General features: G+C 38.5%; 37 protein-coding genes, 1 long non-coding RNA gene and 1 other non-coding gene across 90 annotated transcripts; 15 read left to right on the top strand and 24 right to left on the bottom strand.

Moving 5' to 3' along the window:
* Window positions 1-22,114: 22,114 nt before the first annotated feature.
* On the top strand, window positions 22,115-74,653 carry LOC113527193 (spermatogenesis-associated protein 16). Its single transcript, XM_026914772.3, has 10 exons — window positions 22,115-22,618; window positions 24,343-24,488; window positions 32,129-32,218; window positions 45,078-45,162; window positions 52,663-52,810; window positions 56,067-56,213; window positions 59,008-59,120; window positions 64,269-64,433; window positions 67,617-67,700; window positions 73,574-74,653. Exons 1-10 carry the CDS (start codon window positions 22,115-22,117, stop codon window positions 73,784-73,786), a joined length of 1,695 nt encoding a protein of 564 aa, XP_026770573.1. The 3' UTR covers window positions 73,787-74,653.
* Window positions 74,654-91,191: 16,538 nt separating this feature from the next.
* Window positions 91,192-118,662, bottom strand: ect2 (epithelial cell transforming 2). 7 transcript variants are annotated; one of them, XM_053238368.1, is made up of 27 exons: window positions 118,246-118,662; window positions 117,189-117,329; window positions 116,915-116,994; window positions 114,159-114,254; window positions 113,155-113,337; window positions 112,379-112,468; window positions 112,146-112,253; window positions 109,092-109,165; window positions 108,670-108,800; window positions 108,094-108,209; window positions 107,812-107,874; window positions 106,823-107,045; window positions 105,816-106,013; window positions 105,197-105,321; window positions 104,582-104,701; window positions 104,420-104,488; window positions 104,215-104,325; window positions 103,110-103,206; window positions 102,773-102,854; window positions 102,579-102,657; window positions 102,039-102,158; window positions 100,932-101,070; window positions 99,795-99,949; window positions 99,117-99,224; window positions 98,109-98,249; window positions 94,793-95,096; window positions 91,192-92,114 (listed from the first exon to the last, which is right to left on the bottom strand). In XM_053238368.1, exons 2-26 carry the CDS (start codon window positions 117,310-117,312, stop codon window positions 94,806-94,808), a joined length of 3,123 nt encoding a protein of 1,040 aa, XP_053094343.1. In that variant the 5' UTR covers window positions 117,313-117,329; window positions 118,246-118,662; the 3' UTR covers window positions 91,192-92,114; window positions 94,793-94,805. The 7 variants fall into 7 exon arrangements, with proteins under 7 accessions (XP_053094343.1, XP_053094344.1, XP_053094345.1 ...); XM_053238369.1 differs by lacking the exon at window positions 114,159-114,254; XM_053238370.1 differs by lacking the exon at window positions 94,793-95,096 and having other exon boundaries at window positions 118,246-118,658.
* A 2,515-nt stretch (window positions 118,663-121,177) lies between these two features.
* Window positions 121,178-200,575, bottom strand: mcf2l2 (MCF.2 cell line derived transforming sequence-like 2). 14 transcript variants are annotated; one of them, XR_008302820.1, is made up of 34 exons: window positions 200,183-200,574; window positions 182,836-182,919; window positions 170,928-171,042; window positions 170,629-170,719; window positions 168,756-168,875; window positions 167,235-167,351; window positions 166,975-167,124; window positions 166,703-166,827; window positions 164,478-164,592; window positions 164,260-164,379; window positions 163,393-163,584; window positions 162,786-162,977; window positions 160,016-160,193; window positions 159,397-159,497; window positions 159,172-159,260; window positions 152,689-152,755; window positions 152,188-152,303; window positions 146,961-147,030; window positions 146,748-146,840; window positions 146,548-146,640; window positions 146,347-146,472; window positions 144,983-145,204; window positions 141,693-141,785; window positions 141,285-141,363; window positions 139,386-139,440; window positions 139,112-139,209; window positions 134,272-134,370; window positions 133,011-133,094; window positions 130,862-130,933; window positions 129,422-129,511; window positions 129,165-129,280; window positions 126,848-126,963; window positions 125,737-125,835; window positions 121,178-123,443 (listed from the first exon to the last, which is right to left on the bottom strand). XR_008302820.1 is itself a non-coding variant. In XM_026924621.3 (34 exons), exons 1-34 carry the CDS (start codon window positions 200,259-200,261, stop codon window positions 122,468-122,470), a joined length of 3,753 nt encoding a protein of 1,250 aa, XP_026780422.2. In that variant the 5' UTR covers window positions 200,262-200,575; the 3' UTR covers window positions 121,178-122,467. The 14 variants fall into 14 exon arrangements, 10 of the variants coding, with proteins under 10 accessions (XP_026780422.2, XP_026780431.2, XP_026780447.2 ...); XR_008302821.1 differs by having other exon boundaries at window positions 121,178-122,568; XM_026924621.3 differs by lacking the exon at window positions 125,737-125,835 and having other exon boundaries at window positions 121,178-122,568; window positions 123,349-123,443; window positions 200,183-200,575.
* Window positions 153,802-158,194, top strand: b3gnt5a (UDP-GlcNAc:betaGal beta-1,3-N-acetylglucosaminyltransferase 5a). The gene is made up of 2 exons (XM_026924688.3): window positions 153,802-154,248; window positions 156,678-158,194. Exon 2 carries the CDS (start codon window positions 156,953-156,955, stop codon window positions 158,090-158,092), a length of 1,140 nt encoding a protein of 379 aa, XP_026780489.1. The 5' UTR covers window positions 153,802-154,248; window positions 156,678-156,952; the 3' UTR covers window positions 158,093-158,194.
* Window positions 200,576-203,606: 3,031 nt separating the features above from the next.
* phka2 (phosphorylase kinase, alpha 2 (liver)) lies at window positions 203,607-223,904 on the bottom strand. Of its 5 annotated transcripts, none has more exons than XM_053238086.1 (32): window positions 223,485-223,904; window positions 222,016-222,202; window positions 221,295-221,342; window positions 220,974-221,142; window positions 218,752-218,834; window positions 218,597-218,677; window positions 217,158-217,256; window positions 216,823-216,969; window positions 216,268-216,321; window positions 215,896-216,018; window positions 215,148-215,243; window positions 214,795-214,902; window positions 214,521-214,599; window positions 214,212-214,346; window positions 213,843-213,952; window positions 213,190-213,334; window positions 212,993-213,071; window positions 212,762-212,904; window positions 211,240-211,410; window positions 210,831-210,940; window positions 210,303-210,436; window positions 210,020-210,176; window positions 209,837-209,916; window positions 209,639-209,717; window positions 208,884-209,013; window positions 208,301-208,402; window positions 208,023-208,141; window positions 207,888-207,911; window positions 206,967-207,020; window positions 206,317-206,544; window positions 205,963-206,163; window positions 203,607-204,699 (listed from the first exon to the last, which is right to left on the bottom strand). In XM_053238086.1, exons 2-32 carry the CDS (start codon window positions 222,076-222,078, stop codon window positions 204,526-204,528), a joined length of 3,525 nt encoding a protein of 1,174 aa, XP_053094061.1. In that variant the 5' UTR covers window positions 222,079-222,202; window positions 223,485-223,904; the 3' UTR covers window positions 203,607-204,525. The 5 variants fall into 5 exon arrangements, with proteins under 5 accessions (XP_053094061.1, XP_026771745.3, XP_026771765.3 ...); XM_026915944.3 differs by having other exon boundaries at window positions 222,016-222,174; XM_026915964.3 differs by lacking the exon at window positions 206,967-207,020 and having other exon boundaries at window positions 222,016-222,174.
* A 250-nt stretch (window positions 223,905-224,154) lies between these two features.
* ncbp2 (nuclear cap binding protein subunit 2) lies at window positions 224,155-227,393 on the top strand. Its single transcript, XM_026927203.3, has 4 exons — window positions 224,155-224,313; window positions 225,234-225,415; window positions 226,162-226,300; window positions 227,099-227,393. The coding sequence occupies exons 1-4, from the start codon at window positions 224,239-224,241 to the stop codon at window positions 227,195-227,197; spliced, it is 495 nt and encodes a 164-aa protein (XP_026783004.1). The 5' UTR covers window positions 224,155-224,238; the 3' UTR covers window positions 227,198-227,393.
* Window positions 227,394-227,668: 275 nt separating this feature from the next.
* On the bottom strand, window positions 227,669-234,048 carry senp5 (SUMO specific peptidase 5). Its single transcript, XM_053238285.1, is given in 11 exon segments — window positions 227,669-228,959; window positions 229,750-229,800; window positions 230,192-230,275; window positions 230,615-230,752; window positions 231,319-231,396; window positions 231,504-231,551; window positions 231,647-231,794; window positions 231,875-231,980; window positions 232,061-232,775; window positions 232,777-232,972; window positions 233,760-234,048. Coding segments are annotated over 10 exon segments (1,581 nt in total). The 5' UTR covers window positions 232,864-232,972; window positions 233,760-234,048; the 3' UTR covers window positions 227,669-228,833.
* A 1,633-nt stretch (window positions 234,049-235,681) lies between these two features.
* On the bottom strand, window positions 235,682-274,794 carry anos1b (anosmin 1b). Of its 3 annotated transcripts, XR_004579126.2 has the most exons (15): window positions 274,455-274,794; window positions 267,379-267,426; window positions 256,385-256,447; window positions 255,159-255,366; window positions 254,489-254,673; window positions 252,276-252,405; window positions 249,786-249,967; window positions 246,076-246,214; window positions 244,635-244,778; window positions 243,646-243,740; window positions 242,401-242,569; window positions 240,986-241,212; window positions 238,821-238,962; window positions 238,353-238,401; window positions 235,682-236,580 (listed from the first exon to the last, which is right to left on the bottom strand). XR_004579126.2 is itself a non-coding variant. In XM_034309006.2 (14 exons), the coding sequence occupies exons 1-13, from the start codon at window positions 274,629-274,631 to the stop codon at window positions 238,822-238,824; spliced, it is 1,905 nt and encodes a 634-aa protein (XP_034164897.2). In that variant the 5' UTR covers window positions 274,632-274,794; the 3' UTR covers window positions 235,682-236,580; window position 238,821. The 3 variants fall into 3 exon arrangements, 2 of the variants coding, with proteins under 2 accessions (XP_034164897.2, XP_026785759.3); XM_034309006.2 differs by lacking the exon at window positions 238,353-238,401 and having other exon boundaries at window positions 255,159-255,363; XM_026929958.3 differs by lacking the exon at window positions 238,353-238,401 and having other exon boundaries at window positions 274,455-274,793.
* A 3,524-nt stretch (window positions 274,795-278,318) lies between these two features.
* si:ch211-262h13.5 (uncharacterized protein LOC571127 homolog) lies at window positions 278,319-286,828 on the top strand. The gene is made up of 7 exons (XM_026930670.3): window positions 278,319-278,782; window positions 279,769-279,879; window positions 281,321-281,408; window positions 281,531-281,697; window positions 284,161-284,262; window positions 284,502-284,588; window positions 286,136-286,828. The coding sequence occupies exons 1-7, from the start codon at window positions 278,588-278,590 to the stop codon at window positions 286,532-286,534; spliced, it is 1,149 nt and encodes a 382-aa protein (XP_026786471.3). The 5' UTR covers window positions 278,319-278,587; the 3' UTR covers window positions 286,535-286,828.
* Window positions 286,829-289,105: 2,277 nt separating this feature from the next.
* On the top strand, window positions 289,106-291,563 carry ahsg1 (alpha-2-HS-glycoprotein 1). Its single transcript, XM_026930630.3, has 7 exons — window positions 289,106-289,344; window positions 289,458-289,577; window positions 289,662-289,746; window positions 289,880-290,046; window positions 290,226-290,345; window positions 290,489-290,563; window positions 290,660-291,563. Exons 1-7 carry the CDS (start codon window positions 289,174-289,176, stop codon window positions 291,398-291,400), a joined length of 1,479 nt encoding a protein of 492 aa, XP_026786431.3. The 5' UTR covers window positions 289,106-289,173; the 3' UTR covers window positions 291,401-291,563.
* A 1,426-nt stretch (window positions 291,564-292,989) lies between these two features.
* fetub (fetuin B) lies at window positions 292,990-295,430 on the top strand. The gene is made up of 7 exons (XM_026923404.3): window positions 292,990-293,291; window positions 293,420-293,533; window positions 293,628-293,715; window positions 293,833-293,999; window positions 294,102-294,215; window positions 294,394-294,477; window positions 294,568-295,430. Exons 1-7 carry the CDS (start codon window positions 293,094-293,096, stop codon window positions 295,339-295,341), a joined length of 1,539 nt encoding a protein of 512 aa, XP_026779205.3. The 5' UTR covers window positions 292,990-293,093; the 3' UTR covers window positions 295,342-295,430.
* Window positions 295,431-297,093: 1,663 nt separating this feature from the next.
* On the top strand, window positions 297,094-299,977 carry si:ch211-284e20.8 (uncharacterized protein LOC563738 homolog). Its single transcript, XM_026924596.3, has 7 exons — window positions 297,094-297,399; window positions 297,946-298,059; window positions 298,208-298,286; window positions 298,371-298,537; window positions 298,623-298,733; window positions 298,836-298,994; window positions 299,752-299,977. The coding sequence occupies exons 1-7, from the start codon at window positions 297,199-297,201 to the stop codon at window positions 299,935-299,937; spliced, it is 1,017 nt and encodes a 338-aa protein (XP_026780397.2). The 5' UTR covers window positions 297,094-297,198; the 3' UTR covers window positions 299,938-299,977.
* A 4,635-nt stretch (window positions 299,978-304,612) lies between these two features.
* Window positions 304,613-325,301, top strand: hps3 (HPS3 biogenesis of lysosomal organelles complex 2 subunit 1). 2 transcript variants are annotated; one of them, XM_026918720.3, is made up of 18 exons: window positions 304,613-305,169; window positions 306,170-306,676; window positions 307,010-307,184; window positions 307,516-307,598; window positions 307,692-307,878; window positions 308,647-308,728; window positions 309,919-310,061; window positions 310,677-310,778; window positions 311,864-311,972; window positions 314,936-315,111; window positions 315,996-316,176; window positions 317,958-318,191; window positions 319,069-319,254; window positions 319,351-319,545; window positions 320,344-320,451; window positions 321,408-321,614; window positions 321,800-321,890; window positions 323,001-325,301. In XM_026918720.3, exons 1-18 carry the CDS (start codon window positions 304,953-304,955, stop codon window positions 323,126-323,128), a joined length of 3,111 nt encoding a protein of 1,036 aa, XP_026774521.3. In that variant the 5' UTR covers window positions 304,613-304,952; the 3' UTR covers window positions 323,129-325,301. The 2 variants fall into 2 exon arrangements, with proteins under 2 accessions (XP_026774521.3, XP_026774530.3); XM_026918729.3 differs by lacking the exon at window positions 310,677-310,778.
* Window positions 325,302-326,637: 1,336 nt separating this feature from the next.
* Window positions 326,638-337,267, bottom strand: cp (ceruloplasmin). The gene is made up of 20 exons (XM_026931656.3): window positions 337,071-337,267; window positions 336,429-336,673; window positions 336,080-336,292; window positions 334,773-334,946; window positions 334,404-334,658; window positions 334,007-334,172; window positions 333,774-333,913; window positions 332,927-333,067; window positions 332,773-332,817; window positions 331,074-331,288; window positions 330,828-330,978; window positions 330,532-330,744; window positions 329,421-329,628; window positions 328,585-328,724; window positions 328,358-328,486; window positions 328,073-328,179; window positions 327,701-327,920; window positions 327,204-327,343; window positions 326,908-327,061; window positions 326,638-326,753 (listed from the first exon to the last, which is right to left on the bottom strand). Exons 1-20 carry the CDS (start codon window positions 337,226-337,228, stop codon window positions 326,740-326,742), a joined length of 3,228 nt encoding a protein of 1,075 aa, XP_026787457.1. The 5' UTR covers window positions 337,229-337,267; the 3' UTR covers window positions 326,638-326,739.
* A 1,764-nt stretch (window positions 337,268-339,031) lies between these two features.
* Window positions 339,032-364,846, bottom strand: LOC113528887 (glutathione hydrolase-like YwrD proenzyme). Of its 5 annotated transcripts, XM_026917998.3 has the most exons (16): window positions 364,749-364,846; window positions 362,433-362,613; window positions 361,622-361,767; window positions 361,313-361,466; window positions 361,050-361,203; window positions 359,012-359,218; window positions 358,105-358,257; window positions 357,869-357,956; window positions 357,572-357,743; window positions 356,712-356,868; window positions 356,221-356,391; window positions 354,711-354,795; window positions 342,132-342,259; window positions 341,491-341,562; window positions 339,865-339,980; window positions 339,033-339,766 (listed from the first exon to the last, which is right to left on the bottom strand). In XM_026917998.3, exons 3-16 carry the CDS (start codon window positions 361,719-361,721, stop codon window positions 339,583-339,585), a joined length of 1,941 nt encoding a protein of 646 aa, XP_026773799.3. In that variant the 5' UTR covers window positions 361,722-361,767; window positions 362,433-362,613; window positions 364,749-364,846; the 3' UTR covers window positions 339,033-339,582. The 5 variants fall into 5 exon arrangements, with proteins under 5 accessions (XP_034164293.2, XP_026773629.3, XP_026773799.3 ...); XM_034308402.2 differs by lacking the exon at window positions 362,433-362,613 and having other exon boundaries at window positions 339,032-339,766; window positions 364,749-364,834; XM_026917828.3 differs by lacking the exon at window positions 364,749-364,846 and having other exon boundaries at window positions 339,032-339,766; window positions 362,516-362,796.
* A 123-nt stretch (window positions 364,847-364,969) lies between these two features.
* Window positions 364,970-367,482, top strand: tm4sf4 (transmembrane 4 L six family member 4). The gene is made up of 5 exons (XM_026924061.3): window positions 364,970-365,282; window positions 365,556-365,645; window positions 366,017-366,150; window positions 366,499-366,682; window positions 367,015-367,482. Exons 1-5 carry the CDS (start codon window positions 365,109-365,111, stop codon window positions 367,021-367,023), a joined length of 591 nt encoding a protein of 196 aa, XP_026779862.1. The 5' UTR covers window positions 364,970-365,108; the 3' UTR covers window positions 367,024-367,482.
* Window positions 367,483-374,940: 7,458 nt separating this feature from the next.
* wwtr1 (WW domain containing transcription regulator 1) lies at window positions 374,941-418,221 on the bottom strand. Of its 2 annotated transcripts, XM_026919303.3 has the most exons (7): window positions 417,442-418,221; window positions 393,636-393,778; window positions 390,955-391,068; window positions 383,146-383,402; window positions 379,252-379,379; window positions 378,252-378,364; window positions 374,941-377,333 (listed from the first exon to the last, which is right to left on the bottom strand). In XM_026919303.3, exons 1-7 carry the CDS (start codon window positions 417,867-417,869, stop codon window positions 377,152-377,154), a joined length of 1,365 nt encoding a protein of 454 aa, XP_026775104.1. In that variant the 5' UTR covers window positions 417,870-418,221; the 3' UTR covers window positions 374,941-377,151. The 2 variants fall into 2 exon arrangements, with proteins under 2 accessions (XP_026775104.1, XP_026775114.1); XM_026919313.2 differs by lacking the exon at window positions 390,955-391,068 and having other exon boundaries at window positions 417,442-418,218.
* A 4,015-nt stretch (window positions 418,222-422,236) lies between these two features.
* Window positions 422,237-425,547, bottom strand: commd2 (COMM domain containing 2). Its single transcript, XM_026930276.3, has 5 exons — window positions 425,407-425,547; window positions 424,718-424,795; window positions 424,252-424,334; window positions 423,993-424,166; window positions 422,237-423,001 (listed from the first exon to the last, which is right to left on the bottom strand). Exons 1-5 carry the CDS (start codon window positions 425,471-425,473, stop codon window positions 422,804-422,806), a joined length of 600 nt encoding a protein of 199 aa, XP_026786077.1. The 5' UTR covers window positions 425,474-425,547; the 3' UTR covers window positions 422,237-422,803.
* Window positions 425,548-426,461: 914 nt separating this feature from the next.
* On the bottom strand, window positions 426,462-432,241 carry LOC113536271 (protein ANKUB1). Its single transcript, XM_026930164.3, has 6 exons — window positions 432,099-432,241; window positions 431,315-431,458; window positions 428,279-428,495; window positions 428,064-428,178; window positions 427,004-427,945; window positions 426,462-426,856 (listed from the first exon to the last, which is right to left on the bottom strand). Exons 1-6 carry the CDS (start codon window positions 432,186-432,188, stop codon window positions 426,766-426,768), a joined length of 1,599 nt encoding a protein of 532 aa, XP_026785965.1. The 5' UTR covers window positions 432,189-432,241; the 3' UTR covers window positions 426,462-426,765.
* A 3,048-nt stretch (window positions 432,242-435,289) lies between these two features.
* pex6 (peroxisomal biogenesis factor 6) lies at window positions 435,290-449,098 on the top strand. The gene is made up of 17 exons (XM_053238333.1): window positions 435,290-436,499; window positions 436,576-436,745; window positions 436,843-436,926; window positions 437,080-437,185; window positions 437,924-438,060; window positions 438,247-438,358; window positions 439,658-439,860; window positions 440,025-440,211; window positions 440,338-440,414; window positions 441,351-441,483; window positions 442,406-442,611; window positions 442,751-442,812; window positions 443,307-443,415; window positions 443,754-443,870; window positions 443,978-444,055; window positions 446,126-446,265; window positions 447,103-449,098. The coding sequence occupies exons 1-17, from the start codon at window positions 435,297-435,299 to the stop codon at window positions 447,237-447,239; spliced, it is 3,261 nt and encodes a 1,086-aa protein (XP_053094308.1). The 5' UTR covers window positions 435,290-435,296; the 3' UTR covers window positions 447,240-449,098.
* A 718-nt stretch (window positions 449,099-449,816) lies between these two features.
* Window positions 449,817-455,591, bottom strand: LOC113535983 (uncharacterized). Its single transcript, XR_003403652.3, has 3 exons — window positions 455,458-455,591; window positions 452,264-452,411; window positions 449,817-450,166 (listed from the first exon to the last, which is right to left on the bottom strand). It is a non-coding gene; the product is annotated as an uncharacterized LOC113535983 (long non-coding RNA).
* A 5,445-nt stretch (window positions 455,592-461,036) lies between these two features.
* On the bottom strand, window positions 461,037-506,927 carry kcnh1b (potassium voltage-gated channel, subfamily H (eag-related), member 1b). Of its 2 annotated transcripts, none has more exons than XM_026922372.3 (11): window positions 506,631-506,927; window positions 502,469-502,592; window positions 501,371-501,477; window positions 501,153-501,281; window positions 500,397-500,515; window positions 497,995-498,387; window positions 491,581-492,010; window positions 480,839-481,038; window positions 480,203-480,455; window positions 475,208-475,404; window positions 461,037-466,207 (listed from the first exon to the last, which is right to left on the bottom strand). In XM_026922372.3, the coding sequence occupies exons 1-11, from the start codon at window positions 506,701-506,703 to the stop codon at window positions 465,335-465,337; spliced, it is 2,898 nt and encodes a 965-aa protein (XP_026778173.3). In that variant the 5' UTR covers window positions 506,704-506,927; the 3' UTR covers window positions 461,037-465,334. The 2 variants fall into 2 exon arrangements, with proteins under 2 accessions (XP_026778173.3, XP_053094309.1); XM_053238334.1 differs by lacking the exon at window positions 506,631-506,927 and adding an exon at window positions 505,312-505,327.
* Window positions 506,928-508,839: 1,912 nt separating this feature from the next.
* rcor3 (REST corepressor 3) lies at window positions 508,840-516,798 on the top strand. Its single transcript, XM_026927994.3, has 12 exons — window positions 508,840-509,099; window positions 509,239-509,295; window positions 510,063-510,140; window positions 510,245-510,297; window positions 511,801-511,962; window positions 512,100-512,224; window positions 512,324-512,402; window positions 512,505-512,723; window positions 512,996-513,073; window positions 513,438-513,495; window positions 513,578-513,822; window positions 513,969-516,798. The coding sequence occupies exons 1-12, from the start codon at window positions 508,976-508,978 to the stop codon at window positions 514,311-514,313; spliced, it is 1,623 nt and encodes a 540-aa protein (XP_026783795.1). The 5' UTR covers window positions 508,840-508,975; the 3' UTR covers window positions 514,314-516,798.
* A 3,126-nt stretch (window positions 516,799-519,924) lies between these two features.
* On the top strand, window positions 519,925-529,455 carry traf5 (Tnf receptor-associated factor 5). The gene is made up of 11 exons (XM_026927769.3): window positions 519,925-520,104; window positions 521,615-521,872; window positions 521,967-522,024; window positions 522,915-523,016; window positions 523,173-523,337; window positions 523,426-523,503; window positions 523,596-523,670; window positions 523,758-523,850; window positions 525,423-525,542; window positions 526,465-526,636; window positions 527,715-529,455. The coding sequence occupies exons 2-11, from the start codon at window positions 521,649-521,651 to the stop codon at window positions 528,278-528,280; spliced, it is 1,653 nt and encodes a 550-aa protein (XP_026783570.1). The 5' UTR covers window positions 519,925-520,104; window positions 521,615-521,648; the 3' UTR covers window positions 528,281-529,455.
* Window positions 529,456-529,990: 535 nt separating this feature from the next.
* zgc:172076 lies at window positions 529,991-540,192 on the top strand. Its single transcript, XM_053238210.1, is given in 11 exon segments — window positions 529,991-530,119; window positions 532,259-532,305; window positions 532,666-532,864; window positions 535,475-535,635; window positions 536,676-536,808; window positions 536,970-537,126; window positions 538,909-539,032; window positions 539,133-539,198; window positions 539,201-539,324; window positions 539,783-539,826; window positions 539,829-540,192. Coding segments are annotated over 11 exon segments (1,206 nt in total). The 5' UTR covers window positions 529,991-530,085; the 3' UTR covers window positions 539,946-540,192.
* An 891-nt stretch (window positions 540,193-541,083) lies between these two features.
* On the bottom strand, window positions 541,084-591,130 carry mark1 (MAP/microtubule affinity-regulating kinase 1). Of its 5 annotated transcripts, XR_008302711.1 has the most exons (21): window positions 590,800-591,130; window positions 573,575-573,778; window positions 569,131-569,184; window positions 559,415-559,463; window positions 555,876-555,941; window positions 555,711-555,781; window positions 554,465-554,521; window positions 554,135-554,371; window positions 552,955-553,074; window positions 552,649-552,748; window positions 551,889-552,001; window positions 551,647-551,800; window positions 550,670-550,851; window positions 550,348-550,445; window positions 549,782-549,943; window positions 549,312-549,575; window positions 545,782-545,808; window positions 544,198-544,242; window positions 542,467-543,044; window positions 541,541-541,636; window positions 541,084-541,321 (listed from the first exon to the last, which is right to left on the bottom strand). XR_008302711.1 is itself a non-coding variant. In XM_053238157.1 (19 exons), exons 1-19 carry the CDS (start codon window positions 590,848-590,850, stop codon window positions 542,702-542,704), a joined length of 2,397 nt encoding a protein of 798 aa, XP_053094132.1. In that variant the 5' UTR covers window positions 590,851-591,130; the 3' UTR covers window positions 541,084-542,701. The 5 variants fall into 5 exon arrangements, 2 of the variants coding, with proteins under 2 accessions (XP_053094132.1, XP_026774541.3); XR_008302709.1 differs by having other exon boundaries at window positions 541,541-543,044; XR_008302710.1 differs by having other exon boundaries at window positions 541,084-541,636.
* Window positions 591,131-594,650: 3,520 nt separating this feature from the next.
* On the bottom strand, window positions 594,651-632,219 carry ptk7a (protein tyrosine kinase 7a). Its single transcript, XM_026929441.3, has 20 exons — window positions 631,670-632,219; window positions 611,054-611,350; window positions 610,462-610,564; window positions 609,373-609,557; window positions 609,082-609,229; window positions 608,872-609,002; window positions 606,861-607,127; window positions 606,612-606,751; window positions 605,916-606,051; window positions 604,496-604,615; window positions 603,058-603,207; window positions 601,987-602,131; window positions 601,683-601,810; window positions 600,540-600,740; window positions 599,768-599,920; window positions 599,423-599,652; window positions 598,162-598,242; window positions 597,091-597,242; window positions 596,423-596,601; window positions 594,651-595,610 (listed from the first exon to the last, which is right to left on the bottom strand). Exons 1-20 carry the CDS (start codon window positions 631,758-631,760, stop codon window positions 595,450-595,452), a joined length of 3,198 nt encoding a protein of 1,065 aa, XP_026785242.3. The 5' UTR covers window positions 631,761-632,219; the 3' UTR covers window positions 594,651-595,449.
* Window positions 632,220-636,546: 4,327 nt separating this feature from the next.
* soul4 (heme-binding protein soul4) lies at window positions 636,547-647,678 on the bottom strand. Its single transcript, XM_026933142.3, has 6 exons — window positions 647,539-647,678; window positions 643,384-643,572; window positions 641,594-641,679; window positions 639,106-639,247; window positions 638,817-639,000; window positions 636,547-638,388 (listed from the first exon to the last, which is right to left on the bottom strand). The coding sequence occupies exons 2-6, from the start codon at window positions 643,541-643,543 to the stop codon at window positions 638,214-638,216; spliced, it is 747 nt and encodes a 248-aa protein (XP_026788943.1). The 5' UTR covers window positions 643,544-643,572; window positions 647,539-647,678; the 3' UTR covers window positions 636,547-638,213.
* A 1,883-nt stretch (window positions 647,679-649,561) lies between these two features.
* On the bottom strand, window positions 649,562-675,167 carry LOC113528769 (kinesin light chain 1). 2 transcript variants are annotated; one of them, XM_026917474.3, is made up of 16 exons: window positions 674,958-675,167; window positions 667,062-667,317; window positions 666,104-666,334; window positions 664,579-664,657; window positions 664,207-664,435; window positions 663,034-663,121; window positions 662,726-662,827; window positions 660,891-661,064; window positions 659,787-659,886; window positions 657,217-657,257; window positions 657,009-657,067; window positions 656,498-656,606; window positions 655,740-655,844; window positions 652,036-652,154; window positions 651,620-651,674; window positions 649,562-650,606 (listed from the first exon to the last, which is right to left on the bottom strand). In XM_026917474.3, exons 2-16 carry the CDS (start codon window positions 667,308-667,310, stop codon window positions 650,523-650,525), a joined length of 1,824 nt encoding a protein of 607 aa, XP_026773275.1. In that variant the 5' UTR covers window positions 667,311-667,317; window positions 674,958-675,167; the 3' UTR covers window positions 649,562-650,522. The 2 variants fall into 2 exon arrangements, 1 of the variants encoding a protein (XP_026773275.1); XR_003402991.3 differs by lacking the exons at window positions 649,562-650,606; window positions 651,620-651,674; window positions 652,036-652,154 and having other exon boundaries at window positions 655,802-655,844; window positions 656,498-656,605.
* A 4,175-nt stretch (window positions 675,168-679,342) lies between these two features.
* On the bottom strand, window positions 679,343-749,605 carry si:ch211-126j24.1 (phosphofurin acidic cluster sorting protein 2). Of its 2 annotated transcripts, XM_026916023.3 has the most exons (25): window positions 749,183-749,605; window positions 722,429-722,516; window positions 716,179-716,268; window positions 713,933-714,058; window positions 711,925-712,087; window positions 711,034-711,125; window positions 709,584-709,667; window positions 707,019-707,078; window positions 702,895-703,046; window positions 701,939-702,032; window positions 701,720-701,806; window positions 700,365-700,507; window positions 698,317-698,449; window positions 697,084-697,188; window positions 694,403-694,509; window positions 694,021-694,175; window positions 693,783-693,893; window positions 693,170-693,272; window positions 692,749-692,781; window positions 689,616-689,658; window positions 689,453-689,495; window positions 688,781-688,922; window positions 687,437-687,660; window positions 686,196-686,309; window positions 679,343-682,833 (listed from the first exon to the last, which is right to left on the bottom strand). In XM_026916023.3, the coding sequence occupies exons 1-25, from the start codon at window positions 749,413-749,415 to the stop codon at window positions 682,718-682,720; spliced, it is 2,841 nt and encodes a 946-aa protein (XP_026771824.1). In that variant the 5' UTR covers window positions 749,416-749,605; the 3' UTR covers window positions 679,343-682,717. The 2 variants fall into 2 exon arrangements, with proteins under 2 accessions (XP_026771824.1, XP_026771832.1); XM_026916031.3 differs by lacking the exon at window positions 692,749-692,781 and having other exon boundaries at window positions 749,183-749,604.
* A 14,189-nt stretch (window positions 749,606-763,794) lies between these two features.
* On the top strand, window positions 763,795-800,080 carry tle2a (TLE family member 2, transcriptional corepressor a). 3 transcript variants are annotated; one of them, XM_053237922.1, is made up of 20 exons: window positions 763,795-764,730; window positions 773,365-773,528; window positions 782,035-782,098; window positions 783,724-783,768; window positions 787,355-787,417; window positions 788,200-788,241; window positions 791,951-792,167; window positions 792,317-792,333; window positions 793,198-793,290; window positions 793,458-793,502; window positions 793,604-793,765; window positions 793,846-793,960; window positions 794,477-794,682; window positions 795,489-795,568; window positions 795,658-795,907; window positions 796,331-796,578; window positions 796,690-796,837; window positions 796,977-797,127; window positions 797,232-797,308; window positions 798,487-800,080. In XM_053237922.1, exons 1-20 carry the CDS (start codon window positions 764,707-764,709, stop codon window positions 798,592-798,594), a joined length of 2,319 nt encoding a protein of 772 aa, XP_053093897.1. In that variant the 5' UTR covers window positions 763,795-764,706; the 3' UTR covers window positions 798,595-800,080. The 3 variants fall into 3 exon arrangements, with proteins under 3 accessions (XP_053093897.1, XP_053093896.1, XP_026775126.3); XM_053237921.1 differs by having other exon boundaries at window positions 788,200-788,274; XM_026919325.3 differs by having other exon boundaries at window positions 763,796-764,730; window positions 788,200-788,304.
* Window positions 800,081-802,057: 1,977 nt separating this feature from the next.
* On the bottom strand, window positions 802,058-871,878 carry tle2b (TLE family member 2, transcriptional corepressor b). Of its 9 annotated transcripts, none has more exons than XM_053237923.1 (22): window positions 871,339-871,878; window positions 870,970-871,072; window positions 867,373-867,802; window positions 853,956-854,053; window positions 851,458-851,521; window positions 836,297-836,341; window positions 826,518-826,580; window positions 824,821-824,895; window positions 822,539-822,716; window positions 819,372-819,388; window positions 817,947-818,078; window positions 815,729-815,782; window positions 814,275-814,439; window positions 813,364-813,496; window positions 813,017-813,189; window positions 812,709-812,785; window positions 807,888-808,137; window positions 807,242-807,489; window positions 806,983-807,130; window positions 806,693-806,843; window positions 806,451-806,527; window positions 802,058-805,218 (listed from the first exon to the last, which is right to left on the bottom strand). In XM_053237923.1, exons 3-22 carry the CDS (start codon window positions 867,394-867,396, stop codon window positions 805,111-805,113), a joined length of 2,280 nt encoding a protein of 759 aa, XP_053093898.1. In that variant the 5' UTR covers window positions 867,397-867,802; window positions 870,970-871,072; window positions 871,339-871,878; the 3' UTR covers window positions 802,058-805,110. The 9 variants fall into 9 exon arrangements, with proteins under 9 accessions (XP_053093898.1, XP_053093899.1, XP_053093900.1 ...); XM_053237924.1 differs by having other exon boundaries at window positions 867,373-867,460; XM_053237925.1 differs by having other exon boundaries at window positions 867,373-867,460; window positions 870,998-871,072.
* Window positions 841,775-841,847, bottom strand: trnak-cuu (transfer RNA lysine (anticodon CUU)). The gene has a single exon. It is a non-coding gene; the product is annotated as a tRNA-Lys (tRNA).
* Window positions 871,879-896,168: 24,290 nt separating the features above from the next.
* On the bottom strand, window positions 896,169-921,690 carry tle5 (TLE family member 5, transcriptional modulator). Of its 2 annotated transcripts, none has more exons than XM_026919098.3 (7): window positions 921,186-921,690; window positions 906,858-906,946; window positions 905,359-905,422; window positions 903,846-903,890; window positions 902,408-902,470; window positions 901,485-901,559; window positions 896,169-900,034 (listed from the first exon to the last, which is right to left on the bottom strand). In XM_026919098.3, the coding sequence occupies exons 1-7, from the start codon at window positions 921,210-921,212 to the stop codon at window positions 899,801-899,803; spliced, it is 597 nt and encodes a 198-aa protein (XP_026774899.1). In that variant the 5' UTR covers window positions 921,213-921,690; the 3' UTR covers window positions 896,169-899,800. The 2 variants fall into 2 exon arrangements, with proteins under 2 accessions (XP_026774899.1, XP_026774908.1); XM_026919107.3 differs by having other exon boundaries at window positions 896,169-900,031; window positions 921,186-921,665.
* A 2,410-nt stretch (window positions 921,691-924,100) lies between these two features.
* On the bottom strand, window positions 924,101-959,784 carry LOC113527868 (guanine nucleotide-binding protein subunit alpha-11). Its single transcript, XM_026916010.3, has 7 exons — window positions 958,574-959,784; window positions 939,329-939,513; window positions 937,771-937,925; window positions 937,125-937,253; window positions 932,013-932,142; window positions 931,491-931,644; window positions 924,101-928,200 (listed from the first exon to the last, which is right to left on the bottom strand). The coding sequence occupies exons 1-7, from the start codon at window positions 958,707-958,709 to the stop codon at window positions 928,010-928,012; spliced, it is 1,080 nt and encodes a 359-aa protein (XP_026771811.1). The 5' UTR covers window positions 958,710-959,784; the 3' UTR covers window positions 924,101-928,009.
* Window positions 959,785-965,342: 5,558 nt separating this feature from the next.
* On the top strand, window positions 965,343-977,564 carry LOC113532093 (guanine nucleotide-binding protein subunit alpha-11). Its single transcript, XM_026923254.3, has 8 exons — window positions 965,343-965,715; window positions 966,855-967,010; window positions 968,073-968,257; window positions 969,250-969,404; window positions 972,316-972,444; window positions 973,702-973,831; window positions 975,453-975,606; window positions 976,419-977,564. Exons 2-8 carry the CDS (start codon window positions 966,860-966,862, stop codon window positions 976,619-976,621), a joined length of 1,107 nt encoding a protein of 368 aa, XP_026779055.1. The 5' UTR covers window positions 965,343-965,715; window positions 966,855-966,859; the 3' UTR covers window positions 976,622-977,564.
* Window positions 977,565-1,008,471: 30,907 nt separating this feature from the next.
* Window positions 1,008,472-1,013,137, bottom strand: LOC113532286 (C2 calcium-dependent domain-containing protein 4C). The gene is made up of 2 exons (XM_026923600.3): window positions 1,013,048-1,013,137; window positions 1,008,472-1,011,665 (listed from the first exon to the last, which is right to left on the bottom strand). The coding sequence occupies exon 2, from the start codon at window positions 1,011,619-1,011,621 to the stop codon at window positions 1,010,362-1,010,364; it is 1,260 nt and encodes a 419-aa protein (XP_026779401.3). The 5' UTR covers window positions 1,011,622-1,011,665; window positions 1,013,048-1,013,137; the 3' UTR covers window positions 1,008,472-1,010,361.
* Window positions 1,013,138-1,022,821: 9,684 nt separating this feature from the next.
* Window positions 1,022,822-1,056,338, bottom strand: ap3d1 (adaptor related protein complex 3 subunit delta 1). Of its 3 annotated transcripts, XM_053237966.1 has the most exons (34): window positions 1,056,002-1,056,338; window positions 1,047,707-1,047,802; window positions 1,047,464-1,047,544; window positions 1,046,678-1,046,758; window positions 1,045,636-1,045,743; window positions 1,045,283-1,045,412; window positions 1,044,709-1,044,848; window positions 1,044,520-1,044,593; window positions 1,043,689-1,043,738; window positions 1,043,543-1,043,592; window positions 1,043,055-1,043,103; window positions 1,041,378-1,041,523; window positions 1,040,791-1,040,939; window positions 1,039,526-1,039,756; window positions 1,039,165-1,039,396; window positions 1,036,618-1,036,763; window positions 1,036,193-1,036,334; window positions 1,034,997-1,035,068; window positions 1,034,814-1,034,889; window positions 1,034,105-1,034,301; window positions 1,033,931-1,034,004; window positions 1,032,328-1,032,490; window positions 1,031,508-1,031,654; window positions 1,030,275-1,030,328; window positions 1,029,550-1,029,657; window positions 1,029,223-1,029,390; window positions 1,028,125-1,028,172; window positions 1,027,834-1,027,854; window positions 1,027,268-1,027,457; window positions 1,026,564-1,026,652; window positions 1,026,393-1,026,478; window positions 1,026,181-1,026,302; window positions 1,025,886-1,025,965; window positions 1,022,822-1,025,454 (listed from the first exon to the last, which is right to left on the bottom strand). In XM_053237966.1, exons 1-34 carry the CDS (start codon window positions 1,056,095-1,056,097, stop codon window positions 1,025,359-1,025,361), a joined length of 3,792 nt encoding a protein of 1,263 aa, XP_053093941.1. In that variant the 5' UTR covers window positions 1,056,098-1,056,338; the 3' UTR covers window positions 1,022,822-1,025,358. The 3 variants fall into 3 exon arrangements, with proteins under 3 accessions (XP_053093941.1, XP_053093942.1, XP_026772348.2); XM_053237967.1 differs by lacking the exon at window positions 1,030,275-1,030,328; XM_026916547.3 differs by lacking the exon at window positions 1,027,834-1,027,854 and having other exon boundaries at window positions 1,056,002-1,056,337.
* Window positions 1,056,339-1,056,690: 352 nt separating this feature from the next.
* Window positions 1,056,691-1,069,064, bottom strand: hdgfl2 (HDGF like 2). Its single transcript, XM_026928360.3, has 16 exons — window positions 1,068,835-1,069,064; window positions 1,067,319-1,067,395; window positions 1,066,178-1,066,316; window positions 1,065,214-1,065,384; window positions 1,064,761-1,064,883; window positions 1,063,926-1,063,994; window positions 1,063,654-1,063,834; window positions 1,063,432-1,063,513; window positions 1,062,739-1,063,039; window positions 1,062,523-1,062,647; window positions 1,062,254-1,062,321; window positions 1,062,075-1,062,145; window positions 1,061,074-1,061,175; window positions 1,059,971-1,060,124; window positions 1,059,550-1,059,676; window positions 1,056,691-1,057,580 (listed from the first exon to the last, which is right to left on the bottom strand). The coding sequence occupies exons 1-16, from the start codon at window positions 1,068,904-1,068,906 to the stop codon at window positions 1,057,484-1,057,486; spliced, it is 1,959 nt and encodes a 652-aa protein (XP_026784161.3). The 5' UTR covers window positions 1,068,907-1,069,064; the 3' UTR covers window positions 1,056,691-1,057,483.
* Between the last annotated feature and the right edge of the window lie 1,369 nt (window positions 1,069,065-1,070,433).

The raw sequence follows: 1,070,433 nt of genomic DNA, 5'->3' as shown, positions 1-1,070,433 counted from the left end.
CTGACCATCACACCCAAACTTCTCCAAACTGTTGCCACAAAATTGGAAGCAAACATTGTACAGGATGTCTATGTATGCTGTAGCATTATAATTTCCCTTCACTGGAACTAAGCATGTTCCAGCATGACAATACTGCACAAAGCGAGCTCCATGAACACATGGTTTGCTAAGGTTGTAGTGGAAGAACTCAAGTGTCCTGCACAGAGCTAAGACCTAACCCCACTGAATACCTTTGGGATAAACTGGAACACTGACTGTGCCCCAGACCTTCTCATCTGCCATCAGTGCCCAACCCCACTAAAGCTTTTGTGGCTGAATGAGCACAAATCCCCACAGCCACCTTCCAAAATCTAGTGGAAATCCTTCCCAGAAGAGTGGAGCTTTTAAAGCAGCAAACAGGGACTAAATAAAGTTGTTCAAAAAGCACATATGAGTGGCATGGTCAGGTGTCCACAACTTTTGGCCATATAGTGTACCTACTGCATGACAATACTGAATATGAATACATTATATGAACCGAATATGAACACATTATCTGAATTGAATAGATAATATGTTCTAAACAGGTGCAAATACAGATATGAATAGGAGGCACATTATTCTTTTTTTCATACTTAGTAACTGCCTGGTCAGGGTTGTGGTGGTTTAAATTAGGCGACTACTTTGTTTATATTTTGAGAAACAGAACAAAATTTGTTAGAAGATATCATGAACAGGTATAGACAAAGATAATAGCTGCATGAGCGGGAACAGTCCCACACACATTTCTAGTTGAGATCAATTATGAACTCGAGTGATGTAGCTGAGGTTGAGGAACTGTTTTTTCAGTGTTTTCCAGTGTTTCTGGGGCATAGTCATAGGGTTCATATTTAATTAAATTAAAAAAATCCAGTTTAGGCCACACCTACTTGATACAGATATCAAGTGATGCAGATGTTGACATTGAGTTACACCCCTAGCCTATTCCTCTGTTAATTTTCTATCCTACCATGATGCTAGGTTTCATTACCAGCGCATTTGAAGTAGGTAAATCAAAGCAATCCAAGTGCTAGACAGCATATCATTGACCTGCTGTGTTAGAGCTAAATGTATTCAATAATCTATTGATGAATCCTACCAGTCAGTTCATGTACACTGCATAATGTACAAAAATTCAATAGCATTAGCTAGCATATTTATACCCTGACTGTAATATTAATAAGAAAACTGTTGCAGGAAATATAGTTGATTTCTGTGGTAATTATCTGTTTTAATAGTGTCTAAATGAGCTAATGAGCTTCTGTCTAATCAAATAAATATCAGCAAAAGGAGGTTTTGTTCAGACATTATGTGTGGATAAAAAAAATGCAGCTCTTGATCCTGAATGTGTAATGAATTAAATCTACATCCATCCAAAACAACGTCTTTAAAAGTCTGCTACTAAAGAGAAAATGTGGTAACACGTTCTATGAAGCCCATATTTATAAACAATTATACTGTTATAATTATTTTTAATGGTAATGATTCCTTGTAAGCATTTTTATAAAGTCATAAAAATAATAATGCCCCATAAGTCTTTAATAATGTGCTATAAATAATTATTTTACAATGTATAATCATGTAGTAATGTAGTAAGTGTTACTATTCATTTTAATGCCATGTAGTATACTGCACAACCTTTATAACTAATAATCACCTATGTATAATTATACAGCAAGTGTAACATTCATTACCAATGATAATAACTTCATAAATATTACAGATTAACACATACAGATAGATTGTACAGTAAAACATTGTTTGGCATGACAATGAAGATCGAGATGATGAGAAAAGACATTGTGGTGTCTGATGGTAGATTCATTTGGTGGAATGAATCTGTAGCTCCTGGAGATTGCATCACAGAGGGCAGATTTCTTTAATATGTTTTTGCCAGCATCCTTTTCTCTCTGTCATGTCCTATGATGGAGTTGGTGAGCCTAATTAGCTTATTGTAGTGCAGTGGGGCTGTTCTCCCCAGCAGGTGAAAGCACAGAAAAGTGCTGCCCTCCATAGACTCCAGGAACCTGCTGTAAACATAGAAAGATCTGAATTTCCTTTCACCCCCTGATTGGCTGAACGGTGACTGGTCTCAGAGGCCCCTACCACCACCAGCTCCTTTATCTGATTGATGCTAAGCTGTGAATGATTTTCCTGGCCTCACAAGACAACATTTTCCACTAATACTCTGATTCATCTCGATTGTGATTGTGAAAGCACCCTACAATGTAGAACTAATCAGACAATTTTTATAGTGAGAGATAGTTGATAGTAGATGTTGGTGTAGACTATGGAAAAGAAAGGACAGTTCTTTGGATGGTTGGGAGGTGGAGTGTTGTGCACCATAATCTTCAACATAGTAGTGGCGCCTCACAAATGGTGACCTGATGGATGGATATGATGTCAGTCCATGATCCAGGACATCATATGTTCATTAGTGCATCAGCCTGAGTTTGTTTCCCAGTTAGAGAGGCAGGAAAGTATTGAAGGAAATGGATAAGTCAAAAAACACAGTGTTGACTATGACTGACTTTGTCCACAAGTGACTAGGAACTGCAAAGCATTTAGATCAGAGCATCATCTATACCCACCAACAGTACATGTGAAAAAATGTAGGGGGTCCTGAAGGTTCATGATGAAAAATGAATGCAATGTTTCTATAGCCTTTGAAGTTGATAATGCATCCTAATTTTGGCGCTGAGTCTATATGGGAAGTCATAGGATGGGCTTTTCTGTGGTTTGAGCAAAAGTGAACAGGTACTGTAGCACCTCACAAGGCTGGCAGATACAAGTTCTGTGTTGACTATACAGGGTTTGCCCACCACTTTTAATATGTCACTTTCTGACTAGCAGCAGTGCTTCACTCCCAGTTTTCCTGGGATAGGCTGCGTATCCATCACGATCCTGACCAAGATAAAGCAGTTACTGAAAGTGAGTAAGTGAACTAGGAGCACCTTTACAGAACATTTTAAAGATAAACCTGTCTTTTGGTGAAATGACTATTTTGTATACTTTGGCCTTCATCATTATAATAGGCCTCAGTTGGGTGTAAAATTAAAATAATAGCTCTACTTCTCAAAAAGGAAATGGTTTAGACAGGTTCTGTGGATGATTGTATTATGGGACTTGATTACATCCAGGAAAATAAAAAAGCAGTCCTGTCACCTAATAATAAACCTAGTAATAAGTTTAATTCTATATACAATCCTAGGACAAAACGATTAAGTCTACAACCCTTGAGGATTATTTTGTTTTTCTTCTGGAGAAACCCTTAAAATATAGAACCGTACATGTAGCATTTATGATTTTGACCCCTTGCTAGGGTGAAATGGATAATTTTTTTCCCAAAGAAATGGGAAAGCAGTGGTCAGACTAAACATAAATAAAATTCATCTGGCAGAAAAGGTAATTAACTGAAGCAGAAAGGACGTGAGATGTGAAAGACACTCATTTGGTGAACGTGTAGAAAACAAGAGGGCTGGTCTATGGGAACCCATGGGACAGTGATTTTTGGTTGGGAAAAGTACAGAGTAGAATGTGCTGTTTATCTTTTGTGCTGTTTATTACTAATGCTGGATTAGTAATACAACTAGGATTTTTGTGGTAAAATTCTAGTTTTGCTCTCAACCTGCTGGGATTTTCTTGTTAGCAATGTTGGCATCTCCGAAAAAAAGTCTTCCAAATAAAAGCCTTTTAGGAAGCTGTGAACCATTGACTAACTGAACAATCCTTGAAAAACCCTTGAAGGGTTCAATCCTTGAAGTCTGATGATGATTGACCTATGATATGCCCTATGATATGCATAGATCAGTGCAATTATACAGCCACAAACAAACCAAATCACTGGGTTTCGAACTTACAAGACAATAGGGCAGACACAGCAGTCTATAAACAGCATCCATATTCGAAACATTTCAGGGAACACATTGCCACAGTTCTCTGTAGAGCCCATGAATCTAGGCTATGAAGTCATTTAACATGGCAGTAATTACCATCTCTCCTGGGACCTAATAGGAGCTGTGCTCACATTCTAGAATGGTGCTCCCTGGCCCTCTGAGCGATCCATAACCCTGACAGAACTCTCCATGCTGTCACTCCTTCAGAGTCACCCTTCGAAATCCACAGAGAGGATGATGAATGCACTCCCCGCTCTGACACAACAATCCCAACACACTTTACACTCTCTACCTCCCTCTCTCCCTCCCTCCAGACTGCCCATCGCTCTTTCTTTCTACTTTTATACTATAAATTTGTTCATCTCTCACTCTCTCTGCACTCATCTCTCCTTCTCTTTCTCTTACTGATTGCATTTCTGTCATTCTGTGGCTCCTTCCTACTCCCACTGCCCATGATGGACCACCTACATTTACTCTGCTGTATATCATTCCACCATAGCAGTGTGGGCTCTTTCACGCACACACTGTTTCAGATGTCCACAAACCAATTGCAGAGCAGACACAACTAGAAATAATCAATTTAAATAAGTATGTATTTATTGAGATGTGTGATTATTCAAATTCAACATGACATATTAGCAAATGTGTAATTTTACAGTATGAAAAAAGCATTTGCTCTAGCCTACATAAATCAATTCCACCCATCATGACCTTTAGAAGATGGATGCAATACAGTCGGCGTAGTGTAGCCAACCTCATGCTGGGAAATCCACGCACTGTTTAAAGCAGACCATCCACTGTGGAAAAGAACACCACTGAAGGGATGGCCCACGGTTCTGGCACATGCTCAATTTTCATATTACAGTGTATCACATATAAAGAGGAAAACACACACAAACAAACTTGGAGCCCAGTCTCATTCAGCCACTCTTCAGCATAGCACTACATCACATGGAGATAAAAGCAATTAGCATTTAATTTGATGGTTGGGTAAGAAACCAGACTTAGAGATTTGTATGCACTAATATTCCCTCATTTCCTCAATTGGAGCTCACACATTCCCGCAGGTGCAACAAAACTTACATTATTGATTTTTCCACTTTGTTCTTCTAGTCACACAGGCCATTCCCAAATAAATACTGGAATGTAAATACAGAGAACTAAGAGGATTTTCCCCATTTTCTCCTCAATTTTGTCATTTGCCAATTCCCACCACCAGCCAGCTCTCACACGACAGCTACCAACCAGGGAGGGTGAAGGTTTACACGTGCTTCCTCTGAGAAACTTGAAGCCAGCAACTGCATCTTTTTGAACTACTGATTATGCTGCATTAAAGGGTACCATAAAACACATGCGGGAATGCACTGTCTGCTCTCTTCGGCATACCCAAGCTTAAAGGTGCCTAGCAGGTTGGCTAGGACTGTCATGATTGACAGAGACAGAGAGTGTGCCATCGAGAGAGCATTGCCAGTTTTGCTCACTAGACTTCTGGCTGCGAATGGCTGTGGCATCGCCAGGAGAACTAAGAGTAACTGTTCTAAATGGATGCAAATACTGATGCAAATAAACTGTACAATATAAATTTTTTGGGGTTTTTTTTCCAGAAAAGTTTGCAGAGCATTCCAGGTGAGACTAGAAGTGTGCATTGGGAATGGGAGTGCAAGTGGGAGGGTTTTACTTTCAAGTCAAAGCAAGAGGTCAGATACAGTATGAAGCTAGCAGCACTAAAAAAAGCAGGACTAACTAACGTGACGCAGCATGGGACATTTACAGCATGTTTAGTAACTGCCTGGTTAGGGTCAGGGTGGTTTAAATTAGGTTACTAGTTTGTTTATATTTGGGCAAATAGAACCAACTAAGCTCATGGGCATGTACAAACAAAAATAATGGCTTTGCAAGCAGCAAAAAGACAGTCCATCTCCAGCTGGACTAATTAAAAATTTGTGATGTGGATGAAGTTGAGGAACTATTACAGCCTGAATTCACAGACTATGCTGACACTGGTGGGGTTTTGTTAAGGAGCATGATGGTATGGTTCATATTTAATTAATTAATTAATTAATTAATAAACAAACAAACAAATAAACCTTCCAGTTCTGGTCACACCCACTTTGGGTTTAAATCCGAATGCAGATACGGATATTTGGAGATAGGTATGTGGAGCACTAAAAAGATCTGAATACAGAAACAGATACAGATAGTGTCATTCCGTTACACGCCAGTCCAAAATAATGACAGTGCTGTCCATTTCTCTGTGGGGAAAAAAAAATGTCCTCCATCTGTCATCCATGATATCTGAGTTTGATGTCCATCTGTACCTCAAAGCCTGTTTACTCCCAGTCCTGTGAGGTTGCGCAAAAGTTTTCCAAGTTTATTTGCATATTAATTGGTCTGTGATGTTAATTCAGTCATCTGGAGGGTTATAATCCCTGCATACATCCTGCATGAATTGACAGACCAGGACTCATCTGTTCATGAATGTCAACAAAGAAAAAGGTTCAGTAAAAGCTTTCAGTAAAAAAAACATACATTTACATGGTTATAAAAACCTTCACCAAAATATTAATTATATATTAATCATAAATCAGTAAAGATTAATTTATGAAGTCATTACGGCCTCTGTTAGATATATATGAACTAACAGATATCCAAAGTGTGGTGTATTTTCCTTACTTTCCCTTCAAAGTTTAACTGGGTCATTGCTTGAGAAAATAAATAGTAGGGGAAACTGTAGGCTTTCTGATGTGGCCTTAAAGCATTTTCTAATCAACTTTTATTCCCCACCAAGGTCTATTCATCTAAGAAGTAAATACTTATCCTCATGCTGATTTATTCCCATATAAATGAGCTGACATATGGATTGGATTAAGCATTGGCACGATGTAAGGTTTATAGTTAAGGTTTTTTATTTGAGCCAGGCTTCGGGAGATGTAATGACAGGCCAGTGATGTAATGCCCAGTTCAAATCATCTGAATTTATGATTAGAGTCCAAATGTAAAAGGTGTCTCAAAATATTTCAGCTACACCCTCATCTCACCCAGAGATGACAAATTAAAGGGAAAAACTGGTGGCTCTGTTATGCTGAGGGAGACATTTTTCTGGCTTGGTTTGGGTCCACTTGTCCCTTTAGAGGAAATGGTCACTGGAAATCAATACAAGGTTCTTCTGACTGATCATCTTTAACCTTTGATGAAAGATTTCTGTCCTGATGGGGGTGGTCTCCAGGATGACAGTGTCCCCATTAACAGCGATTCACTTCTATTATAACAGCTATAAACAGTCAGGCCCTCACCAGCCTCTTTTTTTTTTTTTTTAAAGAAGCCACAAACTCCTCTATTCTGAAGACTATCATTTGTTGGAAAATATAGAAGTTACTCGTTTACCTCTGACTGTTTACTAAGTCTGCTGACATTGGAGACCCCTTCCAAAATTGTTAAATACTTGTCTCTTCACAGAAAGTTGCAACTTTCTTATATACCAGTCAGGTCCAGAAGTATTTGGACAATGATGGAGTTTTTGTGATTTTGCCTTTATACACCACCACAATGGATTTGAAATAAAACAATCAAGATGTAATCTTTCAGACTTTCAGCTTTATTTTAAGAGGTTCCACAAAAATATGGCATTTACCATTTAGGAATTACAGCCATTTTAAGCAAAGTACTTCTATTTTCAGGGGCTCAAAGGTATTTGGACAATTGACTGACAAGAAGTTAACTGACCAGGTGTGGTCCATTCCCTCGTTACTTCAAGACAAATGAAGCAGATAAAAGATCTGGAGTTGATATCAGGTATTGAGTTGGCATTTGGCAGCTGTTCGACTGGAGCTACCAATATGAATTCCAAGGAGATCTCAACGCAAGTGAAGGAGGCCATCATTAGGCTGAAAAAACAACATAAATCTATGAGAGAGATAGCAAAAACCTTAGGTGTGGCCAAATCAACAGTTGGGTACATTCTTAAAAAGAAAGAAAGCACTGGTGAGCTCAACAACATCAAAAGGCCTGGAAGACCATGTAAGACAACTAAAGTGGATGATCGCAGAATCATTTCCTTGGTGAAGAAAAACCCTTTCACAACATCAACAGAAGTCAAGAATACTCTGGAGAAGGTAGGCGTATCATTGTCAAAATCTACAATCAAGACACTCCTTCATGAATGTAAATACAGAGGGTTTACAACAAGGTGCAAACCACTGGTAACATTCAAGAACAGGAAAGCCAGATTAGACTTTGCCAGAAAACATCTAAAAAAAGCTTCCCATGTTCTGGAATAAGATTCTTTGGACTGATGAAACCAAGATTAACTTGTACCAGAATGATGAAGAGAAAAGTATGGCGAAAGAAAGGAACAGCTCATGATCCAAAATATACCACATCATGTGTCAAACATAGTGGAGGCAGTGTTATGGCACGGGCATGTATGGCTGCCAATGGAACGGGCTCACTGGTGTTGACTGATGATGTGACTGCTGACAGAAGTAGCAAGATGAATTCTGAGGTGTATAGAGCTATACCCTCTGCTCACATTCAGCCAAATGCTACAAAACTGATTCACAGTGCAGGTGGATAATGACCCTAAACATACTACGAAAGCAACTCAAGACTTTTTGAAGGCAAAGAAATTGAATATTCTTCGCCTGATCTCAACCCAACAGAGCATGCTTTTCACTTACTGAAGACAAGACTGAAGGCAGAAAGACCCACAAACAAGCAGCAACTGAAGGTGGCTGCAGTGAAGGCCTGGCAAAGCATCTCCAGGGAGGAAACTCAGCATTTGAGTTTTGAGAACATGGGCTCCAGACTTCAGGCAGTCATTGACTGCAAGGGATTTTCATCCAAGTATTAAAATTAGGGTTGTATTTACAATTATGTAACTTTGTCCAAATACCTTTGAGCCCCTGAAAATGGAAGTACTTTGCTTAAAATGGCTGTAATTCCTAAATGGTAAATGCCATATTTTTGTGGATCGTCTAAAAATAAAGCTGAAAGTCTACACTTTGATCACGTCTTGATTGTTTTATTTCAAATCCATTGTGGTGGTGTATAAAGGCAAAATCACAAAAATTCTGTCATTGTCCAAATACTTCCGGACCTAACTGTGTGTATATGTGTGTATGTGTATATATATATATATATATATATATATATATATATATATATATATATATATATATATATAAAAAGTCTACACACCCCTGTTAAAATGGCAGGTTTTTGTGATGAAAAATGAAACCAAGATAAATCATGTCAGAACTTTTTCCACCAGGGCACTAAGGCTCATTGAATGGGTTGATGAGAATGAAACTGATGTAAATCATATGTTATGGCCTTCACAGTCACCAGCTCTCAACCCAAAACAACAACCCATTCTTCACCACCATCATCAAAACACCAACTGAGAGAATATCTTTTGGAAGAAGTGTGTTCATCCCTTGAGTACAGTTCCACATTGTAGCTGTTCTGGCAGCTTATGATGGTTCAGCACCTAAGACACTTCATCTTGTTTTTTTCTTTAATTTGTTAATCCATAATCTGTATATATTATAGCATGATTCAGTGATGAAAGACACTGTTGCCTTTTCTTTTCTAATAGGAAGACATCATGCTGCAGCAAGTAGTGTTAGTGCCTCATAGCTCAAGGGTTCTAGTCTAAATTTGCTTTACTGTCTGTGTGGAGCTTTGCATGTTCTCCTCATGTGGGTTTCCTCTAGGAATAGCAATTGCATATCTCTTTTCAGTGCATTTTCTTATGAATGCCATACCCAGAGTGACTTGTTTGTATTGTTAATCAGCTTTGGCCTGATGATTTTAATTAATATAATTCTGCCTATACCTGGATTCATTTAACCTCCGCTTCCCTAGAGCTGTGCATGCATCAGTAGAAAACTTCATAATCTTTGATCTTTGTTAATGTGAGTGGCCTACATCTGTGTCACCTTTGTACAAGGCCACTGTGTATTGTAAAAGCAAAAACATCTATCCAGCTACATGAATTTATATAATTATTTATGTACCCAGTCCTGACAGACTAGTTTTAAGAGTGCAGTCTTTCTGTAGTTTTCTTGTGCCTTCACGTTCATGACTTTGTTCTTGACTATATGTGCTACTGTGAGAAGGCAGTGTTTCTTTAATTAACACTAACAATCAGATGCAGTAGCCGAGACAACTGTGCATGCATCTCTCATTTTCTCTCTCACTCTCTATTTCTCTCGCTTTAGCATAACATGGAGTATTAACACTTCAGGAGTCTTAACTAATGCAAATACTGGGGGTATATTTCTTTGTGCACTAGCTTGTTGCCACTATCATTTTGTGTCAAAAGGGTGTTGAGCCAAAAGCCAATTCCTGGAGAAACGTTTCACCTCATTTTTTTTAAATAGTATTTGGTCCATTCTTATTAGCCCAAATACTCCCTAAGGAATAAAATACTATTTTCCAATAACAGCATGTCCTGAAGTGTTTTATTCCTCTTATACCACAGCAATTTGCCACAAAAATTACTTATTAAAGAATGACACGTCATATTGTTAAAACATTTATAGTTATGTTAAATGTTGTGGAGCATCCATGAAAAGAGTTCTGACTTCTGTTATAACAGCTATAAGCAGTCTTTTATGTTGGAAAACATAAACATTACTCCTTTACCTCTGACTGTTATTAAAAAGGGCTGACATTGGAGACTCCTTTCAAAAAATGTTAAATACATGTCTCCTCACAGAAAGGTGCATATACGGTATATAAAAAGTCTACACACCCCTGTTAAAATGGCAGGTTTTTGTAACGAAAAAATGAACCCAAGATAAATCATGGCAGAACTTTTCCCACCCTCACTGTGAAATTACAATGTATAAAAATTAAGTGAAAAACAAGAAACATTTTAGGGAAAAATAAGAAAAATAAAACAGTTACCTGGATGCAAAATTGTGCATGCACTTTTATAATTGGGGATGTGGCTGTGTTTAGAATGAACCAATCACATTCAATCTCATGTTCAAAAGTAATTATCATACAGCTGTCATCAGTGAAATTAACCCCAAATAAAGACCAGCTGTTTCTGTCGGATTTTTCTGACATCTTCTTGGTTTCATCTGACTGCTGAAGCCATGGTCCACAAAGAGCTTACAAAGCCTGTAAAGGGCCTCAATGTTGAAAGGAATCAATCAGAAGAGAAGTATAAAACAATTTCCAAAACATTACATGTACAATAGAACACTGTGAAGGCCATCATCAACAAGTGGAGAAAATGAAGCACCACATTGACACAGGTGGCAACATCATGCTTTAGAGCTGCTTTTCTTCAGCCAGCACTGGGGCTTTTATCAAGGTGGAAAGAGTCATGAATAGCTACAAATACCAGCCGATTTTAGTGCAAAACATTCAGGTGTCTGCTAGTAAGCTGAAGATGAAAGGAATTTCACCTTTCAGCATGACAATGACCCAAAGCATACCTCCAAATCAACAAAGGAATGGCTTAACAAAAAGAAGATCAATGTTTTTGAATGGTCTAGCCAGAGCCCAGACCTGAATCCAACTAAAAACCTGTGGGGTGACCTCAAGCAGGCTGTGCACAGGAGATGCCCTCACAATTTGACAGATCTAGAATGTTTTTGCAAGAAAGAGTGGGAAAATATTGCCAAGCCAAGATGTGCCACTCTGATAGACTCTTAGCCAAAAAGACTGAGTAGTGTAATACAATCAAAAGGTGCTTGTATTAGTATTAGTTTACGGATGTGCACACTTATACAACTAGGATTTTGTAAGTTTTTTATTTTTTATTTTTTCACCCTATACATGTTTCTGATTGTTTTTCACTTTATTTCTATACTTTCACAATTCTTTTACAATTCACATTGGGAAGATCATTTCATCATTTCATCATTTATCTTAGTGTCATTCTCATATATATATATATATATATATATATATATATATATATATATATATATATATTATATACAGATACTGTCAGGTCCATAAGTATTCGGACATTGACACAGTTTCAATTCAAGTGGTTTAACAAAAACTTTCTATTAACCGTTTAGGAATTACAGCCATTTTTAGTCCTTCCATTTTCACAGGCTCAAAAGTAATTGGACAAACTAACATAACTATAAATATTAGGACTATTTTTAATACTTGGATGCAGATCCTTTACAGTCAGTGACTGCCTGAAATCTAGAACCCATGGACACCATCTGTACTGTGAAGAACCGTCCTATCAGTTTTGTAGCATTTGACTGAATCTGAGCAGAAAGTAGCTCTAAGCAATAAACACCAGTGAGCCAGTTCCATTGGTAGCCATATATACCAATGCCATAACACTGCTTCCACATGTTTGACAGATGTTGTGGTATGCTTTGTATCATGAGCCCTTCCTTTCCTTCTCCATACTCTTCCCATCATTCTGGTACAAGTTAATCTTTTTCCAGAACTGGGCAGGATTTTTTTAATATGTTTTCTAGCAAAGTCTAATCTGGCCTTACTGTTCTTGAGTGTTACCAGTGGTTTCCATCTTGAGGTAAACCCTCTACTCTTGATTGTAGACTTTGACAATGATATATCTCCTCCAGAGTATTCTTGATTTGGCTAGATGTTGTGGAGGGGTTTTTCTTCAACAAGGAAAGAATTCTGTGATCATCCATTTTAGTTGTCTTCCGTGGTCTTCCAGGCCTTTTGGTGTTGCTGAGCTCGCCAGTGCATTTCTTCTTTTTAAGAATTGTTGATTTTACCACTTCTAAAGTTTCTGCTATCTCTCTGATTGGTCTGTTTAGTTTTTTCAGTCTAATGGTGGCCTCCTTCACTTACTTTGGACCACATACTGAGAGTTCTCAGTACTAAATGCAAATTCAACACTTGGATTCAACTGCAGACCTTTTATCTCCTTAATTTGTCACGAAATAATGAGGAAACAGGCCACATCTGACGATTAAACTTCTTGTCAGTCAATTGTCCAATTACTTTAGAGCCTGTGAAAATGGTGGGACTCCTGGCTGTAATTCCTAACTGGTTAATACAATATTTTTGTTAAACTCCTTGAATTAAAGCTGAAAGTCAACATTTCAATCACATCTTGATTGCTTCGTTGTGGTGGTGTACAGAGCCAAAATTCTGAAAATAGTGTCACTGTCCAAATACTTATGGACCTGACTGTATATATACAGTAGTTGTCATAAATAAAAGTTGTCGTTAAAAAAAAAAAAAAAACTTTTGCACTTGACTGTACACACTTTAAGTGTTTGTGAACAATGCTGTTTGAGAATAAACTGTTGCGGCCATGTACGGTAATTGCTATGTTAGGGTGTTCAGTGGTTAAGGATTTGGGCTACTTGAGCACCAAGCTGCCTTGAGCAAGACTCTAGTCCTTCAACTGCTCAGTTGTGTCCTGTCTCATTTGTAAGGCACTTTGGATAAAAACATCAGCCAAATGAATAAATGTAAATAAGTTGAGTCATAAGTGGTTTTAGCCTGCTTGTCCAAAAGTCCAAAGTCAGAATCTTTGTGTACAGCCTTATGTGGGTCAAATCCAAGAGCGCAGCGTTTAGTTTGTGCTCACTGAATTGAGACTTTGACTAACAACATTTTCTGAGTCAGTCTATTTTATATAAGTGGCACTCTCCATGTTGTTGTTAATGCACTGTGCCTTATTCTGTTGTTAGAGATGTGCAACATGGAATCTTTGGGCTCTGAATGCTTCACAGTTTGTCCTACCCTTTCAAGGGTGACAATACTGTAGATTTGAAAGATGGCAAAGTGGGGTTTCTGGGGGCATTGATCTTGTGGGAGGAATGTCACTCAGATCCTTACACTTGCCTATTTTTCCTGCTTCCAACACATCAATCTCATTACAATCAAAAGTGAACTGACTGTTCACTTGCTGCCTAATATATCCCACTCCATGACGAGTGCCATTGTAATGAGATAATCAGTGTTATTCACTTCAGCTGTCAGTGGATGTAATGATATGGCTGATCAGTGTGTGTGTGTGTGTGTTTGTGTGTATATATATATATAAAATATGAAATGGAGCTCTATGGAAAAGAATTAGGCCAATCTGATGGCATGGTAGAAAACTGGGGCCAATCTGAAAGGGAAGTAATAGTAGGGGAAGAGGAGAATTCCTTCTTCTGAGAACAGTAAAAGCAAAGGCATAAAGGCTCAACCCATCTATTACATTCTGTTACGTAGGTTGTACTTCTTTAAGGGGGAACTATGTAGAACATTATTTTTTAAGGAAAACCCTCTGTTTTTTCACAGAGCCGTGGTGTGGCACTAAAACCCAAGATCCATATTTAAAGTATAGAACTTGTTTTATGAACAGACAAGGTGACAGTAAATATCTATTCATGAAAAGAAGAAAAAAGCATAAATCTCACACATTTGAAAATAATGTCATGGCTTAGGCACACCTCTGGCATTAGAAGGATGTTTAGTTTAAATGCATACACACTAACATCTCTACAGAAAAGCCCCGGAGGATTGTAAATAGTGATCTTAAGATCTCAATGTAGCTACTGAACACAAACCACTGGGGATATTCCATTCATGCTAATGGAATTATTCACTGAAATTTCATTATTAATAGTTATCCTCAACTAAAACAGATAGACTGGACACAAAAAGTGGAAACATGACACAAAAGACACATGGAAACATGACACAAAACTCACCCTTGCTTCAGTGAATAATCTCACCCAGATACTGTAGACTTGTTCATAAAACTGCCAGGATTTCTGCAAAGCTGCTTTATGAAAATGTCAATTATCACTATACAAATAAAATTGATTGGAACTGAATTAAGAAAGACAAATAGAAAAAAATGCCTTTTTTCCAATTTGTATATAATATACAGTACATATATGTGCCGATCGTTTCCTCAAAGACTCTTTTCTCTCAAAAATTGAACACACAGCAAAGTATGTTGAATGTTTATTCATATTTTTGAATCAGGTCCATTGCTTATTCCGTTTTCACTTTGAACTGGCCGAGAGTAAACAGACTCTCAAGGTCCTGCATAATTGGGACGAATATGGATGAGCTGTCTCATTAATAGCAAAAGATAGACGGAGACATTAAGGCAGGCTTATAGAAAAAAAAAAAAGCACAGCCATGCACTTCTCTAAAGTATGATATATGTTAGTTTAAGAACTTTGTTCCATCAGCTTGCCAGAGAAACGAATGCAGTGCCTGGAGACAAACATAAAGATAGAGAGAGATTAGCAAGCAGTGAGAGTGTTTCACACAAATATATCCGATGGTAGTGATATCGAAAGTGTTTACAGTGAGAGGAGGCTGTAATAGCAGACTCAGGGTCTTGGTCTTTGTAGATTTCACTTTGTCAATAGTGCAGACTGGCAGCAGTGTCTGGCAGGAAAAGGAGTGATAAGTGAAAGGTGGAATAAACAGCTATTTGTATGCATCAGAAGGAAACAATATGCAACACAGAATAGTTGTGTTTGCTGTTCTGCCGGAATTGTCCGGGTCCACTCACACAGGCGCTGTTCGTCAGCAGCGCAAAAGCAAATCAGGGCCAAGTTGCATGAGTAAACAAAAAATTGAAGGGTACTGCCTTGTGTGTGTGTGAGTGTGTGTGTGTGTGCTGGAGATGGTTAACAATGTATCACAACTGCAAACAAGCAAGTAATCCTGCACTCTCGGCATGCCACATTTTGTAACACTTTATTGGGCCTTTATAACACATTCATAACCGTTACATATACTATTATAAAGCAATGTGAGATAAAACTCATGGGGTAACATTAGAGGTTTCATGTGATGCTGTCTTTACATGAAAGGGAAAAAAAGAGAACATACACATTACTGTGCAAAAATCTTAGGCACTCTACTTTTTAGTACAAATTTTATTATGGATGTTTATTTTAGATTTCTGTACAAAAACATTTTACTTTTACAAGCGTTATTTTTCCATCAAGAAATAAAATGTTACAGAGTATAAAGTAAAATGTCAGTAAAGAAAGTAACATATTACCTAACAGACCACTTTTTCAGGTATAATGAAAAAACAAGAAGCAAGTTCAAAAGTCAAATTCTTAAAAAGTCAAATTCTTGAATATATATATATATATATATATATATATATATATATATATATATATATATATATATGTATATTCTTGCCATATATACATATATATAAAAAATAACATCCAAAAAATCCTAGTTGTATAAGTGTGCACATCCCTAAACTAATACATTGTTGAAGCACCTTTTGATTATATTACACCACTCAGTCTTTTTGGCTAAGAGTCTATCAGAGTGGCACATCTTGACTTGACAATATTTTCCCACTCTTTCTTGCAAAAACATTTTAGATCCATCAAATTGTGAGGGCATCTCCTGTGCACAGCCTGCTTCATGTCACCCCACAGATTTTAATTGGTTTGAGGTCTGGGCTCTGGCTAGACCATGCAAAAACATTGATATTCTTTTTGTTAAGCCATTCCTTTGTTGATTTGGATGTATGCTTTGGGTCATTGTCATGCTGAAAGGTGAAATTCCTTTTCATATTCAGCTTACTAGCAGACACCTGAAAGTTTTGCACTAAAATCGGCTGGTATTTGTAGCTATTCATGATTCTCTCCACCTTGATAAAAGCCCCAGTTCTGGCTGAAGAAAAGCAGCCATAAAGCATGATGCTGCCACCACCATGCTTCACTGTGGGTATGGTGTTCTTTTAGTGATGTTTTTTTTTTTTTTTGTGAGAAAGGGCTTCTGTCTAGCCACCCCACCCCATAGCCCAAATATGTGAAGAATATGAGAGATTGTTGTCACATGCAGAGAGCAATCAGTACTTGTCATATATTCCTGCAGCTCCTTTAATGTTGCCATAGGTCTCTTGGCAGCCTCACTGGTAAGGTTTTGTCTTGTCCTTTTATAAATTTTGGAGGGACGTCCTGTTCATGGTGATGTCACTTTTGTGCTCCATTTTCTCGACTTGTTGATGATGGCCTTCATGGTGTTCCATGGTACATCTAATGTTTTGAGGTTAATCAGAATAATTTCATTGATGACAGCTGTATGATAATTACTTTTCAACATGAGATTGAATGCGATTGGTTCATTCTGAGCACAGCCACATCCCCAATTATAAAAGTGTGTGCACACTTATGCAACCAGGTTGTTGTAAGCTTTTTATTTTTCCTATTTTTATTAATATACGTTTTATACGCTGTAATTTCACATTCAGGGTGGAAAAAGATCTGACATGATTTATCTTGGGTTCCTTTTTTTTTTACATCACAAAAACCTGCCATTTTAACAGGGGTGGGTAGACTATATGTATATATATATATATATATATATATATATATATATATATATATATATGTACAGGTGAAGTGAATAACATTGTTTATCTTCTTACAATGGCACCTGTCAAGGGGTGGGATATATTAGGCAGCAAGTGAACAGTCAGTTCTCAAAGATGTGTTGGAAGCAGGAAAAATGGACAAGCTTAAGGATCTGAGAGACTTTGACAAGGGCCAAATTGTGATGGTTAGATGACTGGGTCAGAGCATCTCCAAAACAACAGGTCTTGTGGGGTGTTCCCAGTATGCAGTGGTTAGTACCTACCAAAAGTGGTCCAAGGAAGGACAACCAGTGAACCGGCGACAGGGTCACGGGCACAGGGACTGAAGACTAGCCTGTCTGGTCTGATCCCACAGAAGAGCTACTGTAGCACAAACTGCTGAAAAAGCTATGATAGAAAGGTGTCAGAACACACAGTGCATCACAGCGTGCTGTGTGTGGGGCTGCCTAGCTGCAGACTGGTCAGAGTGCCCATAGTGACCCTCTGTCCACTGCCAAAAGCACCTACAATGGGCAGGTGAGCATCAGAACTGGACCATGGAGCAATGGAAGAAGGTGGCCTGGTCTGATGAATCACGTTTTCTTTTACATCATGTGAACGGCTGAGTGCATGTTTGTCGCTTACCTGGGGAAGAAATGGCACCTGGATGCACTATGGGAAGAAGGCAAGCAGGCGGAGGCAGTGTGATGCTCTGGGAAATCTGAGGTCCTGGCATACATGCAGATGACACATATCACCTACCTAAACATTGCTGCAGACCAAGTACACCCTTCAGGGTAACGGTATTCCCTAATGGCAGTGGCCTTTTTTAGCAGGATAATGCACCCTGCCGCACTGCAAAAATTGTTCAGAAATGTTTTGCGGAACATGACATAGAGTTCAAGGTGTTGACTTGGCCTCCAAATTCCCCAGATCTCAATCCGATTGAGCATCAGTGGGATGTGCTGAACAAACAAGTCCAATCCATGGAGGCCCCACCTCACAACTTACAGGACTTAAAGGATCTGCTGTTAACATCTTGGTGCCAGATACCACAGCACACCTTCAGAGGTCTTGTGGAGTCCATGTCTTGAAGGCTCAGAGTTGTTTTGATGACACAAGGGGGGCCTACACCATATTAGGCACCATATATACACATATATATATGAGCCTTATTTTCATTACTTTATTTTTATCAATGGCACATACACAACACTTTGAGTATGCTGTAGAAGGTACAGTGTAATGGTGCTGAATAACAGTGTGATAAATCCAGATTTGATTACCACTTTAGTTTGAGGAGATGAAAATCATGAATTTGTCTGCCACATTGCCACATGGGCTTCATAATTAACTGAAGTTGTATTAGAATGGTGCTTTGAATGTAAATGGACTACCAGCACTTCAGTTGAACAGTGTTCAAGTCCTTGCTCCTATATTAAGTACAATAAATACACTTCCCAAACAGTAACATGACAGGTGGATACTTCACAGAAAATTTCTCAGTACTTTATAAATGTGCTGTTAGTGAAGATATCAAGTAAAAAAAATAATAATAATAATAACAACATAAAATAAAAAGAAAAATACAGATACAACAGTTTCTAACAATTGGCTCCCACAAGGACTGGGAATCTTTGGCATTGGGTCCACTGTACTTGGCAACTTTTGAAGTCTGAAGTGTATGCATAGTGCCCTGTGATTCACTGACATTTCATCTGGAGTGTATTCCCACCTTGTGCCCAGTGTTTCTGGGCTGGACCTTGGATTCACCATGACCCTGACATGGATAAAGCAGTTAAAGAAGATGGATGAATGAACTGTTCAGGGAATGATTTTACTTTCATGCATTGTCATTAAGAAATAAATGACACAAGTACTAATATTATATTTAAAGTTTTGTCACTAATAAATAAATGGCTAGAGTACTAATAATATATTTAAAGTATATGATTAACTGTAATAAGTTCACTTTCAGCTGTATTTATCACTGCACTGCTGTGATCAAGTAGCACAACAACACAAATGCCAGTACAACACAGATGGCCAATCACATTGTATTTCATAATATTTTCAATAGTGCTGTATTACAGTTTGAGCATTTAAGTTCACATCTTAACAAACAGGAAGAAAAGGTATCCTGTTAATGTTGGCAAAGGTAAACAACAATCAGTTCATTAAGGCATGCTTAAGGTTTCAAAAGTTTTCAAGGTGATTTTCATGAGCAAATGGTCTATTAAGAAACTAAATATAACCATTATTTATTGTCATTCCACCTTACCTACTTGTTGTGCATATTGCTTTTCCCACAGGCTGAAACATGACATAATGAATCTGTGCTTAATTGTTTGTGAAAATAAATAAATAATGTACACATCTGTGTGCACATTTGGTGCAGTTTTGGTTTATTTTTCTAAGTTTGCAATAGAAAGAGAGAGAGAGAGAGAGAGAGAGAGTAAAAAAGCTTAACATACTTCAGGCAATCCTAAGACATTGACACGATTTCATAATTTAACTGGGTCTGAGGGATTTTAGTGTCACACAGATGCAGCAGCAGCCTAAGAATAGTTACAATGTCATCAATAGCTATAATTCAGCCAGTGCTTGTTCATTTTGCTTCCATTACGGTTTGGATGCGGATCTCTACAAATCATGACCAGAATAGCTTCCAAAAGCCAAGTGTGCGTGAGGCGAAGAGAAAGAAGCAGGCAAGAATGGAATGAATTGGAGAGAATATTTGAAATAATTAAAATTCATTTGAAAACACAGACTATATTAAATATTATAGCAGTTTTTTTTAATGTAAATACAGATGTGAATATAAAGACGATGAAAAAAATATACATTAGCAAATAAAAATATCTTGAATATACATAGGCAATATTTGTTATTTTTAGATAGTTATAAAACAGATATAAGACTAAAATATTATTTATTATTTTATTCTCTTATCATACTGGGTGTCATTGTCTTATTCATTTTTCTACAATATTTTTTCTGATTTTCTCATTTCTAAAAATCAGCCAATTTAAATTATTGAGAAATAGGCTGAATAGTCTTATATTTCATTTAATAGTTGTCTTATGAATAATATTTGATACATTTGGCTATGTATAAGACATTTTCACTTGCTAAATGTATTATTCTATTTGCAGTGCTATAACACAGCTGTGTGGAGCTTCCAGAATATATATCAGAATATCAGACTAGTAGAAAAAAACTATTAGAATGTTATTGTTTGAATGCTGATGCCTTTTTAACTTGAAACATCAAGCAATACAGAGGTAAGGCCTGATATCTGTGCATTTCAAGTCTTTAACTTAATGAGAAATGCTCTGTCTGCACTGCTGCTTTTAAAGTGACATCATGCATATGTGAATATCTGCGGATAACCACTTTAAACACTACTGCTGTCTGAAAGTAGGTCTAGAAAATTTGTTTTCCTCCACATATTGGGGATGTACAAACAAATAACTTAAAAATAAATATGTATGAAGTTTTATTACAGTATATTTAACCAAGTTTTCATCTTAAAGCATTTTTAGGTAATTGTAAAACAATTCACAAAAATGTCTATTCTACAATTCTGTTGATTTCTGGATTCTGATTGGTTAGAAGGGGGTGATTAAGTAAGGAATACAACACACAACAGCACACAACAGACTGCAGTTATACAAAATTAACGCATGCCACAGTGGTGTGATATGGCCTGACCGAAAGCAAAGTGAATTATTTTCATATAAGAGCACACTGGAGTGTATTATTCCACTTAAACCACAAAGATTTGCCAATGACTACAATGTTTAATTTATTAAGGAATGCAAATGCACATTGCATATTTTACCATTTAAACATTTTTTTTTTTTTTACCATTTTTTATATTTAATGTTGTGGAACATGCTGGGAAACTTTGCACCGTGACTGTTACTTGTGACGCCTCCCATAAATGTCACATAAATCTCTCCTTACAAAAAAACTTTTATTTTCCTTTGTTAAACAACACATTTTTTAAAATCTGACTATTATTAGTCTTAGATTATATCAAAAATTTGCTATGCAAGTCCATGTGTATGAGTTGTTACTATAGAAACACATTAGAATGACCAAATTAATACAAACATATTCCTCATGTTACAGCCGGGAACTACTGTCCATGCCATGCAGACCTTCTGACCAAACAAACTGCACTGTGGTACAATTTTCTAAAACATTTCAGGGTATGCTATTATTAAAAAAAGTTTTTGTGGCAACACACAATTTGTTGATTATTTTTCTATAACAGCATGCCCTGTTATGTTTTATTCATTACATAAAACAGATACTTGTTCACTTTTTTCACTTACCAGCTTATTGGTTTGCCTAGTTTTGTAGATTCTTTTTATAGTTTTCTTCAACTCTTTGTTAAAAATCTACTACTGTTACGATCAACACATAGGCGGGGTGTATTTCACAGTGACCTTTCTCCAAACCATGTTCAATGCTTTAATGAGACTGCACCCTCGTCTCCCTTTGCATTATTTAACACTTCTCAGGAAACACTTTCCTTCTGGCAAATCTCAGTGGTGACCACAATTTCAATATGAATAGTTCAAAGTGTTTAAAAAAAAAAGATATTATGAATATTCGAAGCATAATTTTGATGAGATGTATATGCAATTTTATTCATTTATTGTAAACATGCTTTTATAGCTGTAAATGTTATTATATAACTCCTAATATCTGCACAGGGTTAAATCCATTACTAAAAAAACAGGCCAACGTTGTTTGTGTATTTGAGTGTCTATATCAGCGACTTGTTCTGAATCATAAAGAGCTCCTGCACTACCTTTAAAGGGCGTTTTGCAAAAAGCATAGCATCCACTTCAAATCTGAAATCTCTTTCAGCTTCGCTATGGCAAGTTCTAATGGAAACCCAGAGCTCTTGGGAAGCACACAAACAACCCTGCTCAACCTGAGCACAAAGCACACTGAGGATCTAACGTCAGCCGCCTCCCAGATATCAACACTGAAAGAAAAGAGACACAGTGACAGGCCAAAGGGGAGAAAGAAACCTGTTGCTGGAAGCAGAGACGGATGGGTAAAGGAGGTTGTCGGTTTGCAAAATGAACAGCGTCCCCAGTTACCACTGTCGCTCATCTCTTTAAAAAGGCTGGTGGACATTGAAATGGAGTTAGTGCATGGTGACGAACAGAACATTACCCACAAGTCTCCAGCCTCCACCTACTCCCAATTAATGTGTCACAGCAGTGAAACAGCAGGCCCTCCAAGTGGACCTAATCTCGCCTCTCTGACTCAGATTGACAAACGGCTCGATGCTGCTTTACAGGATGCCGACAGGTACTACAGGCTAAAGAAATACGCTGCTGCAGCTAGTCGCTTCACCATTGCCCTACAGGTACTTAACTCACACGATATTTACATCTCAATGAACCCTAGCCCTTATAAACTGCACTATTATTTATTGATTTTAATCACACCACCCCAGAGTAAAACAATATGGATACAGGTCATAGTTAAACACTGAAAACAAAGGGAAAAGAAACGCTTTCACAAATGAAATGACTTCCAGGCTGACTGCTTACAGCCACTAATTTTAATTTCACATTAGGCATTGTACCGTTTCTGTCCTGCAAATGGCTCTAATCCTGCTCATTCACAAGAACCTGTATGGCAGACACTCCACATAATCTAAGTCTGATAACAAATAGGATTTAAAAAAATGTAAATGTATAATCAATTTCTTGATGATGTTTTTTGTAAGGATACATTTATTGAACATTTTTGGAAGGAGTCTCCAGTGCCAGTGCATTGTCATGGTCAGATGTAAAACTGTTGCTTCAAGTGTACCACAGAAAGTCATCAGGACAGAAGACATTGTGGTTCTTTCTTTCTTTTTTTTTTTTTAGTCTTTCCCCATTGTCTCCCTAATTTGGTCTTGGCCAATTCCCACCCACCAGCCAACTCCCCCATCATTCAATAGCTACCAAGCAGGAAGGCTAACTTGTGCTTCCACTGACACGTAAATCCAGCCAACTGTTGCTCATGCTGCATCACAGGGCAATGTATCATACTCTCTTCTGCATACACATGTAATTGGCTAGTGTCACTCTGACTGACAGGGGAGAGAGTGGCAACAATTTATTTAAGGAGAATTGTTCAAAAACAACTTCAGTCTAATGTAGTGTGAGAGGAAATGACTCTGTCATGACACAGCCATTAGTTTTCATTAAGGAATAAAACACAGGATGTGCTGTTATAGGTAAATAATCAACAAAGGGGTGGGATTCTGCTTCTCATTGGGCCATTACCAACCAGTAGTTCCTCTAATACCACAGTAATTTGCCAATGATTGCAATTTTTATTTAGTGAAGAACAACTATTCATTCATTTTATCCATTTATACTACTATTATATTACCTTTAATGTTACAGTATGTAAGGTCCATGAAACAAGTCAGTTCATGCTATCACTTACATTATTACCGGCTATAAACACGCCCACACTCAGCTTGTTTACAAGAGACCACAAAGCACAGCTTCCTGAAATCCTGAAGACTTTCACGCAGCAGTAACCATAATGGCGCAGTTTTACCTTTGACTGTTACAAAACACTGACATTATATATCAGTGTATTTCACTGTGTATATATATCACTATACAAAACAAGTGCATTAATATAATGCTGTGATTTCAATTATAGCCAGGACTACCTATGAAGCCAACCTTCTGACCAATCAGAATCAAGAATTCAATAATAATTGTAATTAATATTAATTGTAACTTATTATGTAAATAACATTAATTAATCATGACAACTGACATAATTACGTAATAAATAATGATGTCAGTTGTCATGAAAAGCTAATGTATGGAGGTGATATGTAGGCTTATGAAAACTACCCAGAAGTGTGATGCATATACTTATGTGAATCAACTTTACATTATCATGAATAAAGAAATACAGCAGTGTATTTCAATACAGTGATGAGCATAACTGTTCACACTGAGCTAATCCTATCTATCAAGTCTGTTTTCTATTGCAAGCCCTTACATCAATTTACACCAGACCTAGTCTCTTGTCCAACTATCTCTCTCTCTCTCTTCTTTCTCTCTCTCTCAGGACTGCTCCAAAGGTGCTGTGCTTGGGAAACCTTTTAGTGCTGATTATGAAGATATTTCCAAGGTTGTTGGCTTCATCGAGTCCAGGCTCGCTGCCTGCTACCTGAGAATGCAGAAGCCTGACTTGGCACTGCCACACTCCCACAGGTAAGCATGAGATTAGAACAAATACACAGAGATACAACTCCAGATCTAACACATCCAGAAGATAAAGCACCAGGTGCCAAGTATAATTTGGGACTTCTCCTGAATAAACTATTCCCAGAAAAAAAAAAAGAACAGCTTAAGTTAATAATAGACCATTTATTTTCATCAAACAAAATGGCCTATGCCCTGAATATACTTCTTTAGGCTTGTGATTTTAAATAATACATTATGCTAGCAATTATTTGATCAGGTGCTACAGTATATTATTAGGGGCAGCATTACAGTTAAGGCTTCATAAAGAGGCCATGCTTAGAGTGATACAAAGTAATTCGTGGCCACTGATATCCACCACCTCACCTCACTTATCTGCACCTGCTCTGTCTGTTAGTCACGGCCCTGAACCCATCTCCCCTGCACCTCTATTACAGAGAAAAAGAGCTAGAGAGTTCACCTTCCCCTTGCACTATAACTCATCCTGACTGTGTCCTACCTTGAAAAGTTCCCTCCGCTGTAGAACTAAAAAGCAAACCTCTCTGTGGTTCTCTGTGGTTCCACTGCTATGATGGAGAGAGGCAAATGTATGGTCAAGTGCTGAGTTATCATACTGATATATTGACACATAACCTGTCATATTGTGGCCTGCATAATTTGAGGAATAACACGTATTAGGCTGCTTTCATACTAGGCATTTTTTTCTACACAAAAGAATTTTCAAAAACTGTGGAGAAGGCAGCTTTGCCTGAGCATCAGCTTCGAGGAAAGAAAATTAAGCGAAGAGGAATGGTTGTGTGACTAGGCAGCATTTAGACCACTGCTTGAATCCACAGTTAGTGTGACTGGACTTTGTGTTGCTTATGAATTATTACCATGCAGTCATATGCAAATTATTATTATTTTTTTGGTGATGTAATGCAAATCAACTAAATAAATTTACACCACAGCACCGATTCTGATTGGAAGTTGTTGAATAGTTTTCTGTAACAGCAGGTCTGACAGTAGTTCCAGCTGAAATTCAAATGATTTATATTAATTGTCCTGTTCTAATACGTTATTGTTTCTATAACAGATCATAATTTCACACTGCAAAAAAAAAAAAAAAGTATCTAGGGCAATTAAAATATTTTGTATATGGGCAAATTTAACTAAATTTAATTTCTTATTATGAGATTATGATAAAACATAAGATGGTTCAGCCTGTTTTTAGATGCTTTTACACATCTCAAGCATTGAATTGTCTTATTCTATTGGCAAGTAATTTTGCTTCTTTCTAGAAATAAATGCTTAAAATTAGAGAAATGATCTGCCAATAGAAAAGACTACTAATTATTTGGCAAAAAAAAATGTTGGCAAAAAAAAAAATTCAAGCTTGAAATTAGTAAAAAAAATGTCTAAGAAATAGGTTTAATAATCTCATACTGCATATACGCTGTATTGTAATGTTTTAATAGAAGATATTAGGTAAATGTAACTATATCTAAGCTATTTTCACTTGCTAAGAGGTCTTTATTGCAGGGCAGGGACCTGTATGGTGAACATATTCTAGGCTTAATACAAATTTAGGCTTAATACAAATCTAAGCTTAATACAGATTTTTTTTAAAAAAAATTATTATTTAACAAAGAACAGCCCATACTTTTTCATATGGTGAAGTTTTCTGTTAAGACACATTTATTTAAAATGTATGGGGCCAGCCTCAGGTGTCAACGCTTTGTATTGGTCAGTACGTTTTGCGCTTTCTGGTTTCTACAAGAACAATTATACATTGCTGTTAGTGATAACTGCACCTAACTAACTTGTCTGGTGGATGTTCCATAACATTAAATGTAAACGGCTAAAAGGCATGACATTGTTGATTAATAAATGAAAAATTGTAATCATTGGCACATTGCTGAGGTATAAGAGGTATAAAACACTTCAGGCCATGTTGAAAAAAATAATCTTCTTCAGGGTGGTAGCATAATATCCTATGCATAACAGCATGGCCCATTATTCTATTCCTGACTTCTAGCATTTTATAGTTAATTAACTGATTAAATTGTCATTTTTATTACTATACAACTCATTGCACAGTTCTAATTGACACTGTGGCATTTTACAGTGGGGTGTTCTTCAGAACCTGTGTGTTATATATAAGATATGAAAGTGTATGCAATAACTCAGGATGCCACTGCTACATCTCTATCTGTCGCTGTTGCTTACTGTCATCGAAACGCAATACCGAACATAATATATGCAATGTTCATATCTGTTCTTGGAGAGCCAAGCATGGTTTGAACAAAGCGACACCTAAAACAGCCTCAGAATATAATCATGAAAAAGAAAAAGTAAACGATATAAAGCTTTGCAAACAACATTTAGCTTGGATAGTAATTTTGCTCCTTTGTAAGCAGAGGAAATGCTGTAATTATCAGTCTGTTTTTAAAATGAAGCAGATGGGATTCAAGGAAAATATTGTTTGTTATGTATAACTCAATGGGGTGAGCTCAAATGGGTGTTCTCAAAGTTAATTCAGTTCTATTGCAAATCTTACACTTAGGAACAAGCTGAAACCCAGACAAGGAGAGTGTGATGATGCAAAAAGACTGGCCCTTAATTTCATCACTGTCACACTGCTGCCGTTGTTGTTTCAGTATATTCTGACGATGTTCAGGAACAGGTGGAAGCATTGGCTGAAAATTACTTTCAAGCACCATGGTCCTTATTCAGAGTTGAGTTACACACGAATGGTGAAAGTTTAATTATAATATTCTGAACAGTGGTATTCAGACCTCAGACAAAACCGTAGACTAAACAGTTGTGTGCATTGGGCAGAGTTTGCCCAGTTTTGATATAACCACAATATGTCACACTGAAATGTATGATTTGTGCTGTAAATACACAAATCTATGTAATGACAATCAAGGTTTTTAATCAGAGATATTGCTTATCTCAAGGACTGAAGTTTTTATGGGTAATTTTATGAATTAAATTATAGTGAGCTGTAAGAGTAGCACATGAGTGTTCAGTCAGTTTATCCTTTAAACCGTGGACACGTTTAATTTACAGGATAGACTATCGAATTACCAAAAACATTGGTATTATTTTATTAATTCCACAATTGAAAACAGCAAATTAAAGGTTTTACATAATAGCTTGTACCCCATGCACCCAATGCACCTAGATTTAGTGTCTCATGGCTTCAGTAAATTGTGTGCACAATTAAGTGATGGTGCATGAAAAAAATAAATAAATAAAAAGCAAAATAATAGGATGTGCTGGATCAAGCTGCTAAGTAATGAAGGTGGAAACCATACTGTTAAAGTAAACTAAATTTGCATTCATGCAGCAGTACTGTATTCTGGCAATAGATTGGACCAATGTTAGATGCTTATTTCAATGCATAATATCTTTTATTTTATATATCATCATATTACTATTCTATTATTCTATACTTATATATTACTATATTAAAATCCCCATCTCTGACACTTCTTCTCAAGAAAACTCTGGCAACCTCAAAGGCCTGAACTACACAGAGGACAACTCCCAACCCTGAATAAGAGCAACTTTCCCAGCCTAAATGTTGATGTAACTTTTGAACTTAATTGCTGAATATGGCCCCTTGTTTTCAGGATGTAAAGTCCAAAGGCTTAATCCAAACCAACATGGGTAAATGTGAAAACACATCTTATCTTGTTAGCCTTTCCATCCAGATGAAAATATTGTGTTTGTCCACCAAAAGAAATGCACCATTTTGAATCCGGACTCCAAAGATGAATCTGAAAATGTTGTTTTTACATTGTAGTGTGGATAAAGGAAAATGTAGCCTTTTGACCATGCTACGTGTGATTGTCATGTGATCTCCACAATTCCACAACTCCACAAAGGCTGAACCCTTTATCTGCTTTGTTTAACTGCTTTGCAGACACTGTGATGCTCAAGAAAGCTTGTTTTATGTTCAGTGTCTTGGCTTCAGTGTCAAAACAAAAGAAACTGGCAGAAATTCTGTCAAAGGTGAATCACCAATGCCCATGCCCGGCATGCTATTTTCTATAATCTTTCTTTTTGTTGTTGTTGTTGTTGTTGTTGTTGTTGTTGTTGTGGGTGGAAAACAGAAATCTTTTGGGAAATGAAAATTTCTCAAAATGTGACCAAAATGTGACAACATACCAATCAGAATTGAGCACTCAACAGCACTGTGGTATAAATCCATACATGTGTGAAAATATCAACTGTGCACATACATACAAAAATATCACCAGTGCATATACAGTATGTACAAAATTATCACAGTATATATAGCTCTGCTATTGCCACAGCAGGGAATTACTTTTTCTGTTCATTAGTACTTCTTGCTTTATTCTCTTCTTAGCCACATGTGACGTGCTGCGGAGTTTTCACTCTTGACATGTCTAGCACTACAACTTATTCATAGTTTCGATGGTTGTCACCATCTCATATGACTCATGCTTTTCTGGAAAGAATAGTGTGGAGCTGTGCATTTTCTCAGGTGTCTCAACTGAAAAAGCGCATGCTCACAGACTCCTAAACTCCCTCATGGCCGCTTTCCTCAGCCTGTCCATTTCCCTGGCTGTCAGTTGGTGCCCAGCACAGAATAAGTTGCTTGTTGAGCTTGTGTGTGTTCCTCCTCTTTGGCCTTCTCACAGGGAATGTGCTTTGAGCAGGGTGGCATCTCATCAAAGGCAGCTTTGTCGATTCCTGTTGAACGGATTTTGTATATATTAGCTTCGTACAAGGCAGCCCTGAGCAAAACAATTTGGATAAAAATACCACAGTGGCAGGGGCCTTTTGAGGTTCTTTGAGATGACACATTGTTTTTGAATTGCAGGGCTGTGCTCATCTCTGTTTTGTGTTGTTGTGTTTTTTACATCTCACTTTCTCTCTTGTTCTGTTTCTCTGTCATGTCTTTAGGTTGCTGTTTTCTAACAAGGCTGTTTTATAGTCTGTCACACTGCCAAAATATGAGTTTGTCAAACTGCAAACAGTTTTTTTTTAGAAAGAATGTGATGAAGCAAACAATTAGGGAAAGATAGTATGGAGAAATAAAGGATTCACCAAATATTACCAGTAGAGATTAATTTTGCTTTGCAGCTATAATTTTAAACAATACAAAAGGGTAGAGAAATGCCTGTGCTAAAATTTGCACTACATGGTCTTGGTCTTGTTAGATCCTTAACTTGTGTGGTTTATTTATTAGCCAATAATCCTGATTAATGAATGCAATTATCAACTTAAATAATCGGCCCCCTCAAGGATAATTGTTGCTATTTAAATTAAAATTAGAGTCCACAATTAATTACAGTGCCATCATACGGTGGAGTGAGTAGCATATTGGTTTCAGAGCTGCTGCAGTGAGGTGTGTGTGTGTGTGTGTGTGTGTGTGCATGCCTGAGCAAGTCAGGAGTGTATTCCTTTGTCAGCTATAGCAATATATGCAGGCCTGTCAGTCATGATCAGGCACATCGAAGATGCAATTAAGTTAGAGGTTCAAGACAGTAGAGCTCCGGCTAATACACTATCATGACTCAGGCTCTTTGATTGTCCAGCTCGAGAGTGAGTTATTGCTTCATCCATTATTCTCTGCAGGTTAAATTCAGTTGTTCAGGTGCCCAGTTGTAAATTAATGGCATGTCTTTTTTTTCCTTGTTGAGGTCTAAGAAGAATAAAGAGCCTTTTAGGCTGAGATATGGATCAGCATATAAATAATATAGCCAGGAAGTCTTGGCAACCAATCTGTGCCACTGGAGACCTTTGCTGTTGTTTAAGATGTATTTTATGTCGTTTCCCTCAAGGGCACAAGGTCACTAAATAAAAAATAAGGATTTTTTCCCCTCTGCTCTAAATTTCATGTAGCCTTTAACTCACATGGTTCAGCATAAGATTAGAGTGAGTTTAACCTGCAGGCTTTTCAGGGCTCACCATTCACACACAGACTCTCATATAGAAAAAAACATTCTGCCTTTTTGAATGCTCATACTTGGACTAGCACATGCCACAAACACAGTAAAGAGAATGTTTTAAGAGGATAGCGTTGCTCTGATTTAATATCTCTAATTCATCATAGCAGTGAATAATTCGGGCAAAGCTATAAAGAGGAAGAAGGATCGTAAGGTGGTAAGAGGAAAACCTACTGATTTTTCACACACTGTCTAACACACCTGAAAGGACTGTGGTGATTCATCCAGCTCGTCAAAAGCAAGGTGTCAGCCATTCAATTATGCTCGGCCTGAGCCGCAACTAGCATATGTACCGTGGTGGAAACACACTGTTAATTTAGCCAGGCATTAAGATGTTTTGTGTGTGTGTATGAGTCCTCTCTTGCTGGAGTGGCCCATGTGTTCGAACACAAGACAGTAGTGCATGAGGAACAGCTAGTAATGAAACTTCTGAGTTGACTATGATAGCTGGCAAGCTGTTGGAGAGTGTTGATTGAGTGAGGAAAAAAAGCATTGCACGGTGCTAGCGCAGGAGACCTGCCTGTCTCACTGTTGGTTTAACTTGCAAGTTTTACTCTCCCTGTCATTGATCATCTTGCTGTCCTGTCTCACTGCTTGTTTCATGATCTGTCTCATGGTCTGTTACTTCAGCAGTCCCAGCAGTTCCTGTCAGTGGCAAATCTCAGTAATGAGTGAAAAAAAAGAGAAATTTCTGTTTTCTTTCATACTCCTGATCAAGGAGAAATCTGTTTTTTTCCCAGTTCTATCATACTGCTGATAAGACTGAGATAAATTTAGCACAATCTGGTCAGTAGCACAGGAGATGAATCATTGCTCATCATCACACATTTCTGTATCATCACCTGCTTTCATGTCTCAAATGTCTCATAACTTTTAACAGACTAAAAGAAATAACTTCCTTGTGTTCAGGGTTTGTTGTGTTTTTTTATCACATCACTGCTGAATTCTCAAATCTGAAGGCTGTAATTCAAATAACACGTTTATATTGATGCACTTGTTCAAATATGTTATTGTTTCTATAGTAAAAGCTCATTCAGAGGGAACTGTATGGTGGACGATCCACACAATCTAAGGCTAATAATAAATTAATTAATGAAATGTGTTGTTATTTAACAAAGAAAAATCCTCACTGATATGGAGACATTCATTTAACGTTCATGAAAGGAATTTTTTTAACAGTATGTAAGTTTTTTTCACCAGTAAAAGAAAAGTTTGACCAGAAAAGTTTGTACTTTCCAGTTTCTCTGTAACATGACAAGCTGGGGTTTGGGGGTTTTGGTTTTGGTCTTATTTCCTTCAAAAGAGAAAAAAGACAGGCTAGTGAAGGAATAGCTGTTTACTGTTATAAAGTAATTAATGACAGGAAGTAATGTTCTGCATTTCACAACAGCATATGTAACTATGAACAAATAAAAAAAAACAAAATGTGTTGTCTATTAATAAAATAAAAATGGCAGTCGTTGGCAAACTGCTGTGGTATAAGAGGAATAAAACACTTTATGTTATGGTGTTATAGGAAAATAATCCACTTTGTGGTGGTATAAACCTTTAGTTTTTCCCTTTTTTTTTCTAATCCCATTTGAGCTATAATTGATATAATGGAATAATAAAGCAGCTCAATTTTAGCTTTGATTAAAGCCGATTCCAGGAAACATGTTTATAAGTATCCTTCTTAATTCACAGGAGCATCCACCTAAACCCCATCCATTTCCGGAGCCATCTCCAACAGGCAATGGTGTATCGATTGCTGGGCAACCCCTGCGGGGCAGCGAGGTAAGAATTAGTATTAATGGGAGGCTGGTGGGGAACGGGAGGCGGGGAACTTCTCTCTCCTCCAATGAAGATGAAGATAGATTCACTGCGGTGAAAAGCTTCTAGTCATTTACCAACAGAACACGTGTCAGCTTGGTGGGTTGTCCAACCTGCCTGCATTCTGTCAGACTGTTCTGGGAAAATATGTTTGCGGAAATACATAAATACTAACAGCTCAGTGAAATATAAATGGGGTGAAGAGCAATTAGAATAGAATTGCATTCATCTTTACCACTGCCATAACCAAGTAGGCTCTTGCTGCATTTTCAGTATTGTTAAGCTGCCATTTGCATTCTAACGATGTGATTATCGACTGTCTGTGTGCACACCTCCATTGCGTTATGCATGACTACTATCATTAATTACTGAATGCTGAAGTAAATGAGTGCATGTGGGTACCACTTATTTTGAGGATGTCATATTATTTTTCATCATTGCTGAGCCCCGTTAACCCTGCTGGGATAGATTAGGACAGGTATTAGCTGACTACAAACATCTCCGTCTCTGATTTTCTCTCAGCTTCCATTTGTAATTATCTCGTACCCACACCCACTGTTTCCTGTTTTAAGTTCTGCAGGCAGAAATACACTATATGGCCAAAAGTTTGTGGACACCTGACCATCACATTCATATGTGCTTTTTGAACATCCCATTTCAGATTTAGCCCCCCTTTGCTGTTGTAATAACCTCCACTCTTCTGGGAAGGCTTTCCCCTAGATTTGTCCATTCAGCCACAAGAGCATTAGTGAGGTTAGGTACTGATGTCAGACAAGAAGCCATGGGGCACAGTCAGCATTCCAAATCATCCCAAAGGTGTTCAGTGGGGTTGAGGAAAAGGCTCTGTGCAGGCCACTCGAGTTCCTCCACACCAAACTTGGCAAGCCATGTCTTCATGGAGCTCAGTTTGTGCACAGGGCATGGTCATGCTGGAACAGGTTTGGGCCTCTTAGTTCTAGTGAAGGTAAAATTGTAATGCTACAGCATACAGAGACATCCTATATAATTGTGAGCTTCCAACTTTGTGGCAACAGTTTGGGGAAGATCCACATATGGGTGTGATGGTCAGGTGTCCACAAACTTTTGGCCATATAGTGTAGACTGTCTCTGCCTCCTTGACTACAAATTTAGCATTACTATCCCAGTGGGGAAAACGCTGATTTGCCGGAAACATTGCAGAAGTACATTTGGAATATGTACCTGGTATGTGTATCACACCACCCAAGTGTGATTCTGTTAATTTCAGTGCTCTACAGTAGCTGTGCAGATGTGGCCTGTCTATTCCTCCTAGCTATATGCAGTATAATGATACAGCATATAACTCTGTTTCCTCATGACCATTCCAAAGTGACCAATCAGCATGTTTGTCTCCACTGGAATTGTTCAAGGTTGGAAAACTGGACAATTTTTGCTGACAAAGAAGATTTCATGATAATGCAATCTCGTCCATCAAAGCCTGGAACAATGCTCTCCTCCTAATCATATACTTCCCATTCCCACATAAACTTCTTTGTATGTATATTAAAGTTATAGCAGATGCAATTAAGAAAAAAAGGATAAATGCCTGTTACATATTCTTAGTCACCGATATCATTCTTTGATATATTGTCTAAACAGCAGAACAAAAGTTCTCTTCAGCTCATGCCTGCAAACAAATCTAAAAACATGATGTTATTTATAATACATGTTCATACATCCATTTTATACAGGTTTGGCAAAGTAAATTAAAATATAAAGCAAGCAAAACCTAATTTTGTTTTAAATATGGTTCTAATACTGGCAATTTCCTCCACCCAAAATGTAATGGCTTTCTTCTAAGAAGCAAAGCAATAATGTTCCAAAAAAAATGAGGTTTTGCTCTTAAAATGGTTTAAAAGAATAGTTAAAAAGAACAGATTAAAACACTTTGGGATGTGCTGTAATAGGAAGATGATCAGCTGCAGAGTGGTAATATATATATATATATGGGTAGCTGTTTCTAACAGTAATAAGAGAAAATGTGATGATACAAAAATTCCTTTAAAGTAACAAAAACAATAATGATTGAAATCATTTAAATACAATTGTTAAACTAGAACAGGTTCCTGTCTAACATCTTTACCCAAAGTGCAGGAAAAGCACGCAGGAGTCTAAATTCTTACTGTCATTAATTATCCAATAATGATCCAGTGAATCCTTAATTTGGAATTGAACAGACTGCATTTGCCAAGTATACTGCAAATCAGTCCTGTAGTGGAAATGCAATTGTTCTGAGCCAGTCACTTTCACTTCAGTGACGTGCACGTAATAACTGTGTGTAGTGTAGATTGACTCACATACTCATATCATCCCAGAATGAGTGACACATCAAATATTGAGCTCAAAAATGAGAATTATTCAGGAAAGCAATATCACTTGATTTGTGCTGACGGAGACTGACCCCACACTATAAGCACTACGGTGAAGACTATATTACCTTACATGGCTGGCACCAGATATGTAGATATATAAGCATTACAGGACAAAGACATTGCCTTTACACTGTGGTACCGTTTTCTGTATAGTAAAAACTACATGTGTTAGCACCCAGTATGTTGATTTACATATTAATATGATAAAGCAACCTCTCGTAATCAACACAACTAAATATAACATTACAGCTATTTCAGGAACAGAGGGCGATGAAAACAAGATGAAAGAGATGAAAAGAGTAGTAAAAATTTAAACAACTTTCTTTTCAAAAGAGTTGATTCTCAAATTCCAATCATTGGAGTTGACTCCAAACTTTCTGAAAAATAGGTCATTTACAAATGAGTTGATTATTTATGATATGTATGTTGGGGCCATTTTGGTGATTGAACAGCTGAGTAATAGTGGTCATCTTCAGTAACCACTTTAACATGGCCAGGGTCGCAGTGGATCCAGAGCCTATTCTGGGAACACTGGGTGCGAGGCAAGATTACAACATGGATAGGAAGACACTAAGGCACCATGCACACACATTCACGCCTAGGCACCATTTATCTTAGCCAATCCACCCAGTAGCATGTTGTTGGGAGGTGGAAGGAAAACAGAGAACCCATAGGAAAGTCATGCAGACACACGGAGAACATGCACAGAAACTTCACTCGAAGGTCAGGCTTGAACCAGAGACTGTGGAATTGTGAGGCAGCAATGCTACACACTGCACCACCATGCCGAAAATTAGATTATTTTGTTAGCTGATTAGCTCTATGGTTCTGTTAAACAATATCCTTCTAGGTCACTTCAGAAGAAAAATAATAGTCTGGTAAAAAGTTGTGAAATTTGGCACACTGATTGGGGAGGGTCTAAGGAACATTCTGACCACCATTGGGTCAAAGTTGGGCCTAATTTGGAAGTACGTTTATGGTCGTAACTTTTGAATCATTATAGCGCTTAGCATATGCGGAGGTCTGAGCATGAAACAGAGGAGAGGAAGATAAGGTGCACAAGTGACTTTTATTTACAGGTGCAGGAAGGGTAAGTGGGGCGCCAGGTGGTAGTGCAGGCTTGGTGCTGGGTGAAGGGGTCATGGTCATCCCTGGAAGAGGCATGGCACAGAAGAGGTTTCAGTGCAGCGGTGCCAAGGGGCTCCGCAAGACATAAAGGGAATAACATTAGTGTGGGGCATAAGCCCACGAGTGTCTGCCTTACCCATACCGCAGGCCCCTTTTATACTCTCCTGTCTTCTCAAGGAGGGTAAGAAGCTGCCGCAGACCTCATTGGTTGCCACCTGTGCCTGATTACTCCACCCCAGCAGCCACACGCCCCCGTGCTCTCCACAACATGGGTGTTGCTGAAGTGGCACTGACCTTTCAGCACAATAGCAGCAGTAGAGTGAGGAGCGCTTGCTGGTTTATGTGCATGTCATCACAGACCATAACCCCCACCCCCCCCAGCTCCGAGCCTACTGCCAGTGCATGTCGACCCCAGAAAGCATACCGGCGAGATAGGCCGTCAGCGTTGCCATGCTGAGCCCCCGCCTGATGTTGCACCATCAATCAAAGTCCTGTAGAGAGACCCCACACGTCACCCAGGTGTTGGAATCCTTAGCCCTGGCCATCCACTGCAGAGGGGCATTGTCTGTCACAAGGGTGAAGGGTGCACATTGTAGGGGAGGTTGAAGTCGGGGTTTCGCAGGACGGGAGAGCAGGTCAGTGCCTGTTTCAGGGTCTCGAAGGCCTCTTCAGCTTCCTGACTCCAGCACACACGGTCTGGCTGGCCTTTCTTTGTGAGATCTGAGAGGGGAGAGGCAATTGAAGAGAAATTGGGCACAAAACGTTGGTAATATCTGGCCAACCCCAAGAAGGCATGTATCTGTTTCTTCATGGCTGGTCACGGGTAGTCTCTGATGGCCCCCAGCTTCTCCTCCTGTGGCATCAGGAGCCCTCTACCGATGCAATATCCCAGGTACTGTGCCTCTGAGAGGCCCAGGTGACATTTTTTTGGGGTTGGCAATCAGCTCGGACTTCCGGAGCTCACCCAGGACCTCCCTGAGATGATGTAGGTGGTCAGACCGGGTGGAGGAATGGATTACGACATCGTCAATGTAGCCGGTGGTGTACTGGAGGTGGAGCCACAGGACGATATCTATAAGCAGCTGGAATGTCGTGGAGGCACCATGCAGGCCGAAGGGGAGGACCCAGTACAGCCAGTGGCCGCTGGAGGTGGAGAACACGGTCTTTGGCTGGGCTTCCAGGCTCAGGGCCACCTGCCAGTTCCCTTTTGTGAGGTCCAGTGTGGAGATGAACCAGGCCTTCCCCAGCCGCTCCCCCAGGTCATTGACCCTAGGGAGGAGGTAACTGTCGAAGTCTGATACCTGGTTGAGCCTCCGGAAGTTGTTGCCGAATGCTTCTGTCGCGCTTGGGTACCATGACGATGGGGCTGGACCAGGGGCTGGTGGACTCTTCAATGATGCCATCACGAAGCATCCAGCTGACTTCTCCCTCGAGAGCCTCAGCTGTGCCTGATTACTCCACCCCCGGCAGCCACAGGCTCCCGTGCTCTCCACAACACGGGTGGTGCTGAAGTGGCGCTGTCCTTTCAGCACCATAGTGGCAGTAGAGTGAGGAGCGCTTGCTGGTTTATGTGCGCGGGTTGCCGGCCCGTCGTCACAACCGTGTATCCAAGATTTTAAAGCCAAAAGGCATCCCTGGATTCCCTGGGTCGAGACAAGTTCAACACACCCTATGATGTCAATTTCCACCTAATTAGTTTTTCTGTGATCTTGGATTTTGTCAAAAACTGTTTTTTCACTACTCCTCCTATAAGTTCCAATCATCACCAAATTTGGCAAACATGATCTTCAGAGTAAGCCTCACAAAAGTTATCAAAAGAATTTTGCATACTCCCAACAGTTTGCCCGTAGTGGGCCAACGAATCTAACTGTGAAGCTGTATCTCAGCACCAACTTTGCACACTGACACACAACTTGGTAGGCATCTTCAGGACCATGACCTAAAGCTATGCAACAAATTTCGTGCCAGTGCCACCTACTGGACAAAAGTTATAATAACTAAAAATGTGCATATTTAACTTGCTACTCCTCCACAAAATTTTGTCCAGTATTCACTAAATTTGGTTCACATTATCTCGAGACCTGTCTAGACAAAAGTTATCAAAGGAATTTTGATATTCTGTTCTCCTGTAATGCGCTGGCAAATGTAAAAAAACAGGATGTGAGGGTGTATCTCAGCAATGCATCTACGTATCTTCATGAAACTTGATAAGTATCTTCAGGGCCACGCCCTGAAGGTACCCAAGAGGTTTTGTGACTGCGGTCAAGAACTGTAAAAACTTTAATTTTTTTCCTTATATCATTTGAAGAATTTGTGCTAAATTCACAGTTCTTTTTCTCTATAATTCCCTGGGGTATCCTGAAGTGAACACACACCAACATCTGAAATTCAAGTGTACTTCCTGTCGACAATCTTGGATTTTTTTTTTTTTGCTACTCCTCCTACAAATTATGTCCAATCAACACCAAATTTGGCAAACATCATCTTCAGACCAGGCTGGACAAAAGTTATCAAAAGAATGTCAATAATCAAAAAGGTTTGCCCATAAAGTGCTAACAAATCTGACGGCAAAGAAGACCGCCAACCAGGAAGTGAAGCTGTATCTCTGTACTGACATTGCACACTGGTGCAAATCTTGGTAGGCATCTTGAGGACCATGAATTGAGGCTATGTAACAAAAGTTACAATAACATGCTATAAGTGCTATTTTTGCTACTCATCTCCCAAATTTTGTCCAATCTTCACCAAATTTGGCTCACATCATCTTGAGACCTGTCTAAACAACTGTCTACTGCCATTCTAGCCTTTCAGTGTGCTATCATGCAGACAACACATCACTGACAGTTAATATCAAATAGCATTTTTATTTTCAATTAAAAAAAACACAATATAAGACAGATAAAAGTTCGTGCAGATAATTGCATAAAGTGGGGAAAAAAAGGTTTGACGAGATTGACGAGAAAAAAACATAAATATCTTGGATGTTTTTAAATTGCAAGAAGAAAAAAAATCAGCTCAGAGCAGTAGCAATCATGGCCACAGGTCAAAGTAGTAACAGACAATACCACAGGTCACAGCAGTAGCAGCAGCTGCAGCAGCAATGCCACTCTGCTGCCCATTTGTTAATCTAGAGCTTTCCTCCTACAGTCAGACAATTTCACTACTGTCCATGGTCAAAAAGTACCCATCATGAGTATAGCTACAAATCACTCTTGAATCCCTTTGCCTAAAGCTATGGCACTGCTTTTCTGTGATTTCTTAGGCAATAATTGTAGCATGTCTGTGAATGTGCACCTCACAGAGTCTGGGTGCTTGGCCCCCGAAAATGTTGCTTGCAGCTTTAATTATTATTATTATTATCATTATTATTATTATTATTATTATTTGTTTGTTTGTTTATTCCAAAGATATACTTTGTTAGATATTTGTACTGGATAGTGAGCATGGAAACCCCATTCAGCAGATTTTGGAGGAATCAACTGAAGTCCATTCAAATTATGAACTGAGAGTTTGGATAGTTTGATGGATCTTTTGTCTTATGAAATGATCAGATGTCACACAAACTACAGTTGCCATTCTTCTGTCACTCATACAGTTAAGACAAAGCACTTTCTCTTAAGCATTTGTCAACATACACAGGGATAGATTGACTTTAAGTGTCTAGCTACTTGCTTAGCTAAACAGAGGCAGATTGATAAGAACAAACGAGTGTTTCTAATCACTCAAATTCAGGCTGAACTTACATCATGACATGGTTAGCTGCATCAGTGGCTCCTGACTGTAGATTTTGGTGGGGCAGGACAACATTAATAATATTAATAAAACATTAATAAAATTGAGTGGATATCACACTTAACTTATTTTTTCAGCTACTATCTATTGAATTTTGAAGTATCCTCATAATAAACACTTGAGAGTCAGCAACATACAGTCATCCAGCATACAGACTAGTAGCTTGTGTTCAGTAAAGTAGGTGTGTTTCCCATTGCCAGCAAAACACACACAGAAGAACTAATGACATTAACCAGGGTTGCCAGATTTTCAGCCTAACTAAGTTTAAAAAATCAATAAAAATTCAGGCACTGGAAAATAGAAACACATTGTTCTTCTTTTTCTCAGCCTATGTGGGAAACAAGGTCACTGTGGTGCATGCATATTTCTGATGTAGAGACACTATCCACCCCATAACTCACCTTTCCCTCTCCCAATCTTTGTAATATGTCTTGTATTAGAAATAGTTCTTTACATCATAGATCCAGTGTGTACACTTACACTTTGCTTGTGTTTAAGGTAATTTATTAGATTTATTTTAGAATATTTGCTATAAAAACAAGGTTTTTGCAGTTGCAGAGTATTTTTATACTTGTCCAATTTGGCTTAAAAACCATGACCTTGGCATGACCATCATTAACTGTCCTGTTTGCTGCTCCTCTACTGAAAATGTTCATAGGGCAAGCATATGCCATTGTGATTCCTGCCCCTCAATTAGCACTTGTTGCAATTTCCATTTTTGACCAAAAGGTGTGATAATAATTCTTTGGAGCTAAATGGGGCATTGAACATGCTCTCCCATGCTTGTGCAACTAGAACTTGACCAAATTTAGAAAGGCGACCAATTCAGTGGAACTTCAGCTTATATATGTAAATAGCAAAATTTTTTTTAAATCATTGATTACTACAAAAGAGACTCTTAATATTTCAACAGAATTTAATTTGTATGGAGTTGTGAATAAGGACTTTGTGAGGATTATTAGGTTAGCTGTCATCTTGATAATAGTACAAAAATATAATATGGCCTGATGTCAGAAGAAGAAAAACTTCAGTAAAGAAATGGCTTTTTAAGAAGTTTTGTTAATTACATATAAGTTTATTACTGTGATTAGTGAAGGCCAGGTCTTATTTTAATTTGTACCCATGTTGGAGTCACTCTATTTGCTAAATTGCTACTAGTCCTAATTGCTAATAATCCTACTCTTTGTCTTGCTATTAACCGAGGCTTTGCCTTTATCGAGCCTTCTGCTGTGTTTTGACGTCAAATGCATTTCCTGTCAATGGACAGATCCAGCAAGACATGCAGGTTGCTACCTTGAAAGCCTGAATTAGAACATCTAACAGCTGTGACAGCTCTTTTATTAGCTATGTTGCCTTCATTTGGGACTTACTCAGAGAATAGATTTAGACTAAATTAGTGCAGCTTGGCTATTAATGCAGGTGCTTTCCATAGTCGACTGCCATATAGAATATAATGATAGAACCATTGTTCTTGATGAATGCAGCTGACTGGATGGAGAACGGAGATGACAAATCAGACAGAATGAGTATACTGTCATGCTTACTGCAATTAAAAACCTCCTCATCACAACTCCTATGCTAATTGATCTCTAATAAGGCAATGCTAGTAGTATTTTATTTCCACACCATTGTTTTGGTTATTCCAAAGAGTTCTTCTACTTTTGCACACAGCTGTAAATTTAGTTCCAGGATTTAATGTCTGCTTTAGTGAACACTCCAGAGAGTCCTAAAACCCATTAGGCCAGATGCATGTACATGAAGAGACATGATACAAAACTTGATTTGATTCTGGACTCAAAAGTGTTTGTGAAGACTCTGCCATGGTGGAAAACTTTCTGACTGTTACAAAGCTCTGACACTGGAGACTCCTTCCATAAATGTTATATAAATGTCTCCTTACAGGAACCTTCACCACTTCAATGATTTTCATTGTTAAATAATGAGACGTTTTTTAAATCTTTTATTTATTAGCCTTAGAGTCTGTTTCCTTTTTATCGTCCACCGTACAAGTCCCTGTGAATGAGTTATTACTGTAGAAATGATCTTTTTTATTACAAGTGCATTAATATAAACCTGTGATCTGAACTCCAGTCAGCACTACTGTCAGAGCTGCTGTTCTAGAAAATTAATCCTGAAATTAACCTTTTGACCAAGTTGACAATTCAACTGCACTGTGGTATAAAAAATAAATAAAAATACAATTATTCTTAAAAATATACAAAATAGATTATTTATAGTTTTGGTCATGTTATATATTAATATAAATTCATGCATATTAATAATTTATTTCATAGTGCAGACATTTGATTTGCAAAGCTTGAACCAATGCTGATGTTTTTTGCTTATAAAAAGGTAGAAGAAGACTGTGCCAGAGACTGTGGAGCCAAGAATGTACAAAATGCTGATGCCAGAGGGAAACAATGCAAAGCAGCAGATGCCAATCTCATTCTTTTCACCACACTGAATTAGGCAGAGGCTGTGTTATTCATAGGCATTGTTCTTCTGCATAAGTTAGCACCTTATTCCAGCTGAAACGTGGCCTTTCACATGCTCTGAGTGCCTGCAAGGAAGTTTTTAAATGATACAAGGCCACAGGTTTGGGGAAGCAGAATGGACTAGCTGTCACATAGGCCATGACTTTTCTGTTGCTTTCCTCACACACACACACACACAAACACAGTGCAAACACCTCTTGTTTTCTGGGGGCATAATAGTCTCTCACACTCGCTGGTCTCCACATGCCATCCCTAATGGCACAATTTTTGCTGCAGTGGCCACAAAAGGCCTGCACTGTCAGATTCATTATTATCTCAGTCTGATGTTCCCTGTTCTGATATCTTTCGCCAGCTCGCAGTCCTGGTCAATTATGTTTCACTCCTGTACTGCTGCTTTTGCATTCCTTTGAGATACATTTTATTGTAGGTGTGCTCCATGTGGCCAGTGCGAGTGGAAGAACAAGAACTTTGAAATGAAGTCAATTCCCAGCTTGCGCATAGGGCTGAACTGACCTCAAGAATGAATGGACATGAGAGTGATTTATGCCAGCAAAGCAGGTGCTGGGTAAAAAAAAAATGAAACACTGTAGCCAATGGGATCTCTTTCCTCTTTACCATTTTTAAGAAATCTGGCACACATGCACCTAGGCTCATCACTCATTAGAGAAGAGACTGTGTTGAAACAGAATTATTGACTGTTATCACCCATGTTACCTTGGGCACTTTGGAAAGGGGATTAAGTGCTCAATTTACATTATTGGCAAGCTCTTTTTATAGTTCAGCTCTAGTACAGTGCACGGGTGGTGTGACTGGATTTTAAATTGTATTCAAAGGGTTTTTTTAGACCTATTCTGTGCATGAGGACGATAAGTGGTGTATATACTCTACAACACACATATTTGTATTACTATCCTTGTGAGGACCTTCATTTAAAATACAATATTTGGCCAAAATTCTGTGTACACACACCGATTTCTATTCACTGTCTCTTTGTTTCAAATGCAATTAGCTTGTAATTTGAGGGCTGGGTGAGAAACAGGATAAAGGAATTTTGGCAATCTACCCATAATCCCTGCCTTTAATCATCAGACAACGTGACTATACTAAAAGCATAAGGCCAAAAGATACCAGAGACTGATGAATGTTAACCAGCGAAAGAAAGAGCCCAAGCACCTTCATCCCAATGGAAAAGCACAGACAGAAATGCAAACCTAAATCAGCCCTTGTAGGCACTTAACTAGGTGATCCACCTCCCTCTGGGTAAATGTCATGTTTACTGACAACATTTCAATCCCTGACAGGAAAAGTAGGTAGCGTGCTTAATTATTTGTAAACATTTAATTGGCATTTACACCCGCAAGGATTGCACAGTTAACCTCAGCAGGACACTTGCGCATTCTCATCAAGGATTAATCAGGCGAGCCGTCGAACGAAGCCTCCCGATGTTGCAGCTGAGCAGAGCACTCGAACAGATCACGATGGCATTGTTTTTCTTCAGAGCTGGATGAGACCTAAGCTGTCCTGTTTGCTCACTGATGAACACAAAACTGCTTCTGCAGAAGAGATTTGACATTAAGTGACTGTGTGACACACCCCCTGAGTCGAGTCCACAAGGTTATTAGACAGATCCCATTGCAGAAATAACAGCTGCACTCATGGGTCCGGCCATTTTAGTTTGTTCACAATGCTGGCCATTGATCTAAAGGTTATGACTTGGCCAAGTTACCCAGCAATCAGCACCTATTGAGTGATTGGCTGTCTCAGTCATCATTACCGAGTCTGAGAACAAAATCTGGACTAATTATGGAGATTATCTTCAAGTGGTCTCTACACAGCATGCAGCTGGTGCTACACATTGCTAGCCACAGACTGAGCTGCTGGAGGTGGGAGAGCTAAAGGCATGCTGAGCTTTATTCTAGTCAAAAAAAGCAGCCAACAAAGAGATGTATATAACCCAGAGCCCAGGCTCAAAAACGGTTATTATTGCAGGGGACTCATAAGACATTTATATATTTCTGTATTTTTGATAAAAAATATTTGTAAGTTCTGGAACTTGTTAACAGGAGAGGATAGTTAGGAGTGGACACCAGATATTTAATCTTTTAGCCTGTTGTGTAAGGAATAATACACTACATGGTGTCCTGTTGAGGAAAATAATCAGCATGCTGGTGTGATGTGGTTACCACCTTGGAGTTGATTATTGCCCGATAACAGCATTTCTCAAAATGTTTTACTCCTCTTATACCACATTGTACTACTTATTTTTAATTTGTTATCTTTTACATTATTATAGCTATAAACAGGCATTTCTTCACCATCCTTTTCTCTCATAAAGTTAATAAGACAAAAAAAAAGCTTGTCGTGTTGCAGAGAAACCACAAAGCGCAAAGTCGGCTGTCCTGAAGAGTCTCCCGTGTCGGAAAACTTGAAGGAACAGCTTTATCTCTGACTGTTACAAAGTAAAATCCAAAATAAACTTTTACTGATCGAAAACTTCACCGTGCTACACATGGCTTTTAATCTTTTTATGTTAGTGTGTCTGCCACACAAGTCCCTGTGAATGAGCTGTTACTATAGAAACAATAGTGCATTAGAAAGCACATTAATAATTAATTAAGCGCATTAATAAAAACCTGTGATTCACTGCCAGAACAAATGTCAGCTGCTGTTACAGAAAATGAATCAACACCTTCTGACCAATCAGAATTGAGAATTTAACAGTGCTGTGGTATAAATTTCATTTCATAAATTTCATTAACGTAAGTGGGGTCTTCTACATATGCCTTTTTTAAAGCAGCTTTTTAATTTGCAGTAATTTTGATAGAAACTCCAGTATGTCTGTTACCTTCTTGTTGTATACATATACATACATATATATATATATATATATCTTTTCTCTCCCCCACCACCACTTATTGAATATGTGCCTGCTCTCTTGTGCCTCTTCCTTCAATGAAGTGTAGCATCTTGATTGAAAGTTGTCTGATACTGTTTGCGTGTCTTTGTCCTTGTCATTAGGAGTGCCATGATTGCTGACTATGTGTACTGGCTATCTGGAGACGGCAAGCAGACTATAAGCAAGCTCATCAAACTGTATTGGCAGGTGAGGACAGATAGGCCTCCAGACACATGCACAGCCCCTGCACCCAATCACAAGCCCAATGAATGATTATTGCTTAAAAGACTGGCCACTGACATTGCTCGGTGCATATCAATCAGTCAGAAAGCCTGCATAGCAGTAAAGACTTTATAGTGTATAACAACAAGGTAGAGGGGTCGCCTGTTTTTATAATGCTACAGCTGGGTATTTAATGTACTTCTTGATGCAACACTATATTGATACTCTAGAGATGCTGTAAAGAAATGTAATCTATGATGTATAATATGCCTGAGAGTAACTGGAGCTCTAAGGAATATTTAACTTTATGAGTGCAGTTTAATTTTTTGGGAATGGACAGAATCAAGGTGCTATAAGGGTGATTCCACAATTGGAGTGCCACTTACTGTATGTCCCACTGATATTACATTTATAAAAATATATATAAATAATGGTCATAAATATTGTAAACATAGGTAAAGTGTCCTTCATAACAACATGGCCATATTTCAGATAAATAACTTAAAATATTCATTGAAAATGTATAGCAATTTTCCCTAACCCAACCCTCTATAACTACACTTTACATTGAAATATAATCATTAGGTAACACTTTATTTTAAGGAGCACATATAAGGCATTAATAAAGGTCTTGTTACTTGCACAAATTAGACACCTGTAAAAGGATTATTCACTATGACTTAGTCTTTACCCCTAAAGATCTGTACTGCTGATCTGTACTGTGCTCCATATTAAAAAGTAGGATTTTAAGTATCACTAATTAGGGACTGAAATGCAAACATTTTCAAACCCCTTATATGTGTTCCTTAAAATAAAGTGTTACCAATCATTAAAATTGGTATCAATTAAGTTGTATTAATTTTATCAATCAATAAAACTTCAAACATTGCATTATTTTTGCATTCAAGTGTGAATAGATTTAACATCTCAAGCTTAAAACATCATTTTCCATGTGTCATCCTTTATATGTTATGAAAAATTTACATTTTACATTCCACTACATTCATTCAACCCGATTACCTGAACACATTCACCCCTATGAAATATTTGGAATATTCCACAAGTCAAATGATCAGCAGATAGTTGCATCAACCAAATGTCCTAAAGATCATGTGAAGAAGAAAATTTAATTTTCTCATTCAACTTTATTTTCAATGATATTATAACAATGTCACTTTGAACATACAAACCAATTTTAATATTGAAAGTAAATTAGTAAATTAAAAGTAATTTAAAATAATTTTATGATTGATATTTAAAATAATTTTATGATTGATATTGATATATGCTTAAAATATTTATTTTAGGTAAATCATTATACTGTCTTTAATGTCCTCATGCCTATAGCTGGGATGCTATTTTGTGTTTTTGTTAATTCTATGCTAGAAGGCTCAACCTTGTTACTCATTTAAGAACAAAATGCAGCCATTTTCAGCAAAGAAACCTTGTAAAAGTTAAATTGTTGCCTGAGATAGTTTAACACCTTTTTCTGAATGTTTAAATGCATATTTTCTTAGACACAACGTTAAAAAAAAAGCTATTTAAGAGTAATGTTACATTTTAAAAGAGCTACAAGGGCTAAATTGCACGACAATCATGGAATCACCTAAAAAGTATAAAGATAGAAAAGGCATATGTTAATATTGTTGTCACAGACACATAGACACATAAACATATTACAATCTTAGAAAACGGTTTAATATAGAACTATTTGTCTATAAAAGAACCCATAAAGCTTCTGTGAAGAACCCTACAAAAAAGCATTTCCTTAAAAGAGAGTGTTCCAAGTACAACCCCTTTAGGAAGCTAAGAACCTTTAACCATCACTGAATTTTTACAAAATTCAGTCATTTAAATGTTCCTAGATGCAGAAAGAAACTTGCCAACTTAAAACAACACGCAGTTACCACTCTGGAGTCTCTCATTCTGGGGTCTAAAAAAGCGTTTTATTCCTCTTATGCCACATTGTACCATTTATTTTTATTATTAGCATAGTACTCTAACATTGTACTTTTTATCTGTTTATAGTTAGATTTCATGTTTTTATGGAACAAACATGAAACATGTTCCTGTTATCTTTTACATTATATAAAGTTCTGTTAATAGTTTTCATGCTCTCTTTCACTACTGTTATATGCTACGTCTCACTTTTTATTTTCACCTACTTTCCTTAAGTACATGGCTTATTATTTATGTAAACATTTATTTTTAGTACACATGGCCTGCTCTACCACAATTCCTTTTATACAACCTAAATTGACCCTTTTAAGTATAAAATTATGCACATTGTAATAGTGCGCTAGTGTACTGGCTCCCAGACCCTATTATATGTTTTCCTTCATCTAATGCACCCTGATTCAACTCACCCACTAAGCTTTCAAACCTTTCATGAGCTGAATAAGGTGCATTCAAACAGGAGAAAACACCAAAAAAAAAAACATTTGCAGTAGATTAGGTCCCCAGGACTGCCATTGGGATTCAGTGCACTAGAACAAAATATAGCTGCTAGGTAGTCCCTTGTAATGCGCATGCAAATAAGAATTTACTTACTCAAAATTGTCTCTTTCATTTCAACTCCAGGGGAGTTAAAATGGTTTGAAAGGTTTGCTCACACCACTAAGGGTAGGTTGTATGTGCAGCCACAATTTGCATTCACTTGAAGACAGATGAGTGCGGCATAGCTTTCAGTGTACATCAAGCACTTTTCCTTTTATTATTATTTTTTTTAATTAATTTCCATCTCACATGGATTTCATTTCATCTATGTGTGTTTGTCCTGATGGCCCTCAATAAGGAGCAGCATTTTTCATCTCCACAGCCCCTTCGATGTCTCCTTTCTTTTCATTTTTCACCGCTGAAAGGCCTGCTGTACAATAGCTCATTTACAACCACTCACACTATTACTGAGGGACAGAGCCATGCTGCCCTGACCACTATTAATGCCAAAGAGACTTTTTTTTTCTTCTGGGCATGTTTAAAGGTGGACAGGGGAAAGCCATCACTTTGACCTTTCACCATAAACAGCACCCAGGCACATTGTTGGTCATTGTGAGAGCACATCATTCTTTTATCTATTACATAAATATCAGTGTTGACTGTGCTGTAGGAATATATGTGGAGGTCTGGGAAAACCCATCACATGTTGCTCCAGCTGAATTGTGTTTTGAATAAAATGTTTTTTTCTACTTTAAACATGTACCACAGCACTGAATTCTCAAATCTGATTGGTCAGAAGTGGTCAATTCACGTTCTATAACAGCGGCTATGACAGTAGTGCTGGCTGTGATTCAAAGTATAGGTTTATATTAATGGACTTCTTCTAATATATTATTGTTTCTATAGTAACAGTTCATCTAGAGGGACTTTTATGGCACACATATAAATTAAAAATTGAGATCATTGGTAAATTGCTGTGGTATAAGAGAAATAAAACACTTCAGGGCATGCTATTATTGGAAAATAATCCACTTCCTATAACAGTAAGCCCCGTCATCAACCTTGACAGAAGTACAAAGCATGCCCAAAGAAAGATACAAATTTACAGATAAAGTATAAAATGAGATACATATACATGTTTGACTTGGATTCAATGGAAAGGCAATTATATATAAAATATATATTAAATATATATTAAATATATCAAATATATATTAGATGAAAGTAAGTTAAAAAAAAAAAAGTTTTTTTTACCCATGTTTTCTAGCAATTTTATTGGTTAGTAATTCACACAGAGTAGCTGGTTGTTTGGAAGGAACCACCTCAGAAAGGGCAGCCTTTAGTCATACAGTTCTACATAGAGTTTACCAACTGTGGAGAGTGTGAAGCCTAATGCAAGACAAGTGAAACCACTGCAACTGTTCATGTAATATCATAAGGCAGCTGTATGTTCTTGCAGGAGATGCTTAGCGCCCTCTTCTATATACACAAGGTCACAAAAGGTCACATTCCTCCCGCCTAGACAGCAAGATCAATGCCCATAGAACCCCCACTTTGCCCTCTTTCAAATCCACAATATTGTCACCCTTGACAGGGTAGGACACACTGTGAAGCATTCAGAGCCCAAAGATTCCATGTTGCACATCTCTAACAACAGAATAAGGCACAGTGCATTAACAACAACATGGAGAGTGCCACTTATATAAAATAGACTGACTCAGAAAATGTTGTTAGTCAAAGGATCAATTCAGTGAGCACAAACTAAACGCTGCGCTCTTGGATTTGACCCACATAAGGCTGTACACAAAGATTCTGACTTTGGACTTTTGGACAAGCAGGCTAAAACCACTTATGACTCAACTTATTTACATTTATTCATTTGGCTGATGTTTTTATCCAAAGTGACTTACAAATGAGACAGGACACAACTGAGCAGTTGAAGGACTAGAGTCTTGCTCAAGGCAGCTTGGTGCTCCTGGGATTTGAGCGTACAACCTTCTGATAAGTAGCCCAAATCCTTAACCACTGAACACCCTAACATAGCAATTACCGTACATGGCAACAGTTTATTCTCAAACAGCATTGTTCACAAACACTTAGTAGCATTAGGTAGCTTAGTTTGCCAACTCTTCGGACAAAATAAAGAAGTCGTAAAGAAGTCAGTAACCACTTTATGCTAGTCAGAATGAAGGTGGATCCAGAGTGTATTCTGTGAAGCCTGGGCAAACAGTTGGACTACACCTTGGATGTGATGCCACACATGTTCATTCACACCTCAAAGATATTTCGTTTATAGCAACAAGACGTTAGATATCAGAGGTCATTCATTATCTTTCATTATCAGCTGCAGTAACAAAAAGAGGTCAAATAATATATGGTAAGATTTTAATAATGAAAAAAACTCAAAACATTGCACTTTCCTTTCTGAATGTGATAAAAAAAAAATTGTCTAATAACCTGTATGCCTACTCTTTCGTACCCTACCCCTGTCATATCATCTAAGCTTTAATACTCGGCCCTTTGCCGAAATAAAATAAAATAAAATAAAAAAATAGCTAGCTTCCTTTCTAAGCAAGCGGGAGCAGGTTTATAAGTGTAAAAATAAGAATGAGTAATGCTTTCCAAGAAAAATCATCCCAATGGTATGGCTGCCTACAAGCTCTGGTCTGACTGGATGTCAGGTCATTCATGCTCATGTTCAAGTTCTAAATCAAAGAGAGTAAAGATGACTATTAGTACCTCTCTATATAAACCAAGCAAATATAGTAATATTTAATCCTCCCAGGAAGCATTGCTGGTTTAACCTTACATTTCTGACTCTTGTAACTACATAATTTCTGTGGGCAGAGTTTCCCAAAAGCATCGCAGCACAAAGATCAGTGTTCAATAGTAGAGCAAGCATTACATTGAACACTATTTCTCCCATTTTCTTTTGGGAAATAGTCCTGTTCAATTTTACTTCCACTAGTCAATGAATAATAAGCTTTATGAAGAAAAACAAACTTATAGGATGAGCCTTAAGGGATTTATATAATGAGAGAAATGTTATCTTTATTTCTAAAATATTTTAGAAAGAAAAGAAAAAAATACTGGTAATGTAAGAAAGAAAACACGATGGGGTTTGGTGTCATAGGAAGCAGAGTTACTGTTAGCACCCTGAAGTTGATTATTGCTTTATTCCTCTCATTCCACAGCAATTTGCCAACAATTACCATTTTTCTTTTTTTCAACAAATGGCACTTCATGCTTTTTGCACTTCATGACCCATTTATAGTTCAATTTAATGTAGTGGAACATCCACGAGACAAGTTAGTTCCTGTTCTCACTTAAAAAAGTTATAAACATTCATTCCCTCATCAGCCTCTCCTTTTTTCATTTTCTTGCAGTTACTTAAAAAAAACACAGCTTGTCATGTTACCAAGAAATCAGAATACCAAAATCTTGAATACCAGTGACCCACTCACTGGTATTCATCCTTAGTAACTGATACTGACTGTTACAAATGCCAGTACTGGAGACTCCTTCCGTAAATGTTAAATAAATACTTACAGAACACTTCACCGTATAAACAATTGTATGTTTTTTGTAAATAATAACCCTTTATTCTATCAGTTTTTATTAGCCTTAGATTATCCAATATACATCCACCATACACCACTCAAATTCCTGTGAATGAGTTGTGAATTAGTTGTTCCTATAGAATCAATAACATAATAGAGTAATGCCATTAATATAAAACTAACATTCAAATTACAGCCAGCACAATGAACTACTGTCTGAGCTATGCCATTGTAGAAAATTCATTAACACCTTCCAACCAGTTGGATTTGAGAATTAAACAGCACTGTGGTACAAGATGTGAGACAAAATGTCTTTTCATCATGTATTGTGTTTCCTACCTGTCAAACATGGCCAGATGTTTTCAGTTGGCATACATACATTTTCCTGCTATTTAGACTCCCAAAGGCTGCAGACACATTTAAAGGAACTTTTACTATGCGACTTCAGGCCCTTCAGCTTTAGAAACTTTTTATAGCCATTGCAGCAGAAAGACCCGACGTATCTTCCTGCTGTCAAAGAGCATTTTCTATCTTCTGGAAGTGCTGTACAACTGCGCTTTAAGGCTTTTGAGACATTCAATACCTTTTCATAATGCATATCCATTTTGGGCCAGACCATGCTGAACAGTTGCAAGTAACTCCTATTCCAGGTCTTTTTTTTATCAAATTCAACTTGTCTACCTGTGGGCTTTGCATCATCTATCTATCGTTGAATAGGTCCGCCTGCCAAAGCTTCAGTGACTCGCTGTCATTTTAAATCTCAACTGAGTATTGTTTGAGCAATGGCTCAATCAATGAATATAAAGAAGTTCTTTCTCCAGAGGATATATGTGAAGCCTCGGTCATTGTATCTTAAATGCAAAAGGAGATATTTTGTATGATTTTTAAGAAAAACATGTCCTTTGTATTTAAGCGCACCACTCTGTTGCTCAGTAATCGAAAATATTGGCCATAACAAATCAAGTGTTTCATGAAACTAAAATATTATATCCTCACATGAAGTGGTTGATTCATTTTTATGTTCTGTGTGTTTGGGTGCCTGGATATAGAAGAATCTATGAAGATTTCAAGGCTAAGGCAATCCTCAAACATAATAATGTGTTCCCTCTTCGCTTCAAGTGAATTAGAATGGGAGAAGGGAGACAGATTAGACACTGAACACTTCCTGATACCACTCGCCATGATGTAATCAGTGCTATTTTAGCACCGAGAAGAAAGCTATTCTTTCCTTAAGAAAGGCTCACACCACAATGATGGTTCTGTGGTTACTGCCAGAGCAATTTAAGTGAACTCTTGAAGCTTGGCACATTGAATACACAGTAGGATAGACAAGCCATAAAATCACATCTTATATAATCGCGTCGTGCATTATGCTCGTTTGCGACTATTTTAGGATCTAATCATTTGGAAATCAAATGAGCTTGTTAAGACTAGGGATTCACAACGTTCTATCTCTCTAGCACACTGTTTCCATCTCTTTTCCCCTCAGGGGCTGTTGGAAGAGGCTATTCGCATGAAGAAGGATTTTTCCGTCTTGTACACCCCGTGCTCTGGGAAACCTACCAGAGAAGCAACCCAGAAGGCGGAGCAAGCCTTCAAGAAGCTGCACCCCACCTTCACTGCTTATATCTTTACTGGTATGGAAAGTATTTTAAAACATCCTCTTCTTATAACCTCTTGTTGTTGCTTTGCCTCAACCCAAATACCAACAGCAGATGTCATGCCATATTTTTGGACCCTACTTCAGGTGTTGCCCCAGCAACAGGTTGTGAGTGAAAGCAATCGGTGGTGCACAGGCAGTAATAAGAATTAACGTTCTCTCTACCAAGCACTTCTCCTTCAATTAGCCAGCTCCATTTCCATCCATCCATTTCTCCATCATTAAAAAAAAAAAATCTATAATTTGCCATCCGGTGCACATCAGCCACCCCCCTACTCTGACCTTAAGCATGACTGCTTTCAAATTAGCCAAGCTGCTGCAATCTACATATCATGTGTCTCTTTGTGAGTGGCTGGGGGAGGATTGCATGTAAACTAATTAATCTGGCTTAAATGAAGACTGTTCAGTTGCATGCATGTGATCATGTGTTGGCTGCTTTTTGAACCATCCTGTCAATGGCGCAGGTGATAAGCTCTCAGGAATAAAGAAAAGCACTCAAGAATGGAGAGCACTCAGGCCTTACAAGGGGCCTGAAAGTTAACAGGCTCACTCTATTCTCTTTTACTTTACTATTTAAAAAAAAAACGTAAATATGTACAAGAAAATTGGCTGCTGTCGGCAAATTGTGCCACTTTTTAATCTTACAAATCAGTGTACTGGTACTTTGAAGAAAGCAACATTTTGAAATGTTATGCTTTGGTGCATTAGGATCAAAGCATCCAACATGCACCTCCGGGATACTGTTCATAATGTCTGTGAATGGATTTTTGAAACTATTGTAGAATATTGAAAAGACATTAAACTATTGAAAGTCAGGGTGTAGGAATCTCCTGGCATAGCAGGAAGCATTTCTGCAGAATGCACTTCCCGAGTTAACACTGTATATAAATTGCACTAGTGTAAATCATCCAAATCCTTGTGACTCAAGTGGAAAAACCTTAATTTTAAAGGATAGCGTGCTTACATTTTTTTAACAAATTGCATTAACTGAAATTTGGTCATTTTCAGAAAGATGCTTCTGCATTTTATGTAGCACTTAGTTCCTCCCCAAAACAGATGACACATGTCCCTGTTTGCTCCATCCATTTCAGCAAGTGAAGTTCCCTGGAGGATGCATCCATTCCCCCACTGGCTGCCATGTCAGCGGTCTTGTTCCCTGGAGAGCTAGTGTCTCCTATCTGTTTTCTCTTCTTTAGCACATTAACTAAGGCATTCTGCTCACCAGTGTGAGAAAAGTCATCCCCAGTAACATCCCAAATATGGGGCACATATCAAACCATGCTGAACGTTTGTTTATTTCAGCACTCTACATACAAGCTGTGATTGTGCCTCATGCCAATTAACTTCTATGTCAATTTCTTACTGAGTATTTTAAGCTTGTTTTGGGTGAAATGTAATATATGCATCTGCTTTCTACTGTTTCTTCCTGTGAATTTGGTTTTCATGTTAAAGCTTGTAGTGCCCTTGGTCACCAGTTCTGTTTACTTGAAAGAGAAAAATGCCTCCAACAGACACAAACAAAAGGAAAAAAAAATAGCTCCCTAATGAGCCCCTAAGATGCAGTGTGAAAGTTATTCAGCGTGTGTTTTAGTATCATCCTAAGGAAATGTGGGTTTAAAACACAGTTTTCCGCAAACCTTTTTAGGCTTTGTTCTATTCACACTTACAGCCTTCAAACAGTATTTTACCAGGATACACTTGTTCTCATTTACCATGAAAGGCCCATTATATAAAATGTGATGTATCAATGGAATTGTGCATTTGTCTTTCAAAGGCTAGAGTGTTAGTCCTAAATAATACATTTTGAAAACTAGAGGTGTGTATCTGCAGTAAAATCCTGTGGGACACCAAAAAAAAAAGAAGTGTTGGAAGTGGGCATTTTTTTCTTTCATGTAGGAGGAAGTGGGTAGTCACATGGGAGGCTCGCAGGACAAAAAGGCCACAACATGGGAGCATATTGGGTGCTTGCATAGTGCCGTGTGATGCATTTACAGCATTCAGACATTCATCCTTAGTAACTGCTTTTTCCTGGTTAGCGTCAGTTGTAATGCTTCTCCTCAGTCCTCCAGGTTTGACGAGACTATAAATTGCATTACCTTATTCACAGATTAGCAAGCAGTCACACATTTTGGCAGTACCCACATATTATTTGTTTATTGCTACACTGACCTTACAAGCCAAACCTCACAGCTACTAAACACTTCATAGGTGACGGGTAGTAAATATTCCCGTACAAAGTTTGTAATTAAAAGAGGCTAAATGCATTTACACTGTAGGAGATACTGTATGTCGTCCATTTTACTTTGCTCTGTCTGACAGAGGCAGCAAGCGGGAAATGTGCATTACTTTATAACATTTTGTACACAGTATGTCATACAGGGTCAGTACCTAATTAGACTGTTACATGTAGTCACTTAAATGACTAATTTCTTTATATTTTGGGAAGCAGAATCATCTAAATCTATGAGAAAATTTCACAAGTCACTTAACTGTGCTAATGTTTTAAATCCGCTGCCTAGGTCTCATGCCAGCATATTACCAGTGCACAAAGGTCATCTCTATAATGTTAGCAGACATCTGATTTTGGTTTTCTGCATTTTTTTAAAATGATGTTCCAATGATGACATTGAGAATGCATTCAGGTAACATACATACATACAGTATTTCATACAGTATTTGGTCTTACCTAATGTAAATCTATTTATATTAGGAAGGTACAGTACTTTGGAAAAATTCTCAGAGTGTCAGAAAGGAAGTCTTCAGTACTGTTTACTGGGACCTACAAAATAATGTTCTTATTATGTGAGAAAATCATAATTAATCAATATAGCATGAGTAAGAGTGATGTGATTCAGCTGTAGGCAAGAGGCCACCGATAATTAGAGCTGTGCTGATATTCAGTACAACAGCATGATTGTGAGTGTGATATTGCTTTTATAACAACAGTTCTATAAACAAGAAATTAATATAGAGTACCTGACGTTTCAAAGACAATATTACCAAATATTTGTTTATTTTTGTAACAAAAAATAGTTCCAAAAGAAGCCACAGATTGATATAGCGTTGCGTGTTGCCATGCCAACGCACAGACTGACTGACAGCCCATAGTAAGTGTCTTAACAGTTTCAGTGTAACAAACTATTGCTAGGATTGAAATTTTATGTAGTGAAAACAGACGAGTTGAATGATTTTTTTTATTCTTTTTCTCTTGATTTTGTGTGTTTTAATCTTAGACCCTGACGGAGGACACATGTTGCCTACGACCACAGATTGGAGCAAATCATCTTCCTCAAGCTTCATCCTGACTCTGGGCTTCAGGAGGAAACGGGATGGAAACTTCTTGAACAAACTGCTCCACAGGAACTGTCCCACATTCACAGGTTGGATCGACTGTACTTTCACTAGTTTCATTTGAAAGTGTGAGTTCTGCAAGTGCACTGCACACATTTGAAATCACACTGTGGGAATAATTTATTAATGAACACTGTCAACAGTTTCAGCCTCTGTTACAGAATATGGCAGAATGTACTTGCACTGCAGGTCCTGAATATGTAATACAAACTTTCAAAGTTTCAGCGAACAACATGTTCTGGATATACACAGTGCCCTCCAGAATTGTTGGCACCCTTCATTAAAATTTGCACAGATTAATATATAACAAGTTTAACACTTGTACTAAGTGAAATTTTGAGCTGAAATATTCAGGGACATTGTATATTTTTATTTTTTAAAAATTCCATATACATAAAGTATTTTTTTCTACAATACACTGGTTTCCAAAGTCTTGTGGCCCTTACAATTAATATTTTGTGATGCCTGCCCAGAAGAATAACAGCATCTTGGCCCGCTCACCAACGCAGAATATTTTAAGCTCCTTTTCTATGTTTAGGTATGTGTATGTGGACTTCCCTCTTCAATTCAGATCATGGGTTTTCAGTAGGGTTCAAATCCAGAAACTGAGAAGGCCACTGCAGAACACGGATTTTGTGTTTAACCATTTATGTGTTGATTTGGAAGTATGTTTGGCTCATCATCTTGTTGAAAGCTCTTTCTATGGCCAAGTCTGAACCTCCTTGTCTTCAGTCACCTTTTATCACTGAACATGATGCTATACATGACCAAAAACTGTTTTTGGGGGTGGGGGATTTTTCTGAACCCAACTCAGGGACTGCATTTTGTGAGATGCTCTCAGGACAGCTTGTTGTTATGAAAGTGGCATTTAATAGTTGAAACTTGGCAGCCACAATCAACCGAAGTGTGCAATTATAAAACTGTATTAGGGAACAGTGGGATTATGGGTCCAATTCCTGGCAATTCCTACTGTATTGCTTATACATACTGTATCAGTTTGATATGATAGACTTAAAACTCTAATGATGCTCATCCTCAAATTGCTGCTGATACAGTTAGCACTATTTGACTAAAGTATACAGTTATAGAAGAGAAATTATTTATAATCATACTATCCGATGTCACCCAGAAAAGGATGGGTTCCCTTTTGAGTCTGATTCCTCTCAAGGTTTCCTCCTCCTGTTGTCTCGGGGATATTTTTTCCTCACTGCCATCACCTCTGGCTTGCTCTTTAGGGATAAATTTCAAATGTTAATTTAAGTTTTACATCCAGATTTCTGCAATGCTGTTTTGTGACAATGCCCATTGTTAAAAGCACTATATAAATAAAAACTGAATTGAATTGAATTTATAATTCCTGGCAAATTTGTTTCATGTGAAACTATTTGTTATGGCTGTGATTGTGCTTAATGGTCTTTTTAATTGCTTTTAAATTTAATTGCTTAATGTATTTTATATCCATTGTCTGATCTTTGCAAATCAACAACTATTTCTCTTTTATGTTGAAAGTCCTTTGGTTTATTCCATAGACTTTCTTTCTGTTTCTTTTTATACCCCAGGGAAACATAAAGTGGTTAACAACGGAACTCCTGAAGGCTGAGAGCAAATCAACAATAAAATAATTTAAGTATAAATCATAAAAAATTATATTTTTGAGAGAAAATTTTGGTAGAAAAAGGTAAATAGTTTCTCCTGTTGTTTGAATGGAAATGTCAAATTATTGTGTATAATGTTATTTTATGCTATCATTCTTGCTCATTTGTATGAAGGGTGCCAATAATTCTGGAAGACACTGTACATGTATATGCCACAATACCTTTCTCAAATATACTACAAATTAATAATGCATTTATATATTATTATACGTTCTATTCTATACATTCTACATATACTATTTATAATAATGTATAAATAGAATATATGCAGTATTCTATAACCTTCAGATTAAAATGCTTACAGGGGAAGCAAGTCTTCACAAAAGTCAAGACATGACCTTAAAGACCAAAGTACTACCTTAAAACACGCCAGAACCTGACCCACAGATTTTGTTTCTATACAACCATCCAGAGATCACAGGGTCCCGTTCAATATATTGACTAAAATGACATAAAAATTTCTTAATGAACCCAAGCGCGTGTGAGCCAGCGAGGCAGAGTGAGCCAGCATCGGAGATGGACTGCTACTGGCCAGCTAGCAGAATGGGGTTGAAGAGATCAGCATAGCTCTAGCTGTAGCTGAGATCATGCTCTTCTAAGAGCAGGAAAATCAATGCATTTGTGTAATGTATCAAAGACCGGGACTCCACATGGCTCTGTGAAGTAATCAGTCATCTGCAGGGGACCGTGGCAGCTCTCCTTTATTTATTTATTTTCCTACCAAATGCCTGTGTCTAAGTCTCCACTGCAGTCTCTTGTGAATATATTAAGAATAAATAACATTAACATTAACATTACATTACTCTATTGTTTATAATATTCATTGCTGCCTTTTAAAGTAATGTATCACATAGCAATAGGATATAAACAGTGGTGGAAAAACTATCGTCAGAGCTCCTGTTACAGAAAATTAATCAACTGACCAATCTTCTGACCAATCAGACTCATGAATTCATGTGGTATAAATAAAACTTAACATTCCTAGCAACTGACTGGACTGGTAGTCATGTAAAATGGAAAAAAAATTGAGTCATGATTCTTGGGACTTGTAAGTACTTGGAAGGTCTAAATGAAAATGTAAGGAGTAAAAAGCATGTTTTTTGAGTAAGTGACTTTGTAAGTCATAAATCCAAAGAAGAGTAACTCAGCTCTTGTGCTTTTTTTTAAGGGCCACAAGCTCCCTTTATGCCACTGACACCTGAAGACCTTCATGGCATGTGTGAAACTTTAGGAAAGAAGATTCTACCTGTGCTAGATTTTATCAAATGCACCAAGCTTGCTGTGGGTATACTGTTTCTTTTTATGTGTTTATCCAATCCTCGGTCTGGAAAAGAAGGGCCATGGAGGTTTGTAAGTCACTTCACTTCTCACAGCATGAATATATGTAGTGGAGTAAAAAAAAAAAATCAGGGCTATGTAGAATATTGGTCAGCTTGGGAGACTTCAGTAGAATTTGGGGATGAATTTGAATTTGAAGTTTCAAATAGAACTCTTATCATGTTCACCACACAGACAAGGTGGGATTTAATGTTTCCCTTCACCTGTGTTCCTTATGGAGTGAGCTATATACCAATTTAATCTGTAATAAGATTCTATCTGACCCAGACAAACTCACACTACAGTTCTTCTACATTAACATTTCTCTATAGTTCAACCCACTGATCAGAAACAAAATACCATATCCAAAAGACTGTGAATCTAAACACTCACATAGATCATGTTTGCATTTCATTTGGCTGAACTCTCCGGGCGTTTATTCTAGAAAGTTGTGATTGAATTAGAGTTGTGACAGAAGCTGTATGAGCACCACAGAGACATGATGCTTATTGCATTAGTCACTCATTCTGAGGCAGAGCCAGGCAAAGGAAATTCCATTACCCCACTATTAAAAACAGAATCGATTTTATCTGAATTGTGAGCAACACATTCATTGTGTGAATAATGCGCCTCACCGAAATCAACCCAGATGCTCAAGCTCTCGAATTTCTCATTCCAGCCAGTCCTGTTCTTTGTTAAGTATTGAATTACATGAAATTACAAATGATCCAAAATATATCAATATTGAAGTAGTCGATGGCAATGAATAAATGATCACCGCAGGAAGAAAATGTTCATTCCCATGCAAGCTCATGAGATTTACAAACACGGTATGTATATTCCATTCCATCACAGTCCAGCTACAGAGAACATCTGCTGACAGCAGAAAAAAACCATAAGCGATTTATCTTTTTATTGATGCATGCATACTTAATGATAATGTGGCAATTAACTAAACATTAGCAGTTCTGGTAATGAGGAAGCAACACTGATGTAGTAAAATGGTTGCGTACACTGTAGATAATTACAGTCCTGATCAGAGTCCTGATCATCCACTCTCCATCCTTCCCAATGCTGTATCATCCCAAAGCTCTGGCAGAGAGAGACCGATAGTGCACAGAAAAAAAAACTAATCCCATAAAATATTCAGCATGGGAAAAAACATCATTGGTAAAGAAGGAGAGTAGAACTTTCTCTTTCTCCCCCTGGGTTATTGAAAGTAAAGCACGCAGGATGTCAGGTGCACAGCAATAAATAAATAAATAAATAAATAAATAAAAAAATAAATAAAACACATGTGTGTATATATATATATATATATATATATATATATATATATATATATATATATAAACAAACCTGGCCTGCCCCAAGGTCTGAGACAGCAGTGGGGAAAATGAAGCATGCTGTAGAATATGTATCTGTAATAAAAATGGCCATAAAGAGGATGAATGACAGTAGGGATAATAGCAGGCCAAGCTCACACTAAACAGGTGCAAGAGCAGAGAGTCATTTAGATAACTAACCTCACCAGGCCAAAAAAAAAGACCCATACAGAGAAGGAAAGGAGGTTCAGGGGTCAACCATGAGAAAGTCCCATAGAAGCAAGACGGGTGAAATTGTGATATTTCAGCATGATTTCTAGCCTTTAGTGGAAAGAATCCCATTTTTCTCAGCTTTCAGAAAGCACACAGCAGGAGATGCAAAGAGAGACATGACATGATGAACAGGCTGGGAATGTGGAGCTGCTTTTCCAACACGTTAGTGGGTCAGCTGAAATGAGTCCAAGGGCCACTGCAGTGCCACAGAGCTGTCAGCTACTTACTGAGCACCAGGGTGCCAATAGTTCACAAAAGTGCATGCTATGATTATCATGAGTGTTGTTAGCCTGTTCTTCTTGTACTTAGTGTTCATGCCTCAGAATCAAAGTGCTTCTTGATGCATAATGAGGCATGCAATAGGCCTAAAATAATATATATGTATCTGTATACAGTATGTACGTAAAGCATGTGTGTATGAACAGTAGAGGATCAAAGTTTACATACACTCACAGAACACTTTATTAGGAACACTATACTAATACGGGGTAGGGCCTCCCTTCGTGGCATGGATTCCACAAGATGTTGGAAACATTCCTTTAAGATTCTGGCCCATGTTGACATGATTGCATCATCCAATTCCTGCAGATTTTTCAGGTGCACTTTCATGCTGCAAATCTCCCGTTCTATTACATCCCATAAGTGATCTATTGGATTCAGATCCAGTGACTGGGAAGACCACTGAAGAACACTGAACTCATTGCCATTTTCATGAAACCTGTTTGAGATGATTTTTGCTTTGTGACATGGTGCATTATCATGCTGGAAGTAGCCATTAGAAGATGGGTAAATTGTGGCTATGAAGTGATGCACATGGTCAGCAGCAATACTCAAATAGGCTATAGCATTCAAGCAATGATTGATTGGTATTAACAGACCCAAAGTGTGCCAAGAAAACATTCCCCACACAATTACACCACATCCACCAGCCTGGACTGTTGACACAAGGCAGGTTGGGTCCATTGATTCATGCTGTTGGTGCAATCTCTGTCTTAGCAGAAATCAAGATTCATCAGACCAGGCTACATTTTTTCAGTCTTCAGCTGTCCAGTTTTGATGAGCCTGTGCCCACTGCAGCCTCAGCTTTCTGTTCTTGGCTGACAGAACTGGAATCCGACATGGTCTTCTCCTGCTGTAGCCCATCCATCTGAAGGTTCGATGTGTTGGGCATTCTAAGATACTTTTCTGCTCACCACAGTTGTATAGAGTGTTTATATGAGTTACTATAGCCTTTCTGTAGCCTTTCTGTGGAACCAGTCTGGCCATTCTCTGTTGACTTTTCTCATCAACAACATTCAGTTTTGCAGAACTGCCATTCACTGGATGTTTTTTCTTTATTGCACCATTCTGAGAAAACTCTAGAGTCTAGTGAAAATCCCAGGAGATCAGCAGTTATAGAAATACTTAAACCAGCCCATCTGGCACCAACGACCAAGTAATGGTCAAAATCACTGAGATCACATTTTTTCCCCATTCTGATGGTTGATGTGAACATTACCCAAAGCTGCTGACCTGTATCTGCATGATTTTATGCATTGCACCGCTGCCACATGATTGGCTGATTAGATAATTGCATGAATGTGTAGGTGTACAGGTGTTCCTAATAAAGTGTTCAGTGAGTGCATATCTACGTTAAAGACATTCAAACTCAATTTTTCACAACTCAGATTTTCAGTGGGTCAGTGGTTTACATACACTTTGTTAGTATATGGTGGCACTGCCTTTTAATTGCCTGAACTTGAATCAAGCAAGAATCCCACCATACGTTGCTAGACTTTTTGCCCATTCCTCCTGACAGAACTGGTGTTATTCAGTCAGGTTTGTTGGCCTCCTTGCTTGGACACACTTTTTCAGTTCAGTCCACAAATTTTCCATGGGATTGAGGTCAGGGCTTTGTGATGGCCAATCCTATACCTTCACTTTGGCGTCTTTAAGCCATTTTGCTAAAATTTTGGAGATATGCTTAGGATCATTATCCTGCTGGAAAACCCAGCTGTGACCAAGTTTTAATTTTCTGGCTGATGTCTTGCTTCACTATTTCTAGATAATCTGCCATTGTCATGATGCAATCTATTTTATGAAGTGCATGAGTCCCTTTTCTAGCAAAACTCCCCCACAACATGATGCTGCCACCCCCATGCTTCACAGTTGGGATGGTGTTCTTCAGATTAAAAGCCTCACCCTTTTTCCTCCATACATTACAGCCAAACAGTTCAGTCTTTGTTTCATCTGACCAGAGAACACTCCTCTCAAAAACTGGTGATCACTAGCAAACTTTAATCTGGCTTTTTTATGCCAGTCTTGGAGTAGGGGCTTCTTCTTTGCATGACAGCCTTTCAGGTCTTGGCATTGTAGGTCTCTCTTAATAGTGGATGTCCATATTTGGTACCTGATGCCTCCAGCTCCTTCACCAGTTCCTTTGTGTTGTCTTTTGGTTCAGTTCAACCATTCGGACTGAAGTTCATTCATCCCTGGGAGTTAATTTGTGCCTCTTTCCTGAATGATGCAGTGTCTGTGTCGTCTAAAAATGTTTATATTTGCATACAATTGTTTGTACAGATGCTTCTTGTACCTTCAGTCATTTGAAAATTGCTCCTAAGGAAGAACAGGGATTGTGTAGGTTCCCAGTTTTTTCTGAGGGCTTGGATAAGCTGCTTGGATTTTCCCATAGTATGAAGGGCAAAAAGGCACTGTCTCTAAAGGTAGGCCCTTTAATAGCGGCAGGTGTGCTCCCATTAACTCCAATGACCACTGGACAATCAGAAGCTTCTAAAAGTCAATTCAATTATAAAATCAATTGTAAAATACATCAATTTCTGGAATCTTTCAGACAGTCAACTTGCTGTATATAAACATTTGACCTACTGGAATTCTGAAATAGTGAACTAAAACTGAAATAAATCTGTCTCTAATTGATTATTTTTTAATTTACCTTTGATGTGAACAAAGTAGATGCCCTAACTGCCTTACCAAAAGAAATGTATGAAATGTGTGGATTATGAACAACTGAGCTTGACTATCTATAGCCTAGGTGTACATAACCTTTTGGCCTCAACTGCAGTGTACGTAAGTACAGTATATATGCATGTATGTGTGTATGTACATATGTGCAGTATGTACAGTATGAATGTATGTATGTATGTATTTTCAGTATGTATAGTATGAATGAATGAATGAATTTATGACTGTGTATGTGCAGTATGTATGTACAGTATGAATGTACGTACAGTATGAAAGTATGTATGTACTGTATGTACCACATTAGATTGTTGACGTTTACATATTTTTTATACATTTTTCCTCATTTTTATTACAAGTCCCTGTGAATCTGATGTCACAATAGAAAGATAACATATTAAAGAAGCATCTTAATATAAACCTGTAATTTGCCTACTGTCAGAACATTCAGCTCTTTTAGATACTGCACACAGGTTACTGTGAATATTGCAATTAAGAATAGGTAATGTATGTGAATCTTTTCCCCTGTGTGTTCACATTGCTGTGTGTGTGTTAGGCTGGGTTCTCCACAGGCTCAGGGGTGATTGAGAGGCTTCAGTATGCTGATTGTCTGTATCAGCTGAGGAGAGAGCAGGAGCACGCACAGGTGCTGGAGCACACTCTAGCAGAGTTAGCATTAGCGCCGTATCTACAGGAAATCAGCCCATCTGACACCAGCCTAGTGAGTCATAGAGTCACACCATGCACAGGTGTCTCACCTCTTACATAACTACTGAACAGGATCACAACTACAGTGTCAGCCCTCATTCAATCACAAACATGGTGCTTGAACTAAACCTGCACTAGTTATTCTCCAGCTGAGCCAAGAGAAGGAAATCCTTTTATTCAGCTATTAAAAACAAAACAGATTTTCTTTCAGCTGATGCAATGTTGAACGTGTGAATAAGTGAACGAATGTTAGTTCTGTTCATTGCTGACCCAGGCCATCTCATGTAAAATGTATTTTAAAATATTTATCTTTTTTCATCTCTATTATTAGCGATAAACAATAGACAGAGTAAACCTCTTCACATGCTTGGGGAACCACGTAATAGGAGGTTTGATGTGACAAATGGAAGTATGAATAAAAGATGTAAGGAACTACATGTACTACAATCATCCGTTTGGTTGATTACTGTGATTAGAAGTTAGGGTGGCAATTTGCTTTTCTATATGTTTTTTTAAATGATGGCATTCCAAATTCGTACAAATACATAAATAAGCCAGGTGTCATAATTCACTATGCACAGTGCAGCTCAGTTTCTTTGATATCAATGATATAATGCATTATGAGCACTACTTATAATGCATCGTGTTAACAGTTCATAATGTATAATAAATATAGTTATAAAATATAATGCATTTTCATAAATAATTATAACAATAATAGAGTAATACCTTATGAATGCATTAAAACACAATGTTTATAATAAAAAGATTCTAATACAGAGAAATGCTTTCATTTCAAAAATTGTAAAATGTTTTTCTTCAGTCAGGACAACTGCTGTAAATATACATTTGGTCATAAGAATTGTTTAGGCTGTACTGTATATGAAAAGAACCAGAAGATATATCTTTTTATCATTATGATGCCAAAACAAGGAGAGAAGTTATAATTTGTGTAAGGAATAAAACACACACAGGTGTGACACGAAGCAGAGTTCTGACAGGAAGCCCACTGTCCTGAAGACATTCCCATGTTGGAAATCTTAAAGGAACAGCTTTACTTCTGACACTCCTTTCAAATATACTAAATAAAAATCTCAGAAAATATCACAGAAAGTTTCACCATATTAACGATTACACACATTTTTGTGGCGTGTCCACCACACAAGTCCCTGTGTAAGTTGTTACTATAGAAATGATGATTTGTAATTTGAAATGATAACATATTAGAATGAGTGCCTTGGAAATACTGCAGCCAGCCTGAGCTGCAGTTATAGAAAATTAATCACCACCTTCTGACCAATCAGAATCAAGCGTTCAACCGTGCTATGGTATAAATGAAGATGTTCGGACAGAAATGTGTACGATAAATTTGTTTTAGTCACAATATGAGTGTTGAAAACTCTATATAATAATGTTACATCACCAAGTTGATTGGAGCTGTCCCATATGGTTAGTTGCTTTCTTAATTCTAATTTGAACCCTGATTATAAAGATAATTTGAAATATAACAGCCATTATTAGTACAGAACTTTTTATGTTGGAAAAAAATGGTCAACTTTAAGTATATGGGTCATTTTGACCAGAACATTTAATACATGTATTTTAAGATATGGTTGTTGCTATGATTAGAATTATATGATTATAATTGGAATTTGATAAATACCAGCCATTGTTAATATTTCACCTTCTTACTCTACACATAAACATGTGTTTTATTAAATAATATCTATGGTCATTTGAGTAAATTGACATAGCACAGAATGTTTTAGGTTGCAAAAAAATCTCTTAAAGTATAGTTCCACTTTTAGTATAAGGGTCATTTTGACCCAAACATGTAACGCATGTATTTTAGGATATGGTTGTCCCTGTGAAACTCGTCTAGAATCAGGCCGGACAGCTTCCAGCCTCATCTTTACCATCTTTAACTAAGATCTGGAGCAGGTATTAAAGAGTGACTGCTGTTACAGAGCAGGATGAGCAAGTCCAACAAACACTTCCTGTTAGCATACACACAGTTTGTGAATTATGCACACCAATAAGCAGGGCATTGTTTTGAATGTAGAACCTCTGCAGCAAACAGGGCACACTGAGCATCTCACTGAGCCAAGCAGGGATATAGAGGGTGAAGGTTATTCTTTTTTTTTTTGCACAGACAATATGAGAGCCAGGAAAAAAAGAGAGAGAGAGAGAAATGAGGAGGAGGAAGAGGTGGCATAAAGCTGGTTGTGGTATGCGGTGCTGACGTGCTATAATTGCCTCTTTACTAGATTAGTGTCACATCGTGGTGAGATTAGCCCAGATCAATGCAGTGTGATGTATGTGATATTGCAACTAAATCTGCCATGAATAGGGAGCCATGGGGGCATCCAATTACTGGGATGCTCATATGGGCTCAACAGAACAAAGCGCACAAAAGAATTGTACTGCTAAATTAGAAAAGACTCCATTTAAACAGAGCAGAGAGAGAACTGGTGTATACAAACACCACCATATTGGTGCCTGCTATCCATAAACACTTTAATCTGCAGGAGAATAACTTTGACAAGGAGTATAATGACACTGGAGCTGATTTTCTTTTTAGCTTTTATAGTGTTGCCAGAGATGCTCAGTGCACCCAGTGCTTGCTCTGGATATCTATAGCTGACCAGCTGAAATCCAAAATAAGCACCTTAATGTTCTCTCTCTTCCTCTCTGGAGTCTTAATAATTCAGAACGCAGGGCACTTTGTTTTGAGCGCCGCTGGTGAAGATGCTTTTCTCCCTTTACCGTGGCACAGGGCAAGCCAAAATAAAAAACAGAGCCCAGAGGAGCAGCTTCTTCTCCCTGTTATTCACCATTCCTCCCTACCTCTCCCTCTGCAATCTGTCCATCCCGTCGAGGCAGACAAATGGTGCTCAGCAGGCCTCATGTATATGACTTCCTCCTGCGCGCCGTGATGGACGAGTGGTGTTTGTCAATTTGTCCGTGTTGTCTAGCCCTCGAACCTTGTGAGAAAAACGCCTCCCCCTCATCTCTCTCCCTCTGTCCTGGCAGCAGTTGAAGGGATCGACATGGCAGTGCTCATTGTATGAGGAATGAGTTATAAAAATCAGCTGCCGACAAATGATTTTTTAATTAGCCTTTAAGGCGCTGTGTTTTGAGAAGTTATGGCAGGCGTGTGAATTGTGCTCTGATAGTCTTTATCTCCGGCCCACAGCTGCAGGCTCTAATGGCAGACACCATGGACACCCTTGAAGGCAAGCGGACTGATCAGGAACGTGTGTGGAATGCAATGCAAAAGGTAAACAGAGGCAGAAAGGGGAAAAAATGAGATCAAGTAGGTGCTAATACCATGTGTGCCCTCAAACACACACAAAACATTTTTTTTCATGTATTTTGTCTAATGTGGGATGTGTGTATGTGTGTGTGTGTGTGGCTGGGGGGTGGGGGTTGGGGTCAGTTGGTGGGATTTCCTTTTGGCATGACTGTCACCCCTGTTACGTCTACCACAATCTTCTGAAGTTTCAAATGGCAAGCCTGTCAGCTAAGGCCGTAGGCTATTTAATATTTCTGCTCTGTCCACATTATTTTCTCTTGCTTATTAACGTAGCTCTGGCATTTGAACTCTATATTTACAGCAGGAAATAAAACATTTTCTCCCAGCAAGAAAACAAACTGTTGCACATTGCTGCTTTCAAATTGTCTGCCAGGAAGCACAGAAATCAACTCTTTTTTTTTGGCTAGCATGCCTAGTTGCTTTCCACTGACCCTTCAGCTCCAGTGAGAGACTACTAAAGAATATTGAATGCTGAACTCAGATGAAGATGGATAGTGTCAGTTGTGATGGAAGAATCTTGTTTTAAAATGCACGAACGGTAGTAAAAAAAAAAAAGTTTTTCTTTGATGTAGTACTATATTTGACATGCCAGGAATACTGTCTGTATTTTAAGATACAGTTTAGGAGAAGAATTCTTCATCCTTAGTTCATCCTTCATCTGTGACACACCAAGTTAACGTCGAAGAATTGCGCAAAGACCACAGCTGATTGCTGCCATGCACATACGCCAGCATGAAATTATATAAAACTCTCCATACCTGATAGTGGCAGTATTATGTATTCAAAAATAAATAAATAAATAAATAAACACAACCTATAGTACCTATAGTGACTAGTATTTTGACATAATTTAGTTGTGGTTTGGGACACAGCCAAACAAATGAACCTTGCTACAATTTTCACGCCCATGTGAATCTGTATAATCACTGAATCTGAATGTAATCTGTCACTGAGAAATATAGCTAGCTTCAGCATATGACCAGGAGTTGTGAATGCTGAGCAGATAAAATGAGTTGACAAATGAAATGCCAGATGTGCTTCATTCTGAAGACAGCTGGTAAGCATTGTGTTTGTGGCTAACTAAAGCTAAGTGTAAATTAGGCACATAAGCTAGCTACACAAGCTGTGAGGTTCAGGTACATCAGTAAACTTTAGCCATACAACAGCTCCTCATAATCTATAAACACAAATTATTTATTTATTTGGTAACCGCTTTATCCTGGTCAGCGTCACAGTGGATCCAGAGCCTATCCCATTCCATTCCATTGAAGAAGACTACATTAGTTTCCACTACTGTCAGCCAAGAACAGGAATCTGAGGCTACAGTGGGCACAGTCTCATTAAAACTGCACAGTTGAAGATTGGGGGGAAAAAAAAGACCAAGTGACATTGACTTTGATCTATGCCAGCTGTAACCTCAGATTTCTGTTCTTGGCTGCCAGAAGTGAAACCTGATGTGGTCTTCTGCTGTTTGACATGTTGTGCTCTCTGAGATGCTTTTCTCCTCACCGCGGTTGTAAAGAGTGGCTATTTGAGGCACTGTAGCCTTCCTGTCAAAACCAGTCTGGCCATTCTCCTCTGACCTCTCTCATCAACAAGATGTTTCCTCCTCCAGAACTGCTGCTCCCTGGATGGGTGTTTTTTTTTCCACACTATTCTGTGTAAAGTATAGAGACTGTTGTATGTGAAAATCGGCAGTTTCTGAAAGCCTCAACCCAGCCCAGCTGGCATCAACAACCATGCCACAATCAAAGTCACTGAGATCACTTTTTCCCCATTCTGATCTTAGATGTGAACATTAACCGAAGCTCTTGACCTGTATCTACATGATTTTATGCATCATGCTGCTGCCACATGATTGGCTGATTGGATACTTGCATGAATGAGCAGTTTGTTCTTCCATGTTGCCAAAACATGAATTTTGGTCTGTTGAACAGAATTATGGGATTAGCTTGTCTGAGAAGGTTACATGTGATGTGGCCTACAGATTTTGTAGATTTTACAAGTGACCAAAAATGCTGCCTACTTCTGAAGCTGCCTTTCAGTTGGAACATTACTGGAGTATCTCCATTCCACCGCTGATTTGCTTGGCTGAACAGAGAGATCCATCTCCTGCCAGCGCTGGACTCCATTTCAGCATTCTCACACAGTGCTAACACAAAATCTACAGCCGGCAATCAGCCACTGCTGCTCAACAGCGTCTGATGTCCGACAGCCAACTTGGTGTGTCAGGGACTGCTGATTAGCCGTGAGGAGGTAAAAATGTGCTAATCTTTAGTGTTTATCTTTAGTGCAAGTGTTGAGCATTGATGTGGAAGCAGTTTGGAAGCAGGTTTCGAGGATGTTGTGACAGGGGTGATTAAGTTTAGCATGAAATCCTGATTGTCTGTATGGGAGCAGTAAGAAGGTTCACACAAGAGCCTTGAGGCGCTGTTAGTTTTGACAACTTAGCAATTAAGTTCTGCTCAGGAACCAACAGATGCTGACAAGTTAGTGTTTGGTCAGTGTTTAGGATCTGAGACACAGTGCAGATCTGATGGGTTGTGTTGGCTTTGGGCTGGGCTCCCAGGGGCCCTGCAGTGTCTGGGTCGTGATGGTGATGAATAGTGCTGATCCTGGCGAGCTGACACTCACACACTCATAGCCAGTGCATCAGTGGGCCAGTTGCTCTCAGCCACAGCCAGGAGTTACTGATGGCTCTTATTAATCACCCCATCAGGCTCCAACACACTCACATACAGACACACACTCTTCTACAAACAGGCCACATTTACCACAGATATGTCCCATACATCATGTATTACCGGAGCTAACAGAGCCAAAAGGGCAGGGACAAATCTGCCCAGAGATCAGCCATGGTTTAAATACTGAAAAGAGCAATGTGGGACTGGATACATGAACAGACTGTGATCACATTTCAGCAATGAGGGATGTGTGTCTTTTTTCACTAATCAGCTCACAAACATTGTCTCGCTGCATGATTATTACTGAATAGCATAAACAGCCTTTCTTGTGAACAGATGAATATCTTTGCTATTTAGCTAAGCAACCAAGCCATTTGTTATTTTGCTTGGATTTTGCTATTATATATTTTTGATACATAATCAAGAGTTCTGACTATTACAGCCCACCAGTAGATAGTTTACTCCTGTAAGGAAAATAGTCAATGCTGGGGTGGTGTGATGTGGCTTGACATGAAGCAGATTTAACCACAGTTTCATTTCTCTTACATCACAACAGTTTGTCCACAATTACAAATTTTAATTTATTACGGAACGACATGTCATACTTTTAACCATTTATAGCTACGTTTAATGTTGTGGAATGTCCATGAGACAATAGCATCTATAGAGTTGTAACTTCAGCAGTCTCTTGAAGTTAATGAGACAAAAACTGCAGCTTGTCATTTTATTAGAAACCAGAAAGCACAAAGTCCTCTGTCTTGAAAATATTCTTGTGGTGGAAAACGTACTGTAAATTACGCTGACACTGGAGACTCCTTCCATAAATGGTAAATAGATTTACTAATTGCATTATTGTAGCTTTAAAGGAATACTTCAGCATTTTTCATACTAATCTCAGCCCACCAATTTAAAACTACTACCATTACACTCTAACAATAAAAGTCTTATGATGAAACAGGCATGAGATAATGTCTTACTAAAGCTGTTCTTACGTAGACTTTTATCCAAGACTAGAGCAAAGTAAAAAACTTTGAAAAATTCTAATTACTTATTTTTCCTGAAGGTTTTGAGATATCCAGATGGAAAATGAGGGTCTTCAGCATCAACACATCACTAGATCATCTTCCATCTGAAAAAAATAGTTCTATCTCTGAAAGGATTGTAGAGAATTATACAGCTTGATTCACAAATACATTTGAATAATTTGAATTCAATGAATATTTTGAATGTATTTAAAGCGTGCCAGAAAAAAAAATGCATAAATACTTATTAACTGCCCCAACAACTGCCCCTCGGCTTTCTATTCTAAATGTGTTTTATGGAAACTTTTCTCAGAACAGGGAACTGTGCTGAAATTGTTATCTATTGTAATCACATATATGCTGCAGATGTGATGGATAGAAGTTAAACTGAAAATTGCTGGAGTATCCCTTTAATATCAGCATTCATAGTTCTAAGCTTATGCATATATTCATTGATATTCTTCTACTTTCTTATGAGCTTGACCTTTCTCTAGCAAAGGGCCATTGAAAGCTAAAGCACAATCCACCTCATAAACTTCATGGATCATGAAAGATCATGAATTAATTTATCTCTACATCATAGAAATTTCTAATCAGCGATCAAACCGCTTCATATACTTTCCTAGTAGTGGCCACCCTTACTTTATGGAACAGTAAGCCATGAGCATGGGAAATTTATGAAGCTTAGAAACACTGCCTTGGCAGAAATAAAACGGGAGTGAGGGTTGATTTCTCCTCATCCAGGTCTGTATTTGTGGGAACCTAAATCAAAAGGTCTTTAGCTGACAAACACAAAGGCTACGTTTTGAAATACTGTAGCCTACATTGAATCGTCTGTTTGCGTTGGTGAGCCATTGGATGCAGATTCTCAGGCTGCCTGGTCCACCAGCCTGAAATAAGTGCACTCTAGCCCTGAGCATCCACGAGCAGTAGAAATAACTGTGAGTAACACACCCCTGGGATGAGCCTCCTTCATTTTTTCTGCCTTGTCTCTTAAAAGAGTGAAAGTGATGCATGGCTGGCTCTTTCATGCAGCAGTGCCCATAGATGGAGTCCGTAGATAAAAATAATCAAGGCTTCACAAAAAAAAAAATAAAAGGGGACCTACCAAAACAAAGCGGCTGAGTATGCAGAAAATATTGCCAAAAAAAAAACTGTGACGGGATTTGGACAGCAGGCATCCCATCAGCAGGGGTGAATAATGGTGAGGTTTGTAGGTTTGTAGCTGGTACAGCCTGTGTTCTTGAACTGTAGAGACCTTGTGTTTTGGCTCCAGCTCTGACAGACGCTGGCGGCTTTGATGCAATTCTGACAAACACTGGCAGCATTTTTACAATTCTCAAATCAGAGACGTGGCCTCCAGGCCAGCTCTGAAAAGGTTTTGGCCAGGGCCTTGTGAAGCCCCACCCTCTGCTGGTTGGTGCTTTTTCTTTTTCTTTTGCTCTGTCAAGCTCCCTCACACGCACAGAGACACAGCAGAGATGCGAGCTGCACATTAATAGAAGACCTAATGGTTGTTCCCTTAGAGCCTGGTGCTAGTGTGTGTGTGTGTGTATATGAGACCACTCTCAGAAGAGGGAGAAGGAGTGCATTTAGGAGGTGAATTGACTGTTGAGTCCACTCTTGTGTCAAATTTATGTCAGTGTCCAGGGGAAAGAAGCTCTCAAAACAGTGTCTTAGGCTGAATCCTGACTGCATTGGTAAACAGGCCGTCTAACCTCACTCACACTCTCTTTCTGCTGCATTAGCTTTTCCTTCTCATCTTTCTCTCTCTGCCTCTGTTCATTGTTTTCTTTTTCTCTGGCCCCCTTCAATTTCGAAGCTTTTCTTTTTCCTACAGTATCTCCTGTCTCTGTATAGGCTTTTTCATTCATTTTCTCATTGTGCATTCACTTTCATATTTCACTCTGCCTTCTGTTCTTTACTCAAAGCACAGACAAAAAAAATATTCCCATGCTTGGCGATCTCCTCCAGAATGAAGGAGAATGGGAAGTACAGCCCCATCCTACATCTTCAGGAGGTAATTAAGCCTCCAAGGGGATGAGAAAATATGGGTCTCTGGGTTGATCCTGATAGTTTCCTTTGCATTGTGCACTTCTGATCTTGCAGTTTTGTTTGTGTTGCTCTATAGGTGGGACTGATTGAGGACTTGATCTATCAGTGGGAGAAGTCTTACTTGAAGAGGCAGGCTCACAAAACTGTCAAGAAACAGTGGAAGAATGACAGTGAAGCTCTGAAACAGAATGCTTTCTCCATGCCTAAAGAGGTTACTTCAACACTTCCAGCCATGCAAGGAGTTCCCCAAAAACAGCATGCTCCAGCCACTGGGCCAAGCGAGCACTAGCTGGACTTCACAAACAGCCACATGCAGCTTGAGACCCAGTTGATCATCTTCAGTGGGAGTGTTCTCCAGTCTCCATTACTCTATACTGACAGAAATAAATACACTCTACAGTTTGGTCCTCTCTCTGATTTAAGGCCTCCTTTTTTAACCTGCCCTTGTTTATTAGTTAGACACTGTCTCCATCTCAGCTTCCTAGAAGACACAAAGCAACTGTGATAGTTTATAAAACAGAAACCATGTTCTACCTCATCATACCAGCATCTTCTGCATGCACATTTCATCCAGAGGAGCATCCGTATATCAACCGATACAAACTTTGGAAAGCACTTTATCTGTCCATCAATGGAACAAATAGCTGTATGTGTGGATTTTATAGTTGTCGGTGATGCATCAACAGAGATAATAATTTTGCACTTGTTCCTGTGGCTTCCTCTGAGGAAGGCTATACAGAATAACATTGTCTAATAATGTGCAGTATAGGTTAATATAGGTTTGCATGATAGGGAGGCTATGCAGCGCATGCTGTTATTGGAAAATTATAAACAACAGGGTGATGTAATGCTGTTACCACCCTGAAGCTGATTATTTTTCCAATAACAGCATGCCCTGAATTCCTCTTATATCACAGCTATTTACCAAAGCTAACAATCTTTTTTTAATTTATTAAAGAACAACATGTCATATTTTTTTAACCATTTATAGTGTTATAAACATTATGTTTAATGTTATGGAACAGCCATCAGTGAGTTAAAACAGACCAGCGAGCAGACGTTTCAGCCCATAGCTTTCTTCAGTGGTCACCTAACAAACAACAGTTCATCCCTTTTACAGACACATAATTGAAGACTGAGACCAGCTGAGCTTGATCAAGAGCAACTCCTAAGGTGAGCACTGAAGAAAGCTCACTGATCTTTGCATTTTTTCACTATGCAAGTCTAAAATAATAAATATATATTTTGATAAACCTTTGTGGTCTGTTTTTTATTCAGCATGCAGGCATTTTCTTGCTTCATGCAACTTTTTTGCTTCATGCACCTGAGGACATACAGTATTTATCTCATTTGAACACAATTATCCCTCTTCCATTCCTGTTCTTTTAAACATGTAGAATATGTATATGTAGTATTTATCAACACTGTTGTTGTTCTTCTTCTTTCAGCTGCTCCCGTTAGGGGTCGCCACAACAGATCATTGGTCCGCATGTTTGATTTGGCACAGTTTTTACACCAAATCAATTTACTGGGGATACCGTCCCCAACTCTATCTGGGCTTGGGACCGGTACAGGGAGTGCAATGTCATGTGTAGCCCCAGAGACTGAGGTAGGTTGCCTGACCGGGAATCGACCCCGGGCCATGGCAGTGAGAGTGCCGTGGCCTAACCACTAGTCCTCCAGGGACCCTAGTATTAATCAACACTACTTATTCAAATTAGTTTTATTCCCTAAAGCTACGTAGTTTAAAAAAAAATGCTTCCATTAGCTAAACAGAAATGTAGCTAAAAAGATTCAAACCAATATTGCCTGTTACACATGCATTTGAGTAGAGGATGTTAGGCATGCTGGAAGCCCCCATCAGTTTCTGATCTCATTAATTCACATATCTCTACCAGCCAATCACTGAGGACATCAGCAAGCTGTTTGGACACTTGTTTGCAAGAGAGACTTCTCCAAACTTCTCCACCCTTTCTGAACCTTTTCCCTCTGGAGTTTTTGGCTTGTTAAGGGGTTAAACTTGGAACTTTGGGGATTGGATGATAGTTTTTTTAATAGTATAAGTCTGGCAAAAACTTATCAACCCCCATCTGGACAACTTTCCAGTACTTGCAGTTTTTAGGGCAGTGATGGCTCAGTGGTTAAGATTCTGAACTAATGAAAGATTAAATCCTACGACTGCCTTGGAACCATTGTTGAACCCTTGAGCAAGGCCCTCAACTGCTCACTTGTATGCTTGGATTGAATCACTTTGTTTCAGTTTTAATTTTGGAGAAAAGTATGCCAAGTACATAGACATTCTTGGATTAAACACATGCACATAATGTCAGCATTAATGACATCTCCCCCTGCTAAGGTTTTGTAATGATTTTGTACTGCATTACTTTAAATACTCTTGTCAAAAATCCTGTTTGAATTTCAGTTTATTCTGCAGGATCTTATTTGATTTTTAGAATCGTATTGGAACTCTACTTGTATTTTATCGAAAATAATAAGAGTATTTTATCCTATTACTAATATTATATATATATAGAATTAAAAAATCTTAAGAAACCATTCTGCAAACATCTTAATCTGTATTGGTGTAATGTGGGGTTTGGGTTTTGTTGTGTTTCTTGTTCATTGTTCTCATGTCTTTTATTTTGGAGTTTAGTCATGGTTCCTGTCTAGTCATGTGCTCCTTGCCCCTCCTGTGATCTTGTCATGTGTTACCCTTGTCTTTGTCTCGTGTTCTGATTGGTTCCTTGGTTTCATGTGTCTTGTTCTGATTGGTTGGTTAAGTCATTTGTCCTTGTTTGGTATATATAGCCCTCATGTAGCCATTGTCTCTGGTTGTGTATTGATGTTGTAACCTGCAGTCTGTTTGTGTCTAGTTTGTTCATGCCAAGTCAAGTCTGTTCAAGGCAAGGCAAGTTTTTATTTGTATTGTGGATTTCACTTTGCTAATTAAAAGCTGCACTTGGGTTCTTCACTACGCTCACCTCAGTGGACTAATGTTACAGAATACACTACTGCTACCATGAACCCAGCGGCTTCTCGCCTTCTTCAAGGCGACAGGGCCATAGAGGATTATGTTGAGGACTTTTGTGGATTGTGCCATTTAGTGGATTTTAATGACGTGGCCCTCAAAGACATTTTCCGTTTTGGCCTCACAGAAGAAATCTCTTTGTTAATGCCATGTCACATGCCTCACTGGACTCTGGCCAAATATATTGACTTTGCACTCTGGTTGAGTGGTTCCTCGTTCACTGTGGGGATTGTGGATGAGGAACCCTGCTATCTTCCGGGTACCCACCTCACCGGAGCATTGTCATGTCCTGACCGTCATGTCAGGAGTTGTTCACGTCATGCCTCCCAAGCCAGGGCCTGCTCACGTCATGTCTGCCACTCAAGAGCCTCTTCACAAAATGGCTGCCAACCCAAGGATGGTTTACAAAATGGCTGCCATTCCAGAGTCTGCTCATGTCAGAACCTCGTCATGTCAAGGCTGCTACTCCTGAGTCTCGAACCATCATGACTGCCATGTCAGAGCTTACAGTCAAGATGGCTGCCACGCCAGAGCATTGTCAGCCATGGCCACCTTGCCAGAACCCCGCAAGTTTCCCCTAAGAATTCCCCTCAGAAGTGGCGGTGTCCGTGGCAGAACTGTCTGCCTGTCCTGTAACGGCCATGGAGGCCTTTCATGAACCCTTGGGGATCTTTGCTCTCCTTGGCTCTGCTGTGGTGGTCATCTGCTCCACCGTGGGGATCTTTGGACCCGTCTGCTCCGCCCTGGTGCCCTTCTGCTCCGCCATGGCTGCCTGCTCTGCCTGCTCTGCCATGGCTCCATGCTCCTCTGGATCTGACCTGGTGGTCCCCTGGCCCTCCACTGTTTCATGATCCGTCATTGCTCCATGGCCCTGGCCCTCCACTGTTCCACGGTCTACCACTGTTTCATGACCCATGGTCTTCCCCATTGTTCCACAGTCCATGTCATTATCCAGATCCTGTTCCACCTTTGCTCTACCACCCTCCTGGACTTGTTAGGTTTGAGTTTTGTTTGTGCATCTGGAGCCGCCCTTAGAGGGGGGGGGGGGGGGGGGGGATGTAACATGGGCTTTGGGTTTTGTTTCTTGTTCATTGTTCTCATGTCTTTTTTTATTTTGGAGTCTAGTCATGTGTTCCTTGCCCCTCCTGTGATCTTGTCATGTGTTACCCTTGTCTTTGTCTCATGTTCTGATTGGTTCCTTGGTTTCATGTGTCTTGTTCTGATTAAGTCATGTGTCCTAGATTGGTGTGTGTGTGTGTGTGTGTGTGTGTGTGTGTGTGTATATATATATAGCCCTCATGTAGCCATTGTCTCTGGTCGTGTATTGATGTTGTAACCTGCAGTCTGTTCATGCCAAGTTTGTTCATGTCAAGTCTGTTCAAGGCAAGTCATTATTTGTATTGTGGATTTCACTTTGCTAATTAAAAGCTGCACTTGGGTTCTTCACTACGCTTGCCTCAGTGGACTAATGTTACAATTGGTCATTAATAGTTAATGACTCATGGAACACAAAGTTTGAAACAATTCACTTTTATTTAAAGCTTGCATATACTGTGCTGACAAATATTAGCATAAGATGTGCTGTTTTTCCTGGTTATTACAATAAAGTTTTATAAACATTTATACTGCAATTTCATCAATTCAGAAACTACATACAGTATACACTGATACTATATGAATCAATACTATTTAAAATAGTATTTCAGAATACAGTTGACAGAATGGAAGGTTTTAATGGATCCCATTTTTAAAAATAAATAAATAAATAAATAAAAAATCCTGTAAAAGTGGTCCTACAGGATATTTGTCTTATCCTATAAGACAATTCCTTTAGGAATCTTATAGGAATTGTTCCCAATTATGATAGAAATTCTAATTAGAATCCTGTACAAGTTTCTTATTGGAATCCTTTAGGATTTTTTGACAAGGGTAGTGACACTATCAGTGAAATGTGTGCTCCTTGGTACTATGAACAGCCAGGTTTCTCCCAATACCAAGCACAATATGTGCCTTTAAGTTAACTCATTACTGATTCAATCACTGAGAGCTCATCTTTGTGACATACTAGCACTCTGTTAAGCGAACCCTATTATACACACATTTTGCCTACATGCATCTTAATCGTTAATCTGTTTCGAATGGGATGGACTGTGCCTAAAGGCAATTAGACACTGGCAGCTAGTGACGGAGCTCCATGCAACGTTGCGATCAGCAGTAAGAGAGCCTATTCATTCCGATGCAGAATAAATTAATGGCGTGTATCGAGTGGCTAGAAGGGGGAAACCATTTACATTGTACAGTATTGGCATGTTGTAGAGATTAATTATACCCGTGGCGTTTTTGTAATTGATAAACAGTCATTATAATCCTGGCTTACATGTATAATGCATGAAGGCAGAAGGGAAATGTGTTGGATGTCTTAGCAGGGATATCAATGGAATATATGAAGACTGTGACTGGAACCTAGGAATTGACTGCTCTCTGATTATTGGTGTGTGGGCAATGTATCATGTGTTTCATCTTTTATTCTATTTACTGTCTTTTAACTATATACCTGTCTATATTGTCTTTGCACATATCTATGTACATTTTCAATGTTTTCACTGCTTGTCACCTGGAGGCTAAATATATTTGAAATGAATTTTGTATATTTGAATTATATTCGTTACACTGGCCGAACTCAGCATTTAACTAATCAAAGTTGTCTGTCATGCTTATATTCATGAAGTGAAGTGTAGAGATGTGGAGCAGAGTTCAATGGAGTCATAACAGAAGATATCAAACATAATGAGGTAAGTATGTAAAGTTTTTTTGTTTTTGTTTTTTTCTACTGACATATCTAACTACTTATTACGCATCTCACTTTGGCTGTTAGCTGCTAATGATTGCCAGCAAGTTAATGTTATCAAAGCTAAAAACTACCTACAATGTTATTTAAATAGTTACACTGGGCATATACTAAGCATTTAATTTTACAGTCACTGTAAAAAAAAAACTAGCTTATATGAGCAGAACATAAATACCTTCTTATTAGTTTGACCACTCTGAAAGTAACTACTTTTCTCTGGAAATCTGGGATGCTTCACTTTTGACCTAATTTAAATAAAATCTGTCTTTCTGAGATTTTAATTTTTGAGCTCGTGTTTAGGTTTTTGATTTTTAAAAATCTCAAAACCGTAACCTGTAATATTGAATGATGTTTTAAAAGGTAAATCTTACACCAAGCAAGTTCAAAACAAAGAAAAAAAAATGTAAATTTATTAAATGCAACCCCAAAAAATAGAATCTTATTTGTATATGATTCAAATTCAAATAGAATTTGAATGTGGTTCAAATAGAATTAAAATATATGAAATTCATATGCACATAGTTCTGTCAGTTTCCAAGCTCCATAGTTACACTGTTTGTGCATTTAAAATAAAAATGTGGAATTGGTAAAAATCAGTGTGTGCCAGTTTGACATTTCATTCAATTTTAAACACTTCTCTTTGATCAGCCTAAAGCTAAAATGATTTAGCTTCCTATATTGAAAGTGTAAAATGTGAACTGTGGCTCTTTTCTTTTTTTCAACAGAGCAAAGCATTGGTATAACACTAATGGTATAATATTTGTTTGAGGACACAGGGGTTCTCCACTCAGACAAGTTAATGAATGAACAGATCTGATGATCATAAAGCATTATAGAGACACTTAAATAACAATTACAGCTTTTTAAATTCACCAACCATCTGGCCAAATCTTGTCAGTGTATCAAGGACCATATGAATAGAGTGATTAAACAGCATCACAGATCATATCTAATCATCACTGCTGGACTTAAAGCATAGAGACAGGATTTTTTTTTTTTTTTTAATCATGAACCACATTTCTTTTGGCCTGATCAACTATGGATTTGAACTGTCATTTCTCTATGCAGGCAGTAGGGGTGAAAAGCAATGCCACTATCTGCATCTGTTTATTGCTCAAAATATTCGTATTTGGATTTAAACCAAAATTGGGCCCCAGAAACACTGTATTAATAAAAGATGTCATTAATAATTCACAAATTACAACAACAAATAGCCATTTGCAGAACATCTTCATTCAAATCCTGAACCAGATGCCCTGTGGAACTTTTTATCTAATGACTGATTAAGCAAGTTTATTTCAGAACAACATTGTCTTTCTCAAATCAAGAAACTGTTTACAGTTGATAATAGTAGCCACTTAATAATATTTAATCGGATATAGTTTTGGGGTTTGTTGCATTCCAGAAAGAGCTGAAAAGTTGACTGGACACGCTATCAGAATGTACTCTCAAGCTGTGACGGTGCTGCTGCCAGTTACTATAATGCTTGTATAATTTTCTGAGAAGATTTTTGTATAATAACAATAGACAGCATTCATTTAAGGATGAAATAAGATGTATAAAGTACAAGTTAATATTTTTTAAATTATGTAAATTATTTTTTTGGGAGAGCTCTGCAGAGATTTGCTGTCTTGTGGTCTTCATGGGATATAGGGAGTCATGGCTCAGTAAATAAAAGCATATTTCTTTTGTTTGCGCAGAAGTATGGGTAGAAATATGGTTTACCAAAAAACAAGCACAAGCAGGGATGCCAGGCTCTGCTTATAATGTCTCCGTATTGCAGATACTGCAAATCAGAAATGCATGGGCACCACTGTTAACTTGTTTCACACAAAAACACTGAGAAAAAGAAGAAAACTATATCTAACTTTTCCTACACCCAAATATTTTGGGTTAATTTCAGTTCTTTTTGTGCAATTCTTGCGTTGTAATTGGAGTAGGAATTTTTCTTAAACCTGGTAACCAGGTCATGAGCTTCATGCACCATTCAAGCACCACATGAAAGTAAAACCCTCTCACATTACTTTTTTTTTTGTTCGTTTCTTCCTGTGGGATTCCAGTCCTGATGCATACATCTGAAGCTTTTTGGCAAGCTTTCAAAATAAAAATAATTGTGCATCTCATATTCGCATCTGTATTTGTATCTGTTTAGAACATTATCTGCTCGACCCGAATAAAATATTCGTACTCAGATACATCCCTAATTGGCAGATATCACTGTAGTTTGGAAACCTAACGACTAAACAAGGAACGTGTGTGAGGGCTGTTTTTATGAGAGGGCAAGTTTACTCAGACCCCCGGAGAACACACTGGTAAACATCTTTCCTGCCATGATTCTCCAGAAGTGTGAAGCTGGAGGAGTTCTTCTGATCAAATGTGGCACAGACACAAAAAAAAATACTCCTGTGGTGAGGGAACAGAAAAGCACCTGAAAACAGAATCACACACGCAAAAAAATGTCACTGGAGTATGCATATACAAACCCACAGCAGGATCTGAGCACGTCTGATCTCAGCTTGCCCCACAATCAGACCACTGAATGCAAACATAGCACATCATGTGTTTCAAAATATCTTCAGAGTGTAGTGGCGCTGGATGAAAATAGGGAACTTGATGTTTTCCAGGTATGAAGTATTGAGAATGCAAGAGCTGAAAAAGAGGTTTTCAGTGCATCAGGCACAATGTAAAGGCATATATATATATATATATATATATATATATATATATATATATATATATATATAGCACTCCAGTTCCCCCCGACTCTCTCTGATAATCACATTCTACAGCTTAGACACTTTAACAATAAGAAATAAGCATAGAAAGTGAAACACTTTTACCTACTTTTTCTTGGAAAATGCTACAAAAACTGCATATAAGCCTCAGTGAATCGGTCAGGATTATTAGTGACTTTGAAGTGACTGGCACTGCGTCGGTTTTCCATTCGATGATAACAGGACTCCAATAAGCAGACGGACTAGCTCCCTGCATAAAGTCATCAGATCTTTGAAGCACTTCAAAAATAACAAGACAAGGTCTCTGTGGGTCTCAGTGTATGCAGTGCTTTCTGTGTAACATTTGAAATAACACATCGATAACACAGCATTGGCAGGTCTGAAAACCAGGAAGTGATGAAAAGTCAGGCCATGATCCTCTGGCCATTTGCACTATTTGACATAAAGATGAAATATGAGCATTATTACACTGATGTAAAGTTTTAAATCAGTATGAATCAAGCTGATCACAATATATGTGCTAAAAGGGCAAAGAAAACCAAATATCTGAAACTTGGGGTCCAATTTAAATAGATTCCAATTCCAAAAGATTATTCTGTCATACTGACATAATCCTACATAAACATCTATAAAGGTTTATTCTAATAAATTCCAAAGACTGATTTCTCTTTCTTGATGTTAAATACACCCGATTGAATTATACAATTACACAAGTGATTAATGAATGACACGTGATTTTTAACCATTGTAGTTACTATTAATATAACATGTTTCTGTTATCATTTACATTGTAGTAGCTAAAAACAATCTTTCATTTTTTTTCTTGAAGTTAACAAGATAAACAAGCAGCATGTTACAGAGAAAGAGGAAAGCGCAAAGCCCTCTGTCTTGAAGACTCTCCCATGGTGGAAAACTTACTGTTATAAAGTGCTGACACTGGAGACTCCTTCCATAAATCTTAAATAAACATCTCCTTATAGAAAGCTTCACCATATCAACAGTTATAAATTTTTGCTTTGTTAAGTAACAACCCATTTTCTTAATCCATTTATTGTTAAGCATAGGTCATGGAGCATCTATCATACAAGTCCCTATGAATGAGCTATTACTATAGCATGACAATAGTATTAGAATGAGTGCATTAATATGAACCTTCATTTGAATTACAGCCAGAGCTATTGTCAGAGCTGCTGTTATAAAAAAAATAATCAACACTCTCCATGTGAATATGAATTTCATATATTTTAATATGAATTTCATATATTTTAATTCTATTTGAATCACATTCAAATTCTATTTGAATCACATTCAAATTCTATTTGAATTTGAATCATATACAAATAAGATTCTATTTTTTGGGGTTGCATTTAATAAATTTACATTTTTTTTTCTTTGTTTTGAACTTGCTTGGTGTAAGATTTACCTTTTAAAACATCATTCAAAATTACAGGTTACGGTTTTGAGATTTTTAAAAATCAAAAACCTAAACACGAGCTCAAAAATTAAAATCTCAGAAAGACAGATTTTATTTAAATTAGGTCAAAGAATTTATCAGCAATGAATATAATAATAATTCTGCTTATAATGTATAATATTATATAATTTCATGAGAGTGGAAAGTGTCATAACACAAACCTGTGAACAAATATGTATATGGCTTGACTCTCGTGTCAAAAGCACCCAAGTTTTTACGATAGGACAGAGGATAGCCTTTATAAATGTTTAAGGTAATTGTCATGAAAGGCTTATCCAGGTGTCATTTTGCTCCATAAACACTAGACCTAAGTAATGTGTTGCCATTCTAGCTAAACAATACAAGGTGATGACACTCTACAAATCACAACGTATATGAATTATACAACAATATATTGACGAAACCAAGCATATGGTGTCTCTATCCAAGACCACAGGACTCTTCAGAGTTCTCATCGTTGTTGTTTTTAGTGACACGCCCCCACCCCCCACACCTCCCACCCACCCCCAAAAGTGACCAATGGCTCGCTTCACTGCAATGTGAATACACCATTAGGAGCTATCTTTTAAATCAAAGCTTTCCTACTTTGTATGGTCCTAAGAATAATGCATTTGTCATGCATAATGGAAGAACAAATTACAGATCATTTTCCCCCTCCCCATCTACCAGCCATTGAGCCTGTGTGCACATGACAACCAATTTTAGTCTCAGAAATGCCAACCTAGCGAGGCTCATGGTAATTATACTTTATAATGATTTCTTCAAACAAAAGAGGGGAGATCTGAGTCCTGAGCTGGAAGAGTTTCTCAGTAAAACAGTGTGTTTGAAGGAGGAGAAGGAAGCGGTAGCAGGCGTATGGGGGCGTGCGAACTAAACAGTATCAAACTGCATGTGTCGGCAATGTCAGCCCCACAAAGTTGTCATGGGTCTTAAATAGCTAGCGGCAGAGACTATGGCAGAATTTAGGAATGAGTTGAGGATTTACATTAGTCAGAGATCATCTTTAGATGTATGTACCATGTATGAATGTGTTAGCTCTCAGTGGTAGGTGAGGAATTGTTAAAGTCAATCAGTAGAAGGAGGTCATGATTGTCTGAGAACTTTTTTGAATCTCACTTAATAGTCATGGAGAGAACAATCGTGCTGATTGGGATCCTTAATGAGGCTTGCACTGACAGAACTCTCAGGAAAAGACTAGCTTGTTCATTAAAAAAAAAAAAAAACACCACTACATAACCATTCTCATAACTATCTAAGAGTTAATTTACCCTAGATGCTATTCAGAGCAACAGTTGAGCTGCTGTTGTTGCCTTTCTTAGAAGATTTCAACTAAACTCAAGTTTTTTTCCATGAACCAGCTATTGAGTAGTATCTGTAGAAAGGCAGTGAATGGCTAAGACAATAGGAAGGGACACCAAGATCAACAGTACACCCTGTAATTGAGGGCATTCCTCCAAACAGATTTTATCTCAGCCCATTTTAAGACAAAAGTCTTTGCTGCATCTTTTGGTCAACCCCTATTATTACTGCTTTCAGATAAATGACCGTGCAGTGAGCTCATCAATGGCAAGCCTTCGTCTTCTATCAGGTTTTATCATCAATAATGATTTCATTAGTGTGCTTTTGTGGAGAGAACGTCACAGAATTCGAATGAGTACCAAAAACAATCATCAAGCCTAATACAAGCAATCCATCTTCTTGTTCTTCTATATATACTGTATTTATTTTTAGCCTATGTAGGCATTTGAAGACAACTAATAGGTATTTGAGATTCAGATTTTTTAAAAAACAGCCCTATGGCTTAACCTAGCACATTTGAAATAACACTAAACCATAAGTTGGGTGAGCATTATATGTCCCAATCCTTCTGCTGTTTTTGCTACCTGCAGTGAACTTGCGATATTCTCGAAAATCAGTATCCCATTTAAATAAGAACCATCCGCAAGCTGGTGGCAAAGTAAAGAGTAACCCCTCATTAATTTCCCATGGTTGGAGTCTTTCAGAAGAACGTCCATCTGCTGGCATAAAGTCATAAAAATACCTGCGCAGCATATAAACTCTCTCAGCAAGGGTTGATGTACCATTAAGAGCACAGTTTAAATATGTAAATATGCATGAGCTCACTGAACATGGAGTAATTTGTGACCTGGAGGCCCTCATCCTCTACCTACATTGGTGTTCAGAAAGACCTAGCATAGCACCTACTGCTCCCATTATTTTACAGGTACGGGTTTACCTCAGGGCAGGCAATGACTCAATAATCCCACTCTCTGTCAGGTCAAATGGAGGTGTAGTCTCTGACCCAGACACTTCTAGGAAGGCACAGACCTCTGGCTTGTTCTTCCCTGAAGACAGTTTGCTATCAACATTGCGAAGAATAAAAGCCTAAGTGTGCAGCAACACGCCAGTCCAACTGGGCTTTCATTCACTTTGAAGTTCAGGAGAGGAAAAATAATGAAAGACTTGGCCTTCATCATGTATTTTTTTTTTGCTTGGTATTCCGTGGTGTTTCTTTGCCTTTGGGCTTTGACACAAGACATTATCCATGAAACTATTCACTGTCTAAGCCTTTGAGAGATGGAAGCATTGTGCCAAGCAAAGCTATGGTGAATTCTAAAAAAAATATATGCACCATGCTTTAAAGAGGGAAATGAAAAAGCCTGATCAATAACAAAAACTATCATAATTACTCTGATAATGGACTCTGCGTCAACTGGTACTCAGATTGCTTACCCTCAAGCCCAAGTCATCCTCTCCATACATCTAAGGCTGCTATTTCAATTTAAGTTAAGTCCTTAATGGGATACTGGGTGGGTTGCAGGAATCTGGCTACAGATTTAAGATGGAGAAAAAGAAATAAATGTGTAACACTCTAGAGTTCTACAGTTTGTCCCTCTGGGGGATTACTTAAAGGTTAATGGTTCTATGTGGAATGCTAAAACACTGAGTTTACCCATCAGAGATGGATGTTATACACAGAATCCTTGAAGAATCCTTATTCTAAAAGAGTTTCTTAATGACTTGAAGTAGGCTATAACAGTGGTTCTCAAAGTGCGGTCTGTGAAGCATAGCTGGGGGGTCCATGATTTTTTTATTATTATTTTGATACAGTGATGAAAATCACAACCCAGAATATCAAACTTATGTTTAAGGATCCAAGCACCAAAGTCAATTCGGACCTAACATGGAAAGCTCAGAAATAGAAAGCTCTATCCCTCAAAAAAAAAAAAAAACAATGATCATGGAATAAATCCATACTGAGGGGGTCTGTTCAATTGATTTTACAGTTAAAGGGGTCCCTCACTACAAAATATTTGAGAACCCCTAGGCTATAATGCCATAGTTTGAATTATTTTATTTCATATTAACAAAACAATAATTGACAAAGCTGCTTTACATATCATATAGCAAGTTCACTATCAGAATTCATGACATATCTCAGGTGTAGATGCAAGTTCAATTTGAATACAAGTCTGCCCATTCTGCTAAAATTCCCTGCACTCCACAAGGAATTCTTACCATTTTCATTCTTAGGTTGTACTTCATATAATATATTAAATGTCTTAAATCAAGAGGGACCCAACAAACTTGCATTTTGAAGTTTCTTAATACAGTCATCCATAGGCTTAAAGAGACAACTGTCTTTTGATCTCCTTCAACAACTATATATACCAGTCACATCAAGTCTATCCATCTTCTAGCTCTTCCGTAGATTCCTGTAGATGTAATTACATTTAGGCAGTCCATGTATGTTGTGCTCATTCTTTTTGAAATGGAAAAAAAATCTATATATCTATATCTATCTATCTATCTATCTATCTATATATATATATATCTATATATCTATATATATGTATGTGTGTGTGTGTGTGTGTGTGTGTGTGTGTGTGTGTGTGTGTGTGTGTGTGTGTGTGTGTGTGCAAATGAGATGTTCAAAACAGTTTTTGGCTTTAAAACAACAAATATTACAAAATGCTCTCATTTGTGAGGTGCTTGTTTTTCATCATTTCAGAATCATTTTGGGGCTAAAATTAACGAACAACCTTGAATGACCCATACACCTATCAGTAATTGCCTGTTGGGTAGCTAGTAGCAAGAAAGTGTGCTTAATGTACTGTTAATGTGGATCACTACATGCTTTTTAAAAATATAAAGGGGGTGACACTACACAAATGATGAATAAGGTTCCAGATGACTGTAAACATTCTAAGCAGAGAGTAGATATTGCTCATGAGTAAATAAAAACATGAGTAAATAAATCAGGTTATTAGGTGAAGATTATTTCCCCATCCAACTGCTTTCATTTCACAATTTTGGTCCTCTGCATTAGACTTGCTCTATTCTCAGCAACCAGAATGACTTTTCACTCAAATATAAATCACCTGTAAGCTGGTGATGCTTGCTTATCTTCTTCACAACCAGTATCTCAGCCTTTCCTACTAAAAGTCACCCATAAACTTAATATGGAGACTGCTGTCTTTTGAGCTCCTTAATCAAGGCTATCCATATGTGATAAGTATGTTTAAAAAATTAAACACCTGACTCACTGGCATATGGATTACTCCACAGGCAAGGACACAAAGTTAATCTACACTACACAGACTGCACCTTACATGTGTGGTTTTACCTCAGGGCAGGTGAGGACTCAATTACCACACTCTCCGCCAGGTCAAGCGGTAGTGGACTCTCCAACCTAAGCACGTCTCACATGCTGATCTAACTTTCTAGTAAAGCGCCGACCTCTGGCTTCATCTCGCCTGAAACTGATTTCTTATCGACATTGTGAAGAATAAAAGCACAAGTCACACCAGTCCAACTGGGCTTTTCATTCACTTTGAAGTTCAGGAGGGAAAAAATATGAAAAGAAGACTTGGCCTTCTTTGTGGGTTTTTTTTTTCACTTGGTATTCCTTGGTGTTTCTTTGCCTCTGGGCTTTGACATGAGGACATTATACAGGAAGCTATTCACTGTCTGAGCCTTTGAGAGATGGGATCACCATGCTTAGCAAAGCTGGATTCATCTGCACTGTACTGTGAAGGAGAAATAAAAAGCTCAATATATAACAGAAATGCTACCATAATTAACCTGATAATGGTCACCTACAATTTTACCTATAAAACCACATACAATACAAAGTTGAGTAGTTGTTTTTTCCATAGTTAAAACTGTTTTAGGACATCACTAATTATTAAGCTGTTTTATTTGTTTAGAGTTAAAGCCCATGTCAATTAACAGCCATACACAGACTACAAATTCAATTTCCAGCTTCAGTGCTTTTTAGGCTACATTGTTAACAACAAAAGTAAATACATTAGTGAAATAAATGTTAAAAATAATAAATCTGTGTATCCTTTTCCACTTATTAAGGATGTACCAAATTTTTAAAATGCATTTGTGATGCAGAAGGGAGTTTTTTCCACCATGTTTATCTCTGAAAACGAGTCTGGATCAGTCTCTTTGAGCTGACAAGCACCACTGATTTGACTCTAAATTAGCTGAGTGGGATTGGATTTTGAATTCCGCTCTTTTACACATCGCTGGTCACAATGGTATTCACGATGCCACAGTGCAAGGGTTTATTAATTTTTTTATTTAGCTTTAAAAAACAAAACTGTGTGAAGAATTCCTTCCTGACAGAGCTGACAGGAGTGGGATTAATATCAGTGTTAATAAATGTTAACGGTCCAAGCAAAAGACAATTTTAAAAAAAGACTTTGCCCAGCATAGTCTTGTGCAGCTTTGTGCAGCTGACTGCAGAATGGGCTTCATCTAGTCTGAAATACTTTCACAATAACAAAGTACATTTTGCCTGCTTTCTTTAATCTCTGCCTCACTGCTCTTTTCACCAGCCAGACTAGTTGACATCCCCACAATGCTGACTAGTGAATGAATTAGTCGACTAGTCTATGCAACCCCTAGAATATTCCAGTGACTATCAAGTTTTAAGTTTATGCCTTGCTCAGCGTAGTTGCTCTTGTCCATCAATCAGTTAATTGCTACCTTCCCAAGTCATGTATATCAATTTTATGATTACAAGATTTGTCTCCCAAAGCATACATCTTATGATTCATTTTACAATTATGAGATATGTATATAACTCGGTCATAAAAAATTAATGGAGGATAACAGCAAGATTGTTAAATACGTCTTAAAAACGTCTTTGTTGGCTTAAATGTGTCTGGCCATCTCTCGCATAATGTGTCCTCTAGTTCAGCGCATCAAATTCTGTGTGGAAATATCAAGATGATGACTGAGAGTGTGGACCACCACACCTCATATAATCAATCATACCTTGGTTAAAAAAAAAATAAAAAATCAATCTTATCCGTTCTTCGTAATCATATGGTGAAGATACACTATATGTTGACACCTGACCATCACACCTATATGTGGGTCTTCCCCAAAATGTTGCCAAAAAGTTGGAAGCACACAATTGTCTAGAATATCTTTGCATATTATAACATTACAATTTCCCATCACTGGAACTAAGAGGCCCAAACGGGTTCCAGCATAACAATGTCCCTGTGCACAAAGCGAGCTCCATGAAGGTTGGTGTGGAAGAGCTCAAGTGTCCTACACAGAGCCCTCACTTCCAAACCCCCCTCTGAACAACTTTGGGATGAACTGGAATTCCAGGCCTTCTTGTCCAACATCATTACCTAATATTCTTGTGGTTGAATGAGCACAAATCCTCACAGCCATGCTCAAAAATCTAGTGGGAAGCCTTCCCAGGAGAGTGGAGGTTACTACAACAGCAAAGAGGAGACTGAATCTGGAATGGGATGTTCAACAAGCATATATGGGTGTTATTGGTCAGGTATCCACAAACTTTTGGCCATATAGTATATATAAAATTCTTTGGTTTTAAAGGTCTGGATAAGCCATTAACATGACTAAATGGTGACAGCAGGTGCCCTTTAATGTGCAACCATTATGATTAGTAGAGATGGCAGTCTGATGCCCAGGACCACATAGGGCTGATACCAGAAAAAATGGTGAAAAAGAACAAATTCGATCCAACAAATATTGCCTGATATATTAGAGACTTGCTTGTAATGCAACAATGCAGAGCAGGTTAAAGTAGGTCAGGTAAATAGCAGGTAAAAAATAATGGTAACAACAGTACTTATGTGGCCTAATGTTGACAAGCTAATCAGCAAAACTAATGTGTGGGATTCAGCTGACTGAATCTGAAGTGCCATGTCATGGACTCTGAATGGATGAAACATTTTTTTGAAATTGAAGCAGGGAATAAATGCATACTTCTTCAAACATTCTGTTGTCATCTGCCATGTCAGCTAAATCATTTACATAAATTCAAGTGACTGGCTGCAACAGAGGATCTGCTACGGAAGCCGCAGTGGTTCATGAACTACGGCCAGTTTTTTTTCAATCATTTATCAGTTCGGCTATTTTGCTTGGGTAATCTGCAGAAATACATTTACTGGGTCTGTATCTGGCTCTCAGTCAACCAGGTATACATGATGACCCCTTTAGACAGCTTGATATTCTAAAAGGGTTGAGAGACGAGTTGTCCAAGAAAAAAATAATTGCACTAAACATTTTGACAGCTATCTGCAAAACACTGTTTCCAATCCCAGAACTGGCATTCATTTATTGGCTACATCCGTCTTTTATTGGAAACGAGTAAATCAACAATGTCAAACATAAAAGCAATTTCCAAAAATCATTACAGACCATTTACAAAGACAACATGTAACTTCAATACAGTAAGAAAAGGAAAAGGGGAGTTTGTACAGGTTTTGAAAGGCCATTACAGTGACAGTTAAAAACGTGACATTCAAGAAATAGGAAAAACAATCATTGGAATGACACTACCACAAATGAAAAAAGGACCCTATTTACACATAAATACAAACAAAGGAAACGTTATAGGATTGACATATACTATATATATATATATATATATATAGATGATTTATTCTAGAGAATAAATATGCACACTGTACGCAGCTCCACTTTTTTGCTCGTTCAAAACAAACGATCTAGTCCATTTAAAAAATAAAAGAAAATACTTTTACAATATGTGAAACTTGAGCAATGGTTTTACTACAGTGACTTACCATCGTTTTTCTTAACCCATTTATATTAAAAGTACTTAGTTTTGTAGCTTTATAAAAGCTGGAAACTTAAGTAGCTGAGATAGGCTTCCCCATACAACGTTAAGAAATACTTTCATTGGTTAATAATGTGAAAATCTATTTCTCTAAAAAATAGCCTGAAAATGTCAGTTATTAACATTTCTCTGTTAGATCAAAGTGCCCAAAATATATGAATATGTTAGTAACAGGAAAAACACAAATTATGAGAATGATCCTTCATTTGGAAGTCAGAGAGCAGTGATCTGAGCAGCACTGTACCACTGTGTAGAAGTTCTTTAGTTGTTTAGTCAGAGCAGGGAAACAGGTTAAGGCATACACATCAGATCAGGTGAGTGGTTGACCTGCTAAAGGTGTGATACTTCCTCTCGAACGCAGATGACAGATTGACCATCGATGGTGAGTGCACAGCCTAGAATAAACGAGAGAGAAGATGCATATGGAGTGAAAAAAAAAACGGCAGGTTTTTTTAGCATCAGCAAGTTTCTGGATGTATGAATTCTTCAGGAAGTCTGACATCTGGTGCGGCTTGTTACGAAGAACCATATTGTGAAGCTGAGAGGAGCGTGTCTCAGAGATGTTCAGGGAGTATTCTTCACTAGTCATGTCCAATTAACTCTAAGTACCGCTCACTGTGGGTGGAGGGAAAGCAGTAAACTCCCTGAGGAAGTGACCATTTCACACCATTTCCATTACAGAGATTCAAGGGAAGAGTTTCAGCCATTTTGTCCTCAGGATTTAGCATATTAGGAAATAGTGACGCTTCACAAACTTCACAATACGTAATTATATTTCTTGACATATAATGATTAAATGTTTTCGCTCTTGTGTATAGAGTGAAATATGGGGGGGGGGGGGGGGGGGGGTCTGAGTCAATATTAAGATTTAAGGAAGGACAGCAATGAACACTGTTAGTGAATGACATAAGGTGTTACAATTGAATATGTGGTGGCCTGAGAAAACCCTTCACATGGTGAAACTGACATTTTCTAGTATAGAAAGTTTTGAAATATGTTTCTCGTTAGAACATCTCAATCACAAGTACAGCTTTAATATTTTAAAGTCTGGTTACACCCAAAAGTGAAAAGGGAGAAAATTTCACTTGAAGATTCTATTACAATTCCACTGATTAACAGGTAATAAATAAGAAATAAGAACATGAAAACGATATCCACTTTATACCTGCCTTTAATTAATGCCTATAGCCATTGCTGCATTTGTTAAACTCGCTACCTACTTAATTTGATTTTTGTAGAAATTCTAGGCAAGGAAAATACTGGGTGATTAAAAAAACGTTAACATCTAATATTTTCCTTTCCAGTTTTCTTTTCTTTACAGTACTACTGTTTTTTTTTTTGCAGACGCAACTAAGTTACATCCTAATCTCCTTGTTTTATAAATACTAATCCCACTAGTGTTATAGTTACATATAAGTGTTAAGATTTTTAATCACCCTATATATTTAAGTTTATATTTATTATGTTAAAATAAGGCTGTTTGCCAGAATTCAGCCGCAGTGACATCAGGTTCTCCTAGCCCACCACATCATAAATTGAGTGACTAGCATATTCATAAGTTTCAATTTCTTAAGATGATTTCTAAAATAATAAATAAATATACAAACAAACAAAAAGCAATAAATATTAAATTATGTATTAGTTTCTAATGATGATGACAAACTGCTTGATTGGTATGTTCATGCAGAGACTAACGCTGCATTCTTTCCTGCAATCCCACATGGAAATGTGAGAGTGAAAGAGAGGTTAGGCAGCAACATGAACCCAATTTATTCCCTTTACTCTTACCCTGCCTGTTGCTATAACCACCAGTCAGAACCCATCACCCATGTGTGCGTGCACACACACTTACACTTACACACTTTTCAGTTGAGCTTATGACACCCAAGAGAGTTACTGAAACCTAAGTTATCACTGTGCTTCCGTGCCTGCCCTGTGAGACGATCAATGGCAAATCAAAATCCAGTTGCTTGAAAAGCTGAGTTTTGTTAAAAAGCATCATGACTGGCATGCACTCTGGCTTTACATCAGTCAGTAACCCATCCATATGAAAAATAAAAGATGGGAGAGTGTCTTCATGCCACTGAATTGCAAAATTTCTTTCTGATGCCACCACATGAGAGAGCATCCAGACTATTTATTATGCATCACAGAACAACGAAAGCAGCATGGACAGTCATAGTATTTGCGATCAGCTAACCCAGTCACAGCCTTAACACAAAACTCCCAATAATTAACAAAACTCACCCGAGTATTTATAAACTAATTAGCAGCTAAAAGCAGTTGCATGATATGACCATTTTTAATACTCAAAACCTCACACCTTCACACCAAATTTTCTGGGATGCTTCCATTTACATTTGACATACAAGGTCTGTTACACATGATGTGAGGTTTAACACATTAACGGTTTTGTTGTGAATATTTTTATTCACTTTAGGCTTCACTGTCCTAATGTTTTCAACCAGCTGCCTCAAAACGTGTCAGTGCCTTGGCTCCTGATTATATACAAGTTCTCCTGAGAATTTCTCATAAATTGTATTAGGTCTGATCCTGTTCAACTACTATTTTAATCTTCTTAGGGTTCAATAATGAATTATTCTATTCTGTGCTTGAGTATTTGAATACAAAATGCCCAACATTACCCAATATAACAACTGCCATTGTTTGCATAAATAGTCATTATGGGGAGTTTTGGTTGTTTTGTGGTGCATAAATATCTAGTAATTCCCAAGCCTCTTGAGCTACAATTAGATTTAATCCCAACTTAGGTTCAGTAGGTGCTACCGGCTCTTGGACTCTCATAGTATCCAAATTTGAACGACCTACACACACCTACAGCAAGATGCACAACTACAATCCTAGACAGCAGAAGCCCAGTGATTTTTCCTGCTCTAACACACCAAATAAATCTGTTATTCATCTAGGTGTCTAGATGAACAAGGAAATCACCAAATGCAACTCTCCAGGACTGGAACTGTGCACCCTCTAACATAGTGAGTTAGTAAGTGCAACCACTTTCCCAAAAGTTAAACATTAGTGAAGGAGGGAGCCAGAAGTGTGCTGTGCTCACATCATACAGACACCTAGAGTAGAGTCTCTCTGCGGGGGGAGCCAGGGGCTCGGCGCTGCTCCAAGGAAACCACAAGCTCCCGGCATGGCCTCGTGCCCTGCAGAGCAGCCGGGCATGCTTGCTGCGTGGGTACTCTGAGATGGGACTCTGCAGGAGCAGGCTGGTTAGTGTTCTCTGGGCAGTATGGGCTGCGTACACAGACGGCCACCCTGGGCCGAGGCGCATTGTCCAGAGAATTGGAGCGCTGCACTACAGCATTTTTACTACAACCACTCAGACTGAACGTGGAGGCTGAGCGAGCCATCTGCACTCGCACACCGGCACATATACATATACACAGACACAGACATAGACACACAGATTAGCCTACTACATTACAGCAAAATGGCAACTTGTCTTTTAAACAGAAAAAGTATTTAGCCTGAAATATAAATTCAAACAAAACAAAAAGGCGCTCAAAATAGTTAGCCTGAAAGGCAACAGTATCCCTTTTAATTACTCTGGAAAAGATGTGGAAAATGAAAGCAATAAAAGCCAGAAGGACCCTACAGAATAAATTGTTATACTGACAATGCAAATGAAAAACATTGAAGCAGTGAGATGGAACAAGTAGAACATCCGCTTCATTAGTTTCAGACCAGATGCAATGTCCTTAGCATTCTTTCTGAAGTGCTACTTTACTATGTGAGGTAAGCATGCGGGATTGAATTTATTCTCCTGCCAACTTGGCAGTGGTAGTTGTACACGTGACACCTGGATCACAAAGTATCATTAAACATAAACAATTGAGTAAAGTGGCTCCATCAGCCTACTGGTGCACAATACACTATTTAACCATTGTCACAATATCGGAATTTGTGATATAAATATAGCAGAAGGTTGCAATATGCAAATGAGCAGAAACATTTTCATTACGATCTGTAAGCATTCTAAATCATGGCATCGGTGGATTCAAATCCAAGCATGCCTTTCCCAGTGTATTAAAAAATGTGATGCATGAAGGGTTTACTAGTTTGTTTATATGTATTGCAAGGCATATCATAAGCACAGTATAATTATAGTATGTTACTTCTGTCTATATTGCGCAACCTTGTCTCAGACTCGTATATAATCATTGAGATATTTCAAGGATTTAGTTGAAATCATTACATTAATTTACTACCATAGCATCTCTTCGTTCTAGCTGCTTTTGAGCTGCAGCTAATTGGAAAGCAAGTGTCTACCAAAGGTGCTTGGTTTTAGATAACAACATTGTGTGCGCTCGGTGAGATGACATTTTCCTGATAATATAGAGCAAGACATCTCCATAATACAACAGATGTATTCATCAGATGAAACATCTTGGTAATACAAAGAGCTAAGACATCCTATCTACAACTGAGTCTGTGTACTGAAGACACTACAGAACCTGATTATCCTCTTAAAAGAGTTATCAGACCTGTAGTTAGGAATTAAAATATCTATTTTACAGGATTTATTTACCAAACTATCCCTCAACCTCTACAACATTTAAGTACTGGTGCCTGATCTAAATATATCCCAAAGAGTAATACAGACACATGCATCAGCATACACTGAACGACTTTGGGATGAACTGGAACACCGACTATGCCCCATGCTCCAAAATCTATAGCAAAGCCTTCCCAGAAGAGTGGCGGTTATTATTAAAACAAAGAGGACTAAATCTGGAATGCGATGTTTAACAAGCAAATACGGGTGTGATTGTTCAGGTGTCCACAGTGCACTGCTTTTCCTTTTTTGTCATTAGTTTAGAAAAAAAAAAAAAAGGCAGTGCAATTAAATCAAAACTAAACCTGTCTGCTGAAGAAAACCAGCAACTACCAACCCACAATAATACAGGATCACACTTCACTGAAAAAATGTATTCTTGTATGAAACCTGGGACCTGAGATGTGCTGCCCCGTCTCATATTGAGCGAAGCTAATTGACTAGGCTTAAAGAGTGGTAGTTAACAGAATGTAATAATGTATGCCGAGCTACTTAGCTTGTTAAGTGCATTAATACAGACAAAAGAATATATATTATATTATAATAAGTTTCTAATGTTGTACATTGTATTTACAACCTTGACGAAAAGTCAGCAAGTCATTGGCCATTGTTTAGACTATGAGATAAGGAGTTCTGTCCTTGCATCACACGTAAAAGATATTCGAGTCTGGCTCGTGTCTATTTTCTCTCGATCCGTTTAGTGCTGGTAAGCAGCAGAGTTATATAACTGTTTTGCAGTGGATTTTATTTTGCTCAGTTTCGTCAGTGTTTCCACTTGCCTGCGTGCTCCTGAGCCTGAAAAGATTATCTGTCATCCGAGCACGCTAATTGCACCGCTTAGTAAAAACAGTCAACAAAACATTTCAGCCTTCAAACCATTTGTTTATTTCATTATGCAATAACTAACAAATTTGATCGAACAGACTGGCTCTGAACTTGTTTAACTGCTGGTAAGGCAAAATTAAGGTGACAGCTAAAGGTTTAAATAGGGAAATATTAACTTCCTGTAGACACTTTCCATTTTTTTGGTCTATGTTTATTAGGTGAATGTCCTTATTTTAACTCAAGCCTAATTTTATTATTAATTTGTTTATTTTAACTGAAGGTAAACCTCTGACGCAGTTGGGATTTGTACATAATTGATCTGGGATTGCAGGCCTCTAGCCAAAACGAGTTATGTCCTATAATCACTAAATCACAATGCCCAACAATACAGTGCAACCTGTGCAACAACACTGAAATCTCTGCAACACAGAGCATTCATTTTGAAGTCAGATTAATTCTTCATGCTTATCACCTTCTCCAGGCTTGTTTGCAATCCTAGTATAAGCCAGTGATCAAAACACGTATTTGTACCTGGAGATCTACTTTCTTACAGGATTCTGTCCAAGCCCTAATCCAACAGTCCTGCTCCACATAATCAGTTTACTCGATTAGCCAGATCAGATCTGTTGGATTTGCGCTGGAACTGGATTATGTAAGGAGGTAGATCTTCTGTAACATGGTTAGTGATTACTGGTACAACCAAGCAGATTAGGTTTTAAAAAAAAATCTCCTCTAACTGAATAACTGTAATAATAGTAAGTTTAATGAAAATGTGTCTGAGAAATCCAGTTTTCCCAATATTTGATTAGATATGGATCTGTTTCACAATCGGTCAAGCTACTGAATGCTGCATTCATGTTGTCAACTGATCATATGGTCCCTGACTTGTTTAAATGAAACCCTCATCTTTTACTAAAATAAATATGAAGAAGAAAGAGACAGAGATAGAAACAAAGAGAAAAACCAAGAGAGAGAGACTCACAGCCAGTGTGGAGCTGCTAGTCATTCGAGTCATATGATCAAGGCCTGTGCCAGGGCTCTTGTCATCTGGGGTACTGCTGGCCATGAAAGCTCTCTGGATCACACGCTTAGGGGTTTTGGTGAAAGAGAAGGCCCTGGTGACCTGCAAATGAATGCAATCATTACTACACCCAACCTGTACATTTCATATTAGAGCCTGGAAACTCAGAAGAAAAAAAACATTCAGTTTATACACATTATCCAACATAAGCAGGGATATTAAACAAAACTTTGGTCCAGTTACATAAAACTATGTGTAAGGTACAGATAAGCAACTAACATGACTAAACAGTGACACCAGTTACCTTTTAAAGCTTAACCATTAATGATTAGCTCAAGTCTTTAAAAAAGACAATATGTGGTTCTGTTTTGTAGAGGCGCTTCAGGTTACTACTCTGGACTAGCGCCATGTACTCAGAACAGATGAGAGGCATCTCTCCCCGAAGCAGGGACAATAAACTCATACTTCTCTGGGTATATCTTTAAGCAAAAACAAGCCATGTGGTCAGTTCACTAATTAGACCAGAGGTATTAAATTAAATGGTAAATTAGTAAATTAAAAGTATAATATCTTTAGCCCTCTAGCCAGTCTCTGAGCTGCCTTCAGTTAAATAATTTAAATAAATACATGTGCGTGGATAAATCACAACAGAGAATCTGCTATAGAAAGTCAGTGTCACTGAACTACGGACAGTTTTTCCCCCCATTCGTTTTTCAGCTCTGCTACATTATTATTTCATGCACTCAGTACGGTCTAATGAAATGCTTTGTTGGCTTCACAGCTGGACCATGGTCCACCAGTTGATGACCCCTGCTATACAGACTAATCCATGGAAACCATGGATTAACCCAAATTTATCACTGATCTAAAATCTGTTTCAGACCCCTCTTTTTACTCTGCCATTAAGTGAACATCATGTGTGTGAGTGAGCACATTACACACAACACCCAGTGTTGTTCCCACCCCTACCTTCTTTGATGTCTTTTTGATGGCCCTCGAGGCTCGACTCAGTGTGCTGTCCATGTCCTTCGTGCTCACTTGAAGGGTGTCAGGATCGGTGCACTGAATTAGGTCTTCCTGTTTTAAAATAGAATAAAATATAAAGTCATTCTGCAGGCGAAATGCGATGAGTGAGACATCTTGGTCTAGAGAGAGAGAGAGAGAGAGAGAGAACACTGAAAGGAGGTGTGCATCGCCACCTTGTGGTGGATCCTGTGCCTGTAGGCTGGCAAGACAGACGTTCACCTGCAGGGCTTAGTGGTACTTGTTCTTTAATTATAAAGGCAAATATATACATCTGTCTGGCTGGAGCCAATTACACGTGCTGCTTGGCAGGTCTGGGCCTGCACTCATGCGTCAGAGCAAGAGACCTGTGGTGCTGTAGAATGGAGATAAAGCCATCTGCCTCCAAGGTGTAAAGTTCAAGCACAATTCCACTTCTAATTACATTAATCTGTCTTCCAGCCTAACCACGCTGGACAATCTAATAGGATTAACTGCCACCAAAAAGGCCTGCACATGCCACCTAATTTGTTGCTGTAATAAAACAAAGTGAGGCCTAATAAAATAAATAATTATGCTAGAGGCCTTGTCGGCCTCCAGACGAAGGGAGCCAAGGAAGATTCCACAAAGGGGTAGAGTACTCACCGCGTCAGCCCTGCAGATGGTGTTTGCCACTTGACGGCAGAGAGTCTTGAGCCAGGTCGACTTGAGCGTGTCTTCAGCAGCGAGTTGGAAACTAAAGAGGAGGTTCTCCTGCTCGGTAGGAGGCCGCACAACCAGGGCAAAGGCGTTCTGACAGTCTGTACACCCAGAATGCATCATACACCCACACACAGATACTGAGTTTAGAAAACGCAAGCAGGGATTGATTTGGTGGACAGTTAAAGGTACAGTCAAGTTCCTGCTGAAGCCATACCTTAAAAACATGCACATGAGCTGTCTAGTGCAAGAAGAGAACATTGCTGAATTGACTTGGATTGTGTGAACTGATTGGTTTGATGGTGATGGGCCACATCATTTATTTTTTTTCCTGTTTATAGAGCCTGGGGTAGCTATAGAAACCAGAGTTTTTTCACTACGCAAATGCGTCATTGGCAGGACTACACCCAATATTATAAAAAGTATTCTGACTTAAAAATTTCTACCCTCAAATGTAAGCATGATCTGATTTCAAGGTGACCACACTATTTCAAAATTAAGGCTACATCTAGCATTAGAAAGAATGTTACTGGTTTGACACAATCTCTGATGTAAACAACAGTACAATCTCAGGAAATTAAAAGGAGTAGACTTCTTAGGAGTAGACAATTATTGATGTTAATTGTTAATTTGAACACCTGGATCTATGCATTAACATTTTTCTGAACATTCTTCATGACCTGACAGCTTTTTTGAAAGGTGTCGCTCAAAGCTCTGGAGGCTGAGTTGTTCAAACACTTCTTTGCCATCAATCAGCTCTCTCAAAAATATTCTGCTTGTTAAGTGTTACAAAAGCACAGCGACTCTATCTCTGCTTTTGAAAGAGTCAGGACTCTTTTTACAGCTTCTTTTCAAAGGTTTTTTGTAGATACACAATTAAAGGGGCATGATCCTATCCTTTGACAGTTTTCATTTAGAATTTCCACAATGATGGTAACTAATAACTTAAATAGTTGAAAAAGGGTTACCCCAAATTTACTCTGAAGTGTCAAGCACTGGATTGAAATGTTTCTTATAATGGAAGTGCATGTGTGTTTTGTAGAGCTGTGTGTTCTATAGCTGTAACATGGACTGTGAGCTTACCCTCTGTGTCACGCAGGTCCAGCACCCTGCGGATCTGAGACAGGGGCATGAGGGTGATGTGCTTGAGCTGAGCAGGTGGCCGCGTTTGCCCCAGAGGACTCTTAAAGGTGCTGATCACCTTATGCCTCTTCCTGGCAATCTGGGGATGCACACATACAAGCAATAAATTACCTCCTGCATGTGCTTAAGTCCAGACTCTATACAGTGGGTGTATGTGCGTGCACATGGAGGCTGTCGCGTGTATGATTCATTGATCACTGTCCGGAAGCTAAACGCCCAGGCTCATTAGGTACCCTTTAATCCTACAGCATGGGGCCTGAGTAAGGGATGCGGGGTGATGTAGAGCAACAGATATGAATACAGAGGAATTCATCAATGAATAATTGAGCAGATGGAGCCCCAGAGCTCCCTTCTCTCATTAACAGGCTAGACCTAAAGCTGCGCAAACAGGACAGCCACAGTAGACACAAGCCTCCCCCCTACCCAACCCCACCAATCAAACACACATCCATGCTAATCAGGAAACGTGGAATAGCCGAGTCAGCAAGCATGGACTGCATATGCATTAATTAGGCATCTTTTTTTCCAACCTCATTCTCACCATGAACTCAGTGAGTGCTTGTGAAGTATATGTAATTGGGATAGGAAAAAAGCAGAGTGGGTGGGATGGGTGTTTGAGGGGGAGGGAGAGGAGGAGCTGACTCAATAGGGCACTGCTAAAGAGGTCAATAAACTTAAAAGATATTGTGTGAATGTAATGGGTGTGTGTGTGTGTGTGTGTGTGTGTGTGTGTGTGTGTGTATGTGGAAGGGGGATCAGCAGGTTGGGAGTTAAAAAGCAATCCGCTGGTTAACAAGTCATTGAAAAGAATATCCATCAGAAAGCTGCTGAGGGAAGCACAGGCCATGATATGCATATAAAAATGAAAGAACAGATGGTTAACGTGTACATTATAGCCTGTAAACGAGAGCCAAGATTTTCCTTGTCTAGTAATTCTAAAAATATTTCCACACAAGAGTAAATGTGATTTCATCACGTAAATTATATAACAACTTCACAGAGGCGAAATAAAGATATATTTCTTAATGAGTGCAAGTGAGAACATGCCTCCAGGCAGTCATTGAAGAGAAATAGAGTGACATGTTCGCCGCGGTCGCAGGGCTTGTCTCCTAGAGCAATGGTCTCCACTCTGTGCACCAGACTCCGATGAGAAGACAAAAGATTGGCCTGCAAAACACACACACACAGATAATTCTAGCAGCAACATCAAGCTCCTGCAAAGGCATTTTTTTTTTCTGATTATCGAAACGAAAACAAGCAGGGACTTGCTTCCTCACAAGCTCTTTTTAATGATTCACATTCTCTCTGATAGACCCCAAACAAATCTACATTAATATATTTCGCACAGACCTCAAAAGAAGAAAAAAGGAAGATTATAACACTGCCTGCACAAGATGCAAGGCTTTTACAAATCCTGACTGAAAAAGAAGAACATAAAGGGAGCATGCTGCTTAATTAAGTGAAATAAACAGTGATGCAAGCTTGACTGAGCGGAGGATAGGCGCGATGCACTGGCACTGTTATTTAGAGATTAGCGGATCGTCACTACGAATAGAATTTGTGTGAGTAAACACATAAGCAACTTACAGGGCAGCCATCCACTTCATAAACCACATCAAAGATCTGCTTCTGGCCTTCTGTCTTTCTCTTGTCTTCATTTATATGTCTGGATGGAACAGCAGAAAAGATTTAGGACATGGTCTTTGACCATTAAAGAATGAGGATGAATGCAAGTCATGAGAATATTATTCGAAATGGAGTTGTTAAATAATTTAACTCACGTCATAACTTCTTTGAGGGACTCTATGGCCTTTTCCAGAGTGACTTTATCAGGATTATCATCAGAGGTATGCTTTTTAATATCTGAAATAGTACAGTGTGGCAAATGAAAACGAAAGGTTATGGGGACGGATTTCCATAATTACTTGGAGAGATACAGCCAGAATGTGACCTCAGGTGTAGAATACTTAAATATTTAAACTTCTCAAAATATCTGTCTCTAATCAAGGCCTTTAAAAGGAACAGATAAAAATCTAAGAAGGCTAGGCAACCAGCTACTGACTGAGAAGCATGTATGATTACTGAAGTGGTATGTGTATGTGTGTGTTTATGACTCACCATTGAGTAAGAGAGCCACGCTAGGCAATCTCTGAACAGGACGTATCATCAGCTCCACCAGCGTCTGCCGCCCACACTCAGGTTTAGCCTGATTGATCTAGACAAAGGTTTGGAGAGAAACACGGAAAACAAGACATTCAGAGTTGCAGGTGGCCTTATTGTTCTCTCTTTATTTGCAGACACAGTTAGAGTTAGAGACTAATGTTATCAGCAAATACAATTTAAAGATTTTAAGGCCTTTTTAATGCTACTATAATAGACAAATTTGAGAGACTTGTTACAACATTAGGGTAACACAAAAGCTAAATATCACAGGACTGTCTGGGAATGCAAAGAAAACCAAGTGCCAAGTCAACAACATATCATTTCAACTTAAGCGTTCAAGTGGGGAGGGCCTCTGAAGCATTGCATTCAATTAATCAATCAGTAAATCAATAAATAAAGCAAGCACTGAGGAGAAAAAGTGGGTACATTTAATATTCTAATGAGCACGTCTATTTAAGAGATATCTACTTAACTATCAACTTAATGCATGCTTTTTTTTATTTTTAAACTAATTAAAAAAATTAAATAATTAATTTTTTTGGTCATAAGGTATGCTGGTTTTAGACAGTATTATATTAGCCTAACAAGACAGACACTACAAAGAGGAGTTTATCCTAGCAGATAAGACATTATCACAAAAAACCTCACTGTAATTGAAAAGGTTGCTAATGTTACTAAACTAATATGGAGTATAACAGCATCTTTCTTCAAATACTACTGTGCAGATCAGACAGAAGACAGGTCCGCAGTCTACCTAGCACAACACAACAGTGTTTCTCACCTTGCTCTTGCCACGTGTGCCTGAGCATGTAGAGTGAAACACTTCTGAATTAATTAGTAGAAAACTGAGTGGGAGGACTGGGGAAGTTTCACTTTTGTCTACCAATTCAGACATCTCAATTTCATTCAATGAGGAAAATATCTTTACATTTGAAAGGTGAATTATTTAGTTATCATTCAGTCTATCATGGAAAAAGGTCAAGGACACAAGTTCTTCAGTCTTAGTTCTCAACATAATTAACACTGCAGAGACCCTGCACACACACAAACACAACAATACCTTTAGGAATGCGTGAAACCTGGGCTTCTGCTTCTCACACCTCACAATCGTCTCCTTGCTCATCTCAAAGAAGTTGACAAAAGGGGGGTAAGCTTTCACCAGCTCTCCGGACTGACATGAAAAAGGACGAGGTGTTACAAATGGACCAGACATTCAGCGTCATAGAAGTGACAATACATGTAGATCAAAACTCCATCACACTCACATATTTCAGAATGATGTCACCGACACTCTTGTCTTCTGACCAGTTCATCACCAGCTCTTCCAGGTCCGCCTGTCCAAAAGACATTCATCAGCATTAATAGCTGCTCTGGATGAATCACCCTTCTTACACTCTCAATCACAGTTCAAACAACTGAATGCCCACCTTTATCCTGGTGTGCACTTCATAAATGTCTGGGATGCTGCCAAAGATGGTTTTAATCTCTTCTTGAGCCAGGATGGGGCCTCCGACCTGCCCTTCTTTCTCCAGTGGATACTTGAAAAGCTGAAATAGCAAATACAGAAGACTCAAAACCCTGAGGCTTAATCAAAGTATCTGAGCATTTGTCATTTACGTTTTTAATTTTTTTCTGTGATATTTTAACTGATGGTCACAGACAGACAGGGGTGGATTTGCATGTTATGATGTTGTCATGGCAGCTGATCCTACACACTCTGTGTTTGTTAATGTGTGCTCCTGTGTGCGTGTGTGTGTTTGTGTGGCTCTAAGGGGCACAGGTGTTTGGATGTAGAGTAGGCTCTGCTGCCCACTGTAACACGAATCTAATTCATTTTCTCCCCCACTGGTTTGGAGCACTGGTACAGGCTGATAAGGCCACAGACAGGCACTGTGGATTGCCACTGTGTGTGTGAGTGAGAAAGAGTGAAAGACAGACAGAGAGAGAGAGAGAGAGACAGAGAGAGAGAGAGACACAGAGAGAGAGAGAGAGAGAGAGAGAGAGAGAGAGAGACACTGAGTGAGAGAGGAAGGGAGAGAGACCTGCAGGACTGTAGCCAGGATATCCACGTAGTTGCTCTCAGTCTGGTACAGCTCCTTGGACACCTGCCATCTTGCCGACTGCTTGGGCAGCACAGGTGTGGAGCTTTTGGAGGGTTTGGAGTTCTCTGAAACGCATGGGCAGACACACAGGTGAGCAATAAGATAATCTCTCCTGACACAATTTTCCCTCACTTTGGACTCTCCTCAAATATATTTCAGGTTGAATTGGTGCAAATCTATTCACTTACGAAGTAGAATAGTCAAAGCCATAGAAGCCAAAGTGAATGAATGTAATTGCTATGTGTATTTCACTGCAGCAAGCAAACCTTTTATTTTGCAATAAAGATTTCAAAATGTAATCTTTTTCACAATTCTGCAATGCTGGGTGTCCGCAGGTACCCTCAAGTTAACTGAATACTTTTCAGTGCCACATTAAATGTAACTCAAGATCAAATTTGTAGTGAAGGTATACCATATTTGTATACATATTTGTGGCCTGAGAGCTTTGCTCATGTAATTCTGAATTTATTTTGTAAAATGTCATTCTTTTGGCTCCCTAGTTTTCCTACCTAGGTCAGGCTGACTTCACCTGATGACCCTGACTGCTTTCTACACACACCTCCTGACTCTGGAGATGAGTTGAGCGAGAGCTCCAAGTGCGTGTGCTCAGGGAGTGTGTCCTGCTTGGTGGCTTGCTGCGGGGTGCTGGTACAGTGAAAGGACCATTCTCTGCCTGTCCTACTCCTCTTCTCCTTCTCCCTCTCACTCCTTCTCTTCACAGGCTTCTTTTGTCTACGCCTGCCTTCCACACTACGCTCTGTAACAACAGACCAGCCTCACACACTCACCCTGAGCCTACACTGCTGCTCTTTCACACTCCATGAGGGCTGTCAGAACAAATTTCACTGTGTGAATACTATTTCAATTTCTATATGTATTCAAAGGCAAAAATCCACATTCAAATTTTTAAGATCATGTTCTACTTTGTCAGCCAAGCGAAATATGCATGTAAAAGTAGTATGCATGGATGCATCATTTATGACACGCTTTATAATTTACATTTAATTAATGATACATTAATTAAATATAAATATGGAGAAATACTAATTTAATTGAATATAAATATGGTACAATACACTATGTGAGGAATGCACTATTATGGTTTTTTCCTAAGAAGTGAAGAGAATTCCATTCTGGATTTAGGCTAATCAGTGGAGGTTAAATGGTTAAATGAGTTGAAGATGGCTGAACGGTCAAATAAATGTCAAGTCTAGCTAAAGATTAGAGATAAGCATTACTGTAAATCAATATCAATGAAACTGAAACATTTAAAAATTAAAATATAACTTTTAAAGTAATAACAGCTTTATCCTTGCATCGCTCACACACTTGCACGCAGCCTAGAGCCCCTATCGATCCATCCTAAACCTCCAGCAGGGACACCGAAGTCAAGGAATCACTAGGTAGTCTTAGCCTTAACTATAATCATCTCATACTCCTGCATGGCTCCATCATAAACCCTTTGCAGGGGTGCTGGACCTCATGAGCTTGTGGGGCTGCAGTTCTTCAATACAGAGGTAAGATTTTAAGCAAGCAGGTATCTCTATCTTTCTCTCTCCGCCTCACCTGTCAAAGCCTTGCATGTGTCAGGAGTGTTAGAGATGTCCAACAGCGAGCCCATAGAGAGTGAGTGCTCTGCCGAGGGCCTCTTGCGAGGGGGGAAGGGCGAGATCTCGGTCTCTTTAGCGAGTTGGGCCAGAGTGTCACGCAGACGCCGCCGCTTCCGATTACTGGTGGGCGTCGTGAGAGAAAGAAGGGACACGGCCTTCTTCATCGCCGGGCTCTCCGACTGGGTGACAAAACAAAAAGATGGAGAAAATGTAAACTTTTTACAAAGACTTTAGTATGGCGTTAGAAGATTTCCCTGCCACTGTTTAAAATTCAGCACATAATGGTGTATAGTATATGCAAAAAGAAACAGGAAAAGCAGTCACAGTCTTTTCCAGAATTACTGGAATTACCCTTTAAACTAATGATATACCGAGTTATATTAATTACATCTAAACAGCATTCCCCGTGTCTATAAACTTAAAATCTCGCTCGCTGCATTTGTTACTCAATTTATATAATATTTTTTGCTCATTTTCATAAAATAATTCTAGAGCTGACTGTGCTCAAAAAAGTGTGGGAGCCCGTAATATTTTAAAATAACAAGATAATAAAATAAAATACCCATATAGCTTGAAATTATAAATTACTAAATAATAAGATACTAAGTCAAAATAACATTTAAAATGGATGTACTATCTTATATTACAATATCTTATATCTTATAACACATTTTATGAAATAACCAGATCTTATATTAATGACATAGCACTTTTTTAGAACTTTTCTTCCCCCCCCCCCTCACAACTTGTGGTTCATGGCTTCCATAAAAATAAATCAGGGTGTTTTATTAAAAAATAAATAAATAAATTGCATGAGGCACATAAAGCAAAAGTAAAGCAATAACAATAAGAGTTAGAGGAAATGGCTAAACTCTGAAATATTTAATATATATTATACTTAAAATATAATAGTATACCATTTGATATACTTTCTTTTTTTGTTACCTTCTCATATGAATACATAGATTCCCCAGCTCGAGCATCCATCTGGATACTGCCCCAAAACCACTTAAAGGAGAGAAAGAGTACAACATAATAAGTAGTTATACAAAACAAACAGACTAGACAGTCCAAGCCACATTGTTCAACCCACTTACACACACCATACATCAGTAATTTTCACTAAGGAATCCAAATAGTTCACATGTGCCAGTGTAAATGAATATAAGAGGCTAAATTCATCCTTTTTCTCAGGATCTACTTTCAGAACAGAGCACAGGTCCTCACCTCCTGTTTTACAACATACAGTCTCTTAGATGGCACAAAGGGCAGCTCTTTAATGGAGTTCTCCTCCACCACCAGGTGAGTGCACTTCTCATCTCCGACCTCCAGAAAGTGGCCACCTGGAGCATAAATCATGCTTGCAAATTAACGTTAAAAATTATAACCCCAGTACTCTTCTTTGGACAGAAGTGCCCAAAGACTCTAATGACCGAATAAGGCAGTCATCATAACCCTATTTACCAGAGTCAACTCTGTTGGATTACTACTAACTAACTAAACTTGCAGCAAGGTAAATCTCCATAAACAAGGCTGGTTACTGCTTCAGAGAATTTCTGAAAGAGAAACCAAGCAGATCACGATAAAAACAACAAAGAGGCCCCACTACTTCATGTGAAGTACTGAAAAATATTAGTTGTTCTTTTATCAAACAGAGCCTTACACAACATTTGGCATCACAAAGTACACAAATAAAGAGTTCAAATACATGAGAAAAAACTTTCACAATACTACAACAGAACAATGCTTTGTAGTTTGTCAGCAGCAGCTGCCGAAGGAGATTTAAAGATGATTCTTCCGTACCGTGCTTCAGCGTCCTTTCCTCCATATTGCTTTTTTCCTCCTCAGAGAATCCCAAAAAGCTCAGAACGCAGTCCTGAAACGGCGGCACTTTGAAGGCCATACGGAACTCCTCATCGCCTGCGTGAAAATTGCTGCAAGCAGAAGGTTGGCATCAGCCCTCTCAGCACAAATAACAACCTGGCATAAACATATGCTCTCAAAAAGGTACAGGATTCATACTTTTTAAACTGATTTTAATGAATCTCTGGAGAGCTAAAGCATAAGGTATCCTGTTCTGAAAAATATTCTCGACATATAACATTAAAATTGGCAAATAAATAAAATGACACTGTATTCGCGGCAGAAGATGATCACAGAGATAGATTTCTGTGTATAAATATCAATCCTCTTTCATTATTCTTCATATTTAGACACACACTTACATGTTATCCTTGTGCTCCCAGGCCTTATGAATCCAGTCTGGAGTGAGAATGGGTGTACCCATGCACACAGCCAACTACACAGGAAGAAGAAAAAGAAAAGAAGAAAGAGTTAGAGAATGACAGTGCACGAATCAAAGTCTGCCCCAATGCATTATGCATATGTACCTAATGCATGATTCAGCCTAATTACGCAATTTTTTTTTTTTTTTGGGCCAAGAGTGATAAATATGTGCACCCTTAATCAGACACTCTCCAAAACAAAATTTATAACTACTCAGCTACAGAGGATGGATTTGCTTAACATCCGGAGCTACAAGAAAAACACAGACAATTACCATTATTACAACAAAGCTCAACTTTGGGTAGCTCGTCTACAAACAATGCTTATGCTGTAGAAAATGGAGACATCTAAGAGATGTTTTGTTTACACCTCAGTAATAAGGACAATAAAATCTTCCAGCAACATTAATTGCTAAGGTAATGTACACCAACATGCAGGTTAAAAAAAAATTCTTTCAATTCTTTCATATGTAACATTGGGGGGGACAGACACAATGCATATGAAGTTAAATAATTTGCTTTTGCAATAGCCCACCTGCATGTTCGCTGTCAATCACAAAAACCTTGATGTGCCTTATTCGAACACTCTTTGCGCAGCCAAGCACAGAGCTGACTCCTGGCCAGGCTTTCAGTGGCAAAGGGGATGGGAGATTGAAAAAGTGAAGTGAACCCAAGTGAATCAATAAAACCAAGGGCTGTATATTTCGCCAAGTCTCTCAGGGAGGACAGAGCAATGCTTTATGTGGACTTTAGAACAGGGCTTATGGGCTACGTGCTAGCACTCCAAAGGTATTTGATCAGTCCAGATCTCCACTCTCAGGAAACAACTTTTTTGCTGCAACACTCTTTACACTACTCAATGTTCAATACAGTCGTTATGTTCAATAGTCAACAGAGATAAGCAAATGTGAATAAATTGGTTGCCATGGGAACAGGGAAAACCAATTTCTAGTCCTAGACAACCGAAACACCAGAAAAAAAAGGTTCAATAAAAGGTAAATAATAAATAGGGGACCCTATTTTTATTTTGCCAAATAAAGTAAAATTCTAGTTTTATCTAAAAGGGCTGTCAGGGTTGATGTGATACTAATTAGTCACTTAAATAGAAAGGATTTAATCCAAACATCGACCGTGTAACTGTTGGAAAGCTTAGAAATAAAAAGCAATACTTTCTCCATCAAATAAATGTGATTGTACACGGCTGCCCAATGTGCCTAATATTTAAATAGTTAGATTAAGTTTATAAATAGATCTGTGTGACCTATTTCTTTCTTTCTTTCTTTTTTGGGAGAGCTCCTTGGCTGCAAAACATTTGAAAAACCTCTGCTTTAAAATACCTGTAGTCCATTCCAGACATTCTAGATTTTGCTCTATCACAGTGTCTATCTACAGAACACTGTGTGACAACACCCTGGCCAAAACCTGAACAACTGTTTGACAATTCAAATACAGTTCAACACACAACTGCAAAAGCTACAAATAAATATACAAAAATAATGCAGCCAGTGGTAATTAATTATGTAAGTATACAGTATGTATGTAATAATTAGACAGCCCTGTGTGTACTCCTTTCTATTATCCTCATGCCATATTTAGGTTAAGTACTACACATTGCACTAATTATTAGCCAAGAAAACAAAAGCGCTACAGTTCCACATATTTGTAACTTAATGACTAAACTGCTTATCAGAGATTTTACATTTACATTTAAGTATCTGTGAATTGTGGAACTCGTACTTGCAACTCTGTGTTTCCCTAAACTGATCTGCACCCCCTGAGTCAGTAAATCCTTTCACCATGACCGAGATTAGCTCCTCACTCTCAGTCAGCAAGTCAGTGTGTGAATCCGTGAATCTTGACCATTATTTTGGAAGAGGCAGTTTCGCCATTTGTCCATCTGTCCAAGTTCCATTGTTGAAATGCGCATGCACGAGGAGTCTGGCTAGCCAAACTGCAATCTAGCTACCCTTAGCTAGGAAGCTGTGAGGGATACCAGGGACATTCTATGATATACATGCATCTGTTGCATTTGTTCACAAACTAGCCCACCGCTGCGTCATTTTGGGATAGTTGCATAGAGAGAGGTAGGCTAGCTAAAGTTGTGCTGTTTCATGTAGGTGAAATATTATTATTATTACTACAAATATTATTGATGATATATTGACAACATTATGGCATGAATGCATTTGTAGCTGCATACTGGTCGTATTTATCTCGACTGTTATGTCATTAGTGAAAGAGTGTTCTTAGCTAGCTATCTAATGTTAGTCGCATTTCTCAATGTAGATAACATTAGCTAGCAATGTTGCAATGAGTTGCTGAGAGTAGAGGTAGGTTATTGTAAGTTGCTCTGGATAAGGGCGTCTGCCAAATGCCATAAATGTAAATGTATATCCACGATTGGAATATTATAGTAGCAAATGACTTATATTAAATGAAGGGGTGTGAGGATCTACTGTGGCACATCTATCTATCCATCCATCCATCCATCCATCCATCCATCAGTGCCACAGCACCTCTTTTGAAACACAGAGCATTGCCCAAAACTCTAACATTACATCTCAAGGACTTCTAATAAGAAGGATATATCTTTTTGACCCTACATAAATGACTGCCTTGGCACTGTTTAAATGCCATTGGCACTTGCAATGCTATGCAGCCGATGGCAGTCCGGGAAAACTAGGCTTGCCTAGACTTAAAACTTTTGTCTGTTGGTCTTTTTTTATACATTCACATTCATACATTAAAAGTATCTTAATGAAGCATTTAACAGAAGAGAGTCAAATGACTTGACTCACTAAAAAAGTTACATAACATAAATATAATAATTTCCCAGACCCCAGCAACTAATGAGCACATGATCAACCAGATTTGAAATCTTTGTGGCCCAATGAACAACTTGTAAGTGAAGTATTTTAAATCCAAATACAATAAGCATGCAGAGCTTGTCTAGATTTAACTACAGAGGAGAGGATGTACTGTTGAAATACAAACCCTATATTTCTCCCCATGAGTGGAATGGGCAATGAGATGGGTGACTTTAGCACTGAAGTCCTTGCGGATGGTGCCGCCCATATGATGCACCAGGTTAACTAGGTTTACCTGAGGAAAAAAAAAAGATTTTATATATATATATATATATATATATATATAGATATATAAAAAAGAGGTCACATGGAAGTGGCAATCTCAGACATCAGATCTGATTGTAGACCATAGAAACTCACCACTTCCTCTTTCTTGCGGAAGCCAGTGAAACAGAGCGATAAGTTGAGCATGGTGGTGGAGTACAGAGGACGGGACGAGAATGGCAGTGGCTACACACAAAAAAATAAATACATTTTTAAAATTTTTTGATTTTTTATACAAGGAAGATCTATAGATATGTAAGGGACAACTCTAAACTTTGTCCCTCATAAAGACTGCAGGATTTATGAATATACATGAACGTGCAAATTATAAAGGCCCCCCATGTCCTCCTGATGCCAGTCCGACCTCAGTGATTAGGCTTTGCTATTATCTATGGTGTACTGCAAGAAGAAATGTGGATTCAGATTGTGTAAACATCACTATATCATTGACATCATGTTTTTATCAGCATTTTTGCAAGGGGAAAAAAGGACAATGGAAGCAGAAGCCTGTTTTGCTTTCTTGCCCTATCAGAATGAACCTGGCAGCCATGTGTGCACATTACAGGTGCTGTGGCATGCACAGATAACCAAGATGCATTATGCAGCCTTTACACTACCACTCAAAAGCAGCTTAGGAATCAATTTGTCTTTGAAAGAGAACTTCAGCTCTGTCAGTTTTGCATCTACTATCTATGGGTATAAGTTAAATCGTGCCTTTGAAATGCTGGAACTGCTACGATTTCAATGCTTCAAGTGAAAAAAAAAAATTCTCAAGGCATAGATACATGTCACATCCATGTGTGAGCCATTGATCATGGGGGTGTGGGTGTGTGTGTGTGTGTGTGTGTGTGTGTGTGTACACTCATCCTTACCTCTCCCTTCCCAGCACAATGCAGTACCACAGGGGGGCCCAAAATGCGGTTGTCATTTTTGTATAAATAGCTGTAGTCAGGAGACTGGAAGTCCTTCAGTACAAAGACTGTCTCGTACTCAGCGTTTTCTCCATCCCCAAACTCTCTGACATTGTCTGTCTTTATACAGGGGACGTTTATATCCTAATGGGACACGCAGAAAGATTCAAAGTCAAAGAGGCGTTTTTCAAAAAATGATGCAAAACACGAAGAAACTGCTACCAATAATACACAATATTCTGATGGGAGCTGCTTGGCTGGAAAATTTTGTGATGAAACAATCAGGATTGGGCAAGGGGAAAAAAATGTTCCACTTTTGTTCAAAAGGTATATAAAAATCGAGGGAATGCAATAAAGCAGTCCACATTTCATCAAACTGTAAACGGTATGTCTTTTAGTTAACATGTTAAAAAGCTCTAACACAGAATGTAATACAGAACGACATTCAAGTGAAACAGCAAGGACAATTTCACAGAGGGAAAGACACACAATAATGACAGTGTTTCTTCTGTTTACTCAAGGATGGCCCACTGCATGATGAAATGCAGAAAAGGTTTGGTTCTCAAGAAGCTCTCACTGCAGCAAACACCTGAAGAAAACAGGCTTTTACCAAGCTATATATCTTTCATACCTCATACCAATACCATGTTAGTGAATTCCAAGCATACTGTGACTCACCCTATTTGAGTATGTGAGGGGAAAGGAAAATAAATCTCAGTAGATGAAAGAGGAGCACCGGTGTGGATTAATCATTATCCAGATTAGCAAACACTGATCACAGGGACATAAAACACCACGTTAGAGATCACTGTTAGGAAAGCTTGATTTGATTTAGTTCACCACATTGTGTTAAAGTGAAAATGTAAACAGGGAGTGTCGCAGCAGTTTCCGTTACATTACTCATGCAGCCTAACCCTCCAGGTTGAACTCAAGCATGCAAAGAGCCCCCCGTCTCCGAGACATACCATGTTGACTATAGATTTTATTAATTTTTCGCCCGACTCTGAGCCCGGGTCACCTTCTTTAATCTTGACCACTGGGACTTCCATTACTCGGATGGCCTGTAAAAAGAAAATGAAGCATTCGACATCAACCTGGCAACCCGTGGCTTACAAATTCAGCCCAATATCCACACGAGCCAGAAGGAGAGAACTTCTAACAAATGTCAACCCAAGTCTGGGAAGAAAAGTTCTGTGAATTCAAAGTGGCGAGTGGTCGATTCGCTCAGCTGCTGCTTTTTTGCCTCTGATTAAGCTGTGTGTATGTGCCCCTACTGCAGAGTGGGAGCAAGAACAGAGCATTTCAAAGAGCCTGGCCATCTGACAGCCCTCTCATGCTTTCTCAAGGGCAAAAAGAGGAGGATTTCTGGACTGGGGCTGGGAATTGGCATCAATTTAAAAAAAAACACACATACCTCCACCTGCTTCCCTCGCCCACCCCCCCCAACTACACAGACACTTGGATGCAGCCAAGGAGGAACAGTTAACCTCACCCCAGGGCTGTCTCTATAAGCCAAAGTGAAATGCTGAAAACAAACAGCTTATGAGAAATTCAAAACCTGCCATCCGAATTCTTTGACGGTTCCACTCCCTAAAACTAAAACACACTGTAGGACTCCAAAACTGAGATCAAAAGTCTGTTGTGAAACCACCAGGTTTGTCAGACGACGAAGCTGCTGCCTGTACGGAGCATTGGTGCGTTGAGCCATAAAAATTGTCATGATAAATTACTTTATTTAGACAATAAAAAGAGCAGTGTAGTCTGATCTTTTTTTTCCATTTTAGACCACAATGCGCATATCTAGGAATATTCAGGAGTTTGTTTAATATATGCACATTTATTGCTAAAGACAACATGAAATAAAACAAATAAATAAAAAATAAATAAATAATAATCATATCATGATACTTAAAGACAGCATTCCCATACACGATATACACTGCAATATCACAAGATCTTAGGATTATGAGGTTCTGGCTAAAAAGGATTAAAGTTAATATGACAAAAATATACCATTATACTTAGATGATAGACGATATCCCCAAAAAAAAAAAAAAAAAAAACCTGGAAAAAAATTTTGCTTGTGCTTTTATTTAATGTCTACAAAATAAATAATTTAACTCTGAAACACAGGGAAGAAACATTAACAAATTTACAATTTTAAAGATTCAAAACAATAAAATTTTACATCTAATCAGCCACTGAGCTTGCAACTGTTATTTAAAAAAAAGTCATAAAAAGATATTATGATAACCATGATATATTAGAAAAGTGTATTGTGACATAACACCTCATATCAATATTACCATACTGGTATCATCATCATATAGCCCAGCATTTAATTTAAATCAAATTAGGACACACCCTGCATATAATAAATTGTATGACTTCAGTGATTTCACTATTAATGCTAATCACAGAGATAGATTTCTTATTTTCACAGCAAATGCTAGGCAAAGACATCAAAAATATGTGCCTAATTTATTTCATAAAACGAAGATAAACATGAGACAGTGTTCAAACGATCTGAGATCAAGCACACTGAAAACCACAAAGACTCGAAGACAAGACAGCCATTGTTAGAAGTTAATTGTTTAAAGGATGTGTAGGAGTAAAATGTCAACATTTAAAGTGTACAACATTTAGCTCCTGACAGCACTCTCATTTAAAATGGAAACTGGGCTGTCACCTAAACGCAAACATGTTGAACACATTTACTCACTTCACAATAAGAATCTCAGCTCCTCTGTTAAGGTACACTTCTAATTCAACCCGATGTCTCTTCTGATTTAAAAAAAAAAAAAAAAAAAAAAAAAAAAAAAACTGTACTGTTAATGGCTACAGGTTCCTACAACAAAACAATTCTGTTAAACCTGTTTGCTGGTAGCGGACTGCTCCTGCCTACATCCATTCATTAACATTAAATTCAACTAAGTAATGCAAAACACAATATTCACCGGACACAGGAAGAAAAACATGTCATCATTAAATTCCTGACTCGGGGTAAGCAGGAAAACGGCTATTAATTGCAAATATGTTTCGCTGACACTAAGACAAACCAAATGGACATAAACTCTGAACCGAGACATAATTCTTGCACGGAAAACAGGAAACGCTGTCTGCACTGATCTGTCCACAGATATAACGGCCAGATCTCTGGCAGGCAAAAATAAGCTAATAGCAGGAGAGGGGTGGATTTATTATTATTATTATTATTTTTTCTGTTAATTGCTTTTCTAGGAGTCCTGTAGACGCTGTAATGCGTCTTTCCCACTGGCTATACACGAAGTGGCATAAAACAAAGTAACAGTCATTCTTCAGGCATTTTCCAGATGTTTTGTCTTTCCATAGATTACTGGTGTTAATTGCTATGTTTTCATACAACTGTCATGTAAAGAATAAACAGTTACATCATGTGCATATTGTGATTATACAGCTATAAATGGAAAACATGATGTGCCTTGTAATATATTAGCCATAGTGTGTCATGGTTTAATATTAGCCTGCATTAATTACGGATTAATCTTTCCCTTTTTTAATCATGCCAACATCATAGTCTTTCAAAACTTCTCTCAGATCAGTCAGACTGCTTGCAGAGCATGTTTTTGTATGGGTTTTTTTTTTGGCTCATTTGCATATGGCTACCTTCTATCTTGCTTTGTCAAATGTATATAACACAACGCTGCTTTTTCATTAATACAGTGATACAGTTTGATTTTACCTCAAGCGCCTTTACAAGTGCAGCGTCGCTGTCCGCTTCCCCCACAAGCACAACCCTGGTCTCCACTCGCCGCAGCATTTCTGAAAGACATTTTAAAAGCCCAGCAGCAAAGTGAGCCTCCTAGGAAATACAAAGGCTGTCATACAGAACATACCAAAAAAAAAAAAAAAGACAGACATCCAGTCCCCTTTGCAATATTTGAACGAAATAACAACAAGCCAGAAGAAATGACGGATCATATTGACAGCAGAGGCCAAAGGGCCTTGTTGTTTACCCTCTGCGTCGTCCGAGGTCAGACCGAGGAACGTGTGCTCCTTGGAGGTCTCCGCCATTCTGGAGTCAAAGACAGATGAGTCCACGAGCAGGCTCCGGACCGTCCCCAAAGTGCTGTCGGCCATGGCGTCACGACCCGATTCTGTCCAGAAGAGAAAAAAGAAAGAACTGAAGACTCAAAGACCTTGAGAACAACTTATGAAGTTTGTATCTGGCATTAGTGTAGGTACTTTTTAATACTGATTACAGCGGGTAGTGCTGCTGCCTCACAGCTCCAGGGACCTCGGTTCGATCCTGAGCTCAGGTTACTGTCTGTGTGGAGTTTCCTCAGGGTTCTCCAGTGTCTCAGAAACACTCCACAAGGTGGACAGTCTATACTAAAAATAGTGCCTAGGTGTGATAAGTGTGTGGTGCCCTGCAATAGGCTAGCATCAACATTAAGGTTGCATTCCCGCCTCGAGCCCAGTGTTCCCAGGATAGGCTCCGGATCCACTGACCAGGATAAAGCACTTACTGAATATGAAAGAATAAATGAATGAATGAATGAATGATCATAAGGTTGCAGACTGTTTAAACACTTAGAAATTGAGTGGTTTTCCAGGCAGCTGTTAGTCTAGATGTGCAAAATAACATACAGTATACAATAATACAACATAAGTTCAGCCAAGAAGCGACATTAAAACAGATGGAAATGATTTCTGCTTATTAAACAGCTGTAATGTGAATGAAACGTGTAGAATATTGTTTCTACATGTTCACAATAAAGTAAGACCACACAAGAAATATTTATAATGACCTACTTGTATTCTGCTAAGGAGTGCAGCTATGTAATGTCTGTTTTGCAGTAAATTAAGTAGAGGTACTTCTGAATTTACAGGTCAAATCCTTATGTTTTTGGTGCATTTCTGTAAATATAACGTTTATAAACAGTGACAGCTCTTTGGCAGTTGAAGGGGAGCGGTCGAGACAGTGCCAAAATGCCTAGCAAGCTAAAAAAAATTAGACTGAAATAGGGAACAAATTTAATTTTGAGTTCAACACAACATAGAAAATCTTACCGAGAGCTCAACAGCAAGCAGACGTTGTAAAAGTGTTGCTGAAAACTTGCCCAAGCCGAGACTAGCGCCGAGTTCAGCTGGCTGCTTGACCAGCTAAGCCAAGCTAAGCAGGTTAGCTACCTAGCACACTTGCTAGTTTAGACTCTGCTACTAACTTACCAAGCGGGACAAAACAAAGTTATCGCTCAGTAATAAAAGTGGCTCTTATTCCGTTTAGCTCCGAAGAAAAAGTCTTCCGACAAGTTAAAACAATATTATGAAACAAGTCTAAACTTTAAGTCCATCTTAATTAAGGCATTGTACGTCGCACCGTATTCAACTCACTTTCCCGAATTCAAAACGCGGAGCAAGCCGAGCAGCCGCGCGCTCATTGGCTGAGAGATATGACGTCAGCGGAACTACAGAGCCGCGCCTTTTGATTGGCTGTTGAATTCAAACAGCAAATGCGTGCTTTGTTTGCTGTGCAGTTGACCCTGTGTTTGCAGAATGACCTCAGCTTGAGGCGTCATGCTGCATATTCAGTTTGTCTTTATTTTTATAATTTTAAATTAAATGTTTAAATTGGTTGTTATTTTATTGTATTTTTTTATTATTATTATTATTATTATTATTATTATTATTATTATTATTATTATTATTAAGTAAGCACTATATCCTGGTCATAGTGGATCCAGAGTCTATCCCAGGACCACTAAGCACAAGGTGGGAGAATTCACCCCGGATGTCCATCTCTGGTGTACACACAATCATCCAATTATCACACCTAGGGGCAATTTAGCATAGTCAATCTACCTACCTCCATGTTATCACATAGGTATCCTGTGATAAAGTGTTAACAAGGCACTCTATTCAAGCTACAAGACAAAAAAAATGTTAAAAAAAAAAAAAAGGGGGGGGCTTTGAGTATAAATGTAAAAATATGCTGTTTTCTTTTTAGAGGCAGAGTCAGCCAGGCAGTTTTCAAATACTCAAGAACATCTCATGATCTCATGATATACAGGAAGATATCTTCTGCAAAAGAAAGTGACTCTTGTGCATGAATAGGAAGACATGCTTCTTACTTTTTCAGAGGCAAAGCCTCTCATGATGAGCGTAGGGATCAGTATGAGTCAACGGCAGACAGACAACAGCAATTTATGTCACAATAAGCGGTCCCTGACATGAAGGTCAGTCAGCCAATTTGCCTTCAGCTTTCAGTTGTAAAGCCTGCGTTATTCCTGTAAAGAAAACCTCTTTTAATTTATGGCATGTTTGGAGCTTTTTTTTTAACCTTTAAATGACAGCATGCCATCTATCCAAGCGCCCAAATATGTGTGCGAGGACATGCTTTCCATTAGGGCTCCGTTCAAGGTGAACATGCATTTGAAAAAGTATGGAAGTGCAATTCTGGGAGTGTCAAAAACTTTGAAGAAAATACAGCCTTGTGACATTTCACCCTTGCACCTTAAACCTTAGGCCAAGACAGATTCACCACACGGCAGGTGTCTGACAAATGAAGCCATCATTGGTGTCTCCTAAGGCGACACAAAGCAAAACAGCAGCCTTTTTTGGCAAGCGAGACCTCCTCTTGAAGATCGGAATCTTTGTCTTTGCCAGCATGCTCGCTCCAGATGCACAGTCTCATGATGAAATTCCTCCCATGCCAGCTTCAAAAAGGTTGAGAGGATTCTGTGCCGAGCCTGAAGGACACATTGGCGAGAGTTAGAGAATAGAGAATTTTTTGGTTTTTTGTGTTTTTTTATTTTCTCTTTTATTTTGGGTTTCTGTCTCTTCCTTTGTGCTAAATGTGCACTCTCTCCATTGCTTCCTGGGTCCCTCTGGAGCTTGAAAGCCCCCTCCTCTGTAGAACAAAGCCCAGTGAAACTTGCCTTGCCCTCTCCTTCTTTCTGTCAGTCTTCTCCACACTGACTGACTAACACAGACTACATGTTCGTGTGAAACAAGCACCTTCCCAACAGAGCCCACAAATGCACAGTAGTCTGTCGGAGACTTCAGGAGAATCCAAAATTCATTTGGAGAATGAAATTTATCGTTTTGTCACAAAAGTAGACAGTGTTACTGAGGTATTAACACAGCAGGTGTGGTAGTTAATATATCATATGCGTACTCTTAATTCTACCTTTTATAAAGTCTTTGCTTTCCACTGAACATTTGAACAGAAAAGGAGATGAAATTAAGATGACAGTTTTCAATGTGAAGAACAATTTGCCTGTTATTAATTTTACAGCTCTAATACCTTTTGACGTGGGTGAAACTTTAGTAAAGTCCCTTTACTTTACTTTCTAGAACATTTCTTTACAATATTTCTGTTGTATATAAACACATCAGTGACAAATTAAAGGAAAAACCAGCACAATGGTTGGTACGGTGTTGGGCAACTATGAGGCGTCCAGAACAGCTTCAGTGCACCTCGGCATAGATTCGACAAATCTCTGGAAGTGTACTTCCAAAAAGAATTAATAGCAATCTTCCAAAAGATACAAATGTACCTTGCCCAAGAGTGCCAATAATTTTTGATCTGATTGTATGTGTTAGCTTTAAGACATAACTAACTATAAGACATTTAGATAATGTAGACAATGGGACAGCCACATAACATAACATAACTTTTTAGTATAGACTTGCAAACACCAGTAAATTTTAGTACTAATTCACCTCTTCTTATCTTGGCCATACAGTCTTTTTCCTTCCTTTGTGTTTTTAATATGACCATTTTGTGCACAAGCCTAAGTGCTTTATTGTTATTGCTGTGGCTCTTGCATTTTCAGTCAAATTTTTTTACACTTCAAAGCAAAAAAGTGTAAAAAGTGCTACTGTGAGAAATGGACTGCTTTTAAAGTGAACAGTGACGGTCCCTTCACTTGCAGTGTTTCAAGAGAAAAATGACAAAAATGCCCTCCATGCTCAATAAAGGAAATGTCATAATTGCAGATTTTACTTTGTATGTATTTAATCATATGTTTGAAAATGTAGACGGTAATACACTGACCATATGAACCAGTTAAAAGCATCAGCTTCTCTTAATAAATAACAGTGTATTATAATCATCAGCAATAAACTTTGCATTCCACAATTCGTTTTTGTGCTTAGACTCATCGTCAGTAAACGATTCAATCAGATTAGGATATATACAGATGTGTGGTCAGTCTTGGAAAATGTTTACAGCCTCCACTTTAAAAATCAATAAGACACGTTTCAATTTTTTTTTTACATTCAACAGGGATGTCATAATGGAACGACCTTTCTTATTTTGTGAAATATTTCTTGCTGTGAGACTATTATACTTTCAGTAACAAGGTGTCATTGCATTCTCCAAAACGTTCTGCCGTTTTAAAATATGAAGGCCACATCTGATATACTGCAGAGAGTGATTTGTCTTTGATTTGATTTCTTGACAAGAAACTGAATTTGTTTGAATAAAAAAAGGTATAAAGTTCATATATAGCAATACTATTTGTTCTTACAGTACAGTTGGAATATTTGTGCTACAATAAAATATCAGATGACTGATAAAATTGCTTAGAGGCTAAACATCCCCAAGAGAGACATTTGTGGAACCGGAAATGAATGTTTGAAGAGCATTTACAGAACAAATAAGACATCAAATACAAAAGAGTACAGAAATCTTCTATAATACACATACACATCATAGATTGCTATTTTTACTCTAAATTGCTGCATTTTTGACCAACAGAATCAAAAAAAGGTAATTTTGCTGAGATGACTTCTGTTCCATCTGAATGTCTTTGATAAACAAAATTGATCCAGGCTATAAGAAAATTCAGAGTGGTAATTTCAGCAGGACAGGATAATTTAGAGTCTTTTTCTCTCTCACTCACTCACTTTCACACAGCATCATGACATGATCAGGCCTGTTTCTAAAAACAAGCAGCACGTGACTCAATGCTGAAACACTGCTTTGAAACACACTGGATTCCAGTTTTCCTCTTAGAACATGTCAAAGCATTGATTAGCTGCTAAGGCACAGCTAAATCATAGCTAGCCGTGACAGCAAAGTTCAGAGTCCAAAGGCCAAAAAATCCAAGCTCCAGTGCTTTGCACACTCTCTTTTCAACATGGCACAAGTGGGAATAGCAGCAATAGATTGTCTTCATTTTACAGTAACGCGAAGGTTTAGCAGGGCGGGATCCTGCGTGGTTCGTCAATGCATGGCACTATAATGAGGCAGAAGAAAAAAAAAAAAAGAAAAAAAAAGACATGTTCAACATGCAAATCTGTTCTCCTGGACTGGTGGCAGCCCAGTGCTCTCCTCTGCTTCCTCTGTGTCTGTGAGGGCCGCCGTACACAGGTCACTGAAGATGTCTGAAAGGAGAGGATGGAAATAAGTGGTTTAATAGTGTGTGAGATTGTCAATGCAAATCAACAGGAAGTAGGAAGGAGGGTTACAAGGGTACAAGACAAGGCCTTGCAGGTGCTATAAAGCAAATAATAATATTAGCCAAACAACATCGTATGATATTATTGAATGCTATAAGAAACTTATATAATTAGGGAGGGATTGCTTAGATATAAAAGACAGGGGTAAAAGGCTCAATATCCAAAAAAAACAACAACACCCCATTCCAAACTGAAAGGCCAGCAAGAAGCTTTTAAGACATAATCCAGTATCCTTTAAGCAGCTTGTTATGACAAGGGCGGGGTTTCAAGCAAATGAGGAGAGCAAGACTGTGAACACAGCAAGGCCAGGCATCATGGAAAGGAGCGCATGCCTCAGGGGCTGACATCATGCTCTACTTGGTTTCCTTCCCTTTTTCCAAAAGAAATATGCAAATCCGGCAATGCAAAGCAGCTCCAGTGCCATACTCCGCATTCAACAACCCATTTCAACATCCCCAGCCACTTTGATCTGATGCCTTGCGGGTGCTCACTTTGTTCACCGTGTCTGAGCAAAAGAGGGATGGAAGTAACATCCAAGGTCAAAAGCACACTGGCCCTGCATTCTAACATTATAGCTGTTCGTTATGTTGTTGTGAGGATGCTTCATAGCGAGCACTGGTGTGAAAGAAGCTTCAACAGCAACGGTAATCCAAATGTGACTTCCACCCCTCTCTTCCTTTTCCCCCGGTGGGTTAGATTAAATACCAGTGTTACTGTAAATGTCCACTCCTCCTGCTGTAGACTGCAGGATACTGGGTGGAACCAGCCCTGTCTTCAGAGTAATTAGGTTCTTGACTAGCCTAGAACATGAGAAAGAACGGTCAGTTCAAGTGCAGAACTAAATTAAGGACTGGGGTTCATTTCAAAAGAAAACCAATAAAGGTGAGAGTAAGAAGCAGGGCTTGGCTTTCTAAGGCAAAGGTGCCATTTACCCATCCATCCATCCATCCATCCATTCATCTACCCATCAATCCATCCATCCACACTCACCCCCCCATCCATCCATCCATCCCTCTATACACCATCCAATCATCCACCCACCCATCCATCCACTCACACATCCACCCACCCATCCATCCACACTCACCCATCCATCCATCCATCCAAACATCCATCCACCCAACCATCTACCCATCCATCCCTCTATCCATCCATCCACCCACCCACCCATCCATCTATCTTTCCCTCATACACCATCCATGCATCCATACACCCATCCATCCAACTATCCACTCAAACATCCACCCATCCATCCACACTTACCCATTCATCCATCCACCCATCCATCCATCCATCCATTCATCCATCCAACCACAAAACCCACCCAATCTTTCCATCCATTCATTTGTGTACTTACCCATCCATTCATCCATAGATACATCCATCTACTCACCTATCTATCCATCCACCCACCCATCCATATATCCATCCATCCACCCATCCAACCAATCATCGATCCATCTGCCCATCCATGCACTCACCCACCCATCAATCTATCCATCCATCCATTCACCCACCCCTCCATCCACCCATCCATCTGCCCACCCATCCATCTGTCCAACCAATCATCCACCCACCCACCCACCCATCCATCCATCCATCCATCCATCTGCCCACACACTCAAATACCCACCCACCCATCCACATATCCACCCAACCATCCATCTACCCATCCATCCATTCTTCCATACAGAATCCAACCACCCATCCATCCATACACCCTTCCTTCCATTAATCTTTCCATCCATCCAACCATCCATCCTTCCACCCATCCATCTACCCACCTTCCTTCCATTCATGTACCCACACATCCATTCATCCATCCATACATCTGTCTACTCACCAATCCATCCACCCAGCTATCCATATAGTTTTTCAACACATCTTCCAGTCTAATCGGGCGTTAAGAGGCTCTGCCCATTAGCTAGTAAGGGACCGTCATCAATGTTCACATCATTAAATACATGTTTTAGCAAATTTTTCATGACAGGCACTCCAATGAACTGAGGATTTTCATGTTTTCATGATTCATTTTCATGTTTGTCACAGCTGTTTATGACTCATTTTGGTTTTCAATTTGCATGTGATATATATTTAAAGCCCAACATTATACCTTAGTAGTAATCAAACCACAGTCAGACAGATTTGGTTAGTCTGTGGTTCATTGCCATTTTGTACATTATTGTAGCCATTTTCATGCGTAAGTATGGAACCAGCGAACCATTAATCAAAGGTGGTTTTGCATTTGCAGAAAACATATATTAATGATGTTGATGACAGTCCATTAAAAAGCTGAACCACATGATGCCCAATTAAATGTGGTGAAACGTTTAAGAAAAACTCTAAATACACTACAGACATGAGCGTGGAGTCTGTTGATAAAGAATTTGTAAATGAAAACCTTTTTAGTCAGTCTTTGAATGACAAGGGCATTGGAAGTGAATATTACAGCAAGTCAGAATGTACAGAAACCCATTATTTTGTGATACAAAGTCATCATTTTGAGAATATTTCCTTGTTATTTCTAAGATACTATGTCACAATTTCAAGACAATTTCTTATTTTGAAATACTTCACTATTTGGACATATTAAAGGTTTTTATTTTTTTCTTAAGTGGCAGAAACAGGCTTTTGTTCAACTACTACTAGCATTGGCAAAAAGAATTTAACATTTATTTGAATTATGTATATGTATCAGTCACATGACTCAACTGAAACAGATTATTGCCCTGATTATTACTGCACTGATTATTATTGCACTGATAATGCATTCGAATGGGAAGCCAGATGCTTTATGTTTTCAATAAAAAAGAGCTAGTTAGGAAAAATATTCGGCAGCTTTCTTATATAAACCATCAGTTCAACACATAGATCTATGATATTATTTTACAAGCAGTGTTACTATATTCCAGGGAATTGTCCTTGAAGCTGTGCTATAGATTATAGCACATCATATGACATCTTACACTTCCCCAGCCTGAATACATGTTCATTTAAAGCTCAATTCTTAACTGTCAGTGTAAACTGTCAACAACAAAAGCTGAGACAGGGAGTCTAGAATGTTAATTGCAAATGCTTTAAGTGAATACTTACTGATACTGGGCTAATGTATCTAAACATCTTCTTGCATCTCTATCTATCTTGCATCTAAACCCTCTGGCTGTTTAAGTGAAGATTGCTAAAAGGTGTTGTCTGTAATGATAAGAGTTAACATCATCAGCAACGGAAGCATTAAACTACATCTTAAGTTTGAGGAGGAAAAAAATTAGCTGTCAGCAGCAGAGCAGAAATGTGGTCTATGTGTGAGTGCGAATATCTCTCTCTATCTCTCTCTCTCACACACACACACTCACAGTCACACTCTCGCCATGGGCAGATGCACGCACATCTGAGAGAAATGTGCCAAATCTGAAGAGCTCTGCAAATCAATGTGCGAAAACACAGGCACATAAACTTCTCCTAAACTTATAGAAGATTTCAAAGTGCTATGTGTTGACTAAGCTCGACGAAAGGAGAGCAAATTCGTTCTAACTGTTTGGGATGGAGAGGGTGCGAGACACATGAGTGCTGAAGAAGAAGATACTGAAATGATTGAAGATAGTTTGAAAGATGAATTATGCATGAGCTGATGAAATATGAGCATACGCGGTGCATTTTCTTAGCGTCACTTTAATTTCATAGGGTATTAGTCACCCTAAAATGTAGTGCGCATACTCACGCGAGACTTAAAAAGACCCTCATTCATCGGATGCAATGGTTTTGCACGTGATATCCAGAATAACTGCTCTTTATTTAGATTTAGACAATGGAATCTATTGCTCATTTCAGTCCTGCATTTTCATTGGCATTGTAATGTGCACATTCATCCGAAAAAACACTCAGTATGGTTGATGCGCCTTTTGTTGAGCTCGCTTTGAATTAACTTTTAATTCAGTACTACACTTTAATAGAAATGCAGCAATGCTGCAGCTGTAATAGCTTCTGTTTCTTACAACATTACCTCTGCATAATGAATAAAGGTTAATGAGAGATGCATCAGTGATAAATCTCAAATATTAAAATGGGTCGTATGAAAGGTTTATTGGAGCTCTATCTGGAATGCAGTTTGTATGAGTGGGTGTGTGTATATATATATGTGTGTGTGAGGCTAGCTCAGTGGGGGGGACAAGCAGCAGAAAAGCAGGAGGCTCTATCCATTACTCACCAGTGGCCATTCTCAACCTCTTCTAGGAACTGTACTAAATCTCCAGGCTCCAGCGACATCTCCTGCGGTGCTCGTGACTCGTACGTCAGCTGCACCTGAAAGCGATTGTGCTCACCCTGGAAGTGTGGAAGAAAAAAAATGAGGCAGAGCAGCAACACTTTAACCCTCATGTTTTGTTCACTACTAAGAATCAATGTCTCATTGACCAAGGCCATGTCTTTTGTTTTCCCAGCAATACAATACAAACAATATTTATGGAAGGTAATACTCAAAACACATTCACATGCTTGGGGATCTTCACAATGGTGTGTAAATGAGAGATGCTGGACATGAGGCAGGACAAAAATAACCTTTTTCTTTAAAATGTACATCTGTGCCATTATTTGTCTTTTTTACTTTGTTGATGAAAGGGCAAAACAAGTTGAACATAATCTCAGTAATATAAATGCCATTTTAAAATATTATAACTATTTTAAATTACTTTAAATAGTTTACAAACAAATGATTAATTTTTTTAATTATTTTATTATTAATTAATAATAATTAATAATTAATTTTAATGATTAAAATGTTTTTTTTTTATTATTATTAAATTAAAATATTAATTTTAGTTATTTTAATTATTTTTAAAATAATTATTCTCAGCAATATAAATGCCATTTTAAAAGTTGCAGCGTTTAATCTATTTGAATCACACTTGATCGCACTCAGGTGTGGCCTGAGAGTGGTCAATTCTAGTATGGTTCAATCGCAGTGGGAAGGCAATTCAACCCCAACCCAACTGCAGGAAGAGAACCAGACATGCTGTATAATCTTGGTTTGTGGTTTTTTTTTTTATATTTGTTTGTTTTTAAAGATAAGCTGTTAATGGATGAATGTTCTGGATATCTGAACTGAAGAACAGAAAAAGAAAATAAATGCTGCATATGGTATACATTATTTAATTCTTTTAAAATATTTTTAATTTAGCACAAGCTATGTTCTCCATGCTCAGTGCCAATGGCACGTTTACCTTTTTACATTGTATTGTATTTCCGATCAATGTATGTTTCCAGACACACCTCTTCTTAAATACCCCTCAGCTAATATCTTTTTGGTTTGTGTATGAAAACAAAGGAACCAAAGGAACTAAATGTTTTCATTTAGCTCTGATTTGGACATGGCAAACTGACTGGCGTGTCGGAGGTTGAAATTGAAATTTCAATGAAAATTTTGACAAAGCTTGACAAAGCTCTTCCCCCAAATCGAATTTATGCATGCCTTATATATTGTTTTTTCTTTTTCAGAAAAAAGGGGTCTCCAGTGTCAGCACTTTGTAATGGTCAGTAAGTTTTCCACCACGGGAAAGTCTTGAGGACAGAGGACTTTACAGTTTCTCACAAGCTGCGTTTTTGTCTTATTATTTTGTCTTATTTAAAAAAAAAAAGCAAAGTGGTTGAGTCGATGAAACTACAGCTATAAAGTAAGTGAGAACAGGAAGTAACTTGTTTCACGGACATCCTGTGACATTAAATGCAACTATAAATGCTTAAAAAAGCACAGCATGTCATTCATTAATAAAACAAAAATTGCAATCCTCAGCAAATCGCTGTGGTATAAGAGGAATAAAACACTTTTGGATGTGCTCTTATAAGAAAACAATCCACTTCTGGTGGATTACTGGGAGGTCGGCCCATGATTTGTTTTCCTATAAGAGCTCGTCCCATCGTGTTTCGTCATTTATTCCTTATGTCATTTTGATTCAAACAGAATCAGCAGACACTGGTGATGCAGACTAAACACATTAAGACAGTCATGTAGGATAAAATGAGAGAAAAGAAAAAAATGGTCTGGTTAGGTTCGGTTAAAACTAATTTTAGCTAATTTTAACTGTTAAACAGCGCCATCTAGTGGTGAGGCTGTGAGTTAAAAGGGAAACTTTTACTCAGTGGGATGTATTAGATGGTGGCTTCTGGCTCTCGGCTATGGTGCTCTGATTGAGTATCTCTTCTTAATCAGATCTTTTGCTCTCATCCTCTAGGCAGATTAAACAGATGCCCCGGGGTATTTAAAACTGGAGGAGAGCCCACAGCAGGATAAGCTTTATCACTTCTGGTTTGTTAAATGTCAAGTCTTGTCAACCTCGATAACCAGCATCTGAGATAGCAATGCATCATTAAAGGTTTTTTCTCTTAAGAGATTGGGAAAATTTCAAGGGAATGAGTAAGGGTGGAAATGCAGATAACACTTTTTTAATACCGCTGATGCATATTTGTCGATTGTAGGGGTTACTATTAACTCGATGCATTAGAGACAGTAATATGGGAAGACGGCATACATTTTTGTTACTGCTGTCCTCGTCTCCGTCTGAGGAATTTGAGAGCTCTTCAGCACTGGATGGGATGGTCTCAAAGTCTTCGGTGTCCATTGATGGTAAACGGCGCTGGGTCCATCCTTGAGGGAAAAAAAGATCACATGAATTATTAAGAACAAAATAGCTACACTTTCAGAAAAAGGAGGGTTCAAAGGTTCTACAAAAAAGGAGCCTTGAGAATCAGACACATCAGTGTCTCTCTTTCTTTCTCTGAGGATTACCTGGCTGAGAGGTGGACCTAGGCACAGTAGGCTTGGTACTTGTTGTACCTTTATTTTTGCTGTCAGCAGGAAGAGCGTCTCGCAAAGAATCTGCGAGAAAAGTACCCTTTTAATTAATGTCCGCATCTGATACTGTGGGACGGCACAGCACCACACACAAGCATGCAAATATCACAAGTAATCTGTAGCAAACCCCATCACCAGTAAAAACAACAACAACAACAAAATACACTGCAGCTATTTGCACCCTTGGAAACTAAAAGTGGGCTTGCCTAACAGTATTGCCATTTCCTTATTTAGCAACATTAGCTAAGCTAGCCAGCTACTTACATTTAAACAAACACTAAACAAACACTAAACAAACACTGCACAAATTTACCATCAAAAATCAGAAGTTAGTAGCTAACAAGCTAACTAATGATGGGCTGAGTATTATATGATGTAATTAAAAACAAAGCATTAGCAATTTAGCTAACATTAAGTTAAATATGTCATCAAAACAATTAGTCAGGTTCTCTAGCCCAGGTCAGGAGCCCAAGTCTCCAAGAAACCATAATCAGTATAGCTATTATACCCTGTAAATAATACCAGTAGAAAAGTTTGCTAGCAAGCTAGCTAAGCATTAGAATAACTGTCATTAGAGACTGTTTACTATTATGTCACTCTCTAGCCAAGTTCACTAGCAAGTTAGCTAATGATTATACTGTGTAAATCACTTGTCAAGTTTGCTAATGAGTTAGCTAACCATTATATTGTGTAAATCACTAGCCTAGTTCACTAGCAAGTTAGCTATGTAAAGCAATAGCCATGCTTGATAGCAAGTTAGCGTGATTACATTGTGTAAATCTCTATCCAAGTTCACTAGAAAGATAGCTAACCATCAACCTGTGTAAATTACAAGCCAACTTTGATAGCAAGTTAGCTAATTATTATACTGTGTCAATCACTAGCCAAAGTTTGCTAGCAAGATAGCTAGCCATTATACTGTGTAAATCACTAGCCAAGGTAGATAGCAAATTAGCTAACAAGTTTTATAGCAAGTTAGCTAATGATTATATTGTGTAATGCAATAGTCAAGTTTGCTAGCAATGTATTAGCACTCAAATTGGTGGCTATTGTGTTATAGAGGAAGACAGGGTCGGAATTGGCACTGAGTAAATTGGGCACAAACAATATGTATTTCTTCACCAAGGTGCAAATAGCCCCTATCAAAAAAAAAAAAACATACACAGTGAGCACATTCGATTACAAAACACATTTAGGTGAAAAAAACAACGAAGAATTCAATTTACAACAGCAATCTCTCTGTCCATGACGTCATGCACATACATATCACAGCACATCAGACACTCACACCCAAACCGTGGTCATTCCATCACTTCAAACACGTATTACAAATGAAATTCCACATGCACAGGTTCTTGCTTCTCTGCATAATACCTTGATAACCAAACGGAGTGGGGTCACTCTTAATTTGGTGTCTCTTGCTTTTAATGGTCGCAGAAAGAGGACCTGAGTGAAGCAATGGTAGTTTATTAAAGCAAATATGCTGCCAATCTGTTCTGACAAAGAAAAGAGCACCTAGATAATGAGCATTGAATGAGCTTTCACTCATCTGCAGGCATAGAGTTTCCTCATAATACACGCAAACAGCGGCAGAAGCAAAGTTCAAGAAAGAATATGCTACTTTCTAAATGTCAGCTTATTAAGAGTCGCTGTTTCTTACTGATGAGATTCTTTTTAAATATCATTTTCTCACCATGCCAAATAGCACACATACCTCTAGGCAACATCGGCACAACGTGCACAAATGACATCTCGGTGACGTAATATGCAGCTTGTTTGCTAATGAGGAAAACACCTGCACAATGTCTTTTTAGATCTTAATGGATGTTCTTAATGTTTAGTTTTTTATAGCCTAAAGCTGGTTTTAGACTTTTAAAGGTCTTTTAAATATGGCTTTATTGCAGATTTTGCTGTCACAGACGTAAATTGCACAGCAATAGTTAAGAATGGCGATCTTACAATGCAGAAGGTGAAATGCTCACCGGCAACATATTTAGTGCCATCGCAAAGACAGTCAATGACAAAATTCTGGCAGTATCAGATAACATTTTAGTAAATTCTCAGTGTGACTGCTGCTATGACACTCATCTAAACTCCACCAACAGGAGGACAGCACAGATAGCTACAAATATTGTAGTGGCAATGATAAAAAAAAATATCACTTTGACGAATGTTTTTGTTCATGCAAGGCCATTTTACGCACGAGACCGGATTGCATTGATTGATGACATAAGCAGAATGAGAATTTGAGGATCTTCATTCTATAATCTAACATGAAGAACACCTCTTCACACAGTCTGTTATAGAATTCGACCGAGATTTTACTGGCATCATCTCATACACTGTGACAAATAAGACTTCTGTAATACTTTTACATTTACAGTTATGGAATTTGGCAGACGTCCTTACCCAGAGCGACAGAAGTCTCTATCAATAAATACAGATACTGATACTGGCTCACTAGGTCATGGACTAAGAGTACTATCAGTACTACTTACTTAGGGGAGGTAATATAGTATGAAAAACACACAGACAACACAATAATTGCTTTTTTTAAATAACAAAACGTGCTAATTTAAGTACTCCATAGTGTAAGTGTAAGCACAGTGCAAACCCAGTTTCGGATTATTACTTGTTCCTCCATGTCAAATTATACAATGATGATCTTCTAACAACAGACAGACCCGTGTTTATAGAAAATTATTCTGCTTATGTTGTCAATCCGCAAGGCCTGGGGTTGGTTGGATGCATGATATAAATATTCAAATAGTCATAACTGTAAATAAATTCTACACATTGGCTCCCTAATTAGCTAGCTACTTGACTGGAAGCTGTAATTCATCCTCTATTTCTTTCCAGGCCACGTCTCTTTTTGCTCTGACTTGACGGAACTGTGATGAGATATTAAAGAGACATTCTCTCTGCTCCCACAATACAACAATCCGCTCTTCTTTTAAGTCCCAAATGTTTCAACGACCAAAGAATTCTTCAATAATGTGCAATTTTTGTCTGGGACAGCAACATCAGGCTGAAAATCGTATGGTGTAAAGCCAGCTTTAGAAAAGTCAGAATATTTATTCAGTTGTTGACTGTTGACAGTGGTGTGTTAATGGCTAAAAAAAGATTAGATTAGATTATGTTGATTAGTCACAGGAGGAATGTAGCATTACAGGAGATGAATCTGCTTATACAGTGGTGAGTGTGGGTGCTGAATTACAACACCGATGGGATTAAGCAACACGTTACACTCAAGGGTAGATAATCAAAAGACAATGTTGTGCTGATGTCACTGAGACGTAAACTGCATGCACCATGCTGACGTATGTGTGCAGGTTCATTTTTTTGAGTGGCTGGAATTTATGTGAATCTTCATTTCATGCATTTTATACATTTTTAAAAAATGTGAAAAAATGTCTGTTGTATTTTCTTTTATGAGTCACTAGTCTGGCCTTTATGAGTCACTAGTCTAGTGAGAGGAAACGTCAGCATCTAGGTACATATGGAAACATGGGCATCCAGGTACCTTTTGTGCGTGTGGTAGAGGAAGCACTGAGGGAGGAGGCTAAAGAGAAGCGGCGAGTGACTTCGGCCTCCTTAGGCGTCGGCTCTGGAGCAAAAAAGCAGGGTAAGGGTTACTAATTAGGCAAGAAAGAGGAAAGGAAGATTAGAGCGATCGAGAAGACAAGCATTCTGTGTGCAAATGATGAAAACCATGCTCTGTATCTAAGTATTGATTCCTGTCTTCCACAGGACTCAGCTATGTAAGGGCAGATGTTGTTTTTGTCGCTACCAACACAGAGAGAAAACTTTATTAATTTAAATAGTCTGTTTTATTTACTGAATCACTCCAGCGGCCAAACGCATGATTTGGCAACTGACAAATGCAGGATGAATTAAGCAGAGAAAAGGAAATGTGAGATGATAATGACAGACCGTGGACACTCCGGCGGTCCACTGCTTCATAGGCCCTGCATGAAAAATCATTGACAGATATGCTAACACGATGAAATTTATTGGCAGCCTCAAGTTCTCAAGCAGGAGCTGTCTTAGGAAGCCAATATGTGTAATATTGACATGCTGTCCTGAAATGTCACCATGACTAATTCGTATACTGATGGCCTTAATCACAGACATGGATGTTCGAGGATGAGCTACACAATCAAACTACCAGGTGGAAGCTACACGTAAACTGCTGCAGTATGCAGTATGAAAAGTTTTTTTTTATTTTTATTTTTTTTATCTGAGTGTACATATTCATATCCAAAGATTGCTTTATATCAAATGAAACAATCTTATACAACGTAGGAGTGCATGTCCAAGCCAGCCCTTTGAGCAATAAAATTGAAGCGGAACCTTGAATCAAATACATCTACCTAAAATGGTAATACACATCTTTTTTTTAAATGTCAACAGCACGACAGAGGCACATTGAAACAGTACACTATGACATTTGCTTGAGCGCAGGGAATTTCACCTTTCATGTTTTCTTTTGTCTCAATGCACCACTTGGCCTATTTTGCTAACATTTGAATTCCTTTGAGAATCTAAGAGTGTGATAATAATTCTCCCGCTCTGACAAAGAGCACCCTGGGTTCATGTGGTCTATTTAGTTGCCTTTCGTATGGTAGAAAAAGAAAAGCGTGAACGACAAGATGAATGACAAGGATGGCGATGAGGATGATTTATCATGATATGTACGAAGGGAGACAGTTTGAGGCTGGACTGCACTCTGAAGGACACGTGAGATGTAAGACATGAAAATGGCAAAGACTTTGTAGCATTACCTGATGGCAGGGACCTGCGATTGGACAGGCCATGTAAGGTGAAGCGCTTTCTAGCCAAAGCTGAGGATGGGTCTGAACTAAGGTTGGACATAGCACCAGCTAAAGGAGGCAAGCGGAGAAGGAGAGAAGCATACTAGTAAGTGAAGGGTTAGTGAAGAAGTGACAGAGATTGAGAGGCAGGGAGAAGGCATGCACAGTAAGAAGAGGCCCTAAATGTCACAATCTAACAGGTCAGTTCAACATTTCAGTGATATTCTGAAGTCCTGCATGTCTTAAATGGAAGAGATTTTGCTCTATAGAAATAGGTACATGAAGAACACAAAAATCATCTTATATGTTCATAGTTTTCCTGCAGTTTAAACAAACAAAAAAAATAATTCTTATTTTTTAAATAATATTTTCTCTTTAAATAAAAATATATATCTGCCAAAATACTGACATAAGGAATATTTTACACAAATGCAAACAATTTGTCATTCTTGGAAATCTTATTTTATATTTAAAATATTATAAATATTATTTGTAATTTGCTCTCAGTCTTCAGGAAATCTGTTGTTACCTTTAACCACATCCTGTTTCTCTGGGGTATAAATATGAGGTTGCACACATGCAAAATGCCTTTGTCATTCATTACTATGTGAAATCCCAAAAATGAAGTCAAGAAGAGCAATGCCATAACCATCAGTGACTGGGAGTCTTTCCCCTGTCAATCAGTGCGACACTGCGGGCAATTGTGAGCTCAAGTATGTGGAAGAGGGCAGATAGTGCTTTCCTCTGAGTGTGTTACACTGCCTTATGTATGTGGAAGAGGGCAGATAGCGCTTTCCTCCTAGTATGTGACGCTGCCTCATGTATGTGGAAGAGGGCAGATAGCGCTTTCCTCTGAGTGTGTTATGCTGCCTCATGTATGTGGAAGAGGGTAGATAGCGCTTTCCTCTGAGTGTGTTACACTGCCTGTGATTGATTCTTGTGGTTGTGATGTTTAACAAAATTAACTGTTAAACACCACTTTCATGCCAGGCTGTAAGCACTGTAAGACAGAAGCATTTCAGAAAATGCAGCGGCTAAACTTCTCCAGTGGGAATATAGTAATAACAGTCAGCTGCAATGTACGCAATGTGTAAATTTTCATCCTATAGAAAAGCTGGACCCAACACTACCAAATTTACACTAGCAAAACGCAACTCATCCTGGGACAGACTGTCAGCTGCAACATCTTACATCACTTCTAAAGTTCCATGTCAGCTGTCTTCCAAAGAGTGTGAAGGACAGTTAGTTCTGCAAACTAATTTCGCTGTGTGCCCTTGAAGAGGACTTGTAACGCCTTTCCTACAGAAGCAGTGCCACAATTGTAATAAAACAGCATAATTGCAGACTCGCAGGCTCTCCAACAGCGTTAACACATCAGCTTACATGCCAGTCTGGGGTGCTAATCTTAAAGTGATGTCAAAGCAGTTTTCCCTTTTGAAACTAACGCATTCTTGAGGAACACAGGGTCTGACTGCTCAGAACATTTTGACAGTGAATATTCAAAGTGAAACTTTGAAAACTTTAAAAAGCCAGGCCCATAACAAAGCCAGAGGACAAAATAAGTTCTGCCTACAGCTCACAGCTTTAGTCATCACTCTTTTCACAACAATTGTCAAATCAAACAGCCAGATTGTGCCACAGTATGTGGCTTATCACTTGCTAAAGAATAAATCTTTGAGTCTCATTAGTGGAGCGATACTTCTGCTAGAAGGCAGCTGCTAATATTTCAAATAATTATCAATAAATCATTTTCACAAACAGTAGCTAAGCCCGAAACAGCACAGAGCATTTTGTTTTTCATGAAGCTCTAAATCTGCAAAGAAATCTATATCTATAATGTGTGACTCAAACAGTCTGAAAATAAGCATGCCAGTCGTTAGGTTTTTTTCTGTTTTGAAGTTTCAGTTTGATAACAGATTTCAGAGGCATTTGTGCTGGCGCACAGGGGCTGGTGTGAGGCACGAGGTGCAGATGCCAATCAGCATAAAGGACGAAGCAAATCGTACCGCTCTGCTCCCAGAGCTCATTTTCTCCTGCTTTATTAACACAGCTTTGAGCCAGTGGGCCGATGAAGAGGCCTTTTGTCCTCAGAGGGGTGACATACCTGTCAGAATCACTTACACACATAGGGTTTACTCCTGCAGCTTACGACAACAGCATTTAGAAGATCAATGTATTGTGATAGTAAGTCTAGCCATCCTGAGTTATATTTTGATGAAAGGCTTTATTAATTGTAATACATTCAACAGAAATTTGGACCTTCAAACCACATTGTTTTATAAATTTCATCAGATGTAGTACTTTTTAAAAAAATAAGAGGCACAGGAGCACACGAGTGGTGAGAAAAGGGCTCACTCTATCGTCTGGAGATTGTGCGGGTGAATCCCAATGTCAATCACAGTGACAATAGTTACATGAAGGCATCTGTGCTCATGTATGTGGAAGAGTGTGGATATCGCCTTCTTCCAAGTGTGTTTCACTACCCTTTGTTCAAAAAGATGCTTTCATCCTCCCTGGTTGGTATTTGTCTTATGATGGCCAACACTAAATTAGGAAGAAGACGGTACTTAACAAGCTAATGCTTGACAATCTTTAATTGTAGGGCTGTTGTGTGACTTAACGCATATAGCTGTCCTATAATGGTGGAGTATCACTCCTCTCCTTTGACAAGTTTACTAAAGGAATGTGAAATTCCATAGATTCCATAGAGAAAATTACAAGTGCACAAGAACCTAAGGAAGCAGCATAATTGTAACACAAGTCTGGATTGGAATGAATACTTTATATAAGGAGTTCTGGTTAGGAGTGCTGTTGCAATATTCAAACAAATCAGCTATTCATTCAATTTAAGAACAGAGAGTACACCAGAGGCTTAGTGCTGTGTCATTTTTCTAATGATGTATGATTATAGTGCACTTATAGACTCCGAGAGCTGACAGGAATAACAAATATGACCTCTAATGCCATGTGTAGGTGTTCTCTCATGTGTGAGTCTCTAGTACATAGAGTTTATATCAGCTAATTTCTGGTCTCCATGACAGCAATGCATTTTTAATTAGTGATTCTATTCACTGTAATATGTTCCAGGTACAATGGAGTCACCTCAATGATATAAATGATAAAATATTTCAGTCCATTGTATTTAGTTAGTAGTTAGGAGAAGAAGTCTACTGATATTGAAGTAGGGTGACATAAATTGTGTTCATCCAAAAACTGTAAAAAAAAAAAAAAAAAATGTAAAAAAAGGACAGCAATTCAAAGCCTTCAAATGAAATCAGGAAAATATGGTTTTGGCCTTGCATTTGTGCTAAGATGGGGAACGTGTCTAGAGATGAGAGCGTTCCAACTGCAGCGTTCCAATTAGGTTATAAAATCCTTTTGAGTTGGCATATTTCGAATGTCACGGCCCTGTTGTGCTTCTCCACCCATGTACTGTATGTGCATACTGTTGTTTGTTTTTAGCCGTGAAACTTTGTAAGAAGTTAATCATGCAGTAAGTAAATCATGCACGTCTAACCAAATTAGCAACGGGTCAGTGTTATCTGGTGTTATATGGCACTATACCAATAAATAACGCTCCATGTTCAAGCAGATTAAGATTTGATTCGACGTACTGATCTGTGAATGATCTGATCTGTTTGACTTGAAAAATCCCTCACGGACATCCAAGAACAATCTTACTCCTTTGATACACCTCATAAGTGTGTACCTTTTCCAACACAACAGACTCTGTGCACACTCACACAATTTGAGTGACCAGTGGAGCCATAACCCTAGGATCCACAGTTCAAATGAAGTGGCATCACACCACCCCATGGTTGATTATTTTCCTATAACAGCATGTCTGAAGTGTTTTATTCCTCTTAAACAACATCAATTTTCCAGCGCTTATTTATTTTAAAATGGCATATCGTACTTTTAATCTGTTTATAGTTAATTTTGTGGACTGTCCACGAAACAGGTTAGTTCCTGTTATCCCTTATGTTACTAACTGTAAACATTCTTTCACCAGTCTCACCAGTCTCTCTTTTTCTCTTCACTGAAGTTAATAAGAGAAAAAGCACAGCTTGTCATGTTACCTAGAAACAGGAAAGCCCTCCATCCAGAAGACTTTCCAATAATGGAAAACTTACAAACCATTACAAAAAGCTGCCACTGGAGACTCCTTCTATAAATGTTAAACAGGCGCTTGCTTACAGAAAAATTCACCATATAAACAATTTGTTTTTGTTAAATAACATTCTTTTTGTTTGTTTTGTTAGTGTTAGATTATGTGGAGGATCCACCATACAAGATCTTGTGAATTAGCTGTTACTATAGAAACAATAACATTAGAATGAATGTGTTAATATATACCTTTGATTTGAATACTCTCAGAGTCATGCTGTTATAGAAAAACCTTCTGACCAAACAGATTTGAGAATTCAAAAACACTGTGGTATAATAAGTAATAATTATCCTTATAAATCATTTAAGGACTTTTTCAGGAGGCAGTAGAATCATGAGTGAGAGAGACAGTTCTGAGAGAGAGCTGAACGTGGTGCCAAATACCACTCAATTATCCATGAATGAGAGCTTGGATGGCAGCCCTTTGGAATTACAAATAATTTCACAATTAAAGACGGTGGCCTAAATAGTTAACAGTAGGTAAGCAGGTAGTAGCTGTACAATAGGCTGCTCATGGCCAGACAAACTGTATTTCACTTATCGGTTTGTACTGCTCCCTAATTGAAGAGCTTTTCTTTGTTATCGAAATCTCAAACTGAGCCGTTTATTATATTCTTCTGTTGCTCCTCAAAGCGGGTCTCACCTCGTTTCTGCCTCATGTTGGGGCCACTGTCACTGCGCTTGTAGCCTGTCTCTGGGCTGGAGGAGTCTGACTGCCTCAGGGCCACTTTGCGAACATTCCTGCCAGAGAAAAGCACAGTGTGAACAAATAAGAGTTGGGAGCCACACTGTTCTCCTCACTGAATGACTATTCAGCAGGCTTCATGCAGAAAGCTTGGCAGTCTACCAAGATGGATCAATTATCTAGGTGGGCTCACACACACATATATAAAGACACACACATAAACACAAAGTACCTCATGGGAGCATGGTAAATGTTTTCGGTGATTCTTTGATGAAGCTGACTTGCCTCTGTGAGAGTAAGAGAGAAATAGGTTGTTCAAGGGTTGGATATTCCCACAGCACTGAACAGTAAGGTACAAATCTCTGAGTTTAATGATGGATACACATCGTTTAAGCACAGTGCACCAAAGCAGCAGAGGAGAAGAGGATATGCTGCAGTGTGTATACTGACACAGTAGAAAGCAGCAATATGTACTGTATATACAACATATTCAGTGATATTCAGTTTAACCAAATGAGTGTTTCAAAAAAGTTTCCATTGGTTTGCCGTGACATATATACACTTACACTGACTATTTTTTTAAAATTTTTTTATTCCTAATGTAACACACCTGACACAGTTCATGAAACCTTCAAGGAGTCTAATTAACTAAAAAAAATAATAAAACAAATTAAGAATCAGTTATTATACTATAAACTCATGTACTATTTTGTATAATTGTACTAAGTTTGCAGTGTTTAAACTACACCAAAACTCCTTGGAGGTCCCACAGGAGGGCGATGCTAGACCAGAAGCTGATGTGGCCCTACACTTCTTATGCATTAAGGCCTATGCATTAAATGTAAGTTTTACTGTGAATCACAGTATATCTGTGAGCAATTCCATCTCAGCAGAAGCTTTATAAAACATGTTTGTGGTGAGTAATATTTTCAGTGCTCTGGGGGAGCTGAAAAGTTAATAATAATAGCTGAAAAAGTTAGTAATGAACATGTGATTGGTAAGTGTTATTGCATCATAACATGTAAGAGCCAGTTGTGTTCCAATATGCAAATAATGGGGAGGGGGGTTGAGTGGGGTCATAAAATTGAAGGCAATTAATTATTCAATAAAGAAAAAAACATGGCCTTCAAAACAAGCTTTGGTTGACTTTAATAATAGAGTACATTAAGTATTACTTATTTGTCTCTATGTTGAAAATACCTGTTTGAGTCAAAGTGTGTATCTTTTGGTGAACAAGTGAGTGTAGGCTGCAATTTTTTTCAATTAGTAACACGTCAGTTTCCCAAATGTTCTTGTTTGCCAGCCATTTTAGGCCGTGGTTGGTCACTACAGTGACAGCCCTTCTGTACTGGTAAACAGTGATCTCGTTTCAGAGTAATTTTGCATGCAGAAGCAAGCCAGAGCAGTGGCAATTTGATTAATAAAACAAAACCACATTGCAATCGCTGTTGCCTGGGCATTTATGCTACGTATCTCTCTCTTTGAATGAGGGCTGCTGCTTTGGTAGTGCCTGTGTAAAAGTAGACATGCTTCTGTCAGTCTGTGTTGTCCTTACATTGGCAGAGAGCTGTCACTGTCAGAGAGCAAATACTGTATATGAACACTGAAATTCATGTATAACATGAGTCACTGACTTTCCTACATGACTTTCCAATCTACAGGCTATTTAAACAGATGATAAACAATTAAAACTACCATACCAGCTGGAATTCATTGTGGTATGTTCCCCAAACCTGACATCCTCCCCCAACCCCCCAATCTGGGCTACACAAAAAAAAGAAAAAAAAATACAATGTTTTTGTTTTCTTTCTTTCAGTGTCTTCCTAACCTTTAGCCTGCAGTGTAACTATGTAACGCTCAGCAAGTATGAATACATTTACATACTATGTATTGCAAATGAAGGAAACAATTTTGGATCTAGGTCAATGGTTAATCCTAAAGTTTAATCCTAACAAAAATATTAATAAAATACAGAAATGATCAATCTCTGCTACACATCCTACACCATCCACCTCTGTAATCACGTCCTCCAGCATGTGTGATGTAAGATGCATCAGACTTTCCAAGGTATGACTGAGTTGTGTTTCAGTGTGAGGGCGAGTGACTCCTGACCCTGATGTGAAAAACACACCTTTGCACGCCTCCAGTTGGCCCGTCAGTACTTTCCTGATCTCGGACACCCACGTGTTCTTCACGTCCATGGAGGAGGCCTGAGAGAGAATGCAAATCAACTCACCCAGTGACTCAATGCAGCATCCTGAGAATCAACAGTGCCCCCCAGTGGTCAACCAAAGAAATAAAATAAGAGCTGCAAGAAGCTCGAAGACAGTGCAGGTGGTGGCATTGTGCTGTGTGGGTGTGCTTTTTGTGCATGCATGGTCTCTGTCTACTTTTTGAATTTATTTGAAAGTCAAATCTTGCATTACAGACACACGACAGACACAAAAAAACATCTACAAAAGCCAGAAATAAACATGATTGTACATGACTGAGGGTTCAAATAGCAAAACACTTTTTCATGTCTTATTCTGCCCCTCACCTGAATGATGTAGACTTCCTCTCTCCCATTGTACCAGATTTCGAATTTCTTGGCGTCTCCTTTCACATTCTCTGTGATTCCAACAGCACTCATCTGTCACAGAACACATCAAACATATCCTTATATGAGTATATTTCACTTCTCTATTGCTAAAACAAAGCTTCCATTATGGATAACCTGCACATGTATATTTTTCTGCTGAAAACCAAAGGAATCTGCTGGTATCCTGAGACCTAAATGGCATTTCTGAATCCAGACATTTGTAAATGATTAGTATCAAAGGTTTTATTTATAGCAAAAAATAACGCATTAGTGTAGGACAACCTTCCCAGAATATGAGCTCAGTGACAGTTACCATGAATTTTTAGATGAAGCCTGTGCGATGCTTCATTAGCTTCAAGGGCTAAAACTTAACATGATGGTCCTTGGTTTGAGAAGATTTATGGCGTTTCTCTTCTCAAAAAATGACCAGATATTTCAACCTCAGGTTGAAACTATGCAACTGAAAAGGACATACTGAAAAACTCAGAATCTAAACAGAAAGACATTGCATACATTTCCAATGAAAAATATTGTTTCAGTTCTATAACAGGAACTGCCTCTTTGTCTGAGAGGAAATGGACACAAAAACGTGTTGAACAACTCCTTTAACACTTATTTCCGGATGTTGAATAAGCGTTTATAGGAATAAAACATGACTGGGCAAGCTGTTATAGGAAAGTAATCAAGCACACGGCAGGGTGATGTGGCCTGACAAGTTGCACTTTTTATCATTTTATTGGAATGGCAAGGCCAATTCATTTGTTTTTGCTATACACTGAAGAGATTTGGGTTTGAGATCAAAAGATGAATATGAGATTTCATTTCCTGATATTTACATCTAGAGCCACCCATTTGGTCAAGAGATAAAAAATATTGGAACATGTGACTGATAATAGTTCTGAATGTCTACTCTTGATTTGAGCCCTGGGGTTCATCTGTGAAGACTACATTTGTTGTTAAAATGGATAAACCAAAATGAAGACCAGAGAGCTGTCTATGGGAGAAAAGCAGGTCATCTTGAAGCTGAAAAAAGAGGGAAAATCGATCAGAGCCATTGCACAAGCATTGGGAATAGCCAATATAACATTTTGGAATGTCCTGGAAAAGAATGAAACCACTGGTGTACCAACAAGCAGATATCAAACAAGTCGGCCAAGGAAAACAATAGCAGTTCATGACAAACATTGTGACAGCCATAAAGAAAAACCCAAACACAACAGTCAGTAGCATCAACCTCTACAGGGCAGGGATGAAAGTATCACAATTCACTATTTGAAGAAGACTTCGAGAGCAGAAATATAGAGGCCATACCACAAGATGCAAACCATTCATCAGCAGTAAGAATCAGAAGGTCTGATATGAATTCACAAAGAAATAAAGAGATGATCCAGAAAAGTTCTGGAACCAAGAGTAACCTCTGCCAAAGTGAAAGAAAGGCCAAAATGTGGAGAAAGAAAGGATCTACTGATGATCCAAAACATATGAGCTCACTGGTCAAGCACAGTGGAGGTAGTGTCATGGCTTGGGCTTGCAAAGCTTCTTCTGGAATGGGCTCACTAATCTTTATTGATGATGTAACTCATGATGTTAGCAGCAGAATGACTTCAGAAGTCTGCAGCAACATTCTGTCTGCCAATTTACAGAGAAATGCATCCAATCTAATTGGAAGGAACTTCATCATGCAGTAAGACAACGAGCCAAAACACACTGCCAACACAACAAAGGAGTTCATCAGTGGAAAAAGTGGATGGTTTTAGACTGGCTGAATCAATCACCAGACCTTAACCCAACTGAGCATGCAATTCACCTCCTGTAGAGGTAACTGAAGCAAGAAACCCCCAAAACTAACAACAACTGAAAGAAGCTGTGGTACAAGCCTGGAAAAGCACCACAAAAGAAGAATGCAACAGTTTGGTGATGTCAGTGGGTCGCCAGCTTGCTGAAGTCACTGCAAGCAAGGGATATGCAACCAAATATTAAGTGTTATTTACTTTAAGATTATCTGTTCCAATTTTTTTGTTCAATCTAAAAAGGGTGGTTTGGCACAAAAGGAGCCATGTTCTAAGTTGTTTAGATGTAAATATCAGGAAATGGAAGCTGAAATTCTGATCTAGCATCTCATAGTCATCTTTTGATCTCAAACCCAAATGTCTTCAGTGTATAGCAAAAACAAAATAATTGGCCTTGCCGTTCCAGTACTTTCAGAGGGGACTGTACGTTTAATGTCGTGGAATGTCAGTAAAACAGGTTAGTTATCACTTAGGTCATAGCACATAAACAGTCATTCCTTCACCAGTCTTTACGACAAAAAATGCAGCTTGTCATGTTACTGGAAACTGCAATGCTGCCTGTCCTCAGTTCTATTAGACTTCTTCCAAAAATGCTAAATAAATGTCTCCTCACAGAAAATTTCAGAGTTATTACACTATATTACACGTTTTTACACGTTTATCTAATCCATATGGAACATCCTCCGTAGAAGTTCCTGTGTAAGTTGTTAATATAGAAAAGATAATAACTATTGTCAGAGTTGCTGTTAAAGAAAATTAATCAACATATCAGAATCGAGCGTTCAACAGCACTGTGGTTAAACGTGCCTTAATATTCATCATTTATTGTTTTGCTAGCTGTCAAGCTGGATGGTAGCTAGCAGGTAAACCTCTTTGATATTGTACTGTAGCTAGTCAACATTAATATTACCTTCATCAACAGAAAGGGTACGATGTATAAAATGTATAAAACTATATTTATACATTACAAAATATTTTATTTTGATGCTCCTTATTATTCATCAATCATATTTTCTCTACCTAGCTGGCAGGCAAGGCTGCTATAACTATTCTTAGGTATGTTAAGTTTTTATCAGTAGACTGTATGATATAACTTGGTGTGCAGTAATACTTTAGAAACAAAAGATGTATTATAACTGATTGGCTGTTCAAAATGTAGTGCATATTATCAGTGTGGTTTCTAAAGTATATGTAGAGTTAGTGTTAGATATCATCCAGCAGAATGCTAACATTATGTTTTACCAATGCTACTCTTATATCTGTAGTTTTAAAGTACAAATACTGTGTTTTATCTGTATTTATGTATTCGATTACAGCATTTTTTGTGTATTTGATATGTCTCAAAGTGTCTCGGAGGAGAAACAGTAAGAGCAAATAGACAACACCTAGCCTATTTTGTATCCCACATGTAAATGTCACAAATGAAGATATAAACAAGGGCAAAACCTTAGTCCATACCTTCAGAGAGTGCTTGAAACTGTAGGATGGGGATTTCTCATGACCATCTGAGTTCTCCTCACGCTTCTTGCAGAACAAAATCATCTTATTGTACAAGAAGAGGTGCCTCTGCATGGGCTTGAAGCGTGCCAAGTCCTTTACTTTATTGTGACCTTTCTTATGGTCTGTCCACACGTTGAAAGAGCCTTGCATGAGCAGCTTACCCAGGTCATTCAAATTACCCTAGATAGGAGAGATACCATCACCATTATGTACTATTCTTGTAATGATTTCTAGCTCAAGGATGTTCACGTGACACTGCAGCAATAGCATCATATTCAAGAGGCCTTTGCACACACCCTGAATATACAAGAGACCTCTGTGCACATTGTGTTAAAAGTGGTTTTTAATAGAGATAGAATTTTACATGTAGAACAGGTTGTATCATTTCCATGACCCTGCACAAATGATAGGGTTCAACAGTGGTGATAAGAACCTGGAGGCCCAGGTACTCCTTTAAATAAATACATACTTTTTTTGGCTCTTTCACTGAACAGGCTCAATAGGGTTTTTCAATAGTGCCATTCTAGCACATTGTAGACTGTGAGTATGCTTACAAAACTCTGATTTTTATCTATCAGTTTTGGTCAAAGTCATATCAGCTCCTTTGCTTTAAGATCCATTTGGTGTGGCTTAAGGTTTAAAACTAGCTCAAAAGTTAAAATGCAAACATTTAGCCTATTTTCCTATTTGATTGAACTATGGCCAAAAGTTTGTGGACACCTGACCATCATACCCATATGTGCTTGCTAAACATCTCATAACATATTCAGTCCCCCTTTGCTGCTGTAACAGCCTCCACTCTTCTGGGAAGGCTTTCCACTAGATTTTGGAGCATGGCTGTGGGAATTTGACAAGAGCATTAGTAAGGTCAGGCACTGATGGTGGATGAGGAGGCCTGGGGCACAGTCAGCATTCCAGTCCAAACCAAAGGTGTTTAGTGGGGTTGAGGTCAAGGCTCTGTGCAGGCTGCTCAAGTTCTTCTACTCCAACATTGGCAAAGCATATCTCTATGGAGCTCGCTTTGCGCACAGGGGCATGGTCATGCTGGAACAGGTTTGGGCCCTTTAGCTCAAGTGAAGGGAAATTGTAATGCTACAGCAAAGAGGAACTTTCTATATAATAGTGTGCTTCCAACTTTTGTGGCAACAGGTTGGGGAAGACCCATATATGGGTGTGATGATCAGGTGTCTACAAACGTTTGGTACATATAGTGTTTGATGTAAGAAAACTGATGACGGAAAAACTATTGAAAATCAAGAGACCTCTGTGCACATTGTGTTAAAAGTGGTTTTTAATGGAGACAGAATTTTACATGCAAGTACCTCAAAGCCAGTAATGGCAATCTGATGCATTGAATCATTGACAGATTTTATGATGTCCAACATGGTGGCCAGAGCTTCCTCTAGTTCCGCTGTGCCCTCTGAGTTCTTGCTGCATTTCAGCATCTCCTATAAAACACATACGAATCGACTTCAGATATCCAAAGTCCAAATAACGACGTAATCCAAAACGTGACACATTACCTTCAACAGTAACTGGTACTTGGTGATTCTCTGCACAGGCTTTAGCAGGTATGCGTCTAAAGAGAGCTTGTGGTCCAACCGTTTTTGGCATTCCTGTATCAAAAGGAATTGTTACATGTGCATAATCGTCTATTATATATGAAAAAGAGAAAAAATAAGAAGAGAATTGTGAAGGCAAAGTATAAGAATTCAGGCATCACCTGAAAGAACAGGCTGTCCCCACACTGCCTCCAGAGAGCCTCAGACCGAGGTTTATTTTGACAGTATTTCTCATAGATCTGCAGCTCTTCTTTCTGTGGGACAGCAGAGGCAGACAGCCTTTCATTTTCAATCCAAGCAATATCCTAGAGCCTAGAGTCAGTGCACGGCCTGTGGCGTGACTGCTTTCTTTGGGGCCTTATGGAATTACTCACTCTTTTCAAGAAGCATGTTCCCACTAACTCTGGCTTCTCCATGCAATTTTCCAGCTCTTTGAGAAATGTCCTGCCAAAAAAGACAAGTGGAATAACTAAGGACACGAGAAGGAAGCAAGAGCAATTCAAATGTTATTACGTTATATAAAGAATAAAAAATGACAGGGCATACTGTTATAGGAAAATAATCAAGGATGGGCAGTGTTTTCCAATAGCAGCATATCCTGAAATGCTATATTACTCATATTACATAACACAGCAATTTGCCAAGGATTATATTTCTTTATTAATTAATGACGTATTGTTCTTTTTGTCTGTTTATAGTTATGTTTATTGTTGTTGAATATCTGTGAAACACCTTCCTGTTATCACTTAGGTCATGGTATCAGTTGTTTCCTCACAAGCTTCGCTTTATTCTCTCTTGCGAAAACAAAATTTGCAAGGTTTCGTGTTACTGACCACAACGCCGTCTGAAACAAGTTGGTTCCTGTTATTGCATACATTATAGCAGATATAAACTGTCGTTGTCTGGGCCGGGGCTCACATTCTTTTTCATTTCCATGTGTTTCTCTGTTCTTCCCTCTCCTGTGTCTGTCTCTCCCTCTCTTCCTGTTTGTTTGTGCTCATGTGTCTCTTTTCCCTCTTTTTCTCTTGAAGATCATAAGACAAAATAAATGCTTGTCATGTTACAGAGAAACTGCAAAGCCTTCCATCCTACTGTTACAAAGCTGACACTGGAGTCTCCTTTTAAAAATGCTAAATAAACGTCTCGTCACAGAAAAAGTAACCATATCAATGATTACACACATAATTACACACATAATGTACATCATTATGAATCATCATAATGACATACATTATACCACCACTCTGTTGTGGTATAATGTACAACATTATGATGATTCATAATGATGTACATTATACCACAGCTCTGTGGTATGATCAATTCAATATCAATGAATCATTGTTGATTGAAATGAATCACTGTTCACTGTTTCACTTGCCATTGAGTGGAAAGGCAGGTGGATTTTAATCCATTTATCTGTAGTGTCCACCCTACAAGTCCCTGTGTATGTTTTTAATGACAGAAATGTATCAGAATGAGTGTATTAATATAAACCTTGCAGTCAGAACTACCATTGATGTGAACTTTAACTGAAGCTCTTGACCTGTATCTACATAATTTTATGCATTGTGCTGCTGCCACATGATTGGCTGATTGGATAACTGCACTAATGAGCAGGTTTACGGGTGTTCCTAAGATATATATTTTGAAAAATGTAATCAGTATAATAAATCTTATTACCTACACCTGAATTATTTCTACTTTTTCCTAGAAATGTCCTATTATAATTTCAGAGCCTAGGGCATTGGTGTTAATAGTTTATCATTTTGTGACCCTGCACAAATGATAGAATTTAACAGTGGTGATAAGAACCTGGAGGCCCAGGTACTCCTTTAAATAAATACATACTGTTTTTTGGTTCTTCCACTGAACAGGCCCTTGGTTACTCTTACCTCAAGTTGTATGCGCAATGGACAAAATCTCAACCCACTGAAAGGGTGAGAAATGCTCCAAAGAAGCTTGTGTTTGTTCTGAAGTAGAACTGGGTTTTTCAATAGTGCTGTTCTAGCACATTGTAGACTGTGAGCATGCTTACAAAACTCTGATTTTATCTATCAGTTTTAGTCAAAGTCATATCAGCTCCTTTGCTTTACGATGCATTTGGTGTGGCTTAAGGTTTAAAACTAGCTCAAAAGTTAAAATGCAAACATTTAGCCTATTTTCCTATTTGATTGAACTATGGCCAAAAGTTTGTGGACACCTGACCATCATACCCATATGTGCTTGCTGAACATCTCATAACAGATTCAGTCCCCCTTTGCTGCTGTAACAGCCTCCACTCTTCTGGGAAGGCTTCCCACTAGATTTTGGAGCATGGCTGTGGGGATTTGTCCATTCAGCCGCAAGAGCATTAGTAAGGTCAGGCACTGATGGTGGGTGAGGAGGCCTGGGGCACAGTCAGCATTCCAGTTTAACCCAAAGGTGTTTAGTGGGGTTGAGGTCAAGGCTCTGTGCAGGCTGCTCAAGTTCTTCTACTCCAACATTGGCAAAGCATATATCTATGGAGCTCGCTTTGCGCACAGGGGCGTGGTCATGCTGGAACAGGTTTGGGCCCTTTAGCTCAAGTAAAGGGAAATTGTAATGCTACAGCAAAGAGGAACTTTCTATATAATAGTGTGCTTCCAACTTTTGTGGCAACAGGTTGGGGAAGACCCATATATGGGTGTGTTGAGCAGGTGTCCACAAACGTTTGGTACATATAGTGTTTGATGTAAGAAAACTGATGACGGAAAAACTATTGAAAATCTTAAAAAGTTTGGTCTAGTTAACAGTGATTAATAGGCGTAGGATAAATCTGCAGTGTCATATAAAAGAAAGTGACTACAGAGAGCTGATGGACAAAAGGTCCAGAGAATGGAAAATGTTACAAAATGATCTGTGCTTCATTATGCCACACTGAGCTTTCAAATGGAAGAAATTCATAACCACTGCTACTCAAACTAAGGTCACTGGAGTCACACAAGGTCCCACATTAGAAACCTCAAACAAGAGCCCTAGACTGACTGTTGTACTTGATAACATCTGTTTGCATGTGTGCTTGACTGTAATCATCTAATCATGTAGGAATTTGAAACCTCCTGAAACTGAACTGATGGTACTACTGACAAATTAGAGAACAATTAGTTCTAGATTAGATTAGATTGGATTAGAGAACTATTTGTTAAGGGGTTGAAGCAATGAAAAAAAAACCCCACTGCAGTCCAACATGAAAACCGCACCCCAACTTCACAGCATGGAGGGGAGAGTATAATGGTGTGTTTGCTCTGGGATGGCCTGCAATTACTGTGGGATCAACAAGAGAATGTACAGCAAAATGTCACAGTAATTTAGACTGGCCAAATCCGAGTCCTGACCTCAATCCCACTGAAAAGTTGTGATGTGATCTGAAGCAGGCTATTCAAACAAAACATATAAGTCAACAATGGACCATTCCAAATACTGTTACTGGCAATAGGGACACATACATTTTACATGATTTCATATGTGAAAATATGCATGTTTATTATGCATTTCATGTTACGTTTTCACACTTTTATACAATTTCACGTGGATATGCAGGGGGAAAATCACACAGTTCACATGTGAAAGTCTGAAAACAATACGCTTTTCCTGTAACATCATGTTTTTCTACACATCATTTACAGTTTGAATAGGCTTTAACTTTTGCATGCAACTAGAAGACTGAAAGAGTTTTCTGTTATCTGTTACAACACCTTTAATGCCCCTTTTCCCTCTTGTTTGGTCTGGCTGTCTGTGCCTTCTCTAAAGTGACCTCAATTTTAAAAAAGGCGCTATACAATACAATTCTGTGAAAACCACATGATCTAAGCCACATTTATAGCTAAAAGATTTATATTGGTGTGCACAAATATTATGGATGCACTATGGCTGTATTACTAGGAAACGAAGTAGAACATGTTAAAGATTTAGTAATTCATTTTTGTTGTCATGCTATTGTTTGGCAGGTATTTCAATCAATAATCAATTATGATATACAGTAAATAAACTGAAACTTAAGGCAGTAGATATCAGCTTTACCTTAGAGAAACCAAGAGTAGACTGATCTTTTTGTCGAGCACATTTACACCATCAGAATGAAGGATTTCTTGTGACATCTCTGTTTGCATCACTAGTTGTTGTTATGAAAGCATTGAAGTGAGGAAACGTAAGGAGATGTTTTGACTACATGTTTGGACTACAGCTATAACATTGTCAACCAGTTCAAATATCTACAGGTTTTACCTCCTATTCTTTGGATACACAACATCAACCACCAAGCCCCGCCAACCCCAATTAGATCAGCTGCCAATTTCCACCCACATGGGACCCACGTGTGCCAATCAGAACTGTTTCTCTGGATACTTTGTGTACTATGCTGACGTGTGTACTATGTTAACACCTATGTGTGCGTGTGTGTATGCAGTGCAGTTACTATTTGTGTTTTCTACTTCTGCTTCCTGAAATAATTAAATGTATCAACCACATTCCTTTATTAAGCCCTTTAGAGGTGATTAATTACTGCTAACGAAGGCTTTTTGCATCCCAAATAGACAGGTTCAAATAACTAGGCTGAGACTACAAAATATGGGCTTTAGCTTAAACCTAATTACATTCTCATGCTTTATTATGGGCAGATAATTTGGGTCCCTGGAAGACAAGTGGCTAGGCTCACAGCACTCTCAGCACTCTCAGCGCTCTCGCTGGCCAGGAAACCAACCCCAGCCACTGGGGTTGCATGCAACAGTGCACGCTCAGTGCTGGTCCCAGCTTAGATAAAATTAGGGAGGGTTGTGTCAACTAGGTCATCCGGCATAAAAACTGTGCCAAATCAAATACACAGACCAATTATCTGCTGTGGCACCCCCTAACGGGAGCAGTCGAAAGAAGAACAACATTATGGGCAGATAATTTGTGCTTTTGAAAAATACATTTTCAGTTACTGGATAACTGGTGAATTTTGTTCCTGTTTCATTTTTGCAAGAACATGTACAAACTACATGCAAATGGTTAATTTACTAACCCAATACATGTTTGAAATGGGAATGAACAAAAGTGGTACTGGTGGAATAAAGCTGTGCTTATCAGAAGATCTATATGAAGGGAAAGCCAGTCCCACTCTGCTTAACTTGCAGATTTTGAACCTGATAAATTCATCACAGGAATGTTTATGCATGCTTGGAACCAAGTACCAACAGCATCACCATTCAAACCAAAATGCGAGTTCCTAGGATTTGGGATATTGAAATACAGAAGCAGAAAACAGAAGCACAGGCAAAAAGCTTATAAAATAGAGAAGGGAAAACAATAAATACATGAAGTGAATTTGTAAGAGGAGAACAAATAATGCCATCTGCTTGTGACAGATGTCTAGTTTCATATCCTACTGTATATAACTGTCTATGCGAAAAGTGGACAAATAACAGCAACTGGTTAGTTTTAGAGCCTGCAGTCATTTAACACATGACAGGAATGTAGTGAGCATGGGGGTGAAACAGTTGCCATAGAAGGAACCTGGAGTTGAGCATGCGATTAATGACAGGGTGGTGTCATGTGTTAAATTGTGTCATTTACGTGCGTCGTGATTTATGAATCATTTCTTGCCTATTATGAAAGGTGTAGATGTCAGCAAGATTGCCAAAGAGCACATCTTTCTTGTTTTCCAACACAGGCGGTATTAGATGCATCATTTCTGAATTATCCAGTGCTGTAGCGTAACCCTAAGAGGAAAAAAAAGCACATTTAACTGTAGATTTCAGGTTAAACCAGTTTGGTATCAGTTGCTATGACCTGTGCGAACGTGTGATATATGCTTCCAACATGTTCTTTGTTTTTTACGTATAAAAACATCAAATTTCTCAGAGATATTTATTTTACAGAATAAGCTGGCAAGAGACATAAAAGACAAGCTGTGAAGCCAACAGCAACAGTAAGGACTTAGACATTTGCTATGTAAACATATTCACAGGATCTACTGGAGTGTTTTGCATTTGCTCCTCCCTTACCCATACAGAACGAATAGTCAGAGCACAAGGTCAATTCCTGCGTCTGACGTAACACAAAATGTTCAGTCTTCAACACTGAAAAATAAACAGACCAACATACCTCAATTATACTTTGGAGCTCCTCCACATAGAGTCTCTCCGTCTCAATCAGCTCATTCATAATGTGTCTACGGGGAGAAACAGAAAGACCATCTGTGCTCAAAGGAAATAATCTTCTGAGATGACACCTAAAAAGAACTATTAATGTTGATGAGGTCGACATCACAGATCAAAACAACTTCTTGTTTTACATATCATATCACAGGTCATATTGAAGATAGACAGCTAATTTTTACTTTCATTGTGCTGAGTTTAAAAAAAAACTTATTCATAGAACTTTTTGTAGGTTTCACAAAGCAGGTTCTACCACAGACCCTCAGGCCATGAGGAGATCATGTGCCCGCTTTGCTTTTCTGCTTGTTCCAAGACAACGTCGCCAACATAAACCAGATAAACCTGCTCCAGTAGTCATCTTTCATCTTCCGAAATGTGAAGCTGTGTTTCCAGTGAACATACGTAAATACAAAGCTCAGGAGGCAATGGTAATTGTTTGTTCCCATACCAGAAACTGTGAGCAATGCTAACAAGTACTTAACAAGTACATTTCTAAATGGCAGCTGTCAAGGTGTTAGAGAGCGATTATAAATCAAATACATTCTAACTGCTGTTCCCACACAATTGAAAGTTCCTTCTTTTTTTAGTTATTATTACAACAATTAAGTGTACCATTCCTTTAACAAGATTCACACAATTAAATGTCTTTTTTAATTTTTTATTCACCTCAGTTTCTGTGAATGTGCCAAAACCAGTTTTTGTCTTCTGTTCAGTCAGCAGTAATGACAAAGCTACAAGTCAGGTCTTGTTTTTCTAAACACTAAAGTATTAACTCTAATTTAGCTGAGCAGTGCAAATAATGACAGCAATAACAGCAAAATGGTGTTATAATAATAATAATAATAATAATAATAATAATAATAATAGAAAATATGATGTTAAGTATGTAAAAAGTTTACAAATTCAGTATCAAAATTCAAACATTAATAAAATATCTAAAGTGTTATTTTAAAAAGCATTTAAAATGAAAATTATTTTGAATCTTTAATATTAAAGTATAAACAAATATTTAATTATATTTAATTTGTATTTAGGTACGAATCTATTTTTATTCTAGTGTGAGGACTCATGAGTCCTTTTACTGCCAAGCATAAAACTGAGCAAAAAAACTTTTATGATCTTTTAGTTATTTTAAGTACCTTCTTTATGTGAGTATATGTATATAATATTGATATGTATTCGTATAAACATGTGCTGCGTTTTGCACATATCTCACTGGGTTTACTGCTACACTCTTCCTCCTCCTCGATCTGTTCTGAGATTTGTCTGTATACGACTTACAGACACAAATTCCAAAGTGGACCAAGTTACTGTGTGACATGAGCAGGCACGACACAGCCTTGTGCACGCTGCCTCATGTCTAACCCTCCTCCCTCTGTAGTCCCACCCAGAAAGAAAAAAGCTCCTGTTCAGGATTCAGTCACATGCTAACTCAGACTGAGCACAGATCTGTGTCAAGCTCCTCTCAGGGACAAGTTTTTCTACAGGGATGATGGCTCATGCATTGGTAAGTCACACTACTGCATAAAGAGAGAAGTGGGTGTTTTTTGTATAGTTTACACACTACCACACACACAAAGAGAATTTGTTTAAACAAGAGCATTAACTCAGTGGTGAGAAACACACTGGCATCTGAATCTACTGTTGGACACAGAAGTGGCTTTTTATGCGGAAAGTGCATGCTGTATTGCCTGTGCGTTTTCAGATAAGATATTGGGAGTGAGGGGCTCAGCAAACTTTCAAGTAATAAACTTGAAAAGCAGGGATATTACCTCTAAGTAGCCTTTTAGGTTCAGGAGAAATACATTATAAGACTAAAACCTCTAATATGTTAACAGTGAATTGTTTGCACTGTAAGTACGAAAGTTCACAAAGGCTGTGTCTTTGAAATTCTCTTTAAACTTCATCTAGCATTTTCATTTCATTGTGTCAAAAAAAACCCCAACACACAGTGAAGCATTCATTTGGCTTTACAAACAGCCCACCTATGGACATCGATCTCAACCAGCCGTAATTAAATTAGTTATATAGCTTCCTCGAGTTGCTCACAGTTTCCACTCTGATTTTTCAGAATGTAATTGTGAAAGTGGACTGAGGCAGGGTGCCATTTGCGTGTTGTGTGTAACGAGATAGTAAGGACGGTGATAGCTTACATGCTTTAAGTAGTTCCGTACATATTTTTAACCCAGAAACACTCGCAGGGGAGCACTGCAAATGCTTGCAATACAGTGGTCTTATTTAATATCCTACAATGGCACGATACACCTAAAAACATAAGCCATTCTGCAATTATGTTTTAGGTGTCTTGCTCTAAGTACTGCAATGTATTAGGCATGATGTGCCGTAATACTTCGAATCACAAGGCGTCATTACTTACTTTAAAAGTCCAGGACAAATTCCAGAAATGATGCCCTGACCCTTCATTGTACTTCACCCCGTGTGTAAATATAAAATACTGTACATAAAGGTAGATCAATTTCCATTTCTGTGGGTAAAGAATGTGATATTCTCAGAACCATTGACAAGCTATTAAAGAAGGCATGCAACTTTTTTTTTTTAAATTTAAAATCTAAAAATAGGCACTTACAAAGAACATGCCTTTTGTTTTATTGATTTTTTTTAACTACAATGGGTTAACCCCCCACTTGATACTATTTTTAAACCATTCAAGCCAAATGTTAATCTATAAACCTTATTTTTATCACATTAACAACACAACTGGTGTTATGTAACAGAAGTAATTAAAAATAGCTGTTTCCTGATATTAATTTCTGTTTATTCAGTTCATTGTTTTAGGATTATGATCTAATTTTGTGCAATGTGATTCCCCTAACCTTTTTATAGGTTAGTTTTTAGGTTTTATAGGTTATTTTAAAGATGTACAATCACATGTGTTCTGTAAAGTGCTTACATAGTGTTTTAATATCACAGCTGTAGATCTGTACTTTGTCCTTATTTTACTACTCTTTACCATTTGTTGCACAAGGGCAGAAGCAAAGATTGTTGTATTATGAGCACAGTGCTACACCACAGACCTTCATCTACACAATTTAAAAAAAAAATAGTAATAATTTTCTGTTTCCTGGCAAGTCAAATGAGGTATAATTTATTTCCATGTTTATTCAGTTTCCCCTAATAGTATCTTTAGTATCTCAAAGTTAACACCAGTGTGAAATGGCAATTTAACCAGTAAGTCCTGGCGCTGAAAGCGAACAGGTGCATGTAGAGCCGCATTAAAGTAAGACAAAGTGAACTAAAAAGAATTCAAAGCTCTTTAAACAAACAGTCTGTTTGGGGCCCATTGAAAGATGATTCCCACCTCTATTATTACAAGGTCATGCTTTTTGAGCTACCCCATTGTTGCATGGTCTGCTTTTGCATAGATTTGCTGTTCTAATGATCTTTTTTGTCCTCGAAATGTTTACACAGCTCTTATCATGTTTTCATGCACTCTGTTCTTTAAATCCCCCTATTGTTTCATATAGCACTAGGCTGACATATGCTTTCATATTCTAAAAAAGTTGGTGAGAAGCCCTGTACGAGGCTCCGCTTCTAGTTTTCAAACGGTGGCGCCCAGATCTCACAATGAGAAGCTCACAGAAACACATGGTGAACATTAACCTCTTTTGACAAGCTTTCCTGCTGACCAGATAATATCTATATTAAATTAAACATGACAACACCACACCCACTGAAAGCTGACGGCATCAGGTCACAGGTCTGAAAAAGCCCTGCCATAAACACTTCCCCATAAACATTTTCATGCCTTGAATACCAGACATACAGATCTAGTTCAAACTAGATTCGCATCTAAAATCATCTAATTTGTCTGAAAATTCAAATAGTGGAGATATATGTCAGTTTATTGATTAATCATAAGGTCATGATTACTGTGAGTTCAAAAAGGTAATGAAACAATATTCCCTCTCTTCACAGACTGCTGGTCCCTGGTTGCAGAGGTATACTAACAAACTGGGTGACAATACTGAGGCACAAAAGACAGATGTGAACTAAGATTATTGTTGGATGAAGAAGCCAAGAACAAAGCAATGAAGTCACACTTGCCTTTTCTCTGCACATCTGCAATAGGTGTGTGTGACCTATAATGGAACTCAGACAAGCTCGATTTGAGAGTAGGAATTCAAGATTACCTTATTGGACTTGAAGTGAAAGGATTGGAAAGGATTGGAAAGCATTGTTAAGGTATCAGAATGTTTATGAATTTCAGGAGGGTCCGAAAATGTCAGTTCCTACAGCTAATTTCCATGTGCTGTGTCCTCTCGACACTCATGCTGTGCTGGGAACAGGTGGAACATCACGTTGTGAGCCATATGAAGTCCTACTCCTACCGCTACCTGATCAACAGCTACGACTTCATCAATGAGTCCTTCAGTGTGAGCCGTGCAGAGGCGACCAGCTTCGGTAACTTTCCATACCTCTTAGACCACAAGGACATGTGCAGAGGGAAGGACGTGCTGCTTCTTCTCTTTGTTAAAACTTCCCCGGAGAACTTTTTGAGAAGGCAGGCGATTCGGTCCACATGGGGGAACCAGACTTACATCAAGAAGGAGCTGGGTGTCAATGTGAAGGTGGTGTTTGTTATGGGTATCCACCCAGATGGACACAAACGAGATGCCATTCAGAAACAGCTCCAGGCTGAGGACCAGATACACAGAGACTTGGTCCAGCAGGCTTTTATGGACACTTTCCACAACCTGACCATGAAACTCCTGCTGCAATTCCGCTGGGCGCATGCCAACTGTGCCCATGCTCAGTTTTTAATGTCTGCCGACGATGACATCTTCGTCCACTTGCCCAACCTGGTCCGCTCTCTCCAAGAGCTCAGTGCTCAGGGTGTTGTGGATCTCTGGGTGGGACACGTTCACCGTGGTGCGCCTCCTATTCGACGCAAGGACAGCAAATATTACATGCCCGTCCAGATGTACCAGTGGTCCTCCTACCCAGACTACACAGCAGGAGCAGGTTATGTAGTGTCCGGGGACGTAGCCACCAAAATTTACCAGGCCACTTTGTCCCTTAATGCCTCTCTCCACATTGATGACGTTTTCATGGGCATCTGCGCAATCACCGCTGGGGTCTCACCCCAGGAACATGTTTACTTCTCAGGTGAGGGAAAAGCCCCCTACCACCCATGCATTTATGAGAAGATGATCACCTCTCATGGACATGAGAATGATGTCGGCTATCTTTGGAAGGTTGCGACTGCCCCAGAGGTAAATGGCATCTCTTCAGGTTTCTTTGGGAAACTATACTGCACAGCTGTGAAAATCGGGCTGCTCTGTCGGCCTTACTTTACAAACACCTATTCTTGCAAAGCAGCCTTTTTATGAAGGACTATGAGATCTACTCTGTCAATCAGTATTTAATTGTACATCTTAATGTTAGGTATTTTCCATGTTCTAATAAAAATACCAAAGCCATTTACTTAAGAATTTGTTTACCTCTTCTTTTGGGAGTTGGAAACTTAAAATGGGCTCATTAAAACTCAGTCTTTAGCTGAGCATTTTCGGTACATTTGAAAGAGCCGTTTAACTAACTGAGGAGCTGTGTGCTATTTCATAGCTCCATTTGAAGATTCGGCTGGATTTTTTTTTCCCTAAAAATGAACACTGCTTTTTTGTTTTGATTAGGATTGCTGTTTTGAATTAAACAAACTGGACACACACATTCTTTTTATTTGTCTGTGCTCTGTCGCTGTTTCTTGCTTACCCACACACCTCCAACCCTTCACACTGTTCAAAAGCATGACTAGAAGCAGTCACTTCCTGTCACTGGTATGTGCCAGGACAGTTCTCACAGACCACATCCTTCTCTCTAAATAATTCCATATGAACGGTAGTACAAGTTTCCTGAATTTGCATTCTTTTTCTACTGCAGACTTTTTTTTTTTTTTAGGAACTTTACAAAGACGGACTTAAGATCACTGCTTTAAGTATTTTTTAAATAAAGTAAATAAAGATGGGCACTAATATGCCAGTAATTTCCCACTACTTAGTAATACTAATAATATATCTAATAATATCTTGGGATTCGACAAACGGCCAGACTAAAATAACCCCAAGAAACCCTCTAATAATGATTTTACCATATCTGAAAAAAAAGTCATTAGTGACTGTTAAAACTAAATATAAACTAAACACAAATCATCACTGTGCACTGCCAGGTTTCTAAAGCAGACATTAATAAATTTAACTAGATACAAAATATTTCCCTAGGATTGTACCTCTGCTGGTATATGTAATTTAATAGGGTTTCTCATATGCATATACACGCATGGATGTAATATAGCATGTAAATGTTTACCTCTGGATTTAATAGAGGTCTGTTTGAGATGATATGACACTGAATTCTGTGTCAAAATTCTTATGTCCTGGTTACATAAGACATGGGGTGTGAGACTGTCGCTTACCGCCGCCTGCTGGACAGGCTCTCCTCCGTCTCGCTGCTCACGAGAACATGGCTCGAACCTCCTTGACTCTCCTCATGCATAACTTCAATCTTAAACAGGACACAGGCAAGATTTTCTTATGTAGAACAAACAGTGCCACGTGCGGAAAAGCGTTAACCCAGGTTATATAACCATTTGATTATATTCAAATAAAGACAAGGCAGACAGAAAGGGCGTGTGATGTACCTTGATGCCTCCTTTAGTCTTGCGAATGTTTTTCTTCCTTGCTAGCTCAGTATCAGTGTTATGCTTGGTGGAACTATTCTCTGGACCTCTGCGGTTTGGTGCTAGACAGAAACGTAGTGATTATTAAACAATAAAATATATAATACTGAAGAAACACAGTACATAAATCACTATAACACAACTGCCTCACAGCTCCAGGGCCTCTATTTCAAAAACACATCAGTAGATGGACTGGCTATGCAAAACTGCCCCAAGTTGTAAATGAGTGTGCATTTCCTGCAGGTGACTTTTATCTCATCCAGGGTAAAAAAAAAAACCAGTGTTCCTGTCCACTGTAACCCTGAATGATGAATAAAAACTGTATGACAAAAGTATTGGAAAAAATACAATTGCTCTACAAGTGAAGCAGGTGTAGTGGAGACCCACCATAGTGTATCTTTGGTTCTACCATTTATTCTATTGTTAGACAACAGCTGCAGTGCTGTTTTAAAAAACAGACACAAGATGTCACGTAAACCACAGATATGTTCCTGTCTGTGGTCTAACTGAATCTATATGGTGGATACATTGCGTTAGATAGAGATGAAAGATTAAAGTGAGGCTTCCTGTAGTTGTTTACCAGAGCCTGTTGGTCGTGAGCTTTTAGGTGAAGGACGCTTGGGAGAAGACTCAGGACGTGGAGCCACAGGCTGCACAGGCCTGGTTTGCTTGGCAGACAGCTTCTTTAGACTGACGTGTCTCTTCTCAAACATCTCGTTCACTTCTTCCAGCCTTTTCAGTGCAGTCTGCACTTTAATCTGCATGTGCAGTTGTTGCAAATGAGATTTTATCAAAACAAATATTATCAGTCCGTGAGAAAAGAATATTCTCTCTGAAGGGAGCCCTCAGGTTAATTTTGCAAAATGTCTGGGCCAGCAATGTGATTATAAATCAATTCCTTATGCATCTTAATTCTTTATTTTTGTATAGCCCTTATTATGCTTGTTTCCAGTAACAGCATGACCTACTACATTTCAATTTCATTCATAATTATAAATTACACTGATGTTGTGATAGAAATAATAATCTGGCTAACAAAACTTACATCATTCTCTAATCCTAAACTATTTTGCACGGATTTCAGGTTTATTTAGACTGCATTCTGCACAAATAACCTTGCATTTGTGTGAAAAACTGGAGTATGAGGTTAAGCAAGTAACTTAAGCATCGAGCAGCAACACTCAAAGCATACACATGCATTTGAGGGAGAATCACACAAAAAGCTCAATTAAGTAAATTTTAAACAATTAACAAAAGCCATTTTTGTGCATGATTTTGTTCCCTTTCCAAAACCAGGTAATTCTTTTGTTGCACAGATTTGGTATCCCTTATCATTGCTCGAGCGACTGGAACAAATCAATAGTAGAAGCTGAAGTTGACCAAAAGAAAAATGGAAGTAGTTATTCTGTACACAGACATCTTTTCCTTAAAAACAATTACTAATTGAATGCTACTATAGCAACCATATTAATGAACTCCGCCCCATTTACTTGTTCTGACACACATGATTGTTGTACTAAACTTGCATTTCCTCTTTAGCCTTTTAATGGGTCACTCAGTTGAGCTTTTTGATGGTTCATCATTGCTCCCACTTCACAGCAGCTTTCATACCTCGTGTTTCACTACAAGTGCATTTACTAGTCAGTTCCAGATGCATTGTAACTGATGAGCTACAGTTTGAATAAAGAGTGCTAAGAGTGACATTAACATAATTTTGGGGCAAAATACAGTCTCCTCCGAAAGTATTGGAATGAAGTGGCCAGTCCTTTTTTTTTTTTTTTTTTTTTTTTTTTGCTATGCACTGAAGACATTTGAGTTTGAGATCAAAAGATGACTATAAGACGATAGATCAAAATTACAGCTTTCATTTCCAGGCTTTACCGCAGCTTCTTTCAGTTGTTATTAGTTTTGGGGGGTTCTCCCTTGAGTCTCCTCTTCAGGAAGTGGAATGCATGCTCAATTGGGTTAAGGTCCATTGACTGACTTGGCCAGTCTAAAACCTTTAACTTTTTCCACTGATGAACTCCTTTGATGTGTTGGCAGTGTGTTTTGGCTCATTGTCTTACTCATTGATGAAGTTCCTCCCAGTTAGATGCATTTCTCTGTAAACTGACCATCAGAATGTTTCTGCAGACTTCTGAACTCATTCTGCTGCTACCATCATGAGTACATCATCAGTAAAATTAGTGAGCCCATTCCAGAGGCAGCCATGCAAGCCCAAGCCATGACACTACCTCCACTGTGCTTGACCAATCAGCTTGTATGTTTGGATCATGAGTAGATCTTTTCTTTCTCCACACTTTGGCCTTTCCATCACTTTGGTGATTAAGGTTAAGGTGAAGGTTAATCTTGGTTTTAGAACTTTTGTGGCTCATCTCTGTAGTTCTTTGCAAAGTCCAAAATGGCCTTCTGATTCTTACTGCTGATGAGTGGTTTGCATCTTGTGGTATGGCCTCTATATTTCTGCTCTCGAAGTCTTCTTCAAATAGTGGATTGTGATACTTTCATCCCTGCCCTGTGGAGGTTGTTGTTGATGCTACTGACTGTTGTTTTGGTTTTTTTTTTTTACAGCTGTCACAAATGTTTGTCATGAACTGCTGTTGTTTTCCTTGGCCAACTTGTTTGATATCTGCTTGTTGGTACACCAGTGGTTTCTTTCTTTTTCAGGACATTCCAAATTGTTGTATTGGCTATTCCCAATGCTTGTGCAATGGCTCTGATTGATTTTTTTCAGCTTCAAGATGGCCTGCTTTTCTCCCATAGACAGCTCTCTGGTCTTCATATTGGTTTATGCATTTTAACAACAAATGTAGTCTTCATAGGTGAAACCCAGGGCTCAAACCAAGAGTAGACATTCAGAGCTATTAGTTGTTTAAACAATCACTCTAAGATGGCACACCTGGGCAACAACAAATACCTATCAGTCACGTTACAATATTTTTGATCACAAACAAAAGGTGCAATGTTCTAAGTTGTTTAACACATCTAGAGGTAAATATCAGGAAATGAAAGCTGAAATTCTGATCTATTGTCTCATATTCATCTTTTGATCTCAAACTCAAATGTCTTCAGCGTACAACAAAAATAAAAGAATTGACCTTGCTGTTTCAATACTTTCAGATGGAACTGTTTGTTCAAAAATCCAACCGCACATTTCCGCTTTGTAGCATCCCTGCTGTGTTGCACCAGCCACATGACCACTGGCAGTTTCATTTCTAACCCAAAAAAATAGCAGCTGCACAAAAAAGGTAATCAGTGGCTTGCATTTGTGCCTATGCAATGCTTAAATATAGTTCCATACTGCTTGGCACGACAAATTCTCCATTTAAGGAAATAAAAAAGCTGCACACCTTCATGAGATCAGAGAGTGCCATCTCATGTTGGTTGTAGAGGTCTTTGAGCTGACTGAGATGCTGCTCCTTAGCCGTCTCCATGTACCTCTCAATGTCCTGCAGAGCCGCTTCTGCCCCCTCCTGAGACTGGCACTTATCTACAGCCTGTGAGGCCAGCAGGTACACGCCATTCTCGCACCAGTGGCTCACCTGCACACATACAGAAAACATACTGGCATCATATTATTATCATATTGATGGGGAATGAAGCAACACTAATGTCTTTAATTATATGAAAAGTACAAGACGGCATGATTAATTTGTGTTCTTTGGGTTCAGCATGCCATGAACAGAGACGTTACCATCTGCTGATTGAAGTGACACTAACAATGTATTCCACTGAGCAGGTGTGACAGAATAGCATTTCTCTTTCATGCTGACAAATGAGATGCAAGCGATGAGCCATAAGATGTCCTTCGTAAATCATTCTTTGATATCTTATATGGAGATATAATGGCCATCTCATAACATATTTTGTTTACATTACATTCACCTACAAATCTCAACTTTCAGAAGGCATTAAACCGTTGAAGCATTACTGGTTCTTTTAAATCGTTCCACCAACCTTCTCTATCCATGTATGGATCTCAAGTGATTTGGACAGAACGTCATATTTTTTTTTGGCTTCATTGCTGAAGTCGTCACAAATTCGCCGCAACTCCACACACTTGGGCCGGATGGAGTCCACTGCGTAGTGGTTGCTCTGGATTAACTGGTCGCCGTGCAGTGCATGCAGCTGCGCCTTCTCCAAAGATTCCTTTCAAATGCAGTACACAATCACATATTATAGGTCAGAAGATACTGAGCTTCAAAGATTTGTCCCTTTATAATACATCTATAATCTACGTAACACACTTTTGTGGCTTTTTTTTTTTTAGCATATATTCAGTTACTTCATGCTGATCTCCTTAATACTATAACTGACATTTTAAAAGGATTTTAAAAGTGTTACATAGAGGAAGATAATGTGGCTGTTTCGTTTACATTACAGGGTGGATTAACTGTAGTTGCCTGGTGGAGAAGTAGGTTCAGCCAAACAGAAAAAAAGAAAAAAAAAACTACTTTTTATCGACTATCATTTGGTATGTATGTTTAAATGTAATGCGCATCATGGTGATGTGGTGCACATCGATATTATTACTACAGCACAAGCTTCTATGTCCCACCATTGGAAACTTTGTTATTATAATCATAGATGTGGTACCTTAGTCTATATTAAAGCACTTAATGACCTAACTAGCTCACTCTTATGACATAGCTACCACTTTTTTAGATTTCCAGGCAACCAAAGCATGCGACTAGGCAGCACACTGGAGCATTTACTTGCCCGTTGAGTCATCTAATACATTTTTTCATTTGTCCACCCTTACATTATTACACTGTTTATCATCTTCCCTGCAAGTGAGTGATGTGATGAGCTGATGAGTCCAACCTGAGCTCTGTCCTGCAGGCTCTTCAGGTCTTCTAGCAGCTGCTCAATGCGACCGGCCCCATCTCCAGTGTCTGAAAGTGCCAGCAAAGTCTCCATCAGGCTGTCCAGGGACAGTTTCACCTTCACACACACACATACATACACAAAACATACATTGAAAGGATGTCAGACTCACACTTGGTATGATTCACTCACACTGTGGTGTATGATTACTCTACCTCTCTAAAGTCCTGCTCAAAATGTCGTAACTGCAAACACTGCTCTAACTTCAAGTGATGTTTAGACCAGAACTGTTCAAACGCATTTTCCGTCTCATCCAGCTGAGCTAACAACCTGAAATACACAAAACAGTTGAACAATGAAACACATACACACACAGTATATCACTTTAGTTTTAAATGACATAGCTTTTATTCTGTGTCTTACTTTTAAAGCCACTTTCATTATTATATTGTTACTTTATTATTATTATTATTATTATTATTATTATTATGCTCAAATATGCCAATAAAGAAAATATTAAAGAAACAATATTAATTAAAAATAAGTGAAGCCAAAGTGAATTTGGTCATTTCAAATGTAAATTAGGTGAAAAGTAGTCTGCATGATATAATGACAACTTCTCTAATGTGATGCGCAGGAGTAAAAAAAACTTGAGAATTTTTTCTTTGTTATTGTACTTAGGTATTAGGGATTTAGAAAAAAATTGCAGTTTACTCAATTATTATTGAAAATGAGCACTCTTAATCGAGCAAATTTACATGCAAAAAAACCTTGCATTTTCATTTTGATTTTCAAAGTACTAAAAAAAAAAAGTAAAAAAAACTCCAGGTTTTGCTGGACTTAACAATGACTCATACAGGATGACATGTCATTTGCCTCCCACATCAAAACACGAGCTTTATGACCATAAAACCTACAGTATATAAATAAATTAATGTTCATTTATTATATAAATTATAATAAATAATGTGCATTTCTGATCAATTAAAAATCTATACATTTAGTCTTGAATACTTGAGTATGTTGAAACACAGACACTTTTTGACTTTCAGTCAAGTAGATTTTTGCCTCTATACTTTCAGTTTTACTCAAGTACGGTTTCTCTGTAATTTTCCCAGTCCTGGTGGCAACTGGCAGATGCCCTTAACCAGAGTGACTTACAAAAGCTTACAAAAACTTACATTGGTGATGCAATGATGATATGCCCTGGAATATATTACAACTAACTATTCATTAGACCAAAATAAAAAATTGTCTCTTCTTTTTTTTGGGTCATGCCATGATTAACTAACACAGCCACAGACAACTGTATTTATCTGTATAAACTAATAAGTTCATCATAGTGATCACAGAACATGATTTGCAAATAGTGTATAGACGTATTACAATTGTGTAAAATCACACATGTGGGTTTAATTGCACAGAACAAATGAAGAAAGTACTGAAGCTATAGCCTATATTTTCATTGATCTAGTTTCTCATGCACACAGGAAATACCTATATGCTGCTATAGTCGAGCAAGTACAGTAACCACATCCTGTCAGACATTGTGGTTAGGGTTTGTGTGGTTGTTTTTTTGGAAACTATAGGCAGCTAGACACAAACGTATGTTGAAACACAGGTTTCTGACTTATATATAATTAATTTCGTACACTTTTGATAAAACAGTAAAATTAAACTATTAGGGTGTGTGTCCAGCATTCAGAAGTGAAAAACTCTGCAACACTTATTATTTACAACTGCCTGGATCACTCATTAAAGCTGATGATTAACTAACCAGTAATTTTTTTTTTTTTTTTTTTTGCCAGGGCTAGGATGATAATCTAGGTTAGAAAATAACAAACGCTACCAAAAAAAAAAAAAAGGTTACAGCAAGTAGGATAAAGCAAGTTATAGTAATTATACGATAATATAATTATGATTACTAGAGCAATACAGTAAATATTTATTAGTCATAAGTCTAATTTAACAAATGTTTTTATAGCTCTTCCTTTTTAAATATAAAGCTCATATTTTTTTTAATGTAAAGCTTAATTTGAGAATCTGTGTGTGTCTTTTGCACATTTTTTTCAGTTTTCTACCTGTGTCATATAATTACAAGATGAAGTTCATAGCACAGATAGCAGATTAGTTACTCATTAAAGCTGATGACTAACTGACCAGTAATGTTTTCTTTAACATAATATCTGATGAGGGCAAAGACAATTACATGCATTTCTCTGTAAAAACATTAAAAACATTAAAAAAATAGTTACAGAAAATTAGAACTAGCAAGTTATAGTGCTTATATGATAACATGCTATTAATTATTATAGTAATATAGTAATTAGTTATTGACTGTTATTGAACGTTATATATATATATATATATATATATATATATAATGAGTAATATGTTATAATATGGGTTAAAAAGACAGCAGAGCAGGTTTTTAGCACACCTTTCAACTGTGGTTAGATTTTCCATTTCGTCTGGATTTAGTTTGTAGTTCTCAGCTTTACTGGCCTGATCTTTGATACACGAAAGTAATGTGGTCCCTTGTTTCATAGCCAACTTCAGTTCATCCTGAAACACAGAGCAAGCACAATTTCAGTTTGTGCATCACGACACATTTTCATGTGCTTTGTCCATATTTTCATGTGTTCTGTCTATATTTTCATGTGTTCTGTTAATGGACGACAACTGGACTTGTATGATTGAGAGCTTGACTACCTGAAGCTTGTCGTGTTTGTCTGCGTGAGCTGTCAGGAGATCTTTGGTGCATTGCACGTCATTGGGTAGTTCGGTTTCTGCCAAGTCTGTTCCAAATTTCTGAAGCATTTGGGCTGTGGTCTTTACGGTCACAGCAAAGTTTTCGATGGCCTAGATAACACAAAACACAGCACATTGTGCTCATTTATGTAAGCTGGGGCAGGTTGTAGCTTTAAGGTAACAAAATGCTTATCATATCATGAATGATATCACTGTCTCACTGTGCGGTGGTGAATCCACTGACTGTGACAGTACTGCAGGCTTCCACCTAATTCACACGTCAGCTGGCCTTTATCCACATAGCCGTGCAGATCTGCCAAGGAATTCAGCATGACGATCTAAAAGACCAGCAGAACATGCACGATTCTGTAAAAGTAACCCTGATTTGACTAAACAAATCACATATATAACACACATATGGGTTTGTTCATGCAAAACCATTAGCATGCACACTAGGTCTGGGTGATATGACAGTATAAATCTTATACTGTGATAAATTATGCATGAGAGTACTGTAGGTAGTGTAAGTATTTTTAAAATTGGAAGCCACCCACAATAAAATTAAAATCAATTTTCTTTTCTACTGTTTCCTCATTTTACATCATATTCTATTATAGCCAATGACTTGATGTTATATTTTTATCATATCACATTTCCAAAATTGGAACAACATTATGGACATTACAGCACAATAAGCACGTATATCACCCATCATGTTGAGTGTATCGTACGTGGATACAGTATGTGAAATATGTGAAATTTCAGCCTGATTTCATGCTAGCAAAACCATAATGGTAATACTGACATGGTGGTTACTTAATGCAGTCAGTGCTGTTTTTCTTAATGTCAGATTTTCCTGACTGAAGAAACTGGTAATATATTATATAGTAGTAGTAGTAGTAGTAGTAGTAATAGCAGTATAGCATTGTTTTTAGTTAAGTCTTAGTTCAATTTTCACTGCAGTAATAGTTTTGTTACAGGACCTTTCCCCTGTAAGAAGAATTGCTGCTTGACACTTGAACCTAAAGGACTATACTTGCAGACCAAATGGCTCATTTTCACTTCTGCAAAACGGTGTGAGTGGCATGCATTACCATCCAAACCCAAAGCATCAAAAGCATTTCAGAGTCTAAATGGCTTCTGATCCACACTCACTTTCCTTTCCTCATGTTGAGATATACAACAAAAGTCTTAGGCACCCTATTTTTTTAGTACGAACTTTGTTACAGATTTTTACTTTATGACTTCTACATTATTGATTCAGTACAAACATTTTAGATTTCCAAACATTAGTTTTCCAGCACAAAATTAAATGTTACAGAAAAATGTTTGTATGTCAGTAATGAAAGCAGCAGATTACATAAGAGACACTTTTCAGACAGAAAACATAATGAAGGCTGCTGGGTTTTGCTGCAAATATAAGAAGCAGGTGTGACAGTCAAAGTCTCCAGAAGAACTGTGGCTGCTTCTGCAAGATGCTCAGTAACACTTACATCATTTCCTTATAAAACTGCACTAACTGTACCTGAGACTACTATTTTTTTTTAAAGCGAAGGATCGTCCCACCAAATACTGACTTTGTTTCATTTATTACTGTTTACTGCTCTTTATAGTATTTTTTTAAAGTAGAAACATTAGATTTCTTTGCATGCGCCTAAGACTTTTGCACAGTATTGTATGTAATTACTCTGAGATGCTTTATACACTGTGGGTTTAGGAGAACACTGATGAAGCATGCTTACCGGTACCTTCATTTTAAAGTCATCACGGTGTAACCGGATGCCAATGTCAGCAATGGTCCTTTGTATGAATCGTGAGGGTCTCAGAACTAGGACTAGCTGCAGGTTTCCTGGAAATGCCCCCTGTTGGCCATGAAAAAAACATGTCAAAGAAAAGCAACAAACTCACATTTTCATGTTTTGATCTCATGGAAGCTTTAATGTAATGAATTTATATCTGCATTGTATAACACTCTTTAACAAAAAAAAAAAAAAAAAAAGTAAGTTGCAATACTAAGTATCAGATTGCCACAGTTTTGTACATTTGCATTATACGTTTGGTTGATATAACCTGTAAATGAGTATATCTGGTTTTATTCTGTCTCATTTTGCACATAGTCTATATTCGGTATATATATTCACTACAGTTTTGTACATTTTTATAGTTATAGTTGTTTATTTTAACCTATTTTAATACTGTTCTGCTGCTATATTGTCTTATATTCTCCTTTGTTTCTTGTCTGCTGCTATAATACTGGAATTTCCCACCTGGCATTAATGAAGCCTTATCTTATCTTATATTATCTAAATTGGTATCATATGTTGCCGCAAGCAAATGTGCAAAATCTGCTCTAGATACTATCAGTGGCAGGATCAACCCAGACCCCCACCACTACAAAATATGTGTTTACTCCAAGTGGGGCAGTCTGTATCGTTTGTACATCTAGAAAAGTGAGATGACTCATTAACTTGCCAATATAATAGCTAACATTGGGCTTTATTTTTCACCTGTTACATGTGACAGTTGCACTTTTTCATTTTATTGTCATAACAGAAGCAGATAAATATTCCTGTAAAGACATACACTCACCAAGTCTTGAATACCTGAATGCTCTCTGCATGTTTATTGACTCTCCACTTGCAACCATGGCCACAGCTACTACTACTGTTTTTTAAAAGTGTTTTTCGAGGTGGATATATATACATATATATATTTTTTTTTCTGTATATACGCACAACCCACTCAGTAGAGTTTTCTCACAGTTCCTGAGAACTTCACTGACTACAATCTATCTTTAATGTGATGGAGCATGACGTTTCTGAAAAACCACACACAGGAACAAGTGAGCATCGGGTAGAAAGAGAGACAATGTTGAAATTAGGAGGAAGATTACAACTACACCAGACCAAAAACTTCTGATTAAGCATGATACTGTGCAACAGACCGGTAGTGGTAATGGTGGTTTTAATCTGTAGAATGCCCTTCATTTTTGTGAAAGCTGTTGTCGAACGTCCACAAATGTAGGGTGATGATCATTTTTCTGAGAATTAATATATGCACATGTTCAATTCATCCATGTCAACTCTAGGATTTCCAATATTTGACCCTAAGAAATATTTTAGACCACTTTAAATGTTTAACTGTATTAGTGTAGTACTCTATATCTCTCTGTAGTAAATACTACCTAAAAGGAACCTATTTTTGATTTTTATTCTATTTCCAGCTTGATTTAAGCCATGCCTGGAAAACTATGCCAAAGATTCTATGTCTCAATTATTGTAAAATGAATATCCTCTCTAAATTTTTGAACACTCGCCATGCTCAAGAGGTGTCCTTTTTTTTAATTTCACTTTGGTTTCAGATAGTTCCCACCATCATCCTCATACTGGCAATCTTTCTAAATGTCATGCTAGGAGCACAGAGAAGTTCCAGTTTCAGTCTTGGGAGATTATATTTTGGGGGTGTCACCTAATGGCTTGCTTGAAAAATGTGTTGTTCAAATTTTTTTATTTATTTATTTGTTTGTTTGTTTGTTTGTTTGTTCATTTATTTTTAATTTTCAATTCAACAGCTTTTCAGATTCCACAGACACAGGTGGGAGGGGGAGTTACACACTGCTATTCGAGCCAGCGAGGCCTTCACCGAAGTCCATTTGTCCCGCCGGCGGTCTATGATAATGATGAAACCGATGCTGGCTGCATCCAGACTGAAAACAGAGACATAGAGAGTTTAACATGCTGAAAATAGGACAGTCTTAAGCAAAGAGTTTTGAAAGGCAAATGGCATCTTGTGGCTATACAATTAAAACATATCTTGAAATTTTGGACTTTCTGTCATTTCATTTTTTTCACTGTGTCATTTTCTAAAAGAAGTTCTTTTTAAAAAAAGAAGGGATATGATATCCCAGTGGTCACCTGGGTATACTGGTCAGATATGTGACTACATTAATGAAGTCTTCATCAGAAAGATCATTAAAGCCAGAAAATTCTGGGAAAGTAATGATCGGGGCACCATCCTTCCCTCGTCCACCTGCACAGAATGAAACATTTGATTTCTTATTAAATTGACATATATTTACTCAAAACAATACATCTTTAGACAGTTCTTAAAGTGTATACATTTCTTAAAGACATTCAGACATGTCCATGTTACATCAAGAACTTCCCTTTTATGTAATTTGTGCAAAAATATCACATTGTGTCAGAGTGTAATAGTAATGGCAGTGAGGGAGCTTTATGTAAGAGCTTGTGCCAGAATGTTGATATTCAGCGGATTGTCAGGGTTATGCCGGAATTGGCACTGAACTACGTTTCCCATCCACCACTGCATCTCATTATCACGTCACATGACTGCTTGCACCTGTTTCACATTTCGAGTCTAATGAGCACTAGTATTTAAGTCCTGTCTTGCACCACACTCATTGTCTAGCTTTTGTCTTTCTTTGCTGTTCGTTGCTCGTGTTATGTCCCTGCCTTGATATCCTGGTTCATGTTTCACATTTCTAAGTTACATTATTTATGTTGTTAGTTTCCATATTAAACTACAATCTGCACTTGCATCCGCCTTCTCCTCCATTACGTGACACATATAGAAGGTGCTGCAGATAAAGTGCATGCAAACGTATTTTCCGTGAGACCGGGTTGGTAAAAGCAATCACAATGAGACACTCTTATTTTATCTCAACCACTAGGTGGTAACACTGACCTTCATGATATTTCCTGTTCTGAAAATAACAGACAGTGGTTATTGTTCTGAACAGTTCTTATAAAGGCCTCCCAGACAGCCGAGGGTTAAAGTTGTGCCTATATCATCAACTGGTCACCTTGAAAGGCTTTGTATATGTATTTGTCCTCACATTTGAGTCAATCTGGAAGTGTCTATCAAATAAATAAATGTAAATAAACTCTGTCTCTGTTTATAACAACAAGATCATTTGAAAACAAGATAAGCACACAGCTGATGAATCATGAGATTGCCTTTCATCATGAACTTTCTTGAATGGCAACAGTTTCGCACAAATCAGTATCTTGAATTTCTTCTTTTCTTTAATAAATTCATTTTAAAATGTGCTCAGACTCAGAGTCAGTACAGGACATTTCAAAATACAGTGGGTTCAAAAAGCACTCGGACCCCTTCAGTTTTTGGCATTTGTGTTAGAGATTTAATTTAAAATGGTTTAAATGTACTTTTTGGCTATCAATCTACACAATACCTAATTATGACAAAGCGAAAAGAAAACAAGTTTTTAGAAATTTTTGCAAATTTATTAAAAATGAAAAACTGAAAGCTCGCATTTCATTAAGTATTCAGAATCTTTATTCAGTACTTTGTCAGCAATTACAGTTTCAAGTCTTCTTGGGTAAGTCTCTACAAGCTTATACACAGTTTCTCCCATTCTTTCTGGCAGATACTCTCAAGCTCAATCAGACTGGATGGGGAGAGTCTATGAATTGACATCTTCAGGTCTCACCACAGATGTTCTATGAGGTTTCATGGCTGGGCTTTGACTGGGTCACTCAAGGACATGCCACTCTAGCTTTGTCTTGGCTATATGCTTAAGGTCGTTGTCATGCTGAAAGATGAAGTGTCACCCCATTGGATCCACTGTGTGATATTGTGTCCACTCTGGAGCAGGTTTTCTTCAAAGACCTCTTGGTATATGGCTGCATTCATCCTTCCCTCAATTCTGACCAGTCTCCCTGTCTCTGCTGGTGAGAAGCACCCCCACAGCATGATGCTGCCACCACCATGTTTCACAGGAAGGATAGTATTAGCCAGTTAATAAGCAGTACCTGGTATTTGCAAGATATAGAGCTTAGATTTCAGCCCAAAATAGTTAAATTTTTGTCTCATCAGACCAAAGAAATTTTTCCTCATGTTCGAGTCCATTAAATGCTTGCCATATGCATTTTACCCCGGAGTGGCTTCCGTCTCTATATGAAACTCCATTAGAATGATCATTCCGTTCTTGGACACCTCCCTGACCAAGATGCTTCTAGACTGCTGAGATGGCCAGCTCTAGGAGTCATGGTAGCTCCAAAAGTTTTGTGCTCCTGGGAATATTCAAAGCTTTAGAAATTACATTATTCCCTTGCCCAGACCTGTGTCTCGAAATAGTCAAGTTCTCTCAAGGTAATCAAAGCAAACAAGATGTTCCTGAGCTCACATTTGAGTGCCTTAGTCAAGGGTGTGAATACTTACCTAAATGAGATTCATTTTTTGATCCTTAATAACTTTGATAAGTTTAATAAGTTTGCAGAAATTTCTAAAAATATGTTTTCACTTTGTCATTATGGATTACTGTATTAATAGAAAAAAAGTAAATTTAATCGATTTTAAAATAAATATACAATACAATAAAGTATGCAAAAGGTGAAGGGATCTGAAGGGATCTACTTTCCAAACCCACTGTTTTTAAACATCTTTTCAAAGATATCAAACAAATGACTTTATAATAATTAACGAAGATGTCAAACTTCATATAAACAAAATATAAAGTATATATATATATATATATATATATATATATATATATATATAGTCATGTGAAAAAATTAGGACATCCCATTAAATATTCAGTTGTTTTTTAAGAAATGTCAATTTCTAATCTTGTTTAATTTGTACCTGTAGATGAAAGTGATGTAACTGCATGTAAACAACAAAAAATCACTTTGATTTCACTTATTAAACAAAAGAAATCAACAAAAATGAGTATTTCAACTGAGGAAAAAGTTAGGACACCCTATGCCCTAATAGCTAGTGTTTCCCCCTTTGTAATAATTCAATTTTAAACTCATCTGTCCAAAGCACATTATTCCAGAAGTCTTGGCCTTTGTCTATGTGTTCTTTGGCAAACTTCAGTCTTGCCTTCATGTTTTTCTTAGACAGCAAACGTTTCCTCCTTGCACACCTCCCATGATAATTAAAGTTGTGCAGTCTCTTTCTGATTGTAGATTCATGCACTTTGACATCAACTGTAGCAAGAGCTTGCTGTAGGTCCCGTGATGATATTTTAGGGTTTTTGGAGACTTCTTTAAGCATCTTGCTGTCTGCTCTTGGGATAAATTTGCTTGGACGGCCTGACCTGGCCATGTTGGCAGTTGTTCTCCACTTGTAAATGATTTTCCGGACTGTGGAATGGCTGATTACAAATTCTTTTTTTTTTATATATATATATATATCCCTTACCAGACTCATAAGCATCAATAATCTTCTTTCTGAAGGCCTCAGAGAGCTCTTTGGATCTCACCATGGTGATACCTTTCACTTCAGCAATTAAGAGCAAACCAAACTAAATGTCTGAGTTTTAAATAAGGCAAGCCTCCTTAAAAACGCTCTGTAACGATGATCTAATAATTTGCGCCTGATGTGATACACCTGTAGGTAATTTTAGCCATTTTAAGTACAAATAAATGTGGGGGTGTCCTTACTTTTTCCTCACAAGAAATTACATTTTACAGATCATTTTAAAAAGACTTTTCTTTGGTTTTATTTGTTTAGTTATATTACTTAAATTTCCAATATTTTTCAAATGAAGATCAAATGTCCATTTGTTTAACTATGTTAAAACAAAAAAACACAAGCTTTCACAGGGTGTCCTAATTTTTTCACATGACTGTATATATATATATATATATATATATATATATATATATATATATATATATATATATATATATATATATATATATATATGGTGCCAAATCAAGGAAGGACCAGGAAGGACCAAAAGTAGACGTCTTATTATGGGCTAAATTATGTCCGGATGGACCAGCCCAGAAACCAGCACTTTGGTCAGTCAGTGTTTACTGGGAAATAATCACACACTGAGTCAAATCATTAAGCTGCATATTCAATGCTTAGCTGTCAAACACAGAAAGACAGACAGACACATAGACGCACCCACAGATATGCACAGACAGACATATAGACAGATATACGCACACATACACAGACACATACATACAGACAGATAGACAGATATATACACACATACGCAGACACACACATACAGACACGTGCGCGCACACACAGACACACACACACACACGCGCGCATACACACAAACATGTTTATCTTATTATCCTGATGAGGACATTCCAACTAGGAGTTCTAACAGCTAATTAATGTTATGCTACACTAAATCTAACCCCAACATCAACCTCAGTCACCAAAGGGAAATATTTCCTTTTAGTTTTTGAATTAAAAATCAATTTCCTCATGGCAATCCAGACATTTGGTCCGCACCAAGATATAAAACACACCCCACATCACAGTTTAATTTCCTGTGTGTTATCTCCCATACACCACAGCTGAGATCACACCTATTATGCCTGCCAGGATGACATTTCCTATTATAGCTATTGAATCTTGTCAGGTTTCTCAAGGTGACATACACAGGGTGACATACACAGGGCATTTCAGAAACCCAGCTGTGATATCTGAACAAAACATGTAACTACATTCATTGTATAATACAGTATAAATGATCTTGTTTTATATAGTAGATGGTCAAGATATTATGACTGAAACATTTGTGAAATCAGGGTTGATCCATACATCAATATATTGTACAGGATGTTTAGATATAAGGACATTTACAATTAAATTTTATTTTAGATTCTATCACAACTGAGCAAACCACAACTGAGCAAATAGTATCAAAATATAGAAAAATAACTGCAGTTTTCCTGATATTTATTGTATTGCTTTCCTTATTAGAAATCATGGCAATAACCTCAAGATTGAGACAATACCTGAGCTCATCATCAAATCTTTCAAATATGTTGAAATCAGCAAGTTTAGTGATGAAACTAAGTGACATAAGAGTGCTCTGTACCACCTTTAAGCTGCTGAGGTGTAGCGCTAAAATGCTTCATGAATTACTCTTACACTGAAAAACAAAACTTACGGGAATTAAGATTTTAGGAAAAGCACACGTAAGAGCTTTACGTAAGAGCTTCTCCTAAAACCATTCATTTGGGACATTCTTTTAGCTTTTTTTGTCAAAATGACGGTAGAAGATTCAACTCAAGTTTCTGTTCAGAGCCTTCTTTAGGGTGGTGATCACCAAAAGTCTGGAATGTAAATCTTTTGGCAGCCATATTACAACCTTGCACCAAGGTTGAAGCCAAAAGAGTTTGAAGCTGATTTCATTTGAGTCCTTCACTGCATTCTTCCCATCAGCAGTCATCTGCTACAGCAGGTCTGCTACTAGCAAACTGAGGTCAAATTGGATTTCCCAGACCCAGGTGGTGTGGCACGGGTGAAGAGGGATTAAAATATTCACTCTGTGTATGCTCACGAAGCATGGCTTTAACGGCTAGTTCCAAACAGTTACATCAGCTGCATTGCTAATCTCTGAGGAGTTAGGCTAGCTTTTTCACATGCTAGCTGCTCACCACACAACAGCCAAAACATAGACAAAACTATGAAACAGCAATACAATATTTCTTAACTTAACTAAGTCTTTAGTAGTTGTTTCTCTTTTAGTATGATTTTCTTGCTGTCTACCTTCCTCTTATGAAAAAAGATCATTTAATCACCAGAAATGTACCCAAGTTAACTATAAGTAAATTTTTTTTGCTACACTAGCCTAAGTACACTTAGAAAAAAGTGTGCTAAGTATTAAGAACTCAACTCAACTCAACTTTTATTTATAAAGCACTTTCAAAATCATTAAAAATGGACCAAAGTGTTGTCCATTGATAATAAAAATACTAAAATTCATGGAAACAGAAAATATCAACAAGACATAACATCAAGAAAAGCATACAGCCAATCCTTCACAATTCTCCGACCTAATCAAACGCCGAAAGCTTGATAAAATAAGTAGGTCTTCTTTTTAAATGTCGATGCTTGACGAGGATTTTATAGCTAACGGTAACACATTCCAGAGTGCAGGAGCCGCAACAGAAAAAGCGCAGTCTCCACTACGCCTCAACCGAGACTGGTAAGAGATTAACATGTCCTTTATATATTCAGGAGCCTGATTGTGCAATGCTTTATAGACAAACATTAACACCTTGTATTGTATCCTGTATTTTACAGGTAACCAATAAAGAGATATCAATACAGGCGTTATATGATCTCGTTTTCTGGTGTTTGTCAGAATTCTTGCAGCAGCATTTTGGACGTACTGAAGACGAGCAACCAGGGATTCACTTATGCCTAGATAAAGAGCATTACAATAATCCAACCGTGTGGAAATAAAGGCATGCAAAACAGTCTCCAAGTCCTTGTTTGAAAGGATAGGTTTCAGTTTAGACAATTTTCTTGTCTAAACAGTTTTCACAACGCTGTTAACTTGACGATCAAAGTGGATTTCGGAATCAAAAATTACTCCAAGATTCTTCACATAATTATTATTGGACAACAGTCCATAACTTTCAATCAGGTCATTTCCAGGTAGTTTGTTCCCAAACATAATAAACTCAGTCTTATCCTCATTTAGTTGTAAAAAATTATTTGCTAGCCATCCCTTTACCTCAGTCAGACACTTATAAAAATTAGCAAACGATGTACAGCCATCACACTCCAAAGGAAAATGCAGTTGTAGATCATCAGCATCAAGTGATAATATTGTATTGCCTAAAAATTGAACCAAGGGTAACATATATAATGAAAATAAAGTCGGACCGAGAATTGATCCCTTAGGAGCCCCCCAAGTGATAGTCGCAGATGACGAAATATAATTTCCAATTTTAACTGAGCATGTCCTGTCCTGCAGATAGGAGGAAAACCACTTAAGGGCTACACCCTTAATCCCAACATAATCTCTAAGGCGTTTTATTAAAATCACATGATCTAAAGTATCAAAGGCTGCACTTAAATCTAACATCATTAAGGCAACACTTTTCTCGGAGTCAATACTTAACAAAATATCGTTTGTAACCTTTAATAATGCTGATCCCGTGCTATGTTAGTCCTAAATCCAGACTGAAAAATATCCATTATGTTATTTCCAATCAAAAAGTCAACAAGTTAATTATGGACAACTTTCTCTAAAATCTTATTCATAAAAGGCAATTTGGAAATAGGCCTAAAATGTTTAAAATCTTGTGAATCTGAGTTCATTTTCTTTAACTGGTTCAATAACAGCATGCTTAAACTCTAACGGTACAGTGCCATGAAATACACTTCTGTTAATAATCAATAATATACTGGGACCAATAGTGTCTACCACCTCCTTAAACAATCGAGATGGAAGAATGTCATAAAGAGAGGTAGTCGGCTTTAAATGCAATATTATATTTTCCAACTGAGCTAACGTAATCGATTCAAATTTACTCAAACAATGAGATGGATTTATTTTGTTAGCTACAACATTCCCTACAGGCACAATATCCGACCGAATACGATTAACCTTATCAACAAAAAACTTTAAAAAACTCTCACACAAATGCTTAGATGGATTAGGGAAAAAATTAATAGACGGACTCAATACTTTATCTATGACTGAAAACAATACCTTTGGGTTATTTGAATTGTGCGATATAATTCGTCAATAAAATGAAGATCTAGCGGCTTTAACAGCATTTTGATCATTTGATAGAGACTCTCTAAAAATATCACAAGATACTTGCAATTTATCTTTAAGCGACTTACGCTCTGCTTGCCAACAAACCCGCCTCATATTCCGAGTCATATCATTTAACCATGGTTGGTTTTTAACTTTATGACATCTCATTTTAAAAGGTGCAACATTATCCAAGATCTCTGAGCAAACACGATTAAAAGAGTTTACCAATTCATCAGGTTCTATAGGGTGTAACATTGCAAACTCAGTAGAAAAAGATGATTCAGTAGTAAAAGCAGTTGAAAAGGCTTTTCAATGAATGAAGGGGGCTGATAGCAGAATGCATTTGTTGCAAAAGGTTGCAAAAGGTTAAACCTAATAGGCATATGATCTGAAATAGCCGTTTCTTCAACACAGATATTTTCTATCGTTATCCCCAACGAGAAAACCCATGATCATGTGTAGGTCCAGAGACACATTAAAATAAATTGAAAGAGTCAACTAAATTCAAAAATTCTTTGGCCCTGGGTTTACCGGAACAACAGACATGGATATTAAAGTCACCCATAATCAAAATCCTGTCTGCGGATGGAATGACCACAGATAAAAACTCATAAAATTCATCGAGAAAAAGTTCAAGAAGAGAATTAAGAAGACATAGTTTACTTTTTATTTTTTAATGTATTTCCTAAATACATTTACATTTTATTTTTGTATATTATCATGTCTAAATACACTAAATATTTCTAAACATTTTACCTTTTTTATACTAGCATGTATATGTACACTCACAGTTTACTTTTGCTATACTAGCTAGTATAAGTACACTTAGAAGGAAGTACTGAGCATCTCGAAGTATAATTAGAAACACGTAGTAAGCAAACATACTTTTCTTTTGCTATACTACACTTACAGTATATACACTACCAGTCAAACATTTGCGAATGTAGCAACATATTTTGGCTAATCATCAAGAAACAGGTTCAAGTTAAATACACTAGAGTTAGAAAATCTAGCAGAAACATAAAAGAAAAATAGATATTTGATAGATAGATATTCTAAAAATAGATATTAGTTTGTATTTTAGTGGAGAAAAATGTAGATCTGGATCACTCTAATTAGGCACTTTTAGCATGCAACCTATATTTTGCTTACAGTTAATACTACCTGCCTGCTATTGATTGTAGGACAAATCTAGGCTTGCAGTAAATTCCAGTCTTCCAGTAACTGCTTCACCAAACAAGTGACCCTGACTTTAATAAAGCACTCACTGGGAGTCTGAGAGTGGACAGTGAAGTCCTTAAATACAAAAACTGTAATAAAACATAACAACAACTTTTCAGTGGAGGAAAACGTATGGAGTGTTAGAAAGCACTGTCACTTGTGACACCTGCCATAATTGTTACATAAACATCTCCTTACACCTCCTAGCTTCACCATGCCAACCATTTAAAACTTTTATTTATTAAATAACATATTTTAATTGGTTTATCATTAGCCTTTGACTATGTGGAGCATTCGCCATACAAGTCTCTGTGAACGAGCTGTTACTATAGAGTGTATTATAGCAAGCGCATTGATATAAACATGTGATTTGAATTATAGCCATCATTGTTGTCACAGCTGCTGTTATCTAAAATTAATTAACACCTTCTGACCAATCACATTAAAGAATTCAACAATGCTGTGGTATAAATGCTATATATGTGCAGAAAACTCTGCAGATACACAGCATCTCTTTCCACTGTAATGTGTGTGACAAGTTGATCTGTTTTTTGATTTATCACAAAAGGACATATGGCACAAAGCAGGGTTTTTTCAGCAGCGCGTCTATGCAGCTCATTAAGAGCTATAAATCACACATGAGCAGCCACAATAATGCAGACTAATGTTTAGCATCTTCAACTCAGCCACATTTTATGTACTTCTGAATATTAGCATGTCTATTTTTTTTTCTGACAGTCAATCTGCACCAGATCATAAAATAAAACCATATTCCAACAGTGAGCTCATATCAGGTGGAGCTGGAAAATGCCGATCTGTGTATGTAGATGCTACAAGGACTGTAACATCCAGAACAAGTATCAGGAAATGGCAGGGTTGTAATCTAATAGTGCTATGAATGTAATGGAGCAGAGCTTTCAGCCTACAGGCCAGGCGAGGAAGTGATTAGAGCACATTAACATTGATCAGTGCTCACCAGACAGCTGCTCAACCTCATGTTCATCTACTCACCCCAGGAAAAAAAACAGTCAAAAAAACAGTCAATACTCAATAGGGTGCAAAGTTGACTTTTTTTTTAAATTACGATAACACTTTCTATGAATACCATATTTAAAAATAATTATAAGTGTGCTAATTCAGAGTAAGCTGGTAGTAAAATGCTTGTAAGCATCTTTATAAGCTCTAATAATGCCTCATAAAGCTCTACTAATGTGCTTTAAGTAATTTCTTGATAACTTATAATCATGTTGTAACACAAGTCTCATGTGCCATGTGTCTCACAACCTTTATAATTAATGATGACTTTTTAATCATTAGTTAATATGTATTAACACTAAATATGTATTAACATTAAATATCTATAATGTAATATGTAATATGTATTAACATTAAATATCTATAATGAAATATTTATAAATATTTATATATCCTCATTACAGTTGTCAATATTATGCAAGATAATATTAACCTTATTTTTGTAATGTTATATGGAAACACTTAATTCCAGATTAATTAGTAAAACACATATAGACACATTACTGAAGTTTGAAAACTTTAATGCCAAAATAAAAAAATATATTTTAAAAAATTATGGATTTGTTTTGTTCTAAAACATCAAAAAATGACAAGCACACGCACGTAGTACCTACTTAATCTTGGAAGGACAGGATGCAGTGTATCCTTGTCATTTTTGGAAGCTCTCAGTGATGACATGTTATAAATAATTATATATAATTGTTAATAAAAGTAACAATTGCTTTATAATTATTCATAGGTTGTTATTAGTTACAAAGGTTGTACGGTACACTATATGGCATTATAATGACAAAAAAGTTATCAAATAATTATTTATAGCAGATTATTAGAGCTTTATGAGGCATTATTAGAGTATATAAAATACAATGAATCATTAACAGCTTACAAAGATATGTAAGCATAGTTTTAATGATTTATGACTAAGGGCTTCATAAAAAGTCTTTTAAAATGTTTCCATAATGTCTAATAAAATAGAGAACTGTTTCTGGAAAAGGAGGAACTGTAATATAAAATGATTCAAACTTAAAGTGAAAGGCATGTATGATTCTCTCTACACTTCCCGAATTATGAATGTTACAGTTTAAGTTTATTTTGCTTCATCAAATACAAATGTACACATAGAAGTGCTATAAACTGATAATGTAAATTCAACACCAGTCAAAACTGGTCCAGGTATGTTATGACCTCATTACATTTAATAAACATTTAATGTAACTTCCGAAACCGCTGCCTACAGATTCACATAAAACAAATTCCCAATGATGCAATTGGGCTCTAATACACAGTAGAGTAATAATATGTGCAATTTAACAACTGTACGTAATCTGACTTTTCAACTTGTGGTTAAAAGGTCAGATGCTCAATAAATACATAATTAGCAAATACATAAATATTGGGCTACAACAGCAAAAGACCATGTCAAAAAGACTCTAGTCTTTTTTCAACATGACGTGGTCTTTTTCAATGTTTTTCTTCTTTCCAGCTATCCAGTTTCAGTGAGCCTATGCCCTGTAGCTTCAGATTCTTCCTGTTCTTGGCTGACAGGGGTGGAACCTGATGTGGTCTCCTGCTGTTATAGCCCATCTGCCTCAAAGTTCAGCGTGTTATGCATTCTGAGATGCTTTTCTATTCACGATGGATGTAAAAAAAGTGGTTATATGAGTTACAGTATCCTTCCTGGCAGCTCATGCTAATCTGGACATTTTCCTTTGACCTCTCTCATCAACAAAGCACTTCCGAAGGCAGAACTGCCACTCACTGGATTTTTTTTGTTTTTCTCACCATTCTGTGTAAACTCTACAGACTGTTCTGTGTGCAAATGCCAGGAGATCAGCAGTTTCTGAAATACTCAAACCAGTCAGTCTCATAGCAACAACCAGGCAAGCTCAAAGTCACTAAGATCACATTTTCTCCATTCCAATGTTTGATGTGAATACTAACTGAAGCTCTTGACCTGTATCTGCACAATATTATGCAAGCTCTGGAACCTTCCTTAATCCAAGACAGCAGGGTAATATCTCAGAGAGTAAAGAGATAATTCTTACCTGACAGCATTGCAAACTGCCTGTGAAGCTGTTCAATGATGTCCACGGCCAGCAGAGGCCTTATCTCCTGTTGCATAATCTCATCTGTGGAAAACAGAGAAAGTGAGAAAAAAAAAGGAATTCCAGAGTCAAAAAAACCACAACATGCAATATGCCCACAGTTTTACCGCAACATGCCCATCATGCCCATCGTTCTCACTTACAGAATACATTCAAAACCTCAACATGCAATATGCCCACAGTTTTACCGCAACATGCCCATCATGCCCATCGTTCTCACTTACAGAATACATTCAAAACCTCAACGCACAACTGCTGACACTGTAAATTTCCTGATCCAATATGAGAACAACCAGCAGTCTGTGGCAGACCAGGCATATACGATACAGGAAAAAATTAGGCCATCAGATGGAACTAGGCCCCTTCAAAGTGCCCTTCCTTTCTAAATGGGGTTTCCATTCTGAAGTTCCCCTTGCAGCAGTGACCTTCAGCGATGAATACAGTTTCTGGTTTGTTTCCATGTGCAAGGCACATGCCCCTTCAAACAAGCCATCTGTTCATGCAGTTGTTTTTAAGAAATAGACGCTTGAGGGGCTTTTTAGCTTAAATCTTTACTAGACTGATAAGGGTCACCCCAAAGGGCAATGAAGACTAAAGGAAAACAAACCCTCCTCTATGTCCTGGCATAAATGGCTGCATTAAAAGCCACCAGTCTTTACTACATATTGATAACTTCCTACTAAAGCCTAAAGAGAAATTAAAGAATGGTATCTTACAAACTCTATGTAGATACAGAAAAGCTTTGGACCATTTCTTAGTAAAACCTATTATACGGTTTAGCTCAATACATAACTTCCATAATCCTTTAATCTGCAAAACAATACAATGAAAATGCCTGATTCCCATACTGAACCTTTTTGTTTCATTTTTACAAAAATGAATGTGTGTCCACGTGCAGGTTCACAGACACACAAACACATACATCCTCCAGAGGCATATTCCAAAGGAAAGACAATGTGCGTCAAGGAGCATGTGAATTATAGATGTTATCTCACTGCCCTGGGGTGGGGTGACCCGGCAGGGGCCACTGACATGCAAGTGAGTCACAATAGGCGGTTAAGGACTGAGAGGAAGGTTGGAATGGTTTGGCTGTTCCCACTGGGACAGGACACACAGACACACACACACACACACCCACACACCCACACACCTCCTCACAAGGCCCGAAAGCAAAAATTTAAAAATATTATGTGTAGATATTGGGTGTGGCCTTGTAAAAAAGGAGGAGTCCCCAGCTTACAAACAAAACATCAGCCTCGAAACAAGGCAAGTTGAAAGTGAATGCCGTCCCTGAACGTAACTTGCAAGTTTGTAAAAACATTAAAAAAAAAATAATAATAATAAAAGAACAATAAAGTTTTACAAAATGCTCATTATTATTTTGCATTCAAAAATTTAAGGGAATACTCCACTGTTTTTCAACATAATCTCTATGTACCGAATCTACAGCATTAAAAAAACAAAACAGAAATGGAATTCAGTTATAATGGAAATTTAAAGGCAGTTGTTGGCATAGTCAGTAAAGATTTATGAGAACCGTATCATGCTCATTTTAAAGTTGGGCTTGCACTGTATGATTATCTTGTTATCTCACTAAAGCTCACACATTATGATTCAATCTCTCGGCACAATGGTGAAAATTGCATCACAAAGTTGCTCACCGTGCAGTAACTCATGATGCAGGTGCTCACAATGTGTGTGTCCTTTGAGACTTAAATGCCAATAAGGCAACTAGTCACATCCATCTGAAAATCCTGACAAGAGATATACGTTCAAAAGAACATAGACACAGACAATACAGTTGCCACTGTTCAATTAGTGCCACTTCCATCACCAGGGTGTTTTTTTTCTTACAGTGACAACCTAGTTTAAAGATTAAAATTTGTGAAACAAGTTGGCAATAGCAAAATTGTGTCTAAACCATACCAAATTGTACAGTGTATAAGCATGGATTAAGATGTTAATTGTTGTAGTGTAATCCCAGCTAATAGAAAATGGCATTAGTTCACTAAATATACAACAGGTTCTAAGAAGATTCAATAATGCAATTATTAATATTATTACGTTATTGTAATATTACAAAAATAACATTCTTGCAATGTTGTAAAAACATCTGCTGTAATGATGCTTGCTTCACAATGTCGCTCAATCAATATTCCCAGTTAAACAAAAACTACCATTGTAGAAACTTTATTGTTAACATGCTCACACTTAAAATTGTTGTAGCAACTATAAAGAAATGTTTCTCTACTTTCTCAGAACATACACACTGTAAACCCTAATGTTATCTTCACTTAAACAATAATCTAAGTTCGTTTAACTTATTTACCTACAAAATACATACACTTAAGATTTCAAGTGTTAGGAACTCAAAATCATGATTCATTAAAATAGCTCACTATGGTCTTTCTTTGATGTGATTGGCCATGCAAGGAATTCCGCCTGGCAACAAGAGAACTAATGCACTGATTGGTAGATAATTGCAAAAGGCGGTCCTCTTGGTTTCTCTGTTGCTGGTAGTGGTGTAGTGAAGCTCTAGAGTTCATCATGAGTAGGAGAGACAACTCCATGTGTCTTTACATAGAAATGGCAATCATGTAGAAGATGTTTTGTATATAAACTTACATATTGTTAAAAATTGTTCATTTTCCCATGTATGGACACTTTGTATTTACATACACTTGAAATGAACACCAAGTTAAGTGAACGAGTTTACTCAATCAATTAAGTATAGTCAACTTCTTAGGGTTGTCAGTGCAGAAACCTGGCAGATAGAACAAAATGTTATATTCAGAAAATGTTCTTCCAAGCTAAAATTATTAGCTGTGACATTTATTTGTACTATATAGTCACATATTTCAAATGTTTACTAAGTTAGTAATTAAACACGATGTGTTTTATAACAGCACATCCTAAAGTGCTTCATTCCTCTTACGACACAGTGATTTACCATCAATGACAAGTTTTCATATATTAAATATATTATTGTTTTTTTAACCATTTATAGTTACATTTAATGGTGTGGAACATTCGTGAGATAAGTTAGTTCCTATTATCATTTACTTCACAGCACTTTTAAACAGTCCTCCCTTACAAACCTTTCGTTTTTACTCTCTTGAAGTTAATAAGACAAAAATGCAGCTTGTCATGTTACTAAGAAACTGGGAAGCACAAGCTCCTCTGTCCTGAAGACTTTCCTGTGGTGGAAAACTTACTGAATTTTACAAAGCACTGTGTGATGATTTCCCCAGGAGGCGAATGCAACTGCAGACATACTTTGTTAACTAATACACAAACCAAAGAAACTAAGACAAGGCAAGGAAAACTAGCTAAACAAAGACAAGGCAAGGTAAGGCTAGGCAATTTTTGATATTACAGAAGCAAAAACATATTGGTATGAGCGCAAAAAAAAAATCATTTGAATTACTGGAGGCACTATTGTCAAAGCTGGTGTTATAAAATATCAATCAGCACCTTCTGACCAATCAGATTTGAGAATTCAACAGTGCTGTAGTATAACAGATTTCAACAAATGCCATGAGACTATTATAAGTGCGTTTCTAGCGAAAAGTTTTTTTGTCCTGTTCTTGGTGTATGGAAGCCTGTTGATGCAGTGGATAGAGAGTGCTATAAAAAGGCTGGGTATAATCTTCATAACCATTAAAATACAGATAAAATTATAAACATGCTGCTTCATGGATGGTTAGGAATAAAGTAGGAACAGAAAAATATCTTCTGGTTAATGCTGAAATAAAGTGTTGTGGTACTGAAAAACTGCAGAACTCAGAAAGCAGCTTGAAATGATTTCGTCTCAGTCTGCTATGAGTATGGCATAAAGCTTAAGGCATGTCATGCAGGTGAGTTGTGGGCATGTGGAGGAATTAACGGTCTCTCTCCCTCTCACACACACACACACACACACACACACACAAAGCTGTCTGTGCTGCTGCTGGATACAGTCCAAGTCAAAATCTTAGCTTATATCACTGCTCGATCCACTCCCTGCTACTGCATCACACTAGTTTTAATCCACATGCAAACTAGAATGTGGAGAAAGGCAACTCTTGTAAGTCTCTGGTGTGTTTGTGTGAATGCAACAATGCATTATTGTATGCGTCAGTGCCAAATTTAGCTACAACAGTAACAAATCAACATACAGCAGTGTACAATCAGGTTCCTTGTGTGTTACATGCTTTAAAGTGGACATTTACAGGCCAGAGTTCCAAACCACTGTCTGCTCAAGCAGCAAACCTCCCACTCACAACAACAGAACAATCAAGACACTTTGTCTGTGAAGCATTCATTGCAAACAGTTTGCTTGCAAATCTGTGAGCTCTGCTAAGAAAACCCAGCTATTGATGTCTGACTCTGATCCAACAAAATCCTCTACTGGGGAATATGACTGAAAAGACTGAGTTCAGGATGTCAACAAATCAACAGTCTTACCTATGACTGGTTTAGTGCACTTCATCATGATGACCAGACAGCAAAGCAACTCAGGTCCAACAGAAGAATAACAAATACTGTCCAGAGAATGGTAATGTTTACCAAAGCAGTTAGGTTTCTACCATCTTCATCCGTCTCTGTGTCTCAGGATTTCTAGGAGAGCCGGCAGCTGCGCCGGAGTCCTGGCAGGAGACGCATATTTGTGGGAAGTGTCTGAGCGACTCTGGTCACTTTTTCCAGCTCCGGCGTGTTTTCCTCCTGCAGCAACTCAGAAAGCAGAACAAGGCAGAATATCTCCAGGGGCTGTGGCGCAAGACTGCCAAAGATGACCTATCAGCAGTTTAGGAGGGAAAAACGGGCAGAGCACCAGCTTGTCTCCCACTGGAAGAGATGGTTTGGGGGAGGTTCAAAACAACAGCATGGTTTCAGTGAGTTCAGCATATGTGCAAAATTGGGGAGGGGGGGGGGGGGGGGGGGGGGGGGGGTGGAAGGAAAGGTATTTTTTCCCAACAAGATGGAAAGTACAAAGTACAAAGTTCTCCTGGGCTTGGCTGTGTTCCAAATCAAAATCACATGCTGCACACACACCCCCACTCTCTTTGCAGCATGAGTTCTAGCAGCTGCCTTAGAGAACGAGACTGTTTATCATCCTGGGGGAAGTATTTCCCCCAAGCACCGGTCTCTTCGGGTGAGACATTGTGTGAGGACTGAGGCACCTTCCTTCCTATGTACAGTGGGTTTATGTAACAGTGAGATCCAAACAAATACTGAATTGCTTGTCATGTTGACATAGCCACACAATGGATTAGAAAGCCTGGAAGAATGATATATAGATATGTTTCTTAATGAAACACGATAAGGAATTTGATATGAGTGTTTTAATTTTGCCCTTTATTCATATTTGCCATAATGTTTAGATAAGGACCTCAAGACCATATGTGTATCTGTCTATATATTTCTCATTTCTCTCTTATACAATCACAAAACTGAAAATTGTCAGGAACTGAAAAGAAACCAGTGTGACTCACTCCATTTGAGATGGGATGGCTTGTTAATTAGCTGCTGTATTAAACACTTGGCCAACCAACCAGTGACCCAAACAGTAGGATCAGCCTGCTTCACTTTCCTCAGCCTTCACCCCAATATCAGACTTCCCATGTGACAATGCATGTTTGTTTTGGGTTCGTATATAACGCCCAGCCAGGACAATGGGCTGGAAAAAAGAACCCAGGATCCATCCATCAATCATACCCAGCGTGATTGCTTCTTATTCACAGCGCCTTAAAGTAATCAGCAAGGTGCCCAATGTACCACAGGTCACATCTCAACATTGATCTCATTCATGAGAAGTTCACTACAGCTGAGCTAAAAATAGCTCTTTTATGGAACTACCTTCCCAATGAGCAATCTAAACCATTCTCCATTCTGACAGAAACAGCGAAACATGCGAAACAAGAAGTGCAAATCACTTCTTATCACCAAAACACCATTTGCTGTTGTGTAATACATTGAAACTGATGATGATGGGCCACACAAGATTTAAAGTATTCTGCTAAATAACACATCAACTGCATAACTGTGTGTGTTTCTATTTTCCAGGGACTGATTCATGTTTTAACAAGACTATTTTGGATCTATCTGCAGTGCTGACTTTAAGACTCAGGACCACACCAAAACCATTAACTAGACCAAAAAACATTAAAACAGAATTGAATAAATAGCTATTGCACTCGGGTTAGTCATAAAAATTTCAGTAGCATACAACAAAGTCCTATTTGCGCTTGCCATTTGTCTTAATTTGAGCTGGTGTGTCAAAGGAGAAGTCTAAATGTACAAAGGACAAATTCTTAAATGCTGAAACTGAAAAACCACCGGCCTTGTGATATTAATCACATTTGGGGTGGTCATGAGCATAGTATGACTCAACAACTCACGCTTCAGGGGGAACATACCAGCAATATAGAAGCAGGCCAAGCATCTTTTCAAGCCCTTCCCCCACCCAGAAAGGAGCAATACTGTAATTGCACAATAATTTGTGCTATATAATACATGTATGTAAACTACCCATAGAAAAAGCAAAAAAGTTTATATATGTGTCTATTGACTAATCTTATAGAGTGATATTCAGGCATAAATCTTATTCAAATCAGTTTGATTGCCCAATCCCATTCAGTCAAAGGATTTTTTTTTTTTTTCGGGGGACACAACAATCTCACCAGAGCAGTCTTCCTCTAGAGATATAATTATATTCTACAAGGTCTCAGGACCCAGTCATCTGGAACAAGCATGAAATCTAAAGTGTAGGGCATATCACAGAAAGCAAGAGGCAGATTTATACACGAAGTCTATTTAGACATAAACAAGTTACATAGTTATACAGTCCAATTGGGTAACATTTGTGATCAAGTGAGCAGTCCATCAAAGAACAACCATATGTGTCTTTATGAACAGTGTTGTTTGTAGCATGCCTGACCCAGTTCAGCCAGGTGGGTTTGATTATAGGGATTTGATTGGGCTGTTTCTATGACGGTCCCAAAGTGTGTGAACTGACAACATGTGTAGTCCAGACATCACACACAATGAGGGTGGTGCAAAAAAATGATTAGTTGATTACAGAAACATGTCACAAAACCATGGTAGCTCAATGGGTACAGGTAGAATCAGTGAAATTGGTGGAAGTTAGCTGAACCCTCCCTTTAGTTTTCTTTCTGACGTCACACCTACAAAACAAACCGTGTACACATGTGGCCTAGAATAGACTGCCTGCAGCTGGTTGCAGGAGTAAAACGTAAGCTCTATCAACTAATTTTGACATAAATAGCCACTATGTTTGAATTTAAGGATTATAAAAAAACAGTCTTGCCAAGAAGCACAGTTGAAGAAGAAGAGGCAGAAGCCTTTATTTGTCATATATACATTACAGTTTTAACTAGTGATGCATTAGTATCAGGAAGATACTCATAATCATAAAAATGCTTCGATACCAACATCCGTTAACACGTCACTATGTAATGTATGCCTAGTGTATGTTGTTGTGCTGATGACGACAAGAAATGACAATGATGTAACGACGTAATTCATGATTAACAATCAATCCAAAGCAAAGGAAAGAAGAATGCACTGGGACATGCTTGCTTAGTTTCCCCTTTGCTCTCAAGTCAAGCCACCTTGCGCTCATTCTTAATGACCACTCTCACTGATAGTGTTCTGTTCACTCAGGTCGACAGCCCTCGTAATCACTATTAAAGATACTGTTTAAATATCATAACATTTTAAACATAAAATTCAACACAAGCAGTTCATTTCTGGCAGCACAGGGCAACAACCAGCACAAACAGAGCTAAATAAAATGTTCCAAGATGTCCATGATTGCTTAATACTAAGTAGGTTACTCATTTTGATATCAGTATCGGGATTGACGAGTACCAAAAAAAACATGTACTTATACTTGTACTCAGTCTAAAAAATTTTCGATGCATCCCTAGTTCTAACATAGCCTTAGGTTATAACTTAAAACCACCTAGTAGGTGCAATATCTGCTGTAAACAAAACTACTCGAACTTTGAATTCTGTGCATTCAAGGTACATCGTGCACAGAGTAAAAAGTGAAAGTTTGCTGACTCTTACATGCTTTTTATTTTCTTTTTTATTTTGTTAGGATTATAATGATTTCTTTATGTTGGATGTATTTTGTGCCTTTTGATAACTGTTCAAGTTTTGATCTACAATCACTTTATGCACTACTAGTTAGAGTTAGTTAGTTATCTTAAGAGTCTGTGGTGCAACGGAAACACACATCACTTACAAATACACTTAAAAAATGCAAGTCAATCTATTGCTTTGTACTCAGTAACATTCCTCACGTACACACTCTGCAGTGTTTCCAGCATTGCGAAACAAGAGAAAGCACAAAAAAAAATGCAACCGTTCAAAAAAAAGATCTGTAATTTAGTTCTCTGAGGATAGTTATTTCACATCATAATACACGGCCTTGAAGTGGCATTACTTCTGGCTGAGTTATTCTCTGAAAGACAAGCCAGAAATAGCCTACTATGCACTGTCATTTCTGTGTCTGGCAATTCAAGGTTAACGTCAGGCGAGCCATTGATTTTTTCCTGTGATAAATAATGAATTGTTTCATGTGGAAGTTCCAAGATAAAAATGTCATTAGACAGCAGAAAAGGCACAAACATTGACACTCATTTAGAAATTCATATTCTATAAATATGCAAAAGGTAATGCTCCTAAGCCTACACATGCCTCAAGCCTTTCCCCTGTAAACTGGTGTTACATGCTCTGCGTCTGAACATGGGAAAATCGTAAGCTCTTCTACTTTGTAATAACACGTGACTGTCACATGATCTATTCTGACTCCAACAAGATTTGTGTTTCCCCTCCTTCAAAACCTCTTGCAGTAAAAATGAATTTGCTCAAAAGGACTTAAAGTTATAGTCAGTGATTTAACAGAGAGTCAGCTGAAGCTAGCTATTTTGAAACCCAAAATTAAAAAAAAAAAAAAAAAAAATACAGCCGTGTTTGTTAACAACATGATAACACACACTGAGTGGTTAACGCTATCAGAAAATGAAAATGTTTCCAACTGGTAATTACGAGGTCAACAAAAAGTCTGCCAACAAAAATTACACAAATATACCATGTTACCAAAAACAAACACGTTTTAAAAGCTTAATGTGCCTTTAACACAAGCTTTGAAAAAATTCACAATATACTACAGATTTCCTGCTGTGAAATTCGACCTTACTAATCTTTCGATTTACCATACAATGTATATTTCTTCCAGTTCTTGGCTCTCCATCTTCACGCTAAATAAGCAGCCATCTCTATTTCACCTAAACATCTGATCCTCCCCATGTAGTGCAAGCTGTCAACACACATCAGCAACCCAGCACACACCACCACTGAGACAAACCCCTGATGACAACACATCAAAAGCCAGTAATACCTGGGCTGCAGGCTAACAGGAAAGACTTAAAAGAAATACTCCACACCGATAGCATGGACAGAAGAAAAGCTTGGAAGGTGAGGAAGGCATACTTTTCCTGGTGGCAGACTCAGTCTCCTTGCACATGGTCAGAAAACGGTGATAGGACTCCATCTCCCCAGCCGAGATGCGCACAACTGAGTACGATGCCCACCGTGTGTGTTTCCCGCATGCTGAGCACCTAGCTGGGATGGTCTGGTAGTGCAGAGTGGTATCCATACTGCAAAAACTATCCTTCCTGTCTGTGTGTGTGTGAGGCAGCCTGTGTAAGCTGTGGCCGGTTTAAGCAAGGTCAGCTCAGAGCACAAGGATCAGAGCCGAGAGGTCACTCACACAGGCTTAAGCTGTTAATTCCTGCTGTTTCCCTCCTGCACAGGCTTCATTTACTGCACTCTCCTCTACCTGACAGTGCTCTCTTTCACTACCCAGAATCCAGCATCCAGCACACACACACACCCACACACACACACTGTCCTTGAATCTCCTTACTGCTGCACTGATTCATGTTCTTTGCAGTAGAATAATGCAATACTTGCTTAGTGAGGTGTGTTATGTAAAAAAATACAATGTGGTGTGCTGTAATAGTAAACTTTTTTAGTTACGTTTAAAACTATGTACGTTGTGGAACATCTGCCAAACAAGTTATTTCCTGTTATCACTTATGATAAAGCGTCTATAAACAGTCACTTTCGTGTTACAGAGAAACAGCGAAGCGCTCCATCCTGAAGACTTTCCTGTGGTGGAAAACTTAAAGCACCAGCTTTAACTCTGACAGCTGTGAAGTGCTGATACTGCAGACTCCTTGCATAAATGTTAACTAAATATCTCCTTACAGAAACCTTCATCATATCAGCAGTTATACATTTTACTTTCGTAAATAACATGATTTTCCTTCTGGTTATTATTAGATTTAAATTATGTGAGTGTGCTCCATGTGAATTAGTTGAGCCAGGCTGTTTATAAATAATTAATCAACACCTTCAATCCACTCTGATTCCAAAATTCAACACTGATGTGGTATAGATTAATACTGTACATATTTTCATTAAGTGATATCACAATGCGGTTGGAAGTTATGTAAATAAGCATCATTATCAATTTCAGATGCTTCAGATGAAACATTCTGTTGGTCATCATAGCATTTACATGATCCAACAAATGGGAATCATTTTAATTAAAATAATGCTGATCTTTAAAGCAGCACTGCACTGTTTTGATACTCATTTCCTATCTAGCACATCTGTATCATATGTGTCATTACCACAGACATGTTTCCCTGTATTGAGAAAAAAACCTGTTTACACAAAACCCAGGTCTACTGGAAGTTGTATTTCAGTATATCAACTTACCCTTTTTAACTGGAGTTACTCATCCATTCTGAAATAAATCATACAAAATACTCCAAAAAACCCAATCCTTGCTAACACAATAAACATACTGTGTTATTTATATCCCTAGACGCTCTGGACTTTGAGACAGTGCTGACACAATAATTCTTGGCATCTGTTTCAGGCCAAGTTACTCTGTGTGTTGAGGGTTAAGCATACAGAGCTCTTTATCCCCAGCATCACCTGGAAAATCCACCCAACACTGACCCACTGCATCCATAATACAGCTCAGGGCAATCTGGCTGGCTCCACAGACATGCCACTCACTCTGATGTCTGCACAGGCCACACAGTGTGTGTCATATATAGAGAGAATATAGAGCCTGATGAAAGTGTAATGACCCAGACTTACACATTATGGAGCCCATCATGAAGAATGATCCGGGCCGTGAGGCAGTCGACTGCCCTCTCCTTGTCTCGCTATCTGTCTTTCCAATGAGACGCCAAGATGTTGTGTGTCTCTTTCTGAAGACGTGGAACAAACTGGCATGCTTCTCACAAATATCCTCAACAATGCCAGAAGCCTTGGGGGCGTCCCCCTTCCTCTCCCACCCTACGAGACATTCATCATAGTGAGGGGCGTTTCTGGTTATAGACCGTCAGAGGGAGCTTCACACAAACAGGGGCTGCTCCTTTCCGCTCTCCATCTCACACACATTATCTCTATGGCATACACACACACACACACACACCACAAGGATTTACACCACTAGGAATCCTCTCTTTTCCCCAAGCACACTATGGCACAGAGCAATGTTCATCCTAAACTTCAATGTCCGACAAACACTTTTCAAGTGGAAAGATTTTTATATTTTTAATGAAAGTAATACATATTATAATTGGAAAATAGCACAACAGTATCCTCAAGGTGTGAGACAAGATTAGAGGTTCACAAGTTCATATTTCCCTGTTAAACCAACACGAGCATTCCTCAGCATGGAAACCTTGCAAACCATAAAAGCTGGTGCTGTTTTCTTTCGCCCTGCTGTCTCTGAAGAAAATCATGGTTCTAACAGTGCTCTAAGAGGAAAAGCCTTCAGTGTTCATAGCATCTCTGAGAGTCCACTACATTATAGTCTATATTTATCTCACTATACATGTAAAGTGAGATAAATATAGACACTTGGTTGGATATAATAAATAATCAGCCTGTTGTGATTAACTTAAAGGCCACAGCTAAACTTATTCTTTTTAATGAGGATATTATATAAAGTTATACTACATGCATGCATGGAAACATGCAATACAAAACACACAACTTATTAAAAGCAGAAACCAATGCCACCACAAACTTAATGTAAGGCACATCTGTAGTGGACAGAAATAAGGAATTTTATTTACTCAAAATAGGATTATATGTCATATATGGAGATACATGGTGAGATGTATCCGTCCGCCTATAATCCATTGAAATCGGTCTAATGGGATCTTTTAAGAAAATGGACAGTTAGTGGTGAATGAGTCTTCTAAATGTAAGCAATCTTACAATCACAAAATCATTTTGTATGATTGTAAAATATGTAAAATAATATGCTTGATGCATATTCAAAATTCAAAATAACAAATGGCATTATAAAACATTTAGTGTGTTGAGTCTCAGATATTCCTACATTATCATGAGTAACACAAATGATCAAATAGTAGATTATAGGATATTAATAGCATGGAAAAAAATAGTATCAGCTCAAAAGTTTGCATTTCCTTTTCTGAATGTGATAAAACAAAAAAATTGTCTTTTTGTCTTTAAAACTACTTCCAACCAATTCTGTAACCTTTGAACAGCTATTGGATTCTTTCAGTTGTAAATTTTACTACAAAAAATTAAGCCTACTCTCATAGCTCCAGGGTCCCCGGTTCAATCCTGAGCTCAGGTTACTCTCTGTGTGGACTTTCACACTTTAGTAGGTGGATTGGAGACTCTGAATGGCCCGTAGGTATGAATGTGTGTGTGAATGTGTGGGTGCGTGCTGGCCTGTGGTAGCATCGCTTTCGGGATGTATTCCCACCTCACGCCCATAGGCTCCGGATCCACCCTGACTCTGGCCAGGATAAAGCAACTACAAAAGATAAAAAATTTATTATAAAATATTTTCCACCATTAAACCGTAGGGGGTGGGGGTACAAATATTCGCACTCAACTGTATGACCTTACTTGGCAGACCCTGAATAATCACTTTTACCATAGAGACACGTAAACAGGAAGGAGGAGCTTAATAAAAGCAACACTGTCATGTCTAGAGTGTGTACTTCCTCTGCTTCTTCCCCTTCAAAACAATCTTCAGTGGAGTATACCCACCCATGCTTCCAGTTTCCTAAACCATGAGTTTGTTGCTAATTTCTGTGTACAAACAGCAGTTCACTCACGTAGTTTTAAAGTTTCAAAACAGCTATTTGCTAGCTATCACATAACACCAACACAAACATAACACCAACAACAGAGCAGACTCTGCAAGCAAAGTAATGCAACACACACATTATTTATTTAAAAGCACTCAACAGCACTGTGGTCACTATACGGGAGGTAAAGGTCACAGCTACCAAATGTACTCAGAAGTTCAAACTGAGTTTTACAAAGACATTGTTTTCTTTTTTTCTTTTTTCCCCAGCTGTTTTGAATGAATATGCACTCAAACACAATGTGGCCTACTGACCTAAGAAAGAGGAAACAGTATGAAATGTTTACGTTATAGCATGAAGCGTGAGATGAGGAATGCTGTCCCACAGGTACAGTAGTGCAGCCTGCCTCAACACGAAAAATGCAACCATAAGCAGCAGTCTGCACAATAACAATACAATACAAAATAACAGGTTTTCCAGTTTACCATCAGTTGGAAAGGAAAAAGAACGATGACGATTAAAGGCCATAGATCCCATTGAGCATCAGTGCTGTATTTGAGTTTTTGTTTCAAGATAAACACAGTACTGATAGGATATCAGTTGACAAGAAGTAAGGAAGGAAGTTTTGACGTAATATTGGTGATGGGCTTCCAACACACAGAGGATGAGGGAAGGAAGTCCAGTGACCTTCCTATTGTTCACCTTTTTACATTTGCACTGGAACCGGGGTTGTGTTTTTTTTTTGTTTTTTTTGTAATCTATGTCTCAGCTAAGCACTCAGCTTGATTGTGTGAGTTTGGATGTGGGATCACATTTAGGATCAGTCCACACAACGCCCATAGACAGGTTCCTGAGTTTATAACAGCTATTGTTCCAGCATACAGTAGTCCTGGACAAAGCAACTCATTTTCAGTGGTGAAAACATCCTTTCCCAAGAAGCTGAACTATTGGATGAAAGTAATGATGGGAGAATGTTGAAATGTTGATAACAGCTGTGAACATTTCATACAATCATCTGGGAATTCATACAGTCGAGTTCAAACGTTTGTATATGCCATAGCATCTGAGTGTTAAAGAATAGAAATACACCTCAATTTAACTACAAAATATCAAACCACAAAATCAACAAAAATAGGTTGAAAAGAATGGTGTAAATAGCTTCTTACACAAAAAATTTAGAATTCCTGTAAAATTCATCAAAAAGTGTTTATGCAAGTATACACACAAAGTGTACACAATGAAGCTTAATAAATACCAGTTGTCTGTAACTGTCCTACACATAGATACAGATAGAATACAGACACGCCCACAATTAACCATATATGGTAGACATGGTTTGAAAGGGTACCTTAAAAAAGGACTTGGACATGCACAGGTAGCACGGCTATGGCATTTGTGCGCCTTGTTTCCCTCTCTAAATTAAGTCCCAGCTGACTGGCACAAACTTATCAGTATTAGTTTTGGGAATCTCTATCCACTGATAACTCAGAGAGTTCAGCAAAATAATTCAGTCTGGTTCCTGAAAACACTCTATGTCCAACAATGTGAGAAAGGCCATGCTGCATGGCTTTTGTTGGATAAATCCTACACTTTGCATTGGAATGTTCGTACGCCCAATATACACAAAGGTCCATGTGTAAACATACTGTTGAAAAATGAGGGCCTAGGTTTTGTGGCTTCATTAAATAAAAGAAGGGTGTTTTTAAAGGGACTGTGTATAAACTGCCTTTTTTCTGTGTTTAAACTCGCATTAATGAATGTCACATCTCTGTCAGCTTGTGGGACTTGGACAGATGTGAGCCATGTCTGCCATGCCCAGTCATTAACTACATTCTCCTTAGCAGAGCCCTTTGCAATTTTCCATGAGCCTTTCTAAATATCCTTTCTGTGTTAGTTTTCCTTAAGCAGCGATGGCTAAATAGCCAAATTTTCCATTATTTTACAGACTAAAAGTTATGACTGGGCCTGTGACTGTGATCAAATATCTTTTTTCACATTCTCAAATGACATTAAAGGACCAATACTGTGAAAATGAACTTTTTCTGTTTTAATGTGTTTTAGACTATAAGTAGGTGTAGCAACACTGAGGAAGTATGAGATATGTAACTATATTTACACCCTGTTCCCAGTGAACATCACAGAAGAGATTTATTTTTAAAAAACTCATTGGTCCATGACATACAGGGTCATACAATATCACAGCCGAAGGCGACCCCACCATATAAAGTAACAGCTAGTGGTGCACTAGTTTCATGTCCTATTTAGTACACTAGTATGTGATTTGAGAAGATACACACAGCTATCTCATTAGCCTGAGTGATACGATAAAGTCAAAATGATGAGTGAAAAAAAAAACTGAAGAAAAAAAAAGTATCATTCCTGCTGAATCTTCTAAACTGGTCTTCAAACTTCTCATACTTGCAGAACAGAGTTGAAAACAGCATCAAGAAATCACACCCTAGCAAGTGACTTAGCTTATAACTTACAGAGTTAGGAATCAGAAACAGCTTACAAAAAGACGTCTGCCTCTATTCACATTCAAAATGCTTCTCCTTTCATTAAGAAGGCTATTAGCAAGCTAATGAATATTTTAATGAACACTGGAGAACTGCTATAAGCATTAGTGCTAGTTGTAGAGTCACTAAAAGTAAAATCAGAGGAAAATCACTTCACATGTTTACAGAAAAACGAGTCTATATACATATATATACAGTATATATGTATGTATATATACTGTATGTATATATATATATATATATATATATATATATATATATATATATATATATATATATATACACACACACACACACACACACACTGATAAATAGCATTTATGTAGTCACCACAAGTGAATCACATGAATGACATCAGTGGCCACAGTATGCTGCGTCATGTTCTTTTTTCAGTAATATGAAATATTTATGAGCTCATAGATATAAGCCATACATTACTCAATAATTCTTAGTAAGTCTTAATGATTCACAGTGAGGTGATGTCATCAGGGACCAAGCAGAAAGCTGATTGGCTCAGGATTAAGTCTCTCCCAGTGTGTCATTCAGTTACAGCAACGAGCGGTAACACCTCTGACTCTGATGCCTTTTCCCGCTCTGGATCTTTTAATATGAAAACAATGGCCCAATGCATCAGGGTGACACATAAAAACACTGATAATTGCTCCCCATTTCCACTAAGATAAAACTATATGACCATTTCATATGAAATTTAATCTTATTGTATTATTACAATGCCGAAGACCACGTAAGAAGACTTCCAGTTATGAATTATGTCATATTTACAGGCCAAGGTCAAAATACAGTCATAATGCAGTGGTAACCATTTAAGCTGCTCAGAGATAATCATTAAACACAGATTAATGGGTATATTGTTTAAGCTTAACGGTCGTTTAGAAACCGGTGTCCATCTTAAACCTCAGCTGGAGCAGTAATTGGGATCCCCTTGTGTGCTGTGAGGAGGAAGGTGGAGGCGTTTTAGAGGTTATATGGTGCCATGAATCAATGAGGATAGCTGTGCAGGCCTGGCTCAGTTTCTATGGCAACGTGTAGCCTGTCCCATGAGGCCTGCCTCAGCACCAGCGCGTCTCGTATGAGCAGGAGGAGGAGGAGGAGAAGGCTCTCAACAGAAGCATGGCACAATAACCTACTTCCCTATCTGTGTGTTATGGTATATTGTTCATTCACTACAGAAAAGGGAAAATTTGTTTTTTAAACAGATTGTAACCCATAAGTGCCAGATAACCGAGCTCATGGAAAGCAATTAAGAAGACAGAGAAATCTAATTATTTAAGAAATTGGAAAATATTTTTGCATGCTCTGTCATGCCACACCATCAGTGCTACATCACAAATTAAAGACCTCATTTTATGCAAATACAAATAAATCTACTTATAGATATTTGAAACTCCTCAAAATCAAGCTGATGCACTACTACATGCAATTTAAACTGCATGATATTTACCTAAAGCAAGCATGCAGGAATCCAAAGCATATAATCTGCAACCGAGGATGATATGATGTAATGATGCTTATCTCGTTACCACACCACCACACCCCTTCATCACTCCTACTGCAAATCTAAAGGAAGCGAGAACTCACCAACATGGGTGATAACGCAGCCCACGCGCTCCTGGAACTCCTGCACAGACATCTCTTCCTCCTCCAGCCAGCAGAGCATCTCAGGGCAGCCTCACTCACCTCTCCTCTCCTCTTCTTTCCTTTCCTCTCCTCTCTTCTCCTGCTGCACTACAGGGCTCTCTCTCCTCCTCTCACACAGAGCAGCAGGCAGCCACTCCCAGCCTGTCAAACACCTCTCAAGCAAAAGAAAGCAGCTGATCCTAGAAGAGTAAATCCTAGAAGAGGCTACAATGAAAAAGCAGCAGACAGTGGGACTAGTGATGTTAATTATTCATCATGTGCGTCCACATGTAAATGATGTTCAGGAGGACTTTGAGCGGCTCTTAGAGCCGGTGCCGTGAGTCAGATGCTGGGAAACAAATCACAGAAGAGATACCTGCCTTCAGGGAGACAGGAGGCTCCATGCATCCTAGATAGAAAACATGGAGGAATGGATTTACTGGATTGGAGCTGGATCATTAAACACTGAAAGAGCATATTGAATGTGTATGCAGATCAATGAAAAATAATTTCAGTGTAAATACATTGCTAAAGAAAAACAAATTTACACATAATGTATATTATTATGAATACCTTAATTTTTGATTATTTTGAACTAACATATTGCTTAATACTGGTTAGCATGTTTGCCTCGCACCTCTAGGGTTGGGGGTTCGATTCCTGCCTCCGCTCTGTGTGTATGGAGTTTGCATGTTCTCCCCATACTTCGGGGGTTTCCTCCAGGTACTCAGGTTTCCTCCCCCAGTCCAAAGACAAGTAGGCTGATTGGCATTTCTAAATTGTCCGTAGTGTGTGAATGGGTTTGTGAGTGTGTGTGTGTGTGTGCTCTGCGATGGGTTGGCACCCCGTCCAGGGTGTCCCCCGCCTTGTGCCCCAAGTCCCCTGGGATAGGCTCCAGATTATCCCATGACCCTGAGCAGGATAGGATGGATGGATATTGCTAACTACATGTAGAATTGTATCCTACAGCACTACAGCACTTAATGTACCTTAGATGGAAAGAGTTTATGAATTATTGATTCAGAAACAACATTGTAGACAAGTTTTTTTTAAAGAGGATAACACAACAGTAAGGTCATTTTAAAAAAATTCATACATGTATTGATCAATTTTGTCAGTATATTTAAGGAATCTGGAAAATAAGATAATAATAAAAAGCTGGAAAAATAACAAGCTAATAATAATATGATGCTTTACTCATAATAATGAGATGTTTTCTCCTAATATTGAGATGCTAATGCTGATTGACCAAGCTGGATCATTCAAATCTCAACATTTCCACACCAAAAAGTGTTATGTTGTGTGTATCTATAGTTAAGCATACGCGCAGTTCTAGTTATAATAATTCCCTGTGTCTACAATGAGCCAGTATTCCAGCACGGCTCTGTGCCAGGGTTTACATGGAGCTGTTGTGGATGAGCTATTATCATCTCCATCATGCTGCTGCTCTTGGGAGCTCCATGATTGTGTTGGAAATGCACAGTATGGGGAAGCCATCTGTGTACCTACCATTAGCTCACCAATTTAGCTCACAGCTACGAGGCCCGTCCCATCAATAATATCAAGGACAAAAAAAAAAAGTCAAATATGTCAAATACAATAAATATGAAATAGTGATTAATAGTATTTGTCTTGAATCTTTAAAATGCATTTTAATGGACACTATTTTCATTCATGTTATGTATCACGTGACAACACAATCTTTGATGAATAAATTAACGTTGATGAAAGAATATGGAAATTCATTAGAAATAAAATAGTGAAAATAGAAATTCAGGCTACACGATGTTGAAGAAAAATTTTATATGCAGGACGATAATGCTATAAGTTGTGTAAAATCAATTTAAATCATAATTGTATATGTATTTATATATTTAAAAACTGAAAACCTAAAACTTTGACTTCTCATAACTTCTTGAAGTATTAAAATCATTTGGTTATCGCAAGCCCTAGCGATATGCATTTCATGACATTTCGATAATTTCTATATATTGTGCAGCCCTAACAGTAATGTATACTTTTTGGGCCAGATTAATGGTTCCCAATTCCATCCGCTAGTCAGTTCTCATTCAGGACAGTGATGACGAGCACTTTGCAAACTTGGCTACTGGTTCTAATCATGTAATATAATTGTTAGCCTAATGTTAGCTACCCTATTAGCAAACTTGGCCTCTGGTTTTAATTGCATAATAAAATTCTTAGCCTAATGTTAGTTATCTTGCTAGCAAACTTGCATACAGGTTAGCCCAATAGCATAGCCAAACCAATGTTAGCTTTTTTAATGGTTAACTTGGCTACTGGTTTAAGTCACGTCATAGTTTAATTATTAGCCTAATGTTAGGTACCCAAATTTGCACACAGATAAGCTCTATTAAATTCAGATCCAGTGACTGGGAAGGCCACTGAAGAACATTGAACTCATTGCCATTTTCATGAAACACGTTTGAGACTTTTGCTTTGTGACATGGTGCATTATCATGCTGGAAGTAGACATTAGAAGATGGGTAAATTGTGGCCATGAAGGGATGCACATGGTCAGCAACAATACCGAAATACGCTGTGGTGATTGATTTGTATTAACGGGCCCAAAGTGTGCCAAGAAAACATTCCCCACACCATTACACTACCTCCACCAGGCTGGACGGACTGCTGACACAAGGCAGGCTGTTGCCAAATTCTGACCCTACCATCTCAGCAGAAATCAAGATTCATCAGACCAGGCTACAGTTTTTCAGGTCTTCAGCTGTCTGGTTTTAGTGAGCCTGTGTCCAGTGCACACTCAGCTTTCTGGTCTCGGCTGACAGAACTGGAACCTGACATGGTTTTCTGCTGTTGTAGCCCATCTGCCTCAAGGGTTGATGTGCATTCTGAGATGCTATTCTGCTCACCACAATTGGTCAGAGTGGTAATCTGAGTTCTGTGAGCTCGAACCAGACTGGCCATTCTCTCTTGACCTCTCTCATCAATAAGGCGTTCCTGTCTGCAGAACTACTGCTCACTAGATATTTTTTTCTTTATTGCACCATTCTGAGTAAACTCTAGAGACTGTTGTGTGTGAAAATCCCAAGAGATCAGCAGTTGTAGAAATACTCAAACCCTGGTCGTCTGGCACCAATAATCATACCACGGTCAAAATTACTGAGATCACATTTTTTCCAAATTCTGACATTACCCGAAGCTGTTGGCCCATATTTCCATGATATTATGCATTGCACTGTAATGATTGGCTTTTTAAATAATTGCATGAATGAGTAGGTGTACAGGTGTTCCTAATAAAGTGCTCAGTAAATGAAGATCTGTAATTAAACTAAGAGCCTGGTTGAAAATAAATACAGTGATGTGCAGGATCTTCATAAAGCAGATCGAATTTATACACTCAGTGTGATTAAGTGAAATGTTGGTCTATTAAATATAACCACTAAACTATGACTTAACAGACATGAGAAATGAAGCTGTGAATTCTTCCAGTGAGAGCAGAGAAGCAAATGTACAGTATAGATGAAAAAAAAAAACAGTTTCCTCTTGTGCCTAAATGACTGAGTTTACATAAACATGTAATTTTCTAGGAAGGAAAAAATAACATATTGTTCCTTGTATCTCTCAACATCAAATTCCATTCCTTCTCCAATTCAGGAAATACTGCATGCTAGTAAATGATGTACAGCACATATTCATATCTGGTTTTATATTCATCTCAGTGTAACATATTCATGTAAACATGCCCCAAATACAGTACTTACATAACAGGTAAATTAAACTCTACTATTTTCATTGGTGTAATACATCAAAAGATATCAGTCTGCTACAAAGCTATGTTGTAACGTTATTCAGTTTTACATTAACACAGTGTATTCATGAGCAATAAGTGCTAAAACAAACATTAGGTACATGCATTAATAACCATAAAGAGAGCAATACAACAGAAAATATACATGGAAGTATTATATGTTTTCACCATAATATTATGGTTTACTGGTCGCTGCTTATGTTTGCTGAAATTGTGGAATTCTTGAAAAAAATGATAAATTATTAAATATTTAAATTAAAAGTAATTAATTTATGTAGACTAGCAATTTAAAAATAAATACCATATTATATAACAGTGCACGCTAATTAATAACATAGATAAACTTTGTAAAATTAGCTTCACAGTAGTCTAAAGTGATCTACTTCTTGCTCTTTAGGAATATTCACCACTCAGACTGCCTCTCTCCTGCTGATCTGAAACCACAGCTGTGAAAGGCAGGACTGCTGGTCAATTCACTGATCCCAGGTCAAGGGTGGGGTTCCTGAAGCAGCTCTTCTCACTGCATCAGACAGCTGCCACTGGGGAGGAAGTCGTGAACATACGTGACCACGGCTTTGGACAGATAGGTCATAGAGCCGTAGCTGCCACTGGGGGCGCTGTCATAGAAGAAGTTGCAGATTCCTGTGGCAGGATCTTTCTCCAGGAAAAACTCATTGGCCCCGCTAGATTTCTGTAACAGGAATGCACTGGTTGACTTATAAGCCGATGGTGAAATTAGTAGGTACACTATTAGTTGGCATTAACCTGTTCAACCCTAGATTGCTGGCTTGAGGATTTACTGTAATCTGTTCATGATATTATGATATTTACTGTGAGCTGTTAATTAAATCAGCCCTTAAAAAATCTCTGAAGACTATTTGTCCATTTAAACTTTAACGCTAACTACACGATGCACAATGATATCTGATCGACTGAAAATATATTGACTGTAGTTGTAATTTTTAATTTTTTGTCATTATGATAAAACTAATATAAGATTATTCAGACTATTCTAGCTTGAAATGGTCTTTTTCTATAAGCAGGTAGTATGTTGCTTCTTTCTATAAATAAATGCTTAAATTAAGCAAAAATATTTGGCAAGCTTATAATGAGGAAAAACGTCTATAAATAGCTTTAATAATCTCTTATTTGTTCTACTGTAATCTGATAACATTTGAAATATTTAGATTGATTAACCTATATTAAAAGATATTTTTTGCTCTATATCACTTTCTGTATTGTAAGAAGTCTGGATCACAAATGACTCTTTATTTGACATGAAGCCACTACATATAATGTAAAAGCCTTTATAGCCTATATAATGTACTGATAGAGAGCAATTTGGGACATAGCCAGACAAGAACATAAAATAAGGATAACTGCAATGAAAACTATACCGTATATAAAAACTGCCTTTTACAAAGATAGTCTGCTAGACAATAAAATCATTTCATTATTTTCAAGCAGCATGAATCCTTCCAATTCTAATAAATCTAATTTCTATTCATTAAATAGAGCTCCTGAGTCAAGATGCTGAAAATTGCATACATCCGGTTCTAAAGGTTAAAGAGGCAAAAATGTTATCTACTGTAACTAAATGTTGTCAACTAAATAACTAGATTTTTGAATGCCAGTGTATAGGTGGTTTCAGAGGCAGCAACATGCTTATTAAAATATAGTTGAGTCCAAAATCTTGCATCTCCACTGGTTTCTGGATAAAATGGAAAAATGTACCTCTATTTTAAAAAAGAAATAGAAAAAAAATCAGAAATATTATTTTGATATTTTCAATATTAATGTCTTACCATATACCTTATCAATTTGTGATTTTGTGATTAAATCTTTTTTTTTTTTTTAATGTCTTGTTGGTTTCATGACATCACTGAAAGGGTATGCAAACTTTTGCACTGTATATCTTAAAAAGGTCTGTAAGTGGAACATTTCTCCACTGTACCTGGTCCTGCAAGAAGAGTTCATTCGCCATCTGAACAATTCGGTCGATGTAAATAATTCCACCGATGCTGGGGATCTCCATATCAGCCACCAGGGTGAGCACCATGATGGCCTCCACCAGCAGCTGCCGATACTCAGGCTGAGGAACGTGGTTCAGCACAGACTCCACATGCACAGCAAACTTGATCTCTCCCTCTGTCATCTAAAACACATGCACACATGGGCTTGCAAACTTCAGCCTCTTCTAACAAACTTCTCTTCGTGTCAGTTAACAACAATATAAACAATATGGATGCAATATAACATATACTAAAATCCCAGTGGGTCATGAAGTGTGCGCAAGTGTTTCCTGTACCTCACGGGTGGTAGAGGAGGGCAGCACGTATCCTGCGATTGAGAGGCCGTGGCATTTCTGCAGGATCTTCCACACTTTCTGGTAGAAGCCCATGGGCACTCGATTAATAGCGCCATCCAGGCGGCGTCTCCTCAGCCACTGCCCCTGGCGCTCTTCCCACTGCAGGCGTGGGTCTCCCGTACCTGTAGGTGACATGACACCACTGGGGGTCGACGGACTGCTACACCTCTGCATCACATATGTGGAAACACACACACACACACACACACAAATTAGTGTTTATCTGGGATAAACAATTCAGTAGGAAGGTCAAAGGAATGGTGACACCAGATGAGAAGCGGGCCATATTTTGAAGTGAATAAATGCCAGTTTGAAAGCAATGAGAACACTCTTCTCACAAGTAAAGTTGATTTTTGATAATGCAAGGGTGGGGACCTTACAGACATCCTTGTTGCCTGGAGTTTCCATTAATTTGTCAACCCACAACATAAGCAACAAGCCCTACTCTGTGTATATTTCATGTCACTTAAGCAAAATATGTGAAATCAGACAAAGCTCATGCATATCATAGGCAGTAACAAACCGTAGCAGTTTGCTTTTCATGTTGCTAATGTACGATAATAAGCATGAGGCATGACAAAAGTGATTACCGTGGAGCGGGGGGATGTGACATTACTGCCTGTTGAATAACCACCAGTAAAAATCTATGAGACAAAAGCAGAATGTTTGCCAATGGAATGATGAATCCATGAATATTGTAATGTGAAAACTCCTTCAACATCTGTATGCAATGGACTCAACATTGCTTTGTGCATTGCAACTTATGATGTCTGAAAACTGTAAGACAAAGCGGTTAAAAACAACAGATATGTGGATGAGATGACACAATACAGTTCAAACATTCGGGATAAAGAAGAAGGTGAGCGAGTTGGGACCAAGCAAATCATGGTCATGAACTGCAATGGGTAGTAAAGGTGTAATAAATAAATAAATAAATAAATAAATAAAACTTAGCATGGGCTATACCAGGGGTTCTCAAAATTTTCAGCCAGGGACCCCTTTATCTGTAAAATATATTCCATATGCCCCATCAGTGAACATTTTAGGAACTTTTCAAATACTCATTATTTAAATGTGTACAATAATATTATGGCTATGTATTAGAGCCATCAGGTTTTTATTCCTGAATTTCCACCAACAGAACACATTAGGTCCAAGTTGGCATTATTTATAGGATTAACTGTTTTGGGGTTATGGATTAAAAATTTAATTCAAATGACCAAACAAAAATCTGTAAAAAATCAATAATATATATAAAAACTTTGATAATGGTCATTTGTGATTCACTGTAACAATTGAAAATAATCACACAAAATCATGCTTCACAAACCCTGGACACCACAGTGAGAACCACTTTGAGAACCACTGGTGTATACAAAGTTTTCAAACTCCAATCTTAGATGGACACAATAAAGAACACTCATGTAATTAAGAATGGGGTTGGTAGGTAGCAAACTCTGTTATCTGAATAAGCATGCCCAGAATGAAACACATTTACAAACTCAACCCACGCTGATTGGTCTGGAGTCATCCAGCTGCAAACAAATAATGTCAATGTCATTTAAAATTGAAGAAGCACAACATTCTTTACATATTTACCATTGGGTGTATATAATTAGCTTTACAACAGGTTGTCTCCTTCTCACCTGTTTGATTTCACACTTCAGCTTCCTGATGCCTGTGCGTTCTGTTTTGGTGGCTCCTGTGTGTCCGAGCTCATGGATGGATATGGCTGGACTGGTGGTCCTGGACTCAGTGGGATGCACTTACACAGAAGAAACAGAGAATAATAATACTAATAATAATACTAATAATAATAATAATAATAATAACATACAAAGAGGAGACCATATTCACTTTCCACTTAGGCTTAATTTGTTGAGCCACTATCATTTCTATACAGATCAGCAGTAATCAGACTCACCGCTCCTCTCCACTCCAAACTCTTTACCGCTCAAGATGTGATGGAGCAGATTTTTCATGTCTGATGGACTGAGGTTCATCAAACCTTCAGATGCCTCCTCACCTATCAGGAAGTATTAGTGTGATGACTAATTCAGAGTGTTTCGCATTAAAAAAAATTCAGCATAACAAACAAACATTCGCTTAAACAAAAAAAAATCAAGCAATCAAACAAGCAAAAAAATTCACTCAAACAAAACATTCAATTAAACAAGCAAACAAACATTCAGACAAACATTCAATCTGTCAAACAAAGAAATAGTGAAACATTCAAATCACACTAACAAATTTTCAAACAAACATACATTCAAACATTCAGTCACAAAAACGTTCGATCAAACAAACAAACCTTCAATCAATTAAGATTCAATCAATCAAACAAATATTCAATCAAAGAAAGATGTAACCAAACAAATATACATACATGCATAGCATTTTAAGCAGTTGGCCATTAAGGGCCCAACTGAGACTCCTAACAGCCCTGGATTTGAGCTCATGACCTTTCAGTCACTAGCACAGTCTTTATCGCTGATAGGCATCTTTACCTGAGCACTGGAGACTACGAGCAAGCTCGGTGGCCATCACCTGCATGATGAGGCCTATCCTCAGACGCAGCATGTCTCCGAACAGATTCGGCTGGGAGCGCACATACATGGCGAGGTACACCATGATTTCCTGTATGAAGCACGGGAAAGATGATTCCCAAGCTAAATACTCTTGTCTCTATTTTGACTGTCTTCTGTATGGACTACAGGAACAAAAAGGACTCAAAAGCTAAGAGCTTAATCTATTTTTATGATCTTCAGTATAGAGTACAAGAACAAGAGTCATGCCCTAAAGATTCATTTTTCTATTTTTATGGTCTCCAATAATGGAGTACAGCTAGAATATAAAGGGCCATAACTTCTTTTTTATGTGCATTATCGATTTTCTATTTTATAGAGCAAATGGGTTTTAAACAGAGAATATGAATTCTAAAACAGAGATTTTGTTTCTGGTATTGTGCATGCAAGTATATTACACTTAGTAACATATTAAAGTAGAAGTTTGAGAAAATTCCAATTTAGACAAATTTAAATTTAGCCCACATGTAGCTGATCAGCCAAGACATGTCCAGTGTTGGTTTCTTTAGTTGTGCACTATCACTAAGAAGCTAATTTAATTAACAAATAATGAGTCTTCAACTAAGTCTATCTCACCCAAAATGTTTGTCAGACATCAAACATGTCTAGTCTTATCAGTACATTTAACGTAAGTAGCAAATGATATACATTTATGTTTCTGTAGGTCTTAGCTTTACCTGGGTAAGTACCGCAATGCTTATATCCTGACCGCTGGCCTCATAGATCAAATTATTCAGTTCTTCAGGTGGGAGAGGACTAAAAGAAAGGATAAAAATGGCTAAATTAAGTGGTAGAATAAGAAAAGAAAAGCATTAAAGCTAAGTATCCGTAATGATCTTTCAATGGCAAGATAGTGTGAAGAAGTGCACACTCACACAGTGATGACTTTCTCCCTTGGCTCTGGAGGAAGACCCACTGTCAGCTGCTTTTGATGCGAGATCAGATCAGTACAGGCCTAAGGATGAAATATAGGTTAGTTGTAACATGGCTAGGCAATTGTTGTGTAATAGAGGAGACTCAGTTAACAGGTAAGAATTGGTCACAACTAAATTTCTTACCTCAGCCAAGACCTCCACCTTCTTCTTCAAGATGCCCGAGATGTACCGAATAAGTCCCCACTCTTTACATGCTCCAGCCTTGATGTAGAGCTCCTCAAGCAGAGTGCGCACTGTGGCTCCCTTCTGCCCAGATATATTCACCATCCACTCCGCACCTCTGACCACACCGCAACCGGGCCATCGGAAAATCAGAGATTCATTTAATTAGCATAGAGCAACAGTGATTAGGATGCTAATCATTCTATAATTAGAGTTGATTATATAAACAGGTATGAATGCCTACTTCATAGCATAGAGAATATAAAGAATATCAGCCTGGTCCTGTAATGTGGGGCATTCCTTCAGGTGATTCACGAGTGCAGCAAAGTCTGTGTTGCCTTGAGCATCATGGGGCAGGTGAAGGTCTAGAGCAGGAGCCTAGTCAAACATTTTCACACATCCAAAAATTAATTAGTGACACAACTCTCTGTGATACTGAACGTTTATTTAAGCCTGAAGTGCTATTCGGAGGGGATACAGTTTCCAGGCTGTTCCAATCATGGAATCTTTACCAATATGCCAGTTCAGACAGAATATACAGTATATTAGCTAGGTTTATCTACTGGTCATTTTATAGAAGGTGTAATATGGAGTAATCTTTCTGAAAAAAAAGTCACTGATAGGAGGAATTCACACAAGACTAAAATTCCAGAGATACTCCAGTAATAATTACATTACCCCACCTCCCCAATTAAAATGAGCTCAAACTGAACAGGGCTTTAGTCTGTATATTGTTGACCTCAGAATTCTGATTTCATGTATTTCGACTTGCCTTGTGGTGTTGTTGAGGAGTGTGGTGTTGAGGATGTGGGAGTTCCAGCAGGTTTAGAGACTTCCTGTGTTTATTCATGATGGGAGCCACAGGTAAATACATAGACGCCTCTGAAAAGCACACAAAATTGTGTCTGAAATAGCGGGGGCATTAGGAAGAGAGCTGTCCTTGAAATGAACCCTTCGCAGAAGAGCGTACAGCATGTTCTGTCTTGTTATATTCACTCCGCTTTTTTAATTAACGGAGAATCCCACTGAGAATACTTCTCAATTACAGGATATGAAAATCCTACCACCCAAGCGAGAGAATATAAATCTCATATTTAAAAGCCATTTTAATACGCTACAAGGGATATCATAGATAAACAAGGGAGGAATAATGGTTTTGGTAGGCAACAATTAAGTCTTACTAGGCATGTTGTGGCCCTGAACCTGAGCCATGAGGGTCAGGATGTCCCTGGTGGTGTGCTCAGCGCTGAAAACATGGTGCTGCCCCTTCTGGATGGGAGGGAGTTGTGACTTTGTGGCTGTGCTCTGCAGGAGGTGGGCAAAGTACTGGTCCAGAACATCTTTGGAACCTCCTAAAAAGGAAATACAATAACAAAATGACTCGAAACCTTCCTCTGGAAAGTGAGTGGGGGAAATGCATCACTGGTCTTAACAGACACTTTGTCATGTTTATAAGCAAGAGCTGTGGAACCTGGTAGTCCATAATAACACTTTCTAGTGGAGAGATCTTCATATCTGTCATTTTGAATTGAGGATATTTTTTCACATAAATGAGATAACTCTCACAGATTAATTGAAAAACCATTCAAGCCAAGTCTGCAATGGCTGGAAGTACATGTGCGAGCCACTTGATTGGGATATCCTGTATATGATGTACTGTATCACAACTCCAATACAGAAACTTCAAGGTCATAACTTCTTGTTGCTTGATCTATCTAATATAATTGATAGCGATCTAGTAAGGACGTAAATGGATATGAATAAATTATTTATATTGAACAGACAATGTGTATTAAACAGATATAAACTGATACAGATGCTTTCTTTTTGCCTTTTGCAGGAAAGGCTCACAAGGCATCTGATTGAGACTAGATATGTGTATCGGGAGCCCACACAACAAAAGAGTGTGTTAGAGTGTAAGGTACTTTCATGCAGGCGCGGGTGAGTTTTCAAATACGTAACTCAAATAAAGCCCACATTTATTAGCCTGAATGTGCAGCGATCATTAATAACCGCCTGGGGTGGGTCACAGTGGTTTAAATTAGACTAGTAGTTTGTTTATATGTTGAGAAAAGAACCAAATAAATTTGTTAAAAATGATCATGGTCAAGTGCAAACAAAAAAAATAACGGAACAAGCAGGATAAGAAAAGTCCCGAGTAACATGAGGAACACTGTCAAGTGCTATGAGGAACTGTCACAGCCAGAATTCACAGATCATGCTGGTTCTGCTTGTATTACTTCCTCTTTTTTTCCAAAGTTTTTCAGAGTGGTAGGCTTCATATTTACTGTCTGGTTTAGGCCACACCCACTTTGCTTTAAATCCGAATACAAACACATACAGTATATGAATATTTGGAGCATTAAACTGATACTGATACAGATAGTGGCACTGCGTTACAATAAAATGGACACTGGAGAGAAAGCCATTGTTCATCTCTCCTTATTACTTGCAACCAAAGATGTCTTCTTTTTGCTGGAAAAGTGGTGTGATGTGATGGAATGCAGATAGAGATATTTTTGAACTTTTTTAAATATTTTTGAATTTTTTAACAAAGAAAAATAATGACATATTTTAAATAACTAAATACTGTATATAGCAATGCTCCTTTTCCTCCTACTTTCTTTTTGCAACCAGTTTTTTGTCAGACATCAGAAATAAAAAGGGAATTGAAATACCACTAAGAAAAACGAAGATCTTTACCTTCATCGTCTTCATCTTCATTGTAGTCATCCTCTTCATCTTCATCTTCATCTTCACGGTTCTCCTCTGAGTCAGCGTCCATGAAGCTGAGCTTGGTGTGGAAGGAGGTAGTGAGGAATGTGGAGAGGTTTGCCATCTGAACTCTACAGGCCAGAGAAACAATGTGAAGTACTGTAATTTTGTTGAACATGGAAATCAGCATGTATGTCCACTATAGCACTATTTCCTGACCTCACGCCTGCAAAATAGCCACCCTGAAGCTTTCTCAAAGTGGACAGGATGCAAGGGTCGATGCTTTCACCGTCCTCCACTACAACAACAGGAAAAAGAGAAATCTTACATTCTCATTTCAGGTGGATTTCAGTGCAACATTTTAAAATCTACACATGTGTGCATGTATCTTGACTGTAAACTTATTTCACTATTACCCAGCATGCTTTGTGTAATCGGGAAAGTGAGCGTGGGTCTCCCGGTCATCCGCCAACAGGAAGAGAGGTAGGCCAACTCGGTCCTCAGCATCTCCACTATCATCTGATTATCCAGAGCCAGGTAGAAATGATGCTGGTCAATGAACTAAAGAGAAGAGAAAAGATAAAATCATTATTTATTGTTTTTTTTTTGTTCCACTTTCAGCAATAAGCAGTGTTACTAAGTGAAACGAACATGAATTAGGGCTGCACAATTTATGGTAGTTTAATCATTTTGGATCAAATAATTATATTATTTGAGCATTACTATTTAATTAATCATCCGTGATATTGTGAGTCAACATTAAATATCTGCTTTATTTTTTCATTGTCATACATTAAAGAACAAGCTTCTACATTTAAAGGAATGAAAACATATACATTATGATAGAAAAGACTGCTTATTATTGTTTTAAATTGATCAAATGTGTGCTAAAACTATTTAGTTGATTATATTGGCCAAATAATTATAATAAATAATTGTGATCAATTTTTTTTATCAATTTATCCATCATTGAGAAGCCTGAGAGTGGATGAAAATAAAATATAACCATTATACTAGACATATTTCATGAATGATACTTAGATTGAGAACATTAAAAATTTCTCTTTACCTGTGGGGTAAAAGTGTAGGTACGATTCCTGATCTCATAGAACTTGGAAGTCCCAAGAACACCAATGTGTCGATACGGCCGCCCAGTCAAATTCAGCTTCCTACAGTTTCCTGTACATATAAACTTTGCTTGAGTGAAGAGTTAGGTGTGTTGTGCGTAATGCACATTTGCAGTCCTGGAGCCTCATACATACTGTAAATGCTGCGTATGCACAAAACGGATCTCAGAAAAAAGTGAGCGTCATTTCCCACACACACTTCGGGATGTATAAAGAAATACTTAACAGGAAATTGTGCGTATGTATGCAGCATTTTGGAGACAGCAGGTATTAAGGACATCCATGGTAAAATAAGTGTGCTGAATCTTTACCCAGCTTGACGTAGATGTGGCTCAGAATACGAGCTGGCATGATTCGGATGGGCTGGACTTCAGACACACTCTGCACCTCAATTCCATTACACTTCAGCAGTGCCTTGATCTCCTCCGTCTCTGCTACTACACTGACTAAAAAGAAAACACTGATGTGGAGAACCTGGCTGTTTGAACATAACCGCAAATGTGTGCATTTGGATTTAGAATTTATGCTTCTAAGGTTATCCCAAATCCCACTTGCAGAGTATTATCAAATCATCAAACATTCTGTATGGATAACCACAAGTATTTTTTTTTTTTTTTTACCTTGGACAACAACATCTGGTTTGAAGCCAGTAGAGAACCTTCTGTTTAGAGGATCTATCTCTCCAGGAGCAAGAAAACCCTGGTTGGAGAAATAAGGAAACATACATATATATATATATATATATATATATATATATATATATCTATATATATTTTTTTTTTTTTTTTTACGAAGAATGATAGTGATGAATTTTTTTTTTTTTAAATCTACATATCATGCAGGGCAGGACTACACAGTTGTAAGGCAATATATTAAGCTTGAGAGCTGCTGTACCTCTTCTAGCAGGCTGCTCAGAATGTAGAGAGATTGTCCCCATAAGTGAGGCAGCTGGCCTGTGGCTACACGGTCCACACTGTGAGGATTCCTGTACTCATCTTCAACCTGAAACAACATAACCACACACCTCTTTTGCAATAATAATAATTTTTAAAAAGCCCATACTGTTAATTCTACTATGTTTCAGCACTGGGTTTTCCAGTTCGTAGGATACACTGAGCTGCCAGTCTCAAGTACATAGAATCCACACAAATACGTACATAGAGAGAGAGAAAGAAAATTCCTATGCTTATATACGTAAAAGCCAGTTACAAAATGATCTGAACTGAATTTGAGTCACACACTCTCACCTTGTCAGCAGGTACAGCGTAAAGCTCAGGCATCAGCCGGATGCCGTGTTTAGCTCGGATCAAGACACCCTCCAGAGCCTCTCTGTATTCCTGCACCTGACCAGTTATAATAGTGTTAATAATAATAATAATAATCACATACTGCCCCCCCCTTGTGGACACGAACAAACATTACCCTAACATTAACTCATCCATAGGCATAGTCACTATTGTGCCATATTCTTTCCATTTTTTTAATAATAGTGCTTTGCAGGATAATTTTTATAACCACATCCTGATTGATACTTTTCCAGAACTTTGGCCCAGTCTTGTTTTGACAGCTCTGTGGTCTGTTTGTTAAGGTATGTTCTCTAACAGGTCTATTTATCCTGAGATCATGTTACACTTTTTGCACACAGATCGCACATCTTGCACACAGATCAACTCCATTCAACTACATTACGTGACAGCTGATGGCAACGGGTTGCACCAGAATTAACTTAGGGGTTGCACACCAACCACCATTTATATGTATAAAAAAAAAACTTAATTTATATGTATAAAAAAAATCATAATTCCACAAAAAAAAGCCATAATAAAGGCCATGTTTCAAATGTTTTTTTGGCTGGTAGATACAATGACACACAAAGTAGACATAAAAAGACACAAAGTGAACTCGTGAAAATGCATTTTTGCTCATGCTATCTCCTTTATACTGCTGCCACCCCAGTGAAAGCACATAAATGTGGGCAAAGGATGATGTGTATACCTGTACACGATCGCCATTGAAAACACCATCCAGTATGAGATAAGTCCAAAAGACTGGCCATTCACATTCAATATTCTCAAACAGCTTCAGTTCTGCTGGGTCATAATGAAGCCGAGAAGGATCCTGTTACCACAGTATGGAAACATGGCATCATCATTATATAAGCAACATTAGATTTTTACACAGAAACAAAAACAAGAGAGACACTTTCCTCTCTGACTGATCCATGGAAAAGATTATGTTTACATGTATATATGCTACTATATGCCATGTATACTGTATATGCTACTGATTGGCATGTCTCTGACTCTCAACCTTACCACAATTATATAGAGAGTAAGATATATAAACTATCTAAATACTTATGCTTACCTCTTTTGGGGTCTTGTAGCCATCTCTAATAAACCGACAGCACCCGTAACGTCCCTACAATTTGTTGAATCACAAACTCAGTTGTGTTAGATTCAAGCACATTTACCTAATTTTTTACATTTAGCTTGTTTAACACTTTAACTAGTCAGAATCCAAATATCACAATCCAAATGTTTTAATGAGAAAATGTTGTTAACTCAATCTTCAACTCATGCAGAATAAAATATATTAGGGATCTGTATATAGATCATATATGATAAGATTTAGATTATATACTATATATGATAAGTTAGTCTTATTCGTGGAACTCCAGTGTAAAAATTCATAACCTCACCAAATAACTTTTCAGATATTTACAAGTTTGAGATTTTGTGACGTCTCATCTACCCAATGTTCAGATCATCAATACACAAAGAACACTTAAAAATATTGTACTGAAATTATTTGAATTGTAATTATTTATTTCCTGTGCGCTGAAATCCTGATGTTACTTATTTTGTTTTGTTATAGTACATCTGTTATATTGGATGGAGATAAAACACAAAGGAAGCGTACCTGCAGCTTGGAGATGATCTCGCTCTTAGTGATGTTGACCAGGTCAGCGTCCTCAACTGCAAAAGCAGGGAAGGAGATAACCGAGAGCAGACCAGCATCGATCTCCTTAGATGTTGAGGCTCGTGGCAGCATGGAGCACAGGATTGACTGGAATCATATGATCATTTATGAATGATGTAACAGTGCCAAGTGAAAACAAAACCTTCTCTTTCATATAATAGTTCATTCATTGAGCAAGTTCCTCCTATATCTCTAACCTCAAAGCAACAAATGACAGAGAATTCATTTTTATTTTGACATAAATTCCAAAATGATCCAAAAGTTCAGTGGATTACCTGGCAGTGCTCCACTTCATCGGGTAGAACGTGGATCACGGATTTGGGGCCTCCATGAGCTCCAAACAGGTCAAGTTCATCAATGGCCTCCAGAGCAGCCTAAAAATACATTAAATATATAAAAAACACTGGTAAGTCTGACATTATGATTGATTAAATCCCAATGCAATTTTAGACATACCAATACATATCATTTCCCTTTTTTCTGTTATAATTTATTTTTGTAAAATATAAATTTTTTTAGCATTTTATTATTTATTTGTAAAATGTTGACAGCATTGTTGACACCATTGACACCAATAGTTTCTATGCCTCCACCACTAGGGGGTAGCATCCAGTTCTACTTGTTTTTTAATGCAGCTCTACTATATGGCTCTCTGGCAGAAGCAAAATATTGGGATATATTGTATACGGTGTATCATGCTATTATATTTTGCCACATCAGCATACATCATGTAAGAAATAAAATAAGACATAGTGTGCAGTTAAAAGAAAATAATTAATGACGGGGTGCTGTGAACTGACTCAACACCGAGTGGAGTTATTGTAACCACCCTGAAGTGGATTATTTTCCAATAGCAGCACCTGCCATAGTGTTTTAATCATCTTATACTACAGCAATTTGCCAGCCATTTAAAATAAAATTTTAATTTTATTAAATTAAAGAATGACATACCAATACATATATGAGTTTACAGGTGCATTTAATGTTATGGAAGGTCTGCTAAACTGCTAGAAACAATTGTTCCCTCACCAGCCTCTTTTAATTAGACAAAAATATGCTTCTTGTAATGTAATCGAGAACCAAAAAGCTCTGAAGACTTCACTGTGTCAGAAAGTTACAGCTTTACCTCTGTTACAAAGTACTGACACTGGAAACTCCTTCCAAAAATGTTAAATAAATGTCTCTTTACAGAAAACTTCACCACATCTATACTACAGTTAATCCATTTATGTGAAGCATCTACCATGTGTAATTTATTACTATGGATAAAATATTAGAAGGAGTGCATTAATACAAACCTGTGATTTGACCAAAACTTCTGGCCAATCAGATTTGAGAATTCAACAGTGCTGTGGTATAATTATATATAAATATACAATAAATTATGATACAATATCCAAGTACTATTTCTGGAGCACATAGTAAATGTAAAGTGATCCAACATCCAGGTTCTTTGTATGGCATTTTTTTTTTATTTAGTTTCATGTTCATTCATTCAGTTACTTAAAGAAACAAAGAACTGGTAGAGAACAGTGTTATTTCTACTTGCTTTATCCAGTACAGATGTCAATAAACTGGAATTGAAGCTGACATTTAAAACCAGTGTGCTGGAATGCAGAGTCAAAACCGCAAACATGTTTCACACTAATGAACTGCTCGGTATTGTGAAGATTATCACACACACCTCAGCAGACCCTCGCTTCACCCTTCCTACCTTTGCCATTCCAATAGAGCTCCCATTTAATTCAGCAATCCCCTGGTTGGTCTTGTCTCCTCTCTCCCACATGCCATAATCCTACAGAAACACAAACAATGCTGTTATCCACCCGGGTGAATGAAAAGCATAATGTGTTTAAGAGTCCCACTTACAGCGACTTTATAAGCAGCTTCAATGTAGAACACCAAGTTCTGGATAAAAGCCACCTCATCCAGGTTCGATATGATACGCAGACCTGGAACAGACATAAAATCATTGATTAGTGTGTACAAATAGGAGAAAAGACTTCACAGAAGCAACACGAGCCAAGAAGTGAGGATTCAATTAAAACTTGTTTAAAGCTCAGTAATGAGCCTGTAAGTCTAAATGTTTGGTTAGACAGTTTTAAACTTTTAAAGGTCAGGGGCCGGGACTGTACAGCCTGCAACTTGTATCTGAATCACCAAAAATGACAAAAATATTGCCCTTTAAAACAACAAAGTATACGCAATTTATAAACTAAAAATTGATTTCTGTTTTAGTTTAGTTAGCGAATTTAGTCAAAGTCAACAAAAAGCTTGTATTCATTTTAATATTATGATTAATAAGATATATGACAAGAAACAAATGGTCTATTGATCTTCTAATTAGAACACGTTTGATAACATTTACTGGTTTAACCCAAGCCTTTAATGATACAGGAGACAAATGGCGTAATTGTAACATGCTTGCAACTGTGACTTCATTACATGCATATACCTCACTTCTCCTTCTCTGTCTGAAAAAAACAGGAAATATGCACAGTTGTGCAGCATACCTTTCTCTCCACTAACTGTTTTCAGAGCTTGTGCAAGCTACTTCTGTGCAAGATTGTGAGAAAGCACTGAGGCTACCTGCAGTATAATTCTAACACCTGTTATATTTATACAGAATCTCTTTTCAGAGGCTCTCAGACTGTTAAGAGCAGCAAAAAGTGGCAGCACTGCGGCACAAAAGACGCACACACTAATTTTCGCCCATTCAAGAATGAGCTGCAATCGACTCAGAGCACATAAAGACATTATGCTTTTTAAAATCATAGAATTGTTGTTAAACCATAGTAACCATAATGGCATATTAATCATGGTTACTTTTTTTTTTTTTTTTTTAGTGGCGTTACAGTTGATCCACGCAATGATACCCATGTGCCGCTTTGCAGGTACAGTTGTAACATGGGAGTCTTTTTGGTTTCTGTGAAATCCTACAGTATTTTCTGACAATATGGGGAAACTTGCACATAATAAAAGAAGTAAACATGTACCAGATGTTATGTGATAAGTAGGACCACTGTTAAGTAATTTTACTCAAACCAAATATTACAGCTGTGCTGGCTGTCCCCTACTCTCCCCAGGGCTCAGTTTGAGAGGAGATGTACAAGGACACAATCTCCATTTTAAAAACAAACCAACCTTTTCCATCCCTTTTACACTGCTATTATTATGTCATATCACTTAATATCTCTATTACCGATAACCTTCATAAAAAGCCAATTAAACACTACAACCAAAAAAAGCTCTGATTACTGAGCTTTTTTTTATAATTTAAGATATAAATTATAATTATTTCCCCACCTGGTCCGTTGTTTATTACCACCATATTTGTGCACATTGACCACTGATACGGTGAGACTAGTCGCTGTTAAGTACCAATAGTTTCATGACATAATATAGTAATAGCTGCTTGATGTCATAACACATAGCAGGCATATAATTAGAGGTGAAGGTAGAAAAAAACATGAAATAATTACTATGTATGTACGGATGCTGTGGAGAATTTTTTTTTTTAGGTGACAGAAACCTAAAGAGCAGTAAAGTGCAGTAAATGCCTTTTTTCTGAATGCATTTCTGAGCCTTTACAATGTGTCTGTTTTTTTGTTTGTTTGTTTGTTTGTTAGTTTCTGATACATCTAGATTATTTACACCCTTTGCCTATCAATCTGGTTTTGAATATCCATTTGGTTTTTAACCCTTTTGCCTGCACTTAAATGTTGAAAATTTAAAATAAACCCCGCCCTTGATTCCTACATTTCTCAGATTGTACAGCCAGTTACAGGAAGCATTTGCTACCAAGCTTAGTATTAAAGTACCACAACTGGTGTATAGTAGCACTTTAGACAATCCCTTTCTTGTTGTTTAAAATATGAATATTATTTATTCATGGTTTTACATTCATTCTAGAGTTGAGGGCAAATATTTGCAGTCTTAATATAAATTAAATGTCTTTCTCTTCTTCATTTGTCCTACAAGTATACAAACATTTGCACTCAACTTTAACTACATATCTAAATTAAATAGACAAAATTAATTAATTTCTCTTCTGGCTATAAAAAGCTCGTAGCATGCAGGTTTGTGCTCACCGGAAGCCGTCATCTGTGCCAGCATCAGCAGATACAATGACGTAGCATCTACCTGTAAGTGCCCCCACTGGTCGTCCCCAACCACCGTTGCACAAGTGGATGTGTCGTACTTGGCGTGCAGGCAGTCCTTGGTGCTCTGTGTGTGTTTAAACTTCTCCACCTTTTCCATCTGCCATGCCCACATGACCATGTTATGTTCTTTATGTTCTTTATATACATATATATATATATATATATATATATATATATATATATATATATATATATATATATATATATGAGTGTAATCACCATAGAACTAGTGGGCCTTCTCAACCTTACCTGTCTCATCATGCACTGCAGAAGTCCTCGCATCAGCTTGACCACAGTCTGTGGAATTAACAAACATGGTTAAAGGAGCAGTTTGTTATCTTTAGAGCCCCGAGAGGCAAAGTGCAGTTGCAGTAAAAACACTGAAAAGGCTTCCAGTCTCCCCCCAACCAGTCTAACACCCTCTATATAAAACATATTTCTTGTGAGTTGCCTTTTGAGGAAAAAGAGCAGAGCTGAGGGGTGGGGCTAATTTCTGGCCCAGAAAAATGTAAACAAAAGGCTTGAATCAAAAAATTAGTAAGATCTATTGCCTGGAAATCAGGTGAACAAACGTTTGTACTGTTAAATTATATTACATAGCCCTGGACCATGCAGTGAAAATTAGGGGTGGACGATATGACAAACAATATCATATCACAATACGTGCATTGCTATTGCAATATTATTACAAAATTAGTAAGATTATTTAACACTAAAAAAGAGGTAAATAAAACAATTGCACAAAATTTGACAATTTATAGTTTACAGTTTTAACCACTGAGTACAAAATTGTAACATCTAATCAACTGGTTTCAGTTAGAGTTCATAATTGAATTAAAAACATTGACATTACCCACGATATCTCAGAAAAGACTACTGTGACACAATATTGAGATCATATCATCATATTGCCCAGTCTTATCAGAAATGCATCTTAATAATGGAACATCATATTTTAAGATTCAGTCACCTGTTCGAGCTCATAGGCCTTGGCCTTATCCTCGTCACGGTCCGCATTCTTGCGATAGGCCATTCCCAGACCCCACACTGCCAGGATGCTGTAAACGTTGTCCCTGACCCAGGCATCTTTCTGCTGTGCACTGGCCGAGAGCAAACCTGTCACTGGATTCTACACAACACATACACACACGTTCCTCCTGACTCACCAAGATGCAGCAAGTAGGAAACAGAAAATCTAAAATGAGCAAGACTTTTAATAGGAATGAACGGAAACCCCATGCGTGACCAGATGTGGCATGGTTAATAACTGACATGCATTATTTTGCTGAAAAATGATTTCCCTTTGTTGGATGATGTGAATTCATGGATTCATCAAATCACTAACAAGAACACTTAACTGAAACAGGATGCACAAAGCCCACTATAAACCAGTGTATTAGGGCTGATTTGCATTTTGTAGCCTTCTATGAGTCTGTATCACAAAAGTCAGTATCTCAGGAACAAATGATTACATATAAATTATATACTGCGCAACCCTATATCATGGATACTTTTCAAGATGTTTCACAGGATAACTTTGAAATAAACGTCATTTCGTTCCAATGTATACAAGCTATATAGAGGAATGACAGGAAAAACCTCACTTGACTTGACTTGACTTGATGTTTGTCATCTTGTAGACTATTAACTAGCCCGGGCAAGTCTCTGCATCGTATAACTGCACTGCATTCTGGAAATCTGAGTCCAGCGTTTGCTGTATCTACAGTGTCTGCATTGGATTTCTCATTCATATGACATGGAACGTTGTTGGAAAATGGTGACTAAGAATAGAAATTCTTGCTTTTTTTTTTTTTTTTTTAAGAGCTCACACAGCAAAACCTGACTGTTATCCCTTATGTTGGAAACTATTTCATATTTTTTTCCACCCTGTGACATAATAACAAATTAGCACCACAGTCCATAAACACATCACAAATGCTGCAACTGCAATTTAAATGTATTTAATGTTTCAGGGTGAAGTTTTCCTTTAAGGTTTTATGTAGAAACATAGCATATAGTTTGCTTGCAAGTAAAAAAAAAAAAAACTAGAGCTTTTAACTGAAGGTATTAGATGTAGGGATGAAAAATGAATATTTTTTTGATCAAATCTAGTCTGAAATAGCTCCACTGTGAAAGACAAACAGCTCTGCTCTGTAAAGGAATTTCTGTGGCTGAGTTCATGTAAATCTGCTCCTCAGTTCCTCATCAGAAGGTGACCTTTGTCCAGGCGCTGTTTATTTTTGGATCATGGCTCCAGCTGATATCATCATTATCATATAACAATAATGAATAATAATGTTGTGTTTAAAAGATGCACGTGTTCATGCAGTTACAGAAATCATTCCACGTGCACTAGCTGTTTAAAGTGCTCTGTTCAAAAGGAAGAAGTTCACAAGAGTTGGACTAGGCCTGTTATAAACAGGATTAAAGTCAACTTGCCTGGTAGCACAGGATGGTCTCATGGACGAGTCTAGAGAACGCATCCAGTCGCACTCCTGAATTGCTCCGGCTCCGCATCTTCAATTATTTATTCTGTCTGCTCTGATCATCCGAGCACTGCCCCAAGAAACTACAGCTCTCTTCGGTCTCTTTGGAGAGCAGATATGTTTTAGTTGACCTGTTACTTCATTGCTGATAATCCTCTAAATGCACACGGCCAGGAGTGCAAGGAATGAAGGCAATCCAATCAAGCATCACCTCCCCTAAACAAAGTACTGTCATCTTTTTTTCAGGCTCTCAGAGCAAATATCCAGCATCAGATTAATATCCAATCCGCAACATATCGGCTTTTCCCATTTCTTGACAACGCCTGTGAAGACGTTTTGCAATAGGCCAAATAACGAATTTGACAGTGACTCTTATTGTGAAGTACGAAGAAAAACCCGGAAGTGCCATTTTTTCTTTTTCTTTTCTTTCTTTTTTTGGGTTGTTTTATCTGTATACGCCTGCTTTATTACACCAGAACTATTTATGAACGAATCTAAAATATGTTTGAAATAAACTAGTGTGTTTTATATATAGTTAAATATATGTATGTAGGCAGGTTCAAAATAAAAGTCCGTCTGTATACATTGAGGCGGCGCCCGATAACTTCACTTCCGGTTCAAAAGGGGAAAAGCGGCCATTTCCGTCGGCTTCATGAGTTCTTTTAGCTAGCTGTTGTGTTGTGTGTGTAATTTGGCTTTCATTCAGCATGTCTTATAAATTAAACGCCCTTTATAGCGACTCATACGTTGATGTAAGTCAGTACAGAGACCAGCACTTCAAGGTAAGAAGCAGAAAAGCGTTTTATCTCGAAATGAAGCATCTTTAGTGGACGCTGCAGCTTGCTTGTGTAGCAGCTAACGTTATATGCAGTGTTTGTTGTAAATAAAGATAGCCAAATGATTATATGGCGCAGTATCAGATGTATTTAACGTGTTTCTATACAAATAATTACCCTCGCTGAAAAACTAAACTAATTTCCAGACGGTTAGTTTAAAAGTATATGACTTCCTTTTCTTGGAGTTGGTCTCAAATTCAAAATTGTTGTGTTTCTGAGATACTTCCTTCAGTGGGTTGGTAATTCATATATATTCATATGCTAATTACCGTTTAATTTAATTATCAGAAATAAAGAATTGCATCATTCTGGTATTTGACAATAATAAAAATAAATTCAGAAGAAAACGGATTATTTTAGTCAGGCAGCGATACCGAATAATATCGCGATATTTCAGTCCTGGGATTTAAAGCGTCAACCCTTAACTCAGTGTTGCAAACTTTTTTCAGGGCAAAGGAGCTGATGCATGCTTAAAAGCTCACTAGAAGTCGCCAAATGACGTCATGTATTAAGTCAGTGAACTGTCATGATCCTTTACATATCAAAATCGTCTTGCATGAAGAAGGAAGATGTAATGAGGAAAATATTAATTATAACTTTCTTGTAGAAAGAGAAAGTCCTTGGTCATGGCACCAGGAACTGTTTACATTTTTTTTTGCTTACGTCTGCTCAAAAATTTGCTAAATTTAGAGCAACAAGAGCAACCCTGCCCTAACTAGATGACTTGCAAGGAATTTTGTGATTTATGAACCTGATTATTTGTAATTCATAAAACTGTGCTTTCATTGTTGGATTTATGCACTGATAACTTTAACTCTGTACTCCTAAATAAAAGACTTCTAACTTCTGACGTCTCTTCCTTCCAGGGTAATCGGCATGAGCAAGAAAAGCTGTTGAAACAAAGCAGTACGCTTTATGTTGGGAACCTTTCTTTCTACACAACAGAGGAGCAGGTGTATGAACTTTTCTCCAAAAGTGGTGATGTGAAAAGAATAGTCATCGGCCTCGACAAGATCAAGAAGACCGCGTGTGGGTTTTGTTTCGTGGAGTATCCTTTCTGGATCAAACAAGGCTGCAAATGGTTTTACTAGATATATGAAGCTGTTTTAAAAAGAACAGCTCTTAAAAGACTACATGTTGGTCTTGATCTGAGCTGGAATAAATGGACTAACAGGGATACATCATATTATACCATCTATGACACCTTGTGGTGTAATGCATTGCTCAACTCCTGTTTTTATTATTGAGCTATCAATAGATTTTAGATTTTATCCATCACATCTAGTATCACAACCGTGCTAGGGCTTCATAAAGGGGCCGTGTTTTGATTCACTATAACTAAGTCCAAGTTAATGGCTTAGAGATGGCCAAAGGAGGTAAGCAGAGAGAGGCTGTGCCGTGAAAGCGTGAGTGTCATTAACAGTTATTCTATGCATGGTTTTACTCGCATCAGACGTGTTTTAGCTGGTGTCTACCACTTAATAGTATTTACAACATTAATCACAACTGCCGGACAGCTTGTGAGTTAAGGGCTATATTTAGATCAGTATATTGAAGATTTAATTGATTAATATTCCTTGAACACTAATAAACATATGGCTTGTTTGCGTCATGGTCTAAATACTGCTATTATTTCTATACACTATACTTTGTTGTGTTGTGGTGGTGTGCGTTCCACACCTGAGCTGGCCAAAATGCATTTCATTACAATTTACATCTGGGTATAATAATAATAATAATAATAATAATAATGATCAAGTTGAATTGCATTATAATCCTTAACACACCTGTAAGGTACTACACACGAGCCGATGCTGAACACGCGATGAGATTCATTAATGGAACCAGACTGGACGATAGAATCATCAGAACAGACTGGGACGCTGGTTTTAAAGAGGGGCGGCAGTACGGTCGGGGCAAATCAGGTGGTCAGGTAAGGATATGATAAACGCTCACTCACTGACCACTCTATTGGGAACACCTGTAATCCCGCTCATTCATGCAGTTATTAAATTAACCAATCATGCGGCAGCAATGCGATGCAGGGAAGAGCTGCAGTGGGCGCAGAACTGAACAGCTGAAGACTGAAAACAGACCAGACAACATTTGTCCAGTGAGCCTGTGCCTGTTGTAGCCCATCCGCTTCAGTGTTCACCCTGTTGTGCATTCTGAGATACGTTCTGTTCACCACAGCTGTGAAGAGTGTTTATTTGAATTGCCGTAGCTTTCCTGTCAGCTCAAACCAGTCTGACTATTCTCCTGACCTCTCTTGTGAAGAAGACGTTTCTGCCTGCAGAACCACCGCGCAATGTATGTTTTTTCTTTTTTTTTTTTCTTTTTTTAACACCATTCTGCGTAAACTCTGCAAACTGTTGTGTGAAAATCCCAGGAGATCAGCAGTTTCTGAAATACTTAAACCAGCCTATCAGGCACCAACGTCCATGCCATGGTTAATGTCACTGAGATCACATTTTTCTAATGTTTGATGTGAACATTAACTGAAGCTCTTGACCTGTATCTGCATGATTTTATGCATCATGCTGCTGAAAACTGCATGAAATGAGCAGGTGTACAGGTGGATAGTGAGTGTATATTTTACCTTTCCTTTTTGACTTGTATGCTACCATTACTAGTTTGTTACAGATTTAAGAATGTCACTTGCAAGACTTGAGTTTTTCACAGTACTTTCAGCTTGGTGTTTTTTTTTGTTTGTTTTTTTTTGTCTCTTCAGGTGCGAGATGAATATAGACAGGATTACGACCCTGCACGAGGTGGATACGGCAAATTAGCTCAGCTTCAAAGGGGCTCAGACGGACATCACAAATTTTAGTCATTCTTAATTAACAGGGACATTTGAAAATGAAGAGGAGGATTTTTTTTTTAATGTTAATGTACATACAAACTACAGCATATTCGGAGGTTGCACAAAGGAAATGACCATCTCTACGATTTGGTGAAACAGGCTGATGTGGTATACTGGGGTTACCTTTCATTTTTGTAATAAACAATAAGGTCTTTTACCTTTCCTTTATTGTCTGTGGCTAATTCTATTATCTGAATCATTGCAGGGTCTTGCTGCAGTGTCAAACCTTTATAATTATTAATGTATGGGACTTGAATGATGTTTGGCACATTTCCTAAATACCAAGTATTCCCAGGTGGACCAGGACCCTTGCCAGGATACAGTGCTTGCTGAAGATGAATGATTATATTTTGCTCACTATGAAATTAGGGAATGTTAGTCTGCTACTGAGTGGAACAATCACCCTGCACTTAATTGAAACAAGAGTTAAGACTCATAGAATGTTAACAATAATGTTTTATATGGTTGTTTAAATAATGACAAATAGTAGTCAAACAGAAGGAAACAGAAGCATTTCACTGAGGTCAAATTTTGTAGTTACACTTCAAGTAACTAAAAATACAGTATCCCACAAATTGATATCTAACCCTATTTACTCATAACTGTTGGTCATTCTGGCTGTCATTAATGGACAAGGACTGTGCTGGAAATACATCTGTACCATACTGTGCCAGCTACGTACACAGTAAAGCTTTGTTTTTTTTAATTGAAGGCTATCATTAATATAGTTCCCGTCACTGTTCTGTGAATATACACCAGCCTTCATGAATACAAGCTGTTCTGTCTGGTTGAAGTACATACATGGTTTTAACTTGCTTAGTAGTCAAACCACAACTAAACTTGACCCACTCTGGTACATAATTCTTTTAAAACCATGGTTACCATGAACGTAAAACACCTTATGGAAGTCGAAACGGAACTTACAACTACATGCTACAGGAACTGTCAGGTGACATTGCTTTTAAAAAAACATTAAAGCGTTAAAGAAAGTGTCTAGAGTGCTTCTAACAAAGAGTATGAAAGATAAAAAGAATATGGCCCATTAGGAAAGCATGGTCAGTCTGAGATTTGTTGCTGAGAAACTGTTGTTTAAATGTCAAGTTCTGTGGGGAAATTAAAAAAAAATTCTTCATTTTAACAGTACATTCATTTAAAAGTTTGCCTTTTGTTCAAATTCAGAACGCAGTCGAGAATATAAAATGCAGATCCTTCAAGTTACATGCTGTGTATCTCACACTGCATATTTGTTTAAAAGGAATCTGACAGAACCACATAGTTTGGGATATGGGTAAAAGGTTTAACAAGCTGCAAAGGCTTAGGACAAAGAAATGTACAAAAAGAAGACTCATTTGTTTTCTGAGGTTGCCACACATGATTGTTAGAAGTAGCCTTTCGATAGCCAACAGTTAACGTCATCTGGAGACGATGTAAAACTGACCATGTGCAGAAGCTTGATGTTTTGGCATCTCGAGTCAGTTTCTTGTCCAGAACAACGAATGACGAATTCTCTCCAGACTTATGACCGTGAGGTGCAGGTCCTCTTCCATCGTGACCAACAAAAAAAAAATCCATTGACCAGCACATGAGCGTTTAAACATTAAACTTAGACCTGTTTTTGTAAGTCAGAGAGCTTGCAGTCACAGAGTTCCTTGTATATTCTTTTGCGCACTTTAGGCATGTCCTCTTGTGTGAACTGCAATGGTCCTTTAAATGCCAGGCACTTGCAGTACTGCAGAAGAAAAAAGAAAGTTAATAAGAAGTATATAAGTTCATGGGGGAAACAATTATGTTTTCTGAAAGGATATTATGGATACTTATATGGATATGAGGGTAATACAGAGGTGGCAATGTTACATCAGCAGAGAAAAAAAAACAATTTTACTACAAAAATGTACATTGTGGACATTGGTACATGAGACGGCAATTATTATTAATTTTTTTTTTTTTTTTTTTTTTTTTTTTTTAAAGATGTGCACAAAGTTAGACAACAGTGAAGCAAAAGCTCAGTATGGCAGGAATTTAACTTAAATATAAGGAAATCCTCCCTTCTTTTTAACAACTAAAATGACCACAGTCCTGTTTTTATGGTTTCTAATGGCTTACAAGACCAAGGCTTATGAATTCACACATCAAACTTCATCTAGATCAGGGATTTCCAACCTTATCCACAAAAGGATAGTGTGAGTGCAGGTTTTCATTCCAATCAAGCAGGAGCCACACCTGATTCTACCTGTTTAGTTCATCCTGGTTCTCAGTAGGCTCAAGTGTGGCTTCTGCTTGGTTGGAATGATAACCTGCATCCACACCAGCCCTTTCCAGATAAGACTGGACACCCCCGATCTAGGTAAAGCTGGTGCAATGTGAAAGTACCGCTACTAGAAGCAAAAGCACATCTTTCACCTCCCACTTGCCAAATTTTATTTGGCCTGACCACTGCTTTAGCCGAAAAAGCAGAAACGCGTAGTTGTCAGGTGTCTCCCATACACTCATAAATGCCACGATTGAAACATACATCTTACCTCCAGAACAAAAACTCCACAGTCATTATCATTCTTCTGTTGTGGAATACCCTGAAAAAAAAATACAATGAACAATTATTTAGTGTTGTACCATATTAACAGGCACAGCACGGCATCTCAATATACATCTCCATCTTTGAATGTGATATATCTGACAAATTCCAACTTGATTGCTGGATTTTACATCCTTCAGCCCATCAAACAGAAATGGATCAGCTCATCTTTAAGGATGCATCAATTTTTATTTTATTTTAATTTTTTTTTTTTTTTAAATCAGGGGAATCTAGGAGAGAGGATACACAGGTGCTTCTTATGCAAGATTTATTTTGTAACAAAAAGCCTACCAGCAAATGAACAAATAATAAAAATCAACCCCATTAAAATTCTGACAAGAACCATTAATTCAAAATTCGAGAAATAAGATGCTCCCACTGACACAGACCTTGTTGACAGTCATCTTCCAGCCTTTTTGGAGAGCAGCGTGCTTCTTTTCTTTTGCCTCCGCTATGATGTATTTCAAAATGTTCTGTTGAAGAGGATACATTTCATTTCAGTCAAACTAATACAGTACCAGTGTTAGCACTTTTAATACAGTAATGCTGCCGGCAATTAAAATCACACTTTTATATGAATGAACTCGTTCTAATGTTACAGTTTCTATAGTAACAGCTAATTCCCCGGGGTTTGTATGGCACACATTCCACATAATCTAAGCCCTTTAATAAATGTATTAAAACGTCACTACTGCCGTCAGTCAGTAAGTTTTTCCCACCACACAAAGGACTTCAGGACTTTGCGCTTTCTGTGTAAAATAACAAGCTGTATTTTCTTGTAACAGCCCAGCCCTTCATATTTCATTCCTTACTTCAACAGCAAACTTGAACAATATTCCTTGGGAATCATAGAAGTTTATGTTTTGCTTGGGGACGTCCACAGTAATCAGGGACCAGTGGATCTCCAAGTGGAGGGGAATCAGCAGCAATCTTTTAGAGAACACATCCACCTATAAGCCACCAAGAAAGACAAGATTACAAACACAGAAAAGAGAAAATGAATATTCATGACAATAATAAAAACGGGTTGCCAGGTCTACACTACACTTTTGCTGCTGCGATTTGATGCACGGTGCATTCTAAGGTGCTTTTCAGCTCACCACGGTTGTAAAGAGTGGTTATTGTTATTTTCTACAGCACTCCTGTCCACTCGATCCAGTCTTGCCATTCTCCTCTGACCTCTCTCAAAGTCTGTTGTGCGTGAAAATCCCAGGAGCATCCCATGCTACAGTCGAAGTCACTGAGATCGCATTTTTTCCCCCCATTCAGATGTTTGATATGAACACTTTACCTGTATCTGCACTGTTGCCACAGTATTAACATGAATGAGCATCTGAGTGGCTGGTGAGTGTATGTGGCAATATCAGTCATAATACCTGGGTTTAACATAACAGGGTTTGGGAGGGCCAGATTCTACATTTTGAAATTGGACTAGTTTGTCACACAGACCTGGCAACCTTGCACAAAATGTACTTTTGTTTAATTTCAAGTGAAACATTGTGTCGTGGTCATTTACCTTTTTTGTCCACCTCTTCACTCCTTCATAACCTTTTGCTACAAGCTGTTTGTAAAAGAAACTGTTGAAGAAATGAACCTACAAAAATCAAATATTTTCATTAACATTAAACAAATCAGTTCCAATAGATTGAATGATGTAACACAAAACTCCATCTTCCAACTCCATCTGTGCATTCATTATACCTTGTGGTTTGTAGCATCCATGATCAATTCACCATACATGTTTATGACCTGTTTAAAAAAAAAACACAATGATAAAGCTATATATATTAACATTATTTAGTTTCTTATGCATAAAGGTATAATGGTGCATTTCCATGACCTACCTGGTCATTGACCCAGTTTTGGTCTTCAAGTGTTGAAAGGTCTTCGAGTGCCAGAGTGTGCTTGTTATAGGTCACTTTGAAGAAATGCATCGATGCGCAGGCCAAGCTGGCCTTGTACTTCAGCACTTCTTTGTTTATCATTTTTCCTTCTGTATGAGGATGGATATAGTGGAGTGAGAAAATCAACATTTTAAAACTTTGCTCTGTGTATAAAGGAGATGAACCTACCTGTCATTAAAGTCAGCGTTCAAGTGTTTGTTCAGGTACTCAAGAATGTCCTCCTCGCTCAGTGGAATGAAGCTCCCATATTTCCCATAGAAAAACTCGAGGTATTCTGAGGGGGGAAAGATGATGACGTTAACAAAAACGGACACAAGGCCACATCTTGAGAGCTGCAGATGAACAAAGCCATACCGTGAAGGAGTTCTACAATATCTTCCTGCTGGATTTCAGCTGAAGGCGGCTGTGAGATATTAGCTTGCTCTTCTTCTGCATCGCCGTGAGGCCGTTTGCAGTAACGGTGGTCCCTTAAAGCCTTTGTGTTTAGATAAACTGCATAAACAGCATGTTCAATTTCCATGGCATCAGTGTCTGTGGGCTGATCTGACGTAGTGATGCTGCTCTCTGCAGCAGGACCTACGCATTTTTCTGTACAGTCACTGTGTGAGGTCAGACTACCATGCATGCAGTCCAGAGGTGTTGTAGGATCACAGTGTGCATCCAAACTGGCTTGAGTTGTACTGTGCGTGACAGAACTGGGCTCTTTTGAGTCACTGAGTGGAGTGCAATCGGCATCATTGCATTCACTGTTAGTTTTTGGACCATTTTCTGGACTGGCCGCAGTGCCATTGTGCAGAACCAGAGGAATAATCTGTTCCCCACTCAGTGGTGGGCCTGGTTCGGGAAGTGTTACTTGTTGCATGTCACACACAGTCATGGTGTCTGTGGTGTCTGTGGTGTCTGGTGTTGATGCTAGGTCTACAAATGCAGAACTTAAATGGTTGTCAGTCGTCACCTCCACTTCGTTCGCCACCTCCTTCTTCCTGCGGCCACGTTTCTTCGTGACCGGCCCGTGACCCAGCGCGTGAGGTTTGGTGTTCGGCCCACAGCAGTCGCATAACTTGGGCACCGCGTTTCCTTCGTGCGCGGCCATTCTCCGACATCTCGGCTGGTGCCGGCTTTGAATGGTCGGAGCTGTTATGAACTTGGACTCTCATGTCCAGCCTTGCCCATTCCTCCAGGGCCTCCCTGCTGGCTTTTGCCTGCCTACTTTAGCAGCTCTCCACCATCAGGCTCCTCCAATGTGGATTTTAAGTTGGAACTGCACTGCAAAAAAAACAAAGCAAGAAACACTGTGATAGATATAATTCTGTGGTCCTCAAAGTAGGGTTCAGGCATCCTCACCTGTCCACAAAGCTTTATTGTACTTCATTACAATGCTGGTAATCATAATCATAGATTACTAATCACTAGCTTAAATCATACTAAAACTTGACAAAGGAGGAAATAGTGATAAACAGTAGCTGATTTCTCAGATCACCTGATCAAACCTTAATGACCATTAAGGTTGAGTAGCCACAGATTTCTTATAAAATGGAATTAAAACAATAGATCTTGTCTCTTCATCAGAGATGTAAAATCCATTAATCACAAATATATATCAGTGAAAATGGTAAGAGCCCATTAAGACATGTGTCACTTGGCTGTTGTGTTTTTTTCCTCCACTGTTTACTGCTAATGCGCTCATCAACTTGGGAGCAAACTTTCCGGATCTTCAGGTATGGCACAGCTAGAATAGCAACACGTTTGTCCACGGTCCTGGTTATCTACAGCATTAAAAGACAATGCGCAAAAAACTACGTGAACTAAAACAAATCCTGCTTCACTGTACACTGAGCAGCACATCCACAGAAGTGGCTCGTATGACTGAACGCACCGCAGGCTTCCATGTTAGTGCACCAGTGTTTACAGTTTAGCGAGCTAAGTAGCTAGCGAGGAGTTTTTATTCTCTCCCGTTGCCATATGACTGCCACAATTAGCCAAGTGTGTATTAAAGCACTCAGCTGACCGTGTGCAGGCAAAACCGTAGAACACAATGAATTCAAAAACATACCTTGCTTGCGAGTTAGCCTAGCTGCTCAAGTGTCTCAATGGAGGACACGGTTGCTAACGTTACTGAGTTTTCAAGTATGACTGCAACATAAGTATACAAGCATTAACCAATTTTTTAAACATGTGTGCGTGTGTCTCTGAGCAAACGTGTCTATATAAAATGCTGCTAAGCCAACTCGCGCCTGTAGTATTCAAATCATTACATTTGTATGTTTATAACGGGATTTTCCGTCGCGGCAGTAAACCGACTCTGTCGCAGGATGATTACGTCACGCGGTTTGATCAAAGCGTTGGAAATGTCTCCCTCTAGTGATCAGGACGTATCTCTCAACACCCCCCCCCCCCCCCCCCCCTTTTTTTATTATTGTTTTACACATTTACATCAAGACAGGTAACATCCCAACACTGTAAGACACAATTAAAATAGATAGATAGATAGATAGATAGATAAGGCGCAAGACTTGAGATGAGCTGGTGAGCTGGACTCATAAAATGCTAATCAGACTGCACTAAAACAGAGGAGCATAAGGATTCCGACTTTCTATTTTGTTTTTAAAAATAATTGAAACTCTGAATCACAAAAATCACAAAGAAATAAAGTAAAGGAGGGTTTACATTTCTTCCATTTCCATGTGTGAATGTGATATTTACCCAACAAAATGACCATGTTCACTAGGTCAGAAATTAAGGAATTCAAATTAATCTTCAAGATATCTTGTAAAACTAAGAGAAGAATATTATTAATTTTCACTGACAGCCAATTATAGATATCCACCCAAAATTTAGAGCTAAAATCACAGTAATAAAAAAAAGTGTTGAAGTGTTTCAGCAAAGGAAGAACTTCTTTTGTTTTAAGGCACTTTATGTCCTCTTCATTGTATTAGTGTCCTGTTTCTTTCTGTTAAATGTATTTACTGTTACATGTATTTTTTTCCCCATCACTTGTAAATAATATAAAACACTCAGTGTTTCCCAACAATAAAGATTTCAGTAATGTTTTTGGCTTTTGAATGTTTTATAAAGCTTTTATGAGTGCTTTATGCTTTCACCTTGTACACTGAAATGTTAATGAACAACCCATTTTGTATTCAAGATGCAATAAATTTTCTATGCACTATTTATTTGTGTGCAGTAATCTTCTTTTTTTTTTACTTACATAGTCATATATACAGTTTCCACTTCTGTTCATAGCAAATGTGTTATATTACCAGTGTTGTTTATGTCCTTGTCTTTGCTATCTTACTGTAAGGTCTATAAGTTATGTGTATAACCGAATATGAATACATGATATGACAAGGAGGAGATATGACTAGGAGGAGCAGGTGGTTTAACATTAACATGCAGTGCTGCATGCTCCATTTACAGCCTCCTTAGTAACTGCCTGGTCAGGGAAGCAGAACCAGATAACTGTTGGAAAATATCGCAGGCAGATACAAATAAAAATAATATCTGCGGGAGTGGGATTAAACAAACAGTCCCATACACATCTATAGTTGAGACCAGTTACGAGTCCAGTTATGAGCTCAAGTGATGATAGCTGAGGTTGAAGTTAGCAAATAAGCTATGCTTTTCAAGCACACAGTTTTTAATCTTCAATCTTGTACACTAAAATGTAATAAGTTGACTTTACTTAGAAAAAGTGAGGAAACCTATTGCCTTAAAATTTCCAAGTAAAGTAGCATATTAATTTTTAGTTGGCAAAACTTTATTAAATTTGTATAAAATTTCATCAAGTATAATTAAGTACTGATGACTCAAGGTCATTATTTAGGTTAACTTGTTTTTAGTGTAGATTTTTTTTTTTTTAAAGGAACTATATGTAAAGATTTGTGACTATGCAAACAGTTCGATACATTGTAGGCTATGTCTGCCTGGAGACTTTATCAACACACAGTTTTGGTCTCCATAAACCACTAGACTTGATCATGAATTTACTTAAACGTTTATTTGTAACAACACAAGTGCAATATTTACAGAAAGTATAACATTTTTGTACAATGGAAACAACATCCGAACAAAATGAATAAAATGATTTCATTACAATGGAATTAGCAACATTGATTCAAAAGTTCACGTGTCGTTATACCATTCCAAATACTGTACACTACTGTTCATAACACATTTTTTGGCACTGATGACATAAGGCATTATTAATTTGTGTAATAACCATAAGCCTGATAAGAGTTCGTTTTGTTTTAATTCAAGCAAAGCTTTCAATTTTAGAATCATAACTTCAACCAGGTGTTGTGTGCTTTTTGTAAGACAATTTGATACCTGGTGTGGAATATATATAGGTAATGAAAGGGATTTTTAGCTAAATATCAGCACAGAGCTCAGAATCATAGACACCTTCCACTTTTTTAGCACATCACAATAAATACTTCAAGATTACAGTAGACTGTAAGTGGATCCTAAAAATGTAAAATGTTTAAAAATAAGTTGAAAAATAATTTAGAACTATACTTGCACAGCACAAAAATGTTTCCTATTCAGAAACAGAAAGGTGTTAGTACTAAACATGAAAAAAAAAATGTAATACATGAACTAACAGGATAACAAATAAAGCAGTACACAACTCTCACTACACACTACATACATCAGTGCTACACATTTTTACATGATAAAGTACACTTAAATAATATAGCCTTCAAATCTCTTCTGAACATTTAACTTACAAAACTTTCACTGTTACTGAATCTTTTTTTTTTTAGACTTTAATTGAAATGTTGGCATCATGCAATGTAACCGTGGTTCCAAGCATATCAGCTGAGGAAATACATTTTTCTGGAGGGAACCGGAGAGATCAGATGTTTATGTACAGCCTAGAAAAAAAGAAGTTAATATTAGCAAGCAACAGAGAAACAATTCTAGAAAACTAGTAAGGGTGTAATAGGCATTGTCTGAATACGTGCCATAGGCGTTATTATAAATGGGGTACATTATAAAAGTACAGTAATTTAAATCTTAATCATGACACAGTGTTTGCATGATCCATTCAGACTCTTGATTCATTCAGCATGTAACAAAACAAATAATGTGACAAAATTAATATGGTTAATTAAACATTAGCTCTCTGGCCAAGCTTCTACTGGTGTGACTCTCAAGGGAGTGTGTCTAAAGCACGGTACTGCTGTTAGCTAGTCGTGCTGTCAAAGTCACACTGCTCACCATAGCCCTAGGAGTGATTTCGAATCCCATGCAAATCCTCCTTCTCCAACACCGAGTAACATATCTGCAGCTATGAAATGTTGCTTCATGTTTTTTCATCTAGTTCTAACAACTGACATGGAAGGGTGATGTTGATGAAGATGTGTAGACATGTGTGTGGTACTTGGTACTCTTATTTAGCAAACTCGGTACTCTTATTTGGCACACACAGAACTGCTTTCATACAAACAGAACGTAAATATTTGGGGGAAGTTTCAAGTTCCTTCTTGCAGCTGATCATTGCCATTCCTGTTCTCATGAGCTAATACTCTAGTATGCTAGCTGCTTGCCTAACAGCGTGCTTAGGAGAAGTGTGTTTTTTAAATCCCTGTAGCCTCTCCTGATTCACGATAAAGGGGAAGCTACTGAGTATGAATCTAATCATGTTTAAATGTTTATTACACTTCCAGTAATATTTAAGCAGTATCTTATGAATAATAGCCTACTTTATTACACAAGCTGTTGAATGTATTTTTCCAAACACATATGCTATCGAATCAAGAGCAACGTATTGAATGATACGATACACTGTATTGTTACACTCCTAAAAGCTAGATGTGAGTTTCAGTAAATCATGTCAAAAAAGACATTTTGCATGCTTTATTTATTTAACATAAATTGTTAAATAAATAAAGAAAAATAATAATAATAATAATAATTATTATTATTATTATTATTATTATTATTATTATTATTATATAATATTAGTTTTGTAATCTTAATACTAGATGATGAAGATCTGATGAAGATCTGCTCAGAGTAAACTCTAACCCTGTGCTGATTTTGGAAGGTGAGCTTCTGTTGCTTTCAGCTCAGCTTGGGCTTTGAAGTTGGGTTATTCACCATAATCATGTTAATGACATTCACATGCTTTGCGCTCTGCTCTGAGGAACATTCAATCACAGAGTTTGTTTTCCAGCTGGTTCCACTGTTTAATCCTTACTTCCATCTACACACACACACAAACATACACACTCAGTTTTTACAGTCTGCATGTTAATAGAATGCTTTGGTGTAGATCAAAGTGGCATCGTTTGCTATTGTAAAGAAATCTAGTGGAACTTTGGTGGCTATAATGGCTTTTCCGTCGTCTGGAGTTGACCTTGGGCTAGTTTCAGAAGTCTGCTCTGTTCAGAAGTGATTATGGTTTTGCTATTCATTAAACTAGCATCTTCACTTGAGCAAACGCTAAGGCGAGGCTTTACTTTTTCAGTGTAAGTGTTGGAATGGAAATAGTTGTTGGATACACAGCACATTAGTGTTTTTTCTTGCTCCCAGGACACATGATTCCACTTATCAGCTCATTAGCAAGTCCTTCATGTCTTTTCAAGTCATGTGTTTGTTAGAGCAGACAACACACTCAAATATGCAGTGATTGTATACACACCCATGTGGCAGCAACTTCTCGCACTAAAATCCAGACTATTCTCAGTTGGCTGAAACAATGTAATGCACAAATTGATTTCTGGACTTGAGACAATTCTGTATTACATAAAAATCAGTGCATAGCAATGATCCTAGACCTGTACCAGGAACAGAATTATCAAAATAATTTATCAGAATACTTGTAACTTACACATAACATGTTTTACTTTAGGCCATGGATCTTTAACTTTAATTAACTTAACTTGCAATGAAAACCTTTGTGTGTACACAATTCTCGCTACTTCCAACGCTTTTCATTAAAAAAAAAAAATCACATAAATTAGGCTACATCGCATAAACTCAGCTACTTAAGACCATAGGATCACTTGTGGCCTGTTACTGCAGTAACTTGATTAACCGTCATCAGGCACAGGCTTGCTCCTGAGACACTTCTGCAGTAAGGATTGATGGTTGTTAGTGTGTGCTGTACCTCATAGCAGCGTGCCGTTAAGCTGTGGAGTGTTTATCATTCTGGCCACTGAGGGCCCACTGCCTGCTTCACACAACGCCTGCACCTGCACCTTGTACACACACTTTGGCTGGAGCTGCCCCACCCTGACCGAGCGCTGATCCTGTAAGTAAGATATTGATATACAAGAAATTGATATACATATACAGTATTTATATATATATTGTACTACACACAAAATAATCTATGGCATGATTCACCAGATCTTCACCAGAGTGTCATGAATCAGTCTTTTAGATTCAGTCCTAGACCCATTAGCACCTATGATTCACTTTCCCTCTGCAGATAAGCTGTTGTAGTTCAAGTGCTTGTAACAACAGGCTGTGTCACAAACTAGCTTTACAGAAATCCGGATGTAGATCTCTATCCCTAATCCAGATATGTTTGTAGCAAGGAAAAACTCCATGAAATGGCAAAAGGAAGAAACCTTGAGAGGAAAAAGTGAACCCGTGGACTTCTGAGTGACAGCGGATAGTGGGATTATAAATCATTAGACTATACTGGTGTAAAAGAGTGAAACAGTACTGAGTTTGTTGAAAGCACATTGTGAATAAGAGACCTGGGATGAGCACAGGACCGTCCTTATGATCACACCAGCAGTTCTTAGGTACAAATCCACAGTATCCAGGTGGTATATTGGGTGTAAACTGTTCTTGAGAAATGCAAATCTATACTATGTGACCAAAAGTACTGAATGTGGGCACCTGACCATCACACTCATATATGGACCTTCCCCAAACTGTTGCCACAAAGTTAGAAGCACACAATTGTATAGAATGTCTTTGTATGCTGTAGCTTTAAGATTTCTCTTGACTGGAACTAAGGGGCTGAGCGCAAACCTGTTCCAGCATGATAATGCCCCTGTGCACAAAGCAAGCTCCATGAAGACACGGTTTACCAAGGCTGGTGTGGAAGAGCTCCAGTTGCCTGCACAGAGCCCTGACCTCAACCCCACTGAACACCTTTGGGATGAACTGGAACGCTGACTGTCTCCCAGACCTCCTTGCCTGACATTAGTGCATAACTTAACTAATGCTCTTGTGGCAGAATGGGCAAATCCCCACAGCCACGCTCCAAAATCTAGTGGAAAGTCTATCCAGAAGAGCAGATGCTCTGATAGCCATAAAGGCCCATGGTTTTGGAAAGGGACGTTCAGCAAGCACATCTGGTCATGATGGTCAGGTGACCAATTACTTTTCAGCCATATAGTGTATCTCTAAACCTGTATAGCTCATCTAAACCTGCTTACCCTCATACCAAGACTCCAATTCACAACAGGCTCACCCTGTATAATTATTCACATATTTAGTACTGGAACCAAGAAGAGGCTCTTGTGGAGTTTTTCTTCATTAATGATCTAGATCTAGGCATGGATTTCTGTAAAGGCCTGCTTTGTGATGATACTTATCACTAAATACATATTTAAATATTTTCTGGTTGGTGTTTTGTTAAAATGTAACATCTAAGCAGTTGCTGCCATAAAAGTGAATGTAATTAAGGCTCCACTGATCCCATTTCTTTCATTTTTGACACAATGCTGATATCATTCATATCATACTGATATCTAATTCTGATGTTCATAATTATGAAACCAGAGCTGGGCAAGTTTCTTCCGCCAAGTCATGTGACACATCACAGATCTAATAGTGCAGATTTTAACACAACATCCATTTTGTGTCTGTTGCCATTGTGCACAGTTGAAGCTTGGATAAAAATATATATGCAGTGTTTGCTGGGATAGCATCACGGAGTACAGGTGATGTTTGGAGGGATCATGATTTTTGTGACATCCTGTATGTTTTCTATATAGAATTTAAAATTACTAGCCAGCTACCAAACTCATGGAGTACATTTATTTAGCAGGAAAGAAGAATTCTTTTCCAGGTCTGTCTGATTCTTCATGAGCATGTCTCATTTTCATCATGACCACCATCATCAATTTGTCAGTCAGGTGATGCAGTGAAGTATCATGCTTCAGTCTTTTAGAATTCCCAATTTATCAAATTCTAGTCCGTATCTGTTTCTTATGAGCTGGAACAGAGCTAAGCAGAATGGATGATCATCCTCAATGGCTGAATTAGTGACAAATGTTGCACATTGTGTCTTATAAAAGCCTTCAAACTTACAGGCGCCAGATTTAGCGTTTGCGAGATGAGTGAATCTGAAGATTTGTTCGCATGGCTGCTGGAGACTTTGACCCAGGAGAACTGAAATCCTGTGATGGGTGTCTGGCCGGGTGTGATCTCAGACACCTGCCAGCTGAACAGACCTTCCAGGGAGCCGTTCACCGTCTGAAACACTGCTAACAACTTCTCGGGGCGCTGAAGTGCTTTCTTTGCCTGCAGATGGCGCTCTAGGACAAAGACAATCATCATCATCAGAGACGTGCACCAGACCTACATTTCAATCATTTGATCACAAATACCTATCCAAAACATATTTCTCCAGACTCAGCAATGTTAACATGTTACTTATTGCTATACACGGAATGGTTAACATATATCTGTTTAACACTGAGAAGAATTTTGACAACCTGCTTAGTTAAAACTTTTAATGGAAGTCTAAGGGCAGTTAGATTAGACGATATATGTGTGGGAAACATGTATTTTGTAGAAAGATTTTATGAATGCTTCAAATATTTTTTGTAAATTAAGCACTAAGTATGTACAAAGCTTCCTTTCAAATAAGTAACTACTTTTTTCAAAGGGAAAAATTTGTGGTAGGGTGTGGGTTACCAGTGTGTGGGTTTGATGGCAAATGGATACCACGAAACCTTCGGAAAAGCATTAAGCAACCAAAATAACTTTATTGTATAGCTCCATTGTTGGAAAGTTGAATAAAACAACATAAGAACAGGTTTGGTAAGTCTTTCTCTCATGTCTCATCCTAAGACCTTTATTATGTTTGAGTTTTAAATTTGTGTTTAACCCTAAGAGGTCTATGTCTTTGCCACTTTCTGATACCCAGGTTTAATAGTCAATAAAAATACACCATTATAAGATACATAGTGTTTTATATCTTTTTTCTCCTCAGCACAGATAGTGTTAGGTGACTATTGTAGTTTTAAGTGTGTCGGGTGATTGTATATACAGCTAATCCATTAAAAATGCAAATAAAAAAGGAGAAAATCTACAACTAACTTCAATCCTGAAAACCAAATAGCAACACATCACATAATGGCCGGGGAGGGTGGGCCAAACACGTGCTTCCTCTGAGACACGTGACGCCAACATTCATATCTTTTTAAACTGCTGGTCATGCTGTGTCACAGAGCCGCATAACACACTCAGAGGAAAGCACTATCTGCCCTCTTCCACATACAATGTGCCATCCCTCCCATGTAGCGAGCACAGCTAATTTTGCTCTCTTGGCTCCCGCCCAAGATAAATAACCTCTATTGTAAGTGAGTTTCAATTAAACAAGATTTCTGTTTTTTTATCGAAGTACTGTGAAGCGTATAAATTTTTATCTGTCGTAATCAAACATATGCTGCGCTACACTACAGCTCAAGAAATGCTATGGTGCAAAAACCTTGCTTTACCATCATGGGCACAGGACAGTAGCTTCTTCCCACGGCCTTTCAGCGTCGAGCACTGTGGGGTAGTGACAGAGGTCACGGCCCCGGCCTTCTCTCCATTCTCAGAGAGTGGTGTCACAGTCACTTTGTACTTACAGGCAAAGAGAAGGCCTGTGATGACAAAATGTGTGCCCTAAAGGAAAAGTGGAACATGATGTAACAAATCGTGACACCAAATCTGCCCAGTCATAGCAATACTCTATGGATCAAGAGGAAATGAAACATAATCAAAATATCCTTGAGGATACAACCATAAAACAAGGATAAAGAGTGGGAAATAAACTGATGCAATGTATGATTACTGAGTCACTGAGGCTGAATTTTACCCAGCTCTTCTGATGGGAAATCAGATACCAATCCCTTTATCCGCACTGTATTTGTGTCATATAAAAAATGGCTGTGGTTTTCACACATTTTCATTACCTTCGCTACCAGCCCATGACTGATTATGTCTGGAAACATAACACTCTTGGCTGCTATAACATTAAATGCCATATATCTAAGCTTGAACAAGGGCTTTATGGAAACATAGGAACCCCAGTGAATAAACCACACTGTTATATGAGCAGATATTTATAGACAATGTGCAAGTCTTGATAATGACCTCATATCTTTAGTGTTAGCCACTGAAAGGTAACACAATAGCACTGAGTAATCTTAGTATATTGTGACCGCTACTGATATTCCATTACCGAACATTCCTTTACGCCGTCCAAACATGTACGTCTGGTACACGTTCCAGATTATTTGTAATAGTAAAACCTTTCCTTCCTGCTAAAATTAAACACCTTCACGTTGTCCAAGCAGATCACAATGAGGTTGTAGGTAGGTGTGGTGCATTGTAGCTAAAAGTGACTGGGAAAGGACCAAGCTTTTATTCTGCTGCTGGAAAAGCAAACAGCCCATGCCCAGTGCATTCCTATGTTTATTAAACAATATACAGTTTCTTCTGCACTCTTGTTGGCTGGTGGGTCCAAATTCGAGCTGACTGCAGGTCATCCAGGGTGTCTCATATCCACCAGCTTATTGTATGACCTTGCTGAGTTATATATGAAAAGTACTTCCAGACTAATGCAATATAATGCGGTGACTTTCTCCATTTATATCTGAGCCAGAAGACCATGTGAAACAAGATTTTTCTTACTAGAAACATTTCTCATCACTCCTACATATGTGTTGACAGCCGAGCAGAGAAAATAGTTAACATACCTGTACAGTAGCCGTTCTCTCTCTCTTGGTCATGTTATTAGCACATACCTCTGGAAACCAACTTAAAAGGTATGAAGTGGAACCCCTCTGGTTTTCTACACCGAGAAACATAAGAACATGTAGTATATTAGATCTGTGCCCTGGTTAAACTTTCAAAAGCCATGGCCACAGAGCTGCATGGACATATTTTAAGGGACACGCTGCCTCCTGTCCTCTTCCTGTTCCGTGTCCAAGCAGCATTACATCTTTCATCAAACTCATCTCCCACAGTGCATCAGGTTGTCAGAGGCCCAGAGAGCCATGTCCCCCCCATCTGCTTTTCATTTCACTGCCATATTGATATTATTAAATCTGTCTTCATGTGTCTATTCACCTCTTCCCAAGAGATAGCGGTAAATCAACACCCCTTCTTTATGATGGTCTGCGGTTTCAGCAGAACTCCCCCCCTGTCTTTGTAGAGCATCACATCACCAAATGAGTAATTTCTGAACATGCTTACAATGCAAACTCAAAGTAATGTTTTGGAGGAGGTACAGAGAGGACACCCCGATGAGTGTCTGTTTATGTAGGATGGATAAGATTCACCATAAGGCTTGTATCTTTGTAATGCTCTTTAGCAAAACATTAGTCATTACCCTGCTTTTCTTTGGCTCCGACTGATTCAAGGACACGAGCAGACCATCTGTGAAATTGAAACGGCTGTCCAGCACAGTTACGATCTGTATAATTGGGGTGAGGACAACGCAGGCAATTTAAAATTCAATTTGATATGGTCATTGCCTGATGGAAACTCCTCGTGAGCTCCTGATTTATGCATTCTCCACCAATGTGTCTCATATCAAATGAAATTTTATTGACCTGATGTACAGTGGAATTGCATAACATCCCGCCAGGACCACAGTGCAACGTACAAGACGATACATCGACTCAGTTCACACAGCTACACACAGCAAGTGTAAGACAAGAGCTTTTGTTTTGGCTCCACTTGCCTGGGAGTCGACTCTTCCAAAACACCTTGACCTGCAGCTGGTTGCTGTGGTAGTGGGGAGCCGCGGCCTCAAGTCGGAGGACTCTGGGAGACGAACGGGAGATAGGCAGCTCGTTGGAAAAGTCCCGTGAGATTGGCGAGGAGCCTGCCATGAGAACACGAGATTCACGTTCACCAAGTGGAATTCATTTAACACATGACCCTTGTGGGGCCTTTCATGATTGGTTCCCTGATCGCAGATTCTCTGTAGGAGTGCACAATGGAACGTTTTTAAAAATGGAAGCAGATGTAAAGCCTAACAAATATGAAAACACACGTAAATAATTATTCAGTGCAGTTGAACAAACAGGGTGAATATGACACATTCATAAAGAGATGCTAATGCACATTTTATATATATATATATATATATATATATATATATATATATATATATATATATATTATAAGTTATTTAGTTTCATATCTGTCAGCTGCATAAGCCTCACCTCATTAATTCTTTGTCATTTAATAGCTAGTTGACATTGATATAGATTAATCTACTTTACAAGCAATGTTTTAAAGATATCCTGAGGGACCCCGGAAGGCTGATAGAAATGGAGAAAAAACAAAAATAAAGATATAAAAATGTGCACAAGGGAGCAATAATAATTGAGGTGAAAGGAAAATATAAATTCATATTGCAGTTTTGAAAAATGGAATAAATCTTGACATTATTTAACCTGCCAGGACGCAGAAAGCCAAAGCACGGACTGGACTCACTAAATTTTCATGCTTCTTTGCTGCGTGTCTGGAATTAGTTTTGGCAGAATTAGTGCATGATTTATAAGGCATAATTAAAAGCAGAAAACAACAACATGAGAAGAGAAACTCCTCTTTGCTACGGAAAGCCAGGTTTTTTTTCAGTAGTGAGGTATAGAATTGATGTTAACTAAAGCCCTGGTGGGGTGTTTCAGTCAGGGCAGCTCTGTTAAGACTCCCTTTAGTGACCCCCAATTCAACTGAACACAGATAAGAACTGATCCAGAGTGCTGATATATGCCAGGAAACTGCTACTTGTACGACAGGTTAACTCCTTTCATCTGAGGAAAAATGACCTTGTTTTAGGTGCCAAAAAGTAAACCCCTGTAAGGAGACACTGTTCCAACATGAGAGGCTTCCTCCAATAAAGGTTTCCTGTGTTTTTAATGGCCCTGACATTGCATGATCATCAATGACAATGCTGATTAATAGCTAAGGGGAGATGAGAACAAAGTCAGCAAATGTTCACATCTGACAGCCATCCTGTTTAATTTATGTTTTTGGCTTCAAGCTTAAAGCATGGGCTAAGACCTGCAAAATAATTCATTAAACTACATGAGCTCTCCAAAGCTCTTCAGCTAAATTATGTTCAAACAAGCAGAAACAGACACAAATGGCACTTGTTTAGATCCAGCCCTTACCGGTGGAAGCAGCGGTTTTGAAGGAGATCTGTGCACGGCCACTCTTCAACCGCTTCTGTCCCCAGAAAGAAACTGCCTGAATGTTCACTATGTAGTGTGTGTCTGGCTGGAGTCCTCCCAGCTCCATCTCCGTCAGAGTCTGTGGAACATGGGAAAAACACAGGTCCAGACAGGTAAGTAGCAATAATAATAATAATAATAATAATAATAATAATAACAACAACAACAACAAATAATTCTATAACATTTTTTATTTTGACTTTCAACCTTCAATCTCGAAGTACATTACATATAATATTATTTATTTCATTGATACTTCATTATTACTATTAGTAGAAGTAGTAGTAGTAGTAATGGAGGTGGTAGAAGTGGTGGTGGTAATAGTAATAGTAGCACTAACAATACTACTAGTAGTAGCAGTAATAGTAGTAGTAGCCGCAATACTGCTAGTAACAGTAATAACAGTAGTAGTAGTAGTAGTAATAGTAGCAGAAGCAGCAATACTGCTAGTAACAGTAATAGTAGTAGTAGTAGCAGTAGTAGTAGTTGTAGTTGTAGTAGTAGTAGTAACAGTAGCAGCAGCAATACTGCTAGTAACAGTAATAATAGTATAGCAGTAGTAGTAGTTGTAGTAGTAGTAGTAATAATAAGAGCAGTAATACTGCTAGTAACAGTAATAATAGTATAGCAGTAGTAGTAGTTGTAGTAGTAGTAGTAATAATAAGAGCAGTAATACTGCTAGTAACAGTAATAATAGTATAGCAGTAGTAGTAGTTGTAGTAGTAGTAGTAATAATAAGAGCAGTAATACTGCTAGTAACAGTAATAATAGTATAGCAGTAGTAGTAGTTGTAGTAGCAGTAGTAATAATAAGAGCAGTAATACTGCTAGTAACAGTAATATTAGTATAGCAGTAGTAGTAGTTGTAGTAGCAGTAGTAATAATAAGAGCAGTAATACTGCTAGTAACAGTAATAATAGTATAGCAGTAGTAGTAGTTGTAGTAGTAGTAGTAATAATAAGAGCAGTAATACTGCTAGTAACAGTAATAATAGTATAGCAGTAGTAGTAGTTGTAGTAGCAGTAGTAATAATAAGAGCAGTAATACTGCTAGTAACAGTAATAATAGTATAGCAGTAGTAGTAGTTGTAGTAGCAGTAGTAATAATAAGAGCAGTAATACTGCTAGTAACAGTAATAATAGTATAGCAGTAGTAGTAGTTGTAGTAGTAGTAGTAATAATAAGAGCAGTAATACTGCTAGTAACAGTAATAATAGTAGTAGCGGAAGTAGTAGTTGTAGTAGTAGTAGTAATAATAAAAGCAGCAACAGTAGTAGTAGCAGTAGTGGTAGAAGAAATAGTAACAGTACACGAATTACTAATACACTACTACTACTACTATGACTACTAGTCGTAGTAACAGTAGTAATTATAGTAATAACATTGGTGATGGTGGTATTGTTAGTATTCACTTTACATTTATTAAAGGTTAACTGTTTACCAAGATCACCATATCACAGCACAGACTCCAGTATATTTGACAATAGGCATGCTGTGTTTGTTCTATCTTCTAAGTATATATTTTGCTTTTCTTACTATGTTTGACAGGATATCTAAGCAGAAATCTAAACAGGTCTTCTGTCCCTACAGCTGTAGACCAAACAGACTAGCCAGTAGGAGAGCCATTGATTCTCCAGTTGAGGTAACTGAGATGCAGGATTTGTGACATTAATGGTGAATAATGAGCTTTAATATGTCCATGCTTCTCCAGATAGCCAAAACATGTGTTTCACAAGTGTGCAGATAAACGAGCCCAGTGGAACTTTCATGAAGCCCTCCCATGTCACCACGGAGCCATATGTTATGACTTTCAGAATCTGAACTCTATTTTAACTCATGGTCCAATGGGAAATTGAGTTTCTGCTCAGACCAAACCCACACAAGATGAGCTCGTTGTTAGTAGAAATAGCCCTTTTGTTGCTGGTATGAAGTTAGATTAGTGTGTATTGTCGCAGTGATTAAGGTAAGGAATAGGAAATGGATGCTGCATTGCCATTTAAGACTAATTTCTCCCTGATACCATGATTTTTCATTGCTTTTACAGTAATGTTATAAATCTTCATCAGGAGTCCAGTTTAGACCCGTTCGCTCTGTTTTCAATGCTTCCTTTTACATGCTGTACAAAAAAAAAAAATCTCAACTAGCCCGTCGCTGAATATTCCACGTAAATGCTTCAGGCTCCAACACAAACATTTTTATAGTGCAGCTCATAACAAGTGGTCTAACATTCTGTAAATCCTGCCTGGCTCTTGGTAAAATTTTTCTCTTACTGATGAGGTCAGGGAAAGTTATGCAGCACAGATACAAGAAGGAAGAACCCATACTAAAGCAGATGAGTCCTGGATTCCTGGATACAATGGAGGACTTACACTGTATTGTAGACTTTCACAACTAGTGTCTATCTTGCCTTAATTCACAATAAATGGAGTAAAATGTGGCTGGAATTGCCTTGGCTGCTGCTCTTCAATGTGGGAATGATGTGGGAGCCCTTGTAAAAATTCCTAGCAATCTTGTGGTGGAAGACCCATCTCTATCATCTCTATCATGGAGATGGAATAAAAAAAAAAAACATAATGTGATTTTAAGGGTGTGCGAGTGGTCTTTCGGTCAACCGTTAAAAGTCAGTGTGGATTTGGCAGTGCTTATACAGATTCTGGTCTTGTATCACATTCCACCATCAACCTGTCTTCTTCTGTTAACCTATCCATTCAGACAAATGAGCAAGAAAAGAGCTTGATACTTATGTTGGACTAATATCGTCATTGTGTTAAATGGTGCATACTTCTGAGCTCATTTCATGCTTGGATGACAAAGATATAAAGTTGTGGTCTATTTTGTTTTAACTCCACTGTGTTTTATGGATGAAAATATTTCTCAACTCCAGGCGGTACAAAAATGATTTTTTTTACATCTTGAATAGGTTTTGCTTAAAGGAAATCACTATTTTTTGAACCCTGTGTCTCTGAAATAGCTCTTCTTTATAGGCTACTGTTCAGTGCAATGGATGGCTTTCTCAGACCCAGAAGTTATTGCATTGTAAAAACAAATTACCTAATCAAAACCATTTGAGAGTTGCGGCTTCAAGGAGAGTGCTTAGGTTACAGTAAAATACGATGATCACAAGAGCAGATGGCGTCTTTGTACTACAGGCTTTGCGGAGAAATAAATACACTTTCTAGCGCTTTATTAGGATGCAGGTGGTGCACATGAGTTCAACACCTGCAAGCTAATGCTGGCTAAAACTACGAGCCTGAACAGCTATGGTGAAACTATGAAGATAAATTCTTAAGATCCAATTTAGATTTAGGACTTCCTCAGCCTGAAGGGTTCACAGGATAACAGTCCCCTATCTTTGCAGGTGCCAGATGACTTCCTTAAGTGAAGGATACAAACAGATAATTCATAAACCTCAACAGCTGGGGAAAGCTAAAGAACCTCAGAGGACCTCATTGGGCTTTGGCATGACTGCTCGCCCTCGTTTTACTCCAAAACACATTTTCCACTCTCAAAAGATATATTCAATGCAAAAAACCTCCCGCCGGCTAGCAGTGAAGGTGAGACAGAAAAATATGGTCAGCGCTGGAAGCCAGAGTTAGAGCACCGCTTGGCTTCTGAGGGAGATGAGATATGAGCTGCACTGGGGAAGCCTTACCCCGTCTACGACCCTGCTGCTTTCCTTTCCACTCGGGCCGCTCCAGGTCACTTTGTAATGGTGGAGTTGCAGGTCTCCCTCTCTGGGGGGGTCCCAGCGAAGCAGCACGATCACCCTGCCGTCAGCGCTCGCAGTCTGATTCCCAGTGCTGATGTTCTGCGGCCTCTCTGGGGGCAACGGGTCTGTAGTGGGGAGAAAAGAGAACGTGCATTTTAGATTGCTGAATCTGATCACGTTTATTTGTGCTCTCTTGATGTGGCCTATAGCCAGAGGGAGTGGAGAAAGTCCATGTGAGCCAGAGAAGGATGCAAATCAAGAACTCATGGAAACTGCAAGGTCCATGAAGACTGAAGTCAATGAAAAAAGCTGTCTGACAATGCAACGCTGCTGTGTTCACTTTTTATTCCTCTTTTATGTAGCCAGAGGAAGGAGCTCAGTAGGATGTAACACCCAATTAAATTGGGTTTATTCAATGCACCAGCTAATAATTTAAAGAAAACGCACTGGAGTTTGTATGCCAGAATTACAATTAAATGTCATTGGAAACAGAACTGGATGTCATTGTCTTCTTGTCATTTTTGTCTCTGTTATTCTGCTTCCATGGTCTTTCATGGTTCTTGGCTGCATATGGAATGTTTTCGCAAGCCTGCACCACAGCTCAGCAGGCCATATGTGTAAGTGCATGTGTGTCATTGTGTGTGTGTGTATGCATGGTGGATGACTCTTCAGTGGAACAGATATATGATGAATGGAGACTCAGTCTCTTGCCACTGGGTGGGGTGGATAAGCCTTCCACACAACAACGCAACCAGTGGTGTTGAAGTCATGTTGCCTGAACACATATAGAGATCTGCTCCACATTTTATAGCAGTTCTACCTCATCACAATATTTTGGAAAGTTGCTAGACACCCAATGTACACAAACTACAATATTGTTCCAATATTGACTTAATCTACATAAAACATTAAACCAGCACTAAACATGAGGAAATATTCAGACAGAAAATCAACATAACTTTTTGCTATCAGCAGCACCTCGGCAACTAATGTTTCACCTGGAACGCGTTTTAGCTTTGAAACAAAGCAATCTGATTTCACTTCCACCAGGCATGAGAGAGCAGTGTTATCTACTGTAAACACTTAAACAGTTACTGCAGATGGCCTTTAGGGTGGGCTTCCAAACTCTCAGCATCCTTGCGAAAACAAAGGCTCCATTTCGTGCTGTGAGGCAACCCCCGATCAACACACGTGGCCCTGCTGCCTGCTTTAAGGTCGCAAGTGGAAAACTGTCACTTGGATTTTTCCTCACCGAGTCATATAGCCTCGGAGGAGGAACCTTTCATCTCCAGATATCCTTGAGTAATGGCAGCTACGCACGTGACCTACGACCTTCAGCATTCTTCATGCACCCCCGCACCCCTGCCACTCAGATGTCCCTTGGCAATTTGATGAAAGTTGCATGTTTTGTGACCCCAAGGAAGGGGGAAAGAGAGCCATATGGTGAAAAAAGGGCCCTACAAAGTATTATTAAGTATGTATTATACTCTTTTTAAGTATGTATTATACTCTTAGAATTTAACAGAATATGACCAAAGCTGTGCTTCCCACAGAAAATGGCAAATCGTGAATTAGCGACAGACGTCATTTTCAGCAATGAAAAAGGCCAAAAGCATCTGCATAAGCATCAACAAAGGACTTTCAATGCTGTGTATTTTTTTTTTTATTCTCTACATCGTTCCAAGTGCTGGTAATCTTTAAAAATAAAACAAGAATTGATTTGAGTCATTACTGATGATGGCTTCAGTCTGCATGTAATTATAGCTTGGACTTGGCCTTTCAATAGACTCACTTTTGGAACGTGCCAAATCAAGCACCCCTGTGGTCTGAGACGATGTGAAGCACGTCCCTGAGAAACTTGACTGCACCATAAATTGTAATCAAACAAATAAGTCTAAACAAAACAAAAAGCAAAAACAGATACAATAAGAAAATCTCATACTAAGCACGTTCTCGTTTTTGTCCCTGTGTGTTTGTTTGCTGCATCCATGGAAAAGTCTATCCCAGAGCATCTCTCCATACACTAAAACATGTTTAAAATCTGACACAATGTCGACTCGCCAAACTCTCAGCATGAGAGATGGGGTGTATGTGTTTGGGTGTGTGTGTGTGTACGTGGGAGTGTGAGAGAGTTGAGTGGAGTGGGCTGTGATGATGTACAGGCTGTGGACTGCTCTGGTTTCAGGCAGGCCAGTTTTACAAAGACGGCTGACTCTGCAGTGTTGCTGAACTGCTGTGAAGGATTTGCAAGTCTGTCTGTAACTCCCCATAACTCCTCTCACTCAGCGGTGTCCCAGCAATCTACACTGAGGCTTTGCCCACGTTACTGAGCGGCTGACCAAAAAATGTAATGTGCAGACTTGATCAAAATGCCAGTAGATGCAGTAAATCTTCACTGAAATATAATTTGTCAAAAAAAGTGTAGCGGTTTACCTCGTGTTGAGAAGAAGTGCTTGCTGGGAGTGGTGAAGCCACGTGTGCCCTGGCTGTTCACTGCACTCACCCGAAACTGGTACCACCTGTGGGGCCGGACATCCTTCAGCAAGGCCCGCTCTTCCATGGTCTGGCAGAGAGAGAAAGAGAGAGAAAGGTCATGGTAGATTTAATTAAGACAAATCAGACGAAAGGACTCCATCAGTGCTGTAATGACTGGTTGATCGTTTGCAAGAAGATCTTCTTAGACCTGCTGAAAAGCACTATTTATATGTTCCTATCCATTACCTTGCAGTTCCTATTGGGAGAAAATGGAGATGACAATGGACTATTTGTTTCAAAGGTCTCTTGATCTGATGGTTTGAAATTTAAAGCCCCAATTAAGAGTTGTTGAAATCATGTCCCTGGATGAGCTCAGAGCCTCTCAGAGAGTATCCGCTAAAGAATACAATCTGTAAGAAATTGGACAGTGACACAATCCTTTGTCGTTTTGGCTCTATATTCCAGCACATTGGATCTGGATTTCATAAGGAATCAACAACTATTAGGTTAAAGCGCAAAATGTCAGCTTTAATTCAAAGGCATCTCCATGTTGAATGAAATAGAGAGATTTTTTTGTATACAGTCTATTACAGTTTGACATTGGGCTGTTTGCTTACATTGTCATTTCATTATTTCATGCACAAAAGAACTAACACACAGTCTAGAGTTTATTCTAGACATGAGGACAAGGGAGGTTTTAATGCCAGGAAAGCAGGCTATCATGATGATGAAATAAGCAGACTAATTCAATAAGTGACAATAGTTAAAAGCAAGAAAAAAAGCAAAACGTAAAACCACACAGGTGAAGAACCCTTTCCAATGTGGACTATCAAAAAAGAGAATAATCCAGCATGATCTAAGAAGGTTTACAAACAGAAAAAAAACATGGTAATTCTCACTGGAGTCTGCTAACACGTTTGAGTGGCTAACAATCAACTACATACCTAATATAACCATTTTATTTCAAAAAAACATGGGGAATGTATAGCAATGAAATTCCTTGCTATACATAAAGTAATGTATAAAGAGTATACACTCTTACAGAACACCTATACACCTGCACATTCTTGTAATTATCCAATCAGCCAATCATGTAGCAGCAGTCCAATGCATTAAATCATGCAGATACAGGTCAAGGGCTTCAGTTAATGGTCACACCGAACATCCAATCATGGCATGGCCGATGGTGCCAGATGGGCTGGTTTGAGTATTTTAGAAACTGCTGATCTGAAATTTGCACACACAACAGTCTCCAGAGTTTACAAAGAATGCTGTGAAAAACAAAAAAATCCAGTAAATGGCAGTTCCAGTAAGCAGAAATGCCTTGTTGATGAAAGAAGTCAGAGGAGAATGACCAGACTGGGTCAAGCTGACAGGAAGCCTATGGTAACTCAAATAACCACTCTTTACACCCATGGTGAGTGGAAAAGCATCTCGGAACACACAACACATCAAACCTTGAGGCTACAACAGCAGAAGACCATCTCAGGTTCCATTCCTGTCAGCCAAGAACAGAAATCTGAGACTACACTGGGCACAGACTCACTGAAACTGGACGATTGATTGAACAATTGTTGAACAATTGTTGTTAACAATTGTTGTGAACAACTGCTGCTTACCAACAAACATTGTGTGCTGGTTTTTGACAAATTTGCATACCTGTGAAATATATATTCTTTACTTTAAAAAGTATTGCTCGCATCTGTACACGTGGCCTGTAGTTTTTTATTTGAAACATAATACATTTCTGATTTTACATTTCTATGTTTTCTTTTCAGATTCAAATAAAAGTCGACAATCATGAAAGATGATCTGTATAAAGGATGGTTTCAAGAAGAGAAAAGCTTTCAATGATGTAGTTTGGATAACAGTTGCCTTTTGGCATTTTGGAGGTTTTACAGGACTAAATGTTCTACATTATAGATCATAGAGTTCATACTAATGGACCACTTAGGTATGCAATCCGTCCAAGTATTTCCATTATCATAGCTGTAAACTCTGAAATGTCTATACAAATTAACTTCCAGTATTTGAATGCTGTCTCAAAGGATCCAAAAACCAGAATACTGTCACTCACGCAGAGAAAATAAACGTCATTCTGATCCAGGCACAGATGACGATAGTGTGAAGTACGTTTGTGGAAAACTTGCCCCGGAGTAGTGTTCTCTTACCATCATAACAGTGTGCCAGGGTGAGGCGTCGTCCTCGCTGGGATGAATGCCATGGTTCCATCTCCTCTGCAGAATATACAGCACTGGCTCAATAGACACATTGAACTTAGACATCCATGTCACCTCCAGCTGTCCGTACTGGTCCTCTAAAAAGGCCATGTCTTTCCTTGGCTTCAGGGGGACGCCTATGACACAAGGACGACACATGCTGGGAAGCACCTACTTAATGTCCTACTTGTTCTGCATGTTAAAAATGGTTGGAAAGAGAATGTGACTGTAAATCAATTCAATGACGTGATGTTACCGTGCAACATAAAAATGGATCATTGATGTTCAGAGTATTAGAGCATACAGAGCATACAGATCTAACATTCTCCAACGAACACCAAGAAACCAAAACGCTGGTTTGGTGTGCTGTAGATATTTGTTATTATTGGGACATCTTATATTGTCACAGAATATTCGTCCAATTTTGTCAGTTCTTTTTCGGGAATTCTTAAACTTTCCATCAGCAGAATATTCTTGTTTGTTGGAGCCTGCTAGGTTAAGTTTTATATCTTTAACTCTTGCTGATTGACAATTGATCTTAACTGATCAGCAAAAGCATGGGGATTTGGCTGCACTTAAGCCCAGTAATTCATATACTGTACTTTCAGACAGAATATCATACCTTTATAAAGGTTGGTTGGTGCTTGGCAGGTGTGGCCGCATCCGTTGGAACAGCACCTTTTAGAGCCAGAGCACTCACGATCGGCGCTACAGCTCTCCACGCAGGCGGCTGCAAAGCCTGACGCTCTTTGAGGAGAAGGACAATCGCCCTGCTTCTGCATCTGCAGTGACTGCAAGAACTCAGCACTGGTCACACACTCGTGGTGCTTCTTTTTATGAAAAAGAGACAAAGAGAGAGAGACAGAGACAGAGCAGGAGATACAGTGGTTAGCAGCAGACACCCACCCACGTTCCCTGACCATAGCGGTTCCGTATGAGGCAGAGCAATGGCGTGTGCTCGCAATGTCACTCTGCTGCCAATGCTGGCACCGCACAACTTTAAGCCCGAAACAGACTTGACGCACACAGAGCTCCGCTTCTGAGGACAAATCTGGCTGCGAGGTTCCTGACCGAGGCACTCTGGAACTGTTCATTTGCAAAACATCTCCAAGAATTACTTAACTCAATGCTTCTCTGAGTTGATGCAAGGCACATGTTTCTTCCATCGGGTGAATCACACAGTTGGGGAAACAACAAAGCATGCAGCTTGTTTCTAATACAGAGAGATTGAAAATTACACCAGAGTACTTATTATCCAATGGGTTTAATATACTGCCGCTGTACTGCACTTTTACCCTGAGCAGCTTTAGAGGAATATTGAAAATTCAGGATTCAATTTGAGCAGTTATTATACTTTCTGAGTGCACTATTACATTGTTTTGTCTGTTTGATTTCTTCTCTTAATACCTCACCACTCTGCAGAAGAGGATTAAAGGAGTGTAATCAAATCTGAACCTAGGAGCCAGGTGGATAATATGAATGTGATTCAATTTTCCATTCCACACACACATATACACACATGCACATATAGGCTTGTTATGTTTTAAATCACAGAGCATCACAGAGTAACTTTATATGTTGGCTCACAATCTTCCTCATATAGCTCCCTGATATGGGTGAAATTGAATCCCAGGAGGACGTTCTACCAAACATGCACATACATCATGTTCAGAGCTCTTGGCTCCGTCTGCTAATGCATCATCTCCTAGCAGGTTAACGACTGTTATGTTCTTTATATACATCTCATATCCCATTGTGGTTTAGTGTTCATCCTTTGCTGGTTTTAGCTCCACTGATTCACTCAAACACATTGGCACTCTGAAACAGACTTTCCGTGGTAAGGCTTACCTCGCAAAACTTGTGAGAAAGAACTCTCCTGGTTTCCCATAATTCCTTGCATGGCTGTAGGCACTGCAGACAAACAAAGAAAACAGACCTGAGAATGGAATGTAACCAGCCATTGAGTAAGGGAGAAAAATAGTAAACAGTGCAGCCAAATATGCCAAACAACCTTAACCTAACATCATAAAACCAATCGACCTCATAAATACCCACTGCAATTTAGTCTTTTTTAAAGTACTACAAAACACACCCTAGAAACCTTAATAACTGTTTTCCTGCTATAGTGTGGAAATTTGACATCCATATTAGTAAGTGGCAATTGTTCTTTTCAGAAATCAGTTGACTGTGAAAATAAAGTGTCCTGAAGTAAAGGCCATGCCTCTCTGTTGGTCAGATATTGGTTATTCACAGGCCAGACTAGGCATGGCAGACTAGAATCATGTCAAACTGGGAAAATATGAGCAATACACTTACCACTTTATTAGAACCACTCGTACGCCTGCTCGTTCATGCAATTATCCAGTTAGCTATTAAAGTGGCAGATATATAGTAGGTCAAGCGTTTCAGTTTATGTTCCCATCAAAGATCAGAACGGGATAAAATGTCATCTCAGTGACCAGCCAGTTGGGCTGTTTTAAGTATTTCAAAAACTGATGATCTCCTGGGATTTTCACACACAACTGTCTCTAGTATTTACACGAAAAACGAAAAACATCCAACACTTTCTTGATGAGAGAGGTCAAGGAAGAAGGAGGAGGAGGCCAGACAGGTTCTAGCTGAAAGTAAGGCTCAAATGACCACTCTTTACATCCATGGTGAGCAGAAAAGCATCTCAAAACACAAAACATGCCAAACATTGAGGCAGATGGGCTCTAACAGCAGAAACCACATTGGTTTCCATTCTTGTCAGCCAAGAACAGGAATCTGACGCTACAGTGGACACAGGCTCACCCAAACTGGACAGCTGAAGATTGGACAAAGACCAGGTGGTGTTTTTCCAATCTTTAACAGTCAAGTTTTGTTTCTATTAAAGTGTCCAGACAGTGTCTAAGGATGTAATCATGACAACAGGATAGCAAGCTAACTGTTAGTGTGGTGGCCATTCAGTGCAAAATTCATTCTGGCTGTCAGCTAAAGAAATGCACCCATCACTCAGTAATTAGATGTACGTGTTGATCATACAGGAGTGATGAAACGTGTGTATGGACCATAGATTTATATCTTAATTTGGTATAAGAATGTTAATTTCTTAAGTTTGTAAACATCTTGTGTAGGCAATAGGTAGATTTCCTATTTCCTACACAGAACCTAACTAGCTTTAATCCGGGGTTCTGCTATTCTAGTGCTGGAGTCCCAGAGTCCTACTAAACTTAGTAACTTATTGAAGTTGAATCAGGTGTCTTTGAACCCTGCTATAATGTGTTTTCATTTGGTAAAACATAGAAGCCATGCTCCCACCATCCTGTGGGAAAGACTGGTTCTTTTAACAAAATAATTTATTTTGATGAAGTAGCTTCAAGCATTGGACTATTTCTTCAACTGAATTCATGCACTTCATCGCCAGGGCAAAGCCAGGGAAGTAAAAGCCTGTAAGAACTGTTTTACATACAGATCTTAAGTCAAGAGTTCTTTCTTGTTATGAAGTAAAATAAATATTTAATAAAAAAGTAAATATTCTGTTTAACCTTACACATCACTAATGCTTAAATAATAGATTATAGTGTCACACTGACAGGAAAGGGTGTGTACAGTAGTGTGTTTAGTCTCAGTCCTCCCGTTCTTTCCTCTTTGCACTCCGCTTACTTCAGTCCCCTCTAATCTATCAAACATGTGCGCTCCCGGCAAGCCTCTGTCTCTGCCTCACCGGGCCAGCCCTAGTCATTCATGTCGTCTCCAGTACAAGCCGGACAATATTAAGACATCTGTTGTGTGTTATCTGATGGATTATTTCAACATCTGCCACCATCTATTCTCCGCTGGAGAAAAGACGGCTTTCACTTGGCCAAACCCCGCAGAGTGCACTCTGCCTTACGAAAGGGGGGGGGGGGGGGGGGGGTTGGGGGGGGTTGGTTTATGGGAAAACAGACAAAGGTGTCACTTTACTGCAAAAATAATCACAGCAAATGTGTAAATTTGATTTATCAGTCAGTCATGCTGAGTCCTATCAACATGGTCTTGCCACAAGGATTGCAAAAGTGAACATGTAGGAATTTCGACAGAGAATATATTGTTCACTATCAGCAATACTGATTTTTGTTAATAACATTCGAAAAATTTTTAAAGGTCTATTTGAACGATGAATTCAACCTATCATAAGTTCTAATATAACGCAGTTTAATGAGATGAAAGTGGACCTATGTGTGTGATTGCACTCTTTTCCTGTGTTTTTGAGGACCAAATGTTCCTATAAACCAAATGGTGGTGGTGAGAGGGTAATAAACACACAGATAATAAACATCAAACATCATGCTGTAGGACTTTTTTTTTTTTTACAGAAAACCCAACACCAAGGTTAAGGTTAGGGATATGGTTAAGCATGTGGGTAGCAATATTTTGCTATGGAAATATATGTATTAGTGAAAAACCCTTTGTGAAAGAAAGTAGATATGTAATATAATAAAAAAGACACATATATGTAGTATACAAGCATCTGGTTGCAAAGCCAAGGCCAGATTGACCAGTGCATGCACTGCCTCCATCTAACAACTGCTGACAGCCTTCATGGGTCACCTTCACACCCAGCACTTCAAAACCAAAACCCACCACCCCCTCTCAACTAAACATACTCCGCACTCCCAAACACACAATGCCTGCAAGCCATCAATGTGACAACACTCTCCGGTGAGGGTGTGGAAAGAGGGTTAGTGGTAAACTCAGTGCCAATAAAGACCTGCACATGGGAGCTGGACTCCATTATAGGAAAGTTGTTCTCCTTCCTGCTGCCTCCACAGCACAACTCGCATATTCATCACAACTAAACAGGTATGCGGTGCTTAGTCTGAGCCTGACACAGGTTATCAGGGACTAATTTCTCTAATGCATAGGGCACCAACTTAACAGACAGCGTCCCATTATGTGGTGATGGACGGATGACAGACTACATCTGGAAGTCGAAATGCAAGTATAAGGAGCTGAGCTTAACCACAGTCTAATATGCTTTAGTCTAAACAAACTCTTGCATTAAATACATTTGTGACTATATTTGTGAACCATGCTATGGTATTCTGCATGTTTAAACTTAACAAAATCGCACTCTGAAACGAAAATGATCATTCACTGAGGGATGTTAGTGGCATTCCATTTCCATGACAAGGCCCAGAGGATTATTACTGAACATCAAGTTCAACCTGAGTGTTTATATGATGGCATCCCACAGGGACGGAAACTGCTTCCTCTGCTGGTCTTCATCACGCTCGCTTAGACACATTCTGTTTCTGAGCAAAGCTGACTCTTTGGCCTTGTCATGCTGTATTGACTAGCCACTGACAGACTGGCCTAGTGGGATCTTTGTGCCCGGTGAAAGCCACTTAATCTTCATTGACAGAGAGAAAATGCAGATATTTCAGCAAAGTAGAGGAAGTTTCTGATAAAATTATGAGAAGCACCATATGTGACCTTATGTGTCTTTTGCAAAGCCAAAGATTCAGATGCTAAACTATTTTCTAGAAGTCTAGACATTTTATTGACATTTTATTGACTACATTAAAACTTTAAACTTCACCAACACATTTATGCTCTTGTTTAATAAGACTTTCCAATAAAGCAACAATTAAGAGAACAATTGAATTCAGGCTTCTTGTTCCAGCTACAGAAAAAAGAAAGAGTCATAAAGTGAAGCCTTTCCATAATTCATGGAAATAATAATAGTTCTAATACAGATGGGTGACAAATTAAAGGAAACCAACAAAAAGTGTCTTAGTAATGTTTTGGGCTGCCAGGATAACTTCAGTGTGCCTTGGCATCCATTCTACAACTCTCTGGAACTGTACAGGAGGGATGAACACCATTCTTCCAAAAGATTTTTCCTCAGTTGGTGTTTTGAGGATGGTGATGGAGAGCACTCTCCAACACACAGCTCCAATATCTCACAAGTTGAGAGCTGCAGACTGTGAAAGCCATAGCATATGATGTACATAACTTCAATCCTCATGAAACCATTCAGTGAGACCTCATACCCTGTAAACGGGGGCAGTGTACTTCTGGATGAGACCACTCCCATCAGGATGGAAATGTTTCAGCTTGGCAAATTACCCATAATCCTCCACATGGTCACTAGTATCACCGTCATGCAAGCTGTGCCATACTTAAGTACTCATGCTGAATTTGGTCACCCTTCTTACTGTACCAAATTCGTATACCGTGCGAGCCGAGCTGGGATATACTGGTAGAACTAAAAATAGTGCAGACAATCAATTAATCAAACAGTTGCACAGAATTGTCCTGATTAATGTCTCTGGCTGGAATTGTTTCTCTACTGGCACAAAAATCTTCAGTAGTAGGCTAGAGAAGTATCTGCCAAAGTTTCTCACTCTTTTCAAAAATCCTTTTTTCTGGCGGATTTAAGAGGCCAGCAATTTACATCATTTAAGCTGTTTTAAAAAGTAATGTTTCTTTTTCGGTTTTATTTATTTATCCACGGTATTGTATTCTGATCACTATGTAGGTTGATCTTACATTTCATCCAAGTAAAATCTCCTAACTTCTAATTGACGCAAATCCCAAACAGAGGAACTCCTACTTTCACAGAGTTATGTGACGACAAAGTGACACATGCACTCAGACAGGATACGGATAGTCTTGGGTTCTCAATTTTTGTAGCCGAGCCATGGTGAGAGGTGTTGTTGAATGGAGAGGCGCTATAAGAGGACAAGTAGACCCAAACACTGCCAGTAAAATGCCATGCACAGCATAACAGAGTCACTGTTTTTCCATTTTGCTCTGGCCAGGCAAAAACTCGGGATCCTGACTTGGGATTCCTCAGGAATTTCAAAGTCTGTGTGCCTAGCCACAAAGTCTTTATCCAAAAATTCCAGAATAGCCCGTCCTTCTTGTCTTTTCTCAGTACAGTAGATGTGTGGGCAATATATGTGAATCTCCCAGTGGCCTCATCACCAATGTGCTCTTCTGTCCACGTGCCAACTTACATCTGCCTGCTGTAATGCTGTAGTGCTTGTTCAAAATGCTAAACTAACGTGCCAGTCTATAAATTAGAGGAAGTGATACCATGCGCTGTATTAACTTCAGCACTTTAAGGTGAACCAGGTGTACAAACCATATGTGAAACCAAAGACGCTGGGGAAGGAAGCCGGCGCTATAGATCATGCAAGCATGCATGATGATGTTGCGTTCACTTTGGTGATACAGATACACTGGTGAGGTACACCAGAGACAAACGCCGTCATGATTTGTCAGGGCCAGAAATGTGTTACTGTTTAAAATCGACCTTGCTGGACAGTAGACATTGTCGATGATGGATGGTAAGCTTCACGGACTTCAATCAAATATTTAGACATCTATATGGTGCCACTTGCCAAAGTCATAAATCTTGCCTTTTAAGCCTTTTGATTGGTTGTTTTCATTACCTGGTGCAAGAATGTGATCCTATCACGTAGTGGAAAAATGTGTGAGGGAAGGGTAGACTGGAACACATTAAGGACAATATGGAAAACCCTTCAAAAAGATAAAAGCCAACTGTCCTTCAGTAAAAAAGATATTCACCAGATGAACAAACCAGCCGAGAATGACCGAACCTTCCATCTGTCTTCACCTCTAACACACTGGCTTTAATGCACACGGCCAGGCAAAAAAACGGACACGCTGACCTTAAAATGTAGTACCATCAGTACCATCCACATTTAAAAAGCAATAGCACTTCAATAAATCCGATTCTCAGAATTACTCCATTTTTTTTTACTTTGTGCACTTGCTGATCATATATTGTAGCCTTGGCACAAATAATTCATGGCCATTTAATTTTTTCTAATTCTCTGTAAAAGTTAAAGGCCACTCCTGGCACTATATTACTGAAAAGAAAATACTACTAATAGTAAATACTCGTTGGTTTTGATGAGTGTGTGGTATGCTTGGTTCCAGTCATACATACTTAAGGTCATTTTTAAGCCTCCAAATGGCTTTAAGGAACTGTTTTTTTAATGTCCCCGACATTATTGGATTGACTGTGATCATAAACACTCTTGACATTTGTTAAAGAAGTTGTGACTTGCTTGTTCACAAATCGACCATTACTTTTCGGGTGGCTGATTTCTAAATCAGTAGCAAATGTAGAACAGGATTAGCCTCCTGAACTACTGTGGGTGAAAATGACAGCTTGGCCTGCCCGTGAACCTCAACAGCAATGCTAAGCCTGGTTTATTTATTTGCCCTTTGCTTTTTGTTTACATTGTGGAGAGGAAACATCCTCATTCCTAATGCTCTAATCCAGTCTTTTGATCAGCTAGGGCAGACTCAACGAGCAGTTGGAGAACCACAGGCTCTGTTAACAATCTGTCCTGTACCAACGAGGGGGGATGTCGTATGGATTTTTCCAGCTAAATCCATTTATGGCTGTTTAAATCCCTAAATCAAAGCCAAAGCCTAAAAGTTCATTTATACAAGCACTACGAACAGAAACCTATACATTTCCAAATGTCCACCACAGCACAGAAAAGCCATAACAGGGCTGGTGCATGACACCCTTTGTACCCTAAAAACAAAGGCTTTTCCAGCTGTCACTATAAAGTGACCTTCTTTGACAAGCAGTGGATGGTATACGATCTGACACTCCTGTCATTTTCCCTTTGTGTGTCCAAACTTAAAGAGAAAATTCACCAATTGCTCAGCTTTTTCAATATATTTACTAGGTCTGAGGCTGTGCCACGGATGTAGGGGGTGATTTCTGAAGCTTTGTGACTGTATTTTTAAAAATGTTATGTATTTAGCCAAGACATGAGCCCACATTTTGGCCAAGTTGCCTCCCATTATAGGATAAAATAAGTTAATGTATTGTGGAGACATATTTCAATAATTCACTTCAAAACATTCTGGAAATTTTTTTTTTCCTTTAACCAGTACATAGAGAGCACTGACCTCAGAACAACAGCGAGGGGAGATTTGTAGCAACACCTAAAACAATGAGACAGGGTTTGTGGGACTGTGGGCCACTTGTTATGGGGACCATTAAAAAAAAAAAAAAAAAAAAATGATTCCACTGGAGCCTGGACCATTAATCAGAATATTAAGCAGAGAGCTGGTGTTTTGTACACTGAAAGCCACGAAAATACAAAGAATATGAATTTAGTTTGAAACTTTGGATTAGGATTTATACCTCTACTAAAAAAGGACATAAGAAACTCTACATGAAAATGTAAGCAGTTGAAAACCACTATAACATTGGCTCATTTGCAGATGGTGATTTAGTTTAGCAAAACAATGTCATGCAGTTCTGATTAGGCCAAGAAATATAAGAAATAAGTGGCATCAGACAATAAAAAAAACATCATATAATAGATCGTTGCACGGAAGATAACATATATAAAATTTCTTTCAGGCATTTTCAAATTTTATGAATAGACTATGGGTCAGTTGCAGGGCATGGATGCTTTTTCATTCAAACACCATGAAAAATGGCTCTAATATAGCCTAATATTTTCAATTTAGTGTCTAAATGACAAAATACACATCCAAGTACAATTTTGCGTAACCTACATCCTATGTATGTACAGTAAAATACATTGTGTAAAGTGTAAATGACCTTGAAAATCACCTTGGAATGAAGGCATGTGCCAAAAATGAACCAATAATAAACGGTTCAAGTAAAAACACTTGAACTCCATTTAGCACTCATTTAAATGTGCTGGAACATATTTTTTTAATTTCGCTGAAAACCGTAGCTTTTTTGAGACATTAACAACATGGGAAAACTATACATTAGACACAGTCTTGAATTTTTTCTTTGTTATTAACACCAGTAGGGCGTAGGAAATAAAATGTAAAGTCATATCAGTAATAATAAGACACATGACTCAGCCAATATGGAAGAAATTAACACAGTAATATTTGATTTTCTTTGGAAATAAATCATCCTGGACCTCACTTTTTAAGCAAGCAATCCAATGATCACCTCTTGGCCTCCTTTCTTTTTGGTTTAAACATTTTCATTTCACCTGAAAAGCATGAAAGGTTGAAGGTTCTGGTTTGGTATACTGACATTTCAACGCTCTCGGGCTCCAAACCTACCATGACAAAAACCATATGTAGAACATCTTTCATTCACAGAGGGAACGTTGTAAAATTCCACAAACGTCCAGTATACGTGCGGTGCTGTGTAAATACCTTTACGGCTAAAAAGCCCGCTCGCAGCTGAATGTGGCACAAGCTGGTCATTATGGTGTCACGCAGGGCACCAACTGAAGTGGAAAACACCCGTTGCTTAATGCAGTTTAAAATCAGCAGTTAGCAGATGAATACAATTCATGCTGATCTACTGTGGGAACAACCTGGGTGTTCTAAAGATCTGCAACATATTCACGGTTACATAGGAGATAACTGTGTGTGTGTGTGCGTGTGTATGTATGTATGTATGTGTGTATGTGTGTGTGTGTGTGTGTGCAAGTGTGTGAGTTTGATCTAACTCAGATCAGGTATCCGCAGGCCACACACAACAGAGTGCTAAAGGTTGAGTCACTGAGATAAAGGTAGCTCAATCCAGAAACACTGAGACTTGGAAAGTTTTTAGCATTGTACATTTTTATTTTCTAGTCTGAATTATTACTATTTTAAATATTTTTGAAATGTCGTTTGCGACTTGATAAATAGAGCATCTTTGAAGCTTGTGAGAAGCAACTAATCAGAGAAATCTGGAAAACGAATCCAAAACTCTCAGTGTGAACTACCTGAATGTACTGTAATAGGAGTAAAATTACATGGCGATGACAAATGTGTGTAGAACATGAGTAACACCGCAGTCTCCAAATGAACTTTTGAAGCTGGAATATCAATAAATTCAAGTTTAAAGTCATAACATCTTTTGTTTGAGGCAGTTTTCCAATTTTCCAATATCAATTAAGACTCCTCAGTGACGCTTTCAAAGGACGCAAAGGGCAATGCAAAAGTTCTAGAAAAACACAAAGAGTTTCTCTGCTCTCAGTACAAAAATGGAAAATTGCTAGGTCAACATTGGCTGGAGATGCCATCTCCACAGGGCTAAAAGAGAGCTGAGACCACGGTCAGCTGGAGAGATTCCCCCAGAGAGGTGGCCACACAGGGAGCGACCCTCCACCAACTGCCCCCAATGATTCAGCTCAGTGACCAGGCCGGGGGGTCGGGTCAGCTACCAGGCCTGCAGCTCACCTGCCAAATGGGGGGATGGGAAGCAGGGATCCAAACTCTGGTTAACAGAGGGAAGCGGGGTATATACAAGGCCTCCAGCTTCCTCTAAGCTGTCCATTAAAACAGCAGGCTCTCAGAAACCAAGGTTAGTCGAGGTCTAGAACTGTAGAGAGGTGCGTGTGAAGCAAAGCCACACTGAAAGGAATATTGGACGTCACATTTTTTTCCTTAGCTCTGGTCACATAGATGAGCCTCTGGGAATGATATCAGGTTCCTTACAAAAGCCGTTTTTGTACTCAATCCTGGCTAAATTGATTTTTTTCAGTAGCAGATTAGTCTGGGTAAACTTTATATTAATGCAGAATGTAATTAAAAGAAGAAAAGAATGGAAACATGGCTTCCTTTTTAAATGGCACAAGCAGGGACCTAGCCTACTTTTTTAAAAAGGTGTCCCTGACACATGCTTTAAGTGAACAAACAAGGGCTAATGTCAAGGGCCCTTTATGAGAGGCTGCTCAGCCCAGGAGGATGTGAAATGGCTCTCATTATTTTCACAAGAAGCACAACATTTACTTTACCTATTATTGGAAGGACTGCAGGAGAATCACCTCCATCTGAAAGCAATTAGAACAGCCCAAGTGCTTGGTGTGAGAAATTCAGCCTTCACGGGGGAAAAGCTCTACCTTTTTCAGGCACGTTTAACCTTGCTCCCTCAGGGCAAGCGCCGGAGAAGGCAGCCAAAGATGTCTGGCTTAGGCAATTACTATTAACGACCTAACCATGTTTACTGGCTTATTACAGAACAATTAGTGCTGCATATCATTTCATTCTGCAAAATTGAATGTTGGAGCATTCAACCGTTGCCTGTATTTTACAATACATTGTATAATATATTTATTATATCATTTCTACATTCATTGAAAAATGAACCATAGCAAGCATATCAAGGGATTTTGTGGAGAAATTGCAATGAACAAATGTCTCATTTAATATAAAATGAGGTCCAATGACCAAGTAAAACATTCCGACATTTAACAAGGAAAAGGGTAGTTTCCTCTTTCAGACAGCTGCTCAGGCAGTCTCACTAGCTTGAGTCCAATTCAACTATGTGTTTTAACACCTTTTGGTGGTGTAGTGACAAAGAAGAGCACCATGAATTTCCTACAACCTCCTCTTTTGCTATTGCTTTCAGAGACATCAAATTAAATACCGGCTTTCATATATTACATAGAAATGTCAAACAGCACATGCCAAAAAGTTATCTGCAATAAAAACCACGGAAGCCATACACACTGTATCATAACCATTTTGGAACATTTTCTACGAAAGCACCCTATTAAATATGTTCATTGTATCAAAAACCCTGGTGCTGGAGCAATTAGAATAATCTGCAATACTGTGACAGTGGAAATTGTATTTAACATAATCCTTGACTTCAAGACAGGGTCCCTGAGCACATTAAATTCACCCTCTTTTGGTTTTCAGTCATGACTCATGAGCTGAGCTGTGCTTACAGTATAGTTCATATAAAAACAATGACCTTTTGGCATTTCTTCAAAATGGACAGTGTTTCACTGCACTGAATGATGTCGAGCGAGCTGGTGTGAAAGATTATATGAAAAAGATTTCAGATGAGAAAAGAATGTGAATGCAACGGCCATCAGCTTTCTTACCTGAGCACATCTCCTATGGCTTTCGCACCAGCCCAGAACCTCATCACTCTGTAAAAAAAAAGATGGTAAATAATTAATTATGCAAACTTTAATTTTAGCAGCCACAGAACACAGACCTTTTCATATGATGTGTTTTCCGATTCACTGTAATATTTCTACATTATATTTGGTTCTTATGTCATCATTTGTAGGCTGAAACCAGAATTGTTTCCAGAGTGAGGAAGTGCACTGGGCACGGATGAATCAGACTAGATACAAACACGGGAGAACCACACGCCAACGCCATGACCTCTAGTGTACGTCAACCTCTAACCACACAGACTGCTGGAAAACTGGCAGCCGGGAATTAAATGTGACTAACGAAGCTAATCATAGTGAAAAGTGTCTGTGTTTTGACTCAAGCTCTCTTTCTGGTCCAAGCTGGAACATCCTGGACAATTCAAAATGACATTCAGCCACTTCCATAAAGGAAAATTGTAACAGTCTCACTAAAATAACAGAAAACACAAGCAGCGTCAGTCATAAACAGCTATCTAAAACAAATCACAGAGCACCAGCACAGATTCTGTCCCTCTAAGCAGGGTTAATTACCTCTCTCTAAACACTCCCTCTGGGCAACCAACATTTATCCTCCGCAAACACAGCTCATGCCACTTACGAGCTCCCACGCTGCCTTTGTGAGGTCTTAATAAGCTCTTAAGGAGAAAAGAAAAACCCATTATGTTTGAGAGACTGTCCTGAGGTCCAAAAAAGTGATCTCGAATGGAATGTTGGAACGCAACATCATCCCAAGAGATTACATCACCCTTTTAAATCCTTATTGATGATCGTTCCATATGAAAAGCCAAAACCCACACCTAGAAACTACAGGCCAGAAACAGTAACAGGTTCATATGCCAAACAGGTGAAAAACAATGAAAAGCACATCAGTATAAGTCTAGATTCAATATTGGGGCCTTAGAGAAAAATGTACTCTAATGCAGATTAATAAATCTAAGACACAGGATTAAATCTTTGCCTAAGGCAGAGTAAGGCCTTTGTTGCCTCTTAAGAGCATTAACCTTTGTGAGTCATCAGAGGTGCTTCCTATTCATAGCAAAGCTCTGATGGATGGAAACGCAAATCCTTAATGAGTCTTTTGCATTTGTGCAACTGTACAAGATACATATTTTATATTTGAATAGCCATTTGATGAATAGACTCGCATGTGCTTACCTCATTGTCAGGTTTTTTGATTGAAACAATATATGAAACATAATACAATGGAGTGTGTACACTTCACTGACATCCACAGCATCTATGACTTTTGATGAAGTTTGACCAAACTGTATGCACACGCTACACACATGACACATGGTACATATTCGATCCATGACCTCTGGCATTCCACACAGCCAGCTGCAAAAGCTAAGACCAGCACATGGCCTTAACACCCAAACACATAAGCCTTTGTTCTGTTTGTTTGTACCCCATTTGGTGGCTTATTTCACACAACATGCAAACTGCCATCATTCATGGGAATTTATTTTTGGCTCTTTGGCTTACATGAGACAAACCCTCAGAGAAGGGAGAGGGAAGTCATCAGAGAGATAGCATCTAAACAAAAAAAGGGCAGAATAGAGAGAGAGCGAGAGAGAGAGAGAGAGAGAGAGAGAGAGAGAGAGGGAGGCTGTCAGATAGGCTGTGTTAAGCTGCGTCACTCAGCCTGGCGGCCGCCCCTTTGTTCTCAGCCCCTATACCACATGTGCAGCTGTTTCAGCTCCAAGCACAAAAGAGAAAAACTCCATACCACAAAACACACGAGCCAACATATCTAAACACACTTTATGACATCTGACAGCAAAAATGTCGCATGAAATTGTTGCAGGGTTTAACCCCTCAGGGACAGAGAGATGGAGCTCTTTGTCTATGCGCTCAACATTTACATTTAACTTCCTAATTCTGCCATTATGATGATCATTGAACAACGTGGTTTGATTGTAATGGTTTCTGTCTGGGGTTTTCTCATCCCAAATACCAAACAGAGCTGACTCTTGATCTTTGCTTTATGAAGCATGATGTTAAAAAGGAAGCACATTCAAGCAGCCCCATTCGACTGCTCCAACGGGGAGAGTCATGAGTGATTGTGGCAGCTGAATGTTTGCAGGCTTTTATGTGGACAAGAAGAGTTCATTTGGACACAAGAAGAGAGAATCAGAAAGACCTAGTTGTGAAGCCCTGCTTCATGCATGTAGGGTCAACTGACGGGTGTAATGACCTTGCTACAGCTGAAATTACAGTTGCATGCAATTCTAAGCCAAGTAGTCACAACACTTCTGCTAGCTTTCAAATATTTTACAGATAGAAGTTGAGGAGAAACTAACTGACATTCATATTTTAAAACATGTACATCTCCATTACGATGGTCATGTTGCATTTGAAAGGCATAATAAGCAGAAGGTACTATAGAATCAGAAGAAGAATCAGAAGTAGATAGCAAATATATTGAAGATAACAGATAATGCCATTATTGGGATCTGTTTAGTGCTCCAGATATGTATGTGTATTCAGGCTTAAACCTGAAGTGGGCATGGCCTAAAATGGAAGATTCTTTTGTTGTTGTTAAAAATGAACCCCTGGAAACACTGGAAAAACCCAGAGAGAGAAAGGATAGCACTGTCATTATGGTGTGTGAATTCTGGTTGACAGTTCCTCAATCTCACTTAAATCACTTGAGTTCATAATTGCAAGGGACTGTTTTTTTTTTAATTCCGCTTGTGCAGTTATTATTTTTGTTTGTACCTGCCCAAAATATTTTCTAACAAATTTAGTCAATTCTAGCCTAATTTAAACCACTGCGACCAGCAACTGACCAATCAGTTGCTAAGAATGCTGTAAATGCATTGCATAGCACTGCATGTTCATATTCATGAGCATGGCCTTTCTTTGTCCCACAAGCTTTATAGCTGACCGGTCACTCACGGCCATATGAAAGTAAAAACGAAAAGTGCACCTCCTATTCGTATCTGTATTTTATCTCCTATCCATTTAAAACCCATTACAAGTTCATTCTGAATAATCTATTCATATTCGATTACATCCCTACTATACAGACAGACAGATACATAGAGAGAGGCAGACAGGCATACAACATTTCACATAATAGCTGAATATTTAATGACCCTACAATCAAAGCTGTAAAATAATTAAGTCACCGTCCCTCCTTTGAAGTCCTTCAGTCCATAACTATTCTGGGAATCACACCATAAACTAAAACCAAAGCTTATTTACTTCAGCCCACAATGCATCTCGACTTCATACTCTAAGTGCCATAATTACACACTTTTGTCTCTGGCCCAAGTCACGACAGCATTTCATGCCTCCTTGCATCGGCCCGCTTATGATGCAGCAAGTAGAGGCATAGACCTGACGACATTTCCCCGAACGAGAATTACGAGCTGCCTTTTTTTTTTTTTTTTTTTTGAATCATTTTGGCTCTTCTGGTTACAATGTTGTTAGGACACAGCAAGAGGTAAAGAGAATCAGGGTCTCAGAGTGCTCTTTCTGGTCCCCTTCATCCTGTAAACAAGTATTCTGAAACCCAGCGGTTCCAGTGGATTTTTTTATTACCTCTGTGACTAAGCACACGTACATTTTAACACAGCAAAATAATTGCTTTAAAAAGTTACTGTAAGTTCCAAATGTGTAAATATTGTGCATATTGTGTAGAAAACAATGCAATTAGGCATTTGAGTCAAAGCGTTTCACCACACAAAGACCACAAGACAACAGAGAGAGACTAAGTTGAATTTTGGCTTGAAAGTTGAATCAGAGAGTTGCTTTACTGGCCTTTAATGCAAAATATAACTTTTGACACAAATTAGTAAAAATGAATAAAAGTCTTACATTGTTCTGTAGAGGGCATATTCTAGATATCTTTCTGTCATGTTCAGTGGATAATCCACTACTCTTATATTAATTTTTTGGCAGAGTTTTATTCAAACTGTCAAATGAAGCAGAATTCCATCCAAACATTTTAGCTGGAATGGCAAAGAGAAACAATTGCAAGTGCTAGGACTCGAGTGCTACACCATTCACCAAGCAGTTAGAGAAAGACAGTCAAGTACTCTGAGTAGAGCTGAGTCTTCAGGCATTTTTAACATCTGAAAGAAAATCTGCAGAGCGAACAAAGCTGGGCAATTTATTCCATATATTATGTAACTATAATACCAAGTCAGCAAATAGACTTGGCACGGTTTCACAGAACACAATGTCTTCAAGAGATCAAAAGAAAAAAACAACCTTTTTCTGAGCCGCTGATAATGAATGTTATTAAATGACTCTCCGTCTGTCTATCTATCAAACTTTTTTTGAGCGAGAAATAATAATAGATCAAATTCACCACAGAAACTTTGGTATTCAGTGTCATGTCACAGTCTTCCCAATAGGCTTAATAATGTATGTGTGATATCTTATAGTTTGACCTCAACAAAATCCATTACAGACATTGGATATGCCGTGCTTATTTACACGACAAACTAAATGTACACCCACAATCAAAGCACACGTCTACCACAGTTTCAATAAATGTTATGAAGGAAGGTGTATAAATGACAGTGTATTTGCTTTTTAGGTCATTCTTGGATTGCGTATGCATGTTTAACGCCACTGAAAGTAATTTCATGCTGAGTGAGTCAATGGATCAGAAGTAAAACGAAAAACAAAACATGCTTTATAGAGACATTTGCTTATTGCTGTACATAATACAGTATTTTTGTGCATAATTCCTACGCATGAGTGAGGCAATCTATAGCACAATGTCAAACTAATGAGTGCTATTAAAGAAATACTGCAGCCTTTATATACGTACCACATGTAGTGTATGCATAATTACCATGGACAGTCATTCTGATTAGCCACTTTTTCCTATACTGAGAAAAGAATGGAAAACCCATTTACTAGAAACTCACTTATACTGGAAGTCTTAGAGCTGTAGTACATGTTTATGCGAAGCACATATTTTTGCTGAATGCTTTCATTAATTGGTCATTAATTCCCCAAATTCCAAAGACATTTGCAAGTTAAGCTCTGAATCTGCTGTTCTTTCAGGAAAAAGACAACTTTTTGTGGTTGTGTGATATCACGTAAACACATCAGCACAGAAGTACTTCAGGTTTACCCTGTTTGTGCACGGAGACCACGAAACCTCAGGGAAAGCGTAAATAACTTTAATTGCTTTATACATTACTGGTCCGGTTTTAAGAACTGCTTTAGCAAGTCTTTCTCTCATGTGTCATCCTGAGTTCTTTATTGTTGCAGTATAAGGCTGTAGGTTTAAATTTGGGCAATGATGTGACATTTTAAATGTTTACTGACATTTGCCTCTTGACAACTGCCCCTAGACTACCATTATGAATAAAATAGTAAAGTCAGTAGAGGTTTTTTTTTTTTTTGGATTTAGGAAAATTTGACAAAATTCCTATCCATGTTGACCACACATACAGTGATAAATATAGATTAGGTTGAAAAACTAATTTCTCCAAACAAAAAAAAAAAACCCTCAGAGGTTTTCATTACTTTTCGTCTGTGCTATATCACACCAATGCTTACCTTTCCATCTATCTGATAAAAGATGTCTCTATCTAGTTTGATCCTTCTCCCACATATGTTAATCACAGTGCAGAGCAGAACAAGAAGGAAGTGGAAGACAAAATCAGATCTAGGAACAGGCTCTGCATTGGGTGCTGCAGTTGTTCAACCTCTGAACTGATTCCCACCACCCACAGAGGAGACATACATGGGAGACACACACTTGTGACCCTGAGCTTTTCATGAACCATGAGGTGTGAACTGGAACCATTTGAAGGTCACACTGCATTTGCCAGAGCTGAGAGAAAAACGTGGCCAAGAACTCCTTGCTGCTTGCGCAATGTGGAGCTTCTTCTCAATGTGGATCTAATTAGGTGACTTCAAACCACAAGGTCAATTAATTAGCTTGAATTGCTGCAAAAAAGATGACTTCAATTCCTGAGAGATGGTACTAAGACGGAACAAGTATAAATTCTGTTACTTGCTGACTTCACATAGTAATGCTACTATTTCATTGGTACGTATTTAGTCTAGTTGTCAGCTTGTCTCTGAGGGAAAAGGCTTTCACAGGATCTAAAATTTGGCACCACTAGAAAAAGAGCAGAAAGCAGACATAAAAGAACACAACGCCATGCACTTCAAGAAAATTAGGCTACACACCATTTGCTTTGAGTTTGGGGGCCCCTTCTATTAACATGTACCCAGGTGGGCAAAAGGAAAAACAGCCAGAAGAGCAAAACACAGCTCCTTCAACCACACTTTAAACAGCACTTAATGACTTCCCCACCCACCAAACTGAACACACACTTCAATGGACTGTTATGTCGACTATAAATTGTAGCAAGACTAGGCAATATGACAATATAACGTATAGCCTATGCTTTTCAAAGTATAATCGTATGGTCAAACTGCAGTGTTTTTAAAACTCAAAGGTTACTCAGTGACCGAACTTTAAAATCAGTTTTTTGTCTGTAAAGTTTCACTCCTTTTCCTGCTTGAACACTTTTATAATTAGGATTTAAAATTAAACATTGTGTTACATGTCATGTACCATGAGAAAGGCTTCAAATATTGTATAATAATAATTTTTGTCATATCAGCCACCCCTAGTTTGTAGCCATGATTATTCAGTGTAGGGCTGGGCAATATGACTATATGATAAGGATACTACAATATATTAATTATACTATACTTTTTTCAGAGTGTAGTGATATGATCAAATGTCTGTGCTTTATACCTGCATTGTTACTCCATGACTGAATGCAGAAATCTAATGTTTCACTCCTTTTCCTGGTTAAACACTTGGATTTTTTTTTTTTCAGTGTTACAGTAAGGCTTTACTGTTTTGATAGTAAAACCTCAAATGATGTACTATAAGACAGTCTTGAAGTATTGTGTAATAATAGTTTTGTCATAGTGGCAGTGTGGAACGAGTCAGCTCAGGGTAATAGCATGGTTTGTGGGTTTTTATGCGTTTCTGCTGGTGTAAGTACAGGTAAGGCTCTGACCTGAAGGCGTCTGAAGGCGGAGGTGAGCTGAGTGATGTGCAGAGTGAGGCAGCGCGAGGTGCAGCGCGCGCTGTTAATCTTCTCCACAGTCTCTCCGTCTTCAGCACCGCTCCTGCGCGCGACGCTCAACTGCACAACGCAGCACAGCAATACCGGCACAACCCCGGAGACAAACATGGTCCTGCTGTCACTTTTCCCTTCGAGGTCACATGCACTTCCAATGTCTCGAGAAGCTTTTTATATAAATGTATATATATGCGTAAATCCCACTTGAAATTGACGCGCTCGGAGAGTGTGCTGCGCGCGCGCCGTCAGAACTGAAGTGCAGAGTCGCCTCTAGATAGACACTCCCCCCTGCACACACTCACACACACACACACACACACGCTGCCATATGTTTGAACGTGTGGCACTTCGTCACTTGCCAAAAGCTTCTGACCAAAAAAAATGACTTCTCTCTGTCAAGAATTAAAATCTAAAATTCAAGTTTTAGACTTTACTATAATTCTTTCAAAAGTAGATAACAAAATTCCGTGGTAAATCCTTACTCACTTTGAGTAATGGTTTTATCCTGGTCAAGGTGGCTGTGGATCCGGAGCCTATCCTGGGCACACTGGGTGTGAGGCAGGAATACACCCTGGATGGGACTCTACCACAGGGCACCATTCACACACACATTCACATCTAGGGGCAATTTATCTTAGCCACTTTATCTTAGATACCTACTACACTATATGGGCAAAAGTTTGTGGACACTTGACCATCACACCTATATGCAGGTCTTCCTCAAACGGTTGCCACAAAGTTGGAAACACACAATTGTCTAAATTGTAATACTGTAGCTTTAAGATTTCCCTTCACTGGAACTAAGAGGCCTAAAGCTGTTCCAGCATGACAATGCCCTTGTGCACAAAGCATGGTTCATGGAGACATGGCTTGCCAAAGTTGGAGTGGAGGAACTCGAGTGGCCTGCACAGAGCCCTGATCTCAACCCCACTGAACACTTTTGGGATGAACTGGAACGCTGACTGTATCCCAGACCTCCTCACGCAACATCAGTGCCTGACCTGAGTAATGCTCTTGTGGTTGAATGAGCACAAATCCCCACAACCACGCTCCAAAATCTAGTGAAAAGCCTTCCCGGAAGAGTGGAGGTTATTATAACAGCAAAGATGGACTAAATCTGGAATGGGATGTTCAAAAAAAGAACATATGGGTGTGGTGGTCAGGTGTCTACAAACTTTTGGCTATATAGTATAGTATGATTTTGGAAGGTGGGAGGAAACTGAAGAACCCAGACAAAACCCACATACCCCCAGGGAGAACATGCACAGGATCTCCACACAGGTTTGCTCTGTGACAGTAACCCGAGCTCAGGATCGAACTGGGGAGCCTGGAGCTGTGAGGCAGGAATGTGCTTAACTACTGCTTAATTAGATCCTATCATCTGAATCAGTTAAGTCATTAAGTCATCAACAGACCAGTTGCCAGTCACTAAATAAAAATAACAATCCCATTCCCCTTTGACAGTATATGCTAAAATAGGATCACTCTCAGGACTCAGGAAAAGGGGCTGTACCACAGCTTGCCCCGAGGGTACTAAGCTGTACCTTTCCTTGTCGCTGGGGTAGTACCCTCAAGTACACACCTTTTGTACGTTTACTATGGATCTTTAAGCTAGAAATGTGGATGGAGTGTAACTTTAATGCTTTACTATAAACGGTCCAATTATGTAGTTTAAATCCCTTATAAAAGTACACAATATCAATGTTTGAGGGTGAAAGACACATATTAAAGATACAAAAGCACATATGCATGAGGTTCCCACACCAGCAACAAGTTTAGTACTATTTTTTTTCTGAGAGTGAAGAAAATGCCTTTTTTTTACCTTTAGTTCCATCTAGCACTGCAAATGGTTCTTAGTTTTATTTCTCTAGATGATCCTATCCTTAAATGTTTCATATAGAGTCCTACAACAGTTTCCCTTTCAAGAATGGTTTCAGATAGAACCCCTTTACTACAACAACAACAACAACAACAACAACAACAACAACAACAAGGTTTCCTCAAAGGTTCTCTAAATACTGAAGTGTTCTCTTCTTAAATTGGTTTTACTTTGCATTTCTAAAAAGAAACACTTTGCTATCAGGTTTTAGATAGAATCTTTCCCTGGAGAGACAAGCTAAAGAATGAATAAGCGCGTAATTACGTAGGCTACCTTACATTAGATTTTAAAATAAAGGTACAGAATGCATACCCCAGGGAGTGTCACCTTACTAAGAAGCAACTGTACAATTTAGTTTCTTTTTTCCCTTACAGTCATTCATCTGAGCACAACAATCTCAGACTAAGTCATGGTAGCAATTTGCATTATTGTCTATTTTGAGAGTCATTCTTATTTTTACTAAATACTAACACAAGCTTCATGTTGTTAGAGCTTCAGTACAGCACAGCCTGACCTATTCAGATTTTTTGTTTCATCATTGGCTATCTGGACACAGGAATGACCATCTGGAGTACAAAACCTAAAACATCTGGCTAATCCATGCTTGAATTACTGCGTTGCACAAGAGATATGGAAATGATAATTCCTTCACATTTGCCAGTCATTTTGTAGGTGAAGCATAAAGGATTGAGTAACGTAAAAGTCGGGAGAGCACACTTCTATTCATTTCTCAAGGGAATGAGTATGGCATTGAACTGATTTAGCACAAAATATGTGCAATCATGTGTAAAGCGTATAAATGTGGAGTTATTTAGTTACCAGGTCGAGAGTACAATGATAATGACCTTGTGCTACATGTCTCCTGGGAGCAAGCATAGAAGATATTCTACTGATCACAGACATGCACTATTTTATCCAAAGCCAGCTAAACAAATGACATGCTTCTCTAAAGGATTTAAATCCACATAAAGGGCAAGGTAACGTAGTAAATAGGTCTGGCTTTATGCAGCAGAGCAAAATAGCTTTGTCATAAATCCTCAAATTGTGCACTGATTATTATTTAATCATCATTTGCCTGAGGTACTGAATGTATGTCTCTCTGAAGTCTTTATTCATTTGCATCAAAAGGTCCTTGGTGGTGGTGGTGGTGGTAGTGTGTGCTCTGTGTGTGTGTGTGTGTGTCCATGTTCTTGCTGTTTTTCCCTGTCCCTATAGTGAGCTCAAGAAAGATTTAATCTAAAGTGATGAAGCTAAAATAGCTTTTGGTATTGAAACTCCTGCTGAGGTTATAGAACATACTGAACACTTGAATTTTGGCACCTTCACTATCAATAAAAAATGATTCAAAAATTGTACTTTTCTTGAGGCAACATCGTGGTCATGTTACATGACAGAACTCATGATAGAGAGAGAAGGGTCCCGCACGCTATTACATGATAGTACCAGAATGTGTAGGTTTTGATTAGATTTGATTCAATAAACTTGAATTTTACAATCATATATGACTAAGATAACTTATATAAAAATTTATATATATATATATATATATATATATATATATATATATATATATATATATATACAGTATATATATATATATATATATATATATATATAGAGAGAGAGAGAGAGAGAGAGAGAGAGAGAGAGAGAGATAGATAGATAGATATACACACAATTTTTTTATTTTTATTATATAATATATATATATATTTGTAGTGCGCTGTATGTTTAATAGAAATCCATTTGGGCAGCAGCCAGTTTTGTACAGGAGAGATCTAGCGCCCTCATGTGGTAAATTAGCACATTAGCCCCCTCATGTGGTAAATTAGCACCCTACACACGATAAGCTGTCCTTCCCTTGAAATACCCCAAAAGTTAATGAACAATTGGTCTATTTAAAGGAATTCAGAGTCTGTTTGGCTCCACTACAGTAAAGTTTCTTGTCTTTTTGTTTTGACAGAACGCAAGGTTGAAGTATATATAGGAGTATTAGGCTATTTTGACCGCTAGCCAGCTCACTAGCCAGAACTTGGCATCCTGTCAACAACACCGTTCTCCTCTAGCCTACCAAAGTCCAAGTCACTGTCAATTTCTAAGCATAAACAAGTAGCGGGCAGCTAATACATGGTGGCATAAGACCTAAATATATATTTATTTTTAAAAAAGAAAGAAAGAAAGAAAGGAAATGGAAGGACTAATTTGGTTATTTGCAGTGGGGTGTTTGGGGACTGTCATGGCTACACATCTGTCGCCTGTTCCCTGTGATGAGAGAAGTGTGATAAAACTCGCCCGACTTGCAGTAAATTACATCAACGAGGACAGACAAGAAGGATACAAATTTGCCCTCAACAGAGTTTTCAACGTGCATGTTCATCCTCAGGTTGGTTATCTTCCCATAAAGTAAATTAATCTACAAATCCAAAGTGTCTAAACACGGGTTACGTTTGACAAAAGGACACTATCCTGTTGTATAGTGTAGTATAGTATAGTATAGTCAATTAACATGCATGCATTCACATGCTATTATACTATTTACACTATTATACATTATATTATAATATTATACATTATATTACATACTATATTATACTATTTAGTATGCTAGTGTGTGTGTGGTTTTAAGGAGAAGATTGGACTAAGTATAGTTGACTTGAACTTTTCAGGGTATGATAACCTAGTCTAAACTATCCTGGATTTATAGTATCATGGTATAATTGTATAAACAATTATGCAACACTTGTATTGAATGAAATGGAGACTATTTAGAAAATGATACACTTTTGCAATGCCTATTTGCAATAAACTATATTTTTTTTCATTTGACTCACCCTTGTGGAAAAGTCTCTGTATACACATCCTTGTGTTTATAAGAGAAGAAAAACCAAAAGGAAACAAAAAGATAATGGTTCTTCTTTCTGAGAAACATATTTTTGAGTTTTGCAGAAAAAAAATGTAACACTATCAGTATTTATCACGTTGTGGTTATAAGCTGAAAGTGAGTGTGGCTGCGAGAAAAAGCCACAGAAAATGACAAAATTCTAGTACAGCAGTGTGCAGAGCTGATTTAGCCCAAAATAGACTTTTGTTTCATTTAGTTCTGATCAGCAATGCCTTGATATCTTTTGGGTATAAGCGTAATGATCGTGCTTAGGAGTGGCAGCAGAGGTAGCAAAAGAGTTTAGTACTGCGGTTTAGTATGACATACTATTCGGTTTTGAACAAGGGCATTTATTTAGAGTTTTGTACTCTATAATGAGTTCTTTAGAGTATCTGAAAAGTATCTTTTTTTTAACCTATGTACATGGTATTTAGAAAATGATTTAAGGTATATAAAGGACCGTGCCTTAACTTACTGATTTGTTTCAGGGTCCAGCTGGAAAGGTTTACTATCTAGATTTGGATGTCCTGGAGACCAAATGTCATGTCCTCAGCCGAAAATCATGGAAGCGCTGTGATATAAGGCCCTTTATGGAAACAGTAAGTCTGCTTTTCAACACAAGGACTGAAACAGATCCCAGATCTGAGCAAAAATTGGCCAGGTCATGGTTGATGAGTGATATTTATTTTGACAATGGAGTGTTCAAGATTTGTGATTCTGCATTGCTAACCACACACCTCTTCTGTGCGACTGTGGGATGAAAGTGAGATGGGGATGTCCCAAATCTTCTCCCCCCCAGCCTCTGTTACACGATTATGATATACAGTGGCTTATATAAGTATTCACCCCCCACCTTGAACATTTCCCCGATTTGTACTGTTACAACCTGGAACATAATTAAATACTTCATAGCTGTTTGATGAAAACAGACTTAATGTACTGTAAATTTCACCATCATTACTGTTTTCCACCAAATAAATAACAGTAAGTTCTGAATGGCCATTTGAAAACGAAAGGGTGGTCTCTAACAAACTCTGTGTTGGCGAATACTTCAATCACAACTTTTACATTTTTTATTTGAAAATAAATTAGAAAATTATATTGCTCCCCCCACTTCAATATTATGGACTATTTTGTTTAGATTCATGGCATATAATCTCAATTAAGTCAATTTCAGTACCAGGTTTTAACATTACAAAATGTGGACAAGTTCAAGGTGGATGAACACAAGGCACTGTAACTGTCATAGTAACATCTAGCGCTTCATCAGTGCACAGTTTTTTAAGATATTTTTGGTTGGCAGCCTGTTCTCAACCCAGCTGTTACATTAAGGTGTTTAAAAACCCCAGTGTCTGGTTGTACATGCAAGAAGATCTATAGTCTCTAACTGTATACCTACAAGGTAGATAAACACAGTAGGTGTGTCTAATAAAGTGGCGAGTAAGTTTTTACAAATGGTGGATGTAGACAGGTACTTAATAAACTAGAACTCAGTGCATATGTATGAGAGTCTCTCACAATGAATGTCTATTTTCAGCATCAGGATACTGGCTATTTTACCTTTGCTACAGACAATTAGAAATGGGGCCTTTGCTTAAAGTTAAAAAACAAACAATTTGCTAGATATTAACTTGTTCATGTACGCCGTCCTTAGTTCCGGTAACAAAAGTATTTTTACAGATGTGAACCATTCTCTGGAGCGTTGCATGTTTATTTCCCTAAACAGAGCTGACGCAAATGCAGCCTATTTCTCATCACTTCTGTAACGAGTTCATTATTGCTTAAATGGAAACAAGGTTGTGGTTTTTTGCTGGTAGCAACAAACTAGTCCAAATCAGACCAATGAATCGGACCAAATGTTTTAAACGAATGGTAACAGCAATGTAATACAGCCAGGAACTGCTCAAGAGCCTATAAAAGCTCATCACAAACTATACATTTTAAAAGGGACAGACAGGAAAAACACATTTTTTTTGTTGCTTTGCTTGCGTGTGACGTTTGTTAAAATTTATAACTGATTTTTTAAAAACTGTTTTTTAGCAAATCTCTGGGAACTGCAACACTACCATTCTACAAAGGCCAGACGGCCTCTCCTACCTCTACAGCTATGACTGCACCCTTGTACCAGGTCCTCAGATCAAGAATCCAAACAATTCACTCATGGACTACATTTGATTTTTTTTTAATATTATTATTCGAACAGTCATGGTATTATAATGGAGCTAATTAGTCTCTCTCTCTGTTTCTCAGACCCCCCTGAAAAGCTACAGCAGACATGTCCAGACTGCCCCCTACTGTTGCCTGTGGATAGTGACAGAGCCGTGTCCAGTGCTAAGATCACTCTGCGCAGCTACAACGGTCAGAGCACTCTGCCTGTACAGCTCACAGTGGCAGCTATAACCAGAGCCTCCCACCAGGTACTGCATTGTCCCATTATCCCACACACAAATGCAGCACTGAAAATGTCTGGTATTCAGACTATAGGGCTGAACATTGTGGAAGCGATCTTGTAAAAGTGGTCATGTTTGATCATCGCTATTTATTACTGCATGTTGAAAACATAAATTAATCAAAAAAGAAGCAATAACCAAGATATAGAAAAGTCAAGGGGAAATTTCTTTCCACAAGCAATCATGATTGCACCATTTACTGAATGAAAGAGGTTGGTCCCATATTGATGGGCTAAAGTTTTGTTCGTGGATAAGCTCAACTGGATATTGTAAATTTGTACCTAAGAACTGCTGCTGTAATCATAAAGACTGTTCAACGCTAAAGACTATCCCAGGACACGTATTCACAATATACTCAACCTGAACATCCTTTCAACACACTTAGTACTATTTCACTTTATACAGCTGTAAAAGAGTAATGATTTATAATCCCACTATCTGGTGTTACGTCTGAGCCTTATTCTTCTCAAGGCTTCTTCATCATGTTGTGTCAGGGAGTGTTTCCTTGTTCTGATGTCTCTGGCTCACTCATTATTGATCTAAATATACATCCGGATTTCTGTAAAGCTGCTTTGTGACAATGTCTACTGTTAAAACCTCTATATAAATAAAATTGAACTGTATTGAATATATATGACAAATATACATGATTTTCCATTTACCCCAAGACACTATTTAGTGTGTGGCGAACAAGCAATGGAAATCTGTTTCACGACAAATCTATTATGTAATCTAATCTAACCCTACATACGTCTTTCAGATGACATTGTTCAGTCGATTCAGTCCCTACAGCGTGTAACTAGTGTAAAAGTGACAACCAAGTAGCCAGTTTGTTAACACAGTATTAGGTTACAATATTAGAAGTGAAAGACTACAAAATATACTAAGGAAAATGAATTATTCCAGTTGCCCCAGATGGCAGCCCCCATAACATTACAAGATTCAGCTAGACACTGAAGTTTGGTTTATTTTTATAGTCATACTGCTTTTTAAACATGGCAGGCAGGTTGGTCTGACTTTTTGGACATTTTGGTTTGGAAGCTGTTTGAGGCAACTGTGGGGGTTTATTTTTAAACTGGAGTGAGATTTTTTTTCTTTCTTTCAAGTGCTAAGTATATATCCATAAACTAAATATATTAATAATAGTTAAATATTACAAAGTCAGAGATTTCAATTAGGAATCAGTTCATGAAGGAAGTATTCATACTTTGTTTCTGTATTAATCATCAAACCGTGACTGTGATTTCTTGATGTATGATATTTTTTGTGTCTTTTAGTGCAGTTTGAAAAGACCAATAGGTTTTTATGACAATTTCTTGTCATGAGATGCCCATAAAATAGCAACAATAACAACACGAACATGAACAACAACAACAACAATAATAATAATAATAATAATAACCCTGCCACCCAATATGCTCACATACTAACCTGATCTATGCTTCTGTTTTCACTTTCACATATATTGTACAGACCTCATGACACATAGACACATTTCACAGCTGTAATCTTTAGGTGAACTTGTTTAAGTTTCAGGAAAAGGGCATGTTATTAGAAAAAAAATGTAAGGAATAAAACACAGTGAGTTACTTGTGCTTGTGCTTGTGCTACCTGTTTCCATAGCAGTATTTTATTCCTTTTAAACCAGAGCCAACAGTTACAGATTTTTATTAATAAAGAATGACACGTCATACTTTTTATCTACTTATAGTTACATTTAATGTTGTGGAACATCCGTGTAAGAAGTTAGTTCCTGTTATCACTTACGTTTTAGCAGCTATAAATAGTTGTTCCTTCATCAGACTGTTTCTTCTTTCTGTTGATGTTTCTAAGACAAAAGGAAAATGCAGCCTGTGCCAGCAAAGCACAAAATCTTGGTGGAAAACTCAAAAGGAACAGCTTTTATCTTTTACTGTTACAGTGCTGACAGTAGAGACTCCAAAAATGTTAAATAAATGTCTCCTTACAAAGAGCTTCACCATATCAGCATTTACCCATTTGTAAATAACAACACATTAAATCTGTTGATTATTATTATAAATCCCTGTAAATTTGTTGTTACTATAGAAATGAAAACATCCAGCCAGCACTACTTTCAGACTTGCTGATATAGAGAATTAATCAACACCTTTTGACCAGTCAGATACAAGAATTCAGCTACTTTGTGGAATAATCATTTTTACAGTGTAATCCAGGCATCCATGAATCAGTTTAATAAGAAATGTGGTCGCAGTCTCTAGACACAGTTTAAGGAGAACAGTTTTAGAGTATGAGAAATGTAGTGCATGTTGCCTAAATTTATACACAGTATCTATCCTTTCTTCATAGGTTGCAGAAATACAGTAATACATTAATACAGTCATTACTGGTCAAATTATTGTTGTGCTAAACTGTCTAGGGCTAACGGAGTTCTGTTCTCTTATCGATTAGGTCTCTCCAGTTGCAGCCAGTTTTGTTGAGTACACTGTGCAGGAGTGCTCTGTGCCACCAGTGGATGAAGCTTTGTGCGTGCCAGCAGATGCAGGAAAAGGGGTAAGCACTAAAAACGGCCATTATTACCACATTGCTGTTAACTATGGATATTCAACATTCAACATATTCAATTGTTACAGCATGTATAGTTTGGAATATGGCTACTTTTATAAACATGTGAAAAGATTCACATTTATAAGTCCATAGAAACTTTAAATTCTTTGTTTTTCCCAGACGCCAACATCACTTTGGGTATCTCATGGTGCATTTTCCCAAGTTGCTATTTGTTTTTGTTTCAGCCCATTGGTTTCTGTGGCGGGGCGGTTTTTGGCGCTGAAGCTACCCCAACCAACGTTAAGGTGTCCTGTGAAATATTCCACCCTCAGGTACCATAAATATCCCCTTTGTTTGTCAGCCTTGTTCCCCAGCTCATGCTCTATAAAAGTTTATTTTCTTGGAAGAGAAAACTTTCCAGCTTGGAAGCAATAGCGAATAAGATCCAGATGGAGCCGATGACAGCAAAACAACACCCCGAAGGAGTCTCCAGTGAGTCAGCAGCATCAGAGGGTGAAACGAGGGAGCCAAAACTAACACAGAAACTCCCTTAGACCTCTTTTTGCCCCCACTCACCCCACACCTCATCTATCTTTATTTTTGTTCTTCCCTCGTTAGCATCTTTCTCCATTTGTAAGTCAGAGTCTTCAGTATTCATAACTACAAGCAACATTCGAGACAACACTAGCATTACAGGTTAAATGCAAATAGTATCAAAAATGTAAGACATGAATAATTTACAAACCTTTGGATCGTTTATGTGATTCTGTGCTTTTTAATCCGAAAATTTGGGTCTTGCTATTTAAGGTCATATGTATCAAGTATAGCCATTAACGATGATGGTAGTGAAAAGAACTGTTCGAACTGTCCACCCTTTTATGAACACGTGCATGGCTTCTTTAAATGTAAACTTGCATACAATACTGACATTATTAATAATGTGTCGATGACCTTATTAAATCATGGTCAAAAAACTTAATTTAACAGAGCGTCCACTCTGTTCGGTCTTGTAAGATGACGTAAGTTATAAAGTTGGTCATTACACAGTGCGGGAGCAGGGCCAAGCTAGCATAAAATTGAAATAAGTTAAGGAGTTTAATGTCTTTTAATATGATGATTTTACAATGATTTTATGATGATTTTACAATGTATTTTCCATCACAGAGTGGATATGTAATGGTTGACTACATCAGACTACCAAGACACAAAAAGTAGACATTAAAATGTAGGGCTCCTCACCCAGCTTTTAGAATTATCCCATTGAAAAAATATCAGTTCCAGGGTATGGTGTCATTGTAGAACAAATAAAAAAAATTAGTACAGGCAGACATAACTGGGTGTACACTAACCATGCAAAACATTCGTTATCATTGTTTAAGGTAATGTAAATATAGAATTTTTATGGAAAGTTAGGTTGTAGAAGGAAGAAGTCTGGAATCTAATATACATAGAAATAGGACAAATACTGCCAGGGTCATGGGAAAACCTGTAGTGTTTGATAAAAGTGACAAAAGTGTAAAACGTAAAATTTTTAAGCTAAACTGCATTATGTTTAACTTGGACTGAAGTGCAGCAACATGTAATAATGTACCTTGTTAATTGTTTTAGCTAGGATTTTTTTTATAAAATGGGGACCAGAAAGGCACCGCATTAGAGGAATAACCCAAATGCACAAGGCAGTATGGGTAACCCAGTACACATTTACCACACAGATCAGCAGGGACTGAATCAATATAATCTAGGTACCATAACTGTGCTAGGGTGTGGATATGCAACATAACAGCTGGTGAATGAATGACTCCAGTGTAGAAGATTTTAATGTGCAATAAAGTGCTGGAGCAAATAATGGAATGATGGATTTTGTTCCCTCATTCTGTAGCACTCTTGGAATTCTGTTGGCAGTGATGCCGGCACCCAGCAGGCGGAAAAGCCCAGCCCTCAACCGGAAGTGCAAGCCCGTCCTCCACTTCATGATGTCCCTGTCCCCACATTTCATGACACCAGTCCAGGCGGACTACTAGACCCTGTTCAGCAACTTCTTCCACACAGCCCCAATCCTTATCAAACATCCAGTGAATCCAGCGAGTCTTCTTCATCAGAGGAGATTGCTGGTTCGGTTCGAATCACCAGGCCCCCGCTGAATTTCCGCTATGTGCCTTCACGCCAGAGGAGAGAGGCATCTGCGGTAACTATCAGTCCCACTTTCCTGGCTGTGTTCCCCAGCATACCGTCTCCTTTCCGTTCCTGCCCTGGAGCATCTCGCTATACCACTGCATAATAAAGAATCTTCATGCTAAAGTGATATTCATGCTGTGATGGTACCAGTATACAGTCCAGTATATACATATATTGCCATAAACAAAAGCAAAATCCTTGGTGAACCTGTCTAAAGAAGCAACTGTACTCTATTCCCACAGCCATTGATTTCTACATTTTCCATTCTGGTTCTGCAAAGCACTTGATTTGATTTTTAAAGCATGAAAGTCTAAAGTCTTTGTTCTGACAATTGTCTTGTCTTATCACAATGTTTTTTGTTTAAAAAATAAAAATATATTTAAGAGACAGCTCCAAATATATGTTCAATTCAGTTCAATTATCTGTATTGTGCTTTTAATAATAAGACAATGTCACAAAGCAGCATTACAGAAATCCAGATGTGTTAACTATGGCTAAATTCCACACAATTTTAAGTGACAAGACTTGTATCAGCTTGTACCAAAAATGTTTATTTATTGTTCGATTTACAGCAGAGAGGAAAAAGCCATTACAGTCACATATACAAGTACAGTACAGTGAAATTCCTTTCTTTACAGCATGTTAGGAAGCTGGGGTTAGAGATAGAGCGCTCCTGGGGCAGAGAGGGTTAATGATTTTGGTCAGGTTCCTAGCAGTGACAGATTTGACAGAAATGGTGAAATGGTCATTATAGAATCTAAAACTCAATATTCAGGAAAGCTACACAGTCACATTTTGCTGTTAGCTCCTAAAAACAAAAGAGCTAGAATTTCTTTTCTTACTCAACATTTTTCAGTGATGTTCAACATCATATTAATGAGAAATCAAATGTAGAAGAAGTGAAGACAGCAAATGTGGACTCCAAGTTCCAAAATGCAACGCAGCTAAACGATTTATGTAATATTAGAAATGTTTTTTTTTTTTTTTTTACTGGGGCATGTGTGGCGCTACCAAATATGCAAACTTGTTTATAATTATTAATATTATTAATTATTGCTACTATTTGAATATTAATAGTTAATTGGAAATCTTCAATATAATCTGTGTATTTACAACTACACTGAACACAGCAACAGTTCATTACCTCCAGCTTCACAGTGCAGATAGGAAGGCCAGAAAACAGACGGTCATTTACACTGTAGAACAAATAATCTTTTGACTCTTCTTTCAACATCTATTTGCATTTGGCCAGTTGTTAAAATCTCACCTTATTTATTTTAAATTCAGATGTGTAGGAGTAGAAATTGTGGTGGCCCTTCAAATGACATTTTCTACTATATTCTGAAAACTACTTTCCTAAACTGAAATATGTTTCTCTTTTACATGTCAATCTCAATCAGAAGTAAACTTTTGACAAAGTAAAGATTTCGTTCCAAATCCACTGAAAAACACCCCACACACCTCTACATTTATAATCAAATTTACATATGGAAAAACTATATTATTGCCGATTTTTAAAAAAAAAAGTTTATAACTGGAAATACATATGTTCTCCTTTTGCTTGTCAGCATCATCCACATCAGGCTCTGTCTCATCACCTGAGGTGAAAGTCTCTCACCACATTTAAACATGAGCCTCATCTTCACTCCACTGATCTCTGTTCAAACTAACAACAGTGAGGAAATAATCACCGATTCAGTAAGTCAGTTCTGTTCAGTTGAATAAATTTCTTCTTATTAATGTCTTTTTAATGTGTATGTGTATATAATGTGAAAATAAAAACATGCAAATATGTGAAACCCCAAAATTTCACATGTGAACTTCTTCTGACTTTTCTGTATGGCTTTTATATAGCACTTAAATAAAAGATGTTGTTTTTCACCATATCAAATATTCTATATCCTTTTCTAATACATATTTAATACTTAAGTTCTTTTATTTCTTAAAAACTTAAAAACCTTTTTGTCATGACTACGCATATTGCATCATATAGTTAAAACATTTAAAATACATATTTTATTAGTAAAAAAAAATATTGCAGGCCTTTTTGAGATTCAACATAAATATACAAAGATAAGAGCTGGTGTTGTGTTTATATGACACACTTTTCTACGAACAAGACAATGTCTTCTCTATCAGCACAACTCTGAAGAACATTGCACTAGGTAAAGATGTGCTTTGTTTGCTAAATCTTAGCAAACATGCATTTGCTCCATGTGACACTGCCTTATCTATCAACCATGTGAAGAAATCTGTAAACTAATGTACCTTTGGGCTGTTTTTTTAACCTTTCTCCCATCCCCATGTCCAACGACATACAAGTTAATCATTTACACCAACTCCTTTGAGAGGATTATCCACATTAACAGCGGTTCAGTGTTTTGTCTGATGATGCTGAAGTGGTACGTTAGTCTAAGGAGGTCATTTCTTTAGATTAACTGTGGCCTTTTGAGACTTGCTCACAAATCTAGATCAGAGTCTTAGCCTAGACTGATTGTTGGCTCAGTATTAAAATAATTGTAATAATATTCCATTGAGATTATATAGTAACCACACCACTATGTGGTCCAATGGTCCATCCTCTATGCCCTCTCCAAACACTATTTGTTTTTGCCCTTGATTGATTTGGCAGCCCACATAAAACTGTTGACTCTAGGCTCTTTATTCTATAAAGCACAGAGACGGTGACCTCGTAGTCTCAGTCCCATGATTGTGGCTTGACACTGAGCTCTACATTGTGCCATGAGAGAACTTTTGATTCTAGCAGTGCTGTGCCAGGGGCTGTTTGCCACCAGCTCCCCAGTCTGCAGGATTTATGCAGACAAGGCCGCTGCTGATGAAGCCGTCTACCTCATTAACAAACTACACCATCATGGATACAAGTTCAAACTGGACAGCTTCACACTGGACAAGGTGAGTATAACTGAAGACAGTGAACAAAAAAGAATTTTTAAAACATCCTATGTGCCTGTATTTGTGCATCATAAAAGTTTACATACTTTTAAATGACCTATGACCCTTTGCAGAGTCTTCCAGGACAGCCTTTATGTCTAACTCAATTGACCTTAACGTTAAGTGAGACCAACTGCCATATTGTGAACCCCAAGCCTTTTGATGAATGCGAGGTCAGGAAGGAAGCTGACACGGTAAGCTTAAGTTATAGCCTATTTGTTACTTCATTGCAGTAGCATTACATGTCCTTCCACTAAATTTACTTCTTTGCCTCGAAGCCAGTAACAGCAAAATGCAACGTCTCTTTGTGTGATGGTGGAGAAAAACCAGGCATTGCACGTTTAGTCTGCGATACTGAGCCAGGTATATCAGCTACTTGTATCATATATTTCTTTTTGTTTCAACACCACAATTTAATTTACTAATTTAAGCAGGAATATTATAAATCTGGCCTTAAATCAGCTGATTGGTGATATATTTTATGGTGTTCACCCAGCTTCAAGTGAAGAACTAGTACGCAGGTGCCCTGATTGCCCGACTCTTCTGCCTTTGCATGATCCTGAGGGCTTGGAGAGTGTAAAAGCTGCCATTGAGAAGTTCAACAAGGATTCCACCCAGACCTCCTACTTTAAGCTATTGGAAGTTGGTAGACTGAGGACCCAGGTAGGGACAGTGTATCTGATGAAAGTCAATGATACAATACAATACAAGCATGATACAATAAGTATGTATGTATAAACACAGCATGTTTCAATTTTTGATTCAGTTTTCTGAGAGGGTGAGGTGAAGTATCTATCCCATTCTACAGTTTGTACAGTGCTTTTCACTGTTTGCCTTTCCAGTATAACATGGCATTTGGAATGTCCCACTTTGCTGAGTTTGCCATAGTAGAGACTGAGTGTCCAGTCAGTGTGAAAAACGAAGAAAAACCTGCTTGCAAGCCAAAATGCTCGAATGAAACTGTAAGAACACTCATTCCCTTAAAGCTATTTTCTCTTTATACATAACTATAAATTAAATAGTACCATGTTATTAGAAAATGTTTTTTCTGCCTCTTAATGTGAATGAGTATATAGCATTAATGTATTTCCTCTCATCCTTAAAGCATCATGGATTCTGTAAATCCACGCAACTTGGAAATGGTGACTTGACTGTAGACTGTGAGATTTATGACATCCAGGTATGTATTGTTTCATTTTTTAAACTTTTATATTAGGTTTAAGGTATTTTTTTCTAGCTATAATATACATTATAATTTTGTTATGCTCTCTAACAGAACACAACACAGCACCCACATCCTCCATTCCACCGGGGAAAGCACTGTAGACACCATGAAAGACACCGTCCAGGGCACCATGAGCGAGGAGAACATGAAAGTAAGCCGGGGCACCATGGGCGAGGAGAACATGAAAGTAAGCCGGGGCACCATGGGCGAGGAGAACATGAAAGTAAGCCGGGGCACCATGGGCGAGGAGAACATGAAAGTAAGCCGGGGCACCATGGGCAAGGAGAACATGAAAGTAAGCCGGGGCACCATGAACGAGGAGAACATGAAACCCGTCCAGGACGTCCCACACGTCCTGGTCAGCCTGACCTTCCAGAGCATGCCCCCATCGGTCCAGGAGGCCATCCATTCTGTTTTACTCGTACACTTAGAGGTCCTTTCCATAGAGGTCCTCCTCATCATGGAGGCCCTCCTCCTCATGGAGGTCCTCCTCATCATGGAGGCCCTCCTCCTCATGGAGGTCCTCCTCATCATGGAGGCCCTCCTCATCATGGAGGCCCACCTCCTCATGGAGGCCCTCCTCATCATGGAGACGATGACCATAAGAAACCTCACCCTAAGCTCACTCAACCACCACAGCAAGGGGTGCCCGCCGGTCAACCTATCCCTCCAGGATCTGAGGAACGCCTAGATTTCTCTTTCCCACATTGCCATGGTGCTGTGAAAATACCACCATCCATCCATCCTATCTGCCCATTCCCTCCTTCATTCCACAGGAGGGGTCATCATTAAAACTGAACTTTGCAAGAGATTTTCTTTCATACAATCTGAACTAGAAATGTTAAACAAAACTTAAATTTAATAAAATGAAGCTTCTGGTTTACATTATGCTACAAGTGGTTTTGTTAAACAACTGAAATGGCATATGCAATAAACCTCCTATATTACCATCTAATCTGATTCTGCCTCAGTCATTTATTATTAATAAATACAGCACAAAAACAGATCAAATGTTGTCATAGTCTATTCAAAGCAAGTCAAATCACTAATGTAGGTAAGTGTTTTTATTTACTGAAAACAGCATGATAAGGATGGTAAGACATAATGCATAAAGAGCAATGCATTGCAGTTGGGATTAAATATACACTTACTGTCCAATTTATTAGGAATACCATACACATTCATGCAATTATCCAATCAGTCAGCAGCACAGTGCATAAAATCATGCAGATACATCAGGATCTTCAGCTAATGTTCACATCAAACATCAGAATGGGGAAAAAATGTTATCTCAGTGACATTGATCACATGATCTTTGGTGACAGACAGGCTGGTTTGAGTATTTTAGATCAACTGCTGATCTCCTGGGTTTTTACAAACAACAGTTGTTTTGTAAAAAAAAAAAAAAAAAAAAAATCCATCCTACAGGTGGAAACGTTTGCTGATAAGAGATGTCAAAGGAGAATGACCAGACTGGTCAGAACGCACAACACACTGAACCTTGAGGCGAAATGGCTACAACAGCAGAAGACCACATTGGGTTCCACTCCTGTCAGCCAAGGAATTTTGAACAGGAATAGGAGAACAGAAATTCTAACTAATAAGCATTAATACATTCAGTGTTTTAGGATAACTAATGAACCAAAAATTGTTTTTGGTAGTAGCAACCTGGGGAAAATATGCTTATTCTATTTATTTATTAATCATCTAATTTATCTATTTATTTTCAAATAAAATCTATTTAATCTATTTATTTTCAAATAAAATAATATTCTGAAAAAAAAAAAAAAATCAACATCCATGTGCTGACAGTATTTATTTTCTTTGCTGCACAACTTTTGACAAGTGGTAACTGCTTCAAAACCAATTAGTCTAGCCTTATTACTAAATCAGTTTACTGTACTGGTTTAATGAAATACTCATTACTTTTGAACTGCAAGCAGTGGAAGCATTCATGTACTCTTTTGTTCTCATATAAAATATATCCTAAACTTCACTAAACTCTGTTTACATTCTATGAAGGGTAAAATGGAACCGTAGTAGCATGTAATTATAATAAAATAGTGTTACTATGTTTCCTTTTTTTTTTTTAAAGTTAATCATAGAAGCGTCCAAACACTGGTTTTCTAGGTTCCTGATATAAAAATGAAAAAAAGAAAAAAAAGAAAATTAAATAAATAAAAATGTTATGAGTCAATGGAAAGTTGCAACAGCCACCAGTATCCCCTCACTAATCAATTGTTTAAACATACTCTTTGCTCAGCGAGTTGAAATAGCTGGGACAATGAGTGGATTGCGGCTGTTTGATTGATTAGAGCTGTATGTGATCACGGGGCCTTTCAGCGAAGAAGAAAAGGAGCTTTGTTGACCAACTGGGAGGTCACAGAGACCAAGGCTGCTGCTCCTGGGGTGGTCATAAGGGACTATAAAAGTTAAATGCTCTTTCCTTGTTGATCAGCAGTGTGTAGGAGATAGATGCTCCACCATGAAGCAGTGCATGCTGTTGTTGCTGGCGTTTGTGTGCGTCCATGGTGCCCCTGTAGGGGTCCTGCCACCAAGTTCTTGCAATGATGCAACCACTGCCTTTGTTGCTGGAGAGGCTATAGACAAAATCAACCAGGATCGCACCACTGGTTATGTCTTCAGCCTGGAACGTGTCAGCAATGTCCATCAGACACGCCACGTGAGTTTGCTTGTTTGGGTTTGAGGTTATATAATATGCAGGTAAATACAGGTACTCATTTCATACCCAGGATGAACTGTATTGTGTATTCTCAAGATTTGTTGTCAGAAATCATTTTTCATTTACAGGGTGAAACCGGGGTGGTGTTTTATCTAACAATTGATATCCTCGAGACCAAATGCCATGTCCTCAGTAAGAAGAGTTATAAGGAGTGTGAGACTTGGAGCTTTGGTGAAAACCCGGTATGACCGCTCTCTCTACTCCATTCAAGTTTCCATTTAAAAGTAATTTAATCACCAAAGGTCATAATGTATGTTTTTATGTTGTTCTACCCAGGTGTATGGTCAGTGTAAGGCTGTAATGTATGTAAACAAACCTCAAAGAGTCTCTCGTCTCTACAAATACAGCTGTACCATCAGACCAGGTAATGATCAAGTCTTTCTCTTAGGCCATAAAATATACTATCACATAAATCCTTCTATATTAATGTGCCAACTAGAAGATGATCAAGAAATAAAGAAATATCTGTTTTATTTTGCAGTCTCTGCCTCCAAAATCGGTAAAATGTGCCCTGACTGCCCAATTCTGATCTCGTTGGATAATAAAGAAGTGGAGAAGACAATGAAGATGGGTTTGGAGAAGTTTAATAAGGAGAGTGCACTTCCAAATTACTTTGCTCCTCTTAATATTACAAGAGCAATCGCACAGGTAAGAACCTGTCCAAAAATAGGAAAGAACATTTTCAAAAATAAAGTAAGAAAGATGGAAAGAATGAAACAGTACATTTCCTCTGATGTTTTTTTTTTTTAGCTTGGTTTGATCACTATGTATAATGTGGAGTTCACCATTCAGGAGACAGTTTGCTCCAATAAAACTGATATATCTGAGGCTTCAAAATGTGACATAATGACCTGCGAGTTTGCAGTAAGTATGAAGTCCTAAAAGACACTTTTTATTCATTCAATTGTTGAAATAAAAAAAACTGCATGACTCTATTTTCAATAATATGCAATACAATGATCAAAACTCAATTTGGTATATTAGACTAAGTTTAAAAAAACAACATAGAGTGTAGCAGTAAAGTCATGTTTTTTGTTCTCAGCACAAAGGATTCTGCAGAGCCACATACAGTCGCTCCAGTGGTGATGAATTAATTGAATCTAAGTGTGAAATCTATGAACCTCAGGTAAAAGACAAAATTCTTTGAACTACCAGTATTTTGTAATAAGGAATTACACTTGTTTTGCTATAACTGTTGCCTTAATTTATTCTTAAGGCCGCAGAGGAGGAAAAGAAGAACCATTTACATGGTGGAGAGACAGACCATCATCACGAGAATATTGGTGGTGCATCCCATTCACATGACCACACTCACGATCACACACTCTCCCATTCCCATCCAACTACACACGACCATGATCACACTGCTGACCACAAACATGATCACAAGCATGAGGGTAAGCATGCCCACGATCATGATAAAGATCATGGGCACCACCACACCCATGAGCACAGTGAGGGACATGGTAAAGCCCATGGCCATGCACACTCTCACGAGCACAGCCACGATCATGACCATGTCCATGCACACCACGGCCAAGCCCACAACCACACACAAGACCAGGGTATTCACCCCGCCCACCACAACTATGGACACGCCGAAGGTGAGACACACGATCATGATCACGAGCTAGCACTGGACCATGAGCACAAGCATGGACACCTCCACGAGCACGAGCACCATCACCACCACCACCAGCACCAACATGAAACCACCGTGAGGAAGCCCGAGGGAACTGTCCAAGTCCTCCCATCGCTGGATAGACCCATGACCCTTCCTGCCGTCCCTGATCTGCTTGAGAAACCTGACACGCCCACCGGTCTTCCCATGCGCCCTGACCCACAGATACCAGGACAGATGGAGCCTGTCATTGGCAAATTCCCCAAAACTGTATCCCCCAACTGCCCAGCGGAGTTCAAGACCAACGACAAGCTTATAAAGGATGCCTTTGCTGAGGATCCAGTCTTCAAAGTCAAGCCAGCTGCATGAAAAACTTCAGAAAAGACTTTTGATGTTCATGCTGTGTAGCTCATACAAAGAGTCATGTGATCAGTGCAATAAAGCATGTCTTGAAACCACTGATTGGTTATAGATAATGATTATTTTGTATGCCTCTATAAGCACAAACAAAATATAATACCTTTACCAATATAAATTAAATAAGAAATAAATTCACAATTTTCATTTTGAATGAGTGTGTAATAATAATAATAATAATAATAATAATAATAATAATAATAATAATGATAATATATTTTTTAGAAATCAGTGGTTCATAATAGATGTAATTTGCTATTCTCAAATAAATGGATAAATAATAATAGAAATAATGGGGAAAATAGTCTTTTAAAAATCAAAACACCATGCCATTATAGATATAATTTATTATTATTATTATTATTATTATTATTATTATTATTATTACAAACACTTGGTTATAACATTTTCTGATTTATTCTGAATTCCTAAAGCTAAAACTGCCTAACAGAGGAGTCTAGGGGTTCCTTGGATCTCGGAAAGTTAGATTAATGGCAGAAGTCAAAAGTATTTTACTCTCTAAAAACGTTAATGCTCCTATCAGTAGTAGGAAATGTAATGTAGAGCACAGATATAAATATAGCTATAGTTAGAAATAAATATTTAAAAAGAATTCAGGTGAGTAACTTCAGTGTAGTTTCATAATAAATAGATACCATGGAAATATAAAGGTCCATCTGACCTTCTGGCAAAAATTAGCTCTAATGTTCTAAATATGTCATCAGTTCCACTGAACATACAGTATGTAAGTAGTTTTATACCAGACTATTGTTTAAAAGTCGCTGCCTCTAAAATTATTGCACTGTACCCTGACTGCCCAATTCTGATCTCATTGGTTAATATAGAAGTGGAGAAGATGATGAAGCTCTTCTAACACATGTCTAAACTTGTTTTTTTTTTCATTAAAATATGAAAATATTTAATTCTATCTATAGGCGGACATACAACAGTGCCAAACACAGGTCTCAAAAAGCACAAAAAGTGGTTGTGTTAATTTAAAACAAGTTTAAAAACAAAGTATTCAAATCCTGTATTCATATTATATTAGAAAACATTTATAAATTGTTATACAGTTTATATAAATACCCTTAATAGCCTTATTGATTATTATAAGTAGGATTTTTTATTAAGCATGAATATAATGCCAGGTTATGTGTCACATTATAATATGCATGTATTCATAAGAACATTGTGCACAGTAATGTTGTGAGACTGCAGGGCTTTAGATAAGTATAGATATGTATATGTATGCATAGTGCTTTGTAAGATATTATGCATTAAAATTAAATTTCACATTTAAAAAAAATTGCTTCCAAAACTTGATAAACAGAAGAGGTTTAATGCATTAGAATTTGTGGTGCAGATACTATACCAGAGTCTGTGTTATAGTGCATTACAACTTTAGTGTGTACAATGTTCTTATAAAAGTATATTATAATGCTTTATCTGTCATTTTGCTTCATGGTGAAGAACTGCCTCATTAGTAAAGATGTGGTGACAGCAAGGAAGGCTGTAGTGCTGTGCAAAACGAAACATGAATTGGCTAAGCCAAGAAGAAATAGTAGCTGCAGTTTGCTGTGAATATGATATGGTCGGCGAGTGAAGTAAAAGTAGGTCATGTTTGAACCCAGGATCTATACTGTATGCGTACAACAGCAGGGGTCAACAGCAGATAATGCTCCTGTTTGCTGATGGGTGCAGATGAAAGTTCAGGGTTTGCTCTGTGACAGGGGAGTTGAACACACATCTCCGTCCTCTCTCCCTCTCTCTCTCTGCTCAGGTTCAGCTGAAGCAATTATACTGGAGAAAATGGGAAAAGTACAGTTCATCATCCTGTCACTGATAAGTTTATACTTTCACAGTGCCACTACAGCTCTTGTACCAACAGGATGCCTCGACCCAAGTGTTGTGAACGCAGCGGAGGTGGCACTGGACCAGATCAATGCAGCCAGAAAGGAAGGGTACATCTTCTCTCTGAACAGAGTGTATGATGTCCTGCAAGAGGCAAAGGTGAGTTACTGCTGCTTAATTAACTTTTAGTCTTTTAGTCAAGTGATATGTAAGGAATAAAACATAACGCGGCATGCTGTTATAGGAAAATAATCAATATCGGGGTGGTGTCATGGGGCTTGACAAGAAGCATGTCCCAAAGTATTTGGTTCCTCTAATACCACTGCAAATTGGCAACAGTTACAGTAATTAATTGCTGTTTTCACTTATGTTATAGCAGCTGTAACACTGAAGACTCTCCCACGGAGGAAAAACTTTCTAAGAGTTACAAAGCGCTGACACTGGAACCTCCTTCCATAAATGTTAAATAAATATCTCCTTACAAAAAGCTTCAGCATATCAATGATTACACAATTTTCTTTTTTAAATAACTATGTTTTAATCCATTTATTAGTCAATTCAGCCAGCTCTACTATCAGAGCTGTGCTATTATAGAAAAATAACTAACACTTTCTGACCAATCAGAATCCAGAATTCAACAGCACTGTGGTATAAAACAAGATCATATGTTGGTAACTTATTATTAACTAATTATTTTGTTCAAAGGAGGAAAGTGAGAACCTTTTACGACTGATAATAGATGTGCTGGAGACAAAGTGTCATGTGATCAGCAAAAGAAAATGGAAGTCATGTGAAATCAAGGATATCGCAGATGTTCCAGTAAGTCCTCACACAACGTATATGTTGATTTTTATATAGTATATATCAGTACTTTGAGCTGTGCTATATTATGGAATAGCCATGCACAGGACCTTATCAAATAACATGTAACGGGAAAATGATACATGTCAACTTACAAATACTTTAGGTCTTCGGAAAGTGTGATGTATCTGTCTTCATTCAGACCAACATTACTTTACATAACTTTAGTTGCACTATCCAGCAAGGTAAGTTAGGTTTCAGTTACTGTAACTATATTTTAACCTAAAACGTTATCTTGATTAAACAAAAACAATTGCACTCATTTCCAGTTCCTGCTGCTGCCATCGTTGATGTATGTCCAGATTGTCCAACAACAGAGAGCCTGAATGATCCGATCGTAGCCGAGACAGCAAATCTTTCTCTTGAAAAATTTAACAAAGATACAACCATGTCTAATTATTTTATTCTACTGAATATAACAGGGGCGAAAATGCAGGTATGTTTTATTCACCTTCTGTAAGATTTAAGCATCAAAATTTTGATTCTTCTCAGTTGATATCATGATGACTTTTCTTCAATAGTGGGTTGTTGGTCCATCCTACTTTGTGGAGTTCACCATACAGGAAACAGACTGTGCCAAAACACTGACTGATGTAGATTGGACTCAGTGCCAGCCAAAGAATGGGACACATGTAAGTAACACAGTTAAAATTGATATACGCTCTGAATGCCTATCAATACTTAATACAATACTTAATAATACATATTCACTTCATCTTTATTTTTTTTTTAAGATGAAGGGCTTCTGTACTGGATCACACATTACTTTTGATGATGACCCTGAAGTGAAAATTTCCAAAGAGGCCAGCTGGATCAGTGGAACACACACTACTATTGAAGAAGCTAAGAAAAAACTTTCCACCAAAGTCAGCTGTTCACTTTATCAAGAAATGGTAGGTGTTCATCGGGTATAAGTGATTAATGTGAGGAATAAAACACTACAGGGTGTGCTGTTATAGGAAAATAATCCATGACAGGGTGGTGGAATGTGACCCGATGTGAAGTTGACTATTTTCCTATAACAGCATATCCTAAAGGGTTTCATTCCACTTATACCATTTGCCAATGATTACAGTTTGTATGATTTATTAATGTATGACACATCATGCTTTTTAATGATTTATAGTTATGTTTAATGTTGTGTATCTTCCACGAGATAAGTCAGTTCCTGTTATGCTTCAAGTTATAGTAGTTATAAAACAGTGATTCTCTTACCTGCTTCTCTTTTTTCCTCTCTCTTTAAGTTAATAAGACAAAAAAAAGAAAAGCTTATGTTACCAAGAAACCAAGTCTTCTGTCCTGAAGATGTTCCAGTGATGGAAAACCTACTGACTGTTACAAAGTCCTTGTCTATAACATGACTTCACCAAGCAGACATTTTTCTTTATATAACAACACGATTTTGTGGCGAGTCTATCATACAAGTCTCTGAATGAGAAACAATAATAGATTAGAATGAACACATTAATATAAACCTGTCATTAGAATTACAGGTGGAAATATTTTCAGAGCTGTGCTGTTATAGAAAATGAATCAGCGCCTTCTGACCAAAGAGATTTGGGAATTCAAAAACACTCTGGTGTAATAAGATTTAATTCTAGCTTTATAGGGAGATTGATGGAGTAACGGTGTGTTTTTGGTGTCATGCAGCTCGATAATGAACCAGGGAACGGCCACAGGACAACCAAAAACCCTCCAACCATCCAAACTCTGTCTGGGTCTGTGCTGGTTCTGCCCCCTCCACCCATCCCAGCGCCCCCCAGAATACCTGCTGCTGCTCCTAACTGTCCTGGAAAAAGGAGCCACAACCTTGGACTAAAGTCACTGAAACTATGAATAAAGTATCACGTACCAAAGGTCACTCCTCACTATAAAATGTTCCACTACTGTCATACAACACTATATTTTCTGGAAAAGAGAATAATAACACAGCACATCCACGAATCTGAGGTAAATGGATAAAGATGATTTGAGCATCACCATAGCAATAGGCTACTTAATAGATGACTAAATAAAGTCATATCCCTTAGAACTGAATGGAGCTCTTGTCCCCAGCAAAAAAAAACCAAATAAAATAAAATAAAATAAAATTCTGTCTTTTATTTAGGAAAGCATTATTGTATATAAAAATACAAAGGTTACAGCATCAGGATGTAACAATACAGTTCCTCTAAAACACAGGTGTAGAACAGCACATTCCTGTTGATTCAGCTGTATAAAGGAAATGCAGCCTGCCTGCAATAAAACAATTTGTAAAAATGTGTTGCCTTGTGTTTCTTCACTATAATGGGTAATTCCCACTATATTATAATATAATTCCCACTATATTGTATTGTATTGTAGATTTATGTCATTTATTATTATTATTATTATTATTATTATTATTATTATTATTATTATTATTATGTGGCAATTTAAAATGAGTTGAAGCACACATAAAAACTAACCTTGTGTTCACTTAAAGGTGCTATATAGTTTATGTAATACCTTTATTATGCTTGAAATATTATGCTTGACTTATGTAAAGATTTATACAAAATCAGGCTACATATTATGTATATTATTCAAGCTTCAGTAGCTTTCATATGACACCAGCCCCACTCATTATGTTTCAGTCAATCATTTTTAGTCCCCAGGACAGAGACTGTGTTTATTTAATCGTTTGAATTTTAATATCTATGGTTTCAGATCAGACACAGTAGAACAAAGCAGATTGAATGTGCACATCAAGGTAGCTCAGAAGTGCTCGCATACCCGTGGGGTCACAAAGCCTAGTTTAGGAAACCTTGCCTTAGAGATTTATTTATTTTTTGCAATGTTTAGATAAAATATAAATAAATGCATACAATCCTAAATTAAATTAAGGTTATCAGTGCCATAAAAACAAAATTCCCTTAAGTTTACATATGCTCGATTCTTGATACTGTGTGCTGTTACCTGGATGATCAACGACTGTTTTTATGTTTCGTGATAGTTGTTCATGAGTCCCTTGTTTGTCCTGAGCAGTTAAACTGTTCTTCAGAGAAATCCTCCAGGTCCTGCACATTATTTGCTTTTCCAGCATGTTCTGCATATTTGACCCCTTTCTAACAGTGGCTATATGATGTTAAGATCCATCTTTTCACAGTGGGGACAACTGAGGGACTCGTACACAACTATTACACAAGGTGCAAACATTCACTGATGCTCAAGAAGGCAACACACTACATTAAGAGCCAGGGGGGTGTAAACTTTTGAACAGGATGATCAGTGTTATTATTTTGTTTAAAGATCTTATTTTTTCATTTAGTGCTGCCCTTCAGAAGCCACATAAGATATTTACATGTTTCCCAGAAGACAAAATAATAACAGTTTACACAGATCATCCTGTTCAAAAGTTTACACCCCCTGTTTCTTAATGTAGTGTGTTGTAATGTGTGTATTAAAGTTGTAGATGCAGGTGAAAGTTCAAAGATTGCTATATAATAGTGGTGCTGCATACTAGGGCTTCCACAACTATTAAGTAGTTTTCCTAGTCAAACATTAATTCAAACAGTAGTTGACCAGTCATGTTTTTCATAGTTAAAGAAAAAAACACTGTTCTGGGACGTCAAACAGCACTTCAGTTAACAGCCGTACACAGGCTACAAATAAAATTTCCAGCTTCAATGCTTTTTATGTCACACTGTTAATGTAATATATATATATATATATATATATATATATATATATATATATATATATATATAATATAAAATTTTGTATACTATATATATACAGTATACAAAATGGTCCTTGATGAAAAGTACTAGCATGTGTGGCAGAAAGAATTTAACATATTTGGTTACATGTAAGAAAATTGCATTTTATGCTGTTTACTTCTGTTCAAATTAAATTTTATCCAAAGACTAAACTTACATTATGATTATTTCAAATAAACTAGCGGAAATTAAAAATTACGGTTTCCTCCAGAATGAATGTGATGCTTAATGAAAATGTGCCACCCTGGTACTTGTCCACTGCAGTCAGCTGTTCAATGTATTGGGTGTGTTTTAAACACGCAATTACTTAAATTGTCCACTCAAACAATAGAAGAAACATCTTTGTCCTACCAAAAAGTTTGTTTGCTTGTATGTTTTTCAAAAATATAGGTACAATAATGATTGACAGGTGACAAAGTTAAAAGCATTGGCCCAGTATTGTGTCCACTTGTCCTCTTTGAGAGGAGGGTGACTGCAAATCAATGCAAGGTTTATCCTATGATAAAATATTTCTATTCTGATGGGAGTGGTTTATTCCAAGATGGAGGTGGGTTCCATCCACAGGGCATGAGGGCTCACTGAATGGTTTGATGGTGATGAATATTATGTAAATCAAGGGTGATCCCCCACCCCCCTCCTTAATTTGGTCTTGGCCAATCCCCACCCACCAGCGAGTTCTCCCCTAACATACAACAGTTAACAAACCAGGGAGAGTGAACACTAACACTTGCTTCATCCAAGATACATGAAGCCAGCAAACCGATCATATCTTTTCTATCTGCACACACTCAAAGTGCTATCCACAACTATCTGAGTACATGACCTCACAGAAACCCCCAAATTGCTAGTGTTGCTGATTGCCAAGGAAGAGAGAGAATGCCATGCCTCCCACCCATAGTGCACGGCCAATTATACTCTCTTGGACTTCAGACCACAGATGCTCACCTGGATTCAAGCTCACAATTTCCAGATGATAGGGCAAACTCTTTTCTGTTGCATCACTCGGGAGCCCAAGGGCAATTCTCGAGTTTAATGGGTTAGCCCCCAATAGAAATGTTGTGTATAATGTGTTTGTGTATTTCACCACCTCCTCCTGCTCTGCGTCTGAATGGGAACAAGCAACCAGACATGTTGAAATTTTTATTTTTACATATTTATATGTAAAGGAGATTTTAGAGGTAAAGAAAAGAATGACTGACTTTTTTCATTATCCCGCTTTCATATGTCTTTGTCCTGTCCTCCCTCTCTGTCCTCACACAATGACACATGCAATATGTCCATTTTTTCAACATCCACATATAGTCTAACTGAATTCTGACCTTTGTATAATGAAAACATAACTTTTGTCATTGTCATGTTATGGACTGGTGCATGTTCTAGACTAGTGAATGTTTTGGACTGTTGCATGTTCTGAACTGGTGCATGTACTGGGGTGGTGCATGTTCTGGACTAGTGCCTGTTCTAGACTGGTGTATGCTATGGAGTGATTCATGTTATGGACTAGTATATGTTCTAGACCGGAGCATGTTCTAGACTGTTACATGTTCTGGCCTGGTGCATGTTCTGAACTGATGCATGATCTGGACTGGTGCATGTACTAGGCAGATGTATGTTATAGACAGGTGAATCAATGCTGTAGACTGGTGCATGGTCTGGACTGGTGTATTTTCTGGATTGGTCTATGTTCTGGACAGGTGTACGTCCTAGACTGGTGTATTGTATAGACTGGTATACATTCTAGACAGGTGTATGTTCTGGATTTGTGCATGATCCAGACTCGTGTATGTTCTGTACTAGGACTCCATCCAACCCAACTCCTTCAAGAGCCTTCCACTCACTGCTGCCAATTGCTCAGCCAATGATTAGCATCAATGGATCTTTGGGGATGATGCCATTTCAAGCCAAGTCTTATTGTAATTGTCAAAAGACTCAATTAGAAAACAGTACTTATATTTTTGGAGCAGTACAGTATGCATAGTTATAGGTGTATAGTGGTGCACTGGGATGTTTTGATGCTGTTCGTGCTGCTGCTGTTCAGGATGCCCCCTTTATGGATAGCCTAAATATTGCCATGAGCTTGCTGTGGATGGGCCCACACACATACCCTAAAGATCGCAGTGGATGGTCTCACTGGGATAGCCTAAAACCTGCACTTATCCATTCTTCAGTGGATAACATCACTTGGATACTAAGGATTTAAAGTTAAAATCAAAAAAGGCCCTGAAGTTCCTTTCAACACAGTCAGTACTGTTTGACTTTCTAGTGTAGAAGAATAATGACTCATAATCACACTCTTATGATTATGATATTATGATGGGTTCCCTTTTGAGTCTGGTTCCTCTCAAGGTTTCTTCCTCATGTAATCTAAGGGGGTTTTCCTTGCCATTGTTGCATCTGTTTTGCTCATTTGGGATCTAAATCTATACCCAGATTTCTGTAAAGCTGATTTGTGATTTATGTCTATTGTTAAAAGTGCTATAAGAAAATTGAATTAATTGAATTTAGTGTTCTAGTACTTCCAAACAGAAAACTAAAGTTCATTATGGGGAATTAAAAAAAAAAATTCTTGTTTTTGTGGTACAATGTCAAAATAAATAAATAGGTAAATAGTTACCAAGCCAAACTGTCAAAATAGTAGCCTATGTACTAGTAAGTACCGTTTACACAACCTAGTAAACAATTTCTTCCTGACTATGCAAGGAGAAATATTAGCCAATCAGATTGCAGTTTGCTTTGTTGTCAGGGTAAGTAGCCAATAAGTGAGTAGACAGTACATGTGGGCCCCGCCTTGTCCATGACGGAAGTAAACGATAGAGCGAAATGATGTTTAGTTAATTTACTTTCAAAATCGTGACCTCCGGAGATACATGAGAAAGTCCAGCTTCTTTTATTCTCTCACTTGTTTTCTTCTGCAACAAAAGACAAGCAGGAAGCGGAACTGACATTCTGTGTAAACGAAGGTTTTTTTTTTGCTGGATCATCACAAGACGGTGAAGCATGTGATACTTGGGCAGAGTGCTGCACTGGGTTTAAAGGATGATTAGAGGAAAAGCGGGTGGTTTTAACGTGTTTTAACGCCGATTAAAAGCCTGAAGGGTTAATGCTGCTGACATGGTGCATGTGTACAACTGCCACCCGTTCGCGTGTCAGCGCATCGTGCCGGCGGCGCAGGAGCCCGCGCTGGTGTGCTGCGGCGGGCGCGCGCTCTTCGTCGTCTCCGCTGGAGGATGTAAGGTCGAGGCGTATGACATGCAGCAGGAGGAATGTCCTCTCATCTGCCGCTTTTCCACCATGGGCATAGTGCACAGTATTGTGTACAGTCAGATCGGTGAGTCAACCCTTTCCACGTCAAAATCATCCCAGATGTAACAACCATAAATCTAAATGGAAGCTTTATGTTCAGGTAATGACTGTCTTATAAGAAATCTGACCTCTTATCAAGTGGGGATGTGGAGATTTAGGGGCCCTAGGCAGAAAATAGGAAGGGACCCTCATTTCAGTGTTTTAACATCAATATTTAAAATTTCAGCATATCTTATTTAGCATTAATAATTATTATATATAATAATTATATATATATATTAGGGGGCCCTTGGCTTCTGGGGGCCCAAGACGGTTGCCTAGGTTTGCCTAGTGCTAAGTCGGCCCCTGCCTCTTATTAAAACTCTATACTTAATCATGGTCCCAGATTTCTGCTACAGAAAGAACGTGATTTGGTTTTCTTTCCTCACCCAGAAATGGATACCTGGATTAACAACCTTCATTCATTCATTCATTAGTATCTGCTACATTCTTGTTGTGAATCCTGAGCCTATCCAAGGAAAACTGGGCATGGGGTGAAAATACACAGTGATTGAGACGCCAGTCCATTGCAGGAGGGGGGATACAGACACAGACACACACACACACAAACATATTCGCACCTAGGGAGGAATTTGGAGCAGTCAGTCCACCTAATGACATGTTTCTGGGAGGTCGGAGGAAACCAGAGAAGCCAGAGGAAAGCCACACAGACACAGAGAACACGCCCGTTATGTTAAACACCTGTATGTTATGTTAGTAATGTGCCAATTTTATTTCCCAGATATTAATATGGTGGTATTATGTAGTATCAAGCAGAGGCTTAATTTTTTTTTTTTTAATTAAAAAAGCAAAAAGGGGGGCCCACTGACAGAAACTGGTCCTGTAGTCCCAGTCAATTTTTTTTCTTCTTCACATCTTTGTTGCTTAGAGTTCCCTTGTCCTCCATGGCTATACATTTGGAATCATACCTCTGTCTTTTTGGCAGCTCTAGTATCAGGTTTTCTTTCATTCTGTTCTCTTTATAGGCGATTACCTGGTCACCATTGAGGAGAAGAACGGTGCCACCTACCTGAGGGCCTACACCAACTGGCGCTACCAAGCTGCTGAGAAGAAGCGTGTAGGCGTTCGCTTGCTCGGGCACCTCATGCGCGGTCCGGTCTTCCAAGGCACCCCCAAGGAACAGATGGAGATCGTAGAAATACCACTGTCTGAAACACCACTCTGCGCTGCCTGCTGCTCCGTAACAGGTGAACTGCTGGTGGCCTGTGCAAAGAGCCTGGTGCTGTTTGGTCTGAAGCGGCAGTCGCTTAGCGATCAACTGGACGCCCTTGACTTTGAGAGGCTCCTTATCCTGTACGTTTCTGGTTGGAGCCCATTGCAGGTGGCACTCTGTGATGGGTACGTGGCCTTGCAGACAGAGCTGGAGGTGTTGGTGGTGAAGCTGGAGAACCTGGACAAGAGCTGTGCATCCAATGAAGAGCATACGCAGCTGACGTGTGATGATATGGCTGCAGCTGGTGATACTGACAATGGTATTATTAGATATTAGTAGTCTTTGCATTTTGAACATTTTTTATTGATGTAATTCTCGCAAAAAAGAATAATGCAGTTTACTTAAGAAGACTGCTGAGTGTTTTGTTGCCCTGCTGTATATCTTGCAGTACAACTAAGGTACAATTGAAGCTGGGTGTTAAATAATTCAAATGATAAAATGTAATGCTAAAGTTTGAAAAGTAATGTAATGTTTTAAGAATTATAGACAGTATTGCTGTATCCAGTTGTTACTTACAGTTGTACTTTCTTGATTCGTCCTGCCAGGAATACGTATCTTGGCTATTTACAGGTTTCGTTTTGTTTTTATCTAGATGTTAAAAAGGAACCACAAAGCCCCCTCGAGTCTGATGACTTCTTTGTGTTCCCGAAGCATATGGAGATGCTGGGAGATAAGGCAAAGGATTGTGGGGTGTCTTTGTCTTTAGAGTGGACTGGGATGGAGACAGAGGCAAGAGACAACATGGGAGTTACCTACATCTTGTACAGGTGCAAAAAACACCAATGGGCAAGGGTCTGTTGATCAATTTGTGTACTTTGTGTATGTTATGGGAAAGCAGAAAGCATTGTTGTCTTTTGTTTGTACATTGTACACAACTGTACATTTGTTTTACCTCATTTACCTTGTTACATTACTCTACTATCTCAACCACTCATGTCCAAATATGTGTTTGTTCATGTCTAATAAGTGTTTGTACTGTCAGTGTCTAAATCTGAGCCTCGTCACGTGCATGTCAATGCCCAGTGTACCCAGTGTAACTGTGCAAATGACAGATGAACGACTCTTGACTCTATTGACACTTGACTCTTGTGGTTTTAGGAGGTTTGCCCCAGATTTCTTCCAGGGCTGCAGTGTGGAGGAGACACGCTTACACTCCCTGCAGCTCCACCCCATGTACACTGGTAATCATTTTCCAGGTTATGCTCAGTAGACATCATGTTCATTTCATGCACCATAAAGTTCTCTGTACTCTTTCTCCCTCTCGCTTTGCGCAGGTAATCCGGATGTAAGCAGTGACGCTGAAAAGAGTGCTCCTGCCTGTATGTTCTGTTTTTTTTCTCTGCCAAATGCTGGTTACATGTACAGCCTGAAGAGCACAGTAGAGCTCATATCCACCTACCAGTACCCAGAAAAGGCCCATCAGGCTTTGCTGTGCAACCAGTTTTTATATGTCATCACACGGTAAGACAATATCGTGAATGGAGACTGAGGACTAAAACATGCCTGGGCATGTTGTTATAGAAAAATAATCAATGATGGGATGGTGTTATGCAGCTCAACTGGGAGCAGAGTTTTATAGATATTTTCCTATAACAGCACATTCTGTTGTATTTTATTTATTTAATAATTGTCTAATCAGACCGTTTATAGCAAACCAAGTTAGTTCATGTTATCACTTACAGCACATTATAGCAGCTAGTATAACCGTAATTTCCTCTCCTCTCTCTCTCTCTCTCTCTCTCTCTCTCATAAGACAATAAATTGGAGCTTGTCATGTTATATAGAAACCAGAAAGTGCAAAAAATTTTTAAAAAATAGCTTTACCTCTGACAATTACGATCTCTGACACTGGAGATTTGTTTTCTATGTGTTAAATAAGAGCACACTTTAAATATGTGTTTATTATTAGGTTTATATTACATGGATCATCCACCATTCAGGGCCTGCTGAATGAAAAGACAACGTATTAGAACTAGCACATTAATATAAACCTGTGATTTGCATATATAGAAAATAGAATCGAGAATTGAAACAGCATTGTGGTATGAAACTTATTATGGTTCCACCTTTATTCAGATTTGTATGTTAGCTGATGTACTTTTCCTACATCACCTCTGTCTTGGGTATGTGTGTTATTATGTCAATTTCCCCCATTTATGCAAGTTAAGTGTTTTATTGGAAGAGATCTAAAGTAAAGATCTGAAGTCTCTCGCTGCTGTTTTTTTGTAGAAATGCTCTGCAGTGTTTCTCTGTGAGATGCAGTGCCGTGGCTGCTCGAGTCGAGGACCCCTACATCGACACCACCATGAAGGTAAACAGGATTAGAATGTGGCCATGTCCTGCTAACTCTCTGAACTGAAATTAGAATTGTCCCTGTGACCCAAAACATCTCTATATTGTATTTATGAGCTCAAATAAGAGATTGATACAGTGTGATATGAATCACATATTTACACCAACCAGTCATTTTTAACAATATGACCTCAGCATAATATCTGGAGAATAAATACAGCTTTTCACGGTCATTAGGAAATCAAGCCAGGCATATATACAGTTTTTTGATTTTGTTCCAACAGGTTATATATACAAACATAAGGGTTAACCAATTACTATCCAGTAGGAGTGTGCATCTGTAACAAACAAGTCAGTACTTTACCCAAGTATTCGTAGCGATCTACATTATAGCGATTTATAATATGGAAACAGGAAGATATTCAATAACAAAGAGTAAAACTAAACTTCGTTCTTCCAACTGTAACAGGCACCTTCGAATTGCACGGAAGAACGACTTTGCGAAAACAAACATTCAGCAACCGGTAGTATACATACTGAGAGTATGAGAAAGTGGATACTTCTCTTTTAGTTCTGCTTCCTCGTTTTCTGTCCACACTTCCATTTCACACTTCTTAGCCCCTCCCCCTGAGGATGTGAAGAAAGGTATTAAGGACATGAGGAATCAACTGCAAACATTTTTTGCCATATGAGACGTCCTTGCTCACTACGGCGTCACTTTAATGTGACCTATTGCTGAATTGCTTTTAAAGATTCTCACCAGTCACTAGGTGTAATGGAAATACATTTATGAAACATAGTGTTAACCCTGAATTAGCATCAAGTAATACATTACTGCACAGTGCACACACCTTAAATGTGACAGTCACATGGCAGAAGCATGGAGGCTGGGGGAGGGGGGAAAAACACAGTACAAATGGAGATTATTTTTTATAATGTTCCTAAATATCAGTATACTACTAATAACGAGTTGTGCATGTGGTAAAATGCTTTAGAGATTCCTGTTTTGATTGCCTGCTCAAAATAGTTTTTTAAAATCAATGCAGCTTTTTGTGAACATTGAGACTGGTGCACCAATAGTGAATCTCTATTACTCCTGCTAACCCCTATCTTATACTTCGGCATCTCTCACAAGCTCCAGCCAGTGATTGTGAATTTGTGATTTTATTCCACCCCACATCTTTCTGTGTTTTCTGTCTGCCTGTTCAGGCCTGTCCTCCTTTCACTATGGAAGTTTCCGCCCTCCGTATTCAGCTGTTCATCGGTCTGAAGACTCTGTGTCATGACGGGAATCACCTTGTGCTCCTCACAGCTGTTGACGTTGAGACAGAGCGAACGACTAGAAGATCTGTGTAGGTCACTGACATATAAATGTTGTCTTTCTCCAGAACAAAGCTGTCTTGTATAGTTAGTGAGGTTTATTTAGAAAAAAAGATCAGCAAAGCTGCGATGTCTCACTCTTAGCTTGGTTTTGCTACTTTGATTCTTGCTGGCTTTTAGCTTTATTTAATTTTGCTTGGCTTGGCTGCAGGTTTTTACGAAATTTTTCAATCAAATAATGATAAATATTAAATAATGAACAGCTAATGAACAACAAATTATGAACAACAAACATATGTAAGCAGTTTGATTCATATTTTTATTCTATGCCGTATATTAGCACCACTAGTATTTACCAACTGCACGAGAGGATCCTGAATGCTGTGTTCATTAAAAATAAATCATGAAACTGGGAAAAATTGAGACCATTTGTATACATTTAAAAAATACTTTTTTGATTGACTCTAGTTTTAATGTACATACAAGCAATGCCTTGTGGTGCTTTTGTTATTATACCTCTCAGCTTTCGTGACATAATGCTAGTTTTCTCCACAATTCATGCAGATCATACATTGTTTGATTATGACAATAATCTCTTTTTTCATGCTTCACATGCATTGACGCTCAGCGAATGCTCTGTATTGTAGCAAATCAAAAGAGCAGAAATCACTGGCAGGGATTTTCCTAGCGGTAGGTATAGATCCGACCGCCAGCCCAGCTCTGGAGAGCTTCCTGTCCAGGTCCTTCCTGTAAGTCATCCATGTGTGTTCCCTCTAATCACATCCCGAACGTAAAAACTTCCCCTGAAAGAACGCTAACGTACCCCTGTTCATGTGCTAATCCTGTGTGAACCCACCTAATCTAACATCCATTTGGATTTCCTTTTTTTTGTAATTTTTTTGATGTAAATTTTTTTATTTTGTCCAGAGGAAATGAAAACTGTTCTTGCACAGAGGTTGACGTGGTTTCCAGAAAAAAACATTTTATTCAGAAACAGAATAGCAGCAGGAGATGAAAGGCAAACAAATTTCATTCCCAGTAATTGACTGAGTCTATGTTTTTTTTTTTTAAACTTGGTTAATATTATTATTGAAAAAGTACACGCATCAGCAGTTTTGCATTTACGCTGATGCAGCATGTTGATTTAATTCAGAGGTTGGTATGTGGGTTAGTCAAAGTGTTATTTGCTTTAAAAAAACATGGGTTAGTAGGTGTTGTTTGCTTTAAAAAAAACATTAAAGAACACTGAATTTCTCAGTAGTCCTGTCTGTACTCCTCTAATAACTGAAGCAGTTTCTTTCAGTCATGCATAGCAGATTATTTCTCCTGATGAATCGACTGTTGTACCATATTATCCCCATAACTCAATAATGTAAATACTAGAAGCAAGTGATATGTGGTATACAGTTGGGAAAGCTTATTAAAGTCACTGTGCTAATCTAGGTTCATAATTTTGCTCTTTAGATCCTAAGGAATGTGGTCATGTAGTAAGAAGGGTTTGTTTGTTCAGATCATCTGATTTCATTATATCTGGACCTCAAGTGGACTAAAATGAGAGAGTACAGCTACAGCAGCATTTGTGCAGTTTTGAATCAAAACATGTAAAATAAGTATATTTAATTTAAAAAAAAAGGACTAAATGAATCACGTTTGGACCAGTTGGGTTCAGCAATAGAAATGTGAAAGTGTGGCTTCAAAACCTTGCAGTGTAGGATATGGAGTAAAGCTAGGGACTAGTTATAATAGTGCCAGATTATACTGAATCCAACATGAAGTCCTTTCACAGAGGTGTCCTGATATCTCATTGGTATTGTATTTATTATTTTGGTACCAGACCCAGGAAGACCTCAGTATCGAAGCAAAAGGAGCCCAGCGAGACTGGCCATGGCTGGAACCTGTACGTGATAAGCACCGTGTCCACACTGCAGCTCTACAGAGAGATGGTACAGTTTATCCCTGATCTGATTATGTTGATTCTGCTTAATAGCCACTGCCTGTTTATTTATGCAATGATGACATCAGGCACCATCGCATGGTGGTGCATGAAAAGTACACTCTGCTGTCTAATCACAAAAGTTCACCATCATTAAATGATGTGTATTCTGTTGTAGCGAAGCATCATTTAATAAGAGATGGTTTGAGTTTCAGGCATTCATGTCAATGTTGAGCAAGATGAAGGAGAATTTAGATGTTCTCTGTTATACCACAGCACTATTGAAGGGGTTGATTAATTTTCTATAACAGCAGCTCAGATGGTAGTTTCGGCTACAAGGTAGATAAGATTTATTTTATCTATTTTATTTATTTTATATGCTGATTGTAATAAGGCATCATTTCTGTAGTAACAATAAATTCACAGGGACTTGTATGGCATCTCAAGTGATTTGTAATAGTAAAATTACTGCCATAGGAAAGTTTTCAGGACAGAGTAGTTAGCTCTTTGCAGTTTCATGGTAACATGGCAAGCTGCAATTTTTTTGTCTTATTAACCCTTTCTCACAGTACACTGGCGTTCCATTCTGGCGGCGGAATGGAAAACGACTTATCGGACATTTTCAATCAGTATAAACAAATGAATTATTTTATTGCTGCAAGTCTGTTATAAGATATGGTCAGGACACTGTTGAGTTTCTGTGTGTAGAGTATCATGACTCTATGTGAGCAGGGCAATGAGAAAGGGGAGAGGTGTGAGCCCCCTGCTGGGCAAACAATTAATACCTCTCCACAATAACATTTGGTCCAGAGATAAAACTAAAGGTTTTGTGATAGTAAAACTACATATACAACTGCCACAATATAATTATAATATTTAAACCTAGTAGACTAGGCAAAAAAAAAGAAATACTTAGGAAAGACTTTTCTTAAAGGCTTTTCTTAAATTCTTAAAGCCCTGAGTGTCTACTTTCATATGAGCCATTAACCACCACTGTGAAGTGTGACATCACAAATAAATTCAATGCTGAATATGAGCACCCCAAAACAGGTGCAAATTCAGGATTTTTGGCCTCTGGTGAAAACTTCAAGACAGAAAAAAGAGAGTCTGGTGAAAGAATGACTATTTATAGCTGCTATAGCAGAAGTGATAACATTAACTAACTTGCCTTAAGGATTTAAGAATATTAAATGTTACTATAAACAGTTGCATTTATGATGAGTCGTTTATTAACAATTAAAACTGTAATCTTTAGGTATAAGAGGATTAAAACACTTAAAACAGGATGTACTGTTATTAGAAAACAGTCAACTCGGTGATAACAATTCTCCAGTTCACATTGTTGATTATTCTCCTAAAAGAGCACACCTGGGGGGCTTAGTGGTTAGCATGTTTGCCTCTCACCTCCAGGGTTGGGGGTTCGATTCTCACCTTCACCGTGTGTGCATGGAGTTTGCATGTTCTCCCCGTGCTTCGGGGGTTTCCTCCGGGTACTCTGGTTTCCTCCCCCAGTCCGAAGACATGCATTGTAGGCTGATTGGCATCTCTAAATTGTCTGTAGTGTGTGAAATGGTGTGTGATTGGCACCCTATCCAGGGTGTCCCCTGCCTTGTGCCCCGTGTCTCCTTGGATAGGCTCCAGGATCCCTGCAATCCCTGTGTAGGATAAGTGGTACAGAAAAGGAATGGGTGGAAGAGCACACCCTGTTATGTCTTATTCTCGACTTAGAATTAACTCATCCATTTAGTTTTACATAAATCTTAGCAGACTGGCCAATAAGCATCTTAGCAGTTAAAACTTTTCAGGTCTTTTTTGTCTACACCAGTAATTTGAGACCAAAGGATTAAATATGATAAGGGAATAAACCAGTTTTATTTCTGGATATTTCACTTCATGTTTGATCACCAAAAAAGGAGTGTTCTGTTTTTAGTCATCAAATAAATCTATACGTAAAGCTTTGTGGAAGACGAACAGCAGTTTCTGCTTTGGAGCATCCATGTTTGAATCATTTTCAAACATTTTAAAAAAGCACTGATTTCTGCTTACAACAATCTAGCCATTTATAATGATGTTTTCAGATGGATGCCAAAATGGCCTTGTGAAAGCAGCCTAATTTACAGGTCATTCTCTCACATTTTTGAGAATTCACTGATTTACCAGTCCTACTGATTGTTAGATACAGGTACTGATCCAATACTGACATCCTCTTAGTAAGAGAACCGATTCTGTGATCTTCTGTTGCAATGTTATTCAAAACTACAGAGGCATAGCAGAGGTCAAGTCCTGACTTCATGAGCAATTATTCATTAATGAATAATGAATAATGTCAGTCAACATAATATACATTAGGACTAGGATCAGAAAAAAATGTCAAATCTGATCTGCTACTAGTACATCGTTTCAAGTCAGGATTGGCTCTGATAATGATACTCAATAATGGATTTGAATTGGCTTCCTGTAGCTGCCCGCATTAGATTTAAAACACTGATGCTTGCCTACAAAGCCGAAAACGGACCAGCGCCCACTTATCTCAAAGCACTTATCACACCTCACGCGGCACCACGCTCCCTGCGATCCTCTAGCACTGCTCGACCGGTCCCACCGTCTCTCAGGGTACAAGGAAGGCATGCATCGAGACTCTTCTCTGTTCTGGCGCCAAGGTGGTGGAATGAACTTCCCCTAGATGTCCGAACAGCTGAGTCACTGGCAGTCTTTAAACGACGTCTAAAGACTTACCTCTTCGTAAAGTACTTAAGTTAGCACTTTCACAAAAAAAAAAATCAAAAATCCCCAACAGAGTTTTGGACTGATGGTATTCCTAGTTTGTGACCTAGTGAGCCAATATCAGAATGTATTTTTGATAGACTTCAAAGCACTATTGTAAGTCGCTCTGGATAAGGGCGTCTGCCAAATGCCATAAATGTAAATGTAAAATTTGTACATTCCTACACATTGTTTGTTTTCCTCCGGTAGGTGGAGTACAGTAAACGATATGAGCAGACCAGCCCGCTGTCCCAGAACTGTGTTCATCTGCTGAGTGAAGCTCACCTGCTGCTCAGAGCCAGTCTGCTCTGTCCGACCTCAGACAGAGCCAAGATCCAGGAAGCCTTCCTGGAGAGCTGTGCCCAGCTGGGAGACTGCTTCAGCAGGTGGATCAGAGAAAAACTGCTCTTTAACTGCTACACAACACTCATCCAGAACAGGATGTTGAACTAAAATTTTAAAGATCTAGCTTCTTTAAATTCCTTACATACAAATGGCCCGGATAAGTAACTAACATCACTGAATAGCAAGAGCAGTTACACTTTTTAATGCTTAACCATTAAAGATTAGTTAATGGCTATGGTTGAAGTGGTTATATTTTGTTTCAAACTGGCACTTTATGTTACCACTTTGGACTAGCACCACAGACTCTGAACACATCTGGCATGAACTTGTCTTGATGCAGAGAATAAGCATGCTTCTCTGTCCAATGGATAATGGAAAGGTTATATTTATGAAACTCTCTGAAAACTCTGTCCTTTCTCATTGAGCTGTCATGTGGATATTTTACATGGGTGCATGTTATCAGCTGCAACAGAGAATCTGCTACAAAAAGCCGCAATGTTTCATGTTTAAAAAAAACTCACCCGCCAAACTACGGCCATCGGCAGTTGATTGCTTCTGCTACATTTTTTCCCAGTGCTTGGTTCAATCCACCGAAATACTTTGCATGGTCCGCATCCAAACTGCGGTTCCCCATTTTACGATCCCTGATCTAGATGTAGTTATGACATGCATATAGCATGCTGTTCATATATTCTGTCTAACTAGTAATAACACCAGTATTTATTGTATCATGGCCCTTTTTGAACACAGTTTGATGGTTTTCCTGGATAAAATTAGGGAGAGTTGCATCAGGAAGGGCATCCGGCGTAAAACTGTACCAAATCAAATACGTGGACTAATGGTCCGCTGTGGCGTACCCCTAACGGGCAGCAGCCGAAAGAGGAGCAACAACTTCTGGATGACTGTGTTTCTATTTGCTTTCTAGGCTGGATAAGCGGGATTGTCACTTGGCTCTTCCGTACTACAAGATGTCTGGCCTGTCGGTGACAGAGGTAATCCAGAGAAACATGGCCATATACAGAGGTCCTGTTCCAGATTATGGGAAAGGCTTCCTCTTCTTCCTTAAGCACTCTCTCTATGAAGAAACCATGGAAGAGCTCAGCGAAGTAAGAAAACTACTTAAAAATCTAGTAGTTATTGTAATATTATATTGTTATTATATACAATATATTCAATTTTATAATCTAATTTTAAAAAATAAATATACTTATTATACACTGGGTGCACATAAAGCAGAATCCAAACCTCTTAGTCCACTAATTTGTACACCCTTTGAAATAATATCTGTATATCCTTCACTGTTTGTGTGACATTAAAGGATAACTGAATATATACTATTTGCTTCATTTTCTACACTGTATATTTTATTCAAATGATAACACAATTGAACTGATATTAATGCAATAGACATAGCCATTATTAAGACATTTTACTGATAATAAAGATGTTTATTATATATCATACAACATTTTATTTTCTTGCAACATTTTATTTTTTAAACTAACATATTAGTTTTTTAATGATGTAATTAAGGATGCATCAATACTGGTTTCGGGTATCAGTCTGATACTGTGCTTATTTACTCGCGTTTGTACTTGTAAAAATACTCCAACATCTGATACCACATGATACGCTACGCTTGCATGACATAGTATGTTGCTGCACTAATGAACAGATGACATGAAATGACAGTGATCTGGACATATTTCACAATTAATGTTTGCATTCAAATCAAAGCAGACTCCAAACTGTGTTCTGCGAAAGTATCGAGAGAAAGTGCTACAGCTTATTCCTACAATATATGTAACATGATAAAACATCTTAAACATTAAACTCATGAGGCATGAGGAGTTCATTGATAGCGGCACACAGCAGCAACAAACACTGCATCAGACGCTGGCTAGGCGAAGGTTGTCCACAGACATCCCTAGGTCCTTGAAAACAAGAATAGCGCTTTGTGTTAACTGCTTTGTGTGAGTGTTTTTTAAGAATGTCTTATGTTTACACTCGTGGTCTGTGTGAGTGGTCATTAAGATTGTGTTATGTTTGCAGTGAAAACTGTCATGTGGTAGCTGTCATTAGGTTTTTGTATTACTCTGTGTCTTGTTTATGTCCAGCACTGTAGTGAAGTGCGCTTGGTCCCTGGAGGACTAGTGGTTAGGCCACAGCGCTCTCACTTCCGCAGCCTGCGCTCGATTCTCAGCCACTGGGCTTGCGTGCAACAGTGTGCTCTCAGTGTCAGTCCCAACCCCAGATAAAAATTGGGGAGGGTTGCATCAGGAAGGGCATCTGGCGTAAAAACTGTGCCAAATCAAATATGCAGATCAATGATCCGCTGTGGCGACCCCTAACGGGAGCAGCCAAAGAGGAACAACAACTGCAGTGTAGTGCTTGTATGTGTAAGTGTGCACTGTAGGATCACTATAAACTGGCAACAAATTGCTTGTGTGCTCAGGCATACTTTGCCAATAAAGCTTATTCTGATTCTGAAGTGAAATATAAGCCGCTGTTCACCATTACAACCCTACCCAATCCAAGGTAACTAATGTATCTAGCTAATGCACTTCATTTTAAATCATGTTATAAAGAATGAGCCTGAGCATGCACATGTGTACTTTTAATTGCCACCATTTAAACCAAGGAAACATAAACAGTGCTAAATAAAATGTTCCATGAGGCCAGTCATTGCTTAATACTAAGTAGGTTCTTCATTTCAGTATTAGTATCTTTATGAATATTGACGAGTATTAAAAAAACATGTACCTTGTACTCAGCCTGAAAAAAAGGGGTATCGATGCATCCTTAGTTGTATTACAAACAAACATGCAGCACACAACAGGATTAGGAATGCGTAAGGCATTATGAAATGAAAAGTTTATATCTCCAGGAAACTGCTAACACCGTGTTGGAGATCTTCAGTAAGGCCGAGCCAGGCCAGCTCCCATATGTAGTGAGCAGCTCATTCATGAAGAACGCCGATCCTGCCTGTGCACGTGCACACCTGGAGCAGGTGGAGCTCAGTGGCGCCCCATCTGTCACAGTCACGCTGTGTAAGGCTGCTCAGGCACTGCGCTTAGGAGACCTGCACTACTACCAACAGCAGATGGATCGACATGCTGAGGTGAGATTCAGTCATGTATCCAATTAAAGAGGTGCCAACATGTACTGTATATTTTTCATTTTTGTTAAATGTGAGACTCTTGAAAGTTTCGCTTTTCTGCTTTTTTTTTTTTTGGTTATACATAGCAGCAGTCAGATCATGCTCATAAAATTTGTTCACTAGAAAAGGCAATTCACTGAAGGGGAAAGATGTGACACATGACTTTTGCTGTTCACTCCTACTTTATTTCAGTAAACTTTGTGCACTGTTAATTTGCAAACCTTGTTTACCAATAGAAAACAAAAGGTTCTGTGTTGCTTAACAGTAATTAATCAAATAATTAATCAAATAATTAATAATCAAAGCACAGGGTAAAATGTGTCATGCGCTGGCATTTAATATTTTATTTCAGAATGTATCTTTATAATTATCTTTTTTATGCGTTGAGTATTTTATGTTCCTATTTGGGCAGACAAGCTATTGGATGTGTTTGATGATTTCCTTTTGAAATTAAAACCAATTTTTCTTTTTGTAAAAGTCTGCACATTATATGTATTATTATATTATACTATATACTCTATTATTATGTGCAGCATAATATGGATATGACTCGACTGTGGGGCAAACGTGTACTTTATAACATTTGTATAAAGTATAAAGTATAAAGAGGTTGCTTATAGAACTGAACATTTCTGCAGATTGCAGTTAAAAATCAGTTCCACCAATACATGCTTTGTCATCTATGTTTTTTTTTCTATGTCTGCTAAGAATTAGCAAATTCAGGCACATCTGCAATAATGTTTAGGACTTTGGAAATTGGAGATTAACCTATGCATATTTCTTTCATAACAAGTTAAATGTTTAGACAGTCTTTCTCCGCCTTTGTTGTCTTGGCCAGATGCTGCAGGTGTACGGCTTCATAGAGGAGCCCAAGCTTCTTGTGCATCGCAGAGGGAAGGCCATGGTGCCCACTCAGCTGGCACGGCACCTGCGGGACACCCAGGACGGACTGCTGGTGGCAGCCGTTGTGGCACTTCATGAGAACAGCAAGGTCAAACTGGAGGAGGCGGAACTCTTCTTTCAGGTACAGTAAACTGAACATGAAGCAGTGTCTCCTTCAAAACCACACTGTGCATTGATTATGCTTTCTCTTTTTTTTATATGTCTTTCTCTATGTCAGGAGTTGTGTAAGGACAGCACAGAGCCTCAGAGCATTCCTCAGCTGCTGGTGGATTTCTGGGAGGCTCTGCTGGTGGCATCATCTCAGGAAATGATCATCCAGGAGCTTTTGTTCCACCTCACCTCTGTATACCTCGAGCGCATCATGTGCAAAGAGCGCTCAGGCATTAAAGCACTCAAAACAGCTGAGGACTTGGTGAGTTCAGATCCTAAATTCACACAGACTAACTTGTGCTACACATATATACCCAACAGAAGCCAAGATCTGCCAACCTATATGCATTTTGTATAGGAGCTCTGTGTTTTAACATAGGATTATGCTGCTACAAGTTATCACTAAACAATAAGCCAAAAATAAAAGAGGCAGATGAGCCAATCAGTATATGAATCTGGAATGACTGACAGTTGCATAGATGTTCTGAATTCTCCGATAGTAACTGACACCCCCTGGAAGACCTTGGAGAATATTTTAAGTTCATTAGTGTAAAATCAAATCTATCAGTGTATGCTTGACTTAGCTACCATTACAGTAGTTAACATCGAAAGAAAGAAGCATTTGTTTTGGCTGAAAGGAGAAAAAAAAGATTAAATGGGTCTACAGTGAAGTATCAGATGTAAGTGATTAAAACGTTTAACAGAAGAAATTTCTCATTAATCATTGTACGTAACATGTTTTTCCTCGAATACGAAGAAAGAAAGTGTGCATGTAAACTTTTTAACTAAGACATCTTTTTACCCAAGTGCCTGCTGGTTACCGTAAAGCCCTGTATATATGCACACTTTAGTTTCTAAGTGTCCCCGCCACACACACACACACATACACACACACACACCCTCAGAGAGACTACGTGTTATTCCTCATCAGGGTTGGCAGGTCTGGAACCATTTGTAATTCTAATCTCCACTGATAATCAAAAAATAGATTTGGTTATAGCTGTAGCCTTGTTTGGTTTATCCTCGAAGAGTGACTCCTGAACTTTTTCTTCCTTTCCAGATTAACTCCTGCTCTCACTATGGACCACTGTTCCCGTGGTTGAGCATCCTGACTCCTGCTCAATTCAACATCACACATGACCACCAAGAAGACCTTCAGAAACTCCAGGTCTGTAACTCAGCACGCTTGTGTATGGGTAACATTTGATGTGCCCTGCATGTATTTGCTGTAGAGTACATTCACTTGAAGCTCACGTGTCATCTACAGTTTGGCCATAGCATTTACAAATTTTAACTGCTTGCTATGGTGTTACACAAAACACATGAAAACGACACTTTTCTTTATTCGCAGCTAAAGCAGTTATAATTTGCATAGCGGAAAAGCAAGTTCAACCAAGCAGAAAACACACAACGTGAAAGAAGCATTATGCCCTGGTATAATGCATTGCACTGACTTTATATTGATCTTTAACCTATATTGATTTTTGGCCTGTGATCTGTGGTCGGTTATAGCACAGCATAGACTCTAGTGATGGAAACTCTGGCTCTTTTCAGGGAGTCAGATCATTTGGCTAAATTGCCAAGTTTGCAAAGTTTGTGATATTTTGACCCTAAGGAATGTTTTTTTTTTTATTATTATTAATAAACGATGGTGTAGTGGAAGTAAGCCACACGTTTCAGGGCTATATCTAAACATAAACACTACATGACACTAATCTGCTTTTTGGAAGGTGAAAAAATTCACTCTAAAGAAGATGTTTCCATAGAAACACTTTGATTGAATTATACTGTAAGAATAATATACTGTAAATGCAAGTGTATACTTCTATAAAAAAAAAGATATACTGTATGTGAGTTGGCGCTCAACATTCATCCAAAAAACTGACTCCTTCATGAACGACACATAATTAGCAGTTGTTTAGCTGTTAGCATGGACACATTTCATCCACCAACATGCACCAAGGTTTTTGTTTTATTTATTCATTTTTTCTTTCTGCCTGCTAGGATTTTCATGTTAGCTAGGTTGATATCTCTGCTAAAGTCATATTAAAGGCACATTGAGGAATCAGTGCTAGTGTGAATAAACTGAACTCATTGTGGTATTCCCTGTATTACATGTTGTAGTCTCTGCTGTGTGGCCCAACACTGGACGTGTCCTCCATTGTACCTCTGCTAGAACAGCTACCTGACACGGATAACACCGGCCTTAGCGTGCACGTGCTCTGTGCCACCAAACTGGGTCAGCATGAGAAAGCCATCGAGAAGCTACTGGACCGATGCCCTCAAGCCATCATCTCCTACGCCAACCACGAGTTACATAGCAACAAAATGGTACACAGCTACGATGCTTGCTCATACACTACAGCTACATGATTGGGAAATGATTGTAAAAATAAAAAATGTACTTATTTCAGGTATAAATTATAGTATTTTATTTCCTGTGAGATCTTGTAGGGTTTACCTTTAATCTAAAGCAAAATACCTTTGTCCTTGTCTTGTACTGTTGCCCTGTGCAGGCTTTGTGGTGGCAGAAACTGTTTCCTGAGCTTTGTGAGAGGACACGGCTTTCTTCAGGAGATAACGGTGTTCTAATCAACGCTCTCAAAGGTAGCCATTTGCCATATATCTTATGAATATACTTCTATTCAGCTAGCAGCACATGGGCCAGATCCAGCCTTTGAGTACATTTTTACTGGCTCTTTAATTGGTTTTTAAAACACGATTGAATTAGAAAATTTTTATATTAAGGGATTTTCACATGGGAGGCAACAGTTGCCGGTCTCACATTTATTTTCAGTAAGAGGCACACAGCTAAAGTGATGTGAGTGGAGCGGCAGGCGGTGCAGCAAGCAAGCTCAAGTCTGAGAATCTGCCACATTCTTGTCCACATCCAAGTTGAAAAGTAGTCACCATGGCCATCAGCTCTCCTTCTCCCCTAATAAAAGAATTTTACAGAAGCAGAAAATTCAATTCAAGTTCAATTCAATTTTACTTGTATAGCGCTTTTAACAATGGACATTGTCACAAAGCAGCATGTGCATATGATGTGCATGATAATGAGATAATAATCTGATAATAATTAAATCACTGATGAAAGAAAGCTAGCTAACAACCTCTGAGTCTGACTTCACTGCTGTTGTTAATCTAAAAATAAATTCTCACTAGGTAACAAATACATATCTGGTCTAATATGTAAAATAATATCTATGTAAAGTAGTTAAAATTAATATGGAAATAGCCTTATGCGTGTTGATACAGCACTCATATGGCTGTTGATACAGTTGGTTTCACAATTTCTATTCACTTTTTGGACAGAAAAGTGGGCTTCTGAGTTGGGGAAAAGAATTATTTGTCCATTTTAAGTTGCTTCATACTATTCTGTGTATTTTTTACTTATGACAGTTGGCGGTGCCGTTGTTCTTGTTTCCACAAAAGTTAGAAATAATCCACACTTTGTTAACAGAAAATATGATCATATAGATGCCAAAAATGTATCCTTATTTATATGGAAAGGAGAGGGAGGGCTCAGCCCTGCTAACCAGGCTGGCTCTGGTTATTTTTGTTCTACAGGTTTTAACAGGATCTGGCCCAACTGACCTCACCCTACTGATTCAGTTAGCCATTCATGTACTGATGCAGATGGCTAGCACTTTTCCTTTATTAATCAGATCAAGTACGTGTGACGTATCTTTGTTGATGATGATGTCTTTGTAACAGAGACTGTGGCGGTGGTGGCCATGGAGCTGAACCCAGTAGAGTTTTTGGACTTGTTACCAGACGATGGTACTGCACACTTCTTCCTGCCTCATCTTCTGAAATGCAGCCAAAGGCATCTCCTAGCATGAATTGCTGGACTGTGTACAAACTAGGAGTGGAACGGTATATCTTCATATAAGCTAACACGTGGGACTAAGATTGTGTGGATCTTAAAATTTGTGTCTAATTATATACCATAATAATAACCAAGTAACTATTTTATAGTTCTTTATCACAGTATACTGTCATATAGGTATATGTTACACCCCTAATAGCAAAACACTAAAGATCATGTTTATTATAGTCTTCTGTGTAGAATATGATTTCAGCTCAACACAAGCTGGCTGTGTTATGAGTTTTGCACAAACATGCTGTTGTTAGCAAATCAAGTTCAGTAGGTAATTTAACTGGATGTTATAAGCTGGTTTTAACTGGACATGAACAAGAGAACTGTATTGAATTTCTGGACTATACTACATTACAAGTGGTATAATAAATATGTAATATTTGTGCGGTTATATGTTATGCCTCATAACTGGGTCAATTTAGTTCCCATTTTCCCATTTAGTTCCTGGCTAGAATATATTGCTGAGGTGCCATAACTACAAATCTGTGTATCTTAGGTCAGTCCATATTTAATAGTTTTGAAATTTTAAAAAATATAAACGTAAATGTAATTTTTTTTTTTTTTTTTTTTTTTTACAGAAAAACAGTATTCTTTCTATATTAGCAGACAATCTACAGTACATACTCTGAATATGACATTTTAGAATAATGGCTTAAATAGTGAATTTTATATTTATATTTATATTTCTGAAAGTAACTACATATCCTTTTCATGGCCTCAATTTTAAAAGAAGATGACATGACAGCAGAGAAAATAATCTGAATCTTCTGGGTGTAGTAACTATTTCAAGTTTTTTACATTTAGCTCAGATTGATTAATATTATACACTCAGGTGTTTAATGTTAGCCTAGTCATGTCTTTTTTAGCCTTTTGAAAAGGATATACAGTAGTGCAAAAGTCTTAGGCACCCTATTTTTTTTTAGTACAAACTTTGTTATAGATTTTTATTTTATGACTTCTACATGATTGATTCAGTACAAAAACATTTTAGATTCCAAACATTAGTTTTCCAGCACAAAATTAAATGTTACAGAAAAATGTTTCTATGTCAGTAAAGAAAGCAGCAGATTACATAAGAGACACTTTTCAGACAGAAAACATAATGAAGGCTGCTGGGTTTCGCTGCAAAAATAAGAAGCAAGTGTGATGGTCAAAGTCTCCAGAAGAACTGTAGCTGCTTCTGCAAGATGCTCAGTAACACTTACAGCTCATTTCCTTATAAAACTGCACTAACTGTACCTGAGACTACTATTTTCTTTTTTAAGCAAAGGGTCGTCACACTAAATACTGACTTTGTTTCATTTATTGCTGTTTACTGCTCTTTATAGTATTTTTTTTATTATTTAACATTTAATTTCATTATTTTTGAAGGCATCTTTGCTCTACATCATTTCTTTGCATGTGCCTAAGACTTTTGCACAGTAGTGTTTGTACTTATATTTACATTCAGACATACAAGGAAACTGATGATCACGTATAAGGTGGGAAACATAACGTCTCGCTTCTGCCATGGGTCACCTGAATCTGGTCATACCTGAATAACCTGGGTCATAACAGATTAACTGCCGAAATATAGCTCTAAAATTCAGTATTTGGGCCAATATTCTAAAATGTCATAATCATCTAAATTTAGCACTAAAATAGAAAAAAAAATTTTTTTTGTAAATTTGTATGCAGTGCAACACATTTGAGTTTTAACACACCTGCCTCAACTCCTGAGTGATTTGACAATCAATTCAACATTAAAATCATGTGAGCTCAAGAGGAGCAAGATTGTAACTGATATCACTTGCACAGAGAACCAGTGCTTTAGAGTTTTTTTTGTTTTGTTTTGTTTTTATACTTTCTTAATCTATGCAGGTTTAAGTACTAATTACTGGATTCCTCAGCTATAGCACTGGAGTCTTTTAGTTGTATAGGCTAAAGCAAGAAGTGATGAGCAATATAAGCCTTGGTTGGTTGCCTTGGTGGTTCCTACATGCTATTACCAGTCATCTTATGACACATGGATGTAAGTATTTGCACCTTTAGCACTTATCTGTATTTTATCTGTTGTGTGATGATATTTAAAATGCATTTGTTATGATATTTGTCTCTTTTTTTATGCTGTTACTTATTAAATTATGCAAAATGTCTCAATGTGTCATGTGTATTATATAGTTCAGTCTGCATTAAGCCATTGGAAATATAGCCAGAGCTTTATATACAGTCAGGTCCATAAGTATTTGAACAGAGACATTCGTTAATTTATCTCTGTATACACCACCACAATGGATTTGAAATGAAGCAATCAAGATGTGATTGAAGTGTAGACTTTCAGCTTTAATTCAAGGAGTTTAACAAAAATATTGCATTAATTATTTAGGAATTACAGCCATTTTTTAGAGTCCCTCCATTTTCACAGGCCAAAAGTAATTGGACAATTGACTGATAAGCAATTTAATGGCCAGGTGTGGCCTGCTTCCTCCTTATTTCATGACACATTAAGGAGATAAAAGGTCTAGATTCCAAGTGTTGAATTTGCCTCAATATGCCATTCAAAGAGGTGTCGATGCAAGTAAAGGAGGCCATCATTAGGCTGAAAAAAACAAAACAGCCTTATTAGAGAGATAGCAGAAACTTTAGGAGTAGCCAAATCAACAATTTGGTATATTCTTAAAAAGAAGGAATGCACTGATGAGCTCAGCAACACCAAAAGGCCTGGAAGACTAAAGTGGATGATTGCAGAATTCTTTCTGAAAGAAAGAGACGAAGAGACGAGTATGGAAAAGGAAAGGAAAGGCTTCATGTTCCGGCACTTCACAGTACAGATGGATAATGACCCAAAACATACCATGAAAGCAACCCAAGGGCTTCTTAAGGCAAAAAAATGAAATGTTCTTAAATGTCTGATGACCTGAACCCAATTGAGCATGCTTTTCACTTACTGAAGAAAAAAACTGAAGGCAGAAAGACCCACAAACAAGCAGCAACTAAAAGCAGCTGCAGTTAAAGCCTGGCAAAGCATCTCACGGGAGGACACAGCATTTGGTGATGTCCATGGGTCCTAGATTTCAGACAGTCATTGACTGCAAAGGATCTGCATCCAAGTATTAAAAATAATCCTAATATTTTGATTATTTTAGTTTGTCCAATTACTTTTGAGCCTGAGGGCAAAAAATGGCTATGATTCCTAAACAGTTAATGCAATGTTTTTATTAAACCCCTTGAATTAAAGCTGTAAGTTTACACTTCAATCACATTTTGATTGCTTCATTTTTCATTGTGGTGGTGTACAGAGGCAAAGTTATGAACATTATGTCACTCTCCAAATACTTATGGACCTGACTGTAAATAGTTATGTCTGTTCTTCACCCTTGGTTTTTTTAAATACCTTTTTAAATATCATTGTGCCATATAAATGCACTCTGAAACAATGAGTTGGAAAGGGCAGGTGCTGTATTTTTTTAAATGAAAATCATACACACGATATACACTTAATTACCATAAGTTTTATTCATAATATGTGAAAGGTTTTGGCGTTACAGTAGGTATTAAATCTTAAAAATGGTCGTGTGTTGGAGTTCTTCAGCTCTAACCCTTGGATTCTGCAAATAAAACATTAGTTTTATATTATTTAATATGTTAAGGTTGTATTAAGAGATAAAGTGCATGATACTATAAAACTAGTCTTTTAATTTAAAAAAAATCTGTACATTTATGTCATGCTTTGTCTATACCATGATACTCCCTTGGACATACCTTTCACTGTGTATGTGGTCTCCATGCCAGACAACACATGGTCAGCGACATGGCAGTGCAGGAGCCAGGTGCCTGGGTACTGAGGGCGCATTTTGACTGTCTGGAACGTGCCGGGGAATAAATCGAACACATCATTGCGATGGACGCCACTCACCTTGGGTTAGAACAAGACACTCATTATACAGGCCATGGGATAAACTCAAGTTGATTAGAATAATTTTACAGATAGAAGTGTTACAAGTATGCAGTGGGTTTGAATATTTAGCAAATGGGTTTTGTGCATGGAAGTTCTTTACCTTGTACTCAAAGCTGTGGCCATGGAAATGTGCTGTGTGTATGTCTATTTCAGTTCCCATTCCCATCAGGTACCAGTACACCTTATCTCCCACATTCATATTCAGCCCATGAAGGTTGCCAAAGACCAGGCCATTTATACCTACAATGCATAAGCAGTAGCTGGTCATTGTTTTACCACTATTGTTATTAAAGTTTTTGTAACTAGTAATTGTAACCTTCTTATTTGCTATTCAGTAAAATCAATATACATATATATTTTTAAAAATATCAGTCCATTTCTTCTTGAAAAACTTGGGTTAGTAATGAAAAGCTTTACCTCTGAACAGCTTTACCACTGTTACAAATTTAATATAAACCTGTGATTTGCCTTGTACTTTCTATCAACACCTTCCAACCAATCAGATTTGAGACTTTAACAGCACTGTGGTATAAGCAACATTATATTCTCTGGTCCTCTGGAAGTTTTTAATCAGAAGTAAGGTTGTTCTATACTCACTATGCATTTTGTTGCTTTCAATAAACTCGTCATCCTCCTGTAAATTACTGGGAGGATTTTTCACATGTGTTTTTATGTTGTCTTCCAAATACCAGGACTTATTCTCATCAAACACTATGAACAGCAATGCAAACTCTTCAATCTCCTTCTTTAGCCCCAATGTCCTCAGCAGACTTTTCCGACAGATTACCAGCGGCCCAATCAGTCCACTGTACAAATCCTGGAAAAAAATCTTGTAGACTTACACATTCCAGTATAACAGCTGCCAAAGAGATCATCGCTTTGTGTCTTATTTTAGTCCAAAGCCATAATTAGTATATGCCCTTGATTCGTTTTAAATTGGTGCTGCACATGCTGATATCAAAGACCTACCTTGTTAACATCTACACTTGAATAGTAAGCTCCAACATTGCATTCCTCCTGTTCAGACGTTGGGCCAGCAGTCTTAGGAATATACCAGGTGTATGTCTGAGTTTCACCTTGAAAAAATGGTATATATTTTAAGCTTTTATATCCAGGCCCAAAACATGCATCGCACATTACAGGACCCAATGTTTCCCAAACAAGTAACAAATGTCATTAAATAAAATATGTAACTATGCAATCCTATATTTTAAACCATACCACTTTGCAAAGCCCAGCAGAACATCTCCGTACCTGGTTGAGTTGGAGTGACTTCAGGATTGTCCGTCTTTACTCCATGTGCATGTATAGAGTATGGCCTCTTGGCCAAGTTCTTGAAAACCACCTTTACTTTCTCTCCCACATTTCCATGAATCATAGGACCTGAGAGGTTCAATTTATACACAAAGTATATGACTATTTTCTCACCTCATTATAACACCACAATTATAAGTTGTTTCACTGTAGCACTAAATGTTTACCCAAAATTCCTAAGTGTTCCATATCAGCAGGTCTGTCCTTTGGCTTAGTGAACGTGTCATCAGTGTACTCTCTGTACAGGACCTTCTTATATTTGGAGCCAATAAATTTGCCCCCTTTATTAAGGAATGTGTTACCTGGGCTGTAATATGAACAATATGAACAATAGAAACAAACTGATTTCAATTAACATCCATACACAGGCAATAAATTAAATTTCCAACTTCAGTGTTTTTAGGCTGCATCAATAATGACGAAAGTAAATAATTTGGATCAATAAATGTGCAAAATGGTAAATCTATGTATCATATTACACTACCAATTCTTAAAATGCACTCATATGGACAACCTTGGGGTTCACTGAAATCCACGCTGAAACTGCGTGTGCGCAGCTCGGAAGCTCCTTATTGCTTAGTGATGGATAGAGGATGCGATGTTTTAAGCTGGCATGCCCCACTGATCTGACTCTGAAATAGCTAAGGTGCACTTTTGGAGTGGGATTTAAAAAATTGCCTTGCACACACCTCTCTACTTCATGATATCAAAGACTTGTGCAGTTGACTGTAGAATTATCAGCATAGACGACTTAAATCCCTCAGGTTTGCACCTCACAGGTGAGTTTTTTTGTACCACTTAGAAAATCAATCATGCAAGAACTGTCTCCTAAACAATTTATGAACAATCTCAGCTAGTCACAATTTAGCCTCCCAAGTTTTTACAGTTGTTACCTGGGCATCTGTCTTTGGCACTAAACCTGATCCCAAGCATGTTCCCAAACAGGAACATTTAACTATCTGTGTGTTTAATTAAATACTCAAAATTTACTGTAAGATATTACCTATCCTTAAGGTTGTGAAACATTTTCTCCTCCCAGGTGCGGCTGGGAGAATAATCCCAGTCCATCTCTACAGCAGCGATGTAATATTTCTTCTGATGGAGCATGATCTCTGACTGCCTGCTCCAGAAACTGCACTTCTCCACTACGTAGTTCGCTCTCATACCTGCATGGTTATCATCAGCGCTCTTGCATGTCACCTCAAATTGTCCTGTAGTGACCAGAGATACCAATACAGAAAAATGCTTACTATTAGATTTCAGCAATGGGGAACTAAGGTTAAACAATAGAATTCAAATATTATCACTGATAGTGATATCTAAAGAATATGGCATGACAGGGGCATGCTGTTATCGGAAAATAATCAACAACGGGGTAGTGTAATGCCCATTACCATCACAATTATTTTCCAGTAATAGCCTATTCCAAACGGTTTTGCTCCTCATATACCACAGCAACTTGCTAACAAATACAATTTTTAATTTATTAATGAATGACATTTCATGGTTTTTATCCATTTATAGTTACATTTAAAGTTGTGTAATGTCCAAAGACTAATTAGCTTTTATGTTATAGCAGCTATAAACAGTTGTTTCTTCACCAGCCTCTATTTTTTCCCCTCTGTCTGGAAGTTAATAAAACGCAGCTTGTCAGGGAAACTGCAGAAAATTTACTGACCATTACTAAGTGCTGACACTGGAGACTCCTTCCATAAATATTAAAAACGCCTTTTTACTGATACCTTCTCCAAACCAAAGTTTATACTCTTTTCTTGGCTATGGCTACACGTTTAAATGGCTACACATTTTTTGAACCATTTATTATTAAGCTTAGATTATTCTGAGCATCTGCCATACAAGTCCCTGTCAATGAGCTGTTACTATAGAACTAATAAGGTTACTATAGAACTAATAATTCGAATTAGCGCATTAATATGAAGTTGTGGTTTGCATAGCCACCAGCAGTATTATCAGAATAATGTTGTAGAAAATTAAACTGACTAATCAGAAATGAGAATTGAACAGTGCTGTAGTATACTGTAATAGCATTGAATGGCTCCATCAGAAAAACTGATGCTCTTTTTAAGGAAAGCAGAATGAAAGAGAGTGAGCACCCATGCTGTCTGGCTCCATGATGACTGTATGTGAGACATGAGGGAATACGGTGATGGTGTCTCTCCTTGTTCCTCTGTAGAGGAACCTGTTGCCATGGAAGTAAAGTCCATGAATGTCCCCCTCTGATCCCAAACCCGAAAGATGCCAAGAAACCTTGTCTCCTTTGCACATTTTCAGGCCTTGGAGATTTCCATACATGTATCCATTGATTGCTGTAGATACAATAAATATACTGTAGAAGATTTTGACCTTTTTGGCAACCCAGGTAAGAAATTCAACATTTTTAAGGACTTACAATGCATCTTATTAGACAACTGAAAATCTTCATCATCTTTCTTCACAGAATTAGGTTGTTTTGCGAATCTGTTAATGTTTTCGTCTAAATACCAACTGAGGTTCTCATCAAAAGCCGTAGTAAGCAGGTGGAATTCTTTGTTCACATTTTTCTGCAATGTGACCAGTGAGAAACAGTTAAAAGTCCAAATGTAAGCAAGCACATTATGTAACTCTTTTGATCAGAAAACAAGTACTTTGTACTTACTTGTTTGCCTGCTTTGAGGGTTTTTGGTTTACAGATTAGGAGAGGTCCAACCAGGCCAGAGTTGGTGTCTTTGATCGGGTCCACGGCAGAGTAGTACAGGTAGGTGATACAGTCAGGATCGTTTTCAGTCGGACCTCCATCCTTAGGCACCACCCACTCATACTTATAGGTAGCGCCAGGACGTACCAGGGCAGCAGGAAGAGGTTCAACAATTCCTAAAATGCCAAAAAGAAAAGGCTTGTGTTCAATGCAGATATACACTCACTGTCCAAATAATTATGCAGATACCAGTCAAGAGCTTCAGTTAATGTTCACATCAAACATCAGAATGAAGAAAAAGTGTAATCTCTTTAACTTTAATAGAAGCATGGATGTTCGTACCAGATGGGCTGGTTTGATTTTTCATAAACTGCTGATCTCCTGGGAATTTCATACACCACAGTCTCTAGAGTTTACACAGAATTGTGCGAAAAACAAAAAAAACACTGAGTGAGTGACTTCTGCAGGGTGGAAATGCCTAACGAAAGAGATCAGAGGAGAATGACCAGACTGGTTTGAGCTGACAGGAAGTCTATAGTAACTCAAATAAGCACTCTTTACAACCATAGTCAGCAGAAAAGCATCTCAGAATGCAAAACACATTAAATCTTGAAGTGGATGGGAACAACAGAAGAAGACCACATCATGTTCCATTCCTGTCAGCCAAGAACAAGAGTGTGAGGCTATCATTGGCACAGACTCACAGAAACTGGACAGCTGAAGACTGGAAAAAAGATCAGGTGACTTCAGTGAGACTGTGCCCATGATGTGCTCACCACGGTTATAAAGAGTGATTATTTGAGTTACTATACTTCCTGGCAGCTTGAACCAATCCATTTTGCTCTAATGTCTCTTACCAACAAGGCATTTCCACCCACAGAACTGTGGCTCACTCAATGTATTTGTTTTTGACACCATTCTGTGTAAATACTAGAGACTGTTGTGTGTGAAATTCGCAGGAGATCAGCAGTTATACACAAACCAGCCCTTCTGCTACCAACCACCATGCCATGACCAAAGTCACAGAGATCACACTTCTTCTTCATTCTGTTTTTTGATGTGAACATTAACTGAGGCTGTTGTCCTGTATCCGTGTGATTTTTTGTATCGTGCTGCTGCCACATTACGCCGCTGATTAGATAAATGCATGAATGTGCAGGTGTACAGGTGTTCCTAATAAAGTGGATCGTGTGTGTACAAATGTTTTGTACTGTTTTGGACTCTTTACACATAACACCACTTTTGGATCATGTGACCAAAGCAAGACTTGTTCTCAGCCCCAGGGTCAAAGGGAGACAACCAGGGAAGCTGTCCTGGGTTGGGGGCCTAGGGGGGATTAGTAATCCATTGGCATGAAGAATAAAGCTATCTGAAATATGTCTATTTGATAAAACTGTGATGGTCAAAAATGTAGGCCTATGCATCATTTGCTCATCAGATAAGTTAATATTTCCCCTATTTTGTAAAATGGTTTGTTCTGCAGACACTTTTGTGGCTAATTACAGACATTTTCTTAGCTGAAGAGGATCTCTGGCTATTAGTTACTTTAATTCTTGAAACTTTGTAAAGTTCTGTGAAATGTAACCTAGCCTTAATTCCAAATCATAAAACTCATCAAGTTTTGTTTTTTTTCAGTTCCTCCTACAGTACATGTACTTACTTGCTTCTTTCTTGAGTTCCCTAAGCTTTTTCGCAGTATACGATTCTGCAAAAGTAAAACAGGAAGTGCATAATGCACAGTTATAGCGAAAGTCGTTTGATTTAACTTAATAAGCACATTAAGGACGGTTTTAATTAGTCATTTTCCCATTTACCTTCTAGAACATTGTGGTAAAGTGTGCCATCCATTTCAATGTTGTACTGTACTCCATGAGGCTGAATGCTGTAAGGTCGGCTTGCTTTATTCTTAAAAGTGACCTTAATGGTGTCCTCCTCCTCTGCCCTGATGATTGGACCTATGGGAGAAATCACAGAGCTTTAAATGATTCCCAACTACTCTGTTATGTTGGTCACAAATTAAGCCTTAAGCCATTACACAAAGAATGAGAATGAGTTTTCTTTTTTGTATCACAGGAAATGAATTTTCAGATGTGATGCGCTCTGATGTAATGGATCTGCTATGCACTAATGTTGCTGAAAGTTAATAGAAATCTATGCTAACAAGTAATGAAAGTCTATGCTAACAAGTCATGGAATGCTATCCTAACAAGTAATGAAAGGCTGTGGTTAAAAAAGTAATGAAAATCTATACTAACAAGTAATGAAAATCTATGCTAACATGTCATGGAAATCATGGAAGACACTAAAGCTAAAGAAGTAGACACCAGACTCATCTCTTAGTTAAACAGTTGCTTTTAAGGTAAGGAGAAACCTGTGCCAATAAAATTTTTTTGGCTAAACTATTTACAATTCCTGTTAGTGTACGCTGAACAAGTAATGAAGGTCTATGCTAACAAGTAATAAAAGACTATGCTAACAAGCACTTATAAATCTAGGCTAACAAGTAATGTAACACTACTAAATGTAATGGAAAGTATGCTAACAGGTAATGAATTAGTTAGATATGCAGACACCAGTGTGCACATTTCATTTTTTGCCCAACCGATTTACAATTCCTGTTGTACCATGCACAGTTTAGTGTATATAGTAGTTAGGGAATACCCAGAATGCCCAGGTGTTCCTCTTCAGGTGTTCTCTCTTTGTGCTTGGTAAAGGTGTCATCTGTGTATTCCACGTACTGGACCTTCTTGTATTTCCCTCCAATGCGATCTTTACGGTTATTAAAGAATATGCCAGCCATACTGTGAAAAGTGTGGAAAATTTTGTCTGAGTCTGAAGGACTGTACTAATCTTTTGTTTGAGAGTTGAGAGGATTTAGTATTAGTTATCTTTACCTGTCATCCTGTAACTTAATGCCAGTGTAGTAGTTGACCTGTGTAGGTCCATAGTCCCAGGTAATCTCCTCGGCAGCAATGTAGTACTGTCTGACTTCACCAAATGGTCTGGGCTTATGCACGGCCGGGAAACATTTCTTGATCTCAAAAATTGCCTGCATGCCCGCTAAAGCAAGCAAAAATTACATCAAACTATGTGCTAATTTACAGCATACTGTTAGCTAAGAAGTGTTTTTTTCTATTAGTATTAAGAATACTAATCACAATATGTCAATCAGCATATCAAAAGAATGCTTAGTCTATATCAGCAATAACGCATTAGATGCTTGTATATGTAATAGTACTTCCATAATTCTGAATAATACACATTCAGAGGAGAAGTGCATTCATATCATACCCTCCAGGTGATCATTAACCTGGCAGCTCAATAGCCACTGTCCAGGGTTGTCCGCCTCCATTTCTGCACTGACAAATGTAGCTGGGAAGAGGCTAATGGTGTCTGTGTGGTGCTGTCTGTTCTTTATGATCTGACCATGGAAGAACGCAGAATGGATGTCCACCTCGTTGCCAATCCCAAAAAGGTGCCATTGAATCTTATTGCCCATGCACATGCTCAGGCCTGGCAAGTTGCCAAAGACGTAACCATTAATCGCTGCAAAACAATGGTGAATTGTAAGTGGTGAAATGTAAGCCTCACCATTTCTCATAAAACTCATTCCTTAAGAGACATGGGCTAACTTTGAACTCTTTACAAAGTTCTGCTCACTGTGCATTTTATTGCTCTCCTGAAAGTCCTCATCATCCTTGTCGACTTTGGTTGGTGTTTTGCAGTACTTCTTGATGTTGTCATCCAGGTACCAGCTGAGGTTTTCATCAGAAACAGTGAACATGAGGGTGTATAAGTAGTCGCCTGATTTGTCACCATGTATGTCTAAAGTACCTGAAGAATTACACATCAGATAATGCACACATAAGCACTTTGTATGCCATTCATTTACTAGAGCCATACTGATCAATTACACTAAATGTTATAAAAAATATTTAGAGTTTAGTGTTAAGCATCCAAGTGACAATACATTTTTCCATAAAATAGTTTCCAAAACAGTGGCTCAGACCTTTAAAAGGAATAGGAATAGCCCTGTGTAATTTCTGTAATAAAATACAGTGTTCAAACCAGCATAATACTTTAAATGTATTTTATAGATACTGTAGCTAGCTGGTATTATGGAAAAATATTTACAGTACTGTTTACACCTCACTCTACAGCTACTAAAACACTGCTACAGACCTACCAAGCTTTACGCATTTTGCAAAGGAGCTCCGCATTTTTACATCAGAGTACACTGGTATGAGATATCACTGTAAATCCCCACAATAAAAATGCCAGATGAGCAAATCAGCATACAAATCTGGACAGTGCTCTTGTCTTAACTGAATGTTCCTGCTTGAAAGGTGTATTGATGCCCTCACTTTATGCAGCGCAACACACTTGGAGGAAAATGCCATCTACACTCTTCTGCATACATGTGTTCACAGACACCCATAATTGGGTAGTGTCGCTATGACTGACAGGGGAAACAGGGCATGCCATCCCTCCCACCCAGACAGCACGGCCAGTTTTGCTTCCTTGGACTCTCAGGTACAGATGGGTGTGGGATTCATTGTTGGGATTCAAACTCGCGACCTCCGGATGATAGGGCAAACACTAGCAATCTATGTTCAACTTAACTAACAATAGCCAAGTATATAGTTGACTATTCATGTCAGTTAACTTAAAATGGTCAAAAACAACACTTTTCCATCTGAAAGAGTAAAAAGGCCAGGTAAAGTTAGCTTGGCTAGGTAGGTTTGTTAGCATGATATTTCATTTAGCAGTTTCTTAGTGTGTGATTTGATAATTAGGCTGTGTAATCTTGAAAAATATGTTTTTATATAAAAAATATAGTACAATATGATATTACTGTAAACAACCATTACAGTAAGAGTGTTGTAAATATGAACAACTCCTCTGTCATGGAGTTACTGTAAAGGTACAAGGTAATATTTTTATAGCATACACACAGGTCAACAAACCTTTTTTACAGATAATAAGTGGCCCAATGAGTCCTGAGGCAGTGTCTTTTGGGGCATTGACGTGAGAGTGGTATATTCGGGTCAGGCAGTTCGTGTCATCTTTTCCAGGAGCATGAGAGGAAGACAGCGTCCACATATAGTTATACATCTTCCCAGGAGCCACAGCATCATCAAGGATCTCCTCTTTACCTGTCATGTCAGGGTACCATGCCCCTGAAAGTAAATAGCACATATGTGGTACAATTTAAATAATCGGGATAAGAGACTACTGTAATAAAAGTATATCATTGGGATAATTGGTCTTAATATGCACTATGCATTGGATATATGCCATATCCAGTGTCCATACCTTCATGAGATTTATTGTAAGTAATTCCGTGGGGATGAATGGTGTATGCACGAGAAGCCATGTTCTTTAAATGCACAACCACAATGTCATCCTCTTCAGCACTGATGATAGGCCCGACATAGCCCAACCATTTGGGCTTCTCTATCTCCTGCCTGAAGCTAAGGTCTGTGTACTGGAGGTACACCGCCTTCTTATACACACGGCCAATCCTAAGGTCACCATTTTCCAAAAATGTCCTTGCATGTCTGAAATATAGTAGACGTTTAGAAATTAACACTGGGGGAGTTTTCCTAATGTGTGTCTTTAGCAGTTTGTAGCCAAGTTTACACATACATACTGTTATGATGTAGATGTATAACAACAGACTCTTTGAAATAATTCCTCAAGGGTTCTTTTTAAACTAGCTTTCTAAAGAGTTTCTAGTTGGAATCTATTTTCAAAGGCAAACTCACTGTATTAGGCATTTATAAAGAATCTTTAAGGCTGTCAACAATTTAGGGTACAACAAATTACAACAAATGAGTGTTTTTTGAATGTAAATGTTAATTTTTATAAAATGCATTTATAAAATTCCAAAGTTAGGAACAGTTTTTTATCTTTTGTCATAGTTATAGTATATTTATAGTAAAATTATATACTCACTCATCTTCCTCTAGTGTTGTGTTTTGAATCTGGTTCTTCCCAGTAGGTGCATAATCCCACTCAATCTCCTTAATACCTATGAAATATTCCCTTATTATACAGGACACAGTTCCAACACAGCACAAAACCCCAATCAGGTTCCAGTGCAACCTCCCCATGTTGTTCCTCTGTGATTTGGATGTCAGGCTCTCTGAGATTGCTTCATTCCTTTTAAAGGTAATAGAGAGATGTCTGCCAACCAATAGCAGTGGGACGTTCAAGGGTATCAGAATGATTGACTAATAGATTTGCCCATCTCAACTGACCTGAAACACTAGATTTGATAAACTCCTGACGGGAAGTTCCTTCCCATTTTGTAATATGTATTTAGCTTGAGGGGTTTAATGCAACCACTGCAACAAGACTCACACTGCCATGTATATGGAAGAAAATTTTCAGTGTGCTGAACATCAGTAAATCTCCAACACTGACAGCACAGATCACAACCATTATAGTGGTGTGATCAGATAATTAAAAAATCTCCACATTGTTTCAAAAAAAAATCTCAAAACAATTGGCTTTAGCTAGTTTAACACCTGTTATAAATTCATCACTTTATTCTCATCTGTCTGATCTTCTTACATGTTTGTATTTGTGTTTTCTTCCAGTGTTGCACAAATATGAAATTTCCAGCCTGTGTGAATTACGCAAGGGGGAGAAATCAGCTCACGTCTGCTTACTCCGCTCTACCAAAATCAATATAGCTACTGATAACATTGGTCACAATGTTGCATTGAGCTGAGAGACTTATACTGTGATGAAAACCCAACAAAGTCATCATTTAACATAGTAATATATAGAATATTTTGTTCTAACTGAATTATGTGTGTTTAAGCAGTTTGAGCAAATGGCTAATCTAAATAAAAATTGAGGTCCAAAAGTCTGAGACCACACTGAAAATTTTTTTATTATTATTTAAAACTGGAAATAAACATTTTGAAAAATCTCAAACAAAGAAAGGAAATGTTTATTATCTTGAATATTATTAAATATTATCCAGGCACTATTTAAATTCAAGCAAATTTGTGATATTGACAGTGTTAAGTCCTTTGTACAGCAACTCAGATTTTCACTGAGTCTTATCCATTCCACGTGTTCAATGGACACTGTGGATTTGATCTACCATGGATCATCAGGCTTTGCACAAACTTGTGTTTGTGCCAGCTTGAGTCCACACTGTCATTAAAGCAAAAGCACCCAATGCCAAGAAATTCTGAAATTCATGCAAACATTTCTAACATTCTACTTTTCACTCAAGGTATTGCTAATAATATATTATATAATATTGTATTAAATTAGAAAAGAATGCAAAACAGAAACATTTTCACTAGTTGTGGTCTCAGACTTTTGCAATCTACTGTAAAGTACCACAGAACTAAAGGCTGCTTCAGGTCAATCCAATAGAAAGCAAACCACACATGTTCACAAATAGAACTGCTCAATGTCCAGATTTTGTGTTATATTTGTACCTTAAACAAAATTTCTTGGCCTTAGTAACAGGTATAAATTTGGTATGAATGACTAAATGCCATGTGGTACTCTTAATGTACCTGTGTCCTTCTAAATTGAATCTAATTTTAAATAGAAATGTTTGTGAACTGGGTTTGTGAAAAAATAACACTGTAGTTTGCGTTGCTGAAATAGCACACCCTAAATCATATATCTAGTGGTTTTACAGGACCATTGTTCATTAATAAAAGCTCTTATGAAAGAGGCATCATCACTGGCTCCAACAGCACGAATGAGATTCCTGCAGCAATCCCAGTATTATGGTGCACCTCGTTTACACTGCACATTAAAGCAAAACTAGTGTACAAATCTAAATCTATGCAACATTTATTCATTTTAAGGCAACAAACATTATAAAAAAAATTTAAAAAATTACATATATGATACATAATGTAATTTTTTTTTACATCAGCATACTTTTTTTATCAAGAAATGGAAAATAATTTACAATTTTCTTAAAATGAAACATACAGAAAACACAAGAAATACTTTTAACAAAATGAACAATGAAACTAAACAGTGTATAATCAGTGTATAATCAGAACTTATAAAATACACTATAATTTAATTTGTCTTTTTATAAAAGCAACATTGTCTTGATTATTTTGTCTCAGTAATTAATTCTAAGTGGTGTTTATATAATTTCAGAAAAAAAATCAGTTTCTCTATTACTGTCTATGGACAGAAAATTGTGTAACTTATCTCTGTTTCTTTTTATAGTTCTAGGTCTGAGTATCAGACAGTGGTACTGTATTGGGGTTGATTGTGTTAGAATAGTATAAGGCTGATAAGAGCTGTTCTTGGTCAAGCTAGAACAGGTTGTCATGCTACACTGACCCAATTCCCAGATATATACTGGTTTAGTCTGACAGGTATTTTCAGAATTATTATTTTTTTAATAGCAGCCTATCATTAGAATGTCAATGTCTATTGGGGATATATGGGACGGTTGTCCATTGTGTCTTCAAACACTCAGAATGCTGCAAGGCTTGCGGATGGTTCTGACCAATCCGCTGATAAATTGCACAGAGCAAATGAGGAACTCGATCAGGCTGAGGACTAGCTGGATGGACAGCAACGTCACATTCCACTCAGCATTGTGAGCAGGCTGTTCACAATTAGACCAGGATTCACGGGCAAACAGGTATCTGAGAATAAGAGATAAAAAAGATACAGGAAAGTGTTTAGCAACTGTATTGAATCCAATATTACATTTAAGTAAGAAGGACCTATAGTGTTTTCATACTTTGCCCAATTCGAATTAATCAAGCAATGGAGCTCTAGCATGGGCATGGCTGAGATGATGAAGGAATAGCCAGAGCCGGTCAGTCCAATGAGAGCCGCTAGCATAGAGCCATACATCTGGACAAACAAAATGCACAAACAAACAAGAGAAACAAAATGGATGCATAAAGCCACCACCATCAATGTCTCTCTCTGGTTAGATCTTCCTGGAGCGTCATCCACACTCTGTAAGGAATATCCGCAATTTCTATAATAAAATACTCTCTTCAAACCAATATTATATCTAACATAATCTGATTTAAAGTTTGACACCATAGTCTGGTATTCTAGGAAAATATTTATAGTACTCACTATCAAAACACTTTACTGTATAGCTACAGTAACGCTGCTGTTGTAATAATTGAGTAAAATATACAGTATCATTAACTTTACTGTAAAACTACACACCAAAAGTACTTTCCAGAAGTAGCAAAGGAACCTTATCTGGTTAAGTTTCCCATCTTCCCAAGTTACTGTTTGCTATCTAGAATATATTTCAATTTCAGCATATGTTCCACATGCTTTTTAGGAGTGGAGCCCACTGATTCTGTCACTGCATTTTTCACTGTTTTTTTAACATTTTCATTGTGTCATTGGATCTTATCTCATAATCCTCTGCTTTTGTGAACAGAAACTGAACTGAAAACTGGTTGCTTTAATACATGCATTTTTTTCATCAGATTCTTTAGTTAGTGTGTTTAATATTAATATAATAATATATTATATAATTTAAAATGTATATTTGACAATACAGTAAAAGAGTTAAAGCAACAGTATAACTGTAAAATTGTTTTCACAGCAATATACTGTTAACCAATGTGTAGTCCTCTAAGTGAGTTGTACTTACTCCATTTTTAAATTCAGTGCATAACAGTAAACAAATATTACAGTGAAAGTGCTGTAAATGTGTGGTGGTCTGGGAAAACTTATTGCATGTCACTGTGGCTGAATTCTGGCAAACATCAATCAATCAAACAATCAATCAATCAAGGTTTTGGCTAAAATTGCATTTTTCTGCCTATAAGGTAACTTGGCACCTCAATTTGTGTAAGGAGCCATTTTAACAGACACTGCGGTAAATACTTACTAGCTAAATGTGTTTTTCCTCACACAGTGATTGTCAGAATTTGATCAAGTTTTTGGATAGCTATCTGCCATAGTGAAACAGACATGAGCATATTCAATTCAGTTTATAATCAGATACTCAACATTAAAATATCTGTGATAGGGTTGAGCTAGAATTTTTAAAGGTTGTTCTCCTTTTTTGACTTTTGGGTGTAACTAAATGTAAAATGCCAGAACATCTCTTTATGTGAAAGATAAGAATATTTCAGTTCAGGAAAGCCTGTAGATTCAAGAATTATATAGAGGAGAAAATGTCAAAATTTCACCAAGTGAAGGGTTTTCCCAGGCCGCTACAGAAATATTAATTACAATAACTACCTGGCAACTCTGCTTCCAGTAAGTTTCTGTACAATGACCAGGTCATTTTTTATAATGCAGACATACCAGGATGTCTTTGAAGCCTAATCGATTCAATGGAAGATTCAATGATTTAAGAGTAGATAGTGGACTGTGTAGTACTCACAGCATAGTTCTCGTTTCCACAGGAGTCAGCACACTTCGCCATGCTCAAAAAAGCGAAAGCAGCTATGAATGTCTGCAATCAGAGTAAATCAGTAAATAATGTTATATCTGTCATGTTTTTTACAAAGTCGTGTCAGACAGGATGCTGAATACAAGGTTTTCTTTTGCTCTTTATCACAAGACAAGACCAACATTTATTTTTAGCTTTCTGATCCCATTCATCATCTGCATTTAAAGCAGATCTGACTAGCTCTTTTTAACACCTTTATGTATTTTGACAAAAACAAAAAAAAGTTATTGGGCTCTCATTCTTTTTAACAGATATTTATATTTTTCAAACTCAAACCTCAACCAAAAATCTTAAAGAAGGTACACATACACTCTTAAAAATAAGGATTCCTGAAAGGTTCTTTACTTAAATGTTCTAGCTACCTGGAATCATTTATTAAGGAAAAATCCTTTTTATTTTAGCTTTCCGCAGAGGTACCAAGCCAAGAACCCTTTAGGGTGATAGATTTAACCTTTTTTTCCAGAAAGAAAGTAAAACAGCAAGACAAAGGTAAGTTCTCCATATATCCATCATCACTTCAGTGTCACGTCCTACACATTAACAAAGTAAAAAGGGACAGGAATATTACTCACTGTGATACCGCCACCTCCTATTTCCGTGAAGGAAGACATGTACTTGCTCAAATCTTCCTCTCCATCAGGGAAAATTAGCAGAACGTTGGCCACAATGCTGCAGATGGCCAGTGGGATTAGGGCAAAACCTAAAGATTTGGTAAAACCAAAAGAGCACGTCATTCTGAGAGGAAAGAGAGTAACCAGTAAATTACAAGCACAAGCAAGAAGTGGCAAATCAACTATAATCCAGGTAGGAAACTGAAGGAGGGAGAAGAGGAGTGTAAGCTTTTTAAGAGACACCCCCCCCCCCCCCCCGCCCCCCCCTCTGGTGAAATGGGTTCCATGTAATATCCTAAAACAGAGGGTTTCCTTCTGTTTCCTAGAAACAGGTTCTACTTTAAAAAAAAAAAAAAAAAAAAAAAAAAGTAGAACCTGTTTCAATGTAGAACCATTTAACAGAAATTTAAAAGGGTCAGAACTTTCAGAACTTGTTTAGAACGGTCATCCATCCATTTAAACTTCTAACATTGTGCACTCTTTAAAAAGGTTAATTCTAAAACTCTTTATATTGCTCCTCTAGAGGACCCCTTAAAAATTCCATGTAGAAACCAACTACTTACTATTTTAAAAGCTTAAACCATTAACCATCCAAGGAACCTTTGAAAAACCTTTTCTTCTAAGAGTGTAAAAACCAGACCTCATTGGGATTTTGTACAAATTCAAACAAACTACGGCAACATGGTTGAATTTTGCTAAATCATGAACAATGCTAACCCCATCCCTAATCCTAATCTTAAACAAAGTAACTTTTCATACAAAATGAGTTGTGCAAAATTACAAATGCTTGCACCCTGATTTCCTGAGACGGGTCGTAATGGTGACTATACAGTAGATGGCACCAGATTCTTGCCCAAGTTAGTGGGATACCTGCATGTATAGGTTTTTTCAAGACTTGTGTGATCTGGGAATGATTGCTAGTGAAAACTGGCGTATTTGCTAACTAGTGAATCTAAAACACACTTTACTCGGTGAACTCCCAGGACCCATTGGTGGGTCCAATGTCCATTTAGTTAGTTTCACTGTAATTACTGAATAATATGGTTTAATTTAAAGGACTGAATAATAAACAAGGAGTTTACAGGGTTATGGAACATAACCAAGCTTCTGGCTTGGAAATGTTTCTAATGTAAATATAAAAACAAAACTTACTACATGGGGGTGTACAAACGATCAGATAGCATGATCATTAAGAATTGTTGAAAACAAATGTTGCTGAAAGCAAATAATCTAGAATAAAATGTAATACTTACTTAAATGCAAAAAAAACTAAAAATAATATTAAGGCAGCATGTATTCCCACAAACCAAAACCGAACTATAATTTGCGTCTGCTTTGTGGTTTGTGCTGTTGACAGGGCAGGAACCTATAGCTAAAAATAAAACTATATACCAGACAGTTTCAATGTTCTAGTTCCCTAATCTATTGCTTCCTTGACGGGAAATGTCTCTATGAAAAGAAATCAATCAGGATAATGAAGAAGCACTCATGTACAGCAGCACAGGCTCCCCTCGAAAGCCTGGCCATGAAATGACTTTCCAGTGTTATAATTCACTCGAGGAATGGTATTTCCCAGAGTCACAATACGAACAGAGGATAACCGAGTCATACAGGAGGCCACAGCCCTCCACACCCCTTTACACACACCAACACACACAGACAGCGAGCCCTCTACCCCTGATTTCCATACTTCAAAATAGGAAGCAAATGTCAAAAGTCAGCAAAAGTCTCATACAGACAGTAGCCAGCAATGACGATGGAATAGATTCATTACACATTGGAAGAAAATGTCATACATTCCGTAAAAGTGACAAGACACAAAGGAGACATTTTCAAATGCTGGTTGTTTAAATGGATATACTTGTTCTTTACTTTTTATTATGACACTTTTTTAAACACTTGCTTTTATACATTTTATTTATTACATTTTCAATAATCTGTCATATGTCTGTGCAAACAATTATATATATATATATATAATTGTATATATATATATATATATATATATATATATATATATATATATATATATATATATATATATATATACACAATCAGAGCAGCAACCTACTCATTTACAAATAACAGAGAAGTTAATACTCTTAAGAATTTTTTCCCTTCAAATAAATACTGTAAATATCAAAATGATTAAACCATAAACTCAATTTGCGATCAATTCTACACTACAGGTGAATAGTGAATCTTCATAGATTGCTGATATTTTCTGTATCGGAACTTTTTCAAAAGGATTTTCAAAAATCATTTCTTTATTGTGAAAAACACCAGAGCATACTGTTGTTATCATTTTTGTTAATTTTTCTATAAAATCTAACATAAATCCAACAATTATCGACATTTTGGGAAATTCCTCTGTAATATACTTCTAAGTATGGATTGGAATGATATAGAGGTGAGCAATATGACAGAAAATATATATCACAATTCTCAAAGGCATTTCTACAATTAAGCACTACTGCACAAGCACGAGTGTGATTATACTGAACATCGGCACGGCTGTGATTCGCCGTGGGAATCATAGGTAATCACAGCCGTGCTGATATTCAATATAACAGCACGACTGTGGTGCAATATTGCTTTCATTCAACAGTTCTATAACAAGAAATTAATATAGAGTAAGTGACATGTCAGACAATATGGCCAAATGTTCTGTTTAAATGTTAGCCTTTATAGCATGCTGGCTAGCTCACTAACTAGTGCACATTTATTTGTACATTCCCATTAAAGGTGCTTCTTATAAAATTGACATTCCTTCTTCCTTTTCATCTTCATTTGATGAGCTTTCATATTTCAAGTCAAAAGTTTATTCCTAATATTCCTGAATATTCCAAATATTCCTGAAAATTATTGTTTGCCATGTCCACTGATGATGTCGCTAACACTACTGTAGTAACTATTTCGAACTAGGAAGTGGAATTTTACATGGCGAACACAGACAAGTGGAGTGATACACACAGTGAAACATCCGAGTGCGGTTATAATACATATAAGCACACTTGGAACACCGCTCGACCAATCAAATTAGTGGATCAGAACTAACTGTTGTATAATACACAACATGAATCACAATATATAGGTTTGTGAACACTTTTGCAGCAATACAGTACTGTTGTGGGTTTTTTTTAACCTGTTCAATGATACTCTATTTCATGTCTTCAAATATTAATTATTTACTTTTTAGTTTTTAAAAATAACATTTTGTTTAAAAAAAAAAAAAGAAGTTAAACACTGAAAAGAAATTAACACTGAAAAGAAGAAAAAGTTTTTTTAAAAATAAAAAAAAAAAACATTAACAGTTTACAATTTTAAAGATTAAGTACAAACTATTAACATCACATCAGCTGCTTCCAGTCAGTTTGGAATTATTTTTAAAAAGTTTAAAAATGTAATAAAAAGAAAGATATCACGATATCTACAATATCTAAGAAAAGTAACATAATTTATCATGATATTGATATTATATTGTCATAGCGCCCAGCCCTAGGAATGAACATGTAAAATTTCATGAATGCAGATCACTTAGAAACTCTTTTCTGCTTACAGAAAATTCACAAATATATATTTAAAATAATAATATAAATTGACATTTTAACAAGGTTTACGAGAATTTGACATGACATGAATGTGCCAGGTGGGTGGGGCTTAAAGTCTTCATCAAAAAGTTTAAGATAATGTGGTGGACATGTACAAAAACAGTGAAATAATTATTTTTCTGTTAAGGTTTGATAAGCGCATTACAAGCGCATTGTACTGCCTGTGTGGCGTAGCTAAGCAAATCTGTATCTTATGGAATCACACTGTAAACTTCCTGTACCTTAAAAAATTCTTTTGAAATCAATTACCATGGGGAAAACTATTAGGGAAAAAATATATAATATGATATGATATGATATGATATGATATGATATGATATATGATATGATATGATATGATATATAGATGTATTCAGATGTTGATAGGTGATTTAGAGTGGAGTGTATTTTCTCCACACTGGCTATTGTTACAATCTTGTTTAAGTAAATCATTAAACACTAAACACTATCTACTTAAACAAGTACAAGCTTGTGAGCAACAGGACATAAATGTGCATATCCTCCACAGTTAGGTGATAAGAGAGAGAGAGAGAGAGAGAGAGAGAGAGATGCAAAGAGTCACAATTCAAGAGTTACAAAGCCTCAGTCACAACAGGCCCCAAAGATCATAACAAAACAACTTCATTTAGGAAAAATTTATTACATTATAGTTGTAATTATAATTCTGAGACAAAAGTTATTAAGACTGTGCAGTCGGAAATGTGTATGTGCTACCATTTGATATATTTGATATGTTTCAATTTAACATAAAGATTTCTGAAACAGCTACAAATGAATTTTTTCAATGAGATTTTTGTACATGAGGAAATAAAAATAGTTCTTCATAACAGACTTAAGCCTTTAGATTCAACTGTGTACATGTTAAATGAAAAAGTGGCAGGCAACATGCGCATACACAACTTAATTCATATGAAAAGATGCAAGGGTTAGGGTTAGAGTTAGAGTTAGGAGAGAGATTAGTGTTAATGCTTTCTCTTACTTCACTATGAAATTGAAAGAAGTCCAACCTAACGGGATCTGGTTGCAGCAAGAGGAAGTAATAAAACAAAACAAAACATTAGTTTATATAAAAGTGTCACTGGAATTGGAGGGGAATTTGAAGTGATAATCAGACGGCTGCCAAACCCAGTCATTCCAGGAAAATATGGAAATTTAACTAAGCAATCCTTCCAAAAAGACCACCATTTTAAACACACAAGAGGCAATTAGATTCCAAAATCTCTGGTGTACAATGCAGACGGATGTCTATAAGCAGAAAAGTAGGAATATCACAGAAAATTCTGTGTGGAGGGATCAATAAAATGCTGAAAATAAAATCTCCAGATTCTTTTAGTGATGGCGTAGTTTTTAATTGTTGGTTACGGCTTTGTTTTGTGTTGGTTACTGCTTTGTGTTGGGCTGAGTGGCACAACAGAGAAAGCATTTACTCTTTCCTCCAGAGGTTGCGAGTTCAGGTCTTGACAATGCCAGAGCCATCCATTGCCAGGAGTCCAAAAGAGCAAAACTGGCCATGCTCTCTTGGAGGGAGAGATTATAAACTCCGTCTCCCCTGTCAATCACAGTGACACTAGCCAATCCTGGGCGTCTGTGAGCTTATGAATCTGGAACATGGCAGTTCATGCTTTCCACAGAGTGCGGTTCAGCATGAGAAGCAGTTATAAACAATGCAGGCTGGCTTCATGTGTCTCGGAGGAAGCACTTGTTAGCCTTAAATTACATCTCTCATTGTATTTGGCTTGTTCATTTTCATCAGCTATACCAATAAACTATGATGCACCACCTAATATTGTGTCTTATATTGTATATTAATTCTGATTGGTCTGAAGGTGTTGATTAGTTTCCTAAAACAGCAGTACATTAGTGTCGGCTGTAATTCAGATCACAGGTTTATATGAATGCGCTCGTTCTAATACGTTATTGGTTCTATAGTAACAACTTGCACAGGGACTAATAGCCTAATAAACAGATTTAAAAATAAACAGATTTAAAAACATGCTGTTATTTAACAAATAAAAACATATCATTGATATTGTGTGGATTTCTGTAAGGAGATCTTTACATTTATAGAATGAGTCTCCAGTGTCAGTACTTTGGAGACAACATGACAAGCTGAATTTTTTTTTTGTTTGTTTCTTGTTTTTGAAAAAAGGGAGGCTGGTGAGGAAGGACTGTTTAAAGCTGCTATAACTTAAGTAACTAACTTGTCTTGTGGATGTTCCGCAATATTAAGTGTAACTATAAACAGATAAAAAGTATGACGCATTGTTAATTAATAAATTAAAAATTTTAATCATTGACAAATTGCCTTGGACGTGCTGTTATTGGAAAATAATCAACTTTGGGCTTGAACGGTAACTCCATTTCATCTCCAGCCTCATTGCAACACTCTGTCATTGAGTACTATCCTATAACAGCACATGCCGTAGTGTTTTATTTCTTAAACAGTAAGTGTGTAGTAAAATGCAACTATAATGTAACTAGTGAGGACAAATACACATGCTATATATCATGTAAATCTCTTGCGGTAGGACAATTTAACGTTGCTTTTTATGTAATTTCTGTAAGTTGTGTTTTAGAATGATAACCCAAAATGATGAATTAATACAAAGCAGTAATTGACAGTACCTACATATCAACTACACAGGAATTGCCGAATTAGAACAAGTTTCATATTAAAACAATTGGACAGTTCCTGTGTAGAAAAAAAACAGTTATTCATACAAGTTAGCTTCACTGTGGTGCACGTGTTGATTCTTTTTTTACATTTTTTTTTTAATTATTATTATTTGTAAACAAGTAAAAAATTACTACTTTAATTACTACTGTAATTCTTCCATAACACTTCACACATCTGCAGAAGGTCCACTATAGTTGCCTGGGTACCAAATACTAAACATAAGGAAAGTCCCATTTTTATAATCCTCCATTCATGTATCTCTAGTTAAATCAATTCATCTGAATCATCCATCTGCCTTACCAGGCATCTTCTGTTTTTTACTAATCACTGAAAGCACTGTTTACAACAAAAAGGAAGAAGTCTAAATGACAATCTTTAAATAGCACTGAAAGTAAAACAAAAGAAACATTCTGCTGAGGAAAAATGTTTAATGTGTTCCAGAAATACTTAAAATTAAATAATCGTGCAAATTACAATCAAATAGGCTGTACTTCTTTCACCATTAGAGTTAATTCACATCTATATGTTGCGTAATTCACGTGCAAATCAGTGGCAACTTTATCTCTACTACTCTCATTTCTCACAAATCTCATACAACTATTAATTTTATCTTTTATTTCTGGAAAGCATGAGAAAAATTGTGTGCTAAGTTTATTGTGTCTTGAGGTAATCTCGCTGCTGAACTGTGGATTATCCCAAAACTGATCTTCAGAAAAACAAAGTAATATAGTGCCACAAAATCAGTGTAAAGCTGTACTTATATTGAGGACATATAAAGCCGTACTTATACTGAGGATATGTAAAGCTGTACTTATACTGAGGATACATATATATATATATATATATATATATATATATACACACATACACACTCTATCTACCTGAAGCACTTTCAATATTATTCATGCTTGCAGAGTCATAATAATTCATATGACTGAAGTTGTATGAAACTCTAGGAAGGTTAAGGTTAGAGTTAGGAGTGGCTTTAGCATTTGTCCTTTTCTCACTATTTAAAATGAGATTAGGTTTGTAATTATACAGATGTGTGGCAGCCTTGAAAAACCCATCACAAAATGAAATTTCACATTTTCTATTGTATAGAGAACCGAAAACTACAGGCTTCATATGAAATATGTTTATCGTTTGCATGTATCTCAATCAATCAAAAGTGAAAAAGTGAAGAGACAAAATTGCATTTAAAGATTGATTCCAACTGTGGCGCATGAACATCACAGACATTTTGACAGCTTCTCTCTGAAACTGTACTTATTAGGCTTATGTCCATTTTGCTATGGGCACATCTTTTTGAAGCACTTAAAAACATTTTTAAAAACATTTAAAATACTTATCTGTGAAGCTTTTCAACATGTCTAGCAATAAGCAAGTGAAAGCAAATGGACCTGTGCATTGTCTTAATGGCACTTCACTGTTCATGCAATTATAGGCACTATTTGTGTTCTCGCTCTTTCTTTTTTTTTAAATGAAAATCAATTAACCCTAATATGAAATATTTCTCAATTCAGTTTTCTAGCTAATATCCCACAGCACATCCATCTGCCCTAGGATCAGATCCAGCCCACAGTACCCTCTCTTGTCCATCTTGTTTTTCATCAGTTAAGTCCCACCACTTTCCTACGCTGATAATTTGCCCGCGTCCAAACCGGTCCCGCTCATGCCCTTCTACTGGCCAGTTCACCACATGGCCCCGCCCTCTGAGCTCATCAGCCACACCTCGGTCCATGCCCGCCTCCAGATTGAGCTGCCACAGCTGTGCTGCACAAAGAGTTTAAACTTCTAACAGATGAACTATACATGAATACTTATGTAATAAATTATGCTACATGCACCCTTATATGTTTAGTACTACATAATAATGTACACTGAGCTGCTAGTTATAGGTGTACCTTATAAAAATTTGTATAAAAAGATATTATGTTTAAGCTTAGGGTTAGGAGCAGGGATCATGCAAGTATTATGGATCATTTAGTACAAATCTGCTAAAGGATCCATTTAATCCAACCACATCAGGCTCACATCAGTCAATTTTGTAGACAAATTTCTCATGAGATTGAATTGAATAAACATACAATTCAATGTACAGAAATGGTAATATTTACTTTTTAAATGTCTATAACTTAAGATAAGATAAACCATCCAATTAAAACAATTTTCCTTAAACTGTAAAAACTACTATATATTAATCGCTTCTGCACTACTTACACTACTTATAACTCTAAAGAATAAAGTAAAAATGTAAAATATTAACTAATCCCATATTTAAACATTTTAGTTTTAGTTACACTAATCTTTTCTAAAATTAGGAAATCTAAGTCAGGAATAAGTATATGGGAATTGAGAAATATTTGTAGAAGACAATGCAGAATTGGAAAAGGTCTATACTTTGATCACTCTGATTAATCATTTGCAGCATGTATACAGATATACTGTATATAGTACTTATTTTACAATTGATATTATCGCTGTTTATAAGTCATATATATTTTTACTGCTTTACCTCCCAAGTGCACTTGACTTTAATAAAGCACTCATTTAGATTCTCATTAGGATCTGAGAGATTTCTAGTTCTTAAATACAATGATTTATGTCTATGGTGGTATACTTTTTTAATATTTTAAAAATATTTTTCCTGTATATATTTTATGTTTTGTAAATTTTTTTGTCTTGTCAGGGCACTAAGTGTGCTTGAACTGTAATACGGAGAGTTTGTGTATTATCCCAGTTCTGAGTGTCAGTACTATAACTGTAGCTCAAGCAGAACACACACACACACACACACACACACACACACACATATATATATATATATATATATATATATATATATATATATATATATATATATATATATATATATATATATATATATATATATATATATATATATATATATATATATATATATATATATATATATATATATATATACACAGTGGGGCAAAAAAGTATTTAGTCAGCCACCAATTGTGCAAGTTCTCCCACTTAAAAAGATGAGAGAGGCCTGTAATTTTCATCATAGGTACACTTCAGCTATGAGAGACAGAATGGGGGAAAGAATCCAGGAAATCACATTGTCTGATTTTTAAAGAATTTATTTACAAATTATGGTGGAAAATAAGTATTTGGTCAATAACAAAAGTTCATCTCAATACTTTGTTATATACCCTTTGTTGGCAATGACAGAGGTCAAACGTTTTCTGTAAGTCTTCACAAGGTTTTCACACACTGTTGCTGGTATTTTGGCCCATTCCTCCATGCAGATCTCCACTAGAGCAGTGATGGTTTGGGGCTGTCACTGGGCAACACAGACTTTCAAATCCCTCCAAAGATTTTCTATGAGGTTGAGATCTGGAGACTGGCTAGGCCACTCCAGGACCTTGAAATGCTTCTTACGAAGCCACTCCTTCGTTGCCTGGGCGGTGTGTTTGGGATCATTGTCATGCTGAAAGATCCAGCCACGTTTCATCTTCAATGCCATTGCTGATGGAAGGAGGTTTTCACTCAAAATCTCACGATACATGGCCCCATTCATTCTTTCCTTTACACGGATCAGTCGTCCTGGTCCCTTTGCAGAAAAACAGCCCCAAAGCATGATGTTTCCACCCCCATGCTTCACAGTAGGTATGGTGTTCTTTGGATGCAACTCAGCATTCCTTCTCCTCCAAACACGACAAGTTGAGTTTTTACCAAAAAGTTCTATTTTGGTTTCATCTGACCATATGACATTCTCCCAATCCTCTTCTGGATCATCCAAATGCTCTCTAGCAAACTTCAGACGGGCCTGGACATGTACTGGCTTAAGCAGGGGGACACGTCTGGCACCACAGGATTTGAGTCCCTGGCGGTGTAGTGTGTTACTGATGGTAGCCTTTGTTACTTTGGTCCCAGCTCTCTGCAAGTCATTCACTAGGTCCCCCCGTGTGGTTCTGGGATTTTTGCTCACCGTTCTTGTGATCATTTTGACCCCACGAGGTGAGATCTCGCGTGGAGCCCCAGATTGAGGGAGATTATCAGTGGTCTTGTATGTCTTCCATTTTCTAATAATTGCTCCCACAGTTTCTTCACACCAAGCTGCTTACCTATTGCAGATTCAGTCTTCCCAGCCTGGTGCAGGTCTACAATTTTGTTTCTGGTGTCCTTTGACAGCTCTTTGGTCTTGGCCATAGTGGAGTTTGGAGTGTGACTGTTTGAGGTTGTGGACAGGTGTCTTTTATACTGATAACGAGGTCAAACAGGTGCCATTAAAACAGGTAACGAGTGGAGGACAGAGGAGCCTCTTAAAGAAGAAGTTACAGGTCTGTGAGAGCCAGAAATCTTGCTTGTTTGTAGGTGACCAAATACTTATTTTACCGAGGAATTTACCAATTAATTCTTTAAAAATCCTACAATGTGATTTCCTGGATTCTTTCCCCCCATTCTGTCTCTCATAGTTGAAGTGTACCTATGATGAAAATTACAGGCCTCTCTCATCTTTTTAAGTGGGAGAACTTGCACAATTGGTGGCTGACTAAATACTTTTTTGCCCCACTGTATATACACACCGATCAGCCATAACATTAAAACCACCTGCCTAATATTGTGTAGGTCTCCCTTGTGCCGCCAAAACAGCTCTGAAACGTCGAGGCATGGACTCCACAAGACCTCTGAAGGTGTGCTGTGGTACCTGGCACCAAGATGTTAACAGCAGCTCCTTTAAGTCCTGTAAGTTGTGAGGTGGGGCCTCCAAGGATCATACTTGTTTGTCCAGCACATCCCACAGATGTTCGATCGGATTGAGATCTGGGGAATTTGGAGGCCAAGTCAACACCTTGAACTCTTTGTCATGTTCCTTAAACCATTCCTGAACAATTTTTGCAGTGTGGCAGGGTGCATTATCCTGCTGAAAGAGGCCACTGCCATTAGGGAATACCGTTGCCATGAAGGGGTGTACTTGGTCTGCAGCAATGTTTTGGTAGGTGGTACGTGTCATAGTAACATCCACATGAATGCCAGGACCCAACGGTTTCCCGGCAGAACATTGTCCAGAGCATCACACTGCCTCAGCTGGTTTGCCTTCTTCTCATAGTGCATGCTGGTGCCATCTCTTCCCCAGGTAAGTGATGCACATGCACCCGGCCTTCCACATGATGTAAAAGAAAATGTGATTTATTAGACCAGGCCACCTTCTTCCATTGCTCCATGGTCCAGTTCTGAAGCTCACGTGCCCATTGTAGGTGCTTTTGGCGGTGGACAGAGGTCAGCACGGGAACTCTGACTGGTCTGCAGCTACGCAGCCCCATACACAGCAAGCTGTGATGCACTGTGTGTTCTGACACCTTTCTATCATAACCAGCATTAACTTTTTCAGCAGTTTGTGCTACAGTAGCTCTTCTGTGGGATCCGACCAGACGGGCTAGCCTTCACTCCCCATGTGCATCAGTGAGCCTTGGGTGCCCATGACCCTGTCGCTAGTTCACCGGCTGTCCTGGACCTCTTTTGGTAGTTACTAACCACTGCATACCGAACACCCCACAAGACCTGCCGTTTTGGAGATGCTCTGACCCAATCATCTAGCCATCACAATTTGGCCCTTGTTAGAGTTGCTCAGATCCTTATGCTTGCCCATTTTTCCTGCTTCCAACACATCAACTTCAAGAGCTGACTCTTCACTTGCTGCCTAATACATCCCACCCCTTGACAGGTGCCATTGTAACAAGATAATCAATTTTATTCACTTCACCTCTTAGTGGTCTTAATGTTATGGCTGATCGGCATATATATATATATGTGTGTGTGTGTGTGTGTGTGTGTGTGTGTGTCTTATTATGCTTGTGAGGGCCTTCCATTGCCATCATTATTAATGCAGCTAATCAGTGCCATGCTATCCCTAAAACTAACCCTAACCATAACTTCAGTAACCAAAAGGAAACCTTTTATCTCTTTTATTATTTTTTTAAATAAAAGCTGCAAATTTACTTGTAAAAAGCAGTTTTCTTTAGGGGCACCAGCCAAATGTCCCCACAAGGTAAAAACTGTCAGATATTTCTTTCGACTAACCCAACTAATATTAAAATTTATGCACACTAAAGGGCTAAAAATCTAATAAATCTGAAAACAAAGTGAGCAAGTATTTGAAGTGTGTCAATTTATTTAAATCTTCCACATAAGATGCGGATTAGAAGCATCTGTCAAAACAATGTGCGAAAGTCTCATAGCTGAAAGACTGAGATGTTCAACCTCAAGTGAGAAACTTACCAGCCTGGTCAAACTGCACAAACACACGTGGGGCATCGAGTGCACGCTGAGGGTTCATGCCAAATTCTAACATATTGAGCAATACCTGCAGAGGGAATATTCTTATTATCTTATCTTTAAATTGTTGATAATCATATAAGTCATTGAACCATTTCAGCCTGCAATCAAGTTGTCCAGCTGCCCAACTATGATGGACTGACAAGTCATATTTTATTTTTTCCATTCTAAGTGGCATTCAGGTGGCATTCACGTACAGCCTGAAACTGCTCTCATAGCACCATAAAACAGGCTTAGATATTACTGTATTACTGGATAATGGCTTTTATATATATATATACATATATATATATATATATATATATATATATATTTCAAATCCCACTCGCACAGTACTTAATTAATGAATTTTCATTGGCTCTCTTTCCCCAAATATAAACAATTATATATATATATATATATAATACAAAATACAAACTAGTTTCCTGATTGAAACCACTGTGACAGTTATTAAGGTTGAATGAATAAAAAAAGAACAAAAAAAAGAATTATGTGTGTATATGTTGCATACTGCATGCTGTATATTACAGGATATTTCGGACAAAATTCCTTCCAAAATCAGCTGTGTAAGCAATGTACTTTTTTTGTATCGACTTTTGTCAAAAACGTGTTTTCTGAAAACTCTGTGTGATTTTTAAAGTATAATTATAATTACAAATGGCAACAACCAACACATGTTCATTGACAGTTTATTTAATGAACATGGTATTTCATTACTTTGCAGTGCTGTTTACTGTTTACTTGTATTTCTTTGTATTTACTATATTTACCGCATTTAGCTAGAGCGACTTACAAGTACTTTATAGTCTTTATCAGAAACATAGCCTCACACTAGTACAAACAGGTCTGAGAATACCATCCAGCTATTACTCTTGTTTACACAAGATATTGTAATTGTATTACACAAGAAAAGCCTTCATTTTTTATATTTGTTGATAACAGACCCTCACATTGACCTTTTATTATTTACAAACCCCTAATTTTAATCATAATTTGAAACTGTGAGTGTACACTTCCAGGCAAAAGTTTGGACACGCCTGATCATAAAAGAGTTTTATTTATTTTAATTATTTCTACTATTTCATAATAATAATGCAGACATTAACACTATGGAAATAACAGATATGTAATTATGCCAGCCAGGAGGCTTTTTCTTCTAAAGAAAGTACTAAATGAAAACTGTTGTTTGGGGAAACAATTTAACTTTAAGTATAAACTTCTAAAAAAAAAAAAATGCTACAAATATATTTCATTCAAATTAACTTCACTGTTAACTTGCCTTAGAAATAAATTTCAACGACAAACCTTTATCTCTTTTTGAACTCTATATTATACATTAAAAAATAAGGTACATTTAGATTGATTGTATGATTATATAATTGATCATGCTGTATGAAAGTTCATGACCTACTGCTTTCCCACATGTTACATGTTAAGTGTTAGTGAAGCTCACCTGCACATGACCCTGAGGCTGCATGAAGCCCCCCATCACCCCAAAGGAGCAGAGGAGGCGCCCTGACAAGGGATCTGTGAGCATGGCAGGGATTATAGTGTGGTATGGCCTCTTCTCTGGGCCTATGCAGTTCACATGAGTGGAGTCCAGAGAGAAATTAGCACCTCTGTTCTACAAGGCAAAGGAAGAAATGAAAAAACTGTGATGGAATTGACTTTATGATGGACTGTAAATCTTACAGCAGGAGGTAAATGACCTCTTCAGTGAACTAATGACTTTCTACATAAAAAACTCCAAAATTAAGGTTACACTGTCTATCGATATAACATATTAATTTCTTATATTAGAAAATAATAAATACAGTATGTAAAGCTAAAAGAATTAAGCCCCTTCAAACCCAGGGAAGTCTCTTTAAAGTTTCTTTACATAATTACTTTTTCAGCAGTAAAGGTTTAATGATTCATTATCTGAGATAGAAGTATGAGACCCACTTGCAGGGAAAATCCACAGTTTCGGGGGACAAGGCCAGTGCCAAAGCCCATGTAATTGCTGTTCACAAAGGAGCAGGCATTTCCCTCTCCATCCACCACAGTGAAATACACCGTGTCACTTCCTGTGGGAATCCCGTGATCACACACACTCCTGGCTCTGAGGTGAGAAAAGCAGATATCAGGGCTACTCAGTGTCAGTCATGTGTACAAGGGCCAAGTTCTTAAGTAGGAAAACAAGCAAGTCTCCCACTGGGATTACTATCAGTCCCTGTGTTTACAGCCTGGCTAATGCCTTGAAATAAACATTGTTAAAATTTCACCAAAATCAGTTATTCAACAAAGAAAAAAGAAACACATTTGAAATAGAAAATTCACTGTATTGGGAAATGTCATGTGTTATATCACATGCTATTGCTCTTATTTGTTATAGAACCTACTCTTATTCATTTAGTACATGGGCTATAAATACATGTCTTAGTCACGGGGTTTATGTACACACACACACACACACACACACACACACACACACACACACACACACACACACACTGTTGCCTGTTTGGATTTCCTTTAACCAACAGAAAGTCTAAAGTCTGCAGATTATGACCCTCTCTCTCCCTTTCTCTCTCTCTATCTCTCTCTCTCATCCTATCAGAGCGTCATGACAGGGGGACAGAAAGGAGGGGGAAACACGTTTACACACTGTGCAAACAATCCTATCTAAAGTAAGCACCGTGCCTGTCACCAGCTGGTACCAGAGAATGAGAGAGAGGGAGGGAGGGAGGAGGAGAGAGAGGGAGGTGAGAGAGGAGAGAGACAGGTGATCTCACTAAAGCAGATCCAATTTGTTCTAGTCTTACTTGTCCATTTGGATTAACTTGGCTCGCTGGAGAGCATAATCCTTGGAAAGAAGCCCCTCCACAGGCACGTTCACCTTGTCTGGGTCTGTGCTGAAGTGCATGGTATCAGTCATGCTCAATTTCAGTGACTCAACCAGGATGTGCAGGTAGTGGGCACTGTTGTGACCCAGATCTGTGTGTGACGTAAATGGTTTGTCAGTTTGTCTAAAATCAAGAGCTTTGACAGTACAGGGGCTGCAAACCACCGAACATTGACCTCTAAAAATATATACCAGAAATGTTTTGCAAGTTTTACACCTTTGATAGGAACATTCTCAAGGATATTAAGGGCAATAAGAGCTGCCATCCCTTGACTGTTGGGTGGGACCTCCCAAACTCGTACCGTCTGCAGAAATGATATATCAAAGCCATCATTCAAATCTACCATGGTTGCTGTATGACATATGTACAGGTAATAAAAGGCTAATAAAAGGACTTGGTTACAGAAGAGTAAATACTGATACAACAGACCTGTCTTTCTCTCTCTAACCTACTTTGTAATTAATGTAAATCGGAGTGATCTCAGTGGTGACGTGGTTCTTCATGTCATCCAAGCTCATCATGCCACCATTTTCTTGCACGACATCAACCACAGCCTGGGCGATCCTGCCCTCATAGAACCCCGTTCTCCCACACAGCACAAGCTCCTGACAATACATTATTGTGTATCAGATAGATGAACATAAACAGCACAGACCAGCAAATCGAAGTCATATCAGGGTACAAATTACATATTCCAAAGTCAAAAATCATATTAATACTGTTCATGTCCTGTAAAAATGGCTAATAATTCATGTACTTCAAAAGGAAAAAAAATCAAACATAGAAGAATCTAAAACGTGTTTGTAAGGTGAAGTTCTGTATAAAAGGCTTTGTTGAAAGTTAGCTCAGGAATTTAATGACTCTATTCTATGGACTAGTATATGGTCAAAGATATGACTGACAAGCATCACCGTATTGCTAATTCTTTATTTATCTTTGTGGTAATTAATCTTAGGTAGGGCTCGTAGGTGTACTCCTCATGTCACCATGGTGGACATTGTACATGAACACCTACAACAGCCACTCCTGGTGATGGAGCCGTATCCAATTTCAGTTGTAAATGGGTTACTAATCTGTAGTTATCAGTGATGCCTGACCCACTTCCTACAATTTAGATACCGTCCATCTGAGTTAGAGTTTAGAGGTTAACTTTAGCCCATTTTATGCAGAGGCAGTTTTTATCCCACTATTATAGGCAACAAAAAGTTTCCAAACACTTTTATCTAGCCTTTATCCAACATACAGATTAATTACCCTTTATATAACATTACATAAGATTCATTATTACCATCTAGGAGCCCTTTTAGGACCCTGATGACGTATATCATACATAAAATGCACCCAAGGAATTCTGCGTACCTGGAACGTTCGTGCGAGGTTGGGATTGGTCATGACCTGTCCATGTTTAGGTGGCTGATTGTTAATGAGTAAATCTCGTCCCAGTTCTCTCCCAGCAGCCCTCAGGGATTCAGCACCCTTAGCCCACTGGTACGCTGTTATCTCGGCCACTGGGAAACCGTTCTGAGCCAGATCTATAGCTGGCTGTAGCAGGTCAGCCAAAGACAGCTACCAAATTCACAAAGCACAGGTACAATTAACAAGTAGCATACATGCATAAATATATTCACAATAGCTCATCTGAGATGTCATACACACACTATGTCTTGCACTTTCTTTTAGTCAGTTGGTGGATAGTTATTTCTGAGGCGCTTTTATCCCAGCCAGCTTCTCAAACAGCAAGATTATTGGGTAACACTTTAATCCTGAGTAGTGCTCATAGAGCTCCCTGACAGCTGCATAAGCCCTTCATAACTGACATAATCCTACAAGAACATTTATAAAGACTTATTCCAATGTACATCAACAATCAGAATGACTGCTTTTATCCAATTTGAGTTGACACTGACAACACCTGAGTCAAGTGACAGATTTTGTAAACATACATTCATTTTCCATTAGGCTTACATTAGAATATATTAACAAATCACTTTGTAGCTCAGTGAACTTCTGGTATTTAAAAATATCACAAAATGATGATAACGTCAAACAACAAAACATCACTCTAAATTAAGGTTAAAAAATATGCAAAGCTCTGTTGTTACTGCTTTCTGTTGTTCTTCATAAATATCTTATATATAGTAGAATTAAACTCAAATATGAGTAATACTTTTATTATGCTCATGACATATTTCAGTCATAGCATTTTTTCGAGTATTATAAACAGAAATAAAAGTACCTTAGAGCCAGAAAAAACTACAACCTAAATATAACTTATGTTGTTACATTGTAATGTTACTGTTAAAACCTTCACTATATAACATTACCATTTTGTGACTGATATTACAGAAGAACAGTGAGGTACAAAGTCACTTCGTATGAGGACTAAGCGATAATAAATATTTATATAGGTTTATATTAGCTGTCATGAGGGATTTTGTATGTACCTATCATTTAGCCCTAGGAATACTCCCCTAAAATAAAGTGTTACTAAATATTATATTGTATATTGCATCACTTGTAAGTCCATTGAGAAAAATGCATCTGACAAATAAATAAATGTGAATGTAAGCACTACAGATGGTTAATGAGTTCAGGTTCAAAAAGCCACTGACAAACGGCAATCAGGAGTTACAGGAAAGCAGAGCAAAATGATGACAAGAAGTGGAGAAAGTGCATAAAAAGGTGAATGCAAGTATTCAAGTGAAAAACATATGAAAATGCTGAATGCAATGTCACACAGGTCCTTGGACTACAGCCAAGCATATGCTGCAATAAATATGGCTAAAATTAAAAAAGGAGGGTGTGGGCCATTAGCAACAGTCACTACGGCCTGTATCTAAAACATTATTGTGTTGGGAAGCACTGGGGCACTTCAGCCCTTTTGGCACTGAGTACACAGGTGTGGCCTTCCTGAATAGCACATTTCATCCCCTAAAGTTTGATCAGCTCAAAATGACCCATTTTATATTTTACTTAAAGTATAAAAACCATCAGGTTCCAGGTTTTCATATAAATACATGTAGTTGATCCAACAGTTAGCATAGGCAAACACAAGGTTCATTCTCAGTGATTTCACAGTATAATCAAATCACTGCACCATGTAAGGAATAAAATATGATGGGGTGTGCTGTTATTGGAAAATAATCAGTGATTGTGTAATGTGATGCAGCCTGACGCGAGTTACAGTTATCATGTAATAACCTACCTAATAGGATGATAAGATATATTGGGGATTTTACATTTTTTTTTAAAAAGATTACTGAATCACCAGTTAAAAAAATCTCTGGACTAAAACACTATTAGAAAGGACGTTACATAAGTATAAGCACTACATAAATATAATACTTATAATACCTATCTGGATCACTTCCAGCTCTGGAATGGTGTGGATAAATACCTTTTTGCTTCCAAACAAGGTCACTGTGTCACACCAACATGCTGCAGCTCCTGGCACAGTGACATTGAGGGCATGGAAGTCATGTGGTGGGTTACTCTGACTGAATCCACATCTCTCCATCAGCTCCAGAGTCTGAGCTTTAGGACTCCTTCCACTAAGACACACATAATCGGAGGTTTAATGTTAGTAATCAGGAGCTGGGTGCTGTCTACCACAACTATAATATATAATAATATACTTGTTTTGTCCATGTCTCTCCTCACCTCCCATTAAGTCCTCGCACCTGTTTGGTGGCAGCGTCATAAAAAAGACAAAAGGCATCTCCTCCGATGCCTGTGCTTGTAGGCTCGGTTACATTCAGGGCTGCGGCCACAGCTACAGCAGCATCTGCAGCGTTTCCACCCCTTTTCAGGATTTCTGTGATGGAAAACCATTGAAGCACTCAACATAGTTCCACACATACCTAAAAGCTAGATGTCCCTATGCGTTCTGTTAATATATATAATAATATCCCCCAACAAAGCAGCTTAGAGAAACTCTGCATGATCTTATATCAATATTCAGTTTCTCACCTAGTCCAATGTTGGATGCTAGAGGCTGACTGGAGGATACACAGCCGTTCAAGCAGACAACTGGTGAGCGGCGAGACGAGAACAGCAAATCAGCTTGCATTTTCTTTCTTCAAGAAGGAAACAATCTCCTGATGTAAGGTGAAATGCTACAGGTAGAAAAAGATGATTTTAGTCATTTTTTCAGATTCTTCTATAAATATATAGCATCCATAGCATGAGTCTTCTTATACTGAAGCTACAAAAAATGCTACAACAAATGCTACAACTCAAGAGAAATTTGTTGATTTCTACTCAAATTCCACTCGTTTCATATCTGAAAGTTTCTTCAAATTTGAAAAAGGCTGATCTCTGCACAATTCACAAGATGTCATATCCCTAAAAAGCTTGTTTCCTGTTTTGTGTCATTATGGCATATATGTTCCTTTTGCTTAAAAACCTCACCCATGTGAAAACACACACACACACACACACACACACACCCAAACTGTATTTAAAAACCATATTTTCATATATTCATAACCAAAAACCTGTTTAGAAAGATATTCCCAAGATATTTCTCAAAATGTTAACAATTGTTGTATTTATTATTACTATTTATTTTATACTGAAAATGACAAATACAGGCAGGAGGCAAATTAAAGGAAAAACAAACAGCAAGTGTCTTAGTAAGATATTGGGCCACCAGAACAGCTTCACATTTCATGCATGCCAATTGTGTATATGTGTGTGTCTGTGTATATGTGTGTGTGTGTGTGTGTGTATATATATAATGTTATAAAGTATGTTTTTATTTGACTATGTAAATACAGGCCTGCATCGTAGTCCACATTCTGTCTGTTGTTTCCTGCTAGTTTTGAATCGATGTAATCACATATTGTTTTTGAGTTTGCATACTTCTTATAGTGCTAACAGCCATCGAAATGCTCAACACCAGACTGCACCAACATTTCTGCTACAACCTAAACTCCGTATGGCCGGTGTGACTCAGATACCTGTGGAAAGGAAATAACAGCAACATTGTAATACCCAGTGTTGCTAACTGTGACTCTGTCGCTACATTTGGCGACGTTTTAGACCCTTTAAGAGCGACAAAGCAGACATTAGTGACTGTCCTGCTCTACAGTTACAGCCGCTAGTTTACACAACTTCAGACAGCAGGTTCGATTCCTCTGTATTTAAAGCCTGACTGAGTTTGCGCGAGCCTCTGGTCACAACAACCAATCACTGATCGTCAGAGATTCACCGACCAATCACTGATCACCACTGTTCGCAACGACCAATCACTGACCACCATTGTTTGTCCCACCCGCGCACTTCTTTGGTTCTTCACTTTAAACTCTCTACTTGACTATATTTAAAGTAATAAAAGTTAATAAAATTATTCCATCCGTAACCATTTCCTTTGTGTTTATTTCACAACTAATAAGTACCACTGCTTCTTTTTGTACATTTTTTTGCTTCTTTTTATACTGTGTTAGAAATTATAGTCTTTTGCTAATATATGTAATTAGATGGTTTGACATTGTTTTGTAATTACACAAATAATTAGTTTGTGATGCCATGTCCAAGACTTCTTATTTCTATATTAAATAAGTTATATAAGGAATAACATACAACAGACCATGCGTGCAGTTATATGACCATAGGCCATGCCGGCGTGGTGTCGTTCCCCCGGTCTGGAGGGGGTTATTCTGATTATACCACAGTGATTTGCCAACAATATAAAGTTGCATTTGTTAAAGAATGGCACATTGCACATTTTAACGGTTTGTAGTTAGATTTAATGTTGTGGAACATCCACGTAACAAGTTGGTACCAATCACATAGATTAAAGCAGCTATAAACATTTGTTCCCTCACCAGCCTCTCCTTTTCTTTCTCTCTTTCTCTCTATGAAGAAAAAAATGCAGATTGTAATAAAGAGACATTCCTGTGTTGGGAAACTTTGCAAAGCATCATGACTGTTACAAAGTGCTGACACAAGTGATCCCTTCCATAAATGTTAAATAAATGGATCCTAGCAAAAAAAAAACAAATCACCACATCAACAATTACTGTTCGTTTTCCTTTGTTAAACAACACCACATTTTTAAAAATCCATTCATTATTAGTCCTAGATTATGTGAAGTGTCCACTGTACAAGTCCCTGTGTATGAGCTGTTACTACAGAAACAATAATGTATTAGAATGAGCACATTAATATTAACCTGCGTTCATGTTACAGCTGGATCTACTGTCTGATCTGTGTGGTTTTATACCACAGGTGGTTAAATTCTCGATTCTGGTCAGAAGGTGTTGGTTTATTTTCTATAACAGTCATAGTGCCAGCTGTAATTTACTTCACAGGTTTATATTAATGCATTTTTTCTAATACATTCATTTCTGTAGGAACAGCTAATTCACAGGGGCTTGTATGGAAGATGATCTACATAAGGCTAATAAAAGATTTAAAAAATTTTTTGTTATTTAGCAAAGAAAACGTATAACATGAACATGACATGATGTGTTTTTTTTTTTTTGTCTTTTTTTTTTGTCTTGAGATCAGAGAAAAATGAGAGTCTGGTGAAGGAACAGCTGCTCATAAGTGCTATAATGTAAATGGTAATAGGAACTAATTTGTCTCATGGATGTATTTTCCCATAATACCATGCAACAATCATTTCTATTATGACAGAACTCTATTCTATTCTATTCTATTCGGCATCTTCAGAAAATCTTCCTTCTGCAAATGATGATGATTTAATAAATGAATAGACGATTCAATAAATACGCAAATTATCTTGGTGAATTTAATGTAATTCAACCTGTTTAATGTATTATCGATTCCCCACTCTCGTGACTAAAAGTTTTTTTTTTTTAAAAAAGTTCCTATTAGTGTCAACAGAGTTACTGAGTAATTAAGATACTGAAAATATTATGCTTAAAGGTGAACATCAGAGTAATGATAAGCTATAATGATAATGCCAATGCTAACACAGTACAGATATCTATCAAAATATGTTTGCCATGTTGGTTAGAACTTTTTCATCCAGTTAAAATATCCTAAAGACAGGTCAGTTTAAACAGGCTCTGCTGAATAAAAGGTGACTAAGGATTATGTCATACTCTGCCGGATTTAAATCTCTCACCCTTAAAGTTATTTTGAGAGGCTCCAGAGGAGTGTAAAACAATCTCAGCGTTGGGAGTTTCACTGCTAAAGTCAAGGAAAGCAGAGTGACCAAGTCTGAGGGCAGGGACATGTTGTGGTAGAACATTAACAGACAGGTTGTTGTAAGTGCAACAAATGTTGTAAATCTGACATGGAAGTGGTGACATCATATTGCAAAGGTATATATATGCACAAACGTACGTCTCCCCTCAGATCAACGGGGACCACAAGGTGGAAAGGGACTCTGGAATAGAGGAGAATTAAGACAAAGGTTTTGGACCTCTTGGACTAGCACTTTTTTACTTTTTGAAACACACGCAAAAAAAAAAAAGACTGAAACATGTGTTCTGGGAATTTTGCAAAGTGTTTAGGCATCACCCTCATTCCTTTAGCTATTCTTTGCTTCCTCTGCAACATTCTGCTGCTTTTCCCTGGTGGTAAAACTGCTGAAAACAATCAAGACATTACAGATGAGGCCTGGTACTTCGGAGGAATAATAGGCTCTGGAATATTGGTGAGTGACCCCATTTTTTTGTGAGTGCCTTTAATATTGTGAAATTACACTCTATTTCAAGTATTAATTATCCACACAATATATAGGATGGAAGTTCCTCAAAGTGAGCTTAAAGTGAGCTAGTGATCAATATAGCAATTTCGGACAATGATATTTTCATAAAAAAATCTTACTTGCTACTAGAATGTAGATATTCTGCAGATGTAAATGAGGTTTGTGTCGAAAGAAATAACGTGTATGAGTTTACGTTTGTCCATGGTCATGTTTTTAAAGATGATTTTCCCGGCGCTGGTCTTCTTGGGGCTGAAAACCAACGACTGCTGCGGCTGCTGTGGCAATGAGAGCTGTGGGAAAAGATGTGCGGTGAGGATTCACTCTATTCTTCATGTTCCACTCTTACTGTCCTAGATACACACACAGACAAACACACACACAAGCACACACACTCCAACCTCCATCAAAGAAAAACAAGGAAACATTTTTGTGTGCTGCTGTTGTAAAAGGTGTACTTTTTCATTTCTTATTTCTCATATAAAAGGTGTACTTTCTCATTTGATGGTGTTTGTTGCGACACCTCTTTTAAAATGTTCTCCAAAAGCAAAAATTTCTTGTTTCTTCATGAATGCCATATAAGAATGTTTCCTTTATTAAAATATGTTCCATATACAATCAAATACTTTGCATACCATCATTCACTGGATTTTAATTGATGTCCTATTTTAATCTCTATCTAGATGTTTTTCTCCATTATATTTGCTGGAGTTGGCGTTTTGGGAGCTGGCTATTCTTTCATCATTTCTGCGGTTGCCATCAATCGGGGGCCTAAATGTTTAACAAATGGCACCTATGAATACCCATTCAGTGAGGGGTAGGTACTGACGGGAAGTTATTTTTGCTCCAAGTGGATATTGATGTAGTCATCAGAGATGCACTTCTGCTTAACTTAGAAGGGTATCAAATGTTCAAAAATAAGTCCAAAATGTAAAGCTTGCTCAATTAATATAAGTAGTGTTCTGTAGATAGAAATGAAGCTGATTGGTTGATTTAATTCGCATAAAATCCCATGCATTCATAGTTCAAAAAGCATTCTTCAAGTACAGCAATTACATACACTTTACATACAGTGGTAATTTACATATATCTATATATACTACCAGTGTGATTTCTGAGTAGTCGTTATCCTCTTTTTAACATTTTCTGTGTTTTCTATCCTAAGTAACTACCTGTCCAACACATCAATGTGGACGCTATGCACAGGGCCTTCAGGCATCGTGTCCTGGCACCTTACGCTCTTCTCCATGCTGTTGATTATGGGCCTGGTTCAAATGGCACTGTGCGCATTTCAGGCTGTCAACGGCCTGATCGGCACCATCTGTGGAGACTGCTGCGGATGTTGCGGGGTACGATGAAACACTTATAAACTAATCTATCTTTGCAAACCCACCACTCCACCCCCACCCTCAAACTTATGAATAGAACTAGCTAAAAATTTATTTACACAAAGGTGAAGTTCTATACAGATGCTACAGCAAAAGTGTAAAGATATTGAATTATTAGATTAGTGTAAGTTTATAATTAACCTTTAATCAAATCAGCAAGTGGTGTATTAACTCCACTAGTGTTAAATTAACTCAGAAGCCCAAACAAGGCCACTGAACTGATGTCTGTGTTTTCTGCACTTAAATTGTTCACAAAGTGTAACTTCTTTCCACTGCTTTCTTTTCTCCAACAGGGCTCTTGAACTGAATAAGACTCCAGAAAAGAGATTTAATATACCATGAAGATATCAGGAATGTTGAATTTGTTTTTTTTTTTTTTTGCCTACATATTCCAGATTTTTTTTTTTTTTTTTTAATTTATGCCACTCAGACATTTTGTACAGGTTTACAGTGTACACTATGCCTCTTTTGCTTGATGGCGCTGCTTATGAAGGCAAACGAGAAATGTAATATTTATATGAAATGTTTAAAGATCACTCACATTTTAACACAAAGTGTGTTTTTTTTTTTTTTAAAAAAATTGCTTTTTGTTTTTGCAAAATATGGACAACAAATAGTTGTAGGAATCACTTTTTAGACACCAAAACCTTTAGTGTAATTAGTGACACAAGACTGTACAACAGAATATGAGAATTACATATACTGTATATATATATATATATATATATATATATATATATATATATATATATATATATATATATATATATATATATATATATATACATACATACATACACACACACACACACACACATATATATATATATATATATATATATATATATATATATATATATATATATAAAATGTGTGTGTGTTGGAAAGCTTGATACCAAATATATTCTTAAATAATAAAATGATCAATGCTAAACACAGACGTCCTAGTCTTCTTTTCAATGCAACAGCATTGCACAATCCAGCACAATATCTGTATAACATGCTTTTGTGCATTTTGTAATATGTTTACAATTTCACATCATATATACTCTTAGGAAAAACAAAAAAAAAGAGCTTTTCTGAAAGATAAATACTGTTGTAGGGAGCAGTCGACCAGTGGAAGCTCAGTGGTTAAGCCTACTGATTGGAAGGTCATGAGTTCAAATCCCAGCACTGCCAAGCTGCCACTGCTGCCCTTGAGCAAGGCCCTTAACCCTCAACTGCTCAGTTGTATAAATGTCACTTGCTCTGAATAAGGGTGTCTTCAAATTGCCATAAATGTTGCAGGGTTCTAAGATAGACAACCAAAGAAGGATTATCTAACATATAAAACCTTGGCATATGTCACGGCAGTAACAGTGGAAAATTAAAATCTAAACTAGACTTGCAAGTGGCTTATGCAGACTTTAGTAGAATTTTCTAGGTTCTTGGCTAAAATGTTGTTTTTAAAATATTATACTATATTCTAAAAGGCATGGGAACTTTTCCCTCAGAAACCTGAGCATTATTTTATTTTTTAACACACTTTATTTTCGTTTATAAGACCTACGGTAAAAAAAAAAAAAAAAAGTTTAACTTTTGGCACATTTGGATACAACATTTAATAACTTTAACCAAGAGGGTATTTTTATTGACATTTTAACAAAATTTGAAAATTTTAAGGAGAGAGACGATTTAATGTTCGGCTATTTGTCATGTTTGAATGGATCTATCCCCTCTGTTCACGAGTAGGCAACCCACAATAATTGAGACCACTTTATTTCTTTGTTCGCTGACTTTTGATTGGTTGTCAGGGTCTTTGTTTAGGTTGCATAGGTTGCACTCTATGCTCAATAGACATAAATTGATTATGTAATGATGATTGAGCACAGGTGTGTTCAATACAGAGTCCAAACGAGGTCTGAAATTCCAGCTATTAGCTGTTAATAAATGAGCAGTGTTAACATTGGTTTGTGTTTTGGTTCTGAAAAGAAAAAGTCACAAAATGGGTCAAATTCCAAGAATAAACGAATAAGGAAAATTGTTGTGCTGGCAGAGAAAGGATATTCCCAGTGTGAAATGTATTGTTAAAATTATTTGCTGTCAGATGAGTGTGGGAGTATTTCTTGGTGAAAGAGAAAGACCACTACAAGAGAGGATAGGATTTTGGTCAGTACTAGTGAGTGAGTCAACATCTACCACTCAACGCTATTGCCAGAGAATACAACTACTGGTTACTGGCTAAACTGGTTACTGGTTACTGGCTAAATGGAAGAAGGTGCTCTTTAATGATGAATCCAGGTTTCTTCTCCAGTGATGGACAAGTCAATCAGAGTTCAAGGAGATGTGTACCCAGGTGGGATGGGATTATGATCTGGGGATGCATCACCAGAAAAAGTAGTGAATTTTTGACAGAAGTGGATAGTAAGCTGAATGGGGACTCCCTGATCCCAACTGTCAACCTTTATTCGATGCCTAGTGACTGGATACTCCAACAAGACAATACAAGTTGCCTTACAGCACATCAAGTGATGGAGTGGTATGAGGAGGAGGAAGTTGAGGTTGCAAAATGACCAAGACAGTCACCTAATTTAAACCCTACTGAGAATTTGTGGGATCGGGACAATTAGCAATTGTGAAGCATGGTGGTGGAGGGGTGGTGATTTGGGCTTATTTTTTAGCCACAGGACCTGGGAAACTTGCAGTGATTGAGATAAAGATGAACTCCACTTTATGCGAAAATAAGCACACCAGCAAATCGCCATCTGAATGGTTAATGAAGAAAAAAATCAAGGTGTTGGAATGACAAAGTCAAAGTCCAGACCTCATTGAGATGCTGTGCTGGGATCTTAAGAGAGCTGACGAATAAACGAATGCCCATCATCAATGAACTGAAGGAATGTTGTAAAGAAGAGTGCCATTATTTGTCCTAAATAATGCGAGAGACTGATAAACACCTACAGAAAATGTTCACTTCGAGTTATTGTTGCTAAAGATGCTTCTACATGTTACTGAATTATAGGGTGTATTTATTTTTCCTACCCTTTTCTGATAGACGAAAACTGTTGTAGGGTTCTACACAGACCCTTCGATGGTTTCTTCAGACAACCAAAGAACCCTTAAATATTTTTGAAACATATAAATCTTTAACATATATCAATTCAACAACAGTGTTAAATTTCAAATTTTAACTTTAAAACTTTATAAGCTAAGTCAAAATGTTATTCTAAATGCATATTCTAAAAAATGTACTGAACCTATAGTTTTTCCTCAGAAACCCAAGTATTATTTTGTTCTTTTTAACCCGTTTTATCTGTTTTTAGGAGGCCAAAAGTATTTCAAAAGTCACATATTTTACCCACTGGATTTTTGATTTTTTGATTTTTCCATCAGAAACACCAGATAAATAAGGAAAAAAACAAAACCTATAAGTAGTATAATGTTAATACTCCTCTTTATTGTATAGTCATACCATATACCTTTACACTCTTGTATGTAGTATACGAATGTATCAAAATGCTATTAAAAGGCAATACTAATACTACTGTAAAATACACATTTTATCTTTTTATTTTATTTTATTTTTATAATGCTATTCATATCATTAAGGACCTTGTTACCCTGGTTTAGACTGGCACTAAGCAAACATTTATAGGCTATTTTACCTCACTGTACAGCTTTTGTACTGCTGTCGTATCAGTCAATTTATTGGTGCAATGAGGTTCCGCTTTATGACAGAAAGAGCTCAGATATTACAGCACCTTAGAGACAAACTGTGGGAAAACACAGCAACAAAAGTGTGTGCTTCTCATGTAGGCATTTCTCATTACTCATTTCTGTGCTGTGAAAAGGTTTGTGTTTTGATCTGCAATAAAGTAGTTGATCGACAATGCACTAAATGTATAATTCTGTGAACTCTGAGTAGTTTGTTTCACATTCACAGTTCAGGCTCTAAACTGAGAAAGATTTTATGTATGTTGGAATTACATGCTGCAAAATCCTGGTGATTGTTTGAGTCATTAAAATAACATCTTGACAATACAAGGTAATCTAAAATTTCATTTGTCTCATTTTATAGGCTGTAAAACTGCCCTGGTGCTCATAGTTTAATACACTCCGAGGATTTGACAGCCACATCATAAACACTCGGGAAAGTATGACCTCTGATGGACAGCAGAAGAACAAAATAAGAGTCTGGACCATACCTTGAAAAGGATGATGATATCGTGGGTGTCCAAGGGTGGTACATATGGTGGTACATATCTCTCTCTCTCTCTCTCTCTCTCTCTCTCTCTCTCTCTCTCACACACACACACACACACACTGATCAGCCATAACATTAAAACCACTGACAGGTGAAGTGAATAACATTGATTATCTCATTACAATGGCACCTGTCAAGGGGTGGGATATATTAGGCAGTCAGTTAACAGTCAGTTCTCGAAGTTGATGTGTTGGAAGCACAAAAAATGGGCAAGTGTAAGGATCTGAGTGACTTTGACGAGGGCCAAATTGTGATGGCTAAACGACTGGGTCAGAGCATCTCCAAAACGGCATGTCTTGTGGGGTGTTCACGGTATGCAGTAGTTAGTACCTACCAAAAGTGGTCCAAGGAAGGACAACAGGTAAACCGGCGACAGGGTCATGGGTGCCCAAGGGTCACTGATGCACTTGGGGAGCAAATGCTAGCCTGTCTGCTCCAATTCTGCAGAAGAGCTACTGTAGCACAAACTGCTGAAAAAGTTAATGCTGGTTATGATAGAATGGTGTCAGAACCCAAGCTTGCTGCGTATGGGGTTGTGTAGCCACAGACCAGTCAAAGTGCCCACGCTGACCCCTGGATGGCCAGTGCATGTGTGTCGCTTACCTGGGGAGAGATGGCACCAGAAAGCAAGCCGATGTAGGCAGTGATGCTCTGGTCATGATCTGCAGGGAAACCTTGGGTCTTGGCATTCATGTGGATGTTACTTTGACATGTACCACCTACCTTAACATTGTGCAGACCAAGTACACCCCTTCATGGCAACAGTATTCCCTAATGGCAGTGGCCTCTTTCAGCAGGAGATTGCACCCTGCCATATTGGCAAAATTTTCAGGAATAGTTTGAGAAACATGGCAAAGAGCTCAAGGTGTTGACTTGGCCTCCAAATTCCCCAGATCTCAATCCGATCGGACATCTGTGGAATGTGATGGACAAACAAGTATGATCCTTGGAGGCCTCACCTCACAACTTACAGGAGTTAAAGGAGCTGCTGTTAACGTCTTGGTGTCAGATACCACAGCACACCTTCAGAGGTCTTGTGGAGTCCATGCCTCAATGGGTCAAAGCTGTTTTGGCAGACCTACACAATATTGGGCAGGTGGTTTTAATGTTATGGCTGATCGGTGTATATACACAGTTGTTCCGTTGATGTGCAGTGGTGAGTGATCTACTTGGGTCCTCCTGAAGTCAACAATCATCTCTTTAGTCTCATCAACATTAAGAGACAGATTATTGTCTCTACACCATTCTGTGAGCTGGTTAAACTCCTCTCTGTATGCTGACTCATCGTTGTTGCTGATGAGGCCCACAACAGTAGTGTCATCAGCAAACTTGATGATGTGATTTGAACTGGACTTTGCAGCACAGTCATGAGTCAGCAGGGTAAACAGCAGTGGACTGAGCACACAGCCCTGGAGAGCGCTGGTGTTCAGTGTGGTGGTGCTGGAGGTGGAGGTGCCGATCCTGATGGACTGGGGTCTCCCAGTCAAAAAGTCCAGAATCCAATTGCAAAGGGAGGTGTTCAAACCCATCAGACTCAGCTTTGTTATCAGTTTCTGTGGGATGATTGTGTTGAATGCTTACATAGTTGTCCTTTTGTCCTGATGGGTCAGAGACAAAATCCTTACATAGTTGTCCTTTTGTCCTGATGCGTCAGAGAAAGGTGGATGGTAGCAGATATGATGTCCCCTGTAGAGTGGTTGGGACGGTAGGCATACTGAAATCAGTGCAGTGTGGTGGGAAGACGCTTTACATGTTTAATGACTTCTTTATGTGTTTCATGACTTGTCATGATTGTCTACTGCAGACAAAGTACTTGGTCAGTGGGACATGGGGTGGTCTTCCCCTCTGGCATGTTATTCTGTGCTTCAAACTGTGTGAAGGAATCCTTCAGTGCATCTGGCAGCTAGGCGTCACCATCATAGACAAGTGGTGTAGCTTTGTAGTCTGTGATGAACTGAATGCCTTGCCACATTTGCTTTGCGTCCTTGGTATTTAGGTATTGCCCTAGTATTTAGGAAGTGACTGTGGATTCTTTCTGTGTAGTTGTGCTTCGCCGCTTTGATAGCCTTGTCGTCAGACCTGAAGGCAGTATCTCGGGTTTTCAGCAGCGAGTGCATTTCAGCAGTCATCCACGGTTTCTGGTTTGCACATGTGGTGATGGTCTTGAAAGAAGTCACATCATCTATGCACTTGCTGATGTAGCCAGTCACTGACGCTGTGTAATCCTACAAGTCTGTGGTGTTGTGATATATATCAGCCTCTCTGAACACATTCCAGTCTGTCTATATATAAAGCAGTCTTGAAGTGCTGCGATTTCGCTCTCAGTCCATGCTGGGATTAGCATAACAGAGATGTGGTCTGAGCAGCTAAGGTGGGGGCAGAGTGCAGCCTTGTAAGTCCTCGGCGACAATAAAAATCCATCAGGGTGTGCTGTGTGTAAGATAATGATAGCCCGTAGAGTTCACTTAGCGCTTCCCTTGCATTAGCACCAGGTGGAAGAGGTGTACACCATGACAATGAGTAATGTGGTAAACTTTCTAGACAGGTAGTATGGCCAGCACTTCACAGTCATAAACCCCACCAGCGAGTGAACAGTAGCTTGAGACGACAACAGCATTCCTGCACCATTCAGTGTTTGTGTAAACACACAGACCACCCATCTTCTAATGGCTACTTCCAGCATGATAATGCACCATGTCACAAAGCAAAAGTCGTCTCAAACTGGTTTCATGAACATGACAATGAGTTCAATGTTCTTCAGTGGCCTTCCCAGTCCCCAGATCTGAATCCAACAGAACACCTTTGGGATGTGGTAGAACGGGAGATTTGCAGCATGAAGGCGCACCTGAACAATCTGCAGGAATTGCGTGATGCAATCATGTCAATATGGACCAGAATCCCAGAGGAATGTTTCCAACATCTTGTGGAATCCATGGCACAAAGAAATGAGGCTGAAAAGGGAGGCCCTACCCAGTATTAGTACAGTTAGTACATTAGTGTTAGTACAGTTTTTCTTCTATGCTGTACTGCACCATCACTGTTTCCACATCCTTTCGTATTCATGATCCTGAAAAAATTCAGCATCAGCTAGAATAGATCAAAGCAAGAAGTCATAGGAAGGCATTATGGTGATTTTATCACAGGCAAGGGTGTTCTTAAGCATGACACTAAGCAAAATGGCGACAAAAACAATACAATAAAATCCAGTCTTCAATAAATAACTGAATTAATTATTAATAATATTAGCAATAAACAATACATATCCACCACACAATGTAGTCAGTTAACAGTAATCATTGTTGCCAAGCAACAGAAAAGATTATAGTGTTCATGTTCCATGGACAGAACAATGGTTGTATGTTTTTATTAGTTTAAAACCTGGTGCATTAATACAGAATTCAATTATTGTGAAATGGACACAGTTGTACATACACTGAGGATTTTACAACGGCTTTGAAGGCAGATAAGCCAATCAGATTCTAGAACTGAAACTATCCATTTATAATAAGGGTTTTATCAGAATAGAATATACTGATAAAACCCTTATTATAACAGCCAGGCCACGTCCTTGCTGTGCATGCGTAGTGCACCAAGTAGCTGGATTTTGGAAAAGAGCACACACCACAGCATCTAGGCGTTTTACACGACTTCAAAATTTATGAACCAACTGGAGCATGTTATGTACTCTTTTGTTGGGAAAGTCAAAGAGTAGAGATTTTTCTTCCTCTGGCTGTTGTATGATTAAAGTAAAAAAAAAAAAAAATTGCTTACCATTATATCGACAGTTTACTGAACCTGCTTGGCAACTGTTAAGAAATAGTTTATAGTAAACTATAAGGAGTAAAAAGTGCAGTTTTCAATTCCCTAGGATAATGATAATTCAGTACAGTAAAAAGAATAAATACTCAAATTTATTCCACTTCCACTCCATTAACAATTTATGCACTGAAATCTGCCAAACAATTCACACATACAATCTGTGGTACACAATTTTATTAAATTTTTTTTGGTTGCTCAACAAGTTACACTTCAGTTTCAGAGATTTCTTTGTGAGGTTATAGTTCTTACAATCGCCTCCATACATCCCACAAATACAGTAAGCGGTCATTTTGTTTCAGTGTGTATATGCGTGTTGTCCAAGCCTTCCTCCAACATCCCTGGAGTCTAACAAACACAAGCTTCCCGTGTTACTGTGGCTAGGTAGTGTGTGTGTGCTACACAACCATGCTTTTAGATAATGCTACAGAGAATCACTTTTCTTTTTTACACCACTCAATAAACTAGTAAAACACCTCCTTCTTTCTGTCCAACATATTGCTTTGTGTAAATATATTGCTCTAACATGCATAGATGATCAGATGCAAACGCTGTGCTTATTAACAATAACCTGCACCATGCTCTAGCCCTGGAATAATCACTTTATGTAGAGAACAAAATAACAGGAAGCCACTCAGGAACCACTCTTTGTTATGACTGACTTTAACCACAGGGCCTTTCCTCTTTTCCACATTTTGTCTCGTTTCCATCTTACACATTTAGAAAGTGGTCAGCTGGGTTCAAGCATGCACTTGCTTGAAAGATTCAGTACTTAACCAATCAATCCTGTCTAAAGGATGTCATGAGTTCAGTTTAACCCAGAATTAATGATAGTGCATCATCACCACCCCTACCCCCACCCACCCACTGATAAAGCCCATCAATTTATCCATCTATCCTTTGCCCCTGAACTGTTGCCAGTATACAAAATAACAATATGCTGCGTAGTCAATATAAGGTGGATTTATACACCACCAATGCTAGGAATAGCTAACAAGTCATTTAACATCCGATACAAAAATATTACAGACATAGAAAAAGGTCACTGGATTTCAGCTTAGCTAAAGAAATAAAGCAAGATCATGTGATCTACCACGTTCATCCAGTTCCGAGTGTTCGTTATTCAATCCCCCAAAATTCAGAGACGATCATTTCTGGTTGCTAGAAAATACTCTTGTTTTGCATATTCCCTGCAGATTATTATGAAACCTGTTCACCACTGAGTTAAAGGCAGTCCTACTATGCAGAAGAGTCCAACATGTAGTCTGCTTCGGATTAAATGGATTAAAGAACCTCACAGTACAGTGAAGAAACACAGAGCAGGAACCGTCACATGAAACTTCAACATTTACTTATAAGATCCAACTTAACCCCGTGCTGATTTGTAGTGCTTTGAAATTTCAATTTCATTAAAAAAACAACTAAAACTCTATTTTTTTAAAAAAAAATCATAGCTCTCGATAAATACTAAAAAGGCAAACTCTATATCAAAACTCATAAAATGCACCAGATGTCAAGGGACACATCTAGAGAATTTAACAGTTTAAAAAAAAAAAAAAAAAAGAATACTGAAGCAGTACACAAAAAGTACATGGTATAAAATGTAGGTCTACAGATGCAAACTGCCATATTTCAAAGGCATGAGCTTACTTGATACAATAGCTAAATTGGGATCAGCTTGAGTATAAACCTCTAAATGCGAATGAAATATTGTTTCTTTAGAAACTAAACTGCAAATCGAGTTATGACAAAGCTATCGTGCTGAATACAGTAGGAAACATATTTGGTATCTGTGAAGAAAAGGAAAGTTTGTTCATAAGGCCGCTTGAATGTTAATTGATCAGTAAGGCTCCCCTCTAGTGCAGACAACACTGAACTGGCTAACGTGCTTAATACGCATACGTCATTGAAGCCAACACGGTCTCCAGTTCATAGTGGAGGCAGTGGCTCCCTCTGCTGGTGCCTACCAAGTGTCCCTACATCAACAATCATTTATGGAGACCAACAGCAACCAATAGCTGTTCAGTCCTGCCCAAAGCCAGAGGAATGACATTTTTGATCAAGCTACACTCAGTGACAGTAAAAACCTACTCTATACTACAGTATATACAAAAGACGTATGACTTTTCCACCACACCTGGACAAATTTGATTGACGTATGCTTGTTCTTTGTTCTTAGGCTGAACACTTTGGTTTTTGTTGTGCTCTTCACTCAAAATTTACAGTAACCAGGATATTTTTTTTTTTTAAAAATGGAGCAATATAGGCACATTACAAATGAGAGAGCGGAGAGACTGATTGAGTTAAAATTCAGAAAGGTAGCACTGCTGCTAAAAGTCTTTAGCCTTCCCCTTGGAACCTCAGCACCTCTTTAGAGCCAGGTGAGAAAAGGCTCATTCTTGTTCAGGACAGACTCCACGTCATTGAGGATGGGCATGAGGTCTGTGCCGTCCAGGGTGCCCAGGTCCACGTTAGTGCCAGGCATGGAGTCTAGGAAGTCGGGGAAACGGCTCTGCTGTGGCACGTTCATGTTGACTGGCACCATGTTGTCACCTACAGAGAGAGAGAAAAGCCAGACTGATGAGTCTTAACCTTCTAAAACCTCCATGTGTAATATTGGTCACTCAATGATACACTACAAAGTGTATCATTTATGAAATTTGTACTTTATCCAAGTGTAATTTAATAATTATACTTGTGCTCTTACTCAATTAAATTTCCATGAAAAAATTTTTACATTTTATTTATATCTTTCAACTACTCATTACATATATCAAAAATCATGACTCAGATTTAAATATCTTTTCTATTTACTAATTCAGTTACATTTCTGTGCACTTTTTTGAGTTAATTAAAGTATTTTATTAACTGTATTTAAAACATCCAATCAAATCCATACTAATTTCAATGCATACCATTAACTAATTATCATTGCGCAAAGATTGCCTACTAGTTTCATTTGCTCTTTATATAATAAAGTTGCGTAATGGGGAAAAAATAATCTGGTGGAAAATTAGGATGGATTTAATTACAGGTGATGTAGCTGAATTTTGCTCTCTTTTGTACAAATAAAGGAAAATGTATGAAAACGTATCCCCCAATTTAATCCGTCGTAACTTTTCATACAATATACAATAATCATATTTGGTCGTGTTTACAGGATTGAATTTACAACCATGTTGAAAAAAAAATCACCCTCACTTTTTAGGTCTAAGACTTAAGACTTTTGAAGACTTTCTCATTTAAGCTACAATTCTTTGCTTTTAAACACGTTAAAGTACATTTAAACATGGATACTTTATAACTTTCATTTAAGTAAAATGCTGACCTCCTACTTTCACTTTTAATTGAGCAAGATTTTGAAAAACCCTTTTTTCATTTAAGTTCATTTTCTGTACTTTCCACCATCAAATAATAAAAAATGTTTTCCTGTTATTGTTGTCCAGTGTAAGTTAGGAGACTCCACCATACCCGTGTCCATCTCCTCCATGTTGCTGAGGAAGTCCTCAGGAGTGGTGGGGATGCTGTAGCAGCCCAGGCCCAGGCCGCTGTCCGTGCTCTGCTCACGTGAATGGTATGGCCCACTATGGAAACACACACACACACACACACATGCTCTGATAACCCACTCCAAAATTCTGAAGGCCAAACATCAGTAAAAGCAAGCGCTTCCCAGTACCAAGATGACACTCTGCAAAATGAACTCATGGCTGGGATATGATTCCTCCTTTTAAAAGAATACTTGTACCTAAAACATATATTTTTTTTCAACTTATTCTAGTGCATCTGTAGACTTTATAGACAAAAAGTTTGACACATTTCCCCTTCCTAAGTAAAGAACAGAAGAGCTGCTCACTGGAAACTCATATATAATGGAAGTTAAGGTGAACATCTTCCTAGAGTTTTTCTTATGTACTTTTCTTAAACTTTCCAACACTGAAGCAATAGCAATTCCAGTGAATTTATGCTTGCCCTCAGGTTATCCAAACACATCCGTGTTGAGAATGCATAAATACAAATTGCTCCCTCTAAAAAGACATTTTTAGAGATTTATTTTAAAATACCTTTGACTGACTTTTAGCACAAAAACAGCCCCAAACAGATGCTCTTTGATTCCTATTACATGAGAGTTTCAGGTAAACAGGTAAGGTTTTTCATTCTTTTCTCAGTACAGGGAAATGTGTAGTAATCCCACATACACTCCAGGTGCTGTTTATACAGAATACTGGAGTGTTCCTTAAAGAAAGACATGGTTTCAGGAAATATAAAGCAACGTATCAAGTATCACTGGATCAACCGCCCCTAAACAAACTCTCAGCTGCATCATTTATGCACAGTGTAAGCAATTCTATTCACATCTAAGAATTTTCAAAACTCAGTGTGAATGCAAAAGGAAAATAAGAGAAGTAAAAACCAAAATGGTGTAAAATATCAGAGAATCAGAGATCTAGGTTTGGAAAGAAGTGCTTACCTGTTCAGAAAGGGGTCTGAGCTGCTGGTTGGAATAGTGCCTTGGTTCATGGCAGCTGGGTTAATGGTAGGAGCTACGGACGCCATGTTGTCTGAATCCATGGGGATCTGTCTGCAGAGTGCCACCTCCTGGGGGAAAATAAATATTGTAACCTGATGGCATTTATCAAAAAGCCACAAACCAGACTGTACAAAATCATTCATTAAACCTGGCTTACGTCAACTTGAATATGAAGTCTTTTATTACAACACAGCACCAACAGTAATAAAGTAATGTTTATTATTGAAAGCAATCCACAATGAAAAAATTTCACCATAAATATTTTTAAATAAACACTTTCAGGACCCAAAAGTTGTTTTAATACTGTAAAAAATGTACGATGATAATTCTGTCAAATATCAATAGACAGATTGTTCAGCTGACCCTACAGCTTTCCTGGGGATTTCAGTCAATCAGTTCAGAGACATATCAGTTACACTTTTGTGGGTGTGGGTGTGTGTGTGTGTGTGTGTGTGTGTGTGTGTGTGTGTGTGTGTGTGTGTGTGTAGAAGAAGTGTTGTAACGTCTTTAGTTTTGCACGGGAGCTACGAGCCTAATGTAATGGAACAAGTAATCGAAGTTCTGTAAATACACAACTATCTTATTTTGTCCTTATTTTGAACTTCTAAATCTGTAAACATGGACTCTTACTGTTAAGTGGAACTATACTTTCACTTGCATAACTTCAGGCTTTCTGACAGAATTCCACTTTCAAACTTCAGCAGTTGGGGTCTAGACAGTGATAAATTGTGAGTTTTGTTCATGTTTATAGATTACAGCACTGTATTTCCTAACCACAGTGTCAGGCAGAAAAGATACTGGGTGAGACAGACTTGTTTGCTACTTTTGTCTCATATCTCCACTGCAAAACTACAGAAGCAAATGTCAGACCCCAAACACGACTTGGAAGTTTAAGTCCATTCTCTGTAAAAGTACATTTGATTTGTTTACTGGACAAACCGTTCCTTTATGGCAATGGAGAGATTTTGGACTGCGAGGTCTCAGAGTAGAAAGTTCAATTTTATGAGCCTGCGTGAGGAGCAGTGATTGTGAACATATGTAGGGACTGTATGGCGCTGCTTGTGGATGTGTTTTAATGGTAATGTGGAGGAGTGCTCTTCTCTCAGCACTGCCTTTAGGGCGTAGGCTGCTAACAGAACAGCTGCACTACCGCAGTCCTGAGGAGAAAAACAGTGGAAATCATCCAGTGCCAAAATCTAACTTGACTTGTCTGAGTCATCAATTTTAACATGGACAGAATACGAAAAGAAACACAGTTGTTTACACTACTGAGCTCCTCTTCTCCCTCCCTATCGTTTCCTCACATACAGAGAGCCACAGTTACGCAAAGTCCTCTGACTAAAGCGCGGAGATCTTGTTCAGCATAGTACGCAAAACATCCCAAAGACTTCTGGGTAAGCTAAACATCTCCGCTGGGAGGTTAACACTCCTGCACCTCACAGACGGCCATTTTGGCAGGGACTCCATAAACAGTCCTGCTGATGAATTACTGAGTCTGGCAGTTAAACACTCTTCTTGTCGATATGTCCTCTTTCTCTGACGTACACCACTGTTATGCAACAGAAGGAGCAAGAACAAACAACCACTAGAGGACACTATGATGGATTGTATATACCCCCTCTTTCCGCTCAGCCCACTTCCCAGCACAGCTGATGGGAGGGACCTGAGGCAGAAAAGTCGACACAAACAAGGCCTCCTTTCAGAGCAACACGAATCACAACCTTCACATTGTCTGTGCCACTGCGATGAGCGAGTGATAGGGAAAGAGGGGGAAAAGTGTAAGCGATTACGATTAGACCTCTGCTGTCCTGAGCTGCACAAACTTCAACAGGATGCCTCCTGGCTCTCCAAACAAAAGTCCTGTGGCTCACGTGTTTTTATTGGACCCGTCTCTGTGTTTTTCCCCCTCAGACTCCAAGCCATCCCTTTTCCAGACACACTGTGCTGTCTGATAACAGTCAAAGTGTGTAAAACACACACACAGACAGACAGTCGACATCAGCTCTATTCATCCAGCAACTGGTCTACGCAGGAAAGCAAATTATGAGAAATGTCAGCTCCAGCTAGAACGGACTGGAACACATGTTGACTTTAGCAAATATAGAAAATGTTAAAGCAGTTAACACTGAAAAAATTCCTAGAAAATCATGAAGAGACAATGAACCTCATTTATCATGCCGGATATGAACAAATTGTTTTGTAAATTGTTCATTGGAGTATTTACACAAGAAATGTGGTATTCATGAAAATTTAGTTTGTTCAGAAAATAGTTCCTGAAAGCTCCTGGTTTGGTGTAAATGTCTGTACAGGGAGACTCACCATGTCAAGTTTAAATCACTTATTTCTTTCAATTGTCTGCACAATCGTAAATAAAATTTTGTGAAAATCTTTGTTTCTTATTAATGACTTTAAGGAATACAATCCAAAACAAATCTATAAATGAAGACAAATTAGTCTATCCATTCAATCAGACCACTAGAAATGCCACCATATAACAGATGGAAATGTTAGTATGTGCTTATGGTAGCTGATTAGTGGCTGAGCTGCATTACTGGAACATTTAGCACACTAAGTCTAAAATATGCTTGTAATTTACATGTGATTGGCATTCATCAACATACGCGCTTGAATACGAAGAAAATCAGCGTTAAAGAAACTCTGGTAAATCTGGTGGGATTTTGTAGATCAGCGATTTTCTATCTACAAAAACATTTAGCAAAGTTGTGTATATAGCTAAATATTTAGCTTTATTTTATTTAGCTTGATTTTACTGTGATTTTAGATTGTATCCTCATACAGGAATAATATTTTTAAGCCCCTCTAAGGCACATTTCATTTGAATACCAAATAGCTTCCTATTCATCATAAATGCTGACTACATAGGGAATGATATAATAGGATCATAGTATTTATGTAATGCAATATATTCTTAGTAGAACACTATTTAATATTCAGCCACTGATAGAGTGATTCTAGCAACTACCTATATTGTAAAAACATGATTTTTTTTTTTTACTTTGGAGTACGTAAATATCTTTAAAGAATGCAACTGTAGTAGCCTTTGTTTGATAAAATCTTCTATCATGGCTTCTATTTATTACCCCACAATATTCAGATTTGTCCAAACGGTTGGTAAAATTGAACAATCTTAAACATATCATATCAAAAGAGTAGTAGAGGAAGACATTTATATTTCTAGCCTAAAATTCCCCACACATAAACATACAACTCCCTAGAGAGAGAATTTTTTACCACAATATATAGTTTCTACATCACTTGGTATGTATCAATATGTATTGATAATTATTTTATATATTTCCTGAGGCTCAATTTAAATGGAGAATAATATTTTGAGCCCTAACAAGGTGTATTCTGGTGTGATACAGATTTTTTAAATGATGAGTAAATAAATTAAATTTTATATGCATTATTTTAGATTTTATAGTTTACTCATATAAATTATTATAAAATATTCATGAAATTAAATAAATGAGATTAATTAGATTTACATTTATCATCCAACACTTAAAAAAAATGGAACATAGACCCACGGTACCTATATTAGTACTAGTACCTAAATCTAGTACCCAAAATTATCATAAATTTAAATCATTCATAAAATGAGCTTGTTAGCAAAGATTAACCATGTTTTTCAGTGCTAAGGTTTTTATTTAGAAATATCAGTCTCTCAGCTGTCTCTGGGAATTCAACATTGCAGGTGAATTCGAATCATAATTCTGGGTTGTGCTTATTGTGCGATTACAAATACATGGCTAACATTTTTCACAACCTCTTTCTGTGGACAGAAGAGTGTGATCATTTTGTCAAAAATACCTGTCTCCTCAGCTCCTCATGCCTCCTCTGAATGCGCTCCCTCTCAAGCTGGATGCGCTGCAGTCGCATCTTCTGCTGGTGCTGTTGCTGGGCACTCAGTGGGTTGCCCATTCCCATCATACCAGACTGAGAGCTCTGCTGCTGGGGCATGGAGCCACTTGAGCCCAGGGCCTGAGACTGAGCCTGTACCTGCTGTTGCTGCTGCTGGTGCTGGGCATGCTGGAGATGCTGCTGATGGTGCTGATGCTGGGACATCACTGTATGGAGACACAAAAAGAAGAGCTTTTTAATGGCATTATGTCTCCAGAGAGACTTAAATGTCATTACTCTGTACTGTTTAAGACTTCATGGGGGCTTCAAGTGAACAGTGACCACCACAGCAGATGGATGATGTTACGACATAGTTGGCCAGACCCATGCACTTGGGGGGAAAAAAAGGGTTATGTGCAACGGAGGATAAACCAGAGACAACTCAAGGCGCCATGGCGCAGACACACAAACACTTTAAGACAACTCGCAGACACCGACAGCATGGCGCTCGGCACACAAAGTGTTTACCATTAAAGATGATGCAAAACTCTACTACTGACAGTTCTGTCTCTCTCACACATGCACACACAAGCACACACATAGTGACTCCAGGAAGGAGAACAGGATTGGACCGGATCAGAGCAGCTTCGAGCTACCATACAAAGAGTGGGCCCACTCTAAACAGCACAGCAGATGTAGAGAGGCAGTGTGGTAAAGCAGGGAGAGCTGCAGATAGCACAGGAACGTTTGCTACTGGGTTTTACCACACCAATATGGAAATGCTACACAAACATCAATGATGATACTGATACTTCTTTTTTCTGTACGTTCTCCCACATGGAAAAACCACAAACGTGTGTGTTTATGCATAACTAGGGCTCCAATGCTAAACCATTAAATACAAAAATAATGATAAATGTTTTCCTTTCTGAAACAGCCAAGAAACTACTAAAATGGCCTAAAAACATCTTTACACCTATTCCCTTAATAAAATAGAACTATGAGTATACATGAATACGTAACTTGAAAACATCCCTGTGTCCTGGTATCCCAAATATGACCATCATTAGCTAACTTAGCAAGTCAATGCCCACCTACCAACTACTAATAAACAATGTGCCAGAACAAGTAAAGCTATTTTGTACTTCACTAACAATTGCTAAATTAGTTAGCAAACAGGCAGTGTACTGCTAGCACACTAGCTTACATTTGTCACCTGTAAAAATGTGCTAGAACAGCTAAAACTATTTTGTTCCTTGCTAAAATGCTACATTAGTTAGCAGGACTAGTGAACTGCTAGCAAACTAGCTAGTGTTTGTAAGTCAGTATATAAATGTCATTTACAGTGACTTACTATAAGAAATTTATTTAACAGCAGTCACATTTGTCAGAATTTACGAATTTACTTGTCAAAATTTAAGCAAAATTTTGCTCTGCGCTAATATTGTCTATGTTAGCTAGCCAGTCCACTTTCCTGCTAAGGAAATTATCAGGCTAAAAGTGTCCTGGTACCATGTCCGACATGATTACTTCATGTAACTTAACTGAGCTAAAACAAATCAATCAGATTTTTAATGGAAATTTTGAGACAATTTTTGTTAACAAATTTGACCCTAACACCAATCTATATATAGAGGAGATAACCATTTTAAAATCCTGTTGTTAATGGCAGGATTACAAAAAAACAGATAAGATCATCCACACTGACATAATCCACCCTGACATAATATAAATCCATTAGCAAAAATTTATCTCGTGCGGGACTGAAAATCAGGAAGATACAAAAGAACAAGTACCAGTTCTAGTTTGTTCTGTTTCAGAATGAATGTCCTCTGATCTGTGCAGCACAGGCAGTGAGAAAGACGTCATGCTCCAAGGACAAGGTAGAGACAAAGTTCCAGCACAGGACAGACCTGGCCGACAGCACACAGACCCCCCACAGGAGAATTCCACTCATCCGCCAAGGCATTAGATTTATTCCATCACATCCAGACCTCCCACATCCACTTCACCTCACATCAGGTTTATTTTATTGTCAGCTAATAAGGCGAGGTTATTATTCTGAAGTAAGGGATCTTTCCACTGAGACAAATGTTCAGTACATGACAGTTCAAACAAAAAGCAAACTGCCCAAGTTCGGCTCATGTGTATGTCTCAGTGTGTGTGGTGTGTTTATCTGTTGTGTAAACTGCTCTCACATGGGGAAGACATTCCTGGAAACGCCAGATGTGGAAAAAGGGTGGTCGTGAGTACAAAAAGAAGCCTGTCTGTGAGTAGAAGAGCTGCTGGCCTGTTGCTCGAGCTCCATCTTGGTAGCACCTTGTGCCTGGTCACTGAGCATAAGCTTCCAATCTTTTGGACTAGCCAGAGAACACCATGGTGTTTCAATAGTATTTAGGTATATAGTAAATTTTTTCATTTTAACCTGCAACTAAACCTGGATAGAAGGGTGAAAAGGGCAACATGCCCATTGTTCTCCCTCCACTGTGCACTGTAGTTATACTATAAATGGTTTCCTTCAGGGAGGCTTACATAATACACTGAAGAGCTGCTTGAATATAGCACATGAACTGGCACTTAACCAATTTTCTTGTTAGACTAAATGCTGTCGTCCCTCACACGGACTAAAAAAAAAAGAAGTTTCAATCCCTTTTTTATTACTCTCCTGCTCCTCAGGCAGGCAGACAGACAATCAATTATCTATTTAACTGGAACTGGTTGGACAATCATCAATGAAAGGTCAAAATGCCAACAAAACACAGATGTGTTTTGGACTTGTCTGTTTAACTTAGAAAACCATCTGAGGCTGTCAGAATCAGTTCTGCTTTTCGTAAAGTCTGTTTGAAGTATCTGTAAGTCTTTGTAAAACTTTGCAAAGCTAACCCCAGCTACAATTCTTACAAGTCCTTATCTACGAAACAAGTTAGTTCCTGTTATCAGTTACATTAATACACCTACAAACAGCCGTTTCCACACCAGCCTATGTTTTTCTCTCTCTCTGTTAATAAGACAGAAAAACACAAAACCAACTGTCCTGAAGATTTTCTTGTGTTGGAAAACTTACAGCTTTACTGACAATGGAGACTACTTCTAATAATACTAAATAAAGCCTCACAGTGACTTATTATTCAGATCAATGCAATTTTCTTGGTCATTTTCTAGACTTTGTGAACAGAGAAGAGGACTTGGCTTGATAAAGCTGGATTAAATCTTGAGATGACCTTATATGGCAACATGAAGGGGCTTATGTAGTCCATCAACATCTCAGACAGAAGTAAGAGATGCTCAAACGCACATATGGGACAGCCATTACACAGTGGTTAAAGTTTCGCCCCAGGGTCAGCTCCCAGAAGACAAAATAATAAAGCAGAGTTCCATTAAAAGGCTTTGAAAAAGAAATCTAAAATACATTGAACATCATTTACAAAGTATGTCTTAATGTCTTATACAACTACAATGTCTTATACAACTCTCTCTCTAAGTTAATAAGCCAAAAAAAAACCACACAAAGCCACCTGTTCTGAAGACTTTCTTTGAAAAAGTTACAGCTTTACCTCTGACTGTTACAAAGTGCTGACAATGGAAACTGCTTCCAATAATACAAAATAAATTTTTCTTCACAATACATGTTTTTAATTAATATAAACCTTGCTGCCACGCTACTGTTATAAAAACATTAATCAACCTTCTGAACAATGAGAATCAAGAATTCAATGATATGTGACGTGTTATAAATATTATTATACAACAGTTAGTTCTGGTCCACTAATTTGATTGGTCGAGCAGCATTGCAAGAGTGTTTATATTTCCTATAACCGCACTGGGATATTTCACTGTGTGTATCACTCCACTCATCTGTGTTCGCCATGTAAAATTTCACTTCCTAGTTCCAAACAGCGGACATGGCAAATGATACTCTTCAGGAATATAACTTTTGACTTAAAATATGAAAGGTGAAGATGAAGAGGAAGAAGGGCCAATTTTACTGGAAGAACCTATAATGGGAATGTATAAATCAACGTGAGATAGTTAGTGAGCTAGCTGACTTGGCCATATTGCCATACTGAATGTCAGTTACTCAATATTTATTTCTTGTTTATAGAACTGTTGAATAAAAGCAATACTGCACTTAAACTCATGCTATTATACTGAATATTGGCACAGCTGTGAGTGCTGAATCACAGCCGTGCCGATATTCAGTATAACCGCACTCTTGCTCGTGCAATATTGCTTAATTATTAAAAATATGTCCTCAGGAAGCCATGCTCTCTGGATATGCAGGTCACAATAAGTTTGTGTTTCACTAGTCTCAGGCTCAGTGGCTCCGTCTACAGCTCAGATTGTCTGAAATCCTTTATACACAAAACCTTGTGGGTACAGATTTGCTATCTGTACTTCCTTGTATTTGCACTTCTTTGCAGAGGTTTCTTGTGGGAAAACACTTCTAACAGCATGACACAAAATATAGTGACCGGATAGAAAAAAACATTTCAAGTGAAAGTGAATGGTGAGATTTTAATGGCAATCGAACAGTTTCTTCCAGTGAAAGTAGGAGGTTCTTGGCTACATTTAGTGAAAAAAAAAACAGACTCGCTACTGAAAGCTAGAAGTCTAGCTCATGAGACTACGACATTTCCCCACCAGCCAATGCTAGCTCACACAGGCCGCAGGACCCAGGCCGCAGGACGCAGGCAACAGGTGTGAAGGGCCCATTGCAGGCTAACACTACCACACACAACTTCCTGCTTCACCAAGCAATCATTCCTTCCTGAGAAGTCCTTCAATGCTAGCTAGTACTAACTATCCCACTAACCACAGTGATAGAAAGCATATGTCGGGGAGAGAAGAGCGAAAGCCTGCCAGCTCTTGTCTTCTCCTTGCTTAGTCACGAAAGCAGGGTGGGGTGTGTGAAGAAGAGCAGAGAGACAGGAGAGAAATAGGAGAAAGAGAAGAACGATGGGAGGAGGGGGATGGCAGAACGCTGGGGTCAGCAAAAGAGCAACAGCAAAAGCGTGGAGGAAAGAGCGACTGACAAAATGAGCATATGTGTATGAGACACAGAGGAGGAGGAGGAGGAGGAGGAGGAGGGTTGGGGTGAGACAGTGAGGCCTGAGTAGTCATTTAGCACTGCCAACAAAGGCCTTCTTGTTTCATTTATTTCCCAGAAACGGCGTCAGCTGTCCAATAGGGTCACCAAAAAAACAAGTGAATGGAAAAATGCTTCCAGTCCCAAAAATCTGTAACACATTAAAACCTCACAGTGAAGCCCTGAGTGAGTACAATCACCATAAATGACTGGTTATAAACCAGATGACTTTGTATTTTCCCGTTTCATTAACTTGAAGTCACACAGTTGTAGGTTTTGCACTGAAATTCTATCACAAAATCTTATGTCTAATGAAACACAGAGTGCTGGAAATATACAGGGCGAGTGCACGCACTCCGCCATGAGATAATGTGCCTTCGAGATTAAGTAGCCTGAAGCGAGTGGCCGAGAGTTGAGAGGGAGTATGGGCGAGTTTAAGTGTATGTGCTCAGATTCACTGGAGGGTGGGGGGTGGGGGGGCGTTCAGGGCTTCAGCAAATAATGATGTTCGCACGCACAGCACCCCTGCCTCCTTCCCTTTTCCTTCACTCCCTCCGTCTTCCCCTCCCAGACGAAACTTTGACAAAGGTCTTGCTTTCAGTTTAACCATTTTCACTCCACCACTAACTCTACTAAGAATAATGCCCAGGTAAAAATTAGCACACATTTTCATCAAGGGTACATTGTGAAACCTCGCATGATGCTGGTTAACACACAACACTGCAAAGCAAAATAATGGCTGAGGCACTTTACATTGTCCTTTACGCACAGGGCCTCTGTAGCTAGTGTAAATGAGGGAAGTTTCTGGCACTCTCCCAGAGGTCTTGATCTACATGTACATGTACATGTACAAGTACACGATGTAGTGTGAAATGCTTTTGCTCAGTCTTCCAGGTTGGACGAGACTATATGACCTGCATTACGTACCCAGCGAGACGCAGTGAGTTAGATTAGCAAGCAGTCGCACAACACACCGGATCTCCATATTATTTGTTTATTGCTACACCAACCACACAAGCTAGAGTGCACAGCTACTAAAGACTTCATATACAAGGGTAATAAATGTTCCCACCCATTGTCTGGAATTAATCGAGGCTCAACACATTCAAACTCCATAGAAATGCCATCCATTTTATCTTGCTCTGTCCAAAAGAGGCTGCAGGTGGGGGGATATGCATTACTGTATACATTTTATAAACAATATTTCTTAAAGTGGCAGTACCTAGTTTGACTGTGACAAGTATTGCAATGACATAATGGCATTACAGTTCACCATGACAAGAAAATATGAAACAGTTACACCATTAACATAAACAAAACAGTGTGTATTGGCACCTAAGTGAAAATTACTTCATGAGCTATCAAAGTTAGCTAAGAAACGAGTTCATTTTATGCTAATGTGATTAAATAAAGCCCTAGCAAGATAGCTAAGTATTAGCTAAAAAAATAGCTAACATTAAAACCACTAGCCAAACTCGCTTGCTCACTCATTACCATTACAGCAGTTCAGATTAGTTGTGCTTGTCTTATAGACAGAGATATAATTAGCAGGTAGCAATGGGCGGTAACTAAATTGGGTGCAAATATTAAACACTTTTATTTTCACCAGGGTGCTTAAAATAAAAAGCTAGAAAAATGATCTCACAAAAGAGGTCATAGGTGCTGCAAGTTTTGCAGCAAGTTAATCTAGGTGAACTTTAGCTCCACAAATACAAAAAAACCTAGAAGTGTAAGTAATTCAAAAAAACACGGAGTGTGTTTTTTCCTCTGAAATAATAAAATGAAGGAACTGCTAACTGCTAAGTAAGCGACACTGGACTTTTTATATGCTACTTTAAAAAAAAAACTAGGTAGTTACCTAACATTACTACTATGTTCCCTCGAAAAACAATTCATAACCGCCCATAATCACCAGGTTTTTCCTTAACCACAGTGCAGACAATAGTCAGCCAACTAATAATGTTGTTTAAAACTTAAAGAGAAGACAGTAGTTGGGAAGACAATAGTGCAAGTTGGTGCAACGGAATGCTTGCCCCAGTCTCTCCCCAGCCATTCACTGCAGGAGAGCCAAAATCTTTCACTGAAAGAGACCACCACGCCTAAACCACTCTCCCACACCCACACACACTCATCCACGTGAACAGACACATGAAACAAGGCATTCGTCTGTAATTAATACATTTCACATACATGCATACCCACGCACACACACACACACACACACACACATACACACATGCACACTCACACACAAACAGCATGCAAATTAACAGGCAAAAGTAAGCAATTTTGTAATCATGGTTGGCTGTAATCATACTTGATCGTTAACATGATTCACTCTACAACACACCCAGTAACAGCTGTGATTTGGCTATGCAGTGGATCAAAATGAATAATGATCTCGTGAAGCTATGGGCTGCTGCAAATCTTCTCCCATCTCCCATTTCTACTCCAAGCCCGGATCTAAGCATGCTTGAGCAAGTTCATTAGCACAAACCTCCGTGTATGATCCTTTCTCACTAGGAGGTGTAAAAGGTAAGGAGGGAAGGATTTTGGAGGGGTGGCGAAGGAGAAGTGAGGTGGGGTTGGAGGGGTGTAAAGGCTTGTAGGAATGGGCAAAAATCAATGAGCAGGCTGGTCTGTTCCAAAAAAGCTCTAGAAGGGAGGGAACATGGGGAGGGTACGGTACTTACTGAGGCGAGAGTCCACCCGGGGGTCGAGCCACGATGTGCTCTGGGTTTTGTGGTCAATGAAGTAAATTTCTCCCTGAGGGGTGACTGCCTGCTCCCAGCCTTCCGGCAGCTGTCCTGTTTAAGCAGCAACAGCACAACAACAGCTCCAGATCAACCAGGTGTGATTTTAGCACTTCTTGCTTGAGGTTTGGTGCCTATTCATGTCAGGGCTTAAGTTAACCAAATGAAGAACAGGAGTGAAATTCATCAACAGAAAACATACGCTTTATCTGAAGTGAGATGCAACTTTGCGCAATCCTGTAAACACAGCTAAATCAAGCAAGGTCACTATTCGGTTTGCCATTGTGTAAATCCATAGCCTAGCAGTGTTTGGAGTCTGGGGGGAAAAGGTAACGTGTCAGGCCCTGCACTGAGGAGAGGAGAACAAAGCAATGGAAAAAAATCCATCAAAACAACAAAGGGAGCAAGAAATCCCTTCTTGACAAGTGTGGGATGTCAGCCAGCAAGCTAGCATTGTTCTACTGGAAAAATGGAGGAGGGAGTTGGGGGATGGACTGTACTGAGAGAAAAAGAGAGAGAGTTAAGAGCAAGAAAGCTAGAGAGACAGATGGGAGTGAGTAATATAGGTCACTGGGCCTTGGGCTTTATATGGATAACCCATTGTCCATCGTTCCCTAGGACTAAGATGTCCATCACGGTGTCTGAAGGCATCTGATACAACACCACACATGGTAGTCAGGAGTGTCAAGATGCTGTTGCTGGTTTATCTTGTCTATATAAACACTTCATCCAGCAAGACAACCAAGCTGCAACTGAACTGTTCCTTTCTTTGTCACTGGGATGGTACGTTTAAGGACATGTCTTTTATATCTTGAGTATAAATCCTTGACCTGGGAAAGCGAATGTACTGTTCCTTACCGTAAACTCTTATGGTACATACCTGGACTTTAAGAATCTCTTGTACCTCGAATCAGGGGTTCTCAATCCAGTTCTGGGGACCCACTACCCTGTAGACTTACTTTCCCCAACTGTGGACACACCTGATCAGCTAAATATCAACCTCTTGAGTTGACTCAAATGTGTTGGCAGCAGGGAAAGGCCAACTGTTTCAGGGCAGAATGTGTCTAGAATTATCTGAGAAACAAATCCATCTTAAATGTACCCTGTATTTACTTTCTCAGGTGAAAGGTACAGGCACCAAAAGACATATCCTTGAACATATGTCCTATAAGGACATATCCTTGAACACATATCATCCCAGTGACAAGTTACATTTTTTGAGAGCGTAAATAATCAGGGGTCAGAGGTTTAGCTCTTTGATGGGTATAGGTATGGGTTAGGTTCTTTATATTTCAGCAGTACATTACTGTGAAAACATTGATGTTACAAGCACAAATTTAAAAAGTCCTTTAAATTTGTGGTCCTTCAATCTCCATGATACTGGTATACATCCAAAGTGAACACCTTTCTAAAAGTATTGTCTGAACAAGTCCTGCAGGGTGGTGTACTCATTGTTCTTTCAGGCTAAAGGCTCTCTTCGCAAAAATATGATAAGGCTGAGTAGCAGCTACTTCCTCCTGCCTCAACTGGAACTCATAGTGAAGATTCCTGTAATGATCCATGTAACAGGATGACCACAAATCCATCCAGTCTGAATACCTACACCTGTACCCATCAAATTTAAAGCCAGTAGTATTCCCAAAGTTCAGGTTAAAAAGGCTTGGAGATCGATCCTTCTGTAAACTCTGTAAAACTATATATAACAATAATAAAAAAAAAAACAACTTAAGATCATCTGATAAACATATGAACTGGAAGATGTGTGGCTCTCTCCATCTCCCTCACACTCTTTCTGGAATCCCTTAAAAGGCTGGCAACAATATGAGACACACCTTTTTTCCATTTCATCACAAATCAGGATTTGTGAGGAGAAAAGAGTCAAACAAGGCAAACGCATTTGGAGGTAATTTGCTGTTCTGGCTTCAGGAGGAGGGAAAGAGCTCCAGCCTATGCCACTGGCCAGAGGCTCGCTGTGTCTGTCTCCAGAACAAACGAGACATCTCACGCTACAGAAAGACTCTGAAACAGCCGGTCTCAGCACTATCCCACTGTGGCCAAAGAAACACCATTAAATATGTTTTTTAAAAAACAGTTAGCTAGTAGACCGTGGGACTTTCTCCCTCACCATTATTGGATGTCTCAGACATATTCCATATGCACTGTGTAAAAAGTTACTGATTAAAAAGTCATGTAGTGATTGTGTGTTTCTGTATGTGGAAGTATTATTTTTGTGTCTGTTAAAGGTTAAGAATGACTGCACCTGCTTCTGGGTATGCTTCTTAATCATCACTTCAGTATTCCACTACTACAACCAAGTCTTCAAGTATCACCGATAACTGCTGTGATACCTTGAGCTCAATTGTTACACTAATCATATAAAATCTGTCAAACTGTCAGCATTATTAAACTAAAGTAAGTCATTTTCTTTTCACATCTATACTGAACCTAGAAGTGGTTCAAACCTACAGCTAAGTAGGTTCTGTTCATTTACTGCACTGATGTACAAGAACTTTGTGGTAATATTTAATCTTAAAGAGTAATCTTAAATCTTCAGAAGAGTCTTGGAAGAGAAAGCAAGATTCCTGAAAGAGAGCAGGTGGAATGTGTATGAAGATCCTCACCGAGGTTTGGCTGTGACAGGGCCATGGAGCGCCCCTGTACACCACCATTATTGCTGGTGGCCTGAGCATGGAGACTCATCTGATTCATGCTGGCTGCCATGGTCTTGCGAGGATCTTGCCATGTGGTGATCTTCTCAACGTGACTACAAAGAGAAAAACACACATATGCAAAATAATTACCACACATGGTTGCAGACTTGCTCTACCTGAATCTCTGGAAAAAATGATCTCGTAATTAGCTGCAGAAAAAGTAACTGAGGAAATTTTGGCTTTTTCACAGGAACAGATTTACAAAATTACCATTAGGAAATCCCAGCCCACCAAACAACTCATTCTCTTGTTCTAAATTTACATGTCAAATTTGTACTGATCAGCTACTAAAAAAGTGCAACACCATGTATAAAAAAACAACAGAAAATCACAACCAAATCCCTAAGGACTACCTCTGCAGCACTTTGATGCACTGAACTTGTGTTATACAAAAAGGCTGTTTAATTCTCAAATCTAATTGTTTAGAAGGTGTTGATTATGTTTATATAAAAGCTCTGACAATAGTGCCAGCTGCAAGACAAATCACAGGATTATATTAATGCATTTGTTTTAATAGTTCATTTCTATAGTAAAAGCGAATTCAAAGGTTATGTGTGGCAGATGCTCCACATGATATGATATTGTGATATAGTAAAGTTCTCTAAATTCTGTAATAAGATATTTATTTAACATTTATGTTAAATAAATGTGTCAGTAAATTTTCTGCAGTTTCTAGGTAACGACAAGCTGCGTTTGTTTGTCTTATTTAGCTCAAGAGAGGAAAAAGAAAAAATAAGAAAAAAAAGGAAAAAAAAAAAAAAAAAAAAAACAGTGGCTGGTTAGGGAGTGGCTCAGCATAGCCTAAATTTACTAAATTTACAGTTTCTGATGGGGTCTTGACCTTTTTAGAAGTCCAGATGATATTACTGGATAATAATAGGTATTACTGGATCATTCTCCTTTTGGATTTCTGATCATTTAAACCTTTATTTTCCAGACAAATATAAAAGAAATAAAAAAAAAAAAAACTTCAGGCCTTCTGTGTTTTGGGACAGCTTCAGTATGGAATTATATTTGACACTGAGCATTCTAATCCAAACTTTAACCGAAATCAGACCATTACAGCTGTAACATGAATCTTCTCCACAGCCTATCATTGAACTGTGAAAATATTACAATGTAGGAATACTGGTAGTTCAGACTCCTGCAGTTTATATGCATTAGCTCCATATATAAATAGATGTAGCGAATGTCTAAGTTATTTACCCAGAAACAACACAAAGGGTCACTTGCAGTCATGATTACCTTTGTAGTCATGGTTACACTGTAGAGTATGTGCTGGAATGTGTTTCCTTGAAGGTGAAAACACCGTATACACTACAGTGTGTCCTAGAGGCTCATAGCTGTTTAGTTGTTTTCTACTGTGGAATTTATAAAGTGTTCTTTCCGCTGACCTTCTGACCTTGCTGAATGAACTCCCAGGTTCACAACACACACATCTTTTACAATGCAAACTGCTCCAATACTTCAGACACACATTGCAGCAATTCCAAATTACTCAACAGTTCTCCTGAAACTCTGTCCCAATCTATACCTGCAGGTGCCTACACACTACACATTATAAGCACCTCATGAACGTTAAACATAAAACATGAAGGCACTAATCGTGTGGCGTGAAAGGGTATTAAAGCAGATTAAGTTTCAACTGAATGTTTGTATCCACAGGATTTAGATACCTCAGCTGCACAGGCTTGTTTGTACACAAATCCTGTTGAGTGCATAAATCCGAGGCGAGGCAACGTCGGTGGAGGCAGACTGAGTCACCGCACGCACAAAGGGCCTCAAGCCCAGTGTGACTCACTCAGGCCTATTTACACAGCACTGGTAAGATTAGCCCGTTTCCTGCCACTCTGATGCCTAACCTTGGCAGTGCAGGAAATCTGCTCTCTGGAGCTTTGCAATAACAGCCATCTTTTACTGCTTACACAACATGCAATTTATAGGTATTAGGTACTAATAGATGTAAAACAATACATGACTACTGACTGATTGTACCATGTGGAAAATAATGTGCCACGACATCACAGTATTGAAAAAAAAAAAACAGCATTACTAAAGAAAGTACCTAGCGGGAGTAATTACATGATTTTCAGTGTCATAGCCAAGAATTAATTTCAGAAAGGATCTGGAAATATGCTAAAGAAAATCATTGCATGATTTGTAAAATTAAATTGATAAGTACTCATGAATTTGGGTGGATGCCATTTCATTTAATTATTATCACAGAATAAATTAACGAAGTATTCTGGCTTAGCCAGTGCAGCTGGAAACTTTATTTACTTTCACTCACAGGGAAAGTTTATCCAGGCAAGGGTATCCAGTCATGTCTTCAAATGTGTTGTCAGCTTTCATTTGAAAATCCTTTATTTTGGTGAAACATAATTCAAGCTCTCACAGGACATGTTAGCAACTGTTACAGTCCTCATCTCCTCTCAATTAGTTCCCATTCACTCCACCACTCTTTGTCCCACTATAATTTTCGGTTTATCAGAACACACAGCTGATTTAGAAGCATCATCCATTTCTGTTTTTGAGTTCTTTATGGGAACTGAATTGAAGAATTCATAGAATTCATTTTTACATTTATGTTGCCAACCGGTTAGCTGTTAAAAATGAAGTAAGTAGAATTGTGGCATAACTGTTTTAGAGTAGGGTACATGGTTGAGCAAATCATAAATTCTTTAGCTAGCCCACCGAGCAGTGTGTTGGCCAATCCCATGCTTTGGTTGCCAGGAAACCTAAGTGACTAGATAAAAAGTGGTAGCTGATATAATGTAATAACATATGGCAAGCTAGTTAGCTAGTTAAGTGCATTAATACAGACTAAATGTAACAAATAAGTATATAATCATGGTCTTCTTCTAACAATGGGCCTCATTCACCAATCTTGGAGTAAAGTTTTGTGAAAATGTTTGCGTAAGCCAAATGGAAACCGATTTATAAGCCAGCTTTCAACCTGAATCATACCTAAATCTACCTAAATCATACCTTTGCCTCTTAAGGGCATCATGTGCTTACTCTTCAAGTAATATCAATTCTGCCATTTGCACCACCTCAGCTTACAACTACCTGATCAGACCAGCACATTCTCCAGTTATACGGCAGCATTTCATATAGCCATATGTCTTAAAATGGATTGGGTTGACTTGCGGTATAAAAAATATTAGAATTTGTGTGTATTTGAAATAAATAAGTGATGTGATAAAAATGCAGTAACTCATCACAAAGCAGATCAGTCGAGGTTTACATTAGTTAGTCTTCTTATGTGTAAATTTATGCATACTCAGGAGCAGGAGTTGGATATGAAAGTTTTCCCGAATTTAATTTTTGTGAGCAGCGGTGTTCTGTCCTTGCTTTTCTCATACAAAAAATATTATTTGTGTCTGGCTTAGCATCTTTACTTCCTACGAACATGTTTAACCGCAAGCCATTTAGTAAGAAGGAGAGATATATGACTTTGCTTTGAACTTTATTTTGTTTGGTTTCATCAGTGTCCAAATACTTGTGTGTTCCTGGTTCAGAAAAGACAGTCGTGTCATCCAAGCATGCCAATTAATCTGACTAGAAAGATCATTCTCCCGATCATTCTTGGCCAATGTGTTTAGTGCAGCAGGCAGTGGGATTTGGAACAGCTAGTGCATGCTGTAGTTACAGAATCAACATGTCATACCACTGTGAAGCATATTAAGGTTAAACTTGCATACTAAATCAAAACTTTTGGTTTGCATAAGTCAGGTTCTTTTCTTTTTCTAAAGAAACTATGAATAAAAAAAAAACGAATAGCCTGTACACGTAATCTGCTCATCCCCGGGTGGCCGGGCTAGTGATTTTTATCCACTGCTGGATTGGAAGTCTGTGCACTTTTCAACAAAATAAGCAATCTTATCAATTAACAAGGGTGGCACAGTAGTGCAATGAGTAGCAAAACTGTCCTGGGTTCATGCCTGAGCTCAGGTGACTGTCTGCATAGAGTTTTGCACGTTTTCCTCATGTTTCCCTGGTTTTCCTCCAACTGTCCAAAAACATGCAGGAGGATCAGCTGTGATAATCCGCCCATAGGTGTGAATGTGTGTGTGCAACCTACATAAATTCTTCCACCTTGTGCCCAGTGTTACTGAGATTGGCTCTGGATCCACTGCAACCCTGACCAGCGCTTACTGTAGATGAATGATGAATGACTCAATAAACATTTTCCCTTTCCAAAATGTTGGTCAAACTGCTGCCTCCGGCTAAACAACAGAGGTAGTGACTGTATTTGTGGTTTAAGTGTCCGTAATTAACATTGCATTAACACTGAAGTGGTTAACAACTCAAACCAGGACTTCCAAGAAAAATGTCAACAGTGGCTGATTTGTCGGTTCTCAGGCAGGGTGTTCTCATCCACCAGGGGGAGATTTATGAGAAGCAGGGAATGGTGGGGGATGGGGGAACAGGCTGGGAGGCCTAAGGGCCTGGGTGGAGCAGCTGTCCATCCAGCAGCTGTGGGATTATGACCCCAGGCCTAGAGATCCACACTGTGCAGGTCAACTCTGTCCTGGGTCGGGTCTAAGAACGAATGGGGAAATAGCTAGGGGTCTCATCACAACACCCAAAAGTAGTTCTGAATCAGTGTTTCTCTCTCAGTTTGAGGAGTGTGAATGGTTGGATAAGTGTAAAGTCCTGGTATGCTTATAGGAAAAGGGTTTCCAAAGGCATAGCTGAGGGCTTTTAGCTTCCCATAAAGAGTCTGCTAGCAGCCTGCTCTGATCTAATGTAGAGACAAACCAAGGAAACATTAAGAAGTCTAGATTGAATCTTTTTTTCTAAAAGTGTACAGTAAGAGTAAAAAAGTCAATGCAAGAATACATTATTCGGAAATCCTCATATGAATTTAAATGATCAGAATATCCTGTCCACACACAAAAAAAATTGTTTTCTTCAAAAATTGTTTGCTTCAATTTTCCAAATTTATGCGGGGCCAAATATTGTAACAAAAATGGTAAAACTGATTAAGTACACTACTTTATACAGTACATTAGGCATCTCTGAAACAGACTAGCTGATCTTACTTCATTAGAAAGAAGTTCATGCCCTGAGTGAAGTATGATGGCATCTTGTTTGTGAGACATGCAATCATTATTATTTTTTTATTACTGGAATTAATAGTACTTGGTAATAGAGGTTAATGTATGCCACTCTGCCCAAACCTGCTTTGTTTTGGCCTAAATATCTGCAAGGTTCTCTTCTTGGATGCAAAAATACCATGTCCATTAAGGTGGATGAAAAAAAAAAAAGATTTCTCTCTGCATGGAGTTTGGAAGATGCTGAGGAAGTAAAGCAGAAATGAAGCAGGCAAAATGTTTCCATTAAAGAGCTAACACAGAGATTAGAAGACACCCGGGACAAGGCCTGGCTGAGTTCACGTGGTTGAGTTTGTGCTAGAGTGGTGTTCTGTTTACAGAAGAAATTCACACACACACACACACACACACACACACACGCACACACACACACACACACACACACACACAGGAACAATGGCTGGGTGCTGGATCTGGGGCAACATCGGGGCTGAAAAAACAACAGCCACAACACCTCAGAGCTGGGCTTACTGTTCATGTGCTAGTACTGGAAAATAAAACACAGCCCTAAGAGATCTAAACTTACACACACACACACACACACACACACACACACACTTAAACCCACAGCCTGTGTGTGAATCCAGTGACAAATGACATTCCCCGACCAGCAAAAGTAATCACTTGCACCACACACCTAGACGTAAACATTCAAGTCATGCCTCAGTGAGAGGTGTTTAAAGACACAAGAGTAGGTGCAGTTCATGGTCCTGACTGCAGTGTTTCACTCGCACCTTGTCACTCAACTCCAGAATAAGTTACTTTATCTCTCTCTCTGCTTCAGTTCTACAGGCAGAGATAAACAGACTCCACACCTAATTGACAAGAAGCTACTGAACAACCTGCTGGGTTCAGGATGTCTTGGTTTTTCATGGAAATTATGGTATTTTTTTCTCAGAAGATTTTATGCCATCACATGGTTTGGTTTATTGCTGCAAGAACCCATTTAGTACAAAATTACATGATAGAGATTTAAAAATAAACAAATAAATAAATAAATGTAGGCATTTGCGCAGGGTTATCGAGAGTTAAATGGAAGCTCCCAAGGAAAAGCAAGAGGAAAATGATGGGGAAAATGAGCACAATGGAAAAAATGTATTGTGGTGTATTGTGATAATACTGATACTCCTTGTAATTATGACATTTTTTAAAATAAAGGTAAAACATTTTGAACCAAGGGAATTATCAGTGAAGATACTGACTTACAATAATTTGACCAAAACTCATGAAGCATTTTTGATCAGAAAATGTCCAAACAATCACAGAAAACTCATCGGAATTTCATGAATCCTTCAGCCGAAGGTATTTGTAAATTAAAGGAACCCTGAAACACATTCAGTGTCTATATTGCAATATTTGGGATGTGTTTAATGATTTTGGTGCTAATTTGTTGGCTGATGCTATATTTTCATTATTCATGTGAGAAGTTAACAGTTCTGCCTCGATGACAGCTTAGGGAGACATTGCTAGCACAGTTACAATGATGTTTAGAGGAGAAAAAAAAATTCAGCAGAAGGGACCACAGTCAGGTTTTGCCATTAGCAAAGTCTATGAATGGTTGGATAATTGTACAGTCATGGGTTGTTTTTAGAAAAAAGGGCTTCCAAGGCATAGTTAAGCTTTTCGCTTCCTAAAAAGATACTGCTGTGGGTTACTGATCAGAAGGTCGGGGGGGGGGGGGGGGGGGGGGGGGGGGGTTCAAGCCCCAGAACCACCATGCTGAAACTGTTGGGCCCTTGAGTAAGGCCTTTAACCCTATCTGTTCCAGGGGCGTCGTATCCCGACTGACTCTGCGCTCCGACCCCAGCTTCTTAACAGGCGGGAATATGTGGGGGAAAAAAGAATTTCACTGTGCTGTAATATACATGTGACAAATAAAGGCTTCTTCTTCTTCTGAATGTAGAAATAAACCAAGGAAACATTAATGGTTCTAGGCTGAATCTTTTTTCTGAACTGAGTCCAAAAAACTCAATTCAAGAATACATTATTTGGAAATCCTCATATGAATTTAAATGATCGGAATATCCTGTTCACACAAGGTTTGCTTCATTATTCCAAATTTATGTATGGCCAAATACTTTAACGAAAATAGTAAAGGTGTTATTAACTGATTAAGTACACTCCTTTGTACATTAAGCATCACTAAAATGGACCAGATGATCTTACTTCATTAGAAAGAAGTTTATGACCTGAGTGAAGACATGCAATAATTTTTTTTTGATGACTTGTTTTTTATTATTACAATAGTGATTAATAGGAGAGAAAAAGAAAAAAAAAAAAATCAACAGAAGGGACCACAGTCAGGTTTTGCCGTTAGCTCCTAAAACAGAAGAGCAAGAGCTACTCATCAGAATAAAGAAACTGACTGCAATGAATCAAAGGAGTTTATGATCGATCATTAACAGAGCACAAGACATTTAATGTTTAGCTGAGTAGTTTTAGGGTTAATACACATAATGCAGTGTTCAGCAATATCAGTATCAGTATTGTGATATCTTTTAACAAAAGACACACAGTCCTAATGAGCGCTCAAGGTTGTATGATAAACGACCGAGAAAGTTCAGTCTGGACTGTGGGATGAGAAAAGTGCAGTCCTGCAGGTAAAGCGGTCATACATGATAGAATTACAACACAAGTTTTCAAAAAGCCTACTTATGCAATAAGAAATGCTCAAGGACGTTGCAAACTAATCTCTACCTACCACATTTGTAGTGTGTGCGATTACTAGGAATAATCATTCTAACGTTTCGCTGAACTGATTAAAAGATTACACACACAAAAAAAAATGAAAAACTCATTTGCTCAAAATTGACTTACAATGAATGTCTATGGGTAGAAGAATGAATTCTTGAAGGAAACATCCAAGGGCTTCTTTTCTCGCTCATCATGTTCAATGTCATAAATGAGAATTTTGGTGTAGAGGTAGTGGAGACAGGTTCCCAAATGCAATGGAGATGTATGACATTTGTACTGAGTTATGGCAAATACTCGGCTTGGCTAGTTAGTGATCAACATCATGGTGTTGATGGGGGTATTAGCACGAAAGTCGAAGCTTTTGAGCCATCTGTTTTTAAGCAGAGTGTACAGATGAGGAGGTGAGAGAGTTGGATAGACTAAAGGATTAAAGCACCGCCTCATCGCTCTCTTTAGGTAGAGATGAAGGTGAGGGCTAATTCCTGCTGGTGCCACTAATTAATATTTTAATTTTTATTGACAGAATTCAACTACAATTAGGCTTCCATTATAAGTGTGTTTTGAGGTCAAGTGTCAAAGTGTCAAAATTCCTGTCTGTGGTAAACTGCACATACACTTCAGATGTAATTGATAGAAAATGCTAAAGTATATCTTGTGCCAACAAAGATAATAACTGAATTAGTATTAGTCTCCAAACAGGCTGATAATCAATGATGCAAATTCAAAGAAACAGTGTTTGTGTTTGCGTTCTCTTTGTGGACTGGCAGTCGAGCACTGATGCAGCCTGTTGTCTTGTGGCAGGCTTGCAGGTGCAGTTGGGGGCTAAAAATAAGCAGCAAACTGGAGATCCTGGGAATAATCCAGCAGCTGTCACCATTTCAACAGGCCCTATGCTGAGCTAGACACACGTCCTTAAAACTTAAGCATAGATATAGATCATTCATACCCAAATACAAGATATGAGGCTCCAATTAAACCTACGTTCATATTGTGTGCACTGATATGTCTACATGTATGAAATAAAACTCAACGGGGAGTGCTGTTATAGGAAAATAATTAACAACGGGGTGGGGTGACTGCTACCCTGAAGTTGATTACTTTCCTATAACTGCACATCCGGAAGTGTTTTATTCCTCTTTTACCACACAGTTTGCCAACAATTAAATTTTTTAAATTAATTAGAGAATGACACAATGTATATTTTTCTTCATTTAGATTTCTAGAATATCCACAAAACAAGTCAGGTCCTGCTACTGCTTACGATATTGCAGCTATAAACAGTTGTGACCTCACCAGGCTCTTTTTTCTGTCTCTTTAAGTTAGTAATAATAATAATAATAATAATAATAATAATAATAATAATAGAAAAAAGCTTGGCATGTTACCAAAAAAACACAAATATTCCCTCTCCTGCAGACTGACACTGGAGACTCCTTCCATAAATGCAAAAGGTGTCCTCAAAGAAAACATCACCATATCAACGACTACACATTAGTTTTAATCTGTTTATGTGGAGGGTCTGCCATACAAGTCCTTGTGCAAAAGGTTACTATAGAAATTATAATGTATTTGAGAAAGTGCATTAATATAAACCTTGCAGCTGGAACTACTGCCAGAGCTGCAGTTACAGAAAATGAAAACACCTTCTGACCAGTCGAATATAGGAATACACTTGATGACCATTGTAAGTCATGATTACTCTTCAACCCCAAACACTACACTGGTAACTAAATGGTTAACTGCTCAGCATTCTTAGACTGAAGCTTCAGCGTCCTGGCCTGAGTCATATCTCAGGGAAAAGATTAAAAAAATCTAATACACACCCAAAAGAAGAAGCTGGAGGCATAATAAACCAACTCAAAGTTCACAGAAATGTGTCCACACACTTCAGGCCAGGTGCGTATTTCATGCAGTTATGCATCGACTTAATTGACCTCCACCAGACAGTCAAAAAGCAGACACTTTTTTTTGTGTTCCGTTTCTTTGGGGTAAAACTGCCAAAAGAAAGCTAAATCCCGGCCTTCTTCCCACATCTGACAAGCCTTCTGATTTCTAATTATATGCTGCAGAACCACAGCAGACATAAAGGCACGTCTTACTTTCATCCTCGCTTGGGGTCCAGACAGAGTCCAGACTAAGAGCTCTGGGAACGGCTACAGCTTCTAGACAAGGCTGGTTCACCCTGAAGACGTGAGAGAACTCGATTCAATTAAGTCAGAAAGATATTACAAGAAATTGAACAAACTACAGAATGTTGGCCTATGAAAATTTATCTGGTGCCACACACAGATGTATGTTAGGGCCACTCATTTTTAAAGATGATATTGGTGTGGATAAAATCCTAACTTCAGGTGTTGGCCCTCACTGCCCTCACCTCGCTTTTAGATTGCCAGTTATAAAACCTCTTCCATGCCGCCCGTTGTGTTTCACATGAGTGGTCATTGTAAAAGAGGGAGTGTGCCGAATGTGGCTTAGCTAAACCAGTGGCATTCTCCACCTCTCCAAAAGTGACCAGAATGACACCACAGCACTGGTATGAGGGTTCTCGCAACCACTGAAAATGAGAACAAAAAGCAGAGGATCCACTTTCCCAATTAAGTCATTCTCAGGTTACCAGGGGTTTTCCCCCCCACTGTCGCTAGCACAATAGCCACTCCACTCAAAGCACAGGGATGCCGAGGCAAAGGGCGTAGTGAACCTGTCTAAAAGACGGATCATGAGGGGTCAGATTCAGACGCTTTGAATTGTTGCAACACAGCAAGGGGCACCAGCTGGAAATCCTGGAATTAGAAATATTTAATTGAATTTGAAAATGCGAGGGAGGGGAAGGGCAGGAAGTGGAATGCGCTACTAATTATAGTCATCTCAACTGCTGCCATGCTGCCACTGCTGAAGATGGAGCACAAATTTGGAACCTTCCCCAGGCCTGGGGCAAGTTATGGCTAGTGCTGTCAAGCCTGACTGTTAACATTAGCCGTCGAAAACAGGCAACTGCATATTGTGGAAGAATCTACTGGTGTATTCAAGCTTTAAATGAATAACACATTTAAACGGCCTTGTTGTGGAAGGTGGTGACTTAAGGTGACCCAAAGAGTGTAAATAAATAAAAACCTACTATGAGATTTGGAAACAGTATGTAGTAGAAGAGTACACCTTAGCTATTCAAACTACCTTCTTGTTTGTGTGTGCTCAATCTACTAAATACTTATATGGTTCAGTGGAAAGTTGAACCAGTTCCCCGTCAGATCTTCCTCAGCTGTTTTAGAGGGTCTCTTAGTGGGTGACTCCTCTTGTTACTAGTTAGGACAACTGGCTGGGCGAGAGCAGCCAGACTCAGGCAGCAGCTGTCGATGGGTAAGCTAACTATAGACCTGGCACAGATTTGTAAGAGTTGCTTACGAGAGAAAGAAAGAGAGAAAGAAAAACGCCTACTTTACCCAGCGTCAATGACAGTGTTTTCATTCACCTTGCCAGCCCACTGAAACAAGAAAAACTAGCTCGGATTATGAAACCCCACACATTAGCGCTTTGTCTGCTCATTAGCCTCCCTGAACACTACAGGTATCAAGTCTCCTCACGTTATGAACTAGCAAAAGGCAATCTGCTCTCCAGAGCTTAAGAGAAGCCTACCATATAAGACAGCTGTTTTATTATCCCAAACTGACAAAGGCCTAATTTTAAGCCAGAGATAATTTAGATGACTGACTAAAAATACATTGCGGCAGAATACTTCACTTACTTCTAGCTCCATTTTTAATACAAACACGCTTGGGTCATTACGTTATTACAGTAAGGCGAGCTTTAATGTTTGTTGTTCCTTGAAACTAGAACAATAGTGCATCAGATTTTTAAAACAGTCTAGTCTGTCTCCAATTTCTGTCTTGCTTGCATTGCAATGACAATTTATACAAAAGTTTTATTTAGAAATATCCTATTAGGACCCATAATGTTCCAAGGCTGGACTCTTTCCCAGTTTCTGAGACAGTCTGACCCATGACTATAGTCCAACAACAAGCAGATTGTGTCATGGCATAAAAAGAGCAGCGATCTGATCTCAATTTCAACTAAACCCCTTTACCAAGCACCCTTTTCACACACCCAGAGAACTCACTCATGGTCCATCTACAGGGCACTTGAAAGCTACAACCAAGGCTTTTCTTGACGTCATTCTGTGTGGGAGAAACAGAGCAATGAGGACCTTTTTTGTTTATTCATTCTGATGTCCTGTATGAGGGTGAGAACAAGTCAGAATGACGTGCATTTCACTTCAGAAACAAGGTTTTAATAGACGCCAAAATTCATCTTGTGATGTAAATCTATAAACCATAGGCAGATAAGGACATCGATTGATTCATTCGCCTTCAGGAACTGCTTTATCCTGGTCAGGGTCACTGTGGATCCAGAGCATGAGGCAGGAATACACTCTGGATGGGACGTTAGTCCATCGCAGGGCACCATGCACACACTCATTCACACCTAGGGGCAATTTAGCATAGCCAGTTCACCTACTGGTATGTTTCTGGGAGATGGGAGAAAACCAGAGAAAGGACACCAATGTGGACATATGGAGAAGATACAAAACTCCACACAGATAGTAACCTGAGATCAAGATCAAACCAGACACCGTGGATCTGTGATGCCATCACTTTGTCCAACCGTCTTGTTCCTAATGAACAAACCATATACAAAAAACTTTTTCTGGTTATAAAGGGTTTAATAATTATGCAAAAAAGAAAAGAAGGAGCTTCTTGCAGTATCATTCAGCCTGCATTAGTTGCCTGTGTAATAGAAAAACCAAAATTTCTCCTTAAAAAGTGAAAGTTCCCAAAAGCTTGATTACAGATCAATGCATTGATTAGGCATAGCACCAAAACCGGGATTGTATATGTGTGTGTGTGTGTGTATGTATGTGTGTGTCTGTGTGGTGGCTGAGTGACCTTGAAGAAAAGCTAGATCTAAATGGGTAAGGAGGAATGTTGTGGTGCTGTGGTATGCTGCAAGAGGCCAAGCCTGAGCTGCATTTTCATCACCACGACAACAAGGCACTACCACTTGCACATTCTTGGATCGGACATTAACATGAAAAACAGCTCTTATACCTCCAGAACTGAAAAGGCTTCGGTACTGCTGAGTTAATCGTTAACTGCTTCTTACATGAATTACTTTTGAACTGCTGTGTGCGCAAAATCTCATTCGGCCCAAATCAGCAAAAGAATGACTCCCAAAGTCAGGTTAAAATATTGGATAATTGGAAGTAATGAGTACGGGGAACAGCGGCTCTGAATTTGATCATGCAGTTGGATCTGTTAAACTTGGAAAAGCAAGCATTTGCACCTTTAATTCAGCCAGTGTGCCAGGAGCGTGCTGAATCCATCAACAATCTCCACAGAGGATGGCTGCCAGGGGGATCTTTGGCCTGAGCCAGGCTGCCAAGACAGCCGCTTTTAGTGGACGGGCCGAAAAAAAAAAAAATTCTCCATCTGCCATGGAAAACACGGTGTGAGTGAGCAGCTTTGCGGGCCATGTGGACATATTCCCTCCAAGATAAAGAGCAAACCGTCTGCTGCCTGTGAAGTGACCCCGGAGCTGGAAGACGCTTGTGCACCAGGCCCCAAAAAAACACCAGAGCCAGCACTGCAAAAATTAAACACGACTCTGGCACTGAATTTCAAGAATGTGTTTGACTTGAGAGTGTGAGTTGTGCGATTGAGCTGAGCATTTGAGCTGAACATTTGAGTTATGCATTTGAGTTGCGTAAACATTTGAGTGGAGCTTTTGATTTGCCTTTCTTGTACCCTGCAGTCTAGTTCTGGCTAATAAATTCTCATGAAATAATTAATGAAATCTTTCCATGATTCAACACCGGATTTGTGGCCTTTTCACCAGCCGTTTTCTAGGCCTCTTCAAGTCTATACATATGTTAGCCAACAGGGAAACTGAACCAGCTGAGAGCCACTGCTCTGTGGATTGTGCTACAATACATCCAGTGAGGGCTGTAAAACAAAAGAGCATTTCACACGAAACCCCCATTAACTTTGGATGGCACACTAGCCCCTTTCTCTCGACCAGAGAAAATACAAATAAAAAGAGTGGATTGATATTAGCCTAATGCCCCCATGCACAAAGCACTCATTGTTAATAATCCCACAGCAGACATGGGAATGAACCCTGGCTCTGAGCCAGTCCCCCACCTCGCTCTCTCCCACTCATGTACCCATACACCCTCGCTCTCTCTCCCCCTGCTAATTCCCCACCTAATATACTCAACCTGCCATTATTAACAGCTCACTTGCATTTTCTCCCATTTACATTTGCACTTTCTAGCTAAAACTACCTTTAAATTTCCTCCCCAGGACACGTCAGTTTTGTACAGCTGCATGTGTCATATTTTTATTGTATCCTATTCTACATTCTAAATTATTTCTCAGAAGGAAATAAAGAAAGTTTCCCCTCTCATGTGACATGATCTTCACAGCTGAGTATTATTCCACATTATGGAACAGAAATTGCATATTGATTAATTTGACAGATCGCTGACTGCAAACTTTGCAACAGCACAGTAAATCTGATTTATTTCTCTAATCCCTTTTTCTTTTTTTTTTTTTTTTTTAACCGAACATTAGCACTGCCGTTTATAAGTGTTCAAAACTGATTTGTTTGCTTGGGCAGTAGTCAGACTTGAATTTGCATATCACTATGGTTGTTATGGATTAGACCTGTCAAATTACTTTATTCCTTTTACAAATTTAATCAGATATTCAAATGAATTTGAATATTGTTTACACTGATGCAGACTTAGCAAATATTAATTCACATGATACCACAAGAGGTGTCCCCTTCTTAAGCGAAGAAAACGACTTGAAGGCAGCACCATTATTATATCATATTAATATTTTAGATAATCATTGTAATATTTTCTTGCTCAAAATAGCTACATTTTATATTTCTAAAGTGACCCTGGATCATACAGCATCCCAAATGGCTTCCTATAGCACCAAGGTATATCTACGCAGCAAGCATTTATAGTGAGTGAATAGGAATGAACAGGAAGCCATTTGATATACATTCTACTAGACGAACCTTTTGTGTCAATATGACTTTGGATTTTTAGAGTATGTTTTAGAGTATGTAAATATTATTTCCTGCCTTCATGTTGGTTTTCTTGTTGTCGCAATTAAATGTCAGACAATGTCTGAGGTCTAAGCACCTAATGAAAAAGAAAAAGCTCAGCAAGAAATCCACATGAATTTAACAGGTCGGTCTGAGTTGTATATCCAAATCTGATCCGAAACCCCTTACAAATGTGGGAAAGTCAGATTGCAAAAACTTACTCCTGGATGCCAAAAAATTGCATGTGAGCAGCCTGTCTGAACATAGCCTTATCCATAACGGAGACCAGCTGAGACATGTCCCACCCAGAGACGCCATGGCAGCTGACGCCAAATGTTATACTGACAACAGCAGCACAGTGACCTATACGCTAGCAGTGTACTAGATCACTATGGAAGAAATGCTGCAGGCTTGAGTTAGGGATGATCGGGCACTTTTCTGTGCCTTGTGGGGGGCAATCCGGCCGTGGCATCAGGAGGCCCATAGGCTGTGTAAGCTCAGAGACCGTAGCTATGCAGCCATACCGGTTTTATTTTTAACACCTGCAGTTTGGACAGGTCTCCTGTCATCATAAAGAGGAAGAGCAACTTGGGTAACATCAGCAAGCATCGTCTTCTTGTAGCCTCTGTGTGAGGGGGATGGAAAAATGTTAAGTGTTCCCTGCCAATCAAATCATGCTATCCAATAGAGTTTGATGTGTGCTTGTTAAATGGTGTGCCTAATCAGATTCCGGCAAAGTCAGTAAACTCGAGGAATTCCATCATCCTCAGCTTTTCACTGACTTTATGGCCAACCCCCATTCATAACTCACACTGTGGTGACTGGAATGCAGCTGCCTCAGTTCGGGTTCAGAGAGATCAGGAGCATGTCAGGGCCCCTCCACGATAGCGCATTCTCACTTCGTGATTGCGTTTATTTGATCAGACAATAAGCATTAGCTCATGCTCAAGTTGGCCCTCAGCGGCGTGCCCTCGGTGGCTGGAGACACATCACACGTGACAGGGTGACAGTTGTGTGAATCAGGATGGACTTCTGTCTGCGCCCTGCTCTCTGATCAGCTCTGAAACAAATGTGGCCGCACGCATCGGCATGCTGAATGAAATGCCTGCAGTATAGAAATGCAGGCGAGGGGTCGCCGAGAGCTTTTCTGTGCTGCGAGAACAATACACCCACATAGCTGCTGCTCACATTCCAGACCTCATGAATAGGCAGCGAGCGAGAGAGAGCGACAGAGAGAAAGAGAGACACAGAGAGATGGAGGGAGGAGTCAGTATCTAAGACTCCTCCCACTTACAGGAAATCCTACAGACGGGCAGCAAGGAGAAAAACTTCTGACAGCTTCTGATGGTATTCAGCAAAACTTTTAGACTACAAATTATCAGCTCTCCCTAATATTTGATGCAATGAGAGCTAAAACTAAAGGTGTGACAATGTAACTTTCTTCTTCTACACTTGTTTTTACCCTTGAAGTACAGAAAACTAACATTCTTGAGGAAGATATACTGACAAATAAATACTAAACCAAGTTTTTCAAGCTCCGCTCTCCAGGCAGACATCTTAGGCTTTCCAAGAATGCAAAGTCTTTTCAGATAGTTACAGGATTTTGACTACTCCAACAGCTGTGAAGGTTACAGACGGCCCGACATTATTTAGACTGGCAAAGACTGGCACATGGAATGTTTTTGATGTTTCATTCGCTGTCCAAGAAGTCATCTTTGAGCTTGTTTCATGAAAACTTTTACTAGGTCCAAAACTCAACATTTTTTGCAGAACACAATTTATCAATGTTTTAAATGAAGTAATCAATGCAGAATTTGATTAAAATAATTTTCTTTTCTAAAAAATAAAACGAAGCATGGCCTAAAAAAGTTGTTCTGATCAAACAAACCACTTTCTTCACAGACGGCTGGCCTATTTACACATGACGCACTATGAAGTGTAGGCCCACTATTGTGTTTCATGTCAAACAAAAGGCCAAAAAACAAAGCCTGATGTTATAATTTCTTTGGTAAAGTTAGTCATATTGTCCGTTTTTCCCATTTTGACTGCGGTCTTTGAAGTGACTCATGTTTGTTGTTTTTTACTTCAACAAACCCCAAAAGAGAGGCCGCCATGTCCCTCTAGCCATTATCCAGGCAAACAAAAGGAAATGAGTGGATCCATATCCTGTGGACCGAGCCGTCTCTTTCAACTGCATATTGGGAAGGGGAGGAGGGAGAGCGTGGAAAGTGCCACTGAGAAAAACAGCTGAGCGCACATGACACGCACATTTTACAGCTCATGCTGATGATTTGGAAAATACATACATCAAAAAATTAAGGAGCAAATGTGTCCAGTGGTGTTATGTAATTTAAAGTGTGACTTTTATGAACAAAATAGAAACTTTTCAACTTAAAGTGAACATGTCACTGACATAACTGAGAAAACAAACAAATAAATAAATAAACTAAATAAAATAATAGTAACTACAGATAAACAGGCCCTGCTTTTAAACTACTGGTGAACTCAGACATTGTGTGCAGCCAAGTTTACATCTCCTGCATTATAATGATCAAAAGCAAAAGTTCCTGGAAGAGCTTAGACTTGTCTGTTCCATGCTCTGCGCTGAAGTCTGTAAACTGACAGAGAGGTGAAAGCACATGAAATGCAGTCGAGCACGTACGTGTGTGTGTGTGTGTGTGTGTGTGTGTGTGTGTGTGTGTGTAGTAATCTCCCATCTTCTCTCCAGCTAAAGGCTTCCAGCTGTCTTCCCGTAAAGGGACGTCTGCTGAAGGTCAGCAGCACCATGTCCGAGAGCTGATATGTGGCCAGAGAGCTGCTTCCTTATTTAAAAGTTATAAACCACGGCTGTGTACGATTCACAGGAGCAGCCACATAAACAAAGCTCTCTCTGTCCGACACCTCCAGCTCCTACACAGCCGTTTAAGCAAACTCACGCATATCGGATTATTGACTGATCTGAGTGCATAACTGTTTGCAGACTGCAAAGACACACACACACATACACACACACACACAACCTTCTTTACCCTCTCACCCAGCTCGCATTAATTCAATCAAAGCTGGCCCTCAGTGCATTATGAATAGATCATCTTATCTAGCAGGGTTTAACACTCCACGGCAGGGATCACACGTCAGTCTGAAGGGTCTCTTTGTCTTTAAAGTGTTTGTAGTGATGGCAACATGGCTCAAGCGAGACCACAAGCCAGAACAAATCACCATTAAAACTTTGCACTATAAAACAATAGGCTCTGAATAAGAGACATACAATGAGCTGTTGCTCAAAACAGTCTTTTCATTTTAGAGAGGTCAGAAATTAAACAAGCCTTGTATCTAAAGCCTAAAGCCCATAAATAACAGGCTGTTTCTATATATTATATGTCAGCATGCTAGAGGCCCTGGCTCGGGGTTCCTCTGAGAGCAGTCCATCAGCTGTTGTGAATGTGAGCAGTAGTTACGGGGGTATTGTCGACTCTGTCAAGCTCAGTAATGCTTCGGAAACTCAACACTCTACAAAAACAATCCATCATTAATCACAATCGTTAAGCACAAACAATCCATCATGTAAATAAAATAAACTAATCATCAACATTTTCAATGCAATGAAATATTTTCACCAAGAACTAGAAAAGGGTGAGGTGGCACCTCTTTCTCTGGGGTCATACTGCCTCAATGTCTGAAGACTTGTGTTTAAATGTCCAAGTCACAAAGCCACATGGCATTTGAGTTTAACTGCTTTCATACAATTACAATTTACATCACCCCGTCATGCAAGGCCCTGAAGCACTTAGGAAAACGATTGTGCTACAAAGACCCTCTTGTCTTGAAATGGCCGATATCACCAGAGGAGAAGGTGGGCAAATCTGAGCCATCCAGTGCCAAACAAACCAAGTTTCAATGGCCATCCATGTCATAGACTTAAAAGTGGTGGAACAGCCTCCAAGCTTTGAAACATGGTAAGAGAATCATACATCCCAATATCACATAAAAAGCAGATTAACAAAATCTAGATTTCAACATATTAGCAAACTCGAAAATCAGAGCACTCTGATGCTAAAACCAAATCAAAAAAAAGAACAAAAAAAAAAAACCCAAAGTGTTAATTTGTCTTTTTTTTGGGAATTATTTTTCTACTGTTGCATCAGTGGTAATAATATATGCAGATTTTTATGAATTTAATTGAAAATATTAATTAAATAACATTCAATTATAAAACTAAAGATGAAAATAATGCAAAAGCACTTAAAGGGTCAGTCCTGATTTAAGTGTTTTTAAGCTGACAATAAATACAACATATAATTAAAATAGAAAACTATTCTAAGTGTTTGTATAATAGCGGAGTTGTTGTGCTTTCTGGTGTTAAAAGAGGGTAATCTTATATGGCATTTTTTTCTTTCTTGCTAATTTTTGTGGAATCATTTTTTATACCATTTATTGTATAATAGAAGGACATTAACAGTAAAATCATTTCTGATTTTCTGAACATGGTTTAATGCCGTAGTGCTATAATCTAGTTCGTTATATAATGCTAAGTAAGGTCAGCGTCCTGTAACCCCCAGAACAGACGAGAAAAATCCAGACTGTCTGCTGCCGCCATAAACACATCTGTTATGGCTACTTAATAGATAGAAGCCAAACCAAGGTCCCATCAGAAACTCTCAGAAGCCCTACTTCCATCATTTTTCCACCTGCTTTACTGAATTTCTATTGTTTCTATCCGGTGTGTACAGTGTCATAGTCCGGATGAAAACGAGACAGTGGCTTGTACTTCAACTTCAACCACTATTTCCGACTAATTTAAACTTAGCAAAAGCCTATAACAAGACACGCAAAGTAAAATTTCTTTCTTTAGTTGAATTGTGTGGCACAACAGGCATTATCAAAGACAGCCTCTTGCATCACATGTCCCCAAACCTGCTTATCCATTCATTTGCTATGACGTCGGAGAGGCCCGTCCCTACTCTGCTCGGACGAAATCAACAAAAACAAGTCAATTCTGCCCTCAGAAACCATGTTGGCATGCTACAAAACCCACTGCCATGTATTAGAAAACATGGGACAGCAAAAACATTTCATCTGGTTGTAATAAAGCAAAGAACAATTTACAAGGCATTTGTCTTGGGCAGAACTTAAAAGGAAAATAAAGTACAGAATAGTGAATACAGAACCCAAGCTTTTCCTAATATCCTAAATTACAGGCTGCTTTAACATGAAAAAGTTTGTGAAAAAATATTCTGTAGTTTTTTTTTTTTGCTTTTGTGGGCAGCTAATAATTCTGACTCTCACTGACTCACTGAACCAGAAAACCCAGCTGCTGTTCACTGCAGTGATTTCATAACCATCACTGCCTTTTGTTAAACCTGTGCTAGGGGATCTCTTCTGTCCTGGACTTCTTGGTGTTGTTACTTTAGTCATCACTTAAGGACACAAACATTCAGAACCTAAACAGGTTTGGGGAGGTGTGAGGAAGGTGACACGGTGACAGCTTTTCGAGTCAGTGACAGAAGAGTGACACAGCACTAGAGAAAGGGAAAAATACTTCTGGAAGTATACAGGGCGAAATGGCCGCTCAAACTCACATCGCTCTGACAGACTGTATGTCATATTACAGACAATACTTACTTCCTGAGGACGGAATTGGACAACAGTATTTTCTGCTTCTTTAGAGTTAATTGTCCTTCATGGGAAATAAGGTCATGGACAATTGTAGAATAATAAACTTTGTATATAGCTGGAAATAAGAAGTATGACCTAATAGCATAGCCTAATTCTAGCACCATTATTTTAAGTATTAATAAGTTTCTTCAAAAGGCACCAGCACACAAGGTATGCAGAGCTAAAGGGGGGCAGGGGGCTTGGTTGGTTAGTGCAGGAAGGGGGGGGGGGGGGGGCATTTACTTGAGAGAGTAATTACCCCTGACAGGCAGACTTTTGTCTTCTTGACTGCTTAATTGCAGGGCGGAGGGAAGCCCAGGTCTGCAGCTTTGTTGATGGTGGATGTGCCAACTGAATGCGTGGCAGGCACTAACATGTTCATCCTAAAATGCAAGAAGTCAGTTTGGAAAGAGGAGGAGAGAAGCAGGAAGATGACCACGAGGAAGCCATTCCCGCATATGAGTCAAAGGCTCACTTCCGGACAAAGCAGGCTTTGGGATGTGTGCCAGAGCAAATCACAAAATCCCATATTGCTCAAAATCTCATACTGCTCAAGACAATGCAAGATCAAAGTATGGTATTACCCGATACTGCTACTTTGGCCATACCATAACTAACTTGTTTTTTTCTCAAATAGTGTATCTCCAGTAGTCAAATTCAGCATGGAAACAGCAACGTCCTGATAATATCGTGGCAGAATGTAGTCTATTATACTGAAAATTTGCATTCCAGGACCACCCAGTCAGCAGCAATGAGCAACCCCGAAGGACACTTTAGGTTTGCCCACAGACTTAATTACCAGACACCTTAGTGAGAGATATGCAATGCACATGCTATATGATATAAATGTGAGTTTGTGTGAAAATATATAAATGTGAATGTTTATTAGGTATATTGGAGGTTTGTAATATGCAAACTTAAATTTTTAACTTGTAAACCCGTCTTCCATCCATCCATTTTCTGTATCGCTTTTCCTACACAGGGTCACAGGCTACACAGGGTCACTCGCTTACCCTACCCCAGGGAACTCAGGGCACAAGGCAGGGTAAACCTGTCTTGTAAACCAAAAATACTGGAGTCAGATGACTTTATGGAAGAATGGAAGTATAACAAAACACAGACAAAAGATCAGCAACTGATGTAGTACACATTCGGCATTATGATGTATAAACTATGACACATTCCAGCCATTTGGACTAAAATCGTAATCCTCGTGATGGCCCTGATTGCTACTGATAAACTAAACGCGAGTCATACATCTGATCAATCCTGAGTCAAGCTTGAATTTAACAGTCACTAATAAGGAAAGAAATTTGGAGCAAGAGATCTTAAACTTTTTGCAACCAGGGTAAAAAAAAATATCTTTCACCCCCTCAGTACCGATTTATTTGATTATATATTCAAATATTAGGCTTATTATTCAAATGTGCACAATAATATTCTGAATATTTATTGGAGCCCTAGGGCTTTTTATTCCTGAATTATCCACTGACAGAACACAATAGGTCCAATTATTTACAGGCCTGTTTGTTGTTTAAGTTATTAAGGTTTGGTTTAAATACATTTCATTCAACTGACTAATCAATAACTTTGAGAACTTTAAGAATAATTTTCACCACTGTCACTATTTATTTATTTATTTATTTTTTTTAATCAGACCCTCAGGGTTCCTGGACCGTGTTTTGAGAATCACTGATTTTGGGTCACTGGTCAAATTAGAGTGCTTTAATCTTATTCTTTTGTCACCCTGATACAAGTTGTGGGTATGATATAGGTGGAGCTTCTCAGTTTACAAATCCCATCCCAAAAGCGAACACCCCACTGGGCTGAACACAGCCCGAGTGACTTATCAACTTTCTACCAACTGAGATAACCACCACGTCCTCAGGGCCTGGGAAGAAAAGATGTGCTGCTTACCCCCACCCCCCACTCCCCACTCCCCGCGCCTTCATTCCTAAACAGAGCCTGTTCAAAACACTTATGTACACAGAGTCAGACTTGTGTTTCACTTTAGACACATCTCAAGATAGAGAGTTATCCTTATCACATAATCAAGGTGAGTCTTGATAATGGATTTACTGTGAAAAGTGTGGCTCATTCAACTGAAAAGAAATCACTTCTTCGTTTGCCTGACCCACACCCTGATACTGTCAGAATACTTCCTGCACGCTCACCTTGATCCAGTGTACCTGAACGCACATCACTGTAACCTCAGGTCAGGCTTAAAAACGTAAAACGAAACCACTTTTGTTCTTGTTAACGACTAACTTAACTAAGAGTTAGCAGCGGGCCAACATTAAAGTTAATGGGTGTGTGAAAACGATATAAACACAGTTTCCTAAAAAAACACAACAGAGCTGTTGTAGCCTGTGACCTACATGATCTTTAGGGGGATTATTTATAGTATCATATAGACATTGTGTTAAGGACGTGAGATATATGAAGTGTAGCTTGAGAGGCTGTCTATTTGTGTTGTGTATATACATATATAAATAAAATCAAACCAAAAATAAACTTTGCCAGTAATCACAAAATTTTTAACTCTTGAAAATTGTGGGAAAAAAAAAAACAGAAAGGTTCCAGAAAAGTTTCTTAAAAGTGATAACATATTAGAAGTTTTTTTTTTTTTTTTTGCTTTATTCCCTTAAAGAACTTTTTTTTGGTTCCACAATAAATTTACTAATCATTTCCCACCACCTTCCTCATAATGTAAATATTCATGGTGTAAAAAGATCCTGCACTTCTTCATAGCAGCAAAAAAATAAACAGACAGGTTCAAGTTTTTTTTTAAAGCCATATCATATTAGAACCTTTCTGGTTTCTTAAAAGAACATTGTCGGTGCCACAGTATATGTACTAATCTAAATTTAATAATAGCCTACATTTAATAATAATTCATCTCTGACCACCTCAAAATGTAAATATGTATAGTGGAAAAAGATCCTGCACTTTTCTGTGGCACCACCACAGAATGGTTAAAGAGCTCTCAGTCTTTGAGCAGTGATTACTTGTACCTCTTTTCTGGCACCTTTCTATTACAGAGAGGAAATCACTGCGCTTCACTCAGGGAGGTCTAGCATTTCTCAGGCCGAGCGCGGCGATGCCACATCACGGATCAAAGCAACACTGACACTCACTTGAGAAAGTACTTCTGGCCGGTGGACGTGTACGCCATCTCCCATCCGGGCGGCAGCGGCAGCTCGTCGGTGACATCGAAGGACTGGTGGCGGCTGTGCGCGTGCTGCACGGGGCTCGCGGTGACGGCGGCGGAGGCGGTCGCGAGCGCTCCGGGTCTCAGCTGCAGTGACGCGGGGGAAGAATGAGAGCGCACGTGCTGCGGCGGGAGCCTCGGCGGCTGCTGGCTGCCCGAGTCCGTGCTGGACTGGCGCGAGTGCGACCCGGAGTCCGGCTCCTTGAAGAACGACTCGGGCAGGTGCTTCTTCCTCCAGGAGCTCGGTCGCGGGTTCAACACGGCGTTAAAGAGCGCCTCGAGGTCCGTGTCCGGGTCCTTGGCGACATGGATCACTTGCTGGCCTGGTAGAGGCTGAACTGGGTTGCTGCTCATTTTTGTTTTGTTTTTTGTTTTGTTTTGTTTTGATAACTAAACAAATTAATAACGAAATAACGGTTTGCTCGTTACAAAAAAAAAACAAGCGGACGAAATCTTAAAACGAGGCCTTTCCTTTAAAATCGTTTAGGCCTCCGGTACTAGTTCTTATTATTTAGATTTTAGCCCAACAAAGTTAACGAAAGGCTAAGAAAAACATCTCAGTTGGTTCGACCTGTGAAAAAGTTTCGAGGTAACTCTTTTTCTTCCCTCGGCCGACCTTCCCAGATCCAGTGCTAGTCTCTCCCGGGCGTCACAAACTTTGTAAACTCCACTTTTCTTCCACAGTGCCTGTGTCAGCACTCCCTCATGAATATTCAATTAGCCCGGGACGCATGGGTCAGCACTGCGTCATGAATATTTAATTAGCCCCAGGCACCTGGGTCAACACTCCCTCATGAATATTTAATTAGGCCGCGTCGCTCCCTCATGAATATGAATATAATAAACCCACGCCCAAAAACAACATGAACTTCAGCTTTCATAGCAAGCCTGAGTAACAAGTGGATTATAGACAAAAGAAGATTGTGCAGAAAAAGTTTTGGCAAAATTAAACAAAATTGCGCGTCATGTGAAATAATTAAATGAAATAATCATTTAAAGCAAATATTAATGAACAATTAAAAGAAACTGCATAATTAAAGTCATTAGGCTGTGATCATAGTCTTATAAGGTTCTATCTGCTATTAATTTTTCATCCAGAACCTTATGCATAATACTGAGATCACGAATTACATAACTAAAAAAAACCCACCAATTTCATACCAGTGTGTAAAATAAACACGACTTTCCATATCGCAGTTACTTTATTATAAGTTAACACTATGGTCATCTAAGTGAGAAGAAATGGGGGTGTTTTTTTGTTTGTTTGTTTGTTTGTTTTTGGAATCACATAGTGGTGGAGTTTACTAATGTTATTATAGTTATTATTCAATTATTTAATTATCATAGTAACCCTAAATGAATGGTTACTTGAAATGAAATGGGTTAAACTAAAACTCAACAACTAAAATAAATACAAAAATAATATTAACTTTATCTGCAATTTTAATTTTAAAAAGTACTGATAATATGATACACAGTTTCAAATCCCCATCTGAATGAGTGGAACGTTCAGGAATAATGACTCAAAAAATCTTTTGATGATGGTGCATATACTATATGGCCAAAAGTATGTGGACACCCGGCCATCACACCTAATCGTCAAACCAAGTCTTTATGGACCTCGCTTTGTGCACAGGGGCATTGTCATGCTGGAACAGGAAAGGGCCTTCCCCGAATTGTTGCCACAAAGTTGGAAGCATACAATTGTCTGAGATGTCATTGTATGTTGTAGCATTAACCCTTCACTGGAACTAAGGGGCCCAAACCGTGAAAAACAGCTCCAGACCATTATACCTCTTCCACCAACCTTTACAGTCAGCAATACGCGTTAGCGTTCTCATGGCATCCACCAAACTCAGATTCACCATCAGACTGCCAGATAGGGAATTCATCACTCCAGAGAACACATTTACACTGTTTCCACTCCAGCTGAAGCTTGGCATTGTGCTTAGCGATCTTAGGCTTGTGTGCAGCTGCTCAGACATGGAAACCCATTTCATGAAGCTCCTGACTCACAGTCCTTGTGCTGATTTTGCTTCCAGAGGCACTTTGGAACTCTGTAGTGAGTGATGTAACAGAGCATAGGTGATTTTGGAGTGACTTGGAGGCCCTGCTCTGTGAGTTTGCATGGTCTAACGGTTCGTGCCTGAGCTGTCATTGCGCCTAGATGCTTTCATTTCACAATAATAGCACTTACAGTTCACTGGGGCAGATCTAGCAAGGCAGAAACTGACTTGTGACTTGTGGCAAAGTGGCATCTCTGCCAGCGCCACACTGAAAGTCACTGAGCTCTTCAGTATGACCCATTCTACTGCCAGTGTATGTCTATGAAGATTGCATGGCTGTGTGCTTGATTTTATTCACCTGTTAGCAATGGGTATAGCTGGTAGATCTGAACTCAATAATTAGGAGGGGTGTCCACATACTTTTGGCCATATACTATATACTATACTACAGTTATTACAATTAAATCTGTGCTCTGACCATAAGGGGCTTCTTGAAAATTCTTTCACAGTGGAAGTGGTCCCTGAATGCGAAACATGAATGCAAAAAATGTACCATTTTCTCAATTAACATAATTACAATATTTAAATAGACATAGGACAATAGTTTGTTATTTTTTTGTATAACTGATTATGACTGACATGAGTGAGAACTGAATCAATGCATCTGAAAGTGTTGCTTTCCACAAAGCACATAAATTCAGACTCCCTCTATTGGCACAAATCCAAATTAATGGTACATGCTGCATAAGACAATCCATTCTGTTCTGTGTTTATAAACCATTATGAAACTCGCTGCAGCATAAGTATCTTGCTACAATCAATGTCTTGTTGCAGTCCAAGCCTTACCAGACCTGCTCTGCAAAAACCACACACTTTCAGAGTGCATAGGGTTCAGTGCTTTGTACAGCACTCCAATAAGCCTGTACCATCTGTATCTAGTGTCAAATACATTCTAGGTAATGGGCCATATTACACATAGTCCAATCAATGTCAGTAGGCCAGACCAAAAAATAATAACACGTCAACAGCGCCTCTTAAATGTGATAATTTATTGGCATTTATCTGAAAGGTACATTCTGAATGCACAAATATATTAAACGTATCACCTCCAAAAAAAGTACACCTTGCAATTCGTTACCAAGAAAAGATATATTTCAAGTGATGTTTTTACCACACATTGCCATGCATAAGTAGTCACCCTCCTTGAACTTTTCCACATTTTGTAGTGTTACAACTTGGAACTGAAGTGGATTTAATTGGGATTACATATCAAATTTTTAGCTTGCTAATGAATTAAGAATTACAGGCCTGGGTTTATCACTCTATTTTGCTCCCTAGTGGAATAACAGAGATTAGCTCAAATCCTCAAATTTAATTACAGTCCAATTTTATACAATTTAAATTTAAAACACAGACTCTAAATTCATTAGAACCTTTATCAGGCCAGTCGCAGCCCATGGGCTGTATGTTTGACACCCTGGTATTTGGAAATCAAAGACCAGTCTTTTGTGCAGACTCTGAAATAACGAGTCCTTCAGGAACTTCATATTTAACATTAAACTTTACTTTTAGTTAAATTATTTTAGGGTTTTAAATTATTCATTCAGCTTCTGTAACTGCTTTATCCTATTCTGTGTCATGGTGGATCTGAAACTTATCCTGGCAACGCTGGGTGTGAGGTGGGAAAACACCCTGGAAGTCCATTGCAGGACAACATGCACATGCACACACACACACACACACACACACACACACACACACACACTTTCATACCCAGAGGCAATTTACCATAGTAAATCCACCTACTGGCATGTTTTTTTTAGGGGGAAGCAGGAGGAAACTGGAGTTCACCGAGAAAACCATGCAGGCACAGAGAGAACATGTATAGAAACTCCACAGTAACCTGAGCTCAGTATCGAACCAGCTGTGCGGCAGCAACACTACCTGCTGCACCACTAAATCAAACCAGTAGTAGGATTCCATGGAATCTACATTAATAAGGCTGCATTACAATAATTGTTCTTCTGATTTAATTTTTTTTTTTTCTGAATTTATTAGGTTGAAATAAAAATTGAGCAATACCCTAAAACCCAAAGTGTGGCATCTGTTTGTGTGAAAATCAATTAAGCGTTCAAATAATCTCACAAAATATGGGAAATATGGGAAACATGATTGAAGCAAAAAGCCCTAAAAAAGTTCAACAAGCATCATAAAACCCAAATACGTGGCATGTGTCTCTTATATAGCCCTTTCTCACTAACTGACTATGGAATTAACACCCATGTGGTTTTAATGCTTTTTACACACCACTTAAATCCTGCCTACTAACCAACTCAAGAGTGCAATAGTCTAAAGGCCGGTACGGGCCTATATAAGGCACTGAACCTTGCTGAGAATTTGGCACCGGGAACAGTTTTGTGTCCTCTTACATACCTTTGCTTTTTGTTCTTTTGTTACAGTGGAAGTGATAGGTGCAAAACCGCTGAGAAATGGGCACGTTCAGGCTGATAACCTTTCTACCACTTTTCTATCCTGTATAAGATTAGTGAATGATTAGTAAATTAATCATTATCCCAATACCAAGAACTCTTTGTAATGTTAACCATGAGATAAAGTGTGACCTTAATTTTTTTTTTTTTTAAATGAATGATACTTGAGCTTTCTCCAGATACACAGAATTTAACAGAAGGACAAAAAAGTACAGATACTACAAAGATGTATTAATGTATTTATAAAACAGTTAATGAGAATACAGCAAGTTGTTCTCTATCATTACACACTTCAGTTTAGATTTACAGAAAATGAATTTTTTAAACATTATTAAAATTGAAACTGAAAATTAATTTAACTCTTCAGCCTCATCAAGTTATGAAATGGTCCCAAAAATATGGATTTTTCCAGATACTAAAGAAAAACACTGACAAAATATAATAACCATAGAACAAATAAATTGTCATACAAATTAAAATATGAATCATTAATGCTCCAGCTCTAATATTATTCATATCTTTCTTAAGTGTGTGTTGAGTGTTTTTCATTCAGGTGATGACGCTGAAGGACCTCAAGTGCACTTAAGTCTTAACTGTATCTAACACTTCAATCAGAGTTCATGTGCCTGGTCCTAAACTGCACATTTTCCTGTTTTTCCTGTTACAACACACCTGACTCACCAGTTCATTAACTAAGAGCTCAAACTGCTGTAAAATGTGCATAATAGAAGTGCTCCTGAACACTGCTTTAGGTGACCTTTCACACCATCTAGTGTCCACTTTACGTACAATCCTATTTGATGTTGCGGAGGATTCGGCGGCAGTGGTTGCTCTTGACCTCAGCGAGCGCTCGCTCCAGCTCACGGATGAGATGCAGCAGTGTGGCGGGGTCAGTCTGCAGAACACGGGCGCTCCGCGTGTCTTCATTCTCCAGATGGAGCTTGAGGGTGATTGTAGGTTTCACCTGCTGTCTCAGAGCCCTGCTGGCCAGCTATGAAGACAGGAAACACCAAAATGTCGATTCATTTAATTTGTGAAACATCACTTCATGTGCATGACATCAATAAAGGTTTTAGTTTGATAAAGAAGTAGACTGTGTGCCTAAATATTAATTGTTATATACCTGGTGGATGCGAGAACCTCAAAAATGCAAAAATAAATGTTTTGGGAAGCACAAGACAGCTGAGTGCAAAAGTTTGCACCACCCATGGATTTTGGATAGGGAAAATGGAGCATGCACTTCTATTTGATCATTCATTTGTTAAAAATAAAAGTTGTTTCAATGGAAACATGAAAAGTGCAATTCGGTTTTACAGTGCAATGTTTAAAGCCCAATGCAAAATTCAAAGGAACACAAAAAATATTTTAATACCACTAAGTACAAAAGTTTGCACTCCCATGTTGACTGAATGGAAAATTTGAAGCTGCGTTTCATTTGTATAATTTTTTTTTTATTATTTCAACATGTTAATAATGTAATGTAACATCCAAAAGAACAGAAAAATATTTTGAGAAGTTGGTTTGCCATGACCCTTTCACTCTCCAGACCTGATCTGATTTACATCTATCTAATGTGACTGATGCTTTTATCCAAAGAGACTTACAGCTGAGACATTTGATGAAGGCAGTGTATAACCGAGGAAGTAATAAAGGCTGATCCAAACTCTGAACTGGTATAATTTTTTTTTCTAATATTAATATCTTAACATAGAATATTTGAACACTTCTTGTTATTTGTGATGATGAAGGAACATTTGTGAAACCTAACATACTAAATGCTATAAAGAAAATTCCTTTGTCTTCCTCCAATTTTGCCTTTAGGGACTTTTGCAGTCGACTGCATGAGATTATAAATGAACTGACATTTTCATTCTCATAGTTTGTATTGTTTATAACCCTATAACCATCTCATAGTTTTTAAATGTGACATTATGAATACAAACTTGTGTCATTAGATACCACAGAGACAATCAAAACAATACCTGTACATCAAGGCGCCACTCGAGGTTGTGATAGCGGGGCAGAGACGGGGCGAGTTCACTCAGAATCTGACGGATCTCCTTCCTGTTTTCCAAATACAGCTGCAGCAGGAGTTTATTGAGCTCCTCTGAAAAACCCAGCACCAACACCGAGTCCTGAAAGTCCACTTCCGAGATCTGCAGGAAGATGAAACAACAGCAGCTCTTTACATTCTGCATATATTTCTGTCCCAGGACATTACAAATTAATCAAAGCCCTCACCATAAGCTTTGAACTTTCAGTAAGAATAAACATCAGTCCCTCAACACCATGCTGCACAGTCTCTGCTGGGACACTCAGCTTTCCTAGACGACAGTTGATGGCACACAGAAAAGAGTTATAAACAATCCTGTCAAGCAACATATAATCACTAACTGTTACTCTCAGGGCACCACATACATGTACTGAAGTAAAGGTTAATATAAATAAAGTGATTGTGTCTATATGATTATGTCCAATATGATTGTGAGAGAGAGAGAGAGGGGTGTTTTGAGGTTTAAACTGTGAAATTAAATTCTGAGTGTTTGATATGTAACTAGCATATTTTTGGTATTTTTGGTCATTATTATATAGATTGTCCTTTCTATCCAAAAGCACTATTTCAGGCTGTCTTCCTCTCAGCTTGTCCAATATCCAAACAGCCTTGATCTTATCTTCCAGTTAAAGAAACATACATAATATGACTTACTTGCTGCCCCCTCATAGATTTTAGGGTTTGAGCCTTTCTTCAAGAACTCCACAGCAATTCTGCCAAACTCGCCAACAACTGGAAAAACAATTTTACATTCTGCATGGAGATCAAGTTCATCGCATAGCAAGCTAACAGATTTTCAGATTTAAAATTATATATATATCTCAGACATATATCACACTCAATAAGGTGTAGTAGAGATTATTTCACATCCTATATAGTACACCTTAAGTAAAGGGTCATCTAGTATAGTAAACAGCTATCTAATTTTCAAATAGCAGTCTATGGTTCATGAAATGAAGGGTCTTTTATTATTATTATTATTGTTGTGGTTGTTGTTTTGCTGTTACAGTGGTGATCACCATTACTTTCAAAGATCAAATATAATTATTTAAGATTATTTTAAACCTACCTGACTGGTCACTAGAATTTATTGGGTTTATTTCAAACCACAAGAATAAATTCATGTCAAAGTGCTTTTAATATTTGAATATAATGTTGCAACTCTACATTTACAAAAAAAAAGGTGCCACTAAAATAGGATGGAACCCTAGCTATATTAGTTGCATAATGTGCTTAATGTTAATATTTTGTTCATGTTTATTAAATAAATCTTTACTGCAAAACCCCTGGTGTAACTACATCAACACTTGATAGGTAGCAAAAGAGCTAAAAAGCTAACTTACCCGCTGGGTCCACGTCAGATAAAAAGCCCAGGTGCTCCTTATGCTCGTCAGATAACACTAACAACATAATGACTGACTATATGATACCTAAAACATAACATAAAATTGTTTCTAATAAACGCAGACAGATAATCTGCCTGCCACTGTTTGCTGTTAGTAAGTCACATGATCTGGTGCTCGTGCGCTGCAACAGAATCCGACTGCAAACATATGGCGATAATAATGGTTCCGCTATCAATTCACGAAAACAACATCACAGATTAGTTTAAAAAAGTTTCTAAATAGTTCTTTGGGTGTATAATGCATTTCTACCACTTGAAACCAGTTTGTAAAAAGAAAATCCCGTTATAGGCTTCTACATAGGATATTAAGGGGTTTACCGTGAACATAATAAAAATAATTTTTAAATAATGTGTATTGCAAACACGCTTAGAAGAGAAAGGGAAAAGGAAACTCAGATTAGCTAATAACATACAGTAAAGCATTCATTGTTTGTCTATGTTTATGTTCTGGAAATCCAATTCACTGTTCCAATATCAGTTATTTCTCATAAGATACCTGACCATACTGTTTGGGAAAAAAACAAAAAAAAGCTTGGTAGCTTGGTAGCTTCTGACCTGCTACCAGCTCTCAAATCACAGGCCAGGCTAGTCAATCTGGTGCTAGCAAGAAAACAGGTTCAGAAGTACTAATGCTTGTGCTACATCGCAGTCAAGTTATTTTTAAGAACATAATGTGACAGTAAGGCAGAAAATCTCAAATAGTTATTTATAAATCAGTAACAAGGTAGCTGAAAAAGTCAGTAATGAGGAAAATAACGCTGAAAATACGATTGTCTACCAGCTTGACCAGTTAGGCCAGTGCTTCGGCAGCTGGGAGCTGGTCAGAAGCTACCAAGCTGCAGGGTATAGGCCTGGCTTTTCAGCTTGAGAACCAGGATTAAAATGTGAAAATATGCAATGATGGAATCCTTGTAATTTATTAACAAGTTGTAATATCCTCACTTACAGCACTACCTTATTATTTATTAGGCTTACTTGTCTGTTATTGTATCTGAAATTCTGTCAGCAACATAATTTCCTAATATTAAGTTCAATATATTTTTGTATACACCCATATAACCTTATAGTAAATCAGTCATTTAATTTTAATGTTTAAAAAGTTGCCTCAGTAGCTATATTCTGAGCTTGTCGGTTGTAGTACATTGATACAGGACAATGTACAGTAGCTACAATCTAAAAATAAATGCTATTTTCAGGTTGTAAAAATAGTAGCTGCTGTCAGTTCCCAAGTCACATTCAGACATCCATCACTGCCTTCAGTGTGTCTTCCTGTTGTTTCCCAGATAAATGTGCATTCTTAGTTAACTTTGCAGAACTTTTGGACGCTTCTTCGGGCCAGGGTTTGTGCAACGGCTAACTGCTGTAGCCAGGGCTTCTCGACAAAGGCACTGATAGACATGAAAACAAAGTTAACGCATGGTCTCAATGGATTTTGAAACTTTTTATATTTTTGCAAACCCATTCATTGAAATAGATTTTCGTCATGTTTATGTGTTAATTTGGTGATATATGGCATCAGAAGTTGAATTACTGACCTGGCAATAGCCAAGCAGTATATTGCATTCTCTCTTGGAGTGCGTCCACAAAGGTGTGTGAAGGAGCAGAGTATTTTTTCTGATTTAGGATTACTGTGAATGAAGAGAGGTCTGGGACCTGTATCTCGAAATGTGTGGGGCAGGGGAACTCTGCTGCTCCATTCACACAGTTTGTGATCAGTATTTTCAGCCACCAGGATTTCCTTTGGCTTCTTCCTGCCACATCCGTTATTCCCCTTAGTCTTTTTCCCTGTCCTTTTGTTTGGGGCAAGAGGAAGCAGCTGCGGTAGTCGCTCTGATGCATTCTGGGATGATAGGACAGCAGGGTGATGACATGGACAGGATGAGCCTGTGAACTGTGATGTCAGAGCCTGAAACCCACAGGATGATTTGTTGACCCACGTGCATCCTTTGAACACAGAACCCCTGGGCACTGAGGACATCCTGGACAAGGAAAAGCCATCAATTAGCAAAGTGTCCCCCACTCTACTTCTGAACGGACCTCTGTTTGCTGGGACAGATGTCTTAAGTCCTCTTTTAGCCTTGATGATCCAGATCTTGATCTGAACATAGATCCATGTTGACAGAGTGAAACCACGAAAGGTGACCATAGTGTACAGTTTGGACACAAGATGAGATACGCATTTTTTGCGTTGATGATATATAGCAATCTGAAGCAGGTTTCGGTTGCTGGGATCTCGACAGGCTAGGTTTAATATGTTCCTGCTGAGGAACATCTTCAGAATGTGAAGTTGGCCAGCCTCTACAGCAGCATGTACAGGACATTTTAAGGCCTCAGGGTGGTCTGTTTCATAGCACCACACACGGGAAGGGTGGACACCCACAGGCTCGTGAGCTTGCACGCCGTTGTCTAGTAGCCAACTGGCCATTTCAAGGTGTCCATGTGCAGCGGCAACATAAAGAGCCAAATGTTTCTGAAACCTGTTGCACAGAGAGTAATGTCAGCTGATTTCTGCTACTAAATAATAAATAATTGCTGAAAACATCAGTTCATTAAGAACTTAGGAGTAACTGGATTGGATTCGTATCTTACTCAGACCTTAAAATTGGTTTATCTTCAGAGAAATGACATTGGACTTTGTTCTTGTGTCCTTCCAAAGAGTCTCTCAAGAATTCTGTCCAGCCATCCCAAGTGTCCAGACAAAGGGTATCTCCTACCACAGAAACACAATTGAAAGACCATTAGTGTTAAATAAACATAACCTCCTTATAACATAACAAAGGAAATAGCTACAGGTGTATTACATTCCTTACCAGCTTCAACGGCATAGTATGACAGCAGATTACAGTCATAAAGCTCAGCCCCACTATGGGTCGACAGTGTAAAAGCACTGACTGGCAGGCCAAGTAACAAGGACACCAAGGACCTAAGTTTGGAGACGGAGGAATCCAGCAGACATGCTGTTCCCATGATAGGCAGGGTCTTCTTCGTCACAGCACTGAACACATGGAGCACAGCCTTGCTGACCTCCTGCAATGCATGATACTTTGTATCAAACTTCTCAACTTCTGTTTCTGAGAAATAGAGAAGTGCTCAAGCCTAAATGAGCTAGGATCACTTTTTGCCTTCCACATCTTAATGGATAAGATGAAATGGAGAGGAGCTTGGATCAGCACTCTTTTTCTGAGACATCTGATACATAATATGGGACCAGATGTAGCACTGCTGAAGTACTTTGATTGAAATACTTTCATTCCAGGACATTTTGCCACCATGTGGCAGTAGCTTGGAACAACAACAACAATAGTTTTTAAAAGATAGCATAGCATACATCTGTGCACCTGGCTTTGGTCATATTTAACAATCTTCTAGGGAAGAAATTCGAAATATGTGCATTATGATGGATCTGGAATTTTGTAGAGTTAGAATTCTCATGATCTGGTCTCGAGATTTGAACTTTGTCTCAATCATTTCTTGGTCTTGACCATAAGACTCACATTAATTTTAAAAGTGAATTACAATCATACCCAAATTTAACATACTGATGTACATTTTAGGAAATTTAATTTCTAGGCAATCTAACCAGCATACAGTGTTTGTTTCAGGGTTTCTAGTATGTCAACTTAAATTTTTTGAGTCACTATCATATAGATAAATAGCTAACATAGCTAGCTTAATATAGTAAAGCTACACTGAACCAACACAGTTGTAAACTGTGAGTGGTCTCAATAGTGGTCTTAGTCTTGGTGTTGACTGTTAAAAGTCTTGATCTTGTTTTGGTTTTGTTTGTTATGGTCTTGGTCTTCAAATGAGATGGTTTTAACTACAGTATTAGAAGTTTGACTACCATAAATCACAAAGTCTGCTAAGCTACCATTAGCTTGAACATTTTGCTAAGCTCAGGCCAATTCTTACTAACAGCTCTCTCTCTCTCTGCTGTTATTCATTCTTTTGTTCTTTCCCACTAAAATGATTAAAAATCTCTACTCAGTGGTCTACCTAAATGATCCATCGACACTTAGCAACTTGTACAAATTGAATCTATTCAAATCATCTACTCCCAAGACGCTGGACTACTTATATATTACAATTATGTACTACTCCCAAAAAGAGGTGGAAATAGAGCTTTACCATCTGGATGACAATGTCGGTCGACTCCACCCTGTGGAGAATTCTCCTACTAGGTGAATCAGAGACACTGATTTTGTGGACACTTTCAAGGCCAGATTTATTTCACATCTTTTTGGGTTGATCTTTGAAATGTTTTGAAATCCAGTCTGAACAAAGAGTGTTATATAAAGTTAATGATTGATTGATTGATTGATTGATTAACATGTTATTAAATATATTGGAGTTTTGTGTTTATTTCCGTGTGAAATCATAACATTGCTTGACACTGACATCCAAAGCACAGTATGAAATTAAAATAAAATTGTGCCTATTGTAGTAGCTAATTAAATGATGAATGATGTATCATTCACTCAAGTATGTCAAGGACACACACATTTCATATTATAGGGACTTTCCATGTAGTGCTGCAGAATTTTAATACTTTTTTCAGTGCCACAATGTGGCAAACAGTTTGATACTCTGTTTCTGAATACATTTAAATTTGACATTGTTTTGTGCCTATTATCCAGTTATATTATTTTATTATTTTCCAGTCAAATTAATATGTGCTGCTTGTGTCTGCTTTAAATTAGCTATTTAACGAAAGTGCTATTAAGTCTAATTTTATACAGCCCACATTTAAACAAGCTTGATAGCACACTGGTGTTTTGGCTAAAACCCAGACTTCAACCTTAACCTAAAATTATTACCTTTTTATGGCAACCCAGCAGAAATAATTTTATTAAAAACAAATTTGGTTTTCTGGATTGTTAAAATGTGTACAACAGTCTGTGTATGTGTTGCATTCTTTCCTTTCTCTTTTCAAACAGAAGTCAATTTATATGTAAAAATAAGAGGTTCAAAAAAAATTTTAGCTTTAAAATATTATATATCACAAAAAGCTTTCATATATCTCCTATGCTTTTTTCATTATATCAGTTTCATTTTGGGGCTAAAATGATCTTGTTTCAGTAATTACTGGGTAGCTAGTGGCAAAAAGAATGTCAAAAGTTTGGCATTAGTGCCTGAGGAGCTGCTAATATGGATCACTACATGATTTTTTAAAACAGCAAGAGGGTGACGGTGAAGAAGGACAGCTGAAAAAAATTAGCTGGATTTTCCAGGTACTGCAATTTAAGAAGATTTTAATTTAACCCAAAATTTATTTCTGTATATATTGATCCCATTTTTACCCCATTTTATGAACAAAGTTTCAGAGTATACATCTTAACCACATAATAGCTTGTAGAATAGCCTACATGTACTTCCAGGGCAGTTCTGTTCATGTTGAAATGGACTTTTTTCATATTTGGACTGAATATTTAAAAAATACTGAATATAAAAAAATAGAAAAATTTAAAAACGAGTTATATTTTTAACCATTACACTATTTTAGTGTTTTCCAAGAGAAACAAAAGTAAAATAAAATATTTTTTTTTAAAGAAATACATGTAAGCAACATTCAACATACACAAAAATTTAACTATTAATTTATCTACAAATTTGTCTTTGTTTTAAAAACATTGTAATGAATGTCAGCAATAACAATTGTTTTTAGTTTTTTTTTTGCCAGTATCATTTGGTATCAGGCACTCAGATATTATCCTTTGTGTTTCTATAAAAGTCCAGTTTATGTTATTTCCCCAAAACTATTTTATGGTGAAATATAGCCACTTATTTATTTTCAAGAAATGCTCTGTCATGTATAGGAAAGGGTGAGTTCAGGAGTGGGATGGTACCTTCAGCTGGCAGCAGATGGTTGAACCTGAGGAGATGCCCACATCTGCCAGACACCAATCATCCTGCAGGACAGCACCAGCGAACCTCAGCTCCAGGAACCGCTGTACCTGTTTATCATCATACAGCTGCACACTGAAGCAATCCTGTGGAAATGAGAGAGGTGTTTCTAAACAGATGCCACAATAGGCAAGTTAGGATTTTCATCCAAGTCCAGTGGAGTCCAAGATACACATGGAGTCCAAGATACCATTGATCATAGCATGAAAGACATTTGCTTGCCCTTGTTCCAAAGAATGCAGAAATATAGAAAATTTGTTTTTACAATAAGAGAAAATATAAGGAAAAGAAAGGCAAATTGATTTATTCAGTTTTGTTCATTACTTCATTCAACAGATGCTTAAAAGTGAGCTGATCCAAGCACAGAGAGGCTTAAGAGCTGACAGTGATACAAGAGCATTTCCACCAACTGACCAGAAACAAGTGCTAGATAATTGAGGAGAGAATCTAAAAGGAGTAAAGATTTTCTAAGAGTACACACTCTTTAAATAGCACTTTTAAACAATCTTCAGCTTGTCCCTCTGAAGGAAGTCTTAAAACTTCTAAAAAAAAAAAATCATAGTATTTCCCTAGCACATCCACTGAGGAACCTTTTTTTAATATGTGATAAAAAAAAAGTAAGTGTTATAATATTATGAAGTAAGTGCTACAAAGACTATTCACAAAGCAGTCACACTATAAATGATTCAAACATTAACATTACTAATACACAGTAATAACAATGACCTTGACCATCTGTTTTATAGCCACCACTGACTCATTAGGAGCGATGTCAAACGACTCACGAGACCCCTCGAAGGCAATGAAGATTCTCATTGTGAAGTGCAGCAAGTTCTTCTGGCTACCCCACTGAGGAGTGTGTGTAATGACAGAAGCAGGTAATCTTATAGAAAGGCTCCCAGAACCTGTGGGAGGGATGTCATGGATCGTCTGACTTGGGAGGTCTCGTAAAATTTCGAGCTTTTGAATGCCTGAAAAAACACTGCAGGAGTACTGAATGTGATCACTGGAGGGCTTCCTCCTTTCCTCCTTCCCACCTCCTACTACATCTTAAAATGGATGTAGTAACTTGCATACAAAACATTCATTTAGGATATATACATATATATATATAAAATTCTCATGGCTGGATCAGGAAGCTGTCACAAGTTTGCAATGGACTTTAACAGGAAACATGGCAAGCACATCACACACGACACGGTTGCCAAACATATTAACAAATTCAAAAAGCCTGAAAGTGTTGCAGACCAACAAAGAAAGAAGAAGACGTCCACGAACATCTACTGACGAAGGCACAGCCGACTTGGTGCTGGCATACATAGTCCCCTATGATGGAGAGTTTTGGGACACCCTGCATAATAGCGTGTCCTTTTTTTGCTTCAATTCTTAAATCACCATTAAATACGTATATAATGAATCATTTAGTTTGGTTAATTGGTTATGCTGTTGTATAAAGTCTTTTGTGTACATTGTTATTAACAATATTTGTTGTAATGTCATTATTAATGTCACAGCTGAATGCTTTACAATCACTAGATTTTAGACAATTAGACAATTTTACAAGGGGCTTTGCTATTGTCTGGGTTTTTTTTTTGTCCAACATCCACTAATAACACATGACACTTAAAGCAGCAGTACAGGCTACTTTATGCTGTTTTTGCTTTATGTAATTCTGTGTAGACTGTCTCATCTTCTGTGTTGCACTGGGGTCCTTGTTTTATTCCCCTGTATATGTATGTGTATAAAGATACAAAGAGAAAACTCTTTTGCAGTCCACTACACCATAAATACAATACATATAAAAGTGTGAATCCAGACCAGTCATTTACTAGTAGGCCCAAGCATGCCCGAAAACAGTCATGGATATTACAAATAAAGCAATGCACTTTTTAAAAAATTATATAATCTTATAATTTATATAGTCTATATGCTACAGATTTGACGTCTCATTCTTTTTTAATTCTTTAAAATGCTCCACAGCCTGAATCCTAAGCCTACTTTTAAATGTCAAAAGCCTTTATTAGTGTCTGTGAGAAGCACAGGTTTACTGACATTTAAAGTTTTAGAGGGGTCAGGCTAATTTACACATGACCTTTCCGGGTTTTCTTTCGAAAGGTTTATGTGAATCAAGTGTTCAAAAGCTATGTCTGCCCAGCCATTGTGGAAGAAAAACAAGCTTGAGAACACTGTACTCACTGTACCTTTTGCTCAGAGGAATAATTAACTCATTCATCATTCAGTTAGTGTGAGTTTTAGATATGGAAGCAAAAAAAGTGTCATAAAGATTTGAATAAAAAAAAAATAATAACAATTTTAAAGACTATTGAATTCATACCAATGAGGACTCATAAAGACTACTTTTTTTGAGAAACTTTGCTAATAATCATATGTGAAGGAAACAGAAAAAGAATAACTTATGTGCAGCACTGTTATTTTTTTCATATTTAATGAACCTCTGAATCTTTTTTACAGTGTATACATGGACTTTCAGCTGGCTTTGACACAAATACACACACGTTCAGCTCATTATCAGAGAGAGAGAGAGAGAGAGAGAGAGAGAGAGAGAGAGAGAGAGAGAGAGAGAGTATATAACAACCACAAAAAGGGATCAGGTGTGCCATAATTCATTTATTCCCACACACTCCCATTGCAAACTCCCTCTAAAGAACACACAATAGTTAAAAGACAGCTTTCATTTTTCCCATGATTGCTCTCAGTGTTCTGTTGATGAAGTGATATAGGTGCACACACTCCTGAGAGGGGGAGGCATTTGATGGCAGGGGATGCAAAATGGCACAGCAAGCTCCAGACTCGATTGCCTTTGCCTATCCCTGGGTAGCTTGGATGTTAAACTTGAATTTGAATTTGAACTTGAACTTGTTTTTGTATTGAATTTGGCAACCTGACTTTTGACTGGTTGAATATTAGCACTGAAATTAGCAACCTGAATACAGGCTTTTGAATATAAAAAAAACTGAATTATTGAATCTTTAATTTTTTGAACAGTGACAAAATAGATACTTGTGTTTTTATAAATAAATGCAGAATTGTGATTTTTGACCTAATGTATTTCAATGTTATGAATTCAATGGTCTTTAATTTTCATTATTTAGAAGTCAATTTTTAAATTCTTAAATTCTTTTTAAAAACTTTATGTATTTTTTGCTTCCATATTTAGACTGCTGGTAATTCAGTAATGAATAATGCTATATGAGACAATTAATAAGTTGTACTTTGTTCCTGACAAATCTTTTCAGATGTTATTATTATTATTATTATTATTATTATTATTATTATTATTATTATCATTATTATTATTAATTTGCTTTTATACTGTAAAAGAATTATTTACCCTGATTATTTATAGCAATCTTTTACAAGCAAAATATGTAACATACATATACATACATATACATATACGAATAATTAACTCATTCATCATTCAGTTAGTGTGAGTTTTAGATATGGGCTGTGTTTATTTAGAAAATATAGTGAAAAAAATATAAATGTAAACAGGTGAACTGTTGAATAAGGTATTGTAGATACAGTAAATGCACATAAAGTAAAAGCAGTAGACCATTGTTCAAACAGATGAGTAGATTACTCTTTATTTATCACTTTATTTGTGATATCAAACTTTATTAATATGTGATAATACAAAACCTTTAGGACATTAGTGAAGTAACTACTTAGAGAACCATGTGGTTTTAAGACTATTTTTAAGCCTTATTAAAAATCCATTGTAATTAGTTTACAATGTTACCTTGCAAAGATTACAATAGAGTTGACAATTTGTCATGATTTTTGAATTTACAGTAGGGTTTGGCAGATTTTGAGTTTTGGCTGTTTTCTGAATCACTACTGCTTTTGTCACTGAAACTGGGCGACGCGTATCATCGCACAGCGCATGCGCAAAGCGTCAAGATGGCGGCGCCCATGAAGTTTGTTTGCCTCGACCAGTTTCCACCCGATTTGCACCCCTTGCAAGCAGTCGTCTGTAAGTCACAGTTAACTCAGCTGTTTTCTAACTGCACTGAAACCTCATGCGTGCTGTTATTATCCTGTCAGGAGCCTCAGTTGTTCACAAAGTCGGCAGTTTTAGTTTGCGCCCACATAACAGCTGAGGAGCTCCCTGACTGCACGGTCCATAGTCACACCAGCACTCTGGCAATTTATGTGTCTAAAACTTTTCTAAGTCACTACAGTTTTCAGGAAGAAAAGCCAGGAATCGCGCGTATCCTACAGCTTCTGCCTTTGGATAAGATAGTAATTGGTGCTCGGACGAAGCAGAGTTTCAGATGGGCATCTTCAGAAGAATTCTCCAGTTTTCTGCTAGTTTTGGCATCATGTCCTGGGCAGACTGTGTTGGTGAGGAGAGGTGACACTCTGATTTTACCACACCATCCTCTGCTTGGTGATAATGCCACTCTGGTGCATCAGTATCTCTCTGATTTGGTCGTGCTGGATTGCACACCTCTTACCCAGGGTATGATCACTGTAAACACTACTGTTGTAGTCTCTGATTGCAGAGACCTTCTGCATAGCCATGGTGCTTTGGACTCTGCTGACAGCAGTATAACCCATAGACTGTCCAGCGTGTCCTTGTTTGTCTCTGATTTCGCCCACTACGCAAACAATCTTGGCCCCGGGAGCTCCTTATTGAGCAACCGACTTTTGTTCAGCTCTGGATTCACTGAGCTTCTTCAAGCCCTTGAGTGCAGGCTGGATGTGCAGGTCACCTGTGACAGTGCCAAGCTTTGCACCTTGGCAAAATTTGGAAGGAAAATAGGGAAGAACACAGAAGTGGACATGGACAGCTCCATTTTTGTGAGCAAAAACCTGTTATTGAAGCTAGGGTTGTTTAACGGTGAATGGGTCATGGCTGCGTTGGGAAAGGTAAAAAGATGTTCGGGAGCAGAAGGGGCACAAAGTCCTCCAGACAACGAAAGTGGCACAAAGGCTGTGACTAAGGCCAAAGCAGATAGTCAGCTGGCTAAAATCGTGGCTTTCATTAAGTCTTCAGACATGGATGTTAGCGATACTGCAGGTTTCATCTCACCTGTTCTGTGGTTTAACTTATCCAATGGAGAAGCAGCACCGGTTGGAAGTAAAAGTCTCAAAATAAAGGTGAGTAATTATATGTTTTGATAAATAAACTATTTAGTGACATGTCCATAATTAAACTTAACTATTTGTTCCCCAGAGGTGGAACAAGGCACCATTACAGCCAGGACACAAACTATCTGCAAGTATATGTTGTTCTGCTGCACCTCCACATGCCAAAGAACTACACATTGAAGCAGTTACGTCTCCAGATTATGACTCCCATGGGCCCTTTGACAATGTTCTCTTTAAGCACTTCAGCACACCTCGGTAGGTCTGAGGACTTTTTATCGTTGAAGTGAAGTGTTTACCTTGTATCTTGAACATTTCCTACTAAATTACTTAGTAACTCTCTTGTATTTTTAAGACTGGTCCAGCAGGGAAGCATACTGGGCATTCCAACACAAGGTCATCCTGATTTTATGGAAAGCAGCTCTGATGGAATCACAAGGTGTGCAATTCTCAATTGAATGCAGATTATAAGTTTGTGGATTTCTGTGTATGATTTCATTGCACTTGGTTTGCTTTTCAACTTCACTAATCAGACATCACGTCTTTGCTATATCCATGTATCCTTTCTTTAACCATGTGGCTTTTTCTGCAGATGGCCAGTCTTGTATTTTAAAGTGAAGCAGGTGTCTGGCTTTTCTGAGGATGACGCAGAAGTCGGATCATATCTTGCTCATACAGACTACACCTCTCTGTATATGGTGAGGCCAAGCTTCACTACATCAGTCCTGGGAGAAAACATAGCAACATTCATGACATGTATATATACAGTACCAGGCAAAGTTACTCCTAATTGACTGTATGTTTCATGCAGTATGAACTAATCCCGTCTGAATAAGTTCATACTGCATGAACTAATCCCGTCTGAATAAGTTCATACTGCATGAACTAATCCCGTCTGAATAAGTTCACGCAGTATGAACTTATTCAGACGGGATTAGTTTTTCAGTGTGACATCTGTTACACAATTAAGAATTTATATAAAAGTTTCTAGCAGAAGACATTTGTGTCTGCCATAATGATATGATCATATTATTAGATTGTGAATTTATTTACAGTCATGATTCAGTCACATACAGCTACATATTAGTGTTTAATTAAAAAAAAAAAAAAAAAAGCTTCTTAAGTTGAAATTTTACCTTATTACCTTCTACAGTGCAGTCTATTAATACTATTAGTATTTGAAATAAAAATCTATTAAACATGAGTTGTGATTCCCACATGGAGCCCTGAAAATAGATGTAACTTTAGCATCATTTGTTGTTCTTCTTCAAAAATGTGGTGCTAACAAAAATGTGTCTGTGTAAAGTTACCTATAAATGATGTTCATGGTCATGTTGCTGCTTGCTATGATCTTGAATTCTTCCTTATTTAAAATTTACCAACTTGTGCACTCTAGTTAAAGTGATTTGCCTAAACTCTGATTGTTTTTTCCTCAGAGAGGTTCCACCAATAGTCTGGTACCATGCTCCATCTCAGAGGCGGGTTCATCATTCTGGACGAGTCTCTTGCCTCCAGGACTCTCTGGCATCGTCGAGAAATTGGTCTCCATCATCCAGCCACACGTCACTGAGAGGTCAGTATACTATAAAATAGTATACTATAGTATAGTATATTATAAAAGTACTATAAAAGAGAAATTATGTGTTCTCTTTAATGTTATTTTACATTTAAACAATTACTTTAACAATATATTAACAATGAATAAAAAAGTTCGTTATTAATTTTAGTGACTCTTTGGCTTTTTCCTTTTATGTGAAAGGTGTGCAAGTTTGAGGCGAGCCTGCTCTGTTCTCTTCATGGGTCCAGATGGATGTGGGAAGGTCACAGCGATCAAGGCGGTTTGTCGGAGGCTTCATCTACACCTGCTAAAGGTCTCTGTTCACTTCTTTTAAACTCTTATATTTTTTCCTGTTTTTGGTAGTTATTAGACTATAAGAAGTTGCAGTAGTGAGAAAATGTGAACTCCATGCCTACTGCAGTTTCTTCAGTTCAGTGATAAGAAAAACTCACCTTTTGTTTATACACCATTCAAAATCACTGACTTTATCAAAGTCACATAAGAGGCATGTGAATAACTTACTGTGAGAGGCCAGTCAATGTACAGTACCGCCAACAAACCGGGTGTCTCCCAAACCGCATACTGTCAGTCTGAGCAGAAAGCTAATCAAGTATATAAAATAACAGCTGGTGTCATATTATTTTCCACATATGCTAGTATATGATTTGGGATGATACATACAGCTCTCTAGATAGCACCAGTGATAACTCAAATTCAGAATGAAATGTGTGGGTCCTGCTGTAAAGCAGAAAATAAATTCCAGGTTTGCTTCTCAAATGCAAAACTCAAAGCAAATGATCTCTGGATAATGTCCTTCTTCAGCAATCATCCACTTGCTCTTCCAGCTCCTTACCTACTGAAGAGCTCTTTTCTCCCAGGACACTTTTAAAAACACAAACACAGATTTAACTGCAATCATTCATTTTTCCTTCTGGTTCCATAACTTTCATTAAAAGCAGGTTTAAACCACCTACATGTTGACTGGTTGATTTTAGAGGAGACAGCTATTCAGCATGACTTTAAAAATGTTTCTCCATTAGTTGAAAAGGCTATTAGCTAATGAATATTTCTAAATATTATTATTAATATTAAGAAATATACGCTGCCGTTCTTACACGTGTCTACCCTGGTAAACCGGTGTTTCCTGACCTGTATTTGAATATTGGAATATAGTTGGGTCTTATATAATTATGACACTTACCTGTCACGTGTTATCCAATGAATTTGTTAGCCCTGTCTTTCATAGAAGAATGAATAACAAAAAATTAATACATTCTGTCATAAAATATAAGCTCCAATCATGTTCCAAAATGCAAATACAGGCAGTGAAACATCGGTTTACTGGGGAAGAGGATAGACATGTGTAATGTTTGGCTGTATTTGCACATTGGAACATGATTGGAACTTATGTTTTGTAAAGCAGTGACACTCACCTGTGTGATAACCGATGAAGCTGATTGGCTCCCTGTTTCATAGACAAATCTACTCAACTGACAGTTTTCACTGAGTGACCAATCTGCTCAGTCATATGAAATTCCCTGAAAGGCTTTATTAACAAAAAGCATGTTTTCTAAAGTTAAGGGTGAGCTTAACTGCTGTGTGTTTTTCACAGGTAGACTGTGTGACCCTGTGTGGAGACACTGCAGCTGCCTGCGAGTCCAAGATGAAGGCTGCCTTCCACAGAGCCGAGCTCCATCACCCCTGTGTGCTTCTGCTGAGGAACCTGCAGTTACTCGGCCAGCGACGAGACAGCACTGAAACAGACTCCAGGGTAGCCTCTGCACTCTACCAGCTCATAGCTCATGCCCACGCAAGGTAAGTAACATGCAAATATTTGAAACTTTTGCAAGACTTTGGCTTTGACTTTAAACTGAGACAGAACACAAACAATTAATGCATTGGTTGAACCGATTTGAGAATGTGCCATTGATTTTGAAAATAAAACCGGATGAGAAATGTACTTTCCTCTCTTATTGCAGTGTAATCGTGGTTGGCTGTGTGCGTGGCCAGCGGGATTTGTCCTCAGACGTGATGCCAGCCTTTGTGCACCAGGTGGTGATAGAGAGTCCCACAGAGGAGCAGAGGAAAGCCATGCTAGCCAGCCTCAGTCAAGACCTCCCTCTAGGGAAAGATGTCAGTCTGGCCAAGATCGCTAAACAGACAGCGGTGAGGTCATCTTTAGTTCAGCCATCTATTAAGTAAGGCTGTCTGTAAACTTATTGTGTCTTATTAAAGATTGGGGTCAGTTTTGATTTCTTTGCAGCCTCATTGAAGATCTGGTTCAATCTATAGGGTTTCATTTTGGGAGATTTCTGCGCACTACTCACCGGGGCTGGAAAAGCAGCTCACCGGCGCCTGCTGAAGACTTAGTGAGTTGTTTGTGGGTTTTTTTTGTATGTTGCTACAATTTTACTTTGTATATGTATTTGTATATGTGTATCACTATCTGTATTTAAATTTAAACCGAAATACAGGCCTAAGCTAGAAGTTTTTTTTTTTTTTTTTTTTATTATTTTAATAAGAACCCTACCACAATGCCCCCAGAAACAAAACAAAACAAAAAAGTAGAAATGCCAGCACGGTCAGTGTGGTCTGTGAATCCTGGCTCTGACAGATCCTCAACATCAGATACAAGCTCATGCATGGACTTTTTAATTCCTCTTACACAGGTATTATTTTTGTTTGTACCTGTCTGGGATATCTTCTCACAACTTTAGTTCCCAAAGTTGTTATTTCCCAAAATATAAATAAACTAGTAGCCTAATTTAAACAACCGCAGTCCTGCCCAGGCAGTTACTAAGGATAAAGGAAAGAATGCTGTAAATGCATCAAGCAGCTCCACAGGTCCGTGTTCTTAATCATGATCTTTCTTCTAGTTTGAGTAATGCATCTTTTATTTATATGTGTATTTATATGTTTCGAACACATTTTACAGCTAAGCATTTAGGATTTTGCTTGTGGCCTTCAAAGGTTTAGACACTGCCCTGCACATAGTACGTAACATCATGCTATATGAAAAAACATTATATGCATATGCATCATTGTTGACCCTTAGTGCATCATTATAGTTGGGATTATCAGAGTAACATACTTTTTTAAAATCTGACTGAAACGGACTGATGTAGATTTAAAGTTTAAATTTGACATGTCACCAAATATTAATTCATATTCAGTACAGATGGCTCAATGGACTTTCTTTAAATCTTTGAGGGGCAGGTTGTAATAAAAATATTGTCAAGTCCAGTCCCACTGATCGAGGTGGAGACATTTTGTTCATGTCAAAACCTGTCCGATTTGTCGTGTAGTTATCCACATGGGGCTAGTGCTCAGGAAGAGGAGGACCTGTGTGTGTTTGGTGTGACCATTACGGGTGCTGACTTCACCACAGCACTGGAGGCTCTGCAGGAGGCCCACTCACAGGCGATCGGCGCACCAAAGGTTGGTCTCAATATCAGCAAGAGCACTAGGGAAATGTTCAACTCAGGTCTGCTGTAGGTTATTTTGACCCTTGATCATTTAGCTGTTTTAGCACTGCTGATTATCCGGGTTAGTTTTAGGCTGATTCTTAGTATTATTATAACAAGTTTCTAACATTGTAGGAGTATTACACAATGAATTTGTTTGAGCAGAAAACTTTATCTATTTTTCGTACATAGGCAATAATGGTGTTAGCTTTCTTGGGCAAAATTTTAGGACATTTTAAGATATAACTATTCTGTTGAAACGCTGCATTTCCACTGATATGCTGTATAAGTAAGGAACATTGCTCTTATACCACAGCAAACACTAACAGATTTATTAAAGAACAGCACATAGTACTTTCTACTTTTAGAGTTACATTTAATACTGTGGAATGTCCACAAAATAACTTTGTTCCTGTTATAACTTACAACTCATAGCAGCTATAAACAGTCATCCTGTCATTAGCCTCTCTTTTTCTCTCTGTTGAAATTAAGACAAACGCTTGTGATGTTAGAGTAACTGCGCAAAGTGCAAAGCCCTCTGTCCTGAAGACTTTCCCATGTCTGAAAACTTGAAAAACAGCTTTATCTCTGACTTTTACCTAACCATCAATTACCTAACCTTTTACCTAACGATCAATTTATCACCAGATCAACAATTTGCTTTTTAATGCATTTATTTATTTATTTATTTATTTATTATTATTATTTGCTTATGTGCTGTGTTCTTGCAAGTCCATGTGTAAGTTGTTACTATAGGAACAATAAAGTATCCTTGAAAATTAAGTATGGAATAAAAAAACAAGATGTTTTGGGGATTGGGTGACAAAACGAAGTATTGTATTTATACTCTCTAGATTTATAATCAGAAGTTAATATTTCCCTTTTGTAACTGGCAGATCCCATCAGTGAAGTGGCAGGATGTGGGTGGTCTGCAGCAGGTCAAGAAGGAGATCCTGGACACCATCCAGCTCCCTCTGGAGCATCCGGAGCTGCTCTCACTGGGCCTGAGACGCTCTGGCCTGCTGCTCTATGGGCCTCCAGGCACCGGCAAGACTCTGCTGGCCAAAGCTGTGGCCACTGAGTGCTCTATGACCTTCCTTAGGTGGGGATTTTCCTTCTGAGTGTGTATGTGTTAGACCACTCTGTCTCATTATTGGTTGCTGTGCAGTTAACAGTTTTCCCTGCTACAACATCTTTGGGGTTTCAGGACCTCACTTAACCCAGATTGCTTTTGATTCCAGTGTCAAAGGTCCAGAGCTCATTAACATGTACGTTGGTCAGAGCGAGGAAAACGTCAGAGAGGGTGAGAATCAATTACAAATGTTTTCTGACTACCTTAGTTAAGTATGTTTAAAGGTGCAGTTTGTAATATTTGAAGGTTGTTCTAGACATTTAATAATCACATAATTTAAAAAAAAGTTGATTGAGTTAGTTTGTTTATAAATTTCAGACTTCCATTTAGACTTTTCTGGCCCTGAAATTAGTTTCATCTTTGTCCTTGAAAGGGAACTCACTACTTGTATGTAGTTTTAACAGAGGGATTGGGATCAGTTAGAATGAGAGAGAAGGGGCTTGTCTGTGTTTTCATTGCAATTGCAGTTCACCTTGCAGACAGCAGAGGGCTCTAGAAATTACAAACTTCCCCTAAATTAAATTTAATCTCGAGGGAATGAGAGTTTGCTTTGCGTCTCACATGATGAACTTTTAACAGAATCATTAATCATGCATTGAAAAGAAATTTAAATTAGAAGGGAAGAAAATGTAAAACACTTTTTTTCTCCTCAATGTCTTTGTAAGTGTTTTGCAAAGCTAGGACTGCAGCTCCCTGTATTATCTTCTTCGATGAATTGGACTCTTTGGCTCCTAACCGAGGTCGCAGCGGAGACTCAGGAGGGGTGATGGACAGGTCTGTTTCATAAAGAGCATCACACTAATGCACCAAACAAAACACACCCTCCAGAACATTTCCACTAAATAGATTAAGTTAGGTCAATTATATTCATATGGCTTATTACAGCAGGTATTGTCACAAAGCATCTTTATTAAAATCTGGCTTCAGGATTAAAAGTTTAATGAATGCTTTACTAAGAAGATCATTTACATGATTTGCATGATGGCCACAGGGTTGTAGAAAGTAATCCAGTCTGAGCTGATGGATTTTAATGAAAAGTGTCAGAGTTGATCCATTTCCACAGAGGGCTGGAATGACATGTTGTGCTTTCTGACTGTCTGCTATGCTGGTAGGGTTGTGTCACAGCTCCTAGCTGAGCTTGATGGCCTGCATTCATCTAGTGATGTCTTCGTGATTGGAGCAACCAATCGGCCAGACTTACTCGACCAGTCGCTGCTCAGGCCCGGCAGGTAAAAACTGACCAAGCTTCTGTAACAGGTCCTTACACGTGTTTCCATATTTCTGATTTGTGATTCTGGTCACATATTGAGCCTGTGCTTTATTCTTTCTGTTATAGATTTGATAAACTAGTGTATGTTGGCATTAATGAAGACAAAGAATCACAGCTGCAAGTGCTCAAGGCTATATTACGAAAGTGAGTCACACTTTGAGTCATACAAGTCTTAAAAATGCAATTTCTGGAGTTATGTTCAAGTTAGAAAATGGTACCAGCTTGATTTTGCATTATACATGGTCTATATAAATAAGGAATAAGGTTATATGTTATGGAATTGGAATAAGTTTTAATGAGATTATAAAGGGATGGCACGGCGGCTTAGTGGTTAGCACTGTTCCCTCGCATCTCCAGGGTTGGAGGTTCAAATCCCGTCCCTGCCCTGCGTCTGTGCTTCGGGGGTTTCCTCTGGGTACTCCAGTTTTCTCCCACAGTCCAAAGACATGCGTTGTAGACTAATTGGCATTTCCAAACTGTCCGTAGTGTGTGAATAGGTGCGTGAGTGTGTGTGTGTGATTGTGCCCTGTGATGGGTTGGCACCCCGTCCAGGGTGTCCCCCGCCTTGTGCCCCGAGTTCCCTGGGATAGGCTCCAGATTACCCTGGAGGACCCTGTGACCCTGTGAAGGATAAGAGGTACAGAGGATGGATGGATGGATGGAAGATTATAAAGGAATAACGACAGGGTCACATGATGTCACCCAGCCCAAAGCGGAGTTACTTTACCATCCTGAAGTTGATTATTTTCTAATAAGAGCACATTCCGAAATATTTTATTCTTGTTATACCACAGCAATTTACCAAAGATTTCATTTTTATTTAATTAATGAATGATACAACAGTTTTTTTTAATTCATTTAAAGTTACATTTAAAATTACTGAACATCCAAAAAACGTTATCACTTAGCTATAAACAGTCATTTTCTCTCTTGAAGTTAATAAGAAAAACACACCTTGTCATGTTACTAAGAAACGGAAAAAAAACAAATCCTTTGTCCTGAAGACTTTCTGGTGTTGGAAAACTTACTGACTGCTATGAAGGGCTGATACTGGAGACTCCTTCAATAAATGTTCAATAAATGTTCTCACAGGCAACTTCACAATAGCAACAATTACCCGTGTACCCATTACCCATTTTGTTAAATAACAGCACAGTTTTTAATCTGTTTATTAGACTATACGGAGTGTCCACCATCTAAGTCCCTGTGAATGAGGAGTTACTATAGTAAGGGTAATACATTAGAACAAGCACATTCATATAAACCTGGGATTTGCCTTGCAGCTGGCACTACTGTCTAAACCGTGCTGTTATAGAAGATTAATCAACACGTCTCACCAATCAGAGTTGAGAATTCTACAACACTAATGTAATATTGAGTAAAATACAATCCCTAGTTTAATAATATACCATTATTGCTTAAATTAGCTAGGAAAGGAGAGTTACAAGCCAAACACACTTTCCATAAAAACAAGTGGCAAGTTTTGCAGGGAAGAAATTGATCATTTGTGCCAAAATAACAAAGGCATTATAACTAGGGATTTAAAAACATTTAATGTCCAGATCAGTTTATGTCCAGATTATGTCCAGAAAGCATGATTTCCCAACAAATTTGATTTATTTATTGTGTCCTATTGAAAGAGCTGATTTTAAATGGATCCACGAATGCTCTTAAATAAACAATGCTTTTCAATTTTTCAAAAGCACAAAAAGAGACATAATTTGGTACAATTTATGCATCAACACAAACACCTAATGAATAATAATAAAACAGGTCAGTGTTTTTTTTTGTTGTTGTTGTTGTTTTTGTTTTGTTTTTCAATCCAGAGTGCCATGAATTACATTTTGATTTCTGAACAAGGATTATTCTAAAACCTTTGAGTTCCACAGTAAAATCAGGTAAATTCAAAACTGAGTTATCACAACATTATCTATTAGCTAGGATTTTTAAGGCATTCAAAATCCTCCTAACAGACCTCACCTTATTGAAATTCATTTTAAAAATTAAGCTGCTGCTTTTCCTTTAACCTCGCCAATTTATGGCAATAACACGCGACTTATCCAGATTGTAAATTTGGATTTGTTTTATACTGAAAATAATGGCTGATTACCCTTGAAGTTTTACCCTTGGGGTATATAGTCTTAATACGTGGCCCATATGCCCTTGGACAAGTTTGTGAATGCTGTTTGTGTTTGGGTGTTTGTCCGTTCTCAGGTTTAAGGTGGATCCCAGTGTCAGCCTGTCAGAAATAGTGGAGCGCTGTCCACTTCAGCTCACAGGAGCCGATCTATATGCACTCTGCTCTGATGCCATGATGTCTGCTATTAAGAGGAAGATTTTGCACATCACTGAAGGTTCTATGTTAATTATTGATTTTTAACATTTAAGATGCATTACAGGCAATAAAGAGTATTCAGTGTGTACATGTTAAATTCCTTTAAAGCTATTTTAAAATCAGTAAAAATCACACCTTCACCTCTGTAGTTCGTCACTCATTAGAAGGAATAACACGTTTTCTAATTTCATTTTGCCTTAGGCACACTGTGTTTATATATTTCTGATGTGATTGCAGTAGCTTTAATTTGTTCATTTAGCCGAGTTAACGCTTGCTTGTTGATGGACTAAACGGATTAATTCTCTAAAATACATCCTGAAAATGCCTTCTAGATTGACCAGTCGTATAGAGCTAAATGAAAAGGTCGATACAAGGGCCAGTTCATGCCGTCCGTGTGGAGTTCCTCAAAAGAAGAAGGATGTCGGATATGTTAAATGTCACAACTCTCCATTTCCTCCTCTCCTTATCAGCTGAGACATTACAGCAAGATTAAAGGAGACACCCATCTTCACCTGATATTTTACTCATTTTTTTATTTTCATAACAACAGTACATATGGTTTTCACTGCATTTTCTGTGAAATACACAATCATTTAAGACATATCCTTCAGAAGGAGTAAAAATGTCCTCTTTGCTTATGTTAAAACCAAATGGAAAGAAACCAAAAAAACCAATTCAAACTCAGTCTGCTGCTCAAGTTTATGGAAAATACAACAAAATCAATAACAATTTGCTGCAGGCAGTGGAACGTCCTTCTCTTTCTCAGCTCCTCATCCATTTTATCGTTTTTCCTCACTTTTCTGTTTCATTCTCTCTCTCTCTCTCCTCTTATTCCTTCTTTCTCTTCATCTCCCAGGTCTGGAATCAGAGGACGCTACGCTCACGCTGTGTGCCGAGGACTTCAGCCGGGCTCTGGACATCCTGCAGCCATCTGTGTCTGAGGAGGAGCTCCACAAGTACAAACTCATCCAGCAGAAACTCACTGCAAAGTAACACAACCACCACCACAAACACCACTGCAGACTGGAGTGGACAAACTCCTGTATATCACATAACTCTTCCTGCTCCAAGCCACCTCCGTCTCTGTGCTGTTCCACATTCCCTACAGCCTGCTGGTTCTGTGCAGGTCTAGTCCACTGTACCCTGTAACTGGATCTCTTTTTTAAACTTTCAGCTAATTAGGAAAATGACATTTCAGTGCATTACACTTTTCTAAATTGATTTACGATACATTCCACAGCTTGATTCCACACAACCATTATAGGCTATTAAAACAGAGGGAGAGTGAATGGAATCTTTGAGATATGTATGGTGGCCTGGGAAAACCCATCATATGCTGACATTTTCCACTATATACAGAGTTCTGAAAATTATAGGCTTTCCTGAACGTTAATTTGTTTCATTTTTGCGTCTCAACCAAAAGTGAAATAATAACATTTTAAAATCTGATTACAGCCAAAATGAAAAGAGAAAATTGCATTTAAAGATTTTATTCTGACCCACGGCGCAGGACATTCCGACACCTGCTTTCTGATTACAAACTGAATTCATTAGATTTATGTCTATTTCACTATGATACACACCTAACCAACAACTTGAGTTCAATCCAAGTGTAAAATTGACTTTGTGGGAAAAAAATCACACTTATCTAATGAGGTTTTAGACATCTTTAGGCAGACTGACTGTTTTACCCCTGTTGTACACTAAAACAGTACTGTTTTACAATCAATATTGATATAAGCCTTACATAAATCCTCCAAAAAAGAGATTTATGCATTGCTTATGAATGTTATGAAGGCCCAACGTACAGTAAGGTACTAAGGGTTACCAAGTTTTCTGACAACAAGCTTACGCTTCTTTCTGGCATTAAATTACCACAGAGTTAAATCTCACCATCGTTTAGCTTTAAAATACATCCAGATAAATTAGTAAGCTCCAAAAGCATTGAGTAGTTAATCATCGTAACTATTATGTTTAATTTGATGTTTGCCCTGTAATCTGCAGAGCTTTTGGGAAACATCCATGCAGTCAGCTCACTCTTTTACCTCATGTACCTTGCAGGTTAATTATACTCTCACAGTTGATGGTGTGCAAGCAGAATTACCTAATACAGGTTCTGAGAAATAACAATCCATTAACATGCCTCATCATTACATCAGTAATCAAATAGTAAACAAACCGAGCTTCTGACTCAGACATGCTTTTTCAGTTTACAGGCAGGCTTAAATAGATTTCTGGTTACACTTTATATTAAGTGGTAATGTAATTTATTAGATAATTCATTTAATTTGCTATGCAAATGATTGAGTCAGGATTGCTGTTCAGAGCAATAGTCTAGGATATGCAATGTTTTGCTTTTATAAATCTAAAATTATTTTGCAGTAAGCAATTAAAACTGTTTATTTTTGTTTTTGTGAAGTTTTACTTGTCGTTAATTGTCGTTATGTTATAACAACATATTCTTACAGAGGACAAATATGACAGCTTAATATAAAGTGTCACCTTGTTTATTTGATGGAAATTGTATGTACATGTATGTAAAGTCTGCAGAGAGAAGAGAAAGTAAACATTTGATTCCACTGTTATTGTAGCTGAGAGGAAGGATAAAAGACAATATAAATGTAAAAAACAGAATTCAAATAAGAAAATAGTGATTTCATAACTAAGTTCATTCCATATCTTTCACACTGTGCAAGCTCCTTTTTTTTTTTTTTTTTTTTTTTTTTTTTTTTTTTTTTTTAAATACTCGTAGTGCTTTCTGGTTAAGTCCAAGCTTTGTAACAGGAGCCAGTTAAATACTGCTACTTGCTGTGCCATATACTGTCACACATTAAAATGGTACTTATCAGTCATTACTGGTATAGTGATGTCTGTGTTCAACTAGTCATGACTGATTTGTAAAGCAGTTTTGTGGAATGGACAATGTGTTCAGTTGAACAAATGGTTATTTTCAGTACCACAAAGTGCCTTGCATATGTATTCACCTCCCTTGAATTTTTCCTTGTTTTGACGTTGCTACTTGGAAGTGTCATGGACTTAGTTGGATATATCATGGATCTTCAAGAAAATTAATACTGAAGTGGGGTGAAATTTCCAATGTAGTTTAAAAAATTATTAACAAACAAAAATGTGAAAGTTGTGACTGCTGTTTCTGGAAGGCCCCAGAGTTACCTAAACAAACAGCATCATGAAAACAAAGGAAAACCAAGTTCTGGAAAAGTGTCAATCAGGGTTTGGTTATAAAAAATATCCCAAACATGCCACACTGCACCATTAAATCCGTTATTAAAAATTGAAAGAATATGGCACAACTATGATTCTGCCTAGAGGAGGATGTCCACCAAAAGTAAGTTACTGGGGAAAATGAGGATTAGTTACGCAATTAACCAGTTCCAAGTTGTAAGACTACTAAATGTGGAAAAGTTCAAGAGGGGGCTGAATGCTTGTGCAAGACACTATATCTGTCTTGGGTAACAAGTCATTGCCTGGAACATGTGCACTTTTTATAAATATTTCTCGTCAAAAAATTCACTCACACGATCAGAACAAGTCAAAAACTCTGACAGGAAGTGAAGGAATAGAAAGCATTTCTGTTTAACCAAGTATTTGTCACTACAATGTAAAAGAATATACAGTCACACCCAGCATAGCATAATTAACCATAACGTGTATTTTTAAAGAGGAGGGATCTACAGATGGCCGGATATAGGGTAAAAATGGGTCCAAGTTTTAGCCAGGAGCTCTGGACCTTTGTGAAACCCTTGCTTTCCATCCTCGCTTTGGTTTGCTGTGGATTTTAGTTCGTCGAGATGACACAGATTGGTAAATGAGTTCCTCTGTGTCTTGAGCTTCTTCCATTTCTACAGTAGGCAGGCCTGATCTTAAGGATTCAGTTGAAATGTGGCAAGCGATTGCTGGTTCTGTGACAAAAAAAAATATGATTGAGGTATGTTGTTGTGAAAGATCTTGAAAAATGACCCTCCTATAACAGTGTCATTCCTGAAGAAACATTCACACTGGCTCTGTGTCTTACAAAATGACAGAAAAGGCTGATTCTGAAAAAGAGGAATCCACATACCTCAGTTCCAAGACGTCACTCAATGTAAACCCGTTAGCTGAACTGACCAGATTTGGTGTAGCTGTTGAGTTGAGTTGACTCATTTAAAAAGCAGCATTTTTAGAGCCAAACCCAAACATTTTATTAGATGTGCATAGTTAACGAGGTCACTATTTAACCCTTTAAACAATCATAATACTTCACTGGGTCCAGACTTAGATTCTTTACCCTTGTAACTACACACTTTTGTCTGTTAGTCCCACTTTAGTTATTGGAGGATAGAAGCAGAAGCAAAAGACATTGAATCCTCTCTGAAGGTAAACAGTAAACTACAGTCTAACAAACAAAATCACAAATTGTGTCTTTTGACAAAATTTAATTTTCTTCCAATGGACCAAATATTGGCCAAAAACATTTTTAGATTCAGTTATTTCAGAAGAGCATTTCTTCTTGTTTACGGTTTGTGTCACAGTTCTGCTCAGACCTTCTTCATCATTCACCTGGTGAATGTGATTTCTTCAAGTAGGAACATGTTGCTGCATCAAAATCACCTTTTTGTAGTTGGAACAGCTGCCATGGCTGATTTCATTGTCACACTATTTGGGTGTTAACCATTTTGTAGTGTTGTCCAGGAAACAACTCATATTCTCTAGATGTTTCACTATACACACCAGAAAATCCAGTGTAAAACTTGTGCATGCTACTTCCTCCATACATTGCAGCTTGAAATGTACTTGCCTGGTTGATAATAAATTGGGCCAGTTCATAAATATAAATGTAAATTAATAAAATGTAATCATTATAGCCAACAGATGTATTTTTGAAGTTTCAGGTTGCCGGGTAATTTGTAATATTCAGACTTTTTTTTTTTTTCTTTTTATAATGACAGGTCACTCGGCTGATGCAAAATTCCCTTCAGATGCAACAATCCCAGAGGTGTAGCTATATGGGGGGGATTTTGGGTTTGAACCTGAAGTTCCAAATGCTTATTTATGAGTGGTTAACACAACACACATGCAGTACAGATGATTATATACATGCTAAGTAATGTTGTTTGTGCAGGAGTTGCAGTATAGTGATGTTAAAAGGTCACCATCAAATGAGCCCTTCCCTTATTTCAATTAATCACGTTTTAGCGGCTACCGGCTGCTGTGGTGAGAAACAAGATTAACCAGTCATCCGTTTTTCCTGGCAGATCTGGTTTCAGGGATGCAGGAAGGCATTTTACATTGGGGGTGTTGAAATTTCAAGCAGCATATGTGTGACATGCACTACCTTTATTATTATTATTATTTTTATTATTATTATTATTACCCTCAGCACCCCCACTTCCTACATCCTTGTCTGGTTTTACTAGTTAAGATATAATTTCCATTGTATTCCCAGCATCTTTTTCAGTGGAAGTGTCATAAAGGTATTTTTCATACATCTATTAATGTTATTAATATAGTTGATAAAGATTGGTTGATGGTAAATCTTACTTCTGGTACTGTCTGGTATCCATGCAAAATGCATGAGTGCATCCCGCTTATCGCACCAAACAGTGATTTTTTTTAGCATGTTACCTCACCCCCCCGAACAATCCTACTGAGGTAGGTTAGCTAACATTAGCTAGCTGTGCGTATAAACTTCTAACCATGCTCGTCTGGGCTTAAACAGTCTACTGCAGCTTAAGATGGTCAGTGTTTCAGTATTCTCTACAGATTACACAGTTACACAGTAGCTTTGAGTTCCAAAGGTAATTCTCAAACAGGAGAGGAGTGGAGGAAGTAAATGGTGCACATTAATGGTATCACCTAGCAGTAAGTTAAAAGAAGCATCGTTCCAGGAACAATAAAGGAATATTGATCCTGAAACAAGTCTCATTTGAAGAAATCATGTTCACATGTTCAACAGTACAACAGAGGCTCTGGGTTTGATGCGAGAGATTACCCGGACATGCACAAATAGCCATATTTACCGCTTACGTGGCCTTTGCTACTTTTGTGCGCTTCATCCTTTTCCTTCTCATGAGGGTGACTTGAGGCCTCTTCAAGCCGGCAATGAGCAGCAGCAGTCTTGGTCGAGACTTGGTCAGCCAGCTCCTCAGTAGCGCCCCCTTGGGAAACCTTAAACAGAGAACCAATCGCAAGTGTGTCATGTTGCCAGGAACAAAAATGAATATTACTGATTTACATTAAACTATATATATATATATATATATATATATATATATATATATATATATATATATATATAAAATGGCTGTGTTTGATATGTTTTGATATGGGCTAGATTAGGGTGTGGCTGAGGATTGTATTGAAATGCAGCTCATGCAAGAATTATAACGAATGCTTTTACTGTAATTAATACAAATATCAAGGACATATTTGCACTCTTTCTGTGTGTTTCTAACTTTGGATTTGCTTTATGGCCATTAAACATGATTTCAGTCTATTTGCAGAGGATATATGAATAAATAGCTACATTTACCGATCATTAAAACGGATATGCATTTACATTCTGCTCTAAAAATACATTGCAAATGAAGTTCAGCCTCTTTAGGTTGTCAATTCTGACTTAAAGAGTTTAAAGTGTTTAATATCCTGGCAAAATCCAGCTGCTCCTGAGAGTATAGCTCATCAGCCCTGCATGTCCCATTGTAATATATGATGATAATTATAATGTGGATAATATATTACAGTGGTATGATTCATTTAGTTAATTACATTAAGAAGCCATAGGCTCAGTAAGCTACAGGAAATCATTTTTTATATTATGGTGAACAGATGATTCTCATATGATGTAATGCATTCTATAGACAAACATATTGTCCTGGTTTCCTGCTTGTTCAAAAGATCCGCTTTTAAAAATGATATTACAAAGGCAGTGTCTAATCAAGAAGAAGGTGTTGATTAATATTCTATGACAGCAGCTCCAACAGTAGTTCCAGCTGCAAGACAAATCACAGGCGTATACAGTATTAATATGCACTTTATGTTATGTTATCATTTCTATAGTAACGATTTACACAATGACTTGTATGGCAGATACTGCACATAATAGAATTTTTATAAATGTGTCTAATTGTTGATATGGTAATGTTCTCTCTGAGATCTTTGGGTTTTGTTTGTTTGTTTTAAGCATTTTTGGAAGGAGAACACAGATACTAAATTCTTCAGGAGTCTTATTAATTTCAAGAGAGAGGTGAGGGAACAACGCTTTAGCTCATAATTTAAGTGAAATCAGGACCTAACTTATTTTGCGGATGTTCCACAGCATTAAATGTAAATGTAAAATGCTGTGATATTAGAGGTCTAAACCACTTCGGAACATGACAGGGAGTGCTGGTATAGGAAAATAATCAACTTTGGGATGGTAACAGTAATTCTGCTTTGCATTGGGCCGTATCACATCAACCAACCCCCCCCCCCCCCCCCCCCCCCCCCCCCCCCCCCCCAAAAAAGGTTGACCGCCATGTTGGGGTCACTGTCTTTCCACAGATGTTCTCTTTCTTCTTGTTAAAACCATTGTAAAATCCACCTCATTATTTGTTACCTACTTTTTTGTTTTTCTGTGTCTTTCTGTCCTGTAATTCAGCAGTCCTGAGCTGCCTGTATTACTTTTTGTGATTATTCTTTATCCGGCTATTCTGTGTTGACACTATAAAAATGATACTAATAAATTGCCTGCGCATATTGTCCTTGCAATAACACTTCATGTCATACAGTGTTGTGCACTATCCTAATAGACCCACTAGAAAAAAAGATGTGTATTAGAGCAGTACCTCAACCAGCAAAACTCCCCACCGAAGCACCATAACAATAAATTTAGTCTATAATCTCAACAATAATCATGAATAGCAGCACACCTTCAGACCGCAAGCTCTTTCCCATTCTTTGCAAATAGCAGTCTTGTAGATGGTTTAGCACACTGAATAATGTCCCTACATTCCTATATGTGTTTGCTCTCCCAGCTCCACCAAGTTCTGACTGCTGAACAGGAAGGAAAACATAAAACCTCCAATTGTTCAACTTTTGCTGGTCATGCATGGTTCAACTAGCCAGAGAGATCTAGCAATGTTTAGATGTGCTACGGCCTTGCTGGAGCCATTGTTGTGACCCTCACAGGCTTGATGGTAAATGTTGTGAGAGCAACATTGTGTAGAAGCCATGTTTTTTTCTTGCCTGGTTCTCCCTTTCACGAGATGGTCTGTCATGAGAAAAGGGGTCAGGATGAGGTCAGGGAAGTTTGAGTAGAATATTTCACTCTTTGAGGAGATATCTAGGATGTGTATGTTGGATAGGGGAAATATCTTGACTATATACTGCCATTTTACTTCCTTTTAATTCCCATAAATGAGTCAAATCCCACCAGTAGTGCATAATGGCATCCCATCAAATCCATCTAAATGACATTAACAGTTCATGAGCTCCAAGTCAACACCTTTTTTGGATCAGGTCCTGGTCAGGATATACACATGCCCCCATCCCCCCTCCCCTATTGCCCAAATGTGATGCCCAAATATTTGCCAGGAACAATTTTATATCCTTAAGAAACATATTACTTGTAATTCTTTAGATCCCAGTGATATTGTTGTCTCTGCCTCTGTATATCACTTCTCTTTTGGAACATCTGAACATAAAGTTGGTCCCAACATTTCTGAACCTTATTACCATATGATAAGTCCTGAAATCTCTTCCATCTGCTAAGCAGGAAAACTTTTGATTTCCTTTTTCTTATTACCTTTTCAGTTATTAGCAATTTATTAGCTCATTTATTAACAGTTGCTTAACAGAAACATAGACCTAAAAAACTAGACCTAAAAACTAAATTAGGGGTCTATATGGAGACATCATGTGTCATATTCTTACTACAAAACTGTCTCCATATGCTGATTAATAAAAACAAGGATCATTTCAAATGAAACAAATACATTCAGCATTTCATGTGGCACCTGAAGCATAAAAATGGTTTCACGTTTTTAACAATCAACAACTCAAACAGGATCATTCCATCCACTCAGATTGCATTCACACCTAATTTGAATCCACATTTCAGTACCAGAACTTTGTATTTCCTGCTCTGTCACTTATATGTATATATATGTATCAATATATACATATATTTGCAAATACATTGTATAAGAAAGAGAAAATGGAAAGTAGTACTTACCAATTGACTCCACACATTTGTTAGGTTATGCCCCCTGCGTTCCTGCTAAAGCACATGTATGATCCTAGTGGAGTTTTTTACTCTCTCACTAGAAAGTTCAACCAGGATGGCAAAACAAATCTGCTGGATAATAGGAGGCCATGAAGTCCATGGGGTACAGAGGGGTGGGGGTGGGTGGGGGTGGGAGGGGGTGGGGTTTCTTTAAAAAAGGAGGGTCCACTCAGCACTTCTCCCTGTGGGCGACAACGGATGATCCCAACCTCTCTACCAATTAGGTTGCTCACCCTGCCTGTTTCTATGACATCCAACATGGCACAAGTATAAACTAGCTCAACTGTTCTGCCAGTGCAGAGAGGGGTTAGCCAAACTCCCAAAGTGCTACATGGGTAAAATAAAATAAAAAAAAAAATTTAAAAAAATGAGTATTTTCAGTTGTTCATGTTCTGTTAACATTCATTTTAACAGTAACTTTTAGAGGTGAGCATGACAAAGTACAGTTACTTTGTTACTGCATATTTTGTATTTTGTAAGTTTTCCTTCATTTAAGATTTTCACATCAAGTAAAAAGAAAAGCCTCTGCTTTATACTCCATACTTCATACTTTATACATTTTAAAACAGACTAGTACTGTGTAAGCTACTAATATTTATTATATGGTTTTTTTTTTTTTGTTTTTTTTTTCTTCAGCCAGCTTCAAGCTATTGAAAGTCCTAACAGGTCAAATGACATTAGGGATATATCTAAATATGAATATGTTATTAATAGATAATGTGTTCTAAACGAATGCAAATACAAATAAGAGGTGCACTATTTGTTTTTGTGCAAACAAAAATAATATCTGCATGAGCAAAATTTTTAAAAAAAATCTGGTTTAAGCCATGCCCACTTCAGTTTTAAATCCCAATATAGATATGAATATTCAGAGCACTGAGCAGATACTAATACAGATAGTATACTGCATTATACCTCTAATATACATGCAAGTAATTAGAAGGTCATGAATTCAAATCCCAGCACCACCAAACTGCCCCTTTTTGGTCCTCTGCCCCAGGGATGCCATATCATAACTGACCCAGCCATCTGAGCCCAGCATCCTAACAATTTTGGATGTGTGAAAAAAAGAATTTCACCGTTCTGTATTTCATCTGACAATGAAGACTTTTCTTCTAAAGGCTTGTTTGCACTGTGAGGGTCACTTATTGCATTTCACTTAATATTTTCAAGAGTGTAAAGCGCATTTTACACTAAAAGCATTGTGGTCTGTGCTGTTTGGGCCTGGAGCATTAATTTCCTATTTACAATATTTGTAAATATTATAAACGTGTTACCACTGCATATGATCACATCAATATTATTAAATTTTCAATATGCATAGAAATACAGATAGAATTGTAAATAAATAAATGTTCCAATCGCCTGCAATCCCATCCGCATCTCAAGAGATCTTAACAGAAGACAGAATTGACCAGTTCCCTAACAATTTCACTAGTCACTCTGACTAAATCTGCACTCAGGTAGTGTTTTGCACTTAGAAAATAATTTTTTTTAAAAAACTGCAGCTGTAGTGTATTCCCTTCACTGCAGGGGGAGATGTAACATTAGCCAAAGAACACAGAAAGCCATGGCTCTGGGATGCTCCAGGGTTGATTTCCCATCTGCAGCACTTAAGGGGGCTTACTACTGCAACAACAGAGAGAGAGAGAGAGAGAGAGAGAGAGAGAGAGAGACAGAGAATGGGAGGGGAGGCAAGACAGAGAGGTATGGTGGGACATTGGCACTGCATTGCAGATCAACAAATGGGAACAGGAGAAAGAGATTGCAGTCCTGAATGTGGGATTCTACATGGGATTCTCTAATATTCCTAGAGTCAAAGGGGTTAAGATTTTCGAGAAAGAGGCTTCACAATATATTTTTTTATTCAGACATATGACATATTCCATTTGCAGCTGTGAGCTTAAGTTTTTTATTTTGTTTCTTTGTTTTGAATGGGGAACTGCATATTTTCTCTTTTGCTGTAAGTTCATGCTTGACTGGATACTAAAATAGATCTCTTTTTACTAATAGAAAGTAGTACTTATTGTATGTGTTTTACTGATCAAGTGATGAAAGGAACTAAAGATAGAAAAAAAAACCTTTCCTCTAAGAGTTCTAAGTGAAAATGTGAGTTAAAGCCAGCCGTTATTTCACCTGATGGGGCTGAGACAATCTCACTCAAGTGCTTTGAATGCCTCTGTTTCCTCTACAGCACAGCAATCACTGTACACTGTACAGCACAGCAATCACTGTACACTGTACACAAGCCATTTATTTGATGCAATCCACATAATATGTAACGTTTATATGATCTTCTGAAATCCAGCTTCTGTTGATTTTGAAAAAAAAATTGAACTGTGTAAAACTATTAAGAAGAAAAACTATTTGTAATCATGCTGTACGTAGCAAAACCACTTTCCCCGTATGGTGACTATAGGACTGTTAAAGTGTTCAGAAAAGGATGTGAGATAATTAGTATGTTTTGGATCTTACAGATTATAGTCAAATATTTGCCACTTTATTAGGAACAGCTGCCCATGACCGATGTTCTTTGGGTGGTGGATTACGCTCAGTGAGTGACAGTGGCATGGTAGTGTGTTTCAGGTGCAACAACAGTGCTGTAGTTTTTAAACACCTCAATGTCACTGCTGGGCTGAGAAAACAATCTGTGCATGGATGTGCATAAGATGTGTTGTAGTCTCTCTGAACACTTGTACACTCTACACCAAGGTGGACTAGTAAGTTAAGTGTGTCTAATGTCCAATACTGTATGTTATATTATATGTGATATACAGTGTTTTTAAACTCCCAGCAACACTGCTGAACCTGATACACACCCACTACTCTGGGAAATCAGTGGTCTGTCTAGTGGTGGTCCTCTTTCATTAATGGACGTGAGGACTGGGGGACTAATGCTTGTGCATAGTACCAGATAGTATATATACAGCTAAAATGTTCATCTATAAAGTATGATTTAAAAAAAATCCAGTGGGTGTTGATATTAGGTATACTGTATATACTAAGGGACCACCTTATCAAAGAAACACAGCCAACCAGTTATTATTAGGGCTACAAAGCACTGACATTGACATTTATAGCATTAACTTTTTTTTCTAACAGTGTTCTGTGTTACACACTTTAACACACACATGATCATGTAAACAATTATGTGATGAGCCCTGTGTTCTAGCACTGTTATCACTCCCATTTCCTCTTGGAGAAATCCCCATATCCATTCATTCCTTCCAGTTAAATCTGATCCTTTATGTTATAAATATTAAGCTATCCAGCTGATGTGCAGGTAATTTCAGTTACAAAAATTGTCACAAAAACATGGTAATTATAGGTTATGGTCTCAAGACTATGTGCTAATGTCAGTTCCAGACCTATATGTTTACTTCATGGAGTTAAATCCTGTTTAAACTTAAGTGAATGGCCAGCGTATAAGTGTTTAAAAACTCCAGGAATACTTATACGTATCCGCACCACAGTGGTGCTCCAGTGGTGGTCCTTTTTCAGTAATGTATGCAATAGATGGGCTGACAAACATAGCAACATTGGCTACAGTCAGTAATTATGCACCTAAACAGTGACCTATATTGTAGGTCTACCTCATAAAATGGTGGCTCAGGGTATAGATAATGGAAGATGAAGTTCTTTAGCAGTTAGAGAGATGGACAAATTATAGATTCATAGCTATCCCATCAGGCAAGTTAAAGCGCCAATGTGCTGCCCAGTTGTAACTGACTAGGCTAAAAACTGGTAGCTAATGTAATATAATAATGCATGGTGAGCTAGTTAGCTAATAAAGTGCATTAATACAGACTAAGGGAAGCAAACGAATATATGATTATTACTCTTCTAACAAAGTTTCTAATGTAGCACATCATGTTTTTTCTCTCAACAAAACTCAGCAAGTTGTTGGCCAACATTTAAGCTATGAGATGTAGTGTAATGTCTTTGCATCACACTTAAAATTTTAGCTAGCTTCTTTATTTTTTTCTTGACGTTCAACCACGAAGTGACTGTTAGAGAGCTTTGAGTTGTTTTTTTTTTTTTTTTTTTTTTTTTTTTGCAGTGTTGCTGAATTAATATGGCTAGTAAAAACATTACTGTCACAAGATTGTGCTTCAATCGATGTGTTTAATGCAGCAGGCAGTGGGATTCTGAACAAGTAGTGTGTGCTACAGTTACAGAAAAGACATGCCACACACCCTGGCTAAATGACTTGCATTTAAATATAGCTACACGCCAAATGAAAACTTTTGTTTTGCAAAAGTAAATAAGGACTAGGGTTATTTTCTTTTTCTGGTAGATGAACCTACAACCACCAGTCAATTACAAATAAAAAACTAATTGCCCAGACATGAAATCTGCTTGTCCCAGACGCCCATGCTACTAACTTGTACACCCCTGAACTATTTAAAGAACAGTTTGATAATTTTATATTAATAATGAGAGGCTAATAATCTAAAGAAGTTAATTAGATGTAGAGAAGTTAAGATGTAGACAGCCTAAAATAAGACCGTCTTCAGTGTCTTTCAATGTCAAGGTTAGGACATGAAATGAACCTTTGTGTAACGATCACTGCTTGTGATTTTAGTTTACCTTTCCATAAATTTAATTAAGGGAGCCTTAAGACTGTGATAATTAGAAACAGAGAGACACAGGTGATTAGCATGAGACCTCAACTCTCAGTTTAATCAGACGTCTGCCCCAGAACACTCGGCAGATGAGACAGGCTCGGTGGCCTTAATCAGATTACTGTAGCCATCAGAGAAAATAGAGCTACTTAAACTGCACTGGCAATCACACAGTGCAAGTGCAGAGACATATGCAGCTCACCTGGTAGTGGGCAGAGATTCACGTTTAACTCTGATACTTCAGTTCTGTTGAATTCTTAAATCAAACGGTGTGGATTCTATAACAGCACAGCTCTAACGGTAGTTCTGGCTATAAAATAAATGATAAGTTTATATTAATATGCTCATTCTAATGCATTATTGTTTCTATAGTAACAACAAATTCACAAAGACTTGTATTGTGGATGCTATAAGTAGTTGTCATTTAACAACAAAAAAGTCTAATCATTGATATTGTGAAACTTTATGTTAGGAGACGTTTATGTAAAATTTATGGAAGGAGTCTCCACTGTCAGCGTTTTGTAACAGTAGGTTTTCCACCACAGGAAAATCTTTAGGATGGAGGAGTTTGCACTTTTTGGTTTTGTAATATGACAAGCTGCATTTTTCGTCTCTTTAACTTCAAGAGAGAGAGAGGCTGGTGAGGGAACGACTGTTTGTAACTGCTATAACATAAGCGATAACAGTAACTAACGTTTTTTGGCATTCATTAACATTAAATGTAACAATAAATGGTTAAAAAGCGTGATGTATTATTCAGTAATAACTGAAAAATTGTAATCGTTTGAAAAAACAGCTGTGGTATAAGCAGAGAAACATACTTTGTGCAATGATGTGTTATTCTTTATGTATTGTCTCATCATGATGTTCATAGTGTAAAATGATTTGTGTCAGGAGTGGATACAGGATTGATATGTTACTCCTTTAATCAACAAATGTCAAGACAATTCCAAAATACAAAATCATTCATTTGAACATTTGACATTTTGTATGAACAATCCACATCTTTGTGCTTTTGGTTTCTACATTTATAGACAGATGAATGTGAGCAGGGAAAAAAAAAAGAAAACTTTATACAAAGGGATTAAGTGAGAATGACAGGAGATGCAAGAACTCATGATAAGTCAATTCTTTATCCACAACACTGAGCTGTATCACTGATTATAGAGTGTGGAAAATGAAGCAGTGTTTGAGCTGCAAGAGAAGAATGCCATTCCTTTTCCATTTCAGTGTGTAAAAATGCTCTTGAAATCTTGTTTTGTAATAAGGTTATTGATAAGGTCATGCTAAATTGATCTTTTGTAACTATTCAGTCTCCGGTAGTGAAATCTCAACTTATACAATGGATTTTAAAAACACACCTAAGTGCAACTCAGCTGTCTTTGGGTTCATTAACTGACAGTGTGGCATATTTCTTAAATTGATTTACAGTCTATTATGACTACAGTATATTTACAGTTTTATAATTCTGCTGTGAAAAATACAAGTGGACATTTTACTCTCTGCTACAAACATTTCCTGAAACATTCCTATAGATTAAAATAAATCTTTAAGATTTCTTTCATGAAACTAAACCACATAGTTGTGTTTCACATTCTTAAACATTGCTTTTTAATACAATGGTTCTTATTATCAGTCTTATAATTGTCCATTGAGGGTTCTTTGGGTAGCTAATGCTCTTAGATTCTTAAAAAGGAGTTCTACTTGAAAGCCTGACAGATAAGGAAAAGGGTTCCCCACTTGGACAAGCCTAAGACCTCTAGATTTAACCTTTTTTTTTTTCTAAGAGTGTACCGTACTGCACAGTTCCACGATTTCCCCACTTTAACACACTCATGATCATGTAAACAGTCATGTGACGAGCCCTGCGTTCCAGCACTGTTTAACACTCCCTTGCTGTCTTCCGCTTCCATTTCCTCTTGAAGGAATCCCCACATCCATTAAAGGCTGTTTAAATACTTTATGACGTCTTGGCAGCCTGAGCGATCGAGTTTAGATAGTGGGACTTCAGGAGTAGGTTGCATGATGCAATCCTTTTTAAAATACCCAAGACATTAAGGACAGAGTTGTATATGATTGTAACAGTATAACAGCTGTCATTTTGCACTATTGCAAACTGTGTTCAAATTTGACTGTCACACTTTAATTGGCTTTTAGCACCTTTAATAAGATCAAGGTGGCAGTATGTACCGTTTTGTGCTTTTGCCTCATTGCATGTGCATTTACGGGAGTCACTGGGTAGAGATTATTATTATAACAAACCACCATTAGCAATTTATCAGCACTGAATACTGACATTGTGACTGCACACACTATTTAACACCCATCAAAACCTGGTGTTATTTCCAAAAAGAGAGTATTTAAAACATAACTGGCGATGATCAATAAAAGCCTGTAGTGAGCATATTGTCTGCCAGGTCACATTATTATACATTTATTGGAGGAAGCCCGATCTAATTTGGAGCCTCAAACTAAAAGGGGTTCTTGGGCACTGTTCCCTTTCTGGCTTCAGGTTCGTTCCAACGTACTGTAGCTGAGATTCGTTTAATAAAATTACAATTTTCCACTATTGCACATTTTACAGAAGTATTCAGTGCGACAGACACAACTCCTGTTCATTTATTTCCAGATGTTCAGCTTTTTCAGACTTAAAAACCTATTAACATGCTGTGACAGAGTATATCTAATTCTAAGGTTTATTCTCTGAGAGGAAAACATGCTTAAAACAGGTTTATAATGCAGCAGTCACATGTTAATTAGGCAAGGTGTTCATTTACAGTTACGTTCTTAGTCACCCACTACACCAACTACACTTACTGTATATGTCACTAAAATGTCTATAATTGGGTTCTTTTAATACATTTGGCCCGGAATGTTTCAAAAATGCATTATTATAAAACGCATTTAATTTGGTTAACATTCAAATTGTGTTTGACATTGATTCCACCTGACACCTCACATAACCTGGTGACATTTCTTTGCCAGCTTGTTAGCAAGTTAGCTAGTTAGTTAATACAACTCTGAATATAGCTTGAAGCAAACTGAGAATGCAAATCACCAAGGAAGTTACTTCAACTCAGTGCCTGAAGGGGGACAGTACTATGTTTTGTTAAGTACGCAAATTTTTAGTAGAAACATTTCTCAAGCTCTCGGTACACGTGGCGTAAGAGCAATGCAACGAAGGTTTTGCTTTTCAGTATGTAATGTTTTCCGCATGTAGGCTAATGAAAAGCAACACAGTTTGCATTCTATTTAATTTTCTTTTCACCATGGTGATTGCTTAAAGGGTCTTTAACAATTTTTAAACAATCTTAAACTGATTTGCACAGTGAAATGCAATGAAGCCGCATGGATTACTTTTAAAAGTGGATTACATTCACTTCAGCATTTAATTCTTAAAAAGCTTCCCCTGTTGATTGTGTTTCTTTAAAGATATCGAGTGATGAGAGAGCAATGCAGTGAAGGTTTTGCTTTTCAGTGTGTTGTACGTTTTCTGCATGTCTCTCTTGAAAAGCAATATTCTATTGTGTTTCATGTTTTTTTTCCACTGGCGTGATTGCTTTTTATTCTGGCATGGAATTCTTCTCCATAAAAAGGGGAGTACTGATATTTATTTTAATCACTTCAAGCTCTGCTTCTTGCTTGCAAATGCATTTCTACTGGAAGCTGCATTCTTCTTGTACTGCAAAGGGATATTAAATACTGTATTGGAATGCAGGGCTGGTATGTTATAACAGAGTACACTATGTTGTGTGCTATGCGGCGAGTCACCTACAGTTGTGAATGAATTTAAAATATACAATTCAAAAGGTACCTTTGAATATATCTCTGTCAAAAGCAATAAAAAATCAACAAACTGATAAATACACTTGATCTTAATGTGTGCAAACATATTAATCATTTATATTAATCATATAAAACTGCTCTAGATAGACTTTAAGTGCAAAAGTAGCAATGTTTCGAAAGCACTTAACTTTTTATAACTAGCAATCAACATACAAATACGCCTTTGAATTTGATAACAGAAAGAAATGCATTTGAAAACCCAAAATGATATACCGTATAAAAGCACAGAAGTGCATTGAGAGTACACACAGTGGAGGGGTGGGGTGGTGGGGGTTGAGAGAAACAATGTTGATTGTGTTAGCGTGTTAAAAAAGACTGAGTGCATAATTACAAATCACATGCGTATTTACTGTGATTAGGCTAAACCTGATCCATGCATAGTTTCATTTCTGTTACCACCAGAGCATGCTCATCAAAAAGAATATAATCACCATATTGCTTATACGCATTATTATTTTCTTTAATTAATGAATTAAATTTAATTAATTTAATTAATAGTGCATCTCAGATATTTAATATTTTCAAGGTGTTGAAAACGCATTCAAGTATATTTTTAGATGGGCCTATTAAATGTGTGTTGTAAAAAAAAAAAAAAAAAAAATTGGTCCAATTTTCAACATTTTTGAATATTTGATCAGATGTTTTTTTTGTCTATATGTTGTCATACACACAAAAATCTAAAGAAACCACATTATTCACACTACAGAATAGCATTTGTAATGTCTTGATCTTGGAGGTTTGACAGGTCACAAGACAATACCACCTCTTATATTCCACTACGTACCCTGAAATCTTGTTGTTTTCTATTTAAAAACTATTAGAAAAAAAATCTGCCATGCATTAACCATTTGACAGTGTATGACATTCATTTCTGTAACAGTGCAATTCTTTTCACTGCTCCACTGTTTGCCTGCTGATTGCAATATATGTGAAAAATATTTTTCTTAATTATTATATTGCCTTCCTAACTGAGCAGGTCCAACTGACATTGAAACACATGAAGCAGTAAATCAAAGATGCTGGAATTAAATGATATCTTGCATCGTTCCTAAAACAAGTGAAAAAATATGTCTAAAGCTGAAAAAAATATGATTTGAAATTTTAACCAAAGGTTAACAGTTGTTTTACATTGTATAGATGAAAAGTCCTGTAGATCCTTCTACAAACAAAATGCCAGTCAACAGTGGCAAAAGAAAATGAAGGCCACATCTCAGTAAATAACCAGCAAGACCTTCCACACACTTGGACAGATTTGAATGCTAAAATTGAACCATTTGAGCACTCACCCCCATGGATCTTATCTCCAAAAACACAGTTACAGTGTCAACGCCACACCTTATTCACGGAACGCCTGTTTACGAGAACATGTCGTTATCCTTGTCTGAATCTGGAGTCCCAGGTCGTGATATTTCGTACAGGTGTGAGCATCCTGAAGTCTTTCTTTCCTTGAGCAGTTGCAGCATCTCAGCTAGTTGTGCCTCCAGGACTGCCATGCGGTTGCTCAAGTAGTGGATGTCACCTCTCAGCTCCTGCTTTAGCTCCAGCAAAGAAGCCTGCAGGTTGTGTTCAGGAATGGGATAGAAAGCTCGCTTCCCCTCAGCCTGCATGGGGCTCCGCTCCTGAGGGGTTCGGATGCTTCCTTCGCCGACGTTGTCCAGTCGCAGGTCGCTCTTTGTGATACCGCTGTCACAGGAGTCTGTCTTCTTCAGCGACAGCTCTCCTTGCAACTTAGTCCTGTCTGGAAGGGTCTCCATGGACTCAGCTTTGGAAACGGCACTCCAGGAGAGATCCGCCTTCCCTGTGGCTTCCTTAAACCTACCCCAAGCTTTGGATTTGGTAGGTTCGCTGGATTTACTTCCTGTTTGGTTGCCACCATGGCCAACAGGAGCATGAAGTTTGGCTTGGTTTGAGGTCCTTGAAGCAGAGTCTGATGAAGCCGAGGATGAAGCGACATCAGGTGTGGCAGGGCTCTCGGTCACTGTGACGATACTGGTTGTAGCATTAGTTTCATGGACCATAGTCTTCTCCATGAGGACAGAACCTTTCTCTATGTCCACTTCTCCTTGATCAGATCTCTCCGCTGCCAGCCGAGCCTCCTTCTGCTGACGGAACCGCTGGAAAAGACGCCGCACTGGATGATCTGGAGGAAGGTTGAGAGGGGCTTCATCCTTCCTTTTCCGCATCTCCTCTTCCTCACGCTTCACATCACTGATCTTGCGGAAGACTATCTGTAGGACGAGATTAAAACAGGAAAAGATCAGCATAACACTGTTCTTGTTTAAGGTCACGTACGCAAGATGGGTGGGGCAGACAGTAACCCCTGAGCTCTCTGTGTGGAATTTCTGTGCCTGTTCTCGGTATGTCTGAATTGGTTTCCTAGGGATTCTCCAGTTTTTTTTCATCCTCCCTAAAACATGACTTAGCTAAATTGGCCTCAGGTGTGAATACGTGTGTGAGTGCCCTTCAATATTATAGTGTCTCATCCATGATGCCATCCACCTTCTTCCCAATGTTCCCAGGATAGGCACCAGATCTACTGCAACCCTGGCCAGGATTATGTGGATACTAAAGATGGATAGATGGAGGGATGAATGAATGAATGAATGAATGACAGATTTAACTGCACCCTTGCTAAATTGACTGAGAAAGCCAGTTTATTCCAGGAATACAAAATCTGAATTGCTGCAACAGACATTTTAATTTGAACATCTCTGTTTATTTTGGGTCAATTGTGAATTATTTCCTGAATTATCTGTACCCTGGTTGTTGTTTTTTTTTTATAACCGAAATAGCCACAGCATTGTCAAACTCATTCTAAAGCATATGAGACGCTGATCCAATTTAAATGAACATCAAGTTATCAGTGCACATGTCCAGTAGTGGCTGTATTCTTGCACAAGTCTAAACCATTAGAGAGCCATACAAACAAATAAAAAAGCTGTGCTTGTCAACTAGTGGCACAGTAAATGATGTGGAAGACATGTTCTTAGACTTTAGACATGTTCTTAGTTCTTAGGTACACAAGAAGACATGTTCTTATGTACCTAGACAGTGTTTGCTAACTATTACTTTAGTTTACTAACTGTTATCTTTAGCTGTATATATGTGTGTTCCAAAGCAAATCATTATGGGCTTCCTAGTTATGATGGACCTCTCAAGCTCTCAGAGTGAAAAAGTGCATATAAAGCCAATAGTCATAAAGGATCATAAGAAGCAAGTTGGAATATGTTGTACTTTCTCTGCAGCAAGCTGTGGTGATCATGTAAATATAATCTCACAGATTCACTGATCCAGCAATGTAAAGGATGGAACTAACAATTGAGTACAAAAGTATGCATCCCTTATTGTTTCTAGGTGGGAAAAAAAGAAAATGTCTTGCACCAAGACCAAAAAACAAAAGACATAATGGACAGCAGAAAAGGTTGAGAAAACCAAAAGAAAGGCCTGATTTGAAAAAATCTTGCGTGTGTGTGTGTGTGTGTGTGTGTGTGTGTGTGTGTGTGTGTGTGTTGGTGGGTGACTATTAAAACTGAGAGTATTTAAAAGCTTGAAGTTGAAGATATATGTATGTGTATGTTTATATGACATTCAGGAAAGGGAAATATAAACTCCTGAACTGATATTTTGAGTTTTGTTCAGTTTTGTTCACTAAGTAATGAATATAATATGACATGTTATAGGAAAAAATAATCAACAGTGGGCTAGTGTGATGTGGCCTGACACAAAGCAGAATTACTGTTACCACTGCATAGTTGATTATTTTCTAATAACAGTTCATACTGATGTCTTTTCCTTCTCTTATACCACAGCAATGTCCCAATGATTACAATTTTTTAATGTATTAATTGGACAATACATCATGCTTTCATCCATTTATAGTTATGTGTAATGTTATGGAACATCCACAAAACCTGTTATTTCCTGTTATCACATCACCAGCCTCATTAGACATTTTTCTTTGTTATAATCCACTATATTTGCTACTTGACTGACATGTTTATCCAAAACAGCTTACAATTCATCAGGTGATGTTTACAGGTCTTTGTCAAGGACCCAACCATGGTAGCGTAGTGGTCCAGGGATTTGAACTCACAACCTTCTTATATGTAGTGCAAAGCCTTAACCACTGATCCGCCACTTCCCTTGCTAAATAACAACAATAATGCATTAGAAAGAGCGCATTAATATAAACCGGTGATTTGACTTACAGCCGGAACTACTGTCAAAGTTGATGCTATAGAAAATTAATCAACACCCCCTAAATATCTCATTACACACAATTTGTCCACTTATGTTATTTGTGATAAGGAAGGAACATCTGTGAAACTTAAGATTCTAAATGTCGTTTTGGTACCAATTATATTTCTTTAATCTTCCTAATATTGTCCAAACTTTTGCACTAAGCTTTCCTTTTCTCAGTTGGTACTGGAAGTTTGGGATTTGGATTACACTGTTCATGCTAGTGTGTTTAATTCTGACTAGCCAGGAGGAGGCTCAGGGGCACCCAGAACTTCACTCTGTGTAAAGAAGTCTTAATTTAGCTGTCTCGTACCCTAGTTAAAAAGTGAGGCCAAGAAAACATAACAAAACACAAGAGGAAGACAAATCGTGTGTTCAGAGATGACTTATTAAAAGTTAAAGCACCTGTTACAATCTTATTAACATCATTTAATATGGGAGTTTCTAGATTTAGATCTAAATCTAGATCTAAGATCTAGATCAGCATTGAGAGCATGGTGAATTCGACAAATAGAAAGTCACAGTATTGAGCTCTCAGGATCACATGAGGGGAAAAAACATTTTGGTTTCAGCAAGCACATGATGAGATTTCACATCATGGTTTCACTGGAAATCATATGATTAAAACTGTAAAGTCAGATTCTGCCTCTCCATCCCATCTGTTCACCCTCCTTACGATGGTGTGTTCGGTTTATGAATGCAGAGGCAGGGCTCTTGTGTTAATGAGGTTTGTGTATTCATTACCTCCTGCCCAGGAAACGACTCAGGCAGGCTTTGCTTAGCCCAGAGGTCAATCATGGCACTCAGGTGCACCACCAACAAATCTGTTTATACATAGCCAGAGTGTGCAAAAACAAATGAAACAATTCGAATTTCTAGGCCATGGAATCAGCATAAACTGCTATAAACTGCCTTCTTCAATTTGTCCTACAGGCATGCAAATTTTTTGCAATAATTGTACATCCAGACTCTGAGGATAACATACAGCAGATTTTCTTTGCTAAGTTGCCATTAGCCTAAGTGATATTAGGTTCTTTACTGGGACTCTCATATTTCACCAGCGTCAGGGCTAAAGATGATCAAGTGGAGGGTCAGTTCAGACAATCGGGTGGCATTTTTATGCTGCTGAAATGGCAACGGGAGGTTACAGCTCAGTGCATGTTATTACATTCAGCAATAAATTCTTCCTAACACTATGGGAACATACTGTAGTCCAGACCGTATATATCTAATTATGAGCTCTCTTTCAGATCCACTTTCATGCTTGACATTTGTGTTTTATTTAACAGAATTTCTTTGAATCAATATATCCTAGGATTATTACTTCAAAAACAGATACTCCAAACATTTCAGCTTTTTCTATCAGGCTACATGTTAGTCTGTTCAGAATAGTCAGTGGTTTGTTTTTGTTTTTGGTTTTTTTTTAGTGACAAGACATCTTGAAGTCAGGGATCAGAGCAGGCAGTTTTGCAGACAACAGTCCATCACAATAATAGAAAACAAAATTGATTTTCAGGTTTTGAGGTGACGGCTGTCTTTCATTTGATTTTTTCGCTATAGTGCATGAAGGATCATTAAAGTGACTGTTAAAATTACATGAATTGAAACCTGCCTGTTGACTTTCCTCTGACACAAAAGATTTCACCTTCAGCACTGATGAAGAAAAGCAAGTAACTAAGCACAAAAAGACAAGAATGATACAAATAAAACAGAAAGACTTTCACTTAAATGTTGTAATCATAAAACACATCTAGATTTGTGATGAATATACGTTAGCTAAGATGGAATACATTGAACCATTATATCAACAACACTAATCAAGTGATCAAGTCTTCTCTAATTGCTATAATTAGAAAGATGTGCCATGACATCATACAAAATTGTATTCCCCTCACTTTCCAGGTGAAAATCCTTCTCCAAAACTGAATCAGTAACAATTTCTATTAAGCCCATATTCATAAATGATTCCTTGTAGGCATTTTTACAAACTCTAATAATGCCTCACAAAACTTTAAAAGTGTGCTATAAATAATTCCTTGCCAAGTTATAATCATTTTGTAACACGTGTCACTATTCAATATAATGACATGTGATGTACTGCCAAACCTTTTTAACTGATAATTTAACTGTGAATTTATTATAAAATAGCTGTAAAATTTATTTAAAAAATTCTAAATACTGAATTTTTACAGAGCTAGAAAAGAGGATAAGAAGATAGAAGGGTCAGGGGAGATTGTTATTAACAATGAAAAGCATAACTCAGAAATGGAAGAAATGTAGACACAAAGACAGCCAAAGCATGGAAGAAAATAACTAAAAAAAAAACCCTTTAAAAAAATCCTTAGAGGCATGTGGACTTCCCACATTTACATCACGTTCATAAATAAAATGTTGTTTGTAATAGACTATACATGGATTAAATAGCATGTACAGTATATACTGTAACAGTTAGAAATCAAATCAGAAATGCACAAATTAGTTGTCTGTCAGTCAAACAAATTATTAGTCAGTTTATCTACCTTCTGTAATTTTTCTGCTGAATCTTTAGGTTCTTAAGAGTTGAACAAACTGCATCTCACTGATGCTTTCGAGGAGAGCAGGTGTTGTGGACACAGTAAGACAGAGCCATATATTATTCAGCCTTTGTACAGGGCAGGCAGGGTCACACACTTCACACTGTGCTGTCTGAACACATTAGCGCACTCACACACACTGACGCACACTCTGCAGTCTTCACCACAGATCAATATAAAGAAGCAAGCGGACTGATAGAGTGAGTGAGGATTTAAGTGAAAAAGGATAGGAGTATCCTAAAGAGAGGGGAGAAAGCAAAGCGGAGAACAAGAACAAAAGAGAACAACAGTCGGATTCAAGAGCAAGATTTGTCAGTGAAAAGTGTGAGAGAGAGAGAGAGAGAGAGAGAGAGAGAGAGAGAAAGTAGAGGTTAACAAGGAACAAGAAATACTGATCATTACACACCTCATAAACCTACTGCTCAGACTCAAGCACGTCAGTGTGTAAAGTAAATAGTAAAACACAAAAGTTGATTGTTTTCCTAAAACAACACCCCCAACTGTTTTATTCCTTTTTTTTATTTAAGAGCAACATGTCATACTTTTTATCCATTTATGATTGTGTTAAATGTTATGGAACATCTGGGAAGTATGTTAGTTCCTGATATCAGTTATGTTATAACAGCTGTACTCCATTGTTGTACTCCATTGCTTTCCCGCGGTGGAAAACGTACAGTAACAGCTTTCCCGCTGACTGTTACAAAGTCCTAACACTGGAGACTCATTTATCATATCAACAATTATGCGAGTTTTTTTTTTTTGTTAAATAACCACATATTTTTATTCTGTTTATCATTAGATGTGGCTCATCCGCCATACATTCAAAGTCCCTTTTAGTGACATATTAAAACAAGCGCATTAATATAAACCTATTTTGCTTGTAAGCAGAACTTCTGTCAAAGCTGCTTTTATAGAAAATTAATCAACACCTTCTGAGCAATCAGTTTTGACGATTCAACAAGCGCCTTCACAAGATTCATAAGACTTTGTTTCTTTCAGGTCTAACAGTAGTTCACAGCAGGAGAGGAAGCATCTACTCAGTGTCAGTGCTATGCAAACCTGTGTTTCTTTGCTGGTTTCTGAAGGTCTATGGTTCCTCTTTCCCACTGATGAGAAACTGAGAAGCTGAGGTTTAAATATGAAAATCAAATTGTATGTCATCCTTTGTGTGATATGAAGTGAATGGTCCCTTACAAAAACACTGTGCGATGCATAAAACTCTGCAGATACAGGCCAGCAGCTTCAGGTAATGTTCACATCAACCATCAGAATGGGGAAAAAATGTGATCTCGATGATTTCGACTGTGGCATGATTGTTGGTGCCAGATGGGCTGGTTTGAATATTTCTATAACTGTTGATCTCCTGGGATTTTCACACACAACAGTCTCTAGAGTTTACTCAGAATGGTGCCACTTCCACTTCTGTCAGCAAAGAACAGAAAGTTGAGGCTGCAGTGGACACAGGCTCACCAAAACTGGACAGCTGAAGACTGGAAAAACATAGCCTGGTCTAAAAAATCTTGAATTCACAGATGGTAGGGTCAGAATTTGGCACCAACAGCATGAATCAATGGACCCAACCTGCCTTGTGTCAACAGTCCAGGCTGGTGGAGGTGGTGTAATGATGTGGGGAATGTTTTCCTGGCACACTTTGGGCCCATTAATAGCAATCAATCATCACTCGAATGCCACAGCCTATTTCAGTATTGTTGCTGACCATGTGCATCCCTGAACAATGAGTTCAGTGTTTTTCAGTGGTCTTCCCAGTCAATGGATCTGAATCCAGTAGCCCACCTTTGGGATGTAGTAGAATGGGAGATTTGCAGCACGAAAGTGCACCTGAAATATCTGCAAGAATTGCATGATGCAATCATGTCAAAGGAATGTTTCCAACATCTTGTGAAATCCATGCCACGAAGAATTGAGGCTGTTCTGAGAGCAAAGGAAGGCCCTACCCAGTATTAGTATAGCGTTCCTAATAAAGTGCATCACTTTAGGGCATAAAGTGCATAAAGTGAGTGTACATTAGTATGTTTGTAGTAAACTTGAAAAACTTGTAGTTCTTTCAAATGAAGGGTGATTTTGTAGTGGTTGTTATTCCACTAATTAGGAAACAATGCATTGACTCTAGGGCTTAATTTGTCCTACTCTGATGTTCAGAAGTGACAGACAGGACAAGGAGGGTGGGGGAAATGGTGACAGATTGTATCATGATTATGAAAACTGAAAGGAGATGCAAATTGAATTGTATCAGGTGTTCAGTTGTTGCCTTAAAGGTCAATTTAATTGTGTATTACTAAATTAATATGACCCTCTGACCTCTACATTAGCTGTGAATCTAAATGTGAACTCAAAACTGAGTCCATATAGCAGTGTTTTATATATTTCATACTTTATGTCAGATGCTCAAAATGCTGTCGGTGGTCCATCATTTCTGTCGTCATATCTCTTTACATGTAACACTCAAGACTTTGGGGTAAGTATACCTAACCTAATATGATTATCTTCTTAAAAAGCACAGAGGATAATGTCATTGTATCTCTGCTAAGAGGCTTATGGAGGATTTTCTTATCTAAACCAATAAGACTATTACTTTGATGGCAACACAACATTGCCTACTGATAGGGAAAGTGTGATTATCTTTCCTTAACATGTACAATATACACATTTAAAAAGAAAAATCCAGGCACCTTTCAAGAACTATGGATCAGAACAGTGAATTTCAATAGTTTTATTATTTAAAATTCTAAAATAATTTACATAAAAGAACATAAAATGACTCTCAACTGAAACACCACGTTCGTATCTCAAGGGCATTTTCATCCGGTTCTTAATTGCCCTTGAGATACGAACGTGGTGTTTCAGTTGAGAGTCATTTTATGTTCTTTTATGTAAATTATTTTAGAATTTTAAATAATAAAACTATTGAAATTTAAGCACTCTAATACTTTCAGTTAAACTTTGCAGTTTTAATTCTTCCACATAAATTAGTCAGTTTCAAAATTATTGGCACTCTTCCAGAGAATAAACATTACACACAATTAAAAATTTTTACTCCAAAATGATTGTGATCCCTTTATAATATTTCAGATTTAGTCTCAGAAATATTCTGTTACTTTTAAACATATTATGTTTCTTTGGCATATATATGAGGCCACACACATTTAAAATACATTATCCATCACCATGGGGAGCTTATAACACAAAAGAGGAAGATGGTTGTTGACTAGCACAAGTCAGGGAATGAATATAAAAATACGTAAGCAGTTAAAATACCATTAAACACAATCAGGGCAATAAAAACTTTTTTAAAAAAATGAAAGGAAAAGTACCCATGCACACCATAAAATATGGTGGTGGCTCACTGATTCTTTGGTGTTGTTTAGGTGAAGATTTGTGAAGATCAGTGGCATTGTGAATTCTCTCTCAGAATATTTTTACCCAAATTCTGGTTGCCTCTGTCAGGAGGTTAAGGCAGCAGTGCACATGCACAAACCTATGAATATAAAGGAACTTAAAATGTTGTGCATGATGGAATGGTCAAGGATCCTCTACAACTGTCTCTAAACTGTGTTAGAAATTACTGGAAGAGACTAAGTGCTGTTATTTTCTGCAAAAAGCTTCACTAAATATTAATATTTCTATACATGTGTCCCCATAGGTTTAAGGTCAAAATATTACTCATAGTACTCAAAGTTTTTTAACTTTTCCTAAAGGGTGCCAATAATTCCGTAGTGTAGTCTGAACAAAAAACAAGCAATTATATTAGTTTAGTCTTTCATGTTCTTCCTAAAAAGTTGCTCGACACACTGCATTGATAGTCAGCAAAAGCCCAGTAATCCAAGGAGAGATGCATTACAGCAGCTTTATAGTTATCACTACAGGCTGTGAGAAAGGTCTTCACACTTCTTTCCCTCACATAAAGTATGGATCTTAAAGCTCTGAAGCAGAAGGTGCTTACATAAAGACAGAGAAGACGTGAATTTCAATTGAGTTGGAGCCAATAAGACACATGCCTGTGCTGCGTGGAGCTGATCTAGCACTGGACGTAAAGCCGATAATCTGAGCTGGTTCCTATTGATCAGAGAATATTTACAGTATGTCAATATTATAAAGGAATGCCAAGAATTTTGCTGCGATTGATTCAGTGCTCTGCAAGATCATGCAACAGATTAGCTAATTAAATTCTAAATCCATCTCTGGGGTGAACGATGGCCCGATTACATGATTTATACAATGATAGAACACTGCACCACAGTAAGTGTACCACCCACTGGGGGACTGTTTTATGTGATCAAACTTTCAAGGAACCTGAAGGCCATATAAAGGATTGTGAAACTACAAAAAAGAAAAGAAGTGACTCTGATTACTGCTAATAAAGCAAGGCCCAGTTTCACAAATGCAATTCTCACTCACCCTCTTCCTCAGATTGTAGGTGAGCACCAGGTTGCGTGAGAAGTGATTCGAGAAGGCCGTGTAGAACTCCAGGACTTTCTGTAAGGCATCACGTTTGATGATGTGAAGATCACAGTAGGTTAGCGCACGGACGTTGGCGCAGGCCTGCGCTAAGTTCAATTCCTTCCAGAACACATCTCCAAACACATCACCCTTTCCTGAGGGAGAGAAAGAAAGAGAGAGAAATTAAATACCTGCATTACCTTATTGCATATGCGCAAATGTTTCAAGGATCACGAAAAACGTGAATGTGTACTAAATGTCAACTTGTCCAATTAATGTTTTCTCACTGGGGTAATGTTTATAAATGAGCTTAAATGTTAATGTGCTAAACCATGATGCAAAGTCAAACATAAAGCATAACCTTAACACACTGATTAATTTTTTTTAACTACATATCATTAGTTTTCTTGTATGATGCTACAATAGTACAAACATCCAGAAATAGAACACACCCAACAGTAAAGAACTCTACACCACATACTGAGTCACGCTGCATGACCGCATGTTATTATTAAATGTAGACTATCCAGTGCAAAAGTTTGTACCCCCATAGATGTTGGATGAAATAAGTAAGGAATACATATTTCACACAACAGACTGCTGTTGTATGAAAATAATCCACCGCAAAGTGAGCCAAAGTGTGTTTTTCCTCCTTTTACCACAGTGATCTGCCACCCATTACATTTTTATTTATTAATGAACAACACAACATGCTCTTCAACCATTTATAGTTACACTTAATATTATGGAATGTCTGCAGAACAAGTTCCTCTTATCACTTACGTTAAAACAGCTATGTATACACGTCATTCCATCACCAGCCTCTGTTTCTTCTCTCTCTTGAAGTTAATACAACAAAAAAAGCAGCTTGCTAGGTTACAAAAAAACCAGAAAGTGAAAACTCCTCTATCTTTAAGACTCTCCTGTGCACAAAAAACCTACTGACCGTTACAAATTGCTGACACTGGAGACCCCTTCCATAAATGTTAAATAAACCTCCCTTTACAGACAACGTGACCATATGTATAGTTATGTATGTATTTTTCTTTGTTAAATAGCATGTTTGAAATCTATTTTTTATTATTAGCCTTTGATTTTGTATATTTATATCATAACATTCACTGTTTGGCAATGTTTGTTACATTTTTGTGTCCTCTTAGTGCTGTCTTGGGGGGATGCAGACTTGGCAGAAAACACTTGGCTGTATATAGTATGAAAGAAAATCAGCATTTAAATGTTAAATATGTTAAAAAATTGTGTTATACTGGACATACTGTACAGAGCACTAATGTTTGAGAACACTATTACGTTACACCCTATGTAATGAGAATATATAATAAATAAAAAACCATTAGAGCAGCTTACATTAAAACATTATTCCTGCATGAAAAATAGTTGAAGACTATATTTTTACATCCCGTGTAACAAAAATGTAACAAAACATTTTAAGATATAATTATTAAATTGCCTCCTGACCTTTTTCCTTCAATTTTCACCTTCAGTGTTTTATGCTATGTTTTATAAAGGGAATTGACAGCTGTCATTTATATATACTTTTCCTAGAAGGATCCTTTAAGAGGTCTTATTGGTGTGTATATCCAATACACACTAAGTCAGCTGTCTTTAATGAACAATCCCTCCTCCCGCTTTAGTGAGCTCATCTCGCTGCAAACAGTCCACACAGTAATTAGGTACACCACAACTAACCCACAATATTAAGATTCAGAGCCTATGCATATGAAAATGTGACTGTGCTCCTGTGTGCATGCAGCTGGCAGCAGGACTGCTGGGGTACGACTGTAATTGAATTCATCAAAAGACCATGAAGCACATGTGAAAATGAGAACCTGAAGCTGCCCCCAGTAACAAAAGACATCCAGTTGTTGAATCCATTGTACTAAAGGCTGTTTGTATCATTATATTGGAAAACACATTCATTAGTAAGAGTACTTAAATGCAGCCAAGCTCAAGCAACGTGAAAAATTAACATTCGTGCCATTTGCCACTTACCAGCATACAACATTCATCTTCTTCACCCATAATCTCAATCTATATCTCAAACAGCAGCGACAAAAAAATAACCAGCCATTATTTCAGCATTTTGTGAAACCCAAGAGGCATGGCAAAGGAAAAAAACTATTCCAGCAGTGTCTCAAGGTTGTCTTAAGTTTATTTTACCTTTCCGACTACAGTCTTGACACATTCAGAGCCTGACGTTCATGAAGCAGGCCACCCTCGACTTCATTATGATCATTAAACCCTACACCAGACGCAGATTCACTATAACCGAGTCCAGTCTCAGTGCTGCAGCAAGGGGGGATGTTTTTCCTAAAGGGACTCCACTGAGGAGTTTAACCTCATATATTCAGTTAATTAAAAGGCAAATGGATCTAGTAATTCAACTATGTGAGAGTGATTGCTGCCTGGAACCCCTGAGGGTATTCACTCAAGTGTGAAAAAAATCTGAAGGCATAGCAGTTTCTTCACTGGGGTTTAAAGAATTCATTACGCATTTAAGAATCCATATTTCAGGATCAGAGCTAACTCTTTTCCATAGTTAAAGCAAAAACTGTTTCAGGACATCGCTATTTTTAGGCTGTTTTATTCGTGCAATCAAGAACATTTCATGCTGTTTCTAGGATACAAATTCAATTTCCAGCTTCAGTGTTTTTTGGGCTATACTGTTAATGACCAAAGTAAATAAATCATCGCAATAAATGTGCAAAAATAATAAAATCTGTGTATTCTATTACACAATTTAAAGGTAGACCAAGGCTGAGCTGAAATAGTTGACTCTGAAACTGAGAGTGCTCAGCATGGCATGGAAGCTCCTTACAGCTTAATGATGGATGGACGATGCGATGTCTAGAGCAGTGTCTAGAAGATTTTGTTTCTGCCATGTACAAATTCACCCTCAGTAGAGTTTGAAAATGAGCCCCTTTGAGCTGGCATGCGCTGCTGGTCTGATTCTATACTGGCTCTAATGGGATTGGACAGTGACGTGCAACCCTCAGTTCCAAAAGCACTCTTTCCAGAATTCATTATGCCATAGTGCAAAGACTGTATTTCAACTTTATTTAATCTTAAGGGACAACAAAAATACCTGAGGGAGGAGATCCTTTAGGAGTGGGATTAAAAAACACACTTCCTGACTTCATGCAAAGTGATACCCTGATACCAAGTTAAAGCAAAATAAATTTAAAAAAAAAAAAAAACACTTTTCCCAGTGTAGTCTCCTGTAGTTGACATATTCATTCTTGTAAATACAAGGGCATTTGCAAAAGTTCGATCTGTCCTTCAAGTCACTAAGATATCTTAAAAATAAAGACAAATGCCATACTGTTTAAGCATGTGTCATATTTTTTAGATATTTCATTTTATAGCCTCCACTATTAATTGTTGTTCTACATTTATATCAGTGGGTCCCAAAGTTTTTTGGCAAACAACCCCAAAAGGACATGAATGAATTTTCTGTGATGCCAAGCCTTGGCATTTTGGTTTCTACCCATTATGTATGATCATATTTGTAAATCCATATTCAATAAATATTTCTGCATATTTTCCTGTTTGTTTTCTTGAATCCTGTTGTTCCCCTGAGTCAGAGCCATTCAAAGTTATCGAGGAACTAGCAGAGGTAGAAGGATGAAAAAAATTTTATTGCTGAATCCTACACTAGGGCAGTGTGTCAGGATAGCAACAAAAAAAAAAAAAAAAAATCAAATCCCCATTACATAAAAGTGTTTTCTTGTATAAAACCCCTCCTCCACCCCCTCCCACATGCCTGATGCTTCCCTGTAAGGTCCAGACTTGTATTGTAAATTTATTCTGTTAAAAAAATTCAAGTATGGCAGAAGTACTCTTCAAAAGAATAATAGTTCAAAAATAAAGATATTTAAAAGACTGTATTTAAAAGACCCACCTCTCTTTTTTTTACACATTTATATACAGTATCGTACTGAAACAAAGTTCTAAAACAGAAAAAAATCAGTTTAGTGTTGTCATAAAATAATTATACAGTATAAAACAGAGAACTCGTACGACAAATAATGAAATATAGATCCTACAAATGTCAATGACACCACCACAAACCCAGGTGACTGCAAAATCCCAGGCTTCATATACTGCTTAAAGGATAAATAATGTATTGGCAGTTGCAGTATGAGAAGACCACTGAAATGTGCAGACAGTTAATTGCGTCAGCAAGCAAGCGTCCAAAATATCCAATTAAATTTACATATGGTCAGCCAAGGAGACAATGCTTAGAACAAAGGTCAAAGCTGCACAATCTGTGATAGATGCTGTCCAAAGCCATGTTTTTTCTTATATGACTCTGTACTCAACTGCACTTTTTTCATTTTGCAAATGAACTCAATCGTGTGTATAATGAGCTGAATGGTGTTCGATACAGAACAGACTAATACAAGCTAATAGAGCCATTGTGCTACTAGCAATTATACTACTGAGCTTAAGCGGTTAGACAGCAGTAATAATAATGTCAGTGACAGAAAAATGGTTACTGTATATTACTAATGTAATATATGTACTGTATGTATGTTTTGTCTACGGTAACCACTTACACCCACTTACACTTACGAGAAGGCTTATGTCACGAAGCATGAGTTGGTTTTTTGCAACAAATTCCCTCTTATTGTTGCTTTATTTCTGGTATGTCCCTTCAATTCTGTTTTCGCTCTCTCTCTCTGTTTATTACTCATAGCCAAGTGATAGCATAGATGAAGGGACATGAGTTGCCTTTTGAGTCCACTTAGGTCATTTGTAGCTAGTTCCGTTTCAGGTCCACTTTAACAGGACTGAGTATAGATCATTTAAAAAGAACTATATGTGAAGACAACCTTAAATACCTGCCTTTTGGTCATGCTAATTTGCACTCATTTTCCAGAGGGTCTTTCTGGAGGAATAATGTTGTATGAGTAGCACTTCAGGTGAACTTACCCAATATGGCAACCACCTCATCATCTTGAATGACCTCCAGGGATCCCGACACCACAAAGCAGAGACTGTCCACGCTTTCACCTGCGTGGTAGATGAGGTCCCCTGGAGCACAGTGGATGGTCTGAAACTCCATGGCAAGAGCCCTCAAACACCCATCACTAGCCAAGCGGAACGCAGGATGCTCTTTGAACACCTTCCTGTTGAGATGGACGCAAATATCCGCTCGCATATCCTTTGGGCAGATCTGCAACACCTGAAGGAAAACAGAGAAAAGGGCCAATCCTTCACCTCCAAAGTGTCTCTGATGGATGTTTCTTTTTGATTCCTTTCTTCAGACAACTAAGAATAATGGATAAGACTTAAATCAGACTCAGCTTGTAATCCTTTTGGTAGAATGGAAGCCATCCTAAAAGGACATCTGAACACATGCCAGACTTCTTGCACACTGTGATTTTCAGAAAGTTTAACATAACATTTTAAGTGTGATCTTGAACATGTAAAGCCCATTTGTCACTTTGCTACGGATGTTATTGCAACGAGATAACAAATGAGCCCACATGATAGTTAGAGTGAGTGATGAAAACAAGCTGCTTGCACTCGAATTATAGTCTCTTGACAGCACTTGGCGCCAGGTACCTTGTCGGTGTCGATTCCCCTGGACATGGACCAAGTGGAGACAATGTAGTCCATGACTCTCTCACTAAGCCCCTTAGGGACCTGGTAGAGCTTCAGGAAATCTCTCACACTGTTCAGCATCTCGTGGTAGCGGTTAGTGTTAGCGTACATCTGCTGGAAGATAGTGGTCACGTTTCCGAAGATGGTGGCATACAGTAGGGCTGGAAAGACATAAACAATGATCATAAATCACAATGATTATAAATAATAATCATGATTTACATACAGTGCTTTGCTTAAGTATTCACCCTGAGTGAACTTTTCCACGTTGTATAGTGTTACAACCTAGAATTAAAATGGATATTTACCCTTTGGTTTATACAATATGTCTAACATTTCAGGGTTTAAAATATTTTTATATATTAATATTTTTAACAAAAAAAAAAAAAAACAGACATTTGTTGGGTGCAATAGTATTCACCCCTACTAATACTTAGAACCAACTTGCAATTACAGCTGTATTTGTGTTTCTGTAAGGCTTTCAGCTTTGCACATCTGAATCTTTATATTTTTGCCCATTCTTCTTTGCAAAATCAGATTGAGGTCTGAGCTTTGACTGGGCCATTCTACCGCATTCGGGTTCTTGGATTTAAACCACGCTATGATTTCACACTTGCAACTTTAACTGTAACTAGTCATACTACTACATTCACAATAAATGTTACAAAGGTTAACATTAGGGTTAAGGGTGGGATTAGCATTCGTACCTTTTCTTAGGACATCATTCTTATTTGTTCATTCTCACATATTACCACTGAGTTCCATCTCTCTATTCTCAGAGTCCCACTTCTGATACAATGCAAATTCTATGTGAATTCCATTACAAATCTATTATCAGTCAATAAAATTGAGCTACAAACAAATACTGTGTGTTCAGCAGTGGCCTTGCTGATCGATTCCACCTCTGACAATTAGTCCCCACAGGTCAGCACTTTTTCATAGGCATGTCACCCTCTGTCCTCTCCAGATGCCCCTCTCCCAAGCCAAGCTGATACAAATCAATTCTGGCTCTGGCAACGCCAGTGACAGATGAGCCTGCTGGATCCCATTTCAAGTTAAGTGAAGCATGATGACTACTCTGCACTCTGCTTTAATGCAGTGGACACTTGGCATGGTGCCAAATTGTTTAGCTGCTCCCGGCACAGCGTATTCCTTGCTGCTTCAGAGAACAGCACACAACCTTGCCAAAGGAGATTCACAGCAAAGGTGTGTTTGCATGTTAGTCACAGTGTGGGATTAATGGCAGCTTCATGCAGACATTAAGTACACACCAGGTAGACAGCCTGAGAACAGGTTCTGTCAGGGCTTAAAACTGGAGGCGTTCATCATGGCCAAACAGCAGCATTGACCGTCCAGGGAACGAGCACCTGACTGCACCGGTGATGACAGTTGTACTGCCGTTTTTATCCCAGTGTGATGCAAAAGCACCAGCCATAATGGATGTGGTACATTCAAACAGTCAGAAGCAACATTACCATATCATGATGTTACAGTTACTGTCATCTCAATGATCTCTGAATGTTAAAAACAAGGCAAGCTCTATTTCACGTCACGCCCTTTTTTTAAAAAAGAATTTGAATAACATTTTAATATGTTAAATGTCCAAGGAACATGGTCTATGTACATGTCTACATTAACTGAAAATGCCAGGATCTATGAACATGCATCTACATGATTACAGAAATATGTAAACATTCCCATGTCCTCCTTTCATTCATAGGAGCTATTCAGCTAGTAAACTAGTGGGATTGTAGTATCAGTCTTGACTGGCATCCCTTGTCCTAATATGTTATCATTTCTAAAGCAATAGCTCATTCACAGGGACTTGTATGGCAGACACAACATATAAGCTAATGCTAATAATAAATAGATTAAAAATGTGTTGTTATTTAAGATTTATAAATGTTGATATGGTGAAGCTTTCTTTAAGGAGAAGTTTATGTAATATTTATGGAAGCAGTCTGCACACACACTCACACACACACAATTTGGAAATGCGAGTCAGCCTACAATCCATGTCTTTGGAATATGTATGAACATACAACTTAAGAAACACCACATATCTTACTACCATCTCTGGTAGCTAGCTGGCTAGCAAACTAGCTCACACTGCTCTGTAGTGTGAGTGTGTGTGCGATCGTGCCCTGCAGTGGGTTGGCACTCAGTCCAGAGACATTAGCGGGATTTCAATATCTTACTCATTTGCATTGTCATATTCTCAGCAACTTATCAGTCTCCAGTGTCAGTGCTTTGTAACAGTCAGCAAGTAAGTGTTCTGCTATGGCAGAGTGCTCAGTGCTCAGTAACATGACAAGCTGCTTTTTGTCTTTATTTCAGAGGGCTACTGTTCATAGCTGCTATAACGTAATACAGGAATAACGTTTCGTGAATGTTTCATAACAATAATTGTATAAATTCTATAAAGGGTTAAACAGCATAGCATTTTGTTTATTAATAAGTTCCATCCATCCATTCTCTGTACCGCTTATCCTACACAGGGCTGTCGGGGAGCCTGAAGCCTATCCCAGGGGACTTGTGGCACAAAGCGGAGGACACCCTGGACTGAGTGCCAACCCACTGCAGGGCACGATCGCACACACACTCACACTACAGACAATTTGGAAATGCAAATCAGCCTACGACACGTCTTTGGACTGGGTGAGGAAACCAGAGTACCCAGAGGAAACCCCCGACATGCAAACACCACGCACAAAGGGCAGAGGCGGGATTTGAACACCCAACCCCGGAGGTGCGAGGCAGCAGTGCTAACCACTATCACTGTCCCCCTCATTAATAAATTATGGTATATGAGGAAAAAATAGTTCAGCAACCCATTTTCCTATAACATGCATTTTTCCTTACTTAGCCATCATGTCAAAATAAGTTCTATGTCTTTCTAATCACATATTTTTCATTTAGCTTTAGGCTTTTTCAACAAAATATAAATACCCAAACTGTGCCCTAATCACTCAGTATCTATATTTAGTGTCGCTGCAGAAACCTTATTAACTAGACTGTGACATGAGTGCACGCAGGCATTACAGTCTATATGAAATGATCAATCTGCTTTTCGAGCCCTAAGCACAGTGTTCCTAAGGAGACTGCATTTCCTGTGCTGTTGTAAGAAGTTTTTCTCCAGTGGACAATCAGGGCAACTCTGTGGAAAGGATATTCTGTAGCAAGAATCATTGTTGCCAGTTTTTTTTCCTACTGATTCCAGACTTATAGTCTGATTGCCTGGAAGCATTAAATGATAAGAATCTATGTCCCAGCAGGTTAAGACCAGTGAACGTCAGTAACATTTCTGAACAGAGATTTGAACTGAACATCTGTCTGAATATGTAGGGATTTTCTTTGCAGTACCCCAGAGCAGGCGCTACATTGGTAGCATTGTCGTCTCACAGCTCCAAAACCTCTACACCTTTACATTATTAAAAAGACAGGATGCAGGAATATGTATGAACATACAACTTAAGAAACACCACATATCTGGTAGCTAGCTGGCTAGTAAACTAGCTCACATTGTCACAGAGAGACATTAGCAGGATTTCAATATCTTACTCATTTGCATTGTCATATTCTCAGCAACTTATCAGTCGCCAGACTTCTCCAAATAAACCATAACAACCAAAACTGTGTTCACAGCTAATTCAGCAAGATAACTGTTAGTAAGCTAACTCATATGGGTCGCACGTAGGCGTGAATGGGATCTGAGTATCTGAGTTTAGATTTGCATTGTCATATTCTTATTTTATCTCATATTATTTAAGATGTAGGCAAACCTGTGAAAATATAAGACAAAAATGATGTGATAGGTTCAAACTGAACTCATACATAATGTTCTGTAAAATATAGTATTCTGTTTAATGAATTAGTGCTGTGTTAAGGAATTCAACCCAAACACGAGTCTCTACAATCTACCATTACTTTTCTTTCAGGAGTTCAGGACCCCTTGAAACGTGTAAGAAATATTCCATAGATTTCACCTTCACATCACAGTTCCCATGGTGCCATATGCTAGTGTTTAATTTGGCTTATGTTTTGGTCTTATCTCCGCCCCCTGTCCTGTCATTGGTTTGTTACCCGACTGTGTCCATCTATTTTAGGTCAGTTCTTGATTTGTTTGTCCGTGTATACCCTTTCCTTGTTTGTTGAGAAGACGTATCATGCTTTTTTATAGTATTAATTCCTAGCCCTGGTTTTCACTTTTGCCTGTTCACCATGTTTATGGTTATGTATTATTCCTATTTATCTCTGCTGCCTGTATTTTCACTCACGTTTTGGACAGTGACTGTTGCATTTGCCCTAATAATATAAAATAAATAAACAAAACAAATATTCAAATAATATGCACATTATTTAAATGTGTACAAAAATATTTTGACTTTTTGGAGTCTGAGTATTTATTCTTTAATATCCCACTTTTTTATAGATCTAGTGTTTTTTTTTTTTGTTTTTTTTTGAGTTATTGAGGTTTGGATTAAACATTCAATTCAAGTGACTAGTTAACCTGACTAATGACTATAACAACTCAATAATAACTTTGATAATGGTTGGTTGTTATTTCCACCACAGTAACAATTTATCTTTTAAATGGCGGACCCCTGGCTATGCTTCACGGACACTTGGGGGTCCCTGGGCCCCACTTTGAGAGTCATGGCTTTAGACCATTTTTAAACAAAGAGAGATTGTCAATGTTTGGCTTCCAGAGTACAGTGGAAGTAAAAGTTTGTGGTCATGGTGGTAAAACCAAAGTGTGACTAAAAGTTGAAGGGAAGGAAACTTTTAGTTCCGTGCTGAAAAAGCATAACTGAAAGTCTTCTGCTGAAACTCAACAAAGTATTCCAAGCCACGCAGATGATTTACCCTTATTTTGGGGGCTGCTGTAACTGCATAGTGTACAATTCAGACTGGCAGTATAATTAGTGGTTTTGTTGCTCACAGATCAAACACTGTACTGAGTCACGGAGATGCCTACTTTCACTGGCAGTAAAAGAATAACCCTTCTGATAATATTGTTCGTGTGTGTTCTGTGTTAGTGCCTGACAGTTTTAGATAACCTCGCTGTCTGCAATTGTCGTGCTAATACAAAAGAAACGCCCCTGGATGGAGGTTGCTATGGTGATGTTAAACCTTTCCAAAACTGAATATGTATAGTTTTTCAAAATATCTAAAAGACACCATATATCTACACTGTATAAAGGAAAAGTGGAAGTTTTCCAGTTTTTCTTGACCCATATGCTATTATATCTAATGTAGCTAATGTAAAAAGGTGTAAAAGGCTAAAACTGAAGCAAGAAACACACTGTCATCATATTAGACCTCAAATGTGTTAGTGTTCTCTCTCATATTCTCTCAGTAAGACAACACTGCTTAAAGACCTTACAGCTGCAAATTAAAGACAAGCGCCCCTCTCAGCAGTTTGTAGCGGATCGTGTCAGCTAAAGCTCCGGATTTAGCACCCTGTCAGTTCCAACAGCCACAGCTTGCACAAATACTCTGACCAGGGCCCTGCAAGGCATGCTGGAGCATTTTACAGCTTTCACATACACACACAGATGCTGCACCCATGATTATTTCAATAGTTTCTCCAGATAGCCATGAGATCAAATGGAAATAAAAGAGAGACGTCTGCTTAAGTATCATTTCTCAGCTTTTTCTCCTGAGACAAAAGAGCCCAGTAATCTCACATACATCTCCTTTGAGTTTCAGTAAAGATGTCAACAAAGTCACACACTGTTCTCAGATCTGCTGACTTAATTATATGCCAAGTTCATTACTACCAAGTTTACCATAAGCACGCTAATGTACTGTATATTTGGTAAGTATTTTTGATATACAATCATATTATGTATATTTGAAGAGAAGTATATTAGTCTACTTCCTGCATGCTACTTGGAGAGAAGGACACTAGTGTACTTTTTATTTTGCTTTACTTTACTTAACTGGAACAATTCACATTAATTGACATCAGTATTTATTATGGAAATGCGTCAGATTTAACAAATAGCTCATTTTCACCTGCTGTCCCTGGAACAGATAGTAAACAAAGAAAGAATAACAAAACCACAAAACAACATTTAAAGAACATGGTGACATAACATAAAACTAACACATAAGTTTTTATGTGAGTAACTTTTAATCCATTAATAAGAAATTTTTCTCGGGGTGGCCATTTTTTTCTGAGATACTAAATATTTGATGGGTTCTTCCACATTTTCAAAAATGCTACATTCCAAGTGTCGTGTTAAATGTGTTATGAAACATATTTCAGAGTTATAACCCTGTATGCCTCACTAATTCGGTTTCATATAGCCCTGAAGCTCTACACTTCTCATACAATACAGCACATCCTTTCCATTTTCTCTATGGGTTTGCTGTTGTAATTAAATAACGATCGCTCTAATGGGCACTGTGAAGTCGCTGAGGTGTAGTGAAGTGTTTGAAATGTAGCCATCCAAGTCTCATGGGTTAGGAGGAGCGGAGAGGATGTTTTACAGACAGACGCCGAGGGAAAGGAAATGACAGGCAGCGCTGAGACTACATGAGCCCGAGCTTTATCAGACTCTGTCCTCCACTGCCATTTCTGCCACTTGAGCACCAGACAGACCTGCTGCAGCAAAACCGCATGGAAATAAGAACCATAGTGCTTGTATTTTGTAATATTAGACAGTGTCAGAAGGTTCATTTGGTCAGTTATCCCACCATTTTGATGAGACTTAAATGTGTGAATAAATTGTGATGGAGAAATAGAGCTATTATTATTATTATCATCAGTGGTAGTAGTAGTAGTAGTAGCAGTATTAATACAGTGCTTTTAAAAAATACAAAGATAATATGTTGATCCTAGCGACGACACAATGTAAACAGGCAAATGCACTGCAAATTAATGTATTTTCAGCTTTCATCTTCATCTTCGATATACTGTATCATCTTCAGTAAGAGCTTTAACCTAGTCAGGGTTGTGGTGCGAAGCCGGGCATAAGGGCATAACACCGGGCATAAGGGCACTATGAACACACACAATTTAGCATAGCTAGTCCACCTATGTGTATGTTTTTTAACAGGTGGCAAGAAGTTGGAGAAACCAAAGGAAACCTACGCAGACAGGGAGAACACTCAAAACTGCACAGACACTAACCTGAGCTCCGGATCCTGGAGCTGTGAGGCGACAACGCTACCTCCTGATCCACCATGCTGCCTAGTACAGCTTTCTTCATGACTAAAAGCACTGCACTGGTTTGCACCTAATAGTCAATGCACAGGCTATTTTAGACATTCCCAATAGGGATGCAAGAGGTAGAGAAGAGGGAATCAACACAGCTTAAGCTACATATAACTTTATCTTTATTGACTATGAAAGTATATAAAGGCACCATGAGCTTCATATCACAGACAACCTCATCCAGATTCAGTCAATATCAGTCTACTCATTTACTCATTCATTTTCAGTAACTGCTTTTCCCAGCATGTTTTTGGGAGGTGGAAGGAAATTGGAGAACTCAGAGGTAACCCATGCGGACAAAGGGAGAACATGCAACACTCCATTGACAGTAACCAGAGCACAGATTTGAACCAGGAACCCTGGAGCTGTGAGGCAGAAACGCTACCCATTGCTACTGTAATAAAATCACCAAATTAAGAATACTGTAAATCAAGAATGGTTTTTAATGTTGTCAGGCCTAAAATTGACAGAAATTAAGAATTTAAGATTAAGGATATGACTGAACTTTATCCTTTGTTTGCTACAAAGCAGTTTTAAAAATTCTTATATTACCATTATAAGAGTAACACATAATTGTAACAATGAAATATTTCATGGTTTGTGTTATATGGGCTATTTACGAACATTTACCAAAAAGTTTCGAAGACATTACATGTTTCGGGAGATTTAACGCCAAAGAGAAGATGACACAATGCAGCTAGACAAGGGATTTGTGTAAGCATATCTTTAACCAACTGTCTATGTACAAATTTATATGAAATAATACTAAAATTGCATGTTGGACCGCATTTGTATGTCAGTATAATTTTCAAGAGCAGTCTTCTGAAATATTAGGTTCACAACCCGAGTCTGAGAATAGGACATTAGAATTAATGCGAATACTGCAGTGGTCAGTGGCAGTAGTGATGAGTAGTAAAGTGAACAGAGCCAGAGTAATGGCGAGCTCTGCATTCCCGGAGACACACTTAAAGTGCCTTAGCACTAAGGAAGGCGAAATTTTAGACTGTATTGACTCACTGATACACACTGAAGTCCAGCTGCAGTGCCCTGCTTCAGCTGTTCTTATTTACTGCCCTACATTATTCACACAGAATCAACCAAGAGGCAGCCCTAATATCCAAGATCCATTAACACACACACACATATTTAAGAATATTGCCTCACTGGCGATAGCTACAATACACACACAGCAGCTGCATGCTGGTGGCTGAAGGGGTGAAAGCCGGAGCCCCAGCCTGATGTCTCTGTGCTGCAGCAGCTCTGTCACAGCATGATCCTCTGGCTTCCTGTCAGTCTCCCCTCCTCTCCTGCCAGCATGCATTACCATCAACCCCAAGCAGGAACACACAACGCACCACAAGCACTCGAGTAACAACCAGGCCAACACGTTTACACACAAAAACATGCAAGCATATACAAAATAAACTGCATTCATGTGTGAATTGACACCCAGATGTGTGCACACACGACAATCACACAAACACAGGGACAAAACCAGATGTGGTGGCTTGAATAGTTCATTACAGCTCAGAATGATTTCTCTACAACAAACCCATGTGTTTGTTATATACATAAATAGATTTCTAAATGTGTGTAATCATTGATATGGTTATATTTTCTACAAGGAAATGTTTATTTAGCATTTTTGGAAGGAGTCTCCAGTGTAAGTGCTTTCTAACCGTTAGATGGAATGCAGTTTCTTTAAGTTATCTGACACGGGAAGGTCTTCAGGGCAGAGGGCTGTGTTTTTTTCTGGTTTCTCAGTAACATGACAAGCTGCAATTTTTTTTTGTCGTATTAACTTCACGAGAGAGAAAAAAAGAGAGGCTGGTGAGAGAAACAACTATTGTATTGTAGCTGCTATAATGCGATTACAGGTACTAGATTGTTTTGCTGCCATTCCACAACATTAAATGTTACTACAAATGCATCAAAAGTATGAGGTGTTTTGGATAAATAAAAAAGACTGGAATGAAACACTTCAGGATGTGCTGTTATAGGAAAATAACCAGCTTTGGGATGGTAACAGTAATTCCGCTTCGTGTCGAGCTTCATCACACCACGCATCACACCATTTTCATATAACAGCATTCCATGTTGTGTTTTATTCTTAACTCACAGTAATCATTCATTTCAAAGAACTTAAAACCGTCTCACTGCTTGAGACAACGTTTAATCAAAATCTTAACTTTTACTGGCAGAGCAATATCCAACCCCCTACAAATGTTTAATGTAGGTCAGCCCTATCATCATGCAAGTATTATGCATAATCTAATACTAGGGGTACTTGTATCCCTGACAATATACCCAAATCATAATCTAGAGATATATCTTTGCCATCCCCACTCCCCTGTCTCAGAGCGCTGTAGTGTGCAGACAAGAGGAAAATATCATCTGAAAGGTGCCGTCTGCAATTTCGCAAAAAGTGGAAAGACAGAATCCTCTCAAAAACCAGACCCAATAGTGTAATCCATCACAGCCGTTCCCAAGGCTTTATTTCGGGACAGAACGTAATCTAGTTCACCTCTATATAGAACCAATGCACTACAAAAAGCCCTTGCAGAAAGTGTGTTAATCATGTTCTCTGTACAATGAATGCACCCGCTGTACTAGACAGCATCAGGGGAGGACACAGCAAAGACAAAACCCTATAAAGTTCAGACTGTAATAATAGGTAATCGTACACTCACATTTCTTTTGCGCTAGTTTTATGGGGCTGTGTTTAAAATTAGATTAGGCTATACAAAGACTATATAGTTGTAGTGCAGAATGCCAGTTTTAATGTAAGAGTGCAACCCATTTTATATATTGCCAAACACTGTCGGTGAGCCAAAGTAGTTGGCACATTTGTACAAAGGATAGAAGAACATAATCTTTTATAGGTTTATAATGCGAATACAAATTGTCAGTCTTGTTTCCACTTGATTGTAAATCTATTTACAGTCCAAAGACATCAGCAAATGCTGAATATCTTCTGTACTGATGTTCTGCAAGCCCTGAAATGCAGCTGTTTTCAGTTTCTGTAAGATTCAGGGGCTTTTTTGCTTTTCGTAAGGGAATAGAGTGATTCAGGTCAGGTGATATATGTAATTTGTGAGAAAAAAATCCACATTTTAGCCTCAAAAGCAGTTTGTTTTTGGAATTGGAATATTTTTATCTACAAATTAATGTATTGGTTTGTCTGTGGAGCCCCTCTGGTTGTATACCATGTTTTTATAGCCACAACGTAATGATCTTATTTCCATGCTTTATTAAGTGATATCAATGCATGGTTTTTGTTATTAATGACGGATTTGTAACCGTAACTGAAGTGCTCTAACTTTGAGTGAGTTGTGAGCTCCAATATAAATTGAATTCTTAGGCGAGATTTGCAAACCTTATTTACAGAAATGGACAGAACCTTATAATACAGAGATTCAGACACAGCCTGTGGTTCTTATTATTAGGAAGCAAAGTTATCTTCAAGAATCATACTCACATCCGATCATCATCATGGCCACAGCGAAAATCTTCTCCCCGTCCGTAGTGGGGGCGATGTTGCCAAACCCGATGCTGGTCAGGCTGGTCATGGTGAAATACAGTGAGGTGATGTAGACTGAGTCCTTGCAGGGGCCGCCCTCCCACTTGCCTGTACCGCTGGTGTTGAAGCGGTATGGTGTGCCCACTGCCTCTCCCAGCAGATACAGCCAGCTGTCAGTGCGCACCACATTGGCCTCCTCATCGATGACCTCGTAGTCACCGATGCTGTACCAGATGCAGGCCAGCCAGTGGGCAGCCAGGCCAAACACACACACCAGCAGCACCAGCACTGCCGCTCCATACTCGATGTAGTGGTCCAGCTTGCGGGCCACACGGCCCAAACGCAGGAGTCGCACCACCTTCAGAGAGCTGAAGAGACTACTAATGCCCTGCATATCAAACAATAATGAAATAAGGAAAATGAGATGTAATTCTTTTGTGGCAAATATTGTCCTCCTCTAGCATCACTGAAATTAGGCTTGATGCTTAGATTAGAGGCTAGAGTTTAGCATAGCACAATGTTTAGACATATTATTCCATTCTACAGTGAGGTTTTTGGTACATATTACAGTGTAAAACAGTTTTACAGTTTCCACAACAGAAGCTCTGACAACAGTGCCAGCTGTAAGGTTTATATTAATGCACTTGTTCTAATATGTTATCATTTCTATACTAACAACTTGCACAGGGAATTGTATGGAGAACACTCCACATAATCTAAGGCTAATAATAAACAGATTAAAAGACATGCTCTTATTTAACAAAGAAAAAAATTCTATAATCCTTGATATGGTGAAGCCTTCTCTGAGGAGACGTTTATTTAACATTTACAGAAGGAGCCTCCAGCATCAGAGCTTTGCAACAGTCTGTATATTTTTCACCACAGGACAGAGGAGTTTCACATCACCTTTTCACATCACTGAAATGGTCTGTCACTTTTGTTCAACCCTCACATGTGGTGCTCATAAAAAATGTATTGCCTTCTCTCAAGCAAAGTAAATCAGCAAAAGCATATTGACTAGCAGGTAAAGAGAAGTCATGTATGATGTTGGAGAAGGTTCCTCTCTAGGTACAACCCTTTTATAGACACAGGTTTGGCCTGAGCTGTGTTAGCTTGCTTACAGCACTGCAGCAGAATGAAAAGCCTGGATAACCCGTGTTGACAAGTCCAGCAAAGGCAGTGGCCTCGAAGCTTTGGAGGGAGGGGACTGTGCAAGCAGCATTAATCTTTATTTACACCACTTCACTTCACCACTAACGCACACACAATACCCTGACAGCTTCATACAGCACTTTAAGAGGACATTTTGATTCTGTTTTCCTAGATGGGAGTAATTTGAGTAGGCATTTTCAATAGTGGTAATACAATTATGCAACAGTGTTGATGATGATGTGGTCACATGAATTTTGTATAAATTTTTAAACCAATTTACACTTGACAGTATCATATGAAACTTTCTTTTAACTGCTGTGTGGTGAATATGAACTATAAGAATATGAATAACAATTCATCCAGTAAGTGGAGCTCCAAAAACATTAGAAATATTCTTTCAGCGTCTATGATCATTTATGAAATAACAAGTGATCACTCATTCTTGATTTAGTTTCAGATTCAGAATATATTCCATGAATGATTAATGTGTTGTATCTTATGTTACTGTTCCAGCAGTCAGTGTGGTAAGGCATGGTTACTAAAATAAAACTAGACATATCTCTACCCTGGTTGAGTATATGTGCTTGTTTCCAATCACAAGTTCTTACCCATGATTGTAGAAGGAATTGTCCAAACGGTTGTGCGGGTGACATAATTTTCAATGAAACACTAGTGTTAATTTTAAAGTCTAGCAACAATAAAGGAGCTTCGAGGTCTGCCAGTTCTCTCCAGACAACCATGAATGCTACTGTATATATCACTGGTGTTATCTTTTCCCTGCAGGGGGCACGAAGTGCAGGATCATTACAGATAAAAATTTCACAGATATTAATTAAGTCCACTGGATCTACCACCAGAATCCTGTAGGACACCTTTGAATCCCATTAGAAAACCATCCGTCACAGGTCACATGTTCAAAATTAAGAACCATAACACTACAGTGTCAACCCATATTGAAGACAAAATGCCATCCCTAAGCAATTCCATTACAAAAACAGAAGGAATCAGCAGAAACCTATGTGGAATAATGTTGTAACTGCATGTAGGCCAGATTGCTGCTAAACTAAATTTCATTGCCGGAGCAATGACAATAGAAAAATATTTTTTCATTATGGTAGGTGAAAACGCAAAACTGAAAACATGATTCACACAGAATCAACCAAGATACTGATCCACAGTATCACCTCTCAGTTATCACAAGATCATGTAGTGAAAGTGGAGAATGGAAAGGACAAGAGGACAAAGGACAAGACCAAGAGGGAGAATATTCAGCTTTCAATTATGTTAAACTCTGCGTCACCACTGCTTGATTAAAGGCATTGAGAGACTCTCCTCTTCTTCAAATCTTCAACACATCTCTGGCGTAAACAGCTCTATCATTGTTTGGCTGCACAGCTGCCTCACAGAGGTTTCACTAATGTTCTAAGCCTGAAAAGACTGCGCAGACTGCAATGAGGTAGACTAGAATGAGTACTCCAAACCTGCATTGCTTTAGAGAGAGAGAGAGAGAGAGAGAGAGAAAGAGAGATCCACTAGACATTCATTCTCACCACTAAATGTGCAGTAATAGAGGATAAAGTTGGGTGAAGCCTTGAGTATCTTTTGTTTTGAATGTGCAAACTATGTATAGATGGCATTATGATCAAGATGAAATGATATCTTTCACTGGCAGAAGTTTACAGGAGCTAAGGGCCTTGCAATTGCTTCTGTATGCAGCATGAAGTGGTATGTTCCCCTGGGATGGACTGAACTCCCCCAAGGTGTCTGCAGTTGGCACACAAAATGCCACATTAAAAGCCAGTTGAATCGTTAATCAGAGTTTCCTGATGTCTGGTCTGACACTCGGAGGCTGCCGAAAGTAGAGATTAAACACTCAAGTGCGCTCAGTCTGAGAGAATCATCACAACAACATAGACAACTACTAAAAGCACTCATTAGCCACTGCTGCGCATGACTGCTGAAAGATGTGAGTTTAGGTGCAATGAAGCTGAATTAATAATGGATGATTTCAGTGGTAAACTGTTTGTGTTGCTGTACTGGTTACCTCCAGTGGAGACACACTATGCTGATCACAGAATTACACAGTGGTGTTATGTAATTGATGTGTCAGTTATCAGCCGCCACAGGCCATGCCGTCTGTGTAAACCTCTGTGGTAGGACTAGGTGATTCAGTAAACACAGCCTACAGCTGGGGTCATAAGTTTACATACGCTTTGCAGAATCCGCAAAATGTTAACAATTTTAAGAAAATAAGAGGGATCATGAAAATTACATTTTGTTTTTATTTAGTACTGCCCTGTATAAGCTATTTCACATAACAGATGTTTATATATAGTCCACAAGACACAGTAATAACTGAATTTACACAAATGAACCAGTTCAAAAGTTTACGCTTGATTATTAATACTGTGTGTTGTTACCTGGATGATCAACGGCTGTTAAGCGCATACTGTATATTGGAGTCTTTAAGTAGTGAGAAGGGAATAACTGGCATTCATATGCACTATTGTCTTTTTACAGATTTTGGTAACAAGCTAGCTAAGCTGAGAAGGTTAAGCCATATTCATAGATATTAGCCTGCTAAATAAAATGGGCTAATCTGACAGGATTTCTGAAAGTATCTATATTTATAAATGTTCATTTATAAATTTATGAACTTCACTGCTAATGCTAGCCAGCTGTCTAACATGATCTTGAGACTGAATTTCTGAGAGGTTTTTAAGCCATATTCATAAAAAAAAAGTTTATAATTGTTACTGCTAATCCAAGATAACTAGCTAATGAGCTAACCGGACAGGCTTTCTGACAGAACCTGAAGTCATCTGCCCACTTAAATAAAATGATTCAATCTGACAGGATTTCAAGAGGATTAATATTCATAAATGGTCACAATCTTTGCTGCTGACAGTAACTAAATGGCTAAAATAATTATTAATGGATGAACATTTGATATTTATATTAATAAATGTTCATAATATTTACTGTTAATGCAAGGTGAATGGCTAACACATGCTAACGACAGGATATTTAAAAAAAAAAAAAAAAAAAAAAAAAAAAACTTTAATTGTAGTAATAAAAATTTTAAAAGCTGTGTTTTTATGTATAGGCTTAAAAAGATCTCCATCTGTACCACTCCGTGACGCACTCCAGTTTGTAGTCTGCAGATAAATCCTTCTCCCAGGACTGGGAACTACCGACATAAATTATCAGAACTTCACACAGTCAGCACTCTGACCTGTCAATGGTGAAATTGCTTTGCTCTTGCACTGAAAATAAACATTGATGGCAATACTTTGTACTAAAGCAGCATTTACAAAATAACACTTTACCCAAGCATGGCAGATACTTCATTTTGGACCATTTGGATAATTTTGTTGAGTGAATGGGCTTGTTGTATGTACAGTCGGGGTCATAAGTTTACACACGCCTTGCAGAATCTGCAAAATGTTATAATTTAAAAAAAAAAAAAAAAGACGGATCATTAAAAATTGCATTTTGTTTTTTATTTAGTTTTATTACTGCCCTGAATAAGCTATTTTACATAGCAGATGTTTACATATAGTCCACAAGACACAATAATAACTGAATTTACACAAATGAACCAATTATTTTGTCTTCTGGGAAATATGTAAATATCTTATGTAGTTTCTGAAGGGCAGTACTAAATAAAAAATAAGATCTTTAAACAAAATAATAATAACAAATAACCGGCTCTTAATGTAGTGTGTTGCCTTCTTGAGCATCAGTGAATATTTGCACCTTGTGTAATAGTTGTGTACGAGTCCCTCAGTTGTCTCCAATGTGAAAAGATGGATCTTAACATCATATAGCCGCTGTTGGAAAGGGGTCAAATATGCAGAACATGCTGGAAAAGCAAATAATGTGCAGGACCTGGAGGATTTTTCTGAAGAACAGTGGGCAGTTTAACTGCTCAGGACAAACAAGGGACTCACGAACAGCTATCAAGAAACATAAAAACAGTCGTTGATCATCCAGGTAACAGCACACAGTATTAAGAATCGAGCGTATGTAAACTTTTGAACTCGTTCATTTGTGTAAATTCAGTTATTATTGTGTCTTGTGGACTATATGTAAACATCTGTTATGTGAAATAGCTTATTCAGGGCAGTACTAAATAAAAACAATATGCAGTTTTTATGATCCCTCTTATTTTTAAATTATTAACATTTTGCAGATTCTGCAAGGCGTATGTAAACTTATGACCCCAACTGTATATTATAGTACACTATTTGGGTGTCAGCCATTTTGTAGTGTTATCTGAATTCTAACTGGAGAATTTTCAGGATTGAAATTATATTCCCTGGATAGTTTACTAATATTACAGGGTGTCCCAAAAGTCTCCATACATAGGGGAAATTAACACTTTTTAGCAAATGTCTTCCAAAATTTTTTCATACTTAGTTTATATTATATTTTTTTCAGATAGATTTTAAGAATGCCTTTGACAAAAGAAGAACATATTGAAATCATTCTCATGGCTGGATCGGGAAGCTGTCACAAGGTTGAGATGGACTTTAACAGGAAACATGGCCAGCTAAAGCCAAATGGTACTTGATATTAGTGTATTTTATAAATGCTATTTTAAATGCTTTTGTATTTTTGTGGTTTGCTAGATAATTAGTATTTTTCAAATGGTAAAATTAAAATATGTAAAGGTGGGTCATGATAATATGTTCCTGGAGTGTTGTAACAGGAACAGTAACCCTGTCACATCTGGCTGCATAACACCAACATGTCACTGATTATTTTTCTAAAACAACATACCCCATCCTGTTTTATTTCTTACATATAGGACAATCTGTACAGTAAATAGTAAAGGAGGGAAAAATCTCAGACACATTTCCCTCTATGGTTACGCTCACAGCTGCACTTATTTACATGATCTATATATGGACTCAATGACACGACCACATTTCCATACCTGCACTAAAAAGATGCACCTGCTGTGGTCTGCAATCTGAAGACAGACTTTACTGAATCCAGGTCCTCTAGAACCCCTGCACTGTATAGTACTGCATGGCCAACTTTGCAAAAACATTTGCAAAACACAACTCACATCCACAATATTCTATTTTGACATTCACTCAATCCAGTTCTTTGAAATCATTCCAAGCATTCCACTGATGTTCCGCTGATTACGTTTAGACCAGAAGGTAAATCATGTAGAAACTCTCACTAGATAAAAAAAATCATTCTTACCTCATCTACATTCTCAAAAGCATTGATGACATCGTAGGGTAGGCAGGAAAGCAGGTCGATGACAAACCAGGTCTTCACATAGTTCATGCGGATAAGTTTCGGGTCTGATATCACCTCCCCAGCTGGCCCTACAAACGTCGTGTGGAAATTCAGCACAATATCCACGAGGAAGATGACGTCCACGATGCTGTCCACCACCAGCCAGGTGACGTTGTTCTGCTTGGTCTTGAAGGAGACATTGTAGGGTACCATGATGGCCGTGTAGAAGGTGAGGATGAGGATCACCCAGTCCCAGGTGGTCTTGAAGGTGCAATAATGCAGGATAATGTGGGGTGGCGTCTTGGGTGTCTCTTGTTTGTACTGGGGGAGGATGTCTGATCCCAACTGCAATACCTGACAACAAAGGCTTAATGTTTTTTTATGCAATGTTTATTTTATAGCATTCACATATATGGTTTACATTTACAATATAGATTAGACAGCACAAGGAACAATTTATAGACACCTTTACGGATGGACAAATCATAAATTCATTAGCCAGGTTCATTGGGCAGGTGAAAACTCCAATGTGGTTGCCCAGTCTCATGTTTGGGTTGCCTGGGAACCCACAGGCTAACGTAATTCAACAAATGAAAACTAGTGAATACGCAGATTCCTGGGGAGGGAAGTTTCTGTGAAGCCATAGTTCTCATCCTCTCCTGATAGCTATGTCTTTATCTATACTGCATGACAGTTTTGCATGGCACTGTTCTATACTTTGCTCAGGTTTGTCACCATTTCTATATGCGTGTTGCTGATTTGTAAAAATTTTGCCACCATGAAAAATGAAGCAACTTGAACATTATGTTTTAACATACATATGAAGTAAATGATTGCTTTGTGAAAGTCAGTAGGGTGTTTTTGTCTATCTGTGGTAGACGAAAGAGGAAATGAGGCTGGTAAATGCTGTTTCAGACACCTAATAAAACCTACTTGGACAAACGAGCAGCTACAAATAAAAAAGGAAAAAAGACACATAAACTGCTTGTCCAGGGTGCATGAGCTTGTGACTTCTCCACCCCTAATGTGGGAAAGTTTAAATAATCCTTGTGCAAAGAGTATCAAATAAGAGGAAAGATATTTATGAGCATAAGTGACAAAAAACTGTGCAATGTTGCAATGCTAGTCCAACAGTAAAGGATTAATGATCCCCAGACAGTAATGTGACTCATTATAAAGTCTTATTTGGCTGAGCTACATGCAGCTGAAGGCACAATGATCCAGAGTACTTGGAGAATTTCAAAGGATTTATAACCTGAAAGACTGAAGGCTAATGCTGGTTTCTCTGGACTCTAACTAGAAAGGACCATTTTACAGCCCAATACAGAATCAACAGTAAGTGGACAAACAACAAATACTAAGACTTTCAGAAAACAAAGAGGTACTGCAAAGAATAAAACAATAACTAAGTCAGAGAAATACAAAGACATGTTATCCTCTGTATTATGTGTAGAGCTAGGACCTTTGTATAGGGATTAGGATTAAGCATATAATCTTTTAATTAGACAGAAGTGCTGCTGAATCTCTGAAGGTTTTTAAATTGTTTGTGTTTTCGATCTCAATATTTGGAAAGATTATAAATTGTATATTTCATTCTTACTGTTTTAGCTTGTATCTGTTTGTGGCTGAATAAGAAATGCGCTTTATCGCCATGGTTCTTAAAGTGGAGTGTGTAAAGCACAACCGGGTTCCACCATTTTTTATATTTTGTTACAGTGGTGGAAATCACAACCCATCACTGTCAAAGTTATGGAATCTAATGACAAATTTAATAAAAATGGGTTCTAGCCGTGGGAACTTCACATTCAATTAAAAAAAGCCTTTTGCTCAAAAATAGGCAAAATATTACGATGCATGTTTAAATAATGTGCCTATTTTTAATAGTTTGTAAAATAAATCTGTGCTAAGGGGGTCCATAGTTTTTTAACTTAAAGCAGTCCGAGATGTAAAAAGTTTTAGAAACCCTGCTTTATGGTATATCAGCATGACAGATCACAAACAGAGGAAGTAATAACATCTTATTAAACTAGTCATTTTGCTGTTTGTTTTATAAACAGGAAGCACTTAAGACCTCAGTAATACGACACTTATAGCTGTTTTAAATGTGATTTAAAGTTTGCAAATACAGGGCTCCTCTCAAAAAAAAAAAAAAAAAAAAAAAAAAAAAACCTAATGGTCTGAGCTGAACTATTCAGACAGAGTTTTATTTGAGCAGCTGCCTCAAAAGTGGAGGAGATTTATCTCAAGGAAGCAGAGGAGCGGTGAGGATTGGCACAGACTTCTTTTGGCCAGGAGTGCTTAGGGACTAAGGGTTGAAATGGCCTTTGATGAGAATTGAACACACATACACACACACACTCTACCTCAGCCAAACGAGAGTGCTTGTGGACGTTCTCTCCCTTATGAACAGTAGGAGCCAGCTGCTGAAGGACGCCACGGCTGCTCGTCAAAGCACGGGTGAGACGGGCAAACTTAGCCCATCCTTAGGGAAATAAGTAAACACAAATTTGAGAATTTCATCCTCTGTGGACATTTAATTAAAATCGAACATATGCACTAAATCGCAGGCTCTCAATCTCTGGTCCTTGAGGCCACCCTGTCCTGCACATTTTAGCATTTTCCCTGCTCCAAAAACACCTAATTCAACTAATCAGATAATTAGCAGCCCGTCCTGAGGTGGCGTGAGTGTGTTAGAGCAGGGAAAACACTAATATGAGCAGGATGGGGGTTCTCCGGGACCAGGGTTGGGAACGTCTGCTCTAAACATTAACAATGGCCGTAATAACTTATGACATGTGCAACCATTTACATGAGTGGAGTGACATATCATGCTTGCTATGTTTTGAACATTCAGACATTTGTACAAAAAGCTGATTCACTTTCTTATGGGATTCCAAAGTCTCCCAGCTACAATGGCAGTGAAACGTTTTTGAACATAATTAACCATTTTTGTTGTATTTTGTTGTATTTAGTTTGGTCTGTGGCAATAACACTAATTAATCCATAAAACATAAGAAATATGTTTAAAAAAAACATGCACATTTACTTCCTTTCTCTCTCTTCAAAAGCAAAACCTTTACACACAACACGATGCTGTTATTTCATGTGCTTTCACAAACCTTTAGATGAATCGTCTTCAATGGGCTGCTTAAACGCAGTGATGTCGTTAAACGTGCATAGGAAAAGCACCACTTTGTCCTGCTCATTGCGGATGGGGGCGATCTTCACGAAGAACCACACAGGCATTCCTGTTCAGGGACAGGACGGTGAAATATGATGAGTTCCATCATATTGTTTAGACAGGTATGTCGTACTTACTTAACATTTGTCTACTTACGGTTCTTCTTGTACATGAGAATTTCAAAGGAGTTCATTTCATAGTTCTCGAAGGTCTCGCGCACTTTCTCAGACGTCTCCTTGTCAGTGAGTTCCCCATACATGAAGCTGAGAAAAGAAGGTAATCAGCTGCACTTGTATGTTTGCAGTGTTGTGGTTCTTCTGGGATGCAACTGGAATGTCAGCTATAAAATGTCACCCACAGGGCATGCTGTTATAGAAAATTAATCAACAGTGTGATGGTGATGTTGATTATTTTCCAATAACAGCACATCCTGAGGTATTTTATTCCTCTTATACCACAGCAATTTAACAACTATTACAATTGTTAATTTATTAACGAATGACATGTCATGCTTTTTATCTGTTTAGAGGCAAATCTGTTTAGTGGACAGTGGTGGCTGGATGGTTAAGGCTCTGAGTTACTGATCAGAAGGTCATGGCTGACCCTGAGCTCTGACCCCAGCTTCCTAGCAAGCTGGCACTTCATTGGCTCTGTACTCGTACTCTACACAATGACAATAAAGTTGAATCTAATCTAAATGTTGTAGAACATCCACAAAACAAGTTCATTCCTGTTACCACTTACATTATAACATTATAAACAGTCATATCCTCCCCAGCTTCTCCTTTTTACACTCTCTTGAAGCTTGTCATGTTACCAGAAACCAGAAAGCGCAATGTCCTCTGCACTAAAAACTTACTGGCTGTTAGAAAGAGCTGACAATGGAGACTCGTTCCATAAATGTTAAATAAACATCTCCTTAAAGAAAGCTCCACCGTATCAATGAATAGACATTTTTATTTGTTAAATAACTAAACATTTTTTAATCAGTTTATTATTAAGCTTAGACTATGTGGAGCGTTTGCCATACAGGTCCCTGTGAACTAGTGACAGCATATTAGAACGAGTGCATTAATATAAATGTTTTAATCACAGCCGGTACCACCATTAGTGCTGCTGTTAAAGAAAATTAATCAACACCTTCTGACCAATCAGATTTGAGAATGCAACAGCGCTGTGGTGTAAGACTGATAAGATAACTCTTGGTGTGTGTATTCACCCTGGTCTAAAAAAAAGGACAAAATGATTCTGAACCTGCAAGTGCTGCTCTTCTGCATGACTTCAGCTCGATGGTAGCCTGAGAGCTTGCAGAATCCATCGTTACTGTAGACAATGGGCCAATCCACAATCTGGGCGTTCCCCAAAACAAAATTGGTGTCTGGCATAAAACAGCAAAAAAAATTAGTGAGGTAAAAGATCTAAAAGTTTATGTTCAAATAAGAGTTTGCAAGACACTTAAAGCTGGGTTTTTAGAGACAGGGTAAGCCTATTCTTACAGAGTAGGGAATTCTGATTGACCTCGCTGATCAGGTCACTCAATGATAATCCAGTGTAGACAGCATGTCTTCATCCTTCTGTCTTGTTGTTAATTTAAAAAAAAAAACTCTCAATCATGGCAATGACTAAAGCTAACAGTGTATTTGATTGGGCACCCACACTACCAGTCAAGGTTTGGACAAACGAGGTGTATATTTATATATTTAACATATGCATAATATGTTATAAAATATATATTTCATGTACATTCATTTGTCTCAAAGACATTTTGATAAAGGCTTCAATGTAAATAGTGAATTTAATGCCAACATACAGTACTGTGGAAAAGTCTTAGGCACATGCAAAGAAATGCTGTAGAGCAAAGATGCCTTCAAAAATAATGAAATTAAATGTTTCTACATAAAAAAATACTATAAAGAGCAGTAAACAGTAATAAATGAAACAAAGTTAATATTTGGTGTGACGATCCTTCACTTTTAAAAAAAACAGTAGTCTCAGGTACAGTTAGTGCAGTTTTATAAGGAAATGATGTAAGTGTTACTGAGCATCTTGCAGAAGCAGCTACAGTTCTTCTGGAGACTTTGACTGTCACACTTGCTTTTTATTTTTGCAGCAAAACCCATCAGCCTTCATTATGTTTTCTGTCTGAAAAGTGTCTCTTATGTAATATGCTGCTTTCTTTACTGACATAGAAACATTTTTCTGTAACATTTAATTTTGTGCTGGAAAACTAATGTTTGGAATCTAAAATGTTTTTGTACTGAATCAGTAATGTAGAAGTCATAAAATAAACTTTTGCACAGTACTTAGACTTTTGCACAGTACTGTATAATTTTACTTCTGAATCAAAACGTATTTATTGAATTGAACTGTTTCTCCCCAAAGCAGTAGTGTTTATTCAGAACTGGGGAGAAGCAGTGAGGAGCTCAGCCTATTGGAGAACTATAAGAAAAGCCTCCCGGGTGAAGCTTCCTCGTGAAGCTGGTTGAGAAGGTTCCCAGAGTGGGCAATGCTTCATTAGGAATACTGTTAATTATTTAAAATATAAAATAGTTTCAATTTATTTAACACTGTTCTTAGCCACTGCATAATTGCATATGTATTATTTAATAGTGTTATTATTTCATAGTGTTCATATTTGCATTATTATTCTAAAATAGTTTTAAAAACTTTCTATAAACAGTGTCCAAACTGTTGACTGGTAGTGTACACTGGGCCATCATAACACATTTATAACCATTTCTCTAGCAATGCTAAATGAGTTATGAAAGGCTTATGTTAAAATTCATGATATGATATTTTCTGCAGTGTGATTTTTCCATTACACAATTTTCAGTACGAATTTTCATTATGAATAGATTATTACTGTACATTTTTATGTTATTCAGTTGTTTTTTACGAAACACATATTGTTAAAACTTTAAGACATCTTCCATGAAGTAACCATTCTATTCCTTCTAACCATTCCTGTTCATTTAACCAACATATGAGCTTCTTAAATAAGTGAAGCTGTCGAAGGTACACATTAATGCTTCGTAGCAATGTTATAAATTCAACACTGATTACCAATTTGGTTTGAGGAGATGAAAATCATTCATTATGTTGATATATATAGGCTTCTTAAATAAGTTTAAGTGGAGTAGATGGAGTAAATACACCTCCCAAAAGCTAGGATGACACATCAATACATAATTCAAGATGTCTTCAAGCTTAATGAATGTGCCACTTGCATAGATAAACTAAGAACTTGCAAGATTAGGGTCAAAAACAGAAACTACAACATTCTTAAACAATCCACCCGGAGTTCTTCTCACTTTCATGTAAAGACAAAGCTACAAAAAACATGAGTGCCACCTCATGAGACTGGATAAAAGCCTTACATAAATCCTCCAACATTCTTTATAAAAGAATGATACAATACTTATGAATGTGTTATGAAGCCTTAATGTCAGTACCCTTCAAATAAGGTGTTAATGGTATAGCCTGCAGGTGGTGAGTGAGGGAAAATGTTGTAAAATGTTGATGTAATGGAATGAAATAAAGTAAATCTTTATATTTAGGAATCTTTCACTTGAAGGATCCTACAAACAATCCTTCTGAGAGAGAGAGAACAAAATCCCACTGAAAGCATGGCTGTCTGCACAAATTTGGGCAATTTTCTTCAGTCTTCCGCACAGCACAATCCCCAGTGTTGAATTAACACCTGCAGTGTTTATAGAAATCCAGCTGGACGCAAATGAACAGTGGAAGAGTTCATCCAACACTGGGGATTCATCTGTGTAAATCTAATCAATCTCCACATGGCAAGACACAGGAACAGTAGGTTACTGAATTGTTACAGATTAGTAACTCAGCTGGGGAAGTTGTAACCATAAAGCAGGCTACATGGTTAGTGCTCACTTCTACATCGGGGATTAAAAACAGACAGGAAAACGTATAAACAAGGTAGAAAATGATGAGGAAAAAGTGACTTCTAATAGGACTTTCTAAACCTACATGATAGCAGTATTTGCACAAAAACGGTTCTAAATGAGCAAAAAAGCCACAACAGAAATGGATGGAAATACAAGGAAAAAACGTCTACATGACTTTGGTTATACCTGTCTGTCTATGGGATAATGTCCAAACTGAAACATCGAAAAGAAAAATGTGTTAAAGCAATTAAGGAAAGGAAGCACAGTTGAAGCAGGATTTTATACACAGCTACAGTGCTGAGAAAACACCTGCAGTGTTCAATTCAGTTGCACTGAATTTACTTCATTTGTACATGGTGTAAGTCATAATACAGCACTGAGGATACTGTGTGAACTAAAGCAAGCGATAAAATGATCAAAATGAAAAAGCATTCATAAGCTGCAATAAAAGTTTGGTTATTGCATTGAAGCAGATACAACAGGAAGGTGATCTAAACTCACTGAAATACTGTGTAAATTATGAACAATATTTCTTGTAGTGAAAACCCATTTGAACTCATGTTTATTTATTTATTTATTTATCCTAAAACACCAGTGATATTCTGGTTGAGATGAGATTTATATAGGTAGTGTGTCCTGTCCATCAATGACTACAAGTATACTTACAACTAAAACATAATTACAGTAAAATATATATTAGTATAAGACAAATAATATGCAAAAATTGAAAAGTAAAAGAGTGCAGAAATGACAGCTAGTGTAGGAACACAAAAATATCATGTTTGGTGTCAAGTGCTACATCCTAATGTGAACATGAATGCTGATAATAAATAGCATGATAAAAAAAAAAAGAATGACATTAACAGTAACACTACTAATTTGATAAACTACATAGTGTGGTTTGGGACGGAGCCGAGATCACAATACTTGTGATACCCAGGATGGTGATGATTAGTGAACTCAAGTTTAGCTAGTTTGGATGATTACAGTCAAAATGTGTCTCATCAAAATCCAAAGGGCTCCTGAGGGAAAAAATGTCCAGGAAAAGGAAAGGTAACTGTACATTAACTCATAAGGAAGCCAGAACCTCCCGCTGACTCTGCTGATGTTTAGTATTGATTTGTAGGATAGTGTTGTTCACCATGTATGTATAACACTGAACCTAAGTGAGATGCTGAACACAGACATGTAGAGAAAATACAGCCATGCAGTGCACAAACCCCCCATGCTGAAAAAACACCTGCACAGCAAGCCTGAATCAATGAACAGCCTCAGGTTGGGATTGTTTGAAACATTTTCAGCACTGGGAATTTTGCAGTCCAGCCCAAAAACACACACCATGTGGTCAGATCTTATTATTCCAGCAGAGGCTCTCAGGAAAACTGGAAAAGGCTGATAAATGAACCTGAAGCCCTGAGTGTCTGTCACTTCAGCACTTCAGTATTCCATAAGGTGATGGAAATGAACTCTTAAAGAAAGGAAGAGAATAAGCCTCGCTGTCTTACCGTTGGACCTCCGGACGATATTCTCTAGGAAAGTATTCTGAGGGGCCACGAGTCCTCTGCGACCCCCGGCCATCCCGATCCTCCTCCCCGGGACTCTGGGACTGAGAAATGACTCTGATGATCCGGTAAAGGACGAGCAGTGACTCCTGCATGGAGTCTACATGATTTCGGATGCTGTGGGGACAGAGATGCGGCACTGTGACTGTGATGCACTCTGCTGTCCCTCGGCAACACCGTGTGTGTGTGTGTGTGTCAGTGTGTGTGTGTGTGTGTGTCAGTGTGTGTGTGTGTGTGTGTGTGTGTCAGTGTGTTTGTGTGAGTGAGACTCCCGCTCCGGACCGGATTCGCTGCCCCGGGTCGCACCGCCCACATCAGCCGCGGTAACGGAGCTGAACGGCCGGGAGACTCGACACTCCACCTGCTGGCGGTCGGAGGAATTGCATCATCTACTGGCCAAAAGCCTGAGGCGCTTAATTCAGACACACCGGGAGATTAACATGGACTTCCTCCATAATAATAAAATAAATAATGGTTTATAATAGAAATTCTAATAAAACAATAAATAACTTATATTTGTATGTTTTTAACAACGTTCAAAATGTGTTTGAGAGAAGTATATCAAATACAGTAAAATAAAAAAATAAATAAATAAATAAAAATCAATAATAATATATTTGTGTATAAAGCAACAATAATAATAATAACAACAACAACATTGTTAGTGCCATTATTATTATTATTATTATTATTATTATTATTATTGTTATTATTGTTGTTGTTGTTGTTGTTGTTGTTGTTTTAAATACATGATTTCTAAGGTCTATAAATAACAATCAACTTAATGCCAAGAGTGTGCAAAGCTTCATCAGGAATACTATTTTAAATTTTAAATATAAAATAGTTTTGATTTATTTAACATATGTCTTGATGACTACATGATTCCATATGTATGATGATATATAATATATAATATACATAATTTCTGAAGTGTATAAATAAAAATTAACTTTATATAACATTTTGAAAAGAAATTCATGAAACACTTTATTGGAAATAGCAACAGACAGTAAATATTAAAATATAAAGGGAATTATAACTGATAAAATAGCACGATATGTAAAGAGACCCATAAAATTCAACAAAGTAAAACCTTAATCCAGTGCAATATTATAAAGTGTCACTGTTATATCTATATCTTACAAATTGTTATTAAAAATAGCCTTGCAGGAAATTTATTTGAATTTAATATAGAAATACACTGTGTTACATTATGTATTTTCATTATGTCAACATACAGTACAACCATATAAAATATAGAATTATAAAATGTTATTTGTGTTAAAATATAGAACTCTAATTCAAATATGTCAATGTGTTATATCAGGGGTTACTGCACATATGCACAAATAATATAATAATCTTCAAAACACACACACACACACACACACTACAGGACTTAAAGTTATACTCTGTGTGTGTGTGTGTGTGTGTGTGTGTGTGTGTGTGTGTGTGTGTGTGTGTGTGTGTGTGTGTCTCAGTGTTGTGGCGCCATCTGCTGGAGGTCTGTAGTATATGGCTGTTATGTTACCTTATACTATCATAACCGTGAAAGGGCAATAATTAAATCAATGCACACACACACACACACACACACACACACACATATATATATATATATATATATATATATATATATATATATGTCAACACACACACTCACACACACTTGGCATTAGGACTTTGTTTCTCTTTTTAGATGAGTTAGTCTGATGTGAAACACTAACCTAATGACAGCATTAAGGTCAGGCTATTACACACACTTTATCAGTTTTATTACGGTGGATTTACTTTTCTTTCCCCACATAACAAATACTAATGCACTTTCTCCGCGAAGACCTGAAGCATTATTTAATTATTTAGTTAATTATTAATGATTAACCTGAAGAATTATTCGTGTTTCATTTCTAATTCTTTGCGTCTGTATTTCATGTATTTATAAACAACTCTGACGCAGGCACCGTTTTACGCGCATAACAATTCCTTCCGCCAAAGAAGATAGTTCGCGACTGAGAGCCATAAACTCGGTCAGTTGAGGACATTTAATCTTTAAGAAATAAGTATCTTGCTTCAAAACATAGAACAGAAATATAAAACAAAGCAGTTTGTTATGATATAGTGTGAACTGTAGTGTCTAATATTGTGGCGGAGGAACACCAATCAGAAGCGCTGTGGCTCTAGCTGCGCAGGGGAGTTATTGCAAGGGACAGGCTAGCTGCAAAAAAAAGCGTGCATTGACTGCACATAATTTTTTTTTATTTATACAGAAAAAAATAAATATCATTATAATGCCTGGGATGATGGATAAAGGGTCGGACTATCTAGGGAAAGGTCGGTCTAACGGGACGAAAAGCCCCTCAAACGCCTCGAATGGCCATTTTTCTGATGAGAGTGGCAGCGACGACGAGCACGGTATAGCCTCGAACACACACATGTATATACACAGCGAGAGAGAGAGAGAGCTTTGCGTTTTGATTTTCAGTGTTACTGTTTATTGATTGAAAGAAGATCCCAGCTGGTCGATAGATACAGAATGCTTTTGCCTTTGCAGATGTCGGAATGCGTGTGGGATCCGATTATCAAGCCAGTATTCCTGAATATGATCCTGGTACGGTAGGCTCAACCGGCTTCCTCTGGAGTACTCGGCTACGTATACTACACCAGCATACTATCGCACTCAATAGTGTGTTAGTGTAGTGCGGCAACCCTGGTTACCATAGTTACTGCACAGAGCGTACGAGCTTGGCGTACTATTTAGAATAGTAGTATGTTTGTATAACTGGTAGGTAGTTAGCCGAAGTGTGGTAGCCTCGGTGTGTATATAGCTAGCGCACTAAAAGCTAATGTAGTTCATGTTTGGGAGTAACTGTTAGTTTGTTATTTAGAAGAAGCATTATTTGCAATTGAATGTTTCGGAGAATAACAATACTAACAGTATTGTTTTGCGCAAAAAACTGTATATATAAGTAATTTTGCGCGAAAGCTAGCTTTTCTAGTTAGCCAGTTGCTAGTTTTTGAAATGTAGCGAATGTAATTAAAAGGGCATTACAACAGAATTAAGTAATAACATTAAAAAAATAACCACAAAGTTGCTATCAGCTACAAATAAAGTTGTTATTTTGTAGTTTTTATAGTTTTCGACGTAGTTTGGTAGTTATGTGTTTGTACAAGCTGAAGTCTTGCTAAACTACACAAACACAAGTCATTGCACCAAATGCAGCTAATTTATGGTACTTAATAGTCTTTTTATTATTATTTCTGTGTTTTCTGTTTACACAATTACAGCACAACTCAGACATGGTTATTATTTAACAAGGAAATGTAAAATAATTGTCACCACGAGTGTGTTAACTGTGTTATTTCACGTTTTCCCAGGTTCTACCAAATACAGTGATAAAGAAACTGGAGGAATGTTGGTGTGGTCTCCATATCATACTATTGTGGACACTAAATGTGAGCATAATTCTTTCACATTCATTATATAAACAGTATTTAGAATATTTGACAGACTGTCTTTCTACTGTACTAACACGTATACACTTGTGTTTCGTCCACAGTGGATGAATATATTGCCATTGCAAAGGAAAAACATGGCTATAATGTGGAGCAGGTAGATATTGTGTATTGTATTGTTTGTGTTTTACCTGATAATATGTTGTGTGATCGTGCTACTCTAGATAGCCCGTAAATCTGGGTTTCGCACAGGTTATGGATATTTTGTTGTCAAACTAATATAGATTTAAGACACCTAGGTTCTAAAAACATCTCTCTGATGCATGGCACATTTTCATGTTTTCCCTTTTCATGATATAGTGAATGTTTGTTGAAGAGCAATGCCAGTGAAATTCATGAAAATGTAGCAAAAACTCGATTTTACACTGTATCTTTATTATTATTATTACTATTATTATTATAATTATTATATGTAATTGTGTGCATTTCTGGTTTTAACCAAAAGTAATGCTCCATTTCTAGTGCATTTTATTTAAAAAAGAAAAAAAAAAAACGTAAAGGTTTTGCACTGTGTCATTATCTCATCTAGGGGGCGTGAGCTTATTTCCTTCTCATGCTGTCAACATACATCTAATTAATACCACACTAGTGAGAGCTACCCAAAGTCACGTCTTCTAAATGTTAAGTTTTAGAAGTGGGATGTTTACTGGTGGGTTAGACATGCAAAACCTTTCCTTTTCCTAATTTTCTGTGAGTTTGTATTGTTCTTGAATGTTGCTTGGACAACCCAGTAGTTTCGGCACCAAGTGTTGAATATGACTCTTTCAAACACATTTAATACCAACCGAAGCCTAAAGCCACAAAATAAAGACGAATCTTTCCAGAAGTGGAGCTGTAATCTTTATTTAGTGTGAAGGCTGAGTTTTCAGTCGACACAGCCTGCGACTCTCAGAGAGCTTTATTTCTGTGCTTTCTCACCATGAGAAAGTAAGTGTATAGTGCTGATTGCTTTTATTAATTGTTTACTATAAACATGTTACTACTGCATACAATCAAATAAAGTTTATTAGCTTGACGAAATAAACCACTTTCCACACGTCGGGTTTTATTAAAATGCCGCTGGTTATGATGCATCAAAGATCTTTTATTTCAGATATAATACACCACGCAGTCACTTCACCTCACATTTACCCCCATGCAGAGCGAAAGTGATGACACGAGAGACAACACTGTGTTATACAGAACACTTAAAGACTGATACCATTACATTTTCTACAGGACATTAACACATTATGGGATTTATAAAGTCATTCTGTCTGTATTTGAGCTTTTCCTGGCAGAAAAAGTTTTGTGTTTTTGTATTTTAATAAAAAAGTGTTTCTGTATTTTTCTCTGTCGCCTTAAAAAGGCCACTGGAGATGTTCTTCAAAAGTTGAAAGAAAATCACACACAGAAAGTGGGGAACAAATAAGGGGGTCAGATTAAAAAAACAAAAAAAAATCTGGGCTTTTTGTGAGGACAGGAGAAGAATACTGTCAATTTTACAGTGATCCAAAGGTCAGCAGCTTCTTTTTACATAATCATATTCATATGCGGTGGATGAGCCAGCACTCATAAATCAGTTCCTATGAAAAGGATGATGCAACTGTGTGTCCAACAGGCTCTTGGCATGCTCTTCTGGCACAAGCACAACATTGAGAAGTCCCTGGCAGACCTGCCCAACTTCACCCCCTTCCCAGATGACTGGACGGTGGAGGACAAAGTGCTGTTTGAGCAAGCCTTCAGCTTCCATGGCAAGAGCTTTCACAGGATCCAGCAGATGGTGAGTCACAAGACTCTAATCACATGTGGTCATTGCAGATTGCATTACATCGTAAGCATGCATACTAGTTTTCTTCATGTGTTAATTTTCACTACATTTTCAAAACATGTCTTACCAAATTCGATTATTTATCACAGTTGCCAGACAAATCCATATCAAGTCTTGTGAAGTACTATTATTCATGGAAAAAGACCAGATCCAGGACAAGCTTGATGGACAGACAGGCAAGAAAGCTGGCAAACCGAAGTAATCAAGATGAAAGGTGCACTAGTCATATATTGGCTGTTTATCTGGTTGTAATTAAAACGTGAAGTACTCCGTCATAAGCTATTCTATAGCTATCTTATTTTTTATTTTCTAGTGATGAAGAAATGGAGGAAGCTAACCCTATTGAGGCAAACGACAGTGATTACGACCCTAATAAAGAGACGAAGAAAGAGGTAAAGCATTACTGTTAAAGCGTAATTACTGTTTAACATTTAGTTCTTTGAGTGTTTGCAGTATTGTGGTGCTCAAGCTGCATTCTGTATGTTGTTTTCCAGAGCCATGTTGAGCCACAGATAATGAGCTCTAAGATCAGCATGGGCCGGCGAGACCATCAGACCCTGCAGCATCGGCACCACTCACAGCGCTCCAAGTGCCGTCCACCCAAAGGCATGTACCTCACGCAGGAGGACGTGGTGGCCGTGTCCTGCAGCTCCACCGCTGCTAACACTGTCCTCCGACAGCTCGACATGGAGCTCGTCTCCCTTAAAAGACAGGTAACTGGGTTGGGAGAGTGCTAAAGAGTTTGCACCTAAGATTTATTAAACAGAATCAATATTCTTGCATACATTTAAAGTCTGTTCCTGGATTTGTGCATGGATTTGCTTTGTAGAAAATGGCCTAGAAGAATAAATCTCCTCAGCAGGAAGTGACAGTATTACCAGAAATTTGAGCAGTTTCCACCAGTGAGAAATGTAACAAAATGGTTTTCCTGTCTTTTGGGATCAAGTATTCAAACAATTCTGTGTTCATTTTCTTCATCTATTAGGTCCAAAATGCCAAGCAGCTGAACAGTGCTCTGAAACAGAGGATTGAATCTGGCATTGATGAATACCGGCTGCCTGAGGTAAATCAAAATTATAGTTTGTATTTGTTCACTCTGAAGTGTTATACAGGATGTTCCTTATTTTATTTCTAAAACTGAAAATGTTTCTCCACTTGCTATTCTTTGCACTAAAAATTATGTCTGAAAATATATTGTGACTGACAAACTGGTATAACATTTATACATGATATAAACTGAAAAAAGACTAAAGGAAAAAAAGAAAAGTTAAAAGAAAGACTAGTGTGCAAAACAAAATGGTTTGGAATACAAAATAATCACGTAGAAAATAACCTAGTAACATTCTCTGTCCTTTTATTTGGCAATAACTGTCAAGCGTGCCTACACTGAGTGTACTAAATGTTGTGTATCATTTCTTGTATTCTAGTCCAACCAAAAAGTCAATGCCCGCTGGACAACAGATGAGCAGCTGCTTGCAGTTCAAGGTAGTTTCTCATCACATTTACTTTTGAAACCATCTTTAAGTATATGATATTTATTTTCATTCTTTTAAACGCTTTTATTCAGGAGTCCGCAAGTACGGCAAAGACTTCCAGGCCATCGCAGATGTTATTGGCAATAAAACAGTGGGGCAAGTTAAGAACTTCTTTGTGAACTATCGGCGCCGTTTCAACCTGGAGGAGGTGCTGCAGGAGTGGGAAGCCGAGCAGGGAACTCGTGCCCCCAATGGAGACAGCACAGCCGCTGGGGAGGACGGAAAAAACAGCTCCAACCCACCTTCAGGAAAGAGCACAGACGAAGAGGAGGAGGAGGTACGTTAATGTGCACATAGTAAAACAAACACAAATATGCCAGTTTGTATTTTTATGTACATGATGATTGTATGCTGATTAATATGTAGATAATAGTGTGTTACATATCTACAAGTTAAGTAATAATATGGCTTTGTCACTTACAGGGTCAGGTGACACCTGCCTCAGGACCATCTCCCATAGCTGTAGCGTCATTGGCCATGGCAGCAGCAAGTGGCAGCACCTCCTTGAATCAGCCTCCGCCTTTACTACGGCCCTCTCTGCCAGCCACTCCTGCACTGCACCGCCAGCCTCCACCCCTCCAGCAGCAGGCCCGTTTCCTGCAGCCTCGTTCAGCTCTGAACCAGCCACCGCCGCTCATTCGGCCTTCCAACCCACTCCCCCCACGCCTCAATCCCCGCCCTACTGCACCCGTCAACACCGGCATGGGCCCGCAGCCCCCCACGCTAGTGGGCATCCCATCTGAAAACCCATCCTCCTCTCTGCACTGAGCATGACCAGCACACTCAGAATTGAGGGTGAGAAAGAGAAAGAAGCACTCACAGATTCTTTTGTTGTTGAATTTGTGGTATTATTTTCTATCAGCGTTTTGTTATAGTCATCGGAGAGCAGTATTGCTCATGTACAGACGAGAGACAAATTAAAAGAAAAACCTTTAACATAAGATGTGTTAGGAAAGTTTTGGGCCACGACAATGTACCAGAACAGCTTCAGTGTTTCTTGCCATAGATTCTCCAAGTCTCTGGAATGGTGCTGGAGTGATGAACACCATTCCTCCAAAAAATATTCCTCTGTTTAGTGTTTTGCTGATGGTGGTGGAGAGCGCTGTCAAACATGGTGCTCCAAAATCTCCTACAGGTGTTGAGTTGGTTTGAGATCTGGTGACTGTGAAGGCCATAAATTTACATCATATTCACACTAATCAAATCATTCCTTGAGCCCTTTTGCCATGTGGTTTGGGATGGAGTCACCCTGGAAGAGACCACTCTCACCAGGATAGAAGTGTTTTGTCATATAGGATAAAAGTGATCTCAGATGAACTTTGTATTGATTATTATTATTCGCTGCATCTCTTTCCTCTAAGGGGATCTAAGTGGCCCCAAACCATGCCAGAAAAAGCCCTTACAGCATTAAAGATCCATTGGTTTTTCCTTTAATTTGCCACCAGTCTGCATGTGTGTAATGTTAGCCTTTGACTGATATGTGTGTATCGTGTTTATTTAAATATTGTGTAACTGACCCTTTTTAAAATGTTTTAATCATAACATGTTGCTCTTATGACTCCATACAAGTGGCAAAAGACAACTCTGTGTTCTGTAAATTTGTCTCGCAATGAGATTTGCTGCAAAACCAAAAGTCCAGGAGGTGGAGCTGGACCTGATCCAACTCTAATAACCCTAACCTGTGAGACGCTCTACAACACAGAACAATACACTTATCCAGCCTGAAACACACTGAGCTGTCTCCACCTCCTGGACCTTTGGCTCAGATCTGCCTAGGCAGGAGGAACTGGATTAGGTCTGACTTCACCTCTGGACTTTTGATTCTGCAGTGACTGGTACTTGCTCACAGTCAGTGAGTGAGTGGTTGTGAGTGGTTTTTTTAGTTTATTATAAAAGGGCTAACCAAGTCCTGCTGTATTTCCTTTTCCTGATGTAAGTGTTCAGTGCACAGTTTTTGTGACTCTCTTGTCATGTGTATATAAACATTATTTATTTTTATACTTGGTGCTAAGGACTACAGACAGATTAATGCCTATCGTCACCATAAAAGTGCTCTTAAGGTTTAAGAGAACATTGTGTTTGTTTTAACGTTGAAAATTCAGACTTTAAACATTGTCACAAGGCTTGAATCTCTCCACAAACTCCTGTGGTATACAGTTATTTGAAATGATAATGAATGGCCAATTGATTTTCATTTAGAGTGGTATGAAAGACCATGGATTATGACCTTGCTGATTATGAACACTAAAAATAGCTGACATCAAGGGGTCTCAAACTTTAAGTATCCCCTCAGTAAAAAATTATTTTATGAACATAATTATTTTGTGTAATATTCAGATATTAGGCTTAATATTTTGGTAATATATTTGAAATTTTATGGACCTCATTTCTATTAAAATTAGAATACAGTCATTAGATTTCAGTAGACATTATTTATAGAGCTACTTGTTTTTGAGTTATTGATGTTTGACCTGTCAAACAGGCTAATAACTAGTAACTAAATATAAGAACTTCGGTGTTTCCACCACTGTAAAAAAATTTAAAAGTCATGGACCCCATGGTTATGCTTCACTGACCCCACTTCGAGAGCCATGGTCTTACATCATCTCGCACACTCATTTCCATCCAGCTGTTATTATTTATTTGTACATGTTGGTTGGTGATTTTGAAATCATTGCATAGTATAGCAGATGATTGAACCAGAGATTAAGCTGTTGACTCGGTGTGTGAGTTCAGTCCCACGCTGGTAGTTTCTTATTATACCCTGTAGCATTAAATTATGTACCTTTTTTATGTAGAGGTGTTATTGATATGTTTATTTGCCTGTACAAAATAAATGGATACTTGTTCTTCATGTCATAATCATCAGTGTTTTGCTGTAATTCCACTTTGTTTTGTTAATTCAGTCTGTAGAGATTCTGGGTTTGTGCTATTCCTGCATGTCACTGTGTGTAAATTCACTGTTGTGTATGTATTTTAATCTTTTTGTGTTGTATTTTATCTCATGTATGCTCTGTGGTATGATTTTTAGTCTCTTTTCATGTCCCAACTTTATAGTTTCTTTAATGTAAATCTCAGTGTAAATTTTGTCCCTTTTTACACAATTACCTCTTAGAATGTCAAATTTATTTATAGCATTTATAGTAGGAACCACCTTCCTAGTGGATTAAAACTCTTTCCCTGTAACACTTGACAGACACAATGTCTACTTCCTCTGTATTTCAGGCATTAAAGCAGAAATGTCCACACTAAATCTGTGTTCTCATTTGTGCTTGGGGCATCAAAAATAAATAAGGCCAGCATGTTTAAATAAAATTCATATAAGAGTTTCTTATAGATAAGCAGGATAAAGTGGATAAACTATGGGGTGGGGCGGAGGGAGGGGGTGATATGTAATCAGCTGCACTGAATGTGGGTTTTGTTAACCATCCACGAGCAAGCATTTGGAGCTGTGATAAAATACTTCAGGGTTGCCTACATACTGAGTACCTACTAATCCCCAATTACATAGACATTGAGATTTTTCCCAATTAGAATAGGCAAAAATCTAAAAAAGAAATATCTAATGGAAGAAGAAAGAGAAAAGAAAGAAAGAAAGAAAAAGACATTAGACCACATTTGGGTGGCACAGTGGGTATTTTTGCCACCTCACAGGTTCAGGGTCCTCGGCTCGATCCTGAGCTCGGGTTACTGTCTCTATGGAGTTTTCATTGCATGTTCTCCCCATGTTCTCCCCATGTTTCCTCCCACCTCCCAAAAGCATGTCATAAGGTGGATTGGCTAAAATAAATGGCCCCCTGTGTGTGCGGTGCCCTGCAATGGACTGGTGTATTCCTCCCTCATGCCCAGTGTTCCCAGGACAAGCCCTGAATCCAGCATGACCCTGAACAGGAAGAAAATGGTTACTGAAAGTGAGAGTGGACCCTGCTTCCAAAACACACAAGCTTGCATGGGTTTCCTCTGGGTTCTCTGGTTTCCTCCCAAAAACATGCAGGTAGGCAGACTGACTGCTGAAATTGCCCCTGTGTGTGAATGGTGCGCTGTGTTAGACTGGCTTCCCATCCGGGTTGAATTCTCCTGACCTGCATAGTGTTGTCTGGATTGGGGCCAGATTCACTGCAACCCTGATCAGGATAAAGCAGTTACTGAAGATGAATGAATGATACATTTTTTCTATATTAAAATGCAAACATAAGATAAAAAGTATGTTTAAGTAACAAATATTGCTATTTATTCACTCAGCTTATGTAAAGTCTCTAGGGGTACTTAATACATATAAGTTGAAGGGGTTCAGCAGGCCAAAAAGTTTGGACACCACTTCTCTAGAGATGATGACAGCGGCCACGCCCATATCTAACGTCAGGTAACGACATTTAGCTTTTAAACACTAAATGGTGCAGTAGCCAGCACCACCCATGGTGAACGCTGCTGGTGGTGGCTGTTGGTGGTGGTGTTGCTGCTGCTGCTGTTCATGGTGGAAGTGGTGGTGTTGCTGCTGCTGTTGGTGGTGGTGTTGGTGGTGGTGGTGTTGCTGCTGCTGCTGTTCATGGTGGAAGTGGTGGTGTTCCTGCTGCTGTTGGTGGTGGTGTTGCTGCTGCTGTTGGTGGTGGTGGTGTTGCTGCTGCTGCTGTTCGTGGTGGAGGTGGTGGTGTTGCTGCTGCTGTTGGTGGTGGTGTTGCTGCTGCTGTTGGTGGTGGTGGTGTTGCTGCTGCTGCTGTTCGTGGTGGAGGTGGTGGTGTTGCTGCTGCTGTTGGTGGTGGTGTTGCTGCTGCTGTTGGTGATGGTGGTGTTGCTGCTGCTGCTGTTCGTGGTGGAGGTGGTGGTGTTGCTGCTGCTGTTGGTGGTGGTGTTGCTGCTGCTGTTGGTGGTGGTGGTGTTGCTGCTGCTGCTGTTCGTGGTGGAGATGGTGGTGTTGCTGCTGTTGGTGGTGGTGTTGCTGCTGCTGTTGTTGGTGGTGGTGTTGCTGCTGCTGTTCGTGGTGGAGGTGGTGGTGTTGCTGCTGCTGTTGGTGGTGGTGTTGCTGCTGCTGCTGTTCGTGGTGGAGATGGTGGTGTTGCTGCTGTTGGTGGTGGTGTTGCTGCTGCTGTTGTTGGTGGTGGTGGTGTTGCTGCTGCTGCTGTTGGTGGTGGTGGTATTGTTGCTGCTGCTGGTGGTGGTGCTACTGCTGCTGCTGCTGTTGGTGGTGTGCTGGTGCTGCTGCTGTTGGTGCTGCTGCTGTTGGTGCTACTGCTGCTGTTAGTGGTGGTCATGGTGCTGGTGCTGCTGGTGGTGGTGTGCTGGTGCTGCTGCTGGTGGTGTGCTGGTGCTGCTGCTGGTGGTGGTGTCCTGGTGCTTGTGCTGGTGGTGTGCTGGTGCTTGTGGTGGTGGTGTGCTGGTGCTTGTGGTGGTGGTGTGCTGGTGCTGCTGGTGGTGGTGTGCTGGTGCTTGTGCTGCTGCTGGTGTGCTGGTGCTTGTGCTGCTGGTGATGTGCTGGTGCTTGTGCTAGTGCTGGTGGTATGCTGGTGCTGCTGGTGGTGTGCTGGTGCTTGTGCTGGTGCTGGTGCTTGTGGTGGTGTGCTGGTGCTGGTGCTTGTGGTGGTGTGCTGGTGCTGCTGGTGGTGGTGTGCTGGTGCTGCTGCTGGTGGTGTGCTGGTGCTGCTGGTGGTGGTGTGCTGGTGCTGCTGCTGGTGGTGTGCTGGTGGTGTGCTGGTGCTGGTGCTGCTGCTGGTGGTGTGCTGGTACTGGTGCTTGTGGTGGTGCTGGTGCTTGTGGTGGTGTGCTGGTGCTGGTGCTTGTGGTGGTGCTGGTGCTTGTGGTGGTGTGCTGGTGCTGGTGCTGCTGCTGGTGGTGTGCTGGTGCTGGTGCTTGTGGTGTGCTGGTGCTGGTGCTGGTGCTGCTGCTGGTGGTGTGCTGGTGCTGGTGCTTGTGGTGGTGCTGGTGCTTGTGGTGGTGTGCTGGTGCTGCTGCTGGTGGTGTGCTGGTGCTTGTGGTGGTGTGCTGGTGCTGGTGCTGCTGCTGGTGGTGTGCTGGTGCTGGTGCTGCTGCTGGTGGTGTGCTGGTGCTGCTGCTGGTGGTGTGCTGGTGCTGGTGCTGCTGCTGGTGGTGTGCTGGTGCTGGTGCTTGTGTTGGTGCTGGTGCTGGTGGTGGTGTGCTGGTGCTGGTGCTTGTGGTGGTGCTGCTGCTGGTGCTTGTGCTGGTGCTGGTGCTTGTGGTGGTGCTGGTGGTGGTGTGCTGGTGCTGGTGCTGGTGCTGGTGGTGGTGTGCTGGTGCTTGTGGTGGTGGTGGGTGCTGCACTATTCTGGTACAGCCTGTAGAGAGGACTGTAGTACGAGACGAGTCTAACTTCCTGATAAGCGCGCTTTCCGCTGGCAGCACGCCAGTTCCGAAACCGTGACGTCACGGCGTGTGTTCCCGCAGCGCCTGGTTGCGCGCGCGCGTGCGGAGGAAAGCGTTCATTTCGGAGCTCCCCGGTGGGCTCGTGACACTCAGACCGCGGTATTACTAATTCACTGAAGAGAGAGAGAGAGACAGAGAGAGAGAGAGACAGAGAGTGAGAGAAACGACCGACACCGAGCTCGAGGTACGTGACCTGAGCAGAACACACACATACACACACACACACACACACACGGGGGTCAGAGCAAAGCGAAAGCGTTCCGGGTTCCATGAGAAAAGCACGTGAAAATGGCAGAGGAGTGCATGTAAAGGACAGCAGTTGGATCCTCTGCTCGTGATGAAGGACATGAGGTGATAGAATGGGAAATATCTGCTAGAAGACACACAGTTTCTTCACAGTCGGATGTTTGAGGATCCGCGGCCGCCTCGCACCGGGGATTCCCCGTGTAGTGCGCACATTCTGCAGCTCAGAGGAACTGGACTTAATACTTTCCCCTTTGCTTTTTTTTTTAAATACACATAAAGAGTTCCGTCAGTACTAACACAGAGGATCACTTTGACACAATCTCCTCTCTCCTACAACCAGATCACTTTCTGTTACTCATCACACACTTGACAATTTTGTAATATTATTTTCAATGTTCTGCAGCCATTGGCTCCACAAGAGCACTTTTATCATGATGATATTATCTAGTTTTTATTTAATTATAGTACTAATTGACTTTACTGACACCCCCTCCACAAAGATCCCTATATATATTACTAACATTAGATGGTGGGATATTCTCTCTCTCTCCTTCTCTCTCTCTCTCTGTCTCTGTGTGTGTGTGTGTGTGTGTGTGTGTGTGTGCACCAATACAAATAATGAAACATCTATTTAATTACTAACAGTTATTCTACACTCTCAGAACAAAGAGTACTAACCTGTACCTTCCCTTGTTGCTGGCCGGTATTTTTTTTTTTTGAGTAAAGCTTTGAAGATGCTCCACATTGCACCAGGTGAAAAAGATACGTACTAAAGGTACCAGAAATGTACCCCTGGTGGTGCCCTTTTTTTCTGAGAGTGCATGGTATCAGTCTACACAACATGACACGTGACTTTTCTCTATCCAAAGCTGATGCTTTCAAATGTGCAGTGCTACGTGTAATATGAAATAAATTTAAATGGCTCCTGTTATTGAATTATAATGCTGAAAGGTCACTTAATTTATAGTCTAATAGGTGAAAAAAAAACAATTTTCACAGTGTTACTAGTTTGGTGAAAGATTGAGGAAATAAAAGTTCTCATAAAGAGCTGAGATTGCCTGTGGTCACACTCTTTAAAACAATAGTGTCAGAAAAGATTCTTTAGAGCAGTGCTATAGAGGAGCGTTTGTTTGTTTGTTTGTTTGTTTGGTTGGTGCTATAGAAACAATTTTTGGTTATGTAAAGACAATTTTGGTGCATGATTACTTAAACCTTTTTCTCAGAAAGCTCTGTTTAAGAAAAATCCACATAAGGGTAAGAAATACGATGGGACTCGGTTGCACCAATAAAAACAATTAAAGGTCCATCGGTAAAAAGCGTTCTTTAAGAAACAATGAATGCTTATACTTAATATAAGTTGAATATGATATTTTGTAGGTCTTATGTTAGATATGAATTGAGTAAAAATGTGCTGCAGTATCTAGCCATGTCTGTCTGTGTCCACTCAGTCTCGTGTCTGTAGCTTGAGCGTCCCGGCCGGACATGGCAGCTGAGGAGAATGAATGCTCGAGCCTCCAGCTCTCCAAACAGAGCTCTGATCCCGTGAGGACGTGGGAGTTGGAGTCCTTCCTGGCCAGTCGCACACTCGGTTTCGTGTCCCGGCTTGATGAGCGCTACAAGTGCCCGGCCTGCGGTGGCGCCATTCTTAACCCCCACCAGACGGGCTGTGGCCACATCTTCTGTGGCAAGTGCATTAGAATGTTCATGTAAGTACAACAAGTACAACATTTAACAAATCTAGTAGCCTATCCAGTCTGTTTTGAGCAGGTGCAAACCTCAAACCACATTTCTTTTCCTCAGTGAGAGCAGCGACACATCCAAATGTCCCTTAGATGGCATTTTGATCAAGCCGGAGGAGGTATGTTTTAATACACTGTTTGCAATTAACAAAATTAATATTTTATTCAGCACTCAATAATTTATTTACTTAAAACATATACAGTGTAAGTCTAAATAACCAAAAGGATGGATTTTAATGGTTTCAAATACATTTATGCTTTTTTTTCTTTAAAGTAAAATTTTATTTTTGAAGATTCGAAGGCTGCTGTTAAATGTAGGTGTTTTTAATAATTGTAATTTATAATTGTACCATTCTTGATTTTTTGGCCATTTTGGAATAAACCACAGCGCTGATAATCATTCCAGACACATCTAAATGAGTAAAATAGAGAAGCGTTCACCCTGTCGTCAGGCGCAAATCCCAAAGATGCCACAGCCGTCTGTGGCCAGGAGTCAGGAGAGCAAAACTGGCCATGCTGTCCGGGATGGAAGGGAAGGGATGCCATACTCTTTCTCCGCTGTCAATCATAGTGACACTAGCCAGTTATGGGCATCTGTGAGCTCGTGTATGTGGAAGAGGGTAGATAGCACTTTCCTCCGAGTGTGTTACGCTGCCCTGTGATACAGCGTGAGCAGCAGTTCAGAACGATGTTTGGTATCAGTGTGATAGGTGAGAGCTGGAGGATGGGTAGCAAGTGATCAGATTGGGGAGAAAAAAAGAGGGGGGAGAGTTTGGAGAGTGCTCTGTTACTTTCTCTAACAATGTACAAGTTTCTCTGTAACATTAACTTTTTTTTGGAAAATGAAAGTTTTGAAAAAAATAATTTACTATTTTCTACTGAGACAGTAATGTGGAAAACAAAATAATATTTGACAAAATGTGTTTAAAAAAATGATGGCACCTAATACAGAATATATAGGCTGTGTATATTATAACTGGCATGGTTAAAACTGTTTAAAATGTTGCAGGTTTTTCAAGACAACTGCTGTAAAAGAGAACTACTAAATCTTGAAGTTTACTGTAGCAACACTCCAGATTGCACACAAAAGATGCTTCTGTGTGATTTGCAGGTAAGGTGCCTCTGTGTGATTTGCACGTTGAAACTGAAACCAAACTGTACACGCTGAAGTGTATAGTAGTTAAAAATCCCTAAAGCTTTCACTCTACTTAACTGAGTAATAACAGACCGATATAGCTCTCTATCTGTCTCTGTATTTCTCCCTCAGAAACACCTAAAGCTTTGTCAGTACGAAGCCCTGCAATGCTCCAACCCAGGCTGCACTGACATCCTGTTACGCAAGAATTTACCAGACCACCAGCGAAGCCTCTGTCCCTTTCGCACAGAATTCTGTCGCTACTGCACGAAGCCGTATCCTATTACCCAGCTCCTGGTCAGAACAACGTTTCATGTTTTGCCTTCAGTAGTGAGATTTAACTCCACCATAAACCCCTCTAACCCTGTTCTGTGGGTCATTTCAGGACCATGAAAAGATGTCGTGCCCTGAAGCTGAAGTTCAGTGTCCCAATAACTGCTCTCAGATGGTTAAGAGGCATAAGGTTCTGTCCACTTTTGACTATAAATAAAACATAATTGTTCCAACATGTTTAGCATTATATTTTAATTTCATTCTGCTGTTTCTTCCCTGTAGCTCAAAGGACATGTAGATGAGTGTCCAGAGGTGGAGACAGACTGCATTTATAAGCAATATGGCTGCACAGTCCGAGTAAGTGCACTAACACTGTCTACTCCTTTTCCACTACTAAATGTTTCTTCATCATGAGACGAGGTGTATGTTTCCTTTCTCCTTTAGGATAAAAGAAGCAAAGTGAAAGTCCATGAATACACTGAATTTAGCCACCATGTGCTGCTGGTACTGGAGAGCAACAGCAAACTTGCTAAACAGGTATGAAACGTCAGTGTACAGTTCAGATTTTGAGTCAGTTAACACTGACTCAAAATAGCAGTCCCAATGAGAAACAAAGTAAATTTAATCCATGTTCATTATTAAGTCACAACCCAGCTTTCTAACACATTCAGACATTTAAGATTAAACTTGGACCCTGCAAAACACTTCTTTACCAAAGCAAAGTGTGTCGTTTATGTTGTTTTAATTTTGTAGGTTTACATATCACTGTTTAGTGTTATACTACCACCACCATGTTTCTGGTGCAAATTCTAAATCAAGCCAGTGTTATCCTTTGAGCAGTATTTTATTTTTATTACTTGTCACACTGTAAAATCTTGGCTGAATTCTATAACAGAGTGTGTTCTCCGTGTCAGAGTATACAGTGAAGATCCTCTAACGATAGAAGAACATTACTACCTGCTGCTTATGTCACACTCAGTGCAAAATGGGATTGTGCGGTATGGGGTAGCATAATCTGAAACAACCCCTTGGTATAATGTCTGTCATGATAGAACCTCCTGAGGTGTCAAAGAGACATTCTCTCTGCTACCACAATTAAACAAACCACACTTTTTCATATCCCACATTTTGAAAGCGTTTCACTATTGCCACTTCTATATTTGTGGCTTTTCTGTGAATTTTGTGTAATTCTATGCTCTCATCGTATTGGAGGCTTTTAGACAAGCGTTGTAGCAGCAGCAGCAGCAGCACTCTTTTTAGATTTTAATAAAAAATTATGTCATTGACTGTCTTAGGTCACAATGGCACTAAATTGGTCACCAGAGAGCATGTTATATTATGCGTTATAAGACTGTGATTCTAAACACACTACCAAAGAATTTTATGATTTTTTTCCCCCCAAAAAAAAAATCTGGCCAAAAATCATACAGTGTAAAGTCTTTTCTAAAATAAAGGTGCTCTGTTGAACAATCTGAATTCATAAAAAATATATAATGAAAGTCAGATTTTTTTGACGGAGAAGGTCAAAACTGACCAGCTGCGAAACACTCATCTAAAACATCCCTATGTCAGTTACAGTAATATTATCACTACAACACTTAGACAGTACGCATTCTGTATGCTTTTACTGGTAAACAGAGTGCTGTTGGTGACCTGTGTATGTGTGTGTGTGCGTAGGCGACAACTAAATAAATTCATTAGCATACATACGATCTTACAAACTAGTGATGTCACACAATTTCATACCAACCATATCACATCCCAGGTATAAAAATTATACTGATAGAGACTACTTTGTTTACCTTTCTACTTTGTCAGAGCAAAAGTGTTTAAGGTTTCTCCTTGTGTAATATTCACCATGGTTTCCCTGGTAGCACTTGGCTAATGTAAGAAAGTACATGATTAGCAGAACATTCTATTCACTTCAAGCCATAGCAGCATGGCGAATATGACCAGCTGGTCCAGGAGCCGTGATTTGTTTAAAACATGTTTATGTTAATGTTAATAACAGTAGCTTTGAATTCTTTCTCTATTTTAATGGGCCTAAATGTAGGAATTTTTTAAATCTTAAATATTGGGCTGAGCTGGCAATGTGTGTGTGTGTCTCAGGTAGATCAGCTGCAGCAGGACTTGGCCCTCCAGGAGAGGGAGCTGAAGGAGAGAAACTTGCTTGTTGCTAATCTTAACAGAGAAGTGACCAAGTGTGACAACACATTTTCTGCCATCCAGGTACAGAGAGTTAATCTTTATAGTATCCTCTATAGTAAATAATATAGTCCATTATACTTTCAATATAACTATACTAAGGACTAGGGGTGGATGAAATGTGTCACAATATACAGGATTACTAAGAGTGTAACAGAAAAAGAGTAGTATCGCATTTAAATTGCATATTAATAATAGGGTTTCCGTTACATCTTATAAATGAATTCTTCAGAAATAAAATTGTTGAATGAAGAACTGAAAAAAACATTATATCGCCTAATCAGTTTCTAATGTCTGTGAGTAATAATGAGTAGTGTTATAAAAATACCTACAGTACTCATAGCAAAGCATATTGTATCAATTTATCAGTATCATATGGTTGTTGTTTGGAACCATAAAAATGTCAATAGGTGGTGAATCCTGGCTACAGGGCATGGTAAGTTTCAAAAAATAAATGCAAACCAAAGCTAAGATAATATCTGATTTTAGAACTTGACCACCTCAAATTGGAGATCGTGTCAAATCGCTGATTTGTTTTTTGTTTTTTTTTAACTTGCCAATCCCAAATTTTCCCCATGGTGATGCATAAAAAGGAATTTTATATGTATGAAACCTCATATTTATACGCAAAGGAAACAGGAAATGGTTATAATGTCCCTGGAGACTGAAAGCAATTTTTTCAATGATGACAATTTGCATTTATTTTCAAATGTTCTTTTGGGTTTTTGAGAATTGAGAATTTCCATTGGAGGAAATGTGAGAAGACATACTATATAAGTAAAAGAAATTGTTTTAAAACAAAAACCCTCTCTTCATAGGCTTGACTTTTCTTATGTCGGTAATGTCGGTATTGGTATGTACAGTATATCTCTACAAGCCTCAGTCTGGTGTGTGAATGGTGTGTATGAGCAGGAGCTCAGCTGATACTGCAGTGTTTGTGTTGTAGAGGACAGTGGTGGAGCAGGGGGAGTGTGTCTCCAGCGTTAAACAGGAGCTGCAGGAGCTCCGCAGTGTTCTGGATGCTGAGCTGGCTAAAGAGGAGCTGAATGCCCTCCGAGTTTCTCTCAACTCTCTCAGACAGCAAGTGGCAATGACGCAGAGCCTCAGAGATCACCTGGGTAAGGATAGAACATCATCAGTCAGCAGATTATACATGTTTTTGGTCTACATTAAGTTTTAGTTTGCCCTGTTTCTGGTCAGTGATGGTTCTATTGTGGTCGCTGATGAACGGGGTAGAAAGTAAGTGTCACTACAAGGTACTTAATAAAATGTCGACTTGCATTCTTATTGATCTGGTTCTCAATAATGTGACTTCCAATCCATTAGTTCTTATTTAAATTCATCTTTACTAACCACTTTATCCTGGTCAAGGTTGATCTATAGCCTGTCCTGGGAATACAAGGGAGGAAGCAGGAATACACCCTGGATGGGACCCTATCCATCGCAGGGCACTATACACACACTCATTCACACCTAGGGGAAATTTAGAATAGTCAGTCCACCTACTGGCATGTTTTGGGGGGAACATATGAAACTCCGCAGAGACAGTAAGCCGAGCTCAGGGTTGAACCGAGGACACTGGAGCTGTGAGGCAGCAACACTACCTGCATTACAGTGCCACCCAATATTTAGTTAGTGCATAAGAAATTGTGAATTGAATAGCGCTAAAAGAAACCAGGCAGTGGTAGCTCAGTGGTTGCTCAGTGGTTAAGCTGTTGGACTTTTGATCAGAAAGTTGTGAGGTCAAATCTCATCACCACCAAGCTGCCACTGCTGGGCCCTTGAGCAAGGCTCTTAACCCTCAACTGCTCAGTTGTATAAAAATGAAATAAAAGGAAGTCACTCTAGATAAGTGCATCTGCCAAATGTAAATATTTCCTATACATTTTAGATGAAAATGTTCGAAATTTAAGTATCAATAAATAAAAGATTAGACAAAGGTGGTGAAAATATTTTAAACGAAATGTCAAAAGATGACAGGAACTGCTTTTTCCATGGCTACGTTCAAAACCGAATGCTATTGTACTTAAATGTCAAAATATTACATAATAGTAGTTGATGGAAACACACAGCGATTAGCATTTTCTGTCAAACTGTAAATAAAATTGGTAAAACATTGGAATTTCTCCTACAGTCTTGGCACCGAGCCTTAAAACAGTGCTTTGTGTGTGTGTGTGCGTGCGTGTGATTGTGCAGGAGCTTTAGGGCAGACGTGTCAGCGTCACACTCGACTCTTGGACATCCACGTGGAGCAGCTGCAGTGCAACGAGCAACGTTTTCGCCAGCTTGAGTCCACATCGTATGATGGAAAGCTCATCTGGAAGGTTCACGACTACCAGCGCAGAAAAGATGCCGGTGCGCCGCTCAACTCGCCGCCTTTCTACACCGGCCGCAGCGGCTACAAGCTGAGCGTCCGCGTGTATCCTGATGGGGAAGGAAGCGCCCGGGGCACGCACCTCTCCCTCTACGTCATGGTGATGAGAGGCGACTTCGACTCGCTGCTGCCGTGGCCGTTCCGCCAGAGCATCACGCTGACCGTGCTGGACCAGAGCGGCTCACGCAATCACATCAGCTGCAGCTTCAACCCCGACACCAACAAAGAGAGTTTCCGCAGACCCACGGCCGACAGCAACGCCGCTTTAGGGTTCTCCCGCTTCATCTCTCACACTGATCTGGAAGGTCCCCGAAATGCAGTCTACGTACGAGACGACACACTGTTTATCAAAGTCAAGGTGGACACAACAGGGTTGGAGGATTTCTAGTGTATTCTGGGAGAGTGGATCTAGTAAAGCTGGCCTTTATAAGATTTTTTTCAGGATATGAAAACAAATAGTCAACTCCAAAATTAATGGCACCCTTCATGACAATGTACAAAAATGACTACCCCCTGTAATGACTGATAAACACTGGTTTAAAAATTATTGGCATCCCCACAATTAATATTTAGTGAATCCACTCTTGGAGAGAATAAAAGAGTTTTTTTTCCCTGTAATGTCTAACAGGATTGGAGACACGTGTAAGGGGAATCTGGATGATTCCATCATGTACCACATTTCAGGCTCTTTTATATGCTTAGGTTTGTGCATGTGAACATCATCTTCAATTCAGATTACAGTTTTGAATAGGGTTCAAATCCAGAGACTTTTTTTTTTAGGCAGTAGAGATAGGCTTTTGATTTGTTCCATAACAATTTGTGTTGATACGGAGGTCATTATCTTGTTGCTTTGACCTCTTGGTAGAGCCAACCATGTTTTGCTATCAGGTGCTCTTTCTTGTTTTTCCTTGTCTCATTTTTGGTTACATAGCCAGAAAGTTAGTGCGCAATGCTTCTAAACAGCTTGTTGTTATGGAGATGGTGTCTATTAGCTGATTTTCAAATATTACAATCCCAAATATTCCCGATGATGACTGATTTTTACATATGTGAAAACTCATATTTATATGCAGAGGAACTTGTCAGACTTGTCAAATAATAGAGTTCCTGGAGAATTAAAGCAATTTTTATTTTTTTTCCTGGATGATTTTTTTTTAGTTTTCACTGCTAGGTGCAAATAATTTTGCCATAAATTATTTGAGAGATATTTTTAAACACTTTTTTTAATTAATGGAGAAAATTAAAGTATAATCTCCTGATTCAGTGGAAGTATTGAATCATGGTGCATTACACTGATTTTTTAATTAACATTTAATGTTTTCCCCATTCTCTTGAAGGGTGCCTGTAATTCCAGAGCAGACTAAGTTATTTTCAGCCACAGATTAAGTTATTTTTTTTTATTGTGAATTTGCCAAAAAATGAGGAAATAACTCAGAGGGGAAGCTGAGACACGGTAGCTGATTGTGGTTTCTATAAAAGTCTGTATTTTCATTTTTATACATCATGGTTATTATAAATGACATGCTGTGTGATTTTCACAAATAAAGATTTGGTGCATCTTCATCAGTGTGAAACAGGCATCCCAGTGGTAATAAATAGCATCCTAGAGCTCTAACAGTGAGAAACCACGGCACTAGAAACATGTGAAACCGTTCATTCAATGCACACGCACCTGTGAGATGACTCAACGGTTCCACTTCTCTCTCATTAGCACTGCTATGAATATTCAGGCCTCTCAAATGCAGTAACACATCTAGCCCAGAAGCAGTTTAAACAGATTTCCTGTGTAACATATTTGTTCTAGCTATGATATGGGTCACTACAGGTATGTCAGAGTAGTAATCAACAATATTCAAATGTGAGCAGCAATTATTGTGTTTTCCAACACGGCGTAATGAGACAGAATAGTTTCTACAGTTTCAGAATGGTGCTAATTGTGTATCCATGAGGTTCAAATATAAAATATGACACAGCTGTCAAAAATAGGCTACAGTTACAGCCAAGCAACATGACACTAGCATGCTCAGGTCTCAGGGGTGTAGGGATAGTAAGCACTCGGATGATGAGACCCCTTGGCTATTCATAGCTCCTTTGTTCAATTTTAAGGCCAGTTGTCACGAGCCAGTGCTTGTGCTGCATTCCTGTCCGTGCACAGTGCACTCCACAATCACACGCTGCAGCCAACGAGAAAGGATGTGGAAGAGAAAGAAAGAATGGTTGATCAAGCGTAAGTCTTCATGTCTTCATTCTGCATGGTATCAATGCTAGATATTGGACCTACAGTATCATGCATTAGTTGAAAACATTTTCTCTGTTCGCCAAAATGACAGCTTTAATAGCTTTAATTTGAGAATACTGATGTCCATGTTGGGTGAAGGATACCTATAATTACAACTCTTTTTATCAACAGCCCCCATTTAAGGGGACCATAAGTATTTGGACAATTCATTCCTCAGTTTCTTGAAAAGCTGTTTCATGGCCTGAATAGTTCATGTCCAAGTGCTAATCGCTCGCTGATGAGAGAGTTGGTGTTCATAGTCTCTCTCATGTCTCTCAATAAGAGAACTAATGACTAGTTCAGAGACACAGCTACTTTGTGGTAAAAGTACCAAATCTAAATCTAGATAATCTGGTAAAAGTTGAAGTACAGCTTCAACGTCTTCGCTCGAGTTCAAATAGAAAAGCATAAAATCAGAAATTTTCTAAAAGTGTGAAAGTACAAGAAAGATACACAAAAGACCGCTTCAGTTTAACTGATTTTAGTCACTCTTGGTAAATTAATACACCTTTCACCAAATAACCAAGGAATGTGAGGAAAAAATTAAGTCTTACTAACAACAGCTTAATCTCTGAAATGTTAGCTAGCATGATAATAACTGATGATACAAACTGCTTTTATTAGCTGATACAATACAAATTGCCTTGATAAATACGGTGTACTTAGCAACAGCTAGATTACAGTGATGAGTGGAAGGTCTCATTAGCAACAGCTAGATTACAGTGATGAGTGGAAGGTCTCATTTTTACTGTAACATCTGCTAAAGCTTAGATTTGAAGCTGTCTTTACAGGTATATGATTATAGAGAATGGGTTCCTTGAAAATACTGAGAGTAGAAAGTAGAGATTTCTCTTTTAAAGTGTAGTAACTAAAAAATAATCATACATAAATACAGTAACAAAGTAACTGCACGTTGGAGAGAAAGAAGAACTGCCAATTATCTAAATCGATAAAATATGGTGACATGAACATGTTGGATAGCACTCTTAGGAAAAAGAGGTTCTTCAAGGGTTCTTTTGATAATTAAGGTTTTATAGCTTCCCAAACCTTTCTGACAGCGAAACACTCTTTTAGGGCTCTACACTGAACCTGTAAGGCACAACCCGAATAACCCTTAAAGGAAAAAAAAAAATTTAATAGCATATTAATGAGAAATCCAATGTAGTGAAGATAAAAAAAAACATTGGTGTCAAATTTCTAGAATACAAAGCAGCTATACATCGCAGTTGATCAGCAGAGACTTGGCTGGACTAGTTAGCGAGTTACGAGATGATGAGCACAGTGGCATTGACAGTTATATTAGCATGAAAGTTGATGTTTTAGAAATGTATCAGTTTAAGCAGAGTGTACAGATGAGGAGGTAAGAGTGCTGGAAAGACTAAAGGAGTAAAGCTCTGCTGCATCACTCTCTTTAGGTAGAGATGAAGCAAGGGCTAATTTCTACCAGTGCCACAATCAGCAGGTAGTGGAACAGCATTGTGGGTAGTTTAGGAAACTGCTAAGAACACTGACATTAATATGCAAGGCATTCAGGGTGGATCTTTCCTTTAAGGAATTTTATTTATTTAATTATATGCCTCTTTACTGCTTTTTATCTTCTCAAATCCATCTACGTGCCTCTAAATTAGTGAATGTGGACAGCATTACTATACTATACTATACTATACTACTGTACTATAAGATTTTTCAGAGCTAGCTGACTGGTTGTCTCCTGATCTGAACCCCATTTAGAGTTCCTTTCACTTACTGAAAACAAGACCAAGGGTAAAAAGTCCCCAAAACAAAACAGGAAACCAAAAAAAAAAAAAAGCAGCTGGTCATGTCTATATTCTGCAGACTTGCAAAGGACCTGCAACAAACTGTAAACAAGTATTAATGTAGTTTAATTTCCCAGTTGCTTTTGTCTCCATAAAATGGGGAATTATGTATAAAAAGGTTGTGATTCCTATACATGTGAGTAACCTCAAATTAAAGATATTTTTAACCCTCACAATTTTATATACAAGTGGACTAGCAGAATACCAGCAGAACTTGTATTACACACCATTGTGTTCATGCATGGCAGCTAACATAAATCATCTCTTGCAGCCCCCAAGGAGCACCCTTTGGAGACAAAGTACAGGCCTGTGCTCGAGGTATTCCCCCTCACAAAAAATACAACAAGCACTTTACATTGCAAAACAAGAGGAAAGTCCCATGCTGTGGTTGGTTTATGCAAAAAAAAAAAAAAAAAAAAGAAAAAAAAAGAAAAGATTGCAGAGCAGTGCCAAGCAGAAGCATTGTTCTAGTCATCATGATATTGAGTGGATTACCACCTTTACTACATCTGCAACCTTGACATACCTAGCAGTCAGTAGCTCCCACAACAGTGCAGGATATGAAGCACATAGTAACAACAGTTAAAGCACTCATACAGCACACAGCCTTGGCAGACAAAATGAGGATCATAATGCAATCTGTTATAAGCTCCTTTTACAATACCATTTCATTTTTAGAGCATGATCCCCCCAGACCCCATGAGCAAGCTTAAACTGAAGAGGGGTTGTCCCAAAGAAGAGTTCCCTAGTCTGGATGGAAACTACACCTGCATGGCCCGTGTGCTTGATCTGCATATGTACACACGCCAGTTCAACCGGGCCACTGAGAGTGGAGTCATCTTTGATGACATCATTCGTCCAGGCCTGGAGGACCTAGGTGAGACAAAGTTTTATAATCTGATTGGTCAGAATATGCACTTGGTTCTGACAATAGTGCCTTCTGTCATTCAAATCACAGGTTTATATTAATGCACTCATTCTAATTGTATCGTTTTTATAGTAACCACTCATTCCCAGGGACTTGTACAAAGGATGCTCCACATAATCTAAGGGTAATAATAAACAGATTTTCAAATGTGTTGTTATTTAACAATTAAAAACTATAATCGCTGATTTAGTGAAATTTCTGTAAGGAAACATTTATTTAACACTTATGAAAGGAGTCTCTGGTGTCAGTGCTTTGTAAGAGGCAGTTCGTTTTCCACCACAGGAAAGTCTTCAGGACAGAGGAGTTTGAATTTTCCAGCTTCTGTGTAACATGGCAAGTTGTGTTTTTTGTCGTATTAACTTCGAGAAAGTAGAAAAAGGTTTTTTAATAACTTAAGTGATAACATAAACTTGTTTTGTAGACATTATGTAACTCTAAACTAATAAAAACTATGAAGTGCCATCTGTTAATAAATAAAAATTGTAACTGTTGGCTAATTGCTGTGGTAAAAGAGGAATAAAAGACAACACAGGACATGCTGTTATAGGAAAATAATCATCTTTTATTTTTTACATCAAACTATGCTATAGTTGATTATTTTACTCTAACAGCATGCCCCACCATGCTTTATTCCTTACATATTCTTTGCATACCAGTGCTTGTTGGTTCAGAACAACTCCACTGGTCGACTTACGTGTTCTTCGGGCATCGGAAAAATCACACTTGCAGTTCTGTGGAAGATCAAAAGACACTCATGGTGTAGAGGAAGAGTGACTCATAACCAGCTCAGCACATTTACGGTTCACATCACACACCTCGTAATTACCAGATTGTTTTTTAAGAACATGTTCCGAAATGACTTTTCCCAGGTAGATATATTTTACAATATATTCTTAGACCAGAAGTTTTTTTTCTTTCAAGTGGTCTTTGGATGGCTAATGATTCGAGCTTTCTGCAGAGGTTCTACTGAAACCCTTCTATTGTGTAATTTTACACAGAAAGTTTAAGGATGCGAGATGGAAACTTTAGCTCAAAATGTACCTCCACCAACTATGCAAAGGAAAATAAAAGGAAGAAAAAAGCTATTTTGAATCCACAAATGTGTCCTTCTGAAAACCAGCTAAACCTGAATCACAGCACGCCAGAGCACTCATCAGATATCTTCATAAGGTATATTCAGTGTACTCTAACTTCTCAGTCTAGGGATGAACCAAACTGATAGCAGTATGAAAGCTCTGAGAATCAGCTGATACCTGATACTAATCTGATGTTGGCATCCTTTAAGTAACCAAGCATGCTATGTGCAAACAGGTTATGTGAAACATCATAGGCCTGACAGTGACGTCCTTTATTAATAATAGTGTCCTATGCCATGTTGGTCAATGCTCGATTTATGCTCTCAGCACAAAATACTTCAGTGCATATGACCTGAATGTATGTCTTATTTGATCTGATACTGATCCAGTTTTATCAGCCAATATCAGACCACATCCTGATACTAAATTCATCATCTGTAATAACATCTTTATTGAGGGTCGCAGTGGAACTAGAGCCTTCTGATATAAAAGGTGCATGCAAAGGTGTTTGCATTCCCTTATTTTGAAATGATGACACCAACAAGGCAGATGTTCTTACATTGCAAATAAGAAAAAATGTTCAAAAAGTGTATGTTAATTAGGATGCCAAGCTTCGAGCTTGCTTGTAAAGATAACCGCTGAACTCATGGGGGATGCAAACTTTTCTAGTTAGCTCACCTCAGCCCTACAGGCATATGACAAATTAAAGGGGAAAAAAAAGCTAGCTCTGTGCTGTGGAGGCATTTATATGTCCACTTATCCCCTTAGAGGGAAGCGTCACTGCAAAGCTCTACAAAGTTCTGCCGAATAATCACCTTTCTCCTCTGATGAAACATGTCTATCCTGATGGGAGTAGTCTCTTCAAAGAAGACCCCACCCCTTCCACAGGGCACAAGGGCTCACTGAATGGTTTGATGAGCATGAAAAATTATGTAAATCATATGCTACGGCTTTCACACTCACCACAGTCACTGATTTCTTAGACAGCTTTCTCAAACACCATTATCAAAACACCAGAGAAGTGAATATCATTTGGTAGAATGGTGTTCATCCCTCTAGTACAGTTCAAGAGGGATGAACAGAAAAGACTTGTAGAATTGATGGCAAGATGAATTAAAGTTGTTCTGCTTCCTTGTGGTGGTTTGGCATCTTACTAAGTCACTTTATGTGTCTGTATAATATTGGCAAGGCCGTGACATCTTTAGTTTGTATCCTTATACACTGCAGTCCAAAAAGGTATTGGATGATTGTGATCACTAAGCATTTCACCTACCAAGGCACACTCAGTTCATTCAAAAGACTTCTTTGCACTTAGTTATCCAACACGTTGGCTGAATAGTCTTAAGAAACTGTACTTTAAACACTTTAATAGCCTCCAACAAATGAGGCTGAGTAAGCGAAAATAAACTACTGTATAAGGCAAATGGCCTATGATGGCTTTTCTGCATGGAACTGTATGTGTCAATTTCTGTCTGTGTCATAGGAACAAGCACAGGGCCTTTGACTGTAGGCTGTTTAGCCGGAGATGCTCAGTCCTACATTCTCTTCTGTGACTTTTTTGACCGCATCATTGAAGCCTACCACAGCTACAAGGTGCTCGGTCACGTTACGCAAAAGAGTGACTTCAATTATGACAACCTCAAGGTGAGTGTTTGTTAAATTGCACTATTAGTTATATATTATTGTATACCACAGCACTGTTGAATTTTTGATCTGATTGGTCAGAAGATGTTGATTATTATTCTATAATAGCAGCCCTGACAGGAGTGCTGGCTGCAAGTTTTATATTAATCTTATTGTTTCTACAGTAACAGCTGATTCATAGGGACTTGTATGGTGGACAATTCATGTAAACCGAGGCTATAATTATAAACGGATTCATTTTATTTTTATCTATTCTCTCCCCATTTTGGTCACTTGCCAATTCTCACCCACCAGCCAGCTCTCCCCTATCATACATCAGCTACAAACCAATGGTGAAGGCTAAAACATGCTTCGTAGTGAGCACGGCCAATTCTACTCTCTTGACTCTTGCAATCTTCACAATCTTCCAAAGATTGGTAAATTGTTTCTCCTTGCACCACATGGAACCCCCCAAAAATATTTTTAACAAAGAAAAAAAGTATAATCATCGGTATGAAGATTTCTGCAAGGAGACATTCAACATTTATGGAAGGAGTCTCCAGCAGCCAGAGGAGAGTCTTCAGGTCAGAGGACATTTGAGCAAGAGAAAGAAAAAAGAGAAGCTTTTTTCACTGACATTACACAACATTAAATGTAACTAGAAAAGGAGAAAAAGTATGATGTCTTGTTTGATAATAAATTAAAAAAAAAAATTAATAATTGGCAAGGGTTAATTCTACATTTACATGTTTTAATTAATAAAAAATGTAATTGTCTATAGATTGCGGTGGGATAAGAGGAATAAAACACTTCGGGCCATGCTGTTATAGGAAAATATTCACTTCAGGGTGGTAATATCACACATCACTTCACCCCTTTGTTGATTATTTTCCTCTAATAGCATGTCCCATTATGCTTTATTCCTTACATAGTGATGGTTATAATAAAGTTATATTATAGATATTCGTGTGGAAATACTGTATGTCTCTTATCAGTATGGCACTGGAGACCCTATAAGAGTGTGTGTGTGTGTGTGTGTGTGTGTGTGTGTGTGTGTGTAGGGAGGTGATGACTTTGACCAAGCGTATGCTGTGAGCTGTGAGGTGAGTGCTTCTCGCTGCATTGACGACTTCTGCTTCCCCACACACTGCAGCCGAGGGGAGCGGAGACATCTCCTCACACTGGCCAAAAAAGGTACTGCAATAAACTGAAAAAAATACAGTAAAGTGTTAGTTGAGTTAGCACAGTGCATGAAGGGTCAGGCATAATGATCTCTTTAATGATATTCTGTTTTTACAATGCAAAAAAAAGAGGAAGTCGTACTAGCAAAAATGATTTGCTGATTGGTTTTCCAGCTCTGGATCAACTTAGCGAAGAACTCCCAGGCAAGCTTTACTCAATGGAAGAGCTCAACCAAGAGACAGAAGATAAAGGGCTCATTCTGGATGCCCCACCCACCACATTAATGAAGACCGGAGTGGCCCGAGATTGGCCTGATGCACGGGCATTGTGGTAAAACTCACCAAAGGTCATACATGGTGTTAGATTCCAGTCCTGGAAGTTTTACAACATTACCCAAATCAAATATACAGGGCTTCATATTTACTAGACTATCTAATATTAAAGGAGCAAACTGTCCTCCAGGACTAAAATTTAATACAGAAGAATTTACACAATATTGTCTAGACTGGCGAGTCCCAAATAACTATATTTTTATAGTACTTCACCTACTTTTGGGTAAGTTGTCTTTTGGATCTTACCAAATTAAATTCTACTGCAGGAACAGATACAGACAATAATAAAAACTAAGCACATGCATACATTTTTAATCTAAAATTCTTAAGGCTTTTTCAGTTTGTTCCTCTGCAGAACCTACAAATGAGTGTTACCATATCTGACAGCATTCCAAGCAGCAGCAGCATCATGTGACCATGGATTTTGGTGGGGCAGAATGACAATAATAATGACATAGCCTCAAACAAAATTAATTCACGAGGCTATCATACATGATTTTATGCTAGCCCAAATATCTAGTGAATTTCTAGCATAACCCTGTAACAGGCAGTTGAGTGTTCATAACATAAAGTCATCCAGCATACAGTCTTGCAGCTCATTTTGAGGGGTTTTAGGCGTACTTTTATTCAGCTGTCTTCCTGTCGCCATTAACCGGGGTTGACAGGGTTCAGAAAAAATTTCCAACCTAACTACATATCAAAAACTATATAATAGATTATTTACTTACTTACTTACTGTTTTTCAGCCTTTGCATGGGAAACAGGTCACCATGGCTACACACACAATTCTGATGTACAGACATTATCCACTCCATAATCCCCCTTTTCCCCTATCTCAATCTTTGCAATATACACTATATGGTCAAAAGTTCATGGACACCTGACCATCACACTCATATGTGATTTTTAAACATCCCAGTCCAGATTTATTCCCCCATTGCTGTTATAACAGCGTCCACTCTTCTGGGAAGGCTTTTCCACTAGATTTTGGAGAGTGGTTGTGGGGATCTTCACATTCCACCACAAAAGCATTAGTGAGGATGGGGACTGATGTTGGGTGACGAGGCCTGGCACATAGTCACCATTCCAATTCATCCCAATTCATTCCAATTCATCCCATGTCTTTATAGACCTCGCTTTGTGCACAGGGGGACATGTGTCATGTTGGAACAGGTTTGGGAAGCACATAGTTGTATAAGATGTCTTTGTATGTTGTAATGCTACAACATACAAACACATCCTATACAACTGTCTGCTTCCAGCTTTCTGGCAACAGTTTGGGGAAGACCCATATATGAGTGTGATGGATCAGGTGTCCACAAACTTTTGGCCATATAGCATATATTGCAGTAGAAATGGTTCAGTACATCATAGCACTTACACTTTGCCTTTGTTTGCAGTACTTTATTAGAGTTAATTTCAATTCTTTTCTATAAACCATGATCTTTGGTGGTCATGGTGTATTTTTAAGCTCTATTTGGCAACTCTCATTCTCTGTCATCAAGGAACATCAGCTTACATCTCTCAGACAGCAACATTTTTAAAATTGCTGTTCATTCAAAAGAGGTAATTAATATTTCAACAGAATTTAAAATGTATGGAGTTTTGAATGAGGACTTTGTGAAAAAATTGTTGAATGGCTGATATATACGCATATTGTGGGTGTATGAAACTGGTTCCATGTATAACCCCTTGACAAGCCTTTTTTTTCCTAAGAGTATAACAATGACTTCCTTGTTTTGCTTGTCTTCATGTCTGTATGCATCTTACCATCTTACAGGATGAGTGACAATGGGAGCCTGGCAGTTTGGGTGAACATGGAGGACCATCTGAAACTGGTGTCTTCCAGAAGCGACGCCAATATCCAGGAGGCATTTGCATCTGTGTGCATCAATCTAGTAAAGGTGAGATTTGGTTAAGTCTACCTTTGCTCTATTCCTGACAAGGCTCATTACACATGACATTGGGTGAATTCAACTGTGTTCCTCGTCCGTTTTCTTTCAGTTGGAGGCAATGTATAATAAACTAAGGCACCCGTTTATCTGGAAGCCTCACTTGGGCTGGGGTGGTGAGCCTCACCGGCGGAGGTGGGCACTGGTCTGAAGGCCAGTGTCACTGTCAGGCTGATACACCTGCCTGAGCACAAACACCTGAACAACATCCTGGACAGACTGAGACTTCGCATGGAGGCAGACAGTACGTAAACTATATACAATCACTATCCACTTTATTAGCAACACATGTACACCTGCCCGTTCATGCAATTATCCAATCAGCTAATCATGCAGCAGCAGAACCTTGCATAAAATCATGTTCATACAGGTCAAGAGCTATAGAGTTTGGTTAAGCAAACATTAGAACTGCTCTGAGTGAAATACATAATGAGTCCTTGCCTAGCCAAGGACTGGTTTGAGTTACTGTTTACTGAACCACCTAGTGCTATTTACGTCCTCTGTATATTTTATGTTTAATTTAATATGTAACAAAGCATCATCATGACAGATTTCCCTTATGTACAAAATAAAAATGATCAATAAAGTAGGTTTCTTCTAATTATTTCACCCAACACTATACACCACTATCGCTATTTAAATGTTAGTTATGAATAAGAAAAATAGTACAGTTAATCGGTTGCATGTTCTCTTCCTACACAGACTCATATGGATTGTACAAAATAAGCAACCAACAAACCATTGGGACCTCACGGAAGTGGAGTTTACGCAGCTCGTGGTGGATGGGGTTAAACTTCTCATCAGGATTGAGAAGAGACTGGAGGACAATGCGGGCATTGATGACCTGGTGCCTGCACAGAAGTAGAGTCACCACCCAGCTACAGGACATGTTTTACGGAGACTAGATGCACTGTGCACTGTTATGCGTTGTAGTACTTCTGCTCATGGAGCGCTTTCACAAAGCTATGCATAGTTAAATCACATTTAAACAGTGTTCTGAAAAAGAATTTTGTTATTGTTTGATTTGATTTGAATTTGATGTGGAGCCCACTGCTCCACTGTATGTACAGGCTGTTAATTAAAATACATTACAGCACTACTGAATTATCAAACGCTCAGAAGCAGTTGATTGGTTTTCTATTAATTGGGTAGTTGATTGGGTTATATTAATGGGCTCATTCAATTCTCATTCAATTCATTTCTCTGGTAACAACTTACAAAGGGACTTGTGCCGGATAGTCCACCTAATAATAATGATTCGATTTTTATTTAACAATAACAACAAAAAAAACAAACTTTGCTTGGATGAATATTTCTGTAAGGAGATATTTATTTCTGTGCTATGAGGTGAAAATGTTCTTTGTGCCTGTTACGTTTTCCACCGTGGGTAAGTCTTCAGTACAGAGAGTTTTGTGCTGTACAGTTTCAAAGTTATGTGACAAGCGGCATTTTTTCCGTCATAGTAACTTTGAGAGAGAGAGAGAGAGAGAGAGAGAGAGTGAGAGGAGAGGAGAGAGAGAGAGAGAGAGAGAGAGAGAGGAGAGAGGAGAGAGAGAGAGAGGAGAGAGAGAGGAGAGGAGAGAGGAGAGAGAGAGAGAGAGAGAGAGAGAGAGGACAAAACAAGAAGGATTGTATGTAACTGTTATGACAAAAGTTAACTTGTTTTGTGGACGTTCCACAACATTAAATTTAACTATAAACAGATACAAAACTGACATGTTGTACAAAAAATAGAATAACTGACAAATTGCTGTGGTATAAGAGGAATAAAACTGGGAATGTGCTGTTACTGGAGATTAATAAACTTCACAACTTAACAGCCCGTCATTGATTATTTTCCTATATTTATTCCTTATATAACTTGTATTTAACTACAGTAACTACTGTAAAATCCTGACTGAAGATTTAGAAAATTAATTCCTACCAGCACTAAAATGACCCACAACTATTACTGAATTGTAATAAATAACATAAAAAAGGACACCAGACATTTTTGGCTCGAATCTCATTTCAAGTAAGCTTTAATGTGCACCAGTGAGACTGAACCTTTATGACCCATGAGACTTTACTGAGAAATGTACAGTACTACACTGATTGGAGGGAGTACGGGGGGCGGTAGTGGTGAAATGACTGGGGGGGAAAACGGGGTGTGGGTGGGTAGTTGCATTTTCAGTAAATCGTCTGCCGTCTCTCCCAACACCTTCAAGCAGCTCCATCTTCTAAGGCAGCATAATCAAGCATCTGCTCAGGAAATGTACCGTTACAACATGAAACACCATGCCCCTCAAGGATCAGCATAATCAGATCACAGCTTAAACCTCTGAAAGATACTTTAAAACCAGTTTTAAATAAACAAACTAAACAAGAGCTCTCTCTTGTTATGTGTGCAGTTGGGGACCATTTTTGTGTCAGAATTACAGTAATACAACAAAAAAGCATTGCACATTTAACCCTCATTACCTCAGTACACAGGAACAAGAGGAAATGTTCCAGCACAAGTGGTCTTACACATCACCATCATCACCATCACCATCATCATCGCTGTCTCCATCATCACTAATTACAAAAGGAACAAATTAAAGTACATTTTCAAAAACAAAACGTCATATCCTACTTCCTTCACACAAGGATGACAAGTTAAAGCAGCGTAATAAAGGTGGTGTAGAAACCATAATAAATAAACAGAAAATCTTCAGGGAGAATGAGATGAAATCAAATGCAACTCAAATAAACTGCTGGAAAGAAATTCTTGTTTAACCAACCCCTGTTCCACTCCTGTTCTATTTGGGCTACATCTGCTACAACTACAGCGATATATTCAATCAATTCAAAAGCTATATCCCTTTTTAGCATACATGGAATGGCAGAGTGTCAAACTTGCTAACTAATAGCACGACTCTGAGACTTGGGCGAAAGAATAAAAAGATTGCAGGTTAAAACAATTTGCCTTTGGAATGTGCACGGCCTTGTTTTATGAAACACTGTTATTTAGTAACTCGCCACTGATCTACTGGTTCTACATCCTGTTGAAAAGTGAAAAAAAATACATAAAAGAATCATTAAAATGTCACATGGCAGAGGCAAAAAAATATCTAAAATTGTACAAGGAAAGCAAAAAGCTAAACAAAACAGTAAGACATTTAACATAAATTTTCTGTGCAGAACTCAATACTATACAACACCTTCAGATACGTAGGCTGAAAGAGTCTTGTATTATACAAGTCTATGAACAATTCAACAAAACATTCTGTATCTTAACTGTACATGTGGAAAAAGTAGCGTTAAAAGTCTCTGCTTTAGCCTACAAAGGTAGTTCTGTAAAGGAACACCAACCTGCTGACCCTGACAGGGGTTTTCATTATTATTGCAAAGATGGTTATGCTAACCTTGTGTATATGTGGGACTTGAGAGAAAAGAAGGGAACTGGAAATACCAAGGATGCTCATTTTTTTCCTCAATCTTATCTTTTAAATCCACTGGTCAAACCATACAGCAGTAGCTTCAGAAAGCAGTAAACTCAAAATGGTGCCCAAACTGACTGGGAACGTAGACATCAACGTAGCAAGCTTCCATTTTGCAGTTTTTGGCAGAATCGCTCCCTGTTTTGATTTTTAATGCCGGTCACAGCTTCAGCTCATTGGCGATTTTGGATGCGATGTTCTTGAAGGCGATGGAGGTGCCCGAGATACGCTTGAAGCGGACGCCATTGAGAGAGAGGCGGGGCAGCTTGCATACTTCCATCTCCCATTGGACGAGGCTGTCTTGACGGGCGTCGCCGTGAACGCAGAAAAGCAGGAAGCGCTCGCGCTGCTCGTAGTCACAATTGTTGGCGTCTAGCACCTTGCGGATTTCTCGCATCATGTCTCCGGGCTCCATAGACGACGTGGTCTTCATGCTCCACGTGAAGCGTAGAGATCGTGGCTTAGAATCACGCCCATCGTCCTTAGGTTCTCCTGAACCGCTCCTGAGAATGAACACAACCCCCATTATCATATTAGCCACTATTTAAAATATGAACTCATCCCAAATATTGAGCCAATGTAAGGCTGGTTAATACCTCTGCACTGAAGTGTATTTTCATTGGGAATCAGAGAGAGAGTTTATGAGGGGGTTTAAGTGTAACATGCAGAGGTGCACTGATTGGCTGACGAGCACACCTCCAAAATCCTAACAGCGTGTCATGCGTATCTGAGATGCTGCACATCAAGCAACCTTCAGGTAAAGGTTGATTGGTAGAGACAAAATGCATTCTCACACATAATTATATTTTAATTATACAGAGCTATAAATAAAACAATAAATGAATAAAAGTAAAAATAGTGTCTCAGTTCGTTAGTAATGTTAGCTAGCTAAAATGTTGGGGTAGTTTACATGAACATTAGCTTGGAAAAATAAACTGTAGGTCTCAGAGATGGTAATGTAGAAGGGGCTTATTATATACTCAGTTTTAATACACAATATTCACCCTCGTCCTTGGCTCATCTTTTTCTGTGGAGAGAATTTTAAAAATTCCACATTGTTCCCTATCTGTGCAAATGTATCTAGTACCTGATAGTGTGATATCAGTGATGTAGAACCGGGGAAACAAATAGTACTGAACTGATTCTTCTCTCCATTCTTTCTGCAGTGAAATATAACTCTTTTCTGTAGTTTATCATTTTCTTCCACTAGTGGAAGCGTTCACGTTAAGTGCAAGAATGGAGAGAGAGACCTATGCGAAAGCCAGCACACAACATCTTTATGTTTTCACAAATACACATCAGAAGCAGAAGTATAAACCAGACTTTAACAAACATTTGCTAGGGAAACACTTAGGTGCCTAAGACTTACGGACTTTCCTTAAAAAACAAGGGGAAAATACAGCTGTCATAAATAATGATAAATGTAAACCACATAGCACATGAGTGTGTTCATTTTTAAGTAGCAAGTTATGCATATTGGGAAGGTGTAAGACAGTTATGTAATACAAAGACTGTGTTGGTGCATAAATTACAAAGTTTTTATTAGTGCATCGCTGCCCCCACTTGGCCAAACCATTTCTCAAAAATGGAAACCTCAAAATGACCTCAAAGCAATGAAAAAACATCTACACAGGCATCATTTTACCGATGTCTCACCTTAAGCTGTTTGCTCTGCATCTGGCCTCGCCTTCACTGGGTAGCCTTAAAGACAGTGAAGAGTTCAGATTGAGAAACAAAGTAAGAAATGTGAAACTACCACAAACACACACCAGGGGATGGAACAAGCGAAAACATCCAGTAGTAAATATTTCATGCAGTATTAATGCAACTGATGTTTCTAGTAGCCTTCACTAGAATTAAAAATTACACACTTAAAGTGGAATGCAGCAAAATCTATCAATTCTGATCCATTTAATATGTTCAATGTTAATATGTTCATCTGATCGCTAAGTGCATTTGTAGGATGTTTTGTTGAGCCTGACATATGCTGATCACACACAGGGTGACTGAAATTTAGCTAATCAATTGATTGATGATCCAACATTAGCTTGTTCCACTCAGTTATGCTCAGACTGAACCTTCTCGTTATGGTCGTGTCGACATTACGCATCAGTTTGGTTCAGATTATATCTAACATGCATGTAAAAAGAGTTTTTTAACAGATTGCTGAGATTAGGGTAAATATACCTATATAAGCAGTTCATTTAGGCAAACTACTGTATGTAACAAATCAGAACTTATAAAACTTATAGAACTTACAAAAAAAAAAAAAAGCTCAAAGACAACATCAGGTTGATTACACAGAAAAAATCCAGACAGATCCAATCTATGTTTTCAACGGCAATTTCACTTTTTCATGCCAACATGACTTTTTTTCATTCCTTTTGGAATGAAAGGGGTACACTGCATAATTCAACAAACTGTTTATATACAGTTTTAATTGTGCCCTAAACTAGCAGAAGACGCTTAATATGTTTAAATGTTTTTTTTCTGTTATTTTTAATTGCAAAAAAAGAAAAAGAATTTTACTCTTTTGGTCATCTCAAGCTCATTGGGATCATATTAAAAACTTTTTAGTTGTTCATCCACTAATCAGATTATTTACCGTATTACTTATACTACTTGTTAAGCCATCTTTATAACTTTATATACTGTATGTATCTCGTTTTCTAGTCTGTCTTTGGTTTGGGTATGGCACCATGCTACCTTTTTGAAAACCTGTAAACTATTTCTTATTGTGACTCCAGGTATGAATGTTGTACGATCTGTAACCTAACAAGTGCTACAATAAAATAACAGTCAGAAACCATTGAAAACAAAAACACTGAAGCTCCTTTTTCTTTGTTTGTGAGACTCCTTTCCTGAGAACGTCATACTTTGGCTTGGGGGGAGAATATCATAAGTGAACGATATTTAGGCTTACACAAGACATTCAGCATTCCACAAAGTGCTCATGTGCACAGACATTCCTTCAACACACAGCTACATTCCTTCAACATTCCTTCCTATACGAAGACTTTACAATACAGATTAAATTTTTCTTCCTAAATGTTCATTTTTTAAGCATTACTATTGACAGTTCAGCTGGTCATGCACACACCGAGCAGGATTCTGGGGTTAAACAGCAGGAAGAAATCTGTAGTCAGACAACAAATATCAGTATTTGGAAAGATGGGGAAAATCAACTGCACATCAGATTAGGGGGTCAATTTCAGAAAAGGCACTGAACACCACTCCTACCTCCACGAGGCCCTGAAAGAAAGAGTTCTACAACAGAAGAAACATACAGCAATTTCAGAGCTATTGTGTACATCTGCAGGTAGCTCGCAACACAATTTCTCCATGTATATTCTTAAGAATCCAGAAAGAAAAAATACCTATACAAAATAATTCCACATTCTGCTTCACTTGTAATTAAAAGTGTCTGCCAAATGAATGTGGACCAGAGCCAAAAACTGGCACAGAATCTGTCAAACAAAAGTGTCTGAATTCAGCTGAGCCAAAAGCTTATGTGAGCAGTGGAAGCTCAGGTTTGGTGCACGTGAGCAAAACTGTGCGTGTTTGAATTTCAGGACTGCCAGAGAGCCACTGATGGGCACTGAGTAAAGCCTTTAACCATCAACTGCTTAACTAGATTGTATTCTGCTTCAGCTACTTTGTATTAAAAAAAAACCCTGTCAAATGAATAACTTATGGAGTGGCCTGGGAAAACCCTTCACGTGGTGAAATTTTGACATTTTCTATTTTATATAGTTCTGAAAAACTACAGGTTCTCTCTTCTACTTGCATCTCAACCACAAATAAAGTTCTAGCCTTTTAAAATCCGTTAAAATAAAAAAAGTGAAAAGGAGAAAATTACATTTAAAGACTTCATTCAGATTCCACTGAAAGACCCCAACACACTGACACACCTAAAAGCAAATACTATTCATTTATTGCCTTCATTTCATTTGCATTTAATTTAATATTTTAACAATATACACTGCCTGGCCAAAAAAAAAGTCGCACAATCTAATATTCGTCCTGGCATTGTTTCAACAACCTTATGCAACTTCACAACATTTATTTCCATCCAGAGTTGCGTTAATTTTTGGCTGAGATCTTGCATTGAGGACAGGAGAGTCTAGCCACTCCGTAAAGTCTTCTCCAGCACATCCCAAAGACTTTCAATGGGGTTAAGGTCAGGACTCTGTGGTGGCCAATTCATGTGTGAAAATGATTCCTCATGCTCCCTGAAAGACTCTTTCACAAGTTAAGCCTGATGAATCTTAGCATATTTCTCATCCTGGAATATGCCTGTTCCGTCAGGGAAGAAAAAGTCCATTGACGGGATAACCTGGTCATTCAGTACATTCAGGTGCTCAGCTGACTTCATTTTATTGCCGCACAATGAGGCTGAGCCTCGACCTGACCAGCTGATGCAACCCCAGATCATAACACTGCCTCCAGAGGTTTGTACAGTAGGCACTATGCATGACGGGTGAATCACTTCATGCATTTCCCTTCTCTCCCTGACACGCCCATTGCTTTGGAATAGGGTAAATCTGATTTTATCAGACCACATGACCTTTTTCCATTGCTCCACAGTCCAGTCTTTATGCTCCCTAGCAAATTGAAGTCATTTTTTCCGATTAGCCTCACTAACAAATGGCTTTCTTGTGGCCACACAGCTGTTTAGTCCAAATCCTGTAAGTTCTCATCACATTGTGTGTGTGGAAATGCTCTTACTTTCACTATTAAACATAGCCGTGAGTTCTCCTGGCGATTTTTTTACGATGTGATATCACCAAGGGTTTTAAAGATCTCCGATCACGATCATTCAAGATTTTTTTCTGACTACATTTCTGCTGTAAAGTTGACGGTTCACCAATATCCTTCCAGGCTTTAATAATGCACTGGACATTTCATAACCCAGTTCCAGTGATTTCAGCAATCTCCTTAGTTGTTTTCTTTGCTTGATGCAGGCCAACAATTTTCCCCTTCAGTAACATCTTTTCCACGACCATGGGATACGTAATCTGCCATGGTTGTTTAAGAAATGAGAAGCTACACACTGCATCAGTTAAGATTAAAAGAACTGTTGCCAGTTGAAACATATTAATCACTGCAGTAATGATCCAATCATAGGCTCTTAAGTATTTGCTTATTTAAACCCAAACAGCGACTTTTTTTTTGGGCCAGGCAGTGTATATACAGTTATAACAATTTGTTTTGCACGTCCCCATACAGGAGCTCTTACCTACTAGCCATGAGAAGTGTGTTTTGTGCTAGTGCAAACAGCAAACACATCATGAATGTGAGTAACCCTGTATTCATTGTAGTATCCCGGTTCAGATCATAACTGACTTGCAGCAAACCCCAGAGCTATATTTTCAAGTAGAGCAGAGATCAGTTTTCCGTACCACCCCCAGATTTGATAGCATCTTTTATACTCATCTTTTATTCAACAATCCAAACTCTCAATGCAAGCATGACATGCCCTTACTCATACGGAGATCAGGCCATGTACGCAAACTCTTTTGTGACGGTTCAGTGGCATCATATTTTAATTTGTATTTCTGGGTATGTGAATTAGTTACACTGAATTTCGACTGCCACTGGGTGTTGCACCATAGAATATTTGCTGTTCCAGCATCAGCTATAAAAACAGTGAAATGACTGCAGTACTGCAGTGCTTGTGCATTCCTGTTCCTGCACAAACTCTTAATCAGACTGATGAAATGTGGATATACCGTAGGCTCTCTCTCTTTTAAACACTGCAGCAGGCACACTGCTAATAGACACCACACTTTTCAAGACACACATACTTGTTTTTATACTAGAATATCAAGCGAAAATGTGCCTGCCTACATAAGGCCAGATTAGGGAGTTATAGCGTCAGAGCAGCACTGGAGATTTAAAGCAAGTCCACTGCAGCACTGAGAGACTGAGCTGCAGATGATGGGGGAAGTCTGGGCTTTCCACTAAGCCGGACAGAACTGAATGACTGATCAAAATCAAGCTTGTTTTACAGTGTGCCCTTGATTGACTGCGTCATGGTCAGGGAAATTGAAAACTCAGCATAGTGAGTATGTTTGTGCTAGTAGCCACACCCGTCATTCTGCAGTATAATTTCTATAATTGGGTGGGTTTCCTGTCACACACAGTGTCATAGAAAGGGAAAGTCTACCGGGATAACCATTAGACACCACAGTGCCTCCAACAAAAGCTAATAATCTGAGTAGCATTCAATAAAAAGGCCTGGCTAATTTTAATAAACGTGCTGCTCTTTAAAATCAACTTCTGCATAACTGACTTATCCCAAGCCGCACCTTATTTTCTTAGCTGTCCAATCACTGCTGAGCAACGGGTGCTATCCCCCATCCCCCAAGCGTTAGCAGACATACCATGTTTCCCACTCACATACTTTGATTTTGAAGCTCTAGATATGTTCAAACATTAAAATCCTGATATCAAGAAAAAAGTTCTGCTTCAAATTTTTCTATGTTGTAGAGATCACTATGAGCTGAACAGAAACCATAACCACTGCTGTTCACACACAAAGTACAGTTTGTAAATAAGCTATACCAGCTATAGAGCTTAAGTTGTTGTAGTAATTTAAATCATTTTTACCTTGCATTAGCCATTTTTACATTGTACCCATGTGTGTGTGTGTGTGTGTGGCTTGGGATTGGAATTGTCAGAATTCTGTTTAGTGGTAATTCTAAATCACCAATCAGCCACCAGCTATGGTTTAGCCTCAGTGTGATGGAGAGGTTTGATCAACTCACCTACGCACAAACTTGGAGGTGATCTTACTGATGATGCCCGTCGAAGTGCCCCTCCGAGTGTGGACCAGAGCCCCCGTGTCATGCGATAGCGTGGGAGAGGCAGGCGGTCCGTTGTAGGTCGCACTACGCCGCTCTCTCAGCTGGGCTCCGTGGAAGGTGCTGCGGGTCGATGTGCCCCGAGGGAAACGTGTTCGGTCTGGTGTCACACTGCTGATGCTGTGGGTCGATGGAGATGCAGCAGGTGCCCTGGCGCTGGAGCTAGGGCTAAAGGGAGAAAGAAGACAGATAGCAATAGATAAAATATAGCAATAGAATAAGCCGGAGAAGACACAGGAAAACGATCCAAAGTCTGCTTCTTCTTACAAGCACCAATCAGTCAGAAAAGAAAAAAAAAAAAAACACCTGAGGCTACAACTGACATGCAGTTTATGCCAAGCTATAATTAGGCTGATGGGTTAATAGGCTCTCACCCCTTGTACTCTGCATTATCCTCTATTGGGGGCAAGGGGGACTTGGTGGGATGGCTTGAGGCAGACATGGACTTCACATGACGCGGCCTAGCTGAGGCCAGTGCTGAGGAAGCGCCAGGAGACACAGAGGAGCCACTGCCAGAGGCAGACATCTCCGTCAGACTGAAAGAGAGAAGAAACATATATGTTTTATATGGCACCCTTTGTGTTTATGATGGACAACAAAAATTCTGACACACTAATATTGCACTGGCTGCGGTACAATATTGAACCACTACCAGCACACATTTCAATTTATGTGTCTAATAATTTGTTTGCCAATTCTAAGAGTTCCCTTTATGTTTATATTCCGTCCAATATTTTGCCTTACATTATTAGAAGATATTTATCAGGATCTGGTTGATGAGTTGGTTGACAGGTTAGGGTTGAGCTGATTGACAGCCAGAACTGAACAGTCTTGCATCACTGACACCCAGGCACACAGATAACAGCACAAAAATCTTCTTCACTATTCGACCAGTTACGGGGCACTGATTTCCCTCAATGGGGCAGGAAGTGAAGCTCACCTGCTGTCCTTGCCATTAGGAATGGCTGAATAACGATCTGTGCTGGCACGCTCACACACGTACGTGTTCCTCCGTGTCATCCCTCCGGTTGTGCTATTCTGTTAGTTCATGCATACACAAATGCACACAAAAACACACAGACACAAAAATAGGTCAGACATCCTCTCTGCAATGTCTTGAAATAATAACTTAAAATGAGGCTTCCTGTTAGCACAAACAATTACAAATCCATCTACCTTTCCTTAACAGGACTGTATATAATATGCAATCTTCAGGTTTATTCAGTGACCCCTGTGCATGAACTGAGTGTGTGACCTCTCACCCCTGAGGCTATAGAACACTTCCTGCGGTCTTGTGTGGTCAGCGGTGAGACAGCCATGTCTCCTTTGGAGCTGGAGGTGGGGAGCTTACGAGCCGCCTCCCACTCCTCTTTCTTCTCTCCCTCCACACTGTTGGCCTGTGTGCGCTTGGTGTAGGACACGGCCGGTGGGATAGATGGGGCAACTGCAGGTCACACACAGTTATGTTAAACATTACAGCCTGCTCTCTGAGGGAACAGTCATAGCCTGTATTAAGGTTCATTTCACTAAGAATAATAATGTAACAGAATAGGAAGAGACAGGGGAAGAGATTGCGGGTCTGAGAGTGTATGAAAGACCTTGTGTGTAGACTGTGTGTCTCTGGCAGTGCTGTTAAAACAAATTTCACTGTTTGAATATTATTCCAATTTTCATATTATTTACATATTAAAAGGCAAAGATCCACATTCAAATGTTTATGTTTCCATACACTAAAAGAAGTCTCAAATCAAAATGCCCATTTTTGCTTTGATAAATGCATGTCACTTATGATATACTGTTTGCAATTATGTTTCTTTTTTTTTAATAAATATAAAACACTAACAAAGTCCTAAATGTGTTGTTGCGTAAAGGTTTAGAACCTGATTTGTTTGAGCAGAGTGTACAAATGAGGAGATAAGAGAGCTGGGCATCACTCTCTTTAGTTAGAGATGAAGCTGCTAAACCTACTGGTATTACTCTCAGCAGGTGTAACAGACCAACATGTCGATAAAAGAAATTCAAATTTAAAAAAGTCAACTAATCCCAGACGCCGTTGAACATCACATGTTAATTATAAGGATTAATATGCTTGTCAATCAGGACGGATATTTGCTTTAAATGTAGCCACTGCCAGGACAGAAAATGGTAAAACTAAGTTGCTAGACCAGTTTGATTTAGTGAAATGTGCTGTCTCAGGGTGTGTGTGTGTGTGTGTGTGAGTGTGTGTGTGTGTGCTGACCATGGTCACTGTAGCGGCGCTGTTTCTGCGTGGCGGAGATGCTGCGCTGCACTTTGGAATGAGCTGGAGACTGGGATGAACTGTTATTCAGGTCACTGCTGGGTCGGGGCATCTGACACAGGTTTGTGCTGGACAGAGACTCACTTCCCTCAAACTGCAAGCAACAAGAAACATCAAGAGGTTAACGTAAATAGCCACCACTAATGCCATCTGAAAGCAGACTAGCTGTGTGTGGTTCTTGCCTCAGGAGGTTTTCTGCCCAGGAGCAAATATGTAGCCATGACTTCATCATATTTCTGACCCACTAAGGAATCAGTGATCTCCTCTTTGGGGAAACCCATAGTAATCATCAGGTCTAAAGGAGAGAGAGAGAGAGAGAGATTGAGAGTGACAGGAATGACACAGATTAGCAGTTCATCTTGTTAACAGCAGCAGGTTAAAGCACAATAGAGAGAGAGGAAAAGAGTGAATTAAGAAGGCCCACATGTCAAGAGTGATAAAGAGAACATGTGAGGAAGAGTGAGTTATAGTGTGTTTATAACAGCGTGGTTTCAATTGTTCTCAGCATTCTGAGAACATTAATAATGTATTCAAGAACAATCCATCATTATAATTATAATTAATATATAATATGTTAACAGTTTGCCTTACATTGGAACATCCCAATCAGATAAAAACAAACACCATGTACAAAACTGCACCCTAAATTGTGCACTTATAGTGCCAGATCTGAAAGCAGAGTGAAGCGGAATTTCCAGTGCATTGCAGTAGGTTAGTGTCTAAATATAATAATACATATAATAATATATATAAATATAATAAATAATACACTTTGCCTTTTGTAGGGAGTCATTCTGGACAACAGTGTGAAAATATTTCTAACATTCATAAAAAATATTTGTTTTAAATTTTTTTTTAAAGCTCTTATGAATGTTATATAAAAATGTTAAGACATTCTAACATACTGAACGTGAAGGAAATATTGTGTACGTGTGTGTATACCTATTCTTTTGGTGTCGCTGAAGTCGGCTTCTGGCTCTGTGTATGGTTTGAGCTCCTCCTCCTCGTGACCCACATTCATCCAGCGGTCTTTCATGATTTGCTGTGTGAGAAAAACAAAACAAAACATGCATTCAAACATCAAAGTACCCACAACGTGCAGAAACTTTGCACAAACCAAACTGTGACATATCACTGAGCTAAGTTGAATCCAGGGCCTGACGTAAGCTACCCAGGGCCTGAATCCAGGGCCTGACATATGTAGTCACTGACTGCAGTGTTTACTGGGATTCAAAGAAAAACTTGTACCTCTAGACTGCCACGTTTGCCTGGGTTCAGCACCAGCAGTCGCTTCAGTAGATTTTCACAGTCGGTGGACATGTAGAACGGGATACGGTACTTCCCTCTCAGCACTCGCTCTCTCAGCTCCTGAGAAGATGAAGTGGACACACTCAGTTAGGCACACTTTAGAGAAAAAAAAGATACTTTACAGAACAATAAATTTAAAATTAAATTTCTTCCTGCCAAACAGGCATCAGAAGGGAAGGAGGTGTGGGCCAATGTTTGAAGCCAAATTTTTATGTCAGAAAAGATTCAGATGATGATACAGATCTATGCTGCTTTGTATATTTAATTGTTTAACAGATGTATTTGAACATGTCACAAACATAAAATAATATTTAATATATAATGTTTTGTTTTGTTGTTATTCCTCTTTCGGCTGCTCCCTTTAGGGGTCGCCACACCAGATCATTGGTCCGCGTGTTTGATTTGGCACAGTTTTTACGCCGGATGGCCTTCCTGATGCAACCTTCCCCAATTTTATCTGGGTTGGGACCGGCACTGAGAGCGCATTGTTGCATGCACCTCCAGTGGCTGGGGTCGGTTCCCTGGCCGGGAATCGAACCCGGGCCACAGAGGTTAGAGCACTGTGGCCTAACCACTAGTCCTCCAGGGACCCCAATATTTAATATATAATAATTGTAAAAAGTGCAACATAAATATATTTTTTAAATAAAACCCTTGTGCTTCTGGGAGACCCAAGCCATATGTATGAAATAGTCACAGTAAATAGGTTTTTGCCATCCCATACTCTAGTGAAATTATACACTGTATATACACTCAATGTTCACTTTATTAGGAACACCTGTATACCTGCACATTAATGCAATTATCTAATCAGCCAATCAGGTGGCGGGGCATACATTCTTGCAGATACAGGTCAAGAGCTTCAGCACCATTCAGTATAAACTCTAGAGGGTTTTTTGTGTGTGAAATCCCAGGAAATCAGCGGTTTCTGAAATATTCAAACCAGTCCATCTGGCACCAACAACCATGCTACGGTTAAAGTCACAGAGAGAGCACTTTTTCCCCATTCTGATGTTTGGTGTGTGTGTTTGTATTATATAAAATCAAACTGTTAAACTTGGTTTATTTTTAACTAAATAATCAGAACATGAGCATGATCTTGACTGAAAATTAAACGCACCTTTAAGTTCTGCCCGTCAAACGGCAGCGAGCCGCTGACCAGTGTGTACAGAATGACCCCCAGGCTCCAGACATCCACTTCAGGCCCATCATATTTCTTGCCCTGAAAGAGCTCAGGAGCAGCATAGGGGGGACTTCCACAGAACGTGTCCAACTTGCTTCCAATGGTGAATTCATTACTGAAGCCAAAGTCTGCTATCTTTATGTTCATATCAGCATCCAGGAGCAAGTTCTCAGCCTGTAGACAAGGACAGACAGAGCGAGAATAAAATAAGCCTGTCCAGAAACAGGTCAAGAGGTCATGAAGTGACATCTGAAGAGCTCAATTCACCTTGAGATCTCTGTGGACTATCCTCTTCTGATGACAATATTGCACTGCAGATACAATCTGAAAGACACGTATTGACAAAAAGAGTGAGCACAGTTCATCATTAATCACCTCTTTAGGATACTAAGTGCTAAAGTGCCAACTACTAGATTCTGATACATTTGGGGGATTATGTCTGTTAGCAGCCTCATGATTAAATGACAAATTAATTATTGAACAGCAGCATACTCATTATCTTGTAATGATGAAATCAGATAAATGCCTACTCAATTATGACTATGAATGGGCAAGCTTAAAGCCTTGTAATGATTTCTGTATAATACAATGGCAGGACCGCATCACATCACTAGGGGTCAGTGTGTGCATAAAGCAATACACAAATATCCTTTTTCAAACGGCACAAAGCACCAGAATTTTGGGCACCAGATACTAAAAAAATCCAGTTCCAGTGGCTTCAGTTTGATTGCTCTTGGTACATAGTAAAGAGACTTGGGAGCTGGGCAAGCACTACTGTTCAATGCACATACTGCAGAACACTGGTACTATGTTTGTACCGTCAAAACTAACACCTAGAAAAGGTTTGATGAACAAACACCTGTTTTCTGATTTCATGTAATGCCAATTTCATGGAGGATTTGTCAATCAAGTCAGTTGGAATGTCAACCATTTTAATTTCACAGTGAAGAATTTTGAAGTCTTGAAGTTATTTCACAGAATCAAATATATTATGGTTAACCAGATACAGAGTTGCCAGGGTCATGGTTTTTAGCAAAACTGGCCTAGTCGTGGAACAAGCTTGCGGGTGGAAAAACCAAGTCCACAAGCAGCTTTTTTTTTTTCTTGGACCAGTTTAAAAATAGGCCACACCCGCCAAGATCCTCTTTTAAAGCAAATAATCGGAAATTAATGCTGTGTTTCACTAAAACTGGTAACTAGAAATTTCTGACCTTTGACTAGGAAAAACCAAAGATAGTGCCCTTTCTACTCTGAATTCCTACTTGAAATCTCTGGGCAGTCTCATCAACTCTGAGTTGCTGAGACCTGGCGACCCTGACCGCACACTAGATAAGACAAAGAAACACTTCTTCCATGTTAAACAAGATTATCACATGCTTTAGTAAGGGGGATGAGAATTTTTGCAGACATCACTGTTACCCTTACATTCAACTGTTCAGCTGGTAGAAAATCAACCAGAACTCCAGGTTCCACTGGTTCCTGCTTGTGACTGAATTTAACTTGATCCACTCACCTGTCGAAACTTGGCCCTGGCCTCTTTCTCCTTCATTCTTCCATGTGCAACTAAGTAGTCAAATACTTCGCCTGTGACACACACACAGACACACAAATTCAGACATCTGGAGCCACCAGTGTCAATACATATTCCTTCCTATGAACTGAGAACATTAAAACTCACCTCCACTGGCATACTCCATTATCAAATAAAGTGTCTTCTCCGTTTCTATGACCTCGAATAACTTAACTGGGGAGAAGAGAGAATAAGAGGATAATAGCTGTGGTAAACAATGAGAAATTGCTGGTGTCCTACTCAATTTTGTTCCAGCATATCTATTTGTGCATGTATCAAGGGAAATGAAGGAACAAATGTGCATTTAGATACTTGTTTAATGTAAACAGCTACATTATTTTTTTAAAAGAATGAACTGCCGAGAAGTTACGCCTCAGAAATAAACTTCTTTGATCAAAGTGATCATGTACCATAGCACACATTACTCCATCAAAACAATCCCGGTAACAAGTAACTCTGAACACTGTGCAATGCGACAGCACTCAGGGGACCAGCGTTATGGATAGGGACAAACACACACACACAAAAAAATTTGTCTTAATATCCATGTAAGGACCTTTGACATAATTATTAATACAACTAATTAATGCTAGACCTAAACCTACTGTTAACCTCAGTAACCAAAAGAAAAACCTTACTAACAGCTAACTAGCTCTGTTAACAGCCAGGTTTGTTCTTTGCAAATAAACAATAAACAATATAACAAAGCGCTGTTTGGTTTGTATTTATTCGTTGCGCCCTCTTGTGGACTGCTGATTTAAAAATCCGCAGATTTTTTGACATTCCAGTTCCAATGTCTGAATATTCTTATGAATTAAAAGTTCATTGCTCTTTGAAAGAGTGTAATTGCATTATTATGTTATTATATTGTCATTATATCAGTGGCATAAAATGGTCTTAAAATGACAATAATATCGTTTATCGCAATTATTTCTGGTACAATATATCGTCCAACAAAAGTAGTTATCGTGACAGGCCTAGTCAGTGAGCTAGATTGCACAGGGGTAATAAGTCACACGTAGATGTGACATGAAGTCAGAGTTGCAGTGGAAATTATGATGGTAGCTGCTATCTTGTGCCACCCATGTGACCACGCCCCTGAGATAAAGAGGGAAGGATGAGCAACACCACCTGTGTAGACAGGAGCTGTAATAAAATGAGGGAACAGTGAACAGAGACAGAGCAAGGTGAAGATATCAGAAAGTCAGTGGTGTTTAGTTACAGCTTCAGTAAGCTCTATTTTAGCCAAAAAGACAATCATACAGACACACACTGCCTCATATGCTAGGCCGCAAAACGAAGACAGAAAGATGTCCCATCATCACAATCAATAGTATAGAGGCCAAGTGTGGCCTGAAGACAAAACTGCTGAAGAGGCGCCTGCCCTGAGCTCGGTCATCTCACTACTTCAATACTGCTCTGTTAGGAACACAATCCAGTTCAAATCTAATTAAAATGTAGAGTGAGAGACAGAGAAAGGCAAATGTGCAGCGTCATAAAGGAAAGTGAGCTGTGAGGTAGAGAAGGAGAGCAGGAAAACAAGCCCTGTTCCTCAAGAGACGAGCATTAATCAGAGGAGAGAAAGGTTGCGAAGGAGATAGAGAAGGCTGGATTAAAAAGAATGAGGGGAAAAAAGGGGGAGAATGAAAAAAAATATGAGAGGGCATGCAAGGGTGAGGACAGACAGAAGAAAGAGAGTCAGCAATAGTGAAAGGTTTTTAGGGTCTGGGGCTTTATAGTCTCATCACACAGACACAGGCTCTGATCATGCTTTATGAGGGTAATTCAGTGGCCTCTTGCTGGGCTATGGCTAACTCAAAGATGCATGCGTGCGCGCACACACACACACACACACACACACACACACACACACACACACACACACACACACACACACACACACACACACAGAATTCTATCAACAGCAACCAGTGCTCAAACCCAGCACCCCTTTGCCATCGCTAATCTCTTCCCTCACAATAGGGCTAAGTAAACTCATTACTCTGAAAGTTGTAATGCTGAGTTATGTTACTTCTTTTGTGGTGGTTACATTGTGGTTTTGGTCACCGACTGATTCCACTTAATTAGAGACCAGTAGAGCTACACAATAACAGCTACAACTATAATCACAATTATATACCAAAGTTAGAAACATTTTATGATAATTTATTATCTTATCTGAATAGTTAAAAAAACCTTTTCTTTCACATTTCACATTACAACCCTTTATTCTTTCAAACCTACAAATTTCTAAATTTAAAAAAATAAGTAAAAAAAAAAAAAAAAAATACATCTCACTACAGTATGCAGGTAGTTAAAGCACATGGAGAGCTTGTGATTCAGTAAACGCATCTCCAACACCAGCCAATAACATTCACAATCATGATTAAAACAGGATTAATTAATGTGCTGTCCTAACATGCATGCAGTACCTTGCATAAGTATTCACCCCTAAGAACCTTTCCACAGTGTGGCAACCAGACTTATTTGGGATTTTTAAGGTTTGATTATTATAATATGGCTAAGGTGCAAATGACCCCCCTGGGACAATACTTGCTTGAACCACCTTTGGCTGCAATTACAGCTGCAGGTCTTCTGGGATATGTCTCTATTTGCTTTGCACACATGGATCCTGGTATTTTTGCCCATTCTTCTTGGCAAAATTGATCAGGCTCTGTCAGAATAGAAGGACACTGCTGGTGAACAGCAATTTTCAAGGCTTGCCACAGATTCTCTAGCTTTGGCAGTATTCTCAGGTTGTTTGTGCTGGAAGGTGAACCTCCACCCCAGACTCAAGTCTCTTACAGACTGGAACAGGTTTTCATCTATGAGTGCCATGTATTTGGCTCCCTGCACCTTGCCCTCAACCCTTGACCAGTTGCCTAGTACCATCTGATCAAACATCCCCAAAACATGATAACATCACCACCTTCACTGATGGGACGGTGTTCTCAGGGTATTGAACAGTGCAGGGTTCCTGCCAAACACAGTGATTTGTGCCAAAGCCAAAAAGTTCAGTTTTGGGCTCATCAGACCAGGGAAGCATTTTTCCATGTTTACCATGTTTTCCATGAGTCCAAACGGGATTTCATATATCTCGCCACTCAGCCTTCTGGAGTGTCTGGGTATGTTTGTCCTGTGAACAGCTTCTGAAGTGTGCATCTCTCCAGCTCGTTGAGGATGACCCTTGGCCTCTTGGTTGCTTCACTGTGTAATACCCTCCTTACCCGGTCATTGACTTTTGGTGGACGTCTTTCTTGAGGCAAAGTTTGAGGTTGTGCCATGTTCTTTCCTAGTTTTAATTGGTCTCCATGATGCTGTTTGTTTATAGTGAGATTATGTGACACTTTAACTGCACACATGCGGACCCCATTCACCTAATTATGTGACTTCTGATAGGAACAGTTTGCACCAGAAGTTTCACAGGTGGGGGTAAATAAATTTGCTAGCTATATTTATCACCCCACTTCAGTACTGTGTGCTATTTTTGAGTAGATGCATGACATATATTCCCAATTAAGTTCACTTCAGTTCCAGGGTGCAACACTATAAAGTGTTGAAAAGTAAAAACGAGGTGAATATTTATGCAGGGCATTGTAAATCAATAAACGCTAATAAAAGAACATATGAAACACATATGGTCTTACCTATATTAGGGTGATTCAAAATCTTCATAATCCTTACTTCACGAAAAAGCTGTTGAAAAAAATAAACAACAACAATAAGTTCTTACTAGTATTTTTTTTTTACTACTAACTAATGACACAATGGCTGTTTCAGAACAAAACAGAGCCCAAGTGAAGACCATGTGAACCATGCAGTGCATTTCACACAATAATAATTGAGGTGCTATTGTTACACAAAAGCACGTTATAGTGCCAAAACCTGCCAGATTTACCTTCAATAAAAATTTTTTAACCTGTTACAGGGTCTTGCAAGATCGTAGCATTTGTAGTTTGACCACTTTGTCACTAGTGAATGGCTGTACAGTGAGAAAAAGTGTCATATATGATTAAAAAAATTCCCACGTGAAAGAACTTTATTGGCGGCACTGTGGCGCAGTGTGAAGCATTGCTTGCCTCACAGATCCAGGATCGATCGTGAGCTCAGGTTACCATCTGAGTGCAGTTTCTGTGCCTCTTCTCCCAATGTCTGCTTGCATTTCCTCTGGGATCACCAGTTTCTTCCCACCTCCCAAAAATGTGCGAGTCAGTGGACTGGCTACACTGTGAACATGTGTGCATGGTGCTCTGTGATGGACTGGTATCCCATTCAGGGGAAATGTCAGATTATAAGTATTGAGTTAAATCAAGATAAATCCTGATATTACACTCCTACCTGCCTCCTACCATTTTCGGTGACGTTTGTTTCTTATGTGATTTCATCCGCTTTCAGGTCAGATTCAATAATTCAATATTGGAATTCAATAACTTCCAAAAATAACTTCAAAAACTTCCAGTTTTCCAAATGGTTTTGGAACAGCTTAAATGGTTTTTAGAAGCCAGAAAGTTATTGAGCCATAATGTGAACACATTACTTTTTTTCCCTACACTCTGAGGCAAAAATGTTCCATTGGTCTGTCTCTCTACAAGAACTCTGGCTAGAACACTCATTTTTCTTTTTCTGTTATTCCTACAAATATCGTGCACTTGTATCACTGTCAGCTCTCTTAACAGCTCTATGTTGGGATTAGATTCTCTTTCAGTGGCACATGTTTTGGATAATAGCACCTGAATGTATGTAAATGTAAAATGATGTCCTATCTCTTCACTGCCTCAGAGTTATACACGCCAGGAATCAGCTCCTTGCAGACTAAGTAGCAGCTCACAAAAAAGGTAGGATGTGAACCACAAGCTTCTGTTTGCTCTGCAAAGAAAATTCAACCACAGAGACTTAACAGCTTGAACAAAGATTTACTATTCAAAAAGCCAAAACAGACTCCTTTTTTTTAAAAAATATCCAGAGCAACAGGAGGTTTTTTCTGAGAAAATGGTGACCGCTTCTATATTCTCATGCACTCGAGACTCACTAATTTGTCCACTTATAGATTGTATGAGACTAGTTGTAAGTCTGATGCATTTTAGGAGCTCTTGTATAAACCACCACAGGCCCAACACCACCAAAATAGAGATTTCGCAAAAGAAAATGCTTGGCTGAGAACAAGTGGGGGACAACAAATGGTCAAAAAGAAGGGGAGTGTTCTTTCAACTCCATCAACGACAGGCCACCAAACTCCAACAATACACACTGGCAGATCAATTTATCACATGACAAAGCTGTCACACAAACACTTCGTTCTTGAGTGCACCTCTTCAGATGCTCGGAATTTTCCACCCATTGCAGAAGCATCAGCAGCTCTACATGGGAACACTGCTATAGAGAAAACAGAAGTCCATAACAATGCACATCTGTCACCCAGATCTGGTTAAAATGCTAATTATGCTACGTGAGAGCATTAAAACAGCATAGTTAATAGTTATTAAAATAATCATACTTATTGTGATAAAAAGATTGGACTTCCACTGTGAAAAATACAAAGTTAGGGGGGTGCCATTATTTTAGGGGTAATGAGAGTCTATTAATGACGATAATGACAGTTTGTTTGCAGAGTTTTTACATCTGCTGGAGCTGAATACACTAATTTTATTTTGGATTTTTTTTTTATCTTCTCATGATTCAGCATATTTAAAATACCACTGGTATTTTGACTTTGACCTCTGACCTCTAGCTCCTGATGGGAATGTGTCCGCTTTTATAAAGAAAAACTTTCATAAGAAAGAGACACAATAAGGAGAACAGTTAGAGGGAAAATAAAACACATTTGTCTGCTTGGTGCTGCATGTCAGCTGCGGAGAAATCCAGGCAGCTATTTTTAGAAAGATATTTCTAAACTCGACCACAGTGACGCAACAGCATTCCAGCCTGAAGCAGACAAGAATATAACTCCCGGTGGTGCATTCATTGATGCTACATTTGTTTGACATCATCTCATGCAGCCTGGACCTCACCAGATATAGTACCTGTATACTACAAAGTAGCAGTGTGTAGCTCTCCTGAAACAATAGTATGAGCATCTTGGAACGTGATTAACATGTGATATGAAAGACACAATTTAAGGCAGCCAATAAATCAACAAATCATGATTTAAAGCTGATCCATGCACAACCATGCAGTTCTGAATCGTGCAAACAGTTCGATTTCGATTTACAAAAATAAAGGGGTGGAGACCACACATCCTTCACATAGACTGAGAGACACAGAGACCACACGTCCTTCACACAGACCGAGATGCACAGAGGCCACACCTCCTTCACATAGAGTGAGAGGCACAGAGGCCACACCTCCTTCACATAGAGTGAGAGGCACAGAGACCACACCTCCTTCACATAGAGTGAGAGGCACAGAGACCACACCTCCTTCACATAGACTGAGAGGCACAGAGGCCACACCTCCTTCACATAGAGTGAGAGGCACAGAGACCACACCTCCTTCACATAGACTGAGAAGCACAGAGACCACACGTCCTTCACGTCCTTCACGACGGAGAGGCACAGAGGCCACACCTCCTTCACATAGAATGAGAGGCACAGAGGCCACACCTCCTTCACATAGAGTGAGAGGCACAGAGGCCACACCTCCTTCACATAGAATGAGAGGCACAGAGGCCACACCTCCTTCACATAGACAGAGAGGCACAGAGGCCACACCTTCTTAATATAGACTGAGAGGCACAGAGACCACACGTCCTTCACGACGGAGAGGCACAGAGACCACACCTTCTTCACACAGACTGAGAGGCACAGAGACCACACCTTCTTCACACAGGCTGAGAGGCACAGAGACCACACCTCCTTCATATGGACTGAGAGACACAAAGATCACACCTCCTTCATATGGACCGAGAGGCACAGAGACCACACACAGATAACACACAGTATTAAGAATAAAGCGTATGTAAACTCGTACGTAAATTCAATTATTATTGTGTCTTGTGGACTACTGGGAGTAACTGTACACTACATGTATTTATTTACTAATACACTAGTACACCATGCACATTCATTTAATAATAGTATACTGATAATAAAAAGGGATGTGAGATATCAGTCTACACAGCGTAGACTATGTTGATTGAGTCGCATCATAAATACGGAGATGCACATTGTACTGATTCAAATCAGTCATTCTTTACACCCCTAAGCACACAGATGGCGAGCACACTGCCGCTTCAAACAGGACAATGACGCATACCGAGAAAAACGTTCCTTAATTCCATGAAGTAAACCTAAACCGATTAATTGCTTCCAGAGACCACCACATCACAGAGCATGCATGATGGCCGTGTCCTGGGTAACACAACTGAGACCCACTAACACCAGCATTAAAACCCTGATGCCTTGATTTGTAGTGCTTACTACTGAGCTTGGTTGACTGAAGGTAGATTCATTTCATAACTTACGGCATTTCGTTTTAGAAATGACAGTGTGAGAAATGGGGCCAAGAACTGTGTGTGTGTGTGTCATTAATCTTCCTATCAGAGAATGAGGCATTGGAGATCAGTGTGATAGGGTTGAGATGCTCCAGTGGTCACAAACACACAGAATGGTAATGCACACATTAATCATATATCCATCATAACAACCATTATAAAAGACAAAAATAACACATTACTGTACCACATACAGATTTATATCGCTCAGTTATATTAAGAAATGGGCTCACATGAAAAGCTGTTTTGAGCACAAAAAAAAAAAAAAAAAAAAAAAAATCCATTACATGCGGCTTATGTTATTGATGGCTATTTTGGGAAATTTTCCAATTTTCCAGAGCCTCGAAAATATAGCTGAGATAAGAAAAGACCTCGCAGGATTCTCATTTCAGGTTTGCTTTTATGAGCCACTCCATCTCCACAAACGCAGGCCTCCATCCGTGTTGACATGATTATGGGAAACAGAAGGAATTTCAGTGCAGCCAGCTTTAGGGAACAGATCATAATCAAACACAAGGAAGTTCCAAAGCGGGTACAAAGACTTCAGCATAATAACCACCTCAATCCTGTATGCTTGCTATTAGGAGTGCATGATATGGACAAAAATAGCTTATTGCAGTTATACTGCTACATACTGCAATTGTGAGAAGCCTCACAGTCTGTAAAATTTTTGGTCATGGTTAAAAAATCATCCTGAATCCCTCTTTGGATGTAGCATTTTATGTGGAACCCCTAAGACAATCATGTGTGCTCACAGAACACACAACTTTTCTATTCATTTTCGTACTGCAGGCTTAATGTAGTATTGCAAACAGCAGGGTTGTGAGATCGTGTGCAGTATGCCATTGTCTTTTTGTGCCCCTAACTATAGGCGACTGATGATAGTTTTGCCTGTGACTTTGCAGCGATGCAGAGGAAGGAAAGGGGGAGCATTGCCAGAATACAAAACGTGTGCCGAGTACACATTACGTCATTACAGTGGGGAAAAAAAAAAAATACTGAACGCTGTGACTGTCAGCTGTTATTGCTAGCATTAGAATTTAGTCAGGTTTTTGGATTAATTTCCTGTTAACATGGTCAGGAATACTTGCAAAAGTGAAGTCGGGACTGTACGTAAACCTAATGAGTTATTAGCTGTAACTAAGCTCATTATAAAACTGAACTAAAATTATATTACCTATGCATGCATGTGCTCTGTTTTAAACAGCAGATAATGCTGATAAACCACACTGTTTCAGTTTCTTAATTTAAACCCCTGTTTATGTTTTGCAAGCAAAGACATTCATGGTTTTATGTGCTTGGAAGCACAGAACAAGTGCAGCTAAGATACATCAGAGCAAGAAGTTTTGTTGCTCTGCTCTGAAGTCAGACAGTAATACTAAGACTGATAAGGTTTGTACAGAATACAAAATAGGCTTAAAGGAAACACACATTATGAGATACAACACAAGTTATTTTTGTTGATCTTAAAGCTGAAGACACTATGTTTTCAGATAGACATCAAAATCGTCCAACTAGATAGCCATCGCTATAGCTAGAATCTGTCAGAAATTCCCAACATCATCATCAATCATCCCAAGACTAGCAAATAGCAGTGGATGAAATTGAAAAAGAAAAAAAAAAAAAAAAAAAACAACAAAAAACACAATCACAAAACTTGAAGGCATTTCTTCTACACATGATAAATATCACAATATACTGTAAAGGTTTGCTAAGACACGGGCAGCAAAACAGAAACAAAAATGACCCGGAATAGCTGAATTTTATTTAATTTTTGGAAAAATTACATATTTTAAAAAAAAAAAAAAAAAACACTATTTCACAAGAAGGAAACATTAAAAAAAAAAAAAAAAAAACTATTAGAATGTTAACATTTTACAGTTTTAAAGAATTATGAAATTTTACCATCCGCTGCTTCCAACCAAAGTTTGTAACAGTCAAAATATTTTAAAAAAAGATTTCATGATATTGGTGATCTCAAATTATGTGACAACACATTTTTCTATCGTATCGCTATTGTATCATCATATTGCCTAGGCCTAATTGCAAAGTCCAATACTGCAATTGCCTAGTGTTAAGGGGTTGACAGGTTGTTGCTAGGCAGTTGCTATGGTATTCCACATGGTTGCTAGGGTGTTGCCATGAAAAGAATGAGACAGGTGAATTCTAATTACATTTTTAAATATATATGCAGATTTTTTTTATGTGCAGATGAAGGTTAAAGGCCTTCCTGGTGGCTTGGCTGTGCTGGGATTTAAACCCACCACCTTCCGATGAGCACGCCTTAACCGCCGAGTCATCACTCCAGCATAAGTGCGATTTGAATTTACTCAAATAAACAGGGCAGTGACTCTGTCTGACATAACAAACTGAACATCTGGAACTTTGGCTTGTGACTCACCTTCACTATGCAGACACCAAATGACTGATGCAAACAGAATTTTATAAACATGCGTACTGACCATGTTAAACAGACAGTACATTATTATGATTATAGGCTGTCAGACGTTAGCCTAAATGTTAGTATTGATCTACTGTGGTTCCCTGGTTACTGGGTGAAAGGTCACACCAGTTCGTGCTTTACTCTGTCAGCTTAAAGATTCATCTGCAGCTGATCATCAGGAACGCCAGCATGAACTGTAACACCAAACACCGAGTCTACATTAGCGAAGCACAGTGACCTGACTAGCCTGCAATGGATATTACAGCAGAATTTACACTGAATGCAGGCAATAGTATAGAATGGGCTCTCTGAGCCTTGATAAGGTGTATAATTATTATACCTAGATCTTTTTTCTCTCACATGAAGTTAATAAAACAGTCATAGGGAAACATAACAGTCAGGGGGATAAGCAGTCAGGAGACTGACTTGTTTTGCACACGGCCCACAACATCAAACGTAACTATAAACGGAGTGTGTGGTTCTTTAAAAAATAAAAAATCCTTATAATTAGTGATCGGAAGATGCATCAACAACGGCAACTGCTCAGAAACACAAGCAAGAGCTCAACCAGAAATCTAAACCTGAGTTTCTAGTTTTAATAATACTGAAAATTACTTAATGTAGCATTGGGTTGTAGTTATTTGGTAATTTTTGATCTACAGCATAATTACAGCATTATTCAAATAATTTTGAATATTCAAACTGCTACCCACACACAAAAAATGACATGTATTGCACAAAACATGAAGTTGCTGCAGTGTGTGTGTGGACATACAGTGCGCTATGAAACACACTGAGTGACACTTAAAACCGGCTAAATCTGCCATTGACGTTCCACTGTTAAACTTAATTTCACTAGCAAGTTAAGTGTCTGCTTATCACACTGCCACAGTTAGTTACAGATTATGAGCTACGAAATTGCTTCACACCAGCTAATCCATTATTTTCCTTGGAGACAGAGTGGTCCTGCTTTGAATTTTACACCTTCAGGCTGTAATTAAAGTCGAATCAAACTTAAATTTGGCCTATTTGCAGCTTATGTTTCAAAGCTCAACCACTGATTCAAAGAGTTTATTACATGGAAAAGAAAGGTCTCAGTTTGTACAGGCATTGAGGGAAAAGTCTTTGGTTCATAGAACTGAATCATTTACACATTTAGCATGACAATGAGCTAAAAATACTGCATGCAGAGATATTTCCACTATACGCTAATGAGGTGTTCCTATGCCTTTTTCTCTTAAATTGAGATGTTTTCACAAAACTGCATTGGGAAAATAAACCGTCTGCTGAATAGCTTGCAGATGTAAACAATACACCTGGAGCGATTCTTGATGACGCAAACAAGTAAAACACTCAGAAACTGCAGGCAGCCACACAGCAAATGTGCTAGACACACAACTCATGTGATTACTATTAAATCATTTACTATTTTACTAACGAACACTCAAACATTAAAAAATATGGCTTTATTGCTAATTATGGCCCAATTTATTCACTTCAGATTCCCACACACTACCTACTTCTCTCCTAATGTACAACAACTGCCAGTTTTAGTGGTTAAGGGTAACATGAAGCCAGCCACTGCACACACAAGGTCATACAGCAACTGAATGTACTTGGAGGAAAGAGCTAACTGCCCTCTTCCATATACATTAGCTAATAGAGACCTGTGATGGACTGGTGTCATTAGTGTCACAGGGCCAAATAGAGCTCCAGATGTCATTGTTGGGACGTGGATCATGATTTCCCGACGATCAAGTGCCACTCAGGGCCCTAGAGTACCCTTCTTGAAGAATGCTCACATTAAATAAGTACATTAAATAAGGACATAAAATAAGTGCAAAACATCCCATCACTCTTTCTTGCTACTTAGTTTCTAATATAAGGATTATTTTTAATACTTGGATGCAGATCCTTTGCAGTCAACGACTGCCTGAAGTCAAGAACCCTGGATATCACTAAATGCTGAGTTTCCTTCCTTGAGATGCTTTGCCAGGCCTTTACTGCAGCCATCTTCAGTTACTGCTTGTTTGTGGGTCTTCCTGCATTTGACTGAATCTGAGCAGAAAGTAGTAGTAGTAGTAGTTCTCTACACTTCAGAATTCATCCTGCTACTTCTATCAGCAGTCACATCATCAATAAACACCAGTGACCCAGTTCCACTGGCAGCCATACATGCCCATGCCATACCACTGCCTCCACATGTTTGACAGATGATGTGGTTTGCTTTGGAACATGAGCCCTTCTTTTCCTTCTCCATACTCTTCTTTTCTTCCCCTCATTCTGGTACAAGTTAATCTTGGTTTCATCTGTCCAAAGAATCTTGTTCCAGAACTGGTCAGGCTTTTTAAAGAGTTTTTCTAGCAGTCTTGATTGTAGACTTTGACAATAATACGCCTACCTCCTCCAGAGTGTTCTTGACTTGGCTAGATGTCGTGACGGGGTTTTTCTTCACCAAGCAAAGAATTCCACGATCATCCACTTTAGTTGTCTTCCGTGGTCTTCTAGGCCCTTTGGTGTTGCTGAGCTCACCAGTGCATTCCTTCTTTTTAAGAATGTACCACATTGTTGATTGGGCCACTCCTAAAGTTTCTGCTATCTCTCTGATAGGTCTGTTTTGTTTATTTCAGCCTAATGATGACCTCGTTCACTCACATTGACTCTTTTGACTGCATATTAAGAGTTTCCATGAACAGCTACCAAATGCAAATGCAACACTTGGAATCAACTCTAGACCTTTTACCTCCTTAATTTTCATGAAATAACAAGGAAACAGGCAACATCTGTTGTCAATTGTCCAATTACTTTTGAGCCAGTGAAAATGGAGGGACTCTGTAAAAAATGGCTGTAATTGCTAAATAATTAATACAGTATTTTTTGTTAAACCACTTGAATTAAAGCTGAAAGTCTACACTTCAATCACATGTTGATTGCCTCATTTCAAATCAGAGGCAAAATTACAAAAGTCTTATGGCAACAAAATCACTGGGACTTTCAAACATGTGACTCGGTGTGCCGATTTTATGTCCTTTATATGTCTTTACAGCCTGAACAGCACAGCATCCTGAATGAAATCTATTACATAACAGTGACATGTTTGTGACAGTGTATTATCACAGCTGTTGTATTAGTCCTTAGCTGTTGTATAAGAAATGTGCCTTGAAATTCCACCTTGATATATTGTCTTAAATAAATAATGGTGATCAGAAGTGCATTTTAAATAGATCACCAATGAACTCTTGAGACATGGCCTCACCACACAGCCATAAATATAACAGGTGAGATCGCTGAAGGGGGCTTTATGCAGTCTCCATAACTACATAATAAACCCACAGTCAGGCTTCACATGTGCTGTGAGACATGAACGTGAAAACTTAGTTTAAGTTGACACCTGGGTATAAAATGAATTTGTGGTTTAAAGAAGAGCTCACCTTTTGTAAACTAGTGGGGTTTAACTGCGTCTTATCAATGATCTTCACAGCAACCTGAAATATAGAGAGGTGTGAATTAGCAACATTCAGCAAAGTCTTGAGCTCATGTAGGAATATCTCAAGTGAGCAGTGATCAGAAAACACAGACAGACGAGGACAGACACAGACAGGCAAAACAGACACAGAGAGAGAGAAGGCAACAGACAGAGACAGACAGGCAGAGACAGAAAGAGAGAGACACAGACAACCAGACAGAAAGAGCCAGACAAACAACCAGACAGACAGAGCCAGACAGAACGGAGAGAAACAAACACAGAGGTAAAAAGAGGCAGACAGAGAGATAAAGAAAGAGACCGAAGGATAGACAGTGACATATAGAGATAGACAGACAAGAAAAATGCATAGTCCAGATCAGACTGATTTTAAAGCAGTATTTTGTGAAGAATCAATTATACACAATCAGCCAAGACATGTCTGGTGTCTGACGTTTGCTGTTCTAGTTTTGCATTGAAGCTTTGAGGCTAATGTAGCTAAAAAGTAATGAAAGTGTGTAATGGAGGTCTCACTCAAAAGCTTTTCCATAAACATATGCACACTCACTCCAACCACATCTAGTTATTTAGTTCTGTCAGACTTGCTGATGTGGTTTATGATACAGCATGACTGTAATCTAATCTATAAAAATTATAAACATCACAGTGAAGCAGAACACTGAGGCATTATGAGGGCTTAATACAGCCTGGCATCAATCCATAGAAGAACACAAGAGACACAGACGAGCGACACAGACACTCCAAACACTGAAGGCAGGATTGTGTTGGAGAGCTGGAAGTTATGCAGATGATAATATAGTTCCACTTTCAAGTTAAATATGTAAATACTGCTGTTTTACAAAGTTCATTCATTCAGCTGGTAAACGCCTGGTCAAAGCTGTGGCGAATCCAGAGCTTATCCCAGGAACAGAGAAGGGAATACACCCTGGATGAGACGCCAGAATGTCACAGAGCACCATGCACACACACATTCATGCCCTTATACACACCAAGGGGCAATTTAGAGTAGTCAATCCACCTACTAAACTAAACACAAAAAGCAACAAAAGTCTTGCCTAATCAACAAGTGGAAAAATCGAGTAAATTGGATTAATCACCCAACTACAGTATTCGTTTAACAGTGAAATTGAGCGTAATTATTGGGAATTTTGGTCACCTGTTCACAGACACTAGATGGCTGGAGGAGACAGGAGGAGCTAAGAACACAAGAATAAGGATGCTTGCAGAGATGACTGCTACAGACATGAGCCTAAAATGGTTCCTTTTATACGGTTGGATGGGAATTGATCCTGGATCATAGTCAATGACACCAGTGGCTAAAATAAGAGCTGACGAGCAATGGGTCTTCTGGAGCATTCTACAGAAAGGTAGCATCATGTTCTCAGTGTCTCTCAGTGAAAACAGCAGTAAGCAACAGGTGCACAATAAAAGACTCAAAATGATGCTAACATCCTAACATCTGAAAAGGCTCAAGCCATTTAAAGCATAATGTAAGTAAGGAATAAGACACTTGGGGGCACCTTACTGTAGGAAAATAATCAACAACAGGGTGGTGTGATGTGCCCCTACGTACAGTTGATTATTTTCCAACAACAGCACTTCCCAAATGTTTTATTAAACTTATACCACAGCAATTTGCAACAAGTAATTTTTTTTTTCTTATTTGTCAAAGAAGGACATTTTTATTTTTTAGCCATTTACAGTTACATTTAGTGTTGTGGAAAGTCCACGAAACAAGTGAGTTTCACTTGTATTATAGCAGCTATTAACATTAAACATCATTCCCACACCAGCCTTCTTTTGTTCCTCTCTCAAAGTCAAAAAGACGAAAAAAAAAATGCAACTAGTTACAGTTACAGCTACAGCTACACCTCTGGCTGTTACAAAGCACTGACTCTGGAGACTCCTTACATAAATGCTAAATAAATGACTCCTCAGAGAAGGGGAGTATTATATGTTTTACTGTTAATTAACACATTTTCATTATGTTTATTGTGTCATAGATTATGTGACACATCCACCATGTGAATTACGCGTTATTACGGAAATGATAACATTATCGCTTCAGTAAAAACCTGTGATTTGCCTTGTAGCTGGAACTATTGTCAGAGCTGCTGTTATAGAAAATATATCACCACATCAGAATCAATAATTGTTGGTATTCTCAGGTGCTCCAGTCTCTGTTCATGATAGTGTATTACAGATAAATATGAACTATTGTAAGAAATATAGTTCTACACAAGATCAAAAGACTGAATGGTTTGGATGTCATTGGCTCTCTGACATGCAGATATAACGAAATCAGGGCTTACGTAGTATTCAGTCTCTAGTGGAACTGTGCATGACTATGACTATATAACGTGCCATCAATAACTGACTGTATTTTTTACTCTATTATAAGTAAGTGTCTTTTTGATATTCATTGAAATTTCTCAAGCTGCAATCTCTCTACCATGTAGAAATAAGTTTTTATTAACCATTTATATTATATATATATATGGTCTTGCTCATTTCCACCCCATAGCTAACTCACCCTCCATCACACGACAGCAAACACATGCTTCATCCGAGGGTAATGTTCACATCAACCTCAGGATGGGGAAAAAATGTGATCTCAGTGATTTTGACCGTGGCATGATTGTTGGTGCCAGATGGGCTGGTTTGAGTATTTCTATAACTGTTTATCTCCTGGGATTTTCATGCACAACAGTCTCTAGAGTTTACTCAGAATGGTGCAATAAAGAAAAAACATCCAGTGAGCGGCAGTTCTCCAGACAGAAACGTGTTGAAGAGAGAGGTCAACGGAGAAGGGCCAGACTGGTTCGAGCTGACAGAAAAGAAGCACACAGATGGTAGGGTCAGAATTTGGCACCAACAGCATGAATCCATGGACCCAACTTGCCTTGTGTCAACAGTCCAGGCTGGTGGAGGTGGTGTAATGATGTGGGGAATGTTTTCCTGGCACACTTTGGGCCCATTAATAGCAATCAATCATCACTTGAATGCCACAGCCTATTTCAGTATTCCTGCTGTCCATGTGCATCCCTTCATGGCCACAATTTACCCATCTTCTAATGGCTACTTCCAGCATGATGATACACCATTTCGCAAAGCAAAAGTCTCAAACTGGTTTCATGAACATGACAATGAGTTCAGTGTTCTTCAGTGGCCTTTCCAGTCACTGGATCTGAATCCAATAGATCACCTTTGGGATGTAGTAGAATGGGAGATTCGCAGCATGAACGTGCACCAGAAAAATCTGCAGGAATTGTGTGATGCAATCATGTCAACATGGACCAGAATCTCAAAGGATTGTTTCCAACATCATTGGGAATCCATGCCATGAAGAATTAAGGCTGTTTTGAGAGCAAAGGGAGGCCCTACCCAGTGTTAGTATAGCGTTCCTAATAAAATGTTCGGTGAGTGTAGGTTGGTATGCCAACACTAAAAAAAAAAAAATCTATTTCCATAAGGGTAATCGTGAAAACATTTTCCAAACGTTATTTCAGTATAACAGTATAAAACTGGAGCTTTGATATTACAGGTGTCATGGCTCATGGGCCCAATATGACCTGCTGCCTTATTTCATTTGGGTCATACGAACTTACAAAACTGCCTGCAGTACACTACTACCCAGCTTTTTCACATTTTTCACTTTGTTATATGCCTAATATAATGATTCCAAGTCCTTAAATATGTGCCCATATTACTAAGAGAAGTGGAAGATGTATGGGAGAGTGGGAGTAAGTGTTATTACACAGCACAGATAAGTGGTCCGATTTCTCTGTAAAGATAATGAGGCAGTCATGGAAAAAAAACAAAAAAACAGTTTCCATCACCATTATGACACAAATCTAAATATGGCAGCCAGATTCCCAGTTTAAAGTCTGAGAATTTAAATCTGGCTCTCACACACACAAAGAGGCAGCAGGGTGAGCAAGGTTTACTGTTACTGGAGAAAGAGGCTTTGCCTAACAGTGCGTACAGTTGAAGAGTTTATGTCAGGAGTGTTCAACTTAAAAAAGGTTTGCTTATAATAAATCCTTGCTTACAGAGGTCCAAATAAGCAACTAACAAAGCCCAACAGAGGATCTGCTATTTGGACCGCAGTCTGCCAGTTGACAAACCCTGGTCTTTGTTTGCTTTGTGCTCCTTTTTTTCTTGAATCGCCCTACATTCTGCTTTTTAATGGCACAGATTACAGATGTAACTTATGTTACATGGATATACACAATAGATTAATTCCTAATAATTTGAAATGAAGTAACTGTACAGGTTATGGCCCTTCAGATGCTTCCTGAAGTACAGAGCATGATTTAAAAAAAAAAAAAAAAAAAAAAGTGAGAGAGGAAAAACAAAACTAGGCCTGTATGCGAGCCTGTGTGCGTTACCTCCCGTCCTGTTAAAATATGACGTGCTAGTTTGACTTTGGCGAAGTTGCCCTTGCCGATGGTTTTGAGCAGCCTGTAGTTGCCGATGTGAGGCTGGTCGTCTGTGATGGACGCCACAGAGTTGCGACATCGTGGCAGACTCTGCCTGCTGGCCGACTTAGCCGGAGGTGCTGGGGGTTCGGGGTAGCCGTCCACGGACGTGTGCTGGAATACAGAAGGTGGAAAAAGTCAGAAAACTATTGAAACACCTTAGTTCATTTCACATTTAACTCCAAACATAAACCCAACTTTAGCACTAAACCAACATGACACGTACACGGTTCATCACAACACAATATCCCCTTCCTCCCCTAAGTGCACTTTGCGTTTTATAAAACATTCATTATTACTCGTACGTCAGTACCACAGTGGCGTCATGAAAAAATACTGTTGTGTCGCAAATCCCTGGTTGCACCACCAAGCTCCCAGTAACATGGGCAAGCAGCATATTGGAAATTCTTCCAGGAAATGTGTTTCATATTTCCAAACATCTCACACTTTTTGGGATCACAGCCCAGACCATACACAAGTAGCCAAAACTGCATAGCTTAAATCACCAAGAAAAAGCTAAATGTAACTACAAATCTGACATTGTCACTATATACCTCTTTACAGTTTCATCCAAACTGCTGAAGTGATTAATCAGGCTTATACTGTAAAACACATGGAGAATGGAACAATAAATCCCAGAAACCTGGTAACTTAACTTGTGCTTTAGCAGTCCTGAAGAAACTCTGCAGCTTGACTGCATTCTCAAGAGACCCCCTGATGTGACCGACACTGCAGTAATTACCACAAAGACCATGAGAGAAAACCTCAGAGTTCGTTTAGGCCCAACACCATCATCACTGTGGGTCTGATGGGATCTGGAAAGATTCATTAGCTTGAGGATGTGGTATATGAGCTTACAAGTTAAACCACATGAAGACCATCTCTTCTTATAAACAACACAACCATCACAATAACAAGTATAAATTTGGAAGTATGCAGTTTTTTTCAAAGCCCTAAAAACTACCATTCATGACGTTCACACTGGACGTCTGTCAAATCCAAAGTGATTAATTTCACTAGTCATCCCAGGCTGAAAAATGTTGACAACCAGGCAGAGCTGTGCTCTAAAGTTGTGCACGATTTTATGCATGGAAAGGTCATAGAAAAGGAAGCGCTGAAAGACATGGACACAGAGGTGTCATCGAGAAAAACTTATTAAAAGAGAAAATTCATACTTGTTAACATTTGGGTGAAACAACAAAGCTGGTAATTTGCATGTTGCATACATCATCGTTACTGAGCAACAGCCAGCAGCGGACAAATCAGTAGTTTATTCATAGTTGCCTGGTGGAGGAGTGGGTTCGACAACCAGAAAATGGAGAGGGTCAAAAAAACAACCCGACTCCTTACTGACTTTAGCAGAACGAAAGTTTGCATTTGGTATGCAGGTTTAAACTTGCTGATAGCCGTCACCTTGCAGTTCATCATAGTGAGAGAAATTACAGAAGCTAGCAAGACTCAAATAATATCTTTCAACGTGAGGACAGAGCTCCACAGCTCACAGCCAAAATGTTGACCAGTGAATTTTTTGGTTTAGCTTGCAAATGTAATGTGATGCATAATACGTGTTTGTTTCCTTTAGTCTGTATTAATATACTTAATAATGCGCTTAACTACAGTCATTTTCATTGCGTTTTTTTTTTTGCCGGGCTCAGGGCTGTTTGAGCCTGAGTGTGAACGCTGTTTTCTAGCCAGAGAGCGGGGGAATCTGTGGAATCTATCTGCTAGCACAGTGAAAAAGGCACGTCTCACGTGTGACTTATGAACCCGCCCCCAAACAAGCGCTTATGAGTCCGTCCCCAAACAAACCCAGAATCAGTCCTGAATGCAGACTCGAGTATTCGGGCCAAGTGTGAAAATGCCCTAATTAACTAGCTAGCCATGTGTTATTACTTTACCTTAGCTACAACTTTTTAGCCACTGGGCTAGCTATTCAATTTATGATTTATCCACCAAACTGATGATGATGATGCTACACTAGGGCTCTATTCATATTGCATTGTTACACTACTCACAGTATACAATGTCCAATTAAAAACATTGATGTGTCAGGAATTTGTCCTCCAACAGCTCAGAGGGTCACATTTCTTGAGTATCGTTTACCTTCTCACATCACGCACCAAATACTATTCAACTGGAGCATAAATTGAACCAAAATTGCACAGTGTAATTCCAGCTTATCTACATCACAAAAAAAGACTATTATTCATGTCCTACAGACAGGACTCTCCAAGACGTTCATTACAGCCCTAAAGTTCTGTGCTATAATGGGTCAAAAAAAAAAAAAAATAAAAAATTAACCACGTCATTACTTCTTTGAAAACTCGTGTGTAAAACTCCAAGCAGTGAGCCGTATCTTACCTTGACCTTTAACATGTTCCTGTTTGCCAGCCCTACTCCTTCAGAACTTCTTTCTGCTCAAGCTGTGTTCCCGCTCATGCTTGCACGGCCCCTTAAGCCCTAGCAACCGAGGACTCTCAACAATAGTGCTCGAGTAAAGCCCACTCACTCCCTCAGTCAGTCAGTCATGGTGGCTCTCAGCTCGGTCAACACGGAACACACTGTGCACCGTGACTTCCTGCATGGCCTTTTCTCCTCCGGCATGACAGCAGCGGAGCCTGGGCTTTCAAAAATATCTGAGCGGTTATTCTAAAGTGCAGTGTTATAAATCCAGATGAAAACCCCTAACTCTAAGGCATGACGAGGTTCCTACTGAGTGGAGTTTTGGTTTATCCCTGGTTTATCATTTCTCTGCTTCAGAACAGTAGCATAAATTTCACTAACCACGAATATGATCTCTGGAAAGAATAAGCAGCTAACACAGTAAGACGAACCAGATAACCAGCACTAGCAAGTGAGAATCTCAGCAAATAAAACATGCCTTTGCTTTTTACGTGAGTCACAAGTCAATAAAATATTGATTGGCCAAGCTCAAAAGGCTTCAAATTTCACTCAATCGGATTTGTGCGCTGTTCAGTAAATGCAACACCGCTGATTTAGCAACTTCCTGCATGCCACAGGCCGGCACACTGACAGAAGTCTGTAGGACAATTTCAGTAGGACAGACACAGAAGCTGGAGCACAAAAAACAACCTCCTCCTCCTCCTCCTCCTCTGTGTAAGCCTCCATGCGCCTCTCTCCACACTATAACCCTCCCCCACCCTCCCTGTGAGCCTTGTAACACACCACAGGCTGGAAGATATAACCCAATAAAAAGCCCATCCATCCAGCCCAGTCGATAGACAGGCTCTTCTCCTGAAGCTTGGAGGTTAGATGGAGGGCAGGGCTGCTGGCTCAGTGCCATCGCTGTAACTTCGTTTCCTCGTGTCATCGCAAGCAAGCTAGAAGTATCGGCCAATTTTTCAAGGTCAGGTTAAGGTCATGCTTCCCTGCAACCTTCCAAAGTTCCAACAGACACTTTGTTCCTTGAATGAAAAGCTGTTTTTAGCAGTAGGTTGAAACCGACATTCAGTACACAAAATGCTGGAGTTTGTTCACAGCGAGGAAGCGATCAGTAAAGGAATGCAGCCTACACTAGGGAGGAATTTGGCTTCAAGAGCTCACAAACTTAGTAACGATAACTCATCAATGTTCTTATTTCCATCAGCAGAGAACTGACATCATTCATGTTCCCCAAAAGACATGCAGAGTCTGAATCAGAGAGGCATGGATACTTCTGGTTAATTTTCTATTTGGTTTGATTTGGTTTCACACCATACATAATTAAATGAACCAAAAAAAAAAAAAAAAAACTCTGGTGGAATGGTGTATAAGGCTGAAAACATACTCATAAACTCTTTATATCACAGCACGGCTGAATTCTTGAGAAGGTGTGGAGTCAATTTATGTAACAGCTCGGGCAGTAGTTCCGGCTTTAACAGGTTTATGTTAATGTGCTCCTTCTAATATGTTCTCGTTTCTAGTAACAGCTCATATGCTACGCACAATCTAAGCCTAATAATAAACTGATTTTAATAAAAAAATTTTTTTTTTTTTTTTTTAAACTGTTGTTTAACAAAGAAAAATGTATAATTGTTGACATGGTGGTTTTTTGTAATCACATCATTTTGCAAAGTATTTTGTTAGGAGTCATTTATTTAACATTTATGGAAGCAGTCTCAAGTGTCAGTGCTTTGTAACAGTCATGCTGCTTTGTAAAGTTTTCCAGAATGGGAAAGTCTTCAGGACAGAGGAGTTTATGCTTTCTGGTTTCTTGGACAAGCTGCGTTTTAGAGACAGAGACACAGAGAGAGAGAGAGAGAGAGCGAGAGAGAGCGAGAGAGAGCGAGAGAGAGCGAGAGACGAGAGAGAGGGAATGACTGTTCCGGACTGCTATAAAATAAGTGAGAACAGGTTTGTTGTTTCGTGGACGTTCCACAACATCTAACTAGAAACATTTCAAATGTGTGATGTGTCATTCATTAATAAACAGAACATTGTAATTGCTGTGGTGAAGGAGGAATACGACACTTTAGACCATACTGTTATACGAAAATAATACATTTCGAGGTGGTAATGGTAACAGGATCATGCCATCCCAGCATGGGTTATTTTTCACATGACCGTAATTTTCATATATTCATTGTTCAGAAATATGGCAACAGTATGAGGCCAAGTCTTCATAGCAATGAGAGAACTAATCCCAACATGGAGAACATGGAGAGTCAGCATTTAATAAATACATAACTGTATAAATAACTACTAAAGCCTTTTGTTTATTACATCCAACATTGAATTTTTTTTTGTTGGTCAATCCAAATGTCCAGAACATGTTATACATTCTGCAGTCCTACAGCTCTGTCCTTTAACTCAGTTTAAAATGTCTACAAAAAGGCTGCAACACAAAATACACAACACATTCGGTTTACTTCTTGCAGCTGGATCGATTCAGGATCGAATCACTTTCTCACTGCAATGAAACCACACTAGAGTTCACCTGGAAATAAAAAGAGACCCCGTTGCGCAGATGGATGTTTTTGTCCACACCTGAGTGTAACTGCTGTGTTCTGCACAAACAAACCGGTGGAGGTGGAACACGCACTAGGATCTGACTCAAATGGAATAAACGCTGCTTATGTTAAAGCGCCCTTAAAAATTTCAAACCCATTTGAGACGAGAGCTCAGACAGCCAAGATTTGTTCCCACAGACACTAGTTAAGCACCACAAGCAAATCTCTACGAAACATCATCCTGAGTTTTCTGACTGTGGCAAAACTCCCAGTCCAGGATCTGACAGATGACTCAGCTATATATCAGATGATCCAAATGCACCAATGCTGCTCGGAAACTCCAAAGTTATCAGAGAGTATAGGCAAAGGCAAAAAGTTAACTTCAAGCTAACTTCCCCAAATACAAACATTTAGAGTTACTGTAAGTAAAAGAAAGTCACTTCATTATAGACAACAGCACGAATATTTCTTGCTATTGCTTCATTACACATGTGGTTAGCCAGCTAGCAAGCAGACCGATTATGTTAACACATAAGCAGCTAGTTGATGTTTGACTCTTCGCTAAACAAAACAATACAATCAGTGAGTTTTCTGCCTCATTGGCATCATTGCTGGTGGCAGTTTTGCGTAATAAATCTCAGCAGGAGTTGTTTGATAGCTATCAAATGATGTAGGTTAGTGGATGTAAAGGCTTTTATACTGTTTTATCCTACTTTTCATGGATCGCGCCCATGCAGCAAGTTACGACAGCGTTCACGGAGCCGTAGATAAGGCCAGATTCTCAAAACACTTAAAGTTCTCAAATATTTCAGTCATATCTTCATGAATCATCATATCTTGCAGCCACAACTGACCACAGACTTGAAATTTGGTGCTTCCTGGGAAAAAAAAATAAAAATTCCAGGAAAACAGTATTCAAGTCAACAAAATGTTCTGGCACTGATACTGCTATACTCAAGATCAAGTACCAAAAACATGTATTCACACTCGATCTGAAAAAAATGGTATCTATGCATCCCTAGTGCTAGTCCCACAAAATATTATTATTATATTATTCGATATAAAATATTACCAGAAAACACAAAGACACAGGTTCCATGAACATGCAAATTAAAAACACCCCCAAACGTACGGAAAATCCTTCCCCTCGGTAAACTCCAGCTGCATGGACTATATTTGCATGGTAGAACATTGGTTTTTAAGACTGGAAGATGTTCTTATGAGATTTTAAGCTCTCCTACACTTTTTAAGAGTAGAAGCAAAAAGATCTGACCAGTTCATGCACTCAAATTAATTTCCTCAGAAGAGTTTAATCATAATTGATAAAGTTTTGTATGCTAGTTAAACATGGTCTTGTTTGAATAGCATGACACAGGCAGTGAGAAGTAAAACTAAAAGCAAAAGAAGCGATAGCCCAGCACATGATAAAAGACTATAACCCTAACAGCAACTACTTTACTCAAAGATCTTGAGTATGAGCTGCTTTTAACCCATTTGGGAGGAAAAAAAGCAGAAATCAATTTTGTTCGATTTTCAAACACAAGTCACTGAAGCAGGAAGACATTTTCGAGACATGGTGTGTAATATGTCAATAGGGTAATGCATGTTTCGTTTTTTTGGGTTTTTTTGTCATACACATTTTTACTGCACTCCAGCCAATGTGCAATCTCCTCTGCTGTAAACTACAGCACGTTTTGAGAATTGGTTCCTGGTGAGGCATGATGTCGAACAGTTGCTGTCAACATCGATGGTTAAGTGCACTTTTTTATCTTCTCACAATCTTAGGATCCTCAAGAGGTTTCTGACACTGGTTGGCGAGCAGTATTATTTTGGGCTTGTGGAGACATGAAGACTTGAGCTCAACCATGTGAGCATCTCTCAGTGCAGAGATCTGTCTTATCGTTCACTGGTATAGGACATCTAAGAGCACTGTGTGTCAAGGCTTTGGATGGCAAATTAATCGTGAACCTGCATTTTTGGCGCTATATCCACCCACATACACAGCATATACATATGGGCGGGGCTAAAAATAGTGCAGAGCATTGATTGGTCAAACACAATCGACAGAGAATCATCCCGATAATGTTTCTGGCTGGAGTCACTTCTCTACTGGAGCACTTCAGTGGTGTAATGTCAGTCTCCCAAACTTTCTTTATGTTTTTTTAACGTCCTCTTTCAATCAGGCTTAAGAGACATTACAAATTTAGTTTTGTTTATATACATACCAATGTTAAAACTCATGTTCATAAAGTTTCCTTTGCGATACTGCTGGTGATATTATGCCTGTTTAGAATGTAAATAATGCATAATGGCACATGCTACCTATAACACCATCAGTGAGCAATGTGTGTTTCTATGAAGAAGACACTGACTGGAAATTATGTGAACATGTGCTTATTAACGCAAACAAACTCATTTCCTTAGCAGGCGTACAGTACAATTTGTAAAACGTCAGTTCACGTCATGTAATGTGCTGTTTATTCTTCCCAAAAAAATAAATCACACAGGACTCATTTACACGGCTAATCAGAATTGATACAACCCATTAGTGCTGACTTTGTGCTCTTTTATCATCTCTCATAGTCATTTCACAATAAGAGCATGGAGAGCTCTAAGCAGCACCGAACAGAGGGATGAAAAGATGTGAATGTGTAACGGCATCTCCTCCTGCAGAGATGGTAAATAACTATGTTGAAAAAAGTGGAGTTTTAATATCAAGAATGTGATATTAGGTCATTTGCTTGATTACATACATAGAGAATGCATCTCACTGATAATCAGGCATATTAATATTCAAATGTACTGGATACTATAATGTGGTGAATGTGTTAAAAATTCAGAATATAGTTTTAGCCAAATTTTAGCTATGCTGTTTGGATCATTTATAAAACATGACAAGAATTATACACCATTCAAGTTATTTTGTCATGAAATGTCTATGTTTTGCTTTTGCAGAAACCTCTCCTAGTTTGTTCTCCATTTAACTATAAAAGGTAAAGACGATCTTTTTTTATTGTAAATAAATACAACAGTTTACAGTTACAGCCCATGTTCTGTGTATTTATTGTCCTGTGTATTTATTGTCTTGATCTTGTCACACACTGTTGTGTATTTGCACTTTATGTAGTCTTGTTCTGTGTTGCACCATGGTCCTGGAGAAACGTCATTTCGTTCCAATGTATTTGCATCAGAATTTTGCATTGTTTTTAACTCGTGTATATATAAAATATAGATATATATAAAATACTGCTGTTATAGTGTATGATTGTGCAAACTCTCTGGTGTGTTTGACTCATATGCTAAATGATAATGCCTCGCCTTTTTTCAGCAGGTGAGCAACAGCCCCTATCTGGTTCAGATCCCAGCAGCATGCAGGAGCAACATAAACATGAAAATGCAAAATTTGCAGGATTTACGGTCAAACAGGTGAGTGACAGTAAAATGATAAGTGTTGTTACACTGCCAGAATTCTGAATGACAATAAGAATGCTGATACCAAGTGTAATATCAGGATTCTCAATACTAAAATGATACGCGTTCAATCGGGACTCAGGAGACGAGCTGCTGCTGTCCAAATATAAATGTTAGAAAGGGATTTATAGCAGTTACTGTATCCCAATTCTGTATGATCAAACAGCACTCTTAAGAAGCTAAATAAATTGCCCCCGAAGTGGCATGTAAAGGCATGGAGATCTCTGGGAGTCAAAGACTCCATGTTTATCACATTTTGGAAAACTGGTATTTTATCATGAGCCTTTAAAATAATGTTACATTAAAAAACTGCATTTCTCACAATCACAGCACTGAGTACAGCTTAGGACTGGATTGGCAGGGCTCACAAAATCGCTAGCCCGACGTCCCGGGGCGATTGTGTCATCCAGTTGGGCTACCAACATGTATTTCTGCCCTGCTCACGGGGCTATCTTGTAGGGAGGAAAAATATACTGCAATGCTTTTGCATTCTCTCACAAATTTGGTCGGGTAATTATGTTGTATGTAATTTTCGGGCATCGGGGAGCCACTATCAATATGTGGGGTATTGAAATCGCGTTTGAATGTGCGCTCGCTTTCAACTTTCACTTTCAATTCGTGATCAATTTGCGATCTTTACATGACAAGTGAAATCTCCCGCAGCAAGCATAAACATGTGATAGAGATTGCATGCGCAGTGGAGAAAATCGCCGATAGTTATGTGTGTTGATATTTCAGATTCAGAATCTGACAGACTGAATTATGTTCTGTATTGTTTTTACAAGTTCATAGAAATTTCAGTTCAGTTAGAACCAAATATTTGTATTGATGATTGTAATTTGATTATTTTATACGATTGTTATTTGTGTTTTGAAAATGTTTTCATGTTTTGTCTCCTTTACAATAATCTGCATTAAAAATAATGTCTTTTTTTTATTATTTGGGCTACTTAAATTCATTTCTACCAAAATCTGAAGAGTGCCTGCCCGAAGGGCTACCAGGGATTTTGAAATTTGGCGAGCCCTGATTGGGCAGTGATTGCATTTCAGTGCGGCAGCATTACTCCACAATTACATTCACAACAAAGGTTTTGCTTTTCAGTGTAGAATATTTTCCACATGTCACTAATGAAAAGCAATGCCATATGCATGTATATTTGGAGTTTCCCCCATTTTTCTCCAATTTTTTCTCACGACAGCTACCAGCTAGGGTTGGTGAAGGCTAACACGTGTTTCCTCAGAGACCCATGAAGCCAGAACAACCGCATCTTTTTCAACTGCTGCTCATGCTGCGTCACAGGGCAGTGTAACAGACTTCAAGGAAGGTGCTATCTACCCTCTTCCACATACTCACAGATGCCCGCGATTGTCGCCTTGATCAACAAGGGAGAGAGAGCATGCCATCCCCCCACACCCACCAAGATTGGGCCCTTGGCTCCTGGCCAAGGATGGCTGGGATTCAAACTCTCAGTCTCACAGTCTCCCAAAAATCAATGCCATTTTCGTATTGCATTTCACATTTTTTACCAGTGTAAATACTCTTTAGTCTTGGCCATACATTATTACATACAGTTAATGTTAAACATGGCAATGGACAGCACACTGGGGCTTCTGCTTGTCCAGTGGCCTAGCTTACAGTTATGATTTATCCACCCCTGCTCATGCAACTCTCATACTGGAAAGAGATATATAGCAATGTTGTCACCAAATCCACTGAGTCTAGGTGCAGTGCCCCTTATAACGTGCAAGACTGAATTAAACAAGACTGTCTAGGTTTTAAAGTTTAAGTGTACCAGGTGACAACAGTATTTTCTATCTTCTTTAAATGTGTGAACAACTAATCAGATACTACGACATATGGAATACTGATATTGTGTTGTAAAGATTATTATGTACTGGGAATTTTTCCATAACTCCTGTGCTAGAATATATAAATACACCACACATACCATTAAACTGAACCATGTACATTTATGTTTAAGAATTACGGCCATCCATAAAGAGCGAATGAGTTTTAATGACTCTATAAAACTAACACAGTTCTCAGGGTTAAATCCAACTCAAGACTACCTCGCACACATTTTGCTCATGGTACTCTGGTGTGAAAATGTTTAGCGCTGATTTACAAAGCAGCCAGAGAACAGTGCTCAATTAGTTCTTAAATCTGAGACACTCTGACCACTATAAGAAACAGAAAGAGAGAACCAGCAACTGCTTTCTGTGCTTTTCTGAAAGTGAAGGATCTACTACTACTATTCCTGAATTAAAATGACAATTAACACAGTACTAAGATACAACTTTCCAGAAAGGTACTCTATCCTGACGTCCCCCCTCATCTGGGCTCTTCTCTCAGAAAGCTCTCGTTACCTCTCAGGCTTGTTCCCGTTATGCAACTGAACTGCAAGCGCTGTTGACAAGCTTCACTGAACCCACAGACGCACTCAGACATGGTTTAGTAACTATTTTGTTCCATCTTATACTGCCTCTCTGTACACTCAAATGTGCATGCAGACGGGTGACTGCAAATCAGTACAACGTTATTCTGACTGATCAAATTATGATGAAATATTTCTATTATAATGGGAGTGGTCTCCTCCAGTATGACCCCGCCCTCCATCCACAGAGCATGAGGACTCACCGAGTGGTTAGATGAGGATGAAAATTATGTAAAATCATATGATTTGGGCTTCATAATCACCAGATCTCAACCCAATTAAACACCTACGGGAGATTTTGGACTGAAGTGCTAGACAGCGCTCTCCACCACCTCATCAAAACACCAAGCGAGAGATCCCTCATTTCACATTTTTCTATTAAATCTTTTATCTTCTACTAGGATTCGCATGGGAGCATGTTTTATTGTGACACTGCACATCATAACGTCATCTTTGAGACCATTTGATTAAAAAAAAATGAATTTATGCATTTAAGTCAAGGACAGCGTGTTTTGGCAAATTTCACGACGTAGGTCATACCCACCCCTTCTTTTGCTACTCACAGGGTCATTAGCACATGATTTAGAGTGTACTCACACTAGGCGATCTGTACCGTGCCCGAGCATGTTTGACCTCCAACGTTCAGTCCGTTTGATTAGTGTGATCGCTCCGCTGAACCGTGCCCAGGCCCGCTTGAAGAGGTGGGCTCAGGCACGGCCGAGTTGGACTCAGGCATGGTACACATCTAGTGTGATCGCTAACCGTGCCTGAACAAGGAACTCCAAACATGACCTTAATGATGCGACTGTTCCATTTAACAAACATGGCGGCAAAGGGATCACTTTGGTCTCTGGCAGAGGATGAACAGGAATTGCAGTCAGCGAGTAAAGCTGCAAACTCCTCCCTCAACATCAGCTGTCTCCGTAAAAATCCTCCGATACGTGCAGCGTGTTTAAGTGAAAATCACTGCGCTGCGTAAGTGATAAATCTGTTAGGCATGTAAGAGGGCTGTGTGTCACCGCGCCCCAAACGACTGCAAATAAGCCACAAAGTAAGTAACGTTACAATGATGGACTCCATTGTGCTGTGCAAGAGCACTTTTCTTCCTGTCTTCTTCAAAACAAAAAGTCGCATCGTAATGACGTAAGTGTGCTCAGGTCCGGAACGTTAAGTGCAATGTGAGTGCAGGCCAGCGGGGGAGTGAGGAGGGGGGACAATCGTACTTGGGCAACCGGGCCTAGTGTGAGTACGCCCTTAGACATCCACACCAGCAGCTAACAACAAGCAGCATATCAGATTTCTAACATATTTTGGTGTCCTCAAGCAGTGTGTTTTTTTTTTTTGTGCAGGATTTTTTAATAAATCACACACTTAACAAAACCATTGTAAGAACTAGTATTATTTCTCAGTTATCTTGTAGACACATTAACATTAGTGTTATTAAAGCTCAGTGGCATTTTATAGGTAAAGAATTAACCCACTAGTTTTACCGGCAGAGCAGAGCTGCCTGATGCATGATTAAAGAAGTGTGCGTGATTAAAAAAATCGAAATATGACATGAATACAAAACAAATAAAGTGATGACCTGACTGTGTGATCTATCGATCAGTTATATGTCCTTCAAAACCTAATCAAAAATGGCACTTTACTGAGGTCACTGCGTCAGCAGCAGGTTTATAAAACCTTGTAGGTATGTGCGCTCGCACACGCGCGCACACACACACACACACACACACACACACACACACACAATGTAAATAACGATTACAACCATAGTCTCTTGTGTAAAAATACATCTATGTATCCGACCTGCATTGAAACTGTATTTGAATAACAACAGGCTCCAGTTTTGCTGTCCGTCTGTAGGAGAACTTTGTCAGTACAATAGCTTCTTTTTTTTTTTCACATCTCTGTTTTTCCAAAATGTCCAAAATTCATTTTGGACCAACTAGCTAGGAAGAGTGCTGATCTCAGCATTGACATTTTGGACCTGCTAAAGTTTTAAGAAGTAGTTCTTTTTCCTTTTCTTGAAGACTAAATGTACTAAAACAACAGATCACAAACAAATTATCACACAGATCTTAGTAACACATAGGCATATATTAAAACAAACACTGGCAGCCACTCGAGCTCTTCTTACACGTGTCTCCTGATTCTCAACACAAGCTCTGTTTATGACTGTATGAATGTATTATGTTGTGTGTGAGTGAATTGATCTATTCATTCTCAGAGACCATTTTAGCACCTTGGTAACATATCTGTTCAGGAAAACGTTTTTAAATACTGCTTCCTCAAACATGTTTCAAATATTGTACATTACATTATACCTCCGCAATGCTGAATTCTCGATTCTGATTGGTCAAAAGGCATTGATTAATCTTCTACAACAGCAGCTCTGACAGTAATTCTAATAGAAATCAAATCACAGGTTTATATCAATCTAATACTTTATCATTTCTGTAGTAACAACAAATTCACATCTAAGTCTAATAATAAACAAATGTAAAAAATGTGTTATTTAATAAAGAAAACACTGAATTGTTGATATGGTGAAGATTTTGTCAGGAGACATTTATGGAAGGAGTCTCCAGTGTCAGTGCTTTTTACAGTTTGTAATAGTATGTTTTCCACCATGGGAAAGTCTTCAGGACAGATGACCTTCCAGTTTTTCAGTAACAAAGTAAACTGAGTTTTTTTTTTTTAATCTTATTAATGTCAAAAGAGAGGTAAAAAAAAAAAAGTGAGGCTGATGAGGGACTGTTTCTAAGATTTACAACAGAAACTCGCCTCATGGACATTCCACAACATTAAATGTAACTGTAAACTGATAAAAAGTACAATGTGTCATTCAATAATACATTTTTAAATTTGTAATCACTGGCAAATTGCTGTGACATAAAAGGAATAAAACACAACAGGACGTGCTGGTATAGGAAAATAATTAGCATCAGTGTCGGGCTGCTTCATGTCGGGCTGCATCACACCACCCTGTCGCTGATTATTTTCCTGTAACAGCATGTAATATATAGACAATATATTTGGCACTGACACCCGTTCTGTTGAGTATAGTGTGTGAAAGAGGCATATATTTAGGTAACAGGCTTCTTTCTGGGCAAGTCTGGAATGGCTATTGGCCTGCTTGTTTCACACACACCTGGCAAACCTGCTGCTGACTATAATGTCTTGTTTTAGCCTGCTCATTCCTGACCAGACAGTTTCCTCAGAAACAACACTCAAAAAATCCAACACACATATATGCTTAAGTTAATCTGCTGGTAAGCCAAGAGATCAAGGCAAGATCACACATGATTTAATAACAACAGAATCTGTTCATGGAGTCGTTTTTAACTTCTGTAGCACTTCATCTGAAATTCATCAAGTCGTATTAACACACTATTTATACCAGTAATGATGCAAGGTCTTTATTAGCAAATCACTAATACCAAAGACTACAGTGCTGCTGTTTTCTCAAATCTGATTGGTCAGAAGGTGTTGATTAGTTTTCTTGATTAGACAGTAATCCTGGCTGCAATGTAAATCACAGGGTTATATTAATGCGCTTTTTTTAATATGTTATCGTTTCCATAGTAACAACTGCCACAGGGACGTGTATGGCAGTGTTCCACATAATCCAAGCTTAATAATAGACAAATTTTTAAAATATGTTGTTATTTAACCAAGAAAAACGTATAATCGTTGATACGGTGAAGTTTTCGGTGATGTTTATTTAACATTTGCGGAAGGAGTCTCCAGTGTCAGCGGCTGTAACTGTTAATAAATTAAAACTGGTCACAAACTGATTTGGCATAAGAGAAAGAAATCATTTTGGGATGTGCTGTAATGGGAAAAAATAATCAACTTTGTGGTTTTAACAGTGACTCCACTTTGTGTTGGGCTGTATTAAACACCACATCGTTGATTTTTTTCATTTTCTATAACAACACACGCGTCATAGTTTAGTTCTTACATATGGAATGGTTATGGCATGATACATGCATTCTAAATAAATCCTCAAACGTCCAAACATCCAAAAAGTACTGATTTGTCAATAAAAATGAACAAGTTCTAGGTTTTAACACCTCTGTATCTAATTTTCACGCTTTGAGTTTGCACGGCGGTGCACAGACGAGGGTCTGTGCAACAAGCGACAAAGAATGTCAACTGTGTGGGAGCACTTTACATTAGATGTGAAAAACAATGTTGTCCGCCGTCACCGCAAAAAGGTGACATCCAGGTTTCACAGATCCGCCACCAGACACAGCCTGGTAAATTCACCACTAGACAGATTTAAATAATTTTGAATAATCTTAACTTGCACACCCGTTTTAAGCACAAGCCCGAAAATAATGTGTCAGAACGCCCGTCAGAGCGCACAATTTAACAGAAAGTCGTTAGACATGATAATTATCTCTGACCAAATGTGAAGTAAACAAGTGAATACATTGATATTTTTCCAAATGTGCACATTACTGTTCATCACGTGTTATAAAATAATAATTCCCGCTCTGAATGTGCATGTTTCCAGACCGGGTCTGTCTTCGACAGGCAGTAAAACCATTAAAAACAAAAACTTAACACTACACGGTCGAAACGTTGTCTGTTCTATTTATTATTTAAATATTTTGAGAGCATTATAGCAGTGTACCATCCCTTTTTCCTTCCATAATATATTTTGATTTCTTTGGCCGTGCACCTGTAGATATATATATATATATATATATATATATATATATATATATATATATATATAAATACTTTTTTGGATGTGCATACACTATCCTGTTTCTCTAATGTTTCCATGGTTACTCATTACACAAATCATGGAATTATAATCTTAGAATCATTGTAGCATTTCTATCATAAAACTTGGTCAAATATCAAATAGTGACTGATAGAACGTTTTCAATTATATAGTCTGGTGAGATTAAATAATTATCTTAAGTAAGTGAACTTGTTGTTCACTTAAGTCTATTTTTATTGTGAATTAAAAAAAAAAAAAATCTGATTACTCGATTAATCGCCAGATTACTCGATGACCATATAATCGAGAGTGACAGCCCAAGTATTTATTACTTCTGCAGTCACTTGGCTTCCACAATGACTTGTTGGCTAGGTAGAAATTTCACAGGAAAACATGTCCAGACATGAGGACTGCTGTTCACTGAAGCACGTTAGTCACTATTACGAAATGATTCGATATTTCGAATGATCACAGAGGTGTTATGATTTCCAGATCTCCAATCGTTCAACTCCTCAGGCCTTTCTTACAAAAAAGTGCAGTGCGTACAGAAACTGGAGAGTCACTGCAGCAAACCTGGCATCCAAACAGCCCTGAATCAGCACTAGTGACTGTTAATGTGTGGTATAATAAACACATTTCATATCCTAATGATGCATGTTCTACACCGGCTCACTGATCTGCTCTGTTATTGGTGTGCACTTTAATTACATGCCATAATGAAAGGATCCAATTAGAGCTCATGTGAACTCTTATACACAGCTCATGAATATTTATATGGAGGGCTATGGATTGATTCTCTTATGCATAATATAAGAGCAATGCTTCCGAGAACATGCAGCATCTCTACAGGCCATTAGAGCTACGAGCAAAAGAAATAGTGTCTTATAGCTAATATTTGCCTTTGAAATATAGTGTATGATGATAATGATGATGATGATGATGATGATTGTGGTGGCTGTGGTTGCTCAAGGACCTTTTTACAGATCTGCAGACATCTTCTTTATTTTAATAATCACACCTCAGATTACCAAATCTCGTCTGGCAGGAACTGAGACAGGGAGACAGAAGAGAAATCCTGTGATTCCTCTTTTCACTGCAACACTGTCCACTGTTATTGTTCCAGTTAGCATTAGCCGACTGTAGTTAAAGGGCAGGACAGAGAGCATCGCTATGCACCTGAATCACTCCGTCATTACGCTTACTAGTTAATACCAGTCTAACCTCATATTTAAGGGTGTAAAAAATTCATATTTAACCTAACTTGTCCACATGAGCATGGAATAAGACATTTTTTTTTAACTCCTGGTTAAAACCTTCATCAGCGTTAGCAAGCATTAGCGCGACAGGAGAGAAAAGAGACGGATTTATTAGCACATTAGCCAACAGAGCACAGCCGCTAGCTTCTCTACCAGCAGGAGGAGAGCTAGCTAGCATGATAGCGAGCTAGCAGGCTGATGTGGAACATCCATGCATCGAGTGAAACACAAATAAACACGACAAAGACACCAAAGAGCGTTTTTACATCTAAAGGGCTACTCACATTCTCCGTGTCGCGCTCGTTAACGGTCGGTAATGGCGTTCTGGTCGACATTTTGTGTGTTTCAGGCCGCAGAAAAGGGACGAGAGATACGAGGGGAGAGGAAGAAAAAAGCCACCTCTTCTACACCGGCATGCCCGGCCTGAGCGCTAAAATGGCAGGAGCTGTCCGTAGAGGAGCACAACGAGACCCCGGCTGAGCCGACATGAGCCGCAGCCGGAGAGCCGGGAGCCGCACAGAGAGAGGGAGAGAGAGAGAGAGAGAGAGAGAGAGAGAGAGTGAGTGAAAGAGAGAGATAGAGGGAGAGGGAGGATGCGCTGCTGCTCGGCTGCTCCGCTTCCAGGTGAAACTGCAGCGCGCAGAGGATGAGCGTGAGGAGCGCGCGCACACACACACACACACACACATACACACTAACGCTAACTAACACACACACACATATACACACACACACATAGTGAGGACCTTCCACTGCCACATAATTATTCATACAGCTAATTAATGCTGTGCTGCACCTTAACTCAACACTATCCTAAAACCTAAACTGAAAGGAAAGATTGGGCTGTTTTGTTTTTTGTTGTTGTTGTTTTTAATAAAAGCTGCAGTTTTCCTTGTGAGAGCCAGCCACATTTCCACACATGGTCAAAACTATCACATATTCCTACCCTTGTAGAGACGTTTGGTCCCCAATAAGATATAAATACATGAGTACACACGTACACACACACACACACACACACACACACACACACAAAGCAGGATGGAGGGGGAGGAAAAATGCTTTCAGTGTGCCGAATTGAATAGAAAAAAATCTATATCTGTAGATAGGAATTCACATCCATATTATTCTGGGGTTTGACTGTATGTGTGAATGAATAAGTAAATAAATAAATAAATAAATGCCTGAAACCTCAACAGATTTCAGTGAACTATAAAAACAAAACTTCATTCTCCAGAGCAAATCATTTCTGTACTTTCACTACAGGGAGACTCAGATATTGTCATGGCTGATAAAATGAATTTATGATTTTATGAATTTTTACCCAACACACACACACACGCACACACACATATCTGATGTGACATGTATTATCTAGTATCTACCTGAGAGCATTTTGCCAAATTATCCAAATAATGTCTATTGAAGTTTAACAGCATTAGACACCCAGTGTCTATGGTTATGTATTTATTAATTCCAGTAAAATAAGCAAAAACAGTTGAATAAAAACTGCAAACAAAGATTTTAAATTCCCACTCAAAAAAGCAGTAGACTTTCCTGATATTGACTTTAAAATATACTACTTCTCTCAAAATAATGAGACAAAAGTACTGACACTCCTAAAATATTTCACATAAATGCAAACTAACTCAGTGAATGCTTTCTCCTGGTCAGGGTCACATGGGTCAGAAGCTTATCCTGTGAACACTGGGTGCAAGACAGGAATATGCTCTGGATGGTACACCAGTGCATCATGGGTAACCAAACTGCCATTCTTAAAAAAATTATATCTCCCAGTAGCCAGGACCATGAATTTTTCATGTACTGACCATCTCTTGTTTCCCTGGTGTACTGTATATACTGTGATTGTGGAGTCTTCTTTGCCTCCTTCCATGTTCCAGACTGTTGAATTCTCATAGACAGACCTGACTTGTGAAGTTTAACAATCATCTGTCCATTTTGTACTGAAAGTTTATTGTTTCATCTTATGGTGTTAGAAGATAAAGGAACAAACTAATGTGCAGAACCTAAATTTGTGTCAAGTGTCACTGGTGCTACAACTGGAATCAAACTCTCTGCACGTGGTTGGGGTTAAAATGTGAATTGCTTAAAGAAAAGCACCCATATCCACTAGGAAATGATGATACACAGTGTAACTGGTGGTTTGGAACCATTTTGCGTAGCTCACGTAGGTGTAGCTACATCTGTAACCCCCTTTACCATGTTCATTAGTGGAAAGAAACCACCACAGGACCACTACTGACCAGATATTAGTGGATAATTCTCAGTTTTGCTGGTATGTGTATCAGATGCAGCAGAATTTCTGGAGTTTTTAAACACTATGTATGTTTACTAATCATTTGAGTAGTTAAATCAACCTTGTTGGTGTGTAGGTAGAGACCACAGCTCATCTTTTCCACACACACGGTCCTATAGCTCTTCATGGGTGGTCAGGGTTTGATATAGGGATGCTGGCAGATATACAGTTACTGAGTAGTGACACTGACATGCTGCACATGATACACTGGTACCAATGCCATGTTAGTGTCTTTCCTCTTTTGAGAACGGTTTACCTACTAATAATGTCTAGTCAGTGGATCTATGGATACGCCTACGCCCTGTGTGTGTGGAGTTTGCATGTTCTCCCCATGCTTCGGGGGTTTCCTCTGGGTATTCCGGTTTCCTCCCCCAAGTCCAAAGACATGCGTTGTAGGCTGATTGGCATTTCCGAATTGTCTGTAGTGTGTGAATGGGTGTGTGATTGTGCCCTGTGATGGGTTGGTACCCTGTCCAGGGAGTCTCCTGCCTTGTGTCCCGAGTCCCCTGGGATAGGCTGCAGGTTCCCTGTAACCCTGTGTAGGATAAACTGTACAGAAAAAGGATGGATGGATGGATGGATGGATAGACAGGATTGAGGGGAGCTGATGAGCTGTGCATGACAACACATGGGCTACAGTCAGTGATCAGATAGAACAATCAGGAAAGAAATGTATATAATGATTATATATCAAAAGTAATAATATATTGTAGATGCAGTTTAATAGAAAAAGAATAAAATGAGAAAGGAAGTTCTCCTCTGCTGCACTGTGGGCTCTGCCGTCAGACAGGTGGTGTCCAACTTTACATCCTCACACATTCCACATTATGATGATGATGATTACTATTATGATTCTTCTTCTTTTTCATTATTATTATTATTATTATTATTATTATCAATAATAATTACAATAACAATAATAATGAGAAATAATAATAATAATAATAATAATTACAATAACAACAACAACAATAATAATAATTATAGTAATGAGAAATAATAATAATAATGAGAAATAATAATAATAATAATAATAATGATGATGATGCCACAGTGGAGTTTAGGTCCAGAGCGCCCTCTAGCGGCTGATCAGTGGTGCTGCTTTTAATAGATGTGATCTAACGATTTACCTGAAGTAATTTTGCGCTATTTTGTCTCCTTTATTACTGCGACCTTTTTCAGAAAATCTCTCCAGCACAAAACTATAAGTATCATATTTTGATAGTCTCACCACTTATTAGAAAATGCCTCCAGCATCCAAAACACATGAAGAAGCATGAATTTATGGGGCTACGAAAGTGAAGTGCGCATGCGCACAAACCCTTGGCATACACATTCATCTGGGTTTGGTGGCGGTTTCACATTCTCAGCTCTCACTTCATAAACTCTGGAGGTGCACACTGAACTGGAGTTATACCTGTCAACCTTGAAACAAAATAAAAACTGAGGCTATGTCCCAATACTACTGCTTAATATCACCATATTAAATAGTACGTGAAAACGGCACATTCTGTTTGAAAGTTATATATTGTGTATATTTTGTGTACATGCATGTATCTATGCTACTCAGTGTTTCTCAGTCGCCATTGTTGCTAAGGGGCGTGACCTGTTGCCTCGGTGACCATGGCATAGCAACGGCAGTTACCCGGATGGATTTTTCACCCTGATCAAGTATTGGTAAGGTATAAATACATAGGCCTAGATACTGTTTAAGCACAGAGAGTAATGTTGTTGCAGGAGATACTTACCTTTAGTCCTATAAGTAAGTAAGTAAGTAAGTAAGTAAGTAAATAAATAAATAAAGAGAGGATTGACATCTTTGTAAAAGGTGAACCTTTATTATATTAGCACATTATATGCTAGTTTCTGTGGCTCACAGTTTTTTGGGTTTTTTTTGTCCTTTTTTCTGGATTTTTATGAAAACCAACAAGTGTATATCTGTAACAGTAACTTGAAAGCAAAACTACTGTATAAAAACATAAAATAAACCATAAAAGATATAGCATTCAGTGTATACTAAGGCTATCCTTCATCTTACAGGCACTTGAGCTGAAATTTTCTCACATCAATGACCTCTAGTCATGTATATAACCTTTCAACACTTTTTAAAGCCAGCTTTCCTCTGGATTTAAAAAAAAATTAGCTAACAAATAACACGATGAATATAAACAGTACCTTTCTGTACAGTACAAACATTAAAAAACAGGACCTTTAAAATAAATTACTAGGTTCCTGGAACAATCCTTCTATAATACAGAAAAAAAGTAAAACTGGTCAGTGCATGGTATTAACAGTCTATATAACAAATGCACTTGGTGTGACTGTACAGGTTCTCGTCCTGCTCCACGAGCAGAGCTGAAATAACAGTTATTTCCACTAATGTAGCTTTTTCTTTCATTCTTATTTTTTTCTTAGTTTGTTCATTCCAGCATATAAAGTAACTTCCTCACAAACTCCACACATGGGCTGTATTGATAGGCAGAAAAGAGACTCAGAAAAACACACAAGATCCAGCCTTTGTTCAGAAGCAGTCTGTTTTTCCTTTGAGAAGGAGGAGACTGAAGCTTCTTAACAGCTAAAGACTATGGCTGTGATACTCCAACAGCCGAACCCTCACTCACACTTTGCTCTCAGAGGGAAGGTCGCCGAGGGCCGTGACGATGTCGCTAAACGACACTCTGTCTTTGGGACTGGAGGCCCAGCAGCGTAGCATCAGCTTGTAGATGCGAGATGGACAGCCGTGCGGAGGGGACAGCTTCAGCTTCCCTTCCTGAAGACCTGGAGTATACAGGGAAGTAAAAGCTTTTAGCAGAGTCATCATTAACAGCCATAAGGAAAACACTAAGGTGAGGAAGAGAGCAATCCTAGGACTGTTCCCAAATCCATCAGCAGCTCACTTCCCTGCTTCACAACTAACATTTCTCTGCTTGGCCAAAACATCGAAATGGCAAGACTCTAATAGTCAATAAGAGCTTTCTAACTAGTAGAAAACTGTTGGTCTTGTGGACACGCAACAGACATTTTTCCAAATTTCTGCCCCCTTTGCTACAACATTATGGTCTCTTCATAGTGAGTGAAACAAACTAGCTAGTAATTTTTCATTTCCAGTTCAAACTACTATTTTTACAATATAATAGCCTGATGTGTAACTGTAAACATGCTAATATCAGGCCAAATTTTTTTACCATGCTGGAGAGAGAGACAGAAAGACAGACAGAGAGAGAGAGAGAGAGAGAGAGAAAGAGAGAGAGAGAGAGAGAAAGAGAGACTACAGGCTGGGAATTAGCCATGACTAAATTAGGTTAATAACCCAACTTTTAAGTAACATGGCTGCTGCGATTTAAATAAATAAATAAATAAATAAATAAATAAACACGAAGCTGACTAGAACTTTGCTGTTGATGTTTAAGAGCCATACTGACAACAGTTAAGGACTAAGAGAAGACCTACAGATGTCTATATGTACATGTATGTAGTATGTACACCATTAATAATGGTATAAAGAGGCCCTGAAGACATAAAGAAGACCATGCCAGTTATCTCCACATGAACATTTCTTTTTTTTTTTCTTCTTTTTTTGGATCTCTTACCTTCCAGGACCTTGTCGTCAGCAAGGTCAGCATAGGGCAGCTCTCCGAAGCTGAAAACCTCCCACATGAGCACACCAAAAGACCACACATCCGTCTTAGTGGAGAAGTCGTCCTCAAACACAGACTCGGATGGAAGCCAGCGCAGGGGGATCCAGGCCTGACGGTAATGGTAATACTCACTACAAACAAATACAGTAAGTCTTCAGTCATATGACAGATAAAGCATATAGTATAATATTCAAAATATTCAGTGACACAGATCTAGCCACAACTGCAATCGTTTGTATTTTGGGTAATTAAGATCTGCCGATGTGTGCACATGCAACTGTTGAAACTTTCAGTGCCTGCAGTTAGACAATAAACTTCATTTATACTCATCATACTCAAGACAAACAATCCTTTTCAAAAAAAACTAACATTACATTAAAAAAAGTGAATCAGAATCAATTAATAAAAATTAGAAATCATGAATGAAGCTGTCTGTCTTTTTTTCTTATGCCATCGATGAGACATTGTGATATAATGCATTGCTGAACCCTAAAAGTTTCACTGTTGAGTTATTTATAGATATTAGCCCTCATATCTAATATCACCACCAACTGTCACTGTGTGTATGTGTACACATGAAATTATGATCTGCTGGGGTGTGTGTGTGTGTGTATGTGCACCTGTTGTAGACGTCTTTGCTGAGGCCCAGAGCAGACACTTTGACCTGCCTCTTGGCACTAATCAGGCAGTTGCGTGCAGCCAGGTCCCTGTGGACAAAGCGCTGATTGGAGAGGTGCTCCATCCCCCGAGCAACCTGCAGACACGCCGACACCTGGGAAGAGACACGAGAGACAAGAAACCCAGTGTGCGTGTGTGGGTCTGTGTGTATGTATGTTTCTATACGCACATAATCAAATATTTAAACAAGCAACCGGTATGAACATGTTTACTGTTACATTAGTGTAGTATATAGTTGTGGTCATAGGTTTACATACGCCTTGCAGAACCTGCAAAATATTAATAATTAAAAAAAAAAAAATGATGTGTTAATTGTTATCATTTTGTTTTCTGGGAAATATGTAAATATCTTATGTAGTTTCTAAAGGGCAGTGCTAAATGAAAAAAATAAGATCTTTAAAGAAAATAATTTACACCAATCATCCTGTTCAAAAGTTTACACACCCCCGGCTCTTAACGTAGTGTGTTGCCTTCTTGAGCATCAGTGAATGTTTGCACCTTGTGTAATAGTTGTGTACGAGTCCCTCAGTTGTCCCCACTGTGAAAAGATGGATCTTAACATCATATAGCCGCTGTTGGAAAGGGGTCAAATATGCAGAACATGCTGGAAAAGCAAATAATGTGCAGGACCTGGAGGATTTTTCTGAAGAACAGTGGGCAGTTTAACTGCTCAGGACAAACAAGGGACTCACGAACAGCTATCACGAAACATAAAAACAGTCGTTGATCATCCAGGTAACAGCACACAGTATTAAGAATCGAGCGTATGTAAACTTTTGAACTGGTTCATTTGTGTAAATTCAGTTATTATTGTGTCTTGGGGATTATATGTAAACATCTGCTTTGTGAAATAGCTTATTCAAGGCAGTACTAAATTAAAACAAAATGCAATTTTTATGTTAAAAATCTTTTCTTTATCTTTTTTTAAATTATTAACATTTTGCAGATTCTGCAAGGCGTATGTGAACTTATGACCCCAACTGTACTTCGTGTATTTATGTCACAAGTTTTACCTTTTGCTTGGTGCTGAGTGGATGCACTTTCACCTTCTCATCTTTACTTTTGGAGATTTTTAGGTACTGTTTCAGGTCACCCTGTGGAAGAGAGAACAGGATTAGATACATATGCTCTAAGAATAAAATGAAATTGACATAAATTCAGTTCACAGTCCACTCTGAAACTTTTTTTTTGGTGTAATACTAAAAGATGTGTTTTAAATGTTTAAACAAACAACAGAAATAGCTAAAACTATGAATTATAAGGCCCAAACTGTGTGGTTTTTTTTCCTTTCATAATTTAGTTAGCTTGTCTTTGGACCAAAAATCATTTTGAAATTTGGTTTTCTCTAGTCGTTTTATTTTGGTGTCTTTTACTCTGAATCAAATTTAAAAAAATAATAATAATAAATAAAAAAACTGACATGCAACTATAACAGGACAATCTCAAACAGATCCATTACAACAAAATACTGCCGCACACCTAAATAAGGTTTCCGCTGTGTTTGTAAAGTTCTACAGGTCGTCTGGATGATTAACTGTTCTAGCTTCTTAAAGCTTTCTGAAAGGGAAACCCTGTAGGTTCTACACTGAGCTTACTTACAAACAATAGGAATTGAAATAGGAAATTGTGCATTGTAGCGTGTAAAAAGTCAGATTTGAAGTGATGTTCATACAACAAAAAGGGTCTCTATGCAATTGAGTTATTTGTCTGTATGTTAAGAAATAAAACTTTGCATTTCAGGACTTGTGAAAATGTCACAGCACACCATCAGAGTACATCAGAGATCGCATTTCTGCTCTCTAACTCTACTTTCACACCAGCAAGTGACAGGTAACCATTTATTTTCTACGTATGATATCAGTGACAAGCGACATTTGAAATAAGATTTTCTCAACTGTATGCAAATGACATATTACGCTGTAAAGTGACAAATCCAAGCTACGGCTTGAATGATTCCTTGAACCAATTCTATGATGCGTGTGGTCCGACGTTTCTTCAATTCCCAACTCACAACCCTAGGTCCTACCTACAATTACTTCACCTTTAACTGATTGTGACACAACCGCCATTTCTTAACCTGCACAAAATGAACCAGACTCTTTCAGTCTTCTCTTCGTTGTCCACACTGGGCTGAAATGAAAACTTCTGCCTTTGTTTTTATCGCTTACTAAATGACCCTTTGTCACTGCACATTTTGTAAATAAGTTTGGTGATGAGATTAAATATAGAGTGGGATTTCTGAACATTGCGCATGGAGGCAGGGGAAAGACTCACCATATCAGCGTACTCCAGGATCATGTAGTATGGCTCTGCTTCTCTGCACATGCCCAGCAGACGTGTGATGTTCGGGTGGCTGAGTTTAGCAAACATCTCACATTCCCGTCGAAAATCTGACTGCACCTGCTCATCTCTGGTCTGCAGACTCTTGACTAGAACCGCCGTTTCTTCCTCGTCCGTACCGGTCTTCACCTTGGCCAGGAGCACCTCGCCAAACTCTCCCTTACCTGAGGAAGGACATGAGCACACGGGTTACACATGGATGCTTTTTTTATCTTTGTCACTTTGTCACAAAATTTCTTAGCATATCTAATTTTTTCAGGAAAGGTTTTCAGGTAATACCCAGAGTTGTGATGGCTTGCAGGCTGGCACGGGGGAACTGCAGCTTGTCCTGAGTGCTGTGGCGTTTGTTGTTCCCAGTAGAAGACACGGTGTTCAGCGGAACGTCCTCCTGAATCTCGGCTGTGGGTTGGCCGTTCTGCTGCACGCCACCCCCTGTAGGACAAATCAGGAATCTTACGATTACATATGACAAATCATCCAAACTAATGCCTACATAATTTTAGCTAGGTCTCTTAAACACTGGATTGTGGTCTTTTGAAACTGAATAGTGTAACAGCCAAGTTTTCAGTGAACTGATTTCATGTTCAGAAACAATAGTGTGTAAAGATCTTACCATAAATAAGTCTTGTAATTTGAATAGTTATTGTAAATTGTAGAACTAAGGTGTTCATTATTTTGTATATTATAATAGATTTACATAAAAAACAGACTGAACTTATGTTGAGTGCTGAAGAAACAATCTATTCTAGGATGAAGTATAGTAATTAATAAGAAAGAGTGCATGCAAACTTTTCTAATGATTACATTTTTAACTAAAACAGTTAACCTTTCACTTAAAGTGTAACTAAAACTAAAACTTTTATACACTCATGCAAAAAAACAAAACCTTCCAAAACTAATTACTCTTATGTCTACAGCTATACCTAACCAGAACCATGGTATCCAAAAGGAAAGACTTTTGCTCTTTTAATTAAATCATTTACTTATTTTTGTGAGGACCGGGTGAGTGTGAAGACGTGACAGTACTCTAAATACGTGCACAAACACACACCATTGAGACACTCCATCTCGGGCTCCTCTTTGTCCTGGCCCTTCTGCAGTCTCTTGGCTTTGCGTCGTTGCTTGCAGTAGAACATGAGGCCGAGCACGACGATGATGTAAGCAACAGCCGCACCCACCGACAGGCCGACGGTCTGGATCATCTTGTAGGGAGCTTTCTCATCGTTTGCCAGTGTGTGCTGCACTGGCTTCTCTACAACCACAAACACACAGAATACCCCAATATATGTAGTAAGGGCTACAGAGACTAATCAACTAATACATTCACTAGTCATGGGGAATAAATGGTGATATAGATAGCAAAGAAAGGCAGACTGAATGTACTTCATTAGAGTAGAAGCTAAAAAGTCTTTTTTTTTTTTTTTTTAATGGAACATTATCAATTTGATATGATGTTGTATGTTGTGTAGTTGTGGGAGACTGATTTTTGTAATCCCACTGTCACCTGCTCCCAATGGAATTCCTCCCAGTTACTTTTGTTGTCCTTTAAAGCTAAATAAAATGTAAATAAAATCCTTGCAGGTTGTGACCAGCACTATGGCTCAACTCCAAGGTCATCATCAGCCTGGAAATACCTCCCAGATGCTGCTGCAGATATTGCAGGACTCCTAGGAAGGTCAGTCATTGAGCAATAAGAGCAGCCCTAGTAACGGACACGAGCTTCCATGCTGTACACTCTCAGTTCCAGAATCAAGTAAGAACTGGTACATTCATTTATTGCACTGATTTATTTATTTTTAAATGTGTAGTAAAAAAGCATTGATGCTGGAAGTGTAATTTGGGTATGACTTAACTGAAATACGGATTGAGGTGTACTTTGCTATGGTTCATCAACATTTAACTGAACTAAAAACAAAAAAATTTAATCAGCAATGCCCTCAATCAGTTTTGGAAAAGATGACTAGTTGATTAGTTTTTTGAGTTATTGGTCAACTAGGAAAAATTAATAGTTTTCCTCCCCTATTATACAGATGCTAAACCCTCGCTCTGGCCTCAGAGACTTTGTTGGCTTGGAAAACAATGCCTTGTATTGGTTACTGGAATATCCTAGAAAAAATTCAATTCAAATTCCAAATCCCATGAAACCCAATTGAAACTCTAAATCCATTAATAGTTTTGCTCAGTGTCAACTCACCCACGACGTAGAGCTCTGCGGATGTGTGTGCGATGTTACAGCTGTTCCCAGCAATACAGGTGTAGCTGCCTGTGTCCTCTGTGCTGACGTCATGAATAACCAGAGAGCCATTGGGCATTGTCTGGAACCTTTATCACACACACACACACACACACACACACACACACACACACACACACACACACACACACAAACCAAAAGAATCAAGTGGAGAAGGTGTTTGGACTGAATTCATTTTGCAGATTATTCACTAGTTCTGGGCAAGCCATTTTCATGCAGAACACAGGGTAGGTTTTTTTTATACCTGCTCTTGTTGGCCTCGAGGAATTTGTCTTTCTTCTTCCACTGGATGATGGGTGAAGGATCTCCTGTGGCTTGGCAGTGCAGCACGGCAGTGTGACCCTGATACACTGTAGTGTTCTCTGGCTTTAGCTTAAATGCCACATACACTAAAAGAGGGGCAAAGTGACACAATTTCAAGCAGGTTTCTGCATTAAACAGCCAATGTCTAAATTATCATTCAAATTAATCACTTCCATTCAGTCAAGACCCAAGAAATAGGTAATGTCAGAGCTTGTTGCCATGACAACAACTCAAACAACTTGTACTATTTGCAAGACCACTGGTTTAAGTAAGGAATAAAACACTTCGGAACATGCTATTACAAGAAAATAATCCACGCCGGGGGTGTGTGTGTGTGATGCGTTACCACCCTGAAGCGGATGATTTTCCTATGCCACTGAAGGTTTTTATTATACTACAGCAGACACCAATTACAATTTTACATTTATTACACTTTTTAACCATTTATAGTTACATTTAACTTTAATAACTCCTTATAAATATTATAGAAATATTAAATAAATGTCTCCTTACAGAAAACATCACCACATCAACCATTAGATGGTTTTCTTTGCTAAATAAAAAGACGTTGTTATTATGAGCATTAGATTATGTTGAAGTCCCTGTGAATTGTCATTTGTTACTATAGACACCATAACATATTAGAATGAGCACATTAATATTAAACTGTGATATGAATTACAGCTGGAATGACTGTCAGAGCTGCCGTTATATCAACAGCACTATAGTATATAAAAAAAAAGATAAATAATGTGAGTGATTTTGAAGATTACTGAAATTAAAAAATGAGCAAAAAATGAGCAAAAATCAATATCACAACTTAATATCTGGCAACTGCAAACCTGCAAACTTACGTATAGATGAAGGATTTGATTAGAATGGGAAAACATTGCCAAAGCTAGAAGTAAAATGTGTAAAATGCTCCATGGTTATTTTTTATGGCCTACATTAAGGGAATACCTCAGCTTTTCACTCCATCTGCAGCGAGCCTTTGCATGATGCTGTACCTTACCTGCGACAGTGAGCTGAACCACAGCACGGATCTCTCCTTGCAGACTGTTGGACGCCACACAGGTGTAGTTCCCTGCATCCGCCCGCGTCACTTTGAAGAAGTGCAGAGTGCCGCCATTCTGTTCCACCCAAGCTGGGATCTCACTGCCGTCTGCAGGGGGCACCACAAACATACACACGTTTGTCTTCCTGATATAAAAACATGCCCACACACACCCTTTCTACAGCAGCTGCTACTGGACTGACACATTCCAAAATGTTTCACTGCTTTATAACAATCCCATCATTAAGGACATAATGACCCTTCACAATTCCAACACACACATACACACACACACACACAGGAATTTATAAAAAGTTAGCTTGGTTTGAAAATGTGCATATGGTTATGTATACTCTGAACTGGACACATTTTTTTACTGCCATGTGCGACAGGATTGGAAACTATTTCCAGTCCCTAAGTAATAAACTAAACATTTCTTAGGAACTGAGACGGCTTCAAAAGTACAACTTCACTGAACTCACTAGTCAGAATTAAAATAAAACATTTATGAGTAGAAGTAAGTACTCCAGTCATAGTCATCAATAGAGAGGCACTATTCTCTACATCGATGCATCCTGCATTAAAGTCATTAGTTCGCTTTAAGCTATGAAATTTCTGTATCAGTTGAAAAACAATGAACAATGGATGCATTGGATGACATCGCCAGTGTCAGTGTGAAAAAGTGTGGTTTTGAAGATAATGTCTGGCTTATGAGGATCATCATCTTCCAATTGAGACCTGAATTGGCGCCAGCATCGAATAGATCATCGCATAAAAATCAAGAGCTTGGACTGAATCCCGTGGCTTTGGATAAAAGCATCTATCACATGAATAGACAGAATGGAACCTGCACTCACTTCATCTCTGAGCAACACACCAGCAGATCAGAAAATAAATTTCACTTCTTTATTGTGTGACGTTATCTGTGATGCCTCTTGGCTCTGACTAACGTGGTTGCAAGATTTCTCCGGCTCAACGTTCTTGCAATTTACCTATTAGTAGTGTATTATACTGTATTATTCACTCTGTGTGGAAAATCTCTGCAATGGTTCCTCAGGTGTTTCTACAAAGAGATATATTTTAAATTGTAGCCCTGTATGTATGCATACTAAATCACTTCTAAATAAAATGTGTGTGATAAGAACCAGTTATGGTTACACAGAAGAGAAGCTTGTGCACATGAACATAATGCACACGATCTCATGCAGACTGGAGTCTTATTAAGGAGAGTTGGCCTCCATGCCATTTTATAAATCAGCTTATTTTTAGGCATCCACCATTTTCTGGTTTTTGTGTGTATGCAAAATGGAACCCAGGCAATTTAATTAAAGTGGCCCCTGGAATGTTATAAATGCACAGAATATTTAATCTCTTTCTTCCGTTTGCAAATACACACCAGCTTTCGTCCAGCGGATGGTGGGAGGCAGACGGCCTTTAGCGGAACACTGCAGGCTGCCCTCCTTATCCAGCTCCTGGCACTGTAATGACCGTGGCGTCGGGGTGAACTTCAGCCGCTCTGTGGGGAAGAGAGGAGAGAGATAATGAAGAGTGGAACAGTGTATACGTATGGAAACACACAGAAGAGACAATTAAGGAATAAATCCCAACAGTGCTTGCTGTTATAGGAAAAAAAATCCAAGATGGAGTGGTGTGATGCGGCCCAACGTGAAGCAGAGTTACTTTTACCACCCAGAAGTTGTTTCTTTTCCAATAACACTATGCCCTGAAGTGGTTTATTCCAGTCGTACCACAGGAATTTGCCAAAGACAACAATTTGTAAATCAATTTATTAATTCTTTTAATTATTAGATGCTTTTTAAACATTAATATTTTACATTTAATGTTGTGGAATGTCCACAAGACAAGTTCGGTCCTGTTATCACGTACGTACCAGCAGCTATAAACAGTCATTCCCTCACCAGCATCTCATTTATTCCTCTCTCGAAGTCAATAACACAAAACAATGCAGCTTTTCATGTTTCCAAAAATACAGAAAGTGCAAACTCCTCTTTTCCTGAAGACTTTCCCACTGGAGAAAACTTACTGACTGTTATTAAGCTTTGACACTGGAGACTCCTTCCATAAATGTTAATTAAACATCTCCTTACAGAAAACTTCACCATATAAACAATCATACATTACTCTTTGTTAAATAACAAGACATACTCATTAGTCTTTGATTATGTACATTGTCTACCCTATAGGTCCCTGTAAATTAGTGGTTACTATACAAAGCATAACGTATTAGAACGATTTAGAATATATTAGAATGTATTAATATAAACCTGTGGTTTGAATTACAGCCGGAACTACTGTCTGAGCTGCTGTTGAACACCATTTGACCAATCAGATTTGAGAATTCAACAGTGTTGTGGTATGATTAGAATTATGCATCACACTTTATGCCTCAAACCCAAGCAAACCACATTAATTCCAGCTAGGGGTAAGTAATATAGCAAAAACACCATATCATGATACCATGTTTGATCTTAATACTTAGATTTGCTGATATCTGTCCAGGCAAAATAGTAAACTTGTAACAAAACTTGTAGAACTAAAATTTGTTCATCATTTTTCATTTTAAAATTTACAAACAAGAAAAAGAGGAATAATGAGGTTCATACAAAAGTAGATTTTGACACTTAATCTGCTTATTATAGGGAATAACAATGTAGTTTTGCATTATAAGCACTGTAATACTGATGTTATACAAACACCCCACTGGAGCCATAGCTTTTATCATCTTATCTCTCTCTCTCTCTCTCACACACACACACACACACACACACACACACACACACACACACACTCCTTACCCAGTACAGTGACTCTGGCGTAGGCGTTTATTTTCCCTGCTTCGTTTTTACTCTCGCAGTTGTACACATGGCCATCGTACACTTCCACACTGTTGATACGCAGGCTTCCATTGGGGAACTGCTTAAAACGTGCATCCTGTATCACACACACATGCACACAGTCAGGCTATGTCAGTGTGCATCAGATATAGCAAATGTTCAGACCTAAGAAGCTTTTGTTACTATGAAACAAATCCACTGAGAGTTTAGTTCTAAAGTCCACTGCCTTTATAGCCACCTTCTTCAAAAGATATCCATCTCACTGGGTAGCATTTTAATCTGAGAATCTGTGCAGGCATCAGATTCTGTGTTACATAAGACAACGTTTAGAGCATGTGACATTTGTTACCAGATTATGGGATGGCACAGGAACAGAATTACAGGATTGCTTAGACTGAGAGGAAAATTTGGCCTAAATAAAGGACAAGAGACTGAACTTTGAATAGAACAAGCTTGTTCTCATGAACCTGTAAATGCTACCTGTCTACTGAGCTGCCTACCGATTGGAACGTGACATTTGTTTTATATCGTTTTCTCACATGCAAATTACAAAAAGTAATGGCATTACATTTCTGGTATCTGTACAGACTCTGCTACTGGCTTGAAGCTGTGGGAAACGTATGACATTAGACTCTGTGACCTCGTCCTTCCACTCACCTCGGCGTTGATTGGCTGCATGTTGCGAAACCATGTGACCTCAGGGTCAGGTGTGGCACGGGTGTAACAGTGTAAATACCCAGCATGCCCCTCTTCCAGCTGGCTCTCTGCATCTGGCTTCTGTACCCATTCAGGTGGAGCTATTGATGACATCAGGAGCAACAGCATTAACGGAATATTAACGAAAAGCTGAAATACAACTAAATAAAATATACAAACTAGACAGAAGTCTGATGCAGCACTACTCACTGGCCACAGTGACGGTGAGTTCCTGTTTCTTCTGTCCAGCTTTGTTCTGGGCGAAACAGGTGTAGATGCCCGAGTCCTCTGCGCGCGTCGGGCTGAACACCAGATCCAGACCATCCTGGAACACGCGCCCCTCAGTGGGCACACGCTGACCCGCACGCTCCCACCACACCTCGGGCTCGGGATGTCCGCGAGGAGGTCGGCAGGAGACTCGCTCCAGAGAGTTGGCCGTGAAGACACGAGACTGTCGAGCCTGCATGTCATCGATTTCTGATAGAGGGAGAGGAAGATAATGCAGACAGAATGATAGATTAATCAATATGACTCTCTATATCTACATCTCTATACATCTGTACTACAATACTTTTCCCCGCTCAACACCATTGAATCTTCAGCGTGATATTAATTTTGCTATTTTCCACCCAGCACTGTTCATATCTTATTTTAATGGCAGCCATAGAAACTAAGTGACTCAAGCTGTTGTCATGGCAAAAAAAAAAAAAAATCATCCAAACTGGTTCTTGGTTCCAGACCAGCAGCATATGAGTGCTGGAAGAGAACTAATAATTTCAGCTGGAAATTGTACCTTTTACGATGCATTTACAAGCTTTTCCAGATGAGCTACTGGCTCTAGAACTAGTGTTGGCACCTTATTGGTGGAAAAGAGTTAAGTGTGCTTAATGTGCACCACAGAAGCTATTTTTGCCAAAAGGCATGTGTCTGAATGGTGGTCTATCTGAATAAATGGGCTGTCTACAGTTCAGACACACTGCTGGTTCTGCATCACTCCAAACATATCATATTTCTTTTAGCTTGAGCTGACTGACAACAGTTATTAAATGACTATACATTTAAATGCCAGAAAACTTGTCTGCAGATTTAGGGGCTTTTCACACAAATCTCTCTTTCTGCTATGCCTATCTTCTCCACTGTGTGTATGTAAAGTCATAACTCATTCTGAGCAAAGCTTTTCAACAGACAGGTGAAAAATTGCTAGTGACCTCACATGGCAACTATAATGACAGCAACAATAAGCAATGAGGATTAATTAAACCCACACTCAATATATCAAAAGACAGAAAACATTTGTCCATAAATAAATCTAAACATGTTTCACCACCTTTTTATGTATTATTTCAGCAAAATATAAGCATATCAGTGGGGGCGATGAAGTCACGTGGGAGGCCTCAGCATACGTTGGGTTGATGTTCGGTTGGCTTGACGTAATTGAGACGCAAACTCATTCCACAGCGGACGACTCGGAGACGTTCTCTAGTATGAAAAGTGGGTCTCTTTGTCAATGTACTGCACAGGTTTCACCAGCACGTGGAACTCACCAACCTTGACCTTCAATTTAGTATGTGCCAAGTACCTCTCTTTTTTTCCCTTCTTCTCTTTGTAAACATGGACTGTAGGTACGTATTTCGGGTTCTACCATTTTTTATGTACTTCCAACAACTCCTGCTTTGCCACAATTTATGTTGTTGGCACAGATTTTAACAGCGCCACCTGCAGTACTGGAGTACTTGTATGTGACGGCCGACACGAAACCGCAGAGAGCATGTGAACATGTAAGCTTGCGAAAGTGGTTTTATCATCTTGTAACCCTCTTAGCGTGCAGCCATGTGCTCATCTCGGTAAGCGCTGATGGTTTCTCTGAATTGACCCATGCTCCTGCAGCCTATAGCATTCGTTTAAACGTTATTGTCTTCTCAAAAGTGTTGAATGACACCATCTCAATTACCAGGTGATGGGATAAAGCCACTGCGCACTGCTTCTCCTGGGGGCTGTACTGCTGTTGCTGGAATGTTTTTAACCACGCTATATTAAATTACCATTATCATTCAATTACGGTAATTCATAATCATCCAGTGTACTAAGTCCATAACACACTAGGTAAACCTAATATCCTTCACCTCCCCAGATGATACTAGTATCAACTGGTGATTGCTACAGGGAGTAACTGGATGAAGGTATATTTCACACAATGTCACAAGACTAGTATGTGCCTTACCCGCTATTCTCAGAAAGGCCTCTAGTGAGACGGACGGGCCGCGGAGGCCCTTAGCAACACACCGGTAGCGGCCAGTGTTGCGCTGCTTCACCTGGCTGATGAAGAGTGAGCCGTTGTTGAGCAGGAACACACTGTGGAGACAGCAGGGGTTAGCAAGCACAGACAAGACAGACAAAAAAAGAACAGCAGGCAACAGGCACAGCTACACACCGACTCTTGTTGGAGATCTGCTCATTCTCGTGGTACCACTCTACCGTGGGCTGCGGCTCAGCCGTGAACTGGCAGTGAAAATGCGCCTCCTCGTTTCTCAGCACCACCAGATCCTCAGGCTTCACCACTGGCTGGGGGTAACTCTTATCTACAACAAGAGACATCACTCAGATTTGTTTATCCAGTTTCTTGACCAGACAGAACAATGTGGAATAGTGAAAGACAGGCTAGGTGAGAGAAAAAGCAGACCCATCAATTGTATCTACACTCCTGCTAAAAATAAATGCACACCTATGATGTTAAGGGTGAAGTTGGTGCTGCTGCACACTTGGCCGGCAGCGTTTTTGGCACAGCAGTAGTAGACGCCGTTATCATCAGGACTGGCACTGGGGAGAGTCAGCGTTCGCTCTTTATTGTTGATCTTGTGGCTCTTCTCTGCTAAAAGCACTCCGTCTCTGTACCAGCGATTTCCAGGCCTGCAGGTTTCAGCAAGAGATCAATGACAAGAGATCCTTTGCAGTAAAATGTTATTTATATTCTTTTTTTTTTTTGGCAGAATTGCCCTTGCCCTTACTTACTCAAAACACCATAGAAACAAGCAGGAAATAAGCATTTTAGTCAGCTTGACATTACTTTGACTATTTTATGAGTGATTCCAGGTGAAGAGTGATCTGTGCTTGCTGCGTGTATACGTTTTTCATTTCGAAATTAAAATAGGAAAACAAGAAAACAGTTTGTTATTTTAGTTTTGTTGTTCATGGCATGCACTAAAATAGATAATTAATTTTTACAAAATCAAATATTCTCTTTTTTATTTGTTTCTAACTTGTTTCAAGTCTAAAAAACAGATGTTCATGAATCTAAATATGAAAAATTCCCACTGCAGGACATTTTAGCATGGACAGCTCGAATGTTTTATATTTTGTTTTAAAGCCTTTGGATATCTTGAACATCTCATTTGCACTGCAAAAAAATCACAGCAAGTGAAGATATCCTGAATTAAAGGAAAAGTACATCTATTTATTCTCACTGTAATAATTCTAATGATTCTCATTATATGATCATTATGTAACAAATATAAGACCATTAAGCATATTTCTAGACATATTTACTAATTTCAAGCTTAAAATGGTCTTATTCTATTCACAAATAATTTTGCTTCTTTAGAAAAATAAATGCTTGAAATAAGAAAATTATCTGGCAATAGAATAAGATCATTTCAAGCCTGAAATGAATAAAAGTATCTAGAAACAGGCTTAATAATCCTATATTTATTTAAAGACAATCCAATAAAGAGAAATTTTATTAGTTGAATTTGCCTATATTCCAGAACTACTGGAAACCAAATACAAATTCCTCGGTAAATATAAACTTTCTCACCGCGGGTGTCCGTCAATGTTACAGAGTAATACGACGGACGAGGAGCTCTTGATCTCTGCCTCCGAGGCTGGACTCTGAAGTATCACTCCACCACTTTCCAACCCTACAGAGAGAAAAAGCAGAGAAGAGGAGGTTAAAAATGAGTTACATTTCTAATAGTTTCCTAAGACCTGGCTATTGTCTTATTATCACTGACACCATCTGGTCATGTTTCACACCCTCAGTGAAAACGGGCCCCATTTTTCAGCTGACCTTCCATGTTATCCAACACAAGTGGCTAGCTGCTGCATTTCAAGCAATTAATCTTGGCAAGATGTATAAAGGGGAGCTTTGTGTGCCCCCTTTGCTGGCCCAAAATAACTTTCTCTCATGTCGGCACTGTTTGGTTTTCTGCGGAGCCAGAGTGGTGAAGGGGTGGGACCGAAAATAAAAAGAAACCCTCACCAATGGTTTACATGTGTGCCTTTACAGACCAGCATAGTGCAGTTTAATGTGGCAGCAGACTAATCCCGGATGCGAGTCACAAAAATGTTAGAGGGTGGGGTGGGGTGGTTTATACTAGGGTTTTCGGGAAGCATGAATACCAGCTTACACTTGATGTTAAAATTGGCTTCGCTTGTGCGCTCCTCTTCTCCTGTAGAGTTTTTGGTAGCCACGCACTGGAAGTTGCCGGAGTCCAGGGTTCGGTCGATGGCAGTGAACTTCAGGTTGCCTCCCTCCTGAAAGCGCCGCTCCGAGTCAGAGACGGGCTGGCCGTTGTGGAGCCAGCTGTAGACGATGCCGCTAGGATCGTTCACTTCGCACCGCAACATGGCACTGCGTCCGTGCAATGCATCCTGGGATTTGGGCTCCTTGGTGAAATGGAAGGACGCAGAGTGTACACAAAGCGCTGAGGAAAGAGGGAGCAGACTATAATCAGGACAGACCAGTAAACATTGCATATTACAAAAAGACACCATTATAATACGAGCATCCTTACAAACATTCAGGTCAGGAATGTGTTCTCCTAAAGCCTACAGCAAAACTCTGTATGGTTATTCTTACTGTGCATTAAGAAAGTTGCACCTCCCAAAAACTTGGCTATTCTAAATTGCCCCTAGGTGCGAATGACTGAACTTTCAAACCTTACATAGATGCAAGTGTCCAAAGATGCAACTAAAAATATCATGCCTTGCACATAGCCATTGAATTTCAGGGTCAGTGACATGCCAGTAGGAAAATTAGTGGCTAATTAAATCAGCAGCACATGTGGAAGGCCCTGTAACGACATTAACCATCTTATGAGCTCCATCTGTTGGCTTCAATCACAGTAACTATGAATGAGACCAGAAGCCACTGGTACTGGCCTGACAAAACCTGTCCAATCCTCACAATACAGCCACATGCTTTATTACCTTGGGTAAGAACACAGAAAGGCACCAATTATCACTTTTAACTGAGCAGAAGTAGAAGCAGAAGTAGAATCTCTGAGCCACCATCTTGTAATCACAGTAAATCTGACATGATATGAATGTACTGTAAAAGTAATGAAAAAAAACATCTAAGTATTGATTGTCATGTAATCATTGCCTATGACTATTGGCTATGTCTTTGCGACGTGTGTAAACACTGGGGGATTTGACTTTGGATGATAAAATGCGGAGAAAAGGAAAGTTCCACATTAGAAAAGCAATTTTATAATCACCATTCAGATATGAATAGCATCAAGTACTTTTTAAGATCATTGAAAAACTGTAGTGTAATTAAGCTCATTTAAACTAAATAGGGAAGGTGTGGTGGTGCAGGAGGTAGAGTTTCCATCATACAACTCCAGGATCCCTGGTTGTAACCTGAACTAAGGTTTGAGTCTGTGTGGAGTTTCACATGTTCTCCCGGTGTTCATGTGGATTTCCTCTCACCTCTAAAAAAACATGCCAGTAGGTGGACTGGCTATGCTAAAATGCCTCCAAGTTTGAATGTGTGTGTGTGTGTGTGTGCGCATGTGTGTGTGTGTGTGTGTGTGCGCGTGTTTGTGTGTGTGGTGCCCTGCAATGGACTGGCGTCCCATCCAGTGTGCATTCCTGCCTCGTGCACAGTGTTCCCAGGATAAGCTACGGCTCCACCATGACCCTGACCAGGATAAAGCGCTTACTTAAGATAGATAAATAAACTGGCTAATAAAACTTGCTTTGAGCAGCTACAAAGGTAAAAACTATACAAATCGATGGCGATGCTGTGTGTAGATGCTAAAAGATTTAACCTTGCATTGTCAAATATGTTCTCAAATCCAAAAGTACAGCTTGTAAAGTACAGCTTTCACCATTTTTATTAATTTTACAACACGACTAAGGTAACTCCTACAACTTATTATGTAATGATTTGGCATTACATGATTTGGCAAACATTAGTCTGTTACATGAAATGGGAACCACCATTTTATCAGTGGAAAGGGGGTAAATAAGAAGTAAGACCCCTCCCTCTCAGCAGTGTCACTCTCCATCTGCTCTGTGTTTGAAGGCCAGCTGTGCAGGGTGCAGGTGGACTGTAGACACAGGCCAGGCAATGTGGACTCAGGATATGAGTTTCTCTTTTATGTTGATCTAAGGTAGGTAATATTTCCCCGTCTTTAAATTCTGACCTTAGCAACTACACGGGGCTTTCAGATCAGTCGGCTTCTTCAAAAAACACAGGTATGATGATGATGGAGGTAGACAGGTGGTCTGAGCTCTTTATATTGCCAAGGACCTGATGACCTCTCAGCCTCCACTTGCTGACTGATACCCCAATTATGGAATTTAATAAAGATTAGCACTAAATGACCATACTCGAGAAGATGAGAGTTGTCGTGGGCTGTCGTGTTGTGGGCTCACCACCTTGATGACAGAAAAATGACCAAATAGATCCCTCCTTAAACACGTCAAGAGCGTTTTTACGACGAACTGAATTAGCATTAAGACACTTCAGCATAAAAAACACGCTCCAGTCAAACTATGCTTCCTCGGTAAATGACAGGCGTCTCTAAACTCTAATCCGTGGCTTCTCTGCACGCTTTCTCCCCCTGCAGAGTGGATCCTTCATTCATCCAGACATTGCTCACTAATACATAAAGACACCAGTCAGTGCCACTCCAGAAGGCAAGGCCCATGCTGGGACAGAGCCAGTGTGTGAGGCGAATGGGAAATGAAGGCGCGAGTTCCCACAGAGCAGGGCAAAGCACATTCAATAAGCATGAGGACAGAAATGATCGGGAGCCCTTCTTCACTTTTAGCCACTGTGGGAGGGGGGGAAGCCAAGGAGCAGCCAGCCAAGGAACTTGAAGCCTGATTTACACTTGAGAAGAAAAGCATTAGCAAACATCACAGTCATCGCCTGTCCAAAAGGTTTCATGTGATGAATTGAATTCATTTGAATAAAAAGATGTGATTTTAAGGGAACCTATAGCTACATTTTCTGTCAAATTGAACTGAACTGATTTGAAAGGACAAAAGTACAAAGCAACAGTACAGCTTGCATTTGCATCCAAGATGTGATCCTAATTATCACTACCATCAAGATAGTCTCAAGATCTTGAAAGTTGCACTCTGATTGGCTCTTATTCCCAAATATCTTTCCACTTCACACGTTGAATGTGTCAAAGTAGGAAATGATGGCATTACGACCTGCAAATTACCACTTACAAGGCACCAAGAACACAGCATTAGGAAGAAACAAGTACCAAACTCTATAACAAATGCAAGAAGCCTGGCTTGCTGGCTACAATTTGGATTATTTCATCACTACCACAATCTAGAGATATAACCTGCAGTAGCTGAGAAATTTCCCTTGGGTTTTGATGACCAATCCAACAAGATTGGATCCCTTAATCCGGTATCATCACCAATGCCATGAAGAGTTGGGGTGTAACTATACACAAAATCCAAATTCCAATTCATACACCAGATCTTAAGGATTTTTGGCAAACTTCCAGTTCATGCTTGATGCTCACCACAGCCATTGCTGTTTTTCATTATTTCATGACGGTAGCCTACAATGCATATTATGCTGCCTGTTGAATGCACTGTTCAATACCCAGGCAGTATCAAATCGTGAGCCTTGCCTCAAACAATACATGATGATATGTTATGCTGTTATCCCCCCATTGAATGTTCAAATAAATAACACGAACATGTATATTTTAGTACGATAAACGCTAAAATGTTTACAGCAAGAGGAACCATTTTCTGTATTCCTGTATGCGGCTCCACCATCTACAAAAACGTACAGTTCTGCTCATCGAATTAATAAGTACTGTACACAGTCAGCACTCTATTGTTACGAAACTAACTAGAGACACTGTGACTCATCAAAAACCATAAATGCTTAAAGGGCATGTCAACAATTCTCTTCCAAGTATAAATTAGGCTTAGTTGCCAGGAGAAGTGGATTAAACACTTTGCTTTAATGTGAACACTTTATATAAACACAATGTTCTGAACTTGAGTTAAGATGAACACCCAGAGACTGTGTTCTTTTAAGGAGATTATAAAATGACCCTTTTTGGTGATGATGCTTCAGGGTGGGAGGTTCTCTATCTGTAAGATGGGCTGGAAAGGCTGCAGCAATCTGTAAAGGCAAAGAAGGACTGCACCTGGCTGGCCCGAGACAAGCTTTTTTTTCTTTTTTTTTTTTTTAATTCAGCCTGAAATGATGTCAACACCATGTCTCCCTGTCCTGCATACCAGCACACAGAGAAGAATGTAGGCACTGAGGGAGAGACAGATAGACTCCACTGCTTTGAATGTTCATCCTTGCCTGCTTTTATACCCGCCTGGGTCTTTCATTTTCCCTACACCTGCATACATGTGTGTGTGTGTGTGTGTGTGTGTGTGTGTGTGTGTGTGTGTGTGTGTGTGTGTGTGTGTGTACTGGATCATGCATTCCATTATTCAGTCCGGTGCAACAGTTTGTGTACTCTTAGCATAAAAAGAAGGTAAAGGAATATAATCAGCAAGACATTTAGTGTTCGTTTTCCATATTCCTTTCCTTTTCCTTTCTCTCAAAACCCATGATGGATGCAAACTTCAGCTTGGACTTCAACTGAATTTCTACTTTATTTTTAATTTTTGGAGTTTACTGGAGTTTACTGTTCGTAGCACATAGCTGACACAACCCACCACAACCCTGGCCAAGATGAAATGGTTACTGAAGATGACTGATGGATGAATGAATAAATGAAGTTTGCTGTGCATCTCCATGCACGAAAGCTCCATTTTCTTCCATAAAACACAAGGTTTTAGAAGCACATCTCCATCCATTTTGCATTGTAACCGATCAGCAAAACCACTTATTCAAAACACAGTTTCATACAGAAACATAACTGCCCCATTCAACCACAAGAACACTGCATGAGAAAACTACACACATTGTTATTTCAGGATTCATGCACAAACACCAGGCCCTTGTTTTGTGATTGTTCCTACGATATGGGATCCTCGTAGACCAACCTCTGTAAGTACCCTCCACGTTTAACAGTGGCGTTTCTTCCTGACTGTGGGAAAGGCCACTTAACATGAGGAGATCCTCTTCATCTGTAACGAATCTGCTCTGTTCTGAAGTGTCGTATTTTGAAGTATCTTCCATTAAGCCAAAAAAAAAAAAAAAAAAAAAAATAGAACCCCACTCAGTTCTCAAACTCCCCTACTGAGATTCACATGATAAACATTTGAGCTCTGTTTGACCCTCCTACCTCCAAACACCATTTCCTCCAGCTCCATCAAGATGACAAACATGACCAAGCCTTAACACAAAGAGATGACATAGGAAAGCCAGCCACAAACATGGCTCCAGAAATAAACCCAGGTTATTTTTTATTCTTTTCCTGACTACACAGCAATTAGTGTTGAGCAGACACCAACACTGTTCCTTCCCATTCTTCCACAGGAAAAAACAAAACAAACAAAAAGCCCTATCTGGTGATCTGCACCAGCAAAGTGCAGATGGAGTCTGTTTGCTCCTTGTGGAGGGGCAGCACTGGATTACTGCACAGCACGCCATTAATGTTTAATATTCACCCGAACCACTGTGACATACACGAAACTGGAGTGACGTGACTAACAGAGCCATGTAATGACCAAATCAGACACAATAATAAACAGGAACAGCTCTATCAAGTTTCTCAACTCAGCTATTTATTCAAAGTTGTCATTATACATTGTGTAATTTATCTGATGATCAGCATCTGGCTCGCAACTGTTTTGCAGTTCTGACCAGAACAAGATTGAGATAGAGCCTACAAGATTTAAACCTCCTGTTTCTGCACAAACCTGTATGAGAGCTGCTCTCCAAACCCCTTCCTGGATTCCTGTAGAGGGGCTCAAGGGCTCAGTACAAAGATGGCATTCACACAGTCTCAGTTTCTGATGAACAGGCAGAAAGAGGGACTCTAACTGGATTAAACTATTAGGCACATGTATATAAAAAATTTTAGGTGCATCTAGATCCAATTTCTCTTTGAGTACTGGCCGATACTGAATTCTGATCCAATACTGACATCCTCTTAGTAACTCAGTCAGCTCTCAGAAAGCATGTAACGCAAGCCATGATGACTGCAGGCCTTTATACCTTTACCCCCCCCGATGGTCTGTGTTGCGTGAGTCAACATTGCATGAATTAAAATACTCAGTGGAAGGGGCATTAAAATGCATCAAATCGGATCAGTATACTGATACTTGAGTACTCAATATTCATCCCTAACAGATTTCACACACTTACTATATAGCACACAATATGTGAACACATTTGAACTACATTTGCATATTGCCCAAGTGACATGAAAACTGTTCTACTGATTTTGAACAAGAATTTCAACAAGAGTAATAAGCCAATTTAAGAATTTAAGAATACGCCATACACTTGTACATGTATGCAATTATCCAGCTAATCATGTGCCAGCAGACCAATGTATAAAATCATGCAGACAAAGGTCAAGAGCTTCAGTTAATTTTCACATGAAAAATGGGATCTCAGTGACTCTGACCATGGCATGGCTGTTGGTACCAGACAGCCTGGTCTAAATATTTCAAAAACCGCTGATCTTCTGGAATTTTCACAGTCTCCACAGTTTACACAGAATGGTGAGGAAAAAAATTCCAGTTAGTGGCAGTTCTACAGGGCAGAAAAACACCTTAGAAATGGTCAGAGGAGAATGGCGAGACTGGTTCAGGCTGACAGGAGGGCCTTTCGCACCGCTTTAGTTCCAGAACTAAATTTACAGTACGAAAGTACTGGGCGATTTTGCACGAACTATTTCCCAGTATCGTTTAAAGGGTTGCATTCGCACCGACAGTGGGCACTAGGAAGTGACGTAAGCCGGTCGACAGCGACGTCATTTGTGCGCGGCGTTCAACAACGGAAACAAAGAAGAACAACGTAAACAACCGGAGGATGGAGGATGCTGTGATCAGAGCTGTGTTTTTGTTGTGTCTCGCGTCCATCTATCGCTGTTCTCCATACTTGCAAAATAAGTTGACGCTACAGTATGTTTACACGGCGTTTTAAATCATGGTGGTGAGGGCTTTTTGGTACGCATTTGCAATTTGATTAGAAGAGTATATTATGACAACTTTTGATAATAATGATAAAATATAAGTCTTCTGCTCCTGCTCTGGGTTCAGACTGCCCAAATTCAGACTTTCCCGAAGAATTTTCAAATGTAATACGTCCTGCCCAGTAAAACAATAATCATCAACAGTGGGAATCCTCTGCTTACCCCTAAGAGGGTCGTTAGACAGAGCCTGGAGTGTAAAGCTCAATCGAAAACTCCCTCAGGTCTCACTCACCATTATGCTGGTGCTACACAAAGAACTGCTTTCATGCTGGGAGGTAAAACATCCTTGGGTTGGGATTTTTAAAGCATGGCTGTAGTTCAGTGGAGACCCACCTTCTAGGTGGTATGAAAAAGCATTGATGACCTCCAACATAGCCATGAGAGAATATAAAGCACCAAAGCTCATTTACATACGACTACTCGTCTCCCGAGGCCAGACATGATCTCTAACGAATGTCTGGAGACACTAGTAAGAAATTCTGGCTTAAGGGGGGTGGGAAAGTAGTGGGGAATAAATTCAGTTTTAAAATTTCTAAGCCAAACAAATGCCTCAGGAGGGCAAAGGTCAAATTAGTCCTTGTCAGCACTGTTCATCCAACATCAAGCAGACGGTATCATTGTTACAATAAAAAAAATAAAATATTAGAAGGAGCACATTAATATAAACCTGGGATCTGAATTACAGCCAGCATTACTATGATGGCTACAGTTATAGAAAATTAATCAACACCTTCTGACCAATCAGAATTTAAGAATTTAATAATGTCGTTGCATAATTAACACATAACTTACTGAACTGAAAAAAATGAGAAAAGTCTGCTGAAATTAAAAAGACACCTGAACTATTTGGCTAAAATTATTTAACTGTTTTTCACTCTGAGGCATAAGATTGCACCTCATGTATCAGTTGAGTTTAGTTTTTGTATTAATGTGTTATAAAAGTAAGTAAGACAAAATTGTGCGTCTATCATCTATCCATCTTCCATGCTAAGGCCAATCAATGCCAATCACGCCTCCACTTTAATCGCAGGCTGGAGTAGATTCATGTGTGTGTTTAGACATTAATCTATTGATTTATATGTGTAAAGAAGATCCTACAAAACAGATATCCAACTTTTCTGAGTTACAAAGATGACCTGGTGGTCAAATGTATGGTGACATGTTTTAATAACCTTTAGAATTATAGGTTTATATTGTCTTTAACTGTAATTCCATACAGTCACCATTAATTCTAACGTCAGGAGCAGTGAAGGGATGACTGTTTGAGAACAAGGATACATTAAGAGGGTCATATTTAACACTGAGACCCTTCTGATGAATGCCACCTGTCTGGTTGAGACCATGAGGATGTGAGTGAGGTATTCCGGTTAAGACTTCAATAGGTTGACACCACATGCAGGGTTTTAACCATTACTTCATGAAAAAATACAGAATTTTTCAAGACTTTTTTTCTGACTTATTATTTTTTTAAGGTCAGTAACTGCGCCATGAAAACAGAAAACATGAAATGTGATCTGAATGATAGTCTATGAATTTAAAACTTAATTTTAATCATGCAGAACCTATTCATTATCTGCCAACACATATGTTTCAAATGGTTCTGTCTCATTTCAACCAACTCTGTGCTGTTCTGCTGTCCTTCCATAAGATTGGCTATGCTTACGCTACTACCGTACTTGGAGTCCATATCTGTTAGTTGCCTAGCTACATTGCTCTCACTTGAACCACAAGCATATAGTGTGTTGGCCTTCCCATCTCATAAGCATGAATGAAGTTAAATATGAACACACCAATACACTGACTACAGAACATTCTGAACTTTACAAAGCAATCTGTGAATTTCCATATTTTCCAGTTCTGGAAAGTGGTGCTTTTAAATTCCACACTTTTCCAAGCCTGTACAAGAACCAGGCACAAGACACTGTAGAACAAAATGCATAAACTTAGACATGTACTGAATACATTTGGTATAAATGTTGGTTTTCTGGTATTACTGGACAAGCAATATATTAACGATGGAAAATTAGCAACAGTTGCCAGTATAAAGTGAACAAAATGTTTTAGCCTGTAAATGAAAAGATTACCTACAAAACAGCTTGACCATAAAAATATTTCATGCTTACACAGACCCAAGAGTCCAGAAGACCCATGTAAAAATATCTTGCCCACTTAGCCAACATACCACCAGAGGAATTAGTGGCCAACTAAGTCAGCAGCACATGTGTGGAAGACTTGGCAAACACCTAATAATGAACTTATAACATACAGCTGTTGGCCTCCCTGAGGGTAACTCGAAACGAAGACTTGACAGCCCTACCATGGCCCAACAATAGTCTCTGCCTGACAAGTCTTTGCCTCTGTCACGGATATTTGCAGGGCACCCCACTGTCCGCCAAGCAGAGGGGACCCATCTTGGGCAGGAAGTTGCCTGTTTTTCCAGCTGTTCTCCCTATCAGAGAAGTCATATTCACATGGACATGACTAAACAGGTGTCTCTCTACACGCCTTGATCACGCATATCAAACTCCAGAGACAATAGAGCAGGGATGTCCTCCTGGGGTTCTATAGTGAAAAAGGGAGCTGCCAGGCACGCAAGGAGGGTAATGCGATAGCTGGGGGGAAGCATACTGATTAAAGAAAGTAAATCCTCTCTGATTACAGTCGTGTCAAGCACGAGAACATTTCCAGTCATGGTGTTATTTTATTAAGGCTTTGTGATGGCGTACGTGGGAGGAATAAAGTTTATGTGACCTGATGGTCACCTCTATTCCACACACCTGTGCCTATGACGTATGTATCTTCACCAAAGGCCATCAAAAGGCCAGAATTTATGAGCTATGTATGGAGACCATGGATGTGCAAAAGGATTGTCAATGGTTCATGGCAAAAACAGTCTTTGGTTGTGTGAAAAGTAATATATTGCAGCTGAAGCATGGAATCTGTAACAGATATTCAGTAGTGGTATACTGTAGCGTTAGACCAAGTTTCACAAATTTTAATCAAAGGCAAAAAAGATCCACAATTGAAAGTTTTACATCTACTTTTAGTCACTAGTCTATTGAAACATGCATTTCCTAAACTTTTTTGGCTGAATGACCCTTATGCTTCATGTAGGTATATGGAATCTAAAAAAATATGTCTTTAATGTATAAATTTTCAAATTAAGGGGAAAAACAAATAGAAATGGCATTCTCAAATGGCATTCAATTTGGCCTATTATCACTATGCAGGTTCTGAAATGCCATAATGTTATACCCATGTAGTGAGCATGCATAGTGACTCGGAAGTCTTTTAGGGATTCAGCCTAACAGTGTCTTCAGATTTTTACATGGATCTTGGGTAGAATAAGAAGTGCAAAATTAACACTTTTTATAAAATTATGATGTTGTCTTGTGATTTCTTCATTTAAAAAAATCAACACATTTTCACCTTCTGTTATTTGTGATGTGATTCCCATTAAATAGCATTGATATCTGTGAAGCATATTACTGCAGCTCACTCCTAAGCCACACTGAAAACAGTCATTTGTCCGCCACAGATGTGCTTCGTGAAAATGTTATCACAGTACTGTTATGACTGTGGTCAAGTGGTCCTCCAACCTTCCTTCCTTTTGTCCTCGCAGTTCCTTCTTTGTTCTTTTGCCCACCTGTGAGCTACAGATCCATCATCATGTGCCAAAAAATATCCTGTGGCCTCAAGTGTGCACGTCACCGTACAAACAAGAGGGGCAGATGGATCGACTTGCGCTAGGGTGACAAGAGACAAAGAAATCCTTTTTTCTTTTTTCCTTCTACGTCTTCCCCCTTCAGCAAAGGCCACTGTCAAGGGTACAGCCTCCACAACACAACATAGCACGATTTACCCGATTCCCAAGCAACAAAGTCTATTGACAAGCTGTCCTGGAAGGTCAAACTACACCTCAACACTGGTGGAAATCCTACACCGTGCATTATTAGCTGAATGAATGGGTAGCGAAAAGGAGGAAAAAAAAGCACAAGCCTCTTCGTGTTTATAGTACACAGTCTATAAGAGCAATGGGGGAGGGGAGCTCTCCGTGGGGTCCATGCCAGCAGGGTCCTGGGAATGGGCAAGTTTATAGTTCTGCTACAGGCTATGAGAGGAGAAGCTTGTTTTCTGGCTGAGGTTCACAAATCGATTTCCGCCCTATAGGGATTCAAGACCACCCCTCTGTCTCACCTTCTAACCCCTCCCCCTTGTTTCCCCCCAACCACAATAGTGAGAACAAATGCAGCATGCCTACAGACCTCATCCAGTTTGGCTAATCTGATCCATACTCATGACTACTCAAAGATCCAAGCCACCTACAGTATGAGGGGGTGTTCATGGGTTCTGTTCACACCACACACCCTGCAGGAGGCCCACACACCCCTGCCATGGCTGTCCCTCTTCACACTGTGAGAGATGTTATTGGAATGTGGTGTAATTAACTGCTCCTCAAGGCTTGTGGTGAGATGATATCTCAACTCCACCTTCCCTCTCAAAAAACGTACAAACATTATATTTGTGTTGGCACCGATCACTAAACAGGCCCTGCGACACCTAAAACTCAGACAAGAAACTTCATTCTTGAAGAGCAACTGCCATTAAGTTATTCTAAAGTTATATAAATTGTTCTTATATCGTTATCATATCGGAATTTATAATATTGTTCCTTTATCAGTGTCCAAAAAAGTTGTGAAATTGCTTTAGACTTTAAAATTACACAACATGACATTATAAAATAAGGGCACAGCTTAGTTGACTGACAAGCTAAACCGCATGGTTGTACTCGTGTACCAAACACCAGCTAAGGTTTACCTGGATAAATGAGAAAGTAAGAAATGTAGAATTTTTCTCTCACAGTAATTATGATGATGGCAACCATGATGGCGACTTTTATTTGTCTTAAAACATAAACTGTTGCAAAACTGGCTGATTTATGTATTTATTTTTACATTTTCATAGTTTTCAGACTGCATTTATTGTGCAGTCTAGGCTTTTCAAGTCATACTGGATATGACATAGAAGAACGATGGAATATATTAGGGATGTGCCTTCTGCCTACTTTTACCATTCAAATATCTGTAAGAGTTGTGAACAGATATTCAGTTAACCACTAGGAGAGGGGAAAAGCATATTCCATGTGGCAGAAACGTAATAAAAGCCTTCCTGCTGACTTTCACAGCAAACATGTTTACGTGTTTTACAGACATAACACAGACAAATAATGTACAGACATAACAAACTGTCATCTCACAATGTCAGCCTATAGCCATACTGGTGTTGGTTAAAATTCATTAAGTGTTTGTCAGAGTTACAACTGCCATAGAGTTTGAAGGCTATAATCACTTTGTTATTTCTGAGATGGTTGAAAATCGCGTTAGAATAACATATTTTGAGATCACAGTGGGAATACTTATTTATAATAACCTTAAAGTCACGTCTGATATTTCTGTGTTAGCCTATTTTTACTAGACCAGTGAATAAACCATGAATGAATACTCCATTTTTTAAAATTAAAAAATTCCTCATAAAATTAAAAATCTTAAAATTCCTTTTAAAATTAAAAGCGTCATGGTTGAGATTTGCCACATGTGCAGTGTCGCTTCTGGTGTAAAATGGACCAAATGTACTACTTGATTTATGGGGTTTTTTTGGTTTGTTTGTTTTAATGGCGTGGTACTAAAAGTTAGTAAAACTGTATTAGCTTTTTGTGTCCTGCAAGCTACATATCTGTCCACCCGCTCCCGCATACACACGATGGGCTATCCCCCCTCTGGCTGGGTTGCGGTAACAGGACTATAGGTCGATGAGGGTCGGTAATGTAATTTGTGAGGGATTTGACTGTCTGGATTCGGTTTAAACAGGATTAAGTATTTGCCCAGTCTTGTAAAACTATGAATTTTGTCTATTTACACTGGATTAAAATCAGAGATCTTGTCGGTAATCACCTTCCCAGGTAAAACTAATCCAAAACTCATCCATCTCAAATGAGACTTTTAAATGTGGATAATCAAAGCATAAAGTTTCCCAAAAGTTCTATAATGTTGCAGTATGAATTCAATTCACTAGAGATCTCGACTTTTCTTCCACATACCCCATTGTTGCACTTATAAACCTCAACTAAAAAAAGGGAATACGTTTTATTCGTTATCATTCTGGTCACAACTCCTGCTCACAAATTAATGGGCAGGAGTGGGCATGTTTCAGATAAAATAATCCACATGCATTCCTTTATTTCATAAAAGCCTATCCTGTGAAGGTAGAGTGCTGTACTGTTTCTAAATAAATCACCGGCGGGAAAAAAAAAAAAGAAAAAAAAAAAAAAAAAAAAAAAAAAGAGTGAACGTAACGTAAAGCATATGAACTTCAATCTAATTGCACTCATATAACTAACAAGAACCACTTGTTCTCATAAAGAGTGCTTTGAATTTTAGCAGCAGTTTCACACACTAAAAATACCTGCTCTTATTTTGCCTGGCACCATCTACAGTATATCAAAGAGGCTTTTATACCAAAATATACAGCGTCATTTAAAGCATATCCGACATTTAAAAGCATAGATAATGTTCTAATCTTTCACGTATGATTTTGAACCTTGTAATCGAAGAGTTAGAGAGTGTGGATTAAATAAACCGCACTACACAAAAATTGACTTCAACTCTCAACTAAGTCAAATATAATTACAAAGAGATGTACAGACTTTTTAAATGTAAGAGTTTTCAAAAGCAACTAAATGCCGGTAACTAGTTCAAATTAGTGAATTGTTGCACAAATTATATCATTAAATCATTACAGTACAAAAATCAGCCAGGAAGGAAACAGCAGTTAAATTGAAGCTCCTCGGTGGTGCTGGATCACCCATGAAGTAACTCATTGCTGAATACCACAAAAAATGACTAAGACAGCACACCTCATTTTGATGGTGACTCATTCTAAACCGAAACTGAGACCAAACAGAAAGCTGAAAATTATGACAGATCCATTATTCATTCAAAACCGACACTGAAGCAGAATCTGATATAATCATCACAAAGTCTGCACAAGAGATTCCCAAGTGGCGCAACAGAGAAGCATTTGCTCCCTCATCAGATCACAAATTCAAATCCTTATGATGCTACAGCCATCCGTGACCAGGACCCGAGGAAGCAAATTTAGCCATGCTCTCTGGGTGGGACAAATGGCATGCTCTCTCTCCCCTGTCAATCACAGAAGCACTAGCCAATCGTGTGCTTTGTGGGCATCATGGGTGTCTGTGAGCTCATGTATAGCCTTCCTCCAAGCATGTTACACTGCCCTGTGATGCAGCATGAGCAGCAGTTTCAAAAGATGCAGTTAGCTGGCTTCTTGTGTCGCGGAGGACGAACGGATTAGCCTACACCCTCCCCAGTTGGTAGTTGTCGAGTAAATGGGGGGGGGTAATAAAAAATTCTGGACAATAAAAAAGTAATATAGTCTGTTGACTCAGTTTTCACCCTTTTCCTACATCCGGATGCGTTTATGATGCCTGCATCCCACGTCATCTCCTGCCAACACTTAAACCTTTCAGGGGATCTGTGCTGGTATGAGTAGGGACCTCATGGGAGTCATTAGGTCTGATTGCTCTACATGGCCATATAATAGCCAAAGAACATGTGGTCATTTTACAGGACTGGAGCACCCCATGGAGCAAACACTTTAAAATGTTCCCCCTTCCATGATTATAATGCCCCCATATACACTGCCAAAGTCAAGAGCAGTTTAAATGAAACCAGAATGAAGTCAAATAAATGCCTTCCCTTTGCCTCCCCAAGCAGCCGATCTAAACATCCCAGCAACTTTATGAAAACTTCTGGAACATATAGAGCGCAAAGTAGCTTCTCAAACAGGAATTCGTTTAACTACATAGCACTGGACTGATATTTCACTACAGAAAGTGTCAAACTTGTGAGAACATGTTTGCTTTTGATACTCGATATGAACATTTTGAATATATTTTATAATATAAAATTTTGTTACATTTTTTCAAATTGTCTCCCAACATAACGCTCTACATTGCTGTGCCTCTTGGTTCAGTTCTTAGACCAATTAAAGCTGTACATGCTGTAGCTTGATCAGGTATAAGACACACAAACCATCTGTTAAAGGAAATTATAGGCTAGATGTTCTATGCATATAGCTCCATTCTACCCAGAACAGGAATTGGCTAAGCTTCTTTACTGGTGTCAGCCCAAACCCAAAATGGATTACAGCTGTAGTGGGAAGACATTTAGCAGAGGATGACAAGTTGCTAATGTTTCCCTTCAAAAAAGCCTTAGTCATCTGGCATAGGGCCTTGTAAAAGGAATGGTAACTCTGTATATAACAGTAACCTCAGAAATGTAAATTTAATATGCCTAAATTTAGCTTCAGCAAATATCTTAGGTTATTAGGAATTAGGACCAGGAATTAGGAAAGCTACAAAATGCATCCATGGCCAAGAACCTCAAAAATCTAAAGCATCATAACTATACTCTAACAGAAATGTGACCGGGTTTAACTGTTACAGGCACAAATATCTTGCCTTGTTATCCAGCCTTCACTCTCGCTCCATGTTCATCAACAGAATCTGATCATTATCTCCCGTTACAGTAAGCTATGTAAACAACAGTCAAAGAAGCGTGGCTTCATGAAAGTCTCCATTCCAGGTTAGCTAACACTTCTCTGAAGAAAAAAAAAAAAAAAAAAAAAAAAAAAAAAAAAAACAGATAAAGGCACCTCAGTCCCCTCACATAAAAGAGTGTTTTAAGGCACCGCCATGGCTGTCATTGTGGCACTTAATTAAGCCGGTGATCAAACAGCTCAAGATGTCAGCTGCTTCTGTCCACTTTTATATTATCCCGAGCCAAACTCAGGTTCTATTGAGCATTTTAATAACAGAGACGTGATTTGACATGGAGCCTCTAGTGTTTGTTAAAGAGAAAGGTGATGGTATTTCATCATAAAAAAGTTTTTATTCTTTATCCTGCTCAAGATCAAGGTGGATGAGGAGTCTACCTGCAGCCTATCCTGGGAGCATCTCCACCGCAGGGCATCATGCACACACACATTCACAGCCAGGGGCAATTTAGCATAGCCAATTCACCTACCAGCATGTTTTTAGGAGGTGGGAGGAAAGTGGAGAACCAGGAGAAAGCCCACACTGATACATGGAGAGCCTGTGAAACTCCACAGATACCATTGTCCCGTCTAGGAGTTCATACCTGTGCTGAAAATGCTTTATTTTTATTATATCATGGACATTTATACTAAATAACACTAAATACATTTACATGCACACTAATAATCCAATCATTACCTGATTTTGGCAGTTATCAGATTATTCAAGTAGTCATATAAACAGCCTGTTATGATAGCTTAAATCTTTTTTTTTTTTTTTGAGAAATTCATTAATGATGCCTGGATTTTAGCTAAATAATCAGGTTTCATTTCATTTAATTTTCCAACATCTATGCATGGACATACACAGCATTATATCCAACTGGCAAATATTCCAAATACATATTTACCAGTAATGTGAATCAAGAGTTGGCTTAACTTGAGTTAACTCTGCTTCCAACTACCCAAGAAAGACTTAACTTGATAAAAGCATTGTGTTAGTTAAGACAAGAAAAAGATGTGGAGTTACACTATCAGGAAAGAAATCCATCCAGCATCATTTGGTTTGGTTCTTTGGTTTGTTCCTCTGGAAGAACATTTCAGGGTTCTATGTTATGAAGAACCTTATAAAAAGTGTCCTTATCATAGGAGCTATAAAATGTTATGACTACAGAAAGCTAAGAACCAAAGAAACCGAAAAATACATTTTCTTCTAAGACAGTAGTTTAACTTTCAGACATTTAGTATGATTTTTTTTTTAACTTTTTTTTTTTTTTTTTTACAGTTTTGCTGTTTTATAGTTTAAATTACTCAATGTATCATATCAATTTGCCAATACAAACTGCTCTTACTGTGTAGACGAATTCCTTACTTATAAACATTAAGCCTAGAGACCTGAATTTATTCATTCATTCATCTTTAGTAAGTGCTTTATCCTGGTCAGCGCTGCAGTGGAACCAGAGCCTATCCTTGGAGGAAGGAATACACTCTGAATGGTAGGGTAGGACACCACACACACACACACACACACACACCCACACCCACAAACAGCTGCTTCCTCCATCAGCATGACCACTATTAACCCCCCCAGTCTCAGTGTATCACTGTTCAAAATACAATGAGGGAATGACAGGTGGCAACAGCCAGACAGCAGAGAGCAAAGAGCACAACCCATCTTCTTAATCATGCTGACCTTTCTACACTGAGTATGCATGGAATTATGGATAACAAGATTCAGTGTAAATCTTCTCAGGCTTATAGCTGAGTGTGCAAATGCTTGTGTGCCCTTATGACAAAATGAAATATACCTTCATTCATTCACCTTCAGAGTAATGCTGCATTCGACTTAACTCCGAAGCGGGAAATCGCAACCTGGAACTCCATGCGCGTGTTCGTCTTTTATTATCAAAAATCTAGCAAACTAACTGTGAGTGTTGTATATTTTCCTCCTCAAAACAGTGAACCGTATAGACGGTGTTATAGATTTAACAAGCAAAAATGTCTGTATGTTGATTGACTATAAATCAAATATTAATATATTGAGTATAACTCATTTAAAAGTAAAGAAGAAGGCCTTCCCAACTTTCCAAGTAGGAACTCCAAGTTGAGGTTTCTAGTTGGAAGTCAGAAATGCTGAGGCACAGGTTTCAGTCAAACACAACATTTTATCCTGGCATCCAGAGCCTATCCCACGAACACTTGGGATGTCCTGGATGGTACACCAGTCCTTCACAGAGCATCACACACAAACATACCTTTAGTGCAGCCAATCTGCCAACTTGCATGTTTTTGGGGGTAACTAGAGAAATCTGAGGAAACTCAAGCAGACACAGGGAAATCATGCACAAAGACAGTACTCCTAGCTCAGGATCACAACCTGGAGCTGTAAGGAAGCAACACTACCATCTGCATCACCATGCCGCCCATTGGATGCTAGGATATTAACAATAAAAAAAGCAAAATAAAATAATAATCTTACACCCTGTTTACCCACCTGTAAGACAGACCTATAGCATCCATTAGAGTTTGGTATGTTTTGTCGCTAAATGATAGTCAACAAAAGACCTTTACTAGTAGTCCATCAGCAAACACACAAGATTAGCTCATTTACTGTCCACTAACTGTGTCAAAAAAACCTCTTGAATCATTTTTTAAGAATCATTGTGTATTCAAACTTTATCCATTGGAAACTGTTGCAACTTTACATTCTGAAGCTCGTGGCCAGAAAAGTACACAAAGGATATAAAACACTCTGTGGCCAGTGGACTGCCTGTGGCCAGTCTGAAGCTTTGCCCTTATAACTGCCCTCAACGTCTTTTTGGATTTATTTTTCAGTTAATTTTGCCTCATGTTTTTGGATGATCTTATTTCAACTTCCTGCAATTTTTTGTGGATAAAATGATAAAATAGGGGTACGTTTTCCTTTTTCCACCCAGACTCCAGAGGGATACAAACTTTCTGACTTTTTTGGGAAACAGACTTGAGTTCAGTTACTCTGCTAAGAGAAACAAAGTTAAAATAAACAACAATTTATTCCCCCAAATCTGTTTATGACGTATTAACAATGTAAACAAATGTAGTGGACTACAAATTATACTGTATCTGTTACTGAAAAAGATTCTCTGAAACAGTGTTTATATGGATTTTGAGTTCTACGAGCCACTGTTTACAACACTGTGGTAGAGGACGACATTTCCAAATAACCACCACTAAAAAGCTCCAAACGACAAAGTCAAAAGTATTCTTTGAGGAAACTCTCAGCCTGCTTTTAATGACATGAGGCTTTTCAAGGATTCAATATTAAAGTGCTTTGTAATTCTATCCTGGGAAACTCTTTTGGGAACTTCTGAACCAGAAACCTTTCCAGCACTAAAAGGCACCACAAAATTTATGGTATACCCTTTGATGACACTGAACCATGGACTTTTAGTCTGTGTGACAAAATATCTTCAAGATTAAGAAGATTCCAGTCAATCTGACATACAGTACACATATACAGTAGCTTGCAAAAGTATTCACCCCTCCTCTTGAACAAAAATGGTAAAAGTTGTGATAAAGTTGTATAAAGCAGAGAAAAAATATGTATCTCCTAATGTAGCCCATATGAGGAAATACAGTTTGGACAAATATTGAGTCAAAAATACAGTCAGTCCTCACACCTCGCACCTTTATTTGACCATTGTGAGGAATTGGCTTTCCCAGACATGCTCGAATTAGCACAACAAAGAAGTGTGACGGCTCCCCTGATGTTCGTAAACATCAACCAGGGCCTTCAAGTACCTGTGAAGTGCCGCTGCCCTATGTGCTTTTATCTTACAGGCACCCATGCAAATGTTACACTACTTCCTCAGCGGGCCCTGGAGGAATACTTCAGCCATACACAACACAGCGTTCTCTTCTCCACCCCCCACACACAACATCCTCCCTTTCCCTCCATGCTCTACCTTGCCTGGGTCCCCTGGGATGCATTACGCAGACAGAGCATTCAGTATTCAGCACTCATAAAGAAGGGCACACTCAGTTTTCACGCCTACTGTCCTTTAAAACGAATCTACATCACTTCTATACGCTTACAGAGATTAGGGATAAAATCACACACAACCTCAGGAGCATCTTGGTTTCATGCGAAGTACACTCGGAGCGGTATGGAGTCTGGCATTAATCCTAGGCTGGTTCCATTTGCTTGCCAAAGTCATGAAAGAGCCTGTTGAATTGGCCAGCTAAGAGTCAAGCAATGTCAACATTCAAAATCCTGGTTAGGATGGAAGACCACAAAGTCGTCTCTAGTTCACATTTAGGAATTTTACTATTCTGAGATCGTGCAAAGTACTATTAAAAATCAATGAGCCATAAATGGATGCACTTTTGTCCATTTCCATGATACGCAATCATGCAAATGTATGCAAGCCTCAACCGCTGCTTTACTACCTTTAATGCAATCACCCTTTTGTTTGGTGGACACCCATTTGGCACCAGAGTGCACTGGTAACTTTAATCCACTCCATTGTTTATGCATCACAAGTCTGGTAAGGATTCACCACCCCCCTGCTCCTTATGGAAAACCTGCATAATTACCCAGAACAAGGAATCACACAACAGACAAAACTAACCACTTTAGTCTATCTAAAGTATGCTTCTATATCCTAAAATGTCAGCTGAACCCTGTTGAGCACAAGCCTGGAGTCAGGGAGGGAGCCTGCCAATGCAAAAAGCATGCTGAATAATGAATGCATAAGGCACAAAACCAGAACTGGGGGGGTTTGGGAACGCTGCATAAATCAAGCAAACTTGTGAGTCTGCTCCATGTTGGGCCTTTTAGTGCTAATCTATATACACTGATTCATAAATAGGCTATAGTGTTACAGATTTAGGTGAGGAAATACTGTCTGATTGCAGAAATGATCAATGGATAGAAGAATATGCTTCAGATAATCTCATGAGCAGTTGCACGAGCTGCAAGCCAATGAAGTGAACATGCAATTATCAAGAGCAGATGAAGAGAAAAGACATCACTTATCATTTTCATACCTTGCCATAGAAGCGTGACGATTGTGCACACTGCAGCAGAGCTTGTCCGGCTTTCCTGGCACTGAGCTTTCTCCTTCATCGACCAACTCATGTTTCAACTTGAACCCAGGCAGAAACGGCGAAACAACAGCCTAGCAACAGGTCGGGATCAGATCGGATGAATAATCCAGCTGCCTCTTCTTTCCCCACGTCTGCTTCTTCTTAGACTAGGTGAAGTGAAGCGAGTTACAGGCGGAGAGCTGGATTCGTGCTACAGAGGAGCTACAGATCCGCAGGGGGGATGTGGCAGGAGCTCCATGCTGCTTTCATTACCTCCAACTTTCCTCCCTGTAATGTCGCTGGAGGTCGGGATCTTTGGCCACTCCTGCTCTCCTCCCTCCAGCTGCGTCTGGTTTGGCAGGAAGTCCAGGCACCAGATGTCCGTAAAAACGTCAGGTCACAAAAATTAATAATAATACTAACACACTTTGTGATCGAGTATAGCTACATCTGGTTAGTCGCGACTGCTCCCACCGCTTGTGTCTCAGCGAAAAGCCCCGCCTTTAGTGCCTAAGCCCCGCCCACAACCGAGCCCGGTTTGTATGGAGACTTCCGGCGTTGTAGTAACTTACACTCGAGGTCGAATCCCGAGCAGCTGCCTACCGAACACATAGTGCACTACATAGTGCAAAGAAGCCAGTATGTCCTACACAAGGTAGTGCACTTGTACACGGAGAGAAGAGTCATTTGGGATTGAGTCCCAGGGTGGGGGGAGGGGGGGAGGCTGCACCGTGCCACCGGTTCCTTTTAGGGATTTAAAGTGACTAAGTAGAGTATTTTTGTAAACATGTTGTTATTTCCTTCGAATAACCGCTAAGCAGAAATGGGCAGAACCAGAACAAAGACACTTATAAGACTATTCAACCTAGCCGTTAGTGTTGAGAGGTAATGGGCCGGGGGTAGTGCGCTGTGACGCCCCCTTCAGGCGGCTCTTACCCGGGAGTGTCCCATCACTGCGAGCTCTGCCCCGGCTGCCCCTGCCTCCCACAACGTACAGGTTAAGCTTTGTTTTTGGTTAGTCAGGAAAGTTTTCTTTACAGAAATAGAACGTTGTTTTTAGGTTTGCAGAACGTTCCCCCAACATTCTCTTAATGTTCCCCTAAAGATCTCCTAACGTTCTCTTAATGTTCCCCTAAAGTTCTCTTAATGTTCCCCTAAAGTTCTCCTAAGGTCCCCCTAAAGTTCTCCTAACGTTCTCTTAATGTTCCCCTAAAGTTCTCCTAACGTTCTCTTAATGTTCCCCTAAAGTTCTCTTAACATTCCCCTAACGTTCTCTTAATGTTCCCCTAACGTTCTCTTAATGTTCCCCTAAAGTTCTCCTAAGGTCCCCCTAAAGTTCTCCTAACGTTCTCTTAATGTTCCCCTAAAGTTCTCTTAACATTCCCCTAACGTTCTCTTAATGTTCCCCTAACGTTCTCTTAATGTTCCCCTAAAGTTCTCCTAAGGTCCCCCTAAAGTTCTCCTAACCTTCTCTTAATGTTCCCCTAAAGTTCTCCTAACGTTCCCCTAAAGTTCTCTTAACATTCCCCTAACGTTCTCTTAACATTTCCCTAACATTCTCTTACTGTTCCCCTAAAGTTCTCCTAACGTTCCCCTAAAGTTCTCTTAACGTTCCCCTAACATCCTCCTAACGTTCCCCTAAAGTTCTCCTAACGTTCTCTTAACGTTCAGCTAACATTCCCCTAACGTTCCTCTAAGATTCCCCTAAAGTTCTCTTAACATTCCCCTAACGTTCTCTTAACGTTCTGCTAACGTTCCCCTAACAGTCCCCTAACGTTCTCTTAACGTTCCCATAACTTTTTCTTAAGGTTTCCCAAAAGTTCTCCTAAAGTTCTTTAACGTTCAGCTAACGTTCTCTTAACGTTCTCTTAACCTCAATTTTCAGCATTTATTTTACATAATCATACATTCATGCTTCATTAATCATAAATAAACCAATCAGTCTATACAAATAAATAATCAGCACACAATTCATGTTTTTGTTGATCCATTGTTTAACTGTTTACATAAAATATCATTAGCATGAAACCCAGGACATTCAAAACAATTTTTTTTCATTTTAATTAAAAAAAACATGAAAACATTTCCATAGATAAAAGAACGCTATCATTAAAAAATAAACTGTAACTGTAAAAACTGATACATTTTTCAACTTCTGATCACCACCGTCAACTGCAAATCTAACAAAGAAATGAAAAAGGCAACTGAAGTTACATGGACATTATATTAAACAATTAGAAAATGAAATAAATAAACTTCTACTGTGTAGGCCTTTAATATCATGAGAATGCTATAAAACAGCACTGGATAGTACGGCTTGTTTTGTGTATTTTGTCATAAATATTCACAATGAAAAATAAAATAGACTTAATCCTCTGCAGTTTGGTTCTCAGATTAATTGATTTATTTTTAAAGATGTTTATATATTTATACTGAAAAACAAGACAAATACACTGATGAAGTACAGCGTCGCCATATTAAGTGATTTTGATAGTGACTTCATTAAGCATGCTAGAGTGCAATTATACCACTGAAATATTATAATTTATACATAGCTTTTCCACAAGCGAGTGGTACATATTCAAAACTCTTGTCGTTCTTCAGAACCTGTGCAGGGTTGTGCTCTGTGTTTCCTTTCCCACGATCACTGTTTCAAACCACAGGATTGTTGTGGCAGGTAATGATGATGTCCAAAATGGAAAATGTACAGTTTAGTTTAATCACCAAAACAGAATGATCTTCCTTCAGTTTAGAAATGTAACAATCAATTAATTCAAAAGCAATGTTTTTATATATTTTAATTCATTTAACTATTATTATGTAATTTTATTATTTAAACTGCTTTTAGATGTAAATCAACAAATCATTATTCATTATGTGTGGCTGTAAAGCATCAACATCAAAATTACATGTGATTACAACAATCAGTGGAATGAAATGCCTATTGATGATTATGTGTTGCTTCGTGGTTTTGTTAATAATAATAATAATAATAATAATAATAATAATAATAATAATAATAATAATAATAACAACACTTCTTATTTGTTAAAATACTACCGTTTAGTAATAGTTTAATACAGTAATAGTATTCCCCTAAAAAGTGATCTTTCTTGTGTCCTCTTGTACTCACCGCTAGCTGTCGCTGTGGAAGAGGGTATTAAGGGGCGCTTCAGCTGAGCCTTTGTTAAACCTTACAGAAAAATGAGATAAAAATACTTTTGCATCAGGTACTCATAGCTGATACGCATCTCAAAATATACTCTAATACAGTGTGGTCATCACTGTTAAATTCCTGTGTGGGGCAAATTTCAGGGCCAGTGCAATGAGATCTTCCACCTCAGTCGCCTTTAGTGTCTTGAAGTGTGTCTTTAGTGTCTTTTGTGTTGCTCCTAGAAATCGAATGAAATAATCCCTGCATTGTAACCTGTACATTGTATATAAATATTAGGTTCAAGAATTAGAGTTAGATTTGAGGTATGGTATTACTCAGTTGGTTTGAGAACATAAAAAGTATCAAATTATTTTATTCTACTACGTAATATGCAAAGCAGTTAATTTTTTTAAATAACCTTTTAAAAATGATTGTTTGTCAGTTAGAACAAAACTTTCCTATTATAACAGGCAAAGCTTGAGGCCTTGGAAGGCAAGTTTGTTTTTTCTCCCTTTCTCCCGCAGGCTGTATGCACTCAGCACTACATTAGAGGCCACCAACAAAACGTATCTACCATAAAACCATAAAAAATAAACTCAGTCACAGTGTAACAATACTACAGTTTAAAATAATGCAATTATGATGCAATAGCTGAGTGAGCATTTTATTTGTAAGTGTTTTGGATAAAAGTGTCTGCTAAGTGAATAAATGTAATTGTAAATAAATACCAACAGCTTATATATATATTTATATATATATATATATATATATATATATATATATATATATATATATATAAATATATATAAATATATATATATATATATATATATATATATATATATATATATATATATATATATATGTTGCCACACTTATTAACATCTCAGTATTTTCTCAGGTTGTGTCAAACTGTTTGAGCTCTTCCGTGGTTTATCATGGCCCATTTTCAAGGATTTCCTCCTCTGCCTCTCCACCTGGCACAGCCACAGCAGCCAGTATTCTGCGCTGCATACAGAGGATGTCTTGCTGGGTCTCAATGAGGTCTTGTAATTTCTACAAAACTTTTGTGCGATAGAAAAGATAAACATGGAATTAGCACACCAAACTCTAGACTATATCCAATTCTAAGACACCAAAATTCTAACCCTAGCACACCAAATTCCAGACTAATTGCAATTTTAGCACACCAGACCATAACTGATGAGTTGAAGCTGGTGTCTTAAACCAAATGCAGCTCTCCTGAGCCTGAGTTTGCAGAGACTCAGGTCAGCTTGATGATAGAGCTGTAGGTTAGTTCATATCTGTAAGTGGCCTTACACTCTTACTTTTTCTTGTAAGGGGTGAGTTCAGGGAAAGTAATCTATGCCAGACTCATTCATTCATCTTCAGTAATAGCTTTCTCCTGATTAGGGTTGTGGTAGATCAGGTGTCTACGCAAAACCTCAACCTTGAGTATGAGTCAATACACATGGTGTTCCAATATTTTTTTAACTATAGATTTTCAAATAAGTAATTTCTTTTTTTATTTTGCTTAACTTGACCATTTAAAATGACCAAACTGAAAATGCTTAGACACTCTTCTCTTCTAGCTTTTTTCTGATGACATTGGCCCAATGCAGAATATCAGATTATATTATTATATTTCTCACACAGTAAAGAACAGATGAATAAAACCAGAGAAGACCATTAGAGCTGCATTTTATTCTTCAGAGTAACTGAACAAATATCAATTAATGTCCACAACATACGCATTTTAAGCTCCACAGTACATGAAATTTACATCACCACAGTTTAACAAACATTAGCTAGTTTTTTAACATAGATATCTACTGAGTTAGTCTCTTATTTCCTTACCACACACAATGGGCTTGATTATTCAACTGTAATTAAATCAGTGTGGAAAGTGTATGTGATATATGTGAATATGATACAAGTAGAAACACAGTGAGGAAAGTGGCACACAGGAGAACATTCTGACAAAAGGTGATTACGTTACCAAATCAGTGATTATTTTAAAGGTTGGTAAAAAGTCTTTATAATCTTCAAGTTCTTTTGACATACAGTACATCATATAGAGTATCTACATCTTAATGGTCCTATTCAGTAGGAAAAGATGTAATCCTCTTAGCCTTAAAAGGAAAATAAGCACATCCAAATAAACCAAAGTGGTCATGCTGTCCACCTAGTGGTCAAACAGACTAACTGCCTTTTAGTCAATTAGTCAGTGTGTACAGTGTATACTGTCTAAAACATGTTTTAGATGAATATTCTTGTTATTCAAACTAATAGGCATATATGAGGGAATAAACATATATATTTTCCCACGCATACCTGTCCAGGCTTCTGTGTTTGTACAAAAATAATCAAATTTTTCTTACAATAATTGATTATAATTAAAAGCACAGTTACGAGTACATTTTAAATACGCAGTCACAGTAAAATCCGTATATGGAAACACCTCTGATTTGTCGTGCTGCATAAACCTTTGGTCTATTGTAAAGCTGGTTAGTGCATTAACATCTACACTATTTGTGAGAGCCTTCATTTGACGAGTAGCACTTCGAACCAGAAATGATTGTCTTGTTGAAGGAATAGCTTTAGGTGGAGTGTATTATTGGAGGAGTGCACTATTACCTGCAGTGATTTCTACTAATACACAGTGAAGTTAGTTGTACATTCTGTATTTCACTTTTTCAGTTTTTTTTTTTACATAATCTATCGAGGACAGCAGACTGTTCTGTCAATACAAAAGTTGGGGAAAAAGGTGCAGTGACTCATGACATGTGATCTGAAAAGAGATCAGAGTAGATAGAAACAAACTGCATTAAATTAGTGTAAAAATGTGAAGCAGAAGCACAACCTGGGTTCCACAATCTGACTGAAATATTGAGGTTCTGGACAAAAGGCTGGGTTCAAACGCCCCCTTGTGGTGAATCTTCAGTTTGTCAAATTTAAGTGAAATTTATAAAAAAGAACTATGAGGGGCTTGGAGTCTAAAAGAGATATAATACAAGCTGTGTAAAAATGCTACCTGAGAACTGTGTATACTCTGATTCCTCTTATATTCTTCATATGTGACTTAACATTTGTGATGAAATTATGTACCTATTATGCATTACTGGCACTAAATTAGCTTTTTCATATACAAAAATAATTCTTTTTATTATATGACCTGTAAATATTCACTAAAATCCTCAGTTGCCTGAGTTAATACTGTTGGAATATAAGCCCTGTCCTGTCCACTTCCCTGGTCTTTCTTTCTGGTGCCACAGGGGAGGTGCTGTAACAATGACTGTGTGTGTGTGTGTGTGTGTGTGTGTGTGTGTGTGTGTGTGGGAGAAGAATCCCTTAGGGGTTCCGGCAGATGAACCAGATCTCGTTTCGACGAGACGGCACCCCAGGGTTCTCGTAAACGGCCACCATGTATTGGTCTTGGTGAATGTCATCAGATGTTCCCAGCAGCTCCCAAAGCAGGCTGATCTGCCGTGAGATTGTCTCCTCCGTGGTGGTGCCAAAGAAAACCCTAATGGAAGCACATACACATGCATCACCATACACTTTCCCCTGAAGAACAATTATTCATCTGAGTTACTTTATGCTGCCTTTAAAACTTAAGACAACCTTGTTATAAATTTCATCACGTGAAATGAAAATCGTGATGCAAATTTCTACATGTACAGACTGTGTAGTTATATGAAGTCAATGAGACATGACTTCCTGAAGATGCTTAAGAGCCCTAGCCTTTTTCTGAACAGGTTCTTTTTTTGTATAATGGTAAAATGTTGCCCAATTTTAAGCCAGAGATCTTGTCAGTCACATTGACAGATCGCACATTTCAGAATATCTTGAGAGGCTAAAAATCTTCACAAGCATACAGGCACAAAACTGGAAGATGAAGCCTGGTTTTTAAGCAGTTAACAGTGCGACCAGTCATGCAGGGAAGCATCTTACCGGGTGATTACTCGCAATGAGTCCCTGTGGATGATGGTGATGTCTGGGTCAGCAGACTGGGGAGGGTTTGCCTGAAACTCCTCAGGCAAGTAGAAAGCTGTCAGGACTTCACTTTCAAAGCCGCTGCCATCCTCCAGCATCGTTATTCCATTCACCACAGGCACGGTCATGCCCAAATAACGACCTGAAGAAATCATTACACAGGAAACATTAGGTTTGAAGGTATACAACATACTGCTCATTAGTTATAGTGTCCTTGCTGTGATTTGTGTTAAACTGTGCTAAATACCAGCTGAGTTCTCCTTGCAGATGAAGCGCATGAGTTTCATGAAGCCCATAGAGATGCTCTGCTCATACAGCTTTTCTCCAACAGTGATACAGGCCCATTTACCTGGTGGATACACCCTCTCCTCATATATCACCTCACCCATCTAAAACACAGGCACACACACAAAATGCAGACAAATGCATTTGTGTCCATTCCTAACAAATAACAATAACAGTACGTATGTATCCTACAACAGCTCCTGAGTTTGTGTAAATTTACATATAAGGGACTCACTTTCATATGCAATTTTATATACAGATTATATTGTCGAGTTTAAATTGCTTATTTATTTCAATTTTACACACAAATTTAATTAAAATTTGTTTGAAACTTGGTTGTTTCATATTGATGACTTAATGAAACCAAAACATATAAGCCTAGCTATTCAATGAGGATATAAGCAATGGCACCCTATAAGGAGGAAGAGTAAGTGTGTGCCTGTGGAAACCGACATGCTGCAGTGGCTGAGCTGCATTACTGGAAGATTTACAATGCACTTTCGGGTCTTTCGGGTCTGTGACATGCTGACACTTTCGGGTCTTTTGGGAGTTTTGTAGGCATCGCTAAATAAAAATAAGATGTGCCATAAACATGCCTGAGAATTTATGGGTGATTGGCATTTATGAACACTAGTACGAAGAAAAACAGTGTTACCAAAACTTGCAAATTTGGCAGGAACCTTTAGCTTGGTTTGGCCAAAATAAAAACCATTTATGCTCAACTTTACTAAAAGACATAGAATTATAGTGCATTACTAATAACTGTATAATAATCCCAAAATATTTAATTAATAAAGCACATTCTCTTCGATTGTGCATGAGCTACGGGGACATTCATTCATTCATTTTCAGGAAGTCCTTTATACTGGCCAGTGGATCTGGAGCCTATCCCAAGAACACTCGGTGTGAGGTGGGAATACACCCTGGATGAGATGCCAGTCACACACTTGCACACATTTACACACGGGGCAATTTAGCACAGCCAGTCCACCTCCTGGACTGGAGACCCTGGAGCTGTCAAGCAGCAACACTACCTGCTACACCACTGTGCAGCCTGTCTTTATTGTATGACATGCTGACTTATTGCATGACATGCTTGGGACATGCCTTAAGGTTTGAACGAACGTCAGGTTTTGCTGTCTAGGCATGTGCTGCAGAGCCACTGCTTGAGCGAAATTAATCTGAACTGGACTCACCACTGCTAACAGACAGCCATTATCAGTCTGTGGCAATACAAAGTGCAGTGCTCTATTAATGCTATTATTAAATGGTAAATGGTGGGAAAAAATTGATACAGAATGCATAAACATACATGAAGTATTACAGTGTATTACTGTGACCCACACTTGTAATGTTTGTGTGCGACCAAATCATAAAAGGCAACTACATTTTATCATTCCATGTCTAACACCTGTGAGGGAACGCAAAACTATAGCAAGGGAACGATTTCTGTATTTAAATTTATAAAATGCTTTCTGTTTAAAACTTAATCATGTCATGACATCCTGAAATAGTCCTCAGATTCCTGAAAATGTTTGCGGTGTCATCTTTAATTATGTGGATGTTGATGTGCATGGTGTGATCCTGAAGCTGTCAAATTCCATCCAAATCAGCAGCAACCCGCTGCACAAAGACAATTCTGAAGTGATGAAGCCTGTAAAGTGCGTTGCAGAGGAGGAGCACCATGGCAGCCATTTGCAGGCAGGTTCCAAACTGAAGTCATGAAAAGCATTTACTTCAAATTCCTTCAAAATACTAGTTACTTATGTAACTGTGGTTCTGTGAATACCAGATAACCTCCATGGCCAGTGATTATCACCTGGATACCTTCTTGTGCACTTGCTATGTAATATATGACATACAATTTGAAATACTGTTGTCATTTAGCCAACACAACATTATTTATACAAACCATGTATACTTTGCTTCCGGGATTCTTTCCCCAGTTTTTATGCTGCTATGAGTTGTATTATAACCATATGGTTTACTATCCAAGTCCATAATATAATGTGACCTGTTATTTCTTATGCAACCTTAAAAAGGTTCTTTCTAGCACATTTATGGTGCTAAGGTCCTATGTAGGTTATCTAAGGTCCTAAGGGTTCCAGGAACAATTGTTAGCTGTTTCTCTTTGTTTACACTTGTAAATTTGGTCCAGCGAGCTAATGACTGCAGATGAACTTTAACTAGCTAGCTAACTTAGCTAATATATTTTCTGAGAAACCCCAAACAACACATGCAGAAGCTAATGTTAACAATGAAAGCAATGAAATAAAACTTTCACACATGAAATGTCTTATGACGACACTTAAATAAGGTTGTATTGCAGGAAATATGTTTATGTTCATTCATAGACACTCACTTACAATATGGAAGTAATGTGACCTCACGTCACTGAGTATAAAATGTTTTAGATCTCTAAAGTGTATATATTCGGGACTAACCCATACCTTTTCATGTTTTGCTATGGTGACGAAAGGAACCTGTTCCATTTCCTGATTCCTCCTTGTCATCTCCATAATTGGTCCAGTCATCTCTAGGGGGAGAATATGAAGATCACACAGAGTGTGAGTTGAGCTTGATTTGAATGACTTATCTAAAATCCTTCACTTACTGGTCATGATTTGATTAGAGGTGGTGAACCTACAAAACTGTTGTAACAACCATCTAAAGCCAAACTTATTCCACACACATTGTGCAAAGAGCTGTGTAGAATGCACTAATAATATACAACCTCCACCAAGTATTGAAGGTTGTGTTTTAAGCCTGTTACATTTTACCGAGGCATTGTACTTATTTCTCATATGAGGGTAAATAAATGTTTTCAATGTGCCCAATGCCACAGAGCAGCTGAATGCAGTACAGAAGCTTGGAGAGCAAAATCTCCACAGACAAAACTCCGTGTCCTTGTAGAGCCTTTCAATTCTCAACACAGCACTCTGAATCAGCAATGAGGGGGAAGAAAAACATGTTAGCTGACTAAGCTATTCAGCAACCTCAAGGATTAGTTCAGACAGAAATGAAATCTGTACTACTTTTCCCCTAATGCAGACGGTCAGCTGTAGATGATAAGATATATTTTGTGCCATTTGCTTCTATAGTTTAGCACATGAGGTTATGACACTAACATACTGTAGATGACAAGTACAAAAAGTTAGATTTTGTACCTTGGAATTACATTATTAATCAGAATCTCTTCTAATGCACAAGATTCACACCTCCTGCCTGAATCTATCCTCTATTATGGTTAGTTCGAAGCTCAACATGGCTTGAGGCGAGCTTGTTAGGCACGAAGTTTGCCTAGTGCCAAAAGCTTACACGCTTCCCTTTCTTGTTAGCTACATTAGCCTTGTAGCTCCAGTTCAAAACTAAAGAAGCAATTGGGGTAAAGAAAGTGTGTAAACTTCATTTCTGGCCAAACTGTTCTTTTAAATTCATGATTCTGAACAGTAACTGACTAGAAATTCATGATTCTGACAATAAAACAATAAAAGTAAGATTAAAAGAGACAGTGGCATAAGTATTCCCCCTTTTCCATATTTTGTTACACCCTAGACATGAAATGGACCTAACTAGGATTTGACACAAAATAACCCATAATATTGAAGTATATTTAATATTTGTTTATAAAATGTAAACTACTGTATATTGATTTCAATATTATGGGATATTTGGTGAAGATTCATGATGCTGTATAGGTGGTTCACTGTATAATATTCATGATGGTGGTTGTATATAATACTAATAATACTAAGAATTATATACAAGAATTATATAAAAAATAAACATAATACATATAATAAGTTAAATACTGTCCTAACAAACTGTGAGAAGAAAACCAATTGTGCTGCACATCTACTCATAATAACAGTGAATGTTTGCAGTCTAAGGTTAGGATAGGATAAGATAATAGGATACTGCTCAGAATGTCATGAGTTCAAATCCCAGTACCGCCAAGCTGCCACTGCTGGGCCCTTGAACAAGGCCCTCAGCTGTATAAATAAGATAAATGTAAGTCGCTCTGGATAAGGGCATCTGATCCAACTGCCGTAAATGTAAATGATTAATGTTACTGTCTCTCCCACCACATATGTCGTATCCAAATGAATACAAAGCTAATTATTACTGACAGCCATAAAGCTTGTTGAATAAATAAACAAGGAACCAGTTAATCAACTGTAAATTGAACCATGATGGCCATAACCAAATCCTTTTCAAACCCTAAATTCAGAAACTGTACCTCTGGGGACGGTGACCTGATGTGTCCGCCCCACAGCCTGCCAGTGAGCAAGCAGCCTTTCCTCCTCCTCCTCATCTGCTGGCTGGGAGTTGTCAGTGATGTCATCATCTAACTGCTCATCATCCAGTTCAGCAAGATCTTCAATTGAGATAAGAGCCATTTTTTTTTCTTCCAAATTTGCAGTGTGACCTGAAATACACCAAGGCATACAGGTTTTCACTTACTGAACAGAAGATGTGAAAAAGTATGCTTATTTACACGCATTAAGATTGATTACAAAGGAGGAAATGAGTGACATGCCTGAATGCAAATCTTGCTCAAACAAGCAGTAGTCTGGCTGTCACATGCACTCCAGGAAATAACCTGTATTACTTTAAAAAATAAGGCCTATTGTTCATTCATGCTCACCAAACAACTATGGAATTCTCTCAGGCCAGACCTTGACAAAAGAAGCCTGATTCCAAACTTTTCCAATCTTAGAGATTTAAAAAACCAAACGCACTGCCATCTGCTAGTACAAAGGCCAGTTTTAATTAACACACATTTCTCCCCATTTCGCTTCATTACACACACACTTTTTATGCCCTGATGAGAATCAACAACCATGAGAATACGATTGACAACGTCTGACCTACACACCACAAGCACACACCCATGTTGTCGCCTCAATTTGGGCTCATATATACCCGTGTTGTTCCTAAATTCCAATACTCAAGGGGGCGATACGGGAAAAATCAGAGCAAAGAATAAGAGCTGCTGTATGCCTTAAATTAAAACCACCATTAAAGGCATCTGTAGTTTTTACAGAGCTGGCAACATTGTTTGGGGGCAGAAAAAGGCTTGGCAATGTTTTCACAGCTACTTTCACTGATTGCTATTCATATCATAAGCAGAAGAGATATGGAGCTTCGAAGCTGACAAAATTATTTGAATATGAATTCCATTGATTTGAATTACATCTACATCACATAAAATAGAATTGTTTTTTTGTTGTGTATTAAATTAATGTACATTTCTGGAATAGTTTTTTTTCATTACTTCTTAATTACAGTTTTTGAGGTTTTGAGATTTTTTTTTTTAAAAAAAATAAGAAACCTAAAACAAATCTCAAAAATTCAAACCTCAAAAATTCAATTATCCAAAATACAGATTTTATGTAAATTAGGCCAAAGGTGGAGCAGCTGGGAGCATCTTTGTTTCATTAAACAAATAAAAATGTTTTTATGCTCTAGTCTAATAGCTAGAAAACATTTACATTAATTTAAATCAAATCTGTATTTCTGATATTTAAATTTTTGAAACTTTTTGAAAAAAAAAGTAACCTGTAATTTTGAATTATATGATTTTAAAGGCAAACGATTTTCTTACCCTTAGAAAGGCAAAAATGCACTTTATGTAATTTATTCAGTACTCCAGATAAAAAAATATATAAAATTCATATTCAGATCATTTGCTCAGCTTCCATAGAGAGCTCTAAAAAATAACAATCTACTTCTGTATTAACTACAATATTTACAGAATATGCTCCTCTAGAGATTATTAAAAAAAAAAAACACTAATCATAATAATTTGTGTACCATTGTACTTACCGCACAGGACAAAAACACTTTCAATGCATGAAACCGGTTTTGCGCTGCTTAAAGCATGCATACAAGCATAGGTATGAGCCATATACTCCCAAGTATGTACTCTCATGTTTGGTGGATTGTAAAATTTGGATTACACATTATATTAGTTGTTTATTATTATTTTCTGCTATTTTATCAAAAAAAAAGAAAGGACACAATACAAAGTGCTTAATGAATGCTTAATGGGACTAAGAAATTAAACAAATTTAAATTGAAAGTTACTTGAAAAGATTCAATTCAGTTACTTGAAAAGTGGCTAATTACAGCTATTTTCGTGTGTGTGCATGGGGGGAGGGTGACTCTGACTATTAAACCTAATTTCTTTCGTTCGTGCAAGTTTGTTAAGATGTTGCATGTCAGGTGTGCAAAAAAAGAGAACGAATGGTTAACTCAAGGGCGTGTATGCCAAAGTTCCTAATGCAATATTGAATATCATATTAGAATACACTATATAGTCAAAAGCATGTGGACACCTGACCATCACACCCATATGTGGCTCTTCCCCAAACTGTTGCCACAAAGGTGGAAGCACACACTTGTATAGAATGTCTTTGTATGCTGTAGCATTACGATTTCCCTTCACTGGAACTAAAGGGGCCCAAACCTATTCCAGCAGGATAATGCCCCTGTGCACAAAGCGAGAATCTGTAAAGACTGAATCGGTTTGCCAGGGTTAGAGTGGAACAACTCGAGTGGCCTGCACAGAGCCCTGACCTCAATCCTACTGAACACCTCTGGGATGAATAGGAACACTGACTGTGTCCCAGACCTCCTCACCAACATCAGCGCCCATCCTCACTAATGCTCTTGTGGTTGAATGAACACAAATCCCCACAGCCACGCTCCAAAATCTAGTGAAAAGCCTTCCCAGGAAAGTGGAGGTTATTATTATAATAAGGGGGACTAAATCTGGAACAGGATGTTCAACAAGCACGTATGGGTGTGATGGTCAGAGGTGTCCACATAATTTATGCAAATATATTGTAGGTTATAGAACAATTATGAGTTATAGTCATGTATATTTCAGGGTTGTTTGTGTTTCCTTGAGGGCTCCTTTTTAAATGGTTTATCCTGTTCCCGGGTAATGTGCACACTGGACCTGATATTAATCAGTGTCTTTAAAACTGATCATATCTGAATGAATAATGAAATTAGACTAAAACAATAAATTTTTTATCATGCGAAACAACCATATCAATCAAAGGTCATAGCGATATTGCAATATAATCTAATGTTTTCTCAGTTAGGCTATATATATATATATATATATATATATATATATATATATATATATTTAGTACAAACTTTGTTATAGATTTTTATTTTATGACTTCTACATTACTGATTCAGTACAATAACATTTTAGATTCCAAACATTAGTTTTCCAGCACAAAATTAAATGTTACACAAAAATGTTTTTATGTCAGTAAAGAAAGCAGCAGATTACATAAGAGACACTTTTCAGACAGAAAACATAATGAAGGCTGCTGGGTTTTGCTGCAAAAATAAGAAGCAAGTGTGACAGTCAAAGTCTCCAGAAGAACTGTAGCTGCTTCTGCAAGATGCTCAGTAACACTTACAGCTCATTTCCTTATAAAACTGCACACACTGTACCTGAGACTACTATTTTCTTTTTTTTAAGCAAAGGATCGTCACACCAAATACTGACTTTATTTCATTTAGTACTGTTTACTGCTCTTTACAGTATTTTTTAATGTAGAAACATTTAATTTCATTATTTTTGAAGGCATCTTTACTCTACAGCATTTCTTTGCATGTGCCTAAGACTTTCCCACAGAAATATATATATATAGTTCTGTGCAAAAGCCTTAGGCCTTAAGTCTTAAAGTCTTATACATATATATATATATATATATATATATATATATATATATATATATATATATATATATATATATATATATATATATATATATACACACACATGGCTATTTTTTAAATGGTGTAGGCTACCCCTGGAGCAAACTCTGGAGCTCTTATCACAGCCTGCTGCAGTCAGATAAAACATTTGGAGTATTATCAATTGAAATGTGTGTGTGTTTTTTTTTAAAGTTGTAGTAAATAAGTTGATTAGAAGACCCAGATTGCATGCTTGAGTAGTTCCTCACACTGAAATGAGATTAAGCGCTGAGGACACTGTGTTTTCTCCCTCAATCCATGCAGCGCTTCACGCCAAGAAAGTAGGTCAACCAGCAGGAAACACAGTAACTGGGAGAAACGCGCCTTTCTCTCGCTGCACACCATATAATCCGTGTGTTTATGTCAGTGGATGAATGTCACTCTATGTCCAGTCGCTATTTTTACTCTCATTTAATAACCGCCGCAATTACTATAGACTATACATCAACCTGTAAACAATGACGTTACACCACAACAATACCGAATTATCACAGCTACAACACAGCCTAGTGCGATTCTATACACACTAGGCTATACACACACACACACACACACACACACACACACAGTACGTGTCAAACTAGTGTAATACACAATAAACACTCACCCGGTTCAGGAAGAGAGAAGAGTGAAGCAGCAGCTGCTCTTCTTCTCCACCGTCTGCGCGAGTGCACTTCGGCGGTCACGTGACCCCCGTGTCTACTATCAGTGAGGATGAGTGTGAGTGAGAGGAGCAGTCTGAAGAAGAAACGCACGCTCTTTGCTTTGGTTTGGCTTTGGTCTGATCAAATGATCACATGAGAAGGAATTAACATGTTATCAGGCGGGTGTTAACCTTAAAAAACATTGATTAGTCAATAGCTAATCTGCTTTCTGATTCAAGAAAATTCCTTCTAATAACTATCAGTACTGTTATCAAGATTCAAGAATGATCTTAAAGGCATGGGCTAAAATAAAAAAAAACTATAATAAATCAATTCTCAATAAATAAATATATTAATAAATAGTTTAGTATAGTTTTTGAAAATCACATTATCTTTGGGATTTGTTCATACACTCATCAAACATTTTATTAGGAACGCTATACTAACACTGGGTAGGGCCTCCCTTTGCTCTCAAAACAGCCTCAATTCTTCGTGGCATGGATTCCACAAGATGTTGGAAACATTCCTTTGAGATTCTGCTCCATGTTGACATGATTGCATCACGCAATTCCTGCAGATTTTTCTGGTGCACGTTCATGCTGCGAATCTCCCGTTCTACTACATCCCAAAGGTGTTGTATTGGATTCAGATCCAGTGACTGGAAAGGCCACTGAAGAACATTGAACTCATTGTCATGTTCATGAAACCAGTTTGAGACTTTTGCTTTGTGACATGGTGCATTATCATGCTGGAAGTAGCCATTAGAAGATGGGTAAATTGTGGCCATGAAGGGATGCACATGGTCAGCAACAATACTGAAATACGCTGTGGCATTCAACGGTGATTGATTGCTATTAATGGGCCCAAAGTGTTCCAAGAAAACATTCCCCACATCATTACACCACCTCCACCAGCCTGGACTGTTGACACAAGGCAAGTTGGGTCCATGGATTCATGCTGTTTGTGCCAAATTCTGACCCTACCATCTATGTGCTTCAGCAGAAATCGAGATTCATCAGACCAGGCTACGTTTTTCCAGTCTTCAACTGTCCAGTTTTGGTGAGCCTGTGCACACTGCAGCCTCAGGTTTCTGTTCTTGGCTGACAAAAGTGGAACCTGACGTGATGTGCTGTTGTAGCCCATCTGCCTCAAGGTTTGATGTATTGTGCATTCTGAGATGTTATTCTGCTCACCACAATTGTACAGAGTGGTTATCTAAGTTTCTTTGTTGGCTAGAAGCAGTCTGGCTATTCTTCATTGATCTGTCTCATCAACAAGACGTTTCTGTCTACAGAACTGCCGCTCGCTTTTCTTTATTGCACCATTCTGTGTAAATTCTAGAGACTGTTGTGTGTGAAAATCCCAGGAGATCAACAGTTATAGAAATACTCAAACCAGCCCATCTGGCACCAACAATCATGCCACAGTCAAAGTCACATTTTTTCCCCATCCTGATGGCTGAATGTTACCTGAAGCTGCTGGCCTGTATTTGCATGATTTTATGCATTGCACTGCTGCCACACGATTGGCTGATTAGATAATTGCATGAACTAGTAGGTGCTCAAGTGTTCCTAATAAAGTGCTCAGTGAGAGTATATCTATTTATTAATTATTTTTTTATATAAAAATTGTGGGGACATTTAATTATTATTTTGATTATTCAAGAAAACTGTTATTATTTTTTAAAAACTTTTTTATTCTCTGATTTCTTTCTTTATTAACTTTACTAACTTTTTTTTAAATTATGTATTTCTTCATTCATATGACAACAGTGGTTTTCATACTGCCTTCATATGCAGCCGAACTAATGGGAAAAAACTGGCTAATTAATTAAATTAAAAAATATTTTAGGTAATTTTGGAAAATGATATAGATTGTAGTGGGTGTAGTGACTTAAATCTCCGTGAATCAGAAAAATGAGCTAAATGAAAACTGGAAATAAATACTAGAAAATGGTATCAAACAGGAAACCAGGTAACTGCAAAATGTTGTAAAGACTGAAGATTTATTTGCTTATTTACTCTGCTTGTACATCATGAATTTGACCAGGGCACAAAATGAACTCCACAGGATTTCTGTTTTCCCTTTTAAGACAAAATAATGAAATTCACAGCTTTCTATGGTCCACAAAAACAATAGATATAAAACAGAATAAAACTGAAATGTTTTGCCTTACTTTGAAATGTCTGAAAGCAAATCAACAGAAATTTCCGCAGCACTCAGTGCTTCAACAACTATACAGTCTAATACAAACCTCTCTCCTAGTGACACTGACTGAACTATACAGATAATCAACATTTTTGTCATCTTTAACCCTGAGTAGCCCATGCAGCATCAGCAAAGACATTCCATGATGAATCCAACAAAAAAATTACATCTAACATTTGTGAGATCACACCTATTTTTAGGTATAATCTTCCTTACTTCTTTTTCTGTAGAACGAAAGGCTATTATAAGTGTCGCCCAATGCTACTGCAAATGATTGCCTTCAACAGCATGAACAACAACCCAGCTGTGCAGTACAGTGCACACAGCTGTGAAATAAAACAAACAAACAAGACAGTTTTAGGTACTTGACCTTCGTTTAGTCATCACTGCCCTTTTTTTTTTTTTTTGGGAGAGTTAGATTTCCCTGAGAGGTGTGAACATTCAAAAGGCGCATGGAGAATCAAAAATAATAGCCGTTTTCATCAAATAAATCACACTGCACATTTCATATAAAAATATTGTATAGGCACATTCCTTAGTTATTAATAACAGTAATCACTGGTTTTAAAATTCAAACATGATTTCAAGTTTACTGTACAGAAAAACAACCAACGAGTGGAAGAATTTCACTCACTTGTACAGGATATGGTACATGAGCTAGAAATATAAATGTTTGCATCAAGGTAAAAGAAAAGAATTTGTGTGCAGGCAAGTGAATATGTGTGTGTGTGTGTGTATTCTATTTTCCAGTGCTGTCGTATAGCTCCACAGTGCTGGAGCTCAGGGCTCGACTGTCTCTCAGCCTCCTGCCTCCTCTCCCACCCTGTGAACAGGAAAGAGTTTCAGCTTAAATCACAGAGAGCTACTCCTATTTTTGCTGGTTTTTGATACCTATGTTAACAGTAGATTTTTAAAAACCCTACAAAAATTATTCAAATTTATGCAAAATTGTATGTGGTGTTTTATGCAGTTTTATTCACATAGGTTGATGAATGACCAGGATTATGATTAATGTAGGAACTTAATAACAATAAAGTATAATCAGTCAAAAGGTCTTAGGTCTTAGCAAGGATTAGAAACATTACAGGGAACAAAAGCAAAAATTTTTCATTGAAAGTAATCAAAAATGTCAACTCCAAATAGTTCCAAATAGTGAAAACATTATTTTACAAATGCTTAACAGGTTAATAATATTACTTTCCAATGTGATATCTATGCTTTCATCTATGAATTCATCACTTCCTGTATGCCTGGTTACAGGAACATATGACGTTAGTTAGCTGATATAGCTAGGTTTTTTTTGGGGGAGATGATGTGATGACAGAAAATATTTTTTCCCAAAATTCTGCAAGCAACAAATCACACTGCAAAGTAGAATGATGATCTGAAAATGTACACACATTTCTATTTAAATGAAATGTTTGGTTTTATTCATACCCGAAGTTTCCTATAAGCAGAGTAGGCTATCATATGTACAGAAAGGTATTAATCATTCTTATTTCATTCTAATCGGTTTCCAGCTGAAGAGAGGAGCAGGAATGCTGGAGCAGGAATGTAAAAATATCATTTCTGTTCAAAACCAAAATGAAAAACAAATCATTTCTAATCCCTGTCCTGATTTATAGCCCAGACAGCTTTTTACTGCTAAACTCTGAAGCTTCCTGTTAAGCCACAGATCTCTATGACCAGGCACATTTCAGTAAGTTTCTACAGCAATAATAATTTCCTAAATTATTAAACAATATGTAAAACATGATCCTTCACAGCATGGGTGTCATCACAAATGTTGAAGTGGCAAACTGCAATGATGTTTTCAGTACTGATTTATTCACTTACCTCATACTCATCTCCTGTCCTGTTCAGGTAATTCAGTGAGGCTGCTCTCTTCAAGCTACATGAGATCAATGATAAAGTGCAGTTATTATATCTGTATCCAAATATCAAAATAGCTTCCTGAAATATCACACGAAGAAAAACACAATTTAACAAAGAAAGGAGGTCAGAAATTCTGGAAAGAGATTCTGTGGTAATCTGTATAATAGGACTGTCCAGTCTCTATAAAAATGGTCAGTTGATAGATAACTTAGAAGAAATGTGTGAAAAAAGTATGGCAGAAATGACATACTGTTTATTTAGACCCCCCTTCTGATATCAAGCAACACAGTCTGGTTCAACACAAAGTACTTTAGTTGAAAGAAGAATGTGGGATCTTAAACATTTGAATGTCTTTGTGATATGTAAAGAAATCTTACTTAGGGTTAGGGGAATCTTGCAGTATTGTTTCCTGCAGTTTCTTCACCAGCATCTCACTGCTCCTGCGCAGCACCTCTCGCATTTTACCCAGAGAACCAGTTCTTTTCAAAATGCCATCCTATACACACATGCACGCACACACACACACACACACACACACACACACACACATATATACACACACACACACACACACACACACACACAATGTTTGTCTTACGTATTATCCTTGGGAAACTAGGGTTACACATAGTTATGTGTACAAATAAACCTAACCTTAAGCTCAGTAATGAAAAGGAAACCGTTTGGCTCTTTAGGTTTTTCAAGTAAAAGCTGCAGTTTTTGTTAAAAAAAAAAAAAAAAAAAAGGAATGTGCCCACAAGGAAAAATCCTTGTTTTCCCCCTTCGAAAACTGCCAGATTTTCCATTCCTGGTGGGGCATTTGGTATATACAACAATATATAAAAACATGATCACACACACACACACACACACCTGAGGTAGTGTTCTTACTTACATGCAAACATTGTATTGTCATACTGTCAATTTATTTAGAAAAGAATTCACATGGACACCAAGGAGTCAGCTTACCATATGCTATTCTCTCTCTCTCTCTCTCACACACACACACACACACACACACACACATACAGACCACAAAGGGACTAATGAACAGCTCGGGTCAATCAGTGCATGCTGGATTACGACAGTGCTTGCAGTAAACCCTGTTCCCATGGAAACCAAGATGTAGGTCACCACATGAGAGTATGAGAGAAAGCCAATCATCAGCAATCAGAGAGCTACAAATCAGACAGATCAGTCCTTCATTTACTGGCTTGTGTCAATGAAATTAAGAAATTCCACACACTCCAAACAGTGCTGTCATACCATCCACACTGACTTTACTAGAGGTAAACACAACAAACACCATCACATACAAAGAAACATGTTATGCATCAAGTCTGTGCTGTATTAGCAAGGTAAAGGTAAATCTGGAGGAATTTCATATCAGGCATTTCCCACATCGATAGTGATTGTTCAACAAGGAACACTGCGTTAATAGGTTGTTTTCAATTTTATTATAATTTTATTATAAATAAATGATTTTATTTATTTCGATTTTATTGTCAAGTTGTGTTGTTCATTCCCCACTAAAAGAGCAGTTTGTGTGTTTAGAGCCCTCTGCTGCTTGAAAAGTGAATTGCCACTGACCCCACCCACTTTATATAAACTTTATATGAACTTTGTCATTTGCCTTTTAGGGGAACAGTCAAAAATTGTAAACAAAAAACTGGCTCCTTTTTTTCAAACCTTTTACATTTAGTTATTATATTTTATTACATGTTACATTTATCTGAAAGGATAGATATTTCTAAAGGTATTACCAATGGTGATGCCAATGATAAAGCAATAAATGCTAGAACTTCTCTTAAAAAAACAAGTCAATTAAGGATAAAAAAAAGGTTCAGGCATATTTTAAAAGACAAATTCATCTTTACAGTATAAACATTATTACTACAGCACTGGGTTTCAACTGGGTTAATGAGTTTAGTGTAAGAAGCCCACCTCCAGCTGCCATTTTGAGCACAGACTTGTCCTCAGTCACGTTCTTTTCTTTTTTAAAGTAAGCTTCTTTTGCAAACACAATGGCTGCCTCCACCGGTCTGCCTCGCTCATTAGCACAGCACATTTTTAAAGCCTTTGCCGCCCCACACTGAGATACGCTCGCTTTGCAAATGATGTCTCAAACTTCCTCTTAGTGTCTGAAACCCCGCAGAAAACAACTTGCCACTTGATTCTTTCTTAAGCGAATGCACACTATTAAGTACAAGAATCAGTGTGGACTACTACATGCCTATATAAGCTTTGACTCATTAAGATAAATATCCTTGAATTCAAAGTCTTATAAGCATTTAACTTCATTTATTAAGACTAGAAGACAACAATGGTCTTAACTCATCATTCTCGATTCTCAGATTTGTGACCCATATTCCACTTTGAGGTGAATTACTGTGTCATGTATTGCATTCGTTTGTTCATTTATTTATTAATTCATTCATTTATTCTTCTGCAGTAACTGACCCATCAGGTGGATCTGGAGTGTTCATGGGAACACTGGGCATTGAGCAAACAGTACATAGTAGGATAACATACACACTAGGGGTATATCTCAATGATACAAATATTGGCATTTGTGTCTGTATTTGGATTTAAACTGAGGTGGGCATGGCCTAAAGTTCATAATTCGACTCTGCTAAAGATGTGTGCAAGACTGTTTTTTTTAAATACTGCTCACACATTTATTATTTTCATTACTTATTTATTATTTTTCTAATAAATTTAGTTTGTTCTATTTCCCAAAATGTACACAAACTAGCATCCTAATTTAAACCATCATGGTCCTGACCAGGCAGTTACTAAGGATGAATACATGCACAATACAATCCACGTATATAAGTAAGCTGGTGAGGGGTAAGGGTCTTGCTCTTTGGCAGTCAGGGGATTTAAGCTTACAGCCTTCAAGATCTGGAATAAGTATCTTTAAAGTTCTTTGCATTTGCAGTTTCTTCATACCCACAGCTTCACAAATGAGACCTTAGGTTTGTTTCTTGTAAGGGCAGATAGTTCCAACCACAGCATCCACCAAATCCGAATGGGACGATGTAAAATTAACTAGGGACCACATGGCTAATTATGCCTCTGTATAATGATGCACTGCTGAATAAGTATGGGGTGGATCACACTGGTGGTGAAGTTTGGCTTGAGAAGAGAGCAGCACTACTTCTAATGGCCCAGATATGACTCTCCTGGTCATACACACATCCTTTTCTTAAAGAAACAGTTCAGTGAAAATGTATATTTAAACAATTTATCACTCCAGTATAGTCGTTTAGTTAAGACGTTTAGTGACTGATGTGATTCTAGAGTATTGCAATTGGAGCTATGACATTAATGTAACTGATTACACTCAGAAAAAAGTTTTCTTCTAAGACCATGAAGAGCTCTTTAGTTTGTCCCTGGGGAAAAAAATTAAAGTTTTGGAGCAACCATCTTAGACACATAGAATTACTTGTTCCTCACCAAAATTGTTCCTCCTGCTCTAAGGCAGACAAAATAGAGACAAAATGAACAGTAAATGATTTCATAATTACACTGAAGCGCTTCACAACCTTCCTTATCTATTCAATATGTGCCACTCTCTCTTCCTGTCACACACACAAACACACATCTTTAAGACAGCAGTGAAGCAGTCAAAAACAGATAAACTAAATCATCACTAAATTCTATCCTTATCTTTAATAGGCAAGTATTAGGGGGACAGCCGGTATAAATGGGCTAGCAGCGTGGTCTTTCAAAAAAAAAAAAGAACAATAATATCACCAACATTCATAGTAAATATATACACAATGACATGCAGTAGCAAAATCCTGCCTGTAGCAGTAATCAGATTTGGACTAATTTCTTTCTAGCCCAGACTGTAGTTTCTTTCCCCATTTTTGTGCACTATTGGATGTGTATAATCATTAAGAGGATTTATACATTTTAGAAATATCTAACCCAAGACTGATTGAGTTTTTTATGAGAACTAAGGCTCAGGTCTGTGTGCGTCTGTGTCTGCATAACATTGTACTGTATAGTTTATAGTGTACAGTATACATATGTAACCAAAGTGTGTGCGAGCGTGTGAGTGAAAAGCACTCACCCCACTCCACTCCACATTTCCATCATCTCCAGATTCATACTTAACGCTGTAATGAGAAGAGCTTCTCTTCCGGCCGGCGTCCTTCAGAGGCTCCACTGTGGCTCCCTGATGCAGACACACACATGCATAATAAACAAAGCTGTATTCAGAGATTAAATAAGTTACTGTTGATGTAATATAAAGTAAAACCTTAAAAAGCCAAATGTTTTTTATGCTACTCTTCTAATTACTTTAAGGCCATCATTAATTCAGTTTAAGAAATGACTCAGTGTAAATCAGGTGAACCATCTGATGCGTGTTGTGTTTGGCATGAAACTTTGGCAATACTACTCTTAAATAAGTAGTGCTAACCCTGAATAAGAGTCCTGAGATGAGCACAGGAAAGTCTTTATGATTACAGAAGCAGTTCTTAGGTACAAATCTGCAGTATCCAGATGAGACTATCCACTGAAGCAATAGACTCTGGACACAGGCTGTATTTAGGAAGAGCATTTCTTTAGGAAATTCATGTAGGACCAGCTACTGCAGTGGAATGTGAGGGCAGGATGAATGAGAGAATCAGGACGAATAGTTGAAAAGTGAATAGCTAAGAGCAACTGAGGTTTGTGATGTGTATTTGTAATGCTCCTGTCATTAGGAACAGATGTGTGTAATTAGAAGTAAGTGGTCATGTGACAGATCAGGTGATAGGATATTCGTTAGTAGATTTGTCAGAGGATTCTGGGAAATGGTGGTTGTTTTTATAGATGGACACTGACCTGTTTGCGTGTTCTCATGGCGTACTCCTCCATAATTTCTGCCGCTTCATTTTTGCCTTGATGTCGATACAGAGCTCCGAGACTCCTCATGGCACTGTTTAGTATAGGGCTATGAACAAAATCACACACAACACACTTGGTCTAAGCCCAAATCTCAGCAAAGGCTGTGAACAGTTTGATTATTTTATTCTGTCTCTATGGCTCAGATAGTTTTCACAGTAAAACATTTTTTCTATGAAACAAAATACTTCAAGGGTTGAGATTTAACCCCTTTAAAGTCCCAGCAGGTGTCACTCTTTTAACTACATTTCATTTTTACTATTTATTATTTTCAGTGTGGTTACTGAATATTTCATAGTAGTTATATAGGGTTAGATGAAATGATATGTAAAGTAAACCTGCACAAACACACAACTTCTGGAACATGGAGCTGTAATTGGATGTGAATGTTAATGCTGAAGGGACCTGCTTATGTGGACTTGGCAGTGTAATTAGCCCTTGTTTTGCTCACCTGGTCACCTGGCAGCCTCTATATTCTGCATAATGAATGTTGTTACCCGCAGTCGTGCCCTGAGGGTGAGAGAATGGAAGAATAAAAACACCTTCAGATGCGAGTCAGTGCAGTTTGGCTCTGTGTAAAATTTACATGATGATGCATAAAGGTGAAAAAAAGTGACTGTGGGTTCTCTAAGCTATGACACATTTGAGGAGTGACTTACTCTGCCCTCCTCAGCGTACATCCAGACAGGTTTGGTTTCAGCTAGAAGGAAAGAGACAGGGATACGGGTTCAAAGCTACGATATTAATGTAGTGCGGCCATGATGGCGAATTTCCCTGACTATACACTTACAGCTGACCAACAACTCTAAAGTGTCATCAGATACAAATAACCTAATATAAAACTGATTTGAGTATCCAGTGGTGAATTATGTAGTATATCTGTAACTCTGAATGTTAGACATGTTAGAAAGGTCTATAAAATAAATTTTTAATTTTAAAACAAAGGCAAAAAACAAATCAGAAGGAGAAAGTCAATCACATGCTGATTTATTGAAGCAGCAATCAAAGAAATCAACAGAATTAATTTAAACCATGTCAATAAATAAAGACCATAAACACAAATATGTTTATATTATTTTTGATCAGACAGATTGTGTGTGGGATGACAAAGAGGAGAAGCTGAAGCAATAGTAACATCAATTCAAATAAGTAAAAAAGTACAAACTACAAAGAGAGAAGTAAGAAATAATTAGAGAAGTAAAAATACACATTATTCACATATACATTCATATACAGTAACAATGCCTAAGAAAGAAAAAAAAAGCAGCCTCAGTCATTTTGAAGATAATATTGTTCCAAGTTGATTCATTTGAATAGTTTTAAGACAGAATTATTCTGCTGTTTTAAGAAACTATGCACTCAGTGTCACTGAGCCAAACAATGTCTTTTAAGGTAAGTGTGATTATGACTTGCAGTTGTACAATTTTAAAATGATAGCAGTAGCATTGTGCTAGTGCTATATTAGCATTGAGGAAAGTTGCCAAGATCCCCTTTTTACATCAAATTGGGCTACATTTGGATCAAGGTTTCAGATGGACACAGCAACGATTTTTTAGGATCTAGTTACTAAGTAGTCCACAGCTGCCACAATTGTATTTTAAAGCAAGTAACTGAAGTTAATTCTAATCGATTTCAGAAAGAACAGGCTATGGCAAATAACGGTAAAGCATGTCAGGTGTCAGGTTTTTTGGGCAGTTTTTGAGATGTAGTTGGGCTGGAAATTTTCCTGAGACCTGGCAACCTTAACATTGTGTCTTCAGTACTAAGAAATACATTAGAAGTTCTGGCTGATTGACTATGTGTGGGGTGAAGAAATTGTGTAAATTCTATTTTAGGGCAACACATTCTTTTGAAATTGTTAGCACCAAAGTGTACCATATCATCACCTTTCAGTGAGGTAAACATAGCAAACATTAAAGTTCCTCTGCTGCTGGGATTTTAAACCAAATTTCCAACCAGTCCATATACAGTGTGTATGATATGTAAGGACTAAAACAGAACGGGTTGGTGTGATGTGTTACCACCCTGAAGTTGATTATTTTCCTATAGCAGCACATCCTGAAGTATTTAATTCTTCTTATACACAGCAATTTGCCAATGTAATTTTTTTTTATTAAAGAATGTTTTATCCATTTATAGTTACACTGTGGAATGTCCACGAAACAAGTTAGTTCCTGTAGCACTTACTTTATTACAGCTAGAAATATTTAAAAAACGGAAGGTTACAGTTTTACTATTACAAAGCAACATACTTCAAAAAAAATGGTAAATAAACGTCTCCTCACAGAAAACTTCATATCAAGGAACACACAGTTTTAAAATCAATGTATTAAGTCACTGTGCAAGTTGTTAATATAGAACAATAACATATTAGAACGAGCACATTAATATAAACCTGTTGCGTATGTTATGACTGAACTACATTCTGAATTGTGCTGTTATTGGAAAGAATAAATAAGTAGCATAGTACAATTTGTAGTAAAGCCGTTTCCACACACCCTCCTTGTGTACCCTTGCTGTATATCAAACATTAACGTACAATCTTTTTATATGGAGTTAAAATAGTATAGCTTCACAGACATTTTCCGTCTGTTTATTTTAGACAATCCTACAAAAAACTTGAGAACTCTGACAAATGAAGTTTCTTCAAGTTAGCCAGGTAACACAATAATGCAATTTTTAGTAACACTCGGTCTTCAGAACATGAAGGGGTCACTCAATAATCAGCTTGAGCTTCTTTCAGCCAGGTCTTGGGCTGTTTTTTAAACATGTACATAACATCGCAAAGAGAAAGAGATAGAGTGTGAGAGGCCAAACAGTAACAAAGGTAATAATCTAATCCAAGAGAGACATAAATATAATCAGTAATCTAGTGATCTAGGTGGAGGGATTCATATCTTAATTCAGCACATACTGTATTTTCAAGGGAAAAAACATTAATTACAAGAGACGTAGAACAAGAACATTATTGCATTTTCTAATTATACTTGCAAAAATAGACTAGAAATTATTAGATAAAAAAGGTTTAAGGCTACTTAATATGTTGCGTGTTCAGTGATGTATACGTTCTGTTTAGTGAAAAGATGATTAAGCAGCTATGACTTGTATAACTGTTTTATCTCATTACCAATGTTGATTATTGTGTTAAAACTACAATTTTATTGTTTCTCATGGCCGTTCCTCTTGTCATGGGCAGCATTTGGGAATCTCAGAAGAGCAGAATACTCACCATCTACTGTCCCAAATTCCTTCTTGTGAGCTTGTGTAAGAATCTCTTTGTACAGGATCTCAGCCTCCTTATATTTACCCTGTTTCAGATAGCATGAGGCCTAGAAGAAATGTGAAAAAATACTGTCAGATGTCAATGGCATTACAGACATGTGTTTGAGAGAGAGAGAGAGAGAGAGAGTGTGTGTGTGTGTATTTGTGTGTATGTGTGTGTGTTGAGTAATGGATATAGCATATTGCAATAATTACAATCCAGATATTTAAATAGATATTTGAACTTAACCCTTCCCCCTATAAATGACCACGTTCTACCCTTTGCATGTGAACTCACAACATTCCAACTTTTATGCAAATCCATACAATTAATCATGCAGCTGTTTGAGTAAATTAAGTTCCTCCCTGGAAGGATTGCTTGGCATGTGGAAGCCACTTTATTTATAAATTCGAATATGTTTTTGATAATAAGTATTTTGGCATTGATGTTGGGAAGATATGCCAAAAATTCTAAGGACTACTTCACAATAGTTGGTCTCAAATATTATGCAAGTGCTAAAAGCCAATTTCAGGGAAAGAATCGTTCACAAGCTGTGGGTGAAAATGGGTTCGAGCAGGCCAATCTTGCTTTCCATAAGTAGCAGGAGGGAGTACTGATCAAATTTAATGGCTCTACAACTTACGGTTTGGTCTACATGATTTTTTTAGGGATGAAAAAAAGAGGTAGAAGGAAGAAGAATAATCAGAAGAAGAAAAATCAAAGAAGAACAATAAGGAGAATCAGAAGAAGTATCAGAAGAAGAACAATAAGAAGAATGAGAAGAAGAAAAATCAAAATAAGAAGAACAGGAAGAATCAGAAGAGGAAGAATCAAAGAAGAACAATAAGAAGAAGTAAACAATAAGAAGAATCAGAAGAAGAACAATAAGAAGAAGAACAATAAGAAGAATCAGAAGAAGAACAATAAGAAGACGAATCAGAAGAAGAATGAGAAAAATCCTAGCAAAAACTATAGGGTTCCAAAAATGTTGCTCCTTGGACCCCTAAATATAACATTGATCTGGAAAAAAGGGGACTTCAGTTATCATCCATGTCTAGTGTGGATACTCACCAGATTGTTCTTTGTTTTGGCGACATTGGGGTCATCCTGACCCAGGTTCTTCTCATATATGTCGAGGGCTCTGCAGTAGTAATACTCCACCTCATCATACTTGCCCTGGTTCTGACAAACCAGTGCCATGTTATTCAACTGCTTGGCCACATCTGGGTGATCTCTGCCCAGGACCTGGACACCAACAGAGAGACATTTTACAAAGAAGAATGGGCATAAATATCAGAATTCTGCTGTGTAAAAGCTGTTAGAGATATCTAACTAATTGTTGCCAAAGATGGTTCTAACAAGTATTGACACAGGGGAGTGAATACTTATGCAGCCAACAATTGTTTGCTTTTCTTGTTTAATTAGCCTTTGTTTTACAATTAAAAAAAAAACTGTTAGTTATATTGTGTAAATCAAATGGGAAAAACCTCAGTTAAGTCCCTTTAAATTGCAGGCTGTAGTTCAACAGAGGTAAATACTTATGCAAGGCACTGTACATAGATATGTACAATGGGACATGCTGTAATAGGAAAATAATCACAGATGAAGTGGTGTGTACAGAGCAATGTGGCAAAGCTAAGAATTTTTTAAATCATTAATTAACAACATATTGTACTTTTTACTCATTTACAGACATGTATAATGTAGTCTTGTTTGCAAACTAAGTTAGTTCCTATTATTACTTGCACAAGTTTTAGCAGCTATAAACAATTGTTCTCTCACTAGTGAATTTTTTTCTCTCTTTTGAAACTAATAAGACAGAAAAAGCAACTTGTCATGTTATAGAGGAACCTTAAAATCCTGAAGACTTTCCCTTGTTGGAAAACTTAAAGGAACAGCTTTACCTTTGACTGTTGACTGTTACCACTCCAGTAAATGCTAAATAAATGGAAAACATCACCATAACTGCAATTACACACTTTCAAAACCTCTGATTATGTGGAGTGTCTGCCATACAAGTCACTGTGTAAGCTGTTACTATAGACACAATACGGTATTAGAACGAGTGCATTAATATAAACCTTTGATTTGCCTTGCAACTGGAACTACTTTCAGAAGTGTTGTTATATCAAATTAATCAACAACTTCTCAATGTGATCTAAATTCATAGTATGGCCCCAAAGTAAGAATTTCATTGTACAGTGCCCCTCTGTGGATATGACCCTAAAATGAGTAAAATTATGCAAAGGGGGAAAAACTGCAATTAAATCCATTTAAATTGCAGGCTGTATTTCAATGGAAGGCAAATAATTATGCAAGGCACTGTACATAAATATGTACAATGGGACATGCTGGGAATACAACTTGGGAATGAGTAAAAGTATGGATATTATCTCAGACTGGAACTGTCATAAGTATGCAAATGTAGCATCTTAAGAATAAAGTGACGTGAAGTAAAAAGTAAACAATATTTGTAAATATATGGGTGCAGTAAGGACATAAAGGTGGATCTCAGGTTTGATTAAGGATTGATTGTTATGATCGTGGTATTTCCTGTTATAAAAACGTGCAGTTACTTTCTCTATGTACATAGAGAGAGTAAAATCTCTATGTACTATGTTACTCTCTCTATGTCTGCACATAAATCTTCTCTTCCAGATTCATACACATTATTATTTTCATTTTTTTTATTGTTAAGTCTTACTATTTAAATGTTTTCTGTTCTCATGTAAGGTATGTATGTATGCATGCATGTACCAAGAGCACCTTAAAAAACCACAACAAATTCCTTGTGTGTCTACGCACACACTTGGCGAATAAAGCTAATTCTGATTCTGATTTTGATTCTGATTCTATAAAGAATTATAAAAATGTCTGGAGCTGATTTTTTGAAAGTAATTAGATACCTTCTCCCTCAGCTCCAGAGCTCTTTTACACAGCGGCTCGGCCTCCACGTACTTCCCCATCTTCCCATGCAGCACTGCAAGATTATTCAGCGTAGCAGCCACCTGCACAACACACAACACTTAAAATAGTACCACTGTGTGGAGAAGAGTGAGAGTTCGCTGTCAGACTGACTGGAACTAATGAAGCCTGACCTTGGTATGGAGTTGACATGTCATCAATGAAACTATTCAAGTTCCCCTTTTCTTTTTATACTGTCTAGTTTTCTGAGTGTGTATGTGTGTGTGTGTGTGTGTGTGCTGGAACTCACCGAGGGATGTTCCTCACCCAGAGTCCTCTCTCTGATAGTCACAGCATCATACAGGAGACGGGACGCTTCTTTGAAATTACTCTGGTCCCTGTATTACAAAGAGGACAGAAGCAACTCAAATTAGCTTAAGTGTATCTGTTATTACGTAACACAGTCAAAATAGTCTTATTGTGTTTAAGTTAATAATCTGTAAAGGGACCAATGCAGCCTTGTTTTATAATTAGAAATTATGTCCTTGCTTATAATTTTACATTTTTACAAAAAGGCAGCAATACTGAAAATTATCGTATGCTGAGCTCAATTTCTCTAATGAAAAAACTTTAATTGTGTTAAAGCTAAAGCTAAACTTTTTATGTGATTTTAGCACTGCAACATGAGCTGTTATTGTTAATGACAATTTTGCACTGATGAATTTGTCACTTAATAGGTATTTGTTCCTGTAATTACCTTTATGTAACTACAGAGAAGTACGAGTGGAATGAAACCATATTAATATTAATATAATATTAAACATATAATATTTATGCATATTAATAACCCTCTGTGAAATAAACAGCCCCACATACAAGAAGGGCATGTCTCAATGTATATAACAGAAATTATGGTCAGGTCATTTTTAACCTAAAAATAATAAGGAGAAATAAAAGTGTTTAAAAAAATCCCTGGCCTGTAAAAATTAAATGGATAAAATTAAAAAGGTGAAATGAAACTACAAGGTGAATTTATTTTCTACCCATCTCTTCACACAGCCTTTCGTCTTACTATCCTTGTGAGGTCCATCCATTTTTGTCCATCCAAAAATGCAGCTCATTAATTGTATGCCTACACCTCACTCTAACCCTAACTTTAACCATAGTAACCAAATGGAAATGTTTTGGTTCATTTAGTTTAGGGCTTTTTTTTTAAATAAAGGCTGAAGTTTAAAAAGCAGTTTTCTTTGCAAGGACCAGCCAAATGTCCCCACTAGTTCAAAACTATAAGATATTCCTATCCTTGTGGGGACATTTGGTGCCTAATACAATATAACTGAATTATAAAATAAATAGAAGTCTGCATTAATAGGACATTCATTGTTAAGTAATGAACACACAAAAACCTGAGAGTTCATGATACATGGCTCATGATACATTTGTGTAGCAACTGTTTACATGACTGTTTTAAATGAGAACTGGCCTGTATACAAGAGCGAGGATGTTGATCATGGTAGCTACGTCGGGGTGATCATGGCCCAGAGTCCTCTCCAGGTCCTCCAGAGCCTGTTTACACAGTGGCACTGCCACTTCATAGCGGCCTTGGTTGGCATATTGTATCACCAGGTTATGGAGGGTTCTGAGGCGGTCAGGGACCTCATAGCCCCCCTTCTGGGCTGCTGCAATTGCCGCACTGCTTGCTTGGCGCGTTGCTGTACACACAGACGAAATTCTTAATTCCAATGAGACACATTTCCTTCTTCAGAAATGAAGCTGAGAAACACTTCTTTCTTCACTTCAAAGATGTCAAAAATGCTCATTTATTGCGAGATGCAAGATGATAGAAAATTCTTACTTCCTGGTTGACTTGACTCTTCATCGTTAGGGAACAACTCATCCAGAACGTCTTTTGCTATCTCCTCGTTTTCCCCGTCCTGCCACAAAAATCCCTTTTATAACAACCTCAATATGACTCTGATTAGTATCACCATTACTCGCCTCTGGCATTCTTTTCTATTAATTATCTCCAAAAATCGATTACAATTTTTTTGTAGAATTTAAAGTAACTATGAAATTAAGTTAATGTCATGTTTATGAATTTAATATTGGCATCAAATGGCATTCCACGTTTTTTTATGTATACAGGCCAAAACATGACTTTCAGCATGATATTGTGGTTACATCAAACTCTCAGATAGTGGCACTGGACTTAATACTGGTCCTCGCTCAAACCAATATCCAGCAAGAAGTAGTGTACTGTCTCGGGTCTAAAAGCTGAACACCAATTTTAACTATGTGTGCATAACTCAAGTCTCAATATTAAGAATTTATTGACACTTTTGCCTTGTAAAAGTTTGCTGTCAAAGGAATGGTGGGAAAATGGCATTAAAGTAAGACATGCACGGATTTGGTGCTCTATGAAGCACACATGCGTAATGATTATGAAAACATGGCCTGAGTGTCTTGTGGCTGCTTCCCATATGTTTACATGTAATACAAGCACCGGTTGAGAAAAAAAAACAGAAACACCTAGACTGAACACACCTAACTGATTCACTGAGAGAGGAAGTGAAAAACAAAGTGGGAGTGAAAAAGTAAGAGGAGAGGAAATATGGTGTTTTTTTATAGGTATAATTTTTTCAAGACATCTATCATGTTTAGCAGATGCACAATTACCTCAGCTGTTACAGGAAGGTTATGTGAAGGTACACTGTACACTTGAAGCTAACATAACAACAACAAAATATCAACCAAAATAATTTCAACTGCACTAGCAGAAATTAGTATCACTGTAGTGACGAAATGTAAATGTTACAAGCTTTAAGATTTGCTGTGTAATGACTTATTCCACACAACCCTACGCATAATAGAGCCACCCCCATTTTTAACAGTTGGCAAGGTTTTCTTTTCATCAACTGCTACTCCTTTCTTTCTCCAGACTATAGATTGATGTAGAAAAAAATAAAAACATGAAAACTTGGAGTTTTATCAAAAATCTTACCAAAAAAACAGACTTTTTTTTTTTTTTTTTTTTTAAATCTAACTATCCTCTTAGATTTACTGACCTTAAAACATATTATTGACTAATAGCACCTGCCTGCTTAAAAGTTTTACACACTATGTCTTATATTGCACTATGGTTGCTGCCATATTGAAAACTTCTTACTTTCCACTTGATAGTGAACACAGCATTATGCCAGGGCTATAGCAAATAGTGAACTACAGCCTGAAATTACAGTAATGTTATTGTCTTGAAAGTACTATAATATGAAATTAATGGATTTTGTGTTCATTTTCCTGTAGGCCTTTTGTCTAAACATAGTAAAAAAGTTCACTGCTTTCGGAGCATTGTGTGAGAGCGAGTGTGTATGTGTATCTACCTCTGGCAAGGCTTCCTGGTCATACTTCTTGAGCTGGTTCATGAACTCCAGGTGCTTCTTCTCCTCCTCCACCTGGGCTAAGCTCTGCTCACACTTCTGCAGTTTCTGCTGCACGTTGCTCAGTTCATCCCACAGCCACTTATTTTCCTGGCCAAGCCGACGCACCTGAGCTCGCAGCTTCTGTTTCTCTGATTCCACTGCATTCAGGTGGGCAGCCAGAGCCGTCAGCACCTGCAGGGGTAACACACAGCGACTGATCAGAGGTGTTTCTGCACCACACAGAGACGTCTGTTAATGCATCCCTCAATCCAAAAATGTCATTTTAAATGGGCAACTTCTTTCTGATCAATAATTTTGATTAGATTCATCTACTTGGGTAAAGACAAATTCAATTTCCTCAGCTGTTAATACATTCAATGCCTATTCGCAACCTCATTTCTACTAAGAGCAAGCTGAGTGAAGTGCCCCCTTTATTTATTAAAATCCAACCAGCTTTTCTTGCTATTTCTTTTTACACCCCTGTTTTTATGTCTTTGTCTTTATCTGGATCCTGCTCTAATTGCTTCACTTCTTTCATTTACATTTACATTTATGGCATTTGGCAGACACCTTTATCCATAGCGACTTACAAAAGTGCTTTAAAGTCTATCAAAAAAACATTCTGATACTGGCTGTCTAGGTCACAAACTAGGAATACCATCAGTCCAAAAACTCTGTTGGGGAGGTAATAGACAAGCGCTCAGACAATACAAATTTTTAAAGTGCTAGTTTAAGTACTTTATGAAGAGGTAAGTCTTTAGACGTCGTTTGAAGACTGCCAGTGACTCAGCTGTTCAGACATCTAGGGGAAGTTCATTCCACCACCTTGGTGCCAGAACAGAGAAGAGTCTCAATGCATGCCTTCCTTGTACCCTGACAGATGGCAGGACCAGTTGAGCAGTGAGAGCTCTTTCCTCACCTTTGCCTCCTCCAGACCTAACTCAATCATCTCCACAGACTTGTGCAGCAGTGAGGATTTCTCATGCACCAGGCCAGCCTCCTCATCCTTGTTCAAGCACTTGATGATGTCCATCAGACTCTGCAGCATGACATTGTGGTCACTCTTCAGTGCCTCCAGGCCCTGGATCACCATCTTTGTTTTGGAGATGATCTGCTCCTGCGTTAGTCTCTCAAGCTTCTCCTCACAGCAGAACACCATGTTGGACATGCTCCCACTGGGACAGTTTTAAAAAAAAATGAGTGATATGTTCACAGATTTCTTTGGAAGTTTAACATGATATGACCAATAATTACATCGCTACATACTGTGACTGCAAAATGTTTTGCAATGTATTAATATTAATGTATTAATGCAGTCTGTCATTTGTAAAATTATTTCTAGACCATATTTCTAAAACTGTATGTCATAATATTATCTCAGATATCTCAGAGATCTGAGAAAAATAACAAACAACAAACTTAGCAAACAATGAAATTCACCTATTTGTCAGAAAAACTTGCTGTTTGTTTTAAACTTTGAACTAAAAGCTTACAGGAAAGTTAGTAGTTACAAAGTCCAAGTTAACATTTAATAAATAATCTTTAGCCCATAGGCATATCTTACTCTGGGGACACTGTCTGTTTATAACCACCACTTTTTTGAAATTGTAGCCCGTTTTATATAAAAGTTTTCAGCTGAAACTTGTCCGAACACTTTTTAAAAATCATTTATAGCTGTGAAATCCATTATAAAATAATTCAGAATATTAAAAAAATCATGCTTTACCTGTCATTATAAAGACAATTTAATCAGCCTGTGTGATCACGCTCCTTAGTTTGCTTTCTTTTTCTTTCTAATGGCTCCCAGTGAAGACAATATTCAGGCAATGTAAAGGACGTGCAGTATTTTTTAAGACTTACAAATCGTTCCCTGAATTGTGAACAGTTTATAAAGCTGGTGTGGATTTGGAAGTGGGTGGCGTGGTGGAGAGTTCAGTTACTGTGAAGTTTCAGACCCTTCAGACATTGTTTGTCCTCTGGGTTCTCTAAAGTGTGAAAACATGCAGATAGGTGAATTGGATATGTTAAATTTGGCATTCCATGCGGGATGAATCTTCCGTTCTTCGAGCCCAGTGTTCCCAGGATAAGCTCTGGATCCACTGTGACCCTGAGCAGGATCAAACAGTGACTGAAGATGAATGAATGACTGAAATGGAAGTGTATCTTGAGATGCGTTTAAAGTAAAACACTTAAGAATAGATTTTGGTGCACTTCAGACCTTGTTTGTCATCGATCACACAAGTGTTTTTGTCCCATCTTTCTTATACTCATGTCCTCTCTTATCAAAGCACACTTGTACTCCTTAGCAGTGCTTGTGTAAGACACTCACGTGGTTGAAGCCTGAAAAGTCTCGCAAGATTAAATCCACTGCAGTTCAACATTAACCAAGGACTGTCATAATCTTTTTACTAAAATATTCAACCAATCAAAGAATAATCTGTCCAAACTGTCACAACAGTGATGGAACCATCTTGAGCTGGTCATTCTTTAACACTCTTTCACATGATGCAATAAACGTTGGGTTGTAATGATAACAAGCAAATAAAGGCACAGCTAGCATAACATGTCCCTGTCTTCGTCAACAACCATGGTGTGTGTATATACAGTACACACTCCTACGCTCATTCTCCCTCTGAAACTCACATGCAGTACTTGGGAACAGTGACATTAAGGATTAAGTGGGAAAATGACATGTTTTATAATAAAAAATATTATAAAAAATAGAAAGGGAAAAGGACACGTTCTATAATATTTGCCAGAATTCTTCTTATATTATGGCAGCTATAATAAAACATCTGCTCAGAGGAGAAACTAATATTGCAATCTTGATTTGTTTCTCAATACAATTCAATTCAAGAACAGCGTAGATTCTGCAGCATTTGCACTCACCCAAACCCCTGCATAAAACAGAGTGCCACTATTCCTCCTTTGTTGTGACCACACACACACACAGATGAAGCAAGGCAACTGTACAGAAGAAAACCAGTAGAAACAACACTGGAAAGCTGAATGAATTTTAAAATGACCCAAACTCCACTTGTAGTGAGAAAGAACAAATCGGTATGTACTGAATATTAAATTAGCAATTACTAAACAAACAAAGACTAATATATGAAATGAATGAATGGGTTGAGTGAGTCATGGTGGCATGTGACAGGCTAGTCACATGAATGTGCATGTAATAATCCAGTTTGCAGAAATGTGTAGATAATTTGTGTAATTTAATAGTACACAATTTGTGTCCTCTGTTCACATTCAAGACTTGTGTTTTGTCAGACATATATATTCATGGCATGTATTATATAAGTAAGTAAGAGTAAGATATTCCTTTATTTGTCCCGCAGTGGGGAAATTGCATATGTATTGCATATGCATCAGAGGATCACAAAATTCAATCAAACAACAATCTAGTGTTTTGAAGGCAATATTTTTCCAGTACAGACACAGTCACTTTGCAGTAATGTAAAACTAGATCTCATAATTTCATTTAAATATAATTCTGCCATATGGTGTGTGTGTATGACAGAAATGATTGAAATGTCACAAGATCTTATTTTATTTTGTGATATTCCTATTAAGAGATGCAAATTTTGCTTTGGACTGATTATTTCTCACCTTATCTCAACCTGGTGCATGGCCGTTAAATAGTCAGGATCTGAAGTGAAATGGCCACCCCCACCCCCCACACACTTCCATAATAATAGTTTGCTGACAGGAAATGCTCCATTCCACTGCTCTCAATGGTAGAATACAGGCATTCATATACTAGGAGACTTATTCAATGATTTAATTGATATGATAATAATTTAGCAGGTACTTCTTTTTTCATGTACAATCGGCTTAGGTATGCCCTTCGAGCATATGGGGTTCCTTGGCAATCTAAATTACAAGAACATCCAATGCTTAAGGTATTCAATCCTCATGTACAGCAATGTTCCTCAGCTTCAAGTATTTACAGTTTTCCACTAGAGGTTTCATATATACTGTTAGGAATAAGCTCAGTCTGGTCTAAGGACCTGAAACTGGATGATCTGGATGATGGAATGTTTGAAAGTTGTGTATGGGACGCAATCAATATATTGTGTCTTCAAAAAACCCAAATGACCAAAGTAATACACTGGAAATTTCTGCATAGGATTTATTTGACTCCACTCAGATTTTCTAGATACATCCGACCCATTCTCCAGTATGTACTCTTTGCACATTAGGAGAATTTGGCACATTTTTACATTACTTCTGGTACTGTTCAGAGTTATTTAAATTTTGGCATCAATGGACAGCAGTTATATCTGTCATCTTACACCATAATGTTCCATGCTCAGCTTCTGTTTTTCTTTTGACTGATTTCAGTTCATCTTTCAGTTTTATCAAAAATGCTTGTTTGTGCATTGACAGCTGCAGAAAAACTGTTAGCCAACCAATGGAATCCTCCACACTCTAGAGACAAGCCCCAAATCCATCCTAATCACAAACTATTGAAGCTTGGCAGAAGAAGTTCCTTTCAGTGGAGTCTTTATTAGATCCCTGCTGATGGATACCCTTATTTATGTATTTATTTATCTATCTGTCCTTTTTATTAAGACAAGTTGAATCTAGAAAGAGAAGATTTTCTTAGTAATTAACTAAATTCATCCTGTGGTACATACCACAATGAAAATGCAATAATTGAAAGCTGAGTGTACCTTATCCAGAGAATAGCAGGAGCCCTCTCTACTTGAACTTTCACCTTTGTAATTTAAACCAGAGGACATGCTGGGAAACTACACCTATGTTCATGAGGCATGGGAAATGATGACATTTTATTATTCGTAAGATATGTATGAGCAGTAATGCCATGCTGTTCCATGTATCTGTGTCCTTTTCGTTTTATTATTTGTAATTACATTAGTTGTAATATGTATTTTTGTTTCAATCTCTATATGAAATTGACAAGCATGAAACAGAATGCAAATCTTTCTCATATGAAACTACAGTGTCTGTTGAAGAGTCAAAATCTGACATATTTCACTCATTTCCTACTTTTCATGCAGCTTTCATGCACTGATTTTACCTCAATGTCATAAGACCCGTGCTTGTGAGCAAAGGTAGAGTGACTTATAAATGAGAGAGAGAGAGAGTGAGAGAGAGAAATGAGAAATTTGACCAAAGAGATATAAAGGTGAGCAATTTTGCAGCTAGCTGTTTTGAAATTCAAAATTCAAACAAATTCAGCCCCTCCCTTCAGAGTTCCAGCCAAAGCCATGTTGCCTAAACTAGAACACTTATATGCTAGAGTAAGGCAGAACCTTTTGAATTCACTGCCATATTTTGGTAACTTAGCCTTTGGCAGCTGTTTTTCCAATTTCTCTGATATGCATTTTCTGTTATTAATTTTCCAATAAATCATAATATACTCTTGCATTGTGGTATTTATCATTGCATTGGTATTGAGGTCAGAAATTGGCTATTGTGACAACTCTAGTACCAAGCCATCAAGAACACTGAGTACCTTCTACAATATAATAGCAAAAATGCAAATATGTATAAATAGCAAAAATGTGAGCAGACTGGGGGCCCAAGCACTGGTTTGGGAAACACGTTTGGTCTAAAACACTCAGTGATCAGAGGTTCTGAGTTCAAATCCAAGGACTTCCAGAGAGCCATTGTTGTGTCTTTGAAAGACCATCTTGATTATCTCTGGAAGTTTGGATTGCAAACCATATTGGATAAAAGTAATATATGTAGGGATCTTTAGTTCATGGTCAGGCTAACCTGGTTCTTTCTAATTACAAACTATCCCACATAAGCTATGAAAAAGAATACCCTGAATGAACATATATTACACAATAATTGAAACGTAAAAGAATACACACTCACCAAACACTTTGTTAGGAACACCTGTACACCTACACATTCATGCAGTTATCTAATCAGCCAATCACGTGGCAGCAGTGCAATGCATAAAATCATACAGGTGCAGGCCAGCAGCTTTGGATAATGTTCATGTCGGAATGGGGAAAAAATGTGATCTCAGTGATTTTAGCCGTGGCATGATTGTTGGTGCCAGATAGGCTGGTTTGAGTATTTCTGTAACTACTGATCTCCTGGGATTTTCACACACAGCAGTCTCTAGAATTTACACAGAATGGTGCAATAAAGAAAAAACATCCAGTGAGTGGCAGTTCTGTGGACAGAAACACCTTGTTGATGAGAGAAGTCAATGAAGAATAGTCAGACTGCTTCTAGCCAACAGAGAAACTCAGATAACCACTCTGTACAATTGTGATGAGCAGAATAGCATCTCAGAATGCACAATACATCGAACGTTGAGGTGGATGGGCTACAATAGCAGAAGCTTGTCGGGTTCCACTTCTGCCAGCCAAGAACAGAAACCTGAGGCTGCAGTGTGCACAGGCTCACCAAAACTGGACAACTGAAGACTGGAAAAACGTAGCCTGGTCTGATGAATCTCGATTTCTGCTGAAGCACACAGATGTTAGGGTCAGAATTTGGCATCAACAGCATGAATCCATGGACCCAAAGTGCCTTGTGTCAACAGTCCAGGCTGGTGGAGGTGGTGTAATGGTGTGGGGAATGTTTTCTTGGCACACTTTGGGCCTGTTAATACCAATCAATCATCGCTTGAATGCCACAGCCTATTTCAGTATTGTTGTTGACCATGTGCATCCCTTCATGGCCACATCTTTTAATGTCTACTTCCAGGATGATAATGCACCATGTCACAAAGCAAAAGTCTCAAACTGATTTCATGAACATGACAATGAGTTCAGTGTTCTTCAGTGGTCTTCCCAGTCACCAGATCTGAATCCAGTAGCCCACCTTTGGGATGTAGTAGAACGGGAGATTTGCAGCACGAAAGTGCACCTGAAATATCTGCAAGAATTGCATGATGCAATCATGTCAACATGGAGCAGAATCTCAAAGGAATGTTTCCAACATCATTGGGAATCCATGCCATGAAGAATTGAGGCTGTTTTGAGAGCAAAGGGAGGCCCTACCCAGTATTAGTATAGCGTTCCTAATAAAGTGCTCAGTGAGTGTACATTCAGACATTATAGGTACAACAATACGCTGCATTTGTAATTCTGTAAGGAATAAAACATGATAGCTGGTTACTAAGCACAAGTTAATTATTTTCCAAAAACATGACATCTTGATGGTTTTTACTCTTCTCATACCGCAACAATTTGCCAACGGAAATCAATAGTGCTGTGGTATAAATGTGTGTAATGAGCAGGAATAAAAAAAGCATTTTTTCTAAAGCAGTTGCAGTTATATCATATGCTGTAGTACACACATACTACTAGTATTGTGTACAGGCCGCTGTCTATCTTTACCTCTGATGATACCTTGGTCATAATAATCCCATATCTGCCTCATATTGGCTTTTCCTTACTTACACCAGGCCAGAGTCCACCGTGTTATTACCTTCCAGAAAGCCCAATCCTGCTTCGTCATCACATAAACACAGACATGTCAAGCTCCATGAAAAAGCACTCCAAAATTACCCATGCAATACAAAGCAAATTATTCTCTCTGCCACACATACAAAGAAAACGGTGGTGTTTAAGATACAAAAGACTTCATGTAATAGTGCCTTAGTTTAAGAAAGAAGACTATTAAGGGCTACGCAATATAACCAAAATAAGCAAATATATTACCATATGCTGTGATTGCGATATACCTTGCAAAGCATTAGACACCTATCAGTGAACTCTTGATGCGACATGGTTAAATATAAGCCTGCATTATTTTGACTGAATTCATTTCTGGTGATTGGATCATGTGAGTGCTCTGATTCATTAAAACCACCAGAAACTATTATCAGAAATGTCTTAAATTGGGCAGGATTCTCACAACATTAAAAAAAATGCTTATTTCAGCCTTGTGCTATACTTATCAGTATCTCAAAGCTCACATTTGTAACAATGATTAACAAAAGACTCACCATGCAGCCCAGATTTCATGTTTTCACTATTAACTTAGAGCTTCATTAAAGGTTTTACCTAGTCTTTATTAAACTATAACATAATACTGAAAGATATTTATTATGTACTAAATTAAAAAACTAATACATAGAAGATAATTGTAAGTGGGTTCATACAAGAAAGGCTTGTCAAATTTAGACACATTTTCTGCTTAAAGGAAATAAAATTAAAAAATGTGTGTGATATAAACAACAGTGCAGAATTGTTGCTTGTGTGCTTTAGACAGAGACGGAAGCAACACCACACACTATCATTGGTAGCCATGTTGATTCATTTTGGTCATTTACCACTTTAATTAGCGCTGTTTCAGTATTGTGATGAGGTCTAACTCCCGACAAAAATATTTCATGTATCTGTTATAGATACATGAAAGCCCTTCCCGTTCTGTTCTGCAGTGCATGATGGTTTTTATGTGTTATTGTAAAAAGTGTCCATTGCCCCACACTTCATATTTCGCCCAGTATGGTCAATCAAGTTGACTTTCTCAGTGAGAACACACAAGAGTTTACTCACAATTTGTCTAAATCAACATATATATGAGATCCGAGATGCAGCTCTGGTAAACGTGAACATGGAGAAACACTCCTTATGGTTTTCATCTGGTTTTCTACCAGGAAATGTACAGAATAGGCTATATACCCCTTTCTGAATAAAAATCTGAATTAGAATTAATCAAAGAAAAGAATTATTCAAAAGTGAAACTATTTCCATTTAGTGTTAGACAGTCTTTTGAGTAGATTTCGATTTAGAGGTAGAAAGGTCTTATGACTATGTTTAACAATGATCCATGTACACGTGTTTAAGACTGTGAGCACAAAGTAACATACCGGTTACACTTCACAGATCAGCAGCTCAGGTCCAATAACAGCTCATGCGTGTGTGTGTGTGTGTGTCTGTGTGTGCGCGAGACGACCCGGTTAACGGCAGTCCTCCAGTGTACCGACATCCAGAAAATCCACCAGCACAGACAGAGCAGCAGCTCCAGTAGGCGCAGTAGACTGAGATCTGACCTGCTATAGTGAGTAACAGGAGGAGGGAATTGTGTTTACACACAGGACCTTGTTCAAAGGAAACGCCCTGCTGTTCACTTCCACCATAAATTTCAGTGCAGTAAAAGTTCAACCGTGGAACACTTCTAATCTCAGGACCACGTTTAAGTTGTGTCCTCAACACGAAAGCTATCTACATTCTCAGATACCTTAAATTTCAGCTTAATTAATGCTTTCATGCACAGTGTCCACACTCATGGGAGGGCAAAATATATATATATAAAAAATCATAAGCTTCAAATCACTTTACTATACTTTAACATAAATCATCCTGATTTCTCTTTATACTATTTGCAATTCACAATGCAGCATATCACTGGTATAGCCAGTATCTTTACCAGTAACTTTTGTGTCTTTACAAACTTTCCACACAAATTAAGTTTTAAAAAAAAATGTGCCATACACCAATGAAGGCTTTAGCAATTTTTTACCGCCACATTTTTTTTAATCTCCAAAGTTTTTTTTTTAAAGTTGAAAATCAGCTGCATCCTGCACCAGTCCTTAACGTTGTAAATGTACATGTGAAGAGTATTGCTGTATTAGGTTAAAAATATATACATTTTCTATCATTTTTGTCATCAACATTAAATATTTTAGAGCTGAATGTTAACAATATTTCTTTATAAACCCCCTATAATGTTTTATCTTCTTTTTTACTCATGGTATTCCTACACCCGGACAATCCATCTACTTTTTACTATGTGATATTTAGAAAAAGTCAAAATGCATATGACATCTTTGCCAGTTTATTTTCCACCTTCCTTTTTACTTGTTTAAATTAATCAAAATGTTTAAGAATTTCTAATAAAAACTTAAAATAAACTTGTCTATGAGGTTGCATTTAGAAATCTTGTCCTTTCTACTAGCACATACCAGCTGGCAAAGTGGTCTACCGGTTTGACCTGCTGAGTCTGTGTTTGTGTCTGTGCAGCTGGTAGCTGGACTTATCAGCAGGGTTTCTCAGCTTGATCAAGGAAAACTGTCTTATTCCTCATATTTGTACCCCTGGTTTTAATGTTATGGTGGTGTATATTATGTACTACTTTATTTATATGTTCATACTGTAGCTTAATGATCTTATTTTAATTAATATCAATTTTATTTGAAATAGAAAAAACTCCCTGAGATGACATGAGGAAGAAACATTAAGAGGAACTAAACTCAAAACGATTCCATCCTCTTTTGGGTGGCATGGGAGAGTGGGAATTTGATCATTAGCCTACAGTAAATGTCATATAAAAAAAAGACAAACAGTATTAAATGTGTTGAAGGGATACAGAATGTTTGATGTGGTCGTATTCTGAAAAGAGTCCTGGGATGAGCAGGGGACAATTTTTATGACAGCAGGAGTTTCTAGGAAGTCTATGTCTGTGGTATCCAAGTGAGATTATCCACTGTAGTAATCACAAAATAGCTCTAAGCCAATGTCATGTAAGATCTGAGCCAGGAAAGAGCTATTTCCTTAGCCTCAACAAAATTTTCTAGTCTATCTAGAGGAATATTTTGAAAAATAGTATCAAAATCTGCACTCAGATCAAGTAGTACAAGCAAAAATATGCATTCCTTACCAGAGGCCAGTAGTAGGTAATTTACTACTTTAACCAGTGCTGTCTTAGTACTGTGATGAGGCCTAAACCCTGACTGAAAGATTTCATGTATGCACAAAGTTGCTGAGCCAACATTTCTTAGATGTTGGAGATAAAGGGGATGATGGATAATGATCTATAATTTTATAACTCACGTGGCTCAGGGTTAGGTTTCTTATTCAATGGTTTGATAACCTTCAGCTTGAAAGATCTAAAGTCCCACAATGTAATGTGACCGAAGTGTTCTTTAAATTGCTTTTCTTCATGTTCAAGAGGTGTAGAAGCATAATTTTATTCAGATTTTCAGTTGGTTAAAATGTTTATATTCTTGGTTTGTTTATATCAATTGTCATTTTAGATTTAAGTAGGTTAATATGCTATACTAATACTTTTTTTCCAAATGGGTAACTATTTAACTTGTTAGCTTTCTTGTCACCAAGCCATTGAAACATTGTCATTAAAGGTTTAGCTTTAGTTAGGTGTAGCTTTAGATGAAATATACAAAAAATTAAGATATTAAGGATATTCATATACCTATAAAATCAGAACAAACAAGAGCAGAATCATGACTATAATAATAATAATAATAATAATAATAATAATAATAATAATAATAATAATAATAATAATATGGGGCACTGTGGCTTAGTGGTTAGCATGTTTGCCTCGCATCTCCAGGGTTGGGGGTGTGATTCCTGCCTCTGCTCTCTGTGTGTGGAGTTGGCATGTTCTCCCCGTGCTTCAGGGGTTTCCTCTGGGTACTCCAGTTTCCTCCCCCGGTCTAAAGACATGCATTGTAAGCTGACTGGCATCTCTAAATTGTCCAGTGTGTGTGTGATTGTGCCCTGCGATGGGTTGGCACCCCGTCCAGGATGTCCCCCACCTTGTGCCCCTTAGGCTCCCCTGTGTAGAATAAGGAGGATGGATGCATCATTACTATTGTACTTGTTGTTGTCGTTGTTACTCTATCTTAAACTAAATTTAATTAGTTAGAAGTCATAGATCCCTATAATTTAATGGCACTGACGTTACAAACCCTGTAGTAGTAAATATTATCAGATGAAAGTGCATCAAACTCATACCAACTCAATCTCTCCTCTAATTTATATTGACCTTATAAATGATATATAAAATTTAGATTATTTACCAATGATTTAGACAACTTTAAACAAATTTGTATATCAATATTTATACAAATCTCTTCTAGAAGTATTCAGGTAATTAGCATTTTCTTACACTACTGCCATCTGTTGGAATACAGAGAAATCACAAGCTGCCAGTAAACTACATGGTCATCACCTTGCTGTTGAGTTACAAGCAACTAACAACAAGCAACAAGCAACTTGACTTGCTTTAATTAAAATTTAAAAGCTATTTTAACTTTTGATTAAAGTACAGTGGAGAGACTGTCTGGAAAATATGGATACCATTTAGAAGACGTTTGGGAAGCAGCCCGTTCAAGTGTTTAAAAAAATAAATAAATTGAGAATGTTGCATATGTGCAGTAAAAATAAATCACTGGCTCTATGAATAAATCTGTGTTCTTCCAGTTCTTTAGATGTAAGCTTTCTGTCCACTACACCAGTTTGTGTGATGTCTTTCTCATTGGTTTTACTCTGAAGTGGTCTCCAAATGAGAAACACAGCTAAAGCTTCTCTGTGGCTTTAACCACTGTTAATCCTGTGCCACAATTTGTTCTGCTTCCCCTGCTGAAATAAAACAAATATAGGCTGCATGTTATTTTATAATACATTTCTGAACTTACTTTCAAATATATGCATAATATATATGCATATGTGACAAATTAAAGGAAAAAACAGAGGCTCTGTTATGCTGTGAGGGCATTTTGCCGGCATGGTTTACGTCCAGTTGTCCCCTTGATGGAAGAGAATTCAAATGAATTCAAAGTTCTTCTGATTGATCAACTTTATCCTCTCTGTCCTGATGAGAGTCGTCTCTTCTAGGATGACTCCAGCCCCATCCACAGGGCATGAGGGCCCACTGAACGGTTATATATATATATATATATATATATATATATATATATATATATATATATATATACATATATATATATATATATATATATACATATATATATATATATATATATATATGGGATTTACAGTACATATAAATAAATAAATATATATATATATATATATATATATATATATATATATATATATATATATATATATATATATATGTATATATATATATATATATATATATATATATATATATATATATATATAAAACCAGATCTCAATCCAATTGAACACCTATGGGAGATTTTGGAGCAAATGTTAGACAGCGCTCTCCATCACCATCATCAAAACACCAACGTAAAGGAATATCATTTGGAAAGATGTTGTTCATCCCCCAGTACAGTTCCAGAGACTTATGCAATTGATGCCATGGCACACTGAAGCTGTTTGTGTGATGGCCTGACACCTTACTAATACACTTGTATCTTTACTGAATTCCATGTAGCTTTAATAAAGGATCACATGTTGGACTAAGACTTTACTGTCCTGTTATAAATTCTCACTGCCATGGTATTAAATACACAGGTTATATCTTTAGCGTTTATTTCATCAATTTACACAATGTTATGTCTTTATCAAATACAGAAAAAAGCAAAACAAAAGTATTTGTCTGTGCACTCATAAAACAGAACACACTGGTTCATTTTTTCCTGTATTCAGTTACATGTGAAATGCATCAAAACCTTAATTGAACACAAAATATCCTATAAAAGAGGTCAACTCCTTTAAAAGGGTAATACAAAACAACATGTTAATAACAATAACAGTTAAAAATAATGCAGGCAAGGTTAAAATCGTTTCTGTATTCACAACAGTTTTTAAGACAACTGAACAGAGTAAAAACAAAACGAAACAAAAATACACACGTTCACATATGGAACGGGAACATAAGGAGCAAAGCTTGCCTCAGTGGTATACCGCAAAGGAATACTGTCATATAACTTAAAATGACATTTGTGCAAAATATGTCTGCAGATCTTTATCTCGACGAACAGACTGGCCGCATATTAGTGTTTTTACCGATCACTCTTGGCTGTAAAGGAGGGCAAGTTTACATCATTGTAGTGCTTCATAACAGAACTTCTAAAAGTCCAAACGTCTGATGAACAAAATTCAGACTCGCAACTGCATACAAACGAAGCCAAGCTGTCCAATGAAATGCACTGTAGAGCTATGACAAAATATGAACATTTTTGTACAATTGACAATGAGACTACACACAACCCCTCTATATGTAACAGTGTACCAGTCTCAACTTGGTTTATATATAAAAAAAAAATATAGAATAACACTGCAATGCTTACAGAAATGCCCTCAGCCTCAAATTCTCCTCAAACCATGCTGAAGGCCTTCTCCTGGTTCTGCCCCCTTCAAACACACATGTGCAGTAACACACACATACACACACACAGCGCTACAAATGAACCCTTTTAAAACTTGCTAACCATTTCGCCACTCTCCAAATTCACTTTCTGTTCATCTTCATTATCTTTAATCACACACACACACACACACACATATATATATATATATATATATACACATACAGATGTGTAAAGGGATTATTGAGAGAATGGATATACAAAAACACAGCTCTACTGTAAAAAGATGGAGCACCTTGCTCTCAACTCGTTGTCTTTTAGCGCAAGCCCTTTAATGGCAGTCAACAGCTGACACAACTGACCCTGTGTACACAATATCACTCTAGCAAGTACACACAATAAAGCCCTAGTGCACTTCCATAGTTCATTAATTTAATCCAAGCATAATATCATGTATCCGAATATTTTTGCTGTCATAAATCGGAGACGTCTCTGGAGTCTGGCCTACGCATCAGTAACACACTTAAAGGGCACATTTTTATAATGCGATGGGTTTGGAGGGTGCGACAGTTTTTGGTCTGAGTGAAGATCCGTATTGAAACATTCCTCAAACTGAGGTATCTATATCGCAGTCACGAGCCAAATTCGAATCTCCCTTTAAATTTGCACCAAACTGAGTTTCCCTCCTTTAGTTAAAAGCTCAGACAGGGTGAGAGCAGCATCTATTTCATAGTTTTCCTTTTTTTCGCTTTCAGATCACTGTGCTTTAGAGTCAAACCAGGCAAACTACCTGCTAAGCACTGCCTTAAATGAATACCCCAGCGTTTTTCAATCTAATCCTTATCTACTGTACTGTAGTGTATGTGCTATTACTACAGACAATAATTTGAACACATTTCCCTGTACTGAGAAAAATAACTAAAACCGTTTACTTGGAACTCACTTATAATGTTAGTCTAAAGGCAGCTGGTGAGGCAGTAGTCGTAGAACACTTTCATTAATTCTTTAGTTGAGGGTATTAGTGAAGTCAATTCAGTTCTAAATCAGATTTCAGAGAGGGGACTACATTTTCAGAGGGAAGAATTTGTTGATGTGCATTACTCTGTGCTCAAACTAGCAAGCGACAGGTGACCATTCATTTTCTATGTATGGGCCGCAATTTCATCGAACATTAATAGCAATAGCATAATGTGGTATAGCGAAAAAATAAATTGATTCTCGTGGTGCGTGTGGTCTGACATTTCTTTAGTTCCCTACTTACAACTTTAGTTCCTACTTGCATTAGTTCCCTTTTATTGTTTAATGCTGAAAAATGGAAGAAAAATTTATAAACATGATTTAATCTTCTTCTGTCATAGATGACCTGTCATTAAGCGTGTATAGAAACGTGAACAAAAATAAAGCTTGGAAGGAAGTAGCAGAGAGGTTGGCTTGTTTTGCCAATCTGTCAAGGAAACTAGGACAAATCCTAGCACATAAATTATAAATGAAATAAACTATTTTTACACTGATCAGTGTGTTATTTAAGTTGCGTTTAATTAGACTTAGAAGCTACATAGAGCTACTACTGTTTCTCAATGGTACTAAAAAAAGATGGACAGTGCACTTGTCAGGCTTGTTGCTTTCTAGTGTGAATGTATGGGCGCCATACGTTGTTCACACAAAAACCTCTGGGAATGTGTGAGTAACTTAAATGAATGTTTACTGTATTGCTCCAGTGTTAAAAACCAGGTAAAACAATCAGCTAAAAATGGTTGATAGAAGACATTTGCTCATGTCTGTCTCAGAGATCTTTATAGTTAGAATGTAAAGTTTGTAAAGTTTTGCATTTCTGTAATATAACCACATGATTTTCAAGTAAATTAGTTTTAAGTAATTTTCTCAGTACAGGAAAATATGTTGACGGACTTGTGTGTTGTAATCAGACATATGCTACATATCTGGCAAATACAGCTCAGGTTGTAAAACACCAGGGTATTTCTTGAATGGGTGCGAGTCCTTTCTCTCAACTTCAACCTACAATCTTGAAAGGAAGAGCTGTTTAAAAAAGAAGAGCTCTTTAAATTTCACAGCAAGGTCTGAATCACTCTGAAGAGCAAACCTGATCCCAACCCACCCCACCCCCACCAATCCCCCTATTTTCAGTACAATCACCCTCACTTCTGCAGCACCACCACCATCACACACACCACCTTGTACACAGAACAAATATGACCACAGGATTTCATTGAAATAATAAAAATGCTAACCAAACAAAGTGCAAAACCAAGCTGCCATTACGTGGTGGCTACAAAATTCTAACCACAATATGTATACAAAAATGGCAGCATATATATTTATATATATATATATTTTTTTTTACAAACAAACCTTCTTCCTTTTGCTGGTGCAACAGCCAAGAACAGAACAGAACATTAATAACAGCAACATCCATGTAGTTTGGGACACAGAGCGTTTCCACAGGAAAATCCACATTTCAGGGTTTTTTTTTTTTTTTCAGTCTCCCTTTTTCCTCAGGCAGTCTCTCCCTTGCTTCATGAGGTGTGCGCCAGAGAAAGTTCCAGAGCATCACGGGCTCATCACAGGGCCTTGGTGTAGCCGAAGATTCCCACGGGGAAGTGCTTTACATGGGTGGGCCACTGCGCGGCCAGCTGGAAAAACTTCACATCATGCCACTCCACACCATCAATGGAGACTGGTCAACAAATAAAAGAGAGAAATGATAAATATAGCAAGCAAGTGAACTACAGCTGTGACTCGTATGATGACAATGAACCTGAAAAAAACCTATGTGGAATCGCATATGAATTTAAAACAAATATTAGGTGACGTTTACATGAAAAAAAAAGAGCTTCAAGAGAATATTGAGAATATTTGAAATATTATAGAAGTGTAAACAAAAAAATGATTTGAATTGTAAAATTGGTCCAATGATACAACCAATAGATTACAAGCCAAGGGAAAATGGTTAAAAACTGATCCATCTGTCAAACACAGCTTGTCATTTTACCAAGAAACTGATAAGTCCTCTGTCTTGAAGACTTTCTCGCGGTGGAAAACTGAAATGTATCTCAGCTGAATCATATTGGTGCTAAACCCAATCGTATCGGATCAGTAGTGAATTGAAGTGCATCAAATCGTTACTTGTTTAATCTTATCTCATTTTGTATCATATGGTATCCAACCTGTCAAAATTGATGTCGGAATGAGGGAGAGTCACACCCTAAAATACTGAAATCTAGATGTAATACTACAATATAACCAGCAGATGGTAGATATTTCCTAAAATGACTTTGATAGCATTGAGTAAGCACTGGGTTCTTGTGTGAAGTCAGGGTGTGAGGACAAGGGTTCAGTTTTGGTCTCATTAAAGGGGCAGTTTTATATTTAGCCTTTACACATATATCTATGGCAGTAGCCTTGAATGTATCACATGATGAAACTCCCTATATTCCCTAATCCTTTCCAAAATAATGCTAAAAATAGCAAACAATATCTCTTCATGTACCAGCTACATCAAACTTTCAATTACTGTTGGTATGAATATAGAATATAAAACACAAAAGACAGTAGTTGTACAGTTTAATTCAAAAAGAATATAGCAGCCATCTCTGATTTTATTAATCAGGCCATATTATCTGAAATTGCACATTCAGCAGCTGTGTAATGTAATGTTCATAGGAATTCATAATGTTTCTGTCATTATTAAAAATTATTATAATTTCCATAGCCTCCTGAAAATAGTGACTTGTGAATGTACAACAGCACGAATTAATAAGGCCAAACCTAGTACTATTGATGCTTGGCAATGTTTTTCCTTTAACATACTCGATTATATAAAGGAATGATTTGTTTTGTTTTTTTCTTTTTCCCCTCCCTCTCTCTCTCTCTCTCTCTCTCTCTCCTTTTTGACTGGACTCTTTAAATTATTGATTATATGTCTGTTGTTTTTGTGTTTTGTTTTGTTTTTTGTCTTGTTTTGTTTTGCTTTAAATGGATGTTATGATGTTATGTTATATGTAAAAGACAATAAAAAGTTGAATACAAAAAAAAAATGATTATAATTTGATAAATATCTGAATGTCATTCACTGTGGTTATAAGAAGGTCTGTGATCCATGTTGACTTCTCATGCTTTTGTACAAAGCTGTTAAATCAGATTTACTGACTGCCAAAAGTAAAAAAAAAAAAAAAAAAAAAAAAAAAAAAAAAAAAAGGAATTGCGCCACTATGATCAGTGTTTACATCTTGTGGCCTTGCTACACCACTCTTTTCACACAATGCGAGTGCCAACTTGTATGATTTCATGCTTTAGAGTAAGAAAAGGGTAATAATGAGGAAGTGAAAAGAAAACATCTTTGAACCTTGGAAAAAAATAAGTCTTCAGCAGAAAAGGGACTCAGAATCAGTCAGTTAGCATTAGTTAATTTCTGTAGATGCAAAGAATGTGTCAATAAGGAAATGGAGTAGCAGTAGAAGCTAGTGTGATGCTCAGCAGTGACATGAGGTAAGCTAGATTCCATAGCACAGGGGTGTGCAACTCAAATTCATAAAGGCCCAGTTCCAAAAATACAAAACTCCAGATAATCAACTGACATGACTGAACAGTGATAGCAGTTACCTTTTAATTAGATTAGTTAAGGGGCTATAAATAAGACACTTTGAAGTGATTGTATTTTGGTTCATGTTACTACTTTGGACTAGCTCCATAGACATGAATTTGACACAGGGAGAATAAACACATACTTCTCTGTCCAACATTATGTTTTCATAATCGACTTCTTTTTAAACAAGCCATGTCCTTGGTTCCCTAATCAATCCAGAGAAGGTAAATAAAATGAAAAAGCTATGAAATCTATGAAACCTCTCCCCTTTCTGAGCTAATGCGTTTAGCCCTGTGGCAAGTCTCTGGGCCGAGACCTTCAGTTAAATAATTGACATAAATACATGGCACTGGATAAGCCTCAACAGAGGATCTGTTACAGAAGCTGAGCTGGTTCATGTTTAGAAAATTAGAGTCACTGAACTACAGCCAGGTTTTTTTTAATATATATTTATCGGCTCTGCTTCAGTAATTTTTTTGGCTTGCTGAAATTTTGCTGGATCCACATCGGGACTGCAGTTTGCCAGTTCTGTCAATCTCTAACATATCAGATATCAAGTCAAATAAACCTGGCTTCAGATTCAGAAAAACTAAAAGCGTTGTGTAATACTGCTGTTCCTCTGATGAACTGATCATGCACTGGCATCCATACTTGGTGTAGTATTTTCCAACTGCTTCTTTTTCTGAAAGCCTGAAGGGTCTTTTTGCGTGCGTGTGCGTGTGTGTGTGTGTGTGTGTGAGTGAGTGTACATGAGTGATGTGGTTTGTGGGTTGCTTGTGGGCCGTTCTTATGCATACTATCCAACCGAATCATACAAGGACCACAGCATGTTTCAATCACTGTGATTACGACAGCTGGGTGTTCAAGTGGACCTACACTACATAGTGATTTTTCTGTAACTAATGTTTAAAGTGGAGGTAAAAACTGGATGTTCCAAGTCCCCTATCACGTGAAAACTACGCCTATGTGTGACGATACGGGTATGGCAGTACACCACAATCAGATAATATGACTATTTTCTATTTCAAACTGTATGATTTGAAATTCTTACTTAAACTGAGTGTTAGTTCTATAAATGCTAAACATAAACAACATTACAGTACAAATAAATAATTGAGTTATCATAATAAGCAACCAAATAGACACATAAACTGTTAATGTGCAGCTTGTAATTTAATGAAGTCAATTAAGAAGGAAGCCAACTTTTACTAAGCTCATTAATATCACTTTCACTAATTAATTGAGGAAGCCAAAAATCATGATCAAGCTTTGCCTGATGAAACAATGACATCACTACAAATGTTATAAAACCATTATATTGGCTTGTATGCTTATCATCATCATGCCCTGAATTTTTCATAATGTTCCCCCTAGTGTGAACAAATCAAATCTGGTTTTGCATTATTCATGCCAGTATGGTGTGTGTGTGTGTGTGTGTGTGAGCCATTCTTTACCTCTCAGCATGGTGTGTTGGTGTTTGGCTGTGCAGATCAGCCTACTAATGCCATCGATCACCTGGCTCTTGGAGTCCACGTCCTTTTCCTTCGGCTTCTTGCTGAGGAAAATCACTACAAACAGAGAGGAACACAAAATGCTCAATGTGGTCTGCTGTGTCAGCTCCAATAAATCACAAGGAGAAATCACAAACACAATAATGCACCATCTGCACTCTTGCGGACACTACATGAAAAAATGAACATGTGATATAAAGCTGTATGCTCAAATAAGAGTCAGAGCACAATATAAAAAAATAAAATACAAAATAATAGGATGTGCTGGATCAAGCGCTATTTTATACGATGCTGGCTGAAGAGGATTGAAGCCAAATTATTAAATTAAACCAAACTTGCATTGATTAATATGATAATTACAACTAGGACTATTCACCCAGCAATATATTGGCAATATATTACACTCCTATTTGATGTTATTTCAGTGCTTGCCACCTTTACCATATACCTTCCCTTTTCATTTTTAAATTGTCTCTTGCATTTATGTTGCACTGTATTATATATGACAGCAATATGTGACTGTCTTCAGTTCACATTTTCTATCCCTGGTTTTTTTGAGCTCAAAAATAACTGCTTGTGGTTCAAGGTGGTGATTTAGACGCTGTTTAAAAAAAAATCATCACAGACGCTTCTACTAAAGAGAATCTGGCAACCTTGCATGCATGAACTATGTGCAGTTAATTTGCATAATCTGAATAGTGCATAGAGAAAATCGACTTAAGCACATGCATAACCCATCTCTGAATACATGTAACTTTCCCTATGTAAATATTGAAATAGCTTTCTCACAAATCCCGCCTGCTGCACTAACAGTTCCTACTCTCAAGCAGTCTGCCGACTAGATGTCCAAGAAATTGTTCAAGTCACCACAGCAACAAAAAAATTCCGGTGGGTAACACGGGTTCACTTTACATCCCCATCTAATTCATGGCATTATGGTAACCATGACAACGCTCGCATTAGAACACCATTATCAGGTTTCTTCATGCAGCTTGGGTTTCCACAGGCTTTACAAGCGTACTGTAACTCATTTAGCTCTTTATATCCAATACACAAACACCAAAGGGTGCTTTACATTTAATTAACTCTTAACCACATATAAATTAAGAACTAGTGCCTGCTGAAAAAGCTGATGATGGAGGCTTTGAAGGATGGTTAGTAGCGTGTGTGTGTGTGTGTGTCACCTTTCTTATTTTTCTCTTTCATGACGACGGTCATGGCCATGCCGTGAGGTGGAGTGAGCTCTCCTCCGCTGGGGATGCGTGAGACCTGCAGGGAGCGGAAGTTGCTCTTCAGAGTGTTCTTCATCACCACATCTCTTTTCTCTCCATCCTTCTTCTTCTCTGCACCCTGACACGTCCAGTAATCCACCTGCAGTCCCATCACTTCTCCACCTGAGCCTGGAGAACTACACACACACACACACACACACACACACACACTTAGTTACTTGAGTTGTTTATATGCCTTATTTAGTACATGGCATTTTGAAGAAGGATTTTCTTATCTACTAAGTTACTGAAATTTAATGTTATATGCAAGATCTGAAATTTTAATCCAGTAAGAACTGGATTAAATATCAGCAGATATAATAAATCTGAAAAGTAATAATTAATAATGATGAAAAGTAATAATAATAATTTTGGAGTTGTGAATTTTGCTGAACACAGAGTTTAATATTACTGATCCTGTTCAAATCGACCTCGTGTATTACCAGGTTTCTGTATAGCTACCTTGTGAAAACGTCCATTGTTAAAAACGTCATATAACTAAAAGCGAACCTGGTGATCGAGCCATATATAACCTTATTGTTACTTGTCTGACACTTAATGCTGCCATGTACACTGGGTACATTGTTATTTTGGACAAATAAATTCAAATAAAGTCTGTCTTGTATAAATTGACCAATCAAATCTCTTACAAGTTGCATTACCAAACCTGGTCAAACTAATCCAGAAAGGTGTTATAAACTCTCAGGAATAAAAAATATTAAACTGTATCTTTTCATCCTCTGCATCTTTTGTACTTTTAGTATGTATTAATCGCCTGTACATGAGAATATGGTGTACATTTCATGTGATTCATATTCATATTTCTGGAAAGTGGACTGAGAACTCTAGGTATAAATGAGTGTGCGAGTGTGCGAGTGTGTGTGTGTGTGTGTGTGTGTGTGTGTGTGGTGCCCTGTTGTGGACATACTCCCATTCAGGGTGCATTATATTGTGCTCCAGTTATAGGTTCTGTATCTATCATCACCCTGACCAGGATAAAGTGGTTACTGAAGAGGATGTACCGTTAATTAACTTTTAAAGTAAGACTTTAAAGATACACTCCCATTCATCTTTCCAGGTAAAAGATACATAGTAAAAGTACAACATATGTACAACAAGAAAAGGTACTTAATTTAATTTAGTACCTTTTTCTGAGAGTGTAGACAATTTTAAATGATCTCTGTAATTGTCTAGATTGATGTCTCTGTGTGAGTGAGACAAAGAGGATGAGAGTGAGGAAAAGTGTGGGTAATGTACCCTGCTCCAGACAGACTAGCCGAGACAGAGGGAGAGGAGGGAGGAGTGCAGGTCATGTCTTTCCCATATGGTGCCCCAGTCTGGGCTGGAGGTGAAGACAGCATGTTCATACTGCCCATCACATTGGCATCATCAGAATCCACTACGGAGAGTACGCACATGCACACACACACACACACACACATTAAATTACACTATCCATGGTGGTATGTACAGGAAATAATAGACCAATAGCTATCTACTATATACAGTGGCTTACTTAAGTATTTGCCCCATTAATCTTTTCGACATTTTTTTCGTGTTACAAATGGGTTTAACTGGACTTATACTATGTGACAAATTTACACAAAATAGCCCATAATATTAAAGTGAGAGGAAAATCAATATCATTTGCACCATTCTTTACTAATAAAAAAGGTAACTGTTGTTAAAGCATATCCCAAACTATGAACATCCCACTGGTTGCCATTAAATCCATTCGTAAACAATGTAAAGAATATAGAATCTAAAGAATATAGCACATGTCAGAGAAGCAACCAAGAGGCCATGGGTAACCCTCAACATGATACTACCAACACCGTGCTTCCCTGTGGGGATGGAATACTTATGGAAGGCACTGTAACTTATCATACAGTAAGTGCACTACTTGTCTGTACATGCAGAGGCTCCTACCTGACGTGGACAGGTTGTGCTCAACAATGCCTACTTTCACCAACTGTAAAAAAGACAAGCAAAAACAATACAGTTTCGTCCTCTTCTACAGATAAACATCTTTGAACATATTCAATTTGCAGTGGATCTGATAAACAAAAATCAATCAGCTCTGCACTCTTACCCCAATGAATGGCACAAACTTCTGGCACGAGTCCTCATCAGGGCTGTGTAGGGAAACAATGAGGAAATATTAGTACAGTGCAGCTCAAACACAGGTCTAACGTTACTGAGTCAGTGAGTGGCTGGGTGAATGTGCACTCGGGTGTCCAGGTGTGAGGCAGTGGGTCATGTCAAGGCTGGCTATGTGACAAAGGCATGGCGCCACCTCCTGGTGGCAGGGTGCTGTGAAGAAGCAGGGGGTCATGCCATGAAGTCATGAGTGGATGCTGGGATAGCTGCTTACAACCTCCACCAATCAGGTGCAGTGTAAGGCGGTGGACAGCAGTGTGTGGTCATTCTGCTCACCCTGTACTCCAATACTGTTTTTAAAATGCACTCTCAAGACACTAGCTAAGCTATCACCATGTTTTTATATTGTGTTTCATATTTGAAATCATAATTAGAAATTGTTGTTGCTGTAGAGCTAGCCTTCCTGAATGTCAACACCTGAGTCGATGCTGATAGACGATGCCAAATACAATTATAAAATCCATCAACTGCCACAAATATTTGTGTGAAAACTTACTGACCATTACAAAGTGCTGACATCAAATAAACGTCTACTTAAAGAAAGCTTCATTACGTCAACTATTACATACAGTATGTTTTTCTTTGTTTCATCTTATTTATTCGTTTATTATTAGGCTAAGGTTATGTAGAGTGTCCTCCCTGTTGAAGTTGTTCCTACAGAAATTATAACGTATTAAAATGAGAGCATTAATATAACCTTGATTTCAATTACAGCCATCAGAGCTGCTGTTATAAAAATCGGAGCGTCTGACCATCTCAACGTTCAGACTCAAGAATTCAACAGTGCTGTGATATAAAATAACTAAATTACTTGCAGGCTGTTTGAGTTTAAAAAGTAGTGAGGATACCTCCTCACTATTGAATTAAATATTATTGAATGTAAATAAGATGTAGGCAAAATCTGATTATCAGAATATTTTCCTATATTTAAGCACATCTCATTGTGTTTGCTGCCAAGTGGACGTACATTTCTGCTTAAAAAAAAATCTATGTCCTTCTCCCAATGTGCAGCCCTTAACCACGTGTGTGATAATGATGACGATGGTGAGAACAGTATTGGAACACAGGGTTAATGATAGACAGTCTCCTCTGACCACCTCTGATTTTAAAGATCAGGGGCCTTTTGCTAACTGAGCTCATGAAGCTGATGTCTGAACCCGGAATGAGGATGAAGCAACTCGACTAAATATACTAAAGTATAGTGGCGAAAAATGACTGGTTATTTTTTCTTTGCTAGTGATGTCATGCTGATTAGGCAGTGAGTCCCAAGAGTCCTACGATTTTGTGCTCAGTGTATCCTTGAGACGTATCCCTGAGATACAGTGAGCGCACTGGTGTTAGACTATTTTTATTATAATGTTCGCATGTCTAAACGCTTTAAGTAATGTGATCACTAAGCGGGAGTGTGTGTGTTCATAGGACATGACGCTTCTGTGACATTCACTACTGCCACTCTCCATGATGAAGCACCTGTGTACTGGCAGAGGTCCAAGTTTGAAAAAGGGAAAGTCACCCTTCTGCTGATTTTCTCTTTTTATTCTCTCCATAAATCAATGTTAGTCTCGGTCTCTATCACTTTTTATATGAGTTTTAATACCCCACTCTCTCTGTCCTCCGCTGTTTCATTTTCTAATATCCTCCTCTCATTTTACTCTCTTTTATGTGAGCTGGTAATTGGCTGTATGACCTTTCTGCTTATGTGTTTGTCCTTCCCCTGGGGCCATACAGACCTGTCCAGACTAGTCATCCAACCCTGAGCCTCCCATGTGTGTGTACTTCTGATAGCTACATCTTCCTGGTTTTATTCCTTTTTCATCTTTTTGTTAAAGATTTCCTTTCTAACCATATTCTTCTACCTTAAAGGAATAATCCAGCATTTTTCCACTTAATCTCTATCTACTGCATCTGTAATGTGTGATTACTATAGACATGAATTTTAACATGTTTCTATGTACTGAGAAAGGAAGAGAAAACCTGTTTATACAAAATTCACTTATAATGGAAGTCTAAGAGTAGTTGTTGGAGCACTCATAATATTTGTATTTTGATGTATCTGTATAATTCATCCTGCTCTAGCATACGACTTTTGTTAGACGTTCTCACATGGCTGTCTCAAGACCCTTATTGTTAGTGTTACGGTTGTAGTTTTGAGTTTGCATTACATAGTCACATCTTCAAGAAAATAGTCAACAGCTGCCCTTCCATTATAAGAGAGTTTTGAGTAAACAGGTTTTTCTTTTTGTTTTCTCAGTACAAGGAAACTTGTCAGAATTCTTGTCAGAAAATATCACACATACATTTACACTTATGGCATTTGGCCATAAGATGCCCTTGTCCAGACCGACTTACATACGCTACCAGACCACAATCCAGATGCGGACTCAAACTGGACCAAACCAAGTACTTGAAAAATACTGTAAAAAATACTGAAAAAATGGCCATAGTTCAGCAACTCTAAACATGAACCTGCTTGGTTTCTATATCAAATCCCATGATGCAGCCAATCACAGGCATGTAAATGATTTAGCTGAAGGCAGCTGTACCAGATACTAGCTACAGGGCTAAAGACAAGGCTAATTTATTCTAAAAATGTCGACAACAGAAAACAGAATGTTTAAAGATGAATGGACCAGTGGGTGCACTACTCACAACTGGTAACGTAAAGCGACACTATGAAACAAAACATAACCCCTTCAAATTGTTTTATTTATAGCCATAAAGCCATCATTAATGATTACGAATTAAATGGTAGATGTTGTCAACATTCAGTCATTTTAGTGGCTTATCTGGATTTGGAAAGCAAGGAATTTTATGCAGCTGGATCTTTACATATTTTTGCATACCCCTGCAGCAGATAGAGATTAAGCTGAAAAATACAGAAGTATTCCTTTAACTAATAAGAAACTTTGTTAAAACACTTCAGTGCACTCACTCAAACTGAACCAGACCAAAAGAAAAAAGACAGACAGACACACAGTAAAATTAGCAGTGTGACGCATTGAGTATGAGTGGGTTAGACACAACAGGGGAAAACTGGGAACGTCAACCCACACACGATCATGTACCTGATGTAAAAATCAAAATACAAACTTCTTTTCCTTGAGTGCCAACAAAAGAAAAAAGGGAAAGAAACCCAAAGCACAACAGTATTACAAACGTGTTGGTTCTGAGCTGTTTAGTAATGTTTCTCAGTGCAAAAATAAAGCACATAACTATAAAATAAACCAGGAAAAAACAATGCAGAAAACACAGAACAGAATCAAGATATTAAAAGGATTTTTAATTGCACTGATAAAATCCTTTTAATAGAATAACTCTGCCACATATACTCTCTGAAATTAAATGTAGAAACATTTCTAACAAGAAAAATAACAACAGATAAACAACAGAAATCTTTACACATATTTATGGCACATAAAGTATCTCGATCAGCTTTTTACAAATACACACACACACACACACACACACACACACTTATTGGAGTACCTTTTCTGTTTGTAGGTGAGCATGGCCTCAGAGATGGGGAAGTGATGGGACATGTTTGCTCCTGCCAGATACTGAGACACTCGGCCGGCCACATCAATGTTGTCTGTTCAGACAGAAGGCAATTATGTGGAAAAATGTCTCACACATAAACAAACATTCTTTATATCTTTAGTTCCCAGGAACTTTAATGTGTGATTGCTTTCCAGTTAGTCTAACGTTAGTCTTGTGAGAACAATATGCAGTACCAAGTATAAATATGTGAGTGACTGTATGCAATGATTATTTGAATAATCAATTAATATATTGATATTTAACCTATTAGCTTGATTATACAGACAATAACCTAAGCTCCGGATCAAATAATAAAAATTAATAAATGAATAATAAGACAGGATTTTAAGGGGTTACACTTTTTTTAGACAAAGTTCAAGAGAAGATTCCACACTTCATTTCCTTACTCTTATTCTGGAATATTAGCTTAATCATTTCATATGGGTTTCCATGTCAAGTTGCTCCTGGATTATATCTTAGAATTTGGAAAAACTAAGAAACAAAACTTAATTGAATTCTGAAGCAATTCAAACAGAATTAATTGTAAGGATTTGGATCAAACCTGATGTTGGGGCCTCTAACCTCCCGAACACATCTCTCCAGCCAGCGTCCAAGAAAATGCTGCTGAACTTATTATCGAAAGATGAGATGTACTTCGCCACAGGGTGGCAACCTGAACAACGGAGATAACGAAAACCTCAATACAATCAAAACAACAACACAAAAAAAAAATAAACAGAAATGAAGCTTTTTCCCTCATTTGGAGTTTCTTGAGAATTGTGGTGTGATTTCCAGCTTACCGACAGGAATGACCAGGAAGCGGATGTAGCTCAGCCAGTCAGGGGTCTTGTTAGCGAGCTGCTCCACAAAGCACCTCAGCACAGTGCTCAGGTAACTCTGGTCTCCCGCCACGGCCACTTTAATGGTGGGCGGCGTCTGTGCGTTGCAGTTACAGCTGAGGAGAAATGGATATCTCATAAAAATTAAGATCAACCATCTCTTTTGTCTGGCAGTTGTTTATATATGAAGTGGCTGTCGCTGCAATTTGCTAATGAACTTCAGAGCTTATCCACAGTGCTTAGCAACAGTTGCTATGCACGAGTGCTCAGTTGGTCAGAAAATCAGAAGATCAGTATGAAGGCAATGCTGAGGTTTCCAGCAAGGTGAAAAATGGACACTTACAATCTCTGGATCCTGGTGACGATGGTGTTGAAAGCCGCCTGCACATCAGCAGCAGAGATGGTTGAGACGATGGGCTGCTTGTGCTCATGGAGGATCTCATTCAGATACTGCAGAGAGAGAGAAGAGAGAAGAGAGAGAGAGAAGAGAGAAGAGAGAGGATGAGAGAGATGGAGTGAGAGGAGGAAATCTGGCAAGAAAAAGAATTGCATAGGGGAAATCCTCCAGCTGGAGAACGGCGACCAAAAGATTTTTTTGTTCTCAAGAGAACTTTCTCACTGATAATATGACCAATTATTGCTTTTTTAAAAAAAGTTTCATGAACATAGAATATAATATATGCTGCACAAGTAATGCTGTGTATGTTCAAGTCTCACTTCTACAGACTACAGTTGCTGCTGGAATGCAAGGAACCTCACAATCCGGTTAAATTTAGTCTTGAGAAGCTGCCGATGTAAGCAGATGTTCTATATCACACTGTCCAAGTGATCTAGAACTTACACCTGGACTTGTAAAAGCCAGACACGCCACATTTATTGACACTTCTCTATGCTTTGTATTTTTTGCATGACCAGGTTAAGGGCATAATTTCAATATTTATGAAACCTTGTCTCTGAAAAATTCCTTTTACAAAGACTTTTCAAAGGAATTTCTCCAAAAACGTCCAATACTGTACAATAATGTGTGCTCTTTAGTGCTTCATAGAAGAAAAAAATGGCAATGTCAGCTCTGTTAGTCTTTACCCATTACATATTAGCTAGTCCATTGAAAATATACTGCCTAATAGGTCACAGACCAATGTTAATATTTACAATATTATGAATAGGAAAAATATTTGATACTTGGATATAACAATTCTGCCTTGAAAGATTCTGCATCAGTGCAAAAACGCAAAAAAAAACTCCAAAACTCATCAGTACCAAACATTTCGGAACTAAAAAACAAACTTTATATATATGCTACAGCTGTCAATCTTTGAAACTTGCAGTCAGATCTGAATTACTGAGTAATACATTAGTTTGCTTTCAAATGAAATGTATTCAAATGAGCTTTAATTTTATAATCTTAGACCAGTAATTCCACAGAACATCAGCAGTAGGGATACATTATGCATTATGCAATGTCATAATTTTATTATAAACCTGAATGTTTCAGATATATAATATTTATTCATCCATTGATATTTGGCAAGATTTTACATTATTTAGATCTACACCATACATATTCAATATGTTAAAAAACACACTATTACCTATATATGCTCACTACATAGAGTTTAACTAATGGCACTGTAGAAGTTACATGGTGCACTTAAGTCCAAACATTATTACAGAACATGATTTCAGAGTCATACACATAAAAGGTGTGACTCCAGTAAGTGTCTGTTGGATATGAACTAATGATGTGTAGCTTAATACCACTTCTAAGACACATGCGTTTTTTGTTTTATAAAATTCATTAGAAATTAGATACAAAATTAAAAATGTGTAAAAATGAAAAAGCACTTGGCTGTGCATTTATTCTGAGGTTTTTTTTTTTACATCAACCACTCCGAGGTCATTTGGGCAGTAAAGTGTTTTGACAGATTTCCATTAGGCAACTACAAGCAGAACATGGGATCTTAAACATACAAATGTTTTTCTTTTACTTTCTTAATATGTATAAATTAGTATGATAAGTTATAGGTCATATATAGGTCACATAATCATATATCTAGTTTACTGTAATCTTATAATAGGAAATATTAGATACATTTAACCATATTCAAGATATTTTCAATTTGTGTAATGTATTCAAAATGGGACTGGCATTGAGTGGGAGATTATTACATTGCAGTAAATGAAAAACTGTCATTTTAAAACATTAGTCGTGTTTCTTGCACTCTACCTAGTGCCTTCTGAGTTTACATATTTACTCACATAAGATCAACAAGTAATCTCCATTAAAATTCCACATACAAGTACAATTTATTTAAAAAGCCATGCTGCTTGATTTGTTTTACACTGAACTTGGGATTGAGAGATTTCATTTAAAAGTGAGGTGCCAAAACAAATGTGTCTCCGCTTTACATTTTCCTCAGATTTTAGCTCCTCGTTGTTATTCTGAGACTTTTCAGTAAGTCTTGACCTTCATCTCATACATGTTGATGCTGTAAGAGTATTCAATATTTTACTTCTTTAACATAATTTTAAAGTAACTGATAGAATGTGTCAGCGTATGGGTTGAGGGTAGAGGAAACCCAGCCAGCATGTGACAATCACAGCTATACACTATAACGATAATTAGAAAGGAAATGATCTTTTAATTTGCGAGAAATGATCATTTAATCCTCTTACAGCAGAATTATCAGTAAGGACCTTTTAAAGGGGTGAGCTCGAAACAGAAGTGAGCTAGAACTAGAAGCATATTGATTATTGCACTTTTAATGTAGGTGTCCTCAGCATGGCAGTAATGGAGGTGCAGTGCACTGCAGGAGCAGGAAGAGATTTACAGCAGGGGCTAGAGGGCACAGAGAGAACACCACCTGCTCCCTAACACACACACACACACACACACACACAAAATCAGACGCTCACACACTCACCCTGACAAGAGTCATATCTACATAGGTGACAGATAATAACACACTCTGACAGATGTTCACACACAGAAAACACTTCCACACACAGGTGACAGATACACACCTGGCCCTGCCAGTCGGTAGTGTTGATGAGGATGATGCTCTCCGGCAGCTGCTCATCTGAGTTGAGGATCTGATTGAGCTGGTCATACACTGACTTTCTGGGAACCTGAAACACAATATAAGAACACAATTTAAATATTGTGAAATATGTCCCTAAACTCACATGTTCAGTTAGGAAAAATAATTACATTATATATGTTTTACATTATGTTTGTTAACATAAAATAAATAATGAATAAAACACAACAAGGGTGTGCTGATATAGGAAAATAGTAATGTAACAGCATGTCGAGAAGTGATTCATTCTTCTTATACCACAGCTTTTTACCAACAATTATATTTTTTTTGATTAATTAATTTTATTAATTGATAAAATTAATTATTTTTTGATTAATTTAATTAATTAATTAGTTATAATTTCGTTATCGCAGCTATAAACAATTTCTGGTTTTTTTCCGAGCTTGTCATGACACTGAAAAACCAGAAAGCCCAAAGTCTTCTGTCCTGTTACAAAACACCGACACTGGAGTGTCACTCCTTCCGAAAATGTTAAATAAATGTCTCAATGATATCAATGATTATATGTTTTTCTTTGTTAAATAACAACACATTTTTGTCTGTTTATTATTAGTCTTAGATTATGCGGCACAAACACCATACCTTTAGCTTTTACTATAGAAACATATATGTATTAGAATGAGCACATAGATATGAACCTGTCATTTAATTTATAGCCAGAGCTCCTGCTGGTTTATAAAAATTATCAGCACCTTCTAACAAATCAGATTTGAGAATTCAACTATAAACTGTACTTTAAACTGTATTAATAGACACAGCTCATAATCTATCACTGTACAAACAGCACCTCCAGATAAACAAATATAGTGAGTCAGGTCTAGAGCTGTTCTTAGAAATAAACAAAATCCAGTTAAAAGTTCTGATTACCGAACCACCTGCTGTATATTCAATATGTTTTATTTATTATGTAGGCAGCTACCAGAAAAAAATCCTATTATTTGAGAACATGAGTCAACAATAAAGTGAATATTTAAAATAATTTTTCCAAATGATCATCACATAAGCACTATAAAGGTACTTGGCTAAAATGATAAAATAATAAAATAAATAAAATATCATAATATTATTTTATTCATATTGCCATCCTGTAGCAAAACACGCTAAAACATGATTCTAAATATACCAGGTCACGTAACACACATGCACCAGTGTATACCTGCACAGTGAGTCTGGAGTCAGGTGAGGTTTCACTGTCGATGCTACTGGTTCGGTCGCTCTGAGCTTTCGAGCTCTGTCTGTCCTTCATAGAGGTGCTGCGCGGTCGTCTCTGCAGCTTGCTGTCCGTTTTACTGGGGACACAGATCAGGGACGGACCATTTACAGCTCCACTTCTGTACATACAGTACCTTTTAAATCGAACGGTGATTTTTATTGGTGATTTTTCCAAGCCTTGTAAAACTACCTCTCACGTTTTGGACTACATTTTCTGCATATACACTACATGCACTGCATATACACATGTACAGTTTATCTACCAATGACAACGTAATGAGGAAAATGTTCCATCAGATACTTAAGGACGTATTTAAAGACTAATTGTCCACTCTGAGAATGTAATGGGACTCTAAATGAGTGTTTTATGAAAACCAAGTGTACTTGTATTGTGAACCAGTTACTGTCAGCCTAGATATGTCTTAGACAATATCAAGTGTATCAAGTATAAGGCAAATATATTTAGCATGCTACAATTAGAGTGATCCAGATAGGCCTTTCCAGTTAAACATAGGTTTTTTTTTCCAGTAAAATATATAAATCAGTAGTCCTAATGCACAGAACATGAAGATTATATGTCTGGGCTATCATTTCATATTCATAGTTGCCCAGTAGACAAGTAAAGCTTAGTAGACTGGTGGTTAGTTTTTTCTTCTCTTATTCAACAACCAGTGAAAGAAAAAACCCTACTCCGAATCTATCCATCTATCTCTCCATCCATCCATCCATCTATCCATCCATCCATCCGTGCATCTGTCCATCCATCTACCCATCAATCCATCCATGCATCTAGCCATCTATCTATCTCACCTGCTAGTGCAACACGCACTCACTTATTTTTCTCAAAATGGTTAAACAATTTAGACGCTTGCTACACCCAAATATCACCTTATTTGGGTGTTAGTAATATCTTATTTGGGTCTTATTAGAATAGAAAACAGCTCATATCCACAACACTCGAGGGCACAAATGTGTATGTGCTATTTCAGATACAGTCTTAGAAAAGGTTAATGACTGAGTCGTCCCCATGTGGGAATTTATATACTCACTTGTGTCTGCATTAATGCACTTGACTAACTAACTAGCTTACCATACTTTATTCCATTATGTTACCTACCATTTTTAGCCTATTCTAGGCAAGCAAACCATGGAACCAGGCAGCACATTAGTGCTTTCACATTCCCAGTGGGCTAGCTAATGGATCTATGATTTGTCCACCCATGCAGAACATTTCTCACATCACTTGTATTTATTTTATCTTACACTTACTTGGATTTTCTAATTTCACAGTATTTCACTTAAACCAATTTCTTCAGCTACACTTGAAAACTGGAAAAACACATCCACATTTCCCTAGTGAACTGGTGTCGAAATGTGGAACTAGTGAACTGGTGTCAAAGACATTTGCATGTTTAAACGTGATAGGCTTTTGTATGTTAAGATGTAATAACACTTGCCTGTCATATATAGAACACTAAGTCAGATTTTAGCCCTGCCCTGCTCCTTAAAAAATGCTGCAACAACAATTTTCACACTTTTCCTAAAAGGATTTAATTACAAAATTCAATTTTTATAACATCCTCATTAGATTTAAATGAATAATCTCCAGCATCATAGAAAAGTCAGAGACCAACCACATGAGTCATGTATTTATAATGAAGCCTCAGAAACACTAGATAATGTCACGCTGCCACGTGGAGGACTGCTCCTCTTAATGAGCTCGTTAGCCGATGGAAAAATATTCACACGCTCTCTGTTGGTCTCTTGAGAGACACTCAGTATAATAGAGACAATGGACAAACTCTACAAACAGGAATAAAGATAGCACAAATGTGTATAAGACTCAAGTACATATGAATATGTAATGCTGAGTTTTATAAACACAAGGAGCCCCTGTAGCATGCATCAAGCGGAACAATACTCATGTATTGCTGGGGATGTTGTTTACTATGAAAGAAAGAAAGAAAGAAAGGGTGGTGAATTTGACTTTACCTAGGAGACATCATATTCTGAGACTCGGTCTTGCAGATTTTGCCCACTGAGCTGGCCAGTTTCTCCACGCTCATGTCCCAGCTCAGGTTGGCATCATGTTGGCTTGGCGCTCCTCCCACTCCCGCGTCCTCCTCAGCCGCCTCCTGCAGACACAACAACGTCACACCATGCAAGACATCTAAAGGTTGTCATGGTAACAGCCACTGAGCCAGACCATAGGCAATCAGAACCTGCAAGCACAGATGTCCTTGAGGGGGTGTTTTTGCACGTGAATGTGCGCGTGTATGTGTGTGTTTGTGCGTGTGTCTATGCACGTGGCTGTGAGACCCATGGAGAAAGGAGTACGTAACTGAGAGTCAACATGCTATTAAATAACACACCCTATTTACGACTCTGTACTAGAGGAGTAAAGATTCATAGATTCATATCGGTGAGCTAGTCTCAGTATTTATGATACGACTGGACCGATTCAGACACACAAACAATAAAAAAGTCGTATTGGTATAATCTCACCAAAGGCACATCATTTTTTTCCCTCTATTATTATTTAGAAATGTTATCACAATAATATCCTTTTCACATTCTGTGATTCTCTCTTACTCCCTGCCTGTTAGTCTCAGTGAAGGAGGCAAGGCTTCTGTGCCTGTTAGTCCCCATGAAGGAGGCAAGGCTTCTATGTATTTCACTCCCAATAAAGGAGGCGTGGCCTCTGCTCCTGTCATTCCCAATAAAGGAGGTGTGGCCTCTGCTCCTGTCACTCCCAACTAAGGAGGCGTGGCCTCTGCTCCTGTGAGTCCCAAGGCCTCTGTGCCTGTTGGTACCTGTGAAGATGTGGCCTCCGTGCTTGTCAGTCCCAGTAAAGTAGTAGTGGCCTCTGTGCTTGTTAGACCTAATGAAAGAGGCATAGCTTCTCGGTCTGTTAAATGAGGCGTGGCTTCACATAGTATTGCATCTAAACATCTCTAAATCATGAGCTGATAAATGTGTTTTCTATATATGAGATGTACCATGCTTTGTGGTTCAGAAGGAGATTTATACAGCCCTACTCTATATGCTATGCTAATGATGCATCCTCTCTCTCAGCAGTGGTTGCTGTGAAGCTGAACAGTAAGGTTAGATGGATCAAATGAGACAGCAGTGGTAACAAATGAGCAAATGGCCTCCTCAGTCATTAACACACTGATACTAAACACACACACACTGTAGCACTCTAGCAAAGCGTAATGGAGCTCTCAGTGGGTCTGTTTCCATTTATCTGACCAAGCGGAAAAAAAGCAGAACTGAGATATGATAACAAGCTCAGCATAAAGTGGCCATCAGACAGAGTGACACTGGGAGAAGAGACAGACACTGACCCCCGTCATAGTGTCCACTGCAGACGTCTCATCCTGGTACCGCCCAGCTGCTGCTCTGTCCTTCTCCACTGCCAGCAGGTCTCCACCCTACACACACACACACACACACACACACACACACACACACAGAGCACAGAGCACAGGGTGAGCAAGTCAGAGATTGCTACCTCCGTACAGACAGGGAATTGTGTGTGTGTGTGGTTTTGATTAAGGTCTTACAGCAGCAGACTGTTCTCTCGGCTGACTCTTCTGACTGTGCAAACTCCCGATTTCGGTTTGAGAGCTAGAGTGAGACATGCCCTCGAAGAATGGCCTGAAAGATATAATTATGTTAGTTGATTTTAATTAATAACCTAAAAGAAATACTTGTTTAATCTATGAATTTGAACAATATCAAGCATATAATTTTATACTGCCACAGATTAGCAGTAGCACTACAGTACAGGTTCCTATCACGTAAACTATAGCAGGTAAACTTTTGTAACTTTCTTTAGCAAAGAATACCACAAAGAGGCATTGTCACAATTACAACGTACACTTCAATGTTTCAGATTCGTTTTTATTTATTTACTCACAGCAACAGCTTGAGACATCATCATCTAGTCTACCATTTTTTTTTTCATTTAACCAAATCCTGAATGTCTTTCTATTCACTATATATGCTCACTGGATAGGATGTTGCACAATCTATTGTACGCACTACTGTAGATGCCCTATTGAATGATATTTGATATTCAAAAACAGAAAAGGGGGAACTAATGTCACTTCTGGTCACACACACTGTTCATTTTTTCATGTCATTTAATTAAAAAGTAACACTACGGCAAATTAACATGTGACATAAATAACATGAATTTAATGATTATTTTGCCAAAAAATTTAGGAAACACGTGTTTCCATAGACATTCACTAGATGACTAAAACAAAAAAATCTGAGATCTTAAACATGCAAATATAGATTTTATTGCCTTTGAATATGTATTACAAAAATTTTAAGAAATTCTGCAAGCACTATGACACACAGTCTTCACTATACTGCATGCAATGTGTTATTATTCTGCCTACAACATTTACTGCTTGTGATCACATTTTACAGAGATCAAAGCCATAAGATGAGTCTCGAGGTTGTTCTAATTCACCGGATTTGCTACAGCACTCGGGGGGAAGCCTCTTACTTGAGCTTAGGTTTAGGGGTGCTGAGTACGCTGTCGTTGTCCTCCATCTCCGGACCACTGTCGCTCTGGTTATACACCTCCAAGCTGTCATACAGCAGGTCCAGATCCTCCTCCACTTCCTGGGTCTGATCCACTGGGTCTGAGTCCAGAACCTGAGGCCACAAACACACACACACGCACACACACATGCTTAAAGGTGTGTTACAGCATCTGAAGCTGTGTAACTGGTTTGGAGAGAGAAGAGGATAAAAGGTTTCTTTGCATTTCAATTTGCATACACAAAGCAGACACACAAAGTTTTCAGTAACATTGCCAAATCTCTGTTTGTTCTGTCACATGTCAAACTGTGGGAAGGTTTTAAATGTATGTGCACACTGAAAGCATTGTGAATAATGCCCTCTGCTCCTCGCACCTTTGGCTTGCCGCTTGGCATGTGCACACTGCCTGTGGCACTTGGCATTTGGTGCTTGGGTACCATGTCTATCTAGAACCTTTTAATCATCAAAGAGTGGTTTTTGGAAAGAAAACATGACAGGGCATGCTGCTAATAATCCGCGAAAACAACAGGGTGGTGTACTACGGCCCAAAGCTGATTATTTTCCTATAACAGTATATCCCGAAGTGTTTTATTCCTCTTATACCAATGAAGTTTGTCAACGAATACATTTTTATATTTATTAATGAACAACACATCATGTTTTTTTACTTGTTTATAGTTACATTTAATGTTGTGGAACGTCCTAAAGACAAGTGAGTCCCTGAGAGCATTTAATTAGATGATCACAAAGTTACTATTTATTTAGATATGAATCATCAATTTTTTCCCCCCATTTTCTCCCCAATTTGATGCCTGCTAATTCTACCCATCAGCCAGCTCTCCTCTATCATACAACGGCTACCAGCCTGGGAGGGTGAAGGCTAACGTGCTTCCTCTGAGACGCGTGAAGCACCTGCTTATGCTGCTTCACACACGCTCGGAGGAAAGCACTATCTACCCTCTTCTGCATACATGAGCTCACAGACGCTTGCGATTGGCTATTTTTTCTCTGATTGACAGGGGAGAGAGAATATGCCACCCCTCCCACCCAGACTGCATGGTCAATTTTGCTCCCTTGGCTCCCAGCCACATCAAAAATATTTTCTAATTTTCCTGGAACTATAAAATTTATCTCTAAAACTATTTTTGTTTCCAAATATAGTATCATTTTGGTGTCTATAACACTAAGAGATAGGTACAAAAAGTTTCAGGGGCATTTTAAGGCTTTAAATTGTAAAATGTAATTTCAAGCTACTTAAGACATTTTAAGGACTCATGGACACCCTGTAATAACGAAATTAATATTGAGAACATAGTCATGATTAGCATTTTACCCGTTATTGGGCGGCTCTAAGGGCATGCAGTCTCACCATCACTTATAGTAATAATAAGGACAGACTCTTTTTTTAAATGTCCCATTTTTTCAAAAACTCTCAGACAAACTGACCACCACTCCTCCTGTATCACACACATTCACACAACTTCGCATCATTCACAGCAAATGAGTCCTGAATTCTGACACTGATAGATACAGCTTTACTGCACATGATCAATGCACGAATGCTACTGCACTTCACCATCAAATTCACAGCCTGTAATTGGATCGTTTGTTTGATCTGTCCTCATATGCGTATACAACTCCACTTCCTGTAATCAGTCTTGTTTCTAACAAGCTCACAGAATGCAGAAACAAAGCCATAACCATCAACAGAGGTGGCATTTAGATACTGATTAATGCAGCTACGCATTGTCTGGAGCCTTCATTTAAATTTCAAGTTATTAAAATCATAATTCATAACTGATTAACATCTCTGGGCCAGTGGGAGGCCATTATGAAGCTCGTGTTGACAGGCATTTGGAAATTAGTTTTCGCTTCGGCAGTTAGTTGTAAACAGAGGTGTCGGTCACAGATCTCAGGTGCACTGGGAAAAGGACAAAGACATTTATATCTTTAAAAGAAGGAACTATTTGAAGGAATAGCTACATTAAGCAATTCTTTAACCTTTATATTACATACTACTTTCAAAGGGCTTCACGAATATTCAATATTGTTTTTCTCTATCTACTACGAAGTCAATAGATATGTAATGACATAAAGTACTTTAAAAAGTAAAAAGTATAGTGGACATTAGTATCTGCAGGTCTCATTCAGTTTTAGCATGTAGCATGATTTGAAACATTTGCTTTAGCTTTTAAAGTAGTATGATTTTAAATATTTAGCTTTAGCTTCTGAATTGCTTTAAAAACATTAAAAAAACCTTTTAAAGTAATGTGTTTTAAAATAATTAACTTTACCTTTTAAAGTGATATGGTTTGAAACATTTACCTATTATTGTACAATGATTGAAAAAATTTGCTTTAGCTTCTGAAGTAGCATGACTTGAAACATTAGCTCTACCTTCATGTGTACCATGATTTGAACCATTTAGCTTAAGCTTCTGAATTAGCATTATTCATAACTTTTTTTTAACATTTAAAATACTATCACTAGAAACATTCAGCTTTAGCTTTTGAAGTAACATGACTGTAAAACATTTAGCTTTTACAGTACTGTGATTTGAAGTATTTAGCTTTAGCTTCTGGATTACCCTGATTCAAGACATTTAGCTTTCAGCAGTTTTTAAAGTATTATGATTTAAAACATTAGCTTTAGCTTCTGGATTAGCTTCCAGTTAGCTTCCAGTATACTATGATTTGAAATATTTAGCTGAAACTTTCAAAGTGTCATGACTGAAAACATTTAGATTTAGCTTCTGGAGTAGCATGATTTAAAAAAAAACAGTACCTTTAGCTTCTGAAGTACCATGATCAAATGCATTTTAACTTTAAGAAGTAGCATGATTTGAAATATTTACCTTTAGCTTTAAACCATTACCGAAAGCATGTAAACTTGGTGGTATGTCTGGAAAGTCGATTCTATACCATTACCTATAATTACCTATTTCACTGCTTTGAGAACTTTATTATTATTTACTATTTACTGTATTGTTATCAGTGTCATGTTCCTCAGGTGACAAAAAGAAATTAAATAAACATTAAGAACTTTTTTCCAAGCTGAGCTGATGCATTTAGAAACCTATAAGAACAGATTTAGTCCCAGAGCTTTTTGATGGAAAATCTTAAATGACACCATGAAAATCAACCCACTTCTAATGAGTTAGTCATTCAACAAATGCTTTGGTGACCTCGGGTTAAATGATTCCCATCAGCTGACAGGTTGGAATTTTTTTTCCACCCAAATTTCTCTCACTATAGTTGTTGATAAATTATTAACTCATTATATTATATCCAGACCTCAACCTGTTGCATGATAGCTACCAATCCAGCAGGGTGAGAGCTAACACGTGCTTCCTCCACGACATGTTAAAACCACCCAGCTCACGAAACGATATAGGGCATCTGAATGCACTCAGACAAAAGCTCTAGCTGTACTATTCTGATTGGCTAGCATAGAATTTCTCATCCTTCACACCCATATAGCAGCGCCGATTTAAACTACTGGACTCCCAGCCAATGTTGAGGGCATTACGTGGTCTAGTATAGCATAGTACCTGTGGGTCTGATGGTTTGAAATATCTAGTGCACTTCCTGCACGACTTGGAGATAATACCAGCCAAAATGCGAGAATATGCGTTTAATGTTATGGAGGCTGGCAAACCAAACTAAACTGATTATATGACCCTTAAAACAATATGGTTGACCACAGCCGTGTTCATGTGACCACAGGCTACCGTTCAGAATAATGTCCTCTGGGAGACAGACCAAGTGTAAAGCAAGAACATAGCAACAAAGACCATTAAATACAGCAATGAACCCATATTGTGGCAAATTGTCTTCTGTTTGCTCATACACTCTTGTTATTAGATCAAGTTCTAATAACATGCAGAGATCCCATATCTTTGGGTTAATTTTTTTTTTTAGCTGTGGTTGGTCCCGTATCGAGTGTTTCTTTGATATCTGGGACGATTTTGTGTTTCTGCATATAAAAAGTACAGGAGTGTTGTGTAAGCTTGTGCAAAAGTGGCTGGTTTGGCAATTTCCTGCATTGTGCTCTATGTAGGGCTCATGAGAGGACAAAAGCGCTCACCTCATCTGAAACTTTGAACCTCTTCAGAAGGGCAACAAACTTCTGCTTGAAATTAGGTTGCTGGAGAGGAAAAGAAGAAGAAAAAAAAACACTTGGATATAATTTTAAACACACTTAACATACACAGAGGTAAAACAGCTTTACAAATCATAGCAACAGTTACAACAATGCAAAGCAATTATCTGGTTATTAATTAACAGTATGTAATTTTTAAAAGTGTCCCTAGACTGGAAATGATCTATATTTTAAATATATTTTAAAGACACTATGATTTGCAATATTGCCATGTTATGGATTTGTTCTTTTCTTCATTCTTGGCTTCAGTTTACGTTTTTTGCGGCCTGGAAAAGAGGTGCTCAGCTCTACCCCCCTTTGCCTTATGAGGTATATGTAGTTTCAAATGGGAGTTGTTGAAGGGACAGGGAAGCCTTGTCAATGTTTTCGTTTCAATTCCAATTCACCTCTCAGGCAGCACAGAGCCATAAAAATTACAAACTATAGCTTTAAGCTATGGTGAAATATCCATCTCAGCGTGATTATGCATTCAAAGGGGTAAACAGGTCTAAGAAAGTTTCAGGTCAAAACAGGTTTTTACGTAGATTAGCCATTCTTGGCCCACTAACAAAAACAACCATTAAACATACTGTACACACTTTTCACAAACAGCAAACATGGTCATCAAGAAGTTAAACAACTTTTGAAACATGTCAGATTGATCTAAATAAATAATTCTGGCTTTACAATGAGATCAAAGTGTGTTTAAAAGTCCACTCATGAGCATTTCAACACTCAGAGCATGTGATTGTTTTTAAGGTGAATGTGTCTAGCAGATGTGAGAAGTATATCATCATCTACATTATATTGATCTAGCACTGCAGTGATCTCAGCCTGATATTTCTGTTACTCATGCTTAGCTTAGCATGGAGGATTAAGTCAACACCTGCCATGGCCTCACAGAGAGCTGTCAGCAGGGCTTTAACAAAATCACATCACCATAAAGCACAAAGCTTCTTACTAATAGCTGATAGAACTGATGCACATAAAGATACTCCATAACTCCATAATTTGATTCAGAGGCATTAATAGGGATGTACATTTTGGTCATTTAGAGTTTGAGAGTACTTGAATTTGCAGTGAAGTGGTTCGATCTTGGAATGACTCTATAGCCTAGTGGGTTTGTGCCCTCACCAAAACTTGTGTTCTTTCAACTCTGAGAGCATTATACTAAGTATCTTGCTAGCATCTTCATACTCTCTTATCGTTTTGTGTTTAAATTTCAGGCAGGTGTGGACAAGCCTGGGACATGCACACTACCAGTTTTTCATTCAGTTACCCAGCAGAAAACAGGTTGATATAACAACCACCAGCGATTTTTTTTACTTCACTCACCCAATAAGCAGAGTAAAAAATACCCTATTGATTTTGGCAAAAGCAATCTGAAATGTTCATTTAAAGATAACACTCTCTGATTGGTTCATATATTTCTTGGTGGCACTAAGCACTTATGCTGTGGAGTGTGATAGTCTTTCCAAAATCCTGCCACCTGCTGCAATGTGCACGTGCACCGAGGATATGATCAAGCTGTTGCTACAAACTATTTTTACTAGGTATATTAATTAGCTTGAACTGATGCTAGACAATCTTTCCAGAATCATGTTGTGGAAACAATGACAAAACTGAGCAACATACAGTACAGTTGGCACAAAAGCTCTTATATAACTCTTATGTTAGCACAACTAATTCATCTCACAGTTAAACACTTCATCGAGAAAAAATGAAGACGCTAGTCAGACTCCAATAACTTTTTACATGTGTCAAGGGAAAGCCACAGCTCACAGCCCAAAATGTTAGCCAACAACTTTCTGGCTTTTTGTCATGGGCACAAACACAATGCTTCATCACCAGAGTGCTTGCTTATTTAAGTCTATCTTATACACATAAATATTTTTGAATTAAATTACATTAGTTTCAGCTTTTTAGCTTGGCTGGGTATGGACACTGTCCAAGTGATGGCATGTTGTGTTAGTGGTATAGTCTTGCACTATAACTTACTATAACATAACTTACACTGTACAGAGTTTTCACACATGACAGCACATTTTCAAAGCCACAGTTAGCTAGTGGTACATCTCTGGCCTAGAATAAGGGACTTGAGGGCTCCAGTCTGTATTTTTCAAACAATCATGTGTCATCTGGACAGTTTCTGTAGATCGCATGTTCCAGCCTCCATTGCCACTGTGACCAACTGGACCACATTTCCCACCACTGTAACTAATTAAAAATATAAATTGAAGATTACAGCTCTGTTTGTGGCAGGATTCCTATTTTGTTGGTTGGTGATGGACTTCAGATGATATAAACATATATTCAAGCATTTGTGGTGTTGTCATGATTGATAACATTTACTGACAGCGAGTACTAAAGATCTTGTGTCCATCTGTGTTAATTACAGGATAATTTGACTTGTATATGACTTGTATATGCTATTAGATTACTATATCACATTCCTGACTTCATAGAAAGATGGAAAGTGTCTGAGCTCTATTCTGGGCCCAATCTACACACCCGAGTTATAGAGGTAGTTCGGATCATTTTCCGTCGTGTTTTCTTTGGCTTTCGCTGGACATCGTCATCCTCATCATACAGGTCCTGTAACAGGTTATGTACACATTTACAGTTTATGTACACAGTTTATGTAACAACATGAATATTTAAATTAGCATTATTTTTGTAATTCATATTTTTGGGGAAAAAACAGTTGATCTTGTAGCAAAAGGTTCAGTTACATAAAATTGCTTGTTTACAAAGGTCTGGCCTGAATGGCAACATTTACCTTTTACTGTTTAACCATTAGTAATCAGTTTATGACTATAAATAAGACAATCTGAAGTGATTTTGTTTTGTTTCGTACCACTTCTGACTTTTAGCTCCATGGACTCTAAAGAAATGAGACCTGTTTATATCTAAATTTGAAGCAGGAGAATAAATGCATACATCTTTGTACATTTACCTTTAAATATTCTGTTTTCATTTTCGAATCAAGCTATGTGTGCATCTCAATCAGCTCCCTTGCTCCCTAGGTCATGAATCAGTATATCGTGTACACGAGTTCAGACACTGGTAAGGACCCTGGATCACTACACACCGGGACACTGATGACTCAATTTCCGGCGACATGACTACATATTCGCATTATAAAATATCACCACATGACATATGTCTTATAAATTTGTTAGCTTAATCACACGTGTTTCTGACATTGTACTTCAAGCAGGATCGTAGGCTAGCTAGTGGATTTTTAAAATCATTAAACACTTAAAAGTCGTTAGACTCAAACAAACCGTATATAGAATGTAAAAATTGCTAACCTAAGGAATCATCTGAGAGCTACAACAACAATAACAAGCTACTTACATTTGCTGAGAGTTCATCCATGATTTTTTTCAACCTGAGAGGCTTCAGAAAATATGATGTCATTTCCAGTAAGGGAACATAGTGAGCATCGATGCTCCCTGGTTTTTGCGGTGCATTGTGGGATTTTTTAGGGAGTGAATGCTCCAGTGCACTGGAAGGATTTTGTGATTGAGACGGCCCTTAAAACGGCCGACTCCCTGAGCAGTGCCCTGACTACTGAACTAGGGAGCTGATTGAGACGCACCCTACGTCATAGGTTTGTTAATCAGACCAGAGAGAGGAAATGAAAAAATGAAAAATCTATAAAAGTCTGTGGAAATTTTCCCCTTCCTGACCTGATGTCTTTGGCACTGTAGCAAGTCTCTGGTCTGATGAGCTGACTTCAGCTAAATGATTTACATAAATGCATATGATTAGATAAATCACAACAGGGGATCTGCTACAGAACCTGCACTGGTTCATGTTTAGAAAACTAGCTGTTGGACTATGGCCATTTCTTCATAAGTATTTTTTGGACTGCGGTCCGCCAGTTGCCGATCCCTGCCCTTGACAGTCTAGAAAAAGACTGTAAAGATGTGAAATGATGACAAACAGCTCTTACTTGGCCCTGAACAGCATCATCACTGGCCTCCTGCTCTGACGAGTAGCTGTCGTCGTCATCTTCGGAATAGTTATCCAAATCTGGAGATCGATCTGGAAGGGAAGCATGAGAGTTAAAAATTTCCTCTTTATAGCCTTTTACCTAACTGCACAGAAGCATCAATCAACAACACATCCATGTAGCAAAACCATACTTTCTTTTACTTTCTATTACTTTTCTCTCCTGCATAGAGATCTTAAATGTTAACAATGCAAACCATTGCTGAGATGGATTACCACCGCCCGCAGTGACACCACTCTTAATGCACTACAGCTGGCCTCATTGGTCGGAGTGTGGGAAAGCTGTGGTCTGAGTGCTGCTGGCTTGATGATAGGAAGACCTCTCTAAGGGGCCTCTCTGGTGCCTTAATGCACACTTACTATAAATGCTCCGCTGGGCTCACTTGTTTATGTAACGAACAGCTTACAACAGCGTCACTTATGTCAGACACTAATGGAATATCCGATCGAGAGAGTGCTGACCTGTGGGCTTTGCTATAGTTCCAGTTTCCTGTGTGTCCTTTGAGGTAGGTCTGTCATTTGAGTAGCTATTTTTACTTTTACACAAATTAACCATAGTTCCTGTGATTTGTCTGTAATAACTGCACTGTTATTATGGTAACAGTTAACATGATTACCATAGTATAATGGCTACAGAGTGTATACCTACCCTACACCAGGACTGTGACAATAGTGAGTCACAGTAAAAAAAATAGTCAACCATAGTGAATTTTCCTAAAAGCCAAACCACGCATGAAAATAGTGGAGCTCTTATGCAATATATTTCAAATGTAATGGTGCCAGTTAACAGGTACCTTTTATTATCATTATTCCTGTATGTCAGTCTGCTCACCTGAAGCTTTCACCTTTGCCCCTGGCTGTCCGCTGCCGTCCTCAGGGTCAATGGGCTGACTCGACAGAGAATACACACTTAACTCTGCCGCACGTACAGGGGCTTCCTTTACGTTGCTATGGAGACCCAGAATCTGTCCTCCGTCTGTCGGGTGCTGCATCACCTAGCGAGACCAAAAAGTGACTGCATCAAATACACACACCACACACACACTTTTTCAAAATGCTTACACAGGTAAACCAGATCATCTCCAACACACACAAACTAGGTTGCGTATTATAACTGGCTGGCTGTGCAGGATTCTTTTGCACCTTCCCTCGGTTGAAAACCTCATGAAAAATCTCATGTCCAGTGTGTTTTCGTTCCAATTTCAGTTCAGTCTTTTATTAGCTGTCAGTCATAGCCCCAGCTCTTTATTTTCCCAGGTGGCCATGTACAGGAAAATGACGGCCACTCTGTCATCCAGACGCGAACCTTTGGCAGAGACGCATTCAGAACTTGCGGGGGCACGACTGCTGAAACTAATTGCAGGTATTTGAAGAAACGCCAGGAGGCTTCATAGATGGTGTGAGTGTGCCCACGCTCTCACATTATGGTGCACAAATACACAGATACGCGCACACACACACACACACACACACAGACACGCACACACTCTAAATGCCAGGCTGGTGTAGTGAAGCGAATTCAGTAGAGGCAGCTCTACACATTATTAACCTGAGCAGGAAACCTCAGGAGACAGCTCTTGCAAAATGGTATGTTAAGAAAGAATGAAAAATGAGACATTTCTTTTCTAACAAAGGTTTTGTTTATACAGTCTTTGGAAATGTTGGAGTGGGACATGCTCAGTTGAGCAATCTGACCGACTTTTATTAGCTTTTTATTCAAGATTTTGTCAAAATGTGATTTTTAAGTCTCAGTATAACCATTCTGACATGTCATGTCATAATTTCTGGCATTTCGTGTACAATTTCCAGACAAGTACGTGGCCCAGCCAATAACACAGTCTTGATTTGATCCTTCTTGAGAGATTGCACGTAGTTTCACAGGGAAATTATTCTGCATCCATATTTTAATGTGGAATGGTGCAGATCGTGGCAACACCGGTTGTTGTAGTAACAGCAAAGATGTGTGTAATTTGCCAGTCATCTTAATACCAACCTGGAGATTTCTCGCAAATTATGCTTTACGTAAAGGCAATGTCACAATTCTGAAGCTACTTCTGAAGTGTAGCAAATGGGAACAAACACTGAAGATGTGGATGTTTGCCATGTTTGTTGCTGTTGTTACCATGGGTACATTAGTTAACTGAGGAATATAAATACAGAGAAATATATTACCTGCTGTTCATGCTTTTCCTGTCACAAAATTCAGATGCTTAAAAAAAGCTTCAAACCACATTATTTTTAAAAATACACAAGAAATCTAATTTCTGGGCAAACTGAGTCACATTTAAAACCACACATAAATGTGACTTGAATTCTGTTAGACAGTGTCAGATGTCACGTTTTGTGCCAAGTCTTTCCTGTTCCATTCAGGTTTCAGCTGCCTGTCTGAACATAGCCTAAGTCTCCTAAACAAGTTTAAAATGTGTGTGTGTGTGCATGTCTAGATTGCACTATATTGATGAAACAAATGTAGAATGCTTCATTTCTTCTGAAAGTCTCTCCACAATGTTGTGATGAAGTGGTTCACAGTGATATTGAAGTTTAGTGAAGAAAGCAATATCCAGAATATTCAGATGTCGTTCACAATAAAGTCTTCTACACAACAAAATCTTCTATGGTCTCACCTGTAAGGAATACAAGGAGTTGTGTGCTTTCCTGCTGTACTAACTTTTCCCTAACAGGGTTTTAACTTGATGGTATTCTTAGACCCTCACCTACTGTACTAGCTTGAGGATATATTTTGGATAGAGTCTATAAAGCACCACCACTGGAGAGCCGTGATAGATAAGGGTCCCTGCCAAACGATGTAAATGTAAATGGCTGTCTGGTTCTATTCCCACCTCTGCCATATTGATAACGCCCACAGCAAGGGTCTTGTAGCCCAGGATAGTCCGATTCTTATAGCGCTTTCTCCTCTGGAGCATGATCTGCAAGCGGTTAGCATCTCTCTTCAGGAAGTGGGGATACTACGGAGAGATAGAGATAAAAAAAAAACTAAATTAAGAGTCTGAGTGAAAGAGAGAACTGTAAGAGAGACCGGTACTATTACAGAATATTACATCATTCTGGTTTGAAGCACTGTAGCGTCTCTTTCCCACAAGAATTCACTTACACACACACACACACACACACATACTGCTTTATACAGACAGGTAAATCAAAATGGAATTTTTGCAGTTCAGGGCTTCTCGATATAATATCAGCTTCCAGTCAACTCCTGTAAATCAGATATACACTCACTTTAAGAGGAACACCTATACATCTCATGCAATTATCCAATCAGCCAGTGCAATGCATAAAATCATGCAGATACCAGAGAAGAGCTTCAGTTAATGTTCAGCACTGGACTGTTGACGATTGAAAAAAGACCAGTCAGTGTTTTTCCAATTGTCTACTGTCCAGTTCTGGTGAGTCTGTGCCCACTGTAGCCTCAGATTCCTGTTCTTGGCTGGCAGGAGTGGAACCCAATGTAGTCTTCCGCTGTTGTAACTCATCCGTGTCAAGGTTTGGTGTGTTGAGTATTCTGAGAAGTTCTTCTGCTCACCATGAAGAGTGGTACTCAAATAAAGAGTGGTTGTTTGCGTTACCATAATGTTCCCGTCAGCTTGAACCAGTATGGCCATTCTCCTCTGATCTTTCTCTTCAACAAGACGTTTCTGCCCACACAACTGCTGCTCGCTGGTTTTTTTCCCAGTTTTTCCCAGTAGGTCAGCAGTTTCTGAAATACTCAAACCAGTCCGTCTAGCACCCAACAACCATGTCATGGTCACTGCGATCATATTTTTTCTCCATTCTGATGTCTGATGTGAACAATAACTGAAGCTCCGACCTGTATGTGCATGATTTTATGCATTGCACTGCTGCTCAATATTTTATCGAAATGAAAACAGAACAGAAGCATAGTGCTTTCATATCAGTAACATAATGTATAACTTATTTTTGCATACTGCTTTCAACAAAATGCCCAACACTATCAAATGATCTGGAATCAGTGCAAATAATTAAGATTCCAGTAGGAAAGTCTGCAAATACTGCATTAAGGAAATCCAACAGAATCTTTATCTACCACATCCGCAGTATATGGGTGATTACTACATACAATTATTTCAATGAGTCCCTGTACTCAAGTTATATTTACTACACTAATATAAATATTATAAGCATGCAGGTTGGGCTAGCCAATAAACATTTAAAAAAACACATATTTTCATGAATTACTGGAAATTAACGGTAAATTAAGCTCTAAATTTGCATAAAACCTTTCAGAGGTGTGACTATTTTTTTCAAAGCAAATAATTTACAGTTATATGTTAGCAACATAGTGGATCAAGGTAAACACAAAAATTCTTCAGTTTTGGCCTGATACCATGTTGAAACAATTCGGGAAAACAATTCACCAGAATTACTTTTTACTATATCGCACCAATGTGGGAAAGTAGGATAAAGCTATAAGAACAGCATTGGTAAGACACTGTCTCATGTCTCTCTTATCCTAAGATTTTTTTTCTGTTAAAAGGTAATGATTGTAGTTTAGTTTAAGATCTAGATGCTAGAGCTAAAAATAAATTAAAAAAAAAACATTCAAAACGCATTATAAATACAGTTCTCTTAGTGTTAAAATTACATGTGGTAATCATACATATGCTACAAAAGTGACAGAGACTGAGAGAGATGTTGAAAAACTACATAAATTACATTTTATATAGGGATATAGATATGGAGGAATATATTCTACACTCTCAGAAATAAAGGTACCAAACTGTACTTTTCCTTGTTACTGGCATGGCACCACCAACATCTTTTTTTTACCTTCAGTATGTGTCTTTGTATGTACCTGGAAAGGTGAATATAGTATACCTTTAAAAATCATTAAAGATACTTACAGCTACACCACATGCACCTTCCCATGTAAAAGATGTATACTAAAGGTACAAAAGATGTACCCTTGATGTTACCATAGCAGCAAGAAGGAAAAGTACAGTTTGGTATGTTTATTTCTGACGGTGATCTGTTTGTGTTTCATTCATTTGTTCGGCCCAATCAAAACGGAGTGTTATTTCAAACAAAAATGTACTAAATCTACTACCTGTAGGGAAAATGTGAGCTCCAGGTCTGTCTCCATCAGGCCACTTGGAGGGAGCATGTACTCATTGGACCTCAAGATACGTTTGGACCCCTGAGGACACAAATGTAGATGATGTAAGATTTTATAAAGCTTCTGTAAAAGAAACGAGAAGTTCAAATCGCAGAACTGCCAGAGAGACACTGTTGGGCCATTGAGCAAAATTCTCAGCAGCTCAGGAATTCATAATACACTGACATGGTTGACAAATGAAAACTGATTAGGTTTTCATTCAAAATATTACAGCAAAAGAAGACTATAGAGCCTGGTATAATCAGATCATTTCCAAAATAAATTGACAAGCTTGATGGCAATTAAAAACCCACAGCTTCTTTGTAAACCTGTCTGACAATCATTTTTCCCTGAGCCATTGTTGGAGTAATTAGAGTAAATTGAGCTTCCACAGGCTGCAAATAATATAAGTAAATAAGCGAACTTTTCCCAGCTGATGAAATGGTTGTGAAGTGTGCGTGATCTGTGCCACTGAGCTTTCCGTGTCTCCAGTGGCCGAACCACCAGCTGCTTTGGCATCTGTCTAAGCTGCCAGCTGCTGATCAGCCCTGCCAAGCGAAAGATACAAAAGGGACACGGTGGCAGTGTTGCAAAGTCTGCTGGCTAAATGCACAGGCCTGACACTTCACATGCACACCTACAGTAAATGCAAAGCAGACTGAATTGCTTCAACCTGAACAAATATTTGACATAGTCATGAGTGTTGGAATGGTGCCAGTGTAATATATATCGCCAGAGCCCTGAGAATTCGATGCAGTCAGGGTGCAGTGCAATACTTTTGTTACTCCTCGGGTTATGCTCTTCGGGACTGAGATTCATGTTCCCGGAATCTGTCGGAGCCTTTCGGGTCACGGCTCCACACGTTCCTTTCACAAATGGGACAACCTTTGTTTTTACATTCCACATTCTTTCAAGTTCCTATTTCAGACCTGGAATCTCTCCAGCTTCTAGTATTTCTTCCTTTGGATGTTCGCATCAAATTTTGCCAGATCTTCTGTTTTCTGTTCCTTATCTCCCATTACTGTGTCTGCTTGGTTTGTCTTTACTTGTTTATCCGTCTGGCTCTGGATGTCCCACAGGAGCTTAGTTATTTTCCGCTCTTTCTGGAGTCCTTCCGATTCGGACTGGGGAGTATTCAGCCAATATTCCTTGAAGATGGAGCTGTATACCATCACTGCCACTTAGTCATTTTTCTCATGCCTTCCCTGTCTGCATTTTTGCAACATGCTAGGTAGTGCTGGATTATCTCAGGGATCTCTCCACCTAGTCTGTACTTTGTTTTCTGTTATGATATAACCTGCTTTGTTTGAGCTAGCATCTACCTCTGCACTAACCTTTAGTCTTGTCTTGTCCAACCACTGGTGAGAATTCCTCATATCTGTTATCTGTTGGTGGTGCATTCCACAAAGGTTTAATCTGCCATGACACCTCCTCTGTTACTATGTTATGCACATTCCCTATCTGTTTAAGGCCCTCTCTTAGAAGCGCATGGGGGTTGTGAAGTTCAGAGCATGTATTCAGAGCACCAATTCATTGGTGGCGTAACAAGAACTAGCAATGCTATTAGAGATTGCTGTCATTAATTTTATGACCACTGCTGTTAAAATGGTTCATCATAATGGAAATCCTTAGTGCTGGAGGGAGCAGTGTTAGTTCATTAATTAAGGTTCTAGCTTACTAAGTTCAAATCCAAACACCACCAAGCTGTCACTGTGGGGCCCTTGAGCAAAACTCTCAACCCTCCCTGCTCCATGGGTGCTGTATCTCTGACCTCAGCTTCCTAACAATCTGGGATATGCAAAGAAAATAATTTCACTGTGCTATATTTGTATGTGACAGTACTCTCTTGCCAGGGATAGAATAAAACTCCAGTGGAGATCCATGAGGAATGATGGCTGACAGTCCCTAAAATGAATCCTTTAGGGACTGTGATTGTAATGTGTATCTCTTCTTGCATTCTCAAAGATTACATGGCACAGTACTGTAGAAATATTTGAGGGACCATTCACTTCACTCTTAACAAACATATGTTTCATCCTTTTATGACATCTCTGGAAAATAAGCAAAGTCGCCAAAGCAGTCTCATGATCATTTTGGAATAGTATAGTTCCTAAGTATAATATCAGCCATAGTTTTATAGTTTGATGATATGCCAGAACCAGAGGAATTCCAGATGTCTGAATATTTTAAAAAATGTTGGCTCTCCAATACAAGTCATATACAATATCATGGCCTGTGTGACCACTGATGGAAGAAAAGATGTACTGACCTTTAAACAAGACCCAATGAAAAATACAGTATATTTGCAGCTACTGTTATAAAGATATGGACTTTGTGTGAGTCAGCAAAATGTGTTCGGTCTAAAGTTAATAAAACAAAGGCAGGAAAGCATTACGGCTGATAAAAACAGCTTCAGTCTTAATAACAAGCTCCCATCTTGTTTTCATTTCCTTCCGAGACGGTCTTTGGAAACCACACAATGAATCGATCCAATGTTCGTGAAGCAGTAAAGCACTTAAGGATCTTGTTTTTCATTGTCATGGTCTACAGAAAAGAAAGGTTAAAGAGACAAGATGAGAAAAGAAGTGAAGCACAGAAGAGAAGGAGATTGAGAAATGACTCTGAGAGGCTTCAAACAATAAATATGCACACACACACACACACACACACACACACACACGTATCTATAACAGACGTGATGAAAAGCCCTCAACGATCCAGCCTTCAGGGAAAGTGCTTACCAACTCACAGTCTCCAAGCATGAGTGGAGATAAAGCGGATGAGGGCTTGTCTGCGTCATCAGGCCTTTGGCAGAAATACAGCCAAGTCTGAAAATCTCAGGTTCTTTTTCACATTTATGAACTCGTTCCATCTGCCTCTCTCTGGTCTATCGTTTCTCCAAAGCCAGCAAAAACTGATTTGGTCCACACAGAGGGGAATCATTAGGGAAAGAAAACACTGGATATTCTTAGTCAGTCCGATATACAAGATACTTTCAAAGGCTTTACTGCCAGTACTCTCTGACTTCCTTCTCTGTGGTAGATTAAGTGCTTGGAAAGCTCCACTTCCATCTCTTGCATGACCTTTCCTGAACTGGCTGAGAGGCTGCAGAATCCTGTCATGCAGTAATTTTCTACTGTTTGACAAATAGCAGCCAATTTGGGAAGGCAAATAATGATTGTATTGATTCTGGAGTGTCTCTCTGGAAATTGATCCTCACATAAAAAATATTGATACCAAATGTTTGCCTTAATTTTAATATCTGAAATGAAATTTATAATATTGTCGCAAATAACTATGTAGCATCGAATCTATTTCTCTTTCCTGTCCTTCAATCACGCTGTATATACACAGACACGTGCTAGAAGTAAGTAGTAAACATGACAGGGCGTATTGTTATAGTAAAATAATTCACGACAGAGCGGTGTGATACAACCCAATGTTTTGTTCTTATTTTTATTTTACTTTTTTAATGTTGTGGAACATCTACAAAACAACTTAATGCTTGTTATCACTTATGTTATAGCAGTAACAATAGTTGTTTCCCTCACCAGCCTCTCTTTCTCTCTTGAAGTTAATAAGAAAAAAAATGTATAGAGTCATGCTAGAGAGAAAGCTCAAAGTGCAAAGCTTTATCTCTGACTGTTACAAAGCACTGGCACTGGAGACTCCTTCCAAAATTGTATTAAAACAAGTATGTTAATATAAACATTGCAGAAGGAACCACTATCAGAGCAGCTGTTATAGAAAATAAATCAAGAACTTGTAATCATTCAGAACTGTAGTACAACAGAATGGAGCAAACAAGGAGATGGAATTGAATATTCACTGCTGGGTTATAATGTCAAAAAAAACTGAATTTGGAGTTATTTCACTTTTGGAGTTATTTCAAACTAAACTGTTTTCAAATAAGACAAAATGTGTCAATGGTCTGTATGATATTGTATTAATACTATGAACCAAATGCTTTTCCCATTTTATCTTGATATCACAAACACACTAATTTATAAGTATCTGTATCATACTGCAATCAAACAACACCGCAGTGGTATCCTCCATCCTTACTACCCACAGAGTTTAGTTCCATCCTGTGTGTAACAACATAGCACCAGAATGACAGTTTACTGTGATAAGGGATCTGAATGTTAGCAAAAAAAACAAAAAAAAAACAGTATCACATCTAGGTGTGGTCTGTCTGTGAAATATTAAAACAGGTTACACAAGTATACCAGGTGGAATCAGGAAAAAAATTTTGATCATAAATATAACCAAATACCATAATACTTGCACTCTGCTGTGGTATTCAATGTCACACTTCAATTTTAGCCACACTAAAAGCTAATGAAATGTGCTGCAAAACACATTATTGGTTTTTGAGGTTATCATACTGTGACTTTTTCATATCATAACTAAATAGTTTTTCTGTGTTAAGTTTGGTGTTTTGTGTGTTCACGATAATTCATGGTAGTAATAATGTGTGTTTTAAATGTTCATATCTGTGAAGATACATTTTCAGATATGTGAATTTATACTTAAATTTCTTAAAATGGTTTTGAGTTTTGACACTTTGTAAAAATTTGTTAGAAAACAATTCTGCTAAGTAGTTATGACTGAGAAACTTCAAGAGCCCGTAGTAAGTACCTGCGAGAGGGCGAGTGGCTTTGGGAAAAGGCAGCACACTACGTTATAGGGGCAGTCGGCTAAATTTGTAAAGGTCCAGTTACTTAAAATTCTTTGTGTATAAAGATCTGGATGAGTAAATATTTTGGATTTTACCTGCTTTCTATATTCGCTAACAAAATTAGTTGGTTCTATTTCCCAAAATATAATCACATTAGTATTAAACCACCATGACTGACCATGATAATGCAGTTACTGAAGATGAATGAATGTGAAACTTGTACATTCCCATGTTAATGAACATGGCCTGTCTTTGTTCCACAAGCTTCAGTGGTCTTTAAACATTCTGTTTTGATCATCGACTTTTTTTTTTTTTTTTTATCATTATCATTTCTCTAGCTCTCTGCAGATCCGTCTCTGGTCTGATGAGCTGCCTTCAGCTAAATAATTTACATAAATTTGCCTGGATGAGCCACAACAGAGGATCTGCTACAGAAGCCTCACTTGTTCATGTTTTTAAAAAAAACAGTCACTGAACTACGGCCATTTTTTTTCATACACTGCTCGGCTCTGATGCAGTAATTTTTCATGTTTGGTGCACTTGGTTTGGTGTGCTGAAATACTTTGCAGAGGTCCACCAGTTGATAAAGCCCTGCTATATTAGGTGAACAGTAGAGAATCAGAAGTAGTGGGAGTAGTTAGTTAAGTTGAAATGTGCATTGTGCATTGAGTTTGCACTGAACTGAGGAAAAGAGAGCTTGTACAAAAACACCATAGCTGCAGTTTGTGACAAGACAAATAAAGACAGGCTTCTCTTCCTGTGTTGCTAGCAGACTCCCTTGAACCACCTAATCTACAAATAAACCCAGCATCACAGTCTTTAATATGAGACATGTCATATTGTTCCACTCCTCCACAGAGTTCAGTTAACAGATCATAATACAGACCCTTCCCGAAGGCACCGATTGACTGGAAGTAAACACATTGATGATACAGGTTTAACTTCCTTAATTTGATCTTCTGGACAGCTATAAAAAGATTTCCCCCCTTAATGAAGCTGTTAAGGATCTGACTTCTGAGCCAGAATAAAATCAACAGCTGAGACAGAGTATAGTTATTTCTCTTACTTCAGCTCTCCTTACTTATGAGGTCATCAATCCCGCGATCGTTTGAACAGGGGTCGAATTTAAACTCTCAGAACATGACCCATGACTGAACCTAATTATTGGGTTCAAATTTAGTGTTCTTCTTTTATACAGAATAAAAGCCTGTTTGTGTCAGGAGTGCACACACACACACACACACACGCACACACACACGCACACACACAAACACACATACTCAAAGCGACCTGTGAAGAATGTTGAGGGCCTCCTAGTGCCTCTGAACTAATCCTCTCAGCGTATCCCAGCATGCATCATTTCAGCTCCCACCCGTCTCACTTCGCCGTTCCCACTGAACAAGCTGTCACCCTGGCAACAGCTCCCAGTTTCCACGGTGCCGGGTGTGAAGGGCTTGTGCGGATGCACACAAAAGGCAAAAAAGAGACACATAATGGAAACACACACTCGCTTTGTCATACCTGAATCTTGACAGCAATGACCACAGAGTTGAGTTCCCGGTCCAGCTCCTTCAAAACAATCAGCTTCTTCAGTGTGAGGCTGCACAGCCTGGGAGAGGAGGGGAGGAGGGGAAGTGGCAAGGAACGAGGGAGAAGAGAGAGATACTCATTAGATGTTTTATTGCCACCTACCACCAACACCTGAGCCCCCTGTCCCCAAATACATTTTCTTTGAAATGCTTTCCTTCATTTCCTGTTAAACATCCTGATTTATCATGTATGTATGTATATATGTATATGTGTATATGTGTGTGTATGTACATATATATATATATATATATATATATATATACATATATATATATATATATATATATATATATACACGCATAGCATTAACACTATCGATTATAATACGATTAAGTAAATGAATAAGTAAGTAAAGAAAGAAAGAAAGAAAGAAAGAAGCCACCACCATGTACAACCAAGTAAACAATTCAAATATACAAATGGGGAGGTTGTGACTTAAAAGCTTGCACTCAAGATGTACAAATATTTTATTTTATTATTTGACATTTTGTTTTTTTTTTACAAATATTTTACATTGTGCAAATATTTTCGTGCCAATTTCCTTCAACACCTAATCTTAACATCTACCAAAACATGTACAGATTTGAATTTGTGAACACCTACAATGTTGCACAACCTGGATGCCAGTAACAAAACATTTCACACACATCACACACCTACACTCACATCTCCACTCACACAGCAAACAATAGTGCCACTGGCACATGGCCTTATTTCGCAAGACAAATCCCACACAACACTCATCATTTGTCATGTTATAACCACTATCTTCCTGCTGAGACAGATTTTACGATTCAAATCTCTCACAAGGAAGACACACCTCGGTATGATGATATCAGTGACTCAGCAGTTGTACCATTCACACGTGTTTTTCTGTCTGTGGTTAGTGAGCTGCAGATGATTTTTCATTTCAAGGTGAGACATCAAGCAGGCGTCTGTAGGGAGCTCATTATTTGTCATGGTGAGGTTTGAGCACTGTGTGGAATTTGCAAGTTGGTATCCGCCATAAGGCAGATGAGACAAAACCGCAAGGGGACAAAGCCCCAAAGGTGCAGTTTCGATTGCGCCACAATGTGTTTTACGGCACTTGAGAAAAATTCATATAGTACCTTGTAGTACAACAGTCGCCAACGGTAGACATTTGAAAAATCTCCAGTTTTCTAATCCTGAACCAGCTCAGGTTCTGTAGCAGATACTCTGTTCTCAGCCAATCAGATGTATTTATATAAGTGATGTAGCTAAAGGTAGCTAATCAGGTCAGAGACTAGCTACAGCGTTACTGAGTTACTAGAGCCGTCAGAAAGGGAAGATTTATTCATTTCATTTATCCGTTCTGGTGTGATTAGCGAGCTGTTGCTGATGAAAACATAATGTTTACAGAATACAGAATATGTGTGTGCATCAGGACAAACAAGTCACAGAAGCAGTCAGTTTTTACTTTAATAGATATTAAGCTTGCCATGTTCATGTTCAGCATGGGAACACGTTTACGGCATTGATTCATCTTCAGAAATGACTTTATCCTGGTCAGAGTCATGGTGATTTAAATTTCTAATTTGATTATATTTGGGAAAATATAACCAACTTAGATTAGAAAATATTGCAAGCAGGTTCAATCAAAATTAATAACTGCAGCAGCGAATTGGGATTAAAAAAATTCACGTAAGGATGTAAGGAAATTTATGTAACTGCATCTTCACAACTTTTTGCTGAACACCCCTGATATAGGAGACTGTGATGTGAATGACTTAAAGCATAAAGTTTTCATAGCTATTAAAGAAGCAAAATGTTGGGCAAGTGCTAAAGGAGGAAGCTTCATCTACTGACCGGAAACAAGTGCGAGGTTGTAGTAATAAGGGGGAAAAAAAGAGAAAATTAATAATGCAGAAAGAGATGGGAGTTAAAAGTTCAAGTTCAAAAAGAGTTCACCACTTTGCTCTGATCTCTGAACTGTCACAGTGTTTTAGACTGCAGACTGATCCAGTCTAGACCGGACATCCATCCTCACATTCACACCTCAGTGGCTAACAACTGACAGAGTGTGAGTCTCTGATATAACATCACTCTCTCTCCCTCTCTCTCTCTCCCTCCATCGCTTTCTCTTTTTTCCTCTCACTGACTCTGAATCCCATCAGCAAAAGTATGACTCATCCATGCTGAGACAGCACAAATTCAGAAATTAGACCCCTTCCTCCTTCCCAAATCTCTCTCACTCACTCAATATACATTAAATCACAGCGATCTTCAAAAAAATGTGTCTTTTCTAATTAAATTACTACTAAACACATGACAGGCAAATGTTATTGTGTCACAAATATAAGAACCAATCATGTTCTAGTATGCAAATACAGAGCATGGGGGTGTTTTCAATTTGCATGTTCACAAAATATTGATTTCTAAATGAAGGTAAAGTGTGGATGCTTCTGTACCTCTTTCTGTTTTCTGTCTAACATGAAACCACCACATCAATTTTTTTAATACACAAAAAAATATGAACTTAGAGATAGGTTAAGGTTAAATTTCAAGAAACACAAAATCCTAAGTACAAGTATTTTTTTCCATTTTTTTTATTGAACAAGATAATGAAAAAGCCATTAACCCATAAACACTTGCAACCTAAAATTCGTGAATATCCACTAGACTGTTAAACTGTTTGCATTGCAATGATTTGTGTTTATGTTTACATAACTATTAACTCACAGTAACTCACATGTGTGCGCACTGTGCCCTGAATATTAATCTGTATGAAAATAAAAGCAAACAGATGTACAGTCTATGTTCCACACTTAATTTTGCTTTTTATTGTTACTCTGTTTGAGCTATTTTATGGATAATTCAGTTTGGAATGAATGTACAGCTGCACTTGTTCAGTAACTGTCACATAGCTAATAGCAACACTGAGTTTCTTTCACATAGCAATGAACAGCACATACAGTCATGCCGGAAGTATTTGGACAGAGTTTTTGTGATTTTGCCTTTATACACCACCACAATGGATTTGAAATAAAACAATCAAGATGTGATCGAAGTGTCAGTCAATTGTCCAAATACCTTTGAGCCCCTGAAAATGGAGGTACTTTGCTGAAAATGGCTGTAATTCCTAAACGGTAAATGCCATATTTTGTCGAACCTCTTAAAATAAAGCTGAAAGTCTACACTTCGATCACATGTTGATTGTTTTATTTTAAATCCATTGTGGTGGTGTATAAAGGCAAAATCACAAAAACTCTGTCATTGTCCAAATACTTCTGGACCTGACTGTAGATGCATTTTATAAGGCAAAACAGGGTTATGCACTGAGATGCATGTTCTCTTTGCTTATTGATTCGGGTGTTGCGTTCTGGCATGATGGAGAATTTCTCTGCAAGTCATCAATATTCGCAGCTGAACAGTGGAAACGGGCTAAACATATTTTGTCAAAATAGCCTGCATCATTACTCATTCGCTCAAACACAAATTGCGCCGATTTTTCTTATTGTGAGCCAAATACAGTCTTTGTGTGAACATTCAGCGCATTCATAATTAACAAAGACTCACTCACCCACAAAGTTGCAAGCTTAAACTCACTGAACCCTAACACTAGACACGCACACAAAGACGAATAGTCACATGGCAACTGTGGGCGAGAAAAACTGCATTCACTGCCACCAAAACATCTCTCCCAAACAGTGCGGGCCATTGACGGAGCAACAGGGAGAAATGTTCATGCTACCTCAGCACAAAGCACGGCCACCTGACCGAAACTATTCACCACTGGACTTTGAGAGGCCCAGAGCGGGCAGACCAGAGTGGAAAGAGTCGAAATCCGTGCGCCACGGAGCATGGGAAAAAACTGCAAACAGTGTGCGGCGTTCTGGAGAACTGTTCACACTCTGCAGATCCAGAGTCTTACATAAGACTCTTATTTCCCGCAAGTCAGGAGAAGCCACTGCTGGTGCCAGCTTTCAAAAACAGTTTCTTACTCAGGACATGACCAGTCATGCTAGCACACATGCTTCTGCTGACTGGCTAAATAAAGAAAAGGGTGGACAATATGGAAAAAATATCATATCATGCTACTTGAAACCATTTCCTCTAGACCTGATGCACATCATGATATTTAGGTTTGCTCACAAGGTGCCAACCAAACAATAGCGCTGCATTAAAAATATCTACAAAATACTATACAAAATGTATAGTACGTCCAAGCTCAGTCTTTATTCTCAGCCACCAATCTGTAGTGTGAGGGGAAAACTTGCTAGCAAACCTGGTTAATGTTACTCAAAATATAATAGTTAGCCTACTGTTAATTAGCTTGCTAGCAAACATAAAGTGGCTACTGGTTTTAATTGGCGAATACAGGCTAATAGTTAGCCTAATGTTAACTAGCTTGCTGATAAACATAAATAGTCTACTGGCTTTAATTGCAGAATATTTATAATAGTTAGCCTAATATTAAGGATCTTGCTAGCTAAAAAAAGGGACTGGTTTTAATTACAGAATATAATAGATAGCATAATGTTAACTAGCTTGCTAGCAAACAGAGGTACTGATTATAATTATGACGTATAATAGCCTAATATTAGTTAGCTTGCTAGCAAATATAAGTACTGGTTTAAATTACAGAATATAATAGTTAGCCTAATAACACTAACCCTAATATTAGCCAGCTTGGCTAGCTCTGTTGCTAACAACATGAGTTTGGTGCTGCTATAAGTAGTTGCTAAAAATTGCTAAATAGATGCTTGTCAATGAGAGTAACAATGGAGTAACTGTTATATTGTTATTTTGCCCAGTTTTATGTTAGGATATGTCTAACATTATGAATAATAATGTGATATCTGTTTCCTCTTTTATACAAGCTGCCATATAGCATTTTTACAGTAATAATAAGAGTGTTTTGTCCATAGTTTCATGGGGGTGTACTGTGGGCTGGCTGAAAGAATTTAAGATGCACAACCTGTGGCAGGTGACCTCTGTCAATCGCCCACATTTAGTCCTTTCTCTTTCTAAAATCACTGATGGGTCACCCACCATCTCACTCTCTCTCCCTCATCACATTTCACACACACAAACAGCACTTAACTGCTAGCAACTCCTACGCTAAACTGCCTAATTAGCCTGCCTGAAGAAACAGGTGCTCTGTTTCCCTCAGAGAAAAAAAGAGAGGGAAAGACATTTTTAAAAAATATATATAACACGCATAATTTGCTCTGTGGTGCTTTATTATGGCAAGCAAGCCAGGAAAGCTTGTAGATGCGGAACAGTGGGAAAAGTACAAGCCAACTCTCAAGTGTCAGTCACGACGTGATTTGAATCTCAATGAAAAGATGTGGCCTTGAAAAGCATGCTCTAAAGGGAACAGTTCCGATTTACCTTGAAACGTGAAGCTGGATTAAATCACAGAGACACAGCTGTCCCTGCCTACAGCTGGGCTACAATCGTTTCCTGCTTTACATTTAACTATCATTATTTTTGTCTATCATTATTTTTCACTTATATTCTCCTCTTGTTGTAAGGGTCAAACAAAATCTTGTACACATACATGCTTGAGAAATTCATTACTGCTTATCAGGCACATAAGTGTAATAGTATGTGCATAACACAGCACAATTGTAGCGATTATACAAACCCCATAGTGGCAAGCAACTGCTGCAATTTATTCATTTAGAGCAAATAAGCACCTTCAATATGTGAATTTTCATCACAAATTCAAGACCAATGTATTGTCTTTTGGTTGCCAAAGAAGACTAAACACTAGGTTTGTGCAATATAAGGATTTGTCTCTATGTGATTTTACACTACCACAACATCCAGTGAGGTTTACTCCGAATATATTATCAGACCCGCCAACCTTTACGCACTTCGCATAGGAGCTCCGGAATTTAATCGGAGTATGCTAATGCAAGTATTACACAAAAATAAGCCATAAAAGCAGTCCTTTTCTCTCCAACAAAACGAGATGACAGACCTACAAATGATTTGCACATGATTTTGAACGCCCCAATATAATAATATATATGTAATATATATTATTATATATGTAATATATAATATACTCCCTGGAAGCCCCGCCCCCACCCCCCATCTCACATAACTCAAAGTTATGCGTAAAGTAGGCTTTGGTGTCAACATTACCATAACAACATAGAGCATGTAAGTCCAGTCAGCAATTCAAGCTTTTTAATCATGCTGATTGTGTTTTTAATCAGTTTTATATTATTTCCATCTCAGCATAACCTCATCCAGGTGTGACTATTAAAATGCACAGCAACAAGAAGAGTTTGTGAAGAATTTTTATCCTGGTTTTTACCCATTATTTCTGTATTCTCACTGAATATTAAATGCTGAACTTTACGGAGGTCAATTCATGCCCCATATGTTAGTTTTATGCCCTTTCAACCTCACAATTATGCCTTAATCGGTTTACAATTAAGGTGTATAAATAAACTGGGGGAACGGGGGGGTTCAGCCGAGCTATCGGTTGGAATATTAAAGATTATTAGGTTGCATGTAAACATAGCTATTTGGACACCCAGAGAAAGTAATTGGCTGTGCTCTCTGGGTTGGAGGGATGGTATTTCTCTCTCCCCTGTCAATCAGAGTGACAATAACCAATCGTGGGCAAGTATGTGGAAGAGGGCAGATAGTGATTTCCCTTGAGTTAGGTCAGCTGAGCAGCAGTTCAAAAAGATATGGTGACCTGGAGAAGGCACGTTAGCCTTCACCTTCCCTGATTGGTAGCTATCGTATGATGGGGAGAGCTGTCTAGTGCATGCAAATTGGCAATGACTAAAATGGGAGGAAAACAGGGGGGAAATCCACGGAAAGACAGAAATCTAAGAAATGCAGGAAGCCAATATTGCTGGTAAGTGAACCATTAAAGTGAATGATATGAACCATGAAAGTGAATGATAAATATCTCAGTAATTTTCTCTCCTTAAGACAATGAGACCTTCCTTCATAACATTACTGGTTACTTGCTGTTATAATCACTGCTTTGTAATGACTTCCTTCAAACAGCGTGTGACACATTCTGCAGTGACACAGACAGGGAAAAATAAGGACATGAGAAATGCTGATTTGAATAGATTTTTTTTCTTAGGTAAAGGAGTAGATCTAGAGGGTTCGCGGGCATAGAGTGTTGTGGTGAACTGGGACGTTTGGATGCTGTCGCCCCCCAGTCTCACACGTTCACTCAGGTTTGTTGACGGTGGAGTGTCTGGCCTCTTTATGTCCCAGGGCGCGCTCATGTTTGTGCTACTGGCTCTCCCGTTTAGTTATGCTGTCATAGTTAGTCTTGTCGGAGCCCTGCTTGCACACTGCATACAGTATACATCATCCTTAACCAGTACGTGACAATTAGCATACCTAATAATCTCTCTCTCTCCTTCTCTCTGTCCCCCCCCCTCTCTTTTCTCTCTCTCTCTTTCTGTCGAGCTACACATGCTACTCCTGAGATACCAGTGATCCTGACCCCTTCTGCCCCCCGGACCTGCCTGATCCATCCTGATGCCCTACTTCAGGTTGGAGTTCTCATTACTTGGAGACCACTCACTGTTGCTGAGGATGACGCCACACAGACTAAAGATACATGAGATTACTGGGGGTGGTACCACTTAAAAACCATGAACATGGCTCTGGACTGCAATTGATACGAACAGTTTTGCTACGATGGCTTAGGACTACAATTGCTATGATATCTTTAGGACTGCAATTTGCCATGAACAGTTTTGCACTCTAGTCTCCATCAGTGAACAGTTGATAACTTCAACAAAATAGACTTCATGTGAAAACTATAATGAATTTCCTGTTTACACAATTGCACTTGTTGACCATGTAGTACATAGTTATAAGGGAATTATTTATAATCTGTTGTCACCCAGATGAGGATGGGTTCCATTTTGAGTCTATTTCGAGTCCTCTAAAGGTTTCTTCTTCATATCGTCTCAGGGAGTTTTTCCTTGCCACCTTCGCCTCTAATTTGCTAATTAGGGATAAACTTATAAATTTAAAATTTATATCCTAAATTTATATATTCCTGTAAAGCTGCTTTGTGACAATATCCATTGTTAAAAGCGCTCTACAAATAAAATTGAAATGCTCCTATGATATCAGCATATTTTTTTTAAAAGTACAAGTTCTGACTTTATCAGCAAATCTGAAATTGGATCCTTGTCAGGATCACTGCTGTGCTAAAAATCTGCAGCGTTTCTAAACAGCTGCACCTGCAGGGAAAAAAAAGTGTAATAAATTAACCATTCATTCATGTTCAAGGAACCTCTTTTATGCTTTGCTGTGCTAAATGTTTAAACAGATGTTCATACCTCCAGTCAGCAAACCACTGCACAACACAGCACAACCCTGCCCTGCTCGGAACCACATCACTGTACTTCCTCCATAAACACACACACACACACATACACACACATCCTGTAGTCAGCCACAAAGTTCGTGTTCATGTGATGCTCCTTCAAGGACTCTGTGGATGAAGTGCATGAATGAATGATATCCTGCCTGCCCCATTCACCAGGGGACGCACTCAGAACATGCTGACTCGTCTGAGTAACACACACACACACAGCCAAAAAGTCAGATCTCGGAGCACTGGGTGGCCGCTGCTGCTTCTGAAACACAGAAAATGAAGGAGAGGAGACTTCCAGCTCGCTCCCTGGAGCCCAAGCTCTATTTAGGAAAGTGAGACAGGACAAGCAGACATTGACAGCGACAACTGGTGGGGTGAAATTAACCCTGTTTAATTAATCACAGCAGCGCACCAAAACACAAATCTGTGCAACCCTATATTCAGAAACCTGCATGCACTGACCATCACGCACACGTGCTTTTAGATACACACTGACTCACACACACACACACACACACACACACACACCGTATGCAGCTGCAGGTCATAAATTCTGCCCACTGCCCTGGTTACAAGCTAGCAAAATACAAGTTCTATAAATAATGAAGAAGTGCTCTCAGCCTGGTCTCCTACCCTCGCACTGTCTTCAGAATACACAGCAAAAAACACACACATTATATAAGCAAAAGCAGTATAGTAACTGCACACTATACCTAATTAGCATAATTAGGATATCGCTAACCTAACACACACTCCAACCCGTATACACTCCATATTGCAATAAAGATCCTATTTATGAGTGGTTATATGACATAGACGACTTCTTTTTCAGGACGCTATAAAAACTGAAATGGGTCTTGGCAGAAATTAGACACTTCAATTTGCGTCTCCATATTTGGCATCACTACATTTAAAGAGTTTAATTAGTGGTTGAAAGGAGTGAGTGAAGTTGTGACACCTACAATACTTAATAGACTTCCCAGGCATTATAGGCATCCCTTGTGTTACAGGTGCCTGATATTATTCTCGTCCTCGTCACCTGTTAATGATACCCCTAACCCTGCATTCTCACTAGCAAGTAACCAGTAACTCACTGTTTGTCTCTCATGACCGCATACAATTTACTGCAAATTTACAAACCTAATCATGTTACTTCTGTTTAAAATGTATTTTACACTGTAGTTAAACCAAAGAAAATATGAAATGTTTTTTTCTCCCATTTTAAACTAAAGTAGTGAGAGGAACCTCGTACTGTGCCCACAAGAGATTAGGGCCAGCATCAGCAACTTGTTGATCTGTAACGGTCAATACATTTTCCACCACAAGAAAGTCTTCAAGACAGAGCAGTTTACACTTTGAGGTTTCTCTGTAACATGACAAGCTGCGTTTTCTTTTATTATTTATAGCTGATGTAAGTGATAAAAGGAACTAAGTTTTCTCATGGCCGTTCCATAACATTAAATGTAAAAATTGTAATTGTCAGCAAATTGCTGTTGTGTACGAGGATTAAAACACTTTCTGAGCTGCTGTTATAGCTCCACATCAGGCCGCATCACAACATCCCATCGTTGATTATTTTTCTAAAATGCTGCACCGTGTCGTGTTTTATTCCTTACTTGAAGAGCATTAAGTGGGTGTCTATGGCAAGACTACTGTCCTCTGCCACTGTGAACACACAAATCAAACACCCCCTGTCAAAATACCCATCATCCAGCATGAGATCTTGGGTGCAGAACTGTGCGTGCACTCGCACTCTTTCCAAGACTCAAAGGCACGCTGCATGTGAAAAGCATGTGGTTTGTAGTTTGCAGTCAAAGTGCAACAGGCGGTGAAATAGGAGACTACTAAAGACATGTGTTATGAAACACAGCTCATCCTGTAACTTTGAGCAAGCCAAAGAATGAGAAGACAGCTGCTTGGGTAGAGCACAGCTTTTTGAAAATAATATCCATGCACTTAACTAGAGCAGCGATAAACAAGTATGTTTACCAGTGGGAGGAGAGTGTGTGTTACTGCACATGTTGTCTGGTTAAGCCTTGTGAAACTGCACGAAAAAATACCACAAACACGCATGCTCCTTTTGTGCATTCTCGCTCTTGGCCTGAGGTGCAGCTTACTCTCAGGCGAGCAGCGTCTTCAGCCAAGCAGGAGAAAAACAGAAACAAAGGCACCAGATGACATCATGACGATTCACGTCTGTTAAAAAGCACAGCAACACCATATAACGGAGAGAAATGAAAGTAGCACAGGTATCTAAAAAAAGACGTGGGTGCTATGTAATGCCATTTGATCTCATTGCGTATGGAGCTGTTTGTCATCTTAATACATTTCCTACCACTGAGGGTTTTAGCGTTTCACCCAACTGCTCTGTGTGTATGTTAGAACACGGGATCACAGTTATGCAATACTCTAGTTACAGCAAGACTGTAATAACAGAAACAGCCTGAGAGAACACCAGCAGTCTCAGCCTGAAGTTACAGCAATGAGATCATTTCACTAAACTACAGTTTTAGCACATTGTTAACACTTAAAGCTCAGGCATTTCAATTTGAATATACAAATAATCATCTGTTTTTATTTTTTCATTCCAGTTGTGTTGGTAAATGTTTTGAAACGGGTTTTTCAAGGGTACTTGTGATGTTTCTTTTACCAGGAAACTTTATGAGAAGGAAATCCTCTGTTGCAGGGTTCTTAAGACCTCAGAGGTACATAGTGAAGAACCATTAAAAGTGCTTGACAGGTGATTTACATGTATTTTGCTAGGCTTCATACTAGCTCTGTTGGCACATTAGCAAAACAAGCTAACTGTACTAGCTACACTATATGACACCTAACCATCACACCCATATGTGCTTACTGAATATACTATTCCATATTTAGTCCCCCTTTGCTGTTATAATAACCTCCACTCTTCTGGGAAGCGTGGCAATGTGGCTATTTTTTTGGCTATTTTTTTTCTCATTCAACTACAAGAGCATTAGTGAGGATGGGCACTGACGTTGGACGAGGAGGCCTGGCACATAGTCTGCGTTCCAGTTTAGATGCTCCAAAAGATGCTCAGTGGGGTTGAGGTCAGGGCTCTGTGCAGGTCACTCGAGCTCTTCCACTCCAACCTTGGCAAACCATGTCTTCATAGAGCTCACTTTGTGCACAGGGGCATTATCATGCTGGAACAGGTTTAGTCCCTTTAGTTCCAGTGAAGGGAAATCTTAAATCTTTGTAAGCTACAGCGTACAAAGACATTCTATACAACTGTGTGCTTCCAACTTTGTGTCAGCAGTTTGGAGAAAGAACCACATATGGGTGTGATGGTCAGGTTTCCACAAACTTTTGGCCATCATTCACCAGAGGAAACAACAATCTCTGCTACTTCCTTCTATTTTTGTGTATCAGACAGTAAATGGGAACTAATTGCAGATAGGAACTAAAATTGTGAGTGGGGAACTGAAGAAACCTCGGCCCACATGTGCCATAGGGTTGGTCCAAGAAATCACTCAAGACATTAACTTGGATTTGTCACTTTACCAAGTCATACCTAATACACATAGAGTACATAATTTACAAGAAACAAATCTCATTTCAAATGTTGCCTGTCACGCTGTCTCAGTATCATGCACATTATAAAATATGTAATGCTTATGTTACAAAAATCATTTTAAGATTTGTTCTTCTTTTAGAGCAATCCTTGAACAATCCAAGCATCACATGAAAAATTCTGCATATAGTATTCCTGATTACTACTATACCATTTTTAAGATGTAGTATCTCTTTTGTTGTATCGTTTACTCTAGTGGTCTGCTGGTGTTTAGAATGAGAGAGCTGGCTCTGCTGCTGTAGCTGGCAATGATTTCTGAACAGGAAATGCCTCAGCCGAGGTACACGAAAGACATGAGGAAGGCTCTGTTAAACAGCCACCAGACACTGAGAGATTCCATAAAAGTTTTAACAGATAGTGCTCATGATATAGTGCCTGAGGGTCTTATAAGAAAGCTTTACTGCGCAGTATATAATGATCTCTTCCCATGACTCCTGTTTATAAACTGCGATATTCAGCACACGGAATATTGTTCAAGTAGACACTTCTAAACATTGTTATATCTCTGGTGTTTCCTTTTGGGAGGAGTTTGCCTTGATAAGCAACATTTTTTGGCAGAACATCTGTTCATTTCAGAAGGGAAAATAAGTACGGTTATTTTCTAAGACTCCTTAGTTTGGACAAATCTGAAGGAGAATAATAATGTGTCCAACTCGGAAACTTATGAAATTCCATAACTCTGATCATCACTTGAGAGCTCTGCAAAAGTTTGAAGAAGAACTGTCAAGAAAAATGTTTTCGCAATGAGGTCAATTTTAAAGTACGATTCTGTGATGATACTGCAAATCGTGATAAATGATAATCGAAATAGTATAATGTGAATTTTTAATATCAGCATATACTTACCCTACTTGCCTAAAGTGCATTTTTTTTAAAAAACTTCCCTCATTGTTCTCCACAATTTAGTCACCTTCCCACGTACCAGCAAGCTCTCCCTTATAATACGATAGCTACCACCTGGGGAGGGTGAAGGCTAACATGCACTTCCTGCAAGACATATGAAGCCAGCCAAACACATCACTCTAGAGTCTAAAGTGTATTTTTTATATTTATGTTGTAGCTAGGCTCAGCTACTAAACCTTTCATCCAGAGAAATTAACTGTAACTCTACGCCAAAACCAACTCTTAAAAAGTAAGTCTATTCACTAGTATTTTATTATCGTTTTTTAACAAAACTATGTGGAAAAGCTCATCAGTATTCCAAAATAGTACACTTTACCCCAGTTTTGACCTTCCACTCTAATTCTGTCCCCAAAGCTGTGAATGGGAATTGGATTCAGTACAGCCTCAGGCTTTAACACCAGAGGACAATCACATTAGCAGGCCAGTCATTCCCGTCATTTCAGCCAAAGTCGATCAAGCTGACCCATTACAGCTGGGTGAAGGAGAGACTAGGAGCTAAACTGTGCCTTTTAGAGAACCATTAGGGAGCAGACGCCACTGATTACTGCATTTTGCTTACACATTCAGCCATATGCAGTCTGCACTGCTGGTATAAATGACTCTTGGCTTGCAGCTCTTTTACATTAAATGATTTTAATACAATTATGATGTCTGCAAGAGCTCTTGATAGTGAAAGGAGGCAAAAGTTTGCCTGACTCTATCCACAATGCTTATATGATGAGATGGGAAGAGTACTGTACATATAGTGTGAGTCTTCTCCTATGGTTTCTTTAGTGTTCTGTGTAACTTGTAAAGAAGTGGCCTCTTGGGTGCTATGTGTGGCGGCTGCTTGGAAGCCACAGATCACTGCTTGCGGCTATATTTATAAATACTTTTTTTTTTTTTTTCAATTTGAATTCAATATTATTTTAAGTTTTCATTTGATATTTAATTTAGTATCTCTTAGTTGTTTTGTTATATTCTTGTTAAATTTTTTGTTTTTAGAATTTTATCTACTTTTTGTATATATTTTAGTTTCAGTTTTAGTCATTTAAATTCTAGGGTCTTATTTTATGTTGTGGACCATCTTGAATCTTATACAACAGCCTTAAAACTGGCAAAAGATTTATCAGTAATGATAAACAATTAAAATGTAAGCCATTCTACTTCATATCTAGGGGTGTAATATGTCAAAAATATCATATCACAATTCTCAAAGACATTTCTACAATACACAATAAGTATCACTATATATAGGTTTCCTAAGAAAATTCCAGCAAAACTGTAGCACTGAATTAAAAAAAAAACTGTGAAAAACTGAGATTAATGATACTTTCATTTATAAACAAATGAAAATGATGCAAAGCAAATGATGCTATTCTTGCAAAAGTATGATGCATCCTAGTGACCTTAGCTTTGGTGTGTAAACAGCCATCTGTTATGCTTTGAGAGGTGTGTATCAAAAGCTCTATGCTCTTCAGATCCGCACAAACTCTGGGATGATGAATAACAAAAGATTCGGCATTTACATAATGAATGGGGCTGCGTCCTCAAATAAGCATTTATTCAGTCGTGATCAATGCCTGATGTTCACAGGGAGCCTCGCTTGGTTTAATTATCCACATAAGCAAGAACTCTGCTAATGTCCTTTAGCCTTAAAGATATGTTTTATTTCAGAACTGTGTGTAAGAAGAGCTTCAAAAGCACTGCAGTTCCAGGCTGCAAAGCACTATGATAGAAATAACAATAGTCTCTGTGTGTGTGTGTGTGTCTGGTGACTCTGTAAACAGAGCAGTGGAGAGCCAGGAGCCCGCTGTTCTTTATCTAAATGAACAAACACTTGTTGACTCAGCAGACTGCGCCCTGGTGTGCCTCCATCTCGCAAAGGCCAAATTCATGCCATACACAGCTGGGCATGCTCCCGCTGGACCAACTTTCTCTCACTTACACTAACACATGTACTAACCTATTAGCAGGAAATGACTCACACAGGAAGTGATGTTGATTGTGCTACACACTCCCTAGCTTGCATGTGGTGGAGTGCTGTCACATTTCACTGAACAATGTATTGTAATGAATGTAAACATAACTTACAAACTTATCACACATTCACAATCTAAAGTCTGGACATTTCACATTGTGTGGTATAAATCTGTCCACATGTAGCAGAAAGTGAAAATGAAAACTATGTATTTTGCCAGCTTTTGTTTCATGAATATTAATCACTAATATAAATCAAAGATCGGTGTGAACGAGTGCTGCCGACTCAATGAGTATTTTGAAGCAGAAGGGCATCCAGTCATGTCTGTGTATAATCATGTTGTGTATATGTACAGTCCAGACTGTCCCTGTCCAGTGTATCCCATAATCCTGTGTGTCAGCCAGTCTGACAGTGCTCTCTTGGGTGGGAGGGATGGCATACTCTCTCTCCTCTGTCAATCACAGCAACACCAGCAAATCACAGGTGTTTTGGAGCTCATGAATGTGGAAGAGGGTGGATAGTGCTTTCCTCCAAGTGTGTTACGTAGCCCTGTGATGCAGCAAGAACAGCAGTTAAAAAAGATGCAAAGATGCACTCAATTTAAAAGAGTTTCAAATTACTCATTAATAAATAATTAATTCCATGTTATTCCTCGTTCAAGAGCCTATTCGGATATTCAAATGATTACGTGCATACCTACTTCATAGCTGTCCTGACTCTATCTTCTAACACACTGACTCATGAGACGACAATGTCAGGACAGGACAGTACCGTGGCTTAGTATCCATCACTCGTGATTTCTGGTCTGTCTTGACATATGACCCTATTTTCTCGGACTCTCTGACCGTGTTGCAGTCCAGCTAATTGTAGAACAGCACATTAAGCCTCTTAGGCGGCTTCCGTTATGCCTGAGGTAATTATTGACCCAGAAACAGCACAGTGTGTTGTGCACTGATCAGCCATTATAGTAAATCCATATCTATCCATCAACGACTACATGCCAGTGCTGAAAAGATGGGGCTAGGACCCAGAAGATTTTATGGAAGTAAACAAACTCAGAGTTCCCAAGTGAATCTGAATAATGGTGCACAAGTCTCCACTCACATCTGTCCACATATGTTCAAATGCATATCTGGGTGTGTACTTCTCAGACTGCCGTGAAAACTCTCATACTCACACACACACACACACAGAGCTCACTTTAGGAGCAGAGATGACTGCAAGTGATGAGTCAGTATATTGCTCTGGGACCTTTCTCCAAATTGCATTAACAAGAATGTATCAGCTTGGAAATAAGTGTAAGTGGCATTAGCTGCATCTGCTCTATGATATTGCTCTGTAAAACACATGTTAAGGCTATCAAATCCTTAAAGTTTAGCATTTATTAAAAACATTAAAAACAAATATTTTCATTATTAATGAGCAGGTAATTTTATATCATTACCGCTTCACCACGCATTCAAATCACATAAACCACAAATATCACTTTCTTAAGCCAAGAAAATTACAGAGAAAATGAAGGACTGCTGATGTAGTATCTTTAAAGACTCTAAAATCTAATTACAGGTACATCAAACACACTTTCCCAGGCAAAACATACACCCAAAAAGGAAAAAAATGTACCCATGATGTTAAAATCCCAGGGACAAGCAAAAGTACAGTCTGGAACACACTGGTGTTGTAGGACCCACATACTGCTTTGTATGTCCAAAGCAACACCATCTGAGACGCTGCTACAGAACAAAGCACCTCCAATAAGTTGGAAATTCCATAATATTTGTTAGTTTTATATTTAACTAAATTGATATACAATAAAAATTTTGTGAAAATGAAAGTGATCAGGGTCATTAATCCATGTATCAATGAGGGATCGAAAATATTCTAAGACTGAAACAGTGAAATCAATGAAACAGTTAAATTTATTCTCATATAAATCACCCACATAAAGAGGAAGTGTACACACAACACAGCCAAACACTGCAGCTTACACTGATGCTCTTTCATGTAACATGAAATCGCTGAAAGACACTCACAAGCTCAAGCATTCCCAGACTTTAACTAGCATGAAAGTGAAAGGAATGCAGCACAACACCAACGCTTTCACCATGCATAACACTTTCACATAAACAGAGTGATAAACAAAAAGAGAGAGAGAGAGGGAGAGAGAGAGAGAGAGAGAAAGAGTGAGAGAGAGGAGATCATTCCTTTCTGATACAGCTGTTTAGTGTCGAAGTGCTCTCTTTACATGACTGCTTCACTCCCTCTCTCTTTCTCTAGTGGAATTCTGAGATAAAAGCCAGGGACTCTCCCTGCCCACACACACACACACACACACACACACACACACACACACACAAACAGCTGGTGGGGAGATCCAGAGGAAATGGCTCCACTGAGCTCTTTCCTGCAGAGGAAACAGTTGATGTGGAAACCAGGACGCATGTTTCTCCCACCTGCACCCTCAGCCTACTCCTGATACACAAACAGAGTGACATACCGTCTGTAAGATGTGATCTGAAATGTTTACAGTACCACACAATAGTTATTTTGCTGTATTTTGAACACATAATCCAAGTGCTTGCAGTATAAAATGGGGATATTTCCTTGATTTGGACAGAACACATTCTGGGATGTGAATGTTTTGGATAAAAGAAGCCATTCAAAGATTACTGAGATTTTTTTCTTTGGTTTAGGCTGACCAAATCCATTCTGAATCATCCGAATTTTCCCCTTTCGCCATGTACTCTGTGGGATTCCCCCAGCAGCATATGGCATAAACATCTCTACAGCCACTGGTATGGGTTCTATGGTTTGGATATCAGCACCCTAGATTAAAACTAGATCGCAATACGCAAAAATAAATATTAATCAATTAATATATTTATAAAAAATATATATGCAGGATAGGGATTAAATAAATGGCACAGAAATACCATCCTTTCAGGTACTCTCAGGATGTAACAGTGCTAACAATATCCTCAACACTCTCAGGAAGACAAAAAAGTCTAACCAGCATTGTGTGCAACGATGCTAAGCCAAAAATACATAGTTATTTAGTTTGTTTCTGGACAGCAATGCTATGTTCTTTTGTGTGTTTGAGCCGCTGTGTATGATAAAGTTATAAACATGTTACGAGTGACAGCAGAGGTAGGAACGTAACGTGTTTACAACAGCAGTGGATTACACAGCTAAAAGGATTTCAGTACAGTCACGTCCTGTGTGTGGCGAAACGGAGGCTGCTGTGTGGTTTAGGGCGAGTTTGAAAGGAAGAAGATATGAAATTTCAGAGGAGACACAGACACACAAGACAGGGATGAGAATCCTTGAATTAAGGAAACTGATCGGGTAAAAAAATTGATGGAAAATGATACTCTCTCTCCCTTGACAATCAGAGAGACTCTAGCCAATCGCCGGTGTCTGTGAGCTCATGTATGCAGAACAGGGTAGATAGCGCTTTCCTCTGAGTGTGTTACGCTGCCCTGTGATGTAGCACGAGCATCTGCTCGAAAAGATCTGGTGGCTTCATGTGTGTCAGCCTGTGTGTAGCTGTCACATGGCACAGGAGAGCTACCTGAACATTGGCAACTGACCAAATTGGGAGAACATGGCATAAAGAAAGGTAGCGTCATTATATCTGACATCAACATAATCTCAAAAACTCATATTAATAAATCTTATGAATGCTCGGGGTCACTGTGGATTATCAAGAACATTCAAATTCCAGCTATAAATGTTGAAAATTCTTGCAGTTATGGCAGATAATGTTTTACACATGGTGGTACTGAAACTAAGACACGCCTACTAACTGTCTGTTTCCAGGCTTCTTCACTCTTTAACACTTGGAACTCAATTTTAGGATGTATTCATCTTCTTCATAATGCATTTAGGTTTAAATCTATAAGTTTAAAGTCATGCAGTGTGAAATCAGTCATCATGAAACAATCTTGGCTCCATCAAGCATAAGAGCTTCCTAGTAAGAAACTATGCTAAAGAGATTTGTTCTTCATCTGTAGCGTAGGTGGATTTCCAAAGAGAAAAACTGACCAATTTCCCTATATCCCTATCCCTATAGAACGGAAAACCTGTTTACTCCGAACAAACTTATAAAGGAAGGGCAGCTGTTAGGGCAGTCATTCATGGTTTTTTCACTTCAAAGTATTTGTAAATTAAGCTTTAAATCTGTGTAATATTTCCCCTCAGAAATGGGACAATATCAGAGGGAAGAATTTCTGGTTACATATAGGTCTAATCACACTTTGGGAAAGTCACCAGAATTACTGTTTTTATTGTATTGCTCCAGGGAAAGATGACACTATGGTTCTCTCAGTTTTGTCTTATTGTAAGACATTTATTATTAAGGTCTAACAGTCACTTTGAATTTCTGCTTTATATATCTGCATATTTATTAACTAAGTTCAGTGACTGCCCTTATGTTTCCATTATAAATGAGTTCCGAGTAAACAGGTTTTCCATTCTTTTCTTAGTACAAGGAAACGTGATAAAATGATGTTCCGTGGTAAACACACACACACACACACACAATACAGATGCAGACAGAGACAGTTTGGAAAACAGTGGGGTATTCCATTAAAGAAGATTCCTCACAGAGTCTTTGGATAAGACTTTGGTTAGAATCTTGGAAAATGGTGCTCTGAATGGAGATAAAAAGATGGCATATACACATGCTTTCTGTATATCACACCACAAAATCGCCCGCCCCTACGCTAAAGCAAGTTTCACACTGTATAAAATGATCACAACAAAATCTCAGTTGAATTCTATAACAGACTACATGATAACATTCTCCATGTCAGATTATACGATGAAGACCTTCTATCGATAGACCTGTGAGGAAAGAAAATTGCTACGTTCTGCTTACATCATCAATCGGCACAAACTGGGATTGTGCAATCTGCACGAAGTGGGCTTGAAAAAACAGAAACAAGCTCTGTATAATAGTGGCAATGTTATGCCTAGAGAAATGATGCTTTAAATGGTGAAGAAGAGTTGTTTGAGGCTACTTGTGGCTAAGGAAACGCCGACAACAGAAATGGCAAAGACAGAAATTCTTCAAAGAATTGATGTTATGTTATAAGGATGCACAAAGCTGTAATTCATCTGCTGTTTTGTTCCATGAAGAGTTCCTTTTCTGCTGTGTAATAACAGAACATTTTCTCTGTTGCCACAATTCAACAATCCACTCTCCTTTTAAATTCCATGGTTCGTTTAAGTTTTGTCACTACTGTATTTTTAGCTGTCCCATGAGGTTTGCGTAATCCTATTCCATCCGCCTATCTCTGGCGTATAGATGAGCGTCGTAGCAGTGGTCAAACTCTGAGATTTGTCAACGGCTGTCAAACTAGCCTGCTAACGTTAGTTATAACTCTAACATTGATGATTACCTTCTATCAGCTATTAGGTCGATGTTATCGATTTAACCAAGTATTGTGTTAACTAAATGAACTAATTTAAAAGTAGAGAAGGGGGATTTTACATTGCTCACAGTGCACACGGCCATGTTGATTTGAAACCACTCTGTAAACAGGGAAGAAACTGGTAGTTGACAAGACTACCATTGTTGATGAGTTAAAATTTCAAGTTGAAGGATGATTTTTGTGGTTTTTGTGGGTTGTAGGCGGGGAATTACAAATTGCAACCTCACCTCAAACACAGCATTATTCAAACCCATATTCCTAATATGCTAGCATACTAGCTTGGGAAAAGCAGCAATGTCTACAGTCAGCAGCAAGCAGGAGCTGGAAAATCCCTCCCAAATACTTAAGATCTGGTGTTCGGGAACATTTTGGCTTCCCGGTAAGTTATGAAGCTAACGGTACAATGGGAAAAGTCCCTGTGAGTCACATAAGTGAAAGCTTAGCTTTTATTACATTTTAACATTCTGTTATATTCTAGCTTTTGTTTCATTAAATGCTGCTAAGAATCTGAATGGATCCCACAAACACTGTGTGATTATTAAGTTTCAATTAATGTACTTTTATAATGTTGAATGTTTAATCAATTTAAAATGGAGGCAATTTCAGGCAATGCTTATTTTTGCTGTATTGAAAATTTAGCGTATCGAGACACCACCATATCGTTTCGAATTAGAATTATGTGTATTGTTACAACCCTAGAAGTCATCAGAGGCTAATCAGTGGCCCTGAACTCTGACTCAGGCAGGACGGGATGCATGGCTGTGCTGAACTCTTACAATGCACCCAAATGTTCTCAGTCTTGTGCTGGAGCAGCTGCATAACGCAATGCTGTAATGCTGTAGAGCTGTAAACAACCAGCAGATAGATACACACATGTACACTATCACACGCACACTACAGAAGGCACACCTGAAAGACATAACCAGCGCTGATTCACTTTTAATTACAGTAACTTGAAAAGCCCAGAAAATGCAAGCAAAACCCACACATTGTCCTCGAGCCCAGTTACGACCATTCTGCCCCAGGCTCTGACACCATGAGAGCAGGCAGGAAAAGACTGCCACATGCTTCTGATTTAAAGGAGTATTTTTCACCATTCCACCCATGCCTGTTGAGGCCAGCAGCACAGCAGAGCTCCAACAGATCCTCCTGCACTTCTCACATTACAATGGCCAAAACCCTGCCCAAAACCAGAAGTCCAATGTTGTGCTTATAAAGCAACCCAACTACACCGGCTTCATAAACACGTACAGGACGTTAAGGGTTTGCTAAAACTGTTTTTAAATAAATTTCCTATGACTGTTTAACTTCAGTTCCAGTTGTGCCCACTCTAATTGTGGTATTTATGCACTTGACTTGATGTCAATGAAATAAAACAGAGCTAAAGACAGTTACATCATTTAAAGAAACCATTAGTAACCCCTAATAGAAGGTCTATGAATGTAGGATTCAATTTGCCACTGATAATGGAAGTCACTTTGCTGTGCTTCATCTCAACTGTAAAAATAAACACTTAGCCCAAAAATACATATTCATATTCCCATTAATGCAAGATCATGAAGAGGTACAGATCAGAGACATCTGCAGAAAAGGTGATTGTCATCAAAGAACTAAAGCGGGCTTTTGGAATCGTTTAACGAGGATGTAGGCGCTGTTTTTGCATTGATGATAACCTCCACAAAATCACAAAATCCAAAGAACTTAGATTAGCAGCAGGAGGCATCGCATTAGTGAGCAACACCCATACACCCAGGTAATGGAGGGGGTGGTTGATTAGGGGAACGGTGATTTAGCTGAAAACCAGGATTCGGTTATCAGAGCTCGTTTTGGGGTGTAAAATGGTGCAACAGGGATTCCATGAGCTCTCTTTCTCATTTAATTTAATTTCACATGACTCCTGACAGGTGGGGAAGATGACCACAAAGACTGCATTAAAAAAAAGACATCAAATCTTCTGATACAGATGGGGAAATCCAAGCCTTAATCACACTTCCAAAATTAAATAGCTCGAGATCCGGTAAGCTCATTCAGCCCTATGGTGAAGATTGTTTCCTACAGCAATCATCTGAGCTAATAGGATAGTGCAGCTCCATTTAGACACGCCAAGCATTCAGTCAGACACACTAAAGATCAACCTGTAACCCAAAGGTTAAGAGTCTGCTTGCAAGGCAATGCCTGGGTGACATAACAAGCAGCGACATGTTTTGGTTCTCACTGAACAATGTGTGCTTGTTCACTCATCATTTATTCATCTTCAGTAACCGCTTTACCCTGGTCAGGGTTGCAGTGGATCCAGAGACTATACCAGGAGCAGTTCAATTAAATAACAGGAGTTCTCAGCCCAATTGTGATTTTTACATAAACAGGACTTTGCCAAGCTTACACAGAAGATTTGTATGTAACTAGGGTGTCGCTGTCTGACTGGATAATTTGGCTAGTGAGCAGCGTGTCTGCTATTAGCTATTGTTTAGTTAACATTAGCATGCTAGTTCATTTTATTTCATCTTCAAAATTCAAAATTCAAATGCAAGAGGGTGAACACAGAAGAAATCTGATTCCTTTTCTCTGATCAGCCAGTGCTGGTGAATGATAAAAATGTCACGTTCGCTTCTTCTCTGGGGACTTAAAGAAAAGTAATAAAACATACACTGCTGGCATTTAAGTGAAATTCAGATTTTCACTTCACGTACAAGATGGTGTGTCCAGAATATGCAGTTTAAGCTGATGTCATTATACAGCCTACTTCAGGAATATGCATGTTTTTTTTTTTTTTTTAAGTTCAATTCATTTCAGACACCTATCCATTGCAGGGCAATGCTATTAGTATCACTGTATTGAATAATTAATAATAATTGCTGCATATTATAATATTTTTACAGTAAAGTACTGTAATATCTTAATGTTGTATAAAATGACACATAACCCAGCACACTTGCTCTTTTGGCTAATGCAGGATACAAGTGAGTTCATGGTTACGGGTCTTGCCCAACCATAACAGCTTGGCAGTACTGGGATTTGAACACACAACCTTCCAAGCTGTAACTCAAAACCATAACCACTGAACCACCACAACTACATCACTGCAAATAGCTTGCATCGATTCAACTACTTCTAGCACTGCATTAACGCCACTAAAAGATTGCAATGAATCAGTGCAGGCTAGTTGCACTAGCTGTGGAAGCTCAGTGGTTACGGCTTCAAGTTGCAGCTAAGAAGGTGATGTGTTCAAATCCAAGCACCACCAAACTGTCTTGATTGGATCCTTGAGCAAGACCCTGATTATGTGTTATTTTATTCTGTGTATGATATTACAGTACTTTATGGTAAATATGTTTTACGGTTGTTTACTGCAAATTTTACAATACTTCATTGGCAACCCAGGTTGCCAGTAAATTACTGTAAAATCTACAGTAAATTTTTTACAGTGTACTACTGGAGGAAATTCCTTTGCAACCGTAGCTTTGGCAAAGATGTTCTCACTCGCACTAATTCGGAGGCCATTTCCAGAAAACAGGATTTCAGGGGTGCTGTTTTCTTCTCACCAATGCCCAGGAGACAACAGAGTTATTGATTTCTGTAAAATTGGTGAGCCGTGTCATCAGACACATCCACAGAGCAATGCATAAGCTGATGATCAGGTGAAAAAAAGCATACTGAAATGCTCCCTTGATGCACTTCAATCTGAAACATTACCTCCCCAACCAGACAGCTACTCAAACAAAACCAAACAAAACTAGTCCATTTGGGATTGTTAAAAAGGAGTGAGGGAAAACAGGGAAAAGACCTGTTCAAACAGTGACACCCCATGAAAACCTTCAACACTAGACAGTGACAATACAGAGGGTAAAGGTACGCTTAGATAGGAACCGAAAACATAGATCTCTTAAAAGACTAATTGGCCAGGAAACCATTTCCCCAGGCAACATTACTCCATCAAAAATAATGGCTGTACATGGCTTCCCAAACCAATTAAAGTCCAATGAAACGGCATGAATAATTGATGTGCTATTTGTTAGCTAAGGTGATCTAGGCAACCTGTTTAATTACTGGAAGCCCTGATCTATTACTGGCTCTGTCCACAAAGTGATTTTTCTTCCTGCTGAGAATGGTGGGGTGCTGAGGTTAACACACAACCTCCACAAGGCTGCCTACGTCTGGCAATGCAATAGAGGAAAACACACAGTAAAATCAAAAAAGAGCAAATACTAGAGACGCTTTGTGGTGTAGAGGTCTTATCTTTATATTCCTTCATGCTAATGCAATTTATTTCATACGGATCCTGGGAGATTTGCGGTATTGCAGACCACATGACAGATGATGTGGCTAGTGAGTAATAAAACGTCACTCCGTTCTGTGAAGCCCCAAAGAAAAGTAATGAGACATACAGTTCTGGCATTTAAGTGAAATTCAAATTTGCCCTTTACTTTGAAATTAACTGAAGGATAATGTAGCTGGTGCATTAGCAACACTAGATAATCAGGGAGCTTGAGGTGCTCAAGCCAGGAAGAATTCTTCACTGGTCCTTATACTTGGGCTACAGAGACACATCTGGGACAAGCTAACAAATGTGTCCCCTGAGCCCAAGGACGTCCCTCTGGAACCCAGCACTGGGCCAGGTTGCCCTTATAGCTGTTCGGAGCCAGCTCTGCTGAACAGCGTGGCCAAAAACAACAATAAGGTGACAGCTGGGCTACAGCTCCAAACATGGCTGCCAGCTACCATGTCTCCACTTGATACCAAATGCTGCACTGCAAGAGTCTTCACTGCTCATGTCTTTTTCGAGGTCTGGTGAGATGACATGCATTCCAATGTTCCATCCAAGTTAACTTCACATACTCTTACGAATGAATCACTTGGGTTCTGGCGTGCGTGACCAGGGCTGCACGGTTCTCTGAGTATGCACAGATAGCATCTGAGGAGCATGGTTCACCTCACTTGGCATACACTGTACCAGCGACAGCAGATCAGAGCAGAATCAGTTTTCAAACCTCCGTTCTGCAGACGCAAAGCGCTCAGCTGTTCCCATTCCAGCTATTCCTGAGTATAAAGTGTCTCTTATTTCTGAGAATCTGCCCTTTGTGGCCCTCCCACATTTTCTCTGACGGTCCGTGCATGCCATGTGAAAGTGTGCGCAAATGAATTGTGGTTGCGGCCAACATGGCTACATCCGTCTAGATGCAACATTTCTGACCAACCGGGGATGCATGAGTGCATTGTTTAGGTATGCTCAGTGCTGTAAAACGCCTTGAGTGCTATGAAAACTGATTTATGAGTAGACAACCAAAGTGGGGATTTTCTTTTTTTATGGAAGAAGAAAATGGGAGTGTATCAGAACACAGTTGGCTGGTTTAAGGCAGAGTGAAAAATGACATCTGCAACCAATAATCAAAAACCTCTGGCCTGCTATTACAAGACAGGGACTAAGTCAGTGAATTGGGATTATGACCATGTAATGCACGCTTTATAAGGACTTCATGAGTGTCTGGCCAATAGTTGAATTTTTGTGTTAGCATTACTGATAACCTGATAACAACACTGCTTGTAATTAATTTTCTCTACCTGAATACTTTATGAACGACCATACCAAGTTCTGGACTTTTCACTGTTGTCTGTTGAAATTATTTTTTTGTTCATTAAGATTTAAAAAGCAGTTAAGCTACTTAGCTAACCCTAACCCAAATGTAACTACATTACTAAGGCAGCCTCATTAGCTAAAAGCGCTCATCCAACACGCTTAGCCTGTCTTTTAGCCTATTTTCACATCTCGTTCTGCAATTAAACTCGGTTTTCTGAAGTCGTGCCCTAGTGTGTATGTTAAATTTAGCGAATAGTGAGGCACAAAACAACTCAAAATGACTGGAAAGGACAGGAATCCGTTATCAGAAGCTCGCCTCAGTGAGACTCCCCTAAAGGGCGATGGCACGCCGAATGTAGGTCACATCAGCCCCGGTCAGAACTCTCCCCAAGTGCCCCTACACACTGAAAACAGGACTGAACCCGGGTTCCTGCTCTCCACAGCACACCAGCCGAGCAATTCTGTAAAGTTCCGCTTTAGTTTACATCACGGACAAGCCCTTTAACTGGATTAAGCGGCCCGTTTCTTTCTGGCGCGAGCCAATCACAAACAAATAAACAAACAAATAAAATGCACGCGACTACAAAATGAGCATCATTTGCTCAACTCGTGCAGCAGCCCCACTAAATAAGATGAAACATCACACCATATGCACTGGGCTGAAGACAACACAAGATTACAGCTCTGATAACCAACATCATAACGTTACTTGCTCAGTCAGTGGAGCCAAACTGCTTCTGTCCCACTAACCGTTTAAACCGCGAACAACACACACGCGGGGGACCGATTTCAGCTTTGCATGCACAGTAGCTGTAAAAGCATTGTTTGAAAAGCTCCAATCACGTCCCTGAAACAATAGACGGGCTCCGGTACCTCGGGACGCAGCTCGGAGAGGATCGGTCGATCTCCCACGTCGCAAAAAGGTTCATAGGAACAGGAACGGGACCCGAAGAGCCCGAGGCTGCAGCTCCAGCTCCGGGCATGACTCCGGGAGCAGCGAGCCCGACCCCCGGTGCGAGACCACCGACACCGCCACCGACGCCTCCCGTGCCTGGATTCATGAAGGCGGCCCGGACCCCTCCTCTCTCTATGGCCGCCGCCATCATCGCCTCTCCCGGCTCGCGGCTCGAGCTGTGACCGGCCTGCCTCTGCCTCTGCCTCTGCCTGTGCCTCTCACTCAGGGATCGCTTAGCTGTCTCACGCTCGCTTTCTAACCCCCTGGCTGAAGGCTCATCTCGGACACGGATCCTCACTTACACACTGATTATCTTCGCCGACAGTCAGAGGCGGAGTTTCATTCAAGAGAAAAATGTGAAGCGGTATTTGTAACGTGGCCGCTAGGGGGAGCCCGTCCCGTTCATTCACCTTTTAATAAGGCCATGTGTTCCCAAACCTGGTCCTCCTGCAGGAACCCTGCTGACACTAACACACCCACTTACACTCACTCCATCATAACCTGTCAAGGCCTTGTCATGACGTGAGTCAGATACATTACGGAAACTGCAAAATGTGAGGTTTGGGATTAAATGAAGTCATTCTTGTGCTGGCTAAGTATGTGAAAGAGACACACCTAGAATAACAGAACGGAGTAGGAATGTATTGTGTAGAACTTAAGCTGCTTTATATACCTTCTCAGTTCATTGCTTTAATCTCCAGCGGGTAGCGTTGCTGCCTCACAGATCCAGAGATGTGGAGATTCTGTGCATGTTCTTCCAGGGTATGAGTGGGTTTCCTCTGGGTTCTCTGGTTTCCTTCCACCTCTCAAAAACATGAATGTAGGTGGACTGGCTATGCTAAATTGCCCCTTGGTATAAATGAGTGTGTGTGCCCAGTGATGGAATTTCATCCAGAAACAGCAGGAGAAGCTTATCCTTATTATTGTGAATGAGTCATTTTTGCATCAGATGGTCTTTAACTGTACATCTAACTGCTTACTTAGAAATAATGAAATGAAAGTAACTTGGGGGAAGACTAACAGTGAAATGCCCATCTACCAACATGACCTTAAACGCAAAAATGACATTCTTAAATTCACCCAAAACATCTTTTAAAGAATATTGTATTCTATACTGAATGATAAAATGATAAACATCAGTTTCACAAAAAACAGACAATTATTAAACAGCAGAAAAGGCACAGAAGCATGCCTCCACTTTTAATTTCATTAAAATCAAACAAATAAAGATTTTATGAATGTTTAAATGAAAAAGATCTGATCTCGAACACCAAACCCCTTCCGTCTGGTAAAGTAGACATAATAACAGAAAACATTTGCCTAGTGGAACATGATAAGCCCAAATGTTAATATTTTATGATGCAATACCATGTTGTTGTCATGTGCTCAGTACTAACTCAGCGAGGGCTTTCAGCTCCCTGTTCCCTAGAGTACAAAGTAAATATATCTGTGTTTAAAAGAGTGGGGCAAAACCTCAGCAGTAGCAGTTTTCACACTTTCTCCAGTCTTACAACACACTTTTATAAAAATTTCAGCCTTTAAAAATGCTTTGTGCAACAGACTTGTTTTATTTACTGTGCAATAGGCCAAATTGCTATTTTGAGCATATTCTATTACACTGACACTGAACCGTTTCCATTTTTAGATGGAATAATTTTGTACAGTCATATATTCTATTTATATGTTGTAAATGTGTATGGGTTGTACTGTATGTTGTATGTTGGTACCCATGTTATTTGAACATTGTTAAATAAATGTATACACAGCACTTTTGGTAAATACAGAGTTTCTGATTCTGATTTCCAATTACTTGTTGTGAAGCACCACCTTGTGTCCGTATGAGGCCTTGCCTAGTGGATTTAAACCACAGGATTTCTTGCCTCTCAGTGAGGCCTATAGTGCGAAACGAGGTGCCCGCTTCAGTACTGAACACCAATACAACTTCACCACCAACCAGGCAACGAAACAAGAAATCTGCAGTTTATCAAAACATCATTATGTTACATACAACCCATCATCCATGACTGGGTTCTGTAAAAACTATTTATTAGAGTCTTTGATTTAACATATCTGAGATCTACAAGCGCTTTTGGAATAGAGGGTAAATGATGTGGTCAAGTGAAAGAGCCTGACCAAGAATGGCTTTCTCACATCTAACCAGAATGTTAATACCACAACAAATCCCAAACTATTTGACTTCAAAGATTTCTGAGGACCAAGTAATATTGGTGGAAGGGTAAAAATCAGGCCACAGAGCATGTGGAAGTAAGCTATCAGAGTTTGAGTCCTGACAATTTCATAGCCATCTGTGGCCAGCAGTCTAAAAGAACATAATTGGCCATGATCTCTTGGTGGGAGGAATGGTATTACTCTCTCTCCCCTGTCAATCAGAGTGACACTAGCCAATCATGTGTATCTGCGAGCTCATGTATGCTGAAGAGGGCAGTTGGCGCGTTCCTCCATGTGAGTTCAGCTACCCTGTGATGCAGTGTAAGCAGCAGTTGGGAAAAATACAGTTGCATATTTTAGACATATATGCACTAAAGCAATGGAGTTGGCAACATTTTTCATAAGCGGAAAGATGTACAAAATTGAGCATGTGAGATTAGACAAAATGCATGGGTCTTATGTATGATTATAATTTTAAAATGTTGATATTACAAAGCAAATCTCAGCTCAGTTGTAAGTTACTTTGGATAAAAGCATCTGCCCATTGAATAAATTTAAATGCAACCAATAAATGAAGAGCCAGCCCATTGTCTCGGCAGTTCCTTTTAAGTATATCATCACAGTCAATGAAAATTCATACAGTGCATCCAAAATCATGCACTACATCCTACACAATTGTTAGCATTGGCAGAACATCTTTTTCTCCCAAGTGCAGCATTTAAGTGAGTTTGGAAATTTTGGACATACAGCACAACAGATTATTGTCCCTTTGTGGTCTGAATTTATCGCCATATCCTGTGAGCTATCAAAATTCACTTTACTGCACACGATGTGAAACCATGTTGTTGTTGTTCTTCTTCTTTTGGCTGCTCCAGTTAGGGGTCGCCACAGCGGATCATTGATCCGCATATTTGATTTGGCACACTTTTTACGCCGGATGCCCTTCCTGACGCAAAACCCTCCCCAGTTTTATCCAGGCTTGGGAACGGCACTGGAAGTGCACTGTCTTGTGCAGCCCAAGTGGCTGGGGTGGGTTCCCTGGCCAGGAATCAAACCCGGGCCACGGCAGTGAGAGCGCCAAGGCCTAACCACTGGTCCTCCAGGGACCCTACATGATGTGAAACCATAAACTGAATAAAACATTAGGTACTGAACAATGTCTACAAATTCTGCCAAGATGTAGTATGACATATGGGTGCTTTCAATACTGTTGGTTGAATACTAAGATTATAAACACTCTACACCTTCCAGAATTTTAATTTGGCATTGCACCACTGGTATATCAACATATCATGAATATGTACAAGAAAAGAAAGACATTGTGCTTTCTCTGACCTGTGTAATTGTTATTCCAAAGCACTTTCTCCAACATGCAGAGACCTGCATAATCCTTTCACCTCCTGCTGCTGAGCTCAATCAAAACCTGCACCTGCAGGAAAAACAAGCATGAGTCTTTTGAGAACCTGTTTATTAGGAACAGAGTCTGAATATTCCCACACTTATTCCTTCCCTAGCATCAAACTGCAACAAGGTACTCAATTTTCAAAAACGTTTTCCCCTGAAGATATACCCCCCAAAAAATAAAAAATAAAAAAATACACTCTTATGTCCATACTCTGTCGTCTACAAACACATAATTGCATATGAACATGTATTCTTAAAGAAAAATCCAGGAGTAAGTTGAAACTTTCTTTTCCACCTCATAAAACAGAATCCAAACAAACTGGTGTCAAAGCATTACACGGGATCCATCCATTCTCTGTACTGCTTATCCTACACAGGGTTGTGGGGAGTTTGGAGCATATCCCAGGGGACTTGGGGTATAAGGACGGGGACAACCTGGACAGAGTGCCAACCCATAGCAGGGCACAATCACACACACACTACAGAAAACTTGGAAATGCCAACGAGCCTACAACACTTGTCTTTGGACTCGGGGAGGAAACCCATGAAGCATGGGGAGAACATGCAAGCTCTGCACACACAGGGCGGAGGTAGGAATCAAACCCCCAGCCCCCGTGGTGTGAAGCAAACATGCATGAACCATGAACTCATATTCTAATCATTACTGTGCTTTATTGCAGTTTAGCTTCTTCACTTCACTCTGATTAATGTCATGCTAGCAGTGACAAAATGAATCACATTTCAGTGTGCCATAAGTTTTCACCAGTGACAAAAACATTGACTCCAACTACATTGGGTCAAATATGATGTTGATACCAACTGCCATTGGCTACATTTTTAGTTCATGAAGAAGTTACTGTTGTGTATTATCTTTTGTATTGTTGTCCCTGATATCAGACCTGTCATGTGCTTGGCTGACTAAATATGCCACAGCTCCATAAACCTCTAAATGTTCTAAAAGTTCTCTGGACAAATTAAAAGCACTGATTTCACCAAAGTATGGACCCGGTGGCACACCGAATTGATCCAGGGTCCCCAGTTCAATCCTGAAATCAGGTTATTGTCTGTGCAGATTTTTGCACATTCTTCCTGTGTCCATGTGGGTTTTCTCCCACCCACAAAAACATGCGAGTAGGTGGGTTAGCCCTTAGGTGTTAATGAGTGTGTGAATGTGTGTGCGCATGGTGCCCTGCAATGGAATGGCATTCCATCCAGGATGTATTCCCACCCAGCGTTCCCTGGATAGGCTTTGGATCCACCATGACCCTGAACAGGAAAAAGCTCTTACTGAAGAATTAATGAATGATTTCACAAACTGGTATTCTTCTTGAAGGGTTTACACGACTCTCTCCAAAAAAAAAAAAACAGTAAAACACTTCAGACAATGGGGAAAATAACACAACCAGATTGACAAAGCATTGTATAAAGCAGCTGATATATATTGTATACTACATATATAATTTTTAATGGAAACGAGCTTCTTTACTAAATCATTTACTCAAGACTAGCTCTATCACAGATTTTATAAAGGCTAAAAGGTAAAAGGTATTGTAGGGGTATTGTGTTCTTTATTTAGACCAAAAATATCAAAATTGTGTATTAATGTATTATTCCTATTACATGAACCATGGTTAATAACAAACATTGTTACAATGTTCCTTCTTCATTAGTTAATTGATCTGTTTACTATTATTCTTGTTTCTTAGAGCACTATATAACACAAGCTATCTTGGGATGTAACCTCTCCTTGCCAGCAGAGGTTTTCATTCTCCTGGGTTCTAGTGCATCCTCTGAGCGCAATTTCTGGTTCATGTCATCATTTCATGTATATAAATAACTAGTTCTATAAGTTCTGAGCCTTGTTCATTGCTGTTAGCCTTGAATATATTTCAAGCCTTTGCTTGTTCATTTGACTACTCTTGGGATTATCCTCAATTTAGAATAGGTGCAGTGGTGCATTTTCTTGAGTAGTATGAAAGGCTCGGTCAGCTAGTGGAGTACAAATGGGTTTGTGTGTGCCCTTGTATAGTAGTGTATTGTTGATGTGAGAGGAGCAGTGATGGAACTGAATACATGTAGAAAATCCAGGAATTTTTGCAGGTCTGACATTTTTGGGGACTGACCATTCTCCGATAGTGCGCACATAATGAAAATGGTGCATACATCCATGAAAACCCATTCATTGCTTATAGTATAAAATACATATACCAGGGTTACTTTAGGGACATATACTCTGTTTTTATGAATAGTTGGTTTGCTAGGATTTATTGTAAGACTATTTTAATGTGCTGCGTGTATTCTTTAAGAGAGCAGCAGTAAATCAGGGCATCCTGTATGCTATGATAAATGTTCTTAGAATGTCCCTGAAAAATATCCTTCTTAAATACCATACAGATGGCAGTGGTGGTGATCAGTCCATGTGGAATTATGAGATATTTGTAGAGGACTGTGAGCGTTCTGAATCCAAGGGCATACTCTGCTGTGGCTTCGTTTGTTTTAAATAATAAGACGTTCACTTACTCCTTGCCTTCAGCAGGTTGACAGAAAATGTTGCAGAAACGACTAACAAAATGATTATAGACTGGATAATCTCCCCTACTTTAGATTGTCAATGATCGATCTTGTTGTCATTAGTGGTGAGAACTTGGGCGGAGAAGTACAGGGAACATTAAAGGAGGAAACCTTGTCACTTGACAGGCTTTCCATCTTATTTCTGGTACTAGGCTATCATAGGCCAGCTTCGATGGCTGGCCGGTAAAGTTTTGCAAATCTGCAAAGTTCTTATCCTTTGTAATCCTGCTTAAGATAATCATGTATCTGACATTTTGTGATGTTTTTGATCATTACACTTCAGGATAGGAGGCAAGTGAGCAGCTGTTGAGACTTAGCCAGGGAACTTTAGCTCTCACTATCCGCACCCTGGCAGCTGAAAGAGGATGGATATAGTAGCTCTCAGTCAACAGTCTGAGTGAAGGCATGAAGGGGTGAAGTACTCTGCCCAACAAGCTGAATACTTTTTGTACCTTTTATATGAGCTTTGAGAAGCATGACCCAATGGCATTGCTAAACTCAAAGAAACCCTCAAGCCAAGTGCCACTCTTACAAGCACAAGAAGCACTCCAGGGCTGGCCTGGCTTGATTTTACTGGCTAAATCAAATAGTGGTTCCCCTGACTTTGGAAAACCTGAACCACTGTTCCTGTTGCTAAATCTGCATGATTGCAGATTTATTACCCTAATTTCACAAGTTTTGAAGCCCTGAGTGAGTCACTAAATGTATCAAACATAGGTCCATCATTAGATCCTCTCCAGTACACTTACTGAACAGGATGTGGTGTGGATAATGGCAAGATATATTTAATGGACATCATACACAGACATTTACAGATTGGAAAAACATTTGCCTAGCATCTCTTTGTGGATTTTTCATTTGCTCTTAACCAGATGCATCCCATGGTTTTAGCCAGCAAATGGCTTCCCAGTTTGCAGTGAAGCACCAGTTTGTTCTATGGAATATTGATTTTTTTTTTTTTTTTTTACTAGAAAGACCAAGGAAGGATTCTATCACCCAGTATTTTTATACTCTAGACAAATGACTTTACACATGCCCTGTCAAATATGGTGAAGATACTGTCCTCATTTCGTGCCTGTCGGAAGCAGAGTAAGGCCATGGTCCTGTACTTGAGTGACAAATAATTGAAATAAATGTAGCCACAACCAAAAGGTAACAACTGATTTTAGAAAACACCAGCACAATTTGGAATCAGTAGTGATTCATTGCAAGAGAGTTAACATTGTTGACGAATATTAATATCTACAGACTATCTTTGATAACTCACAGATAGGTCACAGAAATAACAGAGGCAAAGAAAGAACAACACTGTCAAAATGAAATTAATTGGGAGCAAGTAAGAACATTCTGGTCACCTTTTGGCCATCTTTTTTTAGCTCTTTTATTGAAAGTGTAATGAATTACCAGAGCTGAGCCATCTCCTCCCCTGGAGATTAAGGGCAGTCCGGTGTTCCTCATGCAGGCCCAGTTAGATTCCATGTTGCAGGGAAGGACTGGGAAGGATAGGGTTCATTGCAACACTCTTGGGTTCCTGCAGAAAGCATATTCGACCCACCACTCATTGTCGTGGTCCATCTTGCTCGAATTATTTCAGAGAAATTGTATGCTTTCTATCTCTGAATTTAGTTCTGCTCCCAGTCATCACAGAGCTGTTCAGTTCTGAACAGCCTTAAAAGTCGACTTCTAAGGCATATATAGTTTTATCTGAGGCTTATGATATTATATATTATATATTAGAATAGAGATTATTCTGAGGGAAGAGGAAGGCTTGTCAATATTTTCTTTGCTATTGCAATTAAGCTAACAGGCAGCAGAGGGCTCTAGAAATTCTTTTATTCCTCCTCAGAAAACAGTGTCAGGGTCACGATGGATCCAGAGTCTATTCTGGGGAGCTCTGGGCATGAGGAGGGAATACGCACTGAATGGGATGCCGGTCCTTTGCAGGATTCCATACACACCCACATTCACACACATTCACTCACACCTAGGGACAATCTAACACAGCCAAAGCACCTACATTCATTTTTTGGGAGGTGATATGAAACCAGAGAACCCAGAGGAAACCCACACAGACACAGCGAGAACATGCGAAATGCCACATAGACAGTAACCCAAGTTCAGGATCAAACCCTGGAACTCTGAGGCAGCAATGCTACCCTCTGCACCACCAGCAAGGCTTTTATATTAGTACATGATCACTCATGTTCATACAGCTGAGTGAGTCTTGAGCTGAATTTATTCCATATGATCCTACACAACATGTGCTTATTGAATTTTACAGTAACTGGATGCCGGGTATCTGGTTTGTCATTTTAAAGAGTGACAAAGTAATTATATCATTTTAAGGATCTATTTTTAAAGAACTGTCATTTGCTATTAGGCATGGAATGGATCTGGCTAGTTTCTTTGTTTCATGCATCAGTGTCCATTTTTCAAGCCCAGTATTTGGTCCTCTTTTCGGCATAACAGAGACTTTTTTATAAAAGGCAAGTCCGTGGCCTATGTAGTTTTATCAGAGGGTTTGATTGGAGAAGGTGAAGACTTTACAATGGTTTCATTACAATTTCAATTTGCCACACAGGTAGCAAAATTACAAACTGCATCAGTAAGCCAGAAAGACCTCTTCTCCTTCCTTCATTCAGCTATAGTCATGCAGGCCACTGGATGGCAACAGCATATTCAAACTCCTGAGATATGTCCCTGCTCTTCCAAATCTTTTCCTAATTTCATATCTAACTTTCATATCAAAAACAAATCATATTTGTTCATTTATGGGGTCATTTAATAAACTCAGCTTGAGTTAATAAAACAGCCTATAGAAATAGCCTTTAAGATGGCAATGGGATTATCTCAAGGCAATGTGTGTTAAAAAAGTATTGGAATGTAGATATCTGAGTTAAAGAGTTGATGACTTGTGAACAGGTCCTCAGTGCACACTGCCTGGGCCTGGGACAACCATTTATAAAGGGCCTCCAAGACACATTACTAAATCCTCCTGGGCTCCACACCTGACCTGGACCCAGGGCAGCTTCCTTTGTCTGATGTGACAGCGGGACTGCCTGTGAGACTGTTGACAGTACCAGCAGTCTGAGTTGTGACTTGTCAGAGGCATGTTTTGTTTCTAAAAAATTACTGTTTTGTTGCAAATTACTGCATAAATTTACAATTTTTCATCCTACAAAATACAGCTGAATAAGGACAAAACTGTGTAAAATTGCCCTTAAAACACTGATCTCCTAAAGCAAGGAAACAGCCACCAGAAGCTATCTGCATCTATTTTGCATTTTCATTTCAGATGTCACCATCATGATATGGTGTCAAATATTGGTCAAATATTGATAGACAAATGTAACAGATTATGACATTATTCCTATGTTGTTTTTACACATCCTCGTCAACTTCCTCTCACCATTTCACTTTGGGGGAACGCTATCACCATCTTAAGGGCTGTTTTAATACCTTAATCAGCCCAAGTTCTGTTTGTTCGGTGATCCCTTGATGCCAGAGGACCAAAACGAACAGTGAGGACGAAATGAAATAACTGAAATCTGCATGGAGGCTGTTGAAGAGAGAACACTTCTGGCTACCATTTGTAGGGTCTTTCCAAACTGAAGTGCTGCTTAATTGCTGCAAAGTGCCCTTTTAAATGGTCATTAATGACTGGACCAACTGATGGACTCTTCACTATTACACTAAATGGAAGGTCAAATATGAATGGTAGTAACGTTACATTCAGTAGAAGCCAACTGTAGCTTTCCACCCAAAACTGAAATTTTGCGCAAACATTAGATAGTATTAGTTTGCCTATGGTCGAGCATTTTCAGGGAGGCACGGTGGCTTAGATAGCACAAAGTTAGTTAGCTTAGTTAGTTGTAGTGGTTCACTGCTTTTTTGGAGAGAGTTGTGTAAACTCTTCAAGTAGAATACTAGTTTGTGAAATCATTCATTAATTCTTCAGTAAGAGCTTTTTCCTGGTCAGGGTCACAGTGGATCCAGAGCCTATCCCAGGAACACTGGGTGGGAATACATCCTGGATGGAACGCCATTCCATTGCAATGCACCATGTGCATACACTATCACATGCTCATGGTGGCTCAGTGGTTAGCATTTTTACCTCATACCTCCAAGGTTGGGGGCTTGATTCCTGTCTCTGCCCTCTGTGCATGGAGTTTTTTATGTTCATGCTTTGGGTGGGTTTCCTCCCCTAGTCCAAAGACATGTGTTGTAGGCTGATTGGCATTTCCAAATTTTCCATAGTGAGTGAATGGGTGTGTAGGTGTGTCAGACTGTGCCCTGTGATGGGTTGGCACCCGACCCAGGGTGTCCCCTGCCTTGTGCCCTGGGATAGGCTGCAGGTTCCCTGTAACCCTGTGTACAGCTGACCACACATTTCTGTGATTTTCTACATGTGTATAAGCATATATAATGTATTTCTTAAAAAAAAAAATGCTTACATTTACTACTACTTTAAAGTGGCAATATTTACAGCCATTTCTATAAAATGACTAATTAAGCAACTCTGCACGACATTTATTTCATGTTCATCCTTCCCATCCTGCTTCTCCAGAGACTCAAAATGGATACGTCAGGCGCTGTTTAGCTGCAGTACCGCCTCTGAACAGCAGGGGGCAGTCAAACTTCATCCAGCCAACTGCAGGGAACTGGGCTTCAGTTTTCACTTCACAGTTTTCACTTATTTTAATGACATGACTGACAAATGTATCTCGGGTTACAAATAATAATAATAATAATAATAATAATCTCCCTGTCTTGTGTTCTCATGTTATACTAACCTCCCCAGCAGAGTTTACAGGTTGATGATACTCTTAGCCCCTGACCTAGTGAACCAGTATGAGGATGTGTTTACTGATAGAGACTACCACTGTGTAGTTTATGGATGACAGTGTGGTGGTAGGACTGATCACCAAGAATGATGCGTGAGCTTATGTGGATGAAGTGGAGAGGCTGTCCCAGTGGTTCCAGGCCAACGACCTGTTCCTAAAAGTCAACAAGACTAAGGAACCGGTTGTGGAGTTCACAAGGGAACAACAGAGGACACAGCTCTTACGATCAATGGGACACCGATGGAAAGAATAAGCAGCTTCAGGTACTTTGGTGTCCACCTGTCATGGACTCTGCACTCTTCAACTATAATACTGACAGTGTCTTTATCATCTACATGAGATGAGGAAATTCAGCATCTTCTCAGCTATCCAGAATTCCTCCTACACTGCCACTGCAGAAAGCATCCTCCGGGGAACATCACCGCCTGGTATGGGAACTGCAGTGCTGAGGACCACAGAGGGTGGTGAGGTCTGCTGAACGGATCACCAGGTCAGCACTGCCCAGGACTTCTACACCAGGTGGTGCCCAACCAGAGCAGGAAAGATTTAAAAGATCCCACACACCCCAACAACGGACTGTTTTGGTGGCTGCAGTCTGGAAAACGCCTCCACAACCACATGGCCAGGACTGAGATGCTAAGGAGGAGCTCCTTTCTCCAAGCCATCAGAACCCTGAACTCATGGCCATCAACACCCTTCAGCTACTCTACACGTGACATTTACACCCACCCACACACACAACCACACACACACAACCACCTGCCCTTCACAACCCCCTCACACACACAGCACCTGATCATACATGTCACATAAGGCACAACTGCCGCATTTGCACATGCACAGGACACTTTATGTTTATGTATGTACATACATATACCGATGTATACATACATACATACACACATATTCATATGTGTATTTTTGTATGCTCTTTTTTTTTAATCTGCACTCTCCCTAACTCATTCGCCCTATTTTCATTGTTATACTGTCTGTATAGTGTATTTATTGTTCTTTATATGCACATATGTCTTTGGAGTAGCTGCACCTCATTTCACTACACTTTCGTACCTGCTACAAACACACATTTGTGACAAATAAATCTGTAAGTCCCTATGTATAAAGATGTCTGCTAAAATGTAAATGATGATGATGGATGGTGATAAAGATAGTGTATTATAATAATAATAATAATAATAATAATAATATACTTTAGCTGTATGACTCTATTCTTATTATGTAACAAAGGAATTCTTTCAACCCTCCTGAGAAACATAGAATACATTTATGGTCAGGGAAAAAAAAAAGGTATTCAGCTACATTTATGACATTATGAAAATGAAAATGAGTGATGAGGAGACCTGAATAAAATCTCACCATTACTTCAGTCAAAGAATTCCATGGTCATTTTCTGAATCTGCTGTATCACCTTGACATAACAATATGATCTTGCCATAGAAATAAAGAAAGATGTATTGTATGATTGTATGATACTGTGTAAGAAAGAAAGAAAGAAAGAAAGAAAGAAAGAAGAAAGAAAGAGAACAGTGTTCATAATTATAAAAAAAAAACATTAAGACTTTTTTTTTTTCTTTGTTTACTTGTGTATAGAGTAAGTGGACTTGATTGTGAGTATGGAGCGGAAGGATGGTGAAGGGGAACTCCTGTGTTTCCAGTTACACATGCCCGCCGGTGCAAATGTGTTTGTATTTTGTGTGTGTGTGTGTGTGTGTGTGTGTGTGCATGTGTGTGCATGTAGCCACTCTGATGTGGGTCATTACCCCTCTCTCCCCGGGGAAAAGCAGAGAGAGGAGGAGGGGTGGCTGGATGAGGGAGTGTGTGGGGGGTTGGGGATCTCAGGGGAGAAGAATCCAATAAATCAGCCCACTGTCTCTGTGCTGACATGAGACTCGTCTGTAAAGTGAGTGTGTGTGTGTGTGAGTGTGTGAGTGTGTGAGTGGAGAAAGAGACAGAGGGAGACAGAGAAAGAGTGAGAATATATCATCCACTCCAGTGAAGACTTGGCATCTTTTGCTATGATCTGGATTTAAAAATAGCTTTACACTCCTGTTTGTGATATCAATTGCATTGTAGCTTTGTGGACTTTATGACTCATTTTCATTACACAGTTGTGGCTCTGCCAGGAGCCCAAATCCAGAACGAATACAGGAATCAATGGAATTAGCATCCTTGTTTATCTTGGGGTCAAGACACTGATGAAAAAAAAATCTAATCCTAGTTGTCTCACTGTGATGCTTTGAAATGTTGACATACAGCATTTATTTCTATGCACATGTTTATTCTACCTAAAAATAGGCAGTTGTTTATCACGTTTAATAATCAGCACACCTCCAAACACACATCCTGCAGCCCAACACACCGTCATCTCGTAACAGGAAACACACTGCAGCATGGCTCTGCAATCCACTGCCTCGCTTACGACTATTTCTAATAGAAGCTGGAAGGAAAGACAAGCTCTTGGCATTAAAATTCATAGAGGAAAAAATGGCAATAATTCCCAGCTCCTCCTCTTTCTGTAGCCTGGCCATTTCCACCTCTCTTTTAACCATATCCTTTCTTTCTGCTTCTCCCTTCACACTGCTCTCCCCTCTTTTTTATTTCTATGCAGCACCTTGGGATGGGTTGTGATTTCTTTCTACACTGAGAAAATGACTTTTTTCTCCTCAACATCTCCAGTTATGGACTGAACTAAAGGGCTTGTGCTCTTGGCATACCAATAAACACTGTCAGGACATTTCTATCTACACGATGACAGTTTAGGCCAGTGCCTATTAAAAATTAAACATATTAAAAATAGACTGTGAATTTTAGAGAGAAAATCTAAGGTCAACATATTCAAGAGGATATTATAGCACTATCTTCTAGAAAATGATATATAGTGTATACATTAATGCTCCACTGATGTATGATAGTCATGTCAGCTTATCAAGCTGGACATCATTTCTTATGGTTTATAATTGCTAAGATGCTTTTGTGCATAAAATACAACAATCTCAAAGACTCTAGGCAAATAAAAAAAACAATAAAACAATTAAAAAACCTAACCTACTTTTTTTTATTTTTTTTGGCACAAAAGCAATCCGAATCTGTGCAACGAAAGAGTTAACTGTTGGTCGTTTGTGCATCTGATTGACGTTTCTCTGGACCGTAGTAATGACGCCGTCCAATCAAATCGCGCGAGATTCACCCCACGTGGGTCTCCGGAGCTCCGATTGGCTAAATCTTGTAACGTTGATTGTGGCTGGGTCAAACCCCACGTGGAGATTTCATTCAATCAGGGAACAATTCCACTGTTGCAGATTTTGTATTGAAATTGTACATGGTGTGTATGTGTTTATATATATATATATACATATATATATATATATACATACATATATATATATACATATATAAATATATATATATATATATATATATATATATATATATATATATATATATATATATATATGTATGTATATACACATACACACATACAATTTGGTAAATGCAGTGTAACCTGCCCAGGTTGTTTTAAAGCATCTCGTTTGTGCAATTGATCAACATTGAAAACACGAGGTTTTTGGTCAACAACAACAGTAAAAAAGTCATTTCATTTCGAGTGGTCAAAAAGCTTTTAAATGAGAGCTTGCTTTCTAACTTGTTTAACTGCTGTGAAACTGCAGCTGAATGATAAATACCGAAGATCATACGGCCTTGTTTTCATCTGGTGCGCTTTAATTTTTTATACACAACTCCTAGTGTGTGTGTGTGTATGTGTGTGTGTGAGAGAGTGAGTGTGTGTGTGTGTGTGAGAGAGAGAGAGAGAGAGAGATCATTTAGATTAGATAGACCCCCTCCCCAGCCTCACTTGCACGCCGCGGGAGGGATTTGCGTGTTTCCCACAAGAAAAGAAGTCTCAAATGTCCCATTGAAAAGGCGGCGGAGGTTCAGCAAAGGAAGGAAGGAAGGAAGGAGAAAGAGAAGAGAAGAGAGAAGGAGTGAAGGAGCGGGACAGCGGGTGAGACAAAAGAGGCTGCGGCTGCGCTGGGTGTCGGACTCGCGGCTTCTCCTCGGCGGCGGCACCGCGACTAGCGAGCTATCGAGCTAGCGTCTTATTTTCTGTTTCCTTTCTCCGACTTTGAGCACCAGAGCGCATATCAGGGTGGAGAGCATCTGCAAACAAGAGCTTTCTCTCTCTCTCTCTCTCTCTCTCTCTCTCTCTCCTTTTATTCGAAGGAAGAGTGGTGGAGAAGAGACTCGGGCGCATCTTGGTTAGCGCCGCTGCTACACGCCGATAACCAGAACAAAGAGAGTTGGAGTGAGGAAATGAGCCCAGCTTTAGTCTAACACTGAAACGATTCCAGATGCACTTCTGAGCTCTGCGATACCCTCGAACTCTCTCTCTTCTGCAACAAAAACACCGGAAGACCACCGCAAAACCACAACACACCATGTTTCCACAGAACCGACCACCGGTAAGTTACACCACTTTTCCAAAACAGCACACCGCTGCACTGAAGTGTGGTGTTTTTACACGCAGTCCGAGCTGTTAGTCGAGCTGTACTGGCTCTCAGATGGAGTAACTGCTCCTCAGCTTCCTTCAACTAGCTCATGGGTCAAGGCTGTAAACCTAATTAGGCCTTGGGGTTGTCTCACAGAAGTAGCCATTATTGGGTATCTGGGTATTTCTGGTTTGTCCTGAGGTGTTGTGTAGAAGAATACAACAGTTTTCCCCTTCACAACCCTTGCTAGAGTATACTGCACTCCTTTAAGCTTTCTCACAGGGTTAAAGTCAGTATAAAAGATGGAGTGTGTAGCTCATCAGCCAGCCTCATGTTCACACACTGATGTATGCCCATTTATTTCTTTGTTATGCAGGAATTTATGAAACATTTAACATTTTAAGTTCAAATAATATATACAAAGCTATATATTATTAACACCTTACTTGAGTTACGATAGTATTGTTCCTGCGGTGTATAAAATGTTTCGATTTGGATTTGGAGTAAGTCTAAACAGTTGAAACATACATGTGTACTAGGAACCTCCTTGAGATTTCAGCATAGATTTTAGGTATTCAACTCCCTAAACCCCCTAAACCCCCCTCCATCATTCCTGTTAACCACAGACCTCAAATTCCCAGCACTCATTTCCTAAGGGATGGAACTTGGGTTGCTTTTCCATCTATGAGCTTTGATTGAAGAGGTCCGATGTGTTGTTTCGATGGAATCGTACCTTGCAGTAGACTGAACATCCACACTACCACACTACAGGGAGAAAAGGTTGGGCTGTGGCCTCCATGCAGTCACCACTTATCCATTATGTTTAGAAAGGAGTGAACAACCGAGCCTCTTTCTGGTGGCTGGTACTAGTCTTTCAGCGTATTCCCCTTTCCATCCCTAGCATATAGTATCCATTTTACATCCGTAACATGTGTGTCATGGCTAAACATTGTTTACCTACTTTGTATGTAAAAAATTGACCATATAGTATTTGGTTTTCATTAATCTCTTCTAGTTATTTAGCCCATGAGGTAGAAGTTGAGCAATATGGCCAAAAAAATATCCCATATGCCCCATGATTGAATACATTCATATAAGATGTGAACAAGGGCTTTAAAGATGACAGTGATACTACAGTTCTGAAACATTTAAATAATGTATCAGTGATTTTATATATTATGTATCTGTGTATATATGTATAGGCTATATGTGGAATAAAACACAAAAGGACATGCTGTTATAGGCTAATTCTCTTATACCACAGCAGTTTGCCAACAATTGCAATTTTTATTTATTAAAGAACAACTGCTTTCACTTTTTATCCATTTAGAGTTACATTTAATGCTGTGGAACATCCACAAAACAATTTAGTTCCTGTTATAGTGGATATAAACAGTATTTCCCTCACCAGCCCCTCTCTTTCTCTTGACTGTAAGAAGACGACAAAAATAAAACTTGTCATATTACCGACAAACCATAAAGTCTTTACAGCTGTACCTTTGACTGCTACAAAGCACTGACACTGGAGACTCCTTCCGTAAATGTTAAATAAACATCTTCAAGCCTCAGTTTTTTTTTATTAGGCTTTGGTCATGTGGAGCATTCGCCATTTATGTTCCTGTGAATCAGTTGTTACTGTAGAAACAATAACATTAGAATGAGCTCATTAATATAAACCTGTCATTTGAATTACAGCCAGTAAAAATCAAAAATCCAGCAGAGCTGTGGTGTAACAATAAACTAGAAAAGGATGAACCATGAAACAATTGGTGCAAATATGCATGTTAATATAATCTGAGAAACATAGAGTCCAGTGATGATTTGATCGTTGTATTAGTCAGCTATTTGATATTCGTATTCACAGTTTTATCAATTAGCAACTTCATTTCATTAATATGCCGTTACTTAAGTGACCACTACAGACTATGACTTGACATTAAGCATTTCTATGTTATAGGAGATGGCACTAAAATCATTGATTTTTTTTTCTTAATGTTTGCACTCACAGTCAAAGTTGTCAAAGACATAAATGTCTATTTACATATGACATTTACCTCCAGCGTGTCTCCAGGAAACTGCAGTTTCAAACTGTAAACAAATGTGCGTTACTGTTTTGTAGAACCTTCCAAAGGTCTTGTTTGGCCAGACAAGATGTAACTGATTATGCTTATCCTCTGCAGGAGTGGGGAAGACCAGTGAGCTATAAACCATTCCTGGTTATCAAAGTTATATATGAGCTCTCGGAGGGAAACCAGTTGGTAGCTGGAGGAAGTGAGCAAGTTATAATTAAACACTGTTTTTTATGCTAATCACTGGTCTGTGTCCACTGCACTAATAAAAAAAAAAAAACAGCCTAGATTTGATCTTGAGAATAAATTCTACTAATCCCAGTTAAGTTTGAGAGGAATTGGGAGTGTCTGCAGTATTGTCCCAGCCTTGCTTGACATTTTGCACATCTCTGAATGCTCCTAATCCTCAGCTCAGAGGAGTGTCTTTGGACATCTGACTCCTGGCTACTCATCATCCCTTCTCCAAGGATTTTGCTATGTATTCTTGAGCACTGTATCCTGGAATATGATCGAGTTCTGCCAGAAGGCATGGCTTGATAAATTCTCTTGAATGGAGGAAACAAATACTTTTGAGAATATCTTATAAAGGAAGCCACCTAGAGCAATTAACACAGCTGACAATCTGGCTGGCCGGCATTGCTAATGTATCCTGACAGCAGTGGAAATTTACATAACGAGCTCGTGGAGACAGGGGAGAAAAGATGTGGCACTAATGAAACAGGTGCCTGGCACTCCCTCCCCCCCCCCAACACACACACACACACACACACACACACACACACACACACACACACTATCCCATCCCCCCTTCTGTCTAAGTGAGCGATTACGAGGACATTCCTAGGAGCTCTGAGCTACTGGAGCCTGCGATCAATAAAATAGGACCCTGCCTGGGTCAGATTCCTGTGGTGGTGCTTTAATATGCAAATAACTGTCAGTTGTTGACACTGTATTTGAATGATTTATGGATGTTTGAACTTCAAATGCCTTATGTAGGGACAGGGTGTCATGTGTTTCTATAGATTTATGGTTTGAACAGCGTTTGAGTTTTGCACCTTCAGGACAAAGGAAGATCAGTGGTCCAGGAAGGTGGATGTTCGGATGCTGCATCTCTCTCGGCAGTGGTCGCATTTGTGTTTAGCAAGATGTTTCCACTAGAGATGGCATGATGCCACTTTTTTTTCCTTTACTGATACTGAAACCTTAGGTATCAGCTGATCTCGAGAACCGTACTGTGTATATGTATATATTTTTAAAAAAACACTGCGAAGCACTTGACGAATTAAAAATGCATAGCTAAAACATGACTTGCACAAAACCACAGCTTTTTTTTTTTTGGTCAGTTAAACTTCTACACACACGCCACTCACTTTTTGCAAATATAAATAAATATAATAAATTATAACGATAACCAATTTGAATAAGAAATACAGTTGAGTCTCTTTATAAGGAAACAAATCCTATTCCAAAGAAAATTCCAAAGAAAAAAAAAAACGATGTGAAGTATTTCCACACAGCTGACATAATGGCAATTCCCACACATTGCTGAATAGTTCACTGGTTGTTGTTATCATTAGGCCACATGGGTACTGTTGCTTATCATGTGACCTACTTGAAACTGCTTACCATTGTTGTGCTACAAGCAATTCGCTGATGTTTCAGGCTAGATTTCTTACAGAATCAGCTTGAGATTGTTTGGTCCAGTCCCGATCCTGGGTATCCGATTTAGTGCCATCCATAGTTACCACTGTTTTGTTTTGTTTTTGGTTTTTTTTCCTCTCCCCCTCAGGAAAGTGTGGTTTTTATAAGTAGTTCACTCCTTGACATACCTTGGTAAAGCTGATTATGGGAGCACAACCAGTAAATGATGACTGTTGCTCCATGTAAAAGTCTCCTGCATACCATCTCCTGTATCAACCCCTCACCCTACCTCTTACAGCATCATGTATGAGCAGCGATGGGCATTGTACTGGTAGAAATCTGTCAGTTGTTCAAAATTTGACATACTGTTTCTCTGTTGTGGTTGAGGGAAAAAAAAAAAATGGGACAAAGCCAGCTTGTATATTTTTGCTAAAACACACTCCACTAAACTAAAATTTTGTCTACATATCTAATTTTGACTATATGTACATGTATAATTATGTTTGTACATTTAAGATGGTTTAACATTGTGACTTCTCTTAATGGTTCTACTTAGTAATTGAGGAACCAGTTATTTTCAATAATTAGTGTGTGTAAAACAAACTTACTTATGAAAAGGTAGTAGGACCAGCATGCTGACAGATTTGGTCAATGTGGCCCATGACAGAACCTTCCAGGCTTCATATTACTTCAGATGTGTAACAGAATAAAAATACCTGTGGTTTGAGCTCCTGTCAGATAGGAACAGTCTCAGGGGGTGTGTATGTATAGGTATGGGAGCCATGGCGTGAACTGTAAGATGTATGTGCATTTGCTGCTTTTTGTTAGCTTTGTAAAGTTGTAGACAGAAGTATTTTTGCTTTTAACAGCAGCCTTAATCTAGCCATAGTATACCATTTTAATTGTTTCTCCAAGCCCAAATTATGGAGTTGATGTTTAAAGGCTTATGATGGTGGATTTGGCACTTTTGTAAGTTATTAATGTCCCAGAATGGCTGAGGAGTTCCTCGCAGTGTCCCACAATACAAGTAAGGAGGCTTGATTGGCACAAGGGATGAAGACCAACAGATTATTTCTGAAGACGTGTCATCTGTACCATGCGATAGACCATGGTGGTTTCCTGAAGAGATATAAAAATAAATGGATCCAAACATTCACACCGAACAGGAATCCTATCAGACACTTTCTTAGCTAGCTAGCTGTTTTACAACGCATTTAAACTGGTTGGGGTCCATGTTTTCCTGTAGAAATTTCAAGTGCGGAAGTTTAATGGGCTCAGGTGATTGAGATCATCGTAGCCTTGGCTCCATACAGGTTACTCTAACTGGTTTTTCTGGAAGGTTCTCTGAAAAACAGGTAACTTGACTTGAAACCAAAGATGTGCCAGCTTTCGCATTACAATCTGTGATGGCTCTTGGAAAAAAGGTTAATTAATTGGATCCAGTCTTTCACACTCACCATGAAGCCTCTTAAACGGTTATTTGGATACTTCATAGAATTTCCTTTTTAGCCTTTCAGGTATGTGGTGCTCTGTGCAAGAAACATTGATCCAAAATGGCACCCAATTCTGTCTGAACAGAGATGCAACTGGAGCCAGAAAGATTGATTGTATAGTGGTGATGCACACCAGTCCTGCAGTAATGCTCGCCTATACGAAGCTATTTAAATGGACCCTTCGTTCTGCAGCCTTTTACTAAAAGGCCCACAATCCTTTTCCAGAAGTCATCTTGCACCTGTGGAACACAATAGGAGGTGAATATCAGAAAGGGGGGATGGGAAGATGAAGAGGAAGAAGGGAATAGAGCCAAATGTCATCCTCCCACCCTTCCTGTCTCTCTCCTTCCCTCAATCCCTCCCTCTCACCCACTGTGACCAGCTCTCGCCATGAAATAGCCTTCCTCTTCTTGTTTTTCAGAGTCTTTCTTTAGTATGGGAGGAGTAATTGGGGTGTGTGTGTGTGTGTGTGTGTGCGCACTCCCTGCTAGGCCTGAGCTGTTTGAGTCCAGGCATCTGGATGGCAGATTGAATTGCAGGGTTGGAGAGAGAAGCTCATTATGGGCTCAAACAATGCATCAGCCCTCTCGTGTGCTCCAGCACCCCCAGCCCCCGTTCCTTCAGACCCCACCGCAGCCCCCCCCCCAAGAAAAAAAAACTTCCCACTCTGACAACCCCAACACCTCAACTACCTGCTCAATGTGAACCTCACACTTCCATGACTGTATTTTGCATATACACTTATAGTGGGATTTTCATTCACCTTTTTATTATGAAAATTTTGCATTAATGCATAAAATTTTTCAGGAGTTTTGACAGTTACCTGAAGTGAAGACATTGTGTCAGAAAGAGGTGCTTGAAAAAAATTTGAGGGAAACACTGGGAATAAATATGACCTCTAAGGGCACTTGTTAAATTATGACCATAAAAATGCTAAATTGTGATTAATGCAGATTTCCTGCATTTAATACAGTAAAATGCAACTCCAGTTCTTATGGCTTTGTGGGATCCGTGCACCATTTTCTGGAAATGTCCGTGTTTAGTTTGAGGTACCACGTCTAATAGATTAGGTGGGTAAAACCTAATCACAACTACTTCTCACTGAACAGTTCATGAAAGTGTTGAAATAAGTGTGTAAATATTGAGTTTTGATTAAAGGAGTTTTGTGTTCTTTTCTCAGTACAGAGAAAAACGTGTCAAAATCATTGCTCATGGAAATCGCACATACGCCCGAGGCATAGTTTGGGGGATTTCACGTTTGTGCTCACTGGATGGTTTTTGTTTTTCATGCCGTTCAGTGTACACTCTAGAGTGTGTTGTGTGCCAAAATCCCAAGACATCAGCAATTTCTGAAATACTCAAACCAGGTAACAGCCATGCCATGGCCGATGTCAGTGAGATAATATTTTTGTGATTCTGATGTTTGATGTGAACAGTAACTGAAGCCCTTGAGCTGTATCTGCGTGATTCAGTGCATTGTGCTGCTGCCGCATGATTGCCTGCAAGAATGTACAGGTGTTTCTAATAAAGTAGCTGATGAGTGTGTGTTTCTGCTGGTTCACAACAGTAAATAGTTATGATCATAAGATTGCTGTCCGTGCATACTGTGATTCATTCATGACGATTGCACCAATCGGTCAGTACTGTCTCAGTCAATTACTTTGTTCTTACAGTTTTTCTTGTTAAAAGCAGTCCAGCGTAAACAAGCCACTCACCAGCCTTGTCTAGTAGACACACTGACAGATGTGGTCAGACAGACAGACAGATGGATGGACAGACCTTACAGCACTTCAGTGGAGCTTTTGTCTGCCTGTCTATCTGCATTACCCTGAGCCAGGGCTTCTAATGGCTCAGGCATCCTGGTGGGAGTATCTCCTTTATGGGGTCCCTTTTCTTCCACTCAATTTTAATCCTTGCCCAATTTGAAGCTAAAGTCTTAATTCACATCAAATCCTGTTCCCCTCCCTTTTCTCAACTTCTGTACTCGCATGCATGCCTGTGCGAGCGCACACTCGTACATTTGTGTGTCTCTAACGTTTTATCACCCAACAATGCTTCCTGTTTCAGATCACCACCATTACAGCTTTTGCTAGCTTGTCTTTCATGTGTGTCCTCTTTCCATTGTGTAGGGGCATATGTGTAGTAACACACACACAGGCGCCGTTGCACTGATGCTTTCACATAATGTGCATTAGTCAGCTTTTGATAGCGTACAGTATGACGTCCTGAGGTCCATAAGGTGGAGTAGGAACGAGCACATCAAAAGCTAATGTTACTAATGCAGATACTCAGTCCTTTTCTGCTCAGTGGACACAGACACAGGCTTTACTTTGTTCATGCCCTGACTCTAAACCTGCCACACATCAAAGTACTATTATCGCAAATTGAATTCACATAAATATCTGTTGACACACTGAGAAATATGCATCAATGTATTATAATAATAATAATAAGACAGGGTTGATGGGCTTAGTTGACTGCTATATTATTTGCTGTCCTGTTTCTTTCGGTAAATAAACGATTTAAAAATATTTTTTAGCTAGGAGTGAATTGAAACAAATTAGTAGAAGGGTGGCTTTTTGGGTGGGTTTTCATGTGTCGTAAACAAATTAAAACAGATGTGGAGGAACAAGATTAAGCTAGCCTTATTTGTCTAGACCATAGACCTCAGTTTGGACATTTGTGAAATTGTTCACATCACCATAGCAACTCGGGGAACGTCCGACATTATTATCCCCACACAAGAGATTTTGACGCATCTCTATCTTCATTTTCCACTATCTGGCTTCTCATTTTTGAGTAACCACCAGTGCAGGAGGCATTTGTCAGTGGAAATTAAGGTGGTAGCAGAGAAAATGCCACTTCTCTGGCAGCCTGCTTAGTGGTCTAGCAAAGGTGAGCAGCTAGTGCAACAATAGGTAATTGGTGTAATGGAAGTGGTAATACCTGCATTCATCCCAAAAAAAAAACATCACTGTGACGTAGGCCGATGATGGTTAGCCGAGATACCTTGCTAACAACCCACAGAGATGGTAAAAATGTGTTCTTCCAGTTTAAACAAAAAGTTCATTTACTGATTTTTACATGTGAACATAATTAAGTGTGCTGGCTGATGTGATATCTTACATTAATCTGTTGTGCAGAGGGACTGTCCTGTATGAGAGCACTTCAATTCTGCGAGCACTTATTACTATTATTATTATTATTATTTTTTTTTTTTTTTGTACTAGGAACTGACATGATGTTAGGCATGTTCCAGTTATCATGTTACTATTATATCGTCATATTGTCCTGCACTAGTCATGCTACGTGATTTGCGTGCATGTATACTTCCCATCTTTTCAAAACTATACCACTTTTAAACAGCTTCCATGTTTTTTTTTTTTTTTTTTTTTTCCTCGCAGGCACCTCTCCAGCCACCCCCAGGGGCCTCGGCTTCGGCAGCAGCTGCAGCAGCGGCGGCAGCGGCTGCAGCTTCAGGAACGGCTCAGTCCCTAAAACTCACTTACCCCGAAACGCTGGACCGGATTAAGGAGGAGTTTCAGTTCCTTCAGACTCAATATCACAGGTATGACCCACATGAACACTGGTGCAGTACGTAACCGTCATAACGTTTGGCTTTTCATTGCATCTAATAGCATTATTAGAATGTGGCGATTTGGGGATTCATTTTCTTCCAAACTCTGAAGAAAATGGTTTGGAGCAGGTTAATGGTGATGCCGCTGGGATCCGTAGAAGAAGGGTGAGGTCAAGTTAGGGCAAGATGTAAAGAGGCATGCAGTCTGACCCTTTCTGTTCCTTATAGACATGTTCTTCACCTAAAGTACTTAAAATGTGTAGCTATTTTGGGTGGCCATATAGCATAGAGAGACTTTTCAGTTTGCATATCACATAGAGCTTGATATTTCATAACACTAAAGGTATAGAGATTTTCCAAGGCCTTTTTTCAGTATTGGGCAATAAACACATTAAACATGTTTCCATCAAGGCTGGAAAAGCCAGAATAATCGGTGCAAATTAAATTTTGGTGGAACTCAAGTTAGGAACCGCTTTAGTTAGAAGATATTTGAGGATGCTGAAGGGACACACACTGCTTTGATTCTGTAGCTTAGTGTTTGATCTTTGATGTGCACTCTGAATCTCAGGAATGTGGCCAGGGCAGGCATGACTGGCTGAGATCTCTGGGACATTGCTGGCGTCCCCTCTCACCCCGCTCTGTCAACTCCTCCCAGCTCTGTGCCAGCTCTCACTTGGCATACGTTCACACGATCGCTGCTTCAGGTCTGCAAGCCAGAATGGGAGAATTCATCCTTTCTCCAAACCCCGATTGCCAGGTCTTGTTTTTCGCCAGCATTGAGAACAAATAAACCCAAATGTTCTCTGTCCAAATAGCTGTCCAGCCATCCTGATGATTGCTGGGTTTGTGGATATCTTCCACCGCCACTGGTGTCGGCTTCACGTCTGCTCCATGTGTCAACCAGCTAGCGTGCGTACACACACTCGCTGTCTGTCTGCAGAAAATATCAGCTCATTCAGCCAGAGTGAGACATCCCTTAATACAATGGTTGAAATGATTTAGCAGCAAATGTTGATAGCCTTAGAATCACCAGCTAAAAATGTACATCGTAATTAATTATAATAAACAAGTGTATTATTTATAACTTTTGTTTTTATAACTCAATACTAATGTATCGCTGGAAGTTTCCTAGCAAACCTATACATTGTGTAATTTGTGAATTATGATGATAAATATATTATATAGCCCACCTCAACTGTGACCACTGCACATCTTGAGAGGAAGGTTAGGATGGATGGCGTGATGGTGGATTTGATGGTCAGCAGCAATTTGTTTATTGGGTGTGTTGATAACTCGCCTTGTTCTTAAAAAAAAAACAAAAAAAGAATTATGCACAGACATTTCTGTGCTGTTTCCTAGCAAGGCATCTTGAAAGGTTGCGTGCAATGCATCATGGCACAGTTCCCAAAATCCCCTTTTAGGTCAGAGTACCAGATTACTGTCGGCCTGCTTTTGACTTTTCATTCTTTTCCTGCTCCGGTGCCAGCCTGCTCTAACTGTCTTGTAATCGATGCCTCCTGGGGTGTTCATTGTGTTCTAGGTAAAACATGTCCCACACATGCACTCGCACACAGGCACAGACAGAGCTTAGCTATACATAGCATGGCTCAGACTTTAATTTTAGCTCTGTTGTTAGAGGTTGATTGCTGGATTAGAGGACAGGAAAAAGACAGATGAACTGATTTGGTGAGCTGAACTGAAAGAAGGTGTGTGTGTGTGTGTGTGTGTGTGTGTGTGTGTGTGTGTGTGTGTGTGTGTGTGTGTGTGTGTGTGTGTGGGGCAACATGGCGCATGTGCACTGGTGGTTGGTTGTGTGCCGTATGTTATGTGAGGGCTGTATAAGACAACAGCTCCTGATTCTGTTTTCACTGCAGGAACCTTATCAGGAACCCAAGAACTAGAGATGTACCAATCCCACTTTCAGTACAGTAATAATATCAGAGCTGTGAATATTGGTAGATTCCTGATATTGATCCAGTGCTAGTATCCTCACGGTAACTGAGCTTCTCAAGTCATGTAAAATATCACATGTGCAATTTTGCCCTTTGTTTATAAGTTGTGTTCCATGTTCAACACATCATCTGCATTATTTTAGTACGTATTACGCACACAATTACAAAATTGTTAGTGGATAGGATCAGAGAACATCGACCACAATGGACTATGAACCCATTTTTGGGGTAATATCGTCCCCAAGAAAGGCGAGGTTGATTAACATAGGAATGTATTGGAAGTAAAGCACGAGCACAGTGTCTGGTGTAAATTGGGCTTTGCCTTGTACATTCATTTTTCAGCAACGTCTTAAGCCCTGGTCAGGGTTGCTGTGCTTTATATAACAAGAAAGAGAACCAGCTAAATTCATTAGGAAGTATCACATTCAGATACAAACAAAAATAACTGCTGGAGTGGATGGGGCTTTGATTTTAGTTCCTGGACTATACTGTTTTTTTCCTGCTCCAGAGTACATGCTTTTCTGTGGACAAGGAATTATTGGGTAGACGTGCTTATAGCAGAGCTTCTTCTTTGTTCAAAACTAAGCTTGACTCTCTCCTATCTTCACCCTCAGCTATCTGCCAAAAGTGTGTTTTTAGCTAATATGAGGTTATCGATGCTTGTTTCATATCAGGTGATGTGGCAGGATCATGATTTTGGGCAAGTCAGAATCATTGTAGGAGGGTCTTAACCTTTGTGGTAAATGACAAAAAGGCTTGAAGTGTGAAAATTCATGTTGTACATGCACAGCTTGAATAAAAAAATAAAAGCCACCACATTCACAACTTTCATCATTGTCTTCCTCCATGTTTGTATGGTGGTGTGCTTTTGCCACACTCATTGCACACTTTGCATCATTTCCTTTTTTATATAATGGTCATGGTTCCTGTTGTGCAGTTTAAGTCCAAACCAGAAACCTGTCACTGAGGAAAGTTCCTGAACCCATTAGTTCCTCAGAAGGATCTGTAACCTCGGGGGGAAACGCGCCTTCTGTGACTCGCACAGGTGTAACATGAACTCCAATTCTGAAACCCCAACAAGGCTGAGTGATGTCGCATGCCTCCCTGTGCACATGTTTTTTTGTGTGTTTGTATGAAGCCTTTTAATCAGCAGGGAGGGACAGACTGCAGACAGGAGGCTCTCATTATTGTAATGATCCTCATTTGTGCCATCCTTTAACTCACACACACACACACACACACACACACACACACACAAGCTATAAAATCATTCCAGCATGTTGCATTTTTGGCTTGCAAAAGACTCCAGACCCGACACGGAACAGGACTTCCTGGCCACGTGCTCCCATAGGCTCTGGCACAGTTTATGTACGTGCAGTGTGCATCTGTCTTTATGATTTGGTTTGTGGTTGAGGTTTGTGCAGCACATGGAACGCGTCTGTGTGGGCCAGTCACTCCCCAGGGGGAGAGAGAGAGAGTGTGTGTGTGTGTTTGTGTGTGCATTTTGAACGTGTTAGCGGTGGTTTTGTGGAAATGTCCTTTAATCTGCTGGAGAGAGTTGAGTCAGCTGTGCGTGTGTGTCTGCGCACGTTATTAACGGATATACACTGGTGTGTTGTCAGACCTGTTTTGGGTTGTTGGGTTCTTGCCCTCAGGACAGGTATGGGTGGAGCTCTGTGTGTATGCATGTGAGCATTTCATTTCAGAAAATAACAGGCATTCAGTTTCATCTGATTTTTTGTGTGTGTGAATGAGCGAGAGAGGGTGGAATAATTGTCCTGAGAGAGGTTATAAAGTCTAATGAGGCTGTCAGCATTTTTGTGCTGGGTCACAGCGTGGCAGGAAGGACAAAGTGAAGTGGTTAAAGTGAAGCGTCTGATTAGTCTGATCACTCACACTGTTTTATATGGAGTTATTTTCCTGTCAAACGTAATTGTGTGTAAATGCCATGATGAAATCGTCATTTTATGAATCATGGATCCGTAACCAGAAATCTGTAGCGTGTTTTTTTTTTTTTTTTTTTTCTTTTTTTTTTTTTTTTTCCCCTTCCTCCCCTCCCCCCCCGATTGCTGTGTGGGCTCACTGGTTTAAGATCTCAGCTATCAGATGTGGTCTGATGTGGGAATTCCTTATGCACATGGGTGTAACTTTGATTTGAAACATGCTGGGGGCAAAAATGATGATTAGGTAAAAAATTATTTAAAAAAAACAGTTTGTTGAAAGCATTTGTTTGTTTTCATTTGCTCGTCTGAATTAAGCATGTCTCATTAAAAGGCCTCCATTTTAACCAGCAGTTAAAGCCACACCAGCATTTTAAAAACTCTGGCAATTACTAGCTTTGAAAGATGCTGTAGTTTTCATCACCTACATTGTTAGAAGAAGAAAAAAATAAACCAAAAGGAGTGATCCCGCAGGATGATTGCTTTAGTCATAATAATGACAGGTGCCTTACATAAAAAAGCCTTACATTATATATACACCTATGCCTCAATAGTGTTTTTGTGAATAAATCCATGCAACAATAATTTGATCATATCACTGTGTGAGACAAAACATCAAACTCTGTTAATTTATTGACGTCTAGATGTGACATTTTGTTTTAAAAGGTCCAGAGAAGACGATCCATTACAGACTCCACCCTGAGAAACGTGACTCTAAATATTTTTAGAAATTGCTTGGATCCATTTCAGCTGTGAGCTATTTTACTGTCCAACGGTAAATCTTTCAACATCTCCACAGTGTCACGTCATCAGGAAACGATTACATGCAAGATAATATGCACATTTTTTAAATTCAGGTTTTACCTGCATATTCTGAGTGTGTGGCTGCACAAAGTTTGTGTTAATATCAGCATCAGCGATTTCACACGAATTTTTTTTTTCCTTGATTTCACTGATTATTTCAATAATAATCTTCTAAATCTCCCATACTGATCAAATCATTTCAATGGCTGTCAGGAAAATCCCTGGTCATGCTCCCAAAACATAGAATAACTTGAAGATCTTGACTGAAATGCTTCATTATTTAAGGGACATAAACCAAACTGAAGGGGGAGGGGTCAGGTGTATAGATCCAGAGAGCTGAAGGGGGTGGGGCTAGCTGTATTGCTTCGTTTGACTTAACTGAGAAGTGGCAAGTCTGAACTCGGACACCTCCATTTTCATTTTCAACTTCTGTGCCTTCGAGCTACCAAGTGTGGAAAAAACATGGACACCTCCATTTTCATCTTCATCTAGCCAGCTAACATTAGTGATATGAGTGATGTATTTACTTCCAAAAAACAGTGAATTGTACAGTCAGTTTTCTAAACTTACCAAGCTAATATGTCTGTATAGTTAATGATCTAAAGCTAGTCTATACAATATAGCTTTAAAAGTATGCAGTATATACTTCTAAAAACAAAGAAGTTCTACACTGTTTACTGTTGATGCTGTGAGCAGCCATGTTGATATGATGTCATGTGTTGAACTTGGGTTGAGGAGACCTTCCTGACTTTTCAGGAAGGAACTCCAAGTTTGAAGGGAATTTTCTTAGTATTTTTCTAGTTGGAGGTTGGAAAATCCAAGTTAAGAGCTTTAGTTGACCGCAGCATGTGACTCCAGAACGCTGAAGGGGGCGGGGCCAGCTGTAATGACTCCAGGGAGCTGGAGGGGGCGGGGCCAGCTGTAATGACTCTGAAGAGCTGAGGACAGCATTAAAAAGACAAAAAGTTCTATGAAGTTGCAGCTCTAAATAGTCAAAAGCCTGTGTGTAAATTGGTGTTAACCCATAAAGTGACTCACAGAGTACAAAGTGAATGTATGAATAATGATTCACTATCAGAAGTGTAAATATGTAATTGTGTTGGGTAACAGATTAACAGAATTGCCTGACTAATTGGCTATTTGTGTTTGGTAAAATCGTGATTTGGCATTGCTCCATAATTTCCTTAAATGGTTTAATTCAGGTGTTGTTAATGAATCCCCCCCTTTCATTTTACTGTGTGTTTGGGTTTTTGTGTGTGTGTGTGTGTGTTGGATAACTGTGCTCTGCTGACAGAACTGTCGTGGTGCTGGCAGCTCACAGATTTGTTCCAGCGATCAGCTTATCTGCTGTCAGTGTGAGGGAGAGATTGCAAATGCTGTTCTCTCTCTCTCGCTCACGTGGAATCTCTCTGCTGTGCCTCCAGGCTAATTATTTTATGCAATCATTCCTTCTTGAAATGCTGTGTGTGTGTGTCTCTGTCTCTCTCTCTTTACCCCCCCATTCTTCCCCTCTCTCACTCTCCTCCCCTTTTTCACGCTCTCCTAGTCACATAATCACATGGACGTGGAAGTGCACACTTTTTTTTTTTTTTCTCCCAAACCCACAGTGACAAATGCACCAATGTAACGTGACGCGGCCGAGCCGTGCAAGAATGCAGGCATGTTTTTCCCCCCAGGGCTCGTTATGACTCACACTGCCAATGCTCATCAGTCTCTGTTTGTCCATCTGGTTTCAGATTATCATCTAGCTGTGCTGATCGTGCTGCTGCTTCTACCCTATAGCATATTTGACCTTTTTCATTTCACATGAAGCAACCTGCACCAGCACTGACCTATACCTTATACTGGTAGCACACCCTGTGTAAGAGATTTGACAAAGCACTTTAGTGTCCTCTGAAACTCTGGCATGGGGTGAATATAGTCCATGATACAGGATGTGTATCACCGTCTTAGGTTTTGTGTTTGGCATAACCCTATACATAAACACCTCCAAAGCAGTGAAAAGCATTTTTAAAAGTGATTCCAAAAGTTATCTTTTTAAAACAGTTCTTAGCTCAATTTTTTTGCTATAAAAATGGCAATTATCAGTAATTTATAACAGAGATGTTGAGTTTACAATTCTGATTGGTCAAAAGGTAGTTTCTATATTTTCCCCTGCTAATCCCTTAGTAATATGCTGCATAGGTTCTGTCAGTATTTATAATACTATATATACATAATAATATTATATCGGCCACCCCTAGCATGGTGTGTGCATAGTAAGGGTAAGCGATATGCACGCTATGCATTTTTTTTACAATACATGATATGCATCAGGATTTATAGGTTTGCTTGTAAGCTGCCAGCAATAAAGTAGTGTTGCATTTTAAAGAAAAAAAAAACTTTGTTGCTTTATCTCATGTTTACAAAAATAACACAAAAGCAGAAAAAAATTCAAAATCTGGAAAAATTTGAGCAGTTTGAGTCAGCTGCTTCCAGGCAATTGTGATTACGTTTATTTAATTTAAAAATATGATGATATCATTGATTACAGTATCGATCTGACTGACATATTGCCCAGCCCTACTGTATAGGCTAGAGCTGGGATGTTTTGTGAATTTCTGAAGTCTCTGACACTGCACAGGGAACAGTTTTAAATAACAGCACCCAGTGTGTGCAAATGTGCACCGATAGATTTGTCAGTTCTCGGAAATCCTGCGATGGCTGTGACTTCTGCAGTGAGGCAATTCCACAGTAATAAAATCTATCAGGGGAATGAATTTAATCCCCCTCCTCCCTTCTGCAAACCCTCCCCCCTCCTCCTCCTCCTCCCCCTCCTCACCGGTGGTGATAAATGAGTCAATTATCGGCAGTCGCGCACCCCTGCAGAAGGGGAGCGGATGTGCCGTTATTACCTGTTGCTGCGTGCTAATGTCGCAGTATTAATCATATTCTAATTTTCCCAGGCCCTTGCACTCAGCACACATAAATCTACTGCTCTCAGTCGAGTCAGTGAGCTACTGAAATACTGCTGTGTGTGTGTGTGTGTGTGTGTGTGTGTGTGTGTGTGTGTGTGTGTGTGTGTGTGTCTCTGTTTCTGTGTGTGTGTCTCTCTCTGTGTGTGGCTTATAGGACATTGATGGGCTGTCACCTAGTGTAGATATTGCTGCACACTGAGGTTTTGGGGTCATCTAGCTCGTCACACTCACTGACAGAATGACTTTGCTTGTTTTTAGGGTTTTTTTTTTTTCTTTGCAGCCTTGGGGCTTGTTGATGAAGGGCACCTTATACAGCATGCACACACACACACACACACACGGCCTGGTCTGGTGTATGAGGTGCCCTTCACCAAGCCCTGAGGCTGTAAAATCCCTCTAAAAGTGTGTGTGTGTGTGTGTGTAATTTTTATATTTATATATATTATATATATATATATATATATATATATATATATATATATATATATATATATATATATATTCCTCACTAGTTTAAACAAAAAAAAAACTGATTGAGGCACTACACATGAGCGGAGCTTATTTACATTAAAAGAGCACTAAGTTAGCCAGGCAGCTAACTGGCTAATATATGTGATGAATACAGTCATGATTGTTATGGTTTCTTTTGACAGATTTGATGGTTACTGTTAAATAATGAGCTTGATGAAGCGGGAATCACCTGATGAATCTTACTTTTGTTTACATGTGACAGATTTGAGCTAGCTTACTAACGTGTGTATCTTTGTATGTCTGTGCTGTATGTGTGACTGTAACATATGAGAATGTAAATGGAACTAACTCATATCTGTGTGTTAATCTACAGCCTAAAGCTCGAGTGTGAGAAACTGGCCACAGAGAAGACGGAAATTCAGAGACACTATGTGATGGTAAGACACACAGACGCAGACACGTACACACACAAAATCACACATAGTACAGATATAGACAAAAAAAAGCTCCAAGTACAGACACACAAACACATTCACACAAAAAGATAAACACATACAAAACACATGTATATAAACATACACAGCCCAGACACACAAAGATATACACACACAAACATACACATAAACACACAGTACACTGTCCAGTTTGGGTGAGTCTGTGTCCATGATAGCCTCAGATGCTCGTTCTGGGCTGACAGGAGTGGAACCTGATGTTGTCTTCTGCTGTTGTAGCCCATCCACCTCAAGGTTTGATGTTTTGTGCATGCTGAGATGCTTTTCTATTCACCACGGTTGTAAAGAGTGATTATTTGAGTTCCTATAGACTTCCTGTCAGCTCAGACCAGTCAGGTCATTCTCCTATGATCTATCTCATCAACAAGGTGTTTCAGCACACAGGATGGTTTTTGTTTTTCCCACCATTCTGTGTAATCTCAACTGTTGTGTGTGTGGAAATTCCAGGAGATCAGCAGTTTCTGAAATACTCAAACTAGCCCATCTGGTACCATCCACCATGCCACAGTTAAAGTCACAGAGTTCACACTTTCCCCATTCTGATGTTTGATGTGAACATTAACTGACGCTCTTGACCTGTATCTGCATGATTTTTTGCGTTGTGCTGCTGCCACATGATTGGCCGATAAGAGAACTGCATAAATGTGCTGGTGTACAGGTGTTCTATTAAAGTGACCAGGGAGTGTATACTGTGTGTATATGACACAAACATGCACACAAAACATACAAAGACACACACAAACCACATACAAAAAAAAAACAACCCACATATTGATGCCCAGAAATATACACACAAAAACACATACATGCACACGCGCGCACACAAGCTATATACAGCTTGGCACTTTGCATCAGATTGCTTGAGAATAATTGTAAACACACACAGTTCATGGTAACCCAGTCCAAACAGATCTGTGTGTGAACTCCAGCATTTCTTTCCTTCTCTCTCTCTCTCTCTCTCTCGCTCTCTGTCTTTTTTTTTGTTGTTGTTTTTTGGCTCGTAATTTTTGGAGACGTGGTGTTGCCTAGCAACAGTGTGGGATTTTGGCGAGGCAGGGGCGTATGACAGACAGCTGTCACACTGCTTCTTTTATTGCCTGAGCTCATTTTTTCCCTCTCACTGTCTTATACAAACACACTTCCCTCCTGGCCCATGCCAGCTCTGTGTGTCTAACAGCCACCTGACCAAACTGATGCTAATTCTGCACACGTCTGATCTCCTCTCCAACACACACACACACACACACACACACACACACACACCCCATTCCTGTCCGTTAGTGTCCTGATTCACAGTCAGAGCCCGTTTGCACCTCTTAAAGTTTGGGTCATTCATTTTTCCATTCTGGCAGCTGTCAATAAAATAATCTGCTCAAAGTAGAAAACTCCATGAACAGGAGAAGAAAAAAAATGACAACCAATAATCAACCAATCAGGACAAATAGGTGTGTCTACTTGCCTGTCAATCATGTTTCTTGTCATGTCAAATCTTACTCCAGTAAGTTAAGTGTAAAATTAATTAATTAAATAGGTTTCTTTTTTCTTTTCAGTACTATGAAATGTCCTATGGCCTGAACATTGAGATGCATAAACAGGTGAGTTTGACTGCATGATTTTATTTACTGTGACTTAATTTCTGGAAGTCTGTATTCTAAAGATTGGGTTGTTAGTAGAAGCTGTTGCTTAGTCTCTCATGTGGATAATGAGCTTAATTACTGCTTTAACTGAGGAAATATTTTGGGCAAAAATGAAAGTTACCATGTTGGTTTGCTTCTTCCGTTTTGTACTGGAACAGCAAGGCTACCAGTTTAGCTTCACAAGTCATCACACACTTGTCTCAATCCATATGGAGTTGTTCGGTATCTCAGACTTGTGTATGTGGTTACTGTTACAATGTTATGTTACAACGTTACACACTGCTGGCTATAAAAATGGACAGAAATAAACATCAGGCATAGCACAAATCCCACTCGCTTGGGTATCACTCCACAATAACGTCTGAATCAAATGATGAGTCTTTGCACAATGCTAACCTTGGAGCATTGTCCTGGATGATTGACTACATTCAGAAGAGGAAGATTGTGTCAATGTATTATTGAGCAGATTATGCCTTTTGCGTGTTTGTGCAGTGGTTCTGTTAAGTTTTGTAGCTTTTCTAATATTTCTTGCCTTTTGAATAGGGATGGCTGATGTAGATATTGTGATTAAATGATCTCACAAAACATTTTCTAGGATGTTGTGGCTTTTTTCCCCTCCATTTTTTTCTCAATTTGGTCATCTGCCAATTGCCCCCACCACCCAACTCTTTCCTATCATACAATAGCTACCCACTCTGCTGGAGGGTAAAAACGAATATGTTCTTCCTCTGAGACTTGTGAAGCCAGCCACCTGCATCTTTCCAAACTGCTCCTCATGCAACGTCACAGGGCAGCACAATACACTCAGAGGAAAGAGCTATCCGCCCTCTTCCACATATGAGTTCACAGCCGCCCACAATTGGTGTCACTGTGATTGACAGCGGAGAGAGTGTATGCCATTCCTCCCACCTGGAGAGCATGGCCAATTTTGCTCCCTTGACTCCAGGCCATGGATGGCTGTGGCATTCGGGCTTGTGATATCCTGGCAATAGGGTGAACACTCTCCTGTTGCGCCTTTTGTGGGTATCTTTTAGTATTTCTAAAGCGCTCACCAACTCCATTCCCTGAGTAAAGTAGTGGATTGGACAATATATTTTTATACTGAATGTTTTATTTTGCCTCTTTTTCCATGTTGAAGAGGTTTTTTTTTTTTTTGGTTTTTTTTTTTGGGTGACACAAAGGTAGTGCCACATTTTGAAAGAAAGATAAAAGCTGTTTGTTGGCACCTAGTTAGTAATATCTGTTGTGTTTGATGAAAATGCAATTAGATTCCCCCCCCCCCCCCCCACACACACACACACACACACACACACACACACACACACACACACTTTTTATAACCTTGCATTTGGTTAAAATCTGTTTACATCTGTTTTGGACCATCTGTGTACTGTGTTTCTGCAGGACATGCACACGTATGCAGAGTGTGTGTGTGTGTGTGTGTGTGTGTGTGTGTGTGTGTGTGTGTGTAAGATGCTCTGGCTGTTCATCTGCATTTTCTGACCTTGCTAGACTTTTATTATTGCCCCCCTACTGATTTTCACTTTAAATCAGGTCACTGCTCTCCCAGTGTCTTCTCTCTCTCTCTCTCTCTCTCTCTCTCTCTCTCTCTCTCTCTCTCCCCCACATTCTCACACACACACACGTGCACGCACGTTTTTCTTGTCCTCTCCTCGCTCCCTTGCTCATTCGCTCTGCTCGCCCAAGTGCATCATGAAATCCCTCTGCTAATAAAAGCATCAAAACTTTCTACTCTTCCTCCAGCTAGCGCTCTCTCTCTCTGTCTCTTTCTCTCTCCTCCTCTCTTCTGGCATTCAGCCCCTCCCTTCTTCCCCTCCTTTTGGTAGTTGCCATTTTCTAACAAGCACTGATTGTGTCCTGTGGGAAATGAGAAGCAGGGTGATGAAGGATGGATGGATTGAGGCACAGAGATGAACAAGTGGAGCACTTGTTTAGTCTGCTGATAAACAACAAAGCCTGTGCACATACACACAGAACCTGTAGGTCTCCAGCACATCTGCTCTGGCTGTGGTAAAGTGCCACTGATGTGTGTTTTCCACGGACCTGGAGCTGGTGCTGCTTTGGAGAACCAAACCTTTTCATAATCAGATGTAGGAGTTTCCTAATACACTGTGTAAACATAACCCTGGAGTGTTTTACCTCTGGCTTTTAAAATATATTTTACCCTCCAATGTCAAATCCTTCAGCGTCTCTATACAGCACACAGCCAACAGTCACAGACCAAAATTGGGGTGTGAACTGAGAGAAGGCATTTGTCAGCTGGCGAAACAGAAATATCTGCTCTCACACTTGTGTGAAATTGAATCTTTAGGAATCAAAACCTGACCCTAAAGCTTTGGAGTCGATTCCACAGTGTCTGGAATCCACCATTTCATCACTGACTCCCTGCTCTAACAGACATTTTAATTGCTTTAAGCTCTTTATTCTATGCCTATCTGCTCATAGGATTTCTTTTTTTCCCCAAGTATTGGCAATAGTAATGTAACTCCAAGTTCAGTGTAATCAGTGGTATAACTGTTGCATCTTTTCTGGATTAGTGCAGCCCAGTTTTTTTTCATACAAAATTGTAAATTTACAATATACAGTAGCTCGCCATTATCACATGACAAGCAGTTCTTCTTCTGAGAAACGTGAAGCCACTGCATCTTTTCGAACTGCTGCTCATGCTGTGCACAGAGCAGCGTTACACATGAGGAAAGTGCTATCTACCCTCTTCCACATACATGACCTCACAGATGCCTACGATTGGCTAGTATAACAGTGATTGACAGGGGGAGAGTGAGTATGTCATCCCTTCCACCTACAGAGCATGGCCAAAATGGGAGCCAGTAGCATTTTATTTTCAACAATAATCTTCAAATCTCATGCATGGTCCTATTTCAATGTAATTAGCATAACCAACTTGATGAGCATGTTGTCATGGTAACAAGCCACTGGTTCCTGCTTCCAGACAAGCAGCATTTTGGTTTTAGAATGGAACCGATTTTGGTGGCTGTAAAACCAATTTTTTTTTTTGCAGTTTTGAAATGAGGTGATCCACTACATAAGCAGCTTGTCAGTGTAAAAAGGGGCTTTGAGGTGGTGAGCTTTGACATCAGTGTCTTCTCTATGGATGCTAGCTACACTGAGCTGGAGCACAACAAGGCTCTCAGGGAGGAGGTCGGCTCTCTGTGCTGGAAGAGGGACAGCAGATGCTGGGCATGAATATTTTACACACCTCCCATGCTTGCTGTGCAGCAATTAGCCTTAACCAGATGTGCAGACCTGAAATATTTACTAGGTGTGTGTGTACACAGAGGAAGAGGCACACTATCTGTCTTTCTCGTGTATTAACACTCTAACACCCTGTCTCTCACACTTGTTTCTTCACTCATTCTTCTTCACACAATCGCATTCATTCTGTTTCTCTTTGTCTCACTCTCATTATCGTTTTCTGGATGTCCCTCACCCTTACTCGTTCTCTCCTTTTTTTTCTCTCTCCCATGCACTCACTCATTATTTTTGTCTCTGTCTCTCTCTCCAGACGGAGATTGCTAAGCGGTTGAATGTGATCTGTGCGCAGCTCATCCCATTTCTCTCACAGGAGGTAAGACACACGCGCGCACACACACCACTGAGTCATACTCCTCCTCTTTGAAACACACTCATTTTGTGAAATCTTTTCTTCTGACTCCTTCATGTATGCCATCTCTTTTGTGTTCATTCTCTCTCACTTATTTTTGTAGTCTTTTTGCTATATTATTGTTCCTGATGATGCAGCTGCATGTCTCTTCTCTGATTGGCTGATTTCATTAGGGCACATTGGCATCCATCAAACACACATTTTGCCATTGATTACATTGAGAACAATGCATTGATGGACAGCATGCGCCGATACAATGGCAATGTGTGAAAATAATGCTGTGATATCTGTTCAAAAAGTTCCTTAGTTGAACTTTTGATGAAACAGCTGATCAACTGATAGGACAGGGGTCCTCAAACTATTTGCAGCCAGAGACCTCTGTAACTCTAAAATAAATTCCACTGACCCCCTCAGACATATTTATTTTCTGAACATAATCATTTTTAAATATTAGCCTCAATATCAACAGTATTATTAGATCTATAGCTATGCTTCATAGACCCATGTATCCATGATTTGTGGTTAAATGCAGGGGAAAAAACACGAACCTCAACCCAGACACACCCCAACAACAGCACATTTGCAGTGCATTTTTGATGGATGCCAAAATGTCTCTGAACTCAGCCCCTCCCCTTATCAAACATCTTCCACACACAGTCTCAGTTGACTCTCACATTAATGCATAGTTATCTGTTGTATGCTGATGTTTGTTTGATTGCTGTTTGTTTCTTGTGTTGTGTCCCCAGCACCAGCAGCAGGTGGTCCAGGCCATGGAACGCGCCAAACAGGTGACTATGGGGGAGTTGAATGCGTCGATAGGGGTACGTGGACTCCCCCCTCTGCCTCCCACAGTGTGTACTTCCATCTTCTCATCCACTTTTTTGCATTTTTGTTTGTGTTTTTGTGTTGCTTGATTAGATTAAGTATCTGATATGGATTGTGGTGCTAAGCAGCAGGATTCTATTGGGTTAGTGTTTTGCTGTCTTCATATGATCCTCTGATGGTCTGTGTCCCACATGTGAAATCATAAATGCAAAATCTTTGCATTCATGTGCACCACTAACATTGTATCATTAGCTAACCTGGCCCGTTTTGGAGATTATGAAATAAGTAATAAGTTAGAAACTTGTGTATTGACGATAATTACGATAGCACATGAATGCCGCACCTTGTTTTTAAGCTTAGCCTTATGTGAATGATTGCCATGCTTTCTGGACTACAAGTTGCGCTCAAGTATAAAATGTACCAGAAGAATTTTTAATACCATATTTTCTAAATTTAGCCATTGCTAAATATGTACTCAACAGATATCAGTCTGAGAGACACAAAAAGCCGCTATATAGTTTTGAACTGACATCATAGTGTGCTTCAACATGCTTGTAGGAGAGCACTAACTGCCATGTTCTATATATTCTATATATTGTCAGCTAAGAGTCGCTGATGATTGGCTGGAGATGCTGTGATCCACACAGGAGGTCACTCTTCCCACCCCATTCCCAGCTGATTTTACACCAGGGGCAGTAAAGGCTTGACTTTCAATGGACTCATTTGTGACTCAGTCTATGGTCTAATCAACGACTGCCAAAAGCAAGTAGTATTTAGAGGATTAAACTATTAACTACTATCAGTCCCTGAAACTAACCTCCATTACATTCTGAAATATATTCCCCTCTGAAAGTATTGGAATGGCAAGGCCAATTCTTTTGTTTTTGCTATACACTGAAAACATTTGGATTTGAGGTCAAAACATGAATGAGATGATGGATCAGAATTTCAGTTTTCATTTCCTGGCCCTATTTGTGTTTTTTTTTTTTTTTTTTGGGGGGGGGGGGGGGGGGGGGGGGGGGCACTTTTTGTTTGAACCCACCCATTTTTTAAGTGATCAAAAAATATTGGACCAAGTGACTGACAGGTGTTTCTTGTTGTCCAGGTGTGCCCTAATAGTTTCAGTTAAACTGATTGTTTAAACTTCTAATAGCTCTGAATGTTTACTCTTTGTCTGAGCCCTGGATTTTGCCTGTGAATACTGCATTTGTTGTTAAAAAAGGATAGACCAGCATGAAGGACTGAGAGCTGTCTATGGGAGAAAAGCAAGCCATGTTGAAGCTGAGAAAAGATCATCAATCAGAGCCACTGCACAAGCATTGGGAATAGCCAGTACAACAATTTGGAATGTTCTTAAAAAAAAAAAAAAGAAAAAAAACACAGGTATACTAACAGCCAGACATCGAACAAGGAAAACAGAAGTTAATGACGGAAGCATTGTGAGAGCTGTGAAGAAAAACCCCAAAACAGTCAGTGACATCACCAACGACCTCCACAGGGCAGGGGTGAAGTTATCACAGTCCACTGTTCAAAGAAGACTTCAAGAGCAGAAATATAGAGGGCATACCAAAAGATGCAAAACGCTCATCAGCAGTAAGAATCAGAAGGCCATTTTGGAATTCACAAAGAAATACAGAGATGATCCACAAAAGTTCTGGAACCAAGTTTAACCTCTACCAAAGTGATGGAAAGACCAATGTGTGGAGAAAAAAAGGATCTGCTCATGATCCAAAACACACAAGCTCATTGGTCAAGCCCAGTGGAGGTAGTGTCATGGCATGGGCTTGCATGGCTGTTTCTGAAACAGGCTCACTAATCTTTATTGATGATGTAGCTGCAGCTGCATGATGGTAGCAGCAGAATGAACTCCGAAGTCTACAGAATCCTCTTGTCTGCCAATTTACAGAGAAATGCATCCAGTATAATTGGGAGGAACTTCATCATGCAGCAAGACAATGACCCAAACAACACAACAGTGGTCTTCATTGGGGGAAAAATTTTAGAAGGTTTTAGACTGGCCAAGTCAATCACCAGTCCTTAAATCAGTTGAGCATGCATTTCAGCTCCTGAAGAGGAGACTGAAGGGAATAACCTCCCAAAACGAACTACAAGTAAAAGAAGCTGCAGTAAAGGCCTGGAAAAGCATCACAAAAGAAGAATGCAATAGTTTGGTAATGTCAGTGGGTTGCTGGCTTGATGAAGTTATTGCAAGCAAGGGATATGCAGTTGAATATTTCAAATGATCTCAAACCCAAATGATCTTCAGTGTATTGCAAAAACAAAAGAATTGGCCTTGCCATTCCAATACTTTCGGAGGGGATTGTAAGTAATAAGTTGAAATGTCATTGATTATAATTGATGGTAGCACATGAAGGCAGCACAGTGCTATGGTGCTTAGTCTTACGTGAATGAATACCGTATTTTTCTGGACGACAAGTTGCACTCCAGTATAAAATGGGCAATATTTTTTTTGAAACCCAATTTTTTAAAATGTAGTTGTTGCCAGATCATGTCATGCTGTATAGATTTTCATGGAGAGACACATGAATGCCACTGTATGGTTTTGAACTTACTCAACATCATAGTGCAGTTCAACATATTTATCGGAGAGCACTACCTGCCACATTCTGTATATGTGATCTAACAATCACTCCTGATTGGCTAGAGATGCTGTGATCCCTCACAGAGTGCAGGGACAATTATATTCTCTCGTGCACTCCCAGGTACAGATGGCTCTTGCTGTGGTTGTGATCTTGCAATGAAAGCTTAAGCTTGTTTTACTCAAGAAAGGCTCTGCTTGCTGTGTGCTCGTTTGTAAATCAGTGTAACCTCATATACTGGAGGTGTTTACTGCATGTGGCACACCAAGTGAGATCTAGGTAGAAAATACAGTATTAATGTAAAAATTGTAATTTTGTAAAAAAATACAATATTAATGCTGTATTGTGCAGTCAGGACCCATAATCAAACTAACACATGGGCTTTATTTACTACAGCAGCAGTAACCATAGCTAGGAGTGAAAATCTCACTGGGCTAATCAGCTTTATTTGACCATACAGTGGTAATGCAGGTTTCTAATAATCTGACATTCAATACAGACCTTTGCTTGTTCAGCAACTGTGAGGAAGCACAGAAATGAAGCTCCACTCTGCCCTACATGATGCTTGTGAGTCATGCCTAGTGTGAATTACAAGCGTCATAGAGCATTTCCGGCTCATGGTAAAATGAGCTTTGTACAGCCGCACTCCTGAGGAGCCATGGATGCTCAATTTTTTTTTATTCTAAAGATCCCTGTTTTATACAGTTATAATACAAATGCCAGGAAATACATCAAACCAGAATCATGTTTGGTTATACAGGATTTGAAGCACACAATCCATAATGAGATGAAAACACACAGACGTTTTACTAGTTTTTCTTTTGTTTTGACATTTTAATTTCTCAGCCTATCATTCAGTTATGTTAAGATTTTGCTTCCCATTTGCCTTGCATGTGTGTGTGTGTTTGGTATGTAGTGCTATGCCAGTTGTGAGGCTGCCCCTGCCCTCCTGGCCTCGGTGTCTTCTCACAATGGACACACTCCCTCTGCTGCACCGCCTCTCAACTCACTTTGATCCTTCACTCTCCGGTCTGTCTCTCTCTTTCTCTCCTTTCTCTGTCTGTATCTCCAGCAACAGCTGCAAGCTCAGCACCTTTCCCAGCATGCCGCTCAGGCTCTGCCCATGGCCCCTCACCCATCAGGGCTGCCCCACCCGGGATTGGCTCTGGGGGGCAGTTCGGGCCTGCTGGCTCTCTCAGGGGCACTTGGGGCGCAGCTGGCTGCCAAGGATGAAAGAGCACATCTGGAGGCTGTAGCAGCAGCGGTGGCTGCTGCTGAGCACCACCGAGGTAAGAACCATAACCATAGCTACATTTCTTCCCTCACATTCTGTTTAATCCTAATCTGACTGATGTGTTTATTAAACGTTAGTGGGTAGATAGTAACTTTATCTGTTTTGATTTTTTGTGGGGACGTGTATCTACCCTGACTAATCCAGACCGTGAGGCGGGACCAGTGAGTATCACTTCACCGTTTCTTCTTTTATTTTACCCTCTCGTTCATTTTCTCTTCCTGTCTTTGTGCTCCTACTACTGTGGTCTCTCCTCTTCTTTCATCTTTCCTTCACTTTATTTTTCCTTCATCTCCTGTCTCAGGTTTTTTTCCTTTCTTTTTTTTTTTTTTTTAAAAATCTTTCTTCCACTCACCCTAGAGCATCCAGTCACTGTATCTTCATCCTCTCTGTGCTCTCGTGTTGCTTTGACACAGAAAATATGGTACAGCGTGAGTCCAGCTCTGTCCATACCCTAGTCATGCTTCTGTATTTGTGAAAGTAGAAGGGGGTTTATGTAGGTTTTGGGCCAGTGGCATAATTTCCCACACACCTCTAGCAACAACTTAAGAGCTCGAAGGTATGATTTACTTTTTACTCTGCATTTGGTTTTATGCAGACACTTAATCCACCCACCAAACAGAACTTTTAGGTTTTCTATTGTACTTGATATCAGACACTATTACTGAAGATTGTTGTACTGTACAAACAGAGATTCTGGCTCTCTAGTGTATTTTTCACAATTCTGTGATGATTGCATGTGCACTATTTCCATATTGGTACTCTGGCCAAACAAATTCAACACTGGTACTTAGGCAATGGCAGTGGCAACACTTAGCACTTGCAACAACAAAATGTGGCTCATAGATTTGTGGTTTTACTTCACTGTCCAGTGGAAAAAAACCTTCGTTTGGTGCCTCCGCCTGCATTGCTCTCTCACGCTGGATCCCATACAGCAGGCAGCCATGCATTAAGCTGCTTTATTGCCCTTGGGTGCAGAACTTATGGAGCTGATTTGATTTTGCCTCTTCTGTCTTTCTGTCTTTCAGAGCTCTTTATCAAATGGAGACAAAGGCCGGCCATCAGACTACCTTAGTAATGGAAAGAAAAGGAAATCAGATGAGAAGGAATTCACAGACTACGTGAGAGAGAGTCTCTTCACTTGAATTTTTATATTGTTGAATGTGCCACACACATAAAAATTGTTTTTTTTGTTGTTTTTTTTTATGGCCCTTGTGAAAAGTTATAAGCTGTTTATGTTTTCAAATTGTGAATGAACACAACTGAAGACCTTTCCTCCATCCCCCAGGGTAGTGACGCTGACAAAAGTGATGACAACTTGGTAGTGGATGAGGTTAGAGAGTTTATTTGTTTTCAGCAATTGTGTGGAGTCGAGAGGCTAATGTAAAGGCGTGTGCGATTATTTTATTTGTGTTTTTTTTTTTTTCTTTGTAGGACCCTTCGTCTCCGCGCAGCGTGCACTCATACTCCTCCAGAGAGAATGGTCTGGACAAGCTGCCCCCCTCCAGGAAGGAGCCTCTGCCTCAGGCCAGCCCCACCTCACTGACCTCCTCCTCCAGCAGCGCCTCGCCCTCTCGCAGCAAAGATCCTCCCCCAGTACGAACACACGCTCTGTTTGCATATATACACACTTGCAATGCACACACCACCTTATAATTCTCTGTCAATCTTCTTAGAGGGAGAAGTCTAGCACCCCAGGGCTGAAACCAGGCACGCCTATGTCTCAAGATTCCTCCACCCCCGGCCCTAGCGGCCCACCCCAATTCCGCAAAACAAGTGTGGACCCTCTGGGTAAGTCCCAAATCGCTGTAGTGTAGTGGTATAGGGAGTGAAATGCATGTGTCTGAGAGATGTCTTCATTAGTGGAGCAGTGGACGAGTGGGCCAGCAGAGGGCAGTAGTGATCTTCAGTGCAGTGATTATTGCTTGTGGGTTGAAGTCTGTTGGTTAGTCCAGCTTGCATCACTCTAGTGGCTATTTTGTATAGTCATGTGTAACAAATATGCTTTTGTGCAAACTTTTTTGTGTTAAAAAGCATCTCATTGTAATGGATGCCTCAGTCTCAGTTTTTACCTTGTCATTTTAAAACTTGATCTGGAATTGAAATATTAAGTATTATAGCGTGTTTGAAGCACTTAGACCTACTCTGAATATCTGTGGGTGTGGCTCTAGTGCCTAATCAACCTTCATCCTGAAACAGCACCAGATCATGCCACTTAAAAGCATGCTCACTATATATAAGAAGATAAATGGTTTAGATAAATGGTTCTCAATGAAAACTTGGGCTGCTCTGTCTCCTGTTACTCAGCTCTGAGTGTGAGGAACCCACTGGCGGTACAGGGTGTGTATCCTCCAGGTGCTTTCGGTCTGCCTCCTCCAGGTGTGAACGGCGAGCTTGCTGGGGCAGCTGCAGCATATGGCGCTGGACTCCACCTCGTCTCACCACAGATGAACGGCTCTGCCGCTGTAGCTGCTGCTGCCGCCGCCGCTGCTGGATATGGACGCTCCCCTGTGGTGAGACAGCATTTTGGCACCATTTTAAAAATAATGCTGGATCTGTTTTCAGATGATTTATGCTCTTTTACTGCATTATAGAGGGGGGACTTTTTAGTTGCAACTTACTTTATTGGATAGCGTAGATATATTTGGAACAAGGCTATTTCATGGCCACTTTAATTGGGTTCTTCTAGCCCACAACATATACTTTACAACTGATTAGGATTGTCTGAATCTTTTTTTAGTGTCAGTAGGACCAGGAAACTTTCCAGTTTCAGTAAACACATGGATTTAGGTCCTTGCTGAAACATACATTTGATATTTCTCCTTATTTAATTATCATTCTGTACATTTATGCTATCTCCATTGTGATAATGGTGATTTAATGGTGATTTTAACTGGGTGTGCATGCAGGTTTACTATCATGCACGATCATTCTGAATATCTCTCTGCTGCCTGTGGGGTGAATTGCAATGCAAATATTGGCAAGCTTTGCACCCCTCTGACCGCCTCTTGTGAGTTGCTTTTAAGGAAAAGAGGCAAATTTCTAGGCTGGGACAATCTATGTCAAGGCTTGAAATGAAGAAACTAGCAAGATCCATTTCATGGCAATATCAAATCACATGTGAATCATGTTTTCTTTAAAAAAAAAAAAATTAAAATTTAAATTATTATGTCTGGAAACACTTGTATTTAAACACATTAATTTGCAGTTAATGTCAGGTTTTCCTCAGGTAAGTGTCAAAATGTTTTAAAATGGAGTACATTGCAAATCTGTTGATGTAGCGCATTTACTTACCAGACAATGTCCTTGTATCCGTTAGGTGGGTTATGAGTCTCCTCACCCGCACATGAGGGTCCCTGGCCTACCTGCTAGCCTCCAGCCTGCAGCCTCAGGAAAGCCGTGAGTCTTCCAGCTCTTGTATTATTCTCAAATAACTCCCTATCTGATTATCCTGAATGGATTTATTGATTTTGTCTGTTTTCTCTCAGTGCGTACTCGTTCCATGTGAGTGCAGATGGACAGATGCAGCCTGTACCCTTCCCTCCTGATGCTCTCCTGGGCCCGGGCATCCCTCGCCACGCCCGCCAGATCCACACACTCAGCCATGGAGAGGTGGTGTGTGCCGTCACCATCAGCACCTCCACACGCCACGTCTACACTGGCGGCAAAGGCTGTGTCAAAGTGTGGGACATCAGCCAGCCGGGCAGCAAGAGCCCCATGGCCCAACTCGACTGTCTGGTCAGTTTCAAAACGGTTGTGTTTACCATCTCTACAAAAAGGCTTTGTATGAATGTCTGATTCTTCTGGTCTTCATGACTTCAGAAGTTGAAATTTCCTGATAGCTACACTAGTTGACATGATGTTGACATTTTTCACTATGGTGGGACCCATTGGAGATTGGTTTGTGGTCGATGCTAAGTGTAACTGCAGTCTAATGTTAATCGTACAAAGTCTAATTTTAGTCATTTACAAGAAATCTGAGGCAAATGTTTATGTTCTTGATGGTTTTGTATTATTTTTGTCACTGTGATTTTACATAGTCCACATAAAGAGTTAATGTCTGTCTTAGCTAGCTACATCATCAGCCTTACTAGCTAGCTTATTTAATGAGGGGAATCAGTGGAATAATTATAAACTTCTCCTCTCTATTCATCCAATCAGAACAGGGACAACTACATCCGCTCATGCAAGCTCCTCCCAGATGGGAGAACTTTGATAGTTGGAGGTGAAGCCAGCACTCTGTCCATCTGGGACTTGGCCACGCCCACTCCACGCATCAAGGCGGAGTTGACCTCCTCGGCTCCGGCGTGCTACGCGCTGGCCATCAGTCCAGACAACAAGGTCTGTTTCTCCTGCTGCAGCGACGGCAACATCGTCGTGTGGGACCTTCACAACCAGACACTCGTCAGGTAGCTGTGAACACCGGGGAGTGATTAAACGTTGCGCTGTACATAATGATGTGGTGTGTGATGATTTATGGGTGTGATTTTTGATGGATGTGGTTTTTGGTTCCTCCACAGGCAGTTCCAGGGCCACACTGATGGAGCCAGCTGCATCGACATCTCCAACGACGGGACCAAACTGTGGACTGGGGGACTCGACAACACGGTGCGCTGCTGGGACCTGAGAGAGGGCCGCCAGCTCCAGCAGCACGACTTCACCTCCCAGGTACTGCAGCACCACTGAATCATGGGAAATGGAGTTTTACTACTCCATTATAACAGTGAATATTTGTCAGATGCATGTTTTATTAATCACACAATTGCTTCTCTTTTGTGTGTGTGTGTGCATGTGTGCGTGTGTGTAGATATTCTCTCTGGGCTACTGTCCTACAGGAGAGTGGCTGGCAGTGGGCATGGAGAGCAGTAATGTGGAAGTATTGCATGTCTCCAAACCAGACAAGTACCAGCTGCACCTTCACGAGAGCTGTGTGCTGTCACTCAAGTTCGCCTACTGCGGTATGAGTACTTTTTATTTTTATTTTTATTTCTCATAATACATAATTTGTAATGGAGCTCTTTGAATGTGCTGTATCTTTCTTACGAGTGTATCCTATCTGCAGGCAAATGGTTCGTAAGCACAGGTAAAGATAATCTGCTGAACGCCTGGCGAACTCCGTACGGCTCCAGCATATTCCAGGTACTGTCATGTTTCTGTTGAATTCTGAACACAGTTGCTTTCAATGACTTGATCCAAACAAGCCACGCAGAATTTTAATATTCTTGCAGTACTGATCTGTATCATGGGTGAATAATTAGATGTAACTATTCAATTTAATTTATTCAATTTAATTTGTATGAAAGCTATATTTTCCCCTGCATTAGTTAGAATAAAAGAAGCAAATTAATGACTACTTTTTACTCTTCTGTGGGAGTGAAGGTGCTGATTGTGGATCACTGAGCATTAGGCTGCTCGCTCTTTTGTAGCTATAGTCAAGACTTTTTTTTTTTTTTTTTTTTTTTTTAATATTAGCTAGAGCTGCATGATTATCATGATCATTTTGGCTTCCCATGAGAGTCTGGTTCCTCTCAAGGTTTATTCCTCATGTCTTCTATTGTTAAAAGCACTAGACAAATCAAAAAATGGAACTGAATTTTGAACATTTGCATGTGATTTTACTAAACTATATTTATGGTCTGTTATAAGCAGAAAAAAAGATTTTCTTTGTGTGTGTTTTTTTTTTTTCCTTTTCTTTTCCCCCCTCCTTTTCTTTGCCAGAATTCAGCCACAACTATATCCAGTGGGTTTTCTCAGACTGCTATACTTGAATTGTAAATCAGCAGAAAGGATTTTTTTTCACAATATATACTTATGTTTCTTCATATCACTTATTTAAAGTAAACAATTTTAAATTCATCCTTAGTCTCCTTGAGTGTTCATCTTTTTTTAATGCTGAATATTATTAGCATGAGATGACTAAAGTAAATAAATAAATGTTACAACAGAGTGCAACCAAGAATGGGAACCGTGCTTTATTAAATGTACCCGTTGTACACTATGTAATTTTAGCCAAGTAATTTTCACTGAGTGCAATATGACAGTTGATTAATTAAAGGAAGCCAGAAATCACAAACATAATAAAATAGGATTCGTTGTGCAGCCCTAAGTTCAGCATTCTGAAATATTTGAGATGTGTGAATCAGGTGATAAGGGTTATGAGTGATGTTTATTTTCTAACTGATGTGACAAAATTGTCCTCTTTGTCCACATTATGATCAATTTGGCCAGCATTTGTTGTTTTAAATAAATGTGCTTAATGAATAAAGTTTGCTCACTGGTTGTGTGCTAACTCTCCAAATCCCATTTTCTGTCTCCAGTCGAAGGAGTCTTCATCAGTCCTCAGCTGTGACATCTCGCCTGACGACCAGTTCATCGTGACCGGCTCAGGAGACAAGAAGGCCACTGTGTATGAAGTCATTTACTAAAGCAACTGCAGACTGGATCCTGGAACAGCAGAAGTGCCATGTAGCTGGAAGAGCGGAAATCAAGATCCGACTTTGACTTTGGAACAGAGTGGTGGACATGGAATTGGAGAAAGCGCCTACGCTTTTTTGTTTGATGTCCGTTAGGGACAGGCATTGAGGGAGGACTGTGGAGCTCCAGAACAGGACTGACCTTGTTGTTTTTTTAATGCTGTGAGAAAGCTAGCTTCAGAGATGTGGGATTCCTCCAAAGACTTCTCTTTTGCTTTATTGTTTTCCTTTTGTTCTTTTTTAACAAGATGAATTCTCAGTAGTGAATGAAATAGCAAAGAGAATATTTTTTTTAGCCTCTGGAAAAAAAAAATTCCATGTGGAAATGGACAGTTGAGGAGCAGCAGTGCACTGAGCAAGTACAGGACGTTTTGAGAGGAGAGACTACGACAATATCTGTCATTTCATTTCAGCCAGTCCATACTGATGGCCTTGAGCATCTCAAAATGATCTCAGAGTAAGCAGCAGTACGACTGTATAATGACACGGTGACAGATTTGGGCTAACAAGGGTCATGGTTTTACTTTTTTTTTTTTTTTTTTTGGTTGTTTTTTTTGTTTTTGTTTTTTACAACTTCAGGGAGATGGTCCATATTAGCACGTTTCTTGTGTATGCTGTATGTCTGCTCACAATGACCGGTATTTTGGCTTTTGTTGGATACTTGGTGTGTATGAACTGTAAATAAAGCTCCTTAAAAGCAAAACTCTTTAAAAAAAAAAAAAAAAAAAAAAAATTGTGTCTGAAATTTGTTACCAAAAAAACCTGGGAATGTTTGGTACATAAATTGTAAATATAAATTGTATGTAAAATTAAAGGTGCATTAGGTGAGATTAGTAAGATTTACCTTCCAAAATTAGGTCTCTAACAGTTAGGTTTGTTCAACATTTGAATGATTCCTGTCCCTGTTCATGCAGCTCCACCCCTGTAGAGTAGAGCATCTGTAAAATGACTGACAGGAGACACATCCAAACAAACGTATTCTGAACCAGAAGTCCATTTTCCAAATGGGTTTTCTCAGTGACTTAATACACTTTTGCTAAGGCCATGGCTTAATACATTGTTTATCATGTTCTACATATCTTTAAGATTATTTGTACGTAAGTAAGACTCTTTTTTTTTTTTTTTTAAATCAACTATTGCACCTATTAATGTTTTTTATATCATTATAATGGCGATACAATATAATCGATATAAGCGATTTTAGAACTAGCAGAACCCTTCGTATGGTCAAATTTGAACATTTTCTACTTTATAGTTCTGAAAACTACAAATTTTTGTTTTTCACCTTTGCCGATGTCTCAACTACAAGCAAAATTATAAAGTATAGTTAACCCAGAAATAGTACACAAAGAGACACAATCACACACATTGTGTAAAACAAGTATTTACTGATTTTATTTGCATTTAAATTAATATGCAATAAAGAATTCCTTGGTAATCTGTTTAACATTTTATCATTTTTACAGTATTTTATTAATATTATAGATTATAATATTTTACATGTTTAACATTTTATCCAGGAATTATAAGTTAAAGATGGGAAATGTGTAATCACACTATCAGCATCATCTACCTTAGTGTCTCAGGTCTTTTCACCTGATATTTAAACTGGTCACTGTTCGCTTTTACAAAATTTCCTGTATTTCTGATATTTTTATTAGGACATTCAAACATTTTAGAAGTTGCTTCACTGTTGTCTGTACAGTGTGAAAGTGCTTTTCTCTGTTTTGATGATGTGTCTGTAGGAGCATTGTATTCTGACAGCTGGTATCTGATTACAAACTGAATTGATTAGGCTTATGTCTGTTTCGCCATGACAAGTAATTATCCAACAAAGCATGACATTCACTGTGTGTTAAATGTGAAATCATACTTAGCCAGTGAGGTTTGAAATATTTTTAGGCAGACTGACTGTTTTTACCACTGCGTTTGTTAAATTTGCTCCTTACCTAACGTGATCTTTACAAGAAGCCAAGGCAAGATTGGAAAGAAATAAAAACATTTCCAAGTTTGGGTGGAATATATTTATGATTTGTGAAAATAGGTACGGAAAATCCCAATTTTGGTCAAGACCAGGGTTTTCATTTCACATGTTCACCACCAAGAAGTCTAGTCCTGCTTGTTACTCATTTGTATGCCTGAAATACCCTTAAAATATAGTTCACACAGGAAGGAAGCTACTGAAGAAAAACTGTTAGACATTTGAGTTTGCTGTGACCTTGACGCTGTTTGGATCGATTCCAAAATCTAATCAGTTCGTCTGCTGGTTTCAATGATAATTCCATATAAATCCTACAAACATTAAACCACTTGTTCTTGAGACATCGCACTAATGAGGCCCTCGTATGGATAGATGGACAACCCGAAAACATAATGCCTCCACCTCTTAGCAATGGAGGCATAAAAATATATAGTTTTGACCAAAATTGAGTTTTTCTACCAATATTATACTTGGAAAAAATAAATACAATGTAGAAATTATCATCTTACTTTGGCCTTTAAGGATGTTGTGTAAGGAGCCAGTTTTACAAATCCAAGTGTGATCATTTTATATAGCTACATGCCATAGAAAAATGGACAAATGCCTAATCAACAGTTTGCAATCAGATACCAACTGTCAAAATGTCCACAATGCGTCTGTGCTGTTACATCAAACTGTACAGACAGTACAAAACAAAGGTTTAAAATTTTAAATGACAATAAAAAGACATCAAAACATTGAGCCAACAGAACTGACTGAATGAATCCGTCAATGTTAGCATGACCAGAGATCAGTGGAGTGAAGAGACAATGTTAAAGATCGTGTTTAAATGCTGCAAGTGACTTGAGACAGAGACTGATGTGGATGACGCTCATAATCAAAGTGAGATCTCGTGTGCCACTGTAAACTTGTAAGTCTTTAGAAATTTACAGTAATGTTGTTTTCCCTTCAGCAGATTAGGTTATAAATGTAGAGGTATGCGAGGCATCATTCAGTGGAGTCAGAATAAAATTTTTAAATGGAATTTTCTCCATTATTACTTTTGGAGGCAAACTGATTTTGAAATGCTAAAACTTTGCTTCTGGTTGAGACACAGGCAAAACAGAATCATGTTTCAGTTCAGAAAACCCTATCATTTTCAGAACTCTATGTAGTAGAAAATGTCAAAACTTAGACAGATGAAGATACATGTATTACGACTGAGAAACAGATCTACAGATTAGCTGTATCTACACATATATAAAGATGGGTAGAGATATATAGAGATAGCTTTTTGTGTGTTTGGACTATTTTCATGATGTGTCCCTGCTTAGTGATTATTATTTGAAACTGCTACAGTCATAAACTAAGATAAAAACGTTTGTTTCTTCTTCATAGGCAAGATGGCAAAATGTAGTAACGGATTTGTTAAACAGTACCACGAACACAAGAACGTCAAAAGATGACCACAAGTTTAATTGTCTTTATATGCATGTCTGGTACATTTCATATGAAGTGCTACAGAGGGATATCACAACTGGAAAAAAGTCCTTGGCTTCAGAGCGAGATTGCTGGACACTGTACACTGTTTTCAGTATAGAAACAAAGCCTTAGGCAGCATTAGATACAGATATTCCCATAGCATGATCAGATGTGATGTAATTCCCATTACAGGTAAGATGTGATGATAAGGCAGTGGAGATGGTCTGGATTGCGCAAGACTAAAATCCCAACATCTTTGGGCAGCCGTCATCTCAGCCATTTATAGAAAGGAGGAAATACACTATATGCATAACAATAAACAGAACAAAACACTGTTGTAGCACTATTACTTATTTTCATTACAAAAAAATGTTACAGTTTGTTTTGTGTTGGAAAGGTTGCAAGCAAAAGATTATTTCAGATTCCAAGACAGGCCTTCTGATTCACAGATCAGATAAACGTGAAAAACAAACCCTGGAAACATGTTTAGCAAATTAAAAGCACAAAATCTTTTCCCCAGCAGGTTGAGGATTGCTTTCAGACATCACAGGTTGGGTGGGCAACCATAGCTCTTCAAGATAAAGGGATACATCGGGGATGTAACACAGGGCATCTACAAACAAGTCTAAATTTGACTGCAGGGATGATTATTATTTATGATAGCATGTTGTTATAAATGTTATAAGCGACATTTTGGGCTTTTTGTATTTCAGTTCACTTTCACATGTCCTACATATCTGATACAAGGTCTGCAACTTAATGACACCAGTCAGATCAGAACCCGTGTCTTTTTTTATATTACAGCACTCTGCATGCATATATCACTGCTGTCTGTCTCAGTGCCAGTAAAAGCTGCAAACCAGCTTCTGCCCTTTTTTGCCTTCTTGAAGCTGATTAGCTGAGGCTGACCTTTAGAGCAAATCATCTATCTAATTAAGACTGTCCATTTCAGAGCTACTAAAATGATGGATTATGATATTTATTTTTTGCCATTGTTGATGTGCATGTGAATTACTGATTTGGAAAAGTGCTCATTTCAGGGCAGAGGCTTGTTCACACTAGTGATAGATCACAAACATACAAACATGAATGTGAACCACCAAGCCAGAAACATTGGTCTCATCATTCACTCAGCTTCATTAACTGCTGTGGATCCAGAGCCTATCCCGGGAACACTGGGCATGAGGCGGGAATATGCTCAGTCCATCACAGGGCAACATGCACACACATACTCACATCTAGGGGCAATTTAGCATAACCAGTATACTTCCTGGCATGTTTTTGGGAGGAAACCCACACAGATGTGGGGAGAACATGTGAAGCTCAGTACAGACAGTAACCAGGGCTCAGGATCGGTAACCCAGGACCCTGGAGCTGTGAGGTGGCAATACTCCCCACTGCACCACCAAGCAAAAAATCAAAAGTGAAGAATAAGACTTGCAATGTGAACCAATGTCTTTCCACTGGAGTAAATAAAAAAAATTTAGGAGTGCAAGAACTTTTCCAGGAACTCAAGTACTTTAGGTGCATTTACACCATGAGGAGTCAGGGACAATTTTAGATTCTGGGCTAAATATCCAGGAACCGTTTTAGTTCCTGCTTCAGAGTGAGTACTTTTCTGCAGACCAGGAGATAGTGATTAGAGGTTTAAACCCCAGGCTTCCACATGATATGATATGATTTTGATTCTTAAGGCAACCACTGAATCTCCTAAGATACAATATATTAACCTGTGAATGATATGTGACCAACTTTGTTCAGAATCTGGAGTAGGCCTCCAGTAACATCAGTGTAAAACATAAATTATTTTTATACATCAGTTGTCTGTCCTGTAATCAATTATAATCTATAAAAATTGATTTCTCTTTGTTGCCTCGATTCCTTGCAATCATTGGCATTTAAATCAATTAATCACTCCAAATTGTCCAATTGTTTCACCCCTAGCAGTGATATTTTACACTGCTGATTGGTCAAGCTTCACAGAATAACTAACCATCTTGCCTGGCATGATACAAAAATCTGCTTTTAGCTAAAAAGCTATTGCTATTATGTGAAGCGGCATGACTGTCAAAGTGGAACGTTTCCAAAGTGCATTCGATTTTACAGTTTTGTACATGCTGTTAGTGGAATGCCCTATATGTTTTCCAGCTTCTGAAATGTCAGATGCACAGTTTGCATCACTTCGGTTACTTAACATAAAATGGTCACGGATCCTGCAGAGTTGCAGGAACATAAACACAAAACTGTAGTTCTCATTCAGGGGATTTCCAGAACACATAATCAATCTTTTTCTCAACTCATGTATGCTTAAGTGTTCTGCACATATACTCATTCTCTGGAATTAAAAAAGGAAAATGCTGTTGTTTAATGTTTTCAACATGAAACCCACTGAGAGGTCCAGCTGCTCCTCATTAGAGTCTCTAGGGAGTCTCTCACAAGAGAGGGAAACGCACGATGCAGAATTCAGTTGGGAATTGCCATATGCATGTTTAATTGGAGTGGTGCAGACATGGTGGTGCAGGTTTCTCAAGCCAGAGTCAGCACTATGCTGCAGTCCAGTTATTCTGCTCTCTGAGGTGTTGTGTAACGAGCTCTGTTGCATTTGGGCTCATTACAGTGTGAGTTTTTTTTTTTTACAGGAATGTATTGATTGTCTGCTATCTGTGTTTGTGTGAGCTGCAGCTCCCTAAGTGCTTACCTCTTCTCCTGTGAGCTTTCTCCTCGCCGCTGGGCGTTTCATCTAGACACTGTGCTAATTATACTCCCTCTGTTTATTCTTTCTGTTTATCCCTCTCTATCTTCTCTCTCTCTTTCCTGCTTATAGGGGGATGGAATGGGGATGGGGATGGGGTTTAATGGTACTTGAGAGACGATGGAGGGGAATACTGTTTGGAAAGAGCACCCATGGTTGCCCACCACAGCTGCCATGAATGAGCTCCTGGTAAGTGCTTTTCTTTCAGCTCATACTTTCTTCCATTTTATCCATCCATGCATCCATCCATCCATCTCGCTCCTCTCTCATGTGCTCAGTAGACCACCTCGTACACAGTAGCTTTCTTATCTCCAGAGCCAGTGACTATATACTTATCATCTGGTGAGACGTCGCAGCTCAGGACGGATGAGGACTCCTTGGACTAGAGAGAGAGAGAGAGAGAGAGAGAGAGAGAGAGAGAGAGAGAGAGAGAGAGAGAGAGCGGGAATGAAGAAAGAAAAAAGTGCATGTCAGACACTATGCAAAAATAAACAGCGCAATAGATGGCTCATTTGAAATGTTAATTGTATAAACAATCTGTTTATTTCAGTCTCATCCATCAATGAAGTCATCTTCACTGCTTTCTAGGTCTAAACAGCCATTTCTATTTTACACAACACATAACCTTCAGCAATGCACAAACGCTCAATCTGACCATCAAACACACATTACCCACAAACTCAGCAGAGAAATTAAAGAGATGTCAGAGAAGTGATAACGTGAGGAAGTACAGAAGTCATAAAAAGACTTTAGATTTCCAGATTTTTTATTTTGTTTCCCCATAAGTTATTATTTTCTTATGAGATTTAATTATTTACATCATCAGTATCAGTTAAATGTTTTCCTGACATAATGGGATACTTTTCTCAAGCACCTGAGATAACAAATGTGGTTTTCCAGAGATAATAACAAATAATTTGAGATCATGAAAACAAAAATTTATCCAGCTCACTTCACAGGGAAAGGATGTGGGATGCAAAAAAGTAATCTGCTTTGTCCTGTAGTGTTTAAATTCTTCCAAGTGAACAATACGAAAACCTGAAGGCAAAGGAAAACAAAAGGTGGACTGTGGTCTCTTCTTTCTGAAAAAATGAATAAATGGAGGAACTGCTAATTCTAAATGCTATTTTCTTCATGTTGCCAGTGTTTACAGTTAAAGTTCCCACATTCTCTCCCTCTTTAATGTAAGCCTGCTTCTACATTTGTAGTGTTCCGGGTGCCCTATCAGGCATATCAGTATCAGTTCTATCAGTAGGCATTGGACATTTTAAACGTGTCATAAATCTCAACAGGCTTCTGCACATCTAATTTGTAATCTTGCGAAAGCAAAGTGTTTTTTTGAGATCTCAAATTAATATTTGATTATCTCAGGAAAACAAAGTGTCTTCAGAGAATTAGCCTTGGTTAGGAAACCAACATTGGTTACTTGGTGATAATGACACAAATATCTCGAGATCACAAGAAAATAAATGAAATTAACTCATCACTGGAAGACTACATACATAAAATATGTGCCCATTTTAGCACAAGACAAGACAGAGGTTTATATTTTTTTTAACATCTTTAGCCTAAAGATGATTTCTGACTCTCATCTCTCTTTTTTCCCCCACTTACCTGGAAGATGCTTGCTCCATACGGCGTTCTCCATGCGTTTAACAGATTGTCTTTTCCTGTGCTCACAAACCATTTACCTGAGACACAGACAGACAGACAGATACACACACACACACACACACACACACACACACACACATAGAAAAGAACTCAATGGGTGGCACAATGCACTTCTATAATTAGTAATTCTATGAGTGGAGAAACAGGACCGTTTGGCTGGTATTGTGAGTGTTTACTCATACCACAGTAGGCGAACTTGAGTGACAGCACACAGCTCTCGTGAAGGTGCAGCTGGTACTTGTCTGGTTTGGAGACATGCAATACTTCCACATTACTGCTCTCCATGCCCACTGCCAGCCACTCTCCTGTAGGACAGTAGCCCAGAGAGAATATCTACACACACGCACACATGCACACACACACACAAAAGAGAAGCAATTGTGTGATTAATAAAACATGCATCTGACAAATATTCACTGTTATAATGGAGTAGTAAAACTCCATTTCCCATGATTCAGTGGTGCTGCAGTACCTGGGAGGTGAAGTCGTGCTGCTGGAGCTGGCGGCCCTCTCTCAGGTCCCAGCAGCGCACCGTGTTGTCGAGTCCCCCAGTCCACAGTTTGGTCCCGTCGTTGGAGATGTCGATGCAGCTGGCTCCATCAGTGTGGCCCTGGAACTGCCTGTGGAGGAACCAAAAACCACATCCATCAAAAATCACACCCATAAATCATCACACACCACATCATTATGTACAGCGCAACGTTTAATCACTCCCCGGTGTTCACAGCTACCTGACGAGTGTCTGGTTGTGAAGGTCCCACACGACGATGTTGCCGTCGCTGCAGCAGGAGAAACAGACCTTGTTGTCTGGACTGATGGCCAGCGCGTAGCACGCCGGAGCCGAGGAGGTCAACTCCGCCTTGATGCGTGGAGTGGGCGTGGCCAAGTCCCAGATGGACAGAGTGCTGGCTTCACCTCCAACTATCAAAGTTCTCCCATCTGGGAGGAGCTTGCATGAGCGGATGTAGTTGTCCCTGTTCTGATTGGATGAATAGAGAGGAGAAGTTTATAATTATTCCACTGATTCCCCTCATTAAATAAGCTAGCTAGTAAGGCTGATGATGTAGCTAGCTAAGACAGACATTAAGTGACAACAAAAATAATACAAAACCATCAAGAACATAAACATTTGCCTCAGATTTCTTGTAAATGACTAAAATTAGACTTTGTACGATTAACATTAGACTGCAGTTACACTTAGCATCGACCACAAACCAATCTCCAATGGGTCCCACCATAGTGAAAAATGTCAACATCATGTCAACTAGTGTAGCTATCAGGAAATTTCAACTTCTGAAGTCATGAAGACCAGAAGAATCAGACATTCATACAAAGCCTTTTTGTAGAGATGGTAAACACAACCGTTTTGAAACTGACCAGACAGTCGAGTTGGGCCATGGGGCTCTTGCTGCCCGGCTGGCTGATGTCCCACACTTTGACACAGCCTTTGCCGCCAGTGTAGACGTGGCGTGTGGAGGTGCTGATGGTGACGGCACACACCACCTCTCCATGGCTGAGTGTGTGGATCTGGCGGGCGTGGCGAGGGATGCCCGGGCCCAGGAGAGCATCAGGAGGGAAGGGTACAGGCTGCATCTGTCCATCTGCACTCACATGGAACGAGTACGCACTGGACAGAAGAAGAGAAACAGTAGAAAGGGTGGTTTATGGCATAATAACAATGTGTTGTAGGAAAAAAGCTTGGCATTTAGGACAAAACATGATAGTTCAAGCCAGGTGAAGGAAATGCAACTTAGTTACAAAAATTCTAGCTGTTGTAGCTCAGCAACAATAAAGAGACCCTTCATAGAAATCTAACTAGCACCACTACAAACAACTACATCGAAGTTCCATAGTTGATGCCAGCATTTCTGTTAATTACAAATAATAATGAAAGGACAGTTTTGCAAAAATTTACTCTGAGAATGCTAATGACTAACTCTTGGACACAACTATGGTGCTGCCTCCATTGCATTCAGAAAAACAATTCAAACAGTCTACCTGCAATTTAACAAACTGTGTGTGTGTTTGTGTGTGTGGTTTTTGAAGAGAAGAGGCGTGTTATTTAACACCCACCAAACCACACTGCGTACTAAGACAAACAACAACGCTCATTCATTTGCATTCATTTCACAGAATTAGAATGCTGATTACCAGTCCAGATTTTCTATTCTTCTCAGGTCAGTGTTAGAGCAGACCTGTTGCAGTTTATTGTGCATCCAGCCAGCCAACAAGAAATACAGTATATTACTAGATTGATTGATTTAGCATTTTTCAGTGACTCATTATAATACATTATTATATACGTAATAACTCACACACAGACACTAAATGGTGGTCACTCCATGTAAATGGATTAAAGAATGTGTAATTATTGATAAAGGAAAGTTTCTTCTGTAGAGGCATTTATTTAGCATTTTTGGAAAGAGTCTCCAGTATCAAGGTAAAAGTCAAGTTAAGGCCGTTCCTTAAATTTCCAACATGGGAAAGTCTGTAGAATGAAGTGCTTTGCAGTTTCTTGGTGACATGACAAGCTGAGAGAAAAAAAAAATGCTGATACGGGAAAGATTATTTATAGCTGTTATACTGCAAGTGAGAAGAGTAGCCAACTTGTTTAACAAACATTGCATAATATTAACTAAAAATGGATAAAAAAAGTTGGCATATTGCTGTGGTATAAGGGCAATAAAACAGGGGGGTGTTATTGGAAAATCTGGTAATAACAGTAACTTTGCTTTGCATTGTGTCATATTACACCACCCTGTCTTTGAATTTTTTTCCTATAACAGCACGCCCCAATGATATTATTCTTTGCTTTACTTCATGCTTTACTTTAATTACTTCATTTAAGTACTGATGCCAACCTGCTGCTCAATACCAGTCACAAAACAGTTAAGAGTATAAACAGTACAATCATAATAATACATTAACAACAGTGGCAACCATTATGAACACAGGTTTGCCAGAACATACCTAGGTAGATAAACACATAGACATACACTTGGATGGTGAGATCTGAGGTTGTTTCTGCTTCCGAGTCCTCAGCCATTTCTTGAAAGATATGTGGGGATCTGCAGTGTGGACAAAGCTGAGCAATTCAGTCTGACCACACAAGCTACCAGTGAAAAGAGTCTGGTTTTAGACACACAGTCATGGTATCACTATTCACCATTCGCTCACAGACTTCAGCGCTCACAATGGAACATCGAGCCTGACGAGTGATCCGTGTGTGGTAAAGTTCCATTGGTTACCCTGTAGGCTGGCATCATCCAGTTATGAGGAGTCAGTAGTTAGATGAAGAGTGGTGTAACAGTCCAAATGGGAGATGCAATATTCAAATCTGACATGATGAATGTTCGTAGGAGGATCTGTGTACCATATTCCGATAGGTACAGTCTTAATCTTACTGATATTACACAGAACAAAAGTCACGTGATCGCTATAACTTTGTGAAGTCTAGCAGGTCAGTTGTTCATTCCTGAAAAACCTTGATGGAAGTGCTGACATCAATACAACCATTATAGAGCAGATTAACTTATCTGGAGAACTGACTAAACAATATATTAGTCACAATAGCACAGTAATAGATTTCCTGGATGATTTATGAACAAAGAGCTGGTTGCCACTGAGGTCTGACTAACCTGGGACATCTACGGACATCCAGCCTGACTTAAATTGGCTCATAAAGACGTTATAATTGATCTATAATTGGGTCATGGTTCACTTTAATTTGACCCTTTAATTTGACCCTCAAATTTGGTCTATATTTGACTGCTTGTATATGGCCAACCTTCAAAAAGACATAGTAAAACTTTTACTCATGTCCCATTAACATTTGACAAAGACATCTTTTTAAATGGCTTTGTGCTGAGAAAGTCTTTATATAAAGAACTACCAATTAGCAAAATGTTCTTGTGTGAAGCTGAATATAAAGAAATTATTGCTGAGCAAATAATCTGAAAGCTTTCAACATGGACCATCTGTCATGTCTACACATATTTACTAGGAAAAATGAAGCCTGTGGATAAAATTACATCATATGTTGTTTTGTTTAGTTCTGAAGTGTTACTGCTCAGACCCAAAACATTTCAGACGTTCTTGGTCTTCTCTTTCTACCTGAGAATAAATTATATATTTATATTTTTCTGCATGATTTATCTGTAGCTCACTCAGGACTTTCTTTTGCAGTGACTGCAAAAAACTTCACCAGATTGATTGATACACCTGGTTTAGGAACTATGTTGTCAAATAGCGCAGTTACAAAAAAAAATATGTTAATAGAGAGCAAAAAAAGAAAAATAGAGCAGGACAAATAGGGTACAATTTTATTTGATGCCTGGTTTTAAGAAAAATAACATTCCACTGATCAGACTGTAATATATACAAGGTATCTGTAAACACTATAATGTTATAGCAATTAGATATCTGACTAATCCATACAATAAGCATAAGACAAGTTGTCTTGAAGATATAATTAGTAGCCTGAAGAAGCCATAATATACGATTGCTCCAGGAAGCTTCATAACCCAAAGACTCTACAGGGACACATCACTGTGAGGTATAATTAATAACTGGAGGTGGACTTGTGTGCTTACATCTGTAATTAAATCCATTGGCTCTCACTTTGCACCCCTTGATGCTATTTAGCAAATTCCCTCTAATTCTGCATACTATGTAGCTGTGTAGATCAGGCATTCGAAGCTTCAGTACAATCAAGGCACAATGCAGGATTTGAATAAACCTGAACAAAGGATCTGCAAATTTTAGTTGTTGATGAGGCTCAGTGACACATTAAAAAGATGCACGGCCTTGCATGTAGCAGTCTGGCATGCACTTTATTTGATATATTCAATATCACAGAATTAGCACTGTACTTTTCTTCCACTGCAGAATAAAATAATGCACTGTATTCTTTCCACAGAATAAATGCACTATAGCATTTTTGAAATGGCTCTGGAACAAGTTTCAGATATTTTAGGCTCTGCGGCATGGTGTGAAGATTTTCTTTAAAAGCACTGTGTTATATGAATGTTGTGTCCTGTAATCATGTAGCCTACTTCAGGGTGACAGATTTGCACATTTGGTGTTCTCTACTCAAAAAAAACCCCCTGATTCAACTTATCTTCCAATCATCAGGCCCATAATGAGGTCACCCAGATGTGAGGGTCAAAATCAAGACACCCTGTCTGCAGTGAGGTGTTGTCCTTATAGGAAATGTGAAAGTGCCCAAAAGAGCACCAAGCAGTAAAAGTACCTCTTCATTACACCAATTGTCCCAAATGTAGTTGAACAGCACAAATGTTTAGGGTCTGATGTTTCCTTCTTTAGCCTTGCACTAGAACTGTGAGGCTAGCATGTGTTCAGCAAATAATGTAACTCCTGGAAATACCTAAACTGTGCAAATATTTGCTCAAACCATATCCGGTTGTTTAGCAGTCATGCAGATTTGTAGGTATGTTTTTAAGACACAGCATGACTTACAGTAACCTATGAAAAATAAACTTCATTGTGTAGCTAAATGCTGTAATGTTACGGTGCAGCCATCTTGGACATCTGGATTTAGTCTTGTAGCCCCAGTGCAAAACTACAGAAGAAAAACATGACATGTCCTGGCTGATTGACCAAATATGGGGTTAGTGTAGAATTATGTAAATGTGATATATCATTAAACTATACCTTAACAGTGACAATTACATCCAAAATACATCCAAAGTACATACAGTACACTTACATACAAAAGGATTTGTCTGGGCAAGAGGAGAAAAAAGCATTTTGAAATGACAGCAGTTCCACAAATTAAGAATGAGCAGCTACGTTGTTCTGAGGTGAAAATATATGATGTGTTTAAGAGGTATTGAGTGTAACCAATTTATCATGTAATCATGTAACCAATTATTGACAACACATAGCCACAAGTGGGAAAGGGCCCCTTTACATAAACCCTTAACTCCAGATAATTCCGACCAAAAGTATGTTTATGTGCTTGTGTGTGAAACAATTTGAAAATGCACAAGCATTTCACACAATGGTCATTAGTTAAGTGCTCCAGCAAAATATGCATTATTATAAGCCAAACATTAGTGCTGTAACATACGGCCCATACATTTATCCAGTTTGGGTACATCAGTGTAATTCAATCCAAACATGGAGGGATGTTAAGGAAGAAAGCCTGAAGCAAAACCCTTAAAGGGAAAAACTCACGGCTTGCCCCCACTGGAGCCAGGCAGAGAGGAGGACAGCCCTGAGGGCCTGAGGTGAGAGCGTGATTCATAAGCCACCTGCAGAACACAACAGGAGGTTCAGGAATATTTCAGGAGACCATTTATTGACTTTTGCAGTACTTGTTTTAAGTGAATGTCAAAGTCATACGATAATGTCTGTTAGAACAAATGCTATAGTGGCACTCAGTTAACACTGCAAGCTAATGATGTGTGTGTGTGTGTGTGTGTGTGTGTGGGTGGGTGTATGTGTGTGTATGGGTGTGTGTGTGTGTGTGTGTGTGTATTCACCATGGGGCTGCGTGTGTAGGCACTAGCTGCAGTACTGATCTGGGGTGAGAGAGTGATTGAGCCACCAAAGCTGCCTGGACTGGCCAGCTCTCCATTCAGTCCGGCATGAGACACGACACCAAAATGAGCTGGGTAAGAAGCTGATGTCATGGACAGAGGACTGCGCAAAGCTGCTGAAAAAAAAAAAACAAAGGCATACTTGTTAGAGGCCCATCACTATGTTGAACGGTAAATTGCTTGACTTGCTTGCTTGACTATGGAGCCTCAGGCTAAGACCACAATGCAAAAATTGGACAGCAATAAAAACTTATCAAGGGTAAAATGAGACTGGACCAGCTGTCCTTTACCCATAGGATCTGCTGAGGACACAGGCTTAGTGACTAGCCGTAGACAGGAAGTGCTGGGTCCAGGGGTGAGGGCCTCGCGGTGCGAGGGGGAGCTACTGCCTGACTTAGAAGATGGTGACTGACATTTCTCTGACTGCAGAAAAGCAAAGAAATCCTACATTCAGTTATCATTGATCAAAGGTATAGACATACAATGTGAAACCCATATGACTTATAATATATGCATATTTTGCACTATAAAGGACTTGTGGATGAAGGCCACCAAATTTGGCAACAGGGTCAAAGCCAAAAATGTTCAAAACAGGAAAAAAATGTGATATGAATTAATTTCATGGCTTTATACTAGAGGTTGGAATGTTTCTTTTTATTCAAGGATGAATTCAAAAATACATTTTACATCGGGCTAACAGAAATTCAACCCCTCAGTATATAAAAATAATTCTCAATAAAATCATATAAAACTCACCTTTAGCGAGCTAGCAAGTTCTGTAAGCATGTGATTTGTATTTTAAAAACTTTTTTAAAAATGTGTGTTCCGTTTATTTTTTAAAAATGTCTTTCTTTTTATATGCGTGGGTTAATATTAAAATGATTGTTTCAATTATAAAACAATACAATTACTCTTCTATTTTAATACTTCTGCTTTACTGTATGACAGTGCAAACCCTCTTCATCTTTGAGGCAATAATATAATATAATATAATATAATATAATATAATATAATATAATATAATATAATATAATATAATATAATATAATATAATATAATATAATATAATATAATAATATTCCTTCTAGTAACTACTGAAAGATAGGAGATGTTTTTTTTTTAATGAGAAACAGAAGTGAATGAAGTGAATGGTGTGTGCAGCCGTGGTGTGATACTGTGAGGTATCTGTGCCAGGCTCTACCTGTGCTGGGTCCTTGCCCTTGCCTGGAGCAGGGCTGTGATCTGGAGGTGAGGGGGCGGGAGGGAGACTTGGGGATCTGGGGAGCTCCTTCCTCAGCGTAGGTGCTCTGTCTAAGCCGTTTCCATGAGGAGAGTGGGGGGTGCTGCCCACGGGAGAGGAAGGGTCCTACAGAAAGAGGGATAAAAGAAACACAGACAGGGAGTAAAAGAAATGTAATTAGAAAACACGAAGGTAGGCAGTATTAATAAATCCAATCAATTCCATTCCCAGCATACAATTGATTTTATTCAGCTATAACATGGACACCTACGGTATATGGTCTCAAATATCATGCATTTTAATAGCTTCATAATCTCTCTCTCTCTCTCCATCTCTCATTCTTTATCTCATTCACTCCTCCTCTTTCTGTCGCTCTTTCTCCGCTCACTGATGTTTATCTATTATGCAAGACTGCAGAACACTCACGCAGGGAGAGTTTGTGTATATTGTTTTGTGTCTGTAAGGCAAATTATGGGGAGGAAACCACATGAGGAATTTCAAAGGCTGAAATATTGTGGAGAAATGGTGAGCTTATACTAAACTAATAACACAGCCTTTGCTGAGCGATGAAAGGAATACACCATGGCCTCGTTAACTCGCTGGAAAAAACAGCACTGTGCTGGAAGTCAGTGGTAAATTGTATTTAATCATAACAAAATGTCCTATTTATCAAGCTTTAGGGAATGGCCTAAGTAGCTTCATATGAGTTGTCTTTAAAAAGAGTATTTTTTTTAACATATAAGACATTAGTTCACTTTAGAGCCTAATTAGTATAAAATTAGTATTTATTGGTACACATTAAATCCCTAATCATCTATGTAATTTTTATACAGTCATTGAAATATATGTAAGGAATGGATAACACTTATTTTTCTGAAGGCTAAATTCCTAAGCACTATTATTCTATAAACAGTATATTTATGGAATAATGCATGAAAGTATATGAACACGCGATATTAGTATTTGCATGATGACATAAAATGCTTTATGAAGTAAATGGACTGGCATGAGAGCAAATAAGGTAAAAGATATATTTATAAGTACTGAATCACTTACGCTTGAGTATTTCTGATCAGTTATGTCAGTATTGCCAAGACAACATGAGCTGTTTTGAATTAATATAAGGGAAAATAATCTTTATGTTATTTGATTTTACTTAACAATACCCTATGTTGAAGCCCTCTACACAAAACATTTACCTGCACGGTTATCTAGTTCAGAATTTGGTCACTATATACTAAAGTGATGGAATTTTATTCCTTTTTATTCTTTTCTAACTAATGCAGAACTTGGAAGAGCATGTAATTATAAGAACATGATTTTCTCTTACATTCACTTGTCTGTGATACTTCTTTCTGTACAAAAGAAGAGCATAGGAAATTAAAAATGATTTAAAATTACAACTCAGGACATACCTCATTAGAGACATCTACCACTAGGTTGTCTTCACTCTTGTCCCCATCACTGTCCTAAGAGAAAGAAAACAAGATGGAAAATGTTAGTGAAAGCACACACGCACACACACACACACATACACACATACACACATACACACACTAGGCATTTTATTGCACATAAGTAAATGAAAGGATCGAGTCTTAAGTCAGTCAAGTTCAAATCTAAGTCAAGTTATGAGTTAATCAAGTGCAACTCATGTCTGAGTCCCTAACTCAAGTCCCCATATCTGGCTCTGACCCTCTTTTCTAGAACTTGGAACTCTTTTAAGAACTTGAGCTGCTGCGTTCTGAATTAGCTCTTGAGAAAGGTAGCAGGGCAGCCAGCCAGCAGCAGGTTATAATAGTCCAATCTAGAAACTATGAGAGCATGCACTAGTTTCTCAGTGTATCTACTGATACTAAAACTGAAGATATCCACAATCTGCAGCAAGCAGTGGGTCATTGACTACTTTAGCCAGTGCAGATTCTGTACCACAATGTTTCCAAAAACCAGACTTGTTATTACTTAGAGAAGAAATTATGCTTGTCATTACTTAGAGAAGAGAGTTCTGGAGATTGGTAATTGAAGAGATTGGAGGGGTCAAGATGCGGTTTTCTAAGGAGTGGCCTAATAATTGCTGTGTTAAAAAGTATGGGGATATATCCTAAACTGAGGGACAAATTTATGTTTAGTAAAGGCTTCCCATTAACAGATAATAATTCCAAATCTAATGTCGATGGTACTGATTGAAGGACACAGGTTGTTGGTCTAGAGGGCAGCATCAAAGTATAGAGCCTGTTAAACCCAAAAGGACTAAATTCATTGAGACTTTCTTGGATAATGGCACCTCTTGGGTTATTAGCATTAGAGCATGGTGTAGTACATAATGGATGGCTGGCAGCTTGCTGCAGAATTTTAGCCTTTATGGTCTCTAATTGCTGCTAAGGTCTGGAGGAATTTGAGAATCATAAATAGAGTGATCATTTGTTCATTTAGACACTGTCTTAAATAGAAACCTAATATTCTTACTGCTTTCTATCAAGTTTAAAAAGTAAGCTGTTCTGGCTAAGACGGGTCTGATGGTAGTTACTAAGAGATCAGGCTTACTTTTCCATCATCCTTGCTCACACTGTCTGGAGATTTGCCTGAAGATGCACAACTGTTCACTGTACCAAGGGCAGATCTTGTAATTGTTGTTTTTCCTTAAATAAGATGCTACACTGTGCTACACTGTCCAAGGTAGATCTTAAAGATGTCTTTAGCCCCTCAATTAGCCTCTCAGTCAAGCTGAAATCTATTACATGTTGCACTGCAAAGTTTACTTGGGTCTGGTGGGTTATCTATGACTGCTGCAGCTGTGAGTGGTATAAGTACTTGTTTCTTGCGTAGGCAGAATCTAGTGCCAGAATTTGTACTAATCTGACATCTGATAAACAATGATTAGATACAGCTTTGCTTAGGGGAACTGTAAGAATCTTGCTAGTTATGATGCCAAAACAAGAATTAGATCTAGGATGTGATTACGCATGAGCGGGGCCTAACACATTTTGAGTAACCCCAGTACAATCCAGAATGGACATAAATGGTCATTTTCATTTTCCATAAGAATATTGAAATAGCAGACAATTACCACTTTGTCTGTAGGCAAAAAGACTAGATAAGAATTCAGAAAATTCTTCTATAAAGTCATTGCATGGTCCAGCAGATTGTGGAATTAGATGTGGACTTTTGCTTCTAAAGGGATTCCATTAAAGACAGTAAAGAAACATAACTGAATACTGAATATATTTTTGAGACATCTATTATTTTGTGATGGATGAAATTTTTTATTTCAATTCTGTCTTAACCAGCACAAAGTAGTGACAACAATTTACTGAAACACAAAAGGCTCACTAAGGATTTTTATGGATTTCATCATCAGTAACAAAAAAAAAATTAATAGCATGTTTTAACTTTAACAATTATTGACAGAATCAGCAATCAGCTACTGGCTTCCAAGTACCATTAGTTTTTGTTGGTACCAAACTTCAGTACCGGTGGCTAATGGAAAAGCATAATTCCAGTTTCCTTTTGCCAAAGGTTCTCTTACAAATGACTCAAATGCTTTCTGAATAGGACTAAAGGTGTGAGTCAGAAATCACTGACTAATCATATTAGGGGATCAGCATGAGGTCATGACTGTGCAACGGGACATACATAATGTGATGGGCCATCTTTATCATCACAGCGCCTCCTCTTGGCGTCATTGCTGGTGTGAGAGGGGAAGACTCCTGAGGGGCCCTGACGCTCCTCTATCGCTTGACTGTCTGTTGATGACACAGACTTACTCTACAAAGAGAGAGAGAGAAAGTGAATTAACACACAAAACTCACAAATGACATCGGCACACACTGGCATTACACACATAAATGCAAACTCACAGACAATGCACATTGATGACAATGTCACTTGTTCACACATCCCACACACACACACAAAACACACTGAGGAGACTGTCACGCTAATACACAAAATGTACATTCATACATCATTCCCAGTTTACAGAGCATACTCTAAACGTACAGTTAGATTCTTTGTAATCTGTTCGCCAACTGTAACAGCACAACTTGCTCTAAGATCTGCTTTTTCAGTCTCTCTGCATCCGTGATCTTTCTGGGCCAAACAGGAAGTGAGTTGGACTAAGATGAGTGGAAAAAACAGCACAAAGAAGTGCAGTACTCTCAATAAGCCTTCTGTGTCTTATCTGTCTCAGAATCACTCTCTCTCTGTCTCTCTCACTTTTCCTGCACTCTCCTCCTCATTCAGCAGCACTAAAATGATGAACGAGAATTGATTAGGACCCTGTAGTCTCTCTTTGATTCTGAGCTCCACATTTTTCCTCTGAACACCTTTTATCAGTGGATTATCAAGTCTGATTTAAAAAAAAAGACAAGTACACATTTCTCTCTTCTTTTAAACAGTTTTAGTTCTGTTTCACCAAATCTTTCTCTCTGAGTCCATTTGTCTCTCTCTGCTGCTTCTGTTAATGCTGCTAGTTTAGTCGACAATGTTTTATACTGACTGTAACTGAGAAATGGCAATAAATGGTGCTGCAGTCTACGCATTATCATTCAGTTTTATTGTTCAAAGCACACACTGATAATGAGAATCTTTCAAGCGTTGCCAGAGGTCGACTCTGCAAGATGCTAAGATGCTGATCTTCAGATGAAGAAACCACTGGTGATGCTAGTTTATGTTTTTAATGTTTCGGAGTTATGAAACTCCCTTTAGGCCTCCCTGTTAGTGACAGTTTACTTTACTTCCATTTCCGTGATATTTTATATAGTGCTTTATTTTATAAGTGATTTTATTTATTTTCATTAATTAAAATGCTTCCTGAATAGGACTATTATGATGATGATGACTATTATTATTATTATTACATTCATTGTCCATTGCTGCTAATCATTCTTTTTATTGCTGTTGTCACTGCATGAATGCAGATCAGCTGAGGCCACGTTCCTATGCTGTGTTTGGATGGAAGGAGTCACAAACTTCCTTTTTTAAATTACTACATATTTTGGAGACATTTATCATAAGTAGACACACACACACACACACACAAACACGTTTGTTACTCACCCTGCTGGGTGCACCCTCTGAGAGCAGAGAAAGACAGAGTGAGACAGAGAGAGAGAGAGTTAAGAGGAGACATGGAGAATTAGAGAAAGAGAGAAAGAAAGGAAGTGAGGGAATTGACGTCACTCTGGATAATAATAACAACACTCAGAGCAAGTCAAGGTCACAGTGAAAAAACCCTGTCCGGCTATAAAAATACATCTATTGTACTGATGTCCTCTCCACATCCCCTACCGCTCACAGTTTATGTTCACCAGCAGGAGCAATGTTGAGTCTCCTCACCAGAACTACATCATTGCATCTCATACACACACATACACACACACGCACTCTCTCTCTCTCTCTCTCTCTCTCTCTCTCTCTCACACACACACACACACACACACACACACACACACACACAAACACGCTCTCTCTCACATACATGCACACATGCTGTCTCTCTCTCTCACACACACGCACACACAAATATAAAATTAATATCCTTTACTCTTTGTGTTTCTTCAGAAATTAACAGAACTCCAAACGCAACCATGATGACAGCTAAATACATTGCATAAACACACACATACACAACACACACTTGGAGGACCCTGTGGCACTGTATCATAGGAGAGTGAAAATATCTCATCAAGTCACTTTCTGCTCATACCTGCCACACATATTACATGTTGCTTATAGGGTCATACACTCACCTGGCACTTTATTAGGAACACTTACACACCTACTCATTCATGCAATTATCTAATCAGCCAATCGTGTGTCAGCAGTGCAATTCATAAAATCATGCCGACATGGACCAGCAGCTTCAGTTAACATTCACGTCAAACATCAGGATGGGGAAAAAATGTGATCTCAGTGATTTTGACCGTGGCATGATTGTTGGTGCCAGATGGGCTGGTTTGAGTATTTCTATAACTGTTGATCTCCTGGGATTTTCACACACAACAGTCTCGAGAATTTACACAGAATGGTGCAATAAAGAAAAGCGAGTGGCAGTTCTGTAGACAGAAACGCCTTGTTGATGAGACAGATCAATGAAGAATAGCCAGACTGCTTCTAGCCAACAAAGAAACTTAGATAACCACTCTGTACAATTGTGGTGAGCAGAATAGCATCTCAGAATGCACAACACATTGAAACTTGAGGTGGATGGGCTACAATAGCAGAAGACCATGTCGGGTTCCACTTTTCTCAGCCAAGAACAGAACGAGGCTGCAGTGGACACAGGCTCACCAAAACTGGACAGTTGAAGACTGGAAAAACGTAGCCTGGTCTGATGAATCTCGATTTCTGCTGAGACACACAGATGGTAGAGTCAGAATTTGGCACAAACAGCATGAATCCATGAACCCAATCTGCCTTGTGTCAACAGTCCAGGCTGGTGGAGGTGGTGTAATGATGTGGGGAATGTTTTCCTGGCTCGCTTTGGGCCTGTTAATGTCAGTCAATCACCGTTGAATGCCACAGCGTATTTCAGTATTGTTGCTGACCATGTGCATCCCTTCATGGCCACAATTTACCCATCTTCTAATGGCTACAGCATGATAATGCACCATGTCACAAAGCAAAAGTCGTCTTAAACTGGTTTCATGAACATGACAATGAGTTCAATGTTCTTCAGTGGCCTTTCCAGTCACCAGATCTGAATCCAATAGAACACCTTTGGGATGTGTGAAAGTGCATGAAAGTCCGCCTGAAAACTCTGCAGGAATTGCGTGATCCAATCATGTCAACATGGACCAGGATCTCATTTCCAACATCTTGTAGAATCCATGTCATGAAGAATTAAGAGTGTTGAGAGCAAACGGAGGCCCTACCTAGTTAGTATAGTGTTCCTAATAAAGTGCTCTTTGAGTGTATATTTACTGAGAAGCACAAATTACAGATATTTACTGATGTCTTTGCACTGGTGGCTGTGGTAAAGCTAAGCATGCACTTAATTTTGCTCACTTTGCATAATTAACACATGGCTGGATCAGTACGGTTGTTATATAGTGTTTAAGTCACACACTACCTGAACGATGCACGAGTATGTGCGTTCTGTGCGGCTGGTGGGATTTACTGAGTACAGGTTATGCCTATCATACCAAATTTAGAAGCTGTGCAATGCTGAAAGATCCATGTTTAATTTTACTGACAGCATCCTGGTCATTTGGGAACTGTATGTGGTTGCAGAAGTGGCCGCAGATCACCTCACAGGGTGATTAAAATTCCACAATAAACACCAAAAATCATGAGACCAGAAAGCGAAGGCTGGCCAAAAGCTCTTGGTTAGGGGCTCCAGATTGTTTTTGTTTTTTTTTTTAAATTTCTTCCAGTATTTTGCATGTTGACATGAAAACACTCCTAAATGCATATGCAAACAGATAACATCCCCCCCACCCATCCACCCAACTCACCCCCCTCCCCACCCTCCACCGAGGACTAGCAGGTGAAGGGTAGCTCATTGAGATTGACTGAGAAGTACAATATGTTTTAACATAAAGTACAACCAAAGTGAAATAAATAAACCCAAAATGATGAATGCTGTTCAGGTATTAATTAGAGTTTACTACAATATTGTGCTACAATAAACATCATGTAGGTTTGAATAAAGATATTGATTAACCTGAATGCTGATTAGCTAGTTAAATTGTATTAGGAGGATTTGTATCATGCTTGTAAGTCATCACTCCAGAGACCAAATCACAGCCAGATCACAGAGTGTGGCCTCTGCTTAAATGGTCAGATTTTCTTGCTTCAAGTACATCATTAAAACATCATTAAGCTATTTAATCTTAAATAAACAATTATGTGAAATAGCTAAAGAGTTTTCCAAAGTTTAGATTGAAACTATATTATCATCTTCATAACTTTCTTCTGGCATTCAAATTTTTGGAGCCAGGCCTATCGGATGGATTTATACCAAATTGCATTAAGGGGAAAAAGTGAATCTGGTTGTTCTTAAATCACACCAACAAGTTTGTTTGATATTACTGAAGAACTGAATGTGGTTTAAGGCACATTCTTTGTGAGATAAACTACCATTGTTGAGCTTCATTTGCCTCATAGCTCCAATGCAAAACTAATGAAACAAACATCAGACATTAAACAAGTCTTGACTGATCCACTAAGTTACGGCAGTGCTATACTGACAGTGCGAAGCATGTGAGTGGGTGATGCAGTACCTCGAAGATGCTCGGCATCCAGGTGGTTGCGTTCATCCTTGCTGCTCAGGTGAGCAGAGACGCCGAGCGCCCCAGTCAGAGCCAACAGGCCCGAGGCTCCCCCCAGTGCCAGGCCTGATGGGTGGGGGGTTAGCGGGATGCCTGGGGTGTGGTGAGACAGGTGCTGAAGCTGCTGCTGCTGTTCCACAAGCACAGGTGGAGCAGAGAGGGAGGGAGAGAGAGACAGAGAGAGAGTGACAGACAGACATTTACATGGACAGATATAGAAAGACAGTAAAAGAAGGGGGAAGAAAAAAGAGAAAAAAAATCACAAACTGATAAAGAGAGGTCGCTCTACTGTAGGCTAATTTACAGCTGGTGTGCTGCAAGTGTGAGTGTGTGTGTGTGTGTGTGTGTGAAATCCAGCACACAACTAGCTGTGTCAAGACTCTCTCCAGCAGTTTTTCTAAGTTCTGATCATATTACACAGCTGAAGCTCCATTGTTAGAGCTCACACAGCATAATAACAAAACGGAAAAAGGAAAACAGAGAGAAATATAGAGCAAGAGAGAGAGAGAGAGAGAGAGAAATTACTTTTGGTTCATTTGCTACTTGTTTTGGTTTAATTTATTAATTACTAATTAAATGAACCAAAAAGCAAAAATGGTGGCTGAGTTGGGCTTAATGTTAGGCTAAGAACAACTCTTTCATTCAATGGACCAAAATACAGAAAAAGATAAACAAATCTTTGCACAAGATCATAAAAATCACCACAGAGAACATGGAGCAGGTGCTAAATAAATGATTAAGATATTTATATAAATAAGTAGTTTAAAACAATTTATATATCACATCCAGCATTTATTTTCTCCTTTTGTTTTCCAAATATTTGAAACATGTGACATGTCTGCAGCTCTCTAGCTCTGTCCTGTGGTTCAGTTTGTGCCTCGCTGCTCAGTTTAGTAACTACAGCATTTACAGAAAAAGCTGCCTGGACTAACAATACACAGCATGTTTGGGTCACTTCCTAAAGTTGGGTCAAACTGCTTTTTCACTGCAATGAAACCACACCAGAGTTGGACTGGAACCAGACCAAGACCACATCACTCAAACGGTCCGGTCCAGAGTGCAATTACAGTATACTGACCTGCCTACACGGACTGTACCAAGAGGGGAAACGCATCAGGGTTCAATTCAAACGGACTGAACGCTGCGGATGTGAAAGCACTCTTAGTCTGTTTGAATGGAGGCTTGCTGTGTTTAACCCCTCACTGTGGTTTGTTTTGGCAGCAACACAGTGGATCAAAACAACCAGCCTGCTAAAGGTGGCATCAGTCCACTTCCAGGTTAGTCATAGTGCAGCTTGATTGCAGTGAGAACACAATTCAACCCTAATTCAACCCGACTGCAGGAAGTGAAGCTGCTGTGTTATGCAGGTGGGTGAGATGTGTGCCAGAGGACAGAGTTGGAGTGCTGCAGAAGTATGATGTGTTCTGGATGTCTGGCCCAGAGCACCCAAAAAGGAAATGCTGGATACAGGTCACAAAACACTGACATTTTCATGTGTTTTTGTTTTTTAACTATTATCATTATGGATTTATGTATTTACCATGCAGCACCAGCTTTGTTCTCAGTTGACTTTTATGAGTTCTTGCTGTATTTACTAAAGGTTTGTTTGAAATTTTCTGGTGTTCTATTTCTCACCAATATGAAATGCTTCAGTGAGCACATTTCCTTTTCTGTCTCATTTTCTGGTCCTGTTAAATTTGTATAACAGTATAACAGCGAAACCAAATAATAACAACAGAAAATGTACCAAAGGTGTCAATGTCACTCTGATTTTAAGGACTAACAGGCGAGAAAGCACCCTAAAGGTGACAAAAGTGATCCAATTATATACTTAAATGTGCTACACTACATGCATTTTCCCAGTTGAATAATACTTTCTAAAAGTACAAATCACACATTCATGAGAATTCCAGCCCAGTGCCACGCATTTTTACATATACTGTACTGTGTATACTGTTTATATTTTCATAGACTTCAAATCATTTGTAGGAATCCATAAAAAGTTTTAAATATATCCAGAATTATGAATAGTAAAATTTATTTTTAAAATTTTAGTAAAAAATAAGTGTGTTAAATAAAATATTGCAGTTGATTCTGATGGTAGTATAAGTATATCCCGATAATTACATACCAATAAGACTAACTCATCAATCTAGCATTGCTGTCAGTGTTTGGTGTGTGTTTGTATTCAGTAAAGAAAACACAGTCAGTGTGGGAGGTCAGAAGTTACTAACCCCAATGATGGCGTTGAGTTCTGCCATGGTGACCTGCTTAGCCCGCTCCACAGCCTGCACCACCTGCTGCTGGTGCTACAAAACAACCAGCACACACACACACACACACACACACACACACACACATGCAGAGGGTCAGAGACTGTAAACATAGAATGAAGATAATCCAAATATACACAAGATGATGAGGAAACAGCAACAAAGTGGACATACAGGAGGAAATACAGACACCATAAACAATAACCTAGATCACATATACAACAAACACAGGCACGCAAACCACAAAACGGCAAACGCGTTAAATAAGGGTTGGAAGAATGAATGTAATTATACACCCTGCTGCTACACACACTCATACACCTATTAACACACACACACACACACACACACACACACACACACACAAAAAAAAAAAAAGACACATCATGCTGTCCATGGATCATGATGTAATTGCACATGGTTTTTTGTGAACTGTACAACCCCTGACAGTTTCACTGGGTCAAACAGCTTCAAGAGACTTCTCAGATCACAAAAATCCTCCCGTTATGTCCTCCCTGACTTGGCCTATGTGAAATTACATAATCGCAATCCAAACGTTTTCCATTTCCTTTTGTTCTGAACAACACAAAAGACAAGTGATTAAATATAACTCTAGAAGCTGAGAAGCTAATTTTTTTGTAGAAAGCCAGAAAAAAAAAACCAAGACAATTTGGCAATGTCTAATGAGGTTTTTTTTTCAGCCTTCCCTTCAGGACTGTGATGTTATTAGATTTCTCAGCAGCTCTTAATGAAATGAAATATTACACTAACAAATTCATAGTCCTAATATTCTTAAATCACTGTAGAATCTCAATAAAGAAAACAAGGCAGAAGTCAAAAGAAATCCAACCTTTAAAGAAGCAAGTAGAAAATGTACCTGCCAGATGCTGGTAAAGTAATTAATTAACAGGCAGTTTAATTAATTAATTAATTTTGGGGTTTCTGTAAATCAGTTTGGTTACTAGGACTGTACAAATACCATCAGACTATCAGTTATGAGAAGTTATTTGTTAAGTCAACATAATTGTTAGCCATTGAGTTCTCTGTCAATCCTGTATGCACCCAGAGTTCATCATTGCTATTTAAGTGGACAGAGAAAAACTTCCCTTATGCAGACGGTGCTGAACTAAAAGCAACTAAAAATACTTAAAAAGCAGTTAAAAACAGCAGAACCAAAACGCAGTTCTTCTAAAAAAAAAAAAAAAAGACAGCACGTGTATCAGTTATTGGAAGATTTGCATACGTCAGATCTTTTCTATGTACTGCTGGTGCAAGATGAAGCGCAAGCCAAAGAAAAACACAATTTCAAACAACTACGAATAACGAGTCAATTTCCAAAATTGTGAGTTACTGAGGGCCACTGGGCCACATTTACTCTAGCCAAACAGTGTTCAGTTTAATGACCTGACTTCTCTCTGGAATAAAAAAAAAATAATAGCTGCTTTTAAGGTGCTGTGATGACAACCAAATGTCTGCTATTCAGACGACACTCATTTGAAAAGTGCTGATGTAGTTGGAAATAGGTGGAAATGAGAGGAAATTTGAGCATTGTCTTCAACAAGGATGATGAAACAGTCTGCCTGTGTGTGAGTGTGTATGTGTGTCTGTGTGTCTGTGTTGGAGTGTGAGAGATGAGTCGTCAATCATTGTCAGCATACCTCCTGAGAGAGGAAAGGGATGATCTGAGCACAGATAGCGCTGAGCCGCTTTACAATCTCCGCCTGGGAGAAAAACACAAACAACGGTTAGATTGGAAGTGTGTATAAATGTATAATGATATGGGATTTTCTGAACCATAATTAATGCATTCATTAGAGTGCTGAATAGTTATATAGCTACAAAAAGACATACAGTGCCTTGCATAAGTATTCTCCATCCACGTTTCCACATTTAATAGTCCTGGACTTGGTTTTCATGATGATGTTTGTTTAAGTATGTTCTATTATGTGAGATTATGTGACATTTTAAGTGCACTCCATCCAAGGTCGAATGGTCGACTCCATTCAAGGATGGGGGAAAAAATTATGTGGTTCGCAGCAATGGGGGTAAATGTAAACACAACTTTTACATATTTTATTTGTAAAAAAGAATCTGCAATTTATCTATATTGATTTCCCCCTACTTCAATATTATAGCATATTTTGTGTAGATTCACTGTGCAGTTCACTTCAATTCCAAAGTATAAAACTACAAAATGTGGAAAAGTTCAAGGGGGTGAATACTTATGAATCACTGCTCACACAGTGCTTTGCATAAGGCTTTATGAAATAGTCTTTTACAAGGTTCAAGACAAATATTATAAGATATTTTTAGAAGTAGAACAATAGACAATGTCACGCCCTGTGTCTAGAACAGGGATACAGCATGAGGGAAAAGAAGGAGGAGGGAGCAAGGAGGAAGAAAAGACTCTGGTTTAGTCACCAGACTTCATGATGCCCTCATGTCCTGTCAGAAATATTGTAATCATGAAATAAGCATACTTGCACATCACCACAATGTCGTAATTACAAATCAGGACCTCATACTCTATGAGCCCTGACTTTCTAAGTCGTGGGCATGTCATTAACAAAAAGGAGGCCCCCAGTATGAATATGAAACCTACATTAGACGGTAAGATTTTAGTGGTAATTTTGCATGTTAACTGTTTAGTGCAGTTGTCGTTTGTACATTTTGCGCACAACCGATGTTGATGAGGTTTAGCCAGTCTATATGTGCCATCCATTTTTTTGGACCAAACAACTTTATAATCATACATTAATCACACCATATTGTAATCATGACCTCCGTCATGTGATATGAAAAGAAAGTAAGAGTGAGAGAGAAAGAGAAAAGAGAAATTAAGCCACTGAGCGTATCTGTGTTGTTGAATAATCTGAAATGCTATTCATTCATATGCTTTGATGTGCAGTATACACGTACAGAGTGTATTCTCAGTGTAAAGGGTCTGAATAGATTCAATCTCCTGGAAGAAAAACACGTGAACACACACAGGATCACACAAATATGCACACACACACACACACACACACACACAGCAACATTTGATAATTATGTACTTACTTGGGGAAAAAGAGATAACCGAGAACACACACACACACACACACACACACACACACACACACAGAGTCCTTCTGCAGCTCTGCGTGTCTCTCCTCTTTCACTTCACCTCTTAGGGGCTCTCTTGCTCTAACCATCTTCCCACACAGCCATTATTTTCCTTTCATCCGTTTTTTTCTCCCTCCTCTCTCATTCCTCACAGTCCCTGCAACATGGAGCTCTGACAGACACGTCAGACACACACACACACACACACACACACACTCTCTCTCTCTCTCCATTCCTGTCTCTCTTTCTCGTTCTCTATCTCACACACACACAAATCCAGAACATTTCATGGTGGTAGAAAAGGCATGTCTGTACATGCAAGTCATCTTCTATATTCTCTGTTAAGCAGGTGTGAATGTGAATGTGTGTGTGCACGCAAAACGTTTCCGCACCTGATACTACCACCATCAGCGCTCTGCCGACCAAGTATGAACACATCAGTACAAACACATCCTTCAAGCGTGGTGTTCTGGTATGCAAACATTCCTCTAGTTCAGTTTGCTCTTGGTGCCGTGCCAGCATGTAACTGAGCGGGAGACACCGTGGCAGTAACAAAGAGATTAGACAGCATCATACCTTCAGATCTGCACTGCACTACAACGAAATAATAAGACAAAGACTATAACACAACGACAGAGGAGAGAGACTCTGAGGAGAAGTAAAAGTACTTTGAGAAAAATATATTTAAAAAAATTCATGACAGTTAAAGTAAACCCTGAATGGATGACTACTCTACTTCATATACGTGCTTCTAGAAAACAGCATACAGAGATATAGGAGCCCATCTTAAGTAAACCGGCTGCAGAAATCCGTAATTTCACTAAATTTGGGTAAAGAATTCATTGATTAAATCAATCATATCATATATTCACCTGCACTAAGCCCATCGTTCTAGAAGAAAGAAATACAGGATTAAGCCTAGCAACCTGGTGCAAATGGGCAAATTAAAATTTTAAATAAAATGTAGTTTATGTACTCTTACTAAGTACTATTTATGGTATTATTAAATGATAGGATTGGGCTTTGTGCATCTCTTTTCCCCACTCTGTGACACACAGTAGGTCATGCTGACCAGAGCACTCTCCTTCCTTAAAAATTCTGTAAAAATTGCTAACGAGTAGTGCAACAGGAAAAGCATTCACCCTGTTGTCTGGAGATCACAAGTTAAAATCCTGAAGGTGCCACAGCCATCCATGGCTGGCAGTCCAAGGGGGCAAAACTGGCCGTGCAATCTGGGTATGAGGGATGGCATATGCTCTCTCTCCTGTCAATCGCAACCGTGGCTGTCTGTGAGCTCATGTATGTGGAAGAGGGCAGACAGCGCTTTCCTATGAGAGTGTGAGGCTGCCCTGTGACACAGCATGAACAGCAGTTTGACAAGATGTGGTTGACTGGCTTCATGTATCTCAGAGGAAACACACGTTAGCCTTCACCATCCCTGGCTGGTAGCTGTTGTATGACAGTGGAGAGCTGGCTGGTGAGTAGGAACTGTCCAAAACTAAATTAAGGAGAAAATGGGGGAAAAATTCCTTAAAGGGTCATTTCATTAGTCCTGGTCCTTTAGTCAGGGTAAACATTTCCACGTATAAATAGTATCTCAGGAATTCTGCCTATCTCTCTTTTTCCTTTCCTGCCATTCCCTTTTACGGCTGTTTCTTTAGGTAAGAAGAATACTTTCTCTCTCTCTCTTTCTTTCTTCTACATTTAATTCCTTCCTAATAAAATAGTCAAATGCACGTCATGGGTCAGAGTTTTAACCAGTGCAGCAAAAGCCATTACAGAAATCAGGAATTCCATTCAAATTAAGCAGTACACTCATCAAAACTGGTCTGTAAATCAATAAAAACCTTTCAAGATAGATAGATAAAACCTCTAACCTAGCTAATAAAGCTATGAAGATGGGTGATCACGCCCATTGACACCAACCAGTAAACACATTCAAACCATTAAACATATTAAAAACAGTCAGATTCACCCATACAAACAAGTCAGAAATCCCATCAAAATGATTCAGTAAATCCATTAAAGCCAGTCATTAATCAGTCACTAAACCCATCAAAACTAGTATGTAATCCCAGCCAAACAGACCAGTCAGTAATTCCATAATACAACAGTGAGTTGGTAAACCCAACAAGAGCAGTGACATGCATGAATATGCAAAAATCTGTGTTTGTGTGTGTGTGTGTGTGTGTGTGTGTTAAATTAATATGTATGGATGTTCTTTCTGTGCTGCGAAAGTGTTCCCCTAATGGCCCTTGCATTATAGTCACAGCCAACCCTTCAAGGTACGCTTCAAAATTGCCATCTGTGTGCATGTGTGTGTGTGTGTGTGTGTGTGTGAGAACTGAGTGAGGAAGAGAGAGATGGAGAACAGAAAAAAAAGGAAAGAGGGTTTAAAATGGAGATGGGAAAATGGTGAAATATAAAGACAGGTAGGGATATAGCAGTGAGCCATAGACAACGATCAGACAGAAAACAGAGCGCACACACACACACACACACACACGCCTGTAGTTGTCCCCCCTCCTGCCACTTTAATGGAGCAGCTCCTTTCACTCTCCAAACACTGAAAGGCAAATATTTGTTACCGATGGAGCACTAATCACTGATTGTGGTCGCAGGCACAGAGGTATTCAATAAAGGCCTCATTTTCTCTTTTCCCTCAGTTCTGCTTTCCCTCGTCATTCACTCTCTCTTCTCTCTCTCTCTTTTCATTCTGACTCACCCGCTCAATCATTCAGCACGCTCCCTCATTCTCTCCCTCTCTCTCTCTTCCTCACGGTGTTGGCTCGCTCTAGTGCGCTCTCTTTTTTTCCTCTTTCTCTCTTTTCCTCCGGGCAGAAAGCCAGCATCTCTTTCCTGGCGAGGAGCCAACATCCTCCTGCCTCTCTTCCCCCTCTCTCCCTCCCCATCTTTCTTTCTCTGATTGATGGCCCCTCCATTTGGGAAAAGGAGGAAACAAAACAGAGAGAGAGAGAGAGAGAGAGGAAAAGAGAGCAGTAAAGCACAGACGTGCAGACACACACACACACACACAGACAAACACACACGTGAAGAAGGTCTTCAGGGTGAAACACAAACAGAGTCATAAAAGACACATGTGCACACACAGTCATAATTAAACTGGGATGGAAAACATTACACTGTCCTACAAGACAAAGATGTGGACACATATGCACAAATAGATGGAAATTCACAGAATCACACACACACACACACACACGCACACATACACACACCCTTTTGAAGGCAAGCAAAGTACCAAGGCCAAGCTACACAGTGAGTGTTTATTTTTAAGCATATCACTAACATCAGTATTACAACTTTCATACTTTCTCTCTCTCTCACAAACACACACACACACACACACACACAATAATCTCACTATCCGGTGTCCTTCTGAGTGTGGTTCCTCTTAAGGTTTCTTCCTCATGTCGTCTCAGGACATTTTCCGTGTCACTCATTAGAGATTTAAATCTGCACCCGGATGTCTGTTATGTTGTTATGTTCAGTTGTTATGTACACACCCAAAACACAGCTCCTTGCATACCATGCTTATCAGGATGCACTACATTAATCAATTATCCAAGCAATATAGTACAGTCAACTCCAGAATTATCAGCACCCTTGGTTAACACGGGTAAAAATTTCTTATTGGTTAATTAGCGTAATCACACCTTGAACACATGACAGAAATCTAACTGAAGTCAATTGTTTGTAAGAAACTCTAATATTAAGGCCTGTATATCTGTGTGTATGTGTATTTCCATTCTTCTAGTAATATCCGAATAATACGAGCCATAAACATAGCTGCCCAGGTGGTCCATAGCAGCCTAAATGAATTTTTTTTTTTTTCAGCCATCGAATTCAGGTTAACACGGGCTGCTTGTGATTATACGATGGTGCAGTAAAATTCTCAAATTTGATTGGTCAGTATGTGTGGATTAATTTTATATAACCGCACAGCTCGGACAGTAGTTCCAGCTGTATCAGGTTTGTATTAATGCGCTCCATCAAATACTTTACTGTTTCTATAGTAACAGCTCATATACAGGGACTTGTACGGCTGACACTCCACACAATATAAGCCTAATAATAACTGATTTTTAAAGTATTGTTGTTTAACAAAGAAAATGGTATAAAGCATAAATGTATGAAGATTTCTGTTAGGAGATGTTTATTTAATATTTATGGAAGGAGTCTCAAGTTTTAGTTTTTTGTAAGTCAGTAAGTACACACGTGCACACATGCAAACACACACTGCAGGGAATGTGCAGTTTTTTCAAGTCCTTCTGATCAAACAAACAGACCGATTATGCTAAATGGCTGCCTCGCACATGCACAAAACACACACAGACACACACACACACACACACACACACTCCCCATTGAGTCTCTAGCTCTTTCACACAAACATTTCCATCACATTCCAGAATGGTGACATCACTTCTGCTCTCAGACTCATTATTCACAAATGAGCTCCATGTCTCTCTCACACACACACACACACACACACACAAACACACACACACACAAATAAACACACTGCAAAGTGCCATTTTGACCTTTCAAGGTGCCTCTTGAGTTGACCCGTGTAAAATCCCTCCCATTTAAAATAAAGAGAGAGAGAGAGAGAGAGAGAGAGAGTAAGTGATAGAAAAGGAGAAAAGTGCAGAGGAAGAGAATGAAAAGTGGGAAAAAATAAGAAAGGAAAAGGGAGATCATTTATGAGCAGGGATGCAACTAATGATTATTTTGATAACTGATTCATCTATCTGGGTTTTTGTGGTTAATAAATTAGTTGGATTATTTAAAATATACTAACTACCAAAAAAGATTATTAAAATTATTTTCTGCAGCATTTTCAATCAACTAATACTACTAAATTATTGAAATTTAACAGACAATCTGTCACAGCATGAGAATAGTATCAAGTCAACAAAATGAGTTACTACTCATTTTACTGGTTCCTACTTTTTTTGCAGCTAGACTATATGTCCAAACGTTTGTGGACACCTGACCATCACACCCATATGTGCTTAAATATCCCATTCCAAAAGCCCCTCATTTGCTGCTATGTCAGCTCCAAACTTTTGAGAAGGCTTTCCACTAGATTTTGGAGCGTGGCTGTGGGAATTTCTGCCCATTCACAAACATGCATTAGTGATGTCAGGCACCGATGTCGGGCGATAAGGCCTGGTGCACAGTCGGCATTTCTATTCATCCCAAAGGTGTTCAGTGGGGTGAGGTCAGGGTTCTGTGCAGGCCACTCGATTCTTTCACTCCAAGTTTGGCAAACCATATCTTCCTATAGCTCGCTTTATTGAAAGACTAAAAAAAAAAAAATACTGGATGTGTTAGAAATGATAACATATGAAATACATTATTTATTATTTGTCGTAGTAGTAAAACTAACTAACTACATTGTAACTTTGTTGCATAGCAACAAAACACTTCTGGTGAAACTACTTTTTGGTGGAAGAAATAACCCATATTAAATATAGATATTTGAAACTATGTCCATCATTTCTTTGCTAACTCTTTTCTTTCTTTTGTAACCGTTTGTATTAAAGCAACAGAACACTTGAGGCCGTGTGTTAACGTGCTAGTTAATGAGTTATTCATGTGAACACACTCTTTCTCGTGTTCTTTTGCTTTTTCTTTGTATTTGAAATAAAACAGAGAGAAAATAAAATGAGTCGAAGATAAGACACAGAAAAGAAGATAATGGGAGAGAAAGAGGAAAAGAAGAGGAATAAAGGGGGGCAAAGGGAGAAAAATGGAGAAGATGTAGAAAAGAAAGAGGTGAAGAAAGTGAAAAGTGAGATGTAGGATGTGAGTAAAGCAGAAATACATGAAAAGAGAGAAAAGAGAAATGGAAATAAAAGAGAGGGTGAGAGAGAAGACAAAAGAAGAGGGAAAGATAGAAAAGAAAGAATGAAGAGGGAAATACAGACAGAGAGAAAATGGAAATTATATCAGAGCAAAAGAGAAAGAGAGAGGGAGGGGGAAAAAAGGGTCCTGTTAGGAGGCAAATCAATTTGTTGTAACACACACATACACACACACACAAACACAAACACACACACACCTGCATCTCTAATGAGAGCAGAGAGCAGTGAAAGGGATCCACAGTATAAACCTTCATACTGGCTATACTCTAGACACACACACACACACACACAGAGTGAGAGAGAGATAAACACGTCTGAGCATGCTCACACACTGTGGTGGATGCCAGCACAGACAGACATACTCACACACAGACACACAAACACAAAAATAAATGCCAACATAGGCTCAAACAAGCACACACACACTCCCATACACACACGCCCATACACACACAGCCTGCTCTGCATCATGTGACACATTAGACTGATAGAACAGAGAGGAGAGGCAGCTGCTGGCAGACAGCACAGAGAAATTCACCCTCTTTCTCTCCATCTGTCTCCCTCTCTCTCTCCATCATGTTCTATTCATCTCTCCTGACACACACACACACACACACACACACGCACATATACACATACAGAGAGAGAGAGAGAGAGAGAGAGAGAGAGAAAGAGAGAGAGAGAGAGAGAACTGGAGTGATTACAGTGTTGTGTGTGTGAGTGAGTGAGTGTGTGTTTGGGGTGGGGGGAGATTTGAGGTCATTTCCATCCACCAATGACCAGCTGATGTGGAGGAAGAGACATGTCGCTGTTAGAGCTGTACACATTCATCGATTTGAATCTGTTCACTTGACTCAGTAGGGTCTCAGTAAGCAATGATGGACACAGGGACGACAACAGCAACCAGGAAGTGTGCTAATTCTGTGCAGGAGCAAATCAGACTTGCTGCTTCATACCATTACAAAGGGTCAGTGGTAATGCAGTGGTTAAGGTATTGGACTACTGGTCAGTAGGTTATGAGTTCAAATCCCAGCATTAATCAGCTGCTGGGCCCTTGAGCAAAGGTCCTTAACCTTCAACTGCTCAGTTGAATAAATGAAAAAATGTAAAGTCCTTTCACAACTGTTAATCACGCTGCCAAATGTAAATAGATCATGTCAGTCCAGCCTTCAGATTTCCCAGGGATGCAGGTGTTCAGTTGCCATGATATCCTTAATACAGGATGTGACATATAACAAATTCAACATACACATCGTATTAGATTGTTTATCACCTGTGTCTTTTCTACTAATGCCATGTTCTTTCAGCCTGTGAGTGATTAGCTTAACCACATCCCAAACTGACTATGCTAAAGGACAGAAAAACTATACTTATTCCCTCAGACTTATTCTGAAGAATGTCTCTGGTTATGCGATTCCATTTTCTGCATGAGCCTAGATTCTGCATGAACCTAGACTGGGCCAACACAGTAATTTTTTTAAATTGCAGAGGATTCTCATCGTATAATCTGACACAGAGAACATGTAATCACACAGTCTGGTATAGAATTCAGTTATTATTTTATTGTGATCATCTTATATAATGTGACAAGTTATAATCTGCTGAAATCGCACAGTGTAAAACTGGCTTTCAATGCAAATGGCCAACATTTTCCACACAGTTCACCTGTTATTCATCTTATGTTTTTCCTCCTGTTTTCATCCTCTCTCTATTTTTCTCAGTGTCTGGCTGCTTTAAATGTATGGCTTATACAGTATATTCATATGTTCAAGGAATTTTGAATCATAAGTTGAACAGTGTATCATCTCTAAAAAAAAGATATAGACTCTATATCTGCACCTTTTACAAAAGACAAAAAGAACTAAAGTCATTTGTTAGTCCCAGGACCAGCTTACTCTCCAGGGTCTGTGTGTTACATTCTCCTGGGTCCTCTGACACACATTTCTCATATATGTTTCTCATCGGTATTTAACACTGCGTCATCTTGACCTACATTCAGCGTGATTTGCTGCTCTGCACTTGGATCCATCCTCACCACACTGAGCCATGTTATCCCATGCTGCCAACAAGCTCGGTTCCACCATCGTTAAACACGCACGTCATTTCATCACAAACCTCAAGACTCCCGGAGTAAAGCATCAATCAGTTGAAGAATGCGATAGAGCCCAACATCCGGCACATCCGCCACTGACAATGAGCTGGAAAGTAGGAGGAAATGAGGGAGAAGGGAACGTGTGTGTGTGTGTGTGTGTGTGTGTGTGTGTGTGTAGAATCAGGAGTTGGGTCTTGAGGAACACACACACACACACACTCACACACTATTCAAATGTCTCTACAAGATCAAAGCTGTCAGATATTCCTATACTTGTGGGGACATTTGGTAACCACCAAGACATAAACACACACACACATACAAACACACAAGCACACACACTTACCTGTTTGTGCATCTCTATGTTAAGTCCGTAGGACATCTCATAGTACTGCAAACACAGAGAAAGAAAGGGTCTTCACTCAACACTGCATCTAATGAACATGACTAATGAATACATCATCAATCAAATTAAAGCCTCTCTAACTTGACAAGGACAAATGACAATCTATACATAGAGAGAGAGAGAGAGAGAGGGAGAGAAAGACAGGGAGAGAGGGAGAAACAGAGAAAGAAGGAGAAGGAGAAAGGCTGAGACTTTAAAAGCCTGTTATTAGATCATTTATCTGTAATAAGGGCATTTTTAACCCCATCACCCTGCCTTCCCGGCGGCAGGATGAAATCTACACTGTCTTTAGAGAATTGCTGATTTTCAGCTCTCTAAGTGAGAGAAATGCGGGTTGTTTCCATGCTCCAGTGTGTCAGTGTGGAGAGTTTCTGTCCGTCAACACACTACTGTTTAAATTTGTATAAAAACATATAGCTTGTTACGCTGCCTTGTGACATGCTCACTCTGTCATCTTGTATGGAGATCGATTTTCGTCATGTATAAAATGACGATTTCAAAGTGTTTTGAGTCTTTTGGCTTTGGCAGGTTGCACCACAATCAATCAGAGCATCTAATTCAAATGTGTAAAAACCATAGCCGTGTTTTACCATCAGGTTTTACCAATCAAAGTGTCTTCTAACTAAAGTGCAGTTACCCTGTGTTCACACTAAGAGGCGACGAGTTGCACATGCTGCTTGTAGTTTATGCACTATAGCTAGGGTGTGTAGCTATATATAGATTCTAAAGCTAAATATTTTAAAACAAATTAAATAATGCACTAATCAGCATGGGGCATGGTGGCTTAGTGGTTAGCACGTTTGCCTCGCACCTCCAGGGCTGGGGGTTTGACCTGTGCGCATGGAGTTTGCGTGTTCTCCCCGTTCTTCGGGGGTTTCCTCCGGGCACTCGGGTTACCTCCCCGAGTCCAAAGTCATGCGTTGTAGGCTGATTGGCATCTCTAAATTGTTTGTGGTGTATGAATGAGTGTATGTGTGATTGTGTCCTGCGATGGGTTGGCACCCCATCCAGGGTGTCCCTGGGATAGCCTCAAAGCTCCCTGTGACCCTGTGTAGGATAAGCGGTACAGAGAATGGATGGATGGACTAATCAGTATGAATACTGATTAGATTTACATGTTGCGAGCTAGCAACCTAGCTACATACTAGCTACTTACACTAACCAGTGGCAAAAATCTCTATTACTTCCTTCTAAGCTTCATTTCATTTAATGGGAGGTTGCATTTGACAGGATAAGACGAAACCACAAACCACAATTAATTCCTCCATTATTGTGCGTCAAATGGGAACTAACTGCAGGTAGGAACTAAAGCTGTGAGTGAAGAACTGAAAAAACGTTGGCCTGCATGTCCCATGAGTTTGGTCCAAGGAATCATTTGAGCCAATTGTATGGATTTGTCACTTTAACATGTCATACCCAATTAGCAAAGAATTGAGAAAATTTCAGCTGAAATGTCGCTTTGTTTCCTGTTGCTTTTACTGAAATTGCAGCTCTGTGTCGACTTGCACATAGAAAATGAATAGTGACCTATTGTTGCTTTGTCCCTTCAATGCAAATCAATTTAGTTAGCTAGCTAGCACGTAGCCAGTAAGGCTTCTTAATGTTGGTTCAAAAAAAAAAAAAGACTTTCACACATTAAACTTTCATGGATTCTTCCACACTGAGATATGTCAACTTTGTGCTAATGGTTATCAAAATATTGCTATTGCAGTAAAGGCTACTTGTGGAATAATATCATAACATCATAATGAACAAATTAAAAATAGTAATAGTCAATAGTAATAACACCAATGGTGAACTGACAAACTGACTATTAAGTACAATATTATGCCATTTGGGCTGCAATTAACAACTCTGAGCAAATAATTATCTGCATAGGATTCCTTACTATTACAGAAGCATTATGAAAATTTAATGTAAATGTAAAAACTAAATGTACTTAGTAAACGCTGTAAACGCTGTAATCTCACACCATCCTAGTTCTAGTCTATTTGTGTCAGAGATGTGCAGAACCACTAATGAGGTCAATAACTCTATCTAAAATGCAGCATAGGGATCAAATCTATCACTTCTGATCACTTCCAATGTGTGTATTTTTATTACCCAGCCTGCGTTCCCTGTGTATTTTATTATCTGATCTGTGTATTTTGTTCTCCCACCTGTCAAATACTTTAGGCATGAACCACTAGCTAAAACACAAAGCAATAAATATACACACCAAAGAAGCCGGACGCCCCCCAGATGACATCACTGATATAACTGAGTTTAAAATATGACAATAAGGAGAAATACGAAAACATCTCCCATTAGTCACTAGCCAGCTATAGTGTGCATATTTTACACGTTTCATATATATATATACATAAAAGAGAGACAGGTGTTTGTGTGTGTGTGTGTGTGTGTGTGTGTGTGTGTGTGTGTGTGTGTGTCAGAGAGAGAGAGAGAGAGAGCATGATAAAGAGTAAGAAAAAGAGAGTACAGAAAGTAAAGAGAGTGTGGGAAAAAAGTGAGAGCAAGCAGAACAAGAGGGAGTGAGACAGAAAGAGAGTGATAAAGAGAGATTAAGAGAGAATGTGTGTGTGTGTGTGTGTGTGTGTGTGTGTTTCTGCATTTGTGTGTGTGATGAATTGGTCTTGGTGACACACTCAGTCTCAGCAGGCAGACAAGCAGCACAGTGTGAGTGATGGAGATGAAATCTGACTCAACTGCTCTCTCTCTCTTTCTGTCTTTCCCTTTCTTCCTTTCTGTCACACCCACACTCATTTGCTCCCTCACTCTCCCTCACACTCACGCACTCCCTTGCTCGCCACACTCGCTCCCTCCCTCACCCCCCACTCGTCTCTCCATGTGCGATTCAATTCAGCACTGCTCTTTTTCTTCCATTTCGCACACTTGATCATTTCTCACTCTGTCTCCTTATCTGTCTCTCCTGCACAGCTCCTCTGATCCCTCCTCGCTTTTCTCTCCATCTCTCCTGCTCTATCATTATATAAACTCCATTTCTCTCACATCATCTCGGGCTTATACCCCTGCCATCCTCTCACGCCCCTCTCTTTTTTTTCCTCCCTGAAAATTTCTACCTTAGTGACCTGTCTTTGTCATGAGAGGCATGCTGTACTCATATCAAAAACACAAGACGCAAACAAAGGAGCATAATTTAGATTTTAAAATAAATCTAAGCCACACAATGAATCCATTTTACATCTTAATGAGTGTGTATTGTGCTCAAATTCACTGAAATATAAACTCATTTCAGGACTACTGACAAGATTACATTTCATGTAACTCCCTCCTCTGGATCTAATTCAAAGTAGTTTTATTGGCATGACCATAATTGGTTATAGTATTCCCAAAGCTAGAAATGTTCCATATTCCATTAAAAGTATTCCCATAAATAACAGGAACAATATTTCCAAAGGTAGATGTTTGGCAGGCGTTAGCTGAAACTAGCTGTTTTGAAACATAATATCCATACAAATACAGTACTTCCCTTACCCCAATACACACTCAGCTCTAGAAAACCTGAATGCTTACTATAAACCATACATGTGTTACTATAACTACCATTTGTCTACATATATATACTAGGTGCATGTATTATTCTTTTCAAAATGACACAATATGCATCTTGATATGTTTTAAACATTTGATATGATTAATCCCACAAGGGGAAATATCAATGCAGTATGATGTGATAGCTCTTCCTCCTTCAGTGAGACTGAAAGGCACTGGGAAATATGAAAGTGGTAGAAAGAGAGTAAGAAACACAAAGTGCAAAAGAAAATTCTTTAGATATTAATATTTCTAAACATTGCAACTTTTTCCCAGTACACAACGGGCTTCAATAATCAAGCAATCAAGCTATACACGAAGAAAATTATTGCTAAGTCATTTGCAAGAGCACTTACACAAGAAATGTGGCATTAATGAAAATCCGGTTAGTTCTGGAAAATATTTGATCCTACAAGAGTTACCTGGACAAATCATATAATGAGTTACTGCAATTTTATCTGTGGGTTTACCAATTACACTGTCAAGTTTAAACCACTTATTTATTTCAATGAATAATTGATTCATTGAAATGAATCATGCACACATTTAATGGAAATTTGTGAAAATAATTTGTTTCTTATTAATGACCTGAAAAAAAAGCAATCCAAACCAAATCCATAAACTAAGACAAATAACACTAGCCATTCAATGAGAACAAAAGAAATGGTGCTCTATGAAGGAGGAAGAATGTATGTGCGTCTATGCTGGCTGATGCTCTGCAGTGGCTGAGGTGCATTACTGGAAGATTTAGTGCAAGCCGCACCTAGGAGGTGCTCTTTCACCATTTTCAGCTCTCTGTGAGCTTTGCTTTTTATTGAGTTTTATGGCTGTCTAAATGAATGAAAAAGCAGCTGTGCCATAAACATGTTCTGTCTTTTACTCATTACTGACATTTATCAACATACACACATGAATACAAAGAATATCAGCCAAATATATTTGTAAATCTAGCAGGAATTTTAGTTCAGCACATGTTCTGATCTGCTACAGCCATATTATAAATATTGATGCACCAATTGTACTGAATCTTTACACTCCTGGTTATTAGTTGTTATATATTGACTATAGTTCTGATCTTTCTCTCTCTCTCTCATGTCTGCACACACACCACACACTGCAGGTCTGAAAGCGTATAGTACAGTAAAAGCACTGAGCACTATAGCCCCTATATTATTGGTAATAGAGTGTGAAGTCTTAAACACACTTCCTAATGGCTCGGCCCTGTTCAGCAGCCTTGAGTGGGGCCAGAGCCATCAGTCAGACCCCCCCTGCAGTAAAACCCCTCTGCCACCCCGCCTATAGAACGACCTTCAAATCCACATTAACACTTTATACCATGGCTGTGTGTCTCTGTACCTGAACTCTGTGGCACAGCCACAGTGATATCTCAGCAGAAATGTAGTGCAAAGTATAAAAATGTTTGTATGACATTGATTCTATTTTATATTAAATATTAGGTATTCATCATTCAAAGCTATTCACAGTTAACTCTAGGGTTCTGCAGAAATTCTCTTCTCATTTGAAATTCAAAACAGAAGTAAAAGCAGCATTTCTGACACCTGAAGTAATGTCCTTTTGAATTAATCAACACTTAAACTCATTGTCAGTTATTCAGGTGCTTGAGTGTAGGCGGCAGTGCGCTAGTTTTAGAATAATAAACACCAGATTCATCTTAAATCTCATAATGCACACTATTAATGTTTGTAGGAGGCTGGCTCTATGTGTACTATATTTCACAGAGACAGAAAGTAAAAAAAAAAACCTGCCATCCAGAAAATTGGTTAATTCTGTCTCTGTCAGAGGAAGGTGCTATACTACACGCAGTTTCTGTCTAAGCCCTAGAGAGCTGCCAAAGAAAACAGCACTCGCCCAACGTGGGGCTCGAACCCACGACCCTGAGATTAAGAGTCTCATGCTCTACCGACTGAGCTAGCCGGGCTGTGAGAAGATGCAACAAGTGCCATTACTAATCATGTCAGCCTCAACTTGCCTAAACTTGTTCCTTTCCATCATGTTTAAATTCCTGGATTAATTATGCAATAATGTTCAGTAATTAACACCAAACCAGTGGTCTTTATATATCTGAAACAAAGAAAGAGACTTTAGCCGTGGTGTAAGAAAAAAATAATAGAATAGAATAGAAATAATATTTGAGTAAAAGATAGAAACACTGAATTAAAATGATACTTTTTGGGGAAAAAGTCTTTTAATCAAACAAAAGTAAATGAAAGTAAAAACATCTGTTTTTTTTAAAGTCCTCAATATCTATGAGTGATATTAGTTACTATTAGCATTAGCATAGTAATGTGAATGGTTATGCTTTTTTGTGTGTGTCTTAAAAAGAGCATCTTATAAATTATCTTTTTTTTTTTAAATTCATTTTACTTAATTACTTTACTACAACAATACTATTTCACTTCCAGTACAATGTTAGTTTAGTTTACAAGGTATTTTAGGATACAGCTCAGCCCTGACTGCTACAAACAGGGTTATTTTTTCCACTTAGCTAGACTCATGTTATTGCTGTGTTCAACTCAGACTCAAAGTCACAAGTCAGAATTCTGTCATTTTTGACCTCAGTGTTCAGTTCAGCTACAAAATGGGAAAAACATGGATGCCTCTATGTTCATTTTTCGTTATCAACAATCCAGCCAGCTAACGTTAGTGATATGAGTGGTGTATATTTACCTCATCACAACAGCAAAATGTATAGTCTATGTAATAGATTTAACAAGCAAATATGTCTAAAGCATAGCTTCCCAACCATGGCCCTGGAGAACCACTTGTCTTGGAAAGTTTAGTGTTTTCTCTGCTCTAACACACCCACTTCAATTCAGGAAGGGCTGCTAACTAGCTGATTAATTGAACCAGGTGTACCTGGGAACAGGGAAACAGGAAAGGGGGAACTCCAGGACCACGGCTGGGAACCTGTAATCTAAAGGAAACACTTGTATATGTACATTGCAACTCATTTTAAAGTACAGAAGTGCTAACTTCTTTACTGTTGATGCTGTGAGGAGCCATGTTGATATGACGTTATGTGCTAAACTTGAGGTTGAGGAGACCTTCCCAATTTTCTGAGAAGGAATTTCAAACTGAGCGGACATTTTCTCTGGGTCTTCATAGTCTGAGATTGCAAATTCAGAAATTCCCAAGCTTTAGTCAAAAACAGCATTAAGGAATTAGAAATGTGAAATTCATTACATTAGTAGTGCTAACTATGTCTCTTATATTACCATAGGCTATGGATTTTTATTTATTTATTTATTTTTTTAAATAGCCTTGTTGACACAAGATTTGCATTTGAGGAATTTTTTTCATCAAGTAAAAATACTGACTGTTTGCTAACAGTAATAAAACTGATAAACAGTAACTACACACTTATTGTCAAAACAACTTAACCTAGTTAGCAAGCAAGTGCAGTGAGGCAATATGTTTCTCTACATCTGAAGTAGAGCTCCTAAAGAAAATTCCTTATTTACTGGCAAAGTTTATATATGCCTTTTAAAAGCTTCTGTGCCAGTTTCCTTCTCTAAATGAGGACATGGACCCAAACGAAATGAGCTGTGCGTTGGTGTATTTTATAAAGAAATAGGCATTTTTATTGATCTTCATAAATACATGTATACATGCATATAAGTGTGAGAATACTGTAATTTGTCCACATTTCTCAGTTAACCTCACTTTTATTTTAAAAACCCAATAGGCCTCCTTCATCCAGTTATAAATTAGTTATGTGAATGTTATGAGAGATTGTAGAGAAATGTAGAAGAAAAAAGTGAAATATTTGACAAACATACCATATTTGTCATACATACGGTATAAAATAAAAGCATGTATGCATAGTCTATTTACTTTTCAACTACTTTTACTGCTTTACTACATATGTTGGTCAAATATTTCACATTTCCTAACAATCTCTCATTACCTTTTAAAATTTCGAGTTGTCTAAGAAATCTGGACTCTATTTGGACTCTATTCATGTAAAATAACAATCTATTTGTATTTTGTTACTTTAAATCATGTGATTTTTTTTTCACATTCCTGCTATCTCTTATTTGTACTCATACCTGTATTTACACATCTGAAGGATCCCAAAGGATATGAAGGTAGGATACATTGGATAGGTTGATATAAATCTTGGAATATAATAAAATTTCCTGGGACAATGAGACTTCCAGTGTAGTGAACTAAACATGATGGGTAAAGTACTGAAATCTCATAAAATCAGGGTGGCAGGATGTGGCCTTGTGGGATTTATTGGGCTCATAATGACCACCCACTACCTCTGTTAAGTTACATAATCCACCTTGCATGTCACATTCTCGTTGTTTTTGTGTGTGTGTTGAGTTGGGAGCAGATTGCACACGGCATGCGGTGGATGTAGCTCGGTTCGGCACGGCTGAGCCTGCCACCATGCCGATGCTGCAGTGTGTGCATGAATATGTGTGTCTACACACACAGTCTAAGGGGTCCTACAGTCTAATGAGTGTGTTAAGTGTCCTCTGGTTCAACTTGGCAGCTGTTTGCTGTCCGAATGTACTGCTGCAATACATCCGGCTGTGATGCTGAACATTCATCACTCAACGTGTGTGTGTGTGTGTGTGTGTGTGTGTGTGTGTGTGTGTGTGTGTGTGTGCGCGTGTGCGCGTGTGTTTGGCCACCGCTGGGGCATATACAGGTTTGCTCACAAAGTCCCAGCAATAGAGTAGTGTTTCATTTAAAAAAGAAAGAAAGAAAAAAAAGTTTGATGATTTATATAATGTTTACATATAAATAAATATCATTGAAAGGAGAAAAAATGAACGTTTGTAAAAAAAAAAAATAATAATAATAATAATGATTACATTTTACAATTTTAAACATTAAGTATGAAATTATAAGATCAAATCACCTGCTTCCAGTCAGCTTGCAATTCAATTTGTGGATTTAATATCCACAATATCTCAGAAAAGCATACTGTGACATAATTTATCACAATATTGATCTTATATTATAAAACCAAGCACTACACTGAATGTGAACCAACACTAGTAAAAGCGTATAAAGCTTTTTCCACAATTCCTATTTTTAATTTGTTTGTAGTAGTCAAACTTACCAGATAGAGAAGCAACCCAGTCACCTCCATTCAATCAGAGCCACTTTTAATAATCAAACAAACAATCAAACAAGCACTTAATCTGTGTTTAATTAGCTCTCACCGCAAATCCAAATGATTTTTAAGCAGTTACCGCTACTTAGTAACATTTACACAACACGACTGCGTGTCGAAAATAAGATTACATTAACAAGACAGATTTAGAACATACAGATTCCACTCAGTTGATGTTATTTGCATTAAATGAAGTTGTGTGCTACTAGTATTACTAAGGGTTGTTTTTGAAACTCTGTATATTGTGATATTACAGAGTGGACAATATGAATAAGAATATGAACTATGAATGTCCTATAAGCTCACAGAACCTGGAAGCTGTTGTGGCTGATGCAATGTGTGTTCCTGACAACAACTTCCCTCATCACCTCCCTCTCAGATCCTCTCATACAGACCAGAAGAGAATAATCCTCAAACACATTTCTAACCTAGTGGCTTAGTAATCATTTAAAGGAGCAAGCACCTGCCCATCAGACAATGAGCAATTACAAATTCTGATGTAATTAAAGCCTTCATCTATGTAATCATAGTTAAATGCTACAAAAATGAGAATTTTCTGTCATGTGTAGGCATGTCATATCACATAATTATTGAAAGTGATTTAAAAAAAAACCCAAAAAAAAAGAAATGATCAAGCGGCATTTTCACATTCTAGTTAGGAGTCCAAAAATTGGCAGGGCTGCATTCCAAGGGTTTGTGCTCACAGGAAGCAGCAAAAAGAATGTAATGATGTGGTTTGTGCATACTTAATTAAATAATCAGATAGTAATAGCAGTAGCGACATAATAGCGCCAGTACTTTTACAGTACTAGGTACAGACATTCTGAAGATTGTGATCTCATAGAGCTGCTGCCACTCAGCTACTCCCTGTTTTAATCTGTGCTTTAAAAACTACAAGGCAGAACTAGTTGCCATGACCTCATAAAAATACTGTAAAAACTGTATACAAGGAGTCACCTGATTTTTTTTTTCATAACTACGCTTGTGCAATATAACAATTTTATCGTCCCTACATGACATTTCATTACCATGATATCCATACCTGCCAATCTTTACGTATTTTACGTAGGAACTCTGCAATTTAATATCAGAGTATAGTAGTAATCACCCAAAAAGGTTAAATATGCCTACGATGAAGTGGCAGTTACAAATAATGTTAATGGTGATGATAATTAGAAAGTGATTAAACACACTGTTTTTTTTGTTTTGTTTTGTTTTTTTAACCAGCTATCTCCTGCTCAGTCCTGCTCGGAGTCACTTTTGAGACACTTTGAGAGCAGTACAGCAAAAAATGTCAGCTATGTGGACATTAGACAACTGATTTGTAAAAGGATTATACTGAAATGTACTGTTCAGTTTTTTTTATTGTTTACTGTGCATTACTGTAGAATCACTTAAAAATCTAGTTTTCACGATTGCCACAGTTCCTGATTGCACAGCTGGTAATATTATTTTGCATTTCCATACTCTGCTTAAACGTGGAATGGTGGAAATGCTCATTTTCCTCTCATTTTTTTTAGGCTAGCTATTCTGGATGATTAAATCTTTTATCTCAATAATTTAAAATGGAAAATCGTGAGCAGGGTAAAATAGGACAGCATCCAAACATAGTCTTATTAGTTGAGGGTTAAAAATTTTGCTCAGTGGCCCAGATGGTCATTCTCTGGTATACCTGGGATTGAGTCTTTTTCTAATCATTGTCTTAGAATCAATTCTTGTAAGGTGTAAACTGGGAATTTGGCACAGTCCCAGCTGTGGTTCATACACAGAACTCATTAGATGTAACCAACTCCCAGTATACTCCTATACTCAGACCAGAGGGAAAAAAGTCTTCTAAAAACACCTGTTGTTTTGTTTTACTGCCAATAATAAGATATGCACCTGGATTATCCATAGGATCCAACAAAAAAGTTGAGTGTGTGTGTTTTTTTTTTTTTGTTTTTTTTTAACTCTCATGTGGATGGTAGTGTGCAGTGAGATCATGGGACAAAGAAGGGCCACAATGATTAACAGGGGAGTGTATTGGACAGGCCACGGTGCACAGCCACTACTTTCCAATGTGTTTACAGTTTTCATTTATTCATCCTAAGTAATGCTTTATCCAGGTCACGGTCACTGTGGTAAATTACTAATGTGTTTATATTTTACAAAATAGAACCAACTAGGTTTGTTAGAAAATATTGTGCAAACAAAAAATATTGTGCAAACAAAAATAATAACTGCGGGAGCTGGCGGAGTTGGTAAGGCTCTCTGTGGGAGCGGGTGAAATTAGGATTTAAAAAAAAAAAAAACAGCTGAGCCTATAGAATAGTAAGAAGATAATCATGGTAAAAAAAAACAAAAATTGGCAGGGGTTTTAAATGGATCCACAATGACTTGGTTAACAAAAGATCATGAAAAAAAGAGAAAAAAGAGTAAATCATGCCATTTTCCTAAATATGTGGTTGGAATGGTAAATTTACAATCCTCCACGTGGTAAGAACTGGAAGATAATTTTAAAACGTTTAAGAAATCATCCTACTATTAGTACATTAAAAAAAAAAAAATCGATTGAATTTTTGGATGAAACATACGGAGAATAAAAAGCCCACAATGAAATGACAAATTTTAATTTCACCTTCAATATATTCTACACACACTCCTGCTATATAAATGTTTACTGAGGACTAAGCAGTTTTAGAACCACTCTTATTCCTTCCTCCCTCTCTCTACCTCACTTTATCGTTCCTCTCCCCTAATCATTATTTCTCCCTTACCTCAGCTCTCTCTGTGCTTTTACGTTATTTATCCCTCTTTTTCTCACTGCCCTCAATCTAGCCGTATTCATTCCTTTTTTTTCTCTTCCTCTTTTAGTGCTCTGTTTTGAACACCCATCTCTCTCACTCTTACATTCTCTCTATCTCTCCCCTCCTTCTCTTTCTCTCTCTCTGTAGGCGTGAGGGCAATCTGTGGCAGTAATGTTCCTGAATAGAGCTGAGAGTGTCAGTGTGAATCAGACAGATGAGCTGGCCAGGGGAGTTACAGTGCAGAGCAGTGCATTAATCCCCCTTCCACCCCTCCTCCTCTCTCTCTCTCTCTCTCTCGCTCTCTCTTTTTATCTCACCCTCTATCCTTGACCACCTCAGAACCATGACTGCACCAGTGAACCCAAGTGGTCGAGTGACCATGCATACCATTTTCATTATTAGCAGTAGACTGACCTCACACCTGTCATACGCACGCACGCATACACACACACACACACACACACACACACACACACACACAGGCATTCCTTCATGTTAACACTTAGGTGAGAGCTCTGTTTGTAGAATAAGGAAGGAATAAGCAAGAAATTTAAGTCAGGCAAATAATTTTGAACCTAATCTCTATCACTGCTTCTGTAGGTGCAATTACAAAATGAGCAAGAATTTCAACATGTTTTCCTTTACAGAGAAAAGAATGCAAAATGTGTTTACACTCACACAGAACAGAAGGCTAAGCGCAGTTTAAAACGTGAGATTATATCATGCAAATTCAAAGTAATTTTCTGCCCATGCTTACTGTTCAGTTACTTATCTTAAAACATATTACTCATGAACTACTATGAATTGTTAAGTTACGACAGTTAAATTAATGCTCTATGTACTGTAGTTACGAGAATGAGAGATGTCTGAACCCACCGATGGATCCAAAGAGTTTAGGGCTTTAATATGGAGTTAGAATCATGTCATTTAGAAATCTAAAGACAAATATCTAAATTTGAATGTTATTAGTCTAAATTTGCATCATACTATCTGAAATTGAATTTGGTGGCTTGCTTAAAGGTGTGATTCTTTGATTGATTATAAATAGTTTCTACAACGTCTTGCTATTAATTCCCTTTCAAAGTATCTCCCCAGCCAAGATTTATGGTATGAAAAACCTTTCTTTCTTCTTTTAATACAACAGATACCAAAGTAAAATGTTCTAAATACAATTCATCTGGACAAGAGGAGAGAGGTTATGTGTTCGACTTGCCTGCAAGTTACCCGGATGTGATTTTGAAAGCAAATCTAAAAATGTGATGTAATAAAGAGACTGAATGCTTTTTAGAAATGAATTACATGTGTACGTTCATTGCTAAAGTCATTTTCAACATTCAATCACACACCCTTAAGCACGTAATTCAGTTTTATATTTTAGATTGCTCTGTTGCAAATCATGAAAATTAATTTCACTTCAAAATTCTACTTCAAATGGAAGAATAATATTCAAATTAAAGACTTTTTCGTTTAAATTGCAATTTCTAATGGCATGATTTTAATTCCACAGTTACACTAGTTTTGGAGAAATCCTCATATAAAAACATACTTTGCCTATTATTAGTTTACAGTATATACTGGTAATTATCATCCTCTTACAACCTATATATGATAATGAAGCAACAGTTCAGACAAATATTTAATTCACATCTGTTTTTGAAAACTGTTTCTTTAAGCCATTAGAAGAAAATTATTCTAATTCTTCTCATTTCTGAGGATCATATACATACATGATGCTTAAGTGGGTGCTGTGAAGAATGATATAATCTAGTAATTGTATTTGAAGTTTAGTCTTTCATAGTGGACTCATACTTTTGAGCCCTCCTGCATCACTAATGTAGTTGTAGCCCGTTGAGCTCTAATTGACGTGATGGTCATGAGATTTTAAGAATGAATACAGAACAACGTGCTGACTATGGTCTTATATATTCCACTAATCCACCATCGCTAATGAGGCTGAAGTACTATTTCATGCCTATCACCAAATAAATCTTTCAGTGAAAGTTTAAAAATAAATAAATAAATAAAAAAGACACTCAGTTCAGAAATGGGAGAGGGCAAGCGATGATGAATTATAAATGCATGAAAATAAAGGCAATGGCTGTCGAAACAAGTCTTGGTGTACATGACAGGTTTAACTGGCTAAATATAGCCCGCTGGGCTAGCTGCTTTTTCAGAGTGCTTCACATTATTTACGTGCCTGTGCTTGTGATCTCTATCTCCCTCCCTGCCTTTCTCCTTGCTTTCTTCATCCGTTTCTGTCACACTCTTTTCTTCTTTGTCTTTTTTCATCTCTCATTCAGCCTACTGTCACATTCTCACTCGTCTCCATTCCTCTTACTGGTTCCTCTTTTCTCTCCCTCTTCTCTCATTTATCACTTGCACTTCCTCACTATACATTCTTCTTCCTTCTTGTCCTCTCTACAGATCACAGTGAAAACACACAGTGACACACAGCAGTGAATATACATCAACACGCACACGGCACACATTAGGACTCAAAATAAATGTTTTAATTCCTGTTACATATGCATGGGGTTTTCTATCCAGCTATTTTATGCAAATTGTGAAAAACTTAAATAATCTGAATGGAAAAGGCAGAAACAATAATGCTTAAATATAAAAAAAAGCTTGGCTGAGGTGGGAAAGTTGGTAGAAAGGTCTATCTAAAAAGACGAAATGCAACGAGTGATGCAAACAGGTATTTTGTATAAAAACAACCATGAATGTGTGGGACAGATAGTCACATATTTCATTGTTGTATCTAGATATATCTAAACATAAACATATACACAGAGGACACTCATGATCTGTTTGGACTAACAAAGAAACAAAAGTTTTCATCATTTAAGTAACAAAAACAACATCAAACATCACCACAAACCTGACCAGGATCAAGTGGTTACTGAAGATAAATGAATGAAGGAACAGCAAACATTAAACTTATCTTTCACGGTGCTGGTTTGAAGCTCTTTTCTATATGTGCACAGATGAAAAACAACCACGGAGTTTGGATAATGTAGTCTTTTTTAATCTAGTTAATGGAAGCCTACATTCATTCACATTTTCTTTTGCCAGAAATTCTTTTAAAAATTGTGAAATATTTGAATTGAAACCCAGTTTGTGTTTTGTATTTGAAATGTAGATTAAAAAAATGAACTGTATTTATACTAAATTGTATAAATCTTAATTGTAATCTAACTAGCATAACGTTGTTCCCTAATGAAGTAATATACTTTTTGCTTTCTAGCTTGGTATGGTGGACATCTAGGTACAGACAGTGTGGAATACAATAAACTGTGAGAACAAATACAGCAAACGACCTTGATATTTACAACAAAGGTGCATGTGTTAATATAGCTGGAGCATCATCATCAGTTGCTAGTTGCTATTACAGGTCCCTGATGATAGCCTATATATCAGGTTTAGTAGTTGTTAGATTTATCTTTGTGCTACATCTACTCTTGTGTCTTGAATCCTGTCTGCCCCCATGAAACACATATGTTCTAGCTGCAACCCTGCCCCATGCCAAAATACAGAGTTAGACCATTTTCTCACTTTACCCGCTCACACACTATACAGGATTTGACCGAGCAAGCCTGGCCAGGACTCACCATGATGTAGTGCCTCTGCATCTCGGTCTTCTCACTGGCCAGCTTCTCACACTCCAGCTTCAGACTATGGATTGAAATAACACAACTGTTAGTTTAGGTAACAAAGAAAGAAACAGCTCTGCTCCAGATAAATGTAGTCACATAACAGTTTTAGCAGCTAAAAGCAAAAAGAGTCCCATTAGAAAAATCTAATTCTTGGCAAAATTAGCAAATCTAATTCATTAAATCAAGAACGAAACGCGTATAGTCTCAGACACTCAGATACTACCTGCCTATTAGTGCTATTGGATTAATAGGCTTGAGCTGATTGACAGCTTCATAAAATGCGTTCCATTTTTTTAATTAAATCCTTTAAGTATTGAACTTGTGACATGCAAATGTTGGGAGTGTATCCAGCTTGCATTTATACTGAATCTGTATTTCTTTATGAGGATAAATGCATAAGCACTTATGTTCTGTTTTCTGTCGTCTAGTGACTTTTTTTTTTTTTTTAACACTAATTTACTATTCAATATAGGTCTTCAGTCATGTTATGGGTTATGAGTAATGCCATATTTATGGTGTTCCAGTCTAAATAATACTCTCATAACTTTTCTTTTCTAGTTCCTATCGTACAAAATTATCACATTTTGTAGGAGCCGGTCCCTGCCTCAGTCAGAAATCCAGCCACATCACAAGACCCATCACAAGACACAAGCAGCATATCCCTATTCACAGTAGGGACTTCTAATCAGACACACCTGTTCACAATTACACACACTCCTTTAAATAACTTTGTGAGGTCTTGCTTGTTACTAATGCTGCCTTCAAGTCCTGTTGGAAAAATATCGTAATTACTAGGTGAATGCACATGAATGCAACCACAGTGTCGTAATTACAACTCAGGAACCTGTATTTTTCTACGACCCCCAACTTTCCGAGTTGGGGGCGTGTCAATAACCGTTAACTGTTCAGTTCTTTATTTTCTTTCAGTAAGGCAAAATTAAATTCTTGTCATTGATACAAAAAAATAAAAGCTAAAAACAAAAGAAGATTTCTCATGGTGTTTTAATTTTTTACTAGTACCATCCGTTTTTTTACTCACCAAAACCACTTGAACTCACACCACGTTGTAATCACGAAATCTGAATTTATACGAATGAACTTCCGAGGACTTGAAGGCAACATAAGCAAACAAACATTATCAAAACAACATAACTTTCTGTCTTTTCCTGTATCAATCCATTTGTAGATCACTCATCTCTTTGCCTGATTTTTGGTTCTGATTATTACATTGCATTTTTGGTTCATCTGCCCTGGTTTACCCAATAAACCAAACACTGCATTTGCATGAGCGGTGCTGATGACGGTAAGTTTTCTTTTCTCACAACAGAAAAACAAAGCATCATTCTAGCAGTGCAAATCAGTACAGCTTACCATCACCAGGCTTGCAAAACAGATTACATGCTGTAGCCTTCATTTATGGAACGTCTTGCCTTGTGGAGCATGAATGTGACCTTAATTGATTTTGGGGTTGAGGCTATATTAAACTTGCTAAGTACAATAAAGCCTCAATATGATTCAGCCTTATTTCATAGGACACAACCATCTACCAAATTAAATAAATGTAAACATAAACACAAGCTCTATTTATATAGTCCAATCTACTCAAACGCTGTCACCGTTTAGTGCATGTCCATTTGTGATTTACGTGAACACATTTAAATGTTGAACCATATTAGCTACAGTCAAGGGCCATTTCTCTTATATTTTGTTCAGTGTGAAAAGGCTCTGAAGATGTGGACTGTCCAGCAGAATTCTGAAAGAAAGGAAATGTTCAATATCTTGATTATTCAACATTCAAGATTCTGCACTAGATCACTACTCATATTTAAGCAAATTTGGGATACTGGCCATGTTAACGCCTTTGTAAAAAACAAAAAAAGGTCAGCTTTTACTGGAGTCTTATCCCTTCTATTGAAAACTCAGATGAAACTCCAAAGGATTTGGTCTAACACAGATCATCAATTTTAACACAACCTTGAGGAGTCCATGAGAGCTGAAGAAATTCTGGTAAATATTTCTAAGATTCTATTTTTCTCTACAGTTTTTGCTAAAAATGTTAATTGTAATGAAATTTCTTTTTTTTATTACATTACAGAAATATGCAAAATAGAAGCATTTTCACTAATGGTTTTAGATTTTTGAACCCCACTGTACTTGTTTGTTTGTTAAAATGTATAATGTATAAACAAATTATTTGTTTTTTGCTAGTTTCCAATGCCAATTCATGAATCATGAAGTGATACTTGCTTACTCCATTCACAGCATCATTTCCAAATAATGCAATTTCTGATATACATCTGTTATTCTATAAACATATATACATTTTTTTATAAAATTTTTGCATAGACATTTCAACTAAAGCAGAAGAGTCCTGTAATAGAGGCCAGGGATGGTGAGACTACATCAGAATGGACTGAGAATTAAGCAGTGTTAGTGTTATGTCTGCTCCTCACCTGTGATACTGGGCCTGGAGGAACTGGAACTCCTCTTTAATCCGGTCCAGCGTCTCCAGCACAGTGAACTTGAAGGACTGGCCAGGCTGCAGTGGAACCTGAGAGAGTGAGAGAGAGAGAGATAGCAGATCAGCCAAGTCATTCATCAGTCTATACAACAGCTCTGTTATTTCACTTGCTATCTCTGCATATGAGGTTTGTCAGAGCAAATGTTGCTATTCAAACACCATTTGAATTTTCGTAATATTTACACATTTAAAGGCATAAACATATTTCTTACGCATCTAATGTAAGTCTATCTATAAATATTTCCTAAACTTTTCAGTCAGTTGATTTCTTTTGTGACACTGGATGCAGGAATAGTTAAATATTTTTTTAAGTATCACCTTCTAATTTCATATACAATACTAACAAATTATGTGTTCTAAATCTGATACTGCATGTAAGTGATTTTCTGTTTTCAACAGGTATTATCAGAGTTAGTCTTTTTCTGGGACTAAACCTCAAAAAGGAATTCTATTGGTTATACAGTGTGTTATGTATGGTCAGGTCCATAAATATTTGGAAAAATTTATTATTTTCCTACCTGTCTACCACAGTATATTTGGGTTAAACTTAAATAATCTTAAAAAGAAAGAACACACTGGTGAGCACAAGAACACCAAAAGGCCCGAAGGACCACAGAAAACAGCTGTGGTGGATGATAGAAGAATTCTTTCCCTAGCAAAGAAAAATTCCTTCACAACAGTTGGCCAGATCAAGAACACCTTCCAGGGGGTAGGTGTATCTGTGTCAAAGTCAACAATAAAGAAAAGGCTGCACCAAAGTAAATACAGAGGGTTTACCACAAGATGTAAACAATTGGTAAGCCTCAGACAGAAAGAGCAGGAAGACCAGATTAGAGTTTGCCAAAAACATGTAAAGATGCCCATACAGTTCTGGAACAACATCCTGTGGACATATGAGACAAAGACCAACTTGTACCAGAATGATGGGAAGAGAAGAGTATGGAGAACAGAAGGAACTGCTCATGAGCCAAAGCATACCACCTCATCTTATGGTGTGGGCATTTATGGCTGCCAGTGGAACTGGTTTCCTTGTATTTATTGATGGTGTGACTGCTGACAAAAGCAGCAGGATGTATTAAGAAGTATATAAGACTATATTATCTGCTTAGATTCAACCAAATGCTTCAAAACCCACTGGATGGCGCTTCATAGTGGAGATGGACAATGACACAAAGCATACTTCAAAAGCACCCAAGACTTTTCTAAGACAAAGAAGTGGAATGCTCTACAATGGCCAAGTCAATCACCTGACCTGAATCCAGTTGAGCATGCATTTCACTTGCTGAAAGCAAAACCGAAGGAAAAACTCCCTAAGAACTGCAGTAATGGCCTGGCAGATCATCAACAGGGAAGAAACCCAGCATCTGGTGATGTCTATGGATTCCAGACTTCGGGCAGTCATTGACTACAATGGATTTAGAAATATTAAAAGTATAAAAGTATTAAAAATGACTATTTAATTTATGATTATGCTAGTTTGTCCCATTACTTTTGGTCCCTTAAAAAGGGGGACTACATATAAAGTGCTGTAATTTCTACAATGTTCACCATTATATTCATTATTCTTTAGTTTAAACTCCAACATCATAGACAGCTAAAATAAATAGCTTTTTCAATGTCCAAATTTTTATGGACCTGACTGTAAGTTCTACAGCACCATTATCTATTAACCTATGTAGTAAGCTTATATAGTGAATTGGAATCTATGTAAAATCCATCAAATTCACCTAAATATCAGCCATACAAATCATCATAATGAGTAAATAAAGCTCAGTATATGAACTTGTACTGAAAATAATGATTTGTCTGTTTAGATTGGAAATGGGATCAAAAGGATCATTACTGCAACTTCAAAGGAATCACTTAAAAAGCAAGCATGTGTATCTGAAGGAATGTAGCTACTCAAGGTTCATGAAATGATTCAAGTGTCCTTAGTATTAAAAGACTCCAGTGCTACCCAACATGCTTCAGCTTCAAGCACATATTAACTACATACAACAATCAGCCAAAACATTAAAACCACCTGCCTAATATTGTGTAGGTCCACCAAAACAGCTATGACCTGTCGAGGCATGTACTCCATAAGACCTCTGAAGGTGTTCTGTGGTATCTGGCACCAAGACATTAGCAGCAGATCCTTTAGGTCCTGTGAGTTGCAAGGTGAGGCGTCCAAGGATCGGACTTTATGTCCAGCATATTTCACAGATGCTCGATGAGATTGGGATGTGGGAAATTTGGAAGCCATTTTGTCAAGCTTTGTCATGTTCCTCAAACCATTTCTGAACAATTTCTGGGTGAGGGGGTGAACTTAGACTGCAACAATGTTTAGGTAGGTGGTACTTGTCAAAGTAACATCCACATGAATGCCAGGACCACAGATTTCCCAGCAGAACATTGCCCAGAGTATCACACTTCCTCCGCCAGCTTGCATTCTTCTCATAGTGCATCCTGGTGCCATCTCTTCACCAGGTAAGAGATGCACACGCACCCAGCAATCCACATGATGTAAAAGAAACGTGATTCATCAGACCAGGCCACCTTCTTCCATTGATCCATGGTCCAGTTCTGATACTCACGTGCCCATTGTAGGCGCTTTCCACGATGGACAGAGGTCAGCATGGACACTCTGACCAGTCTGCAGCTACTCAGCCACATATGCAGCAAGCTGTGATGCACTGTGTGTTCTGACACCTTTCTATCATAGCCAGCATTAACTTTATCAGCAATTTGTGCTACAGTAGCTCTTCTGTGGGATCAGACCAGATGGGCCAGCCTTCGCTCCAAATACGCATCAATGAACCTTGGGTGCCCTGTGGCCAGTTCCCCAGTTGTCCTTCCTTGGACCACGTTTGGTAGGTACTAACCACTGAATATCAGGAACACCCCACAAAACCTGCCGTTTTGGAGATGCTCCGACCCAGTCATCTAGCCATCACAATTTGGCCCTTGTCAAAGCTGCTCAGATCCTTACGCTTGCCCATTTTTCCTGCTTCCAACACATCACCTTCAAGAACTGACTGTTCACTTGTGCCCAAGATATCCCACCCCTTGAGAGGTGCCACTGTAACAAGATAGTCAATGTTATTCATTTCACCTATCAGTGGTTTTAATGTTATGGCTGATTGATGTATATTTACTACCACTTAACACAATTTTTCCCTTACCCAAAATGCATTTCATCAGCCAAGACATGTTGGACTTGATGTCCAACATTTGTTTCTACAGTTTTGCTGATCTTAGCTAATCAATTGTTTTATTATTTAAATTTTATTCTTGGCCAAACTACTCCAACACTAATTATAGATCAGCATCCTGCTCCCATCTCCACATGACAGGATCACACTTACCTCCCGTTAGTCTCACATACACAGCCTGGACCAGACAGCAACCTTATTTATACACACTGTTCCTCATTAATTCCCTCACTTACTCTAATTCCACTAGCTATTTAAAGCATGGGCCACACTTAAAATGGCTGCCTTTCCTGCTCTAATCTTCAGCTCTTTCTGTGGCTTGTGTTGCCCCCCTCTTTTTCCAGCCACTGCAGCACACTGCAGGACACATGTGAGAAGAGCGGCTAAAAATTTGCAAGTTTCAGAAGAAGCTTAATTAGTCTAGACAAGTGAATTTCAATTAAAGTTCAATTAGGCTAACAGTGCAGGTCAGCCACTCCACAGGCTTTGTGGTAATTAAGCTGCAGGCTCAGCACTGGCTGGATGGGTTCAGTACATACAGCACAGACGTGTATGTGTGTGCATGTTTGTGTGTGTGCATCTGTAGCATATCCCCAATGACCTTTTTCCACTCAGACAGACACAAACTGTGTTTGTGCACTCTAACTATCCTTTAGTGAACATCTTTTAGCTCTATTACCCAACAACAGCGGCAGTTAGTATCATGAACTGCAGTATGTCGAAATAGAAAACACAGAAAACAAATAAACCAGATCTAAGCAGGAAAAAGGACCATGCATTACAGAAATATAGATCAAGTTACTGATCATTATGTCCTCCTAGATAGACAGTTCACATATACTAATATTCAACAAGCCAAGTATTCAAATCAAATTGTCAGTCCAGAACAAGTGATTGTGAGTCAACAGATGCTATGTGCAGTGCATGGTAGATGTGGATTTCTTGAACCTGATGCCCTACGGGAAGAAATAAACAGCCATTGACATGACTTACACAAAAGTTTTTCTTTCAAAAAAAGTTTTACTTTCAAAAACATAATACTGTGCAAGTCTTGTCACATGTAAATAAATGTTGTAAAAGCAAAGATGCCTTCAAAAATAATGAAATTAAATGTTTTCTACATGAAAAAGCTTCTATAATGAGCGGTAAACAGTAATAAACTGAACAAAGTCAATATTAGGAATGACAATCCTTTAGCTTTAAACATGTATCAGTAGTCTCAGATACATTTTGTGCAGTTTTATAGGAAATTGACTGTCTCAATTGCAGGTAAAACCTGATGGCCTTCATTCTTTTTACTGTCTGAAAACAGTAAATCTAGATTTTTTTTTACTGACCTAATAACGCAGAAGTCATAGGTCATTAGGGTGCCTCAGACTTTTGTACTCAGTACTCACAGTACTGTACACTCACTGACCACTTTATTAGAAACACCTGAAATCCCGTTTATTCATACATTTATCCCATCAGCCAATCATGTGGCAGCAGTGCAATGCATAAAATCATGCAGAAATACGGGTCAGGAGCTTCAGTTAATGTTCATATCAAACATCAAAATAAGAAAAATGTGATCTCTATGACTTTGACCGTGGTATAGTTGTTGATGCCAGACGGGCTGGTTTGAGTATTTCAGAAACTGCTAATCTTCTGAGATTTTCACACACAACAGTTTCTTGAGTTTCTCAGAATGATGCAAAAAACAAAGAACATCCAGTGAGCGGCAGTTCTGCAGACACAAACAACTTATTTAATTATAAATAAAATAAAAATTTAAGAATTGCAATTCCTGTACCTGTATAATACTTAGCCAAATATAAAGTTTAAAAAACATTCAGTATAACTTTAACAATAGCAGGTTTTATTTTCATGTGTTAAATAATCAGATTGGAGTTCCTCTTTTTTTACAGGCTTGGCACTGACCAGTGCAGTCTCTAAACCTGAGAGCTCTATTATCTATATTTTAGTCCATTCATGAGATTTACACACCAGTGGTGTGTTTGGTCCAGTGTGTTGCAGCTTTCCACAATTTAACACTATAAGCAAACACTATGTAGCTATCAAAATCCGTAAATGTTTTCAGAAAATGTTTAAAAATTATGTTACCTAGAATAATAACCAGTAAAACACATCCAGGTAATAATCACCAAGTAGGACACTGCCCTAAGTATAAGACTGTACTAACTGCTTGGTTTTTTCAGAAGTGTAGCAAATGTTGATCTCCACCAAGAGTGCCCTGTGGTGACCCAATGGGGAGTGCCCTGTCTGCTGACCTCTCCATCCTCCTTCAAATATTTTTATAATTCAAGTGTGTATAACATTGATGAAGCTGAATACTGAAATGTTTCTGAGGTTCATTTATGGCTGAAAAGCTGCTCCATGACACTGCGGTCTGCTCAACATAGAGTCATTTCTAATACCACATTGTGATAATACCATAAACCTGTTAAAAGGTTAGGCAATTTTCTTGATAGGAAAATTTAATACTGGCACATGCCTAGACGTAAGCACACAAATAGGAACAGGGTTAGAATGTCTGCTTAGTAATTGAGTGTCAGACAGCAGGGGGATCTAGAAAACCCAAACTGATCCAGCTAATCTAGGGGTTTGTGTGTGTGTGTGTGTGTGTGTGTGTGTGTGTGTGAGTGGGTGGTAAGACAGACACACAGAAAGCCATGTGAGATAGCAGGCAGTCAGTCAGTCAGGCGCAATTTAGATGAGCAGGAGCGAGTGAGAATTACCAAGGATTATCTACTGAGAGGGTGGAGGATGAGAAGCTGAGAAGAAGATGGAGGGAGAGAGAGATAAAAAAAATAGAGTAAAAAAAATAATAATGATAACAACAACAACAACAACAACAATAATTAAGGCTGCCAGGAACATTTTCGGGGGCCAAGCACCCAGACTCAACGAGCCACACATTCACAGATACGCTACAATTTCTACCTAAGCAATCACTGGAAAGCAGAGCCATAACTTTAGACAAAGGGATTTGAGAGTGATTTGTAGTTTCAGTGATGATGTGTATGTTTTGACCACAGATAGTGCTGGAATTTTCTGACTATAAGAGGAAAGGTCTAGATGAACAAATGGGTAACAGGGTGGCATTGCTACTGAAGCTGCCACTACTGCTGTGACCTGTGGTGTTACCTGTTGTTACGCTGACCTGTGGTCGTGATTGCTACTGCTCTGACTTAAAATTTTTTTTCTTCTTGCAATTTAAAAACATCTAAGATATTGATGTTTTTTCTCATCAGTCTCGGCCTTTTTTCCCCCACTTTGTGCAAGTATCTGCAGCAAACCTATATCTGTCATGTTGTGTTTATTATTGAAAATTACTCAATAAAAATGTAATTTAATATTAAACCCTGTCAGTCATGTGTTGTCTGCATAACAGCATACTGAACGGCTAGAATGGAAGTAGACAGCTCTCAAGATTATGTGAGGCAAATTTGGTGGAGATTGGACAAAATTTGTAGGGGGAGTAACAAAAATGGCACATAGATAGAAACATTTTCAGCATGTTATTCTAACTTTTGACCAGAAAAAAAAAACAAAACAGTTTTTGACAAAATCCAAGATGGTCGACATGAAGTGCACTTCCTTGAATTTCAGATGTTAGTGTCCATTCACTTCAGCATACTCCAGGGAATTATAGGAAAAATGAACTGTGAATTTAGCACAAATTCTTCAAATGACATGAGGAAAAAAATTGAAAGTCATTACAATTGAATGACTTTCAATTTCACAAAACTTCTTGGGTACATTCAGGGCATGGTCCTGAAGATTCAAGTTTCGTGATGATACATAGATGCGTTGCTAAGATACATGTCACATCCTGGTTTTTTTTTCGTTTTTTTAATTTGCCAGCGCGTTACAGGAGAATGGTTTTGAATATCAAAATTCCTTTGACAACTTTTGTTCCGATAGGTCTCAAGATTATGTGAGGCAAATTTGATGAAGGTTGGACAAAATTTGGAGGTCCTGAAGATGCCGACCAAGTTTTGTGTCAGTGCGCAGTCGTTGCTGAGATACAGCCTCACTTCCTGTTTGGCTGCTTTGCTGTCAGATTTGTTGGCCCATTACGGGCAAACTGTTTGGAGTATTCAAAATTCTTTTGATAATTTTTGTGAGGCTTACTTTGAAGGTGACGTGCCAAATTTGGTGAAAATTTGTAGGAAGAGTAGTGAAAAAATAGTTTTTGACAAAATCCAAGATGGCAGAAAATCTAATTAGGCAGAAATTGACGTCATAGGGTGCACTGAACTCGACCCAGGGAATCCAGGGATGCCTGGCTTTTAAATTTTGGACACATGGTATAAAGGTTATGACCATATAATTCCTTCCAAATTAGGCCTAAATTTGACCTGATGATGGCGCTACTTTTTACCAGATAGTTCTATGGGCTGCAATAGACATCCTAGCCAGAAGAACAAGATGAAAAAGAAGCAGAAGAAGAAGAAGAAGAAGAAGAAGAAGAAGCAGAAGAAGAATAAAAGGCAGAATCACAATAGGGTGCCTATGCATCTTTGGTGCTTGGCCCCCTAATAATAATTTATACAGCACCATTCTCGCACCCAAGGTTGCTTTACAATTACAAAAAACAGACAAAAACCCTTTAAAGACCTAAAGACATGGAGAGACAAAGTACGAGTGAGAGAATATCAAATTCCAACACTTTAAAATCTCCCGCACTGCTCTTTTTATCACCCTTACTCCAAATGCTAATATTTTATTAATGCTGTGGTGGTTTGCTATCATAGTATTTGTTATGTGATGTTATTTCCACCTAAAAGTGCAAAATAAAAAAATGTATTGTCTATAAATGCCTAAAAATGTATTGCCTATCCAAATAGATTAATTTAGGACCAACTGAGCATAAACGTAACTACAGGAGTGGAGATTGTGTGAATTAATATGACCAAAGGGCAGGTATTAAATTTCCAGAGGCCCATTTTTACAATTTGAATTGAATTTGAAAATAGGTCTCCCGATATTATGTATCAGTATCACAAAATAATGTTGATGATTCTTGAATTTTAACAGTGTTACTGTGGTGATGCTGGTTTCACATTTGCCACACAGTTGCACTGCTAATGTCAACAGTATTTACAAGACAGCCTGTGAAAAAGTTCTGCTCTACACATACAGTATACATTATATAAAGCTCAGTCATGTCTAGGCTGTTTTATTTTGCATTCATATGCAACAACTTTTTGCTTCATCTCAGTGGTTTTTATCTGGCAATTTTCAATTTCAGTTCAACACTTTTGGGTGTCTCAGTGAGATCTAAACTCGCCATGTCTACATGAATAAGTAGCACATGCAAAAAACACATTTACATTTTTTCCTCTGCCTGCTTTGCACGACATCATACTTTGCACATGACACATGTGACATACACAATTATGGTTTGTAAACCCCTTGCAACAAGCCCACAAACTGCAGATATATTTAATCAGATTGTACACACATAGGTTAGCAGTCTTTATTTGGTATCTTATTAAATTAGGTACAAGGCTATGTACCATACCATCTCTTTTATATGGAAAAATTTGAGTGAGTTTAGTAAGTATTATATGAAATCTGATGCCTGCACACTGATAAAATTAGCACCTCCATTTTGGATTTTCTGTAGTGGAAGGAAAAAAAGGAACACCCATTTTGAGTTTAAGACAATCAAAGCAGTTGCATGATTGGTTGAGGACATGCGTGTTACTCGCTGTGAGGTTTTGCTCTCTAATTATTTGCAATGGATGTCTATAACAAGAAACTGTTCACTACCAGAATTCCATTGAAATAAATTTACTTTTGCAGACAAACAGCTAGGAAACTAGGCCTTAAGGTACAAAAGAAATTAGGCCTGGTGGTTTACCTATAGAACATTTTAAAGAGAAATTAAGCTCTTTTTTGACCCGCTGACATAATTTGAATTAACAGTGAAAGAGACACAAAGAGAAAAAGACAGAGAGATATCAACATAACTCTATCAACAGGGTCCCCTAGCAGCGGTGAGGTATGAACCCTTCTTCTGATGTTCCCTGACATCTGATCACTCTGTGTGTGAGTGTTTGAGCTAACTGCAGTACCAGAGTTCAGGCTGGGTGGTGAAGAGAGACTGCACTATTTCTGAAGCGGCTGTGCCAGTTGCATCACTGCCTCTTCCAAAATAGTCAGGAGACAGCAAGGGCCATGAAATAATTATCGGCTGGTGAAATATTTAGCAAAAAAAGCAGAGATGAGGAGCGCCAGAGTGTGGAGGGATAGGGAGTATAGCTGTGATTCTGGGAGAGTATAAGTGCCTTTGCATGCACTTGCTTTCCACACTGTTTGAACCCTCCTCCACTCTCTAACCATTGCTAAACCCTTCAAGGCAGATCAGGCTCCTCGTCTAGGCCCACTAGAAAAATACTCCATCAAGCTAAGAACCACAACTGGATTCTGCATGCTACACAGTCCAGCAAAAGGCGCTGGAACTGGGCACTCAGGTAATCAGTGCCAGCCCCTATCTCCCAGCACAAACCAGTGTCCCAGTAGCTTTCTACTCTACTGAAACCTCATTTAACACTCCAGAGTCTAGAGACTCAGTGAGTCGCCTGCAACCTAGCTTCAGCACAGCTTGCTATGTCTCTCTTCGTGGGTTCAACCCAAAGCTGCGAATCCAACGCTGGATTAGAAAATGCACACTGGCAGGGGAAAAAAACAACCTGGTGCCTTTCCAAAACCATTCTCAGCTCACTTCTCTCACCTTGATGGCTTTACGCTGGCTGATGAAAACATTAGATTAGAAGGGTAAGCCATAACTGACTGTAACCTGTTTAGGCTCCAAAATCCTGCAGTGTTATGTAGGTGCGTTGCACAGAATCTGCAGTCAGAATGGAACAATGGAAGGGCGGGAAGGAGAACATGTGCCAAAATGAGCAGCTCCTAGCTAAGTGAGCATGTGTGAGGCCTGGGGTTGGATATTTGGCATAGATGCTTCCCGTGGCCACCTGATTAGTGCGAGAAAAAATGGCTCCCACACACAGACATGTATACACTAGAACAGATATTTTCAATAAAAAGCAGGAAGAGCAAATTAACTATTGATGAAAACTGCAAGGGATGCACAATCTCTTTTAAAAATTTTTCAACAATATTGATGTCAGTATCAGTCAATACGCAAAATCCTCTTAGTAACCGATCTAACTCACAGGCCTAAGTGCAGCACACAATGTGTGTCCTATCTTTATGTCCATGATCTCTGTTGTCAGTTAAATTCCTACAGGCTAATCACATAAAAATCCCAATCCAATACAATACCAGTCTGGCCCATGTACCAACGCCCAACTCTTTTAGTTATCAGGCACACATGACGATGTGCAGATGCTGTGATCAGACAAGGCCCACACATACTCACTTAACTAGGAGATGCTCTTTCTGCCTCTTATTTTGATCCTCTTCTATTGAATCTGCCCCAGTTTCTAGCTGGTGCAACATTTTAGGAGGCACATAAGGGATCTTTCTATCACTCCCCCAGACAGAGGCGGTGCTTAGTGAGCATTGCTAATATTTTGTGATACTCCCTCAGTTGGTGTTTTGATGATGGTGTGAAACACATAACTCCAAAATCAAAATCTGGTTGAGATCTAGTGAGTATGAACATCACGGCATATGATTTACATCATTTCCATCCTCATCAAACCATACAGTGAGTCCTTGAGCCCTGTGGATAGGGGAGGAGTCAATCCAGAAATGTTTTATCATAGGATAAAAGTCATCACTCAGAAGAACTTTCTATTGATTTGCATTGACTCTTCTCTCTAAGGGGACAAGTGGATCCAAACGAATCCCCCCCACAGCACAACGGAGCTGTGGTTTTTCCTTTTATTTTGTCACAGGTCTATATATACATACACAGGGTAGGGAGCAGCTCTGCATAAATACACATGCAAGACAATTTTCCCAAACACACATATACACAGTTCTTTCCTTCAAATACAGACTGCACTAGAACCTGCAGGGGATTCACGCACCCATATAATCATCATGTGTTCACACCACTAAACTCCATTACTTAATGTATAAGATTACCTACTCTCTCATGAAAGGTGTGCACTGTTTATACCAAATAAGTCTTCAGCTTTCATCTGAAGAGCCGGCTCACATTACTAACGGCTTGCACCATTCGGCCCATGGAAGTGTGTGTTCCAGTGTGTTCACCGTGTAGTAGCAACCTAGCATCGATCATACTGTGCTATCATAATTTTAACCTAAACTCAAATGATCTGAGGTCTGAAGACACAGTCACCTCTATGTGGTCTGGTACGAAGTGGGTGTCAAGGTTTATGTTTTGTAACAGCAGGAAAGTTGAAGAAGGTTGGTGATATGCCTTGAAAAAAAAACCCAGATAAGTGAACTTTTCGGATTGCCATTCTTGGTTCAGCTAGCATACCAAAAGATGTCTGATCAAACTGTATAAGTGTCTTGTAAATTTGTATTTACAGCAGATGTTTTTGTTGTAGAATAGTAAGTGGTTTTATTTGGTTAAATAGAAATTTTAAATGATACTTTTATTTTATTAAGGATTTTATTAAGGATAATGAGTGCAAATAGAAAATGACTGTCTTGACCTTGACGGTCTTGATTGTCTGTACCAAAATTATATACAAAACTAAAATTATGAGCCTAAAATCAAACTATGGGATTTGTGTACCATCCAACCCTCAACTGGCGATGACTCTCTCCCAGGTAGTCTAAGGCTTATAATCACTCCTGTCCCATCACGACACCAAGGGATGGACAATTTGGCAAAAATATCATAGCACAATACGGGAGGGCTTTTTCATGAATCTTGACATGTTTACTGGTCTTTATGCCTTCTAACAAGTGCTAGCAAAACATTTTAAAAACACTCAGAAACTCTTTCAATGATATTCTATATTACAGCAAAAATAAAATAGATCAACTACTTGTTTCTGTAACAGTGAAGTTGCCTGCCACTACCAAAAGTACTGATAATGTTCTCTAAAAAGCGTATTGTGGTATAATTTATCGCAATATAACAGCATGTAGCACAGCCCTAACACCAACCACAAAAATCCAGTGGTGTCTATGATCGCAACCCCTCTTCCTGGCACTGTTTGCCTTGTAAAGCAGGTCTTAACCCATACACTCTACACACACGCATAGGAACAGAACAAACAGAGGCTGGCACTGACAAGATTTAGTGATGTCTACGATCTGCAAGATCTGCCTTTCTAGGAACTGAGCTGATAGTGATGACTGAGAAGCTGCAGAGTTTCTGAAGGATTTACTGCCCTGTAATTGATTTTGTCATCTGTCTGGCAACTCAGCAGCAATGGAAAACATGTTACAAATATATGACGATAATTCCAAACGGTATGAACCAAGCAAACGCATCCTAACCTGAAAGGCATATATGCATACACTCAATCATATTATTCTTTCCATTTTCTCTGCCGCAAGTGAGATATAAAAAGAAACACCTGCTATAACTGCCCTCTGGAGTTCATTCCTCATGGAGAAAGCTCTCTATGGCTGTAATTCCCGTAATACAGCAGCTTTACAGGTATGATGGTTAGGCAGTGATACAGTATAAAGTGTGGCATGGAGAGATATTTTAATCAGGCTGTGCTGGGTTAATCGTTTCACGCCAGCTGAGTGAGACTGAATTCTCAGTGGTCTCTAGCGGGAATACATCAAACAGGCCACTGACCCGTATGCTTTCAACACCTACCTGATAACAAGCAAGCTCGTTGCGACTGGTCCTCCTTTCCATGAACTCAAGTGTGTAACACGCCAGAAGGTTATTATACAACGTATAATGCACACAAACACACACACAAACAAACACACAGATTGCTATTCCACCCACACAACTTAAAATAAACCGGCTACTGAGAACACCTGGGTGCAGCTGACGGGCTTGTGTGTGTGTGTGTGTGTGTGTGTGTGTGATTGAAAGCCTCTGAAGAGAGACATCTCTCTCCCAGCAACTGTTTCATCTGTCTTTCCTGCTTTTACAGCTTATTCTCACTGAACTAGAGAGGAGTGCATGTGTAGCGCTGAAATAGAGAAGAGATTGAGAAAGATAAATAAGAGACTGAGAAAGGGAGAGAGAAGGAAGATAAAAGCAAAGAAGTGTCATGCACTTACCGGGTGTCTACCCTGTGGGTACATGGTCAGTGCAGTGACGCTCGTTAGGAGTCTGATGGATAGTGGGCTCCTTCAGGTCTTTGCACTCCTGGAAAGGAGAGGTAGAGGGTTTAGCAGGGATGGAGCCCAGGATCCAGAGTTGGGAACCCGGCTTCAGCCTCCGAGTCTGGACAAACTCAGCGCATCCAACAAGGGCTGATGCAAAATTAATTCCAGAAACTCCAACTGCTGACTTTTTCTCCACCTTTCCTCCTCAGAGGAGTCAAAGTCACACTCTCAGCTGTCCTCCTCTCTCCTGCTCCGATGAGTCTTACTGCTCTGATGAAGCTGCAGTCACATCCAACTGTCCCTTCTCTGTCCTTCCTCAAAGCACACCAGCAAGGTCCAAAAACAAACACACACCTCCATCCGAATCGAGCCAAGCGACTTCCTCTTGTAACACAGAGAGACAAACTAAAGGGATTTTTTTTTCCCCAGCCAGACTGAGAGTGTAAAAGAAAAGGGGAGAGAGTCAAAGCAACAAGGATGGGAGAGAGAGCTTTGTTTTTAATCTAAATCTAGAGGAGGGAGAGGGAGAGAAAAAAAACACAGGAAAGCAGGAAAGAACAGCAGGTCACTGGAAGATCCAGCAGGCTTTTCAGCAGCGAGCCCTAGACTGTAATATATTGTGCCTGTTGGCTTCAACACAAACATGAACAGCCTGCTCAAGCTGCAGTTAAGGTGGCACAGCAGAGATAGCTGAGAAGGAAGAAAGCGAGTAAGAGACTGAAAGAGAGAGAGAGAGGAGACAGAGAGAGAGAGAATGAACACTCTTATTAGGCTATGTGGCCAAGACCCTGGTACATGTGTGTGATACATGGATTAATTACTGACACCTTTTTCTAAGCAATAAATGCAATATATAAGCAATGTGTACTAAGCAAGCTAGCTAACTTAGTTATTGTTAGCAATAAACAAAGTTGTACATTTTGACAGGTTATATTAATAAATAATAATAAATGATGATGCAAACTGAGATATACAATGAAATCACACTTATGCCTTTCCATAAGAACACAAGCAAGTTTACTAACAGTTTACTAGCCAGCTAGTTATAAGGAAGAGGAGGACGACAGACGTACTTCCAAATTCTGTAGTCATGAATATTCACAGATTCTGGTATTTTTTTATATCTGTATACATGGACAGATGTCCCTTGGCCATTTTTCATTGTTTCTTTAAAAATATATATTAGAGAATTTATTTTTCTATTTATTTTTTAAAAAATAACTCGCTATAAATACAAGATTTATAAAATATGGTCACCTATTTTATGTCAGGCAACAATCTAAAAACAGAAACACTATTCAACATTGATTGTTGATAAAATCCTAAAGGCTAGTAACACTCACCTTTAATCATATTTATAAAAGACTTTTAAAAAGACCAAATGAAAGCAATCTACAACTGCCTTACAGTGGACAAAAAAAGTCATCTTTACAATCCAGTTTAAGTCAGCCAGGCTTAATAACAGTCATTCATGGTCATCTCAAGTCAGTCTGTGCTCACTGGGAAAGAGAGGAAACCGAGCCAGAGAGGGAAAGTAGACAGAGAAAACAAGAGACTGAATGGAAGACAGACAGATGAAATACGATTCAATTTGCAACCAATTCTGGTTAAGTGTTCTGTGTGTGCATCCACACATCTACTGTCTGTTTGTGATAGATGAACGTTTATTGGCCCTTCAAGAAATAATTTGTATTTTAATGACTCCAGTCATGATTGCAACACTCATGACCTCGATTCGCATGATATTCACTATCAGCGTATCTCAGTTCACCATCAGCATGCTCTCAAATCCATAAAGCTCCTCATCAACTGCTTAACTCATCATACTGCTTTATCACACTATGTAGAAACCATCCCCAAAATGTCCTGTGTATTTCTCTCCCTCTGCCTCAGTAACCACATCACTCTACCTACACCAGTCACGCAAGCCTGACTCCTGCCTTTATTCTCCTTGGTGCACGCTCTCTTTATCCCCCGCAACCCATTTCTCCCTGAGGTGTTTTCCTGTCAGTCATTCCGCCATCCACAACACTTAACCAGGTCAGGTATTGCCCTAATCAGTGTTATCTAATAGTGGGGATTAGGCAGGTAATTATTCACACGAGCCTCCCCGCGCCTCCCGCTGATGGGACGTCATAATTACCGCCACAGTAGGGTTCAAACAGCCACCCTGAACTAAGAGAAGGAAGGTATTGTGGAAGGACCCTCCAAGCTCTCGCACTTCCCACGTGTCATTCTGTCAGGGGTCACATCAGTGGGCAAATAAAACCAGAGTTAAAGCATTGTGAAATCCCAGTGTATGTACACTATATATACACTGTGTACACACTGTATATACACTGTATATATTACATAAGACTTTAATGAATGGAATAATAGCTGGTCATAAACTATGAAAGATAGTGTATGTCACTGTGATACACAGTGTGCAGTTTTCAAAGTGATCTGCCATTTGCTGTGCATTTTTGTGCCCTTTCTCACTCATCTGATCCGTCCCATCAGATACAAATCAATTCCTTTAAGATCAGAAGCAGTTGTGTTAGTCAAGGGAAACATCTGCAGTGTTTGCATCTGGAATTGAGAACCACTAGACCCACTAAATAACAGGAAAAGTAAGAAAAATAGCTCATTATTTATCTATGAACACATTATTTATCTATGAATCTAGATTATTGATGTAGTGTATTGAGCCTGCTATCCTGGCCTATCCCGTTAATTAGATCTTAATTAGATAGATACTGACAAAAAAAAACCCACAGACAGAGAACTGAAGAATTCTAATGATGTCATTTTACACACTAGGGGTGTAACTTATTCTGCATCTGTTTTTACTTAATGCTCCAAATATTTGTATCTGAATCTGTATTCAGATTTAAAACCAAAATAGGCATAACCTAAACCAGAGATGTTTGACTGTTGTTTTTTTTTGTTTGTTTTTAATCACGCTCATGCAGTCATTGTTTTTGCTTGTACCTCTCTCAGGTTCTATTTCTCAAAATATAAACAAACCAGTAGCCTAATTTAAACCGTGACCCTGATCAGGCAGTTACTAAGGATAAATGAATGAATGCTGTAAATGCATAGTTCATGTTCACATTAATGAATGTGGTCTTTCTTTGTCCCATGAGCCTCATATCTGACCACTCACTCTCATCCACAAGCTTCATGTCTGACCGCTCGCCTGCATGAAATTATAGTGTCCTTCCTATATGTATCTGTTTAGAGCACATTGTTGACGGTGGTCAAATGATTATGTGCAAAATCTACTACATATTTCTCAAGAAAATGGAGCATGATACTTTTCTGCAAAAAACAACCAAAGTAAGTGTTGTGGTGAGACATTTCATGTGCAAGCATCTGTGTAAAATGGTGTGGAGCATCTTTTGGAGCATCAGATAATGAAAAACAGTAACACTCTCCTTTAATAATATTCCAGCATTTTCCAACTAAATGCTTTATTACTTTAATATAGAAAGTTCTGTGGTGTTTCATGGCATTTATTTTCAGATTTCTGAAAATGTTACGTTGGAAACAGATTACATAACGTACCGAAAACTGGGTTGTGGGGTTATCATACCGTTAACTTCTCACAGCATCACCCCGACTGTCCTTCACAGCTCTGTAGAGACAGCTGTTCTTTACACCATCTCACCTGATGTTAATGAAAGGAAACAGTGAAAGGTTTGAAACGCAGTACCCTGCTCAGATACTGTCAATCGGGGCACTGAATATCTGCTCACATATGAAACTGCAGTATCTTTTTTGTAGATGTGACTCAAATGACAAACACAAAATAAACAGAATATGATGGTCAATAAATGGAAAGTGTGTATTTCACCTATACACTGACAGAAAGATCCACAAATGACATGAAATAGTTTTGGTCAGCTGTTGTAAGCTACATAAACACAACCTTACCACAAATATGGACTCTCAAGAGCTTCTGTGACCCAGTTTATACCTCATTTCTTCAGAAATGTCCTGCAGAAAACACAAACCATACACACACTCACTCACACACACACACACACAGTGAACTCAGGGCAACGTCTCATGCTAACAGGGCTAACCGTCAACCGTCACTAGAATGAAACCAAATGCCGTTTGTATAATCTTAATTTTCTGATTTGTATAACAGAAATGACACAAATTTAGACTGTAAAGCTAATTATACATAATTTTACATTAGCATTTAAACTAACTCGACAAAATGTAAAATTTTGTGCGCGAGACCTTTATAACGGATTAATTTACTAAATTTTGGACTATACACTGCACTTATGTGTTATTCTAGACTACTGACACGCCGAACACAAAATGTTTTCATGGCTGAAAACTTTTCTAAAAGCATACATGTCTTTTTAAAATTAGGAAATGGTACTATTATCAATTTTAATCATATATTAATCACTACAATAAATCACCTCAGAGAAACCTTCTCCATTTCAGCTATCTTCAAAGTCCACCTTAAACGCTCGCGACGGCAAAGCGCTCTATTTCGCTGCTCTGATTGGCTGAAGGGACTTACACGTTCCAGCCAATGAACGTAAGAATATCCCACGTTGGGTCCTGACGTGCTTTGGTGAAACCGACTAATAGTAGCGCTTGAGGCTATTGACTGGCTGCGGACGATGGAGAGGGGAGGTGTGCAGTCTGTGGGGATTGTGGGCATTGAAGTTTCAATTATTCCAACAGCGCACACACACACACACACACACAAGCACACACACACTATTCCCCCTCCTAAACCCTGCTGTCAGTCACGCCACATAAATGCTCGATAAATTCCGCTGTTAATTTCAGGCTTACCTCTGCTCAGTGAAGACAAACTGCGAAACGGTGCCTGCTGGGATATTGTTTTCTTTTTCAACAATTAACCCAAATCACAAAATATTCCTTCTGTACTGCAGATCAGTCCTTTTTAAATATTTCTTCTTGTCTAGCCTATCATGCCTGTCACCTTTATGTGAGAAGAGAAGTGTGTTGCTCATTCAGGAGCATTTTAAAACGTTTTGGTCTCTGATTTAGTCTCAACATATTTGTGCCACATAAAGAAATCAGATGTCCAGGGTCTGGGTTTGATCAGATCAGGCAGATCTGGGATCAGCCTATGTGATGTGGAGGTGTCTGTGGAGATTATGTATAAAGCAAGGTTGCCTTTGCAGAATATCTGATTTGTTCCTTAATGCAACAATGGTCAGATAATGCCATTAGTGCCCTGGCTTCATAACTGCTCCATAGCTCCTGATAGCTACTGAAGGGATTTGATTAAAATACTTACAGCACTGCATTGATCAGTTAAATCCACATGAGCTAGATATGATTCATTAAAGGAAATCTCCACCCTGAAACACATTAATTATGCTTATATTCGATGATTGTGATGCACTTAATGATTCTGGTGCTAATTTGTTGGTTGGTGCTGTATTTTCATTATTCCTGTGAGAAGTTAGTGGCTGTGTGCATCACTGACGTCACGGGGGACATTGCTAACACAGTTACAAATGCATTTAATTGAAGAAAAAAATCTCAATCATTAGGGGTAACAGTGAGATTTTGCTGTTAGCTCCTAAAAACAAAGGAGCAAGTGCTTCTTTTCTCACTCATCATTTTTCAATGGCGTTCAAAGTCATAGTAATGAAAAGTCCTGCATAGAAGCAGTGGAGACAGCAAAGGTTGGACTCAAAGTTCCAGAATGCACTGCAGCTATACAATGCAGTTGCGCTGAATTACAGAAGAGACTAGTCAGCGATGTACAAGCGTGATGGTGGTGATGGCAGTATTAGCATGAACGTTATTGTTAGCTTTGAACCTGACCTGTTTACGGTGTACAGATCAGGAGGTGACTCTGAGCTGTCCACCAATCAGAGCTGGACTAAAGCGCCGCTGCATCACTCTATAGGTAGAGATGAAGTAAGGTTTTCTTGCTGGTCTCACTATCAGCAGGTAGTTGAATGTCTTTTTTAACCAAAATGAAAACAGAGCATTAAAAATTTAAACCAAAGATCATCAACTGAGATTTTCATTATAAAATAAATGTTGACTGCCACTGATTATCCCATATTAATTATAAATATTGATATGCAAGTCATTTAGGGTGGATTTTTACTTTCTCTCTGAGCTGTAATTTGATGTCAGACATGGGGTGGCAATTGGGTTGACAAGTCTTATTTCAAGGCAGGCATCTGCCACTCTGTTGTGTGGTTGCATTAGCCTGGGATTAGAAAGAAAATGTTCAGCCCACAGGAGCCAGTGCCATCAAATTATTCCAAAAAATCGTAGCAAATAACCTGCAAAAAAATGGATAATTCTTGTCCCTGGAGCCAGTCTCGACATTCCCTCATACATAATAAGCATAATGCTTGCCGCTGCAGCTGCCACTCCACTTCTGCAGCACCTGAAACATGTCACAAAACTTTATTAAATGCAATTTAACTATACTGTCAAAACAGCAGGAACAGGCAAGAGTTCAACACACATAAGCAAATAATTAATGTATAATGGATTTAATTCCATATTATGGATTTACAAGATTATATGTGTGCTGTAGTTCAAAGTAGTTAAGTGATAAACCCACACACAGTTTGTGAGTGAAACAGCTCAGAATCGTCTGTCCGGAGTGCAGTTAGTGGAAGGTAAAGCATGACATGATATTATTGATTATTATTAGATTTCATAGTGACATAGTTGAAATTCAGATGATGTTTAAAAGGTATTTTAATGGAAATGTAAACTATTTGGTCTTATTATGATTAGTAAGGATAATAATGCTCATAGTGATGAATTGTGAGCAATAGGACCAGCAACAGGTTGTCAGGTTTTTCATGTCAGGGTTAATTTTAAGGAGAAGCAAACAGGTTGGTTGCTGTGTTATTTGCTCAGTTTTCAAACAATAATGGTTGTATGGAGAGACATACTACCAGATTATACAGATTATACTATACAGATTTTCCTGCAAGTGAAATTTGTCTTGGGCATGCAAATGCTGACACACACACACACCCATACATACACACAAGACAAAAGAATGTCTTCAATATTACAACCATGAAAAATTTCAATACCTTCCCCATGCATGAACACGCCAACCTGCCAAAACTCTCTGTCACCTTATTGCCACCCAGCATAAAACTCTCTAAATCTGCCACGGCTTATTTGCACATTGCAGAACAGAACTTGAGAATGCAGACTATATAACTGCATAAAAATTCCAGGTGTAAATGTAATGTAGATATTGGATCATTCATTATTCAGATTAGGGGTGTAATGCAATGCCACTATCTGTATATGTATATGTGTATGAATATGTATATGTTTAGTGCTCTAAATAAATGTATCTGTATCTGTTTAGTGCTCTGAATATCCATATCTGTATCTGTATCCAAATTTAAACCCAAAAACTCAGAGGTAGAAATGCCTGCAAGGTCTATGAATTCTAGCTCTGACAGTTCCTCACAAATTTATATGGTTCTGTTTCCCAAAATATAAACAAACTCGTAGCCTAATTTAAACCACCATGACTCTGATCCCATGAGTTTTATATCTGACCACTCGCTTACACCTGCATGAACTTCTCCTATGGGATCCCAGCTCCAATGCATACTTCTGGTTTCAACCAAATGCCATGTGAACCTATCTGACAAGGTGTAAATAAAGGAATAGTGCACTTCCTATTCTTATGGAAGGTGCACTCTTCATATATACATTTATAACTATATTTCTATCTTTAACACACATCTGTTCATTCCAAATAATGCATTCGTATTCAGTCACATCCATAATTCAAATATTGACATTCAGATACATATTACATGTTTGCTAGGTATAATAGGGACTCGGATTCAGTAGTACAGCCATAACAGCACACACACTCACAAAGAAAAGAGAAAGAGAAAGAGTGCTTTTGTCAGTGAATACTGATTGCTCTGATAAACGTAACTAAGCTAAACAGCACACCCACTGCTAACCTATCAGTCCACCTATCAGTGCACACTTGTTGATGTGTCACATGCCTGTATAGTAGACATAGACTGATATTATGTATAATAATTGGCTAAGGTTTTAGCATAGTTTAATATATGACCACAATACTGTAAAACATAGGATATTGCAGTACATTACTAAAAAAAATCTGATCAGTCTGATCAGAGTGATCGGCAAAACAATTTTGTCTGTAGCTTGTATGCAACAACTGTTTAGTGAACAGAATATTTGCCTATTTTGAGGTATTCATGATCACACATTCGGATATGGCATACCCAATACTGCCTGATTTTCTCATCGTGTTCATATATGAGACTCTTCAAACAATGTTCATTTGAACAGCTAATGTGGATTTAGTTTTAGTCTTAGTTTATTGACAGAAATGTATAATAGTCTCAGTCATATTTTAGTCTTTTGTTTATTGTTAGTTTCAGTCTAGATTTAGTTGACAATAAACTAAAAAGCAATTTTATTCAAGTGAAACTGAACAATTTTAGTCAATTAAAACAAAAGTTAGAAAAAAACAAAACAAAGGTTTTTTTTTACTCAGGTTTTCCAAATATGTTTCTTTTACATTTCCAAACCACAAATACACTAGCTTTTTATAGGATTTAATTTCTTCTTCAGGTTGTTTTGTAAATGCACATTCACATTACAGGCTTACTCTTTTCTCCTTTCCCTTCTATGATGTGCATTGAAACTCCTGAAAACTATCAAATACCTGTAATTACAGTAGGTGTCTAAAACACAGCAGCTCTTTCATAGGGAAGTGCACACATTTAATAACATTACACTATTGAGCACATTTATTACCTCGCATACATTTAATAAAAATCACTTAATTCCAATGACTTAAGTGAGTGTCATCAGGTATGCTAGTTAGCTAGCTAGTATTATATTAGCCCAACAAGACAAACACTGCAAAAACAGTTTATCGTAGAGATTAAAACATTTTAACACAAAATAATATTACTGTAGATGAAAAGGTTGCTTATGTTAACAAATAAGTCAGGGATATGACAGCATATTTCTCCATGAAGAGTTAGCATGCATATGCAGATCAGAGAAGACTGGCCCAGAGGTTAACTAGTAGTTCACACAACCACTGGAATTAAGCATTTAGCACATAGCATGGCTTTAATCATTTGTATTATTGTCTTTTCAATGTGCAAATAAATGGAGGGAAAAAGTTTCACCATTGTCAAATCCACCAGTTTTGATATTTTTGTCTCTTTTTTATTTATTGAGGAAAATGTTATTACATCTTGTCACATATTTTGAATAAAGAAATGAATTATTATTTCAATATCATTTAGTTTTCATCATGGAAAAAATCACTGATGAGTCACTGAACATTTTTCGTCTTAGTTTTCTCCAACAAAATAAATGTCTTCAAGGAAGAAGATAGCCTTTTGGTTATATTTATGTATTTTCAAGGATTTTGTTAACCAGCTAGCTAACATTTTGAGATGGATTTGACATTAATGTGCTTTGAAATGTTATATTCATATATTTTCAGAATGTTCGTCATTAACACAGCTAGCTAGCTAAAATGAGCTACAGTATTATGACTATATTTCGTAGAAGAATTTTTCATCATATACATACATTTTCATAATCATTCAGGTGCCATATGAATGCGAAAAGTGAGTATAAAGGTATAAACAGTGAGGGCATTCACACCTGACTGCTAGAGCAACACAGGAAATTGACAAATAATATAATTTTATTTGTCCTGATTGGTTGGATGTTGGTGGTCCACATTTGTTTTTCCTCTTTTCAGAGCCTCAGGGGGTTGCAGAGGTGTTTTTCCTCTGACCATAGTATATGTATTTACAGCTACTAGAATGTGAGTAAAAGAGTGTTCTGACTTCAAAATCCTTGACTCACCTTTTAGGCAGAAGTTTTATTCAGTGTTAGAGTAGGCAGCCTGTGCTGAGGGCTCAGTTATGGTGGTCTGTAAATGCAACACACATTAACAGACCAAAAAAGCCAACAGCAAATCAGAAAACACAACAGCAAAACCAAAACACAACAACAAATCAAAAGCACAACAGCAAAACCAAAACACAACAACAAATCAAAAGCACAACAGCTAATCAAAAGCACAACAGCAAAAACAAAACACAACAACAAATCAAAAGCACAACAGCTAATCAAAAGCACAACAGCGAAACAAAAACACCACCACAAATGTGAAAATGCAACAGCACGTCAACATTAACGATCATATGATGTTCAGTAAGGACCTACACTTTCTGTTTTGAGCTAATGTTGATGTGTTTCTGAGTTTGTGTGTTTGGTTTCATTGCGCTATTTGATTTGTTGTGATGTTTTTGGTTTTGTTGTCATGTTTTATGATTTGCTGTTGCATTTTTTGGGGGTTGTTAATGTGTTTTGCATTTACAGGCTACAGTATTCAGTCGTGGAAAATCACTGCGCCACAAACGTCATGCTGCTCCAGAGGGAGCTCAAATACAGTTCACCCATATGGAATCATTTGACCACAAGTGCATGTCTTGAATTTCCTGACAAATGACATATTTGCATTTGTAGTATTGTTCTGTGTTTGCTTGTGCATGTGTGTGTGTATGTGTGGAGGGGGGTGGGCTGGGTGGGTGTTTGTGTGTGCACATGACTGGAATTTCCATGGCTCTGTTAGCTTTTCACTATGTACCAATGCCTTCTTTTTCTGTTTATATCCACCTATGTCTTGAGGCAATTTTTTTAAAGTGTGAGCTGCTGTTAGTTATAGGAATATGCGTTTCTGTCATGTGATTTGCTCTTGTGTTTGAGTTTCCCATTTTGTCAGAGGGTCCTGTTCTCTGCTGTTAACACTAATGAGAGCTGGACAAAGCTATTTGCTAAACGTTTGCTCCAGTGTTGTTCCAGGGCCATCTTGATGAGCTGAGCTGGAGATCTTTACCGTTTGTGGTTTTCACCTGAGGTGATTTTGTGATTTGATTTGCATTGCAGTTCAGCTTGTGTGGGTGTTTGGTAGAGCGAATGTGAGAACAGTCTGGGTGCACCGCTGCCTGTAACACAAGCACTAAATCCAAAATGTTCATATGGTCAATTGTGTGTGAGTATCCCATTAGCTGCAGTGACAGTGCAATGAGGAATATTCTCTATTGGATTTGAAACCACACATCTGTCGTGCATGCAGTGACATCAAATGTGATTTCTGTTTTTTGTCTGCCTCAGGAGGGTTGTCTTTCCTGCCTTGCTTTGTGTCTCTCACACTCTCTTTCTTGACTTTCTCTCATCCTCACACACACACACAAAATATGGTGCGTATCTTTGTGAGATATTCCCATTGATGTCTATAACTAGCAAAATAATGCTATGCCTACACCTCACCCTAAACCCAAAATCCAATTTTGTTTGTTTGTTTATTTATTTATTTATTTATTTAGAATAAAAGCTGTAGCACAATGGGAGCCAGCTAAATATCAAAATTGTGTTGCAGTGGCAAATTTAGAAAATTTTAGCAGATGGCACATTTATACATTGGGGTATGGGCTGACTTTTTATGTTTTTAATGCTATAGTTGGTCTTAACCTGATCGCTAATGAGTAACAAACTCAAATTTAAATTTCTAAGCTGATCCAATGACACAGAAAAGTTTTTAAGTAGAGGCGGTGACTGACAAAGGTGTGCATGGAAATTGGGCCGAGTTTTAGAGGGCATAACATTGTGGCCATATCATTGTTTGCACTCGCTGTCTGCAAAATTTGCTACCAAGTTTTTGACAGAACGTCTCCATATATCTTTTCTTATTAGATTAGAGGTCAAGTAGTCTGGTCACCCTTTTGTCATGGACAGGTTTTACTTGTATCTATCAGTACAGATCCACCCTTTTAATTTCTCTCTGCAACCCTCTGAATACTGAACACACTTCAAAAAATAATGGAAAGCAACATAGCCAGCTCTAAAAGCACTTGTAAAATACACTGGATACTATATATACCTGGAAATGAATTTAAGTGTAACACTAATTGACTAAAAAGGTTAATTAAAAAGCTAGTTAATTAGGTAAGAGGCACCCAAACTTGTGTGGGCATTTACTACAGCATTTCCAGTTTGTTATTTGTCATGTTATGTATTCTGGAGCACTGTACATCTCCAAGCCTCGGCACTGTTTTGGTCCGAATTCACCATTTTGTAATGTTGTTGTGTTTACATCTATTAATGTATGATTACTACAATATCCAGTGTACATGATAGAAATCCACCATACAATCATTGAGGAATCCTTCAGCTTCCTGGCATCAGCATTCTGTACTTGTGTATGTGGTATGAGAGAATGAACGAATGAATGAATGAAAATACTGTATATGTATACATATTTTGCTTAGTTTTTTAGGTTGAATAACACACAGCAATCATTATTCATACAGACATCATCAACAGCTCTACTACACAAATACAATTCTAAGCCAGATGTCTCATGATGTGTGAATCGAGCTGGAAAGGAGCTCATGCACATGTAGAGGTGGGTCTTGAATTCTTGCAACTCGGCTAGCTAACATGAACAGTGTGATTTTTGATTTTTATGCCACCATTGTTGTAGTTTCTTACCCTTTTTTTTCTTTTCTTATTAGCGTATTACAAAAAAAAAAAATCTTGATTTCAAATGGATAGGGAGACTAGGAAAGATGGTATAAGGAGTGGTAATTAAGGCAGTTTAGGGCTGTTTACTTTTGATTGCTGACCTGCTTTTACCTCATTGATTTTTTTATACTTAGCTCTGTCTGAATGGCATCTGTAGAATTAAAGCAGCAGATATTGGCTCTTCAAAACCAGAGGCTTTTATTGAGGAATTCTCTTGTCAATTTTAGGAGTTTGGGCAATTTAGATACTTTGTGCATATAACAAAGTGGGGTGGTAGTTGGCGTGGTGGCTGGCCTGTAGATAAACCCCAGTTGTTATGTTTTTTCTAAAATCAGTGAGACATTTTGTTCTTACAAATACCTGCTCTGGCAGCAATTCTGGCGAGTGGCTGTAGTAAGCGTGTGTGTGTGTGTGTGTGTGTGTGTGTGTGTGTGTGTGTGTGTAAATGAATATGCAGTGGTGGCAGAGGTTTGGCAAAAACAGCAAACGTTCAGGAAAGATAAGCACACGAAGGAGGAAAGGGAAAACAGGGAGACAGAGTGGAAGAGGTGGCTACGGCTCTTGGCTGAGGGGCAGACGGAGGATGTCAGTGCTGAAAAGTTCCAGATGCCATGTTTTTCAGAGTCCAGAGGGAGTTCTAGTGTTTAAATGGTTTTAAAACAGCTGGGCTTTAGTTCAGGAGTGAGAATGGACAGAGAGAGAAATACAGTGAGACAGAGAGAAACCATTGCTCAAGGCGGTTGTATATGGCCACAAGAGCAAAAGGACAGGAAACAAAGTAAGACATCTAATGCACGTACACGTGCTATTGTCTTTTATTCCTAACATCATACACTGTAATCTCAGCAGTATTCCATGAATGCACTGTACTGTAAATATACTGTATGTTAGCTTCAAGAAATGCAGCTATCACCAAGTCTGTTTACAAATATAACCTTCAAATGTATTATAAATTTAGTGATGTTGTCATAACATAGCTAGAGGTGATAATTATTTAGTGTTCCAGTGCTGTTAGTGAGAGTGTTGAGTAAAGTGCAATCTCATACCCAAACTCATTATTTTCTCTTTTCTAGCAACTCCTTTTGGTGATGCAGCATCAATATACGTTTTTGTGATTTTCAGAGCTGAGCAATATTTTTAGAAGTCTCTGATAATATTCTAGGGGAAAGAGTTGCTAATTATTAGGTTTACAAATGTTACAGTGCTAGACCTAACTCACAATATTGTTTTTTTTTTTTTTTTTTTTTTGTGGTTGTTTTGGGGTTTTTAGCTGAAGGTTCAGTTTTCACTGACTGCTGTGGGGAAACAGTCAACAGTTTCTGTATCCAAGTTCGGTTTTAATTGGTTGCTGGCAGCCAGAGAAGAAAAGATAGAAAGAAACAACATAAATGTTGCAGAAATAATGTTGATAAAACAACTGAAACCATCCAGCTTTATTGATGCTCTTCACAAATTTAACAATGCAGGGAACTTTCACAAAAAAACTGACTGTAGTTCAGCAACTCTAACTTTCTAAATGTGAACTATCTTGGATCTAGTAGAAAAGCCTCTGTTGCTGTTTAACCATATCAGATGCATTTATGTAAATTATTAATTACAAACTACAGGGCTAAAGACCACTTCAAATTGTCTTATTTATAGCTATAAACTAATCATTAATGTTTAGGCATTAAAAGGTAACTGTTGTTGCCATTCAGTCATGTTAGTTGCTTGACATTTGTAAGCAATGAATTTTATGCGACTAGACCTTCATAAATTTTAGTTGAATACCCCTGTCCTGAGCTGATACTGATGTTTGATTACAGCACAAGTGAACAATTCCCATCCAGGAGGGTCACAGCATAGCAAGACTTAACGGTTTACCTCCACTGCTGTCTAACACCAGCATTAGCTGATGAGTTGAATCAGGTGTGTAGTGGCTGGGAAATTACTGAACTCTACTGTGGACAGAAATCCCACTTTATAAGCTTAATCTTTCCAGTGAAATGCAACCAGACAGAAACACTGGACATGCATCAAGTCCTCTGAATATATACTTGCAAACAACAGAACTCATGCAGTGGGTTTTCTATAAAAGTAAGTGAACTGTACATAAATTATAATTTTTTTTTTCCATTTTATAGCTGAAGAACAAATGGATAACTGGATGAAGAAAGCATGTGATGAATGAGTTGAAAGCTCACTCTGTCTCTGTCTGTGTTGTTCTCAGCTGCGGAGGGGTCTGGTCGGTTGGCACGGTGCCTGGTCCATGTCGTGCCAATTAAGTTCAGCGGCTAAAAGTCTTCCATCTGGAATCGCTGCCCGTTCCTGACAGCATTAACCCTTCCCTGAACACACACACATACACACAGTGTAAACATGTCTTTCCTTCCTTGCTCTGAATCCAGCCCTGTAACACATCCACTTCACACACCCCCACACACTCACTCACTCTCACCCTCTCACGCTCTTCCTCCCTCTCTCGCACCCAATTTACTTTTATTTTGGTCACATATTCTCCTTATTCCTTGGGTGGAGGGTTACAGGAGATGAGTCAATGGCTAAAAAAGTTTCAGGTTTGACATTCCAACTATCTAGTCAAATTACACCAACAGCCAGGAAGCTTGCATCACGAAACCCATCCATATATTGAAAAAATGCTTAATGTAAATATTCTTCACTGCTGCTATTGACGTACAGAGCTTAGAAAGGTTTTAAATTCATTATATTCATCTTGCATACTACAGCGTTTTATCACTGCACTTTATCACTGAGTTTTAGAGGATAGAAAAATGAGAAGGTAGAAGTGCAGAAACATTTTCAATTTTAAAATCCAAAGAAATCCAAGAAAAATATATAAGAAAATCATTATCTAAATGGGTATCTAAATTTTTACTTAGTTTTATTTTCATGATTATTTTAAATGGATTTAAATATTTTAAGTGGATTTAAAAAGGATCCGCTGAAAGGTCATGAGAGGTTAAGAGATTAACTCTAGCACCCTAAAGAATTTTTCAGTTTGTCTCTCTTGAAGAACTCTTATATGTTTATTGTAGAATGCTACAGCAGTGCTGTGTTTCCTGATAACAATGAATCTTAGTGAATAACAAGCAACTTAACAAAGGACATACGTTACATACAAGCCGGTTTTGCAAGTGTTTCCCAAAAGCCTTCGTTATCTGCAAAATAACAAGCGAGCTGTAAGTAGTTCTTTGTTGACTACGCTGGGAAAAGGAGAGTAGAAATCCGAACCACCAATTTACATATATTATTAAAATGTGTAAAACCATTATTTAAAAAATATATATATGGACTATATATGTGGCATGGACTCCACAAGACCTCTGAAGGTGTGCTGTGGTATCTGGCACCAAGATGTTAGCAGCAGATCCTTAAAGTCCTGTAAGTTGAGAGGTGCGGCCCCCGTGGATTGGACTTGTTGTCCAGCACACCCCACAGACGCTCGATCGGATTGAGATCTGGGGAATTTGGAGGCCATGTCAACACCTTGAGCTCTTTGTCATGTTCCTCAAACCATTCCTGAACAATTTTTGCAGTGAGGCAGGGCGCATTATCCTGCTGAAAGAGGCCACTGCCATTAGGGAATAATGTTTCCATGAAGGGGTGTACGTGGTCTGCAACAATGTTTAGGTAGGTGGTACATGTCCAAGTAACATCCACTTGAATGCCAGGACCCAAGGATTCCCAGCAAAACATTTGCCCAGAGCATCACACTGCCTCTGCCAGCTTGCCTTCTTCGCATTGTGCATCCTGGTGCCATCTCTTCCCCAGGTAAGCGACGCACTCACACCTGCCACCAGCCACCTTTTTCCTTTGCTCCATGGTCCAGTTCTGATGCTCAAGTGCCCATTGTAGGTGCTTTCAGCAGTGGACAGAGGTCAGCATGGGCACTCTGACAGGTCTTCCAAAACGCAGCCCCATACACAGCAAGCTGCGATGCACTGTGTGTTCTGACACCTTTCTATCATAGCCAGCATTAACTTTTTCAGCAATTTTTGTTACAGTAGCTCTTCTGTGGGATCAGACCAGACGGGCTAGCTGTCACTCCCCATGTGCATCAGTGAGCCTTGGGCGCCCATGACCCTGTCGCTAGTTCACCAGTTGTCCTTCCTTGGACCACTTTTGGTAGGTACTAACCACTGCATACCAGGAACACCCCACAAGACCTGCTGTTTTAAAGATGCTCTGACCCAGTCATCTAGCCATCACAATTTGGCCGTTGTCAAAGACACTCAGACACTTGCCCATTTTTCCTGCTTCCAACACATCAACTTCGAGAACCGACTGGTCACTTGCTGCCTAATATATTCCACTTGACAGGCGCCAGCGTAACAAGATAATCAATGTTATTCACTTTACCTGTCAGTCGTTTTAATGTTATGGCTGATGGGTGAATATCTAGATCCTCAATTAACCTTTCCTTCATAAATCAGTAAGTATGGCAAACTGGTCATAAATGAAAGCAACACTTCTCTAAAGAAGATTTGAAAACCATTTTCTAAGATTTTAGAAGAAATAGAAAAAACAAAGACATTCTATTTTCCAAAGGTTGTGGGAGTTCAACAAAGTCCGCAAAAAAAGAAATATGAAGACAATGCACAAAACATAAGTGCTTGCTGTGTTTTTAAAAGATCTGGCACTGAGGTTAGAAAAAAATTGCATGATTTCTCCAGTTTGGCAAAATGAATGCGGCAAAAGAAGGATGCTCTGGAGAGGTAGATGTGTGATCAAATGGGTTCCCATCTACCTCACTATAGTCTTCCTCCCCTGTACATCCTTCCCCTTGTACCAGTCATGGGTCATCTCCTGGGCCTTCAGTCAAAGGGCTCCACCTGGGCAGGACACACTAAGAAATACCTATGGGTGTGGTCAAGAGCTCATTGTTCTTGAAAAGGAAAGGCTTCAGGTAGAGAAAGACCAGCTACAGCTTAAACAAGAAGAGCAACAACAACAGGAGAGGCCCTATGAAGAGCTGTTCCAACTAAGCAAAGCCAAATTTGACCTCATGAACAAGCAATTTTCACTGGCAGAGCTACAGTTCACCAGGCCTTCCATTTCAGTGCCAACTATATTGCACTCGGAACAACATGAGTTACTTAACCAAGTAAAAATGGGAAAATTGAATAAGCTTTACACTGATTTCTGTGTAAAGAATCCACAAAAAAGCTGGTGTCAAGTCCAACAACCAATACAATTCACATATCACAAAAAAGTGTGCTATGCAAATTAAGCAAAAACTTTTCTTATATACCCTTGTGTTTTCAAGCCAGCCTGGTGAAGTCCTTCTGGTAGTAGCCCAACTAGTAGTTCAACAGGAACATTTTCTTCCTCTGTCTCTTCGTCATCCTCCTCATCTGCCTCATCAGGAAGGTGTATGCCAGCATGCACCACGATATTGTAAAGCACAGGACACAACAATAATGGTGTAGCTGCATTCAGGTGAAAATCTAAGTCCCCCCCAAAGATTTGTGTTTTTTCCCACACATTTTCAAAATGCCTAAAGCTCACTCTACAACACTCCGATGTGTTCTGTTATGTATCTCTTCAGCTTCCATTTGGGGATTCAAGACTGGAGTGCAGTGGACTTGTGAGCAAATGCTGTATGTATGCAAATGCACTGTCCTTCATCATCTCACAGGCACCAGAATTGACCCAGATGAAGGAGTTGTGTGTACTCCCAGGCCACTTGGCCACAAATGTCTGTAAACAGTCCTTTGGGGTTGCCCATGACTTGCATGTTCCATACTGAGAATGTAAATGGTGCTCAAGAGGCTAAGAGTATGTATTGGGATCAGTGTGCCATCCACTGCACCTGCAATTCAAGGTATGTTTCCAGTGGCATGAAAACTGACTTTGGCTTCAAGCAATGCATCTCTAGTATATGAAAACTTTATGTACAGTGCCTATAAAATGTCTACAGACCACTGTTAATATTGCAGGTTTTTGCAAAAATGAAATCAAGATAAGTCACATCTTTTTCCACTATTAATGTGATGTAGAAACCAAAAAAATTAAAGTGAAAAACAAATAGAAAGGTGATAAGGGAAAAAAGGCAAAGCAAAAAAACTTACAATAACCTGGTTACACAGGCGTACACACTATAAATATCTTTTATAATGGGGCATTTGACTGTGCTCAGAAATAACCAATCACATTCAAGCTCATGTTCAAAAGTAAATATAATACACCTGTCACCAGTAAAGTGATTCTGATCAACTCCAAATAACGTTCAGCTTTTTCTGTAGGATTTTCTAAACAGTAATCCTTTTCTAGGATTTTCAAGAGTAATCTACTCAAAAAAAGCATCTTGCGATTATATCACTAAATATTCCCGATATGCATTGCAACACCAGCCCCTAACATTCCTCACTCTTCTAGATACATCCCTTTTCTGTTGAACTGTAGTTGCAGCATAATTCATAGTACTTCCTGAATAATATCATCTAGTTTAAGGCGTTAAAGGTCATGCCAATCCTACGATTTATCAAAACACCTAATGAAAACATCAATGGAACCTTTGAGATGGACAGAATTTTCAAAAAACCTACAAATTATTTATAATAATTAATTCCTGAAAATAGTATGTTATCTGAAGTATTTTATTCCTCTTCTACCGCAATAATTTGACAGTTATTATATTGTTTTAATTAAGTATGAGTTGTCATACTTGGTATCAACTTTTAGTTTAGCTACTATAGAAAATTAATCAATACTTTCTGAATCAAGAATCAGCACTGCTGAATTTATTTATTGACTTATTTTGAATGTTTTCCTTTACTTGTAATTTCAAGCACTGTCTGTTTGTATTGAAGTGCCTCGGGTTGAGTTTTAATAGTTGAGGCTCAAGCTGAAGGCTGAATGGACAGGGCTCTGCAGTGTGTGTGTGTGTGTGTATGTGTGTGTTTGTGTGTGGATGGTGGAGTGTTGCTTGTGTGCTCTGGTTAAACACTGGTTTCCTCAGGGAGAAGGCAGCACTCTGTGTGTGTATGCTTGTCAACACTCGTTTAGCTCACCTCCAGCAGCGCTGCTCTCCCTCTGATTCAGCATGCCTGCACCTCTGGGTAATATCTTCTCACCTTTCAGTCTCCGTCGCTCATCACCGTGACACAAGCACCCTTTTCTGTTACCTCTGCCCTTTCAGCCTCTCTGCGACTGCTATCCACACATACACACACACACACACACACACACGCACACGCTGTGGTCTCTAAATATTGAATGTGGATTTTGAGGAACCTATTACAACCAATCTGATACCATCTTATATCCAATCACTCTCACACACATACACAACTGTAGACAGTATCACACTTAACACACTGCAGATTTGCTCCCTATCAAAGTATTTACATCTGAGTCCAAAAGTTTACATTCTCCTTGGAAGATTTTACAATTCATCAACGGATAAGAAGATCAAAAAGCTGCATTAGAGAATATTTATATCACATTCAGAAATGAACATGCAAGCTTCTGAAGTGTTATCATTTTTTTTTTTTGCACTATTACTATCATAACATGCACTACTTGAGCATTTTTGCTACTTTTAGTATTGAAGGAACTTCTGTGAAACCAAACATTAATGTGTCCTTTTTTGTCTTATTCATTTTATCATAAGGGTATGCAAACTTTTGCACTCTGTTGGTTTCTGACACCTCATGAAGTGCACAACCAAGGAAGCTGAAAGGTTTGGTAAACAGATTATCAAAAGATTTCATAGCAGAGTGATGATTTGGTAGCAAATTAGATAAACATGAGAGTGATTCTCCAAAATTTTAATCTCACGAATGTAAGAAACCAATTTATTGCTCTCTTTACACAATTTGGATATGATATTGCATGCATATCTCACCATGCACTGGCCTGTGGTTTTGCATTAAACCATTTTTAAGACATTTACAGTTCTATCTGAATGTCATTACCTCTATGCTCCTCATCTGTCCATCATATTGTCTATTTTAACATAGATTAGTGTATGTGAATTCCATAAAATAAGCAGAACACTATTGATAACACTGGGAAAGGGGATAAAACAAAGCTAAAAGATAAAATAAACTAAAAAGCTAGGTTTTTTTTTAACACATTTTGATTATCTTAGTTCTTCATTGAGAGATGACTAAACCTGTAAACTAAACTAAACCTAAATCACAGATAAGTAAGCCTTGAAACTAAACTAAATTGCTATACCTGTAAACTCAGTGTGTGCAGAACATTCAGTTTATGTATAGCTAAACATATGTATATGTATACATATGTATGTATATGTAATTTTATGTATAAAATTATTCTTGGAATATTAAAACTAAATCAGTCCACAAACTGCAGAAGTGCCTTGGCAGATCAACAGTCTCTTTTAACAGAATGTGGTACATTGGTTAAAGGTAAAAACAAACACACAAACAAAAAAACAAAACGAAACAACAACAAAAAAAAAAAACAGTAAAATGGTCTAAAAATGACTAAATCGAATTACCTTAACTTTCTTTCAGTCTGTATGTAGAGGCCTTCTCAGCCCTAAGAATGCAAACTCCACAAATTTTCTGGTGAATTTTAAGCCCAAAAATATGCACTATATTAATTACTTCTGTCCTTCTTACCTTTTGGCTCAAAAGAGACAATATTTTGCCTAAAACATGACAATGGTGATAATTGTCCATCCAATCCACTATTGGACAGCATCTTGGTTGAGTTTAAGTCAACCTAATGTCACAATTATCCCCTAATGTCACGAGTCCAACATCCCCAAGTGGCTACTCAAATCCAGTAAGATCTATTGTGACTCCATATACAGTATGTAAGTGTTCACGTAGGAAGAAGGAAGAAAGTGTCTTAGTATGGTGTTGGGACACCATGAGCTGCCCATGCTTCAAATGCACCTTAGCATTGATTCTACAAGTCTCTGGAACAGTACTGGAGGGATGAACACTGCTCTTCCAAAAGATATTCCCTCAGTTGGTGTTTTGATGATGGTGGTGGAGAGTGCTGTCTAGCATGTCGTTCCAAATTCTCCCGTAGGTATTCAATCGGGTTGTGATCTGGTCACAGTGAAGCCCATAACATATAATCATTTTCATCCTCATCAAACCATTCAGTGACCCTTCATGCCCTGTGGATGAAGCTGGGGTTATCCTGGAAGAGGTCACTCCCATTAGGATAGAAATGTTTCATTATAGTTGATCAGGCAGAAGAATCTATATCCAGATTTCTGGAAAGCTGCTTTGTGACACTGTCCACAAAAAAATGGAATTGAATTGAATTAAACTGAATTGAATTGAACTTCCTACTGACAGGAATCTGTTAGGATTCTTACATCATTCATAAATTTCCACTAATGCTGGCTAGCTGGCTAATATGATCAATCTTGATTTTTGAGAACATTCTATATTTATAAAATGCTCATAAACTTCATAATCACACTAGCCATCTAGCTAATTTACTGCTGATCCTAATTAGGTGGATAACATAAGCTTAATTGACAGGCAACTTCATCTAACCTCTTTTGAGTGCAAAGATGAAATGTGTTGATGTGTGTGTCTTTAAATCCATATATGTGCTTACAGACACATTTATTTGTACTACTCAGAGACACACCCACTGGGCTGAAGATGAAGACACGCCCACTGGGCTGAAGATGACGACACACCCACTGGGCTGAAGATGAAGACACGCCCACTGGGCTGAAGATAAAGACACTCCCACTGGGCTGAAGATGACGACACGCCCACTGGGCTGAAGATGACGACACGCCCACTGGGCTGAAGATAAAGACACTCCCACTGGGCTGAAGATGACAACATGCCCACTGGGCTGAAGATAAAGACACTCCCACTGGGCTGAAGATGAATCAAGTTCAACTCCTACACTTTAATTAACTGCCGTATGCTGCAGTAGTAAAGGAATTTGAGAAACATTATTTAATATGGTATAAATGATTTATATAACATATTTACCAGTCAGAACACACCAAATTCAGCAAAAATATCCAGTCTCAAGTCAAGTTACAAATCCTAAAGATTGTAAGTTTTACTCTAGCAGTTTGATGTCACATTAGGCTTCAGTCATGATGAATTTCTTGATCATACATTATTTTTCAAACCCTAAAGCATCTCTGGCTGGAGATAGACTTGATCCTGATAAAGCAGGTCTTAGTGAAATTCAAATAGAAAATATATATATTTCTTTTAAAATACACATTCTCTATGAATCATCAGCACTGATTACTTTGAAATGATAAACACACACTGATTTATACTTATGAATCTAAAGAGAGACAATTGCGACGAAATCTAAGACTTGCTAACTTTCAATCTCGTTTTAGTGGAGGTTGTTGGGTCGGATATTTACTGAAAGAAGAGGCCATGTTTCTATAAGAATAAGTTTATGCCATTTACAGAGCACTCACACAAAAAATAAACACCCTGCCACTGCTGGCCTTTAGTGAGAGACATTATTGCTCTGGCAGTTTTAACAGACCACATGACAACCACACATGATTTGCCCAGTAACCACAGCTCTGCAGCAGCCCAGAGCATGGCCTTCTGGGATATGCAGCTTACCGAGACTGGGCAGCCTGGGGGACTGGGACGGCATCCCAGGATCAAACAGTCCTGCGCACACACACTTTTGCATCATCATTACTGCTGGCAGATGAGCCACTAAGGCATACCTTAATGACCACAGTAACGATATTGGTGCCATTACCGTGTCATTATCACTACACTGTGGACTGACTGCAGGAGACATACTGTGTATGCGTGTGTATGTGTGAGTGTGTGTGCAAAAGAGAAAAGACTCACATAGAGCAAAGAAAGTAGAAGAGCGAATATGACTACAGAAAGTTGCAAGACCTCTTGTGAGAGACAAGGTGAGAGAAAGTTGACAAGGAGCTGAAAAGGATGCGACTAGAAAGCCTGAGATCAAGCTGAAGCTGATGTGGACAGAGAAAGAGAAAGAGTGAGACAAAAAGACAGAAGAACAGAGGATAAGGCAGAGGAAAGGAGAGACAGAAGGGCGCTATTGTACTTCTAGCCTGGGGTGCTTTCCCACTTCAGAGCCCTGCAGGACGGAGGAGGTAGTAAACGGGTGAATAAAGAATGAGAGGCAGGATGAAAGAGTTTTCCACGAGCAGCTCACACTCTCCTCAGTAAACACACCAGGACTCAGAGCGATCTGTGTGAGGTTGCAAGGTGGAGAATCCAAGTGCAAACAGTTCTTCCTGGAGCAGTATGTGAGAGGCATTCAGGTCCACAGCCACGATCCACAACCCACAAGCTTGATGCTGACTAAAAGCACATCTTTTTCTACACTTCAGTAATTCCACATACAAATTACATTCATTAGGGGCAAACAGGTGGTGCAAACGAGATGAAAATTTGTAATGGACATACTTTGATCAGATTAAATTGGCACATTTTTTCACTTACCTCAGTGTATTTGATCAGCCAAAATGTGTTAGGTGTCTGATGTTTGCTCTCTAGTGCCTGGCACACACTACAACATTTGTAACCAATGTTATAAATATGAGAAACTCCAGGTATAATGACAGGTTTACCAATTATTTGTCACAAACCATCCTTTAGCTAAATATAAATGGATAATTAGCTACTAGCTTATTTTAAATAAAGTAATAAATGTAGAGTAGCTGGCCAGCATTACACAGAGGATTTGTTGTTAGAATAGCTAAATATAAATCTAAAAAGACAGCTAGCTAGCTAGGTAACAAACTAACGTTGATCCAACATTAGCCATTCCGTTGGGTCAATGCCATTTTGTCTGGTGGGCCAACATTGGGTTACCAGACCTTCTTCCACCTTTAAATTCACCTTGCCAAGGTTCTCTTGGGCCAATGCTGGCCCATCATAATTTTGTTTGCTGGAACAGCACTGGTCGAACTTTGGGTGTTTCTAGTAGCTAAACATCACCTCTAGGCTAGCTCAACACCGTGACTTGGGCTGGAAGTAATGGGTATACTGTGCCCTCGGTGGCCTTTGTCACTAGATTTAGTGACTTATAAGTGTACAGCCCTTTAAATATATTGAAAAAAGACAACAGTGATGGCAGACTAAGAACATGTTCTTATCAGAGATCCCATGTGAGTTCTTCACTTCCCTAATGTTATATCACAGATATATGCCTTTTTTTTCAAAAAAATCTCCCATTCTACTTTCAGAGCATAAGTTATTGTTTAGATAACATATTATATTATATTATAATATATATAATATATTAAAATGAAAAGCCTTAGTTTATGGCTCTGACAACACAGCGGTACAGCGGGTAGCATCGCCTTGTCTGTGTGGAGTTTCTGTGCATGTTCTCCCTGTGTCCCTGTGGGTTTCCTCCAGGGTCTCTGGTTTCCTTCCACCTCCCAAGGGGTTTGGCTATGGTAAAAGGGATAGGCTCCAGATCCACCGCAACCCTGACCTGACCAGCTACTTGTACTCTTGTACTCTTTGCACTACTGTCACTAGATTCACTTTAAACAGAACTGTGTACTGGTTGGCGCTGCACTGGGACTTACTGTGCCCATTGTCTGTCCCAGTAGTCATTGTACTGTCTTGTGCTGTCTGCACATGTTTGCACTTGTGCACTTTTTGTATAAATTTCTGTAGTCCCTTGTAGTTTTGTGTTGTTCTGTGTTTGTCTTATGTAGCACCTTGGTCCTGGAGAAACGTTGTTTTGTTTCACTATGTACTAACTGGCTGTATATGGTTGTTGTAAATGTAAATGACAATAAACTCCACTTGACTTGAGGTGACTTGATAAAGTGGTTACTAAATATGAATGAATGAATGAATGAATGAATAAATAAATGAAAGAGTTTATGGCCCCACAATAATGTGACCCAGGCTGATGTACAGGAAGTGCTGGAGCCATGATTTTATAATTGGCAATTGTTCCTGTGGTTGCTGTTCTGTTGTAGGCCTATGGATGTGAGGTACCGCATGGTCATTTCTGTTTAATGGGAATCATTAGAATTTGACTTAATTTACTACCTTGCGAAGATCCAGCTACTGGAGAGGCTGAGATTTAAGACAGAGCAAGTGTATTTTCCGTGCAGTTTACATCAAGGGAAGCTATTGTCTATGCACAACATGACAATCATGCTGAATGACTCACTGATGATTTTTTTTTTTTGTTGTCATTTTCTGAGGCAGATGTTGTAAAATCAAACCGCTGCCGACTTGGCTGTGATTTTCGTAAGCATGAGAGAGAGAGGGAGAGAGAGAGAGAGAGAGAGTGGAATTAAAGGACCTGCAAAGGAGGAATAAACAGATGGGGAGAGCTAGGAATTAAAAAAACAGACAGTCCTTCTCCCCTGGTCCATCTCTGAGAGCATCTGTGAGAGACGCAAAACTGTGTCAACACAAAGTCCCTGCTAAGGACAGGCTGTGTACTGCAGATCAACATGTGAGACATACACACACACTCAAAGACACACACACAGACAGACAGAAAAAGAGAGAGAGAGAGGCTATCATCAAGGGATAATCCTTCTGCGTGTGTGTGTGTGTGTGTTTATCTGAAAGAAGAAAGAAATGAAGATTAAGATGAGTATGGAGGCTACTGCTAAGAGGGAGAGAGAGAGAGAGAGAAACAGAATAAGAAAGAATCACTGCAATAACCTGAAAAGACAGAACAAAAGACAGAGGATGACAGAGCAAGACAGTGAGGGAATGACAGGAGGACAGAGAAAGAGAGAGAGACAGAGAGAGAGAGAGAGGGAGGGACAGAGGGAGAGAGAGAGAGAGGAAGAGAGAGAGAGAGAGATTGACAGCCCACGCTCCCTGGGACATGAATAAACCAGCACAGCATGCACTGCCTCTTCCACAGAAAACGTCTCCATAATCAAACCGTAACGCAGAGCTGGAGGGAATGAGAGAGAGAGAGAGAGAGTGAGAGAGAGAGAGAGAGGGAGAGAGTGTTATGAATGAATCAATCATGACTAATCAGATGCTCTCTTCTTTCTTGTCCCTCTCACTTGTTTGCCTCTCTTGTATGCACACACACACACACACACACACACACACACACACAAAATACTCGGATGTGCGGGTAAAAGAAAAAAAAATTAAAAGTCACCACAACTAGTGTTTTGGAGGAGATGGTATCCTGACAAAATAGGGCACTTTAATATTTATTTATGCACTGGGCCCAAATCCAGATACACATACACACACAGAGATATGAGCAGGGTGTCAGCCAAGAGCCAAATCACAAACACCAGATAGGAGTGTAGGAATGCGAGAGAGCGAGAAAGCAAGAGAGAGATTAGAGAGATTAGAGAGAGAGAGAGAGAGAGAGAGAGAGAGAGAGAGAGAGTGAGATCAGAAGCTTCAGAAACTCTATTCAGTCAAAATGAGCCTGAATAGTTTGATCCCATATACATTTTCCCCTAAACTGCTCAGGTGGCGTCTGTTTTTCATCAGTTTACTGAAGATTTCACACATCAACTGAGAGAATTATTAACACCTGAACTTGTATTAATGTATTAATGCATTCAACTTACCTCAGAAGTGAGAAATCGGAGCTCGGAATCATTACATCATTTTCAGCCTCCATTCGTTCAAGCTACAAAGTGGGAAAAAAAACATGGACGCCTCATTGTCTTTTGTTAGCAACAACTAGCCAGCTAACATTAGTGACATATGTATTTCCCTCCTCAAAATAGCAAACAAGCAAATATGTCTGATTGATCTAAAGCAAATATTTTGACATATACTGTATAACTCATACAATATAAAGAAAAGAAGTACTACTTTGTTTACTGTTGATACTGTGTACAGCCATGTTGTTGAACTCGAAATTGAGAAGACCATCCCAAGTTCCAGAGTAGGAATTCTTAGTTTTCTTCCTTTTTTCCTAGTTGGAGGACGGAGTTATGAGTTATGATCTTTGGTTGAATGCAGCATAAAGGCTGAGTGCCGTACGTAATCACCATAGTAGACTGAAACTAACTGATGCATAAATAAGGAATGAAACACAGTGGGCCTTGCTGTTATAGGAAAATAATCAGTGACAGGGCGGTGTGGCCGGAAACTGGTGTGTGGCCAATGCGAAGTCCATTAGTTTTTCCATTACAGCATGTCACAAAGTGTTTTATTCCTCTTATACCACAACAATGAGCCAATGATTACATTTTTAACTAATTAAACACAGACACATCATACTTTTTTTATCCATTTATAGTTACATTTAATGTTGTGGAACTTCTGCGAAACAGGTTAGTTCCTGTTATAGCAGGATAAAGCAGCTATACTTGTTCCTTCACCAGCCTTACTTTTTCCTCTCGCTTTAAAGTTAATAAGCCAAAAAATAACAATAATAAACTAACAAATAAAAAGACAACACAGCTTGTCATGCAAAAACACCCTAAATATATGTTGTAAATATACATAATCACATCTTTGCCTCAAAACTATATGAACTTATTTCAGTAATGAAGATGTGGTTACAAACCACTGACACTTGAGTCTCCTTCCATAAATGTTAAATATACATCTCTTCACAGCAAGCTTCACTATATCACCAATTATATGTTTGTTAAATAACGACATGTTTTAATCTGTTTATTGTAAGGCATAGTCTGCTATAAAAATTCCATGTGTAAGTTGTGTAAGTAATGTTAGAGACTATAACATATTAGAACGAGTGCATTAATAAAGACCTGTGATTTGTCTTGCAGCTGGAACTCAAAATACGACATGGCTTGCTGTTTTATCACTATTCACTGTTTCTCTCAGCATTTTCTATCAGGACAGACTTTTTTTTCTGAGCTCCTCTTGGCCAGGTCTGTATATTCTACATACACTGTATCTTATGACAGTTTATGATTGCATTTGATGTGTGTAGTCTGTTCGAATCCTGATGCTTCTGTGAGTGTGTAAATACACTACAATTTTTTTCTGGAGGTGTAGTTTTGCACCCTGATGGTTTATTCCTATCTCATTATTTGTACTTTACATATTCATGTGTACTGAGTTGCTGTATTGTGTTGTATTTTTTGAGAAATGATATTTAATCTCAGTATACTTTATGTGTATATATGGATTGCATGATAATTAAAAATAAACATAGTTCAATGTTGAAACAGGAGACTACTTTGAAAAACAAAAAAACTTAATTCACGCAGACAAAACAGACACATCAGCATCTCCCATTTCCTCCACTGATCTGATTTTATTTGTAAGGCACCAGCAGCATTTCCTTACTGCAGAAATATCCATTTATATAAAGTAAAATGTTACTTTGTGTGTGTTTGTTATTATTTCATCCTCAGGCTATTGTATAACACTGTTATTTTTGCACTTTAGATTGTACTATAATCAGAAAATAAGAGGTAAAAATTTTTACAAAGCACAAAATGCTTACAATGCATTATGGAAATAAATGCAAATGATCAAGCAGAGGCTATCGATGATTGGGGAAGAAAAGAATATGAGCTGGGAGGAGCTTACAGGGGGTCATAATGTCTTCTAAAACAGAATCACTCAAGATCAGTAATACAGATGGATCAGTGGACACATAAAGCTCTAGCTCCATGTAGAACAGGACACATCTACTGTCCCTGACTGCCTCTGTGAAACGAACACCTACATTTAATTAGTCAGCAGAAGAAATCTCAGCATCTGTCTGACTACATATCCACACAGGGGCGTGGCATTTTAGAGAAAAAAACAGCTATAGAAATAAAGTATGAGAGTAAGCACGTGTAGCAAGTCATCCTCAAGCATGTTGGTAGTTATACAATCTGGCACTTTTACACTAGCACAACTAGGTTCCATTAAAGAGACACTTCCTGTTTCGCTTCATATCAAACTACAGTTTTGTCACCACAGTCAGTCCTGCTGCCGTTATACCCTCTTGAGACCTGAACTACGTTATGCATTTTCATTTCTCTTGTGATGTATGTACAAACAGAAATTAATTTGAGAAAAAGAATGTGATGTCCTTGTATAACACAGTGGGGTCTCATGAGGATATAAACACAACATGGTGCAGCGTCCCATCACTAAACCATTTCAGTACGTTTAAACAGTTAGTTTGAAGAAAACAACATTCAACAGGTTGAGAACTAGGAATATTTCTAGGTGTTGTTTGCAGCGGCAGATTAAAATAGCCATTTATACAGATATTTAAAGTGAGTCTAAAGCACACACATGCTTACAACAAATATAGAAAATGGCAGAATTAATAAACATAAGGTCACAAGCAAACTTGCACGAGATGTACCTAAAAAGTCTGCATCATTTAAAAAAGTATACATTTGTACTGCCACTGTACACTGCAACAACCATATCCAAGCAGTACATGAAGAGTTGTGCACAGTACATGAAATGTGGATTCAGTTCCAGTACTCACGATGTAGTATTTGTTATGTTTTCCTGTCAGGAATGCAAACAGGCTGCACTGAAAAGAAAGCAAACTCACAGTGACGTCCTGTACATAGTCTCCTCAGGAGGAAGGCGAGGTTTTCTACTTCAGGTTGCTTGTGCAATGGAATCTAATAACACACAAATCTGACTGCAGATATCAGTCAAATAAACTGAATTAATACACAGATCATTTTTTGTTTGTTTAATAAGCAGCTCACTCAGAGCTGATTGGATAAATGTGCATTTCATTTAGACACATCGCTAATCTCATTCTGCAAAAAAAGATAGGGATTATTGTGTAAAGGTTAAAAAGGTAAAAAAAAAAAAATAATAATAATAATAATAAAATGAAATAAAATAAAATAAAAAAAGAATCTGAGCTCATAATCATGGCATGTAATCCTGAAAGCTTACTGCCCCCTATTGGTGGAAAGGAAGAATTTCATCCTGGACAAAAGGCACAACAGAAGACAGTGAGTATCTGATCTGAAAACAATTTAAAGCCTTACTCAGGATCTCCAGAGAACTTATCAAAAAATGTTACTTGGTTTTCTTAAAGAAAACACAATGTGCTCTGTTTTAGTTCTGGAATACGAGGATCCTCTGGTCTCGTATATCATGTGCTTTAGCACCTGACTTTTTTCTTTTTTTTTTCTTTTTTACAACTTGCATGCATCTAACAGGGGAAATCTACTGAGAGAAAGTGCTTCTCGATTCTCATATATAATTTTTCCACCATATTATTTCTCCACATATCTCCAGGAAAAACAACACAATCAAACACAAATTTTTTACCAAATTGACAGAAACAGATAATACAATTAAAAAAGATTAGATTTTTTTTCAAACAGTTTGCCCTTTCACTTGGTGAATAGGTTAGCTGTTCTGATTAATGATGCTAAATGCTCTCTGTCTACGACAGTGAGAGAAAACAAACACGCTTTCAGAATCCACACATGTTAAACAGTAATATATATATAGAAAAACAGGGGCCAGATCATTTGTAGGTCATTTTAAGTCTAGCTAAATCCACAATCTCTCAGTGTTGCATTGCAGTGACCTCTGATTAACAACTCGAACAGTTTAAAGGAATATTTTGGAAAAAAAAAAAAAAAAAAGTTGATCAAATATAAAAAATTTAACCTTCTTCCAAATGTAGTCTCTTTCACCCAAAATATATGTTGTAAATACATAACCACATATTTGCCTCAAATGAATAAAAGAAATTTCAGTAATGATGTGGTTACAAATTTCTGACACTGGAGACTCCTTCTATAAATGTTAAATACACAGAAACGTTCAACATATTAATGATTATATATTTTTTTAAAGAACAACATAATCCTTTTAGTATTAGGTTTAGATTAAGTGGAGTGTCCACCATATAAGTCCCTGTGCAAGCTGTTACCATAGAAACGTTAACTTGCCTTAGAGCTGGCACTACTGTTAAGACAAACCATGTCTTGCCCTAATCTCTAAAAAACGAAATCCAGCACGAACGCTGAAACACAGACACATGGTAGGCGGAATTGCAACAGAAACCTGGTAGTCAGTTTGAAATTTTTTTTTTTTTTAATCCTTCCATAAAAGTGTTAATTAAAAGGGGACCAAATACCTTGGCAATATTGTTTGGACCAAATATGTGAATATTCGAGAATATCTTTATGCAAAATATTTTGGATGAAATAGACTTTCAATGATTTTTTTTTTGTTGTATTAACGTGCTAGATAATGTCCAGTGCAAAACTAAAGAAACAAATGATAGACTAACAGCAAATGATATACTAAATTTTATACTAAATAATGTAATTTTTTTTTGTTAAAATATTCCTTTAAAAAGTCAGTAAGTCATGTTATCATAACTCACTGTAAGCCATTTTAACTGCTATTTATAGAGTTAAACTACACCCATACTAAAAATGCTGCAGAAAATATAGCATGCGTTCTACAGTTCACATACGACTGCTGACCTTCATTACGTTCATTTCTTTTTCTCTTCATTCTGTCAGCGTTAAACGTACTCTTTCATAGGTGAAGGATAAAAGAATCTCTTCAGGAGAAAGCAAAGTAGGGGGAGATAAAACTGTGCTCAAAGAAACACTGGTGGTGCCTCAGTGGAGCTGGATGGCCATGCTGAGACGAAGTAGAATATGGAATACATAATACATAGAGATATATATACATATACACTCTGAGAGAGGTGCCAGAAAAATAACTAAATATATAGTAAAAATATTAAAAAAAAAAGTGGACTGCTGAATATAAAGCTAGTGGAACGATCAAGAACAGATGATCAAGATCACAATAGCAATTTACAGCAATGAGGACAAAGAAAGAGAGACAATGCGCTTGTGATGGAAGCGAGCACTGGAGGATGAGGTCACAGCCAATAGCAGGCAGAGGAGCGGTGTCTAGTCGGACTTGTCAGCGTCCTCGTCACGGTGGCTGTCCGTGGCATCTCTGGCGCTCTTGTCCTCCTTGGCGAGCTGGGCCTGCGATGCCAGGATGCTGGAGAGGGAGAAGAGGGCAGAGCTGGAGGTGACGGTGGGCAGGCCGCTCGGCTGGCTCAGGCCGAGGGGGAGAGGGGTCACAGGCAGGGCCAGTCCCTGCAGCTGGGAGAGCTGGTGTGCTTGAAGCTGCTGCTGCTTGGAGAAAAGAAGACTAATAAGCCAGGCTTACTGCTGAAAATAATGAGATATTATATAATTTCTCTCTGTTCTGTTTAGCTACCCGATCCTTCACTGTTTGTAGTCTATGATCATTATCACACTGCAACTACCTCCAGGCCATTTAAAAAACACAACAGGTCACTTTGTCACATCTGCATCCATATCAAACTGCTGCAGATAACAGGCTTTCAACAGGTCACAGCAAGTCCTCATTTCTCTTCATGTGATTACATTTTCTGTCTGCTTAAAAAAACAGTGGCCACGTGCACATTACAAGCTTCTTTGCACAATTCAGATTTTTTTTTTTGCTCAGTTCAGATCTGTCTATCTTGATGGTTCACATTCATAACCGCAAAAGACCCATATATCTGTCTTTAATAAGAACGCACCTATCCCAAAACGCCCTGCATGTACAGTTGGATTTCAAACATTACTCAGTGTTGGTAGGTAACTTCCAACACTGCCTGAATCAGTTCAAGTAAATCACCAATTTCCCCATCCTACACTGAATATGGCCCCTGCTGTCGCTGTCCTTCATTGTTGTTTTGCCGTGAACCTTTCTAAAGACTAGTACAATTGTAAGAAAACCAAAAGGACAGTACCTTTACCAATACAGATATGTCTGTATCGATTCACCTCAAAAGTCAAAATAGTTTTGATTTAAGTGAATTTGCATCCAGATGAATGGTGAAATCTCACTGCAAAACAATTTTGGGACTTGAAAAACAAGGTTCTGTCCCCTCACCACTTCTACCAATCAGCAAAACTAAAGTCATTACATCTATTAGAAACAGCATGCCCTCATAAACACGTTTATAAATTCCCACATCTCTTGCTGTTTGCAGAACCTCTGACTCTCAGAAAGTCTCTAAGGACTTGACCCAGCTCTCAACTCTGCTTTCTGCTCTCCGTCTTGGCCTGCGCACAGAGAAAACTGATTAACTAGCCTTTTTAAATGTTTGTCTCAGCTCAAAAGGGCAATAAGAACCAGAAACCACTTTAGTGAAAGCAGTTAGCTATATCTTCTTCAAAATAATAGCAACGCGAGTGTCTCATGCTTTATAAAGTTATATAAAATGGTTTCCTCACTGCTCATAGAAAAGACATTAGCATACTCTCAAACAGGTTTACTAGCATATAGTATATATATATAATAGCATAACAGCAGGGTAACTTGCATACTTTCACACTAACAATACTAACATACTCTTACACTAGCATACTTCCAAACTTTATACTAGAACACTGGCCAGCATACTAGCACACTAGTGTACGAGTCAGTGGCCTTTGTAGTTTTACTCACCTGTGAGAAACATTTTTTAATCTCCACATAATTTAATCTCTATCATTTATGGTGGTCCACCATCCACTACTACAAATGACATGAACAAACAGACACAGACTCTCCACTCTCCTCCATCCTTACCCGGATAATGGAGTTCATCTCTGGTGGTGTGACCTGCTTGGCTCTCTCTATAGCTCCCAGGACCTGCTGCTGGTGCTGTAACACAGCAATGCACCACAGAAGTCATATCACAAAGTGCATGTGTCCTGCATATCCCATGTCTATCCATCCATCCGTCCATCCCACCACATATACATTCATCTGTCCATCTATCCCACCACACATATGTATGGTGGGATGGATGGATGGATGCATGCATATCAATTCATCCATCCATTTCACCAGACATATCCATCCATTCCATCACATATATCCACTCATCTATCCATTGACACATATCCATCCATTCAACCATGCCACCATATCCACCCATCCATCCCACCACACATATCCATCAATCTACCCATTCCACCACACACATTCATACATATCCATCCACCCATCCGTTCTCCTACACATATCCATCCATCTCACCACATATATCTATCCATCTATCCATCCAACCACTCATATATACATTCATCCATCCATCCATCCATCCACACACATACCCATCTAGGCATCCATCCATATATTCATCCATCTCACCTCACATATCCATCTATTAATTACACCACATATATCCATCCATCCATCCATCACATATATCTATCCATCTATCCATCCAACCACACACATACACATCCATCCATCCGTCCACACATATCCATCCAACTACATATATCCACCCATCCATCCATCCATCCTCACCCACACTCAAATCAACGCAGCACTCAATATTTACAGGGTGGCAAGCAAAAAAATCAATGCATTCCTTGCTGTGGGTTTCACAGGAACTGAGGTGCTTATAAAACTTCAGTATAAGAAAAATAAAATTAAGAGTGCTAACAGATGATGCTGTGTGTGGTTAAATGGGTTGTGGATGTGCAGCCATCATTCAGTACCTCTTGAGACAGGTAAGGCAGGACTTGAGCACAGATTGCATTTAATCTCTTCACAATCTCTGCCTGCAGGGGAAACACACACACACACACACACACACACATTCTAATCAAGTGTGATGTGGAATGAGGTTAGTTTTATTTTACTGAAACAATTACAGCTAAAGACATTTAATCATAAATGTTCTTTCCGTCAGTCAAATGCTTACAATATATATTTTGATCAATAGTGTACATCAGATTGGTATTAGCTGATATTCAAGGTTTCACTATCAAGGTTTATTCAAGGTTTTTACTATGAAAAAAAGTGGTATTGTGCCATCCCTCCTTTCATATACATCCAAAGCACATACAGACATCTGGTGAGAAAAGGGTGAGAGTTGCTGTGCATGCCAGGAGAATGTAATCTACAACTGCTAGGAGAAGTGGCAAGAGGACAGGGTGTGGAGGAAGAAAATGCAAAGAAACACCAATAACCCTGTTTCAGTATAGTCCTGGCACAATGCCCTGTCACACTGACACACTACACAGCATGAAAGAGGAACAGCAGGAGAGAGAGAAAAAGAGAGAGACAGAGAAGGGAAGGAGCCAGAGAGGATGATAAAGGAATTGGCTGAATACAAAACACAGAGTTCTTCTTTGCATTCATTTCTGGACTCCTCTTCACCTATCTCTCACTCCCTACTACAGCCATTCTGCGCACACACACACTCACACGTGCACACACACTCACACATGTGCACGCACACTCACACACACACACACACACACACACACACACACACACACTGCTGCCTGCATGCATTCCCTCCCATATTTTTCCCTGTCCCCCAACGAGCCTGATGAATTGTGCTGGAGGCGGATGCGGTGTGAGACTGGATTCCTGACAGCATGTTCGGAAAGGATGAAGAGGCTGTCACTGTAAAGCATCGTAAATCTCTGTATGCTGTCCCACAAGGGCACAGTCAGTGATAAAACAACACGAGGAGCAGTGGACATCAACTTCTCGGCTAAAGCTAACCTGCATTCACTGAACAAAAATCATCATGAATTCTCATCTATATGAAAACAAATGTTAACAATGTGTATCTACAGTGCATCAATAATAAAAATAACAATAACTTTTGTTGTTTTGGGGTTATGCTGTACTATAATGGATTTGGCCCAACTAATGTATTATTTGTCCAATAGATTCATATTCACTGGCATTTGGTAGAAATCAAACAATGAAGCATGGATAATTGTACTACAGGAAAAGTTTTTGGATAGTATTTGTTTTTTTCCACCGTTGTGCATGAAAATCTCACGGGATCAGTGGTTTCTGAAATAACTGCATGAATGAGCAGTTGTACAGGTGTTCCTAATAAAGGAGCCGGAGACTGCACACATTAAACATTTTATTATTCATAAAGGTCGATTTATAGGAAGTGAGAGCACTTACTTGCTTGTGCATTTCAATGTTCAATCCGTATGACATCTCATAGTACTGTAAAGAGATAAGCACAATTAAAGAAATATGAACTACATTTTCACACATACAAAAAAAAACTGAAACTGGCTTGACTCTTTCACAGATACAGCAGGCATTTGTGTGAGCGTCTATGTTTCACCTGAACAGTCTTTTAGTGCAAAATACAATATGTTAGTGTGTTAGTGTGTGTATATATATGTATATATAAGTATGTGTATATATATATCTCATTTCTCACATCACACACACACACACACAAAATTCTGTCGTAGCTTGGATCAGGGAAGGGCACAGTAACTCGATAGGCTATTAGAGGGAGGAGGGGAGAGTTGGATGATGGCGTGAGAGCAATACTGCACAGATTAGATCAGATTAAACTGCTGGGTGGTTCAATTAGAAGAGCAATATCAGAGAGCAACATGGAGCTCAGGCCAGCAGAAATGAGATTAGAGAGCAGAGACAGAGAGGGGGCAGAGTGCAGAAAGAAAGGGAAGGAGAGAGTGGAGCAAGAAAAAACAAAATAGCAAGAAAAGAGTGAAATCAGAAGAAGGGAAGAAAAGCGATAAAGGCAGAAAAAAAATGTAAGAGAGAAAGAGATAAGATGAAAGTAGGAGGCTAGGGAATATGACAGTGGGTGGAAGGCTGGAGTTGCGAGTATCTGAGAAGGCAAGTAGCCTGGGGCAAAGCAACGCCCCTGCCTCAGATCCTCTTCCAGTTTTGGGCCTTGTCTCTGCTCCAGTTCTTGCTGTCCACTTTCCATTCCTACACCTGATACCTGCCCCTCTCCATATACCTACCCCACTCTTTAAACCTGCCTCTGCCCCACTCCCTACACCTTCCTCAGAAACACTCCCTGTATGTTCCCCAGAACCATGCCATATACAAAACCTAGCAGCACTTCCTACATCTGCCCCAGAACCACTCCCAACACATGCCCCTAAACCACTCCCAACTCCTGCCCCAGCACCACTCCCTATACCTGCCTCAGCACCACTCCCTATACCTGACCAAAAATACTCCTTATACCTGCCAGAACCACTCCTTACAGCTGACTCAGAAAAACTGCCTGAATGTTCCCCAGAAACATGCTGTAAACTTGCCCCAGAACCACCCCATATACAAAACCCAGCACCAATCCCTATACGTGCTGCAGAACCACTCTCTATACCTGCTCCAAAACCACTCCTGGTTCCTGTCCCAGAACCATTCATACACCTGCCACAGCACCACTCCTTATACCTGCACAGGAATCGCTCCCTATACATGCCCCAGAACCACTCCCTAAAAAGGTCCCAGAAGCACTCCCTACACTTGCCCTAGAACCACTCCTTGTACATGCCCCTGGTCCTCTCCCTGACCCAGCTCCAGCTCCTCTCCTAGATGCTATCCCCGCTCCTCATCCTAACCCAGCTTCAGCTCCTCTCTCTGCTCCAGGCCTGCTTCAGCTCTGGCTCTGGAAACAGGCTGCAGCAGCGACACTTACCATGATGTAGTGACGCTGCATCTCCGACTTCTCACTGGCCAGTTTGTCACATTCTAGCTTTAGACTGTAGAGAACAAGAGTTTGATTATTTCCAAAAAGCACAGAGCATAGGGAGTTATCTTTTTCACTTTCAAGCTAGAAACTGAAATGGTTACAGTCTGAATCACACACAAAGTAACACTAAAAAAAATGAAACAAATTAAATAAAAATAGATAAATCATGAACACATATGATGATGTTTATAAGCCTGACATCCAGTTCAATTCAGTAAATCATCTGAGCAGTCAACAAGAATCAACAATAACAGTACAACAGAACTTAGGAAAGAGAAAGATTCTTGTATTTGTCAGTCCTACATCCTGTTCGATTTTCCTTTAAAAAATGAATGAATGAATGAATGAATGAATTAATTAAAAAATCAAACTGCTCTGAAAGCATGGCATCTAAACTGTGTTTTATGGTATATCATGAACAATGCGATCACAGTTCACAGTCAAAAATATCATCTAGCTGAGCAGCACACTAAAATTGGTAGAGCACTAAAATTTGTGCCTGTTTTTTTCCTAGCTGTGAAATGAAAGGTGGCCTCACTCTCTACTCCTTCCTCACAGATTGGTTATTTCAAAAAAAAAAAAAAAAAAAAAAAAAAGGCCACCAAAAACAAAAAAGCACCCTAACATACATTAGAGGTTGTCATAGTGACCATCCTCCATGCTGCCAGGCTACCTGTGATTGGCCATGGCAGCCCCTGATTGGCTGTGACCGCTAGATGCTTTCGAGGATGCTGTTGGGGGTAAAAAAGGCAGAAAAAAAAACCTACACTGATGTAGTTTTATTGCTGTTTCTTTCCGCCTCCAAATCGCTTCTGCTGTCATCCTTATTTTGATTAATGTATTCCCTGATCTATTTATGCACATGCATGGGGGGAGCGACAGCCCATCTGGGCTCTGGAGACAGCCCACAGTACATTTCCTTTAAAAGGCTGTACGCATCATACACGTGAGAGAGAGAGAGAGAGAAAGAGAGAGAGAGGCCTTGCATCTGGGATCTCAGCTAAAGTCAGTGGCAGGAGCGTGAAGGTCTGAACAGACACAGGAAGTGTGGGGCCCTGTTCTTCTAAACCGCTCACATGTAAAAGGGGGTTAAACGCCAGCGCTCTTGTTGTCATGGGAATAAAGAGGAGGAAGAAAAGCTGGCTTGAAAAACAAGACAGTGAAAGACGTGGGTCATACTTTTCATGTTGCGTGAGTTTTAGGTCCTCTGTCTCTCAGAAATCAAAGCATCAGACAAGAACCAGTTCATAATCATATCCAGTAACAACCATATGCCTAATTCTTTGTGTTGAAATGTTCATTCTGAACATTCTGAAATTAACCGTATATTAAAGTATGGAATGTAATGGAAATGTGCAGGGTATAAAAAAGAATAAGTGAAATCTGGAGAGAGAGATTGAGACACAAATGGTAAGAAGAGAGATAGATAGAGAGGTAAGAAGCACCTGTGATATTGTGCTTGGAGGAACTGGAACTCATCTTTAATGCGGTCACACGAGTCTGACGTTGTGAACTTCAGCTGCTGTGATGAAGCCTGTAATCAAAACATTAACATTCAGTCAGTCAGACGCCTTCACCCCCACTGCTCCAGTGCGTGTGCGCACACACACACACACACACATTATATATATGTATACATAGGCCCTGTTTCCTAACACACATTAGCATGGTTAATGGCACACCATTAAAACAGCATTAAGAACTTGCACCACTTCCACAATTTCCATGAGGCTTCTGAAGAATATTACATTCCAAAACCTAGATCACGTAGGAATTCTCATGTGGTAGACTGCTGCCTCCGCTACACCATAAACCTGGCAATGCCTTTTCCAAGATATGAAAATTATGAAAAGAAAAAATCCCTGTCAGTCAAGTGTCAGTCAAAACAGACAGTCGCTAAATTCCAGTTGTATTACATGTGAGGCACTTACAGCAGATATTATTTCCCTGGTCTCTGCAAAAAATTCCAGCAGGAGAAAGAGGACAGATTATGACTAGAGAGATCCGGCTTCTTCTGCCATGGATGCTCAAGAACACCAGGTGCCATGCTGGCAGCACTCCCATAAAGTAAACAGGAGGCCCCCCTCATACGTTTCTGACAGATTTTTATTAATACAGACTGCTCTGATTTCAGGAGAAGACAACCTTGTGAAAATCAGAGTCACCTCTTCCATATAGTGCTTTGACACTGTGGGAAATTAATCATCAAGTCAGATTGAACCAAAAAGCTAATGAGCTAGAGTTTAACCACACAGGCAATCAAATTCAAGTCAAGTGCCTTTGCTCTCATTAACAGTCGAGCATCCCAAGGGTCATGTTACCTACTGTACTGCCCAAGGGTAAAAAAAAAGCACCTTATTTTCACATCTCATTTCCTTGTGTATCCAAACTTTGGGCTTTAAAGGGCAAACGTGGGTGAATGTAGGGCTGGGCAACATGATCATAATTTACATCAGATTATTTTCAATACGTTGATAATAATGATACATATCACAGTATATACATTTTTACTGACAAAAAAATCGTCTGACGTAAAATTAATGTTACTGGAGTCATTTGTGAAAGGTGTCACACAATTTTTTATTTATTTATTTGAACAGTCATGTAAGCTACACTAAAACAGAACAAATTTATCAAAAAAATTACATGTGCTACACCAAAATCCGCATTTGGTAGATCCATCACCACAACTCAGACAATTATTCTGCCTGCAATGCAAATCACAGGGTTATATTAATACTCTTGTTCTAACACACAACGACTTCCATGGGGACTTGTATGGTGGACTCTCCATATAAATGGGTTAAAAAAAAAAGACATGTAATCTTTGTGCTGCGCAGGAGTCAGAAGTTAAGTTACAACTGTTTTCAGACACAGGAAAGTCTTCAGAATGGAGAACTTTGCACTTTGCGGTTTTCCTGCAACGTCAAACTGCTTTTTTGTCTTCACATGAGAGAAAAAAATTAGCCAGATGGGTGAGGGAATGACTGTTTACAACTGTTATAATGTAAGTGATAACAAGAACTACCTTGTTTCGTGGAAATACACAACAATAAACACATCTATGAATGGACAAGATGGGCGATGTGTTGTTCTTTAATAAATAAAAAAAAATTAATTGTTGGAAAACTGTTGTAGTGTAAGGGGATTTAAACACCTTGAGACGTGCTGTTATAGGAAAATAATCAACTTATCAACAGAATGATAACGGTAACTCTGCATTGCATAAGGCGGTATCACAATACCCTGCCGTTGATTATTTTTCTTTAACAGCACGCCCTCTTGTGTTTTATTCCTTACTTATGTAATCCTGGGTAGAGTGGCATGCCACTTTGGTTGATGTTCGTCTAACACTCAACACAGAAAGTAAAAACTAGCTTTAAACACCTCAGAACACCCACACTCTGAAACACTGTGGTTATACATGTAGCAGTTTTGCAACAAGTAACATTTAAGGGCAAATATATGAGCTGCCAGCTGTGGTAGGAACATTTTTACCAGTTGGCAAATTTCTACCAATGTTTTATTCAGCCAAACCCCTAGAGGAAAGTGTAACAATAACAGCCAGAGGCTAAAGACACACCAAGGGTCATAGAGCTTAACACGAACTCAGTATGCAGAGTAAAGCAGAGCACTCATATGCCTGTGAACCGAGAGCATGCTTCACTCTCCGCCAACCCGCAGCTCCATGACTGAGGTGGCCCAGGAAACTTAATTTCCTGAGGAACAGTGGGGTATGGAACCAGCTCGAATTCTCAGACGTCCACAGTCGATAGCCTCGGGTGGAGTATTGAGTGGTGGAAAGCTGCAAGGTTGTGCCACCCACACAATAGTGGCCTTCAGTAGCTGCTCTCTGGCCTGGCAGCTTTCGTAAACAAAACTCAGGATCAGCGCAATTCAAGGCTGGGTGCTACATAGAAAACCGGGCAGAAAGCAAGTAACAGAGAAGCCAGGAATCAAGCCATGAAAGGAGGCAAGAGTGTGGACTAACTGACAACATTCCAGGCCTTTAAAAGGAAAGTCTTTCACACGCAGATGAAGAAACTTACCAAAGTTAACTCAACTTTTCCTTCTTTCTCTCTCTCTCTCAAACACACCTCAAAAAATAGGACAATCCCTTAATTTGATTCTCGCTTCTTGCTATTCTGCTCTGCTCCTCTGAGATGCAATTAAAGCATTTAAAGGTTTTATGTGCTGCTGGGCAAATTGAGAATCTTCGGCAGCTAAATGAGATTCATCATTTCAGTAATTTCCTGTCAGCCCCTGACCCTCATCGCTTACCAAAAAAAAACTAATAAACGATTCCAAAAAATTCCCTTTAAACCTTTGAACAAACCTGGGTTGAAAACCAAAATCTGTGTACACAGCAGTGCTGTGTACAAAGACACAGGAGATTAATGTGAGGGGAGATAGCGATTCTTTGGGCGACTGAGAGCTCAATTCGTCAGCAAATCCATTCATATTCTCCCTCTCCCTCAATCTGTTTTCCCAAAGACAAAGCACAAGAGTACTACGGTTAATCTCACCTCTGTTCCTGTTCTGACACATGCGTTTCTCCAGGTTTGTGGTGAGTGTGTTTACATGTGAACAGGAATTCTCATTGAAGTGGAACTGCTTCTGAGTTTTGAAGAGCATTCAGAACTCTAAGTTCCCGTCTCAATGGTTATCACCACTGAATATTTACTTGTGAACTGGCAAATGACACCAGAAACAATTTGCATCAGAACTGTCTTTTTTTTATATCAACTAACTGTCTTTTGTAGCACTTTAATACCTGCTCAAGCAAAAAAAAGATGTGATGTGCCTGCCAGTATACTGTTTGCTATAAATCTGCACTGCAAAGTAGACAATAACTGTTCTGAAATCAAAATGTATGTCATTCATGACAACTAAACATTCGCATATCTAGGGCATTATTAACGTCCCAAAAAAATACCCAAATATTACACACTTATGACAAAGAGATACTATACAAAATATATAAAATCAGAGGATAGAATCAGACTGGAAGCTTCCTGAGCTGCTGCACGAGACAGCTCTGTAATCCAGTTGAGGGATGGAAAGCTAATCCTGTCGGGCATGAATTTGATTTGGATGATTATCTCCATGGTCGTGGACCTGGCACACAGTCTCACATGCGTTAAAAGATGGCTTTATCCCACTTTACCGTACTGAGCCACTCTGCCAATGCTGAAAAAAGGCATATAAAACATTGTACGGGTACAATTAGTTGTGAACACCTACCATGTTTTAAAGTTCAATTAATTTCAAGTGTTTATTTAATGACTGCCAAAATATCTATACTTAAGTACTTTTGAACTATGTTTTGTAATTTGTAACACAATTTATGCTTATTATCTTGTTATTGGAAATGAATTGGTTTGAAGTTCACACAATAACAGTAGACTGCATATCAATTGTATATGGTATAAAATGGTGTCAGGACATTAGCAAGTTGGGATATGTAACAGCTCAAACATTTCCACTTGCATAAAAGTCTGTGATGTTCAAATGACAAAAAAAAAGGCTATCACCTTTACTGTAAAGGCTTGAGAAATGTCGTCCAAAACAAATGATAAAATTTCCCTCCAATAACAGACTACAAAAACTTTCATATCATTGTTCCTGAGATTCTTACAGGATTTGTTATAATACGTCACATGTGGTAGCTCAGTGGTTACGGTTCTGACTAGAGCAAGGAGTGGAGAGAGTTCAAATCCCAAGACTATTAGAAAAGCCCTTGCTTAACCTTTGAGCAAAACCCTTAACCCTTCAACTCTATGCTTGGAGAGGAAAAAGAAGACAAATTAATATATGAAAGGAAACACATGATGATAAAACATAGTATAGTTTTTACACTATATATTTCCCAAAGCTGCCGCTACCAGTCAACAAAACCCATAACAGTAGCCTGTCCAATGCTTTTCTTCATGAAACATCAAGAAGATGAAAGAACACATACAAACCTGAGAGTAACTGCTCAGCTCTATACTTCAATAGGCTTCCTAACATTAGGTATGTATGTTTAAACCTAATGCACTTCACAAGATGCGATGAAAAGCATGTGCTTCAGAATCCTGCTTAACTACACGCAGCAGCTGAGATGCAACCTGGTTGACGGTAAACGATTTAATCAGCCAGAACCTCTGGCTGAAAAAGACAGGAAAATGAGCATTCCTACCATTTCAGGTTTATGGAGAGTCAGCTTGAATTTCCCCTACGGGGGATCAATAAAGGTACGTCTTATCTTAGAGATGGGGAATGTGTAATAGTACTACCAGCTGTGCAGTCAGGAACTGCTTGCTGGCAGAGGCACTTTTAGGTGATTCTGAAGTGAATTTTCACAAAATTTTCATTAAATTTGTGTAACTGAAATAAATAAATGATTTCTACTTGATAATGTAATCAGCATATAACTTGGTATTAACTAACTAATTATGATTTGAAGCCAATCAATCAAAGTTCACATTAGTGAGTCTCCTGATATGTAAATTTATGCAAACCCAGGAGCTTTTACAGGATATGAACACTGAAACTGAATTTTTTAATGAATACAGACATTTTACACATTTCCTGCTCCAGCAACCAATTCCTGAATACATTCCTTAGTATCTAGTTTGGTAATTGAGACCGAGTGTATTTTATGTATGATGACAGGACAGAACACCAGACCTCATAGCTGAAACGCTGTTTGACTTGTCGAGGGCCCAAACATAACGTGCTACATTAGAAACTTTGTTAGGAGAGGATAACAATCATAAACTTGTTTGTTTCCCTTAGTCAGTATTAATGCATTTACCTAGCAAACTAGCTCACTGTATATTATTGTATTATGTTAGCTAACATTTTTTAGCCTAGTGAGTTTCCAGGTAACCAAAACAGACGTTTGTAATCGAATGTGTGGTTTGTTCACCGCTGACGGCATACAAGATACTTTGTGAAAAAGCTTCCATATAAATAAACATACAGTAAATGTAGTTAATCTGTTTATATATACTGAAATTTACATCCTTACATACTAGTGAATACACTGCTATATTTATAACTGGTTATATTTTTATTAACATCATTACAATTCACTTTATAAACGCTTTGACAATACTGCAAATAAGCCTGCTGTGCCAACAAAGCACATTACACTGAACCTGAGTTTAAGGGGGAAACGAGGCAGGACTATATTTTATGTGCTGTGTGTCATCAGCTCACAGGTTTAGAGGGCAGACACTGAGAGCAGACGCCTGGCTTGGTGTGATTTATTAGATTACTGACCGAGAGCCTTTGATCGTGACTGATGCTGTTTCGGTTAAAAAAAAAAAAGAGAAATCCACAGGTCACAACCTCAAGATTACTCCCAGCCCATGAAACAAATAAATCAACAATGAGACTCAGAGCTTGAAGCTGAAATAATGTGTGCAATCACGTCCCTGAAAGCCAGTGCCAGGCAGAATGCAGATAAACTCAAACAAAGAACAGATATTCATAGCTAAACGCTGTATTAGCATCCCACACGGCGACCTCCTCCTCTGGGATTTGCCTGTGCGCAGCAGCAGGCTGTTGATGAGCTCCGGGCGGTGCTCTGGTAAGCTCCTGTGTTTCCTTTTCTAAACAGGGATTACAAGGCAGCATGATCATTTAGAACTTAGGCAGAACAAGGCCTGGAATTGGGTTAAACACACTAGAACTGCTAAATAGCCACCTCAACTATGGACATGGCCTAAACTAAAATTCAGCATGTCCTTCAAAGTGAATAGAACATCAGCTGTGCATGTCCTTAAAACACATTATATAAGAATGTTCACCTTCACCTAATGAGCCGAAATAGGAAACTCATGTTTTGTATGCATTGTCAGTGAAAGAATAGTATAGAGAAGGGGTGGACAAATCACTAGCCTGACTGCTCAACACAAGAGGAATAAAAGTCAGGGATAGTAGTCATTCATAGTTGTCCACAGGAGGACAAGCAGGCTCAGTAGGCTAGCAGTCACCAGCATTCAACAACCAGAGAAAGGAAAAGCCTTACTCGCTATTCACTTTCACAAAACCAAAGCTTTTATTCGGTATGTATATGAAACAAAATGTGCTTAATGTGCTTTGATGCTGTAACTATATCACACACTACACATTCTGAATCCCACCACCTGCTGCACTGCACACATTGGCTTTAACTAGTCTGATTAATTACTGTGGCCAGATAAATGACAGTCTTTTGAGCATCAGGAAAATGCAGGTTTGTGGTAACACTGATGAAAAAGAGGAAGATAAAGTGCAGTGCAAAGCTGTCGTATAACTGTCCTGCTAGCACAACATGCAGTCACCTCGCGGTTACACACTGGCCAGCAACTTGCTGACTTTTGGTCAAGGGCATAAACATGACGTGCTACCTCAGACACATTTTTAGAAAAAGGATAATGATGGCTCCCAAGTGGCGCAACAAAAACTATTCATAGTATCATCCGGCAAACGCGAGTCGAATCCTGATGATGCTACAACAGTCTTCAAAAGAGCCAAACTGGCCGTGCTGTCTGGATGGGAGGAATGGCATACTCCCTCCCTCCTGTCAATCACAGCAACACTAGCCAACTGTGGGCATCTGTGAGCTCGTGTATGTGGAGGAGGACGAATAGCTCTTTCCTTCAAGTGTGTTACAATGCACTGTGATGCAGCATGAGCAGCAGTTTGAAAAGATGCAGACTTCACACATCTCAGAGGAAGCATACGCTCGCCTTCAACTTCCCCTGTCAGTAGTTTTCGTAAGATAAGGGAGACCTGATTGGTGCGTGAGAATTGGCCAAGACCAAATTAGGGAGGGAAAAAGGAGGATGGGGCATTGGTAAATGGTCTGTGTACATTTTGTTTTTCGTTTCAAAATGAAAATGGGAAAACAAGGAAACAGCCTTTTTGTATTTTTGTTTTTCTTGTCACAAAATAAAATAGCAAATTAATTAATCTTAAATTTGTTTTTAATTCATTTCTACTTATTCATGAATTCAAATATGAAAATCGCCAACTGCACTACATATCAGCGTGAACAGAGTCGACCTGGAGGATGTTACTCTCTGGTTAAGATGTGTACTCTGGAACCTCATTCTTTTTTTCATAAAAGACATGATAAGAATGGGTTCAACATATGCAGAAATATTTTTTGTGATTAAAATATACTGAAACTGCAGCACCTTGAACATCCCTTTTTTTCAGTTGCTATGTCGTACTCCTTTACCATCAGCCTCTTGCGTTTTTTTGGAAAAAGCATGTAGTGATCGAAATTAGCAGTACATCAGGCACTAATGGAAATATTTACCCTACCCATCTCACTACTAGCCAGTAATACATACGTTCATTAATTTTTGCTCCAAAATGAATCTGAAATGATGAAAAAACAAGCAAAAGAGCAATTCAAGAGCTTCTTGTAACAGTTCTAGTTTTAAAGCCAAATACTGGTTTGAACTTCTCATTTGCAAATATGTTTTTTATACTTTGAAAATGAAAAACGAATGAACACAAGTTACACAGACTCTAAATTATACTTCTATAAAATATTTTGAATAAGCTATGTGTCATGTATTTCATTTAACATTACTGTCAGGATACACAGGATTCATGAGTAAGTAAAATTAATTCATAAGTAAAAACCCACCACTAGTTCCTTAACACCATACTGGAGGTCAACACTGGTGCACAACCATCACAAACTGCCTACTGTTACACAAATGACAGCAACATGAGCTATTGTTTATCAGATGCAGCAGCCTGTGGCCTGATTTCAAATAAGGTGATAACGATACAAATAACCAGCAAACAAAGTCAGTGCTGCAGATCAGACTAACGGGTTGGCTAACAGAACTGTGGAGAACCCTGGAGAACCCTGAGTGTATTATTTACTGCTTGGATATCAGTGATTCAGTGGGTGAGAACTGAAAAACAGCTGTTGAATGGCAAAGTCATCACAAAAACAGACATGAAAACACACTGGTTCTTTGGAACTTGTTCATTTGTTAGTCACTGGCACATAAATTGCACATTTTTTGCATACGTTTTAGTAGTTTACGAATACTCTTTGTACAGACATATTTTACTACCCAAGAAAATAATGAGATTTCTAAAACAACTGTCTGCTGTTATTCACTTTGTTAAATTCAAAGCACCATCTAGCTCTTTTTCCACTGATGAGGTGCCAGTCCCTAATCTTGAACCATTCCACGATTTTCAACCTCAAAACAGCCGGGCCTTGGCCAGCAATATCAATCTGGTTTTAGCACCAAAGAACTGGACACACCAGTGAACTGGAACATCTTGAATAACTTCTTGACCACTATTAAAATAAAACTTTAAGATTGTGAGTTGTTTGAAATTCTTGTTGACCAAAAAAAAGCAACTCTGCAAATCATTTATGGGTTGTTAAATTTTATATCATGCATACTAAATTTTGTAATGTTTTGGCTTTTAACGTGATTGAAATGCAAAACAGCTCACAGAAAGATTCACTGGTTCCCTGAAACAGTACCAGGATCCTTTTTAAAAATTGTAACAAATTGTAGGTTCACCAGTTTTGCAATCACAATATGCTATTTTTGCCCATATTATAGGAGTTGTTACTCATGAAAAGGTCATCCTGGAAACTAACTTATTAGCTCAACAAGATGGACCAAATAAGAGCACTCATGGTTACTTTACCAAAACGCTATGTAAGAGACAGAGATGTGAGGTTTCAGCATCAATGTTAGCCTATGGGGAAAAATTTTTTTTTAAATAGAACATACAGAGGCAGTGGCGGTTCTGGCTTAGTTGGTGCCCTAGGCGAAATCAGACATGATGCCCTCCCCAATTCCCAATATATGTAAGGGATAATCCATGGCTAGGTGTGCATGACATGATTTTAATGCACGATGTGGAGGCAAAGAACGTTGCTGCCGTGGAGTGCATTAAAATCATGTAATGCACACCTAGCTGTGGATTATCCCACTAGGTCACTTGCCAGCATTGACAAGTTAAAGCTGTCAATGATGTGTGCAGTGCAAAATTTGACTGAAAGGAAAAAATAACAGTTAATTGTCTTTAGTTATTTTATACACGGGTCATTAGATCTAGAGTTCTGCCCACTCTAAATCATACACAGAGATAAAGTAGTGTGATAAGATTACATTTATTTTAATGAATTATGGTAAATAGTTATTAGAGAGAGAGAGAGAGAGAGATTGTGCATGGGTGAATTACCTGCGTCAGTGCCGCTTCTCTACTAATAATGAAGCTGTGAGTTTAACTACTGCATGCAATTGTAACTGTATGTTACTACAGTTAGAACTGTTTATAGGCAGTGCATTAATTTAGAATGGTGATTAAACTGACTGGTACTACCTGTGCATTCAACAGGTTGAACACACACCTTCCAGCCAATCAGAATCGAGTATTCAGATAGACCATGGTGTGTGTGTGTGTATGTATATATATATATATATATATATATATATATATATATATATATATACACACATATATATCTTAGCTCAGTGACACAGAGAAACTGGGGACCGTGCGTGCAGTATACAGTGATATGAGGTAAAATGGTAAGTGACTAGTTACAGTGCAAATGACATGTTATAAATAGAAGAGTCAGAAATGTGCAAGATAGTACATAAGGTATGATACTAGCAATGATACTGACACATAATGGCAGAAAGCAACTGCAGTGCAAATGACATGGACAAAAAAACAGTTTGTTACAATATAAAAACATATCATTAAAATAATAATGCATATATTGGTTCTGCAGTTTCGGTTATTAAAATTATCATAATGCACAATCCAAACTTTCATGTAATTTGGTCTTATACCTATTGCTGACTATTTTGGCATTTGCATTACTAGTGCCCCAAAATTACACATTAATAAAAGTTACTGCAAAACGTCGTGTGAGATAACGTACATAGCATAAGTTTATCTTTGTCCCGTTTCTCATCGTCCTCCTTTCTCTTTTTTCAAAATTGAAATCTTGATGCCTTTAATCTTTTCATTCTCAGATGTTTTTATTCTCATGTTCTCTATGTTTTTACACATGCCTGTAAACATCACCCATCCCATTCTGCCCCTGTCAATCACTGGTCAAGACTAAACCATTCCACATTTGTGGTATATATACTGATGTACTGGATGTACATCAGGAACAGGGAAGCAAAATATCATCCCTCCCCTATTTGAAGCTTCTAGCAGGTGACTTTCCATGAGCAGACAGACAGCAGAGGAGTGAGGGGTGGCAGACGGGGAGGTGTACCACAAGGAGCTGCTAAAGAATTAATTTTCAATGAGTGAGATGCGCCCTGCGTGCCACACAAAACAGAGAGCGGATGCAATTCTGTGTGAAACTGCCTCAAATGAACTATAAAAAAGTGAAGAGCGTGCCTGAAAGCTGCGTGCGCTGGCGATGCCCCATGCTGCCTATATGGGCTATGCCAGGATCCGCCACTGTACAGACGCTTAGTGTAAAGTTGCTGCCTTTTTAGCTGAAGGTCTCAGATACAGCGCATCTCTGCACACAGTTAGAGCTAAGAGACATTCAGGGCAGTCTAAGTAAACACCATCTTTGTCAAGAACGGTGAAAAGTCGTTGCTATGGAGCCGTGCTGCCGTGGCAATAATGCCCTTCTCTTCTTCATCTTCTCCCCTGGCCAGGGTTCAGGCAGGCCAGACTCAAGATAGTGATTTATGAGATCCTCTTCTGCCCTTAGAGCCAGGACTAAGCTGCCTGAGCCATTTATTACTCTCAGCATTTTCACAAATTCAGTAATCATAGTATGTCTGCATTGCAAGCAAACATTTCGGTTATCAATAGGTCATCAAATTACTAATAGAGATCTATTGTACTGATAAGAGCAGGTGTTATGGCTCTAAGGCCTATGATTAGGCCTATGTGTTCATGCAGCCTGCCAAACCAGAGGCATCTTCAACATCTGACAGTGTATTGTAATGTAAGACTTGCTCTTAATCACAATTCATAATCGCAGCTGCATGTTTCAATGCGTATTAATCAAAAGTGTTGTTCTGCGCTGTGCAATTAGTCAATTGTGGAAGTCTTTAATTAATTTATAGCTGAATACCTGCTGCATCGTAACCAAGCGTTTCTTGTTATCAAATGGCACTAGGTGAAAATTAATGCAGCAACAGGTCATGGGAGATTTCGCTGGGAATGCCTTGAAAGCATAACAACCTACTGTTGCTGGTAGGCTAAAGAGGGCTTTTAATTACACTTTTAATTTAAAGTAGTCCCTGAACATGTAACTTTAAATCATGGACAATATTCTATACATGTTTTATTTGTTTTAAAACCAAAGGACTGTTTCAAATGGCCTAGGAACATCTCTACACCTGTACTCTCTTTAAAAATGCCAGGATCTAGGGTTATGAATATAAACAGTATGTACATTATCTGATTAAAGCCAGTTTTAGATCATGCAAATTCAGCTGTCTTACAGTTGTATGCAAAAGTTTGGTCACCCCTGGCCAAATCACATATTTTGTTGATTTCTGATGTGAAGAGAAGTAAACAGTATCTCTGCAGGAAACTATTTAAAAAAAAAAAAAAACATTTTCTGCTAATGGTAATGCACAGTTACTTTATATTTCATTAACTTTAAAACAGAAAAAGTAGTAATGATGGCATGTGCAAAAGTCTGGACACCCTTCCAGGTGTAAAGTCTCAGAATTAACGTGTTTGGCCATATCTGACTCATTAGGACTCATTTCTCAGGGCAAGAAAGTCATTACGATTTATCAGCTGATGACAATTCCAGACTCTTCAAACCTTGTGCTAACACTCTACAACCATCCAAGCAGCTGACTGAGGAAATGAAGCTAATTGATGCCTACAAAGCTACGGCTATTAAAAGATATCAAAGTGTTTCCAGCTCAGAATTTCCACTGTCCAAAATGTCATCAGGAAATGTCAGTTAAGGGGAACTGTGGAAGTCAAGGCAAGATCTGGAACACCAAGAAAACTCTCAGAAAGGCAAAGATAGTACAGAACTGCCCATACGCTGGCCATGTGACTCTAAGGACCTGCAGGAAGGTTTTGCTGACACATGAGTGGTGGTGCACTGTTCTACTCTGCAATGTTGCTTGCACAAACGTGATCTGCATGGAAGAGTCATCAGAAGGAAAACTTACCCATGACCTCATTACAAAAGGCAACGTCTGAAGTATGCAAAATAACAGACAGGTAAGCCAGAGGCATTATGGAAAGAAGTGCTGTTGAATGATAAAGTAAAAATAGAACTCATTGGCCTCCATCACCAAAGGTATGTTTGGTAAAAAAAGAGGTAGCATTCATATTTTAAATTATTTATTTATGTGTTCAATTTATATGGCTCATTTCTAACACTCAATGGCACTTTACAAAGGGACACAAAAACGTGGCTTGAACCTGACTGGATTTTTTTTTTTATATATATATATTCAGACTTCAGAAATCAGATTTGTGCTTCAGAGTCAGGTTTGAGATGGGTTACAGATCACATCATATTCTGGGTACCAGATTTATCCCACTCATAATGACCAGACTCATTATTCACAATCTGCAGCCACAATCAGCTATTATAATGCAGTTATAATCACTGTGCATTATGTATTACTTTGCAAAACAAATGGAGTTACTCTGCAAAAAAACTGACATGTACTGATATATCAACATAACTAAGAGTGGGCAATATGACAAAAATATCATCTCAAAATAACAGAACATATCACAACATTGGAGGACAACAGTACTGTTGCATTAAAAAATGACCTTTTACAAATTAGTTTGATGACACTGTAATTTAATGTCTGCAAAAATACAATAATCCTAAAAAGGAGAGAATTTTTTTTTTTGTTACAGCTTTAAAGTTTCAAAACTGTAAAAGTCTTTAACATCAGATCAGCTGCTTCCAGAGTGAGCAATTTTAGTTGGAAAAAAAAAAGAAGAAAAGTTATAAAGATGAGGTGCCCATGATATATCAGAAATTTGTATTGTGACATATTTATTTATTTATTTATTAACTATATCATTATTATATGGTGATACTGCTCAGCCATAATGATGACTGTATATTTTACAATATTATCAGAATACTGTATTATATGATTGTTCAGAGTTAATGGATCACTGTCAATCAAACTCAGTTTGTTTTTTCTAACATATAGAAATTATTTATATTTGATATTTAGCCATGTAGGTGTAATAAACACTTACACTGACACTCTGTAGACAAAATGAGATGATCATGAGGGTATAAAAACCATCAGACTACCATTTACACACCTGCAGAATATTTACATCCAGCAAAACCAAACACTAGAGCTGCTAAAAATAAACAATTACTGTATAAAAAAAAAAAAAAGATTTGAAACTGAGGACTAGAACAGTTTGTATATAATGACTGTATAATAACAGTTTTATATTGTATGAGTTACACCTACTCTGAAGTCCTGAGGCCAAATGCCTTTGTTTTATTTGTTTCATGTCACACTCTGCTGCTTTAAAATACATTTCTATTGCTTTATAGATATTTAAAATTGATTTTTCATTAAATGGTGCTGTAGGTTATGGAGTTAAAAGCTAAACTGGGCTGAACTATGCTAGCTAATTTCCTGCACATTAAAACTGGAGGACTCATTAAAGTTCACCTGGAAGCTGACGCTAGCTAACTAGCTTACCAGGTTTATAACAGGTTAGTTAGCTGATTAGCATCGCGTGCTAATGACATTTTTACTACACCGTGCAGAAAAGAGCAAAAAACAACCACTCACCGAGTGCCTGGATTGTGGAAACATCATGACAGTTTTCTGTTTAAATATTTACGCAGACCTTTTAGCCCAGCAAAGCGTGTGAAATGGTTTTTTCTCCGTCTTTGTTCGTCGGTAGATAGCGGATGGAGCAGGCTAAGCTAGCCCGCTAACACGGCACCCAAACAGCGCAGCAGCAGCAGCAGCAGCTTTGCTCCGATTACGAGGCTTCAGTCTCGTCTCTGGAAGTGATTTCTCTTGGGGTATCATTCGGCATGGGGGGAAAAAAGCTCTCGAAGACGCCCCGAATAACGTTGTTTTCACTGCTGAAACGTTGCCTGCTTTCGCCTGCCAGCTCCCTTTTTAACCACAATCCTAGCAGCGCTGTTTCTCAGATGCGCTTCAGTGCTTCTTCACTGCGCTGGTGAAATGAAGGCGCCTGGATGTGAACACACACACACACACACACACACACACACACATGCCTGCACACGTCCCTCCTGTGCTTTATCACAGCTTTCACAATTTGTCTGGCTTCAACGGGGTACCACACAGAATGTGCTCATTTTTACTGCCAAATGGAAATAAGGCTAAAAGTCATAAAAAATAGTTTTTCCACATGAGCAGATAAGGGCGTGCGCCACTACCACGATTCACCACAAGGTGGCGACAAAACGCTGGATAGCAATTAGAGCGAGACACTACAGGTAGGAACAATTTTGGTCGATGATTTTTATATATATGTATACATAGAGATAGATTTTTGGATCAATTGCACCTATAACTTGTTTTATTTAAAGATGTACTATCAAAAACCCAACATAAATGCTTATTTCACTGTTTTTTCATACTCATATTCACAGCAAAACGTAGAAACTTTGATGGACTTTAAGCTCCGCCCACTCAGCACAATCACCTCATGTCGTGTCATATGAGTCATTATGATAAACCATAAAGTGGAAACATGTTTCCGAAAAAAAAACATTTACATTTTCCTCAGAATCAGTTTTGAGAACCAAAAATCTCAGTTTCTAAATGATCTGCATTCATTAAATTAAATGTTCATTCCTAATTAGAAAAACTTCCTAAAATGTTGATCATTGTTGGAATTATTTTAGGTTTTATACTGAAAAATAATAAATTTATAACAGCCCATGTTTTCTTGGTTAAACAACAAATATTCCAACAAAAGTATTTGTAAAAGTCTCTCTTAAGAGCTTCTTCACAGTCAAACAACCACTTTAATTCTAACATCATTTAAAGACATGATTTTTTTTTTTAGTTTTATTAAGTACACAAATGTGTGCATAGTTAATTAGACAAAGTACATTCATCTATTGCATAAATAAATGTACATTCTTGAAAAACTTGCAATACCAAAAAAAATCATTGTAAGAATATCAGCAGTCAAAGGTACAATTTGTCATTTTGAGTCATTCTTTGTGTAATTCTAAGATGTAATATTAGCATGCAAAAAGGTGTCACAAGTGTCTCATTTTCCAACTGACATTAACTAAGCTCCTTCTTTAACTCCCTAAAAGTTTCTTTTCCACTGCACAAAGTACAGTTGGGGTCATAAGTTCACATACGCCTTGCAGAATCTGCAAAATGTTAATAATTGCAAAAAAAAAGAGGGATCATAAAAATTGCATTTTGTTTTAATTTAATACTGCCCTGAATAAGCTATTTCACATAACAGATGTTTACATATAATCCCCAAGACACAATAATAACTGAATTTACACAAATGAACCAGTTTAAAAGTTTATATACACTCGATTCTTAATACTGTGTGCTGTTACCTGGATGATCAACGTCTGTTTTTATGTTTTGTGATAGTTGTTCGTGAGTCCCTTGTTTGCCCTGAGCAGTTAAACTGCCCACTGTTCTTCAGAAAAATCCTCCAGGTCCTGCACATTATTTGCTTTTCCAGCATATTCTGTATATTTGACCCTTTTCCAACAGCGGGTACACGATGCTGAGAATCATTCACTGATTTTCAAGAAGGCAAAATGATAGATTGGTGAAAATTGTTATTATATTGTTTAAAGATTTTTTTTTTAATTTAGTACCACCCTTCAGAAGCTACAGAAGATATTTAGACATTTCCCAGATTGGTACCAATAGGAACTAAAGGTACTTAGGAACAGGGCTAGCACTATTCACATTCCACTAGGAACACACCTCAGATGGGATGCCAATCAACTGCACGGTACAATGCACACACACATTCACACCTAGTGGCAATTTAGAGTCACCAATCCACCTACCACCATGTTTTGGTAGGTGGAAGGAAACCGGAGAACCCAGAGGAATCCCACACAGACATGAGAAGAACATGTGAAGCTCCTCACAGGCAGTAACCCAAGCTCAGGTTCCAACCAGAGATCCTGGAGCTGTAACTCTACTTGTTAGCTAACATTAGGTGGAAAGATTATGTGATATAGCTAAGCAACTATCAAAAGATTTGTCTTTAAGCTATAGCATTTCTCTATAGTTTATTTGTTGGATATGTCTAGCAGAACTATTTACACTAAAGCTATGTTTTCATATAACAAAGTAAATTTTTGTTCTTAGCCAACAATGTTAGAAAGTGACGAGAAAGTACCTAGAATAGATTCATTGTTTATATTCATAGTTTTTACAGAGTGGGCAGGTCATCTTGGGGAACAAGGTATGTGAATGTTTTCATTACAAATGAGGCTCACATCACAGGTGGTAGGGAAGTGAAAATTACAAACTACACCATTTAAAACTACTATACATAATTCATGAAGAACCAACTGCTTTAATCATAGTGAAATTCAGTAATTTGTTTTTTATTTCCACATGAAACTTAAAAGTGCAGTATGATCTCCAACTCGTACGTCGCACATTATATATATATATATATATTTTAAAGTCTTTTAAAAAAAAGTAGACAAAAAAAACACACCAAGTATAGGAACAAAGTTTATTCCAATTTAAAACAGATAGTTTTTCTTTTAAGGAGAAGGTTATGAAAATTGTTTCCATGTTTGAATGAGTTTCAGGCAACAGTGGCTGAAATGAACCATAGAAAAGAGAAATATGGCTAAAACACTGTAAATGAGCAAGAATTAGGCCCCTTTTTTCCCCCTCACCCACCCAACCCCAGCAAATCAGACACACATGCATTTAAGATGGAATTTCAGTTAAAAACAGAAGTTTAGCATCTTTAACCTTAAATACGCAATAGAAGTGTCCTTTATCTGTTTAACTTAATCACATACTCGGTGTTTGTTTTAAAAACAGGACCATAAAATACATTAACCAAGTCCTTTTTATGGTTTTACACAATATTGGCACTTGTTAAAAGTCTGGCTCTACAAAGAAAGGGGATTGGCACACATTATAGTACATCATTTACATTTGGTATGCTTAAAAAAGCTAATCAAACAAACAACCAAAAACACATTACTTTGATTTTATACACCGCAATTTTTTTTGTTTATTTTTTTATTTTTATTTTTTTAACCTGTTATCAAAAAAGCAACCAAAAAAAAATCATTTCTATAAGTGGTCCTACATACAGGTAAATTATTATTAGAAAGAAAAAAACAAACGAACAACAAAAAAAAAAGTTAGCTTCATATTTCCTGTATCCATCACATCAGTATGGACCTCAAGGAAAAAACATCCATTCCGTTAATTAGTGTTCACATCTCCAAGTACCAGGAATGTGCTTGACCAAACAGATAAACGGCAGCCATTAGTGCTAAGCAGGTTCGGTGCACTGACCCAAGGAGAACAAAACTCAACATTGAGAACTCAGCAGCTGGACAAATGTGTCTGCTGCCCTTTGGACATCATGAAAGTAATGCTTACATGTGGTAGAAAGTCTGTTTTTGCAATACGTGACCTACAAGAATATCTGTAGTGTTTCCCCGTTAGTGAGAAATGACAGGACCTAGTGTATGCAGCTTCTGTACAATGCAGTCAAACCTTAGCGTTCATATCAATATAAACAAGTACATTTCATATAGTCACAGATGCATGGCTAAATATGGCGGGTCTCGATATTGCCGTTATGTTGGCACAAATCGCCCATACACGTTAAAGTACAATTGATAGAGTTTGAGTGAGCTAAAAGTGAGCTAAAATCTTACCATAAACTGCACATTTCAAGGAAGTTCAAAAAAAATACAGCAGCAGTGGCCTGGCACCTGAATCCATCACCCACCCACGTGACATTTACAAACCTTTTAGATCTAAATGCGAGTCATATGCAGACAGGGCTTAGTCTCGAAATGCTCAAAGAACAGCATGTGCAGTGCAACACTGAAACTTTCAAGCCAAAGACTAAAGGTTTCTGGAATACAGGCAAAATCATAAAAAAAAAAAAATTAGCATCGTGTGATTTCTGTGGCACTAACAAGATTGGGACTGATCCTGTTCTCAGACTGCACACCCTCTATTCTGTTAACAAACACAAAAAACACACACATCGCAGACAGTGAAGGGAATATAATACAAAGCAAGATGTATGTGCCATTATCAATGGTAAAACATCTTTACCGTACAATTATCATCAAAGAGAGGCGCCATCATGAAAGGGAAAAAAAAAAAAAAAAGTGCTCGTCCTAACAGGGCCCACAGCATGATGCAGCGATCGGGCAAAGATCAGACAGAGTTCTGTTGTTGTACCAAACCAAAAATTGCATAAATATGCCAGATGCTTGTGAAAAATGGAATGGCCCAATGTTCCCCTATGCACTTGAACTCCTATGCTAAACCCACATTTCAATCTGTAGTCCATCCTACACACCACTGTACATGAAGCTGGGGGATTTGGGGGGGGAGGGGGGACTTTTCTCCGAGGCCTAGAATTACCCAGAGCTTCCCATCGCACTGTAGTCAAACATATGATTTGTCAGGTGTATCCCTGGCACACTTTGAAAGCTAAATCTGCAGAGACGATAATCATCCCATCATCCACACATGAACACACCGTCACCCCGATTCAGCTACTTGCTTCATTGCACCTATTGCTGTTTTAGACTCAATAGCGTTCTTGCATCCTGTCAATGTTACCCATAATTAGCCCTTATAATGAAAGTATGAAAACTCACCTGAATTACATTGCAAAGAAAGAAAGAAAAAAAAAATCGTCTCCTTATCACAACAACTATGAAATTTAGACAGCCGTCAAGCAACAAATAGGATATGGTACTAAAATTGATACCAAGCGGAAACCTTTCGGGTTACAAATGACAGCCTACCAAGAATTTAACCACTAATAAATTCTTACGTTTCCTATTTGCATAAAGCGCATCTTTAAAATTGCAATTCAACTTTCCATTGTCAAGCATCTAAAAAAAGAAAAAAAAGGGAAAAAAAAAAAAAAAAAAAAATCACAAGCATGTACAAAATACTGAAAGAAAAGATCATTAGCCTATAGATTTTACAGCAGTATGGACTCCTCCCCTTTCATTTCAAACAATCACTAGAGGGGAAACAAGTCCTATTAACATTATTTATATATCTGGTCCATAAATTACATAAATAGAAAAGATCGATTTCACTTTTGTACAGCACGCTTGTCTAGAACAATGTCGGCCAAAGAAACATTCTTCATGGAACCAGCAGTTTGAACACTATGGAATTGTACTGCTTTTAGAGTTTACTTCAAATTGTTGCCACACAAACACCACCTATTGAAATGATCTTAAATTTCACCATGAAGTAAGCATGACGCACTCCATAACAACAGTATTTAGTAACCATATCACATTGTAGAAATAATAGATACTATGTGGCAAAATAACACCTGGGTTATACTGAGACTAATGATTCGTAACAATGCATGTAAACATACAGAAAATACAATTTTGTTTTGCAAACTTCTAAATACATCATTATAGATAATTTTTTAAAATCCCTTCAACTGTACCAAGTAGGCAACCAATACTGGCAAAAACATGTAGCAAAACAAGGTAGCTAAATATAAATTTGGCAAATGGTACAGATGGAGGAGGAAACCCACTGTGAGTTATGCTGTTTTGTGAATAAAGGACCTCTAAAACTAAATATGAAATCGTGGCAAGGTGACGACACGCACTGATCTACCCCATTAATTTGGAGGGAATCTATTTTCACCTAACTCACAAATAACCTTTTCTTTACTACAGCAGTAGGGCTGTGAGAAATGTTTAAATTATTCCTAATATACAAAAATCAAATGCTCACGGTCTCTGCCGTTCGGCATGAAATGTCTTAACATCCGGTTAAAAATCAAACCAAGTTACATTCAAAGATGCAAGGTGAGGTTTAGCCTTGGACAGGCACGCAGAAAAAAAAAACTGCACTCAATGCCCTGCTAGAATGTTGCCTGAGCCAACAGCTCGGCATTTCACATGGAGCTGCAGTTATGCCTCCATACAGACCGTTTTCTCCTAAGATCAAGGTCAGGGTCTCCTCTGATGAGGTTCTCACATCAATTCTCACTCAGCTGGAGCAACTCAGCTGCAACCCAGCTACCGTGCCCCTTTCGAGCACCACTACACAAAGACTAAGTGCCCTAGCTCTCTCATTAGAGAGGCAATCAGGAGGGACAAGCAGTGGAATTATCAGCTGATGGGATAAGGCATGACGCTGCCTGCAGCAACTGATAACGCCGTCAGAAATGAAACAAAAAACAAAACAAAAAAAAAAACCTGGTCAAATAAAAGAACAACAAACAAAAACATCTGTGCCTGAAAAGAGCAGAGCTGTGTCAGTCTAAATCTTGATTATGTTACGAGCGTGGATGTATGTGGGATACATTAAAAATCGTGTTGTGCATGGGCTGCAGGTGTCCCTCTTTCTCACTCCACCTCTCCCTCCCTCCCTCACACCAGGTTGTACTCTTTGAGGTTCAGCTGCAGGATGGTGTCTTTGACGGCGGCAAAGACGAAGCGGATGTTCTCGGTGTCCGTGGCGCAGGTGAAGTGTGAGTAGATGATCTTGTCGCTGTCAGGGTTCAGCTCCACAAACATCTTCAGGATGAATTCGCGTCCTGCCTGGGCGTCTCTCTGTGGACCTGGAAGAAGACAGACAGGTTAGCTTATTCAGGCTTACAGCTCCGAGGGGTAACTGCTCATGAGTTAGAAAAGGATCATATCACTTTCTATATTAAAGACCATATTATATTTTAAGTCACCAAAAGGCTCATGAAGTGTTTGGTCTATTCATTCATCTTGTCTAATTAGTTATGTTTTGGAATTTTCGTGATATGATGACCTTGTCTAGAAATATTATGGTTTTACATGGTATTAATTGTCCTTTTAAAAAACACACAAGCACCTGGTGAAATTTAAGTTTAAATAAAAATTAAATAAAAAAATTATTACAAAATCTTTGCACATCCATATTTATATAACAAAAACAACGAACAAGTAGACAGCAATAGACGGAAATGCATTGTAATCTGTATTTTGAAAAAGTCCATGATTGATTATCTCATTACAATAGCACATGTCAAGGGTTGAGATATATTAGGCAGCAAGTGACCAGTCGGTTCTCGAAGTTGATGTGTTGGAAACAGGAAAAATGGACAAGCGTAAGGATTAGAGAGACTTTGACAACGACCAAATTGTGACGACTAGACAACTGGGTCAGAGCATCTTTAAAACAGCAGGCCTTGTGGAGTGTTCCCAGTATGCAGTGGTTAGTACCTACCAAAAGTGGTCCAAGGAAGGACAAGCGGTGAACTAGCGACAGGGTCATGGGCGCCCAAGGCTGATGCGCATGGGGAGTGAAGGCTAGTCCGTCTGGTCTGATCCCACAGAAGAGCTATTGTAGCACAAATTGCTGAAAAGTTAAAGCTGGCTATGATAGAAAGGTGTCAGAACACACGGTGCATCGCAGCTTGCTGTGTATGGGGCTGTGTAGCCACAACTGGACCAGACCAGAACTGGACCATGGAGCAATGGAAGAAGGTGACCTGGTCCGACAAATCACATTTTCTTTTACATCATGTGGAAAGGCCAGGTGCGTGTGCATCGTTTACCTGGGGAAGAGATGGCATCAGCATGCACTATGGGAAGAACGCAAGCTGGCGGAGGCAGTGTGATGCTCTGGGTAATGTTCTGCTGGGAAACTTTGGGTCCTGGCATTCATGTGGATGGTATCTTGACACATACCACCTACCTAAACATTGTTGCAGACCAGGTACACCCCTTCATGGCAACGGTATTCCCTAATGGCAGTGGCCTCTTTCAGCAGGATAATGCGCCCTGCCACACAGGAATGGTTCGAGGAACATGACAAAGAGTTCAAGGTGTTGACTTGGCCTCCAAATTCCCCAGATCTCAATCCAATCCAATCTGTGGGGTGTGCTGGCCATCAAGTCCGATCCATGGAGGCCCCACTTCGCAACTTACAGGACTTAAAGGATCTGCTGTTAACGTCTTTGTGCCAGATACCACAGCACACCTTCCGGGATCTAGTGGAGTCCATGCCTCGACGAGGCTGTTTTGGCAGCAAAAAGGGGGACCAACACAATATTAGGCGGATGGTCATAATGTTATGGCTGACTGGTGTATTGCACATAATATGCATACTAGATTATAAAGTTGTTTTTGCAAACAGTTAATTAATGTTATTAATTATTAGCGACGCGTCGATACAGATACTGGTATCAATATCAATCCGATACTGTGCTCATGAACTGGTACCCATAAAAATGCTTCGATACCAAAAACCGATACCTTTCAACGTAGTGTACGTACAAATTTATGACGAATTTACGGCTAGCTAGAGCATGGAACAAACAATGCAACAAACATTAGCAAGGCGAGGAAAAATGTTAGCAGATAACCCCAGGGCAGTGAAAATAACCGAGGCACTCACCCAATATAATGTTCTTGACAACAAACCAGTCAGTCATTGATAATGTGGGATTTGGACTTCTCCTTAATGTTTTAGAGCCCAAGTACAACATTCCCAGTTGTTATCATGTCACGGAGACTGTGTTACCAAAGATGCACGACTATCTTCAGCAAATGTGCTTCCTGTTGTAGATGTAAGGATAGATTCATCCAAACTCCAACAGTGCCAAAGAGGCCAAAAAAAATGGTGATGCTGGAGCTACAGAAAATGTTTGCTGGAGAGGCAGCCAGATTAACTGCCCACTAAAAGGCCTTGCTAGGACAAGCCCAGCAGCAGTCTGGAGAGCATGTTTGATGAAATTGCAGCTGAGCATGCATCTGTATCGCTGAGCAATGTTCCAGCAGATGCCATACAGTTGTAGAGACCACACTGCCACGTTCAGACGTTTCAGAACTGGACAGTTAACAAAATATAATTTCCAATTCTAACCCAAACGTCACAAAAATATCTTTCGGCTCCATGCAGTAGTGTGGAAAGTTTGTGTCGAAAGATTGTTCAGCTCTGTGTCACACATTCTTAATAAAACAAGAAACAGGCTTACAGCCAAACATGCAGAAATGCGGCTCTTCACCAAAAAGAACCTGCCACTTTATTTTTTTAAAGAGAAAAATATATAATATATAAATATAAATAGAGCACAGACATCTAGGTTTCACTCTAGAAACCACTATCTTCAAATAATTACTCTGTGGAATGTCCTTGTTAGCTGAATTCCAGTGAACACTCTTCCCTGCAGTTGCAGTATTGCTGCTGCCACACTCTTGGCTTTGATTACAGTTTTTGGTTGTTGTTATAGCTGTTATTGAGTTTTTTTTTTTTTCTGAGATTGTTTTAGCTTTTAGTCAACATTGCTACAGCTAAAAATGAGTTAAAATGGAGTCTTTAGTGCTCAGCTGCACTTTTCAGAAATTGTCCTACAATTGATGTTGACAGTGAAATTGTTGTATTAACAATCAAATAAACAAGCTGACTTCAAACCATCTGTCTCTCTGTACTGCTGTGTAACTAAATATACTGGTATCTGTATTGGTGAGCACTACAGCGAAAGTGTTAGTACTCGCACTCTGTCCTCAAAATCTGGTATTGATGCATCCCTGTTAATTATAATTTTAAAAAAATCTTTTTAAAACAATTAATCATCTTAAAGGTTCTGATATTGACTATCATTGAGTATTGTGCATACAAATGTATTTACACAGATGAATGAAAAAAATCAGGCATAAATGGGTAAATGTTGGTCCTCTAGTCCAGAATATTTGATCTACAATTTTCTAAATAAATTCACACACACACACACACACACACCTGTAACCACTGCTGTAGGTGTTCTATTAACTTAGAGTTGCAATCCACGTCTTTACCACTTGGTGTCTCCGTTTCCCACTTAAAGCTAAAAAGCTGGACAGGAAGGAAGTATTTTTTTAAAGCAAAGATATTTACCATCAAACTCTGGGAAGTAGTCAACCAGGTGAGAGTACATGATCTTTTCCTCCAGCAGGTCCTTTTTATTGAGGAACAAAATGACGGAGGAGTTTTGGAACCAGGGGTAGGTGATTATCGTCCGGAAAAGGGCTTTGCTCTCCTCCATTCGGTTCTGGATTAGAGTTTGAAAAAAAAAGGAAAAAAAAAATTAAAGGAGAGACAACAGCTTTGGTTCAGAGACCTAAGACTGGATTAGCAATTTATTTTAACAGCACATAAGACTGGTTCACGGATGTGGGAAACTGGGACAATGATAACGATCAGAATCAAGAATTCACCAGCACTGTTGTATAAACACTATTAATGTTTGTAGACCTTTAACAGACCACGTGACCCTGAAATTTAACACTTAACAACCTTGCTTTGGATGTGGATTATTTCTTTGAGAGATTTTAAGGTACCACTTGCTTCTTAGAATATGTGTTTTACACAGAAGAGTTAAGCTAATTCACATGACAATGTGACCTTTTTTGGGCGTACCTCATTGTCTGACTCCACCAGGACCTGGTCGTACTCGCTCAGGGCAACAAGGAACATGATGGACGTCACATTCTCAAAGCAGTGGATCCACTTCCTGCGCTCTGAACGCTGGCCCCCGACATCCACCATCCTGAGATAGAGAGAAAACAGACCAGCAGAAGAGAAAGAGAGCAGGACATTAATGCAGAGAATGACACCCTCAACCTGCATCTGAGGTCTGATCAGGAGGGAGGTAAAATTAGGTAAGAAGTGTTTTCCAGGCACCAATATTATCCAGAAAATCTACAACTAAATTTACATTTGTTGCCTGTTGAATGGTCCCAGGTCCATCTTGTATATCATATTGACTAAAAATATGTGCGTGTGTTTGTGTGTCACATGCTTTCTGTCACTTACATATAAATATATGAGTTAAACATGCTATTAGAATAAAAGGAGTGTAAAAGTAAGTGTTGAAAAGGATGTGACTACGGCTACAAAGAATAATTATTTTGATAATCGATTATGCTATCGTTTTTCCCACAACTAATTGATGAGAAGGATTATTTTCTGAATACCAAAAAATGTTCTAAATACCAAAAACATTCTGATCAAATAATATTACTACAGACCCCTTAACTAGACTTTGACATTTTTAAAGACATTTATGACATTATCCATCATGTCATGAAAATATTATCAAGTGCTTCTGTTGACCACTTTTTCAAATCAGACACCCAAAGTAATGTGAGGTCATGGTATAGTGTACAGATTTACTGGTTCTGCACACTTTTTTGCAAATATTTCGACGTGATTAGTGGACAAATAGTCTCAGTCAGTGGGTCAGACCTGCATTTGAACACTTGATCTTAAATTCAAAATAAATTTCAAATATCCACTGGTTCTTGCAAACACTCTGATACTATATTCATTTGACTTGCCATGTTTGCACGTGACAAATAATTTTCAGTGTGTGGAATCGACTCCAAAGCTTTGAGGTTGTCTTTTAGTTTTTCAAAGCCTGGAATTGACTCTCTTTGTAATCGAATCCCGGCAGCTTCAGTATGAACCGAAAGCAGGATGGCTGCTTTGATGACTTGGCACACAACTTACATTAAAAATATATATTAAGTAAGTTAAGAAAATTAAAGTAAAATTAAAAAAGTAAAAGTGAAAGTAAAATTAAAATTAGTTGAACTACTTACAAGCTAATTGATTCAAATAACTTCACTACTTGTAGCATGGTGTGCTTCATAACAAAAAACTAATCGATATTGAAATTCTTTGCCATCTATTTTTATTACTGATTTTTATTGATTTTGTGTATTAGTTCATGCAGGCCTGGATGTGACATTCTGTTAATCTGGCAGTGGACTGCACGTGACATGCTGGAAGGAAGGACTTTGAAAAATGTGCCAATTTGGGTGCATCGAATGAGCCAAGAAAGAGCCAAGCAAGAGCACGGACAAACCTTGGGGTGATGAATGAACAAGTGTGATGGGAGAGAAAATAAAGGACATAGGGGAGATACAGTCATGTGGGAGCCAGGGAAGCCTACAAACCTATGGCTGTGATCCAATGTACATACAGTGTCCTAGCTATAACATTTAGCTCCCAAGTAGAATTCCTGCTCACAAAGCATTCCAACATTTCAGATTTTATCATCAGAATTTTAATCAAACAATCTGAACAATCCAAACAGCATCCAACTTCTCATTGCATTTAATAAAAATCCAGCAAATTAAAACAGACCCAATAACAGATTTGTTGTGAAAACCCCTCAGTATTTCTACCTGTGTCCCTGGTGGCCAGGCATACAGACTGATAAATGGCTCCTCTAGGAGCATTAGCCTAAAATAAAAGCTCCCTCACATCAACCAACCTCCCTTCCAGCAGCTAGGATGACCGTCTGACCTACTTAACAAAGATAAGTGCTCCCAAATAGACGAAGCTTTGGGAGACAGACAATTTCATCTGCTTCTGAAGAAATTACACCTCTGAGGCATTTTGGCATAGTATGGTGTAACCACTACAGGGTTTGTACTCTTTTCAGATCACCTCCAGTACAATACAGCAAAGCTCCTATATAAATTTAGCCTCCTAAAGACCTTTAGAGTTAAATATCCAGTAATTGCCCAGATTGGGGGAAAAAATGTTTTCTACCATGTATCTTAAGGATTGCTGCAGTGAATAACTTTCATTCTGCGAGCATACCGAGATGAGAAGGAACCTCTCGAGTCCAACCTCTTTGGGAACGGAGCTATTTCTAGCACTGGTCCGCGTAGGCGGACTCAACACACTGGCTTCCTGTCGATCTGCTTGCTTTCGTAATGACTCCTGTTCAGCGGCATCCTCTCTCTCTCTCTCTCTCTCTCCCGCCTCTCATAGCTGGAGGATAAGAGTGTGCAGAGGGCCGCTGTGCCCATCACAAAGCTGCAGTCCTTAACAGAAAACCTCTACATGACTGAGCTAATGCGTTTACTTTGTCAGATGCTGTAATGCTACAGTGATCCTAGCAACTTAGCAATGCTAACGTAGTAGTGGCAAATCCTGCTCTGCTGCATTCCACGGCATAACTGCGAGTGAATCATACTCGACACTCCAACAGTTCTGGGTTCTGGTTAGGATCATGCCAACATCGTAAAATAATATTCTTGTTTGTACCACTTATTTTAACTAAAGCTGTACGAAGGTTTGATGTGTTGTGCATTCTGAGATGCTTTAATTCTCAAAGAGTGCCTATTTGAGTAGACTTCCGGTCAGCTCAAACCATCCGGGTCATTCTCTCCTGATGTCTCTCAAGATGGTGTTTCATCCTGGAGATCATGCTCACAGGATCTTTTTGTTTGTTTGTTTTTCACACCATTCTGTATAAACTCTAGAGACTGTTGTGTGTGAAAATCCTAAAAAATCAGCAGTTTCTGAAATATTCAAACCAGCCGAACTGGCACAACCAACCATGCAGCAACCAAAGACACAGAGATCAGACTTTTTTCTCCATACTGATGTATGATGTAAAGTACGTGAAGCTCTTGACCTGTATCTGCATGATTTTTTTTGCATTGATTAAATAATTGCATGAATGCGTGTATGTGTGTGTAATTAAATATATATATATATATATATATATATATATATATATATATATATATATACACACACACACACACACACACACTTTTTATATGTGGTTCCCCCAATTTCAGGGACCAAAAATAATTGGTCAAGTTAACAATAAAAATGACCATTTAAATTATTAACACTTAATTTCAACGTGGTATACTGGTCAATACGGTAGTACCGTAAGTAATGTTGTATGTGCGGCAATTTTAATTTTTTTTTGCTAAAACATTCATTTGAACACTTATGTTTACAAACGTGAAACCTTACTATCTCGTCACTTTCTAGTGACGTGAAATGCTGTGTAGAATCCGCACCTTATATGGTATTGTGTATTTATTAATGTGGTGTTTTCCTAGTACGCTTCAGACACACGTTGCTTCAACGGTGTCTCCAAATGGATAAAATGGATTTAAATATGATATTTTGCATGAGAAAAAGACCAATTCATGTAGCAAAATTTGGAATTATTTTGGGTTTTTGCCTGAAGCTATCGACGATGGAAAACCCAAACCTACAGAGATTTCAAGCCAAAGGGGGAAACACCATCTTATTACCCACCAAATGACACTCCATTTAACCTAAATTCTTTACCTTAATCTTTACAGATTTCCTGTTCAAAATTACAGTATGTATTTTTACCTCTAAAAATGAGACATTGCACGTCGTTGTTCACGCTGCATTTTACCAGGAGAGAGGGACTGAAAAAATGTTAATAATTAGCAGCTCAAACATCACTTTTCAACATCATTTATTATTTACACACAGTGGTTAGCGTAACGTTAGCTCGCTTACTAGCAAACATGGCTAATTTTATTATTTACACACAGCATTGTGACACTTCATTTAACCTAAATTCTTTACCTTAATCTTTAAAGATTTCCTGTTCGAAGTCACAGTTTGTATTTTTACCTCTAAAAATGAGATGCGGCATGTCATTGTTCAGGCTGAAATTTACCAAGAGAGCGCCTAATCTGGAAAGGCACTAGCAATAAGTTCCTGAGAAAGAATAGAACTTTTGAAATAATTCTTTCAGCTGAATATTTGAATTATTTTTAAACGAATATTTTAGTGAAATTTTCAACTTAATTCTTCACTGAATTTCCAATTTTATGATGTTTTTGACATTCACTTCCAAATTCAGTTATTTATTCTTAATGTTGTGTTCGTTCTTAGTACTCTGAGGACAATTTCCATGATTATATTGCTCCAGGGAACAACAGATGAAATACGTGGCACACTGAATTAGTTGCTTGCCGATTGTATCTTTGCTCTTGAGTTTTTCCAATAGCCAGTTATTCATTCTCGTTAATAAAAGTATTCAGAGAAAAAATAGGTGTGTCTGTTTTCCATTTATATCTGTGTATTTCTGCAAATTTGGTTCATTCTGAATGATGAAGTAACACAATATTGCACAGTATCATGATGCTACTTGATACTGTGATACTTCAGCTGGTATAATATCGTAAGATATGTTTCTGCTATTGCAACAACCCTAGTTTACACAGCTTTTGAATTCGCCCCTTCTCAATGTTTTCGTCTGTAGCCATGATTAAATATTCTGTAAATTAATTTGCAGGGAAAGTCAGAAATAAAAACACTCTTACATTTTAGCTAACTGTGGCTGCTGCCACTGTCACACGAAAGTAAAAACTGCAACGTGTTGGCCACCTATCATATCCTGTAATAGAGAAGCCACTGGCCAGTTGACATCAGTCTGCAGGCCACATTTGGCCCTGGGGCCAGACTTTGGAAGACCCTCCTTTCATGTAATAATTAATAATAAATTAATTAATAACAAATTACGTGCACGGTAGACATGGAGGAAAGATAATTAATCACTAAAGGGAACTTTTCTACAGAACATGATAGACAGAGGGACTCAAAAGCATTTAATTCTCATACAGTAGACTTAAGAGTACCTACAGTAAGACCCAAGGATTAACACCACACTCATTATAACAGAAAAATTACCAAAAAAAATAGAAAAAGAATACTTCTTGTGACTCATACCTGAAAATGATGCTTTGCAAGTCAAAAGGGTATTCAATGATCCCTGTAGTTGGAACACGGACCCTAAGGACATCTTGTTGGGTTGGCAGATAGGCTGGGTCTGCGATACGATCCAGATCACTTAGATAGCTAGATATTTTTAAAAAAGAAAAAAGAAAAATTGAGGCATGAGAGCAGATAATAAAATCCTTAATCAGAGTAAGTGGACCAGGCCTTCTTTGCAACAAGATAGAGGTTAGGATTCTGCAAATCTGGGATGGGAGCAGATATCTTCCAGCCTTCATCTGCTCTCCACCACAGCTCAATTAACCAGAGTCCTGATAGCATCCCACTGACATTTACAAAATCTAGTTATTAAAAAATAATGAAACGTTTGATTCCGGGGCATTAAAGCCTGAGTCAGTGGTAGTAGCGGAGACTGCAACAGTGCTCAGACTAAGAGAGATGGAACCAATTGAGAAGTTAAACAAATATATACACGTATCTAAGGAAAAATTATACGCATAATGAGGAAAAGACAAACTGTCAATGATGCATTTCATTTGGCATAATAAATAACAGAAAAAAATGGAATGTTAAAATCAAATACGAGACATCATGACAACACTGAAACAGAATGGTCTCTGGTGAACATGGAAACACTCACTATTTGGTGGAGTCAGACAGCTGATACTCTCTCCTGCGATCGTAGGCCTCCTGGATCCCCGGGTCGGCCCACAGCATCTTTATTGCATTGATGTAGGGTTGGTCGAAAGAGCACACCTTCTCCACATCCACCTCCCTCACCAGAAGAGCATTGGCCTGTAGATAGACAGCTGGTGAAATATTGGTGACTACTGTATACATCTTCATCTGGGAAATGAACAATGTTCTAGAGGAGAAAACAGTCTCAAAAGATTGTCTGTTTCTCATTCTGGGTGATAACCCTGGGTTAGGGTATGGAATAACAATTTCCTCCCCAGAGAATATTTGTAATTATTATGAACACTGGGATTCCTTTAACAGGAAGATCACATTACAGTAACTCTACACTGGAAAGTCATTGATACACGATTGTACATTCACACTTAATCAAATTCATGCTCTTTTATGGCCATATCAGAGGACCAATTAAATGGTCATTTGTTTCTAAAGCCTAGGGTTTATGGCTATACAATTAAATCACATCTTAATTGTGATCATGATTGTTGGCTTCCACAATTATACAACACAGACTGCATACCTCGATTTAGATACTAGTTTTGTTGAGTGTGGTGTGTTAAATCATGAGCTCACCATTCGTATGGTTTAACTATTGGGCTACTGGGTACTGTGGCGGCATTTTATTTCATTTGATTATAATTGTGACCAGTCTTTTTTTCCCCCCCATTTTCTCCTAGTTTGGTCATTTGCCAATTTCCACTAACTAGGCTGCTCTCTCCTATAACACAGCAGCGATCACCCTGGGGGGGTCAAAGCGAGTACACGCTTCCTCAGACACATATGACGTTTTATGAATTGCCGCTCATGCGATGTAAGAGGGCAAATGAACACACAGATGCCATCCCTCCCACCCAGAGAGCACAGCCAGTTTCACTCACTTGTATTCCTGGTAATGTGGTGTCATCAGGATTCATATTCCCCCAACGACAGGGTGAACAATTTTCTTTTGTTGGCCCATGACCAAGCTATTTTGATTCAAATATTCACAAACGAGAGGCTATAAAGATATATATTTTAACCATTAACAAAAAAGTCTCCCTACTGAAAAATCCTCAATATACACACACCTCTGACCTTATCACAATGATTTAATTCTATATTAAATGTGCCACGCTTAAAACTAATTTCCCCATTACAATTTAGCCATTGTTCTGTCCATGCCCTAACCTTTGCCCATTATATAGTTCACTATTAACAGACTACATTACATAGTGGAAGAGTTGTTTATTGAAAATATTAATAACCATAAATGAAACTATGTATTTAACACTGGAAAATGTAATGATAAAATGTTTTTTCCCCACCATTTAATAAAAGACATAAGCCACTTGAGGATGTGCTATACAGTGTTTTTAATCACAGATAAGTACAACGCCCTGTGAACTCACTGTAATGGAGGCCCTCGAGTGGCTTTACTTCAACTTACACTAATAACATTTACATCTTTTCTAACAGGTGATCTGCTTTACTCTGTGGGACAATCAGTATGTACAATTCCGCACCTTGTTCTGCTCGTACTTGTACAGGATCTTGAGGTGGTCCATGGCACGGATCATGGCCTGCATGGAGGTGAATATGTTCTGGTAGACGAGCTTGGTGTAGCTACGCTTGTCCTCTTCAGTGTAGCCCGAGCCATGAATGATGCGCATCTGTTTGATGAAGGTGCTCTTGCCACTTTCACCTGTGCCTGGAGGGAAACACACACAAAAAACCAAAAAGGTATTAAATATACCATAAACAAAACAATATATCTAAATACTACTATTACTATGACGAGAACAGAAGAAAATTTAATGTTCTTGAGAAAATGTCTAATGGGCCATATGTAATTACAGCGCTCATTGAGACTAGGCATTAGTAGTGAGCGGTATTCCAGGAAAGAATTTTCTACAATTACTGTCTCTACTGTTATTGTAGCAAATAGGCAACATGAGCATAAGAATATTTTTCATCATGAGTTATGAAGCCAAAAAACTACAAAAGCAGAATCACCATCAGACTATCAGCTTTAGCTTGTGTTTTGAAAAATTATCAGCCAGACCTGTTACTGCATAGCCACAAGACTGGTTTGGGCACTTTGTGGGTCAAAAAGGGTCTTCAAAACAGAAAAAGGCCACATAAGTGAATTCATACCTTTATAGCTGTTTATTATTATTTCCAGTAAATAATTTTGATGAAACAAAGACTGGTAAGACAGGAATTCTCTCGAGTAAAATTTTCTGATTACTAATTTTCTATCCAGTGTAAAGACATATACACACAGACATACACATTTCATCTGACATATACAGACCTCACCGAAGGTACTGGAATAGCAAGGCTAATTCTTCTGTTTTTGCTATACACTGAATACATTTGGGTTGAGATCAAAAGATGGATATTCACATCTAGATGTTAAAACAACTTAGAAAATGGCACCTTTTGTGCCAGACCACCCAATTTCTTGAAGAGCAAAAGTATTAAAGTAAAAGTCTTAAAGTCTTAAATTTCTCTGTAAATTGGCAGACAGAATGTTTCTGTAAACTTCTGAATTTGTTCTGTTGCTACCATCATGAGTTGCATCATCATGAAGATTAGTGAGGCCATTCCAGATGCAGCCATGCAAGCCTAAGCTGTGACACTACCTCCACCGTGCTTGACCAGTGAGCCTGTATATTTTCGATCATGAGTAGATCCTTTCTTTCTCCAAACTCTGAAATTTCCTTCACTTTGGTAGAGGTTAGTCTTGGTTTCAGAACTTTTCTGGATCATCTCTGTATTTCTTTGTGAATTCATGTCAGACCTTCCGATTCATAATGCTGATGAGTGCTTTGCATCTTGTGGTATGCCCTCTATATTTCTGCTCTCAAAGTCTTTTTCAAATGGTGGATTGTAATACTTTCATCCCTGCCCTGTGGAGGTTGCTGGTGATGCCACTGACTTATTTTTGGGTTTTTCTTCACAGCTCTCACAATGTTTGTCACCAACTGCTGTTTTCCTTGGCCGACCTGTTCAATGTCTGGTACACCAGTGGTTTGTTTCTTTTTCAGGACATTCCAAATTTTTTTATTGGCTATTCCCAATGCTTGTGGTATGGTACTAATTTTCTCTTTTTCGGCTTCAAAATGGCCTGCTTTTCTCCCATAGCCAGCTCTCTGGTCCTCATGTTGGTTTAACCTTTTTAACAACAAATGCCTTTGAATGTCAACAAATGTCTCCATAGGTGAAACCCAGGGTTCAAACCAAGAGCAGACTTTCAGAGCTATTAATTGTTTAAACGATCACTCTAAGAAAGCACACCTGGGCAACAGAAACACCTGTCAGTCTGTTCCAATATTTTTTGATCACTTGAACAAATGGGTTCAAACAAAAAGTGCCATGTCCTAAGTTGTTTAACACATCTAGATGTAAATATCAGGAAATGAAAGATGAACTTCTAATCTATCATCTCGTATTCATCTTTTGACCTCAAATGTCTTCAGTGTACAACAAAAATAAAATCAATTATTAATTAGAAAATAGTATATGAGAGAATTCCAGTCCTACCAGTCTATTTGTCATAAAATAATTTACTGGAAATAAAGTAACTAAACTCGATAAATAAATAAATAACTCTAACCTGACAATGTTGAATGACAAGAAGTGGTTTCGAAAGCCACAAAGTGACATGACAAAGCAAAGCATATTAAGGTGATCTGCAATGTCAGAGGTCCTTTAAAACAGCATGTTCCACATTTCAGAGGAAGCAAGTGGAACTACTGTTGTGATAAATGAGACGACTAAAATAAGAGGAGAAAAAACAGGTTGTCAAGCTGTACTCCACGCTGACCTCATCCTCTCTCTCTCTCTCTCTCTCACACACACACACACACACAGACACACACACACACACACACACACACACACACACACACAGCTGGCAGGAAGCTGATCAGGGAAACCCATTAAACAGCTAGGTTGCATAACCTTAGACTGATATATACAGCCATGTGGTGAATGGGAATGAGACAAATCCAAGAATCTATGAACAGTCATCACAGTCAACATCCAGCTCTTATCACCCACTACTTAGCTCGAACTACCTTAATTTCCTGGATGAGAGAATTGAAACCCAATGCGGCCTTCTGCAGCTGCAGCCCAGCTCCATCAAGGTTCGACATGTGCATTCTGAGATGCTTTTCTGCGCACCACAGGTGTAAAGTGTGGTAGGAGTTACTGTAAACTTCCTGTCAGCTCAAACCAGTCTGGCCATTCTCCTCTCACTTCTCTCATCAATAGGGCATTTCCACCCACACGAGTTCCACACAAGATCCTCCTTTTTATTTTTCACGTTAACTCTAGAGATCGTTGTGTGAAAATCCCAAGAGCACCTCCTGTCTGGGCGGAGCCGAGACAAAATTCCATGGGTGGAGACAACTCTGTTATGTTTTATGTGTTATGTGTGCGGTTTCATGTTGTACAGTGTTGTGTGGGTTAGGCTTACCAGCGGAGATGGATCAGGTCCAGCTCCACCCCCTGAATTTTTGTTTCTGCAATAAGGACTATCTATCTCCATCTGCCACGGTCAAAGTCACTGAGATCATTCTTTACCCACTCTGGTGTTTGTGGTGAACAATAAGTTAAGCTCTTGACCCTGTACAGGTTCCTTTTAAAGTAGCCCGTGAATGTATGTCACAGTGTAATGGGAAATATACATATATATTTTCTATATAATTTCAATAATGCTGAAGTCCCCTAAAGGCAAATCTGATAATCACATATCCTTGGTTACAGAAGTTTTGAAAAGGCATCAAAATGTACAATTTTATCCTGAAAAATTAAAAAAAATTATATCCAGAACCTGTTACACATGAAGTGGTTTTGTTTATACTCTAACGATGGATAGGGTGAATGATGCATTATTCTCATTTTACTTACTGTTACAGATAGATTATTCACTGCGTCTTTCTGGCTACACACACTGCAAATTGGAACTATTGTATCTCTAGCCATGCAGGTGTTTGGTGATAAAAATTATTAGCAGTTAAGATTATTAATAAGAGAGACAATGAATAGAAGGCCCTCCACTACACAAAAAAAAGTCTGAGGCTGTTGCAGACTTTTATATGTTGTGGTGTCTGTCAGTTTTTGTTTGTTATTACTATTGTAATGCAGTAAGACTTCATGCATTTTAAACAACAGGAAAAATCTATCATAGTTTAATAGAGAAAATTGTATTTCAAAGGAACCAATGCCTAAAGCATACATCTCATTAGGCAGAGTATATTGTTTTTATAGTTAATTTGAACTCAAAGGAAAGTTGTCCTGGTTCAGGTGGAGGTCCAGGAAAACATGGAATAGGCCTGCTTGTTCAAAATATGTTCATTTAAAACGTAATGAAGACTCAATCTGGGTTTATCTAGGCAATTTCGATGGTGACTTCGTATACTGGAAAATTATGGTTTCAGATGTTAAAATAAATAAATTAACCTTACAAAGCCTGGATGATTTATGTTTTCCTAGAAACACCCCTTTTTCAAATAATAAACTTTTAATATGATGGATATGACTATGCAATAAATGCAGCATCAAAATAAAATTTTATAAGACACATTTAAACACACCCATAAATGTGAGTTTGGATAGCAAGTGTTTTATCTGTCTAGCCAGATAGCAAATAAAGTTTGTTTTTATGCTTTCAATATAAGCATAAGCAAATAAGGGTTACTGTTACAAACAGTGTGTACAGTTTCTGACATTAAACAGGAATAAGGCTGCAACCTGTATAATGTGCACTGCGGTGCTTTCCCTAGAAATAATACAGTGTTTACTTGTGCAATAAATCTACATTCACTACAGTCTAAAGACTTGACCCGAGCTTGCAAAAAGTGACTTTTTTTGCGAGGTGTTCTGACAGAAAGTGAACAGTCCCTCGATCTCAGTACTTAAGGACAAATTTTCAAATGCTGCTGATGTTCATCCCTAACAGGTCATGCTGTGTAGGTTGGGCCACAGCCAGAAGCTTCCCTATGATCCATTTCTCTATGGGAGTCGTGACCAGCAGAAAACATCTTGAAAGATGCATAATAAAAAAAAAAAAATTTAAAAAAAAAAAAAAAACTCACAGCATCTCAGATACTGCATGGAGTCGTACCATTGCTAAAAAATAGCATTGCATGGAGTAATTCTAATCTCACTTCAGCATACTTTCATATTTCCTCAGTGGTGGGTACACAATGTGAGAGAGAAACTGGGCTACGCTCACCGCCACACACGGTCCCTGGGCAGCCATGGTCGTCATGGTAACACTTTAAAGCATTTAGTGCACACTAAACGATTTCAAAGAGTAGGCCAACAGCGGTACAGCACACCCCCTGTGCACGGCAAATAACAGGAACTGACCACAAATAGAAGTACGTTTAGAAAAAAGCAGTACACTTAATCAGCACTGAATATTTTTGTTACTTGATGGAGCATTGTTTGTTCCAAAAGAATATATTCAAGCAAAAAAATATATATCATATCTAAATATAAAATGTGATGAGGCAGGCTGTTGCTGTGCTCTGCTCAATGTCATACTCTACATCTGTGCAGCAAATCAATCTATCTAGTGAAACTGAAAGGCTAAAAATGGATCAAATGCTTAGGAAACAATGGCGCAGGGAAAATAAACCTCCATTCCCAATGAATGAAGTGCAATTACTTTAGTCAAGGTTGATTTTCTGTGAAGGGGGCAGGGGGAGTTCTTAACATTTAGCCTCGCAGGGCCATGTGAAATATGAATGTGAAAAAATGTTTTGCCATTTTAGACTTTCCTGCAAACCTGAAAAAGTTACATGAACATGTTTTTAATACCAAATAATAGGAAGATAATTGTCATTTCTCAGGAAGCACTCAAAGGTAGAGCGCCTGACCTAAAGACGTCCGCTTAATGCTGTTGCAGATTACAAATACCTGGGAGTCCATATAGACAACAAACTGGACTGGACATCAAACTCAACAGCACTCTTCAAGAAAGGCCAGAGCAGGCTGTATTTTCTGAGGAGGCTCAGGTCTTTCAATGTCTGCAACACCATGCTGCAGATGATCTATGAGTCTGTGGTGTCTAGTGTCATTTTCTATGCAGTGGTCTGTTGGGGAAGTAGCACGAAGGTGGCAGAAATAAACTGGACAAACTAATCAGGATCTAAACTATCATCTTCACTGGTACAGTTCTACATCATTATTTGTATATTTACGTATTAATTTTAATTTACTGATTCACTTTTTTTTCCATTTTTGTGTATATATATATATATATATATATATATATATATATATATATATATATATATATATATATATATATATATATATATATATATATACATATATACACACACACACACACACACACATACATACACACTGTATAGGTATATATTTATTTTATTTTTATCTTTCTTTCTTTCTTGAGAGCAATTGTAACATGGCAAAGCAATTTCCCCCTGGGATGAATAAAGTTCTCTGAATCTTTGAATCTTGAATTAAGATCATCCATTAAGCCAGCCCACAGCTGTTTCAGACAACTGTGGGCCGAAGTGAAAGCCGATATAATTTATTTTGTATCCTTGTACTTTGCCTACTCTCACCCTGGCAGCGAGGCTTCTTGTTGCCTGGGACAACAGTGTGATTGACAGTACAAAATCCTGCCAGTGCACTTCCACTGGTCCCATGGGCAGCTGAGATTCTGACTATGAATGGATAGCAAGAACATGAAGGAAAATGGCATGAGAATTTAATTGTGGGGCCTGTTGGAAGGAAAAACAGGAACATGGCAAGAAACCAGCCATGTAATAAGATGCTCCATCTGTGTGTGGAGCCCTGTTCTGATTTTATGAGCATTCTCAACATTCCTTGCCTTGTAATGGACTTGTATGCCTATTTTGGTCCCTGTTCAAACAAAACCCTTAGTACTAGTACAACCATTTGGATAAAATGGCAAGCTGTGATACTGATAAAGCAACAAACCATGTCTGTGCCCATAACAGAATCGTTGTGTAACCGTGCAGAAAATAACAATGGTGAATTATTCAATTGGGGCTTGGAATAAGGGGTGGAGTTTGACCTAGATTTCAGCAGGAGTAGAAGCCATGTTTTTTAAAAATTTGCTGACCTTTTTTTTTTTTTTTTTTTATTTCTACAAAGTAATCATAAACACAGCAATAGTAATATAGTAATATAGTAATTAATAGTAATCCTCTTAGCGATGGAGGAAGACCAGAAGACATTGGACCCATCAGTACTTGTTCCCAAGGAGACATACTAAATTTGAAGGCAAAAACTCAATCCACTGCTGAGATGTTGCCTCACATCCTGTTTTCAGTAGCTCTCCCAAGTTGCAAATGAAGGAAATGAAACTGTGCCTTTGGTGCTTGGCCCCCTATCAAAAATAAGAGAAAAAAATCTAACAAAAATCCTGCATTTTAATTTTCACTTTTTACTTAAAATAATTAAAATAATAAAAATATATTTTTTTTAATTAAAATAATCAGAATAACAATAAAACAAAGATTACAAAAAGTGCTCACAGTTTAAAGGCTACAGCCTGAGCTTTGAGAATGGTCAAAGATGTCCACAGTTTTTTTTTTGTTTTTTTTTTAAATAACTTTTTAATGGTCACACATCCTAGGCTACTTAAGACCATAGGATACTTCTGCATAGCTTAGACATGATATCTGTCTAACACACAAGGCCACAAGTTCTGTGAGGGAAAACTAATGTTTTGCTATGTATGAAATAAATCAATAAATGAACCTTTTAACAGGTGTTTTTTGTCTTTTTTTTTTTTTTTTTTTTAAACCATCATTGGGGCCTATCATGGTACCATCACTGGGCACAGACCTACAACAAAGCATTGTACGCAATGGCAAAATTGACAAAAGCATTTATGTACCATAAATGATCCATGCCTCTGCGTAGCATGTAGGCTTATCTCTGGCAAACATTTGGTTCCAGAAGGGAAATCATGAGGGAAGAGTTTGCATGGCATTAAACTGCATGCAAATTTACAGGCACCTTATCATTCTGTGGTCAGTAGTAAGCGGTGAATATTGTAAACAATGCTACCCCCTACAGCTGGCCACTCAGATGTAGCAAGCAATGTAAGGTGTGGTTTAAGGTCTGCTCTAATTCTTAGTGCTGTTAATTACATGGAAAATAGTTACTGATGTTATTGTATGCATCTTTCCCCATAAATACTGAGGAAGTTAAATGTCTAGTTGGAGGTCACCAAATCTCAAATTCAACAGTTAAACACATTATAGAGAAATCACTTGTACACCCATCAAATCATTTTGCCATGTTTTAGAGAACAAATGTACAAATAAATTAAGCTGTTGACTATTTGAGTTCTCATAATTTAAGCACCTAAGAACTTCATGGGTTTGCCTTTTTTCTATCCTGACGAAATACTTCATTTAAATCAAAAAAAAAAAAAAAATGTTCATGTTGTGAATCTGTAAAAACATCAGCACATGATGTTTTTTCCCTATCACCATACCTGTTGCATATACTACACAAATTTGTATCACAACTCTAGCAAACAAATTATTCCTCATGACAATTTGCATTCAGTACAACTGTGAAAGCTGAAGATTTTTTTTTTTTTTTTGCAGATTCCAGTTTACTAAGAAATGGGAATTTGAGCAAAAAAGGCAACAATAAAACAAACGTTGTTGGCAAACGAAAGAAGAAAGAAAAAGAATTAGGGGGAAAAAAAAATCTACTGCCTCCTCACAATTTTCTTTCCTTATTATACTGACTATTTATTGTTACTTATGCAATGCAGATTAATGCACTATTATATCAGTGCAATTCAATGTGATGTAAATTAATATCTGAATGTATTTATTTTTTGCAACAATTTTTGAAATTTTTTTTACCCCTGCACAAAATTAATAAATAAATTATAAATAAATTACACAATTTATTTATAAAGTATAATTGATAAATTATAAAGTTTTTTCTTTATTCAAATGGACTTTAAAAACATGAAAAAATAGTAACAGCACCATCTATAACAAATAGTGCAAACAATGGTTCTTTTATATGAAAGATATTTAAAGAAAGAATATTTTAAAAAAAGCAAAAAAACATTGCACTATTTGTTACAGATGGCGCTGTTACTATTTTGGCACAATTTAGTGAACCCTTCTTTCTCGACAGAGTAAATGGGGACCATGTCTTTCATGACATGAAATGCCACCACAACTGACAAGTCACTTTGGGTACTTGGGGTATTAATATCAACTCCGAGTTCCTTCCCCGTTTACAGATTGACGTCAAATCAACATGACTGCACACAGCATCAGAAATAAACAAAGTAAAACGTCTTACCTTTACATGTGTCGTACTGTAGGCACAGCTATTAGCTTTAGATTAATCAACATATAGATATATTTGTTTGTTAAATCTATAACTTTGACTAAACAGTTCACTGTCTGAGAAAGAAAATATCCCTCGCTCCTCCGAGTTAGCTGCCTAGCTTGTTGCTAACAAAATACGAACAGGGGGGCGTCAACTTTCCCTCTTCATCTGCCGAATGCCCCCAGGTCGAAAATGGCGTAATTCCAACAAGTGAATTACTGCTTAGGATGTAATGCAGCATTATATTTCACATAAACATGTTCATCTGACTTCTCAAATCTGTACCAATTCCATATCTCTGAAGTGATATTTGAACCTTTTGCTACGAGCTCAGTCCTCTGCGAAGTGCTGCCCGTTTATCTTGGTGTTTTTTTGTTTTTTTTAAATAAATCTAAGCACACAGTGTTTGGGCGTTTATCAGGTTAAGAAGGCTGTGTGTTCCTTTGTATTGGTTTCAACTTTTAACCCTCTGGGGTCAACGGTAGTGCCGGCACCACCACTTGCAGTTTTTAATGATAACAGCGAAAAGAACTTAAAATGCTCCGTCTTTTTTGATCGTACGCATAAGAGTAATACATCGTTTGAATCTGTAAAGGGTCTATTTTTTTTTGTGTACACTCACAATATCAACAAATCATTGTGCTACTTGACACAGAGAAATATATCTACGGAAAGCTTGAGGTGTCTACTTTTAAATGAAGCGAGTCAAAACGAAAACAAATATTCTCAGATTATGTAATCCATATGAAACCAAGGAGAGGTACAGTCTTTCCATCTCACTTCATTATCTGATAATGACCTGAGGCGGGACACACCCACACGCTATTCACAGGGAAAATAGTTCGGTGATTCACGTACGAGGCACACGCCGCCCTGGACAATGCCATAAAAAACATCACGTTTCCACATAGTTTCTTTCTTTGACTTTCCTACGCGTTTGGATGTCGGCACGCTATTCAGGCAAGGAAGCTCTTCAGATGATTTTGGACAGCACAAGGGTGTAACAGTAAAAGTTAAATTAAATTACAAACTCGTCATCAAATATGAAATTACCAACCACTAAGTAACAACCAAATCATTAGCCATGATAAACAGAGTTCTAGCGAAACCACAACTGACACGCGCAGGGTGACATCGGCTTTTTTAAAAACATGTCCACAAGAAAACAGTGAGAATGGAGTTAGCATTTCTCCACCTTAGTGGATGTTGTTTTTAAAAAGCTTCCTTTTCAATGACCAAACAAAGTGTATTTTCAAAAATATCCATATACGTGTGGAAAAGGCCTAAGTAAAGCAAATAATATGCATGGATCAGACTGCTCATTTTAAATACCTATGAATATTAAATGTCCATCAAGATTTTGAACCATGAAATACAGAAGTGGGCTACTGTTTTAGAACTGGCACCATGGCTGGGCCCAGATCACCATGACTTTTAGCATCGGTGGTTTAAAGCACTTAAAGGGAGACGGCAGTCCATAACCACAGGCCTAACCTCAATCATTAATGGAAAGGGGTAAGCAGATACACTAGCAGTTCATAACCAGGTAAGTATTAGTTGCAGTACACTATATACAGAAACCTGCAGGAAGTAAAATGTTTCTCCATAAAGCAATGGATACTACTGTTGCTACAACAGAAAGAATCTAGTCACCAGCATTGCTAGCTGGTGGATATCCAGTTAAATAACTGCGTCTTTTAGGAAGCGTAAAAGCAATCCTCATCTCCCTCTCTTTCACTTCATGAGCATCATGTGACACAGCAACAGCGTGCGTTCATGTGTGCAGCAGTAGTGTGGGCTGATATGGGGAGCGGCTGTGGAGGACGCCAACACACTCTTTCTCCCTCTCACACAGACACACACACACAGAGCTCGGCCTCGTTCTCACAGCCTAGCCTCTCTCGCTGCACAAGAGCGAGCGAGCGAGTGCGCGCACACACACACACACACACACACACACACACACACACAGTGTGACAACAAGAGAATAAAACAGCAAAGCAAACACGAACTTGAACCAAATACACACAACTGCCAGCCTAAGCTATAAACTCATTACATTCAGATGAAACCGGATGCAATTGTTCTCAACAGGCAGATGGCTGAAACATCAGAAGGAACAAACATGAATGTGGATATTGAAAATTTTAAAGCTCCGTCATAGAAGCATGAAAACAGCTGCAGGGCTCTCAATAAGTCAAACTGACAACGCAGGACCACACTGACAAAGCACTTCCTGATGATCCATTAAAGCACGATCATTCAGAGACTAATGTTACCAAGTCCAAACACCAGATATATAACCTCACTGATTCCACACACTGCACTCATGACAGATGAGCTCACTAATCACATAAGATCACAAATTCCCAGAGTCTTTTTGTTGTTGCTGCTTTCAGAAAGAGGAAAACCACACAGGAGTATCACTTAAAAGCATCTCCAACTACAAAAATGTGGATGGTGAATTGTGATTATATAAATTGGTACTTGAGTCAAAATTGTTAAGTGTTCAAGTGCCCCTGAAATCAAAAACAGTGTTTCCGAGCATTTTTACACACGAATACAAGAGTATACACCGATCAGCCATAACATTATGACCACTGATAGGTGAAGTGAATAATACTGATTATCTCGTTACAATAGCACATGTCAAGGGTTGAGATATATTAGGCAGCAAGTGACCAGTCGGTTCTCGAAGTTGATGTGTTGGAAACAGGAAAAATGGGCAAGAGTAAGGATTAGAGAGACTTTGACAACGACCAAATTGTGATGGCTAGACGACTGGGTCAGAGCATCTCCAAAACAGCAGGCCTTGTGGAGTGTTCCCAGTATGCAGTGGTTAGTACCTACCAAAAGTAGTCCAAGGAAGGACAAGCGTTGAACTAGCGACAGGGTCATGGGCACCCAAGGCTCACTGATGCGGGCGGGGAATGAAGGCTAGTCCGTCTGGTCTGATCCCACAGAAGAGCTATTGTAGCACAAATTGCTGAAAAGTTAAAGCTGGCTATGATAGAATGGTGTCAGAACACACGGTGCATCGCAGCTTGCCGTGTACGGGGCTGCGTAGCCACAGACCAGTCAGAGTGCCCATGCTGACCTCTGTCCACTGCCAAAAGTGCCTACAATGGACAGGTGAGCATCAGAACTGGACCACGGAGCAATGGAAGAAGGTGGCCTGGTCCGATAAATCACATTTTCTTTTACATCGTGTGGAAGGCCGGGTGCGTGTGCATCGTTTACCTGGGGAAGAGATGGCATCAGCATGCACTATGGGAAGAACGCAAGCTGGCGGAGGCAGTGTGATGCTCTGGGCAATGTTCTGCTGGGAAACTTTGGGTCCTGGCATTCATGTGGATGGTATTTTGACACATACCACCTACCTAAACATTGTTGCAGACCACGTACACCCCTTCATGGCAACGGTATTCCCTAATGGAAGTGACCTCTTTCGGCAAAATAATGCGCACTGCCACACTGCAAAAATTGTTCAGGAATTGTTCAAGGAACATGACAAAGAGTTCAAGGTGTTGATTTGGCCACCAAATTCCCCACATCTCAATCCAATCGAACATCTGTGGGATGTGCTGGCCATCAAGTCCGATCCATGGAGGCCCCACCTCACAACTTACAGGACTTAAAGGATCTGCTGTTAACGTCTTTATGCCAGATACCACAGCACACCTTCCGGGATCTAGTGGAGTCCAGGCCTCGACGAGGCTGTTTTGGCAGCAAAAGGGGGACCAACACAATATTAGGCAGGTGGTCATAATGTTATGGCTGATGGGTGTATCTAGGGAAAAAATTGTTCCGGAGATATTCTCATTTAAATTTTATAGTTTGTCACTTCTGGGAAAACAATTAATACTTCTTTGATGACTCAACCTGTACCAGTCTTGTGTTTGTCCAAATGAATGCTCTCTAGAACACTTATGTGCCACCCCCCGGCAAGGGTCTTGGTCTACAGCACCAGGACATTAGCAGCAAACAAGGTTCATTGGAGCATTTCTGGCTTCCTGAACACTAATCCCTCTTCCAAACATCTCTTGAGGGAGGAAAATAACGGTTAGAGGTTATTAATTTTGAAGATAGCGGAATTTGTGCAAATGTGCAGTTATGTGACCAACACTTTTCAGATGAGCGTTTTACCTTTAACCTGGGACTGTTCAATACTGAAATGTCTTGTTATCTCAGGCTGACTGAGAATGTAGTTCTCCATCTTCATACACCATTGGGGCTTTTCTATCAGTAAGCATAAGCATCTGACTCAGATGCATCAGATGCCTTCCGGTGATGACCCTGCGACTCTGTCACCACCAGCACCACTGACAGTCAAGATTTGTCCAAACGCATATGACATAACTCCAAAAACGTACAGAATCATGTCTTGTCTACATCATCCTCCTCCTTAAAGTCAGGGGGTGTGGGTGAAGGTGAGAAAACCTCCACATTTTAAAAATGCTTTCTTTAAATTGTTTGCTGTTCTTTTTTTGTTTTTTAAAAAAAATTGTTTGCTAATTCGCTAATCTCCTGTTAAATGCATTTAAATACAAATTTACGTTTAGCACATACTGACCAGTATATGATACAAATCCAGATCTAAAACGTATTAATTTTGCAGTTTGTATATACAGCAAGCTTGACTATGGCTTTATCTCAGTTCACATTCTGCACTGCTTTCCGGCTCTAGCTTATCTCTACCGCGGTAAGCCATCACTCGTCTCTCAGTGCTCTTCCCTGCCAATAAGCCTGTAATTTCTATAATTCTGAAATGTATTAGACTGCAGCCCAATGACCAATACAGCACTACAGACAACTGTGTGTACCCATTGCAGAGCTCCAGATGCCTGGAAGAAGACATGCAAATTACACAAAGGATAAAATAAGCAGCTGAATGACAGCTACTTCAGAAGACTTTGTTTCCGTGAGAAATTTTGACATTTTAATATTCATTCTAATGCATACTTAATGCAACTAAGTGAAGCTACTGCAATGGCATTTAGTAAATGACTGATACACAATCTTATTAGAATCTTTGAACAATTATTCTACAACATCTAAACAATGATTTTAACCATTTAATGACAGAACACACTCTGAGCACAGGAAGTACTATAAAACAACCCCAGTCTTCCAGGTCAAAACATAGCCCAGGCACTTGACTACACTTGGCCCAAACAGTTGGGGCTGCACCCAAGACCGATTCCAGGCTTGTTTTAGAGGATGGGCTCAGTCACCGGTTTGCATTCATGTAGAAGAGTTCCTTCCGAACTGTGGATTAATTGCACAATTCCATACATCACTCTGGCTTGAAAATGGAAGGCATTATGTTCATCTGTTTATTGTTTATTATTTTCCTTCTGTACCAACATTCAAGTGGTGAAGAACATTTTTTTTTTTTTTTTAAATTCACAGCATGTCACCTTGCAGGAATAACTGCAAATGAGGAATCATTCTCATCTAAGAAGATCAGCCATGCAAGCCATCATGACACGTGCGTTTTCCTCAATGCTCTCAGTGCAAGCACTCACACCAGAAAGGTGAGCCAACTGCAGCACTCCAGTCCTCTGAACTCATGGTCGTATACATCGATAAGGCTTTCAGGAAGTCATGTGACAAGTTCACGTTACTCAGTAAAGAGCATCAAAAACAGCTTACCAAATGCACCAAACTCTAGGGGCAACCATTGCAGAGTCTGGAAAAAATACAAGTGTGAAAGTCTTTTTCATGGGCAGGGCTGTAAACCCCAAGATAAAAAACAAACAAAGGCAAACTACATTTAACATCCACATGATTTTAACTAAAGAAAATTCAGACAACCACCGCCCTTTTCCATTTTCAGTTGGCATTTCAGGTGTGAGAGTTTACTAATGCACAGCATTAAATTAATAACAGGCTAGAATTTCACCACTGAAAGTCAAATCCTTCACCAGGCCTGTCATGGTGAGCAGGCCTAAGGGGGCTGTACCCACCCACTCAGTCTGCTAGGCCAAAAAAAAAAAGTTCTGGTCGGCCTGTCAATTTAATATATACTAAATTACTTTTAAGCCAGTGAGGAAAAAAAAAAAAAATACACTTCTGAGAGAAAAATCTATCAAATCACTATTCATACTTTCTTGATTGACGAATCCTTGCAGCCAGCAGGGGCCTAGTGATTCCTTAGACTGGCTTGACATTGAGGTCAAGGTTAACCTGAAAATAGCATTATGACATGAGTGAACTACTTTCTTTACCTTTTCTGTCACAGTTTTGCTAGTATGGTCTGATTATATGGGGTGAGGTGGGCTTTGTGTTAAAGTCATTTAGTTACCCATAGTGATGTTCTCTCATCTCTGTTGATCCGTGATCTAAGTAAAACCTGACAATTCCCAAATGGATTTCTATTCACTTTGTGTCCTACTTAGAGCGAAACATACTTAAGCTATACACTAAACTGGGATCCTATAGGACCCTACAAAAAAATTAGTGGGAGCGTGTGGTTTAGACTTTCATGCTGGTGGGAGCAGGCAGTCAGAAATAAAGCACAAAAACCTGAATTACTGGCACACTCATCTGTATTTGGGTGAGAGCATAACTGTTAGTTGAAATTTAGCTTCAATATTTTTCACATTCTGTCTCAACAGTTCAACATATTTCACCTTAAAATAAGATGCCTGGTTTAATTTGAAAAATCCCTTTTTTAACAATCAGTGTATCAATAATTACCACCTAATAAGCTCCAGAGGCACTCCTCTTACTTTCACAGGTAATGTTTGATGGGAAACTGACACACATACTTGGCCAAGGTTCAGACAGACCTGGGATCAGATCTACTGGGGAATCACGCCATGCCATAAGCTGGAACTGAACCCAGACTCTGCTCTTTTGCAGTGCAAATGTACACACTGGTTTGAGATTTGGCATCAGGTCACAACCAGATCCTTTTTTTTTTTAAGTGAAAAAGGGCTACCAGAGCAAAGAAACTACACACAAGCTCAGAGGGCTCCTGAGTGGTGCAACAGAAGTGTTCGCCCTATCGTCGGAAGATTGCGAGTTCGAACCCTAATGATGCCACAGCCATATCTGCGGCCAAACTGACCGTGCTCTCTGGGTGGGACAGTTGGCATACTCTCTCACCCCTGCTCACCTCAGTCGCCTTGCAGGTGACCAAAACAGGGGGGAAAAAATGGGAAACAAAGAAAGAAAAAGAATATACCCATAAGCTCCACTACACCAGATCAGCTTTAGGCCCTGGCCCCTGACGAGGACAAGTACATGGTTGTGTAATGGATTTTACATAGTGAACCACCAATAGCAATAACAGTGCTCACTTCCAGAAAGCATACCACATCCTGAACCTTCACGAAAGCCTGAAAGAAGACTGGGGTGAATAACGGTTACTGAGTGGTCAAAAACTTCCTGCCTTGTTTCCTTAATGCGTATCTTCTTTCTTTGCCCTTCCAAAAGATCTCATAAAAGCTACTTGTGTTTTCTGTGGCTGGGTATGGACTTACTGAGCACACAAGCTGCACAAGGTAGGGCTTTTAATGATGCTTTTAACACCACAGCACAAGATCAGGCTCATGACCATGTGCTGAACTACACACTACACTCTCTCATTACCATTTGCACAAATCTATCAACAAACCATTAAAGAATTACTATCAGAAACTGGATGACACATTTGTAACCCACCCCGGTGTATCAATTTAAAACAATTATTATTAATAGATGACTAATCAAATATAAGTGTTTTCTTCAAGTCTGCATGCTATATAGAAGGAAAGTTTGAATTTTGGGCTATGTTACTAATTTTGGTACATGTCCTACAACGCTGATGTTCAACCCAAGATTCACATTAAGTCTCTGATATAATTAGTTGCGTCATTTCTACATTCTTCAGCACAAACTCAGAGGAACAATGTAAAAGTCCACAGAGACATATCACATGGCAACCTCACTGATTAACTTCTGTCTATTTGATTTTCAGCTATTACCTTTCACATGTATTCATAACAGCATTCGTTAATGTCTCTGAGAGCAAAGCACAACCAAGACTGCAGTTCTGCACAGTGGATTGGGTTGTGAATGAAGAGGTAACTATTTTATTGGGAAACAAAATTATAAAAACGGGAGTGGTCACACGAGACGCAGCCACATTTAAAAAATAAAAACTTGCCACCACATTTGCCACCTAAATTCATTTCACAGAGAGGTGTAGTACTCCTTTACAACTTAAAAACTCAAATCTGATTTCTTGATCTCTGAATTACACAGGAATGATTTTCAGGAAAAAACAGAAATCAGACTTTTCCCCAACTGAATTCAAGCCATGGTTTCAAATTCAATTAAAATGAGATTTAAAGACATGCAACTTAACCAGTCATTCAGTGTGTCAGTTTTACTGGTATTCAGCATGCAGTGGCAAACATGGCATACATCACTCTTTAGCCTGTGACTGTGATCTGCACCAAATCAGAACCTTTCCCGGACACTGACCTCAAAACATAATCCACAGCTAAACCTCCATATGGGTAGCTAGCTAACTTTCACATACCATGCACTACTCAGTAGCTATGTTTACAATTAAAGATTTAACAACCTGAACAAATTCCTTCTGATTGCAGATTCTGAATTAACTGTTTATATGTATCCTAAAGTGCACATTCTTACAAATGCAGGTTCTATGCAGAGTGTTTTACATGTGATCCGATCCATAAGTTATACGCATGGGGAGAGTGGGCTTTGGTGTCAACATTACCATAAATAAAAATGCACAAGTCTCATGAGTGCATCTCGTCAGCTTTTTAATTGCGCTGCTTGGGTTTTAAATCATTTTCATCAAAACAAAACCTAATCCAAGTGTAATTATTAAACAGTCAGAGAGAAGAAGAGTTTGTGAGTGCAGAAAGGTTGCTCAGCAGCTCATATCTGTACGTCATTCTGGAATAATGAGGTTATGGTTGTGGAAATTAACGTGAAATGCGCAGATCCGTTGGTATAATGACCTTACTTATCTGCTAATGTTACCGAAATTACAATACGAATAACTGCTACACATCCATGGCTCTCCAAGTGGTGTCTGAAAACCTCCAAGAAGCAGTGAAGCAAAGCCATTATTTTCTTTCCCCCATCTTGGTCTTGGGAATTGCCACCCTGCCAGTCTGCTTTCCCCATCATACGCCAGCTCCCGACCTGGGAGTGTGAAGGCTAACACGTGCGTACTGTGAGACACATGAAACCAACTACCAGATTTCTACCAAACTGCTGCTCATGCTGCAACACACGTAACACGTTCAGAAGAAAGGGCTTTCTGCCCTCTTCCACATACATGCCTAGTGTTGCTGTGATTGACAGAGAGCATGCAGCCCCTCCCACCTAGAGAGCATGGCCAATTGGGATCCCTTGGCTCCTGACCGCAGATGGCTGTGGCGGGATTTGAACATGCAATCTCGTGATGATACGGGGAACGTTTTTCTGTTGCTCCACGATTTTCTACTTTTATTACACCTCTCTAAGTACCGTCAACTACAATCTAAGCACAATTTTTATAAAGCTGCATGGAAAGTTCAGAAATAAAAAAAAACTATGGCACCAAAATATAGCAAAATGTTATTGTAGATATATATATTGTTTGTTTGTAAAATAATTCTGTACGGACAGAGTCTGTGTTTTTTTTTTGCCATCCCATGTTTAACCCTTGTGTGCTGTTTGGGTAACCAGTTTTAAAATTTTACTTCAAGAGATACCATACTATTTGGTTTTTTTTTTTGCAATATCAATACGTGCTTGGCTCATCTTCTCAACTTAACAAATCTTACTGATACATTCGCTATACACACCTTCATATTTATATTTCAGAGACTGCACCAAAATAAAACAGAAAGTGGTGAAATATGAACTGATACCAAGTGCTTTTTACAGAAATAAAACAGATAGGTAAATTCACTCTGTCATATGACATTACCTCCATGTGTTATTTGCACTCATCCCTAAGCTCACACACCTCCTGGTAGAAGCATCATCAGGTATGAGGAGTGGGTTTGGGTGCTTTACTTTTGCTTTACCCAGAAACATATTTATTTAAAATATTTTAATATTTTCTGTCTCAAAGTCAATATGAGCCATTAACAGCAGACCCATTGCTAAGTAGAGAGCAGAACACAGCATGCAAGCTGGCACTAATCTAATAAAAAAATAAAATAAAATTTTATCATCATCATCATCATCTCTCGATGCAATCCAAATGTTTTGCTTATTGCAACAAGATGTCTCCAAAAGCCAAACGAGTGCTAGAAGATTATGGAGCTCGTAGGCATGCTAGTAGCAAGGTGCACAGCCATGTTAAGACATTTCAGCAGCTCTGTCGCTCACTGGTTCCAGCCTGCTTTTAAAAGCTCACATACCCAGGAGGAGAAGTTTGAGCTCCCTCCTTGCGTCTCGCTTGTCTCGGCGAAGCTGTTTATCGATCTCGGCGTTGATCCTCTTCGACTCCTTGGCCTCCTCACTCAAGCAGCAGGCCATCATCGACTCCAGCGTCATCGCCGCAGTGGTTCAGAAAAAGAGCCGACTTTTCTCAAACAAGCACAAAGGCTGCTGCTGGCAGGTGGTTCCCTTTTTTCAGCGTTTCGATGCAGCAACAAACACAACGAGAAATTTTGTTAGCTGCTAAAAATGATGCACATCGCGTAGGCCTTTCGATGTATATATATATTTAAAAAAAAAAAAAAAAAAAAAAACAGGGTGACCTGCTGACTAGCTAGCCAGATGAAAACGAGTGAGGATAACAGCTAGGAAAGGATCTGGGCCCTGAATCCTTCAATCTTATGCTGAATAGAGAGGCGAAAAACGCAGTCCTGGCTATTACACAGCCAAATAAAGCAAGGCGACAGCACTTGAATCTGGTTTAGTTAGCATGAAAGCTAACGGTAATAGTGTGTGGCTGGATGTGATATCTGAGACCAGCTGTCTAATTAACACGTCTTGCTACCTGCTAAAGACACTCCTTCACTGCCGTGTGATATGCTGACTACCAACTCGAGTTGTCCCGGTGACTGCGGGACAAAGCTGCCTGCCGAGACATCCGTACTGGATTTCTGCTAACTAGCCTAGCTAACCGCCCCAGTACCGAAACCAAACAACGCCAGAGTAGTCGCACAGAGCGCCCGCAAAACCGTCCATCAGCTAACCAACACGCTAGCTAGCTAGCTAAAATCCTGGCCCAGAAACGGCGAACAGCGGCGGAATGAAAAGCATTACAGCGCCAGGCAGTGCCGTCTGCAGCCGTGTGCGGTTGATTAGCGCGCTAGTGAACGTTAGCAAACCCTGGCTTTACAGCGCAGCTAACCCACCTAAACCCCGATAGCCAGCAAGCTAACAGTACACAGGCTAAATAGCTAGCTATACCTTTTTTTTGTACCTCAAAGCATAACCGCGACAATTCATTTCTTTCTATACCATTCCAGGAATGCTTCACTATTTTTTTTTTTATGAATGCGTTATGCTAAACCTAAAAGCCACCGGGGTCTTCTAATTACTAAACGAATTATTTCAAGCTCGTCGCGCACCAGCCCCGTACGCTTTCTGTAGCCTATGAACTGCACATTACCGAGAACCATGGAAATGATTGGTGATTGACAAAGGAGAAAAGCCAATCAGAACAAAGAGAGCGTCTGAAGGCGGGCTTTCGGTTGAATAAAGCTTGGTGGAGAAAGAGCGAAAGGCCCGAGGGGCGTGGCTCACCGCAGAGCTCGCTGTCTGAGTGGACGGGCAACGCCCCTTAGCTTGGTCAATATTCCACAAAGTGGTAAACATGGGTGGATCCACCTGAATGAAGTGTGTGCGTGTGTGTGTGTGTGTGTGTGTGTGTGTGTCCACAAAGGTAGGTACATATATCAGTTTTGACTTTGTGGGGACATTTGCTAGACCCATGAAGAAAGCTGCTTTTTCTCTTTTAGTTTTAGTTGTATGCATAACATTAAGCTGCATTAGTAATTATGTCAATGGAAAGTCCTCACAAAGATGTGTGTGTGTGTGTGTGTGTGTGTGAGTGAGTGAGTGAGCGTAAGTGTGAGTGTGAATGTGGGAGGCTGGGTGTGATATTCACACACAAATATTTTATTTTATTATTAATTTGTGCAACTTGTGTTTTTTTATTATTATTATTTTATTTATTTATTTATTTATTCAACAATAATAAAATTAGTAATAATAACGGCATATGTGTTTTATATGACTGTGACTGCTAATGATTAAATAAACAACTTATTATTATTATTATTATTATTATTATTATTATTGCAGATTTACAAGCCGTTATTTAACAATTGTAACACTGAATGTTCAGTGAATGTATAATTTCATTACTGAAAGGCAATAACTACAATTAAGGCCATTAAAATGTTCAGTAGGCTTAATTTTTTAATTTGATTTAATGTTTGATTAGATGCTTCTGTATATTGCAGTTCTTTTAGTGATGTTGGAAACCTGCTTAATCTGGAATATGACTCTGTGTTGTACAGATATATAATTATGTTAAATTTATCTGAGATCATTCCCAAGGGTCATTAATGTTACATTAACCATACAATAACCCTTACTATATGTTCTCTGAAGTCTCTCTCTCTCTCTCTCTCTCTCTCTCTCTCTCTGTCTCTGCCCCCCCCCCCCCCCCTTCTCTCTCTCTCTCTCTCTCTCTCTCTCTCTGTCACACACACACATAGAGAGAGAGAGAGAGAGACATACCTTGCTACGCTTACTCACCCTTTTCCCATTGTTGGTCTTTTCCCATTGTTACTCTATGCAGCATTGGAAATCTTGATATTTCAGCATGTATCTAAATCCACAGTGTGAGATTCACTCTTGCAGGGTCTATTAGTGTCCAGCTGGACTTATATGAACATTGTTGATGTAAGCTGAACACTGGAGATTTTGCTGAGCTCTACCATGATAGGCTTGATTAACCGGTTTTGCTTGTGGGGACAAAAGATTGACATCCAAAAAGTTGGAGGGAAAAGGAGTGCCAAATACCAGTCAAAGTATTTACAAAAGACACCAATGTATCTCTAAGGTCTATAGTGACTGAATCCACAAAATTAATGTAGGTCCAATAAAAAGTGAAAGTTGTCTTCCAGTGATTCTCCTCAAATGAAAGTATGCAGTGTAATCAAAGTGAATGTGCTTATAAAACAGTTACAATAAATCAGTCTTTATACACAAAGCCTCGTAAGCCATAAACGATGATAGCTGCAGCAAGAGCCATGATAACCGTGATTTTTATTTATTTATTTATTTTTTATACACAAAATCTTCATCACAGTCACAAATGTTATAGTCTATCCGCTGACACAATGTTAATTGTTCATTGAGAAAAGGTCTCTATTAAACTGTTGTCAAGACAGAAAATTTTCAGTTTTAACTGTGCACACACAGACCACTGTTATTACACTACGCTGGCACCTTGACAACCCAGCTAACAAACAGAAAGTGTGAATGCGCAGCCTGTGTTTGGGAATTCCAGAAATAATGTCTTGAGTTAAATAACAGTAGTGCACAAATTAGAATAATGCAAATAATAAAACATCTAAATCAGGTAATGTTAACCCACCATGCCATAATTTTAAGCTTTCTAAAATATTATGAGAATAATTACATATATCCAAGTTAAATATTCTGTAGTTATTCCTACAGCACAATTACAGGCACTAAAGAAAAAGCACAAGGGGTGTTGAAGTTTCAACAGTGAAAAATCAGGTTTCAACAGTGAAAAATCAGAAGCCCTCAAGTAAGTAATTACAGGTCCTCAAAGTCCTTACATATCTAATCCTTTATAGTTTCGAATTTATTTATCTTAAAGCGTATCATTCAGGAACTACACTAAAACTATTATCAAAAGGCATGTAGAAAAAAGAGTGAGGAATGTAAATACGGACCCATCAGCAGGTTGTGGGAGTTTAAGGAGTTAAACTAGCCTGACTGTTGTGTTTAATCATGCCTAGGTATAGTCAGTATCCTATCCTGACATACATGGCAAAATGCCCAGTCTTGAGTTATGACTGTTCAATTCAACATTGGAGAGTTACTCTGTACACACATCAGCACAGGCAACTGATTATGAATATCATATTTATAATCATAAAAATTGTAAACCTCATTTTAAGTAGCTGCAGCACGGAGTAAGCATTCTAGTCTGAGTTCGTGTTTTTTTAGATTTAACATTTTTTAATGCTTTGAAGTGAAATGACAAAATAAACCTTACAACAGTTTTTTTTTTTTTTTTTTTTGGCTACGTCCAAAAAAAAAAAAAAAAAACCTCTCTGTGAAAATAGCATGCCTGTCATAAACTAGTTTTAATTACTGACCTAGGTGCCCTTATGGATGAACATGGAAGCTGGAGATTCTGTTCTCATGGAAAACCCTTACACAACATAACAGATGAGGTTGATGTGGTTGGAATTAGTTCAAATTCATAAAAAGTACAAATACTAACCCCCAACTCTAACCCTAACTTTACGCTTTGTAACCTTTCATGTGAATTAAGTTCATGTTGCTTCTGGTCTGTATCACATCGGAGATTTGAAGCCATCAAGGTTCACTTGTGGATATGTTCTGGAAGATTGGTTTCATTGCCATCATTCCATGGCACTGACACTGGACTGTCAATCATTTGCTATGAGAATTGATAGAGTTCAGTATTGGTGAACATTCATAGGCTAAGTCTTAAGCCTCTTATGCTGTATTAAGTAGTGAGGGTAGGTATACTAGGTCAGCTGAGAAAAGCTCACACGGGGCTCTACACTGGGTTCTCTACTCCAGCCCACTCCAACAGACTCTGCTTAAACCTTTCTCGCAACACACTGGCGTTCCATTCTGCCAGTGGAATGGAAAGCCACTTATCAGACATTTTCAATCAGTCTGTTATAAGATTAGTCAGCACACTGTTGGGTTTCTGTGTGTAGAGTATCATGATTCTGTGTTTAGCTGCTGGTGAGCAGGGTGATGGGAAATCGGAGGGGTGTGAGCCCTCTTCTGGGCAAACAATTCACACCTCTCCACAATAACATTAGTACAGAGATAAAACGGACAGCACAACTAAAGCTTTTTTTGATAGTAAAACACTGTGTACAACTTCCACACTAAAATTATAACATTTAAACCTAGTATGCTAAGTAAAACAAGAAATACTTATGAAAAACTGCAAATTCTTAAAGCCCTGAGTGTCTACTTTCATATGAGCCATTAACCACTAATGTGGAGAGTGACATCACAAATAAGTTCAGTGCTGACCACGGGCACCACAAAACATGCAGAATTTTTATTTATTTTTTTTGTCTCTGGTAAAAAAAGTTAAGGTCATGTTCTCAGACCAGTATGGTCTCACACTTGCAAATTCACAACAATTTGCATAACTAAAATTATACAAAAGTAACAGAGGTTAATGTTAAGGTTAGGGTTGAGGTTAGCACTTTATGAAATATGGACTCAGAAATGCCACAAATGCAGTCATCATTTGATATGGCTGGATGCATTTGGGCTATTTTTGGCACAGATCCCAAATGCCATAAAATCCTTAAATGTATCTGCTTATATGTGGCCCATTTTGTACATTTTGTATCAATCCAGGGCAGCACAGTGGTGCAGCTGCCTCACAGCTCCAGGGTTCACAGTTTGATCCAGAGCTTGAGTTACTGTCTGTGTGGAGTTGCACATCTTCTCTCCATGTTCACCGGGGTTTCCGCTGGATTCTCTGGTTTCCTCCCACCTCCCAAAACATGACAGTAGGTGGCCTAGTGGCTCTAAATTGTCCCTAGGAGTGAATGTGTTTATGCATGGTGCTCTACAATGGACTGGCATCCCATCTAGAGTCTACTCCCACCTCACGTCTAGTATTTCCGGGACAGGCTGCGGATCTGCCATGATCTAGACCAAGTGGTTATTTGAAGATGAATGAATATATCAATCCTGAGGCAATCCATTGCCAGTCTTATTACTTTCTTCTGGCCTGTGCAATGATGGTCATGACTTCTTCTGCTAGGACACAATAACACTGATGAGACTATATCTTATACATGATATGGTCCATGGTTATTAGGAGCGTATTACTTCTATTTTACGCTCACTACACTGGCTGCCTGTTCGTTTTAGAGTAGATTTAAAAATTTTGCTCCTCGTTTACAAATCTCTAAATGGTTTGGCCCCTACTTATCTCTGTGAGTTATTCACTGAGTATCAACCCACTAGATCCCTTCGGTCTTCCAACCAGGATCTACTGTCTACCCCTAAGTCGAGGCATAAGTGTAGGGGAGATTGTGCTTTCTGTATTGCTGCCCCAGGCTCTGGAACGCCTTGCCACTATCTATTAGACAAGCTTCTTCTCTTAATATTTTTAAGTCCAGGCCAAATACATTTTTATTTTCTGAAGCGTATGGCTGATGGGATATTTGTATGATTTTATAACTTTTCTGTTTGTTTGTTGTGTGTTTTTCTGTTTTTGATGACTTGCTGGAAAGCACATTGGTCAACGGAAGTTGTAATTAATTGTGCTATATAAATAAATTGTCATTGTCATTGTCATGGTTAGGGGTAGTGATGGGACAACATAATTCATACCTTATCTATGAAATCGAACAAAATCATTCTGCACTCTCGAAAATAAAGTTATCAAACTCTACTTTTCCACTGGAGTGGTATTATTAAGGATACCTGTTTTGTACCTTTTCTTTTATCTTTTACCTGGAAAGGTGCAGGCAGGTTTAAGGAAGGTTTAAAGCTTTAAAGGTACATTGATGATAAAGACTGAATCAAGTGCCATAACTTTTATTTAAATATACACTGTTTTCCTGCTTTCGAGTAAAAGATACATAGGCTATTGATGGGGGGAAAAAGATGTTCCCTTGATGGTACCACACCAACAAAACAAGTGAGGGGGAAAGTTTTGGCACCCCTCCTTTTAAATTAGTATGAATTTTTCAGGCAACCTTTCAGTCCCTTTCATCCCAAAAGCATTAGATGTGGATGGCTGCATTTGGGCACGTTTGGGTTTGCATTCCTAATGCTGTGGGAAACAATTTAAAAGCTGTCTGCCTGCAGGTGGACCACCTTTAGTCCACAATACAATTAGCACTGCCTTATCTGAGTAAGGCGGTGGCCTGAGTAAAGCTGCGAGTACCCGTCCACAGCCGTGTTCTCAGTGCGAGGCGTGTGGTGTGAGGGTATAAGCCGGGGCTAGCACTGAGTGAAGCTCACTCGCTCACTCCCTCACTCCCTTCACTCACTCCCTCGAGTCGCATTCCTCTGATACGCATCGGGAGCAGCCGCTCACATACCTGTCATATTCCTCACCAAAGCTGCACTTCCGCGAGTCATGCTGCTCGGCTGAGCGAAAATAATGCGAACGAGCTCGGCTAATATCGGCGCTTTTGGACTTTTCGATGAAGACAAAAAGTTTCTGATACAACTCCAGTTCACCTGAGCAAAAGATGGATCGTGTTTCCCACCGAGACTCACAGACCGTGTAAAGCTCCCGGAACAGGTGTGACAGCGAATGAAGGTGAGTGATTTTCTTACACTGGTCTGTCTTACCACGTCAATACGTCTTTTATTCACTATTACAGCAGCTAAAACTCATCACAGTTTGTAGCCTAGTGCTTGTAGAATACTTGTTTCCTTCCTTGTTGGGGAAAGTCCACCATCGATAACCGTTTCAGAGGCTCCTCTTTCACACATCAAAATGGCCCCCAACAGGATCACTGCGCGTTTACACACTTACCTACCAACAACAGTCAAAATCCTTCATGGAAATGGACAAGTCGAAATCTGGAAAATCACTGTCCACTGTCCATCCATACCATATCTTTTTTCCTCTAGTGTTGCCTCGAGCAAAATCCTCTAGTGTTGAATAAACACCTCTAGTGTTAATGGATGTCCAAGTGGAAACAAATAAACACTGAGAGGGTTTACTACTCTTAAACACTCAAGGTGTTCATCAGACACCCTCTTACACCCCTGAACCTGGCTGCTTTCAGAGATCAAGCAGGCTCTGGAGCAGCTTTTTGCAAAATTCCCAAAAAAATGTCATTTAATTTAAAACAAAAACAAACAAATTTTTGCATAGATGAGAATAACGCAACCATTCGGCTATGATTAGTCAACTAAATGTGATGATATTACCTCACCTGCAACATTTCCATCATGAAGAGAAACTGAAAATATTTGAACAGTGGCGGAAAAAAAAAAGTGATAGACCTTGGTGCTTTAATATGATCAGCTTTTGGAAATGCCGGTCACAATAAAGCATAGATAAGAAGAGCCAAACATCTGTAATTAGGCCTTCTTAACGAAATCAGATCATTTTACACTTTACATGATTACTTAATAAAATATTAAGAAGTGAATCTGGACACAATTAAACTCTGAAAGGGGTAAATCTTTAAACTCATGAGTTGATTTTTTTTTTCAGTGAATCCATCTAAATGTTGCCGTTCAGTAGCTATTATGAATTATTCAATAACTACATTGAAAGTGTATGTAGTTATAGGCGTGAGGAATGTAAGTCTGGACCCAGTGTCTGCTGCTGCGAGTTTAAGGAGTTCATCTGACATTGTAGATTTCCAGCCGTAGCTCAGCACCGGAGACGTGCACTGAACTGTGGCTGCAAATTTTACATCACAACTGACCTGTGTGTTTTAGGGAAGATGGGGGGCTGCTGGAGATGGTGCTACCAAACCTGCACTTGCTGTCTGAGCGAGGAGGAACGGAAATCAATCGCTATAGACAAGGAAATCCGGAGAATTCTCGCTGAACAGAAGAAGAGAGAACGCAGAGAAATAAAAGTGCTCCTACTGGGTAAGGAGAAATCCACTGCTAATTATTAATTTTACATGTAGCTGACAGATGACAGCTGGAACTGAGGAACTGGCATGAAGGTTAGGTCATTTGACACTAAATGTGTCACTCAGAACACGTAGCTCATGTCTGAAATTGTGAGCCACGAGGCCATGAATATATTTTGAAGCAGAATATCTCATTCACATAGCAGTTTTCTTCATTTAAATAGCACTGGAGGTGACTGAGTCACTCACTAGGGAAATGACATCATTATTATTATTCTGCTATTAGCATTCAGACTAGTAATAATTTGAGTTTGGTAGCAATCATTCGAATGTAATTTCACAAGAAAATGGAAGTGTGGTTATCACAGGATTTGTAAGAGAGAGGCAACAGAGAGAGTGTCCTATACATGATAAACATCCAGTTCTCATAAACTGATAAGATCAGTGCATAGCATGAACAAGTAGATGAAAAAAGGAAGCCAATCGTCTGTTTTTGTAAGTAGTCGGATGGTGCCGTCATTATGCCATGACGCTGTGGCTTATTTGATATGATAGAAGTTGCTCACTCGTGTCATTAGCAAATATTTGCTCATTGAAAAACAGTGATTAAAATGAGGACAGCCTTGGCAGCTGTGATTCCTCAAAAACATACGTGAGCCATGTGTTTGTGTGCATCAGTAAGGGTTATTACATAAGCAGTAGATTAATAACATAAAATGTTGTGAAATATAAACATGTGCATATCTGTCTAGGGAATAAGGGGGGGGCTTTTGATTTTTCAACACCTTGAATTCCTGGTGTAATACTGCCCCTATGCAACACGCCCTGCGACAGGCTTTTTCAGTTTGTCTGCTTGTGATTAAAACACCTTGACTGTTCAGCTGCCTCATTCTTAACAGGATAGTTAACATTCCAATGTGTGTGCCTGCAGTCAGCTGATGGAAATAAACAGCACTCTTTTTTTCTTTTTTTTTTAATTCATGGACCACTTTAACTCCTGATTCCTTGTTTCTATATACACGGCTTCTTGATATCTAAATGTTTTCTTGCTCATTTTACTGTTGTTCGTTGGTAGGCACGGGAGAGAGTGGGAAAACTACTTTTATCAAGCAGATGAGGATTATCCATGGGAAGGGATTCTCTGAGGAAGACAGACGCGCCTTCGCAAAACTGGTTTTCCAGAACATCTTCACAGCAATTAAGGCAATGACAGCGGCCATGTCAGCCCTCAGGATTCCCTACACCAACCAACAGAACGAGGTTAGAAGATCGGGTCTTTCAAACTAAGCCTGAAGTTTTCCCCATTGTAGATTAGAATAATTTGAATAAGATTTAGCTGTCAGTTTGGCCTTACTTGCTACGTAACCGTGAAAGTTGTTAAGACTTTATAACACAATAATGAAACATGGAGTACAAGTAAATATGCGTTAATAATAATAATAATAACAATAATAATAGAAACACCTTCATTCACATATGCCCACCTCCTCCTTGTAAGCTAAATTTGCATGGCCTGCATTTGCAAACTGTGACACTTGCCTGTCTTGTGTTCAATAATAACTCAAGTTTTTTCAATGAGATTTTCAATTATTCAGCCCCCCCCCCCCCTCCCCCTGCAATTTGCCACTTGACAATTACCAACCACTAGCCAGCTTTCTTCCTCTGAGACACTTGAAGCTAGCCAGTTACTTCTTTTCAAACTGTTGCTCACGCTCACGCTCACGCACAGGGCAGCGTAACACACTCAGAGGAAAGTACTATCTACCTTCCTCTGCATACATGAGCTCACAGACACTCACAGTTGGCTAGTGTCTCTATAACTGACAGAAGAGAGAAAGTATTCCATCCTCTCCCACCCAGAGAGCATGGCTAAAGAGCAAACGCTTTTTGTTGCGCCACTCAGGAGACTCCAGCTCCCTTTTTCTTAAAGGAATACAGTAAAACTACTGCAGTGATAAGCTGCTCACACAGATTAGATTGCTCAAAAGGATTCAGTGAAAAAAAATTCTTTGGAAAGTTTAGGGCTTTTTTAAATACATCAGGCTTGTGTATCTGCCAGTGGGGTTCCACCTCACACTTTGTGTTCCCAGGATAGACTCCGGATCCACAGTGACCCTGACCAAGATAAAGCAGTTACTGTCGATGAATGAAAAAATTACAGATTACAGATATAGATAAAGTATGGAGGGAATATATATACTCTAATTATGCACCTTCTTAACTTGTAAACTTTCCTTTCTCAATATCTATAGGCATATGCTCAACGGATTCAAGCCGTAGATATCCATCAGGTGAACCACCTGGAGCGAGTTTATGTGGATGCTATTCAGTGCCTGTGGGCAGACACCGGACTTAAAATCTGCTACAGTCGCCGGCGAGAGTACCAACTACTGGACTCCACTGAATAGTAAGTTCTGTTCATTTCATTGTAGGATAACAGTCAAACACAACAGTGTCATTCTTATGCAGTAGCACTAGAAATACAGGTCAGTGCTCATGTAGGCTGATTTGAGCTGCAGACAGATTGAGTAATGCAATTCCTTACCCAAGTACTTGAATGATTATTATTTAATAGAGGAAAGTAATAATCACTCAGTGTCTGTGATCTCAGACAGTTTCATCTGGAAGCACCAGAAACATTAAAGGAATGTAAAATGTCATTTCATTCAACACGTTTCTTTTGATTACTCTGAGATGCAAAATATACAGAGCCAAATATTTCCACCAGATGGTGCCACATAGCTGGTCATGAAATGAAGGAGCACACAAGGGATTACTCGGCTGAGTATCACAGTCTGTCATCTTCAGTGCACTATGGAGATGCCATTAGAAATATGCATGCATTTTAAATTGATTGATGTGTACTTCATTGTGAATTTCAAATGTTCAGTTGCACACCCTTAAGTGTGAAGTTCAGTTTCAGGATTTATATTGCACTTTTACAGTCAGGTTTGTATTCAATTAGAGTAACCAGGGTTTTTATTTTAGTCACATAGGTATTTTAGTCACCTATATGCCACCTCAGAAGTAGATCATATGAACAACAATAATGTTGCCAACATATTAGACCTATCAGTTACATGTTATGATCAGCAAACTTGTTTATGTAATGGCAAAATCGTTTAGTGTAAAATGATGTCATTACTTTTAGTTTTGCTAGGTAGAATACGACAACAAATCATAGCTGCCTCGTCCATAACGGGCCTTTCAGGAATCACTAAGAAGTAAGCTACAGAAAAAAATATCATAAAGACAAACTTTTTGTTAACTGTCTAGCTATATTATCACAGCTTATGACAAGCTCATTGACAAGCTAACTAGCTTAGCTAACAAAGTGAACGACACATTAGCTGACTAGCAACATATTAGCTGAATTTACAACGTGTAGAAAGTGGATTGTACTAGCAATAAAGTCCAAAGTAATAGCTGTTTAGGTGCAACTGATCAATTTTTGTCAGTTACTTTTACAAAACTAAAGCACATTCTTTCTCTATCTTTAACTATAGCACTATCATTTCCTACCTGTCTAAAAAAAGTAGCACAATTTTTGAAGCTTTTCGTTGCATCACACATCTTTTTTAAGATAAATAATCACTTGACATTGTTGCTATGTCCTTTGTGGTATGATTCCCTTTATGAGCATAATGAATACAGACATCTATAGGTTACAGTTCAGTGCAAACGTTTAGTTTTAGGCTTATGTTGAACAGCAATAGTCTTAAATAAATTTTTAACTCCCAGTGAGTCACTGACGTCCCTGACGTTGGGTCCTGACTTACATTCCTCACACCCGTAACTAAATGGGTCTTGGTTTCGTTTTAGATGGCATAGCTTTATAGAACATGACATGCAGTGAATGATAGGATTATTATAGCTCTAATGATGCTAGTAAAAACAGTATCTTAAAAATAATTTTTATAGAAAAAAATCTTAACAGGAAGTCATGAGTTTTTGGGATTTCCCCCTAATTAGATTTTCCTTGTACATGTTTTAATTTTGAAAAAAAAAAACCCACACACATACAATTATTTATCATTAAACCAATACGTGAGCTTGCAAATAGAATTGTTTATCAATTAATTAAAATCTACATTACTGATTATCATCTCATTTCCTGTAATGGACAGAGCGAGGCATTTTGCTACTAGATTTTAGTGCTTGGTCGTTACCCGTCACTGACTTGCTTCCTGCCTCTCTCACTTTCTGTCTCTCCTTTTCTCTTTCCTCATTCTCTCTCTCCCTCTATCCTGTCTTTCTATCACTCAGTTCTCAGAACACTTTCGTGATAAGAAACACAAACAAATCCTGGGCAACATTTAATTAAGGCACACAGGCTAAGCTGGCAATACCATTATAACACAATATACACATCTTTAAAGAAAACAGCTTCCGTGTGTTGTCTGTCTAATTAACTGTGTTTTATATATATGAGACATAATGTTAATGTCAGATGTGACTTTGTGATTATGACAGTATTTCTTCATAAGAGCGTTTCTCAGTCCTGATTGTTGAGTACCCATTTCCTGCACATTTAATGTTTTCACCAGGGGCAGCTGGTATAAATGAGCTAGCAGGGCTAAGTGTCCCCATCTTTCAAAGATTAAACTACATCAATTAAAGGTTTCATTTTTGTTGTTGTCTTAAAGTGGATTATTTTAACTTTCGTGGAACTGAGCGCAACAGCACAACCAATGATTGTAAGAAAATTACAAGAAGCGAAGCTGGGGCTGATTTCCTTCTAGCCCAGACTGGAGATTCATGCGGCCTATCAGTGATAGTCATGTTGGGCGATTATACAGAGTGAAAGACCATCTAGTTTTCACGTGAATTTAGCCTAATATTTTTCAGCCCATATTGCTGACACATCCATAACACGTCATCAGCAATGATTGAGAAGGTGAACATGACATACAGTTGTGGGTGAATTATTTACTATATAATAATTTTTCCCTAAAATGCATTTAGAGGAGAAACTAAAAGTAGATAGACTAAGTACACATTTTGTCCAATCAAAGTACAGATTACACTAAAGGACAAACGAGAACCATACATATAGTGTCTTTTATTGTTTGAACAAAAGAGTTACAGCTTTTCTGTTTACCATGTTTGATATTTGGGGGAAACCCTAATAGTTTCATTGCAGAGCTATTTAGATATATCAGATCATAGCTCTCCCATCTAATATGGGAGCTGGCCCTGATTTTCACAGTTCCCAAAACAACAGTTCAGACTTAAAGAAATGAAAATACCTAGGACAGGGGTAGTCAAGGGTAAGGACTGAGAATCACTCATGCATTATAATAACCATCCATTTGTAGCTTCATGACGAACTTGGAACGCATCGCAGCCCAGGACTACATCCCCACTTCTCAGGATGTGCTGCGGGTGCGTTTTCCAACCACCGGCATCAACGACTACTCCTTCGTGGTGGAGAAGATCACACTCAGGTAATAGTAATAAACATACAGTAGCACCAGTTTCACTAGGGGCAAAATTATTTGTGTGACCTGCAGTACTGTGGGTGCTAATGATGTTCAGTAGAATCAGAGTGTCTGCTCTGCTGACTGTTTACCTGTCACGCTTGATTTATTCTAATTATTTGCGACAGCATTAGAATTTCTCGGACACGGCATTGTGTCCAAGGACACTAATGTTCTCTGTCTAGCCCATTTCCTCCGTTTAAATGGATGACATGATCAGACAGAGCCATTACTTTGCAGATCAATTCCAAAACCTGTGGAGGAAAAAGCAACTGTCTTGACTGATCATCAACCATTTTAATTGTTAATATTTGATGCCTAATGTGGTGCTCATCGTATTTGTCTGTGCTGTATTTATTTCTCATAATGAGTGCCAGTAGGGAAAAAAGAGTTTGGTTTAATGGTGACCTGACAGCTTTTTTTTTTTTTTCTTTGGCACTAAAGCATTTAATTAGCAGACTGAGTAACTTGTTTCAGGTTCACTAGCTTAGTGAAAGAGACATTAGCTGGCTAGCAATATACTAGCTATATTTATTTTGTTAAGAAAATGGATTGCACCAGCAATTAACCTCTAAGTAATAGATGGTACTAATAGTTGTTGCTGTTTGCTAGCAGTGAAAAAGTGTTTGGATGGATCAGGACCTGTCAGCTTTCTTTCTTTCTTTCTTTCTTTCTTTATTTATTTTTAGCACTAAAGCACATAATTAGCAGTCTGTTTAACTGTTTGTATGTGAGCAAGGCAGCTGTTCACTACCTTAGTGAAAGCAGCATTGACTAACTAGCAACTAGCTAAATTTACAGTTTGAAAAAAATGCACTAGCAATCCACATCTAAGCAACAGACTGTAGTAATAGCTGTTTAGCTGCAACTGATCATACGAAGTTTTAAGAATTACAAAAAGGCGGGTCCCTGCTAGCTAGCAGTGAAAGAGACATTAGCTCACTAGCAAGATATTAGCTGCATTTATGATCTAAATTTGTGTGTTGCTGTCTGCCAGCATGGAAAAAGACTTAGCTTTATGGGAAATTGTCAGCTTTTTTGCACTAAAGCATTAGCATTATTAGCAGTCTGATTAACTGTTTGTGTAGGATGAAGGCAGCTGTATCAGGTTCAACCTGTAATCTAATATGGCCAAACTATAAGTGGCAAGACAACAGTAGAAAATGCTTCTGCTTCTGTCTGTTTCCCTTTTTACCTCTTACACACATACACACTCTGACATAGGATTGTGGACGTCGGGGGGCAGAAATCAGAGAGGAGGAAATGGATCCACTGCTTTGAGAATGTGACGTCGCTCATCTTCTTGGCTTCGCTTAGCGAGTACGATCAGGTCCTGGAGGAGAACAACAGAGATGTGAGTGGAGGACTTTTTTGGCATAGTCCTTTTTGTTCTCCTATTTCATCTCTTTCTTTCTCCATTACTGGTAAACAGGGAATGTACCGATCTGATACTGATACTGATACCGATCTGATACAGTGGCTTGTACTTTCCACTGTAACTAACAAAAAAAAACAAAAACCGACCCCTTCACTGAAAGTATGTGCCTAACAGGTCTCTTCTTTATCTAAAATCAGGATCATTACTTCCTATGTTAAGTAGATTCTTTCATGAAAGAAAATAACAGCAAAAATGACATCCTCTCAGTAATATGTTTTGAACAAATTTTATGATTATTAAAATGAAAATAATTCAACATAAGCCCAGTTGAGGTTGGCAATACACTTTTTCTGATAGTATCACGAGTATCTGTAAAGAAATACCAGTAAAGAATTCATTTTTATAGATGTTATTCAAAAATATATATATTTTTCTAGGTTTTCTAAATGTGGCATTACTGTTTTGCATTTTCACTCTCTTTCAAAAAAAAGTGCTTGTCACTGGGGTGAAAGTCTCAAGGGGAAACCTTTTGTGCATTTACTACCAAGAAACATGTATGTAAGTGTATATACCCTTAAATGTCAGCAGAACTGCAAAGTCGAGTTTGTAAGACCACGGGTAAACACGTGACATCATGTGAGCGATATGTGGTCATGTAAAAAGAATTATTCATGTGAGAAAATCAGATCTGAAAAAATGCAACCACGTACCCTACATTAAAAATAAATGAATCCTGTGAGAAAATCATATGTGAAAATAAAAACAAAAAAAAAACACATGCACCACATGTGACAAATATGGGAAATATATAATATATAATAAGTGTTGTACTTAAGGCATACTTATGTACCTTCAATGTATACTTCATTTACTATTCCAATTGAAAAATACATATTAAAGCTGCCCAGGGTGACTATTTTCTGAGAGAAAAAATGGCATCTTAGCAAGTGAAAATATCTTGAATATAGTCAAATCTGTCTAGTATTTTCTACTATAAGATTACCATAAACCAAATATAAGATAATGAAGCTTATTTCTATTTCTATTTTTTTTTCACTAATTTCAAGCTTGAAATAGTCTTGCTCATTGGCAGATAATTTTGCTTATTTTAAGCATTTATTTTTAGAAAGAAGCAAAATTATCTGCCAATAGAATAAGAAAATGTAAAGCTTAAAATGAGTAGAAATAGGAATCTCAAAATAGGTTTAATAATCTTATATTTGGTTTACTGTAATCTTATTATAGGAAATACTAGGTATTTGACTATATTCAAGATATTTTCACTTGCTAAGATGTCAGTTGTGCAGTGTTTTTATGAAAATGTATTTTTGCCATATTTCCCACACGGATACAGTAAATATTGAATCTCAGCCAAAACCCAGCTCTGATGTCATTATTATCAGTGAACGAATGGGATCGATGTGTCCATACTGAATGACAAATCTAGCCTGTTGATCTAAGAGGTACCTCTTTCTGCCTCTGTATGTCTTGTTCTCTCTCTCCATTTTTACCCCTTTTTTACATTTTTATTTTCCCCACTTCTTTTAACTTCTTCTGATATTATAGAGTTAATATTTTTATTCGTCCTGCATTGCAGAACCGTATGGAGGAGAGTCTGACGCTTTTCTACACTACCATCCACTCACCCTGGTTTGCCAATGCCTCTATCATCCTCTTTCTCAATAAAATGGACATCTTGGCTGAGAAGATCAAGACGTCCGACCTGCAGAACTACTTCCCAAGGTTCCAAGGTATGATGAGCTAAAATTACACACAGCTGATGAGAAAAAAGTTCATACTTTTTAGCTGATAAGGAATGCCCTGGCAAAGATTGTGTTCACTTGTGTTTGTGAAAGTGTTCTGAGTTACTTTATATCTCTGTATCTCCAAACCTTCACTTTCTCATTTCTGTCTGTTACTCTTGGCAACCATGAAATGCCCAGCGTTTTGCATCAGCAAGCAGGCAGGAAGACTGACAGCCTGTTTTTATGATGTAACTGGGTAGAATTTCCAGCTCTCACCTATGACAGCTGTGTGCATGATGGGATTTGTGGGGTACATTTTAAATTCAGGACGGAACAACAGCCATTAACTGACCCAAAGAGCCTTGCATTAAAAGAGCAGTCAGTCATGTTTAGATCCCTCTGCTGCCTGTGATGTGAATTGCAATGGCAGTAAAAACTTTTTCATCAAACGACCCCACTCCCTCTGTTGAAACTACACGTGCTATGTGAGGTAGCTTTTAATAGAAATGGCGCTGGGGTGAGCAGTTCTGTTTTGGCTGGAGGTGGAGCCTGTTTCTGGGCCAGAAAAATGTAAACAGACATTAAAAAATTTGTCAGATCCATGCATGGCAAAAATGCCAATCATAGTTATTCTAAAGTGTCTTTGAAATGATATTAATATTATATTTTTTGAAATCTTATATATTTCTTACATTTAATCTCTTAAGCCAGTGATTATGCTACATTATCCCATGAGCACAGTGAACACTGTATTCACATTTCCATTAACACTGTTTGTTCCATGCCATTGACCCTCTTTCATTGAACTCCACTTGCAGGCAAGAAACGGGACCCCGATTCAGCCATGGAGTTCATTCGTGAGATGTACAAGCAGCAGGCGCAGAACCCTGAGAAGAAGGAAAACAAGACCATTTACCCACACTTCACCTGTGCCACCGACACCAACAACATCCGCATGGTGTTCAACGATGTGAAAGACACAGTGCTTATCAAGTCTCTGCAGGAATATGGTGTGCTGTGACCAGGCCAGGTCATGACTGCTTCTGAAGATTGTGGATAAACCCACCTGCCTCCTTCATGTTTTTCCAGTGCCATTTGTCGTTTGTCAGACAGTTCATTTGTCTAATTGTTTTGGGTGGTAGACATGGTACAGACATCTCCAGACATTACAATAACGGAATGGGCCAAAGCTTGGCTGAAGAAATCTTTATGGTTTCTCAGCCATGTGACAATGAGGACAGATTTTTTTTTTTTTTCTCTTCCTGCTTGTATGCAACACAACAATTCTGTGGTGAAAATGAAAACGCTCTGCATTTTGCATTCGACTTCTGCAGTGCCTGCTGGAGGGACTACGTTTCACTGTACACACAAAGTGATCCACGTAGATCGAGAGAAATCTGACTTCTCTCAATAAGAACATTAGAATGAATTAAAATTTTTTCTAGAAAGTGTATATTGACGTCTCTCAAAAGGATGCTGCATATTTGATCAACTTTATTTCTGGGGTTACATGATTTGTTGGTGTTGCGGTTATAACAGAACACACTGTTTGACTATTCAATATCTTTACAGTCAAATATAAGAGACTGCAGGCTGTAAGAGCTCAATTTCTTCCTCTGGGACTAAGTCTTATGTCCTTATCTACAGGGACACTTCTTTTTATCATTTTCATACTATTGTTTTCATTCTGTAATTATTTTCTCAGTATGCTCTTTTTAATGAGAGTATAGTTGCTCTCTGTATAATTTATATTTATCATATGGTCTTAGTATTGTGTCTAGCAAATGTTATAAATATAGGTGCTTATAATCATTTGTATCATGTAGGGTGAGCTGAATTTGTATTTTTAAGCAACTGAAGATAAAATATCTCAAAGAAATGAAGGACGTTCTGATGTGTTATCTGTGCTCACCTTTTAACCTACGAATGATTTGTCCATTACATTGGGAATAAACTTTTAACTGTTTTTCTATATTATAAAGGAATGAAATAGTTCTTGGTTGCTCAATGAATATCACTCACCTTCCACTTTGTTAGGAACCCTCGTACACCTGCACATTCATGCAGTTATCTAATCAGCCAATCATGCAGCACAAAACATAAAACCCATGCAGATCCAGGGCAAGAGCTTCAGTTAATGTTCACATCAAACATCAGAATGGGGAAAAAGTGTGATCTCTGTGACTTTAATCATGGCATGGTTGTTGGTGCCAGATGGGCTGGTTTGAGTATTTCAGAAACTTGTGATGTTCTTAGATTTTCACACACAACAATCTCTAGAGTTGACACAGAATGGTGGGAAAAGGAACATCCTGTGAGCAGAGGGTCTGCAGGCTCAGAGGAGAAAGACCAGACTGGTTTGAGCTGACAGGAAGTCTACAGTAACTCAAATAAGAACACTTTACAACCATGGTGAGCAGAAAAGCATCTCAGCCTGCACAAAACATTGAGCCCTGAGGTGGATGGGCTACAACAGCAGAAGACCACATCAGGTTCCACTCCTGTCAGCCAAGAGCAAGAACACAGGCTCATCAAAAGTTTAGAGTTGAAGACTGGAAAAAGACCAGGTGATTTTTTTTTCTAATCTTCAACTGTCCAGTTTTGATGAGGTCAAAGGAACGGCCTGCAGAGCTCAGAGACAGGATTGTGTCGAGGCACAGATTGATGCATTGAAGGTTCCCAAGAGCACGATGGCCTCCATAATTCTTAAATGGAAGAAGTTTGGAACAACCAGGACTCGTCCTAGAGCTGGCTGCCCAGCCGAACTGAGCAATCGGGGAGAAGGGCCTTGGATAGAGCGGTGACCAAATTTCAAGCGTTCAAGGCTTTCTTCTGGCCACTCTGCCATAAAGCCCATATCGGTGGAGTGTTGCAGAGTCTTGGGAACCTTCAATGCAGCAGAAATTTTTTTGTAGCCTTCCCCAGATCTCCTTCAACACAATCCTATCTCTGAGCTCTGCAGGCAGTTCCTTTGACCTCGTGGCTTGGTCTTTGCTCTGATATACACTTTCAGCTGTTACACCTTATATAGACAGGTGTGTGCCCTTCCAGATCATGTCCAATCAAATGAATTTGCCACAAGTGTAGAAACATCTCAAAGATGATCCAGAGAAATGGGATGCACCTGAGTTAAATTTCAAGTGTCATGGTAAAGGGTCTGAATACTTATGTCAATGTGATATTTCAGGTTTTTCTTTTTAATACATTTGCAAAGTTATCACAATTCTGTTTTTTGCTTTATCATTATGGGGTATGGAGTGTAGATTGTTGTGAAAAAATAATTTAAAGCATGTTGGCATAAGGCTGCAACATAACAAAATGTGAATACAATGAAGGGGGTTGAATACTTTCTGAATACACTGTATATCCTGGATGAGACAAACTTATTAACACGTAGGGGTAATTTAGCATAGACAGTTCACATATTGTCATGATTTTAGCAGGTAGGAGGAAACAAGAGAACCCGGAGGAAACCTGCACAGAAAGGGTGTGAACACGCACAGAAACTCCACACAGACAGAAACCCATGCTCTGGATGGAGCCAGGGACCCTCACGCTGTGAGGAGGCAATGCTACCAACTGCACCACCTTTATTTATGTAATTTATAATACAAATTATAATTCACTTAGCATGTGATTATATATCAGCATGGTAATTATCCATCCTGCAAACAATCTAAGCCACCTGTTTGCAATGATTAACAATATTTTATGGTTAATGGGCTATTTGTTATCATAGTATATGATTTATGAGGGAAAAGGAAAACTAACAAAAGGCTTCTTAATTTAATGAAAATGAGAAATAAGCAAAAATAAGGCATGTGCTGCTTCACTGTAACAAAATCGTATTATTTGTTTCATTAAATACACAGTGGTCTACTGTACATGACCCACACAGTATTGCCATATTCCTATAGGGGATGATTTTTGTCGCCTATACACCCATTCTCTTTTCTGTCTAAAATTTTGTAGATTTTCCTCCATTTTTCCCCAACATTTTTTAAAGGGTTTTTTTTGTGTGAGTTAGCAGTTGCTGGTTTACTTTTAACCAGTTAGTGGCCAGTTCATGTAAACTGGGATTGTTGGCCACTGTAATTTGAAATAATAAATATTACCACCACCCCCCCAACACTCATCCTTTTCAATTCTGCTGTGCATTATTGAAGTTAAATGTGCACCAACAATGAATCAGACCTTTCCAGATGCAGACAGTGGCCACATTTTTCAATACAGATATAGTAACAAGTATTTATGGCATAACACATCAGTGTTTCAATATATCAGCGACAGATATTTCAGTATTGCACAGCTGCTAGACTGAGTATCACATAATGTCACATGAGAGCAGGCTGTTATGTGGAGAAGGCGGCTCTGCTGTCTTGACTGAAGCAGAATCAAAGATTGTCATCATGAGTCATGGTACCACAGTACAAGTACACTGATATATTTTAGTTTTTGTATTTTTTTTCACCTTTTGGCCTTTTTTCACCTTTTTTCTTGACATTTTTCATATTCCTTTCCCATTTTCCTCCTCCTCTGCCACACGAGATGTGGAAACCCAATCCTGCCAGTTCTTCCAGAAAAACATATATATATATTGTTAGCTCACACATGGCACTAGATATTTTCTATTCTGAAGTGAGCTGTACTGTATAGGTGAATTTTTTTTATTGTTTTATGTTTTTTTATGTGAACTTCTTTACTTATGGGGCCCTTGATGGAACATATATTTTTGTTCCTTTATTCTGTACAAACCTATGTGTTTAAAATAAATTATCAAAGGCTTTGCAGCACAATCGAAGAGACTTACAAGAGACTTTCCTTTATCTCACTCTTCCACCCCAAAAGTACACATACAAATTTTAAACGCTATTTCGTTTTATGTAATATTCTTGTTTGTGTTTTCAAGTCTTTTCTGTATTTACACTTCCTCACACATTGGAGTAAACAGAAATGTCACTGCAGAAATTTTAATGAAATGGATCATCCAGTTGTTCTTGTGCAAATAATCATATATGAGTATCTGTGTTATTTAGAAGGCCATTTTGCCAATGTGTACCCAACCGATGAGTCAGGCAAGCCAAGTGTATTCACATGTTCAGTTGTGTTTTCACAAAATGAAGCTAGACTGAAAGACTAAGCTCTATTTTATTGTATTCAGAAATACTACTCTTAGTACTAATAATACTAAGTCTGATCTAACTATACTGTTCATTATGCAAAATAAGCGATACAGCTATACATTTTATTCATGCATTTCAAGCATTTAATAATTAGCACTTGCAACCCTAAAACTGTAGCATATTGCAGAGTTAAATTATTGCATGGATTGGGAATTACGTGTACAGTTAAGTATTTGAACAGTGATACAATTTTCATAATTTTAACAAAAATATTGCATTAACTGTTTAGGAATTACAGCCATTTTCTACAAAGTTCTGCCATTTTCACAGGCTCAAAAGTAATTGGACAAACTAACATAATAATAAATATAAGGATTATTTTTAATACTTGAATGCAAATCCCTCTGTATTTACATTGATGAAGGGTCTCTTGATTGTAGACTTGGACAATGATACGCCTACCTCCTCCAGAGTGTTCTTGACTAGATGCTGTGAAGCGGTTTTTCTTCACCAAGGAAAGAATTCTGCATTCATCCACTTTGGTTGTCCACTTTGGTGCTGAGCTCACCAGTGCATTTCTTCTTTTCAAGAATGCACCAAATTGTTGATTGGGCCACTCCTAAAGTTTCTGCTCTCTCTCTGATAGGTCTGTTTTATTTCAGCCTAATGATGGCCTGCTTCGCTCGCATCGACATCTCTTTGGACCGCATATTGAGAGTTCCCATGAAATTCAACACTTGGAATCAACTCCACACTTTTGTCTCCTCAATTTGTCGTGAAATAACAAGGAAACAGGCCACATCTGGCCATGAAACTGCCTATCAATCAATTGTCCAATTACTTTTGAGTCTGTGAAAATGGAGGGACTCTGTAAAAAAATGGCTTTGATTCCTAAACTGTTAATGCAATATTTTTGTTAAACCCCTTGAATTAAAGCCGAAAGACTACACTTCAATCACGTGGTGGTGTACAGGGACAAAATTATGGAAATTGTGTCGATGTCCAAATACTTATGGACCCAACTGTAATTCCCACTTATAACTGGGGACAACTGTAGCTTACTGACTATGGTTCCATGCAAGAGAGCAGAAGGTTGTGAGTTCAAATCCCAGGACAGTAAGAGGACCACAGTTGAACCCTTGAACAAGACTCTTAACGCTCAACTGTTCAACTTCAGGTTTAAACTGGCTCCTGTCTTGCTTGTAGCCTAAAATTCAAAGGATCTCTATAGAGTTTACACTTCATTCACATGCAAGTGATAAAATAGACAGTGCATAAAAATGGAGGCAGCATGGTGACACAGTAGATACCATTGCCTCATCACAGCTCTAGAGTTTCCAGTTTGATCCTGAACTTCAATTACTGTCTATGTGGAGCTTCTGTGCATGTTCTCCCTGTGTCCATGTACATGTAGGTGGACTGACTACACTAAATGGCCTCAAGATGTGAATGTTAATGTTAATGTGTGTGTGTGTGTGTGCATAGCGCCCTGTAATAGACTGACATCCCATTCAGGGTGTGGCCCCCCTTGCACCTAGTGTTCCCAGGATAGGCTTCCGATCTGCCTTGACCCTGTCCAGGGTAAATCAATTGATGAATGAAAATTTAAAACATGGAGCAAGATTGGTGAGGTCACATGATGGCTCTGGTATGGATTTATACACTTGGTGTGGGCTTATATCACTTTGAATAAATAGCTTAAGTTACTTTGAATAAATAGTTGAAGTCACTTTGGATAAATAGTTTTAAGGCCCTCTGAGTCATGCTCTAAATATCCACGATGACAAACTCATTCCCTTGAAGACCACATCACACAGACTCATCTCATCCCTGTAATCCCATAAACTACAACAATTTTAGCTACTGATTCTGTCTGTTTGAGGTGCCAAGGCTAGCATTCGCTGTCCACACAAGCTAAAGCCTTTCAGCACAAGCTTTTTGGGAGACTAGAGGGAAGGCCATTAAACTGTCTCAACTCATCTGTTGACCCGGAGTGATCTACAGATGATCGATCTACCAGATGCAATCCATAATGTGCAGAGATAGATTTTATGGTTATACTTGATGTTCATGAGTTATACTTTGCTCATAAATAAAGCTGTATTACAGTACTCGCTGCCATAAAAAATCCATCAGAAATGTGAGCATAGTCCAAACCAAATCTAGTTCTTAGTCATAATAGTCACAGCGCATGTCTATATTTGGTTCGAACCAGACCAACATTTCTATTTTGTTTTGCAAAGCCTGTGTGCATCAGAGCACTCCAGCTACATATTGAGCCTATTAAACTCTCCGGAAATATAATTATACCGCTCACTGTGGCATTTTTGAAGTGCACTGATTACCTCAGCGGATAGAAACACTATTAAAAACTCTAAAAGATGAATTCCAGTGCCTGCAGAGAAGCACGAAGGAGGCATTTTGCACCTGCTGCTGCAGTATGAGCTCGCCAAGTTCTTAATTAAAGATACAGTAAGGTGTGTGTGGATGAATGTAAGGCATCTGGAGTGAAATAATATGCATGAGGAGGAAAGTCTTAATGTTTACAACTAACACAGTATATGTGACAATCTGATATTAAAGACTTACTTCAGCATTTTTCTATCCAATCTCTATCTATTACATCTGTAGCGTATATGCAGTTGCCACAGATAAGAATTACAACATTGCATGCTGTACTGAGAAATAACCAGCAAGTCTGTTTACTTGAAAGTTACTTTTACAAGCTTTTAACAAGCTGCTCTTACGTTATTTTATTCCAATTCTCAACAACAGAGCAATACAATAAAAAGTTATAGCAGTTTCTTATATCTTTGTGGTATCCATGTGCCATCAGACCCACATGACTATGTGGTAACATAACCATAACCTTAGACAGCCACATACCACTGTGTTCCACTGCATAAGTGTAGCTTATATAAGATTAGGTCAGACTGGTCCAATCTTATTATACTGACTGTAAACTTGCCCAGTTTACAATCTCATTTTTACCAGGTTTCTTTGCTTACAATGGCCATATATCTTGCTCTTAAATGTGTAATAGGGTCTAAAGTCACACAGTTGAGTACTTTTTTTAGTATAGAATTAGCAAATACACAAAATATATTTAACTAGGATCCATGCTATTGGCATGAGGACATTAACAACATTCTAATGAATGAATTAAAATGTACTTTTTAATGAATAATTTACTTTATACATTTTGGGTTACAGGGTTGTACTTTCAAACTGACCTCATCAGTCAGTATCACAGTATCAGTCAGTAATCAGTCAATATCATTAAAGAAAAAAGAATGAGAACTTACTTTTCTTCTTCCCATGATTTTCAGGGAATTCAAACGATGCAACTTCCTGTTGATCATGTGACTTGTGTACTATTCCAAATGTTTCATAGGGTTGAATCAATTTTGTGAGACACAAATAAAATCTTTAGAACCTATAATGGATGGCTTAGGGAAAAGAATGTTTCAAGCATGAGATACAAAACAGAATTTATTAATGTTTAAATTAATTATCTGAATCGTGGACATAGGTTGCTTTGAAGGATACTTTATCTGTGTTGAAAAATGTATTTTACCTTTACTTTACATACATATTTGTAAATGTAATATCAGCAGGACACAGTGGCATTCCAATCGTGAAATCCCCATACATGTGGGAAAGCCTCACACTTAGTTCACGTCATGAGCTAATTACCATATCCTCCACAAGTTGGGTCAGGTGTGTCGGGAGTAGAGAAAACCTCAGTTTGTGCCAGGAAGTGAGCGTCCAGGTTAGGAGTAAAGAAACGTGCTACAGGACTGTGTACTGTGTACAGATACAATAATAAAGAATAGGTTTGAGTGATGGATGGCGAGACCTGTATTTGGTTTGTACCATGGCAGTATTTCTCATTTTGTGCATGAATTGCATACATCTATCAGGGCACTCCAGATCCATTATTGTGCTGAGCTGGGTATAACCAAACCAAACTTTAGTGTTTATTCAGAATACTGAATACTTCATTTGAATGCATCTTGTTCGTGTGTGATATTGAGAAAGAAAGAGAGAGAGAGAGAGAGAGACAGTCCTGGTGATTCAACAGCCCTAGTAACTGTCACTCCCTGTTAATGCATGTGGCTTTCATCCCACTGGACTTCAGGAACGTGACTCTCAGCTACCCACCAGTTAGAGCGGGTTTATTCGTCATGCTGTCCCTGTCTTGAAAGTCACATCATTCGTTGTGCCTGCCAATCTCTGTATCAAATGCTGTTGCCCTTGGAATATTACTTTTGATAGCAGATTAATTGTGAAAAAGATGAACAGTTATGTCCAGAAACAGAACGGAAAATGGAATGTGCAGTAAAGCCACTAATATAAATGAATGTTTTTATAGTAGATATTTGATCATGATGATTTTTTAAAATTTAAATTGTGTAGGATAAACATCCAGAATTACACTGACACATATTTATGCCAGACAGTCTGTCTGACATTTAGAAAGATGGATTTGTCTAGGCCTTCTTCTTCCAGCTGTCCTCTTTGCTTGAGAGGTGACTTAATTATTGTTGCAGATTTTTGTTAGTGTATGTGAAATGATGGGGCGATCCAACCTCAGCATTTTTCATTCAGAGCTCTCACTGATGCATTCTTCCAACTTTATCACCGTTTCCCAGGCTGGTGGTTTATCCAACATCCTCCCATGCTGGCAGACGTATAAAAGACATGACAAGTTATCCTCTGCTGAGAGCAGGCTGGTATAGGTGCCTTAAACACATGTAGTCTTGGAGTCTGGATGCTGAGGAGATAGCAGCATATGCTTTGAGGGTCCACCTTGGCCTGCCACTGGCACATACTGCACATAAAGATAAGAGACTGCCAAAGCAAGTCATTCATTTTCATTATTGTCTTGTGTCCTACAAAAGCCTCTGGAGTCCTTTGATGTGATGCATACACAAAATGTTCATATTTTTTGATCAAAGATTTGGAAAAACTTGTTTTTCTCTCATCCTGCTGAGGTGACAATGTGCTTTGTGAAACACTGGCTCTCTGTCTAAATCTGTGTAGTCTAAAATAGACATAGATACATCGTACTGACTTACCTATCTAATCATGAACTCTGAATCCTGAAAAAGATTTACTAAATGCTAGAGATGGTAGTTTTTTTTTAAATGGTATCTGTTAAATACTACTAAGCTAACTGAAATTCAAATATGTAGTTGTGAGAGAAAAAGTTGCATTACTGTTTAATGTGTTATTATTAGCTTGAACAGTGAGTTGGGGTTGAAGTGAGTTCATTCACCATTCTACTAATAGCTTTTTTCATTAGTTTCATATTTTCAAAGTAGGTTATTCATAAGTAAGAACACCATTTTTTTGTGGCATGAATTCCACAAGATATTGGAAACATTCCTTGCATCACGCAATTCCTGCAGATTTTTCAGGTGCTGTGAATCTCCTGTTCTATCACATCCCAAAGGTGTTCTATTGGATTCAGATCCAGTGACTGGGAAGGCCAACAACACTGTACTCATTGTCATGTTCATGAAACCAGTCTGAGACGACTTTTGGTTTGTGACATGGTGCATTATCTTGCTGGAAGTAGCTATTAGAAGACGGGTAAATTGTGGCCATGAAGGGATGCACATGGTCAACAACAATATTCAAACAGGCTGTGGCATTCAAGCAATGATTGATTGGTATTAACAGGCCAAAAGTGTGCCAAGAAAACATTCCCCACACCATTACACTACCTCCACCAGCCTGGACTGTTGACACAAGGCAAGTTGGGTTCATGGATTCATGCTGTTGGTGCCAAATTCTGACTCTACCATCTGTGTGTCTTAGCAGAATTCATCAGACCAGGCCATGTTTTTCCAGTCTTCAACTGTCCAGTTTTGGTGAGCCTGTGCCCACTGTTCTTGGCTGACAGAAGTGGAATCTGACGTGGTCTTCTGCTTCTTCTGTTGTAGCCCATCTGCCTCAAGGTTCGACCTCTTGTGTATTCTGAGATGCTTTTCTGCTCACCACAATTGTACAGAATGGATATCTGAGTTAGCTTTTCTGTCAGCTCATACCTGTCTGACCCTTCTCTGTTGTCCTCTCTCATCAACAAGGCATTTCCATCAGCAGAACTGCCACTCACTGGATGTTTTTTATTTATTGCACCATTCTGAGTAAACTCTAGAGAATGTTGTGTGTGAAAATCCCCAGAGATTAGCAGTTAAAGAAATACTCAAACCAGTCCCGTCAAAATCACTGAGCTCAATCTTTTTTCCCCCCATTTTGCTGGTTGATGTGAACATTACCTGAAGCTGCTGGCCTGTATCTGCATGATTTTATGCACTGCACTGCTGCCACACGATTGGCTGATTAGATAATTGCATGAATGATTAAGTGTACAGGTGTTCCTAATAAAGTGCTCAGTGAGTGTCTATTCAGACAAAACAAACATTTTAAAACCACATCTGCCGTCATCATGACTAACATCTGTTACTGTACTCCTCTCTTGTTAGAAATAATAACTCAAGATAACAAAAACCTAAGGTTAGAAATTACCATTTTGAAACACCTGTTGTCATGATGGTAGTGGAAATGGAGAGGTACTTGAAGACCATGTCAGAGTGACCGCACATTTTCTAGAGTATTCAATAAAAGAACAGACAGTGAGCCTGAGTGAGTTGAAAAAACATTTTCCTGTCACAAGCCAGCATTTGGGTTTGACAGCGTTTGATGGTGTACTATGAGTTTAAATTGTAAAAGTGGAGTAAATTTAACAGCCACAAGTCACAACAATGCATGGACTATGAATATATCATTTGTGTCTATAAAATAAAATAGTTACAAAATAAAACTTAAAAAAATTTAAAAAGAAAATCTGAAAAATGCAGCACTGAACAGCATTGAACAAGATTGCATATGACTAACAATGCTAGACTGTGATGTTCTTTTCTTTGTGCACTGCAGGTTGGACAAACACAGCAGAGTCCTGAGGAAGAAAAGCGTGTTCTAAACACCTAAATGAATATGAGATACCTATAATTCAGCTCTGAGAGCAGTAAGTGGAGAAGGGTCTTCAGAAGTCCTGATTGATCCCTGCTGACAATGACAATGAAATTATCCTCTTTGGAAACAAACCATGCTTTAGTTTTGAGACACCTCTAGGAAGACACATTTGTTTATAGTCTGATGAGTTTATGTCAGTTTAGAGCGTTCTCTCTCTCTCTCTCTCTCTCTCTCTGTCTGACACACCTGGTTCTGGATCCATCAATTAGATTCAGACCAAACTCCTCGGGGGTTGTGCTTTATTAATGCTGTGAAACACCAAACACAAAATGTTTTCAATTAAAATGAAGATGAATTGCAGAGTGCAGCCTCCTGTCGAGGCTCAGCATGTGAATTATTGCCAGGCAGACAGACTATTAAGCACCGGCTCTCCCACAGTGCTCCTGCTCACTTTCCTCTCACTATCTCTCTGTGGCCAATTTATGTAAGGAAAAAAGATAAAAAGCGAGGCACATGTTCAAATACCAAGTACCTGACCTATGAAATGGTCCTTTTTTTAATGGCAGCAAAGGTTTTATGCTGCCATTATCTAATTAGCACTTATGGGTCCATAACAATGAGCTATACAACATTCTCACTGCTCATTCTCACAATGCTTTTTAGTTATCTGACAAAGCTCACTTTGGTAGCAAAGGTTAACAAGGTGTATAAAAATAACTGGGACATTGTTGTGCCTTGAATTTTACAGTTAAGCTACAGTTGCATTTCCCACTGTTTTGCCCATAATTGTGTAAATTTAATGAGATTGAGAAGATAGCTGGAATTAAAGGCTTTTAGTTCACTTTTCTAGCCGAGGGAAAGTTAGCCATGGCAAGGCATGCTTCTTGTACGTGGGTAGAGGGTAGGTGGGTTCAGGTAATTAAAAAATTGTCCCAGTGCTATCATTCTAATGTTATTGTGAGCAGTAAAGCTCCATTTTCACCCACTACTCATTTAGTGTTGCTTGCAGAGCAGATGCAAATCACAATACAAAATGAAGTGAACAGTGGTGCACATCACTGTGATGTAATACCATGGAAAACTTGTTTGCTTCATCTGAAGCCTGCTAAAGTTCATACACCGTGGGCCTGGTGATGGCAGTGATAGCAGACCTGACTTTGCAACAGGAAAACAAGGCCAGGCACAGAGAGAGATTTTATCTGCAGCACCACTGCCTTCGGGGAAGTGGTCTGTTTCCCCGATATTAACCCAAGCATAACCAACAGCACTCTCCTTCATCCTGAGAGAAACAGAGTGAAATGAAGGTGAGTCATTTGATTGTTTAATGTTGTTCTCATATGTTGGTGCCATTCTATTTCAGTTTGTAGCCTGATTGTATTGGTTTGTATTGGTTGATTAATTTGCGCACTTACCAACACAAGGCAGACACATTAATAATAAGTCCCAACAACTCGTACAACAGCCATAATGAGCATCTGCTTATCTGTGAACACAAATGTGAACACAAACGTTTCAAGATACTCAATTGAAACTGCCATGAAAACGCTTCAGCTGTTTTCCATGGACTACACCAACACACATTGTGCTCACACACACGCACACTACAGTGTAAACCCATATGAGGATGGGTTCTCTGTTGAGCCTGGTTCCTCTCAAGGTTTCTTCCTATCACCATCTCAGGGAGTTTTTCCTTGCCACCGTCGCCCTGCTTGCTCATCAGAGACGGCACACACACACACTTCACTTTACTTTTGTTTGTGTAAAGCTGCTTTGAGACAATGACCTTTGTAAAAAGCGCTATACAAATAAAAATGAATTGAATTGAATTGAATTTAAAAAGGTTATTTCTCCCCTTCATCCTAAGTGAGTCCTACTTCTTTCAACACTATTTAAACATTTTTTTTTGTTCATCTTCAGTAAACATTTCATCCTGGTCATGTTTGTTGAGTTTACTCAGGGTGCACTGGGTGTGAGGTGGGAATACCCCCTGGATGGGACGCCAGTCTGTTGCACAGCATCATGCACACACATTCTCACACTATTTTATACATAGGGGCCATTTAGCCTATGGACATGGAGAGATCATGTGACATTAACCTGAGCTTAGAATCAAAACGGGGACCCTGGAGCTGTGAGATGGCAATGCTACACCAATATGCAAACAGCACTGCTCAGTTTGTGACATCTGATTTAGCTTGAAAGAAATTTACAATTTCATCTAGCTACACTAAGTAAACTAGCTACCTATATAACAGAAACCTTTGGAAAAATAATACTGTGTGTAGGAAAAACACGACAGCAGTAATATAGGCTACTGTAGGCTTGAGGGATTATTGCCTAATTCATGTAGAAAGATAAAATACTATGAAAGAGAAAGGATTAAAAACATAATTGCACAATTATGTAATGTAATTGAGTTTTCTGTCAGTGTGATTCCTTCAAATTATAGTACTGGAGCACAAGAGGTGCAGGAATCCACACACAAGATTCCACCTGACTGGTAATACCTTATATTATTCATCATACTGCTTAATAGTGAGTTGGATACTAGCTAGAAGCAACGCTGCTATGATCTTGTAGCTCTTGCCAAGACAATACTCTAGAAACCACAAAAACGAACTATTCATGATTTAGTGCAGAAAGCAAGGGTGATTCTGAAAATGAAAGATACTTATTGTTAGTGTCATCCACCAGAACACTAACAATTCCTTTATTAACCACAATATATAGCTCTGTATTTTTTAAATACATTTTTCAGTTGCAGTATTTTTTATTTGTGATATTTTATATTATGTTATATACAGCCATATTTAAAATAATGGCAAAAGGAATAAGTCATTTATGAGAACCTGGTTTTCTAAGAACAAGAATTGCTCAGTAAAGTATAACTTATATTCCCCTACCTTATAATATCCCAAATTGCATAAATGCACAATGTCACATTGCATTGCATTCTGGTCTAGCTTAGCGATACAAAAATTGCTGTCTGAGTATGGTATCAAACAGGAGCAGATGTGTGGGCTGTGCTTCAGTAGTCAGAGAGATTAGCCTCTCTTATTTTCATATTGTATATTAATGAGTGGCTGATTTGAAGGCGTGAATGAGTCTGACCTTTTCTGCCATACTAAAGCAGCCATGAGGATCACATATGCTGAGCATATAATCATGCACAGAAATTTAAGAGCATATACACACACAAAATCATAGATCACACACATGCATGCACGCACACATACACACATACTTCATTTTATAATTGTAGTAACAGAAGTATTACCAAAGGCACTTTTAACAGTAGCACCGAAAAGAAGGCAACAAAATACCCACACATACACAAGCAGATAGGAGAGGGCTGCTCTGAACATCAGTAAGTAATTTTCTCCTTGATAGATCTGCAAGGTGAACTGAGACTTCTTTAATATATTTCATAAACCCAAGGCTTCCTCTGCCATCAGTGCAGCTGGGATTGATAAAAGAATGCTTGAGCTTTCCTAAGAGACATTGGACAGCACTTACAGTCATATTCTGCAATAATTGGAGATTTTATAGGCAGAGAGGGAAGACAGCTCTCTTAGCCTCAGGGAACTGACAGACAGCATGTGACTTGGAGTGTCTGGAATGTATTTAGTGCTTGTACAGAGAAGACAAGGGGCTGCTGTTTCTTTAGAAAGTTAGAAATAGGCTTGTGTTCTCATGTTGTAGGTAGATAATAAGGCATAGGTTTCAAGGCTACCCACTGTTGTGATACAAGCTCTATGCTATTCTGTGATGATTATAAGAAAATGGGCAGAAGGCTAAGGACATCAGCAGGGCCTAAGGTCACATTTTCTCTTTCTTCCTCAAGTGAAAAGTGAAGAACAGTTAAGATTAGTGTCCCACACAGTTTTAGCTCTTATAATGGCCAGTGCTGAAAAATCAGCTTAGTCTGAGCAGCTACCAGCCTGGAGAACACAGGTCAAGCTGATCACAGTGTTTGGTAAGTGCTAGTAGAGTGAAACAGTTTGTAAATTACCGCTACTAATGCAACACCATGGAAAAGTTATTTTCAAGAAATGAACAATTTTAGCAAGGCTGAACATTAACATTTAAAACTGTATAGAAAAGATATCTATATACTTATCCTTAACTTTCCCTAACCATAACTTTAATCTTTGTTTCTTTACATACAACTTCTTCCAAAAGTTTGTGTATTGATGAGCACACTATCTAACACGTTGTGCCAAAAATCTCCCATAGGTATTCAATCGGGTTGCAATCTGGTGATTATGTAGGTCCCAGCATATGATTGACATCATTTTCATCCTCAACAAACCATTCAGTGAGCACTATTGCCCTGTAGATGGGGGCGGGGTCATACTGGAAGAGACCACTCCCATCAGGATAAAAAATGTTTCTTTGTAGGATAAAGGTGATCAGGCAGAAGAACTTTGTATTGATTTGTAATGACTCTTCCCTCTAAATGGATAAGTGGACTCAAACCATGGCAGCAAAATGCCCCTAGAGCAAAACATAGCCACTGTTTTTCTTTCCTTAATTTGTCACATAGATAGAGAGAGTCTTGTCTGGAAGAACATATGATAAGTAAGTTTAGTTAATATTTTGCTCTGTATCCTCTCATGACATATATAAAAAAAAAACTCATTCAACCACTGAGTTCAATTAAATTATGTATCCAGGATCATCCAAGCCATTTTTTGATCACGGAAATGACTTGTAATGATGATGATATACATATTTCAAACAAGTTGAATTTCCATCTCAGAGCTGATCTTTCCTCATTAGTCATCTTTGTTTTTTTCACCGAGACATAGGTGAGGCACAACAGTGAGTTAATGAGCATATGAGCACAGACACACACACACACACACGCACACACACATTCTCATCGCCTCCAATCTAATTATCCATTTGAGAGGTGAATTGCAGCGACCAAGCTACCTTTCTCAGGCATGGAAATGTAAATGCTGTACTCATTTTTTCACGATCAGAGTTAGGGGGAAAATGTTACCAATTATAATGGGAAATGTCTTAAGGATAAACATTCCCTCTTTTTAATAGTGATACGGCAAAAAGCAGGTCAGCAAAAAAGAGCAACCATTTACAACAGCAGTTCCTTCAGATCACTACTGCGGATATATTTATATAATTTATATAATATTTATTATACTATCTCTCTCTCTCTCTCTCTCTCTCTCTCTGTGTGTGCTGTTGAGTGCACTGAAGCACACTGAGCTGTCTGCAGCTTCGACATCCTTCACTGGTAAATAAGCCAAGCTGAAACACACAGCTAAAGAAGTATAATGAACAGGAATAAAAGTCATTCTCTATTTTTAGTCATGGACATTCCCTTCTATGCTTCCAAACTCAATAAAACAATTCCATTTGAATTAATTAAGAAATTAAATTTGTATTTACATATCATTAACTAAAGGATAAGCTTCAAAATGTGAGTACTTTGCTGTAAAATAACTGCCCTAACAAAACATTATAATTATTTAGTTCTAATATGCACAAGGCATATGTAAGCCTGCATTTCCTCTATATGCAGTACATGCATTTAAACTTGCATTTTTAATCACTGTCCAAAACACAGAGCTCTGAATTCATGTTCTGAAAGGTGATACTATTCTTCATCACAGGATGGGTTATGGAGCCCCTGTGGCTGCTCTCTCCCCAACTGCTCATTAGACAGGCGCTTGGTGGTGTAAGCCAGACCCTCCGTAACTTTATTAGATAGAGCTATCGACCTGCACTGACCCTTGTTCTGCAAAAAGAAGCCAACCAACAGCAGCATGTTCTTAGTGCTCCACAAGCTGTATCCCTCTCTCCCTGATAGAGGTCCTTTCGTTTAAGCCATGTTCTGCAAATAGCTGAGAGAAACACAAAAATTTCACACTTCAGTAACAATTGACTGTCCTCTTTCTCATGCAGCTGATCTCTGCATGTGATGGCAGTGAGGTGGAATGGCACTCAGTTATCGAGTGGTAGATGAGGAGATGAGGGAGGAAAGAAATTAAAGTCAGTCCCTGAGGAGTACTGATGACTGACAGTGAGGCTGAGAAGGAACATGAGAGGCTATGAAATAGCATTAATTGTGCATATTTTAATGTGTGGAACTAGAGAACTATAACAGACCTATCTTAGCAGTTTAGATGCTGACGTATAAGCTAAACAAAGTAATTTTCTTCTCTGGAAAATAAGATTCTGTTTTAATATCAACATATAACCAAATAACTATAATATAACCAAACTTGTAAAGAACGCTTATCAAACTTAATTCAGTATCTTCAGTAACTGCTTTATTCTGTTCAGGGCCCTGGTCACACATTGACACACTCATTCACACCTAGGGACAACTTATTGTGGCCAATCTGCCTATCTGCGTTTTTTCTGGACAGTCAGAGGAAATTGGAAAACCCAGAGGAAACCCATATGGACAGGGGTAGAACATGTGAAACTCCACACAGACAGGAACTTGAGCTCAGGATTGATCCCTGAAGCTGTGAGAAGACAATGCAATTCACTGTGCCACCGTGCCACATTGCCAAACTCAGTTGGTTAAAATTTGTCCAGGAGAAATGTTGGTGATTTACTGATTACATGAAAAGTAATTTGTACAAATTAAAACTAGCAAAGGGTGATGTGATGAATACTTCATACCAATTATGTTATAAGAATAGGTATAAATTTTAACCCCACCTCTTGCCCTAACCTTATACTAACATACATATGAGTTGTGCAAATTGTTATGAATTTGCCAGAGTGAGATCATTTTGGTTTTTCCATTCCCAATTAAGCTCATTAGCTAATGATCAAGCTCTGGATGTGTGTTGTCTTGTATTCGAGAGACAGGGAGACATTTTTAATGAGCAGTGCAGTGGTTGTCCATGACAGCCATTTGATTTGCAGTCAACTGAATGACAAACTGCTACAATAGTGATTTATAGCACCATACCACTTTTTTTCTCCTTTGTAGACAAAGAGAGCAAGAGAGAGAGAGAGAGAGAGAGAGAGAGAGAGAGAGAGAGAGACTGGTCCTTATTGATTGGAAGAAATCAAGTGAGTGGAAAGATCCTGGGCTCAAAACAGATACCAAACCTGAGAAACTTCATCAGCTTTTAACAGTCAAACCAACAAGCCAGAAGTGTGATTTACCACAAATCACCATAAACTTTAATACAAATGAGGCCTTATGGCTCATCCTGATTTTTTTCCTCTAGGAATATTGAAAACCCAAGCCATTATTGGCCGTTACGACATCACAGTGAGTCTTAGCCTGATGAAATGGAAATCAATACAAGTGTCAGTGGGAATCTCAGGGCACCAGAGGAAGAGAGATGAAATAAAGCTAATCCGTTCATATCCTCCCCAAAGTTACTAATTCTGGCTAGAAGATTTGGGAGCAAGATTAGAGCATGCACAAGGGACAGCAGCGATAAGAGAGACAGATTAGAAAGGAGAAAAACTAACAAAGCAGAGACAACCTGATTGGCTGAATTACTGAGGAAGGCATATGGTGATGCAGGAATGATATCATGAGGGGGCTGGATATAACCCAGGCTTCATACCATGATACATTCAGAGATTCCTTTCAGTCCCCAAGCATTTCATGGGTTCCAAGTGACTGAAAAGTAATAATTGCATGATAGTGAAACAGCAAGTGATAAATCCTGTTTTATTTATAAAATACAACAAGAACTGGAAAGGAATTTGAGCCATGGTGGGATCTTGGATTAAAGGAATGCTTCAACATTTTTACAATCTGATCTCTGTCTCGTGCATCTGGGGCGCTGGTGTGATTTGCACTGAGAAGAATTTTGATATCCTTGCTGAGAAAAGATCAGAATACCTGTTGACATAAAAGTCACTTATAATAGAAATCTAAAGGCAGTGGTTTGGGCATTTATGCCAGACAAAATAGACATTTTCATGAAATGTTTTCATGAATTCTCAGTTAAATATATTTCAAAAATAAGCTCTAAATCTGTAGAATTCATCATTTCAGTGATGGGACTAACACAGAAGTGCTTTAGGATCTGTCTGATGGTGCAGAGGTAACCAGAATTGCTTTTTATTCTGTTTCTTCAGTATTTGAACATTACATAAAGCCACATAAGAGCAGCTTTGGTAAGTTCTCTATGGCTCATCTTAAGACCTGTGTAACAAGTGTAAGTGTAACAATTGTATTTTCAAGTCCTGCTATTTAGTTACATATTTTAAAACTTATTGACAGAAATGGTCAACTGGCCTTAGACCACCTGTATAAGTGTATTTTAATTGTGTGTCCATTTCTCAAGGAAATGTGTCCAAATTATTGTCCATGGTAATCATACATACACTATACATGCAGTAGATAGAAATTAGGTGGATAAAACTACACTGGAGTACTCCTTTAACCTAATGTATCAACTGAATGTATTATTAATTTATCATCAGTGAAAAATAGCAGTGAGAGGGGTGTGCTGTGGCAGCAGCAGTGACAGACTATGCATCAGTCCCACAGGCTTTCCTCTATTTGAGCCAGTCTGGAGATTATTTAAAGCCCTACACACATGATCAGTCAAAGTGATGGGCTAAATCAACCGAACAAGAAACTTGAGATTTATAGGAACTAAGGGAAACTTTACACCAAGACAGCCCAAGACTGTCTTACACACAACACTCTTTGATTCAGAATATGTGGACTAAACACCTGCTTAGCCAGTTAAACCCAATCAAGAAACTGACATGAAAATGGTACAATTCAGATTTTCTATCAACACTACAAATATCATTTGTATCATGAGGCAGTGGATGCCTGCATTTTTTTTAAAGAATGATAATCTAAACTCTATATGCAGAAAGGCTTTGATATATTGATGAGAAATGCACCTGAGACTTCATGCAGAAAGAAACCATCACTATCTGATAACTTGGACTACAGATGGCATACCTTATTCTCTCTCGATTTGTCTGCCCCTTTTATCCACTATAAATAGTGCTCGGCGTTGTAGAGGGGTCATGAGTTGGGTGTAACAAATCATTTTGTGTGCAAAGAGGTGCCATGAATGCTCACCTAGAGGACGCATCAGATGTCTCTCCCAATCAGTGCTGTCTTTGTTGTGGTAATCATTCTCTCAGCATAGACAACAACCACACTCTTACATCCCTCTCTGTCTCTCTCTCTCTCTCTTCACTCTCTCTCTCTCTCTCTCTCTCTCTCTCACACACACACACACACACACGCACACACTCTCTCTCTCCTCAACCATAATGCAAGAATAATTAGAGGCAAAAAGATTTAGGTGTAATTATAGAAAAAAATAAACCAATCATCTACCATCTAATGAAGATGCTTGCTAGTTTTTCCTTTCTCCCATGTTTCCCACGGCTATTTTTAAACAGGGATTGTGACATATTGCTTCTGGTCGATGACATCTTCTGAGTGCATGTTTTTCACACAGTCATTACTGCCATTCACATGTCATTTAACAGATTTGATTGCTAGTTTGGTTAAATGACCTTGTTGAGCTTTGATTGAAAACATGGGCTCCCTCTGCTAATGAAAACAACTTATGTCAGCATTTATAATCATATAATTTGATACAAACATGCCACACCGAACTGTTTTAAAGTTATTTTTACTGATCAAATTATGAATGTTTAATTGTAGGTATATTTAACCTTCAGGTAGCTATCAAATCTCTCTCTCTTTCTCTCTCTCACGAGTTCATCATGAGTGGGAGAGATGACTCCGTAGAGGATGTTTTGTAAATAAAGTTATATTTTGCTAAAAAGTGTTAATTTCCCCTATGTATGGAGACTTTTAGGGCACCATATATATATATATATATATATATATATATATATATATATATATATATATATATATATATATATATATATATATATATAAATGAAAAAGTGTCAATGTATGCATGACTTTTAACTATTTCCCTATGTTTTTTACTATGTCCTGTAAAAAAAGTAGTTTCTCCTTTCCAGAATTAAATACATTGTGAACATTATAGAATCTGAGGAAAAAAATATTAGCTGAAATCTAAAGGAAAGTGCAGAATTACAGCACATCCAACACAGCATGTAAGAAGAGTGTGACCCTGCAGCAAGCCAAGAAAAATGAGCACACAACAGAGAACGGAAAGCCCAACAGCATAAGACATAAAAAAGACTAAAAGTAACTTTAACCATACTCACCTCTTTCTTGCAATGATTTATGGGTACCTGATTGTTAGTGTGTAAGAAAACACTACAGATTGATTTTTCTTCACAGATTGATGACTACAACACTATGGAGTTGCCAAAAAGGTCATCTGTTTACATCCTGTTTCACCATCCGTTTTCTGCTCCCATTTTCTAGTAGCTGTTTCTACAGCTCTAGTTCCACCCCAAACACTTCCCCTGATCATTGTTTGCACCTACAATAATTCAATTAGCTTAACTTTATTTCTATAGAGCATTTAACAATAGATGTTGGAGATCACGAAGTAGCTTTACAGAAATCTGGATGTAGATTTAGATTGTAATGAGTAAGCCAGAGGCGACAGTGGCACAGAGAAACTCCTTGAGAAGTGACAAGGAAGAAACCTAGAGAGGAACCAGACTCAAAAGGGATCGCATCCTCTTCTGAGTGACACCGGATAGTGTGACTATAAATTATTACAGTGTTCAGGTGTATAATAGTAAATACAAGCAGGATGAAGTGTTGAACAGATGTTCAGATTGTGAATAAGAGCGCTGGGATGAGCATAGGATAGTCTTTACAATAACAGCAGCAGTTCTTAGGTACAATCTACAGTATCCAGGTGAGAGTATTCACTGAAGCAGGGGGAGAATGATGAATTAGGATGAATAAGGTGATTCAATACTTGTCATTTATCTTGTTTTGTCTTTTTAGTTTAGTGTTTTTGAGAAGTCTTGTGTGAATGTTTCTCTGCGGTTTCAAAGTGTTTCCCAGTTTCAACACCACTGAGGTTTGTTTTTACACAAATTCCTTTGTGAACTTCACTTAGATTGTGTAGTTTTTATATGTCTTTCTTCACTACACACATTGTTTGCAACATGGGAGATAATGGGAGCTTATTGTTCTTATATAATGTTTCTACACTTTTGATCAATAGTTCAAGGTAAGTCCTTTCCATGGGACCTGCTTGCTTAAGATAAGCTATTGTTTTATTTTAATAAGTAGTCACTTGTGTGTGAATACCTTTGCTCCTAGATAGCACTTTGTCTACTCTGCAGACCACAACATCCCATTCCCAGCTTGAAACAGGGAGTAAGATGAAAGTTGTACCAATCACTTTATTTGACATTCTGCCTCAGAAGCAGATTGCTTTCACACATGGTGTGGACCACACCTGAGTTCAGTTGAAGTTATCCCAAAAAGTTATCACATATATAAATCCTAGTTATGCATGTTTCTTTGTTTTTATTATTTTATTCTATTCATTCTAGTAATTCACTCTGTTTTTGTTTTTACAATATTCTCTCTGAGTTTGTGATCTGACCATTGCAGACTGGGATCTAAAGGGAGCGTCTATTCACTCTTAATGTTTAAATTCTTGTAAGTTGCAGCTGCATTAAAGCATAATCGTGACAAGGGCTATTAATGGCTTACAAATAACACAAAGAAGCAGTGACAGAAATAAGCTTTGTGTTGAGAAGGAATTTTAAGAAAATAAGGACCATGACAATGGACCATGAAAAAAAGCAGCATTGTAAAAAGGAAAATGAGGGAAAAAAAGAAAAAACAGAAAGTCCAGACTGTTGCTGCAGACTGCTTCCAATCCCTTAATCTCCCAACAAAATGTACACCAAAGACCAGAAAAGCCACCTACACTGAGTCTTCCTGAGCAGAAACAGCCTTCGCTATTTCAGGTTTTGCTCTTCCCCTTTAGACACCTGTTCAATTGTGCACTAATTCTCTTTGATTTTATGGAAGCAGTGCATTAAAAAGATGTGCTGGATTACACTGTGCATTATGCTTGTCTTTCTCTCTCCTCCTCCTCTCTGACTCTAATTAAAGCTTCGGCTGTTGCCACTCGGCGGCAGGCTGATGTTAATTCACAGGTGTCCACATCGGCCAGGTCTCCATAGTGACAGAGAGGTATCCCATTACTCCCCAACATTTTATCGATGCTGATTAATCTGGACCAAAAACAATGTCTACTGCCTGCAGCCCACCCAGTTTCAGACTTCAAGACCGTGAAGATTGGACTGCAATTTGAGGGCATTCAAGTGGAAACCTTTGTGAGTAACAATATGCCTGTCTCCTGGTCGGACCCTGTAACAAGTTAGAGTTTCAGTCAAGGCTGCCAAATGGTATGGTCTTGTCAGGAGCAGGATTCCAGCAGTCTGGGGAGAGGAAATATAATGGTATGTATGGGTATGGTAATGCTGAAACCTGTCAAAACCTGTGAATGTGCACTCTTCTTGAATGAGTCCAGAAAGCAGAACTTAAAAATTTCCAAACTTTCACCAAGTTTCCTGCTATCATCATCGACCCTTGCTGCTTGGACCAGCAAAATGTCATGTTTGCTTATTTCAGAGTAAGGACATAAGATGACATTTTAAATGGCAAAACTCAGATTTCCTGCTTATTAGTCATATGTAGTTACAAGACTTTTAAGCCTGGACCCATGGGTCCTGAGATTTTAAGTGATTATATCCAAAATGTTAAATGATGGCAATGAGGATAGCAATAACATGAATGAGTATAGCAATTATTAGTACACGTGTACAAATGCACTGTGTAATTAGTATATAATGACTATAATGTAATGTATACAGATATATTTATACCACAGCGCAATTGAATTTTCAAATCATAAGATGTGGATTGATTTTCTATAACAGCAAGGCTCTGACAGTAGTTCTAGCTGTTATGTAAATGATAGGTTTATATTTATGCACTCATTCTAATACGTTATCGTTTCTATAGCAACAGCTCATTCACCGGGGTTTGTATGGTGGACTCTCCATATAAGTCTAATAATAAACAGAATTTTTTCTTTGTTATTTAACAAAGAAAACCATATAATCGTTGACATGGTGAAGTTTTCTGTTAGGAGAGGTTTATGTAACATTTATGGAAGACTCCAGTGTCTGCACAGTCAGTAAGTTTTCTGACAGGACAGACGAGTTTGCTCTTTCTGGTTTCTCAGCAACATGAGAAACTGCATGTTTTGTCTTCAATAAATTCTATAGAGAGAATAAAAGAGGTATAAAAATAATAAAAGTGATAACAGGAACTAACTTGTCTTGTGGATGTTCCACAACAGTAACTTTAACATTAATATGTAACAATTAATGGGTAAAAAGCACAAGATGCCTATCACTAATTAATTAAAAATTGTAATTGTTGGTAAATTGCTGTGGAACAGCACAACCTATCATGTGTTACTCCTTACACATACACATATACATCACCAGCACTCAGCTCATTTGTCTCCTAATGAATGACAACTCTCTGATGCTGCTCTTTGACTGGGAATTTTTTTTTTAAATGTACTCACATCAGCGTGCAAATCTGTAAGGCAAATGTGCCATTTTTAAATATACTTATGGATTTCTTGTGAGAAAAAAGGTGACCAAAAGTAATAAGGCATGGATAAATAATGAACAGTGTTTTTATAGTGAAACAGTTTAACCAGTTTTGACTCAAATCATGAGGAATATCAAATTATTCCCAAAAAAGCAGTGAGTTATTTCATTGTATTTTAGAGGGTTTCTCTCAATCACCGCCAGAACTGTAACAACACCAGGCGCTCTGTGAAAGACATAACATAAATAAATTAGAAAGACGTCCTTTATAAAATTCAGACAGGAGGAAATTCCCTCCAAACCAACCTAGACATAAATGTCTGCGACTAATGATTTCACTTCAGAGTAATGAACTATGCTTACATAATCCTGATATCTATATATATATCCTGATTTAAAACAAAATCAAATATAAAAGCTTATAGCTTGCTGTAACTGAGAGACTATTAATAATTACATGAGCTGTTAAAGGTGTAGTCAGCGATTTTGGGACCCTCATACATGGCTAAAACATGGAACTTTATGAATTAACAGGCAAGTGGCTTCTTGTCCTGATAGTTGAATGTTAGTGCATTTGTTTTGTTTTGTTTTTTCTCTCATTTACATGGACCACATGGAGTTTTCCTTTGAGCAAATATTTCATTGACAGGTACTGCAATGTGAAGAGAACTTATTACTACATTTGCTTACTATCAGGTTTTGTGACACTGCAGAGAGGTGTGTTCAAACATACAACATAAAATGAAAATAAATGAATTCTGTCAGGTTTATACAAACACAGAGATGCATCTGTCATGAGATAAGTCCTGAGAACCAAAGATCTGAGATTTTTACCTGCTGAGTAGCAATTTACTCTGATACATAATTCATAATTTAAATGAATTGATGAGAGCTACTGTGGCCATTTTTAACTGAATGCAAATGACTGAAAACTTTGCAATGTGGTTAATTATTATAATGCGCAATGCTCCCAAGACAGTAGGAGCATGTACGTGATGTATGACCATGTGCAGACACGTTGTTCTCCCCAGCTCTACAGCTGAGCCAAGAATGATTCTCTGTGTTTCCTCACGAACAAATAGCACTTAATATCATGATACATAGCATACACACCTCTGCTGCATTTATATCAAGAGCAATGCCTTGCTGTGGTTCTGTTTACTTTCAATTTTCTGTAGGGAGCATCATACTTTTGATAGAGGCAGCCACCATTAAATCTTGAAGGCTGATTTTGCTTTTATATGAGTGCTGGGGTAATTCATATGGAAATGAGGCAGAATAAAGCTGAATAACTAAAATATACATTTAGAGCAAAGCCAGAACAGTGGCACTAACATTGGCCTTAAAGAGATCTGAGATGAATGGATTCAAAAGTGCCCCTTAAATCCAATGATGCTCAGAGGTTCCCTTTAAACTTTCATACACAAAATGAATGGAAACAATTATAAATAGCATTACATCTACTTTACTAACAGAGAACATGATAAATATTAAAGGGTTATGTTCAGTCTGGTAGCATTGCTGCAGCCAAAGTGATTTCTGATTGAGAAGATAAATAAAGGGTAAATATATTTGTTATTCTTCAGGATTTTGCCTTGTTTAAGTAAGGAATAAACACCATAAGGAATAATGACATACCATCCAGTTCTAAGAAAATAATCCATGCTGGGGTGGTGTGATACCCTCAACTAGCAACTTGCCAATGATTACAACAGTTTATTTATTAATGAATAATACATTAGATTTTATTTTTTAACCGTTTATAGTTATTTAGTGCTGTGAATCGACCACGAGAAAAGTTAGTTCCTGTTATCACTTACATTATAGCAGTTGTTTCCTCACCGGCCCCTCTTTTTTTCTCATGTTAATAAGACAAAAGAAATGGCAAGTCTTCTTTCCATGTTGGAAAATTAATTACTGTTACAAAGCGCTGATACTGGAGACTCCTTCCACAAATGTTAAATAAAAGTCTTCTAACAGAAATTATCAATTATACATTTTCTTTCTTAAACACCAACAATGTTTTAATCTGTTTATTATTAGGCTTAAATTTCATGTTGTGTCCAAAATACATGTCCCTGTGTTCTTATTGTAGAAACAATAATGTATTAGAACTAGTGCATTAATTAAATTAAATAAACCTATTATTTGTTACAGTCAGAATAACACACAATCCATTGTGTGTTATTCCTTACTTCAATGTTAAAAGGACACTTTTCAGGAGATTTTTCTTCTCCTGTTTATTTCTTCATTTCTATCTCACAACGTGCTGAACTTCAAGAGCAACACCAGATGTTTTCTCCTTCATGTTTCCACCAGGGATGGACATCCTGGGGTTACCATAGGAACATGTCACTCTGATTTTGATCGTGCAGTCAATGTCTGCAGGTTCAATACTCCAGAAGGGCCTGTGATCATTGGAGCGGGCTACATCGTCGGGGTCACTGGGAATTAACTGTAGCAGCCTGGAAAAAGGCCACTGTTGGATCATGGTGAAAGACACTGACGCGCTGTATAATCTCAAAAGATTTTTTTGCTGGATCAGGCTCCAAGCTTGATTAGCACTGCTGACAGATAAGCTCCTGTGGTACACAAAGTGATAAGGATATCATTATTAGATCTATTTTATTCAGCACATTGGTAATACAAAAGCTAAAAGATCACAGACAAATATATGCTTCTTGTAATTATTTGGATTTTTACTAAACCCCTGCATGGAATGAATAGGATTAAATATGTAACAAGTATTAAGTTGTCAAACTGTCAAGCTGGCATGGCTCATAACTGACTGTCAGACATATTTAACAATAAATAAAGACACTGTGTTTTTGCTCTACTATTAAAGCCTACCAGACTGATAACAGGCCATTCTGCATGAATGGTCTTGTTCTCCCTCGCAAGTTCATTCCTCCACACGGTGGACAGAACAAACCCCTTCTCCCTGCTCCCCAACTCAGCAGTTGCCATAGCAATCCCCTGTCCAATAATAGCCCTTGCATTTGCACCCTGAAGTCCAGAGAGGCAGATGAAAATATGCTCACCCCCCACCCCCTTCCCAAGACACCCCCACCTACCAGCACCCACCCACCTTGTCTCCCCGTCTCTCTGGCATGTCTCATTCTGGATTTCAGAATAAAGGATTTTTGTTGAAAGTGTGATTGAGCAGGACTGCCTCTATGCACGTTGTCTGTTCACATGGGTGTCTTTAATGTTTTCAAAATAGTTTAATAGGCAAATGTATGTCGGGCTAAAATTTCTCTGCACCCAGATTTTTTTTTTTTTTAACAAAGTAGGATTATTGTGATGTTTTAGACACAAAGGTACAATATATATATACTTACATTATTCATTTGATGAAATCTTAAAGATTCTCCTGTTACAACCTAATCCTACGTTCTCTTCTTGCTTCCTGCATGCTAGGTATCATACAACAAATCAGTTGCCAAACAGTGAGAGACAGCAGGAGAATGAATATGATATGACAGAACAGGAGAATGGCTTAGATTTCCTGCTGTTTGTCGAGTCAGAATGCAGATAATATTGTTTGGATCATAGAAAAAATGTGTAAATGTTCTTAAACAAAAAAATAAACATCCAACAAAATAAAGAAGAAATAAAAAGAAGACTGATATGGCAGCCACTGACTGAGGAAATGCCACGTGAAGCAAATGAAAGTGTAGCTGGCTTATTTGGAGGAACAGGTGTGCCATCTTTCTTTCTCGCCTCTCTCTCTCTATTTACTCTCTCTATCCCAATGAGCCACAGGGACCTGGCAGCAGGCAGCTGTAACAGATGATCCTGTGCCTTAATCAGTAACACCCTGACTTCCTTCTGATTGTCTTGGAAACTTTTGGAAATTATCTCCAGGTCAGTCCATCTCAAGTGGTCCAATAATTGTAAAGTTGGTTGCTTAACCATTTTTAATTTTCCTAAATTTTTTGAGTGACTACCTCAGTGTATTGGCATTGCAAAACCTCCAGCTTTTTTTTTTTTATTTTTATTTTTTTTTTTATTTTTACTTGGTTTAACCACAACGGCCATCTTTGTGTCATGGCACACAAAAAATTTTGGTTATACAGCTGTTTACAAAAAACTCAATATCTCGGCTCAGGATGGTGTTAGCTCCTTGGAACAAAAACTGAGCTCTAGAGCTCATTACAAGTTACATGGACATATATAAATATTTAGCACATTCCTATTCCTTAGACTTAGAACTTACGTCCCAATGTAATGCACAAGATTACTCACAGTTCCACTCTTAGGGTCAATTTATATTGGGAAGGGTTCGAGTCTCAGTCTTAATTTTTTAGGGAGTACCTAGTTAACTATAGTGTGCATGCAGACCATTTCAGGTTTGAGACTCTTATTTTTTTTATGGGGGGCTAGAAAGTGCAATTTTTGAAAATGACCCTTACTGGTGGGGGACCAGATACGAACCTGAAATTTTCACAGAAATAAGGCCTCTATAGCAGCATTCTGCTGTAAAAATTTTGAGTTTGAGATTCCACTAGTTAGGGCTAGTACTTTGGGGAAAGTTTATTCATGCATTTTGAGAAATGAACAGATATAATATAAGCATAAGAAATAATACAAATGAACAGTATTTTACAGTAATTATGTAAAAGTTTTTGATTGACATACAGTAGCTTATGCTTGCCAATGACATCTAAAATATTACTACATTTGATACTGGCAACAGTGAAGCATCATATCTATCACAGGGTTCTTCAAATCTTCAGAGTTTGATTCAGGTGTGTTTGATTACTGTTGGAGCTAAACTCTGTAGGACAGTGGAACTCGGGGGCCAGATTTGAAGAACCCTGGTCTATGTTGGTAGAGGTGTACAGTCGGTATGTTTTTGATAGCTTTGTTTAACAAACCATTTTTTTTAAAGTAAATAGTGTATAATATACAAAATAATGAACTATAATTCTATATAGAGTACAATACAATAACTAGATAAATTAGATATTTATTAATTGTAAGATCTCTACATTTTTATTCTTTAACATGAAATAAGTTCACTAAGACAATTTTGAAAGATACAGAAGAAATATTCATATACTGTATCTTCACTATTATATTATACTGTATATTAATATATGCTAATATATTACATTATATTCACTTATATTTTGAGGCTGATAAAAAAAAAAAAACTAAACTATGGTCCTCTAATATTAAGTCATTTCACTGTGTCATTTTTAAGAAATATGAAAGCAAACCTCAGAAATAGGTATTGTGAAATTTCTACTTTTAGAGACTAACAGTAGGTAACTTAGGCCTGTAAACCAAAAATATTTAACTCAATAAAATTAAACAGTGAATTAAACCAGAGCAGTTTACAGAATAATGGAAGGATAACATAACAGAGATTAAAAAATAGCAACTGACGTAGTACACATTCGGCATTGTGATATATTAACTATGATATATTTCTGCAATGTGGACCTCACTAACCTTTTGTTCCTGGTTACGGGCCTGCATTGGCATAATAAGATTACACATATACACAGGAACACATACTCACTCACTGAAAGACAGATAGGCAGCACAAAACTTATGGTTCTGTCTCTGTGTAATTTGCCTTTCTCTTCAAAGGCATTTTGAAATGAAAAAAAATTAAACATGCATAATCGAGCAAGTAAAATCCAATTTATTCATGTTTACTACACCTGCTATTGTATTTCATGTGTGCCTCTCAATCACTGCGCTATGGATGTGTCAGTGATGTAGATTTAATAAATAAGCTGATGCTAATGCTGATGGATGCTAAAGCTAGGGGGTGTTTCACATGTCACAGCAGTCAGTGATAGGTTGTGTAACTCTACAATTTGGGCTAGAAATCAGAAATCAGAAATTAGTCCCTACTTCATATAAGTGTTTTTCATAGGGACAAAGAAAACGACTGCTGATGGTGCTGTTATTTAAATTTAATCCACACAAGACATTGTTAACAACAAATAAGATGATGTGGATAGTAAAATTAATTAACTTTTTTTTTTTCTTGAAACAGAGGGAGGGCTTAGCCTATTTATACTAGCCAGCTCTGCCCTCTACACTCTCTACACTTTCCTTGCCACTAGGGTGCTACCCTCAAGGGGACACCTTTTGTACCTTTAGTATGCATCTTTTACCCTGAAAGTGTAAAAGTTCATGAAGTGTACCTTTAAAGCGCTAAGAACTAATTCTGGTCCATTCATGTACCTTAAATCATGTTCAGCGGTACACTATATCCATGTTTTTTCTGAGTGTACCTTGTCCATGAATGAAGAGACTACTATAGGACAACCACTGACCAGACATTTGGATAGAGGTCCAGCACAGTAGTGACACTAACACTGATACGAATATTTCAGGTATTTCAGGTGGTCGCCCTATGCTATTTCTTTTCATGGAGGGACGGGGTAAATGGAGGACAAACAGTGTATCACAACAGTTATACAAGTTAGTTCCGGTCCACCAATTTGATTGGTTGAGTGGAGTTTCAGGAGTGCTTATATTTATTATAACCACACTGGGCTGTTTCTCTGTGTGTATCACTCGTCTGTGTTCATCACATAAAATTCCACTTCTTAGTTTGAAACGGTTACTACAGTAGTGTTAGCGATATCTTCAGCAGACATGGCAAATGATACAATTTTCATGAATATAACTTTTGAGTTAAAATATGAAAGCTTGTCTGATGAAGACGAAAAGGAAGACAGGATGCTAATTTCACTGGAAGCACCTTTAACGGGAATATACAAATCAATATGAGCTAGCTAGCCAGCTAGCCGACATGCTGTAAAGTGAGTGTGGCTTCTTTAGGATCTATTTCCACTAGAAGAGCAAAAATAAACAAAATATTTGGCCTATAGTGTCCAAAATGTCACTTACTCAATATTAGTTTCTTGTTTATAGAACTGTATAAAAGCAATATCACACTCACGATCATGCGGTTATATTGAATACCAGCATGACTATGATTAGTTACAGCACTCAGCCTGTGGCTCCGTGCCTAAGGCCAAATCACAGCCGTGCCAATATTCAGTATAACTACATTCTTGTGTGACATTCCTTACATGAGATCCAGACAGTAACTGTCCAACTACAAAGTAATTACACTTACAGAAGTGCCAATAATGTAATTACAAGGCAGCTGTAGCCAACAAACATGTTACTCAGTTTATATTGAATGTATTGAACTTCACTTTTGACTAGCAAGGTGCTCTGAGACCTTTTATTCATCACACATAACTTTATTGTTCTTACGTTAACCAAAGTATACAATTCTTACCACAACCTGCAGTTTTCCATTAAAAGCTTATCAGCATATATAAATATCAGTATGTTGCAGTGTTCATGCAGAAATGTGGACAGCATGCCACATATAAAGCACATCTAATTTCCCATTCTACATTTCACAGCTTAATCTACAGGTTTTTGGTCACAAAATCGGTTCACATAAATTACAAACACAAAAACAGAGGAACTAGAATCCAGCATTTACAACTTTCAACAATAAAATAATTTACACATCAAGTATATTGGATTGGCATTTCAAAAAAAAAAAAAAAAAAAAAAAAACCTGTTATAACAGGAAGACTTGAGTATTAGCGCAACTCTCTGATCAAAACCTATTTATGATAAAAAGGTGAATATTAACTAAAAACATCAGCACACTTTTAAAAACCTTAATGGCTCTGGAACACAATTTTTTAATCACAAAAAGAGAAAAACTTAAGTCAAGTTTCAGCTTGTTTAATTAAGCAGCATTGTAGGACATAATAACGGGATAATTTGCACACTCTGCTGGCTAGCATGCTCTGTTTTTGAGGAGGGATTTTAATGAGGCCTGTCACAACAAATGCTGAGCTACAGTCATGGGTTTTCTTAATATTTTAAAAATACACTGTCACACAGTCTGTCATTTCCATCAGTACTTAAACTCCTATTTCCTGAGAGTCTGGTTAATACCATTATCACCACATCTCAAATCATTTATTTTCATCATGTCTTTATCATGAATTATTAATTATTTCAATTAATCCAGCAGAAGATATTTAGCAAAAAATATTATTACAATAATGCTTAAATGGTTAGACTTTCCTTAGTTGCCTATTGTCACTAATATTTCACTAAACTATATTCATCAGTTTTATTCAGTGCCCAGGAAAAAAAAACTGCTATTTACAAAAAGAATTTTAAAAACATGATCAATCTGTGATTTAATATTTTCTATATAGTGACATATATTACGCAGAGTTAGTCAGAATAGATTAATAAAGTCGTACCAGGCAAAACATAGTCCAGATAAACTTGGTGAAGCCATGCAAACCTTCACCTCCATCATTAAGGCTTGGGGGTCTCACAAAACTATTCACAAGTGTAAGCATGTAACAATGCACCATGTCAGACAGGGTGATGTAATATCCTCCTGGCTGTTTATTCATCCTGCAAATTAGCTGGTTGATGCATCCAGGATCAAAGCTGACATTTGCGCACTGAATCATTTGGGGGAGGGTTCAAAGGCCCTGGCCTCCATACAAAAGTTTTTTTGCTATCAAGAAGCAAATGTTCTGACTGCATCACTTTACGCCACAAGCATAAAACTACAAAATATACACTGCCAATCTAACATTTTTGAACAGCTGCAGTTTCATACGTTTTAAAACAGTTCACAAAGCCTAAATCTTTGTGCAGTTTATTAACTGCTTGCTCTAAGATCCTAATTGTTTCAATAAAATAATCATTTCTATCATATCTCAATTCACTCACATCTGTTTCTTGGTCAGACTTTCAAATATTATGCAGTATTTAAAATGGGCAAAAAATTAAGCAAAAATGCTAAAATGTAGGGTTTTCAAAATCTTTTGACTGGTACTTTTTTTTGTACAATATATGAAAGATGATGAAGAGGAAACACAATTTCGTTTCTATTCATACCAGATTTAAATTTATACATATACTTACTATAAAGGCTGAGCTAGCGTGTAAGTTGAAGTCATGAATAAATATGTCACTGCTAAAGGAACTGCTGCTAATACTACACGGTAACAGGATTAGCTATTTACTTTAAGGTACATTAGTCCTCCTTTCAAGGCACTAAGCCCTCATAAGCCCTTATGCAGGCTTAAAGACCAGGCAGCAGCTTCCCCAGAGGAACCTCTCTCTCCCCTACTAGGCTGTCCCTTTTCAGGCTAGTGCCCTTGTTCACCACTTTGATCTTCAGAGCTAGGCTTTTCACCTGAGCTAAGCTCACAGAATCAAAAAAGAAGTCCTCGTTGAAGACGGGATTGCGGCTGTTCTTGATTATAGTGCTTCTCTGCTTTTGCTGCTTGCCTGGGTTGAGGTAGAGTGACACACAGCAGTTAATGCTCTTTATGTCAAATGTCTGGTCATAAAGGTCCTCAGCTGCAATGATGCGGATGCGCAAACGTGCCGTTCCTGGGTCATAATCAGCACAGAGCCGGATCATACCTCCCTTGTGGAGGTTGACCATGTGCTCCCTTTGCTGTTTGTCCTTCCCATGCTGATGGTCCAGAGGTCCACCACCTACGGGAGAGTGGAGCCTCCTGGGCACGCTGGGGCTGGGCTCTGCGGAGCTGCACTCATCCGTGGAGAGCGAACTGTGCCGGGCGAACGTCCTCTTGGCTTTGACCACTTTAGCCTGAGTCTCATGGGTGAAGATCTTGAGCAAGGAGGCAGAGCGGGACAGCAGGGGCGAGCTGAAAGGGGAGGACTCAGCCGAGGAGCATGTGTCACTCTCGCCCCCACTAAAGTAGCGATATGGGTTGATGTGGGACGTGTTGAAATCCAGAGGGTTCAGATGGTTTACTTCAATGGTGGTCTTGCCTGGCGACTTGCGTTGGGTGTTGGGAGACGTGACTGGGCTTGTGTGGTCACAGTGAAAGAGCGACTCTTTCCGACGAGTGTGGGGACTCTCCATTAGTGTAGCAAATCCGTAGGAGGTCTGAGTCTTTGGAATATATGACAGAGACATAGCTGTCTGGGACTGAGGGTCAGCATTGGTGTCCCCAGCAACGACATCATCCGCACTCTCAATCTGAATGATGTGACGGTTGGCAGCCCTTAGCAGGTTTTTGGTGTCTCCAGCTAGTTTGCTGACCAGGCGAGGACTTCGAGGGCTGCTAATTTTGTTGCCAATGGTCTGCTCTGACGTGGAAGGCTGTAGACCTTCCTTGGGCTTCACGTCTGGTGTTTCAGTCTCTGGTGGGCAGCTCACCAGCTTGGGAGGGATGAAGAAGTCCGGGATCTTATCAGGTGTGAGAACGTTGCTGTAGATGGGTGCTTTGTCCTGTTTGTCTCCTGCCTCCCCTGGCCGAGGAGCACTGTTCTCCACTGAGCTCCGGATTTTCTCCAGAACCCACATGATTCTTCAGGGTCTGACCCACTGAAGCACAGCTGGGCTTTTGTCTGCAACATTAGGCAGAGTTGCTTAACATACACATATGATGGTAGATAACATAAGCATGTTGGAAGTCATTTCCAAAAGGAATCAGCTGGTAATTGATTTTTTTGGGGGGGATATGCGCAGTGCAAAGTCATTGTTAAACAGAAACCAAAACACAGTTATGTGTGTACATAATATATTTTCAGAGGCTCAGGCTTTGCACTCGATGGTAGCTGGGGGTGGGAGGGAAGCTGAATAAAGACATAACATGATGGTTATTATTATTTTCCCCCACCTGCATGTGCAGTGTGAAGTAGGCAGGTGACTGAATTTTCAGAGAACATTAGAAAAAAGACAAGAAAGTGATAAAACACTTACTGTTTGTTTTTTTCTGTTTTTATCTCCGATTGTATTTAGGTTCTAATGTGTTACGCTATAGAAATGTCCATATTATGGAAAAATGATTAAATGGAGAAATAAATAAACTCTTTCTTACTGTATTTTTGCTTAATTACATGTAAGGTTTTATATGGTATAATGTCATCACATTAGCTCACAGTTCTGTTGATTCAGTGATCTTCTACTAGTTGAAATATTGGTGATGATACAAGGACGAATGTCATGCTCATCAAACAACAGCTTTTTACAGTATTTGTCAGCAATTTATTAAAATCCCATTATGTGAATGTTACCTCAACATGCACACAGCCTGTTCACTGTACTTACATATAATGAAAATAGCTGGTAGGACTATTTTTGAGCATGATGTTGTATAAAGACTGCATGTTACTGAAACAATAAATGGAGCAACAGGTTGTCTCGAATAAATCCAAGCATTATTTCCAAATTAATTATCAATAATCATAAAAAATAGAAAATTACAATAGACAAGATTCTTATATTGAAAACTACTTAAATCAAGGAGCTCCCTGCTGCAGTATGGAGCTTAATTTGGTCCAAGACCAAAGCCGCATATACTAACATACTAAACAGTATGCCAAAATAGTGCGCTACCGTATACTACCGTGTACTACCGCACTACAAAGTGTGCACAAATACACCGTACCTATGATGGAGTACTATTTAGTATGGTAGTATGCAGTTCAGGACCATTGAGATGCTCGCCAAGATAAACACACACACACACACACACACACACGAACAGTTTTGCTTAATTACTGTAGTTAAGCTTACCATTCAATCAAATTTTAAGTGATACTGCTGAGTAAGGTAAGTAGGTAAGTAGCATTCAGAGCAAATCCTTAATATTTCGTTTAAACAACTTATTTAAAAAAAATAAAATAAAAAAGGAAGCTAAAAGGGTAAAACTAGTTGCTTATAAACACACAAACCACACATCACAACCCCGAAAGACACCTGTTGCATTACAGCAGACTTGACTTACTGTGAGCTTTGGTAACAGCTCTCCTGTGGTGAACCTCACACACTAACGGCTCATCTCACTCAGGCTGAACGAGCCTCTAACCAGCGCGAGCACCAAGTCGCATTCGAAAAGTGACCGTTACCTTCTTATATCCCTGAGGCGGCCAATCAGAATCCCCCGAACGCTTCCGATCAACAGCCAATCACCTTCATCAACATTTCAGACGCACCGGCTGCGCGTGAGCAGCTGTAGCACAGAGGACACTGTAGTCATTAGGCTGTCAAAATAACACTTTACTGCACTTACCATATGTGCTGTGTTAGTTAGTGTGATAGTATTCGGGCTGAGACGGAGCCACTGCATGCTATTTTTATCCGGATCAACGAAATGCATAAGGCTTAAATATGTATAAGCTAAAGCACGCATATGGCGTCATTTTACTGCTACAAGTCGACAGCTGAAATCCTTTTGCTGTCAGATTTTTTTTGCCTTCCTACCAAAATTCATGTGGGCTAAGGCTGCATAATATACAGTAGGAATATCTTATTTTGTGAGTTTGGGGATCATTCTGACCAAATCCCACATACTCCAGATACTTTATTGTCTGTGATGGCTTAAAAAAAAATAAAAAATCATTCAACTGATGTCCAGATCTAAATAATGATAATAACAATAATAATAATAATAATTACAACAACAACAACAACAACAACAACAATAATAATAATAATAATAATAATAATAAAATGAATGCAGACCACTCTTAGGTTTTCATATGCTGTTTATGCCAATATCATGCAGTCTTAATGTGGGCACTCAACCCACTGCTACTGTTTTTGCTCATGCACAAACCTACATGTACACACTCGAAATTATGCATAAATTTACTCTTTTCATGTTTACAATATTGCGCACGGGAGCACAAACTTATCCCTCCTGCTCAAAGTTTTTATTCTCAAGCTAGGTTTCATTTTCTTCACTAATAGATTTTAAGTGCAACAAAGACACCGCCCGAAATTGTTAACCAATCGGAATGAGTTATGTCTTATACCTTGTTGTTGGTAGGTGGAACTGAAGGGAAGCTCCTCCCACTCCGACACTTATGTGATGTTGGGCAGGTACAAGCATCTCAAATTTTTTTTTTCCGATAATGAGCTATATGCACTACAAACAATATTTTGTTATTTAAATAAATCTTAGCATGCCAGATCTATTCCATGAAAATAAATCTAACAAAAATGTTGAGAACATTAGCTAGCTTATTAAACTGCAGTATGAAGGTGATCCAGTTATGTTATAAAATCTCACTGGGAGTCTGGCACTGACTGGAAGAAATGACTGTAGAGTGAAATGAACTTGATTAACCCATGTGCTGCAGGATAGTGCAGTGGGTAACTGCCTCACAATGCCAGGGATCCGGTTTTGCTCCTGAATATTCAATTTTACTCCAGGACTTTGATTATATAAATTGTGCTAATGTAACTCAGTTCATTCATGTGGAACCAATGTACACATTTGAATTAAGTAAATTCAATATAGTTTTTTTCAGTGTGCAAAACAATTTCAAAACACTCACTGTATAGATATATTTGTAATTCAAAGAATGTTACACTTTCTGTTGTTTGGTAGTATTTGTTGTTTATTTCACACACTCACACACACACACACACACACACACACACAGGCTTAGTGGTTAGCACGTTGCCTCCACCCTGGGTGCGTGGAGTTTGCATCTTTTCGGGGGTTTCCTCCAGGTACTCTGGTGTCCTCCCCCAGTCGAAATACATGTGTTGTAGGCTGATTGGCATCTCTAAATTGTCCATAGTGTTTGTGCGATTGTGCCTTGCGATGGGTTGGCACCCCGTCCAGGGTGTCCCCTGCCTTGTGCCCCGAGTCCCCCTGGGAAAGGCTCCAGGCTCCCTGAGACCCTGTGTTTGTGTAACTTAAGCTTAATAACACAATATCTTACTGTCAATTTGCATGTATGGATATGTAAATAAAAATCTGCTACAGTGATCAGCAAGCATGAATCTTTTTAGGTTTTATCAAAATTGCTCTCAGGCATTATTTTTGAGCTTTGCCAAAGTTAATGCGACTATTAAATCAACCAAAACACACATAAAGGCCAGCACATTCTGTATCCTGCTGCTAAAATATGATATGGTATGAGTGCATGTGCTCAGAGGAAAAGGCTTTGGAGAAAGGTACCTTGAAGGTAGGTGCCTAAAAAGACAATTAAAACATATCAAGATAAACTGCTTAATTTGTTTAATTTGTTTATTTGTTTGTTTATGTTTGTCTGTTTGTTTGTTCGTACCTTTGCCTGATTGTAAAGGACATGTTCATTCGTTTAGTACAGACAGTGTGTCATCATGAAATGCTTCGAAAAAAATAACTTCATAGCAAAACAAAATTGGACTTGCAGCACAACATCCCATCATTCTTCTCTGGTCATCAGTTGTCCTGGAGACCAGGTCATATCTATAGCAACAAACAGATGTATACAGGTGAAAAAAGATCCATAAGAGAAAAGGTCTATAGGAGTGAACCTGAGGTGAAAGCAATTTCAACAGTGTACGTACACTGTTGGTTTAAAAAAAAAAAAAACAACCCTGCACACACCTAAATGGATTCTCAGAACACGTGTCACTGCCTGATTGCTCTTGGTGCGGTCAATGAACTGGTCATTAAATATTTAATCCTTAATCAGTGTGAGATAAGAGGTATATACTCTGATCAGCCACTGACAGTTGAAGTGAATAACACTGATTATCTTGTTACAATGGCACCTGTCATGTGGGATATATTAGGTAGCAAGTGAACAGTCACTTCTCAAAGTTGATGTGTTGGAAGCAGGAAAAATGGGCAAGCTTTAGGATCTGAGTGACTTTGACAAGGGCCAGATTGTGATGGATAGGTGGCCTGGTCTGATGAATCACATTTTCTTTTACATCATGTGGACAGTCAGGTGCCTCTGCGTCGCTTACCTGGGGAAGAGATGGCACCAGGATGCACTATGGGAAGAAAGCAAGTCGGCGGAGGCAGTGTGATGCTTCTGTTGGGAAATCTTGGGTTCTGGCATTCATGTGGATGTCACTTTGACACATACCACCTACCTAAACATTGCTGCAGACCAAGAATACCCCTTCATGGCAACGGTATTCCCTAATGGAAGTGACCTCTTTCAGCAGGATAATGCACCCTGCCACACTGCAAAAAAAAAGGAACATGAAAAAGAGTTCAAGGTGTTGACTTGGCCTCCAAATTCCCCAGATCTCAATCCGATCAAGCATCCGTGGAGTGTGCTGGACAATCTAGTCCGATCCATGGAAGCCCCACCTCACAACTTACAGGAATTAAAGGATCTGCTGCTAATGTCTTGGTGCCAGATACCACAGCACACCTTCAGAGGTCTTGTGGAGTCCATGCCTCGATGGATCAGAGCTGTTTTGGTGGCACAAGGTGGACTTACACAATATTAGGCAGGTGTTTTTAATGTTATGGCTGATTGGTGTAATTCTATCCATTATTCTATAGAAATAGTGATAAGGTCAGCAGTATTATGATATGAAGCAAAATTATAATAAAGCAGTAGTCTCCATTGGAAAAGACTGGGAAGATGAGTGGATGAGTTAGTACCTTAGTGTTACACAAGTTCAGATAGTCCAGTAAAGCTCACTTTGGAAAGGCATTTGACCAACAGTCACAGTAGAGCACATTTATAATAATACATCTACTTCAGAACAATACAAGGTGCAGTTATGCCTCAGTTTCATGGTTTTCATAATGATGAAACAGCTTTCCATACAATAAGTAAGAAATAAAAAAAGGGATATGCTGTTATAGAAAAAGCACCAACAACAAAACTAGGAGGAACAGCTTTAGCTCTGACTGTTACAAAGTGTGAACACTGGAGATTCTACTGTTAAAGCTAGAACTACTGTTAAAGCTATGCTGTAGTGGGAAAAAAAAAAAAACACTTTATGCCCAATCAGAATCATAAATGTAACAGCGGTCTAATGTATTATATATAATGTGAATACCAATTATAGACAGTATACAATATATAAAATGCATGACAATATCATACAACATGTAGTATGAGGTGTATGAGAAACGTGTGTAATTAATTTGAGTAATATTATATCAAGAACTCAGCTCTGAGTCAGTTATCACAAGTACATACTGAAAAAAAAAGAAAAATATATTATACAGTGAAAAAAGCTACAAAATTCTTCTCATTCTACAAAATGTTATTTTGCATTTCACATGCAGATTATCTTCCTGAAGACAGAAATGGATTTGCACTTTAATATAACCATACTATGAGACATGCCATGTAGAAGACAAGAATAAACAGGAGCCAAACCTGGTACAAGAGTTAGAGGTGCAGAGAAGAAAATCAATGGCCTGATTCTTGAAAACAGCCTGTTTTGTTCCTATTCTTTAAGGCCTTCTGTCAGAACTGTGAGTCACACAAAATGATTTAATGGCAGCTACTTTGAGTTCAGCCAGGAATATACTGAGTATTACAGTAAAGAGCCTATTACGCAGTTCACCATAGAAGAATTAACCACCAATTTCAAGAAGGAAAGGTGTTCGTCAAATGCACCTTCTCACAGTGAAATGTCAAGAGACTTCTCAGTGTCACGCATCTGCCTTAAGCCCCTTGCACAAAAGCCAAAACAGGACAACAAGAGCAAATCTGGAACAAATAAGCTTGACCTGAGAAAATTATGGTGAGACACAGAGGGTGCAGCTAGACATGTATAAAGGACCTGAGAACTTGATGTTCCTGTGAGTAATATGTGCTACATGAATTGGGTCATGAACCTTCAAGAGCATGAATAAAACATCAAGAACATTTTACAGTTGTGTTTATTGTCCCGCTCTGGTTTTCATTAAACTGCCTGTCGGAACTGCTCATGTTTTCCACATGACTGAAGACCTCAAAGTTCGTCCCCCAAGCCTGGACCAGGATGCTACAAGCCTGTTCGTAAAACCCGATTTGTTGAACTAATCACACTCCCAGTATGGCTGCTGCATCTCAGTGTGATGGGGAAGTGATGATCAGTGGTTAAGGCTTTGACTGGAAGATTGTGAGTTCAAATCCCAGCACTGCCAAGCTGGGTCCTCCAACAAGACTCTTAACCCTCATTTACTATGCTGTCATCCTGTCTCAATTGTATGCCACTTTGGATGTTAAATGTTAAACTAATCATAGGCTCTGACATGGAATGAGTTGTTTACTCAAGGACAGCATCAATGCACATGATTATCTGGTTGCTTCCATACCATAGAAAACAAAACTACCTTCACGTTTGTCAGGTTTAAATCTAAATCTGTTTTTCCATGCACTAAAAGGTATAGTCAGAGATTTTGGCAAAATTGAGCTAAAAGCAGCTGTTTTGATACTAAAAATCTTATAATACCTGCCCCTTCATTGTCCTCTCCAAATTATTCCATGCACACAAATTACCTAGGGTGGCTTTATGAATTAACATTCAACATGCTTTGATAGGCAACACATTAACCTCAAGACTGGGCCTTCTTTGCAAACAAACCAAGCCACATTTATGACTCCTACCCCCTACAATTAATCTCAGACGTTTCCCCTTTACAACAGGATGACAATTTTATATCACTCTACTTTTTAGCAGTGCATTAAGTGGCAAGGTCTGGCCTCATGTCTACCCAAAAGGTAATGCTGTCCTCTCAAAACAAGTAAAAAGTTGGGGTTATTCATTGCCAAATGCCGCTACTTCAATACAGTTGTTGCACAGCAACTCATTCGAAGAAAAAGACAAAATCAGAACAGTCACAATGAAATAGTATAAATAAGGGTCAATACTGCCATCCTGTGGCAAACTGGCCTATATATGCATTCTACCAGCTCTAGGCAGGAGTGCCCTGACTGAAAAATCACATCACACTCAGCAAAATGGTCCTGTCAGAGACATCACACACACTACACCACTGTTGTTGTTGTTGTTTTTTTTCTGATCTAAGGATGCAGCACAGATCCAACAGTGCTGCATTTACAACTGAATATAATGTTTCTTATTTTAATCTTTAAATAGAAAAAGTACAGTGGCATAGTTAAGCTTGGGGAAAGACACAAAGGAAGAAGAAATGTGAACAGATTGCCCAGTTAGACTGAAAAATATACCACTGGGGTACACTGTATTAACATAAAAATCACTAAAACAAAGACAAAAACACTAACAGTATTGAATTGCACTTTAAAACTCAACCAAGCATGAATTCCTGATGATAAAGGGGCCATATGGCAAAAAAAAATCTTATATTAGACAGCTAAAACTAGAATATGAACCCTTTATATATTAAAATTAAAATCTGGATTTTTTGTGGCCTTCTAAAAATAGTATTTCAGCTTTGAAATTTGTTCTGACAGCCCTAGCGTGTATTATGTTTTACCTGATGTTTTGTGTGGGGTTCCACCTCTCTGACAGCAGCTCTCCACTCTGAGGGTCATCCACCCAGGAAGCAGAATGAAAACACACACATCTCTATTCTAAAGGAGCACAAAAACACCCCTTCATATAAACTGTTGCAATTAAATATAATTTTAAAAAAAAACTAAATAAACAAGCATATATTAATGGGATAGGGATTATAACAGCACCAAACAAAAGAAAGCAGGTGGCCCATAAGTGTGCAGACAGGAAAGGAGTGCCACATCTCAGTGAGGAATCTGAAGGACAAAGGTGAGTTAAGGTAGTCTATAGGGAATTTGATACGATCCTGTAAACAGAGAATTGATTCAGTATGCAAAGGTCAAACTCCAGCAGCACACCTCAAGATGACCAGATCAAATGATCAAATGACTGCTATTTGTTTGATGAGAACATGAACTACTTCATGGCCACAGTGTTGTTTTTAAGTAAAGACAAACTGTCACGGCATTACGATTAACAGCACGTGTTTATTTAGAGGGAGTGAGGATAAGCACCACAGCTGGTGATTCATCATCAGTGACACAAACTCAAATGAAAGATTCAAGGGCTCACCTTGGCAGTGAAGAATATGTCCTTGTAGCCACATGCCCTTTGTTTTATGCAAGTACAGAAAAGCTTCTGGAACAAAAAAAAAAGTAGCTTCTTTCGTTTTGTACCAGAGTTATAAGGCTAATGTGGCTAATAAATCTATATTTATAGTAGTATAAATCTAACTCACCCAAGATGTTATCTATAAGTACTGCTGCAAATTTACGTTCAGAATGCAGTTAGAACATCATCATCATCTGCATAACTTTAGATCTCCAGTACAATTCTGACTCCAAACTTTGGAAGGTGAGACCTGCTCTAGGAAAAAATGTGATTCAGGTAGTCCAAGAAGGCCTCCCTGACACTGTCACACACTACAAATACAGGGTGATTCAAAAATGGTCAACATTTACTTTGCAGTACTGTTGTCAGGGCTTTTTTTTTTTTTTTTTAAAGGACTCAAGATTGAGTTTGGAGCAAAAAAGAAAGGTTGGATTTGATACGGTCAGCTGCTCCTCTTTTGATGGTGAGCCAACTGTGTGAGAGAGAGGACAAGAGGGAGCTGGTTATACCACACACACACACACACACACACACACACACACACACACACAGACACACACACTCCTGAAGGCTGGGCATGTAGAGAAACACTTGGAAAGCAAGTTTTAGGGCTACATGAAAAGAGCTACATATCAAAGCTGCTGCTTACTAAAGCTTTACTCCACTCCATATATAGGAATGGAATGAAACATGACGGAAAATAATAGAAAAGAAAAAGTATGGAAAAATTGCCCTGCAATGGGTTGGCACCCGGTCCAGCGGTACAGAACATGGATGGATGGATGGATGGATGGAAATATAATTAACTTAACGGAGTTACTGTTACCCAATGTTTTCCAATCCCCACAAAAATTAAGATTTATATCAATTAAAGAAAGACACATCACTTTTTAATGGTTTAAAATGGCTCCTCTCATTACTTTCATTATAACAGCTATTGACAGTTGTTCTCTCACCAGCCTCTCTTTTTGTGTGAAGTTAATAAGACAAAAAAAAAGTTAAGTGATATTAAGTGTTACTGAGAAACTGCAAATCCCTCAGTTCTGAAGACTTTCCCATGTCAGAAACATGCGCAACAATTTTATTTTTCCAATATCAAGGTGTACTGGAGTTGGTAAGAAAGCAATACCTTAGCAGATTATTTCACAACCTTAATACAGGCAAATGCAGGGAACTAGGAAGGCACTGCAGAAAGGAAATTAAAACAGGAGTGAATTAAGTGACAAACACCATACCTCTACTTTTGCCTTTTCTTTTCTATTTCATAATAGAAAATAGGAGGATGATATTAATTATCAATAAACTAGTTGGTTATATTATGTGAATTGTTATTGGTACTTGTAGTCATAAAAGAAAAAGTGAGAAAAGTACAATGAGAGTAAACAGAGAAAACATTTCCCAAAAAAGTCTTACGAAAAAGCTATGTTGATTTAAATGTAAAATAAAATATATTACTGTATAAAAAGCAATAATTTCCAAATTATTGGGTGCAAAATGGGTGCAAAGACTAAATAGAAGTTTTAGTAACGCTGACAATCACCAAAATATTGGGAATAATGGGTTTTATTGTCCAAAGAGACTAAAACATTCATGATGTTACACTGGCACCACCACCATTTTGCTATTCTGATTAAGGTTGTGGTTTTCTGGCTGCTATATATAGTCACTGCTCTAGTGCACTTCTACTTAATTAAAGCAAAATTCCACCCTGAACGACTTGTAGATTAATATTCATTAACAACATGGTGATCACAATGCTATTTGTGTTATAAATATTGATCACAATGGTGACCAACATTTAGTTTTTAGTTTAAACTTCTCTCATCGACATGTTAGTATATTTACACTTTAGTTAACTGAAAGAGAGTGATGCAGCGGTGCTTTAGTCTGTCCCGCTCTCTCACCTCCTCTTCTGTACGCTTTGCTCAAACACATCAGATTCCAAAGCTTCAACTTTCATGCTAATAATCAGTTTGTAGATAGCTTTAGCCTTTATGATTGAAATCACTGAAATTTTTTTTTGAAATTAGACACTGTGTTACAAATGTCCCCCTATGATTAACACAACTACTAACTTCTCACATAACAAGACTACATCATCAACTAACAAATTAGCACCACAATCTCTGAACACATCTGATTGTGGCTGTTCTTTGCATAGCTTTTTGACATCACATGATTAGAAAATGCAAAGCTTAAGCATCTAACTTCAATCTTTATCAGCAGCAAAGTGGAAACCAATTAGTGTCTTCTCTGGATAATAATAATTAAAAAAATAATAATAATGTCTTATTAATAAGTCAAACCTTAAAAAAAAAATTCCACCTGAAACACATAAAATGTTTATATTGAAATATTTGTGATGTGTTTAGTGACTCTGGTGCTGATTTGTTAGTTGGTGTTGTTGGCATGATCAATGCCTTGACATTGGCTACAAATATATTCCGCAATTTGCAAACTGGAACACAATAGTTTTATGTTATATTAAATTATAATGTGTATGTTGTGTTAAATACTAACTTTAAATTAAATACTAGATTTTCCAACAAAATTTTAGCATTCCCAGTTTCATTACTATCAATACCTATCAAATCATATCTAAAGTGCTCTCTACATAATATTCATTATTATTATTATATATAAAGCTATTAATTATATATAAAGCTATTAATTAAATAAATTACTCCATCTTACAAAAGGCAACAAAAAATTAAAAGAATACAAATTGTTCAGAAGTGGGAATTTATTGGTACACCACCTTCACACAACAAAAGAAAACTACAGCAGCCTACGTCTATCATAATTCTGCTGGGTAAACCTCTCAGTTAAAGGGAATGTAAATAGCAAATCACTGGTCATTCTCATTTATTCTTGAAACATTATATTACATCATACAGTCAGAAAATACATAGTTGAAGGAGTCAGTACCTTCGAACGAAGAGCACTGAGAGTACATTGAGTGATACAAGCAAAATCCAGCAAGATTTGCGCTACAGTTGACCGGGGAAGATGGCGTTGGACGGGAGGGGATGAGGGAGTCAGTACGTGGACTGTTTTATGAGCTGGTTACACCCTATCTCAGCGTCTTTAACATTAACAAAACCCAGCCTTCTAATAAGATAATTTAATGCAAAACTTAAGGTTTAAAACCATTCCAAGATTTTTCTAAATTGTATGTACTCTTAACAGATAAAAATACATTATACAATCCAAAGTGTAGTATGATGAAGCCAACTTACACTTAATATACTGTATATATTTATATATAAAAGAAAACTAGGAAGAGCAACAAAAAGGAATGCTAGGGATGGTGTGTATGCATGTCCTTAGACACAGACAAAAAGAACAAAATTATAAATTTCTACTCATGCAAGATTAATTTGAAATGAACTTTGCACAGAAAATCTGTCTTCTTAAAAAAAATAATTACAGTTGCTTCTCCTTGTGTGTCATGGTTTAGCCTGTGTTCATATAGTTTACACTTTCCATGCAGACACACCACCACAGGTTGCATTCACACTGCTCATGATCATGGAAATATGCACACTTTAGAGGGGAACACGCCTAACTGGTTGGTCATTTATATGAACACAGCCTGGATCTTTTTTGGCCAGCATTTGCCTTCAACTGTATTAGAAGCTTTTTGCCTTAAACGACTGACTGATAGTTAGTCATTTAAATGCTAAATAGCGCTTTTCAATCAAACAGAAGAGAAGCCTCCTGTTTCAGCTGGATGTTACAAATGTGTGCTACAGAGTGCTGGACCAGGTGAACAAAACTAGGAATTACATTTGAGCAGGTTCTTTGATTAGTCAGTACATTAGAGTGGGAAAAGGTATATGGAAGGGAAAAATATGGAAAAAAAATTCAGCACAATCGCCAAGTGAACAAAGCAGCAGGAGAACAGACAAACACAGACATGAGTCTGGCCTTCGTCCAGTTCACAGGAAGTAAAAGTGACAGGCAAAAGGTGAGGTGGCAGGCACATCTCAGAAAGATATGCAGCTTACCATAAAGAGAGAGAGAGAGAGATACAAGTAACCACTAAATACAATACTGACTGAAGAAATGATTTCATCTGATACTTTTGGTTTGGTCACTGATTTGTTAGAGTTCGAAATCCTTCATAATGATTGTGGAGCCTTCTAAAAGAGACATTTATCTGGTTTCTTGTTATGATGTTAAGCAAGCAGCGAGCAGGACTAATTCCCTTAGTAAATAATTCTCCCATATGTTAGTTATACTGTTCATTAATTGCAAACCTCCACAGCATCTTTTAGTGTGTAGTAAACTTGTAAAGCTGTGTGCATTACAATAATGTGGAAAACTCTAATATAAGAGTAACAGTGTTGTGTTTGATTTATTCTGTCAGTGTAAAGACAGAAGAATTATACATCTGTATCAGTCATCCATTACTTAAAAACTCCACTGAGTCATTAGTTATGTTGGTAACAAGTCCAAGTGAATTGAAATGTGGTCCCAGAACTAACCAGATTTTCAATCAAAAAGTGCACTAGTCTACACTTTTGGAACCATGATTCCAAGGCTTGTGTATTACAGCTACTTGGGTGTTGAACTTAAAATTTGGTTGGTGGCTAGGACAAAAGATGGGCAGGGCTTCAGGCATAAAACTAAAAAAATGAAGTTTTGAATGCTCTCCGGAAAAGAGTTTCAACCGAGAGAGAAAGAAAGACACAGACAGACAAACACACAGACAGAGGCACGCACACAGACACCCGCACACAGACACCCGCACACAGACACCCGCACACAGACACCCGCACACAGACACCCGCACACAGACACACGCACACAGACACACGCACACAGACACACGCACACAGACACACGCACACAGACTGACTGAGGAGGAAGACACTAAACTCAAGTTTAATTCGAAGATTCAACAAAGACGCAGAGAGAACACCAAAATGAAAGAAAGCAACAAACAAAATGCAACACAATACAAAAAAAATGTATCAACCAACATTAAAACAACAAATAAATCCAGTTAATAAACTGAAGGAAGGTTAGTGAGATCGAACACCAGACTGAGGCTGACACACGAAGACTAGAAAGAAAAAAAAAAGAGAGAGGAATACAAGAGAAAGATAAATCGAGTCGAGAGTTCCAATAAATATAAGGTAGGTAGAGACGAGGGAGAAACCAGCCTCAGTGTTTGTGATATGATTCTGAGTGTCAGATTCAGCAAGAGGGCATGGGAGAGGGAGGTCAAGGGCACCGTTGGTCTCTCAGACACAATCAGCATTGTGAGAAGGTCTGCTTTATCTCTTCCAGCACATTCCCCAGCAGTGATGGCTCATCACATTTAGCATCAATGGAGACTGTCTGATCAGCCTAGGACCAAGAGACTCAAAGTTAGAGCATGTCCAGTTGTATATGGATATTTGAAAATGCATTTTATTCTCTAATGTTTGGCCCTTCAACGCGTTTTCACTGTGTGGAGGGGGAAACCGTGTGTTTTTTGAAAACATTCACAACACAGTTTGAACCTGTGCATGTCCACTGCGGTTTACTCTTTTTTTGTTTTAGACGTATTGAGCATGTTGGAGTTTTGTCTGCACTTCCTGTAGTCCACTGCTAAATACGCAGTTCTATTATTCCTGAGATGTTTGGGCCATCTAGAGCATTTAAGAACATTTCTCTAACATTAAGGCTCATTTACCAGTAAGTTACAGAATGTAATTCATTTATTAATTTATCTTCAGTAACCGCTTTGTCCTGGTCAGCATGCAACAAAAAACAGAAATTGAGAACTTCAAACTTACGGTTTTGACCAGCAAACAGACATGGTGACCCTGGATTGACCTGCTGTACATGGAGGCACACGAGTCGATCCTCTCCACAACTGTTCCAAAAAAAGAGAAAGCATTGGATAGTACATGAGAGGTTTGGAAAATCACAAGTTTCATATGAGCTGTTTTTTTTGCTGGCTGTGGCTCTTTGAGATATTTTCAAATCTACAAGCATTACATTTTTTAAACCTAATCTTCATCTATAATATCTACACTACACATGTGGTGGACAGAGATTAAATTGTTAAACAGCTTTCTCAACACCTACCAGAGAAATGGTGATGGAAGCAGATTCTAGCCAACAGGTGGTGGAAAGGCATGTTGACTCCCTCCAGCTTCAGAAAGCTGCTCTTTAGGTCCCCAGACTCCAGCAGCTTGGCGTAGGCATCGCTGTTGACACAAATAAGATCCATTCAAATAAATCTAGCTAACAAAAAAACAAGACTCAATTCTAATCAAGCGTGTCTGCTCACTCCTGACCTGTAGCATGGAGTTGTGATTAGGTATGATGTGCAGGTAAAGTGCAGTTTGAAGTCCAGTTTCTCATGAGTTGAGGACTCCTCCGACTGTGAAAGGAAAATACAGTTGGGTAATACAGTTCTGTGACATCCTTGTGTAAATGTGCATTGTGTGTTGAGATGACAGTTTTACCTTTACTATGAAGGTGAGGGTCCCCTTCAGTTTCTGAGGCATGACAATGCTCTGCACTGAGAACACGAAACGGGCCTCATTTGACACCCCTGCAGAACAACAGAGCAAAAAACGCCAAGTATAAAACCTCAGCTTTGGCTTTAGTTTGTATATAGAAAAATGTAATAATGATCTTTTGAGGCCTTGGGAATGATTTATACTTAATTTCCTTAAGGGTCTGCCAGTGTACGTGCACATAACATGAGTGTGTGTGCTCTGGATGGCAGTGTCACACATAACCATAATGTACAGGTGGAAAAAAAAAGTCTCGTATCACTGTAGAATAGAGAGAATTAGTAAAAGACTGCAGAGGACGAGTTATTTACATTGTACATTATAATTTGTAGCGATATTATGCTCATAAATGAGTGCTAGAGTAGTCAAACAGGTCTGGGGTGGGGGGGACCTTGAACAGTTCAGGTCCCAACCCCAATGCTACTGGATACACTTCCCTGCTCAGCCAATGAGCATTAGCCTGAGACATGGCACTGCAGATTCATATGACATCCGGTTGAGGTTTTGGAAGTCTCCAGATATGCAGATATGATTATGTGTAACTACAATGAAGTATAAGTCTTTATAAGGCAAGATGGTGGGTAGAGTGGCAGCGAGAAAATGTATCTTGTTATGAATAATCACGTCTTAAGTTTCATTTTTGGTCATACCTGGCGGCAGCTGGAAGGGCACGACGAGCCCATCATGGGGTCCAGCTCCATCCGGCCGCTGTAGCTTTGAGTTGAGGGAGTCCAGCACATTGAACTCCATGGACTTGAGGAAACTGTTGCTCTTGTTCTCAAAGATGACAGACACCACGACCTGACTGCCATCCTGCAAATTTCCCTGAATATCGTACACCTGAAAAGAATGAGCCACGTGTGAAAAAAGCCCCTTTTTGCGTGATGAAATGAGGTACTACATTCTTCAGCAAGCAGAACACTCTCTCACACCTCTGAACAGTTTGCAAAGAACACACTTAGTTCCTAAGAGATTGAAAAGATTTGTAAATCTAGAATTAAGATTCCTAGCAACTTAAGCCTACTCTAAAAGGAAAGGAAAATATATTTCAAATAGTATAATCTGATGTACTACCAGATATGTTGGAACACAGTGCTGTGTTTAATATGAATAAAATGCACTTTAGGTTTAAAGCATAATCAAGCACATTGTCTTGAAGCACTGCACAGCAAACAGCAAACGTTCTTCATTGAAGCTGTATTTTATCTGCCAGTACCTGATCAGCATCCTCCTTCATCTTTAACAGGGAAAGGAGACAGGGAACAGGGCAAGATTTAAACACCAGAATCCCATAAGAGAACAGGTCATCTACCGGCTAGCTTAGCAACATGGTTCACTAATAATAATTACTAAGCTCTTTAAGCAACCATGAACAAATACATTTCCAGTCAGTAGGAGTAACCTCATTACATAAACGTGTTCTTAATTGACTTCATTCATTACTAGGAACTATTGCGTGTATGAATATGACTTTAAATCAATGAATTCGAGTTACTAATATACTTACCATTTTAATGTATGTGTTTTCAGCCAGGAGACAGTAGTTTGACATGGGCTGCAAAGAGAAAACACACATACACTGTTAACACATGGATGTAAAAGAATAAACAAATAAATCTGCTCTTACATAAACACAATGGTCATGAAATGCAAAAATGACCATTTTGTAACCTAAATAAAACCGTGGGAATATTTTTATGCTAGGTGTGCAGCTTTTGGGGTGTCCCAGAAGTCTCCATGTTGTTGTTCTTTTGGTTTCTCTCGTTTGGGGTCACCACAGCGGACCTCCATCTCCATTATGGAAATCCAGTTTATGGTCCTCATATTTGATTTGGCACAGGTTTTACGCCAGATGCCCTTCCTAACGCAACCCTCCTGTTTTATCCAGGCTTGGGACCGACACAGAGAATGCACTAGTTCGTGCGACCCCAGTGGCTGGGTTTGGTGCCTGATATGGGGCTCAAACCTACGACCTTGAGATCAAAAGTTTATATATTTTTTCAGTATTTAAGAATACTTTTGACAAAAGAAAACATCTTAAAATTATTCTCATGGCTGGATCGAGAAGCTGTCGCAAGTTTGCAATGGATTTTAACAGGAAACATGGCAAGCACATCGCACACAACACTGTTGCCAAACTTAACAAATTAAAAAAGACTGGAAGTGTCCAAGAACATCCACTGACGACGGCAGATCCAACATGGTGCTGGCGTACACAGTCCCCTATGTATGGAGACTTTTGGGACACCCTGTAGAATGGTTATGGTCCGCAGAAATTAAAACGGGAAAGTGAGTGGAGCGTTGGAAATTTTTGCTCCCCTTTCAAAGAGTAATTTGCTCACTCCAATCTCACACTTTGGCTCACCCTCACCGTTGGTAGTTTAATTAAACCTTTTAATTTCTTTAAATCATTTTCACAGGCTTTGTGAAAATACTTTGCAAACTCCATGAAGGTAAACAAATGTTCCATGTAAATGAATTTTGGGACATAACGTGTTACACTGGAGTGGTATCGGAGCAAGAGCTCTGACTGCTCTTCGCAAAAACACACCACTCTGCACCGTTCACATACTGTGGTGTACAGACGTGTTGGAAAGTGACTGACCGGTAGAGGCTCCTCCTCCTCCACTGTGCCATTCTGTACCGAATCCCTCCCGTCTCCCTCACTGTGGTGGTGGTGGTGGTGGTGATGATGGCGCTTTTTCTTCTTCTTCTCCTTTTCATCCTTTTCCTTTTCTTTCTTCTGCTTTTTCTTCTTATGTTTAGATGATTTCTGAATGAGAAGCAGAAAAGATAAAATGATGTTCCTGCTCAAGTTTATCATTTTATCCTCCTAAATCACAGAATGTGCAACACCACATACAGGTAGCTTATGACTTTAGCTATGTGCCTTCATTGGCTGTAACCAATAAAATCAGAAAGTGTGACCCACCATCTCTTCGGGTTCTTCATCTTTGGGCTCGTCTGATTCAGAATCTGGGGCTGCAGCTACACTTGTCTCAGGGGCTGGGGCTGGGGCTGATGGTGGAACCGCTGCCTCCTGAAAACAAAAAACTCTTCAAATTAGCATATGTGACTAGAGAAGTGAGTTTTGGATCACACACTAATACACACCTATGTATATGACAGAGAACATACATATTAAACAAGTCTGCTCTTGCAGCAGTGTTCCTGCTTAACTGATTTAATACTGTTCTGGAAAATGATGCTGAGAAAAAAATGCTGCAAAGGTGCTGAGAAAAAGGGAGAAAGAACTTAAAAGAGTAAGGAACAAAATGCCTTATGATATTGTCTCAGAAAAATTACACACTGGAATATAAGTTATGGCTGTTATCAGCAGGATCAACAGCTGCCTGTGAGAGCCTGGATCAAGCAGAATTGTCAGCAACATTCCTGATTGCAAAAACATGGTTTACAGCAAAGCAAGACAATGTTAATGAAAGCTGGTCAGACACAGACATAAACGCACAAGGAACAACCTCACAGCCAGCCCAGAAATGAATAACCACGATCCCTGTGAATAAGTGTTCAGGGACCTGAGACAGAGTGAGACCTTGGCACATTGACAAGAAGAGAGGATGAAATTACAAGATTTTGTTAGGAGAAACAAAAATAGACACCACTATGTGAAAAAAAAGAGGGAGGGTGAAATCGGACCTTGGCAGGTTGGGGAACAGGAGCACTAGAGAGCCAGAAATCCAAATCGGAGGCCTAGAACAAAGAGGGCAAGGTAAAGAATAAGTTTCAAAAAAAAAAACAAAAAAAAACAGCTCAATCAATGCGCCTTACACTAAACCACTTAGGACATAAAGAAAAATTCCACCCTGACACACACATTTATATGGAAATGTTTGTGATGTGCTTAGTCATTCTGGGAGAAGAATTTTCAACGATCTTAAGCAGAAGGGATACTGATCAGATTTCACTGTTAGGTCCAGTAAACAAAAGAGCAAGAGATTCCTTCCTCACAATTTTTCAGTGATGTTCAATATTATATTAATATGTAATCCAACATAAAAACATGAGAGATAACAAACGTTGGACTCCAGAATGGAAGTTGCAGAATGCACTGTAGGAAACCATTAGCCAAGGTGAATACCCGCCAATGTTAGCAAACAAAATTTAAAGTAAATAAAGTTAATTCAAAACGTCATTGAAGATCGTGTGTTAATTATAAATATCGATACGACATTCAGGGTGGATTTTTCCTTTAAATGCAAAAAGACCTCAGTACAAAATTTTATGAGATGCCTTTTGGCATGACAATCTACTTAGCGTCAATAACCTAATATTATGCTTAACATAAACCTCTAACCATGGCAAGTTCAATAGAATACAGAGACGTTGTCACCAAACAACATTATAGGCAGACAATACAAAGCAAGATATCACGATACTGATTAAAAATGTTCTTAACTTTAAATAATCTCAGAAAGGTTAAAATGCATGAAGGGATCGATTGATTTTGGCACTTAGTACTCAGGCACCTGAAATACTACACAACTTAAACTCTTAAAAGAAAAACAGAAAGCCATTTATAATGGTGATTCCATATAACATATCTTTACGTTAACATACAATTATTTCTTAACCGTTCTTAAGAACTATTTATTAAAAAAACATTCATACACATGAAAAATGTTCCTAACTTATTACTGGCTGTGGCCTCTTATCCCACTATTGGTGGAACACAAGTAACTAATTTCTGTTATAATTGTCCAAAATGGCATTAGCTCTTGGTAGCTGACGTATTACACATTCTTATGACGTGATTATTGTAAAACGGGTTAAACTCTAAACTCTGCGATGTGATGTGATGGCCTTTTTCCATCGAACACTTCTTCTCTAAACTTAAACACAACAGAATCCTGAACTGCTGTAAAGTCACACCTCGGCAGATGTGGAGGTAGGTGGGGCCGCCACCACACTGGTCTCTTCTAACTGCACTGGATTTTCTGAGTGAGGCTCCACTGGTTCTTCCTCCACATCATTTTTGTGTTTCTTCTTCTTTTTCTTCTTCTCTTCCTCTTTGCTCTTCTGCAACAAACAAACATAGGCCCAACAGGCTTAGGGATATCCTCATTAACTGTGAATACGTTAGGAACAAAACACTTGGAGACATACTGTTATAAGAAAAAATCATATCTTATTGTTCTTGTAACACAGAAATTTGTCAGCAATTACATTTTATTTATTAAAGAATGACATCATCCTTTTTATCAAATTGGAGTTGATGATGGGAAATTTGTGAAACAAATTAGTTCCTGTTGCTACTTAACATTATAGCAGCAGCAGTCTCTCTTCCTTTCTCTCATGAAGTTAATAAGATATTTTTTTTAAAAAAAAGAAAGTTTGTTGTGTTACAAAGAAACTGCAAAGCCTTCCATCCTTAAGACCTTCCTGTGATGGAACACTTAAAGGAGCAGCGTTATAATGTGTCTTTACACTGGGGACCCACAGGAAAATATCATCATAACAATTAAACATGTTTTGAAAATCTGTTTATGTATCTGATATCCAATTTGACTTACAGCTGGCAGTACTGTCAGAGCTGCTTTTATAAAAAATAAAACACCTTCTGACCAATCAGAATTAAAAATAAAAAACAAAATCAACAGTGCTGTGTATAAAATATCAGTATTAACTCAGAAGCCTTTTCTACATAGCCATGGCCTTCTGCTTTCTCTCAGTACAATTCAGCCAAACATACCTTCCTGTCCTTATCCTTGTCCTTCTTCTTCTCTTTCTTCTCCTTGCTGCTCCTCTTCTTAGGCTCCTGATGGAAACCCTCTCCGTCTTCATCTGCCCCAGGGCTCTTAACAACCTCAGGGCGGTGTGTCCTCACCGGCAGCTTCTCACTGTCTGCCAGGGGCCTAGAGGGACACACACACACGCTGTTCTCAGTGATCCACATTCTGAGTGCCCATGTATGAGACTTTCTAGGCCAAGTGCAGCAGGGAGCAGTATTCTACACCTCAGTACTAAGCCAAAAAAATCGAAGGAGTCAGCCTCAACGAAGAACACAAATAGGCAAGGGTGTTGAGCAATCATAACTAAGCAGTCATTTAGCATGAATATTGTGCTGGGACAAACTGTGTGTGTTACTTTAGAACAATTTCAAATTGCAGGCATGAGAAATAACTGGAATGGGGACTTTAATGGAGTAGGGAATTGCAGATCATCTCTATTTACATGCAGCAATATAATAAGGAATAAAATACAATGGGGGCATGCTGTCAGAGAAAAATAATCAACAGTGGGATGGTGTGATTATTTTCCTACAAGAGAATATCCTGAAGTGTTTTATTCCTTCTACACCAAAGCAATTTGCCAATGATTAAATGTTGATTAATTAAAGAAATGCAAGTCATATTTTTTATTCATTATAGTTACCTTTAATGTTGTGGAACGTCTGCAAACAAGTGAGTTCTTTTTATCACTTATATTGGAGCAGAAACAGTCATTCCCTCAATAGCGTCTTTCTTCTCTTTCTTGAATTTAATAAAATGCAGCTTGTCGTGTTACCAGGAAAACGCAAAGTCCTCCGCAAGCCACAAAGAAAGGAAAACTTTCTTTTTAATATGTACTGTACAAATAGACAATATTTTAGACTTGCTGAAATATAAGCAAGTCCCCTGAAAACTCAGCTAATATGCCAAACTAACTTTAGCTACACTGACAAGGGCCACAAAAGCTTCTCTTTGCTATGCTAACACAGCCTTTAATATTCCGCTCCTTACATACACCAACATGTGTTCAAATTACATCAACATATTTGGATTGATGAAAATCTCCCCATGAAATCACAGCAACTAATTTCCCAGCACAGATTATCAAACTGAATGAGTGCTTTCCCATCAGCAACACAGAGACATCTCCGGGTCAACTACTACTGCCAAATACCTACAACAAATAGTTTAGAAAAGAAGGAAAGATCCAGGAATTGGAAATTGGGTAGCCCATCAGACTGGCTTATGGACCTAGCACTCACCTGCAGTTAGCACCAGAAAGCAGACTGGCAGGGAGACAGATGTGTGTGCACAGGAGACAGAAACAAAAGAGGCAGATCAAAGTGTGTGTGTGAAAGTGGACTGGCTAAGGGCCGTCTTTACTGGTCCCCTCGAATGCATGACTGAGACTTGATATCAATAGGTGCACTAACAAATGGTTTAAAGGAAGAAAATGAAAGGTCAGTGTAACCAAAAGAGTGTAATGATGGAGATTACATGCCAGGTTTTGCCATGAAGTGTGCGTGAAAGTGGGCTGGCTAAGGGCTATCTAGTTGAACCACATGCAAGACAGACAGCACATACTTGTCTAAATCGATGTCCAGAGCTTTATGTGGATCATTGGGGTCTTTGTCATCATCATCACTTGGTAAGGCATTCTGCAAAAAGATCAGAACAAATATTAAAATTCAACCATTCAAATTCTACCCTTTTGAATCACAACACAACAGTCTCAGCGAAGTATCCTGGCTGCATTACCTCTGGCATCTCCTCAGTGACGATGTCCACCTGGTGAGCAGGTGTGATATCTTCCTCACTCTCAGGTCCCGAGTCATCTCTCTTCCCCTTCCCACGCTTCTCTTTCTTCTTCTTTTTCTCTTTCTTCTTCTTCTCGGCCTTCTCCTTCTGCCGACGCTCCTCCTCCAGCTTCAGGTACTGGTCAGACATGGGCATCCCTGAGAGAGAGAAGAGAGTATGTCAGTGGAAAATAATAAGTGACAATACAATACTTTAACTTGCCTAAAATGTTGCTTTCAAAACAACAGTATAAACAATAAAGCCAAAGATGACAAGGACAACCACAAAACTGACAATCTGATGATTGAAAGCATTGAAGTGCAACAGTACAGCCTTTCCAGGAAGTGACTCACTCACTCACAGAAAAGGGTCAAAACTACAAATAAAATAAAAATAAATACACACATGAAACTAAAACAAAAATCAATGTACTACTTATGAACACAAAATATATACTTTACAAAGGAAAGGAATATTTAGTAGTGATATTCATTGACTTTCAGCTGAGTGATATGGAAACTGCAATAAATATTTCAGAAAAATACAAATAATCATGTTTGAATAGGAAAAATTGGTAGTCTCATGTTATTATCCAAGATACACATTAAATTAAACATTTAAAAATGCATATTTTTATAGCCTTTTTGTGTATATTCACACGTAGGCTTACCTGGGACCTTGAGTGGCACACTGAGGTCAATCTGTACCACTGGAATGTGCTCTACACCTGGCGCGTCCTGATACACCTGCATGAACATACAAACATTTTTTTTTTTTTTTACAAGCACTAAAACCTGAAGGCACTTTATCATATTTTACATTACATTCTTTCTGTTTCTTTAACCTGCTGTACCTTCTGAGTGGATGGAGAGGATTTAATGTAGAAGGGGTTGTTGGCTTGTTCCTGCTTCCTGGCTTCCCTTCTCTGTTTGGGTTGAAAGAGGCAGAAGGAGGATTACCACAAAAACTCAGTAAAATCAAAGTACAGATAATTGTAGCGGTTGGAATAATGAGTTCATAGTTATGAGTAAGAGTTGAGTTTTTGTGCCAAAGCTGTGGTTTGCAATTTCAGTTCAGGATACCTCACAACTTTCTGCTGTGGATTTCATTTAACTCATCAAGTACATTCCTTGTGTTAATAGCAGACATGTTAGTATACCGGGAATTAAACAGGGCTACAGAACAAAAATGGCATATTACTGAAACACTGCTACACATTGTCATTATAGTACATTCACCTGAGAATGTCAGTCCAGACTTCACAGAATATACTAAAGAGCAACTCCAGATAATTTTATGTAAAACTTTAACAAAACCATGACGTTAAAATCTATTACCTCTTATCCTGAGCCTTTCTGTCTTTAAATAAAAATCAATGTCTTATTACTAGCTTATTGTACCAAAAGGGTGGGGGCTGGCCTTATACATAGGACCTGTTTGATTATTTTAAGTATGCATTATATGCACTGTATATGTTCATAAAACATTTATTAGCTTGGTGTGTGAAGCTGCTTTCAGATTTCTAGGTTTAAATATTAGCTTAAGATTTTATTAGACTCAGAATGTTCCAGTTTAATGCTTCAATAAGTTTTTAATTCCACTAGTACAGCGCTACATCACCTCACATTTAAACACATGCAAAGTGAAAATGAAGACATCAGAGAGAGAACACCGGCTTTGTTATGCAGAACAGCCAAAGACTTGCTACCGTTTTGTCAAGGGCGCAAACACAACAGGATTTATAGAGTCATAACAGCTGCTGGGAATAAATGGGCAAGCTAATTTTTTCTGTCAAGTACTTAAGCTGTGAAAATAACCAGAATACACAGCTCTATAAAGCTTCTGTTGGCAGATGGAGATACACACACACACACACACACACACAACTTGTTTTGAAATCCATAAACTTGGTCATGGTTAAAGACTGATCTGAATTCATTTCACAAAAACTATCAAAACAACTAGAAATAAATGAAATGTCTGAGATATACTGTTCAGCTTTATAAGGAGGTCTTATGGCTAATTACTCTAGAGTGCAGGTATACACACCCTTGCCAGCTCTTTCTCGTCCACTTCAGTGTGGCGAGGTCGAGAGTGCTTGGTCTCCTCTTTAGCAAACAAAGTCTTGGGCTTCTCATCCTCAGACTCGCTCTCAGATGGAGGTTCATTGATCCAGGCATCCAGGTCCAGTCTGCAAAACCAAACACCACAGGGTAAATTAGTGCATGGCATTTCAGCAGCCTTTGGGTAAGTAAATTCATTATAGGTGGATAAAGGGAAGAACTCAAACATGGGTTTGTTTATGTATCAGTCACATTACTAAAGAAGGCAATAACTTCTCTCTGTCCATGACGACTATTGAATTAGTACCTCCATGATGTTTAATTCTCCCAAACAAATTAACAAATATATATTTTATTACAGAATTGGGGTGGACAGTCAGTGTATGTGTAGCACCTCATTAGGAGACTCACCCTTCAGGCACAGGCACTTTCTTCTGAGCTTTAGGAGCCACAGGGTTAAGTTCTCCTGCAAATAGTGCAGATACCTCCTCAGCTACTTCCACATCCTTCTGCTGCAGCTTCTGAATATATTTCACCAGCTGTAGAATACAGGATGCCTGAAACAAGACCAAGAAATCAAATGATGGATTTTTTCCAAGAGTGAATAAGGATATACACTAATCAACCATAACATTAAAACCAGTGATGGATGACTTGAATAACATTGATTATTTTGTTACAATGGCCCCTGTCAAGGGGTGGGTTATAACAGGCAGCAAGTCAGTTCTCGAGGTTGAAGTGTTGGATGCAGGAAAAATGGGCAAGCATAAGGATCTGAGGGTGTTCCCAGTATGCAGTGGTTAGTACCTACCAAAAGTGGTCCAAAGTAGGACAACCGGTGAACCAGCGACAGGGTCATGGGCGCCCAAGGCTTACTGATGCACGTGGGACGTGAAGGCTAGTCCGTCTAGTCTGCCCCCACAGAAGAGCTACTGTAGCACATATTTGATAAAGTTAATGCTGGCTAAGATAGAAAGGTGTTGGAACACACCGTGCATTGCAGCTTGCTGCGTATTGGGCTGATTAGCCGTAGACCTGTCAGAGTGCCCATGCTGACCCCTGTCCACTGCTGAAAGCACCTACAATGGGCACATGAGCATCAGAACTGGACCATGGAGCAAAGGAAGAAGGAGGACTGGTCTCATGAATCACATTTTCTTTTACATCATGTGGACAGGCAGGGGCAGGTGGGGGTGCGTCGCTTACCTGGGGAAGAGATGGCACCAGGATGAACAATGCGAAGAAGGAAAGCCAGCAGAGGAAGTGTGATGCTCTGGGCAATGTTCTGCTGGGAATCCTTGGGTCCTGGCATTCATGTGGATGTTACTATGACATATACCACCTACCTAAACATTGCTGCAGACCAAGTACACCTTTTCATGGAAACATTATTCCCTAATGGCAGTGGCCTCTTTCAGCAGGATAATGCGCCCTGCCAACAAGTCCCATCCCATCCATGGAGGCCCATGGACCTTGCAATTTACAGGACATAAAGGATCTGCTGCCAATGTCTTGGTGGCAGATACCACAGCACACCTTCAGAGGTCTTGGCAGCACCTGGGGGACCTACACAATAGTAGGCAGGTGGTTTTAATATTATGGGTGATCGGGGGGATACACACACACACACACACACACACACATCCATATTTATTAGGACAGCGAAAATTTTCACAATTTTGCCTCTGTTCACCACCACAATGGATTTGAAATGAAGCAATCAAGATGTAATTGAAGTGCAGACTTTCAGCTTTAATCTAAGGGGTTTGATTTAAAAAAAAAAATACTGCATTAATGGTTTAGGAATTACAGCCATTTTTTTTTCTTTTACATAGTACTTCCACTTTCACAGGCTCAAAAGTACACACCTGACTGATAAGCAGCTTCATGGCCAGGTGTGGCCTGTTTCCTCATTATTTCATGACAAATGGAATAAGGAGATAAAAGGTCATCATTAGGCTGAAAAAACTAAATGGACCTATCAGAGAGATAGCAGAAACTTTAGGAGTGGCCAAATGCAGAAGAAATGAAATGGCGAGCTCAGCAACACCAAAAGGCCTGGATGTGGATGACTGCAGAATTCTTTCCTTGGTGAAGAAAAACCCCTTCACAACATCTACCCAAGTCAAGAACACTCTGGAGAAGGTAGGCGTATCATTGTCAAAGTCTACAATCAAGAGACCCTTCATGAATGTAAATACAGACAGTTTACCTCAAGATGCAAACCACCGGTAACACTCAAGAACAGAAAGACCAGATTAGACTTTGCTAGAAAAGATCTATAAAAGCCTGCCCAGTTCTGGAACAACATACTTTTGAAACAAAGATTAACTTGTACTAGGATTATAGGAAGAGAAGAAGAGGAAGGGCTCATCATCCAAAGCATACCACATCATCTGTCAGACATGGTGGACGAAGTGTTATGGCATGGGCATGTATGGCTGCCAGTGGAACTGGGTCACTGGTGTTTATTGATGATGTGACTGCTGATAGAAGCAGCAGGATGAATTCTGTTCTTAAAGCTTATAGAGCTATGATTTCTGATCAGATTCAGTCAAATGCTGCAAAAGCGATAGGATGGTGCTTCATAGTCCAGAAGGATAACGACCCAAAACATACCACAAAAGCAACCCAAGAGCTTCGTGAGGCAAAGAAATGGAATGTTATTAAATGGCTGAGTCAGTCACTTGATCTCAACCCAAGCATGCTTTTCACTTACTGAAGACAAAAGTGAAGGCAGAAAGACCCACAAAAAAACAGCAACTGAACTGCACCTGTTTTTCATCATTCTGTTTTTTTTTGGTAAAAAATTAAAAAATAACAGTTTAGTAGTATATTGCCAGTCACACCAGAGTAAAAGAAGTAACACTCCAGCTTTCTGCCTGTGTAGCGGGGAAAAAATAAATAAATAAAAAAATTTTTTAAAAAAATCAATACACATATCAGTTCAGGCCTCACCCTCTCCTGCACTTCCAGGTTAGCACTCTGGACGAACAGAGGCAGTCTCTCTATGAGCAGTTGGCTAGCCTCCTGGGCAACCTGGCTGTCTTCTGTCCCCTCATGTTTCTGCAGCAATGTTGCAAATAGCTTCGCAGCATTCTGCACATATACAGCCTGGATGTGGCCTGGCAAAGTTGCCACTTTGGGCCGCAACATGGCCTCCAGTGTCTGCATGGGGTCTTCCAGATGCCTAAGGAAATTACACACAATAATAGTACCTAATTATGTACCAAGTATAAACTGTAACTATAATAGCTGCAGCTCTCAAATATTTTAAATCTTAACCACTATTCTCAAACCAATTCACAATTTGACATACTCAGAGAATTCCCCGCAGATCCATGCGGCAGCATAGAGGACCTCGCAGATGCCATTGCGTTGCATGTTGCCTGTCAGCAGGTGTGCGTTATCCAACAGCATGGCCATCTGAGCCACAGCAAATGCTCGGATGGCCTTCACACGGATGGCCACATCCAGCATCTGAGAGGCAATGAGATGACCATGCCGGGTGCCCTCAAGCCGTGTTAGCTCCACCAGAATGCTAATATACCTGAGAACATACACAAGCAGAAAACAAATGAGCCAGTTAAGTTACAGCCTAGATAAATGTCTCAGATTAACTATCTGCAGCCTGAAAGGAACACAACGCCAGTTTTCCAGTGGAAAGTGCAGTATGACACAGCTATTACTATGAATCCAAAATTATCTGTACCCTGGACGAGCATTAGCTCACACTGCACACACTGTGTGTGTTTCACATAACATAACTGTACCCATTAGAGTATTAGGGAGAAGCCTGTGGGCTGGTGACATCATATTCTTATGATGCTAGCGTTAAAAGTAATCAGCAGGAGCAACCCCTAAAAAGATCGTTATTTTTTTAACGGGTATTTAGTTTCATGTAAAGAGATGTGAATCAGAACATTCCAAGTTGTCCACTGTACTCAGTGGGAATGCTATCAATTCAATTTTTATTTGTGTAGCACTTTTAACAATGGAAATTGTCACAAAGCAGCTTTATAGAAATCTGGATATAAAACTTTAATTTAAATTTATCCCTAATGAGCAAGCCAGAGGTGACAGTGGAAAGGAAAAACTCCCTGAGGCAACGAGGAAAAAACCTCGAGCTGAACCAGACTTCTGGGTGTCACTGAATAGTGCGATTCTAAAACTGTTCTCTTCTATAACTGTACACTGTAGAGTCAAGCAGTGTTGTGTCGAAAGGAACTTGAGTATCAGCATCATTAGAGTTTTAGTTTAAGTTTCTTGTATCAAACTGAAGTTATCAACTGTTCAGTGATGGAGACTTGAGTGTATCAGACATTCCTGAAGATTGCTGTGCTATACAGTAAGGCAGAACAAGCCTACGTCTCAACCCACATACTTTTTTTTTTTTTTTTCAAATTATGTCACCAAATGATGCAACCATATGAAATATAGTAGATAGAATACAGCAAATAACAAAATCACAAGCTGTATGTCTCAGTCTGATGGAAAAGTGTCTTTTCACAGTGAAAAATGAGGTGAACAGGGTATCATCTGATCAACCTCCAGGACTCTGTTGTGTGTGCGCTGTGTCCTTACCACTCAAAGTTAGTGATGTACTGGTAGTTGCTCTGGCTGCAAATGTCAATTATCTTGGTTAGCAGCTCATCCCTATACGTGGTGCCTTCAGCCTTATCTACATGCAGCATCAGCTTCTTTACAATCTCCATCAGGTTCTTCTTAGAGACCTACAAACATGTGACATTGTACTGCATTGAGTAGAACACAGAAATAGCAAATGGTCATTTCTGCTCTTCAGACTTTTTTTACGAACAGACCAGCTAGTTGTAAAGGACAGTGTTTTGCCAAAGAAGTGTGTTTTCCATGGATTTCCCAAATCATCATGGAGGCCGTTTGTACCTCCCGACAACATGTACTTTATACTATTCATATGCATAGTAGTCAGGGTCTAACTTGTGTAAAACCTCAAGTTTATGTATTTCGACACTTTCTGGCTATGTTAGACATCTAACATAGTCAGAAAGTGTCAAAATACATAAACTTGAGCTTTAGCTGGCTAAAGAGTCAAATGGTACATTTTATCTGATAACCTGCCTAAGTTTGACACCACAGACATTAAGACCAGTGAGAAACACAAATAAAGAGGCCTGAACAGGCTGTCATACCATGCCATAGAGAAGATCCAGTGCCCTCAGTCGGATGGACTCGTCCTTGTCATCCAGACACTGCAGGATCAGGTCCTTGTGTGACTGCACGGACTTCGGGTGCGTCTTAAGGATCTTGGACATAGCCAGCAGACCCAGGTACTTCACTGCAACCGAAAGCACACTCAGCAAGGAATAAGAGAGTTCTTGCAAGAGACTAGCTTTACACTTATCCACCTAGAACCTGCTCTCCTACATGTTTATCTCTATATTAAATTAGTCACTGTCTTTCTGCAGTAAAAAGATGCAAATATTTCAGTAAATTTGTACACACTATATAACTAGAAGTTGTCAAATTTGGCAAAAAAAAAAAAAGTACTGAAGCTATAAAAAGTCTATATTACTAGGTACACTACCACATTTAAACCCAAATAAAGACACACAAACACATAAGAAGATGAAAAGACACACAGGACAACATATACACACACAGCACAGACATACGAGGACTTGAGGTTTTGTATGATTTTGTGAGCACAGTGGTGCTATAAATGTTTGACCACTGGCTAATGCTGAGTCATCATGCAGGTCAAGGCTTCATGCAGTTGGATTCCTTTATCGACTGAACACCAGTGAGTAGTCTCAGCAATGTGTACACGATGTGACCCTGGAATATGGTTTAAAATGGTCACATAGAGAAAATGCATGCAAAAATAACTTTTGTCACCACACTTGCATACTCACCCTACTGATGCACTATAGAGGCTGAACCCTGTACTTTACTAAACAGCTTATTCCCAAGATCACATCTGCATTATTATTAACAATCTAGACTTGTTTTGGCAAGCGTGCCAAACCCTACATGCTCGGAAGGCTACAAAGTACAACAACTCAACAATTCACCCTCGATTTGGTCAGTTATGCTGAGAAATGAAGCAGTTTCTATAGCAAGACTTTTAGCCTAATTACTAGCCTTCTATAACTAGCTTCCACATATCCAACAAGAACACCAAAGCATCTGACCCATTCTCTCCTTAGGTCATGTTCAATTAGCGAAATAGTCAAGTGAAATGATTAGAGCCTCTGAGGGGGACGGTAAGAGAGTTGCACAAAAAGTACATAAAAGTGCATTTAGCTGCAAAACACAAATATCCTAATTTACATGGTAGACAACTAACGAGTAATCTGTAATCTAGGAGGCATATCTAAATGCAAAAAAAAAAAAAAAAAAAAAAAAAAAGAGAGACCTTTTTTTCTTACTTTCTTGCAAATAGAATCCTTATTGTCTGTTGTCAGAGATTGCTGATATACAAAACTTCTCAGTCCAGGTATTGTATAGCTACTCTACTCACTGCACTCAGTGGGAGCCTGATAACTCGAACCCTTCTGAGGTGCTATTCCAGTGCTAAGCTCTGAACTGAGAGATGCTGGTTTATAAGAGATGCCGTATACACCATCGATTAACCTAAATCATCCAAACTAGAGAATGTGAAGTGTCCATTTTTCACCACAGGTCATTTATAAATTTTGGAACTATCTGTTCCTTCTTTTGCAGAGTCGGAACTAAAGCACAAAGACAGCTTCGAGTTATCCAGGATGGAGGTCTCCAGGTCCTCCATGTGTAGGGGCTTGAGGGGCTAACACAAACACACAGACAATGAGAAAATGACACACTGCAGGCATTGACAGAAGGCTCACAGTTCTGGTCCGAGTCTTCGATCAGGATTCGCAGTTTCTGCACACAGAGCTGTGGATGCAATGAACAAATAAGAGATAAGATCAGAAAGTGAGAGTTATTACTATCATATTAAAGTCATTTCCACAACAGATTTCTTACTCTCAGCTGCTCTCTTTAATTTGAATTCTTTAATACTCATGACCTATCTACTGAAATCGTATCACGGTTATAAACCTTCTCGGGATATTGGTCTAGAATTAATTTTGCTCATCATTTCCTAATGAATATAACTGCGCAAATAGCCAAACTGAGGTCGCAGATATGCTCAAGTTTGCTCAATAAAGCCGATTCAGCCGATTGAGAACAATTACATTTACAATACTTAGCAATAAGTGTCTAAAGAGTATGATATCTTATCTGACAAGACTGAAAAGGCAAGACTATTATTAACTTAATAAAAAACAGAACAACATTCCAGCCAAGACACCCCCTAAGAACTGAGACCCACCTGAATGCTAGCACTGTGGTTGGGCATCCCAGAGGACAGAGAAATCAACACTGCATAGGAGAAACAGAGCATTAATTCTGTAAATAAATTGATATTAGATGTTCATTATATTCCAATTAATTCCACAGTATGGAGCAAGTACCAACCTGCTATCACTGTGTTTACACACTCATACAGCAGTGACATGGCCGAGGTACTGAAAGAGAAGTGAAGAAAGACAAAGAAAATCAGTGATATTTTGTCTAACTATAAACAGAGTAGTTACAGTCAGTGATCAGTGGTGTACCAGGGTAAAAGTTTAAAGAAATTTTTGAATAGTGTTTTAACTTGGTTCAGGAAAACCACAAAAACAACTGCCATTCTGCCTTAAAAATGGCTGATGGTTCACTAACAGCTTTTGGTAAATATGGAAGAAGAAACCCACAAGTTTGGGAACTTTAATGGAATGATTCGTCATTTCAGTCAAAAAATTTTGAACACCCTGTAGTAGCACTTTTGGCTAAACTTCAAGAAATGAGTTCAAGTGGGGAAAAAAATGAAAGAAAGAAAAAGGTACAAGTGAACTGAGAAATGTTTGATGTTTTCCAGTCACAATCAGGATCACTCTATTCAGGCACTTAACATACATTTGTCTTACTGTTGATACAAACACTGTCTAATGTGCAACATAAATCTAGGCTCACAATGACTGGTTCACCAAACAACTACACTTGCCTTTAATAAAGCACTGTTTTAGAGCCCCATTAGAATCTGAGATTTGACAATTAATAAGCCCTTTAAATAAAAAAAAAACAAAAAAAAAACAGAATTCCTTTAAATGAAACATCCCTTCTTTAACTGTCAACAGTGGGTAAACAGTAATTAAACATGAAACTCCATGTGCTCAAAACCTTTGACTAGCAGTGTACATACTGAAATATGTTTACTGTGATGTGCATCATTCACCTGTAATTATAGTCATATACTACTAATCTTACCTGTGGATGAGGTTAGTTAAGGGCTCAATCAGCTTCTTCCCTAGACGAGGCTCCAGAGGGGTGAGGGCACCAAACTTTAAAAATAAATAAAATAAAATTCATATATGCATATTCATGTCATGTATCTCTAGACAGACACACACGCAAACATAAAAATGCATATATAGACAGCAGGTGTCCTCCACATACCAGTTTGATGATCTTGATGAGGACCCAGTTGTTGGTGGAGGAGGTCATCAGCTTAAAGAAAAGAGGGGCCAAGGACAAGTAGTTCTTGGGGTTTCTTCTGGCCAACTCACAGATGACATTAACTGCTGCTGACTGCACACCTGGTACAAGGAAAAGCACAATTTATTTTACTGCATTCACATGTTGGAAAGATGTATAAAAGTTCGGGTATAAATAGTTTTAAATTAGCCTTATATAGTCATTTGTTCATATAATGTTTATTGTTTGAGTTAACTATTGTTAACTATCTTATCTATCATTAGGCTTCCATTATAAGTGAATTTCAAGCTTTTGTTTCTCAGTACAGAAAAAAAAGCTGAAATATGTTCTCTTAAACAGTAATCACATGTGTTACAGATGCAGTAGATAAAGATTAGGTTGAAATAAAATTTGACTGAAATAAAAACCTACTTTTTTTGCATTGTGTATTTGTGTTGCGCAAGCATGCACCCACACACTTCCTCATGCTTTAATACAAAGGTGTGGTAGTTTTTTAGTAGCGACTGAATGAATAAGGCACTAAAAGAAACTGTACCTGGGTCAGGGTCCTCCAGTTTCTCTTTGAGACGGGGGAAGGCAGGGCGCAGGGACTCGGGGTACTTCAGGAACACTTTATACATTATAAGCACAGCCTTCTTCCTAATGTATGGCTTAGTGTGGGACATCTGAAATGGAGAGAGACAGAGAGAGAGAGAGAGAATTAAGAAGGGGTCAGAGGAAATGTACAAAACCCGAATTTCCTATGAAATCACCATGAATGCGTTAAAAAGTAGAGCAGTGTATTCAAAACTTCTACCTTACATTTCATAGTGATGAACAGTATTTTTTAATGCTACTTTGGTACATAAATATTCTTATAATATTTATAATATACATGAAAAGCCGCACCAAAGTCATAATGTCGTTGGCTAGGTCACGGGCCAGGTCAGGGGTCACGAAGCAGGAGAGGCCAGTCAGAGCCACGCCAGTGTCATACTGATTTGGACTGCTGAGATCCTGGAGTGAGGAAAGGAAAAAACACAGTAACACACAAATGTAAAGTTAGAGCATGACTCTGCCAAGAGAAGATTCCCAATTAACCCTTTTCCAAGGTCCTGCTGTTGGTCCCAGATCTGTTCCACACTTTTCCACAGCAAAAGATACAGCACTTGACTAAGAATCTTGACGACAGCGGCTTGGAGATAACATCATTTCATTATAATGACAACTACTCCAGCGATTCAAGTTTTTTTTTTTTTTTTAAAAACTAGCATTAACATAACAGTGCAGCTGCGGTGAAGATTATGTTTAAAAAATCTAAATTATATATTGTGAACCTAAATCATAAACTTTGAGAATAAACAGCTAAAAGCAATAATCTCTGTTGTCTTGCTCATTACTATTGTCTGACAACAAAACATTCGACTGGATAGTACAGTAAAAACTTGTAAAATCTTCCACAGTTGTTGTATTTACACTTTTCTATAATAATTTCTTACACCTGATTAAATAATAGTTTATCTCATTTGTACACTCTGCATTAATAATTCCTCACATCTGACGACATAATGGTTCAGCTTTCAAGCTGCTAAAATTATGAGCTGGTTCTTAAAATGGTTCACTAGTTCCCTGAACGAGCACCAGCACCTTGTCAGCAAAAAAGTGTTAAGTGCTTCCTATTACATTATCATATGAGTGACATTTGCAGCATCGCTAAGAATTCTTGTCAGCATGCTTGGAGCAGCCAAGTGGCTGATTGTGTGAGCTTGAAGGTGCACTTGCCTAGTACATTACTTAGCTCAAAAGAGGAATCCTGCTGCTTCCCAGATAATAAGACCACAAGCTGATTGTCCTTCACTGTGAGAGCACATCGCTGAGATTCGGTAGAACTCAACTGTGCAGTGTGTAGGCATGAGAAAAAAAAAATGAGTGAAAAGACTATACAGCTTACCTTGCGAATCTGATTGGTTGTCAGCATGATGACATCAGTGCCTTCATGAAAGCACTGTGAGGCAGCCAGGTAACCAATTCGCTGAGAATGAGAGAAGACAGCAATTAAAAAAAAAAAAAAAACACAAAAGGACAAATGTAAAAAAAGAATCATATTAGCAAGCCCACTAGGCAAGCAAAAACCCCAGTGTGCAAAGTAGTAGCTAACAATAACAAGCTAATTTGCTATTTAAATGTATTGATACAGACAAAGGGAAACAAAGGAGTATACATTATTATCCTCTTCTAACAAAGTCTCTAAAGTAGTGTTTGTGCCTGCGATAAAAAGTCAACAAGTCATTAGGCAACTTTTCAGCTAAGAGATGTGGTGCCCTGTCCTACATCACACGCAGAAGATATCTGACTCTGACTAGCGGCTTCGTTTTCTGTGACTGCGTGTTGTGCTGCACTTCATTTTGCTCGGTTTCATTAGTGTATTCACATAGCTGTGTGTTCCTGATTCTGAAAAGATCATCTGACATCCATATGCACTAATTAATCCACCTGGTAAAATCATTCTACCACGATCCAGATCGAGCCTCAGCTAAGGTGTGTAGTGCAGCAGGCGGTCGGATTCAGGTTGTGTATTTTGCTCTATAGTACAGCACTCAAGTGCGTCACATCACCATGAAGGGCAACAAGGGCAAACATTTCTAACATGTAGGGTTTTCTTTCTGGTTTGTCTGTCCCTATATCATAAAAAAGTTTCAAGACTGTGAAGAAGGATAAATTTTTTCTTTCTTCTTACCTTGTAGGTGAATTTAGAAGAGCTCATCACCTCAACAATGTTGAATGCAGCCCAGCTGACATCATATCCAAGCATCTGCAACTGTAAACACACACAACAGAAGACGTAGTGAAGCAAACTGCTTATTCCCAAAGATTCACAAAAGTGTTATTCGAAAATGCAAAATCTGCACATAAGCTGATGTCATCACCTCTGTACAACAGAAGTCTAGCAGGCATGCAAAGGACAGACTGGTGGACTTACGTAGGTGAGCTTGCACACTGCATTGGCTTTGACGGCAATGTTGTCCTGTTTGAGTTCCTGCTTGATCTCATCGATGCATGTGGAGATGTATTTGGCCTGTGGAAAGACAGTGTTAACATTTCCAGTGTTAACATTTTTATTTTTTTATTTTTTTTTATATTAAAAAAAAAAAAAAAAAAAAAAAAAACATAAAAATTAGTTATTTTTGTAGACATTAAATAAAGAATCATCAAACTGTTTTTATGCAGCACTACTGGTCTGCTGGACATTTAGCATATGGATAGTGATGCATATCGTGCATCGCAGAAATGTCTTTGAAAACTGTGATTGGTGTAACTTGGATCAGATACAAGGTATGAGTACTAGATAGATATTGGCCTGAAATGCTGGACTGATATCAGATCAGGTACTGATCTTGCTTGTGAACACAGGACACAAACTGTCTTAAAGCATGCTGCTATCAACTGTGTGACGGTTCCCATAACAGTCGGTTTGCTTAATAAGAGGATATCAGTATTGGATCAGGATTTGCATACTGCTAACCCATATGTTAAGTTGAAGCTGTTCTTCTGTGGTAGATCTTAAAAAAATATTTCACTCTGCTTTAAAAAGTCAATCCTCATAAATATACACTATATGGCCAAAAGTTTGTGGACACCTGACCATCACACCTATATTTGGGTCTTCCCAAAACTGTTGCCACAAACTTGGAAATACACAATTGTATAGCTTTGTATGCTGTAGCTTTACAATTTCTCTTCATTGGAATTAAGAGGCCCAAACCTGTTCCAGCATGACAACTGAACACCTGTGGGATGAACTGTAATGCCGACTGTGCACCAGGCCTCCGCGTCCACATCGCTAATGCTCTTACGGCTGAATGGGCAAATCCCCACAGCCACGCTCCAAAATCTAGTGGAAAGCCTTCCCAGAAGAGTGCAGGTTATTATAATAGCAAAACGGGACTAAATCTGGAATGAGATGTTCAAAAAGTGCATAGTGTGTGATGATCAGGTGTGCACAAACTTTTGGCCATATAGTGTACATTTGAGGGGTACATCTGTGTGACACACCTTACATGCTGCCTTGTGTTTGTCAATGATTAATCAACAGCTGTTCGTTTTTGCACATTTTGCAAACCTAGCTCAAACTCTTACTCATTATACTTATTTGGTCATACATTTAAAATAACAAATTGTACATTGTATGAGTGCTAATAATAATAATAATCATGTCAGTTATGCAATTTTTTAGTTGTGCTACTTGCTCCAAAGTTAAGGTTTAGCCGTAAATGTGCAAGTCTTCAGTAGAAATGTAGGACTGGGCTAACAGAGAGAAACTGTTATGTGAAGTGTGCATTTAAGCCATTTGGCCAATACACAATGTGATCTTGTGATACGTCAAGGACAAGATTTTAAACCAGCAGCAGTAACAAACAAACTGAAAAAACCTTCGGTCAGCACTTAGATGAAGACCTGGAACAAAACCCTCTCTCTCTTCCTCTCCCTCCCTCTCTTGGTCATTCTCTTTTTGCCTCTCTCTCTCTGATTGTCTCTCAGTCTCTTTCTGGGTCTGTCAGTCTCTCTTTCTTTTCCTTTATCCATCTTTCTCCTCCTCTCCCTCTGTTAATGTCATCTGTCTCCCTCTCCCCCCTTCTTTCTCCCCCCCTCTCTGTCTCTCCCTCTCTCTCTCTCTCTCACACACACACACACTCTGTATGAAGTGAGGGTCATGTGTCTTAAGTCATGAGACAGCATACAGACAGAATGAGGGGATGGAATGAGGCATTATGAGAGAAACTGCAGTGGTGCATGTGTTCCCAGCTGCACAGGAATTTGAAGAAAGGCCAAGGGTCCACAGCTGCTTCTCTCCAGCGTCCCGGCTGCGTCCTTATTATAGTGTTATACAAAAGGTGTGCTTTCTATGTGAATAGCTGTGCAGTCTTCAGTCTCCTAACCGGGGAGGGGGGACTCAAATGCCTTTTCAGAAGCATAACCTGAGCACTGTAAGAGACTCTCAAGTGAACGAGCTGAACCTCTCTTTCACTCACAGAACAAACGTCACAAACTGGTGAGATTTTCAGAACACATCACACACCTTGCATTCCACACCTAATGCAGCGTGAAAAAGTAACACGCTGGCTAGAAAATCTGACTTCTCCTGTGCACAGACAGTACTATCGGGAAAACAAACAGAAAGAGCTTGGCCAGGCAAAAGCTGAACAAACAGAAACACAAACCACACACAAGCATAATTCAGGAGGGGATGAATATTTCAGAGTTCTGTCCACGGTTGGCCGGGTAACAGACACTGTATCTAGGTGAGCTGGTACAGGTTACACAGGTGGAGCCTTTCATGACATCTGACTCCAAATGTCTCCGGATGAAACAGAGCGAAAAGAGACACTACACTCAAAGGCCTTGACATGTAAAACAGACTACATTTAAATAGTGCTGGATGATTTTCACAATTAATTCGGTTCATTCGAATTAATGTTTTTACACGATTTTCAAAATGTTCTAATCGAGACTGTACATGTTTATATATATATATATATATATATATATATATATATATATATATATATGCATATTTAAATTTGTTATTAAAACATCCATGAATGCTATTTAAAAGTTTAAACCAAATACAAAGGAAAAACACAGCCTTCTTAACCTGATAAACACCTCCTACAGCCTGTGCTACTCCCAAACACTGCGCACTTAGATTTAAAAAAACGCCAAGATATGATGAGTGATGTATATTTTCTTTCTCAAACAGTGAACTGTACAGTCAGTGTTTTAGATTTAACAAACAAATATATCTGTATGTTGATTAATCTAATACTTGTACATACAGTACAACACATTTAAAGGTAAGAAGTTTTACTTTGTTTATTTCTGATGCTGTGTGCAGCCATGTTGATTTGACGTCACTCTGTAAATGGGGAAGGAACTCGGAGTTGATTACCCAAGTATCCAAGAAGGGTTCACTAAGTGTTCTATAGCAAATAGTGCAAATAAATTTTTTTAAAAAATCATTTCTTTAAATATTCTTTATTTAAAAGAACCATTGTTTGCACTATTTGCTATAGATGGTGCGGTTACTATTTTTCCAAAGTCTATTCTAATAAACAAAAAAACCTCCATAAATAAATTGCATAATTTTTCAATTGCATTATGTAAGAACAAGAAAAAAAAATCAAAATCTTAATAAAGATCATTCATAAAGTTTTTTTTTTTTTTTTGCAATATCGCCCAGTCTACATTTATTTTTTTTTAAAAAAAAAAAGGTTTCTTAATAGAAAAAAAGTTTAACAGTCCACAATGGATGTCTGAACTTGGAAATGATGTTTATGAACATGTACACTATATGGCCAAAAGATTGTGGACACCTGATCATAACATCTGTATGTGGTTCTTCCCCAAACTGTTGACACAAACTTGGAAGCACACAATCTGTATGCTGTAGCATTACAGTTTTCCTTCACTGGAACCACCAGGGGGCCAAAACCTGTTCCAGGGTGCACAAATCAAGGTCCATGGAGACATGGTTTGCCAAGGAGTGGCCTGCACAAAGCCCTGACCTCAACCCCACTGAACCCCTGTGGGATGAACTGCAATGCCGACTGTGCACCAGGCCTCCTCGACCACATCACTAATGCTCTTGTGACTGAATGGGCAAATCCCCACAGCCACGCTCCAAAATCTAGTGGAAAGCCTTCCCAGAAGCGTGGAGGTTATTATAACAGTAAAAGGGGACTAAATCTTGAATGGGATGTTTAAAAAGTGCATAGAGTGTGATGATCAGGTGTCCACAAACTTTTGATCATACAGTGCATGAACAGCTCCTTACTCATAGAACCCACAGTGTTGCTGCACACACAGAGCCACACTAAACGTCTCATTCTTCCGGCTGAAGCTATTTCATGTTATTTACAGAACACTAAATCAACATTAAATCAGCTATTTAGGTTGGGCTTACATGATCACCAAGCACTGCAATTCAGGGTTACCTGTGCTTGCCCTTATGAATTGGTTATATTAATGAATAGAACTAACGTAGGCATGAGTAAGAGTGTCCATGCTTCCTTATGCTTCATAATCAGACTAAATGAATGAGGATTAAATGAGCTGCTGATGTTTGCATTTAGCAGCCTGAAGGCAGAATAATGACTCACTTTACTTGATGCTGCCGAATGTTTAAAAAAAAAAAAAAAAAAAAAAACTGCTGTTTAAAGTGGGATTGTGCTGTGTGCACAAGACTTCAGGACTCCACAGTGAAACTGAGCTGAATTAAATCCGTGTTATATGTATGGAATAAAATACTTGGTGGAAAATACTTAGTGGAAAATAATCAACAGTGGTGTTAATTAGTGGAATTACTGTTAACATCTTTTTTTATTTTCCAATAACCACATGTGTATACAAAATGTTTCTTCTTATACCACAGCAATAACTCAATTACTGCAATATTTATTCTTTAAAAGAAGGGCATGTTATTTTTATCTGTTTATAGTTACATTTAATGTTGTGGAACGTTCGTAAATGAGTTAGTTCCCAGTTTATAATGTCCTTACAAAATACCATTCATAGATATAGACAGTCTTTCTCCTTACAGAACATTTCACCATCGCGAAGATAATATGGTTTCTTTTTAGACTACAGTTTAACGGCCGCCCACCATACAAGCTCATCGCATTACTATACAAACAATAATCTATTTGAACAAGCCCAAAAATATAAACCTGCAATGTGCCTTGCAGTCGGCACTACTGTCAGAGCCGTGTTTTTTTTTAATTTTTTTTATTTAAACACCTTCTGACCAATCGGAATCGAGATTTCAACAGCGCTATGGTGCGAATACTTTTAACTACCCATACGTCTATGAAAGATTCAACACGATGGATGTACAGATCCTCAGAAATTAACGCTACATTAATTATCTGTAACACCAAAGTGATGAGCAGAGAGCAGTATACTTTTTTAAAAACATGCAAACAGAGCTCACAATTATCTGCATGTGGATCACAGCTTCATGCCACTCCACACCAACAAACAAGCTTCCCAGAATGAGACGTTTGAGAATGAGTGAGATCGACATGGATATCTGGATATCAGCACTAACTGGCCTGTAATGGATGTTGGTTTATTGGATATAGGCACATAGATGAGTAAATAAACAATGCTGTGGACGTAACAGAATTGGCTAAATTAGCCTATGGCAGATTCTGATATAAACCTGATGTATTCAAACACGTAAAAGCATAATGATCTGGACTCATCTGAGTAGCTGCAAAACGATACACACCTAGCTAGAGCCAGACAAAATACAGCGTTTTGATATAGTTATAGTTTCAGAGGCTTTTCATTGACATCCACAGCACTTTCATAACCAACTCTGGTGCTACAGTAACAATTAACTTGTTTGGTTGGCAATATCTATTATTATACTGTTTCCTTTTTCTCCTTTTTATTGTTTTTTCCACATATGTTAAATATCTAGGTTTTTTTTTTCCCAATGTACTGTTTTTGCTGCCACATTGCGAGCCATATTAAATATCATGTTAAATATTGTGTATTGGGATTGAGACTTTTTGCTAAATCATGCAGCACAAGGCCTAGACATACATCAATACTGATAAACGAGAAACCAGATTACTGTTTAGCCTTCTGTCATGGATAGAGGCACTGAGCGATGATCATAATAAGCAATGCTTAGCATAACTGTCACTGAACAATGAGCAGGAGCTCAGGAGTAAACACTCACAGCATTGCTCGGCTGCTGGAATAAAAAGATTTAGTGCTTTATTGCATTAATATTGCAACATTATGCAAATGAAGATGGATAGTTAACCACCTAAATGACGTTTTTCTGTGACTGCCTGCAGCGCTAAAGAATGAGAGTTTCGTGATCACGTCATGTCCTGTGAGTCCGCCTCAGGCATTCAGCACTGGTAATGAGACTATAGTTGAACATGCACTGGGGACAAATGGGGCAGAGCTGATACACATGCAGCTGAGCAGGCTGATAAAATTACAGGACAACCTGGCCTACATTACACACCGAACACCCAAAGCCAGATGCACTGCTGTTACACAAACATAGAAGATGTCTAAGGACTGCATCACTGTCAACAAGGCACTACTGAGCTCTCAAAGTAATAAACAGATAAAAATCGTATTGTATCACTGAGAGGTTGTACCTGTAATGAAATTTTGAAATGTTCTGATATCATGTTAAGCTGCATTTGTGTACAGGCATTTGCAGGGAATATACTTATATAAAATTAGCAAGATCTAGCAATGTATCAGTTACAACTGATTGTGAACAAAACTTACAACACTGCTGAATGATTCAGTGACGTATTTGTCCTGAGACTTCACAGCAAATAATAAGGCTGGAAATTTAAACTTATCTCAGTTAAAGCAATTAGTTAGTAGTAACTGGATGGATTGTTAGTAGTAATGAGGATGCTTCAGTCCACCTGTATTATAAATTACGAATATAGACATCACTTTTACAGATTTTCTTGCCATGTATGAACTGCTGGACCTGACTGTTACTGGAACAGATTGAAAGTGTGAAAGGGGCAGTATTACCAGCGCTTACGTTTGTTGTCTATTCCAATACTAATAAACAGAGACGCAGCCTACAACAGCATTAACCGATGTGTGTGTATTGCTATATATAAAAAGAAACGAGTGAAAATATGAAAATATTGCCTTGTACGAAAATGGTGTGAAAAGTCATTGGGTCATGTGAACATCATGATTCATCATCCTTCCATACATTTCTTTTCTGATGTCCTGTGTGGAAAGCATTTACTGTCTTGTCAATGTATTGCATATTTTGCACTCGTCTCAGGATGTCACGTATCTGCGCTTTATGTCGTTCTGTGTACCGTGCTACTGTATTGTAGTGTGAAGTACCATGGTCCCAAAGAAACATTTAATTCCAGTGTATACACGTTACATAGAGGAATGAAAATAAACCCACTTGACTTCTTTGCTCTTCATGGCTATATTTACAAATAATAAAAGCAAGTCATTCCTCCTGTATCCATGTCCTTTGTGTCTATTTCCCCACTGCGGACTACCACTGCTTTCTGAGTCTGTAAATACAGAAATAGTTTGTGGCGCCGTGACCAAAGATGACTTCTTTCTGTAAGAAATAAAACTCTGCTTTACCCCATTCTGTATTTTCAGAAAATCCTCCTTCCTTGTGTAGCACGTTTTGATATGCAAATGAGCGTGACGATTCGATGAATATGCAAATTGGTCATGACGTCATCTGGTGTTTTTTTTAGCGACTTTTTTGAACTTACATTTATTATTACTTTCCCCTGAAATGAGCTTGCAACACTTCTGAGCTCAACTGCATGTCATATTGCATCCTTCTGCAGGATCAGTATTAAAAATGTTTAATACAGTGTTTATACCAGACTCAGCTGAACTTCTCAGTGAAATAAAAAGGTGAAGTTCACGCGTGAATAATTAAAAGCGTCTAACCGAGCAGCTCTAACTCTCTGTCCAGGCTGCTTTTCATTTTAAAATCACCTCCGAGGCCCTTTACACGATCATTTATACTGACAACTGATGTAATGTAGTGCGATTTTGCATTTTAAACCTGAGAATAATACATAAACTGATCTACAGACAGACAGCCGTGTCACTGGGTAACATTTCCGGATAATAATAATAATAATAATAATAATAATAATAAGTGATTGATGTAAATGAGAAGAACAGCTGTCAGGAGCTCAGGAGTCAGCTGTGCTCAGCTTGTCTTAGCCCGATTAGCTCACAGGCTAGCAGGCTAGCAGGCTAAATCACCTGCAGCTAGCTGGGACAGTGAAGAGCTGATTCAGCCGCTCAGTTAGCTGGCTGGAGGATAATCAGTTTCCGTGTTCATTCAGAAGGAGAGTGGACGGTTAGCTAATTCATTCCAGCTACATGTTAGCGACGTGCTCATTTCACTCCCCCTGACTGAAAGCTCAGAGGCTAACTCTACTGTGGACGTCTTTCCTCTTAATTCATGTGTGCAGTATTTCCAAAAACTGTCAGTATGTTAGCATGTAGAGGTACCAGTTTGTTTAAAAGGTTTCCTCCACATTAGCAACCGGAGAAACCGAGGCATTTGAGTAAACAGAGGAAGTTAGCGAGCTAGCGCAGGTAGCCGTCGCTAATAGGAACCGTTACGTTTAGCTGAATAGCTTTGAGCAAATGACACGTCCTCACAGCTAACTCACTACGACAACAGTAAATTATTTATTATCAATAATATCCAGTATCTTACCTCATCTTCTTTGTGGTTCCTAATGCCACGTACTAAGTCCTGAAGGTTTTTATCGAACATCCGATCGATGCTCCCTTTAACGATCTTCAAAGCCATGGCTGCTGCTGCTGCTGCAAAGCCAAGCCTTCAGTCGCTCCTGTCCGGGGAGACCAAGCGGGGTTTTCCGAGCTGACAGGCCCGTTAGACAGGCTTTCATCCACCTGAGCACCGTCCTCACAGGAGAACACTATCGTCTGCTAATCCTAGCCCGGAGAAGGCGAGGCCAGCTGGGTCCGTCCTCCTCCTGTAACTGCAAACTCACCGACTGGCGGCGGACCCTTCGAGGAAATGGCTGACAAAATGGCGCCCGGATCAGCTGACCGAGTACACGGCCGAATCCCGAAAGACCGCCTGCTCCCTACTCAAGCGCACTACATAGGTTATGGAATAACACCTTACTCAGTCTTAATGGAGCACTATCTAGCCAATAAGGAGGTGATTTGCGATTCGGTCTGTATTTTGACTATTACAAGAGATTCTCTGGTTGGTGAATTTTTGTGGATAAACAATGGCTAAATTTGATTAAACGCCAAATTCACTTGACTCGCAAGTATCAGCGTTTGGATTCATAAATCAGTAACATTTCTTCTATTCATATTTTCTTAGTCAAGTCACAAACACAAAAATACTACAAAAATATATTTAAAAAATCAATTATTAGGGCCACCATGCTGAGGTTTATTTCAATTTCCATCAATGATAAAAATGATCTGACCAATTTACATTTGCACTAAAAACATCTATATACGCAAGACAAGCAAATGTTCAACTTCCTCCAAAATGTGTTGAGGCGTCAGACACAGAATTAATAATGAAAAGACTGGACAGCAGGACTGCTCTACAGAGTTTAGCATTAAGCCCCTTATCACTATAACTGCAAATCATACTTCATGTTGGTTAAAATTCAGGTGCACTACTGTATGAAAATAGTTCATTAACTCCTGCTGTATGGCTCAATTTACATAGGGTTCTGGTTAATGAAAAAAAAGTCTTTTCTATGTTTTCTTTTTTATATACAAAAAGAAAGAAAGAAAAAGAAATGGAGTCTGGTTAACAAAAGGTGGCCTACGAAGTACCAAACACACTGTTTTCACACATATCAGGGCCTGGGCATTTCTTTTAAATATCAGCGTCCTTAAATAACGTTGACTCCCTCACTACAACCAAACATCATTTAGGGCAGGATCACTGCCACACTGAACACAAACAAAGCTCTTGCTGACCTTGTTCATACTGGGAATAACTTTTGTATAATTTTATATACAACATCAGAACAGGTGTTTATAAATGGTGGACAAAACCGACACAAATGTAAGGAAAGAGTCAGACTGTGTACACGTGTAAAAGAGCAATGTGGCCTTGAGTAAGGATAATGTCTTCACAGAGTACACAAATCAACGACAAAAGTTCTCAGTTCAGTTAAGAAAAGAGCAGTTCAGATCTTCAGCTTTGTAGTGGAGGCTCTGTGTCTGCTGTTGAAGTGCGATCTGTTTCCTCAGCCATCTGTGATTGCTGCTCAACTGGGCTGTCTGCTCCAGGCCTGAAATAAGGCACAGCCAGTTTCATTCAGTGATAACAAGGGCACAGGGATGCAATCACATGAAAACCCCAGGCGCTAACTGGTACTATACCACAGCATTGTTATATATAACTGCTTGATTCTGATTGATTAGATTTTTTTGCTTAATTTTCTATAACGGCATTAACGACATTATCATTTCTATAACTGCTAATTCACATAAATACATGAAAAACATTATATATTTGTTAAATATGTCTTCTCAGGGATATGAAGAAGCTGTAGGGAGAATTGACATAACATTTATAGAAGGATTCTTCAGTGACCACACTTCGGAATGATCAGTAAGGTTTCCACCATGGGAGACAGAGGACTTGTCAGTAGAGCTTGTCTTGTTACAGAGAAACTAGAAAGAGCCAAATCCTCTGTCTCCAGTGTCAATGCACTGTAACGATCTGTACGTTTTCTGCCATGGGAAAAGAGGGCCTTGCCTTTTTTTTGTTTTATTAACTTGAAAAGAGAGCAGAAGATGGCAAGAAAACAACTTGCCTTGCACACGATCCACAACATTAAAACTATATGTAAAACTACAACTACATATGATTGATTATATACTGTATTACTATAAACGATTGAAAGGCATGATGTGTCATTCATTAAGCAATTAAAAATCATAATCATTGGTAAATCCCTATAGTATAAGAGGAATAAAAAACGCATCACACAACCGTGAATTATTTTTCTATAACAGCAACGTCCCGGGCATGTTTTATTCCTTATGTAATCGACATTTTCCCTTCTGTTGACAAAAAGTATTTAAATTCATTATTTTTTGTACTTTCATTCTTATGTCAAATTCACACTCGACATGTCCCACGGCTGTGCCTCAGGAGCAGCCTGTAGCAAGAGTGTGGTACATCCACATGTACTATCGGAACTAGAGTGACTGTTATTTTTATTTAAAAAAAAAAAAAAAAACTGCTAAAAAGTACAACAGTAACAATGAAACATACGGCATAGGGACAGAAAGTTGGGCCAGCTGTAATTACAACACAGTTCAATAACAATATGAGACAGTGGGGCTTTTTTCTGGTTAACACTGACCATCACTGCCAACTTTTTCTAATTAACTATTAATGATTTGTTTACGGCTAATCATTAAACATTCGCAGGGACACTCTTATTTCTGACCTAATGTGTCTAACCCAGTAGCCAGTCTCTGGTATGATGAGCTGCCTTCATGTTAAATAATTTACATAAATGCATGTGATTGGTTGTAAGAGGATCTGCTACACATGCCAAGCTCATTTCAAGTTTAGAAAACTAGCGTCACTGAATTACTGCCAGTTTTTTCATACGTTTATCAGCTCTGCTACAGCATTTTTTCAAGTTCTCAGTTCAGACAACCCCTGGTATAGAAATTGTAATTGTGCAATTTCAGGGTCTTTCTATGGATTTTACACTTCACATATGTGAGTGGGAAAAAAAATTGATGATGCATAAAAGAAGCACATCGCACCAGCTTGCGTTTTTGCGACATAACTAGTCTGGATTGAAACGCTTGTTAGAATGAAAGTGTAACTGCCACACACTTTGGAATCAGTATTGGCCTTAAATTCAAGTGTTCAGATATCAAGACTAATGTGCATGAGATTTACTTTGTGTGGACTGAGACCTTAGACTGTTCAAGCTAATTACATTTGTTTTGTCAGCCAACAATAACAGATAATAAGCCATTGGTTGCAAATGATGTTGCAAAACAACAAGACATTGAGTGTTCATTACCACAAAAGAATAATACTCAAATTATGCTTGATGTGAATTTAAACAAGTACACAAGATATTGTACTTCATTACGTTTAAATAAACAGGTAGTACAATGGTGCATTCCTGAGAGTTTACCTAGTAGGTTAGTCTGTATATATATATATATATATATATATATATACACACATATTATATTTACAGTAAGTAAAACTTCATTATTTACCTCTCGTTGTTCTGTGATTTGTGGTCACTTTGCTCATCCTGCTCTGCAGACTGTGGATCCTTAGATTCACTTTCAGAAACAACGTCCTTTTTCTCAGCTTCTGACTCTCCGTTCACTGGTTTGGAATCTTGTGGAAATGAGAGTGAAATACATCAGGTTAAATCCAAACACAACCTGGTCAATAGGAAAGTTAAAAGCTAATAGTTTGCTTCCATGCAGGTTATGAATGGTCTTTCAAATTAACGCTCACTTTCTACTGGAACAGCATTGAGATTTTTAGCAAGCTGCAAAGCCATAGTATAGATTTGAGGGACTAGAAACTTTAGGTGGTTGTATGAGACTATACAGAGAACTGGAAAAATGGAAAACTGGAATAAAAAACAAGAAAGTGTGTTCACTGTCTGTCCCCATGAAAGATTACCTGTGCACGGTGGCTCCGTTTTATTTTCCTCCTCACCCTTCTCCTGTGGTTTTGGTTTATTTGTCTCCAACTTTCCAACAAACTGGAGTTTTAACTTGTTGTAGACCTCCGTAGCCTTTTCCATTACTGCACTGCTGGCCTTGTATCGTCGAATCTGTTGAACAGAGACTGAGATGAGTTTTCACCGGACATTTCAAATGTCACAACATACAACTTAGTCTACTTATGTTCTGGTTAAATGACAATTTGTACCAGTTACACATTCTGTAAAAATATAGTATAATCAAGACTCCTCAGATTAAAGTTCTTTCAATCAATAACTAAAGCTAATTTTTTTTTGCTTCATTTCAGGACAAGAAAAAAAACCAAAAACTGTTCATTGTTTTTTTAGCACAGACTGCGAGCATTAGTGTTTTATTTTAAATAAAATATGGTGTGTGCAGCTCTCTGCATCCTCTATAGCCATGCAAAACTGAACTTGTGGCTGAAACTAAATTGGTATGATCCTAAACCACTCAGGAAAGCAGCCTGTCACTGTCTTAAAGCATCCATAATGTTAATATGCAAGGCATAGAGATTCAGAATGCGTCCTCACTGGGTAATAATAACAACACAAAATTAAAATGATGTGGATTACAGTGTGTATGTGTAGTGTGCCATAGCTTCACTTTGTGAGCTGAACTGAATAAACAAGAAAAGGATGTGTATACACAGGAGCACTGCATGAGCAACCTGCAAATAAATACATAAAGTCCTCATCAGAACCTGATTGACACAACTGTTATGAAGGTAATAATGTGCTATGGAGCGTTCTGGTTTTACACCCTTTCTGCTGATATACATTTTAATATCTTTGGCTGATAATTTTTCCTCCCACCCTTCAAAAAAAGAATAGAATAAGGTATTAACACTGTTTTGTGTGTAGCAACGTTTCTGTCATTTCAGATTGCATTGCATTTATCATTTGATGTTTTCCACATGTTCCATGTAAATCGTTTTACTATTTATTATTATGTTATAACACTCTACTTCACAATCTGATATAGGTACTCAAACAAGACTTCAGCTTGCCTAAGTTCAATACGTGAATATGGAAGGCAGACCTTTTTGAGTGTGGTGATGACGTCAGAGTTCTTTTGTAGGATCTGACTGGTGACTGGTACAGCGCTCAGCTCCTCCAAGGCCTGTAAACATTTCTCAATGTCCTGAAGCAAAGAAAAAACTAGTTTAGAAACTAATTACTCTTAGATAAACTCACCGCAGATCTCATTCCCAACTCTCAGGAGCATAACAGAAAATACAGGCCCATAGGTCATTCTGCATTGTAACACAGCACTGATGAATTCTCGATTCTGGTTCATCAGATGTTGATTAATTTCTATAACAGAAGTTCTGATAATAGTTCAGACCGCAAGGTAACTCACAAGTCTTTACTAATGCAATCTTTGTAATATGGTAACGTTTCTATGGTAACAAATTATACAGGGACTCCATATAAAAAGTTTTTTGTAAGGAAGGGTCCCCAGTGTCAGTGCTTTGTAACAGTCAAGTAAACCTAGTAAGTTACAACTTATAGCTGTAACTTTAGTAAGTTTTCCTACACTACGAATTCCTCAGAAAAAAAATGACATTTTGTGATTTCTCTGAAACCTGCCAAGCTGCATTTTTTTGCTTTGTTTTTTTTTTATTATTATTATTAACTTATTTTATGTTGCATGACATTAAAATGTAAATATAAATGGATTATTTAATGAATTAATAACTGTAGGTGGCTTAAAGCCAAGTGGAAGATTAGACAGAATGCAGAGTGCAAACACACAATATGGAAATACAACCAAAAAGTTTGCACTGGTTTGCACTTACAAGAGACTATATCACTTAGTGAGGCAATATTAATGCACGGCTACTACGAGAGGAAAAAGTCCACAAAAAAAAAAAAAACCACATGAGGAAAAACTAATAATGAATAATCAGTCACTCTGTTTCATGAGTATTCAAACAAAATCAGTATACAAAATCATAAATACAATCCAGACAGTCATTCAAACTTGGAATTAGTTGAAACTGTTACAGGTAGTTAATAAGTAAGGAGGCATAAACTTACAGGGTTGTCCACCTTCAGTGCAAACTTAATGTCTGTGTGCAGCTTTTGGAGTTTCTCTTCTGGAGATGGCTCTGAAGAGATGCAAAACGTTCAAGGCGAAAGTATGAGAAAAGGATTATACATAATACAAGTCCATTCACAATTGATGAGCAGATGGTGTGTAAATGTGCCGTTCATACCTTTTTTCTTCTCTACTCTCTTCTCAGGTGGACGCTCAGATCGTCGTTTTGGCTTCTCAGGCTTTGACCTTATCAGGAAGAGCAGTTCCAATCAGAGAGAATCAACTCGACCAGTAAAATTCAGTTCAGTATGAAAATGAGACATCTGCCACAGCCATTCATGGCCAGGAGCCAGGAAAGCAATGCTCTCAGGGTGGGAGGGATGACACGCACTGGGGAGACAGTGGGGGAAAATCCCCCCAAAAAAAGCAAATTTCTATGTTTCTTACCTCGTTCTGTGTTTCTCCTCAGATCGCTGCACCTTCTTCTCCTTCCTCTCTCTTTTCTCTTTCTGCCCTTTCTCTTTCTTTTGTCTGCCTTTCTGGCTATCTTGACGTTTAGCTAGCTTTTTCGCCTGAGACGGAAAATCAAGTAAGTGACATTTCATCATATGTCAGTAACATCCCACAAGTTGAAAACAGAATGAGTCTTAAGCGTAATCTTGCCTCAGTGGGCGGTGGTGAATCAGAATCTGAAGGTGCAGGGATAGGAGGTGGCGGCGGTTTCTTGGACTTCTTGAGAGGGTGGTCGTCTACGCCTTCATCCGAGCTGCTGCTGCTACTGCTTTCATCGTCTTTCCGTCCTTTGCTCTCTTTTTCCTTCTTCTTTTTCTCATCCTCTTCCTTCTCTCTCTCCCTCAACCGCCGAAGCTCCTCTGCCTCCTCCTTCTTCCTGCGCTCCTCCAGCTCCCGCCGCCGCTGCTCGTCTCGTTTCTTCCAGTCACTGATTTGGTCTGACTCGCTGTCACTGCAAACACAAACAAACGAAAAAAACAATCATAACCAACCAGTCTCAGTTTACGATGTGTCTACCTTACCACACAACATAATCACAGCTTAAGTGTTTAAGAACCACTGGACATTCAATAACTAGATGCTTTAACATTTTAGACATCTGGTTACCTGGGTGTGTATAGAACATAATTACTATACAAACTTTTTGTTCTGCTGTTATGCGCTACAAAATCATAACAACGTTGTAGATTATAGATATAAATATAGTTACCACTGTGCATGTTATGTACGTGTGGTGAATAGAAACTTAGAGTTTACACTCAACTCATACATACAAGTTTATTCTGTTCTGTGAAACAAAAAAACATTTTTAATAAACATCTTCAGTGTGAACAACTTGCCTACCTGTCACTGTTTGAAGAAGAGGAAGGAGCTCTTTCTGGTGCTGGTTTAGGCTTCCTTGCACGTGGCTTCTGTGGTGGTTTCTCTGAAAACATATGTACAATACCATTTTGCCTGTATATTTTAATAAATGAGAGGCTTTAATTGCTTCTGCTGCCATCAAGAATGTCACTGAGGCACTAAACTAACTATGCTAAATGGACCACTAACAGGTGTTGGTTTTACCTTTCTTGCGTGCCTGTGGAGCTTTCCTGGGTGGAGGATCTGATTCAGACTCTGACTTTGATCCAGACTGAGATTCGGATCCAGAGACGGCTGGCCGTGGCTTCACATCCTCAGAATCACTCCTGTCCTGCTTATGGTCCGACCGAGAGCCTGAGTCTGAATCAGAATCTGAGGACGCTTTCTAAAAAGACATAAGAATATATGGTGAGAGTATCAGTATCAATCTAAACACGTTGACTGGCTCTGAATGCGATGGCTGTTGTATTTCCCACCTTCCTCCTGCCTCTGCCTGCAGGCTTCCTGCCTCCCCGGCCACCCGACTCCTTCTGTGGAGTGAAGTCCTGAGGAGTACACAGATAAGGTTATATAACAATCTGTGATGCTCAATGCTGAAGTACAAAAAGTCACAGCTGTGAGAAAATCAGTGAGGCAGATGGGGGGGAATGCAGGCTAAATGTACCTTGTTAGTCTGAAAATATTTCAGTCCTGATGACACCAATTCTACACTCAACTGCGCAAGACTACGCTGGGAAAACACTGTCTTTTTTTTGTTTCTGAGAGGCAGAGCAAATTCCGTTGTGACCAGCGCTGTGTATTTTGAGAGCCGCAGGTTGTGTCACTATCCAATCCCACTCAGCTAAATCGGAGTCAGATCAGCAGTGTACAGCAGCTCAGAGAGGCCGATTTCGGCTCTCGTTTTCGGAAGTTACTGAGGATGGATTTGAACATGGCTATGTATGGCTGTTAACTGAAGTATGGTTTGATATATTCTGTGCTGCCCAAATAAAATAGCATAAACACAGTGATGTCCTGAAACTGTTTTAGCTTTAATTATGAAAAAGACAACTAGTCTTCTACTTTTTTAATTACTGGTTGAGTAGTAAAAATGAATACTCATGCAATCCCTAAGTGAAAGTTAAATTTAAACTTTAAAATTTAAACTAATAATGTATTACTGAACTTTTACTCCACCAGAGCTATAACCACTGAATTGATTTAAAACATGGTGATAGAGAGGTTTGAAGGGTGACAAATGACACTAGCAAATGAATCAGTCTTTGTGTGCAGAACTAAAACAGTCTAACCCTGGTTTAGACAGAGAGATACCTGGTCGCTGTTTTTGCCAGAGTCTGATTCAGAGCTGGGGGAAGGTTCTGGCTCTGAGGGAGAGCCACTCTCCTCTTCATCTCGCTCGCTGGATGATGCTCGCCCTCTCTTTGCCGGCGGCCTCTACAGAAGAAAAACCCTCACAACAATGTGCTTGACATGACATGTCCCACAACCAGTAATGTAAATCATTCTCAGATAACGAGCCACAATATTCAGAAGATGTCCCATTATAAACACTAACACTTAACATTGCATCCCTACATTGTTCTCAGATAGGGCTGGAGCAAATGTAAATATTCACAGCATTCGTGTGCAAAAAAAAGCTGTGATGCTGGAATATGTCACAGGTTACAAAGAAAATGCATCTTCATGTCCACAACAATAATGAAATAAGATTTTTAGGAGAACTGCAATAAACACAGAAGGTAGTGTGTGTTAGCATTCAGCTACCTTAGGTGCTGGAGCTTTCCGTTTCACTGCTCCTCTGCCTTGATCTTCACTTCCAGAGTCAGATTCCTCACTTCCTGATTCGGCTTTCCTCGGTACCACCACCTCTTCATCATCTTGCGCATCACTTCCTGCTGCAGCTTCGTTGTCCTCACTCTCAGATGAGCTGGCAGGCTAAGCAGCAGGCAGTTCAGTTAATTTATCAAGAAAGAAGTTCTGACATGCTGAACATTGTGCTCTTTGTGCTAGAACCTTTGAACAGTATGAAGTAAATTATTTCTCAGGTTGCTATTTCATCACTTTTGGTAGAAAAAATGTGACCTTTGAACTTGAGTAGTCATATCAAAACATTACAGCCTGAGCATTATAGGCTTGTTCAAAAGTATTATTGAATTTGTTAAAATGACAAACATCCAAACACCTCATTTGCACCTGGGCATTTCCTGCAACTTCAGTAATTCAGAATTAGATCCAGATTGGCATCATCCTTATAAAAATGTAGGATGCATTTAAAACAGATTTAACTAATGTCGCTTCAACTACTTCTGGTGGTCTGAGATGCAGTTTCGCCAGATGTGTATAGCCACAAGCCACATCTGACAACCAAAATCCCCTCTAATACATTACATCATAACAAATGTAAAACTTAAAGGAAATTAAAGGTGACACAGTTTTTGGTGTGGCAGCCGTATGAAAACTGAAAATAGGGAACAACACAAAGCTGGTAATCAAATGTAGCAGGTCGATTTGCATATTTTAATTATAATTAGACTTCAGCATGGCTAACTGCAGATGCAACAGACAGCAAGTGTAAATGCATGTAGGTAAATTCGTAGAGGAATATAATCCAGATACAAACCAGCCAGGTGTAAATGAGGTTAGAAGGACCAAAAAGTGGTTTCAGGAATGCTGAGGTACATAAATATTAACATAAAATTAATAATTCCTCAGAAAACTGGCTACTTACAGCCGGGGCAGTGTAAGACGCATGTGGATTGTTTTGTATTTCCCACAATCCTTCATTAAATCCTTTCCTTTTGTTTGGCTTCCCATACCGGTCCTGGTACTTCTCATAAGCGAACAGGTCTTTCGGTGCAAGGAAGGCTCTACATTGGAGGCAGAAAAATCAAAGGATCATGAAGTGCGCCGTTTTGCACAAACTAACTGCAAATCAGTACAATCACTACAAGTTCAGTCAATAAAAGAAATAACGGAAATTCAGTTAAACTCAGTTTTATTTGTAATACGCTTCTCAAAATAGACAGTGTCACTAAGCAGATTTACAATAATCAGGCTGTAGACTCATTTAGATGCCTGATGAGCATGTCAGAGGGAAAACTCCATGAGAGGACATGAGGAAGAAACCTTGAGAGAAACCAGACTCATGAGGGAACCCACCCTCTTCTGCATGACAATGAACAGTGGAATTATAAATCATTACTCTTCTACAACTGTAAACTCTAATGTCAAACATACTAAGTGGTATCTACATTTGTCAAGTGCTACACTATATTCCTACACAACTAATACTCTAATACCAGCTTAGTTCATTATAGATTCCATAGATTTGTTCCCAAGAACTGCTGCTGTAATCATAAAGATGCCATATGGTGTTTACACTCAACATCCTTTCAAAACACTCTACAGTACACACTTGTGGATAAGTAACGCTTTACAATCTCACTATCCAGCATCACCCAGAAGAGGATGAGTACCCTTCTGGGCCCGCTCATATCACCTTGGGAGTTTTTTCCATGCCACTGTCACCTCTGGCTCATTACAGATCTAAATATGAACCTACATCTGGATTTCTGTGAAGCTGCTCTGTGACAGTGACTATTGCTCTTTACAGTTGAATGTTATGTGAAACACCAGATGCGTGATGGCAGCAAGTCCTATGGGCCTGTGCATGATCTATGAACATAACCTGCATTCATGACCTAAAACCTAACAAGTAAATGGGGAAGGGGACGGAACTTACACTGATCCAGCGTTTCAATCAACTCTCAGTTCTGTGCATCCACGATTTAATGATTTATCAGAATAATATACATGTCAATAAAATGAGTTCAAATGATCAGTTACCCTGAGAATCTGAGAACACTTACGTCTCATGAGTCCCAAAGAAAAATATGGGGATTTTATTAGGTGGCGGTTTCACAGCTCCTTCAGCCACATCTTCAATCTGGAACAGACAGGACACAATATGTACAGTATTAGAATGTATACAAATATACACTCAACACCTACATTGTTAGGAACTCAGGATAATAAGAAAAACAAAACACATTCAGTGAATGGCAGCTTGATGGCAGTTGAGGTCTGAGGAGAATGGCCAGAATTGTTCAAGCTGACTACAGTAACTCACATAGTCACTGTTTACAACTATGGTGAGCAGAAAAGCATCTCAAAAAAGCACATCATGTCAAATCCTGAGGTGGATGGGCTACAACAGCAGAAGACTACATCAGGTTCAACTCCTGTTAGCCAAGAACAGGAATCTGAGGCTACAGTAGGCACAGACTCACTGAAACTGGACAGCTGCCTGCTCTTTTTCCAGTCCTCAACTGTCTGATTTCTGTGAATCTGCATCCACTGATTCCTCAGATTCCTGTTCTTGGCTGACAGGAGTGGGTCCAGATGTAGTCTTCAGTCCTAACCCTGGCTCATCTGTGTATTCTCACATCACGCAGTGTTCCTGGGACCACCACGATCCTGACCAGGATGAAGTGGCTGCTGAAAATGAATGACTGAATGACTGAATGAATGAAAATACAAGGCAAATGGTGGGGAAAAAGCATAATCACAATTCATTAATGAAAGATAAATGAGTGTGAAAAATGAGGCACTCAGATAAATGAATGTGAAAAATGAAGCACTGAGTTAGATATCTCTAACTTCCATTAAAAGGTCTATTATTAAAGAAGGAAGGGCCACAGGGGTGTGCTGGAAGCAGATAACATGTTATGTGTGAACTCTAAAGCTGATGTAACTTATTGGGCCAAAACAAATGAACCAAGCAAGAAGCCTGAAGCATAAAAACAGTTACTGTCAAGTTAGCACATTCTGTATCTACACACTGCTGAGCCTTTAATAAAGTCCTCTGGGCTGCTTCGCCAGCAGGCTTATTTGCATTGCAATCGATGTGAGTTTTCATACAGTTAAGCTAGCTAGTTAGCTTGTTACCTGTGTTGTTACCTGTGTTCATCTGCAGCTAGCATTGCTATCAGTACACAAAACAGTTAAAACATGTTTCACTACGCTACACAACACGTTTATGCAATGTAAAAAAATGCACATCCTGCAGATACGGCCATAACTGGGGGGGAAGTCTAGCTGGGGGTGTGTGCACCACAAGAATGCTAATGCTATCACTCAGTTCACTTTTCCCACCCGTATCCGACAAGCTCCGCCTCCAGCTCCATGATTGGCTAATAGTTCTGCACACACAGGCCAATCAGCTAATAGATTGCAGGTATTCGCACAGAGCGAATCGTGGCGCGGAAAGCGGGATCGTATCAGCCAATCGTAACGCAGGAGGCGATGTGGCTCGGAATACAGGTGGGCGAAAGATGTAAAAGCGCCCCAAAACCTAAAATGTCCACTCGGTTTGTGTTCGCTTACCCGAGCCGGCCAGTGCGGGTAGCCCTTCATTTTGGCGAAGACCAGATCCCCGGGTCGGAAATTGTGTGGCATTTCGTAGCTTCTTTATGCTCCGTGCTGGTGTTTTTTTTTTTAGCTTAGTCTCTGGTGTTGTTTGTATCTCCCTGTTGCAGCCCGTCTTCAGCCTGACCATAGAAACCTCCACAGCGCGAGGTTAAGGCGGCTGGTTCCGGCACCAGCTTCCGCTAACCGACAGCAACAGGCGGATGTCCCGCCTTCCTGCCAGTACTCATTGGCGAGACCGCCTGTCACTCTTGCTCTGAGCCAATCAAATTTCACAATGTGTATTCACTGTGGAAAGAGCTCGGATTATTGTAATTAAGTGGAAATATTTTAAGCAGCGGAATTCAAGCGAGAGGTTCTAGAGAAATATTTTATAGTTATAATTTAAAGGATAAAAGATGTCGTTAAAAAGCGGGGAACAAATAATATCTGAGTGAAGAATGTAAGGTTAAACTGAGATATCAGCTCAGGGCCATGAGGTAAAATATTCAAAAAGGCGGATGTGGTGCAAAATTTATAAGCTATATATTAATTCATATCACACTGTGACAGCAAAATAACAAAACCCAGGCTGAAGTTTAAATAACAAGCTGGTATTAAGTATAGCCTTTCATATACTATACTGACCAATTCTTTATTATTGTTATTAAGATAAGATAAAACTTTATTCATCCTGAGGGAAATTCTTGTGCCAGAGGTTGCTCAAACAGATATATCACAACAGTGTAGGAATAAAAGACAATATAGTAATAAATGAAGTAGTAAAAATAACCACAGTGCGTAATAGAATAGCAAAACAAAAAGTGAGATACTTTAGTAAAAAAATAAGTGGAGAAGTAGAAAAGTAGAAAGTTACATTACACACGATATTGCACTTTATATTGCACATGGTATTGCACATTATTATTCACAGATGTACTGTCAGTGATATTGAAAAGTAATAAATAGTAACAATAATGGTATTGCACATGATAGTGATAATATTATTCTCAGTGTCCGGTGTTACAACTTTACTCCCTGCAGAAGAGAGAGGAGTGATACAGATTGATGGCCATTGGTATAAAAGACCTCCTGTGGCGTTCTGTGGTACACCTCAGTGGTCTTAGTCTACAGCTGAAGGTGCTCTGATGTGCCTCCAGCGTGGCGTGCAGGGGATGAGAGATATTGTCCATTATACTGAGTAGTTTCCTCAGCATCCTCCTCTCTGACACCTCTACCGAAGACTCCAGTTCCACTCCTAGGACAGAACCCGCTTTCCTGATGAGCTTATTGAGTCTATTGGCATCGGCTGCCTTCATCCTGCTGCCCCAGCACACTACAGCGTAGAAGATGACGCTGTCCACCACCAAGTGATAAAACATCTGCAGCATAGTTCAGCAGACACGTAGTCTCCTGAGAAGATACAGGCAGCTCAGACCTTTCTTGTACAGAGCCTCAGTGTTTTTAGTCCAATCCATCTTATTGTCTATGTGGACGCCCAGGTACTTGTAGTCCTCAACAATGTCCACTCTGTTCCCCGAATGCTGATTGGGTTTGGACGGTTCCTTTGCCTCCTGA

Source organism: Pangasianodon hypophthalmus, chromosome 11, assembly GCF_027358585.1.
Source record: "Pangasianodon hypophthalmus isolate fPanHyp1 chromosome 11, fPanHyp1.pri, whole genome shotgun sequence".
In the NCBI taxonomy this organism is placed as follows: Eukaryota; Metazoa; Chordata; class Actinopteri; order Siluriformes; family Pangasiidae; genus Pangasianodon; species Pangasianodon hypophthalmus.
This window is presented reverse-complemented; position numbering and strand designations above follow the sequence as displayed.

Coding starts and splice junctions, on each gene's coding strand:
- ptk7a (XM_026929441.3), bottom strand. CDS start 631,760: ATGAGTTGGTCGATGAAGGAGAAAGCTCAGTGCCAGGAAAGCCGGACA. Junction 610,565..611,053: donor AGCCAATTTTAACATCAAGT/GTAAGCTGGTAT, acceptor TTCTCTCTGTAG/GGTTGGAAAGTGGTGGAGTG. Junction 606,752..606,860: donor ACTCACCGTCACTGTGGCCA/GTGAGTAGTGCT, acceptor TGTCATCAATAG/CTCCACCTGAATGGGTACAG.
- mark1 (XM_053238157.1), bottom strand. CDS start 590,850: ATGTCGACCAGAACGCCATTACCGACCGTTAACGAGCGCGACACGGAG. Junction 555,942..559,414: donor TTTGAATCACCCTAATATAG/GTAAGACCATAT, acceptor TCTTCTCCCCAG/TTAAGTTATTCGAGGTCATA. Junction 555,782..555,875: donor AATGGAGTATGCCAGTGGAG/GTGAGTTTTAAT, acceptor TGTGTGTCACAG/GCGAAGTATTTGACTACTTA.
- ahsg1 (XM_026930630.3), top strand. CDS start 289,174: ATGAGAGAACTTTTGATTCTAGCAGTGCTGTGCCAGGGGCTGTTTGCC. Junction 289,345..289,457: donor ACAGCTTCACACTGGACAAG/GTGAGTATAACT, acceptor GACCCTTTGCAG/AGTCTTCCAGGACAGCCTTT. Junction 290,346..290,488: donor CAAAATGCTCGAATGAAACT/GTAAGAACACTC, acceptor TCATCCTTAAAG/CATCATGGATTCTGTAAATC.
- ap3d1 (XM_053237966.1), bottom strand. CDS start 1,056,097: ATGGCTTTGAAGATCGTTAAAGGGAGCATCGATCGGATGTTCGATAAA. Junction 1,046,759..1,047,463: donor CTTCTAAATTCACCTACAAG/GTAAGAAGAAAG, acceptor TCTCATTCTCAG/CGAATTGGTTACCTGGCTGC. Junction 1,029,391..1,029,549: donor ATGAAGAACCCGAAGAGATG/GTGGGTCACACT, acceptor CTTCTCATTCAG/AAATCATCTAAACATAAGAA.
- mcf2l2 (XM_026924621.3), bottom strand. CDS start 200,261: ATGCTCTGCTGGCTGGAGGAGGAAGAGATGTCTGTGCAGGAGTTCCAG. Junction 159,498..160,015: donor CTCACGACCAACAGGCTCTG/GTAAACAACTAC, acceptor GTTTCTGTCTAG/CACCAAACCGCAGAGGTCCA. Junction 133,095..134,271: donor TCGCAGGTCCCTGCCATCAG/GTAATGCTACAA, acceptor TTTTTGCTCCAG/AGCCGACGCCTAAGGAGGCC.
- phka2 (XM_026915944.3), bottom strand. CDS start 223,562: ATGCGGAGCCGGAGCAATTCAGGAGTGCGACTGGATGCGTTCTCTAGA. Junction 214,903..215,147: donor ACGCTGTACCTGCTGACAAG/GTGAGAGTGTGT, acceptor ATGTTGTTTCAG/GTTGAAGATGAGTACAGGAA. Junction 208,142..208,300: donor GTTTGGAGTGGAGAGGAGCG/GTGAGTCTGATT, acceptor CTTCTGTGTAAG/TGCATCCCACTGAGTCCAGG.
- LOC113528887 (XM_026917998.3), bottom strand. CDS start 361,721: ATGCAAGCTGATTTGCTGTTCTCGTCTCGCCGCTCACCAGTTGTCTGC. Junction 357,744..357,868: donor TGAGAATGTTCCTATCAAAG/GTGTAAAACTTG, acceptor CGTCACACACAG/ATCTGGGTCACAACAGTGCC. Junction 341,563..342,131: donor TAGGAGGTGGCGGTATCACA/GTGAGTAATATT, acceptor CTCTGATTGCAG/ACATTCATAGCTGCTTTCGC.
- anos1b (XM_026929958.3), bottom strand. CDS start 274,631: ATGTTTGTCTCCGGGGTTGTGCCGGTATTGCTGTGCTGCGTTGTGCAG. Junction 246,215..249,785: donor GCAGCAGGGTCGTAGACGGG/GTAAGGCTTCCC, acceptor CATGTTCCACAG/ACTCTGACGGAGATGGAGCT. Junction 243,741..244,634: donor TTGGAAGAGTCGACTCCCAG/GCAAGTGGAGCC, acceptor TTCTCGGTGTAG/AAAACCAGAGGGGTTCCACT.
- si:ch211-262h13.5 (XM_026930670.3), top strand. CDS start 278,588: ATGGAAGGACTAATTTGGTTATTTGCAGTGGGGTGTTTGGGGACTGTC. Junction 281,409..281,530: donor TGACTGCACCCTTGTACCAG/GTCCTCAGATCA, acceptor TCTGTTTCTCAG/ACCCCCCTGAAAAGCTACAG. Junction 284,589..286,135: donor GTGAAATATTCCACCCTCAG/GTACCATAAATA, acceptor CTCATTCTGTAG/CACTCTTGGAATTCTGTTGG.
- ect2 (XM_053238368.1), bottom strand. CDS start 117,312: ATGGCCGACAGCACTTTGGGGACGGTCCGGAGCCTGCTCGTGGACTCA. Junction 104,489..104,581: donor AAGTGCACACCAGGATAAAG/GTGGGCATTCAG, acceptor TCTTTTGGACAG/GCGGACCTGGAAGAGCTGGT. Junction 95,097..98,108: donor CTAGCAGCTCCACACTGGCT/GTGAGTCTCTCT, acceptor GTGCGAGTGCAG/ATGGCTCGCTCAGCCTCCAC.
- tle5 (XM_026919098.3), bottom strand. CDS start 921,212: ATGATGTTTCCACAATCCAGGCACTCG. Junction 906,947..921,185: donor TTCCACAATCCAGGCACTCG/GTGAGTGGTTGT, acceptor TTTTGATTACAG/GCTTCATCACAGCAGCTGAA. Junction 903,891..905,358: donor TGCAGCGTCACTACATCATG/GTAAGTGTCGCT, acceptor ATCTCTTTACAG/TACTATGAGATGTCATACGG.
- LOC113532286 (XM_026923600.3), bottom strand. CDS start 1,011,621: ATGTGGGTTCTGGAGAAAATCCGGAGCTCAGTGGAGAACAGTGCTCCT.
- rcor3 (XM_026927994.3), top strand. CDS start 508,976: ATGCCTGGGATGATGGATAAAGGGTCGGACTATCTAGGGAAAGGTCGG. Junction 509,296..510,062: donor TATTCCTGAATATGATCCTG/GTACGGTAGGCT, acceptor ACGTTTTCCCAG/GTTCTACCAAATACAGTGAT. Junction 512,724..512,995: donor TCGTCTCCCTTAAAAGACAG/GTAACTGGGTTG, acceptor TTCATCTATTAG/GTCCAAAATGCCAAGCAGCT.
- hdgfl2 (XM_026928360.3), bottom strand. CDS start 1,068,906: ATGCCACACAATTTCCGACCCGGGGATCTGGTCTTCGCCAAAATGAAG. Junction 1,066,317..1,067,318: donor TTCTTTGGGACTCATGAGAC/GTAAGTGTTCTC, acceptor CCTCCAATGTAG/AGCCTTCCTTGCACCGAAAG. Junction 1,064,884..1,065,213: donor GGAAAGCTCCAGCACCTAAG/GTAGCTGAATGC, acceptor TTTCTTCTGTAG/AGGCCGCCGGCAAAGAGAGG.
- commd2 (XM_026930276.3), bottom strand. CDS start 425,473: ATGTTGTTAGTGTTATCTGACGAGCATAAGGAGCACCTGGGCTTTTTA. Junction 424,796..425,406: donor ATCTGACGTGGACCCAGCGG/GTAAGTTAGCTT, acceptor TTGTTTTTCCAG/TTGTTGGCGAGTTTGGCAGA. Junction 424,167..424,251: donor CTGAAAGTTCAAAGCTTATG/GTGAGGGCTTTG, acceptor ATCTTCCTGCAG/ATCTCGGAAGTGGACTTTCA.
- LOC113527868 (XM_026916010.3), bottom strand. CDS start 958,709: ATGACGCTGGAGTCGATGATGGCCTGCTGCTTGAGTGAGGAGGCCAAG. Junction 931,645..932,012: donor TGGTGGAGTCAGACAATGAG/GTACGCCCAAAA, acceptor ACTCTAATCCAG/AACCGAATGGAGGAGAGCAA. Junction 928,201..931,490: donor CTACTTCCCAGAGTTTGATG/GTAAATATCTTT, acceptor GTCTTCTTCCAG/GTCCACAGAGAGACGCCCAG.
- traf5 (XM_026927769.3), top strand. CDS start 521,649: ATGGCAGCTGAGGAGAATGAATGCTCGAGCCTCCAGCTCTCCAAACAG. Junction 523,504..523,595: donor AGATGGTTAAGAGGCATAAG/GTTCTGTCCACT, acceptor TCTTCCCTGTAG/CTCAAAGGACATGTAGATGA. Junction 523,671..523,757: donor AATATGGCTGCACAGTCCGA/GTAAGTGCACTA, acceptor TTTCTCCTTTAG/GATAAAAGAAGCAAAGTGAA.
- soul4 (XM_026933142.3), bottom strand. CDS start 643,543: ATGGCTCTTATCTCAATTGAAGATCTTGCTGAACTGGATGATGAGCAG. Junction 641,680..643,383: donor TCAGGTCACCGTCCCCAGAG/GTACAGTTTCTG, acceptor TTCTCCCCCTAG/AGATGACTGGACCAATTATG. Junction 639,248..641,593: donor CCATAGCAAAACATGAAAAG/GTATGGGTTAGT, acceptor CCTGTGTTTTAG/ATGGGTGAGGTGATATATGA.
- LOC113536271 (XM_026930164.3), bottom strand. CDS start 432,188: ATGAGAATCTTCATTGCCTTCGAGGGGTCTCGTGAGTCGTTTGACATC. Junction 431,459..432,098: donor CTATAAAACAGATGGTCAAG/GTCATTGTTATT, acceptor TCATTTCCACAG/GATTGCTTCAGTGTGCAGCT. Junction 428,496..431,314: donor CCATCTGCTGCCAGCTGAAG/GTACCATCCCAC, acceptor CATGCATTGCAG/GAGGTCAGCAAGGCTGTGCT.
- ncbp2 (XM_026927203.3), top strand. CDS start 224,239: ATGTCTTATAAATTAAACGCCCTTTATAGCGACTCATACGTTGATGTA. Junction 225,416..226,161: donor TGTGGGTTTTGTTTCGTGGA/GTATCCTTTCTG, acceptor CACACCTGTAAG/GTACTACACACGAGCCGATG. Junction 226,301..227,098: donor GGGGCAAATCAGGTGGTCAG/GTAAGGATATGA, acceptor TTGTCTCTTCAG/GTGCGAGATGAATATAGACA.
- b3gnt5a (XM_026924688.3), top strand. CDS start 156,953: ATGTTTATGAATTTCAGGAGGGTCCGAAAATGTCAGTTCCTACAGCTA.
- hps3 (XM_026918720.3), top strand. CDS start 304,953: ATGGTGCATGTGTACAACTGCCACCCGTTCGCGTGTCAGCGCATCGTG. Junction 311,973..314,935: donor TGCAGCTCTACAGAGAGATG/GTACAGTTTATC, acceptor TTCCTCCGGTAG/GTGGAGTACAGTAAACGATA. Junction 320,452..321,407: donor AAGACCTTCAGAAACTCCAG/GTCTGTAACTCA, acceptor TACATGTTGTAG/TCTCTGCTGTGTGGCCCAAC.
- fetub (XM_026923404.3), top strand. CDS start 293,094: ATGAAGCAGTGCATGCTGTTGTTGCTGGCGTTTGTGTGCGTCCATGGT. Junction 293,716..293,832: donor CAGCTGTACCATCAGACCAG/GTAATGATCAAG, acceptor TTTATTTTGCAG/TCTCTGCCTCCAAAATCGGT. Junction 294,000..294,101: donor TTACAAGAGCAATCGCACAG/GTAAGAACCTGT, acceptor TTTTTTTTTTAG/CTTGGTTTGATCACTATGTA.
- wwtr1 (XM_026919303.3), bottom strand. CDS start 417,869: ATGAGCAGCAACCCAGTTCAGCCTCTACCAGGCCAGCAAGTGATCCAT. Junction 393,779..417,441: donor GGCCAGAAGTACTTTCTCAA/GTGAGTGTCAGT, acceptor TTCTCTTTGTAG/TCACGTTGAGAAGATCACCA. Junction 383,403..390,954: donor CCGGGTGGACTCTCGCCTCA/GTAAGTACCGTA, acceptor GTCTCCATACAG/TGATGTCCCAGCATCAGCAC.
- LOC113528769 (XM_026917474.3), bottom strand. CDS start 667,310: ATGTCCAACATGGTGTTCTGCTGTGAGGAGAAGCTTGAGAGACTAACG. Junction 661,065..662,725: donor CTCTGGAGCTGAGGGAGAAG/GTATCTAATTAC, acceptor GTTGGTGTCCAG/GTCCTGGGCAGAGATCACCC. Junction 656,607..657,008: donor AGAGGCTGCCAGGTGACCAG/GTGAGCAAAACA, acceptor TTTTGTTCATAG/CCCTATACTAAACAGTGCCA.
- tm4sf4 (XM_026924061.3), top strand. CDS start 365,109: ATGTGTTCTGGGAATTTTGCAAAGTGTTTAGGCATCACCCTCATTCCT. Junction 365,283..365,555: donor TAATAGGCTCTGGAATATTG/GTGAGTGACCCC, acceptor ATGTTTTTAAAG/ATGATTTTCCCGGCGCTGGT. Junction 366,151..366,498: donor GAATACCCATTCAGTGAGGG/GTAGGTACTGAC, acceptor TTCTATCCTAAG/TAACTACCTGTCCAACACAT.
- cp (XM_026931656.3), bottom strand. CDS start 337,228: ATGGGGAGGTTGCACTGGAACCTGATTGGGGTTTTGTGCTGTGTTGGA. Junction 328,725..329,420: donor TTTCACAACCTTAAGGATAG/GTAATATCTTAC, acceptor TTCATATTACAG/CCCAGGTAACACATTCCTTA. Junction 327,062..327,203: donor GCCACAGCTTTGAGTACAAG/GTAAAGAACTTC, acceptor TTCTAACCCAAG/GTGAGTGGCGTCCATCGCAA.
- si:ch211-126j24.1 (XM_026916023.3), bottom strand. CDS start 749,415: ATGATGGCGGCGGCCATAGAGAGAGGAGGGGTCCGGGCCGCCTTCATG. Junction 701,807..701,938: donor CGAGAGAACAGTCTGCTGCT/GTAAGACCTTAA, acceptor GTGTGTGTGTAG/GGTGGAGACCTGCTGGCAGT. Junction 698,450..700,364: donor CAGAATATGATGTCTCCTAG/GTAAAGTCAAAT, acceptor CTGTGTCCCCAG/TAAAACGGACAGCAAGCTGC.
- tle2b (XM_053237923.1), bottom strand. CDS start 867,396: ATGTACCCACAGGGTAGACACCCG. Junction 813,190..813,363: donor GTCCTCAGCAGATCCTATGG/GTAAAGGACAGC, acceptor TTTTTTTTTCAG/CAGCTTTGCGCAGTCCTCTG. Junction 807,490..807,887: donor TGGCCCAACTCGACTGTCTG/GTCAGTTTCAAA, acceptor TCATCCAATCAG/AACAGGGACAACTACATCCG.
- tle2a (XM_026919325.3), top strand. CDS start 764,707: ATGTTTCCACAGAACCGACCACCG. Junction 773,529..782,034: donor CTTCAGACTCAATATCACAG/GTATGACCCACA, acceptor GTTAATCTACAG/CCTAAAGCTCGAGTGTGAGA. Junction 797,128..797,231: donor ACTCAAGTTCGCCTACTGCG/GTATGAGTACTT, acceptor TCCTATCTGCAG/GCAAATGGTTCGTAAGCACA.
- pex6 (XM_053238333.1), top strand. CDS start 435,297: ATGGCGGCGCCCATGAAGTTTGTTTGCCTCGACCAGTTTCCACCCGAT. Junction 436,927..437,079: donor AGCTCTGATGGAATCACAAG/GTGTGCAATTCT, acceptor CTTTTTCTGCAG/ATGGCCAGTCTTGTATTTTA. Junction 443,871..443,977: donor TCGCTGCTCAGGCCCGGCAG/GTAAAAACTGAC, acceptor TTTCTGTTATAG/ATTTGATAAACTAGTGTATG.
- LOC113527193 (XM_026914772.3), top strand. CDS start 22,115: ATGGCAAGTTCTAATGGAAACCCAGAGCTCTTGGGAAGCACACAAACA. Junction 52,811..56,066: donor CACTGCTTATATCTTTACTG/GTATGGAAAGTA, acceptor TTTTAATCTTAG/ACCCTGACGGAGGACACATG. Junction 64,434..67,616: donor GCCCATCTGACACCAGCCTA/GTGAGTCATAGA, acceptor TCCGGCCCACAG/CTGCAGGCTCTAATGGCAGA.
- kcnh1b (XM_026922372.3), bottom strand. CDS start 506,703: ATGGCCGGGGGTCGCAGAGGACTCGTGGCCCCTCAGAATACTTTCCTA. Junction 498,388..500,396: donor AGCACTCTCGTTTGGCTGAG/GTAGAGTGTGTG, acceptor CTTTGTTGTCAG/GTATTGCAGTTGGGATCAGA. Junction 492,011..497,994: donor CTTTTGAGAATGTAGATGAG/GTAAGAATGATT, acceptor TTTGATATGCAG/GGCATTAGTAGTCTCTTCAG.
- si:ch211-284e20.8 (XM_026924596.3), top strand. CDS start 297,199: ATGGGAAAAGTACAGTTCATCATCCTGTCACTGATAAGTTTATACTTT. Junction 298,287..298,370: donor TAGTTGCACTATCCAGCAAG/GTAAGTTAGGTT, acceptor ACTCATTTCCAG/TTCCTGCTGCTGCCATCGTT. Junction 298,734..298,835: donor AGCCAAAGAATGGGACACAT/GTAAGTAACACA, acceptor TTTTTTTTTAAG/ATGAAGGGCTTCTGTACTGG.
- LOC113532093 (XM_026923254.3), top strand. CDS start 966,860: ATGGGGGGCTGCTGGAGATGGTGCTACCAAACCTGCACTTGCTGTCTG. Junction 972,445..973,701: donor GTGGAGAAGATCACACTCAG/GTAATAGTAATA, acceptor ACTCTGACATAG/GATTGTGGACGTCGGGGGGC. Junction 975,607..976,418: donor CTACTTCCCAAGGTTCCAAG/GTATGATGAGCT, acceptor CTCCACTTGCAG/GCAAGAAACGGGACCCCGAT.